Source organism: Phyllostomus discolor, chromosome 1 (assembly GCF_004126475.2).
Source record: "Phyllostomus discolor isolate MPI-MPIP mPhyDis1 chromosome 1, mPhyDis1.pri.v3, whole genome shotgun sequence".
Lineage (NCBI taxonomy): Eukaryota > Metazoa > Chordata > Mammalia > Chiroptera > Phyllostomidae > Phyllostomus > Phyllostomus discolor.
In genome coordinates, this window is record NC_040903.2 from 51,448,671 (window position 1) to 52,602,103 (window position 1,153,433).

The 1,153,433-nt window shown below is 38.5% G+C and overlaps 7 protein-coding genes, 1 long non-coding RNA gene and 2 pseudogenes across 12 annotated transcripts in view; 6 read left to right on the top strand and 4 right to left on the bottom strand.

Moving 5' to 3' along the window:
- The first annotated feature begins 38,821 nt into the window (after positions 1 to 38,821).
- LOC114492623 (bone morphogenetic protein 3-like) lies at positions 38,822 to 66,173 on the top strand. Its single transcript, XM_028507041.2, has 3 exons — positions 38,822 to 39,672; positions 54,434 to 55,344; positions 62,149 to 66,173. Exons 1-3 carry the CDS (start codon positions 39,321 to 39,323, stop codon positions 62,338 to 62,340), a joined length of 1,455 nt encoding a protein of 484 aa, XP_028362842.2. The 5' UTR covers positions 38,822 to 39,320; the 3' UTR covers positions 62,341 to 66,173.
- A 23,400-nt stretch (positions 66,174 to 89,573) lies between these two features.
- PRKG2 (protein kinase cGMP-dependent 2) lies at positions 89,574 to 178,837 on the bottom strand. Of its 3 annotated transcripts, none has more exons than XM_028508250.2 (19): positions 178,534 to 178,837; positions 168,368 to 168,841; positions 152,117 to 152,283; positions 147,386 to 147,499; positions 145,923 to 146,028; positions 142,855 to 142,918; positions 135,571 to 135,648; positions 133,992 to 134,086; positions 131,035 to 131,103; positions 129,224 to 129,322; positions 127,713 to 127,866; positions 125,639 to 125,775; positions 123,549 to 123,638; positions 121,408 to 121,549; positions 107,844 to 108,007; positions 102,542 to 102,664; positions 96,782 to 96,844; positions 93,401 to 93,467; positions 89,574 to 91,515 (listed from the first exon to the last, which is right to left on the bottom strand). In XM_028508250.2, exons 2-19 carry the CDS (start codon positions 168,826 to 168,828, stop codon positions 91,420 to 91,422), a joined length of 2,289 nt encoding a protein of 762 aa, XP_028364051.1. In that variant the 5' UTR covers positions 168,829 to 168,841; positions 178,534 to 178,837; the 3' UTR covers positions 89,574 to 91,419. The 3 variants fall into 3 exon arrangements, with proteins under 3 accessions (XP_028364051.1, XP_028364052.1, XP_035878466.1); XM_028508251.2 differs by having other exon boundaries at positions 127,800 to 127,866; positions 178,534 to 178,678; XM_036022573.1 differs by lacking the exons at positions 129,224 to 129,322; positions 131,035 to 131,103; positions 133,992 to 134,086; ... (5 more) ...; positions 168,368 to 168,841; positions 178,534 to 178,837 and having other exon boundaries at positions 127,736 to 127,839.
- A 137,264-nt stretch (positions 178,838 to 316,101) lies between these two features.
- Positions 316,102 to 340,263, bottom strand: LOC114493284 (annotated as a pseudogene).
- A 25,133-nt stretch (positions 340,264 to 365,396) lies between these two features.
- Positions 365,397 to 886,470, bottom strand: RASGEF1B (RasGEF domain family member 1B). Of its 2 annotated transcripts, XM_036022574.1 has the most exons (17): positions 886,329 to 886,470; positions 775,754 to 775,801; positions 701,264 to 701,317; positions 519,758 to 519,841; positions 390,093 to 390,275; positions 388,320 to 388,442; positions 387,804 to 387,941; positions 381,224 to 381,436; positions 380,686 to 380,760; positions 379,177 to 379,272; positions 378,959 to 379,061; positions 377,670 to 377,749; positions 376,506 to 376,601; positions 371,588 to 371,683; positions 370,776 to 370,899; positions 369,519 to 369,591; positions 365,397 to 366,721 (listed from the first exon to the last, which is right to left on the bottom strand). In XM_036022574.1, exons 1-17 carry the CDS (start codon positions 886,395 to 886,397, stop codon positions 366,697 to 366,699), a joined length of 1,680 nt encoding a protein of 559 aa, XP_035878467.1. In that variant the 5' UTR covers positions 886,398 to 886,470; the 3' UTR covers positions 365,397 to 366,696. The 2 variants fall into 2 exon arrangements, with proteins under 2 accessions (XP_035878467.1, XP_028361779.1); XM_028505978.2 differs by lacking the exons at positions 519,758 to 519,841; positions 701,264 to 701,317; positions 775,754 to 775,801; positions 886,329 to 886,470 and adding an exon at positions 401,471 to 401,673.
- LOC114491733 lies at positions 412,362 to 412,795 on the bottom strand (annotated as a pseudogene).
- A 101,102-nt stretch (positions 886,471 to 987,572) lies between the features above and the next one.
- On the top strand, positions 987,573 to 1,095,756 carry LOC114492403 (ankyrin repeat domain-containing protein 26-like). Of its 2 annotated transcripts, XM_036022578.1 has the most exons (34): positions 987,575 to 987,993; positions 991,361 to 991,475; positions 991,636 to 991,809; positions 997,497 to 997,594; positions 1,003,023 to 1,003,096; positions 1,005,378 to 1,005,437; positions 1,006,585 to 1,006,618; positions 1,009,002 to 1,009,074; positions 1,010,510 to 1,010,570; positions 1,010,662 to 1,010,864; positions 1,023,077 to 1,023,206; positions 1,023,491 to 1,023,552; positions 1,026,032 to 1,026,134; positions 1,030,038 to 1,030,136; positions 1,030,742 to 1,030,770; positions 1,030,864 to 1,030,936; positions 1,035,827 to 1,035,897; positions 1,044,702 to 1,044,862; positions 1,053,976 to 1,054,027; positions 1,054,299 to 1,054,440; positions 1,063,217 to 1,063,430; positions 1,064,797 to 1,064,980; positions 1,066,989 to 1,067,126; positions 1,069,281 to 1,070,237; positions 1,071,434 to 1,071,586; positions 1,076,484 to 1,076,554; positions 1,076,893 to 1,076,986; positions 1,079,760 to 1,079,872; positions 1,081,142 to 1,081,271; positions 1,087,754 to 1,088,044; positions 1,088,581 to 1,088,795; positions 1,089,978 to 1,090,206; positions 1,094,324 to 1,094,369; positions 1,095,511 to 1,095,756. In XM_036022578.1, exons 1-34 carry the CDS (start codon positions 987,743 to 987,745, stop codon positions 1,095,645 to 1,095,647), a joined length of 5,037 nt encoding a protein of 1,678 aa, XP_035878471.1. In that variant the 5' UTR covers positions 987,575 to 987,742; the 3' UTR covers positions 1,095,648 to 1,095,756. The 2 variants fall into 2 exon arrangements, with proteins under 2 accessions (XP_035878475.1, XP_035878471.1); XM_036022582.1 differs by lacking the exons at positions 1,066,989 to 1,067,126; positions 1,076,484 to 1,076,554; positions 1,076,893 to 1,076,986; ... (5 more) ...; positions 1,094,324 to 1,094,369; positions 1,095,511 to 1,095,756 and having other exon boundaries at positions 987,573 to 987,993; positions 1,071,434 to 1,071,625.
- A 28,999-nt stretch (positions 1,095,757 to 1,124,755) lies between these two features.
- LOC118502107 (ATP-dependent zinc metalloprotease YME1L1-like) lies at positions 1,124,756 to 1,129,408 on the top strand. The gene is made up of 3 exons (XM_036033216.1): positions 1,124,756 to 1,124,880; positions 1,126,083 to 1,126,238; positions 1,129,329 to 1,129,408. Exons 1-3 carry the CDS (start codon positions 1,124,796 to 1,124,798, stop codon positions 1,129,406 to 1,129,408), a joined length of 321 nt encoding a protein of 106 aa, XP_035889109.1. The 5' UTR covers positions 1,124,756 to 1,124,795.
- Positions 1,129,377 to 1,131,261, top strand: LOC118499941 (ATP-dependent zinc metalloprotease YME1L1-like). The gene is made up of 4 exons (XM_036022587.1): positions 1,129,377 to 1,129,380; positions 1,129,417 to 1,129,486; positions 1,130,340 to 1,130,466; positions 1,130,559 to 1,131,261. The coding sequence occupies exons 2-4, from the start codon at positions 1,129,436 to 1,129,438 to the stop codon at positions 1,130,768 to 1,130,770; spliced, it is 390 nt and encodes a 129-aa protein (XP_035878480.1). The 5' UTR covers positions 1,129,377 to 1,129,380; positions 1,129,417 to 1,129,435; the 3' UTR covers positions 1,130,771 to 1,131,261.
- Positions 1,131,262 to 1,135,457: 4,196 nt separating this feature from the next.
- Positions 1,135,458 to 1,153,433, top strand: part of LOC114491899 (ankyrin repeat domain-containing protein 26-like) — a 131,878-nt gene continuing 113,902 nt past the window's right edge. The window contains exons 1-3 of the mRNA XM_036033291.1: positions 1,135,458 to 1,136,069; positions 1,141,230 to 1,141,344; positions 1,149,947 to 1,150,120. Coding sequence (XP_035889184.1) covers positions 1,135,858 to 1,136,069; positions 1,141,230 to 1,141,344; positions 1,149,947 to 1,150,120 — 501 coding nt within the window. The 5' untranslated portion in view covers positions 1,135,458 to 1,135,857. The remainder of the gene's footprint in view (positions 1,136,070 to 1,141,229; positions 1,141,345 to 1,149,946; positions 1,150,121 to 1,153,433) is intronic.
- Positions 1,145,752 to 1,147,287, top strand: LOC118499942. Its single transcript, XR_004902471.1, has 2 exons — positions 1,145,752 to 1,145,992; positions 1,146,565 to 1,147,287. It is a non-coding gene; the product is annotated as an uncharacterized LOC118499942 (long non-coding RNA).

The window sequence follows — 1,153,433 nt, forward strand, 5'->3', positions numbered from 1 at the left end:
TCTATTCCCTATGGCCTCCAGAAAGGAGCTTGGTACTTCAACACTTTGATTTCAGTTCTGTGTCAGAAGTCTGACCTGTGCTGGAATGGGAGTAAAAGAGCAGAAAATTATACTTGAACATTAATCAAAATAAAACAAAAAGAAATATATGATAATAAAATTTATGTTGTCCTAAGCTGCTATAGCAGCCTCAGAAAAGGACTACTCTACACTGCTGGACTGATTGATTAACACCATCCTTAATTTATTATTCCAACTCAGTAAACTTTGCAGCAACCCTTTGCTGCCCAGTATGATTCCCAGATGGCTCAATCTTACCTACAAAAGATCTTTTAATTTGCTTTGCAGACATCTTTGACTATTTCTTTTCAACACCACCCACCTTCGGAATGTTTGTAAGCCAGTCCCCAAATTGGTCCACTTTCTCACCACTGTGCCTTTGCATATCTTTTGTCTGGAATATGCTTCCTCCCATTTTGTTAAAATACTAGTTATCCTGAAATTCAAATTTCATTGTTATCTTCCTCAAATGGCCCTCTGTGATTTCTTTAGTTGGAAATGAATCATTTTTATCTTCTGTGCTTGTTCTCACCATTGTTTATGTCTCTTTAACTTTGTTTACTTCCTTCTACATTTTAGTACAGAAATGTTGATTTGTCCTTATTAAGTCTATGAACTTTTTAAGAATAAAAATTTTAACTTTTAGCTTTGAACCTGTTATATGCTGAATTTGGCACATTGCACTAAATAAATATCAAGAATTCTTTGTTGGCAAAAAGGAACAATAAAAGAATGGATAAATAAAGAAATATACACAAAACATTTATGCTATTTCCCCCTGACCAGTTTCAAGTAGACCTGGTACAACATATCTGATCTGCTTTAAAAGGAACACTAGATTTTTAAAACTACTTCATTGAATTATGGCACTAAAGAGCAAATATCATACTATGGTCTTTAAAGGCAATCATAAAAATAAATCTTCTGATAAAATAATATCATCTGGGTCTCTTTGCAACATACTTGCAATAAACAGTGTGTATTATCTTTGCCCCAGGAACAATCTTGTAGTATGAACAACTTCCCTATGGCTGATATAGTTCTTTAAAGATATTTGAATATTTATTTCTCCATTCTCTGATTTTCTTGTTTTTCCATAATTTGAAAATGACAGTTTTGTTGTGTCTAAACAATGTCATCCAGAACCCTAGGCAATAGTGAGATAAATGTGCCAAACATATGGATGACAGGGAATTGTTCTCCTACAGATGATAACCACGTGAAAGTTCTTAGAATGTCCTCCTGGCTTTGGGATATTTTAGCCAAAGAAAAGGAAATTATATGTGCTGAAGTAAGAGTTATATAAAAACAAAATGGATAAGGAAACTGGTTCGATATTCTTAGAAAAGAGATTCACTATCTTTATATACATACCTTCATTATTCATACAAAATGTTGACTCTACTTCTAACAGGGCACTGTTGAAAACAAGATAATCACTGTTGTTGAAACTGACATTTGGAGACATACACGGAATACTAACTAAATTATATGGAGGAGATCGTTTATTGAATGCCTGCTCTGCTGAGTACTAGACTACAAATTCTGGACACCTGAAATTAATAATGTAAGGCTTTGCCCTCAAGAAGCTTAAATTCTAAGCCAAGTCACACTTGGTTAATTCACTAAAGGGCTAACTGGCTTTCAAAGATGTGTTTTAGTGATTTGACTTTTGGTAATTTGACCTGCTTTTGAGAACTTCTAAGAATTTCTGAGAACAGAGAATATAGTAGTAGTGATAGGTAATAAATGATTTTAATTAAGTGAAATGAAGAGAATGACAGAAATTTTCACGAGATTATTTGATGGCTTAAATAAGAAGAATCTAGTTTTCTGGATGAGGGGATACCTAAGACAAGTACTGAAGAAAGAGAACAAAATAGCCAGACAAAAGTGAGACATCTACAACAAAGGAAGAATTCGAGAACAGGGTGTCTGAAGAACTCCAAGTAGATACGGCCACCTGGAATAAAATGTCTGAAGTAGGATGTGAATGGTGAGACCCAAAGTCGTAAACAGCAATCAGAACATGAAAGTTCTTGTGGACTCTACCCCCACATTCGTATTTTGTTTTGACAAACCCTAGGAAAACTAGACAGGAAAAGGCTGAGATATCACTAAGAATGAGGGAAGAAGTGGGAGAAAGGGCATTAACTTTTTAGATCAGATTACATGAGCTTGGAAAGAAAGAAAAAAAAAGAGGCTTGGTTGTACTTGAGCTTCTGTAGAGATGTGAATAGATCGTACATTGCAACAGGTACTGACCTGGAGAGATGAGACACAAAGGGGTCACTGAAGAAGCAATCACAATGATTCATGCAAGAATCTTAAGGCAGTGACAAAGTCCTGGAAAGAAGAAAACAAATGTGACAAAAAAATTGGAAGTGATATTAACATGAATTGGAGATCTGCTGGCTATGGGGAAGGAAGAATTTACAGATGTGCTGAGTGATCTCCAGCCTGGGAAACTGGGAAAGTGATGCTGGCATCAAATAATTTGAAACCTCGTGAAAGTGGCTCACAGTTCATTGTGGAGGTTCATTGGCTTATTATTTTGGCTTGTACATATCAGCCCACCATCTTCATGGAGGAGTTTAAAGTTATTCAAGAGCTAAAAATGTATAACTTAGTGTGATGTTTCATTTAAAATACTTTTTAAAATTTTACTCAAACATGTTTTAATACATAAAACAAGATGCATGTGAGTGGATCTTAGAGTCATTTCTATATATTTTGACTTGGCAAAAAGAAAGAAAATAATTGCCGTATACCCGTTACATGTGTATGAGTATGTTTGCATACTATGTGCTCTAATACACACAAAATTAGAAGAAAATGATGCCCATGGAAGTTCAGGTAACTTGGAGGTAGTCATCTTTGACTTCACCTATAACCTAAACCTTAACTTCATTATTGGCTGTCTGTGCCCAAGGCCACAGACTAACAAATGTTCTACCTATCTGAGCACAGAGGTAGGCCATAGACAGAATAATAATTTATGTTGGGAGTACTTAGTTTTGTACATTTTTTATAAAGTGGTAGTGCATGTGGTCCTATGGCGTGTGATAGGTCAAAACTGTAATATATCATTTGGACACTGGATGGCAATACGTATTCTAAATCGACTACTGTCTGCCTCCCTGTGTTGGGACATCCTTACGTTGGGTTTGCATAACAAAGCTTCATTTCTGAAATCCTATTTAGTCTCTGGCTTTGTGAGCCTGGCAAGGTATTCTTGCCAATAGAAAATAAAAAAGGCAGTTTGGCTAAACCTTCCAGTCAGTCTATCCAAACACTTGCAACAAGTCGATCATATTATCCTGGATGGATAATGCTGAATACAATACATGTAGTAAATTAACTCCAGGAGGCCAAGGGCTAAGCTAAGGGTTTTTATGGTAAAATTAAGAATCTGAACACATTGAAATAATGTCTGTCCCAGTAGGAAATGTGAGAATCAATAATCTGTAGCATCCACATTGTATGGACATATTCTGAATGGACATATTCTGAACTGGATGTGGTCTGGTTGTGAGTATGTCTCCCCACCCCCAAATTGGGGGATCTGTGTAATCTTTTATTATACGGATCCATTTGAGACAGCATAACACTAGATTAAGAATTTAAGGGAAAAGAAATGAGAACAGTGTCAGCTGCCTGGAATTTGGTATTAAGACAGAAGGAGAAGGACTGTGTGTGTGAAAATTAGAGAGAAGGAGATCTTTATCATATTTGTTTCTGCATGTTAAAAAAAAAAGGATTTCCCCTTATCCTTAAAGAAGGAATATAGAGCTATGTGTATTTTGATATCTTGTGTTTACTTGTTTTTATGGACGTTTATGGAGTTTTTTATGTTGTTGTGTTCATTTTTGAAATATTCAAGGATGTGACTTGCAGCCAGACGTTACAGCCCACTAAGTCATGTGGCAGGTCCCTCAGACATTACATAAGATAAACTCTAGGAAAGCTCAAACTTTTCAGAGATGAACCTTTACAATGGATTAGAAATCAAAGCTAATGAATAAATCACTGAAGCCAGCCATGTGTCATAAAAGCACAGATCTTGGCCATTACCCTAGGCAGTGGCTCAAAATGGTAATAAGGAAAAGTAATTTTAAGAATTACATTCACCCAAAAGCATCTAGTGAAGTTCAGCTCTCAGGGCAGCTGTCAGAGCTGAACTGGCTTCAGCTGCAGGTACATGCACTTGGGCCAGAGAGATTTCTTCTCATCTATCACATCTTGCTCTGCTAAACCCCACTGCCATTCTCTGTATAGTACAAGTGATATTTGAAACACAAGTAAATATTATATGTAAACAAATAGCACCAGCAGCAAACACTAGTTTCCATGAGGAAGGTATATATTACATGTATATCGTTCAGGTGTTCTATTTTACAATATGACTTATATGGGAGTTTAACTGAGATTGTTAAAAATTACAGGTGATGCTGGAATATTAAAAAAATCATTTTACAGCTTAAAATATCAGAAAACAAATATATTTTATTGGACTTTAAGTCTTTTAATTTCTAAAGCAGGGTAGAATTAAGAACAATTGTATCTTCTCTGAATAGCTGATTTTCAGTTTCTGGGCATACATCTAGGTAACAATAATATGCTAAAGAGAAATATTATATTTAGACATAATAGAGTACACACTTGTTTGAGCAGTAAGAGAAATAAGAAATTATTTCTATGATTGCATGTACATGCCCACTTGCACATTTATATATGCTGTTTCCAAGAAGCCTGGAAAGTGTACTATTTCTAAAAGATTTATTATAGCTGTAGACTGGCACCATGAGAATAGGTAGGCAGGAGGTTGTTGAAGGGATGCTCACAGAGGTTATCATCAAAAATCCAGTGGATTGTAAACTTGACTCAATATTAGACATAATTGAGAAAGTATTTTTTAAAATATGTATTCTAAGCTACATTCTAACTCTAGTGAATCAGAATATTTAGGCAGTGGCATGTTCAGATACTTCTGTTAGAAATTATAAAACAACCTCTTTCAGTGGGGGAGCCATGGCCCATTGGGCATTTCTCCAAATTAAGCTTCCTTCAGGATGGCTCAGACCTAGTCACCATCCTACATTCTCCTTGATCTTCTGGAAATAACATGTTCCATTTTCCTGCCAATGGATAGAAGGGTATCTTACCCATCTTTGGCCTTTGACCTTCACCCTACTAGCTTCCCTCTTTTAGAATTGTTCAGGTGGGAAGCAACCACTAATTCCTGTAACCAAAAACACTCCAAACTCCAAGGGAATATGTGTTGAGATCATACCTGAAGCTTTGGTAAGGGCCTATGGTTATACCTCAGTCCATAATTCTGCATCTCAAATCAATATCCAGTGCATGCCTGCCTAGTCTCCCTAAGTGTTTCTTGACTTAGAGACCCCATGGGACTAGGAAAGGGAGCACACACTTCCTCTCTCTGGAAAGAAAAGAGTCACAACATTTTCTATTCCTACAAATTTCTTTAGAAAATTAGTCTTTCTAAACTGTAGTTTTCTAGATGCTACAGATGAGTCCTGCCAGTTGAAAGACTAGTATTTTCATCATGTAAAAGGAGGAGATAAATTGAGTAATTCTCTTCAGAATATGGCAGAACTTACATTGTTGTTTTCAGCATTCAGCTTTAGCAAATGTCCCATTTAACATCCTTTTCCATGGATATTTCAACTCCAAGTTGAGTCCAATAATAAAAATGTTGCGATGGTTGGTTTTGTGTATTAACTTGACTGGGCTATGACACACCCACATACTTGGTTAAACATTATTTCTAGGGTATTCATAAGAGTATTTATGGATGAGACTGACATTTGAATCAGTAGGGTGAGAAATGAAGCTAGCCCTTCCCCAGTCCATTGAAGGCCTAAATAGGATAAAAAGTTGCATAAGAACATATTCTTTTTCTGTCCAGCTGGCTGTCTTCAAGCTGGGACATGGGACTTCTCCTGTTTCTGAACCTGGACTTGGATTGATATTGCATTAGCCAAAAAGTTTGTTCAGGTTTTTCCATAAAAGTAAAATATACAGTTTTCATTTTTGCAAATAATGTTATTGATTTAGATATTTTGAGTATGTCAGCTATCTCCTATGTGGTATAACATTGATGATTGCTCCTAATTAATGTCTTGATTTTATCACCATCAACTTCAGCTGGTCTACCTGACTGGAGCATCATTCAGTACAAAATCTCTAGCACAGAACTTCACAAACCACTTTTGACATGTTTGATTAGTCACAGTACCTTCTCCACACACTGCATAAATCTTTTTTTTTTTTTGCATTTCAGTTGCATTTTTACCTTTATTTAAGTAATAAGGCATAATATGCCAAAAACATTGCACATTTCTGTCCATCATCAATATTAAAATGTTTACACAAAATTCACCAATTTTTGATAAGTTTTTTTAAATGTACACTGTATGACAGCTGTCACAATACAATCTAATAAAACTATTTTGAATGAAGTTAAAGACATTTAAGTGCTACTAGAACTATCTTATGGAAAAAACCAAATGAACTTTTTGGACAACCCACTCACTACTTATTGACTGTCCCAGTACTCAGGCCTTCAGACTGGACTGGAAGTATACCAGGGGCTCTCCTAGGTCTCCAGCTTGCCCAGCAGGGATCTTGATACTTCTCAGGCTCTATAATTGCATAAGCCAATTTCATATGATAGATAGATAGATAGATAGATAGATGAGAGGTAGATAGATAGATAGATAGATAGATAGACAGACAGACAGGTAGATAAAGATGAATAGATGATATCTGCTGTTGGTTTTGTTTCTCTGGAGAACCCTGATGCAGATAAGTAATTCTTTTTCACCACCCTCTGTTAAACCGATTCTATGGGCCTGTTTTCTCCCCCTCACATGAATCCCCACCTAAGACTCCATAAGAAGCTCATCCCATAACAAGAAACTCATTCCCATTTTCTGTTCTACATTTACTCAAAAGCAACTTCAACTAGCTTATACTAATTCAGTTAAATTTTAAATTTGCCTACTATTCAGATATTTTTTTACCCTAGTTTTTAAAGCTCTGGTAGCTTGATATTGGCCAGAGTGGGAGAATTTACACCAAAAAAATTGGCAAGTGCTAGAAATCTGGGTTTTTCAGGGGAGATCCAGTTTTATTAACACAAGTTAAATTTAAACATTTAACTTAATGTTACTCCTTTCCTAAGATTTGAACACTGTACTATAAATAATAATGTTACATAGTCTTAAACCATTATTAAAAATGTTTAAAAATAAAATAGTAAAAAAATTAGTTAAAACAAAATAATAACTCTTCATTCCCCTAACCCCAACACTATGGCTAGGTTTAGGCTTAGAAGCCTAGAATAAGGGAGAACAGAGGAACATGACTAGCTTCTCTATTTTCTTTGCTTGCTTGCATAGTCCTCCTCCCTGACTTAGTAGTTACTGTTTCTAATCTTTCTAGGGTCAGACTTCAAAGGATAATAGTCTGGCATTAGTTCCCCTGGGCTATAGTGGATGCACAGTTGCTATTCTCTTCTCCTGTGGGTTTCACTTAAGGTCATTTAAGGTCAGAGTTCCCAGGCTGGGGACTTCTAACAGCTGGTCTCTGGTTACTCCTCTGGTTCATTGCTTAACTCATTCCCTCAGCCTTTGGTCTCAGAGAGTCCAGCCCTTTGTTGAAGTTATACAGCTCCTCTAGGCAGTTCTCTTGGACAAGATCCCTTTTAAGATCACTCCAGGTAGACTCCTTCTGTAACAGGGAGCAGCTGGCGGGGGCGGGCACAAATAGGGATTTGTAATGGGGTCCAGAACTCAGTGTCCAGGAAGTACTAAAATGTATATATAGGATATCCTCACCCCCACAAGTCTGAGGTGGGGGATAGGGCGCGTGGAGCAGGGCCATTGAGAGTTGTTTTGAATAGCAATAGTTTTGCAGATAACCTCTAGAATGGTCATTTAACATATCTATAACCTTGAACTGGTTTCATAGATATGTTAGACAGCTGTGGCCATGCTTTGAGCCAGGGGGATGGGAGTGACTTCAACCCACAATGCAACTGGGAGGCAACTCTCCCTGGTTACAGAGCCTGCATAAGAGCTTGGAGATGATTGGCTCTACACCACAGGGCCACACCTGCCTGGACTTACTATGGCAGCCCAGTAAAGCTGAAAAAATACGGGAATGCTGGCACCTGTGGCCAATTGTGGGAGGAGTCAGAAATGGTGGCAGAGGAAGGTTGGAGCTGGGATTTAAACCCAGGTGCGGCAGCCATGCTGTGTCTTTTGGGACCACAGGGCTTGAGTAGAGAAGAACCACAGACTTCTCTTTCTTTTTCTGAGATACAGTACCTGGGACTGGGCAGAGGGGGAAGGAAGGTATTCTCAAGGACTTTGGGATCTCAGTGAAGACATTATTATTTTTAAGTTTGTATAACTCTTTAAATAAATAATCCCTTTCCTTGTCACCAATCTCTGGCATTAAGAGACGTCTTTCCCTGGCAGTGGGCAAGGCGAACCTAGTACGGGGTGGGGGACTTCTGGAGCACAAGGGTGGGTCCATTCAGTAATACTGTATCATTCACCTCCCCCCCAGGTCTGTTCTGTAACACTTCACCCACATTTGCCCTCTCTTCCATCTTCTCCCTCAGAAAATAGGCACTTGCCACCCTGCATCTACTCTGTCTCAGGAATCTCTTGCCTTTGACTTTGAAGACATGAGTCTGATCCCTGTGCCCTTCAAACTCCTGGCAACACAGGTCAAGGTCTCTAAGTAATTCTGTTGAAGCATCATTTTCCACTTGGGCCAATGTAAAGTGGAAGGATCCCCCACGTTCTCTCATGGGAAAGGAGTCCATAAACCGTATAAACAACTCTCCAAAAATGCTACTATCCCTAGTTTCTTTTCATAGCCTTGTGATACATGATGGGCTGATTGCAAATACACAGGTTTTACAGCTTCTGAGTACGTCCTGTGTAGACAGGCTAGCATCCAATTTACTATGTGGGGAGAACTAAGTACCTAGTTTATCATTCTAGGCTTCTGGTGTCTCAGCAAAAATTTTGAGATAACAAGAAAAGTCATTTTAACATCTTAATATATATCTATAATTATGTTTAGATTTATATATAAATCATCTTGAGCAATAGAAATATATATTATGACTTAACCTCTGTGGAAAAGCATTTGGGAGATATATGTGCTTTCATGGTATAGTTTTCTGTAGTATGTAGTTTATTTTTACAGTGTGGATATATTAACATATTCTTTAAGAGAAAACAATCAACAGAATGGCTCTAGTGCCCATTCAGATTTGAGAGCCTCTGACCTCTCAGGACCCATTGCTTGTCTAAGGAACTTGTTACCATTTGTAATAATTCTGCTATTTTTCTGTATTTTTACTATCTGCCCCACTTTCTAAATTATGTCTAAGGTACATTTATATTTGTTACTGTTAAATCCCTGGTACTAAGCAGGTACTAGATGCTCCTGGTGAAGCAAAAATGAGAAACAGTAAAACAGGAGTTAATAGAAGTGGTTTCCACCTATAGCATTTCGCATAGGATAGACGGGAATTGGAACAACACTTTTCAGTGAATATTTGTTTATGTTGTTTGAAGTTTTGAACAGTGTAAATGTATTACATTGTTAAAAAAAAGCAAGAGAGTGTTCGAAAAATGCTGAAACAAATACAGAGAAAAAAATTCACATGTCTTGATGTGTGTGTTATTTTCTGAACTCTTTGTGTGTTTAAATATTTCACAGTTTGTCATTTTTAAGGAAAAGATAAAACCAAAATACCACATGATGTAATTGTTTAAAAAACATGTGCCGTGAAGTCAGAACGACAGCAGCAAATCTGCTGTTACCCCTCCGTCTCCCGGGCCGGGTCACCAGCGAATCTGGACGTTGTATGATTGCCATCTTCCTCATTTTACAAACTAAACAAAGTGACATATGTTGAAGTGCCTTGTAAATTTTAACATGTGATGCAAATATTAATGTTTTTTCCCTTTTCAAATGTCTTGAAGTTGGGGGCCATAGTTGATTCTTCTTTATATACTCCTAAGTTATTAGCTCAGTCCCTGATTATGGGACTCATATCTTCATTTCTTGAATGTAGATTTCTCAAGTTTTCACCATTAACAATGCCAAATAATCTTTACACAGGGAAAAGTGAATAGGCATTGTAGCCTTGCCTTTTGTTCCTTGAAATTCATCCTCTGTATGGGAAAAATGGCTGTTAATTGTGGCTGCCTTGTACTCAGCATCATTCAGGGCCACTCTTTCTCTAGCAGTGTGGTTCCATGACTTCCTTGCCTGCTCTTGGCATGGCTGGAGATAAACCAACACATGAATAGACTTTACTGAGTACTTGGGGAATCTTAGGGAGAAGAAGAAGAAGAAAGAAGAAGAAAATAAAGAAGAGGAGGAGGAAAGAAATAACATTAAGCCAAATAAAGATTTAAAACACAAGATAAAAGAAAAATATACTAGACCAAATAATCTTATAAATCTTTGTCTTTTCTTCAGAAGTCTCAGACTCTATCCCAGCCTAGACTTCATGCAGAGGGCTCTGTATGAGCACACACCATCAGTGGGTGCCCACTGAAAGGCACTTTCACAATTCAAAATGCATTGTCAAAGAATAGAACACACACATAAACACACATACATGCAACAGTCTTTTAATTCAAATTTAATATAATGTAAAGCCTTACTCATTAACTAGGAACAGTTTGGACTATTTATCAGGTGAACTAGAATTAGTGTCTCAGAAACTCAGAATTTTAAAAGGGTTCTAAGCTTCAGAAAAACAAAACCCCTATTTGTCTAAGTTTGGTGTTAATAATATAATTCACATTATACAATTCAGTTGAAGAAATTAACATATACGGTAAGCTAAGGAGTTGCATTTATTATTTTTCTGTGGTATAAAAACATGTGTTTGTTTTCTAACTTAAGTAAGATTTAACAGGAAAAGAGAGAAGCCCTTACAGAATTTTTCTAGGGATCTATAAAGTTCAAATTTTCTTATAAGTTATAACATAAACTCAATTAAAGAAATTGGCTTTGTCCCTGAAGAAACATTTTTTCTCACCTGTTTTTTTAACTTAATTACCTAATATTTTAATAGAGATAGTCTTAAAGCTCAGGAAGTGGAACAAAATGGAAAAGATGCATAAAGGTTCTTGAGGTATAAATTACCTCAGGCAGATCAAAAACATGAGAGCCATTATTATTGTAGGAGAATAAAATACAGACTTTCTAATCAAATTAATAAAGAAAAAGAAATAAACTTTCCACTGCCAAACTGATTCAGTATTATGGAACAAATTCACTTTCTGATATAAGTATAACATGAGTCATGTCCAATTATGTAATTTGAAAACTCTACCACAAAGAAATGGAGTACAATCAGCAGTCATTCAGGGGAAAAAAAAAACCCCTCCTTAAAAAGGAACTTGCCCTCTAATTCATTTAAACTGTTCAATGCGCATTACATTTTGAATAATAGCAAATATTTAATCAGTTCAAATGGCAACTCCCTAAAGATCCAACTATTTCTGATTCACTTTCAAGCAAACATTCCAACTTGAAGATCCTGTGCCTGCAGAATAGATGTGGGGGAAATGTAATGACATTCCAGCAGTCCAAGGTATTATGCTAGTCCCTACCTATATATTAATGCATTCAATATTAATGCATTCAATAGAATGCATTCAGATGCATTCTATACATCTTGTAAGTGCATGTTACATGCCAGTCTCAGTGGTGTGAAACGTATTGCCAGCCTTTATGGAACTTACTAAATAACAAGGAAATGGCTAAACAAGTAACGTAATACAATGTGGTAAGAACCGTAATTACAGAGGTGCAGTATTCTATGGAAGTATATGGCAGGAGCAACTAAAGGTGTCATGGAGTCTGTGGGTGTAGAAGGGAGTGGACTCCAAAGAAGTGTTCTAAAGATACGTGTTTCTTTCTTCCCCTTGCCTCCCCTGTTTTCTCCTCTATTTCTCTCCTTTCCCTCTTTCTTGTCTTAGTCCTAATACCTTTTTTTTTTTCTTTTTTTCTCCACTTGCCTGGTACCAGTTTCTTTACTCTTTCTGCAGTTGGGATTGACATAGGACTGAGCAACAGTCCTCTTTATAACTAAAACTCACTTAATTCATATATAAATTCAGTTACCTAAAACCGCATGGAAATCTACAGCCTGGTGGAGTGAGAGAGTATTGAACTAGCAGTCAGAAGTTCTGGATTCCGATCCTGATTTGGGTGTAGCAATAGCTGTGTGGCTGAAGGCAGATGACATCTTGAAGTCTCAGTCTCCATCTTCAAAATAGGCCTACAGGGATGTTGCAAAAAGGAATATAGAAAAATGGTATATAAAATGCAGAGTCAGTCAGACAAAAGGGGATCTTCTCATCAAAGGAACAAATAAGTCAAAAACATGTCTAGTTTAATTCAGTCAGGAGATGTTTTAGGACACCGTTTTGAAACACACGCAAAGTTATACGGCAGTTGTGCCACCTACAAAATAAATTAAATGAGAATTGAAATAGTTGGGGCTTTACTGTACAGAAGTCTATTTTGTTTTTAATAGATTTTGTTAGTGAAATGTAAGTCTCCAAACATGACTGACAGTTTGAAGAATATTTTTAAACTAAATGTTCAGCATATATCTGACTCGTTCATTTACATAGCTTCTTCCCAGCAGAATGACAGCTCCCTGCCATGGAAACACTGGAAGCTGTCTCAGGCATGGAATGGACTCAGTTAACTGTTCAACATACTCAAACGTAGATTTACATTATTACCTATATTTTTATTTTTAAACATCTAAATAATACTGAGCAGTCTACACTTTATTTTCCAACATCATTTTCTTTTTTTGAGGGCACTACAGAATCCTAAAAAAACAAACAAGCAGACAAAACACACCAAACCAATGTTAGCTCAAAGGAAAAAAGAACATAAGAGTGAGTTACTGTGGCCCCTTGCATTTATAAAAGACCTTCATGGAGGACCCAAACTGACAATCCACTCTTCTTGCAGTGTTTCCAGATAGGAGCCACCTTTTAGCAGAAACCCTGGGAAGAGTATATTTTAAACTGTATCTATATCTGTATTTCATAAAATAATTTATCTGATTTATTTTCTTATAAGATGATTTTTTTAAAGTTTCCTTTCCTTGGCAAGGCACTGTTCAATACGAGGCATGTCAGGGAAACGACTTCTGTTTTGGTGGTTGACTAATTCAGTCACTCTTTGAACAAATATTTATTTAGCAACTGGTGTGTGCCAGGTAGTCTTCCAAAGTTTATTCCATTTAACTCTCACAACAACACTGAGATGTAAGTATTATCCACATTTTAAGGGTAAAGATACTTGGAGATAGAGACAAACCAGGTAAGATTCTGTCCAAGGCATGTATACATAACATCTGTCATCCATGACTTTGTGGAATTAGTTTGCTCATCTAAGTACACTGGGCAGTAAACACCAAAACCTGTTTGGAACTGTTTTTCAGTGGCATCCCTTTCACTGTGGAAAGGCGCTTTGGAGTCACTGTGTCTTGGCCGAGGGTGCTCAGTTAGATTTTCATTCGAACTGCCAGCATTATTTTAGAACCCGGAAGAGAAAATAGGAGATCACCTTATAGGTATCTAGAGGATTTGCCATCTAGTGGTAAAGTTTAGGAAATTTTTTTGTTGTCTATTAAGACAACATTCTTTCAACTGTATTTTTCTTAGCTCTAGGTAAGAGTCTTAGTTTTTTCTAGCCACCTGCCATAAGTGCAGACACATTTTCATGATAATCAGTTACTAGGCAGAATTTCTAGGGATTACAGGAAAACTGGCTCTCCCTTCCTCGAGGAAAGACCAAAGTGCTCCCCTCAATCAAATGTGCTGCCTTTGGAGAAAGGCAAAAAGCTCTGTATGCAACAAAACTACACAGGCGCAATCTGCGTAGAGCATTGCAAAGCATTCAGTAGACCAATTTGAAATGTAGGTGCTTACAGATTCATAAGTTATCTCCCCTTTTGTTTCTCTGGATTTCAAAAAGGCTATTGGCAAATGTTTTACTCGTTGGTTTCCTGGGTTTTTTTTTAACTTATTAAATACAAATTTCAGTATTTCTAGTGACAAATGTAAAGAGTTTTGGAACTTTGAAAGGAACAGTGTTTCTGCAGACACCTGAGTTTGCCAAAAATTCTGAAGTTGAAGTCTGAGAAGTCATAAGACTTCAATTTAATGACCAGGCAAGAAGTATATCATTTCTACATCTTGTGCAGGTATATAATTTTTTTTTAAATTTTATGTTTGAATTATGCCACAGAAGCATTCACAACATTGAGACCAGAGGCCGGGGTGGGATTTGTTTAAGCAGGAATGAATTGAGGCAGTCATTCTCAGATGAAATGCACAGTCAAGAGCTCTACAACTATCTGCGAGACAGATGGGAACTCCTGATGCATACCAGGCAACTGTTCTTCAGCAAAGAAAACAAAAACCCAGGTGCAGAATGTATTGGAACAGTGCAGATGGGCCTTCAGGGGTGTTCACTGTTTACAAGAAAAAGGAACGGAGCTCTGATCACTGAGTGACCACTCTTCCTGGGGATCTATTTCCCCCAGCTGGTCTCACACAGAATATCCCTCCAAAGGCCCCAGCAGCAGCTGTCAATGACCTCTGCCCCTTCAAAGAGAGAGGCTGGGTGGCCGCTTTCACCCTGTCAAGATGTGCTAATTACTTGAATGCTGAGAATCAGAGCCTACATGCTAGAAAGGTATTTCTATAGCCTGTCTGCCTCCCACACATCTTTTTCTTGTCTTTTTAAGGAAAACAATTTCCATCTGTTTCTATACAGATTACTGGCATCTTTTCTCTCCAGTTGTAGGTTATCAGCTCCCTTGTCTGAAATATGCTATTATCTGGGGAATTGAAAGCCAACTATAGAAAGAGGAATTTGGAAAGACAGGAGTGTCCCCTTGATATCTACCCTTTGCCAAGTGCACGGCCATCATTTAGAGACATGGCTTCATTTGATTGTCATAATGTCTCCTAGAAAAGACCGTTATTGTTCATGCTTGGCTGACAAGGAAATGAAGAATAGGAGAGACTGATACTCTTTCCTACTCCCCAGTCTCTCCCCTCTCCATATTATTTTTTACATGACCTAATTAATCTTTCTAAAACGCAATCCTGATTACTTCATACTTCAGTGTTCTTCCCTGTCTAATCAGTGAAATACCAACTTCTCTGTCTGTCTTTTAAGATGTAGTCTCAGCCTGACCTTCCAACCACATCTCAACTACTTACTAACACAAATCTCCCCCTTTCTACCCCAGGTCTCTGCCCCTCCTCATGCAGTTAAGTCTTCTCTGGCCCATTTATCTTACCATTTACTCTTGCCCTTCTCCCAGGGAAATCGTACCATATTTTCACATCAGCACAAAGGTTATCTCCCTCATAAAACTTCTTTTCCTGCCTTTGCTATATGTTAAACCCATTACACTCCTATCATGTTAAACTTGTAACTCTTATCACAGTCCATCAAAGATGCTGTTGAAGGATCTCTGCCTACACTTAAAATCAAAACCAAAATAAAATGTTATAGTGATCTTCATGGGACACTTAAGTATCATGAAAGAAGAACTGGAGAAAAGAGGCCAAATTTCTGGTATCTGCTGAGCTGTGCTGAAAGAGAGAAGCAGAGAGAAGAGAACTGAGTCACACAAATACCATAAACTAAGTCTTGAGATAACAATATAAAATAGAGATTCCAAATAAAAATCTATTATCATATTGTTTTATCTAGGTGTGTTGCAATCAAAAGTTTTCAGAAGCATTTATTTATTTGTTTGTTTGTTTATTTATTTATTTATTTATTTTAAAAAGATGGAAAAGGAGAGAGGGAGAAACATCGATTTGTTGTTCCACTTATTTATTCATTCATTGGTTGCTTCTTGTACGTGCCCTGACCAGAGATTGAAGCCATAATCAGGACAACACTCTAACCAACTGAGCTACCTAGCCAGGCCCTAGATGCATATGTTCTATAGGAAGAACTTAGGTAAAGGAAAATTAATATTGCACCCCTATAATTGCTCAGAATGTATTTATTGCCTCATTTTATACATAAGTGGAAATGTACTAATAAATGTTTAACAACAGACACTCCATGAAAAGGAGGGGGCCTTGTTTGCAGTCTTTACCAATTTCTTTAGTGTTAATGTTTCCACTAATAATATTTCAATTTCAAGTAACTAATATGACATCTCTTATCATAGAGTTGGAAAACATGGGCACACCGGGCTCCTACAGATGGATACAAGCCCTGCCCAGCACACTGCTCTAAAAGCCAAATATTGTCCCTATTAAGCAGATGAAAAAGAATCAGAGAGATTTTATAACTTGTGCAAGACGGTGTTTGCTTTTAGTCTGATAACGTTATGAATTCTACTCTTTTTGCTAGATCACAGTATTTGGACCATTTCCGTGATTGAATTAGTGAACCAAACATAGAAGCCGCTTAACCCCTCATGGTTGGTTCTACCAGGAATAGAGACATAGAGCACAAAGGAAGAGTCACATGATGGATGGGTAATCAGTAAAACATGTCAACTGGGGAGACATGTCTGGTCAAATCTGTTGATTATTCTCAGAAAGATAGACAGATGAGCAGGACTAGAGATTGTTCCTTTGCACATAATCTTAACCTCTTCTTATGTAAGTCCCTTACCTTTATCCCTTAACCTAGCCACACAGTGAATTTCTCCTTGTAGTTTATAGTTTTTCTCCCCCCTCCAGGCCTCTTTCACTTTCTTCCTTCCTTCCCTTCTTCCTCATTCCTTTCTCCAATACTATTTCACTGTTGTTCTTTAGTTACCAAGGGTCTGAAAGAATACTTGGGCTGTTTCCCAATGTTGCACATCACATGTAATCTATCCTGCATTGTCAGGAAAGTAATTTGGCCAAATAGACCATTAAAAAGTAGTCTCAGAGTCCCGATCTGTTAATGGAGTGTTGTGAGGGTGTCAAATAGATTTACCCAGAGACATATAAAACACTCCTGTTAAAAGTTTGGAGTGAAAAATTAATTTCTGGGATATCAAGCTGAGTTTTGGTCCTTCTCAGTATTTATAAATCAAGAATAAGTTCTAAATATCCATACATGTAATGCTCAGATCCCATTATCTCACTGAGCAAAAAGATTATAGTACTATAAGAAATGGACAAAGTACACTTCCTCTTATTCCCATAATGAACTTGCCTGGTATACTGTTTAACACTAATATGAATGTTCACCTTAGCCTTTAAAATAAAAAAAAAAGACCAGTTCTCTGATAATTGACATTGTATATCAAGTGAAATATCAAACAGCTCATGACAAAAAGAAGCATTCCATGAAATCGAATGAGGCATTTAGAAAGTCACATACTCAACAATCACTTTGTAGCCCTTAGCTTTTTGTCTAAGGTATTCCCAAGGGGAGAATTAGCCCCCTCTCCCACCCACCCGCACCCTCTTCACATCTCCCATTTGTCAAGCCATTTGTCAGCACACAGCAGTATCCAAAGTGCCTGGACTTTGTCAGATTCTCATCTGGGAAGCAAAGCAAAGCTGTCTAAAGTCACTGTACAGCCACCTCCTTACAATGAACAGAACCCAACCCACATGAAACTTGCCACTCCTGAACCACATGCGTCGTGCAGAGCCCTCTGAGTAGCCATGACGCATCTATCTAGAGACCATTAAGAAAATGAAATAACAGAAGGGACAAGAAACAGAAATTGAGGTTTTGCTCTGAGTGCCACCAGGCCTCAGTTTCTTCATCTTTACATTAGACAGGATCAGGGCCAGATGGTTTTAAGGTCATTTCCAGCTTGAAATCCATAAAACATAAATAAATGCCTCACCAGGCTATGAATTACTTTTCATCAGTTAGGGTACAATAATACTGACTAAGCTATGGTACTTGCTTTTAGCTTCTGAAGAAACAGATCAGAATGGTATACCTTCCTGATTGCTTACTTAAATAGTGTCGCAGATAATTTATATAGCTAGCACGCATATACACTCTCCTAAACACTTGACTGTGTTATATTCATTAATCCTCACAACAGCCCTAAGAAAGAAGTGTTGTGAATTGTCCTCGTTTTACAGATGCAGAAACTGAGGCACAAAGGGGTTAGGTAAATTTCTGAGGGGCACACAGCTGTAAACAGCAGAATTGGGATTTGAATGCCTTCATTTGAGCCCCAGTTCACACCCTTATCTACCCTATTGTACTGCTTTTAAATATATTTCATACCCCATTTTTGCTAGCTTTATTCTTCCATGGTGACAAACATCTCTACATTCAGGTAATATTTTAGAGACTGTAAAAGTAGCAATTAAAGGTACAATTGACTCAGCACCATTTTTGTCACATATACAGAAGAATGATCTGAAATTAACAAGTTGTCTTTATAATATTCACTTGTCATATTTCCATGAACATAGCACCTACCCCCATTCAATAATTATCTTTAAATTACAGAATGTAAATTCTATACATAAATTGTCACTTGGAATATAAAATTAACTAGATAAAACAGTGTGGTGCAATGCATCACTTCTCTCTTCCAATGTCATCCCTCCTGCTTGTCTAGATGTATTTATTGATAAATTATTTCAAAATCACCAGTACTCAAGTTAATGTAGACTTTCTATTTTACAATTCCACCCTTATCTTATCACTGCTGAGCTAATTTATACTTTTTACATCTATTTTTGAAAGATTTCTTTGAAGACCAATGACGTCAGGAGGTGAGGGTCTGCAAGAATGATAACAGACCAGACACAAGCTGTTTCTGCTGCTTTTTCTCTTTTGTGTGAAGCCCTGACTTAAACAACATCCTAAAATTTCCACTCTGGTCTCACTAATGTTGCTTCTGCATCTCTGTCAGATAGAGACAGGATCATCTGAATTTTCCACAGAAGTGATTTAGGAAGCTGTAACCTCCATTGGAGTTTGAAACTGGACAGTGTTTCTTCTTGAAATGTTTGTCTTATTTTTATAAACAAAGGAGCAAGAATTTCCCTCTTTTTTCCCTTCCCATTGCTTTGATTTTATGTTGGGTTGCTAAATAGCAACCAGCCTACAATATTTCATTTTAAGAGAAACCCCAGCAAGTCCCTGAGGGAAAAGGTAAGAGAGACCAGTTACAACCATAAGTTGAAGAACAGTCAGTCATCACAGATTCAAAGTGTGAAAAGCATAATTAGTCAAGAGTGGCTATTTTAAGCTTCACTTGCACTCAGAGCAAGCAGCGTGTGAAAAATGTAGCCCCCTTCTGAAATCAGAGGGGAGACAGATCAGAGTTTCCCAGTTAAAATATTAATTATTTGTGGGTGGTACTTTTTAAACAGAGCCAGGAGTTACTATTCAAATGCAAATATGTGTTTATTGCCCTAGGGAGATGTTGTAAAAAAAGAGTAGACAATACCCAGAGCTGGAAATTACCCCCTGGGCCAAGGACAGATGTTGGGCAAGAGTACAACTTGCAAAAAAGACCAGAAGGGAGGAGGAGTGGAGAAAGAAGTAGAAAAGGCCAACATGGACATCCCTCAAGAGCTGATTAAAAAGTCACAGTGGAACCCAGCCTTTTTCATAATTAATGAAAGGACTGGCAAGATTTAATGGGTGGAGTGACCAACTAGTGAGGATTGAGTCTTCCCAATAGAAGCAAATATGGCAAAGCTGCTCTATGCTGCCTTAGTAATGTGACATGATACTGCACCTGGTGAGATGAAGACAAGTCAGGTGTTCCTTTCCCTTATAGTTAAAAGTTGGCTTAGACAAAAAGCAGCTTTAAAAAGCAGAATATCTGTGTCACTAGATGCAATAGAGAAAAGGCTGAACTTATACAATATTAATTGGAGAGACTTCCCACTAACCTATTTTTACCCACTCAATGGTGGTAGAAGAGAAAACTGAAGCCTTACTAGGAATAGATCTGGAAGAAATAGGAAAAAGCCAGTTAATAAACTCCCATTGTTTCATCACTTCCCCACTTTGTCATGCTGGAATATTGAATGAGGAAAAACAACAGCTAGATATGCTCATGGACTTAGGCATACTTAATCATCTATGAACCATTGCTATTTCTGGATAATTTAATATATAAAGACTAATGCTAAGGAAACTTGAATATGTATAGGTTGTCAGGGAAGCAGAACTAGAACTAAATTTATATCTTCATCTGTCCTATAGACTCACAGTGCCTTTGTATGTGACTCCACGTACGTGAATACAAAGTGTCATAGAACTACATTTCATTTAGCATCATATCTAAGTCAAATGGAATTTAAAATTCAATTTTCTTCATTGATTTTTTCAATCAAAAGTCGTGTATAAGTACCTACCCTGTGCCACGCACCCTATTGGGCCCCAGGCTAGAGCAGAGAGCAAAGACAGGCATAGAGTTTAGGGCCAGGTCATAGAAATGTGTGAGTGCCGATGACAGTCCCCTAAAGTATAAACCCTAATTTGGCCAGACCTTTAATTAATGTAGTTCTGAAGACATAGAAACATGCATTAGGGTGGTATCCATTTGAATATTTTTAAAAAGTATCAGATCTTTACTAGAGGAACTGGCAAAACTTGGGGACAAGTAGAGGATAGAAAAGGGAAGAAAGATTACAAAATAATGAGCAGATTTTGGTTAACAAAGTCCACATGATGGGGAGTAATTTCAAAATATGAATGATCAAAGTCATTCTAAGAACCACAGGAAACCAAGAAATCAGTAAGTTTCCTCAAAGTAACTGATAAGACATGCCAGAACACTCACAGCTCTCCAGGCACCGGGGTCAAGAGTGGTTCTTATAGTTCCGTGTTACTTATCTGAAATTCATCAGTAAGATCCTCAATGTTAACATATGAGGCATTAGAGCTAACAGTTTGTTTTACAATTGGTGGAGATATCCTTCATTGTGCCAAAAAAAAGGTAAGTGTTGGAAGAAGAAAAACACACTTGAGAATGACCCTTTATTTATTCTTAAGCAAGTGGGCTTACTGACTTACATCCTTTCACAGACCAAAAGATCTCCCCAGAACACGCTAGGTCTTAAGGATCCCAAATGTAAGGTTGGGGATAAGGATTAAGGATAGAGTGTAAAGAACATTGGATCAGAAAGAACCTTTTGTATTTTTTCCCTTTAGCCTTGCTCTGCCACTTACTAGATATGTGACTTAAACAAGAAAGGCAATATGCTACAGCTAAATGCACACCCATAGAAACCTGGAAACTTGGATGTCATTCATCCATTCAACAAGTTTTATTGAACATCCTCTTTGTGCTAGGCACTGTTCACAACCCTGTGGAGATGACAGAAAAGAAAGCACAAGGTACTAACAGTAAAACACAAGAAAACACAGTGCGATGAACGTACTACCAAAGACAGGAAACTCCTCTTGGCTGTGGAGAACTCTCTCAAAGTTTGAGCAGGAGTTTGCTTGACATGTCTGTTCAGGATGACTTTCCTGGTAGAGAGAACTAACTAGTTACTGGCAAACTAAAGCCCACTGGGTTGATGTTTAAATGTTATATTTTGTAACCAATATATCTTGTAAATATTAAATATGAAAGTATTTCTTTCCAGTGAAGAATATATATTCTTTCGAGAAGAGGTTAAAAGAGTAAGAGGAGGTAATGAAATTACCCTCTTTTGGAGAAATTATGAAGCATTTTATGAAAGCTTCAAAAAGAGTTGAAAAGAGTCACATTTCAATATTATCTGCATAAGACAAATAGAGGGATGTTTTAAAATAGTGACTTATTAATTCAATATAATAGGACATGGGATCTTACAGATTTTTTTCCAACGTGTTTTTCATTCTTTCTGATTCTGCTGAAAAGATCTCAAAATGCTTAATTTAAAAAAAAAAAACCACAAAAGATTCTGTTCAGTTGTATGAGGACTTAGAAGCTTCCTGATTTTTCCCATCACCATTTATCCCCCAATACCCTCTTCCTCTTCTACCCACCCCACCTCCCCCACACCCACAGCACCATTGTTTGTGTCCATGAGTTCTTTCTCTTTTTTTTTCTTCCTTATTTTGCTCAATTCCTCCATCTGATTTTTTTAAAGTCAATGTTTCATTCTTATGATTGGGAGATTTGGTGCAATGAGAATTTGTCTTTTGACAAGATAATTACTTGATTCTATTCCATAATTTCATTTACCTGCAGTTGGGGATTCGTACTAGGTCTAATAAGCAACCATTTTTGCTATGCATTCTTCAACTATAACATTTAAAAAATGTGTCCTGTTGTTTCTTTAAGACACAGGTTATAGCATTATTTTTAAAGGCACCATTTAAAAATGATGTATTGGAACAGTGTAGTAAAATTTTCACTAGAATGCAAAAATAGAATGAAGCAATACAGAATATTGAAAGACAAAATAATATTACTACAATTTGTTGAGTTTCTACTTTATGCCAAGCACAATATATTATCTTATTTAATCCATGTAATACTCTTAAGAAATAGAGTTCATTGTTGTAGAAGTTGTGTTCTGTAACATCATCATGAACATTGTATTAACAAGATACTCAACTGCTGCTCCTGAGGAAACACAGGGCTAGGTTCCAGCGAGCCTCTGGTCGCAGCACGGCCAGGGCTTGTTTCTGATCATTCAGCCCATTCTCTTACATATCAAACATATAGTAAACCATAAACACTCACTTTTATAAAACAGCAAATTAGAAGAATTAAATTCAAATTTAAGTATAGACTCTAAATAGAAGAACAAACATAATCAGCAGTGCTCAGTCAAGATCATGGCATTACTCGTGGAGTGCATACCTGATGATGTAGCACACTGAATTAAAAAGTTGCCTGAAGGACTTGACTTCTGAGCCACTTTGACCACCACTTAAGGAACAAAGATCACAAGAGAGAATGTGAGAAGTGTTTCAGGTTTTAAATCATTTATTCATGCATTTTACAACTCTTTATTGAACAGCTACTATAAAACAAATGCTTTTCATAGAACTGAGCCTATAACTGTCCTCTGAGTCCCAGAGTCTACTCACAGTGTAGGCCATTAGTGGGAAAATAATTGAGATGTATTGAGTTTATGGAAAATGGAAATGAAGCTCATGGATGCTAGAAGCCCTTGAATTCTGGACTGAGTTCAAATGTTAAATATCTTGGGCCCTAGAAACTCACTACAGATTCTTTAAGCTTTAAGTGACCAAGCTATCCTTGTCCTATTTCTGATTGTGGAAAGAGATAGGGTTCATAAACAATCATTCTAAAGTGGCATGAACATGAATGTGGCCTGCCACTGAAGAGTAAGACAATAGTAATGATTGTGGGAAAGAAGGCCTCCCCACCTTTTCACAGGATTAAAAAGAAATCCTCCTTAGACTGACTTTGAGCAGGGCTTAGCTAAGCATTTGGATATTACTCTCTGATAAGAAAAAACATAAAACACCTGTGTTAGGTAATAAAAGCCAACAACGTGTCCTTTATATCAGGACTCAATCTGTATTCATCAATATTTAGTAGGACTTCTACCAAGGCCTGGTAAGTAGATATAAACAAGTCCAACTTTCTGCAGAACTAGAGATAAGTACTGTTGCAGAATATTACTATTATGATGCTACTTAGACCACCTTTACAGTCCTGTAATAAAACCAGTAATAACACTTTGTACTTATGAACTTCCTCACACTGACAACCTCAAATGTTTTATAGACCATAAATTCTCCCAACACCCTTCATGAGATAAAGAATAATCACTCTCCCCAATTAACAGGTGAACTAGAAACTAGCTTAGCTGCGTGACTTGCCCAAGGCCAATGAGGTAAGACAGAAGTCCACTTGTTCTGGAGACTTAAGCAGAACTGATCCTGGACCAAAGAGTGAGGTAGGCACTACTTTATCCCAGGGACTTTCTACTTCCTCTTTCTTTTTCTATCACCTCTGGCAACTCTCCTAAGTTTCCCTTAAGGTGTTAAGTGATACTGGTTGATAATGCTCAAGGTGTTAGCCTTCTAATGGATATCTACCTTTTATTAGGGGGCTCTTGAAGGCTGGCTGAATTTCAAGAACCAAAGAAAGGAGCTCTTTGAATCCCTGATGGAAAGTTTATTCCCTTCTCATAGCTCACAGGGTATATACTACTGAGGGATCATTTACCCCTGCACTCTGCCGCCCTGGAGTCCACCTCTAGGGAGAAACCTCCTCTCCTACTGCATCGACCAGCACACTGAGGTTTTGCTTTGTCTTAAGGACAGAAATGAAAACAAAAGTCACTTTTGTGCCCAGAACTAGCTGGCATCAGGATCCATCTGAATCCTCTCTGTGTGAGGCAGCAGGATCTCTGAAAATATTTGTAACTCATTCTTTGTGCCCAGCTATTATTAAGTGAATTCTTTCTTAACATTCACTGGGAATACATTCTAAACACTGCCATCAGGTGGGATTTCTCTCACCTAGCAGATGAGAAAACATTCTTCACAGCATTTTCACAATGGACAATATTTAAGATCTCTTCCTTCCTGATTCGCAAGAGGGTGTGGAGGTTGGGAGGAGGATGGAACAATTTAAAATCACCGAGAAAATGCCTGGTTGCCCATTGACTTTGTTGGAATTATATTTAATTTCCTGACCTAATTACATGTAGTCAGTCTTTTACCCCTGATTCAAGAGAAGAGTGGGAACTCAGAACTCAGGGGCTGAAGTGTGCTGTGTGGTTCCTTACATGTCTTTATAACATGCATAATTTAAATGATTTGGAAAAGGCAGTCACATTTATATTACATACAAGCACTGACTACACAGAGAAAAATATTGAAAATGTTTTTTTTAATTCCAATCCTTTCATCACTGGAAGAAAAGTAATACTACCTTTACCCGAAAAGGACATACATTTCTGCTATCAACATGGAGTTCCTTGCTGCAACTCTGTGAGGGCTGCGGACGCATTATAAAATAAGCCCAGGTTTGTTTGTTTGTTTGTTTTTTTAAAAAGGAAGTCTCTCGTTGCATTCCTCCGCTATCTTAAGTAACAGATTTAAGGTATTACTGATTCTGCTTCAGTGTTCTTTCAGCTTCCTTTCCAGAGGGTACTTATTAAAAAACCAGTCTGCAATGCACACTCCCGGGTGCTTGCATGATTTCTGTCTTACAAAGCTGCATTTGAAATAGAAAGGCGAATGTACCCAAATGCCCATCTAAATGGTCAGTTAACTTCTCATGTGCATTAAATAAAAATGGCCTGAGTCATCCAGGGAGATTTTATGAAAAACAAAACAAAACAAAACAAAAAACAAACAAACAAAAAAGAAAGAAAACTGAAGTTTGCTGATCTGGAAAGTATTATCATTCTGGTTTGGGTTGTGTGTCACATTCTGAGGAAACAGACCAGAGTGTTTTTGAAGCAAGAACAACTCTGCCACAGGACAGCAACAGATTCCTTGAGGTTACTCTTTACCGTTTCTTTAAATTCAAAAATAGATATGCTGAAATCGCTACAAAAGTAATCACAAATCTCTCTTAAGTTATTTATACTTCCTGCAAAATATGTCCATTAATAAAAACAAGTGTTGCATACTTAGAATATATGTGGAGATTACAAAAACGGAAAAGCAGCAGCCTCTGGTCTTGCAGAGATTAGGATTTGTCAGCTTCTATTCCTTTTTCATTCCTGTCCAGCCAAATGCTGCACAGCTCACCCAGCACTATCCAGACACTTCTGCTCTGTTTACAGCTCAGCAATAGTTACTAGGATTGACAACATGGATACTTGAAATATTTATGTACCGTTTATACAATCACTCTTCGTTGCCCAGTTTAAAAAAAAAGTTTGCAGGACCTGGCTTTTTGCCAAAGTTATCTAGCTCTTAATTTTATAAGGCAAGAATTTAACCCAGAGTTCAAAAATTGAAAAAGAGGGTGGAGGAGTTGTTGTTGGTAATCATTTGTGGTCAAACAAAGCTGTTTGCTTTTCTGTGGGCAGATATCCAGGGCCACTTCCCTCAAGGAAGAAATGATCGAGAAAAACACCTGGAAATCCTGAAGCAAAAGGAAAGAATGAAATTAGTTCCCAGTGGTGATATTTTTCATTTCTACACCCCCATCTGTCCATATTTTTGAAGCATTCGTCACCATACCTAAGCAACTTTAATTGATCCTGTTAAGGTTTTATATGGGTCATCTGAGTAGTTACACCTGGAAATTTGCAGGGTGGAAAGGCAGATGCTTGCAATCATGTCAGTGACCGAATCCCTGGGTTGCTGAGGTGACAGATGAGATCACCTTCTTCCAGTGCCTTTCTGCTCCAGTCACTGGATGGTCAGTAATCTCTTCTGTCCACAGTCCTATTGCCAACCATATCCTAGACTGCATTTAGGGGTAGGGTTGGTGAGAAGGAAGAGGGACAATAGGAGGTAAAATTGTAAAAATGGGAGATGCAGAGCTAGGGGTCTGAGCCTGAGAGCAGAAGGAAAAGAAGAGGAGAGAGAGAGCCACATGTATTTCAGCACTACCCGGGACAATGCTGTGCAAATATGAATGGAAACATCCACTGAATTGTGTATGGTACAATTATTAGGGTGCAAGATAATTTGTGTTATGCTTTTAGATGCAAAACTCAAGAAACCATTGCCAAGGGGGTGAAGAGGAAAAGAGAGTGAATTCTAAGATGAAAAGATTTTTTAAAGTAACAGCTTTTCCCAAAAGACAAAAATCAGACTCAATGAACTGTTGTCTATAGAAATCGCTATGTTCCAGGGAGAGACATTTGCTGATAAAAGGGTTTTAGGAGTCTGTAGAATTGAAACGCAAATTACAGAGGATGGACAGCACCTGAACTGCCTGCAGGAAGAAACTGATCAGGTTGGTGGGCAGTGTCCTGCCTGCAGATCCCACAGACAGTGAGGGAAAACAATAGCATAGCACCTGAGGAGACACTCTGAGGATCAAATCACAAGGTGGGCTTGCAAAATTTCCCATGCTGTGATTCAGGCACCACACAAAACATTCTACCGAGTTAAAAAACATCAGCTGTGTTAAGTAAACTCTTTCTCACTTTGGGGGACGAGGGGAAAGAGAAGGTGCAATTCTCACAGCACCATTATCGGCAGAAATTTTCAGTAAAAGTAGAATAATACAAGGGAACATATTACCAGGTACATTAACTAGTTATAAAACATTCACGTGCATGTGGCTCTGATGTATTAATTATGAAGTGTAATATAAAAGAGCACAAAAAAGATCCAGCCCCCTCGCAATATTTATTTTTTAATTAAACAAAAAGTCAAAATACTGTGTAGTTATAAAATATAATTAATACGAAAAATATGCTATGCCCTAGGCATAAAAAAAAGGAGACTGGGAAGATGTATCCCAAGATGCTAATTTAGGTTTTGTTTGGGTCCTATGACTACAGGTGATACAAAAATACATGCAATACAGTTTCTACCCTCAAGGAGCTGACTAATTCTTATTACTTATTATATTTGTTTAGTCACCTTTAATTTTCATATTGTTAACATTTTAAGGAATGTCTTAGTTGAAAGCAGTTGAAATGATTTCAGAAGAAGGAAATAAGCAAAGGCTAAAATCAAATTTTTTGTGTTATTCAAAGATAAACACTTCTTGTTCTCTATATTTACACAGGAAAACAAATGTATTTGAGAGGAGATATCTGATGTAACACCCCTTCAGTTTATCATTATTCAATTGCATTTAGCTTGAAAATATTTGTTAAGCATGTCATAATGTGTAAGGAAATTAAGGGAAAGCAGTGGGAGTAAAAGATGAATAATTATTTCTGTGTTCTAGGTCCGTACAACCACTAAGCAGTAAGGTCAATGTAACATCACTTCCTCCCCTCCCCAACCCCAACTGTATGCCTTGGATTCTTGTCTGACTTCCCTACTTAGGACAAAGAATAGGACCAAGCCTTTGGATAAAACCCTCTAAATGACTTATTATTCTCAATGTAGATCATTAGGAAAGTGAGAGATCCTCAGTCACTGGACAGTGCTCAGCAGGCTCTTCCTTCCATTTGCCCCTATTGTCTGGAATATTTTCCTTCCAGACTTTCTTTTGGCTGTCTACGCCATCATTCAGGTCTTGGTTCAAATGCTGGGCCCTTAGAGAAGCCTCTCTTGACCACATCACCATCCTATGACACTGACCCCTGTCCCCCTCAACATCCTTTCTCATACATACACACTATTCTTAATTCTCTTACTTTGTTTTACTACCTTCATGCTACTTCTGTGAAATCCCTATATTTTTTATTTGGGTTTATTGTTCATTTATCTTGGAATATAAACTTCATGAGAGTGGGGATTTCTAAGATCGTTTGTATGGTGATATCCCCAACTTCTAGAATAACATATGGCTCATATATTCAATGAATGTTTAAGAACAAATGAGAGAGGAAACATCTGCTTCTGCCTCTCTGGGTCTTACTGTCTTGACCTTGGAATTTAAAAAAAAAAAAACAAAAACAAACATTCACGTTGTTCCCAGCTGTATCTCTAGAAGAATCTCTGGTACATAGTGAATGTTCAGTAAAAATAATTAACAAAAATGATAGAAGGCCCTGGCTGGGTGGCTCAGTTATTTGGAGCATCCTCCCATACACCAAAAGATTGCAGGTTTGGTCCTCGGTCAGTGCACATGCCTATGTTGCAGTTCCGTCCCCTGTCCAAGTGTGTACAGGAGGCAACCAATCGATGTTTCTCTCCCACATCAAGTTCTCTCTCTGTTTCTTTCTCCCTTCCTTTCTCTCTAAAAAAGTCAGTAAGTATATTCTTGGGTGAGGATTTTAAAAAATGATGGCAGTACAAGAGTCAGAAGAAAAGGGCCCAAAGGGCAGAAAATCAAGAGGAAAAATGTTATGTAAGCCAGATTATAGAGTTGTCTGTTGATTTGCATGTTTATTTCCATGAAACTTTAGTCAATTATTGTTTCCAAGTTCCAGGCTTGCCTTAACTCTATGACAAAAATTAAGGATGAACTGTGTGTGTAAGCCTAGCCAGAATGAGAGGGAAAGGGTAGCAATCCCTTACTGCTGTGCAGTAGTAGAAACAGGAATCAGCCAGAGAAGATCAGGCAGGTGGAAAACCTCTGGGGATGAAGAGTCTGACAACAGTCCAGCCCCTTCTTCCCCAGGTGGATGTTTTCCCATTACTGCCAACCCTGAGGAGCTGGGTTTTATTAGCGAGGCAGCCATTTCTTTATAAAAGCAAACAAAAGCAGCATATGACAGAATCTCATAAATGCTATGAGAGGTACTAAATGCTATGAGGATTTAGAGGATTAAGAGCTCACAAGCTGATTAGGAATCACTTCATGGAAAACGAAGCATTTTCAGATGGGTCTTGAGGAGCACAAACCAGGCAAAGGAAAATAAGCAATGAGGAAAGTGGAAAATAACCATCTACTCTGGCTACAGCGGAGGGTATATGTGGGAAAGAATGGAGAAACAGAAGGAATTAAGTAGGACAAATTGTGAAAGGCTATGAATATAAAACTGAGTTTTTGCTATGTTTTGTTAAATTTAGTTGGTAATGAGCAACTACTTACTGTTTTTTTGAGAAAGTTTATAGTATTACTGAATTAAGTTTTGGGAAAATAAATCTACTGGCAGTATTTAGATGATTATTATGGTAGGCAGGATTCTAAAATGATGGCCGGTCACTGGTATAATACATCTTCAGTGTAAGAGGGAGCTATGGATAAGATGGGGCATCACTTTGATGATTAGCTTCTATTTGTTATATAACAAAACTGAGTTTAAGAAAGGAAGGTTATCCTTGGTGAGGGTGATCTTAGTCAAGTCCTTTAAAAGGGTGTGAACCCTTTCTGGAGAAAGAGATTAGAAGTACTAAATTCAACTTGCAAAAATTCTCCAATGCTGATTTAAAAATGGAGTGGACCATGTGGCAGAAATAGCAGATGGCTTCTGGGAGCTGATAACAAGAACTAAGAGAAAATAAATGTGTGCTGTTTTAAGCCTCTAAGTTGGTGGTAATTTTTTATGCAGCAATAGAAATCAAATACAGTTGGAGTGAGAAAGAACTGGAAGCCATTTGGGAGACTATAAAACTAGTCTAGATTAGAATAAGTGAGTAACTAAATGGAAGAGATTGCAATAAAAACAAAGATGACAGATGGGGGAGATATCAAAGAGAAAGTCTCTACATGGCATAGCACTGAACTGGACCCGGTGGTAAGAGAGAGGGAGGTGGTGAATGTAACTCTAAAACTTGCAACCTGGATGGCTGAAAGGATGATGGTGTTACTCAGAGAAGAATGAAAACCCAAAATAAAATAGGGGAAGGTGATCAGTTTTGTTTCAGATGCACACAGTTTATAATGCCAACGAGATATCCACAAGTGTGTTTTTAAAAGTGGGAATGTGAAATTCTGTAAAGAAGCTTAGGATAGAAATGTCATTTTTAGAGTTACTGGTAAATAAAGTGAGTTATTGAGAAAATAATTGGAAAAAAGGTTGGTATGAAATTTGAAGAAGATCCCAAAAATAAAGGCCTCCCCCACCTCTGTGTCCTTGATACTTCCTGTGCCTAGAATTTTCTATCTGAAATCACCCTGGGAAAATAACATATTTACCTTTCAAATCTCAGTTTAAGTATCATTGCCTTCATGCATCACTTTCTGCCTTACTTAGCCACTCAAAATTATCTTAAGGTTTCTTAAGTGGTAAAATCCCTGGTTCCCCAGTTGACTAAGTTTTCAGAGGACAGGGACCACTTCCTCATGTATTCTCAATACCAGATTAAGGGTTGAGAACATAACAGACACTAAATACTTGTTGAGTGAATGAAACAAAGATAGAAATAATCAAAAAGATAGAAAGGAACAAGAAGAGTGTCATATACATAAGATAAAAAAGGAAGAGAGTTTTCATGAGAGAGTGGTAAATAGTGTCAAACACTTAAAGATAGATAAGGATGAAGGCTTGAGGGAGGTGAGCAGTTGTTGGATTGGTGATTAGAAGTTCAGTGCCTAATACAAGAACCAGTTTGGAAGAGTATGAGGATCATATTATATATATATTAATAAGATGAAGTGATGGGATTATAGAAAGTGAAATGTCAGGTGTAGATTACTTTCTAAAGGAGTTCATAGATCAAAGGTAAAATGATAAGATAATTTGTTAAATAGATAAAGAAAAGAATGTTGGCGTTTGTTTTTGTTTTTAGAATAGCAGAAAAACTAAGCAAGTTTACATCAAAAGTAAGGACTGGATTAAAGATTCATAGACTCTTGTTGGAAGGGCCTACATAGAAGACCCTATTAGTTACTTCACATTTTCTATTCCCTCTTCTTTCTTGACAACTTAACTCAGAGTCTGTTTGCAGTGGCGATGTGCCTGGGCCCACACAAGATACTTCATTTCCCAGACCCCATGCAGGTAGAGGTGACCCTGTAATAAAATGTCGACCCTTGAGGTATAAGAGACACTTGCCAGGGCTCTGAGAGAATTTTTGCTTTTCCTGATGAAAAGAAGATATGGCCGGTGCTTCCCCTTTCCTCCTTCTTTCCGCTGTGAGCAAAAGCTTAGTGGCTGGAGTTGCAGGAACCATCTGGTGACTGTGAAGCAGCAAGAAAGAAGAAAATGATGTCAGTCACATAAATACTAGTAATGACATTGCCAAGCCACTGAACAAATAACAACGGCTCCTTAATTGCAGACTTCTTACAACAGGAAGATAAATAAACCCCTATATGTTTAAGCCACAACAAATCAGATATATACAATATATGTATATATTTTTTTTATTTCCAGCCAAATAAGTTTGCAACTAATACAGCTTTAAATATCTTCAGTCAACCTTCTGATATTTGAATTAGCTCTAAAATTTCTCCAAGTTCTCATCTACCTTATGTTTATACACTTCCAGAGACAGGAAATTTATTAGCTATTAAAACTTTCCAGACCATTTTGGAGAGTTCTGACCACAAGAAAGCCTTCTCTTCTCATAAACTTTCTATGATTCCCTATGTTCCCCTGATCTAGCATTGAAGGTCCTCTATAAATTCACTCTACCCTACATTCCATCTCTATTTTCCTGTGGTCTCCAGAATACATACTCTATTCCAATCAGTTCAGCCTTTTGTCCCAACAGACACTGCCTTATTAATGTGGAAAGCTCATTCTTATTTCTGCAACTTATTGCTTGCTGCTATTCTTTCCTAACTTACAAGTCCTTTATGATTTACTCTTTAAAATCCTACCCATTTTCAAGGCTACATAAAGCCCCACCTTTTCCAAGAAATTTTCCCTGGCTACTTCATCTCTCATTGATTGTGGCATAGTTTAAAAAACATGGCTGAACACTGTATTAATACTTCTTTCACTATTTGTTAGTTCTTCTTCTTGGGTTTCTCAGGTCACCTATTAGAAGGTAAATTCCTCCAAACTTAAGGCACACTCTCTTTATACATTTTCCCACAGCTATCAATGTATCCTTACATAAGTATTCAATAATAATTATCAAAGAACATGTATGAAGGACACATGGACAAAGCCAAAGGGTGTGGATTTGAGGGTGGGAGGCAGGGATGGGTGGGGATAGGGCTGTGGTGGGGTGAAAATGGAGACAAAGGTACTAGAACAACAATAAAAAAATAAATTAAATGATCATTATAAAAAATAATTTTCAATGGGAGGATTTTGTAATATAATGTGTGTAGTACTTAAGAGAGCTAATAAAGACACACATAATGGACACACACACATGATTTGGTTGTCAAAAGCAGAGCTCAACTTAACAGAATGCACTAAAGTCTCAACTTGGTACTTGCTGTAATTTTTAATTATAGAAATGCCTTTTTTTTAAAGTTGTAAGCATTTATTAACTGGCAGTGACTGATACTGGGTAAATGAATAATGGGGATTTGCATCATGAAACACCTGCTGAACATGAAACAGAAGGAAGAGGACATGACCAGGACACGCTGTTAGTAGAGAAATACAGGTGGAGGGAGATGCTCTAAGGGGCACTGCATGTATATGAGTGTGTGTGTGTGTGTAAATGCAGAAAAAATATATGGAATTAGACCCTCAAGAACTGTTCTCAGTAGTCACATCTGGAGAGAGGGAGGGGAGAAATGTCTTCCTTTAACTCTCCTTGTGTTTAGGAAGAGAGATAAGTGTCCTCTGGTTCAGTGGTTGGCTGAACTGTAACACCTACTCTATAGCATAAAATAAGAAATTGCTATTATTAAAATATAAAACAAATTTTAATTAACCATACTAATAAGAAACCAGACACAAGACACTTGTAGCAACATCATATTGAGTTCTGAAGTTCCTCTTTCTGAATAACTGCAAATCCTCCATACAAGCCAGATGTTCAGCCAGAATTATGAATCCAATAATTTATTCCTTGTGGGGAAGACATCTACAGATGCCAGCATTCTGAGACAATTTAATCCATCCAGGTCTGAGATCCTGTGGCCTTTGATAAAAGAAACACTGTGCTATGGTCTTGAAGTATCCCAAGATGGTATCTCCAGGTGTTTTGATGACAGAACTATTACTTCCAATTCAATTTTCTTTCAATTCAGTTCTTTGGGAGGTCACTCAGAGGGTATGGCATAGGTGCCATTTATTTGTCATTGCTAGAAATGGTGTTCCTGCCTTCATCTGTTTCATCACTTGATCCATTTTCTTGGTATAAGTTAATTGCAAATGAGACAATTTTTTTTTGTCCAGGATTTGGCTGCTCCAAGTGTTCTTCAATTTGCTGGCTTCTATCTGCATTTTCTTTTCTAGTCCTTCAATTACAGCTGAGAGTCCTGGCTAGGGTTTAGTCTACGTGGTTAACATCTCTTTGCTTTCTTACTCTGAATGCAACTGCATCTCACTAAAATACAAGGATGTGTATCACTTGACATCTACTTCAGATGAAAACATACAAGTGTCTCTCTTAGCTTGTAAATGACTCTTCTTTAGCATTCACTCTGTGCTAGGCACTGTACTAGTATCTTGATGTGGACTGTCTAATGATTCTTTACAAAAACCTTGTGAGACAGGAACTACTATTTTATATTTATGTCTCAAATAAGAAAATGGAAGAATGAAAAAACCTAAAGAGACTTCCTGTCAAGATGGTGGCATAGGTAAACATGGCTCACCTCCTTGCAAAACCACATCAAAATTACAACTAAGTTATAGAATAACCATTACTCAGAACTATCAGAAACAGAGTTGAATAGAAGTTTGACAACTAAAGAAATAAAGAAGTCACATCCATTTAGATGGGTAGGAGGGATAGAGTTGCAGGATCAGCTAGTCTCATATACATGTGTGGTGAATAAAAATTTGGGAGGGATATCTCAGGAGCAAGGAGTCACAGTGCTACACCAAGCCCCCCACCCCATGGTTGCAGTGCCAGGAAGATAAGTCCCCATAACTTCTGGCTGCAAAAAACAAGCAGGGATTGAGTCAGTGGAAGAAACTTCTGGAGTCCCATGCAGTTCTTCCTCTTAAAGAACCCATACATGGACTTATTCAGACTCACTACCTCTGAGTTCCAGCACCTGGGTAGCAGCTTAAAGGTACCAACTGCATATAGGGATGAATTGAAATGTCTGGCATCAAGGTGAGAGCTGGGGGACATCTTTCTTCCAGGCAGAAAGGCAGGCAGAGGCCATTGCCCCTTTTCTGAACCCTCCACCCACAGAACCACAGAACCAGCAGATGGGTGCATATCTGGCTCCATCAACATGGCTAACACTGTTTGCCCTGACCTGTAGATCCCCTGAGGTTCTGTTTCACCCAACTTACAGCTATTAACAGTGGCTTTTCCATATGAATGCCTGGTCCTGGCTCATACTTCACAACTTCCTAAATCCTTCCAAACAAGCAACAACCAGCCTCAGTGAGCCCTCAGCCTCCTAACTACTTGCTAAGTGGCCCCAGGCACAGCAGTAGCAGCAGCCAGCCTAGATTCACAGCTTGGCTTCACCTGGGAGTCTCCAAGCCCAACACAAGTAGCAACCATGTCAGATTTCTTCATAGCCCAGGTAGGGTGGACTCAAGAAGAACACAAGTGGGAGCTGATCTTAGCCTGAACCACCCAGGAAACCCCAGAGCCTGTGCACCCAGTGAACAGCTACAGACCATGTTAGAACACCTAAACAGGTGATGCTCCTGTCCCTGAACAGGTGTTGCTCCATGGAAGGAAGAGGTTGGTGGTGAGTAGTCATAACCAATCCTTGCAGCTGAATGGCCTGGGTAAATTCCTCCTATTGACCTGCCATCAGCAATCAAGGCTCAACTATAAGAACAGGGTGTACTCAGCCTACCAGAAGGGCACACTTCAAATATCTATCTTGGGCGATAGGGGAAGATTTGCCACTGGACCTTATAGGACACCTATTGCATTAGGTCATGGTACCAAGACATAGCAGCTCTGCCCAATACATAGAAATAAACCCAGGATGGCTGCAAAAATGAGGAAACAATGAAACATGGCCCAAATGAAAGAAAAGATCAAAAGTTTAGAAAAAGAACTAAACAAAATGGAGATAAGAAAACTATCAGATACAGAGTTTAAAACATTAGTTATAAGGATGCTCAAGGAAGACTTCCAGTCAATAAAGAAGGATACACTAATTGAAATAAAGAACAATTTTCAGGGAAACAACAGCAGAGTGGATGAAGCTGAGAGTCAAATCAATGATTTGGAATATAAGGAAGCAAAAAATAACCAACTGAAATAACAAGAAGAAAAAAGAATCCCCCAAAATGAGGATGGTGTAAGCAGACCCTGGGACAACTTGAAGCATTCCAACATTTGCATCATAGAGGTTCCAGAAGGAGAAGAGAAAGTGCAAGAAATTGGAAATCTATTTGAAAACTAATGAAAAAAAACTTCCTTATTTTGATGAAGGAAATAGACATGCAAGTCCAGAAAGAACAGAAAGTGCCCAACAAGATGTACACAAAAGGTCCATACCAAGACATGTCATAATTAAAATGCCAACAGTTAAAGATAAAGAGAGAATCTTAAAAGCAGCAAGAGAAAAGCAGAGAGTTACCTACAGAAAAGTTCCCATAAGACTGTCAGCTGATTTATCAAAAGAAACTTTGCAGGCTAAAAGGAACTGGCAAAAAGTATTCAAAGTGATAAAAAGCAAGGACCTACAACCTGGATTATTCTATGCAGCAAAACTGTCAGTTAAAATGGAAGGGCAGAAAAAGTGCTTCCTAGACAAAAAGCTAATGGAGTTCATCATCACCAAACCATTATTATATGAAATGCTAAAGGCACTTATTTAAGAGAAAGAAGATCAAAATTACGAACAATAAAGTGGCAGTAAATACATATTTATCATATCAACAACTGAATCTAAAAAAACCTACTAAGCAAACAAGAAGAACAGAGACAGATTAATGGATACAGAGAGCATTTTGATGGTTGCCAGATGGGAGGGAGGTGTGAGGGAATGGGTGAAGGAGTGAGGGGATTAAGAAATGCAAATATGTAGTTACAGAATGGCCATGGGGATGTATAGTACAGCATAGGAAATGGAGTAGCCAAAGAACTTATATGCACAACTCTTGGAAATGAACAGAGGTGTGGGGATTGCTTGAGAGAGTGTGGGGAGGATGCTGGGTAGAGGGAGGCAAAAGGGAAAAAATTGGTACAACTATAAACATAATCAATAAAATATAATTTTAAAAAAGAAAATGGAAGTTCAATGTGAAGGAAGAACATACACAGTGGCAAAGTTTGCTATACAGATTTGCACCAGAGCTAAAGGAAGAGAAGTGTCGAGAGTGGTTTCAAAGGGGAAGAAAGGTAAAATTTTGGCAATGCAGAGTGGGGCTGTGGAAGACCCAGAACTATGTATTTAAAGGTCAGAGGTGATCATCAAAGCAGAAGATTTTTCTTCTCAATTTGGCATCCTCCCAGGGCAGACTATAAAGATGTGAGTAACATTGGAGACAGGCCTAGAAAGAGGAGATGGCTGGCGATGTTCTGGCTTCACTACAGAACTGGCGAAGAGTAGGAAGGAATGGGAAAGAACCAAAAACTCACAGGGGTGAAACAAAGAGGGAGAGTTTCCAGGGTCTATTGAATTTTGCAATTAGGTCTTTGTTATTAATCACAAAAGCTATTATGTTATTTATGCCAAGCAAACATCACACACAATCTCATTCAATCCTCACAACCACCCTGGAAATATGTGTTATTATCTGCAGAACAGTTTTTACAGGGGGGCGTGGTGCTAAAGGCAAAACACAAACTGCAGTGGGTTGAGAAGTGACTGTGCAGAGCATGCAGTCTGCATTCGGGATAAAGTTGGGATAATAAGGAACTGAGCCCCAACCAAAAGCTAGTCACTTTAGCACTGTTTTCTAATTTCATCCAAACAAAACTCTAAAAGGGATGTGTTGTTATTCACCTTCAAAAAAGAAACTGAAGTTTGGAAGCTCAGTGTGGTCCTGTGGCCTAACTTCTTTTCAATAAATCCCATTCAGCTCCTAAAGAGGAAACGGACAGCTTCAAAAGACATTTACTGAGAGCCTTAGTGCACCAGGCCAGACATTGTGATAAGAACATTTACATGAATTGTCACATGAAAACTTCAGTTTAAATGTTAGTTTCTAATTAGGAATAATGTGATGATGAAGGGCCTGAGCCCAGGAGTCAGACTCCCTGAGTTTAGAGATCAGCTCTGCCATCTATGAGTGTCCTTTTGACTCAGGTTCCTTATATGTAAAGTGGGCTTCCTCATGAAAATTCTTTAAAGATAATGCACGTGAAATATAAAGAACAAGTGCCTAGGTCACAGCAAGTGATGGGTAAAATGTTAGCTAGTAACTCAATGGCCATTTTACAGCCAAAGAGAGGGTGAGGAAGGATCTAGGAGTCAGCAGCTCTAAGAGCCTGCTTTGAATTTTGGGGGTGAGGGAGGGAGTCTCCTAGAAGCCCTTGTGTTTCACCACCACACACCATCCTGCAGAGAAATCTCGTGAATAGGAATGAGGGAGTGGGGTGGGTGTTTATGGTTGTGTTTGCCTGTTTGTTTGTTTCTAAGATGGAATTGACTGGCACATCTTTTCCCTGCTGGTTGCGGGGGGAGATGCAAGGGGAAAGATGCAGAAGAGAAGGAGATATGATGGGTAACTTCTCAGACAGACAGGAAGGGACTGCTGCACTGCACAGTCACAGGTGCAGGGTCGTGAGCTCGACCCAGTAATGGAAGAGAGGATGGTGTTCACGTCTTGATTTCATTTGGAATCGGAGGAGAAAGAAGCCAGCAAAAAAGTTTACTTTCTTTTGCCCTCTTGCTGGCCAGGTCAGAGAGCCAGTGTTCTTGAAGGGGATTAAAACAACAACAACAAAAACACGGTCCCTCCTGCCCTTTCTTTCTTCCTCTATCTTCTCCTTTCCTCCTCCTCTCCCCAACCACCACCACCCCTACTTCCTTTTCTTCCCCTCCCTCTGCTGGTTTGCCTGTTACTTCCCCGTTCCCTTCTGTCCTCGCTACAGTGGGTCCCAGCAGCCACGGAGGGAGAGGGCAAGACTGGCTGCGGACTGTACAGATCAGGCGGAGAAAAAACTCTCTCTCTCTCTCTCTCTCTCTCTCTCTCTCTCTCTCTCTCTCTCTCTCTCTCTCTCTCCCTCTCTCTCTCTCTCTCTCTCTCTCTCTCTCTCTCCCTCTCTCTCTCTCTCTCTCTCTCTCTCTCTCTCTCTCACACACACACACACACACACACACACACACACACACACACTCAAAACTCGGCTCGGCCGCACCACAGCTGCTCCAATCCCAGGAAAAGGCGAGCGAGCGGGCCAGGCGTGCGCACCCCTCTCCGTGCCCCACGCAGCGCTAGTCCGGGTCCCCAGCGCCGCGCTACGGACGGGTGTGCCGGAAAATAAAGCAGAAAGGGTAAAGACAGATCCTGAAAACACCCTGGCCACACACGCCACAACTTAAGCTCTTTCTCAGCTCCGGAGTGAAGACGGCTCCTGCAGCGACCTGAGCCCGTGAAATCCGCGCCACTGTCGGTGAAGAGCCCACCTGCCGTTCCGCGACACGCCAGAGCAAAAAGTGGGGCTTGTCACTGTCCTGCTCAGGCAGTGCCCGGGGCTCCGGGCGCTCTCACCTCAAGTAGTTTGGAATTCAACCTCGGCTCAGTCCCCAGCCCCTCGCGCTTTGGAGTGTCCCCCCGCGACCCATGGAGTGGACACGCCACCGGGACCTCGCTATGACAAGGGCGCGTAGGCTGCTCTGTCTGTGGCTGGGCTGCTTCTGCGTTAGCCTGGCGCAGGGAGAGAGACTGAAGCAGCATTTCCCGGAGCTCAGCAAGACTGTGCCAGGTGACCTCTCAGCAGGTGGTGTTCCTGGGCCCCTGCTGCAGCCGCACGACAAGGTGTCCGAGCACATGCTGCGGCTCTATGACAGGTACAGCGGCGTCAAGGCCAAGGTGGCGCGGACACCAGGGTCCTCAGAGAGGGGCGCACAGCCCTTGCGTCCCAAGTCCCTGCGCGAAGGCAACACAGTTCGCAGCTTTCGAGCTGGAACAGCAGGTGAGTGTCCCAGGAGCACCCCTTTCTGCGGTCCCGCCCCAGGTCTCCCACACACCCCATCTTCCATAGCCTCCTCATCTGATCTAGGCCCTGTAGTGCTACCTGGAGACCTTTCCTCACCCTCCGCAGCTGCCCTCTGAGCCCTTCCTCCCATCACACCCCGCATTTCGCCAGCAAGTAAATCCAGGTTTAGAGTCCCAAATGGGAGCAGTGCAGAGAAGGGCGGCTCAGAGCAGTGGAGGGGGTAGGCTGGAGGAACTGCATGGGGACAGAAATGGGCTAAACACGCCCACCTCCACACACACGTGCCCCGGGGAGCTTCATGCCCTGGGTGGTTGGAGCGCCTCTGAGGTGCTTATGTGGATGTTTCTTAAGTCAGTCAGCGGAAATTCCCTTGGACTGGGCTTTAGCCATGTTTACATGGAGGCAGGTGTCATTTTATGCCAACCGCAGGGCGCAGAGATAAAAGTCACACTTGAACTACAAACCTTCCTCCCATCTTTTAGCCACTTCTCCAGACCTTGCACCCTTCCTAACTCGTCTCCTGTTACTGTAGTTGACACTTTTAAATTGATAGTCCCTTGGTGGCAAACACACACACTAAGCCAGGTGCTCCGGGTGTTTCTATTATTTAAAACCCATCTGGGCATATAGGGTTGTACCATCCACCCTGGGAGGAGTGGGGGTGGAGGGAGGAGCCGTGGATGTAAACACCTCTTGGAATCTGCTGATGAAAATCTGCTCATCCCATTTTTCAGCACACAGATCACTGTGGTCTGAAATTCATGGCTTAACAAGGCTTCTCCTGGCCCCTGTGGTGAAGGGAATAACTTATGCTAACAGCCTGCCTCTCCTGTGCTAACAGCTTGAGGGAAAGTTTCCTGGACATTAACTCGGTTTACATGCTTTGAGGATGCACCAGGCTTTTTTGTTCACTGCATTCACGATAAAGGGAAACATAACTGCAAAGCCTGTCTTCAGTGAACCGTTGAAAAATAGCCAAGACTCTTCAAGTAAGGAGGCAATGCCTCATGCTCTATCAAGTCTGTCAGAATCACTAGAAAGAAATCTCCCAAAGCTTTGATAGGTAGGACTCCTGGAAAAAAAGGAAAACCAAAGCATCCATCAAGGAAAGCCCCAGGTTGACACTGTAAATACACTCTAGAGCTCTTAGGCATGATGACATTTACAATAAATGTGAATTATGCTTTCTAATGCAGAAGTCTTTAGCTAGAGTCTGAGCTGAACCAGATTTCACTTTCTTCCTCAAACCATGACCATAACCTGAAAGGAGCTGGCCTCTGCTAAGGAAACAGAAACCTGCTCTGGGTTCTCCATAGTGCACCAGCCACTTAAGGAGGTCGTTCTGACAGCTGACCACACCAGTGAATGCTCTGTTTACTTTAGTGCAGGTCTGAGGGCATAGCTCAGTGAGGGAGCAGTGTGGGAGCAGCAGGCATGGGAAGGAAGCTGGGTGGGCAAGGCAGGTGGATACATGGATACTCAAATCACTCTTACTTTGACATTTACTTTTTTGGTAATATTCTTAAGGAGCAGCTCAGGTACCGAAGAGATGAATAGTATTTTTTTGTATCAAGTTTTATTTTTAGTGGGAATCATAAGCTTTGGAAGCAGAATGTGACTTTGTTTCATTCACACATGTTGCATAGTTTTTGTATGTTTGTTTTAGGCTGAGTGAACCATGAGTGGGAGATGGATAAGAATTTGAGTAACTTGGGGTCCGTATGCTTTTTGGCTTCAGCTCATTTCACACATTATAATTTCAAAGTGTCCCTTATCAGCCTCACTGTAGTCTTATGCCATCAAATGATAAACTCTGATATGGAGGCCAGAAGTTCCCTTGAAATGATGAATTGCAGCTTGGAGCATATATACAAGGCTGTGAGCCTTGATAAGAAAAGCAGTCCCTTTAGCATCCTAGAGACTGTCTTAATGATGTATTCATCAAACATGGACACTGGTTTTTGTAGAAGCTTAAGTGTCATGTTACTGCATTGGAGATTCCTGGAGAGGTGGTTCATGTCGGATCCCTTCCAAGAGTGTTTAGTTATTAACACACTAAAAGGACCTTGCTATAAGGCAATTCTGGCTCTTAAGGCAGGACTCCAGCAAGGTGCTGAGGCTCGCATGTGTGTCTCTCTCCTTTATCAATATCAACATTTCCATAACACCTTTTATCTTGTGACATATGTTCTGATGTAGGCGAAAAATGCTGTTTGCATTAATAAACTAGATATGTTTTCTAGTGCATGGTGTTTAGATTTCCCAACATATGGGCTTCTCTGTGCCAACGGTGTTCCAGATTTTAATGGAATGTCAGGTGGTATGCTGTTTATATGGAGTAGCTGCTGATCCAGCAGACTTTCCAAGTGCTTATTCAGGCTGAGTTATAGCCTTAGAGCCCTATTTGCTCCTTGGAACATACCTGATTAAAATTATTTATTGTTCTAAACCTAGAATATCTTTGGTTGAAATTTAGCTGCTGTGGTCTCCCTCTGATTACTTTCTACTTAAACCATTACTTGATGGTGGGTGGCATTCATCCTAAATACACTCCCTGCCAGCCCCTTTCTCCTCCTTCAGTGTTATGCAGTCAGTGTGCCAAAACCATTAAGTTTGGAACGCTCATAAGTCTTTTTGTGATGTGTAAGGATTTACATAAAGACAGGTTTTATCTTTCCTTTGTAAAAGGTAATTTACAAAATTATTGATGACAGAGAAGTTCAACTTAAAAAAACACTCTATCTTGAAGGAAGGCAAGAGGGATATGAGATCAGCTTTCATTTTCATCTTAGTTGAGGTTGTCCTTGGCTAATATATAATAAAAGAAGAATAGTTTACATGAGGTTTGCTCCTGGCTTGATCTTTTAAGATACATACTTTGTGTTCATTAGTTTCTCATCATTTCCATAGTCGTTTAATCTTATTTTTCTTCATCACAAATTTAACCTCTTTAGAAAGAGCAATTAAAACATACAGGTTTTTATTAGGAAACTGTCATTATTTTAATTTATGACATGTAAGTACAAAGATGCATTTCAGTGGACATGTGTCACCTGTTTCAAAAATAGTCACACTAGTTTCATAGATAAAAGAAAATAAAATTGAGTTATTCCAGACCTCAAAGTGAATGTTTTTTCCTTCAGTGAGGAAGGGGAGAATCTTTCCTACTATGACCAAGGGTCTTTACAACTAGAAAATATCATTTGATATGTTTCTGAAGTGCTAGGCTAAAATATAAGGCTTTGGGAAAGACACAGTTAAGGAGGCATTCCTATGAAACGCATGGGCCTGTGGGTCTGATGGCAAGGGGATATAATAACTGTATTAAAACATAGTTACCTTGAAATTTGTGGCACTTAGAAACTAGGCTTGAAATTAAAGAGTGCTTAGATTATCTGATGTGTTTCTTCTAAAGACAATAGTACATCTGGAGAGGGGGAGGTGGCTGTGCAGCTGCTTTGAATTACACATCACTTGGAATACACGATAATCCTTAATGAAGTTTTTACTGTAATAGGCAAGACAGCTTTACAATCTCTGACATTTACAAATCCATAATACTATGAATTCTTGATTATCCATGCTAATGGAAAGGAGAAAGAATGGTTTATATATAAAATAATTTAAATTTAGGTTTTTCATATAATTAGACACACTCAAAGAGACCAAGAGACTGTGAGAGTCAATGAAAAAGATCTCCTAAGCAGATAATTCACTCAGGGAATATTTGTACATTATATATATATATATATATATATATATATATATATACACACACACTTAATTAAGAATATATTAAAAGGGTTACATACACTTTATCTAAGCAGTGGATGTAGATAAGCACTTGATTGACCCAGTTCAAATTTTTCTAAAAAAAATAGTGATGTGAATGTCATCTGTGCTCATAAGCATTTTGAAATTATACAATTTTGTATGTGCAAGAGGATTTAAAGAAAGCAAGTCCACTCCTTCTGATATGAAAAAGAAGTGGGTATCATGATGTATTTGCTAGACAATTTTCAAACATAACTGAGTTCATCTCAAAACCTATTATTTCTAATAACCTGATCTAATTTTCTAGGAGAAAATTTTGTGAAAACAGGGGCCTTTGAACATTGTTAACAGGTTTTACTTAAAATTGGGTTTCATGGTCAAATAAGTTTGGAAAAAATGATTAGTCTTCTTTTTTTCTGGGACCTTGCAGGGCCTTTAAGTGCTGGTGCATTTCCTGAAGACCGGCTCTCTGTCTCCCCAAGAGAGCATGTGAGAGAGCTGTGGTTCCAAGGCTTCTAGTCAGGGAGGCAATGGTTTAGGGCCTTCCTAATTTCTCAAGAAAGAAGATATGCAAAATTCAAGTAAAACCTGTCTCATTTCTCACTTAGTACCTATCTCAGGATGTTTACTTATATTTTTACTTTTGGATTGGGGTCCAATTTGCATTGCATCATCTTCCTGCTCTCATGTTTTAAATTTCTGTGAGTGTAATTTTAAGATTCTCTCTGTCATTAAATTTAATTTTCCCCATTTCTTTATAAATTCGTCTTCATTATTGTCTACATGATTGATATTTATTATCTTATAACTCATCCTGTTAAAAGAAAAGCTACTCCTGGAAAAATTCACTAGACATCATATATATCACTTTGTTAATGTTTTATAACCATTAATACCTTGATTAAAGACACATTTACTCAAGAAACTGATTAAATCCCTTGTATAATCCTATTGTTTGTTGTACTTATTAGGTATAATAAATGCATAGCTATCCAAAAAGCCTAGTAAAAATTACTGAGCAACTTGGTATATACTTTTGATTCACTTTTCAGGGTCTTTGTGCTGTAACATCAGAACTTTTCTCCCAAAATTTTGATGGTTTCCCCATCTATTCAATTTGTATATCCTAGTAACCAGTATCTTAATAACTTTATATTGGTAGTAGTAGTAGAAAGAAGTTTGGCATCACAAAACAGTCTCAGCCTGAACTTTCCTATGCCAAGTTTTAATTTAGAGTGGATTTTTAAGATTATGTTATGAATCCATGAAAATAGGATTTTGTAATGGAAACATTGACATAATATTAATCAGTGACACAAGTATACCAGGATAATATCTACTTTGGACAGTAGTAAATGATGACAATGTAACTGAAGAGCCCTTATGTGTGGAGTGTATTTAGAAATTCATAAAGTTTCTAGTCTATTCACATGTTAATAGTTACAGTGTCCTAGCATACTATTACATATAGTAGTAATCTTGGTAGCACACATGTTCAGGGGTAATATTTTTAAAAGTATTGCTGATTCTTTATTTGTCTAAACATTCACACTTAGGTTGTGATCATGGTGTGTTTATTGACTCCTTCCATTTACTGTGCCAACAGAACCACAGCAAACACAATGCCATGATTTTATCTGGGCACCCTCTGAAAAAACAGTGTTTGGACAAACTGATCCTACTGTATTATCAGCTTAGGAAGTTCTTCTTACCTTACTGAGTTCTGTTAAATATTTATTTTATAAAATAATTGCACCCAGCAGTTTTAGAAATGCAAAATTCTTTGCCCAGTCCTTGGACTTTACAGTTAAAACAATTGAAGAGCTACATGATCTTATTTGGTTTTCCTTCAAAGAATACTTTAATTTAATTGCATGGAATTGATTTAAAGACTATTCTAATTTAATGTAATTCCTGCACTTAGGCTTGGGTTAAGAAAAATGGTTTTCAGGTAGAGAAGAGACTTCTAGAGCTTTGATTTTTCAATTAGCTTAGGCTAAGAGTTAACAGCTATAAATGTTAATTTTGGCTCAACTGCTAATTAATAAAGTCATCTAATACTGCTAGGCCTAGTTTCTTCAAATGATTTAAGTCATACCTACTGGGCTACTCCATTGGGATGGTGAATCTCAACTGAGGAAATGAGTATGAAAATACACTACAAGTTTAGAAGCCCTATGTAAATGATATATTCTTAATGTATTCATAGATTATCTCTAGCTTCCCACAAAACCTGAAACATGCCTAAAACATTGATTATGTGTGATCATTTGGAGCACCAAGGATATATGCAGGTGGCAATGTAAATAGAAAGAGATGACCTCTTGTAATATAATCTATAACATCCCACACCTACATTCAGGAAGTTATTCATTTTGTCCTGATCTTGGTGTCTGCATGGAGCATGGCTGCACTTTTTAACAGTGATTTCTTGAAGTTAGTTGGTCTACAGGCCTTTTCTTTAGGTTAACAGCACCAGCAATAATGGGAACTTGGTAGAAGTTCCCTAGCCCACCCAAGACCACCTGATGAAACTTTGAGGAGGGGCGGCCCAGAAGTCTCTGTTTTAACAAGCCATCAGTGTGATTCTGGTGCATGTTTAAGACTCACTGCTCCCAGTTCATGCTCCTAGAGTTTTGACTATCATATCATTACCAGCATCAGAAATTTAAAACTGGTTAATGTGTGAGTCCTGGTCCTCATGATGGGTCTTCCCATGAACAAATGGTTTATGAATTTATATAAGGGTAAGCTTCTTTCACTTTGGAAGGTATGTTACTGTCTTATGACAGTTTTGGCCCTGAAGAGGGCATCACAGTAAGTTGACTTCTTGCCCTTCTTTCGAAGCTGTGGAGAGTTTGGAGCTTAATCAGTTTGCAAGCTGGAAAACTATGGGAGTAGAAGCCTACAAAGCAAGTCTCATTCTTGTATTCTGAGGCCTGGCATTGTTTGCCACCCAGAAGGCACCTAGTAAATATTTTAGTTGAGCTGAGTTAGCTGTTGAAGGGACTAGATGAGAAGAGACAGTAGAAAAGCTATCGGCCAGGCAAAGGATCCTTTAAAGATGAATTTGCCATGAAAGGATTTCTCATGAAGCATTTTACCATGTATATGTTGAATGGAAATAATATTCGACTCTATATACACTGTTCTAATAATGCTTTCCTGATGGACGGAAAGGAAACTCCATGCTGTACTTATACCCAAGACGGGCTTTTGCTGACTTTGGGAACTTGAAACTACTTGAAAGTTTTTTCACTTTCGTGTTAAGTGGGAAACACTTTTGAATTGGGTAAGTTTACACATTTGTTCATTCAACAAGTTTAACAAATATTTTTCAGGATATAAATGCTCCATTCTGTGCAAAGAATTAGAAGTTCAAAGATTTATAGGACTTAGGTCTACCCTCCGAGAGCTCACAGTCTAGGAATGCCCTTGGGTGGAGGCTAAGAGGAGATAAACTGATTAATGAATATTTTGCTATTCTAGAAAAACATACATTATATCATCTTTGGCCATGTTTTACTTGGGACAGAGAGAATGGTTGTTTTGAGGTCCCATAAAACTCAGTCATTTGACTGGGACTCTGCAAGAAAAACAAAAATCTGTGACTTGGTGTTCTATTTAGAAACACTCTGTCCTGCGTTTGCCCAACAGCTGAGAGTGGCAGAGAGAAACTGGTCTTGACTTAGTAATCTGCAGCAAGCATTTCACCAGTGACAATGGGTGAATGTGGCCCCGTCCTAGGCACTGCTGGCATTTCTCGCAGCTGTACATCGTTTAGAAAAAGAAATGGGAAAAAAGTTGTTGGTAGTTACATATTTTCTGAATGACTGAAATGTTTTTCCTATTCCCTGGGGATTTAAGTAATCATCAAGATTTCATTTAGTCTATTTGTTTAAAAATCAGACTTTACATAAAAAGCTTTCTATTGTGTGTTCTAATTCCCTTTGAAAACGTTCTGTGGGGGCCAGCATGAAGGTCACCTTCCACCTACCACTTGCTGGGAACCGCCTCAGGTGCCCCTGGAGAACATCGGAGCTGTTGCAAGAGCGTAGCTGGTCCTAAGTCAGTTTCCTCGCTGCATCCTTGGTGTCACTCACTGCAGGTGCTTTGTTTTCAGATGAAAATAAATCGACCTTCTGTCTTTATTTAGTAATCAAACTCCAAAAACAAATCTATGTAGATAAAAGAAGACCTGGGTTCCTCTCCAAAATCAATTGCTAGCTAACTGGTCCCATTTTTTTTTTTTTGCTTTGCTATAATGAACAGCCTGAACTAAATCTGTTTATTCATGAAAGAAGCATTTACTGAGCACAGTTTACGAGTTTAAGCCCTATTCTAGGGGCTCAAGAGTCTGTTGTTAATTACTACAGGGCCTTGTCTTTAGGGAGTTTATGGTTTTAGGACAGAGCAACAGTATGATGCAAAAAGTAATAGACACAGGTTCTGAACCACAGGAGTGGGTTGTCATGACAAGCTTGCTTCAAGAAGTTATGCCTCTGCTTCACCTTACAAGACAAACCTGGAATTCAAGGAGAGCAAAGGTGGGTGAAGGCAATTCAGGTGGAAGAAACAGCAGGCGCAAAGTCCTAACAGGTGTGCAAAGTCCTAACAGGTGTGCAAAGTCCTAACAGTTGTGCAAAGGGGAGGATGGCTTGTTCATAAACTTACCCGACTTCTAAACCCCTTTTCAATTCTCAGATATTATGAATCTGGAAAATTAGAAATAAGATGATAATGCCAATGGCAAGTCCTAAACAGACTGTGGTAGATGTATCCCCAACAGGGAAAATTTAAGCTTGTGTCAGTGCCAGCAAACAGTGAGAAAACAGCACCACCTATTGGTTGCTATGGTTTGGCATCAAAAATACTTCTTTGGGAAAAGCTGGAAATCAAGCTTGTTGTGTAGTTCCGTGCAAGAGATCTGTGAGGTTATGTACTTCAGATTCTACACCCTCCCTACCATAATGAGTTCTTCCTGTGATAGCCTTGATTTATGATCATCTATCTTCTGTTTGCTCAGTCCCACGGAAGGGTCTCGATGTCAGGCTAGACCTGTAGACCTTGTGACCTACATTGGCCTGGATTTTTCTACCATTCAACCATCACCTTCACATCTCATTCCCATCTTTGACACTGGAAAGGGAAACCCTGATCTTTCTGAAGCCCCTCAAGTATCTGCAAACAATTCTCATGGCACTATTAAACCTTTTTTCCTCCCGTCCATGTATTTTCTATTTCTTCCAATCAAATTTGTACAAAAGGAACCAGAGTCTTCAACATCGTGGTTACTTTCCTAGTTGCTATCTTCTATAATAAACTACTAAAATTGAGAGCACCCAGAATTCAGCATGCAACTCTGGAGATAATTGGATTAGTGTGGCATATAGTTAATGTTTCCTAGTACCTAAAGACTGTAAACAGCCTAAAAATGCATAAGCTATTGTTTTGTAACCTGATAAAACCCACCATTTGTTTATATTATTATATTAGTTTGTTCTTATTAATCAGAAATTACCTTGGGTTTCAGATTCAATAATTCTGAATAAATATGTATTGAAGTATTTTAAAAGAATAGAAAAAGTGACCCTGGCTGGTGTGGCTCAGTGGATTGAGTACCCCCTGCTAACCAAAGGGTGGCCAGTTCGATTTCCAGTCAGGACACATGCCTGGGTTTGGGGCCAGGTCCCCAGTAGGGGGTGCATGAGAGACAACCACACATTGATGTTTCTCTCTCATTCTTTCTCCTTCCCTTCCTCTCTCTAAAAATAAATAAATAAAATCTTAAAAAATAGAAAAGTGAACACTAAATCATTTTTAATTCACTCTGAATATAGATATCTATATTCATAGATAAATCTATAACTTGTGAATAAGAGGGAGAGGAGCCTGTTGCAAAACTCCAGTTACTGAGTATGGGAAGATACTCATCTGAAAAGTTAAATTAATATGAAATCTAAAAGATAAAAATTAATGAGAATGATTGAGTTGATATTATTACCATATAGTTCTACTTGTAGGGAAATATTATCTCACTCTTATTTATTTCTCCACACTCATTTGCTCAAATCCATGCAACTCTCATATTACTGTTCTTGTCCATTGTAAATAAGCACTATTTGTTGGGTTGCTTTGAGAGAAAGAACATTGACTTGCACAGAGCTTAAATGCTTTAAGGTCAGAGAAAGCAAAAATGAAGTGTAGGTTAGAAAAAACCAAGGAGTCGTTTGTGGAATGGTTGAGATTTCAAACTTATTGTTTAAAAGAAGCAGGGGTTGCAGAATCTAGAACATGAGGAGACAGTGAGTCCCCTATCTGGGTGGAAATGGAGAATGGAGCAAAGCCATCAAGTGCTGGGCATGCGACACTTTCTATTAGGAGTTAAATGTGAAATGGCCATTCTTTTTCTGAACATAGGCAGCTTAGATGTCTGTTAGGACTTTAAGTAACTAGGTCAATTTGCAATATTTTTATAAGCTTCTATTCAAAACATTGGACACATTGCTTATGCAAAAGCTCTCAGATATACAGCATTGCATTACTGTTCTCCTGCCATTCCCTCCCCAACACCCCTTTTCCCCTTCATTCTTAAAAATCTGTTTGAAGGTGCCCTCCTCCCTGGGTGTCCCTCTTCTCCTTGAGGGGCAAAGTTAATCGCTCCTTCCTCTGTGCTCCAAGAGCATAGTTAACATCCTCGACAGCAAGTAGCATCATCATGGCGTGGCTACCTGCATTTTGCTCATAAATTTCTCCCTGCCACAGTGCGGACAACAGCTGTCGCTTGTGCAGCCTGAGACCCAGCCTGGGTCCCAGCACCTAGTAGTAAAAAATTCCTATTTGTTCAGTAAAACATGTGTTTTCCTTCAGTTCCTGTTCTTTGTTGGCTGTAGTGGATGTTTATGTGTAATACCCAGGTTAACACAAAGCTATATATATAATCACTGTGCCATAAAACACTACTGCTAATCTGCCCATTTCACTCCATTTAGAATAGTTTGTTGGGCTTAGGCTTGTGACTGCAGATGGAACCAATTAGGTATAAATGGAAGAAAAGTTAAAAAGTAATCACCAAAATTATCTTTATCTAATATGTCCTTGATAAGGGAAATATGTTGCATTCCCAGAAGGGAATTTTTGCCCAGTTTACTTTTTGGTTTGCATATTCATGGTTAGCAAAATCGCAATTCTTCATTGCATTTAGAAAAAAAAAGGATGCCTTTTTTCTTTCCCGTTGGACTCAATGACTACTAAAACTGGTGGTTATTCTAGACCACCACTATCCAATGGAAATTTAATTTAGGCCGCAAATGTCAACCACATATGTAATTTAAAAAAATTAGTGGCCACATTTAAAAATATGAAAAGCAACATGTTAAATTAAATTTAATAATATATTTGAAATATTCTGCACCCAGTTCTGAAGGGGGAAGTGTTACCACACAGACAAGCAGAGTGTCAGAGAATTCAACTCAATTCTGGTGTTATATGCAGGAGATAGCATCAGATTCCACAGGTAAAGGGCTCTGTCCCACCAGACCAACCTCCATTTCAGATGCTAATAACCAGCCCAGGTTGTTACCTACTCTTCTGACTGGCTGGCTACATGCTGGAGACTCCTAGGACCCCTTCTCCCCAGATATTTGTGTATTCACCAATCTGGACCCTCTCCAAACTCCATTTCTCTTGGGGGTGGAGTATGGAGGCTTCATTCATGGGTGTGACTGATGAAATCATCAACCATTGGTGCTAACTTCAAGCTCCAGGCCCCTTCCCCTCCCAAGAGAGGTGGGGAATGTTGGGGGTGGAACTGAAAGTTCAATCCTCTAAACACTGCATTGAGTCACTGGGCAACCAGCCTCCACTCTTACTTGACCTCCTAAGGTCACCTCATTAACATAACAAAAGACACCTGTATAGCTCTCAACACTTGGGAAATTCCAAGGGCTTTAGGAGTTCTGTGCCAGAGAAAGGAGGAAGACCTTTCAGGGGTCCGGCACAAATAACGCCCCCGATTTTTATTACAAAATCATAAGCATCTAATTCTGTAACACAACAACTTCACATGCAAGCACACCATATGACATTTTAGACAAAATGTCCAAAATAAAACTATAAATTATTACACCCATATTATTACCCTACCAACCACACTCAAGCAAACCTTACTTTTGCAGGACCCTGTATGTTGGGTTGGCCAAAATGTCTACATATTTTTTTTTCTGTTAAAAAAAACACATTTTTCATTTTCACCAATAACTTTATTGATTTGGATATTTTGAGTATGTAGGCTATCTCTTGCATAGTATAACATTGATTACTGTCTCTATTTGATTGCTATTGACTTCAATTGGTCTACTGAACCATGGAGCATCATTCAGCAAGAAACCTCCAGCATGAAATTTCACAAACCACATTTGACACATTTGATCAGTCACAGCACCTTCTCCATACACTGCACAAATCTTTTTTTGTGTTTCAGGTGCATTTTTACCTTTATTAAAATAATAAAGCATAATACACCAAAAACGTTCAGTATTTTCTTCCATCTTCACTATTAAAATAGCTAAACAAAAATTCACCAATTTTGATGTTCTTTTTTAAATGCATGCTGATATGACAGCTGTGCCAATACAATCTAACAAAATTTTTTCTAATGAACTTAAAAGGCCATTAAGTGTCCTGGAGATGTCTTACAGAAAAAAACCAAACCAACTCTTTGTCCAATCCAATATTTCTTATTATAAATTACATAATCACAACAGTTGACTTACTAAATCCAAATATTACCATCTCAACATGTAATCAATGTAAAATAGATTAATGTGATATTTTACTTTCAGTATTGTACTAAGTCTTTGGAATCCAGTGTGTATTTTACATTTATAGAATATCTCAATTCAAACTTGAGTGACTAATCACTATGTCGCTGGACAGTGCAGTTCTCGTTAGCTGACACTCACTGAATTTTTTCTATGTGCTATGTGGTTTACCTGCATCCTTTCAATTACATTTTTTTAAGTATCTTTCAATTACTTCTTACAACTCTGTAGCTGATACTATTGTGCTCACTTTATAGGTGAGCAAACGAAGATTTCATGAGCTTAGGTTATTTGCCTGAGGACAACTATTGGTCATGGTGGAGCTGAGAGGAGGTTTTAACTTCAAAATGATGCTTTACATTAAAATGAAATCCATCAGAGGAGGCCATGTGGCAGATTTCTGAGACATTTATAGGAAGATACTGAAAATTAGACACAGGGGTGGAAGCTGATTAATAGTAAGTCATAGGTGTCTGGAAACATGTTTGAAAGAAGGAAACAGTTTGAAGCAAAATGTGTGGGAAAGGATCACAATGAATTTACTCATTAAGACTGTACCACTGATGCCCCTCGTAGTTCACTTCTTCCCTGCCCAGATGCTCATTTGTTAACCATTTGATTGGCACGTTCTTAGACTGAGTTCTCTTCCTTCCACATTTAACATCTGTCTGCTACATGAGGTTTGGATAAAACTGTATTCTATGGTGACTGGTCTAAATTAAGACTAGAGTTTCTGAAGATCCCTGATGCCACAGAGGCCTGTAAAATATTATCCTGGTGTCATGCAGTGTACAAATGTGCACAAGTGGCAGTTTCCTCCTTTTTCCTTCATACAATGTTAAAAATGAGTAAAATATATTTCACACTGTACTTCTCTTGTGCTGGGGGACTCAATAAGCTCATTTTAAATTTCCACATCTTTATAAAAATATTTTGTTTTGACTGAAGCACGTGTTTGATTAAGAACATAATTTCACAGTTGTGTGTGTGTTTCTGAAACAAATATGTATATGAAACAAGTGCATGGAGGAGGAGCTCTGGTGGCCCATCCCCAGACTGGGTTCTTGAGTCTAATCTCAGCCTTACCTCTTGATGATCTTAAGAGAAGGAACCAATCTTCCAGCCTCTGGCAAACACCAATCTGCATTTTGTCTCCGTGGATTTACCCATTCTTGATATTAGGTATAAATAGAATCATACAGCACCTTTTATTTCTGGCTTTTTTCATTTAGCATAATGTTTTCCAGGTTTACCCACACTGTAGCATGCATCAGTACTTCATTCCTTGTTATAGCTCAATAATATTCCATTGTATGGATATACTCATCATCCTTGACTGTTGTCCTGTTTTAAACATATTTGTACATGTACTTGTTTGAGTACCTATTTTCAGTTCTTTGGCTGTATACCTAGGAGTGGAATTGTGGGGTCCCATGATACTTCTATGTTAAACTTTTTGAAGGGCTTCCAAAATATTTTTCACAGCAGATGAAGCAATTTACATTCCAACCAGTAATGTAAACAGGTTCTACTTCCTCCACATCCTTGCTAACATTTGTTATTTTTTTTTTTATTATTGTTGCCAGCCTAGTATGTGTCAAATGGTACCATATTGTGGTTTGATTTACATTTTCCTGATGACTACTACTGATGTTGAGCACCTTTTCGTGTGCCTGTTGGCCCTCTGTAGATCTTCTTTGCAGAAATGTCTATTCAATTCCTTGCACATTTTTAATTGGTTCATTTGACTTTTTGTTGCTGAGTTGTAATCTGTATATTCTGTATACTAGGTTTTATCAATTCCATGATTTGAAAATATTTTCTCCATTCTTTAGGTTGTACAGGCTTTCTTGATAATCTCCTTGGATGCACAAAAGTTTTACTTTTGATGAAGTCTAGGTTATCCTATTTTTATCAATTTATCTATTTTTTTCTTTTTGTGTGTGCACATTGGATGTAATTTCTAAGAATCCATCACCAAATCCAAAGCCATGAAGTTTTATCCCTGTGTATTCTTCTTAGAATTTTATGATTTTAGCTCCTATATTTAGGTCATTAATTCATTTTGAATGAATTTTTAAATATGGTGTGAGGTAGGGGTCCTGTTTGCTCCTGTTTACTTTCTTTCTTTTTCTTCCTAGGAACCCTTGAAGGCAAGGGTCTGCATATTTTTAACATGACTTCTCTAACCAAGTCTGAAAACATTTTATCTGCCACACTGCATTTCTATGTCGGAGAGCTGACGAACAACAGCCTGAGTTGTCCAGTGTCGAGAAAATGCTCCCATCATGCCCAACGGAAACATGTTCAGATCGATCTCGCTGTATGGATCCTCAAACCCAACAGAAACCAAAGTCGACTCCTGGGTCATCTTTCAGCAGATGTGGCCAAACCTCATCGAGATGGCGTGTCTTGGCTGTCTAAAGATATCACACAACTCTTGAGAAAGGCCAAGGAAAGTGAGGAGTTCCTCATAGGATTTAACATAACTTCCAAAGGACACCAGCTGCCAAAGAAGATGTTATCCTTTCCTGAACCATATGTCTTGGTATATGCTAATGATGCTGCCATTTCTGAACCAGAGAGTGTGGTATCAAGCTTCCAAGGTCACCGGAATTTTCCTACAGGATCTGTGCCCAAATTGGATAGCCATATCAGGGCTGCCCTTTCTATTGAACGGAGGAAGAAGCGTTCTACTGGGGTCCTGCTGCCTCTGCAGAACAATGAGCTTCCTGGTGCAGAATATCAGTATAAGGAGGATGGGGTATGGGAGGAAAGAAAGCCGTACAAGACCCTTCAGACTCAGCCCCCTGAGAAGAGTAAGAACAAGAAGAAACAGAGAAAGGGAACTCATCAGAAGAGCCAGACACTCCAGTTTGATGAACAGACGCTGAAGAAGGCAAGAAGAAAGCAATGGATTGAACCTCGGAATTGTGCCAGGCGATACCTTAAGGTGGACTTTGCAGATATTGGCTGGAGTGAATGGATTATCTCCCCCAAGTCCTTTGATGCCTATTATTGCTCTGGAGCGTGCCAGTTCCCCATGCCAAAGGTAGCCATTGTTGTTTTCCCTGTACTTCCTATTTCCATAGAGTAGCAAGTTGAGTGTGTGTGTTTTTATTTACAAATCCATAGGGATGCTTATTTATTGCATTCTAAATTAGAGTAGGTAATATGGTTGTGCTTGGTTTTTCTTTAATAGTTGTTAAAGTTATATGAACTCAGTATTGGTACAAAGAAGGGTATGAGAAAAAAATGTATGTGTAAAATATGTGGGGGGTTTTTGTGTGTGCTGCTTCCAAGTATTCAGCTACATGGCCTATTCAACTATGTGAATCTATACCTATCTACAATAAGCAAGTCCCAAATGGTGGAAGGCTGACTTGGAGGGGGTATTTAGAGAATGAGTGGATGTCGTGGGAGTACAGGGAAGGACTGATTGGACTGATGTCCTGATGCAGAATGTTTTTTAATAGTCTCTTCTGAGATGAATTGTCCCCACGGGGTCAAGATCAGCGTCGGGCCAGGTAAACTCACCTCATGAAATCCACCAGATGTTTATTGCATTTGCTTCCCTGATAAACATCAGAAGAGGATACAATGACTCTGGAAAATTTTTCCAAGACTCATTTCCACCAATCAGAGCTTACCTGTGCTCTCTTTCAAAATCAACAAGGACTGTACTTTATCATATTGGTACTCAGTATTCTGACAAAGATATTTTCAGAAACCTCCCTAACCCCATCTTGCACACAAGTCCAAGTGACTGTTCTCTTAGCACTTGCAGGCGGTAAAATGTAATAATGCCCTCTGGCCTTCATTTAAGCATATTGCTACACTTTCATTCATAGCTTATAATAGTTTAAATTTCTGTTATACAATAAAAAGTGGTCCTAGGAATAGAATTCAGAGGAAGAATAGAGGATTTGTTTTTGTTTTGGAAAGCTTGAAGTGAATCAACTTTTGCTGTCATGCAATAATGTAGAAAAAAGAAAACCCTTTGCCTCGAAGAGTAACCAGCTTCTGCTTATAGATCTTTACAGCAACACGCTCACATTCCAGTCCCATGATCACCGGGGTACTACCGCACACACACATGAAGCAAAGGGTCGATGGCCTGCGCAAATCTGTGTCAGCCCCAGGGCAAGGCACTCGACTGAAATTCCCTTTTCTTGTTAGAATGTCTCAGAGGAACAAGCTTTCTACATTTCTGAGACATTCCCCAATTTTTTTTTTGCAGATTCCATATTTTGTAAACCCAAACACAAAGTAAAGATTATATACATTTACAATTATATGAAAGCCTTATCTTTTCTAATATTCACTTCACTGATCAAACAAACATCATTCAAACTAGTACAGAATTTAAAAACACACAACAAAAATGCCAAGCATAACAGATAGTGCTGAATATTTTACAGAATATTTCTGCAGAATATGGCTTGCTTTGTGGTGTTGAATGGCAGAAATGGATTCAAAATCTGTCTCTAAACCTAGGATGACTGATGTTAGGTGGGCCTCTGAGTCTTCCAAATAACCGCTCCCATGCTCATAAACTGTGGTTTCTCTGGGTAGCCTGCAGAAAGCTTTTCCCTCCCCTCCTGACTTTGGATTTGAGGACCTGCGGGAGCCATGATCATGTGGAGATAGTCAGTTAGCTTTTCAACCACTAACTTTAGAGGCCTGGCCTGGTCTCTGTCCCCCAAAATTGCCCCATCTCTTGTTGGCATTGCCTGTTTTGATTGTTCAAAAACCTTGCTATTGCTTCAGCAGAAGTTTACCCTGGTTCTCAATGACTTAAGAATAATAATAACTGAAAAATTTACAAGGACTAAGTGAAGAATGGCAGGAACAAGTCAAAGGAGAGAAGTATGTTAGTGCAGCAGGATGATAAGGATACACGCTTGGTCATAGGTGGGCTTCTTAACCTTAATGAGCCTGCAGATCGCCTGGGCTCGTATTAACATTCAGGATCTGTTCTAGTGTTCTGGGGCAGAGCCTATGACTCTGCACATCTAACAAGCTCGTAGATGTTGCCACTGCTGATGGTCCAAAAATTACACTTTGAGTAGTAAATTCAAAAGTCAAATCCTTTTGGCTTAAATCTTGTTTTGCCCTCTTAGTAGATATGGTTTTAGGGGGAGGTTACTCAAACTCTTTGTGTGTTAGTATTCTCATCTGTGAAACAGATACAATAATCAGTAATAAAAATAACCGTATCTACGTAATAAACACAGTGGGAAAATGAGATACTAGAGCACCTTGCACATAGTAGGCACTATATGAATATTTGCCACTGATATTATTAACGGCCACTACTGAGACTGTAGAGAGCAGAAAGTTACATGTAGGGGTTGATGAAAGACCCCATTGGGAAAGGGATCAAGAGAACGAAAGATGTAAGACAAGAGAAGGTTTTGTAAATGTCTCTAGTCCCTTTTTAAACATCACAAAGCCTAAAATAGGATTCTCTCTGTGGGTTCAACAGCCTGTAAGCTCTTCCAGCACCGTTCCTTTGGAGAATAATAGAATCAGGAGAGCACTGGGTGCAGCAACTAAACTCATCATAATATTTGTCAAAACTTGGAATGGCATCAGAACTCCAGGGAGACATAACAGGGATAAGTGTGGAGTTTTCTCTCTGAGTTTGAGATTTCCCTTTGCCAAGTTGAGAGTGGAAGTTTGGCTGTTACATGGAGTTCTCAGTCTCTCATCACCTAGTGTGGATCTGCTTAACTTTTAAAGCATTCTGGTGGTTCCCTTTAAGCCTTCCAGGCTTTGTGGCTTTCAAGTGGTAAAGTCACCAAAAGGAAGGGAAACATAAAGCAATGTGAAGCTGCTACATTAGGGGTAATTAATCAGCATTGCTGTTATCAGCACAGTGTCCAACATAGTAACCAGAGTGAACTTCTTAAATAGAAATACCGTCCAAGCAACAGAAGAAAACAAGGTCTCTGACCAGATCAGTACAAACACATGTGGAATAACTGAGGCGCCAAAGAACCTTCAGACTTCAGATATACATTTTGCCCCAGAGAGAAGTTCTTCCAGGCCAGACTCCTCTGCCGGCCCTCCTTCTTTCTGGCTTCCTGCACGAAAGCCTGCTCTATATGGCGAGGCTCTGCGTCTGCAAAAGTCAGCAACCTGTTCTGTAATTCAGAACAGCTGTGTTCTGCCTTTCCCAAATTCCAGGCTTTGCCCTTTCACTGATTCCAATTAGATAGTTTCTGGGCTATCACACCCATGTGGGCTGGACTGGAAGAGTGTGGAGCAAAAGCCCATGGCCCAGGTCAGGAATGAAGGCTCTTAGCTGATGACATACTCTCCCCTGCTAATGTGTTTGTAATCAAATTCAACTCGAGGCCATCATGCGCAGCTTGGCAGGTGCGGGCCTGACCAGCGCAGATTTCATTCACAGGCACGGCAGTTTGGATTTTTCTGATTTCTAGCCCCGACAGCCAATCTGTTCTCCCAGGGAGAGACCCCTGGAATTCTGCCATCAGATGAAAAATACCCATGTAGCTAAAGCCAACTCATATGCCTTTGCCTCTCTTCTCACCACCTTCACAAAGATGGAAAACAGAGATTTCAAGTGAAAATGATTGAACCGTTGTTGCTGACAGAGGCCCCAGAGAACCAACAAGGATTAGAGGGATGAAGTTATGTTTTCATGGAATGGTGCAAAACCTAGGAATAGCAAAGAATCTAGGCAGCAAAAAATCTAAACACTTTGAACAAGCACCCTATATAAAGAAGAAATTAAATTGTACATTTAATGAGTTCAAAATGACACACCCTCAATTAATTCCCTGAGTTTTCCAGTTCCAATTTCTGCTTGTAATTATGAATTCTAAAAATCCTAACTCTTGATGTACTGAGTTACCTAAGCAAAAAATCACCTAAACTGATGAAGCCCTGTTTTGCCCTCATTAAAAAGGGATTCTGGGGAGGGAAATAACACAGATTTGCATTTGTGATTGATAGATTTCCTAAGCTGTATATAAAGAGAGTCATGAGAAATATGATCAAAACTCAAAAATGAACAAAAATTATAGACTGGGTGATATGCTTCAGATAAGCAAATTACTGCCTGGATCTTTTGTGCATGACATAATTATTCCTGGTAGTGGCAGCTTGATCAGAGGATCCCATAGTGAAAAAAAAAGGAGGACACTCCCTGGAAAACTGACAGGTTCATGATAAGACACACCAGCCGAGAATCATGGGCTTGTACTGTATTTCATGAGCCCACCAGAGACTTCTCATAGTTTCTGAATCTATCATTTGTGAGTTAGAGCATTGAAAAAAAAGGACAGGAATTTTCCGAGGGAACACCCATGAATGTTTTCCATATCTACTCTGGGTCATTTGCACAGAACCCTTTATTTTTGTTGTTGGGAATTATTTCCATAGAAATAGGTAAAGTGGAGTGTATGTTATTTTTTATACATTTTTCATCCACTTAGTGTTTATTCAGTCTAAAGCATGCCCTGTTCTAGGCTTGCAGAGCAGTGTTTATCGGCTGAAGCCTCATTTACTTAAGTAGACTCACGTCTAAGGAAATTTAAGTAGTATAGAGGTCATTAAAACATTAACAATAACAGAATAATGTCAGAAAAATTATTGATTTCAGAAGTCTTTGGGGGCATTGTCATAAGATGTTTGGATGATTGAGTCTTAAGAACAGATCAATAGCCCTGGCTGGTGTAGCTCAGTGGATTGAACATGGGCTGTGAACCAAAGGGCTGCTGGTTTGATTCCCAGTCAGGGCACATGCCTGGGTTGTGGGCCAGGTCCCCAGTAGGGGGAACACTGGGTCTCCCCCAGTAGGGGGAGACAACCACACAATGATGTTTCTCCCCCTCTCTCTCTCCCTCCCTTCCCCTCCCTAAAAATAAATAAATAAAATCTTAAAAAATAAAGAATAGATCAATAGTGAAGAGTAGATGGTGGCAAAAGTTCTCTTTGGAAATCACCAACACTGATGAAATAAACAGTGGCTATTGACCTATATTGTACAATATCATTGCAGTTTGTGCCAGTTACACAGGTATTTTATTTATTTATTTATTTATTTATTTTTAGGGAGGGAAGGGAGGGAGAGGGAGAGAGAGAGAGAGAGAAAGAGGGAGGGAGAGAGAGAGAAACATCAATGTACGGTTGCTGGGGGTTATGGCCTGCAACCCAGGAATGTACCCTGGCTGGGAATCGAACCTGGGACACTTTGGTTCCCAGCTCGCGCTCAATCCACTGAGCTACGCCAGCCAGTACACAGGTACTATTGATGGTGGAGAGCACCAGATAGGCCAAATAGAACAACATAAACTTTTTTCTTTAAAGGGGAAATACCTTTCTCTGCAAAGCTAATTAATTAAAAGTTTGCATTTTTAAAAACACATACTTAAAAGATCTAGGAAGAGCAAGTAAAAAAACAGTTGTCTATCAAGACTAATTTTTAAATAATTTTTGAGTATTCAAAATAAAGCTGAAGTCTAACCTATGGGTAATTGTTTTCATTAAAGTTGAAAGATGAAATGAGATAAATCAGATCTGCCAAAAAGAATCGTTAAGAAAAATAGCATGCCATCTTTCTATATTATTTGCTTCTCCCTTAACTTGTATGTACCCTTAACATTTTAGCTTTTTCCCATTTCCCACACTGGGACTTTCAGGGGCATGAACTTAAAACGCCAGTTCGTTGCAGCACAGGTGCCTCTGAGCCATGAGAATCATGGCTCGAAACCCTGAAATCAGAAAGCCAGAGGTCTGGCCTAAATCCTACTCCTGAATTCACACATGACCTCTGACAAGCTACCAAATTTCTGTTTAAAATATGCTTAAAACAATACTGGATTCACCTGTATAAAAACGACATTGGGGAGAAGTAACCTTGGAAAGTGTGGCATTTCTCGTGAAGTTCCTACCATTCTGGCAATGTCTAAACACCTCGGGGTTGGAAAAGTGACTACACTGCCGAGCAGAGCTGTCTGGCACACTCTAAATCAAACCACATGTTTCACGTGGGTGTTAATGGTCTCATTTGGCATTTTCTCAGGGACAGATTTTACCCAGGCTTCTTTGGTCAAACTTCTGACATCCATGCGATAACCTTAGGTTCCCTACATCCTTTCCCAGTGGATATGGCCCACTCTTCGAGTACTATTAATGCTACCACAGTCAAGTTCCACCGTGGAGCAATAGTGACCCCCAGTGGCCAACGGTGTGGTCTTCTCAAGCCCAATTTGTGCTTCTAAGGAGAGGTGAATAATTAGTGGAACAATCACCATCCAATTCATCCTGGCAGCAACTGTTAAATAAATCAATGTGCCTAGATATGGCTGTTTTATTTCTAACAAAAAAAGTATAAATATCACTACAGCAGTGGCAATAAGTATCAATGTTGAGTAAGGGGCTTGTTAGGGTTCATTATGATTAGCATAGGATTTAAAACAAGTATTTTTTTGTTGCAATCTTATTATTGAAAACATCCTAGGATATATTAATCCCATTTGGGAACTAAGCCACTCAAATCCTCACTTTATCACTTAGTACCAATTTGATTTTAGATGTGTTACTTAAGCTTTTTGAGTCTATTCCTTTTCCTGTAAAATGTAAGAAATTAGTTTTGTTGTAGGAATAGAGATACTGAGTCTAACATGCCTGACACATAGCAGGCACTTAATAAATTATAACCACTTTAGTGATGGTGGTGTAGGAGATTGGCTGAATGTGTCGAAATGCCAGGGTGCCATTAAATTGTTGAAAGGAGTTCATTATGTATGCATTGTAGTGATGCAAGGTGAAGAGCAGAAAAACAGTTTCATTTAACTTGCGTGTTCTCCCATTTCTTTTCTAGGCTTTGAAGCCATCAAACCATGCTACCATCCAGAGTATAGTGAGAGCTGTGGGGGTTGTTCCGGGAATTCCTGAGCCTTGCTGTGTGCCAGAAAAGATGTCCTCGCTCAGTATCTTATTCTTCGATGAAAATAAGAATGTGGTACTTAAAGTATATCCTAACATGACAGTAGAGTCTTGTGCTTGCAGATAACCTGGCAAAGAACTCATCTGAATGCTTAATTGAATCAGTTTATTTTTATTGACTTTGTTATTTGCACTGTCAATGCGTTTCATTCCAAAAGATTTTTTAATACTCAAAAAGAAAAAAAAGAGGAGCGAATAGACTGACAATTTCCACCAGGGAGAACTGGACTGTATTTGTTTCTGAATGTAACTCAATGTAAGGATTTAATAAATACAAACATCTATTTCTGTTTTAAAAATCACACTAGGAAATGATAACTCAAACTGTTTTTAGGACTGTTAGAGAACACAGTGATTTATTTTTGTAATGGACTTTGAAAATAGATTGGAAAAATAATGATAGCTTATCCTTCATCTCCCCACATAGAGAATCAAATACTTTCCTATTTTCAAGTAGGCTTATTGCCTTAGATTCCTGAGCAACTCAGTAAGTGGTAAATAACCCAATCAATGTTGATGCTTATCTTAAAAATACTGGAGACTCCTGTTTACCTGTGTTTTTCTGCACCCCGCAGAGTGTGAACAGTTGAGTGGTGAGTGTGTGCTGCGTGTCACCTCGAATGTGTGTGCGCACTACCAGATGCCTGTGCCCTCTGGAGGAAGGTTTGCTTAACATGGATTTATAATTCAGCCTACACAGGATTCCTTACTTTTTTAATTTCATGTTCTGGCAAGCACCATTCAATTATGAGAACTTGACCAAAATAGGATCGAGTGATCCAAGAGCATATGTAGAGAGTTACCACTCGGCCCAGCCATTTAATTGGAAATACAGTTGTTTTCATTTCATTGCCTCCCAGAAAAGGAAACCAGCAACCCCATTTTCCAAAATCCAGATGTAATTCCTCTCCTATGCCTCTCTTTGTATGTGCTTTCCTTTGCTCTTCTAAGTTGAACTCAAAAATCCTTCCTGAAACCATTAAATTCTTAGTTCTCTTGCTATGCATTTACTTCCTGTGAAGTAATCAATCAATGCCAAGGTTCAAAAACTGATGGGATATTAGAGGTTTATTTAAATGGCCGATTTAATTACAATCACAGATTCATTATCATTCTTCGTCCACATTCAGGTCCAGGCACTTTATCACACGGACGGAGACTTTTGACTCAGTCATGAAATGTAGTTAGCAAAATTCACTAAAAATTATCCACCAAGAAAAGGAGTCCAATACAGATACTTTGTTTTCTCTCATTTCCATTTGTCATAAGTATTTCCTCTTATAATGTTTTCCTTGAATATTGTCTCAAAAAGTTTTCACTCGCTGTGAAAGCATTCAGAAATGTTTTCAGACCATGGATTGTCATTGATGTTATATCTGTGGTTAAATTAATCCTCATCTTACTCCAGTCTCACCTGGTTAGAGATGACCAAGCCATTGCAGAGGTTGTGAAGTATCAGAAGACATAGGGCTTGCTCCGTCTCTGCCTGTAGTCCTCTATTGTCGTTCATCATTTAATAAACATTTATTGAGCACATATTTTGTAAAAGACACTATATTAACCATGTGTCTTTAGTGTCCTAAAATGAAGAGTCTGTCTAACTAAGCTGGAAAGCCCTTCTGGCACTGAAAATTTGGGTGTATGATATTGGCTGTATCATACACAGCTTTCTTGAATGGATGATAGTAAGACCTTAAAACACTGCGAGTATCTCTGTTCATAAACCCTATGCAAAAACATTCCACTCTTCAGTGCTTGTGAATGTCAAAGTCTCCGTTTAAGTAGTATTTCTCTCTTACTAGAACCCCATTTACAGAAGATTACCACAAAAAGCAGCTCTTCGATATTTTTGGAGTACACAAAGGTCGGTGTTCACGTGCGTTAAGTTCGTGAATGAGATAAACCAGCTCTAAATAATAAATTAAGTTCTGGTGCTTGAGTTACTATGTTTCTTAGAGTTTATTCTTTTGTTGTTGTTGTTCTTGTTCTGATAGAATAAAGTTAAAGATTCGAAATGAGGTAGGTGATAAAATTACTTTTAAAAACTTTTAATCAAAAATTTGAAAGGAAAATTATATAATAGAAGCAAGCCAGCTTGTGGCCACAATATATCCCAGTCACACTGTTTTTCAATAAAGAAAATCTCTTTTTCATTGGTAGATTTGATGAAGCTTTTAACTAGTTTTTTTCTAGAGGTATTTCAACCAAACCTCTAGCAATTCCCAGTATTACATTTCAGTCTTTTTCTATCCAGATGTCTTTTGCTACCTTTCTTAATGGAATTGATGCCTACATGTTACAAATTAAAACCTAAAATGGCCCAAAGTCCTCTAAATAATAAAAATGTACAAGTACAAACTAATTAAGATTTTATTGTAAGTGGCAATTTTATGATAAAATTGCAACACAAGGAAAGAGCTTGGATGGTCTCTGGGCAATCACAATCGTCCTCGGCCAGCAGTTCTGTTGAGGGGGCAGCGTGCCCCTCAATTCACTGCTGCGGCGAGGATGCGTTCCTGTATGAACAGGAAAAGTTCCATTCCCACAGAATAAAGAAAGGTTACTTTTCACTAGTGGCAGTTGCAGTAAATGAGTTAATATCTTAATTTATAAAAATGTACTTGAAATAGTTGGAAAATGAATTAACTATTTCACAATTTGTTAGGTGCCCGTGTCCGTGTAAGTGCTACATAGATTTTTTAATAAGTCTCCTGATATAAAAGCGGCAGTGGCGAGAAGTCACGTTTCCAACACCATTCCGAAGTCACGCGACTCCGCCCGTCTCTCCGTCTCTCCCCTTTCCCCCCACCTCTGTGTGTCTCTGCCAGGTCTCCTCTCTCTTTCTCCTGACCCCCACCCTGACCCCACTCCTGGATGTGAGACACAGAGGCACAAACACAGTCACTCAAAAATTGAATTTTTTCAATAACTATTCTCTGAAATTCAAATTCAGGGGCTGCCGATGTCAATATAGTGTTTTCAAATGTTTTATTGTAACCTGTGTAAGTAACACACAGTTTACAGGATTCGGGGCTGTGGAATCGCAACTGGAAGACGGGACTCCCCAGATGGCAGGACTATTCCAGGCACATTTTTATATCCGCCTAGCTATGGATTCACCGATGATCATTCGTTCATTGGTTTTTACCTTAATATTTCTGAAAAAAAAAACTCTCTTGTTGTCCATTTAAATATTTTCATAGGTAATCATATGTGTATAATACTATTATCAGTCTGACATAAATTTATATAATAACATTACTCAGTTTAGTCTTTCTGCTGTCACTTTCCTCTGTGCTAACAAGTAACTAAGGTCTGGACGTTTACTTCGATTTGAATGAGAGTCGGGTTAAAGAACAGCTATGCACACCTGATGCGTAAGATTAAATATGAGATTAAATAAGAAACCTTGGGTAAGTCCGACTTCTCTGTATAGCTTTTTTCCCCTTAAGAATCATATTTTAATGTAGTTTATAGGTGATTAAATGATCCCCCTTTTCAAAGAGCCAAGCTTTCCTCTCAGCTTTCTGCCTAGTTTCTGTAAATGTTTTAGTAGAGAATCTGATGCTTGTACAGTCAATGGTAATTTTAAAAATATATATTATATATGTATATGGAAAAACTTTAAAGATGCTTTTAATTTATTTAATGATTGTTGCCTTCTTATAATAGTAATAATTTTCATCCTTTGATGGTGAGGAAAAAACTCTTTTACGACAGTTATTACATGAAAAGTGAAATTTGGGTCATTGGTCAAGTCCACTCGAGGGGCGCACCGCAGTGGGTCTGGGAAGGACACGTCACTACTGATGCAGAAGCTTTGCTGACCTTGTATCCTTTCCTCCAGTGATGAAAAGTTTTCCATGACATAGTATGGAAATAAAAAACTGCTTAATTGAACATTCCCTCAGAGTTGGAACATTTTTAAACTCAAATGGTATCATGAATGGAGCATCATAATCTGCTATCAACATAATAGGATTAACACTGTGAAAAATATTGAAATACACACATAAGAGGAAAATCCTTGTGTCTTCTAAACTTGAGAAACCTAACTTGAATTATTTCATATTCCTCTTTTATTCCTTTTTTTTGGTATTTTTTTAAACCACAAATTCCACATTTCCTACTTGGAGAATTTGTTTTTTCTGGATGCCTGACTCGGTGTTTAAAATATAATTTTATGTCATCAGTCATTGGTTCCATTTTAGAATGATAAGCATCTAAATTTAATTAATCTGATCATTGAGATGTATTTGACCTTTTTCTTTTAAGCCTATGGCTTTCACTTTTTAAAAAGGACCTGAGGTTAAAAAATAAAATAAGCTTTCATAGTATTTTCACTTATTTAATCTATTTGTTAGACTTTTTTATACCATGACATTTAAATAAAAGCCATAGTATTTTAGAACTACAGGGCCCTTCAGAGATCATTTTGAGCACGTTACTTAGCCCCTCCGTGCCCCATTTATGTCCTGGGTAAAATGAGACAACTTCCTGCCTCACAGATTTCTTACAAGGTTTAATGAAATAATACATGTGAATTACTTCACCAAGTGCCTGAAACAGAGTAACGACTTCATTACCATCAATTATTATTATTGTCTAATCTAGTTTTCTTATTTTCCAAATAAGGAAATGTAGACATGCTGTGGTTTATTCCTGTTTAGATGTCTATTCATTGTGTCCTCCCCTAGAAACTGGCTCTAACAGGGACGGGTTCCTTCTTACATAACAAGGATGAGCATTCGATGGGAGCTGGGCAATGTTGGTAAAGCTGAGCAGCTGTTCAGCAGCAAAGCTGTGGGAGAGAGCTGTATGTAACCATTTTCTACAAGGAATGTGAAAAAGTTTTAAAACCCAGTGTTCAGAGAGAGAAGAATGAATGGGACACCAGTAGAGCATTGAGCCTTAAAGGGCAAGGAGAGTTGCCTTGGTTCCTGATGACATTGCAGCTTCTGTGTCTTTTATAAGAGAATGAAGAGCAGTGAACAGAGGAAAAAACAGGATGTGGCCCTCTCAGAAAGCTGGGTAGAAGCTGAGCCCATTTATGGAAAGGTAAGGAATGGGGTAAAATGACTCCCCTAATATAACTTGTGATACTTGTGAACTGTCTCCTGTCACTTTTTAAATTGTAATGAATATTTACTATGAATCTAAAAGTAGCAATGACAATATACAGCAATCATTTCAGGTAACTGTTGGAATTTGTTTTTATTATACACACACACATCTCTCTCTCTCTCTCTGTCTTTCTCTCTCATTTCTCTCTCTCTCTCTCTCTCTCTCTGTCTTTCTCTCTCATTTCTCTCTCTCTCTCTCTCTCTCTCACACACACACACACACACACACACACACAGATGTTGGCTCTGCTGCCATGTCCCTAGAGCAGGGAGAGACGTATAGTTATATCCAACTCCTTGACTCAAAATATTAGCCAACTGCATTTTCAGACTCAAAACACAGGCAAATTGCCATGGGGTTATAGTCAAAACCAGCCCCTACCTCATGGGGGCTTAGGCCAGATGTGAATGCAGCAGTCCAGAGGTGAGGCAATTATGTGTAAGAGCCATGTGACAGAGCTTTTCCCAAAGTGAACTTATTTAAGAGAAACATTTTGGTGTTTATAGGACTTCAGCCCTGCTTTCTGGAGATTTTCCATAACTATAAACACTGATATACATACACATGGACATACATGGACTTTTAAAATTGGGCCCAGCATATGTAATTTCATTAAGTCATCTTATTTGTTAGAAATGGGAGAAATTAATGACTCAATCTCAAAATTTTGGCAGTTGAAACCGTCACATAGACAAATGCTGTGGGGAAGCTGGAGTCCACACTCTGGCGTCAATAACACGGATTGGGAAAGTCAGAGCTGTTAGTAACGTTTGTGCGATTTTATGATGCAGCGGTAGATGGCTGGCCTGGCTAGGGGGTGTGCATCCATAAATAACGAGCAGTTTGGAGCTGTGCTTTCTCCTTCCTTTGATCTGAAGCTCACTTTGTATCACTTCCAAGGGCTCACAGCATATTACCCAGAGAAGCCTCAGGTTTGATGGGCTGGGCTGAGAGCATTTTGAAGTTGCAGTTAGTTGCCTCTTAGGTCATCAGTATTCTCATTCCCTGAGCAGAGTGTTACTGGAGCAGTTTTAAAATCCTACCCCACTCCAGCTAATTACAGAACTGAGATTTCAAATTCACTGTAAAGATAAGATATGGCTGTCGTACCACAGGCAGCCTCCTTAACTGCACTCCACTTGGAACTACCTATTAGATGCAAGAAAATGACCTCCTGCTTTGAGAACAAGGGAGAAATCACCTCTACATGAATATATTGATTTGAATTAAAATGTTATATTTTATTTATGTTAAACAAAATCTTAAATAACCTTGGACTTTGTTATTATTTTTTTCTCAGGTCTTTTGCCGCTTTCTGGAAGAAAATCTGAATTTGTGAAAAGGTTCAGTGGCCACAAAAGTGGCCTGTCAGACACAGAGATAGTGGTCTACAAACCCGAGTTAGGGTACAAAGAAAAAATAAGTGGGAAATGGAATGATCTAATCTACACATTAAACACTTACTTATTAAAAAGATTTTTAATTGGATTTATGGGAAAAAAATAACAAAGCCTAGTCTTAGACACTTATGACTGATGAAAAACAATTAGCTCGATTGTAAAGACTCTTATTCAAAAAAAAAAAAAAAAGAAAAGAGAAAATGTCTGTTTTGAACACTGGGAATTTGAAGAGTGCCATTATGACCACCACTAAAGACAAGAAGTCCTGAATAGTAATTTATTCATTAATTGACAGAAACAGCATTGGATAAAAGGGAGAAACCCAACATAAGAGTTTCTTCAGTAGTTTGAATGACAGGCAGCTTGGGTTTTAGTGTTAGCTTAGGTTTTAAAGGTCTAGCATCTGATAACTAAAAATATAGTTATTTTTAGTTAAAAAATAACTAAAAATTCAGAAAAATGCCCTCAGTGGAGTAAAGAGGTAAGAGCTTGAATCTAAGACTGCACAGGTACCATCATCACTACCATGTGGGGCTATTTAACTTTAAAGTAATTAAAAAGGAAAAGAATGAAAGATTCCATTCCTCAGCCCATGACACTATATTTCAAGTGTTCAATAGCCACATGTGGCCAGTGGTTACCTTGTTGAACAACACAGATACAGAACCATTCCATCCTCACAGAAAGTTCTCTTGGACAAAGCTGACATGCGGGATAAACAGGAAGTAGAGTGCTTTCACTTGCACCCTGCAGGAGAAGGTTGTCTGTTTTATATCCCTCATCTGAACAAGGTGCACTAGCAATGGAGAGATCTTTGGCCAATATGCAGGCTCTGGAAAGTGATAAAAGATGCAGCACCCTTGTGGCTGACTGAAATTGAAAAACTATTACACGTCAAATTTATAACCCATACTTATTTCAGATTATATGTTAATCACTCTCTAACCTAAAAGCTGCCTCAGGTCATTTCTCTTGGCACTGGGTCCAGTTTTCACTCACCTGCTATTTATAATACAGATGTTAATTACCAAGCCCAGCTGTGTTGCTCTTTCCAGCATTATATTATATGCTGCAGAGAGCTCCCCGTGCCTTTCTTTTGACTCCAAAACCTTTGTGTTATAACATTGAATTGTCCACAGTTATTCCTAATCCGTTCAGTCCACTTTTTGTAAGAAGCTGATTTTTTGCCCTTTCACAACATTTAGAATATGTGTAGATGACAGATAGGCGGGCAGGCAGGCAGGTAGGTAGGTAGGTAGACAGACTGATAGATAAAGGTAAATACTGATAAACCGTTTTACCCTGTTTTTCATCAGCAGTTATTTCAATTCCTGTATAACTGTTCATTAATTTTTCTACAAGTGAATACTTTGACAAATGCATTAGTTACAATCATGTAAAATTTACACAAATTTCATATTATTAAAATTATATATTTATATCTTATAAAAAGATCAAATGTTTCTCCAAACTTCTCAGTCCTTCTTTTGAGATACAGTTCTATCAAAATAAGTAATAAACACTTAAAAGATAACTATATCAGAAAGCTGTTTTCAAGGCTAAAATAGAAAGTTGTGGGTATAAACTAGACCAAAGCAGTTAAGTTTCCGACGTTCCCATTGCTTTGCTGTGTGATGGTGGGTGTGTTTGCCCAGAGAAGCTGCAGTTTCAGAGGGAAATCTTCAGACTCTACAACCCACAGTATGCACTTGGTTTCTGTTTTCTGAAGGACATACGATCCTCTAAAACCCTTAAGTGTTTTTTTTTTTTAACTTTCTAGGGAACAAAAGTCTGTGTCAACTGACTGGAAGTGTTAGTGTTTCTAGACTAAGAATGAAATTATGTGTGTGAAACATAGCTTACTTGTGTTTTCAAAATGTGTATGTAGCTCTAGGATTTTTTTTTTCCTTGTAACAGAAAGGCAGGTCCAGCTGCCTGTTCTCTAGAAAAGTCAATAGTTGTGAGGCAGGTGTGGGCCACCTGGAAGATTGGGGACTCATGTCCCAAAGCCCATCTCCATTCTCAGTAGAGGCAGGTTTTTATAGGGAGGGAGAGGGGAACAGAACCAAGAGATCAAGGGAGGGCAATGAAAAGTGCTCTACAGAGAGAGGAGCACAGCCCATTCCGATAAGACAAATGCTGTTCTGGTGTGAGTCATCCTGGCTGAGTCGTCCTGGCTTCACATCTTCCCAGCTCCATGGTTGAAGGTCAGCAAATCTCCCAGAGCTGGGATGCGTGGAGGTCAGAGTCTGTATCTTTTGAAGCTAGTTCCTAGGATTCTTATACAAACATGCTCTTCATCTACAACATACATATAAGTGAGAGTCAGCACTTGCAGGAACAGTGTCAAAACAATGCTAGGGTGGGTCACAATTTCCCACCGTTTCAATTCTCCACCATTACATTCTCAGTATGTCATCCACAGAGATGAGTGGATAAATTGAATGAGTACTGAATTATGTCTTTGTGCTTAAAAACCAGTTTTGAGTTAAACATTTAATAACTGAAGCAAGATTTTTAAAATAGAAACTGTGAGAAATGAATAATCAAGGTGATAATATAGTCACATGCAGACATATAAAGTGTTATGGTTGAGAAATGTTCATAAATTCTGATTGAATAAGTGGCAGGCTTTGCAAATAAGAGACTTCTAAAGACTGGAGAGTAACCAGTTCTAAGCACTTGCTTTGAAATTCTTCCCTGGCTCAGAATAAATGGTCCTAATTCTCCTTGTCACAGTTTCTGTCTCACTGAATTCAGGAAAAGCTCCCCTCCTTCCATGACCTCCCTCATGTGCAGTATGCAGAGATTCCTGTGTGTGTACACACACAGAGTGACAGAGAGTGTTTCTCCAAATATTGTCCCCCACCCAACAAATCTACATTAAACTCCCTCTAGTCTCTCTGATGCACCTGCATTCTGATTTTCTGGCTAGGAAAGAGAGAGTGGAAACTTTTGGAAGCTATCAAACTCCTCTTAAATCAGCCAGGTAAATGAGTTACACATGGCTTTTAGTGTTCATGGGAACTCCCAAATAATACAGCGAGAAATAAATGCAACCCACAGTAATGCATGGAAATCTACCAACAGCCCATAGTGTATTCCAGTGTTGTGAATCTTGTGGTTGTGGAAATACTTTGTGCACCGTAAAGTATTATACAACTTTTAGTTATCATTGCTTTCTATGCTTTGTGTCTATCAATTTGTTTTCAATTCCCAACAATCAAAACCTAATAAATTTTCCTAGTTTTCTAATTTTGAATAAGAATATTAATAGTACTTTATATAGCACTTTACAGGTGATATATAGATAATGGAAACAAATGTCATAAAATTCTAAGACCTCAAAGTAACTATAAGTGAATAATAATATTGATAATAACATTTCATTTATTAAACAATAGACAATATGGATTTATTTTCACAACATCTAGCTTAATCTTCATAGCAGTAGAATGTGAGACTTACAGAAGCTAAGTAGATGTTCAAGCTCTAACAGTTAATAGAAGGAAGACAGACTTTTGAATTCTGATTCATCTGAATCCAAAGCCAATGGCTACAATGACTGACAAACTTATTCTAAGTGCTCCCAACTTATTATGATGACTGGCATATGTGATGCTGCACTGTGAGATGTTATTATTCCTATTCTATGGAGAGTGAAAAAGGCCCAAAAATGTAAGTGAATTTTATAAATTGATATGGCAAATTACAATGCTCTTCTCATTTTTGATTCTTTTAAAATAATTTTTCATTATTACCATTTTTATTTACTCATTCACAAATATTGAATGAGCTCTGTACTGGGCACAATTCTATAAAAGCTGGGAATACAAGCAAAAAGAAGACGATGTTGATGCTTGCTCCCAAAGAGAGCAGAGTTTAGTGGACAATACATGTTTGGTAACCAAGCAGAGTGATACCACAGCATTCCAAGAAGGCCAGGTAATGTCCTTCCCACCTTGGAGATTCCTACTACATTGTATGGGGAACAGCAGTCAGCAATCTCTATGCTTGACCCACCAGGCATCAGAGATGATTGCTGCTGCCTTGAGCTGACCATCAGAGTGCAATTACCCAGCTACTAGAAAGCTGGGCTTATTGCCAGCAACCATCCGGAAAGTGCAGGAGGCATTTCCTGGCATCTGAGACTAATAGCTCCAGGGCATCTGGTCGTAAATTCAATAAATATTTATTGAGCATGTACAATATGCTAGGCACTGGGGATGTAAAGTCACATAACACACCATGGGAACACTGCTGTGCAAGCAAATAATAGTAATGCAACATCCGTACACACTAGATATGTACTCAGGGCATCATCAGATTAGGCCAACCCACATTCCATTAGGAAGTCATCCAGATTCAGTGCTGATAGTAAAGCACCAACCGTTGTGAACCATGTGCAGTTCAAGAGAATCAAATTAAGAACCTGAAAACCAGAATGGTCACCCATCTCAATTTGCCCAGGCCAGTTCCCAGATTGCATCTTGTATCTGCATAATTAAAGGATCTCCCCACCCACCACCCACCCCTGCCTCCAATCTCAAAAGCAATCTCATTTGTTTGGTGAGTATACGGTCACCTGAATTACATTCAACGGAGGTTCATGCCTGCTTTGCTTTAATATGCAGGGAATGGCTTAATTTTCGTTTCTGGAATGCTATGCACCAAGCATCGTGCTAGGTGCTCTGCTTAGGCCACCTCACCCATAACAATGGTGAGGAATTTGAAATTCCTCCACAGATGAGGAATTTGAAATTTTAGAGAATTCATTTACTTGTCCAACAATCACAAAGATATTAAATGGTAATGCTAGGATTTGAACACATGTGTCTTGGCTCCTTGCAGCAGCAGATGGAGTAAGTTTGACAACGATAATCAGGACTAGAGAAGACTATTCTCAGAGAAAGCTGCAGACAACATACTGAATGCTGGATGGAAGGCAATCAGCACCTGGCCCATAAGTACAGAGATAGGAGGCCTGTGGGCATCCTTGAGCCCATGAAAGGCCTGTGTCTTCCTAGCCCCGCTCACCTTCTCCTCATCCAGGTTTAGCTCTCATCGACCGTTTCTTCACCTCTGACCTCTTTATTCTTCTGACCACAGCAAACACACCAGCACGTGGAGGGAGGGGACTGCAAGCAAAGGAGGATCTATCAGCCTACCTCCTTCAGAGACTTTGCCTCTCTGCTAGGTTCCTTTTTACCTGCTTCCGTATGGAGCCTTAATGTAGTGCCTGAGAGATCTGAGGAGAATTTCCCCCCAGTGAAATGGAACTTTTATGGTTTGTGAAAAGACACATCTCTCTTGTTAGTCCCTTTATTGACCTCTGCAGCACTATAAACCAAATCAGGAAGTTATGCTTTCAGATTAGGAAACACTGTGGAAGGAGTGGTTTGAGATTTTCACGGAAATTTACCCTAGTTGCCCAGGGTTTATTTCTGTCTTCAAAAAAAAATTGATTAATCAATTTATTGAAAAATACAGGCAATAAAGTATAAAAATAAAATGAAAATTGTCTGTAACTTCACCACCGAGAGACAACATTAGTAATGTCTTGATTTTTATCTTTCTGAATGTTTTTCCATAGTAAATCACATACACACACAATTTACTATTTTAATAAAATTGTGGCATATTTTATATATTCTTTTGTAAGCTATTTTCACCTTAACATAATATTTGTAAGGTATAAACGTGGATCTATACAATTTTTACTAGAGTATAATAATCTATTATGTGTTTATACTCCATCATTTTACCACTCACAAATAGAAAAATATCCAGACTTGGTAGTTTGTTATCTTTTGCTGTTTCTTCTGCTATTATATAAAATACTACAATGAAGATAATTCCAAGTAAATTGTTGTGTAGTTGTTCATCCAGTTGTTTCTTTTAGTTAAACCCCTAAAAATGGAATCTTTTCCATTTTAGTTCACATTGCCAAGCTTTTTTCAGGTAGATTGGCAACATACACTCTCATCATCTGGGTATAAAAGCCCATTTCATCCATGGCCCATGCATACCAGCAATTATCAATCCTTTTATTTTTTATTTTTTATACTGCAAATAAGCCTTATTATTTTGTTTCTGGGGTATATTCTACACCTCATTTTAATTTTTTAATTTCATCTTTATCATATTTTTTCTAATACCTTTTAGTCCCCTTAAGCCCTTTTTCTCCTCTAACAAGAATATTTTAACTTATTGTTCTTAACGATTCCCTTTAGTTAACTGAATAATAATGAACTAGTAATTAGAACTAATTACTGAGCCCAAGGGCCTAGGGGCTCTGTATTTTGTTACTGTTGTCCTTTTGTTTAGTCACCTGCAGACCTTCTAACAGCAGCAGTCAAATAAGAGAACCAGTCCACTCTGAGTTAAACTCTCTTTACGTAAGAGGCCAGACCCCATTTTGTTATTCTGACCACTAGAGGGAGTCCAGTTATTAGCCTGAAGAGACAAGACTGCAAGCTGTAAGTGCATCCTAGCTTCCTTGCGAGCCCAATGACCTCAGGTTAACCCGGACTGCTACCGAAGGCCACTCACAGCTCTTGGTTGGCCGTTGTTTCTAATGGAGACAATTCTAGATAAGGTCGGAGAGCCAAGGGTTCTCTCTTTATTCTTTCTTTTGTGAACTAATTATCTTTTGTGAGGCTCCTCGGTGGAATTTTAAAGTTGCATCTAGATGTTCATTGGCTCCCCCTCCCTCATCCACTTCTCTCCTCTTTCTCCTGTATCATTATTGTGTTTAAAGACAAGTAGTATTCTGTGCATCCCTGTCCTCGGCCTGATATTTCTGCCCCCAAAGCATTCTGAGCTTGTGAGCTATTAGATTCTAGGGAGGGAATGCTGCTACATTAAAAAGCTGGGGGTGGGGGGTGGGTAGAAATCAAGAAATAGTTTCACCTGAATTTAATTTAAAGGATATAATGCCAAATGGCTCTAGAATGAAATCCTTCTTGATCTCATGTTCAATTACAACGTTTTCATTACAATATTTGGGAGTGTCTGTTGTGGCATTATTTATGATTTAGTTTCAAAGAGGATATGGCAAATTTTGTAACTGCCATCCTTTTCTATGCTATGAATATTTCTTAAATTTGCAGCTTTTAGTAGTTACCTGCAGTTCCCTGACCCAGCAAACATAAACACAAATGGGGAAGCATAATGGTAAAAGAATATTCTGGAGAAATGTATGAATTAGGGAGTCTGAAAACTTCATTAGGTTTAATGAAGTTTTGCTAAGATGGTTGAAGTTACTTAACTCCTCTGAGTTCAGTTACCTCATCTGTGACTAATGCATTCATACATTCATGAACTCATCTTAGAAATTTTGGTTGAGTATTTACCTATACAGGCACTGTTCTAGACAATGGGAATAGAGTACCTGCCTTTATCAAGGTTACGTTCTACTGCAGGGAGACAGAAAGTAAAAAAATAATGTAGATAATATATGTATGAAATATATATTATCAGCCCTGGCTGGTGTCGCTCAGTGGATGGAGCGTGGGCTGGGAACCAAAATGTCCCAGGTTCGATTCCCAGCCAGGGTACATGCCTGGGTTGCAGGCCATAACCCCCAGCAACCGCACATTGATGTTTCTCTCTCTCTCTCTATCTCTCTCCCTTCCCTCTCTAAATATAAATAAATAAAATCTTTATAAAAACAGAAATATATATTATCTTAGAGAGCAGTAGATGCTATGGAATAAAGTCGTGAGCAGAGGAGTATGAAGAGTGCCAGGCACTAGCAATGTTAAGTAGCATCATCAAGAAAAATGACACGGAGAAGGTGAGGTTTGAATCAAAATCTAAAGAACATAAATTTGCAGGGGAAAGGCATTCCTACAAAGACCCGTGCAAAAGGGAGAGTATAACTGCCGCGTTTGAGGAAGAGCAGGAGGCTATTGTGGTTGAAGTGGGGCGAGTGAGAGAAATGGGACAGGGAGTCTGGGAGGTGACATGTTAGGCTTCAGGGAATGAATGATCTCGGCTTTTCCTCTAAATGAAATGAGAAGTCATCATAGGGTTCTGTAGAGAGAACTGATACTGTCCAGATTACAGTTAACCAGACCCGTTGCGCTGCTGCCTTGAGAATAGATGAGATGGGGGAGAAGGAGAAGCTGGGAGACCAGCAAGGTGGCTGTTTCAATAATCTAAATACATGATAATAGTGGCTTGAACTAGGTGGATAGCATTTCAGGTGCTGTCTACATCTTAAATCAAATTTAATAATTCAGATGAAAATGGGAAATTGTAAATGTCTTCACAAATGTGAGATAGTAATAACATCCTTATTTTTTAAGTTTTTGACTATTCTTTTGTATGTACTATTCCAGATCAACTTCAGAAGCAATTTTCTCAGGCCCTTTTGAAAAATACTTAGTCCTTTGGCAAAGATATTTTTCCAATTGAATCTTAATCTTTTTAAATGATCTATCAATATGATTACATATATTTTCCATTAATTCATTAATCTTATTTTTGGACTAAAACATATCCAAATAGTTGAGTCAGACTCTATCTGGTTACAATGAATGAATCTTGAAATATACTGGGAGTTTTGGATTTGATCTTACTGATATCTTATTTAGGGTTTTGCCTTTATTTTTATAAATAAGACTTACACACTATAGTTCAATATCACAGTTATACTTGCTAAGAGAATAAAGTGGGAAGTACTTTTCTTTGTATAGAAGGAGTTTAAATGTTCTAGGAATTGCCTGATTTCTCTTAATTTAGCTGGACTGACTGACCAGTTACTACTTCTTTCTGGTCAATTCAGATGCCTCATCATGAGATGATTTTTAGTGATGTACACACTCTTAGATATTATTGTTATCTACATTTGTTTTTTGTTTTCTCATTTAAATTAATCGAAGTCTGTAGTTATTCCTATTCTTAGTACTACCATCTTTTATGTTTTCTCTTTCCACCTGGATTGACCTTCCATATTTTTTTGTGGTGATGACCTTTTCAAAAAATCAACTTTTATTTGTAGTAAGGATCTAAGATTATTTTTTATTAAGTAATGCTTTAATCAATAAAATAGTTTCTCCTAATTCCTTTACATTTATTTATTTCTTTTTCTAGTCTCTTGAGGTGAATATGTATTTTATTTATTTTCAATTCTTATACTATTTTTAAAAATTCATGTAAGAACAATGTTTTCCTCTGAGTACCATTTTACTATGTTCCACAGTTTCTTTTAACGTATTGCTGATTTCTTACTGATCTCTGCCATGACTTTTATTTTATAGTAACCTTTAAAGCTCAGAACCATTTTGAAAAAGAATAACAAATTTTCTACTCAATAGTTGCTTGAGGTTTATCCCATTATTGGTTCTGGTTTTATTGCATTGTGTGCTTACTAGTTTTTTACAAGCTACTTTTGAATATGACAAGTACCTCTTTGATGAATCTAAAAACCCTTTATCCAAAATTTAATTTAACATAAAACTTAACTGTAATTTGGGAGAGGTGCTTTTAAGCACAATGAGTTTAGACAAACTGCTTTCCTGTCGTTAAATGTTTTGGAAAAACAATCCAACAGAAATCCAAATGGTAATGGACAGAAATCTAGGCTGGAGGCAAAGAGAACAATTCTAAAGACTTCAAATAATCCAAACAGGAGATGGTGTTAGCCAGAGTGAGATGAGAGATGCAGAAGGGACATCTCTCAGGTTTTGAACTGAGCTTGTGGTAACTAAAAAAATTAGGAGGATACTTTTAAAGGTAATTGGCCTGGAGTTCAGCAGTGAAGTCTGGTCTGAAGGAGGGATTAGAGTTACAGTTAGTTACAGGAGTGATATTAAAAATAAAGCAAGTAGTGGAGTCATTTGTAAGGAGGAATTGAGGAGAGGGGTGAGAGTTTGATTCAAAAGAAAGGTGTTGTAAAGAAGGAAGAGAGAGATAATACCAGAGTCCTATATAGAGTATTACATTGAAAGTGTTGAATTTACAATTGTATCATTTTTTAAAAATATTTATTTACCTATTTATTTATTTTTAGGGAGAGAGGAAGGTAAGGAGAAAGAGAGGAAGAGAAACATCGATGTGAGAGAAAAACATCGATCAATTGCTTCCTGCACTCACTCTGGCCAGGGATGGAACTGCAACTAGGACATGTGCTGGGATCAGGAATCAACCAGCCAGTGACCTTTTCCTTGGTGGGAGGATGCCCAACCATCTGAGCCACACCAGTCAGGACTATAGTTGTACCTTTATACAGCAAGTTGACCACAGAGGCCCAGTTTGGCAGCTGTTTGGCCTTCTCTGTAGATAAGTGGGAAGAGGAGCAGAATTTGAGGGATGAAAGATGAGGAATTATGTTTTAGGCATGTTTAACAAGTACGAAGACTTCTAATTCAGTAAAGGTAGAAAACATGAATGCCTGGAGTTTGATTAAAAATTAGTAGTAGCAGTGAGATTTAATTCAGGTAGTAAAAAGAGAAAGATGCATAAAATCTGGTACGTGGTGGAAGAAGAAGGTGTGAGCAGGGTTACGTGACCCCATACTTAACCAGCATGTTAGGACTTACTCTTCTCGTTACCTCTGGTCACTGGTGGAGATGGAGGTCACACCCAGGCCGTCTGGATCCACAGCCCTCATTCTTAGCTTTTTCTCGTGGGCACATCACAGAACAAAGCGTTTGGGCTTCCAGAAAACAGTGGCATTTTGCCCATCAGCCTCTCTTCTGTATAAAACTTTACTCGGATCTGGCTTTCCTGTTCTGTCTCTGTTCTCTCAGGGCTGTGAGAGTCTACCTTTGTTCCCCAAACCTCTTTCTCTTCCCCTTAACCTTGCTGATTAAAATTGCCCGAGGAAGAGAGATAAAAGCCTGTTTACACACATGCACACACACACAAGAACTTACTCTTGTAAAGGAGGGCTGCCCTCATGTCTACAGAAATCTCCTTGGGAGGCTATACACTTACTCCAAAAATTTTGACATCCCCTCAGTTTACAAGAAAGTATATTTTTTCTCTTGATACCAGCACATTATTTTGAACCAAAATGGTATTGCTTATTATTCAGACTAGTCTATATTTTCTAACTTGGCTTGTATGAATTTCTGATGTTTTCATAAAACATTAGGTTGCCCTGGCTGGCGTAGCTCAGTGGATTGAGCTTGGGCTGCGAACCAAAGTGTCGCAGGTTCGATTCCCAGTCAGGGCACATGCCTGGGTTACAGGCCATAACCCCCAGCAACCGCACATTGATGTTTCTCTCTCTCTCTCTCTCTCTCTCTCTCCCTCTATCTATCTCTATCTCTCTCTATCTCCCTCCCTTCTCTCTCTAAAACTAAAAATAAATTTAAAAAAATCTTTAAAAAAAAAAGAAGCTTAAAAAAAAAAAAAAAAAACATTAGTTTGCCCTTTCCATCTGAAGGGAAGTTGGATTAAAGGAGAAACTGTTTCATTACACGATTTTGTAGGTGACTTCCTTGACTAACCAGCAATCTTTTGAATATATATTTATCACTCTTATTACCACTAAAAATTATCTTATTCATATATTTTCATTCTTGCATACCATGAATGCAAAACATAGATACAAAAAGTCATTCAATCCTATATGAAAAAAAATAGGAGATTTAATGTGATGGCCCAAACCTGGTGGAGCTAACAAGAATTGAGGTTGAGACCTGACTGGTGCAGCTCAGTTGGTTGGGCGTCATCTGGCAAAGTGAAAGGTTGCTGGTTCGATTCCCTGTATGGGCACATGCCTAGATTGAGGGTTTGGCCCCCTGATGCAAACGATTGATGTTTCTCCCTCACATTGAGGTTTCTCTCCCTCTCCTTCTCTTTCCTTTCCCCTCTCTCTAAAATAAATAAGGCCTGTCAATTAAGGCTAAACTCTTTAACATCTGAGTTCTCCTATCACTTTTCCTATTCGTGTTTAATTATCTTTTTTCTATAGGATTAGCTTACAAACTAAAATAACATAGTATAAAAAAGCTACACAATTTTAGAAAAATGTCAGGTTTCTGCCTCAGAGCCCATCCCCTCTGGAACACCCAAAAGAGAATAACCCTGCAACCCTCTGCCAGGCCAGCCCAATCCTAAGCTGCACCCAGAGTTTCTTCATCCAAAATACTGTCCTTTGGGAAACACAGGCAGCTGCAGCACGATTACCCAGGTATCCTCAAGGAAGAGAACCTAAGAGCCAGTCTCTGCCCTTCTTTTATTTCGAATCTGCTGGCCCAGAATTCCATGCACTCCAGAGGTGTGTAACTTCTTAGCCAATCTTATCCTAGACTGTTTACCCGTGCCCCAGGCAACCTCCCCCTATGGTCCCTCCCTACTCTTCCCCAGGGAACTGATCAGATCTCTCTGTATCATTAGTATTGATAGTAATGTTTCCCATTTGGACCATCAACTATGATTACAATGCACTCAATTGTATTGAGTGCATTGATCCTTGCATTGAGTGTATTTGATCCTTAAAAAATGTTGGTCGAATAAGTTTTTGAAGAGTATTAGTTTTTTTTCCTTCCAGAGTCAAGTTTTCTCATCTGTTAAATAGTACATATGAGAACTTCATAAATCTGAGGCATAAATTTCAAGTGAGATAACATTTATGAAGTATTTAGCATGCTGCCTGCCACTTAACATCTAAGTACTTAAAATGTTGATCCTTTTCCTATTTTTATTTCACCATGTGAAGTTGTAATCAACAACAGCTGGCAATTCACCCTGAAAACAACTCAGATCACAGTCTTCAAACTGTTCTTAGAAGAAGGGTAGCCCTGGCCAGGTTGCTCAGTTGGTTAGACTGTTGTCCCAAAATGCCAAGGTTGTAGGTTTGATCCTCGATCAGGGCACATAAAAGAAGCAATCAAAGAATGTATAAATAAATGGAACAACAAAGAGATGTTTCTCTCTTTCTCTCTCCCCTACCCACCTCCACTTTCTAAAATCAATAATTTTTAAAAATAAAAAAGAGTACTTTTAAATTAAATATGTATATACATATGTATACTTGCATATGCATACATATGCATACATATACCTGTATACACATTATTTGCTTACCTGGAACATTGAGAACCCCCAAAACCGTCCTTGCTTTGCTTTCTCTTTTTGTCTCCTGTTGACTCTTCAAAACACAGCCCCAATCTACCTCTCTCTCTTGACCCACTTGACCTTCTAGTCTGAGTCAGCTCTCATTAGTTTTCCCCTGAATTAAATAATGCAGCTGCTCTACCTGCTTTCTTTATTCCCCGATCTATCCCCGAGAGCAGAGCAACCAGAGTGAGCTTTTGAAAACATAAATCAGATCAAGTTCCTCCATGGCTCCAAAAAGAACAAAAAAATCAAATGGCTTCACATTTCATTTGGGATAAAAACCAAACTCTTTACTGTGGCTTGTGAGGTTCTTCTCATCATCTGGCCCTGCTACCTCTCTGAGCTCTCATTTTTGTTTTTGGAAATTTACAAGACTTCTTTCTGTTTCCCAAACATGCCTAATTCATTAATACCCCACAGCTTTTGCATTTGATTTCTCCGCCTGGAACACTTTTTAGTAGCTTGTCTCAAGGCTGTTTCCTTTTCGTTATTCAGGTCTCAGCTCAAATGTCACCGAGGCAGAAAAGCATTTCCTCGCCACTTATTCAAAGCCGGTACCACTTCCCAGCCCTGCTCTATCACATTATCCTGTTTAGTTGAATGACTCGAGTTTATCACTGTGTGTATTTATTTTTGCAAATGGAAATAATCCTGTTTTACATTATTAACATTATCTGATTTTGGCCTTTCTGAGAATAAATCTTGGTTCTTTTCTAGAATCATCCACTGGCAAATTAGGATTAGTTCCAATAGGGACCTACTGAGAAAGTCTTAGGTAATGTTAAGCCTTTGAAATTCAAAAGCCAAGCTTTGGTCTTGAGAGAAAATTATCTAAATTCCTCTATATCCAGAAAACTGTACTTGAACAATTAAAATTTAAAAAATGTTATAAAAATATTTAGAAAAAAAATTCCTCTATCTCCTTTAGCTTATAAAGGATCTGGCTTCTTGGAAGACACCAGAGAATTTTATGTGTTTAAGGAGAATCCAGAAGAGAAAGAAGAAAAAGCCAGATCTTTTCTACCTTCAGGAAACTGTGGGAGGAGAGGGGTGGTGGTGATAAAGCCCCTTTTCCTATGTTTGAGGTTCATCACAGGCCGCCCTAGAGCAGAGGCAGCATAGTAACCTTGGGAGCATGGTACAGCCTCCAGTTCAAGGCCTTGAACTACAGTTATCCTGAGTCCCCTGGCTTCTCCCTTGTAAAAATAGGACCTGTAATTCTCTAAAGGTCTGGCTTATCAGAGGGAATTCCCGTAATAGGGAACAGGTGACTTTGTAAGTTCTGCAAAGCAGGTCTCAGATAGAGCTAGAAGAAACCACAGTCAAACTTTTAAGTCCTTAATGCCAGCAGTAACAAAGGAGAAACTGAGTCATCGAGGGTGGCCTTGGGCCCCGACTCTGCCCACAGGGGACAGATGATGAGCCTCTCCAGCCATAAACTTTTGCCATGAACATCAAATGAACAGCAACTAAGGAGATACCTGGCTTTGGAGACATGACTCATCCTCCATCTTGGTCAGTGATACAATGGGAAGAGAAGCTAAATGAAAATCAGAGTAGGTTTGTCTAAGAACAGGTTTGTCTAGGGGAAACAGAACGTTTTTTACAGCAATGGTTCTCATACTCATAGTTTATCAGAACAAACAGGGATGCTTAAAGCCCAGAGGCCCAAGCTCCTCACAATGGAATGGGGGGGATGGGCATCTAAATTTCATACCCACCAACATTTGAGAACCACTGCCTTAGAGGGGCTGTTTAAATTATTTGATTGGAATAACCTTAAACTGGATGATACTTCTAATTCTCTGCCTACACTATCCACTAAATAAAGGCTCAAAGGAAATGAGATAAGCTACAGATACTTCTTTCTTAATATATATTTTTGTATGCATATCCAAATTTTATGCTGGGTTAAGTTTTATAATGCTCTCCATTTGTTTAATTACTGTAGTCATTGTCTTGCAATTATAGTTAACTTTTGAACAATGCCAGGATTAGAGGCACTAACTCCTATGCTGTTGAAAAGCCTCTCACAACTTTTGACTCAATTAAAACTTAACTACCTTTGCTATTGGTGGGGACTTGGTTCCAGGACCCCTATAGATACCAAATTTGAAGATATTCAAGTGCCTATATAAAACGGCATAGATCAATGAATACAGTAGGCATGATACATCCTTGGACTCTCAACCACACATCAAAAATAGTACCAGTATTTATTGAAAGACATTTGAGAATGAGTGGACTTGCAAACCCATGATGTTCAAGGGTCAACTATATACTATATGCATCATGGTGGGGATCTTGGTCCCCGTAGACCCCCATGGTGGGGGTCTATGTTGCTCATTGCTGAACACCAGTGCCTGGCACAGGACTCACACAGATATTTACTGAGAGAATCAGTCAAACAGTTAGTTAAGTATGCATATGCCTTTAGCAGAGAGAATTTGGTGTCAGTAGGTACTCTCCCTGGTGTAAGGGAGAAATTGTGGAAATAAGGGGCGGTAAGGAACAAAGAGTCTCTAAAAGAATTGCAGCATGTGGGCTTCGTGTGGGAGAGACCTGAGAGCTACGCCAGTCTGCTTCTGTGAGCCGACCTGACAGAGGGAAATTCGTAGTCGATGTTCAACAGTCTGTTTTCTAATGGCCTTTCTGGCATCTAGCTTTTCTCTCTGATTCAGAGTTACTTCTTAAAGTCAATTTTGTTCTTTATGACAAAATATAAATTCAATGTATAAACCTTAGAAAATAAAGATACACAAAAAGTATTTATGATCATACCACCTGAAGATCATCGTGTTAACCTAATTGTCTGGTAAATATGGGCATATTTAGGATGTGATCTCTGTCCCTCTGCCGGATCCTCAGCCCCTAGAATAGTACCAGGAACAGTGCTCAACAAATAATTGTCAAATGAATCAATGAAGATATATATTAAATATTTTTTAAAGATTTTATTTATTTATTTTCAGACAGAGGGGAAAGGAGGAAGAAAGAGAGGGAGAAAGGCATTAGTGTGAGGTTGCCTCTTGTATACTCCCTACTGGGAACCTGGCCTACAACCCAGCCCTGTGCCCTGACTGTGAATCGAACCGGTGACCCTTTGGTTTGCAGGCCAGCACTCAATCCACTGATCCACACCAGCCAGGGCAAAGTATTTTTTTTCATATTCATTATCCTTTAGAATAAGAGGATTCTCCTTCTCCTTTTGATCTTTATGGGTCCTCAAAAAGAAAATATGTATATATTTTTTAAATTTTTATTAGACTTTACTTTCTTTAGCCTTGACTGGTGTTTTGACTTGGTAAGTACTTCTGGGAATATTTTAATTTTTTGACTATCCTTCCTAAATGCAAAACTGAGCACAGATTTTAAAAGGGGCTGACCAAGCAGAATGTAGAAAATGGCAGCTTTCCAGGCTTACATCTTATATCCATTTAGCAATCTGAGCATCTTCCTGAATTTTAAATGAGCAGGACTGGGTAGTCGACTCATAGTCAGCGTGTGTTCTAGCGTGACACCTGGCTCTCTGCCATCTCCCTCAAAAGTGAGCCCCATTTTCTCTTCTTAGTTTCAGGATCAATGCATTCCTGGTATTCTTCTTTTATCACCTCATATTTTCTTCTGCCTTTTTTTTGTTCTCAGTGTGTGTCTATTTGTTTTTTCCTCACTGAGGAAGTTTATATGTATCAAAACAAATTTCCTGTTATGTTTCATTATCATTTCTAATTTAGTAACCAATAATTAAAGAGAAATGCCTTGGTTTTATATCTTCCAAAATTGAAAAGGCTTCATTTCTTCCCTGGCTGGTGTGATTCAGTGGACTGAGTGCCAGCCTGTGAACCAAAGGGCCACTGGTTCAATTCCCAGTCAGTGAACATGCCTGGATAGCAGGCCAGCTTCCCAGTAAGGGTTGCACAAAAGGCAACCATACATTGATATTCCTCTCCCTCTCTTTCTCTCTTCTCTCACCTCTCTAAAAATATATAAATAAAATCTTTTTTTAAAAAGAAGAAATGCTTCAGCTCTAATGCAATTTAGAGTTTGCATCAAAATTACCTGAGACAGATTGTTATGCTGCCTTCACCTCAGTCATATGGCCCGTGCTCCGTATACACTTTGACAAATATTAGGCAGAAAGAGAAGAAGGAAACCTCATTATTTAAAAATTAAAACTAAATAAATTATTTTAGGATGATTATATATTATATATTTCACTAGTTTTGAACTTGAATGACTTTGTCCTGTGTCAGTTTAGCTAAGCCATAAATAAGTCTTCCAGAATTCCCTTCTCTGTATGCTTCTGAGTTCAGCTTTGCTACAAGAGAAATTTGCATGAGACCTGAAATGCAGAAGTGAGTAGCAGCCATAATTATACTCTGGAGGCCAAGGGAAAGACCAAGCACCATTACAGTCCATGCACATTGCTGCTGGTCTGCTGGCTCATCTGTTGGTGAGGGACAGCAGCCAGGTCTGTGGTGCCTCCATCTCCAGTCATGTTGCTCCTTCTGCATCTGTAAAATCCCAAGCTAGAAATATGTGAAACATACCGACTTATTCTGAAAGCCACCCATTTCATCTAGTGCTGGAAACCAAGAAAGGCAGACTCAAGTTCCAGTTGGTCCTCATGGGTTCTGGTTTGCCATCACACATTCAGATTTCCCTCAAAATTCCAGTTTAACCTCTTATGTCCACTTTGTTCTCGCTTCCCCTACTTCATGTCTGTCTTTCCTTCCCAACTAGGTAATTTTAAACAGCGTCTAATCTCACAGTTTCTGTGAGTCCGGAACTTGGGAGTTGTTATTCTGGCTCCTGTGGCTCATTGCCTCTCACTCCAGGTGTTGGCCAGGGCTCCAGTCTCACCTGCAGGCCCAACTGGTGGAGGATCTGCTTCCAAGTTCCCTCCTGTGGTTGTTGGCAGGATTCAGCACATCCCATGTTGTGGGACTGAGGGCCTCATTTCCTCGTTGGCTGGTGGCCAGAGGCTCCCTCAGATATTTGCCACATGGGTCTGTCCACAGAGAAGTCATATCACGGCAAGATGGCTACCATCACAGCAAGCAAGTGAGAGAGCAAGAAGGGTAAGTAGAACAGAAACAGATCACTTTGTAACCTAGCTTGAGAAGGGATATCCTATCAATTTTATTATGTTATGTTTCTTAGAAGGAAGTCATTAATTTCAGTCAACACTCCAGGAGAGGAGATTATAAAATGGCATGAATACCATAAGCAGGAATCATAGAGGCCTGTCACACCCTTCCTAACAGACCAAACCTTCTGAACATCTTAAGCATGTGCTATGCATACCTTCTCTTTTAAAAAACAGAATGTCTAAGAATCATTTTTCCCACAACATCATCAGAGAAAAGATTTATGAGCATAGCTTTTGTCTAATGAAGTGAATCATGAATTCATACATAGGAAACTCACAAAGTTTTTAAAGGAAATGTATCAACTTGGGATAAAGGGACAGAGATAAAAAAAAAGATGCATCTCTACCACCAAAAATTCACAAGCAGAAAACAGGCTAAGAAGTCTCTTCAGTTGTAAATACCAGCCACATCTTGGAAAAAAAATAACAATGGCTCGGAGGGCAGAACCCAGATTCTACAAGGTAAGAGCTACAGAGCGTAATTCACAGGGAGTAAAAATGGTATCGTGTGTCACACTCAATTTTGGAATTCTATGGACCAATGACCACTTTGTGCCTCCTATCTCCCCCTCACTGAATGCAGTGATCTGTCGTGGTTCTCCCGGGGTTGCCTCCCCATTCTATGTTGTGAGTATGAGGGTAGATGACTTAATTCTACTTCATTGCTGGGCTTTCAGACCTGAAAGAATACATCCAGGGAATTACACCTGAGAAGCCTCATCCCCACCTGAATGGATTTATATGGTGAGTTCCTGGACCCTGATGCTATAATGAGATGACATTTTTAGGGAGGCTCTATCTATGGAGAGAATGAATTTATTTTGTATATGGCAGTAAAGTAATTGGTGGCCAGAAAGTGGGCCATGACAGTTTTAAGACTTGCTTGCTAATTCTTTGAAACTCCCTTCATTAAAAAATGGAGCCTATATTCCCTCTTCTCAAATCTGGGTGGGCTTGTGCTTCCACCAACAGAGTATGATGGAAGCGATGTTGGGTGACTCCAAGGCTGGATCATAAAGGGTAGTACTGACTGGATTACGGACACCATGATGGGAGGACTCTTAGCCAAGAAAAGGACATGTACAGGCACCCTGATCCAGCTGTTCCAGTCTCTGAATAGTCCCAGCCTGGGCTCCAGATATGTAAGTAAACAAGCCTTCAGGTGATTCTAGCTCCCAGCCATTGAGTAACCCAGTCTTTGAGTCTCTCCACCTGATGCCCCAGCTACTCTGGCAGAGAGAAGAGTCATCTTCACCATGTGCTGCTCAAGTTCCTGACCCAGAGAATCTAGAGGAATAGTAAAATGATTGTTTCAAGTGACTAAATTGTGGGGCAATTTGTTACATAGTCACAGTAAGTGGAACTGAGCCATGTAAAAACATCACAGCTAAATTGTGAATGAAATGTGTATTTGAGGTCTATATTTAGCTTTAAAAGCAGTCAATAGTCAGTCTGTTTATAATTATTTTAGAATCTTATGCAAACAAGATAATAGATGCAAATATTCCTAGTACAATGCCTGACAATAAAGAGCATGGATTTATTATTATGCCATAAGAAATAAATGTACGTATCCATTTCCAAAGGGTTATTTTCAGTGACCTACAAGTAATTAGATGCTGGCCAATGTTTAAAAGCTTTCCTTGTGCATCTCTGAGCGATAGATGAATAAGGATGTGGTTTGTTTTTCAAAGTCACGCAAATCTGAACAGAGGTAGAATTCAACCCAGACCTTTCTGATACCAGATCTCTTACTTTTCACCACTATATCCTCTTCCCTCCAGACATTTTAAATTTGGAGAAAAGGTTAAGCAACTACAATTACGAAAAGCTGGACCGACAAAGGAGACCCTCAAGAATGAAAAATTAACTTTGCACCTAGAAAAGCAAGAGTAAGAGTGATTTAACAATTAGGAATATAATAAGTTTGTATATAGTAGGATAATTTTCTGTATGTCCTAAGAAAGAAATGAAATATATATCCTTAATTCATAAAAAATTAAATTTATATATTTAGTGAGCTCTTAATAAAGCACTTCATTTTGGTAAGGGTTAAGTCTTTAACTTATACATCAGCTCTTGATCAGCCATTTTTATGTCATGATTTAAAAGAGAAAGAAAAGGTAGATAATGGATTTAATGGATACAGTTGTGCATACAGATACAAATGATACATCAGGTTCTGCACTAAAAGGTTATTAAGGCCCTTTAATTCTAACAGAGATAGTGGCAGTAGCTCCCCTCTACGTAGCATTGATTATTTCACAGACATCACCAAAGAATGCTCTAGATAGCTTATGTAATCCTCACACAGGCCTCTAAAGTAGATATTACTTCACTGCACCTTTTTCTATAGGTGAGGAAGCCAGTACTCAAAGAAATGAAGTCTTTTTGCCAGTCACTCAGCTAGGAAATAGTGAAATGGGGATTATATGGTAGTTTAAGCTCTCATCTCTTCATCTTTCTAAAATGCTCTAAAGAAACACAGTAAAATCACACGTGAATATAACATATGGATATGGACAGTCACAGGCAAAATATCTGTAGTAAACTAAGTTAGTTTTTATTTGTATATATGCAAGTCTTTCTTGAATTACAATTCTTGATCTCTTTTAAGAATATCATTGCTATTATAACTGTACAATTTTAATATCGACCCAATACATAAATTACCTACATTTTGGTGAGTAATTTAAAAATATATACATGGAAAAACATACAGTGCTTACAAACCAAATGCAAATAAAAATCTTTTAAAAATCTTAGAAATTCATTAAGCAGGTTATGTTTATCCTATTAAAAATGTTTTTTTCTATGTACAATACATAATCTTTAAAAATACTACTCCAGGAAACAAAATTTCTTTGGTTCAGCAAAAGGATTCTAAATGTGGAAATTCAATTTGCTAAGGATGCACCTTCTTGTGTGGGGCTTCTCTCATCTGGTTTAACCCTTTAGGAAGCATGCAGCTGACTCTCTCTGAATGGAGAAAATATGGGTGGGGTGTGGGTAGAAGATGCTGGTCCCATAGGAAATTTGGATATGAAAATATAGCCAGAAGTTTGAATAGTGTACTAACTTAATGGTATTTTTACTCTCCCAGGTAAAAAAGATACAGAGAAAGTCTGCTTCCTATCTGTTTTGAAAGGAGGATGAGGAAGTGATCCTGGCTGATACACAGAGACATTTCCTAGTACAGTTCTTGGGTCCTGCCAGCCCAAGCTATTAAACTACTCTATTGGTTATTTGGAAGACTGTGTGGAGGAGACAGGAGGAGGGCAGATGCTAGATGACCCTTTCTCTTCTAAAGTCCCAACATTCTCTAGCACCTTGCCTGCCATAACAATCTAATGTCTACAGTGATTACAGTGCATCAACATTTACCAATGGGATCTTCATTAAATATTAACTGTGCTTAATCTTTACTCTTGGTTTATTAATAGCAACAATCACAGGAGAGGACAAAATATCTCAGAGTTTCCAAGTCAGCAACCTTACCTATCAGACTTTACTCTCCTTAACATTTAATGGGAAGGAAAAGCCTTCACAATTTTCTTCCTGCATGATTTCTACTTTGATTGTAAAATACTTAATCTATAAGATAAAACCTTTTCAAAAGCCCATTACACAACTGTACATTAAAACCACCTTTAACAAAGCTTTGAAAAGTCTCCAAGTTATCAGAGTTGGTCACAGGAGAACAAAAAGTACTTTTTGCTTTGTTTATTTTTTAAGTTCTTCAATAGAATATATTTACCTTGTTGGATTAATGAAGTCATTTATTTTAGGGAGTTGCAGACTAATTCCCTTTCCCCAGACTAACATCAGAAGCACATTAACCCATTTCTAAGTTGAATGCAAGTAAAAGTCAACAGCCTCTTTTGACTCCCAAGATTTCTGCAAACTGCTAATTTTAGATGCCATAATGCTTACATGGAGTTGTTGAGAGCAGGTGAAATCTTCCAAAATTCACCCTTCTTCTTGAAACCATTTGCATGACTGAGTTGTTCAAGGGCAAGACACTATGAAACCTTATTAGGACTCCAAGGAGAGGGATATGAGGGGGATAGGGCAATAGATTGCAGAGAACACTGCACCCCTTCTACAAAAATGGTTCTGACTGTGAAGAGAATAGAATAGCCTTCAACACTTGAGAAAAACAAAAAAACAGATACATGAATAACTCACAGCATCTAAATAAGACATTATAATTCAGAACCACCTCTGTACCTACTATCATCCACCCCAGCTCATGGGAAGGGATTTCTTTTCCCAGTGGTCTCCCAAAAGATATACTAATACTCCAAAGAGAGAAATCATCAGTCCTGGATTATTGGTGCTCCCAGTCCTCTTCTGTAGTAGACAGGCAGTCTTCATCTTTTTTTTCCTTCTGTCAGAAGTCTTTATCCCAGCCTGACAGCTCATCTGGAGGCACTCCCTTTTCAGGAGGATACTTGTCAAAGTAGCTGTGATCTGTGGGTCCACTGAGCTAATGGGGAAAGGATTAAAGCAAAGGTGAGGATGATGTTGACTGAGCATGCTCTTCCATTCGGGTGATGCTTTCGATGTCTGACCACCAACGTTAAACTGCGACTACTGGTAAGTTACATATAAGGAAAAGGTGACCAATTGTCATTTCTGAGTCATATTCTCAGCCTCATGAGATCTCCCCTTTGGACCACATGGGTCAGGTCACTGGATTACATGCAGTAGAAGCTACCTGGCCTTTTACTTCTAAAAAAAAAAATGACAGCAGATACTTTAAAAAAGCAAAATTTTCCAGAATCCTGCTTCCAATTGATAAAAGTTGCTTACCAACCTTGAATTTTTTTATGGTTAATTGACTATATAAAATTTCCAGAATGCCAAACAAAGGAACAATTCAAAATATTAATGACTCTTGAAAGAGTGAAATGACTCTTTTGCAAATTATGTGGTTTCCAAGTCTTTACTTTCCAACAAATGTAAGAAGTACCTAATCGAATTATCAGCTGACAGATCATTAAAAATACTATTTATGATAGATCATAATGTGTTTTGGGGAGGGTGGGGAGATCACTCAGAGGCGTTCAAAGAGCCATTGCTGTTATAAAACCCTCCACTCTCATGTATTTATGTATGTGAACAAAACTCTTACCACTTGCATCTATATAATTTTTAAAATGAATAAAATTGATGTGGCATCTGAGTCCATTTTTAAATAAATAAAATTTATCCACAGGCACATTAAATACTATCTTTACAAAAACTGTTTAATAACACCTCCAAAATTTTATAATACATTTATGTTGTTTGATACTGGATGCTATAAAAATATAATTATAACTGAATCCAGAAGAAATATGTGTGTTGCCAAAGAAATTCTATTGTCACAGAAATTTTAAAATTTATAAAATTATAATTGAAAAGTATTTAAAGAACAATTGACTAAAGATTGCCAAGCATAAAAATATTTTATATTAGAATGACATTTTGAAAGAAAATGGAATGGTGATACGGAAATATAAATTCAGAGAGCAAAAGGTATGATGTAATTTTCTATCTGTGTTTTTCAATGTCTGATTGGTATCAAATCTCCGTTATACTTATGTTACATTGGACATATTCAAAGGGGTAAAGTAACAGCAGCGGATTACTTTAAAACTTAAATTATTTCCAGCCCTCTGGAAATTATATTCTCCACAACAACTTAAACGTATGAAAAAAATTCAGAGGTCAATCTAAAAATACACAAGGGGAGACACAGGTCTCCGAAATCCTCTAGTGAGGGCACAGCATGACATCTGCAGGGTGTTGACCCAGGTCATTCTTGGGTCATCCTTCCCCCTAAGTTCACAAATGTTCTGCTTTCTCTAGCGCTGTCTGTCCAACCAGCCGCATGGGGTGACCGAGAACTTGAAATGCAGCTAGTTCAAACTGATGTGCTGAGAGTGTAACCACTTGGGGCTGTGAAAACTTAGTATAAAAAAATAACAGTGATACCTCATTAATATTTTATGTTCATTATCGATTGAAATTATAACATTTTGGATATTAATTAAAATTAATTTCACCTACTTCTTTTCACCTTGTTTAACATGATGACTAGACAATTTCAAATAACCTGCATGGTTCATACTATATTTCTAGAGCCATCTGTCAGCCTAACACACTGACAACATGAGATCTTAGATTTATACGTAATTGATTCCTGAGAGCTGAGCTAATGCCCACTAAACAGGTAATACCATTTAGTCCCTGTAATCACAACTATTATAGCATTTTGACTTAATTTTAAAAAACTATTTTAAAAATCTGAAACCTGTCACACAAACATACACATCCTTAAAACCTGTTTACAAAAAATTATGAGGGTAATACAGCAGATACCATACCTCTCTTCGTAAAGGTGATGGAAGGTTCCGAGCCTTCAGTCCCTCCCAATTAAAACCATTTAACCACCTGAGAAATGAGGAAAGTACAGAGAAATATTACTTGCCTGAAAACTATTAGCATGCCAGCTATCTGTCAATCCATTTTGTTGTCTGCTCCCTGACAGCAATGTGGTCAGTGTGCCAGCTTTCTGGTCTCACACTAAACCCATGCCCACTAACCTCACGGCAGCACTTACCACTGCCCAGTAATGAGCCTAGATTTCCCTGTTGTTCCACTCCTTGTTCCACACCAAGGCTGACATCTGGAGAATGGCAATAGGGGACAGCATGGGACAGAGAGTGGTGAGGTGTGATACTGAAGGCAAGGGAGACTTTAGGAGGCTGTCACACTCCCCTGTCCGTGGACCACACCAGAAACGAGGCCCTTCCACCCTTCTCAATCTCCTTCGCCCCTGCTGTTGGTGTTGGTTCAGTCCTTGACTGGATTTCCCATTCCAAGTCTAAGCTTAGCAAGAGAAAAAGTACAAAAACCAGAAAGGGCTGGTTCTAGTACATTCCATTTCAGGTTTCATTCTTAACCCAAAATGCCATTTTGGTATAAGCTGCTGAGACACTAGACAAAGAGTGGAAGTCAGACAGCAACCCAGCTGTGCAGCTTCCCCTGTCCTCGCTAGAAACCACAGGCGTCTTCTCCTTGATCCACCCATCAGCTTCTTTGCACAGACTGATGTTCCATTTTTAGGGATTTCTAGGCTCACAGTTCTGTGGATTCTTTTCCTTTACCACCAAACACTGCCACAATTCCTTTTAATATATTTTACAATGCTCTCTTCCCAGAAGTGACTTCATAAATATTAATAAAAATCATTACTGTGACTGTACTGAATCAAAGAGCCTATGCATTTCTTGCTGAGTACTTGTTACAACTTGACTTGTGGCAATATATACTTAACACGAGTGGCTATTCACTTAGCACTTGGCCTTTTGACACTAACCACATTTTAAGTGATGTGAGTGCCAGCATGCACTCATGTGTAAAAAATATTCACCAAAGAAATATTAGCAGCAACAGCACATAAATTGCTTCTTCATTTTTGGGAGACTTGTAGAAGCTAGTTTTGAAAGTAATTTTAAAGACTAGAAATATTAAAGGTCATGTGAAGACACTCAAAACAAATTATCCCTCTACCTAGCAGGAAAGATTTAATTGTACCCTACAAGTATATTATCTCTTTTTTTCAAAAGGGTGTTGGGAGACACAATTGGTGCCTAGTTTGTAAGTTAGCTCACAAATAGGGAAGGAAGGAATTCTATTTTTAGGGAAGATGATTTAAGACAGAATGGGCAAACATATAACAATGTGCCATGTTTTACTGTATTGTTTTAAATACAAAGTTAAAGGGAATAGTTCTCTAAGAAAAATATAAAAGTATTTTAGAGAAGAATAGGGAAGTCTGATGACAAATTTTTAAGTTTTTTTTTTAATTCCAAGAGCATACTGGGTAGATACTATAAACTTTGGGGACTTGTAGAAGGTTTTGGAATGCTCCTATTTGAAGGCAGAGAGGTCTATTCTTCAGGCCTCCTTGTGCCAACTTTTTATCTTAAAAGCACTATGAAAATAGCATAAAATAATGTTTGATGCCTCTGAGCTCACCACAAATCACTGTGTAAATCTGGCACTTCTTAGTAGTGAACTCTACCCTACACTTTGTAATCTGACCATCCAGACATATTGCAAAAAACATCCTGCCTATTCAAAAGCATGGGCAAATTAATCCCTACAGGGAAGAAAATTAAAAATTCTTCATTACCCTGCTGAGGTGAGAAAATTCTCTGGCACTAATTTGCATGCACACCCAATCACAATTTGACAGCTACATTTAAATGAGCCTCAAGTAAATAAGAAGTACAAAATAAAACTGGAGCCAATTAACAATGCTATCACTCTATTTCCCAATTACCCCAACAAATAACACGAAGATGCTTCTATAATGAAGTAAATGAGGAAAATATATTAAAAGGATAACTTTAATTGATGGGGCACTTGTTTGTTCCATATGAATGGTGTATTTATGTGCCCTGTTATAATGAGATAAGATAGTGTGGTAACAGCTTGTAGGAAGAAAGATAAACTGGAACCTAAGACAAGTAATAAACTTTACACTGAAGGCAATCCTAAAGATGACAAAGAACAACAAAATACTCTAAACATTTTCATGTTTATAAAACCCACAGATGTGTGTATCTCTCTCTCTCTCCCTCCCTCTCTCCTTCCCTAATACACCCGTCAGGCAGAGCCCTCTCTGAATTGACAATGTTGAATACATGGCTTTATTTCAAGAAAGCTCATGAATAGATAGAGCAGGGCTGGCAGCTGCACTGCCAGTGTTCGGAAAATGAGCAGTGCTTCTACCCAGCAGCATCTCTCCCTTTATTCTCACACTGTATTGATGCACCCTTAATTCTTCAGTAAAAATAATCCAGAGAGGAATGCAATACTGAGAGATGTTTTCACTTCTGAAAGTGAACACGTCAGTGTGCTCAAAGGTTTTCAATAATGAAATTCTCACGTTTGTTTTTTGTACTAGCAATAGGTGGTATATGTGCAAATCATAAGCAAAATTAAAACATCTTGGGGATTGCAGGATTTAATTAGCCATTGATTTGAAAAACAATCCTGAAGGCTTCAACTTCCATATATGTAACAAATTAAGAAAGGATATCTTACAGAAATTATCTATGGTTCTAAATGACAAATTTAGAAATTCACAGAACTGAAAATGTTCATGTTAGATTACTGCATAGAGACAAAAGATTGAAGTTTTGTGGAAATCAGTGTACTTCACCCAAAAATGTAAAATACAACATGAGGTTTCAGATTTTGAAATGCTGGTTGAAGAAAAATTATATTTAACATTAATATATAATATTAATAAAGAACCAAAATGCAATACTATTTAGTGGCTAACTTAGCTCACCTATTCTCTTGAATACTGAGAACAATAACTATATTTTACTTTAATCACAAATCAAATGTGAAAATTAGAACAATCCATTTATAGACTCCAAGTTGATATTTTAAATAACAATTAAGATAGTAGTGGATAAAAATTAAGTTGTTATAACTTGAAGATGTGATTTTATAACTTGTTTTAAACTTCATCCATTCTTGGTATGAATTTCCAGATCTAGAGGAGTCATTTTGAGATTGATTATTGTGACTGAATCTAGTAAAATACAAATTGAATATAAAGCACCAAAAAGCTAAAAACTGAGAGTCTGTAAAGAAATCCTTATGGTTTACTGAGAGAGGCTTCAAGATCACCATCATTTTCTATAAATTTTTATATATTTCTGGACAAAGAAGTAATTATGTACCTGTGTTTCTTAATGTCATGGATTCCATTCTTCAGATTTCCCAGCCTTTCTGTTGGGTTTTGCCTAAAATGATAATATTTTTAAAACAGTTTATAATAACTATGCTTGAGTGAATTTTAAATTAAAGTTTAACATTTCTTTATTCATTCATTCATTTACTCAATAATGTTCACAGACTAGGCATTGAAGTAGAGGGAGATAAAAAACACATGCCCCTCTCTAGGGAAGCCACAGTCAAATTAGAGTTAGGAATATATATACATATATATCTATAATTATATCTGTAATTATCTACATCTATATGCCTATCTATACTTTTATACCTTCTAGTGCTTTAAATGCACCAGAGATAAATATGTAAAAGAACAAGATACAGCTACCTTACAAACTCTGCTGAGAAAATCAGGGAAAGCTGTAGGTAATCATTTATATCTCACCTGTAAGCACTCACAAATTTCTGTTGGCAACCCACAGCTAGGCTTCATGTTCTATATTAGAAAGTTTTAATGCTTTAAAAAATGTTGAAATGTGTGAAAAACAGCAACGACGTTCAAACAAAATTATATAACTCTTCTGTTCTCCAATAAGCTATTTTTAGTAGTAAATAGAAATTTGGAGTGATTTAAAATAAAGCCAGGGCATGCTCCAAGATGGCAGTGTAGGAAGAACCTGAACTCATTTCTTCCCATGAACACATGAAATCTACAACTACATATGGAACAATTCTCTCTGAAAAAGACCTGAAAAGTAGCTGAACAACTCTCTCACAACATATGGTAAAAGGGCCACATCAAAGCGGGTAGGAGACACAGAGACACAGTCTCACCCAAAACTCTACCCCTAGTATGGCAACGACAATCAGGAGGGATCTCACAAATCCAAATCTTCTTCCTGAGGAGCAAGGGGTTGATACCCAACATCAGTCAGCCCAACCCTTGGGAGCCTCAATGGAGAGATGAACCCCCAAAATGTCTAGCTCTGAAAATAAACAAGGCTCACATTTAGGAGGCTTAAAGGGCTGTAGGGAACTGATACATTTCTGTTAAGGGCTGGCACACAGACTCATTTACCCCAGGACCAGTACAAAAGTAGCAATTTGAAAAGTGCATAGGCTATATACATAAAGGAAATGCATTTGCCAATCTTAAAGTGTCCGCTGGAGAGGCAGGGGCCTGTTGAGACTCTCTCCTGGATGGAGGTGCTGTCAGGTGCCATTTTTGTACTTTCCCTCTACCTTGACAGTGCCAGAGAGCACACCCTACCCCAAGGCTCTCCTGCAGCCAGACAAAAGCCAGCAGGTGAGCCCTGGCCCCACACTCTCCCACTGCTTGCTAAAAACAGCAGGCATGTGTGGTCCACACAGGGGACACATTAGACCAGATAGGCTTAATAGATATTTACAGGAAACACCATCCACAAGCAGTAGGATACACATTCTTCCCAAATACACACGGAACATTCTACAGGATGGATCATATGGTTGGGCACAAAACAAGTCTCAATAAATTTAAAGAAGACTGAAATCATATCAAGCATCTTTTCTGACCACAATGGTATGAAACCAGAAATCAAGTACAAGAAGAAAACTGGAAAAATTATAAATATGTGGAGATGAAACAATATACTACTGAACAACCAATGGGTCAATGAGGAAATTTAAGTAAAAATCAAAAAATATCTCGAGACAAATGAAAATAGAAATACAACTTACCAAAATCTAGAAACTGATTTTCAGGAAAATCAGTTCTAAGAGAGAAAATCATAGTGATACAGGCCTGCCTCAAGAAACAAAACAATCCCAAATAAATAATCTACCTTTACACCCAAAGGAACTATCAAAAGAAGAACAAAGCCAAAAGTTAGTAGGAAGAAGGAAACAATAAAGGTCAGAGAAAAAAACAAAAACAAAAACAATGAAGCAGAGACTAAAAAGACAATAGAAAAATCAACAAAACTAAGCTCTGGTTCTATGAAAAGATGAAGTTGACAAATCTTTAGCTAGGTTCTACAAGATAAAAAGAAAAAAAGCTCAAATAATTAAAATCAGATATGGAAAGAGAAACTATAATTGATACCACAGAAATGAAAAGAATCTTAAGAGACTGCTATGAACAATTATACAGCAACAAATTACATACCTAGAAGAAACAGACAAATTCCAAGAAACATATAATATTCCAAGACTGAATCACACAAAAAAAGAAAATCTGAATAAACTGGTCATTAGTAAGAGGATCAATTAGTAAACAAAACCTCTCAATAAACAAAAGCCCAGGCCCAAATGGCTTCAAAGGTGAATTCTACTAATTGTTTCAAAAGATGATGTAATACCTACACTTGTCAAACTCTTTCAATAAATTGAAGAGAAGGAAGTACTTCCCAACTCATTTTATGAATCCAGTATTACCCTGATACCAAAACCAGACAAGGACACACATAAAAGTTATAGGCCGATATCCCTGATGAACATAGATGTAAAAATCCTCAACAACGTATTAGCAAACAAAACATGCACCATGATCAGGTAGTATTTATTCCAGTGATGCAAAGATGGTTTAACATCTGCAAGTCAATCAATGTGAAATACCACATTAACAGAATGAAGGACAAAAGTCATATGATCATCTCAACAGATGCAGAAAAAGCACTGGACAGAATTCAATATCCATTTATGATAAAAAAAAAACCCTAAAAAGAATTAAATATAGAGAGAATGTACCCGAACATAATAAAGACCACATGTGACAAGTCTACAGCTAACATCATATTCAATGGTGAAAAGCTTTAAGTTTTTCCTTTAAGATCAGGAACAAGACAAGGATGTCCACTCTTGCCACTTTTTTTCAACATAGTACTAGAAGTCCTAGCCATAGTAATTAAGCAAGGAAAAAAAAATACCTCCACATTGAAACAAGAGAAGGAAAACTGTCACTATTCATGGATGATGTAATTTCATATACAGAACCCCCCTCATGAGTCCACCAAAAAACCTGTTAGAACTAATAAACAAATTCAGTAAAGTTGAAGGGTACAAAATCAATATAATAAAGATCAGAATGGAATAAATAGAATAGAGATTAAAATTTTTCTTATGTTTCTATATACTAATAACAAACTATTAGAAAGAGAAATTAAGAAAATCCCATTTACAATTTCATGAAAAAGAATAAAATATATTTCTTAGGAATAAGTTTAACCAAGAAGATGAAAGACCTGTACACTGAAAACTATAAGACATTGATAACATAAATTAAAGAAGACACAAATGAAAAGATATTCTGTGCTCATGAATTAGAAAAATTAATATTGTTAAAATGTCTATATTACACATAGCCATCTATAGACTCAATGCAATCCCTGTCAAAATCCTAAGGGCATTTTTACAGAAATACAACAAACAAGCCTAAAATGTGTATGGAACCACAAAAGACCCCAAATAACTAAAGCAATATTGAGAAAGAACACAACTAGAGGCATCACGCTTCCTAATTGCAAGCTATGTTACAAAGCTATTGTTAACAAAACAGCATGGGATTGGCATAAAAACAGACATATAGAGCAATGGAACAGAACAGAAAGCTCAGCAATAGACCCATGTGTATATATGGACAATTTATAACAGAGGAGGCAAGGGGAAAGGACAGTCTCTTTAATAAATGGTGTTGGGAAAACTGGATAGCCACATGCAAAAGAATGAAACTAGACCACTATCTTTCATCATACATACACACACACAAAATAACTCAAAATGGATTAAAGACTTGAATCTAAGACCTGAAATCCTCAAACTCCTAAAAGAAAAAAAAAACATAGGAAGTAAGCTCCTTGACATTACTCTTGGTGATGGTTTTTTAGATATGACTTCAAAAACAAAAACAACAAATGTGACAATAAGTGGAACTATATCAAACTAAAAAGCTTTTGCACAGAAAACAAAACCATCAACAAAATGAAAAGGCATCTTACTGAATGGGATAAAATATTTGCAAATCATATATCTGATAAGGAGTTAATATCCAAAATATATAAAGAATTCATACAACTCAATAGCAAAAGGAACAAACAAAAATCCAATTAAAATGGGCAGAAGATCTAAATAGACACTTTTTTTCCAATGAAGACACACAGATGGCCTACAGGTACACGAAAAAAATGTTCAATATAATTAATCATCAGGGAAATGCACATCAAAACCACAATGTAATTTCATCTCATACCTATTAGAATGGCTATCATCGAAAAGTCAACAAATAAGTGTTAGCAAGGATGTAGAAAAAAGAGAAGCCTTGTACATACATTGTTGTTAGAGATGTAAATTGGTGCAATCATTATGAAAAACAACATGGAGTTTCCTCAAAATATTAAAAATGGAATTATAATATGATCCAGAAATTCCATTTCTGGGTATTTATCTGAAGAAGGTAAAAACATTAATTCAAAAAGACATATGCACCTTTATGTTTATTGCAATATTATTTACAATAAACAAACTATGAAAACCATCTAAGTGTTCATCAATGGATAAGTGGATAAAGAAGATGTGAGATAGACAGACAGACAGACAGACACACTACTCAGCCATAAAAATGAAATATTTGAAATGTTACCATTTATAACAACATGTATGGACCCTGAAGGTGTTAGGCCAAGTGAAATAAGTTCGACAGAGAAAGACAAATACTGTAGGATGTCACTTATATATGGAACCTAAAAGAAAACAAATAAACAAACAAAACAGAACTCATAGCTTCAGAGAGCACAACATCAGTTGCCAGTGGGGAGGTGAAGTGGAGATGGACAAAATGGATGAAGGGGGCCAGGAGGTACAAACTTCCCATTATATAATAAATAAGTCATGGTGATGTGATTTACAGCACGGTGATTATAGTCAATAATATTGTAGTGCATATTTAAAAGCTGCCAAGAGAGTAAATCTTAAAAGTTCTCATCACAAAAAGGAAAAAAAATTGTAATTTTGTATGGTGATGGATAGTAACTAAACTTATTGTGGTAATCATTCTGTAGAGTATACAAATATCAAATCATTGCATTATACATGTGAAACTCAGATAATATTTTATGTCAATTATACCTCAATAAAAATAATAATAAAATAAGCCCTGGCTGGTGTGGCTCAGTGAATTGAGCACTGGACTGTGAAGAAAAGGGTTGTCTGTTCGATTCCTAGTCAGGGCACATGTCTGGGTTGCAGGCCAGGTCCCCAGTAGGGGGCACATGAGTGGCAACCACACATTAATGTTTCTCTCTCTCCCTTTCTCTCTCCCTTCCCTTCTCTCTAAAAATAAATAAATAAAATATTTAAAAAATAATAATAACATAAAATAAATCCAGAGGAATACTTTTTTTAAAAATGAAGCTTGAAAGAAGGCATATAGTAACACTTTATCATCACCGCTGATTTTCTCTTAAAGTAATAAGATTATATATTAATTATCCTTTTATTAAGGTGAGGTTTGTGGTTCCATTTTGCTTTATAACAGATAAATATGATTTCTGAAGCAACCTGAAAATTTTAAATCTCCTTTATATTATAAGTAGGTACTGTGATTCTAAAACATAAGGTATACTCAAACTCCCAGCACAGACTGCAAAACAGAAAATGCTTTTACTTTAAATAAATTTAGCTACAGATAAAAGTAAAAGGAAAAAAAGCAAACATACACCTAATTTAAAATGTGTGAAAACAAACAAAAAACCTTCCCACCTTCCCCAGAAACAAGAGGTTTCTCTCATTCTCACCTGCAAAGTCTCCTAATCAAATCCTCTGGTCGTCTTGTTATTTTTCTGGGAAAATCCATTTTTTCAATTCCTTTGAGAATCAAATTGTAGGTCATCATTTGGTCAATCCCAGAAAAGGGTGGGCTAGGGAAAAAACAGAACAGAATGCTGGGACCAGGGTCTGAGACACATTTATAACTAAGTTTGTGCTTTCCTTTCTCCCTCCTTCCCTCCCTCCCTTCCTTCCTCCTTCCCTCCCTCCCTCCCTAACTCTTCCCCCTCTCTCATTAGTTGTTTCATGACAAATCTGGAGACATGGCAGAAAAATCATTTCATTAATTTCACATCACTTAACAATTTACACACATACATATTTACACATACAAGTCATTTGTCAGATGGTGATAATTACTAAAAAGAAAAATAAAGGGAGGGACAGAAAATGACAGAGAGGTGCAATTTTTTTTAGACAGAATAGAAACAAGAAGCCTCTCTCAAGTTGACAGTGGGGCAGAAGTAAGAATGAAGACAAGGAGTGAATGACCATCTGTGGTCAGAGGACTCTAAGACAGCAAGTATAAAGGCCATGAGTCAGGAAAACCTGGAGCAATGAGGATGACATTGTTGCTAGTGGAGTGAGCAAGCAGGAGAAAGGGATGTAAGGGATGGTCACAATATTTTACAGATCTAGTGGGCTATGGTAAGGACCTGGGAATATGCTTTGAGTCAAATGATCTGATTTCCGGCAGCCAGAGTAAGCAGAAACTCTGATGGTGACAGCCATGGATGAAGAAAGGCCTGGTAGCCCAGATTGGGACAGTAGTAGTGAAGATGGTGGGATGTGGCTGGATTCTGGATTTATTTAGACAGTTAAACCAACAGGATTCACTGATGAGGTGAATGTGGTGTATGGCAGATAGAATTTAAGAATGATGATCAAGTCTTTTGACCTACAGAATGGAGCTAACATTGACTAAGAGAAGACTAGTGTAGGGAGGGGGTTTAGGAGTGCAGAGCAGGTTATGAGGAATCAAGAGTTATGTTCAGAACGTGAAATAGAGATGCTAAGCAGGCAGTTGAATTTATGAGTCTCACAATTGTGGAAGAGGTTAGGGCTGGAGGTATGACTCTGAGGAGTCATCAGACAGGATTTATGACCATGGAACTTGATGATATCACCCAGGGAGTGAGTAGATGGAACAGAGATCAGGAACTGAAGTAGCCCAATAATGAGAGGTCAGAATGATAAGAAGGACTTAGCAATCAAGACTGAGATGGAGCCAGCAGTGTGGGAAAACGAACGGGGAAAGGAAAGTCCTGTGAAGAGGATATTTTAAGAAAAATGTTGCTAAGATGAGTAAGTAAGCACTGGGAGTTAATTTAAATAATATTTTAATGAATATACTTTGCTTTTATAAACACTTTAATATCTATTTTCTTATGTCCTTTAACATTTGAAAAATAAAGATGATTTTCATTAACTATTCTCTGTTCCTTGGTCATGCTTGAGACCTTTTTGATATTGAGAATCCCTATCCTTGGTAATAAACTTGTAATAAGGTCAGTGCACTAACTGTTAAATAACCTGTGTTTTGCTTGTGAAGAAAAAGAGGTAGAAAACAAAAATATTGCTATAATATTTTCAACTCTTTTATATATTTACAAATATATTATGTTTTGGTTTGGTTTTATTTTTTAATTATTTTCTCATTTTCATTTACTTCCTGACTCTAGAATTCAGGGCATTTAAAAAAGATGAAGGAAATAGACATACAAGTCCAGGAAGCACAGAGAATCCCAAACAAGAGAAACCAAAAGAGGACCACACCAAGGCACATCATAATTAAAACACCAAAAGTTAAAGACAAAGACAGAATCTTAAAAGCAGCAAGAGAAAAGCAGGTATTTACCTACAAAAGAGTTTCCATAAGACTGTCAGCTGACTTCTCCAAAGAAATTTTGTAGGCTAGAATTGAGTGGCAAGAAGTACTCAAAGTGATGAAAAGCAAGGACCTACAACCCAGATCACTCTATCTAGCAAAGCTGTCATTTAGAATGGAAGGGCAGATAAAGTGCTTCCCAGACAAGGAAAAGCTAAAGGAGTTAATCATCACCAAGCCATTATTATATAAAATGTTAATGGGACTTATTTAAGGAAAAGAATATCAAAACTATGAACATTAAAATTATAATAGATTCACAACTATAAACAACTAAATCTAAAAAACAAATAAGCCAACAAGCAGACAGAAACAGAATCATAGATATAGAAATCATTTTAAGGGTTATCAGTTAGAAGGGGGTGGGGGATAATGAAGAAAAAAGTACAGAAATTAAGAAGTATAAATTGATAGGTACAGAATAGGCAGGGGGATGTTAAGAACAGTACAGGAAATGGAGAAGCCAAAGAACTTAGAGTTATGATCCATGGACCTGAACAATGGTGGGGGGATTGCTTGAGGGAGTGAGGGGTGGAAGGGAGTGAAGGGGAAAAATTGGGAAACTGTAACAGCATGTTCAATAAAATATATCTAAAAAATAAAAATAACTTTTCTTGTGCCCTGCCCTGAAAACCTTTACAAAAACAATTTTTCAACTTTTTTCATGACACCTCAAACCACCTTAGTAACTCCAAGATAGTTTTTTTAAATTTATTTGCCTTTCCTTATTCCCTCATTTTATTTCCCTACACCTTTAATAATTATCCCAGCTAGTGAAAATGGAAATGTTTATTCTCCAGTTACCTACAGAAACCATCATGTATCTCTTAGAAATACAGCAAACAAAATTTTTCAAGGATGAGAACACAAATTCACGAAGTAGAATTCCTTGTCACCAGACCTTAAGCAACTTTCTCTCTGAATGACAATCTGGATGTTTTTCTCTTCTTTCCTTCAAAATCTTAAGCAATGAATATTTGAGATTGATTACAGATAATATAAAACAATCCTTCACATCTGTTTGCACGTTGACAAGGATGTAGAATGTAGCCACAGGTAACCTAACACTGAAATTCGTGTAGTGTAAAAAGTTCAAGGAGATTCTGAGTGTTAAGTATGGGTTGAGACTTGAATTCCCATAAATGGGCTCATTCCAGTATTTTCTTATGCCATTCCATTACGCAAATCCTCCCTGAAATTAAGACTGAGAACACTTGGTTATAAAGGTTTATGAGGATGATCAAATCAGTTAATGAAAAGTGGAGGCACAAAACTGGGAGGAGAACTGATCAGAATCCAGTGGCCATGTCCAAGTGTGGTACTGCCTGACAAGTATGCAGGGAAAATGCAGCACATTCAGAGCTAGCAGACCTGGGATCAAATCCCCAATCTTAGGCAGGTAGCTCACTGCCCTGGTACTCTAATCTATGACATTTAAATTACAGAATAATAATAAATATTTAAATTATGAAAAATAATAAAAATTCCTGTTTTTTATTTCTACCCAAGTTTGTGAAAACTAACCCAGATAATATACCTGTAAGTGCTCTGTAAACGGTAAGATGCTTTACAAATATGAGTTAATATTACATATAGCTTACATCTGTATGTGGGTGCGTGTGCATGCATATAAATATGTATGTGCATGCATGTTGAATATTTGGAATCTTGGATTCATTAATGTAGCCCTTTAATTTCTTTAGGAATGGCAATTCAATTCTGACTGCTAAAACCCCTGCTGTGTCATCTCTCTGTTAATTAGCACCTCCAGAAAGCAGTTGACAAGGGAAATAGAGTTTAATTCCAGCAATGTTGCTTTCTCTTAGCATTTCTGATTAATGATTTCTAGGGAAGATAAAAGAACATAGCTAAATTTAGTTTAATTGATCAATGAATTTAACTGAAACATGATTTTCTCAATTATATATATATATATATATATATATATATTCTCTCTCTCTCTCCTTCTCCATATATATATGGAGAAACAATAACATAGCCTATAATTTCAATTCTTTTTCTTATTCTTATGCTGGATTCTCAAAACCTACACATTCTTAATATGGTATTGTTACAGGGCGCAGCCAAGAGGGGGGATCCCAAATAGGCATTTGAAATGGGGTCCAGAACTCAAGGTATCCAGGAGATTTTAAGGTGTCTTCACCCCTTCCCCCACAGGTGTGAGTTGGGAGAAGGGGCATACAGAGCAAGAACATGCAGGGCAGCTTTGCAGCTAATCCATGATGTGGTCATTTAACATACCTATAGCCTTTGGCTGGTTGCTTAAATATGCTAAATAGCTATGGCAGGCTCAAGGCCAGGGGGATGGAAAGGGATCTCCCCCCAAGATGGGACTGGGGGGCAGGTCCCTTGAGTTACAGCGCCTGTGTGGGAGCTTGGAGAAGATTGGCTCCAGGACATGGGGTCACACCTGCCCAGACCCACGATGGCAACCAGAAAAGCTGGAGAAGACAGCAGATTGAGGGCAAGTGTGCCCGAGTGTAGGAGGAGTCGGAAATGGGGCTGCAGAAGAAGATTGGCATGGGGGATTTAAACCCAGACATGGCAGCCATTGGGGGATAACCACACGGCCTGGACAGAGTGGGGACTCTCCCTTCCCGCAGCCCTGAGAGAGAGAACCACACGGCTCTGGTAGAGTGGAGACTCCCGTGGCCCTGGGAGAGAGGACCACATGCCTTTGCCAGAGTGGGGACCCCCACAGCTTTAGAAGGGGGAACCACCACCTGGTTTTAGCAGAGATCCCGGCGACTCAGCTGAGGGTGCTGGGAACCCAGGGAGGTCTCCCAGTCGAGATGGAGTACTGACTGGGAAGAACCAGAGGACTGCCTGAGCCGTGGGCTTCTATTTCCTTTCCTGAGATACGGTACTCTGGACTGGGCAAAGGGGGAAGGAAGGAAGGACTGTGTCTGTTTGTGGGTCTTTTAAGGGACTTTAGGATTTTTTGATAAAGACATTAGGTCACTACTTTAAGTTTGTATAGCATTAAATAAACATTTCCATTCCTTTTCATGAGTCTCTGGCATTGAGAGACGTCTTTCCTCGGGTGGCAGACATGATGGACCTGGGGGCTTTTTTTTCAATAATAGTATATCGTCCCAGGCCCCCCTTGTTTGTTCTGTAACAGTATCTATAATAATAGACCTTGCCATTTTAGGTAAACCATAGAGTTCTTTACTCCTTTATTTTACCCTCCTGAGTCTTTTCTCTACATTATAAAGTAGCAAGAATACCATATGTAAAATGATGTAGAGAGGAAAAGTCATCCCATTAAACTTTAAATTATATACATATAATTTCTATCATTAGTTACTTATTTTTGCACTTCTCTGAAGAAGAGGCTGAACACAACATGAAGGACTTACTTGCCCGTTAGGAGCTCATAAACTAGGATTCCCAGGGACCAAAAATCCACACTGAAGTCATGGCCTTTGTTGAGAATGACTTCTGGAGCTACATACTCTGGGGTCCCACAGAATGTCCACGTTTTCTGTCCAGATCCTATTTTCTTAGCAAATCCAAAGTCAACCTGGAAAACAATGTCAAAAAATTTTCAGACACAATAAAACTCATGTTCCTTTTTAATAGTCCCCCTAACTTCTCCAGTTTTCTTTCTACACTTTCACCCTTCCTTCACACACCACACACACACCCTCTTGTTTATTCTTTTACAGGGCCCAGCATAAATCTAATAACACTGGAGAAAGTTCTGTGAACAAACTTCTATACCCACAGCCCTTAGAGGAATGCTTTGGCAAGGGAAGAACAGAAAAACACACGTGAAGCATCTCAGGGCCAGAGGGACGAACATAATTTTCAAATCAATGGTGGTGCTCATTGGGAAGAGAACAGAAGGGTGAAATAATGGACTTAAAAGCTCCATCACAGAAGAAAAAACAATAACATAATTGAGAGTTTGGGAAAGGACTATTGTTGAGAAGAAGAGACATTTAAAATTCTTTACAGTCTCTCTTTTTTTAAGATTTTATTTACTTATTTTTAAAGAAGGAAAGGGAGGAAGAAAGAGGGAGAGAAACAACAATGTGTGGTTGCCTCTCAAGTGCCCCCCACCAGGGACCTGGCCTGCAACCCAGGCATGTACCCTGACTGGGAATCAAACCATGACCCTTTGGTTCCCAAGCCAGCACTCAATCCACTAAGCCTCACCAGCCAGCGCTCTACAGTCTTTGCTACCCTCCTCTGTCCTTTCAGAATAGGCCACTCCACTTTTCTGAGACTCTATTCAGTGAACTCTGTGCACAGAATAGAGACAGGAAAGAAGGTTGGAGCAACAGAAGACCCACACACTGAATTGAGGCAGTATATATGACTTACTGACACCCTGCTCTGCAAAACAAACAGTTAATTTCCTTCCATGGGGGGTTATTTAGCACATACTTTTTATCTCCAATACCTACTGATATTATTAATAAAATGCTCTCCACCTCCCTGAAGTAAACAGACACACAAATTATACCTGGGTTTCAACATGCACATTTTAAGAGCTTCATTACCCACACTCTCTCAATAGTATGGTAATGATCTTGGCTAAACCCCTAAATAAGTAAGATTAGCATATCAAAATAGGACCTTACCTAGGAAAGTATGTGTTAGTGAACTATAAAATTCATCCTTCATTTATTTATTCAAATGCTAAAAATACTCACTTTTACCTTAAGTAAACCTTTTAGACATTTAAGTTTTTACTAATGCTTTTTAGTATTTATCACACAACAGCAACAATTTCCTTCTTAGAAAAAGGGAATTGAAACAACCTAATTTGAAGTGGGATTTTATTGCTTTCTTTTACCTACATAGAATGATTTACAAGGATTAGAATAGATAGCTGGGGATATTATGAAATTAAAATCTATAACCAGTTGAGATTGGAGTATCTGCTTATTCCTCAGAGAAAGAACCATTATGAAAATCCTAGCTAATTTTACAAAGACTAAAATTTAAGAGACAAGAAAGCAATGCTTATAATTGCATTTTTAATGCATGTGTATGTAGAAATATATTTTGTTATAACAGCTTTTCACTCATTTTTTCATTGCATTTTTTTCCTTTTAAGAATGATTGTAAATTTATTAGATGTTTAGGAGAGTTCTTCTAGTTCTAAAAGTTGTAAATTTTAATTTGAATAGCTGGAGTTTTCTTGTAATATTTGCATATACAAGAGACAACCAATCGATGTTTCTTTCTTTCTCTCTGTTCCTTCCCCATCTCTAAAAAATCAATAGGCATGTCCTCAGGGAAGGATTAAGGGGAAAAAAGAGGTGGTGGCCCAAAGAGGTGGCAATAATTTTAAGATTCATGAAAAGTTACTACTTCCTTATCGCCTTTGATTTTATCAACCTTGGTCTAATCTATTTGGTCAGAGGAGATTGATGCTCAGACCTACCCAGTCATGTGCCTAATATGCCCAGATATTCTGATGGCAAATTCTATATATTTTCTATAAAAATTCACACTGCCTCTGTGTTGTACCACCATGGCTAGCACCACAAAGCCTGTCCTTTTTTTTAACCCTATCCCTTCTAGGGAACAGAAATATAAGCTCTTTCCTTTATTTATTCAGCAAACATTTATTGAACACCACTAGGTACCAAGCACCAGGATAGAGACCAAACCCCAGTTCTCTTTGAACTTATATTTAAGAGAAAGAGAACAGGCATAAAAAATCTACCATACATACTAATGTCAGATGGTGACATACAGTATGAAAAAACATACAGCAGAATTAGCTACAGAAAGCGATCTGAACTGTACTTTATTTAAACAGGATGATCAGGAAAAACTTCTCTGAGGAGGTAGCATTTGAGGACATTTAAGCAGAGGTCTGAGTAAGCTAAGAGAGCTCAGTAAACATCTGAGCAAGAGTGCTTCTGTCAGAGGAAGAGCTAGCACATAGCCCCTGGCCTTTGAGAACATGCATGGCAAGTTCAACACAGACAAGAAGGCCAGTGTGGCTGGGCCATAGGTAGTAATCTGGTAAACCACAGAAAGAATTTTAGATTTTTTTTTTCTAAGAGGCCATTAGAGGATTAAGTGAAGGGTTATGCATGGCCTGACTAATGTTTTTTTAAAGGGATATTCTAGAAGACAAGAAAATACATATCCCTTTTAAAAGTTCTACTAGTAAACTGAGCTTTCAAGAATCTCTGGAGAAGCTGCACATAGGTTTTTTTTTTTCTCCATTAAATCCCCACTAAGTATCCAAAGATTTGAATAAACCAGAAGGTTTTAAGTTGTTTCTAAATCTGTAGTGGTGAGGGCATCATTCTGTAATAGAAAAATTAGCACTGTGGCTTACAGGAGCTGGGGTCCAGTAAGTGTTAGCTTTTTCCGAGAAGTTTCTCTCTGGGTCAGTAAATTTGTCAGATATTGGTTTTCTTGGTCACATAAAAAATGGAATCAAAATGACCAGTCTAATTAAGCCAGATGATTCAGAGAGGCATACCATTCCAAAAAAATATTTGCATGGCATTTTTAGGACACTTACTTTGCCCAAGTCTAGACAAGGCTAAAAGGGAATCTGTTTATCTTGTCTGCCAACAGGCAACAGTGGATGGCTTCCCCTGGATGGAAGTGAGAGTGAGGGCAGTTAAGGTATGGGATGGGTGAATCTCTTATGATTCTTCATGGGGGCATGGTGACTAACCTGAAATACTTGGGAGTGTTTAGTAGGAAGTGGGAAAGATGCAGAGGAACTTTGCATACACATGAACAAACTGAAAAAAATCATTAGAAGCTCATCATTATGAAAAAATCATTAAAGGTGTATATATTACCCCCTCTTTTTTCCCCTTAGTTCTCACTTGATGACATGCTTATTGATTTTTTATAGAGAGGAGAAAGAAGGGAGAAACACAGAGAGGGAAGGAGCAATGTGAGAGAGAAATATCGATTGGTTGCCTCATACATATGCCTTGATCAGGGATCAAACCCACAATCTAGGTATGTGCCCTGACCAGGGATCAAAACTGCAACCTTTTGGTGTAGGGGGTGATGCTCAACCAACTGAGCCACTTGGCCAGGGCTATACCACCACTTCCTTGAGCAGGGTTTACAGAACTATTTCCTTTCTCCTATAAGGCTCTTCAGCACTGTTTATATTCCACAATTCCATCCCTTATGGCAGTATGGTCTAGTTGTATGATGCTCTCCTTCCTTGAGAACAGGCATTATATCTTACTCACTTTGTACCCCCTCTAGCATTTGTAACACAGCAGATGTTCAACACATGTTTGGTGAAAAAAATCTGAATAGATTACTATTAATATCAGTTTTAATAAGATATCTGTAATCTTTAAAACAGCTTTATAATTTGTGAGCTAGGAACTATTATCCTAATGTTAAAAATGAGAACATTAAAATTTAGGAAGGTCATGGATGTTTGAGGTGACACTTGAACCAGGTTCCAAAAGGAACATTCCCATAATAAGTAAATTGATAAGGAAGTAGAGACTATTTAAGGGAAAAGAAGCAGCATATGTTAAGTACATTGGTGGGAAATGCTTAATTTAATAAGCTTTTATCATTTAATAAGAACAGCTAATAGTGGTCTGGAAAAAGAATATAGATAGAGCCAATGACTACTTTCATTTTTAAGTAAGGAAATCCTTGTAACAGATAAATACTGGGACACATATGCAAGTTATAAAGCATGAGAATAAAAACTCCCCTGCACTCCCCTCCGACTAAAAAATTAGAACAGAACCGACATGGAAGCCCTTTGTGCTCCTCCCATAGTGTCCCCCTGCCCGATGCCACGGGGTCCTACCCTGAGTTTTGGGTTTATCATTTGCTTGTATTCCTTTCCAATTTTACCACAAATCTGATACCCTTAAATAATACATAGTTCTCATTTTTAAAATGTTTAGATAAATCTTTTATCTATTCTTGATCAAATTGCCTCTTTTCACTTAAAATCATATCTGTGAATTTAATCCATATTGCAGTACATGTATTTTCACTCTGCATCAGATACCATTGAGTTGACACACTATGATTATTTTTTCCACTTCACTATTGTCAGACATTCAAATTCTATCTAATGGTGTGCACTATTACAAACATGCTTCTATTAGCCTCATTTTGCATGTTATCTAGTGGACATGTGTAACATAGTAAAATTGCTGAGTTAAAGATGTGGTATCTTCAACTTTACTACATATTGTCAAATGCGTTGGGTGGGCAAGAGTAGGTTTACAGTTGTGAGTATGTGAGACACAGAGTTTATTCTTGTATTATTTATTAATTATTGTATTATTTTCCATACAAACAACTGTAAAGCAACTTTTGCCCCACCCAGCTGTTTCCATTTCTCTAAGTTCTATTATTTAGTGGTATCAACTTCTATTTTTTAGCTTCTGTAAGTATTAAATCACTGTGGTTTTAATTACATTCCCTCCCTCATTAATTAGTTTTAGCTATCGCATTATAATTAGTTCTAATATTACAGGTCCTCCTATCCCACGCCTTTGAAACTGTCTTGGCAATTCTTTGCTCTTGGTCATTCCACGTAAACTTTAGAATTGGGATATTGAGTCTTCCCATTTTTAAACCCAGTACATCTTTCTCAGTTAGGGTAACACTAGCTACTACAACACACACATCCAAGAAAGTATAAAAGCTTTAAGCTCTACATTAATTTTCTTCTTCCTCACATAATGGGTTTTCCTGAGAAGCAGGGACCTCTGCTCCAAACAGTGGGCCAGGGAATGCAGGCTCCTTCCATCTCATGGCTCTGCCAACTTCAAATCTGGTCTTTTTTGGCCACAAGCCAGAAAGTCTGTGTAGAGATCAGCAGCCCGGGCCTGAGCGTGGTGCACAAAAGTCAGCTCCCATGTCACCAGCTAGAACTGAGCCACATGCCACAACCAGCACAAAGAAGGCTGGGGTGTGCTGTCTAGCACTGAGCCCAGGAGAAAAGAGAATGAGCCTATTAATTTACATCTTTTTATTTTATTTTATTTTAATTGTTGTTGCAGTACAATTTTCTATCTTTGACTCCCATCTCAGCCCACCCACCCCAAGTTTTTTTATCCATGTGTCCTTTATACTTGTTCCTGTAAACCTTTTCCCTTTTCCCCTGAAATTCCCTCTCCTCTCCCCTCTGAACACTGTCAGCCTGTCCTCTATTTCAGTGTCTTTGGTTATATTTTGCTTGTTTCTTTATTTTGTTGTTTAGGTTCCTGTTAAAGGTGAGATCATTTAATGTCTTTCTATAAATGTGTATAAGTTTCTCAAAACTCTTTATTTTTGCTAGATTTATTTCTAGATACCTTATATATTTACTTATATATTATATTCTTCTGCATTTTGTAAATGGTATATGAAAACTGTTTATCAATTACATTCCTGGTATTTAAAAATACTACACTGAGGTCTTGTGTTATTCATCTTACATCCAACACCCACACTAAACTCTCTACTTGATTTTAGTAATTTGTTGTTAGATTCTGGATTTCTATAGAATTAATCATATCACATGGGGAAATATATTTTGTTACTTACTTTCTAATCTTTTGATTTTATTCATATCTTACTGCACTGGGTAGAATCTCTGGTAAAATATTGAATACAAGTGCTTATCCCACTGACTTTTAAGAGCATACTTCTAATGTTTTGTTATGTAAAGTGTTTGCTCTAAATTTTTGTCAGGCATCTCTCATTAGGTTAATAAAATTTATTTATATTCTTAGTTTGCTAAGAGATTTTTATCCTAACTAAATGCAAAAGTGTGTGAAAAATTCTCCTGTATCTATTGAGGTGATTAAATAATCATTTATTTTTTAATCTATTAAGTCAGTGACTTATTTTATTGGGATTTTTTCCAATTTCAAGGATTTTGTTTTATTTTTTTATTGTTGTTCAAGTACAGTGGTCTCCATCCCCCCCCACCATTCTCCGTTGCCCCACTGACCCCTACCTTCCACCCTCAATCCTACTCCCCTTTGGTTTGTCCGTGGGCCCCTTTTTAATATTAAATCTTTGCATTCCTGAGGTATATCCAACCTTATTATGATGTATTATCCTAATTTGTATTCATTGTAGTGTTCGGTTTGCTCATATTTGGCTTATGATTCTTGGATTAAATTCATGAGTGATACTGGACATTAATTTGCCTTTCTTAGGCATTTCCTTTGGAGAATCAAGTTTATACTAGCTTCATAGAATAAGATAATGTAGAGTTGCCCAAATACTTTCTACTACACATAAATCTCTGCTTTAACTGTTATGTTCAATTGTGATAGTATATATCTGTATCTCCTCTTCTCTTTTACTTTTAATCTGTATTTCCACAGATTTGTTAATTTTATTAATCTTTTGAAAACACCAATGCTTTCCTTTAATTTCCATATCCTTTCTTTTAATTTCCATATCACTTCATATTTTATTAATAACTTTATTTTTTCTTCTCTTTTCTTTGAAGAAAAAAAGGGGTTTCTTTGAAAAAAAAGGGCTTTTCTGAGAAGAAAAGGGGTTTTCCCCTTTTCCACCTTCTTAAATTGGATGTTTAGCTCATAAATTTTTAGCCTTTCTTCCTAAGTTACTATAGACAGCAAGTCAGAGGTGTGAGCCACAAGGAGGCTGCACAGAGGATAGGGTGCACCAGATCCAGGTGTGCCCAGGAGAACCCAACCAACTCCCCCATATGTGCAGCCACTATGTCCAGCATCTGGAGGTGGATTTAGGGTTGCTGTATTCCCCAGCTCCCTGATGGTGGGCCCTGCATCCTCCTACTGCCCTCTGACCCTGATATTGTAGACAAGGAGCCCTGGAGAGCCTCCCCCATTGGCCAAGATGGAGTACAGGGAGATTTGTAAACTGAGCATGCCAAAAGCTAGCAGGATGATTGGATAGGAAAAAAAAGCCACCCCCAGCCCCTGTAAGAACCACACAAGGGCTTGCACAGGAATGCAAGAAAGTCTTTGGGACAGGAGTCCACCATTCTTCCAGATCCAACACCTAAATACAAGCCTCTTTCCTTTTGGACCAACACCTGTCTCATGAGTTTGGCTTTTGCTGCCCCAGGCAGCTGTGCCCACTTGTTCTGTTTCACCTAGTTGAAACTTTTAAGGCTATGCACATTACTCTAGCTGTCACTTTATCCGCAACTCACTTGTGGTGATATGTATGTAGTATATTCTGTTTTTCAATTTAATTTATTGGGTGACATGGTTAATAAAACCATACAGGTTTCAAGGGTACAACTCAGTAACACATCACTGCACACTGCATTGTGTGCTCACTACCCAAACAGTTCCGATGCCCTCTTTCACCTCCGCTCCCTCCAGCCCCTTTCCCTTTGGGTCTGCTTTTCTTTGCTTAATCCCTTCACATTTTTTACCTGTTTATTAATATTCATTAAAGTTTCTTCTCCATGGATCCTTCAGTTATTTTGAAATATTCTTAAAATTTCAGTGAAATGAGTTATGATTTTTATTAGTGGTTGCTTCCTATTTTTAAAATTTTAATTGATTTCCTTTCATTGATATCATCATCTAAAAACTTAATGTTCCTATTTTGGGAGATATATTATTTTTATCTTGGACTTCAACAAAACATTTTAAGAACTTCTCACTCTATTCTTCAAGGCACCTCATTTCTCTTATTTTTGGTCTTTCTGTGTTTCTAGGCCACTGTTTGTGTCAATTACTTAGATTTATCTTTCAGTTTACTGATTTTTCTACTTATGTGTGAATCATCTGCTATTTAACCTATTACACTATTTCAGATTGGTGTATAATTTATAAGCAATAAAATGTTCATATTATTGGTATACAATTCACTGCATTTTAATATAGGTCATATTCATGTAAGTATAACCACCATATAATCAAAATATATATGCTCCCATTATCTCAGAAAGTCTCCTCATAACCTCTTTCCAGTCAAATGACTCTCCCAAGGCAACAATTATATTTATTTCTACCATCTATTCTAGAAAGTCAATATGTATAAGCATAGAGAAGATATCCTTTTGTGTCTGGCTTCCTTTGCTCAACATGGTTTTTAAAAAACTCATGTTGTTGCTTGCTGTGCAATGCATTCCTTAATACTGCTAAGCAGCATTCCATTGCTGAACACCCTACTACAAGTTTATGCTGTCAATGGGTGAAGGGTATTTGGGCTATTTCTGATTTGAGGGCCTTTTATGAATATAGCTGTTATGAAGATTCTTGCCCAAGATTTCTAAAGATGTAATTTCAATTTCCTGGATAAATATCATACAAGGAGTGAAATTTCCACCAGGAAGAGAAATTTCTTGTCACAGAACAGGTGTAGGTTTGCCTCTATGAGAAACTGACAAAACTATTCTTCAAATGGCTTATAATTTTCTTTTCCCACTAGAAATTTAGGAGAATGTCTCACCAACACTTGGGACTGTCAATCTTGTAAATTATAGTCATTGTAGTGGATATAAAATGATTCCTCTGTGTGGTTTTAATTTGCATTTCCTTGATGACTACTGGTATGGCTTATTGATAATTCTTATGTCTTCTTTTGTGAAATGATTTTTCAAGAGCTTTGAACATTTTAAAAATTGGGTTGTCTTTTTACTATTGAGTTCTTTATATGTTCTTTATATGTTTCCGGATACAATCAAGTCCTTTCTCATAAACATATATTGTAAATATTTTTCCCACTCTATGGTATGACTATTCATTTTACTAACAATGTATTTTGAGAATCAGAAGTTTTTAGTTTTGATGAAGTCCAATTATTATGGACTGCATGTTTATACCCACCCAACCCCCGGCCCTGCCAAATTCAGATGTTGAAACTCTAACTTCCAGTGTGATGTTATTTGTAGGCAGGGTCTTTGGGAGGTAATTAGGTCATGAGGATAAAGCACTTATGATGGAATTAGTACCCATATAAGAGACAAGAGAAAGCTTATCTCTATCTCTGTTTCTGTTTTTCTCCTCTCCCCTCCCTCTCTCTCCCCTTCCCCACGTGTGAAGAAGTGAAAAGGCAGCTGCCTATAGGCTGTCTAACCAGGTGACAGATCTGCTAGAGCCTTGATTAGATGATGACTTCCGAGCCTTCAAAACTGTGAGAAATAAATGTTTGTTTTTTAAGCCACCTGCTCTATAGTATTTTTGTTATAGCATCCTGAACGTTTAAGGTTACTAAGAAATCTCTGTTTATACCATGTTATAAAGATATTACCCTATGTTTGCTTCTGGATGCTTTATAGGTTTGTGACCCACCTTGAATTAGCTTTTGTAGACAGTGTGAGGAAGCAGTCATGCTCATTCCCCCCACATATGCATATCCAGTCATTTTAGCAACACCTGTTGAGACTAGCCTTTCCCCTTGTGCTCTGAATCAGTTGACTATATATGTGTCTATTTCTGGACTTTATTCCTTTCTATTGATCTATCTGTCTATCTTTAAACTATTATCACACCCCCCTGATTACTGTATGCTTAAAATGTATCTGATATCATATATAATAATTTTCTCTTTTGTTATATTTTCAAATTAACTCTTCTAAACACTAAATTCCTGTGTAAATTTTAGCATAAACATCTCAGTTTCAAAAAAAATGGTTTCTCCAAATTCTATGGCAATGGCCTTGAATGGGTAGATATTTTGGATAGAATGAACATCTTATCAAACACTGAGTTAACCAATTTATGAACATAGCATACTTTATTATGTAATTATTTTTTCTCAGCAATATTTTGCTATTTTCAATGTAGAGCCCTTAAACATTTTGACATATTAAATTTATTCAGTTATTTTATAATTTTTGATATTATTATAAATAATATTTTATTAAATTTATTGAATATTTACTATTAGTATATAAAAATAGGATATTTGCATACTGACTTTGTAGCTGTAATCATGTTTAATTTACTTATTCTTTCTAGTACATTTTTGGTAAATTCTTTAGGCTTTTCTGTATCAACAATCATGTTGCCCACGAATAAAAATGGGTTTTTCCTGTTTTTAATTTCTTCCTTTCTAATCTTTGGTCTTTCATTTCTTTTTCTTGGTTTATTTCATTTGCTAAGACCTCTGTTACAATGTTAAAAAAAAACTTGAAAGAAAATATTCTTGTCTTGTTCACATCTAATTGAAAAAAAGTTGAATATTTCACTGTTATATAATGTCAACTAAAGTTTTATCCCCCTGCAGTTTACAATAAAAAGTGTCCTGAAATGAAGAGCTCTAAACAGCTGTGTCAATGTCAATCTGACGTAGTGTGTTTTCCTTCTTCAAGGTTTGAAAGGCTACTTTTTGTTGCTCTCCAAGGTATTTATACATCTTTACACATATAATTAATCTTAGCAAGATTAGTTCAATGCAAGCTACTCCAACCATTAATGAAAACTTCAATTGAATATTTAATTTAAATATTATGTTCTTAATTTCTTAATAGAAGTTTTATTTGTTAGTTTTTTTCTTAAACCTGTAAGAAAAGCAGTCTTTTTTGAGACTGCTCCTTATTTGTTATCCCCCCAGTTATTTTCTTTAAAGATTTTATTTATTTATTTTTAGAGAGAGGGGGAGGGAGGAAGCAAGGGAGAGAAAAGTTGATGTATGAGAGATACATCAATCAGTTGCCTCGAACATGCCCCCACCAGGGGACCTGCCCTGCAATCCAGGCATATGCCCGGAGTGGGAATTGAACCAGCGACACTTTGCAGACTGGCACTCAGTCCACTGAGCCACACCAACCAGGGCTCCCTATTATTTCTAAAAGGCATTAGATGTATTTATTTTACATTCTTCATCTCATTATTCCAATATTGAGACATTTATGTGCAGGCTAAATAATGTTTATACTGTCTTTTTCCCTCATCTTAAATTTTATTTTTAAATGTGAGCTCACATTCCCTGGAACTTTATCTCTGAGAATTCTGTGTGTCCTGAGTTGAGAGTAGATTCTTCAGAGAGGATATATATTGATTCTTGGAAACTTGGGCATGCTACCAACATGGATCCATTTTCATTTAAATTCTTGCTTAGGTATTTCCATCCTCGAAGGCTGGGCACCCAAGCGCCATGAAGACCAGTCTGTGGCCAAGAATTCCTAGAAAAGACTCTTCTATTCCTCTACCAAATGTCTAATAATGAGAAAAGCATGTTTGTTTTTGCATTTACTCTGTCTTTATGCATTAGATATTTTTTTCTAGATTTCTGTTTCCTTGAGAGTGTACTCTGTGTGATTCCTGGCTCTGTGCAATCAATGTTCTCTGTTTCAACTTCCCATACTGCCCTGGTCCAAAACTTGGTCTCCTATTCCCAGAGAGTGCAGCTCATAAAAAAGCAAGCCTCTTGGCCATCTAGGGTTGCTGGGCGCCCATAAGAGAGCAGCTTCAGTATTTGAGTTCCATCCTATGTGACTGCTCAAGCTTGGTTCCTAGCCTCAGGAGAATCCCAATACTGTTTTATAAACAGCCATGTATGTAATACTGCTTTTTGCGTTTCATCCAGTAACTTTAGACATTTTGTAGTGAAAGGATTCCAGCATATCTGGTTTAATACATAGCTAGAAACATTTACTTTTTATTCTCTAAAGGCTTTAGTTATTAACCTTCATTTTGCTGATTGTCAAGTGAATTAGTAGGATGAATAGCAATGACTAACAAGAGAGATATTTGTTGACCTCTATGAGTATAAATACTGAATATGCTGTTTAATGTTTTACAAATGGCTGATAAAAAAGAAATGAATCAAACAGATATCTGCATCCCTCATGAACTTTTTACTTCTGGAAGACACTGAAGGGTTTCCCTAAAGGGCTGTGAGAGGCACAGTCAATGAAGGAATTGTGAAGAGGAGTGAGTGATTGAGGCCTTGTGTGAGAACCTCACCGATTCTCAAGGCTGTCTTTCATGGATAAGATAAAGCTTGAATGGATCAAAATGTTTCTTGGAAATTAGCCAGATTTCACATAAAAGGACTTTTATTTTACTCCTTTGCTAGGAAGAGAAATCGCTTAGCAATTACACAAAATAAATTTGATTCCTAACACTAAATGATATACTGTAACCTATGGATGAGAAAACCTATCTCATCAATTGTCAAATATATTAATTTTAAAATGTCTAGCATAGTAGCTTCACACATAGTCAATGACTCACTAAGTAGTAGCCGTTATGTCCATATGTAAAAGTTCTGATGTGACAAACTTTTAATATTGTTGTAAATGTTGGGCTCAGAGATGGTTTAATGCCCTTGAGATACTGACAAAACAGACTCGGGAAACTCAGCTGGGCGCTTCATCCGGATAGGATTCCCTCCTGAGGTCCGAAGTGCCTTGGTTTCTCCTAAACAAAGACTGCCCAGTTCTAATACTGTTTCTCACTGGAAGCAGTCTATGTGACAGCAGCATTTGTTTCTTCAGTGTTACATGAAAGGGGATTTATGCCAGGCATTCGAGGATTACAAAGATGGATAGCAAGAAAAGTCTCTGTCTCCCAGGAGCCTGTAGTCTAGTGCTGTGATTCTCAACTCTGGATATACTTTACAAGATTTCAAAAACAAAACAAAACAAAACTACCAGCATTCATATGTGCATCTTTTTTCTACATAGAGACAGTGGCTATCTCAGGCAGAAGCCGTATACTCTTCTTCCCTTACCCCTTATAGCCATTCCCTATATGTAGCAGGAACCTATTAAAACCAAGCTAAAATTACTCAACAAAAATACTAAAAAATCCAATTTTAAAGGCATTCTATTATATGAATCCCTAGGAGGAGTTACAGATATGGTAGAAATATTAAATTCCTAGACCAAAAAATGTGCTTGTAACACTGCTCCCTGTGTTTCAAAGGCCTTATTCCCCAAAGTGGAAATAGCAGGTGTACCAAAATTAAAAGAAAATTGTGACTACAATGCAACTTTGTGTTTTAAAATATCTCCTATGATAGTGTAAGTTAGAGAATTTGTCTTACCAATTTCAGATAGCCCTCAGCATCTAGAATTAAGTTTTCTGGCTTCAGATCTCTGTAGATAATACCTAGTCGATGCAGGTAATCAAATGCTTCAGTCACACAAGCGACACAGAACTTGGAGGTGGGTTCATCAAAGCTGCCTCTGCAACAAAACCATGTTTCCTCTTAATACTCTAGAAATACATCTCTGTTGTCAGCATTGGTAAATTTATGCAACACAGATATTTTGTAGGACAAAACACTAAGAAGTGCTTTATACTGCCAATGAGTCAGATCACAAAGAAATTCAGGGGGATACTAGATGCAAACAAGAACCACTTCACTAAAAGTAAAATGTCCATATACAAACAATTGTTTCTGTTAATTGCATATGAACATATAAAATAGAAAACTAAGAAAAGGTTTTTGGACATTTATGGAGATATGCAATGCTGGAGAAAATGCAACCATTTCAATAGCAAGCTTGAACCAGACGTTTGTAATTGATTGCTTGACTGAAAAATGACTCAAGCGATCATTTTCATTTCCTGTTTGTAAAACATGTAACCATAACTCCTTCCTATCTAGTACACCTTGATGATATTAGAGCTGCCCTCTGTCAGCACTGTGTGTGCTTAGGTACCGATCGTTAGGATGTGGTGGTGATTTGCTGCATGGTGGAAGAGGAGGATGTGCCTTTGGGGAGAGACAGACTGGCTTTCACTCCTGCTGTTTCCACTTGCTATGTCCTTGTGCAAATTCTCCAGCTGTTCTGAGCCTCATATCCCTATCTGTGAAATGGCTTTACTGTTTACTTAATATTGTTGTTTTGAGGATTAGGCACAATACCTAACAGAAAGTAGAAGTTCCCCTTTCTAAATAGATTTATGTTTTCCAAACAGATTTGCCTGTTGACACAAGGATGGAAGATGCAAATGCTTTTGCAGTGTCATGGAAGTCTTCTCCTCCTTCCAGGTTCTCCTTATTCAAATCCATCCAACAATATGTTCCTAACACAACACATTCATCCAGGTTCTTAACCCTGGCTACTCGGATGCTCAATGGTCTCTTATTGCCTAGGTGTGTGATGCTCAATCATGAATGTACATTAGAATTGCCTGAGGAGCATTAAAAATTATTCACTGGGACCTATCCAAAATGAACTGAATCCTAATCTTCAGTGTTAGGGCTCAGCATTTTTTACTTTGTAAAAGATTCCCATGTGACTGTAATAAGTAGCCAGGGTTAAGAACCACTGCCCTAGGTAATACTGTCTAAATGCCTGCCATTAACCCCTATAATCTACTGCAAACCTCCCTTTCCATCTCTTCTGCTGCCCTTGTCTTCTACTCAAATCCTGCTCTTCATCATCCACAGAGACCTGATTCTATCCCAACATTCCGCTGCATCTTCTGTCAGTTTCTCTTCCTCTCTGTCCTTCCACGTTTGGTCCTCCTTAGAGTTTAGGTCAAGTCCTCTCTTCCAAGATTACTATCTACCACACTCAACTGGCATTGAATTACAAACTGCCAATTTCTTTGCCATATATAGTTTTCACATTAAATAATGAAATATTTTAAAATTCCATACACTATCTCCCCAAATAAACTCACTGGAGGAAAAGATTATACTTTTTACTCCTTTGGTTAGAAAAGTCTGCATTGTCTAGAAAACCTCTAACTGTCTATGATGGAGTGTTGTACACAGCTGGTGCTCAGGAAAAATCGGTGTGTTTGATTGTGTGGAAACTCTCCCTTTTATAAAATTGAATCTTTGCACATATCTTACTCTGGTTTCAGAAAAGTCTTCATCACTCCCCAGTTTTCTTTATCTCCCTTCTAGGGAATCACAATCAGAAGCACCTGGGTTTATATCTACCATGTCATAATGAACATGTTACCCTGAATAGGTCACACTGTCCCTAAGCCTGGGATTCTTTAACCCCTAATATGGGAATAACAATAGTGGCCTTACAGGCTGCCTGTGACATGATTATAATGTTGGCTAAGAAAATAATCACTATTACTACTTTATCAAGTGATAATATTTTCTTAGAATCATATCTCAACTACTTCATGTCTCTTTAAATGATGACAAACATAGCATGCTTTAGGCCATTTGTGAGCAGTTGCAAGTTATTGATTATAATCTTCTTTCATTACCTGTCTCTTAATATACTCCACAGCTCCCCACCTAAGCAGGCTTCCAGAAGCATGTATACATACTTATTGTCCTTGAAAGTACGATACAATCTGTGAAGATGGATAAAAATACGGTTATTATTAGGAATCTAGTTTTTAAATCTCTCTAAAGTTACTTGAGGGTATTATCAATAACATTTTAAACACTGGTCCTCTTCTGCTATCAAACATCCCATGGCTCCACCAGGCCTCTACCTGAGTACTCTGTTACCTTTCCTACCTTGCTTTTGCTCATGTTGGACCCTTTACTTAGACTGTCTTCTACCCACAGACAACTTCTTAATCTCAGTTTCACTCCTCAAGGCCCAGCTCAGAGGCCACCTTCCTGATAAAGCAGCTCCTTATCCCACCTACCAAACATGGCCTCTCCTTCATCCAAAAACCCAGAGACCTCTGCATATATCTCTTTTAAGATCTGCCTTGTGTAACAGTTATTCACAGTCATGTCTTATGTCCTCTGGTTGGTTTCAGGAAACAGACTGTGAGACAGAGGTTTATAAGTTTAGTGGGAGTTACACTTGCTAACAGTACCCATTGGGGAGGAATAAGCAGATTTGGGCAGAGGGAGAGTTGGGCTATAATCTAGTTTCAACAAAAGCCCCAGCTTCAAGGAGCTCTGCCATCACTGGATGTAGGATGTACCTGGAAGGGGGAGCATGACCTTGGACAAGGGGTTTCTCTCTAAGAGCAATGGTGAGAGAGGGACTGAGCCAGAGTCCTCAGCTGGCAGCACACTCAGAATCTGGGGGAATGACAGCCTCAATCCTGATGTGGGACCTGAGCAGGGTACCATAGTTCCACACTAGGTGAAAATAGTCTCTGGGTCTTAATCAAAAGACCTCCTTTTCTCTCTAGCACCACGGCCAAGCTAGAGCAGACAGCAGAGCAGCCAATCATGTCCAGAAAGCAAAGGCAATCTAGCACTGATTCAGTGCTGGCTCTGGAACCAGCTGCTTAGGCTTGAATCCCTGATCAGTCACTTGGAACATTTACCTCACTGATCTATTATGAAGATCAAATGAATATATGTATTCATTTGATTATATATGTATTAGATATTATTGATATACTAACCATATATCAATTTTAAATATTCATACCTATATATTGCATATACAATACAACTTTTAAAAATAATATATATAATTTTTAGAAGAGTGTCAGACACATGTTAATTTCTCAATAAATGCCATTAATATTTATTTGTAATATCATGATAACCCTACTATATGCTAAGAACTTTGTAAAGAGCTGGAAATGAGGAAATAAACAAAACCTAATCCATGCACTGAAGCTGTTCATCATAGTTAATGAATTATTGGTTAAAAAAAGAGGGGGATGTCCTTTTAGGACATAGTTAATATAAAGGTAACTGGATAACCCTATTACCAGCATTGCCTGGGATGACATTTCCTTTTTAATATTGAAAAAAACAGGAATATGGGTTGGCAAAAGATTCTTTCAAGGCATTTGATCCAAAAGTATAAATTGTATTCCCTGAAAGGACACTTTATATCACCCAGAAGTCACTAAAGCTACACTAAAGTCAAATAAGAAAATACAAATTGACTTACATCACTAACCCAAGAATTCACAAACAAAGACAGCCATGGCCTAGAATAATAAATTCTCTTCCCAGCTCTGATGATCGCTGCAGACAGAACAGTAACTATCAGGAGGTGGAACTTTCAGCCTCTAGGCATCTCGAGAACCACGGTCTGTTGCTCCTTGGCAGCCTACATGTGTCCAAATGCCACTTCCTGCAGAAGCTCAATAGCTGCAGTCTCCCGAAGGGGTTTCCAGTGAATTCTTGCTTCCCAAGTTCTGAATTAATTTTATACACACATACACACACATACACACACACTCTCCTGACATTTAAGAATAAAAAGATCTGGGTGCTTGACTCCAGATCTCAAACTTCTAACATTTTATGTGTTCTGTTTGTGCCTGGGATGGAGTGTTCCGAGTGCAGCCTCCTCCTCCTCTTGCATGGAAACACTCACGGAAAGAGACTGAAATCCTGTTCTGGAAGCTAAATGCTGACTTACTTCACAATGAAGGGAGAACACAACTCTTCCAGGATCCTCTTTTCTGAGTAGACGTGCTCCTGTTGCTTAGTATCAACAATGTGCTTCTTCTTGATACATTTCATAGCAAAAGCAACGTTCTCATTTTTTACTTTAACCTATGTAGGAAGAGAAAGATCCCTCAAAATTCACTTACTAGGAAAGACTGACAACATCTGTACAAAACCTGTTAACTAATGGAGGTTAAAATTCTTTCACATTAAAATAGTATGTAAGTTTTAACCACTTATCCCTCTGGGAACTGAGTTTTACCCAGGGGTATGTATACCTGCACACACTACACCTTCACTGTAATTTCTAAAAGAATTCACATATCTGGAACATGATTCTAAAATATTTGTATTGAAACAGGAAGAGAAAAACTCTAGTTAAAAGATTTAATGCTTAGAAATCTATTCAATTTTGAAAGTGACATGACAAGCTTTGACCAGAACTGACTGTCAAAAAGTGTTCATTCTTCTTTGATTTTTCAAAACAAAACATATTAAATCAAGGTCTATATTTGCACTATCCCATGTAATATCCACTAGTTGCATGAGGTTATTTAATTTTCAAGTAATTAAAATAAAAATCCAGTTCCTCTGTTGCACTAGCAACATTGCAAAAGTTCAACCACCACCTCTAGCTAGTGGCTACCCTTTTGGACAATACAGGTATAGAACATTTCCATCCGTGCAGAACATTCTATTGGAGAGCACTGCTCTGGATGGACAGACAGAATAGTCCCTTAAAAAGAAATTTGTAAAGACATTAATAGGTATTCAGATGGGCCTGAAACTCCATAGCAGACTACATTTGACAAGCAATAAAATTGTGCAGAAATGGTTGCATCCCATATTTTTCTCACATTTACCATTAGTGGTGCCTATGACTGTTAAATTAAAGGTGAAATTATTGTTTCAATTATAATTCTCTATAGAAAAAAAATCTTAGCATTATTAATCCAGTCCTTTTGCCAAGATCTTTAGTGAACCATATCACTGCAGATGAACCTTGCCCTCCCCTCTCCATACGCCACAGAAACACTACAAACAGTCTTTGGTCTATTAAGAAATCATCACTTCCCCCCTCACCCATCAGAGGGGAAGTATTGACTCATGCGAAATGTACTACCCAGAGTCTCATGGCAACATTTCAGATCTGCTTGTGCCCAGGGCTATCCAGCAGATGGAATTGTCAGCATAGTTTCCAGAGGCTAATGTACAGAGAATTGTTAAAAATCTGCAGGGCAGAGAAGGGCTTGGTAATTTCAAAAGGTTCAGAACCATCTGTATCTAAGAAGGTCACAAATCTCCATTCCATAGTTTCCTCCCAGCACCTGATCCGACGGTACCACTCTGCTCCTCCTGGGAAGCTGGTCCTAAAGCTCAGAGAGGTGGCCATGTGGAAGATGCAGCTGAAGTGAGGCCACACAGTCCCAGCTGTCCTGACCAACACTACAGGAGGCTACTCTTCAACATCCCCTTGCATTCATCTTCTTTTCTTTTTTTCTGATAAAGAACTTTCAGCAACCCACAAATAGAATAATAAAAGCCAAAAAAAGAGACATGAAGTAGTGAAGTAGTTTAAGAGATGGAAATATATATATATATATATATATATATATATATATATATATATATATAATATTGAAGATTTTGTTTCTATGGCACTTGCACAGGACACATTCTTCTTTAGTATATAGAGAGTGAATGTGTCATGAGTGTACATATACACACATTTTGCTGTTAGGAAATACATTTTTAAGGTTTTATAGTCTTTGGGAATGCTTGTGTGGTACATTTTCCAATAAATACCATCATGAAAAAAATTTGCAAAAGCATGTGATGGAAGAAGCTGGAAGCAGCAGCTCTAAGTTACTTACTAGCACAGATTTGCTACTATACAACAAATAAACAGAAAAGTGTACTTTCTCAATTTAAAGCAACATTTATGATAGCAATAACATTTCATATGTTTCTCCAAGATATACTGTAATATAAAGCAAAACAAAGTCAAAGGCTTCTGTCAGATGCTTGAAACGTAAACCCCTTACAAGCTCAACTCTTCCGAACCCACCAACGCCCAGTGTTGCAATAATCTCAAGGTTCTGGAATGGGGATGAAGAGGAAAATCTGGCCACCTTCTCCTTCAGCTGAATCATCTCCAGAGAGAGTGCTTTGGACAGCTTCTGGTTAGACATGGATCTCCTGTTAAAGAGAAGGGACACTTTACACACACCTCCTTAGTCAAGCAGGGGTCATGCCACACACAACTTCCATACTTGCAACAGTCCTATTTCTGAGTGATGACTGCCTACACTTGCCACAAAGGCTATTTCAACTTTTATAGGATCAGATTCAGCCACATCAGGGGATAAAATAATAGAACATACAAACAAAATCTGGCATGCACACACATAGTAAGAAATAGACAAAATCAAACTGCATCAATGAGAGGTAAAAATGAGTGATTTGTGTGGTATTTAAAATACATCTCCATAAAGCTGTTAAAAAGAAGAGTCAGTGAGAGGAAATAGAACCTGAGAGCCATTTGCGTTGTTGCATAAACCAGAGACTCCACACTGAGAGTCACATCGTGTTTTGCTATTTTTGTCAGATCTTGAAGCTTTCTATGACTGAACCAGAGTAACTACTTTGTGAAACATAAAATATATATTTCCTACTTTCTATCTAGCTATTGTTATTCGGCAATACTCATTTTCTCTTTTATTTAAGGCTTGCTGCTCTGTATTAAATATTCATAAATTATTGTTATGACAAAAGGCCTTTGGCATAGAAGTTGAAAATACATTCCCTGCCAAAAACAAAACAAAACAAAAAATTCATATAAGGTCCTGATCAAATGCTTGAATTTAACTTAAATGTCAGTTTTCTAGAACTTTTGACTCTTCACCTTCAGTTGTACTCTCTGGTGGATATATGCTTAAGTGTTCACTCTACAAAATATTATAGCAAAGGATTTTAAAATAAATTTAATTTTACAAAGTAGGTTTTTCTTTTAAACAGAAAATTTCTTATCAATATTGCTACATTTAGAGCCCTACCCAACTCCTTCCTACACACACACACACACACACACACACACTCACCAAGGGACCTAATTGGACAATAGGTCCCTCATATTTGAAATAATTCTGACTATACCACTAGTTTATAACCTGAAATCAGAGAATGGACTACTCTAATGCCTTGGCATTCCTGTCTGATTTCCAAGGGCAACAGAAGCTTTGCTTCTGAATTGCTGTCCTTGTGAGTGAAGGCACCAGACAATGTGAAGAATCCCTTTCCAAGGCCCACTATCAGGAAACTTCCCCTTGCCATCACTACTCATCACCCCAAATCGGGAGCTCCAACTTACAGACTGACACAGTCATAGTAGTGGTAAGTGGCATCCTCTTTGTGGGACACAATTTAAAAGAATTTCCCCCAACTTTCTTGTGAAGGCACAATAAAAGCTACTATAATAGTAAATCACATCCCTTTGTCCCCTTCTTCATCAACTGCTGTGATCAGACCCCGTTTAGGAAAACATTCCTCCACTTACTTCGCATGTCTTTTTTCATCATCACGGGTCAGGTTTGCCACATAGCCTTCAAGGTATTTTTGGAGTTCTTCAAAAGTCCCAACTGTTTGGTTGAATGTTCTAAATGAAAAAAATTAAATTAAATTAAATTAAATTAAAAGCTCTGTGCTGATGGTTACCATTGCAACTTGACATTCTTCTTAAGCTTGTAAAAGACTATTTCTGTGGTTATTCAAGGCTTTGCAAATTGTTTTCAATAATTTATGTATGTTAGTATCACCATAATATGTAGAATAGTTATTAAAAGTTATATAGTGAAACCTTCAAGTTTATGAAAACAAAGAAGCTATCAGAAGAAAAAATATTTCTGTAGTTTTCTGACTTGCAGTTCAGGTTTATCAAGTCTTTTTTTTTTTTTTTTTTAGGACAGTGGAAAGGAAATACTCTACAGATTGCTTCTCTTACTGAACACATACTACGGGAGCCAAATGGCATGATGTAAAGCAGGTTGAAAGAAACGGGGAGACCTGGGCAGGAGTCCCTGCTCCATCACAGATGGTGCTAGTGGAGCAGTCCTTTAGCTGGTCTGGAACTCACTTTTCTTAACTGTAAATGAGAGATTATTCTACATGTGGATGTCAACCAGACTTATTGTGGTGATTGGTTCACAGTACAGACATATATTGAATCATTACGTTGTAGACCTGAAACTAATACGATGTTATATAATAGGAAATAATAAAGAAAAAAAGAATTATTGTTAACTTTTTAGGTATGTTAATGTTATTGTGGTCATACATTATAAATAATACTTAGTTTTTAGAGATACTACTTAGCTTTATAGGTGATATCATTTTATGTGTGTGATTTGCTTGAAAATAGTGTGGAGGAAGTAGGGAGGGATGGTGAAGTGGTATAAATAAGGCATTAATACATCATTGAACCTGCATTATGAGGTCCATAATAACACTTTAAAAAATGTTTAAAATTTTCCATAATAAAAAGATTTTTAAGTGTTCTGACATTCTTTCCATTTCTAAAGTTCTATGATTCTATACTCAACACATGTTGTATTCAATTAGCAATCAATTACACACTCCTTTGTGATACTTCTTATGATTTTTTGTTAATATTTCACATGAGTATGCTCTATTTCTTTGACTACACTATAACTTTTCTTATAGAATGACCCAACTTTGGTACATTTGATTTTCCTTTAATATTAGTAGATAATATTCAACTGATTAGTGAGATAGACAAGGAATCAAATTCACACATAATTTGAAGTGAGTTAAGGGCACAAAATGAGACTTATTCTTAAAAATAACCTATCTAGGGATTAATACTGACACAGATTACTTGCAAATTACTACAAGTGTTAAATTAAAACTTCTCTATAAATATATATCACTTACTAGTATTTTATATTTTGCCTGAGAGACATCAGTTTTGTTTAAAATTTTTTGACTGCTTAGAGAATTTTAGAAATAAATTATGAAATTGTTAACTCTATTATATGGGAAAAGTCTATGAGGACTAGTACGCTTATTTCTCTGGAAGATGAAAAATTTAAATCTATTGCTGATATTTATGTACAAATTTTACACACAAAATATTTAGTCTGCCAGCATCTGCCACTGCCAAAGACAGATTCAGATCAGAAGGCCCAGTTCCTTCCCATGAATTTTAATAGAATATACTTGCAGCTGAAGATTAGCCAATATTTCCAAGTGGTGATGAATGAGAAGACAGATGGGCCCTTGGAATAACAGAAGGCCACATCTTCAAAGGTGACAGGAGCCTGCCTTCTCCAACAATATCAGTATACTCACTCTCGATCTATAACGAGGCATGCGACATCATTTTCCTCAGCAATAATGTTAGCTGATCTGACATCTTCACTGCAGACAAAAAGAGGGAAGTCAATTTTCTACAGTTAGAAATTAAACACCTATTTTTATTAGGGGACCTGCTATTTTGTAAAACATCATCACTTAAACTTTCCAAATACTATGCTTTTTAAAAACATCATAAGCTATACTCCCTCCTTTCCCCACTCCCCCCAAGAAAGATTTGAAATATATTCCAAATAAAGATTATGTGTACAAGAAATTCAGGGGGAAAAAAGATAACTGTCCTGGGAATGCAGAAGAATCAGTGATGGAATCAGTATGGAATCTCTTTGTGTTCTTGTGCCTGCCAAAATAAAACTGCTCTCCTCTGATCAGATGGGAATTGCTAATGAATAGGAAGGCAAAAATGAAATTAACTGATCATAGACACTTACTGGAAAAACATTTAAGTAATTAACATAAATAAACCAATCAAGAATAAAACCCAAAGAAAGTGTTTTTAATGCCCTATCACCCAATGAATTAATAAAACACTAAAATGCTTTCACTTCATAGAATGCAAAACGTACATCTTCCACTAAAATCTCTAAAATCAGAATATGTCTTACAATTGGTGGTGAGTCATAGTGTAATTAACAGCAATGTCTTTCTTTCTCGGGGTATATAATATAATGGTGCATCTTACAATTGATATTTGAAACACAATGAATTATGGCATGTAATCTAATGATGGTAAATCTAGTAACATAATGCACACCAATAGGTCAAATATTGGGTAAAGTATTTAGAGACTTTTATTTAATGTTTCCTCCCTCTGTTAGTTATAAACTAAAGACACTGAAAAACAGGTACACCCATATGGTAGCCAGTGCTCTGAGATTCATTCAAGGTAATCTGGAGTAATAAGCATACTGAGACTGCTCTAAGCAACTGCATCAAAAGATGAATCCCACAGAGTATAGTTCTTTCATCTTCCTTTAACGATGGGGCAGAGAAACCTTGGCAGCCCGTCTCTACATTCCAAAGAAGTTCCCCATCCCCATAACTGGCATCAAGAAATTTTGTGACATGACCCACAGTCCCTAACAAGTTTACAGGGTCCTTGTTAGAAGACATTAGTGAAAACACTAAAAAGCTTGATGAGATTTTGAATTGGGAGCTGGGTAGCTTGTACTCAACTTGTAAGTGTACACATATCTATATCTATCTATCTATCTATCTATCTATCTATCTATCTATCTATATATATAGAGAGAGAGAGAGAGAGAGAGATACAGTTGTGATCTGGGACATGGTCCAACTACTTGATTTGTGAGTTCAGATAAAAAGAGGTATGGCATCCTTTTCCCTTGTCAGTGTCATCATCTTGACTAGAAATACTCTCTGCAGACATTTTGTAAGTATTAGATGTGTGTCAATCACATGTTTCTTTCATAATAACTGTATGCCATGGATTTATTTTGCAATAGCATAACATGCACAAAAATGTAAAATATATTTGTATCTGACTCTCCTCATTGATTTTAGCTTTATGCTTTCAAACGCTTTGGGGTGTGGGGTGTTTACATTAAATATAAATTGCCATGTTTCTCATAAAAAAACACTGTTATTGGCTAGCTGCAACATACAACATAAATTACTTCGGATTCAGCAAAATAAGGCAGTATAGTTCCCTTCAAAAGCTATTTTGACTCTATAACACATTTATGAAGTTCTCTGCACTTTTGAACTTTAGTTATTTTGCTTGAGGTTATGAGAAGAATAATTGGAAAATCTTAAGAACAAATACATTGAAGTCTTGAATAATGACATTATGTAACTATATTACATGAATGTATCCTATTCTGTCACAAATGAACAAAAAAGGACACTTTCCCTATTACTGAAACATGTTCATTACCAGCTAGAAAATGGGAATGAAAAATTCAACTTGTCTTTAAAATTCATTTTAAAATTGTTTATATAATAGTCATAACATTAACTTTAAATAGTTGATTTTCTTTAAAAAATAATAGTCTTATGATTTTTAAATAATAAAACTTCTCTTCAGATATCAATTTATGAACACTTTTTTGTTCTGTCTTTACATAGAAATAAGCAGAACTGGAGATTTCTAGATAAAAGTTGGAGGGAGATAAATGAAGAGAAATGCTGCTCCTTTTTACGAACATGTGATTTTATTTCATTTATTTTATGAAATGAAAGCATTTAGCAATAACATAAAATATAAAGGATTGCTTAACTAATTTCAAGTATTTGCTTAAGAACAAGTATAAAACTCCAAAAAATGTTTTTTCTAAAAACTTTAACTTGATTTTTGTATCAAGTTATTTACATTTATGAAAATGTAATTCTTCATACTCGAGGTGGTTTTCTAGGTTCCAGGAAGTACAAAGTGTCTCCTGAGCCATTTGATTAACCTTTTCAAATATTTCTTTCATAAGTTAGATCAACTAAATAAATTCATAACTCAAAAGGCCTAAGGTTCAGGCAGAAATTTCAAATACACTATTTTCAGTTTTTTCTAAAACTTGCAAAAATGAGCTGATGAAAATTCTTAAAAACACAGCAGTTTTGTCACAATGATTAAAAAAGCACACAAAATGTGTAAAGTCATCATGCAAATTTTTTTAAGAGGGAAAATGGCAATATTTCAAATCGTGGAAATACTGAAAACCTGTTCTTAAGAGGAAATGATAATTTTGATTTTTTTAAAGCTCACTCTCTGATTTTTTAAAACTAAAACACCTTGTTTTCACTAACAAATTCATGACCTTCTAACTTATTTCCTACATGTAAGTATTTTATAATTTTTCTTTAATTCACAGACATTGGCTGTCATTAATTTGGAAGCTCAATATGACAACTTTAGGTGAGTAGTTGTAGATGTAAAATAGATAATTGCTTTAGTGTGGTACATAAATTCATGAATTTACCTGATAAGAGCTTTTTCTCCAAAGTATTCTCCTTTCTGCAGAGTTTTTATCAGTTGTGGCTGATCATGGCCCTCTGTACTCTGGGTGACTTTTACCTAAATTATGTCCAACAGTTAAAAAGAGAGAGAAGAAAAGAAAGAGAATCTGAGCACATATCCATGTAGCCACACCCTGCAGCTCTATGCGAACTTTATTGAACAAGAAATTTTGCAGTGGTTGGGACACTCTGGATGCACTGAGAAATCCCGTGGTTTAACACAATCACATGCCTCCACCCTCTGTATGAGAAAGAGTCTTTATTCAAACCCCACCTCCCAAAGTGAAACATTTTTATGTAAGTCTACTCTTTCCTAGTGATAGTCAAAGCAAATAATAATGGTCCTGTGGGAACTTTGTCTCAAAATGATGAATAGACTTGACAAATTAATGAAGAATAAGCCAGAGTATCAGGAGTTCTGTATCTGGTGTTTGTAACTGACTCATTGAATCCTGTGAATCCTCTAAAACTGAATGAAAAATGTGGGTGTGGAGCAGGGCCCACACATGTCCATGGGTCATTGCGATCCACCGTGCAGGCAGGTTTCAGAGCCCCCACAGCAGAGCCTCACAAAAACTCCACTCTTCCTTGTTTGTGGTTACAAATATTCAATTCAAGATGATTACAAGGGTTGCCTCATGCTGAAATTCTGATTAGCACTTATCTAAGTCACAATGAATTAAAAAATGTTTTTTAAAAAATAATTTTTTAGTCAGAATTCTGTCAAAGCGCAGGGCCCAGGTTAGACAGGAATGATAAAGGTGGTTCTGAGGGTTGAAGATTTTCTGAGGTTTGAAACTAGTTTGTTAAATTTTTTCCTCACTGAGAGCCCCTTTAAAGTTCAATCACACACCAATTTACAAAGGGCAGAGCCTGACTCACTGATGATGAACTTTTCCATGAAGAAGAGAGCATATTTAAAAACCCAACAGTTTATAGACACAGGTGCACGATTACTCTTTCCTTCAGTGTTTGACAAATGCTTTTTATCTCTGAGGACCATTGTAAAGAATCAACTTAGGAAAACTGACAATATGTTATCCACTCAACACCTATCTGGGTAAGAAAAAAGTGCAATTCTATATTGTATAAAATTTTCATCAGCATCTAGATCAACTTAAGCTCTTGTATGTGAATTGATGTCCTGAGACAGACTGTTCTATAGCTTGATGCCTGACCATCGCTGTCCTAATCTGTTGGATGGGAAAATGTTCCAGCTCTGATTTTGGACTTCTGGGCTGACTGAAAATCATACAGTCATAGCTAGAGGGGACCTTGGAAATAACCCTGTCATTTAATGCATGATAAAGTAAGATCCACAGCAAATCAAGTGACCTGCTAAGGTTACTAGGAAACTATTGTCTCGTCTGTGTCCCCAGACCCACTGCTCAGACTAAATCTCACAGGGCTCTTCTGAGCAGAAACTTGTTTGCCCGTTCAGTGCAGGGGGCTTCTTAAATTGCAATGCAGAGTGCTGCTGTGTTTGTGGCAAACTGATTTGAAAAGACTTTTTGATTTAAGTAAGCTACAATTAATATTTACCGTTCCTTTGGCTAAAATGAAAAAGGTACTTCCTTCTTCGCCCTCTCGTATAATGTAATCTCCTTTGTCATAGTATTCCTATTGGAATGAGAGAAGAACAGGTTAGATCAGGTGGAGACATACCAATGAAGATATAACTGAAACAGAACTCTTTGTGTCTATGAAATGAGCAACCCATACCTATTTAATTCCTTCTATTGTAACTATAATCTCCTTTTTTAACAAAAAGACTGCAGTTGTCAATTGTTGAAAAGTGAGGAGACTTTTGCATTATTGTCTGCATTTATATTCATCTTTCACAGGAAAAAATTGCCTGGACTACTGAATTTCAGGCATGGAGACTGAAGACATGGGGAAAAATGAGAACAGAGCAATAATCACTTTTATACAGGTGGGCTATCACATAAATAATCAGAATATAAACTGTTTAGCAATCTGCAACAAACTGAAGCTAGGTCTAGAGTTTAGAAAAAGAACAAATAATTGTTTAATAAACTGAAAATATTATCCCCAATGGATATTAGGAATATCAGCCTCCATTTCTAATTCCTTGAAGAGCAAAGGCTGGGAAAACTGTATGTACATATTAAGTAGCTCTTTCATATGAACTTTTTCCAAAGCTTTATCATTATAAAAGACTGGCATCAGAATCTTTGACGTGTAAATTCTGTTCTTCAATGTAGGTTTATCCTCATGAAATCTCAAACTGTCACTCGTTTCTCTGTTTCCCTCATATATGTGTATAATCAAAAAATTGGGCAGGGAAAGGTAATTCATCCACTTGCCAGACCAAAAAAGCAAACAATTCAGTCTTTTAGAAAATATTAAAGATGGATTAAACTTTCTACCCTATTTGGTTTTAATGTGCCTTTGTCTCAGAGTCACAGATCTAAAATGGAACTCTTAATCATTTATACAAACACAAATGGGCTTCTTTAATTTTTTTAAAAGGCATAATTAATAATATAATATCTGTCTTGTTTTTCCTTTAGACTTGACAGTAACATTCAAATAAAACTATTGTGTCTACTGTATTTCAATATGTTTTTAGTTATTTACCCTTAAAACCTACATTACATTCCATAAATGTAATCAATGTCACTTTTAATACTAATAAACACACCTTTGAGTCACATAGCACTACATACATATGTACATTTTACAATACATTTCAACCTCTTATGGAAGGAAGAATGACATCATAGGGGAAAAGTATTAGAAGTCAGACAGAGCTAGATTCAAATCCTAGTTCTGCTGTGAATTTCACTTCCATCAATCCATAGAATTCAAATAAGAACATCTACCTTCAAGGATTTAGAGAAGAGAACCACCTTAGTGTTGTACTGCTGCTGAAATGAATAACCACACATTAATGGCTGAAAACAACACCCACTTGTTGTGTCTGTATCAGAGAATTTAGACAGAGTGTGGCTCAAGCAGATTTCTCTACACTGGGTGTCTCAAGACTGAACTCAAGGTGTCAGCAGGGCCGTGTTCCTTTCCAGAGGCTCTGGGGGAAAGTCCGCTTTTAAGCTTAATCAGGTTGTTGGCAGAACTCAGTTCCTTGTGGTTGTAGGATAAGGCCCCACATCCATGCTGGCTGTCATCCCAGAGGTCTCTCTCCATCCGTTCTTGCACAAAGCCTCCTACATTTCAGAACCAGCAATGGCATGTGGAATTCTTCTTCCACTTGGAATCTCTCTGACTTCCACTTCTGCTGCATCTTTCTGACTCTGGCCACAAAATTCTTGGCTTTTAAGGGTTTGTATAATTATATTTGGCTCATCTAGATAATCCAGGATAATCTTCCTATTTTAAGGTCAATAACCTTAATTATATTGGCAAAGTCCCTTTTGCTATATAATAAAACATTCCCACATTCCAGGGATCAGTATCTCAACATTTTCTTTTGGGGGGGTCCATTCTATCTACCACAATAAGCCAACTAAAGACAGTCTTTTTTTTGGAAACATTAAAAGCATTTGAAAATAGTAAAAACTCAATGTTTGCCACATTAAGGAGGATGATAATGGTTTGCTGAGCTGTTATTTAAATTTTCTGGACCTCAGTCTCCTTTTCTGTAAAGTTAAGATTGTATTACCCACCACACTTAACATTGTTGGAGAACCAGGTGAGATACTGTATCTAAAGAACCTGGTGGCACATCCGGTACATACCAGGCACCTGCTGACTGGTAATTCCTGTGAGGAATTATGAGGCCATGAGCTGGTCATTGAAGTCTTCCACAGTAAATTGCACCCTCAGCCTCCCCGATGAAGTGATGTGTGCCTCCTGCACTCCAGGCCCATGAACCACTTCAGGCATGGGTCCTCCTGCTTTTCCCTCAATCATAATGGCATGGCCAAGAGAGCTCTTGGAAGAGATCACCTTGGGTTCCTAAATAATTCTTTGGATCCAAAAGTGACCATCTTATTTGGACTGTTATGTAAGCAAGCGACAAACTTTTATTTTAGTTGGAAAATAGTATTTTGAGTTTTTTGCATCTCAGTTTGCTTACTCCAATTCTTTCATCTTTCACATTTTAGCTTTATCACAAGCCTTTGCTACATACACTTTACATTTGAGATGATCATGACTCTTATAGGTTAAGGAAATGAGCACCACACTGCAGTCCAGGCATCTTCATTACATCACGTTCAATCCTCTTTACTAAAACTGCATGTTAGACTTCCTGTCTCAGGATGCTCTTCAGTCTCTCCTGGTATCATCTGCCACATGGAGCAGAGGAGTGTGGAGAATTTCTGAAGTGCCATGAGGTTGTTTTTCAGGTATTATAAAGACTTTTGATGTGTACAGATGCACAGCCTTAATTCCTGTCAATCAGTTTAGTTAAAAGGGGAGAAGTTTGAAAAGGAACACTAAGAAAGAGCTTTGTTGTTTCTTAAGGGACAACCTTCTTAGTGATATTTTTCCCAGGGTTGGTTCTTTGTCACCCTAACCCATGGGAGGAAGATAAATAATACCTCCCAGTTTGTTGACAGTAACTTCATAGATCAGAAAAGGCTGTGGATGTAGGTCAGACCAAAAATATATAGTGGTGAGTACTGGCTGTGATGCTAGACTGGCCAGTGTTTGTCAGTGGGGAGTGCAACCAGTCTAGCCAGGTGGTCACCAAGACCAAAAAGAGAAATGCAAACAGTGTGGTTATTGTCCTGTGGTTATGTTGCAAAGGGGTCCTCAGAGGACCAAGAAGCCATAGACCCTATCCTGTGGAGTAATGGTTTCCAACCATTTTTCACTCTGACCTACAGTTAGAAATACATTTTTCATGCACATCCAAATACATGTAAGCAGGAACATACAAAGACATTTGTATGAAACTGAAACATGTCTTTCAAAACAATATTTATACTTATTACTCTGATATAAAAAAGTTCCTCTAAATTGTTTTTATGACTTATTGAGTTGTGCCCCACAGTGTGAAAAAGACTTTTTAAAAGAAGATTCTAACTAGTCATCTCAAAAAGTTTATAGATAGTTAGCTTTATGAAACCAAAGTCCTCCTTGGATGTGCTTCCATTTCTTTCCCTGTATGTTTGAAATGCAAACATCTGGTCTTCTTCATGAACTTTTATCTGGGTCATCTTTTAAAATACAAGTTTCTGGGAGGTAATTCTTTTCAAAAGGGGAAAAACCTTAGCCATATAAGCAGACAGAAATTAACTTATTTCTAAAAAAAAGAAGAAGAAGAAAAAGAAGATTCTATAAATCCAAAGAGTACCTACGAGTGTATGTCAAGCAGAAAAAATAAGGAAATAATACCAGGACAAAATGAGAGGTAGAGGTCAGAAGAAAACTATACATGCAGGAACAGCTAAAGATAAAAGAGTTTTTTTAACTGTAAAAAAATGTTCATTCTGTGATAGTCTAGCAAAATGCGAGAGCCTGAGTATCTATAAAAAATATATATAAAACCAGAAGAAAACCAAAGGTATGAAGAACAAAGACAAAGAAAAAAGCCTAGGATCTTCTTAGAGTCTTTAGGGTGTGGACAGAAACAAGTATTGAGAATATGCAACCAGACACACACACATGACTCCCCTCCATGCACCATGTGGCTGTGCACCAAAGTTCATTGCTTAAGAAACTGTACACAGGTATTTTGGTCATCACTAGCAACCTTTTGTTTGCACAAGGACAACAGTTAAAACACCTTAGAAATGTTAAAGCAAACATACCTGGATCAGGGGACCCTATCAATTTTTAGTGCCTCATTGCTTTAATTCCAGGTAACCAGAGCCTATGAAATAAAACCCAACACTAATCCCCCTGACTTGGGTAAGCCAACTACATAGAATTCTGTAACTAAAAGATTGAAAGAGCCCATAGATATGAGGCCCACTGCCCCCTTATTTTTATAGATGAGAAGACCCCACAATTACCTGACAGCTGCTGGTGACAGAGGCTTGACCACAAACCCTAATTCTGGACCTTAGACTAGTAAACATTCTACAACACCTAGCTGCCCCACCTTTAATTACCTGGCTCATAAACTGTGGCAAAATCTATGATTACCTCAATTTTCTCATGGCTCTAGGTGTAATCATTAAAGTGAGAAACCCTCTGACTTACACATGTGTTAGCAAGAACTATAAGGAAGACTAGACTTTTAAAACAGGATTTAAAAAAAAAAAGGAAAATTCCTGAATGAAGAGGCAGACTGTGGCAAACTCTAAGTACAGGTATTCTGTTCATAACTTTAAGCTAGTGCTTCTCAAACTTTAATAAGCAAGCATACGACTCACATAGTTAAAGTGTGGATTTCTGGGCCCCTACTCCACCAGAATTTCTGATTCTGTAAGTGTGGGTGGTACCTTGGAATTTGTCTTTTAAGCAGCACCATGGGTGATCTGAGTAAGGACTAGGACATTCCACAAACCACACCCCACCCCACTGCCACCACACCCCCAGTTTCGTGAAAGATGGTATATCAGAGTCAGTGCAGAGGGTCACTGGGTCAAACTCCAAAGCTCTGAAACAGAGTTAGGTGACTTTCCATCAACCACAGTCAGATTCCATGCTCTCTGGATTGATCACCACATATAGGAGCAGAAATTCCTTCCTCTCTGTGCTAAACCATTGCCAGGTGCAGAAGTCACATTATTATTTTTATTATCATTAATAGTTACACTGCTTTGCAAATGATGTTCATTTGTTAACACTTAAAGCATACCAGTGAATATGTTGGTACTATTCCCTCTCCTTTCCACATCAGAATGGAAGGAGAAACTTACAGGCAACATCTGCCTCCAGGGCTGAGTGTTCTGGGTGATCTGACCTAATGCAAGAGATGCTACTGGAACCCTATACAGTTGGGGCCATTTGGTCTAGGAGTTCGACAATCAAGGTTTTAACAAACAACACATCAGATCAACTGCTTGGTGATGGGAAGTTCTGATCTTCCTTCCTGGTCCTTGCATAAAAATTTAAATACTCCCAGATCAACTTCTAAACAGCCTGCCAGATTCAACCTGTTTTTCACCAAAATCACAGAGCCAGTGTGTGGGACAGCTGGTCCCAGGCTCAGCGGGCGCTCCATCTGAACGCTGATGCATTAGTGATGTGCTGTTATCTGGGCCATGCTGGTGGGTCCTAAGTCCAAGCTATGCTGCTAACTAGGGTGCATTTCTCAGAGTTACGCAGATTCCATTTCTCCCTTGTTAATCACTTTTTGCATTTGAAAATTTTCACATGTTACTAAGTCACATGTGTTTGCCAGGTATGAATAAAGAGTTCTTTATAAACCATGCTGCTGCCTGCAAATGCTGAGATATAATAAAGCCTTTCTAGAGTGCTTTAAAAGATGAGACTCTCAAACTTGAATTGTGTGTTAATTAATACTGGATTTGAGCCCCCCGACCCCATCTATATATTCTGTAGCTGTTGCCTGTGGCTGCTATAAATATGTCTAATTTACCATTTATTTTTAATGATACTAAAGTTTAATATTTACTGTCAGCATGGAATTCCCCTCTGGTGAATCTACTCTATTAGTATTATATTAAAACCAGATTTTCCTCAGCTAACAAAAAATATAGGGCCTCTCTAGTTTAAAAAAACACTCAGAAATTAGGATGAATTATTAATTTGTAACATCTGTGGCTGGGTTATGTTACACTGGGAAAATCCCAAGAGATTCAGGGCAAGCAGTCCTCTTGAAAATGACTTCATAACTGAACACCCTGGGGACAGAAGGCCAAGCACTGTGTCATCGTGGCCTGTCCTTGATAAACTGCTGGATGGGGTCCATGACTTGTAAATGGAAACATTACTGGTGTCACTTACACTTAACGATTAGATGATCAGTGCTCCCTTCTCAACAGATATTAGTTTACATCGTATATTGTGACTGACAGAGGCATGAATCTGTCAACAATCAGTCTTGCAGGGTTTTGGGTTTTTTTTTTTTTGTCTCCTGCTGAGAACAGCTTCATAAAAGCTTAGAGTCTGCGTTTGACTCCTTAACTAACTATTCCTTACTTACGTTTAAATTCCGGAAACGCCATTTTGGTTTCAATGAAATTAACTCCCCAGAAAAGTTATGGAGAGGCTATTTGCTTTGAATTTTAATCTCTGAAATCTGAAGGTTTTCGTATAATGCATATCATTAGACCCTAAGGTAAATGTCATAAAAACATTATTCACAAAAAGACTTGACTAGTCTTGGACTAGAACCAACCATCTGGGTGACACTTAATATGAGATTTGGAACACATTCCAACATGCCGTTTTTCCCCCTAGATGTTGAAATAAAGTGCTTCTTAAGTGCAGTTTTTTTTCCCTAATGTATTTTCATGGCCTAGAGTTTTCAAGTATAAAGTGTTTCACAGCCCTGATTCAGAAGCCTATCACCAAAAGCACCAATATACCTTTTCTGAACTCTATTTCCTAATTATGCATCACTGACTTCTTTATAATATAAAAACTCTATAAGAGATGATGATGTTAATTGCAGAAAATCAAATGCCTCTTGAGTAAGGCAGATTAGCTTTATAAAATACACTAAAAAGGTTAAAATATGTAAACCAAATTTACACATGCAAATTCAATTTTGTTTCATACATTTCAGAAGAGTCATCTAAAGCTATGGCAGCCCCATAATTCAGTGGGAACTGACCCAGTGTTTTTTCACAACAGAAAATGGCTCTTGGTCTCTGTAGACTGGTGATCTAACATCTTTTTCTTTTTGTTCATTTACAGTGTTAATAATAACTAGATTACACAACCTCTTAAAAATGAATTTTTTGCTTTAAAATTTCTTACCACTTCCAAGCAGTCAATGATCTTGGTTAATTTGTCTTCAGGTAAATTCTTCAGTAACGATACACTTCAAAATTAAAAAGAAACATTTATCTTACAAAATTAATCTATAAATATATACCTATATGTAGATTCAAAAATCTTTACATGCATTTTAAAAAATGTGCTTTGAATTTTCCCAAGTACACCTCAAAATATATCACACATAAATAACTAAATTTCAAATACATTAAAATTATGTGAGCATATATAATCACAGACATTTATCATAGACAAATAAATAAAAACAGTAAGCTACCATAAAAGGAAAAATCAAATTTTGTCTGAGGAATAAAAAAAATTATATTTGTTTTTGGTTTTCAAAATGAATCACTTCTGAGAATACATTTTTCTCCATATATCAATATTTCTTACAAGCATGGGTGGGAAGCTCTGCTTCCAGAAGAAGATCAGATTTACATCTAAATCTTTGTAATTAAGTAAAGAGTGAGTTCAGGGGAGAATGCAGGAATTAGCATGAAAATGATCTCTGATGAGTTATGTTATATTGCCTTTTCATATTAATGATAGCCAGAAGCATGTAAAAGAAACATTTTTACAAATAATAATATACAGAAAATGAAATAGAATACAGAAACTTATCTGGAAAAAAATCAGAAATTCCGCTAGTATGATGAACCAATCAAGACGATTAAATTGCTCTATTAGAGAAATTTCCCCTCTACTTCACCCATTTTTACTCAGGATGGTTGATAAAATTTCTATAAAGTAAATGTCTTTCTTACCATCTAAAATTTGACATCCTTAAGGAAAAAAGATGGTATTCAAAATACATGATTGGACCTGATTTTTGAAAATGGAGCTTTAGACAGCCCTTTGCACATGTGCACGGAGAGGCACACAGCCAGGAGACGCGTGTGAGAAGGTGTGCATCAGAACTGTCTGCGATTGCCAGACACTGGAAGGACACCCAGGAGCAGAGCAGACCAGTGTATTGTGGTAGAGCAGGTATCAGAACTCCACAACAGGAGAAATGACTAAACTAACCAGATGGATAAATCTTAGCAAAAAATACTGAGCTGCAAAAATAACACCATATTTTAATGAAGTGCAAAAATAGGCTAAATCAAGCCACAGGCACAATAATAAAGAATACCAAGGGAATGATTAGTACTGAACTTCAAAACACAGACTACCCCAAAAAGAGGGGCATAGGAGGTTGGAAGTGACATGGGGGAGCACATGAGAACCACATTACTAACTTCCTACTTCCGGGGTCAGATAGTAGCTTGATGGTGCTCATTTTGTTATCTTGTATTAAAATTACATGTGTACCATGTATGTTTTAGATACACAGCATACTTCACAATAAAAAGATTTAAATGGAAAAAGAAAGGGCTTACTCTGTGTTATGAAAGAAAAAAAATGTATTTCTCTAATATGTCTCCTTATTGATGAAAAGGTAAAAGTGTAACCGGAACATGTCATTAATTAACGCATGCCCATCGTGAAGGTCCCATTTCTGCTCCACACTGGGATCTCCAATATTAGTGAAAAATCCCTCCTGTAAACCACTATCTTTGGGGATTGGTGAGGAAATTGATGTGAAAAAAAAATCTTTTGTCTGTCTCCCCTCCATCAAGGCAAAGATCAGGTTTATCTTGATTACCACAGAATCGACCATGTTTAGGGCATGGCAATAAGTATTTGTTGAATAAATGAATGAATAAGATAACAAAAGGAAGGAAGGAAAGAAAAAAAAGGGGGGGAATATGTACTAGTAAATTCACTAAGCCAGAACACACTAGACTTCATGGGAATGAACTGCTATGCTTGGTGGTTCAGGTTTTATCTCAGATATTTAAATGTGAACCACAAGCACTGGTTTATTTACTTACCTCCACCCCCTTTTTTTCCCTTGCATAGGTGTGGTTCATTAGCTTTAAATGCTGACTTGTGTTGCTCAGCTGTCGAATTTTGAGATCACCTACACTAAGGCACTGGTTGGCATAAGTAAGGCAGCACCTACTTGTCATTATTGTAGCTCTCTGCCAGGAGTCATTATCGACTCTGGGAGAGGAAAGCAGCAAGATTCTACATGAGAAAACCTAACACCCTCAGTGTCCTATTGATTAGGACACTGTGTGTGTTCAATATTTATTGAGTCTTCACTATATGTGAGGTACTGTACAGCCCTAAAATCATTGGTTCTGCACACTATATCTGCAAGATAAAATCACTATACTTAAAAAGAACTTAGAGTTTATTTTTGCCAGACATTTTATTATTTCCACGTATCATAGGTAACGGCTCATTACAGTATGTATTGCAGCTTCAGAGACTGTCAAAACTGGTGCAAAGAAAAACAAAACAGGGAAATCATTTAAATGAGAAACATATTTTCCAAAAATCTTTTTAATGTGTAACTGACTTCTTCAGTTACATAGGTATTTCTTTCTCTATAGTTTTATGTGTCCAAACAGTTGGAGGTATGGAACAGTTCACAAAATGAGTATGATGAGCATGTTCCCAGAGTCCACACTATCATGGCAAGCATTGTAACGTTCTTGGCATGTTAATTTGCTACAAATACAGCCATCCAGAAGATGGTCCAACTATGCAGTTGAGAAAAAGATTGCCTCTGATAAAGCAAGCAAGAAGAGTAAAATAGAATAATTTCAATATTATTCTAAGCAAAGCATTATGAGAAACATTATCTTTTGCTATCTTTTTCCAAACGATATAATATCTTATGAAGTCAACTGAGCAACCCAGGTGAATATTTTAGGATTTTTTGTTTTGTTTTTGTAGTTTTCTATACTATATACAGTGACTCCATCTATACATGGGCAAAGTAGCAGGAGAAATAAATCATGAGTAATTGCGTGAAGTTAATATGAATTAAATATTATATAGAGTAGCATTTACTGCACAGAAATATTTCTGGCTGAGTCATGTTGAAAATGCTTAAGAAAGAGAAGCTATTGTGAAATAATTATGGTGACAAAGCCAACATATCCACAAAATTGCTACGCCATCTTCTGTTCTTCCCACAAATGTGTTACTCTTACCTTCTGAGGAAGTTTCTGTACTCTTCATCTCTAGCTTGAGCTGTCCTTCTCATTATATTCTGGAATACCTCTCGATCTAGTGCCCAAGTCTTCACATTGGTAATGGCTTTAGAAAAAAAAATCAAGAAAGTAATAAAATATTATTTAGCCCCACATTAAGAAAACATTCCAAAATGTTAATCAATAAATTTGAATATGTTCTCATAAAATGATATTTCTTGGAAAATGCCTTATTTAAACATGCAAATGGAAGGAAGCAGAGATACAAATAGTGGGTAATTTTATAAAATCATTTTTGGCTTTCATATGAACAGTGGTTTGGAAGTGAAGAACAAAAGATTTTCTTTCTAATTATGTTTTGCTAAAAATGATATTAAAATTAGTTTGTAATTCCCAATTAAGCACTGCATCATCAGGCTGTATTTGAGATTTGTGCAGTGATACAAGAGAAAGCCAGTGGCTAATCCAAAGAGTGAAGGAGAATTCACACGCAGATAATTGAAAGTTAAAGATCTCTGGGTATATGAATATGTTTTTATGTCTTTTTCTGTTGTTTAGAGATTGTTGCTAAAAAGAGCCAATATATTTTAAGGGTCTCTATGGTTACTTCTTTTTTTTTATAGGAAAGAATTTAAAAGCAAGGACAAAATCTAAACAGGAAGAGAAGCAGAAGTACCAGCTCTAAAATATCTATATGAAATTATGGTTGTAAGATTATTTTTAAAAGGAGTAATGAAAATCTACAAAATGGATCAAAATCCAAAGCTCTGGTTTACTAAAATTTAGCGTGAATTAGAATCATCTTGACATTCGTGTTAAACGTATATTGCCAGAGATTCTGATTCAGGTTTAGAATGAAGCCCTGACCCCGTATGTTCACCAAACACTGTAGCTGTGCTGAGACATGGAACCCAGACCCAAATACTGAGAAACAGCTCATCAAAGTAACTCAGAAGAAAACTCAAGATTGAGTAAAGTCAAAACAGGAACCTTAAAAAGAAGCAATTAAACTAATTTCAAAAGTCATTCATGAGAACTCTCATTAGTTAATTCACATCATTTTTGATAGTTATACATTTTCATTGGTTTAATTTTTATGGTTTATAATATGATTGAAACCTCATAGACAATGGAAAGCAAACATTCTGAATGAGCCAAAAGCAGGTATCTACATGGCAAAAACAAAAAAAAGTGATAATTAAAACAAAAACTGGAATAATTCAGCTGAAAGCCATGGTCGTATATTACATACAGGTACCTGATGGGAAAGTTCCTTCAAATTTGAATTATTTAAACAAGTGCTTTAATGTAAATCTTTCTATGAGCATAGTATTCCTATTAATAAGAGTATAGGGGTCACAATGGGAGCCAAAAAGACTAAATTAGGATGCAATAATGACTCAACTAGATTATCTCTAACATTGTATAACAGTTCAAAGCTACAACATTTCACCTCCAGTTACCTTTCACAGATGCAGTCCTTGTACAGTTGTATAAAATGGCTAGTTCTCCAAACGTGGTCCACATAGGAATGGATGGCAGCAATTTCTCCCCTTGGGACACCTCTACTCGGCCCTCTATCAGGTAGAATTAAAAAAAAATCAAAATCTGCTTGGATTCTATAAATTAAAAAAAAAATAAACAGAAAGAACACAATGTATAAAGTTAAGATATCTTATGACTCTCAATATACTAAAGTGGTTAAAAATGCAGACTGGTACCAGCTTGGCCACTTACTCTATTTTTTAAAAGATTTTATCTATTTATTTTTAGAGAGAGAGGAAGGGAGGGAGAAAGAGAAAGAAACATCAATGTGTGGTTGTCTCTCACACGCCCCCTACTGGGGACCTGGCCCACAACCCAAGCATGTGCTGTGACTAGGAATTGAACCAGTGAACCTTTGGTTCCCAGGCTGGTGCCCCATCCACTGTGCCACACCAGCCAGGGCTGCCACTTACTCTTGAGAGAGTTATTGTTTTTCCTTTAGATTCCTTGTCCATAATGGAAATAATAATATTTACTTCATGCATTTGTTGTGAGCTATAAATAACTTAATATAGGTAGGGAACTTAGAACAATGACTCACACATAGTAAATGCTATGTAAGTGTTAGTTATTGTGAATATTATCATTGTTACATGAATGGCAAGCATTTTATTTAAAATTCATTCTAATCCATGAAAAAAATTCTCTTGTACAAAAAGCACTAATTACTGTATGTACTGGGAACACATCACAGCTGTTTACACTGTCATAACCGAGAAATGCACTGGCCCTGCATTTCTGCCCAGACTGGCCCAGACTGCCTGGTTCTGACTAGTTGCTGGCTGTGTGTCCTCAGGGAAGTTACTTTACAAAGCCTCTGTAGGTGTCTAAGCCCTCATTCAATGAAATGAATTAGTAAATGGAAGTCATTAAGAAGAATGCTTGAAAAAGGTCACAGACTGGGAGAAAAAAGATTTGCAAAACTCACATCTGATAAAGGAATGTTGTTCAGAATATACAAAGAACTCTTAAAACTCAACATTAAGAAAACAAATAACCTAGCTGAAAAATGGGTCAAAGACCTTCACACTCACCAGAGAAGATACACAGATTGCAAGTAAGCATATGAAAAGCTGGTCCACAACAAACATTATAGGGAAATGCAAATTAAAATAACAAAGAGACCACTACACACATTAGAATGGCCAAAATCAGGAAAATGACATCACCAAATGTTGACAAGGACATGGGGCAATAGGAACTCTTATTCATTGTTGGTGAGACTACAAAATGGTACAGCCCCTTTGGAAGACAGTTGGTGGTTTCTTGCAAAACTAAATATACTTTTACCATGCAATCCAGCAATCATGCTCCTTGGTATTTACCTAAAAGAAGGGAATACTTACATCCATACGAAAACCTACACACAGATTTTTATGTCAGCTTTATTCTTAATTGCCAAAACTTGGAGGCAACCAATATGTCCTCCAGTGGGTGAATGAATATACAAACTGTGGTCCATCCACACAAAGGAATATTATTCAATGCTAAAATGAAATAAGGTATCATGCCATGAAAAGACATACAGGAATCTTAAATGCATATTACTAAGTGAAAGCAACCAATTCCAGCAGTATGACATTTTGGAAAAGGAAAAATTATGGAAAAATAGAAAGATCAGTGTGTCAGGGCTGGGGTGAATGAGATGAATAAGCAGAAAACAGGATTTTTAGGGCAATAAAAATGCTCTATATAATATTACAATGAACAATACATGCCATTATACATTTGTCTAAATCCATAGAATCACACTGAGAGTGAAGCCCAAGGTAAACTATGAACTTCAGGTGATTATGATATGTTAATATAAGTGCATCCTCAGAACAAAAATTAAATTAAAATAATTAAAATAATTTTTTAACTGTACTGCTCTGGTGAGTAATGTTGATAATGGGAGAGGCTATGCATGTGTGGGGGCAGGGTCATATGGGTAACCTCTATATTTCCCTCTTAATATTGTTATAAAATGAAAAAGACTCTAAAAATAAAGTCTTATGAAAAATAAAAAAGGGTTTGAAACCAATTTTCATTTAGGCAAAGACTGGAGGAAGGCAGAGGCAGCACTTCAGGTACTTCTTCATGCTTCTTTTTTTTTTTTTACCCCTGAGGATTCGATTTTCCTTTCCCTCTGAACAAATGCAAATAAAACCTAACCTAACCAAAAAAAGTATGCAAAGAAAACCCTATATTCTTATTAGGATTATTCCTTCTCCTGATTCACTATTAAGTAGCACTGGATCGTCTCTGTCCATCCAGTCAACAAATCTGATGTGAGTAGTTATAGTGCAGTTCTGATGCAGGAACTGATCCAGGTGCCAGAGATGAAGTGAACAAATCAGAAAAGATATTGATTTTGAAAGAATTTATATTTTATCAATAAGTGAACTCTGTTTTGACTCCAAATCCTATAAATTAACTATGAAAAAATTAATAATTTCTCATTACAACTAAATTCTATTCCATTGAGACCACTTAATGCTACTGTCAAGTTGGTAGCATAGATTTTAATACATTTCAATTTTTTTTCTAATTGGTTATGTCTCATTGGACTTGAGCAATACTGAAGATATATGGAATATCAAAAGTTTATGCTAAATATAATTCACCATTAAATGCTATATTTTATGAGGGGGAGATTTTTAATTAACATCAGTTAAATCAGATAATTCAGTTCTCAGATAACACATAATTTATTCAAATAAACTGTCCCATTTTCATTTCCCTGTGTGCTAGAGCCCTGGTTAGAATGGCTGTATTGATGCTGCCTTCTGCTCCAACTCCTCTCCTCCTGAGCCTTTCACCAGAGTCACTCACTGGCAAGGAACAAGATGGGCTGACATGAGCTTCTTATCTTTTCCTGGTAGGTTCCATAAATATTTACTGACTTAATGACCTATCTTCTCTTGCCAGAAGGTTCTAGTACTGCTAGAAGTACTAGAAGTGAAACGGCCAAGAAAAAAATTGGAAGAGGGAAAAATTACTCTTGATTACCTGTCCTCAAAATCTTGAAGGCTTTTTCAGGAACCACTATAAAGGACACATGGACAAAACCAAGGGAGGAGGGTGTGTTTGGCTGGTGGGGGGAAGTGGTAGGGTGTAAATGTAGACAACTGTAATTGAACAACAATAAAATAATTTTTAAAAATCTTGAAGGTTGCATAAATGAAGACTATAATTCACTTCTTGGGTAAAATAATTACTTGGGAAGGGCTATAGAATTTTAAGTTTGTCTACAAAGATGTAGATAGCAAATAATAAATCAATAATTATGAGACTGGGTTGTTTAAAGAATCAAAGTATATGAAAACAAACTTTTACATAGTATACATAGAATAACACATGCTTATTAATTTGTTTAGATGGGCAACTTCTGTCCCACACTGAACACCCAAAGTCAACCAGAATTGTAGAAGCATTGCCTGAGAAGTGGCAAGATCACTGTATTAGCACTTGTTTGCTAGAACATGCCAAACTTAGAGACCAACTGTAAAAAGTGACTTAGTGAACTTTACAGCGTCTCTCGCATTAATGTTAACTTAAATTTTAGTAGTCTGTAATTTTAGTTAATATTCAGCTTATACATTTATTTTGGTATTTTTGTATTAAAGATATGTCCACATGTGCTGGTGTTGTGTTTGTATATAGTTTTGAGGCTATAATAAAAGTAATTTGAAAATAAAAAATGTATAAGCATTGCTTCGATTGCCATGAACTAAAATGTAAAATAGAAGGCCACATCATATCTTAGGTCACCAATTCCATCTGAGTAAGCCAGTTTAACTTTTTTCCTTAAAACTCAAAAAGTTGAGGCAATTCAGAATTTGACAGGGTGTTCAATAGCCATAAGCCGTATTCAGATCATTTTTGCTTCTTTATCTAAGACAAATAAAAAAGATTTTGTGTACCACTACAAGACTTACGCATTTGACATGCATTTGAGAAATAAACCATTTACCTATCTAATCATTATAATCTTCCCAGCATGTTAAGCATGTTCAAGTGATCATATGTAAAGAAAGCCATGTGAATGGCTCTAAAACATCAGTTTTAATTTTAAGGCACTCCACTTGATTTGTTGGCTAAACTATACCCAAATTATCTTTCAAATTATGGTATATAGCCAAAATATTTTACAACTCCAAAAAAGGTAATCATTTTCTTTTTCCTGGTACAATGACCTAAAAATGTCAACAAAAGCAGAGTATTTTGAATGGAAACACCTTCTTGGAGTTGTTGAGTGAGTGACACTGTGACTCAAAGTGTGGCCCTGAGCCTGATCACCAAGTCTGTGTCCTACCTCCACCACTTAAGAGCTGTGTGGCCCTGGAAGTTATTTAATTTCTCTGTGACACAGTCCACATTAGTAACATGGAGATACAACTTTTGCCTAACAGAGTTGATGAGAAAATGAATGGGATATCTCTGTGAAGTGCTCAGTGGGACGCTTGACATACAGAAAGTATTCAGTAAATGTTAAGTATTATCATCATCATGATTTGATCAACAATGTTACTATTTCATGAGCTTGATCTGTTATATTTCCTGCAAACACAGAAAATTATTTTGCATTTCTATAAATATTTGCAAAAATCATAACACAATAGGCAAAATATTTGTTACAGATAACTGGAAACATCTGTGAAACCCACCTGCCAGCACAAAGATGTGGTTTCCTGGCTCTCCTTGCTTGATAATGTAACTCCCTTGCTGGTAGTTTCTTCCATACATGCACTCCACCATGTCTTTGATCTGCTGAGGATCCAGTCTCTTCAGAAATTGATTATTATTAAGAGCATCTGTAATGAGCTTCTTCTCACTAGTGTAATAGAAAATATATGTTAGTTATGATGAATAAAAATTATGTTTTGCTATTTAGATTCACTTCATTTTGAGTCTTGATACAACTACCTATCTACTTATAACTTTTCCAGCAGGACAAAATTTTTTTCTAGCCCCACCAACACTTGACCATTGTAACTACTATCATTTGCATGTAAAAATCTTTGAAAATATTTTTGAATACTTTTTGGTAATTATTATTACACCAAGGCTGATTATCACTCCTAATTTCCTTCATCACAAATGTAGCATCTCTCAAGATTCCTAGATGTGCTACTACTGAATAGATGACTTTGGGTGGAAAGAAAATCTGGTTGTAGATAGAAGGTATATTTAAAGACTACAACACAGATCATTCACTGATGTATGTAGGTATGCATAATGCCTATGGCACTAGTTATTTTATATATTATTTAATCCTTACCACTACCCTGTGCCTAGGTTTTGCCTCTTAGTGTGTCTAGACTAGACAACCTATTTTTGCAATCTCACAGCCTTTTTATTCACCAAATTCAAGACCCACTAGTTGATAATACTAGAATAGTCTACTTTTTCTATAGAAAAGAAGTAGCTATAAATAATTACTCTTCATTGCCACACACTTCAAATGTTTTCATTTGCATATTTTATATGTAGCTGTTATAAAATCAATGAACTAGAAAACGTGTTGCCTTGTGGGTTAAGAATCTTTGCACAAAATGTTTGCCCTCACTCAAATTCAGTGTGATTTATTTTTAATGTATTTTTCATTGAAACTCTCTCTCATCATGAGCTTTATTTTTTGAAAACTTGTTATCTTTTTCCGCATAGCAAGTTCTCATACACAAGGTGAAATGTCATGGAAATAGACCCTTCTTTCATGACCATATCCATCAGATCATCAGGCTACCTGAAGGAAACAGAACAAAGTCCTGTGCAGAAATTCCTTCTTCCATACAGTGATCCCATCATCCTCAGAGCCATCCAGACTCTGAGTACCTTAAGAGCTTCCCTCTTCCTTCAGGGAAGGGAAGATCACTTTGGTAATCTAATCTATCACCAAATCTTGTCAATTCTTGTCAATCTTGTCAATTCTCCTTATAAATATCACTTTTATCCATTTGGTTTCCATTTTCAAGGATGGCAACCACAGTACCCTGGTCAAAAAAAAAAAATCTTAGGTCTTGACAACCTTAACAGCTTCTTTTTTGTATCTCAGCTTCTAGCAGCATACCCCTACAGACCACCCTATACCACCATATCAGGTTCATCTTGCCAAAAAACTGACTTCACCTTCATCTAATTCTTCCTTCATCCACTAAAATCAATTCATTCAGTTAATAAGCACTGAGAAAATACTTCTGCTAGACATACTTAAGTGCAAGTAGGAGAAATGTGAATACCCCCCGAGCCCCAGCTTTTGTGGTCCTTTCAAAACACGTATCATTCCAGCAAATGTTCCCTCAGTGCCCACACATCCCTGTATTGGAATTTCATAATGCATACTTTAAAGATTCAAAGAAATCTTGCAGTAAACAAATTTGTTTAAACCAATGTTTCCCAAAGCTCAATGTCTTTCTTATTTATTTATTTATTTTTTTGACTTGACTTCTATTAACGTTCCATGGAAGTACAACTGACCCTTAAACAACATGGATTTGAATGGCATAGACCTACTTATATGCAGATTTTTTCAATAAATACTGTAAATGTATTGTCACTTCCTTAGGATTTTCTTAATAATATTTTCTTTTCTCTAGCTTACTTTATAGTAACAATACAGTATTTAATACATATATAAAATCTGTGTATCCACTGTTTGTGTCATCACTAAGGCTTCCAGTCAATAGTAGGCTACTAGTAGTTAAGTTTGGGGAGAGTCAAACATTATATTCTGATTTTTGATTGTGCAGGGGAGTCGGTGCCCCTAACCTCTGTGCTATTCAAGGGTCAACTGCACTCTGAAAACCCAATTGCCCATAGAAGAAAACAGCATCCTGAAGTGTGGTCTTCCCCCTTTCCAACCACATGGCCCTACTATATCCATCTAGTCCTTAGTCATAAAAAATCATTTGTCACAGAAGGGCTGGTATCCTCACTATCTCCTCTGCTGGTCAACTTTATCTTCAGGGTTAGCACATGCTTTCTCCTCTACTTAGCTTCTTCTCCCCTCAACCCATCAAAACCTTGCGAACACATCTAGCAAGAAATCCTTTATGTTCTAATGAATCCTGCCTAGACACTGTATCTCACAGAATTTTTATTCTATTCTAAAATCCTAGTGTACTTGTATTCATACCCATTCAATTCAACAATTTTACCAAGCATTTACTTAGGTCATAAAAATTAATTAAGCATGGCCCAGGACTTCAAAGAGCTCCCAGATACTTTTAACTCAGCTTACTGTAATATTCTATATTAGAAAAAAGTTATATTTATGAGTTTTTCTCCAAATTAGATTATAAATTCTTAGAGGAGTGGGTCTTTGTATCGAATTTTCTGTTTAAGAAGCAGCATAAAGAAATAATTAGGAGTGTGAACTTTGCAACTTCTCCTAAAACTATCATAGGCCAGCTAGTATAAGCAAACTGTCCCTACTTATACAAAACAACTACAAAAGCCAGTGAAAATATATATTAACAAATCTATTTGAAAGCATAGGAGACCTATCAACAGAGTAATGATGTGATGATCCATGATCAGCAAGAGAACATGAGCTTGACATCCACCTCTACTTTTCCCTTCAGGGCATTTGCTCATCTTTGGCAGCACTAAGCCAAAGGGTTTCGAAGACAAACATTAATGTTCAAAACACATCACGTGGGAGAGATCCTGGTAAACACCCAGGACTTGGGTGGAACATAAAGGGATGCATGCAGCCTGAAAGTAAAGGCTAACCAGGCCAGTTCCCAAAAAGGCTGAAAACCAACTCTGAAACAACAAATCCCTGTTCTGATTAAGCGATTTGCCCCTGGACTAACTGTCTGCCAGAAACAAAGGTAAATATTTTCCATGGGATGCTCACAAAATCTATGACAAATATTCTCTACAGTTTTTCTGTAGAGAGTATCTGGCATGACATCAAAAATTATCAGGCATACCACAAAAAAGATCAATGAACAGCAAGGGAAAAAAAAAGAAAATAGAAAGACAGTAGATCAAAATATTGTACATACTCGACATAGGTGCTAATATAACTGTAGTTAATATGTTTAAAGAAATCAAGCACAAAATGGAGAATGTCAGTGGAGAGAACAAGTATTTCTTAAAAATCAAAATAGAGATTCTAGAATTGAAACATAATATCTGAAGCTTGGTACTCAATAAATGGGCTTAAAATCTAGTAAGACACAGCAGAAGATTAGAAACCGAATATGTAAAGGCAAATAGAATATATGTAGATAGAATATTGGAGAGAATCTGGGATGGAAAGTAGAGCGACAACAACAGAACAAAACACAGGAGATATACATAATAGAAAAGTTGAACATATGTGTAATCTGAGCCCCCAAAGACTGGAAAAAATTGGTCTGAAACAATACATGTAGGTATCATATTCAAGAACTTTCTTAAATCAATGAAAATACCTCAAGCCACAGACAATATGCACAACAAACTCCACACAAAACATTTATAAAGAAAACTGTGTCTAGTCTCATCAGAACCAAGTTACTGAAAACCAAGTACAAAGATGAAAAAAAATTTATAAAACATTTGGAGAAAAGAGACATATTACCTTCAAATGACCAACACAAAGATACACATATATGGGAAAAAGCAGACATCCCCTGAAAATAACAAACTGTAAAAAATGCTAACACTTGTTAATTATGAAGGAAAAGCAAACCAAAATCACAGTGAGATACCACAACATACCCGCCAGAATGGTTCAAATGAGAAAGATCGACAATGCCAAATGCCAGCAAGAACGTGGAGTAAGTTAACTCACACATTGCTGGTGAAAGTATCTATTTTGTTCAATCATTTTGGAAAACTATTTGGCAATTTATATTAAATGTGACAACAATGTGGTGATTGCCAGAGGGAAGAGGGGGTGGGGAGGTAGAAGACGGTAAAGGGGGGGATAAATTGTGCTGGGAGGAGACTTGACTTGGAGTGGTGAACACACAATACAAAATACAGATGATGTACTACAGCATTGTATACCTGAGACCTAATCTTATTAACCAATGTCACCCCAATAAATTCAATAAAAAAATTTACTACTCAACAATTCCACCCTAAGTATATACCCATCATAAATCATAGTAATATACTAAAAGACATGTGCAAGCATGTTTATGGAAGCTTTATTCAAAATTGCTAAACACCAGAATCAACCAAATGACCATCAATAGTTGTAAATTCATAAATTGTGGTATAGTCATGCAATAAAATGCTACCTAACAATAATAATTAATGAATGACTTCTATGTACAATAATGTAAGTGAATCTTACTATACAAACAAAGGAAGCCAAACTTTATAGAGTACATATTTACTAATTCCATTAAAATAAAGTTCAAAAATAGGCTGAAAGTATTCTATGATAATACTGGTACCGACAGTGACTTCCTTTGAGGTAGACAATGGGTAGGGATTGGACGGGAGCTGAAAGGGCCTCTGAAGTGTTGGTAATGTTCTACTGCCTGATCTGTTTGGTGGATACATGGGTGTGTTCACTCTGTGATTTGTGTACTCAATAAAAAGTTCACTTAAAAAATGAAATCTGTGTATAGCTTTGGAGTCAGAAAACCCTAGGTTAAAAGCCCAGCTTTCTCACACTTCTGAGCTGTGTGGCCTTAGAGAAGTCACTTAACCTTGACTGAACCTTGGATTTCTCCTTTATGAACAGAGCATGGTAATCATAAACAGAGAAATATTATGCATATTAACTAAGATAAGGTGCCTGGAAGTAATTAATAAATGGCAGTGATAATAACGGGTTTTTTGTGGGGTGGGAAAAGTTCTGAAAACCATGGAGAAACAAAGAGACACTGTCAGGCCACTGTGCTCAGTTCAAAGTTCCTCCAGATAGGTTGGATCTCCAGCTGATACCTTTAGTGTCAGCACAGATAATCCTTTTACACCCCCAATTTATGTAGTCCACATTCCTTGAAGCAATAAATTCTTGCCCTCTAAATTGCTTCGGGAAGTTCGATTTATCAAAGTCCACTGGCAGTTCTTTTTTCTAAACTTTATTTTCATTGTTGACATTATTACAGATGTTTCCATCTTCCTTCCCTTTGCCCACCTCCACCCATCCCCCTTTCCCTCTGGTCAGCACCTCACTGTTGTCTGTGGCCATGAGTTACACACACGTGTTCTGTGGCTAGCCCCTCACCTGCTTTTATTCAGTCTCCACCCACTCCTCCACTCTGAGACGATTAAGTCTATTCTTTGTATTCATGCTTCTGTTTCTATTTTGTTCGTTAGTTTTTGTTAGGCTGGGCTCTCAATCTTCCTCCTCTAGTGCTGTGTATGTACGAGAGGCCACTATTTGTCTTTGCTGGGTCATAGCATGTGTCTTGCAGACCTCTTTGCGTAAGGCTTAGTGCAAAGCAGGGGCCAGCACCTCTTATCTATCAGGGATTTCTTGTGAACACAAAGGTCAAGGCAACATAACTTGCGTGATACTTCATAGCTTTATTATATATACCTGTAAAAATCATATTGTAAAGCATGTTTGTTAAGAGTACAAGAGCTATAATGCCAGGGTCTCATTCCTAATTCTCTCATTACTAATGGTGGAACCCTGGGCAAGTCACTTAATCGTGAATTTTCTCAGCTCTAAAATGACAATAACACAATCTACAAGTCACTGGATTTCTATGAAAATTAGATTAGTTAACAATATAAAGCTCTAAAAGTATCACCTGGCATATAAAATATGTTATATAAGAGACATATATTCCTGTTGTAGGTAAGCAAGTTACCAGCAACTTTAAAACCTTCCAGTTAGAAGAGCTCTAAAAATGCTATAATTAACACCTGTTTTTATTTAGGGGGACCCCTTCACAGTATTGGTAAAATTCCTGTCAATCCAGCCCCCGTGCCTGGCCAGCCTTCCCATGCCCAGAGTATCCCAGGCCCACTGAACTACTTGCAGGCCCCCAAATATGCCAGGCCACTTTGTCTCCCTGCTGTTTATTCCTCCTTCAAAACCCACCTCAAGGTCATCTCTTCTATGGAGGTTTCCCTGACACCACTAACCAAAGTGTGCTCCCTCCCTCCTTTGTACACCTTATAATGTTAATCACAAAAGATTGCAATAAATTTAAATTTCCTCAAAGAAATAGTGACCTTCAAGAGTGTGACTATGCTTTCTTCATACTCTGACACCAAAAACCTAGAATCGTGTCTGGCATGTAATAGGAACTCCACAAAACTAATGCTAAAGGAAACACAAACCCTTTCTCCTCCTTTAAAAATCATGGGTACAGAGACCAGAGTGGAGGTGGAAACATCAGTCACCTAGGAAACAGGCACAGATCGTAAGCAGGGAAAGCATCTATTTCCTTCTCCCAAAAACATTTTAAGCGATAAACAAGAAAAAAAATACCTAATAAATGCACAAGTTATAATTTGAGAAGCTAGCATGAGAAAGATGAGGTCATTCCTTGGTCATCAGAAAATGAGCATGACATTCTCCTGTCAACTCCCTTATCCTATTGCCCATGTAATGGAGCACGGCTGTAATTTAATCATGTTTCCTATCACTTCATGCTTACAACAAACATTCCCCTGCCCCTTTCATAAAAGTGTGCAGATGATCCTACTCCCATGAGCATTGAAGAACAGAGTTTAATAATCAAATGTTGAAAACAACCAACACTTACAAGGAAGTTAATCTGACAAACTCAATGATATGAATAATCATCATTGTGCTGCATGGTAATTAGGTAGAAATGGTAAATAGTTCCTTTCACTGCCTGTAAGGAGTACTGCTCTCCAACTGTCAAAGTGGATATTTCTGGATTCAACTGCAGGGAAGCCTGTTCTTATAACAAAAGGGCTCTCAACCGTTGCTGCACGTTAGAATCATCAAGGGAGCTTTCACAAATCCCGATGTCCAGGGCCCTTACCTGAACCAATGTAGTCAGACTACCTGGGGGCTGGACCCCAAAATCAGTACTTTTTAATACTCATCAGGTGACTACAGTGTGCACTTAAAGTAAGAATTACAGCTGTAAACAAGAAAATGCAGGGAGTTTCAAGCTGTCCTTTCCCTCCATATTCCCATAGCACAGGGAACGTGCCTCTGCTGAGGACTCATCAATAAATCCATTACCATTAAGTAATTACCAAAAATCAATTAATGTTTGTCACAAGACTTTGTCCTATCTTATTTTCCTTTGAAGAGAAGTAATAAATACAGAAGAGAGGAACTTACCACTTCCCTCCCCCTCCTCCCAGCATCCTGTATAAAACCGGAAACAGAGCCTTGCACTTAGGGATATGCTGTCCAGTCAGCCTAAGGACTCTGGACTTTTATTTTAATTGTGGTAAAATATACATAACATAAGCTGTACCATTTTTATCATTTCTAGATGCACAGTTCAGTGGCATTAAGTATATTCTCATTATTTTGCAACTACTGACATCATCCTTCTCCAGAACTTTTTCATCTTCCCAAACTGAAAGTCTATACCCATTAAAGAATAACTTCTCATTCCCCCTCCTCCCAGCCCCTGGAAACTGCCATTCTACTTTATATCTCTATAAATTTGCTCTAGGTACCTCATATAAGTGGAAAATATAATATTTGTCTTTTTGAGTCTGGCTTATTTCACTTAACATAATGTCTTCAAGGTTCACTAATGTTCTGGCATATGAAAGGAAGGAATCTCCTTTTTTAAGGCTAAATAATATCTTATTGTATATATTCACTGCATTTTGTTCACCCATTCATCCACTGATAGACTTTTGGGTTGTTTCACCATTTGGTTATTGTGAATAATGCTGCTTTTAAACATGTGTGTTGAAGACTCTGGACTTTTTATGCTTGGATTTATGCTTGGATTTGCATATCTAATATGGCCAAGATTCTCTAGCCGAGAATCTTAATCAGAGATGCAAAAGGGCATGGTGCACAGAATTCTAAGAGGGCCTCGTGATTTCTACCCTTCTGATCACATCCTTGTGTCATCCCCTCCCCTTGAGTGGGGATGGAGCCTATGACTTGTTCCTCACCAACAGAATATGGAAATGGTGTTGGGAAGGTCACTCAGCACATGCTGTGTGAGACTTCATCTTGGCCAACTGTGAAGAGATTCTCTAGCTGCCCTTAAAGAAGTGAGTGCATACTGTGAAAGGGCCTGTGTACAGGGACATACAGTATGGGACTGAGCAGCATCTAGGAGGGGAGCGTATCCTCCAGCTGACTGTCAGCAAGAAACTGGGGACCTTAGTCATACAACCACAAGGAACTGAATACTGTCAACCATCACAGGAACTTAGAGAAGCACTTCTTCTACTGGGAAGCTCTAGAAAGGAACACTGTTAGCTGACGCCTTGACTACAGCATTGTGAAATACTGAGCAGATAACCTAAATAGCTCTGGACCCACAGAAATGCTGGGATAAAAAATAGCTTTTCTTTTAAGCTGCTAAGTGTGTAGTAACTTATTATGCAGCAACAGAAAACTAATATACCTGGGTTTCTCTGAGTTTCAGTTTCTAAGAAATTTCAAGTAGTATCTTTTTCTCATCTCATCTGGATAGAAGGAACCAGAAGCCATACAGGTCTTTCTTTCCTTCATATTTCTCAGAGCTTGATCTATAACCCCCCAGAAAGGCCATCAAAACTGATGCTTTAAATTTACCAATTAAAATTAATGTGGCATGACAAACAAATTCCCCTTGAAGAATAAAAAGGAAATTGGGAGTTCCTATTCACTCATAGTTTAGTAAGAATTAATGTAAGATATTCTTTGGTCACTCCCAGCTATAGATCTTTAAAACAAACAAACAAACAAACAAACAAAAACCTGTCAAACAGGACTGTACTGAAAAATCTATAGTTAACAAATAATTCTAAGGATAGTTACATGGAGGGGAGGAGACAAATTATTTTAAAATGAGAATTTAAAGAAAGCAAATAGTTTTAGTCAAAGGATAAAAATTTCAAGAACTGTATCTTTCACAGAAAAAGTACTTCCAGAAGCTAAAAACTGAAAGACATTATTCCTAGCTTCAGATCTTTTTCTGTTCCAGAAAATTTTACTGTAGGAAACCCTAGAAAAAGATGACAAATGCTGAACTGCTCAGGCTTCCAGAAAGAGAAGGGAGGCTCCTCTGGAAACGGACTGCACTGCTTGTTAGGAGGCAGAAGTAAGTGACAAGGCTTCCTTCTGATAGGACAAGAAAGAGAAAGGCCACTGACGTCTCAGCTATTCTGTTTCTATTGCACTCTTTCCTGGAATCTAGCTAGAAAATGGGCTGAAATGTTTATGAGCACGTATGCTGTTGACTTACTCAGAACAATAAGTTGTTACTCAGAACAATAAGTTTTGAGTCCTGAGTGTTTTCTGAGGCTTAATTAACCTTTTCCCCAACACCTAGCAAAGGACAGACTAAAAGATTTGAGGATAAAGTGTGGAGCAAAGGTTGGTTATAAACCAAGCAGGAGATAATCTGAGAGGTTGGCAGGGCGCTGAGGTGAGGGTGCAGAATAAGGAGAGCCCTGGGGTCTTTACCTCCTAAAGAGAAAGAAGAAAAGGCAGGGCAGGAAATGAGAGGGGCTGGATGCCTGGGCTCAGAAAGTCTGATGAAACCTCTTTAACTTCAAGATGTCAAGGCAGTTGCCACTTTATTTCAGGCAGGTTCTTCATTTTCTCCATGCTCCTTACCTCTCTTTTTTTTTTTGAAGTTTAACAGCACCACCTAACCCTTCCCCTCCCCCCAAATCCAAGGGGGGCCAGTCCCGTTGCAGCAGTACCACCAGTAAGGGCTGTACACACTGTGGCAACTAACACACTTTGACATCAGTCCACTCAGATTGGAAACATGGTTCAGGAAGGTACCACAGCACGGCCTTGAACCAGTTATTGACTCTCAGCTTTCATTTCACCTTGGGTACAACAGAGAAGCAAAACCCTCCTCATTGGACAGAGACAATCTCCAGCCTCCACAAGGTAATGTACTGAAAACAACAGACATGTAGCAGTTAGCTGATCCCTTGTTTTCTCGCCCCATCCCTGAGCAGCTAGCTAGTTCTGACTGGGAAGTATACACACGTTACTGACGTGAAATATAAACCTTCTGTTTGCAAACATTCTGATCACTTCCACCAGACACATCAGCTAGCTGCTTCCACCCACATCTCCTGGCTGTCAGACCACCACACAATTGATCTTTTCTCTTTTTCCTTCTCTTTTCTTTTTTTGGCTTTGCTGAAGGTGATAGTATTTATAAGCATATGTACAAATTTTTTAATTACCTGATTGATAATTGTCTGGATATGCACTCTTAAAAATCTTTAACAACCTATGTAAATTCTAGATCTAGAACCTCTCACACAACCACATCTAAGTCACTAATTCATAAAATACAAAAGGAAAAATGTTTTCCCTCCTGCTTCCAGCAAAATTTCCCCTACTACAAACTAATACCAACACAACACTTTCTGGAAGCATAGTTTTCAGGGAGAAATAACAATAGTGGGGAGATATTTGTAACTATATGAAAAAAGCATTAGAAAAGTATCTATTTCTAATTACATATTTAATTTTTTACATGGCTGCCAGTTGAAATGTGAAGAGTTATTTAACTTTCATCTTGGAAAAGTGGTATATAGGGTTGTTAGAACAGACTTTACACAGCAGTCTTGGAATTCTGGTTCTGACATTAAAAATAACAAAATATAAAAGTGTAACCTTAGGTAAGTTATTGCATTCTGCATGCCTCAGTTTCTCATATGTAAAATAGAGCTGATAACAACAGTATCTATCTTAGAGGTTTGTTGTGAGGATGATATGGTCCAATATTTGTCATGCATTCAGAGTGATTCCTGACACAGAATTAGTGATGCATAAATGTTATTATTATAACTATTATTATTATTCCACAGAAACACTCTTGTTCAATAAAGGAGCCACATTTCTATAAGGCACATTCAAATGCTCAGCACTGCTTTAGAAAGGAAGCACAAATAACAAACACACTCTTACACACTCCTTTTCCACATCTTATTTAAAAAGATGGCTCAGTCGCATTTTCTGCTTTTACCTATTTTGCTCCTGGAGTGGGAGTGACAAATGAAACTAATTGCCCTTTCTAAAACTAGAGTCAACATCCGAAGTCAGATGGCAAGTCTTTGTTTTATCTTTCCTTTTTGAAAGAACAATAGTTTTAAACAATAGTTCAGACCTTCTTAGGGAAAGGAAGACTAGCAACTTGCCAGATGTCTCTGATTAATTTGCCTGTGTTCCACCAGATATTCAACATGAGCTCATAATTTTGCTCTGCTGGTGCTGAAGTTTCCTACATAATGTCTACATAAACAGAAAATTGCATTTCAGTAAAACATCCGACCTCTGGATGCACGGTTGTCTTGGTGCTCAAGGTGGAGTCAGACATGAACAGAAACGCTATCAGAGCTTTCTTCACCTCCTTTGCCAGTGATATTCAGTTCCCAGCCTTGAAAAGCATGGTACCCATTTGGGAATCCATTTGTGCCCCTCCATGTACATCACAGTCTCTGCCACCAGATGGATCAAACCCATGCTCTGTGTTTTTCCTCACATGGGTCTGAGCTTTGTGGATCGGCCCTCGGTGAGCGCTGATGCAATGGGCAAGCTCTGTTCAACTCTGCTTGGAAGAAGCTAGGAAGCACCATCATTCTTCCTACCAATCAACAGAACATGTCAAAATAAAGCAGACTGGTACCCAAACTGGCCTGACTTGAGTGAGGCCTTTGATTTTTGTAAAAAGTCTAGAAACATTAGGATTGTAGAGAGAAAGAACTGGTTTCCAAGTCAAGAATCTTGGATTCTAATGTTAGCTCCGCGACTCCCCTTCACCCGTGACCTCACTCTGCCAGTGAGTGGGGTCACATAAGACAATCTCTGAGGTTCTAGCTCTAAAGTCTGCTGACGATCACCATAATAAATTTAAATCAGAGATCAGACTGATACACTGTAGTGCTCTGACTCATCATGATTTATGACATTTCAAAAAGGCTGAGTACCTATAAGAGATGTGGGCCACGTGCCCACAGAGTTTTTTGCTTCTGAGGATCGAACATGGTCAGTAGGCACAAAGCCAAAGCACTGCACAATCTTATCATTCACCAAAGGTATAATGCAGCTTGAGAGTGATTCCATATTGTGCCCACCTCAATCTGACACGCACACACTCATTTTCTGTGGCTTTGTCCTAAAACCAAACACAAATCTTATTTTGTCTATAAAGTTTTCCCAAACTTCTCTAGGTCATAATTTCCACCTCAAGGGATAGAGGTTATAGTCCAAACACATAATAGAAAATTGCAATATCCAATACAGTAGCCCTTAGACACATGTGGCTATTTAATTTTAAAATTCATTAAAATTAAAAATTCAGTTGCTCCGTGGCCCTAGACACATTTCCAGTGCACAACAGCCACATTTTCCTATTGGCTTCTAAACACAGATTCTAGAACATTTTCAGCATTGCACAAGGTTCTCGTGGACAGTACTGAATTATTCTAGAACCTGATCTTAAAAAGTCAACCCTTGAATTTTGTAAAAGACAAATTTCAAGAGTTGCCCAATGCCAATGGAGCATATAAATTCCTTCATATGAAGCAGGGAGGTGCAACTATGTATCCGGTTTGAGCTACGCCTGCAGAACGTACAAGTACACCTGGTAGATACAGGAGAACAGAGCTGGTGTGAGCAGACTGCCTGACAGTCGATGAGGCTCACTTGCCATTTCTGTACATTTGAGCACAGGGACCTCAGCAAACTCGCAGACTGCTGTGGCATGGATTTTAGGATTTCTGGTGAATTACTGAATCTAAATCTTCAAATTCCAAATCTATCATTCCCCCAAATTGTATTCTCTGGTTTCTGCCAGTACTTCCTATCTCCCCACTGTTGTTGATTGGAGGAGGGCTAAGTCTGCTTTCAAGTTCTTGCTTACCATTAAGTATTCATCAGAGACATCCTTTTAGATAAAAAGACTGAAACGCCTCACTAGCTTTTCAATTCAGGATGGAGGAGGGACTCTACCCAAAATGTAGTTGACACGTATTAGTAGGAATGAATTTAGTCATAAATTCAGCCAGGAAAATTTATGAGAGTTCACAAATAAATCATAGGAACCTAAAAACAACTGAAGGAACAACTTGACAGATATCTTAAATACTCTACTATCTAACAGAAGTGCTTGGAAAAGGAGCCAAACTGATGGACACTGACATCATCCTTTTAACAGGGAATTATGCCACCATCTTCTTAAATGATCTAACTTCTAGAAAACTGTTTCCTACAAAATTTTTCATAGACTGTATAAAAGGTATATAAAAATATCCAAAGTTTACTTATGGCTTTTCTCTAAAATTAAAACTAACTCACATGGAAAATGAATTCTAATATTGAGCACTTTAAAAAAACTGGAAAATTTGAAATCTCTGAACTGATGATGCCACTTGTGTTTAGCCAGTTATTCCAAAGGCAAGAAGAGAGACATTTTGCAAGAAAATTTGAGGCACAAACTTCACACATGAGGCACAAATCAGTCAATGAAAAAAGAGTGGTTCCCATATTTTAATTAATTTTCAATTTAGAACCACAAGGCCCTATAAAAGCATACGGGGAACATTAAGGCATGGATAATCTAGTTTGGTCTCCTTAGGACTTTATCATTAAGGAATCAATTAGCTTGTCTTCATCATGACCTCAACACAGACTTGTACCCATTTGGCTTGTTTTCAGTGATGATGGGAAGCACTGCTGACCCTTATTCAAGAGCTCTCATGCCTTTCCTCTCCTATGTCTCACTCACTATAGACAGCAGGTCTGGCCCAGAAACTGGCTGTGTATAACTGCTGTTCTTTTGTGTTGGTTTTTTTTTTGCCTAGTTATAATAGAGTTAGTAAAGAATCACAAAGAAACATATTTATTTTGATTGTTCAGCCACCTAATACCAGGAGAATGATGTTTGGCTTCAACATGGACATAAATCTTTGGAACAAAATAACTGAACATAATCTTTGTTCCAGAGGAGAAATTTGATGGAGTATATAGGAAAAAGGTCAGAGAAGGTAAAGTGCTATTAAATTCTCTCACTCTTCTCCTAGATATACAAGCTCATTTCTATTTGAAAGATTTTTGGGGGGTAATTAAAATACTGTGCTATGTATACATATATACTAATATAATGCATAATACTTAATATTGCTGTATGTACATGTATCTCTGATATATCAGAAGAGAACCCTGGATGATGTTCATTGTTTGAAAAAACAAGCATAATTTTATAACATTTATGATTTCTGAATTTACACCATCAAAAATAAGTCCTTTTTAAAGGTTAGAAATAAGGCCTTTCTAAACCAACTAATAAAAAAATCTTGGTTTAAAAACATTCTTCTGAACTATCAGATGTCTTCCAACCACAGAATATTATAATTAATAATCCAGCATGATTTGTTTCCTTAACAAATATTTATTGATCATTCATTGCATCAAGTACTATCAACAAATTGAGGAACTAAACCTCCTTTTATATCTGTTGTCGAAATTAATCATTTATTTGTTCAAAGCAGATGTTTTATCTTAATTTATATTACTGTGTCAGTAAATAAATTAAAATTTGTTTTAATTTGACAAATCTTTCATTTTACATGAGAGATCTAGGCTCAACCAAGATATTATCAAGGAAAATATCTGATTTCAAATAATAAATAACTCTCATTCTAAAATAATGTGGAAGGAGACCCTGACTCATGATGTTTCTAGTCAATCTTTCCTGGTTGGGAAATTCAAACTTCAGCCATAAAACAAATGTACACACATGTGCATACATGCACAGAACACACACAAGAGAATGCTATGTGTAATACATGTTCTTCTAGAAATCCTTATTTTAAAAACTAATTCTAGCTTTCAATTGTTCCCTCTGCCAGAAATACCCTTTCCACTTTGTTTACACTCCTTTTTCTCCTCTGGATCTCAGCTAAAGGTCACCTCCTCAGTCAGACCTCCGTGACAATCCCAATTCTGGTGCCTCTTTGCCCTTCTCTCTCCACGATCCCAGACACCATCCTCTATACAGTGGTTTCCACCATATCATGTGTTCCAATTAATAATTACACAATGTTTACTTGTTTCCATATCTACTGTCTCTCCCTGAGAGAGACTCTGTGTCTATTTACTCACTGATATGTACTTAGTGTCCAACAGTGGCGGGAAGAAGGTGGAATAGTGCTCAATTTGAACTATGAGGTAAATGAATGAATTCATCCTCTCCTGAGCCTCCAGCTTATTCCTTTTTCATAGCAGACTAAATGCTAGGAAGTGGTTTTTCTACACATCTTCATAACTCATTGTGATTTTTGTACACTTCTAAATTCACTCTTACAGAAAGAGAGGATGGTAGACATCCTAAAAGTAACTCTTCACTCCCTTAGTGTTTTCGAGAAAATGGAAATGACTTTCATAAACTCACTTCAGTTGTACATATTATAAATCAAAGTCCAAGTAAAGCACAGTTCCTGCTTTAAAGAAAAGTTCTCCCTAAAGGGAGACCATTTTGCAAAGCAAAACAAGTTTAGAAGTCCCTCCCATGGGTGTCCAACCTTTTGGCATCTCTGGGCCATACTGGAAGAAGAGTTGTCTTGGGCCACACATTAAATACATGTAATCACACACAGAAAAAATCTCATAATGTTTTAAGTGAATTTACAATTTTGTATTGGGCTAAATTCATAGTCATCCTGGGATGCACGCAGCCTGCAGGCCACAGGTTAGACACCCCTGGTTCCCAAATCTGAAAGGATTAGTATGCTCTTTACCATTGAGGAGACTTAATAAATAGCACTCGGGTGTTTCATAATACTAAGGCCATCCAAGTCGAAAGAGTGTGGGAACTTCTTACCTGGAGTCCTTTCTGACTCTTGCTTTCTCAAAGGAAAATTCAGGGGGTTTGTTGAGGTCATAGGTACGGGTGGTTGGCTCAGCAGACACCCCAGCCTTTGCCCCCCTCCTGCTGTGGAGGGAGACCAATCCCGAGGTCTTCCGGTGGACCTCCAGAGGCACTTTGTCTGGAGAGGCCTGCAGCAGGCTTCCTCCCTGGATGTGCACCACATCCTGAAGCTTGTTCAGCTGGATGCACTTGTTCTGGAGCTCCTCCGTGAGCTCAGCAATGGCCACAGTCTGCTTCGAGAGCTGCTCCCGCAGTTCCTTCAGATGGTACTCCCGCTCCTGGATCTCGGCATCCTTCCTCCTCAGCTCTCTCTCCAGCTCTGTCACCTTGTTCCGTAGGGCATCGGCAGTGAGGGTCCCGGATTGGCCATCGGGATGCTTGGGATGTTTGGGTTTCACTGAACCATTTCCCATTTTGCTCAAGGACCTGAGAGAGGGCACATAACTGAGAATTACCCAGAGGAGTTTTACATCCCAACAACCCCCACCACTCCTCTCATTCCCATCTGTTTCATAAGCAGAAATGAAGGTGTCCCATTGTTCGGTAAACACTAAATTCCCCATGCTTCCAAGGGGAAAGCTATCAATCCCTTTGCTTTATCCCTCCATGAGGAGGAGGAGCTAGCACCAGGTTTCATTGTACCTGTCCCTGTGCCAGCACAAGTGTCACACCTCAGCCTTTTACACAAACAGCCTGCGTTACCCACTGTTCTCTTTGGTGATTCTCCCCAGACAGCTGTCAAAAGCATCCCAACAGAGCTGCGATTTGGATGTCAGCATGGCAAAGATAAAACACAATGAGCAGCTACAACAGCAGAGGCTTACAAATGTGACAACTCTCACAGCTCCCCGGTGGCTACACTAAGAAACCCTCCTGCGCTGAGAAAGTAACACATGTGCATTCTGTGGGAGGAGGAGGCAGAGTTGGTGTTGGTTGCTTTATTAGCACTTTTCTCTGGCTGTGTGTACCTGCTAAGTTTTGACATTTCTGATAAGGTTCCTTGGTTAAACAAAAATCAAATCCAGGTTGTCATTATTAAAATGCAGAACAGAGACATGGACATTTTGCTACATCTTTTACTTTATATCCTAAAGTCAAGGTTGCCCAAAAAAAAAGATGACCTAGGGTACAAGACAATGCTGTATTTTTTTCCTGTTAAGAATGTGCTCAGCGTAGGTCCCAAAGTGGTCACTCATACAGTGAGTCTTGGGAAGTGAAAAGCAGATCAGAATTATGAGGAATTATTTTAGTTGATTCAGAAATACTTTTTAGTTTAATGGCTATACATTTATTTTAACATTCATTAGGAATATAGATAATGGACACCACTAAGTTGTGGTTTCATTGATATCATTGCTTAACTGGAAATGAAATTAGGTAATTAGGTTTAGAGTCAACTCAGTGAAAATAGAAAATAAATCATCTGCAGGTAATAAGCACATGTAAGCAAAACAAAAAAAAGTTTGGAAAGTACTGTTTTGATTAATTATGATAAGTTCCAGTATTTTTTAGGCTACCCATTTAAAATTCATACATCTGCATGTGCATTTTTGACAGCCACAACCCGAGAAGCACTGTAACACTTACAAACTCACTTTGAATTCTCTCTCATTATATACCCACACCTTCTTGCCCCTTTCTCCCTCCAAATTTCACACTCAGAGAGAAATGAAATTTTTAGACTGATTTCACTACCTCTACCAGAATAATTGTGACCTCAACAACACTGAAGACAGAGACATAAAGATGTAAAACAGCCTCTAAGTTTCAAACAGATGCAGCAAATAGCCAATCGGGGTTGCCTAAGATGGATAATACACACAGAAAATAAATGTGCTTATAAGAGTAATCTTAAAATACTCAGATAGTCTTCGAGATTCAAAGCAGTCATTAATCAACATTAGTTTCCGGAGAATTGCCTTTATATGTTGCAGAGATATGGCAGGTTTCATCTTTAAGTATCTGTTGACTTGGCAGCATTTACTGTTCTTAGATATTAAGAATATATGAAAAGGTTGAAGAGACTAGAATTCAAAGAAGTAGCCCTGGACACTCTTCTATCCCAAATAAGCAATTCACAAGACATTAGATTGGGACCTAAGAATAACCTGGAATGAGATTCTGAATGGCAGGCGTGAGAAGGGTACCCCCCCAAAGGCCTCTGAAATTACAGTGTGCACAAGATTTTAACATGAGTGGTGAGCCCTCTTCTAGACACACATTTTTGGTTCATGGGCAAGCATTCCTAAACCAAGGCAGGATGGAAGGAGAGGAGTTGGGGGGAAAGGAATTGCCCTATAAAGAACAAAACTAAACACAAAAACTTTAAATCTAATATGAAACTAATAACTCATTGTTATTCATTGAACAACTGTTAACTAAGGCCTGTCATGGACTGTGTCAGAGGCATAGCTCCATGAATTAGCAGTCAAATTTGACACAGAAGACAGTTGCAGAATTCTAAATATGAAAAGGCTTATAACAATATTTGCTCTATGCAGGGCATTTAAAACATTATATACCAAACCAATATTTCACAAACCTGAAGCAAAATTAAGTAGAAGATGCTAAATTCTCCCAAAACACCAACTGTTCTCTGGTTTTAATGAAGTCAGTTTGAAAGCTGTATAAATCTTTCAAGTTATTTAGAATTCCAAAGAGGAGTGAAATGAGAGTAACTCATCTTTCAAGTCACTAGTTTAAGCTCTGTAAGTTACCAAAAGGCTCAATACTAAAGCTGATTTCTTAGTGACTTCACCCATTTCAATTTTGTTGTCCCTCAAGCCAAACTTCGAGTGTCTGGCTTCATAAACCCTAATTGGATTCACTCTGTTTCCTGTATCAGTCACTAAGACAGATAAGCTATTTCTCAAATATGTATTGCTAGCCACAAGGACAAATGAACCACAGGATGTTGCTCCATCAATCTAGCAACTGCATGTCATTAGAATCATTCTTATAATCAGAAGGCAGTGTATAAGGTAAAAAGAAATGAGCTTGGAGATAAAGATCAGAATTTAACATGAACAATGAAGGGTAGCTATCCAGGGTAGAAAAACAATCTGCCCCTCCCCAGCTGTGTAATCTTCTCTGAATTACTTAGATAGAATTCTTGGTTTTCTAATCTAGGAAATGGATCCTAGTGGAAATTCTATCCATCTCATATGGATTATTATGAAGAGTATGTTATTAAGGCATCACTAGCAATGCCTGACATGGAGTAAGCACCAAGTAGCTCTTCTATTATGTGAAGAGATAAGACACTTAGTGTCTTGGTGTGAGAAAATGCCCAGAGGAGATCATTGCTGGGGGCACAGTGGTCTAGTAAACTGGGGGTCTTGATGCAAATTGATCCCCCCTGGAGGAGGGGGATCTTACTCATTAAGAAAGGAAGTCATTGGGATAGGATCTATATTTTCATTACAAATAAAATTCTCTTTCTAAAAAAAAGAAGGAGGAGGAAGGGGAAGGGGAGGGAGAGGAGGAGAAGAAATCATTCTGGAACAAACAGCCTGGGAAACCTTCTCTATTAAGGGAAGCCTGCCAAAAGATGGAGATGAGAAAGCTTCATGAATGACCCAACCCAGGTTCCAGGACTGCAGGGCCTCCTCCTTGGTGATGCCTTCATGTGCCCTCTATCTATTTACACATATTGCAGTAAACTCCTTATTCCAAAAGGACCCAACTAATATCTTTGAAGGCAACAACAGCAACAAAAACAATGGTTCATTGTGAAAGCAGTATTCTGCAGCCTGGGACCGGAGAGAGGAACAGAATGAGAGGTGGCATTTAGCAAGAAGAGAGGAGAATTATGTAAAATTATCGATAATTATTACATTAATTTAATCATTATTTAGGAAATGCCATAGATAAGAGATAACTAGAAAAGACCCAAGAAAAGCAAAACTTACTGTGAAGGCGCTTGCAGGCAGAAGAACACCTAGCAGCCAGTGTGGGAGGAATTAGGCTTTGTTGTCTGTTTTCCCTCCAGCCCTAAAGTAGTTGGAAACCAAGTCTTGGCTCTGATCTAGAAAATATCTATTTCTCTCTTTACCCATCTGGAGCCTGATATAAAAATACACACACACACACACACACACACATTTATACATGTCTGTATATCTATCTGTAAATATGGGACATGGTACCTTGATGGCTAAGGATACTGAGCCAGAGCCCAACCCAATTACTGGCACGTAGTGTTTATGTACACTTGGCTATGATTTTAAGGTTGAGGGTCAATTATAGAAGAGAGAGACAGACACATAGATAGATCAACAAGCAGATAGATAAAATATTGTTGCATATTATTTAGAGCTGCTAGGTAGTTAAATGAAATAAACCATAAGCAGCATGGAGGACAGTGCCTGATATATAGTGTGTTTAATAAATATTAAATTTACTGTTTTATTACTGTAATATTATTTACCCAATGAAATAACACATTTTAGTAGAAAACTAACATTATCATCTTAGCAGAAAAACATATTGGTCACAATATATGTACTAAACCAACACGATATTGTAGGAGAACAAAGTCAGGGTACTGGCACTACCATACTTTAAGACTTATTGTAAAGCTGCAATAATCAAGACAGTGTGATTCTGTTGAAAGAGCAGACAAATAGATTGAAGGTACAGAATAGAGAGCCCAGAAACAGACCCCTACAATACAGTCAAGTGACCTTTGACAAAGGAACAAAGTCCAGCCAATGCACAAAGGATAGCTCTTTTAACAAATTGTATTGAAACAACTGGACATCCATATGTAAAAAAAAAAATGAATCTACACACAGACTTTATATCTTTCACAAAATTAGCTCAAAATGGGTCAAAGACCTAAATGTAAACCAGGAAACTATAAAACTGCTAGTAGGCAATATAAGAGAAAATCTAAGTCACCTTGGGTTTGGTGATGTTTTTAGATAAAACACCAAAAGCACAATCCATGAAAAAACTGGTAAGTCGGACTTCATTAAAATTAAAAATGTCTATTCTTCAAAAGAGACTATTAAGAGAATGAAACAACAGCCACAGACTGGAAGAAAGTATTTGCAAAACACATCAAATAAAGGACTGGGATCCAAAATATGCAAAGAACTCAGTACTCAGTATGGTGGATACATGTTTTTACCCATTTGTCCAAACCCATAGGAAAAAAATAACCAGCTGAAAAATGGGCAAAAATATAAACAGATGCCTCACCACAGAAGATACACACATGGTAAATAAGGATATGAAAAGATGTTTAACATTATATGTAATTAGATAATCTCAAATTAAAACAACAATGAGATACTACTACACACCTGTTACAAAAGCCAAAACACTGACAACGCCTAATGCTGGTGAGGATGTAGAGTAGCAGGAATTCTCACTCATGGCCACTGGGAATGTGAAATGATACTGCCACTTGGGAAGACAGTTTGGCAGTTTCTTGCAAAGCTAAATAATCATACAATCCAGCAATCATGTTCCCTGGCATTTAACCAACTGATATGAAAACTATATTCACACTAAAACCTGCACGTGGATATTTATAGTAGCTTTACCTTATAATTGCCAAAACTTGGAAGCAACCACGATGTTCTTCAAAAGGATGAATGGATAAACTGGTACATCCAGACAATTAAATATTATTCAGTGATGCAAAGTAATAACTAATAAGCCATAAAAAGACATGGAAGAACTTTAAATGTGTATTACTAAGTGAAAGATGCCAATCTGAGAAACTCACATACTATATGATTCCAAGTACATGACATTATGCAAATGACAAAACTTGGAGAAAGGAAGAACATCAGTGGTTGCCAGGGGCTTGGGGAGAGTGAGGAAGGAACGAATAGGTGTATCACAAGGCAATTTTAGGGCAGTGAAACTATTCTGTACGACACTGTAATGGTGGACACTCATGTGCATACATTTGTCCAAACCCATAGAATGTAAAATACAAAGAATGAATCCTATTGTAAAATATGTATTTTAATTAATAGTAATGTGTCAACATTGCTTCATCAATTGTAATAAATATACTACACTAATTCAAGGTGTTTAGAATAAAGGGGGCATTAGGTGAATATATGGAAACTCTCTTTACCTTTCACCTAAAACTGCTCTAAAAAATAGTCTATTATTTGTTAAAAATGTATGTACTAAGGAGTGAATGCAAGAAAGCTGACAGCATAGTCAGGGAATAGGCTGAAATGCATGATGGGTAGAGAGTGATGAGAAATAAACCTGAAAAAGTAAGACACTGAGTAAGATGCTGAAAAACTTCATCATATGCCACGTTATGGTATCTGGATTTTATCATAGGTCAAGTTTCTTTCAAGTGATATGGTCAGATTTGTCCTTTAAAAAATAACTTTCTTGGCAATAAATGTGGAATGGAGTGAAAAGAGTTTGGAAGAAGAAAGACAAAGCAAAAGGCTATTGCACCCATCCACATAGGAGGTGGTGAGGACCAGATTACAGCCAGACAAAGTTCTACCCTTTTTCTAATGTCTTAAACTTCTTGAACTCAAGGAGGAAATTAATAATCTCCACAGTAGCCAGAAGAGAAAAAACATCATTATAAGAAGTTTGGTAAAAAGCTATGGATGTAGATAACTGCAATTTTCCTCCCTTCAATAAATTATGAAAAGTGGAATGGATTTTTTTCATGATATGGGCAGTTTAGTCTAGAACCAGAGGAGTTCTATACAGGCTTTTTATAAATAGTCTCCAAAGAACATATAAAACATGTATATGGTGTTATTCTTAACTTTGACTCACCAAAGTTTTTGAGAAAATAATAAACTATCACTGAGTTTTCCTTGTGTGAAATAGTGCAATTTTATATCATTATCACCATTAAAAGCACCTGTTCATCTGCTCTTGTGACTGGTGACCATGGTTTGAATATACTGCTTGTTGTCTCTGTCCACAGCATCTTACTCTAGAGAGTAATTTGTTCTTGTCAGGCAGTCATACAAGCTTCTCATTTGTGCCAGTTTCAGCTACTCCACAGTTTGGCTGTGCCTTTGAAGCACCCCTTCCATAGCAGAATGTTCACAGTGATTTTTATAATAGCCACATATCCTATATTTTCACTGACAGATTTGGAGATGCTCCATTCAGCTATTGTATTTTTGGGTGATATAGTACCAGATAAACAGGCAAACACAGATAAATATAATTTCATAGATGGAGGTCAGGAGACTGTAGCTTATAGAATTTGAGTGGTGATAAGAAGAAATAATAAGATTGGAAATTTTCATTGGAGCAACTGGTTAAGGGTTGATGTCACTAACCAAAATGAGGAACAGATTTTAAAGAATAAAAGGGTGAATTTAATTTTGGACACACTCAGTTTGAGGGACCTGTGGAAATTTTAGGGTCAAGAAATTCAGTATGTGGACCTGGCTGGCACGTAGCTCAATGAATTGAGCACAGGCTGTGAACCAAAGTGTCCCAGGTTCGATTCCCAGGCAGGACACATGCCTGGGTTGCAGGCCACGGCCCCCAGCAACCGCACACTGATGTTTCTCTCTCTCTCTCTTTCTCCATCCCTTCCCCCTCTAAAAATAAATAAATAAAATCTTAAAAAAATAACTAGCCAGTTATTTAAAAAAAAGAAATTCAGTAGGTGATGAGAAATGAAGGACTAGAAAATGAGAAGAGAGGAATTGAAAATATTTTGTAAGTACTGATACAGAAGTAGAGACTGAAGTAGATGAAAGTGCCTAGGAGACTGGCAATAAGTAGAGGAAGAGTGTCTAGGACTATGTGAAGCTTGAAAGAAAAACTAGAGATAGGGTAAGAAGAAGCTACTGCTTTTGTGAAAGAGGATCTGAAAGAATTAACAGTAAAAGATGTGAATGGTGGAAGGAATACAAAATTTCTAAATGTAGTAATTACATAGGGAGGCAAAAATGATTCCAATGTTTTGATCTAGGAAGGCTTGGAGGAAGGTAGTACTATGAACTTATCGATGCACCCGAAAATGAATAGAGTACAATATATTGGCTAGGTACTATGACACGGACCAAGGTCCAGGGAATGAGCATGCTTTATGGAGACAGTGATGAGTTTTCATATTCTAAATTTGACATGTCTGTGGGTCATCAAGGTGAAAATGTCTAGTAGATAGTAACAAAGAAGAAAGGTCAAGGCAAGAGACCTCTTCATAGAGATAAGAATCTAAGTCCCATTCGTAGATGAGATCACCGAGAGAAAAAAGAAAGGAACGCCTCTATTATGTACATTTAGATACTACTGATAGGTAGTATCTACAGGTGAGTAGGACAAGAAGGAGAAGCAAATGATAAAGATGCAGAAAGTATAGTTGTACAATTAAGATATCTAGGAAGAAGTATAACAAAGGCCATGAGCATAAGATATTCAAGAAGTAAGTAGGCTGCAGTTCACATCCCATAGACATACCGAAGGAAATGAGATCGGAGGGGAAAGGCACTGAATTTAGCCTCTCATGACCAAGTTAAGATAAAAAAACAGATTACAAAGGACCATGGGAAGAGCTGAAGCTCAGAGTAGGGACCCTAAGACGGTATCATGGTTCATGAAATGGATTTTTTGAATAGTGGAAACTTGAGAGTTATTTATAATGCCAGAATAATGAACCAGTAAAGATAGAGAAAATAAAAACATAAGAAAAGAGGGGAGAGTTAACAGGAAAATGGCCTACGGCAGCAATTTTCAACCTTTTTTTTTCTCCTATGGCACACATAAGCTAACTCCTAAAATTCTGCAGCACACCAAAAAAAATGTACTATGTAGTTTACCAATCTGACCAAAAAAATAGGTATAATTTTGATTCTTTCACACCAGACAGCTATTGTTGTGTTGGTTGTTGTCATTTTTTATTTGGCAATCTAAGGAAAAAGAGGTCAGTGCCCCTGACTAAAAAGCCAGGTATTGCATGTTTTAAAAATTCTTGAGGCACACCGGTTGAAAATCACTGGCGTAGATTAAGATAATAGGGGGTCAAAAGACTTGGGCAACATCCAGGCAACAAATGCCTTCCCTGTTGGGTGAATTAGCCTACAGTGTAATCCCTACTTGTAAGGACTTCAGAGTACTGAAATGAAATAGTGCACATAAAAGAAAAAAAATATCTCTGTGCCATCTTTTTATGTCTTTTATTCTTAGATGCACAATGTTCCATTGAAGAGGATGGACCCCAACTCTCCAAAGAGAATTTTCTACGATATTAACTCCTCCTGTATAAAATGGAACAGGAGTACTGGCAACAGATACTGTTCGTATGTGAGACGGTCAGCTTGCAGAGATGAAACTTGCAAAAAAGAGACAATAATTTCAAAGGAACTATGTGTGTGTGGGGGGGGGGGGGGGAAGCAGGTGTATGTTGCCCTGTTCCTTTATTAAAAAAACAATTCTGGAAACCTCGTAGACAAGATGAAAATACAGAAACCAAGGCATTTGTCAAGCCTTTCTACCTGTTCATTCTGCCTGTGCCGTTCCTGGCTAGTCTCAGCTCTGGATTCTACTGCTGTGGATTTGCATCTCTAGTTTTTCCTTAAACTCGAACCCACGGCTTTTTCTCTCATCCCCCAAGTGGCTGATTTATTGGTTTTATGTGTTTGCTCTTGTTTCTTCGTCACCAGAAAATATAAAGCAAGAAATGTGAAAGCGCCTCACGGTGCTGGGAGTGCGACAGGACACCCACACAAGTTTACAATGACTCCTAAAGTCCTTGCCCGCATACTGCCTTCCAGCAGCTACCCAGAGCGCAGAGAAGTGGAGCCAGGAGCGCAAGCCCTGAAAGCAGTACCAAGCCGCCAGCCCAGGGCAAGTCTCCAGGGCTGCTCCAGGGCTAAAGGCGTAAGAACCCCGAGGAATGCCCATTGGCGCTGAGCTCTCCCCTTCCTGCCCTAGCCGAGTTGCTTAAAATCAACTAGCCTTTCCCTGCCTCCAGAAGCCCAGAAAGGGTGCCACACCAAGCAAACAAACGCGTGCACACGTCCACACGCCAACAGCACTGGCAAGAGACTTGCTGAGCAGAGAAGAGACGCTCACAGCCTGCACACGCACACGTACCCCTACCCCATCCCTCCCGACGCACCTCCTCGCCCAAGCCCCCAGCCCGTGAACCTCACCAGACAGTCGTGTAACTTTCCAGGTGCGCAGCTCGTCACTCTGGTCCGGCTGCCCCTGCGTCTCTGCGTCCTCTCCCACGCAGTCCTCCCCGGCAGCCTCCAGTGCCCAGAAGGAGCGCAGGTCAGCTCACACCGCCCTGGGCGTGCGCAGGGCGCACCACCACCCCGGGGCTGTCCGCGCTGCCGTTCCCAGTACGTGGGAGCCGGGGGAGCGTGGACCAACGTGCTTCGGGCAGGAGATGCAGCGGTGGTGGCGTCGGTGCTGCCGCCTGGCTCCTCCGCGGGGGCCGGTGCAGAGGAGACACCAAGGAGGGAGGGGAAGGAAAAAGGGAGGAGAGGAGGAAAAGGAGGGGGCGGGGGTCAGCCCGATCTTTGGCGTGGAAGAACAGGGAGCCCCCTAAAAGTGGGGTGACCCGCGTGCGCACGCACACCAGCGTGGACTCTACTCCTGAGACCAGCCGGCCACAATAGCTGCAGTCTGCACTTTATACCCTATACCTTCAGGAGTGAGGCAACTGAAGTAGGAAGATAACATCGTGGTTGTAAGCATTTTTTTCCCATGTTATTATTTCTATTTCCAGCATGTGAGACGAGGGGAGAGGAAAGTTCAGGGAGGTGTTCCTATTTTCCGTCCCCTCCTTTCCCCCCGCCCCTCCAGTCTGTTTTCACTGCAGGCTGCCTCCCACCTCGCCTACCCTCCCAGAGCGCAAACACGCGCACGGATCCTGCACGTGTCCTCCTCTGTCACACCACTGCCCTTCCGGAAGATAATGTGATCCCAGAGCAGCTTGGAGACATGCTCTTCTAGGACTCTGAAGCCATAACGTGCATCCAGCTTGCCAGTTCACGTGATGTGGAGCAGTGGTTTGAACCAAGTTTCAAAGGAAAGATATTATATCTTCCTTTGGGATCTGAAGGTCTTTTGGCAGGGAACTTTCTTGATCACCCAAGCTTTCTCCCCGTCGCCTTTTGATTACATGTTTTTTTCCTGAGGCTTACACTATGGTTTTCTAAATATATGTATACTCCACCGCATTATTTGCTGTGCTCTGGAGTTGTGCGATCTTCCTGTGCCTTTCTCCCTTTCCTCCTGCCCCCTCCCAAGGAATTTCACTGGCAAATCCAGGAGAACAAGGGCAGTTTAGTGTTTAGGAATGGGAAGTACAGTGAGGGTCTATTCTTCACTGTGTTCCTGGAGAATGTTAGACCCCAGCTCTCTTGGGTTTTAAGCCACGTGGTGGCGGTGGGGCTCGTGGAGCACTGGTCCGCACTAGTATGTAGTAAACACATAGAAATGAGGACTGCGTAAATATATGGAATGGAGGCCGAATGTAGTCCGTAGTGTGTGTCTGCGCACACACTAGCTGGAAAAAAAAAAAAAAAAAAAACAGAAAAAATACAAAGTACTTTTTAATGAATATGTGCCATTTTATGTAGGCCTTCAAAATAGCCCAACTACAGGAGATGAGGATAGGGAACAATTCCACAGGAAAAGGGAAAATAATTAAGCCATTGTTAAGTCACTGTAACAGTGGACTTTTAAGTTAATGGGCTGAATGTTTATATGTGGTTTAACAGCAAAGAAGATAAAATCAAAGATTTTCAAAATTCATACAGATCATTTAGTCCAGTATCTTTGGGGAGGACTGTTAGGAGAAACTGTGGGTTACTAATTAATGGGTCCAAAAATTGATATGTTAGGTCAAAACTTGTATATTTGGAATGAAATAAAAGTACCACAGCACATTACACATAGCAAGAGTGTGCTCTACAGATCTTTCATTTCAGTTAAATATGTGTGCACTGGGTCAACCATGTAGTATGTATTTTCTTACTGCTCCTGGCGCCAAAAACTTGAAAGCCAAAATTGATGTCGTGATGCCCGGGGCCACCCAACCAGTTGGAGTGTGAGAGGAGCACAGGTTCTTCCCCAGCTATCCTGTGTGCTGTTGGCAACACCACACTGAACTGCAGAGAACAAGGAGGAAGCAGGGGAGGAGGAGGAAAACAGTGACCACTTCAGAGCTCTTCATTCTTTCAACAAGAGTGCTTGCACAGCTCCTAGGAGCTCCTAGGCCTCAGACCTGGTGCTAAAGTCTGGAAATTCAGTGGGGAACAAAATCAACATGTGATCTCACCAGTTTAGAATCTACAGTCCTGTGGGGGAAAGGGACATCATTCAAATAAACACAAAAGAAACCCTCTGTGATAAATGCTATGAAGGAAAATATGAGAGCAAAAAATATAGGATTATAATTTAGATGTGGGAGGTGGCAAGTAATAATTAACCCAATTTAAATTGCCTTAAACAGTAAGGAAATTTATAGTTTTATATGGCCAGAAGTTCCTAGAAGTTCAAAGGTCGAGAGGCTTTAGCTGGTGAATTCAGCAGCTCAGTGATATCAGGGAGGGCCCAGACTGTTTCTGCTATCCCCCCTCCCATCTCCAACATGCTGCTTTGTACCTGGGTCTGCCCCACCCAAGTTCCCAGGGTGGCTGGAACAGCCCCCATTCTGACAGCCAATCCTGACAGTGCCCAAAGGTGGCACAGTGTGTTTCTTTTCAAGAGTGGGAAAATCTCAGAAGCTCCCAGGAGGTGTCTTCTTAGCTGTGTTGAGTCCAAACCAAGTCACATGCCCATGCCTAAATGCTGGAAATGGGAGCAGGGGTTAAGATAACTGCTGGAAGTTCTTCAACACTCACCCCAGAACTCTTCAGGATTGTGTTCTTTCAGGAGCTGACACCCAAACAAAGCAGAGAAGTTGGGAATGGAAGGTGGGAATAGACAATTCAGAGTCGGCTTCAGAGGAGGCTCAGGGATGATTTCTCTGAAAAATGACATTTAAATTTAAGATGAGTAAGAGTCAGCAAGGAGTGAGGAGGAAGCACCTTCAGAAGGAACGCTGTGTGTGTGGGAGCTGACTCTGTTAAAGGCGTACATGCAATTCCTCATTTACTATGTTTACCTGAAGCAAGCTCAAAGAGTTAAGTAACTTGATCAAGTTCACAGAGCTAATAAGTCACAGAGCCAATCTATACAATTCTAGAGCCTAAAATTTTGACCACTTCTGCTTCTATGGACACAGTGAAAAGCTCAAACCCACTGGCCTTTCCTGGTCATTTACTGAGGAAGATAGGCCTCCTCCAGTCCCCCTTGGCAAGACTGCTCTGGGCCCACTGGTAGTGTGGGACCTGTGCTCATGAACAAACACCCACCGGCTGTGCTTCAGCTCCCTGGGTGCCAAAGTCTCTGCCAAGCACTGTCACTAGAGCACTAGGGTTCTCATGATATCCAAAGTTGGACATAACCTGTGGGAAAGTGGAGAGTAAAATGCCCATCTTTGTGCTACACAGAGCAATCCCGGACCACCCTCAGTGTTTTATAGATATCACTCTGTTTTTCCTATTTTCTCTTTCCTACCTGGACCTGCATCAGAAAGACTGAGCTGGGAATAGGTTATAGTAATGCTTCCATGCTGAACTCAGACTCCCAATTCCCTGCAGGACTAAATTCTAGTTCAAGTTCATCCAGCCTGAATTCTGTTTTCTTGAGATGCATTCTCTCACAGAAGGCTCTATAGCTGCCCTTGCACACAAACTTCTGTCAGGCTACCTCATCGGACCAGGCTTTGTGCTCCTATTTGAACCCCTGATCAGAGAACCCCAAGGAAAAAAATGAGCTCTCTTCCATATGTCACCAGAAGAAGATTTTCTGAGGACATGAAGGACAAAACCACCCATTTGATGGTTCTCACTCTAGTTTTTCACTATCTCTTTGGTTTCGCTGCCTTTCCAGCTTTCTTCTGTCATTTGTCTTCTGATGTGCTTATCTCACCACACTGACCCCATGGGCAGCCATTTCAATTACTAAGGCTAGAACCTTAGGTCACTGTGCCCTACTTTCCTGTACATTAGTTTTGAATAACCCTAACTAACCCAGGATAAATACCAGCATTTGTCTTTGGTGTTCCGGCCCTCCAGATGCCAGCATCATTCGACATGGATATGGAACTGGGCCCATTGTTTCCACTACAGTTTTTCCGCTTTGTAACCTCTCTGCAGCCAACAACCCCTTTATTCACCTCAAAACCATTTATTTCTTTCATGAAGTCTCGCTGATTCTACAGGATAGTAGTTCTCAATCCAACAACAGTGTGCCACTCCAAGTCACAAATACTTGTTAACTTTTAATCCCCCTTATTGCACTACAGAGCAGGGACTTTGTTGTATCAGTTCTTATATCTTCAGAAGATACATAGTTCAACTCTTTTCAATGAGCAAATGATAAAAAAAAATTCACTTTTCAACCTATTGTCCTATTTTCTTTTAAAACAAAACAAAAATATATTTACCAAAATATAGAGGCTTGAGAAAGAACTCTATACTCAGTGTCTCTCCTTCCTCTATGAGAGCTCATTGCCTAAAACCACACAATCTTTCAGTCCTCGCTCTGGGAGCATTGTTTTTCATTCTACTCCTGTCTCTCCAAGGGAACAATGGCCTCTCATTTCTCAATGCCTCCCTGCTGATCGCTGGTGGGGAAGGGAGGATGAACCCCATGGGCATCAACTAATGGCATAATTTGGGCAATTTTTATAGCCCCTCCAGGTAGCATCCAGAGCCTACGTGCATTCCCATTGTGAAGTGGACCAATCTCTTGCCCATGCTCTTCTTGAATGCCCTCCCTTCTCTACCCATACTCACACTTATTCTAAATTTTCCCAGTATTTCCTCCCTCCCTTTCTTCTTTTTTTCTTCCTTCTTTCCTTCCTTCTCTCCTTCCTCCTTCCTTTCCTCCTTTCCTCCTTCCTGCTCTTTCCTTCTCTTCCTCTAGCTCAATTATTACTTCTAAGTATCTGCCTTTCTTCAAAACTTCCACAAAACTACACTTTATCTCAGCCCTCTTATTAATTTATCACTTTCTACTTTGTATTATGGCTATCTATCAACATATTTTATAATCCTTCTTGGACCGTAAATACTTGGAGGGCATGGTTCACAGCACCTACTACAAGTCGAAACCCTAGAGATAGAGGAAAATCATGACTTTATGATTAGAAGAATTGTACTTACATTTCTGAATTTCTAAAGAAAAAAATTAGAATATGTTCTTGAGTTTCCTTTTGGAACAAAGAAATTTTTGGAATAATGACATGATCAGAAATTAATAATCTAATTAATCAGGTAGTACTAAATTTTTACTATAAAGACCAATATAAAATATAATTAATTTTCTATTTTTCATATACTTTTCAGTCCATAGTGCATTAACTTTTCTAAATAGTGATTTTTATTCTAGTTTTGGGTGTTCATTAAATAATATAGCCAGTGTACACTAACTATGCATTAAACTCACCACATCTGGCATCCCACCATTGTGGACCATCCATGCAACACTTTGACCTTTCAGCTCCTTAGACCACACATCCAGGATCCTTCACCTCCACTCACTTTCAGCCATCAACTCCCACAGTCATGCCTCTAATAATTTTAGAATCTCTTCTAAAATTATTAATTTAGATAATGTATATGCACCCCAGATCTGCTCAGCCCTACATGCTTCTCAGACACAATAGTCATAGCAGTGCCTTATGGTTGTAAAACCTAAGCTAATGCTGTCATCAACTTCAACCTCCCCTGGAGTGAGGATCACACCAGCATGACACCCATCACAGAGGGATCCTCAGTAGTTCAAGCTCCCAGGTCTGACTTGATGGGACCCACAGAAGTGCTGGCTTCCTTAGCTGCTATTTGGAGGGGCCCCAAACACCCCAGAAATACAGTGGAACTAATGCTCCGTGGAGTTGACTGACCATTGAGAAACAGGAGCCAGGAAAAAGTCAGCAGATAATTGCTCAGCTTTCCTGCCCACCTAAGAGCTATTCAAAGATGCAGTGCTGCTTCTGGACTTCAGCTGCTTTAGCATGACTCAGCAACCATCTTCAGTTTCTAGAGACACTGAGGACACATTGGTAAGTACTACCTTCAATCTGCTCATTCTCCTTTTCTCCCTTATTTCCCTTTACTCCCTCACTCCTGCTTACTTAAGATAACATCCCCTATTCAGAAGGAGGATTACTAATTGGAGGATCTGACAACAACCTGTTTTATAGACATTATGCGACGTTATATTTTACCTTCTATGTGGATTCTTCAAGAAGCAAACTTGGCATTTTAGATCTAATTCAAGTATCTGTGGAAACATTAGACAAGTGTTTTGAAATGCCTGTTAACTGTACTCAATTGTCCATATAGACAAGGTTCATCATATTCTTGCAGAACTGGTGATGGGGGAATGGTACCAGAGGACAACGTGAATGAGATAGTTACACAACTTGATGCACAAAATAAACTGGGGAAACCTGAGGCTGGCTTTGCGGGAGCTCCAGCCTGCAGTGTATCAGCTATAAAGAGTAGGAAGCTTCCTGAGATCCCAAGAAATATTAACATTAGTGACATCATATAAAAGTGCCAAACTTGACTTCTTTTAAATAAAATAATTTAAAAGACCACTAAGTTTACCCTGCAGCTGTTTACCAAAAATAGAGGAGGAGAGTCTTAACTTTTGCCCTTGAATGCAAAGTCAAGGTACTGTACAGAAGTTGTGTAAAATCAGAACCGAGGTTCAATGATGTTTTTCCTGCCCAGTAATTTTGAAAAAATTGAGTAGTTACAGTGTGTTTTTTCTTTCTTTTGTAAACTGCATTTCTATGCCCACCTAAGGCACACTTCTATGTATTGGCTATGACAGTACTTCGTAAAATGTTTGAGACAGTTCTTTAAATTATGTACAATCCAAAATGTTGGTGTTTTGTATGGGTCACACGTACAGTATTCCTTAATTTTTTCTGTTATTTGTCACAATTTTTATTTGAAGAACGAAGTATGTATTGTGTGAAAATATAATGACTTTGTCCTCTTAGTTTAAATAAACTCCAAGGTAACTGGATTTTTAAAGCACTTTTCTGTTTGCCTGATACCTACTTTACTTTAGTAAAAATTTTACTTTTTACTAAAAGTAAAAAGTAAAGTAAAAGTAAACTTACTTTTACTTTAGTAAAAATTTTTTTATGACTCCCTGACTCAACAAAGTAAATAAAAATATATTTTATCACTGTTAAAAAAAAAGAATTAGGATGTGAGCTTTATCGCATGCCCTGTTTTCTAGAGAACCCACCCTACAATAAGAACACATTCTCTGACCACTACTTCCCATTCTTTAAGATTATTTGCTCAAGTACATTTTTCACTTTTTTTACTTTAAAGTAACTTCTAGCTCCTTGACCCTCTAATTCCTTCCTCTTTGTCTTTACCCTACTGCTACTCAGTTCAGTTTTTTTTTTGTTTATTTGTTTGTTTTTGGTTTATAAACAGCAGAAATTTATTTCTCACAGTCCAGGAGCCTGAGAAGTCCAAGATCAAGGTGCCAGAGCATTCAGTGTCTGGTGAGAGCCCATTTCCTGATTCAAAGACAGCTGTCTTGTGTCTCCACATGGTGGGAAGAGAAAGAGCTCTCTGGGGTCTCTTTTATAAGGACACTAAATCCACTCATGAGAACTCTACCCTCATGACCTAATCACCTCCCAAAGACCCCCACCTTCAAATACCACCACTTTGGAGATAGGTTTCAACATGGATTTGGGGGGTGTACACATAAGAGAGTCCATAAGAGAGGCCCAGATTACATGTGGAGATGGCTAATATAAAGTTAGCTTCCATTTAGTCTCTTTGGACCTGGATTTTTAAAAATTTCTACTAAACTTATTGAAGTAACACAGGTTAATCACATTTTATAAACTTCAGGTGTTCAACCTCATATCTGTGTGCTCAATTGTGCGCTCACCACTCAAAGTCTAGCTTTCTTCTGTTACCATATATTGGACCCCCTTTACTCTCTGTCGTTCCCCTACCTCCTTCCCTTCTGATAACCCATGAGCTCGTTTGTTCATTCATTGCTTTTTGTTTTATAACCCATACATGTTCTTTCTTAAGAGTCCCTGGGGAAGGAAAGGCACCAGGAGGAATACAAAGAAAAAAGAGGTGAGAGGGAATGTTACAATACAAATTGAATAGGGCAGGCTTCAGGGGCCTCTTGACCTTGATGAAAATGGCCCACATAGTCTAGGAAGCTCTATGGCACATGCATGAGCCTGCCAAACAGGAAGAAAAAAAGTATTTCTTCTCAGGGTTCCTTATGGAATGTGGAGATGAAACCATAGCTTTCAAGCCAGACTGACTAAATTCTGGTTTCTCTCTGGGTATATATATCATTTGCTAGTTTCTATCACTTATTAAAGTCTTTTTTTTTTCTTTTAACTATCCCAACCTTGAAACATGATCTCCTTTTTAACCTGAACTAGCCCAGCAGCAACCAAGCTGGAATAGTTGAAAGAGGGGGAAAAAAAAAAAACTCAGTTCAGTATTCAATGCTACTATACTGAATATGTACCAAATATACCAGTATACTGAATACAATAATATGCTAAATATTGCTATATTTTAAATTATCTTACAAAACCAGAGTAGTTAAAACAATATGGTATTGGCATAAAATTTAGCACATATATCAGTGGAACAGTATACAGAGTTTAGAAATAAACCCACACATATTTGGTCAATTAATTTACAACAAAAGAGCCAAAAATATGTATAGGAGAAAGGACAGTCTTTTCAATAAATGATATTAGAAAAACTGATCCACAACATGCAAAAGAATGAAAACGGATGACTATCCTATACCATATACAAAAATTAACTCAAAATGGAGTAAAGACTTGAACATAATACCTGAAATCATAAAACTTCTAGAAGGCTACAAAAGCAATAAGCTCCTTGACCTAGGTATTGGCAATGATTTTTAAAATATCACACTAAAATCAAAAGAAACTAAAGGAAAGATAAATTAGTGAGAGTGGAGCCTACTAAAAGCTTCTGCACAGTCAAAGAGACCATCAACAAAATAAAAAGACAACATACTGAGTGGGAGAAAATATTTGTCACTCATACATATAAGAAGGGGCTAATGTTCAAAATATATAAAAACTTATACAATTTAGCTCTGGCTAGTGTATAGCTCTGGATTGAGCACAGGCCCAAAGGCTGCCAGTTTAAATTCCCAGTCAGGGCACAGGCAAGTGAGGGGCAACTACACATTGATGTTTTTCTCCCTCTCTTTCTCCTTCCCTTCCCCTTTCTCTAAAAAATAAATAAATAAAATCTTTTTAAAAACTTATACAACTTAATAACAAAAGCCAAACTATCCAATTTAAAAACAGGTGTATCTGAATAAATATTTTTCCAAAGAAGACACACAGATGGCCAACAGGTACATGAAAGATGCTCAACATCATTAATCATCAGGGAAATGCATATCAAAGCCACAATGAGACCACCTCACACCTGTTAGAAGGACTATTATCAAAAAGACAAAGCCTTGGCCGCATAGCTCAATTGGTTGGAGCATTTTCCCAGTATGCCGAGGTTGTGGGTTTGATCCCCAGTCAGAGCACATATGGGAGTCAATCAATGAATGCATGGATAGCTGGAACAACATATCAGTGTCTCTCCCTCTCTCCCCATTCCACACCCTCCCTTCCTCTTTCTCTCTCTAAAATCAATAAAATAAAATTATTTTAAAATTTTAAAAAAGACAAGAATAAACCAGTGCTGGTGAGAATGTGGAGAAAAGGAAACCCTGTGCACTGATGATGGGAATGTAAATTGGTGGAACCACTATGAAAAACAGTATGAAGTTTCTTAAAAAAAATAGAATTACCATATGACCCAGCAGGCTCACTTCTATGTATTTATCAGAAGAAAATAAAAACACTAACTTGAAAAACATGCATGCATCCCTATGTTCATTGCACTACTATTTATAATAGCCAGGATTTGGAAACAACTTAGGTGTCCAATGATTGATAGAGTGATAAAGAAAATGGATATATATTAATGGAATATTATTCAGTCATAAAAGAGAATGAAATCTTGCCACTTGTGAAAAAATGAATGGGCCTTGAGGGCATTGTGTTAAGTAAAATAGGTCAGAGAGAAAGATAAATAACATATTGTCTCTCTTATGTGTGGAATCTGGGGCACTGAGCAGGGAGGTTCATAGATACAGAGAACAGATTATTGGTGGTTGCCAGAGGTGGAGAGTGGGAGAAATTTTTAAAAATTAAAATAACTGTATTTTTGATACTGTATATACATGTGTGTGTGTGTGTGTGTATATATATATATATATATATATATATATATATATATCTGTCTCTATATAATAAAAGGAAAGCATTTAGTGCATTGTTGTATATTCTCAGTACTTTACCCCAACACTGTACCCTGCAGTAGCGAGATAAAGCTCTCATCATGGTGGAAGCCTACTTGTCACCTATTCTTTCTTGACTTGGACAGTGAGTGCTCATGGAACAAGGCAAATTTAGGCCCTGTTCTCATGGGACTTAAATTCTAGGTCAAGGGTAGGAAATGAGACCAGTGAAATCATTGTAGAGAGCTATCTTGTATGATCTCCCCTAATTAAAAATATGTACAGCCCAATGGCAATTCCATTTCTGAGTACATTATATACCCCAGAGAAATTCTCACACAGGTTCATACAGGTATATTCAAGGATATTTATTGGAGCTTCTTTTGTGTTGATATGGTCAGGGGCTAGAGGGTACTTGGTGTCCATCCCTGGGAGGATGGATATGTATGCTATTGGTAGATATATGCCACAGAATATGATACAACATTTAGAAACAATGGCTTTAATATTCACAAAGCAAAATGATATACCTGAAAAATATAGTATCTAGTAGAAAATGCATGAAATATCTTGAGATATGTATTATAATACAATATCCATTAGATAAATTAAAAATATGTATAAAATACAGGAGTATACATTTTGTAAAAACACATATGAATAAAAAGATACAAATGAACCCATTGGAATGTTTGCATCCGTGGAAGAAGGGAAATGAGAGTGGAGTTTTTCTTTTTTTTTTTTAAAGATTTTATTTATTTTTTTAGAGAGGGAAGGGAGGGAGAGAGAGAGAGAAACATCACTGTGCGGTTGCTGGGGGTTCTGGCCTGCAACCCAGGAATGTACCCTGGCTGGGAATCGAACCTGGGACACTTTGGTTCCCAGCCCACTCTCAATCCACTGAGCTACACCAGCCAGGGCTGAGAGTGGAGTTTTTCAATAAAAGAAATACTCTGGGGAAGGAGAAAGAAAAAAGAAACAAGTGATTAAGAGAGATATTTTCCAATACTGACACACTTTATAGAGACTATAAAACAGAATGCTGAACATTGCATGTGGAGGTCACCTAAGAACTCCCTGAAGAAGGAGCATTTGAGTGAAGCCTAAATGATGAAGCAAGACCCACCATCTATGACTTAGGAGAAAAATGTGCCAGGCAGAAAGAATCACAAGTGGCCAAGGGACCAGAGGGTGTTTGATGAATTTCAGAGGCAGAGGGAAGACCATTATGGCTGGAACAAGTAAGCGTGGAAAAATGGGGCACAGGTTCTGCTTGCATAGGTCTGGGAAGAAGCTGAGATGCTGCACTGCATTCTTCACATGCTCCCAGGTGATCCTGCTGCTGCTAGTCCATGAATCAAGGAGTGGCAAGACCCCAGAGGGTGGCCCTGCCTCTTTTACTGGCCACTTCAGTAATGCTCAGAGCTCCACAGGGTCTAAACTGGCTTGGGGGTCCAAGGGCTAGGATGTGCTTATAGCCTAATGGAAAATATCTATGCAAAAAGAATATTATTTTGAGGATTAGAAGATGAGAGATTGTGATGGTCTTCTCTATTCAGTGTTGGAGCTGAGTGCAAAGGGCAGGAGAGCAGGAAGGGCAAACAAGACATTTCTCTTTATACATGCTTGGTATGTGCTTGCACTTTGGAAATCCACTCACACAGTCTTGAGCTGCCCCCAGGCCTATTTCCCTAATGTTAGAAGCTGGCTGAGGTTTCACCTGTCTCACAGCTTTTATGAGGCAGTTGTATAATCATATGTTCATGTGCCTGTTTTAGGATTAATCTCTAAATGCCTACATAGCCAAGATGAGCTCTTCTTCATTGTGGCAATCAGTCAGTGGATATCAATTAATAAAGGAATGATGTTAAATACCTACTCAAGTACAACCTCCAGTCAGAAGGCAATATTGTTCTGGAATGCTGAGAAATAATTCCATACCACGGAACAAGTTTGTATACAACAACTAGAGATGGGTTAGCTGTTTTGGCACTTAGATGCCATGTACCAATAAATGGAAATAGCATGCAACAACAGCTCTATAAATGGCAGCCTAAGCTATAAATTCAAAAAGAACAACCATGGCTTCCTAGCAATAGCTAGGATCATGTGAGCTGTGTGTTAATAATGGCTGGTTGTTGCTTGTTGGTTTGTTTTGTTTGTTGTTTAGAAGACTGTTACAATATTAATTTGTACTTAGAAGTAGCGACAACTTTATCTGCAAAGTAATGATGATAAATGAAAACAACTTGAATGCTATTTTTTTCCACTTGGCTCTTTTAGAGTATTATGCCATGTACACATGGGCTATGATGTGCCCATCTTGGCAGTTCATCAGCAGAAACCTGGTTTGGACCATATTACATATATCTTTTCATGTAACCATTCAGGAGAAACTTAAGTTATCAGGACCTCACTACAAATAAACAGTTGTCTTATTTCCCAAACCCAGATTGTCTATAACTGATTCTTCCTCCTTGTAAGCCTTCCAGACACCAGAAATTTTATTTAATCAGTCAGCAATAATATTTCCCTGAAATCAGGGTAATTGGGAATCCATTTAGTTTCAGTATTTCAATAGGTGAAATTGTTTTTCAAATTTTGCCTGGTTTATGTAAACAGTATACCGCTAAGTGAGCTCATTTGACCCCATGATGCCAGGAAGAACCATCTGCTCAAAGACAGCAAACAATAAATCATCTCTAGGTTCATATCTAGCCAGCATGTTGCATGAAGAAGCCAGTAAAGCACAACTACACAGTCTTCCATCTTAGCACATTGTCAGATGTCACTGTTCATTTCCATTTTCTGATCTTGCCAGTGGGAATAGCCACAGATTAACCTATTCTACTGGATACTCTCCCTTTCTCTGACCGCTTTATTTGTTAACTGACTTTGCAATGTACACATCTGGCTTCCCTTTGGAGACCTTAATTGGGAGTAAACTACCAATTTAATTGTCAGTGTGGTCCAGTTAAAACAGGTTCCTTTGTTAATGGAGCACAATAAAAACTTTATGCACAATTTGTTCTGGTATCTTGTTATTTCATTTTATAAAGGCCAAGGTTCAGTGACTATTAATCAGGGACTGGCTACAGGATACACAGCAGTTTCTAAGCTGGGTATTTACAACTTTTCACACAGTATGCCTAACACAGAGTGAGTGGTCAATAAATATTTCTTCAGTGGATGCATAAATGTTGCTAGGCCTAGCTATAAGACCAGAGGCGAACACCACTTTGGTTTTTGGCAATTAAATAAAAGTCAAAATGTTTGAGGATCAATATTTTTAACTGTAGAGTTTTATTAGAAATTCTGCAACTGTGATTAAGAGTTATTTTAGCTTTCCTTGTTACTGAATGGCTCCTTTAGTGAGAGAACATTTCAGGAACTACATAATCAGCAGGCTCTCCGGTAGCTGATTGTAATGACTCGCCCTTGAACAGATTTTATGTAGGAGTTGAGGCTTCATGATGCCCGAGAAAGGCTATAAGGGATTTGCTGGAGGAAGAATGGAGGCCAGAGTTTGGCCTCAGGCCAGAGATTAAATATCGTCTCTGACTGTAGATTTCTGGGGAAGCAGAAGTAATGTCACAATTCTGGAGGGAGTAGGTTCAGAGAAATAACAGAGAAAAGGGGGTGGGTGTCTTAAACTTGTAGTGATTCGCCTACTGCCTCTACACCCAACCTACATAGCAGCTAGAAGGAAACACTCTCTAGGCAATACTTCCTGAGGGGGCCGTGGGTTTGGAAACTTCCTGTGAGTTCATGTTTGCCTGATTCAGTGGTTCTCACATTTTTGGTTTCAGAAGACTTTTTACAGTCTTAAAATTTATGAGAACCCAACATACTTTTGTTTATGTGGGTTTCATCTATCAATATTTATCATATTCAAAATTAAAGCTGAAACATTTCATAAGTACTTATTTATTTTAAAATAACTACTATAAAACCATTACATATTAACATGAGATAATTTTATTAAAAATAACTATTTCCAAAAAATAATGAAGAGAAACACTGTTTTATGTTTGTGTAAATCTTTTTAATGTTTGCTTTAGTAGCTGGATTTGCATGACTCCTGTGTTCAGTCTGGTGTTATGTCACCTGTCACATAATGCCTGGGAAGCTCCACTGAACAGGAGTCAAAAAAACAAATAAGGTCTCCATGTGGATGCAATAATTGTCCTAATCTGTGACTCCCTGAAAAGATCTTGGGAATTCCCATGGGACCCTGGACCACCCTTTGAGAGTTGCTGCTCTAATTTATTAGCCCCATACTATGGTCCCAAAGGCATCTCCCACAGTGGCTGTTTTGGGGACTCAGCCTGATGGCCCACTTGGCTTCCCCAAACTCAGGCTTCCAACAATAAAAACAAAATCAAAGAGGCTATCAATTACTCTGCTCCAGGGTGCTTTTCAATTCCCAAGTATAAGTGAGTAAATGAATAAATGAGTAAATGAATGAATGAAAAAAAATAAGATGTTTCCTGATTTTAATATTTTATTTTTCTTGATCAGAAAATTAACTTGTAGTCCCCATCATGAAGCTGGATTAGCTGCATTTAACCTGAGGTTAACAGAGATTAAACAAAATTTTGGCTTCTTGTATGACCTTTTATCATTTGCTCCAACACCTGGTAAAATATGGAGGGCTTCTGGTCAGATATAATCATTTTTTTCAAGTATTCATTCATTGTCCAAATCATTCATTCAAACAACAAACTTTTGCTCAACTAGAGGAGTTCAAAATTTAAAAAGGTAAGGTCTCTATCTCTTAGAAGTTCAAAGTCAAATAGAAAATGCTAAAACTCTATAATCTATGCATACATTTACTCAGCATGCAGTAATCCATTCAACAAATACTTCTTGGCTACCTACTATGTGCCATTATTAAAACAGATGGAAAGAACCATTTCTTGTCTTGTGGAATTCAACCAACTGGACCTACAAACCTAAATAAGTAATTAAAATATACTAAGTCAGCATAAAACTCAGTGCCAAGTTCTACAGAAAGATGGAAGGAAAAGTGAATAGTTGGCTAGGAAAATTAACAAAGATTTTTGGCTTGGTAAGGGGCCAAGAAACAGGAGCATTGATTCTGTGATCTGAAAAAGCTAGGTTGTAATGCCACCTTGACCTTTTTCTAACCTCTCTAAGCCTAAATTACGGTGCTGTCAATGAAAACATGATCATACCTGTGTAGTACCCAGGACAGTGCTGGTGATCAGAAGTAGAGAAGTCATGTAGTTCTTTAGGTGGAAATCAATTGGGCATACATTCTAGGTGAGAAGAACCACACATGCAAAAACAGGGAGATCTGAAAGAGCAAAGTATACCCTGGAAAAAAAGAAAAAGAAAAGGAGGGGAGGGGAGGGGAGGAATAATGAAGTTAGTAGAGTCAAATATGAATAAGGTCCTTATTGAGGTAAGGTCAGAATTTCACTGCTTTTGTTCTAACATCATTCCCTGTAACACCTACAGAGAAAAAATATATAATGCCTTTGATAAAGTAAATCACAATGATAAAAAAGAGAGAGGAGTAACTTTCTGAGCACGAGTCTAGGTAATATTTCATAGTTTTTAATAAAAAAATGAATCTGCATGGGACTCAGCTTGCCAGTAAGCTGGAGGCAAAGACGTGATTCAGAGATGCCTGACACACACAGTCCTTTCTGCCCTTGGATGAAGCTGTGGCTTTGTCAACACTGGGTGTGGATTAAGTACCGTAAGAATGTAACATATGTAAACATCCTCTGGAACAGAGGCCATAGATTACAAATTCTTCAGGGATGGTGCCATAAGTTTACACATAAAAGTGCAGTGATGGCACTTTTTCCACAACTGGTCCTGTATTCTGTACCTTAGTGAGTAGCTCTCTTAAAATCTTCCCAATGCCTCTCTCCCCCTCATACCTATCATCAAGTCTTATCCATTTCTTCTTGAAAATCTCTTGAATCTATCTTAGTTCTCCATTTCCATGGCTTCTGCTTTATTGAATGGCATAGGCTTCTCTCATCTGCTCTATTGCCCTAAGACCTTACCAGGTTCATCTAACAGTGCACTTGAACTTGCTCCAACTATATAGCCAAAGTGTTCTTTGCAGAATGCAAATCTTATCATATAGCTATGAGACAGCTTATCCATGCTAAGACTTTCCCCTGCCCCCTGCTCACTGCCTGCCAAATAAAGTCCAAGCTCCATAACAGGACCTACAAACCCTGTTATGTTTTTGCTCCTGCTTATCTCTAGACTTTGTCTCCTATATTGCCATCTCCTCAGTACATTTTGGCACATTTAAGGGTTTGGGAACTTCATAATCTCTGAATACCTTACTTCTTTGCATGACATTCCCTCCACCTGAGTATCCTTCCCCACCTGCTCCTCTGGAAGCAACTTCCTGCCACCTCCTGTGCACAAACAGTCCTCCTCTCTCTCTCTCCTACTTCTGTGTCATATGACATACTGTTACGTTTATAACACTATGAGTCATTTTTGAGGCAGTTGACCTTCCAAGTCACATGCAACTTCATTGAGGGCAGGACGGTCTAAATTCCATTCCACAAGCAGACTGAGCATCTATTCTGTTTCATGCACTATGATTTTGCTCACAATACAGAGATAAATGGGTTACTCTTCTCAAGTATATGAAACCTCTGGACCAAAGAATTAGAAAGTTCAAATATTGAAAAGGAGCTTATAGCCTAATAGGAGAGTAAAAAATGAAAATGTAAAAAGAAAATATACATCAGTACATTCAAAAATGAATTATTACAGGTCAGAATTTTAATGTGTTTGATTAAAAGCCATTGGGAGACACACAGGCCACAGTATCTACGGCACTATCCTAAAAGCATACTGTACAGATCAAAATAGAACAAAGAGTAAATTTCCAAGTATAAAGAATAATGACATTTTTTAGTTTTTTGAAGAAGTCTTTGGACTGATACATTGCCTCTGACATTTTATTTGCACCAACTAAAGGAACTCAGCTTCAGCTTTGCTTTTCTCCAGTCAAAATAGAGAAATGGTACAAAAATAAATTTTTTTTTAAATAGTAGAGTAGGTAAGCTATTCATCTTTTGATCAGAATTGACCTCCAGAAATATCTGACCTGGCTTCTGACTGGTGGAAATATGTCCTCCCCTGCCATCAACACCTGTAATCCAACCACACTCACTTCTCACAGGGGTTAGTGTAGTCCTCACTGAGCCCCTCTAATCCTCTCCTGCTGTCTTGCATCCTTCTTCATTCTTAAAATCCGGCCCTCATTTGGGCTTGCACACCACCTGACGATCTGCCCCAGGTTACTGCTCCTAGGTCTACAGAATGAAGCCTACTCTCAGCCTAAAACTTCCAGCCACTTTCCTTTCTCAGGGTCTTTGTTAAAGGCTAGATTAAACAAACAGACTCAGCATATCCATATCAGCCAAACTATCTGATACTGATACTTTCAGTATCAGATGAAATTATTTGATATTTGAAAGTTCAAAGGTAAAAGCATGAACATAGTCATGGTGGGAATAATTTTAATCTGGCACAAGCTGCTTATGCCTATTTTGTGTTTTAGTCCTGTTTTAATTTTAAATTACATGGGTATTATGTGTGTTTTGGAGAAGGGGAGAATTAACCATTCTATAACCATTTTAGAATTGAAGACTTTTTTAGGTTTTAATTTCGTCCTGCTTCACACCATGAATACCCTTCTCTCTTAACCTTTCAAACATGGGTCACACCACCTTACATTACCCCAGCTTAGAGAAGCCTTCCCTGACCTGCCTACTCCATATCACACTTTCCTGTTAAAATCCCGCATTGTTTCTCTATTTCTCCATCCAATGCCTGGGTCTGGGCTGCCTTCATTCTTTACCTGGACCACTGCAGTGACTAAATAACTGTTCTCATTAGTTCTACTTCTAATCCTCTCAATGCCACTGTCCACAGAATGGAGAAGAGTTCTTAAGACCAGCTCAAATCACTCTGCTCAAAATCCTTCAGTGTCTTCCCACTTCATTAGAGTAAAATCCAAACTTCTCCTGTGCTATGAGGTCCTGCATAGTCTGGCTCCTGCCCTATGGAGCACATTACCCTCCAGCTTGTTAAGATTCCAGCTCCACCAAGTCAAGACCTTTTACCCCCTGGGCTTTGTGCCTCCTGTTTTCCCTGTCTGGACATTTGTGACTGATTCCTAAAAATGACAACTTCTTTCATCTTCAAGTCTCAGCTTAAATATCACTTGCTCTTCAAGGTCAAACCACAGCTTCCAAAGATGAGCTCACCTTTGTCCTTTTCTTTGATAATATGCTTTCTCATAGCATTTATCACAACTAATAATAGTCTTTGTTTATTTTTCATTAATTAACTTAGTTGGCCTTTGAACTATCTCTAATTGTAGACAGTGAGCTCCATAATGAAAGGGATATCTCTGACTCATTCACATGAATATCCCCTATGCCCAGCCCTTTAACAGGCTCAAAATAAACCACCCAATATACATTTATTGAGTCAGTGGCCCTTTATCATACACTTTATGTTATATTCATAGAAATGTTTACAATTGTAATTATATTTTTATGTGTGCTTTTATGGACTTAGTATCATCTTTACTGGTGTTCTGTGAGAGCACAGACCGAGTCCCTTTTTTTTACTGATGTATTACTGGGACTTTGTAAGTAATAAGGCCCTCAATTGATATTTATTCAATAAAAGTGCATTAAATAATTATAGATCAATGCAAGACAGATAAAAAGGGTCTAGACAATCTGTTGTGTTGAAACAAAGCAAACAAACTCTGTTTTTAATAGTTAGAACATGGAAAAGGTGGGTTTTAACAAGTAATGAACCATTATGACCCCCTTAATTGCTTAATTTCTTTCATAAAATAACCAGCCTATTGGATGAAGGTTTTGCTTTATTTTTTTTTTAATTCCTGATTCAGTTTTGTACGTTAGCATCTGCTTGAAACAAACTATTTGCTTATGGGGACAGAATGTACTCAAAAGCATTGATTATTTTAACAACCCAGTCATTTGAATATTGACCTCAGTATAATTTTGGTAGAAAGGTCCATTTAAGAGGCTGCCAGAATTAAAACTGGGGTGTAATTTTGACCCACACTTCTGATCTGTGCCATAGTGTCAAATGGCTGTTATGGTAGATGGCAAAAGTGGCCACAATACCCGGGATTTCCTTCCATCACAAGATGGAGCCTATTTTCCTAACTGTTGAATCTGTGCTGGCCCTGTGACTTGTTTTGATCGATAATATAGCAAGAGTGATACTGTGCCAGTTCTAAGTCTCAGCCTCAAAAGGCCTTCCAACTTTCTGCTCTTGTTTTCTTAGAAATCTGCAAATGCCAGGTGGACAACCTTGGCTAGCCCGCTGGAGGATGAGAGCACATGGAAAGAGACCCGAGTTCCTTCACAAACCTAAGCTGAAGGCCCCATGATCCACCAGCCTGGCCAACCCATAAACAACCTGCAGGGACAGCCTAGCTGTGTTAGTTTGCTAGGGCTGCTATAACAAAGTACCAGATTGGTGGCTTAAACAACAGAAACTTATTTTCTCACAGTTCTGGAGGCTGGAAGTCTGAGATCAAAGTGTTGTCCAGGTTGGTTTCCTTTGAGGTCTGTGAGGGAAGTCTGTCCCAGGCCTCTCTCCTTGGCTTGTCAGCTGTCTTTGTGTTCACATGGTGTTCTCCCCGTATCTTCATGTTGCCTTCCCTCTGTATGCATCTGTGTCCAAATTCCCTCTTCCTATGAGGACACCAGTCAGATTAGACTAGGGCCCATGCTAATGACCTCACTTTACCTTAATTACTTCTGTAAAGACCCTCCAAATATGCCAACATTCTGAGGTACTGACAGTTAGGACTTCAATGCGCAAATTTGAGGGAAAATGGTTGGGGAAAAGAAGGGTGACAGGATGCTGCAATTCAGCTCATTACACCAGCCAAGATCAGCAAACATAAGGGCTACCCAGCTCAGCCTAGCCCAAACTGCTGACCTACCAAGTAGATAGCTAGGAAGAATAGGCATTATTTTAAGTTACTAATAATTAATACAGCCACCCTTAATTGAATTTCATTGTGTTTGCTGCTTGGTTTTAAGACTGTGGATTATGGTTGTCCATTTGGGCTGCTAGCTTAAATAATAAACATTTATTTTTCAAATTTCTAGAGGCTGGGGAGTTCAAGATCAAGACACTGGCAGTTACAGTGTCTGATGAAAGCCTGCTTCCCAGTTCATAAGATGACCATCTTCTCCTTGTGTCTTCACATCACAAAGGGAGCACTCCTTCACATGAGGGAGCACTCTAGGGTCTTTTCTTACAAGGAAACTAATCTTCTTCATGAAGGATCCACTGTATATACTAATCACCTGCCAAAGGCCATGGCCCCTAACACCATCATTGGGAATTTGGGGTGGGGGGGACACAAATATTCAGTCTATAGCAGTAGACTTCCCAGATATTACTGAGTGACAAGAGTTATGTGGCTATATGGAAAACTTGCTAAGATAAACATTCCCTGTAACATCCTTAGTCTTTCTAACATTCCAAGGGTGAGCTACATATAATTTACCACACCTAATTAATTTTTTCCTTGTAGGTTGTCCTTTGGGAAGTCCAATAGCAGTGAGCATACTATCATCTCAAACTCAGATTTAGTACTTTTCAACCAATATCTCTGCCAAAACTATATTCTTCAGAGTGTGTTCTTGTCCAAGTTTAAACAGCCTATTTTCTAAAAAATCAAATTAAGCACACCTCATAGTACTATCACGTAGGTAGGAACCATGGTTTATTTATTTTTATGTGTAATATTGCATCTCTAAATACTAATGTTTTCACCAAAATAAACTGAGTCTTGTGAAGTTAAAGTTTATGCATTTTATAAATGTTTCCCCAACTGAGTAAATATTGAAATGAGCAATTCTACTTTTTGACAGAGAGTGTTAGATGTGCTTGGTCATCAAATGTGACTTGGTATTCCAGAGGGCATCCTAATGTTTTGGGCAATATTTTGAAGCTCTTAGGAATCTCCCAGCCAACTGTCACTTTGAAGGGCAGTTTCTTCATCTAGCAGGGTTTTCCTACTTAATTCATTTTTACTTAGAGTTCCATTTTTCTCTTTCAATGTTTTCTACATGTTAAAGCACAGCTAAAATTGTGACCAAGGAATGTTTGGAAAATTCTACCTGGTTAAGTAGCCTTCTTACTTTCATGTTGGCCACTGATAATTCAAGATTCTAATTTTATCTGGATTAATCTCATTCGAAATTCTACTGTGCATGTGACACATCTTGTTGCTCAACTTCATCAAGAATTTTATGTGAAAAATGTTGAGAATTGAGATGTTTTTGTTTTGGAAGGAGCACTGTTCATGTTCCAAAATGTAATTTAAACCTAAATCAATGTTATAAGCAATTTAATTTTTCCTTTAAAAACATTTTTGCCGAAACTTAGTTTCTTTGGGATTCTCCACCAAAAAACACAGACAATTCCACTCTCAGAAGTACCACTGTGCCCCACCTCCACAATTTCTCACTGTGTTGAGGTCCAGTTACTGTTTTGCTTTGAAGTGTCAACATTTTCCCGTTGTGGTTGTCTGGGGAGGTGGCGAGGTTTTGCCACTTCTTGATCTTCACACTGCTTTTATTTTTGCATTGGCTTTAACTGGGTGTCTGCCATTTCCTATGTTCCAGGAAGCCTGCTGTTTCTACTTGACTGTAATTCAGTTTGTTAATATTCAAAGTTTATCTGGTTTATGACTATAGATTAAGTCCCAGATAATTTCATCTTTGTTTGCAAACTGACTTTACCAGTTAAGAGCCTTAATGTCAACATTAAGCTGCCCAGAAATTCTTTTGTACGTTGACTTTTCACATTAATGGTCAGTAGCTGGGGAAAGTTGGTTTCGCATATAAAGGTCCCTTTTTTGGCTAGAGGCCTCTTTCTATCTTTCATCTCTGGTAGTGTAATAACCTCTCTGCCATTTTCTTTCTTTTTTTAATTTCCTTTTTATCTTTGCATGTTGGAGGGCATGAGAGTTCTCCAATTTTGCTCTGCTTTCTTTCTCATTCTGGAAATGATCTAGTTCCCTCAGGGTCTCTTTTATAGTCTAGTTTTCTTCACTTTGCCAGAAACAAAAAGGAAGTATTCCTTATTGTAGTCCTTCCTAAGCAGAAAGTCTGTGGGCCAGACCACATGAGACAATTTTTTTCTCCAGAGTTTTCTGAGATAGTGATGGTCATATTCTTGCAAAAATCATCATTGGAATCTCCTTTTTTAAGACTTCCAGTAGCCTCTTCTGTTCAGGAAATTGTTTTTCCCCACTCAGCAAATTTTCCAGAGATCTGGAGAGCAATGTCTCTCTGTCCAGGAATATCAAGTTTGTCTAAAAAACTGACAAACAAGTGAAAGGTGTGTCCGGCAATAGCAGCCAGAATCGTTCCTTTATAATCTCCTGATTTGTTATTAGAAAACTAGTCTTCTGAGTCTGAACAGTGTGACTCTGTAGGCCAGGACATAGAGCATTAATCTAAACAAATGATTTTGACATTTTTAATAATAAAGGTAACTTATGTCAGCTAAACTAACTCACCACTGATATGGTCAGAACAATCTGAAGACAAGTGTCGTCGTGGGGCAGCTCTTTGGAGCCTCGGGTACCATCTGCGACTGCTCGTGTACTCTAGATACCTAAAGATCACTGAATGTTTTAATGTCCTAAAAACCTTTTCAGGCATCAGATAGTCTGAGAAATTCAAATAAGTTGGTAGTTTTAGGTGTTTTTTTTCAAAACAGAAGGTAAAAAGGCTTAGATGACTGGAATGTATTTCAATAGAAGCAAAAAAAAAAATGGAAAGAATCAATATTTATTAGGCCTTTACTCTAGGGAAGATATTTTACAAAGTGATCTCTTCATCCCTCACAATAATCCTTTATGCATTCTGTCCTTTATAAATGAGGCAACTAAGATTCAGAGATGTGAAACCACCCGCCTGAGGTCACACTCTGCCTTGGCTAGTATGTTTGTCTGCTTGTAAGCAGGCCTCCCTCCAAAGGCCACACTTCTTTTCTCTACTCAGATGGCTTCCTAAGAATAGAAAAGGGAAAAGAATAGGATTGATTTATTTTAGCCATATTTTTTATATGATTTATTTTTCACAAATAGTAGGGCCTTAGGAAAATGATTTATATTTTGTGTAAGAGCATCTCATAAACATGGAGGTGATGAGTATGTATGTTTTCTGCACATGTAAACGGTAACTGAAAACAATGACATTAACATTAAAAGATACTGCTCAGGATCAAGTAATGTGAGTCAACTACTCTGTGGATATGCTTTCATCTCACAGACCACGGGACACAAAGGGTAGCAATTCAGAGCATGGGCCTCTGGAGCCAGACGGCCCATGTTCAAGCTCCTCTTCTTCTCACTAGCTGAGAGCTGTGGTTTTGCACTGCAGTTTCTTCATTCAGAAAGTGGGGATGGTTTTAAAGAACAGATTACTTTGTTGGGTTAAAAATATTGAATGAATAATACATAAACATTATTTAGAGCTATGTCTGGCTTACAGTAAGCACTTAAAGCATGCTGCCTCTTATTATCTTAAGTTCTCCATCTTAAAGATTCTATAAATCCCTCTCACAAAATTAACCATCAGAACCTATGGTGGTATAATTAGATGGCCTCAGGAGTTCCCAAGATATTTCACAGAGTTCCTGGGAACATAATCTACATCATAAATAGCTGGAGGGAAATCAGTATAGAATTGTGGTTAAGATGGCAGGCCATCAAGTGAAATGCAGGTAAGCAATCTATCAGATGCAGAGTTCAAAATACTGGTTATGAGGATGCTCAAGCAACTTAGTGAGGACCTCACCAGCATAAAACAGATCCAATCAGATGCAAAGGATACACTAATTTAAATAAAGAACAATTTACAGGAAGTCAACAGTAGAGTGGATGAAGCTGAGAATCAAACCAAAGATATAGAACATAAAGAAAAAAAAAACAACCAAGCAGAACAATAAGAAAAAAAATCCAAAAAGAAAAAAAAAGGATGAGGATAGCAAATGTTGTCCTCTGGGACAACATTTGCAAGGATCCAAATGTTGGACCATTCAAGAGGTCCAACATTTGCATCATAGGGGTGCCAGAAGTAGAAGAGAAAGAGCGAGATATTGGAAATCTATTTGAAATAGTAATGAAAGAAAACTCCCCTGATTTGGTAAAGGAAACAGACACGCAAGTTCAGGAATCACAGAGTCTCAAACAAGATGGATGTAAAGAGTCCCACTCCAAGACATATCATAATTAAAATGCCAAAAGTTAAAGATAAATAGAGAATCTTAAAAGCATCAAAATAAAATCAGTTATTTACCTACAGGGTAGTTCCCATAAGGTTGTCAGTCAATTTCTCAAAATAAACTTGTAGGTCAGAAGGGATTGTCAAGAAATTTTCACAGTCATGAAAAGCAGGGACCTACAGCCAAGATTGCTCTACCCAGCAAAGCTATCATTTAGAATTGAAGGGCAGATAAAGAGCTTTCAAAACAAGAAAAAAATAAAAGAGTTTAACATCACCAAACACTATTATATGAAATGCTAAAGGGGCTTAAAAAAAGAACAACAAAACTATGAACAATAAAATGGCAATAAACCATTGAATCTAAAAAACAAACTAAGCAAACAAGAAGAACAGAGACAGAATCATGGATACAGAGAGCCTTTTGATGGTTTCCAGATGGAAAGGGGGTGTGAGGGAATGGATGAAGAGGTAAAGGGATTAAGAAGTACAAAAAGGTTGTTACAGAATAGCCATGGGGAAAGTTGAGTTCAGGAAATGTAGTAGCCAAAGAACTTACATGCATGACCCTTGGATATGAGCAATGGTGAGGGCATTACCTGAGGGAGTAGGGGTTGCTGGATAGAGGGAGGAAAGGGGGAAAAATAAGGACAACTCTAATAGCACAATCAATAAAATATGATTTAAAGAAAGAAAGGAGGGGAAAAGATGGCAGGCCATTAAGCCATTTGTTTCTATAGACCAAGGTTTGAATCCTTATTCTACCACCTGATAGAAATGTAACCAGAGTAACCCAGCTGAGCATTTTTCCACATCTATATAATGGGAGAATAGTAACTACGTCATAGGATTAAAAAGGGGATAACAAAATCATGCTTGGAACAATATCTAGAGTCTCTTAAGAAGTTATTCATATATATAGTCATCGTATCAGTTCAATACTTGAAAGTCCAGAATGGAAATTCCTTTGCTTTGTCTCTTTTGAGTTTACCTACCTAGATGTCTTATACTGATCATGTGTTTCACTTGTCTGGTGTGTTATAATTTACTTCACATGCATTGTCCCATTTAATCCATAAAATAACTTTGTGAGACAGGTATCACTACCCTTAAATTGCAAAGAAAGGTAGGAGGTTTAACCAAAATCTCAAAGTTGCTAAGTATTTGAGCTAGAACTTGAATCCAAATCTCCTGAGTAAAGGCTTCTATAATAGCTTCTCACGTTCCTTCTGAATGTTCTCAAGAGAGTTTTTTAATGATATGTATAGGTAGGCCAGGAATCACAGAGTCATAAGCTACATTGACCAAAGCAAAACAAAGTAAGTTTTTTTCTGAAAGCAACTAGATAGCTTCAGAGTACAGAAAAGGAAAAAGAAATGATGGATATGCTCCAACTTTTGCAAGTGTCTTTCCTTTGCCTTTCTCAAGGCAGTAAGAATCATGTGACAAATTTGCTTACAGAATTCCCACTGAGATTTGTGAACCCAAAACAGGTAAGCAGGAAAATAAACCAGACAATCAAACTTTTTATATTTTATGTTTTCACAGATTTTTAAAAATATATTCTGTTTTCATACACACAGAAACATGAACACTGAGAAACCATTTTAACACTCAGTAGAAATATTATTAAATTACGAATAAGACATAGTTGATAGGGATGTGTAGATAATTACTATGTTTTTTGTGTGTTTTTTTCCCCTGATCCACTGTCAATAACTTATTCCAGTGGTATGAGCTGACATTTACTTTCTTGCCTTTTTTAAACTCCTGGGTTTCGGCTGAAGTTCAGTTTCCAGGAAATCTCTCCCCATTTGGGGTCACTGTGTACCACAGCCTCAAATTCCTCCTGAGGCCCTTGCCCATGTACACAGTCATACAACTCATCGTCTGTTTGGGCTGGTTTAGTGGACAGTACCCATGTGACAAAATTATATCCCTCTGGAAGGAGCTGGAATGAAAGAGAACAGATATTATCCCCTCAGGGACCGGGTTTAGTGTAGGAAGCCATGCACACTAGCTGGTTATGGTCACAAGCTTTGCCAGCAGGCTCTGATTTTTTTCATCTTGGTCTCTCATATCAGTCATACTCCTTTTTAAAAAGTGCTGAGATACAGAAAATATAAAACCAAGTCTCCTTATTCAGGAAGGCAACCCTGCCGTTTTTCACATTGAGAAGTTTAATCAGAGAGGTAGAAGATCAGGATATTATAACCACTTACTCCTTGATGGAGAAAAAAATAAGGGTGACTTACAGGTCAAAAATAAATGCCTTGGCAATCCACAAGGACTGGAAAAATAAAACTGTGAATCAAGCTTTACTAAGAATCACTTTTGGTTAATGAAATTAACAGTATTGACTAAATTATTTTTCCCCAAATTATGCTGCATTTAAATGCCTAGACATTTGCTTTTCATCCAATATCACACATTCCTTCTCCCCCACTGAAGAGACCACTGTAACTTGGAAAATTAAGACTCTCTGTTGTTTACTGTGCTTTTTTTGTGAGCTTATTTATCAGCTACACAGACGCACTGCGAGGCCTTTACTGGTTTGGGACTGGATGAGTATGTGGTGCAAAAAAGACCTCACCATGCAATTTAACAGATTCCTAAAAAAGGAACAAAAATTCTGAGAGAAGGCATTCATAACAGTGAAAATTATGGTTGGTGGAACTTGGTTAAATTGGCTGAGGAATTCCTCATCTTTCTAAAAAAATTTGCCTCATGGATTGGGGTTAAGATCAGCCGTGAAAGGACCTATTTGAAATCATGTTGTTCTTGCATCTGGCTGAGGACACACTACTCCAGATTACCACACTCTAATGCCATTTTTAATCTTTCAACATTTGATTAAAACATGGGTTCACATCCACCAAAGCACAAATCGTAATTGCAATAGGGTCACTAGCATTGGAATACTTATGTTCTAATTAAGTGAATATTCTGGTTAGATAAAATGATACCTATAATCAATTCTTGTTTCAATGTGTATTTCTTGAGAATCATGCTAAAATATATTAGACTAGTTTTCTCTACTATAGAAATCATAGCATAGTGAATATATTTTAATTATTTCTTAAATAATGGTAACCCGAAAGCAGAGTAAGCTATTAAATATCTTTAAAAATAGCCTTTTGAATCTGTGATCACTCTGACTGCAGGCCCTAGAAATAGAACATAAATAAGAAAATTTCTGAATAGGAATCCTGCCTCCCCCAAAAATGCCTGTTATGATTTTATGATTTTAAGTGGCTACCAGGTTGCCATTATGATTATTAAATATATGTCTTAAGTGATGTTGAAAAGTATGATAAGTATGATTTACCAGCTCAAGCTATATCTAAAAGATCTATTTGTAAAGATTACATGATTTATATACATAGCATGATGCATAATAGATAGAAGATAGAAACAACCTAAGTAACTATTGAGATGAACAGATGAATGAATAAACAAAATGTGATATGTACATACAATAGAATATTACTCAGAGTCTTCATACAATGGAATGTTATCTAGCCTTTAAGAAGAAAAAAGAAGTGCCCTGGCTGGTGTAGCTGAGTGAATTGAGGGTGGGCCTGTGAACCAAAGGCTCTCTGGTTTGATTCCCAGCCAGGGCACATGCTTGGGTTACAGGCCAGGTCCCCAGTAGGGGGCGTATGAGAGGCAACCACACATTGATGTTTCCCTCTCTTTCTCCCTCCCTTCCCTTCTCTCTAAAAATAAGTAAAAAAATCTTTAAAAAGAAAAAGAAAAAAAGGATATCGTGTCATATACTATAACATGGATAATCCATGAAGTAAGTGAAGTAAGCCCCAGTCACAAAAAGACAAATATTGTATGATTCTACTTATATATCTAGAGCAGTCAAATTCACAGAGAAGAAAGTCAAATGATGATTGCCAATAGTGGGGGTGGAGGTTGATGGAAAACTGCTGTTTCATGGGTACAGAGTTTCCATTCTGCAAGATGAGAAAAATACACAGACAGGTTGCACAACAATGTAAATGCACTCAACACTACAGAACTGTGTGCACACTTAAAAATGGTTAAGATGCTAAATTTTGTTATGTGTATTTTAGTGCAGTTTAAAATTTTTAATTAAAAAATAAAATATTTCATGATTTGAGCTTATGGTTTTGTCAGTTTCTTCTTTTATAAATTTATATGCAGAAGAAAATGTAGGTTGAGAAGAGGATAGAGTTAAGATTTTACTCTACAGGAAGTATGTGGAACAAGGTGTTAAGAATACAGTAGCCTTGGTTTCCCTTTTATAGCAGATAGTATTAATGAAGAATACATTATTTACCCCAGAAATCAACGTAGAGGTTATTTTCCTAAAACTTGCTCCCTAAATTTTTTTATTCCATTAATTATCTTCCCATTGTTTTTTTCTTTCATTTTTCTCTCCCCACTGACTCTTTTACCTCAGTCTTCCCAATATCCCCAGGACTCCTGAATCGTTAATTTGATTTGCCTCAATCTACCTCCTATCTTCCTCAATTCTTCATTGGGGATTGATTTTATATATATATATATATATATATATATATATATATATATAGACTAACTTGGAAATAGTTGGTAATAGAGGGTAGGAAATTCAAAATGCTAGGTAGAGTCTAAACTTTGTTGAATCAGGATTAAACATTTAAGCCTGGAGCCGAGAGAGGAGGCAATGGACTAGTGTTGGAAAAATGACTGGGGAGGAGCCAAAGGAAAAGAGAGGCCAAAAGACCAAATTACAAATTACAGACAAAGTCTTCAGCTAAAGGCAAAAAGAGACCTAGCATAAAGCCAGGTATGGAGACAATAGTGGGTACAAACATGCACACTGATAAATTTTTATATATGTTTTCAAGGTGGATCCTTTAAGTAGTAACAAGAATGAGGAAAAATGAGAGTTCCTCTCATTGAACAACAGGTATGTTGTAGATGCTACTATCAAAGGATCAATGATTCCAAAGCTTTTTACAATTTGCTCATATCCTGTATTCCAGGAATCTCCCCACTAAACTATTTGCTCCTTCACATTTCCATGATTTTATTTTTACTGTTCTCAGTCTAGATACAGCACTGTCCAACAGAATTTTTTCTGTTGATGGGAATATTCTCCATTCATATGTTCGTTTAGTAGCCACTAACCATATGTGACTAGAGTACAATGTAGTTGGACAGGACAAATCTAGAATGCCCTTCCCTATTTCCAAGTCTGTTAAAACACTACTCATTTCCTTTCAATAACCAATACTAGAGTAAATATTGTCAGTGTTCCACCTGGAGCCTCTCAGATTCCTTTTACTGCTTCTGTGTGCTTCCCTCTTGCCTCTCAGCTTTTGTTTCTAATCGCCTGTATATATGACTTTCTTCAGAGGATTTTCCTGAATCTACTGGAGTCATTATGCATGCAGGGGTAAAAATCAGAGAACCTGGGACTTTATGTCCTGTGTTACTTCCCCACCCCCATACTCAGGGCAGCCCTCCATGCCAGATGAATGGGTGCAAGAGTATGAAAACACAACTTTCTCCAACTTAGGCCAACTCTAAGGTAGAACTCAGACTCCTGAATTCCCTGCAATACCAGGCTGACGCTACCTTCTGCTGGACTTTGCCTAAATCTTGCCCCTGTGCTTGGCTTCTTTCCCTTCCTGGTCCTACTCCTTCCACCTCTGTGCAAATCTCTCTTGGGAACATTTCCTGGATAAAATCACTTACATATAAATCCTCACATCAAGGTATCAAAGTGTGTCTAGGTAATTCTAAGACAAACTAAAATGCTGATTCTTCTGTGAAGTTTTTCTCAGTCCCTATTCAGACTTAATCTCTAATTCCTCTCAGTTGCTATAGCACTTGATTACTATCTTTAATACATCACCAAGTAAGGGTGAGACAATTACATTCATGGCCAGGTTCCCCATTAGAATGTGAGCTATTTATAAGTAAGGATCATGTCATATTCATCCTTGTATCCTCTTGCTCGATGTCTTATGTGTTATAAGTCTAAAATGTTTGGTGAATTTATTTCAATATAAAGGAGAAATGGACATAATGACTTTTTAATCATTTTAAATAAAATATGTAATGAAATAGACTTCTGGTCAAGATGGAGGCATAGGTAAACATATCTTGCCTCCTCCCACAGCCACATCAAAATTACAACTAAACTATAGATCAGTGATTACTCAAAACTGTCAGAAATGGAGTTGAATGGAAATCTGACAACTAAATGAAACTACAGAACTAAAGAAACCTCATATATCCAGAAGGCTAGGAGATGCAGAGATGCAGATGGGCAGGTCCCACACCCACATGTGGCAGATAAAAGTTTGCGAAGGATATACCAGGAGCAAGGTGTCCCAGCCCTACATCAGACCCTGCCAGCCCAGGTTACCAGTGACAGGAAGGTAGGCCCCATAACTTCTGGCTGTAAAAACCAGCAGGATTGGAGCTGGTGAAAAAATCTACAGGATTCCCTGACAGTTCCTCTTAAAGGGCCCATGCTGAACTTCTTCAACGCACTCCCTCTCAGGGCCAGCACCACCAGGGTAGCAGTTTGAAAGGCATCAGTGGCATATAGGGAGGAACTGAAGTGTCTGGCATCAGAGTGAGAGCTGCGGGACAGTTTTCTCCCAGACAGAAAGGCAGGCAGAGACTATTGTGCCTTTCCTGAGCCCTCCCCCTATAGAGCCACAGAACTGGCAGATGGGAGCCATATCTGAGCCTCTATCAACCTGGCTTATACTGTTTTCCCTGACCTGCCATTTACCTGAGGCTCTGTCCTACCCAACTTACAGGCCAATCCCCAGCCTCATACCTTTGGCTGAGCAGCCCTAGGCCCAGCACGGGCAGCAGCCAGTTTTAGATCACAGTTTAGCTCTGTCTGGGAATGTTTAAGCCCAGCACAAGTAGCAGCCATCTGAAAATTGCTTTGTAGCTCACACTGGGTGCCCCTGGGAGAAATATAGGCTAATCCTGACCTGCACCACCCAGGAAACTTTACAGCCTGTGTACCCAGTGGACAGCTACAGACCACATCAGAGCACCACCACCCTTCCCCTACACAGCTGATCCTCCAAGGAGGGTGGAGATTGGTGGTCAGTGGTCTCAGCCAGTTCTTACAGCTGAGTGGCCTGGGTAAATCTCTCCCATAGACCTGCCAACAGTAACCAAGGCTCAACTACAAGAGGAGGATGTACTCAGCCCACACATAGGGTGTACCTCAAGTACCTAGTTTGGGTGACAGGAAAGGCTGTGCCACTGGAGCCTACAGGTCACGCTACCAAGACAGGGAGTCAATGCCTCTACCTTATACATAGAAACAAACACAGGGAGGCTGCTGAAATGAGGAGACAAAGAAACATGGCTCAAACAAAAGAAAATATCAAAACTCTGGAAAAAGAACTAAATAAAATTGAGATGAGCACTCTATTAGATGCAGAATTCAAAATACTGGTTATATGGATGCTCAAGGATCTCAGTGAGTACTTAAAGAGAATAAAAGGAACCAGGCAAAAATGAAGGGTATATTAGAAAGGAACAATTTACAGGGAATCAACAGTAGGGTGGATGAAGTAGAGAATCAAATTAATGATATGGAACATAAAGAAACAAAAAACAACCAATCAGAACAACAAGAAGAAAAAAAAGAATTAAAAAAAAATGAGTATAGTGTAAGAAGCCTTTAGGACAATTTCAAGTGAACAAACATTCTCATCATAAGAGTGCCAGAAGGAGAAGAGAAATAGCATGAAATTAGAAATCTGTTTGAAACAATAATGAAAGAAACCCTCCTTAATTTGGTAAAGGAAATAAACATTTAAGTCCAGGAAGAACAGAGAGTACCAACAAGATGGACACAAACAGGTCCATATCAAGACACATCATCATTAAAATGCCAAAAGTTAAAGATAAAGAGAGAATCTTAAAAGCAGCAAGAGAAAAGCAGATAATTATCTACCAGGGAGTTCCCATAAGACTGTCAGCTGATTTCTCAAAAGAAACTTTGCAGACTGGAAGGGTTAGAAAGAAATATTCAAAGTTATGAAAAGCAGGGATCTACATCTAAGATTTCTCTACCCAACAAACCTATCATTTAGAATTGAAGGGCAGATAAAGAGCTTCCCAGACAAGAAAAAACGAAAGTAGTTCATCATCACCAAACCATTATTATATGAAATGTTCAAGAGACTTATTTAAAAGATCAAAATTATGAGTAATAAAATGGCAATATACACATACCTATTCACAATTGAATCTAAAAATCAAAGCAAACAGGAAGAACAGGGACAGAATCATGGATACAAAGAGCATTTTGATGGTTACCAAATATGAAGGGGGTATGTGAATATAGGGAAAGAGATGAGGGGATTGAGAAGTATAAATTGGTAGTCACAGAATAGCCATGAGGATGTAAAGTACAGTACAGGAAATGGAGAAGCCAAAGAACTTATATGCATGACCCATGGACATGAACAAAGGTTGGAGGATTGCCTGAGGGGAATGAGGAATGCTGGGTGAAGGGGGACAAAGAGGGAATTGGGTCAACTATAACAGCACAATCAATAAAACATTTTAAAAATAAAATATTTAATGAATTAAGGTTATTAGAATTGTAGAAAAGAAAGTTTGTTGCCATAAGGTATTTATTGTAGTATAGATTCTTTTCCTATTTACTGATGATAGCTGGCAGTTTTTTTTAAATTCAAAGAGATTAACATAAAGAATGTTTTATATACTCATTGACAATGGCAATTACAATACTTCTTGATTTTTATGGCTTCTTCAAACTTTAGAGTTCTTAGAAATTTAACTGGGATGACTCAGTTTATATCACTGAGAGAATCAGGGCAACACACATGGTAGAAAGAAAAAACCACACCTTTTCTCCTTTGTTGGTCATGAGTTAGTAAAACATTATATCTTGTAGCTATTCAAAAACATAACCAAAGACACACAATAAATATTTATCAGGTGAACAAGTAAATAATGTTTAATGTTAAGGAAGAAAACAGGTCACAGAGCAGTACACATTTTTAAAATTAAAATATAGGAAATTTTTTAAAAAGAAAATAATTGTATCAGAGTTTTAGAAATGGCTGGCTCTGAATAGTTCCATTTTGAGTGCCTTTTTTTTCCCCTCCTCAAGCTTTGTTGAATTTTTTACATTTTCTGCCATGAGTAGGTACAATTTTTGAAATTAGAAAATAAATATATTTTTAGAAATCTGTAGCCACATCCACCCCTTTCCAGACCTGTCTGTTCCAAAAGTCAGCAACCATAATCAAAAGGTTAGTCAGGTTTGCATATAGGGGAATAAAAATGAAAATAACAGCATTGTTTTGCTCATGGAGAAATCACTTACAATTGAGTGAATTGGCTTCTAAGGCTTGATGCTCTCAGTCCTACAAACTCAGGATTTGACTTATTATGGTAGAGATGTAATACAACACAAACCATAGGTTGCCCATCCAACTGTACAACTGGATTCTTTCCTTATATACTCTCACGAACATATGTATTTTACATACAAAGCCATGTCCTTATGACAAAATGCACTAGTTCAACCATTTGTACTTTTAATTAGCAATCCAAGTGCATCACTGTGGGTTTAATTGATTATGTTTGAAGCTAAAAAATTAATTTGGCCAAAAGAACTGAACTGGTCATACTATGACTTATCCCATCATGTAAATATTTTTTAAATGGACTAGAATCATTAAATTAGAAATACATTACTCAGAGAATTCCTGTTGACCAAACTGTTCAGATTCTTCAAGGAAATATGCTAACTTCTTTCACTTTGAAATGAGCGTTTGGCAATAAATTACAAAAAGAGAAACCTGACCTCAACCTGTCTGTATGGAAAGAGAAATGATCTATACAACACAGTTTTTAGGTATGTTTTAAATTAGATTTCCATCTTAGAGAAAACTTTTGATCAGTGCATAGAAGTATTTCTTTTTGAAATGTGTTCACCTTTATTTCCACAATCTTGTACGTGTAATAGCCCTGAGAAATCAGAACTGCAGAGGCTGTTATCCTTAATTTTCTGATATAGAATCTGAAGTCACAACTGAGTCCTCTTGAAGCCTAGTTGTATTCTGCTTTCCTGACCTCCCACTGCAAGTGTGTTCCAACAGGTAAGGGTTTAAATACCTTAGGGGTGGTCTGGTCTGCCCTTAAAAAGCTGAGCGGAAATAATTCCTCTACCACCTCAGGAAACTGCTGAGTGTTCTGCTATCCCTAGCACTTCTCCAGAGTCTTTGGCATGAATGCTCTGCCCCTGTGTGCAGAGTGGGGGCAACATGCAGCACCACTCACGCCTCAGTCATGCTAGCTCTTGCACCATCCACACACCTGGGTGGTCTTTAAGAGGAGCCCTCCACAGAGTACTGAGGAGGACCAGAATTGCCATGTCACCCACACCATTCCTAGGTTCAGAGCCCAGCCAGCTACAGCACATTAGCTATCCTAAAATAATAAAAACAAATTAATGAAATTGCCTCAAGGGAAATCAAATTCCACTTATAGGCCTACTAGCAGAAACAGCTGTTAAAATTCATTAAATTGGAAGTTCCTGTAGTAGCTTCTTGAGGATGTTTTTCAAAGTCTTTGGGTCACTAGCATAAAAAAGTTAGTTAAACATTATTCTTCAGGAAGTATTTTTGCAGGGAGGATATAGAATGCATTTTGAAATCTTCATAGGATGTACGATTGTGGCTAGACCTTTTGCAAAGTTTGTATTTCAGTAGGTTTTGACAAATGGGCTCTTTGTAGTTTTAAATTTTAAGAAGGGGAGATCAATGGCTGCATTAAAAACCCCAAAAAGCTTTCCACTAAGAATTAAAAACCTCAAAAGCTTTCCAGTGAGCATGATTTTCCCTATCAAAAATCTTCTGTAAGATGTTTATAGATTTTCCACAAGTCTAGTTACAAATTCTATAATAAAATTCTTAGCTAATGACAAGAGCAACCCAAAACCTATGTTACCTTAAAAAAAGTTATCTACTTTTTTCCCAAGACTATTTCCATGCTGTTAAAAGGACTTTAATTATTATATAGATTAAATATTTCAAGAATTCTTGTCATTTAAATAATAAAGGGATGTAAAAAAATCTAATGTTCCCCCCCCCCTTTTTTTTTGAGAATTTTGTTTTGGTTCCATCATAGATGATGATTATAATCAAAATGCAAAAATTCTCCTCCTGGATTTTAAAGAAAAATGGACAAGATATGGACAATTCATTTGACCAGAATGATTTCAGCAAAGGAGCTACAATTAAAGTTTAACAAATCAGAAAGAAAAAATAAGGTAGCTATGAATGAATTCACTTATTAATAAAAATCCTTAAATTAAGTCTAGGAAGTACAGCCTTAAAACTTGAGTAATGGTGATTTGGGGCCTCCATATTAAATACTAGTATGTAACTGACATATATGTTTGACTTTTTGTTAGTTTAAAGAATATATACAGGTTGAATATATGGGGTTGAGAAGATACTAGAAAAATTCATTAATGATTATCATTAGTCATCAGATATGAAAGATAATTAATCTTTTTTTTTAAGAGAAAGGGGATGGGAGGGAGACACAAGAGGGAGAGAAACATTGATGTGAGAGAGAAACATTGATTGGCTGGTTGTCTCTCATACATGCCCGGACCAGGGACAGAACCTGCAACCCAGGCTTGTGCCCTGACCAGGGATAGAACTGGTGGTGACCTTTGGTTTTGCATGACAATGCCCAACCAACCCAGCTATGTCGACCCAGGCTGATTAAAGATTTTCTTAAATAAACAAACAAACATATGTAAGTACATTATTTATATAACAATAATAAAGGAATGTGGTTAGAGAAGAAATGAGTTAAGATAGTCCCTCTACTTCAAATTCTTTATCTTAAAAAAAGGGGGGAATTTGAATTAGCTGACCTCTGAAGAGTTCTGCTTTTGAGTTCTAGGAAATTAGAATCCCAAGAATGCTGTTCCCACCAGTGAAAAGCAGAAAGCAATAAATGCTGAGTTAATGCATTCATTCAGTTATTCAGAGAAAATTTGAGGATAAGTTGACATGGCAAAATGGGATTCAACAGTTTATAAGTTAAGGTGTTGGATTATAAATAACAGAACTGTTAACTCTGGTAAACGAGAAATCATTATAAGGTCATTGTTGGGGCTCACAGACCCAATGGGAAGCCTGCAGACTCCTGGAAGGACAGGAACCAGGGCCATTCAGGAATCTAAGTGGCAGATCAGAACACTGAACAGGGTGGATGAGCTTCAACTATTTGTCTTCTTCCCTTTAAGCACTATGCTCAAGAGTCAAAACATGAGGAAGAGAGCCCATTACTCATATAATGGATTGATGTTCACTATCCATTCCACCCTATTCCAGGGTCCCTTCATTCATTGTAAAGACTAGGAAGCTAAAAAACAAAGAAAGAAAAAAACAAATAAAAACATGTTTGTTAGCCTCTCTGTCTCCCTTGCAGCCAGTGTCTCAGAAGGTATTTATTATTCAGCTAGTCATATGCATTTTTGTGACACTGATAGGTGGAAGTGAGGTAGATACCACACTTGTGCTGTTTCTGCAACTTCTGGCATGGCATAGATCATCGATCTTGTTGGTTTGTTACCAGCAGACATGTCATGACACTGGTCTCAGCTAAGGTGGCATATTACTGGGGTCAGCAGTTACAGTAGGCACCAGAAGTAGGGACAAGGGCTTCCCAATTCCTCAGCTTTCCAAAGGTAGTCTCTTTACACACCAGTCTTGTACTGCCAGTAATTCCTGGAGACCCAGTTCTCAGTAATAAATTCCCTTATGCTTAAAGAGCCAGAAAGAGTTCCATTAGAGTCCAGTTGGCCATCCTGGCTCATATGCCCAACTTACCACTAGGGAGAGACAGACATGATGATGGGCACTCCCAGGAAAACTGCATACACAATGGAAAATGGATAATTTTCCCCAAAGAAAATAAGCTGCCCTTATCAAAAAAGGGTGGGTGGTGGGGGGGTGATGGATTGTGGGTAACAGAAAACAACAACCACTCTGCAAATGAATGCAAGGATATTAAATCAGCATTGTTCCAAGAGTGTGTTGGAGGCCCATTATACAAAGCAAAGTTGTCTGAAGTCCTAAAACACTACAGGGCATTATGAAAGCTAAAGGATAACAAGGGAAGGAGTCAAAGGAGGCTACATAAAGAGACATTCGATCTAGGTTTTAAGGCCTAAGTAGTTGTGAAGGCTTTCCAGGTAATAGGAAATTGATAACTTAATTTGGTGTGTGTATAGTATCTAAATAAAGATTCGGGGGTCAATTAATTAGTAAAAGGGAAGGTTTCATTCCGAGTTTTTCTCAAATTTTATAATTGGAAGGAAGCCCTAAAGAGACAATGCAAACAACAGAGACACTGTGGACCCAGGTTAACTAGCAAAAGATTCCAAGATCCCAACCTGTGCACTTCTAAGCACTTCCCAGAGGACACATAAAAGCAGGTAGCAGACTATGTCTGCCCCTTTAATTTCCCTGTGCAACCTGACCTCCTTAAATAGGAATTTTAGTTAATTCCTAAACTCATATCAAATGTTAAAGTTCATTATCCACAGAATCCCATAGCACCTGATTTTTTTATGACTTCCCAACATTCCTCCCTAGGCTTATTAAGCCTCTCATGGACACAGTCACTAGCTCAGGGACTGTCCCCTAGGATTATTAGCTTTGGGCCTCCAGATACTCCTGCTTCCCCCAAGGTAAACGAGACCCCTATTATTTATTTCTCAACTCCAGCCAAGACTATAGTTGTATTTCTCTCCTGATCTGTAGCTGTTCTTTTTCTCACTCAGCCATTTCACACACTGAGTTCAACTTTTACCTGCACTGAAAATGCTACTGAGATAATATTGTCACAACAATGCTTTTGCCCCCCCTCCAAACACAGTGTGTTTTATGTGCCACCTGGTAGCATCATCAAGAGCAAGAAGAGGAGGGAAAATAATACTAATTGAATTTTCATTATGTGTCAGGGATGCTTCTGAGACATTTCCCATGCGCTATTCATTTCATATAATTTGGACAGTGGTTTGTGTCCCCGAGCCAATCGTCCTTCAGTCTGTGTTGGCACTTCCCAGGGGCTGGCTAGTGTAGAATTCAGTTTAACTGAATACCTTCCTCCCAGCAATGTCCTTTCTCCCACTCGTCCTGCCTTTTAATCCAGGAGACCCTCACATCCACCTTACCCACTCTTGCTTTCACTGCTGCCATCCTCAGAATCCGCTTTCCTCTCCTGTCCTGACTCCAGCCTTTCTAAAGTGAACCCTGCCTCCCACCCCCAAATTCAAGCCAGTTCTAAGTGAAATGCATCTATCCCCTCAAATGCTGATACTAACTAACTTTAGGGAGAGAGCCAAGCCATGATAAGAATCAAATTTCTAACATTCCGACCATTTTCCTAACACTGTGTCCACCTGTTTTGAATCAGTGGCATATGTTAAGTGTATGTGATTCTCCAAACAGGATAAAAACAAGTAGATGTTACTCATCACACAATTTCTCAAAGCTTTTCTTCTTTTCTTGACCTTCCACATTTTTCTTTCCAAGTGGCAAAAAAAGAACTACTAAAAGCCAAGACTCTAGAATATGACAGGGTTTTCCTCAGAAATTAGGCAGGCAAGATAAAATCATAGATCAAAAAAATGCATGAACAGTAATATAAGCAACCCTAAGGAGACTTCTGTAAGCTGCTAAAAAAGAGGAGCATCCTGATTCCTCAATGTATAAGCTTGCACGTGCACATTCACATGACAACTCACCTTTTCACACTTCTATAGTGGTATTTTAGGGACTAAGTAAAAAAGAAAAAAACACATAGACACAGACAACAATGTGGTGATTACCCAAGGGAAAGAGGAAAAGGAAGGTGGGGAGAGGTAGGAAAGGGAAAAGGAGGTAAATGATGATAAAAGGAGACTTGACTTGGGGTGGTGAACATACAATACAATATACAGGTGATGAATTATAGAACTGTATACCTGAGATCTATATAATTTTATTAACCAATATCACCTCCCATAGGTACAATTAAAATAAATAAATCTAATGTACTGCATTGCCTATTGCCTCCATTTTTCACACACTAAATTCCCAAACATAAAAGCTATAAAAAAATCTACTTTTCCAACAGGATTCCTGATATTCAGTGTTAAATGATGCTCTGCCTTTTAAAAAAAATATGACTTTGGCAGAGAAAAACTGGTGCTGAGTTTCTAAAAGAAGAGTCAGAAGCTGGGTCCAGTCACCTCTCTAAGACCTGAGGTGTCAGGACAAGACATTTCTATTCCATCTCCTCCCACCCCTCAACAATGTAAGAGGAGAAATGGGATCTAGAAAGACTGTCTGTTAAGAAAGTACAGGTGTTATGAAAAGGAGCCATTTCCTCCTCTCCTCTCGGCTCCCGCTACTGGGAAGAGAGGATGTTTCCTCCCTGAATTCAAGGGAAGGCAGCCCCACAAGAATTCTAAGAATCCTGAATGTCAGTATATGGTAAGGATTAAGATATTTTAGCTTATTTATCTTACATACTAAACATGTATGTGCTCCAAAAACATTTCTCTGAAACTATTTTCAGGAAGAGGCTGAAAAATTGATTTGAGTAATAATAACTAAATGGATGAAATAAACGTATTCTTTTTCACACTAGTAATTTTGAAAGAACACACATTTAGATACACTTCCTGTGTTGCAAGTAATAAAAAGAATTATTCTTAGTCATCTGTAGTCTCAGTTTACATGGATTGTTATGTAACTAAACTATTGGCTTGGCCAAAAAGTTTATTTAGATTTTTTCCATAAATAAATGGCACATTTTTCATTTTCACCAATAACTTTATTGACTTGGATATTTTGAGTATGCTAGTTACCTCCCATGGGCTATAACATTGATTGTTCTTAGTTAATGTCTTGATATGATCGCTATCAACTTCAGTTGGTCACCTGACTGTGGAGCATCATCCAGCAAGAAATCTCCAGCACGAAACTTCGCAAACCACTTGTAACACACGATCACTCACAGCACCTTCCCCACACACTGCACAAATCTTTTTTGCTTTTCATTTGTATTTTTACCTTTCTTGAAATAATAAAGCATAAAATGCCAAAACTGTTGCTTATTTTCTTCGATATTAAAATGGCTACACAAAAATTCACAAATTTTGATGTTTTTAATGCATGCTGATATAGCTGTCACATTACTATATAACAAAATTGTTGAATGAAGTTAAACACAACTAAGTGCTACTAGAGCCATCTTATGGAAAAAAAAAAAAAAAACAAATGAATTTTTTTCCCAACCCAAAGGTTGTAATGTTCCCACCAATCATGAAGACTTCCCATGGTATGTTTTCATGACTCACCTTTGCCTTCCTGCTTCCTGTTCATTTTTTGACCATAGGCAGTAAAGTATTGAGAAATGTCTTAACAATGGGGCCTCTTATGGGGTGGGGGGATTGAAGACACAAAAGATTTATAAAGGTGCAATTACACATGATTAGACACAATGGATAATTTCAAGCTACCAATTAATGTGACACCATTAAATGTGGACTTGGGAATTGGGAGCACAATCAGCCCTCAGGAGCCAGGGTGAGCTGTCTCCAGCATACCACTGAGATGGTCAATGTGACTGTCAGATCCCTTCAATCCATACCATTGGTTCAGATTATTATAAAAATATTATTGTACTATTACTGTTTATCTTATGTTAAATGCCCTTCTCCACACAATTCCAAATAGTATAGAAAGAACAAACACAGCATTCAAGCACAAGCAAGAATGGAAATGAAACCAGGTGGGTGCTTGAAACAGAGGGGGGACCACTCTGAAAAGTATATGAGTTTCTAACCACTTTGCTGTACACCTGAAATTAATACAGAATAACATTGAATGCAAACTATAATTTAAAAATAAAAATAAGCATTTAAAAGATAATAAAACTGACACAAGACTAATAGAAAAAAATGGAAATGAAAAGGAAATACAGATGCTCCTTGACTTAAGATGGGGTTATGTTGTAATAAATCCATCATAAATTAAAAAATATTGTAAGCTGAAAGTGCAGGTAATACATCTAACCTGCTGAACATCATAGCTTAGCTTAGCCTACCTTAAATGTGCCCAAAACACAAATGTCCAAAAACCTCTGGCAACACAGCACACTGTAGGGTATCAGTTGCTGACCCTACTTGTTGCGCGTGGGTCACCAGCCAGCAGTGACTACGGAACGCTGTGGATGGCTTGCCAAAAAACACGCGAGAAACAAACAAACATGCACAGAGACAAACTAGTTTCTGTGGGGAAGTAGGGATGAAATGGCCACCCCCCCAGTGGGGAGCGCCCTGATTTACAGTTCATACCTGCTTTTATTGGGCTCAGTTTGCATAATAATCCAGGTAAAGTACAGTACTTATCAGTGGGAAGTAAGGAACTATAGAAAACAAGGAACTCTGCTGGTCTATTGAGTGGGGGTCAAAGAGCTGTAAAACTTTGAGGAACAAACTTCCTCCTTGGACCCCTCTCATTCAACTGAGAGCATTCTAAACAAAGAAGGTTTCACAGGAATTTACATGTTCTTTCTTAGGCCTGATCACCCAGGGAATCTGCCCTTTTCAGCACAGAGCTGTACCACCCTGTCATTGTTTCAGGCTTAGCACGGGAACTAAGGCAATAAGGAGATTTTCTCCCAGACAATGAGAACTCAGGCTATGTCAAAGCCGAGGAGCGAGGGTCCGTCACCCTCCTTTGCTGCAGCCCCCCAAGTCCTTCTTTTGGGGGGCCTTCCAAAGTGATCGTGCCTGGCTTAGGTCGTTCCCCCCATGGGGAATCTTACCCGTCTTTGGCTAACTGACCAAGCTTTTTGGGGTTCAGTTATGAATAAAGCAGCAGAAGCAGCATTCCTGCCAGGGAGACAAGCCCTTGTCTCCTTGCTGGCTTACGGTTCCAAGGGCGTTCCCCTAGCCTTAGCCTAGGTGGGGGTTTCAGCTTCTGATACCAGTCAGGGCGGTTCCCAACACTAGTGATCACGTGCCTGAGTAGTAGCTCTGGCTCACTGGGGCTGCCCAGCACCATGAGATACCTCATATCGCATATCACTAGGCCAGGGAAAAAAATCAAAATTCAAATTTGATGTACAGTTTCACCTGGATGGGTATTGCTTTAGCACCATCATAAAGTCAAAATTGTAAGTTGAGCCATCATAAGTTGGGGGCTGTCTGCAAAGAAAATGAAAGATATCAGCTTTTCTCAGAGAAGCCTTAATAGATAAAGGAGCTAATTATACATAGTATTGTAGGCAACAATCCTAGTTTTATAAAGACAAAATAATAGTCCCACTGGTTTTAGATTTCTGTCCTCCTGTACCTTATCTTAAAGAGTAGTTCTTTTAGATGAATTTGCTACCTAAATATTTCAACATTATGGGGTACCCATAGAACTTGCTTTTCCTTTGTAGTTGGAGTTAGCTCACCAGCCACACTCAAAGGCACAGTTCTTTGGCCTCTGCAAAGGAGAGAAGATCAGAGTCAAAAAGTTGGTAGAATTAATTTTTTAGAAAGGAAAGAGTTCTGTCCTTCAGACTGATGGAAAGATGTACTAGCAGCAAGCCACAGAAGCCCAGGGATACTTTACAGCTAACAGTTTCCAAAACAAGATTTCTGCCGGGGCCTCTCAATCTATATTCTGAATATGTTCAGGTTCTAGAATGTAGCCCAAGTGGAGATGGAAATGACCATAGGCCAATTAAGGTGTTCTCTCAGAAACTGAAATAAAAAAGTAATGACTAACACTGATCTTTCTTAGAGGAAAGCACCAAAAAGTCACACTGTTTTCAATCAAAAACAAAAAAGCATTAACAGCATGACCCCAATTTCACATCTGCATTAACAATTCAACAACAATTTTGCAATCATCTGTGAGTAGAAGAGTCTATCACTGGCCCAATTCAATTATGTGTTGAACCAAAGCCAACTCAATTTAAAAAAAAAAAAAAAAGCATAGCAAAGAATTTCTGGATTTTCACACAGAACTTTTATAGAAGACTCACTTTGATTTTCGGCATGCTCCACATTCCAATTATATCCTTATAAAATTCAGTGAGCAGCATGAGGTCATCCTAATTAAATGGCAGCTTGAAGGCCCTCTTTCACTCCCTGGTTTATTCCCACTCAACTCTATTCATCTCATTTTCTAATAACTAGAAGCTTAGTATGGAGCTGAAGTTTAGAGTTCTTACTTTTTATATGTTATATTAAATAAAGGAAAAGGAGGTTATAATGGTTCCATTTAAAACCCATTTGAGCCCTGGCTGGCATAGCTCAGTGGATTGAGCGCGGGCTGGGAACCAAAGTGTCCCAGGTTCGATTCCCAGCCAGGGTACATGCCTGGGTTGCAGGCCATAACCCCCAGCAACCGCACATTGATGTTTCTCTTCTCTCTCTCTCTCCCCCTTCCCTACCTAAAAATAAATAAATAAAACCTTGAAAAAAAAAAACCCCATTTGAGGTATAGATAATATAATATAGTCCTTCATCACCAAAGAGATAGGTCAGAGTTACAGTACCATATTTATTACTATTTTTTCACTTGTTATAATCCATTCTCCTCTTCTTTTTTTTTTAAATTTTATTTTAATCATTGTTCAAGTACAGTTTTCTCCCACCTGCTCCCATTCCAGCCCACCCACCCAACCCTCCCCTCTTCCCCCCATCACCCCCCACCCCTAGTTTTTGTCCATGTGTCTTCCAAATTTGTTCCTTTAAACCTTACCCATTCTCCCCTGAAATTCCCTCTTCTCTCCCCTCTGGTCACTGTCAGCCTGTCCCCTATTTCAGGGTCTTTGGTTATATTTTGCTTGTTTTTTGTTTTGTTGTTTAGGTTCCTGTTAAAGGTGATATCATGTGCTATTTGTCTTTCACTGCCTGGCTTGTTTCGCTTAGCATAATGCTTTCCAGCTCCATCCATGCTGTTGCAAAGGGTAGGAGCTCCTTCTTTCTGCTGTATAGAATTCCATTGTGTAAATGTACCATAGTTTTTTGATCCATTCATTTACTGATGAGCATCTAGGTTGCTTCCAGCACCTAGCTATTGTAAATTGTGCTGCTATGAACACCGGGGTGCAAAGATTCTTTTGTATTGGTGTTTCAGTGTTCTTAGGATATAGTCCCAGCAGTGGAACCGCAGGGTCAAAAGGCAGATCCATTTTGAGTTTTCTGAGGAGATTCCATACTGCTTTCCATAGTGGTTGTACCAGTCTGCAGTCCCACCAACAGTGCACTAGGGTCCCCTTTTCTCCACGACCTCTCCAACACTTGTTTGTTGCTTTGGTTATGATGGCCATTCTGACTGGTGTGAAGTGGTATCTCATTGTGGTTTTAATTTGCATCTCTCTGATAGCTAGTGATATTGAGCATCGTTTCATGTGTCTTTGGATCTTCTGTATGTCCTCCTTGGAGAGGTGGCTGTTCAAGTCCTTTGCCCACTTTTTAATTGGGTTACTTGTCTTCTTAGAGTGGAGTCGTGAAAGTTCTTTATATATTTTGGAGATTAAACCCTTGTCTGAGGTATCATTGGCAAATATGTTTTCCCATACAGTTGGTTCTCTTTTTATTTTGATACTGTTTTCTTTAGCCATGCAAAAGCTTTTAATTTTGATGAGGTCCCATTTGTTTATTCTTTCCTTTATGTCCCTTGCTCTAGGAGACAAGTCAGTAAAAAAGTTTCTGCGTGAAATATCTGAGATTTTCCTACCTATGTTCTCTTCTAGGACTTTAATGGTGTCACAGTTTATATTTCAGCCTTTTATCCACCTTGAGTCTGTTTTTGTATAAGGTGTAAGCTGGTGCTCGAGTTTCATTTTTTTGCATGTAGCTGTCCAGTTCTCCCAACACCATTTGTTGAAGAGGCTATTTTTATTCCACTTTATGTTGCTGCTTCCTCTGTCAAATATTAATTGACTATAGAGACTTGGGTTTATTTCTGGGCTCTCTGTTCTGTTCCATTGGCCCATGTGCCTGTTTTTATGCCAGTACCAGGCTGTTTTGATTACAGTGACCTTGTAGTATAGTTTAGTGTCAGGTATTGTGATCCCTCCTACTTTACTCTTCTTTCTAAAAACTGCAGCAGCTATTCGGGGTCGTTTATGGTTCCATATAAATTTTTGAAGTGTTTGTTCTATGTCTGTGAAATAAGCCATTGGTACTTTAATAGGTATTGCATTGAATGTGTAAATTGCTTTGGGTAGTATGGACATTTTGATGATATTAATTCTTCCAATCCATGAACATGGTATATGTTTCCATTTGTTTGTGTCTTCCTTGATTTCTTTCCTCAGTGTTATGTAGTTTTCTGAATATAGGTCTTTTACCTCTTTGGTTAGGTTTATTCCTAGGTATTTTATTTTTCGTTTTGCTATTTCAAATGGGATTTTTTTCTTGACTTCTGCTTCTACTGTTTCATTGTTGGTGTACAGAAATGCCTTTGATTTCTGGATATTGACTTTGTATCCCGCTGTTTTGCCAAATTCATTTATTAGGTCAAGCAGTTTTTTGGTGGAGTCTATAGGATTTTCTATGTACACTATCATGTCATATGCAAACAGTGACAGTTTTGTTTCCTCCTTTCCAATTTGGATTCCTTTTATTTCTTTTTCTTGTCTGATTGCTGTGGCTAAAACTTCTAGCACTATATTGAATAGAAGTGGTGAAAGTGGACATCCTTGTCTTATTCCTGTTCTTAGTGGAAAAGATTTTAATTTTTGCCCATTGAGTATAATGTTGGCTTTAGGTTTCTCATATATGGCCTTTATCATGTTGAGGAATGCTCCCTCTATTCCCAGTTTGCTGAGTGTTTTTATCATAAATGGGTGCTGTACCTTATCAAATGCTTTTTCCATATCTATTGATATGATCATGTGGTTTTTGTCTTTGCTTTTGTTTATGTGATGTATTACATTTACTGATTTGCGAATATTGTACCATCCTTGCATCCCTGGGATGAATCCCACTTGGTCATGGTGTATGATCTTCTTAATGTACTGTTGGATGCAGTTTGCCAGTATCTTGTTGAGGATTTTAGCGTCAATGTTCATCAGTGATATTGGCCTGTAGTTTTCTTTCTTTGTTGTGTCTTTATCTGGTTTTGGAATTAAGATGATGTTGGCCCCATAAAAAGAGCTTGGGAGTCTTCCATCTTTTTGGATTTTTTGAAATAGTCTGTGAAGGATAGGTGTTAGCTCTTCCTTAAATGCTTTGTAGAATTCTCCTGTGAAACCATCTGGTCCAGGGCTTTTGTGTGTTGGGAGTTTTTTGATTACTGCTTCAATTTCTTTTGCTGTTATTGGTTTGTTCAGTCTTTCTGCTTCTTTTTCATTGAGTTTTGGAAGATTATATTTTTCTAGAAATTTGTCCATTTCATCTAGGTTTTCAAATTTCTTGGCATACAGCTCTTTGTAGTAATTTCTTACAATCCTTTGTATTTCTGTGGTATCTGCTGTAATCTCTCCTCTTTCATTTCTGATTGTGTTTATTTGGGTTTTCTCTCTTTTTTTCTTGACGAGTCTGCTTAAAGGCTTGTCGATTTTGTTTATCTTTTCAAAGACATTCTCCTCTTTTTCATAAAAAGATAGATAGTAAGAAAGTGGGGTGAGAAATAGAGGAGGGATTAAGATATGGTAAACTGTCTCAGGGGAATCTACTCAAATATGAAGAGCTTCCTCAACCATGCAGAGGTGGAAGCCATCCCCAAAATGTGTCTGCAAATTGTTAGTTCAATATTGAATGGCTTAATGATAAAGAAATCTGAACCAAGAAGGCTAACCCCTTTGAGATGTCAGCCAGCAGAATGTGACTTTGAAGCTTAAAGCTCAACTCCGAACCTGTTGTGAGTTGTACCTACCTTGGAAGTCACTTCTTGTTTGTGCGTATCCAACAGCATTGCCTATGAACCTATTGAACAGTTAATGGCCAGTCAGGGACTCCAACAGTAAAGTGACATTCAGCTTGGCATAGCTTCACAGAACTGACCCCATTAGGGAAACAGATGACCACCAGACACTCAAGGAACTTTCATAACTGTGAGCTAAAGTAGGGCAGCCACAAGCAGGATAGGGCATGAGGACTATTTTAAGGATTCCCTGAAGTACAGCTTCAAATGATGAGTCCCAGCTTTGTCACATTGGTCTGAAGGGGAAGTACTTTTAAAGACCTTAGGCTAACTCACAAAACTCAGAGAGAGCAAGTAAAAGACTTATATCCTACAAACAGCAGCTGTGTTTTGAGCTTGTTCAGCTATTATTATTCAAATGATCAGTTTCTGTCACTGTTATATTGGAATTGAAAAGTCCATGCCTGTTAAGTGTGATCTGGCCTGGATAGAGAAATTAATTTGGAACAACTTGCCCCAGCAATGCAAATGCAGGCAATGAGTCAATAAAATAAAATAAAAACTGTTACAGATCAATGAACAATGCATGGCCCAATTTTTATTGGAAAAAGAACATGAAAGAGCAGCAATTTGTTAAAGTAGAACTACACATCAGGAAATACATAAAAAAGTTCATCCTAAATAAACATGAAAAACATAAAAGATACCATTAATGAAACATCACTTTTCACCTACTTGAAGATTTTTTAAAATATAGTGTTAGGCAGATGGCAGGAAAATAAGACTAATATGCATTTACTTATGCATTAAATATTTATTGAGCACATAAGTCATGCCAAGCACTATTCTTGATGCCAGAAATATAGCAATGATTGAATTAAGCAAAATCTTTGTCCTCCTAGAGCTTACATTCCGAAAGAGGAGAGAAATTCACAAATTACTAAAATAACTTCAGGCAATGCTAATCCTATACAAAGTAAAATAGGATAATTGGATAAACAGTGTCAAGAAGAGGGTCTAGTTCCCACAGGCAAGGAAAGACCTTTCAGAGAAGGTGACATTTGAGTCACAATGGCAACGTGAGAGCAATTCTACCTCTAAAGATATGTTACGGAAACGATGCAAATGTCTAAAATATATTTACTTGTGAAGATGTTAATTGCAGTCTGTTTTATAATTGCAGAAAATTAGAAACCTCATAAAAGGCATTGCAGCTTCCTGCTTGTTTTTGTCTCTCTTGGATCACTCATTGTGCAGGCAGCCAGCTGCCACATTGTGTGCAGTCCTGTGGGAAGGCCCACAGAGCAAGGAACTGAGACTCTCCCCCCATGGTCACTGGAAGGTGTGGATTTTAAAGAATCACCCCAAGCTGTATGCTTTTCCACCTCAAGTGGGGGGAGGGGTGGACAGAGAGAGAGAGATTGTTCTATTAAAAGTATTTGGAAGGTGCATACAGTAACTAACTCACACTTGAAGACTCATGTTGTACATTGACATTGACCTTCAGGAAAAAAATCTGTTTGACATTCTTTATTCTGTTATTTCCCCAAATTTGGTTAGTTGTCTCTTCTTCCTTCTTTTCTGTCATCCTCTACATCATAGTAGAACTCATCAGACTGTGGGACACTTCAAGAAGTGCTCTTCCAATTGCATATTCAAGCTGCTACAATTGTGAGCTTTCCAATATTATCCATGTTGGACTAACAGAGAGATGAATTAGAGAGTTTTGGGGTTTTTTGTACATTTGAGTGAAGAACTACAGCCCTGCCTCCCCTGGTATCCTAAAAACCTGCCTTGCCTGCTTTTTAAAAAATATAATCTATTGCCTAACATGGGGGCATAGGTTAGCATTAAGTTGCTACCATAATTTTAAATCTTGTCTAGCTTCCCTCCACCATTTTGCTAACATCTGAAACAGAAATGTATGATTACTTAGATATTAGCTTGAAGAAAACCAAAAATAAAAATCTAAATCAAAACAAGAAAAAAGAATGGCTATAAACCTAATGCTGTTATTGGCTACATGGGTGTTGGGAATATACATCTTTCCCCATCAATAAGTGTTAACGAAAACTGCATTATAGGCTCCTAAAAACTTTTATCTGGTGGAGATTTCTAAGCATTACCTAAAGACCTAAAAAAATCTCTAATAAATATAACCCCTTTTATTTATTTTAAATATATCCCACCTACAAAAACAAGAGAACATATTGGCCATAATTCAAAGCTATGTCACATTGGTAAGTCATTTCTTAAAACTCACCCTGCTCTGTGGGTTGACAGCCACAGAGCAGGTAGACCTGGAGAAAGCAAGGACCAAAAAGCCCACTGGAGTGGGGTCAGAACTTGGTTGCAGAGAGCTTCTGATCCAATAATAAATCCTGTAGTGCAGTCCAATGAGCAGTGAGAATTCATTATCCCAAAAGCTGTGTGACCACACCTACTGGTAGAAATCTAGGGTAGCAGCTGAAGAGAGGTCCCTGGTCACAACATCAGCATCTCCTGGGAGCCTATTAGAAATGCATAGTTTCAGGCCCTTTGTAGATGCTTGCAAATAGTAGTATAATAGTAATTCATAAAAATACACTAAACTGGGGAATATCTAAATGCACACACACACAGGGCTTGCTAATGGTAGTTTTAACAGGTGTTATCCGATTAATGATGTTAACAAATTATTTTTCAAAATTAGAAAGTGGGATTCCATTTATTTCTCATTGTATAACAAAAAACTGACAAATTTAGTGGGTCAAAGCAACAATCATTGAGCATTCCTTATGGTTTCTGTGGGTCAAGAATGTGGAAAGGGCTTGGCTAAGTTGCTCTGTCCCTGAAAGTCAGGGATTCTCACCTGGCTACAATCAGATGATGTCAGAGACTGGAATCAGCTCTAGTGTCTCTCACTCACACATATGGCACCAGGCACCTCCAGCCTCTTTCTCTCTCCTTATATCAACTCTCTGCATGGGCTCTCCAGCACGGACTCTTCATGGTAATCAGATCCTTAAATGGCAAGAAAGTTGGCCATCTAATTCTATCAGAAATAAAAGTGGTATTTTGGTCTCTCTTATTTCTCTAATATTTCTGAAGTGGTTTAGCACCCAGGTAGGAAACAAACTTGCTATTTACTAGGGCCCCTTACAGACTCAATACTTTGAAATGACTTCTCTCACTCCTGTTAGTCTCACTCACTGTGCTGCTGCACTCATATCCTGATCTCCGCAGCTCCTTTAGAGCCTCTGTCAGGCCACTTCACTCCATCTTACTCTAGGACATCAATGCGACTCTGTGTCCTGTCTTTGGCTATCTGTTCATCTCCTGACAGCATTCTGACTCCTGACCATCATGCACAGCTAGGAGAGCTCCTTGTCCAGGACTCCAAAGGGAAAGACACGTATAGATGTGGAGCAGTTTAGAAAGTTGCCCAAGTGGGGGTGAGATGAGAGAATACGATAAGGAGGGACTGATGAATAAAGTATAATGAAAGAAAATAGTATATCTTCCTTTATCTGATTAAAGGAAGATGAAATGGTTAGATTGCATGAAATCAAGTATCTAATAGTAAAACATGTCACAGTTCTTTTACGCCATGACAATGTGATTCGCTGCCCAGTGAAATGATGTGCTCAGCCATCATCACATGAGCTATCTGTGCCTTACAAAAGTGTCATCACCCTGTGCTTATGGCCAGGGAGTAGGTACTTCAAGGAAAAGTAGAGAGAAAATCCAGGCCTTTGGAGAAGCTACAACTACCCTCAGCCTAAGAATATATGGAATGAGTGTGGAAGGAAGTCCAAAATGGGATACAGGCTGAGAAGCCTGAAAATTCCCATTAATGTGGCTGGGGGAAGGGGAGAAGGGTCATTGAGACTTACCTTGCATATCTAAAGAATCTGGCTAGTGTTTTAGTGATGCTAATAGCTGTGCCTGCCCGGAGCAAGAGGCCAGGGAGATAGGCATGACTCTCCTCAGTGATGTAGCCAGGTGGCACTCCCCTAGCTACAGTACTTGCTTGAGAGCAAGAAGGCAGTTCCCCTGTATCACAGGGCCAAGCCTGCCCAGACTAACAGTGGTAGCCAAGAAAGGCACACGAAACAAGAGACATGGCAGATGTAAGCATTTGTGGGAGGAGTCAGAAATGGGATTAGTGGAGGAGGATCTGCACTAGGATCTAAACTCAAGCACAGGACAGCCATGCTGTCTTAGCCATGTGGTTTGAAATGCTGCAGAAGGACCCACACAGGCCCACCATGAGTTCTGACCCCACACCACATGGTTTTGGATTAAGAGTAGGAGCCTAGCTGGGCACAGATGACTGGGAGAAGCTAGAATGTTAAAACGGGAATCTGCCTCTCCAAGCTAGACTTCTTTTTCTTTTCCTGAGAGATGGTACTTCTGACAGGCCAGGTATGGCAAGGGGAGGCAGACTGTGAGTGTTTATGGGTGTTTAGTTTTAAGGGACTTTGGGACTTAAAAATAGAATTCTGCCATTATTCTGAACCTGCATAACGTTTGACTAAATAGTTCCTTTCCTTTTCATAAGACTCTGGCATTGGGAGTCTGTGATTTTTTTGGTGGCAGGCAACAGAGCTCAGTGGTTCTATTACACATAGACGTTAAGCCTTGTCTGCCAAGTATCAGGTTTCTCAAAGCTAAGAGAAGAAAGATCTCTGAGACCCTCAACTGTCTGGCTCAGGAGCAGCAGATGGCATCTCTATCTTCCAGTGCATCAGGGAAAATTTCCTGGTCAGTAGTGGTCCTGGCTGCAGAGAATGTGGGCTATGAAACCCTGTGTCTGACTGTGGCAGAAGTATGAGGTAACCTGTTCCCATGGTCACACAAACCTTTGTGGATTCTCCCTAGTACCTAGCTGTCACTCAAGGCGGCAGAAAATGGCCCTTAGAGGAGGTCATCCAGCCAGAAGAGAGGCAGCAAGGTATAGGTTTCCTAGTTGGTGGCAGATCAGGAAGCCTGAAACATACCTCAGCCAGCTAGACACAGAATGAGGGAAGAAGGTGAGTGGCACCTAAGACGCCATTAGTTCTTTCTTCCAAAGGGAGATGCTTAGAAGGGAAACTATGGCTCAAAATAATTGTTATGGTATCCATTTGCTCTCATCTGTATCCACAAGCTGACTTTGTGGAGAGAAAGAAAGAAATTTATCCACATTGATATTTTCTATTTTCTGACAAAAAAGTGTCTTCCTCTTCTCCAAGTATTTTGTTTGGTTGAGTCATCTTAGTTTGAGCTCCTGTTGAAGACCACACTGAGACGAGGATTGAGTGTAAATTGTTCAAGTGGAAGATGATACAGGAAACCCTGGCAATAGAGAGAAGAGACAATGAAGAGAGGGAGGCCAATGAAGAGGGCATGGCCAAGCCAGTCACCACCGTAAACAACTGGAGCTTATTCCCAGTGGGAGCTCTAGGAATCAGTGTGGGACACACACCTCAGAGATACACCCCAAGGGAGCTGGGCTTTTTCCCACCAACTGTAATCAGTGATTGGTTAAGGGAAATTACCCCCCTTAAGTTCCAGGCTCACCTGGCAGTCAGAGAGCCTTCAGGCAAAGCACCAGTGGTGCTGACAGAAGTCAGGCCTGGGTGCGCAGAAATGGTAGCTTATGTACTACAGAGTCAGTTTCTGTCTTTCCTGGTTGCTTGTTCTTTCACCTTCCTTTTTTCACAGGTTCTTCCCCTACTTCTTCTAGTCCTTCTGAATCACCGAGTACCTTTTTCTAGAATAGTCTGAGGCTCACCTGTGTACCTGACCTTTCAGGCAGACTTACATAAGTTGATGCTTAGGTCTGGTCAGTCCTCTCCACATTGCTTTCCTACCCCCACTGGACTCTGTTAAGATGCTGAGAAGCAATTAGATATCATATGGAGATTGTTGGTTAAAATTTAGTCTCTTCACAAGTATTCATATTTGAATAACCTCTGGTAGCCATCAGATAACCATTTTCAGAATTGACCATTGCCATTTCCCCAATGGGCTATTCAATTCACCTGGTTGCATAAACCACTTGATAATTAACCAAAGAGGAAAAGCATTTGAACCACCTAAATATGCACACACTTATTCTCTTTATATTGACTTTAATTATAAAGTACTTTCTCACTATTAAACATCAGGTAATCAGATTTTTCTAAGTCCAGTATGTAAAACTTCTGACTTCCCAAAATAAATAAAACATACCCAATTATACCAAATTATACATAAGACCTAAAATAATACCAACATATAGGAAAATTATAAAGTAGAAATAATATATTTACAGTGTAGTTTCTCTTGCCAGAATCAGGAAGACAGGGAGCACACTGGTAAGGCTGGGAGGTGGTGATGATGGTGTGTCAGGCTGAGTGGTTGGTTGGGGTGGCAGCAGGTACAGACGACTGGGGTGTAGGAGAGAGAGGAAGAAGGTTTATTAATATCTCATCATCATCTGAGTTGTCAGGGCAGATGGGCCACTAAATTCTATACCTTCTTATGGGTCTGCCTGCTTCTTGAAGGTCAAAGTCCATTGCTGTTGCAGCTGATATGAAAGATTTGAAATACAACAGTATTACCCTCGCACATTGTTAAGATAACAGAACACCAAGCTTTGTACACTCATCAGTGCACTTTAGCAATAGACTTTCCATTTTATCCTTTACTGGGTGTTGACCAGAAGAGACCACATTGCTTCTAGCAGAACCAATAGTACAAGCATACCTTGGCAATATTGAGAGTTCGGTTTCAGGCCACTGTAATAAAGTCAGTTTTAATCTTTCTGCTGGTAGAGACCTTGTCTTTAATTTGTAAAAAAACACAACATCTGTGAAGCACAATAAAATGAAGTCCAATAAAATAAGGTAGATCTGTAATTTTGGCTGAGTTCAATATTCTTTCTCTCTGAGGATAGATAATGCAAAGGGTGGACATAGACAAGTTCAAGGTTTTTATTTTATTTGCTTAATTATATCCAATTTTGTGCTAAACATAACACCCTTATGAGCTCTTAGACTTCTCTGATACCTTAGGACACATCCTGCTAATGGACCCACAAAATAGATTTAGATAAAGCACCGATGCTTATGGACATAATGCGGTTACAGTGGTTCCTATTGAGTGTAGTTCCTGGGCAAGAAGCTTGTTGGCGCTACTCTAGCTGCTCGGGGTGAGAACTGTTTTTACTAAGGCTCACTACAAAATAAATGCCAAACACTATTTTCTTTTTCATGAAAGTGAAAACCCTTTTCAGATTTCTTTCACTTAGCAAAAACAAGGTCTTTTATAAAAGCAAAGTGGTGTAAAGTGAACTTTCAAACAGCAAAGAATACCTGTATTTTCCACTTTATTTTTTCTACAGACTTTAAAGCTAGAAAATATGCTGTGTTGGGAATAGCAAGAGCAAGTACTTCCTTGTCCCCTCCCCACCCTAAATTCTCAACGTCACCTGTATTTAGGCCCAGCTAACCCTCTGAATTATGTCACTAACTCATATATGTTTCTTAGTATTTTACATACTTACTTAGTCCTCAAGACAATCCATATGGGAGGAATATCCTGTTATCATCTCTGTTTTGTAGATGAAGATATAAAGGCACAGAGAAGTTCAGTAATTTTCCTAGATCACATAGCAAGAAATGGAGATGGGATTTAAACCCATGCAACCTGGGTCTGGAATCTAAGACTCCTACAAGTTGTTGTCAGTGTCTCTCTACCTTTTCCAGAACTTCCTTTCACAGAGTACACAGTCTGCTAATAATTTCTCTCTTGTCATAGCTCTGATAATTTTCTAATCAATCTTGTTTGAATATTTGTATGTCTGATGCCCCAAGTACCTTCTTTCTTGTCTGTAGCTCTCGCATAATCTAGCACCCTGATTTGTACATAGGTTATCTTACTTAGATGTTTATATGTGGGTTTATATATTTATACTTATATTTATAGTTTATATATGCATATTTGTATAAAAATGTGCCATATCATTTTTCTTTTTATTAAATTTATTGGCATAACACTAGTTAACAAAATTATACAGCTTTCAGGTGTGCTATTCCACAACGTGTATCATTTGTACAATGTATTGTGTGTTCACCACCACAAATCATGTCTCTGTCCATCACCATTTATCCCCCTATACCCTTCTATACCTCACCTCACCCACTCTCCTCATGAAAATGCCCACACTGTTGTCTGTGTCCATGGACCCAGTGAGCTACTTCTGGGAATTTATCCAAAGAAACCCAAAACACTAATTCAAAAGAATATATGCACCCTTATGTTCATAGCAGTGTTATCTACAATAGACAAGAGTTAAAAGCAGCCCAGGTACTCATGAGTAGATGAGTGAATAAAAAAAGCTGTGGTACATTTGCATAATGGAATACTACTTGGCTATAAAAAAGAGGAAATCTCACCCTTTGTGATAGCATGGATGGTCCTGAGTAGCATTAGTCAGAAAAAGACAAGTACCATAGGATTTCATTCATATGTGGAATCTAATGAACTAACAAGCAAAATCTGCCATATCTTAATTCAATTCAATGTCACAATGATCTGATTCTTCTCATTATGTAAGAAAACAAAGCTATTTCTCATGCTTGAGTTTGACCATACAGACACACCAATATGACATCACTCTCAGCATATAACACGTTGGAAAATATTCAGACTCTCTGAAGCTCTCATGCTATCAATCAAACCCAAGACAAATTTAAGTCTTTCACATACAAGTGTTTTCTAATATATCTGCCCCATTTCTAAAACAGCTCAGCTGTTTCACATCACATGCCACTTAGAAAAAAAAATGATTGCAAATGTTTTTAAAATATGATATGTAGACATATTCTGGTATTTCTGTAGCCTTCCAAAAAATGATGACAATTCACCAGTTCTTTGTTGTAGATACATGCATAGGCACACATGGTTTTCTCACCTACACTAGTCACCAACCTAGTAAGAGCAGATTTTTTAGGGCAAGCGAGAAAAGAAAGGGACATTTCACACATTCACAAGGGAATGTAAAGCAACATAGACAAGATAGAGGAATGAAGATAGTAAACAAAAACTTAAGGCAGTTTCAGGAAAATTACTTAAACCTAAACAAAGTAACTTTTTAAAAACTATACATTTATAAGAAAACAAATTAATTCAGTCATTTACAGACATCATGCCTCCACAGTTCTTACGATAGCAAAGAAAAGCTAGTTTTCAGACTCCTTTAAAAATGCTTTCCTGGTTTCATACACTTTTCTTCAAGAAGGTGTTGCTGGCTTAGGAATGTTTTATTGGGTAGAGAAATAACACGGAGGCATATTTTGAAAATAATATAAACCTAGAAAGGGGTTATATTGATAACAAGCTTGATACAACCTAATAAAAATCAGCCCCAAATTCTAGTCCAGGTTCTTGTGGGTGTGGGTTTTCTGACCTTCCTACCTCCCCTGGCTATAATTGCTTCAGCCACCAAAAAGGGATTGAGTTGAAGTAACTCTCAAGTTCCTTCTTCTTTCAGGGTTCTATCAAAATGATCTGAATTCAGCAGCCCATATTCCATATGTGCTTTAAAGACAGCCACAGTTTATATGCTTGACTCAAGTAGAATAATAAATAGTACAGTCATTAATACATGTATTTAATCAAACAATATAATTTTCTTTCTTATTGTATTTTCTTTTTTTCTCTCTCTTATTTTCTTCTTATTGTATTCACCAGCTGTTTCCCTAAACTGACTAAAACCAATCCATTATTTAGAAAGTCATGTAGACATAGATTAGGTAAGGCCATATTTGAGGTAAAAACAGCCTTAATAAGTTAGCATCTACACAGGGACCAACAGTACTCTTTTTTCTCCCCTAACATTTCTGGTTTAATGTCATGATTTTATTTTGACTAAATTATAAAACAAAGTATATGGTGGTTTTAACAACATGGATATTAAAAGTTATCTTAGAGTATTATCATTATAATTGTTGTATGATCTGTACTCAATGAAGGAAATTACTATACCTGAAAAGGATTATCTGTGTCCTAGAGATAACAGTAAAATAGATTTGTCTCATCAGTTTAGGGATCTTAAGAATAGTAGCATTCAGTTCTTCAAAGCTGGTTTTAAACATCTGTTTTTACTGTTGATGTTATTGTTCATTTCATCTAAAATAGGAATAATACTCAGCTGTTCCAGAAACAGATGTATCACTCCTAAATAATTACTAATGACAGCACTATTCTATAAATACAGAAAATTTATATTCTATTAAACTTATTATCTATTCATTAAATAGATTCTAGTCTTAGGATAAATCACAAAAATAAACCCTACTATGAACAGAGTTATATCTCCTCCCTCCCTCCAAAGTTCATAAGTTGTAGCTCTAACCACCAATGTATTTGTAGACAGGACCTTTACTGAAATAACTGATGTTAAATGAGGCCATAACAATAGGGGCCTGATTTCATAGCATTGGTGTTTTTGCTAGAAGGGGAAGAAAGACCAGATTTTCCTCTCTCTCTCTCTGCCATGTAAAGAAGCAGTGAGAGGGCAGCCATCTGTAAGCCAGGAAGAGAGTCCTCAGCAGGAACTGAATCAGCTGGCACCTTGATTTTGAACTTCAAACCTCTAGAAGTGTTAGAATTTCTATTGTTTAAGGCACTGAGTCTATGGTATTTTGTTACAGTAGCCTGTGCTGACTAATATAGGCCCTATGATGGAAGAAGAAAATCAATATTCTATAGGTAGAATAAGGGGAGAATATCTCATTAAGTAATTGATGAATGTTACTTTTAGTGTCTTCTTGCAGTAATTATTTGCTTGTCTGTTTGATTTTCAGAAATGGAGATTTCCAACATGGTATGAGACTACATTATTTAATGAAAGGCAAGAAACTATTGTGTTCCTGACATATATTCTCTTACAAGATCAACCTGAGCTTCTGACCTATAGATTAGCAGAGAGGTTTATGTCTTTTTACATCAACTGATAATATCTGTCCTTGATTCCTTGACCTGGCTAGAATTACTATCTGTCTTTTTCTGATTCTCCCTATAGGACCTGTTGAAGGAATTCAAAATACTATAAATTGACAGATCCCATGAGACTGGTAAAAATAACTAAAGTAAGTCCATGTGAGCACTGCTGTTGTTGGAGCCCTGATGTCAGATTAATTTTTATCTGCCCAGGTGGGAATACAATAAAAATATTCTAGGGGAAAACAGCAGTGTTTGTTTCTTCTGACAAGAGTCATAGCAGACAAAATAGCTGCTTGGGAGCTGAAAGAGTCATTGCAGAATCATGAAGATAGAAATAGATTAAGCAACAAACATATGCTGTGAATAACATTTCTGGAGCACACACTGTGCAATGAGTACTCTGGGGAGCATAAAGAAGCAGGATCCAACCTTGCCTGTGGTGTAAGATGATATTAGGAAACACAGCACAAAATCAATCAACTTGTATTTACTCAACTCTAACTATACCCGGGTCCTCATTGCTGGTGCTATGGCATATACTCAATTTTTCTATATGCAAGGAACTAATAAAATAGTTGGAGAGAGTCTGTACATATATAAATACTAGCAATAGAAAATAACAGTAAATTTACTGGAAATTACATGGAGACCATAACTTTTCCCTCATAGAATTTCAGGGGTTGGGAATAAGGATCAAATGGAAAGCAAAAATGCTTAATGCACTCCAAACTGCCCGCTCTGACTGGTGTGGCTTAGTGGGTTGGGCATAACACTGGTTTGATTCCCAGTCAGGGTATAACTGAACAGACAGGGGCCTGTCCATGTGGTACTTCAGTGAATGACCCAATAATTAATGTTGGAAGAAACAGGTCTTTATTTACAATATTACAACTTTTGGGGGCTCAGAGCCCTCCTTTCCCATGAGACCCAGCACTTCCCTTGTTCCCCAAAAGGCTATAAGCCCAAAACCCCAAAACCAGAAGTTCCCCACTTCCTTATGTGAATTTAGGCCAGCTGCACAAACAGTTCTCCAGTCGCTCTGGAAGGACCAGAGTCGCCATCCTCACACAGCAGCTCCCTCCTTCAGGATCTGGGGTACCTTGTCATCAGCCTCCATGTCATAGTCCAGGAAAGCAGGTACCATGCTGCACTGGATCATGGTGGAGTCCAGGAAAGGCATAAACCCTGAGAGTCCAAATAGAGTCCGGGTCCTCAAGGCAGCAGGTCAGAGTCTTGCCAGGAAGAGTCCTGGTGGCTTCAGAGTCTGCTAGAGCAGGCACAGTCAGAGCAGCAGGCTGTCTCTTCCTTATGACACCAGGCTGCATGGCAGGATCCTGACTACAAACTATAGAGACGCTTGTTTACTTCTCCCTTCTCTGGGTTGCTACATCATTGCTTTCCTTCCTCATGACTCTCTGCTTACTACACCCTTTCCAAACCACATGGCAGCTCTATCTGAGTACTGGCAACATGGTTCTTCTCTTGGCTGCCCGCCCTTAGTTTAGATCTTGACCTGGAGCCTCCATGTGACCTCATCTCTGAATCCTCCCACAATAAGCCACATTTGCTATTTTTCTGTATAGTTTTCATTTTCTTGGCTGCTACCTCCAGTCAGGGCAAGAGTGACTTAGTGATCCAGGGATCTCTACCCACCCTGTTATGTCACAAGTTAGTATACACCCTTAAGTCACATACACACCCCTTGTCTCAGGTGGTAATACAGTTGTTAGCAGCTACTAAACTAACTACCAAGTTGTCATTGTAAAGTATCTTAATCCTTTAGATAAAACACTTTCTAAAGGATTATAAAGTACACCCCCATCTTTTCCCCCATCCCTAAAACCATGGGCTATGGGGGTTTTCTCCTATTTTTCCTGGCATCCCTTGCCCTGTACCCCATTGCAAAGGCACATGCTTAGGTTGTGGGCCAGGTCTCAACTGGGGATGTATGAGAGGCAATTGATCAATGTTTTTCTTGCACATCAATGTTTCTCTCCCTCTCTTTCTCCCTCCCTTCCCCTCTCTCTAAAAATAATTAAAATCTTAAAAAAAAACCCAACTTTGGTTTGATTCCCTGCTTTACTGTTTATGGGCATGTAATTTATCCTGGGCAGGTAGTATACCTCTTAGTAAGCCTCGATATCCTTAGCTGTAAGATGGGATAGTGATAGTAGCTTCACATGATTCTTGAGAAAATTAAATAAGATGATCTACATAAAAGTGTTTAACACAACTCCTGGCATTTAGTAAGCACCCAATAAATGTTAGTTAATTCATTATACAAATTTAAAGTTCCCAGAACAGGGTCCCATGTGTGTAGTTGTTAAACAAATGTTATTTTGTGTTCTTTATTTTCCTAAGTGTCAAATGATCATTAACACACAACAAATATGTAATTACAAACAGTTTTGTGTAGTCTGTGCTACAGAGAGACATACCTGAAGCCAAATTGCATTAGAGGAGTGGACCCCAAACAGTGTCACTGCAGGGTCTGACATAATCAAGGCCATGAGAAAACCCTGTTGGCAATAACTTCAGAATAGCACTCACCACCATCACTGCTACCACCACCAGGCTAAGGCCACACCAGCTTATGCTGCATTACTGAAGCAGTAACCACTCCTAACTGGTTTTCCAGCCCATTGTACTCTCACCCTTTTGTACTCCATTCCCATGTAGCCAGAGTCATTCTTTTAAAATGTAAATCAGATCATGTCACTTCCCTCATTAAAACCCTAGTCATGGCTTTCAACTTTACTCACACTAAGGGCTCAAATTTTTAACGTCCTATGCCAGCTCCGTGACCCTGCACTCCCTGTGTTCTGGTTCCTGCCTCATCTCTCTCACTCTCCTCCAGCTCCAGTAACCTCCTTATTGTTCATTGAACACACCAAGTACCACTTTGCCTTAAGGTCTTGCACTGGCTATTCCTTTTAATTAGATCTATTTTCCATCAGAAAACTCCCTTTTCTCCTTCAAGCCTTTGTTCAAAACTCAACTTCTCAATGATGCTTACCTTATTTAAAATTACACCCTGCCACCCACCCCCCATCATTGCTCCTTTTCCTTGTCCTGCTTGCTCTATTTTTATTGTTTTATAGCAGTTAACAAATTAATTTACTTACTTATTATGGCTATTATTTATTTTGTTTTCCTCAAATAGAATGTAACTTTCTACAGTACAGGGATTTGCATCTGTTTTGTTAATGGTTTTGTTTATAGATCTAAAAGAGTGTCTGGAAAATAATGGGTATTCAAAAATAATTACTGAATGAATAATATATTATTAACATTAATATATAATTTTAACAATATTAATATATTTTATATACATTATAATATACTATTAGTACTTCCAATATGCCTACTTCCTTTAATTTTAATATACTTGTATAAAGTTATAGTTAATATTAGTAATTATTAGAATTAGTAATAATTGTAATATGTTCCTAATATAATACCCACAAGTAAAGATTTGAAATGCATGGGTTTCACATGGAAGAACCATAGCTCCTTGAATTTGCTGGACTGTATATCATTACAAGACAGAATGAATCCTTGTGCAGCCTGGCTAGGATGCTTAATAGTATCAGTAGACATGGAAGCAATGAAAAGGAGAATAACCTTACTTGCCTTCTCTATGGAAACTACAAATGAGGCCATTTGGGGATTCCATGGTTATATACCATTTATCAAACTGAGACTATGAATAGGAGTTTTAGGTAAATGACTTAAACAAGGATCATCTAGCATGTCCTTTAAAAAATACATCCACTGAGCTGACAGATTTTGCAATGGATCATTAATCTCTGGATGTATACTCTCCGGAAATTTAGGGGCAAATGCACAGAAAAAATGCTACATTTATTGGGTTCATCAAGAAGCATAGTTCATAGAGTCAACATATCCATCATCATTATGTGTGTCAGAAAACATCATTACAGAGAGAACCAGGGCATGTCTCTGGTTCTGTTCACCTGTGTTGGCCCTGATGCTAGAGGAATTTCTTTTCTTTTGTACCTTTCTCCACCCCACGTATGTGCCTGGTACAGCATGTACATGCATTTGCTGCTTTACTGTACAAGCAGCAAAATCTTTTCCACTTCTTCATCAAACACATGGTTTATCATGTTAAGCTTCTACCTAAAGTGTGAAATATATATTTTCCTTGTACAAAGGCAAAGTCCTGTTGCCAACAATTTTTCTTTAATGGGACACAAGGGAGAATAGGTGTTTTTCACATAACCAGGTGTCAAATATAGATTTTTCTTTCAGCAATTTGCCAAGGGGCATTTTTTAAAATCTCTCCTTTGTTTTTTTCTTCTTTTGAAGCTCTTGTGGGCAAAATAAAACATCCAGAATGTGATAATGGAATTTACTTGTTAGTAACCTCTTTCTAAACTCTAATATATATATATATATATATATATATATATATATATATATATATATATTTCAATAAAATAGGACACTTAATTTCATTGTTTTCTTTGTTTGAAGAAAAATATAAACACAAGAAAGTAAATACTCTTTTTGCTATACTTGATACTAAGCACTACATGAATATAAAATGGAGGGTTATTCTTAATAGTAGAGACCATGTCTTAAAAAGGAAAGGAAAAGAAAGTTCTGACTGCAGAATAACAACAAAGCATGTCGGGCTGTAAGAATAATAATGACTACTCTATTTAAACATTGTAGAACACAGCTTATTGAAAAGAACTTTTCATCACTTTCAGTTGTTATCTAATAACCATGAGCATTGTCACCTGGTTTTGTTATTACAGAATGACACTGCAGCATTTTATTTTAATTAAAAAATATCTGTGGCCTTTTTCCTAAGTCAAGGTCAAAGCAGGAAATATCAGGTTGGGGAAAAAATGATCATTGCCTATTCCTTTTAATGAAAATCATCTTTACAAGTTCTCAGAAAGTTGCAAACCAATCTCAAAAATATTTTTTGAAATAGATGGGATATAAATAATAAATAAAATCTATTATCAAAAACACCAGGCAGTGGATTCAAGATGAGGGCAGAGTAGGCAGAAGCCACACTAATCTCTACCCAGGGCCAAGCTGGAATTACAACTAAATTGTAGAAAAATCACCCTGAATAACCAACTGAAGACTAGTTGGAAAGAAGCCTTATAAGCAAGGTCTTACAGAAGAAGCTACATTGAGACTGATAGAAAGTGTAGAAGTGCAAGAGGGCTGGCTGGGCTCCGAGGGCAGCAGCTGTAGTTCTGGAGGGATAGCTCAGCTGCAGGGTAGGGGATTTCCTCTAAGAAGAGTGGGGTCTAAACCCCAAGCTGTATTGCCTCCTCAGCCTAGAGCACCAGAACCAGGACTAGGAAAGGTGCCCACATAACACCCAGTTGTGAAAAGCAGTGGCATTCTGTCCACTAGGGAGAAATGGCTAGAGATGCAGCCACCTCTTAAAGGGCAAATGCACAAAATTTTATTTGTAGCCACTTACCCTGGGCTCCGTTGGAGGGAGGGCAGAGCAGACTAGAGCTATGTGAGGATAGTCTGGGGTTGGTGGCTCTTGGGACAGAGCTGAAGGGTCAGCCACCAGTACCCCTGTGTTTAGTCATTCCCCTATACTACAGAAGCCATCTTTCTGGGGCAGAGCTCTCCCTTCCATGTGGCATCAGCCCAGGGGGAAGCAATAGCTCCACCTACTAGAATCCCTCTCATGCCACCCTGTGGAGCTTAAACACTACTGAGGAGTGCAGCCAGAGGCTCTTTCAGTGACTAAGCTTAACAGGCAGCTTGCAAGTACAGACAGATCTCTGGATGCTTTGAGACTTTTGTTGACATGCCTACAAGCATGGTGCTGATGAAAGCCAGCCTTGGTGTACAGCTTGGTCCTTTCCACACTCAACCAGGCCCAGCAAGGGAGCCACAAACTGTAGATCGCTGATAGCTCCAAAGAAGTTGCCCAGAGCCAGTCACAGTCAGCATCTGATATAGGCCTGAAACAGAGTCCTTCTGAAGACACCCAAAACGAATACACTCAGTGGCCAGCTTCAGACAACAAAAGAACAGGATCCAATAAGCTTCACAAACAGCATATCCACTGGAATGTGTTAGCAGGCAACAATCCCTGCTGAGGCGAATTCCACTTCATAAAATTAGCACCTGTACAACAGCTTGCACACTGTGTTGGCAACTGAGGGTTGAACTCACGCAAGAGCAGACCTATAGCAATCAAAATTCAGTTACAACAGGAGGTCCTAAATAATGCACACAAGGGACATTCCTAGAGCTCCCAGGTCAGGTGATCAGAGAGATTGTGCTACCAGGTCCCACAAGACATCTACTACATAAGGCCACCATAAAAAGAGTGAAACTCATAACAGATCTACCTAATACACAGAAACAAATACAAAGATACAGCCAAAATGTGGAGACTAAGAAACAGGCCCCAAGTAAAAGAATGAGTTTCTCCAGAAGACAGACTAAATGAAGTGGATGTAAGCAATTTATCAGATATAGAGTTCAAAGTGGTGATTATAAAAATGTTCAACAGCATAAAAATACACTAAAACATAAAAAAGGATCAGTCAGAAATGAAGAATGAAATATCTGAAATAAAGAATACATTTGAAGGAGTAAACAGTAGCTTAGATAAAGCAAAGGAATGAATCAGAGATTTGAATGACAAGGTAGAAAAAAACACACAATCAGAGCAGGAAAGAATAGATAAATAAATAAATTAAATAAAACAAGAAAAAGGGAGGAGTGAGAAGGAGGAGGAGAAGAAGAACAAGAACAAGAAGAAGAACAAGAACAAGAAGAAATGTAGTTAAAAGATAAGTGGCAATAAATACATACCTATGGATAATCACTTTAAATGTTAATGGTTTAAATGTTCCAATAAAAAAGATATAGGGGAGCTGAATGGATAAGAAAACAAGACCCATATATTTTCTGTCTTCAAGAGATCCACCTCAGAACAAAAGATACACAAAGACTAAAAGTAAAGGGTTGGAAAAAGATATTTTATGCAAAAAAATAAAATATATTTCATAGAAAGAATAAAAAGCTGGGTTAGCGATATGTATATCTTGCAAGATACACTTTAAAACAAAGGCTATAGTAAGAGACAAAGAAGGACAATACATAATGATAAAGGGAGCAATCCAACAAGTGCATATAACCCTTGTAAATATTTATGTACCCTACATAGGAGCACCGTAATAAAGCAAATCTTGATGGACATAAAGGGAGAGATTGACAGTAATAGCCAATGGGAAAACCCATTGACATCAATGAATAGTTCTTCCAGACAGAAGATCAACAAGGAGACAGTGGCCTTCAATGACACTAACAATCACATTTAATTTATACCTTTGGAGCACTTCACCCCAAAGCAGCAGCAGAGCATACATTATTTTCAAGTGCACTTGTAATGTTTTCTAGAATAAATCACATTAAGACACCAAAAAGTATCAACAAATTTAAGCAGATTGAAATTATATCAGGCATCTTCTCTGACTATAATACTATGAAAGTAGAAATCAATTACAAGAAAAAAAAAGTGAAAAACACACAAAACATTGAGGTTAAATAAAATGTTACTAAACAATAAATATGTTAAAAATGAGATCAATGAAGAAATCAAAAGATAAATTACAACAAATGAAAATAAGCACACACGAACCCAAAATCTGTGGATGCAGGAAAAGCAGACCTAAGAGGGCAATTCACAGCACTATAGGTAAGCCTATCTCACAAACAAGAAAAGTTCAAATAAACAATCTAACTTTACACTTAAAGGAACTTGAAGAAGAAAAACAAACACAGCCCAATATTAGTAGAAAGAAGGAAATAACAAAGATAATAATGAAATAAAGTCTAAAAAATACAAAAGATCAATGAAAACAAAAGCTGATTCTTTGAAAAGATAAACAAGATTGATAAACCTTTAACCATCCTCATCCTGACAGAGAGAGAGAGGGAGAGAAAGAGGGGACCCAAATAAATATAATTGGAAATGAAAAAAAAAGAAGTAAAAACAGACACCAAAGTAACATGAAGGCTTGTAAGAAAATACAGTGAACAACTACATGCCAACAAATTGGACAATGTGGACAAAATGGATGGATTTCTAGAAACATGCAACCATCTAAAACTAAATCAAAAAGAATCAGAATCTCTGAGTAGACAGATCACAACTAGTAAAATTGAAGCAGTAATCTGATGTGTGGGTTACCGGCCAGCAGTGATCACGGAATGCTGCAGATGGCTCATAGAAAACACGCGAGAAAAACATTCACAGAGACAGACTAGTTTCTGTGGAGAAGTAGGGACAGAATGGCCACCCCCTCTAGTGGGGAACGTGCCGATTTACTGTCCAAACCTGCTTTTATTGGGCTCGTTTTGCATAATAATTCAAGTAAAGTACAGTACTCATTATGAGGAAGTAAGGAACCATAGATAACAAGGAACTCTGAGGGTCTATTTTGAGTCAGGGTCAAAGAGCTGTAAGACTTTGAGGAACAAACTAATTTCCTCCTTGGACCCTTCTCATTCAACTAAGAGCATTCTAAACAAAGAAGGTTTCACAGGAATTTACATGTTCTTTCTTAGGCCTGATCACCCAGGGAATCCGCCCTTTTCAGCACAGAGCTGCACCACCCTGTCATTGTTTCAGGCTTAGGTGGAGCAAGGGAACTAAGGCAACCAAGAGATAAGGAGATTTTCTCTCAAGATGATGAGGACTCAGGCTATGTTGAAGCCGAGGAGCAGGGGTCCATCACCCTCTTTTGCTGTAGCCCCCAAAGTCCTTCTTTGGGGGGCCTCCCACATGATCGTGCCTGTCTTAGATCATTCCCCCCTTGGGGAATCTTACCCGTCTTTGGCTGACTGACCAAGCTTTGGAGTTCAGTTATGAATGAAGCAGCAGAAGCAGCATTCCTGCCAAGGAGATAAGCTTTTGTCTCCTTGTGGGCTTATGGTTCCAAGGGCGTTCCCTCAGCCTTAGCCTAGGCAGGGGTTACAGCTTCTGATACCAGGCAGGGCGGTTCCCAACAGTAATCAAAAAACTCCCAAAAAACAAAAGCTCTAGTCTGGATTTTGCCAAACATTCAGACAAGAACTAACATCTATCCTTCTTAAATTCTTCAAAGAAATTCAAAAGGAGGGAAGACTCCAGGCTCATTTATGATACCAGTGTTATCCTAATTCTAAAACCAGATAAAGACAGTACAATGAAAGAAAATTATAGGTCAAGCTCCCTGATAAACATAGATGCTAAAATCCTCAGCAAAATATTAACAAACTGAATACAGCAGCCTATTAAAAAGATCATACACCGTGATCAAGTGGGTTTTATTCCATGGATACAAGGTTGGTACAATATCCACAAATCAATAAATGTGATAGACTACATTAAAAAATGAAGGATAAACACCATATGATCACATCAAGAGAGGCAAAAAAAAAAAGCACTTGATAAAATCCAGAACTCATTTATGATAAAATGCCCAGCAAGGTGGGAACAGAGGAAACATACCTCAATGTCATAAAGTCCATATATGACAAACCCACAGCCAACATCATATTCAATGGACAAAAAATAAAAGCATTCCCTTAAGACCTACAATAAGACAAGGATGTCTTCTGTTATCACTCTTATTCAACCTGGTCCTGGAAGTCCTAGCCACAGCAATCAGGTAAGAAGAAGAAATAAAAAACATCCTAATAGGAAAGGAAGACATAAAATTGTCATGATACCGTAGCTAGAAAACCCTAAAGATTCCACTAAAAAAAACTACTAGAATTGACAAATTAATTCAGTGAAGTAGCAGGATACAAAATTAATATCCAGAAATCAGTTGCATTTTATACACTAGTAATAAACTATCATAAAGAAAAATTAGGAAAGCAATTCCATTCACAATTGCTCCAAAAAGAAAAATATACTCTATTCTGCCATGTAAAATGCATACTTTTTGGCCAAATTTTTGAGGGAAAAATAAGGATGTATATTATACATGGGATTATTATGCCATTATTATACCCTTGGAATGTACTCATGGGTATAATATATCCCATGGGTATACACATACCATGGGTATAATGGGCTTAATAATTCTATGTATAATGTGCACAAAAACATGGGTGTGCCTAATACATAGCAAAATACAGTACCTAGAAATAAATTTAATCAAGGATGGAAAAGAACTGCACTCAGAAAATTATAAGACACTGAATAAAGAAATTGAAGGGGATACAAATAGGTGGAAACATATACCATGTTCATGGATAGTAAGATCTAACATCATTAAAATGTCTACACTAACCAAAGCAATCTATACATTCAATGCAATTCCTATGAAGATACCAATGCTGTATTTCACAAAACTGGAATAAATATTCCAAAAATTGACATGGAACCAAAAAGACGCAAATATCCTCAGCTATCTTGAAGAAAAAGAACAAAGTTTGAGGAATCATGTTACCTAATATCAAACTACACTACAAGTCCATAGTAATTAAAACAGCGTGACATTGGCATAAAAAGACATATAGATCAACAGAAGAAAAGAGAGAGCCCAGAAATAAACCCATGGCTTTATAGTCAATTGCTGTTTGACTAAGAAAGCAAAAACATACAATGTGGTAAAGATAGGCTATTCAATAAATGGTGTTGGGAAAATTGGACAGGTATGTGCAAAAAAATGAAACTAGACCACCTTCTTACACTACATACAAGAATAAACTCCAAATGGATTAAAGACTTACATGTTTGACTTGAAACCATAAAAATCCTAAAAGAAAACATAGGCAGTAAAATATCAGACATTTCTCACAGCAATATTTTTTCTGATATATCTCCTCAGGCAAGGGAAACAACAGAAAAAATAAACACATAGAATACATCACACTAAAAACGTTTTGCACAGCAAAGGAAACCATCAACAAAATGAAAAGATAATCCACTGAATGAGACAATATTATTTGTCAAAATGTCTGATAAGTGGTTAATATGCAGAATTTATAAAGAACTATAACTCAATGCCAAAAGAACAATTCAATGAAAAAAACTGGGCCAAGGACCCAGACACTTCTCCAAAGAGGATACACAGATGGTCCATAGACATATAAAAAGATGCTCAATGTTACTAATCATCAAAGAAATGCAAATTAAAACCACAATGAGTTATCACTTCACATGTTCCAGAATGACCATCATCAATAATCAACAAACAACAAGTGTTGGCTAGGATGTGCAATTCCAACAGTTCAAGTAGAAATGCAGATTAGTGCAGCCACCATGGAAAGCAGTATGGAGTTACCTCAAAAAATTAAAAGTAGAACTGCTTTGTTCTGGCTGTGTTGCTCAGTGTGCTGGAGCATCTACCCAAAGAGCAAAAATTTTGCAGTTTCAGTTCCTGATCAGGGCACACACCTAGGTTACAAGTTCGGTTCCCAGTCAGGGCATGTTCAGAAGGCAACTGATCAATGTTTCTCTCTCACATCGATGTTTCTCTTTCTCTCTCCCCCTTTCTCTCTCTCAAGTCAGTAAAAACATATCCTCAGGTAAGTATTAAAAAAGGAGAAAAAAAAAAGAACTGCCTTATGAGCCAGTAATTCCACTTCTGGGAATTTATCTATAGGAATCCAAAACGCCAATTCCAAAGAATACTAGGTAGGACCCCAAAGAAATGTAATTATCTTCACGAGGTTGGGCCTAGGACAGTCTTCCTCTGCTAGGTGAGTGTTCAAGGAACCCATCTGTATCATTGTACCAGGTGGTGTTTTTGTGAGAGGCTGTGTTTGGCTTCAGTTAATTTTTTTTGAAGACTCTGTCAGAACATTTGCCCATTTAATAATGGGTGATTTATGAGCACACCTGCCCACACTGCATGGAGTGTACAGCAGTTTTTGATGAAAAAGAGCATGACCCCCATGCCCCACCCACCCTATTCACCTGGTCTTGCCTCAGGCAACATTTTTTTTTCTCCTTGAATGAAAAAAGTTCCCAAAGGTAAATATTTTGCCAATGTGGAAGAAATGAAACAAAAATTTCATAAGCACTAAAAGACATCAAAGTCAATGAGTTCAAAAACTGTTTTCAGCAGTGGAAGAAATAGTTAGATGGGTATATTGCATCAGATGAAGAGTACTTTGAAGGTGACTGAAGTTTAAACATGTAAGAATACACAATTTTTATACATAAATTCTGTTTTTTAGGTCTACCCTCGTATATGCACCCTATGTTCACTGCAGCATTATTTACAATAGCCAAGATCTGGAAGCAGCCCAGGTGGCCATCAGTAGATGAGTGGATAAAAAAGATATGGTACATTTGCACAGTGGAATATTACTTGGCCATAAAAAGGAAAATCTTACCCTTTGCCACAGCATGGATGGACCTGGAGAACATTATGCTAAGTGAAATAAACCAGGCAGAAAAAGACAAGTACCATATGATTTCACCCATGTGGAATGTAATGAACAAACTGAACTAACAAGCAAAGTGGAAAAAGACTTCTAGATACAGAGCAGGCTGATAGCTTTGGGTAGAGGGGAAGGTGGAGGAATTGAGCAGAAAAAATAAAAAAAAGAACTCATGGACACAGACAACAATGGAGTGATTGTGGGGGCAGGGGAAAGTGGGTAGAGGTAGAAGAGGGTATAGTGGGGGTGAATGATGATGAAAAAATAAAAAAGAAACATTTCAAAATAAAGAGACAAATTGGCCTCATCATCTAATGAAACACCAGGCTATGCACTTAGAACTAGAGAGAGGAAGAGTCCTGGAGGGGTTAAATAAAAATGGTGTCTCTTTAGATCACTGAGTACAGACTGTGTGGCTTAAGTGGCCATCAACCTGTACATGTGATGGCTAAATCACATGGGTGTGGCCCTGGCTGGTGTAGCTCAGTGGATTGAGCTCGGGCTGCGAACCAAAGTGTCGCAGGTTCAATTCCCAGCCAGAGTACATGTCTGGGTTGCAGGCCATGACCCCCAGCAACCACACATTGATGTTTCTCTGTGTCTCTTTCTCCCTCCCTTCCCTCTCTAAAAATAAATAAATAAAAAAAATCTTAAAAAAAAAAAATCACACGGGTGTGAGATCAGAGCCGCCGAGAGAGAAACCACAAGAAGACAGCAAGCTAATAGCAAAGCAAATTGTTTGTTGAAAGTGGGGTCCCTTGAGAGCGAGGGAGGGGAAGCAACTAAGCTGAGACCAGTTCCCAGCTCGGACCAGTTCCCATCCTTTGGTTCTGTTCAGGGTTTTTAAAGAAAACAAAACAAAACAAAACAAAACACTAAGGGGAAGTAGTCCTGTAATTGGTTACTTTGGGACTACTCTACTTTCTTCCTTTTCTTATTGGGTGTTTCGATCCCGCAGCTCTCTAGTTCCTGGAACTTGTTCCTGCGGCTTTCTAGTTCCTGGAACTATGCTGTCCCTGACCCATCACTTGGGTGCTGTCCCATCATGGTCTGTTTGCTCCGATATCCTGTTTTGCTGGCTTGGTTGCCTCTATGCAAGGTAAGACCAGACTGTCAACAGGAAAGACATGCAGTCTTGCCTCGTGTCAGGGGCCCCCATGCACAATGACATGATTGCAGTTGACGAAATGTTTTGGGTCCTATCCTGAACCCTGATATATAGACAGATATACCAAGAAGAATGAACTTTTACCATCTTAATAAAAGGTCTTATTTTGACCAAGGGCACATGTAACAGCAGCATTCTAAGACCTATAAGTGAATCACAAAATCTTGAATTTGTTTAGATCCTATGTGCTTTATATTTTTTAAGTTCTGAACAGTGTCTACAATAGATCTAATAACCTTCTTTTACCAACTTTACTGTTGAAGAAAATTAAGCATTTCTTCTAGATATGGTCTGAAGAAACTTCTTTCAATAAGAAATAAAATAAGTGAGGTTTCACTTTTACCTCAAGAGTAATTTAAGTTAATTTGTTTATGTTTAAGGGCTCTGTCAGAGCACAACTTTACCCAGTTCACATTGTGTTGCCCTGTATAGTTCCTCATACTTCCTTTTAGGCTTGAGATGTGAGAAGAAGCAGTTTGCCATTCAGAATAGGCCTTTGGGGATATTCATTATTTCGAGCTGGTTATTTTTAAGAAACAAAAGACTCAGGAAAAACCTCTGAACTTCGCCCTAACTGCCTAAAAGGATTGAAGTAGGGGACCTGTTCCAGGAAGGAAGCTATCCTCACCAGGAACTACAGTTTAATATGAACTAGGTATGATAGACCAGAAGGAACCTAACAAGGCCTGTTTGATCAAAATGTCCTGTTGTTAAGGTGGCCCAGCCAACATTTATTTACCAAACAGTTTGCTTTTCCATCTCCCTGTGAACTGAAGTCCCGAACCACTATCCCCACCCCCTTCTCCTTCGTCCAGAATGGCATATTAACCTCAACTTTTCAGTGTGTCCTGGGGGTCCCATGTTCTAATGGAACTCTCTCATGTACATATGTAATTCCTTTGCTTATTTTCTCATCTTAATCTCTGTCACATCAATTTGACTATTAGATCAGCCAGAAGAAATGTATAAAGATAGAAAACAATTATTTCTTTCCCCCCCCCGATGGATGGAAGTGTTATCTCACTCTTGCATCCCCCAGAATGCTGGCGGATAGTGACATTTAGCCTGACAGTAGCAAATAATATGCTTCTGTTACCAAGAATAGCACTGCCAGATGTCTTGTACCAGGAGGGAGATGCCAAGAAATTATTTTTATTTTTTGTAATTAAAACCTTTTGTTTTTTTTTAAAGAGGAGTTAAAGGTGAAGGGGGTGTTAGTGAATGGGGTTGAGTGAATGAAATCATTTGCCCTACTTGCTCTAAGAATACTCTTTAACTTGGATCCTCCTTAGATCTAACCCAACATCTAACCCCCAAACACTGTAACACTTTGTTATAATGAGTGCCAGGTCCAGAAATAAGTCTCCAGTTTGTGCTCTGGTTCCAGAAATACACATTATCTCTGGTAAGAGAAAATACTGATTGTACTGCAGACTGTAATAATCAATGGTAGAGTCTACGTTGCATCCACAGCCCTCACTGGGGTAGTAAATAAAGTCTGTCTGACATGATTTAGCTTGCTTTCATGACTTGGACTCAGTTCTTAATGTCACCCTATTAGTAGTATGAGGCAGAAGAACAAAATTATTATACTATTCAGTTCATCACTGATACAGCCTTGACTTTAGTTAAAGAGACAGGTGTATGAAGGGACTGAGTCAGGCTCCTGGGAGACTTAGGAGTGTTAAGCATAGCTGAAGAAAAACTTCCACTATGGCATTTTGCATCTACAAGCCCTAGAGCTCTTGCTATGCCAAGTTCAAGACTATAAAACTCACACCACTTTCCACCTGCTTCAATCCATTTTTCTCTACTTTATAGTAATGTCCAAAGGTGTCAGGCAGAGGTATTTAAACCCTTCTCACACCATGAGCTTAATCTGGCTGGCTGGACCTCCTCCATTCCTAGAACTCTTTCTGCCTACATGATTCATCTGGCACAGAATCTTGCAATGCTGCCTTGCTTCAGGGTTTAATTGTATCCTATTAATGCATTACCTTCCCCAGTGAGTCTGCCAGGTGTGGAGCCAGACCTTGGCCAATGTTGGTACTTTTCCCTCCTCCCCTTCACCCTCCCCCAGTGCCTTACCCCATGTACATTTCCAGTAAATTGCTTTGAAATTAATCACTTTATTGAATGAGACTATATTCGTAGAAAAAAATGCCTTTAGATGAACTGGTTTTGTGACACTAGAATTTTATATTCTAGCCCCATGTGCATATTTAAAAAAAAATAAGAGCCCAACTCTAGCAAACACTTCTCCTAAGGAGCAATTACAAACCAAATCTGAATGGGCAATTCTGTCTTACTAATGGACTATAGAAAATAAAATAGTGACATATCTAAAATTATTTGATTTGGCAGTAATCTTACACTTTTAGAATTGTACTACTTTGTTTTCTACTTCTAATCATTTAGAGCTTATATCCCCTACCATGAAAAGGGCTAATGAAATGTTTGATGAGAAGAAACTAATTTTAAAAGAGCTTTGCTGGCTCATGTCTATGCAAAAATAGTACTTAAAATATAGGAATTATATTTTATGACAAACCCTCTGAGACTGTCCTTTGTATAAGAAAACAATGTGTAAATTGACCTCACTACATATGCTGTGAATTCTTCCTCTACCAGGAGGTGCCCAGCCTAGTGATGGGCAGCTTAAAAAGGCAGGCCCCAGGGCTGGATGGTCATAGAGACACCAAGGCTCTGCTGGTCTGCAAGGCAAGAGTTCCATTTTCCTGCCCCACAAGCAAGCAAGTGCTCTGCCGCAGGAATGAGCATACTTTCTGAATATAAGGAGAACCAAGGGAGCATGTCCAGGCTGTGCTCTCTGGGAGTCCTGGCTAAGGCTGTTAAAGCTCGTCTTTGTCTGGAGATCAATCTCTGTGCTTCTCACACACATACTCTGGCAGCCAGAGACTAAGAGGATAGAATGACAGTCACACCTGCTGCTTCCCAGGGAAGGGCTCCAAACTGCTAACAGTCTCCCAGTCTTGAAGAAGAAAGTTTACACAGAGTAGTTATGCTCTCATGGTCAACACTATGATCTTGCTCTAGTTCTCCAAATATTTATAAACCTTTAAACCCAGAGTCCTTATAAATGCTTCACCCTTCCAACACACACACACACACACACACACACACACACGGCAGCTTCTGCTACTGCCTACCCACACTAGGTGACCAGAATTTTCTTTTATCTTGAGAACCAACATAATCAAGCACACAGAGTCTCAGGGTTGTCTTTTGAAGCAGGACTTCACTTTATGAAAAGCATTATTGAAATGCAGGCATAGTATTTTGTGGCATGATTCCCCAGAGGTCTTGGCATTTCATTGGTATGGTTATGCCCCCAAAATACAGCATATGAAAAGTTTCCAGTGAGTGTAAAATTTCTAAAATTGTTGATAATATATTCTCTGTCATTTCCCATTGGAAGTTCTCTTACAGGCAAAGGAAAGCTTTACCAGCTGAGTAATGTGCATTGGTGAACTAGAGTCAAAAATAAATAAATGAAGTCAACTGACCTTACTCTATTTGCTAGGTATAACGCCAGCTGCTTTTGCATGCTATTTTATTTAATCTTCCCAACAGTCCTGCCATTTACATATTACTCCATTTTTTGCCAATGAAAATAGGAGGCTCAGTAAGGCTACACCATGTAATTAGCAGTATAAATTCAAACTCAAGTCTTCTGACCTTCACTCCAAGAGTTTTTTAAACTATATCAGGATGCCTGTCATGTATTAAGCCTCCCAACCTCAGTGACACAATACCAGCAATTTCAAAGTTAAGAGCTGTTCAGTAAAGGACCAGGCTCTCTAGATAGAAAATAGAATGTATTTGCTTAATCAGTTTAAATCTCAGCATGTCCCCCTTTGCTTAAGTCAAAGTGAAATTGGAGTGTGCTGAAGCTGTGTGTTTAAAATATAGAAATAATGTTGGTGCTCAGTAATTTTCTTTTTAAAAAGAGTTAAACTAGTGACCCACTTTCACTAACATGAATGGGAAGTACCAACTCACTTCACACCCTCATCCTGTCCTATCTCCCATGGCTCAGAGAGAGGTCAGAAGAAAAGCATTTGCTTGAGTCCTGCACACAGTTACCCCACTTGAGGACTATCGGACCCACTGAGACAGACAGCTGAAGTTGCTACAGGATGCTAAAAGAAAAGACTGTGCTTCCATTGTGTTTCCCTAGAGCAAGCCTCAATCCCACTGCCTCTGGACAATCAGGGTTACCTATTAAATCATTAGCTTTATACCTCAGTGTTTAATCTTTCACTAATAATAGCACTGGACAAAGTTCGTCAAGATTTATTGCCCTGTATGTTTAGTCAACAGGTCATATGATGCTAGAGCCGTCCAGAGTAGTCTTTTCTGTTTCCATGGATAAAGATAATAAAAATGTATGACCACACATGATTTTAGCAAAAGGAAATTGAATTGCATCTTCAAGTCCAAACTTAAACACTGCTATATAATTGAATAAAGTAATATGCCAGTTAATTATTTTCTTATGATAATTCATTGTTGTATAAGTTATCATCTCTGGGTTATTTTATTGAAACCAATCAGTGTCTCTTACTTACAGATTGAGATTTCTGGTATTCTTGCCTTCAGCTCTCCTCCGAAAGCCAAACCTGAGATATCGATATGAAAGCCATAAAAAAAAGCGTGATGATACTAATACATTTCAGTGTTTGTTCAAAGTACATGTAAATGGGAAAAGCCTCCAAAAACAACATCTACGGAACTTTTGGAGAAGAATGTTTATACTCGTTCTTTCTTTCCTTATGAGATACAACACAGCTCAAGAAAATTTATTTAGATCACTGATTCTCAAACTCTGGGACACGTCATGAGCTCTCAGGGAGCTGAATATATACATTCATAATTCATACATCTGCTCCTCACATCTTTGGACATTCTGATTCAGCAGGTCTTACCCCCTGCTCCCTGAATTCTTCATTGTTTTCTTGATTTGCGTTTGTTCCCAGCACTTACCAACTCCTCAGATATGAGATAAGTAAATTACCTAGTGAGTTTATTGTCTCTGTCAGTCTCCTCCCATCTGTTTTGTTCACCAGAATTGTGTCTGGTACAGAGTGGTGTTCGAAGGGAAGGAAAAAAGGCAGACAGCACAGTTTGCTATGTGATCTTCTCCAAACCCTTTTAGTCTAGTGTTTGAGCCAGATGGCAATAATGAGATGGAAATGTCCACTTAAATTCCTGATAAATTGTATGCCAGGCCTGCCACAGGATATTGATTATTGTTTTTAGGACTGACACACAGGCAACCCATTTACCACATTCTTATCTCCTGGCCAAATTCCCTGCTTCTCATTATCACTGCATCAGACTATGTCAAAGGTCAGGAAAACCAGGAAGGTGGGTGGGAATATTGTCAAAGACTAAGGTAGGGATGAATTTGTCCTTTTGTTACAGGGTGCAGCCAAGAGGGGGAACCCCAAATGGGTATTTGAAATGGGGTCCAAAACTTAAGGTGTCCAGGAGATTTTAAGATGTCTTCACCCCTTCCCCTCCAGGTGTGGGCTGGGGGAAGGGACACGTGGAGCAGGGCCTTTGAAAGCTGTTTATCATAGCAACAGCCTTGCAGTTTACCTCTGGTGTGGTCATTTAACATATCTATAGCCTTTGGCTGGTCGCTTAGATATGTTAAATAGCTGTGGCCTTGCTCAGAGTCAAGGGAATGGAAGTAACTTCCCCACCAAGACATAACTGGGGGGCAGGTCCCCCGAGCTACAGTGCCTGTGTGGGAGCTTGGAGAAGATTGGCTCCAGGACATGGGGCCACACCTGCCCAGACTCATGATGGCAGTCCAGTAAAGCTGGAAGGGTATGAATTCTGGCATGTGAAGCCGAGTGTGGGAGGAGTCGGAAATGGGGCTGCAGAGGAAGATTGGCACGGGGATTTAAACCGAGATGCAGCAGCCATTGGGGAGAGAGAACCACACAGCTTTAACAAAGTGGAGACTCCCGCAGCCCTGAGAGGGAGAACCATGCGGCTCTGGCAGAGTGGGGACTCCTGTGGCCCGGGGAGAGAGGACCACATGCCTTTGCCAGAGTGGGGACCCCTGCAGCTTTAGGAGATATGGTACTCTGGACTGGGCAAAGGGGGAAGGAAGGAAGAACTGTGTCTGTTTATGGGTGTTTTAAGGGACTTTAGGATTTTTGATAAAGACATTAGGTCACTACTTTAAGTTTGTATAGCATTAAATAAACGTTTCCTTTCCTTTTCACGAATCTCTGGCATTGAGAGACGTCTTTCCTTTGGTGGCAGACATGACGGACCTGGGGGCTTTTTTTTCAATAATGGTATATCATCCCAGGCCCCCCTTGTTTGTTCTGTAACAGTTTCACATCTAAGCATGAATGAAGGAAAGAAATGTGAAAGAAGGAAATAAGAGATAGACAACTGAGAAAATTATCTAGATTAATCCTGGAGGTAATTGAGTGGGACTTTACACAAAACATGCCTAGTTACAAGTGCCAATCAAGTAACTAACAATTAAGAAGCCTTAAAAAACTCTGTAAGAATGTATCATTTTGGACCCATAAAAAAAGCCAAATGGGAATTATCTTAGATCTCTCCTTTCTAAAGAGTTTTATATGAAAAAGAAGCATTCATTCTATGAAGAAAATTTGGAGAAATTTGGATGTACTGAGACACTGGTGAGCTGGGAACTTGGTTCAGGCTCACAAGAGACTTATGATCTCAAACTCACTACATAGGGCTAATTAAAGGAAGCCAGAAAGAAAAGAGAAATGGGACTAAATTGGTAAAGTCTTAGGATATATTTTCCATGGGTGTCCAACCTGTGGCCTGTGGGCTACATGCAGCCCAGGATGGCTATGAATGCAGCCCAACACAAAATCTTAAATTTACTTAAAATATTGTGAGACTTTTTTGTGATTATATGTTACAATGTATTTAATGCATGGCCCAAGACAACTCTTCTTATTCCAGTGTGGCTCAGAGATATCAAAACATTGGACACCCCTGCTTTAAGCTATATCACTTAACCATTTAAGTGTCTCCCGTTTAAAAGAAATGTAATAATGTAATAAGTATGAAAATCATGTAATGGACTTTTGGGGGTTTTTTTGTAGGCATTATGTTGTTTATGAAAAAGGTGGGCTCTAATTGACTCTGATCAGAGAGTAAGTTTCTATAAAGGAAATTCCCTTACTGACTTCTATCATAAATTAAAGAATTATGTTTAGAGAAAATAATAGTAGAAAAGTAAGCAAGAATAGCAGATCCTTTAAAAAGTATGTAACCCAAGAAGAGCTCAAAGCTGCCTTTTTCCTAACCTGAAGCTCCTACTGTTACAGTCTCAGAGGTAGGGTTTTCTAAGGACTGCACCACATATTGCACATATTGCACAAATAAAAATAAATTTGGAGCCAGAAGTTATTTTTAAAACTATTCTCTGGGTGGATTAATCTTACCAATTATTCTTTCAATAAATATTTTTATAACGTCTAATAACGCCGTGCACTGGAAGTTACCTCCTATAAATTAGGTCCCTGACAGTATCTGTATAGCAAACACACAACTCAATCTCAAAGTGTTATCTATTAGATACATAATACACAGTCAGCATTATTCTAGGACTGTAGAATTGCAGGGAAAGGTGTGAAGAAATAAAAGATAACTTCATCTTTAGGTTATGAAATTAATGAACATCAATATCACGTTACACTGAAGCACTGATTTGCGGCTTAAGTGCCCAGAAAAATGAATACAGAAAAAAAAACATAATATGAATAAAAGGGCAAGTTTAAGACTAAATATGTATGTCATATCAATGAACAAATGCTATAGAAGTTACCTATTATAACAAAAAGATTCTCAGGCTGAATATAGAGTAAAATCCAATTAATGGAGCATGTGATATATTTAAAACAAATTGACATGGAAACATATTTCAGATACTTAAAAATACGGTTCCTGAAATTTAAAAATAAAAATAAACAACATTGTTGGAAGATAAAGTCAGTTGAGAACAAAGATAAAGAAAAATGAAAAGTTCAGTGAATGTCCAGCCCACTGAATTGAAAGCACACAAAGAAACATTATTTTGATATTTTAGAATGTCAGGAATAAAGAAAAGGTCCAGAAAGCTTTCAGGGAGAAAAGGAAGGTTAAATACAAAGATACAATAGACAGACATCTCAATAGCAACATGGGCTACTTAAAGACAAAAGACAATTATCTTCAAAATACCAAGAGAAAATAATTTCAACTTCAAATTTTAGAATCAAATGTGAATGGTTCATAAAATTTAAGTGCTTACTGTAGCAAGCCTTTGCATTGTAGATGTAAAGGAACAGACTTACAAGCAAGTGCACAAAACCACAAATAGTTACAAACATTAAGTAAAATGAAGTTAAAATAAATTATTTCCTATTTGAAAAAAGTTTTAAGTGAAAATTGTTTCATTATTTTAGATCAGTGAAAATACAGTATAAAATTTATATCTTAGTGTTTGAAAGCAGTCATTTTACCACATGCATTTTAAAAATATTGTTTGTTATGCTGTTTTTTGGTCAAAGAGTATAAACTTGCATGTAGAAGATGAATGACTTCTGGAGACCTAGTGCGCAGCATGGTGATTACAGACAGCGAGACTGTGCTGTATACTTTCAAAGTTGCTAAGAGACTGGATCTTAAATGCTCTCCCTGCACATAAAAAATTGATAATTATGTGATGCAATGATGGAGGGCATAGCTAACACAATGGTTGTAATCATAATGCAATATAAAAATATATCAAGTCAACGCATTGTACAACTTAAACTCATATAATGTTATATGTTAATTACATCTCAGTTTAAAAATCATTATGTTGTAAACCTTAAACATTAAAAAAAAGATCATCCGTAAATATGAAAATAACTGCCAGAAGGAACAGTTAAGAGTTAAGAGTGGTTGCCCCATAGAGTAGGACTGTGTGTTGCCTTGTGGGTTTTTTTTTCATAGTAAAGCCTCCCAAAATTACTCACTTTTTTAAAAGTGTATTTTAGTGATTATGCTATTACAGTTGTCCCATTTTTTTCTTCCCTTTATTCTCCTCCACTCTGTACCCTCCTCCCTCTCACCAGCATTCCAGCCCCTTATGTCTATGTCAATGGGTCATACACATAAGTTCTTTGGCTTCTCAATTTCCCATACTATTCTTAACCTGCCCCTGTCTATTTCGTACCTACCATTTATGCTTCTTATTCCCTGTACCTTTCCCTCTGTTTTCCTCCCTCCCCTTCCCCACTGATAACCTTCCATGGGATCTCCATTTCTGTGATTCTATTCCTGTACTACTTGTTTACTTTGTTTTTGTTTGTTTGTTTTTTAGGTTCAGTTGTTGATAGTTGTGAGTTTGTTGTCATTTTACTGTTCAGAGTTTTGATACTCTTCTTTTTCTTAGATAAGTCACATTAATATTTCATATAATAAGGGCTTGGTGATGATGAACTACTTTAACTTGACCTTATTTGGGAAGCACTTTATCTGCCCTTCCATTCTAAATGATAGCTTTGCTGGATAGAGTAATCTTGGATGTAGGTCTTTGCCTTTCATGACTTTGAATACTTCTTTCCAGCCCCTTCTTGCCTGAAAGATTTCTTTTGAGAAATCTGCTGATAGTCTTATGGGAACTCCTTTGTAGGTAATTGTCTCCTTTTCTCTTGCTGCTTTTAGAACTCTCTCCTTATCTTTAATTTTGTGTAATATAATGTGTCTTGGTGTGTACTTCCTTGGGTCCAACTTCTTTGGGACTCTTTGGGCTTCCTGGAATTCCTGGAAGTCTATTTCCTTTGCCAGATTAGGGAAGTTCTTTATTATTTATTCAAATAAGTTTTCAATTTCTTGCTCTTCCTTGTCTCCTCCTGCCACCCCTGTGATTTGAATGTTGGAACATTTAAAGTTGTTCCAGAGGTTCCTAAGCCTTTCCTCATTTTTTTGAATTCTTGTTTCTTCATTCTGTTCTGGTTAAATGTTTATTTCTTCCTTCTGCTCCAGATCATTGATTTGAGTCCCAGTTTCCTTCCCTTCACTGTTGGTTCCCTGTGTACTTTTCTTTATTTCACTTTTCATAGCCTTCACCTTTTCCTCTATTTTGTGACCATACTCAACCATTTCTGTGAGCATCCTGATTACCAGTGTTTTGAATTCTGTGTCTGATAGGTTGGCTATCTCCCCGTCACTTAGTTGTTTTTCTGGAGTTTTGATTTGTTCTTTCATTTGGACCATATTTCTTTGTCTTGGTGTACCTGTTATGTTTTAAAAGGTGGGGCATTAGTTATTTGCCAGGGCAGGGCAACCCACGTTACACTGTGCCTCCTTGCTGGGCACTGTGGTGTGGTATGTTGGGGAGGGGTTAGAGAGGCAAAAATGTGGCTTGCTTGGCTCCTGTCCTACTTCCAGTCACTTCCCTGCTACACACAAGCAAATTTTGCCCTTTCAGGTACTGATTAACAAGTGGGTGGGTCTGTGTACATTCTAGGACCCTATGGGTCTCTCCAGCAAACTCTCCTATGAGACTGGGGGTTTTTCCTACTGCTGTACCCTCCATAGATTTTTACAGCCAGAGGTTTTGAGGCTTCCTTTTTCTGCACTGGAACCCTGGGTTGTGTGATCTGTCTCATTCACCAGTTGTTCCTCTTAGTTTATCTGCATCCAAATGTGGGACCACCAGCCACTGCCTCACCTACCCAGTCCTTCAGCCACTGCCTTTCCACGCACTCACTCCACCCTGGCTGCCTGTCTCCACCCTTCCTACCAGTCTGGATGAATGTTTCTTCTTTAACTATTTGGTTGTTGGACTTTCATACAGTTTGATCTTCTGGCAGTTCTGATTGTTTTTTGTTTTTAAATTTGTTGCTGTCCTTTTCATTGTGCAAGAAGGCACAGTGTACCTACCTACACTTCCATCTTGGCCAGAAGTGTGATAATTCACTTTTTAAAAGTACCAAGTCTATTTAGATTATTTAAAATGTTTAATTAACATTAAATGTTTGAACTCATTATTACTTAAAACACTGACCCCATCCATTTTTACTCTGTGACATATTCCAAAGTACATTTGCTAATTCCCAAGTTGTGGTAGATTTCAGGCTATCAACATGACATCCTGAATGCAGAATTGGGAAAAAAAAATGCCAAGTAACACACAATTATTTAGCATTTCTACCATACGGATAAAATGCATTTAAATAACTATAAGAACACAGATAATGCCAGAGTGTAATAAGATAATTTGGAAGGGATGCATTTTGAGTATTCATTAACTTTGTTTTTAATTCATTTAACTGTAGGTTTATATCATTTAATTTTATTAAATGGCTGTATTTAAAGCACAAAAGTTTCTGTAAAGTTTACAATTATCACTTTAAAGCCAGTGTGAGCCAGTTTCATCACACATTTGACACCTGACATTAACATGCTTATCACACTCTTGTGTAGTTGGATGGACAGATGTCAGATGGATGGATGGGTAGATGATGGATCAAAATGTAACAGAAAACACTAACCATCAAAGAGACAATTCTCAGGGGTGGGTCCTTTTTTGGGGATTAACACTTTAAAGTTAGAAGGCAATGTGTCCACAGTGACAGTCATTCTTGTGGTCACCATAGGCATATGCACAAACATTGTTGGTTGTTCTTTTATTGAAAATATCATTGTTTTTGGCTATATTCATAAAAAATGGACTATTTCATCAAGCAGCTACCATCTTGAAATCAAAAGAAACCATCAATAACCACAAATCAGAACCCACAGTGGCTATTGTCCTGGACTATCTGATGAGGTTATATTAATAGAATTTTGTTTTTCAAGTACCTTCCAAGTATTTGAGGTCAGTTATTGCATCTAGCTTATTTTTCTAGCCTCCACAGCATTCATGCATGTTTAAAGCTATGTTGAAATTTACTACTCGTATTGCAATTATCTACTTATATGTTCTTCTCTTCCAATATACTGTGTGCTCTCCTTGAAGGTGAAGTTTTTATCTTGTCAATTCTATATGCCAATGCCTGGTTGACATTTACCTCTCACTAAATATTAATTTAGTTAGATTGAAAAGATATCCAACTAATATTTATTAAAACAAATTAACTATATTAAATCAGAATTTAATTTAATGTCATTTTGGCACAATCCAAAAAGGACTATCAAATAGGCAAGGCTTTGGGTCACTAGGAAGTATAATATATACCATCTAGAGGCAAACTTTAGCTCCAACTCTTACAAGCTTCCAGAATTTCATCAAGTATATAATCCCCATAATGCTCAGTTTCTCTATCCTAATATGTAGGATATCTTGATGCTTTTATGTCATAGATAAAGGGAATATATGGTCATAATGCATGATTGGCCTAATGGGTAATTTTAGGCCTTTAAAACAATGAAACATATTCCTAGTTGCCAGTCACAAGGCTTCTCGCAAAATTAAACTTTGTAATGCCCATCAGATTATCACAGTTTTTCTTCTAGGTGTAACTTGTGATTCATTAATCTAAATCAAGACTGAATATTAAGAGATTATTGAATATTTCTCTTTTTCTCCCTTAGGTTTGCCTTGGAGAACTGATATGCTGATAGAAGCCATATATTGGTCTTCACACAATTTTATTAAATCTTCATATCAGCCATGGATGTTAATTTGTATTAACCCTGACAGAAAAACTGATCCTTGGAGTCAAAAAGTTCAAGCATAGAATATAGGATTTTTAACTCATCAGTCCCCACCACACAAAGCTCTTTCTGCAAGAGAATACTGCCCCTCTTACACTGCATGATGTCTTACCTCATTTTCCTCAGCAATATTTTTCTCTTGACATGTGTGGTCCAGGGAAATCAATTCTGCACGTTTGCTTCTGATCCTCAGCTGTTAAAGTGAATGTGTATACTGAAGCAGTTTTTTTTAAAATGACTGAAAATTATTGACAACTTTTTAATTGAGATGTGGGATCTATGTCCCTTTTCCTGGAATCTGGGTGAGTTTATGTCTGCTCTGACCAATAGAGTATGACAGAAGTGACACTGTTACTTCTGAGGTTAGGTCATAAAAGGCCTGAATCACCCACCATGTTCACTGGAGCGCTTGCTCTTGCAGACCTGAACTGCCATGGGCTGCCTTAGTAAAAGGAAGTTCAAGCCACAGGCAGAGGCCAGAAGTAGACTTTCTGGTCAACAGTTCCAGGTAAAGTCACACTTTAGTGACACTAGCCCAGGAGGCAGGCATATGAGGGGAAAAAGCTGATTCCAGCTAGCAGCTATTCAAGACCTTACTAGCTGCTCCACTCCTCCCAGCTGAGAGCTCAGATTTGTGGAGCAGAAGAAAGGATCTCTGTTGTGCTCTGTCAAAATTTCTTGCCCCCAGAATCTATGAGCATCACAAAAGGTGGTTGTTCTATACCACTAAATTAGAGGTAGTTTGTTATGCAGCTATAGTAACTGGAACATTTAACATAAACTACTAGGGAAGCCATAGAGGTGGGAAATTACAGCAAAAAAAAAAAAAAAAGAAACACACTATTTGAGGAATGTGCATGAAAGAACATTTTTTTCCAGGAAACTAGACTTTAGCGCTTATTGTACAGATATATACCATCTCTTATCTTTATCTTTTTAGTACCAGAAAATGTTGTCATCTTTCTCTAGATCCTCTTCCTCTGTCTTGTCTGATCTCTGAAGCTATGCTAGACACCCCCCCAAATAGACTCCAAGACAATTTCTTTTATTAATAGTGAGATGCAGCTATATGTCAGAAGAAATTTTTCAATAAAAGAAGGAGAAATCTCTCTTGCTGGGGTAATAAAAGAAAGGAGTATAAGTTTGAAAAGTTCTTTTCCTAAGGGTTACTCTTTATTCCTTTGAAATAAATGATAGAGGTATAAAATGATAAGAAAAATCATAAACTTATTTGAAAAAAGTCTTTCTTTTCTACCAGAAAAGATGCTTTATAAATTCATCTTGCCAAATAATGCACAAAATCATATGCCTACAAGGTCCTGGATATTTAATGGTGCCTGCTGCTATCTCTTTAACCTGACATGTCTTTACCATATGTGATGTGACAAAATGTTTAAGGCTTTGCCACATGCTGCAATTTTTGTTTATATTGCTCAAGCTATAAAATCAAAACACATCAATTATAAAACTAAAAGCAAGTATAATATTCATGGCTACAAAAATAGGGGAGTCTCACACAAATAAAAGTATACAATAACACATTTTAATAAAAAACAAAAAGTTTTTTCTAAAAGGTTTTTGTAACCCTGTAGTCCTTTAAAAACATTATTTGACATAGATCTTGGTAATAAATTGCAGCTGTAATTCAATAACAGCTTCAATATAGTGATCATCCATTTAATGCTTACAACAACCCACAAGTTGGGAACACTTTCCCCCATTTTACAGGTGAAGCAATGAATAGGTTCAAGGATACATCACTAGTAAGGCAGAACCAGAATAAACATGACTGAGTAAATATGACAGAGGGTGGTCTATCCTCAAAGGCTGCCAGGCTGCCTGTCTAAATAGCACTTGAGGATTTAAATCATACTTGCATCTGCATCATTAACCTCACTGAATCCAAAATCAGTGCTGTGAGTGAGCCTGTTCTTTCTATTTTATTGATAAAGAATCTTCAGCTCAGGGAGGCTGAGCAACCTCCCCAAGTCAAATCATAGCTATAAAACACTTTTGTATGTCACTACTTCACAATAAATAATGCTGAAATGTGTTCTTCTGTGAGAACAGTAAAGAATGTATTAGTTGGAAATATGGTGGCTTATGATGACAGAGATTTTGGTTTTGTGGGGGACATTTTTAAGAAAAGGAATGCATGATTGCAAATACAAAATTAATATCCTAAGTGAATATTTGCTCAGAATGAGAAAAGAAAACATCAGAAATTATAGGTTTTAAACAGATGAAAAACACCTCTGACATTACAAATATCTAGCAATTAACAAGAAAAATTTTTATAAAATAACTTGTAATATAGCTCTGTAATAGCTTTTCCCTGTACTTTTTGGTTGCTCGCTCCTTTATCGCCTCTTTATAAATAATAAAAATATTCTATAGAGAGAATAGAAAGGTAATTCATTCTTTCTCCTAATATGAATGATTGAAATCCATTTTATTATTACTGACAGTTGAGATGACTAAAAAACATGACCTCACATACAGGCCTTCATTCTGTTTGCAGAATTACCATAGGTTTATGTCCTACAAATCCAGGAACTCTGACAAATTCTATTTGAGCAATTCCTATCAACCATATGGTGGGTTAATAATTGTATGTGCTGCATCATTGAATATATTCCACATATGAGAGAACTGTTTTGACTACGAATCAACAAGAACCAAATCCTCTGTTTATAATTGTGCACATCCAGTGACTGAAATAATCTTCTGCAAACTAGCTTTTGAGTCTATCTATATATTTCAAGACCATGTTTTCCTCTATGACACACCTGCTTTCAAGGCTGGGTACTGGTGGGTGCATCACAGTATACCTCTGGTCCTGCCTCTTGGTGTCGCATACAAGTACCTGAAAACCCCATTACAGAGGAAAAGCCAGCAATAATTCAACTGACTGTAAACACCATAGATACATACAAACCTAAACCTACTCCCATCTCAGATCCCCAAAATGTTTACTCCCAGGCCTACTGACAGCAGAGTACATGTGGCAGGGAGGAAGACGTAAAAAAATTATACAGGGGTCTGAACAGATTGCAGTTACACATAATATTTTTGCAAATTTTTCAAAAAACCACCTGTCCATAGGAAGACATTGCTTGGGTCCTTCCAGGGCCTTGGAAGGAGCCTGTCCCAGAGAGGGATCTTAAGGTTTAAACTTCCTTAGTGAACTACCTCTGTCTTCATCAAAAAGATGGTAGAGAAGAGCCCCACAGAAAGATCGAGTAATTATTAAGATCTCAAAAACTTGCACAACTTCTTTAACATAGACTTCCTTTGGCTAGTCAGGAGAGAGTCAAAATTATAACTGTTTAAGGATCAGTGTGCCTTTTCCTTGCTGACGAACATCTACATTGGTCTCTTTAGGGACAAACTGGGGCACTTAGAGTATCCAAATAATTTAAGCTGTAAAATCACTTCATCAAGACCAATTAAAAAGTGTTCTTGGCTAACTTCATTTGCATATTCATATTAATTCTTTACTTCACTTGGATTGTACAGTCTAAGAGCAGAATTGAATTACAGCACAACCCTGCATTTGTGAACCACAGCTGATGCTAACAGTAAATAAGTGTTGTCTATCTAGTCAGCACAACGTGATCAGAATGCACAAGGAGCAGGAATCTTCACACTAGAGAGGCTTGACTGAGCATGATAGCAAGGGAATGGGAACCCAGGATAAGTTAAAGTAGTTGAAAATAAAGTTTTGAAAGCTTTGAATAAACACAAATCTCCAGAGATTAATTCCTTCACAAAGTACTGGGAGAGTTTGCAAATGTGAGCATTGCTCATTTTGTAGCTTTTGCATAATTACAAAAAACAAAGGAGATGTTGAGAATCTAGAAGTAAAAAAAAAAAAACTTGCCCACTTCAAAGAAGATTGATGTTATTTGGAAAATGTTAAGACCGACAATCTTGGTGTCCACGCTTAGCAAGATGCTAAAATAGATTATTATTGTATTGAGTAGGAATTCCACAATTACTAGCTCAATAATTAAATTTGATTTCTGGTTACTAGCTACAATTCTAGCTAATAAAGAAAACCATCTACTCATTTCTAAGTTAAATCTGATGCAAATCAACCATTTTTTAATCATTCAGTTTTCTAATTCAGAAAGGATGAAAACCCTCTCTCAGGGTTGTTTCTCTCTCTCTCTCTCTTTCTCTCTCTCTCTCTCTCTCTCTCTCTCTCTCTCTCTCTCTCTTTCTCCTCCTTGAGGTTAATTCTAAGCCCTAGTGAGTACTTTAGAAACTTCCTAGTCAGGAGGAAGTTGATTATACTTGGAGTTGCCTCTATTTGCCTACTACTGTGTGAGCCTTGTGCTTCACAGATACTTCATCTCAGAAGGTTCTCAGGAGCAGACAATAAACCCTGCTCCCTCTGCTAGCAACCTATCTGGTCCATGTGAAAAGGGATGAGTTGCTGCTGGAGTCTAAGGAATCCTCATCAACTTGAGCCTGAGATAAACACAAGGTTTCTCCTCAGAGAGACCACAGGATTTGCTAACTTGATTATTTCAGGAGTACCTATATCATTCCAATGTGTGTTTATAAAAAGCTTTCAGAGCAAATTTATGCTGCTCCTATAAATTCTGAATAACCCCCACTTTCAGAGGTAAAAACAATAGGTCACAAACTCGAATGTGCCAAAATGAGGGAAAATGCCCTGAATTGTCTGAGAAATTGCAGAATTCAGTGGGGTTTTCTTTGATTTTGTAAGGTTACATTTTTTTTTTCCTAGAGAGCATAATGGGAGTTCAAGAATGAAGTGAAGCTTAATTTTAGAAAACTTGTGTTCTGTTTTTGCACAACTAAGCTATGGCCTATAATTCATACCTGAAAACTATGCCACTGCCTTTTAAGCACTTAGAAAAGGAAATATTTATCACTAAGAGCCCATGTGACTTTACAAATAATCATTCCTATTAGACTAACTACCATTTTTTAAGTTAAAACAAATATGAAAAATCAAGGGGAAACTAAAAAACATGTATCTTGAATAAAGAAAATTAATACATTTTCTGTAGCACCTCAGAGCCAACAAGACATTGAAAAAGAACTACTTTAAATCAAATATTTCAAATGAGGCTTAGAGGGGTTACGTGACACCCTCAAAGTCAGGCACTCAAAAAGTAATAGAGATTAAAGGTGAAATTTGGGCTCTTGTCTTTCAGACCTTTCACAAGCATGCTGGGTCAGATGATATGCTGGAAGTTGAGGACATAAAGATTAATATTCACAATGCAGAAGCTGGCTCCCAACCAGCTCATGAAAGCCATGTGGTTGCATCTCTTCCCAATTCCATGTTCAGTGACATTATATTAATTATATTAAATTGGCAATGGTGGGAAAATTTACATTGCAGGAGTGGGCAAAGGCTGCAAATCACAGTTTTTCATACCCCACAGCCAGTTTTGAAACACCAGTACACCATTGTCTCAGGGACTCTAGCTTTTTACGCTTCTTGTTGCTGTCGCTATCTTCTCTAGAGCACTCTACTCTCCACAAAATAAAGTCTGGAAGCAAATAAAAGTTTTCTAAGTTTTCTATAACCCCTAAAAAATCTCATCATTTTAAGAAAATCAATGCTATTACAAAGGTAAAAAAATCAGATAAGTATATAAGGAGGTTACAAAGATTCCTCTAGTTTGCATTGTTCTTACTATCCTGGCCTTTAGTGTCTTTCCTAGTTCCCTTCTGAGTTCATAAAAGAATACAATAATGTATGTAAACCTTGTAATACAGTGCTCAGCACATAGCCTTTATTGGTCTGAGATTAGAATACAATCCCCTGAATAGCCCTTCCTAAAGGCCTCCCTTGGAAAAAAGACCTGAGATGAAATTAATGTGGTCCAATACATATCTTGTTTTTCTGATGGTAATTTGTTTATAGCAAGTACATGAGACTGGGGCCCACTCTTCCACTAGAATTCAGTTCCCATAAAGATTACCATTACCACCCCACATACACACAGTTTTAGAGAATGTCCTCATCTACAAACACAGTCGACAATAAGTTGACAAGTGTTATTTTAAGGAGAAAGACAATGTATAACAATAGTTTAGCCTGGAGTGGGGAACAGGGGAATGGGAGGAGGCCTTATATATCCTTTCCATATATGATGTGTTTGAGAAGCAGATGGAGAAAGGAAGATTTATAGCTAAGGGAAAGGGTGTACAGTCCAGAGAAAAGTTCCTAGGGCTAGCCATAGGGTTTTCTACTTGGCCCTGGGCTGCTCAACCATCTGACATAAGGGGAGACACAGGAGATTTGTTTATCACATTTTTTTTTGTATGACACAGAGTTGAGAGCAACTAATAATGCACCAAAGAGAAACAACAGGAGACCTCATTAGGCTAGTAAGAGGCTACCCTTTGATAAACAAGATGAAGTTTAGCTGTGGTATAAACAAACCCTGGTTCCTGGGTGTGCACTTAAATAACGAGCATAGGGAATATTCTTTCCTTCAAATATGATGTGGTTAACATAGGCCCCTGCCAGGGAGCTGTGAGCCAGCCTTTCTCATGTATCCTCTCTTCCAGATCCTGAGCACACACCTGTGAGAGTGCTGGTTGGCTTTGAGAGTACAGCCTGTGTCTGAGGCACTGAACGTTTCTTTCCATATAGTTATCTGGCCCTTGAAGTGACTGATCCTGATTTTGACATTAAATGAAGTATATTCTAACCAAATAAGCTAATCAGAGTTTAGTATTTGGCTTGGGAGGGAAATTTGTATTGAATTATCTGGGAAATTTCTCACTTTTGCGTTTAACATTGCGTAAGTAGTAGCAGATAGAATACCAAGGTTCTTTTCATCCCTTTAACTAACATTACAATTTATACCTTCAATTAATATTACAATTAATAGTCCAATACAGGCTCCAAATATGGTATGTGAGAGATGAATTGCAAAAGTCAAATGGTTCTTAATTTTGTCGGTACGTAGAGATGACTTCATGACCAGTTCCAGGAAATGCTTCAGCAAATGAACTGCATTACACACTAGGTGTCATCTTCTCATGAATGCATGAATGTATTCTAAATATCTTAAAAATACATTCTTTAGTGGATACAAAAGCTATTTCTATATTTAAATCCAAATAGCCTTGTCTGCTTCCCTCAGAGATGTAAATAAATTTTATTATCTTGTCAGTGAGTTTTTGGCCATCAAAGTATACAATCATACTGTATAATAAAAAGTGACACAGGATATAAATCATACTGGTTATTTTTCTGAAATACATCTGATGAATATAATACTAACAACTGTACTGATATAGAAAGAAGATAATACAAACCTATCCTCAATTTTTTAATATAAGCTCTATCCAAATATGTTTAAAGATTTAAAAGTACCTTGAGAAAATTTATTCATTCAATAGAATAAAGATAGGTTAACTTGTAAGTATAGGTAAATTATTTTTGATGAATCAGAGGAAATATTAGAATGAATACAAGCACACTGTAAGACCCTACTCATTTAGTTCTGAATTTTCAAGCCAAGAAGCATACAATCAAATGTAACATTCACAGTGTCCATAAGATAATCAATAGTGAGTTGAGGAAAAGTACAGTTCTTACTACATACAGATATCTAAGAGATATTCATCTCATGGATGATCAGTTTATCAACAGCAGACTTGTAGTTTAGTCAGTTTATTAGGTTTCTCTCATAATTATGAGAGCATAGTTCCGTCTATCCTCAGGCCCTGGCATCATTCCTTCTATCACTGATGATATTCATGATAGAATGCATGACAAAGAACAGTGGATACTTCCAGCAATTTTTTTGCCCCCATGAGTAATGGAGAATTGTTTGTTAAAAAAAAAACGTGTACACACACACACACAGATATATTTAAAAAACAATGATTTTTAAATATATAAGTATGTATACCCCTGGAGTTGACCTTCTCATTGTAAAACACCCACTTCTCTGGGAGAAAGCAGCAAGGCAATCTCTGCCCCAAAACATTCTGAAAAACAGAATCAATTTCTGAAGAAAAGGTGAGATTTATTTGCATATTGAGCCTAAGGATTTCGGTGTAAGAAGGGAGGAAGACTGAACCCATAGTTACCTGAGAATGTAAATTAGAGAAACTGGTGGGCCATGTGGCTTTGGCTAGGGTTTATTAGCAACAAAGATCATCAAAGTCTCTATAGTGTTCCAAGGAAGTCAATTTTGATTACCTTCATTCTACACAAAGTCTAAGGAACTGGGGGAAGGACTAGTTCCCACACAGGGGTAACCAAAGCCAGAAATCACTCTGTAACAGCCAGATGGCTAAGTACTTTGTTTGAATAACAACCATTGGCCATGTGGATGTGAACTAAAAGGAGATTTTGCCTAAGATTCTAAGCAGAGGGCACCAGTGTGTCCTGGACATGTGACAGTAAGCCACTCACCAACCACCTGACACCACATCCAGCAGACAGAAGCAATGCAGCAGTGATCTTGTCCTGCTTTCTGATTTTCTTTGTAACTGGCATTTGGAAGCATAGTTACTCCCAGCCACCTTCCCCAATTCTTTCAACCCTCGGGATTACTGAAAAGTTGAGTGAGGTGGAGAAGGCATTAAGAGAGTGAATCTGGACTTCCTATTAATAAGAAAAATGGTCTTCTCAAATGACAGTTTGGAAAACTGCAAGAGACGAAATGATATTTATTCCCCAGGCTTGTGAAACAAGCAGTAACTACCATAGGGGACTCTGGTACAGCACTATGATCACACACGTGGAGCTGGTCAGCCACACAGTGAGCCTTCAGCATCTGCTAAGCTATGTACAAATGAAGGGAGAGGAGCCAGGATGTGCATTTGTCCAGGGTCTATGTGCACGTCAGGCAAAAAAATAAAAGCATCTCTTCAGTATGAATCTTGGCATCTTTCTTTAATGCCTAAAGTAGCTTTCCATAATTTAATGTTTGATGAATTATCTTGGAGAAGCCACTTTCTTTAATAATATCTGGAGGCTTGTGTCCATCCAAAGTGCTTAATTAGTGATTATTAAAACCATAAACATATTGTGCACTTGTCATTTCCATCCTAAAAATTGTAAAATTGCCACCAAAGACAATGCCCAGGATATTATGCAATATTTCTGCTTAAGAAATTTTCTACCAGTTACTTCTAAAAAAGGAAAAAAAATTAAAATAAAACATATTTTTCTTGATATTCTGTTTTCTATTCATTAATTCATTTTCTCTATTACTTAAAGTACCACAATATGCACCAATGTGGCAGTCATTTGCTATGCACTGAGAATGTAAAATGTGTGGAACAGTCCCTGACCTCTGGAGATGCCCAGTTATAATGGAGGAGAAAGACATGTGTAGAATACATTACAGGATGCTAGGTTGGGCATGTAGTGGAGGGAAGAAGTATCTAACCTGGAAGGGGTTAAAGAAGACTTGTAGATGAGGTGACTCATGAGCTGAGTATTGAAGAGTGAAGGCAGGACCGGCATCAAGGTGAATCCTGGGTGTCAGACTTTGCAAACTCATGAATCACGGTGCCATTAACCAAGACAGGGAACGAACAAAGTATGATTCATTTCTAGGGGAAGATACAGAGTTCAGTTTGCGAATCAAACCTTGAGACTGCTGCTCTGATTTTGATCACAGTGTGGTGTAGTTGATGGGCACTGGCCTTCACATCTGCTGAACCAGGTTCATATCCTGGCTGTACTACATACTAGTGATATACCTGCAGTGAGATTCTTAAACTGCCAGATCTGTGACTTCCTCATTTATAAAACAGAAATGATGATGCATATTTCACAAATTGTAAGGATGAAAATACACAATAGTAACTAAATTTACAATTCTTTTTAAAATTATTTTATAGTTGTTCAATTACAGTTGTCCTTATTTTCTCCCCACCCTTCCCCCTCATGCCCTCCAAACCCACCTCCCTCCCTTGCTTCCATCCTCCCCCTTGGTTTTGTCTACGTGTCCTTTATAGTAGTTTCTGAAAACCCTTCTTCCCACTGCCACCTCCCCGCCCCCCTCTGGCTATTGTTAGATTGTTCTTAATTTCAATGACTCTGCTTATATTTTGTTTGCTTTTTTCTTTTATTGATTATGTTCCAGTTAAAGGTGAGATCATATGCTATTTGTCCCTCACTGCCTGGCTTATTTTGTTTAGCGTAATGCTCTCTAGTTCCATCCATGCTGTCGCAAAAGGTATAAGCTCCTTTCTCTCTGCTGGGTACAATTTCATTGTATAATGTACCATAGTTTTTTGATCCACTCATTTGCTGATGGGCACTTAGGTTGCTTCTATCACTTGGCTATTGTAAATTGTGCCGTTATGAACATTAGGGTGCATAAGTTTTTTTGGATTGGTGTTTCATGGCTCTTAGGGTATAATAATCCCTTCATTGACCTCTCTGAAACAAATCTGAACCCAAACTGAATCTCTTTTGCTTCTGCTTGGTCTTGGCCTTTGCCAATCTGTGGTGCACTTATTTCTGTTGCCTATAATCCCATCCTGTATGCTCACCTTCCATCTAGAACTCAATCCTTATTCCCAGCATGCTTGTAGCCAGTGTTGAGAAATGTGTCCTGCCTCATTATTGTCTTTAAGCCTTTGCGGGTGGAGGGAGAGAATGAATAAAAATAAAGAAGTACATCATCTCCCCTGTTCAAATATGTATTACCTGTTGGGACGACACCTTGTTGATTCACTGGGTGTTTATAGCTATAATCTTTGTCCTGATTTCCCTCCTTCAATCCTCCAACCTCTGAGGGGAGTAACATCCTTCCACAGTCCTGGCACAAAGCCAGAGTGTGCAGCAATGTCATTCTGCCAGATTGCTCACATGCACTGGAGGGTGACAGCTGTTGTATGGCAAGCTGAAGTGGGATAATCATAGGCTAGGAGGAAAAAGGAAGTGCTTTACGGATTCACTGAAGCACAACATCAAGAAACAAGAAAAATTGGAGACCATTAGGAACCTCTGGCTGACAAGCAGCCATCAGGAACAGAGCTTTCCTTTTTAAATAAAGGCATCAGGCTAATCAGTCACAAGCAGCAAAATGTCTCTCAGATAGCTGTGGCCAGTGGTAATTAAAGCACATTTCCTGAGTGCTCCAGTTTAGCAAGGACTATGGGACCCTTGAAGGTATTTTTGGCTACATGCTCATCCAGATTTCAGTGCTGCCTCTCCAAGGAATAATAACCACATGCCTCTCCCCGAAATCCCTGTCTGTCTTGCAGAGCATATGGAAGCAGGGCCTTCCAGCTACTCACTATTCATTCAGATAAAAGGACTTCATAAGTCACAAAAGAAAGGAACACAGCACATGAGGTTATTGAGCTGAGCTGTTGGGTCAAACAGTAGATGACCTGATAGGCTGACACCTAGGAATGCGATGTGTTATGGCACAAAGGGTTGGGGTAGATGCAAATTCCAACTCTACACCAGTTTGAGAATTTGCTTCCTAGTCTACAAAAGAGTGAGAAAGTACCTCTCATGTTTTTCTAAAAATTAAGTGAAATAATAAATAGTATGCTCATAATAGATGCTTGAAGCAATTAGTTCCCCACCTCAGGTTCAGAAGTAAGATTTCAGCTTTGCCTTTAGCTGTGGCATTTATAACTCCTCCAATGCTCAGATTTTGTTTTCTCATTAAAGACAAAACCTAATTTCACTCTCATAATCTAATTTGGTCATTCTATGTATGCATTCACTGGTAATAGTGCAAGTTGCCATCTCTCTACAACCCTGTGTAAGGAAGTGCACATGTGGAGTACTCAGAGTTATGGTATAGATTATTTTTTTTTAAAAAGTAAACTCCAAGTAACATTTTCTATCTTGAGGTCAAAAAGGAGGAGGGATAACAAGTATGCAAGACTCTGAAGCCTTCCCCAACCAGAGCAGTCTTACTCAGAAATGTTTCACACTTCGGCATTCCCATAAATTCTTTAAATACCCAACAGATTTCATGACTAAAAAAATAATTTTGAAAACCACTTGTCTCTAATGTTCATGTTCATGAGAAGACTTGGATAAAAAGGTAGCAGTATTTCTACATCCTGGGTCAGTTAATATGGCCATCACACTTATATAGTTGATGCCAGGCTGGAAACTGGTATGTAGGAACTGCTCCTAAGTGTCTCTGAAATGAATTAACTCCTGAAATAATACAGGGGGAAGGAGCCACTTCAAGGGTTCTGAGTTGGGGGTTCCCAAGACCATCCTCAGGTTTGTGATTCCCTAGAAGGATCCACAGGATTGGCACATAGGCATACTCATGGTTATAATTACAGCAGCTGAAAGACATAAAATGAAACCAACAAAGGAAAAAGGGGCAGAGTCTGGGAGAAATCAGAAGCAGGGTTTCAACAACTCTCTCCCGATGGAGTCACACAGCATAGAGCTGTGACAAAATGTGTGAATGTGGTCTACCAGGAAATCTCATTAGAGACGTTTTTGTCTTGGATTTTTGTTGGCAGGTGGTCACATAGGTATCCTCTGCTTAGAGCCTACCAAAATTCTACATTTCTAGAAAAAAGAAGATGGTCAACATGAACCCAATTGTTGTATAAACAATTTAAACACTTTGAGTCACTCTTAACCAGTTAGGACAACATGAACCCTCCCCAAATGCAAGTTCCCAGATGCCAGCCAAGCCATTCACTCTTTTTCCACAGGTATCCATAAAACCTGAAAATCAATGATGTAAGTATAACATAAACATTAGGATGTGGATGGCTTTGAATTATCTAAGCCAATCAGCAATAATGTAATTCCCTATGAACACTATTCCAAGAGAAAAGAGAAATGGGAAAAACTAGACTGACATAAAAAGACTATACTCAGTTATAACCGATGTCATAAAATGTGAACTTTGTGATTTCAAATATCAGGTTATACATTTAAATAGGAAAAAAGGCATATCACCAATGTAATGAAGTGACTATAGTTAGGGAATCACAGGTCATAATTTACTCCTTATATTTTACAAGTAAGGACATAGAAACTAGAGATTATTTGACTATTCCAAGATCACACAACTGGATACAGGGTAAGTAGGGTGTTATGAGATCCTTGGAAAAACCAATTTCTAAATTTAAACACATTGCTTAGAATGCATTGCTTAGGTGTTACATCTGGGAAAATACAATAATGCTGTAGGAATACTACTTAATGGTCACAAAATTAATCCATAGATCAACAAATATTGTAAAACCCTCTGATGATATTGACAAGTGAGCTCTAAAAACATTTTCAAACATAAAATATAAATATTATTATGACTAGGTTAGTGAAATGAGGGCAGGATGGACCCAAGACAATTGAAAATTGCCAACTGCACATTAATAATTAGGTGAATCTGTGTTATCCCATGGGGGTTGTTCTCAGGGAATGTGTTCTATGAACAAATAAGTTTGACCTATGTGTGTTTGGCATTCATATAAGTTGTACTTTCACACATTCCAAATTGATTTTCACAAACTTCCTCTCCTCAGTGAACTTCAGTCTTTCGCACACAACTTGGCTAACTCATCATGAAATGTCTCCCACTGCCAGCTGGGCAGTTAGCCACAGGCACTACAGAGGCAGAGGTGATGTGTGGGGAAGGAGCAGGAGTTGGGATCTGAGCAGAGGCAGGTTGTCCTTCAAGTTTTGGCTTGTTCTGTCTCCACTCTCTTACTTCTCCAAAGGGGCCACCTTTCAAGATGAATACAAAGGGACATTGCCCAAACTCAGAGTCACAGAAGCTCTCACTTACCCTAGGGGTGAGGAGTGGCTGGCAGAGAGGATATAGCCTTAGAGAGCTTAGAAAGCTTTATACAGGATGTTAAAAACTATAAAAATATTGAGCTTTGGAGAGAAAACAAAAGTAAGGGAAACACAGGCCTAATCTTTGGGGATAAATGATACACAGTTGACCCTTGAACAATGTGGGAGTTAGGGGTGAAGACCCATGCCAGTTGAAAAATCTGAATATAACTTTTGACTCCCCCCCAAATTAACTACAGTCATCTCTTGATATCTGTGGGGAATCAATTCCAGGTCCCCCATGGAGACCAAAATCCAAAGGTACTCAAGTCCCTTATAGAAAAGGGTGTAGAATAATGAATACCGTCAACCCTCCACATCCTTGGATTCCCAAAGATATTTCCCATCGGCATTTGCTTGAATCAAAGGACATGCAACCCAGAAATACGGAAGATGGACTGTGTATTTATTTTAAAAATCTGCATATAAAGTGGACTTGCAGTTTAAACTTGTGTTGTTCAAAGGTCAGCTGTAGTGAATGAACTACTAAATGCTTATTCCTCTTCTTTCTCCATCAATGTAAGTGGTGATTATTGGAGTTAACTCCAAAATGGGGGCTGGGGAGATTGTAAACTGCTATGCAAGTCCTCTTGGTCCCCATACATTATATCCTCCTGCTTGAAAATAGCATAGAGAACCTATAGGAAAACTAGGGAAAGACAAAGAGAATATTAAAAAGTCTGGAGATCAGAAAATGTCCTTATTTTTTAAAAGGAGAGAAGGGGCCCTGGTCAGGTAGCTCAGTTGGTTAGAGCATTGTCCGGAGGTTGAGGGTGCAATCCGCAGTGAGGGCACATATAAAGATCAACCAGTGAATGAATACATAAGTAGAACAGCAAATCAACGTTTCTCTTCCTCTTTCTTTCTCTCTCTCTCTCTCCCCCATTGCCTTTCTAAAATCAATAAAAATTTTAATAAATGAAAAGGAGAGAAGGTGGTTATGGGGGATAAAAGGCTATTTATCTTAAGATTCATTCTAAATAAAATCCTAGAAAAGATACTAATAGAAAATTGTGGTAACATACTTCCAACATGCTGGGCATTGCTCTCAGTGCTGTAACATTTGTTAAAGATACCTTAACATTTCCTACTCACAACAGCCCTCTCAGGTAGCAGGTAGGGATAAAATTGCCACTAGCAGGTCCTTTGGGATACCTACTTTCTCCAAATGGGCTAATTAAAGATTTTCTGTGAAGATCATATTCTCCTGCTAGAAGGGAATTCTGATAAATACAATATTTTCTGTCACATGCTGTAGGGGATAAAGTGCAGGTAACATGGAAACAGGCCTCTTCTCTAACAATTAAAAATTACTATTAAAATCCTACTTTGTGTTCTGAAGGTGTAGCCTTTCTTTGATCCAGACAACATACAGTGTCTAGGAGAATCATCCAAGACCAGATCAAGGTTACTAATGTGGGAGACCATTATTGGGTCAGCCAGTGCCCATGTTGTCCCTGTTATCTGCTGTACTAGGATGTTAGGCTGGTCTCTCCTATTCCCAAAGTCTATAGACTTTCTTCCAACCCCAGTCCAGAGGTGTGGATAATAGTGTCCTTTAACTATCTCTATTGGGATGTGTTAGCACTTGAACCATTATTAGGGAGTGGTTGTCTAACCCTTTGTTTATTCAGAATATCCACTAATTTCACACTATTCCTTCAGACTCATGCAACTCCTGGTTCAAGATTCCTCCTTTCTCATCTCATTCCTATGAGTATATAAATCAAGACTGACAGAAAGAGAGAGCTCTGCGCAGTTACATCTGATCCTGAGCCATCCTCTTCTCTTCACAGGCACTTGCAGCTCTGAGATCCGAATTCCATCTTAGCTTGTAGCTGTTTTGCTGAACTCTGAGGGTATGTCTGACCATGGACAGCCTTCTCATCCTGTGCAGATGCCTTCTGTCTTGTTGATAAGATTTTTATCTAGAATGGTAATCCTCATTTTCCTTATCATCTGAAACTTGAAGAAACCAGGTAAAGACCTGCTTTCTTGTGTGTGTGTTTTTTTTTAACCAGAACAGATCTTTCAAAGGCTATATAGAAGACTGATGTTTTACTTTAGCATAATTAATCAATTTGGGTGTTTTTTTGCTTAGTTTACAGTTTATATATATAAATATGAAAGAACAAGAGAACAGAGGAGGAGATGAGAGGGCTTTTCATTGCTTTTGTTTGGTTGAAAGTGATGCTGTTTTCATGGTTACTATATATGAGTATTGTTTAAAATACCTATACTAAAAGCCATGCTGAAAAATCTGAATAACTCAGTTTTTTCACTCCATGAAGCACAGAGCAAGGTACTAGTTCAGAGCATGAGCTTTGGAGTTTAGATGGTACAGGCTTCAAGTGCTGATCCCTCTACTTATCCACTATGTGAGTTAGTGACTACTATTTTTGATATATAATTTCCTCATTTATATATGTGGTTATTAAAATGACTCATTGTGGTCTAGAAATTATATAATACATAAAATGTGTAGAACTTTGCTTGGCACATAGTAAACACCTAAAGATTGGTAGTTATTATTTTGGGGTCAACTTCATGAGTGAGAAGAGTGAGCCTTATGGTTTAGTATGGTATGCTCTCAAGAACCACTTGCTCATTCTCCCAATGTCCTCAAGGCAATAAGGCTCTAGTGTTTAGTGTGTTAAAGTAGCTAGATTAAATAGAGTACAAGCAAAAAGCAACTTTTTCTTTTTGCCAGTATCCCTCTGAACCTATTCTCTCAACTTGTTCCTTCTCTGCTCATGGATGAATGTTTGGCAGGTCTCATAGATCTCCTAGTTACTATTAAAAAATAAGTCATTATTAAATAAGAAGGAATTTAATCTTGTCAATAGCCACATTACTCTGAATTCACATTCAACTTCATTCTACATTGTGCCAGCTTAGGTCTCCTTTATGTCTAGAAGACCATGGAGGTGGAAGATAGGTACTAGCTGCTTCTCCCTTGTCCGCATTAAACATTGTTTGGAAGAAGGACATATTAAGTCAATCCTAGCTCCCAATATCTGTATTCAAATTATCTTATTAAATTAGCTCTCAAAGCCTGACTTCCCCATGGCAGCCTCAGCTAGTGCCACTGATTCCCTCTAGCTGTGGATACAATTGTGTCCTTTTTGGCAAGGAGAGAGATGGTAGGTACTTCATCCCCATTGGTCTGGTCTCCCTCTACACAAGGTCTTAGGCCATGCTGATGTGTCAGGGGAAACTATGGGAGTGGGCCAATCTGGCTTGTGGCCATGTGTCATGGGCAGGACAGGCTACATAATTTTGGGGGTTCTGTGCAAAATGAAATTACAGGAAGGATCTTTGTTCAAAAATTATCAGGAATTTCAAGACAGTGGCAGCAAGACATTAAATTAAGAGCAGGCTCTTCCAAGCACACAGCGATGTGAGACAGTACAGGTCACATGCCCTTGAAGCCAGCCCTGACATTGGAACAAATCCAGGATGAGAGTGTGACAAGAAATCAGATAAAAAACTAGCACTTCTGTTTCCAGGCAAGGGTGGAGACTAAGAATAAAGTCCAGAGCAGAAAAGATGAAAGGAGGTGGCTCAGGAAGAAAGAATGCAGGATTCCCAGAAACAGACCTGAAGGCCACTGAACTAGTTAATAGAGCCACTAACCGAACATGGCATCATAAACCAGGGCACAAGTGTCTCAGGTGAGATCTGGGTGTCCAGGTGCAGAGTGAGGGGCAGTTTTTCCTGTTGACCTTGCCTGGGTTTCCCTGTGGGCACAAGGTCCCTGATCAAAGCCCCAGTGAATTCTATCTGTGGAGGAAAACCATGCTAAAAAGGGGAATGGAATGTTGAAGGACTGATGAAGAAGCACAGAAGGGAAAGTCCCTGATCTTCCTGCCCCTTATTAATAATAGTCAAGGAGGATCATAATGTGTAGGACTTCCAACTTTTCAAAGCAGTTCTGCATCCTTTATTTCACAGATATGGCACCTGTGCCTATAGAACCACAAGGCTGAGTTCCAGTTAAAACGTTCCTGGTAAATGAGCACATCCAGACCCCCTTTTTGACAGACAAACTTGAGAAGACTGGCTGCTGGCCACCATAATGTCACTGAGCCCACCCATGCCCTGTGGCAGCCCTGCTCTCCCTCCTCCTGATGCCACTCCGCAGCAAGATGGAGCAGACAATGTGAGGGAGGGAATGGACACTTACCTGCAGGATTAGCAGTGCCTTTCCCTCAATAGATTTTATTTATTTTGTAGAACTGTCAACACCTTCTTAAATCCTAAACTGCTATGAGTTCCTTCAATCTATAATATCCTGCCATGCCATCCTAGTTCAGATTATTTCAAAAGGGTCAACTGATGTGGAGAAAAAAAATCAGAGGACTCGCTATAAAATAGTTCAAACACTTGGCACTTATAACTGAGAGTGTGTAAAACATGACAACCCAATTTTTTCTGTATTTTCTCCTGAGCAGACACTTCTATTTAAATCTAAGATTGTTTACTAAATTATTCTCATTATAGATATTAATACATCAAAAAGACATTTTAATGTTGAACAATGTGTTGTCACTAATATGTTTTTAAAGCCTAATTTTGAAAATCTATACTTTATATATGAGTAGATATATATACCATATTATATATTATTGTTAAATAATATAATACAATGAAAATAATATTGTGGTGTGTGTGTGTGTAAAAAGAGCAGAGAGAGAGAAGACTGGAAGAAAATTCACCAAAAACATGCAGTAATTCTCTGAGTAGAGGAATTAGAGATAATTTTTATTGTCTTCTTTACATTTTTTCTTTGTGTTCCAAATGTCCTATATTGATAACACACTTCATGTCACCAAGAGAGAAAATTATTGCTTTAAAACAGTCCCTGGGAACCAACAAAATAGTACATGTTTATTTAAACATAGCTTAAAAAATACTCCTTTGATATAGTCATCATATTTTATTGCATTTCATAGCTCCTTTTTCTACTAGACTTTACCTACTTCAGATTTGTGACATTCATGTTTATAATCCTAGCTGCTCAGCTATCCAGAAAACAAGGTAAATACTTAATAAATGTTTGTGAGGTAAATGAATGAATTTATGAATGAACTCATTTAAGACATTTTCTAGTTCAGACATTATATAACTGCTTCTCCTCAAAATTTTATGGGTCACTTCACATACTAATCTAACAGCAATTTTATTTAAGTGACTTGATTTTAGACTTTCCAAATTTAATTTTTATTAAAACAAAAACTTTTTTTCTGTTTACAGTCATTTCTTCTTTGATTTACCTAGTATTTAATTAAATTATGCCATTACAAGAACAAGTACAGCTGGCAGGAATAGACTCAGGCTTAAAAATAACTGACCATTGGGAAAGTGCACAGCTCAATAGTGGAAGCAGAAGTGAGGAAGGGAATTAGAGAGCTTTTCTTGCTCTTTGGGAACAAAACAAAACAACTAAAAAGCAATAAATAGAACTCTTTTTAGTGTGTGTCTATGTGTGTGTATCTGGCAGAAAGAGTTACATTTAAAAAAAATAAATAAATAAAATATGAGAGGAAAAAAATCCCTAAAGTTACTTTGTTATAAAAATATCCTAAAATCTGGGAAACTAGCCCAAATCCTAGGAAGATTTGGATTTCATATTATACCAACAGAGTAAACCATAGAACTTTCTGGTAAAATTTTGTGCATACAGACATGATTAGAATTAGTTGAAAGATAAACAATGAAAATAAATGCAGAAAGTAATAAATCATAATTTGCATTTGGTTTATTTCAAAGTTACCCTTGAAATGTATTCTTAAATAGCATAGTGTTTGTTTAACATGAGGGGGGGACCTCCCCCCAGAAAACAGAATTATCTTCTGGAGGGTGGGCCTCTTGTAACACAGGGTTCCCACACTCGGTGGGTGTTCTAGGAACCCATCAGTCTCAGTGCACCAACTGCAATTGTTGTGAGGCTGCATTTGGATTCAGTGAAATTTTCTTGTAGACTCTGTCTACACATTTGCCCATTTCACGATGGGTGATTTATGAACACACCTGCCCACATACTGCTGAGTGTTCAACAGTTATGGATTGGAAAATGGGATGATGCCCATGTCCCACCCTCCCTATTCACCTGAACTGGCCCCAAGTGACTTTTTTGTTTCCCCAGATGAAAAAAGTTCTCAAAAGGAAATATTTTGCCAATGTGGAAAAGGTGAAACAAACAAATAAACAAAAAATGGCAGGAGGCATCAAAAATGACAGTTCAAAAACTGTTTGGAGCAGTGGAAAAAATGTCTTGATAGATGTATTATATCAAATGGAGAATACTTTGAAGGTGACTGAAGTTTAAACATATAAGGATAAATACACAATTTTGTATAAATAAATTCCAGGTTTTTTGGTCCCCTTCAAATATGCTTATGCTTTAATAATGATATATTCTTTTCAAAAATAGTTTAGTTAGACCTTTATTTAAACTCTTAAGCTTGTTGTTTGAATTCTATGACTATATTAGTATATTAATGGAGTTTACAGTTCATCATCATTTCAAAATTTAATTTCGGTGAGTAAACAAACCAAAACCTTGGTACAGAGCAACTATAAACATCATGGTGTGAGTTTGTATGTGCAAAAAAGCATAAAGTTTCTCCATTCACCTTTCCTTTTAACATTGAACTAAGTGTATTTGTTTTTCTTTACTGTACCCAGAATCTTTCTTGATGATCTATTATTAAGTTATATCATTGGAGAGTGCTTAGAGTATATGAAGAAGTGTTTTGAATAGCAAATTATTTTCTAATTAAATCAGCACTATTTCTTGCAGCAGATTACTAGATATTGCATATGTTACTCATAAAATACCTGTCAACAGACCAGGAAGGAAATCTAATTGTGAAATAGGTCAAAGTTACATGTATCTTGATTTGTATAAAAAGACTGTATTGTGTTATATGAAAGTTTACAAGGAAGTTTAAGAGTTTTGTGTAAACCAAGGCTTACAGAAAAGATATATACACAAAGTAAATTAGTTTAAAATAAACAGTTAAATCTTATACAAATACATATGAACAACTTATTTAGCCTTTACTAGCTTTGAAGCAAATGCACAATACAGTTATGGTTGTTTCCATCTCTAGAAAAGCATAAAAAAATCTACATATAAATATATTATTTGATGGATATACAGGTGATAAAATATGTTTGTACTACAAAGACTCAAGGCAATAAACATTGATAGTAACCAGTTATTGTTGAAATTTCAGTATCAATATTTATTCCTTACTAACCCTTAATCTATCCTTTATTATTATCTACCTCTTCTCTTTCCGTAGGCTTTCTTTTTCTCTCAATGTAAATTCCATGAAAGCAGACACCAACCCTCTGAAACTATCCTTTCTTTTGTACTTTACCTCACAATACCAATGCATGTTATTTGTACATCTAATCACTTTTTTGCCATTATTCAAAGATTCATCTGTACACCAAAGCCAACCAACAAAAGAAAACATAGATAAATTGGACATTACCAAAGTAAAAAATTTGGGCCTCAAACGACACCATCAGGAGGTAGAAGAGACAACTTACAAATGGGAGAACATTTTTTTCAAAATACCTACCTGATAAGGAACTTATATCCAAAATATATAAAGAACAATTACAGCTCAATAATAATAAGACAGTAACCTATTTAAAAATGGACAAAGGATTTGAATAGACATTTCCCCAAAGAAGATGTATAAATGACCAATAATCACATAAATAGGTTGGTGTACAACATCACTAGTCATCAGAGAACTGTCCACTAAAACCATAGTGAGACATTAACTCACTAGGAGGTATGATGAAAAAGTGAGATCATAACAAGTGTTGGAGGAATTGGAGTCCCATACACAGCTAGTAAGAATATAAACTGGTGCAGCTGCTTTGAAAAAGACTCTGGTAGTTTTTCAAATAGTTAGGCATATGATTAACATATGATCCAGCAATTCTACTTCTAGTTACATACCCAAGTGAAATGGAAACCTATGTCCACACAATAACTTGTATACAATTGTTCATAGCAGCACTATCCACAATAGTCAAAAAGTAAAAACAACCTAAAATGTCCATCAACTAATGAATGGCTAATCCAAGTGTGGTATATTCATGCAATAAAATATTACTTGTCAGTAATAGAGGAATGAAGTACTGACCTCTGCTACAACATGGATGAACCTTGAAGACATTATGCTAAAGAAGCCAGTCACAAAGAACTACATATTGTATGTGTATGATTCTATTTATGTGGAATGTTAAGAATAGGTAAATTTAAAGGAATAGAAAGTAGATTGCTGGTTTCCTTGAGACTGATGACCTTTAATAAAAAAAAAATAAAAAAAACCAGACTATCTTCTATCCACCAGGTCCTATTATAGCAAAATATCAACAAGGCTGCAAGTTGTTGGAAACTCTGTTTCATGAGTCTCCACATTTGTGTGCTCACACATCCCTGGTAGTGGAAGAGTTCTGAATTTATTGTCAGAAGCCCTGAATTTTGTCTGTATGACCTTGAGAAATTCGCTTAATCTTTCCAAATCTTAATAAAATAGAAATCATCATAATTACCTCAACGACACATTGTGAGAGCTAAATGAGACAACATGAGTCAAACTGTAAATTCCTATTCAAATAGGAGAGGTTGTTATATTATCAGTTCTGCAGACCTGTGTCCTTGATTTTTAGTTTATAAGAAGTCAGGCCCAAAGAGGCCTGACTCACATTATCCAGCTACATCTTATGTAGGAGCCAGGGTCTTAATTTACAGTGAGAAATCACACTGCCAAGCAGATTGGATAGTCATGTCAGTCTGTCCACTCATTTCCTTCCCAGGAGAGAAATCTATCTCAGAAACTCAATTACCATCGGAAGGTTGCTTGCAGAATACAGAATCAGAGCTGGGGGAGTTGGATTATCCTGGGAACATTACCATGAAGATTTGGCAAACTAATGAGTCCCCTCCCTTCTCTAAAGAAATAGATCCACCAAACAGACTAACCAGCCTTCCTTCTTTAGTGCAGGAAACTGCTCACAAAAATGCCCTTTCACCCCTATTTTTCAAGTAAACCTCCCCTTACTCAGGTTTGTAACTACCTCAACTTCATCATCCTTCTTCATTTCATGTATTGTTATAACAAACCAATTTCCAATTTCAAACTCCTTTTATATTTATTGCATTTTGCAGGTAGACTGCTTCCCTGGTGACTATTTGTAACCTAGAATTCCCCACTCTCCCACAGAAACATTGATCCAATCAAGGTTTCCTGGAGAAAGCTAATCTAATCTATGTGGTATGGTTTCTTTTCTGATCCAGTTAGTTGTCTTGTTTTCTTCCAGACAATTTTTCTCTGACCTAAAAAGTCTAGTTCTCTATAAGTGTGAATTATTACAATTACTGTAAGCTCTACAGATCAATATTTTGAAGGTCAGTCTTCTTTGCAAGGTTAGAACCTGCTGGTAAAACAGTCCTCAGTCCTTCTGGTCTTCCTTCTCTCCCAGGACACACTTACCACCATTTTTTAAAAAAAAATAAGTTTTACTTTGAAAATTTTCAACAATAGCAAAATGAAATGGCACTCAAGTCACTAGATCATTAATGTCCATCCATTTTTACTCTTATTGAGAGTTTTCTCTTATTCTATTATGAAAATTAATTATTAATAGATTTATCTGGTCTTTCCAGAAGTGCAGATATCATTATGAATGTCACATGGCATAAGAATAAAAAGAAAGTGAATTTCATAGTGAGAGAGCTGGAGAGTTCTGACCTAGCCTCTCATTAGTAACGTGTCTTGGTCCAGCACCTTTACTCACATTTTTAATCCATTACTTATTTCCAATGCTGGTGTCCTGCAATAGTAAAAAATAATGCAAGATTACAAATGTGGTAGGTACAATGTAAAGGATAACTATTACTTTTGAGACCTTTGAATTCTTTTAAAAGCCTCCTGTCATTACATTGTGAGTTTAAAGTCAGTATTGGTCAAGGGTTGTTATATGGGCTTCATAAACTATGGATCTTTCTGTTCATTTTGTGAAAAGTAAAGACAAAATAACCCTTTTATGTTTAAAAGTAATAACAGTGTGGTTAAATAACTTTTCATCAGCACACCAAATTTTTTTAATACATTTCAAAAATGTGGCTCAGTGTATTATAGATCTAACTAAGGTTTATAGGGCACACTCTTAAGAAATGGTCTTCTATGTAGAGAAACACAAACAGTATCTGTACAAATTTTCTCATCTGATCTCACCAACTATTTCAGGATACAGAGAAAGAAGCAAGCTCACAGCATTACAGACCTCTGACTTCAAAGCCTCTTAGTTTTTAAACTGCTGTTTGACTTGGAAAAACCATGGTCAGATGCTTAAGCTTTTAAAAAATCAAACACCATTTAAAAGTACTGCTAACTGCATGCCCAAAGTTTTATAACTTGATTCTTTTCCAGAAAGGAAAGAATGATCTGCAAAAGGAATACTATGTAATGAAATATTTTTAGTGGGTTGAATTTTTTTTTTTAACTTTCTAGAAGTGTTCTAAGTGTTGACTTCCAGTCAAGATGGAAGTATAGGTAGACATACTTTGCCTCATCATGCAACCACAAGAAGGAATTACAAGTATATCTCAAACAAATATCCCCCAGAACTGTCAGAAAATAAAACTGTATAGAAGTCTGACAACCAAGGATTTAAAGAAGCTACATTCATTCAGATGGATAGGAGGAGCAGGGACATGAAGACAGAGTAGAGAGGTGAGGAGATGCAGTCTGGCTCAGACAGTTGGTGGTGGAAGGGGTATGGATAGTCTCACAATCACATGTGGTGGATAAAAATGGGAAGGGATGCCTTGAGAGTGAATGATCTGAGCCTCAGGCCAGACCACACAGCTCAGGCCTCTGGTACTGGGAAGAGAAATACCTATAACTTCTGGTTTAAAAACCAGTGGGGGTTGTGGTAGCAGAAGAACTACTGGATTTTCAGAAAACTTTGCTTAACAGACCCACATTGTTTTAAAACATACACAAACCTACCCACTCTGGGACTCAACACTAAGACAACAGCTGGAAGGGCATCAGTATTATATGGAGAGTGGGTGAAGTGACTAGAAAGGGGGTGAGTGCTGGGCAAAATCCAAGACACCAAGCAGCAACACAGTCTCCTCTCTGAGCTGTGAGCCCTCCCCTGACCCAGAGTCACAAAGTGGTGTAATAGTTTGTTCCACCCTAGGGATTACCTAAGGCTCTGTTCCACAGAATGTACAAATGCCTGTTATAGTTAGGTCAACCCAGCTTTACCTACTATATGGAAACAGACACAGGGAGGCTGCCAAATTGAGGACACAAAGGGATATGGCTCAAATGAAAGAACAGATCAAAACCCCAGAAAAAGAACTAAACCAAATGGAGATAGCCAACCTATCAGATGCAGGGTTCAAAACACTGGTGATCAGGATGCTCAAAGAACTCATTGGGTATGACCACAACATGAAGATCACCAGTGAAATAAAGAAAAATTAAAGAGAAAAAAATAAAGAAAAAATAAAGAAAAATCTAGAGGGAACCAGCAGTGAAGGGAAGGAAGCTGTGATTCACACCAATAATTTGGAACATAAGGAAGAAATAAACTTTCAACCAGAACAGAAAGAAGGAATCAGAAAGAGGATAGTATAAAAAGACTCTGGGACATCTCCAAATGTGCTGATATTCAAATCATAGGGATACCAGGAGAAGAGGAAGAGCAAGAAATTGAAAACTTATCTGAAAAAATAATGAAACAAAACTTCCCTAATTTGGAAAAGGAGATAGACATACAAGTCCAGGAACCACAGAGAGTCCCAAACAAGCTAGACCAAAGAAGATCACACCAAGACACATCATAATTAAATTGCCAAAGATTAAAGATAGAGAGAGAATCTTAAAAGCAGCAAAAGAAAAGCAGAGAGTTATGTACAAAGAAGTTCCCATAAGACTATCAGCTAATTTCTCAAAAGAAACTTTGCAGACAAGAAGGGACTGGCAAGAAGTATTCAAAGAAATAAAAAGCGAGGACCTACAACCTAGATTACTCTATCCAGAAAAGTTATAATTTAGAATGGAAGGACAGATAAAGTGCTTCCCAAAGTAAAGCTAAAGGAGTTCATCAGCACCAAGCTATTATTACATGAAATCTTAAAGGGACTTATTTAAGAAAAGGAGGAAGATCAAAACCATGAACATTAAAAAGGCAACAAATTCACTATCGACAACTGAATCTAAAAAAACTATCAACAGCTGAATCTAAAATAAAACAAAACAAACAAACTAACCAAACAACCAGAACAGGAGCAGAATCATAGGTATGGATATTATTTGGAGGGTTATCAGATGGGAGGGGTGGGAAAAATGAGAGAAAAGTTTCAGTGATTAAAAAGCATAAATGGTAGGTACAGAAGAGGCAGGGAGAGGTTAAGAATAGTGTAGGAAATGGAGAAGCAAAAGAACTTATATGCATGACACATGGACTTGAACTAAGGGGGTTATTGCTGGAACTATGGGGGTACCAGATGGGAGGGGGACAAAAGAGGAAAAAGTGGAACAACTGTAATAACACAACCAATGAAATACACTTATAAAACTAAGTAAATTAAATATACAACAGAAATAAATAAAAGTGTTCTAAGTGTTGATGACATGACTGCTGCTCTTCTACTGAATAAAACACTGCAGAAAACAAATCTAAGATGAAAGGCCTGGTACAGAATACCAGGTGTAAAACAGTCCTAAAGAAAGAAAAGGGAGTTTTTCATACTTTTTCTCCTAAGATGATGATCTTGGGGATTTTCATTTTCTTGGGGTGACCTCTCATGTTTCTTGAGCTTTTTACCTCACCATACCCTCTTTCAATCATTCAAAGTAGGGCTACCTCCCTATATTACATCGACCCCTTGTATCCATCTTATCCCATTGCCATAACAAAATCAATAGACTAGGTAGTCTAAACGAAAAAAAAAATTATTTTCTTACAGTCCCGAGTCCAGAAGTCCATGATCAGGGTGCTAGCATGGTTCAATTCTGGTGAGAGTCCTTTCTGGCTTATAGATGACTGATTGCCACTTACTGTGTGATCATGTGACCCCTTTATGCAGAGTGTGAGGAAAAAAGCAGAGAGAGGGAGAGAGGTAGCTCTTTAGCACCTCTTCTCATGAGGACACTATTCCCATCATGGGACCCCCACCCTCATAACCTCATCCTCATCTAAGCCTATTTACTTCCCGAAGAGCCCATCTCCAAATACTATCACACTGGAGGTCACGGCCTCAACATACAGTTGGGGTGGGGGGCAGAAGAGGGCACAATTCAGTCTGCCACAGCCCTATGAACCTCTAAACTATATCACCTCATTGATATATAATGGCTTTATGGCTTATTCTGCTTCATAGAGTGACAATTACCCACCAGATAACGTCAACTAACATGTTCATATAAGTTAAGTAAAAATATTGGTAGACAATGAGAAATAAAAGCCATCACACACACCAGAATACACAAATTGGCACAGACTCCAAATTCTAAGGAGCTCTTTTTGGAAAGTCAAATTATAATCAGAAAGCTGATTGCTAACCAAGAACTCAGATGAGATTTTTTCCATAATTAAAATGTGTACTGTTGTGAGGCTAAGAAGGCCTGCTATATCCAGCTCCACTACAGAAATAGCCTGAAACCCTATGGTTTAAGGGACCATGAAAAATACAATCTATTGGCAGGTCTTCCTCTCCCTGAACAATGCCTGAATTAGCCCTCACAAATTATTCTGATTTTTCACACATCTGTCGCTAAGTAACACCATGTACAGTGGAACCTCCAGTCTGGTTCAGGTCTGGGAGCCACTGTGTCTCTATAGTAGAGAGATTACAATGTGGGAGTACAGAACAGGAGCTCAGGAGCCAGGTGTTCTGAATTTGAAGCTCATTTGTGCCACTTCTTGGGCACATGACCTTGAGGACTTCATTGAAAATGCCCTAAAAATCATTCCTCCATTGCAATATTAAGAAAATAATCCCATTTAATTTGCAAGGTTGTTGTATTATACTTGTCAACTGTTTAGCGCATTAGCCTTGGTAAGTACTAAACAAATATTTCTTATTATTTAGTGGGAATTTGAAAATCTCTGCCTTAATTAATAATGATATGATTTTATAGTTCAACTCCCAGGGTACAAGCTAGTGTCTCTTATTTCCACCTTCTGTGAGCTAGGGTTTATCGCATATTTGCTCATGGATCCCAGCACCTATGATGCCAGTGGTAAAAGAGGTGATATAACTCTTTCTAGAGCATACACTGACATCTTTTCTACCTGACTAGATAACAAAATTTAACAGAGGACTTCTGGAGATAATAGTATTTATTACTTTTCTAGGACAGAAGTTCAAGCCATCACTGTGGAAAGTTTGGGATGATCTTTAAAGGAGACAGCAGCAGAAGAGGACTATAGAGGTCAAAGGCAGAGGAAAACTATGTTCTCATGGGTTTGCCAAAACCGTTGGTTATCCCTTTCCTTTATCTTATACCTTTTTCATTACAAAATTTAATGCACTTACCAAAAAGTACATATACTGGCTTTGTTAGTAATTATTTCTTTGATTTTATTTATACTTTTACTACCTAAACAAATATGCCTAGCTATTATAGTTTCATCTGTTTTGAACTTTATATGAAGATGAACACATATTATTTTTCATCTGACTTCTTTGTCTTAATTTTATGTTTTCAACTTTCATTCATGATTTTGGATATAGTTGGAGTTCATTCATTTTTATTACTATATATGTGCTATTGCATTCTATGAATATAACACTATTTATGCATTCAGTTTTGATAGAAATTATTTTGGTTCCTATTTTAACTGCCAAAAATAATTCTTCTTTAAATATACTGGTATATAGTTTTGGGTAAATCCATACAAAAGAATCTAATGGACATTTTTTAATAGAAAATGTGACATATTAATGTAAGAACTCAACAGACTGGTTTAGCAGCAGATGGGACACAAGAGGAGACAATATGCATTGACAGAGGATGAATACAAGGACCCAAACTGAAGCACAGAGAGAATAAAGACTGGGAAAAAAACAAAAGCTTTGGTGTTGGCTTATGAGAATAGCCCTAGTCCCAACCAGCTCATCTTCCCTTGGCCACATGATTGGCTCAAGAGCTGGCATGTGATTTATGTTGGTGGAACTGGAGCTAAACTTGGAACTTGGGCTTACACAACAAGAATGAGATGCTAATTTTTTCACTGGACCTAAACCTATGTCTCAGATATTTACCTGAAGCTTCTAGGCTAGTGTTTAGTCAACAGAGAAAAGTAACTGAATTCTGATAACATCATTAGAGATCCTGAAGAGAGCTACTCCAGTTCTATGTTTGGACCAGTTGGTTCTATAAGCAAATATTTCCCTTCTTGTATTAGACAATTACATCTGATTTTTTGGGTTGTCACCATCAGTAAGAGTGCTAACTAAAAATACTCCTTTACTCTTATGCATTCCCCAAAGGCCTTCACCCATGCTTTCCAAAAGGAAAGGTAGGACTCATATTATGAAGAACTTTAAACGAATTATCTGGCCTATCTTCCAACTTGTATGTGATCTTCCTTTTGGCCTTGCCCAATAAAGCAACAGCATTGGTCTAGGAGCTGGACTGCAAACAGGACATCTGCACTGAGCTCTCTTTCCTCATTGCATCCTTGTTGACCTATATTCATCCAGCAAACCTTTGGATTTCTCTTTGTCTTGTTCACTTTTTGTACTCCCAAGCTTAATATATTCTTTTAATTAACATTTTACAAGTAAACTCTTAAAGAGCTGTGATTATGTCTAAGTGAGGACTCATGATTACTTTTGGAATGGAGTCATATTCAAAGTGAAGAGCTAGTTGCAAATTTCAACAGTTTCTGCTTTTGAGTCTGAACCTGACATACAGACTGGCTGCCAGAAAGCCTGCTTACTTAAATCTGTAAATTGACCTCTTGGAGCTTCACAGCCCACCCCTGTTGCATTCTCTCCACTCCCCTCTCCTCTTTATGTGGAATACTCAAAGCCCTGGGCTCTGGGCTCTCAACTCAGGACAAGACACTGCTCGTTGCCTAGCTGATTACTTTACACACAGAAAAAAGCTACTGCCCTAACTTAAAACTAGACTGAAATCTCTTTTTCTTTAAGTTTTATATTGTTCCTTATTCCTTCTTCTTCACTGGGATAATGTTTTTTGAAAAATTCAAAGATAGGCTTTTGGTTCCAATATTCCTTTTAAGTCTTTGCTGTTTTTCCCTTTTGTATTCCCCTATAGCCTCCACATACATAAAATTAACCAGGTCAGAACATACAAATTGGCAGACTCTAAGGCTGGCCCACAGATATGCTTTGTTTGACCTTTATAATATATGTTAAAATCTTGTCTTCATAACACACAGCTAATACCAGGAGATTCTACATAACAATGCTCATTTCAGGATTCACTTAAAATATTAAAATGTCTGGCACCACAGCCCATATTCCCTTCTGGCAACAATAAGCTAGAGCAAAGTAGCAGCTGTCTCTGTTGTCTTAAAACTGGCTCACTTCACTTATTTACTCTCCAACTGGAAAACTTAAAGAGTGATGTGTTGTCAGACACGGGACCAAGATTGGTAGATGCCAAAAAGTGAAGACATGATGGTCAAGATGAAAAAATGCTCAGTGCCTCAGCATTGCAAAGGTATAGATGAGGAAAGGAATAAAGTTGCATTATCAAAAATCTTGGAAGTTATCTCCTATACACCTGAATATGCAGACTGAAATTCATGCTCTCCATATTACCAATGGATGCCTCATATAAAAATATTTTTCCTGTGTGTTTAACTACTCACCACCTTATTTTCTTTAATAGTTTTACTCCCATTCACCCTTGCATAATCTTCTGACACACCTGATGATCAGAAATCACGTTTTTCCAGGTGTGTCATCCATATACTTAAGCATCACCTAGATAATTTGTTGTTCTGGTTAGCATCGTTTAGTGAACCAACCCCAATGCAGTGGCTTGAAAGAACAATAATCATTCATCAATTTGATGAATGGGCAGAGAATGGCAGCCTTGCCTTGTCCCTCCTCTGAGAGCTTTCAGAGGTGCTGCTCAAAGATGCCCCACATTCAGGGACTGGACTCTTTGGAAGACAGGCTCTCTCATGTGTCTTGGGGTTGTGAGTGGGTGTCACGTGGGCCCTCAGCTGGGGCTGTTGGCTGGAAGACCTATAAAGGGCCTCACCATATAGCTGCTTAGCTTCCTTATAGCACAGAGGCTTGGTTCAAAAATAAGCATTCCAAAAGACAGGAAGTAAAAACTACTGATTTCTTAGGTCCTGGACCCAGAAGGTTGCACATCCCTTCCACTGTATTCTGTTGGTTAAGCAGTGACTGCAAAGTCAGGGAGAGGGGAAATAGAACCCAAATTTCAACACCAAGAGTGTCAAAGAATTTGGAGCTATGTTTTAAAACTGCAACATTTATTAAAAGTACAAATACTTGTGTTTCACTCCAGGAACACTGAATCAAATTTTTGAGGCTTGAGATTGGGAATCTAGTTTTAATACATACCCCAAAATTCTCTTAACCAGACAAAAATCTGATTTATATCTTTTTTTGAGTTGAAAGAACTTTTTATTTTTCAGTTACACTTGACATGCAATACAAGGTTTGTCTGAAAAAAGTCCAGCCATTGTTAATATAGTGAGAATGGTTTGTGTGACATCGATGTAACCTGTCAACCAAGGAGAGTGGACTGGAATACACATGCATGAACAATGACTTCACTGAACTAGCCAGTGGGGGCTGTAGATGCCATTGAGTGAGCATGTGTATTGTGTGCATCATATTCAAAATCACTGAGTGAGTAGAACAATGTATCTGCATCAGATTTTGCATTAAGTTTGAATGTTCCTCTGCAGAGACTACTCGGATGATTCAGAAGGCCACAGCTATAAGCAACTGGTGATTGGCAGCTTCATCACAGCAATGTGCCTGCTCATGCATCACATCCCCTGCAGATTTTTTTGGTGAAACATCAAATCACCCAGGTGACTCAGGTCCCTAACAGCCCAGATTTGGTGCCCTGCAACTTCTGGCTTTTTCAAAAAAAAAAAAAAAAAAAAAAGGTTATTTTAAAATCACCTTGGAAAGGGAAGAGATTTAGAGATTTCAGCCATTGATAAGATTCAGGAAAATATGATAGGGTAGCTGATGGTGATTGGAAGAAAACTGTGTGAGATCCCAAGGTGCCTACTTTGAAGGGGACTGAAGTATCATTGTCCTATGTACTACGATGTGTTTTGTATCTTGTATCTTCAATAAATGTCTCTATTTTTCATATTACATGGCTGGATACTCTCTAGACACTTTTTAGTCTGGATACTTTCCAATTTCAGATGTACAACCCAATGATTAGACATTATACAATTTACTAACTGGTAATCCCAGTAAATCTAGTACTCATCTGACACTATACAAAGTTATTACAATATTGACTATATGCCCTATGCTGTACTTTACATCCCTGTAACTATTCTGTAATGACCACCTTTTACTTTGTAATCCCTTCCTCTTTTTCACCCATCTCCCCAACACCCTCCCGTCTGGCAACAAAGTGTTCTCTGTATCTGTGAGTCTGTTTCTGTTTTGTGTGTTTGTTTATTTTGTTTTTTAGATTCAGTTGTGGATAGATATGTACAAAGGTAGACAAAAGTAGCCCTACAGTTGTAATGCAAAAAAATAATACAATAATTAACTTAAAAATAACACCAGAATAAACTGTGTTGCTTGTACTCACAACTGTATACCTACTTTTGCTCACCCCTGTATTTTATTGTCCATATTTTTAATCCTTTTCTTCTTCTACTTCTTAAAGAAGACCCTTTAACATTTCACATAATACTGGTTTGGTGATGATGAACTCCTTTTGCTCTCTCTTGCCTGGGAAGCTCTCTGTATGGTCTTCAATTGTAAATGATAGCTTTGCTCAGTAGAGTAGCCTTGGTTGTAGGTCCTTGCTTCTCATCACTTTGAATATTTCTTGCCAATCCCTTCTGGCCTGCAAAGTTTCTGGTGAGAAATCAGCTGACAGTCTTATGGGAGTTCCCCTTTGGGTAACTGCTTTTCTCTTGCTGCTTTTAAGATTCTCTGTTTTTAACCTTTGGAATTTTAATTATTATGTGTCTTGGTAGGCCTGTTTACATTCTTCTTGTTTGGGATTCTCTGCACTTCCTGGACTTGTATGTCTATTTCCTCCACCAGGTTAAGAAAATTTACATCATTACTTTTTCACATAGGTTTTCAAGTCCTTGCTCTCTCTCGTCTCCCTCTGGTACCCCATGATATGAATGTTGGTACACTTGAAGTTTTCTCACATACTCCTTATACTATCAATTGTTTTTGGATTCTTTTTTTCTTTTTGCCATTCTGATTGGGTGTTTTCTGCTTCCTTATCTTCCAAATATCTGACTTGATCCTCTGCTTCATTTAGTCCACTGTTGATTCCCTGTAAGGTCGTCTTCATTTCTGACTGTTTCTTTTTTATGTTTTCTGGCTCTGTTTTTATATATGCTAGTTCTTTCTAAAATTTCCCTCTAAGTTTATCTGTTCTTCTCCTAAGTTCATTGAGCATCCTTATAACCAGTGTTTTGAACTCTGTATCTAGTAGATTCTTTGTCATCATTTTGTTTAGCTCTTTTTATGGAGGTTTGTTCTGTTCTTTCATTAGGACAAGTTTCTTTGTCTCCTCATTTTGTCAGCCTCTCTGAGTTTGTTTCTGCATATTAGGTAGAGCTGCTACATTTCCTGGGTTTTGTAGAGTGGACACAGGTAGTAGGTGTCCTGTAGGGTTCAGTGGCACACCCTCCCCAGTTACCTGATCTGGACATTCCAGGTGTGCCCCCCTTGCCCCATTCCATGTGGGCTGTGTATACCCTCCTGTTGTAGTTGAGCCTTGATTGCTGCTGATTGCTGGGGGGTATATACCACCAGGATGATCAGCTGAAAGGACTGGTTACAACCACTGTGGAATATTAGCTGTGCAGAGGCCCATTCCATGGAGCAGGACTTACTTCTATGGGGTTCTGCTGCCCACTGGGGCTGCCCCTTCAGTTTGTCACTTGTGGAGGTGATTGGTTAGTACATCAATGTGGTCTGAAGCTGTCTACCCAGTGCGCTGGCTCTTGGGTTTTCTGAAAGGAATAGTCAAAGTCAGCCACTGCCTATATTCTGCCCAGGGCCACCCAGCATGAACTACAAAACAATATGGAGTTGGCTATTACTTGTGCTGGGCTTGGAGGTGCCCAGGAGAGGTGTACCTAGGAATCAAGACTGGTTTCCACTGGTGTCAGGCCTGGGGACACTTAGTGAGAGGTATGGGTCATACTGAGGCCAGATGCCGCTTGTTTGAGAGATTTTAGGGAAGTCTGAAGCATGAGCCAAGATAAGCCATTCATATGGAAAAGCCACTGGAAACAGCTTGGGTGGACCCTCAAGTTGGGTGGGGTGGGGTCTCTGGGAATCATCAAAAAGGAGCAAACAGTGATAAGTAGGTTGACAGAGAATCAGATATGGTGCCTGCCAGCCAGCTATATGCATGGAGGGCTCAGGAAAGGAACAATGGCTTCTGCTAGTACTTCTATCTGAGAGAAAGATGCCCCTCCAGCCCTCACCCTATTGCCAGACAATTCACTTCCTCCCCATATGCTCCTGGTGCCTTTGGAACTGCTGCCCCAGTGCTAGAGCTCAGAGTTAGTGAGTTCAAGCAAGGTCACACATGGGCCCCGCAAGCCTTGAAGCCTCTAGAAGTCTCTAGAAACTTCTGTCTCAGCCACAATCCCCACTGGCTTTTACAGCCTGAAGCCATGGAGACTTCTCTTCTGGCAGTGGCACCACTGGCCAACAGGGGTCTTGTGTGGGGCTGGGCCCCTCACTCTTCAGGGGGAACCTCCACAGCCAAGACATCCTTCCTAATTTTTTTTCTTGAAAGCTTCATTTATTTACATTCATGTGTAAAACAACGTCGTTTTTCATTGTGTTGGTTACAGGGAGTAAGGAGTAATGTGTGCATAACAAATATGAAGCCTAGATGCCTCCATTCTCCTTACCCACAGCAGACACAACCAATCCATCATGGTGGTTTGGGATTTGTTTTTGTTGCCACTAAACAAGTAGGAATTTGGGGGCCTCAGGAATCCATTACACATTAGCTAGTGCTGGCATGCAGGTTGGAACCCATTTCCTATTATTAGTGCCAGAGAAAAACTTAAATCAGCATGTCCATCCTCCCTATTTATTAGCTAAGAAATCTTATTTAAAATTTTATTTTATTTTTTTATTTTAATCTTTGTTCAAGTACAGTTTTTTCCCTTTTACTCCCATTCCACCCACCCAAACCTCCCCTCTTCCCTCCCATTACCACCCTCCCCCTAGTTTTTGTCTATGTGTCCTTTAAATTTCTTCCTGTAAACCCTACCCATTCTCCCCTGAAATTCCCTCTTCTCTCCTCTCTGGTCACTATCAGCCTGTCCTCTATTTCAGTGACTTTGGTCATATTTTTCTTGTTTCTTTGTTTTGTTGTTTAGGTTCCTGTTAAAGGTGAGATCATATGGTATTTGTTTTTCACTGCCTGGCTTATTTCGCTTAGCATAATGCTTTCTAGCTCCATCGAAGCTGTTGCAAAGGGCAAGAGCTCCTTCTTTCTTTCCGCTGCATAGAATTCCATTGTGTAAATGTACCATAGTTTTTTGATCCACTCATTTACTGATGGGCATCTAAGTTGCTTCTAGCACCTAGCTATTGTAAATTGTGTTGCTATGAATGTCGGGGTGCAAAGGTTCTTTTGTATTGGTGTTTCAGTGTTCTTAGGATATAGTCCCAGCAATGGAATTCCTGGGTCAAAAGGCAGATCCATTTTGAGTTTTCTGAAGAAGTTCCATACTGCTTTCCATAGTGGTTGTACCACTCTGCAGTCCCACCAACAGTGCACTAGGGTCCCGTTTTCTCCACAACCTCTCCAACACTTGTTTGTTGCTTTGGTTATGATGGCCATTCTGACTGGTGTGAAGTGGTATCTCATTGTGGTTTTAATCTGCATCTCTCTGATAGCTAGCAATATTGAACATCATTTCATGTGTCTTTGGATCTTCTGTATGTCCTCCTTGGAGAAGTGTCTGTTCAAATTCTTTGCCCATTTTTTAACTGGGTTGCTTGTCTTCTTAGAGTGAAGTCGTGTAAGTTCTTTATATATTTTGGAGATTAAACCCTTGTCTGAGGTATCATTGGCAAATACGTTTTCCCATACAGTTGGTTCTCTTTTTATTTTGATACTGTTTTCTTTAGCCGTGCAAAAGCTTTTTATTTTGATGAGGTCCCATTTGTTTATTCTTTCCTTTATGTCCCTTGCTCTAGGAGACATGTCAGTAAAAAAGTTTCTGTGTGAAATATCTGAGATTTTCCTACCTACGTTCTCTTCTAGGACTTTAATGGTGTCACGGTTTATATTTAAGTCTTTTATCCACCTTGAATTTATTTTTGTATAAGATGTAAGTTGGTGCTCGAGTTTCATTTTTTTGCATGTAGCTGTCCAGTTCTCCCAACAACATTTGTTGAAGAGGCTATTTTTATTCCATTTTATGTTGCTGCTTTCTTTGTCAAATATTAATTGACTGTATAGACTTGGGTTTATTTTTTAGCTCTCTGTTCTGTTCCATTGGTCCATGTGCCTGTTTTTATGCCAGTACCAGGCTGTTTTGATTACAGTGGCCTTGTAGTATAGTTTAGTGTCAGGTATTGTGATCCCTCCTACTTTACTTTTCTTTCTCAAAATTGCAGCAGCTATTCAGGGTTGTTTATGGTTCCATATAAATTTTTGAAGTGTTTGTTCTATGTCTGTGAAATAAGCCATTGGTACTTTAATAGGTATTGCATTGAATGTGTAAATTGCTTTGGGTAGTATGGACATTTTGATGATATTAATTCTTCCAATCCATGAACACGGTATATGTTTCCATTTGTATGTGTCTTCCTTGATTTCTCTCCTCAGTGTTATGTAGTTTTCTGAATATAGGTCTTTTACCTCTTTGGTTAGGTTTATTCCTAGGTATTTTATTTTTCTTTTTGCTATTTCAAATGGATTTTTTTCCTTGATCTCTGCTTCTGCTGTTTCATTGTTGGTGTACAGAAATGCCTTTGATTTCTGGATATTGACTTTGTATCCCGCTGTTTTGCCAAATTCACTTATTAGGTCAAGCAGGTTTTTGGTGGAGTCTATAGGATTTTCTATGCACACTATCATGTCATCTGCAAACAGTGACAGTTTTGTTTCCTCCTTTCCAATTTGGATGCCTTTTATTTCTTTTTTTTTTTTTTGTCTGATCGCTGTGGCTAGAACTTCCAGTACTATATTGAATAGAAGTGGTGAAAGTGGACAGCTTTGTCTTGTTCCTGATCTTAGTGGAAAAGATTTTAATTTTGCCCATTGAGTATGATGTTTGCTGTAGGTGTCTCATATATGGCCTTTATTATATTGAGGAATGCTGAGTGTTTTTATCATAAATGGGTGCTGTACCTTATCAAACGCTTTTTCTGCATCTATTGATATGATCATGTGGTTTTTGTCTTTGCTTTTGTTTATGTGATGTATTACATTTACTGATTTGTGAATATTGTACCATCCTTGCATCCATGGGATGAATCCCACTTGGTCATGGTGTATGATCTTTTTAAAGTACTGTTGGATGTGGTTTGCCAGTATTTTGTTCAGGATTTTAGCATCAATGTTCATCAGTGATATTGGCCTGAAGTTTTCTTTCTTTGTTGTGTCTTTATCTGGTTTCAGAATTAGGATGGTGTTGGCCTCATAAAAAGAGTTTGGGGGGTCTTTCATCTTCTTGGATTTTTTGAAATAGTCTGTGAAGGATAGGGGTTAGCTTTTCCTTAAATGCTTTCTAGAATTCTCCTGTGAAACCATCTGGTCCAGGGCTTTAGTGTGTTAAGAGTTTTTTGATTACTGCTTCAATTTCTTTTGCTGCTATTGGTTTGTTCAGGCTTTCTGCTTCTTTTTTATTGAGTTTTGGAAGATTACATTTTTCTAGAAATTTGTCCATTTCATCTAGGTTTTCAAATTTCTTGGCATACAGTTCTTCATAGTAATTTCTTACAATGCTTTGTATTTCTGTGGTATCTGTTGTAATCTCTCCTCTTTCATTTCTGATTGTGTTTATTTGGGTTTTCTCACTTTTTTTCTTGATGAGTCTGCTTAAAGGCTTGTTGATTTTGTTTATCTTTTCGAAGAACCAGCTCTTGGATTCATTGATCCTTAGAATTGTGCTTTTAGTCTCTATGTCATTTAATTCTGCTCTGATCTTGGTTATTTCCTTCCTTCTGCTTTCTCTAGGCTGTTTTTGCTGTTGTTCTCGAGTTCTTGTAGACGTAGGGTTAGGTTGTTTGTTTGAAATGTTTCTAACCTTTTTAGGTGGGCCTGTATAGCTATGAACTTCCCTGTCAGGACTGCCTTTTCTGTGCCCCATAAGTTTTGGGTTGTCGTGAGTTCATTTTCATTTGTTTCCAGAAACCTTTTGATTTCTTCCCTAATTTCATTCTTGACCCATTCATTGTTTAATAGCATGGTATTTAATCTCCATGAATTTGAGTGTTTTGGGTTTTTTTCCTTGGGTTGGTTTCTTGCTTTAGTCCCTTGTGATCCAAGAAAATGCTTGGTATGATTTCAACTTTTTTGAAATTATTGAGGCTTGTTTTGTGTCCTATCATGTGGTCTATCTTTGAAAATGTTCTGTGTACATTTGAAAAGAATGCGTATTTAGCTTCTTTGGGATGGAGGGCTCTCTATATATCAGTAAAGCCCGTTTCATCAAGGGTATTGTTCAATGCCACAATATCTTTGTTGATATTTTGTTTGGAAGATCTGTCCATTTTTTATAGTGGGGTGTTAAAATCCCCCACAATAATTGTGTTGCGGTCAATATCTTTATTGAAGTCCTCTAAGATTTTCTTTACGTATTTGGGTGCTCCTATGTTGGGTGCATATATATTTACAATATTTATGTCTTCTTGGCGGATCCTTCCCTTGAGTATTATGAAATGACCTTCTGGGTCTCTCTTTATGGCCCTTTTTTGGAAGGCCATTTTGTCTGATATGAATATTGCTACCCCGGCTTTTTTTTTCCTGTCCATTTGCTTGGAAAATTGTTTCCAGCCCTTCACTTTCAACCTGTGCAGATCTTTTATCCTGAGGTGGGTCTCTTGTAGACAGCATATGTGTGGGTCATGTTTTCTTATCCAATCAGCTATTCTATGTCTTTTGATTGGAGCATTTAATCCATTTACGTTTAAGGTTATTATTGATAGGTACTTATTCATTTTCTTTTATGTACGTGCGTTCCTCTCTCACTCTCTCTTTTCCTTTCTTTGCTTAAAGCAGTCCCTTTAGCATCTTTTGCAGAGCTGGTTTGGTGGAGGTGTGTTCTTTTAGACTTCTTTTGTCTGAGAAGCTTCTTATTTGGCCTTCTATCTTGATTGAGAGCCTTGCTGGGTAAAGTAGCCTTGGTTGCAGACCTCTGGTTCTCATTACTTGGAATATTTCTTGCCATTCTCTTCTGGTTTGAAGAGTTTCCATTGAGAAGTCAGCTGTTAGCCTTATTGGGGCTCCCTTGTATGTTACTTCCTGTTTTTCCCTTACTGCCTTTAATATTCTCTCTTTGTCTTGAAATTTTGCCATTTTAATTATGATGTGTCTTGAGGTGGGCCTCTTTAGGTTCCTCTTGATTGGGACTCTCTGTGTTTCCTGGATTTGTGTGACTTTTTCTCTCATGAAATTGGGGAAGTTTTCCTTCATTTCTTTTTCAAACAGGTTTTCTATCCCTTGCTGGTCTTCTTCTCCTTCTGGTATTCCTATTACACGGATATTATTACATTTCATATTGTTGTGCACTTCTCTTAATCCCTCTTCATTCTTTCTGAGCCTCTTTTTCTTTTCTTGCTCTTTCTGGGTGTTTTCTTCTACTTTGTCCTCTAGCTCGCTGATCCGATCTTCTGCTTCATCGATCCTCTTTTCATTCCTTCTACTGTGTTCTTCAGTTCAGAAATGGTATTCTTCATTTCCTCTTGGCCCTTGTTGAGAGTTTCTATTTCCTTTTTCATGTTGATGTAGTTTTCAGTGAGTTCATTGTAGCTTCCTTGTAGTTTCTGGTAGCTCACTGTGAGCTCATTGAGCTTCCTGACGATCATTGCTTTGAATTCAATATCTGATAGTTGAATTGCCTCTGTTTCATCTAGCATTCTTCCTGAGGCTTCCTCCTTTCCTTTCATTTGGGGATTGTTTCTTTGTCTTCCCATTGTTCGTGAGACTCTTCTTGTTAGCCTCAAATTCTTAAATTGATCTGTTCTGGCTCCCTGGGTTTGTGGTGTGAACTTCTGTAGTAAAATAGCAGTGAGTTTCAGTGGTGCAGTTTCCTTGATCTCCCAAGCTCACTGGTCTTGGGCTGTCATTTAAGTTGGCTTTGTGTTTGCCTTTGGGTTTTGATTGTTGTTGGGTCTTTCTTTGGTGGTTCCTTCCCACCAGCTGGTTAAATGAGGGTTACGCTGTCCACCACTTCTTGTATTTTGTTGTGCTGGTGAGGGCAGGTTGTGTTGAAGCTGGTTCTTCTGTGTGTACAAGGTTTAAAGAAATCTTGTTCAGTTGCTTGTATTGGGTACTGTCTCTACCATTTAGTTGTATTTCCAGATAGGTCCTGGATTGAGGTTTGTGTGGTTACCACTCCCTCCTTCACCTTCTTCTGTTGTTATCTGTTAACGGTTCCTTTGTTGTTGGGTTTCCTCTTCCAGTGGGTATCCTGGTGTTCACTACTTCCAGGGGGAGGCAAAATGGTTTAAGACAGCAAGATAGCATTCTATGATATTTACAGTAGCAGCGAGTAGAGAAGAGATTGGAGATGTTTTGACTATGTATAGTGTTAACCGTGATCTTCCTCCCAGCTAGCTGATTTTTAGAAAGGATGGAAAGAAGATAAGACTCTTGTTGGGGAAGGAAGGATTGTGAGTTGGATCTAGAAAGCAGTGAGGTTGTGGGAGGTCAGATTCTCAGGTAAGGTGAGAGTAAAAGATAGTAAATAGGTGTAGTGTGTGAGAGAATATAGCTAACCACTACAGTATTAGAGTTCAGGAAACTTTGAAATGTGCTAAGTTCTGGGAGGGGTGTTGTGAAGTAATTACAATTGCATGGAACAGCAATTATTTACAATAATATTAGGTCAACAATCATATGACAGAATCTATGAGATCTAGGTAACAAGAATAGAGAGTACAGAACCTCGAGTAGTGTGCTAATGGGACACAGGTGAGTTAAAGGACAGTAGATTCACAATACACTATGAAAGAGATATCAGGGGAAAGCTGTCAGGTCATACAATATAACCAGCCTAGCAAAGCAGACTATACAAAAAGAAGAGGGATACAAAAATACTATTAAAAAAGATGTAAGAATACTGGAAAAATAATAATAATACAAATATGCAATAACTTGCAGATTCTCTGTAATAGCAGAGTGAAATTTGTCTCACTGTCCCAGCTGTTGTGATGCCCCTTCTTTGGGTTCAACTTTGGTCTTTTCACAGATCCACGGTTTTATCTCACTTGTAGGTATTTAAAAAAAAATAAAAATAAAAAAAGCAGACAAAGGAAGAAGAGATAAAATTGGAAGAAAGAAAGGAGGAAGGAATAAAACAAGAAAGCAGGAAAGAGAGGGAAAAGAAATTAAAAGAGAATAAAAATAATAAAAATTAAAAAATTAAGAATTGTTAAAAAAATAGAATCAATTTAAAAAGTCTCTTGGTTTCAAAGTGGCCAAACCAGTTATTCTGCTCTTGCTGGCTGCCTCAGACTGAGGGATGATTGGTATGGCCTTTCTTCCTTGGTCAGCAGCGCGCACTGTCTGGGAAGCTAATGTGGCTCCTCAGCCCTGCGCCTTGGGTGTGGGAATCAGGCCTTTCCCCAGGGTTACTGCTGAGGACTAGGGTGTGGGGCTGCTCTCTCCATGCACCCGTGCCTGTGTGCCCTTGGCTGGGTGGCAGGGAGGCTGGAGCGATTGATCACTTTAGGAGAATTCCCCAAACAGTGTCTGCCTATTCATTCCTTCCTCTTGAGAAATTCCTCCTGTTCAAGCCTGCCACTCCACACAGTGGCCTAGCTTCTCCCGCAGCCAAACACTCCAGCCAGACCGGTGACTGTGGGGGTCAGGGCCCGCTGAGCAACCCAGCCCCTCTGATGTCCACAGCCTCCAAAGGTGTTCACAGCCCTTGTGTGTTTGCTAGCACCTGGATTCCTCCCAGTGCTGCTCAGACCCTGTTTGGCTGGGGAGGGAGCAGTTGTCCCGGCTCTCTCCCAAGGACTCTGTGGCAAACCCAGCAGCGGCCCTGGGCCTGGGGCTGCAGCCCCCCGACCACACGCTGGTCCCCAGGACCCTACCTTGTTGCAGTACTCTTCTTAGGGTCCAGTTTTTCGGTTCCACCACAATCCTTGGTCCCTTATTTTCACATATGCTGAAGTATGTTGGTTGCTTGCTTCTCTACTCCATAGATCAGTCAGGATTTTCTCCCCTGAGCAGAGGGAAGCCGAATCTGCTCCTTCCTACTCTGACGCCATCTTAGATCCTCTTTCCTAATTTTCATTCACCACATGTGGTTGGGCGACCAGTCTGTCCTATGTATCAGCCCCTTCTCCAGTTTTGATGTGGTTTCTTCTTGTATCGTTAATTGTAGAACTTCTGTTTAGCTAGATTTTAGGAAGTTCTGAATGATGGTTGTTCTATACTTTAGTTGTAATGTTGATGGGGTTGTGAGAGGATCTAAGTAACTATGCCACCATCTTGATCAAATTATATATAATCTCGAAACCTCCCATGTTTTTTTGTTCTTTTTTACTGTATTTTTCCATTACCATTTAACCCCGTTATACCTGCCTCCCCTCATCACCACCATTTTGACCATGTCCATGAGTTCTTTTTCCTTTTTGCTTGATCTTTCCTATCCCTAACCCCCCATAGCTGTCAACCTTTTCTCTATCTATGAGTTTGTCTCTATCTTGCTTGTTAGTTCAGTTTTTTCATTAGATTCCACATATCCATGAAATCATATGGTACTTGTCTTTCTCTGACTGGCATATTTCACTTAGTATAATGTTTTCCAGGTGCATCCATGCTATCACAAAGGGTAAAATTTTCTTCTTTTTTATGACAGAATAGTATTCCATTGTGTAAATACCAATAGTTGTTTTATCCACTCATCTACTGATGGACACTTGGGCTTCTTCCACATCCTGGTGATTGTAAATAATACTGCAATTAACATAGGGGCTCTTATTTTCTTTTGAATTAGTATTCTGGTTTCTTCAGATATATTCCTAGAAGTGGGATTGCTGGGTCAGAAGCCAGATCCATTTTTAATTTTTTGAGGTATCTCCATACTGCTTTCTACAGTAGCTGCACCAATCTGCATTCCCACCGACAGTACAAAAGTTTTCCCCTTTCTCCATATCCTTGGTAGCACTTGTTTGCTATTCCTTTATGACAGCCATTCTGACTAGTGTGAAGTTATGAGCAAAGGAGCTGAATAGACACTTCTCCAAAGAAGACATACAGATGGCCATTAGACATATGAGAAGATGCTCAACATCACTAATTATCAGAGAAATGCAAATTAAAATCACAATTAGAAACCTCCATTTCAACATAAAAGTTCTACTTCCCCTGTATTTCTTTGGCTGGCTGTATTTTATGATATCCACAACCACACTTCACTTGATGGGAAGGGACAGTGTTAAGTGTTTTATTCTAAAGAGCACAAGAGATGGTGCAAGGGACTGAGGGCTGGTATTCCAAAAGTTATCATGGATGTATATCCACGAAGTGCAGTGCAGATGCATAGGCAGCAGATTTCAGCTGATTTTCATCTGCAGTAAACCTCACTGGTGAGATGTGCTTCTTTTCTCTTTCAAGGAGAGGGAAGTTATTTGAGTAGAAATGTGTATCAGTGGGTTCTTCTGAGAAGCAGATCCTGAGATACAGACTGAATGCCCATAGTTTATTTGAGAGGTTCAGGGATACATGAGGCAGACGAAGTAAGTCTGGCAATAAGAGCACATAAGTAAGCCAACTATCTCAGTGGGCAACCAGAGCTTAACCCATCTGAAAGACTCTGAGAAAATGCCTTAGCACACACACATCAGAATTGTCCCATCAAAGGGCAAGGGAACTGGGTTATATTTCCACCCTCTGAAGTAATTTATAAGGACAGCCCTATTAATTTGCAGGCATTTCAATAGGGAAAGTTGGTTCTAGAGCCCAAGAGCAGGTATTGGCTATTGTAAATAAAGCTGGTCTGCATGGAAATGGTAGGGGATCCATGAGGATCCTATGAGTAGGATGACCCACGATATGTCAGAAGATCTCATATCAGTATTCTGGCTTCATCAAAACAAATCAGACTCTGGACTTCGACATGCGAGAATTTCCAGCTGGTCTTTATGATTACTCTCTGTTTTTCTGTCTCCAGTTATACATAGAAACTCCTTACCTTTTATGGAGGTGAAGAATCTGCCTAACTGAGAAACCTGTGTTATTTCATCTTTTTCTAAAGAAAGCAACTTCTTATCAATGAAAAAATTAACTTCTGGGACACTTGTGACATTTTTTCCAGATGTGTGCTTTTCAGATATAAACTAGCCATGTCCAGAGGAGCCTATAACACAGTACAATCGCAGATGCACTGAAGTTTCAAGGATATTTTTTATTCCATTAACACCCCAACTTTGCAGACTAATTTGATATCATCTCTTCCAGTTTGTTGTGTGGTATTTTATTTGATAAGTGGGATGAACATCTGGGCAATTTCAGCTAGCTTTGCTTTTTTAGGTAGTGTTTGGGATTATCGATGAGAAGGGCTTGCTGGAAATTATCAGTGATAACATATGTCCTGGCTTCGTACTTCCTAACGTTCCTTTGCAACACTCTGCCTCATGTTTAAACCAGGCCAAGTGCTGCCCAGATGACCCTTCTGATGCTCATCTCTATATTCATTCTCTTTAGAAGGCAAGGAAATGGTCAGACGGCTAATGAGGTCTGATGATGATGCTCTTAACTGGAGTGAACACAATCATCTAATCATTACTCACCCAGGAGGTGGCCTGGGGGAGGTCTCAATTATTTGGGCTATATTTTTCTGTGATTTATAAATCTACCCAGTTCACCAAATACACATCATTTTCTTCCCCCACAGGGGCTGATCTTCTTTCTAGGCAATTTCTACTTAGGGAAGGTAAAGCCATAGGGTTGAGATTCATATTTGTGATGGTCCCATAGACAAAATGACACTGGAGTAGATGGGATTTTATTTCTTCTGATGGCATTTTGTCACTGAAGATACTCCCCATATGTTCCTTAACAACTGTCTGTTAATCTGATTTCCCTTGCTTTGCCACGATCTTCCTGCCCTGTTCACTGAAACCCTTCAAGTTCATATAGGCAGTCAGTAAGTCCAAGATAAATTAGGGTATGTTTTCATGGAAGGAGACTGTGATATTAAATTTATCCCTCTAAATCAGAGGATACAAACTAGAAGTTCAATGGCCAAATTGATTGAATATGCATAGATATTGATATATAGATACAGATACAGAGATAAATAAAAATATGTATATACACATAGATGTGTTTTGCTTGATCCTGACAAAAATCTGAATTACCTATATGAATATATTTAGATAGAAAAATCTATATTATTTGGTCATTTTACAAGTTACTAATTTTTAATATAGGAAACTAAAATTATTTTTGTGTTTGTATCTCACAAAAACTTAAATTTCTGTTTACCTTTTTCAAAACAGGATATTTTGTGTAACCATATAGATTTCTTACTTCACAGGTTAAATATCTCAACAACATTGGACCCCCATTACATAACAATCATATGTTAGAGCAAGTAAGAGCTACTCCTTTATATAGGGTAAGTACTCTGCAGTTCGCCACAAACCCCACTGCCCTCTGTTGTCTACCCAACACTGGGGCCCAGTGTCAGTTAACCCTTTGCTTCCAACAGCACTTAAGCACACACATGCATTGGTATGAGCTCCTAGTCCTGGAAGAGATTAGAAATTCCAGTTCTACATACCCACAGACTGGAAGTTTCACAAGGACAGACAATATGTTTCTATACCCTTGTTTAGTCAGCACCTATCATATAGCTCATGCTCAGGGAATATGAGTTAAATGAGTGAAGGGAAAGGATAAATCTAACCTCTAAGCCAGATAAGATACTTAGCTATAAGAATTCTGTTTCTCCTAAAATGGAAGAATTTTATGGGCCAGTCACCACTAACCACATAACTCATAGCTCCAGACTTGGCTCTACACTGCAGTCACTAGCATTGTGCTGGGGGACACAAAGGGGGCGACCAAAGTGGCTATGGGCCGAGTTTATTGACAGAGGCTCTGGAAAGCCTCCCCTTTCCAGGTCACATAATGTTATTAATGAGGGAAAAGTGACCTACTGCACCCTATGAAAGAAAAATGCACCCACTTGAGATTTGAGCAAGTCATTTGGTGTGGCTCCAGATGGAAGCTGAGATGCTTCCCCTCATTTCCCTCCCAGAGCCCCTGTGCTAGCTATTAGTATTGCTCAACTAATAAAGAATATTTAATTTACTGTTTTTTGAAATAAATCTTACTGGTAACAAACAAAGTACATGGCTTTGCTTTATTTTTACAGAAGGTCCTTGCTTTCTTATGTTTCCTGGTGCTCAGAGCAGGACCCCAGGTGTTCACCACAATCAGAAAAATGTGTTTCCTGGAGCTGTGCTCCTGGCCCAGCTGACATCAGACAGCTCCTGACTAACATGATCAGCTGTGGAGTGCGGGCCCCACCCATCCAGAGGCTTGCCTCCCCCAGGGCTCAACCACACAGCAAGGAGAGAAAGGAGTAGCTTATTCCTAGGGCCCTCAGAGCAGAAGCCCAAACTGCAAAACAGATAGGACATGTAAGATATTACCTATGCCCTCTCTGGGTGGCTCAGTTGGTTGGAGCATCGTCCCATGAAATGAAGGGCTATAGTTTGATCCCTGTTCAGGGTACATATCTGGGTTGCAGGTTCGATTCCCAGTTGGGGTACATACAAGAATCAAGCAATGAATGCATAACTTAGTGGAACAACAAATCAATATTTTTCTCTGTATCTATCTCTTATCAATAAACATATTCTAGATGAAGATTAAAAAAGAGAAAAAAATAATAGTAAAATAATAATGGTTTAGAAAAAGATATTACCTATGACATTGAAAGAGGAAACATTTGGCCCTGGCTGGTGTAGCTCAGTGGATGGAGCATAGGCTGTGAACCAAAGCATCTCAGGTTTGATTCCCAGTCAGGGCACGTGCCTGGGTTGCAGGTCATGGCCCCCAGCAACCGCACATTGATGTTTCTCTCTCTCTCTCTCTCCTTCCCTTCCCTCTCTAAAAATAAAAAATAAAAATAAAATCTTAAAAAAAATTTTTTTAAATTATTTAAAGAAAAGAGGAAACATCCTCTTAAGGTATGAAAAACACTCCTCTTTTGCTTCAGAAGCAAATTCCAAATCTTTATCCTGGCCTCTAAAGCCTGACCTGATGAGCCTATCTCTGGTGTCATCTCTCAGCACTCCCTTCTTTCCCCTCATAGGCCTTGGCTCTGCCCTCAAATGCAGCAAGCCCGCTTTGGGGCCTTTGTACCTGCCTAGAATGCTGTGACCTGCCTGTGGAAGATGAGTATCATCATTCTGGTCTCAGCTTTGATGATGTCACCTCCTCAAAGAGGCCTTCCCTGACCACCCCATCTTATACATTTCAACTTTCACTTTTACCTGCAACTTAACCACTACCAGATATTATCTTATTTGTTTGTTTACCTGTTTATTGTCTGTTTTTTCCACTAGAGAATATGTTTCATTAAAACAGGGCTCTAACCTCTATTCATCACTGTATTTCCAATATTTGACAGATAGCACGTCCTCAATAAAAACTTGCTGGATGGATAAATAAATAAGAGATATTGTTAGCAGAATGAAGAATTTGAGAAGCTGAGAACCAGAACTAAAGAAGCCGGAGAAAGGAGCTAGGAAGAAAAGGATTGAGGGTAATAATAAAAACAGGAAGAAGGAATTTTCTCCTCTTGGGGCAGTCCTGCTCAACTAACCTTCCATTTTGCCTTACGTTTTTTCTTAAAAAAAAAAAAAGGTGAAGGGGAATAAAGTTAATAATATTGTGATAAGTTTGCACAGTGACAGATGATTATTTATCTGCTGGTTAGATGTATGTACCCTTAAAAAATATCTCTTCCATCCCCAGCCTTTGGAAACCTCCATTCCACTCTGTGTTTTCAAGTTCGGGTTTGTTTTTTATTTTTATTTTTTGTCTTTTAGTTTTTTCACTTCCACATGTAAGGAATATCATACACTGTTTGTATTTCTCTGTCTGACTTATCTCACCACTACATCAAATTTAATAATTTCTACACTGCAAAAGAAACAATGAACAAAATTATAAGGCAATCTGTGGAATTAGAAAGATATTTGCAAACCATGTATCTGATAAGGCATTAATATCCAAAATTTATAAAGAACTCATGCAATTTCAATAGCAAAAATACCAAAGAAATGGATTAAAGAATAAGTGGAGGAAGTACATAGATGTGTTTTTCTCCCCAGCAGATTTTGAAGGCAAAGGGAAGAGGGGCGGGAATTGGCTGCTATGGCTGCCTCCAGCCTACCTGCGTGTGGTGCTTGCACCCTGCTCATTCTCTGCACAAAGCCTGGAAGACACAGCCAACCCACCAGGAGTGACCACATCCTGTCTGGAGCAGGGCGGTTAGTGCAACCCCCAGGAAGATGACAATATTGGCCACAGGGTTTGCATTGTCACTTCTCCCTCCTTTTCTTGCTGGAACCATTCATTGCTGGGTCCTGTATCTTCCTTAGGAGCCTGACCCTGAAATTTAAAAACCTTTGGAAGGGCAAAGTTTATTCCCAGCAATGAGCTGTGGGGTTACTTCACTAGTTTTTAGAGCTTATATCATTGACGATTAACTAGGTGAGTTAATCTCTTCCTTCGCGTTATTCCATTTAAGGTCACAACCCCTTTAGGAGCTTGCTATTATTACCCCCATTTCTCAGACAAGCAAACTGACAATTAGAGAATTAAACAACCTGCCTAGACTCACAAAACTTATGAGATAAACCTAGGTCAGCCTGCTTCTAAGTGCTTTTAAGTGTCATTGCCCTCAAATAATTAAAATTATACTTTAAGCTTTCCTCCTGACTTTGATAACTTCTCAATTTAACCGAGTAGCTGATTCCTTCTCCTATTACTGCTATGGGGGGAAGGGCAGGGGGTGGGTGTATCTAAACATAAACATCTACTTTAGTTAGCCACCATGAATTACAAAAAGTGTGGCAATCTTTGCACATCTGCTTAATTTTTTTTTTACATGGGGTAAGTGTAAAGATTATTTTTTCATTGCTTGCTTTTTGCGGACTCCCTTAAACCCGAAGTCTACCTGCGTCACACTCTGTGCCGCGCTGCCCCCTAGTGGCTAAAGTAAATGTAGCTTCGGTTCCAGTGGTGCTTAACGTCTTCAGTGCCCAGCAGCGACCTGTTCTTAGAGCACCGAGAAACATACAAACGTAGGGCCATACCTACACCTACACTCACTGGATTCTTTAAAATTATTTGCCTGCACTTGTTGAATGGTACATGGGCAACCATGTGCTATCTCTTCCCAGTAACCTTGCTTTGGAATAAGGGTCAAAACAACAGAGACCCTTCCAAATGAGACATGCTTCAATCCATCAGCCTCACATGTGGAAGCATTTCTCATTGTGTCCCTCCCCATTGATCAGAAATAAGATAGAAGCTGAGAAGAGCCCAGAAAAGACAGTGGTGATACGTACGTCGCTCTATAAGCAGGGCCTCCTTTGACGTGTCACAAAGGAAACATAAATCAGACAGCACTGTTGTCTTCACAGTGAAATGTAAATGTGAAATTCAGCCCAGTTCTTAGGAATTCTGCATTTTCTTCTGACTCTGAGGGAAGAAGTGGGGACTTTGTAGCAAGCATGGAAAGTCTGGTAATAATTCTCTAAAAAGCCTCATGTTAGACGAAAGTACAGGTGAAAGTTGTAAGTATATTCACAATATTGTTTGTTTGTTTGTTTGTTTGTTATGGCTTCTTTTATAGTTTATGTATCAGAAAAACAAAAACTCTGACGTTATATCTGTGTAAGGTTACAGTATTGGCCAGGCTGGCTGAATTAACCCCTGGTTCAGCTGAACAGGTTTAACTGATTATGTTTTTCACTGAATCCACCAGTTGTTTTGACGATTCAGACACAGCAAAACCAGCCCAGTGAGTTAGGCCAGACCACAAAGTCTGGTCTATGTTTGCAAGAATTCTGACTTGGACTCTGTTCAAGGTTGCTTTCACTTCGGTTTTATTATCAAAGCAGCAAACAGAGCAAAACCAGCCCAGTGAGTTAGGCCAGACCACAGAGTCTGGTCTATGTTTGCAAGAATTCTGACTTGGACTCTGTTCAAGGTTGCTTTCATTTTGGTTTTATTATCAAAGCAGCAAACATTGCAAAGGTTATAGATGGCATCAAGGACACAAATGGGGAGGTGCCACTTGATGATGCCTCATATATTCATTTCCAAGGCACATGCAGAGTTCGGTGGTCAGTGTAACCCTTGTGGGGCGATAGACCTCCCAGGCCAGGGAGTCGCATGTATATCCAATAGGGAGATCTACATATCACCTGGGCTTTCTGGAGAAATTCAGTAGAGGGGGAAGCTTGGGGGTGTTTCTCTTAGAGAAGGTATGAATGCATTCAATATTAAGTGTATTTATGTAAAGAAGGGCATGGGTGGATGCAGATTGTCCTAAGGGTACAAGGAGTACAATATGTTTTCCCTACGTAAAAGATCTCTGAATCTATGCACACAGTGGTCTTATAAGTCATGGTATACAGAGCAAGTACATAGATAAGGCTATTCTTGGGACCAAGAATCAAAGGTTAACACTTGATCCATTTGAAAATGTGGTTAAAAATCCTTCCCTCACCCCCCATCAGTTAAAAAATAAAAAGAAAACTTGGTAAAATTCATCTTATGAGGCTATGCCCACTTAAAGAGATAGAAAATTGTTTGATTAAAATAAAAGTATTCATTTAATTATTTAATTCATAAAATTTAACATTGTCCCTTTGTTGGATACAGGTTGTGAATAACCAAAAAATAACTTATATTTGGCTATAAACTTTAAAGACAAATATCAGTTAAAGACACATGTGACACACAGATTTTTTGATCCTTATTTACTAACTTTATTTTAGTATACAGCCTATTCCATTCTCCTCTCTATTTCTTAATAACACAGACTCATCCAAAGAATTATGAGGAGGAATAACACAGGCTGTGAATAGTCATAAAGCCATCAAACTACAATGTATTGTTAGGACCTGACCTACAACTTTGAATAACTAAAAATTTTTAAAGAAATAGATTGGAATAGTACACCCCCAAAATGGGGAGTAGAACATGTCTTTGTATTCATTCAGCAGAAAAGTATCTGGGTATCAGTGAAAGAGTGCTATTAGCATCATGAGGGATATGTAAGTTCACACCTAATATTGATCCACAATTGTAATTTTTGGTCATAATTATGCCTTGCATTATTATATATTTGTATGTTTTCTATTGCATGAGTACCTCTATTATAGGATCAAAGCAAAAATAAGTAAATACATAACTAAATAAATACAGTGAGAACAGTTTCAAACATTTCATTGGACTCCTAAACTTTTTTCATTCTTAAAAGTTACAGAGAGCCCTAAAGGTAGAATACATTTTAAAATTTCCCTTTCACATCTATAAATCACTCAGCATTGCATAAGAATCCCCTAGGTTTGTACACCATGGCTTTATGTCTCACAAGAGGTTGGTTTCTTCCCTGCTCAGTAAGCTAAAGCTTTCCTGCCGTTCCAGCTGGGCTCCCGGCAGGGATCTGAACACAGTGTAAGGTAATGAAGTGAGGAGTATGTCTAGTTTCAGTGCTAGAGATTGTGCCCAGGCAGAGAGGTGGCTTTTTAAAAAACTTTAAACAATTTTTTTATCACACAAAGACCACATAATTGGATATTTCTCTACTTGGTACACAATTATTCTTCCTCTCCACAGAAAGGCTGCATAACTTCTCATCAGGTGATGCCAAGCACTAAAATCCTGGCTTTAAACAGAATAGTAGAAAAAAAATACCTCAGTGATTTAAGGTGAAAGCAATACATGGGCACATGGCTCCTGCACTGAGTTATCAGGGATGTACAAATGTGTTTCATTCTAAAACACACAACAAAGCATCAGTAGGCAGGGACAGTGACAGCAGTAAACCTTTGTATGTTGTCCACTGTAACCTGTAACTGATGGTCACAGTGATTTCTCAAACAACAGCCAGCCTTTTCTTCAGCCTTTTCCTTCAACTGACCTCTCTGAAGCTCTAGGTGAGGAGCCCAGCCCTCAGTGTCCCCTCACTGTTCTCATTAACAATGGCAAAGTGCTATTCTGGGATTAGAACCTGCCACCTCCCATCCTAGCTCCCATTCCACCCACCCGCCCACCCCAGGGCTTTTCTCTTCTTTAGGATGTTCCATGACTACAGCTTCTGCTGTTAACAGGGAGGCCACTCCAGCCACATCCAATAAAGCAGTTCTTACAACCTTCATTGGATCAATGACTCCTTTTTCCACTGTACTCACAAAATCTCCAGCCATCGGATCATAACCAACTTTTGAAGGGCTTTGCCTAATTTTCTCAACTACCAACAACCCCTTAACACCTGCATTCTTAGCAGTGGTCATTGCAAGAATTCTGAGAGCTTTTTAAATAATTTCTAAACCCATTTTTTTGATCTTCATTAGCTGGAGTTAATGAGCCCAAGGCTGGAATGCACTGAAGTAGAACAAAACCCCCTCCTAGAACAATGCCTTCCTGGACAGCAGCCTGTGTAAGCATTGAGTGCATCGCCACTCTGTCTTTCTCTTCATTCACTTCAACATCACTTGTCCCACTAGCCTTCAGCACACCTAGCTGTGCTGAGAGTTTTGCTAGACGTTCATTTAGTGTTTCCTTTTCATAGTCACTAGTTGTGATACCTAATTGCTCAATGATTTCTTGAATACGTTTTTCAGTTTGAGATTTGTCACCTTTTCCTTTCAAGAGTATGGGGCCACCTTTGGTCACAATGGCCTCTCCAACTCTTCCTAACTCAGGAGGAGGAACATCTTCAAGGTTTAGAGTCCATCCTTTTTCTCCAAACGCTGCACCACCAGTAGCGATAATCATGTCTTTAAGCTGGTTCTTTCTATTGTCACCAAAACCTGGAGCTTTGACTGCTACATCCTGAAGACCAAATTTTAGCCCGTTTAAAACAAGTGTACTCAGAGCTTCTCTATCAACATCCTCAGCAATCATGACCGAGGGCTTATGGTGAGAATTGGCAATTTCAAGAGCAGGTACAATAAACTGGACACTAGAAATTTTCTTTTCACTTTGTAGAACACAGGCATCTTGGAATTCACATTTCTGACCTTTTGCTATGCTAATAAAGTATGGAGAAATCTAACCTCAACTAAACTCCATGCTTCATTAATTTCTAATTCATCATCAGCATTTTTCCATCCTTTACTGTGATAAGGCCACCCTTTCTTCTCACCTTTTCAGTGCGTGGGAAATTATGTTGCCAATTTCTTTGTCTCCATTTGCAGAAATTATAGCAACCTGAGCTATTTCTTTAGAGGTTGTCACAGGTTTGGACTGTTCCCTAAATTCAGAAATTACAGCAGCAACAGCTGACTTCACACCTCTCCTGATTTCCACTGGATCAGCACCTTTGCTAATGTTCTCAAAGGCTTCCTGGCAATAGCACTGGCCAGGAAGAGCAGGACCGGTGGTGGCGCCATCCCCAGCCTCTTTGTTTGTATTAGTGGAACATCTTGAACGAGTTTGGCACCAATACTTTTATGTTTATCTTTTAAGTCAGTGGGCTTTGCAACAGCCACACCATCTTGTTACTTTGGAACTTCCCCAGCTCTGCTCAATAATCATTGATCTTCCCTTTGGCCCCATAGTAAGCACTATAGCATCTGCTAAAAGGTCTATACCTTGGAGCATTAAGGCTCTAGCATCTGCACCAAATTTACATCTTTGGCATAAACCCGAGCAAAATGAAGAGACAGTGCCCTGGACACTGGCCTAATATGGCAAAAGGACTTTGTGTAATCGAAGCATTTCTGTGGGGTAAAAGCAGGGTGTGCAAGTGGTGAGGCAGGCCGTGGGAGGCAAATGAGGGACAGAGTTGAGAAGTGGTCTTTTTTGAGATTGGAAACACTTAGACATGTTGTATTTATTTTGAAAAAGTACAAAACACTGATTTTTATCATAACATATCTGGTAAGCAGTTAAGTCAAAATATCCCACACAGGTGTGTCAAATGCCATTGCCTGCAACCAATAAGCAACGCCAAGCTTTGGACAATACTGATAGGCCACTGGAGGTTACAGTCAGAGGTAAGTGACCTACGAGGATTCCTGACCTCTCCTTTGCCCTACCTCTTTCGCTGAGGCATGAGGGAGATTTTCTAGATTTCCCATTGATGTCTGAAGGCTCTTCTTGGAGCCTAGATCAAACTAGGTGTTCTGTGACCACTCTAGAAGCATTTAACGTTCTATGTTGAAAGGAAATAAAAGTTTAGGGACCCTTCAAATGTATAAACAGGCCTGCCCTGAGTAGCTGTCACAGACGATTGGAAGTGTCTGGTCCCATCCCTTACCGCAGGCTCCCTCTCCCCCTCCCCCTCCCACACATATCCCCAGGGCACCAGGGACACTGGCACAGACAGACCTCTCTCACAGGGCTGAGACCTTAAGGGTGAAGTAGTGGTTCATTTTGATGACCCAGACTGTCGTTTCTCCTTTATAAATGTCTTCAGGAAGACCGAATAAAAATTAATAATCTGAAGTCGCAGGAAAAAAGAAAGAGAGGGAGGAAGGGAGAAAGGGCTGGCTGGGACAGGAGAAGGTATCGAACTACAAATGACTCATTTCATTTCACAATACAAAATTTTAATTTTCTCAATTTATTTCTTGGTAGGAAGCCATTTTTTAATCCCATAATTTACATCATGCCATGAATCTTTGCATTTAAAAAGTTTTGCTATCAGTCCCTCTGAATTTCTTTCTTATAATTGTAGCTGTCATTCTAAGTACTAACTTGGAGGCAAAAGGAGCATTGGGGGCTATTTCATAATTTATAAGTTTGAAGGTTGCAGGTTTTTCCTGACTATTGCTCTGAGAAGTTCATGAATTTAAGCCCTTGAAAGTGTGTCCTCCTTCACTTATAGCTTGTCTGATTGTTATCTGAGAATTCATTTTTTCTGATAGTAAAAATGCCATATAATGTCTTCTAACTTTCTACAAAACATCTGAAAATAGCCGGATTTAAAAAAATAATAACATAATCTGGTGAAATCAACCTCTACTACTATATATTACACAGTTATGATTGAAACTTCATTTCAAATAACAAATACATTTTAGAATATTTATTGCTTCTAAAAGAATTTCAGTTATGCAACTTGAGAATAAAAATGAATATAAGTGCATTTCGCTGTATGTATATTTCAATAAAGCATATTTAAGAGAAATATGTGAAGTAAGACAAGTTATAGCTATTTGAGTTCATTTCTGTTCAAAATATTCTCCTTGTCTATTCAAATCTTTCCAAATTAAATTAGGTTCTTTGGAGTCCACATGTCCCTGGTGTATAGTTTAAACAGATTGCCTTCATCTGCAGTGATGATGACCACCTTTTGGAAGTACTGAGATTATAGTTTTTATTCTGTGCTCGTGACATATGTCATACTGACAACTCTGGACAGTCTGAGTCATAATTTATTCATGTAACTGGTACCACCTGCACAGTGGAGGCACCGCTACCCCACCCATGTCTCCTTCCTGGGTTTCATTACAGACACGGACCCTGAGAATTTAGGAATCTTGATTTGCGGCACACAAACATGTGATATAATCACAATGAGTAAAGGAACTTTCACCCATATGTAAAAGTCAGAAATGGTTATAAAGTTTCCCAATGACATTTTCCATGAAGTTGTATTTCATGAATCTCAAAGTATTGGTTCAGACATGAATTCTGTTCCTCATTTCCTCTCTTCTCTTACCTATGTGTGATGTGTATATTTGTGCTTGCATATGTCTGTGTGTATATTTTTTTATTTGAGGTCAAGAGAGGGAGTTGCTGAGACTAGCATTACAAATAAGTGTCTAAGCAATCGTGTAGAACCATACAAAGTGAATCTACCCATGGACCAGTCAGTATTTCTCAAAAAGCCTCATCTTCCCCAGTCTATTTAAGGAGAATCTCTGCCATTGAAGCCTGTCATCTATCTGTATTTTAAAAAGTTCCCCAAGTGATTTTTGTTGACACTAAAATTTAAAGTATGGCTAGGTTTGATCATTTATCCTAATAACTGAACAAACATTTACTGAGCTGCTGGTAGGCACTGGAGGGCACAAAAATGAACAAGACAGTCACAGTCCCTGTTCTCGTGAAACTTCGAATCCAGTGTTTGCTGAACTGTGTCTCACTGACCCCTAGTGTCCTGCCGGAACTTAACAACTATAACATAATACTGAGAAGACTTTCCCGCTGAACAGAACCCACACACAAGAAAAATTCACATTGTAAAGAATAAAGAGAATTACAAGCAGTTGGAGAACAGATTCCTCCTATCTCCAGAGCTTAGTAAGTGGCAGCTGAACTTAACAGCCATCATCACTCAAGCCCGAGCCCATCCCATTTTCTGTGCAGGAAGAATAAAGAGGAAGACGGGAAGGTATAGGTTTAAGGGCCAGAAGTGCCAAAGCTCTTCCCACAGTACCATAGCTCTCCCTTCTCATCCCTGTGAAGAGAAAGGTTGCTTCCTTACCCCCAAAACCAAGTGATGAAAGTGCTAGTTCAGACTCCCTTAGAAACTGGCAGTGCCTTTAAGAAGGAGAGCTAGACATCTGATTCCTTAGTCAAATGCCTACCTCCTCATGCAGTGGACTCACTGGTCTACCGTCTGTGGCTGTCTGCTGAGATTAAAGAGAATGAGAGGGGGCAGTGTAGAGAGGAGTTGCAGTGGAACAACCCACGCACCCACAGAAGATCACTGGATTTGAGCCATAGTGCAAGTGCCCTACCCAGGAGGGCAGCTGGTTGGTGAAGTGTTCCCAGAAGCAAGAGGCTACAAGGCCCACCATGCAGGTAGGAACTGAAGTTGCTGGAAGGCATCAGTCCTGGTGCTCATCAGTGCATTACCTAGGAAAGACCCACATCTCAGAGACTGCAAGCAAGGTCCCTATGAGAGAATGAGCATTTAGATGCCTGTCATGCCACACACAGAGCCTCACAGTCAACTGTGGCCCCCCCAAAATGACACATGATAGTGTATTAAATTGCATTTCTACTTATACAAAAAAAGACACTTGCTTTTTGTGACCTTTTCCTCTTTTATTCCAACACAGATAAAACAGAACCCAGAAGAAGTTGGAGCAGAGAGTTGAAAGCCCCCTCCCTGCTTTTTCTGTGATGAGGGAAGAGAATAATATATAGTACTGCACTGGATATGATATTGAAGTTTTCAACTGGATTAAATTGTACTATAATAGCCAGAAAGCCATGGGATCTGGCCATATCATTATGGCACAAAGTATGTAGTTGAAGGAGATAACTAAAATATATTCAGGATTTCATGTGTACGCCACACCACTATCGACTGAAACTATCCCCCCAAATTCCTGATGAATGGGATTAGTGCCCTTAGAAAAGAGACCCCAGAGAGTTCCTTGCTCCTTCCTCCATTGTGGACCCAGCAAGATGGGCAGCTGTCAACCAAGAAATGAGCCTTCACCAGACATTGAATCTGCAGGTACCTTGTTCTTCAACTTCCCAACTCCCAGCACTGTGAGAAATAAATTTCTGTTCTTTAAGCCACCCAGTCTATGGTATTTTTATTAAAGCAGCCTGAAAAGACTAAGACAGCTACCAACTTAAGACTATTTAATAAATCCCATATGCAGGTATTCTGTCAAAAGCAACAACAAACAGCCCTGGCTGGTGTGGTTCAGTGCATTGAGTGCCAGCCTGCAAACCAGAGGATCACCAGTTCCATTCCCAGTCAGGGCACATGCCTGGGTTGTGGGTGAGGACCCTGGATGGGGGGGGGTGCATGAGAGGTTACCACACACTGATGTTTCTCTCCCTCTCTTTCTCCCTGCCTTCCCCTTTCTCTAAAAATAAATAAATAAAATTCAAAAAAAATTTAAAAACCAACAACAAACAAAATGTGTTATATAGTCAAATAAAATTAGAAAACAATATAACCATAATCCCCAACACTACTGCCACTACTACTATCATCCTGCTAAAATTCACAGTGGCAATCAGTGTTTTGGAGACTCTGGGAAGTTGTACAGGAAAGATTATTTTATTGTATTCAACCCAGTATTCAGCTATCTTGTTGAGAGAGGTTGGGGTGGCGAGGAGAGAAGAGTGCGCAGTCACATTTCATGCAATTCTAATGTTCCACGGAGGACAGTTCAGGAAATTAAAGTGAATGCTGGATAGACACTAGTTTGTGTTGTGTAGTATAGGGTACAGTGCTATGAGGTGATAGATTAGAGAGATCATTTGTGGCATTCACATCTTAATATTTTATTATACAATCATGCTGGTTAGTAAAAGTAACTTTGTATTATCATTTATAAAGATAATATAGTAACTAATCTTTATTGGGTGAAGATTTCCATGCATTATATATTTAATCTTCTCAAGAATCCAATGAAGTAGATACTATTTATATGCCCAGATTACATTGAGAAATTGGAAGCCCAGGCTACATAACTAGTAGAACTTAACTCCATGTCTGTAGGATTCAAGCTCTTCTCTGGACCACTAGGCTATAGTGCTCAACATTCATTTTTTCCTCTGCACTCTTATGGGAAATTATCCAGACTATGATTCTAATATTACTCACGACCACATTGAATAATCAGTCATAGCTGTGAACCTCACAGCGATTAAATGATCCTTACTTTTCTAACCAGCATTTTCAGGTTAAACAACCATGTAAGGGTCTGCATAATAAGCGTGGTAATGATTTAAAATTGATATGAACTATAAGAAAAAGGCCAAAGGGAGGCTGAGCAGCTGTATACTTTGGAAATGTTAAGGTTCCTCTGGGTGGCAGATTATATGAGTCTTGTGTGTGCTGAGGGGGTAGGGGGGGTATGGGGATAATATTTATCTTCAATATACCCGAGTATGAGAAAATTGGTTGCAGATGGCTCACAGCTGTGAGGAATACCTTTGTTTCATTTGAAACTTGTTATAAATCTGCTCCTTAAACTACCTGCTCCAATGACTTTTAATTTAGAGGATGTCGGGTAAGTCCCTGTATATGACCCTCATATATCATCATAAAAGTGGGGGGGTAGTTTGCCCTGGAAAACCCTGGGAGAGCTCCTAGATTTATCGGAGAGCCAGGTTACCATGGGCACTTTGGGGAGTTTGAGCAAAGGTTTTTATTGATTATCAACACTGTAAAGAAGAAATCAATTTTTACAGAGTGGGATTGAAGGAGAAAAATCCCCTTTGGCTATGATAAAAAAGTTATGTTAGAATTATATTTTTTATCTGAGAGCATTTTAGGAAGTGGAAATATTATTCCATAAGTTAAAGAAGTTTAAGCTAAAATACATATATACATATGTTTTTTGTAGGTAAGCAGTTTAACTTGCTTTTCTCTAGGAGGATAACTAAGGTTGAATCAATGTTCTGTGCTACATTTAGCAGGGGTGGGGAGAGGCAATGGTGGGAGATAAATTGATAATAATAAAACAAGTTATTTGGTTTCATAGCATCCAAATAATGGACCTCATATTTGGAAAACAAAACTTTTTTCAACTGTGTTTTAGCACCCTACAGCAAAAAATTTTAAATCCTATAAAGTGATTATCCTTGAAAAAGAAAAAAAACTTCCTGTAAGTGTTGGGAGTTACTATAATTTCTGTATTACCAGTTTTTATTATTATTATTATTTTACAATAATTTTTTGAGAGCCAAAAACTTTGAACTTAGCATTTTTTTTCTGACTCCTTTAAAGTCTGGAAAAGACTTGGATGATGGATTTGTATACTCTACACCTTCTTCCCTTTCTCTCCATCATAGCCAACTAATCAGTCTTTCTCAGAAAACTGCCTTTGAAGGCAGTGGACACTGAATTTCCCCCACAGGTGGGCCAAAATGCAGATATGGATCAATGAAAATCTCATGGGCCATTGATAACTTTTTCTATCACACATGAGCCATGCGAGATAAACCAAAACTCATCTGAAAGACCAATGAGCAGAACACAAGAAGCCACGGCGAGGTTACCAAGGACACCACTTCTCCCCTCACAGTTTTCATTCAAAGAGTTTTCCAACATTGATAAGCATCAAATGGGCAACAACATTTTAAAGAGAGAGTGCCATAATTTCAAATAAAATTTAGAAATCTGAAGCAATAAAGAATATCTCTACTTGCAGTACAAAGGTTTGTCAGGGAAGGGGAAATCTACTATGTTCCTAACTTCAGTGGATATATATTTTAAGAAACATTGACAATTAAGTCTCGACAGAAATATTCTCAAGTGACAGCAACAAATGCCTGATTTTACCAAATAAATATTGTTTCCTAATACTCTAAAAAGTTTCATTTCTTTTTAATATTATCTCCCTTTATTTGGTGATCAAAGTGATAGAAATGAGTTTCCAGAGACAACATCCTTAAGTATATAATTACATTACAAGAAATAAAGTTTTTATTATTATGGCCCAACTTTTAATGACTAGGAACTATTCAGTCGTATTTTGGGGAAAAGTGTTATCCATCAATTCAATTCAAAATATTAATACATGTTTTGATTCACTCTATTATACTTTTAAACAATGGCTACTACTATGGTGCCAGAAAAATGACCCAGGTGTTTTAGAACAATACTTCTCAAATTTTAATGCACCTATAAACTATCCAGGGATCTCATTAAAATATAGTTTCTAATTTATTCGACTTTGATGGAGCCTGAGATTCTGCATTTCTAACAAGCTAACAAGATAATGCTGATTTTGCAAAATGTTAGAATTCCAGGTATTTGGGTGGGAGAGGTGAGAAGTTCCTAAAAAAAGAAAAGGCACAGCATAACACTCTCAGCACCCTGGCATTTTCATGGCCATCCAGAAATGCCTCAAAAGAAAACGAATAACAAATGTAGTTAGAGCCATAATGATAATAACCAGAGTTAGTTAAGAAGAGTGTAAAGAATTACAGCAAAAGAGCACCAAATCGGAAGTCAAGAGAGCCTGGTTCTAACTTTAGCTCAGTCACTAATTCGGTGAACTTGGGCAGCTCAACTACATGATCTGGATCATGGTTTCCCTATCTCTATGGTGATGGAGGCATGTCCTCAACTAATTATAGCACCAGAAACAACATTATTAGAGTGTTCAGGAGAGTAGTAAGAGCTGCTATCAAGAAAGACAAGAGGTAATCCCAGCTTCTTTTATCATAATAAAGATTCAGAAAAAAATCTAAATGACCAAACAAGTAATGAAACTATAAAATTAATTATGGTTCATCCACAGAATGGAATGCTATGCAGAAACTAAAAGCACTTTTTAAGTATTTTGTGATAAAATGTTATGAGTAGTATTGAAACAACTAACCAGATATTCATTTAAAAATCAGCGTAGTTCTTTATACTAAGTTTTCAGTGAGTAAGCATTCTCCTTACAAAGCTATGTAATAGCCACTCAACCTTTTGTATATCGATCCTTGGGGAATTAAATTTTATAGTCCTGTGTGTGCTCCAAAAGTGCCTCAGGTTTTTTTCTTTCTCAATCTTATAATCACATGAGTGCTGTTTGACTCATACACATTTAAATACTGGTCAGAAAGAGAACAAATTTCAAGTGTTAAAGTTTCTAGTGTCACAAAACACTGGCTGGCTCTGGGGTACAGGACATATTAGTCTCATAGTGGGATATGTATCAGGCTTCTACTTATGGAGGCATATTTTGGTGAACTGTCTGTCAATATAAATGAAACTGTGCAGTAATAGAATTTGTTATAAACAAATGTGTGTGTGTGTGTGTGTGTATCCCACAGAATTGTAAATACCTTATAATTAGAACAAAATCCTAAAATGCCTTCTGAATTAATATAGATATGAATCTATATTAACCTTTCTCTCCCTTTGACTAGAAATAGTCAACGCATGGTGCAGTATGATATCTGCAGCTAATTGTTAGCTTTGGCTGAGTGATCTGGTGCTTGTTCACTTTCCTGAAGTTAGGCAAGCAACCCAAGTATTTGCATGGAACACATTCTTGGGGTTCCTAGAAATTCTTCCATATGTCTGTGAGATAGTGTGGGTGAGTAGATAGAGAAGTCCCAAGTAAGTGGTATAGTTAAAAATGTTTCATTTTGAATGTCATTTAATATTTTCCTATTAATTATTTGTATTTCCCCCTTGGATAAAAAGAGGCAAAGTAAAAAGTTATTTGGTGGGTAAATTCAAGAACTGTTTTTAAAGCTTAGAAAATCAGCAAGGGGAATACACCCACTTGATGTACTGATGTTAAAGAATCGGACTTCAGTTTTCACCTTTCAGCCAGCACAGTCGCTGGACTTGGCCTCAGTGATGAAAATGTTCAAAAATTCTTACAAAGGTTTCAACCTAAATGGTTAGCTACTGTCCCCTAGCATCACTGTGAGTAATCAGAGGGGGCATTGCCTATCTGACCTGCATGCTGTGTGACACATGTGACTTAGAATGTCATTCTGCGACTTCCTTGCAAATGGCTCCACATCATTGATTTTTTAGAATGATGACTTCATTGGTTTTATAAAAAGAATACCCATTTCAAAAAATAAAGAAAGAATAAAAAATACACATTCATGATTAAACATTTTTAAGCAATGAAGTATAAGAAAGAAAACCACAGATGATTCTAAATCTTACTGACTGAAAATAAACATTTTTAGTATTTGATGAATATTATCCCAGATCTCTATACTTGTATGAGAGAGAGAGCATGAATGAGAGATCATACTATATGATGTTCACGGATTTCAGTTTGGAGTTGCCTTTAGGGTAAATTCTGATTTTATGTTTTTAAAATCTAAGTCCTATTCCTAAGTTGTACCATATAGTTTTTCATAGCTGCCTCTCCCACTAATCTCCCCCAGTTCCTTCCAATTTTGACAGACTGTTTAGGGCATTTTATTGAGCCAGGTCCATGCTTTTCTGCCTTCTGATCTGCACTCCACTGACCTCTGCCTTGCACCGCCCCCAGCCCACCCTGAGAAGAGGAGCTCTCCTCATCCTCTGGTCTCTAAAAACGCCTAACGATCACCATCTCTCTTTTGGCACTGGTTGTCTGCCACCTTTTATTGTTAGTTGTCTTTTTGTATTTTAATACTGTCCCTAATAGATTTTAGACTGCAACCTTCCCCAGAACAAGACCTGTGTTTTATTCTTTTTTGTTTGCTTGTTTTGTTTTGTTTTTCATCAGTAGGGGCTTTCCACACAGCACTGAGCATGATACAGGTAAGTGCTCTTAATCAATAGTTGCTGATTGATAATTCCCAGACCACACAGATGAAAAGTCTGCATTTTTGCCATAGTTGGGTGATTGTGATTTGCTGTCTACATGCTTGCAAGGCAGATGAGAGGTCTGGAGGCATCACAGAAGTGGTGAGGTGTCATTGGAAGATTCACCAATGTGAACTTTGAAACTTGTTCAAAAACGCTGCACAAGGGAGGCTGGGAGCTTTGTTGGAGAATGACAGAAACATGCCTAACAATAGCATGGCCAAATTACATCCCTGAATCACTTTATACAACCTTTAAGTAAATGAGGATAAGTAACTAAGTATAATATTCATAAGAAAGCTAATGCATTATGACCTCTTGTGTTCAAAAAAGAATGAAGAAAAAACCATTGTAAAGATGAGAAACAAACAGGAGAAAATTGCCACTGTGAGGAAAATATAGAAAAAGAGAAGAAACTGAGGGGAAAGTCAAGGTGGACAAGGAGGTGTAGTTCTCTGTCTGGCTGAGTGTCATAACCCTGCTGAAAAATCCTGTTTACATGAAAGGGAGCAAAGCCTTCTAGTAAGAACCATAACTGAAACCACATGTACCCTTATTTTCAGGAGTATATATCAAGTATATATCTAGACAATCTTAGGAGCCCATTTGCATCAAATAATACATAGCACTCTACTTCTTCTATGTATGAAAACATATTTGTTAAACATAAAAAAATAAAAAATCAGGATGATTTCTGAGCTTTGACTTCCAGATAAAAATCTCTTTAAATTTATGTATAGATAGATGATAGATAGATAGATAGACAGATAATTTTTTCCATGTTCTCAAGCATGTTCATGATTCAGCAAGTCTCTGAGAGCTAAAAGCAGCCTCTGAAATCAGAATGTGCTGTGGGTACCTCAGAAGCACTACCCAAGTCCACGCCACTCTGGACTAAGGGCTCTGCCAGCTCCCTTTGACACAAGTCCCAGAAAAAAAAATGCTTTTTTGTTTTCCTCTGGTTCTACTTTTGGTTGAGAAAGGGAATAGAAGCAGGGAATGGCAATCCTACCATCACAACCCCTGTAATATCGGAGAAGTCATCAGTCTACTTTGTCCAAGTATGTTATCATGTTCCATCTGAAGTAAATCATTTTCTAACCAGGAACTGAGAGGAAACAGATGAGAAGAGCTTTGGTGTCAGACAGGCTTGATGGGAAATCTTGACTTTGTGATCTAGAGGAAGTCATTTAGTCCCTCTGAGCCTCAGTTACCTCTTCAATAAAATAGAAATAATAATGCCTGCCTCATAGGACTGCTGTTTTACTCAATGACGTAAGTATAATCTCCCTATATGTAGCTCTCTGTTTCATTCACACAGGAGCAAAAAGGCTCACAGTAGCCACGGATATATCCTGTGGCATCTCCCATCTCTATTACTGAACAGAACGTAACTTACCCAAACATGTCTTTCCACAATCTTGTCCTAGACAAGAAGCTCCAGATCTAGGCTGGTTACTTGACCTGAGGAGATAAAATGTGGGTGGTGGTATTTAGCCTCCTGCACGTAAAAGTGGTAAAAGCCCCCTGAAGAGGAAGAGCAAGAGGGTCAGCTGTCCCAGGCCCTGTTCTTCACAGCACTGGGCCAGCTCCCTAACCTTACGCCCTGAGACAGTTCAGTGGGCTCACGTGGAATTCCTCTACACACAAAATAGCTGGAAACGGATTTCTGTCACTTGGTAATCAAAAGAGATTTGACTAAAGCCACATCAAGTGTCCTTAGGGCAGCTCCTCACATGTGGTCATTAGTGCATTTGGTAACCAGTTTTTGTTCTTTGAGTATGAAGTCCTTGGAAATCCTTCAGAAGTCTCTTAGAAAACCCTAAGAAGGAACTGAAACATCATTTCTACTGATATTAGGTGAGCCTGCCAAAACAGTTGATGGGGATATATATTTTAAACATGTTAAAAGTAAACAAGATAATAAAATTGAGTTTATAATGAGAAATATTGGCTCATCCAATTTGTGATTTGTCCTTTTTTTTTTATTTTCCAAATTCACCTTTAGCCAAACAACGTGGGTAAAATATAACAAATAAATAATAAAATTATCCAAAAAAATCTTTAGTTTGTGAAATTATATCAGATTCTCAGGATGCAGACAATCCTAGTATTCTAAGACTACATTTACTTTCTATTGTAGGGCACTCCACACTGTGCCCTACACAGTAAGGGCATCATCTGGCTCTCTGAGAGTTCCAAAAGGAATATGGCAAGAGGAGCCAGCATGAAACAAAGAAAGAAATAAAAAGCAGAAGGTCAGATCAATGGGGAAATTTCCAAACTCATTTTATAAAATTTTTAGACCCATAAAACACACAAAGTATTGGGTATGTAGAAAGGTGATCAAGACTGTACCCTCAGAGAAGTTGCAGTGCAATAGGAGCTGTAAGACAATTATACAAACATAATACTTCAATCTACAGCAGCGCTCTATAAGGGAGGTATTCAAAGGTAGAAGACTATGCCACCCAAAATACACCCCTTTGGCATACTGACTGTTTTGAACTGAAGGTATTTGAAGAGCAACAGGTGCAGCAAGAGGCTTTCTGGTTACCCCACCCACCCCCATCTTCCCAAAACCAGATTCTCCAAAAGAAACTAAATTGTCAAAGACCCCCTTTCTGGGAGTTTCACCAGCCAGCAAAGATTGACTGTCCCCCAAGAGAGGAAATTAGAAGTTGGCACCACACCCAGGCAAGCCTTGTCACAATCATCCTGCCTCCCATCTAGTCTGCTATGGCCCATTCGTCTCTCCTAAAGGCCATTTACTCTCCTTTAAGAAGTTGGTATCCCTTCCTCTTTTCCCTATCAAGATGGTATTTGATCCTGAATTCTAAGCCACCTTGGGGAGTTAGTCCCTATTCCCCGAGTGTCTCTCTTGTATACAGGAGGTATGTGCATTAATAACCCACATTTGTTTGTTTTTCTTTTGTTGACCTGCCTTTTATTACAGGGGTCCCAGTTAACCACTCTAATTGTAGAGGGAAAACAAGCCTTCCCCCTGCAGTAGGTCTGTGGTTACACAAAGCAGAGAACCACCACACCCAATTGAGGGCATGTGGATTTAAAGCCAAACAGCATTTGAGATGGGTTTTTGATAGCAGGTAGGTTCTGAGGCAGGAATGTGAGAGGAGAGAGAATGAGACATAGAACTGAGCTCAGAACACCCTGTTCCCTCTATGTGGACACCACTCCATCCCCCTTCTCATCCTAACTAGCTCCTTCCTCCTTCAAGACATAGCTCACAAGTTTCCTCCTCTGGAAAACATGTTATGACCAATCTCCTCTGCCTAAGTCCAGCTAAGGTGCTCAGCTCTGTGTTTCTCCCCATCGAAGCACTTATTCACCACATTGTACAGGATGCCTCTGAGTCCCCCATCAGGTCAACGCATCTGAACATATTGAACATCCACTACTTCTCAGGTATGTTGTCAATTTGTTACTAATAATCATTCAAGCTTTATCATTCATAAGAAACTTTACCCTTTATTTTTCACTTTTAGAGACTACTCAAGGTATTTCCATGATACCCTCCCCCATCGTTTACATTATGGCAGGTTTACTTGGCTGGGAGGAATAAGGTGCTACATGAGAATTTAGGCCATGGCTTGAACCTTCCAATGCCCCATTAGGTCAGTGGTCCTGATGTTGCTAAGCTTGATGTGCCACTGTGATCTGTGTGGCTTCAGCAGTGCTATGACGCTTACATCATAACAGGCAAGCCATTTCTTAGTGGACTGGAAAACAGATTCACTCACACTAGAATTTGGATAGTGATACTCAAATTATTGAACAAACGCACAGGGTATGGGCAGTGGCCAGCCAGAACACGCACTGGTAGTGCTGAAGCATGATCGTGGAGCCTCTGCCCACCCACTCCTTCACAAATTAGCTTTTTTTTTTTTTTTTTAGAAAGAGCACAAGTCTAGAAGACCTCAGAGAAGAAGCCAGGATGGCCAGGACTGCAGGGGGTATTTTAGGGCTCAGAGAAACCGCTATTTACCAACTGGTACAGAAGTATTTCAGGACGTTTAAGAGTGGGGAAAGCTGCACTGTTGTACTCTGCAAATACCAGCACAGCTAGCTGGAAAAGAGAATTGGGGCAATTAATGCTGAAAAAAGAAAACACTCAGATTTCATGTGTGCTGAGACTCTGGAGAGGATTCTAGACTGTGTTTCCTGAAAAAACATAGCCTATAAGATATTTCTAGATGCTCCAAGAGAAAGAGTTTCTGTGGTCAAATAAGAATGAGAAATAACCATGCACATTGTATGCCTCTCATAGTCCACAACACATCAGTGAATCACAAGTCCTGGAATAAAGGAAACTCATGAGCTTTGTTTAGCCTGAGTGGTTAATGAACTTGGTTCCCAGAGGTAATCCCTTTCTCATGAAATAAATGACTTAGCTTTTGTATAACACTAATATTCTGTGCAACAACATTTGGGAAATGTCACCCAAAGTATCCTCTCCACATTTAGATATACCCAGGGTGGTGAGTTCTCACAGACAGCCCTGCAAGATGATGCATACAAAGGTCAGATCGGTCCTGCCGCTGTCACTTCAGGAGGTTTATCCTACACTTTATTTCAGAGGCTCAGTAGCTGTGGCCACTTGATTGCTTGTTTCCAACATCTGAGAAAGTCCTCACATACTAACCCCTAGTGTCAGAGGTCATCAAACCTGAAAAGAGCCAGATTATTAATATCTTCAGTTTTGTATACTGTCATGAGTCAACTCTCTTGTTGTTGCCACAGGCACTATATAAATGATCATAGCTGTATTCCAATAAAACTTTATTCACAAACATAGGCAAAGGGCCAGATTTGCCCTGTAGTCCACAGTTTGCTGAGCCTTGATCAAAGCTGAAAAAAGAGTAGCCTCCTCAGCCTCCCTTCTTTCAGCCTTAGAATGGTCTTTGCTCTACTTGTGTCCTCTTGGGGAGGAGGGAGGACTATATCTCAGAGATAAACTTAAGGTTTCTAAATTAATGGAGATAAATTAACTGAACAAGTCCTTGTTACCATTCAAACCTATGCAGAGAAATAAAGGTGGGGTAGGGAAGGTAACAAAATTCCCAAGGGCAATAAAAACTGTGCACCAGGGACAACAAGTAGGAAGGCCCTTTCCTGAGCTCCCCGAGACATTTAAAGTTAGCCTCACTTCAGCTACTTCCATGACACTTTTTGAGGTGAAAAGCCTAATGACAATTCTTTGGCTCAGAATCAAGAAGCTGTCACTTTAGTGATCCTGCTGCTTGCTACTATTTTTATTTGATAAGCAGAAACTCATACTTGGACCTAGATTTGGGGCAAGATTATCCATGATTCGTGGCTTCGAGACAAGAGGGCCCCATCTCCAGGTTGGCCTGTGTTCGGGTTTCTCTGGCAGAAGTACTGTAGATGTTTTCAATTAGGTGGAAAACAAAAACCCCAGGGAGCATGGCTCTACCCCAAATAAAACCTCCCCTCGAATATAATTTCTCTCTTTCTCCTTTCTATATGTGTGGGGGTGTGTATGTGTGTATAAAATGGTTGAGACAGCTGCATTACACAGGTGGTATCCTAGGCAGTAAATAACATGACTTTTATAGATGGCTTGAGACACACAGTCTCAGAACAATTAATTTTACCACTACACGTTTGACCTGAGAGCACTTTTTATCACAGCAGGAATTCCTTATCAAATTCTCAGGTGCAGGTGCCCCATAAACACTTTGGAGGCATATGGACCTCGTGGCCAAGATGGCTCGTAACTCGAGAAGGGAGGGAGAGGTGGCCTGGGAAGAGAGAGAAATATAAAGCACTGACCTCAACTCAAATAGGCAAACCCGAAGAGTCAACTCTGCCCATCTGTGAAGTCTGTATATCCCACACGCGTAGTGCCAGAAAGCCTTGGGAATTTAGAAGTCAGCCATAGTAGGGACAGTTTCATTTTGTTGTCCTGAGGCCTGCACACTCATTTAGTTACAAGTAGCTGTATTTACATTTGAAAGAACTGACAAAGATTTTCAAGTGGAGGAGGAGGACTTCACCCTGCTTACAAGCCAGGGCAGTGGAGCGCTCACCAACACAGCTAGCCAACAAGAATATTTTATAGAAAAAAACTTATATGATTGGAAATATGTAGTCTATGTGTATTTAAATATTTATATACTTATAAATGGGTGAAAGGGGTCAAATGTACAAAATTCTAGTTATAAAATAAGTCAGTCCCGGGGATGAAATGTACAGGCTGGTGACTGTAGTTCATAGTAACTGTGTTGTGTATTTAATGGTACTTAGAAAATGGATCTTAAAAATACTCTTCACGAGAAAACATCTGTAACTATGTAAGGTGACAGATATTAACTAGACTTATTGTATACAAATATCAAATCATTATGTTGTACACCTGAGACTAATATAATGCTATATTATCAATTATATCTCAAAACTTAAAAAGAACAAAAATCACACATATTGATTTAATAGTTCAAGGTGCTGAAAGTAAAGCTCCACCAAATCTTCCTGGTTGGTGGGACCAAGATTAAAAGACAGAGACCAGAGACTGGGTGCTTCAAAGTTGCTTGCTTCTGCAGTTCTGTTCAGCATGTCAGTAAATCTGTGTACAACTATTACCTGTGATCACTGGATTAGGAGGTGTAGGAAGAACAACCCATCCCAGAGACCCACATCTGAACAAGTAAAGGAACTTTTATACATGTTAAATCCCAATATGATGATGTTTTTGATGACCTCCCCATTCTTACTAACTGCACCTATTCAAGTATGGATTTACCAGTGCATTTGGGGTGTATGTCAGTGGTATAAAAATAAAGAAGAAAGGAAAGAAGGAAGGAAGGAAGGAAGGGAGGGGAAAGAGAAATAGAAAGGAAAGAAAGGAAAGGAAAGGAAAGGAAAGGAAAGGAAAGGAAAGGAAAGGAAAGGAAAGGAAGGAGGGAGGGAAGGAAGAAAGAGAGAGAGAAATTCATATCTGATACTACAGACAATTGCTTTTATTTGTTCACAAATTATTTTATCTGCAGAAAATGCCTAGTCCAATTTTCTCTACTTGATTGGCTAAACAAAGATTTACTCAACTCAGACAAACAATCTGCAAATTAGAGAATCCATAAGAATTTATATTTTAGGATTTTGTCTCTTTGTTTTTCCATTATATAACTGCTGGGGCATGACATTTTTGTTAAAAAGTGGGGGGATTACTATTATAATTAGCTTTTGAGACCCATCAAAATCCTGATACTTTTCCAAGTTCAACAAACATTTGTGATGGACTAACAGCCCTGAATCACAGGTACATGAACAGAGCATGACTGTTAAGGCAAAAGTAGAGAAGACATTCTCTACAATAAAGACATTTATTGACTTTCCAGAAGCCTCTCCTGAGACACAGATTCTTACCTTCCAGGAGCAAGGAGAGAGTTGGAAGGACAGGAAAAAGCACTAAATGAAAAAAACCTGATGAGAATGGCTCTTCTGAGTCTGAGCCCACAGGTTATTTTCATGTAGAACCATAAATTTATAGATTTTAAAATTCCACTTCTACTTAAAAATGGTAAAGAGATTATATAACACTTCTCTAACTCTCTTCCTTAAAATCCCCCTTTTTATTACATCTTTTATATCCACTGTGTCATTATAAATAAAACTGTTCCAGTTTCTTCCTGACCAGAGACTTCTGACTTTTGATGGCCGAGGGCCTGACCTCAGGGGGGAATTAAGTGGATGATGCTACACATACATGCCACCAACACATAACTAATTAGAAGTAATCACAACAAAATTCCAAGGCAGCCTTTCACCCAGGCCTCTTTCTAGGAAGATTTCATTCTTTCTTTAAATTCTACAATGCCTCTTTCAAGTAGCATCTCATTATTTTTCTCAAAAGTCTGAAATGTTTGGCACTTTGTAAACCTCCGATGACTCCTTCTCTTTCAAAGGACAAAGTGTTACAGAGATTCTCTTTGAAGAAAGGAATAACTGCTAATAAGATAAAAATGACAGAATTTTAAAACTTTAATTTGGTACTTGGGCATCTCCCTTTTCCCTACAAATAACGGAGAATGTATATTTGAGAGAACCACACATAGGAGGGTCTTCAAATCTATTTGATCAGCAGCCAAAAGCCCTTGCATGTCGGCCCTGCGAGTGGAGTAACTGAACACTCCAGACACGTAGATTTACAGCGCGAGTCTACAGGTGTTCATCGGAGACACAAACCACTCTCCACTGAACTATGAAGTCATGAGAACACCCCATAAATTTTTTTTTAATTTAAAGAAAATAATGATGATACTACAACTCTGTGTCCATTATACTTTTAAAAACAAACTGGTGAGAGAAATCTTTCCTGAGCAGAAGGCTCATCCCTTAAATGTGGCTGCCCTCCACAGACTGGAGGAAGCCCCAAAGCCTTTCCTCTCCCACGTGTGCTCTCACAGCTTTCTGTCTCCTGGAGAATTTCCCCAGGTTCCACTGCATTTCTTCTATCTCCCCAACAATTAGAGAAACTTCCCCAGGGGTTAGGAGTGCACGGGAACTGGCTCTGACCTGCTCATGTGAGCTGATTCTCTGAATCTCTTCCCGACTCAAGGTTCAGTGACATCATGTTGAAGCTAGAAATTGGTCATGGTAGGGGTATTTACACCATGGGAACTTGCAAAGGCTGTAGATCAGGGCCTTTTTACTCCCTGGAGATCTACCAGTTGTCAAGCATATAGCAGTGAAGCAGTGCCGTGAACACACTGCCCTACTCTTTCCCCCTCCCCTTCTCCCATATCAAATCCTATCCTCTGATAACCATAAACTTGAAATGCCCCAGAAAATTAATTTATGCAGTTATCTTGGGGGTAGTATTTACTTTACTATCTCTGTCAAGCATATATTGAACACCATCCAATGATAATACCTTAACTCATAGTAAAGAATTTCTACCTATTAAGGCCTGTATATTGATGAGGCATAGTGTTTTTGTCTAAGACAAACTTCTCAGCATCCTTTAAGTTATACATTAAAAGCAGCTCATGACTGTGCCTGAAACCAGTGCTGGCAAAGGGTGTTGAAGGTGGGTCTGCAGAAACAGCTACCTGGACAGAGGGTCCAATGTTGCCTGGAGTGCAGAGACAGTCTTGTCCAAACAAGAGTGAGAAGTTGATTTTTAAATAAATAAGTATCTTGTTATCACAGGCGGATGAGTAAAGAAATAAGGGTGTTTCTTTGATGCTGTCCGTCTCAGGATCTACAGAAAGAAGGTGCACACATCAGTTTTGCATTTAGGGCCTAAGTACTAAGGCTCCCTTGGAGGCTAAGGCCACCTTGGAGGCTAAGCCTGCCGTGGCATGAACACACTGAAGCAGGCATCAGCACAGCTTTCTGTAGAGGGCCAGGCAATAAACATCGCAGGCTAAGTGGGCCATCTCTGTCACAACTACTCCTCTCTGCCACTGTAGTACAGAAGCAGTCGCAGATAATATGTAAAGGAGAGAGTGTGGCTGTGTTCCAGCATCATCTTGTTTATGAGAGTGAGTGGCATACTGGCAGGATTTGTTGCATGGGCCTTAGAGTTTGTGACATCTGCATTAAACCCCATTAAAGTGCCATGGAAGTGGAGCAACCAGATATCACATACCTGCCGATGTCATATGAGAGGAACTACACAGTGCCCCCTATAATGTAATTTTGCACCAACACCCCCCACTCACAGTTTAACTGAATGTGATTAAAACTAGCTGCAAGTTTCCCAGAAATACAGGAGCTAAAGAATCAAGTTAAATGACATCATAAGAAACTACACAGACATATCCAGAATGTGGGACATTCTAGCGGGGCTCAGGACTATTCCTCTGTCTGAAGCCTAAGTCAAACTAACTGTCAAAAAGTTTTTCAGACATCAAGGAAATTTGAAAGTTCTTGGTATTAGATTGATACCAAGAAATTATTAACTAGCCCTGGCTGGCGTAGCTCAGTGGATTGAGCGCGGGCTGGGAACCAAAGTGTCCCAGGTTCGATTCCCAGCCAGGGTACATTCCTGGGTTGCAGGCCATAACCCCCAGCAACAGCACATTGATCTCTCTCTCTCTCTCTCTCCTTCCCTTCCCTCCCTAAAAATAAATAAATAAAATTTAAAAAAAAAGAAGTGATGTTTGAGTAGCCACTGATTTAAAAAAAAAAAAAGAAATTATTAACTGTGCCCTGGCTGGTGTAGCTCAGTGGATTGGGCACAGGTTTGCAAACCAAAGCATTGCCGGTTTGATTACCAGTCAGGGCATGTGCCTGGGTTGCAGGCCATATTCCTGGTATGGAGTGTGCTAGAGGCAACCATACATTGATGTTTCACTCCCTCTCTTTCTTCCTCCCTTCTCTATTTCTCTAAAATAAATAAATAAAATCTTTTAAAAAAGAATACAATTTTTTAAAAAAAGAAATTATTAACTGTGTTAGGCATGATAATGACATTGGGATGATGTAAGAAACTATATTTTTTAAGATGCATCCTTAAATATATTCATGAGTGAAATGATGTGGTGTCTAAATTTTCTCTGAAATAATTGCTTCAGGAAAAAAATTAAGATAATAAAGAATATATGGCATAATAATATTTTCTGCATCATAGTAAACATATCTCTGGAGTTCCTTCCTTGAATCAGATTTTTTCTCAAAGCAGAGTTAAAGTTAGTTTGACACTTGAGTTAAATTGCAATATAATTAAAATGCAAACAAACAGTTGATTGGAGAAATTGGAGAGGGATTTTAGTGATGATTTCTTGGAAAGTGGCTCTGAAATGTTACTTAATTTTATTTTGAGGAGTTGCCTCTATTTCAGTTCCTTGTAGATGTACGTGACTGAACTGAGTCAGGGTGTGGATGCAAGCACATACCCATGAAACGGCTTTGAAAGCATGAACAGATACATGGAAACGTCGTTGCCTTTGAGGAGGAAAACTGGGCAGTTCAGGACCAAGAGAGTGAGGGAGACTTTTACTCTACCCATTCATATCTTTGAGCTTTTAATCCTGTGGATGAATTGCTCATGAAACAAATAAATACAATTTTAAAAATAAATAAAATCACCTCGTACATAAGCTTGCCCTTAAGGTTTTGTACCCCCCCCCCCCATGTCTCTCAAGTAGGATGCCTATCAATGCCTTCATGAGCTACTGTCATATTGTGACTTATGATAAGAAGTATATATTTGGTCTTCACCCCATTTCTGGCACAGAGCTCATAAAACCCTTAGAATTTCCTACATGAAGAAATCTACAACAGTGTCTTTTTTATATTAATGGGAGGATTATTGGAAAGTACCTAAGAATCAGGACTGGTTGTCAAGGTAACCAACCCTGTGGTTGGAGGGTTTCAATCCTATTCCTTGACCTTCAGGGAAAGAAGAGGGATTGAAGTTTGAATCAATCACAATGGACAATGATATAATTGACTATGCCTACATAATGGAACCTCCATAAAGCCCCAACAGTACAGTTCAGAGAGCTCCCAGGATGGTGATACATGGAGGTGCTGGGAGAGTGTTGGTCTGGAGAGGGCACAAGAGCTCTGCCCCTACTCACAGCCTCACCCTATGCCTCTCTTTCATTGGATATTCATCTGTACATGTCAATATACTTTGTGATAAAATGGTAATCTAGTGAGTAAATAGGTGCCCTGAGTTCTGTAAACTGGTCTGGCAAACTAACTGGAACAGAGGAGGGAGTCATGGGAATCTTTGATCTATTACTGGTTGTTACCTGGGGTTCTGACTGGTTTCTGAAGTGGAGGGTGGTCTTGTGGGACTAAACTCTTAACCTGTGGACTCTGGTGCTATCTTATGCTAGACTGTGTTAGAATTGAGTTGAATTGTAGGACACACCATGGGGGTCAGGCAACATTGTTTGTAGGAGGTATGGGGAAACTCCACACACACATGTTGGAATTGGGTGACCAGAACTCAAAGTAGGTATCATAAAATCACTTGGGCAGTAATTTATTTTAGTTTATAGAATCATCACATGTTTGACCTAGACATATTAGCCTTTCTCCAGTCTATTCACCAAAACTAAAGTCAGAGTCTCATGGAAACACAAGGCTATCAATCAAAGGATGGATATATTAGCATGGAAGGAAGGACAGGACCAACAGAAATATACTGGGAAGAACATGCTCTTTTTCTCTTTTCCTTTTCTTCTGCAGAGGGAGTTATCTTCATGTCTTAGCTTTTATATGAATGACCTGGCAAGATCAAACATAAAGGCTTCTTCTATCCAGGGTTCCCCAAGCTGAGAATGCAAGAAGGGAACAAGCTTGGATCCCAGAGGAAAGCAGGACATAAGGAAGAAAGTTGATGATTTGTATCATATGCCCCCCATCTGTAGCATCTTGAGGACAAAGACCACAATGTGTAGACTATTCCCATAACTGGGTCATTCCCACTGATAAAACTCATTTATTTAGTGTTCCCAGAATATATCTTTTATTTTCCCACTTCTCCAATTTTTTATATTCTTTCCCTTCACTAGAATAACTTTTCCTACCTTCCTACTTTCTAACATTCCACTTCCCCAAAGTCCACCCATCCTTCATATTCATTTCAAGCGCTCTCTTGTGCAAGAAGCCTGTACCAAAATGCCCCACCCCAAGGGACAGGGGAGACATCTAGGACTTTGGGCTCTGGACTGGGGGTCAGTGGCCCTCCTCACTCACTGGCTGCAGCCTGGAGGTGCTCCCTAACCATCCTGGCTCTCAGGGCCACAGCAAGAAGACAGGATTGAAGTAGATCATTTTCTAAGTTCATTTTTTGCTTTGCCATTTCTCCTTCCTCTAAATTCATAGAATGGATTATCTATTTAGTCATTTTTCACTTTAACCATGGTCCTATGATTTGCATATTTATAGCTCCCAGCACATAGAAGACAATAACTATCACTGACTGAGTGACTGAGTTGTCTTTTTCTTAGGAAAACCCTTTTTAGATTCTTTTATTTATTCTTTCATTGGCATGTTTATTTGTGCCCTTTTAAATTGTGAAGCTTATTTAAGAAGGAATTTTACTATTTATAAAAAGGTTACTTTACTATTTTAAGGACAAGAAATGACTATTTGTTAAAAAGCAGAGCATTATTGGGGAGACAGACTGAACCCTGTGTGGCCCTTACCTGGCCATGTGGTCTTGACCCTTCCGTCATTAAGCCTGGAGCTCTCGGCTTGCTCTCTAGCAGAGGGGGCTCTGCATCCTTGGCAGCACAAATCCTGGCCATCAGTCCTGACCACCATGCCCTCAGTTACTCTTGTTTTCTGTTCAGAGTTTCACTATCTGTCAAAACTAACACTAATGACACATGGGTCGTTAGCAAGCTTGTTTAATGGAGCAAGTGATAGCTCCTCATTATTCAAGGTTGATCTTAAACATATCTACAACTTTATATCAAATTTCTACCACTTTACTAAGCTTGCTAAATATGTCCACTAAAAAACAGGATTCAATAAAATGCAGGAAATAATTATTGTAATTCCCAATAGACAATAACAATTATACAGACACTATTAAGTACAAGATAAATAATATACTTCCACATATGAGCTTTTATTATGGGCTAGGGTCTGTGCTAAGCATCTACCTATATTATCTCATCTAATTGGTATGCTATTTATATAGTGACTTATTGTCCTTGCTTTGCCACTGAAGAAACTGAGGCAGGGATATTAGGGGACTTTTAAAAGGCCACATAGCTATTAAAGGACAGAGTTCCTACCTAGATCTGCCTGGCTGTAAGCTTGTGCTCTTATCTCCTTTGTCATGCTCTCTCCCCTTGCCCCAGATGCTTGTGTCTAATAAACTGGTTGGGAAATCTGAAATTAGAACTTAGACTCCCAAGGGCTGGGTTCAGATCCAGGTAATTTCCTGTGACCACTGACCCAGTAAGTTGTCAAGAGTTAGATTATCCTGTGTCCCTTGCTTCACTAATTCTAAATGATGCTACCAACATTCCCTCCACTGATGTTTGACTAAATGCCCCTGAAAGATAATAAATTCCTATATAGGGACTCCTTTGACCCTAGATAGCAAGAGACCATTTTGGTGGAAGCACCCATGGTGTGAAGGAGGGGTGAGGAGGGCAAGGATGACAGAAGCAGCTCCCTTTCTGGGGCCTCACCTCACCTGGGCTCAGTGCCTCAGTTCAGCTGAAGTGAGATTAGGGTGTTTTTAAAAGAATTTCACTTCCATACAGCAGTAAGAGAGCAACTAAAGATAAGAAAGGAAAACACAAAAGCAGAGAGTGCGGTTTCCTTGTGCTAAGGAAGGATGGAGTGGTTTATAGCTCATGCCCTTTCAAGCACAGATTCTGGTTCCTCTGACCAGCCCAGTCAGAACCAGGACTGGACCATGGCCAGTTTGCACTTGGCACCCAGGCTAGGTGAGGTCTGGGCAGGTTTGCAGACCATCCAGGAAGCTGCTTTCTCTGGCTTGGCTCCAGGCATCAGTGTTGAGGCTGAGGGTGGGGTAGGAGCCAGGGAGTGGGACATTTGTCCAAAGTGGGGCTTTCCCAACAAACATAGGGAGGATATGTGTTGATGTAACTATTCTTAAGTCAATGATAAAAAAATTAGAGAAGTAAAAATAAGACCTATGGGCAAAGGGAGATAAGGATTGTGACATTTTTACTTGAACTCTCTTCTGTGATCAACAGTGTATGCTCCACCTTGAGCTTGGTCTTCCTATGTCAGGCCTTAGGCATCCAGAGCTCTGAGCTTTGCTAGGCCTAGTTCTGCTGACCTCCTGGCATATTCCCCCTTTTTCCTTTCTATTCTAGCCTACAACAGCCCTCCTGACTTGTCTACGAAACCACCTGCTTCACTCCTCAGAATGTAGCCCTGATTCGGGTGCCCCATTTTGCTCATGAGTCTTTTTTGCTTTGCTTTGCTCATTTTCCTAACACCACGTATCTGCAGTAGCTGGTTCTACTGCATACTTCTGGGCTCACTCAGATTCTTCATCTTTTCTAAGTGAGCATCCACTTCTAATCCAACTTAGACTCATGATGGCTTAAAAAAAAAAACAACGGAAAACTCAGCGAGGATGCAACATGTACAGTGAAGACAAGAAGACCAGTCAGATGGGACCCCAGTGCTCCAGCAGAGATATGGGGTGAAGGGACTAGCCTGGGACCAGTGGGGCTGGGAGAAACGAGCACTATCATGAAGGACAAATTTACCTTGGCCACTTACCTCATAGGACAAAACGAGGACTGACATAATACATGTAGCATACCTAGAACAGTACCTCTTACATAAGAAGTGTGTGATAAATGTTAGCTATTATTTTCATTAATTATATATACTGGAGTTTGCCTTCATGGCTGAATAATGCTCTCTATTATTGGTATTGATTATGCATTCTGGGAATCATGTCTTCGTTTCCTGAAGAAGCAAAAAGTAATTTGCTGTAAAATGTTACTGTTCCACTTACTGCATCTACTTAACATTGTACCTACTGCAGACCACAAAATTAATTCATATTCAGGGACAGATTCAAGAGACAATTTTCCACATTGGAGCAGAATTTGTAAAACTGCATTTGTTAAGAATGAGTACAGAATGGTCATTTGGGAACTAACTTTCCATGTCCCTGGCTTAAAACTTTATCCTTATCCATGTCTCTCGTCACCTCTGCCAGTTATTCAGCTCCAGCCCTTTTTATAACGACTACGCCACACACCCTGATTGTTTTCTCTGCCTGTTTTCGTGAGTCTGTGTCATGTCCTCAAGGATTATGACAGAATTATCTACATCTCCTAAGAGGTGAACAGGGGCAGTCCACTGCTACTGCCATGAAATGCTTGACTTCCAATAGCCTTTTGTTCTCATTCAAGAAAACAGATCCTTTCCTTAAAGGCCTCTTTCCGCACGTTTGACTTCTGTCAGCTCTCGGGCCTGCTTTAGTCAATATTTACCTATCACCCCCAAACATGTTGATGTAAAGCTCAAGGGAATTAAATCAATCTACTTTCCATCTACCTTGTTGGGCCTTTTGTTAGCGATAGCTTTTTGTGAGCTGAATATTTTTTGACAGACACAGTAGAAACCCTTTATACCACAGACAATGGGGCTGGACATCCACACTTAAGAGCTCGACGCCTGTGATCCATTAGGCTATTATCGTCTCTAGTTGCAGTGGTTCCAAAAGCATCATTAGACCTACGGGGTATTGAACCCATACAATAAATAGCTGTTATGACAAGATTCTTCTGTACCTGAAATAAAACAGTGCCTAAAAACAAACACATTAAGGCAACCACAAATACTGTGTAACCTAACAATTTCATAGATTTTGGCTAGTGGGATTTTTTTTCCTCCCAGCCTGCTCCTCCACCCCTTTCCCTTTTCCCTCTTCCACCTACCCCTCCTCCTCCTCCTTCTACTTCTCATTCTCCTTCACTGAGAAGCCATGTATTTGACTGTAGGACATTCCCTCGGTTGTGCAGTGTATCTTTTAGGTATGAATATAATGTGTTTTTTTTTTTTTAATGAATATGATGCCTTCAGTTATCTTGGAGCTTTTTCTTCACTTGTTCTTTCTCACTTAGGGGTCTGAATGATTTTTCCAACATAGGGTTTTTTCCACCCACTTGCCCCCTACCTCTCATTGTACTTATGTAGGAGCTATTTGGAAAATGGAACAACCCAAAACTTAGTCTTTCCAGAATCTTCTCTTCTTAATCTTCTGAAGGTACTCAAAGGAGATCCCTTCACACAGGAAGCATGAACATAAGGCATCTACATGTACAACATGTTTTTCTGTAAAACCTCATCAGGGATACCCAGGGCCATTAGTAAGGTGAGATATGATCATTTCCAACAATGTAAGTGTAAGATACAAAACCAACACAGACTTGTTAGGCAGAAGAGACTGTATCAATTATATCAGTCTTAGTAGTCCTTACTAATTACAAAAGTGGTCTACTCTAAAAAACAGAAGCAAACAAATAACACATATTCCACTTTAATCTTTCTAAGATAATCATTATGAAAGCTTCACAGTAGGGTTCTCTAAATGGTGTTTCCCTAGCGCATTTTTATAAAAGAATTTAGGTTATATACAACTTGAGAAACACATACCATCTGCTTAACGTAAGGTCCACCCAATTGCAGTCCAAGATGAGAGACCAACCCAACCTGGAAGAAAGAAACCATCACAATTTCTGGAGTCCCAGCAACAAGTCCATCCATCAGTCAACAGGTATTTGCTGGGTGCCTGCTCAGAGCCGGATGCCACTTACTCTCCATGTCTAGACACCACAAGGAGCAACAGAGGTGGTGCTACTAACCTCAAGTTCACAGCCACATTACCAAAGAAAATTTCATTTCTCAGTTTTGGGTTGCTTCACTGCATTTAGTTTCTCTTCCAAGAACTATGATGAATAATTTTACATAACTTAACTGGTAAACCAGTAAAGTATTTCTGTTTTATTTTAGGTTTTCCCAGAACAAAAGGATAATATGATCCACAGGTAAAATTTAGCCCACCATTTCTAATAAGGCAGAAAATACTTTTAAAAATATAAATGAAATGTTTGATTGTTCCTCAATCACTTTAGCAAAATAAAGTCCGGTTCAAGTCTCTTCCAAGATACCCTATTGTATTACCTCTGAAGAAAGAAGAGACAGGGATATAGGATATTAAAAGGAGACAATTTAGGTAGCCCTTGTTAGAAATACTTTTGAAATTGTGGATTTAGTATCAAAAAACTACTAAACAAACACAAGGTGACAGGTGTCACTCATCTTCAAAAACCCTTCTTCTAGGGACTGGCTGGGACAGTCGAGTTGGGAAAGCAAAAGCCGGAAGACCACAGTCAGGGCTCCACCCTTCCTGGAACTGACTCCAAACAAGCAATGGGCCTGCTCTGTGAAGTCAGCCCCAAGCCACCTCTCCCAGCCCCTGCTCCTCCGCTGAAGAGTCTACATGGCTGCCAAGCCACTTGGACCCCACTCAAAGGGACAAGAGCATTATCTTAAATAGAAGTTCCAGAACCACTTGTTTTGTGACCATCTATAGCTTCTAATTGTTCAGCTGAATAAAGGAAGCTATTTAAAAATAAATATTAATTACACTATTATTTTCATTCAAGGTTTCACCCCTTTTCAGGTGCACATTAATTGATCCTCTTTCCTGTTAAAGAAATGTCCCAAAACTCATGCCCTCAGGGAGGTCCGAGACAGTGGGCCAGGGTGACGTGATGCAGGAGTAAGCCTGCTGTGTGGTGACAATAGACTACACTGTACACTCAGTTGGCCAGGAGTAGGGGAAAAGCTGTTTTCACTTTGGTTGCTGAGAAGATTACACCTGGAAGAATGTGATGCAAGCTGGCCAGATCTCATTTCTGTAGCATGGATACATTTTGCAAGGTTCACAGCTGGAAAAAAGTGTGTCTCAATCCCCAGTGTAGTGGCTACAGGTGCTCCAACCTGAGCAGCCTTCTGGGTATACAGAGCATAGTGGGTGTGATCCCAGGAACCCCATATCTAAAACTGGAATGAATCTGCTTTGGGTCTGGCAGTAACAGTGGTCACCGTACTGCACACCTAACATGTGATGTCTCTTAGCTGGGAGTTATGGGTGGAATGTGCCTGTAATGCAGTTATAAATTGGTTTGTTTTTATTGGCCCAGACCCTCACTCTCTGAACACAGTAATAACTCTCTCATAGAATTTCAGAGGCTAAGAATCTGGAATCTGGCCTGGGGGTTAACCTTTGCTGAGCACTAGTGTTTGGTTCCTTACAGGACGTTGCAATGGGACTTCTGAAACCCTTCATCCCCACATTTGGGGAATGGTGTTAACTCGCCCTGTGGTGGTAGCACAGGCAGGACAAGCTCAGATCACCACTGATTCCTAAAGGAATTGCCTCTATCACTGAGTCACAGGGAGGGCTAAATCACAAGCCACAGGTAGCTAGGGGGAGGTGAAATCAGGAAATTGATCCTCACAATAGTCAGAATGACTTACAGCTCCCTGAATATCTTTGACACCAGCATTCATTGTGATATGTGGCATGGATTTACCCATTAATGTCAGAGCATCCTCAGAGACATCTCTGCAGCTTCTAATTCAGAATTATAAAAGTGCAAGCTGTAACCATGGTAACAATACTACCAATAACAAAGACCCAAACATAACCCCAAATAATTTTTGCATTTACCATTCTCCCATAGTCTTGAATTTTCTGTTACACAAAATTTAAAGACTATTCCTTGAATTGTACTTATTATATATGCACTGCTTTCCATTTTACATTGAAAGCCTGCTGGGGACAGAAGCCACATTCCAATCATCTTTGTAGCAAATATGGGACAATGAGGCCATAGTCTTTGGTACCAAATTGACTTGTGATGAAATGTCAGATCTTCCTAGGTTGGTGGCCTTATGCAATTTAATTAGCTTCTCCATGCTTGTTTACTTAGGTGTAAAATGGGAATGACACCTACATCATGAAGTTCTTAATTCATTTCTTTAGTTTATATCAGCTGTCCTATGCCCCAGGGTCTACTACAGTGTTTTACATGAACATGGTTAATATTCAAAATATTTGAACTCAATTCCTTAAAATAAGCAGCTAACATTTTCAAAAAGGGGAAAATGTTTTACTCAGCAGTCTGACAGGAACGAATAAATGAAAACCAGAGAAAGCTGGAGGACTGTCTAAGGCCATGGAATACATTGGAGTCAGGTCCCAGGGCAAAATCAAAGCTCCTGAACCTTAGATGAGTTCTTCAAGGCCATCTAAAGCCTTCTCTAAATGTATGACTTCACAAAGAACAATGGTCCCTCAGAAAACAGAACAGAGCAGGAAGGCGGCAGGTCTTTAGCAATTCTATCAGAGCTAACCAGCTCCTGGATGCACCACACACCAGCTTCGCAGCCTCAGTCAAAGGCATTAGGAGAACAGAAATAGTCACTACGATACCTGAAAGGTACATTTGATTAGGCAGAAGGATACTGTCCATACTATGGCTTACAAGCAAAGGGCAGGGAGTTGAGAAAGATAAGAAAGCACAGTACACATAATTTCCCCACCCGCACCTTCTTCTGCATACACTCTGCTTCCTTCCAGTTTCATGTCACACTTGAAAACGGAGAGAAGGAAAAAAGAAGCACTTTCAGACAAATACCACAAATGATATTACTATAGGCATATTGGTAATGCCTATTACTAAATGGGCTGCCGCCAAAGGCCCCCCAATGGAGTTTTCTCCTGGCTCGGGTGACAGGGTACGCATGAGGAGCTCTGGCCAGGGGCAGCGGGCCCCACTGTGACTTCCTGAGTTCTTGCACAAGAATAGTCCATCCGAGGGCTTCCACTGTGAAAAGATACATTGCATCTAACTCAGTGATTTTCAATCCCTTTAAATCTCAAATATTATCCTTCAAGTAGTCAGTACGGACTAGTACAGACAGTGCCAATCTTCTGGCCTTGTACATTAACTCAGCTGCTCCCAACGGTCTCAGGTCCTAAGGGTTGGACTCATTGGACTATCTGATTTCTTTATATGTAAAAGTGTCTCCAGGATAAAAAAATAATGAAGAAATTGGTATGGATAAATAAAGTCAGGGGCAAGAACCACTATCTACTAAAGATCAGACAGATACTCTGATCAAACATCTCTGAATCGAGAGGCTCATGTCCCATGGGAAAATCGGTCTTTCTTCACGGACCCCACTGGAATGACACACTACTTCAGATGAGTCCCTTGAACAGAGTGGGACACTAAAGGCCACACTGTGTGAAAAGTTGACATGTGCAGGGATGACAGACACTTGCAGGCCCTTGTAAGGTTCTTCCCCAGCAATACGTGCCCCTCTCTCCCCTGCAGGACTCGACCTCCCCTGAACCTCACTGAACTGAGGGAACACAGACTCTAGGGAACTTGATAAATGCTCTTTATCATCAAGGTGGAGGTCCCCTGTTACTCTGTCTCCCTAGAGCCAACCTTCCCCTCACCTTCTGCCTCCACCTTTGCAAAAAAAAAAGGTGACATGCTGGGACTTTAGCACAATTTACACTAAATAAAAATCCATAAAGTGAGCACACACATTGAACACCCAATCACACTCACTTTGAAAAGCTTCATAGAGAGAGCAAAATGTTGAAAACCAAAGAGTGATGTGTCTAGAGTCATGGAAGGAGCGTGCTGCAGCGTCAGAGCCACAGTGTCCGTGTGTCTGACAGTGTCATGGGGAAGGGGTAGGCAGAGGAAACCAGGGTGCCCTCAGGTGTTCGCTCAGCACCTCCACTCGACTGTTTTGCTCTTCATTGTTTGTTTCTTTCAACAGGAAGGACAGTTGTTGTAAATTGGTACCCAAAACACTGTTGTGCGTCAAGTTTTTCCTTTTCTTTTAAAGGAAAACACTGCAAAGGAGATGCTAATTCACTACAAGGAAGCTCTGGGCCATTTGGCCTGACATAGTACCTGAGCCCAACAGATGCCAAAGACCCCAGCAGATGACCCAGGAGAGTGATGCCTGGGCCGGAGGGGAGAGCCCAGAGAGAGGGATGAGGATGCAGTGACCTGAAGCACCCGGGCCCCATAGACTCAGCTCAGCCTGCATTTATCAAGAGGGAACATGGATCTTATTCTTCCAAAGCAGTTTGAAATCCAAATTTCTATGTGAATTTTTCTCATTTCTAAATATAGGTAAAATGCTGTTCATCATAAACAATAAATCTGCAGGGCAGATCTGCCCCAAGGGCCACCATGTGTGACAAGTGGGTAAGCAAAGAACAGGTGAGGAAAGGGGCAGACACCAGCCAGGGAGGAATGGGTAGGTTTTCACAGCACGGAGGGGTGGCTAGAGAACAAGCATCGGGGCGGGGGGGGGGTTGGTAAAGGAGCCACGCAGGACACCTCATAATCAGTGCACTGGGGTGGCGACTGGGGTGTGCGTCCTGGAGCCTGGAACCGTCATTTGAGCGCCAAGTTTTGCTGATAAGTCGCCTGGCCTCTGTGAGCTTCCACTTCCCCGTCTGTGAACAAGACAATGATGATGAGCTTTCATGGTGGTTGAGAAGGTTAGATGGGCAATTACTGTATATGGATCTGGCTGATAGATGTTGGTTACCTTTCTTTTTCCTCCTTTCAGGAATAGTTGGGTCCCTAGAAGATAACTCACTGCTCTGAAGGACCAAATTCTTACACCCTGGACAATCATATACTGCAGAAGGCCACTGTAGGATTATGCGTCTTTGTGAGAACTCAAAAAAATATGTGGATTGTCTCCTCAGAAAAATTTACATAACAAAACACATACAAGTAAACTTACAAACACAGTTTACATTCCATTTCAGGAAGTCACAAGTCCTCTAAAACCTATCCAGGAACTCCAGGTCAGAACCACTCATTTATTATAACTCTGCCCCAAAGCATCGGAAAAGAGTAGGTGCAGTGACCCTCAGTCCCTCATGTTCATGAAACAGATTCAGAGCCAGATATAGGCCAGGGTGAAAATCTGGATGTGTCTGAGAGTGGGAGTGCATGTTTATGGGCCTGGCTGACTTTTCTTGGTCCCAGCATCAGGAAAGGAATTGTTCTAAGGTGTGTACCCGAAACCAATACATGATAAAGAACAAGGAAGAGAGGAAGGAAAGAAGGAAGGAAGGAAGGAAGGAAGGAAGGAAGGAAGGAAGGAAGGAAGGAAGGAAGGAAGGGAGGAAGTAGACAGAGAGGGAGTGAGGGAGGGAGGGAGGGAGGAATCGTGGGTACCACCTGCTTGGATAACCCACGTCTGATTGAAACATTTCCAAGGAGCAGGAAGTCCCTTGGGATGTAGAGAGACGGAATTGAGTGGGAAGCAAACTGTGTTTGTCACTAACCTTAGAGGATGCTCTAAGGAATGCTGCCCCATATGACTTGTGAGTGGCTGGGGCCCACGGGTGGGCACATTGAGATATTCCAAAACATCTTTTAGGAACAAAGTGGGAACCAAGGCAGTGATGGAAACTGGTCTCCTCTCCCTGAAGGTAATGCCCTCTGTGTGTACTAAATAAATACCGCTGGGTCTCAGGCAACAATTCACCGCCACAACATCTGCCCACCTTATCTGTTGTGTTAAACTTTGCAAAGTAATTTTCAGAGACTTTATTTTGAGAATCCCACCTGGATACATTCCTCACCTCTCAGGAATTACTGCACTTAACACAGAAATGGCTTTAGTAAGCAATTGCTCTTTCGTCTGCATGTACCTAAAATTCAAGGCTGAAGCCTTCTAAATGTTTTCTAAGTAATATGTTTGTAAATATGGCTGGTCCCTCTAAAGCTCTGAAAAATCTATGATTCTGTGGTTCTCCTGTGTTGTGAAGTTAAAATAACCAAAGCTAAGAATCAGACAGCGAATAAGTTCTGTGCAAATGGAAAGGAGGCGGGGCCTAGAGATGCCAGGCTGAGGCAGGGGTCCTCTCACGTCAGACTCCACAGGTCTCCCACTGCTGGCCACCTGTGAGGCAGGGAGCACCTGCCCAGGAAATCCAGAGCATTCATGAACCCACACACCGGGCAGGCGGCATCGGGAATCTGCGTTTCTCCTTAGCGACAGTACTTCTAAAGAAAGCAGATGGCACTTGGGACCTGCAGAGAATGAGCAACAGCTTCGGGAAATGTTGTCCCAGAGGAACTGGTTTGCAATGCACGGGTCACCATCTTTTGAGCTCTTTACTTTGGAAAATGGAAATCTATGAGCCCAGTTCTTGTTCATTGTTAAAAGCGTAACTTCATAAAAAGTATTTTCCATTTTTATTATCTATTACTCCCCTTACTGCAGCAAAGAAACAGGAAGAAATATAATACATAAGCAGGGCTTTCGAATCCATAAGTAGGTAAGACTTAGACAATGTTGTCGGACGCTTTCCTGGGAGACCTGTGTTTTGTGGGTGCTGGGGGCTCCCCTGAGCTCAGGACCTGCCTTGTGTGGAGGACGAATACCAAAGTCAGTGATGACCTCACAGCGTGGCCTGTGGGAGGAAGGGGCAGTGGAGGCTTGAAACGAGAACTGAGTTAAATGAATCCTCAGTTTGATTGGAATGCTACCGAGTTGAACTGGAAAAAGAAGGAATCGCCAAGAAGAGAGAGAAGGATCCAAGGTCTAGAAAATTATGTTTAGCTATAAAAATAAAGATTATTTTTGTATCCCCGAATTTTATGGAGGGCTATAACAGTAGAACAGCCCACCAGTCATACGTACTTTAGCATGAATTAATGTGAACAGACGTTTGGTTTCCATCCAGGGGATAGAAAAATACAAGAAGCTCTTGTAAGGAGGGAAAGAATAAAAAGGAAAATAATATTGTGTTCTGTATGTGTTATTATGTCCATTTTACAGATAAAAAACTGAGGCTGGAAAATTAATTTACCTGTCATCACACAGAAGTAACATAACTACAAATTCTTCTGACTTCACAATTTTGCTTAGGGCTAAATTCCTATTTTTAAGATCCCAGATTTCTCAGGTTAAACCATTTCTTGCTCGCCCTCGGTGCTTCCATTCACATCTGCCACAAGGTGGCAGCATTTCTCCAATGATACAGTTGTCAGTAACTAAAGCTGAAGGAATTGGATAAAACAACTGGAAGTAGAAATCAGGCAGCTGATACAGAACATGAAAAAAGAAAAAAGTTCCAAACTTGGGGCTTTTTCTAACAAATAAGTGTTCTAGCAAAATAAGGGTTTCAAACCCAATCATTACTTTCAAATGTAATAGCTTCCAGCCCCTCGGCTGCTTAAAAATTAATTCCTATTAGGTTACTTTATAGCTATCCTTTTCTCCACCACTAGATGGCAATAAAGACTCTTAAATTCCTAATACCCGTTTTCTGAAAGTTGGTGATTCCCTCCCTCCCAGAAGTCCAGCCATTTATGCCTTTACCCAGGGTTCCCAGGTCCATTCTGTATATACTGAGGTGGGCAGGCTGCTCTGATCATGTGATAGGCCCATCCCTTCTCTCCAAGCTATCCCTGGGAGCTGCTGTGGGGCATTCACAGACTCCCACTGTCTCTGGCTGGTCTAATAAATTTAGTAATTTTCCACCTCTACTCCTCATCCCTCCACACTTAACTAAGTCTTCTCTGCTTCTTCCTTCAAATAGCTTCTGAAGGACCAGCTCCTTCCTGTTTGGCATATCACACCTACTGCTGCAACACCTGTGATTCTGTTACCTGCCAGTCCACGCAGGGCCTTAGACACTGACAGTTCGTGAAATGTGGTTCATAACTCACTGCATCTAGTGTTGCAAGCAGCCCCCAGACACAGCTTCTTGTAGCTGAAACTATGTCTTGGACGTTGTTTTTGAGGCTGTTTCAGCAAACAGCCTAGCTCAATGTACTCCTAGTGGGTTTATTAGGAGAACAGGTAATTGTGAAACTGTGAGTTCCTTTGTTTCAGTGACACTGCTGGTAACTTCCCTGAGAGAGGGCCACTCTCAGTACCTGTGCTCTGACATAGGCCTGCCGCTGGCCTGGCGATCCACGAAGTTGACAGGAGTAGTGGTGACTTCATGTTACCCAGAAGGAGGGGAGACTTAGCGAGAGAGGGAGAGTGCTGTGAGCACCGGGTGCTGACTGGAGTCCATGCCACACTCTTGGTGGCTTTCACAGCAGAGGTCATGGAACAACTGAACCTCATCTCTCCAGGCAGGTGAGCCCCCAGGATCGGCAGGTGGCTTGAATACCTGCCATGGAATATATTTTTCTGAGATGCATTAAATTATACACCAAGATGCTATCCCTTTTCAGCAATAAGTTCTTGGCTGAGCACTGCTGGAAAGGGAGAATGGAGAGGGTTTAGGCAGGTCACCTGGGAAACAAAGACAAGGCTGCAGGCTGGCACCTCTGAGGTGTGCACGGGGGCGTGCTGCAGAGCAGGCTCCCGTCTCGCTCCTCAAGCACTTGCAGTTGGCAGAAGAAATGAACAGAAGAACGAGTGAATTAATGAATGGGAGCTGTCCTCAGAGAAAGAAGGTACTTTTTATTAAATGATTTCGATCTCTACACTTTCCTTTCCTGTAATTCAAGGCTATTTCTTCACCTGTCGTGTTACTGCTCAGATGGCATCTCTGCACCGAATGAAGCAATGGCTTCTTGGCATTCACACATGCACGCTTGGTGTTTGCAGACAGTTATCATATCGTTAGTCATTGCCAGTCGGTCCAACGTTCATGTTTCCACACAAACGAGTCCCTCCCACTCTCTCAGTCATGTCTGTCCTTACTCTCTGATCTTCTTCCAGTATTTCCATCTCTTTTTAGGCCCCAGAGCACCTCACTGATAATTCATTGTCTCACGCAAAACATCAGAGGCGCCCAGAACAAAAATAGGGTGTGCGGACTCAGGGGAGAGTTAAACATTTTCACGCTGCTCCAAAACTGGAACCAGGAAGAAAGCAGCCTCATTACTGAGCACTCTACTTGTAAGAAATATCCACACCGTTTGAAGGACTTGAGAGTGAGCACCACCCTTAAACTTTGTGTCAGAGGTGCTGCCTTGTCTTGCCCTGCTCCTGGCCCTGGGGAATTGGTTACACAGCCATGGGTAACTGATAGGAGGATCTTCCTGATTTGGCTCCTGGAAAGCTTATTCTGGACAATCACAGCACCTCTACCATGGCCACCACTCCTTTAGTCTCCCTACCATGTCCTACGACCTGCTGCCCTGTACTCCAGGGCCAGCTGGTGAGTACCAGGGGCAGGCACCTGCCCAAAGATTTACTGCAAATTAAAAGTGTACTGTTACAAACAGTTCTGCTCAGACAAGGTCAATGATGTTTAGCTAGGTCAAGAATCTCTTGACCTTGGATTTTGAATCAGGAAATGTAGAAAAGATCTGTCAGAAAACTAAAGTAATAATTCATTAATTCCTGCCTATAGGATTCTCAGAGCACCCTTGAATCCTGAATCTCCCCCGTGACCCCATGAAGCATTGGTATACTACAGTTCTTTTTCTTAGATTTCCTTGCTATCCCTGTCTCTCTTGAGCTAACCTGCTGGAATTTCTCCCCTTGGTAACACAAAAATCGACCACCCTAGGTTTTTAGCTTTTTCCTCCTCAAGTTCTATTCACCTTTTATGTGGAGTGATACTGCATTGCTTCCTCTAAGCATGCATCATATTTCATTCTTCTGCCCTTTGGCTAGAAGGCCGTCTATTCCATGTCCCCGAGAAGGGACACTGTGGGTGCAGATCCAGACTCGCCCTAACCACACATGACCCTTTAACTCATCCTGCACCCATCCTCTAGCTTCTCCATGCTCTGCTGTGAATGGCTCACACTGGCACTTCGGACCCTCACAGGCCTGCCGTGGAGATGCCCAGCCTGAACCTGCTCTCCGTCAGGGTTTCAGGTTCATAAGCAGTGGCAGACTGGTGTGGAAGTGCAAAAGCCCAGCTCTTTGGCTTCAAGGAGGACAGACTCTGAGGTATAATTCATGCTCCAGAGCTCCCTCTGGGACGGCTGAACGGGGCCTCCCTATGGGATTGGGGACAGGGCTGAATGGGGCACATCACCTAAAATTACAATCTTGCTTGGCTTCCTCCTCTCCCTCCATGATAGTCCTCACTCCCTCACTGGGTTCTCCCAGGAGCACTCCCTTGGCACCTATCCTCCCAAAACTCATACCTGTGCTTCCAATTTATGCTTAATTGTCCTTCTGTGAAGTGTCCCTGACCACCTAGGGAGAGAGAATCGGTCACTCCTTCCTCTGTGCACTGCTGACTTGCAGAGGACTTCAGTGGTTGTGTACACAGGGCAGCCTTCCTAAAACAGCCAACCGTCCATCCCCCTGGCCAGTGTGCCCTGAAGGCGGGGACACACCATCAGACACAGACAGACCTGTGGGTCAGAAAATCCCTCACATTGACTTGAGATCCGTCTTCTTGTAATTTTCACATTTTGGCCCTATTTCTTCTCTTGCAAACCATAGAGTAGGCCCCCAGATTATGGTTATTTCCCATCAAGTCTTCCCTTCAAGCTTAGCAACTCTGGGCCCAGCCAGAGTCTCACTCACTGGCTTTGATTCCTAAAACTCCACTATCCTTATTAGTGTCTTCTTGGTGCTTTTGAGTTGGTCAAAATCCATCTTAAAGTCTGGCACTCAGAACTTTAAAAATAGGAGGACAAAACGATGCAATAAAATTTAAAACATATGCTTTAGTAGCCCAATTGACTATAGACTTCTAGTCTTCCTCAATCTGAGCACAGAATTTTTCTTAGTGAGCAAGACAGCTACTAAGAATACCTGTGTGATGCTCCACACTACTGGTCCAATGGGGAGAGGGGTCAGTTAAAATCAGTGGGGTCCTTTATACAAACTTTTGTAAGACCCATTTTCTCCCACCTGAATTTCCAAGAGTGACTTTTGAACCTAACTTAAGGCTGTCCATTTTCATCTGATTTAGTTTAACTTACTATTGCAGCTAGACAAACATTTTTGAATACTGACACCACATTAATTCTTGCCACCTTTTCAGCATTTAGTTCAGTCCGTGACAAAGAGGAGAACAAGACAGGACCGAGGCAGAGCGCGGTCACTCCGTGGTGAACCCGCACCCAGGCAGACGCCGACTTGTTAATCCACAGCCTGCAGGAACCAGCACTCAGCGAGCTCCGAGCTCTGAATTTTCCTGTGCAACGATCCAGGCTGAAATTGTTTGCCAGCAGCGTGACATAAATACTTCTTTTTAAAATAGCCCAAATCGAGTTTTAACATGTCTCTGAAATCTTCCTAACCTACAAAGCAAAATTACACGGAAATTAAGAGCCTGACTTTTAGAGTCTGACCCAGATAAATCTGAGTTGTACCATCTACTAGTCTGGTGACTAACTGAACATGTGCCCAGCATCTCTATTCCCTGATTTCTCTGCCCCCTTAATAAAAATAACAATGGTTTCATTTCATAGGGTAGCTGTAAGTAAATGAGTTCGTTCCTATCAAGAGTTTAACAGAGAACCTAGCATGTAGCAGTAACACATTCAATGCATGGCATTACAAAACAATGGACATGTTTGGGAGGGGCTGCTGCTGGTTTAAGGGGGACCAATCAGCAGGCCTCACTGAGAAGAAGACATGTCAGCAGAGCTGATGAGGGAGAGGAAATGGGCTGCGGGGCCATCTGCAGAAGAATGTTCCGGACCAAGGGATGGGTCAGGACAAGGCTTAGTGAGTGCACAGACTAGAGATGGGAGTGAGACTGGATGTGCATGAGCAAGGAGAGGATGGTAGGAGATGAGGCTGAAAGGCATCAGGGTTGGATCTTATGGGACCTCAGATTTCACTTTGAGTGAGATGAGAAACCATTGTACTAATGTGAATAACAGGATGAGCAACATAAATGGACTTCTGTTCTAAGTAATCATCTAGCTGATACATGGCATAGAGGCCACAGAAAGCAAGGGTGTGGGAGACTGCTGCAATAATCCTGCAAAAGATGATGGTGTCTTGATATGGTAGGTGGTGAGAAGTGGTCAGTTCCTAGATATACTTGGTAGTCTGCAGGACTACTGACGTGCAGTGAAAGAGAGAGGAATCAAGGATAAGGCCAAGTGATTTGGCCAGAGTGACCCAGGAAGATGGATCAGGCAGAGCCTGGGGAAGTGGGTCAGTCCTCATAGGTTAGGTTATACTGTTTGCAGTGCTGAACAGACCCCCGAGTCTCACTGGCCTAACCCTCAGAAATCTGTTTTTCACTCTTAGTACACGGCCGGCTGCCGCTTGGCAGGGAGCTCTGCTCAGAGTACTCACTCAAGGACCCAGGGGACTGAGGCTTCGTCAGGACACTCTCCTGTTGTCACCACAGCAGTCAGAAGGGAGGACGTGAAGTCACTTCCACTCCTGCTTCCTCAGGCAAAGCAATCACAGGCCTCTGCCTCACCTCAAAGGGGACAGTGGGAAGGGAAATGCTGCCATGTGCCTGGAAATCAGGCAGCTGGGAATATTTGGTGACTAGCACCAGTGACTACCCCTGGCGGTAAAATAGGGAGATTTTCTCTTTTTTGGATGAGGCCATCTGAGCGGAGGTGTAGTGTGCAAGCCTGAAGCCCAGGAAACCACAGTATGGAGTGGATTCAGGCTTGTGGGACCCAGAACTTTTATCATTTTAGGGGGAAGTTTCTTTAACATAAAGAATTCAAGACTCAGAACAAAGTTAAGTACAGGGCCTTAGAGGGGTTGTCCAAGTGAGAAGCCTTAAAGTTTAAGCTTTGTAAGCTTCAAGATGACTCCACCTCTGAGCAAGAAGGCCTGGAGCTATGTATGGGCGAGTCACCATGTAGTAGAAGGTTTTAACGTAACAGGACTGTGTGAAGTCATCTATGAACAGAATATAAAAAGGGGTCCCTGAACCCTCGGGTCATCCTGCACTTGGAGACTGAGAAGCAATCAGCAAAGAGACTGAGAAGTAGCCAGTGCCATCGACTCACTAACAAAATAATTTCCTTTCTCTTTATTTCCTTTGTGTCTGCTCCCCATAGGCTGCTATTTATTTTTATGACATCTCTTTTCTCGAACAATTGGCAGGATGGCCACTTTCTCAGCTCATTTGACCTTTAACACGCATTCATTCAGACACTGGGGGTGGCCTCAGACCCGCCCCATTCAGAGGGAACCTCTGCCCTGCATCTGCAATGTCAGGGGAAAGAACTGACTACCGGTCAAGAGATTAAATCTTAACTTCTAGCTTTGTTACCAGTTTATTAAGTCACTAGCTCAAGGTCACATAAATTCTCTGGACATTAGTGTATGCATCTGTTAAATAAGGGAGTGCATTTTGTTCTCCAGAGTCTTTCCAGCTCTGCCTTGGGCCCACACAGTCCACCTCCCCACGGCTGGGCCTCAGGACTGGGCCACATCAGTTCCCACCATAGGTGTTTAACCACATTCACCGATTTGTGTCAACATGTCAAGTTCCCTATTCATCTCACATTGATTAAGATATGATATGATTGAAGGTAGCAAATAAATGAAACGTGGAACCTGAAAAGGATGTTTGGCAATAAAATGGAATGATTATCATTGTGAAGTTCAAGGTAAAGGGTAGGAAGTATTACCTAATCCCTTTATAAACCTCCCCCTTTTTAGAGGGATTTATTTAATGAATGGAAGACTTCAACGAATAAAGAACTTAACCATAAAAGAGATAGACAGTTTTCTAGGATTGCGGGAACAGGGGAACACACACTGTGCATCTTAAACAACAGAAATGTGTCGTGGAGGTGTGCAGGTGCGGAGGTGGGGAGGTGGGAGTCCGAGATGGAGGAGTCGGTGGGGCCGGCCTCCCTCCTAACTCCCTACATCCTTGGCTTGTGGCAGCACAACTCCACTTCTCGAGGCACTTTCCCTGTGTGCCTGTCCCTCTCTGTGTCCACATCCACCCTCTTTTTAACAATGCAGTCGTATTGATTTAGGGCCCACACTAATAGCCTCACTTTAACTTAGTTATCTCTAAAGACCCTCTTTCCCAATAAGGTCACATTCAGAGGTACTGGGTTAGGGTACTCACATATCTTTCTGGGGGACACAATCCCACCCATAACACAGACCTACTTACAACAGCTATTCCCCAGCTTGCTTCAGTCTCTCCTCATTCTCCAGGGTATCTACACACTGAGTCACATCCACCCTGAGCTTTCATCTCTGCCTTCTTAGCACTTCACAAATCCATGTCCTCGCATCCTCCTGTTTTGGTTCAGGTGCCCTGGATCTATCTTCTGGTCTAAGACAAGAATCTCCAACCCAGTTCCTCTACATGATGGTGGTGGTTCACCCCCCTCCCCCCAAGCACAAGCCACCCCATACCAATTCACCCTCCACTGAGCAGCCAGTGTTACTTTGCTAGAATGCACCTCTGAACTTGGCACCTTGCCAATAAAAATCCCACAATGGCTCCCTACAGACCTTCAGCGTAAAGTGCTATTTTCCAGCACAGAGCCCAGATCTTTTCTCCTTCTGGACGCTGACTGCCTGTCAAGCCTCAACCTAAAGGCTAACTCAGCCCTAACAAACACGAGGTGGTTCTTTGAAGAGAGCATTTTGTCTGTACCCAAAAGGGCTGCTGCCAGGGTTTCAAGAGCCTCTGCACCACTTAGGAAAAGATGCCTGATCAAGGAGGATGGACGACAATAAAGCACCCCTTCCTCCGCAGAGACTGCCTCAGTGCAGGCTGCATACACAGCTCAGGGAGTGAGGGCCGGACGGATTTCAGTCCCCAGCCGTCTTCCTCCGCCAGGGCAGAATAACATGACGCATCTGTATATGGCTGCCCGGCTCTGTACCCACATGCAGGAGGAGTTCCCCAGGAAAATATGCATAAAATCTCAGGTTTGCATCTACCATGAAAAGTTCTCTGATCTCCCAGCTGATGAGCTAAGAATAGAGGGTTGAATAGGAGCACCAAGGAGACACCCAGGGCCAGCACCTCTTGCTCTGTAAGGTTGATTTCCTCAGAAGGTGAGCTCCTTCCCAGTGGGTGCAGGGTCTTACCCCTCAACATCTCTGGCATTCTGCATGGTGTGCAGCTGTGTAGGCACTCAGCAAATCTCAAATAAGATTCTTCCATTTGTTTTTCTTGACAATTGCAGAATTAGTGCATTCACAAGTCCTGAAATGGCTGAAAACACTGTGAATAACTGAGGGGCATGAGCCTGGGCAGAGTCCCAGGCAGGCTGGCCCACTCTGGAGGGACTCCACTCAGTGCAAGGGGACAGTCCTAGATTGTGGCTCTAGTCCCAGGCCAGTCAGCAGCCAGTGTGATGGCTAAACGAATCAGTCACTTGTTTATAACTTTAAAGCTCTTATATTCATGGCTTTACAAGATCTTCTTGTTCACATTTCTTTTCTTGCTGCCTAAATTTTAAAATTTCACTCTATCATATGACCTAGAAAGTGAGCATAAAATGATTCTCCATCAATCACATAATAGCATGAGTTAATCAATGAATGTAAACCTTCAAATCGCTACCTAAGGTCAATAGACCATGAAGAAATGAATGTCTTGATGTGGGGAGAGAAAGGAGAGGGCCCAGAGCATGGAGAGGCAGTGGGGTGGGAGCTGGGAACTTACCAGCCGCACTCAGAACAGTGTTGTCTGTTCCTGGTGGAGCTGAGCTTCTGCTTTTCATCCTTCAATTCTCGACAGGTGTGGGGCAGGTGACCACTGACCCCCTGGGGCCCAGGCCCATCCCAAGCAAGGGCTCTTTGTTAAAGCAAAGAAAAAAGAGACTCTCTAGACACAATGGCACCTGGGAATTATGCTGAAAGAAGTGGCCAGTCCTAGAAGTAACAACTATCTTCCTTGATTCCCTCCTTCTCTGCTAGAAACAACAGTTCAGCTGAGGAGAAAGCGTCTGGGAATTAAAGGCCTAATGGCCTACACCTGGGCCTGGCTGAGGGCAGAGTACCATTCCCTTCAGGGTCGTTCCATCCTGACAGAATATGGACCCTACTCTGAGCTTTGAACACAGGAAATTCTATTAGTAAAAATATTTTGGTAATAATCCTGCACCCTCACCTCCTTTCCCATTTGCTCCTGGTCACCACAGCAGGGCTGGACTGATCCCTAAGCAAAGAGAATACCCTAAAGCAAAGAAAGCATTTTACGATTCTTGAGCCTTTGGTGGAGCACCTAAGAACTCCTTAGCTTGTGCTTATTTACTGTGTAAGTCTGAACTGGCTGAGACAGCGAGTACTCCAGCCTGCTCCTCTGTGACCTGCACCAAGGCCTTGTTTGTTTTTGAATAGGTGGAAAGGATTTGGTGATGCTTATTTTCTAGAATTATATGAAATGTTTTTATGGTGTTAGTTCAATAAGTTACTGCCATTGAAAATAATTCTCCTAGTTAGCTAGTTGTATTCACTTACCTCACTTATCTAATATCTATTTGCATAGCAAACAGTTATAATTTCCCAGGAGAATGTATTTCCTAGCTTCATTGTTGTCCCATTAGATTGTACATAAGTGAGTTTGTATTTCAGAAGCTCTGATGCTGCTAAGGTCACACCTCTTCTTACCCTCCCACTTGGCAGAGCTGTGTTATTTATACACCCCTCTACATTTTTCTTCCTCTCTTGAGTCCATTTGTCTTTTCTTCCTCTGATCTTCTTCTCTTTTGCAGAGGTCATCCTGGATTAGGATCCAGGGCTCACTGTGGCCCAGGGAAGGAAGGCACCCAGTCCCACCCCGGGGCTGGAGCAGGCCCCTTTGAGGACTTCCCCTAGCACGTATGCCAAATGCAGTCGTTGACAACTGCCTTGGCAGCCTTCAGAGGAGGTCCCGCTCTGGTCCACCGAAGAGCAGCTGACGAAAGGCAGGAGGGGATTCTGATCATTGCTTGTCTGAGCCTTGGTCTTTTAAGACAAATAGTGACTCATTTATAAATGACTAAGTATGAACAGGCACTTTATATATGATTTTATCTATATAAGCAAGAGTAATTACAATAGCTGCTGTGGCAGAGATGTAGTCTACACAACAAAGTGATTTTTGCAGCCTTTGGAAACTACGCTTTCTTAATCTGGTCCCTTTGAAATCATACAACTGGCCTCATACAAAGGTGTTTTCTGGCGTTGGGTCTGGGTAGCAATTGTTGGTTACTATACTGAGCTCTATCTTGTTGTGTGGCATGGGGTGCGTCTGGAGGGGTGAGTTACCAGCCTTTACCATTCCTTTGTTTCCTATCTGGTAGCACTTAGCCTCTCATCCCTTCCTCTTCCACACACTGAAACTAAACACAGTGAGGCAGAAAGAAGAGAAGGTTGGAAGCACAAAGGCAGGGTTTACTTGCTTATTCACCTTTCAGTCCAGCAAACTAAGAAAGTGTTTTCCAAACCACAGACTCTTAGACCGCCAGTCCACATCACTTAGTCCAGACCTACTACTTACGAATGAGGACTCTGAAGTGGAAATGTGGGGGGGCTGCCCCAAAGCACCAGAAATCTGAGAGTGAAGTTTAGCCCTTAGTTCTCACATTCCACATCTAATAATTTCATAGGATGTATTTCAGACTTCTCCCATGACTGTAAACATGTTTTTCTTCAATTTTTTTAATGATGAATTTTTATCTTTTCTTAGAAGATAGATTTATTGTCTTGATTGGTGCTAATAAACATAACTAGAAAGCACTAATAAATGCTAGTAATTATTGGGAGTGTTACCAATATAATAATAATAATAATAATAATAATAATAAACTGAGAGCCTTAGATTTCCTTTGCTGATCTCTGGGAATAGTGCAATCCATAGGAATGGATCAGAATCACTTAATTTTATACTTGTTTCCAAAACCCAGTAAAGCAAAGCCCTGTGTATCTGTGATAGTCAGACTGATAACAGGCTGGTTCATGGATTCAATAAAGATTCACTGAGCACACATTTACTCTCTACACAGCTCACATGTACTTATGAGGATTCATAATGGCATTGCAAAAATAATTAATGCCCATGGTCCACCAAACTGCAAGGACTCAACTGAGTTGACCACACATTCTGCTGAACTTACTTTCCCACAATGATTCACCTAGAAAAGATGATTTCACACTAACCTTCGTTTTCTCCAAGCAGCGTAGGTGGGAGGAGGAAAAGAAAGCAAACCTGGTTTCATAGCAGAAAACTCCCTGGTTTGGCAACCTTCAGGGAGTACCTGATTCTCTTGTTTATTCTAAGAAATACAAGTTCCCTTCTTCCTCTTTAATTCCCTAAATTATGATTGCTAACAATCATTACTTAGAAGTCCTAAAATGTTGAATTACGTGCACACTGAAACTTAAGCATTCTAACAGGTAACAATATTCTAAGACAGCTGCCTCATATTGTCCTATATTCATACCCATTCAGGTGTTTCCTCTCTTATCAAATGGACTCTTAGAAATAAAGCAGGGTTTCAGGCTGGCAGAGTGGAACAAGTCTGCTGAAGGCTGCTAGGAATTGGCTGTCTGGGAATTTCCTCATTGCATTAAGAAAATATATGCATCCTTTAAGAGGAGTTGATTCTTCAGCACGGAATTGACACAATGGTCTCCTCTGCATGGAGACAGCCTCATGTGCTCCTTGTGAATGACGGGTCCCTCACCCATAAGGTTTGGACACAAACGCCAAATGCCAACGTGTCTTTTGTCAGCATGGGCCAGAGTAAGACGGTCTTGATTTCATGAAGCAGAGACTTGCGGCAGTATTCTGATCATTCACACGCAGTAAACACAACTTCGGCTCGAATCACCCAGAAAGTGCCTCCGTTGAAAGAGTGCCCGCTAGAAGCCCAAGCTTGACAGGAGTCTTCTTTCCCCATAAAACGTCTTAAGGGTAAGGCTAATAGAGTTGCCATCAGAATAGCTTCAAGTTTTATACGTTTTGTTAGTGGTTTCCAGGTCACTAACCACATTTTTCTTCCCTGGAAACCGAATTCAGGAATCCCTTTGAATCTTTAGCTCCAAAAGAAAATGAGCCTAACCCTCTTTCTACTGCAGTTGTGAATTCTCCATCAGAATAGTGAGACATGTTTGGAATAGAGGCAGGCCCTGTCTTTTGTTGAGACAGGCCACAGGGTAAACAAAATGCACCCAAGTGGAAGGTACATTCCTATGTAGTTCAGCAACTCAGCTTCCAATTGTGTGTGCCTGTGGGGGGCGGGGGGGTGCTTCTTTGAGATTCTAAGTGCAAAAGACATATGGACAGCCCCTGGAAAAAAAAGAAGCAAAAGTGGAGTAAAAGTGAGGGAGAAGTACAAGAGACGTGAGGAACCAAGCAGGGGTGCCAGAGCCAGGCCAGTGGAGAGGCAAAGCAGTAAACCTTTGGAGACTGAGGCAGGACAACCCGTTTCTGCTGATGGTCTTTGCCAGATGAAAGGCTGCCCTGGGGAACCTGTGTCCTCAACGGGGACGCTTCAAAGAGGGAAAAGCTCACTCTTTTTCCCTGCTAAACTCAGCCTGTTCTGAGGCTCCCTCCAGGCCTCAACTCCAACCCTGCTGCGTTGGAATGCATGGCGTGCCTGGACGGAGCGTCCTGAATGGGACGCTGCTGGCTGAGGTTGCCTGCTGCTCTCTGTGCTCATGTTTACCCAGGCTCCCAGCCAGCCACGTGAGCTCTCCACACAACTACAGTCTGCAGGGGAGTCCAAATCCACAGCACTGAGAGGAGGAGAGTAAATGATGTCCTCGGACAAGTTAATACATGGTTTATGAACAAAAGTTTAAACCTCTGGCATACATTAAAACAAGAAGGTATGTGTGCAAATGGTAACTCTTGTGAAAACTCAGATACGTTTTTGGTTAAAATAAACTCAGAATCACATTTTGATTAAAATAAACTCAGAATCACATTTTTTAGGCCTAATACTACTTTAGGAGTTTTTTTTTCAGTAGCCACATTTACCTATCTAATGCCATGACATAGAGACCCAATAGTGTTTTTGCGAACTCAGTGTAATTCTCAAAATGACCACGGAGATCAGGGGTCAGCACAATTTCCGTGAAGGGCCAGAGTAAATATTTGAGGCTTTGCGGGCCAGCTACCCAGTCTCTGTCGCAACTACGAGACTGCAGCAGGAAGCAGCCATCAGGGAATGCATAAACAAATGAGTATGGCCATATTCCAAAAAAACTTTATGGGCACTGAGACTTGAGTTTCATATAGTTTTCATGTGTTATAAAATATTATTTTATCAACTATGGCTACCTTGTGGGCTGTGGAAATGGGCAGACTTGGCCAAAAGCCCATACTGTGCTGCCCCTGATGTAGTGGCTGAAAGGTAAACGTTGCTGCTGTCACAGCAACAACTATGGGGCCACAAGGTTCAAAGACAGGCAGTGCAGGGGGCAAGAAGGCAGCATTTTGGGGCGCCTTGCTACTTTCAGCCGATGCTAGGACCAGCAGCATCAGGACCCCTGGATCCCACCCTGGACCTACAGATCCCAAATCTGTATGTAAAGAAGATCAGAAGGCAATTTGCAAGTTTGAAGGTTATGTTGAGGTTTGAGAAGGCTTGGCTGTGTGGCAGAAAGTTTGGGCTCTGGAATCAGAAGGTTTAGTTTAAATCATTGGGTCTCTCATTAGCTGTGTGGTCTTGAACAAATTATTACTATTATTATTATTATTATTTTATTATTAACCTGCCTATTTCCATGCCTAAAATGTGGGGATGATGATCTATGCTAAACACTTAGTACCTGGCAAGTGATGTTTATTAAATACTTACTATGATTCATTTTCATAAAAATCAATGCCCACCCACATACTCCTGAAGGCCACTTCCAAAGGACACACACATTTTTAGCCAGTCACTTGAGCTGCATTTCTGCCAAGGATAGCCCCCACCCACCCATCAATCCCATCCATGAATGAAAAGAAAGACGCCACACCTCCGGCTGCAGAGTGTGAAATCTATTGAGAGTGGTAAAGGGACAGCGGGGAGACGCGTCAGGTCTGCTGAGATGGCGTGCAGCACACGTACATGCTCTGTTTGGGGAACCGCGTCATTAAAGTTTTCAAACACATCTCTGTTTTGAACAGGATGTTTTGTTTTTTCATTAGCACGGTTTACTACTCTATAGCTTCTCCTAGAGTAAATAAATATAATAGCATTTTACAGAGCAACTACAGACGTATTTAGATGTTTGACAAGGTGCACTATTTCACAATCAGATGGAACTCTGAGTTAACAGCAAGATGTTTGTCATTTGTTTTGTTCACTGCTGTGGCGGGGGTGGTAACTTTTCCAGTTTATTCTTTGTTCACATGTTTAGTCACCAGCAGCCTCCAAAAGGCAAGGAAAAATAACAGTCTGTTAAAAAAAATTAAGTTGTAATTAGGTTTTGGGTTTTCCAACACCCTTAAAGTCAGATAATTTAAATTTACAAGAGAAAAAAATATATGCGTTATGGAAAACTAAGTAACAAAAAACTACTGAAAAATACATCTGTCCAACACAGTGGTCAGTGGTAAACAGCTCAGATGGGTAAAGAAAAGAAATACTCCTTCTAGAACATCAAGCAGTCCAATGACAAACTCTGCTTTTTTTTTTTCCTAGTGGCTATTTTCCTACCACAGTGTTGAGCTTCATTATTATATTAAATAACTTATATGGGTACAAAGGAGTTTGCTAACCAGCAGCCAACTCAAAACCTCATCGGAAGAGGGAGGAGAGAAATTCACAACACAGCACACACTAAGTCCACAGTCAGCTTCCAACCAGTCCTCTTCCTCCTGGCCATACCGCTGAGCTGAAGTTCGGGATCTCATGGGAGGGTTCTTTCCTCTCCCCCCTCTCCCTTTTCCACTTAAGTTAACAAAGGAACGTGGGCTTCCTAAGAGCCAGCACTCTGCTGGACAAGTCCCATTAGCAGCAAATGTTCAACCAAATAAGAAAAACACACACACAAAAGAAAGCTCCATCCAGGTGCAGAGCTGTGATTCACATGGAAATTCCAGGAGATGAGTCATGTGTGGAGCCAGGGTCTTCAGAGAGTTCCTCCTCAAGTGTCTTCAGAGAACACTTCAGTCTTGCAAAATCTGAGTCAGTCTGTCAGCTGTGGGGAATCGGATCCCGTCTGCTCTTCAGTGAGATTGCTTGCAGGGACTTTGTGACTTTTCGTAGCACTAGATGCCAGAGGACAAAGGCCAGAGCCCTCAGGACTGCGTGACCCAGCAGCAGCCAGAATCCAGTCTGTTAAACTCGGCCTAAGAGGCTTGACCTGAGCAATAAAAAAGACAACATAAGAACAAATGTGTCAGGTTGTTTTAAATAGGGTTAAAATGCTTTGCCAAATACTATAGTTTAATTTTTCCTATGTTTTAAGTTTCTTTTTTTTATATTTTTAAAAAGAGAAAGAAAAAATGGTAAGTGTAGTCCTGGTTTTGGGGGCAACACTTAGTTACTTAGTATAAATATATATTAATGGAGAAGGCAAAAGCTTTGTTTATAGGTAAGTCTATATCTTGAGTGGCTTTATATGAAAACAACAAAAAAAGAAAAGTCATTAATGATAGCTTTTAGCTATGTGCTAGTCTTATCACAGGCGGGTTTATTTAGTGAATAGAAGCATCTTCACACTCCATGCCCACTGAGGGAATTTAAATAACAAGTGACGAGGAAGGTGTGTCCCCTCAGAGGTGCGCAGGTCATTGCCACTGCTAAACCGAAGTGTCTGACTGGCTCCGGGGCCAGCAGGAAATGTACAAACGTCTCGCTGCCTTCAAAGCTAATGCTTGTACATGTTTTCAGGTAGGGTCATTAGCCTTAGAATCCGCCTAACACATGTGGTTTTGCAAATGATCATAACCTCTTTTCTTTTCTTTATCCTCTTTGTGGTTGCTACCATGCCTCAGCCAACACCTGAGTGACCCATTCTTCCTCCTCAATAGCCTCCTGCAGGAGCCTGTGTCCAGCGCTGTGGCCAACATAGGGACAGACCCTGTGCCAGCCCTTAAGGGGCTTACAGAGTAGTAGGAAAAAGCAGCACGTATACCGCCAAACCACACAGGGGCATAACAGGAGGGGAAGGTGGCCAGAGTGCAGATGGGTCAGGGTGCGGGGGGTGTTGGAGGGAGGGCTCTAACGTTGGACAGGACATGGAAGAGGCAGGGTTCATGGCTGAAACCCAGACTCAAAGGAGAGTTGTCCTTTAAGGCCCCTTACAGACAATTTTAACATGGAAACTAGTCTTTAATACCAAAAATACCACTCTTCCGTGTTTGTACACATACTCCCTCATACACCCTTCATTCAATTCGTACCACTACTAGTCCCTCGATGAATTCTTATGCAGAGCATTGTTACTGAGCACTGCTGAGCTAAGCTGCATTGACGGATGCACTCATGGCTTCGCATCTGAATTTACACCAGTGCAGTACAACCTCTTTTTTAATGTCACATTTCTAAACTGTCTCCTGAATTCTTGGGTCACATTTCAACCAGTCAGCTGTTAAATGTCACTGTATACTGCATGTAAGTACATACAAATATGGGAGGAAATTACATAGTTCAATCTTTAGCTTTCACAATCAACCTTTGCACCTATAGACCCTTCCAAAGGGACCACTCCTCCATGGGGATGTGGCATGAAAGAATAATACTGTGAAGGGAGTAACAGCCAGAAAAGCATGTGGAAGGTCTGGATTTCACAGGTGAGGCAGGGGCCAGGTGTCACTTCTGTGGAGTGAACTCAGCTGCTTAACAATTTTTTTTAAATCTATACGAAAAGTAACAATAGCTAAGTTGCACTCAGGGGTTGTACCAGCTTAATATTTTTTTAAAAAATAGAAAGGGAGGATTAGAGAGGAGAAACATGGAAGGCAAATTTTATCTAAAAAGGATAACTAAAATGAGCAATTTCCTAATTTTTTATCCAGCATGGTGTATTCTAACGTTCATGTTTTATACATACGTAAGTAATAGTTAAGAGTGCTGTTAGTATCTTTTCATATCAACGCTGAGTAACAGAAGATTTTAATATAGGTGTGCACTAGCGGGCACAAAATTCCATGAAAGTAGAATTGGGCATCAGCCCAGCAAGCGGTTCCGTCCCCCTGACTCCAGCTATTGGCCATACCTTCTTCATGTTTGGGTTTACCTAGCCCCAGACTTGTTCTAAGGATGATAATTCCTGTGACAATGTACTTCACCCTTCCTCACTGAGAAGTACAAGGATGGCCTAGATTTTCCACTGAAACAAACAAAATCGCACAGAACCAAATACACCTTAGATATATATCCTTGTTCATGAAACCTCATCCGATAGTATTTAATGAAGGCTCCCAAATGACTGTGGGAAGAAGAGAAAATGTGCTTGTCCACTTTGGTATAAAAAGGTACATATTCCCAGTGTCTTAGTTTAGAAATACAAATACAACAATTTTGATTATATCATTATTATCCTGGAATGCTATTGCCTATTAAAGTATTTCAAATGGTTAAAATACAAATCTACCTATCCTAGTTTTGTTTGAAAATACATTTATTTAAAAATATGAATAGATTAACAAAATATTTCATTAGAAAAGATTCTGGGTTATGTTTAAAATCCCAACTCTCTCTCTTTCTCAAACCAGAGTGGGGACTAAGATCCAGTCGGGATGTGACACAAATGTACTCAGCCAGCTGGCACCGAGGTCTCTTTTATCTCAAGTCAATAAAATTTTAGTGTTAGAACTATTCAGAAATACAGTCCAAACTCCTCTGAGGTGAAGAGAATGAGTCAGTGTTCTCTTAACCACAGCATAGGTAATTTCAGTTCCTCCTTCCTTAAAATAATGGGAGATAGAAAGAAAAACAGGCACTGTATAAATCTGCCAATATAAAAAAAAAAGGAAAACAATAAAACGGAATGATGGCAATGAGGATTTTAAGCCACGGAGAGTTCAGTTAACAGGAGATAAGACACAGAGGACTAGGAACACACAGGCAGGGACATCCTACAGAAAGTGTGGCTCTCTTCAGGGAAGGCCGGCCCCTTTAAATTAAGCCAAGTGAGGAGAAGCAATGAGACCCACCTTAAAGACTTCCATCTGTCTTTCTCTATGTGATTTTCAGGTCCTTCGCTCTCATAGGAAGCCAAGTACAGAGCTACAATCAACCAAAAGTGAGAACACATTAACATTAAAGCCTTCTCCTGACATCACATCTACCAGCATTCATCCCCCGCTTTCACCTGGGCCGAACCCGGCAGCAAGAAACATTCCTTAGCACATCAGTTACGACAGCAGCGTCCGAGTTCCATTAAAACACAGAATATCATTTTGCCCCTGATCGACCATCTCCACAAAAACTCAAGGGCCTCTAGGCCAACGTGGCACTTCATTAACTATGAGACAATTTATGAGCCAAAAAAAGGCTTACAAATGCAATCGCACGATGTTATCCCATACTCACATTCATGCTCTTTACAAAGGAGGGGATGGGAGGGGCATTCATTCCTGGTGGCCTCGATTTTTTTTAAACCCATAGGTGAAAAGCCAATGGAAATTGTCTAGGCCAATTTTCCATTCTTTTAATATACTTTATTTCTAAACCTAAAAGCATCTTCATTCAAAGATTTAAAAGCTTGTTATTAATCCCATGTAGAGATGGAAAATGATCAATCAAATCCCCTCTAGAATGGTAATATTAATTCCAAATGTTCTTCAGTTATTATCACAAACATTATCCATCTGCTACAGGATTATTAGTTAATAGATGCTACTGATTTCTATAATATTAGGATAAAACACATAAATAGAATAAACCCCCAAGTCTTTTGTAAATAACTTAACTCTCTACTCGTCATTTTTTCCATTTGTCAATCACTTTATCTGCCTCAAATTCCCTATTATTTTAATAAGTAAAGACTTTCCACTGCTTTTTCAAACAGTAGGAGGAGGCAATTAACTGTTTGTTCACCTTGAATGTGATCATGCCACAAAACCTCTTCCTTTCTCCCTTGAAGCAAGCTCAAACAAAGAAAAAAAATTCCTTTAAAAACTCTCCACTGATGCCCAAACCTTTGCAGATCTCATAGTATAAAGAATGCTTAACCCAGAAACATATTCTTTATGGTGAATATTAAGTGAGTATGTGGAAACTATGTTAGGGATCTATAATCCCAGAGAAAATCCCAGTTTTCTCTGCAACAGAAAATTCTTCAGATGGAATAGGTCAGAAGCCATGCCTCCTGCTGTATGCAGAACCAGGCACCAAGCATGTATACACTCATTTCCTAACAGCAGGGTTTGGGGGTGTCAGTGGCAGCGCCAGAGGAACGGCCTACTCACAATCCTCACTGAAGACTGGCACTGTGAGCAGGTACTGCAAGATCTTCCGGTCCCTCTCAAACGGGCATTCCACTTGTTTCCACGTCATGAATTCACTCACTTGTTTGGCCAGTTCCCAAAATTTCTACAGAAGAATAAAGAATTTATTTGTTTATTATATAAAAAAATTATAAAGAAGCTTATTATATAAAGAAATTCTTTATTTCTTTATATATAGAAAAGCTTATTATATAAAGAAATTCTTTATTACATAAAGAATTTAAAAGTAGTCATCACAAACTATAAGCTTAGGCCCTGCCTGGTATAGCTCAATGGATTGAGCATGGGCCTGTGAACCAGAGGGTTGCCAGTTCGATTCCCAGTCAGGGCACATGCCTGGGTTGTGGGCCAGGTCGCCAGTCAGGGGCACATGAGAGGCAACCACACATTAATGTTTCTCTCCCTTTCTTTCTCCTTCCCTTCCCCTCTAAAAATAAAGAAATAAAATCCTTAAAAACTTATAAGCTTGGAAGAACTCATTTTATTTAATGTTTTTCTCTGGCTTCCAATATTCTGAACTACATAATTTTTTAAATTTCATAAAAACTAGGTGTAGGTATCTGCTAGGTACAGGTAGAAATTTACTCAAGTACTTCCAAATAACTAATAATAATGATGCAGCTCATTTATTCTGCTTGGTATTATTATTCTCTTACAAAATGTAGGCAAAGAGAAGACTTGGTTCTAGAACTCCAGAACCAACTTGGCTGCCCAGCCTCAGGTGCAGGGCCGGGGGCGCTCAACCCCACCGAGCTCAGACGTTTCAGCCTCACCTCAAAGTTGACGTGGCCATTCGGAAGGCGGTTGGCACAGCCCTCGTTGAGGAAATAAATATCTTTGATTAAAAGACTGAAGAATGGTATCACAATCTGAAAAAAAAAAGATTCTGGTTTGTTTTGTGCAGATAAACATTTAGCCTCTTGTCAAACAGTATAAGAAATTAATGAACAACATTAACATTACATAACTCGGGGTTATGTAAAAGGCCAGAGTGAATTAAGATACAGTGTTCCATTTACCATCCATGACAGCAGCTTCCCAATTTACACAATGTTGCTTAGGACACAAATGCTATTAACAACCAAAGCACAGCAAACACAAGTAGCATTGGACAGTGGATGTCTTCATGTTATTCCTATGGTATTCCTAGTTTTCTCAATGCAATGGCATATAATAAAATCTGAAAGTTCTAACTATAATCAAAGGGAGAAGATCTAAAAGAACCCTTGTTTTTCATTGGTCAAATTATTAATAGCATACCTGTCATAGAAGGTACCAAGATTTTAAGATGTGTCACCCATCTCCCTACTAGAATCTGTATGGTTATATCACTGCCTCATTTTAGATGATTTTTTTTTTTGATGAGGATTTCATTTTACTCTAGAAGACATTGCACAAGGTAACATGAGAGCTCAGGGTTTTAAGTATTAGCTGCCCCAGACTCTGCACTGAGTAAACCTGCCTTCAGATGACAGAACAAGTCAGCACCAGTTCTCAGGGGAAATCACCAGAGGAGTACCTTACACCAATGTGGTGAGAGGTGCCGAGTGAAGGAGGAATATACATTTGCATATTAAAATTAATGGTTATTGGAAAAATGATGAGCCTTTTCCTGCCTCATGTCTTTGGTTTGATGAGTTCATATTTAATTAATGAACCTAAAATAATAATAATCTCTAAGAAAGTCCCCGAAATCATACTAAGCCCACAGTGAACAGAGAACAAAGCTGGAACACAGTAACTTACACTTTCTTTCAAATGCCAACATGACTTCGAAGATTCTAAACTTGCCACAATGCAAATAATGCTCCAAACACAACTTGTGGGCCTATGCTGTTTACCCAAGAGCAGGTTTTTGAAGTTTGCCTAGCTTATGACTCATGTGATACATCTACACCAAATGAATGGGAGGTCTGCGAAACACACATTTTGGCTCATCACCAAAAATATTAAGTATCAATTTCCACTTCTAGAGAGAGATTCAGATTCTCCCCTAAAGTCTTTTTTGAAAGCTTTGATTTTTTTTTTTGTTTCATTGATCTCTGAAATAGCCCAAATGAATGAATCTTGCTTCTGACCACCCCTTGGAATATCGTATTTTAATCATCTGCTACTTGTCTGCGATGGGAGTCTCTCAAGCTGAATCACTGAAGATCCCCCTCTCCCTCAAATGATACTAGTGTCTCTGTTATTCTAGAATTAAACAGATGCAGTACCAACGACAAGAGCACAACACCTGAACCTCGTTTCTTGGAAAGACCACTTGTGACTGAGCAGCACTGGACTTTGGCCTCCAACAAACGTCAGTTTAAAATCTGACTCCACAATTTGCTGGAGGCGTGAGCAAGGGGCCTGGAACTGTGGCTGGGGGCCCAGCCCACCAGCTGTTTTGGGATAGCTGAAGAACCACACAGCTTATGTTTTTAAATGGCTGGAAAAATATCAAACGAATAATATTTCGTGAGTGTGAAAATGATATGAAATTCAATTATAGCAGCCATACAGCTCTACCAGGAAGGAGCCACGCTCATTCATCCACATATTGTCTGTGTCTGCTGACGTGCTACCTACTGTATCAGAGTTGAGCAGCTGCAACAGAAATGGTATGGCCCATAACGCCTCAAATATTTAGGATCTGATCCTTGACAGAAGAAGTTCGCGGATCCCTAGTAAAGCCTAACATAAGAAAGCCTAGTGCCCTCACCTTAAAATGACAACAGCAAGCAACTAGCTCATTGAATCATGGTGAGGATTAAATTAAATAATACAAGTTTGACTTCAATGAAGCACTCCCCCCAAAAACAATGGGCCCCATACAAAAGATGGGTATATTATTGATGTGCTTAAAAGATTATAAAAATGCATCATCATAAGGCAGCCCCAGGGAAATGAGGCTACATTATAATCGAGATGCAGTGTTTACACATTGTAATAGCTTTCAAGCAAGAACTCTATTTCTGTGCTCTGTTCTGTAGTGCTGGGCTGTGAGAGTCACGGGGTGCTGATTACACACTGTTTCATACTGGCATTTAAACTTTTCATAAGTTCGTGTCGTGTGCCTCTTGTTGGGTGACGAAGGCTACACATTATGTGATTTTTGCATTCATGGTGCCTGCCAGATGCTCTACTACTGACTGAATCACTCTTCCAAGGAAACAGAAATATAAGTAATCTTCCTTAAGATACTTTCCTGCTCCGTTCCTTATGCTCCTATGCAAGAAAAAAATCTCATGGGCTTCTTCAACTTCTCTTTTACTCACATCTAGTTCCCTTCAGCTCTCTAGCCCCTATCTAAATCTAACAGAACAAAGGTCCTACAGACTTTGCATTTCCGTGAGCTAAGGGGAATGTAGGGGTTACTAACAGCAGAGAGCAACAGTCTGGTTCCTAGGAGGTCTCCAACAATGGAGAACTCACATAATAATGGCTTCCAGTTCCCTCTCAGCATGTTCTTAATTCAGAGACTCGGCCACTACACGGTAAAGGCGCCACCAGTTCCACACCTGGAAATTCAGGCTGATGAGCACACACAAGCTCCCATGAACAAAAGGAGAATGGGAAGAGGATTTAAAGCCATGTGATTGTATGAAAAATAGTTAAAAATCTGGAGGCACGTGTTCCCATAGGAAAAAAAAAAACTATTTGAAGACCATTTCAGGCCCCTGTATGGAAGACAGATTTGATTTGTTCTATCGGAAAGTATTAGATGTGCAACTTTGGCCACATGAACTCGAGATCTGAAAGAATATCCAAGATTCTCTTACTCTAGTTTTGTGTCTGTAAAGATTTTAAAACAGGAAATTACTTAGGAATGTTTATATCATAGACTTTGAGACTAATTGTGAAAAAGAAATAGCATATTTCTTTTTACAAGATGGTGGTTTCATTTGTTTTATAAACTAGAGAGTACAATTCATGTGCTCACACAGAACTGATTTAAAAAAACACCCAGACTGCTTCAGCTGGTGTGGCACAGGCATCTGGGTGTCATTGTGCAAACCAAAAGGTGGCCCGTTGGGTCCCTGGTTGGGGCACACACCTGGGTTGTGGCCTCAGTCCCCAGTTGGGGCATGTGTGGGGCACTGGTCGATATTTTTCTCTTGCATAGAAATTTCTCTCCTCCTCTTTCTCCCTCCCTTCCCCTCTCTAAAAATCAAAAATTAAATTAAATTTAATTAATTAGAACTAAGAAGACAGAATTTATTAAATGATATAAAAGGTAAATAATTTGGGTATTTTTCCCCTGGAGAATGCTATTAGGGGCCCACAGATATTCAATGAGATTTGGGGGGGGGTGGTGAGACTGTTTTGACGACTGCAGCAGCTCCCCAATACGAGGCATGATTCTGTGGCTGCCTCGCTGAGGCAGAGCCCATGGACCTGTCACTGTGGGCCGGGCAGACGTGCAGAGGGGCCCAAGCCCCTGACACAGACTGGTGAGGGAGAAGCTGCAGACAGCCTCCAATGTGTCCTCACTTCTCAGGGCGCGGGATCCTCCCTGCATGTGCTCACCTTCCGAAGCTCAGAAAACTTCGGATGCGATCTTTTCTCAATCTAGTCACAAGAGTCCTGGGATTTGGCCAAATTAAATTGAAAAGCTTGGCTACATTAAAGAAAACTCCACAGGGCTACATTATAGAAAGTTAATTCTGCTTCATCCCCTCTCTGATCTTGTTTCTTTATTTAAAGAAAAGTTCATGTATTTACAGTATCTCTCCAACATTATCAGAACTGCTATTTCAGATTTTGTTGCACCCCAAGTTAGCTTTTTTAAAAGGTGGGGGTTATTTTGGTGTTTGTTTTTATTTTAGATCCTGAGGCTAAGGTTTTTTCAGGGGAAGTGATTAAGAAACCCTGAACTATTTTTACCTTCATTTTCTTCTCTTTGTTGAAGATACAGTTTAAGTTAAAAGACGGACAGATTCTACGCAGAAAAGAACTTTTATCAAGCAGCCTTCGTCAGCCCTTTACCACACCCAGGTATTTACTTCTTGTATAGCATGATCTCCAAATGTGGAGACGACTCATCCTTCCAATGTAAGGAAATCAAACACTGGAATGTGCCGACAAAGGGCCCTCAGAGTCAAGAGCACGGTGGAGCCAGGGTGGTATGAAATTGTTCAAGGGCAGGGTAAATAGAGTAAGAATTATTCACTTCTCAGACATCATTCTTGTGCTTTTCTGCCACCCACATATCCAATTAGTAACAGCAGGCCTAATGCTGCAGCAACTAACCTACTTTCTGAAAATAAATGACTTAACCACGGGAGGTAAGCTGATTCTCGTAAGGGAAAAGGTTACATTCAGTCAGCTACCTTGTGCAGAGCTTAAAACATCTATTTTCCATTAAATCAAATTACTCTCTAATAGTATTAGTCATCTTAACATATGACTTAATTTATTTCTTGAAATGAGGCTAAGACACATCATGAAAAAACTATTTAAATAATGCAATAATAACACAGTAACATACATTCGCAAAATTCTACACCAAGCTACTCTTTCCCTTTCTGCAGCACAGCTTTCCTTTAGCACTCCCCCCTTCTCTGTGTGGCAAGTGATAAAATTTCTACAGTATATCAGCTTTCTTAGCTTTGGACAGGTAAAAGAAGCTCAGTATAACAGTTCACATTGCATTTCAGTGCAACACATGGCAACTCTGCCATGAATACAACTCCTGTAAACACATACCTTCTCTCTGCTGCTGTGAGCAGTTAAAGACCTCTGTGCGGCCCCACGAAGAGCTGTTCGGTAATTATAGAAATTGCTGGAAGGGTCCATCTGATGCTACAGACAAAAGAGAGGAAAGAATAAACTATTTACTTCTCACCTGCAGAAAGCTTACAAGATCAGACTTTTAACTCTACATAGAAATTTCAAAATAACTTGGGAACTCATTAAGAATGTGATTTATCTCTTTTATACACACACAGGCATGAAACACGTAAGAACACAAATGGTTTCTATTCTGAGGTTTGGTTTATTTCCATAAGCTAATGTCAGTTTTGATAATGCTAAACCCAGACCAAATTCTTTCCGGGTTAACTGTTGAGATTAGACTTAAACCTGGTAAGAACAAGCACCAACATAAGAGACCACCCCTGATGACATTTGAAGGTGAATATATGACGGTTAGCCATCAGACAGAGACCCAGTACTTTATAGTGAACTTGCTCTGTGCTGTTGGTAACAAATCATTCATAAATGATTGAGGCATACTACCTCATGAGAAGGAAAAGAAGTTTATTACACACTATGAATAAGGCAAAATGTAATATATCCAACGTTAATTCCAATTTGGGGCAAAATATACTTTCTTAGTATCTCCAAAATTAGCAGATTCGAAGCACCAATATACCAAGGCAATAATGATATGAATATGGTTCAAACACAAGTGCCTTCATGTACACGTCTTACTGCCTTGAGAATCATATGGGAAGGGCTTTTTCACAGGTTAGCTGTGTTGAAAAGATGGAGAATGAGTGTTTTTGTGGGGGTGAGGAACTCCTTCCGTGGGGTACTGTAAATAAGTAAGGTCAGTGGGCGCACACTGAAGTAGAACTCCAGACTGTTCAGGACCCAAATTCCACCCTGGCACATGACGGGATGAGACTGACAGGTCACCACCTCTTCAGTCGATTCACCCTGAAATGCACACCTCACTCTCTGAAAGGGCTCATCTAGAACCTGATTCATCACCCCGCCCCTCAATTCTACCCCCTTTCCTTTCCCTGGGTCTGAACGGTAGGCTTTCTTCTGTGCAGAACTATCTGATCAAGAGGCAGGATCACATAGAGGAATCAGCTTTTTCCAGGTATAAAATGTTACCTAGCAGCAAAATACAGCTTCACGTACCTCAAGAATGTCGAACTTTGCGGTCTTCACTTTGGCCCAAGTTTTCTTTAATCGAGAGACTGGGCTCATATTCATGCCAGCTTTGCATTTAAAATGGGATGGGGAAAAAAGTTGAAAGAGAGAAATAATAAAAGTCACTCTAACTCAGAAAACACGTTAAGTGTAAGTTAAACTTTATAAAAAGAAAGCTGCCAACAGTTTTGCAAAGGGATTAGCACCGTTTTACACTCCCACATCCTCACCAATATTTGGTGCGGCCAATCTTTTTAATTTTAGTCATTCCAGTGTGGGAAATGATATTTCACTGTGATTTCAATTTGTATGTTTCTGATGATTAATGATGTGGATGGAGTACCTTTTCATATACTTATTATGCACTAGTACAGCTTCTTTTGTGAAGTGTTCAAATACATTAACCTTTTTTCACTGGGTTACATGTCTTACTACTGATCTGTGGGGTTCTTTATAGATTCTAGATACAAGTTATTTTTCAACTATACACATTATAAATACTTTCTCCCATAATATGTCTTGTCTTAACATTTCCCTAATGGTAAAGGGGAAAAATAAATAAGTAAATACTAAATGTATTCCATGAATTCTTGCATACTTAAAATTAAGTCATCATCTATTACCTAGACTCTGGATCTTCAAGGTCCCCTATTTAAATACCATTCTGGTCAGTATTTTTATGGGAAAGACAAAGGGAAATGATATGAAAAGAAAATGGAAAAAGAAATTGGTGAGAGGATTTATTAGGATGAAAATTATTGAAGTAGATTTGGTGGATTCTCGGGCTCACACTGAGCCTGACTCTGAAGAGCCAGGTAAACACACAAATGTTTACTGAGCACGTGCGGTGTGGGTGAAAGGCGTATCATTTATGAAAATGTTCCAGTTTCTTAAGCCACCCTCTTGTCCACACTGATTAAATCATATAATTTAATCTCAGGTCAAATATTTCTATAATATTGGATACACAAGCTTCCCAAACACTTTTTGAGCGCAATTTATACAAATATCTCATCTACAAGCTATAATAGGTAAACATTCAGATGAGGATAAATTGACTAAATGTATTTCATGAAGTTTAGTACACTTCAAAAAGATTATACAGACTTGTACCAATTCTGTACATTCTGAACATTCTGAAACAATTCAGGATTAAAAAGTACAGTTTTCATGAACAAAACTGTATTATTTGTAAATTTTCAGAAGATACATTTCACAAGACCTATGAAAATGGACCTAGAAAAATAAAGGACATGTATCCTCCAAAAAGTACTCACAGATTATTGCCATCAAGGAATTAAAGTTGCCAATGTTAAAACACTCTCGAGCGACATCAATGAAATACTCAATCATCCTTGCCCGATGCTTCTTCTTTACAGGCTGCATAGAAAAAAGAAAAATGAGGGCAGTCATCCAACATGCAGGCCCAACAGATGTAAAATAACTATAAAAAAATTATAGGGAGTGCTCAGAGAGAGAAAATTCATTTCCTCACCATGCAGATTTCTGTAGCAACCAAGTAGCTGAGGCGGTTAAACCATTCCACATAAGCCTCTAAGTTTCGTGTTTTCTTCCGTTCAGTGTAGCAACTCTAAAAGGAAAGCAAAGCGAACAGATGAGTTGATGAGTTGGACAAAAAGAAGAGTGCATTAGACTCTCATTTTTGTCAGTTTATACTCAGTTTATGGATTAGGAAATCTTTACAGGAAAAGAGACAGAGAGAAAGATGGAGAGAAAGAGACAGAGACACTACTGTTTCTGACTCTCTTTACAGAAATATCATAATCTCTTAGTATATAGAGTCCAGTGAAACCCGTAAAGTCTAGAAATGTACTCTAATACCTTCATTACAGTGTCCTTCACTCCCAGGAAATTAAGTTACTCTGGGTGGGAACTGTTCTCAAAAATACAATTCAACGGAAGGGTTTTAACTGCATTCTAAGACCACATTGCCTAATGCAAGGGGTATGAATACCAATGACTACTAACATAACAAGAAGAAGATGAGAATGCCTGAGACTAGAAATTTTTTTTTCTAAAAATTAAGCCTAGGACAAAATTTTGGAGCATCACGTAGCAAGAAACCATATTTCAAGACAGATAAATGGAAGTCTACACCATCATGGTCCTTAATAGGGTGAATAACTTATTGTTGAAAAACCAAAGAAGTTAAGCTCATCTTGGAGATCAAGGCCAAGCCTGAACAAGTTAATTAGACCCCTTTTTCCTCCTTTCAAAAGAAACAAATACACAAAAAAGTCCACTAGCCTTCTATTGATTGCAAAACCTAATCTTCGCTTCCTGTACTGAGGGAAACTGTTCTAAGGCCGGAAAACAGCTGTGGCCCCTATTCCCAAAGGGGAATTTTCATTAGTGGGTGATACAGTCTTTGTCTAGTAATTTGAAATGCTTCTGGAGGTCACTGGGGAAAAAATGTCTATGTGTGTACACTGATTTGATAGTCTATGCCCAGTGTAATTTTCCTTACATGCTCGCTTCACTCAGACAATAAACCTTTCATGAGGGATTCACCTTAACACAGGAGGCCGAGCAGTAGGGTCCCTGACTCACCACCCTGGATGTGCATCCTGTCTTCATGGCCCCTGCGATTGTTGAGTCACGAGCAGAGCATTCTCTCGTAATTTCTTTTTCATTTAATCTGCTAAAACCATTATGATTGTATCTCCTAACTGCATCACCGCAAATGCCTGCATCTACTTGCTCATTAAATTTCCCAGTAAGGAAGAAGAAGAGGCTCAAAGTCGGTAAGAGGGTAAGAATACTGGAAAGGCACTTGGACACCTGGCTCAGGAACAACTGCAAAGAATCAGACATGGCTGATTTTAACGAACTATAGAAATGATCCCTGAAAGTATAGTCTTAGACATGGCTGATTTTAAAACTTAAAACAAAATAGTTCCAATTTCTGTCTCCTACATCCACTGTTGTAGGCTAAGGAATTCCATTTCTGATTTCAGGGATGACCTCTGGGTAGACTGATTACCTTGTCATTGTCCAAAGGGTCCTTCTGCACAAATGCCTGAACAAATTCTTCTGGTCCAATGTAATTGAGCCTTTCCTGAAACACAAACCCAGCAGGTCAACAGTGTTTTAAAAAAAATGAGAAGAAATGGACTTTCAACTGTGTATTGACTTTTAGTACTACCCCCATTTTTTAATGCAGCTTGTAAAATGAGCCTTTAACCCTAAGCAGACACAATTTTCTGCTTAAGTCAGTGTTCCACTAGATAGTGAAAGGCTGACCTAGTTAAGGGAAAATTAATTAGAGGGGGAAGATTAGGAAGGTCAATGAACTCTTTGCTCTTTCAGTCTTGCTTAGCATTTATCTTAAAGTGAATTCCTAGAATATCGGAAACATTCATATTCAAACATCTAAACAGAACCCATTCCAGCTATTCCACAGATTATTTTCCACTTGGATCATGCTAACCTCTCCCGTGGCATCACTGTTGACAAACGCACTGTCTGGTTGCCACAGCAAACCAAGTGTGTGGCTGCAAAGAGTAGGACAATAACCTTACCAGCTCTATGTGAGTCAGCTGCTGGGCCAACGTGTAAGGGTCACTGCAGGCAGTGATGATGTCCCTCTGTATGGACTGTGGTTTGGTCTTGAGTACTGTGAGCCGATCTGTAGATGTGGAGCTGATTTTTGCCAGGACTTCCTCGTACTGGCTGAGAGCAGCAAGTTTGCGGATCAGACACTGGGTCATCTGCTGGACGTTCTTCCTATATGTCTGCCAGGAAAGAAGTATTGAATTATGCCTTCGATCTGCACATCTATTTCACTGCTATGTGAACACACAGACTATGTACTTAAAAGATTTCACCGTGATGGTGGGGAACCACCTTGGCCCAGGGAGGTTACAGCAGGGTTCAGCGAAGCTCATACAGTTTAAAAGAGACACATACACAAAATGAGTCTTTTCAGACTTGTAAGATTTAGTTTTTTTACTGGGCTGCTTTTGAGAGTACAATTCAGATTGGGTCAAGAAAACACTACAGTGATGTTTGAGATTTGCTATAGAAGAAATCTAGTGTACTAAGAATCACATATAACTAAATGTTCTCTGAGCTGGTATAGGAAACCACTGGTTTAATTTTGGTGGATTACAATGCATTGATCCCAAGTCAGAGCATCCTTTTTCTAACACTTTTTCTTTTGGACTGCCTTTATGATTTCCCCATTCCTAACATTCCCAAACTCACTAAGGTCATAAACAGCTACCTGACAGAAATACACTCCTACTTCCCACTCACCCCTCAACCACCTGCCTGACTTCCACGCATGACATGGGTGACCACAAGGAAGCAGGAGATATTGGTGTTCAGTGCCTGATCTCTCCTTGACTCATGCCTGTTTCTTTTGGATTCACGAGCCAGTGCTAAAGATCACAACCAAACTCTTCCACGTGGTAATTCTCCCTGTAATGCTACTGTCATCTGCCACTTTGTTCACTTCTGCATTATGCTACAGCCACAACACTTAAGAAAAATTGGTTTTAAAAGCAATGCATGTATTATCAATAAATGTCAATGATTGACTTTTAAAATACTTGTTAAGTCAAAGAAATAACTTCCCAATCAATCTCTGGGGTACAGTTATCTTGAAGTAAGTTATGAAGTTCTTTCATTCTTCCTCTTCTAGCCCCAAATCGCCAAACAAAAAACAGTCATCCTTCTTGGTAAGGTCTGAGGGCCGTCAGAACCAGACACATGGGCTGATTCAATGCCAGCATGGTCCTCAGTTTAATGGCCCCATAAAGGGACAGTCCCAGCAAATTTACAGATGTGGAAAGCCCTCTATATGCTTCACTGCCTAATTAGCTCCTTTTTAAAAGGTTACCATAATATCACAGAGATTACTTATCTGAAAATTAAATGGTGTCTTACCTACAAATATAAAAACCACATTATTTACAGAGGCAATTTGGTCACCAGTGCATATTAAAAGACCTCAAATGAGTAGATACCTGCATATTATTAAGCCAAGAGAAACTGCATCTGGAAATGATCAGTTCTCACAGACTTAGAGCAAAAATACATCCCCAGACTTTCTTTTCTTCTTCTCGACTTATCTGGTGTATAGTCCACTGAGTTTAAAGAAGTATTGAATTATGTTCAATACTTCTGAACTTCAATACTTTGAAGATGCTATCTATTGGTAAATATGCTTGTCACACAAAAAAAATGCCTCTTTCTTTGGAATTCAAAGCAGTTAAAGGCTGAATTTAGTGCTATTTCAAATCTTACATGGAGGGATGGGTGGGGGAGGGGAGAAAGCACAAAATGGGTGAGGAGGGTCAAAGGGTACCAACTTCTGATTATGAAATAAGTAAGTCCAGGGTATGTAATGTGCAGCATGGGGACTGTAATTAATCATCTTGTTTTACATATTTGAAAGTTGCTAAGAGGGAAGGTCTTAAAAGTTATCCCAAGATCAATTAACTATAGATAGTTCCAATGTTAACCAGACTTATTGTGGTGATCAGTTCACAATACAGACCAAAGTTAAACCATTATGTTGTACACCCAAAACTAATGTTCCATGTCAATTACACCTCACTAAAAATAAATAAATAAATAAAACTAAATCCCTGGTCCCTATTTTCCTTGACTCTTCTACTTTCATTGTGTTGGGTTACAATAAAAATTTATGAACTTAAGATGGTTTCTTCAGTCTTCTGTTTCAAATGTCATAAGAAATGCTCCTTAGGTGATTCTGATATGCAGCAAAGTGGGAGAACCGGCGCTCTACCTGCTACCTAGTGAAATAGTCTTATTCTATACTTCAAAGAATACCTTTTTAGGGGAGAGGTAGTAGTGGAATGTACATTCAAGGGTTCGGCCAGGGAGCAAAAACAGCAAAGCATAAGGGGAAGATGTATACAATAGAGTATAGGGGGAAAACTATTCAAATAAGAAAGAATTAATCTGTTTGCCTTTCTCTGTCTCTCTTCCTCCCACCTTGAGTGTGTGTGTGTGAGAGAGAGAGAGACTGAGAGAGAGAAACAGGGAGAGCATGTATGTATGTGTGTGACCTCTTTTACAAGTTTTCTGCTGCCACTCTTCCTGAAGAAACCAAGCTTTGTATTGTTAAGCATGCTTCCTTACTGAGTCATGAATTGCTAAATATGTACTGATTCTTTTTTATAACTTCAAATGCCAATGACAGTAATTACCTGGCAAATAAAGATAAAAAAGACTAGCCCTTTAACAAAAAGAAAACTGCATTGAACCCACTATAGTCATTTGTCATGCAATTCAATCATTAGTTTCATTTCATGTTCCTTGCAAGCAACTCCTAATAGTCCACTTTATTTGGGGCAAATCCCCAGGGGGGAACATATTAAGCCAAATTGTGTGGAACTGTCCTAGCAGATTCAGAAGAACCTGACTAAATTATGCGTGGGGCACACCTAGATTCATTGACTGTCAAAAAAAATCTGTGAAGTCCCAGGCAAGAAGAAACAAGTCCCAACCCCAGCCCACGCTTCTTCCCATGGAAAGAAGTAATATTTCAGTGGAGGGAAATATTTTGTTCTTATTCCAGTAATTGAATAGGAAACAAATAGTTTGTTCATTTATTCATTCAAATAATACTGAGTGCCTATTAAGTGCCAAGTACTGAGCCAGTAGTTAAGGATGCTATGGGAGCAAAGGGGGCAAAGCATGGAGTCTAACGGAAAACCAAGCCCTAAGAAGAACAGGTGATCACTAATGACAGAGTACTGTGAAGGAGACAGTGAAAGCCAAAAACGGTGGGGCATGATTGTGACTGGGGTGGTGAGGGAAGGTCTCTCTGAGGAGAGACACTTAAGCATGTGACAGGTAAGTGGCACGCCACACAAAGAACCCAGGAGGGAACATCCATCACAAAATTTTAGATCTGAAAGGGACATTCAGCTCTAAACATAACACAGCACAGTCACCTCTATGATCAACAGAAATGAAGAAGAAGCAAGGAATTTAGGGACCTGCCAAAGCACAGCAGATCAACCATTGGCCAAAAGTGGACACAATTTTGAATCCTGAACAGAAAGGAGGAATAGCATCTCACTGTAAAACCCAACCTGATCCAGGCAGGTGACATCTCTCCACTCAACCCCAAGCTTAATTAATTCCTGGGGTGGACTTGGCAGATGTTTTCATCTCTTCACACTCAATAGCATCTGAAAACCTCAAGGTTTATCAAGGGCTTGTTATTAACACAGGAATGCTGGTCAGAAGCCAGAGCAGAGGCTCTTTGGCCCTCTGCAAGATCAAGCCCCTTGAGTGGCTTGATCTTGTTTAAAAAATGATCCAGCTAACCGACACAGATAGAAACGATCTCCCTCTCTCCCATGACAAGGACAAAAAGCCATCCATTTGGCACTTTCAAAAACTTACTTTTTATTAGTGTTGATTAGAAAAAGGTGTTTCTCTTGGAAAGGACCAAGTCACCATTTCTACCTTTTATCAGAGAGGCAGGCTGACTGCCACGTCAAGAACCCAACACAATTGACCTGAGACAAAGCACCCACAGACTCAGGCTCAGCCTTCATACAGGAAAGTGTTCTTATGAAGTCACTAATCTTTTGAACAGCTTGTCATAAAGTCACTGAGCCAGCATGGACCCTGGCAAGCAACTCAACAGCCAAGCCCTCTCATGAAAGATTGACTACAAAAGTAAAATGTGATGCTTAACTGTTGCCTTTGTGAATGAGGGGCTTACCAATTTATACCTTGCTAGAACATGTTACCCACCAAGTGGCAAAGTGATTGTAACAGACCTAACTTGCTAAATGATTCAGGAAACCACTCGTTCAGCCTTACGGAAATAATGGCTGTCTTCAGCACCGGATTCAATATAATGTCATAAGGAAACAGTAAAAGGGTTAATTCCATTTTCCCAAGAACATAATGCAGGAAAACAAGTGCACATTTTTCAAGTGCTAATCTTATAAAATTTTATTCTGATTTTTTTTTAAGTTGGGGTAAATGGTATTAAAATGTATTCATGAGAAGTAGAAAAGATCCTGTGTCTTGTTCCGTGATCCTTACAGCACAACACTGAAAGAATGAGTTCCCAAGGAAATGCATCCATAAATGGGAAAAGCATTGTAAAACCCATGAAACCAGACATCACTACAACTGCCCAATGCTTTGTCTATCTCTTCCTATGTGAAAATGTTGTACCTGTGCCTAAAAACTTGCTCCCAGGAGCTCACCAGCAACACCGAAACTACAAAGACATCTTCCCGCAACAAGCCTCAACACAGAATACCAGCCCTCCAGGCCTGCTTCAAAGAGGATAACCCTAAATTTGTCATAGCCAGTTAGCTCTTATCAAAGGCTCACTTGAGGAAAGTGGTATTTACGAAAGATTATCTAAGGGACTTTCCATCTGCACCTATTGTAAGTGCTAGCTTTGAATCAACTTCCGGGCACCAGATGATTTGGATCCTTCTCTTTCTCCTCTCTCACAGAGAATCACCTTTGCTAATTTGCACATTAACTGTTTGTTTGTTTTATTTTAGCAAGGAGCACTTGTTATAAACACTGTACAGAGCAGTTTCCCTGATCTCATTCTATGGCCCCTGTACAAAGTCTGCCATACAAAAGGTTTTGAAAATTGCATTTAATATAATGCCCTGAAAAATTAGGATGCATTCTCTCTTCTGACAGCAAAAATTATATAACCAAATGTATTCACCTTTTATCTGGAGCTTACACTCAAATCTCAGCAGTCCTGTCTTCTTGGATGGGTTCTCAACATTAGCCTATTTGTTTTCTCATTTCCATCTAATGTGGAGACATACTATTTCTATTAACATACTACTTGTACTGTTTATTATCTATTAACATAGTAATGTTACTTCATATCTACTAGTGTTTATATCTACTAATATGATATGTAACATCTAACGCTGCACCAAACCTTTTTGGAAGGAAGAAAGGTGTAAGTAAAGTCAAATTACAACACACTTGCAAAGGGAGATGCTCTTGCCTGGTTAACACTCTGGTCCAACCCTTGGACCATGATCTCCTTTTCCCCTTGAACTAGCCCAGCTGAGACTAAACTGGAAGAGTTGAAGAAAGGGGAAAAAAGACTTTGATAAATGATAGAAACTAGTAAATAATAAAGCCAGAGAAAAACCAGGATTTAATCAGCCTGGCTTGAAAGCTAGGGCTTAATCTCCACATTCCATAAAGAACTCTGGGGAAAAAACCCTTCATTTCTGACTTCCTGCTTGGCGGGTTCATGCATGTGCCATCTCTATACCCATGAAGCCAGAGAGCTTCCTAGACTGAGTGGGCCATTTTCATCCAGGCCAAGAGCTCCTCAGTGCCTGCCTTCTCCAGTTTGTAGCATTCCTACTCTCCTCTCTTTATGTGTGTCCTCCTGGTGCCCCACCTTCCCCGGGGACTCTTAAGAAAGCACATGTGTGGGTTATAAAACAAAAAGCAACAAATGAACAAACAAGCTCTTGGATGCAGACAACAGAATAGTGGTTCCAGGGGAGAAAGGGGTAGGGAGTCGACAAAGAGGGAAAAGGGGGTCAAGTATAGAGAATCAGAAAGAAACTAGACTTTGAGTGGTGAACACACAATTGAGTATGCAGATGTATTATAATGCTGTACACCTGAAATTTATATGTGATTGATCAATGTTACCCCAATAAATTTAGTAGAAATTTTTAGAAAATACACATGGAAGGGGGTATGGAGTAAAGAGGGTCAAGTATATGGTGACAGAATGAGACTTGGGGTGTCGAGTACACAATGGGATACAAAGATGATGCATTATAAAGTTGTACACCCCTGAAATTTACATAATGTTACTAAATAATGTTATCCCAATAAATTTAGTTTAAAAATAAAATTTAAAAATAAATAAAAGAAACAAAAAAGCCCATGCTTGCAACATAAATCCTGTACATGAATTGACATGAAATGAACATACCCGGAAATTAATCACATTAGACCATATCCTTTGAGGTGGGATTGTATAAGCATCCCCATTTAACAGGAAGCTGTGAGATTCTGATGCCTAATTCAGCATCACTCCCCACCAAGCTCTGCCTAGAGATACAAGCAGTCCTTCTGAAGTCAATCACCCACCTCCTCGCCACTGGCTATTCGGTGAGTCAGGTCTTTTAAGTTTCTCATCATTCTTTCATCCCGGAAATCATAAGGAAACGTTTCTGTCCATTCTGTCAGGAGTTGAAGGATTTTGGGTGCAATTTTTCTTATCTGACTCTAGGGAGAAAAAGCAAAATCTAATTCAGTGATGTCAATTACCATGGACAACATCAAATAAATAATTACAAACAGTGACACTGATAAACTTCTAGTGCAAAGTCTTTGGGGTTGAAGGAGAAGTTCTAGTCCCCCTGTCCCCAAGTCAATGCCAAGTGCCACCAGCTTAAGGCAGGATCTAGGAACCTTCTACGACATTGGATCTGTACTGTTTTCTTGATGCTGTTCCCAATTCCCTTTGCTTAGACATGATACAACGTATGCACCTCAGCCTGGGGATAAACTAGGGTTATGTAAGGAAACCAACTGCACAAAATCCAAGCCACAGAGTTACCAAATCTAGTAGAAAAATATGTGAAGTTCAAAACATATCATTACCTTATCACTGTTAGGGTCACTTAGTCTCTGGTGCTCAACACATAAGTGGCAAACTTTGGCCATTAGCTCATACGGGTGCATAAATAACCGAGAACTGAGTAGAAAGGTAAATATGTATGTTCTCTGTGGCAAAAGAAAAAGAAAATCACATGGTTACATTCCCTTTGAAACTCACATTTTTCCTACATATGTCACATCTTATTTCATTAAGTTCTGTTCATCAAAGTTAATCGGTACAGTTTCAAAAGTGATGCTTACTAATAGTAAAACACCCATAAAACGAAGTTCTCCTTTACTTTCCCATGTATCTTTTCCTTTAAACCATACTAAAAATAACAGAAATACAGGGTAAGTTTAGCTACTGGAATTATTCACAGCACATATTCACATCCATCTTCTGGGAGCCAGCACACCCGGACATACAGCTCACTCTAGTAAAAAAGAATGGGATTCAGCCCAGAGAAAGAGATCTCACTAAAATATGAATCATGTCCTATATCCAAATATTACAGTAATTCAATGGAAACCAAAGAAATGCCCAATCCACAGCAGCTCGAGAACGCTGCAGTGTGTCAGGGCAGCACACTGAAGTGTTGGTGTGCTGTGTCTCAGTGTTCAAAGGCAGGCTTTCAAGTATTCTATTTACTCACTCAAAGGCTAAGCAATGTGATAAACTACAATATCACACTATACACTTTTCTTTAACCACACTGTCTCCCAAGAAGCCAGTAATGAAGTAGCTCTTATTTGTTATAACAGTTTCAGACTCCCAGTGCAAAGAAAAATTCCATAGGTCTTTTTGCCCCATTAGGCGCCTTTAGTAGCTCATAAACACTGATAGGGCTGAACAAGGGACTCCTTTTACTTTTGATTACAAGTTTTCCCTGTGTGGCAACATATCTGAAAATGCTGTGTAAGAAATCACACACAAAGAAATAACTCAGTAAGAAACATTATGTTGAATTACAGTGGTGAGCACAAACTCTCCTTTGCACTGGAAGGTCATTGTTATATTTATAAAAATATATGAATCTGCTGTCTACATATTTTCACAAAATCATTATCAACAACAAGTTGCTGATTGACAGGGCAGATGAGGCACAAAGGAAGGAAAAAATATCACTGGGTCCCAAATTAGAAAAGCTGGGTTTGACTGCTGATACCAGAAGTGAGACCATGTGCAAACTATGAATTTGTCTTCTCTAGCCTTCTGGAATTGCTTTAAGGACTAAGCCAATAAAATTAATTGTTTAGATTGGAAAGTATGACCTATACAAATGCCTATTATCAAAGTAAAACATAAGCAAGCATGTCATCTGATGTCCAATCACAAAGAATTACGTCTTGAATATAACACTTTTTCTCTTTGCTATGATATTTCCCTAACTTTACTTTTTCCAGCATAGTGATTGTCTTGGAAACAAAAAGGCATTAAATATTCTGAGAGTATTCTATGTTCTCTGACATGTCTATTTAAGGACCAAGCTATATGCCAGAATCAAGTCTACAGATACTTCATTTAGATGATATCTGACTGCCTACAATGTGGTACCAACCCTGAAAAGAAACTGACATGCAGACCACAACTAAAATCTGAATCATCCCCAGGCTCACTTTGATCTTAAAGCAGTCAGTAATTGTACGCAATTTCTTACTAGAAAAATTCTTATCATACCAGATATAATCCTGTAGTTCCTAAGGTCCCTGACTACTATATTATAATTTCTGCTGAATTATAAACCAAGGGCGTGTGTAGAGTACAGGGATACCTACATCAGGATAGTAGTCCACAGTAGGTACTAAGTGCTGGATGAGTGCTTCCAGGGATCCAGAGAGGAGGTTGTTGTCATGGTAATACAGCCCTCCACAGCTGTCTTCTGCAGACTGATAGAGGTTTCGGTTGTAACCACTGCTATCAAACATTGCGGAAAAGGGAGGCGTCTGAGGCATGCTTTCCTAAAGTAAATAAAAAAGGAGAACATAAGTGTTACTGCTGTGAAGTCCAAAAGAAAAGTAAGCTTTAATAGGACTAAGTTTTAACAGTAAGGAGGCCATTTTCAAAACAGGTTAGGTTCTGATACAATATCAGAACCCATCAACAAGCAAATTGCTCTTTGAGTAGCATGCATATGGATACTTTTGAGTACCAATCTCATTCAATGAAACAGCATAAAATGTTCAGATCAAAGGAACTAATTTGGACTTAAACTTATCTCCAGCTGCCATATGTAGATATCAATCCTTTACATCTAGTCATTGTTTTACCCCACTGAAACACGTATTATCCTAAGGAGGAAATATGTAAGCCTTCAAAACTGGGAAGTATTACTTAACAGTTAAGAAATATCAGACTAGCATTGGGCATAGATCAGGAGCTAACAAAAACAAAAGGTGAAAAAGTGAAATTGTAACAGAGGCCTAGAATGGAAGTACACTCTGTGTGTGGTCATAGATGTATGTATGTATCAAGAGATTTAATGCTGACTGCTCAGCTTTCACTGGAAGGTGGGATATTGTTGATTTTCACTCCTTTGTGTCAAATTCTTTTGGCGGTGAGGAGCTGTACAAAGCCTCAGTTCTCAGTAAACACATGGGCTGAGAAGACACCTGACTTGGAGAACAAGAAGCAGTGTGTCAGTCCTCTCCATCTGTGGGCTTTGCATCTCACAAAGCCTTGTCAGAGGGTGCCCAGCAGAGTCCAGTGGCTATTAAGTTATTCCTTGGATTCCTAGGGACAGAGCTCCCAGCATGGAGAACAGGTTCCCCAGTTCTGGCAGCATGTCTGGACAATGGAGGCATTCAGGAGCTGCCCAGACTGAGGGTTTCAGAAATCAAACAATGAGAGGAAGCTGAACTCCAGCTTTGGGCTGACAGGGACAGGGTGTGTGGAGGCTGCAGGAGGACAAAACCTGGGCTAGACCTTCTTCCCAGGATGCCAAAAGACACTGGCATCTAAGTGGGGCAGGGCTGTGCAGCCCTGTCTGAGAAGGCACATCCCTTGCTGCTGGGGCATCTGTACCAGCTCCAGTGAACGAGGGCCACAGCCTCACCAATGTGCGCAGGTGCCTTGGCAGGGGGCGGCCAGGGGTGAGGTGTTGGAGAAAAACAGCACCCCTGATGCAGCCAACCTGGCAGGTGAAAATGGCATTTAGGGAAAGCAGCATTCCGAAAAGAAATGCAGAAAAAAACTTCAGCAATTTTGTACTCTATTCCATCCACACACCAATGCTGAGGGGAGAATGTAAAAGGATCCCTGAAATCATAGCCAAAAATGGGAAGAGAGTAATTACTGAGAATCACTCTCTCTGGGGAGACTGGTTAACATCAGGGTCATCATCGCTGTGCCTCTCACTTAGGCAGGACAAGGTCATGGCCAAAGGATCAGGAACTATGGAATGTAAACGTTAACACAAATGCTCCACACTTCATTGGCAAGACCTCACATGTAGGATTCCCAGTTAAATAAATAACTCAGTGTTAACATTTCACAAGGCAATGGACAAAGTATGTTTCTGTCCTCTTCCAGTTGCCAGTTTTCTATGAGTACAATTCATGTGCAATATAATCTTTGTGCAAATTCACATGCAAATCCTTGATGAGAATAAAAAACAAAAAACAAGAGCCTGTCTATCCTTACCCAGAGAAACGCAAAATTGCTCTTAAACTAGGACATGGGGACCTGGGATGAGAAACATCTAAAAGCTACATCTGAGAGCCTAAAGGGAACACTAGGTCTGGCTTTCCACAGCGTTAGATGGTTAAAGCCTCACAATGTCCTTCATGTACAGGATAACAAGTGTAACTCATGCCATCGTGCCCTGGGGGTTTCTTATTGCTCTGCCTGGAACCATGAATTTTCCTCAGTTTCTCCACTTACTACTTGTCACTACTGACAACATACTTGTAAATTGCTTTTGCGAGATGGCTGACCAGGATTTGAGAATTTCAGAAAATGTTGTAAGTTCAAAAGGACCATACAAATCATCTGGTCCAGGATGGAAAATGGATTTCATTTCACGTTCTATAACAGCAATCAATTAGAAGTGGTTGCCTAAAGGCCTGAGGATGAGAAGGAAGGATTCAGAGGCTTCAAGTGGGTGGAAGGACATGTATCCTAAGTCATTAACAATGACTAGAAGACAGTCACAGAAGAAGCAAAAGTCCAGTGCCACTACAATCTGGTCCAGTCTCCTTTTTTTGTAAGCGTGAGAAGTGAGGCTCTGGGAGGTGACGTGAAGTGACCAGGCTGAGATCCCACCATGATGTGGCCACAGCCCCAAGTGTGCCCAATGGAACTGCCCTGAATTTTGCACCCAGGCTGCCTTTAGTTTATTAATACCAGGCATTAACCCATAAACTAGTCATGAGTTACTCAGAGTTCTCTTTCAAGGAATCAGCACCAAAAGCCACCAAGTATTTGTACATCTTCATCACACGCTCCCACCAAGCAGGTGAGCACTCGGATCTGGACAAGGACCCTGATTTAGCGAAGCCCTAATCTGGTGCTTAATAGCCCTGAACACTTTGAAAAGTCACTTACCCTGCAACGCCCACCCTGGCCAGTTTTTCATATGGAAAATGACTTCCAATTTTCCTTACCCCTTCTGAAACTCTAACAAAACTGCCAATTTTCCTTGTAGAAAAGTTCTTCTTAAAGTCTTATTATAGCAAAACCAGAAGGCTTTTGTATTGTTCCTCGGAAATGTGTCACACACGGAATGTGTCTGAGGAGGTACAAAGTCCCAACACTTAGAAAACCCCCTCCACCAGACACCAAAAGAAAATACTGCTAATAGCAATGGAAACCAAGTCAAGAAAAGTTTATTGGAGTTATAGCTTATCATACTTAAAAATCAATTTTAAGAAGGGAGTATGTCACAGATCATTTTCTACCTTCCAAAGTTCTGTTGCTAATCAGCTGATTTAATTTTCCCATGAGCCACCTTGATCGTTGAACTTGAACATAGCAACTGCTGAGATTCAAGTCATTCCAAGAGACTCCAGCCCCTTATTCATACACAGCAGTCATATTTTCTACCTTCCCATATATTCACAACAGCATCTTACAATTCCTTAGGCCTTCTTCCTTCCTTAGCTGCACATTCCTCTACTATGGGATCCTGTGTGCTAGAAAGGGTCTCCACCTCCCACAGTCCTTCATGTCTCTGTGCCCCTGAAGGTCCCTCACCTGAGGAGCACAGCATGCAGCCCCTACCTGTGTGAGGTTTACCACCTACGGCTGAAGTTTTGGACTCTATGACCTCCATTCTGCAGGCATCCTCACTCAGTTTTGACTGCCTAAGAAGCTAAGGTTCAGAAAAGCTGTAATAACTCTCTTGGGATTTTCTATCAGATTAAGAGACAGGAAGGGCAGGGTTTCAGATGTCAAGTTCAAAATTTATTATGCCACATCACATTCTACTGCAAGTGGTCTTCTTTGAACTTCTTTTGACCATACAATGAAAAATCTGTCAGTTTGTCCCAAATTGTAGGCTATTAGAAAAATTTATATTTTACATGCGCCACATAAATCCTTGCTCCAAAGATGTATTGAGGACACTAATTACTTTTCTTATAAAGCAACACTATCAATAAAAGTGTTTAAGCTACTGACCTTTGCAATGAAAACACAGTCCCATCTAGATAAAAATTTCAGAGATTGTAATACACATTTCTTCATATTTTAGTATCTCTGTAATAAGTTTGCACATAAATAGTCAAATGATAAGAAAACTAATAAGATATTTAAGTCTTTTTTAGCAATATATAAAATAAAAGAGCATTTTACAATGGATGGCATCTTAAAGTCAGTGAAATACAGTAATATTTGCTTGTGTAGCTTTTATAGATTTGCAATAAAAATGTTAATGAGACAAGTGACCGAAAGAAAGATCATGGGTCACAGAATTTGCTCTCCATTTCTGGATAACCTTTAACAAGTGGCCTGCCTGGCCATTTTCTGGAAAGAGCAACCGCCTAGTGCAATAGATACACTTGATAAACAAGGGGAAAGGTCAGCAAGTACAGATGGTACAGAAAGTACTGTTTGTGAAGTGTATTTTTAAATACCTAACAAGTAAACATAGTAGGGTTTTTTTTTTTCCTACCAAGTATCACCCACATCAAGAACTACTGTTGTTCAGCATTACTCAGATTTAACACCCAGGACCTGAGTTCTACCTGCTTCAGTTCTGAAAATGAAAAGACTCAGAAGATTAAATATTGGGCTTGGTTGTTGTTTAAGAAAAATACAAGATCCAAGTATTGGACATGCCAATCCAGAGGACTACTTGTCCCTGGGCACTGCTAACTCCAGGACTCATTTGCTGATGATTTCCTAGCAGACAAAGGGCTAAGTGTGAGGTTCCTATCCCATAGCTTCCATTTATTTCTCCTTCAATCTCAGTATAGTTCTGATTTCTTACCTGCAGCGAACTTCTTTATAGCTCTTACATTTAATATTTTCTGTCTCTGGGGTCCTGTGAACTCTCAGTTTGCTCCTCTCTGCCCTTGCCAACATGATTTCAAAATCAACTTCTCCAGGTCATTCTTCTTAAGCACAAATTTTGTCCAACCCAACATACCTATACATGGGTACCTGCTAACCTAAAACCTTGTTTAGGAAAAATGGACTCTTTTTCAAAATTAGAATGTGTGACGGCATCAAGTTAACTACTGCCATTCATTTGAATATTAAGTCAAACTTCAAATTAGTTCATCCCTTTGGAAAAAGAGAGATTTATGGGAGACATTGAACAAGCTGCTGACTTCTTACTGAGTGGTTAAAATCACTCCCAGTAAGATAAGGCAGAGGACAGGTTAAACTCCCAAATAATACTCACCTTACAAAGTTTCATTTGTAAACCAGTTCCTAGAAACTGAGAATACATTCTATTTGTCCAGAGGCTTTTAACTTTTTTTGGGAAATCACAAACCTCTCTCCACGAGAAAGGCAACAACTTTGTGTGTGTTCTTTCAAGGAGCTCAGACTCCAGGTTAGGATGCACATGTGCCGACCTGCACAGAACCTAGATTTGTATCTACTCCACCTCAAAGGAGGAGAGCAGGGTGGTTCTGAAGGGAATCCTAGTCTAACACATTCAAGACTCCTCCTTAGAAGTCAAAGAATACTGTTCTTTCATCAGGTATACCAATCACACGGAGCTGAAGAGAATTTTAAAAAGGACACTTCTTTTGGCTTGGGTAGAGATATTTAAATAGGCACTTTCCCCCCAAATTAGGGCAGTCCTTTGGGGTGGAGAGGATGCAATGAAACAATGAAAAACAGATTCTGGTTTTTAAAGCAATGAGCCAGACTAAAAGAAAGTTTGGCAACACTGAAATTAGCATGCAGATTACAGGTCCTGCTGGAAAACTTCCCAAAAGGAAGTAAAAGATATATCTAACCCAGGTACACAAGATAAATGTTCCTTTTAAAATTAATTTGGTAAGCTGGAAAGTTGGTTGACAGACAAGATATCTTACTGGGGCAGCTAATTCACAAAGATATATCATGTTCTTCCAAGGACCCTGTAAAAGTTCAGCCTGACATTGATCCAGCCGCAAGGAAGCATGCCCTGGGTGATTTAAGGGATGAATGGATTTGAAAGGCATGCCTAATGGTTTCAAAGCAACGAAAGCACCAGATGAAAAGCTGCCTTTTTCTCAACAGCAGACTGTGTTTGGATTAGCGACTGCTTTTTCACAATGTTATTTATGACGAGGCAGGTGCACCAGGAGAACGTGGTTTCAGGTGACAATTCCAATTGGAAAAGAGGTCAAGGAAAAGATGGGTGTGGGAACTCAATCAAAAGCTATCTTTCAGCATCTGCTATAGCTGCCTTGTAAATCTCTCCCAGAATGTCAAGTCAGCATTTCCTTTACACTCAAGAGAAAGAGATAGAAAAAGTAGGAGTCAAAGAAAAAAAGTGTTTTTTCAAATACGTAATAAATCCAAAGCCTTTACATCGATCATTATCTTTTAGCTTCTGGTCAATTGCTGAGCATATGTCTCAATTTTTAAAAAAAGGAAAGAGAAAAAACCCACCGAGATGGAGGAAGGCCTCCCTATCACAGCTGAACATTGAAAGCACATTTGTTTAATGAGGAGAGGCTTAATTTAATACCCTGGAATACCTGGTTCCCCAATAACCATCTAGAGTCCAAAGGAACTTTGTACTTTGGTAAAATATCTTCTTTCTATTCTCATTTGAGGTTCCAGAGATATGAATGAGAAAGCATTCATATATTTCAGCTTTCCCCAGCTGGTATCTCATTGGCACTGCTAGATCTCAGAATACAAGGACTGACTGCAAGTTCATAGAGTGTATCTAACTACAGATTTGAGCCAGGAAGAAAGTCAAAGTCAAGTTTCTGAGCTGTCTAAAATGTGGCTTATTTTGATCTTGAAAATGTCTAAAAGATTATTTTCTCAGTCCTTTCCTCAGCCACAGGAAGTCCTAAAAGCAGAGATGTCCAGCAACAGCTCTGGAAACTGCAGAAATCCTACACCTCTGCTAACCTGGAAAAAAAGAGGTATTGTGTTGAGAGGACAAACATACAGAGCTGACGACTCAGAATCCACTCACTTCTCTGGCATGTGAACAAAAAGTAAGTAACTCCCCGATAAGTACACTCTTTGAAAAGAATCCATAAATGCTTAGTAGATTTCACAGTCAAGGGGGAAAAATCAGTATTTTTGAGGAAAAAAGGTCCTATTCCTCTCCACAATAATGAAATGATGGTATTATTTTCTGATCTGTTATATAGGCTTCCATACAAAAAAATGAATTTGCATTCTGCTTGATTTGTCCTGGATGTTACTTTAAAAAAGTCTTTACTAATTCTTAATTGATGGAAGCAGGGGATTCTGACTTAAGTAATTACTACCTGGTTTCCCCGGAGGACAAACAGAGCTAAAACTTTTCATCTTTTGTCTTAGGAATACCTTGCTAGCAGTGTATTAAAACACAAAACAACATTTCAGTGCATGGAAACTCTAAATGGGCCTGGATAGTCATTTAGAACTTATCTATGAGGTAAATCTGTGTTCTGGGAACCAATGGCAGAACATGCTGACATTCTCTTTGCACTGTTTTTAACCACCTACAACTTCCATGAAGTTCCTGAGTTGAACAGTAGATGGCTCTACATTCATGGTCTTTAAAAGAGATGGTGCTTTCCAGCAAATAATAGCTGGTGCTGGTTCAGAAAAGTAAAAGGACAACTACAGTTCCGGGGAGAAAAATTGAGAAATTAGTATTTGTAATCTTGGCATATTGTTGAACCTAGGAGAGTGGCATAGTTCATTCTGTACTGCTGAAAATATATACTGGCTGATAAAGCCAGTTAGTCTTATTTCCTGTATCTTAGGTGTCTGTCTATGATGAGATTAATTATTTCATTTTCCCATAGGAATAAAAGTGATCTTCTGGATAATCAAAATTACCATTGGCTAATTAAGTAATGTCAAAAAAGAACTTTCTGGGATATTGGAAATATTCCTCTTTGGCACAGCCCAATATAGTAGCTGTTAGGCACATGTGGCTATTGAGCACTTAAAATGGCTAAATACATTTCAAACCAAATTATAGAATATCATTTGGGAAAAAATCCTTTACTAAAAGGGTATGGATTTCTACACCCAATTCACCTCAGCAGGAAAATGAGTAGATACTTAGTGAGGACATTTAGTACACAAGCAGAATTTTCTATGTGCAGTTTACTATAAAACATAGTTACTGGGATAACTTTAATTTTTGGCTGCAAGTTCTTGAAAAACTACACTAATGCCTCCCCCTCCATTCTTCCAGATAAATAGAAAGATACTGGTAGTCTACACAGTAAAATGTTTCCTTTCTTACAAGGCTTATTTGTATTTTTCCTGTGTTAAACTAATTCTCATGCCAGGGTTTCCTAATAAAATTTCTATCAGTTAAATATTTCCTAGATGTAATAAAGTAATAAATATATAAACTTAAGGGAAAAAAAGACTGGCCAAAAAACTTGTTTAAAATTTAGTAAATAGCAACACTGGCTTAATTCAAAAAAACTTCCAGATTCAACCTTCTTGATAATGAGTATTTTTAAATATAGCTGTGGGAGAAAACTGAAAGCAGTTTAAGGAAATATTAAATCTCTACAGAGTTTTCATCAATAACAATAAATTTCACTCTCCTCTCCTCACTTCTGCGCACCCAGAAAGTGGCTGAATATCTGACTGCAGATCACTTCAACCTTCGTTCTTCCACCACTAATACAGGGTGCAAATGTGGGAAGTGATAGTACAGCAAAACAAATCAATGATCAGAGAGCTAAAAGAGACTTGTAAATCATCTAGTTCAACACCCTAATTTTACAGATATTGCAGGTATAGGGAATGAATGACTTGTTAGGGTTCCAGATTGGCTACAATCTTAGTCTCTCTACTCCGAAGGCTGAAATCTGTCCACAGCACCAGGCTACAACACCTACCATGGTAGGATAATTGAGGGTTGCACAGATATCATTTTTGTGGATTTCACTGGAGAACCAAGAAAGGGCAACTGTGGTTCTTAAAAAGTGAAAGGGAGGGGGAGGCAACCCCTGAATTCAACCCCAGTATTTTCAAAAGTACAATTTGTGTCTTGAAGATCTCACAGAATGTGATAACAGCCTTTCCATTTATTATTTGTAGGCATTAGAATCAAGATTCTCAATCTCTGCTTCAGAGATTCCAGATTTTTCTCTCAAGTTAAGGAGAATACCTGCCTCTCCTCATCTCCTGTCCAAGGAGATACTCTCTTTGGGGTCATCCAAATGCTCTTGCAAGTCTAATTCCGCCAGGTTGCCTTTGCAGATTGATGCAGTTGATCCCATCACTTCCTGTGCCATATTAGGTACCTTGCCTGGCATGGACAGTCACCCAGCTTCTCCCCTCCAATATCCTGACCATTTCTTCTAGATAGGCGATAGTCAATTGATTTTCCCCTTATTGTCATTTATTAACTACTATTAGCCAGTAGTTAATTTTAGATAGTAATGTTAGCAATAATATAAGAAACATGTCTTATTGTGATAAATGATAAATATTTAGAAATATATACCTAAGAATAAGTTAAATTAGATGCTATGCTGGGGGGATACAATGTATGTAAATGATTTCTGGTGGTTTTCTATTTCAAAAGATATGATCCCCAGGTATCAGGTGTGGTAGTAGCAGATTAACTGTCTAATGGAGCACATAATATCAATCAAGAGTGAAAATGCACATGGGAGAAATAAACTGTAAGAATTTAACCCTCCATTAGACAGCCAGAAAGTCCAAGGCCTGTGTACTTAGCAGCCAGAAATGTTGCCACCTCTAGGAAAACAAAGGATTGGAGGACATATAGTGGAAGAATGCCAACGAGAAATTTGCTAATCAGTAGTGATCTTCTCATCTTTGCCAGAAAATCTGCTTGAAAGGAATAATATAGCACTACTTGTGAACCCTGATGTCTATCAAACGTGCCCTAGGTCCTCATTGGCTCAGCTACTATCTCCTTTCCCAAATAAAGAACCATTAACTGAAAAAGTCTAACAAGCTGACACTTTTTTCTATGAAAATCTCAACAGCCAAGAATTTTTCTTTTTATTATTCCTTTTTGAGATCAATTCTACATTTGCTCTAAACCCCACCTGACCTCCTATTTCCCTCCCAAATCTCCAATCCGTATATACTCTGGTTAATTGTAACCTCCCTGTTTCTTAGTGTGGACTTGCCACCATAGTCCAACTATGTTTCAAACTAAGACACGGTGATCACATGCCAAGCTCTAGCTACTGTTTTCGAGAGGAAAGAATAATTATTCACCCCATCTGAGTCTGACTGTACCAGACATTATTCAAGAGTGCAAACCCCTCATCCCTGGACTCTTCCTCTTTTATGTACCCAGTCCAGAGACCTTCCCTGTAGAGATCATCGAGAGCTAAATATAGATCCACGCACACCAGCAGTTCCTAACCACCGTCACATGGTGCTGCTGACGAAAGATTCCTCGGAGATGTATTCGGCCCAAACACACCTACGCACATTTCTATGTGTTTTCATCTATACACGTTATACCCCCCGAATTAATCGACGATGACAGACATCTACATCCACCAGAGAAAGGCGCTCCCTAGAGATCTCCTGCTATTTAGTGCACTTGCGCCGCCTTCTGCACGTTGCTTTTGCTGAACTGCGCCAATTCATTTGGGGTAAGGTGAGAAGCAATATTCAAGTGGTACGCGTGCGCGCACACACAGACTCACACACAGAGACCCCGATTTTGCTTTTTTCTTGTCCCCAGTTACCCTAGAAAGAGCCCGGGAGGCTCCCGGGTACCCTCAAGTTTACATTATTACCTTCCGGCCAGGTCACCCACGGCGACTCACCTGAGCTCTGGTAAGTGCAAGGCAGGCGACTAGGTGTGCCCCGAGTTCGCCTGCTGAACGCGAGTGGGATGAAAGGATATCGCCCCACCGGTGGCGAGCACATCACTTGGGTCCCCTTGTCCCTTTCTAAATCAGACCCTAGATTATGCGGTTCCGACATTAAAAATCAACAATTCCACCTCCACTCCCCCCATTCTCACCCCCCTACACACACACACACACACACACACGCACGCACACACACACATACACACAGAAACTAGCCAGTAAGTATGAGGAAACAACCTAGCTGAGTGCACTGGAAGGGAGGATGAAGAAAGGGTGGACGTGACTATAACTCGGACAAATCCTCAAAAACTGTACCACGATCTCGCAACAGAAAGCCTGGCTGCGGGGTCGGGGCGAGAGAAGGAAGGAAAACCCCAAGCTTGTCCTGGGCCCCAGAGTCTGGGCCCCGCACCTGTTGGCACAAGGTCCGCTCCCGGGTCAGCCCCAAGCGGCCTCGACAGCTGGACAGGGGGCCTCCCCGGTCCCTGGCTCTTTGCGGGGCGCTTTGCGCCAGTGAGAGCTCGCTAGCTCAGGGTCTCCAGCCGCCCCGGGGAGCACTCGCCAGCGGAGGGGCAGGATGAGAGCCGGGCTGCCACGGCTCGCTGCTCCCGGATCGCTGGGAGGAACGCAGCGCACAGGGAGATCGTGCGTTCCCCCTGCCGAGCTCCGTTCTCCGAGAGAATATCCCGGCCAGGGAACAAACCCACCTGCAGATGGACCCCAGATCCTCGCCTTCCAGGCTGTTCGCTGCGCAACCACAACTGCAACCAAAGGACAGGGAGAGAAAGCGCGCGGGAATCAATGTGGAAAAAAAATCCCACACAACCAGTCGGGCTCCTTGTTTATACTGAAACTACAGCCCAGCCCCGGCGCACACCCCCTTAGCTCTGAGCACCCGCCCCCTATGGAAGCCCTGCCCACCCCGGTAGGCGAGGGCCAATCACGGCGCAGCGCACCGCCTCCAACGCCGCAACCGGCCCACGGGTCCCCAGGAGCAGACTCCAGCTGCGCTGTCGCCCCCGGTTGCCCTCCCACGCTGCTGCGGAGGCCACCGGACCCCAGCGCAGCGGTGTTTACCTGCACTGGCTGGGCTCTCTCCGAAGGCGAGCGTTTCCTCCCGGGTGCACTTGCCGGGGGCTGTTTGTGCAGTCGTGTGTGTGAGTTCATTTACCTGTGCACTACCTGTAAATACCCACCCGACTCGTTATACAGTATCTATTAACATAATTATGAGCTAAGGCTTATTGTCCATGTAACTTTCAGAAGAAAGCTGGGAGTAATCATAAAAACATTTGCTCAGCAAGTATTTACAGAAAGCCTTAGTGCTAGGCATTGTGCAAAACGCTGGGGGCACACTTCTGACAAAAGTAGGGTGGTCTCTGCCATTATGAAGCTTGCAGTCTAGTGGAGGACAAGTGCTAAGCAAATGGTCACCCAGACAAAATGTAAAATTGCAGCTCTTAAAAGTTCCACAAAGGAAGGGAACCGGTGTTGTGAAATATGATTCTAGAAGCAAAAAGGGGAGGTCAATCCTCAGTAAAGTCTGTGTTGTCATGGTAACCATATACTATTATCATTGGATATTTGATAACTTTTTTTTAAGGTAAAAACCTAAATACCTCACCTTGCACAAATAAAAGCAGATGGAAGGGGAGAAACAATGGAAACAAATAAGGGAAGAAAGAAACCTAAAGAAAGAAAAGGAACATCAGGAGAATATTTTGCTGCCTAGGTGAACTTTCATAAGTAAAGTAGCTTTTCTGAGATTGTTTTCCGATATATAACACAACACTATTTATTCCTGTCTTTTAGTACTGTAATTAGGATTACTGAGATATAGAAACCTTTTATGTCCCTGCTGCAGCTTCTCCCCCTCCCTCCTCCTTCCTGGGTGGAAACAGTTATCTTGAAGTTCATGTTGCCTATTCTTAGCTGATCTCTACCCTCATTTTCTTCATCTGTGCCTCCTCTCACTTCTTTTCTAATTATACTCCCTCCTTCTCTTCTGCAAATGGGTCTCTCTGACTCAGTAATTCACTTTCACTTATCCAGCTTCTCTGCAGTCTAAAGAAGAAGCTACACAGCCAAGAGAAGTTGGCTGGGGCCAGCCATACAGAATAAAGCACAGAGGCTTGGGCAGCCCAGCCCAAGTGGCATGGTTGTGCTGGCTGATTAGTCTCTCGTGCCCAGATTTGCATCCCAATTCTGTAAAAAACAAGCCTTGGGAAGTTAAGCGAGTAATTTACAATCTTGAGATTCCTAGTCTTATAGCAATAAATTTAAAAGGTTGGACAAAACCAGGATTCTTAATGGAAAATATTTAATATATACTTTGTAACACCTGGATACACCCAGCAGCCCAGATTTTGCCCAGTTTTACTTTCAGAAGTTTTTCCCCACCTATACAAAAAAATGTTTATTTTAGTTCCTCAAAATATAAAATGGATACTATGATAATATTGTTCAATGCTTTACAAAACCACATTTCCGCTTCCCATTCTGGTAAATCCCCAGGGACCCTCCCAGCACTGCATACGAGAGATGATGTACAGGGGACATGTCCAAAGCTAAGTGGCTCAAACCCTAACCTGTCTCTATCACTTAGCCAGCTCTCAAACCTTAGAGAAGGCCCCAGTTTACTTATCTGAAAATAGCAATCATGGTTTACATAGATAATTTCTTCAATAACGTGCTGGGAAGATTGAAAAAGATAATACAGGAAATGGGTTTGGAATGATGTCATTCAGACCCTACTCCACAGTGTTCTTCCTGGGTTTGTTGTTGTTTTATCCATAGAACTTACCACCATTTAACATACTGCATATTTTACTTATTATTGCTTCTCTCCTCTCACTAGGATAAAAACTCTGTAAGAGCCAGGTTTGTTGTTGTCATTGTAGTTGTTGTTTTCCTACTGTATTTCCAATGTCTAGAAGAGTGCCTCACACACTATACGCACTAAATAAATATATGTTGTTTGACTAATTAATGACTAGCACATGTTGGTTGAATTAATGTCTAGCACATGATAAGCACTCAATAAATAATATGATTATGTATCAATTCTCTATAATAAAAATACATTCTTTACCTTCTTTACTTCTAATAGTTTCTTTCTGGTCTTTTGACTCCATTAACTCAACTCTTATCTCTGTAAATGTTGCTATGCTCAATAATAATAGCCAAATAGATGCAAAGAAAGCTAACACAGCAGGGAATAGAATTGTCACAGTTGAGTAAACTAATCATGTCCTGTCTCCTGGGACTGGCAGACTGCCTCCTGAAATAAAATTTGGAAGATCATTACCAAGGGAGAAATAAGGGATTGTGTAACAGTTAGCCTTTGCATTGTAACCAACATCCCCAAACTTAGCAGCTAAAAAGCCATTTATTTGCCCACAGTGCTGTGGGTTGGCAGTTCGGGCTGGGCTCATCTGAACAGTTCTGTTGATGTCACCTAGGGTTACTCCTGGGACGGCATTCAATCAGCAGACACCTCAGGTGAGGCTTAATGGTCTATGATGGTCTAACTCACTTGTCTGGCTATGGCAGGCTGTTGGCTGTGTGACTTGATTCTCTTCCATGTGGCTTCTCCAGCAGGTCAGCTCAGGCTTAATCACATGACAGCCTCAGGATTCCATAAGAAAGAGAGTAGAAGCTTCAAGCTTCTTGAGTTCTAAGCCCAGAACTAGTACACTCTCTTTTCTGCTAAGTACTTTCGGTCAGAGAAATCATAAGGCTGGCCCAGATTCAAGAGATGGGGAAACAGACTATTCCTCTTAGAGAAACTGAAAATAATTTGTGTCATTTTTCATCTATCACAAATGAATGTCTTGCATAGGCAAATAACAGTGTTTCCCTCTCACTCTGTTTCAGTCTCTCTCTCCCCCTCTCCCTCTCTCTTTTACAGAGAGGGTTGAAGTCACTAAGACATTGTCCTGGCCCTCAAATCTCAGGGAAGAAGTGATGGGTCCAGTGTAGGCCCAGTCTAGTAGAGGCATCTCTTCTTGTCTGCACTGGTAGGGTGAGGTAGGCCAGGTGGGACATCTACAGGGGCTTCTGAAAACCAAGAGTCCTGGCTGGAGGGGGGTGGGAAATGTAGAAGAAGGGTGCACAGTGAGGCTGGCCCCACTAAGGTGTCTTAGTCCCTTGGTGTTGCCAAGCCTCAGTTTCTCCATCTCACTAATAAAGACAACATCATGCCCACCCATTCTCTGTCTCGTGGGAAAATGACTGGGGTGACCAATCAAATTTAAAAGGAATATAGTTCTAAATGCAGTGTGATATCCTAGATTGGATCTTGAAACAAAAAAAAAGGACTTTAGTGGAAAAAGTAGAACTCTGAATAAGGCCTGGATTTTAATTAATAACATATCATGGTCAGTCTTTTAGTTTTGGCAAATATACCATTAGAAGGGGTAAGATGTTGACTTGGGGTAGACTAGGTGCCAAATATATGGGAACTCTCTGTCATCCCAACAGCTTTTCTGTAAATTGAAAATCATTCCAAAATAAATGTTTATTTTGTAAAAAAGAAAACTCTAGTAGATACGTGTATTTAATTAAACTGGAAGTCAGTTGTGTTCATTGCAAAGCAATGTTTATTATTTGTCTCAGACGCAAGTTTAATATAATTATTTTGGTTTATGATATTCTTAATATACTTGAACTTTAAATGAAAATATCACAAAGCATCAGTGCCTTCAAATATTTAAAACTTGCTGCATGAAAGAGGAATGAGGCTCAGAACACAAGATAGGATATGAGGAAAAAGTGTACAGGAATGGATCACAGCTTCAGTGTCAGAAACACACTAAATATGTTCTAGGTGGAGTAACAGTCTTTTTCAGCATTGAGTTTCCTCTCTCAATCTTAAAGGACCCTGTGAAATGGCCAAGTGACTTTTCAAAACATATCCATATTTTCTCTTTTGCTTACTTTCTCAATATCACTGTAGAATATGGAGATGAACATTCCAAGGATATGAAATCTTAGCTCCAGTTTATAAGAAAAAACAAAGACATTGGTCACACAACTTATCAATAGTCCATTTAGACCACAGCCTACAAATGCCAAGAAGACAAGCCCACTTTTGATCAATTTGATGCATATTGTCACTCTTGTATATTGACAAAAGATTATGAGTACTTTATAAAGCAAAAACATGAATAAATTTTTGTGAAAATCACTTACCAGTTACTAAGCAAGGTATGTTAATATTACTTTGCTGTTGGTCAACTTAGCCTACAGGATCTATGATCTAATCACAGCTTCTCTGGAACACGCAAGTTCAGTTTTTTTAAAGGGTAAATAATAACAAAAACCCTTAATACCTAGAGTATGGCACCGATACCAAAATGTTGGTTTTATATAAAGAAGAAAGCTATTGGTATTGCACAGAAAATAGAGTTAAAGGAAGAGGAAGGAAATATAACCCTTCCACTCCCACCCCCCAGCCCCTTTCACAGAGAACAAACCTTAGAGAAAATCCCGTATTTTCCCCTTTCCTTTTAGTATGCTTTTCCTTGACTTCCCTTTCCTCATCATCTGAGAGCCTAAAGTGAGAAGGGGAAGGAGACCTCTTGGGGGCTTTGGTTTCAAGTCCTCTTCCTCCACCTAGCCTGAGTGAAAGGAATGCTGCTCATGGGCCAACCCAGCTTATGAGAGGGTAGTGTTGGAATTTCATAGTAGTAAAAAGTGTGCATGTATTTGGCATTGCCCCAGTACATACATTTCTCTGTTATCTGAGAGAAGTGTCATGATGGCAGGACATGAAGATTTAGATATCCAAGATCTTGAGTCCCTGCCTGGTAGTATCAATCCCTTCATAACTGTTAATGAATCCTGCCACTTGGAAGGAATTCTTGTGAGAAAACACACAATTGGGTCAGCCTTGGGACAGTCATCTCAATAATAATTCACAACATTTGTTATAGTTTGCAATGTTCACATCCATTGTCTCATGTGTGGAGAATGCTGTGTCGGTGAGGGTCAGTCGATTATAACAGTGGTCACTACAGAGCATATATTTTCCTTTCCTGGGATCACTAAAAATATCATAGATAGCCACTTATTTAAATTTGCTAAGAAAACACCCCTAAGTAGAAGGGAATGAACTAGAAAAGATAACTTCAGGGAAGTCTCTTCGACCAGTCCCCGTGATCCTTTATCACTGCTGCCTTTTACCTCCCAGACCACAGAGGTGTACCAAAGAATGCAATGGCTGCCTGGAAAATTCCACAACACATAGTGGGGGTTTCCAAATCCTCTAAGACATGTCTCTATTTTCATTTATAGCAGATAAGAACTATTGAAAGGCAAATTTATTATTTTCCCTGTATAAGCTTTAGCATTTCACTCATTTGTCAATTCTTATATACTCTTCCAAAGTAGTGATTTGCAATATTCCCAAGAGGGATATTGATATTGAGAAAGTAAATATAACTTGACCTAATTACAGGGTCATGGGACAGTCTCACCATCTTCACTGATTATATAATGCAGTTAATTATTATTACTGCACTGACAAAGAAATGCTTCACAACCTTAAACATGCATCATTTTCATAAGATACATATATCATTGTTTTAAGTAGAAATTCAACTATATTTAAAATGGTATATTTAGATAAATATTCTTCATCCTATAAAACCTTTATAGTTAATAGTAAATATAAATATATTTCTATATTTCTAGTGTCCTTTTCTAGCAGTTTTTGTCTGGTTCCTTGTGAATGAGTTAATTCTACAATGAATTTTTTAAAAAGATTTTTTTGTTTCAAATTCTTATAACCTTTAGTATTAAGTCTGATTATTTTGCTAGAAGATCCCCTTAGTTTTGATTAATTACCAATCTATATACTAGAACATTGAGTGGGAAGGGAGAAGGGATAAAATGAATAATAGAATAATAAAATTTTAGAGCTGTGAGAAATATTAATGATAATCTCTTTTCACCTTTCCCTACCCCAATGCCACCAACCAAGGAAGTTTTTTTTTTAAGGACTTATTTGAGATGAGGAAATTGAATCCCAGGGAAATTAAATGATCTCTCCAAGGCCAAAGGCCATCCAACAAGATAATAGCAAAGTTACACCAGTCACAGAGCCTGGGTGATAAGCCCAAGACTTCAAACCCTACACAATTTTACTTCCCAATTATTCCTACAGTAGTGAAATCTCTGGAGCTACTTGGACATTATGGAAGTACAATTTGTTTTCAAATATGATAACAAATATTCTCTATTACACACTTCTTGATAAAATGATAAAGAATTCTCTAGATGTTGCTAAAGCCTTTTATTAGAATTCTCTAAATATTCTTAATACCATTTAACTTATTTAATATTCAAGGTGATAAAATAGGAAACTCTTGTTTGTGTTATCATTAAAGTCACATGGTCTACACTATTAATAACACTTCAGAAAGTATATTGAAGAAATTATATTGACTGAAAAAGCTTATCCAGTAAGCATTTACTATTGTCATCATGCAGACATATCTCTAAGGTATTTTCTCTTTCATATAATAGAATAATTGATTTTCATAAGACTCTATCATTTTTACAAGTATTAGAGCATTGTTGTCATTTCCAGATGATTCTAAGAAGGTTAATTTTGTGAAATGTCCAAACATTTATTTTGACACATGGGAATCATTATTTCCACAGTAAAGCCAGAGTTTCTGTGTGGTATATTTAGCTAGATATTGCTACAGAAACACATAAAGCTAAATATATTTTCTATATAAAAACAAATGGAGTGGATCATGGTAGTTGAACTATTTCCCTAGTAAATTAAAGAGCACGGGTGTCACTGGGAAGGGGCAAAGGTGAGACTGAGGACAGAAGGCAGAGGGAACTTCAGCGTTATATGTGGTCTTTGATTTTCCTCATAAAGAAAGACGTAGAGTAGATGTGACAAAATGTTCATTATTGTCATTTGTGCATGGTGGGTACACAGGCATTTATACTTTTATATGTTATACATTTCTTAAAAAAACAAAAAAATATAATCAAAATTGGATATTTCCATACTGCATAATCTTAAACTATATATAAAGCTTACACTTTAAGGCAATATATAATAGTATGTTTATTATTTTACCTATTTCCTGCTCACTAATTAGTCACATTTATACAATATAACAGTCAATAGTACAGAGAATTTTACTTGGCCCCACAGTACAAAATACTATGTGAAAAGTTTATTAAAGGATGTTATGCATCTCACATAGTTTATCAAAATTAGCTCCTCTCTTGTTTTTTGATGTGATAGTGTGTGTTCCCTCTCAGAGAGAGATGTGTATTGTGAATAAACACACAAAATAGTTTTTTGATTCTTAACTGATGCCTGCCTTAAAGTCAAATCTCCCACAGACCAACTCCACTAGCATATGATTAATGTTTCTGAGGCCTGGAATTAACTGGTGATAATTTTAGAATCTACAATTATTCACATAATTGTGCATAATTAGCTGTTGCTGAAGAGTGGTCAAGGACTAAAGGCAAAAGGGGGTTGAAAATATAGACAAAATGTCCCTGTTAGTGGAACAGACCATTTACTTCAGGTCTGTTGGGAGAGCCAAAGTGTGTGTTTTGAGAAGTGTTTGGACAAGCAGGTGGGGTGGAAGGACACTGCTCTTGCTTGTCCAGGTAGATTTTGGAACGAGTTGGAGAAGAGGAACTTCCTGGCCCAGGCTACTGCTCAGTGATTTTAAAGAGTTTCCCCTAAGAAAATGTATGTAAAGAAAGAGACCTAAGAAAGATCAAGGCCTTTTCCATGGAGGAATGAATTTAACAACTTTCGTGGGACAAAAGTCATAACAAAGGATAAAATGAAATGTCTCACTCTGGATAAAGTTGCCCAGCTAGTAACACTTTCATCTTTAGTTCTAGTTTTTATAAAGAACTCATAAAAAGTTTTTTAAATGCCTGGCTTCCTAAGTTAAAAGTTGAACACAAACTGTTACAAAAGGCAGTCATGAACCCAAACTTTCTAAATTCCAAAATACCAACAACAAGCTGCATATTTTCCCCAAAACAGTTAAACTAGGACATGCTGATTTGAAAATATCTTTAAATAGATTCAATTTTTGTAAGCCCGACTCCTGCTTTTGCACTAAGGCTAATGGCAGACATGTATCATTTTTTTGATTCAGAACAGACAACAAAATATAAATGAATGTGAATTTGTTCTGTGCTTTCCATGAAGCAATCTTTTAAAGTGTATCACAGTGACAAACTCCAGGAACATCTCACCTAACAAGCAAGGTATCTATTAAGCTTCATAAATTTTTATAATTTTTAGGGTTTTTCACTTTTCTTCCCTCCCTCCCTCCCTCCCTCCTTCTCTAGCTCAGCAAGCTACATAGTGGTGAAAATTTTATTTTTTACACCAAATCTCAAAGAAGAAGGAATGTCTAAACCTGTTAAACAAGAGTCCTTTTAGGGAAAAATGTCCAGTATATTGAAATAAGTCATTTGCAAAAAAGGTAGCAGAACTTGTTCCAGAGCACACAGAATGAAGGAGGAAATGCACAACAGGACAACCTGCTCAGAGTACACAGTGGGCGGGACTAGAAAAGGGGCATCTAGCCAGTACTGCAAAGGGACTCTGGTCAGTGTAGGAACAAATAAAGAGCATCCCATAAAACTTGGCTCTCCATTGGAGAAGTTAGCATCTCAAATTCTTAGTTTCCTCAACTGGAAAATTTGGGGTGGACTGGATTATATGACTTCAGGGATGTCTTCTAGCTGCCAAAAGCTACTTCATATTATGACCTTTTCAATTGTCAGTTTTTAGTCCAGTTCCGTCTGGATACCTTAGAAAGGAGCCAAGAGGCTTTAGGAAACCCAGAAGTGATAGATATAACCCAACCCCAATGATTTTATGACTCTTGGCATATTCTTGCCCTAGAGTTCAATGTCCACAGTAAAGTAGTGATTATGATGCTTGCAAGTGTCCCTATGGATCTGCTTTCATTTTTCTCTAAGGTTTGGCTGATCTTAGAGGCAGGGGCTGCAACTAAGTGTACCATGGCACAGTGATGCCTCTGCTCAGGGCTTGACTAAGGAGACTTGAGATTTAACTGTGATGATGAAAGGTCTATTTCTGGGACTAATTTCTTATCCAAAGGATATGCATTCTATATAGGATGACCAACCATCCCTATTTGTCCAGGACTGTGCTGGTTTTAGCACTGAAAGCCCTATGTCTTGGGCAAACCTTCAGTTTCTGACAAATTGAGATGGTTGGTCACCCTAATTCCAAAGATATTTACTGAGAATCTACTGTGAGCCAAGCCCTAGAAAAGGCACTGGGAACCCCATGAGAACAATAGACAAGGTTCTTGCTATCATGGGGATACCATCCAGGTGGGTAAGACAGACATTATACAAGGAAAAAAAATAAATAGTCAATCATTACAGAGAGTGATCATTACTAGGATGATGAACAGCTGTGGGGCCCTGCTTAGGGGGGGGCAGAGACACCTTCTCTCAGGGTAAGACCTGAAGGATGAGGAGTTAGGTATGAGTATTGCCAGGACAGATTAGTTCTAGGTCATTGCTAAGAATGAAGAGGCACTTCGAGAAGAATGTATCACTCTCTAAAATTATCTTATTTATCCACTTATGTATTTACTATTGGAATTGTATTTTTTAAATTCTGATAGAATAATTAGAATAAAAAGTACATGAGTGAAGGCCTTATATATAACTCCTATGCCTACAACAATACTTGGTGCTTAATATATACTGAATAAATAAATGAGTGAGAATGTCACTACCTTTTGACCTATTATGTAGCTTCCTAAACTCACTTTTCCTTTTCTCAACCAGCCCATCCATGAAGCAGATGGAGCTACAGATCTTATGGACCATGGGACACTCATAAGCTCTAAAGCAGAAGCTATTCTGAGCAGTCTGTGCACACTAGTTCCAGGTGAGATTTCTGAAGCCTTTTTCTTTGTTCCGTACCCATGTATTGGCTCATACAGTGTTAGGTGCTTTGCTACCTAAGTTGAGGAGAGATTTATCTCATAGTTTCAAGCCTTCAGCTTTATGATAACCAGCCTCAAACAGTGGTTTGGTTGTAGTATTACTAATTAAAAGAAGGCAAAGGTCAAACAAACTCACCATTTCCATCAGGAAATTTCTCACCTCCCCCAGAAAAGCTACCCTTTATGATCTTCTAAGTTCTGATTATGGTATCTTTTTCTCAGGGTTGAGACCTCACAGTTCTCTTGGCCTCTTTATTTGAGATTGTTACCTGAATTCAGTCCACAGCTATATCCTCTCATTTTCTACCCCCAAAATTCTCCTTACCATTCTTGCCATTTCTGGTCCCATTGCACTCAGAGATTAGGGAAACAGCTGCCTACTTGATTGCCACCCCTTGCCCCATCACTAAGACAGATACAGATACACATATACTGCCAGAATAGACTCTCCATGATATGTGGCATTTCAGGAAATTGAATTACTCATTTGCTCCAAAATTGCCAGTGGTTTGCTCTATTGAAACAATCAAGGTTCTCAACCAATATTTCCAATCTTATCTCTTATTTTTACTTTTACTTATTTTTTATTTTACTATTGTTTTGAAAAACAAGCACACATTTTATTACCTAGAAACAAATATTTAAAAAATTCCTCACAAAAGATGCTATTCTCTCATCTCCCCATCTTCTTCCTCTTCTTCAATACCCCTGATATAAAGGACATTATTACACCTTATTAAAACTTCACGCAGGTATCCGGACAATGCTCCATCTATGTATTCTTCTGTGTTTGCAAGCTGCATGTTCATATAGCCATCTACACATACCAGATAGCCTTTGTACTCCATTTTCTACTTAAGTTTCACCATTACTGGCTTTCCTGTTAATCTACTGAAGAAAGGTTTGGGATTGAGGGGCAAACTCATTGTGACAATGAGCAAATGCTGCAGGCTACTTGCTACCCACCCAGTTCTCATCTGTCTCTCCTGACTGGAGCACCTAGAGCAAAGCCCGGATTATGGAGCTTTAAAAGAAATGCTTATTTTTACTTTTACATACGTACTAATCCAATTGAGTGAACTGCTTGTCTGTGTTTTCCCATCTCTATGATTTTTATCATACTATTCCATTTACCTGGAATAAACTTTCATAGTCCCAAGATATATTGTAAATTGCTCTTTCTGCCTACATTTTAGAAACCCATATTTTTATTTTTTAAGTTTATCTTTTTTAAGATTTTATTTATTTACTTTTAGAGAGACAGGAAGGAAGGGAGAAAAAAAGGGAGAGAAACATCAACATCTGAGATATACATTTATTGGCTGCCTCTCACACTCCCCCAAATGGGGACCTAGACTGCAACCCAGCCATGTACCCATGACTGGGAATCAAACCAGCAACCTTCTGGTTTATAGGCTGACACTCAATCCACCGAGCCACAATAGCCAGGACTGGTGACCCATTAAAATTATTTCAATTTTAAGTTCCTATAGGGAATTTTTAATACCTTGTACAGTTGTAATAATGAACCATAAACTATCATACTGATGATTTAATACTGCAAACACATTTTTGAACACAAGTTGCATTCTCCTGTAATAGTGGAAAATTGTAAGAGTGGGGAATTATAACCCACCCACCCATTCTTTTGACATTGTTTCTGTAAGTGCTGACTCTGACTAATATGTAACTTATAGATAAACATCACCTTTGTATACGAATCCTAGGTACCGGCTTCAAAAAATACAGACTGACCTTTAGGCACCCCGGTTCCAGAAGATTTGCTTACCTTCAACCATGGAGTCAGGATGATGTAAAATCAAGATATGTGAATTCAGGATGACTAAACAAGGATGCTATACACCAGATCATCACTTGCCTTATTGAAATGGACTGTGCTTGTCTGCACATAGAGAACTTTTCAACCACCCCCCCCCCTTTATTTCTTAGTTCTATTCCCTTCTCCTTCCTTTAAAAAAAACAAAAAACAAAAAACCTCTGCTTCCACTGAGAGGTGGAGATGGGCTTTAAGACACTAATTCACCATCTTCCCAGAAGATGGACATTGTGATGTGAGTCCCAACTTCTAGGTTACCAGCACCTGAAAATAAACCATTTTTATTTACATTAGCCCCTGCCTCTTGAGTATTGGCTTTCATAGCAGCAGGCAGCTGGACTTGCTTTCGGTTACTATTCTGGTGATTCTGCCAGGATTATGTGAATCCTAGTAAGGCCTGGAGGGCCCAGGCTGGGGGGTTCCAGATGCTTGCATCAGATTTACCCCTTTGCAAGGGTTGCAGGAATTTCCCAGCAGCTGTCAAGATTTCTTTATATCAAGAACTCTTCCTGTTCTCCCACTCAAGGCACCAGCAGCCTTTAAATACTTTCTTTGCTAGTGAAAGGAAATGGTTTGTTGGTGGGCTGATAAGCCCAGTCTGGTTAAGTCCCTGGTGCCACTGCTCCACTTCTTTGACCATTTGGGATTCTGTAAGAATCAATAGGCACTGCTGGGCAGTAGGCATGGTTCAGTGACAAGAAAAAAATTCCCAGTCCCCTAGTGTTGGATTTGGTTGGAGCACTCTGGGTTTTGTTTTGGATATTGTTTGCTTTTCTTGTTACATACTGCTTCTTAATTGTCTGTTAGTTTTGTTTCCTTGTTCCTTCATGGGAGAACTTCAGGTTCTGTTTGAGAGCTTCAACTGTTTGTTTTGGTTACACTTGCTTTATTTGCTTTCTTTTCTTCTCCTTCTCATTCTCCCTCCTCCCCCCCTCCTCCTCACCTTTTTCTTCTTATTATTCTTTTTTGCTTTGTTTGCCTTCTTGTTTTTGTGGGGCTTGGTGTGATCTTTGCTGTTTTGTACACACCAGAAATCCTCTGTCTCCACCATTTGGGCATCCTACATTTGGACTTCATTAAGGTCATTTGTGGTACTGGTGTGTGTGAGATAAGATTCTAAGACTATTCTCAGACCCTCCTCTTAGAGTATTTAGTTTGAGAACACTCATTTTTGAAATTTGTCTTTGCTTTGGATTTTGTATTTGCTTATGTTTTGAAAAGGAGCAACTCAGTCTCGGTCCCTAATTGTTTTGGCAAGGTCTGGTAAATGGAATAAGACCTCTTATGTGCAAGTTTCTATGTTGTTACATCATAAGGATTCTAGTCAGAAAGGATTTAAATTGATGGTTTAAAGAGGTGGAAAGACCTTACTCCCCTCTCAGACAGTAAAAATCACAAGAAAAAATAATAAAGGAAAGGGATTACAGATAAGAAGAACATTGGGGGAGGAATTCTCAAGAAGGGAGATAGAAATAGGCAGAAGAGAATATGAAAGAAAAAGAAAATGTGCGTAGATAGATGGTAAAGCAGAGTAATAATTTTAATGACAAATGAAAAGGCCAAAAGCTCCCTTTGATTTCCCAAAACCAATTGTTATTTCTCAAAAGAAACCCCAGGTACAATTGACAGTGGCGAGCAAATTAATTGATTTCTTGTTCTGATACACTTTCATCTATAATACTGGTTGTTATCTTAAAATGTTTTTACCAAAAAAAGTCAAATTCCTTTGTCAATTGCATGGTAATCTAATCTATAACCATGTCATTGTAAATATTTTTTTGTTGTTTAGAGATGGTCATTGTTTTACATTTTGATGCATTTGTAAAAATATTACATCTTCTAACTTATTCTAGAATATGACTTTCTGAGAATAAATTTTCAGATCATACCTTTAAAATATATGAGAATATATGGGGCTCTGGGGAATGACTAGGATCATAGCGATGCTGGTGGATAATTGGGATAAACAAGAATTGATTCTGGGATTGAATGAGCTGAGGATAATTATTGTTCTTGTGACTTTGTTAAAAATATTGCTGATTAAAAAATCTTGTTTGTTTTCATAGAGCAATTTGGTAAATTATAGCAATATTGAAGCATTTATACTTTTCTCCCTACTTGAACCCTCCAGAATTTGAAAACTTTTAATGAGTAATATTATTTTCTTGGCAATATGTTTGCATAAATTCAATAGGAATGTGATTTGTTCCACTTTTCAATTGTGGATTTATTAGCCAAGAATTTGACTGGAATTTCATGTCTGGGAGAGACATGCCTAAGTTCTGGATGTCAGAAGAAAATGTTAAGAAATGAATATTTACTTTGAAAGCCAAGAAAAGCCCCTTGTAGAAAAGGCCTGGTGCCTGGCCTACTTACATGGTTCGTGGCAACCTTTCCAGGTTAGGAGTGAAGGTTGACTTCCTGGGAGGTCTCAAGAAATAACCTCAAGACATGGGGGGACCTTGAGAACTTAAGGAACTCCTTTGTACCTGCAGGTATTGCAGGCAAAGTCTGGTGCAATTGTTTGGCATGGCTTCTCTGCCAGGTGGAGCTAATTAAAATTCAATCTGAAAATTCCTTGTAATGGTCCAGCCAAGTAGATTTAAGAAAGCCTATATGATCAATTCCTGTTGTGTTCATGCAAATAATCAGGCTGAATTGAAACTGTATTTAATGCAGTAAATGAATTGGTTTTGATTAGGCTCTTTGATATAAATGAGGGTGATCTTAGGAGAAAAATTGCTTTTTAATAAAATCTATCATACACAATTGTGAATATTATTCTCTAGTTCAGTTAATTGTCTGTAACATTTTATTTTTCATTAATAAACAAGACTGTATCCTGAATTTTTCTAGTTTTCTAAAGTGTTTTGGCTACCACCATCTAACTTCAATGGATAGGATAGAAAAATTGACAGTGGAGATTTGTAACAGTTGGGAATTATAACCCACCCCATCATTTTTGACAGTATTTCTGTAACTGCTAACTCTGGCTAATATGTAGCTTATAGATAAACATCATCTTTGTGTAAGAATCCTAGGAATTAGCATCAAAAGACACAGACTCTGACCTTTAGGCCTCCCAGCTCTAGGAGCTTTTCTGATGTTCAACCATGGAGTTAGGATGATGTAAAAACAAAAAATGTGAATCCAGGACAATTAAACCAGGGTGATGCACACTGGACCATCACTTGCCTTATCAAAGCAGACTGTGCTCATCTGCACATAGAGTACTTTTCAACCCCCCCCCACTCTGATCTCTCTCTTCTGCTCCCCTCTCCCTCCTTATAAAAAACCTTTACCTCCACTGAGATGTGGAGATGGATTTTGAGATATGAGTCCCTCATCTTCACAGGGAGATGAGGTTTGACACATGAGTCCCCCATCTGCCAGATGGCTGACACCTGAAAATAAACCACTTTTCTTTACATCAGCACCTATCTCCTGAGTATTGACTTCTGTAGTGGCAAAGAGATAGACCTGCTTTTGATTTTACTACTATCATAGGTTTTAAGGATTCAAAGCTATGGTCCCTGATGCTAAGTTGATTGTTAATGTATATGATTGAAGGATTCAGCATCAGCAATCACTTTGAGCATCAGAGGGTTTTCTATATAAGCAGGAATCATATGTGGCCATTCAAAATAAATTTAATAAAAGGTGGTATAGGGTGAGTAACATATATGGAGCATTTACTACATGTCAGGGATTGGGCTAAGTGCTTTTTATATACATATATTTATTTAATCTGCATAACAATCATACAAAGTCCTTAATATTATCTGCACCTTTATACAAGAGGAAATCGAAGTTGGGGAAGTTTTTAAATATTGCTTAAGAATAAGCCCCTAATAAATGACACAGCCACAATTGGATCCAGATGGGCCTGACTCTGTGGTCTTTGTATGACAAGGAGGACACAGTCTATAGAGCTGACACATAAATGTCACGTGGATTTTCTTTGTAATAGGTACTATATTTGAATTAAATCCAAAGCTTGTGTGCTTTCCTTAACCACAGAAATGGCTGTGGTACAATTTAGTGGCAGAGCAATACTACGTAATGATTAAGATCACCCATAACGGAAACAGGAAGAACTTGGTTTAAATCTTGATTCAGTGTGAACTTGAACAAGATGTTTAATCATTACAAGCTTCAGTTTTCTCACTTGTGAAATTAAAATAATAATGCTTGTTTTAGAAGAGAAATAATATCATGCTTCAGTACAGTATCTGGAATACACAATTCACTCGATAAATGGTAGTTAATTAAATATAATTATCATTCCATTTAGCAGCCTCCTTTATCCTTAATATTTTAGCCTTTTCCAAACTCCTTTAAAAGGTATGACTATATTTGCTTATCTATTTGTGTGACTCAATTTAGTGTTGTCAAAGAACCATTTAAAAGTTGTTGCCACCCTTAAATACTTTAGTATGCAGCTCTGAAAAATATGAACATTCTTGTACATAGATATTTATATACTTAAGCTCCTAAGAAAAATCAACAATATTAACTAATATCATTTAATTTCTAGTATGTATAAATATTTAAATTTCCTTTTTAAAATTTATTTTTATTGTATTTTTTCCATTACCATTTATCCCCTTATATTCTCTTCCACCTCCACCCATCCCTCCACCACTCCACCCCCACAATCACCACACTGTTATCCATGTCCACTAGTCCTTTTTCTTTTTTGCTTAATCCCTCTAGTCCCTAACCAACCGCCCCCCATCCCTGGAGCTGTCAGTCTGCTCTCTATGAGTCTGTCTTTACTTTGCTTGTTAGTTTAGCTTGTTCATTAGGTTCCACAAATGAATGAGATCATATGGAATTTGTCTTTCTCTGACTGGCTTATTTCACTTAGCATAATGTTCTCCAGGTCCATTCATGTGGTCACAAGGGTAAAATTCCCTAAAGTGTTCCCAAAAACTATTCCAAAGGATTTTTTGAAACAATGTAATCAAGGTTAATGAGTTACATTTGGCTGTTGTTTTCTTTGCTCTCTTTCACAGTGTGTCAGTCCCCACTCCATTCTCAGGCCTTTTTTGTTTTTCATGACTTTGCCTTTTCTGAAGACACCAGGCCACTTGTCTTCGAGAACGTACTGCTTTCTGGGCTTGTCTGATATTTTTCCTTAAGGTTCCATTTAAATTGTTCTTCTGTCTTCTAAGTTATCTATACATTGGACTACTGCTTTTTAGTTAAACATTGTGACAAGAACGATTCAAAGTTGATGCTGTATAGTTCATATTACATCACATAAAAATTTCCATGACCACTTCCTCTTGAAAATATTTTGTGGTTTTCTTGCTCTCTCTGGGGTATGGCTAGACCAACCAGTGGTTTTCCACTCTGCCTTCACTTTAGAATCTTCTGGGGAGTTTTTAAAAATATTTGTTACTGAGTTGCACCCCTAAAATTCCTGGCCTAGGGCAGGCATGGGTATTTTAGCAAAGCCTCCCCAGGTGATTCTATTGTAATCAGGGTAAAGAGTGACTGGTTTACAACACAGATTCTGAAGGCAAGAAGCACACTTTCCTTCTTTACTACTAGATATTTTCAGTATTCAGGAGAATGTCTGACTTATAATTACTGCTTAATAATACATGCAAAATTAATTTTCAACATATAGCCAACTAATCTTCCCATCATACCATAACTTTTTCTTTTTTTCTAAGTGTGTATTATAAAGTCAATAAGTTAATTTTATAGCTGGTTTAATAAGGACATACCACTATTTTCCAAATCTTGAAAACTGTATGTTGACTGAATAAGAATCATTTTCAAACTTCTGAGAGAAGAAAGTGCAACGATTTAGCTATAGTGTTAGATTAATTTGGTTGCAGACAATTCCACTTTTTTTTTCTTTTCATGTTACCAGTTCTTTCAGTTCTTACTGTGAGGACTGGTAAAATTATTCTAAAATTACTTACAGAGGAAGAAAGACAGGGAGTTTCTTAGTTGTTATTGTTTCTTTCAAATATATTGAGCAAATTTGAACCAGGTGGAGGAGAGCAATAGAAAGAGAAGGAATATATGTAGTTATGGTTCCATTTGCTCAAATTTAACTGTATCCAACTCTTAAAAACAGAGTAATTTGTTAGGGCTTGCCAAAACTAACCATCTGTAGTTTCAAATACAAAAAAAAGATAAAAATGGCCACCTTTTACTAAAAAAGGAGCTTATCCCATAGCAAACTTAGAACATAGAGACTGTACACTTATTTACTGTACTTCTACTAGGTGTAAATCATCAATAATCTAAGAAAAAAATCAGCAAAGAGTATGATCACACAGTTTGTATCTGAAAAGGCTTTTATACAGATGGAAGATGCTCAATGACTCATTAACAAAAATGTGAATAAAAACTATACTGAGAACTTTTCCTTTAACTCATCAGATTAGCAAAAATCCATTGTGGAGGATTACAAATGCATGTACCTTTTGGACCAACAATACCAGGCAAGAAAATTATCCTATAGATACACATTACTTATTATGTGAAATAACACATGAAAGGTAGATGAGAAGCAACTAATTGTCTTAAGTTTTGATATATTCACAGGATAAAACACTTTGCAAGTATAATAGAAAATACTAAGGAAATTGTCCTGACATGGGATGCTCATGTGCTATTTAGTAAAATAGTTATAGGTTATTATGTAGTGTATGCTATAAAATATATAAAAGAAAGAAAAAAGAAGCAACACATATTTGTACTATTTATGTATTATTTTTTTACCTAAAAATTTGGGGGGCAGATAAACAGAGGTGCTAAGTGGTTAGCTATTTGAGGGAAACAGATGGAACTAGGTAGGTGGTAGAGAGTGAGAGGGGAAAAGAGGAAGGAAGCCTTTCACAAGACATCTCTTCATATCTTACAGTGTCTGAGGTGTGTGAATATATGTATATTCAAAAATTGAAGTATTCCTGAGAAGCCCTATCAAAACTCGTGAGAAAATGTATTTTTAAAAAATTAGAAAATATCCCAGATATTTTTATAGTCCTTATTTTTGTGGAGTTTCATAATCAATTCTATCACTTCTCAGTTTCATGAAAAGTGAAACTGAAACTCTACATACTTCTCATACACTCAGACCTAAAACATGGACTCAGGAAAAACCTCAGAAGAAAACTTATCAAGATAATTTCCAATCTTCAGTTTTGTTGTTCCACAGAAATTAAAAGTGTTAGCATACATTTAAACATGCCCAATTTAAAGTCCAAACAGACCATTGTTGAAAGAGAGCCATCTAAAAGCTAGTGCTTACATAAAACTGAAGTAATATTGCCAAAGTAAAATTAGCCTCTTTCTGTCATGGACTATCCGTGGAACCCACAGGAGACAGGGCTATCTGACAAGATGATAGGGGAATTCTATCTAAGAAAAAAAAGAGACTCTTCACAGACCAATCAATGAAAATGAAAGGAATTTTGGGTTATTCATTTGGCTCAGCATCTAATACTTTCAGTTATCAGTTTAATTTTTGCACTTTCTGTTACAAAAAAGTATGGGGCCCTTGCTGCAGCACCAGTCCTTTGCCAGTGCAATGCATACAGGAGGTGAGTCATAAAAGCCTGATGGACCACAGTAGAATAAATCAGTGTTCTAGGGTTTTTGTGACTTACCAAATTATATATATATATGTCTTCTCTGAACTCATTTTTCTCTGAAAATGGAGTGATAGTGGCAAACTGAAATACCTCAGAATTTTTATCTGGTCACTAAGTAATACAAAAAATATATAAGGCTTTAGAAAGTGTAAATTGAAAATAGTACTATTATAACTTCTATTATGGCACAGATATAAGGAGAAAGGACAAAGGAGGGAAAAAAGGGATTCCAGGATATCCTTCAGGGAGAATTGGTCTCATTTTTATGGATGAGCTAAAGGAAACTTAGATATGTTAAATAACTTGCTCAAAATCATATAGCAAGTCATAAGAAAACTGTAGACAAGTTCCCATTAAGTTGTTTTGACTGAATGTCTCATTTTTCTCCTACTCTACTTTTATTATTTTGAGCCTTGAGAACACATGGAAAATGAGAAGGAAAAAGCCACTTGATGACATGGGTCTTGGGGAGGCTGAAAAAAATGCTGAAGAAGTGATCAGAGAAGGCAGAAAAGGATAGCAAAATATTGGTGAAGCCCTGGTTGAAATGGTTATAAAAAGGAAAATAAGATAGGAGGGAGGTCATACAAAACTAACTTTTACTAAGCATGTATGACTTACCAGTCTTTAGAAAGTCATCTTATTCAGCCATCACAATCTAATTAATAGAATCTCTATTTTCTGGCTGAGCAAACAGACAAGAAGCAGTTAACAGACTTACGCAAGACCAGACAACTAATAGGTGGCAGAGTTATGACAAAATCTGGGACTATGGAACTCTGGGTATGGCCCCTCATCACTCTTCTCACTCCACAATTACACCTAAAACTATATAATCTTATTAACCATTGTCATGTCACCTCAATCACTTCAATAAAAATATTATGCATATGTGTGTGTGTGTGTTTGTGTGTATAAAGATTGTAGAGGATGTGGGTCCAATAGGTTACTACATATTTAAAAATATTTATAATATGTGTTCAAAATTTTTAAATGATTTACCTTCACTAAATATTTTTCTTTCTGAACTTGTAGGTGAAATACTAGTGAAAAGTTCAAGATGGACCCATGTTGTGAATTTTCTACATAAGAGTGAAAAATCTAGGGCCACTTCTCTAAGATTCACACCTTTTTTTTAAAAGATTTTATTTATTTATTTTTTAGAGAGGGAAAGGAGGGAGAAAGAGAGAGAGAGAGAGAGAGAAACATCAATGTGCGGTTGCTGGGGGCCATGGCCTGCAACCCAGGCATGTGCCCTGACTGGGAATCAAACCTGCAACATTTTGGTTAGCAGCCTGAGCTCAATCCACTGAGCTACGTCAGTCAGGGTCATTTACACCTTTAAAATCTTCTAAGAAGGAGCAGAACAGGTGGTTTCAGTCAATGAATAAATACTAACACATAGTACTCTTTGAATGAAACTAGCCTGGAATGTTTTATTTTTCTCTAGTAAGTCCTTGAATATATGATAATATCTAACACATAGAACTTTCCAAGTGTACTGTTCTGGGGGGTTACACGTTCATTGAATCTTTATAACTTTATGAAGTGAGTTCTATTATCTCCATTTTGCAAATGAGGAAACTGAGACACAGAGAGGTCAATTAACTCGTCCAAGGTCAAACAGTTAAAGAATGGTGGAGCTGGAGTTCAAACCCAGGCAGTTCAGGTAGCACTCATCAATGCTGCATAGTAGATAGCACTTTGGATAGGCTGTCACCTAGTGCTTCATTTAAAAAGCAATCTTGCCTAAACTAAAACTCTCAAATTATGCAGTTGGACAGATAAAAACTCATTTATTTATTCAGTCATTTGAATATTCATTCATTCATTCAATATGTATTATCCATCGGGATCAGTAATAGCAAAAATGGATGTGGTTTCTGCTCTCCTAGAACTCAGACATAAGTGGGGAGAAATGCTTAAATCATTTAACTACATATAAAATGACAAACTCATAATGACTGTGAAGGAAAGGTAGATGTCATAAGATTATAAGAATTTTTAAAGAGGTATCTGTCCTAGTTGAGGGCAGTTCCTGAGAAAATGCCCTTTGAGCTGGGATCACAAAGCAAGAGACCTTGAGTCTTTTAACATTTCTAAACCTCAATCCCCTGTTGTAAAATAGGGGTAGGGGATACTAAAATCTTAGTGAGGTAATGCAGAGGTTATTTTCGCACTTAGTAAGTACTTAATTAATGATAGGTTTTGGTCTTGTCATTTTTATTTTTCTCACTATTCCTTGACCAGTATCCAGTTAGAGAACAAGATAAAAGAAACAAAGATTTAGAATTATAACAACCACAAAAGTAGAAAGTACAGGGGAACAAAAGAAAGTATTTTTTAAATGCTATGTATTTTTATTATAATTTTTTAATAAATAGAGTTCTACAGTAAAATGAGCAGTATGTTGTAAGTAACCAAAAGGAAAAGTAAATGCATACAGGAAACCTAATGCTTTGTTAATGCTTTTCTGACACCCCAAGGGTGTTGTCATGATATTCCCTATGTCTGCTAATAGCATGTTCTTCTGTGTTTTTCAGTATTTCTTTCAGCATTAGTCCTGGATCGACTGATTGAAATGCTCTTTTGCCCAGAGCTTAGTCTTACAGCATATGGAAGAAAGGGTTAGACTGACTTTCCTTGGATGAGTAAAGGCTGTGGGCATGAGGATAGAGGCCCTGGAGTGCTAAGGAGGAAAGGTGTTTCCAAACTGATACAGGTATCACAGAGGACTTCCAGCCCAACTGCTCTCTGCTCCAGCTTAGCAAGGAAAAGAAGAAGAGCATGAATTGGTAGATACTTATTTACTCTTAGTTCCTGAAATGTGAGGTGTCCTTGGAAGAGCCTCTCAGGAGCTGGGTTCAGTAATGCCACATTCTTCAGACAGAAATTTGCTCATGTCTCCTTGGGAAGAGCACTTCAAAGGTCTAGAGGACACTTGAAAAAGCAGGGAGCCTCGTCAGTGACTACTGTTGTTAGACAGAGGTATGCGCCCTGGAAATCCAAGAGTACACAGCCAGACCAGCAGAGGGGTGAGGTGCTCCTGGGGGGCTGTGCTGATGGGGACAGAGCCCATTCTTATCCACAATTCTGACTCCACACTGCCTCATGGTGGTGGGGGGCAGGGGAAGATCTGTGGAGGACAGGAAGGCAGTGGGGAGGGGGCCTATGGGAATCCAGGCCCATCTCTTTGTCCAGGCTCAGTCTGGACTTTAGCTTTCACCCCCCATTTAACCCAGCTGGTTTTGTCCCCATAGGTCCAATCCTTGCAACAGCACCTTTCGGGACTTTCCTTGACTCTGGTACTCTGGAAAAAAGTTCTCTGTCCTTTATTCCTGTTATTTTGGGGCACCTTTAGCCCTGGCATCTCCATCAGTGAAATATTTGCTTTTCCTTAAGTGGTCTAAAAGCAACTGACACATGTGCCTAACCTCCTTTCTTTCTATTCCTTTTGGGAGAAACTCTAAAATATTAAAGGGAGCTAGCTTACACTAGGAGATATGGGACATTAAGTGTAGACAGACCTAAAAAGCCATCATTAACTACAAATGGAATTACCATGTTCCCTTTAAACACAATGGTGTTTTTCTCATCATCATGGGTAAACACTGGAGGTGTCTCATGTTTCCAGGGTGATTCCAAGGGGGGCTGACCCTCTATTAAAAAGATAAGTTTTGTAGCTACATGTGCATTTCTCCCCTTGTAATTAGACCATTATATCTGAATATTGACCAATGACACAGCAGTATTTTTAGTATTTTTCCCCCTCCTCTTCCAAGCACACACATATGCACAGACTGGAGGCAGGGAAGGGTGTATAAAGACCAGGAAAGAAATGAGGCAGGAAGAAAGCTTGAGAGTTAAGGAGGCAATAAATACAATCACCACAGCAAATCCAGGACTGAGAGAAGCTGCTTAAAGGCAAGGTTACCTCCAAGCCTCTTTCTCCAGAAGCTCCCTTCTTCAAGTTCCTCATTACACAGGCAAAGAGGGCAGGCAGGTGCTGCTAGAGTTACAAGGGCGGGGCTCTACTTTGTTTAAACTCTTAATCTTAAAACCACACAGCAAAGAGGATGCCTTTTCTTCCCTAGAATTTAAAGAATGTGTTTTAAAATATATTTCCTATGTACATGTAGTCACTGGGTTATTTACCATGCCTAGCATGGAGCAGGTAGCGAGTACGTGATTGTTGAATGAACTGTGTGTTTCCTGGTGACCAGGTAACTGACTCCTGCTGCCTTCGCAGGAAAAAATTTGAATTATCTGTCCTGTGTCAGAAACAATAGGCCCTAGTCATGCAGCTCTTCTGATTGAGGTCTCCAGAAATAGGAAGCCACTTTTTGTTTATTTCTTGACCTGTGACTGCTGTATCTGGAGCTTATCTCTAGAAATAAAAGGAAAATAAAATCTCCCCAAACAATTTATTTTTTAAAAAGGGACCCTCCCCCAAAAATGTTTGCTGCCACCTTCTTTTTTTCTCTGCTTCCTCCTTTCAACTTGACATCCTCTCAAACGCTACCTGACAGACTACTGCAATCACCCCGTGAATGTAAGTAATTTCCTTATTGACAGCCTCCCATTCCCTCTGACATCTGCCAGCACTCCCTGACACTTGAATAAGCATTAAGACATTAACAGTCTGGCACAGGTTTAAGGGCTGGAATAGTAATGCTTGGCAGGCCTGCCGCACAAAGCCACATGCACAGAGAGACCCCCCACTCATTCAGCTCGGCCGTCCTTCTGGTTAGAAAATGTGGTGGAGCTCAGAGTAAATGCCGATTATTTGCTCGACTGCTCTGGCATTTCAGTGTCTCCTTAGACACACCAGATTGTAAAGGAAAGAAAAAGAAAAGAAAAACAAGAACATGTCTGCTTGTAAGACAGTGTAAGTGAGAAATGAATGTTCATAAAAAGGCCAGTCTTGACTCATTGGGATGAGTTTGTATTTTAGAGACTGACTTAGAATAAGAAGCAAAGTCAAGCTCCCCTGACTTAAACATAGAACAACTTGCATCATGTTTTTCTCTGATAATATCATTTTTTCCCCTAATATAAGCTGGTAAACATTATCTTTGTACCTTGGATTTCTGAAAGTCAATTTTCAGATCCTCATACAGAAAATTATTAGGAAAGAACACTACAGTAGGCTTTGTTGCCAGATTCTGTTCATTGAGGAATGGCAAAGCTATTACCTGCTTGATATTAAACTGTTAAAGTGAGTCAGAGAGCTGCCTCCACTCTATTCTAAGTAGGGCTTGTTTTGAGTCAGAAACCCATACTCTGCATAGGTAATGCTAAAATTAATGTCAAAATAGAAGGGGCAGAACTGTGAATGTGACACTTTTTTCTTGAGTGAAAAATGACTCAATATAGCTGCACTTGGGAAACAAAAGAAGAGTTAAGATAGCTTTTACATAAGGTCAAGGCAGTCAGTCTAATAAATGGGTCAGGCTAGATGTTTCCGTGAGGAGCATTCTGTGGATCAAGACCTGGACAATCTTTGGGAACTAGGAACCCAGATTTCTGCCTCCCCTCTTTTTGGCCCACTGTTAGGGCAGAGTCCTCACAGAGAACTGCTATTTACATAATGACTCCTTTTGCATACACCTTATTTCCTTGTTGTTTGATCTGAGCCTGCAGTTATTATCTCTGATTTGCAAATAAGAAAGAGAGAGAGAGAGAGAGAGAGAGAAGCTCAAAAAGGATACGGGACTTTCCCCAAATCACACAGGTAGTGAGAGGTGGAGGGGCCCAAATTGGCTCTGGGTCTTGACGCCTGAGTTGTGTGTTTCCATCACATCAGCTTCCTTCCAGCCCAGAGAATTTGGTCAAAATTACCAGGGAAAGGGACAGTAAACTGGGACGACAGCGGGCAGTCTGTAATGGTAACTAGGCTGACTGACTGGTGTCTGAGTGGAACCACAAAGCATCTTCCAATTCACAGTTAGTAGCTGCTCAGATGGGCAGGGTGGTTCCCTTCAGACTGAACTCATTCCTTCCTACACAGCAGGATAATCAGATGAGGGCCAGCCACGTGGGGGTGGGGGCTGTGTCTGAGCATGGATGGGCAGGGGGGGTTACAGTTCTTAAACTAAATTACAGTCATTCGCTATTTAATGGTGGGGATGTGTTCTGAGAAATGCATTGTTAGGAGATTCCATTGTCATTCAAACACCAGATTGAACTCACACAAATCTAGATGGATAGCCTACTACACACCTAGGCTATATAGTATATAGCCTTTTGCTCCCAGGTTACCAGACTGTACTGCATGTCACTGTACAAAACACATGACAGTAATTCAATCAAGGAGAAAATGATGCCATCAAGAGACACAGTATACAAGAAAGGTATGAGGCTGCGGCTAGCATAACACAACACACTGTTTACAGCAAACATTTTTCATATAAGTAGAAAAAGTACACTAAAATAATGATAAAAAAGTATAGTATAGTAAGTACAGAAATCAATAACATAGCCATTTGTTATCAAGGATGATGTCCTGTGCATACGTGTACATGCTATACTTTTCTGTGACTAGCATCACAGTAGGTTTGTACCAGCACCAGCACAAACCCATGAGTAATGTGGTTTGCTACCATTTTAAGAGGGATACAACATTACTAGGTGATAAGAATTTTTCAGATTCATTATAATCTCATGGGACCACCATCATTTGTTTAGTAGGGTCTGTTGCTGATAAAAGGTAGTTATCCAGTACATGACTATAAACGCCACCTCCAAGAATGCTCATACAAACCGTGGATGCTTAAGAATAAGGTCTTTGGTTATGTAAACAGTATGGAATTTCCTTAAAAACATAAAAAAAATGGAACTGCCTTGTTACCCAATGATTCTACTTCTGGGTATTTATCCAAGGAAACACAAAACACTAGTGTGAAAGAATGTATGCACCCCTATGTTCATTGCCGCATTATTGACAATAACCAGGATATGGAAGCAACCCAAGTGTCCATCAATAGATGAGTGATAAAAAAGTAGTGGTACATATATCCAATATACAATGGAATATTACTTGGTCATAAAAAAAAGAATTATATCTCACCATTTGCAGAAGCTGGATGGACCTAGAAGCTATTATGCTCAGTGAAATAAGTCAGCCAGAGAAAGACAAATACCATATGATTTCACTTATATGTGGAATCTATAGAAGAAAATAAATAAATAAATAAATAAATAAACAAACAAACAAAATTGAAACAGACTCATAGACACAAAGAGCAGGCTGGTGGTTCCTGAAGGGAAGGAGGTTAGGGGACTGGGTGGAAGCGGTGTAACAAATAGGCAGTTACAAAATAGTGACAAGGATTAAAGTACAGCATAGGAAGTATAGTCAATAATACTGTAATGACTATGTTTGGGGCCAGGTAGGTACTGAAATATCAGGGGGAACACTTTGTAAACTGTATGCTTGTCTTAACCACTATGCTATATACCTGAAACCAATACAAAATAATACTTAAAGTGAAGTGTAACTGAAGAAGAAAAAAAGACTATGGGCTTTGGAGCCAAGGAGGCCTGAATTCGAATTCTGCCTCTTCTCAGCTACGTAGGCTGGTCTAAATTAACTAAATCAAAATTTCTTCATTTATAAAATCATGATGACAACCATGGCTTCCTAACAGACTTGTTATGAGGACTAATTGAGCTAAAGCTCATCAATGTTTAACATAGTAGATGCTCTAACATAAATGTTAATACCTTGTTATTATTAATTGATGTACAGGCTCATCATCACCTTAGTGATTGTCCACTCAACACCTCTCTTTGGATGCCCTACACTTACTTCACATTCATTCCCCAAGCCAGTTCATCCTCCAGGTAACTATAATAATTGCAACAAAAGCTATTGAAAGTTTAATCTGTGTCCTATGCACAATATTTTTCTTATTTAATCCTACAAGTTATGAGTTATATTTCATTTTTACAGATTGGGCAATCAAAGCTCAGAAAGGTTAAGCAACCTACCGAAAGTTTCACAGATGGTTAGTGTCAGACTGGGCTTCGAAGCTAGGGTCCTCTGATGCCAAAGTCCACCCTATACTTCTGGGCTAAGCCCATGCCAAAGAGGCTGCAAACTGTGGACACTTTGATTCTTCTGCCTTGGTCTCCCATCCACATGATCAGGAATTCCTCTTCTACTATTCCACCTGCTGGGAATCTTTCACATCTTGTCTGTGCTTTGCATGCACTCCAACTGCCCTGGTTCAGAACTGCTTCTCCATCTGCCACACATCAGATGCTTTCAGGATGTCCTTTCTTCTACTCAAGTTCCTTTCTAGTTCACCCCCCCCCACACACACACAATACCGCCTGAGTAATCCCCCAAAGCCTAGTTCTCATGTTTTTCCTGCAGAAGCCCTTCAATGACCCCCATATTATGCAGAAGAAAAATTATTCTGGTCAGCTTGATGATAAAGGTTTACTTCCTCTATAAATGTGCAAGTTAGCTTTTTGGTTCCCACTACTTCTCTTTGCACACTCAGCAGAATGCAGAACCCATGGGGGGCACCATTTGTGCCTCTTGTTCACTCCCGCACCCCCAACACCTAGAATAATGTCTTGTTTGTACTAAGTGCTCATTAAATATTTGTGGGTTGAAGGAAGGAATGAATGAAAACAATTTTCCCAGCCAAAATTATTGTTGTTTCTTCCCACTGTGTTTTACTGTAGGGCCTGTTGGGCATTGAAAGACGTGAAATCTTTCATTTTTTGAAGTTGCTGGGTATTTTTTAAAAAATGAAGAAAAGCCAAAACCATGATTTTAAAATACTTGATGTATTTTAGAAGATAACATTGATCAGTTTGATGTTTTTAGTGTTTCTTAAACACAATGTAATATAATTGTGTTATTCAAAGATAATTATAGGACTTATAAATATATTCATTCCTACTCACTATAGGCAGTGTGACCCAGCATTAGAACATCAGTTGAAAGTAGAGTGACAAAGGTCCTCTTGACTCTTGCCAGTGTATGAGATGCTGAGACAGGGCCTAAGCCCTTCTGAGGCCCCTGCTGAATGAGTGAGCCTTGAGCTGGTGGTTCTGCTGCCCCACCTCCTCCCCTCAGGCCCTGTCTCCACGCACGCCATTCCTTCCCCGCCATCTGTCTCCTTCCTTCCCAGCCTCTCCCATCCTGTTCTAGGCCTCCCTCCTCACAAGAAATCTCTCATTTCTTTCCATAGCACTCTAAGGGTAGGTTCATATGTGTTTAGAATGTATCAGTCTAGTCCACACATTTTAGTCAGGCCTATGCTGGCTGGGTTTCTGAGAGCAGGGCTATCATCCTTTCTGGTTTGTCTTTGTAACTGCTCTCTGCCTACTGCTTTGTATTGTCAGCTCACAGGTGCCATATGTTGTGTTTTCAAATGTAATAACATTTATACTATTTTAAATTTAATTTTTAAATATATATTTTAATTTTTTTCAATTATAGTTTACATTCAGTAATATTTTATATTAGTTTCAAGTATACAGCATAGTGGTTAGACTCTATGTTTTTGAATAAGTGAATGTGGCAATACAGGTAAAAGTAGCAGGTGGCTGAAGTCTCGGCACTAGGCATTAGGCAGACTATACCCGTGGACTGAGGGAGAAGGAGAGAGGTGAACTGTGTCAGAGGATTATCAGAGTGAAGGCAGTGTGTTATTAAAAGTGACATTGATTATAGCCTATTACTTAAGTGTGGGCCCTTGGGCCACACTGCTTGGGTTCAAATACCAGGCCTGTCTCTCAATTTTACAAACTTTGGACAGCAAGTGATATTTTTATCTACCTCATAGGTTTTTTAATTTTTTTTTATTTTTTGTAAAGATTTAAAAAGCTAATGTGAAGTGGTGATTCCCAGTGTGGTATATTGCAATATTGTTTCAAATATTTTGTTGTCTTTCATGTTTAAAAAAGTACCTATATATTTTTTAAAAGAATATTCTTTTAAAAAGTGTATATATATATATATATATATATTTAAAAAGTGTGTGTATATATATGCATATACATACACACACATATATATATGCATATATACACACATTTTTAAAATATATATATATATATATGCATATATACACACACAGACACACCCCCATTGCCATCTGACTCACTGTCCTCCTCTCTTTGGCATCGGGCTTGGCCAGATGACTTGCTTTATCCTGTGGAATGTGAGTGGGAGTGGCTTATGGAAGTGCGCAGAGGCTTTCGAGCCCCTCGTGCCCATGCCCGTTTCTTTCTGCTACAAGATTGGCCCATTGCAAACAGAGCCTTCCCATTCACGCCAGATCCTGCCCTGGGGAAGACATGTGGAGCAGCACCTCAGCCGTCATGACCAACAACATACAACACACGAGAAGTAATCCTGTGTTGTGAGCCACTGTGACTTCGGGGTTGTTGCTGGGGCATAACCTGGTGAAGCTGACTCACTGCCCAGTGAAGGAGGTTCTCTGTGCATGTAAAGTACTTAGAACAGTGCCTGGAACATGAGTAGGGAGCAGTAGTGGTTGTCATTGCCAATGTGCTATGACTTTTGACACAACTTCTGAATTTGTCCTCGTGTGTCTTAAAGGCCTCATCTGTGCGCTCTTCAAAGCATTTTGTTGTAGACAATTATCTGGCTAACAGTCAGCAGGTTGGGGTTCCAGCCCTAGTTTGCCTTTTCTGGGGCTCTGCTTCCTCACAGATAATCATGAAGGTTCCTTTCAGCTCAAGTAAATTTCAGAGTCCACAGGCCAGCAACTGCCAGGATCTTACACGTGAGTAAAGTGTCGGCTCTCCCAGTTACAAAGCTGGGTGATTCAGACACCTCCTTTTCCCTTCTCAAGGTTTATGTGAAGCATTTTTTGCCATTGTTTACAAGGCTGTGGCATTTGTATGGGCTCCTGAAGTACCACATTGTTTTTTTGTTTTTGTGTTTTTTTTCTAAAATTAAGTTAGGTCACAAAACTCATAGCCAGAGGAAAAAAATGATTTTCTAGGAAAGGGGTTATTAAAAATCTTTGGCTAACCAAGTATGTGTTTAAGTTGAGGGATTAAAAAAAAAGGCAGAGCATAATCAGGAAAGAAAGGTAGGCTGCCCTGATGGGCAGAGCTATGGCCTAAAAGCTAAAGCTTGGGGTTCCGGCCTGTCTTTTGCCATTAGTCAGCTAGGTGACCTTGGGCAATCAATCATTTCTCTGGGCTTCTCTTCCCCTCTATGTAATAATAAAGGATCTCCAATCCATGCCTAGCACTAATATTTTATCACTGTGATTCCATCAAAATTAATTTACAAGGTTTGTTTTTTTTTTTTTTTTTTTAGAAGCTTTAAGTGGCAGTTGTCTTAATTTGCAGAGATGGGAAAATACACTAAAGTGAAATGTTTACTGGGGAAGCCCAGCCCACATATATCTTCCAGGTTGCTAATAAATTTTGACCCTAAAGGAGAAATAAAAGAAAGAACCTGATTTACAGTCACTTAACAAAACAAGTACTACTCAGTTTGCCAGAAGAACAGGTGGCCTACTATCGTTTTTCTGCCCACTTGCAGGAGATTTTCTGTTCCAACTAAGGAAAACTCATCTCTGCCATATCCTTCCTTGCTCTACTGAAATATATCCAGATCCTCAAAGTCTCAGCCAAGGTCTGTCAAGTAGAGTGTGGGTACCAAAGCTGGTCTGTGAATTGATGTATTATTGGTTTCAAATTGAGGTCCTCCTATCACTTGGGATGGCAGGTGCTTCCTGTTCTCATGCTGCTGGCTTTGGCAGAGTTAGAAGATAGTCCAGCTTCCATACCCCCTTTTCCTAGATTCCCACTGCCATCCTTTTTCAGCCTATTCCAGCTCTTGGGCAGAGACAGCTCCAAGATTGCCTTTGATAAATATGCAACCTAAGTAAAACCATGTGCTCTAAGGTAAAGCCCCAGGACCCCACCTTAAAATCATATTGCCCTTCCCACACAGACTCTGTGATTACTACCCTTAGCCTCTAAAAAGCCATTCTAGAATACAGGTCATGAAGGCTCCTTGTGCAGAGAACCTATTGTGGAGTGCAATTGACTGACAGCCTCCGGCCGCTGTGCTTTGGATCTACTGCAGCATTCACTCCAAGAGCACACTTCCGCAGGGCTACCCCCAGCCAGTGACTGAGCACACTGGGGTTCTAAAGCTGGGCAATTCCTGTCTCGAGGGGGATTCCTCAGATGGGAACTTGTGGCTTGGGGCTCTCCATTAGGATGGCCAAAACTTTCTCAGAACTGTGCTGTGGTCTGAAACTCTTCCTACTCAACCTTTCCTTCCCTCTTTGCTTTTACAGGTCTTAGGCTTGCCTCATGAGCTAACGGCTCCCCCTACATACTCCTACTCCTCCCTACTTCATTCCTGCACAGGCACTTCCCTTGGCAAACCTCTGGCACATTTAATTCCATTCTTCATCTGCTTCTAGGAGAGGTGGGAAGAAAAGAACATGCCATTTTCAAAAGTTTGTGTGACTAGCACACTGTATTAGGATTCTCCAGAGAAAGAGAACCAATAGGTGGTTTTATATCTATATATATTATATAGAGATATTATATAGTATTACATATAATCTATATTATATATTATATTACATATGATTGTATATAATCTATATATATTATATGTATTATATATATGTGTGTGTGTATATATATATAATCTCCTCTTGGTTCATAATAACATCTGTATTAGTTATTCTGAGGAACTGGCTCAAGTCTGAGAAGTCCCAAGGTCTACAGCTGTCAAACTAGAGACTCAGGAGAGCCAATGTGTAGTTCTACTTGAAATCTGGAGGCCTTAGGGCTAATGGTGAAGCTCCTGTCAGAAAGCTGGCAGACATGAGACCCAAGAAGAACTGATGTTTCAGTCTGAGTCTGAGGAATGGAAAAGACCAATGTCAAAGCAGTCAGGCAGAAGGAGTTCCCTCTTAACTTCAGAGGTGCAGGGAGGATGCTATAGTGGTGGTGGTGTGGTGTCAGCCTTTTTGTTCTACTCAAGTATTTGATTGTTTGGATGAGGCCTACCCACATTAGGGAGCACAATCTACTCAGTCCATGGATTCATATGGCAGCTTCATCCAGAAATACCCTCACAGACACATCCAGAATAATGTTTAAGCAAATATCTGTCTACTCCATGGCCCAGGCAAGTTGATGAATAAAATTAACCATCATACCCAGGAGTCCAACAGCTAATCAATTAAATCACTTTTACAAAGTCATGAGCATAAGTCAAGTTCTCCTAGTAAGAGTCGCATTTATGTTTATACCCAGATCTCAAAAAAGTCTATGAATGCTTTGAATGTCTTATTTATTGGTAGATCCTAAGTATTAGCAGAAATTCAGTAACATATTTATTGAGTTCCTACAATGTGCCATGAACAAGTTGCTAGGGTTATAGCAGTGATCAAAGCAGACCAGTCCTTGTTCTCAAAGAGCTTACATTTAGGTGAGAGAGACAATGTATTAACAAATTGAATATATAACATAATGTGGCAGTGGTAAGTGTGAAAAGCAAAGAGTAAAGCAGGTGAAGAGACAGAGAGGACTGGAGAGGCATCATTGTACTAGGTGCTCAGAGGTGACTTGGACAGATAATGGAATGGGTGAAAGGCTATGAATGAAGGTATCAGGAAGGTTGCATAGGTTTGCTGGGGCAAGCAGGAATCTGGAGCTACACAGAGCCCAAGGAAGACCTCCTCCTTTAGGCAAGGAATCAGCTCACCTAAATTGTTATTTCCCCCAGTTCTGGCCTATATAGTGTTCTTCTTTGCCTTTCTTACTTCCATTTTTACAACTTTTCTCGAGTGGGGACAGAGTTCCTTTTCTTCAGTGACTTCATCACTGAAGTCAGCTTTTAAGTCAACTGACCTGCTTCACTGTGGGGGCTCAGGGCCAGTTTCTACTTTGGAAGAAACTCCTCTAAGAGTGGTTCTCTGGAGACACTGCAGTAAATGAAGATATACTTGGCAAAGAAATTCTAAGTCTACAGGCAGATAATTAAGAGAGATTTTCAAAGCCTAGGGGAAAATCGAAGGCCATTATATATGTATGGTTTGCACTAAACCACTTTTATTTCAATTTGAGCTCCATATAACTGTGTAGCAATTGAAGGGTGGGAATACATGGTCAAAAGAAAAAAAATCATGTGGATACCAGCCTTCTAGCAGCCTATAAGAGCCACACATTGGTTAAGTTTTACAGCTTGTCTTGAGGAATTAAAAAAAAAACCCACCCAGAATAGGTAATTTTATTATAGTTCTAAGAAGAGAATGATGATGTAGAGATGGAGAAAAAAGTTAAAAATTTCCCTTTTCCTCTTCCAGCTCTCTGACTCAAGTCCTTACTGTAGACAGGGATGTGATAAGAGGAATGAGATTTTGTATGGAGTCATATGAAGCCTTCAGAACATTTAGTAGAGGAGTCAGGACTTTAGGACCAGGCAGGTGTAGAAATGCAATTTAATTTTGCCAGTTAAAAGCTGAGTGATCTTAGGCAAGTTAGTCTCTCTGAGCTTCACTTTCCTTGTCTGTAAAACACCTACTTGATAGAGTTGTGATCACGTGAGACAGGGTGGAAAAGGTGTCTTCCACATGATAGGTGTTTAAAGAGTGATGGTTCACCTTCTTGGAAAGGAAGTTACTTAAGGAACTCAAAACAGCATTTATCATAGTTTCTCTCTTGTTATGACTAATAAAGGTTATGACATCAAAAGTTCTTTGTTATGAGCAGTTATCAGAAACACAAATGCCTTTGATGAACCTACAGTAGGATTTGATTTGTGGTTTGTGGAGAACTGTGGCAAACTAGAGGGCCCATGCCTGTCTAAAGGGAACAACTGGAGGATCTGTGCCCAGTCTGAAGGGGCAATTAAAGGATTTATGGCTGATATAAAGGAATCGCCTCCCCCACCCCCATCTACTGGAGGGCCTGAGCCCTACCTAAAGGGAGCAGTTGCCACTTAGCTCCTACCTAGGGGTAGTGCATTCCCAATACTGACAGATTTTTAAAATTTCAAAATCCATTTCTATGTGAAATTTCCAGTTCACATAAAATGTTTCCTAAGTCAGTTAATAAAAAAAATATACAGACCACAAAAAAGCATGTCTCCAGGCTGGATGTGGCCTGTGAGCTGCCTGCCGAGTTAGCAGCTTCTGGAAGAGGAGCATCCCGTGGTGGCATTCTCACTCCTTGTGTAGTAAAGTACTTTAGTTTTAAAATAGTTCTTCAAATAGCTCCACACAGAGCAAACAGTTCAACATACAAATAAATCTCTTCCCATAAGTTTCCATATCTAAGACATCAAGGACCAAAAATAACCTAAAAGAAACCTGTGAAGGATTTTATTGTTATTTATTCCTTGGGACTCAGCTGAATGCCAGTGGACAGAATGTTCAATGTCTGTGCATAGGTAAAGATAAGCTGATGCCTACTGATAAAGCTCTTATCTAGAAATGTGCTTTAAAAATGTGATGGTTTCCCACACTTCATGATATCGTAGACCATGAAATTGTCGCCTTCAGATCTTAAAAGAGAGAGAGTGAGAACAGAAATAGCTTAGAAGAAATTACTTTGTTTTTTAAAGAATCTTTCTGTTGGCTCCAAATGAGCTTCCCCATAACAAAGACTGTTCCAGAGAAGGGCTGCCTGGGAGCTACCAGGGACTGAAAAGGATTAAGCCACCAGTGTTTTAATTAACTTGTTTCACTCCATTTCTGACTTACAGCAGAGGGAAAAAAGGAATCGTGTTTCAATATCAAAAGTCACAGTAAATGTTAAGCTCCATTTTTGATTGACAGTCTCCTACACATTCATACCCCTTAAAACTAGTAACTATAAATGTGGAGCATTTATAAAACCCAATGGGTTTTCAGTGTATATGACAATCCAGATATCTGTGCATCACCTGTCTACAGAAGCCATCTCCTGTGGCGGAAATGTACTGTGACATGCATGTTGATAGGTAACAGGCACAGTAGGATGGAATTACCTCAGTTAAATACGACTGTGATAACAAGGAGAGAGAAGCATTGGGCCAGAAGAATTATAGGGCATCTTTAAGTAACATAGTTCCTCTACCAACTCATACAAGGATTTGTTCAGAATTGACTGGGGAGGGGGTGGGGATATGAATTGTTAATACTTCTTCCTAAGGTATCTATGTATTCTGCAGACATATCTTTGCCAAGTAATTGCTCAATCTATAACCATCCAAATAGTATTTGGCAAGTCTTTGATCTGAGGTCCAACGGATTCACTTTGTAAACTGGCTACCTTAGTGACATGCAATACAAGTGAATTCAATATTCCTCTGCTTCTTTTTCCATGTTTCTAATACTGAATTGAAAAAAAAATTCTGTAAAGAGAATGTAGCCTGAAGATGCTCATGTTCCTATCCATTCTATGCAGTATAGGTTTTCTTTCTCTCTTGAAATATTAGGTTAGTAAATAGCAATAAGGATCCATATAAAGAGACAAAATAACTATTCTACCAAAATTATGATTCTTTCATTACTGGGAAAAGGCTGTTTTTGAAGTTACAAAATTTAGAAACTAAGACAATAAAAGGATATTTTTGGTAAAGTGTATTGAGATATTTGAGAGGCGGGCATTGAAATAAAATAGCATTACTATAAAGTAGCATATCAAGCAGAATTTCTATTTGAAAAACTAATCTTCAGTTATTTCTCTTGTTTCCCTCACTCTTTTTTCATGGTTCCCTATCTCTAATACTATATTGGCCCAAATAATAAAAATATTTTGCCTCAGAAATCCATTCATTTGAATGTTAAGTATATTCTAATTATGATATTGAATATGCTTCAGTTTGAGAAAGGCTTTTTGGAAGAGATGAGTCAAATTCAAGTAACTGTAAACCAACCTGTTTGCCACCATGTCCCCTAGGATTACGATGTTTCCCCAGATATTTCATAATCTCCATTGGCTCATCACTGCAGTTGACTCAAATGGCAGAACTCCAAGGGAAGTTGCTACGCTGGGTTTGGCACTTAATGATGCTGGAGTTGTGCTTTCCCTTGAGAGAGCACCCCAGTGTAGAAATGGATCCCTCAAAGTGGAACTTAAGGGGGGGTCAAGATATTGCTTTGCAAGGTCAGTGAATAGCTGATTGGTTGTTTGGGTAGAAGACAAGATACAAACTCTAATTGGGTTGGTGGTAACATTTCAGAGCAGACTCTTGCATTCTGCTCAAATCCCTGCTGTCATTTCAAATAGAATCCATGGTCTTCTTTCTCACCAATTCCTTTAAATGGGCAGTGTTGCCGTGACCTGCCAAGCATGTATTAGGTTTCCTTAATAAAGACAGATATATCACAGCAGTGGGTTAAGTGATACAGCTAACAGTTAATTCTTGCTTCATTAAGCCAAACCAAATAATTCTTGTTTAAATGAAGAAAGCCATCCTATTTCCCAGTAAATATTTGGTATCAGAGCAGCAATGAAAGCTCATGCTACGTAAACCTTGATTCTCTTTGGGGGTTCCTAGGATATTTCCACTAGCACCCCATTGTGGATGGCAAACGTTCACAATAAAATGACACTTGTCCAAATAAGTGGGAAAATAAGCTTTGTGAAATCTCTTCCCAGAGTATGTGTTTTTGAAAAAAAAGTGTGTATCTACTCTCTTGCCCTCTAGTTCAATCATGAAAATGTTGTAACCCTTCACGGTTCTCTCCACTGTTAGAATGAGTTAGACAGTTCTAGTGAACAAGCTCAGCACTTCATCCTGTAGAAATTGCCTGGGCTTTGCAGGCTAAGTGAACATTATACACATGAATTATTATTAGTCTGGGGTTGATTAGAAAAGGGCAGGTATTTTGTAGTCTTAGCAACGTGTATATGCCTGGGGCAACTGATTAGCTATTTCAAATTAATAACAAAATTAAAACAAGCCCGAAGTTAGAATTAAGGGAAATGGGTTTTCTACGTAAGGAAAGCATCAACCTCCTCAAAAAAGCCCCTTCCCTCCCCCTCTTCCTTTCCCTTCCTCTTCTTATCCAGCTTTAGAGTGATGCTATCTGTCAGCCAGAAGACTTCCAGGGCTATGACTTATCATGTGAGTTTCCAGATCTCACCGGAAGGAAAGGCGGAGGGAACAACCGGAAACAAGATGTCAATAAACTATATTTTTCTGTATTCATCTAACAAAAGGGGGAGTCACCTTGCTGTGAGACGGGCTACACCCCATACACCATCCTGCCTGGGTCAGGCAGCTTCTGGACACATAGTCTGCCTTAGTCCAACACATCCACTACAGGGCATCCATGTCTCCCATTCAGTGGGAACCATACAGGAAAGAAAAAAAGTCAACAGAGAAAAAAGAGATGAAACAAACACATACCATGTTTCCAACGTGGGTGGGGGCCAAGGAACAGGGAGAGTGGGTAATGTGGCTGAGGTTTACAGATGGAAAGAGGATATGGGTTTCCAGAAAAAAAAATTTTTTTTGCCATTTTGCCTTCTTGGTATACTGGGCCTAGGTATTATTTTGGAAAGTACTATAAATGAAACTTGTACTACTATTTAGTTGGTCTTCTAAAGTTAAACTAGAGAGAAAGGAAGAAAAAGACTGTGTCTTTAAAAGACCCTTTTGACAGCAGCAGAAAATATAACTCAATATTCTTGCTGCCTCTCTAAGACATGGGGGAGCCTGGAGTTTCTCTCAACTTGGGACTTCTTGTTAGTTAACTAAGATGGGCGAAGCTTTGTTTCTCTAACAGTTAATTTTATTTCCCTAATGACACCTGGTTGTTTACATATTTTATTTGATAAATAGAAGCTGTCCCCTATGTAATTTTATTTTAAAAGAAAAATAAAAATGCTATTTTATAGGCAAAACTATATTTAAAAAACCAAATTACCCACTAAGAATGGACACTAAGTTTTTACACTCAGTCTCAAAGATTGTCCCCACTGTTAACTACCAGTAACATGGTGAGTGAAAAGAAAAAAACCTTTGACATCAAGCAGATGGTTTTTCAAAGTCCAGCGGTGCCACAGACCAGCAGTATGAGGTTTGGTAAGTCACTAAATATTTGTGAACATCTGTTGCTTCATCTCTAAAAGACAGAGCTAATTAAGACATACTTGGCAGCATTTTGTGAAGATTATGTTAGATAACAGAGAATGAACACCTATTATGGCAGTCATCACACATTAGTTCTATCCATTCTCTTCCAATCTGAAATGCTTTCTGGAGATTCCATTTGATTTGTACACTTAGTCAGGGGTGTCAAACTCATTTTCACTGGGGACCACATCAGCCTTAAGGTTACCTTCAAAGAGCCAGATGTAATTTCAACTCCTTAATAGTTAAGGGGTAGTTACATTTATACATCCTAAAATTATTTCAGGACTTTGAAGGCAACCGTGAGGCTGATGTGGCCCCCCAGTGAAAATGAGTTTGACACCCCTGCCTTAGATCATTTACTCAGCCCAGCCAGCTCTGCGGTGGGCATTATGAGAAATGATAAACAAGTAGCAAACCCAAACTGTGTCTCAGGAGAACATTCCTTCTAGTTAAAGAGACAAGATACATAAATAAAATGCAACTGAGAAGCAATTAGGGCGCATATAGAAGTATTAGATGTTATTATATAAACAGCAGGTGCCAAGAAAGATTATGGAAAAGACATGAGTTTTATTTAAGCTTTTTATTACACATAAAATTTTAATTGGCATAAACAAAACAAGTCACTTTAAAAACAAACAAACCTAAGAAATTTATTTAATGGGAAGAATATGGTTTAAGATTTGAGGGCAGAAATGAATAGAGCGTATGTTTTCACAGTGCTGACTGACCTGGGGAAAAGAGAGTAAATTAGAAGCAATTGATAAAGAGCCTTGAAAATTATCCTAACAGAGGCTGATCCATGAGGCCTTCAGGCCTTCATTGAGGAAAACAATGAAGACAGGGTTCAGCATGAACTGGGGATGCAGAAGTAGCCCCAGGAGCTCTGCTAGAGTCATGTGAACACAGGTGGAGAAGTTGTTTGTGCATCTCAAGTGCTTTCCTCTAGAATGTTTGCAAGCTGTAGGCTCAGTGGGTCTTGAAAGTCATTTTCACCAAATTACCTAGAGGTGGTTTGATCCATATTAACTAAACCCAGAAGAGCTGGCTCATAAAAAGCCACTTTCATGATTTAGAAAGTTACAGATAATTACTAAAAAAAATGGGGTGTAAGTACGTCAGTTAATTTAGCCTATCTAGTTCACCTCTGATAGAAACAGCATTCTGCAAAATTAAATCAATACCAGAATGTTTATTGGTCATTGATTCATCAATTTATGAAATATTTATGAATCATGTACTAAGTGGCAAACACTTGGGTAAGAAGCAGCATGGAAACATGGAGACCTGCAAATGGTAGTGACATTCGAGGGCTCCAGGAGGTGAAAAGGGTAGGAGACAGGGACCAGGCCCCAGAGGGCTACATACTTCCTGTTAGAAGGCCAGGATTAATTCTTTGTGCAAGCCATTGAAATGGTTTGGCAACTTTCTAAACTATTCTTTTAACAACTAAGTATATCATTATTTAATTTGAAATAGCATTGGTAAATAATATTTTATCCATTACAGAATACATGTCTTTGTACAAATAATGCTATTAGAATGAAACAATAGTATATAGAAAAGTGTATGAAAACTAGCTATAGCCCTGGCTGTTGTAGCTCAGTGGATTGAGCACAGGCTGCGAACCAAAGAGTTGGCAGTTCAAATCCCAGTCAGGGCACATGCCTGGGTTTCAGGCCAGGTCCCCAGTGGGGGCCATGTGAGACACAACCACACATTGATGTTTTTCTCTCTCCCATCCCCTCTCTCTAAAAATAAATAAAATGTTTAAACATAAAGGAAAACCAGCTATAACAAGCTCTTAGAAGCTAAGTTTCAATTATAAAAATTAACCACTAGCTAAGAATCGTTATTATCCATAGGAGTTATTTGTATAAACAAAGAAATTTGAATACTTATTATGTGTTCAAATCATAGAATAAATTAATTCCAAGGAAGATTTAAAAAAAGAACAGAATGGAATACAATCAATTTTGGGGAAAAACCACTATCATAAAATTAGGTAGGCTTATTTACTAGGGCGGCTCTAAAATGTGTAGGTCCCAAATTAAGACAAATTATAGACTTCTAATTTATTTTTTGATACTTAATATATTTACATATTTCAAAATCAAAACAAGATGAAAATTATATATAGAAAAGCAGTCCTCCTACTCAGCTTCTGGCTACCCCATACCTACTTTTCAGCCCTTATCATTTGTATTAATTCCTCTTGTACCCCTCCAATCTTTCTTTATGCATAACCTACATACATTTTGATAAATATGAGGTGCAGTTAGAAAAAAAGAGGAAGGAAACAAACCAACCTTTATTGGGCAACCACTACTTTCCAGACACTGACAGGAGTTTGTTTCATAAGTTAGGTCACTGATTCCTTGTAACAACTCTGTAAAATTGGTCTTTTTTTTAATTTAAATTTTTTTTTCAATTACAGTTGACATGTAATATTATATTACTTTCAGGAGTACAACTCAGTGATTAGAAATTACATAACTTCCGAAGTGACCACCCCAATAAGTCTAGTACTCTTCTGACACCATACATAGTTACTACAACATTGTTGACTGTATTTCCTATGCTGTACTTTACATCCCCATGACTACTCTGTAATTACCAATTTGTACTTCTTAATCCTTTCACCTTTTTCACCCAGTCTCATAACCTGCTCCCATCTGGCAATCATCAGTATGTTCTCTGTATCTTTATGAGTCTGTTTCTATTCTGCTCATTCATTTAATTTGTCTTTTTATTTTTCTCATATAAGTGAAATCATATGGCATTTGTCTTTCTCTGATTTATTTCTTTTAAGACAATACCCTTTAGGTCCATCCATGTTATTGCAGATGGAAAGATTTCATTCATTTTTATAACTGAGTCATATTACATTGTATATATGTATCATTCTTTCTTTATCCATTCATTTATTGATGGACACTTAGGTTGCTTCTGTATCTTGGCTATTGTAAACAATGCTGCAATGACAATATGGATACATATGTCTTTTTGATGTAGTGTTTTGTGTTTCTTCTGATAAATAACCAGTGGAATTGTTGAGTCCTTCTTTGCCCCTTGTTATACAACCTTTGTTTAAAAGTCTATTTTGTGTGATATAAGCATTGCTACCCCAGCTTTTGTTTGTTTCACTTTTGTGAAATGAAATACCTTTTTCCATCCCTTTACTTTCAGCCTGTCTTTTGATCTGAAGTGAGTCTCTTGTAGACAGCATATGTAAAGGTCTTGTTTTGTTATCTATTCAGCATCCAGATGTCTTTTGATTGGAGCACTTAATCTATTTGCATTTAAAGTAATTGTTGACACATATGTGTTTATTGCTATTTTGTTATTCATATTTTTAGTCTTTTTTTCTTTTTCTTAAAGAAGACCATTTAAAATTTCTTGTAATATTCATTTGGTGATAATGAACTCCTTTAGCTATCTCTTGTCTGGGAAGCTCTTTATCTGCTCTCCTTCCATTCTGAATGATAGCTTTGCTGGGTAGAGTAATATTGGTTCTGATTCCTTGCTTTTCATCACTTTGAATATTTCTTGCCCAGTTCTTCTGGCCTGCAAAGTTTCTGTTGAGAACTCAGCTGACAATCTTATGGGAGCTCCCTTGCAGATAACTAACTGCTTTCTCTTGCTGTTTTTAAGATTCTCTCTTTGTCTTCAACTATTGGCACTTTAATTATGATATGTCTTGGTGTGGGCCTCTTTAGGTTCTTCTTGTTTGGGACTCTTCTGCACTTCATGGACTTGTATGTCTGTGTCCTTCACCAGGTTAGATAAGTTTTCCATAATTTTTTCACACAAGTTTTCAATCCCTTGCTCTTTCTCTCCTTCCAGAATCCCTGTGATGAAAGTGTTGGTTTGCTTAAAGTTGTTCCAGAAGCTCCCTATACTATCCTCAAAAATTTTGATTCTTTTTTCTTTCTGTTCTGATTGGGTGTTTTATACTTTCTTTTCTTACAAACTTCTGATGTGATCTTCTGCTTCATTTACTCTATTGTTGGTTCCATGCTCTTCATTTCAGTTAATATATTCTTCATTTCTGACTGGTTATTTTTTGTTTTCATATCTCCTTGTTGAAGTTCTCACTAAGTTTATCTACTCTTCACTAAGTATACTGAGCACCCTTATAACCAGTATTTTGAACTCTACATATAATAAATTGCTTGTCTCCATTTTGTTTAGTTATTTTTTGGAGTTTTGTTCTGTTCTTTCACTTGGGACATGTTTCTCTGTCTCCTTATTTCAGCATCCTCCCTGTGTTGCTTTCTTTTTATTAGGTAGAACTGCCATGTCTCCCAGGCTTAGGAGAGTCACCTTATGTAATAGGTGTCCTGTAGGGTCCAGTGGCACAGTCTTCCCTATCCTTCAAACTGGGTCCTCAAGGTGCATCCCTGTGTGAGCTGTGTACAACCTCCTACTCTAGTTGAGCCTTGATTGATGTTGGCATATCAATCAGAGGGATTTACCCCTAGGCTGATCAGCTGCCAGGTCTGGCTGCAACCACTGACCACTGTGGAGGATTATCTTATGCAAGGGCCAACCCTATGGGACAGGGCTCTGGTGCCCACTGAGTCCAGCCCTTGAGTGTGTCACTTGTGGAGGTGGTTGGGTAGTATTTTGACATGGTCTGAACAAAGTTTGTTTTTTTTCTGCCACAAGTCCAGACCGCATGTCAGGTGGGAAGAAAACCCAATTCTTTGTATTATACTTCCTCTTTGCTCTTCAACCTCTAGAGTTTTATAGATTGAATATACATTTTGATTTTTATATTTCAACTCCTTGCCCCACCTTCACAACATCTTGAAAATATCTATCTTTCAAGATGGCTTTGAGAATTAAACTGAATTGCTAATGAAGAATGTGGCATATAGTAAGAGGCCTATGAATAGAAGCTATTATTATAATGTCTCTGAGAGAACTTCCTATTTCAGGCTTTTGAGCTTATTCAAAATGTACCGATTTCTGTGTAACTCATAGAGATAGCCCCTTTTTTGGATTTAGTCTGTACTAATGGTGACCATATCCCTGAGTGAGTAAAATCTTTGTCTACTCCTTATATAAATAGAAACAAAGCCAGGTTTTAGGTGACTAGATCCTCTCCTGAGCAGTCAAATTTAAAGCCTATGGACAAGAATGAGCACATTCACTCTACATCAAGAATAAACAAGCTTCTACAAAGGGCCAAACAGCAAATATTTTCAGCTTTTTGGGTGCTCATTGCAGCTACACAACTCTGCAGTGTACCATTAAAGTAGCCACATAAATTAATGAATGTGGCTATTTTCCAACAAAAATTTATTATGGAGACTGATATTTGAGTTTTGTGTAACTTGCATGTGTCACAAAATATGTTTCCTCTTTGATTTTCTTCAACCATTTAAAAATATAAAATTATCCTTAGTTCATGGGCCATACAAAAGCAGGTGGTGGGCTGGATTTGGCCTGTGGGACATAGTTTGCCAACTCCTAGTATAAAGGTAAAGATTTGCTAAGACATCCCTTGAATTCTCTCTCTCTCTCTCGCTCTCTCCTCCACAGCCCTCTCTCTCTCTCTCTCTCCCTCCCCCTCCCTTCATCCCTTCCTGCTACCATGAACATACAGACAGGAAAAACAAAAGGCCATTTTGGATGAAATATTCCTACTCACACAGGGAGCTACAGTTTTATTTCTATCATAAGCAGATTCAGGTTTTGTAAATATAATTTAATGTTTCATATACAGATTTAGATACATGATGTCAACAACATATCATGACCTTGATGTTGGAAAATCAATAGTAGACAGTATATCCAGCTGCTAGGAAATTATGCAGCATTGGCATCCAAAAGTGAGTAATTGTTTTATTTGAAAAACAGTCTACTAGGGTCCTGTGAAGGCAGAGGGTTCTGCTTTGTGGTACCAATTCAGGCAGGGAATGCAGGGAGCTCAGGAACTCCCTGGATTTTTGTCCTGGATGAGAACCTGGAAGGCAGACATCTTGGGGACACATATAGCCACTGCCACCTCTTTGGAATGCTACATAGCAGCCTCTGCCCTTTCTTGAGTCTTCAGCAATTATCTCTCCATCTCCTGCCTCCAACCACCTTCATCTCTCCCCTCCCCACTTCCATGATTTCCTCAGGAGCTCAGGTTTTGAGGAACAAAAGCAAGTTATCTGTAGAAACTGCTTTCTTCAACACACTCCTATCCTGAGGCAAAGGAGCCCCAAATCTCTGCTGTTTGGAAATGGTTAGGAAAAAAAAAACTGCCTATGATCCCATAAATTATCCTGAGACACCAGCATCTCTTTATTATCTAGGAAAGCCAAGCATTTCAAAGGGACAAGTAGTTAGCTGCAGTCCACTCAGAACAATTCTACCTGCACCTGCCCGTGGATTTGTCAGAGTTATGGACTGTTGGAAAGGATACCTGCACAGCTCAGGTGACCAGCGAATAGTTTTTAAAATTCTTTTTTTTATATTAGAAAAAATTCTAATTTCATTTTTATTGAAATAAATATAGTAATATATTCGTTTTATTTCATATAATTTTAAATATATTTTATTATTTTTATTTTAATTGTTCAAGTACAATTTTCTGTTTTTTACTCCCATCCCAGCCCCCCCAGCCCTCCCCACATCCCTCCCATTTCCACCCCCCCAGTCTTTGTCCATGTGTCCTTTATACTTATTCCTGTAAACCCTTCCCCTTTTCCCCTGAAATGCCCTCCCTTCTCCCCTCTAGTCAGTGTCAGCCTGTTCTCTATTTCAGTGTCTTTGGTAGCACAGAACCTAGCCCTTTCACAGTGCTCAAAAGAAGCCTAAATTGCAATTTTGAAGAAGAAGCATTTAAACAGGAGCTTAAAGAATTATAATTGTCGAGAGATGTGTGGGGAGTAGGAAATAAACAACAGCATAGGGAAGTGAAGTCCTGAGATATTTTTAAGTTTTAAGAAAGCAAGGACATTTTCTGTCTTATTCACCTTGACATGTTTCACCTTGATGTACTGGCTCAGTGAATATTTGCTTAATGAATGAATGGATTTAGGTAGAGGTGGGAAGGAATAAAGCTAGAAAGACAGTCTATCATTCAGGTCTCAGTGGGAAATAGAAGCCCTCCCAGATAATTCAACTGTGGTTTTAATGAACGGATGACTCGAAGAGTATGGTTAAAGGAAGAAATAAGATGAAGAACCCGTAGACCAGCAACAAGGGGTTGATAGCATTGCTAAGGCTGAAAACGCAGGAGCGTGGCAGAGAAGATGCAATTATTACCCAAGGAAAGCACTGAAGTAGGGAGCTGGTGAGGAAGAAATACCCTACTGACCTCTCTTTCCTCCAGTCCTCCATGTTCCTGCAGTGCCTCCCCTACCCAACCAGAAGCCAGACAGCATGAGACTGGCTATGGAGATGGCTGGAGAATAGACCTCGGAATGGGGATAAACGGAATCACCAGCCCATAATGTGAGCTGAAACTGAAAGCTGGTTTAGGAAATTCTGTACCTTCACTTCCCTGTGCTCCAAAGACATATCCTGGCCCATTCATTTCTTGTCAATTGGAATGAATGGCTACTAGTTGAGTTGCCATTGGAGATTTTGGATGAGGAAATGGCAAAAAAAAAAAAAAAGAAGGCTTTCAGAAGCCTTATCTATGTTCACATTCCAGCCTTGCCACTCCTTAACTGTAAACATGTGCTAGTGACTTAAAATTTCTGTGCCTCAACTTCCTTATCTGTAAAATGAAGGAAATTATGGTAGCTGTTTTATAAGGGTTAAATGAATATAAAATGAGGTCATCTAAGTAATGTGCTTTGGTCAATTACTATTGCTTTTTAAAAGTCTATCCTGGATCTAATTTAAGCAAATTTGTCTTATACTGAAGAATTTACTATGTTAGAGTGAGGGTTTAGTGAATTTGGCAATCACAAAGGAAAGATTAGAATCTTTTTATGAGTTCATGACCAAGCAGCTTTACTCCGCTTCTGGCAACTCAGGCTAAGTACCCTTCCTTAAGCATTGAGTTTTCTGCCTTTAAATAATATTAGAATGTTACAGAGTCTTCAGGTAACACCGGTGAAGTCCAACTACATGTGATACACAGACCTGCGATTCAGCTCCCAGTGCATTTCTGAAAATTGCTTCCTTGGCATTTCAGCATTTTATTTGAAAAAAACAACTGAAGCAGAAAGAAAATCAAGCAACAACACGAGGGCTTCATTTTTAAACTCATTAGCTGGCAAGCTAAAAATCTGCTTAGATCAGTTGGGGTTTCAAATGTGAGAATTGGCCTCTGATACAAAAGCAGTAGCTACAGTTAAAAAGTCAGAAGTACATTTTCTTCCCCTTCCCCCACCCACTTCCTTATTTTTCTAACAAGAGCTTCATGTGCCTTCTTATTAGGTGAGAGGTGTACCCATGGAGCGTGACACATTCCTGTTCATACCACCATTAAAGTCTAAACAGACATACCTTTTATAGAAAGACTGGCTGTAATTACGATTTTTCACTCCCCTCCCTCCCCCATTTCTAATGGTTAACATTGTTATAAAAGAAACACTATTCTTACTGAGCTCTTGATGAATACTTGTGGAAATTTCTAAAATTGTAGATGCATTTAAAATTCTGATGAACAAATTTAACTTGTATGGGTCAAATAACAAGATGATGTGAACATATTTAAATTTCATTTTGATTCTTGGGACTTCTAGTTATTTCAAGGTATAGATAAGCCTTCACGATGATTCTTAAGTGTAAATTGTTTATTATTATAAGTACACGTCACACAAGTAGATGACTACTTTCCCAGTGAGTTAAGTTTTTTACATGTACCTGAAAAATGAAACTTTTGGGCTATGAAAACCTGTAAGCAATAATTTTCTAAGATGTCTCAGCATTGCTAATAACATTCAAGGCCTACACACTTCAGAATTGCAAGTTAAACACTGTATATACAATATAATTACAACTGTTTGTAAAAACCCAACTACATAGCAAAAACAATTGCATAGGAAGATGAAATAAAATTCACCAGATGCTCAAAGGTAGTTAGTTGTATATAGGAGACAGGAATAAAATAAAGGTTTAAAAACAGTGCTACTCCCTTCTGAGGGAATCCTGATGTGATCTGATCTGCTCTGCTCTCCTTTTTATACCTTTTCTTTAAGATTATGGTGTCAGAGGCAGCGATGAAGGACATGGGATCTGAGTGGAATCTGGCTTCCTGGTTCACTTCTGTGAGATCATGCAGGGTATGAAAATCCCAGTGCCTCAGTTTAGTTATCTGTAGAAAAGGGAAGATAATACTTATCCCACACAATCGTTGCAAGATTAAGTGAGTGACTGCTTGCAAACGACTTAGAACAGTAGCAGGAACTCACTTGGGTTAAGTAAATGAGACCTGTCATTTATATTCCAATCTCTTCTAGCAGGTGTGACCTACTGAATGCAGTGATAATCCTGCTTTATTTATCTTCTGTGTCCCTGGACTATAACCCAACTATGGTCTAGCAAATAAGAAAATGCTCAATAAAGACTTGGGAATATATGAATGAATGCATGTCACATGTAGTATACAGTGACAGAAAATGTCACTATTTCATTAGTAATGATCTAATTGGAATTGTTTTACCCTGGTCTATGACCTTTTCTTATTTTAGCCATCGCTGTTTAGCACCTGCTCCAAAGGTATTCCCAGACTCTTTGTACTGATCCAGGTCACTAGCAAATGGTTTGACTCATGATGACCCTGTATCATCCTACAAAGGACACATATAAGGAGTGTCACTCTAAAACATATCAACCTTCCTAGTGTTAGAAATTTTAGTCATCTTTCATTTTCTCATATAGATTATGAAGACTAGGTCACTTCTAAATTGTGAGTTCAATTGAGTCAGAGGCATTTAATCCACGTGTAAGGTAAAGGGTTAAAACCCTATCAGCACTTCTCTTTGGTGCCACTCTCCTTTCCAGCAGCTGCAGCCAAAGCTTTTGGGCAAAGCCACACTTGCCTCAAAAATTTTCTGGGAAGAGTAGGAATATACACAAATGGCTAGATTATACCTTCATACAGAATGAGTTTGATTGCCTGAATTTTCTCAAAACCTCATTGGATTTTTCTACAAAAGTGTAATATGCTTAAAACTTATTCAGAATTTCTTGCAATGAAATGAAAAGGATCATGTTCAATGGACAGATATTGTAAATACTAATATTTGTCTCTCCTCTCAAAGTTAGTCTTTGGTAGAAAACAATCTCTTTAGTTTTCTTTAGTCCTCTTTCTTGCCCTTTTGCTTAGGCAAAGACCCAACTTTCAAAATATTAAGCATACATGCATGTGCCATATGTATCTCTTCACTTGTTTGCATCAATAATAAATGTGTGGCCTGGCTGGCATAGCTCAGTGGCTTGAGCGCAGGCTATGAACCAAAGCATCGCAGGTTTGATTCCCAGTCAGGGCACATGCCTGAGTTTCAGGCCACTAACCCCAGCAACCGCACATTGATGTTTCTCTCTCTCTCTCTCTCTCTCTCTTTTTCTCCCTCCCTTCCCTCTCTAAAAACAAATAAATAAAAAATCTTAAAAAAAGAAAAACGTGTCTGAGGGTGTTTAAAAATAAAAAAAAGAAAATAAATAAATGTGTTATTATTACCCCCCCTTTCAGATGAGGTAACTAAGGCACTCAGAAGTGGGAGTCAATGAATCACCCTAGGGAAGTACCTTACAGATTTTCAAAGGGCTGTACCCTAGCATCCCTAACTGCCCTTTATTAACCCATTATGGGTCATTATTTTATTAAATGAAACCATTAACATACCCAAGGGATGAGGTGGGAGAAACAGATTGGTCAGTGTTAGTAAGTACCAAATAAATAAGGTACAATGGAGGGAATTAGGCATAGAAGAGAAGGGTGAGTGGTTAGATCACACTGCCTGGTATTTATATAATGTCTGGTAATTTATAAAGTGCTTTTTACATACAGGAGGAGAGTAAACAAGAGTGAAGAAGAAGCACTTGACTATGTGGCTCAGTTGGTCGGAGTGTCACCCTGCACACCAAAAATGTTGGGGGATCAATCCCCAGTCAGGGCACAAACCTAGGTTGTAGGTTCTATACCAGGATGGAGGAAACCAATCAATGGTTCAATAGTTTCTCCCTCTCTCTCTACCTGTCTCTCTCTCATCAACAAACATATCCTTAGGTGAGGATAAAAAAATGAAGAAGAGGGTAATAAATTAGTATAGGTAGGGAAGTTTTAGTAACCCAGCCTTTAGACCTTAAAATTGCCTTACTGTGATTTTAGGTTACGCTGAGGTGGTAAACTATATTGGGAATATAAAGAGATCTGGCTATCCCCTTAATTAATTTTAAATGTAAAATAGGTCATTCAAAATCTGGCATAAAGCTTTGTGAACTTAGCACCATTATTCCTCCTATTACAAGGACATTTGGTTTTTATAATTTTAAATCTTGGTGCATAAAGTGTGTGCCCAAGAGCTTTCATTCATCTGTTTCACACGGCTTTCCCCCACATCATGGACATGGTACTCAGGTATCACAACAGAATCATGACAAGCATGAGAATGACCAATGTTCCTCAGAAGCCTGAGGTTGACCAGAAAGACATTCACACTTCTGAGCACTTATTCTGAGGCAGGCTCTGACTCTGAGCTGGGTCAAGAAGCAGAGCAGTATTTCTATAGAGAGGAACCAGGCACACCCGTACTCAGTGACAGCTTGTCTCCTCAAATCACAGCTCAGAACAAGGCCAACTCCTGCAGGGTGCAGTCTGACACAGTTCCCCCACCTTCCCACACTGAGGTTTAATATTGTTCTGCATGAAACTTTAGAAGAAGGAAAGTGTGAATGTCTGAGAGCCAAGCCTACCCCTCCACCCCATTATGTACCATTTTACTGCAATTTCTCTTTACTTTGTTTTTTCCAATGATGCATTTAGCTACAGTAAGTAGAGAAAAACCCTATTCAAGAGAGTGGGGTCATTATCCACACACAAAAGGCCATTTAGAGAAAGAACAGCTCAGTCAGTTCAAGCTGTGGCTGCCAGAATCCAGACCCATTAGAAAGAAAAGGTTAGCTGTTTAAGTGGGAATGTGAAACAAAATGTAATAATTAGGGCTAACTGGGCAGCCTCCCCCCAACTGAGAAAGCTGCCTGGGATCATAAACTAATTCCCCGAAAGCTCTAAGCTTAGGGGAAAGCAAATCATCAACTCTAAATGACAGTTCAGTTGTTAACCTTTACCCCAGAGGCTAGGTTTTCATTAATTTTTTCTTTCTTTCTTTTTCCTTTAGGTATGTTTTTTATAGATGTCACTTTTATGGGCTAGGGCTGTTCTTTTTCTACCTCACCACTACTGACATGTTTCAGATCACTGGTGCGCATGTGTGTGCATGCCCATGTGTAAAAACCATGAAAAGAAACAGATCCCCACAGTTAACAGTAGTTACCTTTAATAATGAAACATACAGGAGAATTGGGAATTATTTTTTCTTTGTTTCCTCCTCTGTACTTTCTGATTGCTTTTTTTATTAATATGTAATATAAAAGGAAGAAAAGACATAAAATGTTTCCAATAAAATTTTCTACCATTTTCCCTTAAAGGACAAAAACCAATTAATTTCAACATGATTAATTACAAGGGGAGAAGAGGTATATGCCTCAGAGAAGAGGCAGTGTCATGAGGGAATAAGAACTGACATGAATGTCAACCACCCATCATCTCTTCTTTAGCCAGATAGCAGCATCATGGGTAAAAGTAATTTTAGATGTTTGTAGTTATTTGAGTAAATCCTCAGCATTTAGCATGCACAGAGGCACAGTGTTCTGGTTAACAAAAACAATGCTAGGATGAGCATATGTTAGTGATTTAATAGACACTTCCTATCAGATTGACTGATTGGAATATTCTGGTTACTAGGGGGTATATGTAATGGGCATGGATAACCAATAGCCAGTTCATAAGATAGATAAAATACTATTGAAGATTCAGTGTTTCATGATTCAGAAGGGATTTTGAGATTGTGCAGAATCTTGACTATTTTGAATATCAATGATGACTATAACAGAATAATAAAAGTACAAATTTATAAGGTGCTTCTTTTGCTAGGCTATATGACAAATTTGCTTCTTATAAATATTTCTAAAGTGACTTAAAGATAAAATGGAGATAGAAATTAATTGCTTTATGGACTTTCACTAACACTTGTTTTCATTTTTATTGGTCTGAAATAAAATATTGGTAATAAAATATTTACTGACTGCAGGACATTAAATCCAAAAATCATGATTCCTGTGTTCACATTGCTTAGTTAATAAGTTAGGTAGTATGTATGGTAAGGGCATTTCCTTTAAATCATATGAGACTTCTTTTAAAATTTTTGCATCATAAAGTTTTGTCTAGGTAGAGGAGAGGACAAGGGAGAAGTTTTAAATCTATAATTGCCTTTTGGTTTATGGAAAAAGAATAGATGTGAATGAAGAAGTACTGGCCAGTGACAGGTTGAGAAAAGGACACTGAATTAATTCATTCAGCAAATATAAATATTCATCCTCACCTGAGGACATTTTTTTTTCATTATCTTTTATAGTGAGAGGAAGGGAGAGAGGAGAGAGAGAAAAATCTTGATGTGAGAGAGAAACATCGACTGGCTGCCTCTTGTATGCATCCTGACCAGGGATCAAACCCACAACCCAGGCACGTGCCATGACTGGGGACAGAACTTGAAATCTTTCAGTCCAGGGAACAATATTCTATCTAGCCAACTGAGCCACACTAGCCAGAGCATCAAATATTTTTGAAGGCCTACTGTGGGCATCTGAGATATATAGATTTTACTAGAGGAGACAGACAATAAATAATAAGCATCGTAAAATATATAAATGATGCTAGGCAATGATAAAAGTTATTGAAAAATAGAGCTGGGCATAGGAGATTTGGGGTGGGGGCTACTTCAGAAATTTTAAATGGTGTGATTACAGTGGGCTTCACTGGGGAAAGTTTTTAGCATAGCCTTGAAGGAGATGAAGGAGTTAGTCACATGGATACGGGCAGGGTGGCGGAGGTGGAAGGGCATTCCAGCCCACAAATAACAGATAATGGAAAGAGAAAACTATTCATTGAGGAAAATAGAAAGAGCAGAATATGGAAAGAAGAAGAAAGGGACAGTCATTTGAGGCAAGTAGGCAGCCAGGAAATTCCTAACATAATGTAACTCTGAAATGCTTGGCTTTGGATTTTGTGATTGGAGGAAAGAATGAAAAATAATCTCTTTGTCCAAAACATGGTTAGCATATGAGACATGGATCTACAAAATAAATAGATAAATGCGGTCCACTTATATACACCAAAAGATTGGCATATTTTTAGTTAGCAGCTAGCAAATTGAGTGCATTAATTCCTTTATTATTTATGTTCTGAAAACCACCTGTGCCAGACTTTGTGTTAGGAGTTGGGGGATAGTAATGAGCAAAACAGATGTGATTCCTACATTCATGGGAGAGATGCACTTTAATTCCATGATGTATTTATTATCTTCTTATAAGTGCTGTGGAAAATTACATACAAAAATAAAGTACATAACAGAGTTATTTGACCTACTTGGGGAGTTATAAAAAGCTTCCACTAGGAAGTGCTATTTTAGCTGAGATTTAAGGAATGAGTTAGTGTTAACCAAGGAAAGAGAACGACTCGTCTAGGCAGAGGTAGAAGGAAGTGTGGAATATTTGAGGAACTGAAGGGCCAGCAGCCTAAGGAGGGAAGAGTGATTTAGTCAGGGTTCCAGCAGAAAACAGGGCACACTCAAATGGGGCCATCGAGGACAGTTTCATAAAAGGGCTCTTTATAATGGCATCTTAATGGTTAAGGGAAATCAATAAGGGATGTACAGTACCCAGAAATGAAAAGCTGCTTCTATCCCTATATTTATCGGAGAAAAGAGCTCCATGAAAGAGACTCCTCAGTAGCTGTGACTATAAGAAGATAGTCACAACCTGAGGCTACACAGCAGGAAGAGATCCAAGGGAATAAATACTGCAATCTCCAGCCACCTTTCCATCTCTGGCCTTTCTTTTGTCAAATGAACTGTAAGTCAGATGGTGAGGGAGCTCTTTGAGGTAGCCTATAAAAGTCAGCTCCCAGGGCACAGAGCAGGATAGAGAAGGATGAAGTGTATTTGGAGGGGCAAATGGAAAATACTCTTAGAGTATGGGCCAGATTATATCAGCTCTGACGGGTGAAGCAAAGGATTCTTGTTTTGTTTTTCTGAAAGTGAAAGGAAGCAAGGGAAAGATGTGATCAGATTTGTATTCATAAAAGAAGGTCACTTGTGTAATAGAGCAGACTGGAGCCACTCATGGCAGATACAAAAAGCTGAGTTGGAAGTGGACCTGTGAGAGATGATGTAGCAGCTTCTACCTGTCTGGTGGTTGTAGAAGGTGGGGAGATGTGGGAAGACTCAGGAGGTAATGAGTTTATGTTGTTTTGGAAATGGGAAATGTGGAAAAAGCTATGACATGTGTTAGAGATGAATTCTAGGTTTTCATTTGCATAAGTGGATGGGTAGTGTTGCTCTGCCCTAAAGCAAGATTGGGTTTAGGAGTTGGGAAAAATCACAAGTTTGGCCTTGGACATACTGTTTTTGAGAAAAACAGCTATAAATTTTAAATCAGCACCTCCACTTGACTAAGTATCTAACAGTCTACTTTCATTGCACCCAGCAAGGCACTACACTAGGCATTTTATATAAAACATATTCTGCAGTCTTCAATACAGAGGCAGACATTATTTTCCCCATTTTATTGATGGAGAAACTGAAGCTCCAGTAGGTTAAATATCCTGCTTTAGCTCTAGCTGGGGTGGCTCAGTTGCTTGGAGTGTCATCCAGTAAACTGAAAGGTCACAGGTTCAATTCTTGGTGAGGGCACATGGCCAGGTTGTAGGTCTCCCCATCCTTTGTCTCAGCTTGTGAGAGGCAACCAGTCCATGTTCCTCTCTCACACTGAAGTTTCTCTCTCCCTTTCTCTCTCTCTCTGTCCCTTCCCCTCTCTCTAAAATCAGTATGTCCTCAGGCAAGGATATATACATACATACATTCATACATACATACATACATACATACATACATAAATATCCAGCTTTACGATTCAGTACTCAAAACACAGACCTGTTTAACTCCAACTGTAAGTCCTTATTTTTTGTACTACTACACTTGCAAGTCACAGAAGGAACAGAGAGGCCTATAGAAGGGATTGAGGAAAAGTGAAAAAATTCTGTTATGAGGTCTTGTTTTATTTGGGGGAAACAGGAGCTTTGTCACATTGGATTGTAGAGTGGGCTCATGTGAGTTGCAATTAATCAATCAATTAGCACTTCCCGAGCAATTATTCTGTGCTTAGGACTTTGCTGGCCATTGTAAAAAAAGATTTTGAATAGTATAAAATATGATCCTTGATTTTAAGGGCTTAAAATCTAGTTGAGGAGGCAAATACACTTAGGAAATAATTTTACATATAGTAGCATTATATGCTTATAACAAGATACCAGACTGCATAGGGCTGACAGACTGAGAAAAGGATAATGTGTATCATGATAAGGTCTTATTTAGGGGAGGCTTGCATTGTATGTACAAAAGGAAATTGAAGATGGAAAGAATACTGTGTATTGATGATCTAAGAAATTCCAGTAACTGAAGACTGGATATCTCCTTCCCAGGAAATTTCTTAAGATATGCAATTTGTCATAGTTAGCTAGATGAAGTATGCATCAAATAGCCTGAGAGTTGAAGTATCTGAAAGCCTATTTTATTTAACATTTATCTTTAAAATTCCTGAAACCAAGAGTGCTTTTCTTTTTCTGATAGACAAGGGACAGCAATCTGTTCCTATCTTTGTTGAAGGAAAAACTGAAATTGCAAATGTGTTTAAATCTGATACAATCTAAATCCTTATCCCAAAAATGAAAAATGCCATCAGCAAATCTTAGTCTAAGATCTTTGAGGTTCCATAAAGATTATTCTTCATGGGAAAATCACCTAGCATTTATTTCCAAAAGGAAAGATAAGCCCTCTCTTAAATAACAGCATCTGAAAAACAGACATTTTCTTGGTAGTAGGTATTATAAAAACTGACATTTGTATAGTAGCTTATGATTTGCAAAGTACTTTACATACTTTATCTAATTTAATAGCTAAGCAAAGCTAAACTTTCATCGGTAAGTTATGTTGGCTATATATAGTTCCCCAAAGAGGATAAAATGTGTTGTGTTAACAGATTTAGAAACAAAAAAATTAGCCTCTCCTTCTTAGGCAGTCAGACAGAGGATGTGGGTTATCACATAATATAATAACTGTGTAATTATCAGTAATGATGAAAAATAAAGAATAACACAGATTGAGACTTTGCTATGCATCTGGTATTGGTCTATGCACTTATATCTGAGGTCTGTCCAGAAAAATTCAACCATTGTTAATATAATAGAATGGTTTGCACGCCATTGATGTAACTGGGAAGCCAAGGAGAGTGGACTGGAATGCTCATGTGTGAACAATGACAACTTCATTGTACTAGTCAGTGGGGACAGTAGACACCAATGAGTGAGCATGTGTACTGTGTGGGCATCGCGTTCAAAATGACTGAGCCAATAGAGCAATGACTCTGCATCAAATTTTGCGTTAAGCTTGAACATTCCTCTGTGGAAACTATTTGGATGATTCAGAAGGCCACAGCTATTGGCAACTGGTGACTGGAAACTTCATCATGACAATACGCTCACTCATGTATCACATTGTGTGCAGAGATTTTTGGCAAAACATCAAATTATCCAGGTGCTTCAGCCCCGCTAGAGCCCAGATTTGGCTCCCTGCAGCTTCTGGCTTTTCCCAAAACTAAAATCATCTTCGAAAGGGAAGAGATTTCAGACTGTCAATGAGATTTAGGAAAATACAATGGGGCAGCTGATGGTGACTGAGAGAAATGTGTGAGGCTGCAAAGTGCCTACTTTGAAGGGGACTGAGGCGTCATTGTCCTGTGTATAATGTGACTTGTATCTAGTGTCGTTTTCAATAAATGTCTCCATTTTTCATAGTATATGGCTGGATACCTTCTGGACAGACCTCGTATACTGATGTGTGTAATTCTACAAGAATCCCACGATGAAGAAGATTTCATTATTACTTCCATATTGCAGATAAGGAAACTGAGGCACAAGTGTTTAAGTAAGTTGCTGATGTCACAAAACTAGGAAGTGAAGAATTGTGCTTTGAGCCCAGCACATCTGGCACCAGAGCTCTCACTCTTAATCACTCAACTCTCTCCAAAACGCAGATTTTCTCTTATATAAACATTGTTTCTTAAATAAAAGTTATGAAACAGCCAATAACTTACAAACAAAAATAAAGGGAAAAAATAATAGGCACTATTGTGAATGCTAAACAAAACCCCTTAATACAGTTATATAGAAAGAAAAATAATGAAAAAATCTGCTTAAGAATTAGACATTGAAATATTTATAACTTTTTGACTGGTATTTGAAGGAAAAGAAGAAAGTTTAAGGAGGAAGAGACTAATTTATGATCCAAAAATAACACACTGTTATCATAATTATAAAAACATGGGTTTAGTCCTTTCTAAAAATATTTCCTGTTTTATTTGGGAGGACACTAGTCGTTCTTCTAATATAGAATAAGTCCATTCCTAAGCAGGAAAGAGAGGCTCTAGAGACAAACCGAATATTCTAAAGTTTTTTTACCTCTTTGAGGACCACAAACTTTTTAACCCATTGCTCAGACTGGGTGAGAGAGGCACAAAGTGGAAAGTGGTGACAGAATCGTTCAGTTAACCCTGTCCTTTTGGGGGTGAGGATACCTGACACACAGATGTGCCCCACTCTCCAGAGTTCTTTTGTTATGGGAAGGAAACTTTGTCATGTGAGGTCTGAGATGTCTGCAATTTGGGGTGGGAAATGATCGATCCCATCAACTCTGATATTGTAGAAAAAGGAGCTTTTAGAGCTTCTTTGGATTTGAAGATAGATGAAAGAGACTCTTCTCCAGGGTTCCTCTGAGGAGGCTGAAATACAGATTTCCCCCGTGTTTGTACACAGTCAAGGAGAGGTAGGTGTAGACCTCATGGTATCAACATCTCTTGACTGCTGCTTAGAGTTAGAAACTCAGGGGAAAGGCCCAGGCATAAGGTCTGTGGTGCTTTGCTTTCTGACCCCTGCTCTGGAAGCCGCCAATCACCTCCTATGACAATGGAAAGAGAAAGTATTTTGCTTTTTATGATGATGAAATTTAAATGTCTAAAATTATATGAAAATTTATTTTATTAAAAACTCATATTGTGCTGATTTTTTTAAAAATTTAGTTTAGATAAAAAGACTTCTGGAAGTGTTTGAGCCTGTGGAACATTTTTTTTATCTTATTAAGGGAGTTTTAATGATGGGGACAAAATCTTATGTAGTATGAATATTATATAGATTCTGCCACATTGTTGTTCCTGACCCCCCAAAATTCATAATATTAAAAATAAGCCTGCTATACTCTTTGACCTACTGGTCTATTCTCCAGGGTAAGACTTAAAGCTGTGTTTTAAAAATTGTGATTACAACAGAGGCAGTAATGAACTCAGTTTGGTTGGCCTCACCCAATGCTAATTAAGCATTAAAAAGTAAATATGAAATAGAATGGTAAAATCAGTATTATTTCACTAAAGTTTGTTTCTATTATTTATATGTGTATGAGTACTGAAATATAGTATATAATATATTTGTTTTTGATAAGAGTAAAACTAATTTTTTTGAAGCCACTGACTTGGAGAGATTGTTGGAGAAGCACACCAGCCCAGTCTTGATTCTTAATTCTTCACCCTCAAACCCAATAATCCACTGTCAAGAGTGACTAGCTAGCTCTGGCTGGTGCAGCTCAGTGGACTGAGCATTGGTCTGTGAACCAAAGGGTTGCCAGCTGGATTCCCAGTCAGGGCGTGTGCCTGGGTTGCAGACCAGGCACCCAGTGGGGGGTGTGTGAGAGACAACCACACACTGATGTTTCTCCCCCTCTCTCTCTCCCTTCCCCTCTGCCTAAAAATAAATAAATAAAATCTTTTTAAAAAAAGAGTGACTAGCTACATTTTGATATAGTTACACAATGGATGTTACACAGCAGTGAACATGAGTAAACCACAGCTTTAAGCAACAAATAGATGACTCTTAGAAACATAATACTGGAATGAAAATTAAGGTGAAGAAACATATATACAATATGATGCCACTTCTATGAAGCTCAAAAAACAAGCGAAATACAATATTATAGTGTCTAGTGGTACATGTTTCTATGAGAAAACCGTTAAAATAAAGCCACAGAACAGACAGACATAAATCCAGGGCATGCATCCCTCTGTGTGGAGGGTGGGGGATGCTGGAGAAGGTTGGAGAAGAACATGTAAGGAACTGGCATTGTTAAAATTCTAGTTCAGAAGTTGGGGATGGGTATTGTGTTTCATAACTTAAATATATTCCTCAATTTGTATTACAATAATTTTTGCTTTTTCCAACGATAAGAAGTGAACTTGTTAAATCGTTTTATAAGTAAAAAATAGGTCTATTTTTCCTTAAATTTTGTCTTTGTGAGATTTCTGATAACTAATCTTATTCCTAAAACACCGCCTTCCCCATGATGGAGTGGCCAATAATATCCCAGACAACTAAGCTTATCTAAAAATAAGATTAGCTCTCAACCAGCTGCCTGGAAATGATAGAGTAAATGAAGGTCATTTTCTCAAGATTGCAGGCTCCTCTCTGTGACCCTACATAATGTTTTTTTTCATTGCCTCAGTTTCTCCAGCTGCAAAGAAAAAATTATGTGCAACTCTGGACTCCCGTTCCCTCCCTATCTTGCTCTAATCTTCAAATAATCAGACCATGCACTTTCAGCAACACTTCACAGGCTTGCTGCTGTATGGACACACCATCAAAAAAGACTTGAATGGCTGCCAAACTACCCAGTCCCAATCCACAAGCACAGTTCATTTCATCGCTCAAGAGCTGTAAAGAAGCAAAGTGCATCTTGAATGGGGGGAAGCAGTTTCCTGTGGTTTCCTGTCCTTAGAGAATTAAATTATTTTAAAAAATGGTAAGTGCTCACTCAGCACTCCTCACTCAACAGTTGGACAGTAGTTGGTATCTGCAACCTCACTTCCTCAATATAGGTACATACAGTCCCCAGATCAAACACAGCCTGTGTTCCAAATGCATTGGAAAGTTGATTGTTTGGAATTTAAACTAACTTTCCCAAAGGAGACCATGTTAGAAATTATAAAATGGGTCTCTCTCCAGGCTTCTAAAGGAAAAATTACTGAATGGTCCTCAGGTCCTTGTTGCCTCCAATGTGAGAGTGAAGGATGAAGGGCTTAGAGGGGCAAAGACTCTGGGTCAGGATAGCAGAGTCGGTAGAAACATCCAGCAGAGGGACTGTGTTAAAGGCCTAGTTGGGGAGTGTTCCTTGGGGGCCACATCTCTGTGGGGCTGTATCCTGGGCAACTGATAGTGACATTGGGAGGGGACCAGTCAGGAGGGCTTTTCAATGGAGGACACTAGTATCAGGGGAGGCTTTCAAAGGGAGGCAGGCCAGAAGGGACCTATTTGTAAGTACTAGAGGAAAAGTGCCCTTCAGGCGTGTTGGAAATATATGTCCAAACATTTGTCTGCTAAACTGTTCAAGGCTCAGAGAAAGGAAAAACTATGATGGACTGACATAGACTTTTCTTGTCCTGCTTTCTTTTACTCCTGAATGTCTGAAGCCACAACAGCTCTGTTTCTGGTGGCCAGACAGCCAAAGGCCACAGCCCTAACCCAGAGGCAAGAGGAAGTGTGGCAGTAGCAGAGAAACCAGTGGTCCTGGCAGGGGGACACTATGGAGGAGACCTGTGAGCTACGGGAGATTTTACATATACGTTAAATACTATTATTCACTGTCACCAAAATGAAATTTTTTCTTACAAACTTAAGAGTCCTTCCAGTTGATGGGGTGATGAATATAATCACTGAATACTGATGGGAGATCCTGGGTGTTTGAGGAAGCTGCTCCGCCCCTCAGAGCTCGTCAGTTCCACATGCAGTCTGAAAAGGTCCATGTAGATTCACATCAACAACTGATCAGTGCTAATGAAACCCTTTTTATATTTTCTTCTCACTATTCAAAGTAAAGATAAATATGTTAGAAAATATTTAAAGTTGTCATTCTAAGATTGAAAGATTTAATAATAAAAAGAAAAAAAAAATATAGTCTAGGTTTACCTCAACACAATTACACAGATTAGCAAAGACACTAAGACTAGGGCCTGAAGTGGTAAACTGCATCTCAAAGAGATAGGTTTGCAAAAAATTAAGAGTTTAATTCAAACTCACTTTGTCTCCAGCCTTGGGAAAATTCTGTAGGCTACCATGTTTGAGCTACCAACTGAATCACTCCCCTCCCCTCCCCTCCCCTCTCCTCCCCTCCCCTCCCCTCCCCTCTCCTCCCCTCTCCTCTCCTCTCCTCTCTCTTTCATAGTAGTTGATGTGAATTCAAATATTGTTTGAGACAATGTCAAAGAATAAGTGGCAACAAAACAAAAGCTAAAATCATTTTTCTTGAATGGAAAAGAATAGATAAGAGTTTTGGTAAATTCTGATGGTAAATAGACTGCATCCTCAATGTGATCTGAAAGCCTAAGGAAATAGTAGAAACTATCATTGGGTAATAAGTTCCAAACTACAACTTTATGTAATTCTTTACAATTTTGACATTGAGTTGACTGTTAACTGAAAGAAAGTTTTAGAGTGAAAAAAATAGTGTAAGAATTAAGACACTAAGGATAAATTATTTTAATAACATATTCTCTAGAAAGTTAATAATTTAATTAAATCAAGACTATAACATCACTTTGAAACAATATAAACATCCTCAAGTAAAGGCATGGCAAAAAAAACTGCAAAAGATTCAGCAATAACAACCAACTAATAAAGTTAACTACAAATTTTATAGGCACCGGGATATTTCTTAGCCTTAAACTCCTCAGTTACTCATGAAATCAGCACAGTCAAAATCTTCAATCAGAAGTATAGACAGAGTGATTGACTCATTCAAGAAATACTTACTGAGTGGCCCTGTTTGGGATTCTGTGAAGGATGTAAAGATAAATCAGGTATAGGCCTCATTTTTCTAGGGAACTTTGTATCTAATAGGTGAGGTGAGACATACCCATAAATAACTAGAATATAAGGTCAAAAGTGGTGAGTGCCACAGAAGTGTAGAAGACAAATAAATAAAAAAGATCTTGGAAAACTTTAGGAAGGAAAGAGAGATACTAGACTGTGAACTAGACATCTAGGATAGACAGGAAGTACAGTCCAAATGGAGGGAAAGGTATCACAGGCATGATTTGGGAGAGTTCAAGTAGCTCAGTTTGGCTAGCTGGAGAGCAGCATGAAGGGGAATGCCAGGAAATGTGGTAGGGAAGGACCCAATGACTCCATCCTGGAATGGAGGATTAGGAAGGTCAGGACGAGGAGATATGCTGGACAGCTCAGCTCTCAGCTCTCAGGCAGTTTGTTTCTCTTCTTACACCATCATCATCCCAGACATCGTCTAAAATCTACCATCACAATACAGATGTGCTTCAGTTTATGATGGGGTTAATCCCAATAAACCCATTGTACACTGAAAATATCATAAATTGAAAATGCATTTAATACATCCAATCTATTAAACATGCTCAGAACACACACAGTAGTCTACAGTTGGGCAATTATCTTGAGTTTCATCTCGAGTAATTGCCTTCCTCTTCTTCTCACTAGAAGCAGGAGATGCAGATGGGCCTTTTACAGACATGATGGCATGCAAGAGCACAAACCACAATACTCAAAAAACACAGTGTAGAGTATCTGTCATTTACCCTATTGGTCTCTGGGCTGACTGGGAGCTGTGACTGGCTGCTTCTGCATAGTGTCACAAGAGAGTATTGTACTGCATATCACTAGTCCAGGAAAAGATCAAAATTCAAAACTAAAAGTATGGTTTCTACTGAAATCAAACCAAAATTAAATCAAACCATTATAAGTCAGGGACTATCTTCTTTTCACAGACTGAGAATTTATCACATAAGGAAGTATATTATAAGATTGTAAAAAAACATGTAATTAACTCTTTTACCTAATTTAAACTCACAGATTGACTTTGCTTTTACTTCATAGTTGCCAAAAAGCAATGTCACATATTGTTGAACAAATTAATATAAAGGAACAGGTGTGGGGATGGATGGGTGGGTGGACAGACGCTGGGCATGGGACAGAAAGGATATGTGGAGACTGGGGGTGTGAGTGGATGAGTGTACGGGTAGGCAGGAGGGTGGCTAGGTGAATGGTAGTGGGTGGATGAGTAGGTGGAAGAGTAACAAGTGGCTGGCTTGCTGGATAAATAAAGCAGTTGGGTGATGTGCTGCGTGATCCCATGATTAAGTGTGCATCAAAAAGGCTGATAATATAAATCCAAATGATCATTTGCTAGTAAATTTTAAACTAGCTATGAAAGTCAGGTACTTTTTTTAGTGGGCTCATAAAGTGAGCACATCCTTCAGTGCATGTTGGCACAGAGCTCCAGAGACGTGTCCTTTTGTTCCCTTCACTGCTTCCTGCAGTTACAACGGATTTCAAGTTTTCCCAAGCACGACCTGAGTGAAACAAGGCAAAGCCATTGAAAAGCCAAAAGTTAATTAGGTAAATTTAGGCTGAAGTTTAAAAATGATGGCTACAATCCTATAAAATTATAGAATTCAACTATATTAACAGTTTCAAAAATTGTAGATCACTGATGTTGATTTTCAAAACTGACACCAACCAACCAACAAGCCCACCAGCCAACTAGCCAGCCAACCAATCAACCAAAAATTATAAAACACTGTTTGTTAGGAGGGTGCAGTTCACTGGTAACATAAGGTTTTAGGAAAGACACCCTTACCCGGACTGATGTGGCTCAGTTGGTTGAGTGTTGTCGGCAAAACGAAAGGTCGATTTCTTGCACATGCCTGGCTAGCGTGCCCATGTGCAAGAGGCAACTGATCAATGTTTCTCTCACATATCGATGTTTCTCTCCATCTCCTTCTCCCTCCCTTACCCTCTGTCTCTCTAAAAAAAAAAAGAAGAGAAAAGAAAAGAAAAAAGAAGAAAGAAAATAAAAAAGAAAGACACCCTTGCTATTCAAAGTGTGGTCCTTGCACAAGACTTGTTAAAAATGCAGAATCTCAGGCCCCATTCCGGACCTACTCAATATGAAATTTTAATGCACATTAAATTTGAGAAGCATTGTTACATGCTTTTCTTAGAAATCAAAATGTATATAGTGTTAAGTCTTTTAAGTTTTGTTTTATCCAATGTTTACTGAAGTTACTGATCATGGATCCCCTTTGCAATGGAACAACCATTTAATACTGAATGGAGATTATGGAACACAGTCTGGGTGATGCTGAGCTCAACGAATACTACATTCCTCCCAAATAAGGCATTACACACACACACACACACACAGAGTATTTAACTATGTATTTACCTATTTATCTATATGATAGAAAATAGCCATGATTGTATTTATATATTAATTTTAAAAAAGGAAAATGAGCTTAAATTTGAAAGAAATGGAAGACTGCAATTTTAAGTTCTTGGTTAAGAGAAGACATTTTTGAAAATGAAGCAGTTCAGTCAAGAAGGCCATTGTCACCCTGGCCAGGTTGTCAGTTCATTGGATTATCATCCTATGCACCAAACAATCGTGGGTTTAATGGTTGGTTGGGGCACACACAGGAGTCAACTGATCAATATTTCTCTCACACACTGATGTCTCTCCCTCTCTCTCTCCCTCCTTCCCCCTTCTCTCTCTAAAATCAATAAACATATCCTTGGGTGAGAATTTTTTAAAAAGAGGGTCAGTGTGTACTGGGGAATATTTATGGGAGGCTGGGACTTCCTTCCACTCTCCAATATCTTTTCCAAAATATACATTCTTATTAACAGCTAATTTTTATGCACTTTCTTCTACTTGTTTCTATTCAAATATTTTATTTTTGAAGGAATGTTGTTTGGAGGCTGTTATAATTTCCATAGACTTTTTGCATGTTATTAAAGAATGTTTAGTTTTCAGCAGCTTTTACTAATGGATGTGAAAGATTTGGACTTAACTTGATATAGCTGGAAGTAATCTGAAAATAAATACTTCCTAGTGGTAGTGTTTCAATACTTTAAACAGCATTTCAAACAGGAAATTTTACCGCATTTGGCTTTATGTTCTCTTGTGCCTATCCAAAAGCACATGGGTCCTACCTGACCCTCCCCCACAAAAGTCCACATTGACCCAATAGGGTGGATTGTTTTTTAAATCCAGAGACTAAACACTTGAGAATAGAAAGGGCTTTGTCACTGCAAATCTTACTTCATTCTGACAGATCTGGGGATAAGCAGGCAGAAGAGTGAGACTCTACTAACACTACAAGGAAGCCAGAGTGTACATGAGACAATTATATACAGACCTTTTCTATTTTAATAGTCATAAAATATCTTTATATTAGAAAAAATAGAATCAGTATGGCAAATATGCCACTTCCCAGATATTATTGTTTAGGCAGAGGTTAAATAAAAAAAATGAGGCTATTTTTTAAAAAGCAAATATTACAGGTGTGAATACAAATAAAGACAGTGGCAGTGACAATGTAAAAGGTTGCAAAGTGGGGTATATTCCTCTGGTACAACTTGTTTGTGCTGCTGATGAAAAGAAGGCCTCTACATGTGGTCAGTTCATGGGGATCAGAGCCTAGGATTTCTTCTCAGAATCAAATGGATAGTATTAGGAACAGTCTCAGATAAAAAATATCTTAGGTGTATCTGCAATGTCTTCAGGAAGTAGCGTTATTAATCACACTGAATGTCTACTTCTTCAGGTACTGGACAACTGATCACACGCATTCAGTTTATAATGCTCAGGATTCTAAAGCACTCAGATGCATGATCAGAGGAAAGTGAAGGAGTCTCACTCAACATATGTCAGCTTTGTCTTACCTGTGAACTGCAAACTGTCACCAAGGCTTGCCTTGTACCTGTTTCCACTTTTCTAAAGGTTTGTTTTGCCTGCTCTTTTCAGATAGAAGTTTGAACAAGTAATGATTCTACTCCAGTTTCTTTACAATACAAAACATGTGAAAAAAGGCTCCTATGCCGTGCCTTCCCCATTTGTGAAATACCACTACCTAATTGATCTCGAAGGTAACTTCTAACCATAAAGTCTTATGAGTTTATAATTATTTAAATAACAAATGTTATATTATACACATAGAGATAGCTGAGCTTCCAGGGAGAAATATATCACTAGATAATAAAACTGGCACTTTTCAGAGCCTGCTCTGTTACCAACGTGTAACAAACATTTTGTTTAATCTGCCCAGCACAGGTGCATGATCCTGACTTTACATATGCAGGAAATGAGGATCAGAGGGGCACAGTAACTTACTCCAGATCACACAGCCAATAAGTAGTAGAGCTAAGATCTGAGCCCAGTCATCCTTTTTTCAAAAGTCCACTCCTTTCCTCTGTCATAGCAAACCGCCTTTCCATGATCAGAGCGCACGTGTTATATTGCCTTTGTGATAAAGCCACCGGGGCAGGATTGTAGACAAAATATGTTTGTCGATTTGTCAACATAGCTGGAAAAACACTTTAAGTATTGCCTAATTGATGAGAATACTGAGAACAATGTCATTTTGTAACTAATACCTTAAGTACATGGAGTACATTGATGGTATAAAACTTCATAAAACTCAATTCAGACACAAAATGTTAATTTGAAAAACCCAAACTCTAGCCCTGGCTGGTGTAGCTCAGTGAATTGAGTTTGGGCCTGGGACCCTTTGGGTCACAGTTTGATTCCCAGCCAGGGCACGTGCCTGGGTTGAAGGCCAGGCCCTCAGCAAGGGGTGTTTGAGACGCAATCATACATTGATGTTTCACTCCCTCTCTCTCTCCTTCCCTTCCCCTCTCTCTACAGATAAATAAATAAAATCTTAAAGAAAAACCCAAACTCTATTGATACAGTCCCCAGAAATTAACTGATACAAATGTTATTCTTGAGGACAAAAAATAAAGCCGTATGAATTATAACACAAATAAAAGTATTTCCGTAGTTTCAGAATTAGAGTAGCTTCCATTTCATTGGGAAACAAATACTGCCATTACCTGGAAAGAGGGTAAGTTCTTATGTATGATTAAAAAAGGAAGTAAGTCATAAAATTTGGACAATATCTAAAATTATAACTATAATACTTATAGATGAAAAGATGCATTTTATAGCTAAATAAAATTCTATGTACGTGTTTAGGTGCTGAGTAGGAATCAAATTTTAAAAATGCATTTAAGCCCCATCTACTTGTTGGAACAGCTTTCAAGTATGAACTGTATGCAGATTTGGCATTACCCTTTGAAATAATAACTTAGCTAAACAAACTTCACTTTGAGACCAAACAGTTTTGATCTACAAGTTGGTTTTGAGGTGGCAACAAAGATAATTCTTTGGACATAAAGAATCAGCTTCAGATAATGATACTGGCTTTGAAAAATTTTAAAGGAATAAACTGTCATTTCCAGTTTGCAGGCTTACTTTTCACTATTTCACTATACTCCAAAGTCAGGACACACTGAAATAAACAAAAAAAATTTTAAATTTCCTAATTAGTCCATTAACATTTCATAAAAATAATGGCTTTCTTATATCAATTGATAATTCTTTAAACAGCAGCATCTGTAATGGTCAGCATTTCAAATGAATTAATTAGTTCATATTCTTAGTACAGTTGCCTATTTTGGATGAGCTGCTCTGCTGAATGAGTGCTCAGATTGAGAGTAAAATGAAGGTAACTGTGATTTTCCCAGCAGCCATCAGTTTGTGAGTATGAATGGGATCACCTAAAACAATAATTGTCACTGCCTTCACCTGCATGATGTAAGTCCTCAATAGCCATGGAAAGCTTCCCCATCCTCCAACATTCCTGGTAACCATCAGTCGGTATCTGGTGAATAGATTCCTGCTGGGCACTGTAGCCCCTCCATCAATGCTGAGCTTCTCCTGCTGCTCCGCCATTCCTGGTGTGCTCCACCAATGGTCCCTCAGGTCGGCATGCTGGCTTTTCTAAGGCACATGTTGCTTCTCTGCCACCACCCTATTGGGCACAGCCCACTGATTGCCCGGACCTTGCAAGTGTCAGAGCAGCATCTCAGTGATGTGGAAGAGGAGGTTGTGATCCACTCTGACTCTCCACCAGATTCTGGTGGAGAAAGTGCAAACTCTAGGAATTGATAAGCTAATTGGTGGTCACTCTAGGTTAATTAATGAACCACATTATTAATGAAGTGGGCAACTGCCCAAGATGCCTGCAAACTTTGGTTAATTTTGGAATGAAGAATTCAGATCTACAGCTGAAATGTTTCATCCCATCCCCACCCAAATACAGACCACAGGGCCATCTGGAACCTGGACTAGGCTGGGGGGAATAGGGAGAAATGGGTCTTCAGGTGCATGAAAGACCACAGGACTCTCTCAGTAACCCTGTTACTGGCTGACCAGGGAGTAAAGAAGAAAAGGAAGAGGTAAATTCTCTCCCCTTGTGCTTTCTTGTGACAGAAATGAAGAGAGCTAGAGAAACCAGTGCCTGCTGCTCCCACATAGGTCCTAGAGAGCAAGCCCTGTGCAGGAGCAGTAACTTGCAACATGGGGACACTCCCAGAAATGAGCTACCCTCCCCTTTGTGGGGAAGCAGCTATGGGCTTGCTTGGGAGAGAAGCTAGAGGCCACAGCTTTGATGGGGAGGATAAAGGATGCTCCTTTCTCTGTGAAAACATTAAGATGGGAGATTAAGGGTCTTCCCTTAAGACTATGCAGTAGAATATGATAAGGAGCTGGTGAAGAAAGGGCAGAGGGAGAATGGCTGACCCTACTTTGTGTTGCACTCTGTTTGAGGGATCCCAAAGTACCTCCTGAGGACAAGAGAACATGCCACTGCCTTGGCCTGTCACGCTTAGCTATTTTCCCTTGAAATTAATTCTCTTCCAGAAGATACCACAACCTCTAACACCCACCCCCTAAACCTCCTAATTCAAAAGTCTTTGGAGCAGAAGCAAGAATTTGCCAAACATACCCACATGTGCTAATCCCAGCAATAAACACTATAGTTGGACTTTTTTCACCAGGAGTCTCTTCTTCCCTCATTACAAAACAGCAATTGGTGGTCTGTCCTGTGAATTAACCAGGCACTGCCAACCCTGCCTGTGCTGCAACAGCAGACCTGGGCCAGGCCCAAGCAGGGGCCACTCTCTGCATTAGTCATAATCTATGCAGGTATATACTTGGCAGCTGGCTAATTTATGTAGAATTGAACTTTGAGGTACCTACAATATGAAACTAGCAAGGACAATAAATAATAAATAGGAGTTCATGAATTCATTTAAATGGAAGAGTACATTAATTCAGCTACTCATTCTTCCCTCAACATTTACGTAGTACTTTTAGAGGTGTCAAACACAGTGTTTGGAGATAAAAAGATAAAAAATATTTGGTCCCTGTCCTTAAGAGCTCATAGGTTAAAAGGCAGACATGCAAAGAGGCAAATGACACCTCTCATAAGTTTTATAAAAATGCAACATGATAAATGCCATAACACATAAAGTTCTGTGAAGTATAGTGATAGGGAGTGGGGATCTAATTTAATATAATCATTAGGTAGTCTCTAGATTAGAAATATTTGTGAATATATGAAAGATGATAAGTACTATGCCTAATTTTTTGGTACATGACCATTCCCAGGGACGGATTTTTATGATAGTGTTTAATGTGCTTATTTTTTTTGGTTTATTTATGATATACTCATGGTAGCAATGACCACTAATGACCTTTGGCTTATGAAAACAGATCTTTAATAAAGTAAACATATTTACTGGAAAACTATTTGAACATTTTGGTCCTGTGGAAAAACACAGTTATGTGTTTACTGATAAATTATTTCCTGCTTATGTAACTGGCTTGCCGCATTAAAGCATCATTCATGCAACATTTTGGAAAATCAAACCAATATTCTTCTCTGAAAAGAAAGGATTAATTTCAAGAGTTATTATTTGCTTGCTTCTTGCTTTCTTTTTTTAAAAAATTAAAGAGTTGAAAAACATTTCTCTTAGTTTAGAATTTTAAATTACTTGGAAGTAATTTAAAGGCAGCCTATTTAATCTATATTATCTCTCTGGCTGGTGGAACAAATCTCCTAAACATCAATGGATTGAAGGATTTGGAAGGATTGAAGGATTTATTTTTGCATTGTTCTCCTTTTCTTTATGTTTTTTATATTTTTCAAAGTTATTTAATAAAAAGGATGAAAATTATCTTGGAATTCTGTTTTTTTTTGTCTTTGTTTAATTTTTATTGCATTTTTTTCTGTTACCATTTAGTCCTCTTTTACTCCCTTCCCCCCAGCAATTACCATACTGTTGTCCATGTCCATGAGTCCTTTTTTCTTTTCCCTCAGTCCTTCCATTCCCTCACCTCCACTCCCACCACTAGCTGTCATCCTCCTCTCCATCTATGAGTCTGTCCCAATTTTCCTTGTTAGTTCAGTTTGTTCATTATGAGTGAAATCCTATGGTATTTGTCTTTTTCTGACTAACTTATTTCACTTAACATAATGTTCTCCAGGGCCATCCATACTGTCACAAAGGGTATAATTTTCTTCTTTTTAAAGGCCAAGTAGTATTCTATGTGTAAATATCCCAAAGTTGTTTTATCCACTCATCTACTCATGGACACTTGGGCTGCTTCCATATCTTGGCAATTGTACATAACACTGCAATGAACATAGAGGTACTTATGGTCTTTTGAATTAGTGTTTTGGGTTTCTTCAGATATATTCCCAAAAGTGAGAATGCTTACCTAGGAATAAACCTAACCAAGGATGTAAAAGAACTGTACTTGGAAAATTATGAGACACTGAAGAAAGAAATAGAAGAAGGTACAAATAAGTGGAAGTACATACTGTGTTCATGGATAGGAAGAACTAACATCAAATTAACATCATTAACATCATCAATGTTCATACAATCCAAAACAATCTTTGGATTCAATACAATTACTATCAAGATTCCCACGACGCATTTCACAGAACTAGAACAGATATTTCAAAAATTTATATGGAACCACAAATGGTCCCATATACCAATAGCAATTCTGAGAAAGAAGAATAAAATTGGAGGAATCATGCTATCTAATATCAAACAATACTATAAGGCCATAGTAATCAAAACAGTATGATACTAGCATAAAAATAGACACATAGATCAATGGAACAGAATAGACAGCTCAGAAATCAATGCACACATTTATAGTCAATTAATATCTGACGGAGGAGGCAAGCACATACAATGGGCTAAAGATAGTTTATTCAAAATAATGGTGTTGGGAAAACTGAACAGATACGTGCAGAAAAATGAAACTAGACCACCTTCTTATATCACACACAAGAATAAATTCAAAACAGATCAAAGACTTAAATGTTAAGCCTGAAACCCCTTTTCCAATGCTGTCTGTTTTCAACCTTGCCTGCTCATGCTTTGGGCTTCTCAATGGTACATTTGAATGTACCATTGCTCAGCTCTTTAATGCACCTCCATTTTAGGAACTGATTCTATGCAGTCATCTTGAATAACAGTATAGAGTTCTCCTTACAGACTATATTCAATTATAGAGTAGATATATTCAATATTTAGTATAAGGTAAAAATTGATATATCATTAAATCTAATGCTTAAGAGATCTCATACTGTTTAATATAATTGATGATCATATATGGTGGACATCTGTTGCTTCTTCAGTGAGTAGCACCCTGAGTTTCCCTTGGAGACTCACCCATCTCTAACTCAGTCCATATGACTAGGTAATCAATGAGGGTGGTGGTGTATCACAGAACCACAGTGCTTGCACTGGTAGTGGACATGTGGCCCAAGAAGAGTTAATCATAGCCAACTCTGGGACTCTAGCAAGAAATAGTTCAATGGGGTTTCTGTTTTGGTGGGAATAAGCTTAGAGCTGTTGAAGGCAACCTGCTGCCTAAGATTGACGCTTTTACAAAATAAAACAGAATTAAAACAGTGATAAAAGATAGAGAGAGAGAAGGACAACATGGTCTGATAACATTGTTTGAGCCCCTAGAACTAATTGGCCCTCAGGCTAGTATAGCATTACACATTTTAGAAAATGGAGTAAATAAATTATTAAATTTATTGCAGCACACTGTCCTTATTTATGCCTAAAGTTCACATTTATTACTTTGAATTTTTATTGTCTCTTGTCTGTTTCTCTACTAACTTGTAAATGCCAGAAGATAAGAATTCCCTACTACCTGACAAATAACAGATGTCCAATATATTTATTTTGAATGAACAAGCCAGAATCTATCCTTAAAACAAAAATCACACAGCTGTAGATTTTATAGTGATCCAATTACCATGTTTCTTGGCAGAATATGAGATAATACTTGGTTTAAAAATATTTGGAAAACACTCTACATCAATAAAATTTCTTCTTGTGGAATTGAAAAAAAATGAATAGGTGAAGAGAAATACTTTGTATTATAATTAAAGTTACTGGAATTATAAGCACATACTAACTAGGTACCTACATAGAGTCCCACAATCTACTTTCATACTGTGCCTACCCTAATAAATTCACTGCAAAGTTATGTATATGTAATAATCCTGACATATAGCTTCACCTTATCCTCCTCAGTATGCTAGGGCAGTGATACTATAATGGGAGAAATGATCCTGTATTCAACTAAAACTGCATTTAACAACTTAAAATTTCCTCTTAAGTCCCACTGTTGAAAAAAATCTACAAATGAAAGACTAGAGATATCACTACCTGTCTCTGCTTGGACTATTGGAGGGATCTAGGTATCCATGGATTTCTGGATTAAAAAAATATTGCTAAGAAAGGTCAATGACTCACAAAACACATGATTTGCCATTCAAGATAAACTATGTTTAGAGTGGCATAAAAAAGTACAGGCTGATCACAAAACATTAGAATAAAGAAGTATATGATTTATCTATACTCTATTCTCTCTGTCATTATAGATTTAGATCTGAAAGGAACAGTCATACAAAAAAAAAAAAAACCCCACATCAGACCATACTTCTCTGCCATACCCGGTATCTTTTCTCTCCCTCAGATCCCTTACCCTCAACCAACATAAGCTTTTAACGAACAGGATTGGTGAAGCTCGCCCACTAGTAGGTGCAGAATTAATAGATGTCTTTCTCAAGGTGGATGCCTCTCACTTTTCCTTTTCTAACTTGGAGTTCTACTTTAACTAACATCTAACTGAAAATTCAGTGTCTAATGGTGTTTTGCCAATAGAGTTCGCCTTCAAAATCATTTAGCTCTTTTTTATCTTGCCACCTCAACTCTAAATCAAAATTGGAAACACAAAGCATTCTTTATTTTATGACTGCCTTTATCCTTCTTGATTTAAGAAAAAGTTGAATTCTGCAAGATTCTGTGGTCTGACGTTTGGCATGCTTTGTTCTTTGGTGGTAAGCAATTGCATAGCAATCTTTGTGTTTTGTTTTGTTTTGTTTTCTGAAGTCTAATTACTAAGATTTTAACTTTAGAAGGCAAGCCAAGCTTACTGTTTCTTTGAAAGTCTCTGCTTCATATGGCTAATATTAGTTTTTTGAATATGATTTTTTTGTAAAATTCTATTTGTTCAGTTCTTAATCCTCTGGGTTTAGAATAAGCTCTGCAAGCTTATTAGCACAGGATAAACCAATTCTTTACCAGAGGCTTCTGCATTACCCTCTTGCAATGACAAGCAGACTTTTTTTCATGGTAGAATCATAAATATACTAAATAAGTAATACAGTTACCAATGACTGTTTTTACTGAAATATTGTAGGATGCATCTTGGTATCAATGATCCTGGCAAAAGTGCCTTTAAAAACATTTTGTGGAAGGTGCTCTTTCTTACCCATATGAATAGGAAACAAATGTGGATGCCTATCTTCTGCTCTTGGGTATTGTTGAGTGCTCCTGCAAGCCCCGCAGCCGCTCATTTCTCCTCTCACGGCTGTATCAATACCTAAATGATTGCTCCCACGTGATATGAACTGCTACAGAAGTCCTTGAACTTCATGCAAATAAATTTTGGACAACTTCCACTTTCTTTTTTATGTGACCTTTATCTTATTACATCAGATGTATATGCTTATTATTTTAAAATTAGGAGGATGCTTAAATAAAAGGAAATCGCCTGCAATCCTACCACTCCCTTTTCGTATTTTGATGTTTACATGTCTGGATTTTCTGTATTTCAGCATTCGTCGTTTCACTTAAAACTAAATTACGAACAACTTTCTGAAATGCCATATTCTTTTAAATAGACTTTCTGCTTACAGAACGTGCCCCACAAGTTTGAATCTATAAACAGAACCTTGAGGTAACCCCTCATAGCCTACATAGGCATGGCTGTATTTTTTGAGCAACTTCTTGTTTTCTGCTGACTTACCGACCACTGTCTTTCTATGTATCATGGGCAAAATAATTTGGAAGCTGTTCTTTGGGTTTATGAGTCACTTTAAGATGCTGTCACCCCTGCTCAGGCTTTTCCTGGATCAATGAAATTTTCCAAAGTAATTGATTCAGCCAAAAGAAACCACCAGAGAGCTTTACCAAGGATTCCACATGCAAAAAACTTGGTCGATTATCAACGACAGTATTCTGGGTCCACAGGTGATTCATCTTTGGGATAATACTTGTGCTTGGCATAGGGTAAGCCAGAAGTAAATCCCAGGTGATAAATAAGACAGAATAAATCACATGAGAAATCTTTTTTTTTATCAGTTTATTAGTGATCTGTTCCCATAGAAGAAAGTGGGCCTAGCTTGAGTGAAGGGCGAAAGGCAAAGTTCCAGGGCAAAGCAGGGCGGCGAAATTAAGAGTGGCTGAAGACCAGGGTGGCAAGTCCCCAGGTTGCCTGGGGCTGGGTGGCCAGACACCCAGTGGCCCAAGAGCCAAGAGTGCTAAGAGCACCCCCAGCCCCTAAGAGAGAGCTCACATGAGGATCTTAAATCTCCAATGTCAATGCTGGTGCTAAAGCTACTAATGAAAAAATATTTAATAAGGTAACAATTTTATAAAATAGCCTGGAAGTGATACTAGTAATAACCAACATTTTGAAGATTTAATATGTACCTGACATTAAGTATTCATGAGCCTTTACATATACTATTGCACATGCATGTTTCATAACAACTCTATGAGGCAAGTGTTTTAAATCCCATTTTACAGATCAGGTAAGGGAGACAGAGAAGTAATCTGCCCACATTGCCCAGGTGACAAATGGCAGAGGAGGTTAAATCAAGCTTTGTGTGACTCAGGTGTCCTTTACATCATCCTTACAATGCACATGTCATTCCACAGATGCTTACGTGACTCAAGAGTCCATTACATTTCCACTGGGCTAAACTTCCTAGCATCTAGCAAAACTGGAGAATGAGAAGCTCTAATATGAGTTATATTTGAGTCTCATCAATGATTTAGCCAGGCATGTCCTTCTTGTGTGGTCTAAGGAAGAAGGAATACCTCTCAGATTATGAATTTCAGAATGTGAGTTGAGGGATATATAAGTTTTTCATTGAGAATTTGAAAATAAACTTCAATTGCTTTGTCCTTCCTTAAAAGGATCCCTTCCCTTGCTCTGAAAACATTGTAAATGGGGTGGTAACGAGAGCAGAAAATAAAGTAAACGGAAATGAATTAATAGAACTCTGTTAAGGCTAATACACATATAACTAAATTTAAAGGGTAAAGAGAACCACAATGAAGAGAAAATAAACAGATCCATATAATATGAATTATCCAGCCTAGACAATACGAGGACAGTGATAAATCTCCTGCAGCATAAAGAGAAAACAGCATTTCGAAAGCTGCCTGATGAGTCATTGGAGAGAAGTCCTGCTGGCTCTAACCTTTCAGAAGATATTTTTTTAAAACATATTGCTAACAAGCTTATGTGACTTATTCCATGCCAAAGGAGAACTCAAAAGAGCAACCTGACTCTAAGAATAACTTCTAGTATCTAGGAGAAGTAACTGTGGTTCTGTTTACTCAGTGATGCCAGAAGGTGTCATTCCCACCCATGGTGGATATATAGCATTTCTCTCAAAGTTCTTTACTCCTGTTTTTTCTGGGACAATAGGATTTGACCACAAATTACAGTTGTCGGCACCATTCTATGTGCCAAAAGTTCAAAGAGGAGCCTTGGCACCTTATCTTAAGGACCTCTTAGGCAAGTTGAGAATGGGAGCATGGGAGCAGACAATTCTGATGTAACGACAGGTAGTACGATGGCCACAGACACTCAGCCCCATGGCTCCACAGTTGCACAATGAAGGGGACATGGACAGAGTGAGATAACAAGTGACTTCTCCTGAGAGATTATGGAAAGGACATATGTAACCCAGGTGAAGACATGGTGAGGGGTGATCTAGGCTAAGGAGGTTATAAATACAGCACAGAGGTGTGGTAATGCATCATTGAGGAACTGGCAACAGTGAAGTATGGGCTAAATATTAAGATGCAGATAGTGAGTTTTGGGAGAGTAGGTCAAACTCTCTAATTTGGTTGAATATTTCATACCTTTGGCTGATCATTAGGTGCTGAACTAACCCTTCATGAATCAACACTCATACTGCTTTGCTGTTTTGTCCTCGTATTCCTTCCTGTGTCTCGGTGTGGAGTGTGTGTGTGTACTTGAATATTCTTTCCAACTAGTTAGGTCCTTGAGGACAGGGGCCATGTGAATCAGGGAACGTTTCAGACTGAGTGTCATTCTCAAAGGCATAGGCAGTGTGAAAGTGCTACCCTTGAAGGAACACAGCTTGTTAAAGTTGAGATAAGTTGGAAAGCATTTTTCATGTAAATTGCTGAGTAAAACCAAAAGGAATGTAGAAAATCTTTTAAGCACACAGACAGCACAAAACAACATTACTTAAAGAATGTTTTATGGGGCCAGGGGGGATGTTGGATTAAAAAGAAAAGATGGACAGGAATTGACATGAAGAACATTTGTAAAGTAATGGAAATGGGAAGTCTCATACCACATGTGAATGATGGCAGGTGGATTTCCTTAAAAAGTAGACTGGGACTTTGTCAAGAATCAATGAAAATGAGTAGAGTATGACTAGATTAAGTTAGCTAGGTGGAAAGGCTGATCAAAATAATCCTTATGGGAAATGGGTGGTACATAATTTATAAATAAACAAATTAAGTTGATAGTGGAAGGCCCTGAGGGTCTGACAGAAAATAATTAGATTAAAACCAAGGTAGTTTCTGATTTCTTGAGAAGGGCAAATATCATGGCTAAAAACATGTTTGGAGAAGACAGTGTCTGGCAATAATTTATCTCTGTCCACAAATTGGAGATACTGAATCCAGAAGACAGAAGGGGCCTGTGGTGCCCTTGTTTTGATATGACCAACTCCATGTCAGGAACTGAGGAGATGAAATAAATAGAACAGAGGTTTTTGGTTCCAGCCTTGATTTTCTCTGTGCTACGATTTCTCCTTTCCGGCTTAATGACCTAGATCTTTTGTTTGTTTGTTTTTCAGCTCTTCTGTCTCTACTTGGTGTGTTATCTGGGGCAAGTCACATCATCCCCCTCCTGGGTGTCAGATTCTTCAACTCTAACCCCAGGAGATACAATAGAGATTATCACTGAGGATGCCTTTCAGATTTAGAATTCTATGAAATTGCATAAAATTAAATAAAATGCAATTCTTCCCATTTTCCCCATGAAAAAGAAAATCCCTCTTGGTCCTAGCAAGGGAAGAACAGGAGAGCTAGAAGGCTTTAGGAGAGTCCTCCAAATGTGATCACTCTAGTGTTGATTTTTTTAAAAATGTGTATTTTTTTCAGATTTTAACGTCTCTAAAATGGAGATTTGTCATATAATTAATGGCATTTTACAATTATAATTGACAGCAGGTTTTTCCTTCTTAGCAGTTCATAAAATAATGGTGTGTTCATAAAACAATTGAATTTTCTTCTAACTTCCAAATCTGCTTAAGGTCAGAATATATATAGTAGCAGATCTTTCAAACATCTATGGCAACACTGCTTAGATGAGTCAGAAACACAGGTGGAATGAGGACAAAGAGTCTCTAAAGTGGTTGTCAACTGTTATCTCAGAACATTCCCCTGGACTGTAAGAGATTTCCTCCATGCTTTTCCTAGTCAGGTTAAATAACTCTGGCTCTACTAAATAATGCACAGCGTTCTGTTGGTTGATGCTTTTATTGTATTATTACCATGTACTGTATATTATTTACCACCATCATTATTATTAATCTAGGGCAGTGTTTTTCAAACTGTGACCTGTGATTGCATAGTCATATACATATACACTGGGTTGCCATAGCATTTTAGCAAATAAAGCAGCACAGACTAAAATAGAAAGTCTCAAAGTACACCCCATATGGTGAGTGTGTCATTTCCTGAGACTTTTTTGGGTGTATTTACTTATATACATACATGCATACATTCACATATGTGAGTACTAGTTCATGGCTTAAAAGGCATTTCTATTGTGAGAAGACCTAAAAATGCTATTCTAGACCCAGCCTTAAAGGTGGTCAGGGCTAAGATGGCTACTGAAAATAGCTTAGAGCATAGCAGCCAAGCAGAGAAATGCTGAATTTGGGGCAGTGTCTTTGGCCCTCAGGAGCAGCATGTCCATCCTGATGCCAATTAAATAACTGGTCAAATAAAACGGTACTTTGGGTGGGCTTGTACTAGCCACTCAGAAATCTTTTATGACTCTATTTTCTTCGCAAGTTATCTCTGTCACCATCCTTGTTGAAGAGCTTCTCTACTTGATGGCTCCCCAACTGCTTTTGTTTAACTGGCACATTTATAACAAAAAGTTTGAATTGACCTCTGATAGTAGGTGACACCATTTATTTCTATTATAAGAAAATTCCTAGGGGGGTTCTACATTGAAATTTAGACTCACATGTTTAATATCTCTGAGGCAGATTATTTACTTAAGGAAGGTATTACCTGAGGAAGTAGATATTGTTAAATACCTTCCCTTCCCAAATACTCAGAACAATAAATACCCAGGGCCCCCTTGCAGGCATATAGACATTTCCTATATTGCCTGGCATTTCTGCTTTCGCTTCTATTTCAAGCATCCTTCCTGTACGTCATGGCAGGGGCTTCCTACAAGGAAATGAAACCAGCTGCTGTGAGAATGAAAGTGGAAAGTTATTGGTTTTTTTCCCTACCACGTCTACAGGTAGTTGAGCCAGTGTTTTCACTGAAGGATATCCTTAGCTTAGATTTTTCAGATGAATCAACATTCTAATGCTGACTCTTTGAGTTTCCATCCAGGGAGAGAGCGTCCTGTGATTTTCTGAGATCTCCTGAGGCAGCCGTTTCATCTTTTAAGTGAGGGAATGGAAGCCTAGACAAGCTAGTGACTGGCCCGAGGTCAGAAAGCCTGTTACTGGCAGATTTGAGATGACTAAAATGCCCCACAGCAGATTAGTTATGTTACTTAAGCTTACTGTATTTAGACTGTTTCTCACAGATATCCTAAATCTTTAAGAGAAGTGTAATGCCTGACTTCAGTTTAAATCTGTTACTGAGTTTCTGAAGGAAAGTTTCTCCTCTTACAGAAATTCATTGAACTAAAGTGAAAACTAATAAACTCTAATAAACTTGATGTCATCTGTTCCAATTCTAAATTCCTTGCTATTTTTTAGGTACTCAGAAGCAGAGAAGGAAAAGCTGTGTCTTCTTTCTCAATGTATCTGAGAAAGATCGATAGTGAGATTTCCCTGCACCATATACATTCTATAGTAGCAATTTTCTTGGTCCATTTGGTTGCCATGAAGTAATAAACCTCTGTCTTAATACATCTATGAATAAGAAAACTAGTAGTTATTTAAATGGTGGTTCCTGAAAGATCTTAATAGTGGGTATCTTTGGTAATCTTTTTGAGATATTTATTTTATTTCTTTTATCTTTGTTTTTTTTAAATATTTATTTTTTTTTAGAGAAAGGGGACAGGAGGCAGAAAGAGAGGGAGAAATATCAATGTGAGAGAGAAACATTGATTGGTTGCCTCTTGCATGCCCCCAACCAGGAACCTGGGCTGCAACCCAGGCATGTGCCCTGATCAGGAATTGAACTGGCGACCTTAAAGTTTGTGGAATGACATGCAACCACTGAGCCACACCAGTCAGGGTGTTTTTCTTTGTTTTTGATATTTTGTAAAAACAACCATTAATTCAAATTTTGAGGGTAATAAATGTGCCTTTGTTTGGAGGGAACTCTGCCTTCCTTTTTCACAAACATTATTTTCACTGTCAAATTTGTGTTCAATAAAATTTTAACAACTGATTAGGATTTCCTCAACTTATGTTCAAAGTACTTCATTTTTCCTCAATTCACCTGGCAGTCTCTGTTAACAGAATCGTAGATTAAATATAAAATAAAACAAAAATAACTCTGAGCATCCAAATGATGTCACAAAGTTCACACACCCAAACCAACAGACTGACAAGTTTGACACGCTGAGGTTCGGATGTTTTTCCCCTATACTGATTCAGAGCCTCTTTCCTGGCACCTTATCCATAGCTATTTGACTTCCAAGTCTTTAGTACAATAGAGACGGCAAATTGAAGGGGGTGGTAGAGTAGCTGCAGACAGTGGCACCAAGAAGAGGGGCGGAAAGCTAAAAGAAGGAAATTCAAGAGAAAACCATGACACCTGTAGTTGATCTAGACATTGAGCACAGGGGCAAAAAAGTTTACATTTTTTCATAGGATCCAGATCTTACAATATAGCTGTAGAGGAAAATAAGTTTAATAATAATTAACATGGAGTAATGAAGGAAAGGCAAAAATGTAGCCAGTATACACTCTTTAAGAAAGAGAAGAATGAATTATGTCATTTAATATGAATTCCACATAAAACAACTACAATAAAAATATTCTTGTGTTTCAAGGAATATATCGTCAACTATATTAAATGACTCATCCCAGATGTTTCTGGATAATTTATTTGTATTGTAACTTTTTAACCTTTTGCTCAGTCTTCTCCTCACTTGGGAACACTTGCTTCTTGGCGAATGTTGGCCCCATATCAGGACTATTACGTTAACAGTTCCTCTACAGACTGACAGCATAGAGATGGGGTAGCTGCACCTAAAGACAAGGACTCAATGGTCCCATCCTTGCTTTCTATGGGTGTTCATCTCAGTATATATTGTCAGCTAAGAAAATGTCTTACACTAGCTAGTTCTTGTGGTGCTTTGGGTAAATTGCTGTATAATTCACTCTCTTTGACACAACCAGAGGCTTGCAAAGAGCAGACCATGGTGGACAGAGCTCAGCCCTAAAGGATAAAATCAGGGGATTTAGGATCCAGGGCATGATAACAACACTGACAAATTGCTGACCCAGAGCTCCCAAATTCTTTAGCATCGCCGGATAAATAATACTGCCTAAAAGGAATAAGAAGCACACCCTTAAGTCAGAATCCTGTTGAGTGGTTCTGCACTTGTTTGTGGTGCTCCTCTTCCTACTCTTGTTCCCCAATTTAAGTACCCAAGGTTTTCTTCTGTGGAAGTTTCACTTTTGCAATGCCAATTCTCTCTTTCCCCTTCTCTCTCAAAATTTCCATTTCCCTAATGTTCTAATCTAGAGATTGTTCTGCTCACTCCCTGTCTCCCATAGTCTTTGGCCATGGCCCAAGGCTGGTGGGTGGAACCCTGTTTGTCAGCAACTGTCTGGGTCAGAAGTGACTGGGCTGACGCTCAGCTGGAGAGACAGACTCGAGACCAGCTGCTTGTCCAGTGGATAAAGGGCGCTTTCAGAGCCGCCTCCCTTTCTCCTCCTCACAGGATAAGAAATCACAGAAGTTTCTGCCTTTTCCCCACCATCACAGCTCAAGGTCACCTTCCCTGTGCTTTCAGCTTTCCAGACAGAACATAAAAAGTTGATGTGAGCCAGAATTTATATCTTAAAAAAAGTATCATTTAAATCAATCAAAATACCCTCAATCCTCTCTTGTCAAGTGCCATGTCCCATGTGATTTCCACTGAATGTCTGTCTAGTGATTTTCACTCCCATGTCTCTTGGAGCCAAAGTCAGCCCTCCCTCAGTTACTTGCTAAGGGGGCCATTTCTCTTCAATAAACTTTGGTTTTGTTTTTAACTCAGCTTCCCCTTGTTTTGACTTCTATTTTCTTTCCCCTTTCTACTTATCTCTAAGTGCTTGCCCTCTGACCTTGTATTAATTCTGCCTCCTCCTCTCCTGCTTTCTTTCCATGCTGTTCTTGACTCTTTCCCGGGTCACTTTCTCTGCCCTCATTCCCCTTGTATTGTAACCCTTTCCCTTTCTCAATCGTTTCCCCTCTTCTTTTAGGTAATTGCTGCCCCTGAATCTTATCTTTTCTGTCCTTCATATTCTATTTGTCTTTTCTCCCTCTTCAATAAACTGAATCTAGCAAGAAAAAGACGTCTTGCCTGTGAAATTCTACTACTCCACTTTAACAAAAATAAGCACTACCAGTAGAATTGCTTAACATTAATGAAAAATAAATATTTGCAGAAAGATAGGAAGCAGAACAAAAAGTACTTATTCCCAGTGGTTGAAGTTAAAATTTGAAACTGTGAACTCAAAAGGAGACATTTGCTGTAATAGGTAATGAACTCAACATTAGTATACCTAGGGTGTATTACCAACTCTGTCCTACTGAGTATTTTTACCTAATACTGGACAACTTATGGCCTCTTCATATGATTTTTGTGATTTTAAATAGTTAAATAGCTTTCTCAGTAGCTTAAGTCTATTGTAAAAAAAATTTATATACAAAAAGATATACCATGAAAAGTTATTCTCCCATCTACTCAAACCCCAGGCCATTTTCCCAATTATAACTACAGTTTAGGATATATAAGAAATCTACACTCACAAATAGTAATGTGTATATGTATAGATATATATGTATATATAAAACTATATTAATATACATTTTATTCTCCCATTTTTATACAAATGGAAGCATACTATACATATTACAATGCAACTCACTTTATTCATTTAACAATGTATAATGAAGTGAACTCCAGGAAGTACTTATAAATTCCACTGTTGCAAAGAACTCCATTTTACTAACATATCATAACTTGGCAGTTATCAAACTTTTGGTCTTTGGAACAATTATACTCTTAAAAATTATTGAAGAGTCCAATGATTTCTTCTTATTTGTATTGATACCTATGTAACACATTATATATGTCTATTCAAAATTAATTCTGAAAAAAGTGAAATACAGATATTAATTATTTTTAAGTGACAGTTATAAGCCCCCTGTATGTTAGCACAAATGCATTTGTGAAAATCAACTATGTTTTCCAGATTTAGTGTGAAAAATATCATTGCTTTATACTTTTGTAAATCCTTTACTGTTTGGCCTAATTGAAGACAAATGGATTCTCATATTTCCTTTTGTATTTAATCTGTTGCAAAATGTTGTTTTGGTTCAAATATATAAAGAAAATCTGGCCCGCACAGATATATAGTTGGAAAAGGGAGGAGTATTTTAATAACACCTTCTGATAATTGTGAATATTCTCTGACTACATTAAAACTCAACAAAGTGATAGCTTCTTAAAGGTTAGTTACAATGTGGATACTGAAACTACATTAATAAACTTTTTCTACTTTGTTACATTAAAATCTATTGGACTACTTACACTTTTGAAAAATTGAGGTATAACTGATATACAACATTATATTATTTCAGGTGTACAACACAATGTTTCAGTAGTTGCACATATTGTGAGATGATCACAACAATAAACATGTCATGATGCAGAGTAACAGAATGTTTTTCTTGTAATAAGAACTTTTAAGGTCCACTCTCTTAGCAACTTTCAAATATGACATACAGTATTATGAACTATTGGCCCAACTCACACTTTGAATGGATCACTTATGTAGGCAATATTATGAAGCATCATGCATTAATCATTTGGAAAATAGAAATCACTGAGTATGCAAATCTTCCAAATGTTGACCTATTTTATTATGTCATATCACAACATAATATTCATTAATATGATGGCCAGTTTCCCCAGAAAAGTCTTTAAGTATTAAGAACTTGTGAAATTCTGGCAGCTTTCTAAAATTCTAATTTTCTCTTAAAAGCTCAAATTTTATCATTGGCAAGAAGTGCTATCCATTGTTTTCCTTGAAGTGGTAAGTTCACTTCATTTAATTTTGAGGAAGTATCTGCCAAATACCCAATTCGGAATAACTGCATTTTCCCACTGGTCAGTTTTTCATGAGAAATGTTCCATGATTGAACCTCAAGCAATTGCATAAGTGCTCCTCCCGGAGATGATCTCCCTCCTGCAGCAATGCTTTTTGTATGATTCCTATTTTGCCACACAGAATATGTTCTCAAGTGCCATCAAGGCTGAATGAAATTGGTCATTTATACTGCTTTATCGAGTACATTCTTAGGTAAACCTGGCTTTTTCTTTTCTTTTTTGAATGGCCATGTATGGTGATGAAGAATGTAATGACTACCAGCACGGTCTGGTGCCACTGCCTTAATTCTGCTAAAGCACTGGCATTTTTACCTGCCACTGCTTTTGGACCATTAGTACAAAGGACAGAACAGTAAAAAAGATGAATGATGTCTTAGTGTTATAAAGAAAATAATTTTGACCTCTCAGTCAATCCCAGAGTCCATGGTCACACTTTGAGAACTGCTGTCATTTCTTATTTAACCAGTCCCACCTTGCTGGACATTTAGAAGTTTTCTAGTCCTATATGAATACAAATTGTTGTACAATAAATAACCTCAAATAGCATTTTTTTTACTTCCATTTGTAAAAATGATTTAAGCTTCAAGAGTATTAAAAGTGTTAAAAAATCCTTTATTTTCTGGTTTTCTTATCATGGCTATCAAAAATTCTATTGACAGCAAGTATAAGATCTGGTTAAAATGAAAAGTTTCCCAGCTTCTAGTTAAAACAACACTCTTGAGTGTATGAAGGTGCCAGCTGACATGCATTCTGAGGTTTATAGGCTGAGAGAATCTTATTCTATGTATTCTATATAAAAGGAAACTAATAGGAGAATTTAAGTAGAATTGTGCTATGAAGCTTATTATTTCCATTCTTTGGGAATTTTCATACACAACAAAAAATGGGAATTGGCTTTGAATGTTTTTTTTATTTGGGGATAATTGTATTAATGGGGAAACTATATTGTTTAATCATTCAAAATTTATTTTCTGAGGAACCTACTATGTTCAGTACATGGTACTAACACTAGGCTTTGCAGAGGCAGTAAAAACACATTAAGAGCCCTGAGCTGTGTGGCTCAGTTGGTTGTGTTTTATCCCACAAAGTGAAAGTTTGCTGATTAGATTCCTGGTCAGGGCACATGTCGGGGTGCCAGGTTCTATCCCGAGTTGAGGTACATACGAGAGGCAACCAATCCATGTTTCTCTCTCACACAGATGTTTCTCTCCCTCTCTTTCTTCCTCCCTTCCCCTCTCTCTAGAAATAAATAAATAAAATCTTTAATAATGCATACAAAAAGGGCAAATTCTGACTGCAAGGAGATTACCAACAGTAGTTAAAAAGGTTTTGCCAAGAAAATAACTGCAAAGACCACACCCAATTCTGTAACTTTAAGAATGTAGAGAGATTGGGGTAAAGCAGTGGAATTACATGGTCTTTTATCTGACCAATAATTAAGGTGACTACACAGTTCTGGGTTCACCCTGTTGTCTTAGCATAGTTATTAATAGCCCTCCTTTCCCTCTCAAAATTGTGTCAGTTTGAGCAATAGATGTCAGAGTTACGTGTAAAAGTTGACTTAGAGTTTTCCCGAAAGTCTCATCTTATCATTAGATCTTTGATATAACCCACCAAGAATCTCAGGTAGAAAACTAACCTTTATTGTGCACCCAGTATATGTTCTATGTACTTTCTATACACATTTCATTCTATATCTACAACAATCCTATGAGATTGTTATTGAATATCTTCATTTTAAAGATGAGGAAACTGAGACTCAGAGAGTACAATGACTTTCCTAAGGCTACAAACAAATAATGGTTAAATTCGGATTTGAAACCTATCTGATTTCAAAATCCATGCTCTATCCTCAGTTTTTCAAAGTGTATTACAGAGAATGAGCATCAAAATCACCTGGGTGCTTATTTTGAATGCAGATTTCTAAGCTTTGCCCCCAAATTACTGTCTCAGAATATCTCAAAGTAGGGCCTGGATATCTGCCCTTTCAATGACTCTTTTGGTGATTCCCATGGATTTGGGACACTTGAGAACACTTTGGGACACTGTTTTAGATTATATTGCTTCCATAGCTCAGCCATCAATCATTTCTTCAAACAAAAGGTGCCTTTGCAATATACATGTGAAGGAGTGAATTGGTGGGGTCCAAGTGGAATAGCCCAGATCCTACTAGTAAGCTCCAGTTTTTTAGGTATTGACCAAGCATATATGTTGGTGACTTTGTACAGTTGGTCTCTTCTGGTGATTACATTGACCATTTATTTTTTCTGTGACCTGTTTTCCTTTCTGAGAGGTTTTCTTAAGCCTCTCACAAGGGTAAGAGGAAGATTTTCGGGGGAAAAAGCCATTCTCCATGTTCACATAGTAGCTGTAACAATGCCAATATGCTTACATAGTCTCTTAACTTTAGATAGGTCCTTGTGGTAAGATATTTTTTTCTGATTACTGATGAACTACATCTAGAATAAAACTCATCTGGCATTCTTCACAAGAGAATCATTTAAGGGCTATTACTAAGATTTTTTTGAGATACATTGCTATATTACTAGCTGAATACACCCAATTTATATATTTTAATAATAAAAAATAATAAACATCAAGTAATGTCACTTGATGTAAATTCTGCAACACACTCTTGACTTATAATTTAATGGATTTTGAAAGGCTTAGTTTGTTAAACTTGTCACGCATTTGGATCTGCAAACAGAATGTTAGTCTCTAGCCTGTAAGCTTATCTGAAATGTCCTAGATCTCTGATGCTCTCGGATAGCTCCTTTTCCTTTGGGTTATGTAACAAACTTCTAGGCCTCATATGTGCCTTAGCCAAAGCCATGCTGTGATACAAGTTTTTGCCTTGGGGAAAAGCCAGTACCAATGCAAGGCCCTTGGGAAAGCTGGGAAGGTTGCTAAATCAAAACAATTGTTGAAGAAGAATGAGGAACCCCAATCCCATCTGGGTCAGACTCCATGGTCAAAGAGAAGATAGATCTGAGGGGTGTCAGGAAGTCATCTGGTCTGGGTTTAAAGGTATTTGGCTCTAGCTGGTATGAGTATCCAGTTATCCCTGGGAACCCAGTATGAGACCAGTAAGGGCAGTGAGAAGCAAGGTCCAGTTCAATGGAAAATGGTAATACAGAAACTTGGTAAGGTAGTTATCTAGGGATAAAGAGTTAAGGGAGGTAACCTGGCACCAGGGACCCAGGAGATGGACCTGGCATGCAGAGTACCATACTCATAAAGTTTAAGGGAGGCTATAGCTTGGGGCTCACAAGGGCACTAAGCTTCAGTGCAACCTGAGGTTTAGAGGAAACACTGCTTCCAGTTCCCACTCACTCATAAGCATGGACAGCAGCCCCAAGGCAACACGTGTCTGTCTCTGATTGACCTGGGGCCTTGGATGATCTGAATTCAGAGGCAACACCATCATTGATAGCTATTAATTCATTTGGATATTTCAATATAGTCTCATGGGCTGATGCCTTTTGTTAGGCCATTATCAGTGAATGTCCTACTTAGATACTTATATTCATCACCAAGGATGCTAAGCAGGAATTTTTTTGTACAATGCATTACTGAAGCTGAAAGAGCTATTGTACTCAATGCTGATATTCTGAATCATCTGTAAATGTGGACCTTAATTAATTGTATGCCAGCTCCAATTGGAATTTTGATGTTTGAAAGCTTCTCTATTCACCTCGTTATTGGAATAAGAATGTACATTTAATTTGTAAGAGTTCAGATTGATTCCTGTCAAACTGGGAGATGGGAACAGTCACAGCCTCTTGAAATAATAGCATGACTTCCTCCCTAGAATTTATCATTCATGAGCAAGGCATTTATATTGATGGCTTATGAACAGTTTTAATTCCTGAAACATTCATATTTTATTTTGGTCACACTATATGCAGGGCATCTGAAAAGTATTAAAAGAAGAAACAGTTTGGGCCAGACTTAATGTCTAATATCTGGAATAGGTTTTGAGAAAAATAGAAAGGTCCAGGACTATAGTAAAGCCATAGAAAGTGATTAAGAATCAGTAGATAGACACCTATAATAATTTTGCAGGGCTATAGAATTTTCTTAATTATGATGCAATATAGCATCCATGTTTTTTATTCCATCCTTCACATTAGCAGTCACAACTCTCCATAAAGGAGTAGTACTTGGGAATTTTTAGCAATGAAGTTGTAGTTCTCACCATTGGCTTTCTGAAATGTGCAGCATTAAAACTTACCTGGGTTGATAGTGTCATGCTCTGATGCAAGCATGAAAGGAGGCTGAGAGGATGAGATGGTGCAGTAGGGATACCAGTAGTGACCATGCTTCGTTACACACTGAAAAAACAAATCAGTCTTGCAGACTTATTTACATGGTCCCTCTCTGTCCTGACTTTTGAGTGTGCTCTTTCTCTCTTCTCACTGATGACACAACTGTAACTATTACAAGGAACCATGAACAGATCAATGCGTGTGCCTGCTATTGTGAGTAAAGTCACAGGCCTGTCTTCTACAAGGGCCAGGGTCCAGATATGACAGCAGGTGCTCTTTCCAGGGTCACCAGGCCTCCAGACACCCCTGTCTAAGGATTACCAGGACTCACAAGATATAGATCAGTGATTGTTCTCAGATCCCAGCAACTGCTGAAGATAATCTGGTATTTCTGTTGTCACTAATATGTACAGGTGCAACTTTGTAAAAGGGTCTTTCCTGCATTTCATAAAATTGTACTAAGCAGGAAGGGGGGTGTCATATGATACTGTGGTTCATTGTTATTGGTATGCTCCTTCTGATTTCCTACTGTGCCTTCTGTGCCTTTGGTGACAGAGTGTGGACTTCATCAAGAGCGGCTCTGTTTCAGTGCTGACACATGATAAAACAAAAATAGTCATAGGTCATCATTATTTTTTAAAAATAGTAGTTGGACAATCTGAGGTAAAGTAACCTACATTCAACTGTGCTGTCCTGTTTAAGGAAATGGGTATTCCAAAAAGTGGATATGAATCTTTCTAAGAACATGACTCTTCTATTTAAGTCCTCAGAATACAGATTCATTACACAGCCAAACCTAAGCAGCAAGCAATAATGAAGATATGGTCAGCTTGCTAAGTAGCCTGGCTGTTCTCTATGGGGGAATTAATCTGCCTTTTCTTCTGTTGAAAAGGATCACATTTCAGCCCCAAAAGCAGTACGGGTTCAGTCTAGGATCCCCTCTCCCCACCCTCCTTACCTACACGCAGATGGGCTGTGGTGGTTTAGCAAATTGAATGCAACTTCAGAGGTTGCTGCTTTTTCCCCCCCTCAAAGAACTTGACATGATTTGTAAAATACAAAGAAAGCAGTTAGCTGCAAAGTAGCCAAGGAACAAATAACACTGGAACCTGATTTGCCAGTTGACTCATGTCAAAAAAACCCCAAAACCTTTGGATATCACTGAGGCCTTCAGCAACGTTAACCTCCCATTTAACTCTTTTTTGATCTTAATGCCTAATTCAGGCCAACATCTGCTCACACATTAAATGGGGAATACTCCACATCAAAGGGCCTCTAATTATTGGAGATGTCTTTAGAACTTAAATTTCACCAGCCCAGCTTATAAGATAAAAAGCTACCTTAGGTATAAGTACTGAATAAACCTACTAAACATTCAAAGAGTAGCACACAAGCAATTCCACTGCTGGGCATTCCTAGAGTCCCAAATCAGAAATTTAAAAGAACTTATGTACCGCTATGTTCATAGTAGTGCTATTTACAATAGCCAAGTGCTGGAAACAGCCTAAGTGCCCATCAGTAAATGAGTGGATCAAAAAACTGTGGTACATTTACACAGTGGAATACTGTGCAGCAGAAAGTAAGGACTCCTACCTTTTGTGACAGCATGGATGGAACTGGAGAATATTATGCTAAGTGAAATAAGCTAGTCAGTGAAAGACAAATATCATATAATCTCACCTATAAGAGGAATCTAGTGAACAAAACAGGACCGTAGGCATGGAAACATGGAACAGATCAACAGTGACCAGAAGGGATGGGGGAGGGGGATAATGGTAGAAAGAAGGGGAAGGCACTAGTCAAAGAACATGTATGAATGACCCATGAACATGGACAATGGTGTGGGGATTGACTGTGGGAGTGGGGGGTGGGCTGGGCAGACGAGGGCAAAGGGGTAAAAATTGGGACAACTGTAATAAACTAACAATAAAATAAATTAAAAAACAAAGACAATAGCATAAAGGAAGATGCTTGAAACAAATACACATTTATTTGTTTTCTACTTTATTTAAATAGAATGTAATAATGTCATTTTCTTAGCATATCTACCTTGTAGGGTTTCAACCAAAAGTCATTACAGTATTAGACGTGGCTCACCAATATATATACCTCAACAACTTTCATCTAAGGCAAGAATTTTGGTGTGCTGCAAGAATTTTTAAAACATGCAGTCCCTGACTATTTAGTTAGAGGCACTGGCCTTTTTTCTCTTAAGACTGTCAAATAAAGAAATGATGCCTGGGTTGCAGGCCATGACCCCCAGTTAACTACACATTAATGTTTCTCTCTCTCTCTCTTTCTCCCTCCATTCCCTCTCTAAAAATAAATAAATAAATAAATAAATAACATCTTTAAAAAACACTTAAAAAAAAGAAATGACAACAGCCAATACAACAACAATCATCCATCCAGAATGAATCAAAATTATATATATTTTATTTGTGAGATTGGCAAATTATATAATGTATTTTTGATTTGCTGCAGAATTTTAGTAATTAGTTTATGTGTGCCATGAGATGAAAAAGATTGAAAATTGCTGACCTAAGGATGTCAAAGCATCTGACAAAATTGAAGAGCATTAAATCCAGAAAGAGTTTAAAACAGATGGAGTTCATTTTAGCATTAAGAAAATATCAGCCTGTACATGACATAGGTTATAATCCCAAGTAGAACTGTACCCTGGAGAATATTGTTTATTCATGTTTGTATTCTGGGCCCTGGCACAATGCCTGCCTGGCATAGGACAGGTGCTCAATAAATGCTTGTGGAGGGAATGTTAGGAACAGTGCTTAAGGAATGTTTGTGGCAACCTTAGCTGCTAGTGTTTTGCTATTATTTTAAGTCATTTTGTTTTATTTTATTTTTTATTGTTGTTCAATTACAGTTGTCCCCATTAAGTCACTTGAATATCCTATATTATCTCAATATCTACCTTGACATGACAAGGACAGTGATACCACTAAGTTATGGCAGAGTGTAAAAAGAGAAAACATTATTTCAATGACTTAAGTTTCTAATGCACAGACTCATGGAAGTAGTCTAGAAAACCCCCTACCATCATCAAGAGCATTCTTCAGCCTCTGCTTAAACTCTTCTAATAACAGAGAACACAGTGCCTCACAAGGCAGCTCACTGCAGTGTGGGGAGAGCTCTGATCATTATAAAGATCCCCCTCATGTTGAACTGAATTTTGGCTCCTGTAAATTAACCCTTTGGTCCTTTATTAATGACTTTTAACTCTGTGAGCGTCCTTCAAGCACTTGAAAAATATTATTATATATTCCTCCTCCTCCCTCCTCAAAATAGAATATCCTCATCCAAGATAAATATTCCTGATTCCCTATGACATGGTTTGCAGACCCTCCTCCCTACTTTGGGCACATTCCAGTCTGCTTGTACCATTTTTTCCAACATAGAATACTAAAATCTAAAAACAATTCTTGGGCTTTCTTTTTCTGCATTCATTTTCTTAGACATGCTTAACTCACATTGAACTTAAAGTTGACACATCAATTTTATCTCAACCACTATTGAGCAACATGGGCTCATCTTTTCCTCATATGGTTAAGTTTGGTTTGTTTGTTTCTGAGTTTAAGGCTTTATTTTTTTAATGATTTTTCAAGCTGCCATTGCAGACTATTGAGACTTTGAATCTTGAGTCTGTCTTTCATGTGATATAGGTACTAGTAGTCCATCCTCTTCTAAAATGACAGTGAAACAAATACTAAACGGAACAGGGACTTCTACCTGAATCATATTGTGAGCTTCTCTGAGGCTTGATGCAAATGGAAGTTACACACTGTAAGTGCTTTAGGTAGGATCATCTGAGCATTCTGATGCCCAGAACTAAGTCTCTGTTTCCTCCAGGTTAAGCAGGAGCCAGTTTCAAACTGTGTGGGAACCTTTTCCTGCCAGGGATGGCATTTCATTTCAGTTTGAAGTACTGTTTTTGAATAAAACCTTAAGAGACTTCTAACTTTTCTTTCCTTTTCTCCTTTAGTGTAGATATAATTTTGTACCCCCACATCCTCTATTTCACTCTCACCCCCAAAGACTTCATTTTCTTCTTAAGAGATCATGTTAATCCCACAAGAGAAAACACATTGGAGGGAAGACAGCCAAAACCACCGGAGTGGAGAGACAGACGCATGTGCAGAGGGAGACTGCACTCCACATCTGGAAATTTCCTAAGTCCTCTTTTATTTCTCTGCTGTTAGTATTATTTTAACGTAAAGCAGAGATGATGACTTGGAGTAAGCAGAAGCCATTAGAAAAATATAACTAATAACCAAATGATGGTTTAATGAAACCTGGGAATTGGAGTTCAAGTCAACTGGGGATTATTTTTAACAAACTTTCCCAAGTCCTAAAGATTTAGAACATGGTTTTCAGTTAGATCACACACTCAGAGATCTGCTATCTACAAGCTCTGACTTGCCATCAGAAGCATTTATCTCGTTTGGTTCAGACAAGGCCTGTGGCTGAGATCATTAAGGAATAAGTCAGGAGACTTGGAGCTTAGTCGCTCCCTGGTTCTGCACTTATGGGTAAATCAGTTCACTACATGGGCCTGTTTTAACATTTGTAAATTGAAGTGGTGTTGAATTATCTTATCCTGAAGTCACTTTTCATTTTAATATCATCATTCTTCTAAAAAAATTTTTTTTAGTATTTTGAAGTTTGTTTTTGTGATTATAAAATAACATGTGTTCACTGCAGGAAAATGAAGAAAAAGAACTATTTAATATTGTTGCCCAGAGACAATGGCTGTTAACTAATTTAGTGTATTTTCCTAATTCTGTTTTCTGCTCATACATAGTTCCACACAGTATTTAAGTACTAATCACATTTATGATGCTTCTCATCTAGAACTCCTCCAGCCTAAGTTTACATACCTTAAGACAAAGTGACCTCTTTCTGGCCAGCAGCCTCGAGGGTGGCTTGTTCTTTGATCACTAAGGACCTATGAGTTGTGGTCTGACTGAAAAAGAAAAACTGAGCCAGTCAGTTTAGGAATTTGGAATTGGAAGACTTAGAGGTGAAGCCAGTGAGTTGTGAGGGCTGGGGGTGAGCCTCCCCAAAATGTATAACCTTGGAATGCAGATTACGAGGTCTGTCCAGAAAAAGTCCAACCATTGTTAATATAATGAGAACAGTTTGCATCACATCAGTATAACCTGGCAGCAAGAGAGAGTGGACTGGAATGCGCATGCCTGAACAGTGATGACTTCACTGTACTAGTCAGTGGGGGTTGTAGACTCTGTTGAGTGAGTATGTGTACTGTGTGGCTGTCACATTCAAAATGACCAAGCAAGTAGAGTAATGAATCTGCATCAAATTCTTTCATTAAGCTTGAACATCCTCCATGGAAACTATTCAGGTGATTATGATTCAGAAGGCTGCAGCTATGGGCAACTGGTGATTGGCAGCTTAATCACAACAAAGTGCCAGCTCATGTATCATGTCTCGTGCAAAGGGTTTTGGCAAAACTTCAAATCATGCAGGTGACTCAGCTCCCCTACAACCCAGATTTGGCACCCTGAGACTTCTGGCTTTTCCCAACACTACAATCACTTTTGAAAGGGAAGAGATTTCAGACTGTTGATAAGATTCAGGAAAATACAACAGGGCAGCTGATGGCAACTGGGAGAATTGTGTGAGGCCTCCAAGGTGTCTAGTTTGAAGGAGACTAAGGTGTTATTGTCCTATGTACAATGTTTCTTTATCTTGTATCTTCTTCAATAATGTCTCTATTTTTCATTATTACAAGGCTGGATACCTTTTGGACAGACCTTGTACTTTAAGCTAAAATCAATTAGAGTCCCGCAAACTCAGGAAGAGTTTGTTTTTTTGTTTGTTTGTTTTACCTCTTCCTTTCCTGACTAAAGAGATTCAGATAGAAAGGTATGTTTCAGAAATGGAATCTAAGCATAGTCACCATAACAGATATGAATTGTGTGGTAGACAGGAAGGATCCAAGCAGAAATCTGTTCTGCTAGACTCCCATTTGTCCTGTAGGTTCTCTGTGGCTGTACAGAATTTTCTTAACAAATGTTTGCTCTTTCTCATCTATGTATAAATTGCCTACCTCCCCCTTCTCAGTCCAAAATGACATATATACCTCATTTTGCCTCATTATTTTTGGAATTTTCATGCTTATGTGAATTCCCTGTGTGCACATGATAAAACTTGACTTTCTTCAGTTAATTTGCTGTATGTTGTTTAAATTATACAGCCAGCCAAAAGAACTAAAGGGTAAAGGGCAAAGTTTCCTGTTCCTGATAGAGTAATGAAGCTGAGATGAACTCGTGTGAGATATAACAGGAACTATGTACAGGCTGGAGTTATGAAACAGCAAAAGCTATGTTTAAAGAGATGAAATTGGCATGGTAGAGAGAGAAGTATGGAATAGGGAGAAGACTCACACTGGGAGAGGACTCAACAGGGAAATGCAGTAGCATGAGAAAGGAATCTTATGCTCAATGATTTTCCAGATTCAATTTTCAAGACATCTGTCTGTCCTTGATTTCTGTGCTGTGATACCATGAGACTTCAGGAACATGTGCAAGCACCTTTGAGCTGAGCTGCATCAATGTTATGTTTCTCATGACTTCGTTAAAAATATTGCTGGTTTTTAAAAATTTGTTTCTTTTCTTAGAGCAATTTGGTAAATTGTAGCAATATGGAAATACTTATACTTTTTGTCCTACTTAATCCCTCTAGAATTTGGAAACTCTTAATGAGCAAGTATTATTATTTTCATGGCAATATATTTGTTTGAATGAATCCAATAGGAATCTGACCATTTTTTTTTTTCGGGTTTCCAGTTGTGGATTTATTAGTCAAAATTTTGACCGGCATGTCCTGTTTGAAAGATACATGCCTAGACTCTAAATGTCAGCAAAAAGCTTTGAGGAATAAAGATTACTTTGAAGCCAATGAAAGCCCCTTGGAGAAATGGCCTTGGTACCTTGCTTATTCATATGGTTCATGGTAGTCTTTCCAGGTAAGGAGCGAAGGTTCCTTTCCTGGGAGATGGCAAGGAAAGAACCTCAAAACATTTTGGGGACCTCAAGAAACTCGAGGAGTTTTCACAAACCTGCAGGCATTGTAGTCAAACTGTGATGGCAACTGTATGGCTTGGCTTCTCCATCCTCCATGGCTAATTAAAGTTCAGTCTGAAAATCCTTGGTAACAGTCCAGCCAAGTGGACTTAAGAGAACCTGTATGATGAGTTGCTACTCCTGTTGTGTTCATGCAGACAATCAGGCCGAATTGAAACTGGACTTGATGCAGTAAATGAATTGGCCTTGATTTGGCTCTTTGATAAAAATGAGGGTGATTTGGGAGAAAAATTGTATTTCAAGAAAATCTATTATACCCAATTGTGAAAATTAAACTCTAGTTCAGTTACTTATCTGTAAAACTTTATTTTTCACTTATAAACTAGACTAGATGCTGAATTTTTCTAGTTTTCTGAGATGTTTTAGTTTCAACCATCTAACTTCTATAGAAATTGAAGAAAAATTGACAGGGGAGATTTGTAACAGTGGAAAATGAAAACAGTGGGGAATTCTACCCTACCCCACCATCCTTCTGGCATTGTTCTGTTAAGTGCTAACCCTATTATGTAGCTTGTAGATAAACAACATGTTTGTATAAGTGTTCTAGGAACTAATGTCAAAAGATACAGACTCTGACCTTCAGGCGTCCCAGCTCCAGGAGATCTGCTGATCTTCAACTGTATAGCCAGGATGACTAAACCAGGCTGATGCACACTGGACCATCACTTGCCTTATCAGAATGGACTGTGCTCGTCTGCACGTAGAGAACTTTTCAACCCCCTCCCTTGATCTCTTTGTTCTGTTCCCCACTCTCTCCTTATAAAACCTTCTGCCTCCACTGAGAGGTGGAGATGGGCTTTGACACGTGAGCCCCCATCTTCTCAGAAAACAGTCTTTGTAACATGAGTCCCCCATCTTCCAGGTTGCCAGCACCTGAAAACAAACCACTTTGCTCACTACCTGCCTCTCAAGTATCAGCTTTCATAGCAGGAGGCAGCCAGACATGCTTTTGGTTACATGGATGTGCTGTAGAACACACCTAAATGGCAACAAAGTTGATTACTGCTGATACAGTTAAGAATTTTCCCTGGATGTTCAGGAATCTAAGACCTGTGGTTGCCCAAAAGACTTAGGAAGATCGCCAATATTCTTTCAAAATCCTTTTACCTACCTTAGTGACAAAACACACATACACAGCACATGCACAAACACACATGCACACATGCACACCAGCTCAGTTGATAGAATTTAGCATGGAGAAATCTAGCTTCTCTTAAAAAAAATCCCTTGAGCACTGTTTTCCTAACATATGTTTTTCTGTTTGTTTGTTTGTTTGTTTTTTCCCTGTCAGTGTAACTCAGAATAAGGCAGGCAGGCATAGCCCCACTCTAACCTGGTCTAAGTCACAGGACACGAAAATCTGGGATAAAGGCCACTGTGAAGTCCACACAAGCAGGTGAGGCACACAGAAAAAGCTCATGCACCTAAACCCTGAATCTACGTTCTCTCTCTAATGGAAAGATTGAAAGAATATAAAATGCAGTGATTGTCTTTGGTAAGGAAAGCAGAAACAGTATCAGCTCATGGATTGGCACCAATGTTTGGTAAAACCTAGATCAAGCTGTGAGGCATCTAGGCTCTATGCTCTGTTTCAAAACATAATATTGAGTGCTGCTCTTCATGGGTTTGGAAACTGTTTGGGAAAAGTCTCATTTTCCCTCATACAAATTTCATCCACATGGTGACTTGAAGATTCTCCTATAGCTCTCCTTTCCAATAGAATAGGAAAATTAGTCTCTCTAAGCTTGCTTTCTCCCAAACCCCTAAACCCATACCAATCCTCTCAAAAATTATACCAATTCAATATTATCAAGTATATAGGAGAGAGAAACCCCACAGGTATAATTAAAGTAGCAAGGACATCTCTGAACCTGAAGCGGCCTTTCTTTGAATGCTTTGCCTTGTCTTTTTTCGGGGACTGGATGACAGTATGATTTAGCTAAGCCATCCATGAGACAAAGAACAAATTTTTAATGTTTGTTTAGCATTATTTAGGAATGATCACGGTCCCACTTAATTTAAAGGTTAGTTCTGAAAACAATGTGAGATGAAGTGTATAAAACCCTTTTATGTCATTTTAAGCAATTTACAAATAAAATGCTTTCTTTCCCTGGAGGTTCAAGTAAAAAAGAACTAGAGAACAGAACAGATTGAATATTAGATTTGGGTTCAAATCTTACCTACTTGAACCTGGGCAAGTTCCTTCACCATTCTGCATTTTGGTTCCTCATCTATAATATGGTATTGCTGATGTATTATGAATCTTATCAAGGTTAAATATGTTCTGTATAAATAATGCCTTCCTCAGTAAGTTAATGAGAAGACTAAATGATTATAAAGCAGTATGAATGTGGATATTCTTGTCCTGTTTCTGAATTAAATGGAAACATTTCTAGTGTTCTATAGTTAGGAATGATTTGGCTACTGTTTTCTCATATTCTAGAAACATTTTCCTGGAAAATATTCCAATCTAAATATAAGAAATGGAATTGACTTTATCTCCTTTTTGATATTTTAATTCTAGTAATGGTATAAAAAATCTCTGTTTAGAAAACTCCAGGAGAATCAACTAATAAAACATTAAAATTAATTTTTAAATGTTCAGCTTTCCATCTGGCTGCAGCCATCAGGTAAAAGCCAAGATGAGCACTTACAAGCACATCCCGGACCTAGAGAGGAAGAAGCAGTCAGACATGATGCACTTCCTTGTCAGGGTGCGCTGCTGGCAGTACCTCCGGCTCTCTCTGCTCTGCGGGCCCCGCCTCCGCCCCACCCAGCTGATAAAGCGGGCAGGCTGGGATACCAGGCCAAGCAAGGCTATGTCACATGTTGGATTCCTATGTGCTACGATGGCTGCAAACACTCTGTTCCTAAGGGTGTGACCTACAACAAGCTTGTCCATCATGGTGTTAACCAGCTAACGTTTGCTGGAAGCCTGCAGTCCATTGCGGAGGAGTGAGCTGGACACCACTGTGGGGCTCTCAATGTCCTGAATTCTTACTGGGTTGATGAAGATTCACATACAGATTCTTTGAGGTTATCCTCATTGACCCATTCCATTAAGCCATAAAAAGGAATCCTTACACCTAATGCATCACAAGTCCACCAGCACTAGGAGAGGCCAGGGCTGCCATCTGCAGGCAGCAAGCGCCTGACCTTAGAAAGGGTCATAGTCCCATACATAGCACTGTTGGTGGTCCTTGTGGGTGCAGCTTGGAGGCAGTGCAATACTCTGCAGCTCCACCGTTACTGTTAATATAGGTAATGTTTATAAAATTCTTACCTAATAAACGATTTATGACAATCAAAAAATGACTTCACTATACGATTCAAAATAAATATATAAAATTCAAAAATTGTTCTATGTATTAGCAATAACCAGTTAGGAAATATGATGGAGAAAAAAATCTCATTTATGCAGCAATGAAATATAACAATAACTTTGATTAAAAATAATGCGGTACCTTATATTAAAAAATTGTAAATTTATTGTGATGGAACAGACAGAATATTGGAACAGAGAGATATTCCCTATTCTGTATATGACAAATGTGATAAAGATGTCAATTCTTTGCAAAGTAATATGTTCATGTGTTTCAATAAAGTTTAAAAAAATTTAGAACATACCCAAAATAATTTTGAAAAAGTGATCAACAAAAATCAATATAGCATGCTACTAGAAAAAAAGAGAAAGTTCAATGGCTCTAATACTTGTAAGAATTTGCTATGCAATAAAATGTCACATATTAACAGGGAAGGAATTAACTCTCCAATGTTAACATTAGAACAAACTGGATAATTTAAAAAATAATCTACATAGACCATCATCTCATCCTATACATCAAAAGTCATTCAGTCCATAATTATTTAAATGTTAAACATAAAAACTAATGCCACAGATTATTGGAAGAAAGGTCATGATATCTGGTCACTCCAGTACACACACATGTGCGCACACACACACCTGTAAATGTAACCATATATAGAGAAAGACACATAGCTGTACTTATTTAAGTGTCAAAAAGTATCATAATAATACAACTGGATGTGAGCAACTCCCAGGTTGTCAGCTAATCACCTGGGTTGACCCACATTATCCGCTTGCTCAGGGGGATGTTCTCCCAAACTTCACTGCATCATATGGGTGTCTAATGCTACACATCTCTTCCCAGATAGCGGAGGACTATTTTTCAGGCCAAGTTTTGTAAGTTGAGATTTCCATCTTCTAGAACGTATGTGCAAATTTTCATAAACAAAAGTAAAAAGCCAACAAGGAAAAATATTTCTTTAAAATTATCACAGGGTTATTTACATTTATTCTGTGAGTTTTACCTTAATAATAAATCTGGGCTATCTTATCCTTTCTTAAGACCCATCCTAGCTAAGTGGCCCACCCCTAAAAAAACACAAATCCAACTCCATGACCTTGAAGAAGAATTAATGTAGATATGTTATTTAAGATGGTTTTATTTTGTTTTGAGGGCCAGAGGTAGCAGCAAACCAAAAGTTTCCTTATATAACACACAGTAAAACACAAAAAAGCAACAACGCTTTGCCTTTCTTCCTCATCAAAGCCTTCTTAATCACAGCAACTTCTCATGTTCTCTATCATCTTGTCCAACAGCATTCCAACCTGCATCCTTTTCCCCCTCTACTCACTCTTGCCAGGTATCTCCAACTTACTGCTACTTTTATGACTTCCCCCAAGTCAGTTATCTCCGTATCTCCATATTTTATTTTTATATATTTCCATGCCTTTCTGGATTAATGTTATAATTAATATACATAAATTTAATTTACATTCTTACAAACACACTTCATTCCAAGTAACAGAACTAAACTCTTAACATTCCTTCTTATGAGTGGAGAGATGGGGAATGAAAAAAAGAGAAGGGGGAAGGTAGAGAAATGACAAACATTTATGGTTTAATATAGTGTCCTGTTATCCCTGTCACACACACATATATAAAAGTCAGTATAAAAATACTAAAGTTCTTATAGAAAAATGGATTTAAGTTATGAACATATACTATATAAAAGCAGAAACATAAAATAATGAATGGAAAAAATCAACCCCAGTAATAAGCAAAAGCAAATCAAAACAATGACATACCATGATTTAACATAGCTAATATTAAAAATTATAATATTCACTGCTGATGGATGTATAGTGAGATTGACATTCTTATATAATGCTAGTAGAACTATAGACTGAACAACATTTTTGAAATACAACTAGGTAGTGCATATCATGAAAATTTACAAGTCTCTAACCATTGCCATCTCCAGGAATAATTTAAAAGAAATGATCAGAGAAACATACACAGATCTATGTTTAAGTATGTTCGTTATTTATTTTAGCATTATTTATAATGACAAAAGTTAGAAACAAATAAAAAGGTCCAGAGTTGGTTGGTTGGTAAAAAATAGTTTAAGCAACTGAGCATGGGCTGTGAACCAAAGCATTGCAGGTTTGATTCCCAGTCAGGGCACATGTTTGGGTTGCAGGCCATGGCCTCCAGCAACCGCACATTGATGTTTCTCTCTCTCTCTTTCTCCCTCCCTTCCCTCTCTAAAAATAAATAAATAAAATATTTAAAAAATAGTTTAAGCTATAGTGATACACTCAAATATTACTTATAAAAATCAAGATTTTTGAAATCTGTCTAATGATGTAAAATGCTCATATAATAGTGTGAAGATAAAGCTATTTCTATTAAATAGAAAACTCTATATGTTGAATAATCTCAGTTACATAACACAAATAGAAGCATAAATAGGAAGAAAATACACCGAAACATTAACTGTGGTTATCTTTGGTTGTGGAAATTTCTGTTTCCTTCTGATCTTCTTTGAATTTTCCAAATTACCCACAATGAGGAAGAATGTGAGAGTGTTACTTCCATAATCAGAAAAGAGGTGTTTTTTTTTTTGAGAACCAAGAAAAAACATCCAAATTCTCTTGTAAATAATCAAATACCACTCTTCTTTGTCATTAATTAACATTTCAAACTCATGGATGAAATTTAAAAACAAAATCCTTTTTTCCAGAGAAACTTTCTTGAGGATAGAGTATAATACTCAGGTTCCAGGTAATCTGATGAAGCTGGAGGTAATTGAAAAGAGAATTGTAGAGCACATTGTTAGTTGCATGGTTCCAGGAAAAGCCTTAGTTCCTTGTTCTAAACAAGAAAGAAGGCAATTAATTACTAGAATCCACTGGAGATGAATTATTATTGTATTTATATTTTTCCATTTGTCTGACACAATAGGCTTTTTAAAAAGCACTTTTCAATAGATTATCTCTACAATTTTATCAACAAACAGTCACATCTTTCTTTGACATATTTGAGCTTTTATCATTTATTTTTTCTTTTAATTGTGTGACCATGGACAAATCATGGCTGAGCACTTGATGCTAAAATAGGACTTGACCAGATACAACTGCTGAACACACAAGCTTTCTGGACAATTACAAATTCTGCACAGCATCTTAGAAAGTCAACTTTGAAGGAACTAACTTGTTTGATTTCATGATATCATAGCTTAACCAAAGAATCCACCCCTTTACCCCCACCTTCCACCCTGTAAATATGTGGGGTTAGTCACCTAGGTAAAAAGATAAAGTAATTAAGAATATATCCATCTTCACTATTAGAAAACCTTCTTATAGTCTGCCCATTCTTAGAAAGTTCTGATGCCAATATCTTCATGTATAATGTACAGGGAGCTCTTCTGGTCATGAAAACCATCCCCTGTGGGTGGGATTTAAAAAAGGAAAAGCAAACTGCCAGGGTATTCGTGGGTATTCCTGTGATATTCTAATTTTAGGGTAGTTCCAGGGCTGAACATTCCCTTAACAGCCAACAATGCGTCTGGGGAGCCCCTATAGCCAAACACGAATTAAGAGTTCCCCTTGGGACATAGCTTCTACAGCTATAGATGCTCCAGCCCACCCCCATGCTGGCAGTTACATTCCTCTCTGCTCACTCTAGGTAATTTCAGGCCAACCGCCTCATAAAGTACCTCAAGGCATGTGGGTGACCACACCTGTTGGAGTTCACTAGGAAAAAAAACTTCTATTATAAAACCTAATGCACTAATTAAAGAAGGTATGGGAATAAACTTAACAAAAGATGTGAAGGACCTATATAAGGAAAACTACAAAGCATATGTATAATTTAAGAAACAGTTACAAAGGAACACCCATATGACTATCAACCAAATGAGGAATATTGTCAATACCCCTTGAAGTGTCCTGTGAAGCCCTTCCTTGTCACAACCCTCTCCCTGAGTGTGTCTTTTTGAGGAACTGCCTCTTCAGCACCAGCAGGGGCTCTTGGCCAGGATTTTATCAGCACTGGAGAAGTGTTAGAAAGACTTTCCAAAAATAGCCCTGACTGTATAGCACATGACACTTTTTTGGCATTTAACAAAAAGGCTGCTACTATTTTTAAAAATTTCTCTATTGATCATAGGAAATGACTATTTTCCAGGACATAAAAGGCATGTATGTTCTGGAGAATAGCTGGCTTTAGCAGTCCAAAAATTTTTAATTTGTTTTTTTATGATAATTTCTAAAAGGATATTTAAAGCAATTTGCATTTCCCCCTTTGACTTCTATGTTTATATCATTCAGCTATTGGGTTCTTAGTCATTTTTCCCTTAGCTTGTATGTGGATATGTGTGTGCATGTGTGTATGAAAACGAATGTTAACTGTTTGTCTGCCATACTTGTACCACATATTGCCCGCAGCCTGTTGTTTAAGAAGGCATAGCAATTCTTAATTTCGTTTATGAAAATTATATTAACCTCTTCCTTCATGTTTTTTTCCAACCATTTTCAAATAATTTGAACAGGGATTTCCAAACACACACCAAGTAAAGGGAATATTATAATAAACCAACATGCACTCATTACCCAGCACAATAATTATCAACATTTTACAATTCCTGTTTTAGCTATTCTCTCCCATTCCCACACTGTTCTTTTGCTGAAGTATTCCAAAAGTAAATTTCAGACATAATATCTTCTTACATATCAGTAGTTCAGAATATTTCTCTAGCTGATAACCGCTTTTCAAATAACAATGAACATACCCATTAACATTTAGAATAATTCCTTAATATCTAATATCCACCCTGGCTCAGCTTTCCCTTATTTTTTTTTAAAATGTCATTCTGAATTGGATTTTTGAGTCCGGATTCAAATAGGGTCCATGTGGTATGTTTGGCTGACATGTCACTAAGATTTCCCTCCCTTTTATATTTTATGCCATTTATTTGTTCAAGGAACTCAATCATTTGATCCAGGAACCCAGTGATCCTAAGCAATCTCTCACTTTCTAGATTGGATGACTGTATCCTTGTGATGTCATTTACCACATTACTGTATCCCCTGGACTTTGTACCAAGTGGTAGTGAGAGCTAAAGACTTGATAAACTTGGGGTTTAATTTGGGAGGTCAGAATCCCAAATTAACACAGGTGGTGCTATGAACCTCCTTCTGCATCATGTCATGGGATAAAATGTCTGAATGCCCCACTTTTAGTGATGTTAAAATTAATTAGTGGTTGCAGGTATTGTCGGCCTAATCTCTCCATTATAAAATTCCTAACTAACATTTGAGCTAACAGCTTTAATGGTCATTGATAGCTGTGTCCTGGATCCATTAGTACATTCATGTTCCAACAGGTACTTTAAGCTTAGGCAGACTTACTCTATTATAATAGCAGATCATTGAATATGTTCCCAGGATTTCATTTGTGTGGATTTTTTAAAACATTGATTAAAGAGAGATTCCATTATTTACAGACACCACACGGTAGTACTCAGACCAAGAGTAGACTGGAGAAGGTCAAGGTGTGTGTTCTGTTCTTTTACAGTAAGTAGCCACTTCTAGACTTGAATGGAAAACTCAGGCATTTTTGATTGCTCAAGGTTTTATTCAATTAGTAGGTTTTTAAATCTTGAAAATGACACCTTTTTATTTCCACAAATGCTCATTTTGCCATTGAGGGAAGTAACCTTAAAAACTGTACACATGACCTAAATGACTCAAATTTAAGCAGAATTAGTTACATTTCCTTTTCTTCTCTTTAAGAAAAAGAATATAATCACTTCTTTCCAGATGCTGGCAACTTCTGTCTGCTCCTTAAATTGGCAGAAATAAAACTTATTGGCAGGGTAATTATTTAAGTCATTTTTTTTACTACCTTAGGGAAAATGGTAGTAGGTATTTAGCTTTAATCAGGAATAAAAAATCTGTAAGGCTTTTCTCAGTTGTTTCACTGATTCCAAAATGTCCCACTCAAGCTAACATCAGGCAAGTTGTGCAAAAACTTTCATTACATTATGTTTTTGCTCAAGAGGCATCCATAGTTCACTAATGCTAACAAAATCTAACTCAATGTCCTACTTCTGAGTTCTGAGTTTCATTAGAAATCCCTTGCCACCTAGCCACCCTCTGTCTTACCACGCATTCTGCTGAGAAGCTCTCATCTACAATATTGTTACTCTAGTCTGCTCTCTGCCTCTGTGTGTTTGTGCACATGCTAATCCCTAATTTGAACACGTCCTTATTTTTCTTTCTAAAACACATTCTAGCCTTATTTATTTTATTTTTCAAATCCAGATCAAGTTTAAATTCATGTACAGCATTTTCCTGGTGGTGGCCTTGGTAGAATCTCTTTCTCCTTTAATATATGCCTCTCTGGATATAGAATGGAATAGTTTGGCATGTAAATTTTTTATTTTACTGTTTATAGTGTATTTGGTACAGCTCTCTAACGAGATCACAAGAGCAAAAGTAGTATACTGCATAGGATTTTATTTTAAAATCTTAATAAATTGAAATGACTATTTATTTTTTAAAAAAGGATAATTTTGATGATGTGCTTATCAAATCCACAAATGGCATGGCCCTAAGAGTGTGGTAGATTTTTGAAATGGGTACAATTGTCCTGTTTTCTTACATTTAGGTCCTCTGGAAAGTGGCTTTGAAGCTCCTGCTACAAAGGCATGGAGTGTATTTCCCCAGCCTTTGAAGGTTGCTGGCCTTGGGACTTGTTTTGGCCAACAGAATATAGGGAAAATAATGATGTCCCTCTCCTGAGCTCAGCACTCAAGGGGGCTTTCTTTGTTTTATTTGCTGTCTTGGGCCCCTTCTTCCAACATGTGGACAAATCTAGGCTAGTCTGTTGGAGGCTGAGAAAATGTAGAGCAGAGGCTAGCTAGCATCCCAGTTGAGGTGCTTCTAGACACACCAGTCCCCAGCTGACCTAGTAGCTGACCACAGATGCATGAGTAAGCCCATCAAATCCAAAAAAAACCACTAAGGTAAGCAGAGCCTAAGTTCTGACACAGAATTAAGAACCAAATTATTATTTTAACCCACTAAGGCTGGGATGGTTTAACACATGGCGGACATGATGAATATGAAGGGAAAAATTTTAGTTGGCAGAACCTTGATCCTAAAGGATTTTAGCATTCTAGGACAATAAACTATATTATTAAGTTAAAATATAACTGAGGTAAGTACAAAGCTCTAAATTCAAGTTTATAAGCCAACTGAGTTAATATAGGACAGCAGAGATATAGCTTACCAACATATACATCAAACACAAGCATATAACTCAACCTTGTGTTTTCACTCTTCCAACAAAGCTAATATGGCTTTATGCTGTGTGGAATGTATGAGACCCCAAAGTGACCAAGGACAGTGACCAGGATGCTGAAGGGCCTAGACACCATCTCACACAAGGGAAAATGAAAGGAAATGCAATTGTGTACTCAGTAGAAAGATTAAAAAGGTAGTGTGGATAAACTAACTATCTCCAAGTATTTGAAGAGCTATCACATGGAAAGAAGTTTGACATGTTTAGTATCATCTCACTAAAACTCAGGACCAGGGAATAGAAGCTATAAGAAGGTAGATTTCAAATCAACATGGGGATGAAGTTGAGTTACATAAGTATACTGCTTTTTTTAAAAATTAAATTTATTGGGGTGGCATTGGTTAATAAAATTATAGCATACTTATACTGTTTAAGAATGCAAACCATGTATTCAAAGTTGGGTCCTTGGCCAACCAACTGTGTGATACTGGGTGGTTGCCCAACCTCACTAAGCCTCAGTTTCTCCTTCATCTCTAAAATGCAAGTAATAGCACCATTTTATAAGGCTATGATCAAGATTACATAGGAGTTTTGAAGATAAAATACTTAGCCTGGTGTCTGGCACATGGTAAGCACTCAATAAACTTTATTTATTATCATTAATAATAAGAGCTATGTAAATATGAAATGAACTTCCTCAGGAGGTAGAAAGCTCATTCTAACTGGAGGTATTTCACAGGAGGTTTGAAAGGTGTTTGTAGGGTAGGTGTAAGCATCAGTGGGGAAGTTGGACTAGATGACAATTAAATTACCTTCCAATGCTAAGTAAGTCATTCTATATCCCTTAAGACAAAAATCACTTCTTTATCATCTCCCAGAATATTTAGCACTGTTGATCAAATAATGTTCATCTAGTATATTTAATAAACATTCAATTGTATAATTATAAATATTTTTCTCACAGTAAGTAGTTGTGTGAGGATTCTTGATTTTAATATCTTATCTCCTGTAAAATAATTATATCACTAAATTTTACTGTTATAATTACCAGTATTGACTAATACTACAGAATGTAAATTTTTATGCTACAAACTCTTCTTTGTGGGATATTTAAATTTATTATGTACACAGCTCCATCTTTTCACTCTTTGTGTTTCCTTATCAGAATGCCTAATTTTAAACTGGTTAGATATTTTTAAGGCATGAAAGGCCAAACTTTCTTTCATGACTGACCTCCTATCAAAAGCCTGAGCTGGAGCCAGGAACCATTTTTCCTTCTCTTGGGACAAAGAACATCTGGAAACATCACCCTAAAGCGCTCACTCCTGCTTCTAAAGGCACAGCTGGCAGCTCTAGCTCCCACTGTAATTCATTTGATAAAATAGATCTGGTAGAATTACCTAAATGGGGTAATATGCCTATCTTCCCCAATTATCATTGTTGTCAGTTAATAAGGAGAAATTCACAGTGGCCAAGGTGCTGTCTTCATGGTTTCTAACTGATAAAAATCTTCCCTTTTCTCCTGATGAGCTCCAATATAATAATCAGTATTAATGTCTGTGAGGAGTATTCAACTTTCCTCATCAATGAAAGTCTAGAGTTGGAAGCCAAGAGAATCCTAAACCCTGTAAGTGGGTAAAAGAGTTTTAAATTGTGAGTTTATATGAACTTTGAACTCTGGGTATGTAGTGAAATGAACAAAAAAGGTATGCACAAGTAGAAACAGGATTTCCAGACCATTCAGTGCCTAGTGTGTGCCACACGTCGAGGAGTACAAAGATAAGAAATATGCTCCATTACTAAGAGGAGACAGAAATACAAGTAAACAATTTCAACAAGGTGAAAGCAATGCTATGAAAGAAAACATAATAGTACAGTTTTAACAGACTAGAGGTTGAAGGAGGGGTGGGAGAGAAGTGGAAGTGAATTGTAAGAGAGACTTTGAAGGAAAGAAGAGAATATGAGGCAGGAACAAGCAGAGGGAACAGCATGCACATAGCACAGCGTAATGGAGTACAGAACAGTGTGGAGGAGTCGAGGGACTGTGCACGATGGGAGCTGAGACTGGGGAGAGGTGGTGGGGTGCAGATTAACTCAGCAGTCAGTAGGAAGCCACTCTACCTCTTAGTTAAGTAAGTCACTTGATCATATTTGCAATTTCAGAGGATAACTCTGTAGTGGTATTGGTGAGGTATTGAAAAAAAGTAGGTGAGAGTAAAGATGGGAGAACCAGTTAGAGGGCTCATAAGAAACCAAATGAGAGGTCACAAAGGCCTTAATCACAGTAATCACAATGGGGAAGGAGAGGGTGGATGTTAAGGATTTAGTATCATCTGAAGGGGATGGCAGACTGAATGGATGAGGGAGAGGAAAGAAGTATGGGTGATGCCCAAGTATCTGGCTTGAATTGTTGGGTAGAAGGTAGGAACATTCACTGAAAAAGGAACAGAACATTTGCAGAGCAGGAGAATCAAAGGAAGGAAAAGAGGAGGTAACTAGTTTAGTTTTGAAAGTACTGAACAAATGAAATAAGAGAATAAAGAAAATTGCTCAGGGAGAGAGGGTTGATTAAAAAAAAAGACACCATGAATGGAACACTGGGGAACACAAAATTGTACGTATTATGAGGGAGAATGAGCTCCAAAAGAGAGTGAGGTCAAATGAGAATTAGAAGTCAGCTCTTATAAAAAGCCAAGAGAGGAACAACTTTTGAGAAGAGGTCAATTGCATCAAGTTAGAGAAGAATTGAAATGTACTCTGGGTTTAGCAGTTAGGATTTTCCTACTGACCTTGGCAAGGTTAATTTCACTGCAATCTCTCTCTCTCGATCTCTCTCTCTGCTGCCCACCTGCCCCTGTTATTTTGTTCTAATCTCAACATGTCTCTTAAGGCTGATTCACTTTCAAAGTTCTTAATATAAAAATTTCAGTTTCTGTTACTTGCAAATTAATAGAACCTTTAAAGAGTTATTCTGTAAGCAAATGTCTTTTAAAGTAAAGATGAATTTTTTCACTAAGCTATTCATTAGAGAAGTTTCAGAAGGCACTCTTAGAGAAGAGTAGTCTGATCCCAAGTAATCAGAGAACAGCAATCTCAGATACAACAATGTGAGAATGTCTTTCCCTTGCTTTTCTACCACCTCCCTCTCCTTCTTAACGAGAGCTTCAATGTGGAAAAATTATGCTCAGTGCTTTGGGGACATAAATAATGAACAAGGCATAATCCTGTTCCACCCAAGCCCCCAGCCAAGCTCATTACAAGCCCCTGCAAAAGACAGACATGCAATCAGCCAACCCTAATGTAAGGTAGGCTAAAATAAAAGTCCATAATAGTAAACACAAAGTTCTATGGGGACCCAAATGCAGTTTCCCATCTCTCATAAAATGCAGGAAATAACCTTTAAAAACATAGACACAATTGGGGAGTTCATTGCACCACTAATTACCTCCATACTCTTCAGACCATAAACTTTTATGCAATCTGCTCTCTGTTCACTTCATTCATACTCATTTATTTTACCCTGCATCCAGACTGCCCTATGAAAAACTTAACAGGCATCAGTGGCAAGGGGAGATTTGAGGCTTTATTCTGATTCTGCTGTTAAATTGAACTTTAATAATACCACTCTGACTCTTTTCATCAAATGGTAAAGTTATTAAAATTAAATGCAGAGCCTCATGGATTATGTGAGCACTAAGCCTCCTTCTCCCCGAGGAGGTAAACTGGGACACCAAATGATCTGGAATGGCTTCTGAGGAACACTATTTTGATCTGAGTCACCTCATGGTGATATCTTTGCAGTTCATACCCTTTTTAAAGTTCTTTGTAAAGCAATTGCCTTTAAAAGGACGACCTAACACTGCATGCTCACACATTATTTCCCACTTGTGTAGCATTGCTATTTATAACTGGGGCCTTTTGGAAAATGAAAATGAAAAACTGTAGCCAGAGAGACCCATAATATAAGTCAGGTCATACTTTTTTTTTTGGCCTCCTTCTGTGTCCTCTCAGCAAACTTTGATTATATTTCAACTAGCAGTAGGAAAGAGATCATCCAAATTAAAAAGAAAAATCTCTCAGCAGGTGGTTAGGGTGCAGGTTCTCGAGTCAGGCAGGCCTGCTTTGGGATGGCAACTCCACCACTTATTGGTCTGTGACCTTGAACAAGTTCCTTAGCCTCTCTATATTTCACCAGTAACATAATTAGAGACTATATGAAGAACTTATGTTAGTGTTTAGTACAGCGTTCTCAAACAAATGGTAGCTATTATAATAATTATTATTGCAGCTATCATTTATACCAAATTGCCCTGGATTACCATTTATAGCACAGTGCCTCACACATGGAAGGCATTCAATGTCTGTTTATTTCTTAGTGGATGCTTGGCTGGCATAGAATGCTTCGAATGCAATATTTCCAAGAAGGGCTTCTTCTCCTTTGGCTTTCTCAAGGGTACACAGAGTATAGGGAAGGTGGCAAAACTGCATAAATCCTGCATAAATTCTGCTGATAATTCCATAGTGCTATTTCTCACAATTTATTGATATTATTTTTTCTCATCTATGTGAATAGGGAATATGCATATAAATAGTATGCTGGTCTTAGGTCACCTTTTTTTCCTGTACCCAGGTGGGACAAAGTAATGTTTCAAGTCAATAACAGACCAGGCCAGTATTTTTACTTAGCATTTTCCATCATAATTCCACTTGATATTTTCAAGCTGGGTTTGGGGAGAAAAGCTGGGGCAGTGTTAATGAGAAAGTGTCAGCCCACTGAGACAAGAGTAGAATCAACAAGAGTTCTGTCATACAAATATGACCCCAATGACCTTTGATAATGGGGTAGGCCCCAAAAGCAAGGGTCTGGATATTATGTGTGTACATGTATGTGTGCGGGGGTGGTGGTGCTGTTAACAAAACAGTTATCTAATATTTAATCAAGTGTGTTGTGTCTGCACATTCAGGCCATTCATGTGGTTCTGTTGGTTTCGGCCTTTATAGACAAGCTGAGAGGCAAGACTGGAATAACAGTGAGTTTTGTTAAGTTTGTTGTTTCTTGTTCCTATAGGCCATCTACCTATTTCTGAAGTAATGAATTTTATAAACCTAATAAAAGGTATTCTTCAGATATTAATTGTTCATACTTCATTTACTTTGTGTAGGTTTGGGGAGCCGGCATTGCATATTTTTATTTGCTTACAGGGGGACACAGATTGAATGGCCACTGGTTAAAGCATATTTGTTAAATCACATTACAACCCTTTGGAGCTTATAAAGCCTGTTGATAGAGCATTCTAGCCTGTAAGGAATGTTAGGATGGGTAGAGTTCTTGTCTTTGTACCTCAGACTGCATTTCTGACCCACTTGAACTCTGAACTGTGGACCCAATATAGTAAACTTCAGCCTAGGCTGTGCTTCACTGGTAGTGAGAATTCAGGAATCTAAATTTAAGGGATATCTTTTCCTACCTCTGGTTATTTAATATTTACAGAATAGTGCTAATAACATTGATTTTAAAATTCTTTGTCTTCAGTAGATATAGGAGGCCACTCACAGAATACTACCTCAAAAACCATTATGAACAAGGATAAGAAGTTGAAAATAGCTGACTGAATAGCAAACTAAGATTCCATGTTCCTTTAACCATTAAGAGACAAGCACTAACTGCCTGTTACCTGCCTGGTACCTGCATGTCATTGTGTCAGGCATTTTGAGGAAAGAGATGATGGGAGAAATGACATAAACTCTAATGAGTGTAACAGTTGATGTTCTAGGGGGCTAACTTACTCAGTCAAAATAATACGTGTTATTTTATGTTACATAAAAGGACAGTGGATCTAGGATGAGGCCTGAGGAAATACTTTACTCTTCCCATAAAATCCTGTGTTGATAGGATTATAGCAAAAACTAGGGCCCAAGATGTTTGCTATAGGAACTCCAGATCTGCTTCAGATGGGGAAAGAATGGAAAATTATGCCAAATACATGTATGAAGAGATTTATAAAGACTTTCAAACTAATAACATCTCCTACATACAAATATCAATAGATAGTGGGTTCCATTACAGTGCTTGAGTTTGAGTATTTTTAGTAAAAATTTGTTTGCCTCAGTTCTAAGGAGAACTTCTTTGAAATTCAGTTCGTGATAGATATCTGCACGTACTGCATTCAGAACTCAAAGACAGGGTTCTCTGCTTTGCAGAGTTCTGTTCATCATCTTGTTCTTAAAACCAGAAGTCAACCTCTATATTTCTCCTTCCTCATCCAGGCTTGATTTGACAGATAGGTGTCAGTGACTCAGCATTTTAATTTCATTAGCTGATGTTTACCATACCAGGCTCTGCCTTCTGCCTTCACTGGATTATAAATGACTTCCCCTAGGGCACGTGGTTCACTCTCTCCCCTGCTCTAATTATGCACCAGGACACTACTGCAGCTACTGTATCAGTGGCCAAAATAGTAGTGGTATAGACAAGATGGAAGTTGACTTCTGTCCTAGGCCATAGCAGTCTAAGGTGGCTCTTCCAGCTTTCTCTTACCACATGTGTATTCCAGCCAGTAAGAGGGGCCTGCCTTTCCTATAAAGCATATGACTCAGAAATTGCACATATCACTTCCACTCACCTCTCATTGGCCATAATCTTACCATATAGCCACATCTAGCTGCAAGAGAGGCTAAAAAGGGTTCTCTTCAGCTGGTTGGACATATGTCCCACTAAAACCTCCATTATTTTAGAAGAAGAAAATTGACCCCTTAACTTGAAAGTTCCTTTCACCTTGTCACAAAAGCCCTAGAATAAGAATACTTGGCTTAATGTAGTTTGCCTCAGTGACCAAAAGCTAAATACATAGAGAAATATATCCAGTGAAATTATGGGCACTCACACTTAAAAAATTAACGTTATGTTTATCTATAACTATAATAGTTATAGTGACTTGCTTTGCTCAGAATTATTATTATCTTCTGATTATTCCATTCCTGACTTCCAGGGTTGTTGTTTTTGTTTTGGAAGCAGCAGTAGGCCTCAGACTAGTTTGTGGAAAGGGACAATGATAAGAAATAATATGGTCTCTAATGGGTGTAACAGGAGATGTTTCTTCATCTTTGTGGGTCACTGAGAGCCTTAAATATTAAGTCCCAGGGTACTTCTCATAGAATTGGTGCTGTCTCTCCAGAACAAGCCATGATATCAATCATTCTCAATGGGCTACGATTTACAACACTACGCTTACAATGCCCCCTGTTTGCTAAGGAAAACTTCCGTTTGGTGAGAAAAATTCTCCAGGGCTAAAAGGAGCTGAAGATTAATTTGTAAAAAGGGGCACCTCTATTTCTTTTATTCCCACAGATGCCTCCCGACTTTGAAATAAAACAGCTCCATATTTTGTTGATCCTGACTTCATCAGTTCCTTTCTTTTATCTGTTGTTTATGCAGTTACTTCCACCTAACTCCTCCGGTTTCCCCTTCACTCACCCAGAAATATAGAAGGCATAGAGAACCTTGTTTACATTTTTAGCCACCCTTCCATTTAATAACACTGCTGTCCTTCAAGGTGGCTTATCTCTCTGTTTCCTTCTGGTTAAATCAAATAATGTGTTACAGTTGCATTTCTTTTGATTGAGAACAATTTTACCTGTCACCCAAATTCTTTTGAGAAAGGCAGGTCAGCACAGCTACAGTGGTCATGGGCAGCTCCTAATCTGAAACAAGTCCATCTGCTTGTGTATCCTATGTAGTTTGCGGAGGTCATGACAATTTACTGGGTTGTTCTGACTTGGCGTGATCTGGGTTACAATGCTTTGCTGAGTTGAAATAGTGCTTGTTTCTGCCTGGTCTGTTGCCTCGCCAGTAACACCAATGAGAGTTGTATAGGAGAGCCTGGTAGCTGAATTCAATGTCATCCTTTAATGTTACCCATTTCCCAATATCTCTGCTTTTGTCTCTGCCATCATTGTCTTGTCCTCTTTCAATAGTCTGTTTTGGATCTGCCATTACTTGATTGAAATCCTAAAATCCCTTTTTACAGGTACTGTTATCCTGTGCACCGTCTTGGGGGTAACATTCTTATTGTCAAATACATCAAAATAGTCTGTGTTAATTCATTCTCCAGAGTATCTCTTATAAATTACAAAGTCCTCTAGTTATAACATTGTGGGACTGGGGAAGTAAGTTCGTCTCGAGTTTTCACAACACAATATTTAATAGCTGCAAAGGCAAGAAAGACAAAGCTGCCAGGACTTCCCTGGCAAGTCCCAAGACACACATTTTTTAACATTTGCATTCTTATTTACATACATTTGTATGCTCCATTCAAAAGGTTCTGACTCCAATTATGTAAAATAACACGCACAACTTCTCTTGATTTGAGGGTGGATAACCACATATTCCAGGTTTGCTTGCCTGCCTGCTGCCCTGGGGCTTCTCGGGCTTCTTCCTCTATGTTCCAAAAAGTTTCTCTCTTTTATTACTCCAATAATCATAATCATTAATTAAAAAGTTATTGTTTAGTTAGTTGTAAGACTGGAGTCGGCTCCAAAATAACCTCTTTTTCCTATTATGAGTCCACTTTGGAATCCTCTGTTTTCTAGCCAGAGGTTTTCACAGCACCTTCCCTGCCCGCATAGCAAGGAAACACTGGTTCCTGGTTTGGTCTGGGGCACCATAATTTGGGCGATAGAAATCACATCTGGGTCTAGCATATAGCCTTTCACTCAACAGAAAGTTTCTTGACAGTGAGAAAGAGAGTTTGAATTCTGGGCAGATTAATTACAGGTTTCAATTACCATCCCCCCTCAACACTGCCTCCTATTGACCCCTATAATTAAAGCTTGACTTTGCTTACATTTTCAGCATTATTTTTCTTCTCCGGATGGGCAGATAACAGCTTACTGCAAAGTGAGTTCATTAGAGCATTTTATAGCAAGAGTATTAAGCCCAGAGACCAGAGCTGTGGTGGAGGAGAGAGAGCAAGAATATCCTTTGGGAGAAATCTCATTCAACCCAAGGCAGTCCTGGGGGCATTGCACAGACACCTACCTGCTCCCTCTGCACTAGCAGGGGAGGGCTGAGGATCCCACAGTGCACTATCCCTAAACAAAGATGATCATACTGCACTTGATTGTCTCCTGCTCTCTGAAAAGTCACTCCCTGCCATTCTTATACCACAGTTAGTGTTTCTGACCATGTCTAGGAAAACTCGAAGTAAACTCAGGATTCTCCATTGGATTGAAACAAAATATAGTCAAAAGAGACCCTCTGGGGTTCATTGATGTCGGACCCCAGCCTTTGAAATGGCTGTTTTCTGTCCTCACAAAGTGGTGGTCTATTTAGAATCTACATAAACAAGATCAGAATAGATGGAGTTGGAGGGGACAGAAGGTGGGGGGAGGGGGGGACAAGATAGTGATTGCTGGAGCAGTTGCCAAGACACTCTGTGACGTTCAGGGTGTGTTTTGTTTTAGTCTTTGGGCCAAATGAAACTCCTGTCACTTGAACCGAAGTCAGCAGAGGGAAAGTGCAGACCTCACAGAAACTCAGTCCCAAGAAGCTTGGGGCTCTTCCCTGCTGTGCCTGCAAAGCCTCAGCAGTGCTGACAGCATAGCCCGGAGGCTTCCTGTTCTGCTGGATTTCACACTCAGCAGACAGCTGCCTCGCAGAACTTGTCACCAAGGCAAGGTTACCAGGAATTGCAGGGAAAATAGGTTCATTTTCTTTGAAAAACTGCAAAAATGCTGGTGCTGCCCACATACAAAAGCTCTACTGGAAGAATTGTTTGTTTTTGACTTGTCCCGACAGTGACTTTGCTTTATCCTTGTTACTGGATTGTGTGTTTGGTCTCGAGATGCAAGGCTGTAACAAAGGACAGGATAGTGGCGGGTGTTCCAGGGACACTGTGGTCCTTTTGTTCAGGTGTGCTTGGACAGCATCCTCGATATACTCACCAGAGTTTTACTTCCCTTCCTGGCATACGACACTGCCTTGCATAGTTCTTATCTCTTGAGACAAGCAAATTGAGGATGTGTTTCCTCTAAGCTCACTATGTGTACTGCTTTTCATTTATTCATTTATTAAATTTGTTTGCATAATTTGTTGAGTTCTTGATACATGGAACAAAATTAGTTTAAAAGAATCCTTGTTCTTATGAATTTATTAACATATTGAATTAGTTCATCCTCATAACAATTCCATGAGGCAGGTACTATTATGATGCCCTTTTTTACAGGTGACTTGCTCAAAGTCACATGGCCAGTGAATGATAGGAACTGGGATTTGAACCCAGGCAGGCTGGCTCCAGAGAGCCCACACTCTTATAACCTGGCTCTACACTTCATGCTGGGACTCAGGGCTGTGATTTCAGGTTCAGGACAGTAACAGTTCAGTCAAAAACCTGTAATTTCTCTTCTAGAGCAAAGTCTTTCTCCCACAAAACAGTTTAAATAAATATGTTTGAAAGAGATAGTATTGTGGCTGAATTTCATACTAATATTTTGAAAGGAGTCCGAATATACCGCCCCAAAATATGCCTCGTTGGCATAAGGATTATTTTGAGATGAAGATGAAACAGCACGCAAATCACATTGACCAGCTTCAAAATGGTTCTGTTCCCTTAGAGAAGACTGGTGGTTAATTCAATCTGAGTTATTTTACAGAGACAGCACTATGTGTATGCCACCCTTGGGATGAACTGAAACCAAAAATCTTCGGTCTACAGAAAAGTAATGTCAGTGTGGCCACCGGAGCCCTCTGTGAAGCAAGAGCTCCTTCAGTGAGGAAAATCCAGTGCCTGGATCAAATATGGACAAATCAAAAAACTGACCAAACTCCATCATATTGGGATTCCTTTGTGTTTTCTCTTGTCCTTGTACTGTAATTGGCCAGGTTGCAAAACCCTCCAATCGAAACTTACTCCACTAGCATTACCTCATGTCAACCTATTCTCCACAACCCTTGAAACCCGTCCTGATCCCAGATGGGGGTGGGGGGACAAACTTGAGTGGTGCCTTTTCTGTCCTGTGAGTGAACTCAGCAACAAATAAATCACTCTTTCTTTTCACCAAGGTCAATGTCATAGTTTTGGTTCCCATGTGCATAGGGCAGGGAGTCCTTGCTGGGTAACGAGGGACTTGAGAAACAGCAGACACAGGAAAAGCTCTGTGCTCTCCCTCATTATGTCTCAAAGCAGGGTATACCTTTCCCTTTGTAAAGGGGTCTTCCTTTCCTGTACCAGGAGAAGAAGGACTCTGGACCACCAGGGATGACCCATCAACAGAAAACGCACCAACTTGAGTCTGCATAACAAACCTTACTAAATAACTCTTGTCTTCCATTAATTTTCCCCCTATATTCACCTTCTCATAATTAAATGTGCTGAGAAGCCCCAAACCTTTTTTCTTTCTCTTGTTACTTCTCCAAAGTTCATCCCTCTTTGCTAAAATGGTGTATAAATCTCAAATATAACCCTTTCTTTGGATTTTGACTCCTTTTCTATAAAGCCCTCCTTATTCACAGCAATAAACCTTTTTGCCTGTTTAGCATCTTTTTGGTTTTCAGTTTAATTTGCATTGTCCCAGGTATTGCACCTGAGAGAGTAGAGGAAAAGATTTTTTTTTCTCCTTACAATATAATTGACTAAAAGCACCCTCTTTCCTCCTAACAAGTTCTGACAGACAAAGGAAGGAGAATCCAATTGTTGAGAAACCAGAACATTGCAGGAATTAGGGAGAACATCCTCAGGATGAAAATGGAGGCAAAAGCAGAGATAAGGGAATCCCAGATCAACATCTTCTCAGCTCAACATTTTGCCTAGGGCAAGTGCCGTAAGGGCCAACCAACTAATTCAAAATTTAAAATTTACTAGCCAATTTTATGGGATCCATTTGATTATTTCCCCCAAATAGCTCAACACAAAAAGAAATAATATGTAGTAGGCTGAAATCATACTGTGCAGCAAGAAACAGATTCATTCTTACTTTGCCAATTGGCTTCTCAATCAGAGGGCTTGTAAAGCAGACTGGAGTTATGCTGCTGTACACTGAAGTTTTCCATTGCTGTTCCTATAAGAAAGGAAACAGAGATTTCAGAGACTTGGCTGGCTTTCCTGCTGCATGGAGCCATTTCCTCCTTTCTCACAATAGTGCCTCAAGCACTTATACTGAAGAGTTGCCACTTGAAATACTTGAGTCAGCATTTTTGCACAGGCACCTTCAGTTTTCAGCTTGTGCAAACTCATTTAACCTTGTGCAGGGATATAAAACAAAACCACTTATGACATTTTGAAGAAATTCATATGCACATGTTGACATAAATGCAGAATATTTTCAGTCTAATTTGTTAAGGTATCTTCACAGAACATAGAGTGTACTATGTGAATCTTTTTTTTCTTTAAATAACTTTACTAATATCTCATTGCATAAAAACACTGACTACAGTTAACTTCCGGTTTTCAAATCTTTGGAGTTATATGGAATCCTATTCAAAAATTCTCTGCTTGCTTTTCAGAACCCGAATCTGAATTTCAGAATCTGAAAAATAGGGCCTTTTTCCTCTTTGGGAACTTTATCTCCAACTTGATCCTAGAATTTAATCTAAAGCTCAAGCTATATCTGGTCAATGTGTGTTTCTTGAACAGACTCCAGTCTGTGTTCCACCCATCCCCCCGATGTCCCTAGTTTTTAAAATACGCTTTCTGCACTATCTGCCTATGGTTTCTTACTTGTGCTATAAAGCCCAGCTCAGATTCTCTAAGAAATATTCTGCTATTTTCCTCAACTTCTGACTGGAGTTGGAATAATTTTCTTTCTAGCACAGGATCCAGGTACTATTATTAGAGTATTTGTCACTCTCTGCTAGGAATGTGAGCAACTGAGGGTAGGACTTATGTCTTAGTTACCTTTGTATCCTTCACAATCCAACATATGTCTTACACATTGCTATGGTCTGAATATTTGTGTCCCCAGAAAGTCTGCAAGTTGAAACCCATCCCCTAAATGATGGCTTTGGGAGGTAAGTCCTTCAGGAAGTGGTAGGTCATGATGGCAGAGCCCTGAGGAGTGAGATTAATGTCTTTACGAAAGAGGCCCCAGAGAACTTGCCTTTCCCATGTGAGGACACAATGAGAAGTCTGAGACCTGGAAAAGACTCCTCGCCTGATCAAGCCAGCACCCTGATCTCAGACTTCCAGCCTGCAGAACTGTAAGAAATATATAAATTTCTGTTGTTTATAAGCCACCCAGTCTGGGGTACTTTGTCACAGCAGCCTGAAAAAACTAAGACGCACCTGTAGGTGCTTTCTGTTAGAAGACTCTTCCCTTTTGTCCACTGAATCTTTCTTTACGTGGTCACCAATTTCCGAACATTTTACCAGATCCACCTCTCATTCTCGCTACACACATTTCACTCCCTCTCAGTCTTGTTAGAATACACATTAAGAGGCTTGTTATTGAAAAAAAAAGAGTGACTGTAGGTACCAGTAACCCTATAAAATGAAAATGACCTTTAAAAATGAATCTGCTAGTATTGACCCATCCCCACCTCCCGCTGTCCATTAATTGGCCATGTTTTTTGAGTGAAAGGATGACTTTTCCGTCTTCTTAGCAAAAGACTGGAGAACGACCCTCTGGAATCTCTCCCCCTGCTGTTACTAATTACCTTACCCTGGGCAAATTACTTGTGCTTTCGACCAGGGTGGCCCTGCCTGTAAATGTGGTTTGGGTTATTTACACACATCTCACAAGGTATTCTGAAACTAATTGTGAAGATATCGGTGGCCTAGAAAGGCAAAGTATAATTTCTGTGGAAGAGACCCTGCAGTTCACCTTCAGGAGAAGCCATTCAAACCTCTGACCCCTTCTTCTGGTCTGAGAACAGGGGTATGGCTGGCTTCTGAGCCATGTGAGCTTCTGTCCTTCAGGGGTTAAACTGAGCCGAGTAATTCATTTCGCAGGTCATGTTCCAGCCATCAAAGCTTAATTACCATCAAATCCCACTAGCTCAGGTCCCTAATATATTAGTGAATACATGATTTAAAGTTCCAAAGGATCCAGTTACCAAAACCCTCCTTTCCAAGATAAAAAGACATTGAATGGCACCAGGGTAGAAGGCCGAAATAGATCAATTTGACATTGCAACATTTTTTTTTAATGAAAATAACAGTTTCTGTTTTGATGATTAGGACACATAGAATCATGTGTCCTTCCTGTTTCAAGGAAGTCAATCTGCAGATGCAGTAGATGAATCTGAAGAACTCTGCCCTTTACTCAGAGACTGGCCTGGTTGCTATGGCAACATGTAACTAGTTTTCTTAGGTTGTTGTGTGGCCTGATTTTCTTTAGACTAAAGATTGTCCTGATACGTTTGCACTGGTGCTGTTAAGACTAAAACAGCCCGGCAATTGCAAAATATAGATTTCTCACCTAGAAACTATTTTTTTTTGGTGAGAAAATATGTGATGATTCTGGGCCATACATAAAAGTCAGTATCTGAAAAAATGGGTTCAAATGCAAAACACAAAGTAGTGAGGGGTATACAATTATGACTAAATCAGGTTTCCCTTTCCCCATTTCCTCTCCTTACTTTTTAGCCTTTTCACACAAGGTTTTATTGCTGTTGTTAGGATGGTTGAGTGGCTGGGTCCACATCTAACTCACCATTTGCTAAATGTGGGAATGGGGCCACTGAGGAAGGACTTGGACAAAGTGGAATAACAGAGAATTAGAGAAACAGCAAGTCAGCCATCCTGAGAGGCTAAGAACTGCTCAAAGATCTCACAAAGAAAGTACCTGTTGCTTTTCTAAGACTGGACGCCTAAAAGGAGACCAAAGAAGTGGTTAAAGCCTTGAACAGTAATTACAACCTTCAATGTTTATTCTGGTACCTGAAATATAAGAGCAACTCCTGGCGTAAAAGGATACTCTAGGATTTTGATGAGGAAGAAGGGCTGTGGGGATCGTCTGGCTGGCTCAGCTAGTTGAGCAGTGGGAGCCACCCAGGGGATGACTGCATGAGGGTGCATCACTGGGCAGCTCATGTGTTCCTAATAATTCTGAAGGAAAGGATACGTTTTCCCTTAGAAATATATACTCCATAGAAAACATGGACCTTGGTGTCTATCAACTGCCCACCTTTCCTCTCCATATCTGGGAACAATGTGTTCTGTTTTGAAATGGGTGCAGATTCTACCTTAAAGATGGTCATCCCTCTGTCCAACCTCAGCCTGCCACCTGTTATTTCTCCAGAATAAAAATAACTGCACTTTGCATCTCTAAAGACTGATTTTCAAGAACTGCTAACACAGCACATTAGTTGCCCCTCGCAAAAGCCACAAGCTGCTACTGGGGACCTAGAATGTTGAAGGAGCTGTGATACTTCACACATTTAGTGGGAACCGACGAAGAAGAAAGTTCCAGAACACGAAAGTGATATAGATTGTTGCCTGTTGCTGTGGTCCCTGTTCTCTCTGAAGCTGACCAGCAGGGTTTGAGGTTTGCCCCGCCCATCCCAGCTGGAGTTCATTCCTTGCAAGGGTCAAGCACACAGACACAGAGGTGAGGTGGCCTTGGGAAGGGAGGAGAACTGGGTGGAGGGCCATTAAATGGTGACTCACTCAGGCTTGGCCAGACTTCCTTTTTCCACACTCCAGTACAATTTTGGCAAACTTAAGTAAACTGCATACTGCTAAGCTTTCCTATTTCCTTTCCTTTCAGGTTATTATCACAGACCTGCACCAGCTCTGGGATGAATATGCAAATCCCCTCCCCTCAACACGTGGGAGCAGAGAGCAGGTCGCAGGGGAGAGCATAGGTACTTACAAGCACTCCAGTTTTTAAGTTCTCTGGGCAGAATCCTGTGAGAGCCTGACCCGCTCCTATGTTCCTCAGCAACCTCCCGCAGTACCTATTTCCCTTAAATGATCCGCTAAATATTTGCATTTAAATATCCATTTCTTGGATGTTTTACATGCTGATTTTTAAAATGTCCCTTGTGCTTTTCCCTTCCTTCCCTATGTTTTATGAATCTTCAGTACCACCTGCACCTACCACAAGGCTACCATTATAAAGTACATTAAACAAGTGCTTTCGAAACAACTCGACATTAACAAGACTTCTGACAGACAGAGGCACATTTCCTTCATGTATTCTCTTGTCTCTGGGTTTCCTGCCACTTTTACCCAAACGTATGTATATTTAGCTACAACACCACCTCGTACCACACTCATACATTTTCCACTGAACACCATGTGACATAGTTTTGTGTTGTTACATAATCTTCAGATTTGTCATATTGAGTGACTACATAATGTTCCCTCAACAGGATAGAGTATAATGTATTTGATATCTTGATGGATAGCTGGATTGTTTCCTTGTTTTCTAATTTTTTTGAAATTTTAAAAGCCATTTGAATTTTTAAAGATTTTATTTACTTATTTTTTAGAGAGGTAGGAAGAGAAGAAAGAGAGGGAGAGAAACACTGATGTGAAAGAGAAACATCAATCAGTTGCCTCTCATTATTACAAAGACTGGGGACCTAACCCCCAACCTAAGTATGTGCCCTGACCGAGAATCGAACCGGCAACATTTTGCTTTGTGGGACAAAGTACACTTGAGCGATACTGGTCAAGGCTAAAGACAGTTTTATTGATCCAATTCTCATACCATACAATTCACCCATTTGAAGTACTAACAATTCAGTGTTTCTTAGTATACTCACAGGGTTGTGTGGCCATCACTACACTGGAATTTTTTAATATTTTTATACTCTGTCAAAAGAAACCCTTTACCAATTCACCACTCCTCCTCATGTCCCCTTCCCCAATTCTGGGCAACCACTAGTCTACTTTCTACCTGTATATTTTTGCCTATTCAGGACATTTTATATAAATGGAATCATATAATACATGGTCTTTTACGATTTTCACTTGCCTTAATACTTTCGAAATTCATCCATGTTGGAGCATGTATCATTACTTCATCCTTTTTCATTGCCAAAAACATTCCATTGGATGGATATGCCACACTTCACTTATCTATTCATCCATTTGAGTTGTTTCTATCTTTGGGCTATTTTGAGTGAGGCACCTATGAACATTCATGTACAAGCTTTTGTGTATGATACATGTTTTTATTCCTCTTGGTTATACACAGGGGTGAAAATGCTATATCTTAAAGTAACTGTATGTTTCACATTTTGAGGAACTCCCAAACTATTTTTCCCTATAATTAACACCTATGCAAGTACACTTTTTTTGTCTTTTGAATCGTTTCTTTAGAATATATTTCTATCAGTAGGGTTACTGATAGATAATTGACACTTTTATAGCTCATGTTACTTACTATCTAATTATTGCTATTCAAAAGGATTGGGCTGGTTTACATAGCTACCACTTACATGAAGTTACACACACACAGCAAATTTATGAGGAAGATGCCACAATTAACCTCTTATTTATAGATGAAAAACTAAGGGCCACAGAGGTTAAGTAACTCAGTGTCAGATGACCAACCAAAGCAATACAACGCCCTTTTTATGGGCTTCATTGGCTTAAAGTGTCTGTACCCAATATGTCCCTGATTTCAATGAGTAATGGCTGACTATGTCTCTATCCTGTAATTTCTTTGGTTTGTGCCACACTGAAACAATACCCATGGAGTCAGAGGCATGGGATCAAATTCTGGCCCCATAACTTGCTAGCTTTGAGATCTCTAGAAAGCTGCTGAATCTTGCTAAGCCTCAGTTTCCCCAAGGTAAAACAGGTTTATCTAGAGTCTAATCTGGAGGATTTAAATTAAAGTTCAGTTCAGCCAAAGAAACTGACATAATAAGCACTAAAAAATATAATGTTTCATGTTAATGACAAATGTTTTATTGTTATTCTTCCTTGGTGTCACTTCAGAATAAAGTATCAGGCATCTATGAATCTCTATTATAATTTAACAAATAGATTTCCTCCCCTACTGTTAATCAAAAAATATTATCTTCTAAGCACTATCATTTAGCTCTGTGTGAAGTTTACAAGAATTGTTTTGTTTTGTTTTGTTTTTGCTTTTTTAAATTTAATCTTTATTGTATTTTTTTCCCATTACCATTTAGGCCCCTTCTACCCCCTCCTCTCAGCAGTCACCACACTGTTGTCCATGCCCATGAGTCCTTTATCCTTTTTGCTCAATAAAAACATTGATAAGTAATGTAAAGAGTTATACAAATGTTTCAATAAAAATTGTAACAATTATAGATTATAATAATTATATAAAGTACAAATAGATTATTTAGAAGTGTATTACATATATTTGAGTAACTATATTTATTTTTTTAATTTTAATAACCTTCCATTATAAATTATAAATTTTAATTTTACTTAAAAATACATTTAAAGTCTCTAAAATAAGCAAATATTTCAAATATTTTAAAAGAATAATTAATTACAGGTTAATAAAATAAGCATAGGCTCATAAGTGAATGCTTTTAAAATAAGTATATGGCTAGCTCTGAGAAGCATGTAAAGAAAAAGCCCTGGACTACTATTCTGAAAACTTGAATTTGAGAAAGGCTTTGACATTTACTTGATATATGACCTCTTTGAGTTTTCATTTCTTTAGCAGTAAAAAATATAGTATGCAATTTGCTTTTTATTTTAAAGAAGACCCAATAGGGCAATGTGTCTGAAAACACTCAATCAACAATACATGAAAATTATACATCTCTTTGGACCATCAAAACCAAGATGAGGCCAAGTTATACCACACAATGGTTTATCTGCCTGTATGACATGAACCTTAAATTCTCCAGGAGTTCAGAAAATATAGAAAAGAAAATGAAAATGGGAAGTCATCTATTCAAACATGAGAAAATATCACATAGGAATAGCAGTAGTTCTCCACAGTTCTCATATGTCACTAGAGGTCAACTTCACGAACAAAATGATCCCAGAAGTATGGGTTCTAAGAGATACAGATCTAAACTGATCACAATAGAGTTTCAACAGGAGAAAGGGTAGGTGCTGGGATGCTGTAACCTGCATCTCTGTAGATGGGGACAGCAAATTTGGGAAAAGGTATCAATGAGTAAAAGACATGTTATGGGCTGAATTGTGTCCTCCCAAAATTAATGTGTTGAAATCCTAACTTCTAGTACCTCAGAATGTGATTGTATTTAGAAGCAATGTCTCTAAAGAAGTGATTACGTTAAATGAGGTCATTAGGTTGGGCCCTAATCCAAATGACTGGGGTGCTTATTAGAAGAGAAAATGTATACACAGACACACATAGAAGGAAGATCATGTAAAGACACGGGGAGAAGACAGTCATCTATAAGCCAAGGGGAGGGGTCTAAGAAGAAACCAACCCTGTTGACACACTGATCTCAGACTTCCAACCTCCAGAACTGTGAGAAAATAAATGTCTGTTGTTCAAGACACCCAGTCTGTGCTACTTAGTTATGACAGCCCTAGAAAATTAATACAAGGTATCCCAGCCCTTCTGCTACTTTGCTAATCCAGATTTTGGGCATTAGCCTATTTTTCCAGGTTTGTGACAAAACCAGCCTAAATAGTTACCTAACAAAAAAGATGATCAATAAGAGGCAAGAGCTTTTAGTCCCTTAGCATAGATACAGGTTTCCAAATGAATTGGGGAGAAGGTGCTACAGTGACTGGGAACAAAGCAGAAGCAGAAATTTGAATGATTATCATTCTGTACATCAGTACTGAGCAGTCCTGGGGAGACTCAGATGAATAAGAAGGCATCTCACTTTCAAGGAGCTCCCCCCAGGGGGAGAGAGGTAAACCAATACTATTCAAGAGGAAGGGTACACATTAAAGATATCGGTATGCAGAAGATGTAGTGGGCACAGACAGAGGAGGGTCCAGCCCAGCCAAGAGAGGTGTTCCTGTGGCTGGGAGCTTCCAGGAGGAGGGGGTACAGAAGCTAAGTATAGAACAGAACTAAAGTTGGGTAGACAAAAAAGTGGTGTGGGGCCAGGGGGGTACTGAGCACCTGGGAGTATGAAAAGAAGCTTGTGGTGTTTCAGGAAGAGAAAATATCATGAGTGCAAGAGGTACAGAATAAAATGAAATGCTGAATGGTTATGTGAGCCACAAATAACTTAGTGCTGTTAGATCCTACAGAACAAGAAACAGAGGTGGTAGGAGATGGTGCAGGAGAGGTAGGCAGGAAGCACAGGACTCCTTTATCAAAATGTTTCAATAGATGACTTGGCCATTAGGCAGGGGAGAATGCTTTTGAAAGGAGGAAGCTATAAGATAAGGAACTACTTAGGCTGCTGTTGTCACAAACCAGGAGAGATAGGCTAAGACTAAAACCTGGTCCAGAGAAGTAGCAGAATTGTTAGAAAAGGAAAAGACTTAAGAAAGAGGTTGGAATTAAAATAATCAGAACTTAAACATTGCTTGGAAGTGGAGGTTGAGCTAGGAATGATTATTTGTAGGGCTCTAGGAAGCATGGAAGGGGAAATGAGGAGCAGACTCTTGATAGGATTCCAAGAGAGAGAGAAGGATGGTATAAAGATGCAGGTGAGGTACAGGGCGGGAGTGTTTGTTAGCATCACAGAATGCCTAAGGCACCAAAAGACACAAAGGGCACTCACAACTTTGGAGCTCTGATTTTAAACATGTTGGTCTTCGATGTGAATTTGTACAGTAGTCCCACCTTATCCATGGTCTCACTTTCTGTGGTTTCAGTTACCCACAGTTAACTATGGTCCAAAAATATTAACTAGAACATTCCAGAAATAATTGCACACCACTCTGAGTAAGGTAATGAAATCTCGTGCCACCCCTGGTTCATGAATCATCCCTTTGTATTGCCCAGCGTCTCCAAGCTGTACAGATTACCTGTCCATTAGTCACTTAGTAGCCAGCCCAGTTATCAGACTGCCGCCCGTATCAGTGCTTGTGTTCAAGTAAGTCTTATTGTACTTTATGGCCCCAAAGTGCCAGAGTAGCGATGCTGGCAATTCAACTATGCCAAAGAGAAGCTGCCAGGTGCTTCCATTAAATGAAAAGGGGTGGGTGTGTAGGAAAAAACAGTCTATATAGGGTTTGATACTACCCATGATTTCAAGGATCCACTGGGGGACTTGGAACATATGCCCCTCAGATAAGGGGGAGCTACTCTACTTCTTTTTGTCCTTTACCTGCTTTCCTGTCTCAAGTTGAACATTATGCTGCAGCCAAAATTCTCTGCTCTCTCCCATGAATACACTTTACTGATTTACTCCTCAGTCTTTTTCATACCTTTGCCTCCCCTTTTCCCCTGGCCCCACCATCTACCAACTGTGGGATTGTGGGAAAGTTGCTTCACTTTCCAAGCCTTAAACTTCCTCATACAGAATATGATAATGGTAATGTCCACTGAACAAGGTTGTTGTGTAGATTAAATTTTTTAAAACCCACAGGATTTTACAGAAGCAAAAGGAAAGAAGCTCTGATCCAGGCGGAATGATGGAGAGGAGGTGAGGGTAAGGGAAATCAGGAAATGTTTACCAATGTGGAAACTCAGTGCTATCTACTGTCATGAATACCCCTTCCTTGGATGTCTGGAAGATTCTCTATTCTTGCTGTCTTCAGAAAAGCAGTCCACGCTACACCTGAGAAATTGAGAGATTTTTAAAAAATATGTTGAGTAGTGATCTTCCTGCTTTACTCCACTCCCCCATAAACCAAACACTTCAGAGATTTCCTTCTGCTTTTAGATGCAAACTGGAATAAAATAACATCTTGGCTTACAAGGCCCTTCTTGGTCAAGTCTCTTCTTGCCTCTCCTGACTCGTATCACACCATTTTCCTTCTTCTGTTGTCTTGGTAGTTAGATTTTCTTCTGCTACAGAATTTTTACTTATGCCCTTCTCTCCTCCAGAAAAACTCTCCTTTTCCAGGCATCCCACTCAGCCTCCTCACTTCCCTTTCCACACTACTCCAACGCTCCCTCCAGAATGCAGCTTGACTGTAACGTTCACTGGGTTATATTCCCCTCCTTTGGTGTTTTCCCATAATGTATTTCTCCTTTGTAGTCCTTATCAGAGTCATCACTGATTTGGGGATTTTTTGTACATGTATTTGTATGAGTTTTAGAAAAAAAACAGATATCATTTGTCTCCACTCCCCATGACTGTATGTTCTCCACAGGCCAGGGCCTTCTCTATTCTTGCCTATCATCATGTCCCCAGACTTTAGCATAGTACCTGGCATATCACAGGCACTTAACAAATATTTATTAGGTAAATGAAGAAATGGATGAATTCCTAAGACAACTCTTAAAAGACAAGTAATCGATAGTGAATAATATTGTAATAATTATATAAGTATATTGTGTACTAGGCACTCCGTAAGTTATATAAATGTCTAATCACCATGTTGTCTCCTGAAACTGATATAATATTGTATGTTAATTGTAAGTGAAAACAATAACTAAAAAAACAAGTAAGAGAGGGACAGGGAAACAAAATGAGATAGAGATTTCTAGACAGTAAATGAGAGAGAAAATTTCTTTGAATAATTGTATATTGTCTTAAAGGCCATCGGGTCCTAGGAGGGCCAAACCATGAAGGACCTTGATTATGATGAAGAGTTGCAAAACCCAGCAAAATATTTTAGGCAAGGAGCACCTGGACTGGCTTTGTGCTCTGCACAAACCACTCTAGTGTCACGGTGAAGAATGTTATCAGAAGAGTGGGAAGCTGGAGGCCCAGAGAGCAGGCAGGATCCTGAGAGCTGAAATAAGGTGGTGACATTTGGGGATATAGAGAAGAAACTGGATTTAAGAGAATCAATTTATCACCCTCCTACAGAAAATTATTGCCACTATTAGAGTTTTTAATGTATTTATATATGTATTTTGGCTCTTTGTGCTTAGTGAATGCCCTCACTCCATCTTGTATATATATCTTGGTATTAGTTGTATGGTGTCTTTGTGTTCCCAAATAAAAGAAGGGAGTGGAGGTATCTCTAGATTTTGAGTAGAGAATATAAGAGGAAAGGTGTCAATCAAAGGTATAAAAACTTGTACATTGATTGGGGATGCTGAGTCCACCTTATTTTTCAAACTAAGGGTATGCTTTTACTCCATGGCAAACATAGTAAAGTGAAAGATATCTTAATTTTCTCACTTTTAAGTTAAAAAATTGCTCAGAGTTACTTTAATATTTCTAAGAAGTATATAGAGTCATAAAATTTTCAAACAGTATTAACTAGTACCTTAACTAGTCATTCTAAAATTTTCTTGTGCTACTAGAAATTAAGTGAGGTCAGTTGGCAGATCACAAATGGAACCATAATTTATGGGCATAATTCTCCCAGAGAGCAGAGAGGTGGTACAATTTCAAGTGGAAAGGTTAAGGATGTCCCACCCACTGAGTGTATGTACCTGGAATTTGTTTTCTAGGATAAACATCTTCATTCTACAATTAATAGACTCTTCAGGGTGACCACTTCATAAGGTATATAATGTCTAATCGCTAAGCTGTACACCTGAAATAAGTATAATATAGTTTATCAACTATAACTGAAAAATCATTTTAAAACTCTAACAAAAGGAAATTTAAAAAGGCAAAAAATAGCAAACGGCTTACTGTAAAATTTTGGAGGGAGAGATGACATGCAGGTTTTAATTCACAGTAAGGGAGGAAATGGCTGAGGGAAAATAATCTCTTAAAATCATGTTTTGATAGGAAATAGAGCAAAGTGGGGGTACACTAGGTACGTGATACTGCTTCTGCCCCATCACTGGGTTTGGGGGTTCCCAGATCACATGTTCTATGCTGCAGTGACATATGAGCCAAAAGCAGCCCTTCACATTTTAATCTCCACTTTAATAGGGAAAAAAGTAAACATTACCAAAATCAATGTGAATTATACACCATGTAATCTGTATCACTTTAAGTATTTAAGAGTGATTATGAGTCTAATTCTTGGTAATAGGAATGTTGTTATATAAAAGCAGTTACTGACCCACCAATAGAACTCCTCCTGGTGACAGGACAGCCCTCTCTGGGCTGGACTTCAGGACAGGACCAGAGGTGACTCTGGCTTGGACGTGGGCAGGGGAGCATCTGGCGTGGGGCTCATAGCATAGCATGTGTTTATTTACATTTCAATTGTTAAGCCAGCTGAATTTCTTCATTACATGTGAGTCATTATCTAAACTCCATTCAGATCAAAGAAAACAGAATTCAGTGTCAAAAGATCTGCATGTGAGACTTTTTTCTTTTTGATGTCTCAGAAAGAGAGAAAAGGCACTATCACAATACCTTTCTCTTTCCTGCCCTACCCAACTCAGCTTTGTTGGGAACAGCCACACTAGTCAGACACAGTAACTGAAGCATTTTAACTTTGTTTTTAATTTTTGAAGCAGTGCTTCACAGGAGATAAAGCATGTGAGCATGACTCACAAACCAGAACATAGTAGAGGGGATGCATGCCAAATGACATTTTTATCTGAAGTTATATTATGAAAGGTAAAAATAAAAATGCAGATATGTTTTAGGGCATAGAGTCACCTCTGCTCTGCCCTTTGTCTCTTCGTAGATCTGACTTTCTCCCCACACCTCCCATCAGGGCAGTCGGAGCAGCCTGGACCTCTCAGGTCGAGGAGGAGACAGTTTTCTCTATCTCCTTGGGGACAGACAGTCTCCTGCTCAGCACCCTGGAGGCCAATAAAGGTCCCTTCCTGGTGGAACCTCCACTCAGTCATTGCTCTAACAAAAGCCCCTGTCCTGATTTCTAAATAGGTCCCCTCCAACCTCAATCTTGAACTTTATAAAAATGAAATTATACAAAATGTATTCTTTTGGATCTGCACTCTTTTCCTTATTGTTTTTGAGATTCATCACACCATTGTGTATATCATGTAATTGGTTCACTTTCATTGCTGTTTAGTACAGTATTTCATTCTGCAAATATGTAGTAATTTGTCCATTTCACTGCTGATGGACATTTGAGTTGTTTCCAGTTGAGGACTATTAAACACAATGCCACTATGAATATCGTTACCCATGCCTTTGGTGCACACACACATGCCTTTTCTGTGTGGTATACAGGTGAGAGTAGAATGGCTAGATCATAGACTCTGCATATAGAGTCTTCACTTTTAGTAGACAGTGCCAACTAGTTTTCCATAGTGGCTGTACCAATATGCACTCCATCAAATGTATATTTCCTCCAGCAGTAATTTGTAATACATTTGTATTTTTGTTTATATTAGGCAGAGCTGGTTTCTGCTGCTGACAAATAAGAACTTCACAAGACACATGAAAAACCTGGAGAGGAGTATTACAGGTTGAGAATAGTAAAGAGAATGGCATCGAGGTCATTATATAACTACTTTGTACTGGATATTTATTAAGCAAATACTATACCTAAGTGTTTACATATATGAATGGATAGATAGATAGATAGCCAGAAATAAACTCAGTTAATTGTTCTTACTTTAAAATTGTATGCCAGGCCCTATGTTAGACAAAACCTTATGAAGTTAAGTATGATTACCATTTATGCAGCTTGGGAAATTGACAGTTAATAAATTGAGATAAATTGGTTAAGACAATCTATATATAATGACAGAACAGTATTTGAACTCAAGGCTTTCTGTCTCCAAAAACTATGTTGTTCACCAAATACCACACTGATATTGTCTCTTTTTCAAGCCAAGAAAAGAGTTTAATAATTTATGATGGGTATTTAGAGAGAAAATTCTGTTAACTCTAAATGATGTCTCCAGGGTTCTCTGTCTCCCAGTGTCTGTGCAGCACATCCCAAGAAAGACAGTGGATGTGTCATGGAAATAATGGAATGTTCCAGGGAGTGGAGACCATGACAAATTGTTTGCCAATATTCTTCAGTTACTGGCAGCTACTGATGCTGTATCCAACTCTGCTAAAAGGAGAGTCTTAGGTAATAATGGTAACTCATATTCATAAAATGTCTTGCATCCCAAAAACATTATAGGTCATAATGCTGCTAGGTCATAAAGAGTGAGATGTTTCTTCACTATGCCCAAGTCTTTCTTTAAAAGATGCCACCTTATCAAGATGAATACAGAATAGAGAAGGAATATAATTTTGTTTTCTCTTATGTTTTATTTCATTCCTACAGATAAATACTAAGTTTGAACTAGCTTATCAAAATACTAAAGTAGTTTAACCTGTAAGAATTTTACAGATTATAAAGCTGATATGTTATATTTGGTTGGTTGGTTGGCCTTATTGCTATTATTATGTCGGTGAGAGGTTTTTGATGTTGATTGACATAAAGTGTTACTGTCCCCTGGTAAATACTTGGGGACATGTTACCAAGTGAAGAGGATTCCTTCCTTGGGTGGAATTTCCTTCAATCTTTTTTTAAGTTTCTATTATCCCAGCACAGAGATGACATTAAAAGAAAAAGTAAAATTGTGTAAATTTGGCACACACTAAGGGCATTTCTGCATATCATGCAACTGTAGTTATAAAGTCATGTCACATCAACAGACATCATTGGGATCCACTTAGAGACTGATAGTAACAACCCCTAAGAAAAGACTCCCCTTGGCCAAATAGAGGTTAAAGCAGGGCAATAAGGGGAGCTAAAATATTTTCTCTTGGCTTCTTATTTAATTACACTGTTTCCTAAACCAGTTCTACTTTGAACACTCCTTTCTATCAATTACTACTATTGAGCAAAGAGTTACAGTATCATCTGCTGCCTGCTGCTTATAATTGACAAGTGATTGCTATATGAAAATGGTCTAATTAATCAGCCCTGAAGGGAAGTGAAAACTGTGCCCTCCATATCCAAATGCAAAGATTGCCTTAGTGTGGGTACTTTTCTATTTTTGCAGCTTGGGCTGATGGAAACACATGCCTACCAGCTGCTACTCCCACTGGGGCTGACTCCATATATTACAACAGGGAGCCAGAACGCCTTCATGTATCTCATCCTCAGTCATGTTCATAGGCAGGGAAACGCCTTCCCACCGGCAAGAAGGGCAGCCTCCTCTGGAGAACGGCAGACACACAGCAGAGGCAAAGTCCACTGTGTAACACCAGGAAAATGTGAACCCCAGTCACAGCATCCAAGTAACACTCTTCCCAATCCTCAATATTTTGAATGGACAGTTTATGCTTTCTGAGCATCTCCCATATTTAATTTATAATCATAAAAAGGTGACTTTGAAACCATGAAAATGTACTTGATAATTAAAGACAAACTGAAGTTAGATTTAAGCTCTTGATGGAGAATGATCCCTTCAGGCTCTGAATTTTTTTTTCTTAACCATTTAAGAAATTCAGAGGATGAGCTGCCATTGCTGGCTGGGAACCTGGTATGTAGGTGTTTCGCTTGTCAACCTGGTGTCTGGTTCCACTGAGTCACCCTCCCTCTAATTCATTACTCCCCATGAAAATTTATGATTTTAATGGATTTTCTTTAAAGTCTTAAGAGGGTTTTAAAACACAAATAAAACATGGCAACACAGCCATTATATTCTTCTTAGCTTTCTTTTTAACTTCAGGATTTACCCTTTAATATTAGTGTATGTATATAAATAGTAGGGAGAAAAGAAAAATGAAAGTTGATCCACGTTCATTCTTCATTATATTAGGTCTTCATCAGGACACACTTGACCTGACGTGATGAAGGCTGAGAACTTTTAGTGCCTGATCACCACATACATGAGAGTGGCCCAGAAAGCACTATGACAGAATTCATAAAATATGGAAAAGTCATTTAATCAGTTTTATTCAGGAGACTCTTGCTGCTCTTTGGCTCAATTTGAACTCTGGTCTCTATGATATCTATTTGCTTTGGCTGAAATTTGGAGCCTAGCTAAGGTCAGTGTTACTTGTTAACATTAACTAAGCATTCAGCTTAATGTTAAACCTCATAATGGATTGAGATGATTCATGTGCTTGGTTTCTTTTTCAAAGTACCATTCACATATTGAAATGTAGCTCTGAACTGTATTAGTTTAGTGAAACTCATGTCTCAGATGCAGATGTTGCCTTGATTTTTATAATCTATAATGTTAGGTCCAATACATGTGTCCTGATTTGGAGCGTCTAAGAGTTTTCATATACCCTGAGAATGACCTTGATTTGAGAATAGGCCACACTTGGAGCACCTGTAAACTGTGGCCATGCCCACTGGCTTTAGTCTCCTCAAGGCATGTGTGTATGTAAATAGAAATGACTAGAAGGGAGCTACAGTAATCAAGACAGTGTGATATAGGCAAAAGAATATAAAAGCTAAATCAATGAAACAGAATAGAGAGTGCAGAAACAGACCAATATAAATATACTCAGCTGATCTTTGACACAGGAGCAATAGGCAATACAATGAAGCAAAGATAATATTTTCAATAAATGGTGCTGGAACAACTGGATAATCATATGCAAAATAATTAATCTAGACACAGACCTTATACACCTCACAATAATGAACTCAAAATGCATCACAGACCTAAATGTAAAACAAAAAACTATAAAATTCCTAAAAGATAACATAGGAGAAAATGTAGATGACCTCGAATATGGCAATGATTTTTAAGATAAAACAACAGGTAACAATCTATGCAAGAAATAATTGACAAGCTGGATTTCATTAAAATTAAAAATGTCTGCTGTGAAAGACAATGTCAAGGGAATGAGAAAACAAACCATGGGCTGGGAGAATATATTTGCAGAAGACACATCTGATAAAGGATTGTTATCCAAAATACACAAAAACTCTTCAGAGTCGACAACAAGAAAACAACTAGTTTAAAAAATGGACCAAAGACCTGAAGAGAACCCTTACCAAAATAACATACACAAGTGGCAAATAAACTCATGAAAAGATGTTGCCATTATATGTCATCAGGGAAATGTAATTAAAGATAATGAGATACTACTAACAATAGCCAAAAGTTGTATCGCTAACAATACCAAATGATGATGAGGATGTAGAGCAACAGAAACTCTCATTCATTGCTGATGGGAATAGAAAATCATACAGCCACTTTGGAGGACAGTTTGGCAGTTTCTTACAAAACAAAATATACTCTTGCTATATGATCCGGCAATTGTGCTCCTTGGTATTTTATCCAAAGGAGTTGAAAACTTATGTTCACACAAAAACACAGATATTTATAGTAGGTTTATTCATAATTGCCAAAACTTAGAAACAACCAAGTTGTCTTTCAATAGGCAAATGGATAAATAAACTTTGTGGTACATCCAGCTAATGGAAGATCATTCAGCACCAAAATATAGATGAAAAAAACATGAAAAGACATCAAGGAACCTTAAATGTATATTACTAAGTGAAAAAAGTAAATCTGAAAAGGGTAGATATTGTTTGATTCCACCTATATGACATTCTAGAAAAGCAAATCTATGGAGGCAGTAAAAAGATTAGTAGTTGCCAACCATTAGGAGAGGGGATGTATAGGCCGAGAAAGATTTTTAGGGCAGTGAAACTACTCTGTATGATATTATATGATGATGGACACGTGTTATCATGTTATATATTGAATACTTGTCAAAACCCCATAGGAGGCAAAACATCAAGAGTGAGCCATCAAATAAACTATGTACTTTGGGATATGATGTATGGATGTAGAGCCACCAATCTGGGGGTGGATGTTGATAATGAGGGAGGCTATGCATGTGTGGGGACCTGGGGTACATGGGAAATCTCTGCAAGTTATTCTCAATTTTGTCATGAAGCTAAAATTTCTCTAAAAACTAAATACAATAAACAAATAAACATGACTGGAAGGATTTCAGTTTAACATTGAAATGTTTAAAAGTGATTATCTCTAAATAGTCCTCCACAGGGTTAGGAATTCTGTTTTAGCCACTGTTTTATACGTAGCACCTACCACTCAGCTTTGCACAAAATGGGTGATAATGAACTGTATTTTTTGAGTCCTTGCTGCTAAGTTGCATTCTGTGTACATTTCTGCATTTTCTATTTTTTTCAATAATAAAAAATGTTATTTTTATAATGCTGAATATTCTACTTCTATTACTTGAATGAGCCAATTTGTCAACTAGTCCATGCAGAAATTAAAATGAAAAGAATTTAAGAGCAATAGGACATTTTTTTTTTGCCTGCTCATACAACCACTTTATGCAAACAATTCCCATGAAGAGCAGGGTGAATTTATGAAAGCTGGACTTGTTGACACTATGTACAACTCCTCCTGCCAAGCTGAGTGTTTGAGGTCAATGACTGAGCTGGTATGATGGAATTTCCTTCCTTCACAGTAAGATAAAAACCTAAAATCTGCTGTCTTTAGAAGACAGTAAGCACTTGCTTTTCCTACTTAGTGGGGCCTTGAGGGTTGGGTCCAAACAGACATCTCTATTCAGAAAAATGAATTCAGCTGGAGCATTGTCACACTAATAGGAGGTAAGAGAAAAACTCTCTCTCAATGAGGGGAAAGGAAATGAGTACAGAGAGTGCTGGTTCAATGCAGATTTTCAGGACAGCCCAGAAAATCTTGATTAAATCACTTGAGCAGCTCAGTGACCACTTCATTATATCCTTGTGTGATTTTTCCTTTAATTTACTAAAAAATAAATGCTTCAAGTGTTGTTCATACATATGCAATAATGCTCATATGATTCTAACCCTGTATTTCAAACCTTGTTAAAGTAAACAATTTAATCCAAAAAGTCCATTCTATGTCCTCTAAGAGCATTTCATGGTAAATATTAGTGATGGTTCCACACACAGCATTGGTCACTGGCTGTGAGAGAAATGTGTGTGTGCTTAAAACTACAACTGATTCCTCTCTCCTCTCTGAATACACAGGAAGCCTTCCCAGCTTCCCTGGAGGTCACCATGGAAAAAGATGAGGTCATATTGGAGAAAAGAGCAAGGTATGAGCAAACATGAACAGAGTTTTGAACTATCTCTGTTTTCCCTTCTCTTGCAGCAGCAAACTCTGAAGTATCATGTTGAGGTAATGGTGCCAAAAGATGGTGGAGACTTTGTCAGCCCCAGTTTCTGCAGAGCCTCCTGATATCTATCCAACACTGCATATGGTGTGTTAAGCCAGTAAAAGTCAGGAGCTAATTTGTTACAGCAGCATAATGTGGCCTACACTGATTAATATACTCATAAACACGTTGAAGGCATATTTGTGCCTGATAAGAGGGAAATCCTCAAATGCAGAAATGTATCCATGCCTCATCAATGTTTCCAGGGAACACTCAGATAGTTTCTAACTTATGAATATGACCTCTCTTTTTTCTTGTGCAAGTAAGTAACACAGATAAATGATGGAATTCATTAATTTATTCAACAAGTTATTTTTTGAGCAAGGTACTTTTTTGGATGCTGCAAATATAACACTGAATAAAACAGAGAACATTCCTGTTCTCATAGAGCTTAGATTTCATGGATCTTAGATTTCAGGGGTGAAATAAAAAAATAAAAAAGTAAAATAGATAGCATTTCAGAAAGTTAAAAATGCTTCCAATTAGGGAAGAGGGATAAGGAAGTGCCAGGGTGGGAAAGTGTTGCTCTATTCCCAGCATTTATGACAATGTCTTGCACCTCATAAGTCTTCAGTGAGTGAGGCAAGAGCATTGGAGCATACTAATCACATATGATTACATGAATTTACAGCCTCCCTTCAGTTTTTGCCTTGGATTAGTCTAACACATCTCTCTATATGTATATGGCCTTGAGTACTTGCTCGATTTTCTCCATTGCCCAATAAAGTAGGAAGGGAAGGTATTAACCTCTGAAAAGAAACAGATCAGCCTCCATTAGAGATACATCTTAGACTCTATCTCTGATTGCTCACTGTTTTCTCCTATTCCAAACTGGTCTTTGCTGGACTTTTTCCTAAGGAGCCTACACTTGATTCTCCATACTTAGTGATAATATTTAAACTGGCCAGTTAACTCTCAACTCCCCCTCAAGGACTTGACTCATTCTCTGAATTGGAGATGTCAATTGATATTTGCTCACCATTTTGTGGGAAAATTTGAGGGAGATTTCTCTACCCTTAGCTCCTGATATCTAAGCAAATACATTTTATACCACACAATCTCTTTTATTCCCTTCTTTCTACCCCCATCCAAGCTTCAGGAAATTAAGCTAATGGTGAGCATCTGAGCTAAGCTAATCCTTTGGTTTAGTGTTATTTTGTTTTTTAAAAAATAAACTAGGACAACTAAATTCTCTGTCTCCTAAATTTCAATTAAGTCATGCAGACAGAGAATGGAAAGCCTTAGCTTTAATAGTTATACTATGACAATAGACACAAATCCTAAACCTCCCAAGAAAACGGGAATACATATTCACCTTCGTAAGGGATTAAGAAAAGGAGTCAAGATTTTTTTCTTCTACTGAGATGACTTCACAGAAAATCAAAGGTATTTACTCAGCCCTTTCACGTTTAGTTTTTACAACAATGCTGAAATTACTTTCATTCATGTCATTTGCTTCATTCCATTCATGGGTTACATGTTTTATGAGTTTGTCATGTTTATACCAGGACATTTTCACCAGCTCCATCTCTTTAGGGTGGCTTCCAGTTTCTCACCTATATCCTAGGACATTTTTTGCTCAGTAATTTGCTCTCTGGGTCCTTTATCTCTGCAACCATGCTTCGGACTCTCCAGTCTTCCTCAACCTCTTCAATGTGATGGCAAAGGCAGGCCCAGTCCCAGCCACAGAAAAGTGTAAAGGGCCCCCTGGAGCTGGCTGGTGGGGAAGAAGCAGGGGCTGAGGCTTTGTTGCTGATATGAATTCCTCCTGGTTGCTACTGAATACGATTTAGGGGTGTAATGAGGGAGCCCTGTCGTGTTCACCACAGGCAGGCTTCATCAGTGCAAAATTCCACTCGGCAGATGAACACATACAGATGCGCATTTCCTTCACCAATGAAATATTAAACATGACAGGTGTGTTACCCATCAGGAAAGCTGCATGCATAAAGCATGTGTAACCCACAAGGTCTTCCCCACTCGGCTCCTCCTGCTCGGATGGGTTCTGGGAGGTGATATTCCTCTTGCAACACTGTTCAGGTATTCAGTTCCAAATCTTATGGCCAAGAGTATCCTTGGGAAGGTAATTTAAAGGCTTTTGGCTTTAAATTAAGAATCCATTAAGATAATAAAATGTTTTCTTCGAGTTTATTGTTATTCTGCCTAAGGGATCTGTGGGGGAACACAGGATAAAAACTATACAGGGAAAGATTCCCGTCACTATGGAAACAGATTCATTTATTTTTATGGGCTGATTTCTAATTCCTCTCCCTGGGCAAAGCTCCCACTAACTTTCTGATGGTAAGAGATTATGCTCATTCAGAGAACATTGTGCTGCTTGGGGTAGTATTTCCTGTTTGTTTGGGGGAGTATGGAGATAGAGAAGGAGCTATAAAGAGCTACAATGTATAAGAATATCTTTTCAAAGGATTGACTCCAATCAGAATAATCAACTGATTGAAGCATGGAGACCATATTCAGAATTCAGTACCAATAGGAAAAAAACAGCCCCCTAACAGTTACTAGCTTGACATCAACCCTTAAAAAATGCACAACACACAGATAGCAGGGTTCAAGAAGCATAACTTCTGCATGAGATTCTATCTGTTGACTATGTTAAACTTAGAATCTAATGATATTTCTTAATTATAGATATCATAATAAAGGGTGACAATCTTTAGGAACTACAATTTGTTTTGTGTCAGTTATTTTTAACTACCTGAGTCTCACTATTTGCAGAGTTTATATCCTTAATGGAATATCAAATTCTATCCATTATGAGCAGTATTTTTGTAAATGTGACAGTATCCCCACTATTAGTAAAATGGCAATAGTGATGTATGGCAACTTCCAGGAACAAAGGAGCATTGTGATTGATACCTGCTATTATGCTGAACTCTCATCCCGAAAAGTGTTGGGGATGTAATAGCATGTTGATGATATAACCCAATCTGCTTTCAGAGATCCCCTGTTGTTACTTATTTGCATGGAAATGACATCATGACTAGTCATTCAATGTTCTATGCAATCTTGGACTGTGAGGATGGCCAACTGCAGATCTTTGTATGAGAATTTGTTCAAGATTTTGGAATGCAGATTAGAATAGTGCATGCAGATCTAGTAGGAAGATGGATGAAGCAACCCATTCATCAAGTCTGACTGAATATCTACCGTGCCCCTTTCGGGCAACTCAGACATGAACCATCAGCTCTGGAAAGCCATGGGAACAAAGCCAGTGAAATCATGATTCAGCAAGTTGGGGTTCAGGTACAGTTCAATGCAGTGTTTTTGTGTATTTGAGTGTGGGTGTGGGCATATGAAGAAGGTCATGAGTGTGTTTATAGGTTCACTTGCATATGGCAAAACATCTCTTACCTCATCTTTAGTATAGATATTAGGCTATTTCAAGAATTGGTTGTAAATTGTCTGAATATTGTGGTTTCATATTGCCAACCATTTGACATTGGAAGACAACTTTAGGTGTGATCGACTTTTCCCCATTATGTTTGACACAGATGCTGTTCTTTGTTCTTTTCAATGTATATATGCACACAGCCCTTTAGGGGGCTATTTACCCCCTGTTTACCTGCCTCCTGGTCAAAGGACTCTAAGTGATTCTGAAAGCAGGATGTGCAGCTGTGTAAGAGAATACATATGTGTAAATAAACCTGGAGGAAAAATTTGTAATGTGATATCCCATATTCCAAGGGCACATTTTCCAATACAGGGTGAGGTAAGGCAATGTGTATTTGAGGGCTTTTGTGAAAGCACTGGTATCTTTCTGGTTTAGATATAAAAGCTTAGAGATAAACATGTGATAAAGTTATGGAGCAATGACATTAAAATCTTCATTTCAAGTCGATAACCACATATTGAGGAATATGTTCCACATACTATGCAGAAAGTCTCTGCCCTCAATGACTTTGTAGTCAGGTGGAGGACACAAACATAAAAACAATGAATCACTGGAAAGAAGAGGAAGGGGAGGAGGTGCCCATGATGATGCTAAGATTCTTACTTGTCTGACTAGCCAGAAATACAGAAGGATGAGCAATTAAATATTTTTCCTGGTATTTCAAAAGCAACATGTATTCACTCCTGACCACTGCCTACCCAGGGAAATATTAACAGTCTGCTGAATATCCTTCCACCTCTTTCCCTGGACCCATTCAAGCACACAAACATGTATGCACATATACGGATTTTGTTATTTTGGGGGGTTTTTGGTATAATAATTAGATATCATATACATTATTTTGCAAGTTGGTCTTTGACTTTAGAACACATTGCAGACATTTTTTCACATCAAATAGTTCTATAATGGCTATAAATCACTGACATCTACTCTCCCTGGTGGGCATTTAGATGGTTCCCAAGTTTCTACCACTGCAAACAATAAACATCCTTACACATATATGGTTATATGGAGAGATGCTTTGACTTCTATAAGATAAAACTCAAAGTGAGATTACTAGGTTAAAAGGTGTATTTTAAATTGTAACTGACTCTTCCGGATTTCTTTTCAAAGAATGTGAAACAAGTTTTGTTCTGCCAGCAATACATGGAAACTTTTAGTAATGATGAGCAAGTATGAGAATGGAGGGCCTGGGTGGTGCAGGGAAGGGAAGGGAACAGCAGGTTAGTTTGATTATTGGCCACAGTGCCTGCTGCGCATCTGTATGCGGATACCCAACAGGCAGGGAGACGCTTGGCTCTGGCAGTAAAGGATCTAAGTATGAGTGAGGATGGAAGAGTGGATGGAATTATTCTGAGGAAGGAAATGCAGCAGAGAAGGGGGTGACTACAGATTCCTGGTGGTTCCCCCATCACAGAGCTCAGTGGAAACATTAGGAATTAGCAAAGGAGGCTGAGGATGCATCAAGAAAGATGAGAGCCAGAAAAGTGCAGACTAAGGGAAAGAAGAGGAAGAGACAGTTTAAGAAGCAGGGTGTGGACTATGGGTCAAATGTGGGGTGAGATCTTTTTAATAACAGGGACCTTACATCTTAAAGCTGGGCACAGATATAGGAGTTACAACTTCCTGTTTTTAAAACAAATTCATTTGTGTCAACTCAAAGGAATAGAGTGATGACAGATATATTAAATATGCCTTCATCTGAAAACCATCCTAAAGCCATAAGGAATATAGTCAGTAACACTGCAATAACTACAGATGATGTCAGATGGGTACTAGACCCATCAGGGCAATCACATTGTATCAATAGGTTATATAAATGTCTAATCACTGTATTGTATACCCAAAACTAATACAATACTGAATGCCAACTGTAATTGAAAAATAGAAAAATTAAAAATAAACAAAAAAACCAGCCCAAGGCATCACAGCTGTTGGTGTTCTGCTCCCCACCTCACAGGACCTCCTTCAGCCAAGCTGCAGAGTTAGAAAGAGGACAGGTTTGAGTTTCCATGCATTTCCCCTCCCCCTGTGCTGTTTAGTGAAAGAAGTGCTGGCAATTACAAAATAAAAGACCCTAAATCATTCAGTGAGCAGAAAAGCAGCCTCTAAATTATCAAAAGCTGATTACATCGTTGCTGACAGACAGGAGCTACGAAGCTGAAATCTCAGTCTCATCAGCTTCTCGATCTGGACAATGGAAATAGAGTCCTCACCTGCCCATCATCACAAGTCCTCTTGATGACAAGCTCTAAACATGTCTCTGCAGCACACCATCTAATTATCTATGTCATGCACCTCGTGACACTGTCCTGTGTTCCCGGAGGGGATCCAGGACAGGAAGTAAGCCTGTCATAAAAGGGCACACATGTACACACTTAGAATGTTTAACCTCTGGGGAGCACTTAACCTCCCCACTACCCCCACCCGCTCATTTCCTTTATTAATGACGACCCACCCTGTTAAATGGAGCAGTGTGTATGGGGAACACTTCAGAAAAGGGCAGCCATTTCATGATATGACCAGGCCAGATCCGTGTTGGTCTGACAAGATCATGTGCAGAGGACAGTGAGCTTTTCAACCCTGACCTCATGGAGTCAGGTGAGGCAGAAGAATCAAATGCTGTCCTCAGATGGGTTTTTAGGAGGATGGTGTTTGCACAACAGTGATAAAGCCTACCCAGGGAATAGCAAATTCGGCTTGACTTACAGCAGTCACGCTTGCCTCTGGAGACCAGGAGGATTTGAGCTGCAGGGAAAAAAACAGCCAGCCCTCTGCACTGCCTGGAAATGAGGATGGACTGACGAAATGAAACGGCACAGGAGACTGGCGGAGAGACGATAATTGCAGTCGGGCCGCCAGGGTTGGTCTAGCCCAGAGGAGGAAATTATCATTTTGATTATGTTCAGAAGGATCTATTTATGACTACAGGTTCCCTGATTGAGTCAGACTGAATATTTTTCTGGGTTTAAAAAACAGAATTTGGATAAGAATAAACAAACTTAGGTAAATCCTTTGACCTGCAGCATTTTCAATCACTTCTGCTTGATAAAGAGAAAGTCCTCCCATTTATATCACAGATCATTTACACCTGCAATGTGGCAGAGGTTTTATCTCATTTTTTGGCAAATAAAGGCCAAGGACCCTCCTCTTCACACACCCACCCCTGTCATAACACTTGACTCGTCCCAGGTGACAGAGGACATTGTCACTGGGAGAATGAGGAAATGACAGGAATGTGGGAGGAAGAGTGGTGGTGCCTTTGCATGAGGTAAGCAGTAAGTCACCAGACTCTGGATTCAGACAGACCTGAGTTCAAATTCCATCTCAGTCACTTACAAGGTGCATGACCTTGGGCAAGTTACATTCCTTTGTTTGCTATGTGTAAATAGGAAAAATAGTTCCCAAATCTTAGGATGATGGTAAACATTAATGAGAAAAATAAATCAACAGACAAACCAACCCACACATGCACATGTTTAATGTCTCTGGCACATGGTAGGCACCGTCACAATGTAATAATTGTGTCAAGGATTTATATAATCCTATAAAAATGTGCCTGACTTGTTGACTTCTAAGTAACAAACTGGTTTTCTTTAATGCTACATGCCGAAAGCATTGCACAAGAAATGTTCTATTGTTTTTCTCATAAAACCCACAGCTTTTTATCCTATCACCCTAGGAGGGCTTGGGGGGTGGGGAGCCCACTAGAACCAGATTTAATTGTGCTAAAGTGAGAGGAAATTTGTGGATCAGGAAGCTATTTCTAATTCCTTATGTGTTCCAGAAAGTCCACACTATGGCAGTTTGTCTCACTTGTCCCATAGGCTCTTTTGTGGGGCCACAAATCTCTCTCATAAAAAACCCCTTCCTCCATATTCCACCAAGTGCTGGTCTCCCCACTGAAACTCCCCCCTTAGAGATAGATGGGCTCATGTTCCCTCTTAGAGATGGCCTGGCAGAGGGTCCCAATCAAGAAAGCTGTCTGTGAGCAGAGAGCTGGGACTAGGGGGCAGTACCCACCTGAGCCACTCTTAGAATGGTGAGAGTCAGAGGGGTGAGCTGAAGTCACCTTCTCCACATTTCACAAACATTTATGTAGCATCTAAACCATGCCAGGGCCAGGCATTGGGGACAGAGGACCAAACAAGTCACAGTCCCTTAGTGTTTAGTAAGGGGTATAGACATGTGAACTATACAGATAATATTGTCATCATTGCCTATGACTACGGAAATAGAGGATGCATGGAGATGAGGTCCATGACCCAAAGTAGGGAAAGTCGCCCAAAGCTTTCCTACAGAAGCAAAATTAAAGACTAAGTAAGAATCAGCCAGGCAAAGAAGACTGGGATGAGGTTGAGGATGAAGATGAGGATGAGGCAGGAAGAAGGTTCCTAGAAGAGGGAACAGTGTGTACTGTGTGAGAGCTGGCATGGGAACCAACGCAGAGTCCGTCAGCTGAGAGACAGTCCAGGAAGGCAGTATAGTGCATCTGGCCCAAGGATTTGGCTTTATAAGAGGACAGACCTGGGGCCAAATTCCAGCTCCATAACCTTCTCTGACCTCTCTGTATGACTTTAAGCAAGTTCCCAAATTCCTCAAAACTGATGTGAACTATTTGTGGGGAATATTATATTAGGATAATATAATAACCTCTTGGGATTATTATGGTGACAAAATGATATATAAAAAATCATCCAGCATCTTCTCTGATACCAAGTAAGCACTCAGTAAATGTTAGCTGTTATTATTAACAAAATGAACATTAACTTCGGCAGGCAGGAATAAGTCTGGTGGGGAGGCGGAGATTGTTTGGCTGAGCCTAGATCACAGGGAAAGCAAGCAGGAAGGGAAATGAGCACCATAGGCCCTGGCAATGCCATCACTGCTGTTAAACTAAAAACTTGTCAGCTTCCATGGCTGAAAGTCTTTTAGTAAGTAAGGTTTTACTGAGTCAAAAACGCTAGCTAAAAGATCAGTTTGGGGATATGGAGTCTAAACCACCAGCAGTATGACTAGGTAGAAAAGGCAAGTCCACCATCCCAGAGTTTTGCAAGCAATTTTATACATCAGGTAGGGGGAAGAGCGAAGAAAGAAAGAAGTCAGCTGTCTAAAAGAATCTAAAAAACATTAGCTGTAGGCGAAGGGGTGGGAGAAGGTGGAATGGGCTGGGCCAGCCCTGGAATAAGAGTGGGGTCCACGGGAAGAAATGGCCTCTCCTGGGGACTGGCTGGGGCAGCAGTCTGGTAGGCAGAGGTGTAAACAAGTGGAGGCTCCTGGAGTTAGGTGATGTCTGGCTAGAATTATCTTAAAAAAAATAGCCCCCTGGAATTGATCTGAAATTCTAATAGGCAAAACAGGGATGTGAGAAATCTTAAGTTAGCTGGTCAGCAGCCATTAACAGACTAGAAATTCCGTCTCTTTCTCTCACTCTGCAGCCACCGTGAATTAATTTAGAACATCTCAAAGATTTTTTTTCTTGTCACTGCATCAGACGCCCCCTTATGATTATCAGCCCAGGTTGTGTAGGCAAGTACACAGTCCACTCAAAAGCACAGGAATGAGACTTAGGCTGTAGTGGATGGATCAGTTTCTCAATGCTCTAGTCACATTCTGGGTGGAAAAATTCTTTGTTGTGCAGGACTGTCTCTCACACTGCAGGACACTTAGCATCTCTTGCCCCATCTATCATCTTCCAGTAGTCCCCTCAATCTCTGCAAAAACAACACTTCTAAATGCCCTCTCAGCTCGATTGTCTGCCATTAAGAACCAGCTCTTTAACCATGAGTATTTTTTATTGAAAGCATTTCTTAGTCAGGGAAGTCTGGAAACTGCCTAGACAAGGTTTAGAGGGGGATCCAGAACTTCAAAGTAATAGGCTCTATTGAAAGTAGGTGCTTCAGAGCACATTCGTGTTACAAATTAAGTTGATAAAAACATAGTACTTCAATGGAAACACCCAAAGTAAATAAATGATATTCATGTTACTTGTGCCTTCCTATCCTATATTCACCCACAAAGAGGAAATAATCTCAGTAAGAACAATAAGTTCCCATTTCCATAGAATAGACCAATTCTATATCTCTCACAAGCACCCACAGAGAATTAAGCAGAAATTGGTGCAAATATGTAGATGATGTAATTATGATTGTTTGAACTGTCAGCAAACTAATTTTCTCAGGCTGCTTTAAAGGGGTATCCAGGTACTATGTTCAGAGAAAAACAAAACCTGGCATTAACTCCTCACAAAAACAATTCAAGGCTGATCAGATTTTGATTATCTTTTCAGTGCTATTACTGGGTGCACTGACACTCCATCTCCCCATATGTCCACCTTGCTCCTTCCTCCAAGGGTGAGATCAAATTCCATAGCATATGTTATTAGGAGATTATCACTGAGACTCCAAGAAAGGGCAGGATGGGTTGATTCTAGGTTCCATTCTGGAATCACTCTCAACTGTCTATTTTGGGTCCAAATTACTCCCTGTCCTATTAGTCTGTCATCCCGAGACCATTCTCAGGGCAGCTTAAAGAACTGGAAATCATGTGTGCCCTTGAGAATACAGATTAACTCTGCCCCGAGGCCTGCTACCCACCGTCTGCCTCTCATACAGTGTGCAGGCAGAACGTCTGATGAAAGGCAGCCCATATGCTGCTTACCCATCAATAAAGAGCAGCTCCGACTGGCCCGCCTGCTCACCCCTTTTCAGCTCTGCTCCTCATCCTTTAATTGAACAAATGAGGACAAGACCCAGAGGGAAGACAATCAATCCTTCTGTTCCTGAACCACTAGCCATGTGAGCTTTGCTATTAAACAAGGTTGCTGTGTTTTACCTTCAGGGCAGAGAAACAATGCACATTTTTCAAAGGATTTTAAGATATTTGGGGTAGATAAACAAGACTGCTAGAATTGTATTGAAAGTACACAGTGATGAACATAAAGAAAGAATCAAGCATGGTTACTTAGCCACAAAACCTACTTTGGTCAAGCTGGGCTATGCATTAAGAAAAGAATGCCGAGAGAGAAACGCGTTTGGGAAAATGTGACAGTGAACTGTGTGCCCACCATAGCTGCGACCTCAAGTCAGGTCTCTGTGGTTTGTTCTCCTTCTTTTCTTTTCTGGAAAAGTGAAAAATATTGAATAATTTTCTCACCACAATGTTTTTATATGAAATATAGAGTAAAGTCTAAATCAGATCAATCTATTTTTTAAAAGCAATGGTAGATCATTTTAATGTTTTCAATGACATAAAATAAACCTAACAATGAAGGGTAGTGGCAGCATATCCTCGTAGATTTCCTAAACTTGGGTCCTTTTCTCATTTAAAAGATAAGGCAACATAAGGCTAGACATACAAATTCTTGACAAGGGTGCCAAAACAATTTAATAGGGAAGGAATGATCTTTTCAACAAATGGTGTATTTCTATTTACAAAAGAATGAATTTGGACTCCTTTCTCACACTGCAGATAAAAATTAACTCCAAATAAGTCACAGACTTAAATGTAAGAACTAAAACCATAAGATTCATAGCAGAAGGCATAAGAGTTAACCTCACAACTTTTGGTTAAATAAAGTCTTAGATACATCAAAAGTACAAAAAACAAATTTTTAAAAAAAGATTAATTAAACGTCATCAAAATTAAGAACTTGTTCTTCAAAGGACACCATCAAGAAAGCAGAAAAGATGAATGACAGAATGGGGGGGATTTGAAAATTATATATTTTTTTGCAAATTACATATAAGGATTTGAATCCAGGATGTACAAAGAACTTGTAAAACTCAGTAATAAATGACAAATAACCCAATTTAAAAACCAGCATAGGGTTTGAATGGACATTTCTCCAAAGATTTATAAATACCCAACAAGAACATGAAAAGATGCTCAATATTACTAGTTATTAGAAAAAGGCAAGTCAAAACCACAATAAGATGGCACTCGCACCCACTAGGGTGACAATAATAAAAAACACAGACTAAAAACAAGCATTGGCAAGGCTGTAGAGAAATTGGGACCATTATGCATTGACAAGAACGTAAAATAGTACAGATGTTATAAAAAACATACAGTGTTAAACACAGAGTTACCATGTGATCCAGCAGTGCTGTTCCTAGGCATATACCCAAGAAAATGAAAACATGTGTCCAAACAAAAAGTCGTACACAGATGTCCATAGCAGCATTATTCATGAGAGCCGAAAAGTAGAAACAACCCAAATGTCCATCAGTTGAAGAAAGGATAAATGAAATATAGCTTATTCATTCAATGTAATATTACTCAACCATGAAAAGGAAGAAAATGCTGATTTTACAGATGGGAATAATCTAAGTTTAGAGCGACTGCACCTATTATTCAAAGTCACACAATATTCAAGGGGCTGAACTATGTTTAGATCATTGGTGTGTCAATAAGGGCTTTTATTCCCTATAGGAATGACACTACAGATAATTTTCAACAAATACTTGCTTTATGCTAGGTACTTTGTATCCATTATCTCACTGTCCCTCACCCCACCCCTGCTGGTCAGAATTATTATTTCTATGTCTAAAACACAGAGATGAGTCAAAGGAGGAGTTAAAGGCCTTGTCTAGTTCATAATACTGGAAACTGGGCAGAACTTCAACTTGAACCCAGATCTATCCACTCTCAGAATCATCATTCTTTCTGCTAAATCTTGCCACCCAAGCTTTTAAAAGTCCTGGGCCAAGCCACACTCCATACCAATTAAGTCAGAATTTCTGGGCATGGGACTGAGGCATCAGTGTTTTTAAAATCTTCCTAGGTGACTCGATGTGCAATCAAGACTGAAAAACACTGAACTGACTCCACAGTTTAACCCTTGTCCCTCTCCCCCAGTGCTAGGCTAGTCACTTTATTGTCCTTCATATCTATCACCTCTGCTCCCACTATCCTATTCACTGGCTCAGGGAAAATGCCTTCTCCAGGGCCTCTCTGATCAGGCAAGTCTCCCTCCCCTTGCAGACTTTGGCCCATCTCCACCCACTTCAGGCATACTTCCTTGAATATGCTGACCTCTGAACAAAACCTATCTGCAAATATGCACTCCCAGTCCAGATAATTTAGCTGAGAATGTGATAATACAATACTTTTTCTTGCTCTGAACTACTTTACAAGTACTGGTCTTGAAATACTTCACAAGTATTTACAAGTAGTCCCCCAATGTTGTAATATATTAGTGCCAACATCTTTTCCTGTATACTTTGTTATTCCATTTATGTTGCCTTTCCTGATTTCTTAGTACCTTGCATCCTTTAATACCTAACTTGTGCATTGTTCCCTCTGTCCAAAATCATATCCATCTGCCTTTGTCCTTGTGCCAAACTTCTGTGTTACTACTCTTAATTCCTTCGATAGATCCTGCACTTTCACTTGCCCATGTTCTTGCCTTTGCCCAGAATTCTTTATCCTCGATCTGGCAAAATTCTACTCTATTTATTTTCAAGGTTTCCTTCTCTATCAACATGTCTGTAATCTTTCCCTTGTCAGACAACACTAATGGCACCTTACTTCATGTTCCTATTGCCCTTTGTTTATTTAGTATAATACAGTCACTTAGAACTTACCACAATGTATTCAAGTTGGTTGACCTCTGCTAATTTTAAATAAGAAAGCATGGAAAATATGCATAGGACAGAATAGTGGATAATTCAAACAGAAAGCCAAACTTCTGACACTATGTTTTCCATATAATCCTGACATTGAAGTCTGTTGACTTGAAAGATCATTTTCATGGCTCCTAAATTCACTGGTGGGGCTGGCTTTGGAAGGCTCTGGCTCAGGACACCTGTTACTTTGTGTGCAAGTCGTGTGTGTAGGTGTATGCTGGCTTCCTGTCAATAAAAGCGGCAAAAAAAAAGAAATTGGTAGAGAGGCGAGATGTGCAAAATGTGTCCCTCCATCGCTGATCAGAGGTAAAAAGACCTTTGCATTGATAGAGGAGCGTAAACCTGAAAGCATGATGCCTTCAGCAGGCCCAGGTAGGAACAGTTCCTTTTTTAAAAATTCCAGATTCAAAATAATCTTGTAATAGTTCATTTTAAAAAGCCACACAGAGAAACTGTGACAAGAATTCCACACCCAGGAGGATCTTACTAATAAAGGACTCCAGATCCTTCCTCTGAGAAGTTAATTGTACATTTTAAAGTCAAATTGAGGTATGGTTGCTGCTATAAAAGTCAATGAGCTAAGATTTTTAATCTTAAAATTGCCATTTTCCCATCTCCATACAAACACATTATAATAAGGATAATAGAGAGGAGAAAGCATATAGTATGAGATTAGAATTCTATTGAGAGTCTCCTGATCAGAAATTCAACAGTGTCTAAAATGGTGACCAACCAATTTCCCTTTTGTAAGTAAAATCTCATTTTTCAGTTTCTTATTCTAAAGCCCCCTTAAAAGTTCCCAGCTTGAACTCAAAGTTTCTCTGAAGTTCCCACTTCAACATATGGCACTTCTGAACTCACATGCAGGTTTTAGAAAAGATTCCAGATCACTTTCCCATCTCAGCATGATGACTCTTTCCCTGACTTCAGTAAAAATTCATTGTAACCCAGGTTTTGTCTAAACGAGCATTCACAATGAGTGATGTCATGACTTGTCTGTAGTATTTCTGCAGCTCTAATCAAGTCATTCCCAGACTGACACATCTTCAGTGATAAAGGTGTCTGCATAAGAACGCAGGCAGACTTCACTGGAAATGGGCTGGGAACATGAGCAAAGACAGAGGAATGGGATTCCTAGGAGAGGCGGGCTTTGGATTTGTTTCAGAAAAGGAGTGTCTTGGATACCTGGAAAGGAGAAAGTGATTCTGAATAAGAGGGACATAGCAAGCAAAGGTTTAGGGGTAGATAGAAAGAAACCTGTCACTGGCAGTATGTCAGATATCACTGGTTACCTGCTGTTATGGGCTAAATAATGCCCCCATACCTATGTTGAAGTTCTAACACCCCATAGTTCAGGGTGTGACTAAATTTGGAGAGAGGGCCTTTAAAGAGGTCATTAAGTTAAATGAAGCCAGCCTCCAGAACTGTGAATACAAATCTGTTGTTCGATCCACCTAATTAGCGGTGTTTTGTTATGGCAGCCCCAGAAAACTAAAACACCTGCCAAACAGCCCCACCCCCAACCCTTTCTTCCTACATGGCAGAGCCCACCTGGAACCACAGTCGCCCACCTGCCTTTGCAGCTAGGACACAGACAACAGAACCATTTTGGAGAAAGGAAAGTTTGATGAGGGACATGGGGGAGGGTTTTCTATTATAAACAAGGAGAGACTCCCTAGGTACTGCCCTGGAGCTAAGGTCGCCACCTTGTACCCTGAGTTGACCACAACAGAATTACAAAGAAACTGCCCCAGCACCCATGATACTGCACTAATCCTGTAACTGCATCCTTACTTTCTTGTCATGTGAGACAAGAAGTTCTATTGTCTTAAGCCCATTTCAATTAGATTTATCACTTGCTGGGTCCAGTGAGGAGAATGACCTGGCTAATGAAACAGATTACATTAGTGAGATGAAGTAGACCCAGGTTTTGGAAAAACGCCTTTTAAGCTCCTTCTGGGTTTCTAGACTGGGTGCCCACAAGAATGGGAATACCTATAAGGAGTATGAGTGACTTTCTCCTCTGGAGAGGAGAACTTGTTAGTTTTTAAAAAGATTTTATTTATTTTTGGAGAGGAGAAGGGAGGGAGAAAGAGGGAAAGAAACATCGATGTGAGAGAGAAATATTGATGGGTTGCTTCTTGTAAGTGCTCTGACTGGGAACTGTACCTGCAACCTAGGCATGTGCCCTGAGTGGGAATTGAACCAGTCACCTTCACTCTGCAGGAAGACACCCAACCAACTGAGCCACACCGGTCAGGACTTGTTACTTCTGCAGCACCATCTCTCTGAGTTTGCTTAGTGGCTCAGTGAGGTTCAGCCTGCTAGGAGGATTGTTGGCTAAAACTGCTGAGACTGGAACTGGGTCTGGGGCAGCAACTGAAAAGAGAATTGAAAGGAGTCCTATCAGTGAGTCGAGTAGATGCTCATACCTGCTTTGAAGGTAGGTACATCTATTCTTCACATTAGACTCAAAGCATGGAAACCAATGTTTGAAATATATTTGTAAGGACTCTTGCTAACTGATGCCAGTCTTACAAAAATTCAGGTAAAATTCTTTTGAGCTGTGGAAACCTTGTGAACTATGCATCTACATATACTCTGCAGGGCCAGTCTGGAAACCCAATGTCTGGACCCAAAGCTACCACCAGCCGAATGATCTCCATAAGCCGCTCAGCTTCTCTAGACCTCAGTGACTTCAGCTATGGAAGGTGGTTTGGTGGGAACAGCGGCCTTTGGGGGGGTTTAGCAATAGAACTCTTTGTTCAGAGAAATTATATTCAAACCCCTAATAACTAAAAAAACTGTACTAGTAATTCACAATTATGGCATACTTTGAATTTGCCAGGCTTCCTCTAAGCGCTTCAGGTAGATTACCTCATTTAATTCTCACTGTTAACAGTATAAGATAGGGAATTTTATTGTCATTCCTGTTCTACAGATGAGGAAACCAATGCACAGAGAAGTAAAGAAACTTGTCCAAGGTCACACAGCTAGTATGAGGCAGGGAGTCTGACCCTCCAGTATCATCCCTTAACCTCCAGGCTAAATGGAAATCCTGCTTGGCATGGATGTGTGTGTGTGTGTGTGTGTGTGTGTGTGTCCTGGAGAACAGAGTATGTAAGATTGTTAATATAGCAGAGTCCAGATGCCTGGTCTTCTCTTGTGTCCCTAAGGTAGCCCTATGGCACCTCCAAGGACTTGGGGAATCACAGAATGAAAACCCACTAACCTACAACATCTCCAAAGCTATAATTATGAACAGAGTAGGCAGAAGGAAGGGTATCTGAATGGCATTTGTGGAGCAAAGGGAGATGTGATACAACTTGAAAATAAAACAGCATATTGTCCCACTGTTTTGACTTCTTTTTAGTTACAATTTTGAACTTATTTTCAATGTTAGTTGACATCAATAATCATATAAGGATTACATACTCATATACATAAAGTATCAAAGGCTGTAAAACTTTTGAGAAACACTAATCAGATAGCTCTGCAGATATATGAACTTTAATTTCCATGGTTCTGTCATCAGCTTTGTTTCTGCTCATTTTCACCACTCTTTGTTCAATGTATTAGCCCTGTGTCAGGTAAGGCAGCTGACGTCCCCTAATTTAGACCAGCCAATGAAGGACAGGCACCCATGTGACAGGCCAGGTTCCAGCTGCCATTAGGATTATCATCATTATAAGAGTTGGTATCTGTTGTATCCTTAAGGTGTGCTGGAAGCTACAATGAAGATTTGTATACATATAAACTGATTTACACCATCCCAAGCTTTTACCATGTGCTGAGTAGAATCTCTCTCTCCAGGAGGCCTTTTCTGATGCCCTAGCCCCAGAAGCAGTCCTCCTGCGAGCTCTCATTATGCCTGGCACATATCTCTAACAAAGCACATAGCTAATGATATCAATTCATGTGACTTATATCTGCTTTCCTAAAAAGAGGACAAGCTCCCAGAAGGCAAGGACTTTATCTTACACATTCTGTATCTCTAACACTAGGCACAGGGGTCAGCATACAGTAGGCACGCAATAAATGTTTCCTCAACACTGGAAGACACTTTCTATAGCTACCCCAAATGCTTCCCTCTCCCACTCTCCCTTGTTACCTCCACTGGAGAGACTGGAAATGGCAGGTAACTTTCCACTTTTCCAGGAAGATTCTGGGAAAGATATTTCTCTGACACTGTTAAGCTGTCTGATAAGAAAGCTCTGTGAGGTTATGATGCTTAGAGCTACTGCAGCCATTCTGTGATGATGAAGGAAAGGCCAAGAGAATCACAAGAACCCAGAACCAGAGCCTTCATGTCTTTGAGCCTTGAAACCTTGTCTAGAACCACCTCCCTCCAAGGCTACCTGCTGTGTAGGACAAATAAACTGTTTAAAACACTGAGGTTTCTGTTAATGGAAGCCTAAAGCATTGCTTCTCACATGTGAACATTTTAAAATCAATAGAAACTGGTTCCTAACATTAAAAAAAGACCCCTTACTGAAAAAGAGGGTTGCCAGTATAAATACAGGATTCCAGATTAAATATAGGATGTGTCAAAAACAATAAGCAATTTTGCAGTATAAATATGTCCATTCAATATTTGGGACATACTTATATTAAAAATATTCGTGATTTATTAGAAATTCAAATTTAACTGAGTGTTTTGAATTTTTATTTGCTAAATCTGGCAACTCTTTATCGATAAGTGAGAAGCAGCTTCAAAGAGAAGCAGAAGAGATGCTTAAATCAGAGCACCAAATTTAGCAAACAAAACCACTCCTAAGATGCCATACCAGCAATAATAACAGCTTAAGTTATATGATCCTTCACAGTTTTCAGAGAACTTTCATAGACATTACGCATTCAGTAAACAGTCACTGTTTACATTATATTAAAAACACTCGATTGTAATGAGTTATTTGTCCAAGGTGGCACCGCTGGTAAGTAGAGGAGTTGAGACCTGAACGCTTCTGTCAGTGCTAGTTCTTCATAATAGAGATTCTAGAAGTTGAACATGCATTAGAATCACCTGGAGGGCTTGTTAGAACCCAGACTGTTGGGCCTTCACCCAGTAGCGGGTTTCAGTGGGTCCTGAGAATTTACATGTCTAACAAGTTTAGGGAACGCTGATGTTGCTCATACTGGGACCACACTTTTTGTAAACTACCGCTTTCTATACTAGGCCAAGGCAGCTCTTCCCCAACAGGACAGAACTTACACATCTATCCTCTTTCCAGAAAGAGAAAAAACTAAATGTCAGATCAGAGCCAAATGATAACACATTAATTGCAGAGAAAAATAATCCCTCTTTTTATTTGACATGTATCATTCGGAGCATTCAAGTTGCACACACACATGAGGGAGAAAGAACATTAACATGTACGTGACCCTGAGTTTCACACTCTCGAACAAACACACTGGTTTCTGTTCAGAGGAGCAGATGCTGCCCAAACAAGCTGGAGGTTTTCCTAAAGCATGGGAGGTGCGAGCGGAGTTTGAGTGCATGTCTGTGTGTCTCTGTGTCTCGGTGTGTGTGCCATGTTTCTAGAGGACAGCCTGCAACAAATTTACAGGTCACTACAGAACTGCTCAGAGGCCTGCAAGTCAGTATCCCTGGTGCCCTCATCCCTACAAATCACGTGTGGGTCCGGGCATGGAACTTTGGGTGATGAACCAAAGGATGTCCTTTCTTTATCCAGAGCCAATTACATTCTTCCTCTTTGTTTTCTGCTTTCCTTGACTCCTTCATACTCCCACGGCAGCCACCTACCCGACAGGAAGATAAAATAGAAATGAAGAGGAGTGGCCAATTGTAAGGCAGTCAAGTGTGGCTGCCAAACCGCAGGCTGGTTGGGGGTGAGAAGGGGGATCATGGAAGAGAAGAAAGAGAGCTATTTATTCTCTGAATCTCTGAGTGGTAATTTCACTGTCTACATAAACAGTAGCTGAGAGCACTGAAAACAAATACAATTACTCTACAAGCATGGTTCACATTCTTGGAGCGGGCTGAACGCCTCTGGGGGACCTCCGACACTCTGCAGCTGCCCTGACCTCACCAGTAGGTGTTCCGGGGCCCTCATGCCAGTGACTATCTCGGCTTGTCTATCCAAACAGTTTCATCGGTTATGAGGTGATGAAGTATAATCAATTTTCTTCTTTTTAATTTTCAGAAACACTAATGTTGCAGAAAACTATGCAGAATAATGTAACAGAAAACATTCACAGTCCTATGATCTAGATTTAGCAATTGTTAACATTTCGTTGTATCTCTTCCAGGTTTTAATATTTTGTTTTATGGAATGAAATGGCAAACATAGTCAAACAACTTTTTTAGCCACCTATCCTTTGCCCATTATTCTCCTCAGGTCAAAAATACATTGAGCTGTGATTCTTATTTCATTTTTAAAAATGTATATGCATAAACATGTATTATACAACAAAATATGATATTTTTGTTATTTTGTATATAAAGATTCATACTAAGGGTTTTGTTTTCCTTGTTTTCACTCAACATAAAGTTCTTAAGATCTAACCAGCTGATTTAGATAGTCACTCTGAACTGCTCAAAAAATATTGGAAATAATCTAAATGTCCATTTATAGAAATAAGACATTTCTACAAATGTCCTATAGTGATAGAAATATAAATATAAATTGCTCTTATAAGCAATGCTGAAATACTCATCCTGTTACATGACTCTGCACGTACACCAGAGTTTCTGCTGGATACATACACAGAAGTGGAATTATTGAGACCTAGAGGTATTATGTCTTGAATTTGATTAGATGCTGTCAATGTATCTTGAAAGTGGGTGTATCACATTATAGTCCCAAGACGAATGCAGGAAGTAGCATGTCACCCACATCATGACAACTCTTTTTGATATTGTGAGACTTCTTAGTTTTTGCTAATGTCAGACTAAAATAAAAGGTGCCTCTTTTTTTATTCACGTTTTCTTGTGACCATTTGAGGTTTTTTTTGATTCAGTTTCCTTCTCTGTGAATTGCTTGTTCACATTCCTTGCCTATTTTCTGCTTTTATTTGTCTTTTGTCTACTAATTTGTAGGAATTGTTATATATGAATTCTGAACTTTGTGTATTATATAAAAATATTGCAAATAACTTCTTCCTGTCCATGGCTTGTGTTTTAATGTTGTTTATGAGTAACGTATTACCAATTAGATAAAGCAGCCTAGAAAAGTGATCACAGACCGTGGACTTGGCATTGTCACATACAAACCTTCAGTGGAATGGGAAATAAGGAAACCGAGACTCAAAAGCAAAGTTATGACTGGAGGAACCAACATTTAAAGTCGTGTCTGAAAGCCACAACTCTAGTTCTTGCTCTACCACAAACCCACATGCTTGGTCACATGTTTAGAAACATTGTGAAGACTTATCTTTGCACACTGCAGTTAAAATGAGCAAAGAGAGAATTAATGGCATCACAAATATTTTGAGATGCTTGTTAAAAGCCTAGATAACTTTTACTATAGGACTGGGGTGAATCCCAGAAAAATTCATTGTAAACCAGCTCCCCAGGAGACAATAATGTACCAGGTCAGTGGGCCAGATTTTAAGGACATTCTTGAGAGAGAACTGAGAAACAAAAGTACTTTTTCAAGCTGGTGGGGGTCAAGGGGAGGTCTGAGGTTCCAGCTCCCTGGGGAAATTTTTGATGTATCTCTCTCCCATTAGTCTACAGATTCGGTGAGGGCAAGGACTTGCCCCTTGTGTTTTCCCCCAATGTCTAGCCTAGTGCCTGACTCAATATATTTGTGGAATGAAGACATGCTCTACATATTACATTCTGTAGATAACTGTCCATGGCTAGTAAGAATCTCAGGAAAGCCTGCACTTAGCCTCAAATTTTGAACTTCCCTCTCCTGCTGAAAGGGAGATAGGCCACTATAATTCATTCCACATGTCAAGTGCTCTTGAGCTGTTAATTCACAGTATTGACCTTTTGCCCAGATAGTTTCATCTGAGAGTACATATTATGAAAACAAACATTCTTAATTATGATTGTGTCTATGAAATAACCATCAATTCAGCAGAGAAGGAAATTTATGTAAATTCTTTACTGTGTGGAAGCTGATGCTCAAAGGCATTTATTTGAATCCCTTTAATACCTTCTCTTTTCACTTTGTCCTGGTGCTGGAACAAGGCAGAACTAGTTCCTAAGGCCCCCGTGCCTCTTGATGTCTCTTTGAAGCAATTGTGATTCGCTGTCCTAAGCTTTTCGTCCTGAGAATTGCTGACATCTGGTTTAGGCCATCTCTGTCTTTGATCACAATTGTCAGCATTTTCCTTCTTCTATGCTTTAGTCTTAGACAGTTGAGATGGTCAGTGGATCTTCTCTCTAATGCTGGCCAGCCAATGATACCTCTGAGCTAGGCAACATTTTCCATGGTAGAGCTGGCTGTGATGCAATGTTCAGAGATGTTAGTAGGGAAGAAAAAAATGTAAGCATTTCTGAGAGCTTTGTCACCTCCACCTATTTCTGATTCCTCAAAAGGACAGGCATGTTGGGATATCCTCAAGAGGTGTAATGAGAAGAGGCCCTGAGAAGTATATGGAAGCAAGAAGCATGACAAGACCATGGGCGAGTGCAGTTCAGGGAGGTTCTTATTTCTCTGAGATATTTTTATTTTTAGAAATAACATTAATACTTATTTTAAAAATTCAAAGATGTTAAAACTCCTTTCATATTTAATCAAGAAACACATGGAAATGTTTCTGATTTGAAGACAGAGACCAGAAGTCATCTGCTCTATACCTAAAGAAGGTGATAGGGGACTCTTATCTTTTCATTTCCCGAGAGTGTGGTGAGATTCTGTGGAGGGAGCTGCAAGTGTCAGCTGGGATAGAACAGAGGTGGGTAGAATACAGTCTCCTGGAGGAGGGTCTGGAATTCATCCTATCTACTTCCCCCAGGCCAGCAGCCAAGCTCAACACTCCTCTGATCTTCAGGGCAATTTCCCTCTCTTCACTTCTTCCGTGGAAGAACCAGACTGAAGGTGGGTCTATACAGAATTGTTAGAACAATTGTTTGGGCCTTCATGTGCAGTGGGTGTGAGGAGGAGGACACTTACAAACATAATGCATGCGGAGCATAAGAAATTTGTGGCTGGTTTTGTCAATTGACAGTAAAGATTTCATAGCTTGAATGAACCAATTCCAAGGTTGCTTTTTCCCCCATAAACTTATATATAGCCTGCTAAAGATATTTTAAGATACATAATTCTGATAAATTTGCACTTGACTCATGAAAACATTTTTCCCTATGGGCCCAATATTGTGTGATAACTATCTTCTGATCTTTTTAAAGCTCTTGGTTTTGGAAACAGGAAGTGAGAAAATATACCAGAAAATCAAAGACTTCAAATTTAAGCAAAATCCAAGTCTCATTAGTTCTGGCACAGTGTACTTTCTGATCCCAACACCACAAATAATATCAGTCTTGCAACAGATGTGAAGAAAATAGAAACTAAATTTAAAGTGAAATCTGAGGGAGGAAAAAAACCCGTATCCTTACTATTTCCTTAACTTTTTACAAATTAGTGTTTGAAAGAAAGAGTAACCCTTGGTCATTTAAGGATAGTTTTATTCATCCTCTTTATATCTCAAAAGCTCCATGCTTCTGAAGCCTCTCTCCCATAGTCTGTTCTTTCCTACCTACTATTTGCTTCCCCCCCTCTTCCCACAAGTGCAGGTCTGAGTGCAAATGAGTATGAGTGTGTGTGTGTTCCGTTTGCTCTTATATCTTATTTCATTGTTCTAGAAGCCAAAACATGGTAAAAACCCTTCTCGCACCAGTTGTTTTCTCTGGCCACACAGTACGTCCCCAGCTTCTGCCCAGTATCTGACAAATATGTGATTATGATATATATGTGACCGTGATCAACTATCATTTCTGAGTGTCTTCTATGTCCCAGATACTGGCACTTTACATTTATCTCATTTAGTCGTCAAAATAGGCTTATGGTGTATGCAATACATTGCCAATACACAGCTAAACAACCTGGGCCTCAGAGTATAGAAGTCACACAGCTGGAAATTTGTGTTTTCAGGATTCAAACTGGAGTCTCACTCTTCCAAACCACAAACTTTGTCCTCTACATTACACCTTCAGGAATAAACAAAGGCTTCAGAGTGTGAATTTAAGACACATTATCTTAAAGGTTTTTTTTTTTCATCGAATTCTCCCTAAAGGCAGAGAAGATGAGTGTACGTACATGAGTGGGTGTGAGTGCGTGTTGGGTAGAATGGGACACAGCATGCGTTGGGGGATATTAGTCAGAAGCATTTGGTGGCTTTCAAATCACTTCTTTTAGTATCTAAAAACGTGTTCTATTATCTAAAAAAAATTCACTCTAATTTTATATTCTATTCCATAATATATTCGTGTTTGCTGTGATATTAGGGTTAAAAAAATACTTGCCATTGGTTTGGTTTTGCTTTAGGAGGACATAATATGTTTATCCTGCATGTGTATGGACCCCAGGCACCAGGCCATTGCCCTTGGTGTTATTGTAACCCAGGGAGTATGCCAACAACATAATATTTGGGCCTAAGGAGTTTCACATTACTACTAGTGATCATAAGGTGGATTTTAAATGCTTAAAAGGAAGCTATGTGTGAAATTGGACATAACTCATAGGATTATTGAGAAGGTTAAATGAAAAGAACATTTGTAAAAATCTACCATGTTGCCAAGACAGATAATTGGCACTCGATAATGCTACTTATTATTTGGATGATATCTAGTGTATGTGTAACAAAGAGATGAAGAAGTGCTCAGGTTGCTCTGCTGCATTAACAGTTGCACTATAAATTTAAATATTATTTTCTGGTTTATATTAGATCCATTGTCATACTCTCTTAGGATCACATAGTTTTTCTTCAGAGCCCCTACCACAAATTTCTGTGATATTCCTGTGATTCTAGGACTATTTATTTAAAATCTTCCACACTGTGACAAGCCCCATGACTACAGGGACCATGTCAGTTTTGGTCACAATTATATTCCCAGAATCTAGCATAGTGCCTGAGACAAAGTAAGTGAACAATAATTATCTGTCAAGTGGGCGAACGAATAAATGCATAGGCCTAAGAAGTCTTTGTCCTTACCTCACTTAATCTACAGATGTCATGAGAAGAAATGTACTAGTTATTTGTAGGTCAGAAAAGTTACTTGTTCCATCCTATCTGTATTACTTATTCTATATAGTCCAATTCATAAGCAGTGTATAATGTTCAACTGTAAGCCACTCTGTTATTGATTCATGAGGCTATCAATTTTTAGAGCTTACAGCCAACTCCTACCCACTATGGCTCAGGTTCTGCCACACACACCCACCTGCATAGTGGCTGCCCAATACTATACATTTGTCAACTCACAAAGATGCTATGTTCATTGTGTTTGAAGGGAGATAACAGGGTCTTTCTTGTATTTTTTTAATGTTCTAGATTGATGGCCATTAGTTTGTAAAGTATATCAGTATCATTTAGGAACCTGCTAAATGTGAAGATTCCTGGATCCCACCCTCACATATTCTGATGTGGAACATTTAGTGTGAGGACTAGGGATCTGCATTTTAAACAAGCTCTCCAACTGAGATGCAAGAAGACTGGTCCACACTTTGAGAAACCATGTTTTAAAGAAACCTTGTTTGACAATAATCCCCTTACATTTTCTTTTTTTTTTTTAAAGATTTTATTTATTTATTTTTAGAGAAGGAAGCGGGGAGAGGGGGAGAGAGAGAGAGAGAGAGAGAGAGAGAGAGAGAGAGAGAGAGAGAGAGAGAGAGAGAGAGAGACATCAATGTGCGGTTGCTGGGGGTTATGGCCTGCAACCCAGGAATGTACCCTGGCTGGGAATCGAACCTGGGACACTTTGGTTCCCAGCCCGTGCTCAATCCACTGAGCTATGCCAGCCAGTGCCCCTTACATTTTCTTAATGACTCTCATGCAGATAAAATATTTTGAACCAATACTCCTGAGATGTAATTGGATAAAATATGTGACAATATGTGTAAAGGCTTCTAAACTTTTTGGTGGAGCCTTAAATGGTTGAAAAAGTTCTATATTAAGCAAAATAGGAGGAAGAGTTACTATTTTAGATTCTTTTTAGAAAGTTGAATATAAATTTCTTTTGGAACCTGAAGGCTTTAAATCACTACCAGTTGTAAAAGTTTCCACTTAATTCAACAAAGAGAGAAGAGACCATTAACAAATACCCAGAGCTCCAAAGTGGTCATTTCCAATGGCTAAGGTGGTAACAAATAACTGCAGTGCTGAAGACTGGTTTGAGTTGCTCTGGAAGCCTTTGAAGGAGTAATGAAGGTGCCTGAGGCTCTCATCCCAGTAGAGGCAATAAGATCAAGCAGAAAAAGTACACGCAAGGACTGATAATCTCACCCACTCCCAACAGTATGTACCATATGCTATGATTATAAAGGAAGTAAAAGGTCTCACTGGTGACAGATTGTCATCAGTTGTGCCTACTTTGAGGGCAGTAAACAAAATCCATGTTTATTCGAATAGACTGAAAGTAGTAAATCTCTGAGAAGTCAAAGTGCAAGGCATAAATGCCTATTAAAAATTATGAATGTGACAGAAATCCCAACTGAAATAGCCCCAAGTCTATAGGTGGTAAAGCCATTTCACTTCCAGACATCCACACACCTGAGAATAATACCATGCTAGAGAATGTAATTCTACCTCTAATTTAGAACCTGAATTTCATGTCTTTGGAGGCGTATAAAAGGCCTACGTCAACCTCTAGCTTTTTGCAAAGATGATAATTTAGGCTATCACCAGACACTTGTCTAACCTGTAATTTTTCCTTACTCCATTTTACTTTGTCTCCACAGATGTGTACAGAGCAGTTGTTGCCAGAGTGCTGAAGGACAAGACAAAGGGATATGCATTTAATTATGCAGGTAGAGGGGAAGAGAGGAGAGAAGGAACACAGGTGCTCAAAGAAGTAAGGAGAGAGTTCCTAGCATTGGAATCTACTTCCTCCTTCATTTAACCCAGTTATTAGAGACCATCTATTGTACTTGGTTGGTAAGCAAGGAGCCTCAGAGGGCAATTAGGGGAAAGAGGGACATGGTTACTACCATAGCTGATGGGAGAATAACAGAGACTGGCATGAAGAAGGGCAACAGGAGGCCTGTCTGTTGAAGGAAAATCCTTCATTGACTTTGTTCTGCTCATTTATTCAGAGAGAGTTTAAATACAGTGTTATCATCTAGCAATACAGAGAATTCTCTGTGTATTAAGCAATGAAAAACCTTCCAGGGTCCATTGAGTCCTGTCTCCTCTGTGGGCATTGAGTCATTTATTTTACTCATTCAGAAAAAGTATTTTTTAGCACCTATTGCATAATTAGGACTTAATAGAATAAGTTACATTTCTATCCTTAAGCAATTTTAAGTCTATGGAAAGAGACATACCAATAAGCAAGTAATTTTACCTTGGTGTATCTTTCAGTGAGGACTTAGGGGTCAAGGAAAGTTTCCGGAAACTGACACTCAAGTTGCAATTTCAAGAACAACAGAATTTGGGAGGAGACAGTAAGTGAAACTAAGCCAGAAACTGATAAAAAAAAAAGACTTCTAGATAAATGCCTGGCAATAGGAGATAAGGTAGAATCAACAGAATGTGGGGAGTGAGTTGCTGGGAGGCAATTTCTGGAAGTGGGGTGAGGAGGAGGAGAAAGATCTGTAGACTAGGATATTTTCTTCTCTCAGAAATGCTAGACATAATAGAATTCATATTCCTTCCTGGCATCTTGAGCTATTGTAACCAAGCAGCCAAGCTTTGAAGACTGACTTGTGGTGGTCTCAGATCCATCCACTTACAGCCAAAGTAACTATAAATTATACTCTCTTAATCTACCTACATACATCAAACTCTAAGGCTCCGTGTCCTTTCGGCCTGTCTTCTTTGCTTCCTTCATTCCATACACAATGAACAATGATATCTATAGATTGCCTTCCCTGGCAGATTTAATACTATCTCTATGTGTTTATATTGTCTAGATCAAGCTAACTTTGTAAAAATATATCTCTCCAAGCTCTTCTGGTTTTATGTTTTGTTGTGTTTATATTCCTTTAAAACTTTTAAAGAGTCCTTTTGATGTTTTAGAAGTGGCCTGACAAGCCTGGTCTCCCCACATTTTGCTGTTGATATGATCCATGCATAAAGTGCACAGATGCCAGGGCTTTGTACCGGCACCAGAAAAAGCATGTGGAGTGGGCACATCCCTGTTTAGGGAGTTCAGAATCCCTTACATTTCCCTGCCCAGTTTTTCAAGCATCCCCAGGGAATTAATAAACTTTTGTCTCTATGTATCTCATTTGTAATTGTGAGCTGGAACTAGTCCATACCAGCTCATAGAACTGACTATTAAATTTTCAGGAACTTTGTGAGCCAGTTGTTAAACATAGCTATTATCAAAAATTAAGTTATATGCATGAACAAATAAGTTATGTTTAAAATAAGGATAATATATACTCAAAATTCTCCACTTCCTAATTATTTTACTACTTTTTACTATTACCTGTGCTCTTAAGTTCATTTACATCTATTATTTTTGGTTGGTGGTAATACTACATAATGAAGTGCTGCTCTGCATCTCTTCCCAACTTTGTGTTCTGTGATGTTGCGTTAGTAAATTGAAAATGGCCATGATGAGAGTATTAACATCACAAAATTGGGTTCATCACAAATAAGGACTCTTTTTTTTTTTTTTCACAGATCCAGTTGCTAAACCTTGACTCATGGTCAGAGAGACCCAAGTGCTTGAGTTAGAAAGCCCTCAGCACATGCAGCAACTGTCAAGAAAAGATGTAGGCAATTGTCAGGCCCATGGAAGGAATGGGGGTGGGGCAATTGAATCTTTTATACGTTATTTTTATTTTTAATGTTAAAATAAATCTTTAATATTAAAGACATTTTATTTGTAGTCAAATATAAAGAAAAACAATACCTTGACACACAAACCACTACTTATATGGAATAAAGAATGTGGAGATTGAGTGGGAAGGAGAAGAATAATGGATATTGGCTAAAAAACAGTCAAATTGTTCTAACAATATAAAGAAAGTTCACTAAAATTATAGTCTAGAAGAGAGTCAGTTGAAATAAAATAATATTCTCTGAAGATGTGTGTGTGTGTGTGTGTATATATATATATATACATACATACTCTTTTTGAGGGAAGGGTACCTTTTGATACTTCTATTTATATGAAAAAATTGGCCAGTGTTGTCTTCTCTCTTAAAAGGAATTGTGGGGAACATACATATTGAATAATCATATTTTTATAAGAAAGTGGACTTTAATTTCATATAGCAACTCATCTTAAAAGGGTAAATCAGAACTTTTTGTATGTTTGAATGTGTTGCACTATTTGTTGCTAAATAAATTCTAAGATAATAGAGGGAAATCTTACTAAAATTAGTAAGGATAAATTAAAATTATCCTTACTAAAATTAGTAAGGATATCCAGTAAATGGATAGCTACCATTTACTGAGTGGTTACTATGTGCCTGGTGCTGTGGTAAGTACTTTATACATGTTATTGCATTTAGTCTTTAAAAAATATATTAATTTTTAATTTTTATTGAATTTATTGGAGTGATATAGGTTAATAAGATTGTATAAGTTTCAGGTATTAACTCTACAAGATGTTATCTATTTATTATATTATGTGTTTACCACCCCAAGTCAAGTCTCCTTCCATCACCATTCATCTCCCTTACACCCTGTTCTACCTGGCCCCACCCCCAGCGATTAAGCAAAAACAGAAAATGAAAAGCTCATAGATACAGACAACAGAGTATCTGTCTTCTTAAAGTGAATAGATTTTCAAGGATAATAAAGCCATGACACATTACTACTGTTCCTTTTGCCTTTAACAGAACGAGTGGCTGTAAGAGATTACAGCAGTCTGAGGGCACAAAACCTTCTTAGGACATCTGCCAACACACCCGTGTACCCTGGCAGCAGACTTTGTTGCATAATTTCTCACCTACCTTGAGAAATCACAAAGTAGATGAACTTGTTTTGTGAATAAGGTAAATTTTGTATTAGTATTTCATAATCAAAATTATTCCTTCTTAGCTTTTGCAGTTTCTGAGCACTGTAAATGACATGTAAATGGTGTCTCTATGCTCAAGAGAACACACAGAGCTATTTGTCATGAAAGCACAGAGTTAACAACCTAGCCAACAATGACAATGGCCATAGCATGAGGGACTTTCACCAGAGGGCTTCTCTGGACCTCCTGGACTTTCTTGGATTCCTCAAATATCCTTGAGGAACAGAACAGTCAAGGGGAAAAAGCAAATATCCAATTGTTTGGGGAGGGAATCAGACATACTTTGCTTCAACAATTTTCCTAAGTGTAGGACTAGGTACAATAAAACATAAAAAAGGGACCATAACTATCAAACTCTGATTTCTAGTCAAATATAAAATACATTGCCAGATGGTAAAGAATGGTGATGCCAAAGCCTCAGCTTTAAGTGAATTAATCTAATGGATAAATAAAAAAGTGGTCTAAATATCCTTCAAATTTTGAGGATTTTAGGAACTAGAAAAATCTTCATTAAACAAACAAAGAAAAGACAGACTTGTGTATTTGAAGCTGTTCAGGGTACTTAACACAAATTCCAAAATATAGACATCAACATTATAATTAATTATCCAGCAAGCTTTCTCCTTCAGATTGGGAAGACTTGAATCATTTTATGATTTCTGGCTGATTTAAAGACCTCTTGGAGTTGATTTCATCAAAGGAAAATTATACAAAGTCTCCATTTTACAACTCGTTTAAGCACTTCATACTAACATATTATGAGTTGATTGGTAAGCAAAGTAACCCTTCCAAGTTTTGCCTGATGAACATAAGTGAGAAAGAAATTTCTGGGTGCTTTCATTCATTCCCCAGACAGGGTGCATCATCTGGTCATTTGTTCCAGCTGGTTATAACAAGTCAAAAGGAAAGTATGAGAGGCTGGGCCAAGTGTTGGAAAGAATCAAGTCTTTAAAAACCTATCTTATTTGAGAGAATTTTCTACTTCAGGTTCTGAAAATAATAAAATAATCTTGCTGCCTCTGACATGTGTTATACTTCTCTCAACTAGAGAGCAATGAAACTTTAGAGTGCATTCCTAGCTAGGATTAACACATCTGAGGCACTCCTGTCATTACCTGCATAGGGCAGACATAGCTAATCTATCAGGATAAACCTGAATCTGATTCAATCAATGTGCAGACTTATGTCCACTCTTCCTGGATATTGTTTTAGAATCATTCTCAACACTCTCCAGATACCACTACCAAAGAATCTGAGCTGGCGCTTGAAATAAGCTCAGATCTAATCCAACATTTTTATTTCATTGAAAATGAGAGTTAGGTTAAAAACTTGCTTAAGGTCACAAAACTAATGTGTGAAAAAAACCACAGAATTTTCAACCAGGTTTCTAGTGCTCTTTTCACCATACTTAAACCATAGAGGGTTTGGTCTATGGGCTTCTGTACTTTGAATTCCCACTCATGAGTCCAAGGATCCAGCTGATGGGGCAGACTCTTTGTGAAAACCATCTATAGACACTCAGCAGACAGAACTGCCAATGAGTTATTCTCAGCAAAAAACAAACAAACAAACAAACAGTCCTTTTCTTTCCATATATGAATTATCAGTGTTTATAGTATTAAAGGCAAAGAAGAAATCAAGTATGCCAAAGATAGAGTTCCAGGATTAAGAAACTCTGCAATTATTGATTAATTTATTTACTTAAGCACAATTATGAGTTGAATTATGAATAAACAAGTCATTTTGGTCTTGAAGGGCCTCATCATTGCCTTAAAAATTGTGGAGTGAATGGTAGGTGTGTGGGGAATTTGGAAAAAAAAAAAAACACCATACTAGAGAGACAGAAATGCAGAGTGGTAAAGATGGAAATTTGGCTTAGCTTTTCCTCACAAGCACTCTGTTCATTTTGGGGTAGGGCTCATCAGTCAAGCCCAAGTCTCTGTGATTCTGATATTCATAATCTGCAGTGCTTGTTTTGATGCCGCTATATTAATGAATACTTTCAGTATTGTTAACAATTCTTGAACCATCATTAGAAACACCTGGCAAGAGCTTTCCATTTCTTCCTCTCTCTAGCCATGCTTTTTAGCTGCTTTAGGTTTGAAGAAATTTAAATGCTGATGAATGTGTCCAGCATTAAACTAAGGGCAATAATTTCTAGATAATATCATAAAGGGCTGGTCACTGTCAAGCACATGCAACAATGGGGTTGGGACAGAGGAAAGCAGTCAGTATCACAGGCACAGCACATTCCGCTCTCTCTTGGAGGACTGCTCACGTAACAGCTGCCCACACGTAAATAACATCCTGTACAGGGGCACATTTTCTACCTCCACCCTAGGCAGTAGGCTTCCTTTGGATGTGCCACTTTGGTTTGAAATTTGCTTATGTTGGTTAGCATGACTCAGGAATTTCATATTTCCAAAATCTAGTTAAAATTCAGATATTTTAGAGGAAGAGGATTTCAAAAGTGATGGGCGTCTCTGGGCATCCCCCATTTTATTGTTTCAGCAGATGACAACACCTTATTCTTTGCAAAATTGCATCAGTATAAATAAGACTCTGTGTAAAATCCATACATTAATAGTGGGACTTTGTGGCCTCAGAATTGGATCCCATTTATCAGAATTAGAGCATTCAGTTGGTGTTTTCATCAAAGGCATCCTTGTGAATTTAATAAGTCAATCAGTTGTAATACTATTTAGCAATGCTATTTATAGAGTTGTCCTTTAAAACATCCATATCTCATTCCACAATATTTTATTAAAGGAAAAGTCTTACATATTTTTTTATTTGATGCCAAATTATACATATTTTCAGGCAACAAAGATCAGTGAAGAGAGTCCTAAACCAGAAGGCAGAAGACTGAGTTACACTAATAAATTTCCTGTGCCTTTGAACTTCCATTTCTCCAGCCCCATGGTCTCTGGGGATGCATGTGAAGAATGGTGAAATCATGTTTAAGAATATTTGGAAGTTACTCTTGCAACAATGAACACCATTTTGGAAATAATGAGAGGCCCAGTGAGGGTGGTCTGCATTTTTCACAATTAAGATATGTTATGAGAGATATAGGCAGAAACACTCTTCATTTTAAGCATCTCACAAATTCTTTTCTCACAAGATTTTATTTTTTAATTGATATGACCCCATTCCTAGTCACACACAGTCCTTCCAGATCACATTTTTCCCAGAGCACTTAGAACTCTAACTTGCTGTTTTGTACTAATTTATATTGTTTTGCTGTTACTAGTTCCATAATAATAAAAATTGGGAAAAAGCCCACAGTAAAAAAAAAAAAAAAACAAGAGGAAAACCAGGCAAAGGGGCCTCTGCAGGTGGGCATCAAGTCTTCAGTCTGAGGTTGACAACCCACAGATCACAATCTATGGTGAAGCAGAGGTAGCAATTAAAACTGGAGGTCAAGAACCGTGAAGACAGGGAGGGAGAGTCCAGGATTACAATAGTATAGATTGAGAGCAGACAAAAAAGGGAAGGCCTTAAATACCTGGGCACACCCACAGGCATTTCTAGCAACCTTGGCTTTGCAAAGGAACTCCCACATTTCCAGTCCCACATTAGGAATGTGGTCTTGATTCCTGATTTCAATTTCAACATTGAGGCAACCCAGTTCAAAGCTTCCCAGAGTTTAGTATGCTTATCAAGAGTGCTACATGGGTGATCTTAATACACATATTAAGATTTAATGTTAATTGTCATGGGTTTCTTTTCATATGTGTTAAGGAACTAGAACATAAAATCTTTAATTTCTTAGATATTATTTCTTAGAACAAAGCTATGCTTTTTTCAAAACTATGTTTTTAAAATCATTCAATTTAAAGGAAAAAATACTGTGAAATAATAGGTGATATACAGATAAGAAAAAATTATGACCAGTCTTTGAGTGACTTCAGTTTGGGAAAAGCTGACTTAGTCTTGCTAATGTTAACAAATGGTTGTTTACTTGCCCCTTTTTGTCTCGCTAATAGGAGGCAATGTTCTTAGAGATCCTAATCCCATTTCACTAGAGGCACAGTGTCACCTGGTACCAAAAAGATTATGTTAAAAAGGATGTGAGGGAAAGGGCACCAAAGCAAGTATAAATTCATTCTTTTGACAGAGCAGAGTAGGAGTGTAAACATTAAATGAGATTTTGCAAGGTCTCTTCCTTCAGCAGTGACAAACTATTGTTTTTGGAGCTGGTGTAGGTGCTGGAATGGTAATAAAGGAACATTCTATTCTGAACAGTGGAAATGGTAAATACCTGAGAAGCAACACATTGCAATGAACACATCCAAAAGTGGCCGTTACTATCACAGTGCTCTTTCCTTTCCTGTTCATGGCAAGGTGCCACCTGCTGCCTGCTGGGAAGTCCGCCAATGTAGAACACACCGTCTGCTTTATAACCCCAAAATTTGTAGAGTACATCTTCAGATCATATCGAATCAGTATTTTAACCATTCCTTCTAAATTCTCAGTTTTAGAAGTCTCTCCTAAATTGATGCATTTATTGAAAAACAAAAAAAAAAGTTAAAAAGGAAAAAAAAAACGTATTCCAGGTTACAAGAGGCTGATAAGACTGGGGACCAGGGTTTAGCACAAGGAACATCAAATTCTCATACATTAGGACACATATAAGTCAAGTTTTGGAAAAATATATACTTAAAAACTGTTTTAGCAATTTATTCTCCAATTATCCATTTCTTCATTCCCTCACTCCTACAGCTAAAATAAATATTACTTCACTCCAAAATGGGTCTTAAAAGAGTGTTGCCATTTTTTAAGGGCAATGGAATTTATTTAACTTGAGGGACATATCATATAAAGCAAAAATATTTCTCACAAGTTTCCCCCATGTATGTGAGGCTTAGTGGGAATGTCCAATGAGGCTTCCACCTTTGCTCCATGAGCTGATGATGTGGGAATCACATAAATAAAGAGGCTGAGGTTGTAGCTCTCAGGAAGGAGATGGATATCCAACCACAAAATTCTTAAGATATAGCATGTCTTTAAAACAACATGTTGGGCTCATAACTATACCAACTGTGATAAGATATCACAAAATGTTCCAATCCAGTGTCCATCCTGATAATCAATCTGTCATCAGAGGAGTCTTTGAGGAGGCAATCTTAGCCAAAGCAGAGGAATTGCCAGAAGTCTACGTAACCTGAGCCCCAACCAGTAAGATTCCTGTTCTGTTTTTAGAGTACACTGGTCTCAGCTCTTCCTTGTAGAGTAACTGACAATGTAGGTGAGAGGCGGTGAGGCAAGAGATAGGTAGAGGGCTTAACTAAATACTTATTAATTATAACTATGTGCAAAGTGCAGAGGTAGAACTGTGTGCAATACAGATTGGTAAGAGGGGACAGAGGAGAGAAAACATTTATTGTGGAACTATAATGAGTCAAGCACAATATTAAGTACATACAATAATTTATTTAATGCTGACTACAAATGTGAGGAAAATAAGTCACAGAAGTGCTAAGTAACAAGCCTAAAGCCATATGATGAAATCAAGAAGGAGGGGTTGGTGATGTCAGATCTTAAGTTTGTCTGACTCCCAAGAGTTTTTTGCTTGCTTGTTTTTTGTCTGTTTGTTATTATTTTTGAGCACTTATAATATATTAGGCATTATACTAAATGCTTCCTGGGGTTAGCTCAGTAAATCTTCAGAACAACCCTGTTAGGCAGATAATGTTAATTTTGAAATTTGGTAGACAATACAGCTGTGACACAGAAACAGTAAATTACTGAGGTTATACAGCTACCCAGTGAACCAAAATTTAAATCCAGGCAGGTTGATTGCAGAGTCAGACTCCACCACAACAATATTAGGTCTCCTTGCATTGTTGTGTCTGATTCCAAAATCTTTGGGGAACAATAACAGACAGACTGATACCATATTGAGTACTGGTGCTAAGAAAACACATACACACACACACACACACACACTGAGTGTGAATTGAATTATCCTGATGATACGTATTACAGGATGTCAGGAGATAGTAACTGGTTGTAGTATGAATGGCTAGGGAATGCCCAGAATCCCATTGCCCCAATTCAAATGATTTGAAAATGAAAATCAAATGATTCAATTGACTCTAATATTTAGCATGATTAAGATGTCTTAATTCAGTGAGTCCTATAATTTTGGATTTATAGGTCAGACAAATTAGACACATATTTAAGGGCAGATATCTTAGATTTACTAGGGGTTTTTTGTTTTGTTTCAATATAATTTCATAAAAAGAAATACTATATAAATGTGGAAGAATATTTATACTGTGATTATTCTATAGGTCACAGAACAATGAAAATATGTCAAAAATCACGGTGATTCATAAACTGACATTTAGAAACCATTATTCTAGCCACAATCAATAGCTGATATTTATTAAGCATCTATTATAGGTCAGGAGCTTTGGATACATTATCTTGAATCCTTATGATAACCCTACAAAGTAAATATCATGATCCCCATTTAAGAGATTAGGAATTTCAGTTTCTGAAAATTTAATTATCATGCCCAGAATCACCCATCTAGTCAGGGTCAATATAGAAACACAGGTCCTTCTAAATGCAAAGTTTATGTTCTTTCTCTTGCCTAGGTTGTCAATCAAAAATTTGATTCTGTTGAGATTTAATGGTTTTATAATTTTCAAGTAGTTAGAATATTTTGTGTTGTCCTGAATTTATGGTGAAAATTTCAAAAATAAAAGAAAATATTAAATGTGCAACCTACAAATTGACTTCAGAGACACAAATACTTTTCTGAAGCCATGGTGTAGTCAGGGGACTAAGATTCTTTGCCCAGTGGTCACCAATCAGATCCCCTGCTCTCCCTGCTACCAGCTGTCCTGCCTCTTGCCCAGTAGCTGAGCTGCTGTGGAAGATAAGCCAAGCCTGTAGGAAGAGAGGTGGGATGTGAGGAAATGCTGGAAATACATGATGAGACCCAACTGAATCCATTACCTGTTAACACATTTGATTTTACAATATTATTTTTGCTTCCAGAATGTTCATGAAGAATGGAAGGGATCTGAGAGTCCAGTCAAACTCACTATTTTTTACAGAGGACAAATCTGAGATCCAAAGGGATTCAGTGACAGTCCTAAATCTCCTAGCCAATCAGAGCAGTAACAGGACTGGAATTTCACTCAAGGTTTCTTTGCATAATCCCTTGTTAGGAACACCAATCCTTGTAAAGGATCAATGCTGGGTCCTTGTGGGTATCTTGTAAATAAAAGAAATCTTGTAAAAGATAGGCTTCCCAGAGACAGGGAAGGGAACAACTGTTTAAATTACCATACTCTCATCACAATCTACAAACACCAGAAAACTACTCTTAAAAAAGAAGGTCCCTTTCAAGTCTGAGATTAAGTGTGTAATATTTAGACTAGAATGCCTTTTTTTTGCATTTGGAGTCATTGGAAACCAACTTTTAAGATGATATGAGAAATATGAGAACTCTAATTAATATAATTTAATTACTCTTTTTATGATTGAGACTTTTAGAATCTCACTTAATTTAATCATTTAATAAAGTCATCATTAAAACCACCATTTATAGAACTATTTAATACATGGAGGTTCTGGTTACTGAAGCTTGGTTGGTAATTGAATGGGTGCTCATGGTAATCTGATTTTCTATATACAGTCTAGTCTATAAGATGAAAGCACCAGGACTTCTGGCCAAGATCAATGCATAAGGAGATATGCTTGCTAACTCACACAACCAAAATCCAACCAATTTACAAACAAAAAAACAACCAGAACTGCCAGAAAACTGAACTGCATGGAAGTCTGACAATCAGTGAGTTAAATAAGAAACATTCATCTAGACTGGTAGGAGGGATGGAGACAGGCAGCCCAGTAGAGAGGATGTGGCAAGGCAGCAGCTGGTGGAGCAGGCAGTTCCACATCCGCATGTAGATAAACTGGGAGGAATAACTGAGGAGTGATACATACTGCACAACCCAGGGTTCCAACGGGGCGGGGGAGGCGGGAATAAAACCTCAAAGCCTCTGGCTATAAAAATCTGTGGGGGGTGCTGCAACATGAGAAACTCCCAGCCTCAAAGGAGAGTTTGTTGGAGTGACCCACAGGGTCCTAGAATGTACACAAGCCTGCCTACCCAGAAATCAGCACCAGAAAGGCCCAATTCACTGGTGGGTAGTGGGGGAAGTAAATGAAATTGGGACAAAAGCTGAGCAAGCAGCATTGTTCCCTCTCTGATCCCTCCTCTACATACGGAGCCACAATGCAGCAAAGAGGGTTGCCCCTCCCTGGCAAATATCTAAAGCTCCACCTCTTACAATGTAACAGGTGCTCTAAGACAAAGAAATACGGCTCAAATGAAAGAATAGATCTAAACTCCAGAAAAAGAACTAAGCAACAAGGAGATAGTCATCCTATCAGATGCAGAGCTCAAAACACTGGTAATCAGGATGCTCACAGAAATGATTAAGTACAGATACAAAACAGAGAAAGAAGTGAAGGCTATACAAAGTGAAATAAAGAAAAAAATATACAGGAAACCTACTATGAAGGGAAGGAAACCAGGACTCAAATCAATGATTTGGAACAGAAGGAAGAAATAAACATTTAGCCAGAACAGAATGAAGGAACAAGAACTCAAAAAAATGAGGAGAGGCTTAGGAACCTCTGGGGCAACTTTCAAGGTACAACATTGAAATCATAGGGGTGCCAGAAGGAGAAAAGAAAGAGCAAAAAATTCACAACTTATTTGAAAAAATAATGAAGGAAAACTTCCCCAATCTGGTGAAAGAAATAGACATGCAAGTCCAGGAAGCTCGGAGAGTCCCAAAGAAGTTAGACCTGAGAAGGAACACACTAAGACATGTCACAGTTAAATTACCCAAGATTAAATATAAGGAGAGAATTTTAAAAGCAGCAAGAGAAAAGGATACAGTTCCTACAAAGGAGTTCCCATCAGACTGTCAGCTGATTTCTCAAAAGAAGTCTTGCAAGCAAGAAGGGGCTAGAAAGAAGTATTCAAAGCCATGAAATGCAAGGACCTATGTCCAAGATTGCTCTATTCAACAAAGCTATCATTTAGAATGGAAGGGCAGATAAAGTGCTTCCCAGATAAGGTCAAGTTAAAGGAGTTCATCATCACTAAGCCCTTATCATATGAAATGTTAAAGGGACTTACCTAAGAAAAAGATAAAAAATATGAACAGTAAAATGACAACAAACTCACAACTATCAACAACTGAACCTAAATGAAAAAAACAAAAACAAAGATCCAACAACTAGAACAGGTACAGAATCACAGAAATGGAGATCACATGGAGGGTTATCAGCAGGGAAGAGGAGGAAAGAGAATGGGGGTGGGGGAGTACAGGAAATAAGAACCATAATTGGTAGGTACAAAATACACAGGGGGAGGTTAAGAATAGTATAGGAAATGGAGAAGCCAAAGAACTTATATGTACAACCTATGGACACAAATTACTGCAGTGCCTGGCACATAGGAGACATGATACATTTAGGTTTTTCTCTTCCCTTTCCTTTAGGTGCACAAGTACCTGTTTTTGATGTAGGTTTCAGTACTCAGGCATGCATGTGTGTATGTGCATGTATCTGCTGATAGGGAATGGAGGAAGTGGCTGCCACAGAAGCCTAGGCCCTATAAGGATCTGCATTTTGGCCACCTTATCGAGGATTGTAGTAAAATGGTAACCAGAATTCCCACCAGACACTTTGTTACTTGTGCAGGGTTGTCCTAATCTGTTATCTGCAGTAACACACATCTCCCCACTCACAGAAGAACCCTGGTTCTAACTATAGCCAACTATGGAAGGAGCCTAGAAGCAATATCCTCTGACCATCCCTTTTCCCATTAGGGATGGGAAACCCTTAGGGATTAGACTCTTCTATGCCAGTGCTTCTCAATCTCGTTTTGCATATAAATTCCCTGAGGATCTTGTTAAAAGGGAGATTATGATTCTTTAGGTCTGAGATAGGGTCTGAGGTTCTGCATTCTAACAGACTCTTAGGTAAGGCTAAATGCTGCTGGTTCACAGGCCACACTGAATGGCAAGGATCTCCATGTTGATGTCCAAGGCCACCTCCATTTACACTGATAGTGAGTTCTCACACTGTATTATATCCTTCTGGTGAGTTAAAGATGAACATTGTTTACAATTAGAAAGCATGAGAGTGAGAATAAGCACAAAGCAAGACAGAGATGAAGAGAGAGACAAAAAACGGAGGAAAGGAGAGAAAAGGGAAGAAAAAGTAGGAGTTTTTAGGTCTTTGACATTCTCTATTCAGTTTTTGCATAAAAAGATCCATTTCGCAGTTTTCTTCTCCCCAGAGTATTTTTCAAATTCTTATACTTTATTATTTGATTGTCACACCTAAATGAATTTCTGAAGTTCTGTGTCAAAGTACATGCCATATAATGCACAATTATGTAAAGTTCTCTCCCCTCAACCCCAGTCGATAAGAAAATCAATAACTGCTTGCCTATATTCTAGAACCCAGTATGACCATGCCTGTGTGGGAAAGGGTAAGCGTAGAATCACCTATTTTCATCTGGCTTCTAATAGTGATGAGGAACTGGGGTAATAAAGCTCACCTTTTGTTCATTGTATATGAACAGTCTATGGACATTTTTAATTTTGTAAACTATGCAGCAAAGTGGAAAGAAACTGTGTGTATTTTGAGTCTAAATTCCTGGGTTTCTATTCTTATGATATTTTCAATTTGGGAAAATTACTGATGTTCTTCAATTCTGTTTCTGCATGTATACAGCATGTGTTAATTATATTCATCTTCTGTGTTTTAAATAGAACTAAATGATAGCCATTCTGACAGGTGTGAACTGATATCTCACTGTGGTTTTAATTTGCATTTGATGATTAGTGACATTGAGCATCTTTTCATACATCTAGTGGCCATCTGTCTGTCCTCTTCCAAGAAGTGTCTATTTGGGTCCTCTGCCCACTTTTTCATTGGATTGTTTGTATTTTTGGTGACTTGTCTGAGTGCTTTATTAATTTTGGATATTAACCCTTATTAGATGTATCATTGATGAATATCTACTACTCAGTCATTTGTCTTTTTGTTTTGTTGATGGAATAGTACTCGGCCATAAAAAAGAAGGAAATCTCACATTTGCAACAGCATGCATGGACCTACAAGTTTTATGCTGAGTGAAATAAGTCAAACAGACAAAAACAAATGCCTTATGATTTCACTTAGATATGTAATCTAGACAACAAAATATGCAAACGAAATAAAAACAGACTGATGGGTACCAGAGGAGAGGAGGGTTGAGGGGTCAGGTGAAAAAGATGAAGGGATTAAGAAGTACAAATTGACAGTTACAAAATAGTCACAGGGACATAAAGTACAGCAGAGGGAATACAGTCAACAATATCACAATAATTATGCCTGACACCAGGTGGGCACTGGAAATATCAGGGGAACACTCTGTAAAGTATATGATTGTCTAACCACTATGCTGTATACCTAAACTGATACAAAATAATGTTGAATGTAAACTATTTCTGAAAATAAATAAATAAAATGAAAACAAAAAGAACTAAATGAGATAACAAATGAAAGCCAAGTACACAGAACAGGGAGAGACTCAATAAACCGAAGCTAACAATGCTTTTTTTCATTTTGAAAAAGAATATTATCACTTTCTTTCCAAAGTCTGATAAATGACAGTGACTTAAAATTATATAACATATTATTATTATTTATTAATTAGTCATTGTAAGGTTACATTTTAAAAGAAACAGAATAAACCTTAAACACCAGAATCCACACCAAGACCCATTTTGAACTCTCAGAATCAATCTATGGTAGGCTGATTATAGAACATTTCTGAATCCATCAAAATAGAATTTTAATTCTAGGAGATTTAGAGGAAATAGAAAGGAAGAAAAGTTAACATTGGTAATTATGGCTTTTATGAAGTGTCTTATAATTTAAGAAAGATATAGTTTTACTTTAAGAGTTAATAACATTTAAGAGTTAAACCCAACCCCAAGTTGAATATATAGGCACTGTAATTATATAAATGTCAATTACTGTTAATTGGGTACAGACACTCCTATGCTGTTCCATTTAATTCCTACTACACTATCTGAACATGATGGCTACTCACTCTTCACAGAAAATTTCTCTCAGAGAAAAGATTGACTTTTAGACCATCTGGATATCATCAGAAATGGAGATCAGAAAGAATAATTTACTGACTGAACAGACTTTGAAACAGCCACTGTGGTGGATGACAAGAAGCCCATGTTTTTGTTTTTTAAAAAAACATTTTTGTCATTTGGCTCGCATGCATTTCACATTTTGAAATATTTTGGGACAAGCATTTAAACTGTGAGATTAAATTTCATCATTATGGAGAAAGAAGTGGTTCTAATAGAAGCCATCGCCAAGTCACCCAGACAGCTGACCCTCCTAAACCTTCTTGTTAGTCTCAGAAGGAAAACTCACGTCAGAAGATGCAAGGAGAATGAGACAGCCCACATGTCAGACTGGGAGGTAATCTTGCCTAATAGACTGGAAACTCTAAGGGTTGAGTTCTGTCTGGCTCTGCTTTCTTCCCCATGCTGCTTTGGGCAGATTCTGTCACCTCCCAGATCTTTCTCTTTTCTGTCACCAAATGTAAAGAGAAACAGTTTTAGTTCTCAGATTACTTACCAGACAGGGCTGGCTAAGAAGTAGAGGGATATCACCTTGGCTGGGTGGCTCAGTTGGTTGGAGTATCATCCTGTACACCAAAAGGTTGAGGGTTTGATTCCTGGTCAGGGCACTTACCTGGATTGTAGGGATTCATTTGTATGTTTTGTTTTCAATTATCCTCACTTGAGGACATTTTTTTCCATTGCTTTTTAGAGAGAGAGAGGAAGGGAGAGAAACATTGATGTGAGAAAGAAACATCAATTGGTTTCCGCCTGTATGTGCCCAGACCCGCAACGTAGGTATGTGCCATGACTGGAAAATTGAACCCACAAACGTTTGGTGCACAGGACGATGCTCCAACCAACGAAGCAAAACCAGTCAGAACTGGGTAGTGGGTTTGGCGCCCTGTCCAGGAGCAAACAGAAGGCAACAGATCAATGCTTCTTTCTCTCTCTCTTTCTTCCTCTCTCTAAAATAAATAAACATATCCTTATGTGTGGATTATAAAAAAAGGAGGATATAATTAATGAACACTTGTAAACTATATAACTTGGGGCACAAATTACTCCCACCCAACCTGGTGGCAGCAGTGCAGAAGGAAGCAGCACAGAGACCAGGGCTGCCACGAAGGTGCACAGATGGCAGGACCTGAGCAGTTAGCAACTAGAACGGAAGAATCGAGTCTCAGGCCACAAGCAAAGGGAAGGCTCTTGTCTGATGGGAAACTGCTCCAGCAGGGTCACATTACATTACACACATTCTGCTATGGAAACCACTCCTTTTGGAACAAGGTCAAAGCAGATTGGGGCATGTCTGGGAAATATCAAACTTTGCATTTTCCAAGATTTTCCCTTCGTTCCTCCCCATATTTATGTTGTAGTCTGTGGCGGCCTCAGAACCTCAGCTTCCTTGAGGAGGGAAAAGAAGGAAACCTACACCCCTTGGTTAGTAAAACAAACAAATGCATCTGTACCTAATTAGGGTTTTTCATCAACAACTTTCAAATGTGGACCCCACTCCCTGAGTTAATTCAAAGATGCTGCAGGAAGCATTTGATAGGTGAAAATGGGGCCACAGTGAGTGATTAAGGTAATCACACCCATTGCAGTGTGTTTTCTTTTCAATCAGCAGACCATATAAACAGTACCTAGAGAAAGGTTACGACAGTTGCTCTGCACCCTGCCTGCCTTACTATACTTTTGTAGTCCCTAAGCTCTGGGATGGGGCCCTCTCATTAATGTGGTTTCTGTTTGTTTGTTTGTTTGTTTGTTTGAATCTTCACAGAAAACAGTTACAGAATTGAGCAACTGGCTCTGGAATCAAAGCTACTTCTGTTCAAACCCTGATTCAATCAGTAATTAACTGTGAAAACCCTGCCACTCCACTGCTCCCAGAAGATGCAAAAGTTACTTAATCTCACTAAAATATAAATAAAACTGTATCTTCATCAAAGGGTTATGACAAAGATCAAGTGACTAAGCTTGGGGTTGCCACATAATGCACATTAAATAAACTATCAACTCATTATTTATCATAATTATTGTTTTTTGTGTGACTAAAATAAGTGCAGTTAAATTCTCCTAAAAGACTGTCAGTGTCCTTGTTCTAGGGTGTTTGGGTTGTTTCAAGATCTCACTCTGGGTCATTGTTTAAGAAAATAAGCTCTCACCCATTGTGTAACTAAAGCCCTGTAATAGTGAGCTACTTTACAGGTTTCTAAACAACACACATGGTGCCTGATTTCACTACAAGGATGGAAACTGCCAAGTCACAGGGTATGCATATCTCATATTTTGACACATGTTTATCAAATGCCTTCCAAAAATTATACCAACAATGAACACATGAATTTTTAACTGAGCAACTACTATATACCAGGCACTATGCTATATGTCATTTAATTCTCAATTAAATTGAGATTTTTACCTTCATACACCATCAGGTGAAAATGAAGCTCAGGTGTGTCATATCATGTGCCAGAATCATACAGGTAGTGAATGATAGAAAAGGAGTTGAACGAGAGCTGAATTTAGACTGACCAGACGCTTTCCAAATGCACCATGGGAAATCATAACCCAGGGTAAAAATTAATTTGAAGTGTTGAAATATACTCATATAATCTGTCATTCAGATTTATAACATCTAATCCTGGTATCTGTTAACGTTGTTTTAAAATGAAGATGTTCAGCTTAAGTAGTGTCTGAGATTGCTTCCAATTCCGTAGCCTGTGCTGGGGGTTCTGTTGAGCACTAGTCCTGATGGATGATGACAGGCTTATATGGAAGTATTTTAAGATGGTGACAATGTTAGCTGTTCTCCATGTTTACAAAGTCCCAGAAAAGAAGAAATGGACACTAGCCAAAGCCAAAAAAGTTTTCATGTTGAAAGAAGATCACCTAAGACTATATGATTATCTCAGTGATAAACCCCCGGTATATTAATGGGTCCCTCTCCTTAAACATCTCTAGTAGGGAAACAGACCATTAGCAGTCTTATGTGGTTTGAGTACAAATATGTCCAAAGCACAAAGTTTAACCAAATGGTCTTTTAAGATCCTTTTATCTTTGTGTTTCTGTGACTCCTATCATGCTAGAGATTCAGGCTTATTTCAAGGTTAAAGCTGACAGAGGGGCCTTACTAACAAAGGCATGCATAAATTGTGATTCTGTGTTCACCAGTTATCATCACATACACATGCCTGTTGTCAGTTCCTAAACCTGTAATAGTTTAGGGCCAATAGTTTTGAAACACTGGGTTCTTGATGAAGACATAGCTCCCTAGGTCTCATCCACCAGAAATTTTACTTCCCAGGTTTTTGATGGCAACAGGAATCTGCACTTGTAGTTAAAACCCCAGGGGATTCTAAATGAAATGATTCCTATGCTTCAGTCTGAACAACTAACACTGCACTTGGATGATGTTACAGAAAAGAGAAAGAGATGCCATCTCCAAGCCTGCAGATGGCCTTGCTTCCAAGGCTCAACATATGAAGAAGAAAAGGAGATGAGAAGTTAGAAAAGGTAAGCTGGAAAGGAGTTTTCTCAGGGTTTATTTTGCTGCTGTTGGTTATTACTGAGATATGAAAGGCCATATATGTTACATTTTGTTGTACTTCATTATATTGTGGTAGCAGAATAAATCAAGAAAAATGGTCAAAATAAGTATCAACATAAAATCTTTATAATTCCTTTTGAAGGGTTCACTCCCTGTAGTTTCACAAACACCACTGACAATATTCTTCACTGTGTTAGAATATCATTTCAACATTTCTGATGAGATAAAAATTTGTCCACTGTTTCCTCTGGAGATATTAACAACCTAATCCTATGCTGTGGAAATATATGACTCAATCAGTCAATAATGTGTATTAAGCACTTAGCAGTAGAGAAACTTATGTAAACAAAGTAAACAGAATCCCTGCTCTTATAAAGTGTCTAGCCTAGAAAGGAGAGTAAGCATTCAGTGCAAATTCTAAGTATGTATGGCATTATAAATACAAGTAGAGGTTTTATGAAAGTATGCAATGGAGGGACTTAATAATTTAATTCATAGCATCCTGGATGTTTTCCTGAAGAAATATATTAGATCAGAGACCAGAAGAACTAGTGGGAGTTTGCCAGGAAAAGAGAAGGTACAGAAAAGAAAATCATGTGAAGGAAGGACACATGGCCCTTAGCACTAGAAAGCAGGCCTGTGTGGCTGCAGTGTGATATCTCTGGGGCAGGGCAGCAAAGGAGAAAGGGCCATTTTTCAGGTTAAGAATTACAGACTTTATCCTAAATGCCACGTGAAACTATTAAAGGGTTTGAAGCAAAAGACAGAACTAATCTGATTTGTTGAACTGATCACTTCCAGCTACAACACAGGGTTAGAATTATAAAAGGGCAAGAGTAGATACTGGGAGATCAGGTATAAGCCTCTTGAAGTGATCTCGGTGGGAGACATTGGCAGACTGGACTATGATGGTGACAATGGGACAGAGAGAAGCGGTGGCTTCACAAGATATTCAGGACGTAGATTGGCAGGAATTGTTGGATTGGTTGGGTCTGGGTATGACGAGGATTCAGGAACACTGAAGCTCTAGCTTGAGCAACTAGGTACCACCACTTCCTCAGATGGGCAAAGGCAGACCAGGACAAGGTAACGATCCCAATAAATCAGCAATTTTCAACCGGTGCACTGCAAGAATTTTTTAAAAATGCAGTACCTGCCTATTTAGTCAGGGGCATTGACCTCTTTTTCCTTAGACTGTCAAATAAAAATATGACAATAGTCGACACAACAATAGCTATTTAGTGTGAATGAATCAAAATTATACCTATTTTTTTGGCCAGATCGGCAAAAAATATATTTTTGGTGTGCTGCAGAATTTTAGTAATGAGTTTATGTGTGCCATGAGATAAAAAAGGTTGAAAACTACTGTAATAAATGATTCTCCACTGGAAATTCAAGAATTTGTGGCATGTATTTCTTGAGAGTGAACCACATGAGAATCAGGGAAAAAAATTCCACCCCTCCCATTCAATTCACTCCAACTGTTATTTCTAAAATATCATTTAACATGAGGCTCCTTGATCTAGGATCCACGAATGCAAAGGCCCATAGCAATTTTCTGCCCAAATGTCCACATTCACAGAATTCTGAGCTTAAAGCCAACAATTTTTTCAATCTAAACCATACATTAAATCAAGCTGTTTATAGAGTATATTTGTGATGACATTTGATCTTCTTTTTTATTTTATCTATCACAAATTCTTTCAGAGAGGCTAAGATTGAATCAATTGACCACTGTATATTCATCATTAATATATCTCAGAAACAAAGACAGAAATCCTTCATGTTGGAGGTCCATTTAAATTTAGATATTTCTATACTCACTATATAGTTATTTATTAAATTTTTCAAATATCCTTAATAATTCAAAATTATAATTCAGGTCAGATTACCAGTTGGTAGGACTTAGAGCCATATTGAGTCACAGAATATCTAATAAGTTATGCCATCCAGTGAATTTCTACTCAGTGCTGTGTATTTAACTCCATATCTTTCAACAATCCACGATACCATTTGACAGTTAAGAAAGGCAGAGCTGAGTGAGGCTGAGCTGTCCAAGGTTGCACAGTATGTGGTAGAGCTACAATTCACACCCAGCCCTAGCTGAGTTTTTTGAACTTCTCCAAAATGCCTCTTGTGAACTCAACCAACCAATAAAGGCAGGTGACATTTTTGAGTTTAGAGAAACTTTAAATTATTCCCACCCTTACAGTTGGGAAACAGGTTCTTAAGACTCTCGGGTCCTCCTTATACAAATAGCATCTAGCAACTCCTTAGTTCACATCATTCGTGTATCTCAATACCTTCATGGTAAAACATGTAAGAAATTATCTTTGATTTGTTGCAACCTAATTGAAGAAGCATGTGTACAGCAATTTATCTTTAAAATAATACTTCAACTGACCGAACTGGAAACAACCCAATTGTTCACCAACCATATAATAGATAGAGAAATAGTGATGTTTTAAACAATTGAAGATTCTACAGTAATGAGAAGAAACTTACTCTAACTGCAAACAACATGGATGAATCTCCCAAACACAAAGTTTAGTGAAAGAAGACAGACACAAGTGAATAGCTGCAGCACGAGTCCCTGGATCTAAAGTACAAAAGCAGGCAACACTAACACAGTTAGAACACAGGCTACGGGTTGCCTTTGGAAGGGCAGTGGCAGGAAGTGTGCATGCAGGGTGAGGGGGTGTGGACATTGTCAATGCTACGTGCAGGTGCACAGGTGTATTCACCTTGTGAAAATTTGTCAAGCCTTGTGTTTATGCCTTCTGCACTTTTCTGTATCTCTGTGTTATTATACTTCAGTATAGTTTAATAAAAAGTTTATGGAAAGATAAAATGTTCATGTGAGACCTTAGATATTTAGAGTACTCTAATCAATAAACATACCAGAGTTCCCTGTAATTTAAGCTCTGACTTAAAGTTTAAAACAGATACAATAGTGAAAAGGATTCACAAATTTGAAAAATAACATAAAATGCTGACAACAATAAGCAGCTGAAAATACTTTTCACAAAAGATTACAAATGCATTTCAAAGAAATCTCACTGAAAGGTAAGACCAGAGAGAGACTCGAACCACGTGGAAGCTTGGACAAGAATTCCCATTGTAACCATGGATAAAGCACCAAACTCTTCAGTCTCCTGTCACCACATCTAAGAGCAGGATAGTTCCTACTTTCCTTGCAAGGGTGTTATGCTGCTTAATTAATATTTGTAAAGTACTTTCTGTTCCCTGGGTGAAAGGTATCACGAAAGAGCAAAGCATAATTACATGTTAATTGCAGGGCTGATTTAGAAGAAGGAAAAAAGTGCCTATGAATTGTGATTTAATCAAATCACTGTATTAGAATCACCGTAATGACTTATGCCCCCTGGCTTCTGTTATACTTGAGAAAGTAGCCTTTAAAAAAATTTAAGTCTTTCTGGCTTAGCATCTCTATCTGTAAAATGGGATAGCATGCTTTCCATGATCTTCGAGTGTTTCTTTGTACTCTGCAAAGCCCCTCAGGGACCCTGAGATGAAAAGGCAGCACACATTGCTGAGAAAAGAAGAAATGCGACCTCCTGCTGCTGAGATGAACAGAATTGCTTTTCTCTGGGGGAAGCTAGAATGCCACATATCACCTGCACCCCCCCACCACCCCAGAGGGAGCATCTGAGAATAGCCCGTCTTCAGGAAGCCAGGATACTAGGCAGGGATTTTGGGGAGTTTGTTGATATTCTGGGCAGTGAGATTCCAGTCCCTCAAAGGTCAGTTGATTCTCCTGTGTCTTTGTTGAGGCCATCTTCATTCCTGCTCTTAATCCATGGGGCTTATACGTATACAAAGCCAGTCATCAGAAATCCATTGATATGTCCAACCCAGACTGTGACCTTTCACGTATTATGAGATGACCAAACTGAGCTGTGTGATCTTGCTTTCTGAGCTACGAGGCTGGGTCTGTCATGGATCTAGACTTGGGGAAATAAAATAATTCTGTCATTGTGGATTATGTATTTTAGAAGCAAGGATCTCTGTAAGAAGAAATTCTAACTACTGTATGTTTTTCATTTCTCCTTTTAACAGGCTGAGCAAAACATCAAGAGACACACAAGAAGATTTTTGACTCCTTGATGAAAATAAAAGAACCTCAAATCATACCTGAATAATATAGAGATTTTCTGTCATTTATTTCCCTCAAATGTGTGGAATCTTAGTTATCTGTATCTTCTGTATCTTCTATTTAATTAATATAAAGAAATATTCCTCATCACCCCTCCTTGATTAAAGAAAATAAATATCCAGTCAGACCATACTACTCCCAGCTGCCAATCACATTTTCGGACAATATACTTCTATTTCTGTATGAACATTTTCAATAATGAACCTTCCTTTCTCCACAAAGACAAATCATATGGAGGTACTTTAAAAATAAAAAGCAGTATAAATCTTGATGACAGTAGATGTGACTTTTCAGCAGCTAAAATTCCCCTAAAAGATTAAAATGTCTATTTCAATAACTACACCACCAAAATCTTTTAGGAAACAATACTGACACATTCCCTTAGGAAAACATAAACCAGTCGAGTGCACTGACTTAGTGATTAGAGGTCCTGAGAGTTTTCTGAAATCATACTTGGTTATTAGAAGATCTAATTTTAGTGCCTTAGCAAGCTATTCACTACCAGTACACAAACAAACCTGGAGAATGTCTGTGTAGATATTATGGAATTTTAAAAGAATGCACTAACTTGTCAATACATTTGTATCATGTCATGTCCAACAAGTATATACAGCATGCTGACAGTCATTTTGAGAATAGATGAGAAAGAAACCAATGAAGAGCCAAAGTAGTGGTTTTGTTTATTTTTTTCCTTTCTGGGAAGTAACCAAAGCTTCCGGTGTTCTGTGCTGTCACAGTGGGAATGGTTTTCAATGCTTTGGGTCAGCAAGCCTTAAAAAGCTCACTAGGCTCAGTCTGCCAAAGGGTAACTCCTACTGGACAAACAGGAACCCCCCCCCCAAAGTTCATATCTAAAAACATGGTCTCCAATTCCTTGGCTGTCAACATGACCAATCATGTCAATATTTATTAGCCATTTTTTTCTACAGTTCAGTTTAGGGTGGACTGATTCAAACTCCTCCTGTAGAACCAGAATATTAAGAGAGGTCCTAGAGGGATAAATCATGGTCCATAGTGCTTTCCACCCAACGCTTCCAACTTTCTGACATGGTGGGATTGTGCAGAGTATGATCTTTGTAGTTATGCATGGCCACGTGATTTACTTTGACTAATGAAATGTGAGCAGAAATAACGTGCACTACTTCCAAGCAGACATTGAAAGAGCCAATGAACAATTTGTCATGGCTCTTTTTCCTTCCGGCACAGCTATTAGCAACATTCTAGGTGGTGTCTGCTTCATGGGTGAGGTGCTGAAGTGATAACGGCATGAAGCAGAGCCCCCGGTTCACACACAGTGGACATGTGTAGTGTGAGAAAGAGGTGAAACCCACTGAGATTTGGGGGTATTTGTTTCCATAGCATCCTCAAACCTCACTGGCTCAGCTTTTTACCAGGATAAAGGTATCCTGAGAACTTCTGGGAGGATGAGAGAGGGATGCATGTAGTATTCCTACAATATCAGCATCCCCCACAGTCTCACACAATCTGGTGCTGGGCTCTGACGCCTGTCTCCTTTGGGTTGTGCTATCACTCAAGGGATTCTCAGCACTATTTCTCCAAGGTCCACAGCAGGGTCACTACTTCAGATGAGGCAGACAGGTGACCTAAATGAATAAACAGGCCAATGTGTTCACATCGAACACATATTAACTCCTCACCTCTCCCTGAAAGAAGCATTTTCTGAAACACCAAGTGCTCCTGGCCTGGCTTTCTATTCACAGGGGCAGACAAGTGTGTTGGTGAATTGTAACCATGACTTTATGCCAGTGTTGGGGAAAAAACAGGGGTCAGTGGCAACTACAACCCCCTCCCTTATAGCAGTAGCTGGTGTCCATACTGGAATACATACCAAATATTTTCAGATTTTCTTAGAAGCCACAATTCTAGGTTTTTATTCTAAATCTCCCAATTTTCATACAACAGTACCCAGGCTAAAGAAAACATGGTTGGGTGCATTTGTTGCACCGGCCTATTGTATGTATTCCTTAGGCATCTGCAGGTGAACCTTATTTTATGCTTTTGTGGGGACAATGGCTGTTGTCCAATTTCAAGAGGCCTCAGATTGTGCAGCCCAAACCCAGTCCAGAGACCAAGCTCAGTTTGGGAGAAAATATTCAATTCTGCTACCTTTCTTATTAGAAAAGCATTTCCTTATCTTGCTAGCAAAAATGATGCTAACCCAAGTCAAGTCCAAATCAGTGCAATGATTTGGCCTCTCTCTTGGTCTCACTGGAACACTAGCTCTTAACCTCACTCTGTCTCTCTGCCCACTGCTGATGTTAAAGTAACGCGTGATCATGTCTGAAGCAGAGTAAAGTAGTGGTCAGAGCACAGGAAGCACTCACAAGTCCAGGACCCAAATTAGCATAATCCTTCTGGAAGTAAACAAAGTTTAAAATATGATTGTGTTTAACACTATTTTTGTACTTGTCTGTATTCTGATTTTTTCTTATTAGACAGTTTTTCACTTCTTCATAGACTAGTCAAGTTTTAGATTTTGACTTTTTATTTTAGTTTTCAGAAAGGAAAACTTGTTCTTAGAACAATCCTTCTCAAAGTGCTTCATTAATTCTTACAGTAATTCTACAGCAGAGCTTCTTTCAAATGAGACTATGGGACATGCCCACTGTTTTTTTTAATGAATAACTTGGATAGGAATGAATAATTTCATAATTTACATCTTAAATTTTAGAAAGGATACTTTTTCATTAAAGAGTAATTCATATTAATTACAGACAATTGGATAAATACTAAAACATGGAGAAAAGAAAAAAGGTATCTATAGCCCCACAACCAAAAGATAACTAGTGTTACCATTTTGGTGTGTTTTCTTCCAGTCTCTTCTTTTATACACAGGGTTTAAATGTGTATATGTGTGTGTGCATATGAACATGGGTCTATTATATATAGCTATATATGTACATATATATATCCCTTCTGATGATATAATGATATATAACTAACTACATATATAAAGAGAGAAAACTATATATAACACAGACTTGTTATATATAAAATTATAATCACATATTTTTGTTATGTGCTTTTGATTTATACATAAATGTTAGCTGGGGGACACATTTCTACAACTTACACATTAGGGGGTAGTTCTCCCTGACAGGGAAAATGTGAGACAAACACTTCCAGCCTCACTCCCCACCTCCTTGGCAGGAATGAGGTCTGGCTGGTGACACCCATTGTTCCATTGGTCCACAGATCCATTTGGGTGGAGCCGACAGGTTGAAACCCTCAGCACACAATGAGTGCTCCTCCGTCCTAGAGCAGGATGGCTTGTAACTCTGGGTGAAAGAGTTGAATTCAGGAAAGAAATTAATAGGAAGCCTGACTGTGGCCATAAGTCAAGTTGCTTTCCCCAATCTACCTTAACTAGTAATGAAGCTAACATATCCATGTTATTACATATCTTTGCAAATAGCTTTTTTGATAGGTGGATAAGAACAATAAAGAGGATTTATTCAACCATTTCTCTACTGACAATAGATGAAATACTTTAGTACTTATCCATAAGTCTCTTTAAAATTTGGCACCTAAAAATAATTCTGTATAGTATCTTTTGAGCAAGTAGGTTTGATTTTTTTTTTAATAGTAGATTTTGTTTTCCCAAAATGGCCACAATTGTAACTCCCATCCCACATTTTCTTACTGGGAGAGAACCACTTCCCATCAAGTAGTACTCTCCTTCAGTTGAAGCAAGCCTGTGACACACTGACCAATAGAGTATGGCGAATATGGTGCTGTGTGTCATCTGTAGCTGGGTAATAAAAGCAATGCAGCTTCTTCTCTGTTCTTGGGAACACTTGTGTTTGGAGCCCTGAGCAAGCAGGTAAGAAGTCTGACTTCCCTGCAGCTATGAAGCCCAAACCACATAGGGAACCACAAATAGGTGCTTTAGGTGGCAGTGTCTAGTCAGCCACATCCATGTGCAAGGTACGTTTGTGAGAAAGTCCAAGCCATCAGGTCAACCCAAGCCTTCGGATCTCTTTGGCCAGCATTCCGTACACCTGGGGCAAACACAAGCCATCTATGCTGGGCTGTGTTCAGATTTCTGACCCACAGAATCTGTCAATAACAGAATGGTTGCTGTTTTGAGAAAGTACATTTTGGAGTCACTTATTATGCAACATTAGTAACTGGATTAACACTATGTTTTTAAAGATTTTATTTATTTGTTGTTAGAAAGAGGGGGAAAGGAGGGAGAAAAAAGGGAGAAAACATTGATGTGCAAGAGAAACATGGATCTGATGTTTCTCACATGCCTCCAACTGGGGACCTGGCCCACAACCCAGCCATGTGCTCTGACCAGGAATTGAACCAGTGACATTTCGATTTGCGGGACAATGCCCAACCCACTGAGCCACATAAGTTAGGACAAAACCTATTTTTTTGCATGCAGTATCTCATTTTCATTTCCATAAACATGTACTGAGTATCTACTATTCATCAGGCAATGAGCTGGCCTCCTATGGTTCATAGGTAAATCAGACACAATCCCTTCTCTTACCACACTCACAGTAGTGGGAGAGACATGATCTGAGCTGCCATTTAGAAAGATGACTCTGACAGCACTGGCGTGAGGAACACTGGAGGTCAGCTGGGCCACAGGCAGTGCTAAAGAAATGGGAGCCATGACTTCATGCATGCGTAGACTGATTTTTCTCTGCTCCACAGCCACTCGCCATGGTTGTTGTTCATAAGTGGAAATGAGATTAGTATGCCTCCAAAAATGTAAACCTTTCTCATAAATAGTTATCATTTGAGTTAAATACATAAATAAAAACAAATCATATATCCTACAAATTTGTCATTGATATGGAGTGACTCGAGTTCCCCTCAAATCCATACATTGAAGTCCTAACCCCCAGTGATTTAGAATGTAACCCTATTTGGAGGTTGAATATCTAAAGAGTTGATTAAAGTAAAATGAGATCATTAGGGTAGACCCTTCACATGGTCTATTCTCTGTGTGCCCACATGCCTGGTGTCCTTATAAAAGGAAGAGAGAGTAGGACACAGACATGTGGGCACACAGAGAATAGACCATGTGAAGACAGGGAGAAGACGGACAGCTCCAATCTCAGGAGAGGACTCAGAATGAAGCCAACCCTGCTGGTGTCCATGACTGAATATATCAGAAGTAATAGCAGAACTGGTGGAAGTGGTGTTGGAAACAGTATTTGTAGAGGTGGTGGTGTAGGTGAAGCTGAGAGAAGACTGGCTCACAGTCTTCCCTTCTGCTGCCATCTTTCCTTAGAGGAAAAGTTAAGACAAGCTGTTACTGGCAAAGAGGCCAAGCTAATTTTTGCTTAGTACAGTTGGCCTCCCTGCCTTTAACTAACATTACCACAACCTTCTCTGCTGCACTATTTAATATATAATCTCATATGATCACTTTCCACCTGAATCATAGATATAAACATTGTTTGAACTTTAGCCCTGATATGATTAGCAAAGAATGCTTGAAAAAGGAACATTTTCATGGCATTTGAAAAAACTCCATCCAGTTGGATGTGAGATTTCTCTCCTCTGAATCTCAGAACTGGCACTTTCTCACCTGCTGATGGCACTTATTAAACTCAGCCTCACACTAGAGTCATGTAAGTGATTTCTTAAAACCTTTTATGAAGCTGCAAGCTTCTAATTGCAGAAGCTGCATTCTCTTCAGCTTTGTATATCCTGCAATACATCGAACATACTATGCATTCAAATCTTTGAAGAATACACTGAAATGATACTGTTTTGATTTTCCGCCTCAACAGGGTAAAAGAGTTCCGACTGGTCTCAGTTTTCAATGGATTCCAAGACATACTGTCTCTGGAATATGTGTATGGACTGCTTGTCTGAGGGGTCATTCATCTGACAAACATGGAAATAACCATGTTTACTATGTAACTTAAAAAATGCACTAGGAAACAAGAATTCTTGAAGGTAGCTCTCCTTTTAATAAACTTAGGCCTAGGAGCAAGAAGCTGTCTATCTCCTCAACTGCTAGGCTTCCAAAGAGGTTGATAGAAATTGCAATTTTACAGGTTACATCCCTAAGGACTTACTTACAGATTGTTTTCTTGTGGCTGCAAGTGAAAAGTTCTGTTAACTCAGACATTTCTCAAGTGTCTGCCTGCAATGCAAAAAGCACTATGAGAAATGTAAAGATAAGTAAGGACAGATACCCAAGAGTTAACACTCTAGTCAGGGAGATGCACACACATCCAAGGTGTAAAATACAAAGTAGGCTGTGGTGAGGGTTATAACAGAACATGGTGAGATGACAGTGCAAAGAGAGAAATTAATTTTGATGTAGGCAGGGGACTCTGGACAAAGGGATTTCACAGAGTAGATGGGATTTGAGCAGGAAAATAGTGATAAAGGCATGAATACTGTGATATCTGGGCATGTTAGAGCTGGCAAGGACCTCAGACAACCTTCTCTTTTATTATAAAGATGAGTAAGGTGGGATCAGAGAAGGAACCATGGACTCAGGCAACCTATGTGTTTCCTGCACCATGCCCCCACCCCACAATTTAGAACCATCTATGTGCAACTTCAAATTCATGTGAGGGATAGAATATCTTGATTCTTAGGCATTTGTGACAAATATCAGAGGCAGCAATTAGTAGTCTGCTGGTGCAAGAGCCCAAGGCCAGGGCGGCCCCCATGGGAAGCTATTGCCTTTGGTAGTTATCAAGGGACCAGATTTAACTGCTAGCAAAATCGCACCTGGGTTCTGTAACTGAGGGCTGCAGAACCCTGGCAATAGAACAGAAGCTTGCAGCAAGTTGGGAATAGATCAGAGTGAGCTTTAAACTCTAGTTAGGAAATCTTGTGGAACAGTCCAACTTTGGTTCAAAAGAACAGGTCTCAAAAGCAACCAAAAAAAAAAAAAGATGATTTGCCCTAGAATTACAGGCTACCAAAATCACAGGGGCAGGCAGAGTTTGCCTTCTCACAAGGCATCTGTTTCCCTGAATGTGTCTGGGAGAAGAAGCACAGCTGTCCCAAGTCTCCCTCCCTCCCTGTGCCCCACTCAGTCCCCACCCCTGAAGTTCTGCTGCAGTCAAGGACAACACACAGTCAGAGGCAGCACAGCCATCATGATTGGGCTGATGCCAACCCAGAGAGCAAACTTCCCAGGGCGAGTCAGAGAAGCGGCTACTGCCCAGAAGAAGGCCCTGTGACACTTTAATTTAAATAGGTGGTTCAGTTCCCTTCACTCTCATCGCTTAACAGGGAGTATGTAACTGAATAATTAAACAACAAACTTTTATTCACTTATTTTAGATTCACAGTAGCAGCTGTGTCTTTGTTCTTTCTAAAGGAAACACAGACTTTATTAGGATCTGTTTTGTTTCTACCTAGTTCTCTCTTCTCTATATTCTTCCAGACCTAGATGCCAACCTCCCTCCCCATTGCCACCATGGAAATATATTGTGCTCACCCTAATCTACTGAAAAAAGTCACTTTTCCATTAAAACTAACAAAATACTGGCTCCAGATAGCAGATGTAGTAAAAGAGTCTGATAAAACTTAAGTTTTATCTCTTTTTTAAAAAAGTTACATTTATTTTCCATAAACAAAACACCCAAGTTAAAAGAGGTTTGACAGTAACATTACACAAATAATCATTCAAGTTAATTTATTTTCTAGTGATGGCAAAAAGTGTGTTTTTAAGTGGCAAGAAAAGCATCTTTTATTAATATTATCAATTTAATATAGTTTACTGAGCACTCTGAGGGCATAGAAGGTACCACTGTTTCCCAACAAAAGTTAAATAATACATGATCATGGGTTGTTAGAGCTGGGAGAATGGGTGTAGATTACAAGCAGCTCTAGCCCAACCACTGATTTTACAGTTGAGAAAAGTGAGGCGTAGGGAAACCAAAAGAACTGCCCAAAGTTGAACAACCAAGACAAAGCTTCAGAGGCTGGGGAAATTCCAGTCTAGAAATCCTCAGTTTCGGTCTCTTTTCACTACACCCTGTATATATTTCAGGGAAAGCTTATTTGCTGAAAGACATTTAGAAGTCTCAGTAACATGTGACACTAATTCACTAAGGAACACTTTTCCCAGCATTGTCCAAATCCCACACTGAATGGCATCCTACTGGGAGTGTTGCTTAGCTTTCTATCAAGGTTACCATAGAGACAAAGAGTCAGACTCAGTCAACATGGAGGAAATTTTTTTTTTCTTTTTGCACAGGAAGTAGCACAGGGCATTTAGGAGTTTTTCAGGAAATGCTTGTCAACTTGCTGTAAACACCTTGGAATACATTTTTAGGATGCAAGGTGTGATAATGTCCAGTGCAAGGTTATCCAGACAGATAACCTTGGAAAGTTAGGAGAAGGGAGGACACCTTCATTGGATGGGGGAGGAGCAGTACGTGGAGGACAAGGAGAAAGGAAGAGCTCTCAGCTTCTCTGCTGCCTCAGACACTGGAAGGTTATTGGTCACACTCTTTTTTTTCATTTCAGATCAAAGAATCTGTATCTGGATGCCACTAATTACTGCTCTTGGCTCAGGGTCTCAAACTCAAAACAGATTTGGAACAAAAGGATAAAAACTCCTACTAACATTTTGCTTTGTTGCCTCACTCATTCAGAGACTCAAGTAAATTAAAAGGCCATTTAATAATTCTGATTCTTCCATGTACATGAAAGATGCCTAACCTGCCCTCTCCATTATTCCCCAAAAGTTTTAAAATCTGGCTATATAATATTTCTCTTATAGAATATTCCTTATTATTGCAATAAGGTAAACTCTGGAACATGGGGCTACAGAGAGGGGCAAAAGTAGGTTTACAGTTGTTGGTATGGAAAATAATACAATAATTAATAAATAATAGAAGAATAAACTCTGTGTTTTGTGTACTCACGACTATAAACCCCTTTTTGCCTCACCCTATGTAATTATTCCATGAGCTACTAATTACACTGAAATGTGCTTAGGATACCTTTGTATTCAAAGACATTTGTTATCATTGACCTTGTTTAAATACCCACATTGCTAAAACAGCAGTAATGTGTTTTAGAGGGGTATCCAGAAGCTGTGCTAGTCTGGGAAGCCAGAGAGATACAAATTATTATAATTATACTTATTTTTCTGCAAGGAGACTGAAAACTTCACAAGCCTTCACAAACAGGAATCTTGTTATTAAAGAACCCTCACCTCTACCTGTCCCATTGTGCAGCTTGAAGAAACACCATTCCCAAACAAGGCAGAAAACTGGATCAAGTGGTTTAGTGCCACCGTTTTTGTAGCAAAGAAACTCACTCATTAACATTGGAAACATTTTGATAAAACCACTCTTCCCTATCTCTAATTGGATGGCTTCCTTATTGAATTAACTTGGTGATTATAAACAAGCCAGAAAGCTCTTGAGATGTAACTCCCCTCCACCCCTGTGTTCCTGTGGCACTGGAAATGCTTTCAGAGAATTCCCTGGCTGCCTGAGAATTCAAGGAGGCGGGTCTGGGTCAACTGAACTGCCATTCGTCTTGTCCCCAGTCTCCAGACTGAATCACAATTTGCCCTCCCTTGTCATCAACCATGCCTGTTTCACTACTAAGACCTCCATTCTTTCTCTGGATATGTTCTTGATGGGTCTTCTCCTCTCCATCCTACACCATCTTCCCATCCAAAATTAAGGCTAGTGCATCATACATTGGCTATTACAACATTATTTAGCCTACCTCTGTAAATCAGCTCTCCCCATCTGAATTCAAGCTGTATATCTATGTCAGACATCACTTTCAGTACATCATTTTCCTGCTCAAAACTTTTCAAAAAATAATCAAAGATATTGAATTTACTTGCAAAGGCTCCACCCTACCCTTGAAGTCATATCCCCTGCAAATCACTTAGTAAAGTCCTCTAGCCCAGACAGGCAAATCTCCTCTCTGAGTCATGAACTGTGATGTTTATTCCTGTCTACATCCTGACTCAGAGTTCTGTTTGCAAGATATTTATTTCATATCTCTGACCCTTAGTTACTAGAGCTGCAAAAATGGGGATTTTGTGTAGCTTTGTTTTGGTGAAGCTCAAATAAGAATGAATTATTTATAAGTTCTTTCTAAATTTTTAGGCTCTAGAAACATTCAGGTATTATTTTTTTAAAAATTTTTATTTATTTATGTTTAGAGAGGGAAGGGAAGGAGAGAGAGAGAGAGAGAGAGAGCGAGAGAGAGAGAGAGAGAACATCAATGTGAGGTTGCTGGGGGCCATGGCCTGCAACCTAGGCATGTGCCCTGACTGGGAATCAAACCTGCGATGCCTGGTTCACAGCCCACACTCAATCCACTGAGCTACGCCAGCCAGGGCAACATTCGGGTATTATTAATCTTGTTCTGCACTCATATTTGTACCCCAACATTTGGCAGCTAATTATTATTCACCCGAATAATTTCACAATTGGTGCCCATGAATCTTCACAAAACTTGACTGTAATCTGTTTGAAAGCATAACTTTATTTAGTTACTAATCACCTTGATTTTTTTTTCCTAAACAGAGAGCTGGCAGGATGAGATCAGGCCAGGCTTCTTGATCATTTTTAAGGCCCAGCAAAAGTAGACAACAACCCACATTCATTGATTGCTTTAGGTGGGCATTAGAAATGAGTCAGTGAGAGCAGCAGAATCTCATCTCACCAGACCAATTTTCCTAATAAGGAACAGCAACAAAATACATGGTGATTAGGGACAAAATATCTGGGAAGGGCTAGACATAGTTTGGGAAGCATATGTCACAAATAGTAATTACCTAGCCTATGGGACTTTGAAATTACAATTTCCAACTGGTAATTTAAAATCCAAACATTGCATCTAGCATTTTATAAGCTCAGAAAAGACATATAGCTATGGAGAGGCAACAAAATATCATAAAAGACAGGGACTCTCAGTGAGTCCCATTGAGTGCCCAGAGTCCTGATGTGAAGGTACTCAAGACTCTCAATGTTTTGTTGTCTTCCCCTCCTTTCCCACCCCCTGCCTGTATCTAGAGGAATAGGTGTGTGATTTTGTTTTTTAACTGTAAAAGAAAGTAAGTCCCTGGTCACATGGTCTAACAATCTTTTGTTCTTAAAACTATGATTTATGGTTAGCAAATTTTAGTGAGCTAATCCTTCCCAGGTTACCCAATGTACCCCTCATCAAACATCTTCTTTAGCTTTTTCTTCCTCCCCCGGGCCCCCCCGCTGCCATGTCTCTTACAAGGAGTCATTCCTCCTACACAGAGGCGACACCACACACATAATTTATAACTGCCCTTTTTGAGCACAACTGTAGACCTTGTAAATGGGAATAGTGCTCAGAGCTGCCAAGAATTATGGAGCTATCGGGACATTTAAAGTAATCTATAACAGACTTTTAACCAAGATGAACAATCTAGATCAGTCTAACGGTGTTCTGAAGCAGCGAGGACACAATCTGTGAAAATTCTGTGACAGCCTATCCTCTAGCAAATTAACAGAGATTTATTTTGTAATTGTCAACATTCACCTTGAAAATGATGTGACAAAAATGCTACTTTCCTATATTACAGGAAGAAGCGTAACTTTGAATAACTCTTAGAAAAAATTGTACAAAATGTACCAAGAACCTCACACTGTTCTTATCCTTGGATTCAGTAACTTTGTATCTAAAACTGGCTTAAGGATAGAAAGCTGAATATAGAAAATGTTTAATGCCTCAAATATTTATTAATTACAATTATCATAACGGTGAAAAAAGGGAAAATTTACATGTCCGACATCATGTAATTCAATGTGTAAACTACAATGCTATATTGAAGGAAAATTGCAACCACATCCCTCAACATGGAAGAAAGGGGCTGAAGAGTTAGTTAGAAAACAAATTTACTGCCATAGCTGATGGAGCACACACCAGAAATCCCAGAGGAGGTTCAACTGCTTCATTTGTTTTTTTGGTTGTTTCTGAGTCTAATTATGTGAAGATCTGATGAGATGAGATTTGTCCCACCTCCCTTATCTCTTTTGAGCCCTATTATAAGGTAAATAGCAAATAGTTTGCTCATTGTTTTGCTCAGGAAAATGAATAAGGAGAGAAGAAGAATCTCACCAGAGAAACTACTGTTACAGGAAAAAAAAACTTGGTGATGAGTGATAAAGTATACATTGAGAGGCAGGGTTCAAGACGAGTCCCCATAATCCATTCATTCCTAGCTCAGTTCCTACAACTTCATGTTAGGCCCTGTTGCACCACACTGAGAAATATTTCACCTATAAAAGCACTGGAAGGATAACCTTCTGCTAACACAGTTTTTATCTATTATATTAAAGACTGGCCATCTTGTCCCAGTGCTAGTTGACTTTATAGCAGGCTCCCTTCTTTTTAGTGTGTTCATCATTCCCAGGTTCTAGGAATGGGGACATTGGGGGAGGGGTTCCCATCCCACCAGAAATTATTATGTAATCATTAAACTAAGATGGAGAAAGGCAAAATAAAACTATAAGTGGGAGCTGGATGACATTATTTTTCCTTTTCATTTATTTCCCCAAATATCCAATGAGGAATAAGTGCTGTTTTACAATTTAAAAAGACATTAAAGAAAAGACATTTTTAATAACAACTTAATTCTTAGCAGTGAAAGTTTAAACCTGTGTGTCTTCCCTGCTTCACTCATCAAACTGTTAACTGCTACCTTTACCAGGTAGTGTGCTAGATAAAAAGATGAGGAAGTCATGGCCCTTATTCTCAAGGTCATGGGTAATGAGGGGAGAAGATAGTGCTTTGGACTCAAGTGATGATGATGTGTGGTAAGTGCTGCATCCTAAGCATGTGGAGAATACAACAGGAGCACAAGCAAAGGAGTTGTGAGTTCTGCCTGGGGCAGGGTGTGAATAACAGTGGACTTCACAGAAAAAGGAACTCTTGAGTTGGAATTAGGAGTAAATTTCACTTCACTATTTGGGGGTAAATGATGGAAGAAAATTTCAAGTAGAGAGAAGAGAACAAAGGAACATGCTCAGGCTGGGAACTCAAGAAGGTATACAATAATCAAGAAAAAGATGATGAAGGTGTGATCAAATGGCAGCTTCAGGGAGAATACAGGAAGGGAAGACTTGGCTTGTCAGACAGAGGTAAAATCACAGGACTTGGTAATGGATTGGCTAGGGGGATGGTGGTAAAGGATAAGGACTAAAAAATGACTCCAAGCTCTGTAGCATAGGCAAGACTAACTAACCCTAATAATGCTAGATTTAGTTCAGGAGATAGTGAGGCCATTAACTTAGTTAAGAAAATAAGAGAAAAGACAGGTTGGGAGAGAGGGGAAAGATGTAGAAGACAGGAACTTATTCTGAACATTTGGAGACTGGGCTGCCTCTACAACTGACATGAATAATACAAAAAAAAAGAAACAAAATACTGGAACCTAGGACAAGGATCAAGGGTTAGAAGTGGACATTTGGGAATACAATTTTGGGAATACAAGTTATTGTCAAAATAATGAGTAAAGGTAGGAGAACAGAAACAGACTCCTAACCACCCTCCCTAGTTCCAGATGAGCCTTCCCTACTCCCACCTTAAGGTGTTGGGGGCTAGGTGAAAAAGGAGAAGAGATTAAAAAGTAGAAATTGGTAGTTGCAGAATAGCCACAGTATTCAGTTCTCCATATTGTAGCTGCAGTGATCTTTCAAACTAGAAATCTTACTATTTAATGCCCAGCTTAGAACCCTTCCATGTACTCAGCCTCACTGGTAGTCAGAGAAATGTCTTTGAAAGGACAATGAGATTCTATTTTTTGCCTACTGGACCAGAAAAAAAATTAAAGATTGATAACATCCACTGCTGGTAAGCACACAGGGAAATGAGCACTGATATATTTCTGGTAGAGGTGCAAATTGCTATGATATTTTGGGACATCTATTACAATTTTCAAATATCATGACTTTTGATCCAGTGATCCCAGTTTTAAAATTTTTTTGAAACAACAGAAAAAGCACAAAAGTTTATGTACAGTAACCTTCATTGCTACCTTATCTGTAAGAGTTAAAAACTTAGAAGGAGCAAAGGAGCTTTGCAAATGCCTACTAAAAATGTCTAAAGAGATAAATGGCTATCCATACTAAGCAGTAGTATGAAGCTGTTAAAAATTAATAAGAATGTTTACATATGTTTGGATTTGGATCTAGAAAGATACTTGGGAGAGGTTAAGTGAAGAAAAAATAAATGAGTGTCCAAGTTCTATACAATGATTTCATTTAAAAGAAAACAGAAAAAAAGTAATAGCTCATAATAGCTATGCTAATAATAGCTATTATGAACATAGTACTTACTTTCTACCAGGTATTATTTTTAGTGTAATATGTGCTACACATTTAATACCCACAACAACCTTATAATGCAGGTAAAAGATTATTATCACTCCCATTTTATAGATAAGGAAACTGAGGCCAAAATAGTTTTACTTGTGCAAGGCCGCAAAGCTAGTGAGTAGCTCTCTGGCTGAGAGCCCTCATTCTGGGCCTCTGCACTATTCTACTATACAAATTATTAGAGGAGAATAGGGTTACAGAGTATTAATTTTCTATATCATTATATTGTTAGACTTATTAGGAAATGCATTATTTTTATAATTTATAAAAAGTTCAGTAAAACATATGGAGAGGGTGTGCAAAGATTTCCAATTGTCCTTGCAACATAAGGTCTCGGCCTCTTCTCACAAGCGGTATCCTTCCTATATAGGTCCAGTTTTCTAAAATACTTGGTTAACTGCAGAGTAAGGTCTAGCCAGCTGGTGATTAAACTCCCTGAGTAGCTTGGACATCCATTTTATACAAGACAATGGCAATCCACATTCATAAAAGTCTTTAAAAGGGTCAGAGCTCTCAGCCTTGTGGAGGGAGAGGTGGGGAGAGAAGAGCTGGGCTTACCAATTCACAGTTTGTGTTTCAGGACCTGGTGGCGCCTTGGAAAGGACATCCATTATTAGGGAGCACAAAGGGGGCTGCTTTGTCAGGCCTGACAGGGAGCAGACTGAGTGTAACAAAGCTCTGGTGCCTTATTTATGTGGCAGCTCACAGCTGCTGAGATGGGCCTCCTGTTCCCTAGGAGCCAGCAAGTCCCTCAGCAGGCCATTCCCAGGCCCAATGAGATGTGGTCATCTGCAGCCAGGGACACCAGGATGGAACCCAGAACGAATACCCAGAATGCCTTTCCTCTGACAGTCACAGGAGTAGCTGCCTCCCTGCAGTCAGGTCGAACCTCAATTCCCTTCTCAGAAGATCCCCCCATCAGAAGGAGCAGTCCCTCTCACTCTCTGTCCCCTCATTCCACATTATTCTTCCCCACAGTGCTTACCTCTACCTGACGCAGCTGGTACATGTTTATTTCCCTCACCAGCACCACCGCTCCTAGACTTCCATGTAGCCTAGGTATATGGCATCCATTGGAATCACATAACAGGGAAGCTGGGCTCTCTCAGAACAGAGGCTGAGTCAGTGGGGACATACTTTGTTCAAAGTAGGTGTTCAAAGGATAACCATTGAATGGACAAATGAACTGGCTTCTATAATTGCTTCTCTGCTGGACACCTAGTAGAAGTCTCTGCCAGCCTTTTCTCTCTCCAATCCAGGCTTTCTCCATTTGGGACATGGAGGTATGTGTGGACTCGAGATACATGTGGACATAATTACAACAAAGTTTTCTTTTCCACTAATAACTATGAATAATTAATAACTGAAATAACAATGCCATTCTCTCAGTACATGCCAATATGCTTAGGTGGGTAAGGAATAATATTTTATAATGTTCACAATATAGCAGTCAGTAGCACATAAACAAACAATTTAAAAATATACATTTATTCGCCAGTCTTTACTCAACTTCTTTCTACTGATAAGAGGACAATTTTAAAAATTTAAAGACTAATAGTTTAAAGAGACAAAGGAAAATAATGCTAAGGTCCTTTCAAAAAACACTGGTTTCTCTCAGAGGTGACTCATTAGAAACAGCTATCCCAGCCACACTATGAGCAGAAGGAATGGTCTTTCAGGCAATTCCTATTAGAGAGAGAAAATTAGAGGCATGTCCTGAGGCACCTATCATTCTGGGTATTCAGAAATCTGCAGACCCAGCTTGTCTTCAGAGTGACTTTGCACTACTTAATGTATTGGTTGCCATTTTTTCTTTCTCTTTGCAATTTTCTGTCTATTTTCTAACTAGTAAGGCCCCAGTGGGCTCCAAGTTCTCATGTGCAACAGTACTGTCCAGCACCCTCCAGAAATACAGAGCAAAGGAGCTTTGCAAGTTCATGAAAAATAACTTCCTGCCACAGGAAGCCATCACTAACCTAATGACGAAGACCTTTAGTTTAAACCACTCACCACCTGAGAACACCATGAAACTGATTTCCTGATAAACGCTCAACAAAGGTCAGAAAGTGGGGGCATATTCTGATGTGGGGTTGGAGAGTATGCACTGGTTGCCCTGGAAGGACATCTTTCATTAGAGATTGAAATGCAGTTTCCTGCGGGCAGCCACTGTGTATGGGCTGCCCCGTTTCGTTGAACAAGGAACAAAGAAACTGCACAAGCATTAGGCTAATTTATCTTTCCCACAGCATAGAACATTCTGTCAGTTTTGCCAGTAGATTTATTGACTATACAAGCCCTGAAACATTATGTTTACAGACTCATCAAAATGTCAGCAGCATGTCCTCTCTCAGTATTGCTATCACTCAGCTATTTTGGTGGGTACGTGCTGCCAATGGAACCAATGGCAAGCGTCAATGTCAGTATATGCCCATTAGTTCCATGGACACAAACTTTGACAATGAAGCCAGCCAATAATGTCACAAACACTGAGTGAAAGACCATGGGTGCATAATTGTAAATCATCACTGCTGATAGATAGATCTATCACTTAAAGCTTGGCCTCCTCATGAGAAGAGCCAGAGAAACCAACTTTATGTAGGAAAGCCTATTTTGTATAAATGCTAGGAACTGGAATATGTAGTGACTCTACATATTGACTGCTCAAAATATCAGGTCAATTTTTCAAGTATTATAAAAAATATTTAGTTTCCTGCTAAGAGTGGGTTTTTAATTTATTTCTTTGTTTTTATTTGTTTGTTTAGATCTAACTCAATTTCCTTTCAGCTCAGATTTCTCTCCCAATTTCCAGAACCATATACCATCAACTATCTAACATCTCCACCTCCGTACAGGTCTTAAAGATGCCTCAATCTCAAATTGTCCCAAACCACACTCTTCCCTGGCCTCCCAAATCTGCTCTTCCTCCCAAATCTGGAGTTCCCCAGGGTAGTAAGTACAGCATGGTGAGTGACTTTTAAACCAGAGGCCTGGGTGTCAACCTTGGGCCCTCCTTTCACTGCACATCTTGCTTCCAATCTATCAAATGTAATGCAGCATAGAATGGTGGTTAAATGTCCAAAACCTGCCTCTTCCACTTACTAGCTGTGTGGGTCTTGAGCAAGCAACTTCATGACTCCATGCCTTAGTTTCTTCATCTAGAAAACACTATGATATCAACCACATACGGTTGTTGTAAAGATTCAATGAAATGATGGATGTGCACTGCTGAGAAGGGTGCCTGACAAATGGTGAGCACTAAGTAAATGTCAGTGACCACTAATTACATCTCTATACACAGCCTTTTCCTCTAGCTGCCCTTCTCAGCTGTCTCTACACCAGTCTTGTTTCCTTCAGACTTCAGCTGCACTCTCGTCGCCACTTGCACCTTGTGGCTACGGTGTTCCTCCTAGGCTTCCCCATTCTTGGGTAGGGAAACCGAGTGCAGCCCAGGCCTATGCCTGGGGAACAAAGGGCAGAGGTGAAAGTAAGCCACTGAAACTGCATCTTTCTCTTCTTTTCTGAATATCATTAAAATTCAATTTTGACATCTCTGTCTTAACCTACATTTCAGGGGGCCCACAGAATATGCCAACAGCACAGCCTTCTTTCGAGTAAGTGCAAATACCTAGGGCGGCCCCTGTACTGATAGACTGGCCCTCCTTTAACAATCCCTCATCTTCTAGGGGCTGCCACACACTATATAACCAACTAATTGAAAGTAAAGTTTGTATCACTTATCTTTGTACCTGCCAGTACTGCCTAGTGCCTGGTCATAGTAGATTTTCAAAGAACACTTTCTAAATAGCTAGTTGGATGGTATCTATTCTGTAGGTGCAGATCAATTCACTATTATTTGACAATAGAGTAAGTCAGGGCAATAGGACAAAGGTGAAACCAGAGACATCCCTGTTTTTAAACCTTCAATACACTAGCCATTCACACACATGCCTGTAGAAGGAGATTAATAATGGTAACTACCTTGTAACACAATAGGTCACACCACCTTACCTATGTTTCAACATCTCAGCCACAAAGATTAGAGAAGGCTCTGCTGGAGCCTAGCAGAGAAATAATTCTGGAAGTTGAAGAGAGCAGCTGGCGCACTTAGCCATCAGCAAATATTTATTGAATACCTCCTATATACCTGGTGCTGCCCTCATGGGGGACCAGGACTTCTCTCCTATACAATTCAAGGCATGTGGTTCATGCCCCTGTGCAAGGTATGGGTTAAGGTCCAGGCTAGTTCACACACAGCATGTCATGGTATTTGGAAACTCTGATTTCTTTCAATAGAGAAATTAGTTTTCTTTGAATACAAATTTTTCATTGTTATTTCCTCTGACAGTTTGTTCATCATAATGCGTCCTGGTCCATTCACACAATGCCTCATATTTGAACAGTCTGACTTTTCCCTTTGAGTCCCACAAAGATATACTCAGACCTTCTGGAACACCACAAGTAGGTAATGAAGAAAAAGGGAATTTCACATGCGACAGAGAAAGTATTCATCGTTGAGGGGAAATGAGCTTGCTTTCTGTCCTAGAATATTGGGTGTTGAAGTGAATACAACTCTAGGTAATGTTTTAGGTCCTAAACTGCCATTGACTCAAGTGACCTTTGGTGGATTGAGTGTCTCTTCTGGGCCTCAAGTTCCTTCTCCTTAATAGATCATTGACATTCCCACCCCAGGGCTACAATAAACAAGGGGTCATCCACCCTTTTAAGACTGATCACCTGAGAGAAGACTCAGGTTTAGAAATGTCTAGGAGTTTGAAAGAACCTATCGATTATGGGAGAAAAAAATGTCTTTTCTTAAAGCTCTCAGGGTTTCCTCTAGGGAAGGAAGGACTCTCCTTTTCTTGCATATGCCTTTCTTGGCCTGAATAATAAGAATTTTATTTAAAATATTCAGAGTGTTCCCAAAACACACACTCCTTTTGACTCTGTATATCCTTTTGTGGTATTTTTTCAGTTACAATAAACATTAGAATAAAATATCTAAGCGTACTGAACTTTGACAGATCTTTACCAAAGTATTAAGTTTTTTCAAGCTAATGAAGCATATTCAAATACACTGCTTTCATTAAAGCATGATTACTATTAGTTGGAATTAAAGATCTTTATACCATTAGTAATATAAAATTGCCTATAAAATATTATTTATTTCCCTTATTATTATATCATTTTAAAAGCTTATGTCATATATCTTATAATATATACAATGTAATGAACATGTTATGTGCAAATATTTATGAATGAACATATTTTGAATGACAGACTCAAACTATTTCACCAATAGGCAAAAAAATATTTGGAAAATACTACTTATATTCACTTCCTATAACTGTAGTAATAAGTTACCATAAACTTGGTGACATAAACAACAGAAATTTATTCTCTCATAATTCTGGAGGCAAGACCAGAATCACCATCACTAGATGGAAACCAAGGTATCAACTAGGATTTTATGGGACATTTGGTGGAACTGAAGAAAGTTCCATTGTTATAGATAAATCCCAGAAATGTCCAATTCTAAAAAAGATTCTCAATATATTTTACTAAACTTGACTGAGAAGAGTGAACAGCAATGAAGTACCCAATATTGTCAATAAATATGAGGTCTGTCCAGAAAAAGTCCAGTTACTGTTGATATAATCAGAATGGTTTGTGTTATATCAGTGTAACCTGGCAGCCAAAAAGAGTGGACTGGAATGCCCATGCGTGAACAATGACAACTTCACTGTACAACTGCAGTGGAGGCGGCAGACATGGTTGAGTGAGCATGTGTATTTTGTGCCCATTGCATTCAAAATGACTGAGTGAGTAGGCCAATAAATATGCATCAAATTTTGCATTAAGCTCAAACATTCCTAGGTGGAAACTATTCAGATGATTCAAGGCCGTAGCTATTGGTAACTGGTGATTGACAGTTTCATCACAACAGCATGCCTGCTCATGCATCATGTCTCTTGCAGAGTTTTTTGGTGAAAAATCAAATCACACAGGCAACTTAGCCCTTTTATAGCCCTGATTTGGCATCCTGTGATTTATGGCTTTTCCCAAAACTAAAATTACCTTTGAAAGGGAAGAGATTTCAGAACATTGATTCAATTCAGAAAAAATATAATGGGGCAGCTGATGGCCACTGGGGGAACTGTGTGAAGTCCCCAGATGCCTATTTTGAAGGGGACAGAGGATCATTGCCCTATGTACAATCTTCCTTGTATGTTGTATCTTCTTCAGTAAATGTCTCTATTTTTCATATTACATGGCTGGATACCTTCTGGACAGACCTCATATGTATAATTATTAAGATCTGGTTCTCTGACTTCAGCATGCATCAGAACCCTGGAGAGCTTGTTAAAACACAAATTGTAGGGCTCCACCCAGGTAGGATGCAGTCAATACAAGAATTTGCATTTCTAACCCATTCCATGCAATCGATGTTCCTGGTCCAGGGGCCACAGTTTGAGAACCACTGTAGAACATGTATTGAAAGCCTACCATGTTATAAACAATGAGCCAGGAGCCAGGGGCATAACAGAAATAAAACGAGTCCCAGGGCTCAAGTCACTAATGGGTGATAAAGTCTAGTGTGCCAAAAAGACATAATACAGATCATTGCTGTAGAGTAGTTGTCTGATAATTCAATGACCCAGATACCCCAGTGGTTCATCTTCAGTCAAGGGTAGGGTAATACGAAATATCTTGATGTCTTGAGATCCCAGTAGTCAAGTTTGTTAGGATGAACTTCCTTAACTGGCCAACTGAATTTGTAATTAACTCAGAAATCTCTTAAGAAATAGAAAAATAAAAAGAAAATCCTAAGTAAATTAACCTGTCGTCAACTACTGCTTATATAATAAAGTTTATTCAATGTTATGAGTCGGTCAACAAAATATCTATGCACTAAACTGACTTTCATCAGCAGTGGACGTCAGAACACTGTCAAGAAGGTAATCAAATGCTCTCCTGCAACATCTGTATCAGCTACTGTTTAACTTTGGTTTCTCCTGAGTCAACTCTGGATGGAGATGCTGGAAGAGATAATGCCAATGAGTATACTCACAAGCATTCAGTCATTCAACAAATATTTATTTTGCACAATTTGATGCTGTAGTTAATGTTCCAATGGCATGTATAGCTATTACCAGATTTATAGGATTTACAGCAGCTTGATGTCATCATTTAAAAAAATGTATGTAGTACCTTCTATTAAATAATGAGCAGGGTTTTTCTTCTTTAAAAGCTTTAATTTTCCTTTTTTGATATGGCAAAGAATGCTAGTATTTACTAATATCTATGATCTACTTTTTTTTAACCTGGCTGTAAAGCCTACACTATATTTTTAACCTCCCTCACACTAGGTTGTGATTGCACAACCGAATTCTAGTTAATAAAACTAAGTGGCTAGAATGTGGACTTCCCTAGGTCTCACCCATAAACATCCCCAGTGTATAATATTCACTCTCCTTTCCATTACCAGCTGAATGGACAAGACACAAAGGCTCTAGACAAATCTGGAGCCATACAATAAAAGGAAACTCAGTCTCCGAATGGCTGAATACATCTCTCCACCCCTTGCATCTGAATGAAAATCAATTTTACTGTGTAAAGCCACTGAAATATGGATGTTGTTCCATATAGCAGGTAGCCTGCCCTGAATAATGAGTATTATCATTATTACCACTCATAAAGTGAACATTTTAGAAAAAGTAAGGAATACCATGTAAATTATATATTTGTTTATTTTAGGTTTCATACTGGTAAAAGTAAGATATTGGGAGATATCAATAGAATAAGTCTGTTGGTCTAGAAAATCTAGCATGATCCCACCTGTATTACTGTTCCAACAGAGATAACCACTGAGAGCTAGGGCAAGGCAGAGTAGAGATGCTTCTTTGTTTGAGAACTCGGGCTAACATGCATTTAAAATATGATGTAATAAACCTAAGTTTCAGAAGAATCATAATATGTCAGAAAAGTATCATTGACTCATTTAACCAAATCTAGAAGAAGTCTAGCCATTCAGACCAAACAAATCATAATTCAGAAGCAAGCAATTAATTATTTGGTCACTGACCACAATGAAAGAAGCAGCACATACAGAAGGAAAGAGAGTAGCTTAGAAAGTCTGAGCTTAGAAAGTCACAGCGAATATCTTTCTCTCCTACTATCCCACCATTTTTTTTTTGCATGAGAACAGAGAGAACTCAATATCACAAGGTGACAAGTCACTGCAGTAAACGCAGACTGAAACTGACTGTGCTGACACAGAGAGGAAATCCATGGCCAACATCTTAGCAGCTCACAAAGCACAAGAAGTTGTTGTGACCCGGACACTGCATAATGAGTTCCTCAGAACTCTTCAGGGTACAGGGAGAGGGGAGACATCAATGGTCAGGTCTCTCAGGCCTCATCCAGAATCAAATCCTAGTTCCTTCCTCTTCTAAAAGTCACTTGCAGATGATTCATCAAGAGACAAATATCCTGGTCTGTGTTCCTGGGGATGAAAATCAATACTCATGTCAATGAATTTATTCTCTTGACAGGGCTGAAGAGCATGGGCATTCCCAACTCTTTTCAGAGTTTCATAGCCCCTTGTCTTCCCAACCCCCCACACAACTGTTTTCTTTGTCTCTTCTCAAATACAAAAAGAATGAAGCTACTTCTTAAATTTCGGCTTTTATTATGTGAACATCTGTGAGCAAATAAACTGTGAATGTGGTTTTCATCTCTTTCCCTGCTTGGGACCCACATTTCACTGCCGACCCACTGAGGCCCAATGCACCTGGCAGAGATGAGTCAGTGCTCAGTGGGGTGGCTTTAGATGGCTTTAGATCCATAAATGATTCAAAGGCACAAAACAAAACAAGGACTCCAAACCATTCACTGAGAGGAGGCTGTATTTAGGGGATTATCACCTTAGGCCTCAATTCAGGAAATTATTTTTCAATCTCCAAAGAGCTGATAATGCAGGGATGAAATAATTGTTTTCTGAATATTATCAGAACATCCCTGTCATTTTCTACTTTGAGTCCACATTCATTATTACTAACAGTGCTACAGAAACTTAACTAAAACGCCACTCAACCAAAATTCTAGTAAGCATTGTAAATGTAAACAAACAGAAAATTTTAAGCAAAATAACATCTTTGTTTAAGAAAATATATTTCAAATCTCCTATGTAATATGAATATCTGAAGCAGTTGTTTTCCACAGTATGCCTCCTGGGGCATCATTGCATAAATGGAGGAGCACCAGTGGTAATTGGGGTACCTTGGTCTGTTGGGGTCTGTTCACCTTCTCTTTGTTTTAAGTTAAATTTGAGGATTGTTGAGCTAAACCAAAAATAAGTCACCCTAAATACTTGTAGAGTTGATAAGACTCACCCCCTTGCTTTTCAAGATGCTAAAATAAGACCTGGAAAAGGGACAGAAGGCTTTGGGTATGGCAACACAAATCACCTGTTTTGAGGATGTTCGGTTCCCAGAGGGAGTGATGCTGTCATCAGGGACCAGCCTTAAGGGGCTTTAGATCCCAATGATCCACTTCCATTTATTTAAAGCTTCTTGTAAAACAAGGTACTTTATTTAAAGAGATATGAGTAAGAATCTCCCAAATTCAGGAGCAAGAACTTCCCAACTTGTTCTTACTCATAGGGTGTCCAAGGACAGCCTGGCCATCTCAGGCTTGGAAAGATACAAGATTCAGCAGGAGGAGCTAGGCAGATGGCATGAGCAGCAGGTGCACAGAATAGCACCAGGACCCATGGACATCACCTCTACTCTCAGGCAGAGCTCTCTTATAGTAAGATCCTCCTTTCTCTTGGTTCCTTGTAGCTGCTGTATGAGAGAGTGTGAGGGGTCACTTGGGTGAACCCAACAGTTACAAACCATTACTAGAATCTTTACACATAATTCCCACTGGGTGATGACTGTAAGAGAATCTCTGTGACTGTTCATTTGTGCATTCAATTTTTAAACACATTTGTAAATGTGGAGCACTACGCCACGCCAAACACTGCTCTTTGTGCTAAAGATACATCTATGAACAGACGAGGACCCTGTCCTCAAGATGCCTGCATTTTCATGAGAGAAACGGAGAACACGAAATGAGTCAATAAGCAAAGGAACTGCTGATTGGGATATATGCATGTATTAAAGAAATTAAACAAAATACAGGGATAGGAAGAAACAAGGAAGACTCACTTTAGATGGAGTGTTCAGGAAAAGGTCTCTCTGACATTTAGGGTGACATTTAAGCATTTAAGATTTGAGGCATGAGGAGCCAGCTCTGCAAAAGCCAGAGGGAGAACATTCCCCACAGAGAGAGGAGTAGGCTCCCAGGCCCCCAGGTGGCAGAGCACAGAGCAAAGGCCAGCAGGCCTGGAGCAAGGCTGGAGAGGAGACAGGAGCCAGGCGCTGCAGGGTGGTGAGTCCCAGTCAGGCATGCACGTTGTATTTTAAGGCAATGGGAAGAATTAGAAGGGTTTTTAAGAAAGAAAATGACACAATCTTGTTTTATGTCTTCAAAAGTTCCCTTTGGCCACTATATGAAAAATGGATTGAACAGGAAAAGAGCAAAAGGTTGTTATGTTAGGATTCATTAAATTAAAACACAGTCTATGCAACCAACAAGTTCACATCCGATGTGGCAAGTGAATAAATGACGATGGTACATACGTGCAATGAGGTACATGTGCCCAGGCCACCACAGCAGTACCAAGAAGGAAAACTGTTTGATCCTGTCACCTACTAAATTATACCACGTTAAAAAAAAGTCAGATGAATATAAATGGCATTACCTTGTATAATTAATACATTGATCTTCATGTAGAAAGTAGTACAACTTGAAAACCACTGAGCATTTTCTCAGAAACTGAAGACTCTGTATATAGAGGAGGAAGAGATTTTGCTAGTGATTCCTCAACTTCCAAAAAAAGAGCCCGTTTCAATAGTTTACGGAAATCTGGTTTGGAACAGGTTCTCTTCTGCCAAACTCTTGCATCCCGTTGTTCTGGGTATAGTAACCCTGGACTGGTGATGACTATTGAAAAACACCTTCCTGAGTACACAAGAAGATTTACTCCTCAGATTTCTGAGGCTGAGCAGTTTGATGAAGATTACCAATGTCACTTTCTATCTTAAGGCATCCACAGTGGTGTAGCTGTTCTCAGGTCCAACTGTGCAGTGAGATCTGCATGGGATGAGAGCAGGGTAAGGAGGAGAGGAAACCTGTGGTTGAAAGTTGCAAAACTGGGAATTAGAAAGCAAGGATGCCTACTTCCTTCCCCTTCCCACCTCTGCCCCTTCCAGAGCAAGGAGACTGACTCTGGGTGTGGCAAAATAGTCTGGCAGCAGAGCAGGGAAGGGAAGGGGGCTACCACCAAGGTGAAGGGATGAAGTTTTCCCTTCCTTACCTTCACCCTCTTTACCACCTGGTGCTGGAGACATGAAGATGAGTAGGAGTGGACACGAGGTGAAAAGCACCGCTCTGGATGTCACAGCCCGTGCACACATCCAGCTTGGCCACTTACTCATTATGTGGTCTTAGGTCAGCAACTGCTTCAGTCTTTAGTTTCCTCATCAGGAAGCAAAGACAGTATACCTTCTTAGCTGGGTTTTGAAGATCAAATATGAGTAAGGTGACTGTACATCTCCTTTCCCTTCTCTTCCTTTCCCCACTTGAGAATTTGTACTGGTGTGAGGGTCAGAAAACTGATCCCCACAACAGAAAAAGATGTGGCTGGAACAAGAGAGGCTGTGTGTGCTTTCTGCTGGGGGGACAGAGGTTGCACTGAAGGGAGAACCCAATTTAAGTCAGGTGCTCCTGAGTCCAAGATTACTCATCTGCTCAAAAATCACAAAGATATGCCAAAAAATTCTACAACCATTGTTCTGACATTATTATGTGTCATTTCAGTTCCCCTAAAGCAAGTTCTGTGACCTAGTTATCCTACCTCTGATAAAAGATGAACAGATAGTCATACCTCTGCAAATTTCCTTTTACCTTGCAATGACATTTTTAAAATTCCTCATTATTAGCAGTTTTTATAATGGGCATCAATATGAACCCCACTTTAAGAATTCTCTTCCTGTAAGTTCATTTGATTAGCCACCAGTCCTTTCATATTCCTTATGCCAGTGTCTGCAGTAATTTACAAAGAAACGCAGTGCTCAAGCAGAATCCTGGTAGCTGGAGGGAATTTTCTACCGATAGTACAATTAGGCACATAGCTTTCAGAGGTTCCCAGAGACCTCAAAGTATTTCCACGGCTCTTTATCTGCAGTTCTCCTGGGATGCATTATCCTCAATTAACTGTTCAATCTCACTGAAGTCATGTTCTAACCTGGAACTGGCCCAGGAAAAATGCTTATTCCCTTTTCTCTGTCAGCAATGCAGCGTAGTGCACTGGTTAGGAGGGTGGGGCCAGGAACAGAGCCCTAGTGTTTGAGTCTTGGTGTCATCATTTACAAATGATGCTGGGCAGGCTGCTAATGCTGTCAAATGGAGACAATATTAGCACCTACTTCATATGGCTTGTGAAGAGCAATGAATTAATAAATGTAAAATGTACAAAGCAGTGCTTTGGAATATAATAAGCTCCCAATAAATGCTAGCCATTATTATTAGACAATAAGGTGAAGAGCTCTGTGTCCCCTCCCAAAGAGGGACAGCTACATATAGTATGAGAAACACTGTCCATAGCCCTGACTGAGTACCTCAGTTGGTTAGAGCATCATCCCGATACGCCAAGGTCGTGGGTTTGACTTCTGCAGGGCAGATACAAGCAGTAGTCAATAAATGCATAAATAAGTAGAGCAACAAATTGATTTCTCTCTCTCCCCCCACCTCTTCTCTCTCTCTCTAAAGTCATGAAAAAAACAAAAACAAAAACACTATCCATGGCCCCCAATCCAAATCCCCCAATCCGAAATCTCAAATAATAAATAATGTTTATGGTGAGTGCCTGATTCAAAATGAAGTTTAAAAGTACTTTTGTAAGTATCCCAGGCAAGTACCCAAGCCATATGTGTTTTCCACTGTCGGGCGGCCTTTCTAGGGCTCTCATCTTCTGCCCTCAGTACAACAGAAAAGAATGGCAGGCCAAGGTGTGCTGGGAGTGTTCCCTCCCTGAGTGACAGCTGGAACTGTCAAAAGTCGTTACTGCTGGTGTGCACAGACCTTCTGGCAAAGCTAACAGAACAGAAGAGCTACAGTCTCCCTGCCCACCTGTCAGCCTTGTCCAGGAACAGCAGAAAAATTTGCTCTTTTCTTCCTTCAAAGGCTCCAGCGAGCACCCTCGCCTTCATTAATGCTTGCCTCTTCAGTGCCAGCCGGCCTGCCTCCTCACCCTCCTGGAACACACACTCTCCAACCCATTCTTCCAAGAAGGGGATTAGCCCAATTAATCTCTGGACAAATGTCAAGGAGGCTGGGGGATGGGACATCTTTCAAGTGCCGTGTCCCAAACAGCAAATAAGGCCAGACATATGCTGATGCTGCACAGCACACGGGTGAGTCGGAGCAACTGCCACACAATGGTACAAGGCCCCCTTAATCTCGGGCTTAGCCACCCAGGGGCTCACTTTCTTCGCCAGCCTGTCCTGACACACCACAACATGCGGCGCTGGAGCTCTCCTCTCACCATCTGGGGTGTGAGTTTTGACAGGAAGGGAGCTGAGGGATTAGAATCAATTTTTGAGGCAAGCATTGCTCTCCTCTCAACTCCCAGGCCTGCACCTCAGGCTTCTGTTCCTCTCCCCCAGGCCACTCACCTTCCCCACTGCCCAGTTCTGCAGGCACTTAACTCCCAAATGTGTTTTGGAAATGAAAAGCCCTAGATTCAATGTAAGGAAACCAGAAGGAAAAACCACTGTGAGGGGAGCTGGGAGGAGGGTGGGAGTGAAGTGAATTATCATTAAATAGACAACATGAACCATGATTATTCCTCCTCCAATGAAACCTCCAAGCCATAGGTTTCATTGGCCTGATCCACAGAACTTGAGGGGAAGTCCTGGGAGGGGGTGTCTTTTCTTTGCTGAGTCCCAGGAGGATTTCATCTAATTCATTCAAGTAAGTTACTCTACTTACCATAACTCTCTTGAATAGAGGTTTGCCAATCCATAAAGTCATTCTCCCATCTCCCTTCCTCTCTCTCTTTCTCCCTCTCTCTGTTTCTCTCCCCCTAAGAAAACCTGGCTTAACCAGCAGGCTATTAAACAGCACTTCCACATTCTACAGTCCAATGATTCAGTAATTAATTTTCATGATGATGATCTGGAAGGATTTCTAAAGACCCCTGGATGATCCAAGAATTATCTCTACCCTACTGGTTATGCATATGCTTTGGGTAGAAGAGACAGATTCAGTGTCCAGGCCTGGCAGTGCCACTTACTAGTCATGTGACCTTGGGCAAGTTATTTGACCTTTCTACCTGTCACTGTTTCCTCTGTAACATGGGGATGCAAAGTTAATTAGGAAAGGTAATAGCCAGCACTTTACATATGCAATGTGTCCTATGAACCAGCCACTCTGCCAAATGGCTTACCTGAATTATCTTATTTAAAACCCTCACAACAGCTGAGTATCAATTAAGCGTTTTTCATGATAGTCTAATTTGTTCAACATTAGCAATACATATAAGGCACCTCTAGTGACAATTAACCAGAATATCTGATTAATGTAAACACTTCATTTTTTGACTCTGTTAGATGGCAGAGTCAACTTCTGCCATCTACTTCTTAGTTACAATTATCCAAAATACTTCTCTTTTCAGATGGGCTTTTGAAATCAGAATTTTTCTTGGAGTTTATAAAGGCAATATGGTTCATACAACAAATAGAAAATACTAGTTTCAGGAGGCATCCTGTAATTGAACACCTTAAAATTTCTGCAATAAAATATGAATATTCTCCCTAAAGAGAATAAGAAAGAGCTCATATCACCTCAAGACAGGTTTTGTTGCCACAGTACTTGAGGGCAAGTAATGTTTTGCCACCAAATGAATTAGGAAAGAAAATAGATTTAGGTTGTTTTCTTTGGATTTCAGAATTTCAGATAAGGTATTGTGAACTTTACTACAAAACAAACAAACAAACAAACATGAGATAAAGAACCAAATTCTCATCCTGGTTCTGACTGTGTGATCTTGGGTCAATCTCCAAACCTCTCTGGTTTCTGATTCTTCTACAAAATAGGCAACTACTACTGCCTCCTAAGTTCTACAGAACCAGATGTGAAGACCAAATGAGATAGAATTAGCCAAAATGCTTTCAATAATTGAAGTGTTCAGCAAATTCAAGCTGTTTATTATCTTTTAAAAATTATTGTAAAGATTGTTATAGGGTTTTTTGGTGTTTTTTTTTTTAGATTTTATTTATTTATTTTTAGAGAGGGAAGGGAGAGAAATAGAGAGAGAGAGAGAAACATCAATGTGCAGTTGCTGGGGGTTATGGCCTGCAACCCAGGCATGTACCCTGGCTGGGAATTGAACCTGGGACACTTTGGTTCCCAGCCCGTGCTCCATCCACTGAGCTATGCCAGCCAGGGCTTAGATTGTTATAGTTTTAACTATGCACTACTGCATCCTGATTGAAAGGTATAGTGTTGCCTGCCCAGGAAGGGGCCCACTGAAATCTCTTGCACACATCACTGTTGCTACTTCTTACACATTAGTAAAGATCAGCACGTGCATGTGGACCACACAAGGGCAATATTTCTCCAGCTTAATCTACAAGAATCAATGACAAGCTTCTGTGTCAAATCACTGCGGTCACTGGACACCTGAAAAATCTTTTGTGCTTTAAAGAAGGAAGCTGTCCAAGGGTCCAGTTGTTCCTAGCCAGATTTCACAACTTCTTAAAAATCTGCTAACTTCTCCCTTCCTGTGTGGTCTATGCAGAGAGCACTTGTCTGGGCGAGTGACAATTCAGGTGACAGTCCCAGCTTGTGCTCCAATGGTCTGTATAATCCAAGCTAAGTCATAGCCCCTCCTAGATAAGCTCGGCAAGTCAGCTGAGCCTACTGAGACATCACACAGCCAGAGAAGGCTGCTGCTATTTGCTGTCCTCCAGCAGAAGTTTCTTCTACGGGATTCAAATGCTGGTTGTCTCCACCACATGCTTCTTGGTGACTGGTGCAGCCTTTGCACTACTGTGCAATCATATGCTGCTGTTGTCAGCCCAACCATGAAAGCTGAATCCAATGCCACCCACAGCTGACCCTGTGAGTCACATCAAGTCATATCTGCATGCTTTCTCCTTGCCTTGAACCCCAGGGCAGAGCCCTCGACCTGCTTCTCCCTCCGCATGTCTTTATTCTCTTTCAGCAGGAGGAAGTTCCATGGCTGAGTGATTTGTCCCATTAGCCATGGTTCTAAAAAATTAACCGTGAATGTTCTCTAGTGTCCGTGGTAACCTTTCTGCCAGGGAGCAATTATAACCATCAGCTATGCTCTTTGATGTTAACTTCCAGAAACAGAGCCTCCCCAGCCCCTGAAATGCAGTGGGGTGGGTGTCTCATAAGAAAAAAATGTTCTAAATACTCCTTTCCATACAGCAAGACACACCAAATAACCTTGACCATGTAATAAAGCTAGTAATTATTCTTAGTAACTGAAGGGCATTCTGTGTTTAAAAATTCCAAGGTCTACAACATACATTAAAATGGTCACGTAAATGTGACAGGAAAAAAGAACTGGACCAGAAACTGAATTTGATTCTCAGGGAGAATGCAATCTAATAGAGGGAAAAGACATATAAAGCAGGTGATTATGTTATTATATTTACCACATAAAATAATACTAAGGGGCTATGACAAAGATGGCCACAGGTTGCTATGGGAGACATAACAATGCTTCGCCCATCCTGAAGGTGCACGAAGGCTTCCTAGAGGAGACCACTTACTGATGTTCAGCTGCTTAAATTCCCTGGATCTCAGTTTTCTCATTTTTAGTGGAATTTAGAATGAATTTATGTATATTTACTTACATCTGTGGTGAAAAATTCACGTAGATGTAAGTTGCCATAATATTCCTAAATGGATAAATAGGAGTTACTGAGACATGACCTGCTTGGTCTCTTGTACTGATATAGAAACTAATGTTCTTAAAGCAGAAAACCTTTTTACTCAAATATCCCACCAAGAATTTCTTGGCTTATGTCATTTCCAAGTATATGGCTGTTTTGAGACATACCAGAGGCTGAAGATGGACTGATAACTGTCTAAACAGCTTTGTTTTTTCAATAACTTCCAGCAAACAAGTTCCTCCAGATCAAAGAACAAGCTGTGTTTTTAAGTATGTTTTTGTTCCTCCCTTCCTCCTACTGTATGACCATGTCTGGAACTCTCTAGGTCGCAATACTCTGTGCCTGGAAAAAATATTCTCAGATGTTTTATTTTATTTTTTAGAAAGAGGGAAGGGAGGGAGAAAGAAAGGGAGAGAAACATTGATGTGTGAGACAAACACCAACCAGTTGTCTCTCACACGCCCTCACCTGGTGACCTGGCCCACAACCCAGGCATGTGCCCTGACTGGGAATTGAACCAGCAACCTTTCAGTTCAGACACTCAATCTACTGAGCCACACCAGCCAGAGCTAGAAGAAATGTTTTAGTGTTCAGAATTTATACTGCATGTTCACATGTATGGTGGCAGCCCAAGAACCAAAGAAGAAAGCAATAAGATAACTAAGGAGACAGAGTGTCTAGGAGACTGGGGTAAATCACTCATCAAGTATTTGCCCTGTATTAGGTGTTATGGAGGATGATAAAGAATAATAAATAGTTCTTCCTGCAAGGGTTTTGTGATTTACCTGGAAGGACATGACTAATACAGTTGGAGAAATTAAAGGGTAAAAAAATTGCAATATATATTGAAGTACAAAATAATGTGAAATGTGCAGATTGTAACAGTTTACAGGAAAGCAAGTTATTTAGGAGGGATGGAATAGCAGGAGGCTATTAGGTTCTGAAGGATGGGGAGGAGCAGTCCTGACTGTAAGAGGACCAGGAAACACAAGGACACAAAGGTGAGAAAAGGCATCATCTGCCCTCAAGGCAGTGTGGAGGCCAGCCTCAGTGGAGTGCAGGGCTAGGCTACTGTTCTCAAACCCCACTTCATGGCTTATTTCTGATCCCAGGTGAAGCTGAGGTAGGTAATTACCTCATCTCATGAGGTGAGCCTGTGTGGAAATTTTTAACTTATAAGGATGTTCTAGAGATCTAATCGTACTTGAAGGCCCTATGGGCTTGTGGTCACTCACTGTGTGATCAGTAAATGAAAGGTGCCTGTTTTCTTTACATTCCAAGACCTCAGTCCTTGGCCAGCAACACTGACGGCTTTGGAATCACTCAGTTGCTCTCTTTCTGCTTCCGATGGAAGTGTAGAATGCACTAAGCCACTTTGTACACTTTTCTGTTGCATCAAAGAAGAATAACTATCAACCAGTTTCCCATAGTAATACAAAAGTTCCAAAACAAAAAGAGAAGCTATCTGGGTTGGATATTATATGAAAAAAAGAAAAGGTAAAGTCACAAAGACTCCAAATGGAATCATTCTCAAGTTTCCTCTCCTCCCTCATCTCCTGCCCCAATCATGATCAGTCTTATCAGTTCTACCTCCACATCATCTCCTACATCCACATGTAGCATTCAAAGTCACTTACTTAAAGTCTTTGTTACCTTTCTTCTTAACTATCACAGGAGCATTATGATATATATTATGTGCTACATATACAATCTACAATAACATTATAATAGTACCCTCCATCCAGACCCTCTTTCTCATCTCTAAGTTCAACCAACACTAGCTTACCTATTTTCTTGAACACATAGTCAAATAACTCACTGCTTTGACAGGCTGGCATTGCACCTCTCCCTCTACACACACGCATGCCGGTACACACACATACACACAAACACCAAGACTTAACACTCTCCACTACTTGGTCCCGTCTATCTATTCTTACTATTTAATAGGAGAGAATTCAGACACTGTTTTTCTACTGCTGGTTTAGCACTTTATTTATCTTTTTTTGAATGCCAACTTCTTCATAAGAAGAGTCTCTATAAGTAAATCAAGGCTACCTTAAAATTCCTTCAGTGCTTTCAGACCACAAACATTGTAGCCTATGATTTATTCCCATGAAAAGAATCAGAAAATTGAGCCTAAAATTATGGTAAAGTCTAAACTCTTTGATTTTGTGTGGGATTTAACAATAATTTAAGAGTATCCCTATCCTGGTTCTGAGTAAATTCAAGGTGAGGAATAAAGACCTCAATTTTCTATTTGAACTGACACAAAAGGGAATTCATCCTGGAACAATAGTCAGAACTTGGGGGTCTCGTGGGTCTGTGGAGGATTTCCCAAAGAACCAAGCATTAGTGGACACACAAAAGGGCATCTTTCTAATTTACTGCCTGAGAGTCTAATAATTCTGTGTCTGGAGACATGTAAGATGTCGATCCGCAAACTCATCCTGCAGTAAGTTATTAGTGCAACTGAACTAACTAAAACAAGACGGTGGTAAAACCCATCATGGCACTGATGAGCCAAGAGGGATCACCCCTACAAATCAGGTTTCACTTTTCTAGAGTTATAAAGCCACTACAGTATAATAGCACAAAAATATGTGTGGACTTAGGAGTGCAAGGACTTTGATTTAATTAGATTTATAATATTGATATTGGTATTGATTAAGCTGACAGCTTAATATTGTGATATATGGCCTCTATGATTCTCGGTTTCCTTGTATATTTAAAAAAAACAGAAATAATTATACTGAACTCAATGGGTTACAGCCTAAATAAGAAAACAGATTACTTCACAAAATTTTAATAGAGGGAACTTAATGCAGGGAACTGGTTATACAGGTGATGGGACTATAAGCCAAACAGCAAACAATAGGGTAATTCCAGAGATGAACAAGAGCAGAAAGTTCTACCACCCATTGGCTGGAGAGATCAAGAGAGGAAACAATGCTGTGGGATCCTGGGGTGAAGTCACCAAGTAGAAGTTGAACCCTGTTCTGCCAGTTCCACGTGAGCTAGAGGCAGTGCCTCCCAATGCCTTAACCCAACCGGAATGAGTGGGCAGGGGAGGCCAGGAAAGGCCACTGCAGGAGTCAGTCCCCTTCAACACTGAGCGGAGCAGAGGAATGCTGAGATAGGAAGGGCCAATGGGCCCAAGGCCTGCCCAAGACTCCATGGCATTATGGTGAGGATTAAATGAGGCATCACATAAAAGTATTCATCTCAAGGTCCCATACATAGTGAGCTTCCTATAAAAGTTTGTTTCATAATATAGCACCATCCCCACAGTGTGTGTGATGACTCACAAAGTTACCAAACCTACAGGTGCAAAGTAAGGCTGCTTATTATTTTTATTTTTCAGGAAAAAAATTTTGAAAACCATTCAGCAAAAATGAATTACCACCTTCCAAAGGAGAAAGTGCAGATGATTGATGATTTTTACAGAAGCACTTCAGCTACATTAATTACTTGTCTATTAAAGACTTAAGCTGGCAGCTCTTTTTTCTAATGTGATCACTTCATGCAGAAACCAACAGCCAATTAAATAAGAACAAATGACTAGTTGATCTCTAAGGTCGTTTCTTGCTCTAGTATTCTAAGTCACTCAATTACATTAATGATAAAATGACGAAAGGATTTGAGTTCTGAGTATCACCTGAATCGGTATCAAAAATCTCAAACACATATTGGGCAAAGTAGATGGCAATTTAATTCCTTCACTTTTGAAATAGCATTTTTTCATGATGATTCACTTGAGAAGTGCACTTTCTATACTATAAATGGGCCTGAAAAGACCTATAATTTGTTTTAGGTTTTTTTCTGTTTGTGATACAAACATCTACATGTTCTGGGTATAAATCAGTGTGGATTTATATTAATTCATAAACTGACTGGAGAATATCTGGTGAATAGTGATGCTCTCCACCACATAGGGTAATACTAATTGGTCTTATTCATGTGGCACTTATAATTAGTGGCTGACAGTGTTCTAAACACTTTACATGTATAAACTCATTTAATTGTCCTAACAAATTTATGAGGTGGGCAGTATTATGTTCAACATTTTACAGGTGAGGAAAGTGAGGCACAGAGAGGTTAAATAACTTGTTCACAGTCACAAAGATTGTAAGCGGGAGAGCAGGGACCCAGCCTGGCTCCAGACTCGATGCTCTTAGCCCTTCTAACAATGACGACAACAGGCCAGACTCCCCTCACATTTTCATCATGCCTTTCCTAACTGGCTCCCACCTCCCCCTCCAACCTTAGCTTGTCCACCAATCATTCTCCCCCGTCTAACCACAAATGGCCTCCATGAATCCTCATTCTCACCTAATTCCTGCCCACAAGGCCCTTGCCTGTGCTATTCCGTTTGTTTGGGATGTACTTTTGTCCTTATTTACCCAGTGAAGCTCTTCTGTCCCTCAGATCTCAAGACAAGCTTTCCCTGCCTGTCTTAAACTTGGATTATAGGCTCATGTGGTACAGAACGCATCTTTTTCCTAGCTCTCATTAGAGCTACAGTTTAACATTTTTTTTTACGTGATTTGTGCCCAATTAGCTTCTTGGAGTACCCTTTGTGTCTGGAGCATAATTCATGCTCAATAAATACTTATTCATTGATTAATATATCTGCTCCCTGGACTAGGAGCTCCATGAAGGAGGAAATCATGTCTGTTTCTGCTTGTTATATTCTCAGCACCCAGTTAAGTGCCTGACACATAGAGATACCTACTGAGCAAACACATGACCCATAGTGCAGTTTTATTACCTCTACCGCAATTATTGAAATTTCCTATGACCCTTTTTAAAAAACAAACTTTTGATTCCACTAATTTCCAAGCAAAAACTTCAATATTACCGGAAGACAGGGATTTCACCATGCTGTCCATTTGGCCCTCTAATGGAGCATGTAGAATCTCGATTCCAGAGATGATTTTGATAGCTCACCCATGACCTCCAAGACTGGCCTCCCTCCCTGAATAGGAGCTCAGGGGACCACATCAGTGTAGACGATTTTACATCCTCCAACCAGGAGTTCTCTAACCCCACTCCCTCTGCCATCCCTCACTCTTCTGATATCTACCTTAGGCTACCCACTCATGTCTAACAACTATAATTCTGGGGGGAAAAAAAGAAAAGAAAAACAATTACCAGAAAGGGTAATAACTTCCCCAGACAACTTTTGACGACTTCCTACCATTCAAGTAAAAACTACAATACAGAAAGATTCCTCCTCTGATGGTTCAGAGAATTGGTTCCTGTGTCTTTGGGAACTGTCACCATTGTCACAGCTAACTTCTGAAAGCTATAACCCACCTGCTGTCACTGGGCTCACCCCTGACTCTACAAGTGAAAGAAATCATAGGATCTCACCTTTACAGGAACCTAATCAACAAAACAAATAAGCAAAATATAACCAAAGACATTAAAATTGAGAATAGGCTGACAGTGACCAGAGGAGAGAAGGAGGGAATTTCAGGGGAAAAGGGTGAACGATTTGCAGGAACAAGTATAAAGGACACATAGACAATAACAAGATGGGGTGGAAATGGGAGGGACATGGTGAGGGCTGGAGAGTGGGCTGGGATGAGGGTAAAAGGCAGAAAACTGTACTTGAACAATAATTAAAATATAAATAAATAAATAAATAAATAAATAAATAAATAAAACAGTTAATTTAAAAAAAGAAAGAAAGAAATCAAAGCTGTCCCTCCACCTCACTGTGCAGGATACAGCAGTCTGCCTTTTCTGTAACAGCAGGAGGCAGAACTTGGTCACTCAGGGTTTGAAGTCACCCCTGACCTCCGACCCAAAGGTGAAGGGCTTGGAACTCTGGCATTCCAGTTTGGAAAGTTTGTTGACCTCTGGCCTGGAAAGCATGCAGCCACCTCGACCCACTGTCAGAGTCACCAAAGTCAGTGATTAGAGAAGATTCTTGTCATCTTCCTCTCTTCCCTGAACAAAGACTCTCTTAGAAATCGCCAGGTTTGGAGCTGTTAGCAAAAACCTAAAATGCAATCTTTTTATCAAAAGGGGGTCATGCTTTAGAGTTTAAATAAGCCAGATATAAAAGGGCAAATACTATATAATTTCACTTAGACAGTTACCTAGAATAGTCAAATTCATGGAGACAGACAGTAAAATGGTGGTGGCCAGGGGTTAGGGAAGGAGGAGTGGGGAGTTGTGGTTTAATGGGTACAGAGTTTCAGTTGGGGGTGATGAAAAAGTTCTGGACATGGATGGTGCTGATCGTTGCAAAACAATGTGAGGTAGTTAATGTCACTGAATTATACAGCCAAAAATGGTTAAAATGGCAAATTTTATGTCATGTAGCCCTGGCCGGCTAGCTAAGTTGTCATCCTGATAGACCAAGGTTGCAGGTTTGATCCCTGGTCAGGACACATACAAGAATCAACGAATGAATAAATAAATTACTGAAACACCAAATTGATCTCTCTCTCTCTCTCTCCCTCTCTCTCTCTGTCTCTTCTCCTTCCTCTTTCTCTCTAAAATTAATAAATAAAAATTTAGAAAAACATTTTATGTCATGTATATTTTACAACAGTTAAAAAAAAACAGAGGCTTTACAGGGCTTGGCCTGAGCAATTAATATGTTCTCAGTCCTTTCCTACATTTGCTGGCCAGAAGTTTCTAAAGTTAAGACAAAAAGTTTTTAAGTTCTTTCCTTTAAACAATTTCCTTTGTTGTATTTCTACTACCTCTCAACATAGAAATTTTAACATGATGATTTTCTTATTAATCAGGCTCCATTTCCCATCCAAATAAATCCCAAATGCAGTAGCTTCAAATAATAAAAGATTGTTTCTTCTACCAACATGTCCATAGTGGGTCCATAAGAAGATTCTATCAGGTATCAGTTGCTACTGGAGCAGCCACCAACCATGCTGGCAGGAAAGGCGAGCATCACAAAACACACACCAGCTTAAAGCTTCAGCCCCAAGTGAAGCACTTCCCCTCCATGCACACCTGATTGGCCAAAGCAGTCTCAAGGCCACACCTGGGTCAAGGGGGCAGTGAGGAAGTGCAATCCCTCGTGGGCCTGGAAGGCGAGAGAGCTGTGGAAAGCCCTTGTGAATCCCACAATGTCTTTCTAACTACTATAGCCTCACAAGGTTTTACACATATCTTCGCATTAGTTTCAAAATTCATTTTAGCTAAAATTTATATTGTAGTATAGCATAAATATATATATCATTATAGGTGTATAATGATATATAAATTATAATACCTGTTATAATCGGAAGGAAACAAAACCTGGTCTCTGCATCAAAGAGCATCCCCAGCGTTTGGCCGCGTGCATCTTTCTCAGAGTTCAGGGACAGTGACACACAGGCTGCTCTGCCCATGAACAAGGAGGATCACCTCCTCTTCCCATCACTTTTCCAACTTCCTTCTCTCTCTCTTTAAGCCAAGAAGCTAGAGGAGCCCACAGCACAAAAAGCCTTGTTGCTCCATACCTTATTACGGGAGGTAAAAAATTCGATCTTGGCCTCAAAGGAGTAAAGCTTTAAAAGGAAATAAACTGATCTTGAGATTTACTTATTCTGCCCTCAGTAGACTGAAGAGCTACAACTGATTTTAGAGTTTCCATAAATCCACACAGACAGGTTTCACCCACTGACATTTGGAGTTCAAATACAGAGACCTAGGCAAACACCCCTGACATTCTATGGAACGGCTAGAACATCCCTGTGAGAGAAGAGCCATCCCATCCAGAGCAGGGCAAGCTCAGGCAGTAGCTAAGCCCAAGCCATTCACTCAACATGCACTGTAATGATGACTTCTCAGAGGCAGTCATCACGCTAAATGTGCCGGACACAGGTGGGCAGAAGACATGTTCATGGGTGTTCTTATACATACACACATTCAAATGCAGATTAACCAAAACTTCATTTGCTGTCCTCTCTGTTTATTACTTTGTAGTAATATAGTCAGTGTTAGAAAAACTCAGGTATCATCACATCTTCATTTAAGCATACAGGTACTGGAGGCAAAGAAATGCTGGCTGGCCCTGTTTCATTACTTGCTAATGATAGCTTTAGGAAGATTTTCAAGTATCTCTGGCAGAATGAGCAAAATGTTACAACAACCATTAGCTAAAACAGAAAAAAAACAGTATAAAGTATAAAACCGAATTTTCAGTGTTGACAAAATAGCAGTGCTGATGGCATGAGTCAGCACAGGAGCTTATTCAGCAGCTCTTAATTCAGATTTTATTGTTGCTGCTTCCTTCTTGTGATTAATCAGACAGCATAAAGAAGCACCTCACCCCAGACTATAAAGTGCGCTGTCGTTTGAAGTTCACGTATGCATTAGCAACCAACCTCTTAGAGAAAGGCTCATTTTTAAATAAATCAACAACAAAATTCTCATTATTAAAATGACTAGCATTCAGGTTCTAGGAAAGGATAAACAAATGGACTGAAAATCAAACAAAATTGAACTGTTTTATCCTGGAAGTCTATAAACCAAGAGTGGTAACTCAGTAATGAAAGTTTGGATTTTGAAGTCACAGTTCTTGTTTAAGTTCTTGCTTTATCATTTACTAGCCATAAGACAAAGACCATGTCAGAAGAGCACATTAAGTCTGAATGTCTTCACCTCTAAATGACAAAACAGCATACTTCCTATAGAGAATGTGAAGATGAAATGAGATAATCTATTCAAAGCCCTTAGCAGAATGCTGGGTACATGGCAATGCTCAGTGAAGGTAGCACATTATCATTGATAGTATTTGATGGAATTACAAGGAAAGGAATTCCTTGACTAAAATCAAGTCATGTCTTGAAAGTTGCCTGGGTGTACAGGATGCAGAAAGATAATTCAAACCTGACATTCTCTTTTCCAACCCCCGTGGCATAATTTTCTGGCTTCACAATCTATCATCTGGAGATTGGGGTGAATGAGTTGATTTGGTGTCTGCCTTCATGTACACTGAAAGCAGTGGGTTTTGTTTGCAGAGATTATTACTCTGTTACTTGAACTCTAGTGGGAATCAGTGAGCACATTGCTAATAAGGTGGCCCATGGCCTCCAGGCTTTCTGAGCATCTCTTAGTGTTTAAGAGAGGGGGACCAACCTACCTTGATACAAAAGGATTAACAATAAGACTAAAACTCTGAAGAGATTAAGTGTTTTCTGTGGCCTCCCCTACTGAGGCTTGCTGCTTTGTAAACAGAAAGACCTGCATTTAGATAATGATTTTCAGTGTCCTTTTCCTTTTAACTAATGGTGTCACTGTAACAGGTCCTTTCACCAGGCCCAGTAGCCTGAGAAATTCTTAGGCTTCTTATTTGTTTGTAACTCCACACCTTTGGTGCTTAGCCTTGTCTGCGCATCAGAACCACCTGAAGAGCTTTTAAAAGTCCTGATGCACAAGCCACACCTGGACCAATTGAATCTGAGACTCCCTTAGGGTGTTTGAAAGCTCTTCAGATAATGACAGTGTACAGCCAACGTTTAAAACCTCCGTTGGACTAAACAGTGTAGATAGCCCTGTGTTTGAATGAACATTGAGAAAACAAACAAGTAAGCCTACATAGAGGTCCATAAATCAGTTAATCCAGAAGATTTACCTAATAAATTGACAAAACCTTTGTTGCCAGTGATCAAGTCATACACACACACACACACACACACACACACACACACACCGTTCTGCCTGCTCAGTCAGCTGTGACTTCCAATGGGCAGAGGTATTCCTGTCCCGCCCTCCTCTCAGGAAGTTGCTGTCTGCACCTATCTCATAGATATGATGGTTTAGGAGACTGACTCCTCACAGAAAAAAAATAGTAATCTTTGAGATACAGAAAAATAAGCAGGGAGGGAATTTTCTTCTGGCTGCAGCAGAGGCAGGGAAGAGCGGCCAGGAACTGGGCACTCCAAAAGTCACATCAGAGTAGAGAGGAAATGAGAAGGAAAGCCAACTCCTTCTATATTTGCTGTGGGGAGATTTCAAATAAGCCACATCAGGCATCTTGTGAAATGAGAGAAGAGAGATTTTACATGCTATTTTCTATTGTTTATGCTATTACAGTTGTCCCATTTTCCCCCATTGCCCGCCTCCATCCAGCCTGCCCTCTACTTCCATAATCAGTCCCCTCACCATTGCCCATGCCCGTGGCCCCTTCATGTGTTCTTTGACTAGTCCCTTCACCTTCTTTCAATCAGTCCCCACCATCCCCCTCCTCCCATAGGGCTGTCAATCTGTTCATGATTCCGTGCCTCTGGACCTATTTTGGCCATTAGTTTATTTTGTTCATTAGATTCCTGAGAGAAGAGAGATTTTAATCTAAACTCATACTTTGAGGACTCCAACTTGATAAGGCTTGGAGTGCACTGTATTCATGTTTTATTTTTCAGCTTTTTGACTCCACAAGGATACTGAAAGCAGTGGAGCCCCTACATTTCTACTTCATTGTGAGCCACAATCACATCAACTCCTTTGTTCTCTCTGCTCCAGATCAGAAGCTGAGACCCTGTATTTGCCCTGCACCTCTTTTAAAACCATTTTATTTGCATATTTTTGCCTGGTTGAAAACATCTTTGTAATTTCCCTGGCCCAGTTCTTAGCAACAGTGTCTCTTGCTGTGACAAGTTGAGAATTGTGAGACAGACATAGCCCTTGTACACTGACTCAGCCCATAGGACTCAGAGTCTGGGCAGCTATGGGTAGGAGACAGGCAAGTACATAGTCAAGTAAGACACCGGCTGAGAATGGCCTTGGACCTCCAGTGGTTGGTTGGCTGATGGAGCTTACATGGGCATAAATGAAAAACAGCTTCTCTTGGAAGAAAGTCTCAATTTGAGCATATGTGTAACAACAGACTGCCGTGCCATGGGAGTGGGAGCCTGCTTAATTTCTCCCCAAGGACCCACAGAACACATGAAAGTTTTTGGGTTTGGGAGCCAAAGCCCTGAGGGTTTACGGACCATGACAGATGGTCATCACCACACAGTCAACAGCATGTTCTGCAGCCTCCTGTGCTTCCTCATCTGCGGTCTCCTCCCCTCTCTTTTGCTTCCTTTTATTCCCAGTGCTTTTTCAAGGTTTGTCATCATCAGGCTGACTTGAGGATACAGACAGGATGTGCGTTATTTTCAAGACTTAAGAGATTGTGCGTTAGTTCTGAAGTCCCTTTAATACGTAAATGTTGGTCTAATTTTATAGAATTTAGGCCTATTACTTACCTTTATTTTTTTAAGATTTTATTTATTTATTTTTAGAGAGGGAAAGGAGGGAGAAAGAGAGAGAGAGAGAAACATCAATGTGCGGTTGCTGGGGGCCATGGCCTGCAACCTAGGCATGTGCCCTGACTGGGAATCGAACCTGCGACACTTTGGTTCACAGCCCATGCTCAATCCACTGAGCTACGCCAGCCAGGGCTGTAACCTTTATTTTTTTAAGACTAGACTTCCCCCACTCCTCCAAACCAGCAATTTGTTTTAACCATGGTGGGATATGTTTTCTTACCCTATTAGACATTAGGTGCTCTTTTTTTCTTTAGTCATTTCCCTCTCTGTGACTCAGTTTCCTCACCTGTAAAATAGGGATAAAAAAGTGTACCTCAGAGGGCTCTTGTAAGGATAAACAAGTAAATTTATGAAAAAAACTTAGAATAGTGTCTAAATGTAACAACTGCCAAGCAATGTTAGTTGTTATTTACAGTATGTTGTTGCCTTAGAAATATGAGTGGGGTCAGAGGAGAGTGGAGTGGTGGAAAGTAGGGAAACCACAGCAGTACTTTGCATTTCTCCCTCATAAACAGAGTCTATCATCATACTGAACAAGAAGTTCAAAATCCAAGACATATTTTGGATTACTCCCCCATAAAGCCATTAATAATTACATGTTATTTGTCCACATTTTGGTAGTTTTCCATCTCCTTCCTTTTCCCTAGAGAGACTCACCTTGTACTTTGGACCCCTGAGCTTGGTGGTGCCTTTGCTAAAGGTGCTCAAGGTCACCAGAGCATGTGTTAAGGCCCCACCACCTCTTGAATCCTGTGCATGTCTTCTGACCCACCAGCATCTGAAGGGACAACTGACTGCCTAGCTGGACATCTGCCTCGGCTAATTAGAGACCTTCTGTTAGACACTAGCACCTTCTAAAATGTGCTCCCTCAATCCTTTTTCATCCACATAATTTATGGTCTGTCCATAGCCTCCCTCACACTGGGTGCTTTCCTGTGCCCTTTCTTGGGCTAACTCTTCATCTTTTAGATGTTTTTTTCCCCCCATCTACTCTGATGACCAGCTGCCCTCTACCAGCTGCCCCAGAAGGCTGTTCTCCAAACACCTGGCTGTTTTGATGTGCTGCACACAATTTCCCAGGGCTTGTAATAAGGCATTTAAAAAGAGAAAATAGTGGTCAGATGTTCCTTGTCATTTTCTCAATGGCTAAGCCAATTGGCCCTTTTTGTGTCCTTTAGGAAAATCAGATCCACAAAGAACCACCCTCAACCTCAAAGAAGAATAGGCCACTGATCCGACTTGGGGCATACAACATTCTAGGTACTTTTGCATCTTAATTTAAGTGAACTTAACAATATTATCTTCCTGCCCATGATCTTCTATTTAATGAATGTCACACTTTCTCTGCAGCCAAATATGCCAGCAATCCTTCATGCCATGTCTGTACAGACCTTCCTTTGTGTCTCAGGCACAGTGCTAGGAACTAGGGATAAGGTAGACAGACAGGTTCACCTACAGCTGATAACACTATCCTTGATTTCCATATAATTATGAGAAGAGAGAAACAAAGAAGCTGTTCTCTATTTTTAATGTGCATTAGATAAATTTCTGTACAAAAGCTCCTTTTCTTTGAAGCTATCCCTAAGGTGTGAGGGCATGATTAGTATGTTTAGATAAGGGTTTTTATCTAATGATATTTACATCCAATCCTAAAGGTAAATCTGATTAAATTGGCAGAGGAGGGGATATAGTATTACATGCAGCAGGCCCCTGGTATAAATTAATTTGACCTATCCCTTCTGACTCATTGTGAGTAACCTCAAAAAGTAATTAAGAACTTGGGATGTGGAGCCAAAGGGTGTGTGGCTTTAAATCTTAGTTCTGCCACTTACTGTTTGGCAACTTCCTTAATTTCTCTGATCCTTTCTTTTTTTTTTTTTTTTTTTGGTCTCACTAAAGGGGTAGTACCATTTACCTCATAGGGTTGTTATAAACATCTGATACTAATGTATTTCAAATGTAGTGCCTTGGTAATAGATAATCAATAAATGTTGGGTAATAACTGTGATTGATGTCATTGTACAGTGTGGTAATATGTAATCTTACAGAAATACACCTTCAGTCCCACAGGCTCTGAGACTGTGTGCAGGACTAATGTACTGAGCTAACGAGTAAAGAGAGTTACCAGCCAAGTAGATTTGCAGAGGTGCTACTTACTGTTAGTAACTCTTGACGTGGCAGACTCTTTGTTTATTTGTTAAGAAAAACACGTCCATTACATGAGAAAGATAAATGCATGCGTCTTCCAGTGAAAATATAATTTGGGAGGAAGCCAATGAGCTGTACAAACATTACTATATTTGTGATTTCAGGGAATATTTGAAGATCTTAGACATAGTCCCTGTAGTTTCCAGTGCTTTATAATACTTGGTAAGTCATATGTTATTATTTTATAATACTTGTAACAAAGAGTATGGCTTATGCTAAGTGAAAGTAAAACATAATTTTCTACCAAATGAAGTGATGAGACCAGGGATCAGCTGATACTCGGGAAAAAAATAGTGGCTGCCCCTTCCTCTTCTTGCCAGGGTTTGATGGCGAAGGGAGGACCAAGGGGCTCCATAAACATAGGAACTTCTTCCAAACACAATTCTTTGAGACTCAGGAAGATGACCCACAACTCCAGGGAATAAGATCTAATCTTCTAGCTGCTAAGAAACTTTCAGTGGCTTGTAAATTTCCAGCACTGGTAACACAGTCACAGTTCCCTGCTAATCTGTAGGAATCGGCTAGGGCATTACATGTCATGGCTTCGGTGAAAGTAACCCTTCATGACAGCATGGATGGAACTGGAGAGCATTATGCTAAATGAAATAAGCCAGGCGGTGAAAGACAAATACCATATGATCTCACCTATATAAGTGGACCTAATCAACAAAACAAACAAGCAAGCAAAATATAACCAGGGACACTGAAATAAAGAGCAAACTGACAGTAACCAGAGGGGAGGGGAGAGAGAGATAATGGGGGAAAATAGGGGAAGGTCCATCAAGGAACATGTATAAAAAACACATGGACAAAGCCAAAGGGGGTGTAAATTCAAGCACGAGAGGTGGGGATGAATGATGTGGGGTGGGGTGGGGGATGGTAGGGTAAAAATGGAGACAACTCTACCTGAACAACAATTAAAAGAAAAAGGTGCACTCAAATCTTCATCAAGGATTTAGTTGATTTGTGGCTTCCGGCTGTAAGGCCATGCTTCTCCCAGGCTCCTCAGAGCCAGTGACAAAACAGGGTAATGAGAGCAGGAATGAGAACCAACCTATTACTGTCCAATGGGGCATTCTTCTACTAGACACCTCTACTTGAAGCCCACCATCCAGAACCATGTTACCGTCAGAGGTCCCACCTATCCAATCCTTACTTCTGTCCTTCCACATGTGTCAAACCTGCACTGTGGTCTGAAGGCCCTGTTTGCCTACAGCTGTTCCCCTCTCTACCTCCCCCTTACCTTCACAAGCATTTCCCCCAGTGAAGCCCTTGTAGGACTTACCCCATGTTGGCTGCTTCTTGGAGGATTGGAACTGACACTCCTATCCACCAGATGATTCACAAAATAATTGGGTGTATTAGCCGCTGGATAACAGATCAGTTAGTAGGGATGCCTGGATCACTATCTCATAAGGGTTTTTGAGGCCGAGTCTAGTATCAAGAAAAGTGTGCTATGATTGATTATCAATGTCTGCAACAGGGACAGAAGGGGGAGGGACAGCAGATATGCCACGTGTTGGTTCTTCATGAGCACAGGGGCTTGTACAGGCTAGTCTGGACCTTTAAATGTCCCTACTTCCCTACCTAGGTTATTCAATGTTGTAAAATTAGAAAAGTTGTAAAACTGCAGTTTAAATATAGAAGTCTCAACTGGCTAAATATCAGGCTCTTCAAAGTTTACACATTCTCCTTTAAACAGCAAGCTAAAAGAGAAGCGTTTCCTGTTTTTAAACCTCAGTTTCTTCATCTATAAAACATGACAAATATTTCCTGCCTCCTGGAATTATTAGGAAGTTTGAATGAGATTATACTAGGAAAGATTATAGCATAATATATAGCAATAAGAACTCGATACATGTTGATGTTTAATATTACAGAGGGACATAAAATCATGATTTTAAGGTGCATATCTTTATATTTTTATACTGATTAATAGTTTATTCAAGGCAGCACAGCATTGCTTGCTCATGCATTTCACTAAGGGATATGACAAACTCAACCTAAATAATAACATGGTTGGATTCCTCCCTCTTTTGTAGTGTGGGAGCTCATGTGGATCACACTGCCATTAAATGTTCAGGTTGTTTACATAGTATATAAATATCTAGATGGCAAGACAAAGAACGTTCTTTGAATTACGGGAGAGTAGTCTTTTATAAAGAATATTTCCTCAGTGCTGGTCTATCAAGCATCATATTATAAACAATAATGACTTTACAACACTTCCTATATGCTCAATAAAATGTTCTCATCTAAATCAATAAACTCTTAGAATTCATAAGGGTACTGACGATAAAATGATAGGACTTCCTTTTCTGATGATGATGATGATGATGATGATGATGATGATGATATGGTTTTGGTCAGCTCACTCTGTCAGGTCTTGCACGGCTACTTGGAACCTTCATTCCTCTCCACGAGCACATCCCCAGACCTGTCCAAGCCACCCCCTTAACACACACACACACACACACACACACACACACACACACACACGGTTATAAACAGGAACTTCTAGCTTGGGTCCTATTTCAATGAGAAAATTAAGCTATCAGTCCTCAACTCTCAGAACGCCCCTCCCCATCCCTATAAACTTGTGTGCATGCACACCCATCTCCGTTCCCTTCCAGGAGCTCCTCCAATTGAACATTAATCCTGCTTCATGAAGCTTGATCACTTCCTCTAAACTGGAGTCTGGTTGTTTATCATTCTTCCTCCCCCTTCTTCTTATTTCTGGATTTCTGATTATACCAGGCCCCTATTCAATAGCATATATATTGTGTTACGTCATCTCTCATTTCATAGAGCCTTCCTTCAACCCCCATGTCTCCTTCTTCCATTTTTTCTATCATGGGCCAACTGTTCTTAAACCACTGCAATCTGATTTCTACTATGAGACACTCCCTCAAACCATGCTGGCTAAGGGTTCTGTCCTGACTATCAAATTCCATAGCCTTTTCAGTCTTTATCTTACACGACTGCTTGGAAGCTTTTGACGCTACTGATCACTGCCTTCTAAGACTTCCCTCATTGGTTTCCATGCCTTCACTTCCTCCTTGTACTCCTTCTACTACTAATACAATGCTTGCTTAGTCCTCTTTTGACAACTCTTCTTCCTCTGACCATTCTTTCATAATTTATCCCACCATTAGTTATTGAGCACCTCATATATTGCCAGGGGACTGGGGCAAAATGTTGAACCAGACACAGACCTTACCCTCAGGACCTAAACACCAAGGACACAGAGAAACAAAGAGTCCATTTGACTTAATTAGTAACCCTAAGAAAGCATTTAGAAGGAGTACTTTTCTGGGAAGAAGATTACTTTGAAGGTGGGTCTTGAGGGATCCATAGGAGTTTGCTAGAAAGAGTGAGCAAAGGAATGAGGCGGGGAATGTTCTTGGCAAGGAAAACAGCAGGTACCTAGCCTTAAAGTTAAGATAGCATGTGTGTTTAGAGAACTTCAAGTGGTTTAGTTTGACTGGTGTGTAGGTTGCTGTCACTGCCACAAACAAAACAAAACTTACACTCTTTTTATATTACCTGATTCAATGCATAACATCACAGTCTATTAATAAAGCAAGATCTAGGAGTTAACCCTGAATCATCGCTTTTCTAACATAGCCTCTGGGTAGTAACTAAGGTTCCATAAAGTAAACTTCATTAATGTTTCTATTACATGTCTCTTCCTTTTTTACCCCACTTCTGATTTATTTCAGACCCTGCCATCATTCCTCACCTGGACAACAGTTGTGCATTCATTAATCTCCCTGCTTTTAACTGGAGAGGATCTAGTCTATCCTCTATAAAGCACAAACAGTGATCTATCTAAAACAGTGCTTCCACAAATTTAATATTACAAAAAAATTGTCTAGTGAGCTTGCCAAAACATGAATTGTTGAGACTCTGATTCAGTAGCTGTGGATGGAGCCTGAGAATTTGCATTTCTAATAAAGTTCCCATCTGATGCTAATGCAGCAAGTACACAGATGACATACTGAGTGGCATTGGTCTAAAACAAATCAATGGTTGCTCCACTGCTGAAATACCTCAGTGCCTCCCCAGTACTTACTGTACAACTGGCAAATGCTTCACTTTGGAATTGAAGACCCTCATGATTTAACTACTGCTGACCTTGGCCCTGCATATGCCATTCACAGCTATTCTGAGCTACCTGCAGCTTACTGAATTTATTCTGCTTCCTTTGTTCACTCTCATAAGTCATCCTGGAATCCCTCTTGCCAGCACCCCTGGCCTCACTGTCCTCTCTCTGGCAAACAGTGAATCACATTTTATAACTACGATCTAATGTAGCATCCACTATAGATTCTCATGTCAGCCACCTTTGCATCTTGTCCCCCCAAAACTGATAGTTCTTCTATGATTCCACTCTTTCTGTATTTATATTTACCATTAGTCCATAAACACTTCACAAAGAGGGAACTCAATCCAAAAAGAGTTACATTTATGTAACTCTTATGTGTCTACCTGACTATGTTTTCCAAGCTCAGGGAATGTGACTCATTCACATTTATAACCACACACACAACACAGTGCCCATTACCGAGCAGTTGCTCAGTAGATGCTGTACAAACAAAAAATTATGCTGGTTACAACTTATTAGGTACTTACTGTATGAAAATCACTGTGCCGAATACTCTGCACACACACACACACATACAAAGAAGTTAATTTAATTCCCTGAACAAGCCTAGGAGGTAGGTATATCATAATACCCTTGTTACTGACAAGACAACCAAGTCTTACAGAATTTAAGTAACTTTCCCAAGGTCACACATCTGGTAAGCCACACATCTAGTAAGTCACATATCTAGTAGGTGATAGAGCCATAAATTGAAACTATGTCTTATTTCAGATACTAACCCCTTCACTACTGTACCTTCCTGAAGTGTAATGAAATCAGCATGTTGCCAAAGATTCCAGCTCAACATCACATTATCCAATGGTTAAGAACTTTAAATATGAAATTAAGAAGGAATAACCAAAATATAAAAGACTCCCTTAAATAAGTCAACAAAACACCATACATGGCTCGTAAAGCTTTGTGTTACTTTTGTTTTTAAAACATTGCCACTGTAAATGTTAAGATAAAAAAGTTAAGATTACTACTAATAAATATCTAAGCCTTTGCCCTGTGCTTTTTAAATGAAAACAGAGAATGCCCTTTCTCATAATAACAATAATACCAATTAAAATGGCATTATCCTAACCTAGTATTTCTTTAAAAAGAGTAGCTCTTGGGCATGCTCCAGGAAAAATAAATGGCCAAATAAATGTAGAAACCGCATCACACAGTCTGCCTCCTGAAGACTCACAATGAATATAAGTTAAGAACTTCTAAAAATCATGCAGTTCAGGTTTTTTAAAAAGTTAAATATATTTCTTGAGTTCCCCAAACATACTGTTTTTGAACATAGAAGCCTTTAAGAATAGATGTGTGATAGAACACACTCCAGGGAACACTGACTCTGGTGGTGTCTTTTCGACTTAAAATAAGTGACATGAAGCTTCACACAGCCATCCTTTGCAATGTACATGTACTTTGAACTGAGCTTGTTCCACTCACGGGCTCCTTTGTTGTGAGCTCATTACTTCCATTTTCTTTGAGTAGCAGGACCTATATCTTTACTATTTTACTGGCAAACCCTTGCAAACGTGTACTATGCCTTCAAACTGAGAGAAATTTTATGTAATCCTTAATATACCAATCACAAAAGGATACAAAATCCTTGAGGAGATGGTGTACAAGGTGAAATGAATGGGAATATAATAGAGTTAAGGGGTAAAAGTAGCATTATAGTTTTTAGAGTTACGTCCCAACTTGAGTTCTCACTTTCTAATGGCTAAAGCAAAGAGGGAAAAACGAGATGAATCATGTCTTTCAGAGGAAAACCAAGCCACCACCCAGGAGTAACATGGTTTTTCTTGGTGCTAGTCCTGAGAGCAATGTCTCCTTAGACTCCTAGAGGGGCTGTTGTGGGGCCTGGTGGGCAAGGCCTGCAAATATCTCCTACATTAAAATCAACAGCAAAGGATGCTCAGCCAGCTGATGAAAACCTGCCCTGCAAGCCAACCACAGTTCAAATTCTGAGGTGCAATTCAGCTAAAGCACTTTGACAAGGGACCAATAATAAGGATATGATGGTTTTCTTCATCCAAGGGAAAGAATTTCTATGTCTGGAGAAGAGGATGTACTAAAACATCTGCAAACACTCCTTCATAATTACAATTTCTCACAACCAAGTTTTGATAGGGGTTGGACCAGAAAGAGATCAGGTATTCAAAAGTAGACAATGTGTTGTTGTTTAAAAGCAGATCCACATGCTTTGACATTGAACAGTGGCCTGGCAAGGTGAGACTAAGAGCCAGCTTCAGGAAATACTGGTATAGACATGAGGAAGATGAGTCCATTTGAAAAGATTCAAGACTTTTCAGGTCCCTGGGGGGAAGAGGGAGGAAGAAAGTTCCACTTAGTTTGCCAAGACCTTGCTGGGCTAACCTGCCCCCTTGGCAGCCCTTGAGTGACCTGAGCAGTCTTAATTGTTGCCCACCACTCATTTCTGGCTTTCTTGAATAGCATTTCACTGGCTTTCCAGTATTTCTTCGGCCCATACTGTTGGACTAAACTCTTTGATCTAGACAAGCATGATTAGCTCTATCTGCATCATCACTGACAATGTACAACATGGAACCAGGCAAGTTATTTTCTGGCCTCTATAGTTAAGCCTGACAAATGCATGTTTTATAGCCCCCTGGTCATTTTGTTGCCTTAGCAGCTGATATAAGCCATGCTCAGCTATATTTCCTCTGGTTTTTTTCTATGCCACAGCTTAAGACACAGATAGGCAGAATAAAAATGCACCATAAATAATATGGGAAGCTCTTGGTGGACAATTTACAGGGCACAGCTTGAGAGCTGGTATGCTTAAGAAATCACTTAAAAGTGAGAAACTGAGTCTTAGGAACCTAATAGATCAACCTCATGGACTTTTCTTAACCTACATACATATTTTGTAAGTTGTCTTACCTCTTCTCTACACCTCTATCAACTTTACTTTCAAATCAAGCCAACAGGAAATAACATAAAACAAAAAGGCTAAGTCTGAACTAGTGAGATAATAGCATTTCACTGAGAGAACTTTACAGGGATTTTAACCTTTCTATGACAACTGTCATTCACGATTTCAATCCAGTCATCAATCCTGCTTTTAATGTCTTTGGTGCTTGTATAACTGGAAGGTAAAGCCTCCTACCCTTTTCTCCGGTGTGCTAAAAAAAAGAAAGAAGACTCTCCAAGTCCATTTATACATCTATAACATTTATGGGGGATTTGAATATAAAGCTTTCATGAACAGAAAATGGATTCTACGGCATGTGTGTAAAGGTTAATGAAAGGCCCAATGTATCAGCAACCAGAAGTTTGCTATGTTGCTGGGAATAACTTAATGTCACATTTTCATTAAAGAAATAATCATGAGCATATCACAACTCATTTGCAATTTTGTGGCATTGAGGGAGAACTCATTATTTAGAGCATCAATCACATCTGTGTTGCTTTTTCTCCACCTACTAGGGATTTATTTATTTAACATTAGAAATGGAAAAACACAGACTGTCTACTCCCTCTATTTAAATAAGCATGCCCCAAAATAAGTAAGCAAGCAAACGCTCTCTCCTAAGGGGAAAATGTCTCATGATTAATCATCATTAAGCATATCTTCTGCCACCCCAACCCTGGCTGCTCAGTTCTCACAGAGATTTCACCTTGTTTTATTTTTCATGATAAATTGTGATAAAAATGAACCTCTGACTTTCTTTTTTTAACTTTCAGTGACTTTTAACTATACTTTACTCGAATAATCCCTTCTCCTGGCCATCATTTTTTTTTTCAGCTGGTGCTTCTCCAACTCGAAAGTCTTATACTCCAAAATTTTACTTTCTTATCACAAAATATTATTCTTTGAGCTTTCAAAGGTCAGGATCACAAGTTCAAGATGTCAGCAGTGTTGGCTTCTTCTGAGTCCTCTCTCCATTGCCTCAGAAGAAGCCATCTTTTCCCTCAGTTTTTCCTCTGTATCGGTGTCCAATTTCCTCTTCTTATAAGAACATCACTCATATAGGATTAGGGCCACCCTAATAACTTCATTTGAACTTCATTACCTCTTTAAAGTCCCTATCTCCAAATATAGTCATTTCTAAGGTGCTTGGTCTCAGGACTTGAATATATATATTTGGCAGGGGCTCAGGGGAACGACAATTCAGCCCACAACCACAGGTAAATGTGTAGACCTGCATTCTAGGAATCCCATATTCCATCCTTCCCTTTTCTTGAGAAGTATCCTTATCTGCATTTTTCAAAATAGTGCCTGAAGAATGCATTTCAAGTGAGCTGGTTTCTAAACCTACAATCTTAATTTAACACTATATAATGTACTAAAAATACAAAGAAAAAAGAACATCATGGAGTGTTTTACATTTACCAGAAAATAAAACAATATTTATGTGGATGTCATTTTCCTAGCTATCTGATTAATACATTATTTCATTTGTGAATGCAGTAATAGTTGACCTGTTTTCACCAGGGACGTGAGCGCCTGTGTCATCTATTCATTCTTGTGCACTGAGCTCCAGGGAAGAGCTGCCAGAAAGGGTCCACTCAGAATCACGGCCAGAGCCTGTCTGCTTCAGGCATCAAGCCTGTTCCTCTGTAATCACCAGGCTCACTGCCAACAGGGTGATAGATTCACAGCTCTTCTTCTCACCTTGCCAACCAGCAGTTTCTCTGGAAAGAACTCACTTTGGTCTCCAAGCAGCTTATTTGAGGCAATGCATTGTCTTCTGATGCTGTGACAACAATGGTGAGAAGCATACCTTCCAGCTGCAGACCAAAAGCCCTTACCCTGCTCCTATGGTCCACTTGGCACTTGGGCCCAGCATCTGCTCCCTCCCAGCAGCTTTCTGTGAGCACTACACATATACTCACACAACCACACACGTACACACACACATGCATGTACACAAATACATATGCACACAAATTCACACATACATACACCTCATATAGGGAAGGACACTCAGCCACTGACTTGCCCTCAGAGATCAGACACTCCAAAATCCCTGAGGCTTTAAACACATCTCCTTTCTCATTTTTGGATGGAGTCGACTGAAGCAAATAAGCACAGTGTTATCAGGAACACATGTCCACTACATCTTCACCAGTGAACAACGGTTCAGGAGTCCTGGGCCTACAAGTAGGAGCAGTGGCAGAACAGGTCATGCTTTTCTTCCTTCTATAGCTGAGAGAACTCAGCAGGGTATTAGGAGTCAAAAGCAAGACTGACACCTACAGACTAAGGCACAGCTGGTACCCACTTCCTGACCTAGGACAGCTCATCCAAGTGGCTGTCTGCAGCCCCAGAAAAGGAGGGTTAGCAATGTAATGAGAATATTCCCAAGTGTTAGGGAAAGATATTAGCAATATTTTCTACCTTTTCTCTATAGGATCACTGAAATATAAAATATTGAATTTAGGTGATAACATGAGAAAACAAAGTAGCAGAATCAACAGAAAACCTATTTTACTGCACCATAATTTGCTTTATTTTTATGATACTGTTAGACAAGATAGAAATGCACCAGCTTGTGGAAATACGGAGTGGCATTAAAGTGAAATGTCTGAAGGTTATCCCTCTGAATATCTGTGAACTTTGTCCTGGACTGCAGATTTTTCTTTCTCATTTCAATCCACTTGTCCTTTATGTGAATTTGAAGAAAAGCTATTTTATTCATTGCTCCCCTAGCCAATCATACTTGGAACCATAAGCATAGATTTTTTTAATACAAATTTCCTCCCCCTTACCAAGGGCATTTTATAGACATTCTTGGGACCTGGATGATGGGGACCCCTATTCTAATGCAAGACTGCTAACACAGCAATGTAATGGTGAGTGCTCACGGAAAACATAAGATGGAGAAGGACAAGCTTTACCATATATCATTTGCATGAGCACCTCCTCAGGGGACAGCAGGCCCTTGAAAATATGCAGAAAGAGCAAGCTGGTGTTTTGCCATAAGGAACAGAGGTGCAGCAGCCTAGAAAAGTGACAGAGCAGCCAACAGGCAGAGGCCCCTTTCTGTCCCAAATCCCCAGTTTCCCAAAGCCATTGCCCTCCCCCCACCCCCACCACACACACGCATGTACATACACCAAGGGCAACAGATTCCCCAGGCCAGCTTGGCATTACTAAGGGCCATGGGTTTGATGGAGCCCTGACAGAGCTCACCCTGGAATGGAGATGGCAAAAGGTTCAGAAAGAAGGGTGTGTGTAAATGACTGTGTTCAAGGGCTCACCTTCTGCAGGAGGACAAGCCTTTGCAGAAAAGGAAACAAAGATGCTTTCCAGAGTTCTTACTATTTTTAGAGTCACAGAAAAATATTTACAGTGTTCAATCACTATGTCTATTGAAGGCAATTTAGGTGCATTAAAAATAAGCTCATCATTTGAAATTGTAATGAGAGACATCGCAGCTATGTACGCAGATGTGATTGCACAGAAGCCTGCCAGATTAGGAAGGAGCCCAACACTCCCTGCCTTATCCTGGGGAGCTCCCTACTATTTACAGCTGTGTGCACCCTTTATTCAGCCTCCTTCAGCTTGGCAGACACCACCTGCTGTTCATTTCCAAATGGGATACTGTAGTGGACACAGCAACATTGTTACATGCTTTAGTGCCGTGCCATTTGAATACAGGGTGAGGAGTGGGGAGATGCAAAACAGGGCTCGTTTTATTACATACTCTGCATTTATTTGATCAGCGGTTAATCTTTGTTGGGCACTCTAGGTGTCCTAGAATAGGTCCTCACATAAAGAATGAAGTCCTTATCCAGAGAAGTGATACAAGCAAGGGAAGCTCAATGTCTTTACAACCAAGTTGTCTGTCTGAAAATTCTTAGCAAACACATCACAAGGAATATTTTAAAGAGATCCACATAACCGTGGAATCTAGGATTGCTTCTGCTCTTCTCCAGGTATAACTGGGATAACTGTAAGCTCTATTCTGTAAGAAAACAGGAAGTACCATAAACGCATAGTTTACCGTGCAGAAAACTGTAACAAAGGTCTTCAGATGTTTCCAAATGGCCCTTGGGAAGCAAAATTGCCCCTGGTTGAACCACTAACTTAATTGGAATAGTGGGGCCTTTTAGGACACTTTTTATTTCTTAACATCAGGGCTATCTTGTTAAATTTCACAACCTAACTAACAATGTCACACAAAGATGCAAAACTATTGTTTCTTTTATGTAACATCAGTCCTATGCCAACCTATCCTATTCCATCTGATCTTCTCCTTATATTTACGTAACACTTTTGCAGATATCACACTCTATTTAAGCCCTGAAAATACAAAAATACAAAAAACAAACAAAGAAAACACAGCCCTGGCCAGATGGCTCAGTTGGTTGGAACATAGTCCCATATATCAGAACACTGTGCGCTCAGTCCTCAGTTAGGCATACGTAGGTGGTGCGGTCGGTACCTGGTTGGGATGCATACGGGAGGCAAATGATTGATGATTCTCTCACATCACTGTTTCTCTCTCCCCCTCCTTCCTCACTCTCTCAAATCAATAAAAACATATCCTTGGGTGAAGATTTATATATATATATATATATATATATATATATATATATATATATATTTATTTATTTATTTATATATATTTATCCCTGAATTCAGAATTTCAAGGGGGCAACAGACTTTTAAACAATAGATACAAGGAAGTCCAAATGCCCTGAAGGCTTGCTCTATTATCATTTGTCCATATTCCCCTTCCTTTGGCCTCTCATATCATCTACATGACTTTGTTTCACTCTTGGCTTGATTAAAAAATACAATAAAGATTATATGTTAAAAGAATAAAATCAAATATCACTTAGATAATGAAAAACAAGAAATTTTGAACAGATAGCATTTAGCATTCTATCCATCCACCACCCATCCATCCATGATTTGCTTTCTCAGTATGGGATTGTCACTGGCATCCACGCAAATTTCATATATGTAGTCAGGGGTGATTTGGACACACCTGCCGCCTGCATAGTTGTGGTCTAGTCAAGGCATGTATGAATAAGAGAATCTGTAGAAATCCAAAAGGGAGGATAAAGAGATCAAATTTTAATATTTTCATATTCATTTTGCCTTTTTATACTTATGGTATACTAAAGGATCACAACCCTGGGTATTAATATGTGAAATCTGATCTTTAGTCTATCTTTAAAGGTCTGAAAAAGAGACATTTTAATCTGCATAACAGGACCAATTATGAACAACTATTCCTAATGACTATCAATCTACAACTAGTAAATTAAAAAGAACCATAAACATTTATCACTCCTTACTCTTCCTCCAGAAATAATAACTTATCAAATATTGGGATTTTATAGGTTTGGAGTTAAGTATCCTTCCAGCCCCAACCCAACAGAAAATGAATGGTCTTGTCTAACTCTAATAAAATCCACAGATCACTTTTCTGCCTCATTTTATTTTCCCTTAACAGCATTTTGTACTTCTCCAAACTTCCTCCTTCCATCCTTGGTGACATGACATTTGCCTGGGTTCTTATCCCTCATTGGCCACTGCTCTTTAGGCTACTTTGCTGTCTCCTCCTGCATCTCAGGTCAGGCTCAAAATGCTAGAATTCTGTGGGCACAGGCCTGGATTCTCTTCTATCCTATTTCTCTACTTTTTCCAATGTGATTCCATGGGTCTAAATAGCGGACATGGAGATTGACTTCCCAAATTGGCTCCCCTCCAGGTACTCTGTCTAAGTCAACAGTAAAAATCTCATAACTGTTGTCAGTTACTATTTTGGGCACAGGCAGGCCTGAGCCAATTTGGACCAATAAGATGTAAACAAAGGTTTGCTTAGGGCTTCTTGGCAAAGACCATTTTTATCCTTGAGAAGCTACATAGTCAGTGTGTGTGTTTCTCTGTCCCTTCCACTGCCACCCACCCCATATCACCTTCACTTATGAATGAGGAAGCCCTAGTTTTGATGTAAACTGCACAAAAGCCAGCTTTAGGATTCAAAAGACACTGGTAGAGCACGATAAAAAGAAGAAAATATTTGGGCCTTTGAAGACATCATTGAAGTGTTCAATAGGCCAAATGAGAAGCTTCATCTACATCTGGACCTCTTATGAAATTATCATTTAATCTAGTTCAATTTGTGTTGTCTGGGCTTCTTCTTATGAGTAATTATCACTTAACCTAGTACAGTTTGGGTTTCCTGTGACATGCATCAGGAAATACTTTAATTGATACATTACCTATATGCATATAACTAAAATTTTTAGTCTGCATGTCTGCCCTATAATTCAGATTCTCACATATAATTGTCCACTTGACAGCTCTACTTGGACATGGGACAGTCATATAAAGCTAACTTGTCCCCACAAAAAAAGCACCTGGTTACCCCTCTCCCTCCCAAATTGTCTCTCTCATGGGCTTTCTCATCTTTATAAATGTTATTATAGGCTTAAGCCTCATGTCCAATCCATCCACCAATTATATTCTGTGAAAATACAATCCCAAAACTCTTTACTTTCACCTCTCCATGTCTAACCCCAAGTGCCCATCTTCTCTTTCTTGGACTCATGCATTAACCTCCCCATCACCTTCCTAATTCCTCCTATAATCTCCACAGAACAGCTAAGTTGATTATGTCAAACAACAAATTGGGTTCCTGAATACAGTTCCCCCAACACCTACAAACAAGTCTGAGACACTGACACTATCTACCACCCGGAAATAAAATCAGATTCCACAAGAACCTGTCCTACAACACTGCCCCACTCCCAAACAATACACTTGAGGCCAGTCACAAGCCCAGGCTCTCTGAGTGAGCTTCAGGCCAACTGGCCATGGACTGGAGATTCAAGCGACAATCTCCAACTCTGAATGCCATTCCCAGGCCAGGTTGTTAGCTGCTCTTCTGACCAACTGGCTATAAATCAAAGGTTTCCGCACCCCCTTCCTTGGGTTCTATTAATTTGCTGCAACGGCCCCAGAACTCAGAGAAATGTGTTGGTTTATTGTAAAAGGATATATAACATAGGAACAGCCAGACATAAGAGATGCGTAGGGCAAGACATGGGGGAAGGGCACGGAGCCTCCATACCCCCTGTACTCCACTCTCCCTACAGCTTCCCGAGTTCACCAACCCAGAAGCTCCCTGAACCCCATCCTCTGTCCTCTTGGGTTGTTACAGGAGTTTCATTACAAGGGCAGGGCTGATTAAATCACTGGCCAGTGACAATTGACTCCAGGAGGTGAGGGGTGGGACTGAAAGTTCTAATCAGGAGGTTAGGTCTCCTGGTAACCAGCCCCCATCCTTAGGTGCCTCCCAAAAGCCACTCATTAACATACCAAAAGACACCTTTTTTGCCTCAACACTTAAGAAATTCCAGAAGGTCTAAGAGTTGTGAGCCAGGAACTGTGAATGAAAGACAAATACCACATGATATCACCTTTAACAGGAATCTAAACAACAAAACAAAACAAAACAAAAAACTAGCAAAATATAACCAAAGACACTGAAATAGGGGATAGTCTGACAGTGGCCAGAGGGGAGAGAAGAGGGAATTTCAGGGGGGAATGGGTAGGGATTACAGGAACAAATTTGGAGGACACATGGACAAAAACTAAGGGTGGGGGGTAATGGGGGGAAAGGGGGAGGGTTGGGTGGAGGGGCTGGAACAGGAGTAGGGGGGAGAAAACTGTACTTGAACAATGATTGATATTAAAAAAAAAAAAAGAAAACAAGATACGTGTGAAAAATAAATCTGGGTCATTCAAATGACCAAATATATATTTCTTATTAATCAGAATACAGCAAACAGCCAATCAAATTATTCTCTTTCCTGCATCAAACCCACAATGACTTCTCACCAAACCTGAAGTAAGACTCAAATTCATCTTTGCCTGAAAGGTCCTCTGTGTTCTGCCCCACGAGTGACTCTCCAACAGCCCCTCCAGCCACTTTCTGCACCCTTCTGTGTAGCTCTCCAGGTAAGCCCATTCCCACCTCAGGGCATGGTAGGTGTGTTTTCTCTTTGCCAGTAACTCCCGTCCTCCCAAATCTTCATGTGGCCTGTTTCTCTCATTATTTGTGTCTCAGCTCAAATGCTACCTCCTTTGACAGTACTGAGCTGCCAGCCCAGTCACTGTCACTTTGTCCAGGCTCAACGGCTTCACTTTTTGGCAAGATGTTCTTTGTTGCTTGTTCATCTGTCTGACTCTGCTTACTAGGTAAGGAGTCTTACGCAGAGAGAGGAATCCTGTCAGTCTTGCTCACTGTTGTGTCACCATGACCTAGAGCAGTGCCTAACACATGAGAGCTAGGAAATAAATATTTGTTAGCTAGGTTAAAGGGGTGGAGAGGTGAATATAAGAGTGGATGAATGGATGATGGAAAAGTACTCTTTTGCTTTATTATCTAAATTTCTTCAAAAGACATTTACAAAAACCATCTTAGGCAAGAACACACAGTGAAGCCAAACTGAATTTGAAGGCCCACTATGATTGCACTTGCTGGGGATTTTGGGCAAGACAAGTAAGCTCCCTGTGTCTGTTTTTTCATCTGTGACTGGAGTTAATGCTAGTTATCTGCATAAAATGGAATAATGTTGGAAGGGGACTTAGAACAAGGCCTGGTACCTTGGTATTCTGTAAGTTTGGCTATTGTTTGATGTTATTATCGATATTCCAGAGCTCCCCTCTAGAGCAGGAGTAGGCAAACTTGGGTCCAGGTGTCCACCCCAGCCCTCCACCTGTTTCTGTAACTAGCTGTAAATCACAGGCTTCCATTTATGTATTGCATATGGCTGTTTTTCCTCTATAATGGCAGGACTGATTAGTCACAATGCAAAGGCAATCATGCCCACAAAGCTTAAAATATGTATGGTCTGGCTCTTTACAGAAAGTTTGCCAGCCCCTATTTTAGAGCATATCCCAAAGGTTTAGATAAATGTGTATAAAAAGAGTAATGATGACTCTTTATAGTTATGTTTTGCTAAATTAAAAAAATAAATATATAAAAACAACAGTCCTTAGCATCTGGACCCTGGCTGATGGCCTGAGTCTCTAGTTGTCTGATGCTTTGTAAAAGCAAAAGGCAAAGTTGTAAGTGCCCAAGGGGAAGACCAGCAGCCACACAACAAGAGATTGATTAGGAAGCCACATGACCACAGAGAAATACTGCTAAGGGTTGCGCTCACTTTCCCAGTAATCTGCTTTTTAATTAATAGACACAATCTCAGTAATTACTAATGGCCCACTGTGGAGCAACCCATAAAGAAGGGCTTACAAAGAATTTCTTAAGCTTAAAAACTAAATAGCTGTGCACATATTGATTAATCAAAACATTCAACATCAGCATCTGGGCTTTGCCTCTAATTTCTTGTGACAATTCAAAAGGCTTATGGTTCATGCAAAACCCAACTCAATCTCAACCCCATTCTCCTTTGCCTGCTTCTACTCTAGAGGTTGAATATACAACAAAACATAAAATTTATCAGCACCTCTTTCAACGAGAGAGATTTATTTCACAGCTATGGACAAAAAGAAGTTAATGAAAATCTGTGGGTACTACCTTTCCAATTTTTTGTCTTCTTTTGCCTTGAATATAAATATGGCATCTGAGGCTGCTACAACTGTCTTATGATCAGGAAGGAACCCGAGTATCTATTAGAACAGTTTTGAGGCTTTACCCTAAACTAACATCAGCAATGCCTTCCTCTTGCCCTGAACTTGTGAGAAGAATAAACCAGTCTTTATATAGGCAGTTATTGTGTTTTGTTCCTTCTAACAGAAACCCTTCATAAATTATTTATTTCCCCAATGAAAACTGGGGGACTAATGAAAGGCAACATGTTATAAGAGAAAAGGTGCAGGACCAGAAGTCAAAATATCTGGACTCAAATTCTGACCCTTCCACTTATTAACAAGAGGACTTGCTGGCATTAAGATCATTTTCCTCTATTGTTCCAAGTGTTTACCTAGCTCTTAGGACTGTTAAAGGTTCAGATCAGGAAACATGGGAACATGTTTACAGATAAACTATAAAGCATATATAGCAATATGATGAAAACATGCCACCAAAGGAAATGATTTTGAAATTTTCATCACACACATCCAATGCTCCAGTGCAGGGGAATATGAGTTTATTTTACTTTACATTCTCTCCCTTGGTAGTTTATTTGGGTCATCAACAGGAATAGCTGGTCAGAGTAGCTAAAAATGCCCCTTTTGGTTGAAAGAAAGGAAGCGAATGCTTAGATAAGGATTAATCATGCTTGGTCAGTGCTTTAAGTAAAGCTTTGTCTGCTTTGAATTAGACTGTAGTCCTGACTCTACCTGGTGCTGAATCGGCTTTGCCATTGTAAAAGGTAAATGTTAGGGTTTTTTATGTGTAAAAAGAGAAAGCACATTAATAAATATAGCATTAATATTGTCATAAGGGATTATGCAGAATTCTCCCAACACTCAGAAAATGTCTGCTTAAATGAAAAACAAACAAATAAACAAAAACCCACTATGCAAGACTTAAGGCTCTATTTAAAGGAAACATTACTGTCTAGCACAGATTTAAGCAGGAACATACATTCCTGATTACCAGATGAAACAACATAGAGAAAAAAATCTGTGACTTATATACTTTATCTATACTAACATTAACATGTCAAGATGTTTGCTTTTGACTATCTAAATGTCCACATAATAATAAACCAATCTAAGCCATAGAACAAAAACACATTTATGTTCCTTTGTATACTCTTTCCCAACCCAATATCCTTCCCTCCCCACCCGAAGTAAACTCCAACTTCAATATTTGTTAATCATTTCTTTGCTCAAATACTTATTAATCATCAGCTTTTCTTTGTGGCTTTTCTTTGTGGCTTTATCACAAATATGTGGGTGCTGTATGCATGTGTGTGCATGAACATATTCCTGAAATAAATAGCTGAGTTTTGTTTATGAACTTTACCTGTGCAGAACCATACTCTATGTGTGCTCAACATTAATTTTGGTGGCCCAAAAATAATAATAATCTATGTTGATACACAGACCTATATCTCATCTACTGCTACTGTTATACAGTATTTCATTTATTAACACATGAAATTTGTTTAGTGATTCTATTGATGGACATTGTGTTGTTTCCATTTTTTTGGCTATTATGAGTGCTGTTATGTTGCCATGAATGTTCAAGCACAAGCCTCTTTGTGAGCACACTTAGCAATGGAATGCACATAGGTAATAGTCACCATCCCATTCTTGCTTAGAAATACCTACATATTTTCCAAAGTGTTTCTATCACTGCATGTCCCTCCCACCAGCATTATATAAGAATTTCTATTTCTCCATATCCTTGACAAAAATGCTACCCACAAACCTGTTAGTTGTTGCTGATAGCTTGGGTATGAAATGGTACTTTGTTGCTTTTTCTGGAACATACCACACCCCATGGCATATGTATGGCCTGCTTCTCACCTCCTTCAGGTCTCTGTTTGTGACACTTTCTCAGAGAGACTTTCCCTGATGATCCAATTTAAAGTTCCCCTCTAGATATTCCCAACCCTTTTCCCACCTTATCTTTCCCTATTGGACTTATTACCCTTGTACCTTGCTATGGGCTGAATTATGCCCTCTCAAATTCATATGTTGAAATCCTAACCCTCCCATACCTTTTGGAGATAGAGTATTTGGAAATGGAGTCTTTAAAGAGATAATTAAGTTAAAATGAGGTCATTGAGATGGGCCCTAATCCAATGAGTGGTGTCCTTATAAGAACAGGAACACTGGTCACAGAGATGCAGGAAGAAGACCATGTAAAGACACAGGGAGGAGACAGCTGTCTACAAGCCAGGGAGAGGCCTCAAAAGGAACCAACCCTGTCAATACATTGATCCCAGGCTCCAGGGCTTTAGAACTCTGAAAGAACAGATATCTGCTGCTGAAGCCACCCGGTCTGTGGTACTTTATTTTGACAGCCCTAGCAGACTAATACAAACATTACATTTTTGTTTATTAGTCTAAAAAATATACCCATAAACAGTTCATTGATTCACTACTGCCCCAGTTGGAGAATATAAAGCAATAATAGTGGGCATCTTCTTACTCTTAATTGTAAAATAAACATCATTCCATTTTTTATGATATATTATATTTGATACCTGATACTTCCAATGCCTACAGTTTTTGCATATCTGTTTCTGTACTTTTTGTGACTGCTATTTCTCTCTTATAGTGGCTTAGTTGTTCTTGTCTATAGGGATTTTTTAAATTATGAGTTCATTTACTCAAAACATCACCTATGAGATTTTTGGAGACCTTGTTTAAAGTGTATACTTTGGCTTGTGCTTGCCACCTCCAGCCCACACAAATCTGGGCAATCTCACATCTAATATATACCTTGGAGTGTTTTGGCATATACAAGACAGTGTGAATTCAAGCTATAATCCTGTATGAGCATGAGTTTGTGTTCAGGGATGATCAGAGAAGGCACTTTTCTTATTTCTTTGTTCCATCCAGAGCCAAAGCTAAAACAGGTGCATATCCACAATACCGCAGGGCAGAAAATTTTCTGGCACACCCACTGAGCATATTGTCTTTGGGGGTCCTGGCTTTGCATGCAAACAGTGATCTGACCACCTAACCTGCCTGGGGCCCTAGGCTTTCTTTCCTCCATCAGTGCAGGTGAGGCCTACTGAAACTCTGTCTGTAGACTACTTGCATTCAGCAGATATGCCAGGTCAAGGCCAGGTTTGCTACTTCACTTAATTCTGTACTGTCAAACTTCCTTATCATGTCCGAACCAAAACAATTCTATTACTCTGCCTCTAACTCAGCTACATATAAAGTGTGAGTGTGTGTGTGTGTGTGTGTAAAATATCTTACTGGGCATTTTTAGATGTATATCAGGAAAAGTTTCTCCAATCATTTTACCCATTCTTTCACCACAAATAAAAATTTTTAATCTACATACATATCGAGGTCCCATCAAAATCTACTTAATCATAATCTCAAACGTGTGGCTCCTAAATCAGTATTTTGGCAAGTTCCCCAGCTCATTCTCATGCAGCTGGTCCACCATTGGTGGTCTGGAGTCACTGCCACAGTTGGGCATCTTTTATGCATGAGGAAGCTTCCAAGGAGAAGGTTTAGCCATGCCTGTTTTATACAGAGAAGGTGTAATGCAGTAGAGCCTAACCCTGTTTTACAGGCGTTAAATACCTGTGTGTATCTGTTATCTCTGGCTCAACATTACTACTTTGGAAACAAAGTTATTTGGCTCATAATTGATTAGTACCTTAAGAAATCTTCTTTCTATCCTGTTATATGCATGAAAATGGTTATATGAGTAATTTTTACAGGTTTCTTTGGGGGTTTGTAGAGGCCACTAGGATCATTTAGACTAATCCTGCACACTGGGGTTACACAAAGTACAAGTTTCAGGTTTCTGCTTCCCCCAACTTGCTCAAGAGCCTTGAAAGTTTACTAAAAATTTGAAGGAGTAGAATCCTTATCCTGAGCAGAGGAATTAGTGATTAGTTTCTATAAAGGCTTACCCTGCTGAAGTTCACCAACCAGAGGGAAGACAGCATGTAAAAAGGTCATGTGCTTTTTATAAGTACAGCATCACTAGTTAGAATTCTTTTACATAGTCATTCCTTGAGATTTTATGAAGACTCTTTGTAAGTTAGCACATGTAATAGCGACTTAGCAATATTGCCAATTTGTCCCCTCCCTTCCAAAGAGATTGTATTCTCTTAAAAAGAAGTTATTTATTTATTTTTCAACAGGCATTTACAATGTATCTGTTACATGCTAGGCATCGTGCTGGGCACTATTAGACCTATTATTTCTACCATAGCTTTTCATGGCCACTCAGTGATGAAGGTTTAAAGCACAGTTCCTGAAATGAAAAAGAGAAATGTGTTCTATGACACACTACAGGGCCATGGGAAACCAATCCTCACACCCTGCTGAAGCACTGTTGTGCAGAGTGCCCTGGGGAGCTTCGCTGGGGCCTGTGGGCATTACAACTCATCTTAACACACAAAAAAGATGGTGTCTAGTCGGGGGGGTTGGGATGAGAAGAAACAAAAACTGCATAGTGAAGCCCTATGATGAGACTATCTTTGGCTGAAAGAACCAAAGTTCCTCCCAGAGCCTAAGAAAACAATTTCTGTATGTCAAGAATAGAGAAGTGTCACAGACTCAAGTGGTATGAGGCCTTTTTTTGTAAAGGGACAAAATTCACTCCATTTTCTCTGGCTCGTGAGGAACTGTAAAGTTGTAGATTAATCTTTTTCTCCAATAGTAAGGAAACCTACTCAAAGATTCACAGAGAGAGTGAAGTGTGAACGATTTAATTGGAAGTGATACTACTCACATTAACTACAGGAAAAGCCCAACTAGTATTTCACCAAGTGAATTAAAAGTGCTGCTTAACTAAAATGTTCCAGTTACAGTATCCACAGCTGCCTATGTTGTTCTAGGGAAAGGCCATCACAGTCAATTCATGCAAGCATCCTGACGTAGGCCATCTGCCCAGAAAGTATCCAGCCACATATTCTGAAAAATAGAGACATTTATTGAAGAAGATACAAGATACAGGAAACATTGTACATAGGACAATGATGTCTCAGCCCTTTTCAAAGTAGGCCCCTTGGGACCTCACACAGTTCTCCCAGTGTCTCTTCTACTGTTCAAAACACTGCAAAATCCTTTGGTGGAATCACCATCAGTTGCCCCTTTGTATTTTCCTGAATTGCATCAATAGTCTGAAATCTCTTCCCTTTCAAAGGTGATTTTAGTTTTGGGAAAAGCCAGAAGTCACAGGGCACCAAATCTGGGCTGTAGGAGGGGCTGATTCATCTGGGTGATTCGACATTTCACCAAAAATCTCTGCATGAGACATGATCGTGCGTGGGTGTGCTGTTGTGATGAAGCTGCCGATCACCATAACTGAGGCTGTTTTCATCATATTGCATCTCTCAACCCATGAACAACATGGAGGTAATACTCCCTATTAATTGTTTGGCCTGGAGGGGGATGCTCATGATGGACATCTTCCCAATCAAAAAACACATTTAACGTAGTCTGGATTTTGCTGTGATTTTGCCTCACCTCCTTCTGGCATGGAGACCCAGGCAACTTCCATTGGGATGACTGAGTCTTCGTTTCCAGATCATAGCCATAGACCCATGATTCATCTCTAGTTATGACCTTCTTGAGGAAATCTGGTTCATTGGTAGCAGTTTGAACCAAGGCATTAGCAACTGCAGCACGATATTGCTTCTGCTCTGGTAGTAGAAGCTGTAAAATGAATTTTGCCACAACACATTTCATACCAAGATCCTGTGCCAGGCTTATCCCCTGAACTTGTCCCTACGGCCCTCTTTTCTCCAACTTCCCAGTGAGTCAAGGCAGCCCAGCCTAGGCTCTCCTGTTGTTTCTTCTATGCTAAGCCCTCCTTTGTTTTACTCTCCCCTGCTTTAACAAATGTATCCTCATAGTCACCTGGACTCATGTTGTGAAATCTTTCTTACATGAAACCAAGAACCCACACATTACAGCTGACCCTAGGCGGACCCACTCAGGGCCAGGCCCCTGTCCAGTAACACTAATGTTGAAATGGCATTGCCAGTTGGGACTTCATTTTTCATGATGAGTTTCCCTTGGGCTAGAAAGGGACAGTGATGTCCTAGGGCTAACATATCCCACCAGAAAGCTGCTAATAACAGTGAGCCTTAAAAAATATAAGATTGTGGCTTTAAGTCACTCAGGCCTTTGTGAAACCATACAAAAGAAAAAAAAAAGGTCATGTTATTCCTTTACTTCAGAATTATCCTCAGGACAAAGCTATTTCAAAGTCGCTTTTCTCCTTCTGATCTGATGAGTGACTTGAAGAATTAAATGGCATTCCTTCCAGAGAAGAAATTTCAATCCTCTTCTAACCAGGTATTGTACTACATATTCTTTTGAGCGCTACTGCAAAGTCAGGTGTTTTCGCAAATCGCATCACTCTTTTTGTTCCTTCTAAGTAGTAAAGCAAGGAAGCTACTGGGGCTCAGAAATTACTGCCCTCCTTTGACAAATTCCTTGATTTTTTTTTACTTGCTTTGAATAAGAAGTGGCATGGTGTTCTTTTCTTTTCTCTTCTTAATGTGAACAATGCTAAGTGAATGGTGCAGTCCCTACCAGAAGGAAAATAACTTATTCATATTTAGCCTGAGAAAATCTATATATTATCAGAAGTATCTACTAATTGAGGCAAAAGAAAAAAAATTAGCAGATGTGAATTCTTTCTATCAGATTGTGCAGGCTAATTATTCTCCACCTTTGAAGAAGTGCAAAGGTCAAAAGGCTAATATATAGCTCAATCAGGAAATTATGTAAATTAGCCCAAATCAAGCATAACATATAACCTCCATAATCAGTAAAGTATTCAGTTCACTAGCAAATCAAGTAAAACTTCAAGTTATTTGATAAGTAAAAAAAGAAAGAAACCCAGATTGATGTATCTCAGGCAACACTGATATTAACAAGCCAATAACCAAATTAAATAAAGCATTGTGGGAAAGGGGTATAAACTCAAGGAGGCAATGTTGGGGGAAATCACTGATGGGAGCTCCATGGGCCAGGGTGCCTTTTATTTACTGATGTATTTCCATCACCTAGAACAATGCCAGCTACATAAAATGTCCTCAATAAACATTTGTGAATGAATACGAATCAATGATAGGATCAAAAATGTCATGAGAAAAGCATGACACTGCAACTTTTGAAATGAGAAAATAAAGCTACATATTACCATTTCACATGTTTCTTCCAAACTTATTTCATCTTTAGCATGTCATCTGCTCTTTACAAAAATAGAAAAAAAAAGAAAATCCTAAAAGAAAGAGCACTGAAGTAAAAGCTTTATTAAATACAACAATAAAAAATTCTTCATGCTTATAAAATATACCTAGGTTAAAAGCAATTCTGTTTTCTTTTGACTCTGGTGATTAATACATCTCCTAAATGTTTGGAAACACATGATATGTTATTATCCGCTCTTCAGAGCTGAGACTGAGACACAAAGAGATGGAAGGGTTTTTCAAGACCATCATGAAGTAAATACTCAAATACAATTGTTTCTCAGAATAACAGTCTATTTAGAAGTCATTCTTTATTATTGTCAAACATTTTCCTTATTTCATGCATTAACACCATTCTAAAACAACTCCTTTGTATCTCTACATAGTAAAAAAAAAAATCATTGTTCTTTATCCCTCAAATCTTGCCTCCCTTTAAAAACGTTTCACTTATATGTTTCCTAGTTGTGAACATAGTGTATAAAAGAAATAACTTTTGTCATATAGTTATATTCACCATATTCTGGAAGAATTTAAGGCAGCTTGCAATACTACACATGCTACAGCAACAATAGATTGCTATTTAAAAAAATAAGTAGGTGAGAAAATGAAGGCAGAGGGAAAATGGGGTATGGAAGATAAGATGAGAGCAAGGATAAAGTTGCTACACAAAATGCAAACTATGAGGTTTGTGCCATCAGTTAGTCTTTAATCACTTATTTCTGAGCTTTCTAGCAGTTAAGACAAACAAGGAAACACAATCATGGGATTCCATATCCAAAAGGTAAAACCTGTTACACTGGTCAGGAAAAGTGATCTTAGTATTGAGAACAAAGAGAAATATCTTTCATTCCCCCCCTTAAAGATAGTGCATACTGTAATAAACAACATCCTCAACAACACCTTCCAGGTAAATAGAATGATGAGTGCCATGTGGGCTTTTTAAAATGCCCTTCAGTATGAGGGGTCACCACCAAAGATCATCTCAATAAAGCCACTGGGGGCCGGGCGGGAGAAGAGAGTAGCAAAGGATGAGGTCCAGGCACTGAGATCAGTGGCTTCATCCCAAAATTGAGTTTAGCATGTTGAGAGGAGTGACAAGGCCAAAAACCCTTTAGCTAGTCTTCACAAATGCTGCTTCATGAGCTTTTGATAAGAACCAAGGGGTGTGTTCAAAACTGTATTCTTTGATCAGGATCAAGAATAGAACTATTTGGCGCTAGCAGATCCAGAGGGCACACAATTGTAAGCAGGACCCTAAGCAGGAAAAAAACTGTGGAGCCCCTTGTCAAAATTATTAAGAATTTCAAGATAGTAGCCCTGGCTGGCATAGCTCAGTGGATTGAGCGTGGGCTGGGAACTAAAGTGTCCCAGGTTCGATTCCCAGCCAGGGTACATTCCTGGGTTGCAGGCCATAACCCCCAGCAACCGCACATTGATGTTTCTCTCTCTCTCTCTCTCTCTCTCCCACTCCCTTCCCTCCCTAAAAATGGATGAATAAAATCTTTAAAAAAAAAAAGAATTTCAAGATAGTGATAGCAGAATATTAAACCAAGTGAAAGAGCCTTTGGAAGGTGGGCTCTTTGTGATTGCATAGGTCACATGCTTGTGAAGCCAGCTTTACCTGTATGCTACAACAGCCAGTCAGGTTATTCTAAGACATGCTCTTGGTTGGCCTTGAAAAAACACCCTCTTTCCCATTAAGCATCCCTCTTATCATGGAGAAATCCAAGATTCTCCCAGTTTAACTTACAAATTAGTCAACAATTTTGACATCCAGAGCTCAGTGACATGGATATGGCAATATTTTAAGCCTGGAAAATTATAAAAACTAGGTATTACCAAATGCCTAGTTTGGCTATTAAAATATATAGAGTTATATATATGTAAAAGTCTTATAAAATATTTGCTCTGGAGAAATGAAACTTCCTTGTACACACTCAAAAATGAATTTGCTTACAAGGTGTATCCTGGGTAACCAGATAATATACTTTCCTGAATAGAGTTAATTATAATCCAGTTAATATGAGAAGATGTCTAACCTATCACAATGACTCTATTTTTGAGGTCTTTCCTTCTGGCAACTAACAGATAGCGGGGCTCATTACTTATTGGGGCCCTTCTGAGATTGTGGTTAGAGCCACTGCATTTGTAAGTCAAAGAATATGAGCTCTTTTACTCTCTTTAAAGAGAGAGGGACTATGCATCCAGCACACTCAAAATAAGAGTCAAATCCAAAAGAGGAGCAGCTGCCGCATGTCTCTAATTTACCCATGTTTTCTTAAGTATGTTCCACCCATAGGAGTAACCCTGCCAGCTCCTCCCAGCTGATCCAGTTGGTGTTTCTTATAATGTAGTATTATTATTACTACTAATTATTATTATCCTAGCATGTATTATACATCCTAAGATACAGGATACAAACGGCTTAAACAAGAAAGAATCTTTTTAACTCTCTAATTACAGGAAGTCCAGAGGTGAGGCACACTCTTGGTTGATTCACTGACTCAAAGATGTCATCCAAGACTCTGGATTTTCTTGCCTCTCTGCCCTGCCCTTCTTGTGTTGCTCTTGTTCTCAGGCCACTAGTAAGATGGCCACAGTTAAAGCAGTATGCAGAGGACATTGCGTCTCATTGGAGGACACTGTGTCTCATTCTGAAGATTTATAAGGCATTCCCAGAAGCCCTCCAGAAGATTCTCCTCAGGTCTCTTTGACCAAATTTGGGTAATATGCCCATTCCTAAGTGAACCACAAGCAAGAGGACCAAAATTACCATGATCAGCTAGGGAGGGATGGATGCTAGGCAGTGATCTCTACCTGGGCCTTGGGCTGCTGCTAAATAGACCAGGTTTAAATACCCATCTAAGGAAACCCATTTATGGCCACGGTTGTGCCACTGACATTCCTGTTCTAAAAAAATTGAACTAAGGGGCAGGGAGCCTGAGGGAGCTGGAAGCTGCTCGTATGAATGGCAGAATGCTAGATTAAATTCTTTGCACTTGAGCTCCTGAGGCCCTCTGAGCCCCCTGAGTCACACATTTCCTGGAGTCTGTTTGCTCAGTTTTTCTTTGACTTCCATAAGACTCCCTATAAAAACCCTCTTTACTTAAGTTAAAAAGTTGGAGTAATATTCATGCAAATAAAAATGTGTTTAAAAAAGCCTTACTGGAAATTAAGATCCTAGAGTCCAAACCAATTATGGTCATAGTATGGAACAGAATCTGTCTGTTTCAAATTTAATGACCAACTGTCCTAGTTTGCCCAACACAGAGAGGTTTCCTGAGATCCAGGCCTTTCAGTGCTAAACACCAAGATGATTGGTCACCCCAACTTCAATAATGGAGTCCACACCAAATTCATAAAGCCTCTCCCATATGCAATGTTTGTTCTTAGAATCAAAATTTGAGAGCAGACCAACAAAAATTACATACATTTTTTAGACTATAAGATACACACCCTCACCCCCCAAATTTGGGAGGAAAATGCAGCAATGACCCTGCTCCTGCCTCCTGTGACCCCACTCCATCCCCCAACAGTGAGCCAGGTAAGCTACATTCAAACTATAAGACATACCCCCCTTTCCTCCCAAAATTGGGGGGAGTGTGTCTTATAGTCCAAAAAATGCAGTGCTTACAAACTCCCTTATATTCTTACTTCCAGGCGTTACTGCGGTTTTAAGCTACAGAATATCACTGTTGCATGCAGTCCAGATTCCCACATGACATAAAACACACAACAGCAATTCAACAGGCATTGAGAAAATAAATCCAAAATGAGTATCATTAACCCTAGTGCAGGGCAGCAGCTTTCCTAAAAGAAATACACCATTATGTTCAAGTCAAAAAACATTCCCTGAGATGACCCGAAAGTGTCCCTTCACACAGGAGGAGGTATCCTTGGTACGACCCAAGCTCTGCTGAAGCCGTGCTGACTTATGAATAAAATGATTATGATTCATAATACACTGCATTTCCTCACAAAGTAGGATAAAAAGCCTCTTGTTGCCTTAAACACCCACGAGGAGGAAAATATGACAATATTAAGCAAGGAGAGTTAAAATTGTCCCAAGAAAAAGGGCAGTATAAAGTGACAACAAAATGGGATTCCACAAGCAGGCACATTTTCTCCCCGTCTTTAAAAGTGTAAACAGGAATGTGACAAAACTAAGTGTGTTCTCTTCCCTCACAGATAGGAAAGGACATCGTTTTTGTGCCTATTATAGAAAAGGCACCAAGAAAATGAACAGAAAAACCAATTTCATCTGAGGCTGTGGGCAAAACAGCGGAATCCCATTAGATTTGGTAATAGTGTCAGAGAAAAAAAAAAAAAACAGACCTCTCTCCAACCTATCATTTTATATCAGAATTATCAGGGTATTCAAATCTCTTTTTTTTTAATGGAAAGTAACTCTGATCTCATTAGGTCTATTCTTCCTCTCAAGAGTCCATACACACTAGTAGGACATATGCTCGCTGGTAACAATTTGATTCATTTTCACAGAGACTTCCCTACCTAAAAATTCAACATATTGAGCACCAACAAATATTTGTTGGGCAAACATGTGAAAGAAATGAATAAAAGGGGAGGAAAGCACTACTTGGATTAAAGAAGCTGCTAATATAAAAAACTTAAATTTAGTTGGCAAACTTTCAAATAAAAATTAGCAAAAAATATATATCTGCATGAAGACATATAATACACACACACACATACACACATTTCTACTTCACCTCTTTCCCAAAAGGGTATGAGACACTTGGTAAAATAGAGACAAGATAAATTAGCTAACATTTTTAAATAGTAAATATTCCAATATATAACAATGAGTCAAGTGGTTGTGATTGGGTGAAAAGACCAACTGTAACCTTGCCGACACACGAGACACAGGAAACAGTGATATGTCACACAACCATTTGATCTGGGAAGAGGAAACTGCCTCCTTTCCCAAGGGAGATAAAGCTTTTCCTAAAACAAAACTCTGGTGGAAACTTCCCATGGAAGGAGGAAACAGGGATCCCTTAGTGACATAATGGACAATATCTTAACAATTTCAGGGCACATGCAGAAACATGGGGAAAAAGTGGCACCTGATGATGTTTAAGAAAGTTAAAATAGTAATCCTATAAAGAAAAATTTAGATTCACAAGCTTAGTCCATAAATAAACATACAGAATCAGAATCAGTGGAGGGGGACACACAATCTTGCATAGATTTTGATCGATTTTTCCCTATAGTATTAAAAATGTATAGTTATAATCAAAAGTAACATTGACAATTTAAGCAAACACACATTTATGTGCATTTACTTCATACCTGATTCTGGGCTAAGCCCTAGACCAATGTTATGTCATTAGCATTTGTCCCACACCATCTCATGAGCGTTGCTGATGTTTAGTAAGAAGAAAACTGAGACTCAGGTAAAGAAACTTTGTCTAAGAAACTCTCTGTGTAGCAAAGTCAAAATTAAATCTCAGCATGCTGACTGCAAACTATTATAATTGTAACCTCTGTACCTTCCCGCCTCCCCTAGTAACATAGTTATGCCTGAAAACCCACTTGTTTTTGTCACGTAAAATGCTGGACCATCAGACTCAAATATGAAAATTTTTAGAAGATTCAATGAGGTTTTGTAAGTATATTTAGAAAAGTGATGATTCCACAGTTTAATATTCTGTAATTTATTCTTTAAACTATACTTAGAGGCCATTTGGAGGAGGACATCATATCTAAGTAACATATCTGATGTTACTTGAAGAAACATTATGAATCAGAGCTTCCTAGTTAGAAAGAGCTTTGAAACAATTTTGGAAACAAGAAATATTCACCTAGAGCTCTAGGCAACTTCTTAGTCAAATTGCTATGGTAAGGGTTGATTACAAAGTTCCATGCAGAAAAGGACCCAGTGTCTATAAAATCACAATTGTTTCTCTGATAAGAAACAGACTTCCCTGACATCCTCCACATCATCTCTAGCCAATGCCATAAGGTGATGGTGGTCCCTGATTATGTCGCCAGCAGTCCTGAAACTCCAGTCTCCCACTGGGATTTGTTATACTTGAGTCTGGGGAGTGGGGAGCTTTCTCCTCCTCCCCAAAGTAAGAAAAGTATTTGTAGGAAGATATAAACTCTGTATTCATGATTAACTTCTTTCTTTTTTCCAGTTTTATTGAGATATAATCAACATGTAATATTGTGTAAATGTAAAGTATACAACATGATGATTTGAAACACTTATCTGTTGTGAAATGGTTGCCATACAAGAACAAGCAAACATTCATCTCACATAACCACCATTTCTCTTCTGTGGAAGCACATTTAAGATCTATTAGCAAGTTTCAAGTGTATAATACAGTATTATGAACTTTAATCGCTATGCTGTATATTAGACCCCCCAAACTTAACTATCTTGTAACTGGACATCTCTACTCTTTGACCAGCATCTCCCCATTTCCCCCACCCTCCAGCCCCTGGCAATCACCAGTCAGCTCTATGTTGCCCTGAGTTTGGCTTTGTCAGATAGCACATATAGGTGAGATCACGAAGTATTTGTCTTTCTCTTTCTCACTTACTTCACTTAGCATAGTGCCCTCAAGATCCTTCCACATTGTTGCAAATGGCAGGGTTTTCTTCTTTTTATAGCTAAATAATATTCCATTCACTATATACACCACATTTTCTTTATCCAGTCATCCATCAGTAGGTGCTTAGGTTGTTTCCATGCCCTGCCTGTTGTGAATAATGCTGCGATAAACATGAGGGTGGAGATACCTCTTCAAGATCCTGATTTTATTTCCTTTGGCTACATACCCAGTACTGGGATTGCTGGATCAGATGGTAGCTGTATTTTTAATTTTTGGAAGAACCTCCATACTTCTCATAGTTGCGGTATGAATTTACTTCCTCACCAGCAGGGCACAAGGGTGTCCTTTTTTCACATCCTAACCAACACTTGTCTGTCTTTTGTTAATAGCCATTCTAACAGGTGTGAGGTGACAGATATCTCATTGTGCTTTTGATTTGCATTTCCCTGATGATTAGTGATTAGTGTTTGATTTGCATTTCCCTGATGATTAGCGATGTTTTCATGTACTTGTTGGCCATCTGTATGTCTATGCACACTCACTAGCCATCTGCCAAAACCTGCTCTCACCACCGGCAGGAACGAGCACAGAGCCAGTACAGGGTTGAGGGGTGTGTGGGTGAGGCCACAGAGCCCTGTGGGTGCCCCTGATGAGGCTTGCCCAGCAGCTCATGGGTGGGCTTCTTGACAAGAGTCTGAGATGCTGTTAGTAGGATGCACATTCCTTTAATTACCTCCCCAGAATCCTATCTGTTGCTCTCCAGCTTCCTCCCATCCCCAGCCATTCAGTTTATGACTCAGTACTCTGGATGGGATGATGGAGAAATGCGCCTCTTCTGCAGCATCTCACACAGCTGGAGAAGCCAGGCACCCACTCTCAGATGCTTACTTTCCCCAGCAGCAGGAGACCAGGGCCAAGAAGGTCTCTCTTGGCCCTGAAATATGCTGCCTGAGGGATCAGGGGAGTATAAAGTCACAGTGCATCCATTACCCTCTCCAATGCATCCAAACTCTTTTTATTTATTTATTTATTTATTTATTTATTTATTTATTTATTTATTTGCTCCAACAGTGTGTTGGAATTTCCCTGCTGGAAACCTGGGCTTCCACAAAGGCTCTCTCATCTGTGGGTGATTGTCTAAGACTGTTTCCCAGGGACTGCCAAGCCACAGCCAAAAGGGGCTGGAGCTGACTCATGGTCCACTGCAGGGTCCACAGCCCCAACTGAGTCTGTCAGCTTATACCCATGGGTGAGACCCCCCCAGAGCTCCTGATGTGTGGTGTTGGGCCCACAGCTCCCACAAAGGCACTTCTGTCTATGGACAGATGCCAAAGTGTTGTTGAAGGGGAGGATTCAAATAAGGGACACCATGCTCGTCTGCTGCTGATGTCATTCTAACTTCTGACTCTCAGTTAATGTGCTGATCAGGTAACTAATTAAACCTATTTTTATCTTGGTTTCCTTTCTCAATCTTTAATAATTCAAGAGTAAAGAGGCAAAGACTTTTTTAAAATTAGTTAATATAGCATAGTCATGGCTTTGAAAATTCCCAACTTTATTAAAAATATAAGGAAAAATTGGGATGGCAGATGTTAATGGCAGATACTTGAAAACTGTAGAGCCCAAACTCCATCTTAATCACTCCCCTCAGTCCATTTGTGGATATAAGCAGGTTGACCAGAGTTACATTTAGGGCAGGCATGAAAGGGAAATGATGGCTTTTGATGCCATCTATAGTAGATTATAAAAGATACAGGTGTTTTTTTTTTCATTTCTAAAATGCTGCCCATCATACTGATTCTGGTTTCCCTGGGAGAATGTTATTGGGATTTCCAATCATGATACATGCCCAGGCCCTGCTACAGAAGTGGGCAGATGAGCCAACCCAGGCCAGTCACAGCACTGCATGTCTCTGGAACCAATGATTGGCTATGAAATTCACATCTGACCCTCCAGAAGCCAACAGGAGTCTTCCTCGAACTATTTTAATAATGGACATTAGGAAAAAGACTGTGCTTAGCATACTAGACAGAGAAGTATGACCCTAGTTGCTGAAGCTTTCCAGGAACAACCTTTTTAGTTACATAAGAAAAAAAAAAACAAGTGTGCAGTAGGAGAGAATTACACCAACATGCAAAGTGGAACAGAAATAAGAAGATAAAGATGACACTGTTTGAGCCCCTGGATTTAGCCACCTACCCATGCCTGCAGTCCACCACTGGACTTCCCTGACGGTTGTCAATAATTCCCTCCATTGATTTAATATGCATGAATTGGGGGTTATTCTCTCTTGCCATATGGATTGTGTGGATGAATCAAGAGTGGGCTATCTCCACCAACACCAAAGTAATCTAAGTCACAAGCCCCTAAGTTAGAGGTATTCGTGATATTTTCCCCTGACTTGTCTCACAACATGATTTTAAGTAAGTGTTTATGTACTGATGAAAGCTATGCTTATATACTTATGACAGACATACTATTTACACAGAATGTAGGAATCAGATACCACCAGTGATCACACAGACGTCCGGTCCCTACTGGATGTTACAGTGATCTCTTTATCCCCTCTCTGGTCTCTTCCACGTAAGAGGGGTGACAGCTCAGAAATCTGGGCTCTCTTGACTATGGAATTTGAAACCACTGGAAGATTTAAACCCTGAGCTATAAGCCCTGATGTTTTCAATTAAAGGACTACCGGCTACTAGGTCTGTTCAACTCAGTGCATTGTTAGCAGGTGACATTATAACTGCAACTGTGGCAGTTAAGTACATGTGTCTGACGTGACTCCAGAGGTCCTCTTGGGGAGGTCCTCTCAGGGAGGTCCCCCATGCAGTAGGCAGTGTGGGTAGTGAGAATGACTAGGTGGCTGGGGATGACACCAGGCTCCACCTGACTTCAACATTTACTGTAGAACAAAAGGTGACACAAATTTAAAGTTCTCTTAATATTTTATATAGCTAAATTGTCTGTCAACTGCCACTGTAACTAATATTTTTAATAACATATTTTCAAATGTTGAAAAGCATATAAAACAAAGCAAACTTCTACACCCAGATAAATCCTAATACTTTTAAATAATAAAATTATTACACACACATAGTAAAATTTTCATACAGTTTAGAAAGGTGTAAGATGTAAAATTCTTTCTCCTCCAAATCCCATGCCTCTCTCCAACTCTATTAACAATATTTTTATGCATTCCTCCAAACCAAAGTTATAATTGACTAGTGTATTGTATCTCTGTGTATATCATTTTATTTATATGAAAGAGAGAATTCACACTGTTTAGCATTTTTCTTTTTACTTAATCTTGTATCTTGTAGAATATTCATAGCAGCACAGAGAGATTTCCTTAATTCTTTTTAAAGGCTGCTTCATTAAATCATAATTTATTTGGCCCATTCCTGGTTGATATCCATTTAAGTTGTTTGTTTCTCGAGTTTTCTGCTATAGCAAATAATAATGAGGTACGTATGAATATACAGGTATGATATTTGTATACATATGTGTATATACATACATTCACATATATCACAAATGCACACACATATATATCTCACAATACAGATAATCACAAATGTTCCCTTGTAGAAATTATAATATTTCTCCCTGTGGCACAATTGCTCTGTTGCTTAAATCACAGGGCAAAGTGCAATTAATAAGGTCCTCAGAATCAAGGTGGTACATTCTGAAAATGCAAAGAATCACCATTAACTTCTTATCCTTAAAGATCTAATAGTTTCTTTTTATTTGAGAAGTGTTGTCACTATATTTTGTTCTAGAGAGTGAAAGACAATGAGCCTTTTTCCCTGTATCCTGTCTCATGCTTTTGTTTGTGATCTTAGATTTAATAATTAGTTTATCAAGCTTTCCTACTTTTCAGAAAAATACTAACAGTAAAAATAGAAATAATATTCATTCTTTTTCTATACTAAAAAAGCAATAACATCTTGTGGTGTGTTCATTTATGTAAGCACAAAGGACAGGTCTTTCTTAGAATTTCTCATCAGGGTATCTAGTTCTTCCAAGAAAGCGGCAATCTCTACTCAGAGGCATGTTTATCTATAAATCATATTTGTGCACAGATGCTTATCTCAATCAGTATGTATACACAAGAACACACAGTCGATTTTCTTCATGAGCCAGGTTCTTGGCTTTTTCTTGAAGCAAAAGTCACTTTGTAATCACCAAAATTTTACGTTTACGTGTAAGAATACACATGCCTTTTTCATTGAAATTTTTATTGACAGTTGTAGGTTTACATGCAGTTATAATACACGCTTTTGAAAAGCACTCATTTAGCTTTGGCATATGTACCTTAGAAGCCTCCAGACCTTCTAATACAGTTACACAGCCACAAAACTGAACTTCAAAACCTGTTAACTAGGTTCCATCCTCGAGTAGAAAATCTCATAGTCTGTTCATTATGACATTCCACAGCGCGTTCCTTGTGAATTATAAAAATAGGGAGAGGGGAAACCATTTCCACAAGGTTTCCTCACCAAGAAAATAGCAAGTACACTTCCAAGTTAGTTTGCCCCTTTCACACCGTGACTGGTTGCCATGGGTTACTACCGTCTCTGAGGCATTTACCCCTGAAGGAAGAATATAAAATACCAATGAAAGAAACTAGCACTGACAACAAAAGAATAATAAATGTGAATAGATTCTAGCATAAAGTCATTTTTACACTATAGTGAGGGCTTTCAACTTGTATTCTATTTGTTTCGTTTTTTGTTTTTGAAAGCAAAGTTTTGCTAATGCAATTCTACCCAATTATTTTTCTTATTTTACTCAATCTTTAAAATAAGGTATTCAGCCATTATAATTCCTTGCTACTAAAGACAAGCGATTGTTGGTTAAACATAAGGAATTTCCACATGAAATTAACTGCTCCAAAAAAAGAGAGTTGAACACACAGATAATGTTTTTGTTACTAATACTGAATTGTCTTTTCATGTGTGTGTGTGAGTGTGAGTGTGTGTGTGTGTATGTGTGTGTGTGAATTACAAGAGAAGCAGAAACATTTGATCTGAAGGTATGTCGAAGGCCTGAGAGTCCAGGATCTGTTCAACCTAAAGAAAACTTTAAACAGCTTCAAACTTGCAAAGTAAAATACAGGACGCCTGTCCACCTACAAAAGCCTTCACTCTATAGTTCCTTAAACAATAACCACTAAAATGGCATTGAACTAGGGGCATATTTCTCCCACAGAATCTTGGTGTCTTTGTGGTTTTTATCTGATTCTTAGGGAGATTCTAAAATGACAGCAGAGAATATCAAAAAGTTAGAAGCATTTATTACAGCACTTAAAGTACTATATTTCAGAAGTAAGCACTGTTAATATTCACTTTACTTGTATTCAGGACTAAATTGGACAAGAATTTTTCAAACTCTTGATACAAATTGCCAAATTGTCCCTTAAAAGGCTACACCAATTTACCTTCTCACCCCGGTGTACCCAAACGTCCATTTCACTGATCACTGGGGAAATCAAAGGATAGGACCATACTGAGAAGTTAAAATTTCTTTTACTTTGCCAAATCGTCTGACCCAATTCAGGAGTCACCAAACATTTTCTGTAAGGAACCAAAAAGAGTGAATATTCTAGGCTTCTCGAGCCATACAGTCTATCGCAAGTACCCAACTCCAAAGAAGCCATAGGCAATGAATGAGTAAACCAATGGGCAGGCTGTGTGCTAGTAAAATTTTACTTACAAAACGGGCAGCTGGCCAGATTTTGTCCGTGTCCACAGTGTGCCAAACCCCCTCTAAATTCTATGTGGTCATGATTTCTAAAACTAACCTCCTAACAGTCCTTAGAAATCTACAAGGAATTGAGTGGTGTGTGTGTGTCTGTGTATTCGTATTGCAATACCTATAAACAAGTTCATTCATACTAAGAAAACAAAAAGAGGAAAGGGCAATTTAAAACTGACAGTGTAGAGGTTCTCTAATTTCCAGAAATTATGTCCATCCTCATTATCACAGCTAAAGCTCTTATAGTACTTTGCAGTTTACAAACCATTTCTCATTCATGATCTCATTTGATCTTCAAACAGTATGAAGTAGCTATGATTATCCCAGTTTTTCTGATGGGGAAACCAAGGCTCAGTTCATTAGCTGTGAGACGCAAGGTCAGAGATGACCTTGTTACTGCAGTTGCTGTTTACCAACCAGAAGTCAGCCTTGAAAATTCCTCCAAATGAGCACACCCAGCTGGGCGAAATTACACATTTATCTTGCCTCTGCTTTTCAGGTAAATTGTTTTTTCTTTAGACTTGCACATTTTGTCAGTGGGAGTGGGTGGTAATTAGTAAGATAAGAGAATGATCTTGTATTCTGGTCCACTAATGTCTGTTTTGTGCCAGAAGTGTCCCTGTGGTACTGAACCAGAATGAGTGAGGAAACTATGAATGCCTTGGCAAACGGCTGATAAATTCACATGAAAGAAAACCTACCATTAGGGATATTGTGAACAAAATTTAAAGGTATATTCACAACCTATGTGGCGAGTTTACACAATAGTGAAGACAGACTTAGCTAAACCAATAGCAAAAGAGAACTGCATTTTTATTTAATCCAAAGAATAAAAAATATCAGCAAGGGTGCTAAAACATATTGAAAGAAAGAGGTAGACATTTTTTTTTAACTAGAGAATCAGTATTATTCTGTCACCCAAAATAGCATTCTGCTGATTTGGACCGCTTTTTCCTTCCATTCCATGTGCCTGGGCTCCACGCAGTCCTTGGGCCGACACAGAGCAGAGTCAGGCACAGCTGTCGCACTCCAGGGCACATTCTCTGAGACTGACTACTTGCTGCGCTTCCATGAAGGATTCTTCCATTCATAGTCCTTAACAGCCTGGCTGGTCTTTGGCCACGCTTTCCCCACTCACTCCCTGTTCTTCAGCACTAGAGGCAGCTCCTGAATTCAGCTTACTATACAACAGCCACCTGGGTATCTGGAGTCTGTCTTTCCCTTGAATGCACTCAGCAAGTGAGCTCGAGCTGCAAACAGCCGGCTGCTTCAATGTCACAGCTCTGCTGCATGCAGATGGCTGTGCTCTCAAAGTGCACATGCTTTAAGGGAAGTTTGCAAAGTCAGCACTGTATTTTGGAACAAGAACAAGCCCAGAGACAGCTGAGGCTGTTCGCCAGAATGCAACAGGGAACTGCTGAGACTTCCCTCGGAAACACAGCCTTGAAAATATTCGCAGAACCCTGCTACGTAAGCAACTCGGGGTCCAGCAGCAATCTAACCCACAAAATGGGTAGAACCAAAAGGAAGGAGAAAAGCAAGTTGCAGGGAAGCTGGAAATCAATCTGTAGGTGGAAAAGCAACAGTGCCTGGAGTGATTTATAGTTCCAGTACCTTCCATTAAGTTATGTAACCTCAACAGGTGAGTTCAGCTGTTTGGCCTGCACCTTCTCCATTCTAAACACGGAAAAGACAATGTATTCTCTGAACTTGTGTGACGATGAAAGGAGAGTGAGCTTTCTAAACCGTCAAGGGCAACCCTAATGTAAGGCGCTGCTATGGGTCTTGCCCTACTGGAAATCGCTAGGGGTGTCATAAATTATTCTTGTGCAGATTTAGCAACAGCACCTCAGAGACACACTGAACATTAACTGCACTTCAATAGCATCAACATGAACACCTGGCACACAGCCAGTCCACTCGTGTGGAATGATGCCTTAGGTGAGAAGCTACATTAAGGGAGGAAATCGATTGTATCCATGATTTCAGAGGTGTTGCAGTGTACTAAAAAAAAACTGAAATTTCAAGATATGATGAACAATATTTAAAAGAGCCAGTCACCATGCTCAAGTGTGTGTATTCTTCACATGAAGTATTTGATTACCTCCATCTTCTACTTAGCTTACTGGTCTAGGAAAAAATTAAAAAAAAAAACCCAATTCTAAATCAAAGCACTTACTTATGTGGCAAAGAATCTAGAAATGCTCTTTTCTGGCCATTATCATATAAAAATGTACTTCTATTAGATTGAACCATATCTAATTGCTTTTTTATAGGTCAGACCCACTCAAATATTAGCAATTTCAATACAATAGATCAGAGATTGAACTCAATATAATGCAAATGACCTTGTTTTCCATGAGTTCACTATCTAGTACTTGCTAAAATGTGTCCCACATAATCTACTTCTTATTGCAGCTTTTGTTCCAATTCATTAAGTGCTTGCTTAAATAAAGCACCTTTTAAATGACTTATAAACTTATACATTCAAGAGGCAGTGTTTTAAAGGAAGTAGTAGAGTCTATGCCATTTAAATAAATTCTTAAGGGGAGTTACTCTTAAAGGGCGCTGCCTTTTTTTTATCTCTCTCTTTTTAAATAATGAAATTCAACCTTTGTATTAGGCTGGGTTCTCTAGAGAAACAGGGTCAAGAGTTGGATGTGTAAGAGAGAGGTGGGGAGTGGGAGGGAGAGTGAAGTGAAGGGGGAGAGAGAGAGATTGAAAGAGACAGAGGTTGAGAGAGGCTGGTTAATTTAAAAAAACTGGCTCATACAGTTATGAAAGCTGGTAATTCCAAAATCTGCCAGCTGTGCCAGAGGCTAACAACCCAGGGAAGAGCCAGTAGTTACAGTTTATATCCAAAAGCCATCTGCTGTCAGAATTCCCTGTTGCTTGGGATAAGTCAGTCTTTTGTTCTATACCTACCTCCAAATGATTGGATGAAGCCCACCCACATTATGGAGGGCAATCTGCTTTACTCAAAATCCACCAATTTAAATGTTAATCTAATTCAAAAACACTCTCACGGAGACATCCACAGTCATGTTTGACCACGCATCTGGGTACCATGGCCCAACCAAGCGGACATATCAAATTAATCATCGTAACCTCAAACAGAATATTCTGTGTACTACAGTGGGTACAACTGTAGACAAGAGGGAAAATACTGTGTTCCCTATTATCACTAAATTTATGTTTTATATTTACTTTATTAAATGAAATTATGGCCATTTTTCCAGTGGGTCCTTACAGCAGAAGTTGCTTCCTTCACACCTTTAAAAAGTGACCACAGTCAGAGGCTCCTCCATTTCTAGCACCATTTCTAAGGGAGACTCCGTTCCATCCCCCTAAAAACATTTTGTGACAGGTTTGTTTTCAAAACTCCAATTTAGCCTTAAGAATTTAATGGCACGTCTTGAGATAATTATTTTACAACACCAAGCTTCTGAAGCTACAGAAAAATTACATAGCCACTTCTTGTCAAAAACTACTATTTTGTTCTGTTGAACTATTTATAAAAAAACAAACAAAAAAAAAAACCAGAAAATGATCCAGAACCAGGAGACATAAAATTATTTTTAAATCTGTTGATCATCTTTCCCCACAACCCTCAAAATCCTTTCACTTAAATTTTGTCTGCTTAACTGATCTTTATAACAATCATTAAGAAGTAAATAAGAATAGTAACTAGAAAAAACTCACTTTGAAGTTCATTGCCATCCACCAATGAGCCTGAAGGTGCTTCAGAGACTCTGGGCTGCAGGCTCTGAGAGCAGCTGCAAAGCCCTCTGAGAGAAGGAAGCAGAGCAGTGATAAAGGCAAAATTAAACTTCTAGCAATTTCCCGCTTTGAGGACTTAAGTCAGCATTTAATCTCATTGGGATATGGTTTTTCCTGTTGGCTTTTTAAAATTAAATTTGTCAAATACAATTCACCTAATCTTATATGTAGTATTATTCTTATTAGGGTATTACCATGTAAAATATATTATCATTATAGGACTATTACAAGGGCTAAAGCTCAGAAAAATAGAGCAATTACCATCACTTACAGATCTATGGAAAGGCAGTATAGCATAATGGAGAGAGAAGTCTAATAAATTCGATTTCAAAAACCACTAGTGAGGTTCAAACATATTTCAGTATTCACAATCACCTTCTCCCCAGCCAGGCATTTCTCACCAGTCTTTCTCCTCTCTCTCTGGGGAAGGAGGAGGGGCGCACAGTGGGAGCTTTCCCCCTCTCTGTTGCCAAAAGGACTGAGCCAGCAGGTGCATATGAAGCCAGGGAGAAGAGTGCCCCAAGTGTGTTATTCCTTTAGTACTTCAGTGGTAGCATTTATATCATATTAATTTGTCATATTAGGGTATTAATTGGATATAATACAGCCTCATTCTCAATCTTTCCTTTTATTCTTCCAATAGATAATAATCCTTTTTTTTTGTTTTTGCAAGATCAATGTCTTATGCTTCCTCTGTGTCCTTAATATGGAGCTCCACAATGCTGAGCACACAGAAAGAGCTAAGTGAAAACATAATGATCTGTTGGGTTTTGCTTTTTAATTCCTGGTGTAGGTGGATTGAAGTGGAGAAGAGGAAAGGGTTGCTGTTTAATTCAGTGTGTTTTTATGGTTTCACTATTATAAAATAGAAAAGCAAATGAAACAGACTGGCTGCTGTTTCCTGAAGATTTTGCCATGGATCTGAGTCCTCATACTTTTCCAGAGCTCTGAATAAAGGCCCATGCATTATCCTGACACCAACTGGGCAGGTTACAAAAAAAAAAAAAGAATAAAGGTAGGAATCAAGTATTTCACACGTGGAACTAACACTGTGTGAGGTGTTCCCTATTTCTCTTCTCTGAGACTTGTCCCTGGAGAAAGTGAACTGGAAATGACCCCTCTCCCATTGCAGACCTCAGTCTCTCTCCTCCCAGCTCCTGAACTGGTCCCGACCCAAGCCCAGCCAATCAGATTCAGAACTGGGAAAGTCCCTGTCTGTGGCTGCAGCTACCATTGTTAACTCTGGAGCAGATAGTTCACCATTTGGATTGGAAAATAGAGCAAATGAAGCTAAAGAGCAGAAAAGAGAAAAGGAGGGACAGGGTGACAATCCCAGGCCCAGCCCCTTTCTGAGATCACACTACCTTTCCCCCTTGGTTCTATTAATCTATTCTTCATTCTTATAAGTAATCATTTTTTTTGTTTCAATTGATCCCTGTTACTCACCAACAAGCATTCAAGTTAATACAGTGGGGATCTATTTTGAAAGGCAGGTGGTAATAGGAGGACATAGCTTGGTACCTTGGGGGACAGATGCATTCACTATAAAAATTATTTCTTTCTAGTGAAGCTTCTGAGCCGACTTGGGCATCTGGTATTTCAGCTACCCAAACACTCAACCATCATTCTTATCTTCTGGTTTCTTAAAGTTGAAATTCAGTAACCTTGAAGTGTGAAAAAATTCTATACAGCTTGTTCTTTCCCTCTGGCCTAGCAGATGCACAGCTGCCCCTCTGAGCGCGTGCTACTTTTCCACAGGCCATAAAAGGATCTTCATTACTGCTGGTGGGATCACACATACTCTCAGGGAGAGCCACGCATCATGAATATGGAGGAGAAAAATTAGCATAAGAAATGTTACCCTCCCCTGCTTGCTAACTTTTTTAATTCTTCTATTTTTATTTCCAATTCCTTTGTTCATCTTTTCATACATGCCTAGAATCTTCATTGGCCTATCACCCATTTCCACACCTTCAATATTAGTTTATTTCAATTTGTCTACCATCCCCATTCCTCTTCTTTGACGCTCCCAAAGCAGATACACACATCTATCATATCGTATTCTAAAACACACATTTTGTAAATGTCTTTTTACTTCTGTATCTCTCTTACCAGGCTGGGAGCTACTTATTGAAAGAGGCTGTATCTTATTCTAACCACAATGTCTTATACAGTAACTAGAAACAAATGTTTGATGAATGAGCAAGTGAATGATTAAGTGAGTGATTGAGTGAATTAATGACTTGGCTCCATCCAGCATTTGCTCCTTGGCTGCTTTCCTATAATCATATTCCTTTACATTTAATACCTCATTCTTACCAAATTTTCTTAGAGTTTGATAGCCTCTTGGCCAGGTTACAATCCCAGTCATCCAATCAAACACTAATCTAGCTAGTATTGCAAAGGTATTCTGTAGATGTGATTCAAGTCCATAGTCAGTTGACATTAAAGGAGAGTATCCCAGAGAATCTGGGTGGGCCTGATTCAATCAGTTGAAAGGCCATAAAAGCAGAGGTAAGGCTTCTCAGAAGAAGGAATTTCAGCTATGGTCTGCAGCTCCACCTCCCACCTGAGAGTTCCAGCCTTTCTTTCCTTGTTCTCTGGATTTTGAACTTGCCTAGCCAGTCTCACAATTGTGAGAGCAATTCTTTGAAATAATTTTTGGCATATGTCTCCTACTTGTTCTGCTTCCCTGGGTGAACTCCATTAATGGAGAGATTATCAACAGACCATGCATAGGATGAAGCCATGTTCTGGCTGCCATTGTTCATTGCCCTCCTGCTTTCATTTTCTACCATTCCTAATCAGTGGTTTTAAAAATGGTCCATGGGTTGGACACAGACACTGAGGGGAAATTAAAGACCTTCCAACATGTCTTATTAGCATCATAAATTTTTGCATGATCTTAAAAGAAAAATAACCATAGTTTGTTAGATCAAATAAAAGCACATTAATTCAATTATAATATACATTATATTTACCTTTTTCCTTTGAAATGTTCTGATTTCCCTTCAACTCATGTTTTTTCCCACCACATATGCTATATCATAACACCTTGTAACATGCTTTCTGTTAATCCAGCCAACTGCTGCAGGTAGTCCTGCAGGTAAAATCCACTGTACCAAATTTTCAGTAATGGTGTTGGCCTCCAGTTTCTAATACCTTCCTTAGTCTTTGACATTCATATTTTTATTTCTCATTCATCCTATTTGCTAAAGCTTTTCCCATACAGTCTTCAAAAAGCTTTGTTCAATACAAAATGATTCCATAAGCCCTAGAACGCTTATAGTCTTCAAAACTTGACTGTGCTATTCTCATCTGAAGCCGCCATGTGGATTAAATGTTTTGTTTCTTCATGCCTGGTGCCTTACCTTTGTGTTCATTTTCTCATCCTTAGCCACTCTTCTTGCCCGTGGAGGCAGTCCCACAATACAATTTTCTGGCTTCACAGCTTTTCTTTCCTCAGTGTCACCTGGATTGTCTACTTTTATTTGGTAAGCAGATTACCCCTTATCTTCATCATTATAAGATGCCTAGTGTCTTCAAATTTTTACCCACCAACTTTCCCTAGCTTTCTAGGAAAAAAAAATCAGTTTTGCCACAGGTAAAGTTTCAAAGGTATTTTATCAACTTTATAGTCACATCTATTATTTATTGTAGCATATAACTCCTGTAGGTTCCATTACAACTTTCTCATTTTATATCCATATTATAAATTTCATTTGAATGTTGTTCTTCAATTCCATATTTGGCCAATTTATTCTAACTGGCCGGCTTCATATTATCAGATCTTGGTTGCTTTGGGTTCTACCATTTTTTCTCAAGGTGTAAATTAAATTCTCCCCCCAAACTTTCATTCTTACAATGCAGAAATAATAATTAAATAATTAATTCTTAAATAATTTAAGAATTAAATAATTTTAAGTAAATAATTTTTCTATTTTATGTACCTTTTAAGAAAGACATGCATTCACAAATCTCTTATTTTTCATAACTACATCTTTCAACTCAGATTCCATGCCAGAGAAATCTCACCTTGGCACAGTTCTCCCGTTCTCCTTCAAGAACAATGGGGTTGTCCTTTATATTCAGTTTGATTGTTACAACTAAATTTATATCAAGTGTCTCTTCTCACCAGCCACATAGTCAGCAATCTCTCTCTCACCTTGCTCTTGTGTCTTATGTGCCTGCTTCTACTTGCATTTACTTCTCTCGAGCAATTTTATGTTTTATCCACTCCCATCTCTCCATGTCCCAAGTAAAAGCCCACCTCCTTATTATTCTCCTGCCCTTTCTTGGTCCTCCTTTGCTGCCTCCTTCTCTAATGGTTCAGACATCCATTGTGCAGATCCAGCTTGCTTTCTTGTCTTAGTTTTTTAAAATGTTGATTGAGCAGTCAGTATATGGCAGGCAGAACACAGAGGTAGACAAAGTGTCTTATAAATTAAAGACTTAAGAGTCAGGCAATAAGCACAGGCTTGGGCTAATATAGTAGCATCTTCTTCTAGTGATGATGAGCCCTAAATCATCTTCTACACTACAGAAAGGGAGATCTTATAAAATGCACATCAGACTGCTCTCCTGCTTAAAATTCTTCAGTGAATCCTCACAGTCTGAAGCATGAAGTCCAAACTACTTAGGAGGTCATTTATCATCTGACCCCTGACTACTACTCCTGCTTCATTTTGCATCATAGTTCTATTGGTCTGCATCTCTGTGTGTATATGTGTGCATCTGTTTATACCTGTGCATGCATGTACAGACACAAGTGGGCAAGTGGTGCAATAGACTAAATGTTTATGCCCCTCCAAACTCATGTTGCAATTCCAATCCCCCAAAATTATGGTATTTGGAGGTGAGGCCTTTGAGAAGGTATTTAGACTGTGAGGGTGGAGCCCTTATGAATGGGATTAGTGCCCTTATGAAAGGAACTCCAGAGAACTCTCACCTTCTTACTGCCATGTGATGACACAGCAAGAAGACCACTGTCTACAAACTAGAAAGTGGGCCTTCACCAGGCACCTAACCTGTCAGGGCCTTGGTCTTAGACTTCCTGGCCTCCAGCACTGTGTGAAATAAATGTTTTTAAAGCTACCCAGTGTGTGGTATTTTTGTTATAGCAGCCAAAATAGACTAAGACAAGTGGGGTGGATGAACTAAGCCAGAGATCTTAAAGGAGAATAGACATCCAAAATCCTGGTGGGACAGGTAGAAAGCACTACAAATCTGGAAAAGGGTGCAGGTGGTTGTTGAAATCAGATCTAAGGCAGGTTTTGGAGACAGAGTGAAGGCAAGTGATTAGAATCAAAGAGGAGGGTGCCAGTGGAAGTCCTGAACACCACCAGCTAGCCCTTGCAGCTTTGTTCATAGCTGGCTCCATTTTAAAAAGTTGGATTGGATGAAGGTTGGTACATGCCCTTCTTCCATGACTCTTTCCTGGGCAGTGGCTCTTGAGACCACCCTGTATTTGCTGGATAGCAGATACTGGCATGACTGAGGAGTTACTGAGGTGAGTGGTGGGCTGTAGTCCATATCAACCCTATAGTCAGGTGTTGGAAGATATTGTTGCTCTCTATGGTGCCAAAGTCCACTCTCATATACTCTGTTTTTCCACTTTAGGTTTTGAGGGCTAGATTGAAAATGGAAGGTGAGGAGTGAGTTTCTGAGGGTCAGATGTGACAGGGAGCAATAAAAACCAGGAAGGCTCCACAGGCATAGAATAGTGGAAATGGAATGAAATCATTTTTCTTGACTTTATAGTTCCAAAACACGGCCCTCCAGATTTTGTATGGGAGAGGTTCTGCATTTGTACTGGGAATATGAGTGTTTCTTCCAATCAAAATTTTTCCTAATGTTTGAGCCTATAAGAATTAGCACCAAGTTGCTTCTTGACTTAGAAAAGACCTTACAGATCTTCCTAAGTAACTGGTAGCTTTTCCAGGTACCTGCCAAATGTAGGGGTTATGGTAGTATTTGGCAGCACATTAAAAAAATACAGAGAGCCCTAGCTGGTGTAGCTCAGTAGATTGAGCGTGGGCCTGTGAACCAAAGGGTTGCCAGTTCGATTCCCAGTCAGGGCACATGCCTGGGTTGCAGGCCAGGTCCCCAGTTGGGGACACATGAGGGGCAACCACACATTGATGTTTCTTTTCCTCTCTTTCTCCTTCCCTTCCCCTCTCTCTAAATAAATAGAAAAAATATTTTTAAACATTTTTTTAAAATACAGAGAAAAGCTGCTAGGTTCTCTGTATGGAGGAATGTGGTAAATTATTATACATAGACTTAGCAGTGTTAGCCTTTCAGATTCTCTGCAGAAGGGGACATGATACATCCCATTGGACCACTACTGTGAGGACAGACACCAGAGGGTAGATGGTTCTGGACAAGCAGAATCTTGAATTGTGTCTTCTCATTCAGGATATAACTCAGTACCTGGAATCAGAGGTCAGATTTTACAGGAGTTGTGGAGGCAAGAAATTCCCTAATGAACTTAGTAAGACTGACTATTATGTGCTCTGTGTTCACTGTGGCCAGGGAAGGCGGGGGGGGGGGGGGGCGGGGAATTCCACTATGAAACCTGTAATGACAGTGGCCTTTCAGACCTTATGGATTAGGAGCAGATCTATTTTCCCCTTTGGCATTTTGGGCGTATCTGGTCCATGCATACATGTGCCAATTGCTGGTGTGAAGAAATGGGTTCTGTCATAGTTGGGGCTACCAAAAGTTCCTATAGCCATGCTTGAAGTCTTCAATAGCTTCTAAAAGACAGCCAGTTAGTAATACAGCCAGTTAGTAACTCTTGTCAGTTTGCATAAAAAATATCATCCCCCAGAGGTATCCCAAGAAATTCAACTTATTCTCCTTCTTTACTCCTAAAACATACCTCATGACTGCATATTCTTACTCAAATGATTTCCTGAGTTATACCTGCATCTTGCTTATCTTTTCTGTTCACTATACTGGCTAAAGTTTTTTATTCCAAAATGAAAAATACAGGCCTGCAGATAATCTCATTCTCATATGCCAAGTCTCAAACATATCTCTGAATAGAGCTGTTTAAATACCATAATCTTCCATCTATTCAACACACTATTTTTCCAGTTTCTCTAGGAGTTAGCCTTTTGGCAAGCTAAACAGAAAAACAGAGCATTCCAGAAGTTCTGATCCAACTTCCCCTGCCTCACTCATTCACGCAACTAATATAAACACAGCATGGACAGTGTGTGAAGGAGATGCTGGTGGGCTTACAGTTCGTGAGAGTCTAAATGTGGGGCAAATGCCTTAAGGTCAGACTTTTCAATACTTTTTTAATACAGCTTTGAGCATATCTACATATTCACCCAATTTTACAGGGGCTGCTGCTGTTTTCCAATGCATAATTTGCAAATCATGCTGGTGATAGGGGTTTTACAATGCAAATTGCCTTAGTTTTTGAAAAACTAATCTCTAGAATGAAACTACTTCACAAAAGATTCCTTTATTACTTGGAGGTTCCCAAACTATGTTTACACAGCCACCTGCTCTATCATATGAACAAATTCCTAAGACCATTCCTAGCAGCAGCAGTAGCAGCAGCAGCAGCAGCAAGGAATAAAAATGCTCTACCTGCTGTTTCACTGGGGTTTGCACTTACACTGTTTTGTATCCACCTACTTATATATTTCACAGTCCTGGAATTAATCTAATGGCACAATTGTCAGATATGAGTTGTGCATTTACTTATTCATTCGTGCAACATGCATTTATCTGGGGATTGTTTTCTACACTCATGTAGTTAAGTTACACCCAGAATCCATTCATTTATTTATTTATCATCCAACAGGCAGTTATTGAAAATTGCTCTGTCCCCACAGCTTGTCTGTATGTGCTGGAATGACAGAAATGATAACATTGTGGTTCCTGCTCTTGAGGAGCTGGCTGTACAGGGGGTCAGCACATTTTGTTTTGTAAAGAGAGGCACTGCCCCAACCTCTTTCAGCAGTAAGGCATGAAACTCTCTTTCCGCTAATTGGATCTTTGGGCTCTTTTTCTCTTCCCCAAAATTGCACAGCTTTTTAGATCTCCCGCTTCTGTCATCCCATGGATGGTACAGAAGCAAAAACACTCCTCTTTCTGCACTCCTCTGATTTCTTCTCTGCTCCCCTGCTCCCCCTCACAAAAGGATTCATGTTGGTGCCATACCGGCATGCACACAGTTAATCCTCACACATAGTTTGTGTATCGGGGCTAACTGCAATTAGAAACGTTTGTCAAATGAGGAAACAGGTGCTGAAATTAGCTCCCAAACCACACAAACCCATGGCGAAACCAGACCTCAGGTCTAGGTCTTATCACTGCATTGTGCTAACTCCAACACTGTCTCTCCTGGACTAGTCAACATCATCTTCCAAGAGCATAGGCACACATAGTTTATTTTCATAAAATCAATCCAATCTCTATTGGAATTTTCTGGAATTATGGAATTATGCCTATTCCTTCATCTAAAATCTTTTCTTTTTTTCACTTCACAGTTAAAAATGACATTAAGTTGAAGCCAAACTATCAGGTTTTCCTCACCAGGTTATCACTTTACTTGGTATTCACTGACCCCAGCAGGAAGAGTTTGTCTGCAGACTAAAAGCAACTTTCAAAATGCTGAAGCAGCAAGCTTGCTTCTAAGGATGTTGAACGGGTTGTTCAATAAATGATCTCGGGCTTCCTTTATTTAAGAACGGGAGGTCAAGATAGGAATCTACAGACACTGTGGCTTTTGCAATCCTTTAAATGCAGACACTGTTGAAATGCACATTTCAGAGATAAAGAGCACTAGAAACATAAACACAGATTTCCTGTAGCAACTGATTGGTGTTTGGAGAAACAGAGCCTAACATTTTGCTTAATTAACCTTCACACTTTTCTAGAAGTCTTGTGAGCATAGCCTTTGGGCTATTCACCAATTTGAAGAAGTAGATTATCAGAGCATCCTAGCTGTCTAGATTGGGATTCTGAGATTCTCTGTGTGTGAAACTAGTTTGGCAACCTCTGAGCCCACATGTTTATGAACAAAGACATCTAGGAGCTGTGTCTGGATAAAAGAGAGCACAGACATGTTGATGCAAGCATGTTTGGAAGAGAGGGGAGATACAGAGGAGGAGCGGACAGGTGAGCACAGTGGGAGGGATACTGTGGCACATACCTTTCCTCTTAGACTCAGGAACAGGTCTTGAGCACAGTGAGGAGGGTGGTAAGACCAGGAACTGAAGGAGTTGTGTTCAGAAAAGACGGTGAGAACAAGCAGTGCTGCTTTGAGGCCTAAGAGCCCAAGTTCTTCACAGAGCTGGGGAAAGGAGTGTTCCCCCATTTGATCACTAAAGCACTGCAGCACCCTGCAGGGTTGTGGAGCAAAGCTACACAGCAGTGGTGTTTGCCCACCCACAAGGTGACAGGTAAGTAATGTTTCCTTGGGACACTGACAGCCAGAGAAGGCAGTGACAAGCTTCCCTCCAGGGACTCAGGTTAGCAGACTTCCTTAAGAAACCTAAGAAGTCCATGTGAAAAGCTCTTGGGAACTTCCAGAAACACATGGTAAGAGAAACTTGGCCATGAATTGTCTGTTCCAGCAGACGGGTGCTAGGAGCTAGCAAAACATGGTGTTCAATGTTGATGTTTGTACTCTGAGCCTGGAAAGACCTGAGACATTCAGGTTAAAGACATGGAAGAAAACAAAAAATTCTATAGTTGCTTCTTTAAAAAAAATACGAAAATCAAACATAAATAAAAGGACAGTGAGTAAAAGCAATAAATTCAGTCTAGCCTCATAGCATAAAAATTATGGGTTCTGACCTTCCTCTCAACCACCAGAATTTTCTTGGGCACACTTGTCCATTCCTTCAGCAGTTAAGTCAGATCAACCCAATCATGTTACACAAAACTGAAGCAACATTTTTTTAAAGTCCCAGGTAGACTAAATTCAGTAGAGGTCACTGGGCAGACAAGCACAATCTGCTCCTTCCCCTCATCCAATTCCCTGCCAAGGACTCCCATACCCTCTGCACAGGCTAGAAGGCCAGAATCCTAAACAGGATCTCTCACACTCTGACCTTGGAGCTAGATTCAGTCAATCTAGTACTTTATGAGAATAAACTGGAGGGTAAGTGGGGGGATGCTCTTACAGTCCCTCTAGTCAGTATTTCCTTGAGGAACAAAATACTAAAAAGATGAGGATGAGGTGAGGTTCAAGTTGCTACCTGGCCTCAAAGTCACTACTGCTGTTTCCTCTAATGCCCAACAAGAAACAAGCTTTCAACATAAAGGGGCCAACAGAGATGTTCAGAAACCAGAAACAAAAGAGTAAATATTGTATGTTTCCATTCATATAAAGTTCAAAAATAGGCAAAATGTCTGAATAGAGATCTGATAGAGGTCTGAAAAGTGGCTACTTTCCTGTGGGGCATGAAGGAGTGGACAACAGTGCTGGAAAATTCCTATACCTCAACAAATGTGGACATGTGAGAATACACAGAATGTACTGAACTGGTATATTTAAAATCTGTACATTATATACTTCAATAACAAGAAAAAGGGCAGGGGATGTAATTTTTTAAAATTTTTTCATATTTCTAAAAATTATTTTATTGTTGTTTAATTACAGTTGTCCTCATTTTCCTCCCACCACTCCCCTCCACCCCAGCCAAACCCATCTCCCTCCCTTGCTTCCACCCTTCCCCTTGGTTTTGTCCATATGTTTTTTATAGTAGTTTCTGAAAACCCTTCCCCCCATTGTCCCCTCCCACCTCCCTCCTGGCTATTGTTCTTAATTTCAATGTCTCTGGGTATATTTTGTTTGCTTTTTGTTGTTGTTGATTATGTTCTAGTTAAAGGTGAGATCATATGGTATTTGTCCCTCACCACCTGGCTTGTTTCACCTAGTATAATGCTCTCCAGTTCCATCCATGTTGTCGCAGAGGGTAGGAGCTCCTGCTTTCTTCCTGCTGCATAATATTCCATTGTGTAAATGTGCCATAGTTTTTTGTTTGTTTGTTTGTTTGTTTGTTTTTTAATTTTTTTTATTTTAATCATTGTTCAAGTACAGTTTTCTCCCCCCTACTCCCATTCCAGCCAAATGTACCATAGTTTTTTGATCCATTCATTAACTGATGAGCACTTAGGTTGCTTCCGACACTTGGCTATTGTAAATTGTGCTGCTATGAACATTGGGGTGCATAGATACTTTTTGATTGGTATTTCAGTGTTCTTAGGGTTTAATCCAAGCAGGGGAATTACTGAGTCAAAAGGCAGTTCCATTTTTAGTTTTCTGAGGAAATTCCATACTGTTTTCCACAGTGGCTGCACCAGTCTGCATTCCCACCAACAGTGCACTAGGGTTCCCTTTTCTCCATATCCTCTCCAACACTTGTTGTTTGTTGTAAATGTTTTAAAAATAAAAGAATTATGCACATGCCTGTTAGCACATGGGACTAACTTGGAATCAAATAAACAAAAGCCAACTAAATTTTTGAGCAAGTTACAGAGTCTGGGACTAAAAGCAACTGTGGCTGCTCAATGGTAGGAGTTTAAGTCAGTAGTTCCTCACCCAAGGGGGGTATAGTCTGTAATGCCTTCTTCAGTTATGGCCAGGGAGGTTAATAGTTAAAGAAAACCCTCTCTGGAGGGAGATCCACATGTGTAGGAAATTATCTCCGGGAAACAGAAGTGAGGCCTACCCAAGGGTAAGTTCCTACACAGACGTCAGAATTGCACAACCAGAGGCTGCTGTGAGTCTGCTTCCCCTTTCTGAGGGTAGGAATTAAAGGGGTTATCTTGTCTCTAGCCCACCCCTGTCTGCTGCTTCTGTGGGGGGTAGATAATTCACCATGGGTAGGGGGTAAGTCTATCTGTCTCTATACCAAGAGAAGTTAGATCCAGAAATGACATCAAAACACTCAGAGATCCTAGACTGTGGGATTAATATCTTTACTGTTACTATCTCCATCTTAAAAATGAAGAAATGACACACCTAACCCATTCATATTGAAACATTCTCTACGCACGTGAAGTGTTTCTCCTTCTAGCTGAGGCTAATTTCTGCACTTATCCTCTGGCTCTCCTGACCAATGCCTTTCACTTCCATCTTCAAGACATTGCTGCATCAATTGATTCTTTTTTTTCTCAGCATCTTCAAAATCTCTGGTCCTCTCTACTGTCTCATTAGCTTCATTTCCTATTAGGAGTAATAGTATAGTAGCTAAAAATGTTGATTTTAAGAAGAGATTGTAAGGACAGCACACACAAAACCAACATATTGCCAAATTTTATCTTCTCCCTTGTAGCTAAATGATTTGCTGAGGCAGTCAGTAACACAATATTTTAATTGTGCATTTATGTTTTTGTATTTTGTAGTTTGAAAACAAAGTACATATTAGCTCTGGATTTCAGTCTGACTTATAATAGTAATATGTTATATAAAATGTTTTTTTGAGCTGTTTTTGAGCACAATGTGGATGTTTGTTATTGACTTTTTCTTACTATGAATGAAACAGACTTTGTTAAATCATTAAATACAAGTGACTTCTCAAAAAAAAGAGAAGAAATTAGCTTCATAAGAGGCACAGAGAGGTCGCGCAACTTGATGAGTATTACAGGGTTAATGAGTGCTTGAGGTAGCATTTCATTTGGGCAGTTTGGCTCAAGACTTTTAGTAGCTACATATACACTGGAAATTATATCATCTGATGCTATAAATATTCTACATATTACACAGACTGTGTTTGACAGTGAATAAATAATAAGCCCATTTGATATGTGAAAGTACATTATCACCTTCTTTGGAGGATTAAAAGACTGTTTGAAATACTTCAGAGAACTAGGAGGAGCATAGAGAAAATTGTTAAAGAAAACATCCCCTCCCCCAAGATTATGAGGCCCCAGGACTAAAACCAAAAGAAGAAAGCCAGATGCTGTGGGTGGATCAGAACCAGAAGGTGCACAGTCAGAGGTTTTCATTTCAGTCATATGACTGTACCTCAGCACAGCTCTGCAAGGGAAGGTGAGCCCAGCTTCGTCCTCCAGCACCTCTCTGTCCTTTCTAAGTAAACCAAAACAAGTCTTCTAAAGGGCATCCCTTGTAGCAACATGAGCAGAAGGTGCTTCATGAAGCACAACAAGGGCATGCAAAACATTTGCAAACCTGCAGGATGCTTCCTCTGAGACACCTGGAAACACAGCTTTTGACAACTGAGTCCCAAATCCCCTGAAGAGACAACAGGGGGACAGCCCTCAAAACAACACCAGATCACCTTGATGACACTAGAGAGCCTCGAGACCTCTTCCTATTTGGCTAACCTTGGGATTTCCAGAGCTAATGCAAGATGACAAGCTCTGATTCAGCCAGCAGTGCAACCTTTAAATAGACACCTTCTGCTTGCTCCACATGCTAACTTTGGCTCTCCAAACAGAAATGGAAAACAGGACTTTCCCTTTTGTCTTTGTCCCACCTCTAGAACTCCTTGAGAGGAAAGACTGAGCCAAAAACCTCTCTCTAAGGAATGCTAAATGGAAACAGATCCCTAATCAGGAGGACATGGCACCCCTGTCTTCCCCGTGGAGACAGGTGGAAGCTAGTGGCAGGCTTCTGGGGGAGCAGCGAGTCACTGACAGTGGCCCTTGGAAGGTCTTTACACAGGCAACCATATTCAGGTGCTTTTGTGGCAAGCTGCCAGCTCCAGGCTCTAATTAATGAAAGGGCTCTTCTTGCCAAGGATATTGGCCACTTTGACATCACAGTTGGAGATTGGAGCTCATGAAGTTTCAGCTTCAGAAGAGCAGCTCTGTTTTTACCACATTTGATCTCCTCACTGGGGAAAGCCAAGTGCCTGGAGTTGCAATAATCATGTTAAGTGCCAGCTTCCTTTGCCAAAAAAACAGTACACTCTTTTCTTTATCCTTCCCTTGGGGGAAATTCCCACTGAGTCATTCACTGGGTTCTCTGCTTATCTTGCAGCTCCACACCAGCAGCACCATTTTTTTTTAAAACATGTGTAGGCAGTTCCACAAGCCTGAATGGTCTGTGGTTTTAAAGATCATTAAATGTAGGCTCACCCTCAGAGCAGGACAGAGAGCATGAGCTCCTGTGACAATATTTAAAGCACTAGCAACACTGAAGAGTTAACTCACTCATTACCATGTGGCAAGCAAGTCTTTGATTTGGGCCATCCCTTCAGTCTCTGACCCAGAAGACAAACAGTCCCAGCCACCAAGTGAGAAAACTCAGAGGTGCATTTAGACATGGTCCTGGTAAGAGTTAGAATGGGAAGGGTAGACTGAGTTAGTGGCTCTCTGAGGGAAGACTATGTACAACCTTTTTCTGCTATCAAAGCATTGTGTTTATACAGTTATGATAGGACTCACCCAGTTGTGATTTATCTGTGCATAGTAATGCTCCCTGCCACCACCACAACAAAATTATGAGTTCATCTGTGACATGAGCTCATGTCCGTGAGCTCATTTGTCTTTTATCATCCAAATAATCATGGGAGGCTTTCAATATTTATGAAATAAATAATTTTGTCTAGGTGAATCCAAACTACCTTCTCAGTCAGGGCCTAAAGAAGATTTGAATAAATTTGGTGTGTTGGTGGGAAGTAAGGTGGGAGATGGAAATAATTTATAACTTACAAATCATTAGCTGATATAGTAAGTCAAGGAAGGAAGGAAGGAAGGAAAAGGGAAGGAAATAAGGGAGGGAAGGACAGAAAAAACTAAATACAGAAATGAAGAATAAAAGAAAGAAGAAGAAAGCAAAAATATGGGAAGTTATGATGTTTAATTACACAAGTTCTTTAACAAAAAATTCAATTAAAAAATGGGCAGAGAACCTAAACAGACACTTCTCCACAAGAAGACATACAAATGGCCAACAGATATACAGGGTGGAGCAAAGAAGATTTACAGTTGTTTGTATGAAAAATAATGTAATAATCAATAAACAATAATATAAGAATAAACTCTGTGTTTTGTGTACCCAACTGTAAGCCTGCTTTTGCCCCACCATGTATGAAAAGATGCTCAACTTCACTAACCATTAGGAAATGCAAATCAAAACCACAATGAGATACTACTTCATACCTATTAGAACGGTTATTATCAACAAGACATGTAATGACAAGCATTGGAGAAGTTGTGGGGACACAGGAACCATCACCACTGCTGGTAGGAATATAAACTGGCACAGCCACTGTGGAAAACAGTCTGGAGGTTCCTCAACAATTTAACAATAGAGTTACCATATGAGCTAGCAATCTTTCTTCTGGATATCTACCTGAAAATTTTGAAAACATTTATTTGCAAATATATATGCACCCTCATGTTCATTGCAGCATTATTCACGGTGGCCAAGATACGGAGACAACCAAAGTATTCTTCAATAGATGATTGGATAAAAGATGTGGTACACATATATGGTGGAATACTGCTTGTATAAGAAAAGATGAAATACTGCCATTTGTGACAACATAGATGGACCCTGAGAATATTGCACTAAGCAAAATTAGTCAGATGAAAAATGTTAAGAACCATATGATTTCACTCATGTGTGGAATACAAAACTGAAAGCAACAAATGTACAAGAAAAACAAACAAAAATTCACAGTTACAGGAACAGTATAGTAGTTACCAGAAGGAAGGAGGGTAGGGGGGTTGTAAAGGGTAAAAGGAGTCAAATATATGGTGGTGGAAAATGATTTTACTTTGGGTGCTAGGCACACAATGCAATATATAGATCATGTATTGTAGAAATGTGCATGCAAAATCTACACAATCTTATTAACCATGTCACCCCAATAAATATGACTTTCAAAAAGTTATTGAGACACACAAGCTAGCAATTATGGCTGAAAAAATGCCCAGTGCTAGGTAGGTTGTATCTATTTTTTTTAAAAAGACAATTACAGGCCCTCTGCCTACACAATGACCTTTTTTGTGGTCAAAGCTGCAGTATTAATGAAATGCTAAAAAACTAATATTTTGCTAATCCTTAAAATGAATGTATTAAAGCAGCCATGATATCCATAAATATAAACATGCTTCAGTATTAAGATAAATCTGACTAATACTTATCTATCCTTCAGCTGAGTAGAAGCATAAAATGTAAACTATCAAAAATGGCTGCATGAGAATATGGTGATAGGTTCAGAGCTTGTCCAGAGGGAAGGGCAGAACTAAAGAATTCCTGGAGTCTTCAAACTTCAAGAAATGCTACAAAATCTACCACTAACTCTCTAGGCTTTTATAATGAAACAGCTAAATTCACAGTGTTTTTGTGACTTTAAGGTATAACCCTATGTACCTGGACTTGTGGATTCTCCTGAAGCCTCCCCCAAAAGCTTCTTCCTTTATAAAAGGAGGAGTTTTACTAGAGATAATCTCTGGTTACTTCCAGGTAAAAAAGCTCTGAAGTCATTATATACTATGATTGAAAATACTGGTGGTAGTACTAGCAGTACTAGCAATTCACTTAGTGTATTTTTTGAGGAGCTACTTTGTTCAAGACTCAGTTACCATCAGTGAATAAAACAGATTTTTTTAAAAAAGCCCGTCATTCTGTTATTTATTTTGTTGGTGGGAAAAACAGATGTTAATACACAAAATAAATTAATCATATAGTATCTTAGAATGTAAAGTGAAAAAATAGGCAGCTTGGGAGCTAGCAGGAGAAGGATGCAACGTTAAATAGGATGGCCATTGAGAAGGTGTTAAGATGATGTAGTTGCATCACTGTTGAACAGAGAGGAAGAGCTACAGACCTCCCTGCTTCCCTCCTCTCCTTCTCTCACTGCCCCAGTAAAGAGCTCTTCACGCTTATTTGTCATGATTGGGATAAGGATAGGTGGATCTGGATTCCATGATTCTCCTTTCAGCTCCTATTGCCCAGTTTTAGTTTATATTCTTGCACCTTCACATCCCACGCTCCTGGGAGGCAGCATGGTGCAGGGGGTAAGAGCATGGGCTCTAAAGATTGATTTCTGGGACCAGCTCCACCCACCCATGAGTTCTACAACTTTGCCCAAGTCACTTAGCCTCCCGTACTTATCTCATGTGTAAAACGAGACAAACAATGGCATCACCTGTTAACAAAAAAAAGACAGGCCCCACATGGAGCCACTTGTGCTAAGCTCCACGTCAGCAAAGATTTAATACTTAATTGCAGTTTCCACCTCTCCCCGAAATGTAACCTAGAATCTGGAATTACACGGTCAGCACTAGTTTAGTAATCTGACAGATCCCTTCCATTCCCCATAGGTGGCCTTGCCTGAAACAATCCACTCCTTGCTAATAACTTCCTTTTCTTGCCCCTTTCTGCCCATGAAAGGCTTTCATTTTGTGCAGCTCTCTCTGAGCTCCTTTCTTTTTTGCTAGACAGGATGCTGCTCAATTCATGACTGGTTGAATAAAGCCAACAAGATCTTTCAGTATCACTCAGTTGAATTTTTAACACAATCGATAGAATTATTCTAAGGATTTAATAGGTGAATGCATATAAAACTGGCGGAGCAATGTCTGGGAGCTGCTTCGGCACCTTGTGGCGCAGCCACCACGCTGGCTCCACACGCAGCATCACTGCAGCTGTCTTATTGAGTGGTTGGCTTGAGCAATGACTTCAGGAGATTATAGCAATCATCAGAGTATAGAATTAAAATAATAAAGAAAAACAATCAATGTGGGAGGAGAGAGAGGGGAAAGATTATTTGGCCTATACAGATCATTTATGAAAACAAAGGAAAAGCACAGAGCTAAGCAGCAAAATCAGAGGTGGCAATTAGCTCAATTGTAGAGTGACTTGGTCCCATTTTGGGAACAATAGCAAGAATGATCACTGCTAATTGAGGTAAATTAAGTATTCTGACTACTCAGCTTTTATAAAAATTTATAAGCTAGTACAAAGATCCAATTTACATGAACTCTTCTCCATTCTTCTTATCGATTTATCTTTTAATTTTTAATGCTTTTTTCATACCTAGAGTACTTTTCTGTAGACTAACAAGGTAACTATCTCCACGAAAGCACAACCTTCAGAACACATTATGTAAAATTAAATGAGTGTATGTGTACATGCACACAGGCCGATGTTTAAACAACTAGAGCCCAGCCTTGATTATGTTAAATCTGAAAGGAAAATAGGAGGAGAAAAGGAAGGAGAAAAACTTGCAGCAGTGTCCTTGAAACTCAGTAACACAGAAGCCAAGAAGAAAACTCTCTTATAATCCACAAGGGAAATTCACAATTTACAAAAAGTTCACTATAATATCTTTAGTACTTGAACAACAACAACAAGAAAACCCTAGTGAAATCAGAGTGGTGATTATACAGCTGAATAGAGTACTTGGTGGCATTTACATACACACTCACAAAGGTGAACAAAGCATATCAAGTAATTCTTTTTTTTTTAAGATTTTATTTACTTATTTTTAGAGAAAGGGGAAAGGAGGAAGAAAGAGAGGAACAGAAACATCAGTGTGTGGTTGCCCCCTGCACACCCCCAACTGGGGACCTGGCCCGAAGCCCGGGTATGTGCACTGGCTGAGAATTGAACCCATGACCCTTTGGTTCACAGGCCTGCACTCAGTCCACTGAGCCACACAAGCCAGGGCTCAAGTGATTCCTAAATACCCCTTTACATATTTAATTTGCAAGATTCATCAACATCCCTTTATCGCTGCCACCCCATGACACTATTTTGTCAGTCTGGAATTGCTGTGACAAAAATTCATGTTTTATTTGTAGCTCAATATAGTTTTTTTTCAGGTGTACATGTAGGTGTGATGCTGCTAATTATTACTGTTTTGAATATATCCTAAAATGTTTATTATGTGGGCAGTTATGCATGAGACACAGACTATGAAGGTCATATTCTTAAAACTTGTTTTCATGCAAATGAAGCTGGGATAATTACAGCTCAAAGGGGATTAGAGCAGCATATTTCATGACACTTACCCTTAACTATCTTCCTATTAGCAAAGTTTCTGCTGCAGACAATGACTATATTTTACAATCTATGGATCTAAATGGGCTGTTTATTCTGAGGTGACAACTATAGCAAGGACTAGAAGAGCATAACGGGTGCTCTAGTGTGGGTAGTGGTGTAGTTAGCAGTAAGGCTCACCCAAAAGGCAGGATGTAATGCTGCTGATGGGATTCTGTTACTATATTTTCACAATTCACATCTATTAAGCTGTAAAATCGGGACCACTACATTTTTTACTTGTAAATTATACATCAACAATAACAACAAAATGATTATAAGGTATTCCTTGATTCTTGCTTAGGGTAGGAGATACACAAAAACAACAAATACATTTCTTCGGATCAAAAGACTATTTTTTTCCGTGGTTGGGTAGCTCAGTTGGCTAGAGGGTCATCCCAATAGCCAAGGTTGTGGGTTTGATCCTTGGTCAGGGCACATACAAGAGTCAACCAATGAATGCATAAGTAAGTGGAACAGTAAATCGATCTCTCTCTTTCTGGTCTCCCCCAAAATCAATAAATTAAAAAAAAAAGAAGACTATTTTCTGCAACCCATTTTAATCCTATAAATTATGACTACTTGGTTTGACTGTGGGTGCATGTATCTTTCCCTTTCAGAATTTCAAGATCACAAGGCTAAAAATAAAAAATTTCTAGGCAAGGGATATAACATGATAACACTATAGAGGAATCACCAACTTTCACTCTATTCAATGATCTCCATGGCTACTACACTGAGACCAACGAAGTCCACATTTCCATAGCACTTTGTATTCAATGGCCCAAACCCTCCATCCATTGAATAAATGTCTTCATTCAACAAAGAGAAAAGCCACAGGCTCACTCTATCCACAAACTTTGGATAGAGTAACTTTATCTGATCCATACTACCATTATAGGGTGGAGCAAACGTAGGTTTACAGTTTTTGTATGGAAAATAATAGTAAATAACACAAGAATACACCCTGTTTTGTGTACTCACAACTGTACACCTACTTTTGCCTCACCCTGTATAAAAGATACTGGCCCAACAAATGATCGTGCCAATGGTCCAATTGGGCTTGTATTAATATTTAGAAAAGGCAATGATTATATATTTATTTGAGGGATAGACATATTTTATTATTCTACAGCTCTAAGCATTAAATGATATATTCTTCCTACCCAAGCATATTCTAGGTAGTGGAATAAGAAAGCACACCACTTGTCCACCTCAAATCTTCTTCTGGAGGCTTTTGGAGAAATAATACTATCCCAAACTTATGAATTACTAAGGATGTAGTCTATAATAGACAAATGTCTGCTATGTGCTTAAAACTATGCCAAATACTGAAGACATAGAAAAGTATGTTCATTGCACTGTTAGGAAGGTTATATGTTTCTTTCATTAAAAAATGTTTTGCTTCTACAGAACTGGAACCTATAACAGTATTAAACTTGACTATATTCTAATTATTAAGATTTAGAATTACTAAGAATCAGAGACGCATACAAAAGTATTTCTCTAATTCAACTACAGTTTACTTTTTTCTAAATGCTGATGTTAGCCCAAGTCTACTGATGTACTGCCCTTGATATTGTTACTCTTTTAGAGCAAAGAGATAAAGTGGGACCAAAGCACCAAGGCTCAAATTATTCTCTACTAGCACAGGGGTAGAATTATAAAGAAACATGTCTTACTGACACATTGTCCTAAGAACTTTGCATGGATCCACCTATTCAATCCTCACAATGATTCTACAGGCTGATGCCATTATTTGTCTCCTTTTATACCTGAGACAAGTGAGGCAACACAGAAGCTAAGTAACTTGGAGAACTTTGCAGAGCACTTGGGGGGTGAAGCTGGGAATCCAGTCCCAGCAACTGATCTCCAGAGCATATGCTCTTACCCATATTGCCTCTCAGGGGAGTGAGATTGAAAAAATGCAGTGATAAAAATTAAAACCAGCAATAAATGCTGAAAGAAGAGGACATGGAATCCAGAACCACCTATCCTTATCCCTGACATTGCAAATGAGTGAGAAGAGCCTTTTTTTTTTTTTTTTTTTTTTTTTGCTGGAGAAGTAAAAGGAGAAGCTAGAGGGAGAGAGGGAGGTGGGGAGGAGGGAAGAGAGAAAGGAGGGAAGGGAAGGAAAGAGACAGAGGGCAGACTGCAGTCTTTCCTTCTATTCAAAGTGATACAACTTTCCTTCCTATAAATTAGTGGTCTATGTTGGCACACAGGAAAAAAGCACAGAACTTAGCAAATGTGTATGCATCATCCTTTATCCTGCAGACAGCCCCACAGCAAGTCAGCAAAAACAGCACTCTGCCAAAAAGGAACCTTCATAGCTTCCAAAAAAAAATCTATTTAGAAACTAAACAGCATTTAAATTTACTTGAAATGATACCCCTTACTGTAACTACTCCAGAACATGAGATTCTGCCCTTCTAGGGGGAACTGAGGAATTTCCTCAATGCTGACTGGTTTGATTTGGACTTTGTGCCCTTTCTCAGGGCATGGGAAGAAGTCGCTGTGACCTACCAGCCTAGAAAGCCTGCCAAGAGGCTGAGAGTCATGGGAATCTGCCCAGCCAGCTTTGTGGAGGTCAGTGAATGTGGTCTAGACATGAAGAGTTAGTCTTTAAAAGAGGAAGGCAGATACGATATAGTTTCAAAGGGCTGAGGAATCAACTGTGGGTAAATATCTTAACCATCAATATATTATCTGGACCTGTGTTTACCCAGAAACCTATGCCACAACACTGATGAAAAATTTGAATCTTCTAGTAGCCCTTTACAATCTATGTCCTTAATCATCTTTCCTGAAGGAAAATTACCTTATCTATGTGAGTGAAGTATCACTTGTATCTATTAAAAATAAAAACATCATCCACTGGGCTAAGAGGTGATGCAGGCAAGTGCTCTGCACACTCATACATCACTGGAAACAATCGGGAGGCCCCAGTAGAAGACAGGGGTTGGAGAGAATAAACAGAAGTCAACTCAGCCACAAATTACAGCCACCAACAGATGGATTTCCCTTAGGTTCCCACATATTCTAAAACCAATACTTTTTTAGATTATAGGGATACATTTCCTAAGTACCCTACTTTTTAAAAGTTGTCATTTATATGGGTTAAGATATCAGAAGTCCAGGGAGAACCAAGAGAGACATAGAGAGAGAGAAACAGCTGTTTTCCTGCCAAAAAAAAAAAGTACAATAAGCTATCAAAAGGATAAATGATTTTTTAAAAAATAAACTGTCCAACCTTAGTAACCTATTTCTATGATCATAGGTAAGAACTCAGGATGGGGCTCTAGGTTACCATTCATAGATAGAAGTTACAACAGGATAAAGCAGGGCATTTTGATGGCAAACTGGAAAAACCACTGTTTTTTCATTTCCAAGTAATTTGTGAAACAGAAATCTCTAACCTTTAGTCCATCCCTGGGATTTGCCTTATCCCTGGCCGTCACCCCATCCATCACCCTCAACTGTCCATCACCTCTAGCTTATCTGTGGCCTGTGCCTCAGGGCTGGGAGTCAGGATCAGAGCAAGGAGCCATGGAGAAGAGGTGAGAATATCTGTTTTAGACATTATTTTTAAATTAAAATGCTGGGAGTTCAATAGTGCTGTGTCAGAATACCACTATACAAAAATTGCTAAGCTGACATATCTGGGTCCAAGTATCTTGTATTGAGAGAGGAAAGTATCAAATACACAAAAGTACAGATATCAATGAACATAAAACAGGTGGCCAGAGCTGTTGTGGAGAAGGCCTGAGGCTTGTTCTCTGCTGCCCATCCACCCAGTTCACATCCCCCATGTGTCAACTCTAGTTAAACAGTGTGGGCTGGAGGGGTTGCAGAGGAAGGAAACCAGAAGCTATGAATTAGAGCTAACTTCTGAGTCTGCCTTGAGTGTAGTGTGTACCCTAGGGTAAATCATTTCATGTCTTGACATATTTATTTACCTCTATAATGTATTAACAATAACCACTGCCTTGCGATAGGAAGCACTTAATAAATAATCATGAATGAATGAATGAATCCATGTATATCCCCTAGATATTTTAAGACTTTCCAAATTAAGGAACAAGCTGGTTGGTCTTTGGCTAAAAATAAGAATAGGAGTTCTTACAACTGTATAAAGTGGTGTTCCAGAAGAAGGCCCTCAGATCTTTGCTGTCTTTGGCTAAACACTTCAGTGCCCCTTCCCTCCACCCCACAGTTAGCCATTAACATCTTGTTTTAGTGTGGAAATTACCTTCATAAATAAAACCTAAATACCAATATTCTTCTTTCAACAACTATTAAACAGAAAAATAGCTGCTTTTTAGAACAAAATGGTTCCAGAATGATATCACATTAGTGAACAATCACATCACGTAGGTAGCAAATCCGTGCATTACATAAATCTTTATTGAGTTCCTATTACCTGTGGGATATTGTTTTATTATTCCTAACAGAATCAGCCATTGTTCCTTCCTTCTGCTGACTTTTTAGGGGAAAGCTGGACCCACAAATTAACATCTAGAATGCAATGGCAGGAGACAGCAACACGCTAAAAGCAATTGTTCTGATGTCCAAATGCCTGGAGTCACATCCTGACCCAACACCTAGTGTTTCCTTAAGCAAGTTCTTTAACATAGCTAGGCCTCAAATTCTTTATCTGTGAATGGTAGTGATAATATTACCTACTGCGTACATCAGAGGGCTGTTACAAAAATTAAAGGAGATGATCTGTATAAAGCATTTCTCATAGGGCTGCGAACATGGTCAGTATTTGACAAGCTGTGTGGTTGCTGTTGTTGTTAGACTGAGTACAAACTGTAACAAAACCAAGAAGGAAAACCACTCATCCTACCTGGAGAAACCAAGAAAGTCTTTGAAAAGCAACTGACAATGTGAATGGTCTCCCCATGGAAGAGTAAGTTTTCCAAGTCAACAGGAGGGGAAAGAGAGCATTCTAAGAAGAAAACACAGTTTGTACACAGGCACAAAGTTACCAAAGACTTTTGCGTTCAGAAGCAGACTGCCCAAGGCCTTCAGACTCCACCACCTACTGGAATACCAGGTGAGGCTGGAGATGATGGGAATGACTTCTCACGTTATGCAGAGGAGCATTAGGTCTATTTTGAATAAAATTGTGAAGGAAAGGGAACCTTCACACACTGTTAGTGGGAGTACAGATTGGTGCAGCCACTATGGAAAAAAGTATGGGGTGCCTCAAAAATTTAAAAATTGAACTATCATATGATCCAGCAACTCTACTTCTGGGTATATAAGTTAAATCATATAGTATTTGTCTTTCTCTGTAAGACTGATTTCACCTAACATAATACCCTGTAGGTTTATAGATGCTGTTGCCAGTGGTAAGATTTCATTTTTTATGGCCCACTAACATTCTATTGTATATATAGACAACATTTTTATCCACTCATCTATTGATGGGCACTTGGGTTGCTTTTAGATCTTGCCTATTGTAAATAATGCTGCAATTAACATAGGGGTACATATTAACATAAATATCCATTCAAATTGGTGTTCTGGGTTTCTTTGGATATATACCAGAGACTGCTGATCATGCGAATGGCACTATATATACTAGATATTATAGGGGAATATGTGTAGATTAAATAAATACTGCTGAAATAGTATAGTTGTGAAAACTCACAGCAGATTAAATAACCATCCCATCTCCCCACAAAAAAAAATTAATAAATAAGTTGACCAGAAGTATCTAAAGGCATGACCCTAGTCTGGCTCCCTGCTTCCATAACTATTACACACATGAATTCTATTCTTTCTTCCTTTCCTCCTGTTATACAGCAAGATATATCCCTCTACCTCTCTGAGGTTTATTCTGTGCTTTGGCATCCAAAGTCTTCAATCTTCTCAAGGATCTCACTCAAGGGATTGTTCCCTCACTTTTCTTGGGTCCTTACCCCTTACTTTTCTATTGTCTTCTAACATCATCTAAACATACTCACTCAAATCTACCTCATCCTAAGGGCACTCCCTCAATCCTTTTACCCCCTTCCAAATACGCATCTCTCTTCTTCCTTTAAAACAAAATCCTTTAAAGGCTACATTCTGCCATTTATATTTCCTCCCTCACTCAACCCTAAAACCACTGCAGTCTGACTTCTGCACCCATCAATCTGATCTCACTGAAACTGACAATGACCTACAATACTGATAAATAGAATGGATGTTCTTCAATCTTTGCTTTATTTAACCTCTCAGCAGTAATTTTGATACTATTAACTACTTTTCCATTGACTTAACTTCTGTGAAATCACATTCTTCTGCTTTCTTCCAACCTCTATGGTTCTATTGTCTCACTTTCCTTCACAGGTCCATAGTCTTCTCCCAGCCCTTGTTCATCAGTGCTCCCCTGGGTTCTTGTAAATCCTCCTCCTTTCACTCTACACTCTCCCTCAGTGATCTCACCCATTCTCACTCTTTCAACCAGTTTTTATTTACATATTCCTCCCATGTGCATATCTCCAGCCAAGAATGTTTTTCTGAATTATAAGTCTACATGCCTAGACACCTGCTGGGCATCCTTACTAGATCTGACAGACACCACAAATCTGACATGTACCAAGCTGAACTCAACTTCCTAACTCTGTTCCTATCTCAAAAAATAGCTCTGCTAGTCTGCCAGTTTCCCATGTCAGAAATCAGGGAATCATCCTTAGCTACTTCCTCTCCCAAATATCCAAACCATTATCATATACTGTTGATTTTATCACCCAAATACCTCTTGATCTCCACTGCCATTATGATCCTAGCCACTACCATCTCTTGCCTAGATTATAGACTTACATCAAGACTTCATATCTAAAATCTTGCTTCTTGTGTCTTTCAATAGTTAAGTGATTTGAAAATAAAAATCATGGCATGTTGCACACACCTACTCTCCTAAGTTCAAAGTCCTTTAAAATTTTCTTGTTACCCTTACAATAAATCTAAACTCTTCATATGGTTTTACAAGGCCCTACACAATCTGGCTTCCTTTTGTCTCACTGTTCATCATTTTCTGTTTCAACTTTCAATTTCCAGACATTGTGAACATTTTATAGTTCACTACTCACGTCCAGACTTTCACACTTGCTGTTTTTCTGCCTTTACCTTGTCTTCACATAGCCAAATCCCATTCATTCTTTGAGTATTTGTGTTGAAGTTCATTCTTCAAAGTTTTCCCTGAACTCTAGATTATATGAGGTTTTCCTAGATGATCTCATAACCTTCCATCTTTAAAAAATCTTATCATTTATCACAATATATCGTTCATCTGAATTTTACTTGTTTAATGATTAAAAGTTCTATGAGGGTAAATATCATATGACTTTTTCGCCATGATATTCTAGTTCATGTCACATAGCAGGTGCTCAGTAAACACTTGAGAATTGACTGCATAAATAAATGGATGAATGAAAATGAAATCATAGAGACTGACACTGCTACTCTAATTTGTACATGACATACAGCTGGGAAATGTCATAAATAAGTTGGATAACAGAACTGGGTTTACAAATTAGCTTAATTGATCAAAGCTTTTTAAGTGAATAAAAATAATCATAATGGTTTACATTCATACTCAAAGAGTCATCTACATAAATGTAAGATGTGTCATGTTTTAACTGTAGCTGATGGGAAAATGTCTTAAGGGCACATAAAAGGACTTTAAACTTCATGTGGCCAACAGAATGATATGGCTTATAAACAGAAACTGATGCCAATTTACACTGTATTAATAGACTACTAGGGTTACACTCAAGGAAGTCTACAACTTATCCTCTCACCATAGTCCATGTCTTACATTATGCCTGGCACACATCAAGTAAACAAAGTTCATTGAATGGAGAGTAAAAATCCCATTGTGCTTTTGGCAAGTGGACAACATTTTGAGAATGATACACAATTCTTGACATTGGTAATAAAGACTACGTGCAGAAAAAAAGACAACCTGGTTTAAAAGCAATCATAATAATAGCTAATATAGCAACTACTATGTATTGGGCACTGTTGTAAGCACTTTATGTATGTTAACTCACCTACCATATGAGGTAGGTACAATTCTTCTCCTCATTTTACAGATGATAAAAGTGAGTCACCAAAAGGTGTGTGACCCAAGGTCATATAAATAGTAAGTGGCAAAACCATGTTTCAAAAGCAGACAGCCAGCTCCCAGCAGCCCATGCTTTTGAAAATCAACCATATTAATATCCTATTAGAAATAAAGAAGGAAAACCATCAGCCTAGTGGTAGGAGGGAGAAGAGTCTGAAAAAACATTTAACTGACTTCATACTTAAATAGGCAGAAATTAAAAGGTGACAGATACTGACTCAGTAAAATGAAGAACTCCCTAATACTCTGTCTCACTAGTTAGGCTCATTAAGTTCCTTGTCAACAGATTATTCAGGTAAAGTCTAGAATCCATCTAACCATAGATAATAGCAGTACCACTCATGGAAAAACATGAGACTAGAGAACCCCGAAAGATCCCCTTTCTCTAAGACTTTTAATTTTAAGAGCATTACATGGACCTCAGTTTGGGGGAGCTGAGAACAAGGCAAACACAAGAGAACTCAATTAAAATGGAGATTTAATATGCAACAGAAAACTATCAAGGTAATGAAATGGATGGCATTGGTGGGTGCACCACACCACTTTAACGATGAGTATTTCTGCTACCTGTTTCCACATCAAGAAAACTCAGAAACAGAAATGGCTTAGCAAACAATGTCATGGTATAAAATCCAAAGAAAGGTCAAGTGGCTAACATGTGAGGCAATGGTCAACTCATTATGCACCTGGTTTTCCATATCAATAGGTAGTATCAAAGACTTTATTTGAGTTGTTTAGACTGTGAAATCACTTCTTTCCCCTCAAGAAGGAGAAGATCTAGTTAAACCTGAGATTAAAGAGGTGGATAAAAGTGCCCCCTGGTCTGCAAAGGCCAGGAATTAGACACGCTGCTGCTGCCATAGCAGGCAGCCTGCAGACGTGACCCCATTACAGGGACAGCTTCCATCAGATGTCAATAAGGCTAATGCTTTTGCAAAGCATGACAGACTCTCAAACTTGATTGTGGTGAATCCAAACCAGACTTCTATGGCATATGATCAGCTTTCTTTCAAAATACAAAATCATTTTTATATTGTATTGAGTTTAAGTTTATTAGATTTAAATTTGCAAAAAAGAAATAGATGCGTGCAATGCAGTTTGCTCTGGACTCCCTTGAGGCTCATTTTACAGAATAAAATGTCAAATAATAGCAAGATAGAAGTATAAGGAACCAGGGCTTTTCTATTAAAAAAAAAAGCTGTCAAATGATAACAGAATGTCCCACTTCCTTAAAGAGAACCATTCAAATTTCCATCTCTGAAGAAAGAGGGCTACAATATGTCATCAGAACATTCTCACTGATACCACAGCTTTTCCACAGACTGTCATCAACTCTGATGTCTTTATTACTCTGACAGCAGGCTGAAATTCTCAGAAGCTGCCTTACCTTTTTGCTGTCAGATAAGGACTTCTCACTGCCCAACGTGCTAAAAACGGTGGCCTGTAAGACAGGAAGATGGGAGACACATTAGTGAGTGCTGTCAAAGTGTAATGAGACTGACCCACACCTGTGCATCTTCGATTTAAGGTGGGCACCACTTCCTGAAACCCTACCGATTTCTTTAAATGTTAAAAAGTGCCTGCCCTTCACTGCTCCCACTGCCATATTCCCTCATATTGGAACATTTATTATGGGCTACAGTAATCTGATGAAGTAAAGATTCTTATTTATCTTCATTTCACTAACAAGGTAATTGTAGCACAATTAGGTTGTCAAAGATTATATACCTCAAAAATAGTCCAGAACTCAAAGACAAGCAGTCTGTCTCCAAAACTCACCTTCTCAACCACACATGGCATTTTCCCTTTATCTTGAAGACATATGTCCAAAATGTCAAATACCCAAAATCTTTCAAATGACACTCTTGATGAGCCTGAGTGAAGAAGAGGAGCTTCTCCCCCATTCATGAGCTTTGTATAAGTCTGAACAGCAGTACCAGGCTTGCCGCTTCTTCTCCACTGTAACTCCTCCTCCCAGTGACTGACATATTTGTGTGGACATTTCCTTGGCCTCATGAACTACTAGAAAGACATTTAAGCATTCAAGGCCAGTAGTAATTAACAAGTTCATTCCTTTTGGATTATCCTGTGAAGAGTTCAACTGAGTTATGGGGTAGCCACATAAAATTTTATTGATTTTTTTCAGTAAACCTTTCTTTTTCTTTAATTACAAAACTAATATATATTCTTAATGAGTTAATCCCCATTCTAACCTATCCTCCTAAAGTAACCAACAATAACAATTTGTGTTCATTCTTCCACACTTTCTCTATTTCTATGCAAACACATATTATATAATATGTAATCAGATGTATTACTTATTGTATTTATTATATTACATATTCATATGTAGAAGTTCTTTCTTTCTTGACATCATACCATCCTACTAAGATTATATTATCAACATCTTCCCAGGTCAGTTCATATAGACTGACTATTCTTAATGGCTGCCTAACATTGCATAATATTGGTGCCCTATACTTTATGTATGCTTTCCTTTATTGATTGATATTTGGCGATTTCCAGATTTTGATTCTTTCTTTTTGGTATTTGTTTGTTTTCTTTGCTAGCTGCATATACACACACACACACACACACACACACACACACACAGAGTAGATATTGCATATGGAACTACATACATATGTATTATGTATATGTATACATATATATGTGTGTATATATATATTTATACTTATGATTTAATTTTGGTTGAATAGGGTCAAAAGAATTAAAAGAAATGTGCAACAATTAAAGACTTTGACAGCTCAAAAGTCTAATCATATAAATTTTCTCCCACTCTACTCATATATCATAAAAATATAATATTTACCACCTCCTTTAGAGTTTTGGTTTTGTGTGTGTGTGCAAGGCAGGGACAAGCACTAGGGAAAGTCAAGAATCTGAGCCAATACATGATCTGGCCCAAAATAATATGCAGCACTAAACAGGAAATACAGATGTAGAGATACATAACAATAAAAATATCTTTAATGAAGACAAATAAGTTTAAGGTTTAGATTGGGTATGATCTTTAAATTTGATTTGCTGGCAGTTTTTATTTGTGTTTTTATTTTGTTTGTGAGGGAAGAGCTATACATTATTCAGAAAGCTTAAATTAAAAGGGGAAAAGAGAAAGAAGGGAAGAATTTTGGTGGTGGGAGAAAAGAAGAAAGGCAAAGTTGAAAAAGAGGAAAAGTTAATAAAAACAGACACACCAGAATTACGGAGGAAAGGAAGAAAATGGCTCCCAGAAAGAAATAGCCAAGAGAATGAGGACACATGGCTCATTCTTTTTATCATAACCGATTCCAGTTTCAACCTTGACTAACAGCATCCGTGTTGGCAGGACCAGGTGCCTCCTGGAACCTCCTGGAGGTTCCATGCCATCTTGATCTGTGCTGCTGCCAGTGTGTCTTAGTTTCTTTCATTTCTATATTCCTTGGGGATGTAAGGAAAAGATATTCTTGCTTGCTGTTCAAATATCACGCCAGTAATAAGAAAGAGAAAAGCCACAAAAGAAGACAGTTCTCACATTCTATGAGAACCCCATCTACAGTCTTTCAATCAAACACCTTCTTCATGACCTTTCATCATCTCAATGCTTTTGTACATCTGAGTATCACAGCATCAGGGAGCCCTCAGCTTTCAGGCTCAGATTTATTCCCCGGGAAGGTAAAGACTCCACAAGATTTGGCCATTACTGCGGCCCCAGTACCTAGCCCAGTGCCTGATACAAAGAAGGTATTCAATTAGCATGCACTGAGTAGATGCAAAAAAATGACATCAAATAAAACTATAGCCCTCATCTCAAAACACTGTTTTAGAAGCATAATGCTGAAAAAGCAGCCTCACATGTAATAGTATTACAAAGTAAAGCCAAGCGAGAGAGACAAAAGACTTACATTTTCTCTCTATTTAGCATATATCTAATTCTCTATTGTCCACTTGGTTTGGCTAAATCAATTCTTCAATGTTGGGCCGTGAACATTTTGAACTGGATAATTCTTTGTTGGGTGTGTGTGTGTACTGTGCATTGTAGGATGTTTTGCAACATCCCTGGCCTCTAACCACCAGACATCAGTAGACACGCCCCTCTCCATGTTAGTCGTGACAACCAAAAACATCCCCAAACATTGCCAAAGGTCCCCTTGTGGGAGGTGCAAAATTACCCCCACTTGAGAACAATGGGTTTAAACTCCAAAGGAGCTAGTTATGGAAATGATCCTAATTCCCTGGCTAGTGCAACAATTTTTTTTCCCCAGGGAAAACAGAAGTCCAATCATGGAAATTTCTCTTGTCCAGGATTTCAAGTGTCATTCTCTATCCTAAATTGGAAGTCAAAATCTGAACAGTACCCAAATTCCACCCACTGAAGAAGACCTTATCCAGGCAACTTAAGAGATTAATGCATTTTTTAACTAAGCTTAAGATACACCACAGGGAAAAGCAAATTATCTAACATGTCTAAGAAGTTGGACATTGGTGCTATAGCCCAGGGGAAATGATCTTTGAAATTACACAATACCATTCAACCTTCAAGAACAGTGTCAGTAACCTGAAAAACAGGAGGTAGGAGAACTGAGAGCCAAAGTTGGGTGAAACTGTCCTCCCTAAAAAAAGTAATGCAATTAGCTCTGAATGTTACATTTGTAGAAAGGAAACACTTGAGCCAAAAAAAAAACAATGTATGGTGAACTCTCAGTACCCAGAAGGAGTGTAAAAGAGATATGGCATGGGTCAGTGAGAGTCCGCATCCTTAATTTAGCCATTTTCTAAAGGGATTTTACATACACGCTCAGTCAGTCTCATACTGTTCTTGTCAAAAGACATCAATTGCTGCATCCCAGTTCCCTAATTGCAGCCATTGTAAACGGCATAGGGTGGGCTTTCTAAACCTTCCCTAACATGTTCACTTTGCTGAAGATAAAAGACTCAGAGTATGGTGACTTATCCATGCTGTGGCCTTCTTGAGCGTTGCATCAATATTTTTCTACTAAAGAGGGAACTCCTCATGAGTGTCCTCCACCAAAGTTGCAGGATGCTGTGTTTGTCACAGGAGCACAAGCACAATGAAGCACAAGGATGTTTTTAGAACACTGACTCACTTCTAACCCTGTTGGCAGGGTGACCAGCATGGGGTGAACAGTAACACATGGACAGTTGTAGCAATTTTCCAAAATGCATCTAGAAAGGTAAGGCCCCACTGTTTTCCATTTATAATACACTGATGCCTGAAATTTCACTTATTAGAGTTCAATTTTTAGCATAAGGCTTTCAGTCAGAGTAGACAAACCCTTGAGGGATGCTAGGGTGTAAGGGGCACTGAAAAGGGGAAAATTGAAATCCATTCGTCTGTTACACCTTAAAGGGAATGAGTGTATCAAACAGATATTAAATTATAATTTCAAAAACAGATTTAATAGGAAATGGAGACTTACATCATGAGGACATTGGACACTCAATGGTGATGAAAAATGATCTCCTAAAAAGCAGACTGTGAAATGGAGATGAGTATGCAGGAAATTTATTAGGGATTGCTCATGGGATCTCCACTTGTAGAAGGGAAGGGAAGGGTCTGAACAGAGGGAGAGGCTAGGCTGTGGTACAAACAAAGGTCTCAGTCAACCAAACAAGGAAATCTGAAGATGGGATAGGCCTGTCCCAATTGGGGTGAGGGGAAGGGTTGCCCTGGGAAGGGGGCATGACCCTAGACAAAATGATGCTTTTTGGCCAACGGCAGTTTCCTGAGAGGGCTGACGGCCCAGGGGAGCTTAGCAACAGGGAGGCCTGCATAGAGCATTGCTGTGTCCACTGCAATATATTTTACTTTGATACTTTTGCTAAGGGCAGATACTGGCTGTGGCTGGTTTACTCTAGTTGAATGTGACCCCTCATTAGAGCTTACAGTTTTGCTGGTCTTTCATGTTAGAGTTGTTGGACAGATAAACAAATGGACCACTTGCTCAGGAGCCCAGGCATTTAATTCTTGTCAGTTCCTGATAGACCTCCTTGTGAGCTTATGATGGATCGCTGACCTTGAGGTCTTGAATTTTTCATTATGAAATGAGGAAGCCCATATACATTTCCTTTTAGGTAAAAAGAGCTCTGGCAAATTTGGGGAAAATGAGCCTGATTTTATCAGATACTCTATTTGGAAATCAGTGAGTGTACTGACTACTTCTCTCCATCCTCTGAGGAAAGAATCTTTGACTGAATAACATGACCTGCTCTTGATTATCTACACAGGTAAGAGAGAATTTTACAGGTGATCCACAAAAACATAACTTATAAGATATCTTTACATCTGACTTTCAGACATATTAAATAATGGTTAATTTAGAAGGCTGAGGTGCTTAAATATGTCTTCCTTAAGTTGACATTAACAACCATGTGTAGAAATATTTCAATGAGCAGGAAGGTGAAAGCAACTCAAAAGGAAGAGTGATTGGGCTAAAAACAGATAAGGCCTTGGTCAGAGATCCCAGATGGAGGACCAGTGACTGATGGTTCATCCAGTCCAGCTACAGAAAGAGACTGCTAGAAGGGCAACTGTTTTCCCCAGTCTCACTCTGGGAATGTTTTGCAAAGATTAAACACTGCAAAGAGACTCCATATGTCCTATACTCTTTTTCAAGGGAGAGTATACCTCTGAGAGTTATTACAATGTTATTTTATTCCCACTAAATTAGGTTTAGAAAAAAACAAATAGATATAGTCTATCTCTGCTGAGCCAATTTCTGCCATGGAATGTCTATAACTAAGATTTATATTTTATAAACAGCAAACATGTGACATGATTAAATTGGAACAGTCGGGTGCAAAAGAAGAGAATTGTGTTAAGTATTAGATTATAAAAATTAAGGAATTCAGCAACTAAATCTCTGAGATAGATGGTTATGTTATGAAATTTTATTTCAAGCATCAGTTCCTTTATGCGGGTGTATACGTGTGTTTCATCACCGGCCAGACACCACCAAACGGAGGCCAGCTAGTTGTGATAAATGGTCCAATGCAGTTGAAAGCTAAGCACCATGTAAAGGAATGATGTCTGCATAAAGCATCTTCATTTGATACCTGCAATTTGCACCCCACAGACACACTGGATATTTCTTACTCATTGATGGATGTCATGACTAGGTCTCCTTGTATTACTAACAATTTGGAAGTCTCTTACACTTGAATTGATGGGTCTCAAAAGTGCACACTACTTGGATGCCTTCATGGACATTTTAGTTGGCCGATTTTAGGATTGCTAGTATAAATTTCCATTTGGTCTTTATATTTAGTAGATTACCATTGATACATGTACACTGAAAATAGTGGTATCCCTCTAGGCAAAGTATGGTATTCATATATTTTTTAAACTACATAGTTATAAAATACAACCAGCTAAGGAAAAAAATTATAGCCCTGAATAAATGATAAAATTACAGTGTTTTCTTGTAGTCCATGAATACTGAAAATTTCAATTAACCAAGTGAAAAGCCATTGAATATGCCAGCAGGATTTATAGCCCAGACTAATGACCATCATCTGCATCCTATTTAGCTAATGAAGGTTTGGAACACTTGTGAATAATTAAGGGAAAGCTGATGGGAGGAAACTTGAACCATGGAAAGATCAAATCTATTTATGCCTGCATTTAAAACTAAACATATCTAATAGTTCACTCAATCAAGACATAATGTCTGTTCATTTGGGATAAAATAGATTCTCATAAGTTAAGTAGGCAGGTTAGTTCTCAAAACATGAAATTCATTCCTTATTTATTTATTCAATAAATACTTATTGAACACCTACCATGTACCTCTGCCCTTGTGGATCAAAATGACAGTGCCACGATTTCCCTAATGTTTGCCCACAAATTTTCCCTCTTCTACCTTAATTAAGTGTGCAGTTTTGGGTTTCAACCTATCCAAGTAACCACCATCCACCTGTCTGTCACAATAGTTATGGCATAGCTGCAATGCAGGAGTATGATGGGTGTGCAACAGGGTACCTGGCTTATTCTGAGACCTGGCAGGGCTGCTAAGGGGTGAGCCTCAGACTTATTAATAGGTAGGCACTCATGTGAGGAAGACTAAAGACTGTTAGAGAGAAGACAACACCTGATAAACAGGGGTAGCCAGCACAGGAAGCAAGCTCAGTGCTGCTTAGCTGAATTTCACTGAATTGTTTACCAGTCATTTCATTCAACTGCTGTTATCCCACTTCAGTAGGGAGCACCTTCGAACTCCCTCTCTGGACCCCTGCCATAATCTCCAACAAGTTTGTGCTTGACAATGGCTCTGCTTCAAGGCCATGCAATCCTAGGATCTATGTCACTGTTGTGTAAAGTCAAATGAGGGTACTGACAAATCCATGTCAGGTGCACATGTTACTGTCTTTCAGAATCACATCCATGTCTGAAAGGAAGGCTAAGTACAAAAAGGATCAGCAAAATCAGAGCCTACACATACCCATTTAGATATAACGTTAAGCCAGTATATCTCAAATGTAATTGTCATGAGAATCACCTGGGGGCTTGATAAAAAAAACCCCAGAGGTTCCAATTGGGGAGGTATGGGGTGAGGCGCAAGAATCTGCATGTTAACACATTTCCAGGTAAGGTTGATGCTTCTAGTCTGAAAACCACACCTTGAGAACCAGTGGTCTGAGATATACCCAAAGCAAGTTAGTGGTAATGATAACTATTGCCTTTTATACCTCACAACAGAAAAATGAAGTATTTTTAACTGGAATTTCCATAGCATGATTTTTAATTAGTAACAATACTAATAATACCTTCTGACATTCACATAAAACTTCCAGTTCCTAGAGCTCCTTGACATATATTGTTCCACTTGAACTTCCAAACAACTCCATAAAGTAGTTATACTAACTGTAGGACACTAAGAAACTGGAAGGTCAAGTGACTTGTCCAAGTTTTCTGAAGTAGTAAGTGGTCAAACCAAGGATCAGATCATTGTTCTTCAGATGTATTTCTAGTATAGAGTGTGCTATCAAAACTGTAATCTGGAATTATCAGAGAACAGTATGAAATTCACTTAAACACTAACAATGTGAGGTTGCCCTAGTCTCATATTGTTGTCAAAGGTGCTTTACTAATAAATTAGTAAAAATTTCTACGTTTTCAACATTGTTTATAAACACTGAAGGGACTTTGCATTCATAGTGAATCTTATAAAAGAGATTACAAAATCTGCCTTGAAGGAAAGGGCTATGCTGAACAGAGACAGAGAAATGTATATATAAAGTCCAGATACAAAGTTAAAGCCAGCAGCAACTGTAATCCTTAGGAAGAGAACACCATTGGGAGGAGAGGTATTAGGTTCTTAGTATCAGTTCCCCTTTCCTGCAGGGAGTGAATCTTTGATGTTTCCAAGTTAGTAGCTTTTCACGGAACACAAGGGGCTCCATGGTTTACAAACTGCACAGGGGCTAAAGGTAGGACCCGGAATGCTGTCCACAAACAGCCCCACCAGAACCACTCCTTTGGCTGTGCCCTCATACCCCAACCCTGCTGAGGAAGATTCTGTGATGCCAACTAGATACTATGCTCTGGGGCAAGGGGAAGAGAAGCTGTCAGACATTTTCCATGCACTTCCCCACAGTATTTGACTGTGGCCAATTAGTGCCAGGAGATGAAAGCATAGCCTCCAAGAAGACACAGCAAAATGCAACCTGTCAGTGCAAAAGGCACTGAGTGGGGTCAAGCTTCATCCCATATGGTTGTAGACCAAGTCTCCCTAAAAGTCATCAACTTAATAGAACAAGGCTGAGTGAGGGTGCCTACTCCAGGCCATCCCCTTGTTTTTCACACAGCATCTATTTTGACATGGTGAATACTGCAGACAGATGGAGTGAAGGAATTGAGATAAATAAGAAAAGCAGAATATCTCTGCATATTATGACTTCAAAAGAATAGTGAAGAAACTTTATACTAAAATTCTCTATATATCGGCATCTACAATTTTTAAGTCAAGAGCTGTGGAAGTTAAATGATAAAACATCAATTATTTTGAAAGACTACTAGTCAATATTAGGGAAATGCTAGGGAATTTAGATCCTTAAAAGGCCACCAAATCTCTACTGTACCTTACACAAACTCCTTCAGTGGAAGTTATCAGAGGTGATTCCCCATCACACTGTATAGCTGTCGAGGTCAGAGGCCAACTCTTAATCATCTCTGTACCTTATATTTTAGCACAGTGACGTCCACAGGGGTGAGGATGCGGAAGGGACTTCATAAATGAGGTAAGGGAGGAAGAGAGGAAAAAGGAAGAAGAAGGAAGGAGACAAAAAAAAAGAAGAAAGATGTGGGGACACATATTATGTGGGAAAAGTGTTATGAGTTGTTTTCCCCAAAAGAAGATGTTGATGTCCTAACCCTTAGTACCTGTGAAAGGGACCTTATTCAGAAATAGAGTGTTTGCAGATAATCCAGTTAAAACAATGTTTTTAGGGTTGGTTCTAATCTAATATGACCGGTATCCTTGTTTAAAAAGGGGCAATTTGGACACAGGCTAACCGAGGGGAGATGAGATGAAGGCCGCCGTCTGATGGAGGCAGAGACTGGACGAATGCAGCTGCAACATAGGGCCGAACACCTGGGATTGACAGCCACCATCAGAGGCTAGGAAATGCCAAGGAAGGATTCTGCTCAGTCTCAGAGGGAGCATGGCTCTGCTGACACCTTGACTTTGGACTTCTGGCCTTCAGAACTACGAGACAATAAATGTCCATTGTATTAAGCCACCAGTTTGTGGTACTTTTCATGGTAGCCCTGTTGAACTAATACAGAGTCTATGCACCAGGGTGTCTCTGTTTACTCATCATCTGTAACAGCGGCTGACAATCTCTTCCTGTAAAAAGACAACAGTAAATATTTTAGGCTTTGTGGGCCCTAATATCTCTTCACAAAACTCAACTCTGTCACTGTCACATGAAAGGAGTTGTGGGCAAAACATAAGTGAATAAGTGTGTCTGTGTTCCAATAAAACTTTATTTTATAGACACTGAACTTTGAATTATATATAATTTTCATGTCATGAAATATTACTCTATTTTAGCTTTTTTCCAACTATTTAAAAATGTGAAAACTACTCTTATCTTGTAGGCCATATGAAAATAGGGAGTGTGACCCTGCAAGCTGCAGTTTCTCCACCCTTGGGTACAGATCTAGGAATCAGAAACACCTGGTTCTAGTCCTGGTTCCACTAATTATTATCCTTATAACCTTGATTAAATCACTGGCTTCCATCTTCAAAAGAGCATAACAAATTTTTCCCTACCCACCTGGAAGGTTATTATGAAGATAAGATGAAAATCATGTACCTTAAAATACTCTGCATAGGGTAATGGTATCAGTACTTTGATGTAGTTAGCTCTGTCTTACTCTTTAGAAATAAATATTAACACGACGGCCAGGATGCTGATCAACTGACTCTGAGTCAGGGAGCCAGGGCAGAGGAAGAGCAAACACATCGGCCTCTTTAATCTCCCACATTTTCAGATAGGTCAGGGAAGAGGACGAGAAGATACATATCACCGGTAAAGCTGTGGACAGACAGAGGAGTCTGATGTAAACAGCAAGTCCAAGGATAATGCTCATCACCTTTGTGACCCTGGGCTACTGCAGAACCATGAATTTCTTGTTTTAGGGAATGTTCTGGTGTAGATCAGGCCCGCTGCTGGGAGTCTGTACTGTAACTCAGTTCCCTGGATCATCATTCTAAACAAACATTCATCATCCACTAAAGCTCTTTTGGCCATCTTGAGCCCGTTTCTACAGTGCCAACAGCTGACAAAGCTATAAATATCACCCTGCATGCAGAACTGTCTTCACACTCACCGCCATGAGAATTGGAACATTGCCACAGTACATGCTCTGTGGTGGCTGGGCTTGAGCTGACAGCTTCAGATTTTCAGGTCTGGCACAGGGTAAAGCCAAAGAAAGCACTAGGGAATGAATAAAATAGTTCACAGGAGGAATAATCATTTTGCATACACTGCATAGGGCTGTTGACCTCCCTGGAACTGAGTTATGCCCTCAAGGAACTGAGAACCAATCATTCCAAATTATCAGCATAATCCACCATGATCATAAATCCTTAGAAAGTAGGGGTTTTTATTCCAAATTAATTATTCCAGTTCTCCACCATCCCTAAAACTGCCCTGACTTGAGGTGGAGAGAAGTGATGCCACTAAATTTTTTCTCAGCTCCTGAGTCCCCACACTCAGGTTCAAAGTGAACAGAAGAACATCTATATCCTTAGCCAACTCCCGGCTGCTACCAGTATCCGGTGTCTCATCATCCCTGTTGCCTTCCTTCCGATTCCCTTCTCCACCCTGGCACATGATCACCGCCTGCCTTCAGAAGAACAGAGAAAAAGCCATGGCAGTTGAATGTCCCTCTTAAGAGCAGGTACCTTAAAAAAGGCATAGGCTCAAACCCCAGCACTGCCCCTTATGTGGACTGGGGTACACCACTTAACTTCTCTGAGCCTCAATTCTTTATCTGTAAAATGGGAACAAGACCATTTACCTCAGAGTGTTTTTTAAGAATTAAAGAGGATGTGTGTTCAATAAATAGTAGCTACTATTATTACTTCTGAGAATCCTGAACTTCTCCAGCTCTCTACAGACTTCACAAATGCCTAATTATAGGGCTGTATCAGTGCCATTAAAGACATAACTGGGGATGGGGGAGTAAGGAAAAGGCTACAAGGTTCCCTGAAGCCTGGGAGCTAGCAGAGCAAGTGTCTGGGAGCAGGAAGGAGGAATGAGCATTTTCCTCCCTCGAATGATCTGCAGATTATTACGGTATATACTGGCAACTTCTTGTGCTCCTTGTCAGACTAGCTGGATAATGACTTATACTGTGAATACTGTGCAGTATCTGAGAGGAAATAAAAGTGATGTGAATGGTCATTTTCAACACACGCACACACAGTTGTGCTTGCAAGTCTGACTTATTGAGAAAACATTCCAGGAACTTCTATAGCTTTCCAGAGAAGCATGATCTTTCCTGCAGTAAGAGAAAGAAAATGTAATCAGGAAAAAAATGTGTTGTTGTTTTTTCTAACTTGAAAAACTACTTGTTAGCTAGACAAGAAAACAAAAATCATGACACCACACCCTCAATTATTTGGGGGAATTATAAACCTCCTTCAGGCCTCTCAGGAAAGATGGGACTGAAACTGAAGACCACCTTGGGCAGTAAAGTTGAAGCACTCAGTTCTGGAAGAAACTTGCTGTTGGCATGGTGGAGCTGTCTTTTATCACAAGGCTTTAATGCAATGCCTTTCTTTCTCTTCCTTTTTCACAGGTATTCCAGGTACCAATATACACCTAAGTAGATCCATCTTTACAAAACAAAACACCAACTATGTTCATGTGTAATACAAGCTGATGAAATATACTAACGTGTAAATTTGGTAACTCAGGAGAAGGGGAGGAAGAAGGTCAAGGAAGAAGAAAGACATTTTTGTAATGACTGGCTATCACAAACCATTTAAATGGATGCACAAGAATGAAGGTTGTGATGGGCTCCTGTTTTAAAGCCTAGCCCTGCCATTAGTAAATGGGAGGTTATGTGCCATTATCTCTGACACGCTCAGCGATGGTTTGACAGGAAATCGATGGCTACCCAATTTTACCACCCACCAGAAATAAAAATAAAAGATCTGCCTTGCCATAAGCACATTTCATAATTAGAGTGTCGACAGATGCAGCCCTTACCTAGTTCTAAATTGCTGCATATTTATTTCTTCAGAGAGTTTATTTTGAGTTCCACCTGCATGAGCTCTCCAAGAGAAAGGCTAATAAGAGATGATTAAAGTGTTCCCTAGGGCTTGGGGAAATCCCATGCCTTTTTCCCCTCATTTCTTTCCAACTGCCCTGGGCCTAGTGATTCAACAAACATTACTGAGCACTTCTGTTGCAGGCATTAGGCTGGGTTCTGCTGCGGGCATAGAGATGAGTGAGATAGGAAATGTGCTTTGAAGAGATGACAAGCAAATCTCTGGAGCTACCCCCATTCTTTGGAGAAGATCTACTGAGTTCTTAGCCTGGTTTTCTTTTCTTCTGCATCTTCCACCCTTCCTGTGTGATCTCTTTTTCTTTGATGCCACTTCTGCAGCTTGCACATAGTTCTATAATAACCTTTTCCACACTACCTATATTGCAATTTTTTATTATGTCCCTTATCCCAGGGAACTCTTTGGAAGCACTGGTCATGCTAAACTCTTCTAAATGTTTTATTCCAAATGTCACCATGGCTGATACATAGTATTTTTTTTTAATTTGTTGAATATGAACATAATCCATCCACTTCTATGGCTTTAATCATTAGCTATATTATGATTACTCAAAATGTGTATGTTCATCCCTGATCCCCTTCCCAAGCCTTAAATTCATTCTCTTAATTGCCTATTCAATATCTCCACTGGATTGCCCCATAAGCGTCTTTGACTTGACTGGTCCAAAACTGAATGTATTGTATTCCTCTACTGCAAATGTCTCTGTTGTTCTCACGGTTAATAGTAAGACCATGCAGTCCATCTTTCAACTACAAATCTCAGTCTTTTTTGAGTCTTCTCTCTTCCTTATCCACCACATCCTATTGATTCCACTACAGAAAACTCAAGTCACAAAGTGTTTTGGTTTTTTTCCTCACTGACTTCACTACCACCTTAGTTTTGATCATTGTCACCTCTTATTTAATTTCCCACCAGATTTCCATGTCACTAGTCCCAACTCTACAATGCCACCAGAATATCTACTTAAAACTAATTTGATTCTACAAGTTGGCAGTTTAAAGATCTGTGCTGGTTCCTAAATGCCTACAAAAAAAAAATGCCCTTGCTTCTCTGAGCATGGTGCCTGTTGACAATCTGACCACACCTTATTTCATCAGGACAGATGCCAGTGCTTTCCACTATACATGCTACAAGCCAGCCACACTACCTGTTCAACTGTTCTATGGACAAGCCAGGGAGACTTCCAAGTCCTTGCATGTATTATTTTAGTCCCTCTGTCTGAAATCCCTTTCCCTAATTGCCTGGCAAATTCCTACTTCTTTTTCCAAAGACTTCTCTCACTTCCCCTGGAGTAGTTACTGGTTTCCCTCTCTGTGTTCCCAAAGTCCTTCAATTGTCACATATTTTACAGTTTTTTAATGCAGTTCTTACTAACTACACTTAAAAGTCAGTGAATGCTAAAGAAGTCAACTTCATTCATCCCTGGTACCTCGGGCATGGCCAGTTACAGGGAACACAGTCAATGACTATTTGATAAGATAAGGAATGAGTCACTAATTTGATAGACTCAGGCGAGTTGGGCTTACCGACTATATACAAGGGTGGCTGAAGCCATGATTATGCATACCTAGGAAGGTGTGTAGTTACCAGAAATGAGGGACTGGGACAAACCTCTAGGGAGGGTTGATATTTATTATTAAGAAAAAGAGAAAGAAGGACCATCTAAGGAAATTAAGAAAAGCAGCCAGAGGATTAGAATAACCAGAATAATGCCAAGATTAGCACTTCCTCAAAGAAACTCTCCCTGGTCTCTAAAACAGGACTAGAATCCCCTTCTATGTGCTCCCACCTCATACCCCAGTTATCCCAGGCTGCTGGCACAGCACACTTTAACTGCCTGTTCATCTGCAACTTAAACTGCGCTCCTAGAATAGTAGCTCCCAAAGGCAGGGACTCTGTCTTATTGGCAGCATATGGCACAGTGCATTGGCACAGAGCTAGTGTTCAATAAATATTTGTTGAATAATGGAAGGGATGAATACTGAAAGAAATGACTGAAATGCAGGTAAGAAATCACATAAGATAAGGATTGAGGATGCTTAATGATTTCAGTATTCAGGAAGATACTGGGTTACTTCTATTCTGGTGTTTTACCACATGTACCCATGCGACTCTCATTAGTTTCAATATTAAAAGGTTCAAGATTTGACACATAATGTAGAGCTTTGTCATTGTCACATGGCCTTCCCTCGCAAAGTGATCACTCTTCATATGGGTGGATGGCTCTCAAAAGGTACAAATAATTTTCACCCAGATAACTGATAATAGAGTGATTACCTCCCTTAAAAGATGGAAAGTTAAATACATCATTTCAAAATTGCCTTAGCAAATAGTATTCTCTTCAAGCCAAGGAATCTTTAAATAAGTATAATCAACTCATTTCTTAGTGACCTTGAATTTTTGGCTATTATATGCAGTATATGTCAGAATCATATGCCCTCTGTTTGACGAATCCTTGCAAAATAGGACAACAGATTATTTATCATCATAAGGCCCCAAGTTACTGATATAAAAGGAGTAATTTAATAATAATACCCTAGACAAATGAATGGAACAGAACCTCTGACAGATTGCTAATGTTTTGTTTTTAGATTTACAAATGAGGAGAACTTGAAATAAAGAGGATCAGAAATGGGAAACGTAAGTACAGCCTGCAGACAACAAATGCCCTTGAGGACATGAAGTGGTGCATTAGAACTAGGGAATATATTTTAGCAACTTGGGAGATTTGTTGGGAATTGAAATGTAGCTACCCTGATTCTATGCAAACACAATGACTATCGGTGAACTGCCTTCTTCCCTCTCGGCTCTCCTTGACTTTACTTTATTTGCATTATGGGGACAGTTAAGGGAGGTCAACTAAATCCTTCCTATAAATGACATCTTGCATACAGCCCAAATCTCCAGAACACTTGTCAACTCATTGCAAACATGTTCCAAAGTTGATATACCAGCTTTCTGTAAGCCAGAGACTTGAAGGAAATACATTTCTAAAAAAAATTAAGGCATTTAAAACCCTATTTCCTAGAGTGGGATGTGAGAAGACCAAGAAAATCCAAAAGCCCCAAATGAGTCGTGCTATGCCCCATGCTGCCTCTTGAGCACCATTTACTCTCCGAAGTCCAATGACCTCACAGGGAAGCAATTTGTGTCTTGAGAACATGAAGCCTCACTCCATCTTTTTGATTAGAAGCACTGAGGTTGGAGTTCAGGAAAACCATTTTTATATCGCTTAATTGGAGATCTCAACATTTTTAATGTCAAAAAAAAGACTATACTTTGTTCAAAGAGGGCTAAGTTCTATGGGCTGTTAGAAAAACCTTCAAGAGTTAAAGGGAAGTGGTGTACCTAAAATATCAATGTAACATGGTAGAAAAAGTGTAAGATATGTAGTTAGAATACATAAACACACTGTTTTGAACAATGAGCCCTATGAGCAATATCACTTAGCACAAGTTACTGGATTTTCTGGGCCTCAGTTTCCTCAACTATAAAATGGAAACAAAAAAAGCTCACTTCACCTGAACTCTAGTTTTTACAATGGATTTGAGACACCACTAGGGTCCCTGCCTTCTCCATTGGCACCTTCTTGATCAATAAGCCTTTCCCTTACTTCAAAGTCTGATGCTTTGAGTTGCAGACTATCAAAGTGTCTGCACAAACTTCGGACCAGTAATAATACTTGACCTAATTTTTCTGCCAGGCTAGTGGAGGTAGCATATTGTGGGTTGAATCGTGTTCCCCAAAAGATATGTCTAAATCCACACTCCAGTGTCTGTGAATGTGATCTTGTTTAGAAACAGGGTCATTGTAGATGTAATTGAGTTCAGATGAAGCCATACTGCATTAGAGGGATGGGGGTCCTTAATCCAATGATTGGTGTCCTCACAAGAGTGCTTTGTGAAGACATAGAGAGACACATAAGGAAGAAGACTACATGATGGCAGAGGCAACTCTGGAGTGATACAGCTGCAAGCCACGGAATGCCAAGGAGTGCCGGAAGCCACAAGAAGCCAGGAAGAGACAAGAGAGGATCTTTCCTTAGATCCTTCAGAGGAAGTGTGGCCCTGCTGACATCTTAATTTTGGATATGTAGGCTTCAGAGCTGTGAGAAAATTAATTTCTGTAGTTTTAAGCCAAAAAAAAAAGCCCACGTCACAGCATGATGAGGGTTACATGGCTATATTATACGCAAAGTGCCTAGCTCAGACGCCTAGTAGACATGGAATAAATACATAAATAAATAAATATTGTGCTCTCTTCCACCTGAGCCCCTTCTAAAAATTAGACTAGAAAAGGAACTTAACCTGTCACAAATTTTTAACATAGGACTAAGCTCTCATAAATTAAGATGGCTGGATAGACCATATTATCAGGTATAATATTTTATCATATAAAAGATACCACTGATTATAATTATATGTCACCATTGGTTATATGAAGTATCACGACTTTAGAAGTGTTAAAATATGAAAACATGTGCATATTTTCATACAATCAGTGAAATACAGTAAATGTCTAGGAGTCCAGATAAGTTGGGAGATAAAACAGAAGAACCAGGAAAAAAAAAAAAAGACTCATATTTCCTTCACTGACTCTTTATCTTGAGAGGAAAAAATTTTGAATGTTTAGGCCAAGAGCTAAGCCACTGCTTAGTTGGGAGTTCCTTTAAATGCAGTTTCCCAGTTTCCACCAGTAACTAGATAGGCCGAAAGAGCATCTGAGAGAAAAGGCAAATGGAAAAAGTAAGAACATTTTAGAAGGTTTTACCACCTTTAAAAAAAGCATAATTTCCATCTTTACATATTTTTTATGTTTGAGTGTACAAATTGAAATGTGTAGTTCTAATCCCACAAGGAAACTCCAAGGTAGTTAGTTCTCAGGCTTGTGGAAAATTACTAATTTAGAGCTGTCCTGACCAGTCAGTTGTATAACCTATAGCGACATTTAGTGGTGGTTTCCTCAAATTACAACCAGGTGCCCCAAAGGGGTAGGACAAAGCTCAAATGGAATTTGAGTGGTGTCTCCATTATGTTGCTGGACAGTGGTTATTAAGGTATCTTCTGGAGGTGGTGCCAGAAGTGGTGGCAGCTAGTGTTGTTGCAGTCTTATATTTTATATAGTTTGGTATTTTCTGGCTGAAATCAACCCTAGGGTTTATCTAATCCAATTCTCTCATTTGCAGATTAGAAACTGTGATTGAAATATGCTAGCCCAAGGTCATATAGCTAAGCAGGGGCAGATCCAGGCCTTTAATCAGGCCTTCCAATTCCAAAGGTATTGCTCTCTCCACTAAATTACTCTACTGTTTATAAAATGTAGATTAGAATATTGGCTATGCATATTTTTCAACACATTCACTAAACAGTTAGTGTGTGATTAAATATATTGGAAGGGAATGCACAATTCTGCTGGAAAGTTTGAGATGAATTAGGAACTATTACATAATAAACAAAGTCAATAAAAACTAATAATTAACACTTTTATATCTCTGACTACCCTATTATCCTCATTTTACAGGTGAAGACATTGAGTTATAGAGTTTCTGGTGCTTACTAACTCAAACAAAAAAAGAAAAAGAAAAAAGAAAACCCTAAAAGTTACACAGAAAAGTAAATGCAGCCATAACATACTACATGGTTCAACTGTCAATGATAGTAACCAAGGCTCGATGACATAAGCCACAACTTTAGATTTCGACCGTATTTGGAAAGCAAGAGGAGAAGTATGTGTTGAAGAACAGGGCCAGGGAGACAGACATGGGGGATATAAGGAAACTACATTATCAGTTTATGTGGTAGACATCAGCAGAAAATGCCTGCACTGAAAAATTAAGACAAAAATAACAACAGACACATAGAGCTATTTATATGGAGATAAACCCAGATGAAAAAGAGAAAAGACCATTGAAGTGGTCATCTATGGAGAGTGGGCTCAAAGGTGGGGGTGGGGTAGAGTACTGCTGTTTTTAATCACAAGGTTTATAGAACTATTTGAGGTTTTGAAACACGTATATTTATGCTATGACAAAATATAAAATCAAATTTAAAAATGGAGACATAAGAAAGGCAAATCACTGAAAATCTTGCTTTCAAGTTATGTATAAAAAAGATAACAATATTTCTTTTTTTACGGTGATAATAGATTACCTTTTTTAATATATTTTATTGATTATGCTATTACAGTTGTCCCATTCCCCCCTTCACTCCCCTCCACCCTGTACACCTTCTCCCACCCATATCCCCCCCTTTAGTCATGTCCATGTGTCATTCTTATAAGTTCTTTAGCTTCTACATTTCCCATACTATTCTCACCCTCCCCCTATCTACTTTCAACCTACAATGTATGCTACTTATTCTCTGTACCTTTTCCCCCTATCTCCTCCTCCCACTCCCCTGTTGCTAACCCTCCATGTGATCTCCATTTCTGTGGTTCTGTTCCTGTTCTAGTTGTTTGCTTCATTTCTTTTGGTTTTGCTTTAGGTGTGGTTGTTAATAATTGTGAGTTTGCTGTCCTTTTACTACACATGTTTTTTCTTTATCTTCTTTTCTTAGATAAGTCCCTTTAACATTTCATATAATAAGGGCTTGGTGATGATGAACTCCTTTAACTTGACCTTATCTGAAAAGCACTTTATCTGCCCTTCCATTCTAAATGAAAGCTTTGCTGGATAGAGTAATCTGGGATATAGGTCCTTGTCTTTCATGACTTGGAATACTTCTTTCCAGCCCCTTCTTGCCTGTAAGGTCTCTTTTGAGAAATCAGCTGACAGTCTGATGGGAACTCCTTTATAGGTGACTGTCCCCTTATCTCTTGCTGCTTCTAGGATCCTCTCCTTCATTTTTACCTTGGCTAATGTAATTATGATGTGCCTTGGTGTGTTTCTTCTTGGGTCCAACTTCTTTGGGGCTCTCTGAGCTTCCTGGATTTCCTGGAAGTCTATTTCCTTTGCCAGACTGGGGAAGTTCTCCTTTATTATTTGTTCAAATACGTGCTCAATCTGTTGCTTTTCCTCTTCCCCTTCTGGTACCCCTATAATTTGGATGTTGGAGCATTTAAAGATGTCCTGGAGGTTCCTGAACTTCTCCTCATTTTTTTTTTGAATTTTTATTTCTTCATTCTTTCCTGTTTGTTTGTTTGTTTGTTTTCCTTCCTTCTGGTCCACTCTATTGTTTTGAGTCCCAGTTTCCTTCCCATCCCTATTGGTTCTCCGTGCATCTTCCTTCATCTCTTTTATGGTAACCTGAATTTCCTCATCTAATTTGCGCCCAAAATCAGCCAATTCTGTGAGCTTCCTGATCACCAGTGTTTTGAAATGTGCATCTGATAGATTGGCAATCTCTTGGTCACTCAAAGGATGAGCCCTGGGGCATTGATCTGTTTTTCTGTTTGAGACATGTCACTCCTGTTACAGTGAGGAACGGAGCCTTAGGTGTTCACCGGGGCTGGGCACCCCAGTTGCTAGATTGTGACATTGTATGTGGGGGCGGGAGGGAACAATAGCAAGAGCTCCATTCTCCTGGGATCTCAGAGCCTTCCCTGGGATCCTGGGTTGCACTCTCTGCCCTGGTTCACAATTGCAGCTTCACTGGGTCCGCCAGTCGCCGCTTGCGTACTCAGGGTCTACCCGCTGTGATCTTGTGCGCCCCGGATGGCTTACGTGCTCCCAGTTGCCTAACATGCCCAGTTCTCCCTCTTCTCCACGCTCAAGCCCCCCCCCCCCGCCGCTGCTCGTCTCCACCCCGGTCTGGATAAACAGGTCTACTTCAACTTCTTGGCTGTCCAACTTCCATTCAGATAAATTCTCTGTCAGTTCTGGGTGTTATTCTGCCTCTAAATTGTTATTCTAATCTTGGTTGTACATGGAGATACGGTGCGTCCACCTATGCCTTCATCTTGCCAGAAGTCCCAAAGAAGATAACAATATTTCAAAAGCATCTCTAAATAAACTGAAATAGGACATTTTACACAATGATGTAAAACATCAACCAGAGAGCCCATGCTCAAATAAAGGCCTTGAACCTATAATTAAAAGATTGGCAAATGAACACACATTGATGTGTTTTAAGTTGGAAAAAAGTACGTGTCGATGTACATATTGTTTGTTGTGATTCTTCTCTCTAACTGAATTTTTAGATTAACCAACTGCTACCCCCATCATGTTAGTGTAATAGCAGTGGGTGAGGTGGTACATCTGGGAGTCTTGGCAGCTGATGGCTCTCAGCTGAGTCACTGTTGAGTTGGTTGCCTTCAACCAAAAAGTGCCATCTAGCCCAAGGTCACCAACTCTTTTCCAATAATGGGCAATGTGGTGGTATGAAGACACAGCCCTTCCGACCCAAGATGGAACAACTCTCAGCTGCCTTGCAGGACATTTGGTCCTGTCCAAAATGTCTGTGGAGATACTTTGTTCACACTGACCCAACTACCTAAGCCTGTGTGCCATGACCAGCTACACTACCAAGGCAAGAAGGGTTATTATTGGCAATACAGCCACAACACAATTATTGGACCAATAAAACATGATAGTAGTTTTTATGTACTGATTTAGTAAAACAAAAATAGAAATAAACTTTATGTATTATTTGAACCCAAGGATGTTTTCTAAGTATAGATGTATTTGATAAGACCAAATATCAAGGACCATTCATCATGGACCAAACACGGTCAGGGACATTTTGGGTAGAACCAAACTGCAAGGTCATTTTGGTACAGACCACATGTCTCTGTAGATGTTTTGAACAGGATTAAATGTCCACTGATCGTGAAGTGATATCCAGCTCCAGAGGTCACTGGATGATCAGCTGGGACCTGCAATAGAACTGCCCAGTCCTGCTTCCTTCTCTCCCTTTTGCAGGTGTGGGCCCATCTGGGGGGCACGCCCCAGAAAATTTCTCATACACAGGTCTCCATATCAGAGTGTGTTTTTAGGGAATCTAACAGAAGCCAACCAAGAGCCCTTTTACTGCTCTAGTAGATATATTTCATTATTTTGGTGTAAGAGACTTTAAAGACAAACTTCTCTGACTCTTTTACCATCTTTTATGTAATATCCTTTTCAGAGAGTTTTAAATGGTGCATGCCATTACACTGATCTTATTCTATTTTAATATTAAAGCTCATCTTCAAGATATCTTAATATTTGTTGTAATATCCACTACCTGCAAAGTACAATGAAAAGTGAGAAGGGGTAGGCAGCAGAACAGAATACACAATGAATACAAATGAATAAGACATGTTTTCTTCTTTTCTTTTTTGATGAGTTTATAATTTTATATAAAGATCAAAAGGTATAATAATTGTTGTACAAATTAGAATATAACAAAAAAGTAAAACATGATGTTCAGAGAAAGGATGATCTCTGGTTCCAAGCTTCTCTAGCTTATTTTGTATTTAGCTGATGGTAGAGGAATGGAAGACAGGAGGAGATAGATGAAAAGTTATTACAATTTCCTGCTAAACCCACTTAAGATCAGTTAGCCTTTCAATGCTGGGTTATAGCTTGAGAGATAAACGGGTAGAAAAGTAATTTCAGACAGATATAACACAAAGGCTCAGAGGTATAAAAGGTGGTGGCACTGTTTGAGGAACAGTACTAATCTAGTTTGAATGGAGCATTGCATGTACAAAAAGAATTAAGGAAGTTATTAATCCTTTGTGGGGACAAGTCAGTCATTAATCCTTCAGGGTTGGGAGGAGAACCTACCTGGAAAAACATCTTCTTGTTCTGTTATACTTTCCAAATCAGACACCCTAGGATAAAGATAGTGACCTTGAGCAAGCCAGAGATCCTCATACATCTTTGGATATGTCATAAAGAATGTTAGCGACGGGCCCTTGGGCTCCAGGACAGGTGGGTGACCATGAGGCCCCTACCCACTATGGATGCTTTGCTTTTCCATTGATCCAGTCTGTACTCGACACCAAAGAGGTTCTCAGTCAAACCTCTTCCAAAGAGTTACTTTTCATATACTATTGTATTATAGTTAAAAACAAACAGCAAAAATGATAACTCCTCCAGGAAAAAACAAGTTTTAAGCTTTTTCATCTACCAAATTTCTATAAAGTTATTCTTTAGTACTTCTAATTTTTTTTTGTAATCATAAGATTTTTGTATAGAGACTCTTTTGATGCTTGGTTATCTGTATTTCTAAATTTATTAAGTTTTATTTAAAGATCCCTATAATTCAATGACAGGGAAACAATTAATTCTCTGTTGATACATATTCTTCTTATTCAGTACCCTCTTTGTATTTTACCCTTCTATTTATTTCAGCCTAAATAGAGTGTTGGAAAACCACATTCCATTTTTGGATCATTAGGTAATGAAGAAGGGAATTACCACTCTTTCATGCCTGAAAATTAATAATAATCCTAACAATCAATTAAAAAAAAGAATTCCTGACCATATTTTTAACAGTTACATCTATACTTATTATGTGAAGATGTCATGTTTTTAACTGGAATTGCTATAACTCACACATAAAAATAAATCCCAAAACAAACCTTTACCATCCTAAAGAAGACTTTTAAATGTGAACTGCCCTGAGACCACTTCAGGCCACTGCGTGGTGACACCGACATCTTGCCATCTGCTCAATTCCAGCAGAGACACCACCTCTGTCTGTGTCAGAGTATCTCTTATGTGCAACTCTTTCAGTATTTTATTTCTTTTTTGTCCCTTTTTAAAACAAAGTAAAATGCAACTCATTCATATGTTAAAATTAATAAGAAATAAAGATTTCATCAAAATCATAAAACAAAAGAAAGGCAAGAATAGGATGCACACTATAACTGCTATTTAATGTTATACTAAGAGCCAATGCAAAGCAAAAGAAATGAGAATGACAAATATTGAAAACAGAGCCAGAAGCGTCATTATTTGCAGGCCACATGATAGTGTGATTAGAAAAGTCAATAGCTCTAAGAGCTAATAAGAGAATTTAACAAAGTAGCTAACTAAAGACCTATGTATAAAAGTCAATATGTTCCTTATATCCCAAAAATTACATTAAATAGGTAAATTCCTAAAAGTAAACCTAACAAGAGATGTGTCTAACCTATATAAAGCAAACTACTGAAATCCAATCAGGGTCATAAAAGAATCAATGGCAATAAATAGCACATTCTTAGGGGCAGGGGAAGGAGGGAGAAGGAAATTTTAGCACCATCAAAAGTGACAAATCCCAACTTTCAGTCAGGATGTGATGGGAAAGAAAAAAATAAAAGAATACTTATGAAATTAGATAAATATACCTATGAAGATAGGATCTACAAGGCCAGGAGAAATTAGAATTTTAGAATATGTTTTAGCTCTCTGACACTAACCACCCATCTTACCCAATGGCACCTTGAAATTCTGAAGTTCCTTGGTCACCTTTGATGCATTTAGCTTTCACGTACATTTTAAAGAATGCATTATGTCTGAAAATAGGGAACCATACTAATTCAGAGGTTTTTTTTTTAACATATTTTAACATAGCAGTATAGGCAGGTACTCAAATGAGGACATAATTTATAGGAGTATACCTATGTCATAAATTTCATAGCTAGTTACTAAAACATAAAGTCTATCATTTAAAATCCAGAATAAAATTAACAGATGTTAACTAAGTTTAACTAAATGTCTGCCAGAGAAAACAGAATTTATAACTAGAGAAAAAATTAAACAAGATACATAGCAGGCACATCTCCATATAGTAAGATATTATGAAAACCTGAAATAAAAAGGCAAAAATAAAGACCTAGAGAAAGAAAGCCAATGTGAATGAATGATTAAATACATATGCACACAAGAGGGACAATAATGTGTTCAAAACATGGAAAAAGTAGCAAAAGATTGGGCCAGTTTGATCTGGGTGATGCAGCCATGCAGCCTATAGCATTCTGTATCGACATGACAGGCTTTGCCCTCCTGTTGGAAATCTCTCTATTTTCACCAAATTGGATCAAGGACTTTTAATTAATTACTTAATTGAAGGGAGCAACCTGTTGCCATTCAAGCTCTTCATGTTTACAGAAAAGTTCACCACAAGGGGCAAGAAGTTTATTATAAAATGACAAATGTAGTTATTAATTTTACATTTTCACATCCAGTGACTCCTACCAGACTCTTTACTCTGACTATGTAGGAAGAGGTTTCCAAACCCCTTTATCAGAAATGTATATGGAACTGCCTAAATTACCCAAAGATACAGAGCTTAACTTAGATTCCACTGAAATGGAAGGGAACACTATACCAAGTCTCTTTTTAGAAATGACTGCTAATTGCACTTACAAAGTATCACAGGGAGCACATTGTCTAAATTTAAATGCTATTATTAATAGAGAAATTCATAAAGAAAAGAAATTATCATACAATTAAAACTATCTTTGGAGGTTAGTTATGAAGAGAAATAAAAACAAGGTGAGTGAAAGTAGGAGTTCACACGTTCTCAAAAAGAAGCACCTTAGCCTTGGATTATTGTCACTCCCCTGTCAGACTCTAGGCCAGCTTGTCATAGGGGCTGGCCAAGAAACTCTTCTATTGTGCCAAGATTCTCTAGCCAAATATCAGCATGGGACATCCCTGTGTTGCTAATCTCTAGCTAATTTACCAGCATTCCAGGAACTCCACATGGAGTCAAAGTGGCTCATGTCTGTTCCCCACCAACCAGAAGCCAGAAATTAACCATCTCAACTGGCAGACCTGTGATGTAAAGTTCTATATGTTAATGACTATCACCTACATCTTCAGAGGGCCCACAGGTCCTCTGTTCAAGAAAAGCTTTGGGTTTATTCCACAGTTCAGCATATGTCTGTCTGACTGCACAGTGGGACAGAAATCTTGCCAAGTAACCTGGCATTCTTCACCCTGGCTTTCAGAAAACTAAAAACCATAGAGCCATTTTAAGCAAACTGCCAAGACAATAAATTGGTAAGTCTCCTAATAATTTCTTAACTCAGAATGAAAATAGACTTGGATAATTTCCAGTCTTCAGTAATTCAATGCATTAATAAGTTATATGAAAGGAAAAAAGTAAAAAATGCTAAAATCGTGTAAGTTGCTGGTGTAGAAGCTATCCACCCGTGTGCTATATAACACTGGTCCAAAGGGAGGATAAGATACATCAAAGTGATTGAGAATATTTGTAATTCAGTTTAAATCCAGAGACAACAATAAAAAATTCAGTTTTTCTTTCTCAGCCTCTTTCTTTCTCACTCGCCATATATTTGTATGTAGTGCCCAGAAAAAAAGCCTGCACAAATAAGTACTTAACAAATATTAACAAGTGTTGAATGACCAAATAAAGAAATTTAATCTCTAGAAGGAGCTCATGGCTCTTTCCCCATTGTCCTACTCCTAAGAACATGTGATGGGCACAGTGGAGGCAAGGACAGTATTGGGTCACAGAGGGTGAATTTGGTTATGACAAGGGTTAAAAGTCTGTCTTTGGGTAATATGGTAATTTAGAATCCTCATTCCTAGGATTTCCTCTCCTTCCCTCTTCCTGTTGGAATTCCAGCTCTTGCCCCATACCAGGGGACGCCACTCCTCTCTTCCTTTTTGTCCTCTTCCTTCAACACCTCCACATCCCCTCTTTGGAAAGGCAAGCAGGAACTAGCATTAGACCCAGGATAAATATGTTCTACAGAGACTGCTGTGGGGTTCCGGAAGGGGTCACCCCCAATGGGCCTTTGTGGTATGTAGGTTGTTTTGAGCTAAAGGCAACCTCAGCTGCAGGCTCAAAGGAAACTTCTGCCCTACCCACTTAACTACCCAGAAAAATCTGAATTAGAGGCCTTACCCATAGGAAATTATCAGAGATAACTTCTTTTGACTTATCGATGACAGGGCAAACTTCTATTTACTAAAGGTCTGTCTTTCTAATCACCCTGCAATGACCTTTTGAAGTCCCCAAGGCACCTTGCCACATTGCTGGCTTGGGCTGCGTTATACATCCTTGTTCCCTTTCTGTCTCTGAACCTCTCCTGCATGCAGGGTCTCTGACTCTTCATGTATGTCAGTTTCCATACATATGTGTGTATCAAGTTTGGTTATTTTCTCTTGCTAATCTGGTTCATGTGTATTTGTTAGACCAGCCAGAAGAATCTTGAGGGCAGAGGAAAGTTTCTTTCTCCCTGACATTGCCTTAGTCCTTCTGGGGTAGGCTGGCCAGAGATACGTCCTCCTTTTACTTTAGTCCTCTTTCCTTGCTTCCTGTGACTACCAGAATGGACTCAACAGTACAGAGTAAAATTCAAGGGAAGAGGCTGCATAAGAAGCAGAGCATCTTTTCAGTCTGAGCCTCAGACCTACTTTGGGAAAAGGTGTCATACATATTCCTTTCCAGGAGAACAGGAGACTACAATATGGTTTGTGACCTAGAACCTCAGACCATAAGAAGAATGCATTTGTCTGTCATTGCCTTTTGTAAATAATACGTGTGTGTGTGTGTGTGTGTGTGTGTGTGTGTGTGTAGGTATGGATGGATAGATTAGATAGAAGGATATATATCTAAATAAACTTCTTTTTTATTATTATTATTTTTAATCATTGTTCAAGTACAGTTTTTTCCCTTTTACTCCCAATCCAGCCCACCCACTCAACCCTCCCCACTTCCCTCCCATTATCACCCTCCTCCTAGTTTTTTTCCATGTGTCCTTTAAATTTGTTCCTATAAACCCTTCCCATTCTCCCCTGAAATTCCCTCTTCTCTCTTCTCTGGTCACTTTCAGCCTGTCCTCTATTTCAGTGTCTTTGGTTATATTTTGCTTGGTTCTTTATTTTGTTGTTTAGGTCCCTGTTAAAGGTGAGATCATATGGTATTTGTCTTTCACTGCCTGGCTTTTTTCACTTAGCATAATGCTTTCCAGCTCCATCCAAGCTGTTAAATAAGCTTCTTAATTTTTGGTAAATGGATAGTTAAAAATTTAAAGCACTTGATTATGATTGAGGTCATTTTGACATAATGAACACATATAGATCAGCAAGAAGAGCTTTAAATAAATGGGATTAATCCATCACTACTCTGAAAAACTTCAGAGTAGTGAAAACAGTATGAAAACAAAGAATATCACTATAAAACTGTACAAAGTGAAATAGGGGAAAAGATGAAAACTGGAACTGAGACCAAGATAACAGTCCCTACAGTCTCTGAACAAGCAGTAGCTTTAAGTTTATTCACATCTTCAAGGGAATGACAATCAGGTACCAAAATCACCTATGACCCAAGTGAACTTCATGAGTAGGAACAAAACCTAGAAACAGCCTTCAGAAGGCATCAATCTCATCTATGGTAATAGACACTTCCAGACCTGCCTGGCCAATTACCTTTCCTACACTGGGACATGTTAACATTCACTACAGACAGCTAATCCCTAATGTTTTCATTATATTACTGCTGACAACTTATCTTGCATGCAGAGAAATTTTATAGGCATCACTTCCTCTTTTAGCAAAGTCTTAAAACAAAAAGCGAAAGCTTGTATGAGCCTAAGAGGGGCTATCTCTGCCAGGAACTAAGATATATAAGATATATGAGAAATTAGGCAGGGCAGCTGGGAAAGAAGACACTTGTACTCCTAGTCCAGTTCTTAAGATACCCTTTGTTATTTTATTTTATTTGAAAAGAATTCTGGCCTTGGCTGATGTTGCTCAGTGGATTGTGCTCTGGCCTGTAAACCAAAAAAAAAAAAAACGTGGCTGGTTCAATTCCAGTCAGGGCATGAGCCTGAGTTGTGGGCCAGGTCCCCAGTTGGGGGCATATGAGAAGCAATCAATTGATGTTTCTCTCACAGGTCAATGCTTCTTCCCCCACCCTCCTTCCCTTTCCCTCTCTCTGAAAATAAGTAAAATCTTTTCTAAAAGAGGGAAAAGAATTCTGCAAATAACAAAGTAATAATTTCTATTACTTTGTATCATCTTAATTTTAATTTTCTCATCATAGAATTTATTATAACTCAGAACTGCTCTACTTCTATACCTAAAATGAAATACATTGATCTATGACCACAATCATCTGTCCATCCATCTTTATTGTTACACTTCTCCAAACAGCTCCTGCTCTTTCGGTTGTTCAAAACTCCCCAATCTATATTTTAAGTCATAGTCTTACTACTATTCCAAACTCTCAGATTTCTTCACCTGGGTGATTTATAGATAAATAAACTCTACATGTCTAAATTAAACTGATCCCATTTCCCCATGAACCCTGACTTCTCTTTAAGTCCTGTGCTTCACACAGACCAAACGCCTCACTGTCCACTGAATGGACACTTCTGAATGTCTCTTGACTCTGTGTATTTGCTCATATCTTTGCCTCAACTGATCTCATATCCCCTCCCACTACCCAGTCCCTTCCTAGTTCTCCCCCAGAAACATGCCTCTTTAACATTCACTCATTTCTCAAGATACATTTCAAGTATTTTCCTCCAGTCTCTTTCCCACTCAGATAGATGGCCACTCCCCCTGTGAGCTCCCACTGACCCCTTCCTGTTCCAAACACCTGAGCAATGAAGCAGAGGTTAGTATTACAACCATATGGATAAAAAGATTACAGAAAAACATAAGCCATTTTCAAATCCAAAAGAAATTTCAGGAAACCTGAGACCTGACATCATGTTAATCTACTGAGTCAGACTCTCTGTTAAGTACACATTGAGGTGAAGTGGGTATATATTCTCTTAACTTGGTAATGTCTAGGAAATGGGAGTAGTAACCAGTGGTAATGGACACAGATAAATCTAGTTAGAGAGGTGAGTGGATTGTAAACGTGCTTCTGCAGCCATCCTTGTAAAGCAGTGGTCCCAAGGTCACAACCTCTCCCCTTCCTCCACTTTACCAGATAAATGGGTCTTTGTGGCTAAGGCAGCTTCAGTTACATTGATTTGAGGTAAGGATGAACTGGAGAACAGGAAGAGTCAGAACAGCTAACATGATTTGTATCAGGGGAGAAAACAAGAAGAGAGAAGAAGAAAAGGGAAGAGATCAAAAAAATTCAAGGAAGACAATGAGAGGAACAAAAAGCAATTCAGAATCTTTGTGGTGGAGTTCTTTGAGGAAAAAGGTTTTAGGAACGAGTGCTATGTCATATGAGATATTCCATTTCATTGATTCTATAGCCCTATTACTCATAAAGAACTGATTATTTTGTGTGTTGATGAACTACAGAATTGAAAGAAAAAGACAGAGAAAGGGTTTTTGTTTCCTTCTTTGTACTATATGAAGAAAGCTATAGACATTTTGGCACATTTAAAATTTTAAATTATTTTTAGCACTATTTAATGCAATATTGGGTGGTATTTGGGTGGGTTTTGCTTTTTTGGTTTTTAACTTTACTTTTATTGCTGATACTATTACAGATGTCCCTATTTCCCCCACTTTGGTCACCTCCACACAGCCACTGCCCCCCTTTCTTTCTGGCCATTACTACACTGTTTTCTGTGTCTATTAATCCCTTCACCTTCTTTCATCCAGACTCCCCTCTCCCCCTTCCAGTAACAAAATTCAGAGATTAATTTAAGGCAGCTCAGCTTTATATAGTTATATTTAACTGTGTACAGCCCTTCTTAACATTAAAAAATATAGACTTTTCAGATTCCTCTTCCCATATCCCTTTCTGGTGCCAAGGTGAAAAGAAATGAGTGACACTTTGAATAATGGTAATAGCTAATATATTTTAACACTCAGATCTAAACTTTTAAAATGAATTAACTCCTTAGTTTGCACCCCCAAAAATGTGTAAGATAGATATAGTTTATTATCTCTATTGGGTAGAGAAAGCTTAAATGATTGCCCAGATTATATAACAATAGGTGGTAGAGCTGGTTTCATATCCAGGTAGTTGGGATCTAGTGCCCAGGTGGCTAACTGCCATATTCTCCTGCCTCATGCTGTTAAGATATAGTAAATGTTTTCCCTAAATGAAAGCCATTTATTACCCTTCCACGTGAATGAAGTCAATCACACTACATCTTTATGTAGTATACTTCAGTCAGCAGATATACACCCAAAAGCCTAAGATAAGGAGGAAATCAGTTACTCATAAGCCATCTGATCATGGGAACCTGCACAGATAAAAAGAATACTATTAGACAAAGTAAAGATTGGATTTCCTACAACTATACGTATTTTGGCCTAGAAACTAAAGAGAAAGTACATGTAATCAAGAAACACAATTTAAGTTATTTAGAGGACAAAATGAAGACTAAAAGACACTGGTGAGAAAGTCACAAAAGATTAAAGAAGATTCTCTTCATTTTGACGTTAAATTATGTAAATCATATGCAAACTGCATGAAGATAGGAAGAAGTAAGCTGTGGTTGATTTTCTTTCTTTAAGCCTTATGTAAACACCTTCTGAAATGAACAGTGAGGGTATTGAATGTGGATTTCACAATAGTGTGATTTGCTTTGTACTTTAAGTCTTGCTCATAGAAGAGTGAATTAACCACATATTCAAAAAATGTAATACTATAGAAAATGTAATTCTTTTATCCTCATGGCCATTTAAAAATTATGTTTAAGTACCTCCAAGGACTCTTTCTATTTCCAGCTATCTGATTTCATACAGTTTATCATCTCCCTTTTGCACTGGCACTGAGAGGCAGACATATCACTTACAACAAAAGTGTGTTACTCCAGCATTGATATTATAAAGGTGAAAAGACACAATCTGACTATGAACATCCTAACCCATACACCAGTAAACTGGATTGCAATGAGCTGTATTTGATTCTCTGAGGTCATTTGCATTGGCCAACTCCTTTACAGAAGAATAACTATTTTCATTCAGGATGAAGACCATTACCTGAAAAAGCCCACCCTTCAACCTGTTCCATTAATACAGAACAGCTATTTCACTGCCTTCTCCGCTGAATCCATGACACTTGAGATAAATGAAAGAGAATTCCACAAACTAAGAAGAAAAAGAATAGATGCATAGAAATTATAATAAGCATGGAGAAAGTCTATTAAAAGGGCCCAAAACAAATTCTACCAGTTACTTCTCTAAAAAGAAAATCTACCACAAGATAATGGAGATATTAAGATAAATAAAATGTGATTTCTGCCTTTAATACTCTCAGATTTTTAAACTTTTGGCTGGAACTCAGAACATGAAGTTTCACATTTATCAGAGCACAAGCAGTCCTAAATTAGGCCCAGTAATTGTCTGCTAATCAAAGTAAACTAGTGGCTATAACATGCCCTGCCTGTTATTTGCAATACAGGGCAGGAGACCCTGTCTCTTTTACCCTGGGGCTCCCTTTAAAGGTATGGTGAGGAAAGACATTAAATCCACTGAGTGACATCCACGCAGTATTATCCCTGGAGGATACTTCAGAGAATTTGTTCAATTGCCTCCTTGGTCAGATGAGGAAACAAGAAAACCAAGGCCAAGAGATTCGATGAATTTCTCAGAGGCACTCAGTTACTTAGGGTCACTGCAAGGGGACCCTGCTACATACACATTTTTTACTTATTAATCCAAATAATTTTTATCCAAGGATTTCAATTACTGATCTTTTCTATACCCATGTTATCACAAATTGTTGGCCACTGACTGCATATTTCATTAAAATTAGCAAGTGACATCTATTCATGGATGGCCTCCAGAGGGTCTTGTCAAGTTTAATGTTAACCATGTCATTAACCTGCTTTAAAAATCTTTTTTAACCCACAAAGTGCAAAGTTCAACACCTAAAACATAGGTTCTTATATGACATAATTCCCTAGCCTAGTCTTCTAGATCTCCTACCTCAGACCTCATATTCCAGAAACATCAAACTGCTTCTGGTTCTCAAAAGAAGAAAGATAGTTTGACACTGCCTTGCTTTGCATAGGATCCTGCCTCCACCTGACATGCTCTTCTCCTACTTGTTTTCAGGAATAGCTCTGACTCATCCCTTAAAACACATCTATTTCCTGAAGACTACCCATCCTACCCTCCTAGATGGAATTAATTGCTAAGGCCCTCTCTCCACCTTTCCTCTGTTGTTGAGCTAATCACACTGCTTAGCAATTATCACCCCCCTAATGGACTATGGCACCTCAAGGGGACAGTTCATAGCCTTACATCTTCACATCCCCAGCCACAAGCATGTGAGAAGTACACTCAACATTTGTTGAACAAATTAATGGGATGGGGGCTAAAATAAATGTCATTATTTCTGGCTTTCTTTGTTTACATCAGAGAGATTTAGTTCAAAATACAGAAATGTAGTTGACAACAATCAAGCCAAAGATTAACATTTGCAATTATTACCCATTTTAAATTAGGAGGAAAATATTTAAAACTTAACTATGTAGAAGGAGTTGCAGCAAAGAAAAATCCATACACAATGCACATTGATTTTAGCAGGGTTTTTTTTTTTAAAGAAAAGCTTTTTGGAACAAGTGACCTTTATTACCACTTTGCTTTAATTGCAAATACTTTTAGTACCTGATGCCTATTAATTTGTCAGGCCTGCCAGGAGCAAAGCCAAGAAACCACAACAAAAGAAAAATAAACCTTTAAATGCAGGCAATAAAGAACTCACTCCAAGTAAGAGTTACCTTGGGTAATGTAGAAACACTAAGCAGCCAGTAAAGGTTCAGTGAATAAATTTCATTCTTTATTATGGAAAATAAGGAGGGAAAATTTTTTTTAAAAGTCATCATTTGTTGTACATTATTGATGCAGACACCAGCCTGCAGAGTCCACGTCATTATGGATGAAATGAGACAATCACACAGACTGCTGAGTCTGGGGGAGGAAAAGGGACAGCATGGCTTTTCTCTCAAGGGGAGCAAAAGCCCGCCGCCTCCACCATGACAAGGTTTCATTGGGATTCTCCTCCCATTACCTGATGGTCCTCATTTACTATGCACAGGTTCACTTCAGGTGGTTACCTTTTATAGAAAACAAAGGAGCCAGTGCCACTAATCACATCACAGAAGAGGAATACTTGCAAATGAAAGGGCAAAAGTGGTTGAACTGGTTACATTCATCTTTGGAAGGTTTAGCATGGATTTTAGGAAGTTACTTTGCAGTAAATGTTTGCTACAAATCAGGGTGAGGGAGTTTTTAGCAAAAAGCAAGACTCAAAGCAGCCTAGGCACATTGCAGGCCTGATTCCCCACGGGAGAACCTATCCGTGGGTATAGGTCCTGTGCATCTCCGAGTGGGAGTTGGGCCCATGCCACTCGGAACAGTCTCCTACACATTATAGGAATCCAAAGGGAAGTACAGATTACTTCATTTTATTTCATGGTGTAGAAGAGTTCACCTTCACTAGGCAAACACACCCAGTAGAAAGACCCTCGCCTGCATATTCATAGCATCTGTATGCAATCAAGGGGCCAAGGACCCACCCAGATAAACACTTCCAAGGACTATCTCTTCAGCCATTCTAGGGGTTCACTCCAGTAACAGCAAGTGGATGGAACTGAAGAAATATTTGCTAATGTCTAATTCTTCCTGAAAAGTGACTGGTGCTAAACATCATACCAATAAAATATTTCAAGTGTCCTTAATGCTATGATGTTGCAGTACACCAGAAGATAAATGTTCTAGGCATGCAGCTATTTCCATGGAAGTCAAAGTTCTTCTGAGTTCTTGGTTTTGGTGATTTCAAATCTACTAACTGGCCATGGGATCAATTTCCCACTTCTGGGGCTAGGGGCAAGGAGAATGGAGGGACACAGTGTTTAATCCCACCCAAGTAAATAGCTCAGGCAGGAAAGAGACATTTGCAAAAGAAAATCCAGAGGGCTTCACCAGAAAAAGAGAGAATGAGGGAATGGATGCTGGAATGGACAAAACACACATGTACATTTCAGAATCTGAGAAAGCTAAGGATTACTAAATTAAGCCAAGGAATAAAGATAAAACAAGCATTCAAATACTGACAGTGTGCTGGAACAATATGTAGATTTATCCTCTGAGTGTCAGGAGAGCAGCATGAGGGCCAAAAGGTAGAACTATAAAGCAGTAGCTTCAACTTAAAGTACCATAAGAGAAAATGTTTAAGAATAAGTAGGCTGCTCTGAGAAAGAGTGGGTTTCCCATAACTGAAAGGGGCAAGCAGAGATTCTTCCTGCAATATTCCTGCCTTGGGCCCATCTTAGGAGAAAACTTTCTTCTCTGCCTTCTCTGCTCACCCTTTTATGCCCTTTGTCCACATGGGCAGAAGAGAAACTCAATGTTCATGTTTAGCAAGGATTTTCTCTCAACTCTCCTTTACAGAACTGCCTGTACAAGGACCATATGCATTTTCCTCTAGTCTCCTGTCTCCTCTTTGTGTTCCCAGATCTGACCCTATAAGGGTGGAGACAACCCCAGTAGTCTAGTCTGCACCTGGGCATTGTACTCAATCAAGGACATAAGAAACAGGAAGTCCACTTTGTTCACATGATTCTGGACCACTTTTACTATTGATTCTTACCTAAACTTCTATGTGTATTTTTCAAGTGGTTCAGAATTTTAAAAAGAAGGGAAGTATGGTTAATTGGCTTCCTTAAACTATAACATTTTTTCAGAAGGGATTCCAACATGGACAAGGAATGGGGTTTGGAATGAGGATATTGTTTGGAATAGTCCAGTAGACTTCCTTCTAATCTACAATACTAGTTATATAAAGCATAAAAAGGTCACTGAAAACAGCCTATAATTACTGATACATATTTATGCTTCAGAAAGAGTCTGAGACTTATCTGATAGGCCACTACAAATTTTAGCATCTTTCTTTTATTAAGAATTGACACCGTTTGCCTCAGACAGTGTGATATAACATTATTCACTGTCCCCAAGGACAGAAAACCTGATTTCTAATTCACCAAATAGCCATGAGGCACTTATTGATTAAGCCCTCTGTCCCGCTTACTCTTTATATGACATAAATAATGACAATGTTTTACCACAGGGTTGGAAAATTGCTAATTGGATACTTAGTATTTGTAAAATATTCATAATATGCTAAATGCTTGAAACGAACTTTTAACTTCTAAAAGAGGACAGATTATTGTAGAAAAATAATTTGCTATGTTTTCAAACTAAAATTAGTGGAAAATGTGGTAAATGCATGTAATGGATCTAGGATATCCAAAGTAATTTTGAAAAAAAAAATGAAGTTGGAGGATATGACTTTAAGACTGACTATTAAGCTACAGCAATCAAGATCATGTGCTACTGGCATAATAACCAACAAGCAAATCACTGTAATAGGGATATAGGAAATAGAAACACTTCTTTAATTTTTGATAAAGTCGATCTAATGGGAAAAGGAAAGTCACAGCAAATGTTGCTATAACTGGATATCCATATGCAGAAAAAACTTTGACCATTACTTATTATAAAAGTTGAGTAATAAAGCTTTTACAAGAAAAGGTAGGGAATATTTCCAACAACTGGAGGTAGATAAGTGTTTTTTTAGATAAATCTTTCTGATAAAAGGGGTGATAAGAATACAACAGATCCATCCTTAAAGCAGCTATATGGGAGGCCAATACACACAGTTGCAATTTCATTACAAAAATACAAATTTAAAACCCCAGTGAAATACCAATAACAGCCACCAAAATGATTGAAGTTGGAAAGAATTACAACACCAAATGTTGACAAGGATGTAGAACAACTGAAACTCTCCTATACTGTTGGTTGGAATAAAATAGTACAACTAGTGATGTGTGGGAGCTAGCTTGCACAGGCTCACAAGAGCCAATTGTGCACATTTCTTCCCATCTTTACTCTCAATGATTTCACATTTGTAGCTTGAAATTGGCCATGGTGCAAATATTTATACTATGGAGTTGGCAATTTTGCACTTGTAGTTATGGGTGATCTTCTTGCTTCTCCTTCTCCTTGCTTCTTCTCCTTCTTCTCATTCTTCTCCTTATTCTTCCTCTCCTTCTCCCTCTGCTTCCCCTGCTTCCATGCCTCTCCTTCATCATCCTCATTTGCTTCCTCCCCTTCCTCCTCCTCTTCCTTCTTCTTCTTCTCCCCTTCTTCCTCCTTATAATTTTTTTTTTTTTTTGTGGAAGGGTAATCCAGTTGATAATTTACCAGCACACCACTTGGTATAGCCACTTTGGGATAATTTATGACAGTTTCTTATGAAACTAAATGAACCTATTCTCTGACCTACCAATGCCCAAAAAAGACACCTACAGAAATGTATACAGCAGCTTCATTCATAATAGCCCAAACCTGAAAACAGCCCAGGGATCCATTGATAGGAGAATGAATAAACAAAGTGAGGTATAGTCATACATTGAAGGGTTCTCAGCAAGATTAACAAATGAACACTAACATGGATGAATCTCAAAAAAATTATGCTGAGTGTAAGAAGATTTACAAAAGAATATATACTATGCAATCACCTTTATGTAAAGTTATATAACAGGCAAAATTAATCTAAGATTTAAAAAACAGAACAGTGGTTATCTCTGGGGATAGAGGATAGGAGAAGGGATTGACTGGGAAGGTGCATGATGGGTGCTTTCTGGAGTAATGATAAAGTTCTGAAACTTGATACAGATTTGGGCTAAACAACTACAAGCATTTGTCAAAACTCAGTAAATATACACTTAAGATTTAGGCAGTTCACTCTATGTATACTACCTCAAAAGAAAAAAATCTAAACAAATAATGAACTGTAGTTGATAATTTATTTGCTGAAACATTTGGGGGATGTTACTCACACCTGCAACTTCCCTCAATATTTTTCATAAACGTAAGACTGGTAGATGGATAGAGAAATGGATAGATGCAAAGAGATACAATAAAGCAAATACAGTAAATTATTAATAAGAGAATCTAAGACATAGGTAGGGATATTCACTATAAAATTATTTAATTATTCTGTATGTTTTTAAATTTTCACAATAAAATGTTGGATAAAATCAGTGAAAGATAAAATTTGTACCTCTTATTTACTGAGTGCTTACCATTGCCAGGTACTATACTAGATGTTTTATAAGCATTATATAACTTAATCTTCATAACCATTCTATGAGTTAGATGCTATCATCACTCCCATTTTGCAAGTAATTAAAATAAGGTTTAAAGAAATGAAGTTACTTGCTCGTGAAAACTGACTTCAGCTCAGTCTGTCTCTTATCCATACATCACACAAATTTCCTCTCTGGGTGAAAGAAACAAAAGGAAAAAAGCAGAACAAAGTGAAAAAAAAGCACATTTAATCAGTAATAAACAAGAGATGGGAATATTTGGTCCGAGTCCCTGCTTTGTCACTTATTGTTTGAATCACTGGTTTATTGCAAAAAAGGAACAGTCCAGTAGAAGAGATGCACATGGCAGGGTACAGGCAAAGGGCACAGAGCTTCTGTGCCCCCTGCAGGCATCCACTCTCCCCAAATGTCCACATGCTCACCAACCAAGAAGTTGGTGGATGTGCTTGTGGGAGTTTTGTTGTTGTTGCATTTTATTTGTTTGATCTGGTTTTTTTAAACCATCTTTTAAGACTCAACTACAAGCAGGAAGGGCTACATAATTTGCAGATCTTAATGCAAAATAAACATGAAAAATTTTGTGTTCAAAAAATTGAGAATTTCAAGAAGGTGATGGCAGAGCATTAAACCAAGCCCAGGGCTCTTCTGAGGTCCCATCCTGTGCAACAGCACGGGCCACACACCTGCTAAGTGGACCCTGAATGCAAGAACAAAAAGTGTTTGGTGTGATTAACATTACTACAAACTTCTCAAAACATCCAATGAGGCTTTGTGTGATTAGTTGTTCTCCTGCTCCCCCTCCTGGAGGGTTTTATATCCAGGAAGCAAAAAAGGCAAGTTCAAACCTTGGTGGTCATGATGTCTGAATACTGAAGCTGTAGTAAGTCTCCATAAAAGACTCTTTTTTGTTCTTGCCAAAATCAGGACACATTAGTCATAAAAGGTACTGATCGTCTTCTCAAATTGGTCGTCACAGACGCAGCTGGGAAAGGCTGGTGGATCACCCTACAAAAGTAAACAGGTTTCAAAGGGGCAGGCTTTGTCACCAGTGGAACCAACCCGTAATCCATCATTCCCCTCCAACTCTAAAACTGATTGGGCAGTCCGAGAATGTCTCCTCCATTTATGTAGCTGCCTTTTACCCTCAGGAGTTCTAACTAAAGAGCTCATTTGTACTTTAGAAAATGGAGACTATGGCACCAATCGAAATAGCTTAAAAAAATAAAGCTTCCATCCATTTCCAGGGCACAGCAATTCAGCAGCAGCTTAGCTGCTTTCTGCCTGGGCTGCTGCCGTAGTCAGTAATTCTCACACAGACGTAAAACACAGTAGTTGTGCTATGGATAATAGGCTGTTCATCCACTGAAAAGACTTCTATATTTTTTCATGTATTGTACAAAATGCTTCATTTCAACTAGAATCAAAATGACAAATCCTCTTACATCAGAGTTTTGCTGGCTGCCCCAGAAAGCTGAAAAATACTGTTACTAGAGAATAACTGGGAGGAGTTTTAAGAAACCCCAGCTAGGTGAAGGCACAGGAGACATGATGGATCCGTCTCCCTTTTCATTCTGCATCAGACACTGCAAGTGTTACTCAAATTACAGCAGAATGATCACTACATAAGCTCTGATAACTCTACATTCAAAAATGATTCCCCAAATTACTAAACTTAAGATAAAAACACACACACAAGAAAATACAGCATAAGAATGTGTTGTTTTGAGGACTTCCAGAAAGCCCTTCATTTTAAAGGGGAGAAACCGTTCACTGGACGTGGGGGAAGATGTGGATTCCCTAGCAATTTCTGGGGTTCAGCTTCATTACAGGCTACAAAAGCCACTTTGCAAAACGGAGAAAGCCAGCATGTTTCCACAGTGACTGAGAAGCTCAGCTGCCTTCCTTTTGGAATGTAAAAAAATACTATGCATTTTTAGTAGAGAGAGAGAGAGATACTATCCTCTCCTTTGCAGACTTTGCCTTCAACAGGCATGGAAATATGTCAAGAAATTCTGCCTCACAGGGATGGCTAGGCTGACCTGTTTGGATCAAAGTCTTTCATGTCTTAGTAGGAGCTGAGAACAAGGATAGACAAAATTAGTGTGGGTTTTTAATTTGGAGAATTCACCAGCATTAGGGCAACTATATCCAGTGAAGCAAATCACTAGAATGAAGACTTGGGGTAGCTTTCCTGCCAAGTGTGTTTACAGCACAGATCAGTGCACACCAGTTGGGAAGTGCGATTCTGAGGAGGAGACTAAAGACACATGTGTGTATTTATAGATTCAACTGCCTCCAAGCAAAGCCAACCTCTCCCTCAAATAATGAACAAACGGGTAATTTTCCAGAACTGGATATACAACAGATGATGTCTCTGACTACAAGTAACCCAATGATTCACTACTATTGTTTTTAATTAGTGTCAAATTGGGAAGAAGATGAGCACTGAGATCAGTAAACCTCGTTCAAATCCTGCCACCATCAGTTATCAGTTAGTTGTATGATTCAGAGCAAGTACTTAGCTCCAAACCTTGGATTTCCTCTTCTGTAATGGAAGAAATGATTCTATGGCATTGGTGTATTGTGAAGATTAAATAAGATAATGTATGTCAGACACCCAGCACAGGCTTCCTACATGGAAGGTGTTAAACACACCTCTGGGTTCCTTCTCACTCCCCCCACCCCTTCCCTAACCCAGTCTTTATGGAATTGCCCCCCCGTGCTGCCTGTGCTTGCATACTAATGATTGCCTGGAGGTGGAATGAGAGCAATTTTAACAATCTCAAGTTATGCTACTTGTTAGTAGTTACAATGCATAATATATACAACTTGTTCATCATTCCAGACGGTTTGTGTTTTAGAAAATCACGAGCAGTTTTGCATAACAAAAGGTTTAAATATGAGCCTCGAAAGAAATAAAGCTTGATCATACAGCTCAAAATTCAGTATTTCATACTTTTGCCTTTCAGATGAGTCCCACTGAAGTGCTTACAATTTGCCTTTCACCCACATTTAATGCATATTTTTCTCTAACAGATATTAGTAAACAGTGTGGTGATTGCTGAGAGGGAGGTATAAGGAGACTAAATGGTAATGGAAAAATATAATAAAGATTGAATAACAAAAATAGGTATTAGTAAATTTGCAAGTTTCTCCCTCAAAAACAGGGCAACACTTTGGCCCAGAGGCCAGACCACCTGGGTGAAAATCTGAGCTGCTTCACATAGTAACTGTGTGAACTTGACAAAGTACTCTTTCAGACCTTGGTTTCTACAACTTTAAATGGGGACAATAATAACACTTTCATCTTACTAAGCTTTTGTTAGGATTCTGTAACTTTATGATGCAAAGCACATAGATAGTGCTGAACACAGAGTAAGAGTTCAAATAACTATTTTTTTCAATCTAACTAACCTATCCTTGGATTGTTTCTGGGGATCAAGACATTGGACTGTTCTCTTCAAATACAGCATGGTTACCATTTTCCCCAGTCAGTCAATTTTCCATCTGTGGATTTACAGAGCACTGGAAGGATGAAGTATGAAATGAAGGGGGAAATGGAAGTGAAGATAATACACAGATCTGCTCTGACTTGAGCCTGAAAAGTGCACCCAAGCCCACACACATACGCATGCAGAGACATTTAGACTAGCCACCTTCTCATAGAGAGAAAGAACTTGAGGGAAGAGAGAGTATGTCACCAACTCAAATTCCATGATCTGTGTTCAACTTTAAAAGAAAAAAAAAAGAATATGAAGTAGTTTAATGGCCCCTTAACTAATTTTGATGTCCAAACCCAAGTTGTGACAAGTTCTAGAAGATCTCTTCTGGGTCAAAGTTGGGTGATTTAAAGCTGTGTTTTGCAAACTTTTATTATATATAGAAATCACCTGCATTAAATGCAAGTTCTGATTTAGCAAGTTGGGTGGGCCTTGCAATCCTGCATGCCTACCTGGGGTGATATCAATGCTGCTGGTCCACAGACCACACTTCGAGGAGCCAAAGACCTACTCCCATCTAGTCTATTAGACACATTGGAAATTCATCTTTCCTAAGAAAAAGCAACTCAATATCCAAAGAAAATTGACCTGAACAAATCCTTGGCTACAAGGGTTGCTAACTTTGGGCTTTCAATATCTCTATGGAAAGTGGTTCAGTTGGTGGAATTGGAGGTCTAGAACTCAAACTTGACTTCACTAGAGCTTACACGCTAGTGAGGGAGGCAATGAACAAGTAGCCAAGTAAATAAACAGCTTGCCAGTGGTTGATGATGCTGTAGAGAAAAATAACATGAGCAAAAGAGATGAGTGCCATAGTAGGATATTTATTTAGCAAGAGGTGACCAGTAACAAGCTGACATTTGACAGATCCTTGAAGAAGTGACATTTGACAGATCCTTGAGGATGGAGCTATGGGGTTATGTTGGAAAAGAGGGCTTAGGACAGAGCAAACAGCAAGTTCAAAATCTGAGGTTGGAAACAAGGAAGTCTGGGTCCTGGAGTGTCAAGAGCAAGGGCAGAGCACTAAGAAATGAGATAACATTTTAAGTTGCACTGAGGTATTAATTTGAGTTAAAACCATGCCAAAGTGAAAACAAGAAAAAATAATGCTATAATAATTTTCCCAACTTACGATGAAAATAAACTTTTAACAAGGGAACTCTTATTATCGGAGGACTTCAGTTGGAACTCACTGATGGATTATTGTCTCTCCTAGAAAAACAGATAAATCAGTGTGCTTCTGACAAGTGTTACAAGAGGAAAAGTAACAAGGTCTTTAACATGAGAATGATAATTCCAAACAGTTAAGTAATTACTAAGGTACATTGGAGTACAGGAAAGTGAGTGCTTTTGTCATTTGGTCAAAAGGGCATCACAAATTAGTTTGTCTATCAAAATTATCACTCTAATAGATGCACCTGCCTAAATGTACACCCATCCAAATGGGCTTCTGGACAATTTTAAACAGAAGCTGCCACAGACCCAGGCTTCTGCTGTCAGTCCCAATAAACACAGATGCGTCTCTGAGTGAACATTCAGATATTCATACTGGTGAGATCCCATATTCAAAAAATATATAGACCACCATTCCTGGAATCCATGTTTTCCCAGAAGACCCAAATGAACACCAGTGCTGATATACCACAAGTCACAAATGTATAACAAGCTTGCATGCACTAACTTCCCACCATGCTACACTCTGCAGGGAACACCCTGTACCAGCAAGAAGCAGTCAGAGAGAGGAGAAGGAGCCCAGAGCACTGGCAGAGCAGGAGCTATGGTCAAGCTCTGTGCACCACCTCACTCATGTGAAAGCTGAACTTGATTCTGGGAACAAACCCACTGCTGATAGGGCATTATCCACAGCGGTCTCCTCTCCTGTGCATATAGAGGGAGGCTCAAGAGTCTCCCATCTTAAAAACAAACAAATACATCTTCCTTACATGTTTCCCCATCACAAATAAAATGAAATCCAAATTCCTTTCCATGGTCCACAAAGCCAGCTTAACCTCAACTACCCACTCCCTCAGGTTTTCCAATCTAGCCTCGCTGGCCTTTGGGCCCTTCCAGGAACACAGCAAGAGCAGTTTTTCCTCAGGGCCTTTGTAAAAACTGTTGCAACAGCCAGGAAAGCATCCAACATTCACAAGGCTCATCCCCTTGCTTTATTCGGGTCTCTGCTCACATGTCACCTCTGAAGAGAGGCCCTATTTGCCTCACCTATCTAGAATAACACCCATGTGACTTGAGTGCCTTCTCTTCCATCATCACTCCTTATAGCACTACCTGATAAGAGATTATATTTGTGCCTGTCTCCCCCCCAAGAATATGGCTGAATGTTCTCTTTGGTTCAGCATTGCATCCATAGGATCTAGAAACATCAGGCACACTTGGTACTCAAGAATTATCTGCCAAGTGAACAACTGAATGGGTAAGTGAATAAATTTAATCCCTTGATATATATTAAAATAACTCTATTATCTCTCTGTGTACATTTAATTGAAATAGGAACTAAAAGTCTACATTCACTTACCAGCCATATACTTCATTATTAAGTGATACATTTTTCAAGCTAAAAGAGTGAGAAATAAGCCAGTCAGAGAAAGACAAATACCATATGATTTCACTATGTGGAATCTAATGAACTGAACTAACAAGGAAAATGGGGACAGACTCACAGATGGAGAGCAGCATGACAGCTAGTGGGCAGGGGCAGGGTTAGGGAGTGGAGGGGCAAAAAAGAAAAGGGACTCATGGACAACCATGAGTGGTGATTGCTCAGAGGAGGAGGGTATAAAAGGACTAAATGGTAGTGTAAAAAAATACAATAAAGATTAAATCAAAACAAAAAAAGAGAAAAAAGATGATATAGACATTAGTACACAAAACAATGCACTGGAGGAAAAAGAAGGAAATAGAGCAGAACCGGTTCCCCAGGAACATGGCAAAGACAGATATTCCTAAACAATAATATAAATGAGCAATCTAGCAGGATCACAAAGAGGGCACAGACAAATGGTTGCAAACACGTTTTGTATGTTGAATAAATAATAACTTAGAGGCAGTGCTCAGTGGATAAAGAGGCTAATGATAGTGTAGTATAGAAATTAATTGGTAAATCTTCCAAATCTGCACAGTCCAGAAGAGAAATCCAAATAATTTTTTTCCTCAAGGAAGATTACAATACAAATACAATGTTTGTGACTGAAGGCTGAATATTCTTAACATCATGATTTCTTTAGAGGACCCATGTTCTATGCTAGGTGACAATTTTTGTTTATTCATTCATGAGCTATTACATGAGTCACAAACTTAAATGCCCACAGGAGTCATACAGGTGACAAGGGAAGGAAGGAAAGCAGGCTGGGGCTGCCTGGAGATGGCCACCTGCCCCTTCCATTGGACAGCACTACTCAGCTACCTCCAGGATAAGCACCTGTGTTGTTAAAAAACTTGGGCTTTCTGGTAAGATTTCTTGATTTTTACCATTGACAATAAATTCAAACATTTTATAAAGCATAAAAAAAATAAAAGCACATTTGCAGCTATCATAAGCCTGTAGTTTGTGATCTTTGATAAATTATGTAAATATGAAATTCAGCTGCAAGGATAGTAGAAATGGACCTACTTTCTAATCATCTGACCACATTCCATAAAAATATTTGCTATCTATACAAACCCAGGTCTTTTTGTTAGTTATATATGAGGGAAAATTTAAGGAAAATCTGAGATTCTGCATAAGATGGTGGCTAGGGGTTTTATAAATGGGATATTAATGATAAGATGATTTCATTGTGATCCAGAGACTCAAGGTCTCAATTACATTTATATGGCTAATAATTCAGCTATCAAATATTCATTCAATGACCACACGGTTCTGATCAACACATAAAGTATTTGAAAAGCCTAGTAAAGATTTGACTGGCATAGTCACTACCTAATCTATAAGTTTAACTAAGAAACAAACCTACAACTAACATAGAAAGCAAGGGCCCCCAGTATTTCTGGACTCACTATCTGCAAGTGATCACCAAAAGGCCATGGTATGCAAAGGTCCATCCGCTCATTGAGGCTGAACTGGGTGAATGAACTTGCAACTGCCCAGCATGTGCATCTCACTGCAGGTTTACCATTCTGTATGCACTATTACATGCACAAAAATTCTCACTAATGTCTAAAAGAAGTTCGTTTAATATTTAAGTCATATTTTACTGCACTCTGTGGTGAAATTTAAATGTTACCCCAGTGACAGCATACTGGGAGACTCATGAAAGTACTGCTATGTTTTCCTCATAAACGCCGAGGTATACCACACCTGCGTACACAGAGTGAAACAGGTCCTTACCTTCATAAAAACTCCCAGTGCTGGGAGACTTCCCCGCCCTTCCTGCTCTCAGTTGCCACCTGGCTTCACCATCTGAACATGCATTTGTTTTCCGGCTCTTGCTCCTACTGATCTATATTCCCACTCCAACCCTGGCAAAAGTCAGCTATCTCTTTCTTGACTTCCTAGCTCAGCTTGCAAGCCTAGTGAAATGCTGCATCAGTTTAGGTCCAGGTGCAGACAACAGACACTATTTAGCTGATTTAATCAAGCAAACATATTTTATTGCCAGGTATTAGGTGCTAAACACAATTGTTAGAGGAAAGGGGGTAATAGACTAAGTTAAGCTTCCGAGAGCAGCAGCCATCATCATACAGCCTGTTATGACCTAAAAAGCTCCTGCAGCAAGTGCTGAAACACAGTCGTCAGGAAGCTGCTGATGAAAACAAGCCTCCTCCACCAGGATGCAGGGAGCCCTGAGGCTGCTCACACCTTGCCTCTTCTCCTTTTACACATCAAGTCTTTTCAAGTCTTTTACTGGGGGTCCAGTAGGAAGAATCCAACTCATCCCTGGAAGAGACTCAGAAGGTTTTAACCTTTCAGCCCCTCCTGTAGTGTGGAGTGTACTAGAGGGATGTTGGAATGGAGGAGGTCTGGCACAGCCATCCGCAGTGAACACCACAGAATCCTTCCCACATGTTAAACCTGTGTGTTCTTGTAATTACTGTTCTAGTTTTGGTGAGAATCTTTAAGTGTCTGAAGACAAAATCAGAAGAATGACCAGTAGAAAAATAGTCATGGATAATTCTGGGTCAAAAAAGAGAAGGTGTAGGGATTCCTTGAAGACTATCCAAGTAGCTTCCCTTGATAAGATGGGCAAGTGGAATGTTGTATTCCCTAAGATGGGGTGTAGTAAACCTTTTATGTCTAATGGTTAAAAAATTGGAGGTGCCAGACCTCCTGGGAAAGAATGAGGACTCTGGGTTCATAAAATGGTGGATCCCTAACCCTAAAGTAAAAAATGACAACCAAGGCAAGCTGCCACTCTGACGTCAGCTCTTATCATCCTGCCCATGAAATAATTCCCTTCACTTTCACTTGAGATAGGGATAGGGACTAAGGTCCCACAACCTGGAAAAATGTCCATGTCCTTAGCCACACGAGAGCATGGCATTCAGGTCACACTAAGCTGAGGGAAGGGGGAAGTGGACACACCTACCAAACTGGTGCAATTTACAGAACCATGATCACTGAGACTATGATGAACAGTATACCTCGTTCCACTGCTGCCCTAAAATTTCCCTTATGTTTCCCATAAGATTATTCAGATTGCTGGTTTAGAATGTTTTCCATTTTCCTTATAACTAGGTTCTCCCACTTATAACTTTTCCCTCTTTTCTCCCACCTTCTCTGGAGAAGTTTTCTATACCTTTTAAGCTAACACCAGACTCTCTCTCCTGCTAGATCTTCTAGAGTATGAGTCAGGGCCTTTTTTATAAGTAAAGTTATAATGGAACACAGCCAAGTCCACCCTTTCACCCACTGTACATGGCTATTCTCATACTGTAATGGCAGAGCTGAGTATCAGTGATGATCTGGCCCATAGAGTCTAAAATATTTACTAATCAACCCTTTACAGAAGAGTTTGATGATCCCTATTCTGGAGGATCTATCACTTTCTACCCTCTGAAATTTTCTCTTATCAATATCTCTCTTCTCTCTGTTATCTTCAACCTCTGCATTGCTATAATTTACTTCCCTTCAAACTTTAACATTTTTGTCATCATTCAATCACTCTTCAACAAACCCCAACTGAACACTTAGTAAGTGTCAGGTACAGAGGATACAAATATTAATAAAATGTAATCCCTGTCCTCAAACAGCTTATGGTCTCATAAGGGAAGGCAAATATATTAGCAGCCAAGTATTCCCTAGTATTTCAGAAGCAATGCTCATTTCTACCTGGGGAGGTAAGGAAAGTCAAACATACCAAATAAATCCAGAAGACCATAGAAACAACAAACAGTTCATAAAGGCGGCAACTCATAAACACATCCTCACCATTCGAACACTTACATCTCCCCTTAACCTCTATCTACCATTCCACACTCTCCCTTTCACTTTATTGCTAGTATTCTTGACCTTCAACCACTCTGCAAATCCTTGCATCCTGGTTCCATTTGCACCCCTTTAATGAAACTGTTCCCTCAAAGGTTGCCAGGGCCTCTGGCTGACCTGTATGCAACATCATCTTAATTCTCATCTATCTCAACTTCCATGTAGTATTTGAGTGTGCCTGCTCTTGCTCTCATTCTCTTGCCTAAAAGCGTCCATGGCTTTACCTATCCAAGTTTCAAATCCCTAACATTATCATATAAAGCTTATCTACATTGCCTTTTTGTCCACAGAATCCTTTTCAGATCCACAGGCCTTCCCCACTGTGTTGTATTTCCTGTCTTTCATGCTTTGCCCCTTGCTAGGGTGGCCTTCACTATCTTTCTGCATACTTCACACTCCTACTTAGTTTTCAAAACCCAGTTCAAATGTCATTTCTTCTGTGAAAGTATCTCAAGTTAACTTGGTTGACTCTTCCCTCCTCCTTCCTCTTTATTCTCAAAGTACTTGATAGAAAGCTCTACTGGGGGTTCTGAACTCTAAGTAATTTATTTATGCATATGGCTCTCTCATTTTACTATGTACAGGAATCATGGTTCACACCCCTTTAAGTCCCAAGTAGCTGGACTAAATCCACCTCAGTCTATACTAAATAAATTATTAGAGTCACAGTCAGGCTTGGCAGTTCCAACAGAGGTGGGGTGGTGGTGGTGTAAATTCCAGATTCTTAAATATATCAAAATAAGTTATTTCTCAGGCACATTCTCTTAAAATTCAGTAAATTTTTGGAATATGCAAATGATAATAAAACTTTCTTTCAACACATTAGAGTGACAGTTATAAGAAAATGACATAAAACTGCTCCCTAAGGAACCATCTCAAGATAGCATCAGATAGTCAGGCTTTTCACTTGGAAGGGCACCACCGAAGTCATTTTTCTTTCAGCTGTAATAACAAAAATGGCACCGTTTTCAGTATATTTTCCTTATCATCTCTATCTTTAGAACTGTGGGCAGAAAAGTATTTATTATGAATGTTAAGCATGTGACAGTAGGTGACTAACGCTTTTAGGCAAATAAGTACAAGAGACATGGATTTATGGACTCAGATGGCTCCCTCCACCTTCTCCAGGTAGCCATGGAAATGCTCCATCCTTGAGTTTCCCCAAGCTTTTCTAGTTCTCAAATACAGAATGAGCTACTTGCTCAACTCCCAGTCAGAGTCTGTCCCAGATGCTGGGTCCCTCAAAGCTTTAGAAGCTAACAAAAGCCCTGAGGCAGGAGGAAGATGGCAGAGCACTGCCACACAATGATATTCTTGGGGTGACCGTGAGCATATTGTCTCGGGAAGTTAGTCAGTCGTGTTCCTCTGCACACTTTCAGGAACAACATTGCATTAGATTAGGGCCCACACCAAGTCCCTGGCCAGGTCTGTAGGGAAGAAAAGCATTCATCATCTCCTGTAAAAAAATTCCCACTCTCTGGCTCCTGCATGCATTCAGCTAGTCAGCACAGAGCCTGGAACTTATAAACTTTGTGGATTTCAAGGTGACAACTGCATTTCCAAGCCTATAGTTGCAGGCAAGACAACATTTGTAATTGTCTTGTTGGCTGAGGGTAAAACAAATACCCATTTAGATCACAACAGATAAACATTTCCCTGAATTAGTCACACACAGAAGCCAGAAAGCATGCTTCTACCAGGGAAATTGAATCTCATAGTGGAAAACCTACCCACAGAGAAAACTGAACCCTTTGAAATAGAGGGAAATTTTAGAATATTTATAGTATCCTTGAAGCGGGATTTCTTGTTCAGAAACAAATGCATAGAGGCAGCAAATAGGTAAGGCTAACACTGTGAATTCCTGAAGGTGAAGGGCAGTCAGGGAGTCAGGTTTCTACAGAATACCTTTTACCCCAGCTAGTGAGATTGCATTGATTACAGACATTGTGAAATTCATACCCTTATGTGACTCGGACACTGGCCTACCGTGTCCGTGGCATTATAGATGAGATATGAGACAAATTCACATGGACTACCGAGTTCTGTAAAGGAAAAGGGATGTTGTGGCTACTCTCTCACTGGGAGAGCACCCCGACCCTTACCTTGATAGGCTTTTATTGGGTTCAATTTTCACAGGAATAAAGCTCATCAATCATTGTCAGGCAGAAATGATTAAACAATAGAGACATTCAAAGAACTCTGAGGGCTTATTCTGAGTCAGCTTCAGATAGTTAAAGGGCCATAAAACTTTGGGGAACAAATTCACTTCCTGCTTGGTCCCTTATTATTTAAATTGAGGGTATTAGCAAAGTAGGTTTCATAGGATTTTATGCATTCTTTCTTGGGCCTGATCACCCTAGGGAACCTGCCCTTTCCAGCACAGGGCCCTACCCACCTCCAGCATTGTTTCAGGCTTAAGTCAGGCAGGGGAAGTAAGGCAGCCAAGAGATCAGACTTCTTGCAGATATAATGAGGACTCAGGCTATGTCAAAGCCAAGGGGCAAGGGTCCATCACCCCCTTTTTCTGTAGCCCCTCGAGTCCTTCCCTGAGGGCCTCCCAGGATCATGCCCATCTTAGGTCATCCCTCCCTTGAGGAATCTTACCCATCATTAGCTAACTGATCAATCACTGGGGGCCAGGCAGGGTGAAGTAAAAGGAGCAGAGGCAGCACCCCTGCCAGGGACTTAAGCTTTGTCTCCTTAGTGGCTTATGGTCCCAAGGTCGCTCACTCATCCCTAGCCATCGTGGGATTAAAGCTCCTGAAACCAGGCAGGCAGTTCCCAACACCTATGTATGTATTGCAGGCCCACTGTGTACTTGCCACAAAATACCATGAAGCTTGCTTCCATATCCTACCAGCAGGAGAGAAAGGCAGCATAAGCTTTCTTGGGGCAAGCCCCTCACTGTAGAAGTCATAAGTAGATGCTTCCTTTTTCTTTCTAACAGATCAGTTTGGAAGGTACATTATTGTTCTGTTCAGAGCAGAACTGGATAAGTTGGACTATGTCTGGTGGGCACTAAGGAGTGTGGGAGAAAACAGATTTTGTGAAAACCCCATTCTGTATACAGAATATAACATCAGCACAGGACATTCAGAGTGAAAGGTGAGAGAAACAATCCATTATTAAACAAACCCACAGTTGGCTGGGCAAGCGTTCAGGGAATTTGGGAGAGTGTACACAGAGCCCTTTACTTCAGGTTGGAGACTTTGTCTAACCACACTGACTTTTCTGGGAGGTAAACAAGAAGATGTTCCTTTATTATCAAGACCTTCAGGAATGCTGCATAGGACAACCCATAAGAAAAACTTCCCTCTCCTGTGGGTCCTCTCCCCTGCTATTTGCTTTCCTTCCTTCCCTTTTCTTCTCTACTCCAGTAGGTCCAGCTCCCCAGGAAACAAGCTCTGGCTCAGAGAATCCTATGAGGAACTTTGCTGGGAAGTGCTCCAGTAACCACAGCTGTGAAGAAGCAAAGCAGATCCAGGCAGAAAGTAAAGTTGAACTATTTGCAACAGAGGCCTTGGCCAGCCCCACTGGGAACTGGAAAGCTAGGATGGCCATTCAGAGAGTCCACATGGATCTTGGTAGTGCCACCTTGGCATGGGGGGATTGTATCTTGGGCTAGGTAGCTTCCTTCAACCAAGAGCAGTTTCCCAGGGAGGATTCAGCTATGAGCCCTCAGAACCAACACTTCCTGGAAGCTGGTGAATCAGTAATTCAGTCCAAAGGGGAGATACAGGTGGCCCATCATATCTCCACCTCCCTTCCTTTCTTCTCTTTACCCTTCCCTATTCAGGGGAGGGGGTGGGTGGAGGTGAAAGAGAGTATAAAAGGGATGAACAGTAATGGAAAGAAACACAATAAAAATAAATTTTTAAAAATTTGACTTTAAGGGAGTTCCATTTGTATTTAGTGGATAGCAGACAGAATACAGTTGCTCTTGTCCAAAGTTAATTCTAATCACCATCCTAATATTGACTAAAGAGGGATTTCATCTCAGAACGAAACAGCCCTCCCTTCTAAATTCATGGTTCTCCTAAAAGAAATGGGCTAAATAAATGAAAGATATGATGCAGTTAACTCTGTGCCCTTTGCTTTCATATCCTAATTCTGCAAACTGCTGAAAAGGCACTTCTCTAATGGAACCAAGAGGGCAATGGTGAATTATCTGATCAGAAGCCCAAGATATGAACAATATGGAGAGGTGTCTCCTGTCATCACACTGTTCATTAATGATCCCACATAAGGCAAATCATGGGGGAGAGAGCCCTCTTCTAGGATGCAGCAGGGAGGCTGGGAGTCAGGGGAAGCTCAACAGCAGGAATCTCTTGCTGCTCAGTCAACAAGCTCCAACCTCACCAGGGGCCCATGGCTCACGATGAGAGCTTTATTTTTCTGTCATCCGTAACTCCCCCTCTCCTCATTAATGCATGCCCTGGGGTCTTCTTTTCGGAAGCTGAGGCAGCATTCTTCAAGATGGCTCTCCTAATTGGTAGAAGGGCGCTGGGGGGTACACATTCAAGCAGAAGCAAATGTTTACACAGTTCCTTTCCTCACCCCCTCTTCTCAGCAATACTCACAAGGCCCCTGGGCACAGTTTCCTTGAATGTTGTCAGTATAAACTGCCTCCTTTGTCTAAAGCTACTGCCTCTCTTCTTTATAGGAACTATCTCCAAGGCCTCTTTATCTCTAAGGAATAGGTACATCCAGGGTCTCCAGGTTTGGACTGTCAGGGATCGATTCCTGGTCTGTGTAAATTTAGGCAAGTCAACTTCATTTTCTCCTTCCAAACTTGTGAAATAGAGATAACAGTATTTTGCACATAGGATTCTTATGAGGATATTATGACAATGTAAGTAAAGCATTTCCAAGCACAGTCCCTGCCACACAGTAAGTGCTCAATATCCATTATCATCAACTGTCCACTTTGACCACCTATAAACTAGTTCCTGTTTGCATCACTCCCACAAAACCACTGTCTCAGGAAACACTTTAACATCCTCCTCCAAACCTAGTCTGGCCATCTGACTCTTTTCCTATTCTCTCTGTTAATTTAAACATGATGCATCAGTTTAGATGAAACCAGAATACTAAGCACTCTTCTCACAGGTTAGGAATGTACTTGAAACTTCTGTACAAAAATGCAGAGTACACAGACCACCTGGAAAAATTCATAATTTCCTTCCATTGTACTCTAACTTTGGTGTGACCTGAAAGTATGAATTTGGATGAAAAGAAGGCAGGAAATCCTCACCTTATAAATGATGAAAAAAATGTTGCAATGTGACTTTTAGCCACAATCAATCACTTTCATTGTTTTTTCATCTACCCTCACACATTTAAGAAAAAGATATGTGTTTCAAAAGAACAGTATTTAAGCTTTTATCAGAAGGAAACCTTAAGAGGAAAAAGAAAGTCTTTCCACACTGCAACTTATTTAGCCACCCCCAATAATTCTCCATTATAATTAAAGGGATAATTACTGGATTTTCAAGATGGTAGACATTTCCAATTTCTCTAATTTTCAAAGTCACCCTAATACTCAAGGAAATAAGAATTAGAAAGACAAATTCAATCTTTGGTCAGTTTAGAAGACCATTTTAATTCTGAGTTAAATGATAAGATGGAAGAAAGCAAAAGAGAAATAAATGACTTGCCTAAGAGAAAGGACACATCTAAGAAAGAACAGAGAAATCACTGAAGAAGTTCTCGAACAAACAACTCAATGAAATTTTCCAGAACTAAAAGACATGAATGTCTTGCTTAAAAGACATAGCAAAATGAATTTAAAAAGAACCCATACTGAGGATAGCATTGCAAAATTTAAGAATCCCAGAGATAGAGAGATCTTAAAGTTTTCCAGCAAGGAAAAACAGGCCACAGGCAAAAGACCAGACATAAGAAAAACATCCATCTTCTCCAAGCACCATTATAGACTACAATTCAATGTAGTAATAGTTTCAAAATTCTGGGGGAAAAAATTTCAACCAAGGGTTCTAGATTTAGCAAAACTATCAAGCAAGTGTAAAAATGGAATAAATACTCTTTTTCAAATATGTGAAGTCCCAGATAATTTACCTCCATAGCTTTTCAGGAAGCTAAAGACAATGAAGAAATAAACTAAGAAAGAAAATAACATGAGTCTTGGACACAAGAGAGAGAAGCAAAGTGAATTAGGCAAAGAACAGCAGTTCTGCAGCAAATCCAAGGAGCAGAAAGTCTGGGCCAGAAGAGTAACTGAGGGTTCTGGAGCATATGTCTCCAACAAAGGCAGGGCAGGAGGTAGGTTTGACTTCGAGGAAAAAATTAAGAAAGACATTTTATAGAGATGGTGGAGGGTAGGAGAAGAGTTGGGTCAGACATTAAGAGGCAGTAAAGCAAATAAAAACAATGAATGAGGCAATTGTTAATTCCAGGAAAAATACAAGATTATAAAATAAAGCAAATATAATCATAGCCCACAATTTGGCTCAGCAAAATGTGTGTGTGTGTGTGTGTGTGTGTGTGTGTATTTACCTAGCAAAAATAATAAAAACCACAAATATGGAATTAAAATGTTGTGAAATAAATATATTGAAATGATACAGTAGGTGAGAAGATAGGAGACAAGATTAAAAATTCTGGCCTCACAAAATAGAAAGTCATACAAAAGAGTTATAAGTAGTCCATTGCTTCTTCAGAATAACATTGAGTGAGGGAGGGGATGACTACTGCTCTTTTTATATGTAAGCCTTTTAGCATCATTTGATTCTTAAAAAACCATGTATATATATATTCATGTAATAAAAATATTTAAATGTATATAAGGGAAAAAATAGATGAAATCACAATAATGATGACTATGTGCTTTCTTTTTACAATTTAAATGTTTCTAAAATACATGAAGGAAATAAAAGATATTTTCCATTAATTGGGCTAAGCTACAGATTTGTAGTAAACTTATTTTATTTATAAGATTCAGTGATAAAGCATTAATCTGCCCCTCATCTATTCTTACAGCTCACAAAATCTAAAATTCTTTGGAGTCATCTTTCTTTTTCATGTCATTGTTACTGATAACTGTAGGTATTTAAGGGTGACTCAAACCCTGGGAATATCTTTATGACAGGATATGGCCATTAGCATATATGAAACCTCCTTTCTTACTCCATTCCCTGGGGCCAAAACATGGAAGAAATGTGGACATTTGTCCTGAACTATCTACTGTATGAACCTAAGATTTTTAGCAGTGAAATTCATAATTTTTATTATGCTATATGTATTAGGATTAATAATAAACTCTAAGGGCTATAATAAACAAACAAATGCTGAGCACTAGCAATTTTATGATGTCGTGAAGAACAGGAAATTAGAAAGGACTCTTCAGAATTTCAAAAAGCAAAAGCAAAGGTTAAATCAGGGATCTAAACCTCTTTTCTCCCCTACATGCCTAAGGACAGGATATACTTCATGGTGATTCAAGCTCACCAGTTACCTCCCCTCTTCCCCAGGGAGGCATATCAGCATTTCTACTAGTAGAGAAAAAGAGAATAGCTAAAAAAATTCCCATAGTTAATTCTAGCAGGTCCCTATGTCTTGCTACCCCTACTGTCTCTTCCCCACTTTGCTCCACTCATTCAACAGAGATAACTAGTTTAGGGATCAAATTAAGAAGATAGAGGAAAGGGCAAAAGATAAGAGCTCAGAGGTGGGGTCCCAATCCAAGACGGACACAAACTAGGTGGAAGTTGCACTCACCTCCACCATGACCACTGCCTTCATTGCCTCAGTCAGAACAGCTCTGACTTTATTAGACGACGTTGACTTCCACTGTAGGATTTCATCTGAAACACACTTGGAAATGGAGGGGAAAGCTCCTTCCAGCTCCAGCCTTTTGGGAGAGCTGTGGCACAGGTTCTGAGAGCTCCACTCCAATACTGTCTTGTTTATCCATGCACATCTTGGTTTAATGTTGCCACTATGCTGATTTTGGGGTCTATGTACATATGTCTACATTGGAGATGCCTGTCAGGTCCAAGTTCCTTGGAATATAACACAGGGCCTTTTAGTTCGACCTGGTTCAATCATTTCATCCTCCTCCCATTCTCCCCCTCTCTAACTATCCTCACCCTACCCCCAAAACACGAACTCTTTGCTTTAGTCTCTGAAGCTCCTGTCATTCCTTAGGCATGCCCTGTTCCTCATGTCTCAAAACCTTTGCAGATGCTGTTTTCTCTACCCAGCATGCCTTCTATCTATCAATGTCTGTTTTGAAAACTCATATTCATCATTTAATGGCCAACCCAAATATCACCTCCTCTATGAAGCCTTTCCAGACTTTTTTCAGGCAGGGTTATTACTCTCATTTTTGTGTTCCCTATATTTAAAACATCAATTCCAAAGTATAGTTCATTATTTATATACCCATTTCCTGTGTTAGGTGGTGAGTTTCCAAAGGACAGAAACTTCCTCTTATTAGTATCTCTAATACAGGGCTTAGCATACAACAGTTACCCTTGTTTCCTAAATGATATGTGAACAGAATAGAAGATCAAAGATGGCAGAACCAGTGTCTATGAGCTTCCTGTGCACAGCTCCTAGCCCAATATCATATGCAAAAAGGAATTTCACAAAAGATTTATGAAAATAATTGTAGCAGACACACCAGGTACCCCAATTGACATTCTTTTGGGCCACCTCTGATTTCAACCATGGCTGGGATGGACAATTGTGTGAGATAGACTCCTTTTTTAAAAAAAAATCCTCACTTGAGGACATGTTCACAGCTTTTAAAGAGAAAGGAAGGGAGAGGGAAATAGAGATAGAAACATTGATGTGAGAGAGAAACCAATCAGTTGCCCCAACTGGGGCTTGAACCCACAATCTAAGTTATGTGTCCTGACTGGGAATTGAACCCACAACTTTTTAGTGTATGAAACAATGCTCTGACTAACTGAGCCACCCAACCAGGGCAAATTAGAGTACTTTATGGTAACCACCTCTCTGTTAGAGAAAATGAAACAATAGACCAATGACTCCAGGATCCATTGCTCTTATTGTATATGGCATAGTCCAGAGGACCTTGTCTAATAGAATATTAGAATGGCCTCATTTTGGCTCAGATATGTCACCAACACATGTCTACAATCTGCAGTTTGGATACTATTCTTCAGGATGCATTATATGCATTGAAACTATAGCCTTTGCATGGTGCCGTGTACCCCAAAGCTAGAAAACAAAGGCATAGGTAGTGAAGGGTATAAGCACTGGTTGGCTTCACTCCCAGTGACATAATTACTTAATTTGAATTTCTTGTTGCCACAACTTTAAGCTTTGCTAGAATAGAGGCCCTGGTTCTTGGAGAGCAACACTTCAAGAAACACTGAATATGAAGCTGTGACTCCACCTGATCACTCAGGCACTTAATGCCAATGGGCCCAGGTGAAGAAAAGATTTTCTATATTGGCAGAGAAACTGTGTTAATCCTAATGGGACAGGGTTGTTGCTACACAATGGGAAAAAGGAGGAGTAAGTCTGGATCTCAGGGGGTTCACATGGCATCTCTTGGTATTTCCATACCCACTAATCACAGAAAACTGGAAGTCAGCCTCAGACCCCTTGGGGTGAGGACCTAGGTCACCTACTGAGCAAGCAACCTCAGAAATGCTGCCTGAGGGTGAGGGAAGTCTAGAATGGATAGTGGAGGAGACACATGATAGATATCAACTGTGGCCTCAGAATCTGCTGCACAAGGGGGACTGAAGCTTATTGCACTCTTAAATCTTTTCCTAGAGGCAGAGGTCAGCCCCATCTTTGAAGAATCAGTGACAGATGGAATTAATGAAGAGCATCAATGGATCTGAACAGTGCCAAGAGCGTCGCATAACAAACAGCACACTGTTCACTGCAAGGGTGCCATGCAGACCTTGATGCATTTTCTGCTGAGACTAGCTTGCCTCAAATGCACATGATGGAGCCCTACTACACCCCTGCTGGGACCTCAAAGGTGCACCTGGACTTTCCTCTATTCCTTTCTTACTCTCCCCACTCCATCACTCCTGTCTACTAGGATCATCTCCAAAATAAACTACCTTTCCCCAAGTCCTTGTCTCACCCTCAGACTGTGTTTTAAGAGGAATCCAATGGAAGACTGAGATCATGTGCAGCCTGGAGTTTTCAAAGCTTTATAACTTTGCAAGGCCCTCTCTGCTGATAGCCTAGATACTTACTTCCACAGCACTCTATTGCTTTCAACCCATGTGTATGAATGATAGACAAAGTGATAGGGAGGTTGTTATTACAAACTCCCTGTCTTTTTTTCATTATTTCAACAGACAAGGGACCTGAGGCTATGTGGCTTGCCCACTGCCAAAGGGTTTATAAGCGGTATACTGGTATCTACAGTAGATGCTATGGGTGTCTCACACATATCTCCTTTGATAGGTCAGTTTATCCAACTCTCAGTTGCTGTGGGTGTTGTTGTCCTCCATGCACTTAAATGACTGAAAGGGTACCTACTTCTACCCCACCAGGGGCTACCCACTCAGTCTAACTGTTATCAGTTAGAATGACTAACTGATAACAGGGGTACCAAAGCCCAGCCTCCCTGTCTCAAAGTGGGACTTCTCTGTGGTCTCATTCTTTCTCCAGAGTTCCCTGTGTGATCAGGCTGAGTCTAGACTTCAGCTGAAACACATTTTTGCCTATCTTCTTCCCCTGTCCTATCCTGTTAGTTCACTTCCTGATAGGTCCTTACCTCAAAAACTACTTGCACAACCTTGTCTCTAGCAAATCCAACCTAAGATTAGAACATGTTTTATGATTTCTAGTCCAGTGGTTTCCCCACTGAAGAATGTACATGGTTAAATAAATGCAGGAGAAACAACATACTAGCCCACTACTTATTAATGCTAGCAACTCATCCACCAGAGATATTTTTCCTCTATACAGGAAAATGATGTGAACTGACTTCATAGTATATATTATAGTAATACTAGTAAGGAGTGTAGAGTGTGTCTGCCTTAAATAAGGATACAGATATTGTGCTTTGAGATATGAACTTTTAAATACTTGAATTATATTCTAGCAGCATCATATTATACCCCATTATATCTTTGGTTAATTATAAAATGCTAGGAATCCAAGGTGTGCAACGAAACTCATAGGTCTATGTAATTAACCTGTCTCATTTTATAGCAGTATATAAAATAATTCATCAGCTCAGAAGTATCAGCTCAGAAGCTCAGCCTACAGAATTATAAAGTTATTATCTGTTCTCCCACATTATTCTGTTTCTTAAGGCCTAAAATAAGGTAAATTTTATTAACTTTAATTTTCTGAAAATCCTTACAAAAACAGTGGTTTGTTTTGTTGGCAATCATTGCTGAGTACTGACACCTGTGTAAGTCAAAAACCAACCAGGAAATCAGAAGCCACTTTACACACCTAAAACATGAACTTTAGTAACAGAGTAGTAGCACAGGTGAGGGAATTGCTACTGAGAAGCCAAACAAGAAAGAGAGGAAGCCCAGAGATTAACAACAGCAGAAAGCTATGACAGCCCTAGGCTAGAGGGACCAGGGCAGAAAGCAGGTGCTAGGCTCTCCTGAGGACCTGGTGCCCTGGCTTCATCCACTTTCCAACCCTTCAGTGCCCCCAACACTGATTGACCCCTGCCAGAGGCCAGCTGACAAGGAGGAGCCTGGGAATCAATGCAACCCACCAGGTTCGAGTCCCCATTACAGCGAGCATAGCAGAGGAAGAGTAAAGAAGGCATGGCAAGCAAATGGGACCAAGTCCAGCATGTCCACATACGATACACTGCAACAAAGACCTTCCAAAACAAAGGCCCCCACATGGGAAGCAGTATGTCTACATCATTGCCTGCAATTCTTTTTTTAAAAAAACATTTTTCTTATTGTTGTTCTATTACATTTGTCCCAACTTTCCCTGTTGCTCTCCCCTGCTCTGCCCAACCCCACCCTCACAGTCAATCCCCACCCTGTTGTCCATGTCCATGGGTCATTTATACTTATTCTTTAACTAGACCCTTCCCATTCTTTCCTAGCTTACCCCCTCCTATCTCTTGTCTAGTCCCTATCAGTCTATTCCTTGTTTCCATGCCACTGGTTCTAGTCAGCTAATTTTGTTCATTAGGTTCCTGTTAAAGGTGATATTACATGGTATTCATGTTTTACCACCTGGCTTATTTCACTTATCATAATGTTCTCCAGTCCCATCCATGTTGTCATGAGAGATAGGAGCTCCTTCTTTCCTTCTGCTGCACAGTATTCCATTGTGTAAATGTACCACAGTTTTTTGATTCACTCATTTACTGATGGGCACTTAGCCTAAGGCCATACTGCCCTGAGCAGGCCAACCTCATCTCATGGCCTGGAATTCTAACACAAGATAACAAAATAAGAAGGAATCTCATCTCTGGTTTTGCAGCTAATGAAATTAGAAATCAAAACCAAATGGAAAGCCTTCTGACTCAGGCTGCTAGCAGCACTTAATGCTTATTTCAGAAAACCTCACTACCAGCCTTAGGAACAGCCTTGGGAACAGACTAGGCAGCTTTGTAATAAAGTATATTTCCAATCAGATCGAAGAAAAATGTATATGTGTTGTTGTTGTTGTTGTCGTCATTGTTTTAGTCTCCTAACCTCCAAGCCCTTCCATACAATGTAAATATTTGCTGGCTCTCTTCTATGGTAGATTTAAATTTAAGGGGTTACTGAATTTAAAAATGTGTTTTTACATTTTGGGATAAAACTCATTGTGTGAACACTAGGTATTATAATTAATTATTATAACAATGTCATCATTAAAATAAAAGTTGATTCAAGCATGAAATCTTTGAAGCAAAAAATTAAGTTAAGAAGAGGAAAGTCGACTGTGCAAACCGAATAAGCACTCATTAATGTAATAAGTCCAATGATTTCTTTGAATCATTACTTTTCCTATTATTTTTGACTTCAAAGATAATACCATCTGATATTGGAGTATAATCAGAAACTATGTTATGAATGGTTGAGATTTAAAAAAAGAGAAAACTTGGGGAAAAAATGTCATAATTCCACCAGCACAAACACTGCTAGCATATTCGTGTTCTAGTCATGAATCATTTTTTGATAGCCACAAATGGGAACCATTATTGATAGTCCTGTGGTAGGCAATGGACAGTATAAATTTGATGATTAGTCTAAATCAAGATCACAACTTTCACTTGCCCATAGTACAGGGGGGCAATGGAGAAGAGAAGCAGGACAAACAATGCATTTGCTACCCTTCCCATAATATTGCAGTAACTCAGGAGCCAGGATCCATGAAAGTTATCACTGCTTAGGATGCCATAGACCATAAATCAATTGTCTGTATTCCCAACAGGTCTCCTCTCCCCAGTCAGAATCATATTTCACAGTAGTTCTATAAGTAACTCCTAAGAGAAAAAAAATCCCTACAGGAGTGAGGACTAAAGTTCTATTAAAGAATATTTTTCCTATCTCCTTGTTTCAAGTTCAACTGCCTTGTGTTTAAAAATATTTGAATCTAGCAAAATTACTTATTTAATTCTAAAGATATAAGACCTAAAGTGTTCTCCCCAAACCTGGAATCTGTCACACAATGAACACCAAATAAATAGGAAATAATGTTTTATCATTTCATAATTTTGTGTGTATTGTTCTTGACTTTTATTGAGGTTGTAAACTAGGTGGCCAAGATCAGGTCTTATATTTCCCTGTTATCTAACAGCCCAACTCACCCACCAAGCATCTAGTATATGCTCAATGAGTACTTTTAATATCATTGACTTTAATTTCAAAATAAAACACAATTCATAAAAATTGCAAGTCAGATTCTGGGATAAATTTTACCAGATATTCATATGGCTTTCTCCCTTATTTCATTCTGTCTCAGGCTCACATACCAGCGCCCCCCCGCCCCATTACTTTGAGTAAGTAATAAGAATTCCCTATCCCTTTCTACTACCCTTCCTGCTTTCTTTCATTTCTTAGATGGAATGTTGAATATATCCCCCACTAGACTGTGAGCTCCATTGTCCCTCTTATTTACTGCCATATTCCCAGTGCCCAGAATAGAACCTGGTTCATGTTGACACTAAATAAGTATAGAACAATTCAATATGTGGATGAATTATGTTTGTACATACACATACATATATAAAAACATAAAATAATTGGACTAGAAAAGATTTAAAATACCATTAAAACCTTTCAGTTTTTTTAAATTTAGAATTTATACATGAAAGCCAAATAAATTTGACTCCACCAATTGACCATTGTAAAAAGTTCAAATGATGCAAGTATATAAAGTAAGCTCCCCACCCACTCTAAAGACAGGCATCCTGAAGACTTTGGATAACAGTCTGGAAACTTTTCTCTACATACTACCTACAAGCATAATAAATGATTATTAATAAGTAAAAAGTTATAAAGATTTAATCCTTTTAAAGAGAATCCACTGAAATTTAATCTTTTGTGAACATAAAGGATTCTAAGAAAAAGAATCCTTTTTTTAACTTTAGATGTTGACTACTTAATCTCCATTTCCCCATCTGTAAAATGGGAATAAATAGTAACTAACTCATAGGCTTGGTATATGATGTAAGTGACAAAATATATCTAAAGTGCTTAGCACAGTATCTGGACATAGAAAAAACAAAATAGGTGATAAGAATGCTAAGGACCAGTGAAAACCCAAGAGAAGAACCTCCCCACAGTCCAAGAAGCTGCTTGGAAATAATGTCACTTGAGTTTTGAAGGATCACAAGACATCAGTCTGATCAAACCTAAGGACTGACAGAATAGCATGTACCTTGAACGAGAATTTTAACAGAGCCAGTAGGGTTAGAAAGGAAAGAGTCTGCAGAAAATATCTTCAAGGGCTACTCTGCAAAGGGTAGGCAAAGCCCCAAGGCAGAGAGACCTCAAAACAAGACAGATGTAAAATTGTTCGGCATGAAGTCTGAACCCAAAACTTCAAGTGGGTGAAAGCAGAGAAGACACAGGATAGAAGACTAAGAAAATAGAAGACCTGGTAATACAATGAAAACCTTGTTTATAACTATTTGAGTTTAGAATTGAGCTCCATTTTACATATGATCACAAAGTATTTTTTTGCACACTTTGACTATGCAACAAATTTTCCAAGGGAAGCTATCAAACAGAGTTTATAAAAATTGAACTTTGACAGTTTGACATTTTCTAAGGGTTGGTCTCTGTATTAGTTTACTTTTGCTGCTATAAGAAATTACCACAAATTTAGTGGCTTAAAACAGTGCATTTATTATCTGACAATTTCAGAGGTCAGAAGTCTAAAATGGATCAATAGGCCGTGTTCCTTCTGAAGCTCTTGCAGAGAATCCCTCTTCCTGCCTTTTCCAGCTTCTAGAGACTGCCCGCATTCCTTGGCTCATTGCCCTGCAACACTCCAACCTCTTCTTCCCTCATTACACCTTCTCTGACTCTAACACTCCTGTCTCTCAGGAGAACTCCTGTGTTAATATCGGATGCACTGGGGTAATCCAGTACAATCTCTCCATCTTAAGATCCTTAACTTAATTATATCCGCAAATTACCATATGTCATATAAGGTGACATATTCAGTTTCCAGAAACTGGGATATAGACCTCCTTGGAGGGGCAGGGATGATTTTGGGAAATCACCACTGATTATGATATTGCTCGTGGATTATGAATTGTGAATGTAAAACACCCATATCAGATTGTATTTGTCACAGTTCCATTCTGAATGATTCTAATATCTGACAGTCTTATGTGTTTCTGACATACTTCTGCCCAAGAATTTACATTTACATTATTTATTTACTTACTTTCCTTTTACTTCTTGTACAGTTATAGCATGTTTAAAGGTATAAGTAAACAGGTTATATTATCCATATAAAAAGTAGAGGAATCATTACAAAGCATATCTTAAATATTTACTGCCAAAAGGGGTTATAGGATCTGATAAAACTGAGAACCACTGACCTTCATGGTTAATTATTATTTTAGTGAGCTGAGTGGCACTGGAAAACCTACCATATGTAAGAAATACGGCACTGAGTGAGCAGATGTGTGACAGTGTACTATAGACTTAACTGAACCTCTTTCTTACTTCTGCATGCATTCCTTCTCAGCTACTCCCCCTACCTTCTGAGCCCCAGACCCTCTGCTTCTAGCCCTGCAGGCATGAAGAAACTGGCAGATAATGAAGCACTTGGAGAGTCAGCTGAAGGATCACAGACAACTGGCTCTTTACAGTTTCATGAAGTGTCACAAAAAGAAAAATGTGGCTCTACTTGTGAAAGCTCTTACATTAAAGAGTAATGATGGCAGCCAGAGGAGGCAGAATGGTCAGGAACAGGGGGAAGGTAGTGGAAGGATAGGACAAGACAACTTGGAATGGAAGAGAGGGCTGTGAAATTGGGAACAAGGGCCCACTGGACTATTTTGGGTTGCAGTAAACACTTCAGGCTATCTATTAAGAGGTAGCTGTGTAAAAAAAGACAGAAGCAGAAGCCGCGGTAAAGAAGACAGAAAACAGGCTCCAGTGACATCATTGCACTTCCACAGATAGAAGCATCATTTTCCCACAGCTCTAGTGCTTTGGTTTAAACTCATTTAGGTGAATTAGGTGCATCCTCTCCAGCTTCAGAGTTCCTTTGCTCTTCATTCTGGGCTTTAACTTTATGGTGAAAGAGCCTCTTTCTCATTGCTCTTGCCTCTACTAACAACCTTTGTATTTGTTCTTGGTCTCACTGTTTTTGTGTTTCTGTCTCTTACTGTGTAGCTATGTATGTCCTGACTCTCTCACTACCTTTCCCCTACTTTACTCTCTCCACAACCTCCTTATCTCCTCATACTGGGTTGGACAGAAACCATCTAGTGTAGGAAAACCAATAAGTTATGTCTTCCCGTCAAATTAATTCAGTTCCTCTGGGCTAGTATATACATGGATGCTCTGAGGTCATGAACTTATCTCTGAGCCAATAGGAAGGCCAGAATAGTGGAGTCATATCGGCATCCACAGAACTTGATCTAGCTGAGCCATCCCAGCAGGAGTAGATAATGTAGTACTATGGACACGAGCAGTTTCTGGAGGCAAGCTGCTTGGATCCTGTTAGTTATTAGCTGTAACCTTGGGCAAGTCACTCAGCATCTTTAAGCCTCAGTATTCTCAGCTGCAAAACGAGGAGAATGGCAGAAAATAATAGAACTTATTTCATGGAGTTGTTCTGTATATTAAATTTTTAAAAAGAAAAAGAAAAGCATGAAAAGTGCTTAGCACCATAGCTGGCACAGATGGGGTGAGCATGCTAAATGTAACGCTGGCCAAATTTCAGCCTGTTGCCCAGAGAGACCATTTTATACAACATGACTATTTGGCATTAACTTTGACTTATGAAATACTGCATTACATTTTAAAATATTGCATTAAAGCGTTTCTCACAAATACTTCATCTTTGGCAGTTCTTCAACTGTGCCTACCTCACTCCTCTCATCCTAGACATAGCTGGGCCCTGGCAGAGAGGCATGGGCTCCAAAGCTATCAGCTCGGGGCGGGCACCAGGAAGCCTATCATTTGCATTTTAATGGTCCCTATTTTCCTTGCTACTCCTTCCTTTTGCAGGCTATTTTCTGTCTCCCTCCTATTCTACCCCATATCAATTGTTTTGTGATAGAGTTATTGATATTTGAGAATTTTTTTTGTTTGAGAGATTTTGTCTAGATTTGAACTTTGCGGTTATGCAGGAAATTAGCGTATTCATGAATTAGACTCCTGTCCTTGGTTTTATTTTAAAGGAAAATTATTCTTAGTTAATTAATGAATTTACTAAAAAGGGATGTGTTTGCAAGACAGCCTGGGGTTGATTTCATTTAAAGTATCTATATAAGGACTTAGAACTCCTCTAGGAAATAAATAGCATAATGTCTCATAGAAGCCAGAAACTCAAATACCTCTCTGGGGCAGGAAGGTGGTGAAAGGCATGAGTTGGAGGGTGTCAAGTAGACAGCAGAAAAAACAGAGGAATGTGGTGAACTGGAGGAGCCTTGCCCTGTTCAGAGGGGACTGTGGCCCTTCAGCTATTGTCATTTGGAAGTTTACACTAACATTTCAGATATTCCAATTTTTCAAGACAAGCCCGAAATCCACTTATCTGTGTGAAAACACATTTAAAATATTGGCTCAGCATTTTAAAAAATCACTTAAATGAGCAAAACAAAACATGACTGAGTTATAAATTTCCAATTCCTGCATAGGGAACCATCTTTATTAAAAGAAAAGGGGAAAAAGAGATACATTTTCATCTGAAATCGTATTTATAGCATTTCTAAAACATGGAATATTTTAATTTATGCAAATCAAAACACCTTGTCATAATTAACCTAAAATAAAAGTCCACTTAGAGAAAGCTGAAATCAATGATAATTCAGGTTTGTGTGTTTGTTTTTCTGGGGGAAAAAATAGTAGGCTCTTCTAGAATCCCTATTGCTTTGAGTCTGTACAGGTGATCTCCATCTCTTTTAAATTCATCTTATTGGTTCTGTACTTTTTTTATGCAGGTTGTGTCTTCTAGAAAGCCACTCTGCATCTTTCATAGGCCATGAAAAGATAGCAAGAATGAAAGATAATACGGTCTCCACTTCAGGGAGTCTGATTTCCTTTCTACCTCCTATCAGGACCTTCAAGGGGAATTGTCACTGCCAGAAAGCAGTGACTTTTAATTTCCCTCAAGCTAGATTCAATGTTCAGATCCTCACTGTGATGTAAAAGGCCCAAAGGACTCTTTTTTTTTTAATGCCAGTAGGAACTACATGAACAGATAGAATTTAACTCTTGGGTGCTATGAACTCATCTTCTGTTTTCTACTTTTTTCCCAAATCTAGCTGCTACATTAAAAACTTCCATATACTATTATTACATAGTGCTTCTCTTTTCCCTTACACTCCTCCAAGCAGGGTATAGATCACTCTTAGAGACTCTAGAGGCTCAGTGCAGAAAGTACATGGCCAAGAACTCAAAGCACATGTGGGAAAACACACATGTTGGAGCAGATACTTGACAGCAATGAAGCAAAGGTTATGAGTCATTTGTGGGAAGGTAATGAGGGAGAAAATCTGATCCACCAGTCACACTCTTTGGTATTTATCCAAATGAATGAAAAGCTTATAGTCACACAAAAACCTGCACATGGATGTTTAGAGCAGCATTATTCATAATTGCTGAAACTCAGAAACAGCCAAGATGTCCTTCAGTAGGTGAATAGGTAAAGAAAGTGTGTTACATCCAGACAATGGAATATTGTTCAATGTTAAAAGGAAACAAGCTATCAAGCCATGGAAAGATGTGAAGGAACTTTAAATGCACATTACTACCTGAAGTAAACCAATCTGAAAAGGTTACATACTGTATGATTCCAATTATAAGACATCCTGGAAAAGGTAAAATTATGGAGAGAGTAAAAAGATCAGTGGTCCCAGTGGTACCAGAGAAGGAAGGCATGAACAGGTGGAATGCAGGGGGCACTGATACTGTTCCATATCATATTCTAATACTGGATATGCATAATTGTATTTATCAAAACCCATGGAATGTGCAACACCTAGAGTGGACCCTAATGTAAACTGTGGACTTTGGGTGATAAGGAGGCATCAATGTAACAAATGTATCCCTTTGATGGGGATGTTGATAGTGGAGGAGCTATGGGAGGAATTGAATGGAGGGATCAGAAGGGCCAAAGAACACACCTGAAGGGGCATGAGGATAGAATTAGAAAATGAAAATAATGCCACAAGAAAGGTTCAAGAGCCTTTTTTAGTTGTTAGCAGGAAAAACTAAAAGCTACTTCCCTGGGGACCTACATCTAGCTTTGGACTCCATTACTGTCTGGGGCATGACTGGCTCAGGTGTCAATGGGGGCATGAGGTGTTTTTTTAATATACTTATTAACATTTAGGAAGCTCTCATATACTACATGCCAGAGAGAAGGGGCTAGAGAAAAGATACAAATATCAATAAAACACAATTTCCATTTGGAGGAGAGCTTGCAGTTCTGTGGGATAGAGGGACATGACACTTACACATGAGGAGGCTGATGGGAAATGGGCATGGGAGGAAGAAAAGATTGTGGGCTGAACAGAAAAGTGCCAGCCTCAATGCTCCAAAATGGGGTATTGGCTCCCTACCAGCTAACTGTATACATGTGTGACCCCAGGTCATCTAACCAGTTAATGTTTAGTCTGAACTGGTCTTACGGGTAAACAATGCAATTTTAGGAGTGAGGATAAAATCTTCCTACCAACTAAAAATTGTTCCCTGCATGTTAACACTAGAAACTCCACCCTTTCGACTCCATTTCATTAGCTTCTGTTGCCTATTAAAATGTAAATACCCTTAGGAGAGATTAACTTTAAGCCATATAATTCAAGAGTAACTTACTGTGAATTTATTTATCAGATTTATTAAGATGGCTCTGATAGAAGACAGAATGTAGTAAACTTAAGATTACTGGACACCAGGAAATGCTTGGGCAGGAGAATGAAAATATTTAAAATGCTCTGTTAACTATAGGCTTTGGCAATTTAATTTCACCCTGATTAAAATTGAATGAAAATAGTGCAGCCACTGAATAATTGCAAACCAAGCAGAACATTGATTGTATGCTGTTTTTACTATTAATACTGTTATTAATCTTGAAAACGTACTTGGGAAATAGAAAGTGGGAAGGAAAAAAAGGTCTTTTATTTATTTAAGCCTCACTCCCCAAAGTTCTATGTTGGGTAATAGAATAGTCATTTGCCAGTATTTGTTTTCTGCATATTTATTTTCTGATTTCCTTAAGTTGAGGGGTTCAAGAAGAGGTTTTTGGTATTCCCATGTCCTATGAAATGGATCTCAATATAACCTAACCTACTTAATTTTTACCAGAATTTCTAGAAAGATCAATAAGACCTAGTATGACTTTGACCACATTACTATGACCTTGGGGTTCTCTCAAGAGCATCCTAGATGCCACAACCACCATGCTAGCCTCCAAGGCCAGTCTCCTTTTAAACTTCTGGCCAAAGTATATACATAAAGCCCTTCCCTTGTTTCCCTTAAGAATACTGAGATATTTGGTGCTTTTAAGCAAAAAGGAAGTAAACATAGAAGGGAACTAAAGCTGTTTGCCTCACTTATACAGGGGAGGTTCTTGACCTTAACCACAGTTAGCTAATTCCAAGGGTCTAAGGAATAGAACCCTTCCTGTTCCAGGCTCTGTCTCTCAATCTAGAAACCAAGTGGGAGCAAAAGGCCCAATGACATCACCACACCCAGCCTGGGGCCCTCAACTCTTACATCCCTGCACACAAATACCTTTGACCTACCACCAGGGACCCAGGAGCTTTCCAGAAGTGCTGCCTCTCAGCCTCTCCCACTTATTCCCTGTGTCTGGTCTGAATCTTGCCTCTTCTCCAGTTAATTAATGACTTTGTCCTTCAGGAGAAGTGGTCATTCTCTTACACATCCCCCCTCCCTCCCTATATGAGCCCTCTTGGATATTGGCTGACTCCATGGCAGGCCAAATAGAAATTTTACCCACAAGATAGCATTATGTCTATGTAATAAGAAATATGCATACCTGTTGAGGGTGAGGGGAACTGAGGAAGAATAAGCAGCTGAGTTGCTGCATCATGCTCTCTGCTAGACTAGAAGAAGAAGTCCCTAGGGCTGGTCCATTTGTCTGTGTGTATCACCCCTGAGGCCTAGCATAGTGCCTGGTGTAATTAGGTACCCAATAAATAATTGTTGTGTTAAAGAATGAATGAATACATTCAATGATTTCCCCACCACTTAAAATCTGAAGTGAAAGACTAACTTAATGCTCTGATGCTGTTCCTGATAAATTCTGATTTTTAAGGGCATAATCAATAAAGCCTCCATTGATCAAACTCCAGCATTAAATTCTCTCTACTGTTCACTTTGCAATATAAACACTTAAATATGCTAGGCTAGAGAGAGACTAATCAACTAAATAACCCACTGGAGATTGAATCACCCCAAGGCAAAGGCCATCCTTTCAAAACACAGAGTCACTGAGCCAAAATGAAGTTTCTATTCTCAAAGCAAGAAAAATCTCACATTTAGTAAGAGCTAGTATTTATTAGGAAGTTATTAGGTGCCAGGAAATACAATAGGCACATCATTTATATTGTTTATTTAATCCTTAGGACAATCCAACAAGTTAGGAATTAATATATTTTGTCATGTATAATGCTCACTTTTTTCCCAAAATTTTTAAGGGAATAATATGGATGCACATTATACATGGGTGATAACTGACATACCTTATATCTATTCTTGTTATGTAATTATTTATTACATAAAATTTCTTGTACCATATGTTCAAAAATAAATGTTAAAATTCCTTCATAATACAAAAAATGAGTATCTAAATATAAATAAATAAATAATTGAATTAAAAATTTTAAATAAAAGATTTTTTTCTGTGAAAGTTTATAGGCCAAAAATGTGAGTATGCATTTCGTTCGGCAAAATACAGTGTCATTCTCATTTTGCAGATTTTAAAAGTGAAGCTTAGAGAAGTGTTTTTGCTTGTGGTCACTTGTTCAAGAGGTTAATAGTTTTTAACTTTGAAGCCAGGTTATCTAGGTTTAAATTCCGCCTCTTCCTAGATGAGTATCCTAGACTGTTCTAGCTACTATAGATGTCCCCCCACCCCACTGCCTTACCTGCAGGGAATATGTCCAAGACCCCCAGTGGATGCCTGAAACCCCAGATGGTACTGAACCCATATGTAGCATGGTACTGAAAGCATATGTAGCATGCTTTTTCCTGTACATATACATCTGTGGTAGAGTTTAATTTATAAATTAGGCATGTAAAAGATTAACATCAACAATAATAAAAATAGAACTATTATAACAATATCCTGTAATAAATACATCTTCTTGAATTCACCTTTTCACTTAAAGGAAGCACTTTACAGCTTCTCTTTGGCATATCCAATTTACCAGCATCATTACTCTTGCACTTTGGTGCTATTATTAAGTAAAATTAAGGTTACTTGAGCACAAGCAGCTGATCTGAAAACTAAGATGGCTTACAAAGTGGCTAACAGGTGAGAAACGTATACAGTGTGAAGATGCTGGACAAAGGGAAAATTCACACCCTGGGCAAGTCAGAGCTGGACAGTGTGAGATTTCATCACACTGCTTAGAATAGTGTGCAATTTAAAAACATATATTTATTTCTGGAACTTTCCATGTAATATTTTTGGTTTACAATTGACCAGGAGTAACTGAAACTATGCAAAGTGAAATTGAGAATGGGGTTCAGGGGCAAATGTATAACCAAATACCACAGACTGGGTGGCTTATAAAAAACAAAAATGTATTTCTCACAGTTCTGGAGACTTGAAGGTTAAGATCAGGGTACTAGCATGTTGAGGTGAGGGTTGCAGACTTCTCACTGTGTCCTCACATTGTCCTTACATGGTGGAAGGGGCTAGGGAGCTCTGTGGGATCTCTTTTGTAAGAGCATTAATCCAGTAGGCTTTCTCTGGAGCATGCCCATGCCTTTCTTCTTTCTCTGGTGTGCATCTTCACTTTCCCAAACTTTAAATCTCCCATGAGACTTGCAGCCAAAGGAGCAACAGGCAGCAGCTCATCCCAGGCTAACCCTCTGAATCTGTCTCTAATGCCCTCTTTCCTAAAGTCCTCTTCTCAGTGAGCTAACAGGAGCCCCACATTGGCATCACCTATTGGGGTTAGGATTTGAATTTGGGGGAAACAAATATTCACACCATAGCACTAGGCAAACATAGCTTAACACATTTTTGCCTCAGTTTCCTCACCTACAAAATAGAGCTATTAACTGTACCAATTAAATTATTGTTTCTCACCTACATACCCATTTTTCTGTAACCATCTTTGTGATGTTAGGCTTGGGACACTGCAAAGCATTCCTTCTTAGTCAGCTGGCTTCTTGTTAGCTCTGCCAGTAGGGGACACTACTGCAAGGCTGGAAGAGGAAAAAGTAACTGACTAGAGCTGCCTCTTGTGCACTGCCTCTGAGCTTCATCTCGGCAGCACATCTCACCTTCCTGCAGATTCACTGAATCCAGTTTGCCGTTTTTTTTCCAGTACTTGTAGAATCAGCCTCATAGTGTGCTGGCCAGTACCCTCTCCTCAGAGGTCTAAATTCAACTCTGTGGGACCCTTGCTGTAAGTATCTAAGAAGTTTTAGTAATCCTGGGGTTACCACCCCCCATCTTACTTTTTATTCTTTCCATTACATAGTTAACAACTTTACAACCCATTAAGAACGAGTTATACCATACTCTTTCTGTTGAAATTATTGGTGTGAACTCATTGTCTTGACAGACTCTGACGGGTACAAGAACACCCACTTCAGAAGGCTGTTGAAAGTATGGAATAAGCTGATGGTGGTTAAGTGCTCATAACTGAACCTGGAGCACACTGTTTGCCATATCAGTGTTAGCTCTTGTTACACCTTATTTCCAACTAACATGATATTTCTCCAATAAAAATAGTTACTATCTAGTTGGGCACTAGGCTTAGAAATTTCATAGATTTTACTTCTTTTAATCTTCTTAAATACCTTTTGGAAGCTTTGCGTTCTTGAATGTTTTTTCCCTAACAATGGACAGCAAGAATGGTATTCTGAGTTAATATGTCCATTATCCTGACAGGTTAGGTAAGCACTTTAAACAGTTTAAATATCCACATTAGAAGAGTTTAAATATCCACATGAGTTGTTTCTCATGAATTTCTCCGAATTCTAAGAATATTTATAGCATTGTCCTATGTAGCAGCAGAAATTAACATAATTGAAATGTGTGTGTGTGTGTCTGTTTGAGGATTTTTTTCTTTTTTAAAACCTAAATCCCTTTTCATTTTTTAAGATTTTATTTATTTACTTTTAGAGAGAGGGGAAGGGAGGGAGAAAGAGAGGGAGAGAAACATTAATGTGTGGTTGCCTCTCACATGCCCCTACCTGGGGACTTGTCTGTCCTGCAGCCCAGGCATGTGCCCTGACTGGGAATCCCACCAGCAACCTTTTGATTTGCAGGCCGGTGCTCAATCTACTAAACAATACCAGCCAGGGTTCTTTTTTTTTATTATTATTGGTGTTCAATTACAGTTGTCCCCATTATTCCCCCATTACTCTCCTCCACCTGTCTGTTTGGGGATTAAGATTTTGGAATTTCAGATTGCAATTGAGGGAATATGATCGAAAGGCACACACTTTCAGTTTTAAAGTAAATAAGTACTAGGGTTGTAATGTGCAACATGATGACTATAGCTAATCTGATGTATGATATATGGGAAAGTTGCTAAGAGAATAAAACCTAAGAGTCCTCATCACAAGGAGAAAATTCTTTTTACCTTTTTTCTTTTCTTTTTATTGTATCTATATGAAAAGATGGATGTTAGTTGAACCTAATGTGGTAATAATTTCATAATAAATGTAAATCAAGGTGTTATGTTATATGCCTTTAAACTTATACTGGAAAAAATAATAGGTTAGCATTTTAACATGGGCTACATAAAAACATTAAAAATATTTGTCCCTGTCAAGCCATTTTGCTAAATTAATACATATTGTTACAATTCTTAATGTGTGACTACTATACAGTACTTAACCACTGTGAATATTGATCATTTCATACCAGCATAAGTTTTTAAGCTTCATAGCTTCCAATTTTCTGAACATGAATTGAGAGGAAGTTGCAGTTTCTGAGACTGGGAAGAGCTGATACATCTTTTTCCCTCCTTAGATCATCTCCATTTACTTTGTTAGTCCACGTAAGGGAGATCCTTTTGAGAAGTGCCTCTAAAAACACTGATGGTGACAAGTTCAGCATCCTACATGGGCTTATGACTTAAGCAGACAACTTATGAGTGGAGGAAGGCCCCCCCGTCTAATTATATCTGCCCCATTGGCCTTTTGAGAGTCCCCCAGTGTGCTGGGGAAGCTCCCCATCTTCAGAGATGAAAGTGAAAATGTTACCTGGATGTTTGAGAATGATACTGGATAATGGAAAAAGATCTAAAGGCAAGCAATCTGTTTCATGCGGGTCTAAGAAATATATCATATGAAATATAATTTTAAAAACTGTGATACTGATAATGTACAAAATAGAAGAGCTTGGGGGAAAGCTATTTCTTTCCCAATCTATGGAAGGCTTCCATATGTGAGAGGGAATGTGGCATGCCAATTCTAGGTAGTTACCAGGGCATAAATAAAAACAGTGGCAAGAAAATATAGGATATCCTATGTGGATAAATATATTTTAAAAAGTTTACAATTTCAGTGATCCAAAATGAAATTAACTGCAAGGAGATAATGGCGCCCCTGTGGAAATGGAGTACTTACGCATTGGTTAGAAACCATATGCTAGGGATAATGGAGAAAATTAAGTTAATAAATAAATCAACAAATGTATGTGTGTGTGTGTCTGAGGATTAGCATTTTGGAATTTTTCTATTGTATCAGTGAAATATTATAGAATTTAAAAATAAAGTGCCTATTTGTGCTAGGTACTAAGATGTAAGTGTTTCACATCTATTATTTTATTTTATTTCTAAAATAAACTATACTGGTAGGTATGATCACCTTCTTCATACAAATATGTCCAAGGTCACATATCTAGTAAAATGACAGAACCAGGAATTGAAACCAACTCTCTCTGACTCACAAAGCTTGTGTTCCAGCTGATTCACCGCAGGTCATAGGTGACAGTTATTCTCCATAGCCAATGCTGAGAGAATAAAGATCAGGAAAAGCTAGGAACTGAGATAGGAATAAATGCCTTCACTGTGAAGGGCTTAGAAAATAAAAGAGCCAAATGTGGAAGAGTGGGCCCTTGACCTTGCTTTCAGAATTGCTTGTGAGCCATGGGAAATCCTCAGATTCTGTCACTAGGTTTCCAGAATATCTCTCGTTCCATTTCAATTCAAGGATCTCTTTCCAACTTCAGTTTTACAATTATGGAGGCAAAGTAAATAAAAACCTCAAAAATACCTTGTTCCTGGGTGTATCCTTGCCTTATAAAACAAGTCACTCTCTTCAGGAAAAAAATAAATAAATAAAAGCATCCACCAAATAATTACTTTTTAAAGGAACAAAACATCAGGGGAAACATACCTTTTGCTTCACACTTGCTTTCAGGCCAACTCGGGAATGACTCTTGGACTAGGGGAAAAATCAGAAAGAAATCTATGAAGAACATAGTATAATAGTGGACCTTATTTTTACATCATTTCTTCTGGAAGGTATAAGTTTTAAGTTAAAATCCTTTCCCCCTAATGTTCCTTCACAGCCTCTAGCAATATAATAATAGAAGCATAGCATGAACTCTGGTGTTGAATTTTACATGCTGAATGGAAGACTGTTTAAGTCCTGGAGCTGAGAAAGCAAAGATGCACCTCCACTTTGTCAATGCCTTGCTCATATTTACCGATTCAGCATCCTTCTTAGAGGACACAGGCAGAAACCAAAAACTGCACACATAAGGAAATACTTCTAGCTATAATAAGGTGAGAGGAAAGATGGGGGAAATAAATAAAAGAAGAGGTAAGGAGGAAAGAAGGAAAGAAACAAATGCTCTATAAATTGGAAAAGAAGAAAATAGGGACCTAATGGAAGAGCACAGGGGACAAGAATCCCAAGTGTCTTTCTACAGGGTGGATTTCAATCCCTGCTAATTTAAATGCATTTTCATTAGATTAAAACAAATCTCTCAAAAACTTAAGTTTTTATACAGGGTTTTATTTTTCAGTTTGTTCACAATTATCTAACTTTATATGGAATTAGGAAAGATAAAATAGGCATTAATCTGTACGGGACAATAAGCTCGTGTAGAGTATCACTAACACATTTCTCCCAATGAGAAAAAAGCAAAAATCAAGCTCACTATATTTAGCATTCAGACAGCAAATATATTTCACTTTAAGTGTAGTGTGAATCAAACTTAACCCATTTAATGACTACAATGTACCCAGAAAAAAATGTCGTCCCTAACTCAGGAGTCCTCAGTTTGTTTAGTCCCAGGATCTCGTTACACTCTCTAAGACTATTGGGGCTCCCAAAGAGCTTTTGCTTGTGTAGGTTATAGCCACTGATATTCACTAACAGAAATTAAAACTGAGAATATTTTTTCATATAAATTTAAAAATTTCAATTCAATATTATTTCATATAGCTTTCAGGTGTACAGCATAGTGATTAGATAAATCGTATACTTTAGAAAGTGTTCCCCCTGATATTTCCATTACCCAACTAGCACCATACATGGCTGTTGGCAGTATTATTGACTGTATTTCCTATGCTGTAATTCATTTACATCCCTGTGACTATTTTGTAACTACCAATCTGTACTTCTCAATCCCTTCGCCTTTTCCACCCAGTCCCCCCAATCCCTCTCCTCTCTGACAAACATCAGTCTGTTCTCTGTAACTATGAGTCTGTTTCTGTTTATTTTTTCATTTATATTGTTTCTTAGATTCCACATATAAGTGAAATCATATGGTATTTGCCTTTCTCTGACTGATTTATTTCACTTAGCATAAAACCTTCTAGGTCCATCCATGCTGTTGCAAATGGTAAAATTTTATTTTATATGGCCAAGTAACATTCCATTGTATGAATAGCTTTATTATCCACTCATCTACTGATGGACACTTGGGCTGCTTCCAAATCTTTGCCATTGTAAGTAATGCTGCAATGAACATGGGATGCATATATTCTTTCAAATTAGTATTTTGGGTTTCTTCAGCCCAAATTTCCAGAAGTAAAATCTCTGGGTCATAAGGAAGTTCCATTTTTAATTCTTTGAAGAATTTCCAAATTGTTCTTCATAGTGGCTGTACCAGTCTGTATTCCCACCAACAGTGCAGTAGGTTTTTCTACATCTTTGCCAGCACTTGTTGTTCATTGATTTATTGGTGATAACCATTCTGAAAGCTGTGAGGTAATATCTCTTTGTGGTTTTAATGTACATTTCTCTGATGATTAGTGATGATAAGCATCTTTAGAACTGAGAATTTTTAAAAATATAAATTTATTCATTTTTAAATATCAATAATAAACCCATTACATGTTTAATAACATATTTCTATACATTTTATGTGTATTTCTAAACAGAAAAATATTAGTGAGAAAATGCCATTTTTCAAATTTTTGCAGTTCTAATGTTTAGCTTAAATAGAAGATAGCTAGATCCTTATATTTGCTTCTGCATGTAATCTATTTTGCTATGATATGCTTTTGGTTAAAGTAAATGAGAAAAGTTCAGATGTCTGATTGGAAAAGTAAGTATTTGTAATAATCCTTTTAGATAATTGTGAATGTTCTTCTCTAATAATTTGCCAAAACTTGACAATTGGTAGTTTTCTAAATGAACTTCTTATATTCTGTTACATAAAAATTTGTTGGTCTTTCTTGCACATTGAATGGATTTTTTACCCATGCATGATTTTATAGTATCCTGCATTGGTCATTTGGAACATAGGTCTTTAGTGAGTTATGTAGGTTTCCCAAATATTGACATCTTTCATTAGGTACTATTTTTAAATCACATTTATTAATCACCAACCTCACCTGAAAAATCTTTAACAGTTGCTAAGCTATCAAGCTCACAGTAACAGATACAGTTTTCCAAAATTCTAATTTTTACCTGATAGCTTGAGTGTTATTATGAGCAATAAATATTGTCAGTTGTTTCCCTTGATGGAACAGACTCACTGCATTTTTGCAAACATGTCTGCCAGCTACATGAATGTGAATAATCATATTTAATCTATCACTTTTTCTTTGAAGTTAAAATGATCTTTTATGAAAAAAAGAGGCTAGTTTGGTTGACAATTTAATCACATAAGTGCTTTTCTTCAAAACAACCACTGAATGTTTACTTACAGAAGTGCTTTATACATACTTTTGATTTTGTCAAATAGAATCCTAAAAAGCTGTGTATTTAAGGGTTAAGGTTTAGTAAACTTAATAATTTGTTACTATGTCATCAAGGCTATTTTTAAGTGAAACTGGCATTTTTTTTCTGCAATGCAAATGCAGCGGTAAAATTATAAGGGCTACTAGCACAGCTTGGTGCTACTGACTTAATTCACGCTTTAGCACACACAGTTTTCACTGACACTGCTCTTGCACAATCAGTGCAGATGGCATGCGGTACAAAAGGGGGGAAGCAAAGAGCATCTTCTTAATATTCATTATGAAAAGAGTTTTGGATTCTCACATTACTTTCAAGAACCATCGTTCATAATCATTTAAAGAAGCTGAGCAAGTAGTAATGAAGTAGTTAGACTAGACTACATTCATAGATATGGAGCTTAGGAGAAACAGTACCAATTCAAAGCAGGTTTTCCTTGTCCCTACTTCATCCCTGCTGCCTTAGAGGACAGACACCAAGAGAACAATCAGGAGTAGGCTTCCCACTGTTGGACAGAGGCTAGGATGTGTAAAGGAACTTTGTAAGAAATCTGAAGTGTTCATCTTTCATTTATCCATACAGTGTTTTGAGATCCATTTAGACTGTTATGGGCTGAACCGTTACCCCCTCCAAAAAATGCATAATTTCCAATGCTGAAGTCTTAACTACCAACACCTTAAAATGTGACCATATTTGGAGACAGGGCCTTTAAAGAGGTAAATCAGGTAAAAATGAGGTTATATGGATGGGCCCTAATCCAATGTGACTAGTGTCTTTATAAGAGGGGAAGATTAGGACACATACCACACTCATGCATACAGGGAAAACCACAGAAGGGAATACAGAGATCTCGCCAGGAACCAACCCTGTGACACCTTGCTCCTGGGCTCCAGCCTGCAGAACTGTGAAAAAAAATCTGTTGTTTAAGCCACCTAGTCTGTGACATTTTACTGAGGCAATATAACAAACTAATATTCCATAGACCCTGAAGAATCTACCCCAAAGAAGTCAAGGGTCTAAAAAGTGAAGGTGTAGCAAAACCAACTCCTGGATAAACGGGCCATTACCATCACATTCACTGTCAATCACAGGCATGCCAAGGAAAAATGTCTCCGTCAGTGGTTCTCAAACTTTAGAGTTCATAAAGGTCATTTAGGGGGCTGTTAGCAATGTGATTTACCAAACCCCAACTCCAGAAATTCTAAGTCAGGAGATCTAGAGGGGCTCCTAGGAAGGTGTGTGATAATGAGCACCTCAGGGAATTCAGCTAGATACATGTGGTGGATTAACTGCAGTTTGAGGATCACTTGCCTGCCAAGGACAATGGTAATTTGGAATGGAAAGTAGGAAAATACAGAAACAGGTACTAATTCTCTCTTTCTTCTTTTTTTAAAGATTTTATTTATTTATTTATTTTTAAAGAGGGAATGGAGGGAGAAAGAGAGAGAGAGAGAGAAACATCAATGTGCGGTTGCTGGGGGTCATGGCCTGCAACCCAGGGATGTACCCTGGCTGGGAATTGAACCTGCAACACTTTGGTTTGCAGCCCGCGCTCAATCCACTGAGCTACACCAGTCAGGTCTCTCTTTCTTCTTGAAAGAGAGAAACCAATGGTTTCTGTCTTCACATAAATGAACCTCTTTTTCCTATCCCTTTTAAATGCCTGGTGTTAAAATCTTTAATTTGATTGAACCAGTGGGTGGGCCAGGGTAACTGACAAAGGCTGAATGTTGGCAAATTACTCGAAGTAGTCCAAAAACAGATCTGCAAGTTATTTAACCTCTCTAATTTAAAACATAAGCACAAAAATTCTGTATTTATTTGTATTTTCAGAAATTTAGTTGGGTTCAATGCCATTTTAAGTGCTATAAACATCCATGAATATAAACTTTGTACTTAATTCAAGGTCATGATAGCAAACAGAACCTAAAGGACAAGAGTTCCACTTCTAAAGGGGATTAGAAAGTTGTGATGGTTAATTTATGTGTCAAGTTGACTGGGCTAAAGGATGCCCAGGGAACTGATAAAACATTATTTCTGGATGTATCTGTGAGGGTACTTCTAGAAGAGATTAGCATTTGAATCAGTAGACTGAATAAAGAGATTCATCCTCACTATTGTGGGTTGGCATCATGCAATCCCTCCACCCCCACCTCCAGTGGAACCAAAAGGTGAAGGGAGGGCAAATTCTCTCTTTGGCTTCTTGAGTTAGGATGTCCATCATTTCCTGTCCTCAACATTGCAACTCCTGGTTCTCAGAGCTTTGGACTCCAAGACTTACACCAGCACTCCCCTGGTTCTCAGGCCTTCAGATTCAGGCTGAATTATATCTTTAAATTTTTCTGGGTCTCAGGCCTGAAGACAGCAAACTATAGGACCTCTCAGCCTCCATAATCATATGAGCCAATCCCATAATAAATCTTCTCTTATATATCCTACTGGTTCTGTTTCTCTGGAGAACCCTGACTAATGCAAGAGCCAATTCAATTCCAGTGGAATAGTATTTGCATTTGACATTAAATGAGTTACTACGCCCTGGCTGGTGTAGCTCAGTGGATTGAGTGCGGGCTGGGAACCAAAGTGTCCCAGGTTCGATTCCCAGCCAGGGTACATCCCTGGGTTGCAGGCCATAACCCCCAGCAACCGCACATTGATGTTTCTCTCTCTCCCTCTCCCTCTTCCTCTCCCTCTCTCTCTCTCTCTCTCTCTCCCCCTTCCCTCCTTAAAAATAAATAAATAAAATCTAAAAAAAAAAATTAGTTACTACATCTCTCCTGATAAATGTCTTATTCAGACAGAATAAAAGTTGGGCCTGCATCTTATATACCATGTTATACATTTGGTCCCCCACTTACAAACTTGTGGCCTTCTAAAAATTCTTTCATTAGTTAGGTGTTAGGGACTTAGAGCTTCTTTTCCCCATAGAAATAATTTTACAGCTACAACACATGGGCCTAATATAACCTCCAATATGACTGAAATGTTATGCACTTTCAGTAAAAACAGTATACTACCACAATATTAACAATTGTACAAAGCAGAAAAATAATAAAATCAAGTAAAAAAACATTTTTGCTTTTTCCATATATCTTGAACAATAGTGTGAATCAACAGCATTTTTTAATTTGAAGAGGATGGAGACAAAGGTAAAAATTCTGGACTTTGCAAGAGGTTTTGTTAAAAATTTTAAGACATGGTCTTTGGGGCTAGTTTTGGGTTGAATTCCGGTTTCACCACTGGCCACTGTTGAGCTTGAATTTGTTACTTAATCTTTCTCATCTGTACAGAGCAGATAATAGTTGTCAAACGGATTAAATACAAAATCTCTTTTTAACACATGGCCTGCCACATGGTGCTCAAAGGGAGCTGTTGATATCATTAGGAGCATAAGAAGCCTCTGGAAGTGGCATCCGTGAAGGGATGGGACAGGAACACCTGAGCTGTTCCCCTGATCACCACTTCTCTAGAGATGTTGCCATTATTACAGCACCCAGACTTCTGTCCAATTAAGGGTAAATGCTAGGCTCAGACACCAATGGGAAGTGGCTCTTTCTGCCTGAAGTGTTTATAGCAAACTCAAACTCATGGCCCCAGCTCTCCTGGGGAGAGCCCATCCTCCTGAGCAAACCTGGGTATGGAGGATAAACTCCTCAAAAGGAAGGACCTCATGCATTTTTTAAGCACCACCTTTTTTTCCCAAGCAGCACTCGGCATATTGTAGGCATTCAATGAATATTCATGGAAGGAGGTGATGAAGGGGCAGAAAGCAGAGAACTGTGTGGACATTCCTATGTCAAACTGTCGCTCACCATCCCGCAAAGCACATTAGAAGGCATGGAGCTCCTTATCAGTGGGTACTGACTTGGTTCTTAGGGACTTCACTTTGGGCAACGGCATAGACATGAATTAAAATCTCTCTGTAATTATTCATAGAAGCAGATATCTTAGAGCAGAGAATTCTCAGGATGTAGAGAAACAAGAAACAAGTCCAGGAGAGAACTACATCTTGGCTCTACTATGTAAGTTTTCACTGGTTTCTTATGGAGGAGAAATTTAGGGTCAAGTTCCATTGTCTAAGAATATTTAATTTAATAATATACAATTCTCATTATAGAGTATGAGTTAGTCACCCTTATTACATCTTATTGTCAATTTTATAAGGTCTTCAATTAAAGACTCTTTTCAGGTACTGACTAGTAAAACCAAGATTCTGATACACAGAGTGGTCAAAACTCAGTGTATTAAAAAATTTAATCCTGAAAAAAAAGACATGGTATTCACTGCTAATAAGTCTGATGTCCCTCACCCTCCCCTCCCAAGCAGATGGTTTTTCTTTTCTTGATTCAAGTTCTCTCCCTGAATTACTCTTAGGTCACTGAGGACTACTAAGTAGTGAAGAATAGCAAGGGAACAAAGCAAGTTGTTAAGCAGCTCCCTGTGGCAGGGCACACAGTGCCCAGCCCAGCCCTTACTGGCTACTGCCTACTGTCACCCGTGTGTCAGCTTGAAAAACACAGAAATTGTGTTGCACAAATGATTGCTTCAAGAGAAAGAAAGGAAGTCACAGAAAAGAAGTAGGAGATCAGAAATTCCCCAAAGTCAGACTTGAGCTCACATCATTAGCCAAGGCGGCCAAGGCTGTTCTTTGGAGCACAAATGGCAGGAGGGGAATGAGAGCAGAGTGCCTTTGTGGTGAGGCAGGTAGGAAAGGGTTCTTATGTCATTGGCACCACATGTGCAAGAAACACTCACCAATCAGGTGTGCCTGGCTTGGGAGATGCTGGCATGGTATATTACTGTAGGCTTCATGACATTTCCATGAAAATAACCCCCTTAATGAGGCTACCCCTCAGTCCCAAGTACATATACATGCCCAAAAGAGAGGCAGCAGCAGCAGCAAAAAAACTTTATTTTAAAAATTCATGATTTTCTTCTATAATCAAATTATACCAAGCTGCCTTGGAACTCTGACCTTAACTCTTCTAAGTCAGGGTTAATTAAAAGAGTGTGTTCTGAAAAGTTACTCCAAAGTTGAAAACAGCAAGGGGTGATTACATTTTCCAGCCCTATTTATGGAAATGAGTGTTCTGACATCTAAGCCTGTAGTTGTGATCGAATCCATTGCACGCAGGACTTTACTGGAAACCAGAAGGGGATTTAAGTGACCCCTTCCAGCAAATGCTACCCTTTTTCCCCACCAGTGATGCAGCCCTCACCAGAAAGGCCTCTTCCCACCAGTCTCCAGTTCCTCTGCTACTTTTAGCAGGATTAGGAGGAAATCTTTCAGTTTGCTCTACCAACATTAAAAATTCTATTTAAACCCCAGGATGAAACTGACAAAGAGAGCTCTTAAATATGGGCTCTTGTCTGAGCTCCCTTAATTAGAGAGGCAGGGTAATTTAATGGGATCACTCTGCAAATGGGGTGATTAGCAACCCAATAACTCCCAGGAGGACTTGCCTGCTCTCTTAGCAGGCTGTAGTCTGAAGTGTCACCTCACATTCAGAGGCTGGAACAAGGGACACCTCTGAGCTGATATGACATTAAGAAAGCCTCCCACGTCATGTCCTAGGCTGGGCTTGTTTTCCAGAACAACACAAGAAGAAATGGCTGAAACAGAAAGGTTCCTGAAACAAGTGTGTCTGCCACTTACTGATTTGTCGGGTGATAACAGTGCAGTGAAGATTGCACAGTATTGAAAGAAGATACTCCTGACCTGTGGTTGTTTTTCAATCTGATCACCTTTGGAGGAAATCAAGAAGGTGGTTCAATTCAAAAGGCCTATGATGTTCTGAATTGCAGTTCTTTCATAAGGTAGGACCAACACCACCTGGCTGAAGAGGAGGGAAACGTCAGGAGTCCTTCCCCCTAGGGGAGAATCTGTATGAATGACTGGGACAAACTCCCCTTAGCTCACTGAGCTGCTGTAAGGCCCCTTCGATGCCCTTTCTCTAACTGTGTTTTCTACCCACCTTGGGCTACCAGACAATGCTATCTCAGGGTGCTGACTGGATCTGGGAGCAGTGGTGGGTCAGCAGCAGTTTCTGCTGGACAGCTCCTCTAAGTCCTCACCTTGCTCTTTACAGACCCCACTCAGAACCAAAGTCACGTGCCTCAGTCTGAACCTGGTACCTGGCCTTAAAATGCTCATGGACATCCTAAACTAAGTCACCCGCTTACATACTTGCATTGCTACATATTCTCCTGATAGCAGTGGTGAAAGCTAACACTGTGTGTTCTTCTAAGTGCCATGGGCTTGGCGTATAGTATCTTATTTAATCCTCACTACAATCCTATAGCATAGGTACCATTACTGTCACTCCCAGAATAGAGGGAAAAAAATAACCCCAACCCCCAAGAAGTTACCTGATTTGTCCAAAGGCACCCATCTACTCATTGTCTGGGCCAGAATCAGAACTCGGAGAGCCTGTCCTCAAAGCTATCTTTCTTTTTTCTTTTAGAATACCTCTGATTTTAAAAATTTTAATTGTGGCAAGATACACATAGTGTAAAATGGACCATAGTACCCTTTTTGAAATGTGCAGTTTGGTAATGTTAAATGCATTCACATTGTTGCACAACCACTCTCCAGAACTTTCTCATCTTGCAAAACTTAAACTCTGTATACATTAAACAACACCCCATCTCCCCTTCCCCCAGTCCCTGGCAACCATTATTCTTTCCATTTTTATGAATCTGACTAATCTAGGAACCTCAGATAAGTGGAGTCACATAGTACTTAGGTTTCTGTGACTGATACATTTTGCTTCATGTATTCTCAAGATGCATCAGTGTTGTAGTATATGCAAGATTTCCTTCCTCTTAAAGGCAGAATAACATTCCAATGTATATACACACCACATTTGCTTGAACATGGGTTGCTTTCAAAAGCTGCTCTTACTAGCCACTACATTTAATCATCTTCTATATGCCTTGCTGTAAGCTCTCTGTGTTCAGACCCTCTTCCAGGATTTCCCCACGATTGCTTAGGTGCTGTGGTCTGCCTGCCTGCCTTGTTCTTTCTTCCCATTGCCAGCTGGTGCCTCCACCTGGCCCACCCTTAGCACCTGTCTAGTCCTCAGGTCAGGGCTCCAGTTCCTCCCTGTGTGGCCTGGCTGCCATGCTTCACCCCTCCATGCCAGCCCCCTTAGGAACCACATCGGCTCCAAAGAACATGGTCTATGGAGTGGTGCCCCTGGCATACAAATTACTTGGGCGATGAAACTCTCCTACCTCTTTTAAACATCCCTCCCAGGCACGCTGCTGACTGAAGCTGGGAAGCTCCTACTACTATTAATAACTCCACAGAATGAGGGGAAAAAGGAGCTGTGCTGAAAATAAAACAATGATGAACTCAGCGCATGAACAAGGCCAAGACAAATGATTATAATGTATTCTGGATCTATATTCTTTAAGGCTATTAATGTGCAGAAGTCTAACACTGAGCATCCCTGAAAACACAATGCCACAGGAAAACACTAAGAAAGACTAGATATTTTTTTATATGATAAACTCTGAGGTGAGGGTTATGTGTTAGAGTTCTTTTCTCTATAGCTCTCTGAAGGTACATAGTAGGCACTTATTTGTGGAATCAACAAAAATCCAGGTGAAGGAACTCCTTTTTCAGCTTGCCACTCTCCATTAGCTACTTTTAGAAAGGGACTCTATTAGAAAGGGACATGAGGCAAGAAAGTGGGTACATTACATGCCTTTAAGTCAACTCCAACCCCTGGGGATCCTTTGAATGAGTGACACCCATAGTGCCCTGTCCTCAACAGCCCTGCTCAGCTCCAGTAGACTCATGCCTGTGGCTTCTTTTACAAAGTCAGTCCATCTCATATTTGGTCTTTCTCTTTTCCTGCTGCCTTCTATTCTTCCCAGAATTAGCCCACCCCCCCCACTTCCACCCCCCCGCCAAAGAACCCTGCCTTCTCATGATGTGCTTGAGGTAGGACAGCTTCAGTTTTGTCATTTTTGCCTCCAGGGATATTTCAGGCTTAACTGCTGTAGGAGCCACTTGTTCATCTTTCAGGTAGTCTAACATATAGAGCTCTCCTCTAACACTGTATTTAAAATATATCCATTTTTCCCATCAGCAAGAGAGGCAACCATTTTCTTTGCCATCACAAAAAGAGGATGAGGATTCAAATTACTTAAAGAACATTTAGAAACCCATCCCCACCCCCACACATACATGCACTCCATATCCTACATCCTTGAAAGAACGGTGTTTCTTTCTCTTTTGGTTCCAAATATCATCCTCTTCTGCACTTTCTTCCCAGAAAACATGAAAAATGGCACAGAACTGAAGTGTCAGAAGTGATACCTGATGGTCCCATAAGGTCTTTTCATCTCCTTTCCACCAGGGTTCAAAGGCAGCCAAGACACACATATACACACAGAAAACTCTTCACCTGTCAGGGTCTACACACTCACTGAGACATACATGCATCTCCACATTCTTCAAGTAGTTACTAACCCCACTGTGTGCCAAATGTTGTTAGGGACACAGTACTGGACAGTCATGACAATTACTGTGAATCTCTATCTGCTCTGACGTCATCATTAAGCTCTGTCTAAGCTCAAGCATGCAAAGTGTATATCCACTGAAGTGTGATAAATGTTCAGGTTATTTTCTTCATGCTGGACTCTGGTTCAGTTGTTATACTTTCCATTTGGTATTTATTTTACTAGATTGCTTAGATTGCTTCTCTCTCCAAACTGCTAATTAGTCATCTCAATATTTATAGGAAAAAAAATCTGCCCTTTGCCACTGTTTTATGTTGTCTCTGGAATCATATAATTGATTTTTTATGTGAAAGGGCTATGTCTTTTTTGAAATAGTTCACAATGCCTTTTCTTTGAGCATAATCTAGTTGTTTTTTTTTTTCCTGCTGTTCCTGAGAAGGAAAAATGGAAGGGCATATTTAATGCTTTTTCTACTACTAGCTCCAGTGAAGAGTGAAAGCAAGATGATACTGGATACAGGCATCTTTTTTTTTACATATACAGCATAGTATAATATGCAACACACACACACATAAAATAACAAAAGAATGATTTTTTCAATCTGTGGGGGCATACTAAAATATTTTCATTATTATAGCTTGTGCTTTTGTTACCATCAATACTTAGTTAATTATTACTAAAGGAAAGAGAATAAAAGGAACTAGACATTGAGCTTAATAAATGGGGGAGCCTGTTTGCTTCACCAGGGATTAACACTCCTCCCTTCCCTGCTCTGGTACTGGATTACTGGGAGCACAGGGGAAGGTTGTGGACCATAAAGGCCTAGCAGTCTAACTAGAGAGTGGACCCATTGAAAAGCCTGTAGAAACCTGGGAAGTTGATTGGTCACTTTGAAAAAGCACCCAGTCGATCCCAAACCCAAGCTAATATAATACCAGGGGAAAAAAGAAGCTGTCTCTCTCTCCTCTCCCCACCCTACCCAGTAACACACTCGCCCCATGCACTCACACATCCTCTTTTCATAGCCATGTGGCCTTAGTAGTCGCATTGCTGATAGCCACATGGGTTCCATATGTAGACTCCAGGTGGGAGCCTGAATACCTCAGGACAGCAATGGATTGCAGCTGGGACAATTAAAATAAATACCTCCAGGATGGGATCATGTAAAGATTTCCTCAAATTGCAGTGATTTATAGACAATACAATAGCAATCGTACAAGCTAAATAAACTAGCTGGATAGAGGACTGAATTAAGCTTTAATATAGGAAGGGATCTCTGGACACTGATTCTATTTCTGGCCTTGATTTCCCATGGTTAGACAAGCAAAGAGGGTACCCAGGGGTAGCCTTCCACACAACAAACCATTTTGCCACACCATGATCTCCTGTGTGTGGGTCCTTGGAATGCTTTCCTCACAACCCTGTGCAGCAGCCTTTTTCCACCAAAAATACTTTGAGATTTTAGAGGAACAGTCTCTCAAAATATACTTTCAGATACCCTCAAAACAAAATAAAACACACAAAAAACAAAACCACAGAATCATGTCTAACCTAACTTTTTATGTGATATCTCAGTAAATTTGCACACAAGCTTCTGTGTTTAGTTGAATTGTTAACCACTTTTTGTATTTGGATAGAATGTGACTATTGAACTGAAAGCCTTTTATTCCTGGGATTTTGGTGATTTCTGGTGGAATCAAGCAAATAAGAAGGAATAAGGGGCAGGGGAAGCTCCTTCCCTCCAGGGCGTGAAGTTTCTCCCGCTGCATCCTCCCCAGAGGTCTCCCAGGTGCCAGATCTAAAAGTTTTTTCCTATAGTGATCTTCTGATTTTTTTCACTTCTCTTTAACCCATACATGCTACCAGGACTTTAACAAACTGTATTTATTAATAAACATGTTGTCCTGTTTTATTTTCTTTCAATAAATGACATGACACCTCCTAGCAGGAACCCTGAAGTGTTACTGTAGTTGGCGTTTAATTGGAATGGGAGCTTTTTCAAGAAGACATCACTCATTCATTAAATACTTATTGAGGGTAAAAATCAGATTTTAATTGCTACTGTATTGTCTATAAATCACTGCAATTTGAGGAAATCTTTACATGATCCCATCTTGGAGATATTTATTTTAATGAACTTGGACAATTACCTTCTCACTCCTCAATTCTAGAATCCCTGACCACAGCCATCCTGACCTGCCACCGTGACTGACACGCTCGCTGACTCCAGCAGCGAAATCACAGAGCCTCACCATGAAAAAGTCACCCACATCCTTGTGATTATTGGCCAACATTTAAGGTGCTTCCTAGAATTAAAGAAATTCCTGTCCTCGAGATTCTTATAATTTAGTTGGATTATTATAAAATGTGCCCAGAAGGAAAAATAATCATAAAAGGCAGCATATACTAAATATAAAATATGCCTGGCCTGGAGGAAATGCTAAAGTGTTAGAGCTGAGACTGTTGGTTAGAAGAGGATGCAAGTGTGAGTAGGATTTGAGGGGGCCTGGAATGTGGAATCCTAGTTATACAGGTAAAGATAAGAGCCCACCACAATCTCAGATGCACAAGTGGTTGATAACATCTAAATAAACAAGGGGGCTGGGCTTGCCAGGCAGAAGTAATGCCACAGACAAGGTGAAAGTGGGAGGAATAAATGTATATGGTGTCCCTGGGAAACAACATGTTAAGGAATTTCTCCATGAGGTTATGGAGAACAAAAGGAAGAGGTAGACGAAGAGCACAGCTTCAAATTCATAAGGACTCATGGAAAATCTTTCTTAAATTTTATATTAGGGGCTCACAATTGTCTGGATTTATTATTCAATTTAATTCCATAAGCATTTATTGAGCATCTATCCATTCTAGGTATTGTGTACTAGGATGTAAACTTGAGCAACATTCTCTCTGAACTCACGGATCTTCTAGTTGAATAGTCAAACATATAAACAAATGACTGTCAATCAATGAGGCAGATATTATACCAGAGAGATGCCACATCCTAGAAAGAGAGCACAAAGGCAAAAGGTGTGGGAAGACTTCTGGGAGGTGGTTATGCTTAGACTGAGTTTGTAAAATGAACTGGCATTGTTAAGCACTGGGAGGAGGAAGGGGGGTCTCAGGAAGAGAGAGGGAAAAACATGTGAAAACATGAGTCTGGGACTGCATGTGGGTAAGTATGTCTGAAAGTTAAAGCTTTAGGGGATGGGGCTGGATACATAGGACCAGAGAAATAGGCAGAGCTTGGGTTGTTATTCAAAGGAGTTTGAACTTTACACCATAGGCAATGGGGAAGCATTGAAGGCTTTTACTTGGGAAGATTGGCATATTCAGATTTGTTTTTAGAAAAACTCTAGCAGGATTAAAGAGGTCTAGAGCAGAGTTAGAAAAGTTGTTAGGATTTTACTTGTGTTGTTTTTCTCTTGCTAGCATTGGTAGTAATGTGGCTTTTGCCCTATAGCAAGTACCCTAAACTCAGTTCCTTTCCTAGGTCTGGCGTGAAACAGGCATCTTGGACAAGCAATATCTGTGGCCCTCAGTTCCCTTATTGCAAAACAAAGAGGTTGTAGAAGATGATCTCTAAGCTCCAGATGGTGATAATTCTCAGGGCCTCTCACTTATCCTCAAAGAAAGGCTGAGTATTTGGGAAGGGGAGCATGTCAGTCTTTTCCTTGATTTCCATGGAAAATAAACTACTTTAAATGAGGCTGTTATCAAATTTACAAAAGATTATCTTTTTAAGTTTTATCTAAGTTATAGGGAGGCTTAAAATTCCAAGAAAAATGTATTTATGTACTGCATGTGTTTACACAAACTTTAAATTCAACTGCACTTATGAAAACCCTGTGAGTTCATTGGATTAAATACTATATTTCAGTCCTAAGAATTATGCCCATGCACAGAGTGCACCCAGAGGAACATTCACTCTCCACTTGCTTATTCGACCTCCCAGTCCGAGCTCAGCCCAGTTTTATTAAAATCTCTGCTAGTGCAACTCAGTTATAATTATTCTTTCTACTTTTTCAAGAAGAAAAGAATGCAACTAACTCTTGATAGCCTGTGTCAACTGGGGACATGAATCACAGGGATAAATTAAATCCATAAATAATCCAGAACCTTCATTTAAGCCAAGAGCTTCAGTCTCCTTCCTTAACAAACCTTTTCCAAGAGCTGCTAACAAAGTATTAATATTAAAACTGACTGAAATGAAACGCCTTTGTGCAGAGTCAGTGCTGGGTGAAATGAGGAGGTGATTACTGCTACCCTGTACCCCCAGAATCCCCACTGGTTCCTTGCTCTATATCCCACTCATAACAATCTTCCTAAATGCCAAATTATAGTTTTTATCTTACCTGACCATTTTGCAGCCCCAAACACTGCTAACCACTCCCATTTTCCCTGAATCTCTTCCCCTGGCTTCTATCTCTACTCTTCCCTGTCTCCCCTCCTACTTCTTCAATCATGCTATTTGGAGATATCTTTTATGTTAGTACTTCCCCCACTCCCCCATCACCACTTTGTTTTTCCTATGCATTGAGACATATCCATATCCATAGGTTTAACTGTGATGCCACATAAATATAGCTCTCTTTTGAGCTGTTTTTGACACATACTAATTAGATGCTCAGTAATGCTTATGAAGTTAAATTGAACAAAAAAAAATGCTCGTGCACTTCTAATATGAAATTTAAGTAAGACTGTGCATGGAATGTATCATTGCCTGATTCTTCTCTTCCATGTCTCTCTATCTCTCAGATTTTCTCCATAACTGTATGAATTCCTATTTAGCTATTGCTGTTCCATGACCAGTAGTTCAGTTCCACCCTATATTTCCAGCTCATATCTCAGCAGAACCCAGCTCCCATGTACTTCATACTTCAGACAGACCAGTTGTCTGATAGGCTGTGACTTACAGCTCTATGGCTATGCTAATGCCTTCACCCTCTTCTCAACTTCAGTTCATCTTCTAAAACCCACTCATAATGTCAGATCTATTAATCTTCACCATGGGACTCTGAGGATATACTTTAGTCATACCAACCTGTAATAGCATTGAACACACTAAAAATTAGTTGATAGTATACCGGCCCATCTCACTAACTAAACTACAACTCTTTGAAAGTAGGGGCCGTATTCTGTTCAGTTTTTTATCTCAAGTGACATGCACTATACCTACATGCAGGGATCAAAATCACTTCTTCCAAGAAAAGGGCTCTAACTGGACAAAAGGCATAGGTACTTATGGATCATCTTGGGTAGACTTTAGGTTGAGGGCTTAGAATGGATGCTTGGGCCAGAGTGAGGGAGCTGGCAGGCTGAGTAGAAGGTATTATAAACTGAGACATGTTGCTAGAGATATAGATCTTTGCTGCCTATGCATCAGGTTTTCTGAGGAATGTGACCCACTCACAATACCTGCTGACTCCAGGGCTATGCCCCCATCACATGACCTCACTCCTCACCTCAGACACAGATTACTAGGCCAAGGGTAGACCGGTGATGCAATGAGAAGTCAACAAGTAGGCTGGAAAGTGGCCTATGGCCTGGCTGAGAAAGATCAATAAGATCTTTCTGTCAAGAACTTGGAAATGGAAGATAGTCTGAGTTAATAAAGAGAACTAAAATTTAAAAGTTATAATATAAAAGGGTCATAGAAAGTGTTGGCCACAATGATTTTTTGAAAGTTATAAGTGAACAGAGTAAACCAGAGAGACAGCAGAGAATAGGACATATGACAGAGAATGGCAGGGAGCTCAGGAGAGAAATCACATGGTACATAAGTAAAAAAAAAAATAGAGAGACAAAGACAGTGGAGGGAAAGAAAATGGGAAAGAACAAGGGGAGAAAAAGTGAAGAGAGAGATCTACAATCTTTGTTCATTCACAATGGCTTCACAATTCCTACTTCTGTGAGATACAGTTTCATCCTTGATTACCCATCATATAATCTCCTTTTTCTTGGCCTTTTCTGAATGGATTTCTTTCTAAATGTCCTTAACAACAGCTGAAATAAAATAAATAAGGCTGCAGGAAAAAAAGTATAAAGGCACTGGAGATGAACTTTATCATTTTTATCATTTGCCTACAGCTAAATCTGCATGTAAGAAAGTGAGAAAAAATATTACTTCTTTTCTGGAATCCAACTGCATACCCCTACTCAATCCCAAAACTCAAGCTGCTACTCTTAGAGGTTTGGATAAATTACATCCTTAAAATAAATAGGATTTTATGCAGTACCTGGGAAATCAAACATTATCTTTAACATTTGTGTGGGATGGTGAATTCCAAGATGATTCACTCAACAAGAGTTTACTGGCTACCTACTGTGTGTAAGACTGAGCAAGGAACTGTTCAAAACTAATGCTCTCTGTTCTCATGGAGTTTACACACTGGTTGGGAAGACAGAAATATATAAGAAAACATATAAAAATAATTACAAATTTGTGCTTGTGTTATAAATGAAACAAGCAAGAAATTGAGAAAGAGAATAACAAGAGAAACCTGTGAGGTAAGGCCTCTCCAAAGAGGTGACATTTGAAACAAGACTCACAGAGTGGAAAGCGGGAGCCCTGTGAACACTGTGCACTCAGAGACAGCAGAGCCCCACAGGAGAGAATGCACAACATACTCAAGAAACTAAGAGTGGTGTTGAGGAGGGAGGTGAAAGCCATATCATCTAAGACTTTGTAGCCCATTATTAGGATTTTGGATTTTACTCCAAGTACAATAAGAGGCTACTAATGAATTATATAACCAGGGGAATAAAATGGGCTGATAAATATCCTCTGAAAAACATTCCTGTCTCTGGGTGGATAATGAGTGGGAGGAGCCAAGAGTGGAAGAAGGGAGGCCAGTTGGTATATTAAAGCAATAGTGCAGGTGAATGATAAAAATGCTTTAAACTAAGAAAACAGCAATGGCCATGGATAACGTGGATGAATTCAAGATATTTCATAATCAACAGGATTTGCTTATAGAGTGTATGTGAGGTGTATCAGGAATGACTCATAGAGTTCTGGCACAAATATTTGGGCAGACAGGGTTTACCTGTGGAAATGGGGGAAATTGGAGAGAGGAAGATTGGTTTGGAGAAGAAAATAAAGAGTTCCATTTAGGACATGCTCCTTTGAGATGTTTGTGGGTGATCTCAGGGGAAGTCAAGTGAACAGATTGCCTTTTGAACATAAAGTTTGGTAAATAGATGGCTACCTGATTTAAAGTCTGGCATTTCATCTGGCTTTTTTTTTTTTAATGGTTAAAGGTCATTTCAGCCTTTATCTTTGTTTTTTAGGTTGTCCCTTGTGACAATAAACAAAAGGCGTTCAAACATGTAGGGACTAATTCCATTTCTCACTCAAATGTATATCATAATGGTCTGAACAGTAATAATTGTAATAAAAACTAAGGTTACAGACAGCCTCTGTATTATTTGTAAATGACTAATTATCAGTCCCTGTAATATTTATATACGACTAAGATATAAAAAGTACATAGTTCCTGAAACTCTGAAGTCACCTGTAGATAAGCCAATATAGAAATTTCATAGAGATTATATGTAATTAAGTCACGATTATTTTTCTACCCAAGGTTGCCAATACTGAATGATGACTTGAAATTATGAAAACAGATAATAGATCTATGACCATCTTAGGGAGAATCTCCTTACTCAAGGAGGAAATTCTTATAGTACCAACTCCCCTGAAAGCTGACTTCCCATTCCTGACAACAATAGTGTGTGGAAAAACACCAAGTGTGTAAAACCACATAAAAACACCAAGATAAAGAAAGGTGGTCAGCAACAGCATTACACAAAACCAGCACAAGTATGCTTTGCTTAATAAGCTATGTCTGAGTAGATTTTTTTGTAAATCAACTCTGGTTTTCCCACTGACTCATATTTTGCCTGAAGAGTTTATCTTTGTTTCTTACTGATCTCCAAATAGCAGTGGTTTCCAACTCTTCACATTTATGTTCCTTTTCTTTTTAGTCACTTTGAATTAATTAATGCTATAGAAATGTGTGCTTTAATGCCCAAGGAATAACTGTGTGAAAAATATCCTACAGTGAATCTTTTCTTTAAAGTAAGAGTCACTTTGAAATGTAGATATTGATCTTTTAATTTTCCTATTTAATTAATTGGAGAATTTAATACGAGTACCAAATAATAAAATCTTATGCTTTCTTAAAATGACCTAAAATGTTATAACCAGTATTTCCACGCCCTCACCACTTTGGCTCCCCCTCCCAGCTTTCAACAATGCAAAGAAATACACAGGAAGTCTGGACTCTGAAAGTATCTAATGAGAGCCACCTCATGTTCTTCACAAGAGGGTCTTTCCCTAAGTCAGCATCAATCCCATAAACTTCAAAAATGGGCTCAGAGACCACCCCAACTATAGAATAAATTCCTAATCATCTAAACATATCCCCTGCTCTGCAGCTTACTGTTATAAAATGTCAAATTGAATTTCTCCAATGATGAGTCTCAGTATCAGGAGACTTCTACAACCATCTACCTGGCAATTTTCCAGGACTGGTGTGCATCCATCACTACAAATTCTGCTATCAGTCTATTCAAGGGCCTAAAATATTAGTCTACTTTTACTGGATTAAAAATTCTTCAGTTTGGCTTTGGTGGTCACAACAGTCCTTCATCCATCCCCATTTACACATCAGCTCTTAAAGGACTCCCAGAGGAAGTTTAGCCAATAAATAGTAATTCTTTAGTTATATATTTAAAACCCCCCCTTTCCCAGAAGCCCTATCTGGTACTTCTATGGACCACTATAGACATGCTATGAGTTTAGGAGTCCTGCTGACTATGCCAAGTTATTGAGACTCGGGTCTCATAAGGGCTGCTCCCGTATACAGTTACTTGGATATGCAAATCTGAAATTTATTAACATATTTTGCTGAGTCAGAGAGACCTGTCTTCAAACATAAGCTCTACCATATTTCTGCTTATATGTCCTTGACTATGTTTACTTAAACTATCTAAGCCTTGATTTCTTCATTTATAAGCTGAGAATACTAAAAATAGCCACTTCAAAGGGTTGCTACAGGGTTAAATGAGAAAATGCCATAAATCACTTCACACGTTTCCTGGCATACAAGAAGAAGACAAGAAAGGACAGTTGTTAAGGTAATGGTGGTAATGGTGGTGGTGATTGTTAGCTAAGGCATAATCTTCACATGTCCTCAAGATATTTATTTAGCCAACTCCTGAATACACAAGGCTCTCTAGCTGTGACTCAGCCCAAGATACTTTAATCCAAGACCACATCCAAATATAGCAAGACACTCTCATGTGGCTCAGTAGGTTGTGGCCTATGCCCTAAAAGACAGGAACACTATTTCAAGACCTCAGTTTCCTTTCTATGGTGGAGTGCTGCATTGTAAAAACATCATATACCTTTCTGTTTTTCATTTGATCTCTTCCCTCCCTGACAATTTAATTTCCCAAATACTTATCAAATGTATGTGAAAATCCATACAGCTTCACAGGTCACAGACTCACACAAATATTCTCCAGGTTTCAGAAGTATTCGGGCAGCCACAGGAACACAACAGGGGCTGGGAGAGGGGCATGTATCCATGTCACAAAGATCGCAGAAGTGGCTGGGAGGCACCTAGCATTGGGCACAGTTTGCTGGATATACTACCTATTTTCAGTATGATGAAAAAGGAAAAAGGTCTCAGACAATTATTTTTGCAACATCTGCAATACCTGACACATTTCCAAAAGTTCCAAATTAATTGAAAGCATAAGTGAATTCTCAGGGGAAATATTATTTCATTTTCTGAGAAAGCATTTACTACTTGGATAGGCAGTTATAATTTATTTAGTTGGTTTGTTTTTGGAAACTGTCTCCTTTTCACAGATTTCACAAATATGACACGTTACTTTTTTTCTTACTTCTGACCTATCTAATGATCTCAATAGTACAAATTTCATCACATGGTGCTAAATCTTATCTTTGACAATTTGATACTATTGCTACAATACTATTTGACAATCCGATACTATTTGACAATCCAATACTATTTGACAATCTGATAGGAGTATTTTGGCCAAAGTAAATCATTGTGTAGCCCCTAATAACTAGTATTGTATTTGTGGAAGAAAAGTCTACTGACTACTACATATAGCTGAATGGAAGCTTCTTACTGTGGTAAACGAATGCCTGCTTCAGGTTTGTCCCTGATATCACCCAGGGCCCATTCTAACCCATCAATTTGAGCTCTAAGAAAAGAGAAAAACTCAGCCCCAATATGAGAACCAAAATCAAAATCTCTCAGGAAAATTCTTGATTGCTTTCTTCTCTTCACCAACTTCTTCTCATCATGCTTTACAAGAGGCCGGAAAATTAAGAAGAGTCCTAGGTCCAGAGACTTGCAGCGAGTCAGACAGTGGCATCAAAAGTGTAGAACAAATTGGACAGAAAGTGATTCAGAACAGACCTGCCTGAGATATAGTATTGCTTCTTGGGGGGTACAGGTATGTTCTAGAGGAACCTGTACTTACCTCCCTATAGAACTGTTTTCGATCGTTAATAGTACTAAAAAGATGCAAGAAGCAAACAAACAAAAAAATCAGGTAATGTGGTTATGCCATGTTGGGTTCTGTGGCCTCTTCATATTTGGTATGGGATGTAATCTCTTAATTTAATCTGGACATTCTCAATCTCTAGCTGAGGAGCTGACTATAAACTCTGATTATAATCTCTTAGTATGTGTGGCACATTCAGATGTGTGATCTCCAGAGTCTTAAATGCTGCTGTGTAGCCCCTGTCCCATCAAATGATCTAACAAGGGATCATTGAGCAAAAGGGCAGAAAAACTCAATGCAGAGGTAGAAACAGCCACCTCAGACACTTGGTATGCTATGACACTTCAGCACTGGCAAAGATCTGCATCGATCACAGTCCCAAATAGTGTCTCTCCCTCAGTTCAGGCTGAAGAGTGACCACAAGTGGGACTCTGAGAACCGAAACCACCTAACGTGGTACACACCTTGGACACCAAAGTACTTACCTTGTAATTACTTACATGCACACACACAGCCTTCATCAGCATTATGTTATTACCCCAGGAGACACTTGTCAAGGCAGCAAGTAACTTGATTATTAATCACAAAAATTCCCCCTAAAATCATCAACTATTCAATAAGTATTGAGTCTTGGAAAAGCCCCTCAGTTTTTACCAATCCTAAACTGTTATATTGCCATCCTTACTCAATCTCGATCAGGTCTTCTTCTCTGTGAAAGCCCCATCATAAAACAAACTTCTAATTCTCTGTCAGTTGATTGGGTTGGTTAGACTTTGTGCGCCAGCGTCAGAGAACTAGAAAGAGATCCAAACCAGGGAGTCGGAAAACGTGTTTGAATTCTGGCTTTACTGTTCACCAACTGTGAAACTAAACACTGACTTTCCTCGTTTGTGTTCTGATAATTAAAAAAATAATTTCCTCAGAAGCCTGAGGACTAGTTCAAATAATATATGCATGTAAATACTTTGTATGTTTTAAAGCCGTATACAAATGTCAGTTATTACTGCAATCAAGTAGGACATTCAACGAGCTGACTGTCCACCAGGGCCACTAGCAGCCATGCTAAGGCCTGTGACTACCACACACCCCATAACTGGATGAAAACTCTGGGTAACCTGGGGCTCCCACTCTCTACAAAATATATCTGCTCTGATAATAATACCATCCCATTTGAACATATAAAATCTTCATTATACGTCTTCAACAAATAAAATATAAAAACCAAGATCATTGTAACTGATAAATCCTATTATATTTCCTAAAGGTATCTGGTAGCAAATGAATATAAAAATGGAAAGCTGAATCTATTCATCTTTATTTCAGGCACTAAACAAACATCCATGATTTTTAAAAGAAAATTTTAAAGTATTTGAATACATTAGAAGTTTATTATGTCATTGCTACATATCATTCAAATAGACTTTTGGAAACACGACTGCATAATTAATCCTTATGAGTCAGGTATCTGTGGAAATAACTACATTTTAATATAAAAACAGACAATCATTTATTCATTTATCTGCCTCACAAGGAGGATTATTTCTCTCCAGGCAATTTGGCTTTTTGACACAAACACTAAAAGACAATTTTCTTGTCTTTTTTTAGAAACAGATACTTTCTTGACAGTACAAAATATTCCCAGATATACCTGACTTAGAGAGCACTTTCAGATAAGAACTTGCTTCTTCTCAACTAAAACAATTATTGTAAAAACACTTCCAAAAATAAAAGAACACTCCACACAGTGTGGTGAAGTAACAAAACACATAGTCATCAAGAGCCAAAGATAAACCTGAACTTCATGCAGTCCGGGGAGAGAAAGACAAGCTGTTCTTCCAGAACTATGTAATACTAGAAATGGAAGTTTGGTGAAATTTTAAGTGAATACATGATGTCTGGGGCTGCTAAGACATTTCTATGGAACTTTTTAAAATCCTGGATTCATTTTGAAGGCAGACTGAAGGCATCTGGCATGGGGCAGTGGTTAGGGCCCCTGGTGTTAGAACTAGACTACACTCTGTCCCACTCTGGGCCCCAAGAGACTGAGCCATAGGGACAGTATCAATGGGCTCTGTTTCCTCTCTGGCTTCCAGTGGGATTCAGCCAGTGTAAGCTCCTAGGGCAGAAGAAGAGTGAGGTTGGATATTTATTCTCCCAGCTACCTTCCTACAGAGTCTCTGGGTCTAGCAACACCTCTTTCCTGAAATACACAGATCCTGTCAGGCAGTCCTCTCCATATAGCTTTAACTCCAAGAGCTGGTCCTTCCCCCATCTCCTCAGTCCTGGGGTAGAAATGGATCCCAATGTTGCTAACTCTGTGTCAGTTTCCCTAAACCCTGCCAATACCCTGGCAAATAATCCCCTTAATATACTCTCCAGTTACCCAATTTGAATGTGTTTCTTGCCAGGACCTTGACTGACACACTTAGGAAACTTATCTATGTTCCTGTGACTCAGTGTCTGCATCCGTAAAACCAGTCTAGTAAGAGTATCTGCCTTCTAGTATTGTTGCCAGAGTCCTTGGCTCACAGGAAACTCTCAATTCCTGTTAACTACAAGTATATTATATCTCTTATCATTATTTAAATAGTGTAGAATCTTTTTTCAAGACTTGGCACGATAATAATATTGTGCAGAATGCCCATGGTCCCTCTGTCCTTAAAACAAGACTTTATTGTTATTGACCCCTAGATACCCTTGTTATCTTGGTAGCCCCTTAATGTCCCCTTTCTAGCTCTTGCTTTAGCAGTGAATAAGCTGGCCTTCTTAGTTCAAATACAAGATATCAACAGAAAGCAACATTAAATAACACAAAGCTCAACATTAAATAATCAACCTCTTAAAAGGACTTTGGAGAGCGGGAGAAAAAAAAACAGATTTTATCAATGCCTAAATATGAGGGACACACATCCACCCATTTGAAAGGTTTTATTGGCAGTGTGAGTTCCATCCGTGGAAAATAATGATCATTAGCTTTTCCATGACAGCTCTGGTTGGCCTATGATATCCACCATGCTCCTGGGGTTCATAGCTTTTGCCCAATTCTGATCCCTCAGTGCAAGACATTAGTGGGTATTGATGCTATTTTAATTGCTTCTCACATAAAGTCCATTGCTACTTGTCACAAAGTCCACGTACACGAACGATCACTATTGAACTTTTGGGAGCTCTGAACATATGAAGCATTTCTGAAGTTGTTATGCAATTTTAACTAAGGTCATGCAAGTGAAAGCACTGGCAATTTGGTTTAATGGGGTCATTTTAAGTGAGAACTCAGATCAAATAAGATTTTTAAAAGCAGATTTATACTAAAATATCTGAAGAAATCAAGATATCATGAAGACATATCACATACAACATATGTCATATGAATAACCAAATCATCTTTGTTTAAATTACAATTTTCTTTGTTAACTAGAGAATCTTTTGTTGTTGTTGTTGTTGTTGTTGTTGTTGTTAACTAGAGATTCTTAATTTCACAGGTTAAAATAAGTATTCTTTGTGAAGCCTAAAATAGCTTAAGCTGTAGACTGATTACACTGGGACAGTGTTTCAATCACTGCCAACATTTAAAATAAGCTTAAAATAACACTAGTGGTCTTATCACTTAGGTGGAGAGAAGCAGGAAAAATTCATTTTCTGTACATTCTGTACAGAATATCTGTAGCCTTTTACAGTCAATATTAAATGCTAGAGACACAATTTTTAATATTGCCTAGATAGCCTTGGCTGGGTAGTTCAATTGGTTAGAGCATTATCCTGATATGTCAAGGTTGCAGGTTCAATCCCCAGTCAAGGCATATATAAGAGTAAACCAATGAATGCATAAATGAGTGGAAGAACAAATCAATGTCTCTCTCTCTCTCTCTCTCTCTCTCAAATCAATAAAAATAATAATGATAATAGTGCCTATACATCTAAGAGAGTATATATCAATAAATATATGTATTAATTTACTTATATATGCACATATACACATATACATAAATGCACAATATATTTCATAAATTTTAAAAGGCAATTTTTCCACATGTTAAAATCTCTGAAGCTGGGATTCATATTATCATCTAGTAATATGACATTATAATAAGAATATAATGACTATATGACTTTTTTTCAGTTTTTGCAGTATGTACCTTAATGATACATCTTACAATTAACAGGATCTTAGATTGTGTGTTTATGTCTCTCTGTGTGTATTACTCCCATTGTTTTCTTTTGTTATTGTTGTTTTAGCACTCTTATCTTTTATATGCTTCCTGAGAAAATTTTAATCCTCGTCATACATTTTTAAGCCTGGGAAATAAATCTTAGTCACTAGGAGAAAACAAGCAAAGTCAGTGATGAAACATACTGTCAACATTTGCCATACAGAAATTAAACTCTGGGTGTGTCGAGCTGGCTGTAGTGGAACCAAACTGCAGGAACAGAATTCCAAGAGGAAACACAGCCAATGAACCACACCATCTCCACAGCAGAAAATAACGACCCATGAAACTAACCGAGGGTTACCAGGCTCAGACTTCATGGGCACATTATTACACTTACAAGCGATTAAAATGACTTCTGATGTATGAATGCGTGGAACTAAACTGTGCATAACATCAACATACACAGGCAGTGCAGTTTCAAATCCATGCTATTAAAACCATAATTGCTAAAACTAATTTTATCTTCTCTATGCTTAACCACTGATAGATTTGGTCAGTCGCAATTAGTCTTATTAATATTACTTTCCATTCCCTGGATGTTTAGCTCTTACAATCTGTTGTTTTTCTGATTTTTCTCTTCCTTTCTCTTTATTTAGGTCAAATTTAAAAGTCAAAGTTACAGTTTTCAAAGTCAGTTCTTATCACTATTTCCTTGACTTTTGTCTTAGAGAATTTTTACCTGGTAAGAAAACTTCATCTGAAACATTCAAAAAAATTTTTCTTGGTGCCCACTCTGTGTTAGAGGGCAAGGATAAAAAGGTAAATGAAACAGTCTTGTCTTTGCTTCTCAAAATATGTCCCACTACTTAGGAGCATCGGTGTCACCTAGAAACTTATTAGAAATACAGACTACCAGGTCCTACCCCAGACCTCTGTGTTAGTCAGGGCTCCCCAGGGAAATAGGACAAAGAGAGAAGGAAGAGGGACGAAATGAGGGACGGAGGTAGGGAGGGGAGGAAACACACATATAAAGAAACTTATTACTATAAGGAGCTGGGTCACATGATTATGGAGCCTGACAAGGCCCAACATTTGGAGTGTGAGTCGGCAAGCTGGAGAGCCAGTAGAGCCAGTACTGTAGTTACGGTCCAAAGCTGGCAGGCTCATGGCCCAGAAGAGCTGATTTTTCTGTTCAAGCCCAAAGGAAGAAAGAAGCTGAGTTTGAAGGCAGTCAGGCCGAAGGAATTTTTTCTTATTTGAGGAAGGGCTAGACTTTTTGTTCTATTCAAGCCTTTAACTGACTGGATGTGTTCCACTCACGGTGGGGAGAGTAATCTGCTTCACTCAGTATACAGACTTAAAAGTTAATCTCATTAAAAAACACCCTCCCAGACACACCCAGAAATAATGTTTGACCATATATCTGTGCCTCCAGTCAAGCTGACACACAATATTAACCACTGCACCTACTGAATTGAAATCTGCATTTTAACAAGATTCTGTAAGCAATTCAGAGGCAAATGGCAGTTTGAGAAGCACTAGTCTAGTCTATGTGTCTAGACTATGTGTCTAGTCTACAGAAACAAACACATAACTACAGTACAGCATGGGTCCAGCTGCAATCAAAGCAGTCCAAGATGGAGCGGTGGCTGGCATAGAAGGCAGTGAACAAACCTCTGAACAGAAAAGGAAAGCCTTCACAGAAGAGGGGACCCTTGACTCAGTTGTTAAAGACAAATACGAGTTTCCTATGCATGGCCTCTGCAGCTGGGCTATCTGCATGTGAAACAACAACTTGCCACCTACTAGTTGTGTGACCTGGGGTGAGTACTTTAACCTCACTGTGCCTCAATTTCCCCATCCTTAAAAGAGGAAAAATAAGAGATAAAATCCACTTCATAGGATCATTGTGATGATGAAATGAGCTAATATATGTTAAGTTAAAACAGTGCCTGACATATAGTAAGCACCATAAACTATCATTGTCAGCATGATCTTAGATCTTCTAATCCACAAAGTAGCTACTGTTTGTAGTTCATTTATTTAATATTAGATTTACCTCTGTCCCATTGGCAATGGTATCACCTTCCATGGAAAAGCTTCCTGGATTCTCCTGACACAAATATGAAAACAAAACACAAATACAAAAGTACGTAGAAGTTCTAGGCTAAACCACAATAAGATATACTGAATAATCATAAAAAATGACATTTATTGTGTGTTTTCTATAAGCCAGAAAATATTATAAGTGCTGAACTGTATCAATTCCTCTAATCCCCATAACCCTGTGATGTATTGAATAGGTAGTGTTGTGGTCCCTATTTTGCAGATGTAAAGTCAGAGACATAGAGAGGTTAAGCAACTTGCCCAAGTACACAGAAAAATAAGCAGCAGCCCTGGCTGGTGTGACTCAGTGGACTGAGCACCAGCCTGAAAAGCAAAGGGTCACTGGTTTGATTCCTAGTCAGGGCACATGCCTTGGTTTTGGGCCAGGTCCCCACTTGGGGGCACACAAGAAGCAATCACATATTGATGTTCCTCTCCTTCTCTTTCTCCCTCCCTTCCCCTCTGCCTAAAAATAAATAAATAAAATCTTTAAAAAAAGAAAGAAAGAAAAATAAGCAGCAGAGACAATATTTAAACCCAGGCATGCTGGCTCCATTGCTTATACACTTAACCACTATGCCATACCATCTCTTAAAGGACTAAAAATCTGGGAGGAGAATTTAGGAAGATGATTTATAAATCTAAGGAGTGTCAATTTTTTCATTATATGTTTTCATACTCTTGGAGAGATAATAAACACAGGAAATGCAGTCTAATCATCTCTTTCTGCTGTAAGTTTAGACTGACAAAGAATTTTAAAGATACAATAAGTACAGAGTAACAAAATCAAAGGTTTATGCAAGGAAACCTAAGGCAATTCTAGTTGATATAACAAGTAGACAGATGTATGAAAGCTCACATACAATACAAATTTATTTCTTGCCCTGGTAAGAATACAAGGTAGATATTCCAAGTTTACACGTGGATCTCCTCCTCACAGTGGTCCCACCCTGTGGCTCCACCATACCTGGTATGGTCACCTGCATCCATCCAGTAGAAGAAGAAAGGGAGAACATGGAGGAAGCACCATGCTTCCTAATTGCTATGGCCAGGAAGTGACACCCAATACTTCCATTCACATTCCATTAGCAAGAAGTAGTTACTATATTTTTCGGACTATAAGAAGCACCTAGGCTTTAGGGGAGGAAAATAGGAAAAAAATTTTGAAGCAAAAAATGTGGTAAAATATTTAATAATATAAATAACATAAGTATTTCACCAATGTAAATGTAAACAGAACTCAACAGCAGCATTAACAACTATTATTACTGACTTTAAGCTTTAAGTACAGAAACTCCTCTAATTAACCATCAGGGAACCCCAAGAACTCCTCATCACTACTGTCCACATTTATGAAGCTCAGTTCCTCACAATCACTGTCTTTACTCTGTTCATAGAGGATGTCATCTTCAGAGCCATCTAAGGCATTGCTGATGCCACATTTTTTGAAGGACCTCACAATGGTTTCACCCTTAACTGACTGCCATGAGGTTTTTACCCACTCACAAACTTGGGTAACAGTGGGCCTCTTCATTCATCCAGTTGGTGTCAGATCATGATCTCCAGCAGCCATCCACTTGTTCCACTCTTCTCTAATGACAACTTTAAATGGCTTATTGAGGGAAACACCCAAAAGTTGCAACTGGCTGGTAAGCCTTCCAGGAATTACGACTAAATGGGTTTTCTCTCCTTTAAATCTCTTTTTTGTGGCTTCAGTGATATGTGCCCTAAACTGGTCAAGCAGTAATAGAGCAGGTTTTTTCAGAAGCCCCCCAGGATGTTTGGACCACACTTTTTCTATCCATATCTTCATGCCATTTTCATCCACCCATCCTTCGTCATGAACATGAACAATAACTCCTCTTGGGATTTCCTCTTTTGGCATGTTTTTTCTCTTGAAAAATCAGCATTGGTGGTGGTTTGGTACCATCTGCACAGCAGGACAACACAACCATGTAATGGGTTTTATCATGCCCTGAGGTTTTGACAGTTATGGTTTTGGCACCTTTCACATCAACAGTCTTGTTTGATGGAACATCAAAGGTTAATTAATGGGACTTTATCCATGTTCCTAATCTGGCTTATTTCAAATCCATATTTCTTTCTTGCATCCAGTACAAATTTGTGAAAAGACACAATCTTGGATTCATACTCTATAGACATTTTTTGTGCAATCCTAGTTTTGTTGCACAGAGCAAGGACACATCTCTCCTTATCTGTGGCACCGTGATGGTGAGCTAGTGAAGTCCTCAATGCCTTTCTCTGCAGCAAGGTGTTCGGCTTCATATATGATCATTTCTGTAGATATTGAAAAGCCATTGTTCTTGGGATGTGTGATCCAGTCTTTCATATCCGCTTCTAACTGTGGCCATTTTGCAGCATGCCCACCAAAACACTGTTTCATTTTGTCCATTTTTTGCAGTTGATCCTCCTGTTTCCTCCATTCCCGTATCATTTTCTCAGTTGGAGGTAGCCCAAAGTGTCTCTCCACTGCTCTGTTCCCATGTTCTTTGGCGTACTTCACTACATCCAGTTTAAAAGGGATTTTATATGAAATCCTTTTCTGCTTTGACATCTTTCCACAATTATGGTAGACTCATCAGGAGACTACAGTACGCTATCCTATCTTTCTACAACAAAATACAGTAATGGCAGAACAATCAGCACTGTGTCCTTCATAGTTATGAGGGCACCGCAGCTGACGTCAGTGGATGATGCACTGTTTTGGGGAGATCTGTTGCTGATACTGTTATGGGGGAATCTGCTGCTGACACTGTTATGGGAGGATCTGCAGCTGACACTGTTATGGGGGAGATCTGCTGCTGGAGGCCCACAGGTTGTGCAACACTCTTGTATGGGGACAGCAGTTTTGCACAACTTGTGTGATTCTGCAGCTGCTGCCCAATTACAGCTCCCATCATCCGAACCTGTCCAAGCATGATGGGAGTTGTAGTTTTGCAACAGCTGCAAGACCACATTGACAGGTGACCCTGCAGTAGAATTTGCCTATGTTAACGTCAATGGGGGATACACCAGTCACGTGATGGAGGCATGTATGGAAGCTGAAGGCTTTCTTCTCCTAACGTGCCTGCACCACCTGTACCCTCCTTTCTAGCACTATTAGTATGCCACAGCAGAAACTCCACTCCTGCCTCCCTTACTTTGCACTGCCGGAACACCTCCTCTTCCCAGCCCAGGGCCTGCAGTATCACTCCACTCCTGCTGCCACCGGCTTCCTGCAGTGACAACCCTGCTCCTGCCTCCTGTGATCCTGCTCCACCCCCACTCCTCCACAGCAAGCCAGGTAAGCTACATTTGGACAATAAGGTGCACCCCCCTTTTCTTCCCAAATCTGGGGGGTGCATCTTATAGTCGGAAAAAATATGGTGTGTGACCACACCCAGATGCAAGAAGGGCTATAAAATTTACCCTTTAACTAGGGTATCTAGTTACCAGGGACATGCATGTGCTATAGAAAGGACCGCATGAACTTTGGGGTACAGATAGCCACCTCTGCCACATTGTTCCAATGGGGATTGTGTGAGCTTCTCTATCACCGGGGCATTCATGACAGTCCGTGCCTAGGAAAGATATTCCTTGGGGTATCTGATGGGAATACAATAGGATCCAGTTCCACAGCTCATCTTTGTCACTGACAGTTCTATCACAGGGCAGTTCTTGAGAGTGCTAGGTCGTAAATACACCATGGTCTCCAAACTTGACTGTAAAGCCAAGATTAAGGGTCTTTCTTGCAATCCTCACCCAACTCCTAGTATGAAAAAAAACCCACACGAGGTCAATACTTTGTGTTTACTTAATACTTGATGATTAACATATCTGATTATGCTGATTAAAAATATCTCTGCAGCAACACACAAATACTCTACCATTTTCAGATGAAGAAAATATTCTAAAATGATTAAGCTCTCAAGTAAGTAATTAAAATGCATCAAGCTGAATGAATGGCATGAATTTTGGTTCCTAAATTGAGTTCTAACTGACTTTCAGGATAGCAGGAAAAAAAAAAGAGGGCTCTAATGTATTCAATAGCAGTATATTTCTATAGAAATAGTTCCCAAATCTTAATTCTTATGGTAACTATGGATAAATATATGGCAGGCACAAAGAAAATATAAGTGGAAAGGCCTTCAACCTAGACAATCTATTTCAATGAAATAGAAAATAAACACACAACTTCAAGTATGCATTGTGCCCCTTCCAGGGAGGCTCATTACTGTTCTATAACAATACACCCAGGTAAACCCAAAACAGAATAGCAAATACTTGTCTTAGTAAATTATTTTGCAAAGTTAGATTTAAATGCTAGGTATGTCAAGCCTAGAGTCTTCTCCACCTTATTTATATTGTTAAATGATAAAATTAAATGTTTGAGTCTTCAGGTTGGTAGCAAGTGTATTAACTTCAATCAAATCAAAATTATGCTGAATAAGTGCATATATGCACTTATGCATTATGAAAGTGTTCAGAAGAGAAACCATTTTAGGAGAGGAAGTCTGAAAATTCCCATCCCTTTTTCTCTTGTATACTGAATATTCATATTATGAACCTGAAGTTCTGAGCTAAGTGAGAAACCAAAAGCCAGGGACTCAGTATATGGATCCATGACGATTGTGAAGCCCAGGACTCCCTATATTCACCTGGGAAAGAAGTATGTCCCTAAACCTAGAACCCACCAAGGTTGAGCATGTTCACCACAGCCACAGAACCCAGATCTGCTCTCCTTCCTGCCCTTGTCCAGCCTGAGTCTCAAGTCTCCACAGGTCCTGTGAGCAGCTCAGCACCTTCCCAACAATCCTCTTTTTCTTAGGGTGATGAGAGCTACTTTCTCTTCCTTGTACACAGAGAATTCTAACGATAATACCCACTTTCACATCTGAGGACACCGACAATCGAAATAGTTCTATGAATTGGCCAAAGTTATACAATTGGTTGATTGCAGAGCAAAAAGAGAATCCTAGTCCAGTGCCTTTCTGTTTTGCTGAGTCACATGCAAAAACTTTCAGTCAGAAAATTTATTTCTGAATTTCAAAGGTACTTGAACTGATCTGGCATGTGTTCTTGGAGATGATGTTCTCACTTCATCCTTTGCCCTTATATCTTGAAGCTTGGGGAAGCATGGACACTGTGCTGCAAAAATATTTAGTGCCCCCACCTCTTACAGATCCCTTAACTACAAACGTGATTCCTTGTCCCCTCTCTGCTACCCACAAGTAGGAAATTTGTCAGCCATTTTTTTAATCCTCACACGAGGGTATGTTTATTGAAAAAGAGAGAGAGAAAAACATCAATGTGAGAGAAAAACATTGATCCATTGCCTCCTGTAGGTGCCCCAACTGGTGATCAAACCCACAACTGAGGTATGTGCCCTGACTGGGAATTGAACCTTCAACCTTTTGATGTACCAGATGATGCTCCAACCAACCAAGCCACTCAGCCAGGGCTTGTCAGCCACTTTGATCTGGGGTGAACATTTGCAAAATCCAGAGTGATCTGAAGGATACAGCTGGACATTATTAGAATATTGTTTTCTTTACAAGGGTTCAGCCATGTCTGAGAATTAAAATAAAGAATTATGTTTTTGAATTTGCATACTAGTGTCACAGGTAAATTCCACCAAGTGTTCCTGAGCAAGAATTTTGGCAATCCCACTTTTCCCCTCACAACACAGAGGGTCCAGCACTGTGGAACAGAAGTTGTGTGGCAGGGGAACCACCAGAATATAGTCAATTAAGAAAGTTCATTCAGCCCTGGTTGGTGTAGCTCAGTGGATTGAGCATGGGCTGTGAGCTAAATCACCAGTTTGATTCCCAGTCAGGACACATGGCTGGGTTGAGGGCCAGGTCCCCAGTAGGGGGCACTCAAGAAGCAACCCACACACTAATGTTTCTCCTCTCTCTTACTCCTTCCCTTCCTCCCTCTCTAAAAATAAATAAATAAAGTCTTAAAAAAAAAAAAAAAAGAAAGCCTCATTCAACACAAGGGCATTGTCTCCAGGAAAGAAATAAGCTGGCCCCTTCGAAGGTCCCTCTCCCCAGCATGCCTTGCACCAAGGAGAAATGAATGCTGCTTAGCGTTTCCTGTTTTGTCAGTACAGGAAAGAATGAAGAGGTACTGTAGAAAATAAAATAACAAAGAAAATCACCAGTGTGCTCCCTCATATATCAGAAAAACTTTTATTTTTCTTCAAGAAAGCAAAGATTTTGCTTAAAATAAAGAAATACTACATCTAAGACGGAAAGACCTACTTTGCATCTCTGATAGGTTTCCAGAGCTATGATCTTCCCTAAAGTAAAGCTTTTAATAAAGCTTCATTTGACTCCCTAGAAAACTGTTTCTCTGCCAAATGCTTCACAAAAATTATTACGAACCAATTCTCTGAAAATTTGCTTTTACTGGCCCTCATCACTAAGGGCTGTTCTCATGAATTTATACACCTGAACTTGGGGACATTCCAAGAAAGTGATACCTCGATAGATAAAATTCTTTCTTTTAATAACAAAAGTGTATTGTCTCTTAGTTTCTGTATGTTAGACATCTAGACACAGCTTAACTGGGTCCTCTGCTTTCCAGGTTTCAAGATGTCAGGTGGGCCTGGGGTCTTACAGAGAGCTTGGAGTCTTCTTCCCCATTCATTTGGGTTGGCAGCAGAATTCATTTCCTCATGACAGAAGGACTGAGGTCCCTGTGTTCTTGTTGGCTGCAGCCAGAGATCACTCTCAGCTCCTACAGGAACTATCTCAAGTCCTAGCCATGCAGGTCTCTCACAACAGAGAGACTTTTTTTCTGCAAAGACAGTAAGGGTATCTTTTACTTGCATCTCAGTCCCTTGTGAATAACTCTTGTCTGATTAAGTCAGGCGCACCCAGAATAACCCCCTTTTGACTCACTCAAAATCAACTGATTTGAGAGTAGATCTGCAAAATTCTTTCATCTAGGTCTAGGTAAATGGCCTGGGGAATCAAATAATTCAAAATGTGATTATATTTTTAATTAATTAATTAATTATTTCAATTACAGTAGACATACAATATTATATTACCTTCAGGTGTACAACCCAGTGATTACATATTGAGTAATTTACTAAGTGATCATCCCCCAAAAATCTCATACCCATCTGACACCATACATAGTTATTAAAATATTGTTAACTATATTCCCTATGCTGTACTTTATATTTCCATGACTAATTGACAGAATCCAAAAGGAAAGGAAGATTCCAGAAAGTGTGGTGATCAAGTGATACATTTTAAAATATTTTTTCAATCACACTTTGCATTCACTATTATTCTGTATTAGTTTCAGGTGTACAGCATAGTAGTTAGACAATGATATATTTTACAAAATGGTCCCCCTGCTATTTCAATAACTCCCCTAGATCCAAACAGAGTTATTACAGTATCCTTCACTATATGTCCTGTAAAGTGATACATATTCAGAATAATCACACACACACACACACACACACACAAATTGCATCTAAACAGAAAGTTGAACCCTATAAAAACTTACTAAATTGAATGTTACTACAAAGCCATTGTCCTGGGACGTCATCAAAGCTCAGAACTGACACACTCTAGAGGCATACCACATGACAAGATACCACGGCCATCGCCCTGAGGGGTGGTAGCCACTGAACTCTCCATCTCAAGCATCTCCATTTGTTACTCTCCAGTCATTATTCTCCACTTGTACATTTCATCAGTGCTCCTTCCCATCTCAATCATGTACCTTAACATGCATAACAGTCCCCATATGGACTGTACTTTGCATTTTTTCCAGTACTAAACTGGCTTTTAGTTCCAGCTCCCTCATTTCCTCTAGTCCCTCTGAGCTTTAGTTTTTCCACCTGTAAAATGGGGACAACAGCTAACCTTCTCAGGAGTTAGTGTGAAGAGCAAATAATATATATTTATTAGTACTGTGGACACTGTGAAAAACATTATGCAAATTAAAACATTATTAGTATTGTTATCAATAATAACAATTTAAAACACAGAGCTCTGTTGCTTTTCCTTCTGGATCACTCAAAGGTGACTTACTTGGAAAAATGTGACATAAAGTTCACAAAGAGAAGCAAATGCCTTTTTTTCATAGTAGAGCTCCAAGAGACTTGCAGTGTACCTCCATCCTCAAAAACCCTAGACCAAAATATTTCTATTCAAACTTTTGGGGAACTTGAGGGGCTGGACTAGAAATGACTGAAGTGTTCCACCCATTTCCCTTCTTTCTTCTGATCTTTTGCTTCCTGACATTAAATCCATATTCCACCTCATCAAGGTCTGGAAACACTCAAGCACTAATTGTATGTGAATAACTTTTCTTATCCTTCTCATAACTTTCACATGAAGACATTGACATTATACCTTTCTGACTAAATCTACTTCTTTCCAAGGATTTTTTCTACTGTCCCACAACATGCTCATTCTCTATATACATCCTGAGCATACATGGCAACACATGTAATATAGCTCACTCCAGATTATTTCAACTGAACTCCAGATTATTGACATTTCTATTTCAGCTATTCTTTTTGGACTTTAACTTTACATGTTTTTAATAAGAAACACATAGTACAAAATTCAAGAGAATAAAAAGTAAGTAATCTACTTCATCCCATCCTTCAGCCACTGAGGTTCCCACCAAGAGTAGACAATATTAACAGTCTCCTTGCAGTGCTGTTACTGTAATATGCTTAAAATTCAGTTATGCAACAAGCATAGATGGAATACCTGATGTATACTGATTGATGTGTACTAATGATAATTGGCGCAAATCATTGAGCACTTGCTATTGACCAGGTGCTAGACACTAGGCTAAACATTTTATATGACTCCCTCTCTTAATCCTCACAGCAACCCTATGAATTCACTCTATTAGTGTCCCAGTTTAACAAAGAAACATCTGAGAATGATTAAATAATTTTCTCAAGATATCTAAAGACAGATACTAGAAAAATGGACAAAACACTTACGCAGATACTTCATAAAAGGTGACATCCAAATGGCCAAAACCTGGGTGAAAATGTGCTCTTCTCCCTTAGTCACCAGGAAAATGACTATTAAAACCACAACACACCCACATGTATGATAGACCATAAGGAGCTGCCACTATACAACCACCGAAATGACTTAAATGAGAAAGAAAGAGAACACCATGTGTTGGTGAGGACTTGGGGCAACTGGCACAGGTAGAAGTATAAACTAATACAATCACTGTGGAGAACTAAAACAAAATGCACTGAAACTAAACATACTCAGACCCATGGCCTTGCGATTTCACTCCTAACTATATACTCAACAGAAATATTTCAATATGTTCACCAAAAGGCATGTACTGGAATAATTACAATAAGTATTATCCATAATATCCCAAAACTCAAAACTATCCAAATCCCAGTTACAGAAGAATTGATAAATTATGGTATATTCATACAAAAGCATGCTGTACAGCAATGAAAATGAATGATCTGCAACTACATGGAACAATATGGGTGAAACTCACAAGTAGAATGTTGGGAGAAAGATACAAGAGAATACATTATGCATTATTCTATTAATTAAAAAGATCAAAAACAGGCAAAACTACTCTATGTTGTTCAAAGTCAGGACAGTAGTTACCCTTGGGGTGTCGGGAAGGAGCCCTGAGGGAGGCTTCTGGGATACTGTTAATAACCTTAATAACCCAGGTTTTGCTTATACCAGTATGTTCAGTTCATGAAAATTCATCAAGCCATACACTTGATGCATATTTATATGTATATGGCACTTTAATACAGGTTTTTAACAACTCATGTCCTCATAAAGTTTACTTTCTAGCATAGCCAAGATAATTGTACTCAACAGAAGTAGATGGCAGCTAGAGAGTTGAGAAAATGCATCATTCCTTAACACGGATTGTCTGGGGCCCTGGTGCGGTGCACAGGGAGGATTGATCCCACTACTGTTAAGAAGCTGGATTCTGATTACCCTGCCACCCTGTCGTACTGAGGCTTACAATACCACTTTCACTGGCAGTTAATATTCTTGCACTTACATTAAGGCAAGTGTTCTTAACCTGGGGTATTGAAACCCCTAAGGTACCCTTGGATAGAATTCAGAGATCCATGAACTTAGAGGGGGGAAATTATTTATTGATCTACATCACTAAACTCCACTCAAATGAAATTTAGCATTTTCCTTAACTATAAATGTAGGCAACAACACATAATTTGACTTTCTCAACAATAAAAACATCACAGATATTTCCAGAGCTGTTTCAGCTGTTGCAGGTACCTTGAAATATCATTTACACTTATCATTATTTAGAAAGTCTAGTAATTGCTAAATCTGCCACTAGATTTTGTAGTCTCCTGTGTTAATAAATAAGCATATAGGAGGTCTGTCCAGAAAGAATCCAGCAACATATATGAAAAAGACATTTATTGAAGAAGATACAAACAATATTGTACACAGGATAATGACACTTCAGTCCCCTTCAAAACAGGCACCTTGAGACCTCACACAGTTTCCCCCATCATCATCAGCTGCCCCATTATATTTTCCTGATTCTCATCGATGATCTGAAATCTCTTCCCTTTTAAAGGTAATTTTAGTTTTAGGAAAAGCCAGAAGTCACAGGGTGTCAAATCTGGGCTGTAGGGGGTGCTGAGTCACCTGGGTGAATTGATGTTTTGCCAAAAAACTCTGCAAGAGATATGATGCATGAGTGGGTGTTTGTCATGATGAGGCTGCCAATCACCAATTGCCCATAGCCACAACCTTCTGAATCATTTAAATAGTTTCCATGGAGGAATGTTCATGCTTAAGACAAAATTTGACACAGATTCTTTACTCTACTCACTCAGTCATTATGAGTATGACAACCACACAATACACATGATCACTCAATGGCATCTACTGTCCCCACTGACTAGTACAGTGAAGTTGTCATTATTTACACATGTGCATTCCAGTCCACTCTCCTTGGCTGCCAGGTTACATCGATGTCACACAAACCATTCTCATTATATTAATAATGGTTGGACTTTTTCTGGACAGACCTTTGTATATCACTGTAACACAATTTTGTACTTTTAGCATTTTGATAAACATTATTTCAGTATAATTGGTTTCCTTTCCAATCCTATGTATTTTACTTTTGTATTTAGAAATATTATTTTGAAAAGAATCTGTTGGCCTTCCTCCAGATTGCTTAAGGGTTCATAGAACAAAAGGAACATTCATATGCTAGCTCTCTCCTATTCACTGCCACCCCTGCCTCCTCCTACCCCTGCCCCACATGCCCTGCACTCTCACCTCTCTGCCTTGCTCTGTGCCCAAGAAGTGTGACCTCAATGGACTCATCATCCAGGCTTCTTCTGCCCCTCCAGCCCCTCCAGGTTAGAAGATGGATGAATTTCTTTCACTCCCACCTGGCCTCACTAGGCTTCCAGTATGCAGCCTCACTAGGCTGCATTGCTCTGTGGCCACAGGTCCCATGAGTCAGCATTCCTTCTCTCTCAGAGCCCCAGTAGCTTTATTCCTGAGCTTGTCCCTTCCTGTTGTAGCTTGTCCCTGACAATTTTACCAATTGTTAGTTCCTTAACTCACCCACACTGCTGGAAATAGTCATTAAACTCTTCTTAGCTTAAGTCTTTTGAAAACAACTTTCATTTCTTACTAGCCTGATTCCTTTGCAGACACTGGGTTCACCTAATCTCTGAACTAGGGATATGGCCACATGCTCTTGGGGAACAGAATACAGAAGTGTGTATGTGTTTGTGTGTGTGCACACTCTGTATACTTGTGTTGGGAGAGGGAGAAGATAACAGAGGCAATGCCAGGGACCCTGAACCATAACTCTTTCTCTAGCTTTCCATTGCCCTGGAAAACTCTCTGCATAGTCTAAGATGGGAAACTGGGCAAGGGATGCTGAGAAAAGGTCATGCCTGAGCTGAATGTGTAAATAAACAGCTGGAGTTAGCCAGAGGAAGTCAGGGGTCAGGGAAAGCAAGATTCCTAACAGAGGGAGCAGCATTTTCCAAGACACACATGGAGGAGAGCTGCAGCCACTATGCCCTCCTGCAACCATCATTCATGTGTTAGCCTCACCTGGAGCCAGACCAAGCAGCAGGAAGCAGCAGGAAGGAAGCCTTTCTTTGAGAAGGCAAAAGAGGAGTGAGGATATGCTTAAAAGAGATCACTGCTGGAAACAAGCACAGTTCTATATTCTTTGCATCTTCCAGATTCTGTCTAAGCACCTCCGATTTCCCCAGGCTTAATGGACAGGGGGGAAAAAAAACTAGATCAAGTCCTGCTTGCAAGGAAGATTATTTCTCCTCAAATATATCTAGGCACTTGCCCTCCCTTCTAATTCCCCAGGACAACACTGGCTGACAGCCCTCTGATATGGAAGAGTAAATGGAGGAGACTGGCCAGGCAGGAAAGGAAGAAAGGAAGGAAGCCTGCCAGGCGCACACTTTCATATATCAGTGTGCACTTGAGATAAATAATCCCAGCCTGCCCGGGCAGCTATCAAACCAAAGGGCATGTTGCAGGTAGCAAGATAAATCGCCATTGTCAAGGATGTCTTTGTTTGTTCCCGACAGACTCTTACTATATCTCCGTCTCCTGACAAAACAGCCCGGAACAGGCTTATAACACGCATTGCCCTTTAGAAATGATAGTGCTTTTAGAGAAAGAAAAATGAGCTTGAGCTCCTGGGTCCACCAGCCAATACAAAATTGGCTGTGGGAAACTGCTCACTAAATACAGGTTAGAAGCAAAATCTATTGAAAACAATAGCTACACAGTGTTCACCCAAGTCATTGTTGTCAATCCAGCCTAGCAAATCTGAACTGCCAGTTCTACTTCAACTGGTTCATGTCATGAATCTTATCCACAGTGGTCTTCCATGGAATTCCTCCCAACCCTGTACAGGCATTAAATTCACTGGCAAACATAGGACACCAGAAGAGCTCCAGGTGGGAAAGTTTATGAGAAAAATTGGCTATCCGCTGTTTTTTTTTCTCTAACCATAAAAATTGTTTTAACATCTTTCCAGAAATGTCAGAAATATACAAACCCTTTATTTGGGGTAATAATTACAACTATATCTGTTAAAACTTTGTAAATATGTCCATCAAACTTTTGTTTAGGTAATTTGGAGAAGGAAACCCCAAATTATCTCTGTACCAGATTAGGCTCACCAGGCCTTCAGGATCTTTTAAATTTGGGGGTAATGGTTGCCAGGGGCTGGAGGGGGGAGGAAAGGGGAGTTGCTGTTTAATGGGTCTAGCTTCAGTTACATAAGAGGAATACATGTTAGAGATCTGCTGTACAACACTGTACCTATAGTTAACAATACTATACTGTACTTCAAAATTTTTTAGGAGGGTAGACCTCAGGTTAAGTGTTTTTGCCACAATACAATAAAAAACATTTGGAGATTTTGATTGTGTCTAAAGCAATGTAGAGCAAAAGTAACAGTCTGGATGTAGTAATAAGCAGATTTGGTCACACGGGAGCAAGCTATGGCAGTGACCACCCCCTGGGAATGAACAAGGAGTTGGACTAAACACCCACAATGCTGAATTAGAGTTTCCCCCATTTGTATACCCAGTATCTCCATCTCTCTGTCTCCCTACTTATTCCTCGTATTCACACACACCAGCAAAGGTCAGAAAGGGCTAAGGGGAACCTCTTCCTCTTTAAATGTAACAGGAATATAGGTTACTGTATTATCACAAAGCAAAATATCTGTATGGTAGAGGAGGCCTCCTTTCCTTTGTGTAAATAAATATATAGCTTCCAGGAGCCCAGGTATAGCTGTGCCTTTTCTGCTTTTAAAGAATCCTTTTTTCTTATCAATAAGAGTTAATATGGCAATAAAATTCAGAGAATGGACCTTGCAGCTGGGGTACCTGGGTTTGGTTCCCATCTCTCTATAACACTTACCATATGACCTTGGGCAAACTATTTAACTTCCTTGTGCCTCAGCTTCCCATCTGTAAAAATTGGAATAATAGTTTTGTTACGCAGGTGAATTCATAAAGCATACAGTGCCCACTGCATAATAAATGCTAGTAAGTGTTGAATAAACATATAAAAAGTAGATCAAGCTACCTTTTTCCTCATGTCCAGCTAAATATATTCATGTGGTGCCAGTATCTTTTATTCTGGAGTACCTCTCAATGTTTGGCTGTACCCATCCTTGCTGCCTCGGTCCTCTCTCATGATGGGGATTCTGGAAAGCACTGTCCTTGTACCGCTGGATTCAGATCCTCAAACAAAGATTTCTTTACTTCATGACTAATGCCACTCATCCTTCAAGTCTCCTCTTATATGCTTCCATAGCACAGTGTTTTCTCTCCATTTACCCATTCATTTCTTCATCAATTTATCAGAAAAGTATCATGCTAGGCACCAAGCTGTGTTTACATTCTAGAGGGAGCTTACATTCTAGAGAGAAATACTTAGAACCTGAATGAATGGATAAACATATGAATGACTCACATATCTGATCCTTAGTATTTTCTCCTCATGAGAACAGACTAGAAACATTCCATATTACTAAATAATTCTCTGGCTTCTGCTTATGGCACAGGGATGTCAGGAGGTTATCCCATCTGCTTAGGGCCGAATTGGGATGGAGTCCCCTTGAAGCTGCTGCCTTTCTGCAGCCTGGTGACCACATGGCACACAGCACCAGCCTAGTGTGGAAGCCTTGGCTGTTGCTAGAACCATTCAGGCTCTGAAGTATTCATTCAAGTGGACTGTTGGCAAGACTAAGACAAAGGAAATTACAGTGGATGGAGCAGTGCCCCAGAAAAAGGAAAAAAGCAAGAACAAAATTAAAACCAGGCTGAAAAAATCAAACAAAACTAAGTTTACATTTTGTAAAGAAACGTTATCTCTGACTCTTGCTACAGTCAACTGAATAACTTGTCAAATTCTCATTCATTAATTAAAATTCACATCTAAGCACTATGGTGCCCTGAGTCTTTCCCATAGATGGCACAGCACTGAATTTATCTTCCTTTTAATGTGATCATTTTCAAGTTACTCAACATAATATAGCCATCATCCAAGTCTTTAATGAGATATAGAACATAGGACATTGAATGTGTAGATATGGAAAATTGCAAGATAGGAAATTTTAAGTGTAAAAGAAAAAAATGTTTTTAAGCTTTCGAAGTCTCTGTAAAGCAAGGGAAGTGCAGACTACAAGCAAAGGAATTTGGGTTGTCACAATGCCAAGATGGAATTTGGGGAAAGCATGGTAACCGGCAGAGATGAGCAAGAGCAGGGCCCAGGAGAGGGATGCAGCAGGATCATGGAGAAAGCATCGGGTTTTAAGTCAGAAAACCTGGATTCTAGTCCTGATTTGCCTTTTATTAGCTGAGTGATTGATTTTAAGAATCACTTATTCTCTCTGAGCCTCAATTTCCACATACATCGAAGGGGAACAATATTAGTTTCTAGCTATCTCGTAGGCTGGACACTAGGACCAAATCAATGATGGGTACAGAAAGTTCTAGCAGAGGCCTGATGCATAGTGAGGCTCAGTAAATGTTTTGTTTATATTTTTAAACTGAAACTAAATAAATCTGTAACCCAAGTGATCAGCTTATGTGTTCCTAACTTGGATAATGTTGAAATATATCAGTCATAACATTTTTCCACTACTTTTTAAAACAATAATGATGGTGAGAGCTAACATTTATTAGGCTTATAATGGATAAGCCAGGAACTATGCTAAGTGTTTTGCATACACTTATCTGTTCTTCACATTATTCCTGATGGAAGTCTATCATTGCAGAAGGGGAAATGACACAGGGAGATTCGTCCATATCCCTAATTACAGCAAATAACTGGTGGAACCATATTTTAAAACATTATTTTAAATGCAAAATGGAAAATTTGATAGAGATGGGAAAAATATGAAAAATATGTAAATTAATTTGAGGACACATATCCATTACACTTCTCACCACATTTCCCAGCAAAGAGAGAAGCACACGCCTCTCAGGGATGTCTCTCCCCTTCCATTCCTGCTATCTAAGCCTTCCCCTACCATTGGAGGGTCCTGCCTTCCACACACCAGCCTTGCCAGTGGCTGGGGCATCAGCAGGGGCTCCAAGAAAGACTGAGCAGGGGCTGGTCTTTATTTTGCCTTTAAGATCATTAACAGATTCCTCAAAAACAGTATTTTATATTAAGAGTGCATTGTGCCTATGACTCTGGCTAACAAATTTTTGTTTGTTTTTCAATTTCCAGAGAATGAGTTAGTGCTCTAATATGATGCTAGACCACCTGCCTTCCAAGCTGGCTCCTGTGCTTCTGAGCTATGTGAGGTTATTGGGAAGGTCACCTCCTCTCTCAAGGCTTCACGTATCTGCAATAGGGGCACAATATGCTACCCACCTCATAAAGTTGTTGAGAGGTGTAAATGAATAAATGCATGTGAGGTAGGAAAGCAGGACCTGGCAAATTAATATGCTCAGTAAATATTAGCTATTGTTATTATTCATAGAAACCAGATGAAATGATGAGGTTCTGTAGAAAGAGAACTGAATGCAGAGACACAAATTTAAGGTTTAGGTGTAATTCTGCCACTTACAAGCTTAATGACTTTATAAATAGTGTTATAAATAAGAGACAAGCCACACTGACCATGCAAACATATTGTAATAGGCCAGCATGTGGTTTTGGAGGTTTTGAAAAATTTTTTTAATTCAATCTTTATTGTACTTTTTCTATTACAATTTAGTCCCCTTATACTCCTTTCCCCGCAGCAACCACCACACAGATGTGGGTGTTTGAAATTTTTAGATGTACATACCACTTTTAGCTCAGGCAGCCTTCCAACATTGCCCACTCCCTACTGTCTCATCCCTGATGGGGTTTAAGTTTGCAACACTGATCTGCCCCCCTGGGTCGTAGCCCCCTCACTAAAGCATGTAGAGAGGACATCAACCCTTCTACTCAGCTAAATCGTTTGATTCAAAGGGGGTCATGTTGGTAAAAGTACTTCACAAATTATGGAGCACTATGAAATAAGACAGATTATTTAAAACATGGGGCATTTAAGACTTATTATTTTATATCCATATATACTCTTTATTGCAGAAAATAGTTTTGTCTGAAGGTAGATACAACCTGGTGGGTGCTGTTGTTTTTAAACATTTCTTCATGTCAATTTTGGTCAAGCAGTACGTCCATCCCAATGATTTGTTGGGGGAGGAGCCCAGGGGAATATGTCTCAATCATTCACACTTAGGGAATCAATTCATCTAGATGCCTCAGATGCAAGACCTATTCTTAGAAAAATATCCCCTGAGAGCAGGTAAATGATGTTCCCAATGAATTGAAAAGGCATTGTGTCACTTTCCTCACTGCCCAGTTCAGCAGGAGCTTTCTCACTCCCTTACTTTATCCCAGTGTTTTCTTCACCCAGGTCTGTGATGATGCTTGGGACCCTAAAGAGACCACCCCAATCCCAAATAATCACTCTCTCTCACTGAAGGTTTCATTCCCCCTGAAATGAACACTGTGTCACAAGATCGAGAGAGCTAATCATTTGGTGAGCGCAAAAGGCCATTTGTCTGAAATCTCACGTGGATGTTCCTCAGACAAACCCACAGACACTGCTATTACAGGGGGAAAACAACAGCCACTGACTCTGGTTCCAGCCCATCATTCACAGCCTTGGGCAAGCTGCTTTCCTCTGTGAGCTTCAGTTTCCTCACTGTAAAGAGTAATAGTTATAACAATAACTGTCATTTAGCATTTCTATGATGCGTTGGGCACAACTAAGGATCTTACCTACATTTTTTTCATTAGTAGTATATTATCATTCCCATTTTAGAGGGAAAGAAACAAGCTTTATGAATTTAAGTAACTTGCTCAGGGACACATAGTAGGACTACAATTTATGGATGTGATATTATCGTGGGAAGACGCTATCTGCTCTGTCTGCTTTCCAAGACCCTTAAGGCTAAAATGAGACTGTGTTTATAAGAACACTTTATTTAAATGGCAAAGCACCATGTGTATTTTTATATGTACGTCCATTTCTTTTGGAAGTGAGCAGTAATGAGTGCATTTCAGTGCTACAATTAAGTCAATCAACTCAAATCAAACACTTGGACTTGGATGAAATCAAAGCCCCAGACTTTCAGATTAGTGCAGTGGATCTATTTTTCTGCCATTACTGAAGCAACTCTCCATCTTCAGTACAATTTCCCCCTTTACCAGTGTCTATGGGGGTTGGTATCAGAATGCCCAGAAGGATAAGAAAGGCTAGTTTTACACCAATTCGAAAGAAACCCGATGTTCATAGCAGTACAATTTATAATAGTCAAGTGTTGGAACAACCTAAGTGCCCATCAGTAAATGAGTGGATCAAAAAACTATGATACATTTATGCAATGGAATACTACACAGTAGAAGGAAAGATGGAACTCCTACCCTTCATGATAGCAAGGATGGAAATGGAGAGCATTATGCTAAGTGAAATAAGCCAGTGAAAAACAAATATCATATGATCTCACCCATATGTGGAACCTAATCAATAAAACACACAAACAAGCAAAATACAACCAGAGACATTGAAATAAAGAACAAACTGACAGTAACCAGAGGGGAGGTGGGAGGGGGTAATGGAAGGAAAAGGAGGAAGAATTTTGTGGAACATCTATAAAGGACACATAGACAAAAACAAAGAGGGGTAGGATCAAGGTTAGGAAATGAGAATGGCTGGGGTTGGGGGAAACGGTGAGGAGAAAATGGAGAGGGACAGTGTTGAATGAAGAGCTAAGCCATGAACTGTAGCCTGGCCAGAGCAAGTGGTGGAGACTACAGTAGCAGAGGGGCAGAACATAGCTGGCTCCATGAGATCAAAAAGCCAAAATGGTAAGATTTAGAGCAATGCAAAAAGATTGGGTAAAAGTGAAACATGTGCCATGGCCAGTGTGGCTCAGCTGGTTGGAGTGTCAACCTGTAACTGAAAGGTTTCGGGCTTCATTCCTGGTCAAGGCATGTGTATGGGTTGTGGGTTTGGTCCTTGGTGTGGGTGCATAAGAGCCCTGGTCTGGGTGTGTGCAATAGGCAGCTGATTGATATTTCTCTCTCCCATCCTCTGTCTCTAAAAGCAATGAAAAATGTCTTCAGGTGAGAAAAAACTTAAAAAGATAAAAAAATAAAAGTGAAAGGCATGGTGCTCAAACCTCAGAAGTGGACCAGTCCTCACTGAATCCTGTGGCTCAGGTGAGCTGTGGAAGTGGGCTACCCTCACTACAATTGGGAATGTCTTCACTGATGTGCCAGAGAGCTGTGTAAAACACCTTTCTGAGAAGACAGGTATACAGTACAATGGATACGGTACTCTCAAAGACAATTATAACTGAGAAATTGTCTGTAGAATGCTTAGAAGTCAGTGAATGTGAACTTGAACACACTACAGAGACACATAGCTCCTTGAGGTTAGGCTGTTTCATCAGTAATTCTGTGAATAATCAATAAACCATGGCAGGATGATATCAAAAACCAACCAGCCTCTGAAATAATGGTATAAACTTCTCCTTCATTACCCAAAGCCATAACATTCTCCAAGCTTGGAGGGGGATAGCAGGAACCATCAGTGCAAATGGTCCAACAGAAGGAGTTTCCTCACTCAGTCTGCTCAGGCTGACCTTTCCACGTGCTGGACCAAGAGCACCACTGCTCCTCCTCTCCAAAACCCAATCATGTCATCCTTCTGTTAATCCCAGCCTCTCTGAGTAAGAAACACTTGCAGAGATGAAGAAATGCATCAGAAAATGAATAGAGAACTTCATCAAGGTCAAGCACATGGCTAAATTTTACAGGGGGTCCTGCATGGGACAGAACAGGAACAGAAAGCAAATGGAAATTAACTCTAGCATACAGAGCTAGCAATGCAGTACAAAGCACTGTTCTGTGAGTCTTTTGGCTCTGTCTGGAAAAGATAACTTTATTAAACATATCTTTGTTATCCAGGGCACCTGCTGCAAATATATTATAAAACACAGCTTATACCTGGGTTCATAAAAGCTCTCAGATAGGAACAATTAAAGCTATCTATGCCTCAAGGGACATCCCATTTTACATCAACAAATGTATGTCATCTGTAACCATGCCAATTTTCATTTAAGAACTTCCAATTATTCATATTGCTAGGAGGTAAATTCTGGTTTTCTTGCTAATAGTTCCATTGCCTCTTCTCCATCCCCTCCCCCAAAATAACAGATAATAGGCTTTTCTTGGAAAAAAGAAATCATAAACAAACTGCAAAATCAACTTTCCAGTACTGCAAAGCTGGGTGTTACTTTCCATGGTTTCAAATGGCCTCTTCAAAACCACATAAAATAAACCTATTTCTTTTTCACACACTTCACTGTTTCCTTGTGGGTTGCAGAAAAGAATTTTTAGTTAGTCACCAGTTATTCTCTGTGGATGCAAAATTTTCCTTATTATCTTACCACCAGGACATCTCATACTTACATAGGGGGAAGGAAGGGAGAAATAGTGGGGAGCACAGGGAGGGAAATAGGGCCTGGTTTGCTGATCCCATAGCTGACCACTGGAGTTGGGGGGAGAGGTGGTTGTAATCTTTGAGCCCAAAGGTTACATACAGAGCAAGCAGCCTGGTAGCTTTAGAATCAGACAGATTATAAAACTCACTTTCCAAGCCCAGGATGCCAATGTGCATAAATTAACACCTCATTCCCTGAAGTCACTCCAGTGGCCAGAAGGTGGGACTCATCCAACATTTGGCCTCTCTAGAAGGGATGTGCTCATTCTTTTCTTCCAGCATTCTCCACCTCCTTATGATCTCAGCCTTTCAACACCGAATATTTGGTCTTGAGAGTTGGGACCATCAAGCAGCAGGCAACCTGCTAGGGTAATTCCTCCACTTTCTGTCTGGGTAGCACCACTTAAGAGGCAAGACTAGTGAATCATAGTGGTTGTACTCAACAGCATCAGCAAGACTTCCTTATGCTTAAGGACCCTGTACTATTTTTCTATATAAAATTGTACCTGGTTGAGCCAAGTGAACTTGATTTGCAGGCATGGTCAAATTTAAACAAATTCATATAGTTCATTTCCCTTAAAGTAACTATTACTATTTGGTTTGTTTCTTTTCATAACTAATCCTTTAACAAACAAGACATCCCAAGAGTTTTCTATTATCAGTCATCTGATCTGCTGGCTTGTCTGAGAGTGTGAGTCCACGAAAGTACTCAATGGAGAAGGGAGTAGGGCTGCACACAGAACAGGGAGGGCTTGTCTGTGTGTCCACCAAAGAGGGCTCTTTTTCCTGTTCTGTGCAAGAGGTTAAGGGAGTGCTCTATAGTTTGTGCATAGTGCAGAGTCAGTACATTTTAGCTGGCAACTGAGAGAATCCTATATATGTTAAATGCAAGCTGGTTTCCTTTTTTTTTAGAGTAGGTGGATAAGAGAAAAGCTTGAAGTAATTCTTGTGTTTTGTCTTATCAAACATGATGGATCCATTCCTGAGAGACTGAAGGATTTTGAAGCAAAGGTGATGTTTTTACATTTTCTTCTAATGTGGACTGAGAAAGCAAGAGGTGCTGAAGAAAATTTGGGAGGTAATGTTTTTTCAGATGAAGGTTTACAATACTAGGTAAATATGCTATAAGATTGGCTACAATAGGCTCATCCATTTAGCATACATATTAAGCCCCTGTCATAGTCTAGGCACTGAAAGAACACACTTCAGGAAGACTATGAAGAATAGGTTTGCCTGAAGCTACCACTTAAAACAGTCATGTGCAAACCAAGCAGAGGGAATGTTGTGTCTGGGAAAGAGTGAATTAGCTTAAGAAACTGGTGTTGGGAGCACTTAAGAGGGTTGAGGCAAGGGGCAATGACAATTGTGTTCAAATGTGTGAAGAGCTGTTATAAGAGACGAGATTAGTTTTATACAGCTCTTATGTGTAGAATTTATGGTGGAAATGGTGAGGAGGCAGAGATTGGGGTTCAGGTGAAATAAGGACCTTCAAACCATTACTACCAGAACCTTGCATAGTAATAATTTTTTTCAACACATAAGGTATTCAAGCAGGAATTGAACAAATACTAAGGTGTTAAAGTGGGATGCCAGCAGCACACAGAGGATAAATGAATTTAAAGTTCTTTGTGGTCCTCATATTCCCTGAGATTATGAAAGAAGGGATCTTCATGCTCTTCACATCAGTTCTAGGGCACCAACACCTTCTCTGTCTTCTATTGAACTTGTTTCATTTGAATAACAATTGTGTTGCCATAAAGTCATAAAATTTGTTTTATTTTTGTTGTGCTCTAACATTTACACAGTGTTTGATTCATGCTTTTTGTTTATCTCATTTTATAAATAAGAAAAGTAAGAAGATTTGAGTTAAAATAATAAAGGAAGAGTTCCTTGAGCTAGATGGTGAATACAGATCCCTGTTTTACCCAGCTATAGGTCTGTCTGTCTGTCTGTCTATCTATCATTTGTCTAACTGGAACACTGCAACTGAATTATTCAAAAGGAAAAACAGCAAGCATTATATTGTCTATCCTCTGACTTTCTACTTTAGAGACTATAACTTAAACTATCCATAAGATTAATAAAGTATAAACTTAAGTTGAATTTTTCAGTTGGCTTATAGACTTTGACCTCATAAAAACCTTGTCATTACTACACAAATTGGCATCAGACCCACCCACATTTTTCATTGCCTTGCTCACAGTTTAGTGACTGTGCCTACTCTCCTTTCAGTTCCCTAAACCATGCAGGTATTATAAGATGAAGGCAGACAACTGTCAAATCTTAGGTATAATCAAATGTATCATCCTCCTCAACTGCCTTCTTTTTGTTTCTCTATACCCTTCACATGACCTACCCAGCCCTTCAATGGACACACATGTACACACACCTCTAGAAAATTCACTGCCCAATTCCTGGCATCTCTGAACACTGGCAAATTGCACACCATCAGAAAATCCATATATTTTCTAGTAGGCTGTGAAGAAGAATTTCCTCTGGAATTTGATGAGATGACCACCCAGGATCAAAATAACACTTATTCAAGACATTTAAAACAGACCAGACAAAGCACTGGAGATTATCATGTAAAGATAAATTCTCCCCTAGCAAAGAAATACACTAGGTGATTTAATGTACCTTTCCCATTGTTAATTTCTATGATCTTGAGATTAATTTGAATGCAGATGGAATCCATTTGAATAATGGCTCAAGAAAAGAGCTTGGTTGCTAATTTAATAGGTGCCAGGGTGTGAAAAATTATTGTTGTGATTATAGAAACTGGAACTGAGCTTGTAAAAATATTTTCACAGAATATTAAACAGTTCTATAGTGAGTAGGGCCACACACATATATACATATAATATAGGGGCTCCCTTTTATCATGAGTTTATGTTTTTTCCTTAAGTTAAAAATGGGTAGCAAGATGTTATAGGCTTAGAATTGCTTTAGTATTAATACATCTCACTGATTTCCCATGGTTGCCTAACAGATATGAGAGACAGGTTATAAATAACAATATCACTTAGGATTGAAAGATGATTGAGCCCTGGCTGGTATGGCTCAGTGGATTGAGCACAGGCCTGCAAACTAAAAGGTTGCTGGTTTAATTCCAAGTCAGGGCACATGTCTGGGTTGTAGGCCAGGTCCCCAATTGGGGGCATGCAAGGGGCAACCACACATTGATGTTTCTCTCCCTCTCTTTCTCCTTCCTTTTCCCTCTCTCTAATAAATAAATAAATACAATCTTTAAAAAAAGAAAGATGATTGAAAGCTAGAACATACCCAAACTTATAAGGAAGGAAGAACATGGTAGGGATGAGGGTGTGGTAGGGATACATCTTCAGTATTTACATTTTGGAATTCATGTATTCTTTAAATAGTATCTATTGATCAGAGTCACCTTGTACTTGTCTATCGTGAATTTCCTAATGGTTTTTATAAAGTACTCTAACTACAAGTATCTGCCTCGATTTGCACATATATTATGGTACATGCTACCTGAGTGATAAAATAATAAATGACAAACATTTCCATATCCAATGAATAAAAGTATCCAAAAATGTGATGTATCAAAATGACTTTGTATTTTGTTTTGTTAGTTTGCTTAACAACAAAGGAAAAAGGAAAAGGAAAGGATAAAGTAAAAATCAGAAAAGAAAAAAAGTCAGATAGAGTATGGGCTTATCTCCTACTTTCCAAAAACCAATCAAAAGTTTAATAATAACACCCATACTTTATTGGTGTCTGCTACTTGCTGCACAGTTTATGAGCATTCTCTTAAATCCTATAGAAATTGCATGCACAGGCACCGTTATCCTCATTTTAAACATGAAGAGACTGAGAATCAAAGAGGTTTATTACCTTGCCCAAACAAGTCGGTGACAGAGTAATAATACCATCTAACCCCAAAGCCCATGTTATTTCATACACCCGTCTTTGCATCCACTATGAACATCTAAAAGGAGAAATATCAACTAGTCCAGTCTTTCAGGATTGTTTTTAACTTACACACAAGTTTCCTCTCAAATTACTTTGCCAAACCAAGTTTAACCTGACAAACCTAACAGCAAGTATATAATAAACTTAATTTTGCAAAACACAGAACTGATGTTATTTTAATTTAAATCTTTCAGATGCTGGCTACATATTAACACACACTCTCATGGGCTTGACTCACAGATGCTAGTAAGTACTACAGGAATTTCAGACAACATAAAAGGCACATTGAGGGGAAAAGAGGGGTGTGGAGGACATACCCTGGGACTCAAGGAGTACCATCCTAGAGAGGCTGTTAAAATTCTGTACTGTATCTCTTTTTATGGCTTTTGGAGTTTTCAGCACAGAGTCTCCTTCACACAGAGGTTCAGTGTCAAGAATATCCCCCAGGGTGAATTCTGTCCAATCACTTATAACATTCGGATCTAGACTTTACATCTTTCCCTTGTTACCTGCTCTTTCAATGATTACATGGACCACAGTGGAAGGACAATCACATTCGATCTCACAAAGAGATCTGCTCTGAGACACGATGTTTCCAGAAATTTTTCTGCTCCAGAAAAATGTTTCCTCTAAACCAGGATATAGCAATCAATTAACAAATATTCACTGAGCACCTAAAGCAAGTAGAACCCTGAGGAGAATACAAAAAACTAGTAGGCACAGTGTCTTCACTCAAGAGCCAAAAATCCAGTTGGGGATTTAAAAAGACAAATAATGAGAGTAGGTAGCAAGAGATGGGCTCTGGCCTGGCAGGAAGCCTCTGCAACTTGGCCTGAATCCAGCCCAGGAATAAATCTACTCTCTGGCAGAAAGGATTATATTGATATAAGCTGCCTCTGAAATAGATCAAGTCTATAAAGCACCAGTCTCTGGCACACTGCAGGTACCCATGAAGATTGTTTTTTCTGCCCCCTCTTTCTGTCCTGTCACTCTAGAGAATAGCTTCAAGCTCTCCCTTTAATTCACCCAAATTTAGCTTTTCTCCCCAGTCCTGATAACAGGACTTCTTTCTTTTTGAGCCCTAGTCCCCACTTGATAGCCCAGAGTTCTGAAACTCTGTCCCGTACCCTATCTCGGTAAGCTGCCCTCAACCTAGTCCCTTCACAACTAAGTACTCCATGCCTTGTTCTTGCTTGCCATTCTCCAAAGAACTAGAGTTTCAGGCCAGTTAGAAGCTAAGGGCATCTCCAACAATGTCTGTGGCCTCCTGTTCCAGGTATTGCCTCCTCTGTGATTTCTTATCCCCCAAATAGGTCACCCATTTGTACCACAAATTTTGTAGTGGCCGCCAAGAATACTTTGCTGAAAAGAAGTCCAAGCTTGGAGAGAGAAGATGGTGGCAAGATAGTTGGGAATGGAGTACACTACTCCCTACACTCAGGTGAAACACCTAGCCGATTTTCTGAGGAACAGAGTGAACAGCCAACGGTATCCCAGCATATATGAAGATTGGAAACCAAAAACTCTAGAGGGCATTGAAAAACCAGACAGTAAGGAGAGTGCTTATGGATAATAAGGTCCCTGTGACCAGCGAGGGGACCAGGGCTGCTGCAGCCCCAGGCCTGGTGCCCACCAGGTCTGCTGCAAATTCTTGGGAGAGAGCCAGGCTGGGCTGTGTGAGAGGCCAGGTACTTGTTTGGACCAGTGGGCTTGAATAGGAGGAATTAAAAGAGAGAGAGAGAGAGAGTAAAAAAGAGGCATTCCACAGCTGTTTGGGGAATTTTCCACAGCAACCCCCTGCCTCCTGCTCCCCTACCCCAGCAGCCCCAGGGTTGGTGCACACCCAGTCTCTGGTCCTGCAACTGTTGTCTGGACTCACACCCTAGGAACCAGGATCGGAGAGCCTCCCACCCAGCCCCAGCACCCAAAGCCCTGCAAGGCCAACTGGCTCTCTAGGAGGAAGGCGGAAGCACCCCTCAGAGGGGAGCTGCAGTCCCCAGGAAGACTTGACTTAGTGGGGGGCTGAACTACCCTGAAGGGGTACTGAGAGTCCCTAGCATCTAGGACAGCAAAGAGCAAGAAGGTGGTACGTGAATTGCCACTAACTAATGTACCTCAAGGACAGCACAACTGGTAGACTAAAGGCCTCAGTTGGACTCAGAAGGCCACTGAGGAACAGGGCTGGAGGCTGGACAGCAGAGAAGAGTGCAGCTCAGGAAGAAAAGTGAAACCAATCCCTTCCCAGTCTGTTACAGCCACAAGACCTGCAGAACTGACCAGACAGGTTTAGAGCTAGCAGAAGGCTTTTTTTTTTTTTTTAATTCCTTCTTCTTTTCAGTCCTTCTTTCTTTTTTTTATTCCTTCTTCCTTCCTTTCCTTTTTTGTTTCTTCTTTCTTCCTTCTTTTATTTATTTATTTTTTTAATTTTAATTTTCTTTAAAGATTTTATTTATTTATTTTTAGAGAGGGGAGGAAAAGAGAAAGTGAGAGACAAACATCAGTGTGCAGCTGCTGGGGGCCATGGCCTGCAACCCAGGCAAGTGCCCTGACTGGGAATCAAACCTGCACTCAATCTACTGAGCCATGCCAGCCAGGGCTAATTTTAATTTTTAAAAATTCCTTCTCCCTTTCTTTCCATCTGTTTTATTCCTTCTTCCTTCCTTCTATTTTTTAAAATTCCTTTCTTTCCTTCTCTCTCTCTCTTTTTCCTTGCTCCTTCCTTCCTTCCTTTCCTTTTTTATTCCTTCTCCCTTCCTTCCCTTTTTTTTCTCCTTTTACCACAGGTGAGACAATAAAACCTGAAGCTGTGAAAAGACCAGAGTTAGACCCAAACAGGGGTCATCCTAACTACAGAAACAGTGAGACAAATTTCATTTTGATACTCCAAGGTGGGACCAGTGAACACTAATACACCTACCAGAAGAGGAAACCCACCAACAAAGGAACCACTAACAGATAACAAAAGACAAAGGTGAAGGAGGGAGTGGGAGCCACACTAACCTCAGTCCAGGACCAATCTGGAAATACAACTAAATGGTGGAGAAATTACCCAAAATAAACAACTGAACAAGAGCAAGAGAGAATCCTCAAAACCTTGTATACACAGAAGAATCAGCTGCAACACAATGTGTTCACACCTGCACAAAAGAATACAAGATGTGGTGGATGGAGTGACCCTCAGTTAACTAGCTGGAGGGAAGGGCCCACCAAAGAAAAACCCAACAACAATCAAAACCCAAAAACATACATAAAGCCAACATAAATGACAGCCCAAGACCAGTGAGCTCAGGAGACTAAGGAGACTGCACCACTGAATCTCACAGGTATGCTACCATAGAAGTTCACAACATAAACCCAGGGAGTCAGAACAGATCAATTTAAGAAGCAGAGGCTAACAAGAAGAGTCTCACAAACAATGGGAAGACAAAGAAAAAATCTTCAAATGAAAGGAAAAGAGGAAGCCTCAGAAATAATTCCAAATGAAATAGAGGCAACTCAACTATCAGATATTGAGTTCAAAGCAATGATTATCAGGAAGCTCAATGAGCTCACAGAGAATTACCAGAAGCTACAGGGAAACTACAATGAACTCACGGGAAACTCTATCAGCATGAAAAAGGAAATAGAAACTATTAACAAGGGCCACGAGGAAATGAAGAATACAATTTCTGAACTGAAGAACACAGTAGAAGGAATCAAAAGCAGGCTCAATGAAGCAGAGGATCAGATCAGCGAGCTGGAAGACCAGGTAGAAAAAAACACACAGGAAGAGCAAGAAAAGGAAAAGAGGCCCAGAAAGAATGAAGAGAGATTAAGGGAAATGCAAAACAATATGAAATGTAATAATATCCGTATAATAGGAATACCAGAAGAAGAAGAAGAGCACGGGATAGAAAACCTGTTTGAAAAAGTAATGATGGAAAACTTCCCCAATCTGATGAGAGAAAAAGTCACACAAAAGTCACCCAGAAAACACAGAGTCCCAATCAAGAGGAACCCAAAGAGGCCCACTTCAAGATACATCATAATTAAAATGGCAAAATTCCAAGACAAAGAGAGAATCTTAAAGGCAGCAAGGGAGAAACAGAAGTAACATACAAGGGAGCCCTGATAAGGTTAGCCGCTGACTTCTCAATGGAAATGTTCCAAACCAGAAGAGAATGGCAAGAAATATTACAAGTAATGAGAACCAGAGGCCTGAAACCAAGGCTACTTTACCCAGCAAGGCTCTCAACCAAGATAGAAGGCCAAATAAGGAGCTTCCCAAATGAAAGAAGTCCAAAAGAATACACCTCTACCAAACCAGCTCTGCAAGAGATGCTAAAGGGACTGCTTTAAGGAAAGGAAGGAAAAGAGAGAGAGAGGAACACAGGTATGAAAAATGGCAATGAATAAGAACCTATGAATAATAACCTTAAATATAAATGGATTAAATGTTCCAATCAAAAGACATAGAATAGTTGAATGGATAAGAAAACATGACCCACACATATGCTGCCTACAAGAAACACACCTCAGGACAAAAGACCTACACAGACTGAAAGTGAAGGGCTGGAAACAAGTTTTCCAAGCAAACGGACAGGAAATAAAAGCCTGGGTATCAATACTCATATCAGTCAAAATAGGCTTAAAAAAAGGGGGGGCCATAAATAGAGACCTAGAAGGTCACTTCATCATACTGAAGGGAAGAATCAACCAAGAAGACATAAACATTGTAAATATATTTACACCCAACATAGGAGAACCCAAATACATAAAGAAAATCTTAAAGGATTCAAGAAAGATATTGACAGCAACACAATTATAGTAGGGGATTTTAACACCCCACTGTCAAAAATGGACAGATCTTCCAAACAAAATATCAACAAAGATATTGTGGCATTGAACAATGCCCTAGATGAAATGGACTTAACTGACATATATAGAGCCTTTCATCCCAAAGAAGCTGAATGCACATTCCTTTCAAATGCACATGGAACATTTTCAAATTTTCAAAGATAGACCACATATAGGACACAAAATAAGCCTCAAGAAATTCAAGAAAATAGAAATCATATCAAGCATTTTCTCTGACCACAAGGAACTGAAACAAGAAACCAACCCCAAGGAAAAAACCCAAAACACTCAAACTCATAGCATGCTACTCAAACTGGAGATTGAGTAGCATGCTATTAAATAATGAATGAGTCAAGAATAAGATTAGGGAGGAAATCAGAAAGTTTCTGGAAACAAATGAAAAGAACTTACAACAACCCCAAACTTATGGGACACAGCAAAGGCAGTCCTGAGAGGGAACTTCATAGCAATACAGGCCTACCTAAAAAACATAGAAACATTTCAAAGAAACAACCTGATCCCACGCCTACAAGAACTCGAGGAACAACAACAAAGACAGCCCAGAGCAAGCAGAAGGAAGGAAATAACCAAGATCACAGCAGAATTAAGTGACATAGAGACTAAAAGCATAATACTAAGGATCAATGAATCCAGGAGTTGGTTCTTTGAAAAGATAAACAAAATGGACAAGCCTTTCAGCAGGCTCATTAAGAAAAAAAGAGAGAGGGCCCAAAATAAACACAATCAGAAATGAAAGATAGGATAGTACAAGTGGTAACACAGAAATACAAAGGATTGTAAGAAATTACTATGAAGAACTGTATGCCAAGAAATTTGAAAATGTAGGTGAAATGGACACATTTCTAGAAAAATATAATCTTCCAAAACTCAATGAAGAAGAAGCAGAAAGCCTGAACAGGCCAATAACAGCAAAAGAAATTGAAGCAGTAATTGAAAAACTCCCAACACACAAAAGCCCTGGACCAGATGGTTTCACAGGAGAATTCTACAAACCATTTAAAGAGCAGCTAACCCCTATCATTCATAGAGTATTCCAAAAAATCTAAGAAGACAGAAGACTCTCATACTCTTTTTATGAAGCCAGCATCATCCTAATCCCAAAACCAGATAAAGACACAACAAAGAAAGAAAACTTCAAACCAATATCACTGATGAACAGACACTAAAATCCTCCACACAATACTGGCAAACTCCATCCAGCAGTATATTAAAAAGATCATACACCACAACCAAGTGTGATCATCCCAGGGATGCAAGGATGGTACAACATTCACAAATCATTAAACATAATACATCACATAAACAAAAGCAAAGACAAAAATCACATGATCATATCAATAGATGTGGAAAAAGCATTTGATAAGGTACAGTACCCATTTATGATAAAAACACTCAGCAAAGGGGGAATAGAGGGAGTATTCCTCAACATAATAAAGGCCATATATGAGAGACCTACAGTCAACATCATACACAACGGGCAAAAACTAAAATCTTTCCCACTAAGATCAGGAACAAGACAAGGTTGTTCACTTTCACCACTTCTATTCAACATAGTATCGGAAGTCCTAGCCACAGCAATCAGACAAGAAAAGGCAATAAAAGACATTCAAATTGGAAAGGAGGAAACAAAACTGTCATTGTTTGCACATGACATGATAGTGTACATAGAAAATCCTATAGACTCCACCAAAAAAACTGTTTGACCTAATAAGTGAGTTTGGCAAAACAGTGGGATACAACATCAATATTCGGAAATCAAAGGCATTTTTTATTTCAACAATGAAACATCAGATGCAGAAATCAGGAAAAAAATCCCATTTGATATAGCAACAAGAAAAATAAAATACCTAAGAATAAACCTAGCTAAGGAGGTAAAAGACCCGTACTCAGAAAACTACACAACATTGAAGAAAGAAATCAAGGAAGACACAAACAAATGGAAACGTATACCATGTTCAAGGATTGTAAGAATTAACATCATCAAAATGTCCATACTACCCAAAGCAATTTACAGATTCAATGCAATACCTATTAAAGTACCAATGGTATATTTCACAGATATAGAATACTTACTTGAAAAATTTATATGGAACCATAAATGACCCTGAATAGCTGCTGCAATTTTGAGAAAGAAGAGCAAAGTAGAAGGGATCACAATAGCTGATACCAAACTGTATTACAAGGTCATTGTAATCAAAACAGCTTGGTACTGGCATAAAAACAGACAGATAGACCAATAAAAGAGGACAGAGAGCCCAGAAATAAACCCAAGTCTCTATGGTCAATTAATTTTCAACAAAGAGGGAAGCAGCATAAAATGGAGTAAAAATAGCCACTTCAACAAATGGTGTTGGGAGACCTGGACAGTTACACGCAAAAAAAAAAAAAAAAAAGAGAGAGAGAGAGAGAGAGAGAGACTTGAGCACTAACTTACACCATACACACAAAAAATTTTAAGATGGATAAAACACTTAAATATGAGTTGTGACACCATTAAAGTCCTAGAGGAGAACATAGGCAGGAAAATCTTAGATATTTCGGGAAGCAATATTTTCACTATATGTCTCCTAGAGCAAGGGACATAATGGAAAGAATAAACAAATGGGATCTCATCAAAACAAAAAGCTTCTGCACAGCTAAATAAAACAGTATTAAAATAAAAAGAGAACCAACCAAAAGGGAAAACATATTTGCCAATGATACCTCAGACAATGGTTTGATCTCCAAAATATAGAAAGAACTCACACAACGCCACTCTAAGAAGACAAGCAACCCAATTTAAAAATGGGCAAAGAACTTGAACAGACAATTCTCCAAGGAGGGCATACAGAGGGTCCAGAGACACATGAAAAGATGCTCAGTATCACTAGCTATCAGAAAGATGCAAATTAAAACCACAATGAGATACTACCTCACACCATTGAGAATGGCATCATAAACAAATCAACAAACAACAAGTGTTGGAGAGGTTGTGGAGAAAAGGGAACCCTAGTGCACTATTGGTGGGATTGCAGACTAGTACAAACACTACAGAAAACAGTGTGGAATTTCCTCAGAAAAATAAAAATGGATCTGCCTTTTGACCCAGCATCTCCACTGCTAGCACTATATCCTAAGAACCCTGAAACACCATTCCCAAAGAAACTATGCACCCTAATGTTCATAGCAGCACAATTTATAATAGCCAAGTGCTGGAAGCAACCAAGGTGCCCATCACTAAATGAATGGATCAAAAAAACATAGTACATGTACACAATGGAATTCTATGCAGCAGAAAGAAAAAAAAAGCTCCTACCCTTTGCAACAGCATGGATGGAACTGGAGAACATTATGCTAAGTGAAATAAGCCAGGCAGTGCAAGAAAAATATCATATGATCTCCCCTTTAACAGGAACCTAATCAACAAAATGAACAAGCAAGCAAAGTATAGTCAAAGACATTGAATTTGAGAACAAGCTAACAGTGATCAGAAGGGAGAAGGGAGGGGATAAAGGGGAAAAAGAGTGAAGGGTTTACAGGAACAATTATAAAGGATATATGGACAACAACAAAGGGAGGTAGAAATGGGGAAGGAAGGTAGGGAGGAATAGGGTGGTGGGATAGGTGGGGAGAAAAGACAGAAAACTGTACCTAAGCAACAATTTTTAAAAAAGCCCTAGTTGGTGTAGCTCAGTGAATTGAGCACAGGCCTGTGAACCAAAGCATCACAGGTTTGATTCCCAGTCAGAGTACATGCCTGAGTTGCAGGCTATGTTCCCTGTAGGGTGTGCATTACAGGCAACCATGCATTGATGTTTCTCTTTCCCTCTCTCTCCCTCTCTTCTCTTCTCTCTAAAAATAAATAAATAAAATCTTAAAAAAAAAAAAAAGAAGTCCAAGCTTTGTGTAGATTCTAGAGGAAAACAATGTCATGATCAATTAGTGATGGTTGTCTTTGGTGTGGAAGGATAGGCCTAGTTGGTGTGAGGCCTGCTTCCTTCTTACCTGTTTCATGGGCTGTTATTTTTTTAATTACCCTCCTCACTAGCTACCATGTTTAATTTACCACACTTACCTGCTTCCCAGCACTTGCAGTTGATCTGTACTTCTGACCCAGCCCAAAGACCCAGAATGCATCCAGATCCAAATCTAAGTCTCCTCCCTGGCTTCACTCTCCCACTCTTAAAGAAATCCCAGGCTTATCATAACAAGAATGATAAAGACAAATACCACATGATCTCACTTATGAAAGGACTCTAATGAACAAAACAGAACCAGAGACATGGAAACATGGAACAGAGTGATAGCTGTCAGAGGAACGGGGATACGGGAAACAGTAGACAGAAGGGGAAGGTATTAGTCAAAGAACATGCATGAATGACCCATAGAAATGGACAACAGTGTGGGGATTGACTGTGGGATGGGGGTATGGGCTAGGCAAAGAAAGGAAAAAGGGTAAAAATTGGGACAGCAGTAATGGAATAAACAAGAATTTAAAAAATGATAGAGTTCAGATTGGAGAGATCAGAGAGAAAGAATAGGACAGTGCACACAAAGGGAAATATATTGAAAGAAGTGACTGCCAGAAAGTATAGAATTATTCCAAGCATAAGCACTCCACCATGAGTGAGAACAGTAACCCATTCATTCAAATCTGTCTTTAAAATATTGCACATCAAAATTTGTACCCTGTTCTCTGCAATACAAGTATTAACAAAGTCATTACGTCATATCTAACTCGACATAAAATTTTCACCATTAATTGAGATCTTAATTAAGGAGATTAATTTGCCTTTACCTCTGAACAACGTAGAAATTCAGATGTGTTTGCAATCCCAGTTTTCAAGTGGCCTTTTATAAACTTGTTTGTCCATGGTCCTTGGCTAATTAAGAACCCTAGTTTCCATGAATATTTTATTTTGTAGGTTGGTTAGAAGGTTAATTGTCTATTCCCTTTATTTTTCTTTTCCTCTGTAATGGAACAAGCCATCAATTTGTCTGAATTGACACATAAAATTACAGGAAAAAAAACAGACTGAATGGCAGGCAGAGTTTCGAATTGCTATCCACTTTATTTGGTCTGCAAGTCATGAACAATATTTACCATGCTGAATGTCAAAGAAATGGAAAATAAGGAGCTACATAGAGGTTTCTGGGGATTTAAAGTCTACATTTTTTCTAGCATATCATTCAGGTTATTCTTTAGGGAAATAAAGTTTATATTTTACAAGAAAAATGGATATCTACCCCTTTAGAAAGTTCTATCGTTTAACTCAACAGAAGACTGCAAGACATATTTCTATCAAACCAGACTGCCTCCATTCATGTCTACTTACAACAGTGCATTCTGCTCTTATGTGTAAGCTTGTACCACAGACAAAAGAAAGCTGCCATTTTGTCTTTGTAGTCTTGGAGATACTCTTTGGAAGGGAAGAGTAAAGATGACCTGTGATTACAAAGAACATTCAAAACACTTAAACATCATGGGACAAAGGATATTCTCTTCACAACTCCTATTTGGCTACAGTACATATTATATGTTGTTAGTTTAAACTACAATCTAAATGGAAATTCATATTCCAGGGTAGTCAGTCACCATTATTAAATCAGAGGCAACTACTACAAGCCTTCAACTATCCTTATCTCTGAACACCAGAGGTTTTGACAATTGGCTTAATAAATGTTGAAAAGGCTCTCATTGATTAAATCATTGGCTTGTTAATTATTATAGCAGATGCCAGAAATGGGTTACCATTGGTGAAATTACAGATATTCAAAACAGGTGGATTGAGACACTCTTCTGCATGTGCAAGAAAACAGTACAATAATATAATGAGCAGTGTAGTTGTAACTTAATCTCTAAACATCCTGTGCCCAGCCAGTGGGTCAGAGGATCCTTGGTTTCCCAGTTCACTGAATCCTGGGACTGGAATAGTGCCACACTGGCCCCAGGTGAACCCTTTCTGCACGATGTTTTTAGGAGGTCAAAAAGGACAGAGCTGGGTTTCATCCACCTGCAGGACAAGCTGTATGACTGTACTTGCTAATCCACACCTTCATGAGGGGAAGAATTTAGACTAAGACATGCTTTCATGATAACCTGGCACCAAGAGTGTATGTGTGTTGGGGGTGGGGGTGCTAATCATCATACCACTCTGACTATTGGCGGCTACTGAGATCTACCAAAAACATGTCCAGCTTGACTTAGGAGTGTTCACAAAAGTCACCCACCCTCCAAACACACCTGGACACACTGTTTGTTGCCAGACTATTCTACAGTCTCTAGTCTATAAAACCCACCCTTACACTTGCTAATGGGGCTGATTCAAAGGATAAAATCTATGTTGTGTAAGAAGACCCCAAGGAGACTGAGCTCCTGAGGGAGAGAACAGACTGTAGTTAGAAAAATCACACTAAGCAATTTCACCTTTCATATAACCACTACTTATTCCACAGCCAAACTACATTTGAGCAAATCCTAGAATTATATGTTTCCTAAGTGAAAACAAAAAATCAAATCAAATGCCACTACAAACAAAATCAAGTGAGTCAGCTCTACTCAGTGGGTGGAGGAGGTAAGGTGTTTTCCTGTGTGTATATTTCATATCAGTGAGGGCATCCTCTGCTCTATCTCTTTCTCTATCAAAGATAGCTAAAGAAGGAGAACAGGTCCAACCATTTTAGAGCATATTAATGGGCCTTTAGGTAGCAGAGAGAGGCCTGAGCTAACTTTGGAGGTAGTAGATAGAGAAAACCAGAAATGAAATAGAACTTTGTAGAGTCATTAGGACCAATAAAGAATTAAGAAATAGAAAACCAAGAAAATGAAAGAAAACTACAGTTCAGTTTAGAGGAAATGGCCAAAGGCTTTTTGTGAATGGGAATAACAAAATTAAATTTCAGCCCTGGCTGGTGAAGCTCAGTGGATTGAGCGCGGGCTGCGAACCAAAGTGTCGCATGTTCGATTCCCAGTCAGGGCACATGCCTGGGTTGCAGGCCACAGCCCCCAGCAACCACACATTGATATTTCCCTCTCTCTCTCTTTCTCCCTCCCTTCCCTCTCTAAAAATAAATAAATAAAATCTTTTAAAAAATTATTAAAAAAAATTAAATTTCAGTATCAAATTGTTTTTAATGGTGTTACAGAATGTAAACCTCCATGACTTTCTATAAGGCTGTTACAGTACCTAAATCATAGAGCCAGTGTGAGAGTTTAGTCCCTATATGAGTAAAACTTTTATCCAGTGGTATGTTGAAGTTGATTCCTATAAACTCATAATGTGCCTTTTGGTAGCATCTCTTTCTAACTCCTCCTTCAGTAATATCACATCCATGGCTTGCAATTAGCCATAGGGGGAGTATTTAAACCACAGACATTGGCAGGTGCTACTAATTAGAACTGGTTTTTGTGAGTGGGGGTGGTTTTTGTTTTTGTTTGTGTTTTGAGAGCCGATTGTTTTAACATCTACCTGTATGTGACTGCATTTAGCACATTGACTAGCCCACAGTTAGCTCTTGAAAACTATGAGCTATTATGAATAGAAAAGGTGATGAAGAGACCTCTGGCAAATTAAAGGATTTTCCCCCAACTTTTCCTCACCACAAACAAATTCCTTGCAATTACAAGAAGAAAACTGAAACAAACTACTTTTTCGTGATAGAAAAGTTTCAAGCTAAATAAACATAAACCAAATTTCTTCATCAATAGCTAACTTCAACAATCTATATGTTCTTGGCCAAAATCACCTTGCCCACTTAAGTCTAAGGTGCCTTATAAAAAATACATGGTACATAACATATGAACACCTTTTTCAGTGGTCCTGCCACACTCAGGAGCACATGGTTACACATTCCTATCAACATCTGTGCATGAGTCCTGCTTAGGAATCAATTCAAAGAAAATGCTTTAGAATTCCATGAACAATGAACATATGTCGAAGATGTAATTTTAAATAAGTGACTAATGGATACTAGTGGAAAGGAAGTAAATGGACTTCTATTGCTTATTTCACTTATTTTACTTTTTAGTTTTAATATGAGAAATGAGTAAATCTACAAGGCCAATCGAAATTATCCATGGGCCAGAAATCTGGCTATATGACACCCTACTTTGGGAAATCCTAAGTATTCCAGAAATATTATTAATAATATTCTAAAATCTCTTTTTGCCACCTCTCTGCAATTAAAGATTTTGTGGTATAATTTAGGCCCCTATCACATGACAACAAATCACTATTTAGATCCTACAAGTCTCAGCCAAATATTCAGTCATACATATACCACAGGCTTGGGTTCTTGCCCATAGTTCTGAGTGAGATGTTTATTAATCTTATCAGGTATCCAGATAAGTAGGAAAGAAGAAAATATTCATTTAAATGTACCAGCACACTATCCTGGAGCTATGACACTTGCAAGTTTCTCTTGAATTAAAAAAGTGAATTGCTATATATATGCTACAATCAATGTGATAACTATTTTTAGCATACTGCTACAAGCAGATGGAATTTGAATGACTGATTGTTTTAATAGATAGTGGGGTGGTGGGTGGGGGAGGCACACACAGCACTCCCAGAGAAGAAGGTCAGACAAGGTTTATAACATTATCCACCAAAAAAAAAAAAAAAAAAGTGAAGGGAAATACTCTGCTCCAGAGACAAAGGTGACCAGGAAGCCACAGATCTTAAGAAACAGGCATGCATGCGTACAGCTGCCTGCTCCCCTAGAGAGAAAAACAGAATACACACTCTCTCTTCTTTCTCCTCATCAACAACAGAGAAGCCTTTTTTCACTCTGGAGCCAAAGGGTTCTTTGCAGTGCAGGTTGACATGCACTCCCCTCCTGTCAGCTTCCTGGAATGGGGAGAGGGAGAAGTAAAGAGATGAGGTATCCTAGAAGAGAGGAGGCTTTTGTGGGCCAACCATTGCTTACTTACTGAGAACAGTAGGTCAAGAAACTACTCAACTCAGCTGTTTACACACCTGACCATCTATCTGCCCCAGGGCTCCTACCCAAAAAAACAAATCAAGCCTTTTCCAAGTCCATGTCCTACCATATGTGGAGAAAGCTAGAAAAATTAGCCTTGCAGCATGCCCAGTTTTAACTTCCCTCCATGTACAGCAGGGCTAGGAGGACACATACCTATATGAAAAATGTAAGTTACTTTTCTCTTACCTTCCCCTTTTACCTTTCAGAGAATTCAGTGTCCAACTATGCTCTTTCCTGTACTCACCACTATCAAAAATCTATGTGAATCTGCTCATTTCACAGCTCATCTCCTATTCAAATCTATTCTTCATTCCTGCCAAAGTGGAGAAATAAGTGCTTGGGGACATCAGCTTCTCTCAGTCAAGACTTTGGTATAGGCTTTGGAGTGAAGGGACATGGTTCTCCTTAGCCCTGGATGAATTACCCATTCTGAGAGACAGTTTCTGCCTCTAGATGTGAGAATTAATCCTATTTCCAAGGTCTGTTGTGGGTTAAATGGGATAATGTATATAAAATGGCACATGACAAGCTATAGACCTACTGAATAGGACTAAGTGTGGCATTAAATACAATTAAATATAGTTTAAATAAATACAAAAGAGGACCTCAAAGTGCCTAAGCCCAGGACCCAGATTTAGTCCTGGAGGAACTAAAATGAGGAGGAGGAACAGGGTAGACGAGGGGATAATAGAAGAAAAATGAAGTCCTGGGGCTTTTTTGAATCCAAGATCATGGTCTTTGCATGATGGTAGTTGAATCAGTATATAAATAGAAAATTAAACTGTATTCAAACATCAAGAAAAAGTATTTGTACAGTTACATGGAACACTTATGTACACCTGAGGAAGGGGGCTCATTTAGTGTGACACCCATGCCCACCCTTTGGGAGTAGCCTATCCAATGGCTACATTTGGAAGAATAAACTGAACATGCTTGGCTCAGCTCTTCCCTTTTACCTCTTGGTTCTTTTTTGTTTCTTGGGGGCAACTCCAAGTCATACCCTCTTATTTTCTACACCTAACTCCTCCCCAAGCTGAGGGAGTCAAACTTGATCTAGCACAGCCAATAACTGGGTGGGAAAGTATGATTAGTTATATCCTCTGACTGAGCCTTTATTAGTAAGAACGGTAGCATTTTGAACTCTCATCTATCTTGCTCTATTGTCTTCTGGCTTTTCTTAGCTCTTTGGCAAGACAAGCCTTAACACTATTTACAGATACTGAAAAACTAACAAAAGCACAGGGAAAACTCAGAACTGGTCTGGCTATGTCAAAGTAATACTAATTAGAATAACTGGCAGAAAATATCTTATGTCTAACTGTCATATGTATAATAATTACTAAGAATACCATTAATGTGGTCATCTTATTTTTCTTTGAAATTTTAATAGATTATAATACTAAATATGTTTCAATATACTTAGGTTTCCTGTGTTCTTCCAGCACTCAAACATAACAAAATTAAGAGAGAATGGCAACCACATGGGTGGATACAGTTTAAGCAACAGGTCTAACCCTAGTTTCTGCCCCTAGTCCAGACCCTCATCCTGTGGGATTTCCTGCACTGACCTGCAGGAAGTCGATTTATTGCTTAAGTGAGTTTTGTATGCACCAAGGGATCTGTACCTTCCACCCTAGGGAGGTAGTTATTTAGAGAAAATGTAGTTAAAATGTGAAGTTCATCATCAGTGAAGCTCTGAGAATGACCCAGAGGGCTCACTTCTTGGAGGGAAATAAGATTTTAATTGATATAGATTCAATCCCCAGTTCCTCTCTAGAGTCTCCTCATACAGGTCATGAACTGTGATGTAACTACATGGTTTCAAACCACTTTCAATTCAGTTCACACCAGGCCCTCATGAAATGCATTTCCAGTTCCTGCCCTGTTCTACTCCCTGATCTTAATTGCTCTGTCCCACCTTTTTCTCGCCCTAATGTTTACAGCTTTAATATGAGAAGCTTAAGTTACCTCAATTTCTATTGTTGTTATGCACCTTTCATCCAGACCACTAGCGCCCTTTCCAAAATTGCCACCTCTGAGATAAGTGAGTGGGTTCTTTATGTTCACGGCACAGACACAAAGATTTCGCTTTCTTGACCCAGTGATAGTCAGACTGAGAGTTGGACATGGATTAACTCTGACACTATCCAAGGATGCTGGAAGTTAAGAAGCTCTATTTGGTGGTAAGATCCTTAAAGTTTGGGGCTGCATTTAGCTCACTTCAGAACCTCACTTCTGAGGTTCTGAAACCTCAGTGTGTAGAAAAACAGCTGGCATAAATAGACATTTGATAAATCCTGCAAATTAATAAGTGAAGTACTTAACATTTTTAAAGCAAACTTCTGCATTGAAATCTTTAGGAAATACTCTGTAAATTAACAAGATGACGAGCAAGAAGGATGATTAAAGAGACTCGCTCATAAGGGTATAAGAGAATAGGACCCCAACTCAGCCAGATTTCATTACCTAGGAAAAGAGATTCTTTTACATTCCCAGATGTGCTCAGCAGTTTTCATTATTTGCTGGGTCTGGCTGCTCAGAATCCACCTCTCCCCGCATGAGGCTTGAGTACTTTGTCTATCCTCTATTTAATCTAGTAACCCCATTTGGGGGAAAAGCCACACACACACACACACACACACACACACACACACACACAATTCCAGATGAACTCTAATTGGCATAAGCTGATCAGCACGTTGCTCTCCCTTAACTACTATGGTTGGTTCAGTGATGACGCAAGAGGCTGAGACTGCATATCAGCCAATTAGATGTGGAGAACTGCTTCTCAGAGGCTTCTGTGGAGAACAGGACCAATAAAATGGCATTAGTTCAATCAAGTTAGCATAAAGTATATAAAACAAAGTGGAGTCACTCATGTCAACCAAAACGACTATAAGTCAGCCATCACACTTTGGTTCAAGAGGGAAACTACCTAAGTCAGAGCAGACATATTTGTCCAGGAGACACACCTAAGATATCTGCTCTTGTGATCAGAATAGCCATGTCTGCAGAGTGGGACCACCCATGGAGAGGCTCCTGGGGAAATTCCCCACTTGCCATCAGGGGTGTCAAGCAGAACAGCCATGCACCACCCCTAGGCTCCTGGACAAATATCCCAACTGGCATCAGGGATGCCAAGACATTCATCTAAAAGACCCCAAGGGTGGAAGGAGTACATCACTCTCAAGGTATAACTGAGGCAGGCCCCAGACCACTGCTGAGACAGCTGAGCTCCACACACCAAAGGGCTGATCCATACTAGACTGGTCTCCCTTGGCATCAACCACCAGAGGCTCTGCCCTACTGGACTGAGGATTTGGTCTGCCCTGCTGCCCACCAGGCTCTAGAGATTCTTCCTTGCAAGATGCTGATCACTCCCTTGCCCACCATGCTGTCTCCCAGACCTGCAGACTGAGACTCTGGGACTGGGGTTTGTTATACCCCATGGATCACTGTGTGTGTGTGCTATAATTCTCTTAGACTGTTAGAGTGTAAGTAGGATATTAATGTATGTTGACATTCTACTTTGAGTGAACCTACCTTCAATAAAAGCTTAGTGAATAGCCTAGTTACTGTGTGTGACTCTTGTCTGTTCCTTGGTGCCCTGCGGCTCAGCAGGCAGTCAGCCGAACAGTTGCCTGGCTGACTTATAGGAAAGACTATATCATGAACCTACACTCATGACAGTTTCTAAGAAAGACAGTTCTTTACTCTTTTATGACTGCCACTGAGAGTTTTTCTGTCTTGTCCTACAGGACCTAAGCAAGAAAGAATAGAGCCCCTAACAAGTGCTAGCAGCTGTCTTGTGACCACGAGGGAGGCCAGCCTTAGGCTGAAGCAGTCCTAGTTCCAACTAGGAAAACAAAGGAAGACTGATGCAAAATGATGGCATCAGCAAACCCCTGGCTCCAGCTCTACTTGAAGTCTGACACACCTCTGTGACTTCTCAGTTACATAAGCTAATAAACACCTCATTGTTTTAGCCAACTCGAGACTAGTTTTCTGTTTCTTGCACATGGCTAAATACCAAACTTACTGAATTAATCCAGTCACCTCTTAATAAGTTGCCAGGTCCTCACGAGCTGAAAAGATTTAAACACATCAGGGATAAGAGGCCCACTAGGGAATTTTCAGTGCAGCAAATGGAGTGAGAGAATGCGAAAATCTGACCACTTCCCAGCCTCTGCCCTGACCTCTAGCCATATCAGCCTCCTGGATTCCATCAAGCATTTAACTGCTTTCCTTGTATGCTAATTATGTTCAAGCCAGTGCCTCTAGAAGGAAGAAAAACATTGTCTTGAACGTTTGCAGACAAAGGCTTAGAACTATTAAAAAATTAAATGTTTATGATAAGTGATTATATGGTGGATTTCCTCCTAAATTTTTCATTTTAAGCCATATTTTTTGCAATTACAGCTTTGATTTACAATAACTTCGCAGGAAACTAAAAATGTATTAATAGTAAGTGCCACAGAGTGATAAGAAAGCTTAAAAAATCTGTGAAACCTTTTATGCAGCACAAAGCACCATGCATGCATGTAATGTTTTGTAAAAATAATATCCAGTATTTATTGGGTGTCTACTTCATGCCATGTATGTGCTCATTCTGAGCACTTTGCATGAATTATCTCAATCTCCACCACAACTTATTATTCCTGTCTCATAGATAAGGATGCCAAGGCACAGAGAATGTAATTGACTTGTCCTGGACCACACAGTGACAAAGCAGTGGGTCACAACTTAAATCAAGCAATCGGATTTCAAATCCTGGGTCTTTCCCTACTATATTATTCTGTTAAAAGATTGCATAATAAACAGAGTAATGGTTCCCCAAAGAACCATGTCCTATTCTTCTGAACCCACGACTATGTTAGGTTATATTACAAGGGAGAGTTACGGTTGCTGATAGAATTAAATTTCCTTATCAGTTGACCTCGAGATGTGAAGGTTGCCTTGGATTATCCAGTTAGGCCCAGTGTAATCACAGTGATAACAGAAACAGAAGTCAGGATGATGCAGTGTGAAAAAGACTCAACCAGTCTTGCTTCCTCTGAAGATGAAGGAAGGGACCACGAGGCAAGGGATGAGGGCAGCTTCTAGAAGCTGGAAAAGACAAGAAAGCAAATTCTTTCTTACAATCTCCAGAAAAGCAGCTTGCCAGCACCTTGATTTTAGTCCAGTGACACCCAGTTTTGGCCTTCTGACCTCCAGAACTAAAATACAATAGATCTGTTTTATTTAAAGCTACTAAGCTTATGGCAGTTTGTTACTATAAAAACATATACAGGGTATGTATAGATTTTCAGGTCATTTAGGTAGAAAGATGAATAAAAGGAATTTGTTCCCAAGATACCATTTTTAAAAGTGATATCAAAATCCAACCCTATAAGAAAAGAAGCATTGATCTTGAAAACACCAGAGTTTGGTTCATACCAGTAAGTAACTAAGTTACCTCAGGCAAGTTATCCAAGCTCTCTGAGTTTCCTCCAGTGTACACCAGGGATTATTACTTACTTGTCATGGGGTTTTAGTAAGGACTAAATGAACGAGTTATTAGCAAGAAATTAACACAATGCTGAGCATACACAGGAAAGCTTTCTGCCCCTTTCTCATAAACCTCAAAGGGAACAATGAGAAAAAAAATAGAAGCAAGCTTATATTAGGAAAAAGCTGTATTTTATTAATATTAAGGATATCAAATAACTTAAACATCAATGTAATTTGTTAAATAGAAATGGGGTGCCATTTTTTAAAAAAAGGTCTATGTAACTAAAATTTTAAAGCAAGAAATTTTTCATCCTAAGGATCATTCTAGAGTTTTGATATCTCTCTGTTGCAGGGATCAAGTTAAAGTAAAATAGTAGTGCAACAAAAAAGGAAGATGTAAACAGAATAATTTATGTTCATTTTGCTGAGCAAATAACTAGCACTGCTTTCGTTACTTAGGCCACTTCTGACAAGGAATATATGTATTTTAAAACAGCCTTCTCTGGGGCTTCGATCTGGATCTGCATAGCAAGGTTTTACCCTTTCCCCCTGTGACCTATTTGTCTAAGGGAGGCATTCAATTAGACTGCCAGAGCAAATTGATTCAGTATTGACCAGGAAAGGCTTCTCACTTGAAAGACATATTACACGGAGGTGGAAGTGTCACTGCCGCAAGTCAATACACCAAGTGCGAGCGCTCAGATGATTCAGGAATATGAAATGAGGAAGGGCCCTCCCTGGGCATTTGGAGCAGAAAAGCCTCTTTTTTTTTCCTCTTACAGAACAGATAGCATGGACGTGAGAAGCTCAATAAAGTATGCTTTCTTCAAGGCAGGAAACTGACTCCCATTCTCTGCTGGTGGGAAACAAGAATGAGGAAAATGAGAATAAACAAATAAAGGGTAAGTTTTTTTGCCTGAGAGCCAAAACTGGGATTTAAAGTTTCAATAATCTTATCCTCAAGGTCATTGATCTTTAGACAAATACCTCTGTTCTTTCCCAATACCCTGGCCCCACAGGCTTTTCTCTGTGGCTCTGCCTCTCCACCCTCCACATACTACAGCCATAAAGCCCAGATCTGACAAATTTATCAAAACTCTTTCTTCATGCCCTTGTTTACCTTTTTAAACAAAAGATGGATACTCAGTTATTTTAGACAAGAAATTGAATCCCCTACCATTTAGAGCATCAAAAATCACTACACACTCAATGAGACAGAAATGCTAATTAATGATAAGTATGCTTTACTTAATATAAAACTGGTACTCAGATTACAGAGCAGGAAGGATGCAAGCTTGCAGTATCCAATGCTGGTTTTTAATCTTTGTTATTTCTCAAATGATTTGATTTGTTGGAATGTTTTATAGCCTTGAATATTTGACAGAATAAATTAAACCCTAAGTGCCTTCCCTTGATTATCCCAAGTACCCACTATTGATAAGATTGTCCTTTCTATTCAGCTTGAAAAATCATAAAATTGGCTCCATTAAAATGTTTAAGACCCCCCTCCCCACCTTCATTTTAAGATTTGGACTTTACATATTTACAATACTCCTCTTATTTACATTTTCACATTGAGAGGATCGGGTGACCACTCTATTGTGTGACACACATATTATTTAAGTCATGTAGTTTCCAAATGTCACTGGTGAAGGCTGAAATCCATTATCATTTAGTCACAGACATGAAGCCCATCACACTGCACACTTGCAGAAAAGAATAAAGAGGTTTAAACCAGAATTTGCATAATCCCAGGTAGAGATGCTGCAGCAATAGGGGAGAAAGAAAAAGGCATCATCTCTGATATGCAAACCATGGAAAGAATGGCATCTATTAAAAAACAGGCCATCTGAACTCAGAAGACCCAAGAATATGCTTAAGTAAGTATATACATTGTAATGACTCCCCTCGAGGCATTGGGGGTCGTTTTCTAAACTGTTTCATAACATTCCTCAGACACATGTATGCACAATTCTATAGTTAAAATACAGCTATAGTTTCTTCTACTTTCATTTGGAGGCCAATGTCAGACAAAATGAAAAACCCCACCTTAAACTCTATCCAAAATGATCTTCCTCAGAGAATAATTCTTTCTCTTATTAATTCTTTCCAAATAAGTTTTGAATATTATTTATATTCCTAGATGAAAAGATATTTCTTTGAGTGTTAAGTAAAAGGGGGGAAGTGGGCAATAAGGAAATGGTGAGCACTGCTCCAGGGGGAGAGGGGAGTGGCCTGTGTATTCCAGACACCTGGGCAAACAAACAGGCGAGAAGGGAAAATGCTTCTCAAATAATCCATTTCCTATAACCATAACTCACTTTCAAATGATGGTCTTAACTCAGTAAACTATTAAACAGCCACTAAAATGATAAATGTAGAGATTATGTTTAAAAACATGTAAGATAGAATATAAAAGCAAAAGAAAACATGAAATGGTGTCTATAATAATATATATAATAGGATATAGAGAAAATGTTATAAAAGACCAAAATATACAAGGAGGAACCCAAAAAACTGGAATTTATTTATAAAAACTTGTGTTTTTATTCTTATGTATATAAACTTTAGCCACCTTCAAAATACTCTCCATTTGATGCAATACACCCCTCAAAACATTTTTTCTCACTGCTCAGAACAGTTTTAAACTTGGTGATTTTGATACCTTTTAGTGCTTTTGCTGTTTTTGTTTCACCTCTTCTACATCAGTGAAATGTTTCCCTTTGAGGACTTTCTTTTTCATCTCAGGAAACAAAAAAGTGTGGCTCAGGGTGAAATCAGGTGAATAGGGAGGGTGGGGCACAGGGGTTATGCCATATTTTGTCAAAAATTGCTGAACACTCAGCACTGTGTAGGTAGGTGAACTTATAAGTCACCCATCATGAAATGGGCAAGTGCTTTGAAAAAGTCTTCAAAAACTTCACTGAAGCCAAATGCAGCCTCTCACAACAATGCCAGCTGATACGCTGATACAGATGGGTTCCTAGAATATTCACCTAGTGAGGAAGCCTGTACTACAAGGGGCCCGGCCTCCAGAAGTTAATTCCTGTTTTTGTGGGATTCCCCCCAAAAATGACAGCAGTTGTTCTGTGCGGGAGAGTGGTGGCAGTCATAAATAGACTCTGCTTTTTTTTTTTCTTACTTTGTAATTTCTAATATTTTTACAATGAGCATACTTTGCTTTTTAATTTAAATTTTAATGAGAACTTTTTTTATTTTAAAAATTCAAGAGGCTAAAGATTCTAAAACCCATCTCCAGCTTTTCTGTAGAGAAAATTATTTTCTCAAAGCACTGGATTTACAAGGTCAGGAGAAAATGCTACCAAAAGGTGATAGTATATCTGCCATCAACTTGTTCATTATGAATTCCTTAAATTGGTATAGGCCATACCTGCTCAGGAGAACTTGAAAAGAAGAAGAAAGAATAAGAAAACCCAAGAAGGACAGTATCGGGTACAGCAGGTGCCACAGAGCTTTCCCTGGTGCTTATTCTTAGCATTGATGGGGTTCAGAACATACTACCCCAAAATATGTGCCTTGACATAGTGAATGTTTTATGCCAAAGGAATGTGAGAAATGTCATGTGCAGGAAGGACTTTCTGACTTTCCTCCGAAGCATGTCTTTTGTCTCCAAGATAAGGAGAGGCTGAGAAGAATCTGAACAAACGGGTCTTGCTGTTTCCCTAGTTTACCACACTTACCTTGTACTCTGTTTTGTCCTATCACATTTTCCCATGACTTTCCACTCTTCATCAAATGTAGCATAAAAACACTCAGGTTTCATCACTTCTTCAGGTCTCCACATCCTTATCAAGATTTCCATGTCATGTAAAAGTTATGTTACATATATTTGTATGCTTTTGTCTTGTTAATCTATCTCATTATAGGGCCCCCAGCTGAGAACTTAGATAAGTAAAAGGAAAAAAATATTTTTCCTCCCCTGTAGCATCATATTTGTGGACCATGCTAAAATCCAAATCATTTTGAAAAAATATTTAAGTCATGAGCAAAAGAGATTCATCCTTCCCTTACCACAGTGTCCTTCAGCACTGTTCTATATCCAGCTGAGGTAGCCTCCCTCCTTCCAATAAAGTGTCCAAAGACAGGGAGATACTGGAGGCTTTAACATCAGAATAAATGTGAGCAAGCATATGATTCACAAAACTGAAAAATTAGCAACAATTGATTTAGGTCAGGCAGGGTAGGATAGTATGTGTGGTTGCTCCTGTAAGGTTCTATCAGTGTTCCTATCTTTGGCACCACTGATAACAAATATCTTGAAGAGATATTCTTGTGACAAAATCAGGAGAACTTTCTCACTTAGTACATGTCTTTTAGGAAATAATCATGGTAAAAGAGAACACCTTTGATGTTTAGCAAAAAAAAATGTGGAGTTCTTAGTTATCTACATACAAGTTAGCCAAGTAGACACAAATAATAAGAAACCCTGAAGTAAGCAATATTGGTGTGTAAGCATGATGCCAAAAAACACAAATATCTGATAATGAAACTCAACTCTGTATATTTACAGTATAGATTGAGTATTTAAAAACTTGAACTAAATACCTTAGCATGTAATGGTAAAAATGATATACACCCTAAGACTGGGCAAAACCTATTGATCCTGTGCAATGGCAAATTTGCAAAATAATGAACAATGACAATAACAAAAAATGTTGGAGGGAGGTTAAAAACATACAGCTTGTTATATATTTGCTTACTAACATGAACATGAAGGACAATCAACATATTAAACTACATACTCCTCATTTTTGCAATATAGTTTTGGTAGAGACAATAGGGTTCCCCATATATTCCATCTGCTCCCCAACATAAGGAAAAAGCTGCCCAATTACTGGGACAATGTCTCACCCTACAACAGCTTTTGCATGAGCAGCTGTTGTGTTAAACCACTAAGATGTAGAAGTGGTGAGTTCCCATAGCATGACCTAACCAGCCTGACTACAGCAAGAGTCCACTCTGACTTCTCTTCTGCCTTGATGGAATTTCATAATTCAAAGAGTGAATAATGTTGATTTTTATATATATATGAGGAGAAGCAAGTGCTATCTAAATATTTAAGATTTCAGTACACATTATATCAATTGAGATTAATTAGTATTCCATGGGGAAAAGGAGGGGTTCCATATTACGTAAGTTTTAGAAATAGAGATATTCCTTCCTAGAGATTTAACCTGTAAAGTCACATATTAAAGACCCTGAAAAGTTCTACATGAAAGAAATAGGTATTTTTCAAGTGAATGAAAAATAATTCCATGAAAAAAACCTTGGGAAATGCTCCAAAAAACTGATTTGGGTATAAAAACTTGGCATTCAGCTAATATCAAAATTAATTTGTATGTCCTAGCACATATCACCTGGTGAGTGAAAAAGGGCAATAATCAAGATATTTAACAACAGTATATCCTAGATGTTAGCCAATCAGAATGAACTCTGGGCCCTGGACATCCCCTGCTGTGTCAGGCCTTAATTCATTACTGGCTGAGTTGTAGGGAGGTCTAGGGCACTGAGAGCAGTTGGAAGGGGTAGGTACCTAGAACAGTGGCTATATACCAACCAGTGTAGTTCATATACTTTATATTTTATATAGTTTAAATATATATAATTTATATATATATTTTATATATTTTATATATGTAGTTTTATATATTTTTATATAGTTTAAGTATATAGTTTAAATTTTATATCCAGTACTAATTAAATACCAACTGTGCCTATGGGTGAGGTAGGTAACTTATTTACCTTGTGATTTGAACATTTCTTCATCTTTATTTGCCTAAAAAGTTTAAGTCTTGCTTAACTTATTTCTGAATACCTTTTCTTTTACAGTGGATAGTCAACAAATTTAACAGGTATTGAAGTCCAGAAAATGCTTAATAGGCATCTATCATGTAACAGACACTGTGGTAGGTGCTTTCCTAAAATTAAATAAGAAAATGCTTTGCTGTAGTCTAGGACATGTTAAAACATTTAATAAAGTTAGGCTTATAGGTTGAAATATTGACAATATAATAATCAAACTGGATATTTGGTAAAGGTAGTTAAAAACTTTAAGTCTGTTTCATTGCATTAAAACTAGAGACAGAGTATGAAGAACTATCTAGTATACCTTTCCTTGTATGGGAAACCATTTTGGCTTTAAAGAGTATCTGAACATTAACCTTATGTACAGGTAAAAGAGGTTTATTGAAATAATATTTTTAAAAGTTCTATTACACATCAAAACAGGAATATGCCAGAACATTCTTGAAAAATTGATCTTCCTTACCACCTGGTACCAAGTTATTGAGTTATACTTTCAATGAAAAGCATTCTTTAAAATTGGCCATGTTCTGGGACATTATAACATGAGTTTAGAGTGGTATGAAATGGAGTCAGTTTAGTTAATCTTCTACATCTTTTGGAGAGCAAAAAATTCGTATCTGCCTAAGAACAACCCACTTTGAAACCTGTGTTAGATCAGAATATGCAAGAAAACATACCATTCATCTGATGTTTCAGGGCCCTCCTCTAAACAGAAGTCCTTCAGGTGTCTGATCTCCTTAGTAATGACCTGAAACAGTTCTCAAAAATCTCAACCACCACCAAATATAGTTTATGTAAATGAAGAACATGATCAAGACAGATCTAAGACTCATTCTTGGTGTTGAGAAAAAGTTGTCATCAGTGTTTACTTCTATACCCTTTAAAAGGAAGATAGAGATTTGGAGTTCTGGATTTTACCAAATAGAAACTCATTATAGTCCTCCATCTTTACTTTTGATTCACTTTTACTGCTTGAATTCTAATCAGGATTTTATTTTCCACTCTAATGCCCTTGACAAACAAGGGAAAGGTCCAATCTTAATAGCTTAATAGTTCCATCACCATTTATTAATTCTAAATCTGTTGGGAGCTTTACTACATTTGGATTGGCTTTAAATATCCCAATTTATTCTGCTTTTTCCAAGATCCTGCCATGATAAAAGATGATAAAAAGTTCTTAATCACTTCAGGAGGGATACGCAACTGAGATTTGTTGCTTTTCCATAGTTTGTAATTTTTTTCTGTTTAAATTACAATTCAGAATTCAGGAACCACTTTTAAATTAAACAGAATTAGATTTAAAATTTGAACTTGGGGTCAAATCCCTGACATAATTAGCAGTTAAAATCAATATGGATCTCTATTGTTGGGTGATTACTGGGGTAATCCTCAGCTCTAATGCAATATTGTAAATTATTTTGTTGAATTGGATTCACTACACTACTGCTTTATATCTTTTAAAAAGCATCAGGGAGCAGATGACATTACACTGTATATAAAGAATGCTAAAGAATCCACCAAAAAAACTATTAGAGTTTTTTTTTTTAAATAGCAAGGTGCAAAATGAATATCCAGAAATTAGTTGCATTTTATACAGCAATAATGAACTATGAGAAAGGGAAATGAAGAAAACAGTCCCACTTACAACTGCATCAAAAAATAATAGAATACTTAGGAGTAAATTTAACCAAAGATGTAAAAGACTTGTACTGGAAAAATTATAAGACACTAGAGAAAGAAACAGGAAATATAAACAAGTAGAAGCATATACTGTGTTCATGGATAGAAAGAATTAACATCATCAAAATGTCCACACTACCTAAAGACATCTATATATTCAGTGCAATTTCTATCAAAATGCCACTGGCATATTTCACAAAACTAGAACAAGTATTCCAAAAATTTACATGGAACCACAAAAGACCCCAAATGGCAAAGGTGATCTTGAGAAAGAATGAATTTGAAGGAATCATGCTACCTGATATCAAGCTATCATATAAGGCCATAGTAATCAAAACAGCCTAATACCGGCATAAGATCAGGCATATACATCAATGAAACAGAATAGAGAGCCCAGAAACAAACCCGCACCTTTATGGTAAATTAATATTTGACAAAGAAGGCAAGAACATACAATGGCTTAAAGACAGCCTATTCAATAAATGGTGTTGGGAAAAATTGGAGAGCTATGTGCAAAAAAAAAAAAAAAAAGAAAAAAGAAACTAGACCACCTTCTTATCATACGCAAGAATAAATTCAAAGTAAATTAAAGTCTTAAATGTTAGACTGAAAACCACAAAAATCCTGAAAGAAAACATAGGCAGTAAATCTCAGACATTTCTCACAGAAATATTTTTTTCTGATATACTTCTTTAAATAAGGAAACAAAAAATAAACAAATTTTACTACATCATGCTAAAAAGTTTTGCACAGCAAAGGAAACCATTGATAAAATGAAAAGACAACTCACTGAATGAGAAAACATATTTGTCAATGATACATCTGATAAGGGGTTAATATGTAAAATTTATAAAGAACTCAGACAACTCAACACCAAAAACCAAAAAATCCAATTAAAAAATGGGCAAAGAACCCAAATAGACATTTTTTCAAAGAGGACATACAGATGGCTGATAGACATATAAAAAGATGCTCAACATCACTAATCATCAGAGAAATGCAAATTAAAACCACAATGATAAATCAACTTACAACTGTCAAAATGGCTGTCAATAAATTAACAGACAAGTGATGGCAAAATGTGGAGAAAAGGGAACCCTTTTGCATTGTTGGTGGGAATGTAGATTGGTGCAACCACTGCAGAAAGCAATATGGTGGTTCCTCAAAATATTAAAATTGGAACTGCCTTATGACCTGGTGGTTCCACTTCTGGGAATATATCTGAAGAAATCTGAAACAATTCAAAACAATACATGCTCTCCTGTGTTCACTGCAATGCTATTTACAAAAGCCATGATTTGAAATCAGCCCAAGTCCCCATTAGTAGATGAGTAGATAAAAAGAGCTGTGGTACATTTACACAATGGAAGACTACTCAACTATAAAAAAAAAAAAAGGAAATCTTGCCCTGGTTGGTGTGGCTCAGTTGGTTGGAGTGGAGTCTGGTAAACCAAAAGGTTTTTTTTTTTTTTTTTTTTAAAGATTTTATTTATTTTTAGAGAGGGAAGGGAGAGAGAGAGAGAGAGAGAAACATCAATGTGCGGTTGCTGGGGGTTATGGCCTGCAACCCAGGAATGTACCCTGGCTGGGAATCGAACCTGGGACACTTTAGTTCCCAGCCCGCGCTCAATCCACTGAGCTACGCCAGCCAGGGCTAACCAAAAGGTTTTGGGTTCAGTTCCAGTCAGGGCAGATGCCTAGGTTTTAGGTTTGGTCCCCAGTCAGGGCATGCACAGGAGAAAATTGATCAATGTTTATGTGTCACATAAATGTTTCCCTCCCTTCCCCTCTCTCTAAACTTAATAAGTATGTCCTTGGGTGAGGATAAAAGAAATTATTTTAAAGAAGGAAATCTTACCTTTTATAACAGCATGACACACCTAGAGAATATTAGGCTAAGTGAATAAGACAGTCAGAGAAAGACAAATACCCTAAGATTTCACTTATGTATGGAATCTAATGAGCAAAATAAAACAGAAACAGATTTATACATACAGAGAACACCCTGACAGTTGTCAGAAGGGTCAGGGTTGGAGGGTTGGATGAAAAAGGTGAAGGGATTAAGTAAAAAAAAAAAAAAAAAACTCACAGGCACAGACAACAGTATGGTGATTACAAGAGGGAAAGGGGGTGGGGGAAGTAGAAGAAGGCAAAGGGGAATAAATAGTGACAGAAAGAGACTTGACTTTGGATGGTGAATACACAATGCAATATTAGATGATGGATTTAAAAACTGTACACTTGAAACCTATATAATCTTATTAATTAATGTCATCCCAATAAAGTCAATAAAAATTAAAAAAATAAAAAGAAACAAAAATATTTTAAATGTATCAGGGAAACACAGTGTATTTATTTATATAATAAATCAATAGTCCCATCATCACTTATTAATTCTGAGTTCATTGTGAGGTACTAGGATGTTAAGGTGAATTAAATTTCTTATTGACTGAGAGAAAAGCGGAAGATAATTACTTAACATCTTGAAAACCTTTGTATAGTGTATGCATTTACTTCTAGTTAAACATGATGTGTTGAATACCTTTTGATACTCCACTTTTAGGAAAAACCAGAAAAATTGAGAGAAGATAGAAACAAAATATTGGAAAAATGGAAAGCAGATAAGTGATCCTAACCTAGCAGCCCTGAGAAAATGTAATCCTATACCAGCAATGAAAGAAACCAACCAATTACTTCCTGAGAATGATGACAAGATACAATAATTAGAGTTACTACATACCTTTAAAAGACTGGGAAATTGGGCAGGGCTTAAAACAGGCAGATTGGCAGGGAGTCTGCATAGACTTCATAAGCATCTAGATATCCTTCTCAACCTGCAGAAGGCCCTGGAGTCACTCTCTGGAGATGGTGAATAGAAGGGATTATGAGCTGAGGAACAAGGTACACAGAGAGTAAGGGATATCACACCAAAAATAGAGAGGTTACATTAAAACACACACATTAAAAGGGAAGATTCCCAGCTTGTCACTCAGCCTTGATTCCAGAACTCACATAGTTAGACTTAATCTCTCCCTACTGGCAGTAGTTTGGGAAACTTCTCTCCAGAAAAACTCACCAGCCTCAGAGAAAGGCATCAAAGGTATTAAGGAAGGATTGCAGAAATATAGCCTTTCAGTTGACAAGTCATACACAGAACTTCCACTTAGAATTTTAGTGGTCCATACTTAAATACAAAAAACAAAAACAACTTGTTTGAAAAAATCTCTAAATTTGTATGGAAGAAAAGCAGAGAAGAAAAAGCTTTAGAAAAAAAATAAATCCATCAGTAATGTTCTCTTCTTGATAAGACAGTAAACTGAAAGAAATAAAGAAATAATGTATATAAAAGAAGCTTTGCCAAAGAGAAATTGCACTGGACGAGTTAAACAGGCAAGGAAGATTTTGTCTAAGACTATTGCAATAGGGGTCAGGACTATTTCCAGTAGGGAAGAGTGATTAAACTCAGTTCCAAACACAATAGGGACAGCTGGAGATTTACAGCCTGGAAGAGGGAATCATTAGATGAGAAATTACTAAAAGGAAATTTGTGAGGTATCAAAGGTTGGAGGCTGAGAACCTTAAATGGATATCAAGGAGGGGGGAATTCTCATGGAAATAGCTGAGCAGGAGTCTTACTAAAACTGGGCTAGCAGGCTGAGAGGCACTGCCAAGGGGAGGGCTTTGTGGAGCCTTACTACTATTTGGTCAGGGAGGCAGTCCTTTGTCATCACTCAGAAACTAAAAATTAGTTTGGGGGAATTAAATATATGATAGCAAATGTAAAAATGTTAGTATGAGAATTAGGAGATAAATAAAACAAAAAATACCACACAAAATGAAAAGAAAGATAATCAGACATAGGTGCTCCTGCTTTTTGCCCTGTCTCCTGTACCTTCACAGTGATGGGTGGACAGGTTCCCACAGACACAAAAGAACAGACTCTCTATGGAGATATTGCCTCTCAGGGGCTGGCCTTCTATTTATTGAAGGTCAACTACATTCTAGACAGTTTAGTCCTGACTTAGAACGAGGTTCCCAGTCTCCACTCTCTGTGTATAATTTCTCCCATGCCAACCTCATAATTAAAATATCAAAAGTCATGATGTCACCCTCTAAAGTTCCAAAAGAACAAATTAAATTTCTTCTGACATTCAGACTTGATAATTATGGCCTTTCCATACTTCAAGGTTTGCAGGGTAAATGACCTCAGTTAAAGTATTGATTTATTATTTGAAAGATCCTTCCCCTATTTCCTTTAACCCTTAATATCAGTTTTCTATTCCTGCTGTTACAAATTTCCACCAATTTAGTGGATTAAAACAGTATGTCTTGATTATCTTCCATTTCTGTAAGTCAGAAGTCCAGCATGAGTCTCACAACACTAAAATCAAGGTGTCAGCAGGCCTGTGTTCCTTCCCAAAAGCATTAAAAGAGAATCCACTTCTTTGTTTTTTCCAGCTTCTAGAAGGAATCTTCATTCCTTGGTTCATCATCCCTTCCTATCTTCAAAGCCAATGACAGACAGGTCAAGTCTTTGCCAGATCATATAGCTCTGCCTTCTGCTTCCATCTTCCATGGTTAAGGATCCTTGTGATTACACCGAAAACACCCAAATATTTCAGTATAATTTCAACAACTAAGAAAATCTGATTAGAACCTTTAATTTCATCTGCAACCTTAATTCTTCATGTAACCTAACACATTCACAGGTTCCCAGGATTAGGACATAGACATTTGGGGCTGTCCATTATTATGTCTGCCACATCTTTTTTAAAAGCAATTCTGCCTTGGCTGGTGTGGCTCAGTAGGTTGAGCACCAGCCTGTGAACCAGAAGGTCACTGGTTTGATTCTTAGTCAGGGCACATACCTGGAATGCAGGCAGGTCCCCAGTTGGGGGCCAGTGAGAGGCAATGGATCAATGTTTCTCTTGCATGCACATTGATGTTTCTTTCCATCTCTTCTCCCTTCCTTCCCCTCCCACCATTACCCTCTTTCTAAAAAATAACTAAATAAAATATTTTTAAAAAGCAATTCTAAAACCTCCTTTTTAAACAATGTTGTTCTAGAAAGCATGTAGCAGTAATAGTTACTTCAAACACTGTTTATTAAATCATAGTATTAATAAGTGGTATTAGATCTATATATTAGCCCAAAATTAACTTGATCTAATACTAGTAAACCATGTCTAGAATTTCAAGAAAAGTATAAAAATAACCACACATGGGATTTATGTGTGGCAGTCAGAAATATTAATTAATTCACTTAAAAGAATTAAGCCAATTTTTAGGAAAATATAAGAAAGCATAAATGTTATATGGATAGTATAAACACAGCATTTTTCTATTACTGAAACTCTGCACACTTTGCCAATTTGAACTTAGTAAGCCTTCTAGGCTGGCAAAATGGTTCAGTTCCTAAAGATAAGGTATCACTCAAAATTTGATTTCTACTTCCTGAATTGCTATTCAACTTCTGTTAAATCTGAATCTTTAGTGAGCATTGGAGTCATTTGAGATGTTTGCTAAAAACACAAAATCCTAAATACTACCACCATAGAATGTGATCCAATAAATCTAGTGGGAGTTCAAGGAATTTATACTTTTTTATTTTTAATTAAAATTATTGGGGAGATATTGGTTAATAAAATTATATTGGTTTTAATTGTACAATTCTATAATACATCATTTGTATACTACATTATCTGTTTACCACCCAAAATCAAATCTTCTGTCATTATATATTTGTCCCCTTTACTACCTCCTCCCCACCCCCATTTTTCACTGGTCAACAGATAATATACACAAAAATTAACTCAAAATGGATCAAAGACCTAAATTACATAAAAGAAAACATAGGTACAAAATGTATGAACCTTGGTCTTAAAGAGGATTTTATGAATTTGACCTCAAAGAAGGGGAAATAAAAGCAAACATAAATTAATGGGATAAATCAAACTAAAAAACTTCTGCACAACAAAAGAAACCTCCAACAAAACAAAAAGGCAACCAACTGAGTGGGAGAAGACATTTGCAAACACCTCCAATAATGGGTTATCCAAAATATACAAAGAACTCATTCAACTCAACAACAACAACAAAACACAATTAAAAAATGGGCAGAGAACCTGAACAGAGATTTCTCCCGAAAAGAAATCTATATTTTTAATGTATGTAACAGGATGTTAAAATGGCAGCACCTCTATGTTAGTTTCAACTGAGGTATCATAATGGATAGGATCTCAGCAGAAAACAGACAGCACACTAAATCTGAGTAACATGAAAAAGTTTAATAAAGAGTATTTACAAAAGGTGTAGGTACAGAGTAGGGAATACACAGGGAGTAATGCAGTGCTCCAGCACTAGTAATAGCAAGGGCCTTGTTTACATCCCTAATAACAAGAGAAGAGAGTGTTAGAAGAATCCTGAGAGAGGAGCTGGGTGGAGAGGGTTGCTCAACATAAACTCTGCTTTTTGTTAAGGGATACAGGCAGCCCAAGAAAACCCAGTAGAAAGGAAGCCAGAGAATCACTAACTCAGACTTATACTTCCTTCTTCCTGGCTTCTTCCCATCCTCCCCATTGACCAAACTCAACAGGAAGCCAGAAGTGAAGGGAGTCTATTGGTAAAGTCCATATAGGTCAACCTCTTGGGCCATACAAGTGGATGGGTAGAAATGGAGAAGGGTCTGAAGAGGTAAAACGAAGATATCCAGCACAGGCACCAACACCATAGAAACCAAAAGCAGTGCAAAACACACTCACATGCCCACACCTTCATACACAGAATTTACAAAAGAAATGTTTCAAGAACAGTCACTGGACACTTAATGCTTCATCTGAACAAGGAAATAAAAGACTGTGAAAAAGAGTGAGGGGGCTTTCGTAAGGTCACTCCCAGAACCTGGCATGTGTTCCCCCAGTCATTGAGAGACAGTGAGCTAGACTCTCCTGTGAGAAAGTGAAAGTGCCCTGAGGCAGCAGAATCTAGCTGCTTGGTGGGCTAAGATCAGTCTGTGCTCCCAGAACTCATAGAGGCAAGGGATGTATATGTGTTTCCTTCAGACCAGATGGGCCATGCAGATAAGAAAACAGCCCTCAAACTGTCTTAGGTTTTGCCCAAGAAAATCTCCTAAAGCAAGAACTGGTGTGGAGTGGACCTCTGAATAAAACCAGGGTGGTGGTGGAAACATGAAGGCTGCACTTAGAATATATACCACATGTGATGCTCAGTCAGTGAACCACTAATACAATATAGTGATTCTGATGCAGGTTGTCTGGGAAAAGTTATGTAAAACACTGCTCTGGACTGTCTTTACTGCTTGTTCATGGTAAAATGGAAAGAAAAAATGTAATTCACCATGTTCTTATTTTTGGCATTAATGGAAAGCAGTAGTTGAAAACATAAGGTCCAGATGCAGATTGCCTGTAATAAAAACACATCTGAAGCATTCATTACCTGGGTGAGCTTGGGCAAATTACCTGACTCCTTTAGCATGAAGGTCACCACCTGTAAAATAAATACCAGGTGGCAGGGTAAAAGTAGGTTTACAGTTGTGAGTATACAAAACACAGTTTATTCTTGTATTATTATTTATTAATTGTTATATTATTTTCCATATGAATAACTGCAAACATACTTTTGCTCCACCCTGTATAATAAGACTGCATACCTCCAAGTATTGGAAGGATCAGACTAAATCATCCAGGTTTCTTAGCAGAGTGCCTGGTACACAGTGATACAGAATAGCTATTTTTATGATTCAAAAAAAATTTATTGTTATTACTACATGCTATAGTTAATGTTGGTATGCAAATTACCAAATTCTAGTATAAAACCCAATTCATCTAAACCTCATCATCCTTCTTTTTCATAGAACATTTGCTTGACTCTCAAACACTCAAAACCTGAATATATTCAGACTTTTGATATATGAGACTTACTTACTGGTTTTCCTGAAATCAAAAGTAATAGGTTAATTTAATATGCAAGACCCCCTTATCCTTGGGCAATATGTTCTAAAGCCCTCAAGTGGATGCCTGAAATTGTGAATAGTAATGAATCCTATATATACTGTTTTTTCCTATATATGTACCTATGAGAAAGTTTATAAATTAGGCATAATACAAGATTAAAACAATAACTGAAAATAAAACAATTTTTCAATATACCATAATAAAAGTTATGTGAATGTGGTCTCTCTCTCTCTCTCTCTCTAAATATATTATTGTACTATAGTCACCTTTTCACTAAAGGAAGCACTTTAAGGCTTCTCTTTGGCATATCTGAATTGCCAGCATAACTACCCTTGTGCTTTGGGACCATTACTAAGTAAAACAAAGGTTTCTTGAACACCAGCACTGTGATATCATGAGTCAATCTGATAACCAAGTTGGCTACTAAGTGACTAATGGACAGGTAGAGCATACAGGAGTCACTAGACAAAGAAACGATTCACATCCCTGGGCAGGACGGAACAGAATGGTGTGACATTTCATCACACTAACCAGAATGGCATGCAGTTTAAAACTTATGAATTGTTTTTCTCTGGAATTTTCCATTTAATTACCAGACTTCAGTTGACCACAGGTAACTGAAATTATGGAAAGCAAAACCATGGATAAGGGGGAACTACTGTAGTCATTTATTAAGAGCTCGGTTTGGACTGGAAACTATACTAAGTTGAGTGAGAAGTGTTATTATTCAAATCAAATATATATGTGCTGAGGGGATGGTGCCCCAAAGGCACCAGCAGAGGGAATAAATAGAATTTTTTTTTAAAGAACATTTTTTTAAGATTTTATTCATTTATTTTTAGAGAGGGAAGGGAGGGAGGGAGAGGGGGAGAGAGAGAGAGAGAGAGAGAGAGAGAGAGAGAGAGAGAGAGATCAATGTGCGGTTGCTGGGGGATATGGCCTGCGACCCAGGAATGTACCCTGGCTGGGAATCGAACCTGGGGGGACACTTTGGTTCCCAGCCTGCACTCAATCCACTGAGCTACGCCAGCCAGGGCTGGAATACATAGAATTTAATAGAAGACTTCCTACGGGAGTTGAATTTTAAGCCAGATAAGAAGAGAGGTTAACTTTTAACTAACAGGGCTGATGCTGGGAGGCTTTTCAGATGGCAGACAATGGCCTGGCAAGGGTGGAGAACTAGGAATTAAACAGTCATGAAGTGGGTGCCACACACAGCAAGACTCAAGAAAGGAGCAGATGGGCTGTACTAGGGACAAGGAGATGAAGTCAGAAGAGGAGAAAACCTCTCCTTGCTGTAAATCATGCAAGTACATCAAAGTCCACTTGTGCACAAAAAAAGTGGGTATGATCAGTAATAATTGCTACAGTTTCCAAAATGAGGACTTTCTGAATCTTTCTGAAAATTGCGTGAAAAAATTGTTATTATAAGGGAAAGTGTAGGTTGTTACTGATTACTGCTGTTAGAAGCTCAGCTATTTCTGTAGCAGCAGACAGAATACAAGGAAGAAGTTTGGGAATTAATTATATGTTCCTGGACTTCAAGAAACTCTCAGATTCCTATGTTCCTCTCCTGTGGATCAGGTGAAATTGCTAATACACTCACCTTTCATGGCAAAGTCTAACAATACACTTACAATAATGACTCTGCAGAAAATGCCCTTGAAGTGTAATAGATTTGGGGGGATAATTAATTCTGCTCCCTTCCTTTCTAACTCACCCCAGACCACTACCACCACTACTTCTAATCAATTTTAAACTTGAACAAAAATCTATAAGATTTCAAATGACCAGATGACATGTTTATTTCTCCAGTGATTAATTTCCTCAAAAAAAGGAGGCAAAGTTCCAAAAGCAATTGGATTGGTTTAATTGACACTCTTTAGGTCTGAAGCCAATGAAAACCCTAAAAAGCTTTTCACTGTCTATATTTCCAACCTGAATGATTTTTGCTACCAAGAAAACACAAAAGATCAGGGAAAGAAAAGAAAGCAACCCCAGCTCACCAAAAGGACTTTGAAAAAGTGCTCAATAGGGCAAAAAGTAAAATTCCTTTACAATTCAGGTGGCAGAGAACAGAACCAGAATTCTAAGCTAATAATGCTGTGTCAATTTCTTTTTTTTTTGTAATTCTCATCCTTATGGGGCAGGAGAACAGAAATTTGACTCATAGCATGTCTCAAATGCACAAAAATGAAGTATATCTTGTCTTTATATTTGCAAATTAAATAATAAAAAATAATGGATCCTAAACCACACACAAACACGTTCAGAAAAATTAAATGTCTACATTGAAAGAATCCCACTAGCAAGCTACCTCCAGCTAGTTCAGTTTCCTTTATCACAATCTAGTTTCCATTTCATTAACCTTTGGGTCAGAGCTTCCAGAAGACTGTCGGCTTTATATCAAATGGAGAGATAAATCTGAAAAAAAGACTGGTCAGGGAGGAATTCTGGGAATACAATGGGAGCCACGATCTAGTATTTAAACTTCCCTAAATCCTCCCCCCATCATAAAAACAGAACAAATAGGACACCAAAACCAAAAAATTCATTAACAGTATTTATACTCAATGGTGATAGTTAAGTGATAAGATTTCCCCAGGAACCTGAATATATGAGTGGATAGGGATAAACCACCAGCAGCTATAAGCCCCATGTGACATCCCCTGCCGTGCAGGAGAAAAGAGAAAGAAACACAATTATGGATCTGAGAACAGGAAAACCCAGAAATTCCCAACAAGTGCTCACTGGAAAGCACAATAGGCCAATGTGAGGACATTGTATGGGACTCAAAACTCAGTGAGTTACCATTTGTAGTGCAAGAGGCTCTCAGAAAGTTCTGAAGGGTCTGGGGGAGATTGGTTTCTCCAATTGATGCAAACTCTCCAAACTAACCAATCAAAGGTCCCTTCCAGAGCAAAACCCACAAAAGACAAATTGCTAGAAGGATATGTTAACTTGAGCAGGACAGAAATAACAGAGACAAAAAAAATCAATCCAGATAAGAAGTTGGGGAGGCAAATACAAATACAATTAACTAGTCATGACACCTGGTTAATCTAGAATGGCCATTGATATGAACCCAGTCATCCAAAACTAATGCTTTTTCAGTTTTTATCCAGGCATTTGTTATCATATGGGCACAGACTGAGACACTAAATAAAATGAAACTTAAGAAATAAATAGAGGAACATTATACTTGAATATAGTTTTTTAAACTATAAGAGTCTATGAGAAAAACAAATGGATAGTTTTATAACAGAAAGCTAAAAATATTTTAATGCAACTGACATTCTGCCTTCGTAGTATAACCTATAATGGCAACCAACATTTACTCAGGGTTCAGTCTGTGCCAGGGTATGTTCCAAGTACTTTGTATAAATTATCTCACTTTGTCCTAATAATGACTATCATTATTCCTACTTTAAAATGAATAAACTGAAACTAAGAGAAATAACTGGTCTATAAAACACAGCTAATAAATGACAGAGACAGGATTTAAATCAGGATCTGTTTGACTCAAAAACCCATTAATTCAACATTTGTTTATTATTTATAATAAAACTTATATAGTAAAATAACTTGATACTGAAAATTAAAACTTGGTGTTAATAAACAACATATTCCCAAATGTGCAAACTTTACATTTTACTGCATCTCTTAATGGTTTCCATCTAAAACACATAGATAAGCAAAGAAAAAAATCCTTCAAGACTGAGATTTTTAATGAATAGAAACCAACAAAGAATCAAATAATGAAGAAACAAAGGAATACAAGACCTGTCCAGAAGGTACCCAGCCATGTAATATGAAAAATAGAGACATTCATTGATGAAGATACAAGATACAAGGAACACTGTACATAGGACAATGACACCACACTCCCCTTCAAAGTAGGCACCTTGGAACCTCACACAATTCTCCCAATCACCATCAGCTGCCCTGTCATGTTTTCTTGAATCTCGTTGGCAGTCCGAAATCTCTCCCCTTTCAAAGGAGATTTTAGTTTGGGAAAAGACAGAAGCCACAGGGCACCAAATCTGGGCTACAGGGGGCTGAGTCACTTGGGTGATTTGATGTTTCACCAAAAATCTCTGCATGAGACATGATGCATGAGCAGGCATGTTGTCGTGATGAAGCTACCAACTGCCAGTTGCCCATAGCTGTGGACTTCTGAATCACTGAAATAGCTTCCACAGAGGAATGCCCAAGCTTAATGCAAAATATGATGCAGATTCATTGCTCTATTTGCTCAGCCATTTGAATGTGATGGCCACACAGTACACATGCTCACTCAACAGTGTCTACCACTCCCACTGACTAGTACAGTGAAGTCATCATTGTTCACACATGCATATTCTAGTCTCCTTGGCTGCCAGGTTACATTGATGTTGCACAAACTATTCTCTTTATATTAACAATGACTGGACTTTTTCCAGACAGACTTCCAATGTTCCATACAAAACAAGATGAAACTGCAGAATAAATAGTGCAAACTGTATGGCTACACTGATACAAAATTCTGGAAAATGTTAACTAACCACTGAAGACAGAAGACAAATCAGTGGTTTCCTGAGGGTAGAGGTGAGAGACAGGTGGGGAGATTATAAAGGGGCATAAGAAAGCTTTTAGGAGTGGTGGATATGTTCATTACCTTGATTATGATCTTTTCAGATGTGTATACGTGTGCCAAAATCTATGAAATGTTACATTTTACAGCAATTGTACACTTCCAAAGCAAGTTATATTATGTCAAGTATACCCCAATGATTTTTTTAAATTGAGTATCCATTTTTAAGCAAACTAAATTACAAGATAAGAAAGATATACCAGAATAATGTCATGAATTAATTTTTCCTAGTACAGTTGTAAGCAAATAGCACGCACCTACATAGTACAATAAATACACAGGTCTAGTTTAAGGAGAGTTTTTTGCCATTTTACATAATGATACATTTGGGAGACAGAATGTTTAAATTATTCTAAAATTTTCCCCATATTCTCAATAAAATATAAATAATCACATTTTTTCAAAAGAGACAAAAAAACAAATTTCAAATGTTTCCAAAACACAAACTAAGACAAAAATAATGGGGAAAATAAAATTAGCAATCCAATGAGCAAGAACATGCTAAACAGCATCTCAAACTATCATGAAAAAAAAGCACTTAGAAAAAAGGCACAAATTCTTGTCCTAATAAGCAATTACAGTCTCACTATAATTCTTCGTTAAAAATGGGGGGGATTAGTCTAAAATTTTTTTCATGTTGCCATCATTTTGTGACTACGTCTAACAAGTCAGTAGTATTTTCAGCACCATGGACAGTTGCAACAAGTAAGGAAAGGACACTGACTAAAGTAGAAAAACCAATAGTGTTGTTTTAAAAGTCATTGTACAAAATCCCACGAATAGTTTTACTATTTCAAGTTAATATGGTATTTATGACAAGAAAAATTTCCATTTTCATTTTTGTAACCACCTTTCAACATGAACATCTTGGAATATAACAAACAATTTTCCTTGTTAAGAAAATCTCTTCATTTATTATCTAAATTTTCCAATTAATAGTGATTGAAGATTTATACAGATAGTATGTCAAAAATGCAAATGAACACACAAAATATTACCCAACAAGTGAGATAAAAGTACATTAAATTTATGCTCTGTGACTCGTCAGTTGAATACCAGTAATTTGAAAATAATGAACATTTTCAACTGCATCAAATAAAAATGTCAGACACAAAAAAATATTTTTAGAATATTTGGTCTAGAGCTGTAAAATATGACATTGGTGTTTTAATAGGGATTTTGTTGAATCTATAGATTGCTTTGGGTAATATGGACGTTTTAATGATGCTAATTCTTCCAATCCATGAAAAAAGTGTATGCTTCCATTTATTTGTATCTCCCTCAGTTTCTTTCTACAATGGTTCTGTAGTTTCCCGAGTACATGTCTTTTATATCCTTGGTTAAATTTATTCTTAGGTGCTTTATTTTTCTTGTTGTTACAATTTTTTTTCTTAGTTTTTCTTTCTGATACTCGTTGTTGTTGTACAGGAATGCCATTGATTTGTGAACATTGACTTTGTATCCTGCTACTTGGCTGAATTCACATATTAGGTCAGGTAGATTTTTGTTGGAGACTATAGGGTTTTCTATGTACACTGTCTTGTCTGCAAATAATGACAGCTTTACTTCCTCCTTTCCAATTTGGATGACTTTTATTTCTTTTTCTTGTCTAATGACTGTGCCTAGAACTTCCAGTACTATGTTAATAAGAGTGGTGAAAGCAGGCACCCTCGTCTTGTTCCTGATCTTAAGGGAAACACTTAGTTTTTGTCTACTGGGTATGAGGTTGACAGTAGGTTTCTTGCATATGGCCTTCATTATTTGAGGTATGCTCCCTCTATTCCCATCTTGCTGAGTGTTTTTATCATAAATGTGTGGCATATTTTTGTCAAGTACTTTTTCAGCATCTATTGATATAATCATGTGATTTTTGTCTTTCATTTTGTTTATGTGATGTACAATGTTTATTGATTTGTGAATGTTATACCATCCTTGCATCCTGGGATAAATTTCACTTGATCATGGTGTATAATCTGTTTAATGTATTTCTGGATCTGGTTTGCCAATATTTTGTTGAGGATTTTAGCATCTATGTTCATCAGAGATATTGGCCTGTGATTTTCTTTCTTTGTTGTGTCTTTACCTGGTTTTGAAATTAGGGTAATATTGGCCTCATATAAAGAGTTTGGGAGTTGCTATGATAATATATCCTAGAATTTACTATCAGTATCATCCTAAAATATTTTAGGGTTCATTGTCTTCCCCAGAGAAGGAAAAAATCATATTGGATGATGCTAACATCTCTTTCTATCCACCCTTACAATATAGAAGGGAAAGAGAGAAAAAGGAATAAAAAGAGATTAGCTGTACATTTCATAACTGAGAAGTTCCTCTGGTCTTACAATTTTAGAAGGGAAAGTAAAAAAGAGACATATGTATGCATAAAAGAGACTCCACCCACTCACAGATATAGCCCAATCTGAGACCTGCAACCAGTCAGATTTGCATTCCTGCACCTTGAAGTCCGATGAGGAAGAGGACTCATTTGATAGGATGAATAATAAGAAGCATTGAGTACTCACCCTAGAGGACCATGTTGTAATTTTCTATTTGAAGAAAATGTCATTATCAAAATACAATTTTTACATCTGGATAAGTATACAGTTGACCATTAGCTTTTTAACAGATCTGTTTTTCTTAAAACTCCATCATTCAAAAGATAATCAAGCCAATATTGATATTTAACAAATAAGGATCCATCATGACATTTTGAAGCGAATGGCATATATTTACATATATGCATAGAAAAAATTAGTAGTTCAAAATTCTAAAATATGCATGTAATACAGTAATGTGCAGCACTATCCAAGAAAGCATAATGAGAGGAAAGAGCATCTTAGTGTACTTCAAAAGTGCAAGGAGAACTAACACATCTAGCAGGTATAAGTCACTGTTTTTATGGATCAGTACCAAAGCACAAAAACTGAAGCAAATAAAGAGCTTGTATTTACCTAAACAGCTTCATTTTTAATTTATTAAAAAGATAGTATTGAATTCACAGCCCAATTTTCTATATGTAAACTTAAATAGAAAAAGTAATTGCCACACGCACATACAATGTGTATACAGCAAAGTAATATTCCTAAAGTGTGAGCTTAGAAACCATGAACTAGATAAGACAAACTAGACTAAATTCCCTTTCTTATTTCTGAAATACTACAAGAGAACCTATTGCAATTTTCATCATTTATCTGTCAAATATTTACTAAGTAATTATCATTTCCCCTGACCACCATGTAAAGAGGTAGAAGAACCTACAAAATAAATGTAAGTTTTCAGCCTTGACTTGAGGGACTTACACTTTAATTGAAAGGGTTATCTTGTAGGACTTTCTAACACTTGACATAAACAGAAAATTTTATCCTGTTTATTTTCCAATTTGGATCTAGTCTTTATCCCATATCCCATAACCCTTGTATTAGGTTGGCATTATCTTATGAACAGAAACATTGACACCTTTCATGTAACAACTATTGCAATTATCAGGGAACACACCACCTATGCACAAAAAAAACAAGTATTTGGTATGAAACCATAAGGAGAGACTAGTTCCCTGAAAACTCTTTTAATAATGAAATACATTCAGAGGTCAGGTCTGTTCTCTGAGCAATTTTATAATGCATAACTCAGCACAAATATAAATCATATTTTCTACAACTAAAAGCAAAAACAATTCCCTGATAAACAACCAAATTCTAAAACACTGTTATCATCTTCATAACATTTTTATATTTGGCCAAGCTTATGGGACAGATGAATTATTAGAAACTGAAACTCCTCACTTGCACTTAACTTTCTGTTTAAAAACAAATCAAAACCCACAACACCACTCAAGCACATATCTATGTCATCGTAGCTGACCATTTAAAGTCAAATCCATGTATTTTGCTTTATGGAAATTAAATTTAACTGTTTTCCACAATTCAGAGCACTCAAAACACCACTAGCCTGAGAGTCAGTGTTGTGGTTCAAGACCCAGCTTTGCCACATACTAATGGGCTGACTGGGCCATTAGTCTAACTTCTTAGCTATTCAGATTCCTCACCTGCAAATCAAGACGTTGGGATGCAAGGCATTCCATCTCTACAGACCCCACTCTTCTAAAACACTGGCATTTACAGAAGTTCTAATGTTATCCTCATTCAACCCAAATGGCATTCTATTTAACTACAAATCACAACCAACACCAGCCATATCCTTATATATCATTCTTGTGAACTAGTGCACCTTTACCTGAATATGTAACAAGGCACCACATCATTTTTATGACATGGCAGAAGCTTTTACAAACCAGTAGTTCAGGTGGTTACTTTGATCTTTCAAGAAGAAGTTGCTATTGTTCCTCTATCATTTAGGCTTCCAGTAGGAAACATGACATATTCAAATTGGGCAATATAAGGAAAGTTCAATAAAATCTGACTATTTACAAAGATACAAGAAGGGTATAAGAAAAAACCACAAGGCATCTACTGTATCTTGGAGTCAGTAACATGTCCAATTACCACCACTAAATTAACAAAGAGAGAGTCACAGGAAGCTGGAGAGAGACAGGCTATGTGGAGAGGACTTTGTGGGAGCTGTGATCTTAACCAGAGGGACACAGCCAGCTCAAGGTGGCCTTGAAAACAAGGAGGTGGACTGATAAAAGTCTTGCCCTCACAATCTCCACTCCCTTCAGTCTCTGACCAATGCTCCCCACTGGCCAAACACAATTAGAAGCTGAGGCCAAGAGACACTTGTGGATGTGTTTCATAAGGGTTGGCTTCTTGGAGTACAGAGCAGAAAAAGGTCAAGAACTGGAGAGACAAAGGGATATATCTATCATAATCATCTTCCCCTCTAAGTATGCAAGATTCTTAAACAGTTACACTTTGCCTGAAGCTTCTTTAATGCTGTCATGAGTACAAACTACTTAGCTAGTATGCTCAGGTAATATGCTGGATCACTTCCAAATTCTGACTGTATATTTAATGTTCAAGTAATCTTTATTCTAACACCAAATACCTATTAGAACCTTCTAATGTAGTCATCTGGGATAATTTTAGATCACAACAGGTTTTCACAAAGAATGTAAGCAAACCAATTGCTTAAATTGGAAGAAATGTCAATGTTAGTAAGGATTGATTTTCTATACTCTCTCTCTCTAATTAGTTGCTTTGGACATCAATGAGTTACACAAAAAGAGCCACAATGATTTGCCTGATTAAGTAGCTCCAGCAAACCAGAAAGGCATTATTAACTCTTTGACAGGCTAGGCATGGGGAGCCATGCTGAGCTGGAGAAACCCTAAAATGCTCAAGGGAATAGCAGAATAAAAGTGGATAACAGGAGGAGGGTCTTCAAAAGAGAACTTAACTTAAATCTGTGGTCTAGAAAAGCCAAGGAGCATACTCATCAATGTAGGAGGAAAAACACTGCTAATTGGATGCTTGCTACCATGTGACAGGCACTATGCTAAGTGCTTTCACATCATATTTTATTCAATCTGCATGACAACCTAGTGAGATATTTTTATTTGGAGCATTTTACATGTGAGGAAAGTAACTTGCCTGAGGCACTACAAAACAAAATCAGAAAATCCAATAAAGAGGCATAGTTTTCCAAAGGTTTTACATCCATTATGACCTCAGACATAATCCCACCATTTCACCATTTTCAATCATTGCTTGTGTCTTGAAGGAAAGTGGTAAAACACAAATGATAGCTTATTCTGCCTATTTATCACATCAATCTGGCAGAACAGAATTTCTTCTGAAATCAACTCCTTTTGGAAAATATTTTAAATGGTTGTCACAGCACTTGGAGGCATTCTCGAGAAAGAGTTAACCTGTAAAATCTTTTCCCTAGAACAGACATAGTGGTTTCCTATCAGACCTCAGCTCAGAATAGTCTGCTGTTGTAATTCTACCACAGCAAGCACAAGAATAGGACCCATAAATGGGATTAAATAAATGCTTATTCAATGGGTAGTCAGCATAGCACAGTATATAGTGGCAAGAGACTTCAGAAAGAAAAGTAAAAACTGATTTATTTACCCATAAAAAATAATCAAAGCAATCTTTTATCACCACTAATGCTATTGCATCTCATTTCATTTCAGTGTGGGCCAGTGACACAGTATATAGTAGGTGACTTCTCTTAGGCAAAATGCCTACTCCCACCACATGTCCACTTAATATCCACCTCACTCCAAAAAATTAATACAGGAAGAACCAGGCTAAAGTGAAAATCCAGCCCTACTGCAAAGTGGAAAACAAAAACTAATAAGAAGAAAGGTAATATCTAATGTTAATGATGTGCCTGGTCAGGTACACATGTATTTTCTCACTTCATTTTCATAATAACCAGTGTCCTCATTTTACAGATGAAGACACTGAAGCTTAGAGAAGTTAAGTAACTTGCCTATGGTCACACAAATAATAAGTGCCAAGTGACAGAATAGAGATTTAACTTAAACTCTAGAAGATCATCATGGAAGACCAGCTTTTAATATTATCAAAGATACAGGGAGTAGGAAGTGTCATGCCTTTGCCTTGGTGATGGTGGAGTCATTATGGAGATGACTAATGTATAGGAGAATCAATAGTTTCCTTATGCTGGCGAGGGTATCACAGTGAACACCTGGTTTGCCCTGGAGAGAGTGGAGGAACTCGGAAGGAGAAGACCTAGAGCTGAAGTCCTAGCTCCATTACTTTGTGGCTGTGGTTATCTTGGGACATTCACTTTCTCTCTCTGAACTTCAGATTTAGAACCTAAGCTTCTACACCTGTCACATGTGGATGATAATGTTTCAAAAGCTGTTTAAGAAGATCAGTTAAAGTGCTTCAAAAGCTATACAGCACTGTGCCATGAAATTTGTCAACTATTCTCTTCTACTGATAATACTCTCAGCCAGCAGGACAGGAGACCCTGTAACATAAAATCCTGGACAATCACCCCAATGTGCTGTATACCTTAGGAATTTTTTGTGTATGGAGAAAAATCAATCTGTTCTCTGTGGTTCACAGCTTGGAAATTCTTCATTCAGTGATATAAGGAACCCCAAGGATGAGATGGAGGTGGTTGAAGATGTCAGGTGGGATTTATGCTAATTTTGTGGGGCAAAGAAGGGTTTAGGAAATGCCCTTGAAATGGGAAGGACCTTTACAAAGGATGGACTGCTTAATTTAAATTATAACACTATTTTGTGGTATTTAGGCATAACCTGCATTGTTGTGCCAAACTGTACTTGAGATAAGATATCTCATTTTTTTATTACTTTATGATTTTCAAAGAATTTCATACTGATGATTTCAATTGATGGTGTTTTTATAGTGCTGTCTTCTTAATTCTATTAAGGAGGGAGACATATATAGAAAAAGGTGTCAAATTATTTTTATTATCTCTAAGGCTGTTGGACAATTTTAGACTGAAGTTGTTTTCCAATAATAATTTTTAATTCTCATTCCTTAGTATTTTATCTGTAAATAGAATAAAATAACCTCCTACTGTCTTTCATACCTAATAAAATTATGTACTTAGGATGTTTTGGTAAATTATAAAGAATGGTTATTATGGTTTATTATCCATCAACTCTGCTAAGTGAAGGCATATGTCTTAGTCATTCTAACCCACAGCAACTCCAAATCAAAGATGCAATATGAGGTAAGCCAAGAGAAATCCCGTGATCTAGGCAGTATTCACACATAAGGAAAGTTCACACAATGTGCACAGAGAGAGAGCTGCATTAACGAGGAACCTCAGGGGGTCTGCCCAGCTGCTTGGACATTCAAAGCTGGCACTGAGTGAGTGGATTCCTAAAAATCACAGTCGGCATCAGGGTACTCACCCAGCCATCTGACTCATTCACAGCATCTGGACCCGAGAAAATTTTATTCCCCAAATCCTGCTCTCCTTCCCCCATCTTCCCCAGCCACACATACAATCTGGACAGTCCATAAGGCAGAGGATAATTTTAGGGGCTTCCCCAGAGCCTGGCTGGATGCTTTCCAATCATTTATTTCTGGCCTGTGAAATCAGATGCACTATTTCTTTATACATGAGAAAAAAAAATGAAATCAGCTTCTATTTTCAGAGTTGAGATGGAAAAAATGAGAATCAGACACAGCTATGTCACAGACTTAGAGAGGGCCTCCATAGGCTAGAGGAGAGCAAGGACACAAAAAAAAACTCAAAAGGAAGAAAGTTTGATTTGTTAACCCCTGAGAAGTGTCTCATATGCTTGGCTTCACATATATAAATATATTTAAGGTTTTGGAACAAAATTGACAAATAAAATCAGTGAGATTTCTGGGTTCACTTTAACCACTGATCATGATGCAGTCTGATCATTGTAGCCATTTCAGAGGCAAATCGCTGTGTGCTTTTCTGCCCATATATGACTCTGACCTCTCCCATACCACCTCACTTCCTCTTAACAGACACATGACATATTTTAATGTATATAAAATTTGGTTAAAATGAACATCAAAGCCCTGGCTGGCGTAGCTCAGTGGATTGAGCTTGGGCTGCAAACCAAAGTGTCGCAGGTTCAATTCCCAGCTAGGGTACATGCCTGGGTTGCAGGCCATAACCCCCAGCAACCGCACATTGATGTTTCTCTCTCTCTCTCTCTCTCTCTCTGTCTCTCTCTCTCTCTCTCTCTTCCTCCCTTCCCTCTCTAAAAATAAATAAATAAAATCTTAAAAAAAAAGAAAAAATTTTAAAAAAAAGAACATCAAGAATAAGCTTGTTGAGGGATAAAAAGGCTTGAGGTGGGGTAGATTTTGCACTGATTCAAGAATGAAATAGGAAAGAAAACTGGCAAGATTATATGAACAAATTTTATGTACCTAAATGTCATTATAAATGAAATCATCATTTACACCCAAATTTTGCTAGCCACAGAACTCCACCCACATTCTAAGATAACAGATTCTCTTCCAAAAATCTCTTCCCTTGGTGCCAGTTGATGTGCTCTGGGGAAAACTACATCATGTGAGCTCTTGAACCAGCCATTGGACCATGCTGGCTCCAGGTCACCTGTGTGCCTATCTATACAGCTTCGGCAGCAAACTACCCATTTCTGCTCTGCCCAGGACACCAGTTCTCCCCTGTGCACTGAAAAGGCTGCCTCCTTTGAGTTCTGCTCTCTGAAATGGACCCACAGCAGAGTTGCTTGTATCATCCATCATATGTCAAGCTCTTTTTCTTCTGGCACAGGGTAGCTAGACTCAGGGGATAGAGGAAAAGGTGAGGGAGTTCACACAACAACCACTGTGTGAATATCTGCATGCTCATCCCCACTCCTACCCCTTACCACACCCCTACCCCACCCTCCCACCCCCACTCCCTAACCCCACCCCCATCCTCCTAATGTTAGTGGAATTTCAGTCATAAACCTAGTTCAAGTTTAATTTTTAAGTGACTTATTCCTTAACTAAATCTCTGAATACAAATAGATTCCAGACGTTATTTATAGGGGCTAGAGCTCTAGTTGTAAAATATGACTACTTCATATTTCTTTCTCAACTTTTCAAATAGAAACATTTTATTCTTTACCATTCATACTAGCCCTTAACAGTCCCTTTGCCAGCAGGCTCCTGCATGACCAGGATGCCAAGATACACCTTATTTTTCAGTTCTCTTCATTACAGTATCAATGATGGCAACTCACATTTGTCTAGTGCTTGACATTTTATAAAGGACATTCATGCTTATTACCACACCAGAGCCTCACATCATTTCTGTGAGTAAAACAGATCAATTAGTGATACTTCCATTTCAGAGCTATGAAAACTGACACTCCTAGAGGTAAGAAGATGCCCCCAATAGCATTCAGCCAGTGAGGAGATGAGCCAGCCTCAGAATCCAGATCTCAAGACTCCTTCCTGGTGCAGGTTCTTTGCAATTCAGAATGCTGCTCCTCTTTAGTTTTCAGTCCATGTGCCTCTCCGTAGGCACCCTCACTGGACTTCCAGCCAAGTTCAAATAATCTCCATGAAAGTAAATTCCCATGCTTTCAAGCCATCCAGCAGAGTTTCCGTGGAAGCAGGGCATCATTACCCACTCTTTCCCACTGGAAATTCAATAAGGAAGGCTACTGGGTAAATATTCTTCGGAATAAATTAATTTTGGAATAATCTAACCTGACTTCCAGCAAGAATTCTCTACCAACAGCATAGGACATAAAGGCCTGATGAATAAAATCTTCACTGATGGCATGAATTTGCTTCACTTGACTTATTTTGAGGACATGTATTTACAAACCATTTGAAAAATAAAGAAATACTCTGTGTTCAATTATATTACAACCTATGGTTGAATTTTATTAAAGCTGGCACATTTTTCAAGTACTGCTTCTGCCAGAATTATATGTAAAAGTACATTATCATCATTTGTATTATTGCAGCCTAAGTTAGCATCAACATACACCCCATAGATAAGGGGCAAGTCACTAAAGGACACTGGATGTCACATTTTCATGACATACAATCAAATATATCCAGAAACAAATTAGTTCCCAGGTTTTGCTAAAACAGCATATGGCATGTTCAAAATAAATAAATATCGATTGAGTACCTATGTTGTGCTCAACAATGTGAAGAATTCAGAAAAATGTAAGGTATTTCTAAGAGAGTCAAAGAAGAAAGACAACTCAGGCTTATTAGAATCAAGGTGAAAGTATACAATAATAACAATAATAAACATTGTTATTATACATTATTTGCCAACTACAATATGCCACACAGTATGCTAAATATTGTATTTGAATCCTTATTTAATCCTCATAACAATTCAATAAAATAGCTACTGTTGTTATTCCAATTTTATGGAAAATAAAAATGAGACACAAAGAAGTAATTTATTTAAGGTCACATAGCTAAGAAGTGGGGGAGCCAGTATTGAAAGCCAAGCATCTCATTCTCCAGCCTGTGTACTCTTGGCCTCTTTACTGTGGCTTTGGGAAAGGGATCATAAAAGGCTGGATCTTTACTGTTGCCCTGAAGGCTAGGTATTGAGGAAGAATGACAAGAATGAGGATAGGTCATTCATCATATTACAGGATAGACAAGTAGCATAAACACCAAAGGCACAGGGGCAAGAATTTGAATTTGACATGTGAGGATCAATGGAAGAAAATCAATGGCAGGAGGTAAGGTTAGCTAGGCAGAGTGAGACACTTGAGAGAATACTTTAGAAATAACGCAGGCAGAATTTAGAGACTCTTTTGTAGGAAAGTGACAATGAAAAAGCATCGTAGTATTCTAGCAGCAAATTCAGGGAAAGTGGGAAGGAGGGAGCCTTCGGGGAAGCAAACTAATTAGTGGCTTTTTGTGAAATCCCCTACAGACCCTGTTGCTCCTTGGTCATAGTACATCCTCAATAAATGCTTGTCAGATCACTGGATGAAGACTAGCAGGGATAAAAGAAAGGTGCAAATCCAAGAAAAAATCTGCAGGAGTCACTGATAGGATGTTCATGAAAAGAAAACAAAGATGGCACCACAGTGTTACTATAGGTAAGAAGATGGCATGTGGTGCTTTGGCTGATGATAGTGTCAGAAAGGAGAAATGGGTTTCAGCTGGTTGCAGGGAGGGTGATGAGTGCTCCATTTTGGTTCGAAAATGCAGAGATTTGAAAGGCACATAGAATACTGTTACTATCTTACAGGTATTTCGAGAAATAGTCCTGGAATAAGTTTAAGGTAGAAAGCAAAGTCCTTACCCATTATAGAATTCAGATAAAAAAAAGGTCATTACACATGGGCCACTTCATTAGGTAACTCTAAGTAGATAGAACTTTCCTAATATAAACATCACTAGTGGACCTATTGTATTTTATCAAAGATTTGCAAAGTAAAAAAATTCATAACATACAAGAAAACCTATGAATTGAAAAGAACCAAGCAAAAGGAAATAAATCAAAGAATTAAGCTCCTATCCCTGCTCCCTGTGACATGCAGCCAGCACTGGCCATTTGACAGATACAGAACACCAGCCTTTCCTTACCAAAATACAAAAAGGAACAAATCATGTAACAGTTTCTCAGCAAGAAACCATTAGACAGATGTAATCATAATGGGACCAAATATTCCTATAAATGAAATGCGTGCATTTAGGACCACATGCAGAGTTTAAAAGCAGCTAACACAAAGGAAAGGAGAGTTGCCCGGGTGTATACAATGGTACAAATGTGGTAAAGCAATTCAATTGGCCCTCAAACAAACTGAATTGTGAATTTACAAGACAAATGCAGCATCCATTAGCTTAAAATTCAAATGGCCCAGCTGTGGCAACAGGAGCTATTATTCTCAGTCAACTTCTCTCTTATGATCATCATCTACCAACATCTAATCATTGAAGTTAAAGCCATATACAAGAAAGTTATCTGCTTTCAAAACAGGGTGACCACCTGGTTCACTCTGGAGATGCTTGAAACCAATCAGAATAACCAAGTGGATGATTCTTTTAAACAGACAAAGAAGGTTACTGTAATGGATAAAATCAAGATCTTTACCAGGCAAATTAGAGGCTGAAAAACTGCTTGAAAGCATAACTTCCTTCACAAGACAAGAGATGGGCCAATTAAAATATAAAACTGGTAAGATCTGTAAAATGTGGCCAATGGGGCACAGTGGTTGTTAGTGGATGCAAAGGACAAATAAATTGAAATTTGAGTATAGTGTTCAAAATAAAACACTATGTCATAAAATATGCTCAGGTAACATATTAAACATTTTTCCCAATTTAAAGGCATGGTATTTATCATATGTTATCTGTTAAGTTAGTTGTTTGAAACCATGAAAATATTCTCTATCAAAATATAATGTTATGCATAGTAATTGGCTTCCCAAGATAGACCACAAAAATTTCCTAATTTATGGTGTTACAATATATAAGTATATTACTGAGATAATGAAGTAATATGAACTGGTCTGTAAAAAAAGAATCTTTTCCTAAATAGCACTGCTCTTCAAATTATGAGTCACAACTCACGAAATCAATTCAGTGGGCCTTTCCCCTATTTGATTCTTAATAGAATGGAAGAAGTGGAATGCAAAGGAAAGAGCATAATTGCAAAAATCATAGTACATCTCCTGTTATAAGGAAAAGTATTCCTCTTGAAACTTTATTCCAGTGTTTCCAGTGTTATATGAATATAAATAGTTATATGAATTGAAGACTGCAATGTAAAATATCTTTCTTATTGTGGGTCACAGTCAAAACACTTGAATGCTTCTAGCAAGTCTTCTGTGGGGTCCCCAGCACAAAGCCAGTGCTTAATAACATTTGTGAAATGAATGAATGACTGAATGAGCTGGTGAACACATGAAGAATGAATGAATAGGATGCCAGTAATATGCCTCTTGCAGTTGTAGCCTGGACACTTGCAGTGGAAAGCTTGCAGTGGGGACAGACAGTTGCCCAGCCACAATTCCCTACAGCTGGCTCCTGCATCCTGGGACAGGCTTTCTGTCACAATAGGGGCTATAGAAAGGGAAGGAGGGGACAAAACTTCCACAGTTGAGCAGCACTGAACTCAAGGAGCTTATTTCTGAGGGAGGAGGAGGAAGGAAGATAGGACTGCTAGATTTGGCAAGTGAAATACACAAGGCATTGGTTAAATTTGAATTTCAGATAACAAATAATTAAAGGGCAAAGAAAATTATGAACCTTCAGGGTTGGAAGATCAAGACGATCAGACATATATATGATACACAACTATGTGCAAAATACTCTTCTAGGTGGTGTGGAAGGGAAAAATACTTAGTTCTTGAGGCTGAAAAAGTCAGAGACACACAGGAAAGGACTTCAGCAATGACCACATATTGAAATTATTCTAAGTTCTTTCTAGGCATTAACTGCCCTGCCTTTGGCCTTGCTATTATACCCCATTGAAGATAGAAAACTTAAGCATAGAGGAATTGTAAGAGAAAGGTGTCCACAATTTCACATGGGAATAAACACAAGTAATATTCAGTGGAACTGTGGAAGAGGGCTGGCTATTGTCCAAGGGAGTGGGCCTGGAGGTGAGATCTCAGCTGAACCTTGAAGAAAGGGGAAATATCAATAGGAGAATATTAGAGGAAGAATATTCCAGGCAGAGGGCAGCTTGGAGGTGAGATCACATGGTCAAGAAATGGAGTAGTTGCTGGGATACTAAGAATACAGTAGGAGGAAGGAAAGATTCGACAAGAAAAATTAGGTAGCAACCACACTCCTGAGGGGAATTGCAAACCCCGCTGAATCTCTGTGCAGCAATGAGCCACCAAAGAAACTGGGGTATAAAAATGGACACTGTGTTGATTTGGGCTATTAAGGAAGATGACTTTGGCAATAGTCCAAAAGACAGAATAGATGAGACAGAGATCAGAGGCCAGGAAAAGATCAGGTAAGTCAATGCAGCTGTCTGGCAAAATACTGTGGAATCAAGAGTCTGGATTTATTTCCCAGATCAGACCCCTAGTAGGTGAGTGACCTTGGACAATTCGTGCAATGATTCTGAGCTTTGGCTTCCTCACTTCTAAAACAGGCATGACCACACAATTTACCTCATAATCTGATTAGGGAGTAAGACAGAACAACATGCAGGAAATGCTCCACAAATGGAGGCTCTCTGTAAAGGGTCAATCAATTGAACTTGAACCTTTAGCAATTCCTCTGTGTTCAATCGGCCTTTGATTGAATATTTCCAGGAGTAAGGTACCTCACCACTCCAAGGGTAACATAGTGAAGGTCAAAGAATGAAAGAAAATATGAAAGAATGGGTTTCCCTTTCCTACTTCCTAAGGGAAAGAGTGCATCTAGGGTTGAAGCTGATGTAGAAAACAAAAAATATAACAATACAAAAATGTAATACAAAGTAACCATAGCTGAGGGAGGTAGATGAACTTTGAGATCCTCACTGTAGCACACATTACTAGAGTGACCTTAAGCAAATTAAGGTTGGCCTGAAACCACCAACCTGTGTGCTTAGAATGTTCTACCTCTCTAATCTTTTCATCTGTAAAACATGGTTGTTAACACCTGTATCTTGAGGTAATAGCTAAGATAATGCATACAGGGTGAGGAAAAAGTAGGTTTACAGTTGAGTATGCAAAACAGTTTATTCTTGTATTATTATGTATTAATTATTGTATTATTTTCCATACAAATAACTGTAAACCTTTATGCTTTTGCCCCACCCTGTATTGTGCCCTTAGAACAATGGCTGGCCCAGAGTAGGCAGTGAATAGTAGTTATTCTGTATTACGTATAAATTAAAGCTATAGTTGCAGTTAGGCAGCAAGACCAGTAGAGACAGAAAACTGAATGTGGAAATGAGTAGAACAGACATGAGGTGTGATAATTCTAAAGACCACATCTATGAAGGGTGGCATGGAACTGAATATCCATTTTCTGTAAAGCCAGATGTGTTCTGCTCAAGGGATGTGGCCCCTGAAAGGTGCCTACCAGGTTAGATGATAAAGGATGGTGGGATTACAAATGCATGTTTGTAGAGTAAGGTTGAGAGACCTGGAAGGGAAAAAAGCAATTGTCTCTGATTACATAATTCTCCAGCCACTTCCTATCCGGAAGCTAGACCTCATCTCGGACTATCACTATGGCACAGTGCTAAGCAGCACTGAGGCTTGATGGCGGGGGACAGATTCACATGCCAGAGCATAAAGGGGAAGGAATGGATGCCAGGACTAGCCAGCCAGCCATCCAAGTTAATAGGACATATAGGTAGGATGTTCTTGGTATGAAACCACCAACCTGTGTGCTTTAAAATGTCCCACCTTTCTAGACATCCAAAATCCATAGCCAGCTCAATCTTTCTGAAGAAGCTCCATCTTGGTGTGGTACACACATTATTCCAAAAGTCTGGCCCAGTGCCCGGGCACTGTCATGGCTGTGGTAAACTTATTGTCCTTTGCTTTTTCTTGAAATTTTAAAATTGTTTCTCAAAGACTTGGTCTGTAAATACTTTCCTAAGAAAGAGTGAAGGAAAGGTTAACAAAATGATCACGAAGACCTACTCCATGTTTCAAGCACACACCATCTATCTGCCCTTAGCCTCTGAAGATGACACAGCAGGGAACGCACTGGAGTTGTTTTTTGAGCACAGTGACTTTTTGCCCCTGTGTGCCCCATAGCCTGTCACCCATTCCCCCCTGTCAGACAACTGCAAGCACACAAGAGGTCCTGTCGGGATTCAGTGCTCTGTCAGGCAGGAGCTCCTCTGTGCAAATCTAACTGGCCTGTGTAGGAAGAAATACATTCTTGGTCACCTCATAACCAAAATGAAACCAAAGGCCATTCACTACGAAAACAATCATCTCTTCTCTTGACCTCCCTGAAGCTAGAGGTAGCCTCCAACGTTAGAACTAGAGCATCTGGTGGAAATGAGAAGCTGTCTAAAATTTTCTCATGTCCCAACACTGTCACTTTTAAGAAATTAATATTTTAAAAGATTTAAGTATATCTTTCTTACATATTTCTCTCCTTACCAGATGTAGAAAACTTAGCCACAGCGTGTTGAAGGGGTTACTGCCTGAGAGGAAACTATCCTCAGTACACATCCATGAGTCAGTTATGCATCTCTTTGGGCACAGGTGTTCCCCCATAGGTAGGAAAGGGATGGTCACTTAACTCCTCCAGCAACACTTATTAAAAGTGATACCTGGGTGGAGTGTTTTTGGTCGATTCAGCCAACATTGAATCAATCATTTGCAGAAAGGAGAGAGTAGGTGTTTTAGCAGCTTCTGCCTGTACATGAGTAGAAAATAACACAAAGCAAGATTTAAGGAGTTACTAAGGACTGAGAAAATTCCCTTTTTCTGGAGCTCTTCAAAGAAAAAAAAACAGCCACTCATTTTCTTAATTGTCTACATATGTCTCTGACTAGATTTTAAGGCCCCCTCCAACCATCATCGATTGAAAGCCAATTATTCTAAGAAATCATGGTGGAGCATCTATTGACTGGAAGAAAAAAAACACACTGATCTACAATCAAAAAGCACAGCATACAATTAAAATAGCTTGGTATGGGTTTTGGTAATTGAAGAACAAAAATCCAAATATAAGTGAAGAGAAAGCCACAGAGAAAAGCAGTTTTAAAGAAGTCCCTTGGGTGTCCCAAATGGCCCCCAAAAGCTGCCTAACATCTACGTCATACAGAAGCAAAAGGAGAGAGATGTTACCTGCCAAAGGAGACAGCTAATTTCAGCTGCAGGCCTGGAAAACTGTTTTTTTCAGGCTCTTCATTATTTTTTAGATTCTGGGCTACCAAGTGTCCAGGCATTTCAATCTGTTTTCTTCCAGCCTGCTCTTGTTTTCCCAGCTCCTCTTTATTACTATGGCGATTTCCCTGCTTAAAAACTGATTTGTCACACAGCAGAGATTAAGGGTTGAGCAATCTGAGCTCTAAAATCAAAGTAATGTAACGACAGGACTTCAGAGATTAAAACACCTACAGCTGCCAAAGGTGAGAAAAGACTGAACAGTCAGTTAGGAAAGAGACTAAGAGTCTGAGTCCTCAAGAGCTGCCTTGCTGAAGGACAAGCTCCCACACCCAGGAGAGAATAAACCAAGTTATCCTCCCTGCAGCCAGTCTGCCAGTAGGGAAACCACAGGCAGGCAGGGCTGAGGCAGCTCCTGGAGTAACCCTGAGGCTGGCAGGGAAACTTGTCAGGCCCTGAGGTTCAGTGAGGAGTACCTGGTGAGCACATGCTGCAGCACAGGTTCACCTGGCCAGGGCCACAGCCAGGGTGCTCTGGTCCAGGCCTAGCTGTCAGGCAGCCTGTTGGGGAGGGCAAGTGGATAGAGACAAAAGACCCTGTGGTACTGTAGAGGAAAGGAAGGGACTGCACGCAATGCAAAGCTGTTTCTACTGGGTAGCCAATATAGGTTTCCTATTTTTAAAAACTTGATGCCACCATCCCCCCTGCCCAGGAGCATGAGCAAGTCAGCCTTCTCATAAATAACTCCTGGTGGAGATGCTCACAGCAGCGCCATTGCCGTCTCATGCAGGTGTGAGCAATTAAGAGGTACCTGCCTTCAGAACTGAGATCTGTTCACCTGATTTGGCAAATCCTATTTTAATCCTTCTCATCCCTAATGTATCTCACTCACAGAAGAAGAAACGAGTTAACTTTTTGAGTTTGCAGTGTACTGGAGGTTGGGGGAGGGCACTAGGAGGAGGTGGGAAGGTAGAAACATTCTGACCTAAAGATTTTACTGTTAATTATGTTTTCAGATTAAATGGAAAAAGGAAGACACATCGTAGATAGCAGAGAGGGAATAATGCAGGTACTGCTCATTTTCAGGAATTCTTGGCATTTTAGGTAGAGACCAACTCTAAAAACTCGTACAGATTGACAGAAAACGTGTTTGCCTGTCAACTAGGTAAGAAAAAAAGGTTCACTGAGATTCATGGAGGCAAGAACTCAGGCTACAGGTCTCCTCCTCGCCATCCTCTCTCTGCCCCACCCCAGACATCCAGATGGAAACCAGTAAAGTGAGTGCACACTTGTCAACTCCTGGGGACCCCAGGGCCACGGTCAAGCTCAGCACGCCACTGCAGACAGCCCTCCCTGCGGGGACACACCCTCTACCACCTACCTCAAACATGGGAGAGGCGCCCTTGCTCGGCAACGTGCAGCCCAGGAGCTCGGCGAGAAACTTTGCCATATACGAGCAGTGAGGCAGCGTCCCCTCCCGAAGCGCTGGATCTGTCCTTTCCCCACGCAGGAGCCCAAGCGGCGAGGTCTTGCCCGCAGCTCGTGGGCCAGCACGGGCTAATTCTGTGCAGCTGCCCCGCAGCGGCCAGGGACCGGGGACCGTGGGGCTAGCGAGGTTGCTGCCCCGCCACCGCAGTCCGGGGTGCGAGGTACGCGCAGCCTTACCCGCCGACCCAGCGTCCCGCGCCGAGCCGCGGGATCCCGGGCGCAGCGGTCTGCGCTAGCCTTTCCCGCTGAATGTCACTATTACCACAGTAAGGGAAGGGCCCCGCCGAGGGGGTGGCGGGAGGGCCAACGGCTCCGCGGGGCGGACGGCAGCGTGCGGGCAAGGGCAGCCGGCGGGCACGGCGGCTCAGGCACCATTAGGCCCAGCCCCGGGCGCGGACACTCCAGAGCTTGGCTGGGGGAGCCGAGGCCTGACGCTAGCCCGAAGAGCAGGAGGCGATGGTGGGGGAGGGTCTGCCTTGGCGGGCCCTCAGGGCTGACCCACTTCCCCGGTTTCCCTTCCTCCGTGCTAATGGAGGTAGATAGGGCGCTGCTGCGGTTGCTGCCTGACCCAGGCCAGTTACCGCTGCAAGGCGCCTGCTGACCAGCGGGGCTCCCCCACCGTCCAGCGTCAGCCCCACCCTCCCTTTCCGAATGGGAAAAGGTTCCTGAAGCCTGAGAGGAGGAATTCCTTCCCGTTCTTAAGTTAACCCTCGTTACAGAAGGGGGCAGGCATAGGTAAGCCCTAGAAGGGGAAAGGTGACTCTGCAGGCACAGTGGCTGGGTCAGATATGCTCCATCATCTTTGTCACGGCTGTCCCCGTGGCCTGGGCTGGAGTGAGGTTTTGGGGTGAGGGAGGATGGGCTTGGCCAGGAGAGTGGTAACAGACACGTATGGCCCTGTTGTTCTTTCCAAACCCACAAGGCTTGTCTTTTATAAATAAGGGAGATACTTGTAGGACACAAGACCTATGTTACGTATTTATGTTGCATCTCTATAGCTGTACCTCTCAAACTTTAGCGTGCGTAAGAATAGCCTGGAGATTGTTTTAAACCAGAACTGTGTTTTCATTAGGCACTACGGCAGATTCTGATGCAGATAGAGCTCGGGCTGGACTTGGAGAAACATTGCCCTACCTTGTCAAACCCACAGGACAACACATACAAGAACTGTAAAAGCATTAGATTGGTGACAGAGACCTTAGAGAAAGTTTTGTCAAATCCTCTATTACCATATGCAAGAAAAACAGCTACAAAAGTCCCTAATAGTTCATCAAGTCATATTGTGTTAGAGATTCCAGGTAAAAAGGAGCGTTCTATAAATGCTTGTTTGACTGAATAGAAGATGGATGATTGGATAGATGGTGATGAATAGGTGAGTCCAGATTTCCTGATTCTCATTTCAGAATTTTAGCTGGCACAGCCATCTCACTGTGAATATAGGGAATTTAGGAAATAAAATGGGAAGCAAAGGTGTTAAATTAGCTTGAATATGGCAGCTCCGTGCTTCTCAAACTTTTCCTGTTGAGTATTTTTCATAGTAAAGAGATTATCAAAAACAAAGTGTCTGGCTTATTCAGGTTTGCTGTAATATATAAAGACCTACTCCCATGAGTAGGACCTTACGCATGGGAGTAGGTCTTTATCCAGAATCCCCTGCCACAGCACTAGATAACTCCCAGCAGCAAAATCAAGTAAAAGGTGACCTCTGGGCTACACTACAAAGAAAAGTGAAGGGAAATAATACACAATGAGTACCTACAAGTATCTCAAGTACTGTGTCCCTAGGTTAGAGCATGGGCTCTGGGAATAGACTACCTGGATTTGAATCCCACTTCTGATATGTAATAGCTGTGAGACTTCAGGCAAGTGACTTCTCTGTGCCCAGTATCCTCACTTGCTAAGTGAGCATAATAATAAAGGTAGCTACTATATAAGATTTGTATTCGTTTTCTATTGCTATCACAGCTTAGCATCTTAAAGCAACACCCATTTATTATCTCACAGTTCTGTGTATTAGAAGCCTGGGTGGGGTCTCAAGTGAATTCTCTGCTTGAGAACTCACAAGGCTGAAGCCAAATGCCAGCCAGCTGGGCTCTCCTCTGGAGGTTCTGGTAAGAATCCCCTTCCAAACTCATTCAAGTTGTTGGCAGAATCCAGTTCCTTGTTTCCTTGTTGGTTGTCATCCAGGGCTGGCCCTCTGCTTCTGGAGCTTGCCCAGGCTCTTTCCTTGTGTGACCCCCTCTGTCTTCAAACCAGCAACTGCATTGAGTCCTTCTCATGCTTTAAACCCCTCTGACCTCCTCTTTTGACAACAAGCCAGAGAAAACTTGCTGCTTTTAAGGAGCTCATGTGATTATATAATTATAATATCTAGGCCCACCTGGCTAACCAACTGATCAGTCATCTTAATTACATCTTCAAAGTGTGGCCACATAAAGTAACATAATCCCAGAAGTAACTCGAGGGTGAAAGCCATGGGAGCTATCTGTTTTGAGGAATAAGTAAATGAATGCATTTTTGTCACTTTGAACACTGTTTTATTTTGTGATATTTATATTAAAAATTCAATAAAGGTTAGCTGTTATTTTTTTTTCTACTCATGTCACCTAACTCAATTGTCACTACAACTCTATTATCTTAAAGGTAGGAAATCAAGAATCAGAAACATTGTCTAACACCACACAGCAGGTTAGTGGCAGAGCCAGGAATCAAACCTAGCACAACTGCCAACCAAGTCTGTACTTTTGCCATTATATGATACTACATCCTGAAAAGTGGCAAAGGGAAGGTAAAGTCTATCTGGGGGAGTGGGACTTGAGAAGGAGTGTGGTGATAATGAGGAACAGAAGGAAAGTTTACAGATAGTCACTTGCCATATGTGAATAATTTATGGTTTAGGTGCAGAAAAAGGCTGTCTTAAATACTATCTGAAATGAGGAAATCTAACTGAACTGCTAATTATTAGTGACCACAGGTGTTTTCTTGTGTTGATATTCTTCTTAAGAGGCTATACATTCCCCTGCAATCTAGACTCATTCCTTTAATGAGCTCTTCCTCCCCTGTGCCATCTTGAATCTTGCAGTGTCAAAAGGAAATACACATTTCTGATAGGTGGATACCTACTACCCAGCCTTGAGGATACATTGCCCAGACCTTCTCCAAGAACTGCCACTACCGTGGCTATTTCCTGCTCTACCTTGCTAGTAGAGCAAGAACAGAGATCCAGCCCCCTTCCCCACCAAAAGAGCAAAGCAAACAAATAAATAAATAATTCCATCACTTCTGGTCCTCCTCCATTTAGGACCTGGGCCACAGGATTATTCACTAGAAAGATTGTTCATAGTCTTTGACTTAATATTCCCATTTCTAGAATTTAGCCTAAGAAAATAATCAGAGAATCACTGGAAGATTATTACATTTAAAATTTTTTCATGCCCATAGGGGCAAGTGAGTGTCTTTTTTTATTCAAACAGTAACCACTGTGGTTAAAAGAGCCGGACTGGATCTTAGGCAAATCACTTCAGTTCTCTAAGCTCCTTTCCTTTTCTGGAAAATTGGAGTAATAAAAATACCTACCTCAAAAGAATTGAATTAACTAATACTATCATATTATGCTAACTTATTAGAATAATTATTACATTCATATAATTACTATACTAATATGAATAAGGTACCTGAGCCATAGTAAGTATTAGTATAAATTCTAAGTGTTAGGAGGATTATTATTAATGATATATCCTCAACTCCTGGCTCAGAGCCTGGCACACAGTGCTCAATAAATATTGATTGAATAAATGGATGGATAGACAGACAAATAAGCAAAGAGACTTATTGCAGAATTATATGCCCAAATTTATAAATCATCTAAAGTTTAATAATAGGAGATTGTTTCAATATACTATGGTCCATACATATAGTGAGCTTTCAGACAATTTACTGACCTAGAAAATTTCCTTTATGTAATGTTGGTGGAGGACAGGATACAGTACATGTAGTATGGGCCACCTTTATAAAATGTTCACGTATATACATAGGAGGAAAATGAAAGGGAATATATGAAGAGGCAATAATAGTTCTCTTTGAGTGATTGAATAATGGATTATTTTTATTTTCTTCTTTACACATTCCCAAATTTTCTATTCTTTGCAGTAAACCTGAGTAAAACACCAACTCTAATACCTTTTTAAAGATCCCATCACTAAGAGCTCAACATTAAAAGAGTTATCAAGTTCATCTTAACTGATCTAAGATCCTATCCCTTTAATAAAACATTTAGAATGGACCAATTAACACAACTAAACCTACTGTACTGAAATTCTCCTTTAAAAAATATTTTTGTGAAGAGGCTCTACTAAGTATCACCCAAAATTTGTTTTTAAAGACACTCATCTTTGCTGTAAGAGCTGGTTGTCCAGTTATTAACATTAACCATGACCTTGAGAATGGCAAAGTCATAAAAAGCAAATATAATCTATTTTTAAAACTTACCTATTTTCTCTCTTCATTTAGTTTAGAAGCTAATGTAGAAGTTGAGGAATAAAGCTCTGGAAGTGATCATTTGCCTGGAATAAGTAATATTTTTTCAATGCCAACCCATAAAGAATACCATCTTCATTTACCTCACCTTTTCTGTGGCTCTCAGAGAGAGTTGATGTTATAGTTACTATAAATACTATACTTGGGTCTTGTCAGAAAATAAAGCAATCTGATTAATCAACTGTTTCAGTTATTATAGTTTCTACAACACATGAAATACTACATTTTAAAAAATTAGGCTGTCATAAATTACAATTAACACTGAAATTCTACCAAAGGATTCATAATTCTTTGATGATTCAGAAGGCATTTCCATGTGTCTCAGGTGTCAGATGCGCCAGCATAAAAACCATTTATCCCAATAGGACGACAGATGAAGGGAGATGCTAGTTAATAGGAATTTTCAGTTGAGAACAATGTAAGCAAGCCAGGTTTCACTATGTTTACAAGGCTGACTGAGTGTCTATTGAGCTCTTTAAGCACCTCCTGAGAAAGGCTCTCTATTTGCCTGAGATGTTGTAATTATTATTCCACAGGAATACAATGGTAACATTCTATTTTACAACAAAGGAACTAGATTACAAGTTATCCTACAACCTCCTCCCTCCCAGCTCAGATCACACATGTATAGAGTTACAATGGTGCCAATTACATTATCTTTTCATGCACTGTATGTTTCTATGGCTTTTGATGATCTGAATGGATTTCATACCAAATAACAGCTACCGGCAGCAATCAAAACAGTTTAGGGGAAAATAGTTCCATCTTCTGTGTCCCAATAGTGCTATTGATTGAAATTTAATATCTGCCTCACTTCTTTCTTGGTACAACAAGCAAGCATGTGGGTCCAGTCTGGGACCCCAGTCTACCTTACCAGGAAGGTGGTTACAAAAGCCTAATGTATACCAGTCCTTTTCCATCACTATTGCTAAAAGCCCAATTCCATCAAAAAGAGAATGTTTATGAAGAATTTAGTCCAATCTACCACTCCCCCTCCCCTACCCCACTTTATTTCAGAAACATAGAAAATGTAAGGTTTTTGCCCAAGTTTACACAGTATATTGGCAGAGTAGGGGCAGATCCTAAGTCTCCTCATGGCCCACACTCTTCCCATTTAGTCATGCCTGCTATGTGAAATTCCATATCTTCTCTAAATAATGCCAAGGCTGAGATCTTTTCCAGAAAAATAGTACTTTTCTTTGAGCTACATGTAAAATGAAAGGAGGGAGAGCGTGAGAGGGAGGAAGGGAGAAGCCAGCATCACATCCCAAAGGTACCACTCCCATATCACAGCTAAGCTTACTCCTCTGATGCAGGAACTTGGGGTTTCAGTCCTGCCACAGTGAGCTGCCAAGGTTTACTTATTTGAAAAGCTACAATGGGGCTCCCTGTAAAAATCTTTTAGGGTATTTGAAGTTGATGGCCAGAAGCTTTTTCATGAATAAAGAATTATACATGACCCTCACAGCCCTGCCTAGGTTGTCAAGGATGGGCAGGGGAGACATATTCTAATGTTAGAAAGACCCAAAGTTTGGGCCAATGTAATTGGCTGATAGCACAAAACAAATTTAGGTTGTTTAAGGGGTAAGTCATTCAATGTAATATCAATATTCCAACCTAGCCCAGGAGGGAACTTATAACTCATAAGAGAGGTGCAGCCTAGATAAATTGAATCAGTAAATGAAAAAGTTACAATATTATAAGTGTGATAAGAGATTAAGAAAATAAGTTACACCTCCCCGTAGTTTGGGGCTTGATGTAAGAGTCATTGTGCTTGTGGGAAAGGCCCTGATTCATCGTGGTGGTGGTGGGAGTGCCAACATCAAGGCCCATGGCATTGATTAGACTGACACTGCACAACAACAACAAAGCCCTAGAAATGATGGCTCAAGGATAGAGAGCCAAAGTCACCTGGGAAAAAGTAGGGCATCAATATGGTGCCCTTGGAGCCAAGTGCACCAATGGGCAGCAGCAAGTAAGAACTGTAGCTAACACCAGACAGAGAAACATCGAACATGGGGGCCAGGACTATGGTTCCACCCAATGAGCAAGGTCAGCCATAGAGACCACAAACAATGGAGAGAGAGAGGGAGCCACACTAAAGTACAGAGCTGCTACAGGGGGAGAGTTGAACACATGACAACCTGAATCCTTCATGTAGGGCACCAGAAAGCTAAAGATCCAAAAGATATCCTGGAAGGCAGTTAAGGCAAATACCATTTCTGTTTTCATTTCATTGCTTCACGACCCTCCTTTAACTGGTCTGCCATCCTAACTAGTATGGCCAACATCTGTGAAAGCTCACATGAAAGACAGCAGGACAAGAGAAAGGACAGGCTCTTGGTTCTGGCCAGAAGCACACCACTCCCCAAAAGGCTGGTTCAGTTCCAATTACCCACCTAGGCCCAGATCTTCTCTGCATTAGATTTTCAGTGAGGTTAAGGAGTTCTAAACAAGGTCACCCCTAGGACTCCATCAGTCTCAACCAGTACAGTTCAAAGATGAATCAAAGTCAGACCAAATATAAACACCTGGGGATCGGAGAAGAGAGGACAAAGTTAATCCTGTACCACACTAAAAGGAAAGGATGGTTCCCATCCAACTAAACAGCTCCATGGTTTCTACTGCAGCCACATATTTAAACCAAAGCTTTAAAAAAATACTGTTTCTATTTTCTTTGTCCCTTCCCTTATTAGTCTTGACCTCTCTATTCCCCAAGGACAGAGATGTGTTTCAGAAACATCTTTCTCAGACAAACAGCACAAGTCATGATATGAAATTCACACTCCCATTTTTCTCCATCCTCCATTTCTGTGGAAGTGACAGTAACAATTGCCAACATGATAGTATGCAGCAGGCATTATGCGGAGTACTTTGCATATATTATTGTGCATTATTATATTTGATCATTTCATCAACTCTTTTGGGTAACACTATCATAATCCCTACTTTACAACTGAAGAAAATACAGCACGCAGATGCTTATTACTTTCCCAGGGTCATGTAGCTAGAGAGAGATGAAGCCTGGCCGGGGATCCAGGCAGTCCTCCAGAACCCACATTCTTCCCTTACCTGCCATCTTCATTAGATTAGAAGAGCAGCAAGGGATTGGGCTCTTTCAGCACCCCACACATGTACTACCCCCCTGTAGGGAGAACTGAGTGTGAAATGAGTTTAAAGAGGAAGGAATTTTTAAATATACACTGTCCAATGTAAAACAATGCAAAATGTGCTGACTAAATAAAAATAAGCAGGATGGAAGAATTTTGTCCCCTCTGCCCTCAAGGCTGCCCAAAAGAGTATTCCAAGCTCACCTTCCGTTAGCCACCTCCTGTCCAATAGTGTTCACACCAATTTTCATGTAAATTAAAAGCTTTCAAAATCTCCTGCCAAATTTCTCTAGCCTGAGTGAGATTTTAAGTTAAGAACTCCATTTGATTGACTTAACTTATTTTCATCTCCTTCAGAGCTTAAGATCCCCATATTGAAATTACCTGAAATGGCACAGGGTTTCAGGTCAAAGACATTCAATGCCCAAATAACTGCAGTCCTACTGTGAGCTATAACTACTAGGACAGGCCCATCAATAGTCATAAGATTTCTCCTAAATGAGAAAATAAGTTAAAATTCATCCATCAAAAAAACAGCATTCAGATTTAGCCTGGTAAGAACTGTCAGATGTCCAGGGCCTAATCTGCACCCAGTGGGAAAGCCTACAGTTTAATCTTCATGGGTACATCATAAGGTTTTATAGATATTGACTAATTTCAAGCACATAGTTCTGTTTGTGTGGGGGGGATGTGTCACATGGAGATCAGAAAAGGAGAAAACATGTATTTAAATATGCTAGAGGCATCGGAAAACACAATGAAAGCAAATATAATTTGTAAAGAGGGTAACTCTAGTAACCTACTGCAAAAGATAAGGAAAACACAAATGATTCCAACTAAAAGGCTTTGAAAAAAGGAAAAAGAAAAAGGAAAAAAAAAACAGGCTCTTTGTGTTTGATTCTGAAAACATATATTATGCTCACACTGAGAGCTGGCGGGCAGATGGCTGAAGCTCATACAAGGAATATTAAATCTATTTGGAACCCTCTTGCCCTCCTGATACAACACTGCTCATGCCTAGAGGGCAAAACAATCAGCACAAACATGCCTACAAATCACTCAGATTCTGTCACTAACTGGGAAATCCTCACCACATCTCTGAGCATAGGAGCGGGAATGGTTTCCCTGGTCCCTCACAGCAGGTCAGACAGAGGGGTCAGAAGACAAGGCTGAGTCTCTCTCTCTCTCTCTCTCTCTCTCTCTCTCTCTCTCTCTCTCTCTCTCTCTCACGCACACACATACACACACACACACACACACACAGTATAGCACCTCTCTTTGTATTCAGACTGGTTTCTGCCATTAAAGCCAGATCTAAAATAAAATGGCACATGAAAAGCACCCAGCATAGAATCTGTTCATGGGATTTGATGTGTTTTTGCCATCTTTTCATAGGAACAAGAAGAGATTATTAGCTTTTAAAGGCCAGGAGAAATGAAAAATCAACAAGCTCTCACCTTGCCCCTTTCTCCTTCACTTTGTATTTTCCAATGGGCAATCATTTTACAACGTGGTGAAGGTCACATACATTTCACTGATTCCTCCTGGAAATACCAAACCATGAGAGAGAAGATAATTATTCCAAAAAATAGAAATGCTATATCCCTCTGTTTAACCTGAGCATCTAAATCTCTGTGACTTATGAATATGTGGGCAGCAAGACACTTGTGTAGCCAGGCTATACAATGTATGGTTCACAAACCAATTGTATTGGCACCACCTGTAAGCTAGTTAGAAATGCAGAAGCCAAGGCCCCACACAGACCTCCTGAATCAGTCTCCCTGTTAACCAGCTCCCCAGGGGATTCCTTAGCTCAGGAAAACACTGCTCTAGTACACTAATCTCCATTGAGAGGTGCGTGCATATCAGGACACACACAAAATGATCTATTAGGATATATAAATGTTTTACAGCTCCTGTCTTTTATTTTTCAGTTGCATTTATTTTTACTTTTGCCTATGATTATCTCAAAACAGAAATCCAATTTCTCTATTATTTGACATTTAGCTTGACAATGGTACATGTACAAACAGATATAAATATACATGTGTTGGGAGTATGGGCTCAGGTTTTAACTGATAAGACTTTCCATTTAAAAATAGGGATGACACATCTAGCTAAGCCTGGTCTAATTAGACTATCTCTCTGTCCAGGAAGCTTCTACTATTGCAGGTTGACTAGATTTCCCCTGCTTCCTCCCAGTTACCTTGTAAATAGATATAGGAATACATAGCAGAAACCTTCTTTAGGAGAACTTCCCACAATTGATCCAGCTGTGCCTAGGCTAGTGTACAGCTCAGCTAGCTGGCCAGAGGACAGAGACACACATATCACACTGACCCTTCTGCCTGTGATTTTCCCATAAACCTTACTTTATACCAGTACCATATGATACTAGTATGTTCAAGTCCTTTGCAAGACCCACATATAAAAGATAATCACCCTTCAGTAAAATAATCATTTCATTTGTAGTATGTGCTGCAAAGGAAAAATGCAGGTGAGCCATGGAAATCTCCATAAGGTGGTGACATTTGAATGGGAACCTAAAGGATGGACATAACTTTGGCATATTCAGGCAGGAGGAACAAGTGCAAATGACCTATGTGAGGAAGAGATTTTGAACTTACTAGATTCTAAATAATGGTTGGTGTGGTTGGAAGTTAGTTAGTGAAGAGAGCAGAGATAATGTTCAAAAGGAAAAGAGGGCTCAGATGTTTGGGGCCATGTGAGGGATGATGGACTTTATCACATAAGATTCTTAAACCTAAGGTGATATCCCAGTTTGGGCTCATCCCAAAACAGCCCCAAAGGCAAGGACTGGGTACAAAAAGTTTATTTGGGAAGTAATTTAAGAAGCTTGGTGAGGGTTGAAAACAAGATAACAAGGAAAGTCAGTAAGAGGGTCACTAATGAGTGCTGTAGGCAATTAGGGCTCAATCATGAAGCATGCCTCTGAACATTCATACTGAGAGGCGGGGAAGGGGGACATATACCCACCAACTCTCAACCCTCATTTTTTAAGAGATGCCTCTGCAGTGTTAACTCCCATGTTTATAAGACAAGAATATCCTCATCATATGATGGGAAGCCCCAAGGTAGAGTGAACAACCCATCCAAAATTCCTTGCCAGGAATTTCTTGATCAATTTCTTGATCACTGAAAGTCTTATATCCTGAGAACTCCAAAAGTCCTGGGCAAACCGAGATGACTCATCATTCTAATATAGGAACTACCTGCAGGTGACCTCTGGAAGAGGTCAAGGGAATACGGGTAGGGTACTGACAGCATCTGCAAAATAGCATCAGAAGATTCCACATCTAAACCTGTCTAAATCCAGAGGTATCAGTGTTATTTTTATTCCTAGAGAGTCAATGACATACCCTAACAATGCCCAAGAAGATTATGAAACTGGACATTCAAAAATTGCAGAATGTAACACATGTTATCGACTCTAATAAAATACTTGTATTCGTTTCCTATAGCTGCTGTAACAAATCAACACAAATTTAGTGACTTAAAACAATGCATATTTATTATCTTGCAGTTCTGGACGTGAAAGTCTAAAATGGTTGGCAGAGCTATGTCCCCTCTGGCAGCTCTAGGAGAGAATCTATTTCCTTGCCTTTTTTTTTAACTTCCAGAGGCTCGCATTTCTTGGTTCGTGTCCCACATCACTCCAACTTCTGCTTCCACCATCAAATCTTCCTCTCTGACTCTAACCTTCCTACCTTCCTCGCGTAAAGATCCTCGTGGTGACCTGGGCCAACCTGAATAATCCAAGACAATCTCCCCGTCTTAAAACCCTTAACTAAATCACATGTGCAAAGTCCCTTCTGCCACATGAGGTAACATGTTCACAGGTTTCAAGGATTAGGATATGGACATCTTTGGGGGGCCATTCTGTCTACCACAATGTCCTTGATTCTAAGGCACATTTAATTGTAAGATGTACATCAAATTAGTAGCAGCTTTCATGGATGGTGACCACTACCTAATTAAATGTATATTTTTAATGTGTATCCTGATTTCAGAAATGTTAAAATGTGGAAAAAATGTTCATCTTGGAGTAGAGCATCTATGATAATGAAACAAGCATAGCGGAGCTCTGTCTTTATGGAGGCTCAGGTTCTATATGAACAGACTGAGGTGAGAAATGAAGACATTAATTCAATAAATATATTTTTGAATCTCCACTTGATACTAGACCCTGGGGGTGTAGTAGTAAGACACACAGTCCCCACCCTCATGGAACTTTCACTTTCTGATGAGAGAGGCAGACATTGAGCAGTTACCCAGGGATGATTAGAGCCATGAGGAAGAAGAGAGCAGATGAGGAGAGAGATTGAGGCTATCCCAGGACAGGAAGGGGACAACCTAGTATAGTTGAGCAGGTCAGGGAAAGTATGTAAGAAGGTCATGTTTATACACAGATTTCTGTGAAGCATAGAGAACAGGATTTTAGTCAAAGGACAGTCCAACTATAAGGACTGTGTGGCAGAAAGAAGCTTGATGCTGGAATATTCATTAGTTCTGCAGGAAGACATTTCCCAGCTATCACTATCCCCACTGTTAAACATAACTATAACAACATTAACTATAAAACTTTACAGAAAATTCTTTTTTCCCCCCTTGGGTACATGATTTGGTAGGACAAGAAAGGGAACAAAGTTAGAGGTAAGAAAATTATTTGCTATAAAACTACCATTTTGTTCCTAATTTAAACTTGTATCATCTAGCCTGCAATTAGGCCCAAAGGAAACATAATGCTCTCATCTTCCTACTTTCTATTTCCTTAACAACTGTTTTAGTTATTTTAAAAATTCAAATGGGCACTTCTTTCTTTTTTTCCTTTTTCAAGTGTACACTTGTAATACCCTGATACTTCTACAATCTCCATCCCAATAGACCCTACTCTTACCCTTCAGAAGCCTTGTCACTTGATCAGAAAGCCAAGGCTCAGATAAGGCTGTGAACCTGTCCTAGGGAATACAAGACACAGGCCTGTCCCCAGACTAGAGATGGGCCAACCGAGCCCTGTCCCTCCTTGTGGGTCAAGGGGCATGACCAATGTCTGCATGATTAAAACCTCATCAAAGAGAATAAGTATAAGTCTTAGCCCTTCCCAAGAGAAAGGGAAAAGCCATCTGGAAAATCCCCAGCATCATTATGACAGCTACAAATTGCCAATTATTAATGGCTCTCAATCTAACAGCCAGACTGTAACAGGGATTCGATTTGTTAGGAACTTGCTGGCAAGGACCAGTTCCCTAACAAAAGGGCAAACACACAGGCACAAAGAATCACACACATACACGGAGCAGTTCAGAGGTTCAGAATCTTGTGGCTTTAGAGGAAACTCTGGAGGAGACTCATTAGTGGTAGAAGGGGAGGCCTCAAGCTGTGGCTCATGACTAAATCATATAACAGAACACCTTCTTATTAACCTTGAATTATACATCTCTACAATGCCTCCTGACATTCAATTTGCAATCAAATTAGATACAATTAATATAAACAACTATTCAGAGTTATGTAGAAAATAGAAATATTTTTTTTGTCCATTGGGTTTTTCATGACAGTATTTTAAAAATTGTTCACTTTCCCACCTATGAATCTGAAGGTTATTTTACAAATAATTACAATGACAAAATATATATTCTAGCAACTCAATTGTCATGGATATTTAACTTAAACCTTTATCTTTCCAAAGTAAATTAACATGATTCAATTATTATTAGAACAGTCATTTTAAAGTCATATTATTCCACATATAAAGTATGTTGATTCAAATCCTACAGGAAAAAAATGAGCACCTGGAAATTTATAATTGTATTTGACCTGAATGTGAAACTGTAATCAAGAAACCAGGAAATTTTCAATAATGACTTGGACTAAGCAGAATACCTTCCCAACCATACATCATAGGTTTGTTGGACACCCTTACATGTTAAATGATGCAAGCAATTTTAGTGCAGGCTGGTGTGATGCCCACAGAAATCAAATGTGAATCAGTACCTACAGGGAGATGCTTAGCCTAAGCCATGAAGATTTAACCATAGGCCACTCATTAGTGTTAATGGAGCATGGCTTTCAAATTCCAGGTGACACTGTGGAATTTTACTGCCCATAGAAAAGGTAGATCAAAGCAGCCACCCAGCTGCCATCTGGGAAAATTAAAGGTAATTAAAGTGTTTTCACCTAGTAGGGTTGGAGGGAACTAAAGTCTCCATTTGTACTTTCACTAAACTGTCCACATAGAATATGTTATATAAACATTCATCTGGCATTCATTATCAAAAGTTATCTTCTACTATGGCTGTTCTGTCCCCTCTATATGTAACTAATCTGCCAAACAGCTATGGAAGGCAGCAATTCTGTCTTACATCTTTGGCACTCTCCAAATTTAGCTTAGTTTTTGGCCTTAATAGATCTTCAGTAAATAATTATTGATGAGATGAAAAAGGAAAATGAGGAAGAAAAGGTTATAAACTACCCTCGACTATAACCTCAAACAGGGAGAATAATTACATCTAAGAAAAAAAAAGAGGCCCCAAATGAAAGGACAACTTTCAACTCTTTTCCTCTTGTGATTTCAGGTAAAAATGCCTAACACCCCTAATTAAACCCAGGTCTAAGTTTAGAAGGTTCTATTTTGTCATTCAAAATTAGCTGTTCCTGAGCTTTGTTTTTTTAATTATATCTTATGGCTTATTCTATTACAGTTGTCTTCACTTTTTCCCTTTTTTCCACCTCCACCCAAACCCGCGACTCCCTCAGGCTATCACCACACTGTTGTCCGTGTCCATAGGTCATGCATACATGTTCTGTGGCTAATCCCTTCACTTTCTTTCATCCAGTCCCCTGTTCCTCAGCTTTGATAGAGGGTTTCTTGACCTTTTTTGTGACTTGTTCAACTGAGGTTAGTGTAATGCATCTAACTTTAATGGTGTTACCCTACATTTGCTCAGCTAACAGCAAGGCATAACAACTGGATTTTTGTTTGTGTTCTCTTGGATGGCATCATAGTGAGATAAGATAAAACAGAAGAAATAATGTCTGTAGGCCCCCATTACTAATGAGGGGTGAAGTTAACTGGTATGTGGGCAGCAGTCCTCATTCCTTGCTTGCAGAACCACTCAATGTCATGAACAAGATTCTCAACCCCAGTAGAGCTGTCTAATACTTTCTGTATTATGAAAGTTCATAACTTCCTATTGGAGTTGACAATTATTCTTGAGAAAGGTTGATTTTCCTAAAGTAGGTAATCAGGGATAATAATAACTTATGTGAGGATTTTTCCACCAATAGGCAGCCTTCTCCTGTTCCAACAGGAGCTACATGTGCCAAACACAATGGGAAACATTTTATGCACATTACCTGCCCAGGGCAACTTTGAAAGATAGAACCTACCTCCACATTGCACAAATTAAAAAACTCAGAGAAGTTAAATAATTTTCAAAGGTCACACAGCTATCCAGTGGCAGAGTTAGGAACTGAAACCAGCTCTTAGATTCTAAAAATCTATACCTTATTAGGTAGAAAACTCATGGCCTAAAGCTTCATCCCACACTCATGAAGCCAAGCCTCAGCTCTTTCTCTCCTTTCATTTGGAACTATTCACCAAGTTTTTCCAATTCTTGGAGTAGGGAATGAGGTTGGGATTATAGACAGGCAGAAATCTGATTTCCCTCAAACCCCTTCCCTTGCCCCAATACACACACGCACACACACTTGGCAAAGGCACTATTTATTATTGCTATTATGTTATTATTACTGACATTACATTAAGCACAGGGCAGTACTACATTTTCAAAATTGGACTAAATCAAAAAGGTGAAGCTGAGCTCTCCACTGGATCAAGCTAATTCAAAAAAGACCTGATGCGGTAGTGTTCTAAAGAAATAAATGAAACACCAATTTATAAAACAAAATAAACAAAAGGATGCCTCCACTTTAAAAGTAAATGGATTGTTTCAAAGGTAGTTGAGACCTGACTTTGAAGGAAAAGTTCTATCTGTGGCAGAAATCTTAATCCATGAGAGCATTTAGCACTTACTACTAAAGTTTTCTAAGTATCTCGTACGCTAAATTGAAATGTAGAAAATTGTAAATACGTATAAACCTCTTGATCTCAGTACCCAGAGACAACCTCTATTAGTATTTTGCATCATTTCCTTCTTCCTATTTTCTATGTAGTTTTTATTTAGCTGATGTCTTATCATGTGTATAGCCCTTAATTCCTGAGGAGATTTGCAGAAGCATATGGGGACTCAGTTTTAATATTAGCATATTAAAACAATAAACATTGGTCAGAATTTATTATGCAAGACTGACCTTCAGAATACATATTCATTTAAATTCATTGATTTAAATGAGTTGACCCAAAGGAACCTAAATTTTAAAATTCTACGCTAGAGAATTCCTTTAGGTTTCCAAAACAGCATAACTTCATAAATTTCTCTAATGACAGGAGAACCCCCGTGAGGATTACAGAATTCTGCAAAGTCAAGGGTAAGCAAAATAGAAATCAAAAATTGTGAGGAAAAGGACATTAAACAGACTTTGTTCACTTGTTTTAATTAGCGCAGCTGAATTTTAATTATCACAATTCTTCACCAGACACTAGTAAATGTGCTGAAAACATCCTATAAAATTAACAAAGCTTTAAACACTACAAGGCCTTGTTTAATTTTATTTTAGTCTTCATTTGCAAAATAAAAAGTGATTTAAGCAAAAGTTAGGGCATTTGGAGCAGGCAAAAAGAATAGAAGATTTGCATCATTTCAGTCATTTATTCAACTCTAATCTCCATGAAGGCAAAGATGTTTCCACCTCATTTATTGCTAGAGACACGGCATCTAGCATAGTTAATGAGTGAATGAATGTAAAAATGAATGCATGGGTGTATCTCTTTTCCCCTCAAAAGGGCTATAAAATTCTCAAAAATCGTAACTTCTACTTCTTTCTTGTACATAGAACATCTGTAGAAGTTTGAGTAATTAGGAATCAGTCCATAGATACTTCTGAGCAAAGAATTCTACACATTTTCTGGGGAGGAACAGCTTTCACCATTCTCCAATACAAAAGACAGAACAGTTCAGACTCTAAACACTCTATACAACCCAGCTAAATATGCGTAACCCCAAGAGTCACAGACCTCTGCTGCCTTTTCCCCACTGTAGGTAAAAGCAAAAAAATAAAAATAAAAGGCAGCAGAACTGTCCATTGACTGTCAGAGAAATATCTTGTTATTGTCCCTGGTAATGTATTTAGGAGGTTAACACTGGGAAATATCAATGCAATGGCATCAAGGCCTATACTCCCTAATCCATCCAGGTATTTTCATTTGCCTCCTCTTAGGTACATTTAAGTAGGTTCTCTCTGTCATGGGGACTATTTTATCTAAAAATATGAAAGCTTGAGGGATGAGGTGAAAAGCTACCTTACCTAGAAGGGGCTCCTGATTCCCTCTGAACTCCTCATTTGTTTCAATTCAGCTTTCACTAACCATCATCAGACTAGATCCCACATTATGCTGCTGGCCTGGCACCTCAATTTTGTCATCACTTGATTTGCAATATATTCACTTAATTCAACCTGTCACTTGGGTTTGTTCTGGCAGGCATATTAATTTCAGCGCCCATCCTCACTCTGATTTCTAACATCCCCTAACCTACCACTTATGGCTGTGGTTTTCCCTTCCTGCCCATTTACCTACAACCCTCTGCCTCCCACCCCACCTCTCATTCAGAGTCATAGCCACAATCATTAGATTCTGCACAGAAATAAATGTATATTCCTGAAAATAAAAAGCTTTGAATTATTACAAAAGCAACACACATTTTAAAATTCATGCAATACAGAAAACCACAAGATAGGATGTAAAGCTTCCTTATGAACAAGAACCCACAGAACAATCAAGCATCATCTCCTTGTGCATTCTTCTGAGTTCCTTCATAATTCAATGTCTCAGTTTTGGCAGAAGAATTTTGTTTCATCTATGTTATCCGTCAATTTGGATTGAGTCACAAGAAAAAGAGACCTTAGTGTTATGAGTACATGATGTAGTCAATAATAGCTTTTGGCATTAATTATAGAGTAAATCCATTGCAAAGAACAAAATACCAGGGATCTGTTGCAATTCTGCACCTATTTGTTTCCTGGGTTGAATGCTTTGACTTCAATAACATTTTCACTTACAGTGTTTATAGGTGACAAATACAGAATATGAAGAGAGACATAAGAATGGTTTGGTATAACGGTTCAAATCAAGTTCTGGTTTGCTCCAGTCAATTCTTTCAGACCCCTGGGCTTCCTTCCTAACAATGCATATTTGATTCTTTCTATAACCTACTTGGATTACAGGCCTTGGTTTTTGCAACTCAAATACTATATGGATTTTTAAACCTTACATAATTGTCTGAAGTCTGCAGTCAGATTAGTCTGTAAGTACAAAAAGCAGGCTTAAGAGAATCTTTTCTATCCAAGTGCTTGCATTTCACAAGCAAGGTTAAATTTTACATCTGTCCAAATATTATACATCTATGTCCAAATACCCATAAGTCTTGGAGAAATCAGATATAACCAATAATTTTATTTTACTGCTATATATGCAATAACAAGTCTAACAAGACTTAAAACCTTGTTAGATTAATAATTAACTCTAAAACCAAGGAGAGACAGAAGTATTATTAATAGATGTAGGTGTTAGTTTTTCTTGTGAGGAACCAGCGAACAGCATTCAGTCCCTTGTGCATGGTATCTAGATGTCTAGGGCTGTGTGCAGGAATGGGCTATGTATACTTATATGTACTATATGTAACATTCAAGGCAAATAAATACCTCCCCCTTCTAAAATCAATGTATATTGGAAGGTTTGGATTGTAATCAAGTCTCTCTTCACCACCTCCCTACAGGAAATCTCTGCAGGATATAAAATAAAAGCACAAAGCTCTACCATTTTGCCTTTTTCTCTTAGGAACTTAATCTGCATTATCCTTCTGCCATATGTTCAGGTAGCTTTCAGTGGTACCTCATGCAGCTGTGTCATTGAATTCCCCAATCTTAATGAATAAACTAATTACAGTCTGAAATGAACTCTTGCAGACTAGCTATCTCCTGCCATAGATCAAGAAGAGAACTTTATTCCCATAACTATCTGCTAATTTGCACTAACCATAAAAAGTGCACCAGAGCATCCTTTCTTACTCCAGCTGGGCAATCAGATCCCTGAAATTAATTCTTCACAGTTCAAGTTTGCAGCAGTATTAATACATTTACCACTACCACAATGAATCTCAAGTACAAATGCAATGAGGAAGCTATGGATTTACTTGAGTTGGATAGCAGTGTTGCTATAACTGTTAATTTCACTGCATTGGATTTTATAGCTGAGCACTATTACTCATCTGGGTCTTGGAGTTCTGTTTGTTTACAAAATATTTGCAAAGAGAGGTCAAAATAAAGGTTTGGCCATTTGAAGTATCTTAAAGTAGTGAGAGTCAATTCATCAACTACAAATATAGCTGAATTAATGGTAAAAGTTATCAAGAAAAGAGGCTAGAGAGAGAAAGAGAAACACTAAATGTAAATCAGCCTTTATTCTCTGAATTCAACATCTATCCCCTGCCCTAATGTCCAGACAGGGAGTTTGCTCGATCTGTTCATTATTGCACTGGGTTGGATTCCAACTACATGGTTCTCAGATGAACATAACCGTATGGTGGCTCTGTTGCCAAATTAACTCTTTCTCACCAGCAGCAAGTCACAAAATTCTGAAAGACTAACTGCAGAGTGCCCCAGGCTCTTGGCTTCATTCTCCCTTAACATGCCACAAAATTTCACATTAGCATTGTAAAATTCCAGAGTGAAGGCTGGGACAACCTGTTATAAAAGTCAAAGTTAGGAAAGCTAAATTCTAGTCCCAGTTATGTGCACTAGCTCTGGGACCCAGAGCTTGACTTTTCTTTTCTACCAGGTGGTGTGGAATGGAGTTCCATTGAGAACATGTATAGGCATGGACACTGCATGCCGCCGAGGCCAACATGCATTTAAGATTCCAAGGGGATTATTTTTACTTGACCTTCTCTGCCTATGTCAGACCTTCTGTTGCTTATTCTATTCACAATACTTTCAGATCCTCTTATCCACAACATTCAAAAATTCTCATTATCATCATAAAAATGTGATGTTTAGAATATATTTCAGATTTCCTTTCAAGAGCGAAAGCATTGGACATCCTGCATCCCACAGAAGCCTGAGATTATAAGGTAACTCAAGAGATCACAAAGTCCTTGAAGCAAATGAGATGAATTTTCAGCCATCTTAACATTCAAAAAATGGCCCTTGTATTTTTCCTTAAAAGAATTAAAGTTGGAAACTAAGACTAGATGAAGAATCCTAATAATGGTATAAAAATGAAAAGTAGGATTGCTATTATAACTTCTGTTTATACAGGATGGCAGAGTTTCACATATGTTGGTTTCCTACTCAAGGCCTACATTTTGTAACCACCTGCACAGTCCAGTGTCAAGGCCTACATTTTGTAACCACCTGCACAGTCCAGTGTCCAGTGTCATGCAATAATGGGTGTTTAGTTTTCACACAATATTTTTATTTTACTGATAAATCCAGATCTTTCATTCCATATTTAGGCTCATGCAACTTGTTTTCCTTCCCCTAATTTATAATACCCTAAAATATACACTCCTGAACTACCTTCCATTTGCTTTTAATATCTTTTCTAATTTTACTTCATCTCTAACAAAATAAAATGTACAACCCAAGGTGGTATGACCAAGACCCATATGGCACTGGATTAAGCATTTGGTTAATTAGCCCAGTGCCATGCTAGGCCACATCCTCTTGCAAACTCTAGGAATTCTCAAGGACCTCTGATCATGTCACTTCACTGTTTAAAAATTTTTAGTGGCCCCCAATTGTCTAGGATAAGGGTTCTGAGTTTATATTCCACTCTCCAATTCTCATCACCCTCTATTAGGCACAGCACATGTAGCTTATGTTTTAAAAAATGATTCCACCATGCACTTGCATACATCTATGTCTTTTCTCACATTGCTTCCTTCCTACCTGTTGTTTCTTTCCTTAACGAGCTCTTACTCATCCTTCAAAGACCAATTCAAAAGCTCCTTATCCTCTTATTCTTTCCCTGGGGAGAATTAACAGCTTCCTGGAGAGAGTTAACAGCTTAGATCAAACAAAGCTATTATTCTACTTACTGTAATAGAATTAATTATCCTTTTACATATCTGAGTTGTGTACTCTTTTAGGGGCAAAAACTCTCTAATTAATCTTTGGCATAATGCTGAACATGGAGTAAACTAAAAGTACATATTTATTAACATATATTCTCACTCTGGAAAAAAGTACTGTCCTGAACAATGAAACCTTGGGAAGATGCAGAAAAATATTGAGCTAAGATGTGCAAAATCAGCACTTATCAGTTAATCTTGGGTTTTAGACAGAATGCACATTCAGGTTAAGAGCAAGGGCTCTGAAACTAGACAATTTAGGCTTAGGTTTTCCAGAAAAGATATAGGGCCTTTATTTAAATGTGATTTCAGGTAAACAGTGAATACTTTTTGAGTGCAAGTATGTCCCAAATATGGCAAAAAGAAGGCAAATATTGCATGGGTGTAGTGTGTGCGTGTGTATGTGTGCCTATGAATTGTCTCCTGCATCTAGCAGTTCTACCTAGGTTCAAACCCCTGTTCTGTGGCTTCCTGGTGTGTGACCTCAGACAAGTTCATTAACCTCTCTGTCATTTGGTTCTTACTTTTAAAGTTGGGATAATAAAAATCTACCCCATAGGATTGTTATGAAGATTCAATGATTTCATACACACATAAAACACATAGAACACTGATTGCCATACAAAAGTTGTCAAGATTAACTGCTGCAGCTACATAATGGCCATTAGCATTATTATTGTTAGAATTTTTACCCGTATCTCAAAGCTCATTGCATTAATATAGGCTGTATGCCCATCTTAATGCTTAATGATACTGAATGTTATGTGTCTTCTTCATTTTTAACAAAAAAGATACACCCACACATACAGAACTATACAGGTACCTCTTCTGCTGTTAATTCATTTTACCACCTAAATGGTTCAAATCATTTTTTTATGTCACTATGTAGGGTGACAGATGTGTTAACTTGATTGTGGTAATCATTTCACAAAGAATATGTATGAAATCCTCCCATTGGACACCATAAAAAATCACCCTGTACAACCTAAATATATACAATTTTTGTCAATCATCCCTCAATAAAGCTGAAAAAGATAAAGTTGGTTACAAATAAATATATCTTTAATGAATTAATGAAAACACAGTGCAACTCCAACTGAAGTAGTATGAAATACCTGGAAGACCTTCATTTATACAGAGACATGCTAGCCAAGCATGATGATTACCAATGACACAAGCCAAGCAGTTCTGCCTGGAATACTCTGACGTGGTTGTAGCACAATTTATTTTTTCAAGTCTCTGAAATGAGTCAAAGCTAACCAGTGAGAAAGTCAACCCTATGTAATATAGTTCAAAATTTAGTGATAGAAAAAAATGCCAATGATAGAAAGATTATGTTCTAATGTCCGGGGATCAGAATCTCATTTTCAATAAGGAAGAAGAAAATGAATTTTAAAAATGAATCATTTCACCCTTATGTAAATTTATCAGCTCCTTTACAGCAATGCATTAGGGTTATTATGCTGGACCACAAACCCACTCTGATGGTGATAACTAAAAATCATGTTACAGGGTCAGTAACCAGTTGTGATATTGCACAGACTATTAGAGCACATGTTTATTCCTATGCCATCCCTATTGTTTTGTCATTGCTTATCCAGTCAGAGTCCAAGTCCCCTGAACTATAATCACAACCAAGTGAAGAAAGAAATATGTCAGGTAAGAAATAGCTGCACAAGCTCATATGAATATGCTCTAGTCTACTGGGAAATACTGTCTCATGCATTACTATTAAGAACATGTACACACACACACACAGGCATGTCTCAAAGCAATAAAGAGCCTGCAGAGAAGGAAGGTAAAATAGGCTTGCTGAGCAATCATTACCAAACTGGGAGGGGTGGGGGGGAAGCCTGAAATCAACAAAGGACCAGTCATGGGAAATTTATAAGTTAATATCGGTCACACCTGCAAATTACTACAGTGAGACCCTTGACCAAATCCAGAACACCATTTAAATGGATTTGGTGAGATATTTATACATCCCTTGGAGTCACTGAGGTGCTCTGAATCTAAATTTGTCAGTGATCCCAATTAAATGCAGTGGAAGTAATATCTATCACAGAGCAGATGAAGCGAATTTAACTGTACCATTCTTGGGACTCTAATACATTTATTCACACAGCTTATGATTCAGGATGTAAATTTATTGTTTGTATTTAATGGGCAATCAAATTTTTTTTCTCATTGTTTAGAAATAACTCCTGAATGCCTTAAAACTCCTCAAACACAAAACATTCCACTGGTAACTTCTAGGAGTTTAGCAAAGCATGTATTTCAAGCTGTTAGCCAGAATAACCCCACCTGAGTGACAATTTACACACAGGTCACATTCTTTCATCTCCCTTGTTTTCATGGAAAAGGTCAAAGCCATCAAGCCAACATGCTTAGCCAGAGTCAGGGAGAGTCATGATTTCACACCATGAAGTGGAACTCACACAGCAAATGAGGCTAATCATTCAGCAAGTACAAGGAAAAGAGATTATGAGATCATAATTTTCTCACCAATTGAGAACCACTGTGCATAAAAATAGAAATTAATAGGAAAAATTTCAGAATACCTACCAAGAAAATAAGAGCACTAAATAAAATAAGAACTCATCTGGGAAATGGCTTTCCATTTCAAGCAAAACAGAAAGCTGTCAAACACACACAAGATAAGATAGCAAGAAAGCAAACTGCCCTGGAAACAATTTCTGTTGTTTTTGTCTCAAAACGTGATTTGTGACACAGCATGCTCTGAGTGGCCTTGCAAATGCCACTCACCTGTCGTCAGTAGCACTCTTTTTGCTGGCAAGTGGGAAATAATTCTTCTTGCATTTACTTAGCTATAAATACAGATGATTTCTTCCTAAATGCGTTAGCCAAAGTGTTGTAAAGACTGGTGAGGTTAACTAAAGAGAGTTCACTGGTGTGCTCCTGTCTTTAATACCTTATAAAAATCCTGCCTAACTTCTTCCAAATGAGCATCTCCCAACAAAAAAGACTTTCTAGTGATGTAGGAAGAAAAGGTTCTTTCTCAGCCTTTATGCACCCAATAGAGCCTAGACAAAATTAATTTTTCCATGTAAGAAATATACAATAGATCTTAGGAAGATACGATTTAATTCCAAAATTGCAGTTTTTCTAAGGATGATGGACTTTGATAAAGAAAAGCGTGGATGGCCTCTCACTCAGCCAAGCAGTTTGGTTGGCATTGGTCTGAGAGGTGAGTTGGGGAAAAGCCATTCAAAAAAGTTGACATTTTCTGAATAAAAGAGAGAAGAATTTGGAGTTCCAAGGAAGCCCGGAGAACTGGTTGAGACAAAGGAAACAGAGGAGCCAGCAAGATGGAGAGAGACCAGGATACGACAAGAAGTGGCTTGTCCAGTTACATCCCTGGACACATCCCAGAGACACATCCCTGTCATCGTTTGTCTAAAACTACTGTGAAGGACAGGGGTGTTTAAGACATGACTGTAAGCAGTATTCTGTGATGTGTGGTATGGCACTGTGACTCCTGCCCTTTGATCCCACAATCCTCTGTAAAGATTCTGACTACTAAAATAACTCTTTGCTGCTGGAGGGATCATGAAAGGGCCTGCCCTACTGGACAAAGATAAAGGACCATCAGAAGATGCAGAGCAGGAAAAGGAATCTTCCAGAAGTAACCCTGGGAAGACAAGTTCCCCAAGATTTGTAGAAATCTTGGAAAGGGCATTGGCATTCCAAGGGATGTAGAAAGGGTTTGAGGCATCTTATCCAAACCTCAAGGGGCAGAGTAACTGGCTGATGTTGGGTGCAGATATTCAAACTATTCTTGCAGCTTCTCCTTCTAATTGAATATCCATTTTGTGCTTTAATTCTGGCAGGAATTGTCTCCTTGTGTAGTCCCCAGCTCCATACCTTACAAGAGCAATTTTCAACCAGTCTGCCAAGAGAAATTTTAAAACGTGAAATACCTAACTATTTAGTCACATGCACTGACCTCTTTTCCCTTAAATTGTTAAGTTAAAAAAATAACAACCAGCACAATAGTCACCCAGTGTGAATGAATCAAAATGATACCTATTTTTTTCAGATCAGCAAAAAACATATTTTTTGGTGTGCTGCACAACTTTAGTAATTAGTTTATGTGTGTCATGAGATGAAAAAGGTTGAAAATCACTGTCTTAGAACTTACGTGAATACTCTGAGCCCTAACTACTCACCAGTTAGTTGTTAGCTGCACACTTTTAAAATGTGATTGGCATCCAGACACTGATTTCACACACAGGCTAGCCCCATGTACTCGTGCACAATCCCAAAGATACGCTTTGAACCAATTGGTTAGAATGAGGAGCACATTTTTCCTGTTGAAGTAACATTATAAATAAAGTTTCTCAAACTTCCATACACAGATGAATAGCATAGGAGGCTTTTTAAGAATAGATCCTGGAACTCTACTACTGGAGATGCCAATTCTGGGGTGGAACCTGACAAGCAGCATTTTGATCACATACCAGTTGATTCTGATGCAACCACCCTTTGGAAAATACTGTTATTAGCAGTGATAAGATTTTCTTGATAACCTCACAAAAGTTAATTTAACCCATAATATAACTGAAATGGGAGTAATATAATTTTCAGCTTTGAGTACACCCTCCCCCTAGTCTTAGGTCCTTAGGCTAACAGCCCAAAACCTCTGCATATGGAGAAAGCTGGTGTGAGGTCTGGTGAACCCAGGAGGTGGCCCCACTCAGAGAGGCCAAGTAAGTGGAGCGAGACAGCAGCAACTGTCATATAGAAGGGTTGCCATAATTCACGTCCACCCCCCCCCCCGACCTTGTCACCCCATACAGAATTCTAATTAAGATCCTAGTGGCTTAAAAGAATTTAGATAGCTCCCTAACTTGCTTCACTTATAGCCAAGTAATAAAACTGAAAAAAATCTAACTCCATTAATTTCTGCATGATAATAACATTTCCAGAAGAGCATAGCTTATTTGGGGTTTTCTTCCCACAGAAATTAATTGAAAGTGATATTCAATTACAGAATCCAAAGCCCAAAACAAAGACTGAATTAAATATTGTTTTCTTTGTGAACAGGAAAATATACCAAAGGGCTTAAGATGCTGACTCTCTCTAACATAGTGTCCAAAGTAATAAAGAAAAAATACAAAGGACAAGAATTGCTCTAAATGGCTGAAAGATTTCAGGGATCCTTTGCATGACGGCCTGCCAGACTCAGCATAGCAAAGATTACTGTAAGACACTAGACATGAACAGACAATTTTTAGCTTAAAAAAATCCAAGTTTATAGCAGAGTAACTTCTACACCTTAATGATACAACATAACAGTTTTATTTTCTGACCTTTCAAACCACAGAAGACCTAATTAAACATTCTGATGTGTAGGTTCTGAATTATGATGAGCAAGCAGGGGTTTCAACCCCCCCCCCCCCATTGTTGCAGCTAAACATTCAGGAGTAATATTGCTAATTAAAATGCAGCATTCTAATCTGAAAGCAGAGCTCCCTGCCCTAGTCCATATTGGTCAAGCCTGCTCTTTCTGCTACCTCTCCCCAACATGCCATCTACTATTTTCCACCACAGAGAGTCTCCTTATTACAATTTTAATGCATTTCTATAACAGATGCAACATGTTTACTTGGGTGCTTAGAGACTGAATCTCTTCAGGTGTGTAATCATTTGAATGGTGAAAGTCAAGAAATCACTGTAATCCCCACCTTACCTCCTGCACAAAATAAATTCCATGTGGATTAAAGATTTAAAGTTTAAAAATAAATCCACAAAATACTAGAATAAATGAGTATCTTTCTCATAGAGTTCATAATAGTGAAAACCTAGCAAAAGAATTTAAAACCTGACTATCCATTAGTAAAGGAATGTGCAAACATAAATTCTGGTTTATTCATGCAGTAGCATAGTATGTGACTCCTAGAACAGTTATTTAAAAGGAGGAGGTGGAATTCTATACTCTGACTTAGAAATAGGTCTATGACATTGATAAGTGGAAAAGAAAATTAGAGTAAAGCATATCTTAAACAAGCAAACAAACAAACAAAAAAAAACAAAGTATGTGTGTGAGTGCATAAAAGAAATCCTGGGGGGAAAAATACACAAATCATTGATATATGTTCTATCTAGGGGCAAGAATACAGGACACCATCTGTTCATATACCTTTCAGCATAGTTTGAATTTTTGCTACAGCAAAAAAAAAAGTGCAATGGAATGACCATTAAAAACATTTATGAAACATTTAATGAACACCTGAAAGCAATATAATGCTATATATAAAGTATACCTCATTTAAAAAATAAAGTTTAAAAATAAAAATAAAATATTTAAATTGTTAAGTTCCACCCTGCCCAGAATGGCAATCAACATTGATATGGAGACTCAAGATGCTTGTCCATCATCATGGACTCTTCTTTCCACAACCACCCAAGCAGAGTTCCCTTTCCATACACATATCTCAACTTCCATGTTGCTTCTTCAGGATGTTTTCTCCACTTCCTTTTTCCTTCCAGTTTTAGTCAACCTGTTTCTTCCTCTTATTTTAATTTGGGAGTAGTCAAATATGGGTTTGACCTTGAAACATCTAGACCAGGGAATTTATAAAATCACCTTTTTTTAGTGAGATCTTATAAGAACCTCAGATATCTCCATCCCACTTGACTGGATCTCAGATCCAAGATAGGATGTTTTCTAAATCAACAATTTACCCAGTGTGTACTTAAAGAAAAATGTAATGATCCACTTCTCTGGCTTTCTACCCCCCAAAAGTCATCTGTCTCTGGTGATGAGGTGAGGACATTAGACATAAGGCCCCGAAGGAGTAAAAAATTAATGGCAATCTTCTCCTGACCTGATGGCCTCACTATACCTGAATAAAAGTAAAACCTACATTTTAAAACAATGTGGGGGAAAGGTGATATGGAGTGGTGGAAGGTGCTATTTTAGATAGGTGGTCTGGGAAGACATCTTTGAAGAGATATTCTTTGGGCAGAAACCTGTAGGCAGGGAGGAAGAGAAATATCTGGAGAAAGAAAAACAATCTACTTGTCTAGATGATATGTTCATTTCTGAACCACCTCTCCCTCCTTTTCTCTCATGATTTCAACAGCACCATTCTCTTTGATTTCTCTCTTGCTTTTCTGCCCCTGCTGTCCACGCTCCTCACTGCTTCCCTGGGGTTTCCAGAGAGCCTCCTTCCCTCCATTTCTCAAAGTCACTGGTAGTAGTGATGTTTTAGGTGCTGATTCTTTCTCATGGACAGTTCCAAAAACTTACTGGCCTTCCTACAGACCATCCCACAAACACTTAGAATTTATCTTGTCTATTACCAAACTCATTATCTTCTCCTCAACCCTACCCAAACCTCAAAACCTTCAGCACTTTCCACTTGTACTATAGAAGGTCACAATTAGTCCTTTTCCCTGTAATCTTTCCGGAAGTCGTAATCTTTCCGGAAGTCGATTCATAGTCCATGATGTTCCAGAGGACTATGATCAGGGCACTTCCCTGCCCAATAATTTCAATGGTTTCCCATTGTCTACACATAAAGCCAAAATCTGTAAGCCCCAGACTATATCATTTCAGCCTCATTTCCAGTGATACACACCACAATTTCAAGCCTTTGCCCCACCAGGTTAACAATTATTCCCAAATCCCAAAGTTCATTGTCACCTTTGAATATAGCAATCTTCAACTCCAGTGTAACCACAGACTCTGATAAATACTCTCTGAATGTTGTAGGATATTCTAATTGCAAAAGAAAGGCATGTCTATTATAGAAAATTTAGAAAATAAAGAAAAACCGGGCGAATAATATTGAAATCACTACCTATAATCCTACCATCTACTACTATCTATTTCAAGTATTAATTGAATATCTATTATGTGCAAGGAATAAGATAGGGCTAGATATAGAGTAAGTAGGAACTCAAATATATTTGAATGCTATTCCTTCTCTCTGGAATATCCGGTACCCCTTGATCATGTGGCAAATTTGTGTTATCCTTAAAGATTAATTCAAGCCTCTCCCCCTTGATGAATCTTTCCTGATTTCCCTCAGATTGAGCTAATTACCACTTGATTTTTGTCACTCTGTACCTTGTATATTCTTTCATGTTAGCCCCTTTTTATACCCTATTAAAGGTGTGTTATCTGTCTCTCCTTCTAGTCCATGGAACTTTGAGGCAGAGAACCATGGTGATCATGTCCAGCCTCGACACATGGCAGGTCCTTAAAGAACAAGTAGTACTGAATCTTGCTTCATGGAGTTTCTTCTGAGTCAGAGAAACCCAAGAGGTTTCAGTATCTGCAACTCCATCTGACAAAAGCTTTGTATATATTTCCCAAACACCTCTTCTTATCTTAAAGCATTTTCCTAGGTTATGTTTTAAATGCAATAACATCTATAACTCATTAACTCGTTCGTACTCCCACTGAGCCGGCTAAAATTATTTAGCCCATCCTTATCACTAAATTCTGTCAGTTTCAAAGCATTTAAAATGATCAATTAGCTAATCCTTGTAATACCTTTCTGGGCTTAGCCAGTGCTTTCAAAACATATATATAAAGACAGAAACAAAACATCAGCTATTCTGTAAAGCAGTTGGAATGAATACCCAATGACGCTAGCACTTGAGCAATCAGCAGCCTACACTCAGGCTTAAGACACCTGCAAAAGATTCTCACTTCACCAGGACCCGCTGCTTCTAGCACTCACCAGCTGAAGAAATTCCACAGACCTGAGGTAAGATTACCAGAGCCACCAGGACCATCTGTGGGAAATGAAGTGTCCTTTAGATAAGCAGAATCTTGTGGAGTCATGGGAGAGAGGGGTCCACATAACTTTAAACACAGAGGTCAGCAGCACAATTGTAGAGGAACAAAAAGTGACTGCTTTGTAATTGCCCAGGTCTTACCAGTGAGGAGGTTATTCAGGGTAAATTGAAAGAAAACGAAAAATGTCTATATATGCATTTATGTAAACACATATATACATATTTGTATACATACATATGTATACATACATATACATATGTATATATGTATTTATATAAACACATATTTATATTGGTATATTATATACAAATATAATATACAAATTATTATATTATATACAATATGATATAATATATTATATTGTATTGTATACAATATAAAATATTATATACAAACATATGGATATATATTTATATCTATATATTTATAATTAGTACATTTGAGCTAATGTACTAATTAACATTTCTGAGTACTCATACATATTCTTATAACAATTCTGTGAAATAGATAATATTTTCCCCACTTTAAACTTGAGAAAACATAGGCCCAGGGTGGTTAAATAATCAAGTGATGGGGATGTACTCAAACCTAGATCAATTCTGACACCAAATGGAAAGTAACCATTATACTGTACTACTTCCCAGTAATAGAAGCATTCCTTGTATTATTTATCCCTCAATGGCCCCAGCAAGAAATGGATGGCATATTCCAACTGAATAACTTGAGGAAAGATTAATAAAAGGTCTGTCTACAATGGGGTGAACAGGGGGTAGGAAACCTTGAGGAACTATCAACTGGGATCAGTGGTCCCTATTAAGACCCATAAGCCTAAAAGGGCAAGGGGGATGCCGGAATTTGGAAACAAAGAGGCTGTGTGGAGAGGGACATGTCACAGAAACTATAAGCTAGTCCAGAAAGGCAGCCAAAGTACTGGACAACACAAAGAGAAGGGAGGGACAATAAACCCATAGGCCTCATACTCCTCCCTCCCTCTAATCCCTGCCAAAGCTCTCACTGGCCAAACCAATGTGGGGCCAGAGGCTGAGGTAGCCTGGTGAAGTAGTCCAACCACAACGGCACAGAACTAGGTGGAAAAAACTGAAGAATGGACCTGAGAAAGGAAACAGATTCATCAAACATGAATAAAAGTGAGAATCCTACTGTCATGAGATTTTTTTTTTCAGGGTCAGCAAAAAGAAGCATAGAAAGTTATATTCTCCAAAGGATTAGGGTGAAAGATGGGAAGAGAAAGTTTGGCTTAAAACATGATTTAAAATATGTCGTTTAAAACAGAAAAAATATAATTTACCCTTAAGTTTTTAATTCCTGATAAATCAAGAATTATTGAAATATAACTGTAAGTTTGCTTTTTTTCTGTGTTTGACCTAAAGACTTGATGACTTAAAGAAAAAGCAAAATGTCGAATTAAACTATCTGGGGGTGGGAGGTGAATGGACTGAGAAAGCAGCCAATTTTTGCCAATCCTCCTTTCCCATATTTTCTAGTGAATAGTAACCTCAGACAATGCCCATGCACATGGTCTAAGAGCTCCCTTTTGGAAATGAGCAAAATTATGGAAACTGAAGAAGAGAGAACAGAGAAAAGAAATGGAATATAAACAAATGAACAGATGAAGGTATCCTTCTATTAGAATAACACATAAGGAATCTGCACATTCCTGGAATTCAGCGAACAGGGGCCAGTATTGAATAAATCCCTATACCTATAAATTTTTTTTGTTTCACTATATTGAATGTCTATGTAATGAGGAATAACTCTACCATTAAAGAATAAATAGACATTGAAACAAATGCCCATTATAAAATAATATTTAAACTGAAATTAAATACCTCAATTTACAATGGAGTTACATACCAATAGACCCATCATAAATTGAAAATATCATAAGTCAAAAATGCATTTAACACACCTACCTACTCTACCAAACATCATAGCCTAGACTATCTTAAAACATGATCAGAACACTTACATGAGCCTATAGTTGGACAAAATTATCTAATGCAAAGTCCATTTTATGACAAAAAGTTCTGAATAGCTCATGTAATTTATTTTGTGTATTGCTTTCACACCATCATAGACTCGAAAAGTGGTAAGTTGAAACATCATAAGCCAGGGACACCTGTACGGACACCTGAATACTGAGAACAGATTGCTCTCAGTATTCAGATGCACACTCTTCGCTGTCTTGAGAAAAATTATGCAACCTGCTGAGAGGGTAGAACTCAATATAAAAGCAAAGTGTGAAGACATGCTATACTCCACGTTTTTTGATCAATAACTACATAAAAACTGAAGCAAGGCAGTTGAATCCCATTGATTTCCCCTCTGATGTACTTCCTGGTCTAAGGTATGCCTCACCTGTGGCCAAGACTTGGCACCATCACCATGTACATCTATTAGTCCTTACAGGAACAGGGCTGGATCATCAAATACTGGAGTTTGGATTCACATCATAGGGGAAAGGACCCAAAATCAGCAGGCTTTTTATAATGCAGACCCTGGTCCATGGCTTTACATCACAGGCTACTGCAGGTTTGGCCTAAGGTATAACTGCTGGGATAAGAAAGACCAACTCAGAGTATTAGAACTGTCAGGAAAGCAAAAGCAATTCTGGTCCAAATCCCTCACTTTACAGTTAAAAGGAAGCAGAGCCCCATAGGACTGAGATGGAAGAGGTGCCACACCAAGAGGAAACTGGTCATTTTTTTTCTCTTTTGACAGAGGTATACATCTTTTGGGTCAAAACTTAATGCATTCAGCACAATGGCAATAGTAAATAAAATAACATAAATGATCAATCAAAAAGGTAACCATACTTTTTCATATACTTAGGTATTAAAAAGAGTACAGTCATCAACTGGAACATGAGTTGACTTAGAAGTAGGAAGAAGTATGTAGTCAAAAGCAAAATCTGAATGAATTTAAAAGTAGAAATAAGATGGAGAGCAGCCAAGTTTATGGGCTTGCATAAATCTGTCACAGTTAAATATCCATCATTGACTTCAAAATCTTCAATATAGACAATGGGACGCAAAAACGTGCTGTCTTAAGCTTTACTCAAGGGGCAATCAGGTGCCCTAACTGGGAACCCATATTCATGGGGTAAAAGCTCACACACCCAAGGGTCTACTGTTATTTGTGCTACAGGTATTCAGATCTCAGTCCTCAGCAGTGTTTTTGTTGATGACTATAAAGAATTCAGAAATAGTTCCATTGGTGAAATCAGCAGCACCTTAATCAGCACCTTGGATGTAGAAATAGCCTTTGGTATTCAAGATAATGTGGGCTGGTTAAAATATCTGTCATATTCCTAGACTTTGCATGAGCAGAGTAAAAGAACAGATTGAAGCCTGCATCCAGGCTTGAGAGTGAGGCCTCATACCTAAAAACTCCAGTGCCCTACCCTCCTACTAGGTCAATAGAAATGCAAACAGAAATGGAGAGGCTGCTGAGGAGAGAAAGACAAACTGACACTTCAAGACAAAGATTATGTGATGCTTTGTTTTTTAAAGCAGAAGTTCTTGCATCCATTTTAAAGCTCTTGAGTGCATTTCTCTCCAAAATATACTACATAGTGTGATTATTGGTTATCCTAAAGCTTGTATTTTACCTTTAAAAAAATTAAAAGAGACCACATGCTGGTCTACCCTCAGCTCCTACCCCAATACAAAAATACACTGCCCAGCAACAAACACAAGATTTCTCAAGTTACACTATGACTTTCTTCTCTGCATTTTTACTAGATAATTTGCCTTAAAGTAACCAAATCTGTTTTAGTTTCTAATTTTTATATGCTAACAAAATGCAGCAACCTGCTGAAAAATACATAGCCTGCAGTGCTTTTAGATTAAAACTTGAAAACATACCTCTTGAGATTTTTTATCATTTCCATATAAATAATCCTCAGGTTTTGCAAAACCCCATTTGTAAGCATCTCCAACATATGGAGTTTGTCTAACACCTTAGCTCAAATATCTTCATGAATTATTTTAGTATTAAATTATATGTCCACTTTTCATGTAACATATCCATTTTTCATAAGATCCCCAGTGAACTGCTTTTTCCAACTCTATAATAAATAATGAGGGAGTTCATCTTGCGAATCAATGGACAGTAATGCTGGTGATTGCTGGGGCTCCTGTAATATGAAACACTGAAGATGAAGCAGCCAATTGTACAGACCCAACAGAGGCTTCTTTGCATAACCCATTAATGAAATGAGACTGTTGAATTAGAAGAAGTTGGGCAACCCTGACCCAGATTCTTAAAGTAAGGTTAGTTGGCCAAGATGTCTGTCAAGATTGTGCATTAGAGTATATTCTTAATGAGTGAGCAATCAAAACAAATATTCCAGTTCACTTCATAAATCCGTGCCATGTGATTACATCTGACACATCTAAGAGACAATAATCCATTACAGTTCACTTCCTCCTGTTCCGAAATGTAAATTGTGTTGACTTGAACCAGGCTTTTCATTCTACCTTGTACTACAGAGACATGTGGAGGGTTCAAAGGAACTGGTGAAGCAAGAATTCCTAACTGGCCAGTGGAATACGAATTATGATAACCAGCACCCCTTGCCCAACCAAGACCGAGACTGCCAGCATTGGTAGGATTCTCCCAAAGTAAGCATAGGAAGAAATTAATGTGGGTGTCTTTTAACAGAAAAAAGAGCATCAAAATGTGTTTCAATGTTGTTTATTTCAACATTATTGGTGGTAGCAAAATAAAAAGAGAAAAAAAGGAAATCGCTTCAATTTCCATCAATAAGAAAATGATTAATTACATTATTGTCCATTTATTCATGGACTATTATGTAATTAGAGAAGCTATGTAACTTAGAGTTTGAGAGCATGGGGTATAGAGCCAGGGTTTCCCTTCCACCACTTCCTAATCTGCATGACTCTTACAAATTACTCAATTTATCTGGACCTCAGTTTCTCAAACAGGAAATGCTGATATTAACAGTGCCCAACTCACAGGGTTGACAAGGGGATTAAATAAAGTGTTTACAAGAATGATTTGAGCAGAGTAAGCATCCAATAAAAGAAGCTTTTAATAATTAAAAGAATTAATTGTCTAGTTAGAGCTAGTAACTGAATGGATGCCCTTGGCAGAGTAATATTCATGGTAAGATAATATTAAAAAGTGAAACTACATATATATTTCTCACTGCAGGAAAAAAGGCTTGGAAGGATATATACCATTGAAAGGAGAGAGAGGAAGAATAAAATTAACTTTTTCTTTATATAGCTTTGTGTGGTTTTATTTATTATAATAAACATTAACTATTTATGTAACTTGTTAAATCCAGCAAAGAAGAAACGTATGTTAATATCAAAGCATACATGGGCCTAGATAGTAGAAAGTGTGGTGGGCCAGGCCTGATTTGGTGTCTCCTTAACTGTTTATCTGCATAGCTAGATTTCAGACCCCTAGAGGACACTGACTGTTGGTCATTAACTGTGTTGTTGCCCACAGATGCTATGTTAATGGGCAACTCCATCCCAGAGGGCAATGATTTTGCATGTGTCGGTGAAGATAGACTTGGTGATACTGCAGAAAGAGCAACAAAAGTTTCTTTCTCATTCACATTACATATCCAGATCAACCACAGCTCCACGTCAGGCTTCACTGGGAATCCCAGCTGAAGGACCCCAGACTTCAACTGAACATTGCTGAGCTCATGGCAGAAGGAAGAGAGAGAATGGAGAGCTATACATTGGCTTGTAAAGCTTTGCCTGGAAATGACTCATCTCTTCTGCTCACATTTTATTTGCCAAAGAAAATTAATCATGTGGCTGTGCATGAGCTCAGCAGTGTGGAGATTGTAATCTTCCATCAGGAAAGGCACCCATGTGGGTGAAAAGTGCTGCAGCCCCCTGCTTGTGCCTCTCTATATTCTGTCATTCACACAGTCCCCTTCTCTCCTTGAGAAAAGATTTATAATCTCTTATCAGATATCCTTAAAGCTAGGTACATTTCAGAATTCAGAACTTTTCAGGTTTTATGCAACAATTATTAAATACACTAAATGGATTTAGGGAATGTCTTGTATTAATAGTTATGCAGCAAAACACATAAATATCTACACTAAATAGGATAAATAAAGCCTGAACTCTTTTCAGTTTATATCTGGTATTTCCACCAATAAATTTGCACCTGGCTTATGAAAAAAACTAAGATTTTCAGAGCTCTTTGGAATTCAGAATTGCAAGTATTAGATTGCAGACTAGTATAATCAAGAATTAACTATAAATTAAATCTGCTTAATGACTCTTCTTCCAACAGAAAAGAAGCAAAACTCATAATCAATGAAGTGTTTAAAAGAAAAATCAAAAACTTTGGCAATGACATGAGGCTTCCATTCCACTTTCTGTTGGGTCACCATGGTCTGTGGCACTACTTAAACTCAACACCCCAGGTCTAAAGAATCCAAAGAATGAAAACCAAATCCTTTAACATGCTTCAAATTTCTCTTTATTGCCTTTAATGTCAAGGATATTAGTTTATTTGAATAAACTCCAAATAGGTAAAATATCAATATGTATTCAGGAATTTGGACCTAATAAATAACAGTATGCTAGGGAAATCATCCTGAATAAATATTAAAAGAAGAGACAAGAAACAAAACTCCTGAAAAGTGAATATCTCATATAATTTCATCTTCAGACAATACATGGCAAAGATCAGTTAGCGGGTTCTTAGCTCCTGAAGAACATAGAGCAGGCACTATTTCAGGAGGGCTGTGTGGAGAAGAGCCAGATTTATGTTCAAAAGACCTAGGTTTGATTCTCAACTCTCTCTCCTACTTGCTGAGTAAGATTTTGCAATATTCTGAGCATCCATTTCTTATATAGAAGGTGAGATTAATGAACAATCTTGCCTATCCAACTGCATCCCAGGGTTGCTGAGAAGCTCAGAGGAGGTAATGCTTGCACACTGACAGCTCTGTACCAGCGCTAGTCACCATGTGCTGGCCTCTTAAAGCAGTCCTGAGGTCAGGTATTAGAGTTCCTGTCCCGTCCATTGTTCCTCCTCATAAACACACACCAGAGACCAGCTTCAGAGCTCACTAGTCTCTTCCCATCTTGAGATACATTCTGCTCTTTTAAAATCTATACAAAAACAAATGATGTTCTTATCCAGAGTTTGGCTTTGTCTTAAGGGTCTATTTAGTTCCCTCTACTGGGGAAAAAAGAAAATTTTCAAAGAGAATGATCCATGCAAATTTTTCATGGAAATATCAGCCCCAAGAGTTCATTTGACAATATTCCAATTTTAGAGAACATAGAGTCAAGCAGTTGATTTAGTTATCAACTGTATACACTATAATCATAAGTAGTGTTTCTTCTTATTTTATGAATAAGAATTGGGATGAGAAGAAACATGTATTTATTGATTCCATCTGGTTCATACCATTTATCAAGAGTTTTTGGTGGAAAAAGTTGGTTATTGATATTTGATATGATATTTGTATTTAAGGAGGAAAAAAATCATATTTGACTGAGAGTCAGAAACACTAACCACAGTGGCATCATCTTCTGGACTGTAGGCCCCAGAACTGTTCAGTTGAAGCTTCTGTTTGAACAGGGTTTTTTGTACTTTTTCTCTGCACAGTTCATATTACAGGGAGGAAATCCTGTTAGACAGTACTTAGGAATAGCAAAGCAATTTTTACCTGTTATTCCTAAGCATAAAAGAACAAAGGAACTCTCTCTTGACATCAGACGGAAATACAAAAATTATGAATAGGAAATAGAGAATTATAGCTTTCATGTTACTTTATTCAAATAATTTCCTTTCTAGGTTCCCAATCCTATAGTGTATACTTATTTTTAAAAATGTTAAAGTTTGTATACAACCTCATTCAACCTTTGGCCATCATTTACTGAGTACCTGCTACAGGAAGTATAGGAGTGAGCAAAGCAACATAGTGCCTGCCCACTATGCACACAGACCTTAAGTCCAGGTCTGGGTAAGTTCTAGATTCTGGTGACAGAATCCAGAGAACCAGGAGGGGTCAGTACTAGAGGCCTGCTTTGCCAGGCAGCCATCTAACAACAGATAACTCCAGTGAAAGAGGCAAAAGCAGGTGGACATGCCTACAAGAATCAGTCTTATAAGAAGTGCATTCCAGAGAGGTCAACAAAGGCTGGGAGGTACTGGTAGGTGCCCCAGTCCCTGAAAGACAAGGTCCAGAGTCTGAAAGGTCAGCGATAAAAAGAAGCCAGGAACCAATGGGGAAGGCTATCAGAGACCCTGAGTTAGAAGCCTTTCACTCTCTGTCTTCCTTTATCCTATCTCCAGACTAAGTGGGGGCAGCCTGCTGAAGCCCATAGAAGTGTATCATAAACATGACAATCCTGAGGCCTGCAGGGAGGTTCTCACCTAGACTGGTGCAGGGGCAGAGATACTGGGCTCTCTGTGAGGTCAGGATGACGGCACACTGAAGTCCTTGGGGACACTGCAAATGTTTTGCCTTGCAGCTAGATGGGGAGACCCAGAGCCAGAAAAAGTGACCACAGTCAACTCAGTCTGATAATAACGAACCTGGGTGTTACAACAGAGAAGCACCAGCCTATAGAATTAGTAGTAAATGTTCACATGCTCTGATGCTAGAATAACCTGAAAAATTCTTGGAATAAATCCAATATCATTTTCCAAGATGTGATGTGAGTATATCATAGACAGTAATGCTTTTATTAAATACCATAAAGGGTGCATTTTCAATGACATACTTTATCAGGCATTATATTGTTGGAACAAATACATTATAATAGGTATAGTGATGTTCTAGGTTATCAGAAAAGGGAGTGGATCAGAGCAGGAAAATATGTTTAAACACTTCTGGAATACCACCAAAAGGATTGCAAGCCATAAAGAGGGATCATGGTATGACTTTCTGTTCCATGCACTAAGATGCAGTGGGCTGGCTGCCCAAGCATCTGGCCCCACAGCTTTACTGCCTGCCTGCTTTGCCTACGGTAGAAGGGCCGGGTAGTTGAAGTCTCAGGAGCTGTACAGAGCAGCAGATGAATTGGGCTGTGGCTTGGATGCAGTTAACAACCTACAAAACAGACCACTTCCCTATGTGGTTTTGTTCAAGGTCAGGATTATTCTCTGGAAAAAACCTCCCATGCATGAGTCAGGCAGCCGAATACAATTGTGGTTAAGACCCTCTGGCCAGGGCTCTCCAGGGTCATGGGCACTATTCAAGCCACTGTTTGGTCATTTCACCAGGAAAGGGTTTCTCACCGCCACAGAGGAATCCTTGCTCACCACTAGGTCAGCCCCTAGAAGCTCAACAGCTTTGTCTTTTGTTTCTGACTCCAACTCAACAATTTCTGATAGCAAACCACATCTGCCACCCAACACAACTTAGAGCTTACATGATATTTCCTCACTTCAGTCCAGGCTACTTGGTACTAACCATCACTGTCACAACACACATCAGTAGGCTCTACGTGGGCATGCCACAGCAAATGGGCACTGATGGCTCTAAAACAAACTGCAGAGCCCAGCTCCCACTCTCTGGTATTCTGAGCTTATAGATCTGAGGGGGTGGAGGGCAGGAATATGGACCAAAGCAAGCACTTCAAGTTATTCTAATACAGGTTAAAGGCCCATGTTGTGAGGAAAAATGAGAAGAGAGGCTGAAATGACATCCTGGCCTGTGGACTTATATTAAACTAAACACAGAAAACAATTCCTTTAAGCAAAGACACCGTAAATCCAACAGCACTGAAATTCCTCTGTGGTCTTACTGTAGCACTGGTTGGTTTTCTTACGATACAAATCCTCTAAAATTTAGTATTTATTTTCAGCTTCTCAAACTCTTCTCAAGAAGTTATAAGTAGTTTATACAAATTATGATCCACAAATGACCAAAAAACGTAAGACCTTATGCATGATTGACAGGCCAGAAGAAGATTAAGCATTGTGCCTTTTCACCTAACACTACATTTTTTCCCATTTTATTTCATAACCCAGCATCCTGATCTTGTGCTTTATGTCAGCAGCACTAATGTTATTAGATTTATGCACCGAGGCAATATTTCCACAATGCAAGTGCTTGATTTACATTTAATTTTAAAGCTGGTGATAACCAACCTAATGAATGAAACACTTTACTTGTCATCTCTTTAATTTCCACCCTCCTTTTAAGCCCAAATTTATTTTGTAGTTCTGCATATTTTTCTCTACCTTTTCTCTCTATGCCACTAATATTAAAAGGTTTTTAGAATGTAAAATGTAATATACCTGCTAAAACTAAAGAAAAGAGACAAAGGAAAGAGAGAAAGAAATAAAAATGGGAAGTGAATGAAAATGAAGAATGGAAAAGGAGGAGGAAGATGAAAAAAAGGAGAATGATATCTTCTCATCAGTCCTTTTCATACAAAATTTGGTATTGTTCTTGTGCATTCCTATAATGCCCAGTGACATCTTGTCCCATCCACCACCACCCCCCTTTCCTTTCCACTCCCCCAATGACATGAAATCTACATTTTCTCTCCTGACTCCAGTGAGGAGAGAACTGGACTCCTGTGTGGCCCCAAGAGGTTCTCAGAGATTTAGCAAAAACTCAAAACACACCTGGTGCCTAGTCCTCTGCCTCCTTGGAGAAGACACTCCTGCAGACGACCCACCTCTGTTCAAGATGCCCCAGCTAGTCGGTTGCACTAATACTCCACATAGTGGTTCAGCCTCTTTTGCAGCAGCACTGATTTGGCACTCAACAAACATTTAAAGCATTGATTAAGTGCAGGTATTGTGTTTGATGCTGGAATACAGAGTTTAGTAAAATTTGGAGTTTCCAGTAGAGTAGGAGGGGTGGACATAAATCTGCCCTGATGGAAGAAATTGGGGAAGATCTCCTAAGGAGAAGACACCAAAGTTGAGCCTTGAGTAGAAGTTAGCCAACTGGAGTAGTAGGAGTGAGACAAGGAAGAGGCCTGACCAAAGGCCTGGAGGTGTGGAATATTTAAATATTTGCTGTGGGAGTATACAGTCAGCTCAGCATCACTGCAATATGAAGTGTGAAGCCTGGAAAGGTGCTACAAGAATGTAGTGGGAGGATGTAGAGGGGATGAATGCCTCATAGAGAGGTTTGAATCTATTTTAAGAGCAGTGGGGAAGTGCCAAGGAATTTTTTTAAAGGAATGATATATCAGATTTGCATTTTAGGAAGACCCCACTGATGGTGGTATGAATCCTGCATCTGAGGTGGGATGGGGCAGGTAGCAGGGAAACAACCTGAAAATTTGAAAATACTTATTCACAAAGATATATGCACCCCTGTATTCATTGCAGCTTTATTCACAGTAGCCAAGACATGGAAACAACCAAGAGTGTCCTTCAGTAGGTAAGCGGATAAAGAAGATGTGGTACATAGACAATAGAATACTACCCATCCATAAGAAAAAATGAACTATTGCTATTTGAGACAACACAGATGGATCTTGAGAACATCATGCTAAGTGAAATAAGTCAGACAGAAAAAGTAAAAAAACATATGATTTCCCTCACATGTAGGATGTAAAATAGAAAGCAACAAACAGATAAGATGAAACCAAAAAATCATGACACAGATGACTAGCCCAGGGGAAGTGGGTGGAGAGTGGTAATAAAGGGTTAAGGATGTCAAATATATGGTGATGGAATGAGATTTGACTTTAGGTGATGAACACACAATGCAACACACAGGTGATTTATTGTAGAACTGTACAATTGAAAACTATATAAACTTATTAACCAGTGTCTCCACAATAAATTTAATTTAAAAGTTTAAAAATTGAGATCAATTTTTTTTTCAAAACAAAAAAAGGCATGATATGCCTAATCTGCATTTCAGGAAGACCCTGCTGGTGGCAGTATGAATCCTGCATCTGAGGTGGGGTGGGACAAACGGCAAGGAAGCAAGATTAAAAGAATCAAGGCTGGTTAGGAGATCTGTAGCAGCCCAACCAGAATTGAAGAGATTTTACATAAAGACAGGAGAAGAAGTGTAGAGAGGCAGGGATGGATTTAAATTATTCTTTAGAAAGGCAAATCAACCTGGTGTGTCAGACAAAGAGAATTCCAGGAAGATGCCTTAGATTTCTGACTCATGTGACTAGGCAGGAGGTTTACTGGAAGAAAGAAGGAGAAACTTGTCTGAGAAAACAAGGAGTTATTTATGAACTCACCATGAATTTCAAACCCTTTTACACAAGCAGTCCGATCTCCACATATTTTGAAGATTTTTTAAATGCTACTAGCTGCATTATAAAAAGAGCTATTTTTCCCAAAGGGGTTGTTCACTGAACTTTCAATGTCTGGAGTGCAGCTGCAGACTCCATTATGGTGAATGTCTGTGTTCAGGAAAGGTGTGTTCTGTTTTGACACATATCATCACTCTGCTCATTTGGTGCCAACCAGCAACCCTTACACATGGCTCCTGTCCACACGTGCCATTTGTTGTTTTGGTGTTAAAGACCAGCTGCTGTCTGGCTGGTGATCCAGCCAAGCATGGAGAGCAGGCAGAACCAAGAGCTCTGTGGTGTTGTGAAGATTCAATCCTAAATGCTCTGCCTCTAATATTTTATTTCATACTTTAAAAGAACAACAATGACAATTTATTAACAAACACTAACTCTGGGTAATACATACATGTGTATGTGTTATGTCATTTTATTTTATGTATTTTTCTTTTTTTTAAGATTTTATTTATTTATTTTTAGAGAGGGAAGGGAGGAAGAAAGAGAGAGAGAGAGAGAAACATCAATGTGCAGTTGCTGGGGGTCATGGCCTGCAACCCAGGCATGTACCCTGACTGGGAATCGAACCTGTGACACTTTGGTTCTCAGTGTATTTTTTCTTTTTTAAAAATCCTTATTTAATTTCCCTAAAATCAGGTCATAAATACTTCTCATCTCCTTATTCCCATTAATTGTCCCTCCCTTCTTTGCTAAGACAAAACTTGGAGAATTTTCTTCTTCAAATTTGTTTAACATATTATTTCTTTTTAGAGAGAAGGGAAGGGAGGAAGAAAAAGAAAGAGAGCTACACTAATGTGTGGTTGCCTCTCACGCATTCCCTACTTGGGACATGGCCTGCGACCTAAGCATGTGCCCTGACTGGGAATCCAACCAGCAATATTGGTTTGCAGACTGCCACTCAACCCACTGAGCCATACCAGCCAGGGCTTTTTCTTCTTCCTTTAATAATGACCATGATTTTGATGAAAAAGAAAGGAGTGAAAAAATTAATAAATAAGTTACATCTTTTCCAAATTAAAATCTTTTTTGAGATGTTATAAGATTATCAGAGAAATATGGGAATATTTGTATACAATGTACACTGCATACAATTATATGTATTGTATACATACATATTTGAAGTTGAAGTAACATAACCACTTTACATACCTCCCTAAAAAAATTGTAAAGAGTATAAAAAACAAAACATCAGTTCAAATTTATTGCTACAAATATTCTTAAAAGACTCAATGATCCAAAAGATCCCCCTAAGATTTATCTAATGTCACAGTTTAGTTCCCTGAGAAGCAAATTCTGAAATGAAGTTTGATGTAGGACTTTTATTAGGAAGTGTCCTAAAGATCAACACCTGGAGGGAGGGGAAGGGAGCAGCATTTAATTTCAGGGGGAAAAAGTGGGCCACAGTGCAGGGACAACAAAATATAGCTGACCCTACTGACCTTCCAAGTTGCCTCAGTTGGGGCCAAGAGGGCCAGGCCTTTATATTTCTGCATCATCCCTCAGATGTGAGCAGCCCTTGGGTAAAGAGGCTTTCTGCAGTCAAGGGCAAACCCAGGAGAGGCACTGAGCTCAGAGCTCCCCACTGCCACTGTCCAGGTAGATGGGGCAATAAGGGGCTTTGGCCAATAGGCACACCACACTCTCTGATTACTATATCTAAGAAAGGAAGCAAAACTGTCATTGAATACATGTTGAATTAATATAACCATGGTTAATCTGTGTGGCACAATATAACATGGTTAACTGTGTGGCCTGTTTTCCTTATCTGTCAATTGAGGCAGGATAGACTATTTTAGAGTTTCTTTAGCCCCAAAGATCTAGATGTGGGCCAAATTTACCACAGATTCATTTCACTGTGGTTTTATAGCCTCTATTATCAGTTTCTATGTACATTTAGGGCCCTTTGAATAAATAACATGTGCCATACATTTATGCTCACTTTATATGACCTGAATTAATAGAACCACTTTGGATGTCTCGGATTGCTCTAAAGAAAATTGAGAAAATTTATAGGAAGATGTTTATTTATTTGCTTATTTTAATGACATATTGTTTACCATACCCATGATTTAGTTGATTGCAAGTTAATTGGTAGGAATATGTTGGTCTCCAATTGTGTTGTTATTCTCATTAGAAACATAATTTTTTTAAAAATCTGCTTGCGAACACAGTTTCCAGGAACATGTTGGGGCAAAAAAGCCAGAACTGTCTGTAGTAAATCAGCAATGGAGAGGATACCCCCAGAATAACAATGAGCATAACAATGATATAATGTTTTTTGTATGTACAATAAGCGTGAAAATAATGTCCTGGGTATATGTAGGCCACTTTAGGAGATACACAGATCATCTAACATCTCACAAAACAAACAAGCAAAGACTTAGATCTACATTTTGATTAATTGGAGATATTTCCAAGGGGGTTCCACTAATCAGATCTTAGATCTACATTTTGATTAACTGGAGATATTTCCTGATTAGGGTTCCACTAATCAGGACCACGAACAATATGATTGTCAAAAACAAAAGCATCCTGACATCCTGAACATCTTAGAACTCTGGGTGTCAAATGAAATTGGCAAAGCAATACTGAAGCTGCATTTGTTCAGGATTCTCTAGAGCTGGTGCAGAAATACAAAGGGAACATTTCCACTCACGTTAGCAACCGTAGCACCTACACTGTCAACTGAATTCCCTGTGGAGTCAGGGTCATCTTTAATAAAATTGACCTCCTATACATCTTCCCAAAAATAGCACTTAAAAATAACACAATTTTGGCCCTGGCCAGGGTGGCTCAGTTGGTTGAAATGTTGTCCCATACACTAAAGAGTTGCAGGTTTGATTCCTGGTCAGGGCGCATACTCAGGTGATGGGTTTGATCCCCCAGTTGGGGTTCATAAAAGAAGGCAACCAATCAATGTTCTTCACTCTCTCTCTCTCTCTCCTCTCCCACTTCTTCTCTCTCAAAAACAATGAAAAAATGTCCTTGGGTAAGGATAAAAACTTTTTTAATAAAAATAACATAATTTTTATAGCTATATGAATGTACCAAGATATTCATGAAAATTCTAACTACCAAAGAAAGATATTGTCTAAATTTCCAACAATAAAGAAACTTTTAAATAAAGTACAAAATATCCATATCATGCTATGAATATTATCACTAAAAGTTATACAGTAAAGAATAATTATTAATATAGGAAAATTATCCAACATTTTAAGCAAACAAGCAAACTATAAAACTACCTATGTTATGATTCTATGAACTACAATGCTTATAGTGGTGTGTTTTTCTTCATTTTCCAAGGTTTCTGCTTTGGATGTGCATTTACTATTGTAATTAGAAAAAGATACCACTTTTTAAAATAGCCACATTCCATGAGTTCAGAAGATGGGTGGAGAACAGATTATACCACATACGAAGGTGCTCCACCTTCCTTCCTAATGGCAGCTAAGCCTTGGATTCAATGTTGGGTTACAACTGGGAATATAGACAAACACCTCGCTCTGGTGCTGTTTTGAGGCCACATATGAGTCCTGAGTGATCACAAATTCCTAATCATTTCCAAGAAACACCACAGAAAGCAGAGCCCCAGTTCTAGGGGACACAACTCGAGATTTAAGAAATGTGTTTAATGGCATGTTATAAAAGAAATGCCACCTCATACTCACTAGGATGGTTACTATAAAAAAGAAACATGAAATAAATATTGGTGAGGATATGGAGAAATTAAACTCTTGTGCACTGAAGGTAAAATGGTGCTGTGGGCACTATGGAAAACAGTGAGGCAGTTCCTCAAAAAATTAAAAATAGAACTATCATATGAGCCAGCAATTCCACTTTGGGTATATATCCAAATTAACTGAAAGCATAAACACAGAGGTATTACTACACCCATGTTCACAGCAACATTATTCACCATAGCCAAAAGGCAGAAGCAACCCAAGTGTCTACCAACAGATGAATGAATAAACAAAATGTGATATATACATACAATTAAATGTTATTCAGCCTTGAAAAATAAAGAAATTCTGATGCATGCTATAACATGGATGAGACTTGATGACATTATGCTTAGTGAAATAAGCCTGTTCCAAAAAGACAAATACAGTATCTTTCCACTTATATGAGTTACCTGGAGTACTCAAACTCATAGAGACAGACAGTGGAATGGTGGTTACCAGTGGCTGCAGGAGCAGGGAATGAGGAGTTACTGCTTAATGGGAACAGAGTTTCAGCTTCAGAAAATGCAAATAGCTCTAGAGACTGGTTTCACAACAGTGTGAATGAATGTACTTAATGTCACTGAATAATAGTTTTAGAAATGATTAAGGTGGTCAATTGTAGGTTATATGTATGTGACCTCAATTTTTAAAATTATTACTTCATGGGGAAAAAAAGAAAGGAATGCTAACTGATACAGAGCTGAATTAGTGTGGCCACACTCCCTAATTGTTGGCAGGATACTGTGGTTCGGAGTCAGCACTGTACAGAGCCCCTGGGGAACTTGTGAAAATCAGCAGGAGCTCTGAGGAGTCCAGGGAGGCTCCGGCGAGACCAGACAGCTGAGTGATGATGGTCACAGCTGATCAAGCTAGATAGTCAGGTTAGCCCGGGTCCATCACCCTGCTATGCTGCCCTGAGCAAGTACTCAACTAGAGTTGAACTCTGATTATAAAACGGTATAATAACAGCTCATTCCACATAAGACTGCTGTGAGAATTAAGTAGAGACATGCATAAAGCAGAGAACAATGTATAACATGTTAGTATTTGTGCCATGAAACTGGGGAACATTCATATATTCATATCTTCTTACTTACGTACAAAAATCTATGAAAGGATAAAAATCTATGAAAGACAAAGAAATACTTTGTATTTCTTTAGGATGTGGTAACTCAGTGGAGGGAAAAGGGGAAATTTTTACTAGATATCCTTTATGACTTTTGAATTGTGAACCATGGAGATGTATTACCCATTTAAAAATTAACCAAAAGATCAAAAGACAAGATATATAGAGTATGCATCATTCAATGCATATTAATTGTTATGGTGATAATGATCATAAGAACCACTAGCCTTACATGTAAGTTTCTGAGCCAAACAGTATTCCTAGGTTTACCTAACAAATAGTCAAACCCCTGGGAGGAGCCCTGCAATCTGTCCAGGATCTTTCAGATTCAACACTCTGCATTGCTGGACAAGAACTCCCAAGACATTTTTTATATCAAAAACTCTGTAACACTGAGGCATGATCCTGCTACCCTGAAAGCTGCAATCTAAGCAAGACAATATTGGTGCCAACCACTAAAACAAAAACACAAAATCAGGACAAGAGAACAAGGAGGCAGGAGGGATAGGAAAGGAAGGAAGAAGGAAAGAGAATGGAACTGGGTGAAAGGAAAAGGCAGGAAATATCCTTTAAGTATAAGCATGGGTATGACCACTTTCCTACTTTTTGCTCACCTAACCCCACCCATCTTCTCTTGCCCTATACTGCTTGCAGCTAAACACCTGTTCTATCCAGTTTTGGCAGCCAACAACCTAGACCCCCTACAGACTAAGATTAAACAGCCTCCACTAAAAAAGCAAAATCACACCACATTAGGCCTTAGAGGCAAAGTATCTGCCAGCAGCAAGCTTTGTGCTTCCCCAGCCGCCTGGCCCCTCAAGGGCAAAAGAGCAGGCTCCCCATGTAGATGGTTGTGGCAGACTGGACTGTCCTGTGAGCTGCGCCAGCTCAGTCACACCGCACAAGCTTGCCGTAGAAGAGCACAGCCAGCTGATTAAAGGTGCTCTTTCCACGCCTGTGATTTCAAGACCTTGCCAGCATCCATCATCTGGTCTCAATGTGGCTGCCAGCACAAAAAGACACAAAAGTTACCAAACAGCATCACAGTCATAACTGAGAGGGCAATATGAGGCAGGCAGCTGCTTGCAGCATATTTTCATGTACAACACAGACTGCCTTGTTGACATTAAGTTATTTAAGTAAATCTGCATTTTTATATCTTACCCTGTGCAGACACAATTGGTTCCACTTGGGTGCACAGGAATATAGAGAAAGGAAGAAACATGTTGTAATGTTAGAATTGGGAGCATTCAGATCATTAAGGATTGATCAATACAGACACTGTATTGGATGCGAAGTTCTTCCCCACACTGCCAAGTTGTTGCTGATGGTGTTTCCAGCCCATATACCATGCTAACCTATTATTAATTCTCAAAGATTTATTTAATTATGGAGGATCAAGCCTTTCAAAAAATAATTAATTACACAAGCTACTTAATATTCAGAGGTGTCACACAAGCAGATAACTGGCATTCTCTGTTGGTGGTTTAATTAGACAAGAAGATGCAAAAAGCTGTCACTTGAGGGTGGGTGGCTGCAGGGGGGAACACTGGTAGGCACTACCAGTTGGCCATCTGTACCAGACACAAAAGCACGGCTCTTAAGCTGGCCTCCCTTAGAGAAAGCCCCCATTTTTAACATCTCATCCATTGGTAATTGCTTTTTGAAGTGCATAGCTGGAAGGCATAAGATATTCATGAACTGTAATTTCAGACTTGATGTTTCAAGGATGTGGAATGTTAGGAAAAATAACTAATCACTTGGTGCCTCAGTTTCTCCATCTGAAAAACACAATTCATAAATGCTGTCCATCCATCTGCCTCCCAGAATGACAGCTACTGAACATTTTCTTTACAAATGGCCAGAAACATGCCAAGTAACAAAACTGGTCCCATGTTACACATTTTGACAGAAATATGATGGCAAGAAATAGAGAAGCTTCTTAATTTTACTGAACAATCAATTGCTGATTATTTTGGAGTTAGTTTTCCAAGTTGTGTCTTTTCTGTGCCATTCCTCCTCCTCTGTTTTTAAAAAATCATTCTTGACCATCTGCTCTCTGGATAATTCTCTTTCTTTAGTATCTTCATTAGACTGTAATTAATAATACCAACAATCACTACTACAGTTCATTGTATACTCACATTTAGTCTTCACAACTCAGTGAGATAGGTATTATAGTTAATATTACTCCTATATTACAGATGAAGAAATAAGTTTAGAGAATTTAGTGGACTTGAACTACAACCTAAAATTAAGTAGCAAATTAGGATTAAAACTCAGGTCAATTTGACTTCAAATCCCCCAAATTTATTTTTGGCTTTATTTTTGGCTTTATCTTCTATGGCGGTTTTGCCATAGAAGAGGGAAAAAATACACACATGCACACACAGAATGGTAAGGATTTCTATTCATCAGTAATAATTATAAAATATAGGAAAAATAGAAATTACTTGATAAAATAAAATGCATTCTAAAATAAGATGCATGGTATTTTGGCTTATCTCCTGAAACATAAAAAAAAAAAAAAAACATTAGAGGAAAGGTAATGAAATTTAAATGAAATCAGGGTTAGGGTTTTGGGTTTTTTTTTTTAATCACATATAAAGAACTCTTACCATCTGCATCCAAAACTGTAAGTACTATCACTTTTACTAAGGTTAAAAGTCAATCATTGTTTATAAGCAATTTAAATAATTGTTTGGTATTTGCTTTGAGTATATATTTCATAAAATATCTAACCCATAAACCTTTTCTGAAGAGCCTTGTTGGAAAAGAAAGCATTAGTTTTGTATATTCGTGATTTTCCTTACCCAAACAGCACACACAATTAAAGGTTAATAAAGGGAAATAGAAGCAAATGCTGAATCAAAAGGTTTTTCATATTTGGGAGATGGAATAAAAATATTAGTATTGACACTACTTTATCAAGGTATGGGGTCTCTATATTTTCTTCTTTAAATAAGTATGTTTTATATATTACACAGGTTATTTCATAGATTTCTGAGTCAGTCTGTTTTGAGTAAGATTAGATTCCATTAATAATTTTAGTGTGTTGACTAATGTTCAATAAAGCATATTTGTAACAACCTAAGTTCAAAACTACATAATTTTTCAAATTAATAAAAAAACAAAGAAAATAAAATACATTCACAAGAAACTAAAGACATTAAAAATTTATAATTTAATTAAAGAACTTCCAGTTGATTAGCAAGCTTTTTTTCCTTCACTATATTTTTGGCTTATGTACAGAATTTTGATGTAGCTGTATAATACAGGATATTACATAATTTCCAGTCTCACTGTAGTTTTGAATAAGCATTTTAAATTTTGTTTTGACAATGGACTAAAATCAACTCTAAATGGACTATAAAATAAAATTTTGAAAGAACCACATAATGTTTCAGAAATTGAAATAAATTGAACCCAAATATCAATTTTTTCCTGACGCATAAACCCTGTCAACGTGTTGTGCTAACAACACAAAAACCAGCAAATGGCCTCAGATTGACACATTTGTGTAACATACCTGAAAAAACAGGGCTGTCAAAATATTCTGCACACTGGTCTAAATATTCATTCAAGTCCTATGTTCTATAGAAAGCTGTGTACACACATGATTTATGCCCATATCTTTGGAAACCAGGAAGGCTGCTCCCATCATTCAAGAGAATTGCTGTTATACATTTGGTGTTTAGTTTTGATAGAATGAAGATGAGTTTGTTTATTTGTTTGTTTTATCCTCACCAGAGGACCTGTTCATTGATTTCAGAGGGTGGGGAAGGGAGGGTGAGAGAAAGAGAGAAACATTGATGTGAGAGAGAAACATCAATTGGCTGCCTCTCACACACGTTCCCACTGGGGACCAAACCCTCAACCCTGGTATCCAACCAGGAATCAACCTGTGACCTTTTGGTTTACAGGATAGCATGCCAACCAACTGAGCCACACTGGTGAGGATGAAGATGGCACTACTTTCAATTCCTTGAATTGTCGACTTTATAGCCAATGAATTATATACATTTAGGTGAAAGACCTAAAACTATAATTTGTTACTGGTGAACCTTGTTATGTTTTGTGACTTACAAACAACTAGTCTAATAGACTTGATCACCGAATTCCCTGACTTTATGGTTTTAATGTTATCTGGACTGGGGATCTAGATGTTAGGGATCCATAGACAGTGTGAGGAGGTAGGGGCCAGCAGCGTGTCTGTAAACTTCCCGATGTGAAATTCAGTGTGTATGTGCATTTCCCAGGGTAAAAGTCCCCTACTTTTCTTTTCAAAGGAGTCTCTAATTCAAAAGATGTCAAGTTCCACCATATATGAGCCACTTGTGGTTATAGAACCAAAGAGCATCTGAGCAGATAGACATGTTTTTCAGATGCTCTTATGGACTGAATTGTTTCCCTTAAAAAATTCATATGTTGAAGCACTAACCCCAGCATCTCAGAACATGACTGCATATTGAGATAGGATATTTACAGATAATTATGTTAAAATGAGGTCATTAGGGTGGGCCTTGACCCAATATGACTAGAGTCCTTACAAAAAAGAGGAAATTTAGACACTGACATCAACAGAAGGAAGACTACATACACAAGAAGACAGCCCTCAGAAAGAACCAATTCGGCCAACATCTTGGCCTCAGACTCGTACCCTCCAGAATGGTGACACAATAAATTTGTTGTTTAAACAGCCCAGTCAGTGTATTCATTATGGCAGCAGTAGTAAACTAATACAGGTGCTTGGTATATTCATTTCTGAATGTGTGTACTTGTCAGGAAAAACCAAAAAGCTGTTTAAAAGTTGAAGGTCTCCAATACTCATGGTACTTTTTTATATAAAAGGTCATAAATATCGAAAAATTAAATATGTTCATCTACTTAACACATTCCTAGAGTGAAGAACATAAAAATTATTTTTGACTCTCTTAAGAGTCAGTGAAGAAATAGAATTGCAGATTGGGAGCTACAATCTTATACCCCACACTCCCTTCTTGATCTCTCCTTTCATTGCTCTCCTGTGAACTCTGTTGAAAAACACACTGTGTTTAAGTTGTCATTTAATTTTTCAAAACATTTTATCTATTTACTTTTGAGAGAGGGGAATGTAGAGAGAAAGAGAGAGAGATAAACATCAATGTGAAAGAGAAACCTCAATCGGTTGCCTCCCATATGTGCCTGAACTGGGGACCAAGCCTGCAACCCAGTCATGTGCCTTGACCAGGAATTGAACCAGTACTTTTTGCTTTGTGAGATGACAACCAACCAACTGAGCCATGCTGGTCAAGGCATGGTGTTATTTAATTTTTAAACACAGTTATATGTGGTTACAATAAATACATTTTAAAATATAAGTAAGCAAAAGAAGAATAGAACTCCCCACAACCCAGATGTAACAACTATTAATAATATTTATTACGTTTTTATTGCTGCTAGATCTCACAATATTTTTCATCAAACTATGAAATCATATCTTCTTAAAATAAACAAGCTCATTATACAAATTACTCAATAATGTATAAAATGTAAAACCATCAAATTATTGTGAAAAATTATTGGACCCAGCCCAGAAGCTCAGTTGGCTAATGTGTTCTCCTGATATGACAAGGTTGTGGGTTTGATCCCCAGTCAGGGCACATACAAGAACCAACAAATGAATAAATGAATACATAGAACAACAAATTGTTCTCTCTCTCTTTCTCTCAAATCAATCAATAAAAATAATATATATGTAATCAATAAGGATGAATATCTGTCAAGCAAAATCAAATCCTGAAACTGCAAATGCAGTGAGACTTCACAGATCAGAGATTTGGTGATAATATGTGAAGACCTTCACTTCTGGCCAGACTCCCAGGTGTCCACCCTGGAAAGTAATTTGAGGAAGAGGCCACAACCACTTCTTGTGTAGTGACACCAACTTTACTTTCCTAGTGGATTCTGTTTAACAAGTTAGACTGGAAGTGTCTTAGGGTTCAGCAATGAGACCATTTCTGCAGAATTCCGAAGCGGGAGAAGAGAAAACAGACATACTTTCTGCTTCCTCTGGCAGCACTGGCAGATATATATGGACATTTCCCAGATGTGTCTTTAAATCAGCCTCTTTGTTTCTCTGTCATTCCTATCCTGCAGAGCTAGGAGAGGCTTTGAGGCCACCACCCACGTTCTCTGAAGGTTCCTGGTTCTGGGTGGCAGCAGCTCTCCTCTTCTTTCTGGCAGGGAACCTCCATGATCTCCACTTTTCCAGCCTTTCCCTTATTTAGTAAACACCTCAAATCATGTATTAAATCTCTTCATGTTAAAAATACCTGCAGTGGTTTTGTTTTCCTGACTAACTCTGCTGATATAGCCTGGCTATGGCCTGAGAGACTAATGCCATTTCTCCACATTAAAGGCAGCAGCTACCAAGGTCTTAAAGGGAAAGGACATGGATGATCCCAGAATTTTATTTAAGATCTCTTTAGAGATTCTTAGGAGGCTTCATCATATTGAATAACTCTCTAATTAATTCAAAAAGGACTTGGAACAAAGAGCTCAAGAGAGAAGTAAAATGGCCACAGAAACATGAACAGGATAGATTTTTCTTAGACATTTCAATCCTGGAAGCAGATGCTTGTTTGGCTGGAAAAGGCTATCACAGATTCCAACCAGCAAAGAGCAACATCAAGTCAAAGTCAATACAAGCATCCCAGGCTAATTATCACTGCAGAGAGATGCTCCTAAAATACCAGTGCTCTACTGGTCTGCCAAATCCCATGCTTTCCCACTCTCTCATGGCTCGTTACCAAAAGATCTTCACCTGCCCCAGTCAACCCCAACACCCACTTCCTCCTTGTATTCCTTTTCCACTCACTCCTTCTGACTTCTTAGCACATGTTTAAATGTTCTAAGTGTAAAAGAGACTGGATATCCCAAAACCCCATCCAGCATAGTGAAGGAAGAATATTTGCAATATACATAAATTTTCTAATAAACTAAGATAACAATGTTTTTTCCCAATTTTATTAAGGTCTAATTCACATATAACATTGTGTAAGTTTAAGGTATGCAGTGATTATTTGATGTAGGTATATGTTGTGAAATGATCACCACAATAAAATTAGTTAACACATCCATAACCTCCCAGTTACCTTTATTGTGCATGTGGATGTGGTGAGAATATTTATTATCGCCTCTCTGAGCAACTTTCACCATGCTGCATGTTAGGTCCCCAGAGTGCATTTATTTTATAACTGGAAGTTTGTACCCTTTGAGCAACATTCTCCCATTCCCAAACCTCCAGGCCCTGACAAGCACCAATCTACTCTCTGTTTCTATGAGTTTAACTTTTTTTAAGATTCTGCATATATGCAAAATCATCATGTTTGTCTTCCTCTGCCTGACTTATTTCACTTGGCACAATGCCTTCAAGGCTCCATGTTGTCACAAACAGCAGGGTTTCCTTCTTCATTGTGTTTGTATCACATTTTCTTCACCCACTCATCCATTGATGAATGCTTGTTTCCAGATCTTAGCTATTATGAATAATGTTGCAGTGAACATGGGGGTGCAGATCTGTCTTTGAGACAGTGATTTCATCTTCTTCAGATATCTACCCAGAAGTGGAATTGCTGGACCATAAGATAGTACTATTTTTAATTTCTTGAGGAACCTCCATACTGCTTTCCATAGTAGCTGCACTAATTTACATTTTCACCAACAGTGCACAAAGGTTCCCCTTTCTCCACATCTTCACCAGTACTTGTCATTTCTTGTCTTTTTGATAATAGTCAGAATGGCAATATTTTTAATCCCAAGTATTTTGATTAAAATCTAAACTGTATTAAACCTCATAATTCTTTAGGGTAAAATCTGAGAACACAGCACAGAGTTGAAAAAGCATGTGGCTTCCTCTTAGAAAACCTAAGTTTGAGTTTGAAATCTGCCACCTATGTGACCTTGGTTAAGTAAATTAACTTCTCTGAAATCCCATTTCTTCCCATGTGAAATAGAGACAATACTAATACAAGAGGCCAAACATACCCTATAAATCAGCTCAAAGCATGGCCCTGAACAGCATCATCAGCACTGAGGAACTTGTTAGAAAGGCAGGTTTGGGGACCCCACCCCAGACCTACTGAATAAGGCAATTCTGATGCGTGTTGCCACAGAGATTTTGCATTGCCTTAATAAAACCAGTAATGTGAAGAACTGTATTTAAAAACTAAAGCTATGCAAACACGAGCTGCAAGCCTTATGAACATCAATTATGTGCTATTTAATGAGGTACTACTCTCAAATGGTGTTACTCTGGGGGTTGTTTATTCCTAAACGAAATGACTTAGACCACTGTGCTGAAAAACCAGAGTGAATTCCAAAGAAATTATTCTGCTTTTGAGAGTTCTTCTGTCTCCTCCCTCTGTTGTCAACTCTCACTCCTCAGGAGGTCAGTGGGTGCTTCTGCTCTCATCTGCTGCATTATACACACAGTTGTTCTGAGCAACTGCCTGAAAGCAATTCCATCCTTCCTACTTCCAACCTGTCTCAGCAACTTTTTCCAACTTATGTTCTTAGTGGTTAAGGTCACTATCAGTCTGACCTCTGGATAAGAGGTGATATTATAGGATAATAAATAAATAGACATATCTTTTATATAGAAATTTGGAGGACACATGGAAAAAAACTAGGGGTGGGGGGTAATGGGGGGAAGGGGGGAGGGTTGGGTGGAGGGGCTGGAATGGGAGTAGGGGGGAGAAAACTGTACTTGAACAATGATTGAAATAAAAAAAGAAAGAAAGAATTGTATGTCTATAACACCAAAGCAGTGCCTGCCACCTAATGGATGCACGATATAAATTTTTAGTTGAATTAATGAATGAGTGTGTGCCTGCATCTCACAAAAGTGTGAGTATACAGATAATACACAGTTTCACTCTGACATCTCTAACTCCTGTAGGTTACCAGGAGCCTAAAAGTGTGTTTTAATCAACTTAAGTTACTTGCAAGAAAGCAATGCCCAGGATAAGTATTAATGGGAAGCCAAGGGCATCATCTTCATAGAGAAAGAACAGCACTTTATACACTTACAGTAAAAGGGGAAAAAGTACTCTGAAGCATTAAAAGCACTAAAGAAATGAAGATGCTGTTACTATTAAGATAATTCCATCCCCACTGTGTACAGCAGGTTTGCTTTAAAGAGTGTGGAGCCTGTTAGCCAGGCACAGAGCCTTTTCAACCCTGAGGACAGGTCCCTTTAAAAGAGGGCCCTCTGCTCACTGGCTTGACTCCCAGGGATGTCCTATGCTGCCCTTTGAAAAAAGATGGCATTGCACCTCACGTCCTGTCAACACAACCCACTCCCTAGAGAAATGCTGGCTATTTGCCTCTGACCTTGGCCTAACTCCTGTTCTACCATCTGCTCAGTTTCCACAGCTTTCAACCAAGGTTTCAGACTACAGGCCTGCCTGTTCTTACTGACCACAGCTTGCACAGCAGCAAACTTCAGTCCATGTTTTGTCCAATAAGGGATCCTAACTTCATTCCTGCTCCCTGCTTTGATTTTCCTGTGATGACCCTCCCCCTGTGAACCAGCGCTCCCAGCCCTGCAACCAGCCCTGCAACCAGTGCTCCCAGCCCTGCTTGCTGAGCACTCTCAGCCCACCTTCTCTGAATCTATAAATTGCTCAGCCAGTCAGGCTCACGTCCTTAGAGCAGAGCACACTTAACCCACAGCAACCAGCCTGAGCCAGGCCATCACCGACCGTCGGCTCTTCTACTCATTTTTAACTCTGTGGTGTAGTGCTCAGTAGACAGTGGGTGCTTAATTAATGCTACCATTTACATGAGATTTCAAAAGTTGAGAATGCTGGTTCTCAGCTAAAATAAAAAATCTTCTCAGAGAAAGCAAGTCAACACTGCCCCATAATAGTGATGCAATCAGCAGAAATGTCCACAACATCAATCAAAAGGGCTCACAGCAAGTAGTCAGTGAACCAAGTAAAGTGACCTTCGGACCCCCTCCCACTTCTACCCTGCCCCATGTTCTTGTTAGCTGTTGTTGATTGATGGCTTCCCAGAAAAGATGATCTATCACTGTTCAGATGAGAGAAGCTGCTGCTGCAACTTGCAAGTTATTCCAGTATTTTGTAAAAATGAGACAAAAATATATATAAAGCCTAAAAAGGTGCCAACTTATGGAAAAAAGGAGAAGCTCAAAACAGCATGGTATTGCCAAGCACTAGTGAAATTAATGTGAATGGAAGATGGATGGATTTACATATACATATATAAGAGACACACATATGGCCAGTGGTAGGGTTTTCAATTCCATATTGGAAACTGTTCACGATGAAGATAGTTTACTGGGAAAATTTAGCCCACTCAACAAGTATCAGCTACCACTGAAATCGAACACTTGTGCATACCAAGCACTATGCTAGCTGCTTTACATATATTACTCATTCTATCTTTACCACAATAAAAGGTAAAAATCTCTCTTTTGCCCATGAGGATTTGCACATGATCATGGAGAGGATAAATGAGCCAAATTTAAACCAAAAGCAGTCTAACTCCAAAGCCCATACTCTTACCACTCTGCACACAATTCTTCTCCCTATTGCAGATTTGCAGAAAGGTAGAATCAAGTTTAAATGATTATGGCTACAAAAATGAGGGGATGACCCTCCAAACACGTATGTGCTCTGGAAGTTGTGTGTGGAGTGAGAGAAGGAGAGCCTTATTCTTCACATTGTAGGATGATCTAAATTTTTATAGACTATATAAAAAAGAAAGAAATCTTACCATTAGCCACAGCATGGATGGACCTGAAAGGTATTATGCTAAGTGAAGTAAGTCAGACAGAGAAAGACAAATACCATATGATTCCACTTATATGTTGAATCTAAAGAACAATATAAAACAAACAGAAACAGGCTCATGAATACAGAAAACAAACTGATGGTTGCCAGAGGAGAGGGGGTTTGGAGGACTGGGTGAAAAAGATGAAGGGATGGAGAAGTATAGATTGGAAGTTACAAAGTAGACATGGAGATGTGAAGTATAGCATAGAGAGTATAGTAATAATATTGTAATACCTCTGTATGGGCCCCGATGGGTACTGGAAATATTACGGGGAACACTTTATAAAGTATATGATTATCTAACCACTATATTGTACACCTGAAACAATACAAAATAATATTGAATGTAAATGGTAACTGGAAAAAATAAAATGTAAATAAGGAATAAAGAAAAAGTGTTTATTGACTATCAAACATTCCTGAAAGACATAGAGGTGGGCTCAGACAAATGGAAAAACACATCATGTTTTCAGACAGGTAAACTCAGCATCATGAAAATGCCAGTTCTTCCTAAGTGACTATGAATTTAACATAACCACAACAAAAATAGGTGTTGTTTTTCCCCCAGAGCTAGATAAGTTGACTATATATTTTATTTGAAAGAATAAACAAGCAATAATATCTAGGGAAACACTTTAAAAAATGGAGCCAGGAAGATAGCCCTACCAGATGTTAAAAACTATTATAAAGCCTTCAGTGTAGGAATACGAATTGATAGATAGGGCAACAGAAAAATAAATAAAAATTCAAAAATATATCAAACTGAAAAACAAAAGTTTAAGATGTCATAAAAGCAGAATCTCAAAGCAGTATGGAAAAAAAATGACTGCCTAATAGAAAGCTGGTTGTTTATATTGTAAAATATAAAACTGAAACCATTCCTCACACCGTATGCCAGAATAAATTTCAAGTAGATCTAAATGTTAAATATATGTATACACACATACACAAATAAATAACTATTAGAAAAGAACATTTGTCATTCTTTTTATAACCTAGAAACAAGGAAAACTTTTCTTGACTTAAAACTCAAAAGCAATAAAGGAAAAGGGATAAATTTGACCACATAAAAATAGAAACTTTCACATGAAAAAAAAATAACAAGCAAAAGCGAAGGACAAACACAAACTGAGGGCGGCATGGATTATTAAACTGTTACTATCTCTAATATAAAGAGAGGTCTTAACAATTCCAGAGGATGGAAATACATATAGAAAAATGGGCAAATGACATCATTCACAGAAAAAGAAAAGCAAATGCTTCAAATATATGGACAAAGTTCCAAGTGTTTAATAACATGCTCTATAGTGAGGCTATGGAAAAACATTCCCTTGCTGTAGGGCATGAAAAATATTCAGTAGTGCAATCCTTGAGGAGAGGAATTTGGGTAATATCTTGACAGATTATGTATACATTTACCCATTGACCCAGCAATCCCAGTTCTAGGAATCCTACCAAAATTACACTAGTAAAAATATAAAATGAGTAGGGTACCACCATTCACTCTAGCACTGTAATAATGAAAGACTGGAAACCACTTCAATGCCCAACCATAAGGAACTGCATGAAAAAAATTATGATACATTCATGAAATAGTATACGATGGTGTCAGAAAAGAAATGAGAAAGCTCTCAAAGTTGTTATAAAGCACCGATTCTCAGTGAAGAGTGATTTTGCCTCCCAGAGGATATTTGGTAATGTCTGGAGACATTTTTGATTGTCTCATAGGTGTACTACTGGCATCTAGTGAGTAGAGGCCAGAGATGCTGCCAAAAATCCTATGATACACTGAACAGTCCCCCAGACCAAAGAATTATCTGAGCCATAATGCTGCTGTTGATAAACCCTGCTATATTCTCCAAGATATATTGTTAAGTTAAAAAAACAAATGAAGAATATATATTGCTGAGACTACTCCTGCTCTTGGAACCTGAAAAGATTGAATGAAAGCCTGCAAACCTGAGTGCCTTCTCCCTGGGAGATATTTTCATATAATATGATGATGGACTGGGTAGTTATTAATGATTGAATGGATTCTAGTAATGTGCCAGTACCTTTTGACTTTTATGATCATTTTACTGTAAAGAATCATTGTTCGAAAACCAGAGGGTGAACTGCGATGTTGTGATATAATAAGAAATACGTTTTGGGCTTCATCACCAGTTCCTGAGACAGAAAATCTAAATTGACCCTTGCATTTTCTCAGTGATAATAATGAGGGGCATCTTTTATTATTCAGAACAAGCCCATTTTAACTACACTTGAGTTTATGTAATGTGGTGACTCTCAGAGGACAGGGGTTGGTTGCTAGAGGAAATAACTGTGTAGTAACAGGGCTGGAACCTTGAGTTTCACCCCCAGCTACCAAAGGGAGCAGGCCCGCAGATTAAGTTCAATCACAAATAGCCAAAGATTTAATATACTCTGCCTATATAATGCAACCTCCATAAAAACCCTAAATAACAGGTTCATATGGTTCCCAGGTCTGTCAACACATCAGCATGCTGGGAGGGTAGCATGCTCAGAGAGCATATGGAAGCTCTGTGCCCCCTCCCCACATCTTGCCTTACGTATCTCTTCCATTTGGCTGTTAACTAGTTGTGTCCTTCATAATAAACTGGTGATCTAGTAAGTAAAATATTTCCCTGAGTTGTGTGAACTATTCTGGCAAATTATTGAACCCCAGGAGGGGAGATCATAGGAACCCCCAATTCATAGATGATTAGCCAGAAGTATAGGTGGCAACCTATCAAGGACTTGGAACTGGCATCTGAAGTGGTGGAGGGGGGATAGTCTTGTAAGACTGAGCCCTTAGCCTGTGAGTACAGAATTGCTTGGTGGAAATCCCACGCATTTGGTGTCAGAACTGTTGTGAGCAGAGGAGCACAATGTTTCTTCATTAACAGTGTAATAAAATCATTGATGAGGAAACATTCTTCTGTATAGAAGAATCCTAGCTAATAAATGTAGAAAGAATGACAAAATGAAGTCTCCATTTTGTAATCCATAATAAAATAATGGCTATAGGCAATGATCATCAGTGGCTATTAAAATTTCTGAATGAAAGAGAAATGAGAAACCTTAGTATATATGAATCAGGTAGACAACATCTGGACTCACTAATCAAAAAGAGAGCTAACCAGCCCTGGCCAGGTGGCTCAGCTGATTAGAGCATTGTCCCGAAACACCAAGGTTATGGCTTTGACCTCTGGTCAGGGCACATACAAGAAGCAACCAATAAATACATAAATAAATGGAAAAACAAATGGATGTTTCTCCCTCTCTCCCTCGTCCTCTTTTTCTCTCAAATCAATAAATGAATTAATTTTCTAAAAAAGAGAGGTAACCAATTATTTTGTACTTTGTGATGTGATGCAATAAGAAATATACAATAGCAACTGTGAAATATTTTTGCCAAAAAATTAAACATGGATACTATACCAGTGATTCTCAATGGGGGCAATTTGCCCCCAAGGGACATTGGGCAATACTTGGAAACATTTTTATTTGTCACACTACAGGCTAGTGCTGTTGGTATCTAGTAGGCAGAGGTCAGGGCAAATATTACTGTTGAGATGGAAAAACCCTGTCTGAGTCTACCACAAGAAATATAGAACCTATGGTGAATATCAGCCAAACGTAATCTGCAAGCCTTATTTGAACACTGAATTAAACACACCAATTATAAATAGACACTTATTATTCAGAGAAATTTGAACATCGACTGGATATTGAAGAACTATTCATTTCTTAGGTGTATTAGTAGTAATATTATGTTTATGCTAATAGAAAAATTCATATCATTAGAAATGCACACTAAAGTATTTACACATGAAATAACATGATATCTGGAACTTACTTTAAAATAATGCAGCTGGGAGGGAACTGGAGAAGGATAAAGATGACTGATCCATAATTGAACAGCACTGAAGCTGGGTGATGGATACAGAATCTCCTACTTTTGCATAGGAGATTCTGTATCTCTGTTTGAAAATAGATGATAGGATGCTGGAAGATGGCAGTGAGGTAGGTGGGAGCAGAGCCCATTTCTCCCTATGCTGAGCTGGAACACCTGGCCAATCTTTTGAGGAGCAGAGTGAACAACCAAGGGAGTCCCAGCTTATATGAAGTTTGGAGGCAAAAAAGTGCAGAGGACATTGAGAAACAGACAGTGAGGAAGTTGCTCTGGGACGGTAAGGTCCCTGGGATCTGCACTAGAACCAAGGCCGCTAAGGCCCCAGCCTGGGTGGGGTCTGCTGCAGGGCATGAGGAGCAGAGTTAGAGCACCAGCTCCCTCCCCTACCAGAGCAGGTAGGGCAGCCCAGCACCAGGAGGGACCTGGATGCTGGAAGTCACTGGGAGAACAGAAACGAAGTGGGAGACACACAGAGGCAGTACACACCCACTGGGACTGTGGACACTGGCACCAGAGAAACTGGGGTGCGGGGCGACACCTGGAGAAGGGAGGAGTTGGGCTGAGTTGAACCTTGACTCTGATAGTCTCTGGACAGGCTGGAAAGTTAGGCTGTATGAAAAGCTATGCACTTATTAAGAATGGTGGGCAACTGCTTTGTGAGGAACTCTCAGCAGTGGCTGGTGCACCCTGAGGGAGATTTCAGCTGTCCGGCGCAAAGACTGACAGTGTATCTGGGCAGACCCTCATGAGCCTGGCCTGTCTTGGGCGTCACATCTGAGATTCACTTATGCTGTGAATCCAGAGACTCCCCGACACTAAACAGCTGAGCAGAACCATGTGTGCCCTGCTTGTCTTGTGCTCCATGCCTGAGATTGACTCACGCTTGGCACCTGGTGATTGAGTGGCTGAATTGAGAGGGGCAGCTCACAGAGGACCTGGGCCACTGAGGCAGAGAAATTGCAACCCAGACCTGGTTCCCACCCTCTCAAAACCATAGGAAGGGAGAAAAGCAAAGCCCAGCTCCCTTCTTCCTGTGGCATCTAGGAAGACCACTAGAACTCGCTGAAAAAAATTTAAAGTCAGCAGGAGGATTAGTATTATTTTTTTTTCTCTTTGGATCCTCTCTCTTTGTTTGTCCTTTTTTCTTCCCCCAAATGAGAAAGTAAGATGTGGAGTTACGAAGAATCCAGAGACAGATCAAAAGGGGGAACACAAGGCGAACCCCCCAAAAACTGAGAAACTGTGGCAAATGTCACTTTGCTATCCCACAGAGCTGGCACTTTATTCTTTATGTGTATTATTATTATCTTTTCATTATTTTTGCCACTTTTAGTTTATTGGTATTCTTTTATTTCTCTTCCTTAGGTTTAGTTTTCCTCATTTTATTTCTCTGTTCAATTGCATTGTTTGTCTGGTTTTCCTTATTCTCTCTTTATTGTATTTCAATTTTCCTTCTTTCACTTCACCCATGTTCCAATAACGCACAACTCTTGATCAGGTACTTTCTATTCTGGTTATCCAAATCATATATATTTCTTGTCATATTATTGTTGTTCCAGTACTATTGTAAATAATTTTTGTTCCATTCAATTACACATACTACACAGAAATCCCCCCTGATCTTAGCCCAGTTCACTTCAATCCTGAGCATTATTATTATTATTGTGGTTAACTCTATTCTTTCTCACACTACATCTGTTTTCTATCCTTTATTCTCACTATATCTCATCATCTAACCTTGAATGAGAGTTCTATTCTCTGGATTCAGCTCACAATCATCCTCCTCTCTAACAAGAGTCTTATCTTTCTTTCACCTTTTATAAAAAGTGGCTAGTTGGGTGAAAGATCACAGTTAATGCTATACTTAACCAAAGAATCTCCTATCTCTTCTCTGCTTGCTGATGTTTTAAATCCTATATAACACTCTCCTGCTGTCTTAATCCATCTTGCCTACCCCCTGCCAATGATCAAATACAAGAATACTGAACATCAGTATACCTGCTGGAGGAGAAAAACCACCAACAAAGGAACCATCAAAAGGTAAAAACCCAAGTACAACAAGAGAGCCCACACAAACAGAAAAAAGGGCAAACCTAGCGAGTCCAGACAAGGAAATCAAAGAGACCACACCACTGAACCTCATAGAATTCCTACCATAGAAGTTCACCATACAAAGACAGTTAGCAAAGTGAAATATCAGGAAGTGCAGAAACAAACAAAAAGAGTCATCTAAATGGGGAGACAAAAAAAAGAACATGCAATCAAAAGGAATCGAAGACTCCCCACTAAAAGAGCTAAATGAAATGGGACTAACCAAACTATCAGATATAGAATTCAAAATAATGGTTATAAAGATACAAGGAACTCACAGACAACCACAAGGAACTGAGTGAGAACTACATCAGCATGGAAAAGGAAATAGAAACTATAAACAAAAACCAGGAAGAAATGAACAATAAAATCTCAGAAATAAAAAACACATTGGAAGTAATTACAAGCAGGCTGGATGAAGCAGAGGACCGAATCAGCAAACTGGAGGACAAGGTAGAAAAAAACCCAGAAGAAGAAAGAAAGGGAAAAGAGACTCAGAAAGAATGAAGAGGTGGTAAGGGAGCTGCAAGACAACATGAAACATAATAATATCTGTATAATAGGGAACCAGAAGGTGAAGAAGAGCAAGGGATAGAAAGTCTGTTTGAAAAAGTAATGATGGAAAACTTCCCTAATTTGATGAGAGAAAAAGTCACACAAATTCAGGAAACACAGAGAGTCCTAATCAAGAGGAACCCAAAGAGGCCTACTTCAAGATACATCATAATTAAAATGACAAAATTCCAAGACAAAGAGAGAATCTTAAAGGCAGCAAGGGAGAAACAGGAAGTAACATACAACGGAGCCCTGATAAGTTTAGCAGCTGACTTCTCTTTGAAAATGTTCCAAGCCAGAAGAGAATGGCAAGAAATATTACAAGTAATGAGAACCAGAGGCCTGAAACCAAGGCTACTTTACCCAGCAAGGCTCTCAACCAAGATAGAAGGCCAAATAAGGAGCTTCCCAGACAAAAGAAGTCTAAAAAAATACACCTCCACCAAACCAGCTCTGCAAGAGATGCTAAAGGGACTGCTTTAAAAAACAGAAGGAAAAGAGTGAGAAAGAAAGGAACACAGGTATGAACAAATGACAATAAGTACTATCAATAATAACCTTAAACATAAATGTATTAAATTATCCAGTCAAAAGACTGAATAGCTGAATGGATAAGAAAGCATGACCCACACATATGCTGCCTACAATAGACCCACTTCAGGACAAAAGACCTACACAGACTGAAAGTGAAGGACTAGAAACAAATTTTCCAAGCAAACGAACAGGAAAAAAAAAGCTGGGGTAGCAATACTCATATTAGACAAAATAGACTTCAAAAAAAGATCCATAAAAAGAGATCCAGAAGGTCACTTCATAATACCAAAGGAAGAATCCATCAAGAAGACATAAATATTGTAAATATATATGCACCTAACATAGGAGCACCCAAATACATAAAGAAAATCTTGGAGGACTTCAAGAAAAATATTGACAGCAACACAACTATAGTAGGGGATTTCAACACCCCACTGTCAAAAATAGACAGATCTTCCAAACAAAATATCAACAAAGATATTGCAGCATTGAACAAGGTCCTAGATCAAGTGAACTTAACTTCTATAGAGAGAGCTTTTCATCCCAAAGAAGCAAAGTATACATTCTTTTCAAATGCACATGGAACATTTTCAAATATAGACCACATGATAGGACATAAAACAAGCCTCAACAAATTCAAGGAAGTTGAAATCATATCAAGTATTTTCTCTGACCACAAGGGACTGAAACTAGAAACTAACCTCAAGGAAAAAACTCAAAAACATTCAAACTCATAGAGATTGAGTAGCATGCTACTAAACAGTGAATGGGTCAAGAATGAGATCAAGGAAGAAATCAAAAAGTTTCTGGAAAAAAATGAAAATGAACTCACAAGAACTCAAAACTTATGGGACACAGTGAAGGCAGTCCTGAGAGGGAACTTCATAGCAATACAGGCCTACCTAAAAAACATACAAACATTTCAAACAAACAACCTATCCTATGCCTATAAGAGCTCAAGGAACAACAAAGACAGCCCAGAACAAGCAGAAGGAAGGAAATAACTAAGATCAGAGCACAATTAAATGACATAGAGACTAAAAGCATAATACTAAGGATCAATGAATCCAGGAGCTGGTTCTTTGAAAAGATAAACAAAATGGACAAGCCTTTAAGCAGGCTCATTAAGAAAAAAGGGAGAGGACCCAAATAAACACAACCAGAAATGAAAGAGGAGAGATTACAACTGATACCACAGAATACAAAGGACTGTAAAAAATTACTATGAAGTATATACCAAGAAATTTGAAAACGTAGGTGAAATGGACACATTTCTAGAAAAATATAATCTTCCAAAACTCAATTAAGAAGAAGCAGAAAGCCTGAACAGACCAATAACAGCAGAAAAAAAATGAAGCAGTAATTGAAAAACTCCCAACACACAAAAGCCCTGGACCAGATGGTTTTACAGGAGAATTCTACAAACCATTTAAGGAACAGCTAACTCTATCATTCATAGAGTAGTCCAGAAAAACCCAAAAAGATGGAAGACTCTCAAACTCTTTTTACGAAGCTAGCATCATCCTAATCCTAAAACCAGATAAAGACACAACAAAGAAAACTTCAGGCCAATATCACTGATGAACATAGATGTTAAAATCCTCCACACAATATTGGCAAACTCCACCCAGCAGTATATTAAAAACATCATACACCACAACCAAGTGCGATCAGCCCAGGGATGCAAGGATGGTACAACATTCACAAATCATTAAACATAATACATCACATAAACAAAAGCAAAGACAAAAATCACATGATCATATCAATAGATGTGGAAAAAGCATTTGACAAGGTATAGCACCCATTTATGATAAAAAACACTCAGCAAAGTAGGAATAGAGGGAACATTCCTCAACAAAATAAGGGCCATATATGAGAGACCTACAGCCAACATCATACACAATGGGCAAAAACTAAAATCTTTCCCACTAAGATCAGGAACAAGACAAGACAAACTTTCACCACTTCTATTCAACATAGTATCAGAAGTCCTAGCCATAGCAATCAGACAAGAAAAGGAAATAAAAGGCATCCAAATTGGAAAAGAGGAAACAAAACTGTCATTGTTTGCAGATGACATGATAATGTATATAGAAAATCCTATAGACTCCACCAAAAAACTGCTCTACCTAATAAATGAATTTGGCAAAACAGTAGGATGAAAAGTCAATATTCAGATATCAAAGGCATTTTTGTATACCAACAATGAAACATCAGATGTAGAAATCAGGAAAAATATCCCATTTGATATAGCAACAAAAAAAAAATAAAATACCTAGGAATAAACCTAACCAAGGAGGTAAAAGACCTGTACTCAGAAAACTACACAACACTGAAGAAAGAAATTAAGGAAGACACAATCAAATGGAAACATATACCATGTTCATGGATCAGAAGAATTAACATCATCAAAATATCCATACTACCCCAGAGCAATTTATAGATTCAATGTAACACCTATTAAAGTACCAATGACATATTTCAGAGATATAGAACAAACATTACAAAAATTCATATGGAACCATAAACAACCCCAAATAGCTGCAGCAATTTTGAGAAAGAAGAGCAAAGTAGGAGGGATCGCAATGCCTAATATCAAACTGTATCACAAGGCCACTGTAATCAAAACAGCCTGGTACTGACATAAGAGCAGACACATAGACCAATGGAACAGAATAGAGAGCCCAGAAATAAACCCAAGTCTCTATGGGCAATTAGTATTTGGCAAAGGGGGCAGCAGCATAAAATGGAGTAAAAATAGCCACTTCAACAAATGGTGTTGGGAGACCTGGACAGCTACATGCAAAAAAAAAATGAGACTCGAGCACCAACTTACGCCAAACACAAAAATAAATTCAAGGTGGATAAAAGGTTTAAATGAAAGTTGTAACACCATTAAACTCCTAGAGTAGAACAAAGGCAGGAAAATCTCAGATATTCCATGCAGCAATATTTTCACTGATATGTCCCCTAGAGCAAGGGACATAAAGGAAAGAATAAACAAATGGGATCTCAACAAAATAAAAAGCTTCTGCATGGCTAAAGAAAACAGCACTAAAATGAAAAATAACCAACCACATAAGGAAACATATTTGCCAATGATACCTCAGACAAGGGTTTGATCTCCAAAATATATAAAGAGCTCACATGACTCCACTCTAAGAAGGCAAGCAACCCAATTAAAAAATGGACAAAGGACTTAAACAGACACTTCACCAAGAGGGACATACAGAGAGTCCAGAGACATATGAAAGAATGCTTAGTATCACTAGCCATCAGAAAGATCCAAATTAAAACCACAATGGGATACCACTTCACACTGCTGAAAATAGCCATCATAAACAAATCAACAAACAAGTGTTGCAGCGGATGTGGACAATAGGGAACCCTAGTGCACTGTTGGTGGGGTTGCAGACTGATGCAACCACTGTAAAAACAGTATGGAATTTCCTCAGAAAACTAAAAATGGAACTGCTTTTTGATCTAGCAATTCCACTGCTAGGATTATGTCCTAAGAACCCTGAAACACCAATCCAAAAGAACCTATGCACCCCAAAGGTCCAATGTTCATATCAGCGCAATTTACAATAGCCAAGTGCAGGAAGCAACCTAAGTGCCAATCAGTAAATGAATGGTTCAAAAAACTATGGTACATTTACACAATGGAATTCTGTGCAGCAGAAAGAAGAAGGAGCTCCTACTCTTTGCAACAGCATGGATGGACCTGGAGAGCATTGTGCTAAGTGAAATAAGCCAGGCAGTGAAAGACAAGTACCATATGATCTCGCCTTTAACAAGAACCTAATCAACAACACAAACAAGCAAGCAAAATATAAACAAAGACATTGAAATTGAGGACAAGCTGACAGTGACTAGAGAGGGGAGGGGAGGGGATTATAGGGGAAAAGGGTGAAGGGTTTGCAGGAACCACTATAAAGAGCACATGGACAATAACAAGGGGTGGGAACAGGGGAGAGAGATGGGGAGGGCTGGAGTGCTGGGGAGGGGTGGAAGGAAAAGACAAAAAAATGTACTTGAACAACAATAAAAATATTTTTTAAAAGGAAAAGAAAATAGATAATAGAAAAGAGAAAAATAAAGAAAATATTTTAATAAAATTTTTAATTATGGACTGTTTATATGTACACACAACTTTAATTAGTTTTGGAAAGCTACCTAACTGGGATTTTGCTCTTTCCAGAAGCAATGAATCTACAAAGTGTAATTCCAAGGTCCTAATTTCAAATACTGTGGTGAAAATGTTTCAAATTTTTCCACTAAAGCACCCTTTAAGGTACATATTGTGGTATCTATAATTTATTTTAATATTCTTTAGGATAGACCATGTGTTAGTTACAATCACAATCTTGGGGCCGGATATTGCCCTAATCAGAAATCCACATTGTGGGAATGATTGGCTAAACTTCATTGGAAAAGTTGAACACTAGAGGTAATGACTAAACACTCTTCATTCATTATTTTCTCCCTTCAATGTTAGAGCTTTACTAATCAACATAATGTTAGAAGTGGGTTTTCATTGGTGAAATTAGTGGCTTGTTAGTCAGTAAAAGGGAGTCTTCATTTGGGAAATTAGTAGCAGTGGAGAAATGTTAATTGACTATATTATTTTATAGGCATTCTCCATGCTTGCTAAAACAGGAGGTAGGTTCTAGTTAACCCAGGAATCTCTATCCTTAGGAATGGGGTCTTAGGCAAGATTCTTAAGTGATGTTTGTAGAACTAGTTTAGGATTGTTTTGTGCCTGAAATCAGAAAGGTCTATATGAGTGGTGAAAAATGGTCTGAGTTTGCTTTCCTGCAACTTGATCCAAGGTTATGAAAGAGTATTTAACCCTCATTGCTACTAAACATTAACAACTCCCAAGAATCCAATAGTTGTGCACACCAAACTGTCTTGGTTTAGTTCTCAGCAGCAGAAAAACAGTAAATGCCTTATCCAGACTGGTTGAGTCCTGGACCACCAAAACTTGAAATCGCCTATTCCATCTTTAAAACTCAGGGAAAGTTGGTATATTTCTCTATATGGTAGGCTATTAGCTTGACAACTCCCAGATAAATCCTGCCTTCAGGATTCAAACCCTTTCATGGGCTGGGGCACATGACTTAAACTGGGAAAAAGGACATTAAGCAAGTATGATGCGAGCAGAAACTTGATAAACGATTTCACAGTGGGGTTGTTCTCTTAGAATGTTCTCTCTAGGTGCTTTGAGCCACCATGTAAAAAGGTACAGCTGTCCTAATGGAAAGACCATGTGGAAAGAGAAAGAGAGATGCATGGCTAGCCACCAGCTCTGGCAGCCCTTGCAGCTGAGGCACAAGGCATGAGATTAAAGAAGATATTTCAGCTTTAGCAGTCACCATTTAGACCAACACAACAGCCCTGCAGAGCCCAATCTAAACTGAAGAAATTTAAGACATAACAGCTTGATCTTTGGGGAACTCTGCCAAATTTATCCTATGGTTTTACATATCCTTTGGAACAATGTTAAATGCCTTCTCCACACTCCAGTGCCAACCATCAACAGCATTGTAGACCCATTACTCTGATCCTGCGGGGAACTTCAGAAGCTGAGAAAAAGTTAAGAAGAGACAATGAGTGTAGGGTGCAAATTGTCTCCACAGTCCGTCTCCTCATTGTTTAGCAATAAGCACAGGTACAAGGAAGAATACAAGAATTCAGAGATTAAATATAAGTTAGGACAAACCAAAGAGTTCCCCACATGCTCTAGAGATGTTTTTTACTACTTTCTGGGTAACAGGATCCCTTCTATTGTTTGTCCAGTCAACTTAGGTCTCTTGAAAGTGGGTTGAAGGCCAAGTAAGAACATTTGGAAAAGTCGTCAAGAAAAAGGCAACATACTAGTATTGGAATGAATCACAATATAAAAAAATAATAATCATGTTGGTAAGACGCTGTATCTGTATTAAAGTATGCATAACCCCAAAGTACAACTGTGCTGAAAACCGAAGCATTCCTCCAAGCATCCTGTAGAACCTATCATTGCACCAGTAAGCCTGTACCCACCAGCTCATGAGTCCAAGTCTCCCTTTATAAAGCACACCTTGCTCAGGATCAATCAATGATTAACTTAGGAACTGGAGAGACTGAACCAATATGTTAAAGATATCAGCACCAATACTGATATAAGATAGAGCATATAAAGGATCAGTTATCTCACAACCTACTCCCTAGCAGATATTTCTGGAGAAAAAAATGAAAAAATAAACATGGCAGTGAGGTATTTTCATACTTAAAAAATAAAAATCATTTAAAAACAAAATATAATTGTTGGAGAATTTATGAATATTCCGTTGATATTTCCATCTGTCATAAGAAAAATCAGCCAAAATTTATGTTATTTATTTCTCCCTTAGACTTTTAAAAACTTTTCACATGGTATAATTCAAATCAGTCATTTTCCAGATTAACAGGTAATCTGGGCTATAGTTTCTGCATTTTGTATGTTAATAAGTCTTTTAACTACCTGAAAACCAACAGGATGAAGCAGATATATTTGGCTATAAAAATTCAGGAATGTAGGACTAGAGAAATGCTGGGATCTGACCCATGAAAAGCCAAGGACCTCTCTGAATGGTCACCAATGTTTCCAGAAGTACCATATGTAATATGTCAGATAACAGAATGTGACATCCCTAACATCCAAAGATGGCAAATTGGGCAAATGGACCTATACAGGCATGCCCACCGCCATAGAAATGTTGACAAAAAAGTTTGCATTTCTTTCCATCTGTATCTCTCCAGACCAGTCTATCCAAAGTCTCACTGGGCAAACTGAGACAACTAAACATTGTCATTATTTCAGTACTCTGATTTTCACTTAGGAAATTCTTGTTGTTACTTATGTTCAAAGTATTGTATATCTATTAAAGGATTTTTGAATAGCAGCAGACAACAAATGGTGATTAAAACCATTAAAATGTAATAAAGCAGAAAAAAATAACGTCAACAGTCTTCATATTGCTGCAACTGTACACCAATAAATATACATCACACTAAAAGCATATGTCCCAGAAAATAAATAGTAATAGAAATATAGATACAAACTGATATTTTATTAGCAGATTAAATATTTGCTATTGATAAATGATAATCCTAATAGGAAAAATCAGCATATTCCAATAATAAATATGTCCAGCTAGAAAAGGAATTTAAACAACTAAGGGACTTAAAAAATAACACATTTTCTTACCTTGAGATATAGTCTAATTAATGAATAGATGGTAGTCCTAACGCAAGAATCAGAACATACAAAAAACAGAGTAATGTCCTGTTCTTTTCAATACTGAGCCTGCAAAGATAGATTATTATAACTATATTCAAATTAAAAAAGAAAGTGACTATTTGAGAGTACACATCAAGCTCTTATGTTCCCAGAAGGTTTGTGTTGTCAGGAAAATAGCATGACTTTCTCACTATGAAGGTGTCATTTGCATAAAGATTTATATATAAGTAAACAAAATGAAGATAGAAGGCAAATAGGACAGAGTTACAGTCTACTCCTAGATTGGCTTTCTTCAATTTTCCATTTATCTTAGAAGCTTCTCTTGTTCTCTAATTGTATGTCTGAAGAGAATCTTTGGTACAATTACTTTCACTTATTCTCTAAACTAAAAATGTAAGCCATTATGTACATTTTTTCATAAACAAATATCATAATGGGATTTAAGTGTTCATCTGAACTAGTTTTGATCTTTCTGCAATGAGCTTAGAAACCAAACAAATAAGTAAACAAGCTGTAACATATGCAAGAAATATGCACAGGAGAGATGAAGTGTGAATCAGACAGATAAAGAAAAAAAAACTGAGTTAAGTTCATACATTGCTAAATAATAATAGTAATAGACACAAAAATCCATGAATCACATTTACTTTAGCAAACATTACTAGGAAATGGGACTATGAGTAAGTGGGCTGTTCTCAAATACGTCCTATTATTTTCCAGAATCATTAAAATAAGGGTGAATTGTTATGGATTTTTCATGAGGTAGCATTAGACTGCTGCTAGAGCTGCCATCTAATAAAATCATTGATTTGCAACACAGGAATACTTCACACCCAAGGAGGTGTCTGCTAATTTATCACACCAGCAAGTTCATTGTTTTATTTGAGAGAAAACCTTTATAGAATATCAAGGGAGTTCATAGACAAAAATGTACATTTTCTTGTCCCTCATTTTTTAACACAATATAAAGGCCTTTTCTCTATTTGTCCTAATTTATTTCCTAGTGCTTTAATGAACACATGGCTTATCCATTTGCTGGTTTTTGCCACTGTTGTTTGTTACTTCTTGGGATGGAAGGCCCAAAGTCTCAGGCAAGACCTAAGTGGCTTTGGTGAATTCACACATAACCTAATGATTTGGCAGATTTGCTGTAGTTTAAATACCACCTTTGGGACAGAAATGTTCCCAAAATACTAATTCCTCTACTCACAGGCTCTCTTAGTAAACCTTGATGAACTGAGGTACAGGACCTCCCAACCATGTTAAATTCTCCCATAGGTACTTACTTTTTAAATTTATTTGTACTATATTTTTTCCATTGCCATTTATCCCCCTTATACCTTCTTCCACATCCACCCACCCCCTATACCCACAATCACCACACTATTGTTCATGTGCATGAGTCCTTCTTCTTTTTTGTTCAATCCCTCCACCCCATATACCATTCCCCTCTCCAGAGCTGTCAGCTTGCTTTATCTATGAGTCTGTCTCTACTTTATTGTTACTCCAGTTTGTTCATTAGATCCCACAAATGAATGAAATCATATGGTATTTGTCTTTCTCTGACTGCCTTATTTCATTTAGTATAATGGTCTCAAGGTCCATCCATGCTGTTGCAAAGGGTAAAATTTTCTTCTTTTTCATGGCTGAATAGTATTCCATTGTGTAAATATACCACAGTTGTTGTATCCACTCATCTATTATTGGACACTTGGGCTGCTTCCAAATTGTGGCTATGGTAAATAATTCTGCAATGAACATGGTGCATGTATGCATATATTCTTTTGGATCATTGTTTGGGACTTCTTCAGATATATTCCCAGAAGTGAAATCACTGGGTCATAAGGCAGTGCCATTTTTTACTTTTTAAGGTAACTCCATATTTCTTTCCACAGTGGCTACACCAATCTGCATTCCCACCAACAGTACAAAAGAGTTCCCTGTTCTCCACATCCTCAACAGCCCTTGTTGTTGGTTGATTTATTGATGATGGCCATTCTGACCAGAGTGAGGTGTTATTTCATTGCATTTTTAATTTGCCTCTCTCTGATAATAGTGATGTTGAACATCTTTTCATATGTCTATTGGCCATCTGTATGTCCTCTTTGGAGAAGTGTCTATTCAGGTTCTTTGCCCATTTTTAATTGGACTGTTTTTTTAGGTTGAATTTTATAAGTTCTTTATAAATTTTGAATATTAATCCCTTATCTGATGTATCATCAAATATGTTCTCCCATTAAGTGTGTTGTCTTTCTATGTTTTTGATGGTTTCCTTTGCTGTGAAAAAACATTTTAGTTTGATGTAGTCCCATTTGTTTATTTTTGTTTGTTTGTTTCTCTTGCCTGAGGAGATAAATCAGAAAAAAAAATTGGTTACAACCAATGTCAGAGATTTTTCTGTCCATGTTTTCTTCTAGTATTTCCATGGTTTTGGGTGTAACATTTAAGTTTTTAATCCATTATGAACTTATTTGTGTGTGACATAAAAGGTGGTCTAGTTTCTTTCTCTTCATGTACCTGTCCATTTCTCCCAACTCCATTGATTGAATAAATTATCTTTAGCCCATTATAGGTACTTGCTTCCTCCATAAATATTAATTGCTTATGAAGACATGAGTTTATTTCTGGGTTCTTCATACTGTCCATTGATCTATGTGCTTATTTCTATGCTAGTACCATGCTGTTTTGACACTATGTCCTTATAGTATAATTTGATTTAGAGAGCATGCTTCCTCCAACTTTGTTCTTCTTTCTCGAGATCACTGTTGCTATTTGAACCTTTTGTGACTCCATATAAATTTTTGAAATGTTTGTTCTAGTTCTGTGAAATACATCATTGGTCTCTTGATATGAATTGCATTGAATCTTTATAGATTGCTTTGGGCACCATGGACATTTTAATGATGTTAATTCTTCCTATTCTTGAACACAGTGTGTGCTTCCACTTATTTGTATCTTCTTCAATTTTTTTCTTCAGTGTCTTATAATGTTCCAAGCACAGGTCTTTTATATCCTTGGTTAGATTTACTCCTAGGTATTTTATTCTTTTTGAGGCAATTTTGAACTGGATTGTTTTCTTAATTTTCCTTTCTGATAGTTCATTGTTGGCATATAAAAATGCATCTGATTTCTGGATATTAATTTTGTATCCTGCTACTTTACTGATTCATTTATCTGTTCTAGTAGTTTCTTGGTGTGATCTTTAGGGTTCTCTATGTACAGTATCATGTCATCTGCCAATAATGACTGTTTTACTTTTTCCTTCCCACTTAGGATACCTTTTATTTCCTCTTCTTGTCTGATTGCTGTGGTTAGGACTTCCAGTACTATGATGAATAAGAGAGGTGAAAGTGGACATCCCTGTCTTGTTCCCAATCTTAAGGGGAATACTTGTAGTTTTTGCCTGTTGAGTATGGTACTGGCAGTGGGCTTGTCATATATGACCTTTATTATGGTAAGGAATGTCTCCTGTATTCCCACTTTGCTGGGAATTTTCATCATAAATGGGTGCTGGATTTTATCAAATGCTTTTTTCTGCACCTATTGATACAATCATGTGTTTTTTATGCTTCTTTTTGTTTATGTGGTGAATCACACTTATTGATTTGCAAATCTTGTACAAACCTTGCATCTCCACAATAACTCCCACTTGATCATGGTGTATGATCTTTCTGATACATTGCTATGTTTAGTTTGCTAACATTTTGTTGAGGATTTCAGTGTCTATGTTCATCAGAGATATTGGCCTATAATTTTCTTTCTTTGTAGTATCTCCATCTGGTTTTGGAATTAAGATAATGCTGGCCTTGTAATATGTGTTTGGGAGCCTTCCTTCCTCTTAAATTTTACAAAATAGTTTGAGAAGGAGAGGTGTTAGTTCTTCTTGGAATGTTTGGTGAAATTCACCTGTGAAGCCATCCAGTCCAGGATTTTTTTTATTGGCAGTGCTTTTGATTACTGCTTCATTTTCACTAGGTGTAATCTGTCTGTTCAGATTCTCTGATTCTTCTTGATTCAGTTTTGGAAAGTGGTATATTTCTAGAAATTTATCCATTTTACTCAGCTGGCCCAATATGTCAGAATATAGTTGTTTGTAATATTTTCTTACAATCCTTTGTATCTCTTCGGTGTTAGTTATTATTTCTCCTCTTTCATTCCTGATTTTATTTACTTGGGTATTCTCAATTTTTTTCTTGATGCATACAGTTAAAAGTTTGTCAATCTTTTTTCTTTTCAAAGAACCAGCTCTTGAATTCATTGATCTTTTGCATCATTTTTAGGCTTTATTTCATTTATTTGTGCTCTGATCTTTATTATTTCCTTCCTTCTAATCATGTTAGGCCTTGTTTGTTTTTCTTTTTCAAGTACCTTTGAAAGTAATGTTAGATTGTTTATTTCAGCTTTTTCTTCTTTCTTAAGATGGGCTTGTAATGCTGTGGATTTCCTTGTTGTGATTGCCTTCCCTGTGCCCCACAGATTTGGGGTTGTGTTCTCATTTCCACTTTTTTCAATACATTCATTTCTTTTAATTCCTTCTTTGATCCATTGTTGACCCAATCATTGTTTAATGAGAAGTTATTCAGCTTTGATGTCTGAGCATTTTTAAGTTTTATTCTTTTAATTGATTTCTAGTTTCATTACATTGTGGTCAGATAAGATCCTTGATGTAATCAAATCTTAAATTTATTGAGGCTTGCTTTGTGTCCTAACATGTGATCTATCCTGGAAAATATTCCATGTGTACTTGAAAGGAATGGATATTCTGCTGCTTTGGGGTGAAATGCTCTGTAGATAGCAATTAAATTTACTTGATCTAGTGTGTTATTTAACACTGCTGTTTCCTTGTGGATTTTTTTTGTCTGGAAGATCTATCCTTTGAAGTCAACAGGGTGTTAAAATCCCTGACTATGACTGTTTTTCTGTCGATCTGTTCCTTTATGTCCATCAAGATTTGATTTACCCATTTAGGTGCTTATATGTTGGGTATGTAAAAATATTTACTAGGATTATATCCTCTTGTTAGATTGTTCCCTTTATCATTATGTAGTATCCTTCTTTGTCTCAAGTCTATTTTGTTGGATATAACTCTTGCTACCACAGCTTTTTCTTTTTCCTTTCCACTTACATGAAATGCCTTTTTTCCATTGCTTTACTCGTAGTCTGTGTGTGTATCTTTCATTCTGAGGTGGATCTCTTGGAGATAGCATACATATGGGTCCCGTTTTCTTATCCATTCAGCTGCTCTATGCCTTTTGATTGGTGCATTTAAGCCATTTACAGTTAAAGTGATTACTGATAGATACACATTTATTGGCATTTTATTTTTTAACTCTTTTCCTCTATTTCTCCTTCTTCTTCTCCATCTCCTCCTCCTCCTCCTCCTCCTCCTCTTGCTCCTCCTCCTCCTTCTTCAAGCAAGCCCTTTAACATTTGTTGCAATACTGGTTTGGTGGTAACAAACTCCTGTAGTCTTTTCTTGTCTGGGAAACCGTTTATTTCTCCTTCAACTTCAAGTGATAACCTTGCAGGATAAAGTAGTCTTGGTAGTAGGACACTTGCTTTTCACCATCTTAAATATTTCATGGCAATGCCTTCTGTCCTGAAATGTTTCTATTCAAAAATCATATAACAGCCTGATGGAAGCCCCCTCTAGGTAACAAACTTTTTTCTCTTTCAGTTTTTAAGATTTTTCCCTTGTCTTCAAGCTTTACCATTTTAACTATAATGTGTCTTTTTGTGGCCTTCTTTGGCTCCATCTTTTTTGAGACTCTCAGTGCTTCCTGGACTTGTATGTCTTTTTTCTTCAACAGGTTAGGGAAGGTTTCAGTCATTATCTCTTCAAATAGTTTCTCTGTCCCTCGCTCACTCTTTTCCTTCTGGTATCTCCATGATGCAGATATTGTTATGATTCATGTTGTCTCAAAAACTTTTTTTAAAGTCTCAGTTTAAAAAAAAAAACACTTCTTCTTCTTTTCCTTCTCCCCCCCTTCTCCTCCTCCTTCTCTTCCTCCTCCTCCTCCTCCTCCTTCTTCTATGCTTGGGTGTTTTTTTTTCTACCTTGACCTTCAAATTGCTGACTCAGTCCTCTGGTTCATCTAACCTACTGTTTATTCCTTCCATTGTATTATCTATTTTAGACACTGAGTTCTTTATTTTTGACTAATCTTTTTAATGTGATTTCTATGCCTTTTTTAATGCTTTTGAGCATCCTTACAATCATTGCACTAAACTCTACATCTAACAAATTGCTTGCCTCCACTTCATTTAGTTCTTCTTCTGGAGAATTCTCTCATTCTTTCTTTTGGGGCCTGTTTCTTTGTCTTCCTATTTTGGCTGCCTGTTTGTGTTTGTTTCTATGCATTAGGTAGATCTGCAAAGACTCTGGTGCAGTAATAGATCAGACACTGTCTGTGACTGGCCCTGGGCAACCTGTTTGAAGCTATCAGTAATTCATAACAGTGATCTCTTGTGATCTGTTGTGCCTAGGTGTGTGCAAAACAAACCAAGCTGAGCACCAAGGCCAGTTTTTACCAGTACCAGGCTAGGGGAGAGAGTCAGCTGAAGTCTCAGAGATCCCAGAGATTCATTGTGGCCTTCAGGCTATCTGATAGGCTTAATCAATGAAAGTGCCTCCAGCTATATACCTCAGCAGCCTCATTTAAACTCTATAGGATGGGGTGAGAAAGATTTCTGTGGGAGGAGCTATTGCTTCCCCTCAGGCTGATGCTACATGGATGGGAATGCTCTGCCCAAGAAAGGTGGCTTCTGCAGTATGGGAAATGATTCCGCATAGGGATCCTGGTGGCTGACCCTCAGCTCTCTCTCCAGAGCCATCAACCCAACTATCCTCATGTGACTCTAGTGTGTTTGGACCTCTCTCTGCTGGAGCCCAGAGTAAGTGGCTCCAAAAAGTAATTTTTAAAAAGGCTCCCTGTGGCTCTAGCCATCTCTCCCTGGTAAACAGATATCTTGCTGCTTTTCATAGCCAGATGTTATTTGACTTCCTTTTCCAGTTCTGGTGCTTGAGCCTGGGGAGCCCAGCTTGGAGTTTAAACCCACACCTCTCAGGGGAACACCCCCAACCTCTGAAATATCCCTCTAGAACTTCAGCTGCTACCTGTTGGAGCCCAGTCAGCCCTTTTACTCCTCTACACTTCCTAGTAGTCTCAAAGTAGTGATGTGTTTTTATCTGTGTGTCCTTGGCTAGCAGGCTTCTCTCCAGCTAGTGCTCAGTTGGTTATTCAGAATGATTTTTCTATAATTTACTTGTAATTCTAGTTTGGCCCTGGGAGGAGATTAGTGTGGCATCTACCTCCTCCACTGCCATCTTGGATCTCTCCCAATTGTTTTTTAAAAAGTGGGGTATAACATAAGAGTTACTGTTTGAAAGTGTAGAAACCAGTGATTTTTAGTCCATTAACTATGTTGTAAAACCATCACCACTATCTAATTCCAGAATATTTTCATCACACCAAAAAGAAATGCTATTTTTATATGCAGTCAGTCTCAATTCCCACCCCGCCCCCCATCTGCTTGCCAGCTCATAGCCACTTCTTTTCTGTATGAATTTCCCTGTTCAGGACATTTCATATAAATGGAATAATACATTGTGTGGCCTTTTGTTACTGGTTTCTTTCACTTAGCATGATGTTGTCAAGGTTCATCCATATTGTTGCATGAAGCATTCCTCATTTCTTATTAGAGCTGAGTCATAATGTTCCATTAGATGGCTAATCAACATTTGTCAATCCATTTGTCAGTTTATAGGCATAAATTATTTCCATTTTTTGGCCATTATGCACAATGCTGTTATGAACTTTCATGTAAAATCCTAATTGGTCTTCAGGGTCATGATCATAGACCCCAGACAAGCATCATGGGTTGACCAGCATACTGGTAAAGTTGAAACCACTATTTATTTTTTATATACTTCTGAGTATCAATTATGGTCTTTGACAACATTAAGTATTAGGTTTTGGAACACAAATTATATTTGCTATAACTGTAATAGAAGTTGGTGGTTGCTTAATTTTCTAAAAGTGTGTAGGTGTGGAAAACAATTGCTGTATTTTTGATGCTTTGAATCCTTACATGTGAGACTCCTGAGCTGATCAGCAGTGAACAAACACAATTTCAATGTCCTATGCTCACTTTTTCCAAAAAGGCTAGAGCTGCTAAAAGAACACAGGCATGGGTAATCATCTTATTGAAGCTGAGAAGAATGAAAAGTTGCCAAGAACAATTTTAGACTTTGAGGTGGGGTTTGGAACTTTATTTCTTTGGATTAACAATGTGCAAGGACATGAGGACATTTTTACATTTTAGCGTTTTTGGACTTTAAAAGAAAGGTTTTGGATTTTAATTTTTCAAGATTTTAATCTTTTAAATATATTACTAAAAATTAATTAGAGGAGTTATACTTAATTTTGAAGCATCACTATATGTTGACATAATTTGGGGAATATTTTAATTAAAGTTGGGATATTTAATTTAATTGTAATATCTTAATGTTATTTAATTTCATTGCAGAAACTCTGAGAGGCTATATTGGGAAATCTAGCTAGACATAATTTGAGATAGGAAACATCTTTGAATTCAAAATCTAATTCTTTCAGCCAATTCTTTCCAACAAAGGTCCAAGAAACTCCCAGAAAGATCAACTAATTAGAGTAGAAGGGCAGTTGTTTTTTTCATAACATTTTTTTCACTATGGTGAAGATATATACTATAGTTACATGTTAATGGTGTCTCATGTGGTCATTTTTTTGAGGACATGTAGCAAAATAGTGACCCACATTTAGAATACATGTTTAAGAAGCAACATAAGACAACTCTTCTATTCTTCTATTCAAAGGTAAGGGCAAAGTACAGGCAATGATAGATATGTTATCTCTTACTCTTTCATCTGGGAGATGGAAAGTTTCTTTTGCTGTAGATTTTTTAAGCAGGTAGATTACAAAATTATTAAAATGTGAAAAAAATACAATTGAATGCTTTAGCTGAAACTTTGCTACTTCCATTACTAGTTGTACAATAATGGTGGTTAGACTTGGTCCCTAAGTGTTTTCTCCTTGGACCAAAGCAAAGGATAAAGTTGGTAGTGTGGGCCTTGAGATCTCTACTTGCAGCACAGAAAAGACTTTCGGGACCCAGTATGTTCCTTATGTCCCTGCACTTCGCACAATAAGTGGGGTTTTGCAGAAATCCCCCCTTTGCTGCTGAAAATACCCTCCTCTGCAGAGTGAATTACTTTCTTATTCCTGGTGTCATATCAACTTGGGGCAAGTTTGTGGTATGAGGTTGAACCTGTTTCTAGCTTCTGTGTGGAAGACATGGTCCTCACTGTTTTGACTTTCTTGAGCAGGCTGTCTGACTCTTTTTATTTATATCTAGAGAAAAAAGGTCTTAAGCAGGTCAATATCAAAAATTATGGGGTTAAGGATTCAACCAAACTAACCTGGCAGGTCCTAATACCAAACAATGAGGACTTCCGGCCAATATGGAGGTGTAGGTAGACACACTGTGCCTCCTCATACAACCAAAAGAAGAACAACAGCAATTTACAAACAACCAGGACTGACAGAAATCAAACTGTATGGAAGTCCGACAACCAAGGACTTGAAGAAGACATATGCATCCAGACTGCTAGGAGGGGTGAAGACAGGCAGCAGGACAGAGAGGATTGGGCAGAGAGGACTCACAGTAAGGTGGTGGCTGGTGGACTGGCGAGGTGGAGGATTGCAGACTGGGTGGTCCCACATTCCCAAGCAGATAAACCAGGAGAAACAACTGAGGAGCTGGATAGACTGCACAACCCAGGGCCCTGGGCCCTGTTTTGTGGGTCTATATCCAAAAAAACGAAAGCAAACTAAGCAAACAACTAGAACAGAAACAGAAACACAGAAAAGGAGAGCACATGGAGGGTTATCAACAGGGAAGTGGGAGCGGGAGAGAGGGGGAAAAGGTATAGAGAATAGTAGCATAGATGGTAGGTCGAAAATAGAAAGGGGGAGGGTAAGAATAGTATAGGAAAGGTAGAAGCCAAAGAACTTATATGTACAACCCATGGACATGAACTAAAGGGAGAGAATGTAGGTGGGAGGGGGTGTGCAGGGCAGAGGGGAGTGAAGTGGGGGAAATGGGACAACTATAAGAGCAAAATGAATAAAGTATAATAAAAAATAAATAAAACCTACCCCTGGCTGGTATAGCTCAGTGGATTGAGCTCGGGCTGCAAACCAAAGCATTGTAGGTTCGATTCCCAGTCAGGGCACATGCCTGGGTTGCAGGCCACGGCCCCCAGCAACCGCACATTGATGTTTCTCTCTGTCTCTCTCTCTCTCTCTCTCTCTCTGTCTCTCTCTCTCTCTCTCTGTCTGTCTGTCTCTCTCTCTCTCTCCCTTCCCTCTCTAAAAATAAATAAATAAAATCTTAAATAAATAAATAAAACCAAACAATAATATTTCAGGTACAGATAACCAGGCAGAAATGAAATCAGTGGCGTTTCATCTAGCACATGCATAAATCTTCCAGGAATTCACCTGGATCCCCCAAACTGTGGTCTCTTTGAAGAGGGGCAGGAGAAAATCATTGCTGAAGGCTGTCATCCACTTGCCAGGGGCTAAACAGTTCTCATTGTCTAAGGAGACTTTTCAGTTCTGGTGCTTGTGATTGGACCAAGTTCCCTCTGCCTCCTCGGCACAAGCCCCAAGTGTCAAAGCCCTAAAGCAGGCCTGACACTGCAGGCTGGGCCTGTGACAGCAGATGTTCTGGTCACCTTCATGCCGGAGTCCCACACCAGCTGAAGGAAGCATTTTTCCAGGGCTCCAAGGAGCACAGGCCTCCGCTCTCTCCCACCCCTGGGCATAGCCATTCTGAACACCTGTTTTTCTTTGTAAATTCACCTAACTCACTCTCAAGAGTGATTTCAAAGAAGATTTTAAGAATCGGTATTTACATGGCAATTTTATCTCACAGTATCTAGTTTTAAAAATGTTATAGCCTCTTTAAAAAAAAATGCCTGGCATATTTGATCAGTCAGTGAAGGGTACTCAGCCCATCTACACATCCAATCTAGTAGTGTGGGGAAGCTCACCTAATTTTTTTTCAAAATGGATTAAATAAAATGTTGCACAATCAGAGCATAACATTCTACCTGGTAAGTGTCCACCAGATGCTGGCTTTTATTCTCATCAGCCACACATGACTGTTGCACACAGTATACTCGACGCTTATGCAGCACCCTCTTGCTCTCTCTCCCTTCCCCAACTCTTTTTTTTCTTTCTCTACTATTTTATTGCCATCCTTCCTGTGCATGATTCTACCAGGCAACTAGTGCAAATTTGTAAATTAATCTTTTATTCCTATAAAATAAGAAAGTATTTCCTGTTAAGTATTGAAGTGTATTATTAAGTTTAAGTGCAAATTATTAAATTACATATCAATTGAGACTAAGAGGCCCTATCTGCTAATATAAATGCATATCACCTGATTATCATCCCTTTAAGCTTCACGGACTGACCGCCCAGGGTGGAACCAGCCTGCGTCTATAGCACAGAGCAAGGCCTGCTGTACATGAGAGCCCCACAGCATTTTCCTAGTCTAGTCCACAAAATATGGGGCACTGGGGATGACATCTTAGCTCATGCTCACCTTATTTCTTTATTTCTTTGCTCAGTCAAGAAATTTCTGGAAAGAATAAGATACCCCTTTCTCTAGCACTGTGTTGTGTTTCCTGGAAGTAAGCCTGCTCTTATATGGACTCTCAAAAATCAAGTCACATGCTGTTTCTGGTAGCTGGACTGTGTCTCAAAGACACTTGCCAATTACTATGTCAATACTTAAGAAATGCTTTAGAGCTTTTCCCATGAATTCATTGCCTTAGCATTCAGACTTAGGATCTGCCTCTGATTCAAATATCAAAGAATAATCATAGAAACTAGTTTTTCAGGAAATTGGAATTTCTTGGCTGAAACAATGAATCTGATTTTCAAGGAAGTGTTTGCATATTAACAACATTCTAAAAGCATAAAGAGGTTTTATTTGGGTGTTTAAGAACATCAAGGGAGGAGATTGTTTAAGGTAGGCCTGATTTTGGCAATGAGTCTTTAACATATAAAAAAAGAGAGAGAAAATATCTAGTCTTACTTCTCTATTACCACAAGATGGCATCAATTTCCCATTTTTAGAGTTTGGCATTTTGCTGTTTTAGAGTTTTTACATTTGTTTTCCACAGTACGAGGTTATGGGTAAGATTTGGCTATAACCTTTGGATGAAATCACAGACTGTAAAACTGGGGTCACTGCCTTAAATAAGATCCCACAGGTGGGATAAGATTTGTGATTTGCATATCTTGTGATAAGCAAATATTGTGATTCGCTTATCCCACAGCTTCAATGTAGAGGGGTGACACTCATGAATAAGGTGGAATACTGCAGTAATTTTGTTCACAAATTTTAAATTACAAAGTAAGTTCAAACTCAAAACCACATATTGGCCATTTTATTTGCCTTTTCTGATACAAACCCATCAGATTGTGTGTGCGTGTGTGTGAAAAGAAAGAACAACATGACTACAGTTATCTACATGCTATTCAGTACAAAATAATAAATACTGGAAGTAAATCTACATGTTTCAAATCCAGCTGTGTATCTATGTTACCCATGATCTAATGCATTTACTAGTTTGGATGTCCAAGCTCCATAAGCAGAGCTGACTGAATTTCCGTTATCCCATAAATGCAATTTGGATTCCTCAAAATGACTACAAAACTGCATTGAGCTAGACATTCTATGACCACATTTTCTGAGGTGTTGGTTTTTAAGGAATTCTGCATTGTAACCTTCTGTGTCAATTTTTCATTGCTGAGACTGACTCCTGGTGGGTGTGGGACAGGGCCTGACAATGATGAGGTGGCATCAGATTAAGCATGTCTGTTATAATTTTATCTTCTGCAGCAGTTTACAAGTGTTAGGACATCTGCTCCAAAGGACTCAAGGCAAAGGTGTAACTTGTTTTCCATTTAATTAAATAGTTCACAGGTAGCTTGGCTTCCAGGGCAGTTGGATTCTGGCCCTTCATGCTCAGTTTCTCCCATAACATCAGGTTTCTACCTTTCCCGGCTAGATATTTCTTCTCCTCAATAGCCAATCCCTCCACTTGTATTTTAGATTTCATCTTTCTGTTCTTTCTCCAGTTCTTTACAATAGTGACAACCCATTCTCTATTTTCTAGCTTCAGGCTCTGCTTCTCATTGAATCCCCCCATTCACTTTTAAGTATGTCAAAGAGTCAGTCTTCCCCTCCAAAGTCAACTGAGAGAAGTGAGCAAATGCAATGCCTGAGAATAACTTTATGCTGGGTTCTCTGTGAGGCACTAGAAAATGGTTATGTTTTATTATTTATTTATTTTTCCTGTTTTCTGTTCCTTTTTTTGGTAATTGTTGACCCTACTACAGGTGTCCCCTATCTTCTCTCCATTGGAGCCTCCCTGACCACCACCACCCAGGCCCAACTGCCCATATCTCCCAGCCTTCACCTCATTGTTGTCTGTGTCCATGGACTATGCATATATGCACACATGTTCTTTGACTAATCCCTTCCAGTACCCCCATCCCCCTCTTCTCTGAGATCTATCAGTCTGAGAACAGTTAAACATTAAAGAGTTGAGCTGAGACCCAGTTACTCCAGGACACTCTTAGATAATCCTATATTCAAGTCAAGGATTCTTCTGGAAATTTGCCAGGTGACAGTCTTCCTTCATCTGAAAAGACATGAAATTGATAAACTGCCACTGGTAGTTCTGAGGCTACAAGGCTCTGTGAGTCTCTCAAGTGATAGCTGGTCAAATAATTCTGACATTTCATTTATGGTTTCTGCCCTTTTTCTTCTGAGAGTTAGAAATCCAACCCATCCCAAAGTTATACAAATATTCATGTATTCTTCTTTCATTTCTAGACTTTCATTTAAAATGTAAATCTTTAATCCATGTGGAATTAGTTTTGGAATAAATATTTTGGACCTTATTTTTCCAAATGATTAGAAGATTCTTTCAACATTTCCCTTGAGTAATTTGTATTTTTCTGCTGATTGTTAATGGTTTCTGGGTTTTCCCTACCTTAAAGACTGCCATCCAGAGAAGATCCTTTTGTATCTGTCACTTTTCTCAGACAAGTCATAAAATAGGACGTCAAAGGACTTTGTAGCATTCAGTTTAATGATTTTAATGATAAGGTAAAATATCATTCTAAATAGTCTATTCCATTCTGTTCCAGATATTCTAGGAGTGTGTGTGTGTGTGTGTTTCATTTTATAGATTAGTAACAGGAAGTGTACTGAGTAAAAATCCTCTTCCCCAGTTGTGCAGCTAAAAAAAGATGAAGACAGTATGTGAATTCTGATTTTCTTATTCAGACACTATTTCTTCCACTGTATCCATGTGTGTATTCAGGCAGGTTCGTGCTTTATCTGTGAAGAATTAAGATCTTGTTTTTGTTTTACAATAGCTTGCAGACATGAAAAACACAAAAGGAGTGAGGCTTTTTCTGTTTCTACAGAATTTCAGCTGAGAACAATGAGTGATAGAATCCTTACTATGTTCTTAGGGTTCAGTGACTATCATTTCCAACAGTGTAAAAAGAGAAGGGTAGAGATTTATTGAAGTATTCTTTGATGGGAATGCATAGGTAGGAATGTTGTTCGCTTTCCTTTCTCCTCCTCCTGGTGGAGAGAATAGTGCATGGCTGTTGCCTTAAGAATTCCAAAGGCAAGACCATGGCTGGAGTTACCCACTTGCAGGGCCAGGTGAAAAGGCAGCAGCAGGACATACCCTTTGGGGAGTAAGGATGTGTGGTCTTCTGGATCAAATGGATATTGCAGAAATGAACTATGCTTGAGTGAACTAGACAGGTCCCGCTCTGGATGAGAGGTGACCTCAGCAGGACTGTGTGTGGAATTAACCACAGCAGGTGTTAGCTGGAGAGTATCTGCATCCAGGAAAGAAAAAAAAAAATGTCTATGGGGTCCAAGAGGAGGAATGAGAAAACAAAGTAAAGAATGGACATAACTCTCTACCCCATTGCTCTCCCTGATTTCAGTGCCAGCATTTTCTTGTTTTCACTATCAACTTCGAGCTAAATGGTTAAAAAAAACCTTTTAATTTTATTTTTTATCCTCACCCAAGGATATCTTTTTCATTGCTATTAGAGAGAGAGAGAGAGAGAGAGAGAGAGAGAGAGAGAGAGAGAGACATCAATATGAGAGAAACATTGAATGCTTGTCTCCCATTCACACCTAGGCTGGGGATCAGCATCCCGACTGAGGATTGTAGGTGTCTGGGGTTTGCATGTGCCCATGTCCAGACCAGAGATCAAACCTGCAACCTAGGTATGTGCCCTGACAGGGAATCAAATCTGCAACCTTTGGGTCCCAGGACAACCCCCTCCAACCAACTAAGCCACACCAGCCAGGGCACAACATTTAATTTTAAATGCGGTGTTTCTCATACTCAAATCTATGAGTTTCCCAGCCTAAAGGGTCAAATTGTGTTATCTAGTAGGTCAGGCTCCTGCATTAGAAGCTTTGCTATTCAGATGGTTCTTCATCTCTTCACCTTTAATACACCTTCAGGTTGATAATTTGTGTTTAAAAAGTTATAACCATTGACATTTGAACACCCTTACAATATCATATCTATAGTGTAAAATACATACCATGGACTTTAGGAGAGTCTTACCTGTCAGAATAAATATCAGACACACACAAAGTCTATCAGGGTCCATGTCTCACATTGTGAATAGGCATAATATGATTCTTCACTTTCAGTTTTGTCACTTTGTCCTGGAGTATTTGTTGTACTACCCTAAAGTTGGTCTACAACTGTAGGAAATAAAACAGGGACCCTGTGGCAGTAGATGCAATAATTCGTTCTACCATCGATGGACATCATCTGTGTATAAACTGGCATTTTTCTGTGTACATCTATGGCTGGAGATGTCCAAGAAAGGAAGGGACTGAAAGGGAGGAAAGCCCCGATGATCATCCCCTCATAGGTTGACCTCCTCTGCTCTTTTCCATAGGCACGCACAGGGTTATCCAACTTTATTTGTAGGAATAAGTACCCAACTGCTTCCCAGCATGGCCAAATCCAGAATAAATGTGGTAAAGTAATATGTGGTGCAACGCATCCTACGCTGATCTTGGATCTTATATGTGCACCCTTTTGTGCTGCCAGCCCTCAGGGCCTTGAAGCTTCTTCCTTTGGTAAGAGGAATATGGCTCAGTCAAACAAGGCAAACAGCCATAGATGATTAGAAACTTTCAAATCTCCTTTTCCTGCTAAGCAATAACAGCAGAGACAACACACAAATATATGAGAAGGAGAGATTTATCCTAGAAAAACAATCTGCTGAAAAGTTTTGGGTTTCAAAATGCTGTTAGAAAAGTGAATCAACTGGGAGCAGAATTTATGCAAAGAAAATAATAAAAGTTTTTCTCAGGGAACAAAATATTTCTTAACATTCCTGAGGTTACCCTGAAATTGTATGCATTTTTTCACATTTCAGCAGTAAAATAGGAAAGGGCCATTTGACAGCAGTTTGTCTTGGACATATTTGTCTGTGTAAGGATGAAATAGCCTTCAATTGGGTGGAAAATCTGTAAATATTATTGAAAAGTATAGATTGTAGTTATTCATGACCCATTGTCAAGTAATTGTGCAATACACTAGAATTAATTCATTTTATTACTAATAATTATTTGTAAAGCTCTCAGTATTGTATTTTCTTTTAAATACCAAAAATATATTGAAATAAAGTAAGTTGTTGTTTTTATTTAAAGTTACCACACTTCTGTTTCAGAAATATTATTACCTTCATTTCAAATAGTATTGCTAATATAGAAAATAAACTTTATTTCTTGGACAACAATCTGAAAACTTCATAATATCTTATCCCCTCTTCAACACTTGAACCTACTAGCAGAATTTTGCTCACACAGAGTTTCTATACATTGGATAAATATTTTGTCATCTATTTATACATACACATATTTTTATAATACATATATTTATATCATATATTTATCTAATATATAAACATGTGTCAACATATATTTTGTATCATATTCAAACATATATATCATATATATTTTATTTTTATCCTATATATCATATTTTCTATCCTATACAAACACATAAATATATAATAGATATCAGTTAAGGACTGAGTTTCAAATCAAAGTAATAATTATAAATGCCTATTTCTTCATTATAAGTATAGCTGTTATAATTTTACTCTCCTTTTTTACTGAGGTATAAGTAACATAAAGGACTATGTTAGTTGTAGGTGTACAACATAATGATTCGATATTTAAAAGTATTGTGAACTAACCACCATGATAAGTCTAGTTAACACCACATATCACACAGAGGTACACACTTCTTTCTTGTGATGAGAACTTTTAAGATCTACCCTCTTAGCAACTTTCAAGTATGCAATACAGCATCATTAAGTATTATCATCATGCTGTATATTACATCCCCACGATTTACTGATACTATAACTAGAAGTAAGTAACCTTGACTACCTTTACCAATTTTCCCCACCCCCTACTCCCCTGCCTCAGGCAACCACCCATTCAGTTATATATTCATTTTTGCTTTGCACATATAGGTGAGATCTGACAGTATTTGTCTTTCTCTGTTTGACTCATTTCTTTTAGTACCATGTCCTGAAATTTCATGCATGTTGTCACAAAAGGCAAGATTTCATTTTTTATGGCTGAATAACATTTCATTTTGAGTGTGTGTGTGTATGTGTGTACATATAAAATGGCATATATATCACATTTTTAACCATTAATCTGTCGAGGAACACAGGTTGTTGTCATATCTTAGCTATTTTGAAGGGCCTCTTGTGAACTGGGCTCTGGGATGGGTGAGTCTGTGTGCTAATCCTTCAAGAGCTGATCCTCAATTTGCCACAGTCCCATGGGTCTTTTAGGTGAGAACCCTGTAGGTCTTCAAATCCAGATGTTTTATAGGATCTTCTCTCAGGTTTTGGTCTTAATATTTAAGGTGCCTACTGTGGTGTATGAACCTTTCATTCTTCAGGAAGAAGCTTTGGAATTTGAGTTTCCTCCTGTTTCTGGGCTGCTGTACCTCAGCCTTTCTCACCTACTTCAATGTGGTTTCCCTATTGTTTGCCTGATTTGAAAGGGTCACACCACCAGTTTTTAGTTTTTTTCAGAATAAATATGTTTCATATATAGCTGTAGCTTAGGTGTGTTTGTGCAAGGAGAAGAGCTCAGGATCTTCCTAAGTCAACATTTTGAATTGGAATGCATTTCAGCAATTTCAAATTGTCATTCTTCTGCTTTTTTGGTTTCCACAGTACTGAGTCACTTTCCCCTTGTTTTCAAGATTCTTTCTTTTGTACTTGGCTTTCAAGAGTTTGATTATAATGTGTGTTGGTGTGGACTCCTTTGGTTTATACTGTTTGGAGTTCATTAAGCTTCTTGCATATGTAGATTGATGTCTTTCATCAAATTTGGGGAGTTTTCAGTCATTATTTCTTCATAAAATTTTGATGCTCCTTTTTCTCCCTTCTCTCCTGGGATTCCCATTGTGAGTATGTTGGCTTCATTGATCTCTTTGGCTCTGTTTGTTTTTCTTTATTATTATTCCTTTTTGCTCTTTAAACTGAATAATTTCAGTGGACCTATTTTCTGGTTTGCTGATTCATTTTTTCTGCTTACTCAAATCTGCTATTGAAAGCCTACAGTGTTTTTAAAATTTTAATTATTATACTTCCACGGTCTAGAATATCTGTTTAGTTTTTAAAATAATCTCTATCTTTTTATTTATATTCTCTATTTGTTCATGCACTATTCTAATTTTCTTTAAATATTTCAGCATATTTGAGATAAGTGACTGAAAGTCTTTACTTGTCATTTCAATATGTGTGCTTCCTCAGAGATATGAGGAATTTGTGTTAATTTTAATTTTTTTGTGAATAGCCCCAATTTTTTGCATAAATTGTAATTTTTTATTGAAAACTAGACATCTTAAATATTATAAGGTGGTATTTCAATAAATGAGATTCTTCTCCCTCTTCAGGGTTGTTGTTTTTTGTAGGTTGTAACTGCTTGTTTAGTAACTTTTATAAAATAAAATAAAATATTTGTATAAGTCTGTCATCTTTCTCATGTGTGATCTTTTAAGTCCCTGTTCCTTTAGATGTTTTTCCGATAGTGTTTTGACATGAATTTACTTAAACATTAGGAGTCAAAAAAATAAAAAGATGTTAGAGAGAGGGAGGGAGGAAGAGAGAAAGAGGGAGGGAGGAAGAAAGAGAGAGACAGAGACACAGAGAGAGAGAGAACAAGAGATGTTAAAGAAAATAAATAGATAGCCAACCACTTCCAGTCTTTGCAGATTGGCTCTGGGCTGGGGCACTCCATCAGTGTTTAACCAGGCAATTTAGACTCCCCCTTGGCCTTTACTTCCTGCTTACATGGAGCAGAGTAATCAGCTACTGAAGAAAGCTTAGATCTTAGGTCTTTTCTGAGCAGGCATCCTGTCCTGAATACGTGTGTCCAAATTCCTAGCACAGAAGAATACCTTTGAATACCTTAATTTTACAAAGAAACTCTCCAGTTTTTCATCTATGGCTTTCACTGTCTATTCTGTGCCTCAAACCGTAATGACTAGTGACTATAGATTTTTGGTTTGCTCCACAATGTTTTATGTAATATCTGATGCTTTAACACAATGAGTTTTTTCTGAAATACGCAAAACTAGGTCAGTCTTTGTGTCAGTCTTGTTTTCACATGTCATAAAAAATACCAATTGGTGAAGAAGATTGTTCTTTTTCTAGAACAGGGATGAGGGGCTCACATTAAAATGCCTTCTTTAAGACCACCATAACCACTCTTGCAGAAATGGGTTGCAACAAGGGCAAATTAAAATGCCACAAAGCATTCTATCACTTATAAGTTGCCTATTTCCACATCCAGTGTTCATTTGGTTGCTATAAAGCTTGGATTGTTTCTACAGTGCTGTCAGAATTTATTTTAACCATAGTTATTTATTTTTAAAGTTTCTTGGTGAAACAAGCTTTTGGATTTGTGTTTTTCCTCATTTACACTGATGTTACCCCAGAAAAAATTTTAAAGGATGCTATGAGTTAAATTCAGTGCCCAAAACTAACAAATTGCAGAGAAAAAGTAAATTGCATTTACAATAAATTTTGATTATAGTAAATACTTTGTTAAAACCATATTGCTTTGTAGGATTTAAATAAGAAAACAAACAAAAATAAAAATTAAAACCAGATAATTATTGAGGATAAGTGTAACATATGATATATTTGTTTCCATTCCTTCTTTCAAATTTCTGGATTTATTGGTGTAAATTTTTCAGAGGTTAGAGGGAGTGAAGTGTATTATTGGCTAGAGTGATTTTGACTAGTCACTGTGTTGACTTTCTCTAAATGACCTTTATTTTAGATTCTAGACAAGGAAAAAAGGACTTAAATTTGAATATGGAACACTGTATGAGTTTTGCTTAATTTATCAAAATGACCTACAAGAGTCTTAAAACTAGATTTCCTGGCACCCAGTTCTGTAGATCCTGGTTCAGTAGGTTTGTAGTGAAGCTACAAAATCTGTGTCTAAAAATTTTCTCATATTATTTCAATGCTCAGGCATATTTGGGTGTCACTGGAAGCAAAATGGCCAATTTTCTAAATTTTCTATTCACTTAGCAGAGAAAGCTTCAATTAGGAATTATAATACTTAAATAACAATATATAGGCTTAATGAGGAATTAACGTCCTTCTTGAAAGGTATCATGAATAAAGAATAACTTACATTGTATTTGAGAAGGGAGAGATTTTCAGATTTTATCATAAATTGATCTAATATTTGGTGCAGATTTGTCATTTGCAAGATGTCAGACAATTTTGAAATAGTTTAGAAGGTCCATACTTACTATAGAATAAAGTCCAATATGGACCATAACTTTTTCAAAAACTCTTAGTATTGTTCAAATAACTTCACTGCAAAAGAATATATATGGAGCCCTAAAATATATTTGAATAAGAGTTCTGTCTAAGGTAAATGAATGTAGGTAAGAATAACTGCATATAAGTATGTGTCAGACAGGTAGGGTGGGAATGTCTTAGAGACTGTCTAGGACTGACATCCAAAAAAAGAGATGAGAGATTCTCAGTGATAACAGAAATAGGAGCAAGAGTGTCCAAGGAACATTACAAAAGCATTCACTGGAGAGTCAGTTATATACAAACCCAGAGAAGGCATGTATTAGACCATCATGGCAGCATTGATGACCTAAGCATTTTCCTGCTCTTTTTCCTATTTTCCTTGGGCATGCATACATCAATCCAGAAACCAGGATAGCAAGGTGGAGAAAAGAAGAATATGTAATTGGAGAGAACTGGAATTTTAACAAATAGCTTATCCTATAATTTCAACTACTATGAAAATTAATCTACTGTCCTATAGTGGTATTAAACCAGTTTGTGAATGAATCTTGTATTCATTTTTGTTGCAATTCATTCAAAATCATTTGTGAACTTTTAATCAAAATGTTCAATGAACAGAACACTATAGTAACTGAAAATTTTGAAGCCTTTAACAAATTGTAATTATTGAAAATAAAGTGTATAAATAGGAAGCCATTAAATTTGTCACTAAAAAAGGGAAGAAGAAGATGAACAAATCAAACAAGGAGCTCTAAAACACTGTACCTGATTTAATTTTGAAATGTGCTTTGTAATTTCTTAATTTTTGAGAAAAATGTTTTGATGAGCTTTTATTTTGGAAATAAATTTAATGTCTGTATTGAATGGAATGTAATTGAGAAGACATTATTTTTTAACATCTCCATTTGATTTGGCAAAGCATTCAAGATAGTCAGAAATATAGACAATTTATTTGATGAGTTTTTGTTATAAAATATTTGCACAGATTGACAATAATGAAATAAAAAGATCAATAATAAAAATATGTTAACTAATATTTAAATACTAAATATTTAAAATTTTACATACATAAAAGCATAATTAATAAACTTCAGATAGCAGAGTGTTCCTGAGCTTATCAGAAATCTCACCAATGTAAAAAGAGTATTTTTTCACCCTGGTTGGCGTAGCTCAGTGAATTGAGCGTGGGCTGTGAACCAAAGTGTTGCAGGTTCGATTCCCAGTCAGGGTACATACCTGGGTTGCAGGCCATGACCCCCAGCAACCGCACATCGATGTTTCTCTCTCTCTCTATTACCCTCCCTTCCCTCTCTAAAAATAAATAAGTAAAATTTTAAAAATAAATAAATAGAATAAATAAAAAGAGTATTTTTTCAATAAAATATGGGTTACTGAGAAGTCTTTTAAAGCTGTCAACACATTCATATTTAAATAATGATAAAATGCAACCTTGAAGAATATTAGTTTTATGAACTAACTAAAAATAACAAGAACATATTTGTAACTGGAGTCCCAGAAAGAGAGGAGAAAAACAATGTAGCAGAAAAACATCTGAAGGAATAAAGGCTAAAATATTTTCAAGTATAATGGAACATATCAAACATGTCCTAAAGCTCAAAGATACCTTGAGAAAATTAAATAGAAAACACATCATACATGACCACAGTGTAGTTAGATTGCTGAAAACCAATAATAAAGGGAAAAATATCTCACAAATAGCTAGAAGAAAAAAGGCTTATTCCATAAAGAAGAGCTTCTAATAAAATCATTGTGTCAGAAGACAATGGAATAACATTTTTAAAGTGCTGAAAGAAATAACTGTCAACCTAGAAATCTATGTCCAGTCAAAATATTCTTAACAAAGGAAAAGAAAATAAAGGCACTGTTTGGGCCATAGTCAATCATAAAATCACAAGGGAAAAGAAACTTATTTTGAAATAAATGATAATGAACACCCATCATATAAAAATTTGTGAATGCAGTTAAAATAGTATTTTAAAAATGTATAACATTAAAAAATTTCTTAGAAAAGAATAAAGGTTTAAATAAATGGCTTAACCTACCACCTTAAAAACCTCAGAAATGAAGATATTATTAAACTCAAAAGAAAAAAGAAGAAGAAATAAAAAGTAAAAATCATCATCTAAGTCTATGAGTCCTCATATATGTTCTTTGGTTTCTCTATTCCCTATGACATCCCCATGACTATTCAGTAACTACCAATCTGTACTTTTTTTAAATCCCCTCACTTTTTTCACACATCCCTCCAATATCCATCCCATCTGGCAACCATCAAAATGTTCTCTGTATCTATGATTCTGTTTCTGTTCTACTTATTTGTTTATTTTGTTTTTTAGATTCAATTGTTGACAGATATGTATTTATTGACATTTTATTATTGATATTTTTGATCTTCTTAAGGAATACCCTTTAACATTTCATATAATAATAGTTTGGCTGTGAACTCTTTTAGCTTTTTCTTATCTGGGAAGCTCTTTATCTGACCTTAGACTCTAAACAATAGCTTTAATGGGTAGAATAATCTTGATTGTAAGTTCTTGCTTTTTATAACTTTGAATATTTCTTACCAATCCCTACTAGCCTGCAAGGTTTCTTTTGAGAAATCAGCTGACAGTTTTATGGGAGCTCCCCTCTAGGTAACTAACTACTTTTCTCATGCTACTTTCAAGATTCTGTGTTTGTATTTCATCTTTGGCATTTCATTATGATGTGTCTTGGAGTGAGCCTCCTTGGGTCCATCTTGTTTGGGACTCTCTGTGCTGCCTGGAATGGTATGTCTACTTCCTTCAACAAGTTTGGTAAGTTTGCTTTCATTATTTTTTCAAATATGTTTTCAATTTCTTGCTCTTTCTCTTCTCCTTCCAGCATCCCTATTATATGAAAGTTGGTGTGTTTGAAGTTGTCCTACAGGCTGCTTTACACCATCCTCATTTTTTTTTAGTCTTTTTCTTCTTGCTGTTCTAATTGGTTATTTTTTGCTTCTTTATGTTAAAATCATTGATTTTATTCTCTGCTTCATCCACTCTACTGTTGATTCCCTGTAAATTGTTGTTTATTACAATTAGTTTTTCCTTCATTTCTGACTAGATATTTTTTATGTTGTTGAGTTCCTCGCTAATTTCCTTGAGCATTCTTATAATCAGTATTTTGAACTCTTCATCTGATTGCTTTTCTCCATTTTGTTTAGTTCTTTTCCTGGATTTTTTATGTTCTTTCACTTGGGCCATCTTTCTTTGTATTCTCACTTTGGCAGCCTCCCTTTGTTTGTTTTTACGTGTTAGGTAGAGCTACTATGATTCCCAGGCTTGATAGAGTGACTTAATACAGTAAGTATTCTGTAGGGTCCATGACACAGCCTCCCCTTTTACCCAAGCTAGGTGCTCAAGGTGTGCCTGCTGTGTGGGCTATGTACACCCTTCTCTTTTAGTTGAGCCTTGATTGCTATTGGCACTTCCAAGATCACCCACTGTCTGAGTTCTGTTTTGGGTCACACAGCATTAGCAACAAAGTGATCTGCTGATGGCTGCTTTGTGCTGGGCTTGAAGATGCCCTGCAGAAGCCAAACTGTAAATGAAAGCAGGCTGTTGATAATGCTGAGCCTGGGGCAACTTAGCAAGAGGTATGGGACTTGCTGAAACCAGATGCAGCTTGTTTGAGAGAATTTAGGAAAATCTGAAGAATGGGATAAGACAAAACATTCATAGGGAAAAGCCACTGCAAATAGCTAGGGTGGGCCTGAAAGTTGGGTGGGGCAGGGTCTCAGGGAATCACTAGGGCGGGGTGAAGATTGTGAGCCAGGTTGACAGAGTCTCAGATATAACAGCCACCTGTTGGCTCTGTGGATGGAGAGCTCAGAAAAGGAACAATAGCCTCTGACAGCACTTCTGTCTAGGAGAAAGCTGCCCCCCAGTTCTCACCCTGATGCCAGAAAATTCAGTTCCTCCCCATATGTCCATGATGCCTTTCAATCTCCTGCCCATGCACTGAAGCTCAGGGGGAATGAGTCTGAGTAAGTCTGTGCGTGGACCCTTTAAGGGGAACTGCCTAGGATTCAAAGACTTTCTGTCTTCCACAGCCTCAATCCCTGCTAGTTTTTATAGCCAGAAGTTTTTGATACTTACCTTTCTGGTATTGGAACACTGGGCAGGAGGGTCTGGTGTTATCTAGGACCCCTTGCTCCCGAGATGTCCCTCCTGATTTTTATCTGTCACATGTGAGAGTGGGACCAGCCAGTTCCATGTTTTTGCCTCTCCTACCAGTCTCAATGTGGTTTCTTCTTTAATTCTACAGCCATAGAACTTTCATTCAGGCCAATTTGTGATGGTTCTGAATGATGGTTGTTCTATAGTTTAGTTGTGATTTCAATGTGGTTGTGCTAGGAGGTGATCCATGTTTACCTATGCCACCATCTTGACTGAAAGCCTTCAGAGGGCTTTTTGAAATAAATTTACAAGTGGTTCTAAATTTAGTATCCTAAATGCAAAGAAGCTAAAATACCAAAAAAAAAAAGTAGAAAAGAAGAAAAAGGTTAGACAACTTAACCTAATTTCGAGAACTAACATAAAGCTTCAAAATTCAAGGCAAGGAGGTATTGGAATTAGTATAGACAAACAGATCAATGAACACAAATGAAATCACATATGAATTGTCAATTGATGCTTTGATAGAGCTGCCAAGTTAATTCAAATTAATTAGTGAAAGGATAGTCTTTTCACTCATGATGCTGAAACAACTGGATAACTTTTATGGAATGAAATGAACCTCTATCCATACTTTCAAACAAACATAGGTCAATGGATCACAGACCTCAACATAAAGCTTAAACTATTAGATGTGAAAAGAAAACACAGGTGCCTATTTTTGTAATTTTGGAATTGGCAAACATTTCTTAAGAGAGGACACAGAAAGCACTGACCTACAAAGAAAAATGATAAATTAGGTGTCAACACTTCAATTAATTAAATATCAACATTTAGAAAATGCATAGAAAATCCTCTGCTGGGGAGAATAAATAATACATTGCACTTACATAATCATATAGAAACTACAATGATAATAATATTTCATTTATACTTTAACATGTAAAATACTTGAATTGCAAGTATAAATTTCTAAAGATGAAACAAAAGGAAAAACTGGAAAGTTACACTTTAAACTTAATTATATAGGCCATAATAAAGATAATGATACTTCATAATTTAGTAAAGATATTTTAATCTAAGACTAAATAATTTTTCTCAGGATTATTAAAATAACATTTAAAAGGGGGATTTTGAAGTCAAAAAACATGTCTTTTTTTTCAGTTTACTGACTATTTTTTTTTACTTTTTTAAAATTACATTTTAGTTTCAATATTTTGTATTGATTTCAGGTGTACAGCATAGTCATTAGATAACCATGTACCTCATAAAATGTTCCATTTTTTTCAGCACATTTTATGTGTTGGTCCATACAAAAACACTAGTGTCAAATGTCAAACAAATCTTCACAACTGACCTGGAGTCCTCTCTGCAGTCTGGTAATGTCTTTGACCCTCATAACAGACTGCTTCAAAAAATGTCACATTCTTCTCTTCAGATTTCACTACAGAGAGGCTTTATTGGTCTCACAGGTCACCCTGAGGAATACTGAGGAGACAAATAGGGTACAAATGATATTTTTCTAGTAGGGTTACTGTAAGAGGCAAATGCTTGGTGATCATTGTTGAAACCATTCACACATGCCAAAACCATTTGGTCTAGTACAGCTGGATATGACTGAAAGACTATTATTGTTGTTGTTCATTTTATTCATTGTTCTTTCACTAGTAAAGATGCCTGTCCCTCAGCAGGAACCCCAGGACTCCCCAGAGCTGTATGGGTACATTTTAGCAGCAAGTAATACTGAAGGTCCACTCAGTTTCTCCGTTGCTAATTTCAAACAATTTATTATCAAATTATTCAACTGACAAAGAACAAAATGGCATTTAATGGCCCCTGAAGAATAATTGTCTAAATTAATATGTATGCATTAATCTTATAGAATATGGCTGACAAACCTTCAGATTTTGCTGGTTCATCTTTTATAATGGTGGTTTCTGTTGCTTTTCATTTTGGTTAGCTCTTCTAATCATTAAGAAATGCAGTAGCAACCTGGTGATTTCTGGGTTAGCTGGTTTTGCAGGAGCTGTTGTTGTGGGCCTGTGCCTGCTCCTGTCTGCTTCACCCACAATACCAGGTAGAGGTCAATTGGAATTACTGGGTCAAGTACTACGGCAAAAGGAGTTGCTGTATAAACTCACAATATTATGCCAATTTCTATGGAGTATGGAGCCAGCATATTTTTTTTCCCTTCCTAAAACATGGAATAAACATGAAAAGACAGGAGTTGCTTATAGAGAAAGTAGGAGGCATGGGAAAATAAGTATTTAGATTTTAAGTCTGTAAGATCTTAAAGGATATGGAACATGCATGGAGCACAAGAGGCTTTATAACGAGAAAGATGATAAGATTATTACATAAAGTAAGATGATTAGTTATAGTAGTAGAGAATAGATGTGGGTAGAAAAGGCAAAAAGCAGAATATTAAAAGGAAACAAAAGATGAGATGTCCCTCTTAGCAAACAACTGAAAACAATTGGCTACTGGTATTTGAGAAAAAAAGTTACATTATATGTTCTTATTTTTTTTTAGCAATTATCTTACCCTCCAAGAAAACCAGCCACTGTATTGTTTACATTTTATTGTCCTTGACTTTTTCTAATCTGCATACCATTCTTTAATATTACATCTTTCTGGTGTAATCTTTGTTATCCAGTTTGCCTTTCCTAAGAACCTACGAAAAATATCAACTTCTATTATAAAATTATAGCTTAAATAAATTCTTCATTCTGTCAAATAACTATACACATATAAAAACAATAATCACTTACAAATTATAATGAAAAAATGTACTATCACAATACAAAAATGAAAAATCCCCAGATATAAAAACATCAAAAAGTGGGAGGATTTACATAAGGAAAAGTCTGACAAAAGGTAATTAGGGACATAAAATAAGAGTTAAATAAATTGAGAGATGTGGTATGTATTTGGATACACTGATTCAAGAGATTGCTTTTCAGCTAAAATTAATTCTCTACCTAATTAGAATAAAAATCTCACTAAGATTCATCTCAAATAATTTTGAGATAAACATTGCCAGGAGAATACTTTAAAGAATAAGGAGGGGAAACTGGATTTTTAATGGATATTAAAATATATCTCATAAAGAAGTTAAAATACTGGAGTACTTTTGCAAGAAGTAGACCATTCAATGGAATGGAACACAAAACCCAAAAACAGGAAAAAAAATACAGAGAATTTAATGCAGAATAAAAGTTGCATTTTAGACTAGGTGAAAAAATTTGTTTTGCCACATGAGAACGGCTAATTTTTAAAAAGTTCTTAAATGTCACACCCTGCTCCAAAACAAAGCTTGGATTAATTAAATATTTAATTGGGGCAAATAAAAGTAAAGAAAACGTAAATGTAAGGCTGGACCAAGGCGGAGAATTAAGAAGCATGTGTAAATGAGCTTTCATTTCATCTGGAGAAGGTCCATTTGTTTCTCACAAAATTGCACTTGCATACACATATTGACATAACCTCTGAAACCATGAAAACATCTTCCTGTTGTTGCATCCGCCAAATTCCTTGGAGATTGGCTGGGACACATAGGGATGTGGAAGAGGAATAAAGTGAGGGACACGAAGACAGATTTTTTTAGAGTAGCTTTCCGGGCTGGAGGCCTTCAGCACCCTCAGGTTCCACACCACCCTAGCTCCACAGAGGTAGGCAAAGACAGCTTTTCCACTGGCGCGAGTACAAGTTTCGTATATTTATTTATTCGTATATCAAATGTCGCTGCCAACTCCCAGCGACATTTGAACGGAACCCACACTACCCACAAACAACCGCAGAGATTTTACACCGTCTACACGTTAGACATGCGCTCTGGGTATTTTTGGCCGCCGGGATTTTGTGCGCACGCTCAGTGACGTGAGCTCTGAGGGGCGCAAGCGCAGTTGAGTTTGCCGGCGGTTTGGGGCGGGGCGGGGGGGGGGAGTTGCTTAGTTACAGTAATTCCGGACTGCAGGATTCTAAACCGCCTGCAGCTCAGCTCGAGTGCTGGAGTAAGTGACAGTTGGCTCATCAAGAGCGATAATGGGCTCAGGAGGCGATGGAAAGCTGAGGGGAAGGTGAGGCTTCTCTGAAGCCGTTAGGCTATCTAAGATGAAGAAAATTTTTGGTTTTGGGGGTAGGAAGGGCGTGTCACCTTTGGGCTTTTCCAACAGCCCGGGGAGCAGCAGCATGAGAGATTGGCGTAAGAGTAGTAATCGAGTTTCCTCGCCGCACGGGTACCACATCCAAGACAAAGATCTGGGGAAGATCCACAAAGCTGCCACAGTGGGCAACGTAACAAAAGTGAAGCAGATTCTATTGCTCCGGATAAATAGCGTGGATGACACAGACAAGATGAACAGGTAACAGGGACTGTGAGGCCAGCGGCAAGGGCCGGGGGTCAACCTAGAGGAAGTGGGGTGGACCTGGGAGCAGCGGCTCACCTGCCTGGGCTCAGCCAGGTGGAGCTCAGCCCTCCTGTCAACGAGGGCGCTGGGCAGTGGGGTCTAGAGCTCAGGCCGCCTTTAGGAACAGCAAAAACAAAAACTTAAGGACCAACTCATAATTCCTCTTAAAAGAACACTTTCAGTATATACAGCGTTCTATATTTGATGTTCACATTTTTATATCATAGTAATGCTGTATATTATAGAAAATTGCCTAGTATATATAATTTCCATAATAGATAACTTCTGGGCTAAAAATTCTTTAGATAAAATCAATATCCATTTTATATCAGTGTTCACCGATGTATATTATGTCCTTTATTAAGGAACCGCAGAAGGGAATTTTGAAGTTGAAAGATGGCTGTGGTCTTAAGTAGGGAGAATCGTTTTCTCAAAATTGTGCTTTTCTTGTAATTATCAATTTTACATAAACTAGATAAAATATGGTTTAAAAATTTTTGAGTTACACATGCTGTCTTTGGTTGTGATGAAATTTAAAAAATTATTGTGTAGTAGATGAAGATTTGCCCTTCTAGATATCAACATGTGCTATCAATTTTCACAAGTTATTTGCTTACTAATAGCTGGAAAGACAGAAAGAATTGGAACAGAATAGAAATGTCCAAATAGATGTAAGACTTTAAGACTTGGTACTGGTGACATTTTATGTTCTTAGAAAAAGGTGAATTATTCACAAATGGAGAAATAACTGTTAAAGTATTGGAGAAAACTGGCTAGATGTTAATCTCACAAAAAATAAGTTCCAGATGGAATGTAGATTAAAAATTTCAAATTACAAAAAGCAAAAATTACTAGCAGAAACACCAAAGCCTATTATATATGTTTTAAGTTGACAAAGACTTCAAAAGCAAGATTTTTGGAGGTTGGTTGAGCAATATAAAAAATTAAAACTCTGTCTTTCAGAAAGTAATATTAACAAAATAAAGGAAAATACTTGCAAAATATTTACAGGATGTGCATATCAGAGAAAAAATATAACTTTGTTTTACATGGAAGACTTTGAAATCAACAAGAAAAACAGCTCTAATTTGAAATTGGGTAAAATACTTTTAACATATCTACAAGTGACCAATGGACATAGGAAAAAATATTTAGTGTTGCTGGTAAGGAGAGGAATTTACTTAAAAGAGTAGGGAAATACCATTTTCCATCCACAGTTTGTGAAGATGACCATCAGTGGTCCTTATACTGCTGCTTAAAGTTTAAGTTGCTTTGGAGTTTTCAAATAGGCAATTTGTTTATAAGCACCACATTTAAATGTATATTACTTTTTACCCATTAATTCTATTTATACTAAAATATCTCTAATGAGATAATTAGATAAATTACATACAATTTGTTTTTCTCAGCACTGCTTAAAATAAGAACTCATATAAATGGATTTTGTTAAAATATTGCAATGCATTGATAGGATGGACTAACATGCCATCATTGAAGGTGGTATAGGTAATAGAAGTACTTTGACCTGCAAAGATGTACTTTGGCAGATCAGAAAGGGAAACAAAAATCAGTTTGATTATACAGACACACAGACTATGCCCTATGTTAGCAAAAATTATGTGCAAAATATAAAATTTCTGAGCATTTGTATTATAAGTGAAAATTTCTCTTTTTAAAAAATCTGATTTGTACAATGAATATGTATAGACATTCTAGTAAAACTTATTAGGAATGAAATAATCTCGGGGAAGAACAGGAATATGAATCTTGCACAGGTAACAAAAATTTCTCACTTTCTATTTTTTTTAATGTTTTTGAGGATTGGTATATTTTAACAACTTTTAGCATCTTCCCAAATAAAGGGAATCTTTTTATCTGTCCCTGTAGAATGTATGTATGTGTTTAATTATACACATATTGTTTTTATTTAGTATAGCTTTATTATGTATAATATGTAAATGATTATAGATTAATCATTTTAGTTGTGTTCTTATAAAAATAAAAAAATAGCAAATGTAAGTAATTATTACTATTGCAAAAGTTTTGCTTTACTTTATAAAAGTTTTTTTTTTTTAATTTTGAACTCTCAACTATATTTACCCATTCTTTCAATGTATTTATTCATGAAATAGAACCTGAATACCTGTGTGGCAGATATATTCTACTCAGGACTCTTTCAGTCCATCCTCAGGCCCTTTTCTTCTTAAGAACGTCATGTTACACTGTGTTAGCAAAATGAGAACTTTAAAATTGAAGTATTAGGACTGCAGTTGAAGCTTTTTCTCTGTCCTTTCAAACAAAAGTATTTCTGAAGGTAGGAAATTGTAAAAGATAACCTTTAATTCCTTCCTAAAAGATAACCTTTAGTTATCGAAATGGGTAACAGTGTTAAATACTAATGATGATCACTGGGAATATCTAATTTCCATGCAATCTGTATTGAGTAAAATGAGCCATCCTATCCACTTGAATCCTGAGTGTACTTTGTCTTAAAGTTTCTTGAAAATCAAAGTAAAAGTTACTTTTAAAAAAAACATTATTTTCTTGTTTAGTCTTTCCCTCATGCTTTTAAGAACTAAAAGTGATTTACATGCCAACCGTATGATTAGAACTGCAAAATACCTGTTGTGCTTACCATTATTTCACTTAATGTAAGGCACAATGCATGGTATGATGCCTAATATTTTATGTACCAATAGGAATTTTTTAAAATCCTACCATTATAGTTGTAAGACATCCTGATTTATAAATTATATTTATAAAATTTATAAAAAATGATTTATAAAATGTGAGAAAATAAGTGTCTTAGAATCATTGAAATATAGTGTACCTTTTAATTTTTAAAACATACCTGCAAAGTAGGTATAGTGTTATCATTTTACTTAGTTGAATGTCTTTGTAAAGTTGTAGTAATAGTAATAATTTAATCTAACAATAATTGAGATATGTTTGGTGCTAGGTACTGTAGCAAACACTGCATAGCTTTTAATTTCAGCAAACAGTGGTGTTCTGTGAGATGACTATTTTTATCCCCGTTTTGTTGATGAGGAAATTGAGGCACAGAAGGGTTAAGTGATAGCTAATGCATGGCAAACTTAAAATAAGAGAAGACTGAAGTTGAGCTGAGTTCCCAGGTCTCTATTCAGATAGACTGCTCCTTCATTGATGCTGACAAGATTTAATAAATATTGTACTGTCTCCAGAAGAAAACTATTTGTTTTAGAGGCATAGGGATAACTTTTAATGTTTACAATTACATGAATAATTGTATGTTTTGAGATAGTACACTCTAGGTTCCTTAAAGTTTTTCTCACTTTTATAGGACTGCTCTACATTTGGCCTGTGCCAATGGTCATGCGGGAGTGGTCACTCTGCTAGCTGATAGAAAATGCCTATTGAACCTCGGTGACAGTGAAAACAGGACAGCTCTGATTAAGGTATGTAGTAGCCAACTATGTCAACATGAGATGGATTTGATTTCCTTACTAGATAAAAATAAATTTATCTCATTTAACTATAAGTTTTTGGTGAAACTTGTGGAATGTTTACTTTGAATTCCCAGAATTTATAATCTCTTTCTCCGCATAATACTGACAGGCTGTACAGTGCCAGCAAGAGGAATGTGTAACAATTCTGCTAGACCGTGGTGCCGACCCCAATATAATGGACATCGATGGCAACACTGCTCTCCACCACGCTGTCCTGGGTCAAAATACATCTATAGTAGCAAAGCTGCTTGCACACAAGGCAAATATTGAAGCAAGAAACAAGGTATAGGTTGACCAACTTTATTTACAAAGTATTTGAAATACATGTTTTTATTTTAGCCATAAGCATTTTTTTTTCTCACATATGTATACTGAATACAATATAGCAGGCCCTGTTACTATGGAAACAACTCCAAAGCCAAATCAAAGAAGCCTGGAGAAATGCAGTGTCCACAGAAGGGGCAAAGCTCTGTCTCCAGCTACCCTTCAGCCCAGAAGGAAAAGCTTCCTGTTGGTGCCTGGGAGTGGGTGATAGGCTTAGAGCCCACAAGGGGCTGAAGGTCTGGGGAGAATGAAGTGAGGGTGGGGGCTGGCTACTGTGCAAGCAGGGGCTTAGGAAACTGGTGCTGCTGGGAGTGGATGAGAGGAGGAGGACTAGTACCCAGCAGGGGGAGCTGGGTGAGTAGGAGTGGGAAGGGGGAGCAGAAGTCCACAGTCCCTGAACACTTCAGGACCCCAAAGTGCTGACCCGTGGCAAGAGAATCAGGTCATGTCTTGACATTAGCAAAGTCATCCACTTGAGCTCATAGCCACTCTGCCAGCCATGTACCTCCTTGGGATTTTCCACATCAGAGTGTAGCTTCTGCTCAGCCTTGTGTAGCTCCTCAGAGGGGTTGTTGTTGTACATAGGACACAGGTGATGGCAAAGCAGTTCACTCGCTTTTTCTCTCTTGCCCTGTAACCCTGACAGGAACATCCTTAGTTGACACAGGTAGGGGCGATATTACATATTGGGTTGGCCAAAAAGTTCCTTAATTTTTTTCTGTATGATGGCTCTAGTAGTGCTTGGTTGTCTTTAACTTCATGGGAAACAATTTTGTTAGACTGTATTGTGAGAGCTTTCATATGAGCATGCATTTAAAAAAACTTACCAAAATTGGTGAGTTTTTGTGTAGCTATTTTAATATTGAAGATAGAAGAAAATAAGTGACATTTTTGGCATATTATGCTTTATTTCAAGAAAGGTAAAAATGCAGCTGGTATGCCAAAAGGGATTTGTGCAGTATATGGAGAAGGTGCTGTGACTGATGGAAAGTGTCAAAAGTGGTTTGCAAAGTTTCTGGGTACTGTTAACATTTTGGCCAAATAATTCTTTGTTATGGGGCTGTCTTATACACTGGAAGATGTTCAGCAGCACCCCTGGACTCTACCCACTAGAAGCCAATATCGGGAGCAACACATCCAAATCAATAAAGTTAATGGTGAAAATGAAAAATGTTTCTTTTAATTTATGGAAAAAACTACATGGACTTTTTGGTCAACCCAATATTAGGAAGCTCAAACATGCCCTAAGAGGGAAAAAGGAAATGGAAAGGGAAAGAGCAATTAGAAATGGAGGCCAACTTGAAAATGTGGCAATTGAGGGGAAATAACCAGAAGAGTTTCCTTTTGTTTTTTGTTTGTTTTTGGTTTCCGCTCTCCTTTCAGTTTATATGTTTAGGTAAGGTGCTCTTCAGGTTTTGGAGACAGTAATTTTTAGTTTGGGAGAGAGTGTTAGTAAGTTGTAAACTTGCCTCCAGATCTATCTTAGCAGGCTCTGAGGCAGCTGGACTGGCAGTGAACAGTGGTCATCAAGTGGGAAACAAGAGAAAAGGACAGGGAATTAACTGAGATATTATCCTGTTCTGGCAGCAACAGCCACTTAGATAAGAGTCTGAGCTCTGCTTTCAAATCTAGAAGGTCTGGATGGGACGTAAGGAGTTTATAAGTAACAAAATCAAGTGGTATTTGATTTTGTTACTTATAAACCCAGTAAGTTTGAAATCAATAAACTCAATATCAAGTTTATTAGTCCCTTTCCACCCCTACACAGGAAATTACATGCCATTTTGGTAAGTTACTCCTATCTCTTACACTTGGCCCAGTCCTCAAATGGCAGAAGGATTTGGCCGTGCAGGGGAGAGAGGAGACTAAAGTGAGTGTGTATTGCACTAGTTCTCAGCTTCTAGTGTGCAGGTGAACCACAGTCACCTGAGGAGCTGTTAAAAAGTTCACAAGCCTGAGCTCTTCCTTAAAGATTTTGATTGAGTAAACCTAATAATGCCTGGACACATGCATTTAGAAATATTTCCTTGAGATTCTGATACAACACTTGGCTAAGAACTACTGAGTGTATAAGTGTAATATATAAACTCACAGATCGCACAAACTTCAGAAATCTCTAGAAGAACTGGAATTTGATAGGTGATAATACTTCCTTGAACCCTTTCTATTCCAGCAGCATTGGCCCGACTTTCAACTCTTTCTACCTCTTCGGTTGGGAATTATGCAGGGAACTTTATCAGCAATGTCTATTGGCTCAAAAACCTTTATTCTTTCAATCATCAGTCATTCGCTGGCACTCAGAGTCTTTAGAAACTTGCTTATGGGTCGTTTGTTATTTAGTAGAATCTGACCCTTTAGGAATTTTGCATTATTTGTTATTCTTCAGGTCCTTAGATCACTAAATGTTTGCTACAAGCAGGATTTTCCAGCAAGAATATTGTCTTGAGCCTTGTTTTTAGTTGAAGCTGTGTGGTAGACTCTCTCAGTGCGTCTGTTAAATTCATAGAGCCCTGGCCTAATCAGTTTTAAACATCAACACGTCAAAAACCATGAATTTAGCTATAATAATAGTGAGAATTGTTTTAATAATTTAGTTTCAGCAGTCCTATGAAATAATTATCTATTTAATTAACAATCTTGGAGAAATAAATATAAATTATAGTTTTAATAAGTATTGGTAAAATTTTTGTAGTGGGTATTATTAGTTTAAATAATGATTTTTATACATATCGGGGCCCAAAATATTGGTAAGACATGATACTAATGAAAGGAAGGAATGGTTGTAAACACAGAAATGTGCTTTATTCACACCCATTTAAAAACACAGCAAATATAAAACCACAAGTGAGCTCTAGACTGAATGCGGGCCCTGGATATATTTAGTTTGCAGCCATAAATCGACTCAACCTTTAAAATTTAGGAGTCTCATATGGAAATCTGGATTTCAAGCTTCTCTTCAAGAAGCAAGTCTGGCACCCCATAAGCCCCTCCTGCTGTTTGCTCTGCTGTGCAGAGGCTGCCCCCTCATAGGACACGTGGGTTCTCCAGTTTGCTGCCATCCCCACCTAGATTCTGCACTTGCTTGGGTCACCTACTTTGCTCCCGTAAGCACTTAGGTTCACAATTTCATTTTATAATATATTTTATTAAAGACTTCAAGATCTTAAAGACCACCTACACTCATTTATAATAAGTATTTTATGTTAATCTTCTAAGAATGGAACTGAATTTTTCAAGTTAGAGTATATGTTGTTGTTTTAAAAAAACCCCTTTTCCTTTATATGTGCTATAAAAATCCTATTCTTGTTACTGGAGCAGGTCTGCCTTAGGCTGGCCTGTTCTGTGTGGCTTCTTGACTTCATGTAGGAAAGATTTTACAACATGATTTTTAGAGTATGTTTATTAAAGCTGGAATAGTGAAACAAAGGAGGGATTTAGGGTAGAAGAAGCAACAGGAGAGAGCCCAGGTGGTCCTCTGCCTCCCCAGAGCCAAAGCAGTCAGACAAAAAGGGGGTCTTGAAGACAGGATCAGGGTAGTTCAGCTGCCACTGCCCACTGCTCCCCTGGCTGCAAGTCCCATTCAAACCCTTAGAGTTTAGGAGGAAGTAAAATGTTCCTGCCCGGGAAGGGGCATGGGGCGTGCTCTACGGTGAGACCCCACTGAGTCTGTCCTGAGGGCTTTTCATCTTTTTTTTATGCTGGCGAGAATCTTAGGGGAAGATTTCAGTAGGATATTCATCAGCTTTCCAGATGTATTTTTAAAATGCTGATGAAGTCAAAATGAACTTATGGAGGGGTTTGGGAATATTCTTTAGTCTGGTACACTATTTACATTTATCTTGAGTCTGTCTGGCTTTTAATGGTTTTGTTATTTGTTCCCCTGACTTCACCTGTCCTTGGGTTTAGCTGGCACAAATGGCATTAACTGGTTCTCAGTTCTCTGTTTCCCAGTCCAGGGTGATTTCAGATACATATTCTCTGGTTAGGGAGGAGAGGAATAAACCGTTTGGTCTGGAATATTCTTGGTTAGGGTTGATAAGATTTTGTGATTCACCAACTTGCTGTAACCTGCTCAGACTGTTTGGCCTTGTGTATTTTCTTGTCTCAGTTTCTCCATTCCACTTGCCCGGGAATTTTCCCTAGTATCTTACTTTCCTGTCATATTCTCATTGGAATGTCTGTAAGTCTTAGAGGTTAATCATGGTTAGAGCTGAATAAGGTGTGCCTACCCCAGACAACGTTATATCCTTTTCCTCAGCGTTGTTACTCAGAAATGCAAGTGATTTAGTAGCTTTCATTGTACTGAAAATAATTTGTACAGATCAGTGTTAAAATTTTTATTATTTTTTTTTTTACTTTTTGATTTATCTTTTGCCACAAGTGGAAAATAATTTTAAGGGCAATTGAAATGGAATCAGAATAAAAACAATTTTTTTAAAAAGTACATATTTATTAGCGTTCCAGTATTGTCAACATAATCGAGAATGTATAGTTTCACATTGAGCTTTCTAACAGCTAGGATGAAAGCTTTCACCTCATACTAAAAGAAAACCCATGGACCATTTAGTAGTAAGCAATCAGAGTTCATCTGAAGCCTATCTCTTTTGATTTAGAGTCCATTGTTTTTGAAACCCTGTTGAAGCAGGTATGACTGATGTTGACATATGGGGTCCTGATAGCTTCGGTAGAAGAGAGTCAAGCAAGTGTGTATAACCTGCAGAAAATCTTCACCTCTGTTGAAAAGCTCTCAAAACTGTATCCCTGAAACTCCTATAATTTACAAATGTTAATATTTGCATGGAAAAGTATTGACAAATAAGGATTAAGCAAAGTTAAACATTTCTTTAGTACTGGACATACAATGTACAGTTTTGTGTATTTCTTAAACCACAGGTCATCTTCCCGGGTCTTTTTTCTTTTGGGGCATAAACTTCAAGTAAAGTATATATTCTTCAAAATATAATTTAAGAAATACTATAGAGTTAATCATTTAGGTTATTAATTCAATAAAAATACTAAAACTATTTACTATTAGGTTTTATGGTTTAAAGATACAGAGATAAAAATAGCTTCAGCCCTCAAAAAACTGTTGGTTTAGATGGGGAGAATTAAAATAACAAGAGTATACCACTACGGAGACTGTGACAGGAACAAAGATTCTTGGAACCATTACTGTAAATGTTTGAAGTGAGTCCTGGAGAATAGTGTTACAGTCAATCTACTGAAGAGGAAGAGGAGGGCATTTTAAAGAGAAGGAGCAGTCAGTGACAGCACAGGGTGTGAAAAGGAAGGAGCTACTTTTTTTTTCTTTTAAAATATTTTATTTGTTTTTAGAGAGAGGGGAAGAGAGGGAGGGAAACACTGACATGAGAAACATCAATCTGTTTCTTCTCATATGCGCCCTGACTGGGGACCGAACCCACAACTCAGGCATGTGCTCTGACCAGGAATCAAACCACCGACCTTTCTCTTTGTGGGACGACACCCAGTCAACTGAGTCACACTGGTCAGGGTGGAAGGGGCTACTTCTATTTACTTTCTGTATTATATGTTTAAGTTCAGAGGATCTTTTGTACATTTTAAAATTTAGTTTGGGTATATTGATACATTGTTTTATAAATGATAATTTTTTTTGTTGCTTTACAGGATAACCTCACACCACTGTCGCTTGCTATAAGTGAAACCAAAGAGAAAATGGTGGAATTTTTAGTAAACAGAGGTGCAAAAGTTGATCAGTTGGAAAGGTACAGTTGCTTCTTTTTTAAAAATCTTAGTATTGTTTTTGAGTGGAACTCTCAAAACAGAAAGATTAAATTAATAAGATGATTAACTTATATAGAAAAAATAGCAAAGCATAATCAATTAGGTAGAAAAGCAGTTATTTTGACTGGGCAACTGGAAGAACAGTATACCCCAGGTTTCATATTCATTTATAATATTGACTCATTTCATTTGTAATCTGCTTATTTCGGTCATATGATCTTATATTTATAGAGGGGTTTCATATTAATTTTACTAGTTTTATATTGTATGGATTGCATTATTTTAATTTTATGATATAATATTGGACTTAATCTCCCATATAGTTTTTTTAAATGTATTTTATTGATTATGCTATTACAGTTGTGCCATTTTCCCCTTCATTCCCCTCTGCCCTGTACCCCGCTTCCTACCATCATTCCCCCGCTCAGTGCATGTCCATGGGTCATACATATAATTTCTTTGGCTTCTCCATTTCCCATACAATTCTTAACCTCCCCCTGTCTATTTTGTACCTACCATTTATGCTACTCATTCCCTGCACCTTTTCCCCCATTCCTCCTCCACCTCCCTGCTGATAACCCTTTATGTGATCTCCATTTCTGTGATTTTGTTCCTGTTCTAGTTGTTTGCTTAGTTTGTTTTTGTCTTTTTAGGTTCGGTTGTTGATAGTTGTGAGTTTATTGTCATTTTACTGTTCATAATTTTGATCATCTTCTTTTTCTTAGATAAGTCCCTTTAACATTTCATAAAATAAGAGTTCGGTGATGGTGAACTCCTTTAATTTGACCTTATCTGGGAAGTATTTTATCTGCCCCTCCATTCTAAATGATGGCTTTGCTATCATTTAGAGCAATCTTGGGTATAGGTCCTTACCTTTCATGACTTTTAATACCTTCTTCCAGCCCCTTCTTGCCTGCAAAGTTTCCTTTAAGAAATCAGCTGATAGTCTTACGGGAACTCCTTTGTAGGTAACTGTCTCCTTTTCTCTTGCTGCTTTTAAGATTCTCTTCTTATCCTTAATCTTGGGTAATTTAATTATGATGTACCATGGTGTGTGCTTCCTTGAGTCCAACTTCTTTGGGACTCTGAGCTTCCTGGACTTCTTGGAAGTCTATTTCCTTTGCCAGATTAGGGAAGTTTTCCTTCATTATTTGTTCAAATAAATTTTCAATTTCTTGCTCTTGTTCTCCTTCTGGAACCCCTGTGATTCGGATGTTGGAATGTTTAAAGTTGTCCCTGGGGTTCCTAAGGCTCTCCTCATTTTTTTGAATTCTTATTTCTTTATTCTGTTCTGGTTGAATGTTTATTTCTTCCTTCTGTTCCATATCATTGATTTGAGTCCCAGTTTCCTTCCCGACAGTGTTGGTTCCCTGTACATTTTCCTTTATTTCACTTTTCATAGCCTTCACTTCACTTTTCACTCCATTTTGCAACCATATTCAGCCAATTCTGTGAGGATCCTGCTTACCAGTGTTTTGAACTGTGCATCTGATAGGTTGGCTATCTCTTCAGCACTTAGTTGTATTTTTTTCTGGAGCTTTGATTAGTTCTTTTATTTGGGCCATATTTCTTTGTCTTGGTGTGCCTGTTATGATGTAAAGGGCAGAGCATTAGGTATTTGTCAGGGTGGGGCAACCCACGTCGCTGCATTGTGGTGCTGTACATGGGGGAAGGGTCTGAGAGGGCAGAGTGCCACTTGCTCAGCTCTCTGCTGGCTTTCAATTACTTCTTCTGCTACCAGCAAGGAAAATTTGCCCTTTTGGTGCTGATTCCTGGGTGGGTGGTTTTGTGTACACTCTAGGACCCTGTGGGTCTCTCCAACAAGCTCTCCTGTGAAGCTGGGAGTTTCTCCTGCTGCTGCAACCCCCACAGGTTTTTTCAGTCAAGAATTTTGAGGCTTTATTTCCCCACATTGGGACCTTGGATTGCATGGTCTGTGCTGCTCCCCAGTTGTTCCTTCCAGTTTATACACATGGAAACATGGGACGCCCTGCTCCTCCAGCTACTGCCTTGCTGCAAGTCTTTCCCACCCAGCTGCCTGTCTCTGCCCCTCCTACTGGTCTGTATGAATGTTTCTTCTTTGACTCCTTTGTTGATAGACTTCCATGCAGTTTGATTTTCTGGCAGTTCTGGTTGTTTTTTGTTTTTAAATTTGTTGTCCTTCTTTGGTTGTGTGAGGATGCACAGTGTACGTACCTACACCTCCATCTTCAAAACCCTAAATGCCCCTTATAGTTTTTCTTGACCTTTAGTTTGTATATAGCTTTTGTTAAGTTATATATTAAAAGTAAGTAGGAGTTGATTTTTGCCTTTTGGATGACTCTTCGCTTAGAATTTCTTTCTTTGATGAATACTGGTATTGTTAGGTTATTCCTAAGTGACTATGAATTACTGCTGCCAGAAACTATGGATTCCTCAGGTTTTATCCTTGCTTATTTCTAGTATATCTTGATGTTTTTATTTCTAATTGGTATGGGTAGAAGAAAGAATAATAACTTTAATTGAATAAACTTCTCCTTTAATGAAGACTAGGCATAGGTTGGTGATAAAGGAAAAAAGATAAGCTTTCAGGTCACAAGAAATTGGGTTTAATGCCTAACTTTCTTACATGCTAAGTGTGTGACCTTGGCAACATTACTTGTCATCCCCAAGTATGACCCTGATATGAAAAAGATAATACTAATGTATCCTTCAAGGGTGGTTCTGTGTAAGATTATCTAGCATTTAACTTAGTGCCTAGCTCATGCTTATCAGCATCAATAGCACTGTGATTATTATTATAATTATTACTCATATTATTGTTCTTAAGCCTGCCAAATAGCTTTTACTTACCTGACTTCTAGCTGACTTTAAAGTACAATATATCAGACTAAGGATGAAACAGGAAATTCTTGATTTAAATCTTCATCTACTTCAGATCAGTTACCTTGGCATAGTTTCTTATCTGTTTGAGGACTTTACATTAGCAAATTCTACTATGTAATACCCAAGTGGGACTAGAGGCTTTCTGTTTGTCCCTTCATTTTAGCCTTAGAGATAATTTACAAAGATGAACACTTCAGCATTTAAATGTCAATCCTACACAGATAAAAACAGGGTATTAACTTGGTAACATATGTTAATTAGCTGTTTAAATAACTTAATTGAAGTTCCTGAGGGTAAAGTTTATCTCTGTATTCTAATAGAACAGCCCTCATGCTTGCTGTAAATGACGAGTTCACAAATATAGTCAGACTTTTTCTTCAGCAAGGCATTGATGTCTTTTCTGAAGATAACTATGGATGGACTACAGAAGAATATGCTTTTGGTAGTGGTTTTAATTTGCGTTTACATTAAAATGATAGTTATCACTAAACTGAGGTTTAAAATAATTTAACCGTTACTTCTTATGTAACAGGTGAGACTTCATAGTTTGGTTCAGGCAGTTTGGGAATGGCAGTGAATTGGTCTGTGCCAGCAGCCAGAAATTAAGCAAAAGACTAGACTAGTGAGCAGTAGCAATGGGCCAGATTCTTCACCTCAGAACTTTTAAGATCTGTATCATTGGGGAGTCCTAACATTACCCATTTATTTCTATATAGAACCCCCATGCATGGGGTACAAATAATGTCACATCTGTGATTTTTCTAAGTAGTTATATGGGGGTCTCGAAATGTTCAGTTTAGCAGAAAATTGTGTATTTTCTGGGGGTATATCTTGTACTCTTCTCCTTGAATTTTTCAAGAACCCTAAAGAGTTCTCTAGTTCAAGGGATATAATTCTCTTTCGCAAGTCACATGAAGAAGTAAGAAAAGAAATTAATTAGTTTGTTGTTTCCATTGATTTTATTTCTGCAAAGATGCTGTTAAAACTGGCCTTATAGTCATGGTTGATCTTTGCTCCTAGGTTGCCCTTGCTGATCTGGATTCCCAAGTCTTTATGTTGATCTACACTGGGACTTAAAAATTACAGCTTTTTTTCTGTTGTTTTTTTTGTTGTTTTTTTAGTTTACATACATATACTTGTATGCTCAGACCTGATTCTAATTACTAGCACCTTGTTCTGACAGCTGGGCCCCCTAGCTTTAGCCACCCATAGCCTTCCCCCCACACTTAAAAACCTACGCGGAACTCACAACTTAGTCCAGACCTTTGCATACTAGTTATCCTTTGAGCATTTTTTTTCTAGCCGGTGTTAGTTGGAATCATTCTAAGCTGTCAGAGGTTCAAGTAATGCTGCAGGGCAAGATCGGACTTTCCTTTCTTTGTTGCCAGATTTGTACCCCAAGGCCACTTTCTATCCTCTAGAGCATATTTATTTAAGTCGAGGGAGGCCTACAATTTCCCAGAATAGTAGGCACCAACTTCCCTGAGATTCCGTAGTTAAGGTTGGCCCCTCAAGTGATCTGTTTTCCATAATGATGAAAACTTTCCCAATGACTTTAGTGACTTAAAATTGAAGATTTCAAAACATTTTAAAGTATGCCTCACATGGAAGTCAGTCAACAGAAAGCTCTGAATCAAAAGTAGGTTATTGGCATTAGACTTACTAAGTCCCCATCCATGACTCATTGGTATCCATGTGTGACAAGTAGGATTATATCTTCCAAGTCAGTTGCAGGTGGGCAGAGAGATTAAGCATCATTCTCATAAAGACCTGCTGGTTCAGAGTTTGAGCAGGTAGAGAGGGGATGGTAGTAGTAGTCCAGGACAGGTCCTGACTTCTCTTAGTTTTCTGCCGTTGGTATGATTAGCTATATTAATAGGGGAATATTATGTTATCTGATTTAATAAGTAATATATTTCTAAATAAATTTTGTTGTAAGTTATATAATACTGAGATGCACTGAATTACAAACCACAAAGGAGCAGCTAATAACTAAGCTAATTATATTTTCTGAAAACTGCGACATTTGGTCATTAGAAACAATGAAAAACCCACATTGGGGTTTATTTGGGATTCCATAATAGGTTCAACAAATAAACAGATTTTTCTTTGCTATCCTGTTTCTCTGAACACCTCTTTTTGATGTATTATCTCATTTAGTCAGTCATCCTTAACAACCTTGTAGAGTAAGACACTAAGATTCTCGTTTTGTAGAGGACTTTGAGTCAAAGAGAAGTGCTTGTTTGAGAAAAAATAGCTCTTTGTTATAGAGCTAGAACTTCTGAGTTCAAGACATTTGCCATTTTGTCAAGCTAACTAATTAATTTACAAGACTATACTACCCTCAAATCATGACTGTTTTACATTACTTTTTTTATCTTAAAAAGTTTGTAGAGTTTACACATTTGAAGTGTATGGTATAAAGTCTTAATATTAGCTCAGATATTATCTGAAATAACTCTTAAGAATTTAATGTATTTGAAAAATATTTTTGATATCAGTATTATGATAGTAATATTATTTATCACCATTTTTTATACACAGCAATCGTCAACTAACTTGTGACTACAAAGGAGAAAGGAGACCTAAAATATGTTCTGAAAGTAGCAAAAGTCTTGGTAAGACATCTAATAGTATATTACTCTTGGTGATCCTACCATTGATAAGTAAGAGTAAGGAAGTTTTGACAATGAAAGAGCAGTGAAGGAAAAGTGTAAATTGCATGTACAGTTTTTCTTTCTTAATTTCTTTCTTAATAGAATAGTATTCATATTATTTAAAAAGTTAACTGTAAGTAATTTAAAATCTGGGGCAATGTCATCTGAAAAGAAGTTCCTTTATTTAGTCATGACCCCTAAAATTTCATATGATATCTTTAAGGAAAAGAGAAAAAGATTTTTAAGTTACGATGTTATATGTTTCCCCTGTAATCACATAATAACAAATTAAACTTGTTATAAAAATGGTTCTTTAGTTTTTATAACAAATGGATTACATTTAGTAAATAAATACTGGTTATTATATCCTTATTTGTCTCACTAAAAAAGGAACTAAAACTAGGAACTCAGCAATACTTTTTTAGTACCATAAACAAATGGCAAACAATAAGAAGTATAAAACTTAGCCATGTGCAACATTCCCAATGAGAATATTTTTAAAGCTATCTACTGATAGTACAGAAGTCAGAAAGGCAACGCCTTGTTGAGAAGCATAGGTTATTGTACTTACTGGTATATCAACAGCATCTTATTATTATCAACTTAATTTCTCATAGGTCAAAACAGAATGAGATATGTTGACTTCAATAGAAAAAGATGTTTCCTTCTGTTAGATCATTGTCATGACACTATAATTTCTTTAGAGTACGATTCTCTGTTACTATTGGTCAAAAGATAATCATAATAAATATTCAAATAGCCCAAGTAGGACTCAATTCATTATAATAAAAGTTGAAAAATATTCCACAATAACAAAAATACTGGTATGCTGCCTGGATGTGGCATATTGTGCAGTGTGAATGGTATGAGGACACCTTTGACTTAGTAGACTTTTATCAAAGTACTTGTCTAGGTTGGTTTTGCAAATAATAAGAACATAAAGATGAAATCTTTTTGAGTTTTGATCTTTAAGGTGCTCATAATATTATAGAGCTGTCCCTGGTTTATTTCTGTGGTTTTTTAAAACAGAATTTTCAAAGAAAATTTCAAAATTCATTTATTCATTTGTCTGCTAAATGGTTTGCTATTTAACTGTCAAGTGTCTTAGGTGCTATTATTCAGATGTTGCAAAATACAAGTATTTTAAAAACACAGTCCCTGCCTTTCAGGAGGTGGTTGTTATTGTCATTTTTAGTACTTACTATATTTTATTCAGTGCTTACTAGGTGCCAGAGCCCACTAGGAGCTTATAATTATCATTGTTTTTTCTTCTTTTATTGGTGCATAATATGTGCTATACGCTTTAAGTGTACAATGGGGAATTAGGTTTTTTAAAAAGTGGGTAGAATTTTTCTTGAACTAATATCAATTCATTATGAAGTTTTCACCTGTTTATGCTGAAATAAAAAAGTGTATGGTAAGCTTAATTTATTCAATTTAAAGTGTGGTCTGTTTCTAGGCCTACATGTTTTTTATTTTGCTTACAAAATCTTGTTCATTTAAGAAACAGCAATAATAGTTGGCAGTGTTTGTTTTCTCTGTGAAAGCCATCTGTTAAGAGTCCATGATTGACTAGGTCAGGGGCAGTGGAAAAATAAAGCAGAGACAGAAAAGAGATCTAGTTAATATGATTTAATGATGATTGAATTTAAAAAGTTAGCAAAGAGAGAAAAATCTAAGATGATTCATAGGTTTGCAGGTTGTTCATTAGCATTAAATTGGACACGAAGAATAGGACTTTATCAGAGGAACAGGGAGGAGCAAGAGGTCGACAGGGAAGACCAGGTTTCTTTTCCATACATGTTGAGTTTGATGAAATATTCATGGATAATTTATGTACATTTTGTACACAATTTCTTTGACATTTTGGCTTTTCTTTTCAACGAATGCCTTTAGTAGGTGAGTTATATTTTTAGTTTAATAAGAAATTAAGAAAAATATTAGGAACAAATAAAAAGAATTCTTATAATCCCTGGTACAGTATTAAATACATATAATAATTATAAGTTAGTTTTTCTGTAGTTATCACAAGTGATTGATTCACAGTTATTATAAAAGGAAATTAAACACTGCCTAGTTAGAGAAAATTAACAGTAGTGTTTTTTTCTTTATAGGAAGTTTCATACCATAGAACATATTGTCAGTCATTAGAATTATTTTTATTTGATTAAAATAGGATTGTTGCTGGTTTCATATATTTTCTGACATTGTTTCATTTATCCCTTTTATTCCTTTATTCAAGTGGATATAGATCTACAGGAGTCTCCAAAACAAGTGTCAAGAAAAACAAATTCAATGACAGGTATAGCACATCAACCCAAATAATGGCTCATTATCACCCAAAGTTCATGGTTCACATTAACCATGTTGTATATTCTTGGTGTTGTACATTCTTTGGGCTTTGAGAAATGTATGATGACATGTGTCCACCATTACAGAATCATACAGAATCATTTCACTGCCTTGCTCTACTTATTCATCCCTCCCTTCCCTCTAACCCCTGGAAACTACTGACCTTTTTACTGAATGTTGTATAGTTGGAATCATACAGTAGGTATTTTTTTTGAATATTTAAAAAATTAAAATTCTAAGGTAATTGAATGTAATCATCCAAGGTGTTTTTTGTCCTTTATGGGTTGTTGTTATTGTTGTTGATAAGCATAGGGTGTGATGACCTGTGCCTTACAAGCTGAAGAAAAAGCATGCTTTCTGTAGACATTTGCCACATACTGGGGAGGGTTGAGAAAAATGACATCATGCACCACTGCCCAGCACTAACTGTTGGACATCCTGCTCTGAGGTGGGTCCAGACAGGCTCTAATAATGGAAGGAGCCTGTCTCCAGGGGCCCTACTTTGTAAAACTGGAATCACAAAGTCTGTCATTCTTACCCTGCAATTGGAAATAAAACCAGAAAGAGTCTGTTCCCTATGTTTTGCCATGCGCAAAGTGCAGTGCCTGTAGACCAAGCTCCCTTGTGATAGGGTGGGTAGTTTTCACTGAAGAGCTCGAGAAATTGTATTGTGTTCCAGCAAAATAAATATACTCTCTTCTAACTGCTCTTAATAGTAGGAGTCCAGAAAAATTATTCTATTTTGGTTTGACATTTTTAGTTTATGGTACTGATTCCACTAATGATGCCCTTTTCTGTCATTCTGGTGGGGTTGGTTAGGATTATGATCACTGTAAATAGCAGTTCACTTGGAGATACCAAATTAAGATAGATCTCATTCTTTTTTTTCTTGCATTTGTTATATATAAAGGAGGAAAAATAAATGTTCTTAATGTATTAATTGCCTACTAATAGTATCATCCCTATTCACTGTAGGATCGTCTTCCGGTGTGGTCCCATAGTAATATTTTCTAATGAAGCATCAGTCTGGTACTTTTAAACTTCTATATTTTTCCATTGTTGATTTAAAATGTATTTTACTTTTTTTTTTTAAATAGTGGTTGAGAAGTCTGAAGAAGACTCTTTAAGCAGGTAGGATTTTATGGATTTCTAAAAATTGTATGTTAATGAAGGGAATGAAGAGAAAAGAAACAAATGTTTCTCAGTGTTCTGCCCTGGACTGGACACTGTGTTATGTAATTAACACATGTTGTATTGTTTCTGCAGTAGCTTCACAAAGTAGCTGTGCTCTGATAGCCTACTTTTCATTAATTAGGCAGCTGTGGTACAGGTACACTGATTAATTGACCCATGATTCCATAATTAACAAGTGGCTGACCCATGGTTTGAGTGTCATCCTGCTTGGTTCCCCAATTCATTCTGTTGTCCTTCAACATACACTGGTAAGTTTCTGTGTAGCACAGGCATCAAGATAAACACACAAATCAGTTCACCTCAGAAAGTCAAGTCTAGTTGTTAACTCTGAATTAGAGTTTTCCTAAGAAACCCAGTTAGTCCAAGCATTACTTGACAATTGCAGTAGTAAGTAGTACCTTGTTTTTCCCAAAACTATTTTAGGACACATCTCAGTTAGCTATGGCCACAGATAGGCTTTACCTAAGGAAGACCTAATCAGGCAAGTGTTTTTAAGTATAATGATTTCTGTTCTTGATTTGAATTATTCTTTTGTAAGTGAAGAATATCTGTGCATAGACCATGTTATGTTGATTCAATTCAGCATCTATTTAGAGGATATTCCTAATTGATTTCTCGACTCATTGACTTCCCAGTCTGGTTTTCTCTTCATGCCAGTAACTTTGCCTAGCTGTATGAGACTTTTTTTTCTTTTTTACCTAGAGTCCTTTTTTCTTCCATGACTTTTTTTGATTTCTAACTTTCTTCTCTGCCTTTTTTGGAGTTTCTCTCATCGCCGTAGTTTTTTCCACTTCTGCCAGCTACATGTTCTCCATTTTTCTATAGATAGAATCAAGAGCACATTAAGGAATCGTAGCAATTAATCAAAACACCCTCTAGAACTTCAGCTTGTGTTTAACATCGTGGAAAACTGGTTGCTAACATGTGGAATTTGCAACTCAAAGAAATTAAAGTGACTTCTTTGGATGTGGTCAGTGGTGGAAGTGAGATGTAAATTCAGGTTTCTAAACCTAGTAGGGACTGGGTGTAGTGAATGCAGTGCAAGAAGATAGAATAATTAGCAATGAAATTCAAAAGGAACAACACTGGGCTGTGATAGGAATAAGGGTTTTAGAAAAGAGATGAAAGAACGGGTAGGGAGAAGAGATCAAAATATTGGGGCTTATGACAAGTTAAAGATAAGTTAAAAGAAGGAAGGCCACAGGATGCTGGGAGTTGTCTAGAAAGGCAGATTAAAATAAAGATTTCAAGAGAGTCCTGAAGAGGTTACTCCTCGTTTGTTTGTTTGCTTAATTGGAAAAAACTAGCAAAATTCAGGATTTCTGTTGAAAGGTATTAAGATAATTTGGAAAAATTGTCCTTATTGCAAACAGGACTCTGGTATCATCTCTCTGAACTCCAACTTACAGAGTGGGCCTTACATCCCCTTGAGTTGTAAGGAACTGGAGATTGCTGAACTGTGTAGATCTGTGGCCCACTGCAGGTGTCTCCTCACCTCTGCCTCTTTCCCAATTAGCTGATGTCCTTCCCATGTAGGAATGGGGTAGAGATGGCTGTCAAATTGGTAATGTAGTTGGGTAGTTGATAACATGCCTGTATTAGGAGTGGATGGCAGACTCCATTTAGCTTATTTTCCAGGAGCAGAGAAATAGAGTACTCTTACTCTTGGTCATTTGAGCCCATCTTTGCTCAAGAGTCTGTGTCTTCATAGGCTGAATATTTAAAGGTTGGAGATGGTCTTGGAGCATGCAGAAGCTTGATCTGGGAGTGGGAAGGCTAACGTCATAACATTTGTTATTTGACATTTGGATATTTAACATGTAAACATGTCAAGGAACTCCCTATACTATTTTTGGGCAGAAGGAAGAAATAGAGTCGCCTTAATAAGTTCCTTCCTAAAGAAACTAGACTGCTATTTTTCACAGACATAGATTAGTCTTTGAACCAAGAACAGACAATGGAGAAGAAACAGTGTGTCTTTCTACCTTGATTCAGGTCATCAGTCAGATCGTTTCCAGTTCAGGAATCAAAAGTCGTGTCAGCCGTTTATTGGATTTTTAATTCTGCGTTTAGGAATTTGGGTGAAAACAAATTAACTTCAGGCTTTGCTATTATATTGGCTGTCACCCTTCATGGAAACTTAGGGTCTTCATTGAATAGTTCATAGGTTGGAGGATGTGGAGGCAGCTTTTTTAAAACAGGCCAAATATTAATTATAGAAGAAACTTCATTTAATACACAGATAACTGACCTTCCACTCAACTTTTTGGTTGTTTTTAAAGGAATGAGCTCATTTTTGTTGGCTATTTTTATTCTAAAGGCTGTCCAGCAAACCTGACATCGATGATTCATGGCCTACATCAGAAGATGAAGACTTCAATTTTGATACCAAGGTAAAGTGCTCTATCATGGAATTAATTTTCATGCTCGGAATTTACTTTTGTGTAGCACTTACTCTTAAAATGTAGTATTGGTCTACCTATCATTGTTTTATGTTTATAATGAAAAATTGGTCAGAGCAAATCATTTGGGTAGAAACATGATGCATTGCATATTTTTTTTAACTTGAAGTACTCAAGGTGGGGGCTGAAAAAGAGAAAGGGCTAGAAAATACACCCTTTAGAAAAGGGTGTAGAAAAATTACAGTGAGAAAAAGTTTCTCACTAAAGACGAGATGGAAAATTTGGTCAAGGATAAGCATTTTTAATGTGACTTTTAAATCATACCAGCATGATTTTTATAATATTCATGCCTAAGTGATTCTTTAGTGGATCCAGTTATTACTTACTGTAATAATCAGGAAATCTTGGTATCTCTCAATTCTAAAACTATATATCATATAATATATAGGTTTCTTTGTTCTTGGGCTGCTTTTATTTTGGTATCATATAATTGTTAGGAGAGAGTTTTATTTTGTCTAACTTAGGTTCCACATTTGAACTGAAATAATATTATAAAATGTGTAAACTTAGAAATTTAAGTTGTCTTTCTCATAAACTGTGTTGCAAAAGGATCCCACTGTATTTTAAATCATTCCATTAAGAGTCAATTTAAAATTATGTATTTGAGCGAAGAATACATGTTTTGCTTAAAATAATAACTAGATCTAGAAGCAGCAATTCTTAATAACCAAATAGTAAAACATCAAATTTCAGAAAACTCATTGTTGCTTTTAAACTTCTTATTTCAATTACAGTTGACTTTCAATATTATATTAGTTTCAGGTGTACAACATAGTAGTAAGAGATTCATATAAATCACAAAGTGATCTCCCCAATAAAGCCAGTATTCCCCTGATGCCATACATAGTATTACAGTATTACTGACTGTATTCCCTATGCTGCATTTTGTATCCCCATGACTATTTTGTAACTACCAATTTGTGTTTTTTAATCCTTTCACCATTTTGCTACCTGCCCTCCATCCCCACCATCACCATTTGTTCTCTGCATCTATTCATTTCTTTTTTATTTGTTCATTAGACTCTATATGTAGGTAAAATCATATGGTATTTGTCTTTCACTTTTTGACTTTTGTCACTTAGTACAATACTTTCTAGGTCCATCCATGCCAGTGCTTTTTAACTGGTATGCAGCTAGAATTTTTAAAACATGCAGTACCTGGCTATTCAGTAAGGGGCACTGACCTCTTTTCCCTTAGATTATCAAATTTAAAAAATGACAACCAACACAACAATAGCCATCTGCAGTGAAAGAAGACTTTCATCTTACATCTGAATGATTTCATTTTTGTGTAATCTCACATAGGAATGGTGTGTATTATTGTTGCTTTCAAATTTGTTATTTAAAGATATAATTTTTTTTCTAGAATGTCATGAAGCCAAGCTTGACAAAGCTAATGACCGCTATTCAACAATCCCACGAAAACAGTAAGCTACTTGAAGGCTGGCTGTATTTCTGTTATTCATTGATTTGAAGTTATAAATATTTTCATGTATTCTTTACTTTGTTTTAATGTAGCAGAAGCAAAATATGCCATTGTGGGACCAGAAAATAGGACCTTATGTGAAGACAATACTTTTCATAGTGAAAATGAAGATGTGATTGGAACTTTTCCCAAGACATCTGAAAAAGTCCTGGGCTTTTCTCAACCTGCCTTTTCATCATTTGAACCTCTTCTAAAAGCTTCTCACATGTCTTTAGAACTCATTGGTCTTCCAAAGGTAAGTTGTTTTATTATTTTAACTGTTTTTTCCCCATGATTTTTCACATACCATACCCCTGATTGTTCTATAGTAATGACCAGGACCCTAGAAAGAAATGGAAGTCCTCAAGATCATAATAGAAAACAAGAATAAGAAGAAGAGCAATATACGTACAAGATTTGGATTTATACTGGTTAGTGGGCATATATAAACAGTTCTTATACATGCCCTAATGGAAGGAATACATTGGAAAGCTACTGGAAAGAACAGGTAGATGAATGTGAAGATATAAAGAGAATAAAGGGGGAAAATCCATGTAAGAAGAATAAGGTGAAAATAAAGATTTACTATGAGAGTCAAGATGAAGAGATTATAAAAACACAACAGAAATAGAAGGCTTAAGTGAAGGCAGGAACTCAATATATTATGAAATATGATAGAATGATTTTTAATGCAAATTAAGCAAAGAAGCCTAGGTAATGAAAAAATTGCTCAGACTCTTTTGAATTACTTACAGCTGATTTTTATGAAGAACTAAAGGAAAATTTAATTGTAGCCTTTTTCTGGTTATTAAAGTTTTAATTTGAAATTATTTTTAAAAATCTTCACTTTTAAGTTTAATAAATTGATATTTTATATTTTATATAATAAAACCTGAGTTCTTAAATAATACAAATTAAAATATGTTTTAGGCTTATCAGATTTATTATGAATTATGAATTTTTGCCATTCATTTTCTTGTTGCTTCTGACATCTTACTGTTTGGTATATACTCAGCTTTTTAAATTAACTCATCTTACACTTTGGTATAATCTGGGTAGGTGTTTTAGATATTTTTCTTTCTTTTTCTTTTTTTTCCTGTAAAGAGAGAAAATAAATAACCATGTTATAGATTTTTTTCATTAATTAAAAATTATGATTATGAGGGACTTTTCATCTATACAGACATGACTTGCTTCCTTGCACAACCATATCAAAATTACAACTGAAATACAGAATAGTCATCACTCAGAACCATCAGAAATCAAGGTGAATAGAAGTCTTGACAACTACAGAACTAAAGAAGCCACATCCATCTAGACTAGTAGGAGGGAAACCAGCACAGAATGGGCTGGTCCCACACCCATGTGTGGTATATAAAAATTTGGAAGGGATATCTCAGGAGTGAGGAGTCTGAGCCTCATACCAGGCCCCCCAGCCCAAGCTCCCAAGTGCCTAGAGATAAGTACCCATAACTTCTGGCTATAAAAATCAGTAGGATTGAGTCAGTGGAGAAACTTTTTGAGTCCCAAGCAGTTTCTCTTAAAGAATCTGCACACAGATTCACCTACTCAGACTCATTCCCTCTGTGTTCCAGCACTGGGGTAACAGCTTAAAAGGCACCAGTGGCATACAGGGAGAAACAGAAGTGCCTGGCATAGAGGGAAGCAGAGGCCATTGTGTCTTTTCTGAACCCTCCCCCACAGAGCCAGCAAGCTGGTGCCATATCTGAGACTCCATCAACCTGGTTAACACTGTTTGACCTGCCCTGGAGATCCCTGGAGACTCCACCCCACCCAACTTACATGTCTGCCCACACTGCTTTTCCATTTGAATGGCTGGTTTTGGCTCATGCTTCACAACTTCCTAAATCCTCTCAAACAACAGCTAACCTCAGTAAGTTCCAGGCCTAGCATTAGCAGCAGCAGCCTAGGTTCACAGCTTGGCTTTGCCTGGGAATCTCCAAGCCCAGCACAAGTAGCAGCCATTTCAGATTGCTTTACAGCTCAAGCAGGGTGGCCCAGGGCAAAATACAGGTGGGGGCTGACCTTGACCTGCACTACCTGGGAAACCCCAGGGCCTGCACATCTAGTGGGCAGCTATAGACTGCCCCTACCACCCTGCCTCTGCACAGCTGATCCTCCATGGAAGGCAGAGGTTGGTGGTCAATGGTCACAGCCAATCCTTGCAGTTGACTGGCCTGGGTAAATTTCTCCCATTGGTCTGCCAACTGTAGAGCTTAACTGTAAGAGGGACCTGTACTCACCCCATATGAAAGGTGCACTGAGAGTACCCAGCTTGGGTGATAGGGAAGGCTGTGCCACTGGATCCTACAGGGCACCTGCTACTTTAGGCCACACTACCAAGACATGGAGTCAGAGCAGTTGTACCTGATACATAGAAACAAACACATGGAGGCTGCCAAAATGAGGAGACAAAGAAACATGGCCCAAATGAAATAATAGATCAAAACTCCAGAAAAAGTGAAACAAAATGGAGATAAGGAATCTTTCAGATGTAGAGTTCAAAACATTGGTTATCAGGTTGCTCAAGGAACTTAGTGAGGACCTCAGCAGCATCAAAAAGATCCAGTCAGAAATAAAGGATACACTAATTGAAATAAAGAACAATTTACAGAGAAACAACAGTAGAATGGATGCAGCCAAGAGTCAAATCAATGATTTGGAACATAAAGAAGCAAAAAAACAATAAATCAGAAGAACAAGAAGGAAAAAGAATCTCAAAAAGTGAGGATAGTATAAGCAACTTCTGGGACAATTTCAAGAGGTCCAACATTCACATCATAGGGTTACCAGAAGGAGAAGAGAAAGAGCAATAAATTGGAAATCTATTTGAAAAAAAATAAAACTTCCCTAATTTGGTAAAGGAAATAGACATGCAAGTCTAGGAAGCACGGAGAGTCCCAAACAAAGTGGACCCAAAGAGGACCATACCAAGACACGTCCTAATTAAAATTCCAAAGCTTAAAGATAAAGAGAGAATCTTAAAAGCAGTAAGAGCAAAGAAATTAGTTACCTACAGGGGAGTTTGTATAAGACTGTCAACTGACTTTTCAAAAGAAACTTTTCAGGAAGAAGGGATTGGCAAAAAATTCTCAAAGTCATGAAAACCAGAGACTTACAGTCAAGATTGCTCTACCCAGCAAAACTATCATTTAGAATGAAAGGGCAGGTAAAAAGCTTCTCAGACAAAAAAAGACTAAGGAAATTCATCATCATCAAACCATTATTATATGAAATGTTAAAGTACTTATTTAAGAAATAGAAGGTGAAAAGTATGAACAATAAAATGACAATAAATATATACCTATCAACAATTGAATCTAAAAACAAACTAAGCTAACACAAAGAACAGAGACAGAATCATGTTACAGAGAGCATTTTGATGGTTGCCAAATGGACAGGGGGTGTGGGGGAATAGGTAAAGAGGTGAAAGGGTTAAGGAGTACAAATAGGTAGTCACATAGTATCCATGGGATTTAAAGTACAGTATAGTAAATGGAGTAGCCAAAGAACTTATACACATTATCCATGGACATGAACAATATGGGTGGATTTCCTGATGTGAGTGGGGGGTGAGGGGTGAAGGAAGGCCATGGGGGAAAATAGGGACAACTGTAATAGCATAATCAATAAAATATAATTTAAAGAAATAAAAATGAAATTTATGATTATATAAGAGGGTCTTAATCTCTCGTCATTAAATTTTAAGATGAAATGCTCCTAAGTAAAATAAAAGTTACTTTTTTATGTAGAGATTCATTTTTTACATTATTTATAATTATATGATTCGTTTTATATGAAATATCCAGACTAAGTTAATCCATACAGAAAGTAAGTTAGTCCTTGCCTGGGACTGGTGATGGGGGGAATTGGGAATATCGGTTGAATGGGAATGGAGTTCCTTTTAGGGTGAGGAAGATGTTTTGGAACTAGAAGTGATGGTTGCACAATGTTGTGAATGTACTAAATGCTACTGAATTTTCACTTTAAAGGGTTCGTTTTTATGTTTTGTGAGCTTTACCTCACTAAATAAAGAATACTGTCATAACAAGTCAATTAAATTAAGATAGTTACATTTTTATTTTATTTATTTTTAGTGTTTTAAATTACAGTTGACATACAGTTGTATTTAGTATTTATTTCACCATGTACAGCGTGGTCGTTTGAGAATTATATAATTTATAAAGTGATCTCACTGATAATACTAGTACCTACCTGGCACCATAAATAGTTATTACAATATCATTGACAGATATTCCTTATTCTGTACTTTACATCCCTGTGACAGTTTGTAACTTTCTATTCCCTATCAACCTCTTTCACTTACCCCCTGACTCCTCTCCCATCTAGTGTCCCTTCAGTTTGTTCACTGTATGTATGAATGTGTTTCTTCTGTTTTCTTTGTTCTCTATTTTGTTCTTTAGATTCCACATATTAATGAGTCAGATGTATTTGTCTTTCTTTGTCTGACTTATTCACTTAGCATAATTCCCTGTAAGTCCATCCATGTTACAAATGGTAAGATTCTATTCTTTTTATGGCAGAGTAATATTCCATTGTAAATATTTACTGAGTCTGTATCCATTTATCTGTTGATGGGCACTTGGGTTGCTTTCATATCTTAGCTATTATAAATAATGCTGCAGTGAACATAGGGTTGCATATATCTCTTTGAATTAGTGTTTTGGATTTCTCACATATATTCCTAGGAGTGGAATTACTGTATCATATGGTAATTCTATTTTTAATTTTTTGAGGAAACTCCATGGTGTTTTCCATAGTGGCTGCACCAGTCCACATTCCCACAACACTGCACAAGGGTTCCCTGTTCTCCACATCCTCACCAACACTTGTTTGGTGATGTATTGATGATAGCCATATGACAGGTTGAGGTGATTTCTCTTTGTTTTTGTTGACAATGAAATATTTTTCATATAACTGTTTGCCATCTGTATGTCCCCTATGGAGAAGGTCTATTCAGGCTTTTGCCCATTTTAAATTGGATTGTTTGTTTTTAGGAGTTTGTATGCGTTATTTAAAATTTTAGATATAACCATTTAATAGAAGTATCATTGGTTAATATTTCTCACTTTCAGTCAATTGTCTTTTTGTTTGTTGATGGTTTTCTTTGCTGTGAAAAACATTTTAGTTTGTAGTGTCATTTGTTCCATTTTCTTTTGTTTCCCTTGCCCAAGGAGATAACATTAAAAATATTACTGAGTCATTACTGTCAGAGATTACTACCCATGATTTTTTCCAAAAGTTTTCATGGTTTCAGGTCTCACATTTAAGTCTTTAATCTATTTTGAGTTTATTCTTATATATGGTATAAGAAGGTAGTTTAGTTGTTTTTTGTTTTGTTTGTTTGTTTTAGCATGAATCTGCCTTTTCATATATGAATTGACCTTATAGGCATGTTTTATTTCTGGGCTCTATATTCTGTTCCATTGGGCTATATGTATGTTTTATGAAGGTACCATGCTGCTTTGATTACTATAGTTCGATGTCCGGGTACTGTGATACTTCCAAATTCGTTCTTCTTCCTTAAGAATGCTGTGGTATATAAGGTCTTTTGTTCTAGTTCATAAAAAAATGCTATTGATATTTTGATAGCAACTACATTGACTCTGTAGATTGTTTTGGGTATTCTGGACATTTTAATGATGTTAATTTATTCTATCCATTCTACCTATGAACATGAGGTATGCTTACATTGTATCTTTTTTTTTCTTCAATGTCTTATAATTTTCTAGGTACAAGTCTTTTACATCCTTGGTTAAATTTATTACTAGGTATTTTATTTTTTAAAAAATAGTTTATTTATTTATTTTAGACAGAGGGGAAGGGGAAAGAGAAAGAGAGGGAGAGAAACATCAATGTGTGGTTGCCTCTCACACATTTTCTACTGGGGACCTCACCTGGCCCACAACCTAGGCATGTGCCATGACTGGGAATTGAACCGCAGCCCCTTGGCTTGCAGGCTGGTGCTCAATCCACTGAGCCACACCAGCCAGGGCAGTATTTTATTTCTTTTTGATGCAATTATAAATAGAATTGTTTTCTTAATTTCTCTTTCTGGTAGATTATTATTGGCATATAAAAATGTAACCAATTTCTGAGTATTAATTTTGTATCCTGCTACTTTACTGAATTCATTAATAAGTTCTAGTAGGGTTTTGGTGGAATTGTTTGGCTTTATTTTATTTTACTTTAATTTTTTTAATCCTTACTTAAGGACATGCTTAATCCTTGATCCTAGAGAGTGGGAAAAGGAGGGAGAAAGAGAGGAAGAGAAGCATCAATTTGAGAGAGAAACAACAATTGATTGCATTTTATACACACCCCAACCAGGAACCAAACCCACAAACTGGGTATGTGCCCTGACCAAGACTTGAACCTGCAACCTTTCAGTTTGTGGGATGATGCTCCAACCAACTGAGTCACGCTGACCAGGGCTGTTGGGGTTTTTTATGTATTGTATCATGTCATCTTCAAATATTGACAGTAATACTTCTTCCTTTCCAATTTGGATATATTTTATTTCTTTTTCTTGTAATATTTCTGTAGCTAGGACTTACAATAGTATGTTGAATGAAAGTTGTGAAATGGACTTAAAAATACTATAATATGAGATAAAGAAGGACAGTATATTATAATAAAAGGATCACTGCCACAAGAGGATATAATCCTTCTGAATATGTGTGCATTCTACATAGGGGCACCTAAATACTTTATTTTTTTAGTATTTTTAATTGATTATGCTGTTACAGTTTTCACAACTTTCCCCCTTTATTCCCCCCTCTGCCCTGCCCTCCAACCCCTCCAGCATCTGCCCGCTTAGTTCAAGTCCATGGGTTGTACATATAAGTTCTTTGAGTCCTCTGTTTCCTGTACCCTTTTTTATCTCTCCACATCTATTTTATGTCTACTAATTATGTTGCTTCTTCCTTGTACCTTCCCCCCCATTCCTTCCTTCCCACTTCCCACTGAAATCCCTCTGTGTGATGTCCATTTCTCTGATTCTGTTCCTGTTCTAGTTGTTTGCTTAGTTTTTGTTTTCATTATTTTTCTTTTCTTTTAGGTTCATTTGTTGATAGTTGTGAGTTTGTTGTCATTTTACTGTTCATATTTTTGACCTTCTTTTTCTTAAAAGAATCCCTTTAACATCTCATATAATAATGGCTTGGTGATGATGAACTCCTTTAACTTAACCTTATCTGGGAAGCACTTATCTGCCCTTCCATTCTAAATGAAAACTTTACTGGATAGAGTAATCTTGGATGTGTAGGTCCTTGCCTTTCATGACTTGGAATACTTCTTTCCAGCCTCTTCTTGCCTGCACAAGTTTCCTTTGAGAAATCAGCTGATAGTCTAATGGGAACTCCTTTGTAGGTAACCCTCCCCTTTCCTCCTTGCTGCTTTTAGGATTTTTCTCTGTATCTTTAATCTTGGTTAACTTAATGATGATGTGCCTTGGTGTGTTCCTCCTTGGGTCCAACTTCTTTGGGACTCTCTAGGCTTCCTGGACTTCCTGGAAGTCTATATCCTTCACTAGATTGGGGAAGTTCTCCTTCATTATTTGTTCAAATAAATTTCATTTTCTTGCTCTTGTTCTTTGCCTTCTGGCACCCCTGTATTTCAGATATTGGAATGTTTCAGGTTGTCTTAGAAGTTTGTAAGACTCTTCACTTTTTGGAATTCTTGTTTCTTCATTCTGTTCTGGTTGGATGTTTATTTTTTTGTTTTTGTTCCAAATCATTGCTTTGAGTCCTGATTTTCCTTCCTGTCACTGTTGGTTCCCTGAATATTTTGCTTTATTTTCTTTTGGGTATCTTTAATTTCTTTTTTCTTTTTCAACAAAGCTCCATCAGATCTGTGAGCATTTTGGTTACCAGGGCTTTAAATTTTCCATCAGATAGTTTGGTTATCTCCTCATCGTTTACTTCTCTTTCTGCTGTTTTGCTGTGTTCTTTTGTTTGGGCCATATTTCTTTGTCTTGGCGCACCTAATAAGTTGTAAGGGGGCAGGGACTTAGGTATTCACCTAGGCAAGGCAACCCTCTTTGGTACAGTGCTGCACTGCCAATGAGGGTGGGGCCAGAGAGGGAACAGTGCAGCTCCCCTGCTCCCCTAGCATACTTTCCAACAGACTCTCATGTGAGACTTGGAGTTTCTCCCACCATAGGAAACACTATAGTCCACTGTCAACTTTGAGTCTCAGTTTCCCCTTAAGTCAGCCCTGCCTGCACAGCCTGCTGCCTCGCTGTAGCCAGTCCTGCCCCTGAGGTCCGAAGCTTTACTTTTCTCATTGTTTTGATTGATTTTTTTTTTAATTCCTCAATTGTTGGAATTCCATGCAGTTTGATTTTCTGGCACTTCTGGTTGTTTATTGATTTTAGATTGGTTGTTATCCTCCTTTTGATTATACAAGGAAGCAAAGGTTTTCTACCTATGCCTCTATCTTGGTCGGAAATTTCAGGAGCACCTAAATATATAAAGCAAATCATGATAGGCATAAAGGGAGAGATCAACAGTAATACAGTCATAGTAGGGGACTTTAATACCCCATTGACATCAATGGATAGATCTTTCAGACAGAAAATCTACTAGGTAGTAACAGCCTTAAATGACACATTATACCAGATGAATTTAATTGGTGTTTTTAGAGTATCCCCCTGACAAAAAAGTAGAATATATATTTTTTAAAGTATACATGGAACATTTTATAAGATAGACTGTACTTTAAGCCATGAAACAAATCTTAGTAAATTTAAAAAATTAAAATTATGTCAAGCATATTTATTGACCACAAATTACAAAAAGAAAACTAAAAAATACATGAATACCTGGAGGCTAAATAATATATTATTAAACAAGGAATGGATTAACAGTGAGATCAAGAAAGAAATAAAAGTTTCCTTGAAACAAATGAAAATTAATAGCAATGCAGGCCTACCTGAAGAAATAAGAAAAATCTCAAACAATTTAACCTTACACCCAAAGGAACTAGAGAAAGAACAATTAAGCAAAGCTAAAAGTGAGTAGAAGAAATGAAAGAAATAATAAAGATCAAAGTGGAAATAAAATATGGTCTAAAAAAATGCAAAATATCAATGAAACTAACAGCTGGTTCTCTGAAAGGATAACCAAGGTTGATAAACCTTTTATTAGTCTCATTGAGAAAAAGAGAGGACCCAAAGAAATGGCAGCTGACACCACAGAAATACAAAGGGTTGTAAGAAAACACTAAAAATAATTACATGTCAACAAATTGGACAATCTGGAAGAAATGGATAAATTCCTAGAAACATAGAATCCCACAAAACTAAATCAAGAAATAGAAAATCTGAACAGATAGATTACTACCAATGAAATTGAATCAGTAATCAAAAATCTCTCAACAAACCAAAGTCCTGGGCTAGCTGGCCTTACTGGTTAATTTTACCAAATATTCAATGAAGAACTTACATCTAAAACTATTCCAGAAAATTCAAGAGGAGTGAAGACTTCAAGCTCTTTTTACAATGCCAGCATTATCTTGACTCCAAAACCAGACAAAGATATTCCAAATAAAGGAAATTATAGGCCAATATTCCTGATGAACATAGATGCAAAAATCCTCAATAAAGTATTAGCAAATGAAATTCAGCAATACATTAAAAAGATTATACACCATGATCAAGGGGAATTTATTCCTGGGCTGCAAGGTTTGTTCAATATCCACAAATCAATTAATACCAAATACTAAATAAAAGGAAGCTATACCAAATAAAAGGAAGGATATAAATCATGATTATATCAATAGATAACCATGAAAGCATTTGATAAAATCCAGCATCCAGTTATGATTTTAAAAACAAAACTCTCAGCAAAGTGGGAGTAGAGGAAATATACCTCAATGTAATAAAAACCATGTATAACAAACCAATAGCTAGTGTCCTACTTAATAGGAAAAGCTGAAAACATTTTCCTTAAGATGAGATCATGTTTTACATTTTAAAATCATCAAATGGACTCACTTAAAACATGTCTGTTAACATTGTTCTCTAAGTAGCTATTTTGGTGCAGTGGCTGCAAAGACTAATATGTGAAAACCACATGAGTTACTTATTCAGTTGCCTATGTATAGATAGCCAGTTAGTTGTTTTGCCACTGTAAATAATGATACATTAAACATCTCCAAGCTTTAGTCTACAGCCTGCTCTGGGGAAGAATCTGACTGAGCAGGACTGGGAGGGCACGCATGGACTCCCTCCCTTTCTGTGTTCTCTGAGTGTCTATCACAGTGCTTCACTCTAAGGGATTGTTCAGGAATGGGAGACTAAAGGAAGGAAGGAAGCATAGGAAGGCATGGAATGGGAATGGAGATGAAGTGGGACAGCAGAGCCAAATGTGGTTTCAGCATGGAAACATATGCAAATATCGAATGAAATCACAAAATTTCTGATTTTTTTTCTGATATAAAATGCTTGCTATTGATATCAAGGAAAGAGTACCAACAATACCCAAAATTATCTTTGAAAGATGAGTTTTTACTTTTGAAAATATCTTTAAAAATGGGTACATTTTATATTATTCTTAAGAAACTATTAACTTTGGTATTCATAGTTGTTAAACCTATCATGAAAATCCTTATCTAATCTCAGAACTGCTAGTGACTTGATTTTTTAGTCCCTTTTTCATCTTGCTCCTCCTTGATAATCATAGATATATTGAAGACTTTTAAATCTTCAACTTGGATAATTATAGTTTTATTAGTTTTTATACTAGATTTTTTTATACATCTTTAAATATCATCCTATATGGCAGGGGGTGTCAACACTCATTTTCACTGGGGCCACCTCAACCTTACGGTTGCCTTTGAAGGGCCAAATGTAATTTGAGGACTGTATAAATGTAACCACTCCTTAACTAGGGGCAAGGAGCTCAGTGCTGCCACCTGGTAGAAACAACGTGCCAGGACAGATAAATAAGGTAGAGAGCCAGATTCGGCCCACGGGCCTTGTGTTTGCCATCTGTGCTATATGGTGTAGACAGGTAATTAGAGCCATTCATGTGCTGTTGACAGGGAAGTAAGAAAACCAGGTGAATTTTAAAACAGGATTTTATATTCCTTTGATACATCATAGTGGTACTTAAAATACCTCATAATTTTGTAATTACATAAGCATTTATCTTCAACAATTTAAAACTTGCCTTTTGAAATTAATATTTAAAAAGGAGTCTTCTAAAATTGTGAATTGATATTTTATTATTCAAATTTTTATTAAACTTAAAATGTTTATACTAAAATATCCCAGAAATATTTGCATATATTTGTAAAAGGGTATTTTATATTGTTGAAACAAATTTTAAAATGTACAATTGAAAAGTTGAGTCCCATGTTGTTTTATAACCCTCTCCTTATTTTATTTTCAAAATTTTAGAAATTCTCTGTAGATCTGTTCAGTATATTTTACAAATATCTATCTTCTTAACATCATATACTTTTCCTGAATAAGGTCATCTATTTTTACTTCAAGTGTATTTACCTAGATCTTTCTTCTAAGTCCCCAGGGTGCCTCAAATTTGATATGTCCCAAACTGAAGACAGTAGCCCTGACCCTTTCCTCTCTCCTGACTCAGTAGTCTACTCTGTCACCTGTTTTCCCATCCTCATAAAGAGCAGCACTGAACACTGAAGCACAAAAATCCTGGATGCCAGCTCTCCCTGAGATCAGCATATCTAGTCACTCAACAGTTTAATACTTTCTACCTGCTGCCATTTTTTATATCAGTACTTTACTTACAGTAATTTACTTCTCACTTTCGATTTTGAAATACTCTTTTCTAGTTTTGCTCAGCTTATATTCATCTTACATTGCTGCCAGAGTGACTGCTCTAAAATATATCTGTGATGATGCAACTCCTCTGCTTATTTAATGGCTCTCCATACATATGCGCAAAATTCATATGCTAGCATGACACTTGCCTACTTTGTTAGGCCCTGATTCTCCAGTTTTATCTCTCCATCCCATTTTCACCATTCCATTTTTACCACATTCCTTGTGTACCCTGACTTACCTCATGCTTTTGCTCATGCGCCCTTTCTAGGATGCCCTTCACTCTCTTCCTCTGCACTTAGTACATCTTTCATGGTATATCGTTTCCTGAGCTTCCCAGGTACAACAGACTGTTGTCTTCTTTGTGCCCTTACTGCAGTTTATTCACTTCAGTTGTAGACCTAGCAAATGATATTTTTTTATTTTCCTATATCTCTACCCCTACTGGAATGTTGGTAAAATCTTTTATTTATATTTCTAGCTTCTCCCAGGTTAGTGCCTATGATTTCATAAATACAGTAAATGTTTGTTGGCCTGCTGACTGAGTGACTGAGTGACCGAGAAAGTGCAAGAACATGACTTTTTCTAAAGTTGGGTTTTTATTTTGTTTTGCTTTGTTCTTATAGGAAGAAGCAACAAAGCCAGCAATTAAAATAAAAGGAAATAGTATTGATACTACTAAAAGTGCTCCACAAAACCAAACAAATAATAACAATTTGACTTATGTTGATGGAGAATATAAAAACAGCAGTAGTGGTAAGTTAGTGACTATCTACGAATGTCTTCCTTTGTTTAAATGCTGGGATAAACAAATCTAATTTCTATAGAACCAAATATCTATTTTCAAAGGGTTTTTTTGTTGTCTTTATTCAAAAGTATCCCAACTGCTACCTTTTTTCTTCCCACAAATGCTTCAAACCTCTGAAAATCTTTTCTGTTACTTTTTATTGAAATATTCATAAATGGGGATAGACCTGTATATGTATTTAAAAATCATAGTAAAAATGTTCACATTAATTATCTGTGACTATATTTTATAGATAAAATGGTAACATTAGGATTAGGAGAAGATGAAGATAGAGAATCACTTTGGGACTCTGAGGTACAGTTTTTATTATTATTATTATTATTATTATTATTATTATTTTAGATGAAAGGTATGCTTTGACCTTATGTTCTCATCTCTGTATTTGCCCATTAAAATTATGTTTTTATATTTTAACCTATAATTAATAAAATAACTATGTGCTGAATACAGGGTGGGGTAAAAGTAGGTTCACAGTTGTTCATATGGAAAATAATACAATAATAACTTATATTACAAGAATTAAACTCTGTTTCACCTACTCACAATTATAAACCTACTTTTACCCCATTTCTTATAATAATATTGCATAGTACAATTCTGCTAATTTCAAGATTCACTTAATAAAATCAGTGTTGTATATTATAAATACCTAAGACTTTGAAGTCATAAATAATCAGTTTGGGTTCTGAAGTTAAGTTTACCTAAAATCTAAAGAATTATTCCAGGTCAACCTATGGCCAATGTATGTTACTTTGGTTTATATGGGTGTGTAAAACTCCTAATGAAATTCAGAGAGAAACAGTTTGGATTGTAGTTTTTATAACTTGGCACTTGAAAAGATAATGCCTGGGACTTCAAAGTATTGTTCAATTTGAATTGTCAAGTAGATGTGCAAGGAATACTTCCAGAGAAAGATAAGCATGGTGAATACTAATAAATATGTAGGATTATAACAACAATTTGGCATAGTGGTGTTTTGAGAAGTAGCGACTGTTTTCAGTAGTTAAAACAGCATGCATTGAGGACTTTATGGAAAACATTCTTCTAATAACTTATGTACAATGACCTGATGAGCTGATCTAAAGGAACAGCTGTGGGAAGAGATACAAAGAGCCTGATCTCTTGGATACAGACAACTGCTGCCTAACAGTACAAACACAGTATTTGCAGTCTAAGATTATGTCACTTAGTAGCTATGGGATCTTGGGAAAACTTGTTTTAACATGTTGAAATATCAGTAACCTCATTCATAACAATGATACTAATACCTACATTTCACGTATGCGTGATGAACAAATGTGGTAACAAATGCAAAAACACTCTGTAAGCTGTAAAGGGTGCTATGGAAATGTAAAGACTGCAGTGATCCCAGTAGTGTTCGGTGACTTACTAAATATTGAGGACACTTTATAAACCTGAAGGGCAATAAAATGGCAGTAGTGTTGAGAAAAAATGGCAAAGTTAGAAAGGGAATGTAAATTTCTAATTTGGGGGATGTGAAGTTTTGTAGACTATTAATGGAGCTATCCTATAGGTATGTAGTGCTTTAGTACTTGAGGCCTTCTTGATGAGGTCATACATATTTTGACCTTAATTAAATTTCTGTTACTAAATACCAACTATGTGCTGGGCAGTCAGATGCTGAATGTACAAGTTGAGGAGTTAGGCTGCAGTGAGTGGGGAGGAGTAGAAAAACAAGTAAACAACAACCCATTATCAGTCACTATAAGTGCTTCATATGAAGAAAATGGAGAATATTAGGTTAGAGAATATTGGGGGAGTTTTAGTTAGAATGGGCATAGGAATAGAATCTAGGTGGTCAGAAAAGAACTTTCTGAGTGTGACACAAACTTCCAAGTGAAGGAGCCAGTCACGTGAAGGTCTAGGAGAAGGACTTGTTGGACAGAGAGAGCAATGGGTCACATCTGTTCATTTTACTCTAACGTCTAGGAATGACCTAGAAGCAGGAGGCAGGGTAACCATCATAATACCATTTTCATTATTGTGGTTGTGTGTTGAAATGAATCAAAGTGTGCCTAATAAGTACCTGGCACATTTTAGATGGTTAATAAATAAATGTTTTTACTCTTCCCTTATTAAAGCTTGCTATAAGGTTTTGAATAATTACATAAGAATATGTGCAATTTGTTGCAATTATTTAAACATAATTTAAAGAAAAATTTTTCTTATGCTTTGCCATTTTATTCAACCATTTTCCCTATCAAAAATTTTATCAAACAATAGCTTTGTCAAAGCATTAGAGTGCATAACTAAAAGCAGGTTTTATTACAGTGTTTTATTTATACTTAACACAACACATTCCAAAGTTTCTTATTATGTCAAGTATCTTTTTTCACACTAAAAAAATTCTGTCAGAAATATTTTAAAATTTTAGCTAGTATACTTACTACATAATGTGTTTTAAAAGTTTTTTTTTCCACTAAAATGTCCTCTTATTTTGGTGGAGAATGCAAAGTAGAAGTAGGTATTTCCAAGTTAGTTTCTTGTTGAAATGTACATATACATCAGTATTTTGACTGGGATAGTGTTTTCTCTGGCTTTTCAAGCTCAATATACAATCATTAGCCAAATGAAGATGGAAAAAAAGCTTGATCTAGAGAGCATATGTGAAGTTGTCTATTTAAATGTTTTCTTCAACACATACTTCTCTAAAAGTTTTAAGTCTAAATGCTTTTGAAGTAGGAAATTGAGATATTTTCTTAGAAAGGTGTTAGGAAATCTTTGTGTAACTCATTATTGATATAAATTTTAGGAGAGTTTCTCTGCAAGTCTTCCACAGAAGTATGTCGATTATTTATCTGAAGCTGTAGGTTCAGGTAAGAGATCTGAAATTACACTAAATGGACAAGTAGAATGTAAGAGCTTTTTTATAAAAAAGTTCTTTGACAAAATGTTTGCCTGTATTTTTTTTATTGTTGTTCAATAAAACATGAACACTAATATATTATAATAGTAAAAAAATAACCTGGTAAATGCAGAGTAAGTAAAAAGAGAAGTGAGAATAAGTTGTAAATCTTATTAGGTGTCAGCAAAGAGACTAAATTGAGAGTGCCACTGCAGGAGCTAAATTATTTGTTCCATTTCAAGCTGGTCTGAGACCTGAGGAAAGTGAGATTATAAGGTAGAGGCAAATAATAAAATAAGGGGTGAAGGATGAGAAAGGCAAATATATAAGGAGTAAATGAAGGAAAAAGAAGCAGGTATATAGGGTGAGGCAAAAGCAGGTTTATTTACAGTTATGGGTAATGAAACAGAGAGTTTCTTCTTCTATTATTATTTTTAATTATTGTATTACTTTTCATATAAATGACTGTAAACCTACTTTTGCCCCTCCCTGCACAGTGGGAGATGATAAAATAAAAAATTCTTTAAAAAAAAGGAGGGACATGCCCTGGTGTGGCTCAGTGGACTGAGTGCCAGCCTGGGAACCAAAGGGTTACCAGTTCAATTTCCAGCCATGGCACACGCCTGGCTTGCCACCCCTGTCCCCAGTGGAGGCGCTCAAGAGGCAACTGCACACTGATATTTCTCTCCTTCCCTTCCTCCCTGCCCCCCTCTAAAAATAAATAAAATTATTATTTATAAATAAATAAATAGAAGAGCAGAGTGTTTGAAATATAAGAAGAATATAAAGAGAGCTTCTGGAGAAGTACAACAAAATTTCCCTACTCTTATTCTTTTCCTCACCATTGGAAGGCATTATGGATCATATAGAGCTGTATTTTATCTACCATAGATGAGCATAAGCATATATGGTCAGCTCTAAATGTCTATACTCTGCAGTCATATAAAATGTTGCTAATTCATTGGATAGTTGGTATTCTGTAGTCCAGAATGAGAGCACTGGAAACAAGGAGAGAGAAGGATCAGTTACGGGGAGATCAAAGAAGTTATAACCTGATGAAAAGTCCAGTAGAAAGATTATGACTTCTTTTTTTAAAGTATATTTTATTGATTATGCTATTACAGTTGTCCCATTTTTTTCTCCCCTATATCTTTCTCTACCTTCTACCCTCCTTCCCTCCAGCATTCCCACCCCTTAGTTCATGTCCACTGGTCATACCTGTAAGTCCTTTGGTTTTTCCATTTCCTATACTTTGTTAACCTCCTGCTGTCTATTTTGTACCTACCAATTCTGCTTCTTATTCTCTGTACCTTTTCCCCCATTCTCCCCACTCCCCCTCCCCACTGATAATGCTCCCTGTGATCTCCATTTCTGTGATTCTGTTCTTGTTCTAATTGTTTGTTTAGTTTGTTTTTTGTTTTTATTTTAGGTTCAGTTGTTGATAGTTGTGAGTTTGTTGTCATTTTACTGTTCATAATTTTGATCACTTTTTCTTAGAAAAATCCTTTTAATATTTCACATAATAAGGGCTTGGTGATGACGAAGTCCTTTAACTTGACCTTATCTGGGAAGCACTTTATCTGCCCTTCCTTTCTAAATGATAGCTTTGCTGGATAGAGTAATCTTGGATGTAGGTCCTTTCCTTTCATGACTTGGAATACTTCTTTCCAGCCTCTTCTTGCCTGCAAAGTTTCCTTTGAGAAATCAGCTGATAGTCTTATGGGAACTCTTTTGTAGGTAACTGTCTCCTTTTCTCTTGCTGCTTTTTAAGATTCTCTCCTAATCTTTAATCTTGGGTAATGTAATTATGATGTGCCATTATGTGCACTTCCTTGGGTCCAACAACTTTGGGATGCTCTGGTCTTCCTGGACTTCCCGGAAGTCTTATTTTCTTTGCCATATTAGGGAAGTTTTCCTTCATTATTTGTTCAAATAAGTTTTCGATTTCTTGCTCTTTTTCTTTGCCTTCTGGCACTCCATGATTTGGATGTTGGAACATTTTAAGTTGTCCCAGAGGTTCCTAAGCCTCTCCTCATTTTTTTTGAATTCTTGCTTCTTTATTTTGTTCTGGTTGAATGTTTATTTCTTTCTTCTGTTCCAAATCATTGATTTGAGTCCTGGTTTCCTTCCCTTTGTGGTAGGTTCCCTGTATATTTTTCTTTATTTCACTTTGCATAGCCTTCACTTCTTCCTTTATTTTGCATCTATACTCAGTCATTTCTGTGAGCATCCTGATTACCAGTGTTTTGAACTCCGCCTCTGATAGGTTGGCTATCTCTTCATCACTTAGTTCTTTTTCTGGAGTTTTGATCTGTTCTTTCACTTGGCCATATTTCTTTGTCTTGGTGTGCCTTTTATGATGTAAAGGGCAGAGCTTTAGGTTTTTGCTAGGGCGGGGCAACCCACTTTGCTGAACTGTGGTGCTATATTTGAGGGAGTGGTCTGAGAGGAAACAATGCTGCTTGCTCAGTTCTCGGCAGCTTTCAGTCACTTCCCCTGCTACCCACAAATGAATTGTGCCTTTCTGGTGCTGATTCCTGGGTGGGTGGGATCATGTACATTTTAGGATCTGTGGTCCCCTCCAACAGGCTCTCCTGTGAGACTGGCAGTTTCTCCCACTGCCACAGCCTCCAGGTTTTTAGAGCCAGAAGTTTTTGAAGCTTTCTTTCCCAGCACTGGAACTGTGGGTTGCATAGTCTGTCTCACTCCCCAGTTCTTTTTCCTGGTTTATTCACTCACAAATGTGTGACTGCCCTGTCCACCTGCTACTGCCTTGCCTTGTGTCCTCTTTGTCCCTCCTACCAGTCTGGATGAATGTTTCTTCTTTAACCTCCTTGGTTGTCAGACTACCATACAGTATGATTTTCTTGCAGTTCTGGTTGTTTTTTGTTTTTAAATTGGTTATTATCCTTTTGATTGTGGCGGAAGCGAAGCATGTCTTTCTATGCCTCCATCTTGTCTAGAAGCTAAAAGTTTATGACTTCTAATGCAGTTTCAAGTCTAAACAAATTACAGCATAAGGCCTTGTAGTCTGCATTCTCATGAGCTCTGAGGTGATGCTAGGGCTGCTGGTCCTCAGACCCTGCATACTCTGAGGAGAAAGGGTATAGACTTCTCTTTAGAGAAATCTGGAAGAAGAGCCATTGGGTAGTTTAAGACATGAAAAGATTAATGAAAGCATTGTTTGTTTTTTCTTCTGAGCACATCTATGGCCAAAGGAAACAAAGAGATGAGAAAATATAAGTTACAGATGTATATATTGCTGCTAAACATAAGAAAGAAGGAGTGGTACAGATAATCCACAGAAAGAATGAGAAAAGGGGAAGAATTAAGACCAAAGTTATAAAAATTGCTTTTGAAGAGGAAAGGGGGAGAGTGAAAAGAAGGGAGAGAGGAAAGAAAGGCTAGGTAGTTTTTGAGTTGATGAGGAAACTGGAGAGAACTCACTTTAGAAACTTTAGGATATTGGCAGTGAAACAGAAGATTAAATCATTGCTGCTCCTGAGAATACTGAGAGAGGGCTAGTACTGGGGTAAACTCTGGCCCCTCCTTTATTCTCCTCATGATCATCAGGCATCAGAGATATATGTTTCACTGGTGTTCATTATTGCAGTGAAAGTAATTTCAATACAGAAGCACTGGCTGTGTTTTTATGGTAGCTCAGGTTTTGATAAGATAGTTGTTTTATAAAATTCCTTTAAATACTAGTATAATATACCAAACTGATTTTGGACAGAGAAGAAATTAGAGTTTATTCTCTAAGAGCTACAACTGTTATTTCCAGTATATATTATACTGATTTAGAAGTAAAAATATTTTTAATATCTACTATTTCTGTGGCAATTAAATTCATTCTCTTCACCTTTAGTAATCACATTTCAATATTGAAAGCTCATTATATATTATTTCTTAGATGTGTTTTATGTACCTTCTTGCATGAGTGGATCAAGAAACTTTACGATGGCTAAAGTAGAGGATACAGGAAATGGAGGCATACCAGTAGCCCATATTGGTATGGAAAAAAAGTTTATTAATTATTATCCTGTAAGTGTATATCCAAGCTGACCAAGTCTTAAACACTTTCTCTGTTTATAAGTGATTATGGAGTAAACTGACCTGTCCTCACAATTGTGTACTTCCCAAATTACAGAACACATTGATGAACATTTAAATACTTGTTGCATAAGGTATAAATGATTCTAATGTATCTTGAAGGATGTGCTGTTGCATTCTGTTTCACATTTATTCTGTTTGGGTCATGACTTGTTCCTCTGATTCAAGATCACTTTTATCTCATCAAGTATTATGTTCACTTTGGTGTATACACACTTTTCTATTTCAGTTACAATCTTTGAAACATAATTTTACTTTTGAAATCTCAACTGCATGTTTTATTAAACTAATATTCTTTTTATTCAATATTTATACTATATTCATATTCTTTTTAGTTGGTGTCCTATCCACTCAGCCCTTGAAAAGAAAAAACAAAACACTAACACCTAATGTAATAATTTCCAAAGCTAAGCATGAGGATTCAGCTGTATACTAACTCTATGTGGATATATAGTTGGCTTTCATATTTTCATATAATCGAGTATATGTCTCTTTGCTCTTTAGATTCTCCTGGAAAATATTCTCACTTAAAGGTAATAACTATTATATTTTTATATTGAGGTACTAACTACAGATTATATGAACTGTACATTTTTTATTAATTATCTTGTTCAAAACTTATTCAGCCTACTGTTGAAGTGAAAGATCCTGTTCCTGAAAATGCAGCAGGAATGAATTTTGTACAAACATCCAGATCAGGTAAATTTTGTACTACAAATTTAACTCTGGAAAGGAATACATGGGAATGTTTGAACATGCTCATAGTCCTTCTCATTCCTAATTCCTTTTTTTTTCTTTTTTTGCAAGTTTAATTGTAGGTTTTGACATAAGTAATGTAGATGTCACTTTTAGAATTCATGTTTGATGTTTATAGAAAAATAAACCAAGATTTCTAAAATGTAACTTTAAATAAGATGTTTTTACTTTTGTTTTGGTAGCCTAAAGTTCCCACTTTGGAACCACTATAGTTATTAGGGATTCCAAGAGGTTAATTTTTAGACTCTTAAGATTTTTCCACTATTATAAAATGCTTATTTGCCCATGGCTGGTGTTGCTCAGTGGATTGAGTGCCAGCTTGTGAACTGAAAGCTATCTGGTTCAATTCCTGGTCAGGGCACATGGCTGGGTTGTGAACCAGACCCCAGTTGGCGGAGTGTCAGAGGCAACTAATCATTGTTACTCCACACATCGATGTTTCTCTCCCTCTCTCCCTCCTGTGTCCCCTCTTTTGCAAATAAATAATGTTTTTAAAAGGAAGCAATGCCTTTAAAGTAAATATATAAAATAAAATAAAATAAAATAAAATAAAATAAAATGCTTATTTGAATTCTTACCTTTATCTAGAGTTAAATTTCAATTGCTAACATGTCAGTAGTGGTTTAACTTAAGTATTTCATCTTATTGTTGTTAAACTGACGATCTTAAGCCAACCAGATGTTCTGATTAGAAGATTGTGTGTGTGTGTGTGTGTGGTGTGTTATGGTGTCTTTGAGTATTAAAAATGGGGGAGGGAAATCAGTTATAGTGAATATTTGGTAAAACACAACCTCTTAAAACAGTAATTTTGAAACTTTTAGTCCTTAGGGTCCCCTTATACTGTTAAAAATTATTGAGAATTCCAAAGAATTTTTAAAGATTTTATTTATTTATATTTATTTTTAGAGAGGGAAGGGAGGGAGATAGAGAGAGAGAAACATCAATGTGCGATTGCTGGGGGTTATGGCCTGCAACCCAGGAATGTACCCTGGCTGGGAATCGAACCTGGGACACTTTGGTTCCCAGCCCACGCTCAATCCACTGAGCTACGCCAGCCAGGGCTGAGAATTCCAAAGAATTTTTTAAGTGGGTTATTCCTATTGATGTTTACAATATTAGAAAATCAAACTAAAAAATTCAAAATACAAGCACTACAATCGTATATCCTATTAACTGTTAGAACTATGACTCATTAACCAGTAGGGCTATGATGTTATCACATATCATGTCTGTGGAAAACTCCACCTGTATACTTACAAGGGAATAAGAGTGAAATGGCAAATGACATTTAGTATTACTTTGAAAATAGTCTTGACCTCTAGACCCCCGACCCAGTGTGTCTTGGGATTCCAGGGATTCTCTGTTGATACTTGAGTACCACTATTTTAAATTGTGTATGAAGTTCATGGATGTCAAACGATAAAGAGCCCCTTGTGATTCAGCAGGCTGTAAAAGCTTCATTCATTCATTTGTTGCTTTTTGCTTTCACTCATCTTAAAAAGTTTAAATCTGACAATTTTGTTTAAATAAGAGGAAAAATATTTTTGTTTATTCATTCCTGTGCCCTGTCACTTTGTACTCACTAGATTTAGTATGGACCTAGACTGATCCTGTTTTTACCTGGAAACAATAAGGTCACCTAAGGTTATCATTTCTCATATGAATTTGCATTTATCTAAGGGTTAAAGATGAATTTTGAAGATACTTGGGTGGTTTAAAAGGACCACTTTATTGTAACTAATGTAATTTCTTATTTGAAGTAGTACCACTCATTAAAAGATTTTCTAACCCATGTTTCTCATGTATATTTAAACTTAAAAATAAGTGGTTAGACATAAATTTTGATAACAAAAATGTCATGCCCTGAAGAATCTTAATTATTAATAAACAAAGCTTTTATGGAAAACAGAATATGTATAGAAATTGCTAAGCGAATAAAAATAAGCAGTATGAGTAATAAAGAAGAACAAAAGTGAGAGACAATAGTTTAATTAAAACTTCTCTATGTGAATGTCAAGGACAAGACACATAAGTAATATGTATAATGAAGGAGTCATGTTTAGGAGAAGAGGAAGACGTGGGACTACTTCTCTGAAGAAAGAATTTTTATAAGTGTCAAATTTGTATTATCATTTACATTGTAATAAATGAAAAGTTTATTTTATGTTCTTCACATTGTGGTTCTACTACTAGTTTGACCCTCAATCATAAGAATTGTCAAAGATCTGGGATTTCATTTTTATATATCTTTATTTAATTATGTTTTTAATTCCCCCCCTGAGGATTTGTTTATTGATTTTAGAGAGAGAGGAACAAAAAGAGAAAGAGAGAAATATGCATGAGAGAGAGAAATATCCATGTGAAAGAGAAATATCAATTAGTTATCTCTTATATGTGCCCCAACCACAACCTAAGTATGTGCTCTGATCGGGAATCAAACCTGCAACCTTTTGGTATGTATGGGACAATGCTCCAAACCAACTGAGCCACCCAGTCAATGCAAAGGTTTGGGAATTCTAAAGTTCATGAAAAATGTCCATTAGTATCACAATCGATTACCAAAAGTCAGTCAGCATTTACAGACTAGAAAGACTACCTTAACAGATACAGATAAAGATTAATGTGGAGTTATTTCTGTTATGGAATTTTAGGCTGCATGACCTATGTGGTCACAGTTACCAGCACAGAGAGGGAGGAAAGGCGATAATAAAGAAGAATTCATCCCTGGACCACCTCTGGGCCACACCATAGTTTTGACCTTTCAAAAATCATTTTGTGGCAAAATCTAGTTTATATGTATTCCTTTTATGCAACCTACAGCCAAACAGAGTATCTTTTAGCAAGACATTTGCATTCTTCCTGTAACCAAAGTAATGTATAGTTAAATATAAAGAGACTTAGGAGAAAGAATAAACTCCTTCACATTAGTATTTGGCATGCACTTGGGAGTGGGTAGCAGAATTATATTTAGAGCTCTGGGACTAGATGGGAAAACTAGGTAGAGATCTAAATATTGCCTATTCAAACAAAATGTGGTTTCTTAGCTTTATTTGTACAACTCTGAATTCACAAGTATTATAACTATATTCAGTGTAACTGAAAATCACCTTACAAAACCAAGTATTAAAGTTTTTCTTGTATTTTCTATGGCTTTATTCCTTTTTAGAATTGCTTTCCAGCAGTAATGGGAATCACTGAGAATTTGCTACACAGTACCTACTTCTGAGCTGTGGGTCACATAGTTTTACTTGCTTTATTTTTTGTAATGAATACATGATTCACAAGGAATATTGGTTTTACGGGGTGCTGTGTCATTTAAAATTAGTAGATCAAAAGCAGTTTAAATTCTAAGAGGATACTCATTCTGTTGGCTCTCCACATCTAGTGTGTTGTTCCACTTTGTGTATTACTTAGTGTCTTTTATCAGTTACATATCAGATGTGTAGGAATGGGTCGAACACACATACATATTTTTATTTCTATAATTTTATCTTCTTTCCTTACCTTTAGTACTAACAGTGCATTTACAAAAGACTTCCATTTATCTCCTAGAGTAGTGACTTAAAGCTATAAATCCAGCAATTTACCTACCTATACAAATATCTTATTTCTTCATGAGGTTGTAGACCCGACAAACAGGACTTTCAAAACAAGATCCCTTGTCACAGAACATGTGAAACAGAAAAACTACAAAATAAATTCAAGCAACTTAATATAGTTCAGTAGTTTCAGGTATTTAATATAGTCAGGTATTTAATGAGCAGAATCTAGCTGACCCAGGATTTGAACATTTATTCACTGAATAAAGGTTTATTCTATGCTGGGCCCTGAACATTTTATATCTTAAATAGTTGTGGAAACATCTCCTTAGTTCAGGCCTGCATCCTCTATCTTGCATTATTGCCTTCCAATTCATCTTCCTCCATTTATTCATATGCCACTCAAATTCATCACTACAACAGCATTTAAAGTGATGTATCTATCTCAAATGCGAATGTGATCATGAACCATTCTTTAAAATATATTAATGTCTAAGTCTCTTAAAATTACATATAAGGCACTTGTAATTTGACTTCTGCTTAACTCTCCATCTTTAGCCCACTCTACTGTCCTTTCTTTTCTCTGGCATTACAAAACTGCTGGGGATGCCCTCCACACCAATCCTGCATTTTAGACATAATGGCTCCTATTATATGCTTCTCTCCCTGTCTTGAGATAGCCTTGCATGCTCTCTCCCTGTCCTGCCCTCTTCCTTTTTGATTCTGGCTAACCTCACTGTTTAAGCCTCAGCTCAGGCATTATCTCTAGAAAAGCCATTCCTGACACCTCTTATTATGTTCTTTAAACGACAACACTGAGTCCTAAAAGATGCATTTGTCAAAAATAGGTAGAGGAAAACATTTCCGATATAATGAAGGTAAACACTGATAAAGGCATAAAAAGTGACAGTGATTTGGAAATTGTGAATAATGTTGCAGCTGAAGCTTAAGGAGATGTTAAAAGGTTTCATTATGAGGTAGAAAATATGGTATGAGTTTATGTGTTTATATGTATGGTATTCTACATTTTGTTTCTGATTGTTTTGTTCATTGATGTTAGGTGCATGAATTTTGAGGTTTCTGTGCCTTGAACTTTCTAATATCTAATATTTCCCTAAGTGGCTTTGTTGAAGGTTTCAATAATTAGAAGTATTCTTAAAGAAGTAATATTCAGCTAAAGATTAAGCTTAATGTAAACTCTCAATTGATAAAATGTATTTTCTATTTTCATAAAGATTATAGCTTTAACTGTTTTAAGTAGTTCATTTTAGCTAATTTATGTATTTGTCAGCAGAATTAGACTTAAAAGTGGCATCAGAGGAAGAACAACAAAGGCTTAATGGAAGTGAAAATAACCACCCACAGGTATGTAAAATTTAAATTTAATTCCTGGTATAATATTGTTATCTTTGTTTTAATAATGTAATGTACTCCAAATGAAATTACCTTTCAAGCTAGTCTCTTAGAGTCAATAGATCATAATTGAATATTTAATTTTAACTAGTTATGAGACTTATTGTTAGAATCTATAGTAATTTACAGCTAAATTTGCTTGTAATAGAGACAAAAATTCTCAAATATTGTTCACTGCTTGCATTTTTATAACTTCTTTACATGATAAACAAGCTAGCATCAAATACCAAATCATATCATTAAACAGGTGAAATAATGAACAATGTGACAATGGTGGCCACTGAGTTGAAGTCACGTGAAAAGAGTAATCACGGTCATGGTTCAAAATTTGCAGTATCGTATCAATACTCACTAATGCCAAGGTTAAAGTTTAATGCTGCCTTGTGATCTCTATGTATTGAATTCAGGGTCTACAAAGAGGGAGAGAATGGGGTCATAAAATCATCTCAACTGCCAATTAAGAGTATCACATCTTCCCGAATTGAACCTTTTGCTGTTAGGGTACAAATGATAGCTTTCTAATTAGTTTTTATTTCAGTGTAGAAAATCAGTAAGTATTATTACATTTTTATCCACTCTCATTAGCAAATATTAGGTTCATATTAGAATTGAATGCATACTGTATCAATGCATACATTATCATATTATTTGAGTTAAATTTAGGAATTTGCTTTTATTTTTGATTGATGTCAATGATTTCAACTCCTAATAATTTAAAGCTTGCCTCTTCTCCAGTTATTCTTTTAGAAAAATTCTTTGCTTTTTAATTTTATTTTTTAATTACAGTTTACATTCATTATTATTTTGTATTAGTTTCATGTGTACAGCATAGTGCTTAGATAATTATATACTTTACAAAGTATTTTCCCCAATATTTCCAGTACCACCTGGTACCATACATAGTAATTGCAATGTTATTGACTATATTCTTTATGCTATACTTTATATCCCTGTGACTATTTTGTAACAACTAATTTGTACTTCTTAATTTCTTCACCTTTTTCACCTAGTCCCTCAAATCCCTGCCCTCTGACAATCATCAGTCTGTTCTCTGTATCTATGACTGTTTTTCTTTTGTTTGTTTGTTTATTTTGTTTTTTAAATTCCACATGTAAGTGAAGTAATATGGTATTTGTCTTTTCTCTGGCTGACTTATTTCACTTAACATAATACCCTATAGGTCTATCAGTACTATCACAAATGGTTAGATTTCACTGTTTTTTACGGCTGAATAGTATTCTATTGTAAATACGTACCACCACTTTTTTATGTACTTGTCTATTGATAGGCAACTGGGTTGCTTCTATAGCTTAGCTATTGTAACTAATGTGGCAGTGAATAGAGGGACACATATATTCTTTTGAATTAGTGTTTTGGGTTTCTTTGGATGTATACTCGTAAGTGGAATTGCTGGGTCATGAGGGGCAGATCCATTTTTAATTATATGAGGACACTCCATACTGTTTTTCATAGTGGCTTCACCAAGTTGCAATTGCCACCAACAGTGCAATGGGTTCCTTTTTATCACAATTCTCGCCAACACTTGTTATTTGTGGATTTATTGATGATAGCCATTCTGACAGGTATAAGATGAAATCTGATTATGGTATTTGCATTACTCTGACAATTAGTGACATTAATTGTTTTTATATACCCATTGGCCATCTGTATGTCTTCTTTGGAGAAGTGTCTGTTCAGATCCTATGCCCATTTTTAATTGGATTGTTTGGTTTTTTGTGTGTTGAGCAGGATGACTTATTTATAAACTTTGGATATTAACTCCTTCGCAGATGTATCATAAGCAATATGTTCTCATTCAGTATGTTGTCCTTTCATTTTGTTGAGGGTTTTCATTGCTTTTCAAAACCTTTTAGTTTGTTGTAGTTCTATTTGTTTATTTTTTTATGTTTCTTTCCCTTGCACATGGAGATATATCAGAGGAAACATTGCTCAGAGAAATCTCAGAGATTTTGCTGCCTATGATTTCTTCTAGCAGTTTAATGGTTTCAAGTCTTACCTTTAAATCTGTAATCCATTTTGAGTTCATTCTTGTATATGGTATAAGAAGGTATCTAGTTTCTTTCTTTCTTTCTTTTTTTTTGCATGTATCTGCCCAGTTTTCCCATTACCATTCATTGAATAGACTGCCTTTTAACCCACTGTAATTTGTAGCACCCTTTGTCAGTGGTTCTCTATTCTGTACTGTTGATCTCTATGTCTGTTCTTAATTTCAATATCATGCTGTTCTTATCACCATGGCCTTGTATTATAGTTTGATATTAGGTAGTGTGATACCTTCAACTTCATAGTTTTCAAGATTGCTGAGACTATTTGGAGGTTTTTGTGGTTCCATATGAATTTCTTGGATTATTTGTTCTAGCTCTGTGAAATACAGCTTTGGCATTTTGATAGCAGTTGTGTTGACTCTAGATTATTTTTTGTAGTATGAACATTTTAATGATGTTAATTTCTTCTATCTAGTTAACACAGTATATGCTCCACTTATTCATAACTTCTTTCATTTATTTTCAGGATCTTCTGTTTTCTGAGTACAGGTCTTTTACCTCCTTAGTTTAAATTTTTCTTAGGTATTTTTTTATGTAATTCCTAAACAAGATTGTTTCTTAGTTTCTTTTTCTGATAGTTTATTGCTGGTGTATAAAAATGCAAATTATTTCTGAATATTAATTTTGTATCCTGCTACTTTACTGAATTCATTTATGTTTTAGTAAATTTTTGGTGGAATCTTTAGGATTCCCTACGTATAGTATCATGTTATTCACAAATAATGATAGTTTTACTTCTTCCTTTCCAATTTGGCTGCCTTTTATTTCTTTTCTTGTCTGATTGCTGTGGCTAGCACTTCTAGAACTGTGTTGAGTAAGAGTAGTGAAATTGGACATCCTGTCTTGTTCCTGATTTTAAAAGCAATGTTTAGTTTTTCTTTCAGTAACTCTTCAGTTGATTATTTAGGTTGATATTTCTGTGATTCATCTGTAATTCAAGTTTGGTCCTGGAAGGAGGGGAATGCAGCCTTCACCTACTCTGTGACATTTTGGATCACCCGCCCCCCCCCAAAAAATTCTTAAATGCACTGTAGGGACTCATTATTTATGATATGATGAGGTAAAATATTTTCTTGGAGATTTTATTTATTTATCTTTAGAGAGAGGGGAAGGAAGAAAGGTAGAAAGGGGAGAGAAATATCAATGTGGGAGAGAAACATCAATCGCTTCCCTCTTGTACTCACCCAGTCTGGGGACTAAACCAGTAACCCAGGTATGTGCCCCAAATGGAAATTGCACCCATGACCTTTCAGCTTGTAGAAATGCCCAAACAACTGAGCTACACTGGCCGGGGCAATGAGGTGAAATATTTTAAGTAGGAAGCATTTGTAGCATTAAAATTCACCTATTAATTTATTTTGGGTAGATTTAACATCTAATGAATTAATTAGTTCCAATAGTGACAAAATTTTTGTTTAAGTTTAGACCAAGGCAAGTTATTTTTCACTTCTTAGTAACAATCCAGTGATTTGGGAGTAGGTAAATGTAGATTAAGAGGTTTAACAGTTAAATTTTAATTATGGTGATGGCAAGGATATAGAGAAAAGGGATCCCTAATGTACTGTTAATGGGAATGTCAACTGGTGCAGCCACTCTGGAAAACAGTATGGAATTTCCTCAGAAAATTAAAAATGGAACTGCTTTTTGACCAGCAATCCTACTTCTGGGAATATATTTTTAAGAATCCTGGAACACCAATTTGAAAGAATATATGTACCCCTATGTTCATAGCAGCATTATTTGTAAGAGCCAAGATCTGGAAACAGCTCAAGTGTCCATCAGTAGGTAAATGGATAAAAAAGTTGTGCTACATTTGCACAATGGAATTTTATGTGGCTATAAAAAAGAGAATGAAACTCCTACCTTTTGCGACAGCATGGACAGACTTGGAGGTTATTATGCTAGTGAGATAAGCTAGTCGGTGAAAGACAAATACCATATGATCTCATTTATATGTGGAATCTTATAAACAAAATAAACTGATTAATAAAATAGAAACACAGGCATATATAAATAGAACAGATTGACAGCTGTCAGAGGGGAGAGGCGAGCAAGGTACTAGATGAAAGAATGTAAAAGGAGTAGCCCAAGAACATATATGGATAACCCATAGACACAGACAACAGTGTGGTGGTGGTCAGAGGATAGAGGGGGGCAAGGGTGAAGGGGGTGGTTGCACGAAGTAGGGGAAAATTGGGACATCTGTAATAGTGTAAGCAATAAAACAAAAATTTAATTATAATTTTTCTTTATTCATACTTGGTTAATTAAGAATAAAGTTATTTTATAGACATGTACCCTGACAGAAAAGACATCTGAAAATCAAACTAAGAAAATTAATCTTCCACTTTTACACCAGAAAAAAATGTCTCAAGAACCAGAAATAAATAGAGAAGGGTGACAGGGGTAAATGTATCTGCATACTTAGGGCATCCTCTGCAAAAGTGTGAGGAATGTGTGTCAAACAAGGCAAATTAGAATGGAGGAATAATTTACAACTCAACACAAGTGAGTTAAAGCAAAAGTTTGGAGAAATTTGAGAAAAATACAAAATTACTGCTTGTCCTGAGGAAGAACCACTATATGACTATTCTAAAGAAGGATCAAGATTAAGACAAATGCCTTCTAATATGACAGATAATACACTTGATTGTGAGGACAATGATGATTTGGAGTGTCTATCTCTTCAGTGTTCCAAACCTTTGCTGAACAAAGAGAACCCACTCTCGAAAATGTCTTTCTACCTCATTCATACCCAGGGCCCTTGGAGTACGCTTGCAGGTAATCTTCTTCCAAGCTTTATTTAAATGAATACAAATACACTATAAAAATGATAACAAACCAGACCTTGAATTGTTTTTAACAAAAATTAGAAGTGTTTTTATAAGGTTATAAAAATAAAAAGTAAAATACCCAGTGGTTAAGTTTGAAGTGGAAAAAAGACAATGAGTTTGATGTACAGATGGCAGAAATATGAACGGAATATTACTAATTGGAATTAGGCATCAGACATACACCTCAGTCTTTGATCCAAAAAGCATTGTTGATTTGTGGTTTGCCTGCTGCAATGAAATGAAACACGTGCATCAAATAAGACAGGATATTTCTTCAGTTACAAATAGTTATATGGAAACAAAACCAAAATCAAGATTTGTCCCAGATGCCATTATATGAAGATATTTGCTAATAACCGTATAGAACATGAATTAGAAAATGTGAGTTTTTGCCCTGGCTTGTGTGGCTTACTGGATTGAGTGTCACCTGTGAACCAAGAGGTCATCAGTTCAGTTCTAGGTCAGGACAGGTCCCCAGTTGCGGGTTTGTGAGAGGCAAACAATTGATGTGTCTCTTTGCACATTGATGTTTCTCTCTCTCTTTCTCCCTCTCTTCTCCCATCTCTCTAAAATAAATAAGTAAAATTTTGAAAAAAAATTTTAATATGAGTTTTTGTTGGGAGCTGCCCTGCCTGGTTTCAGGAGCTGTAACCCCCCATGGCTAAAACTGAGTGACCAACCTTCTGTTTTGAAGTCTCTGCTAATTCTCTCAAGGATTGAAGTGTAACTAGACCTGTTACTGTTATTGTTTCCTTGCATTTGCAACATTTTTCATGGATTGAATTTACAAGTTTGAGTCTAGCAACCCTTGGGTGCCCCTTTGTCTTAATCCTTATTTGTACTTTATGATATATATAGGTTATTTTCTTAAGATCGCATTCAGAAACAGCAAATAGTAGGTTTCACAGGCTTAACAACTGTGATTGAATTCAAAAACAAAAAAGGGGGAGATGTTGGGAGCCACCCTGCCTGGTTTCAGAAGCTGTAACCCCCTCATGGCTAGGGCTAATTGAGCGACCTTTGGACCATAAACCACTAAGGAGACAAAGCTGATCTCGCTGGCAGAAGTGCTGCTTCTGCTCCTTTTTTCATAACTGGCCGCCAATGCTTGATCAGTTAGCCAATGACAGGTAAGATTCCCCAAGCAGGGAACGACGTAAGCAGGCATGATCATGTGGAGGCCCCAGGGAAGGACTTGGGGGCTACAGCAAAAGGGGGTAATGGACCCTTGACTTTGACAAAACCTGAATCCTCATTCTGTCTGCAAGAAGTCTGCTAATCTCCAGGCAGTCTTGCCTCCTCTGCGGGACTTAATCCTGAAACAATGACAGAGGGCGGCCCTGTGCTGTAAAGGGCGGTTCCCTGGGTGATCAGGCCTAACATAAACTCCTGTGAAACCTGCTTTGCTAAGAATGCTCTTAATTAAACGATAAAGGCCCGAACAGGAAATGAGTTTGTTTCCCAAAGTTTTGTAGCCCTTTAGCTAACAGACCCTGACTCAGAATAAGCCCTTGTAGTTCTTTGTATGCTGTATATTGTTTGATCCTTACTGCCTGACAATGATTAATGAGCTTTACTTGTATTCCTCTGCAAATTAAACCCAATAAAAAAGCTTTGAAGGCAAGGATTGGGGTGCTGTCCCCTAGAGAGAATGCCCAGGCCACTCAGAGGCACCCTCCCCTTGAGAAGGTAGCTGTGCCGTCCCTTTTCCTCCGCAGGACTCAGTAGTCCGTGTGAATGTCTCATTTCAATCATAACACCACAGACACTGTGGGCTGGTGTCTGCGTCAAGTTTTTCTCTACCATATAATGACAGAACATCTGAAAGTTATCTAATGAAGAATCACAGCAAGATATACAAAGTTTTAAGAATGAGGTAGAGATGTTAAAATTAAGTTTTCTGGCTTTGGAAAAAGAAAGGTAAACTTGAAAAAGAGGTAGCAGTTAACTTACTGCTACTTTGTAGTTTTTCTCTTACCAGTTATCTGACCCATTCTGTTTTTCACTTAAGAAAAAAAGTTTGTGTGTAAAATGAGTTTGTGTAAATTTGTAATTGCATCTAGAAATTATTTCAGCCATCTAAATAATAGGAGTTCAGGAAAACCTCCTTAAAATTTATGTTCCTTAATCAACTTAAGTCTCTCTCTCAGTCTTCCATGTGAACTGGGACACTAATTTAGCTATGTACCATGTGACCTGAATCAGAAAAAGCATAAAGAAAATTGCTTTAAAAATGTAGTAAGCAGTAGGTTTTTTTTGTTTGTTTGTTTGTTTTAGTTTATTGGCTTCAATATGAATTGCATTCCATAAGCAATAAAATGGGAAGGAAGCCATGACTGAGGGAAGCAACATAAACAAATATTCCCAGCTGAACTCATCTATTACCATGCGTCAGTGTGTGCAATCTCAAATGCTTTACTCAAAGCCCTGGAACTTAGAATTCCAAACTGACCACTTTGAGATATTTTTAATAACAAACACATATATTTCCGCATATATTTAGTTTATCATTACTCTCAGATGTTTTTGTACATTCAAACTTTATATAATGTTGTTTAATAAAGTATGGAAAACTTTGACATGCATGGCATTAGCATATAGGTAGCAAAACACCTGTACAAAAAAATTTAGTATTTAAAGGAGAAAACTGAGTTTTGAGGCACACTGACTTTAAAAAATAGATAAAAGTTGAGATACTCTCCTTTAAAGGCAAGAGGTGAATAAGCCCTTCCCCCAAACTAAAGCATTAAATTAATTTGCAAAAGTCACACTTTTAATTTATCTGATTAATTTGATAAATTTTTCTGTTCTTTTATCTGATTCAGCATTATCAAAGTATATCATCTCTTTTGGTGGCATAAAATGCTAGGCATTGCATCTTTAGGAGTTTTGGACAGATCATTTAACCTTGGTTTTATTCCTATTATCAGCAAATAGGCTAAAGTAGATAATTACTTCTATATCATATCCTCTAGCCATAAAATTTTATGGTTATTGAATGTAAAATTTGGGGAGCCTCACTCATTTTCCAGGATTGTATATTACCTAACAATTCATCAGTTTTACTTTGTTCCTGTGTCGTAGTAAAATTTGGTTCATGTATTTTATGAATACTATCACTTTTTGATAACTCCGTGTTCTGAAAGCAAAAATAATTGTAAAAGTCAGCAAAAAATATAGCTTATTGTAGAAAGAGGAAAGCCTTCTGTTAGTTACTGAAGCACTGTGTCACATCCTCTAACCTGGCTGTGTAATGCAGAATCCAGGTGGGAAAGAGATGGCGACAAATTTTATGTCTTCGTCTTTTTATTTCTATGTTTCTGCTGGACAAATGGAAGGAGGGTAAAAGGGAAAGTGGATGTGAATAGAGCACAAATTAAGAAAGCCCTTTTTGAAATCTTAGAAAATTCTGCTTTTTGAAACAGAAGTAAAGCATAATTTAGAATTTCAAAGACCTGTAATGATAAAATTAAAGTAAGCACAAAAATATTTTACTGATTGAAGTCATGACAATTAAACTAAGAGCCAAATGATAAAATTAATGAAAACACAAAAGGTCTTTTTTTTTAACTAAAGTTACCTGTTTTTTTAAGATTTTATTTTATTTATTCTTAGAGAGAGGAAGGGAGGGAGGAAGAGAGAGAGAGAAACATCAATGTGTGGTTGCCTCTCGGCAGGCCCCCACTGTGGACCTGGCCTGCAACCTAGGTATGTGCCTTGACTGGGAATCAAACCTGCGACACTTTGGTTCGCAGCCCACGCTCAAATCCACTGAGCTATGCCAGCCAGGTCTACAAAAGGTCTTTTTAATAATAAAGTAATAACAATTATCCTTAATCTCAAACTGTCATTAAAGGTTGAAGAAGAAAAAAAGATGCACAACAGTAGTGAAGTGAATGTAACAGAAAACATGCATAATGCTGATGCTGATGACAGTGATGGGTTAATTCAACAAAGGAAGAGTGAACAAACTGACAAGCAGCCATTCCCTGTTACAGGGAATGAATATTCTGATAGGTAAGCTTCCAGCAATATTTAATAGTAGGTAATTGTTATTTTCCCATAAAGCAAATTCTAATTTTGAGGTAATATTCATGATAAGCCAATTTATATTTTTATTAGTGATGTTCAGCCTTGTCTGGTAATCAGAAAAATATCAGTTAACAAGCAATGAGATACCATTTTCTGAAGTCATGATGATAAATATTTAAAAATAACAACCATTTTTTCTTGGCAAATGAAAGAAAAATGGCATTTTCATACACTATTGCTAGATAAAATTGATTAATCTTTTTTGAATGGTAATTATTAATAGCATGTTTCATAATTTCAAATGTGTAATTTTTTAATCTCCACAGCTATACTTCTGGAACTAGACCTGTAGGAAAGTATTCTAGGGACATTTATTATATATTACTATGTATATAAAACATACAATAGGTCATTATATATATATATGTAGTAGGACATAATGTTAAGGATATATTATATATATATATATATATATATGCCTCAAGGACATTTTTATAAATATGTTACATGCAGGGCAGGGGCAAAAGTAGGTTTGCAGTTGTTCATATGGAAAATAATACAGTAATTAATAACTAATAATACAATAATAAATTCTTTTTGTACACTCACAACTATAAACCTACCTTTTGCCCTCCCTGTAAATACATATGTATGTTAAGGATATTTTTTATAGCATTGTATATCAAAAAAGTTGGAGGTAATCTAAATACCTATCTATAAGGAAATAAATTCTTAAACCCATAAATAATAAGGTATGTAACCACTGGAAAAAATGAGGTGAGGTCTAAGCATACTGACCATTTCATAACTGAAGTAGATTTAAAGCATTTTGTTTGATGTCATATCTGAAACACATTTTTTTTTAGAATATTTTTAATATCTGCCGTGCTTCAAAAGGAAGTTATATGCTACACTGGCACTCTGTTACCATCCAAATTGCTAGTTATTAGATTTTTCTGTTTTGTTCGTAATATGTGAGGTGCTCAAATATTGGACCCCAAGTTAATCTGAAGCAAAGAGTTTCACATGACAGTTTGTTCCATGTTTTGTATAAAAATTTTAGTTTATCAAGTAAACATTAAAACACACCAATGGATCAATCTGGTTTTCTGTTTTTTTTTTAATCATTGTTCAAGTACAGTTTCTCTCCCCCATACTCCCATTCCAGCCCCACCCACCCAACCCTCCCCCCCTCCCCCCACCACCCCCCACCTCTAGTTTTTGTCCATGTGTCCCTCCAAACTTGTTCCTGTAATCCCTACCCATTCCCCCCTGAAATTCCCTCTTTCTCTCCCCTCTGTGGCCCACTGTCCAGACTATCCCCTATTTCAGTGTCTTTGGTTATATGTTGCTAGTTGTTTTTGTTTTTGTTTTGTTGTTTAGATTTCCTTTAAAGAGAGGTGATAGTCATGGTGGGTATTTGTCTTTCCACTTCCACATGCCTGGGCTTGTTTCACCTTAGCATATGCTTTCCAGCTTCCCATCATGCGTGGCAAAGGGTATGCGCTCTTTCTTTCTCTGCCTGCATAGAATTCCATTGTGTAATGTTCCATAGTTTTTGATTCCATTCATTTACTGGATGGGCATCTAGGTTGCTTCCAGCACCTAACTATTGTAAAGTGTGCTGCTATGAATATCGGGGTGCAAAGGTTCTTTTGTATTGGTGTTTTAGTTCTGTTTCTTAGGATATAGTCCCCAGCAGTGGAATGCTGGGTCAAAAGGCAGATCCATTTTTAGTTTTCTGAGGAAGTTCCAAACTGCTTTCCATAGTGGTTGTACCAGTCTGCAGTCCCACCAACAGTGCACTAGGGACCCCCTTTCTCCACATCCTCTCCAACACTTGTTGTTTGTTGCTTTGTTTATGATGGCCATTCTGACTGGTGTGAAGTGGTATCTCATTGTGGTTTTAATCTGCATCTCTCTGGTGGCTAGCGATATTGAGCATCGCTTCATGTGTCTTTGGATTTTCTGTATGTCCTCCTTGGAGAAGTGTCTGTTCAAGTCCTTTGCCCATTTTTTAATTGGGTTACTTGTCTTCTTAGAGTGGAGTCGTGTAAGTTCTTTATATATTTTGGAGATTAAACCCTTGTCTGAGGTATCATTGGCAAATATGTTTTCCCATACAGTTGGTTCTCTTTTTATTTTGATACTGTTTTCCTTAGCTTGTGCAAAAGCTTTTAATTTTGATGAGGTCCCATTTGTTTATTCTTTCCTTTATGTCCCTTGCTCTAGGAGACAAGTCAGTAAAAAAGTTTCTGCTGCGTGAAATATCTGAGATTTTCCTACCTACGTTCTCTTCTAGGACTTTAATGGTGTCACGCTTTATATTTAAGTCTTTTATTCCACCTTGAATCTATTTTTGTATAAGGTGTAAGTTGGTGCTCGAGTTTTCATTTTTTTGCATGTAGCTGTCCAGTTCTCCCAACACCATTTGTTGAAGAGGCTATTTTTTATTCCATTTTATATTGCTGCTGTCCTTTGTCGAATATTAATTGACAGTGGAGACTTGGGTTTATTTCTGGGCTCTCTGTTCTGTTCCATTGGTCTATGTGCCTGTTTTTTATGCCAGTACCAGGTGTTTGAATCACAGTGGCCTTGTAGTATAGTTTTAGTGTCAGGTATTGTGATCCCTCCTACTTTTACTCTTCTTTCTCAAAATTGCAGCAGCTATTCGGGGTCGTTTATGGTTCCATATAAATTGTTGAAGTGTTTGTTTCTTACGTCTGTGAAATATGCCATTGGTACTTTAATAGGTATTGCAATTGAATGTGTAAATTGCTTTTGGTAGTATGGACATTTTAATGGATCAGTCTGTTAAAGTGGCAGGCACAGACCTTCTCTGTATAGAGCCAGATGGTCAATATTTTAGACTTTGTGGACTATCAGGTCTCTTTCACTGTAGTCTGAAATCTTCCATAAACAATAGGTAGATGAACATGTGTAGCTGTGTGCCAATAAAAGAGTTTACAAGCAGGCAATGGGGCTGGACTTGGCCTGAAGGCAGTTATTTGCTGACCCCTGCACTATAAAGCAAGGTGCTACTAATGTAGTAAATCTTCTTTTTAAAGTTTCCCTGCATACATGCCTTTATCCTTTCTTTTTTAAAGAGAATATATTTCAGTATGCACCACACCAAATTTTTTCAACAGTGACTTCATATTACACAATTTTTAAAAATTCAGTTTATAAAGAAAATTTTATGTTTCACCCTTTATTTCTGTTACAGAATTTTATATGACTGATTACTTGGTATATTTAGTAATAGAAAATATTCTAGAGTTGATTTTCATCAAGCAAAAAATCCTTGTTACCTTTTTTAACTATAAGAAAAATGATAATCGGTTTAGTAATATCATTACACTGGGTGGGACAAAGTAGGTTTACAGTTTGTATGGAAAATAATACAATGATTAATAAAATCATAATACAAGAATGAACTCTCTTTATTGTACTGAGAACTGTAAACCTACTTTTGCCCCATCCTGTATATCTAAAAAATTTCATGGGGTCTTTTATTTGTATAATTTTGTATATTTATTATTTAATAAGTGGTCTGGGCATATTTTCAATTAAAAAACTTTTTTGTGTTGCAAAAATACCATATAATCACTATGAAAGGATTGAAAAACTATAGCTAAACAAGAAAATTAGATCATCCACGATCATGCCATCTAGCTACAAAGTTCTTAAAAGTTGTCTCCCTGATTCTCATCTCCCTTCCATGCACTCTTGAACCCACTCTAGTAAATTTTAGTCCTTTCTCTCTTCCATAATTGTTTTTCTGAAGGTTACCACTGGTTTTTCACTCTAATACAACTAGCTATAATTTTTTAGATCTTGTTTTACATAATCTGTCAACAATATTTGACCCAGTGGGAAACTCTTCAAAATACTTTCTTCACTTGGCTTTCAGGACTTAGTCTTCAGGGTGGGAAGCACACTTTCCTGGTTGCCTGCTTCCTGTCTAGTCCATGCATCTCAGTCTGTTTTACTTGTTTCTCCCCATGCCCCACCTTTTATAGTTCAAGTGTTTCAGGATTCAGTCCTTGGTTTATTTTTCCCATGACTTTTACTACCTTGCATATGCTAATCCCCAAATTTGTATTTCCAGCCCAGATATCATATCTCTCCTTAATTCCAGCCCTGTATATCAGACTGTCTACTTGAGATCTCTTTTTGGATAAGTCTTGGGTATTTCAGACTTAAGATGTCCAAAATTGAACTGCTGATACTGTTTTTTCACACCTGCCCTTCACACAGTCTTTCTGTTTGAGTTAATGACAACTCTTCAATTGCTTTGCCAAAAACTTGGTGTCAACTTCTCTTATACCTCACATCTAATCTGTCAGCAAAACTTTCAGGTTACCTTCAACATTTATCCAGAAGCATCTTTCAGACACAAGCCACTATCATCTGCTGTTTAAATTAGTATAATAGACAACTAATTGGCTTTCCTTCCTTCCTTCCTTCCTCCTTCCTTCCTTTCCTTCCTTCTTCCCTTCTCTCTCTTCTTCCCTCCCTCCCTTTCTTCCCCCTTTTTACTCTTTTCTCAATTCTAAACACAGTGGTCCTATTAAAAGATGAGTCAGATAATGCCATTCCTCTACTCAAAACCTTCTAATTGCCTCCCATTTCATTCAGAGTACATGCCAAAGTTCTTCATAATACCTGCAAGGCCTTACATAATCTTGTCATCTTAGATCTCTGTTTCTGACTTGAACTTCTATTTTCTATCCTTTTTGTTTTGGTCCAACCAGACTGAATTTCTCACTATTCCTAAATGCTGAGGGAATATGTCTGTACTTGTTGTTGATTCAATCTGGAATGCGTTTCCCTCAGATATACAGATGGCATGCTTTTTCCATTCTTTTAGTTCTTTACTTAAGAGCCTCTTTCTTAACAAGACCTATCTTGGCCAGCCTAATATTTTACCGACCTTCTCCCCACACAACACATTAAAATTTCATTTATCTCCTCTAACATGCTGTATATTTTTCCTATCTAGTTTATTATTGTGTTTACTTCACTCTCATGACTAGGGTTTTTGTGTATTCAACTGCCATAGCCTCAGTGTCTAGAAAAGGGCCTAGCATGCCATACTACTCAAATATTGACTGAATGAATGGAATTTCACTTTGTGTGTTGCCTTAAACATTATGCAGCGCACATGGAAATAAGAAATAAGTTTGATGTGGAACCATTCTGACAATTTTATCTGCCAGTTATGTGCATTTTAAATATTCTTTTTGGCTCTTTCTAGTAAGCTCTATTTTCTCCATGAATACTTTTCCATTTAGGGAGAGAAGCCCAATATTGTGCTTACTCACCATTTTTATTATTCATATTCATAGTAGTATTAATTATGGTAAAGTGGATGAAAGGAATAGCAAACTTCATTTATATTTTATTATGAAGCAGAAAGTATAGTGGTGGTAAGTTATTCTAGGACTTTAAAACAATTTTTGCCAAAGGTTAATGAACTCTCAATATCTGAACTAAGAACATAAAGTTGGTATTTGTTGCTCATTATACTGAGAGAGCTATGCTGGTCAGGCACAGTCTTTTCTGACGTAGTGGACTGCTCCTGCTTTACATGGTTTCTGGACAAGTGGGGTTTAAGGATTAGTGGACTTTCAGAGGCTTAAGTGGATTGACATCATATGAGGCAGCATGGTTATTCTGGTGAGATGGGTGTTGATTGGTTGGCACTCTGAGGCTTGTTTATTCCAATAAGGTTGTCTCTGAATGGCTTTCCTTCGAAAGAAGTGATCTACAGTGATTGGTGAGTGAGGCCTGTGGTCACTGACTGATTAAACACAATAAAAACTGATTCCAGTGGCTTCTTGTTACCATGGTTGTTAGTCTTTTCCTAAGTTTGAAGAACTTTAATTGAAATGTTTTCTGTGTAAAAGTTGCCTTCCATCAACTATGTTCATAATGAAGATTATCTCATATTCTATAATTATAGACTTATTTTTGAAGTTTGGGTCAAGAGGAATTATTTAATAATTGCTCTCATAAAGATCCCTCCTTTTTTAGATGCTTAGTGTTAACCAGAAAACTTATTTGCATAACTATTTTTTTAAAAATATTATTAGTTTTGTTTTTATATAGCTTTTTTGTTTGTTGTATAACTTGTGTACAACTTAGTTTGTATATTGTACAACTTTTGTTAGTTTTTATTTGCTTAGATTCAATTATTGATAGATATGTATTTTGCTATTTTATTGTTCATAGTTTGATCTTCTTTTTCTTAACTGAGTCCATTTAACATTTCATATAATAATGGTTTGGTTATGATGAACTTCTATAGTTTTTTCTTGTCTGGGAAGCTCTTTGCCCTTCGATTCTAAATGACAGATTTGTTGGGTAGAGCAATTTTGGATTAGGTCCCTGCTTTTCATGATTTCAAATATTTCTTGCCAGTCCCTTCTATCCTGCAAAGTTTCTTTTGAAAAATCATCTGACGGCCTTATGGGAACTCCCCTGTAGGTAACTGACTTATTTTCTGTTGATTCTTTTAAGATTCTTTCTTTATCGTTAAGCTTTGGCATTTTAATTGCATGTCTTGGGGTGGGGGGGGGCTCTTTGCATTCATCTTTTTTGAGATTCTATGCTTCCTGGACTTGCATGTCTATTTTCTTCACCAAATTAGGGAAGTTTTCTTTCATTTTTCAAATAGATTTTCAATTTCTTGCTCTTTCTCTTCTCCTTCTGCCACCCAATGATGCGAATGTTGGACCTCTTAAGTTGTCGCAGAGGGACAGCACTCCTCATCTTTTCTCTTGTTCTCATTGGTGGTTTTTTACTTCCTTATGTTCCAAATCATTGATTTGACTCTCAGCTTCATCCATTCTACTGTTGTTTCTCTGTAAATTGTTCTTTATTTCAATTAGTGTATCCTTCATTTCTGACTGGATCTTTTTGATGCTGCTGAGGTCCTCACTAAGTTCCTTGAGCATCCTGATAACCCATGTTTTGAACCTCTGCATCTGAAAAGATTTCTTATTTCCATTTTGTTTAGCTTTTTCTGGAGTTTTTGATCTATCATTTCATTTGGGCCATGTTTCTTTGTCTCCTCATTTTGGCAGCCTCCCTGTGTTTGTTTCTATGTATTAGGTAGAAGCTGCTTTGACTCCATGTCTTGGTAGCTAGTATGGCCTAATGTAGTAGGTGTCCTGTAGGATCCAGTGGCACATCCTCACCTGTCACCCAAGCTGGGTACTCAAGATGCGTGCTTCATGGGGCTGAGTACACCCTCCTCTTGTACTTGAGTCTTAGTTGCTGTTGGCAGATCAATGGGAGGGATTTACACAGGCCAGTCAGCTGCAAGGATTGGCTGTGACCACTTACCACAAATCTCCACATTTTGTGGAAGATTGCCTGTATAGGGTCAAGGTGGTTGTCCTCCCATGTGGCCTGTAGCTGTCCAACTGGGTGTGCTGGCCCTGGAGTTCCCCAGGTGGTGCAGCACACCCAGGGACAGCCCTCACCTGTGTTTTGCCCAAGAGAAGCCCTGCCTGAGCTCTAAAGCAATCTGAGATGGCTGCTACTTGTGCTAAACTTAGAGATTTCCAGGCAAGAGCCAGGCTGTGAATCTACACTGGCTACTGGTTCTTAGTGCAGGCCTTGGGGCTCACCGAGGCCATCTCATCTGTTGTTTGTTTGAGAGGATTTAGGAAGTTGTGCGTCATGAGCCAAAACCAGCCATTCATATGGAAAAGCAGCTTGGGTGGACCCATAAGTTGGATGGGGCAGAGTCTCTTGGAATCTCCAGGGTGGGTCAAACAGCAATGGGAAACATCACTAGCTAATAATAAATGGGTTAATTTATGTAACAAAAAAAAACACAAGTTGATGGAGTCTCAGATATGGTACCAGCTTTCTGGCTCTGTGGCTCTGTGCTAGGGAAGATTAGAAAAGACAATGGCCTCTGCTTACCTTGATGCTAGACACTTCAGTTTGTCCCAGTATGTCACTTGTACCTTTCAAGCTGCTACCTTGGTGCTGGAGCTTAGAAGGGGTGAGTTTGAGTAGGTGAGTGCATGTGTGAGATCTTGAAGAAGAATTGCTTGGGACTCCAGCAGTTTTCTACCACTGACTCAATCCCCACTGGTTTTTGTAGGCAGGAGTTTTGGGGACTTTTCTTCCTGGCACTGGAACCCTGTGGGGGGGATCCTGGTGTGGGTCTGGGACTCCTCAGTCCTGAGATATCCCTCCCAAATTTTTATCCACCACATGTGGCTAAGGGACCAGCCTGTTCTGCATCTGCACCCCTCCTACGAGAGTGAATGGATGCAATTTCTTTAATTCCGTGGTTGTCAGACTTCCATTCACCTTGATTTCTAGTGGTTCTGAGTGATGGTTGTTCTATATAGTTTAGTTGTAATTTTGATGTGGTTGTGTGAAGAAGCAAGCCATGTCTGCCTACGCCACCATCTTCCCCATTCTCAAAACACATGTTTTGAAGTCAGATTTCCTGGGTTTGAATTCCAGGTCTGCTATTGACCACCTGTTATAGACTCTGGCAAGTTACTTAGCTTTTCTATGTCCCATTTTCTTTCTTTGTAAAGTACCTAATATATTGCCTACCTCCAAGATTTCTTGCAAGGATTAAAATGCTCCTGAGACATGTAAAATGCTTGCCAATAATGCTTACTAGTTGCACAGTAAGTCCTCGAAAAGCTAGTATCATGATTATTATAAGAGGAATTCCTTCATGTAAGGCTTAAGTAATACTTTCCAACTAGGTCTTAGTGCCTGTAGAAACTCGTGTTTATTGAAAATGACAATGAAAAAACTATGGTATATTATTTCTTCCTATCTGTAGTGCAAGTAACAAACATTATGGTTTTCCTTTTGCTTTGGCTATCAGCTTGATCTAAATTTAATACTTCATGTTAATATGAGCAGGATATTTTCTTTATCCTTTAATGTTAGTTATTCTGTTTATTGTTTAATCCCCCTTATGGAAAGTTAATTACAAATGTAGACATAAGACTGTAAACCTTCATTTACATAAGAAACAATAGGTTTAGATATTCTTTGTATCTTAAGTATCTTAAATATTTACCTGAAAAGAACTGTTTTCTTTTTAGATCTACAGAGAAAACATCTTATGAAGAGAAAACATTTAGTGAAGAGAACAAGGTATTATAAAAAATAAGCTATCAAAAATATTATTTGTGGTAAAAAATTATAATAGATATAGTGAAACAACAGAAAATCTTTGTTTATTATAGGGACATGTACTTTGTGAAGGTAATTTAGAAATATTATTGATAAAGGTATGTTTTTTATAAAAATCAATTCTTTTAAGAATACTCATGTTTTTGTTTTTATAAAAAGGTGGATATTTATTACCTCTATATACTTAATATATTTTATTAACATTTTGAAAACCAGTATTATTTATTTGTAGGTCAAAGAGAAATTTAATTCCATGGATGACCTTGATGACTTAACTCAGTCATCTGAAACATTTTCAGAACACTGTGAATTGCCTTACTCCAACTGTAAGAATTTCATGTTGCTAATTGAACAACTTAGCATGGATTGTAAAGGTAGGACCATTGCATAAATATAAAGCATTTTATGTATACTGTAGTAATATATGTACAACTTGTGTAGTACTGAACCATAGAGCACTGACGTGCTGTATCGCTGTTTACCTAAGAAATATGTTTGATATTACTATAAAGTGAGAGTGATTGTATGCTCTCAGCCAAAGAGCTATGAGACTTTCCACTGTACTTGTCTCAGTGTGAATGGTGATACCTAGTGTGTCTCTTTACTCTGTTTTTCTCCAATGCCTTCACCCAAGGTCAGGTTATGAAGATTCCCTCCCAGAATACTGAAATAACCTCATAACTGTTCTCCCTGCCGTTTTACCTCCTGGAACTTTGGTCTACAACTGTAATTATTATATATTTTAAAAAATTGAGATCTCATTATGTTTAATTTTTTAAGTATATTTTATTGATTATGCCATTACAGTTGTCCCATTTTTTTCTCCCCTTTATTCCTTTCCACCCTGCTCCCCCTTTCCCACCAACATTCTCCCACACTTAGTTCATGTCAGTGGGTCATACATGTAAGTTCTTTGGTTTTTCCATTCCCTATACTATTCTTAACCTCCCCCTGTCTATTTTGTACCTACCATTTATGCTTCTTATTTCCTGTACCTTTCTCCCCAGTCTGTACCCCCACACCACTGATAACCCTCCATGTGTTCTCCATTTCTGTGATTCTGTTCCTGTTTTAGTTGTTTCCTTAGTTCATTTTTTTTTTGTTTTTAGGTTTAGTTATTGGTCTTTGTGACTTTGTTGTCATTTTACTGTTCATAATTTTGATCACTTTTTCTTAGATAAATCCTTTTAATATTTCACATAATAAGGGCTTGGTGATGATGAAGTCCTTTAACTTGACCTTATCTGGGAAGCACTTTATCTGCCCTTCCATTCTAAATGATAGCTTTGCTGGATAGAGCAATCTTGGATGTAGGTCCTTGCCTTTCATGACTTGGAATACTTCTTTCCAGCCTCTTCTTGCCTACAAGGTTTCTTTTGAGAAATCAGCTGACAGTCTTATGGGCACTCCTTTGTAGATAACTGTCTCCTTATCTCCTGCTGCTGCTAGGATTCTCTCCATTTTAATGTAATGTAATATAATTATATGCCTTGGTGTGTTCCTCCTTGGGTCCAACTTCTTAGGGACTCTCTGGGCTTCCTGGACTTCCTGGAAGTCTCATTTCTTTGCCAGATTAGGGAAGTTCTCCTTCATTATTTGTTCAAGTAAGTTGTCAATTTCTTGCTCTTGTTCTTCTCCTTCTGGCACCCCTGTGATTCAGATGTTGGAATGTTTAAAGTTGTCCCTGAGGTTCCTAAGCCTCTCCTCACTTTTTAAATTCTTGTTTCTTCATTTTGTTCCAGTTGAATGTTTATTTATTCCTTCTCATTGATTTGAGTCCTGGTTTCCTTCCCTTTAATATTGGTTCCCTGTATATTTTTCATTATTTCACTTTGCATAGGCTTCACTTTTTTCCTCTATTTTGCGATCATACTCAACCATTTCTGTGAGCATCCTGATTAGCAGTGTTTTGAACTGTGCATCTGTTAGGTTGGCTATCTCTTCATTGCTTAGTTCTGTTTTTGGAGCTTTGATCAGTTCTTTGATTTGGCCCCTATATCTTTGTCTCAGTACACGCATTAGGATGTAAGGGGCAGAGCCTCAGGTATTCTCCAGGGTGGGGCAACCACATAGCTGCATTGTGGCACTGTAGGTGGGGGAGGGGTCAGGAATAATGTCGCTTGATTGGCTCTTGGCTGGCTTTGAGTCACTTACCCCTGTATCCAAGCAAATTGGACCATTCTGGTGCTGATTCCCAGGTGGGTGGGTTTGTGTATGTTCTAGGACCCTGTGGGTTTCTCCAATGAACCCTCCTGTGAGGCTGGGAGTTTCTCCCACCACCACAACTCCCACAGGTTTTTACAACCAGAGGTTTCAGGCTTTCTTTTCCTGCACTGGAACCCCATGTTCTGTGGTCTGTCTCACTCCCCAGTTGTTCCTCCTAGTTTACCCACATGCAAATGTGGGACCACCAGCTGCTGCCTCACCCACCTGATCCTCCAGCCACTGCCTTGCCTTGAGTCCTCTCTGCCCCAGCTGCCCGTCTCTGCTCCTCCTACCAGTCTGGATAATATGTCCTTTTTAATTCCTTGGTTGTCAGACTTCCATACATTTTGATTGTTCTGGCCGTTCTGGTTGTTTTTGTTTTTTTAATTGTTTTTGTCGTTCTTTTGGTTGTGTGAGGAGGCAAAGTATACCTACGTATGCCTCCATCTTGGCCAGCAGTCCTAGATCTCATTGTGTTTAAAACCGAGCCTTTACTTCTCATTGCTCTAAGGTTAAAGGCTACAGTATCCTCTAGCTTCATTTTCTATCATTTTATATCCTCTTTCTATCTATGTTACAGCCACTGTCTTATATTTTTTCCTGTAATAGTGCTTTATTTACAACAGCTTGGTTAGGTAAACTACACGCATAGTAGTGTATAGCTTGATAGTTTTGCATATGTGTGTACACATATGAACTCATCCCCACAATCCAGAGAGTTAGCATATCCATCACCCCTAAAAGTTTCCTCATGCCTTTTTATATCCCTTGTTAAGAGACTACTGAGTTGGGTTTTTTTGGGCCATTTTCCATTCCCACCAGCAGTGCATGAGAATTCCATTTCCTCCCTATTTTCACTAACGCTTAGTATTGTCAGTTTTTTAAATCCTAGCCATTCTGATGGGGATGTGTATACCCACTGTGCAACCAACTGAGCCATGACACTGGCCAGCGCCCTTTTTCTTTTTGATGAATCCAGTTTATCCATTTGTTCTTCTATGGATTTTTCTTTTTTTGTTCATGTCTAAGAATACTTTGCCTAACACAAGGTCACAAAATTTTCTTTTAAGTTTTCCTTTAGAAGTTTTATAGTTTTAGGCCTTGCATTTAGATATGGTTCATTTTGTGTTGTCTTTTACTTGTGAGGCAAGGTATGGATTCAAGTTCATTTCTTTGCATATGGATATCCAGTTGTTCCAGCACCATTTGTTGAAAATTCTATATTTTCTCTACTTTTTGGTACTGTGCCTTTGTCAAAATTAGTTGAGCATATGTGTATAGGTTTATTTCTAGACTCTGTTCTGTCCCATTGATGTACCTGGCCATCCTTACACCAGTAACTGCAGGTGTTTTAATTACTGTAGGTTTATAAAAGTTCTTGAAATCAGATAATGTCAATCCTCCACTTGTGTTCTTTTTCATGATTATTTTGCTATTATAGATTACTTTGTATTTCCACATGAATGTTAAATCAGCTTATCAATTTTTAAAAAATTCTGCTAGCATTCTCAAAATTAGATTTGAATCATATTTAATCCACAGATTAATTTGTGAAAAATTGATTTCTTTAACAATATCATATTTTCAACCCCTGATCAAAGTTTGTGTCTACATTTATACAGGACATCTTTAATTTTTGTTAGTAATATTTTAATGTATAGGTCTTTCTGTCTTTTATGAGGTTACCCATAAGTATTTCTTATTTTTTTAATTGTAAATAATATATTTTGAGTTTTAATCTCTGGTTGTTCACTGCTAACATACAGAAATACAGTTGATTTTTGTATATTGATTCTGTGTCCTTCAACTTTGCTAAGTTCATTTATTAGTTCGAGTAGCTTTTTGGCAGAGTCTGTCAGATTTTCTACATAACCAAATGTTGTCAAACTTTCTTTCTTAAACTACTATTTTAGTAAAGACAGTAAATGTTTAAAACTTGTGACCAATAACATTCTCCATCACAACTAATCAGTTCTGCCACTGTAACATGAGAGTAGCCATAGACAATACATAAATTAATGGACATAACTGTATTTCAATAACTTTTTATTTACTGAAACAAGCAACCTGGCCCACAGGTTGGAGTTTGCTGGCTCCTGTTGTATGATCATGTTGTCTACTAATAGAGACAAGTTTACTTCTTCCTTTCCTATATGGATGCCTTTTGTTTCTTTATCTTGCCTAATAACACTGGCTGGAAATTCCAGTATAGTGCTCAGTAGATGGAGAAAAGTGGTCATTTCTGTCTTGTTCCTGATTCTTTAGGGCAAGAATTCACCTTTTAACAAATACCTATGATGTTAACTGTAGAGTTCTCATAGCTCTTTTATTTAATCATATTAAAGAAATTTCCTTGTACTCCTAGTTTGCTAAAAGTGTTTTTTTATTTTGTTCAATTATAGTTGTTTCACATTTTTCCTCATTGCTCTCTCCTGCCCTACCTATGTCCCACCCCACCCACTCCTTTTTTAAGCAGGAATAGATGTTGAATTTTGTCCAGTGCCTTTTTTTCCCTAGTGACATGATTATAGTATATGGTTTATTAATATGGTAAGTAACAATTGATTTTTTTACTTTTAAAAATACAGATTTATTGAGATATAATTTATATACCATACAGTTCATCAATTTAAAGAGTGGAATTCAGTCGTTTTTAAGCATTTCACAGAATTGTACAACATCACCAAAGTTGATATAAAAATATTTTCATCACCTGCTAAAAAATCCCTATACCTATTTATAAGTACTTTTAAAGATAAATTTAGGACTCTGCAGCTCAGAAGAAAAATATTTTTTTCTCACTTGGTAGAAAGCTGGATTAAGTCCTACAGTTCTAGTTTGAAAAAGTCTTTTTTTAAACAAAAACAAACTTCATTTGCTGTAGTCTTTGACTGGATATTTAGCTAAATTTGACTTAGCCAGTGGTAAATTGGTCACACTGGAATTCACAAATATATCCATCTAGTTGTACTCTCAGTGAAATGATCAACAAAATTAGTAGACTTTTACAATGGAATGGGAGTGATGTTACAAACATATCAGGTAGCTAAAGATTCATGCCACAACTCCCACTAGAAAAATTTTCCTTATTGTGACTATAGAGTTTGTATTTGTCTTTTAATAAAAGCAGTGTTTTTGGAGTTGATGTGGAAAGATCTTTTTTTGTTAAATTTATTGAGGTAATATTGTTAGTAACATATAAAGTTCAGGTGTACAATGTTATAATATGACATCTGTGTACTGTATTGTGTGCTCGCCACTCAAAGTCTATTCTCCTTCCCTCAGTATGTATTTGTCCCCCTTTACCCTAACTGATTTTTGAATGTTAAACATACCCTGCATTCCCCATCTGCTTATGACAGTTGTCTTTTCGATGTATTGTTGGATTCGATTTGCTAATGTTTTGTTGAGAATTTTCACCTTCCATGCTCATGACATAGCTTTCTTTCTTTGTCTGGTTTTGGTTTCAGGGTAATAGAGAATGAGTTGGGGCACGTTTCTGCTCGTCATTGTTTGAGAGAATTTGTGTAGAATTGGTATTACTTTTTCCTAAAGTGTTTTATAGAATTCACCGGTATAGCCATGTAGGCCTGGAATTTTCTTTTTTTGGAAAGGTCTTTAACTAGGACTTTAGATTCTTTTATAGATATAGGGCTGTTTAGCTTATTATCTGTTCTTTCTTGATTAAGTTTTGGTAATTTGTACCAAGGAACTGACCCACTTCATGTGAATTGTCAAATTTATTTACATAAGTTTTATAGCATTACTCTGTTGTTTTCTATAAAATCTGCAGTAATGTCACATTAGTTACTTCTAATTTTGGTAGTTTGTGCATTCTCTCTTTTTTCTTATTGGCCTGACTAGAGGTTTATTACTTTTATTGATTCTCAGAAAGCACTTGTTTCATTGGTTTTTCTCTATTCTTTTTTTATCTTCACTCTAATTGATTTTGTCTTTGATATTTATTATTTCTTCTCTTTTGATTGCTTTAGGTTTAATTTGTTCTTCTGTTTCTAGTTTCTTAATGTGGAAGCTAAAGTCATTGATTTGAGGCCTTTCTTATTTTCTAATATAGATATTCGGTGCTGTAAATTTCACTATTAAGTACTACTGTAGCAGCATTCCACAAAGCCTATTGTATTTATTTTCATTTGCATTCAGTCTAAAATACTTTTCTGATTTCTTTTCCCCTTTTTTTCCACTTTTAGAGAGGGAAGGGAGGGAGGGAGAGAGAGAGAGAGAGCGAGAGCGAGCGCGCGCAACATCAATGTGCGGTTGCAGTTGCTGGGGGTTATGGCCTGGAACCCAAGCACATACCCTGGCTGGGAATCGAACCTGCTGCACTTTGGTTCACAGCCCGAGCTCAATCCACTGAGCTATGCCAGCCAGGGCCTGGTTTCTTTTTCCATTACCTCTTTGACCCAGGGGTTATTTATATGTATGCTACTTAGTTTCCAAATGCTTGAATATTTTCTAGAGATATTTTGGTTTTCATTGTCAGTTTGATATTTTTGTAGATAGCATACGTACTTTATATGACTTAAATCTTTTTCACCGACTCTTTTTATTAAGATGTATTTAATGACCCAGAATACGGTCTTTTTTGGTAAGTGTTTCATAGGTACTTGAAAAGAGGAGTTGTGTTCAAGTCTGCTATATCCTGGATGATTTTCTGCCCACTGTTCTATCTTTATTGAGTGACTGGTATTAAAATCTCAGACTATAATTGTAAATTTGTCTATTTTTCTTTTTAGTTCTATGAATTTTTGCTTCATGTATTTTGAAACTGTTAAGTACATGATCATTTAGGATTATTGTGTTCCTTATTAATTTATCATTATCCATTGATCTAATTCCTGATATTATTTTATGATCTGAAATCTACTTTGGTGTTAAGATAGCCACTTACTTCAGCCTTCTTTTGTCTGGTGTTAGTGTCTTATATCTTATTTCTGTGCTTTTAAAAAAATTGTGTCTTTATGTTTAAAGTACATTTCTTACAGGTGGAATGTAGTTGGGTCTTGGTTTTTTATCCAGTTGGACAATCTGTCTTTTAATTGAAGTTTTTGGACAGTTTTCATTTAATGTGATTATATAGTAGGTTTGAATCTGTCATTCATGCTGCTTGATTTCTTTTTGTCCCACCTGTTCTTTGTTCCTGTTTTCATTTCTTTCTGTCTTCATTTAGATTATTTGAATAATTTTTATAATTTAGTTGTATTTCTGTTTTTGGCTTATTTGCATAACTCTTGATAATTTAGTGGTTGGTTTAGGGTTGCTTTGTGATAAATGACTTTAAATTATCACAGTCTACCTTCAAGTAATATTATAGCATATCACATGTAATATAAGAATATTATAATAATTTACTTCCATTTCTTCTCTATTAGCCAGGTCTGTCCTAGATCTGTGGGATTATATTTTTCATTGATTTTAAAAAGTGTGTGGTCATTGTTTCTTCAAATATTTTATGTCTGTTCCTCCTCCTTTTGGGAATTATACATTAGCCATTTAAGTTTTTTCACAATTCACTGATTAGAATTTACTAATCATGTATTTTGTGATGTCTAATATGCATTTATTCCCATCCAGTGTATTTTTCATGTTTCACATTGTAATTTGCATCTTTAAGTGCAATTCATTTTTTTTTTAAAAAATAGCTTTCATGCCTCTACTTATCTTTTTGAGCTTTATTTGTGATTTAGTTAAGTTCCTTATAAACAGTTTGATCCTTTCTATTCTTGCTCTTATGATGTTAGATGAAACCAGAGCAGTGCTTTGCCAAGGGCTAATTACTCTCCACTACTGAGGCAAGACCTTTCTGTCTACTCTGTTCATTAGCCTGTGACTTAACGGGTTTTCTCAGCCTGGCTAGTGGGAATAGATACCATTGTGCTGTGTGAGCACCAGGTACTGCTTCCTCTAATCTTTTCAGATGTTTGTTTTCCCTGGTCTGAGGTGATTTCTCCCCAGGTCTGCACTGTTCATTACTCAGCTGAGTACCTTGTTCAGACCTCCAGGGTTCTTTTTTGTTCTGCTCCCTCTGCTCAAGAGTTCCAACCTGTGATCTCTACCTGCCTTAGTTTCTCCACACCCTCAGTTTCATCACCTAACTCAAGGAGTCTGGTAGACTCTACCTCAGTTCCTTCTCCCTGTTTTGTGGCCTGGAAGTTCTCTAAAGGCAGTAAGCTGGAACATTCATTAGGCTCACTTCATTTGTATCAGGAATCATTGCCCTTCACTGTCTGAAGTTTGTTGTCTTGAAAATAATTTTTGTAAGATTTTTTATTTATTTATTTTTAGAGAGGGAAGGGAGGAAGATAGAGAGAGAGAAACATCAATGTGTGGTTGCTGGGGGCCATGGCCTGCAACCCAGGCATGTACCCTGACTGGGAATCGAACCTGCAACACTTTGGTGCGCAGGCCACATTCAATCCACTGAGCTATGCCAGCCAGGGCTGAAAATAATTTTTAAATGTATTTTGTCTTTCGTTTTTGCTTGTTTCAGGTAGGAAGTTAGATCAGTACCTACTCCTCCATCTTGTTAGAAGCAGATTGCATAGAACTTTAGCACATGCTGTAGAGAATCTACAATGCTCTCCTTTTTCCTGCTCATCATGCATTTGTCACTGTAGCCATCTCTTCTTCAGGGATATCTTCCTTGGGCCCAGTCTAGACTGAGTTCTATTATATGATCATATAACTCTGTTTACTTAGAGTATCTACCTGAATTTGTAATTATCATTTAACTTGTCTTTTTCCTCTAATAGACTTTAAACTAAACAAGAGCCAGGGATCTTGTCTGTTTTATTTGCAGAGCTTAGTATGTCTTCCACATTGTAGGTACTCAATATATATTTTTTCAATGTATGAGTGTGAAAATGTACAGTCTTTAGACACAAAAAGTACTCATATTTTTCTATTTTTGTTTTCTTTCTGATGCAGATTCTGTTAGCTTACTGAAAATCCAGGACGCACTTCTTTCCTATGAAAGATTAATAGAACTTAAGAAAAATCACTGTGAAATGCTTACAAGAAAAATTAAAAAAACGGAAAATAGGATTAGCGAACTACAAAAGGAGCTATCAGAAACTAAAGAAATGAAATCACAGTTAGAGCATCAAAAAGTGGAATGGGAGCAAGAACTCTGCAACTTGAGGTATTGAGTAATTTGTTTTTAAAGAAGTATTTAAATACATCTATTTTTACATACTCTATATATGTAGGAAAAAATTTAATTGCATTATTACCATCTAAGATGGTAATAACCATTTTACAGGGAAGAATATTTCTTTACTATTATGGAGTATGACATTTTGGGAATAATATAACAGTTTTTAACAGTGCATACTTCTGACAATAAGTTAATGTATATTTTTCAAATCATCATTTGAATGACTATATAGAAGTCCACCAAATGGAACCTCATTGTTTATTTAACAAATTGAATTTTGGTAGTTTTTCATTACTGTGTGTTATAATTAATCCTGCCAGGAAATTTCTATAATATAAGTCAATTTCTATATTTTGATTATGTACTCTGAATGAATTCTTTAATAGAGTATTATTTGGTTAAATGTAATAACTTAAAAAAGGATGTTTGTTTCATATTCCTAAATTATTCACAAGATAGTTCATATCAATTAACATTCCCACTAACAGTATGAAATGGTCATTTTTCTCAAGATAGAAAAAAATTTTTTAAAGAACTAACACAATTTTAGTTTTAATATATATATGAAATGGAAAGTGATGGCTGATTAGTTTATTCAGCATCTTTCTTACACATAGATAAAACTAACTAAAAGGTCTATACTAAAAGCACATGTTACTCTCTATTGTTGATTTTATTAATATTTTGTCTTATTTCAAAGGGATTTTAAAGTGATTTATAAAATAGATAGTAATGAGAAAGATATGTTTAAAGGTTGCAAAAGAGGAAACCATAAGAAGTGCAGAGCAGCAGATACGAGACTTCCTAGGCTGGTCTTGGATCACAGTGGCCAGCAGATAAGTCTTGTGTGAAACATTTCTGCAGATGCTGTCCTACATGCAAATCATTTTTAGGGGCACCTGTAATAGTTTGTGAAGCTGAAATTTTATTTTAGTGAATTTATAAACCTGTTTATAAACAACTACTTCTCTTTCTAATTAGTAACGAAATGATATCATGTCCTAATGGAGGAGTAATTATGACTGTGCAAAGGATAATTTCAAGTCTGCCTTTACTGAATAATTTCAGAATTTCTTTTCTACAGTGTTTACTACAGTTACTATTGACTAAAGCATACTAAGTTACAAAGTTTTTTCATTGCTACCCCTCAGTTATGTATATAAAATATATATATATAAAGATATATATATGAAGAGATTAAATTGAAAAAAACATGAAACCTAGCAAAGAAAAAATTCAAAAACATAAGAATTTCATTAGGATAATAAACCAGCATATGTGGAACCAGATATAAAATGAACATTTTATTTTCTAATGAAATTAATTTTAAGATAAGTATATTTAACTGCAGGTTTACATTAAAAGAAGAAAAAGAGAAGAGAAAAAATATGGATGTGTTACATGACAAAATAAGAGAGCAGTTAAGAAAAAAAGAAGAGCAGTATATAAAAGTAGTTGAAATGAACCAACAACTTGAAACCACTCTTAGAACACTCGAAATGGAATTGAAGATTGTAAAAAATAATTTAAATCAGGTAAATTTATCCTTTGTAAAAATGTCTTATTTCTCTTTCTGTGTGTGTGTGTGTGTGTGTGAGAGAGAGAGAGAGAGAGAGAGCATGTAAGCAATGGCTGAGCTTCCCTTAGGGGAGACAGAGCTTTGCCTTTTTTAAAAAAAATTTCCATTATGGTTTAAATTCAGTATTATTTTGTATTAATTTCAGGTATAGAGCGTAGTGGTTAGACAATCATATACTTTACAAAGTGTTCCTCTAGTATTTCAAGTACCCATCTGGCACTGTACATAGGTATATAATATTTTTTACTATATTCCCTATGCTATACTTTATATCACCATGACATTTTGTGACTAATTTGTACTTTTTTTCATTCTTTTTTTCTCTTATTTTTATTGTTGACACTATTACAGGTGTCACATTTACCCACACTTTGCCCATGTTAACCCAGCCCTCATCCCCCCTTTTGCTCAGGCCATCACCACACTGTTGTCTGTGTCTATGGGTCATGTATATATGTTATTTGGCTAATCCCTTCACCTTCTTTCATCTAGTCTCTCCTGTCTTTGATCTGACAGCTGTCAGTCTGTTCCGTGTATCCAAGCCTCTGTTTCTATTTTGTTCATCAGTTTATTTTATTCATTAGATTCCACATGTAACTGAAATAATATGGTACTTGTCTTTCTCTGACTGGCTTTTTTCACTTAGCATAATAATCTCCAGGTCTTCCCATGCTGTCGCAAATGTAAGATTTTCTTCTTTTTTTATGGCCAAATAGTATTCCATTGTGTAAATGTACCACTCATCAATTAATGTGCACTTGGGCTATTGCCAAATCTTGGCTATTGTAAATAATGCTGCAATGAACATGGAGGTGCATATGCTCTTTCAAATTAGTGTTTTGGATATATTCTCAGAAATGGGATTGCTGGGTCAAAAGATAATGGCATTTTTAAATTTTTTGTGGAAACTCAGTACTGTTTTCCACAATGGCTGCACCAGTCTGCATTCCCACCAAAGTGCATGAGGGTTCCCTTTTCTCCAGATCCTCACAGCACTTGTTGATTTATTGATGATAGTCATTCTGACAGATGTGAGATGATACCTCATTGTGGTTTTAATTTGTGTTTTTCTGGTGATTAGTGACGTTGAGCATTTTTTCATATGTCAATTGGCTGTATGTATGTCCTCTTTGGAGAAGTTTCTATTCAGGTCCTTTGCCCATTTTTTAATTGGATTGTTTGTCTTTCTGGTGGTAAGTTGTGGAAGTTCTTTATGTATTTGAGATATTAACCCCTTATCAGATGTATCATCAGCAAATATATTCTCCCATACATTAGTTTTCCTCTGCAGGGCACACTTTGCCTCACCCCGTCTTTGCCCTTCTTAGCAGTTCCTGTGTGACTTCTGTAAATCCTTGGTTATATTTTAGGTCAGCTAGCCTTCAGTTGGTTGTTCAGGTTGATGGCTCCATAATTTAGCTGTAAATCTGGTTTGGGTCAGAAGCAGGTAGGTACAGCTTCTACCTACTCTGCAGCCATCTTGGAATTCCAGAAATTTTTCATTGATTACAATGTTTCATATTTATATTTATAACATCCCTTTGATTTAATGTTATCTTGTTCAAAATGTGAACTGTAATATATATAATTAAAATTATTAATTTATTGCAATTCTTGGCATCTAGTAAATGCTATGAAGAAATAGAAGGTAAATTCATCTTATCATTAATATAAATATTAATTTTCACTTTTTGAAATGTTAACATACAGTGATTTGCCTTGAGACCATTGTGGAAGTAGCCAAATATCTTTTATAAAAATTTTATTTCATGTACTATATTTTTGCTGTTTGATAGATTTAGCTGTGATTTAAATTTAGATTTGAGTTTTTCATGGAAGATAGGATCCTTGTGTTTAAAAAGGCTACCCGCTTTTAACAGTGTTTTTAAGGTTCTGCTAATAAGATTATGACTTCTTTTCTTTTAATGCTATGAGACCAAACACATAATAAAATGTTTTTCTAGGTTATAGAAGAGCGAAATGACATTCAAAGGCAACTTTCTCAAGAACAGAATGCCAGAACATTGCAAGATGGAATTTTGAACAATCACCTTTGCAAACAAAAGGAGATACAGATAGCTCATGACAAAATAAATTCTGAGGTATTTTGCTTAGTCAATTGCAAATACTCTTGTGTATGTATTTAAAAAACCAATACTGTACATATGGAAAATAGAGAGGATTTTAAAAGTATGTGTGTGTGTGTAGAGAGGATTTTAAAAGTATCTGTGTATATATACACACACACACACACACACACAGAATCCTGAATTTATGTTTTTAACCTCTTTATTCCACATTGTGGTAACTCAGTGAGTTCATTGATGTATATAGGAGTTCTTAGTGCAATGCCTAGATGATCATTTATTAATACATGTAATTTTTATAACTGACTGTGAAAGTATTAAAAAAGTTGAATATTTAAGAAATGTTCTAGGAAAACAATTATAGGATATTTAATCCACCCAAATGTATGCAGAGTGAAAACTCGTACTGTGGGGTTCTGTATATTCAGATTGTAAACGCAATTTTTAAATAGGGTGGCAATTTTGGCCTGCTGGTTAAAATTATATTCTTAATTCAAATCCATTTGTCTCCCATACTGAAGTAGTGACATTAACTATGGCCTCATGCAAAGAGATGCTTCTAATATTTTCCATAAGATTGATGACCTTTCCATGATCTCAAAAATATTGCTATTAACAACAGATATTCCAATTTTTAGAAGTGGTTTCATTCCCTTGATATAGTAAAAGAGAGGTTAATTTTCACTTCCACTGATAGTAAGGAGGAAAAGTATAGCCAATTCAGAGACCATGTTTTAGATGTCATTCTCCTACTTTTGAGAAAAGTAACAGTTTTCTCCAAGTAGTATCCCATTTTAGTACAAGGAGCTTTTGAAAACAATGATATGCCATAATGTACCATGAGAAATAAAAAAAAACCAGAATTATCTTCTGGAGGAGGGGCCCCTTGCAGTACAGGCTTCCCTGCTAGGTGAGTGTTCTAGGAACTCATTCATATCAGTGTACCAGCAGGTGTTGTTGTGAGAGGCTGTGTTCAGCTTCAGTGAATTTATTTTTAAGACTCTTTTAACATATTTTCCCATTTCATGATGGGTGATTTACGAGTGCACCTGCTTACACCACACTGTTTTCAGTAGTTTTTGACCAGAAAGGCATGACCCCTGTGCCCCACCCTTCCTATTCACCTGATCTCAGAGTGACTCCTTTTTTGTTTTCCCGGATTAAAAAAAAGTCCTCAAAGGGAAATGTTCTACTGTTGTAGAAGAGGTGAAACAAAAAATGGCAGAAACACTAAAAGACATCAAAATTGACAAGTTCAAAAACTGTTCTGAGTAGTGGAAAAAGTGTCCCAATAGGTGTATTGCATCAGATGAAGAGTACTTTGAAGGTGACTAAAATTTAAACATGTGAGCATAAAGACACAATTTTTTATAAATAAATTCATGTTGGGGTCCCCCCCTCATACACTTAGTGATAATTTATTGATAAATATTTTATCCCTAGTAAAGTAATTCAGCATATTTTTCTCCTGTTTCATAGTTATTACTACTTTAAACATTATGAAGAGGAAATAAAAGTTATTGCAGCAGCAAATAATCTCATGATTTTCAAAGTACAGCTCTACAAATTTTGCCTTATATTATGCCTTTAGTGTTTTGAAATACAAGGCTTCTTTTGTTTAACCTCTGCATTCCAGATTGTGATAACTAAATGACTTCATGTATAGAGACGTAGTTAGAACAATGCTTAGATTATCAGTTTTTAGTAAATTTAGTGTTTATAACTATAAAATTACAAGTAGAATATCTATGGAATATTCTCAGGAAAAAATAATTAGGAAATCTAATCCATCCAAATATATGTAGTGTTAATACTCTTACTCTGGGGTAGCTGTGTGTTCAGACTGTACATTCAGTTTTTAAGTGTAGTCAAATTTATTAATCTTTTATGCCTTCTGGATTTGTTGTAATTCAGAGATTCTTAATATTTCTCTCATGATTCCTTTTTTAATTTCATGTATTCATCATTTTATATTAAATTTCTAAACTTTGGGGAATTTATACTTATACAAATTCAGAGGTTTGGCTTCAACTCTGTTTTTTCCAGTGGCATATACACTTATTGCAACCTTTTATTATGTAAACACATATGTTACTCTTTAATATCAGAAGATATCATGATATGTCATTTCAGTGAGTGTTAACTACATATCTCATTTATTTTTCTTAGGTTTCTAATAATTATGAAAAAGAAAAAAATCTGTTGCATGAAAACCATATGTTACAGGATGAAATTGCCACACTAAGACTGGAAATAGATACAGTAAAAAATCAGAACCAGGAAATGGAAAAAAAATACTTTGAGGACATTGCAGTTGTCAAAGAAAATAATGACCTTCTTCAAAAGACAATAAAAGTGAATGAGGAAACATTTACAAAAACAGTATCCCAATGTAATGGGCAGCTTCATGTTCTGACAGCTGAGAATACAATACTAAAGTCTAAACTGGAAACTGAAAAACAAAACAAAGAAATACTAGAAACAGAAATTGAATCATACCAGTCGAGACTGGCTACTGCTGTACAGGATCATGAGCAAAGTGAGACATCAAAAAGAGACCTGCAACGTGATTTCCAGAGAGCAAGAGATGAATGGTTTCGTTTACGGGACAAAATGAATTGTGATATGTCTGACCTGGAAGATAGAAATGAGATGCTTTCTCAACAACTTTCTAAAGCTGAAAGTAAACTCAATAGCCTAGAAATTGAGCTTCATCACACAAGAGATGCTCTCAGAGAAAGGACTTTGGTTTTAGAAGGTGTACAGAGAGATCTAAGCCAAACACAGTGTCAAAAGAAGGAAATTGAACACATGTATCAAAAGGAACAGGGTAAAGTGAATAAATACATTGGAAAACAGGGCTCCTTAGAGGAGAGGCTATCTCAACTACAGAGTGAAAATGTGTTGCTTCGACAGCAGCTAGATGATGCTCACAATAAAGCTGACAGTAAAGATAAGACAGTAATTAACATTCAAGATCAGTTTCAGGATATCATAAAAATATTTCAAGCTGAAAGTGAAAAACAAGCTCTTATGCTTAATGAAAGAAATAAGGAGTTAATCAATGAATGCAATCATTTAAAAGAAAGAATGAATCAGTATGAAAATGATAAAGCAGAAAGAGACGTAAGTATCCAAAACGATAAACATTTTTCAGATTTCTTTAACAAATTCAAATATTGTATTAGATGATGACTAAATGTTCAGTCTATAGTTGAACATTAAAAATATAGAGATTATAACTGTGTTTGCTCTATCAACTCAAAAGCAGACGCTGTATCCTACAAAGGAAAATTAGACCTGAGAGGTGTTTTATTTTGAGTAAAGACATTGTTTTACCCATGAAATGTTAAGAGGGTAAATCATAGATTGTTAATAGATATAGATTGATATTAATTATTTAGTCTTATACTAATATGATATTAATTTTAATCTGTCACCACATTTTAATACCATTATAAAGCAGATAAATAGAAATGCTCATACCTAAAATGAGTATTTTGAAATTAAGTTTCAACTAAATGGATTTTCTTGACAGTTAATTTCAGATTTCCCAGATAAACCGAAGTGTAGACTCTGTATCTCATAGTACCTTTCTTTCAGTGACTTCGTATACATTTTAGTTGGTTAATGTTATTCATGTCAATTTGAATTAAACTTGGACATATTTTAGTCTTGAGTAATGTAATCTTATAACTTCTCAACTCTTTAAAAACATCTACTTTTCATTAAATCATAATTTGAGACAAATGTGATGAGTTTTAGCAACTGCCCTTGATTTAATCTTTCTACTACCTTTTACATTTTCTTTGAATATTTTTACAAATAATTTGCTCATATTTCTCATTTCAAGACCCAATTACTATCTTATGGAGATAAGTTTGCATGGTACAGAGAGAATGGTAGTTCTCTGTGATTTATTAATTTGGCATTGACCCTCCAATTCAGACTAGTGAGGGGTGGCAGGATTTGTGTGTAGCAGGGAGGGAGGTCAAGGCCAGATGACCTAGTAAATAGGAATGTGTCCATATGAAGATAAGGTGAAATGATATATGTGGTGATATTTTTCCTGTTATATATTATGTTATAATATATGACTCTAAAAAAGCACAAACAAGGTGGGGCAAAAGTTAGGTTTACAGTTGTTTATATGGAAAATGATATAATAATTAATAAATAATAACACAAGAATAAACTCTTTGTTTTTTGTACTTACAACTATAAACCTTCTTTTGCCCCATTCTGTATGTGAAGTTTTATATTATTAACATAATTAACTAATAGTGTGATTTATAAACTCAGTAACAGAAATATCTTACTAGGCAATGGTGAGACAACTTCAACAAGAACTGGCTGACACCCTAAAAAAACAATCTATGTCAGAGGCTTCACTGGAGGTTACATCACGTTATCGTATGGATTTAGAAGAAGAAACACAGGATTTAAAGAAGAAATTAGATCAAATCAAAAGTCAAGTATGTATAAAATTGAACTTGTCATCAGTTAATCTATAGCTTATTAAATAACATAAAATGTTTTAAATAATACTAATTTGCATGGGCAGCTTTCTTTCTAGTTTTATTATAATTAATTTATTATATATTTATTTTCTTTGTAATAGACTTATTTCTTTTTTAAGGTGTATTTTATTCATTATACTATTACAGTTGTCCCAATTTTTCCCCCTTTACCCCGCTCCCTCCAGTACCTCCCTTTCCTCCAACAGTCCCCCGCCCTTAGTTTATGTCCATGGGTCATGCATATAAGTTCTTTAGCTTCTCTGTTTCCTATACTAAACATCCCCCTGTCTATTTTATACCTACCAATTATGCTTCTTAATCCCTACACCTTTTCCCCCATTCTCCCCCTTTCCAAGATAACCCTTCATGTGATCTCCATATTTATGATTCTGTTCCTGTTCTAGTTGTCTACTTAGTTTGTTTTTGTTTTTGTTTTTTTTAGATTCACTTGTTGATAGTTGTGAGTTTGTTGTCATTTTATGTTCATAGTTTTGATCATCCTTTTTTAAGTAAGTCCCTTTAATATTTCATATAATAAGGGCTTGGTGATGATGAACTCCTTTGGTTTTACCTTGTCTGGGAAGCACTATCTGCCCTTCCATTCTAATGATAGCTTTGCTGGATAGAGTAATCTTGGTTGTAGATTTGCTTTTCATCACTTTGAATACTTCTTGCCATTCCCTTGCCTGCAAAGATTCTTTTGAGAATTCAGCTGATAGTCTTATGGGAACTCCTTTGTAGGTAGCTCTCTGCTTTACTTTTGCTAATTTTAAGATTTTACCTTTAACTTTTGGCATTTTAATTATGATGTGTCTTGGTATGGTCTTCTTTGTGTTCATCTTGTTTGTGACTCTCTTTGCTTCCTAGACTTGTATGTCTATGTCCTTCACCAAAATAAGGAAGTTTTCTGTTATTATTTTTTCAAATAAGTTTTCAATTTCTTCTTCTTCTCATTCTGGTATCCCTGTGATTTGGGTATTGGCACTTTTGGAGATGTTCCAGAGTCTTCTTCTCTCCTTGTTTTTTTTTAAATTCTTGTTTCTTCATTCTGTTCTGGTTGATTGTTTATTTCTTTGTTGTGTTCCAAATCATTGATTTGAACCCCAGCTTCCTCCCTTTCACTGTTGGTTCCGTGTGGATTTTTCTTTATTTCACGTAGTGTATCCTTCACTTCTTTCCTTATGCTTTTGACATACTCAGTGAGTTCTCTGAGCATCCTGATCACACCAGTGTTTTAAACTCTGCATATGATAGGTTGACTATCTCCATTTTGCTTAGTTCTTTTTCTGGGGTTTTCTTCTGTTCTTTCATTTGGGCCACATTTCTTTGTCTCCTCAATTTGGCAGCCTCCCTGTATTTGTTTCTGTCAAGGTAGAGCTACTTTGACTACCTGTCTTAGCGCACCTGTTAAATTGTATGGAGTGGAGCCTTAGGTATTCACCAGGGTGGGGCAACCCACTTCCCTGCTTTGTGGCTCTGTATGAGGGGAAGGGGACAATGCCACTGCCTGGCTGCTGGAGGCTTTGCTTGGCAGTCACCTCATTCCCAGTCACTTTACCCCCTTTCTGTGTGCTACTGGCGCCCCTCTACCTGCTGCCCCTGTGGTGATGGTTCCCAGAGGGGGTGGGCTTGTTTGTGTTCTAGGACCATGCAGGCCCTTTAAACAGATTCTCCTGAGAGACTGGCAGTTTCTCCCATACCCCCAACCCCCACTGGTTTTTATAACCAGAAGTTATAAGGCTTTATTTTTCCAGCACTGGAACCCTGGGCTGCACTGTCTGGCCTGGGACTGGGATCACTCATTCCCAAGGTATCCCTCCTGATTTTTATCTACCACATGTGAACGTGGGACTGCCCATTCTTCCAGCTGCCACCGCTACTGCCTTGCCGCCAGCACACTGCGTCCTCTCTGCCTCAGCTCTCTGTCTCTGCTCTTCCTACCCATCTGGATGAATATAACTTCTTTAAATCCTTGGTTTTTAGACTTCCATATAGTTTGGTTTTCTGGCAGTACTGGGTGTTTTTTGTTTTGAGGTTAGTTATGATCCTTCTTATGGTTGTGCAAGGAGGCAAAGTATGTCTACCTACACCTCCATCTTGACCTCCATCTTTAGAAATAAGTCTGCACTTATTTCTAAAACCCTGGCTTTCATTTTGCCATTTACATTTATGTTTTTTCTTATAGTATTTACTCTTAGGAAAATTAAGAATTATGTATTATTCTTCATAGAAATCAAGAGACTATTTTCCTACTAAATAATGTTTTTAGTGATATCTCCATTATCATGAGGCAGATAAAACCTGAAGATAATGTTTAATGGAATGTTCCAAAAAGTTGTTTTATTTCTATCTTCACTTTTGTGAATGGTTACAGAATCTGGATTTATTTCATAGATTTCATAACTTGTATGGAGACATCATTCTACACACCAGTTGAAGTAGGCATTCCCTTCATTTTCTCTCACATAGAAACATTATAAAAGCATGGAAATAATTCAGATCATTGTAGTATGCACATCCATAACAGAGAATTAATAAAATTAAATTTAGATCCACCATTGGCTTTTTTTTTAATTGTATTGATATAACTCACATATCATATCATTTGCCCATTTTAATTGTTCACTCAATATATTTTGACATATTTAGTTATGCATCTGTCACCTCACTCAATTATAGAACACTTTCATCACTCCAAAAACACACTCCACATTCTGTAGCTGTCACTCCCAGCTTCGCATCTCCCCTGCCACCAGGCACAACCAGTGTACTTTCTGTCTCTATAGATTTGCCTGTTCTGGATAGTTCACACACATAGAACCACACAACATGCAGTATTTGTGACTGGCTTCTTCCACTTAATGTCACATTTTCAAGGTTCAAGCATATTATGGTACATCAATATTTTATTTATTTCTTTGTATTGTGGAACAATACTTCATTGTGTGGCTAAGCCAATTATCCATTCACCAGGCAATGAAACCTTGTGTTGTTTTCACTTCCTGGCTGTTCTGTGAACATGAGTGCATAGGTCATTGTGTGAACCTATGTTTTTATCTCCCTGCCATTGGATTTTATTGGGCTGATTTCAGCATTTCTCAGCCTTTACTCATGCTGTCCATTCTGTCTTTTCAGTTTCCATTCCTCTTGCCTAATCCGACATCCCTTTCGACCTGGCTCCCAAACTCCCTTCTCCATGAAGCGTTCTCTGACTGCTCTAACTCTCGTTGACCTCACTCTTTCCAGCACTTGTCATCTTGTCTGTGCAGAACAATTTAGCCTCAAATTTTACATTGATTTATTTTTTTCCATGAGACATAATCTTGTGTTTCTAAGTATAAATTTGTCTGTGGAGTATATTATTTGATATGATGGCCTTATCTTTGTGTATGAGTAAATTGAAAATATTTTAGCTTAGCTATTGGTAGGATAAAATTACTCTATACCACACCAATACTGTCTTCTTGGAGACATTGATGTAATTAAACTTTTATTCTTGATGTATTTTAAGCAATTAAGTATAAATATAATAGATAATTGGAATTAAATATAATCAGAAGCTCATTTTTTTTACCCTTATGTCAGGGGAAAAAATAGAAATCAGCCTTCCTTCACTGTGCAGCCAGAACTGGGATTTAGAGCTTTATAGCACTTTACCAACTGTAAATCTCTGGGAAGGGCTTTTCCGATATGCCATTCCATATCACTTTAATCTGCTCATCAGAGTACTTGCCTAAGCAGCCCGACATAACCAGTGGCTGGGGATGAGTAGGTCTGGGAACTTTGATTTAGCATCGAGCCCCTTATCTTCATGTCAGTGGCTTTACCCTGACTGTCAGGTCATGTGCATGATGTACTCAACGGAGGTGCTATTTGCATTGCTCCTGATTATCACCCGCTGAGTAGTACAGAGAGGAGGTAAGTTATAAATTGTTATAAGCAGAAAGGTACTGTTGATGGGTGGCCTTGGTGAAAGCTTTCTGAAGCACTGGGGATATAGCCTGGGCCTCATGCTCCCCATTGGCTGCCGTTGTCAGTGGTACGAAGAATGATTTCATTGTAACTTGTACAAGAGACCACCTCCATTGCCATCTGCCTGAAGTATAAAATTTTATTAGAACTTAATATACAGCAACAATAAGTGTAGACCCTTAGAGTTTATTATAGGCCATGTACTCTTCTAGTTACTTTACATATATTCCGTAATTTAATCTTCCCGAAATCACAGTGAGGTAAATAGCATTATTATCTCCATTATACAGATGAAGAAAGTGAGACACAGAAAGTTTAAGTGATTTGCTCAAGGTGACACAGCTAATAACTGGAGGTTGTGGGAATCAAACCCAGGCGTTCTGGCTCCCATGTAGGTACTACCTCTGAGGCTAGTGGAGCATCTCGTTGTCACTGAAAGTAGCATGTTAACTTTGATAATCACTGGAATAGCCATGCTTATTCACATTTGTGAATGTTTAAACTTGTACTTGATGTGGTGCTTGGAATACAAAGAATGAATGTTTATCATCATTTTCTGTTTTTCCCATTTGACCAGTTTATAAATTTGTATATTTATCTGATAAAATATAAGTTAAGAACATGAGTAATGATTTAGTTTAAGTACTAGAGAAGTGGTCAGTGATCTTTTCTGTAAAGGACCAGGTTGTAAATATTTTAGGCTGTTTGGTGCATGAAGTCTCTGTTGTCACAACCCAGCTCTGCTGTTTTGGCACCAGGTAGCCATAAAGAAAATGTAGATGAAAGTGTGTACTTGTTGCCCAATAAAAGTTAAGTTACAAAAACAATTAGATGTGTGCTAGATTATCAATAGTTAAAAGTATTTTTTTCTTTATTTTAGTTACAAGAAGCAGAGGATCGATGTGCAGCGGCCGAAAGATATGCTGAGGAGACACAAGATCACACGCAAAAGTATAAAGCAGCACAGAAAATAACATGAGTGCTTATAAAGCACATGAGCAGTGTAGTGTGAGAACTAGATAAGTTACCATAAGAAATACATCAGTGTCAAGCTGAATAAATATTTCAGTTTTGAAATATTTTAAAATGCATAATTTGTGTACATTACCTCTAAATTTTGCAGATTTGCACAAAATACAACCAGAAAAATAGCACAAGTAATTGCCAATTCATCTACTTTTCAAATTTTAAGACTTTATGTAATTGCACCTTTAGATGTTTATTCAGAAATTGTCTGATATCTTTTGAGTTGATATGTGAAAATAATTATTTTAAAATGTACATTGTAGGTTTGAAATTGAAAATGCCAACTTAAAAGCTACAATCAAAGAGCAATCACTGAAAATTGAACAGCTTCAGACAGTCCTGGTAGGTGAAAATTTGGTAAGTCAATCTCTTAATTTCCACCATATGAAAAGGAATTTTTATTTCTGTAGTAGTAGTGTATAAAATATTTGGGGCAATATGAAAAGTCATTGTTAAAAATATTTGTTATATTCATATAATACTTGTTACTAGTAATGTAATTCCTGTTTGTAAAGGAATTGAATTCATAAAATTAATTATTTTTCTAGTAAGATTTTAATTAAAAAGATTGTGGTAGTCTAGAGGCAATATTTGACATATACCACATTTTGTTTATGCATTCATTTGTTCAACGTTTAGGTTTTTCCACCTTTTGGCTATTGTTGATAATGCTACTATAGACATTGGAATACAAATGTTTGTTGGATTCCAGAAATTTGAGTAATGATTTAATGTAGAATTCTGAATTTCTCTTGTAATCTAAATCCTTCAGAGATTTTGAGAATGAATTGCTTTTAATGCTGTAATATGTTCTCTTCATCAAGAATGAGTACTAAGCCATCATGTAAGTGTTTTGTGAAAGGAGTGCATTTCTTCCCTTTGCTGGATTTTGAAAAAGAAAAGAGATGCCAGTGAAAAATAGAAATGGCTGCTCAATCAGGGCCTTACATAGCAACATAGTGCTCCTAGCATTGCAAGCTTAGAGACTATTCACTTGTGTTAATCAGCCTTTCAAAGACTGACAATCCCATCTCAGAAAAGATGGCTGTGTAATCCAGGACTCCAATTAACTGGTGAATGGTGAAAACTACACAGCTATTTACTAAGTATAACAGGATTCTTCTGCCAATCATACTTTCCTGTGTAGGAGAGGCTACCTATTATTTAAGATCAGAAGACTGCATTGTGAACCCGAAGTTGGAGCAGTGAGGCTGATGCACCTACCAGCTAGTTTCTTTCTGTCACAACAGCTCAGTCCATGCAGTTTCAATATACAAACATACCTATCAGGGGAACTAGAACATTGTGTTGACTGGTTCTTCTTGCAGATGAAGAACCATTGAAAATTATTTTTTAGACTTTATATGAGTAAGTCATGTTGTACTAGCGTACTTTTCATACAAATGAAATGATAATGTATTGATAAGGAGTCTTCTGTGAATTAGAGTGCCAGGTGGTGTCACCTTACAGTTTCATACAGAAATCTATAAGGTATCAAAAACTGAAAAACATGTAAGAATTCCCAAAATTGATGAGCTTATGCAAAAATAATAGGGGATTTTTTTTGTAGATACCTATAGAAACGAATTAGATTAATGACATATAATCATTAGCCACCATAAGGTCTACTCTGTGAGTCAAAAATTTAATAAGACAACTTCCCACCAATTTTAGTCAATAGCCCTAACTTCTCTAGAAGGTTCTCACATCATGACTCCCCAGGCCTGAGACTACGTGAGCTGAGATAGTTGATCAGCACAATGCCAAGGTGAAGAATCTAAATTGGCAAGAAGATAGCTCTGGCTTTGTCAAGCTTTCAAACAATGTAGTTGAGTGTGCATATGAAAACAACTTCAGAAGGGTTCCATAGATCAGATATCTATGGAATAGGAAATTATTTTTTTAATAAAGGCAAATAATTAATAATCTGATGCCTGTAAAATGTTTTGTATTATAAGAGAAAAACAACACAGTATTCTGGTCAACATCCTGAGGGGGAGGGTGCCCCTAAGATCAGAAAGTACCACCACACTCAAAGTAACACCAATGAGAATCAACATAAATTGTACAGGATTAGCTATCCACAAAGGAAATCCCTACAAAGTCATGGTTTATGAGTGTATGGTTGAGGATATTGTCTATGAGAAACTAGAAGGGAGAGAGAACAGGACAGATAACCTCAGGAAAGGGGTCATTGCTGGAAATGTTGATTAGGGAATCTGGTTTGAAGTGTTGAGATTTAAGGAACTCTGACTTTAAAAAAAAAAAAAAAAAGAATAGAAAGAGTCCAGGACTCGTTCATTAGGGTCACTGTTTAGAAATGAATTGGGGTTAGAGGAGCAGAGGGAGGGTCACCATTACCAGTTGCTGCTGAGAAGTAAAGCAGGATAAGGACTGAAGAAAAAGGTGACCCTCAGAAATTTGTTAGTGCAATTATGGAATTGGAAGTCAGATTCTTGTGTAAAAGAAGAGAGGAAGGGTGGAAGCATGAGTATGTGGATGAGACCTTGCATTAAAGGATATTAAAGTTGATGAGATGGGAAAAACTGCAAGAATGAAGTAAAAGTGATGTTTTTATAAAATGTAGAGAGACAAATTTTATTTAAAGAGAAAAGGAAACACTTTGCTTTTCAAATAAAGAGAAGCCGAACCCTGAAACAATGCTCACAGAGAGTGAGAGTCTCCGTCTCATGCTGACATCAGGCTGTCATCTGAAGGTGACGGGGCTGCATGGGAGTTTCCAAAGATTATTTTAGTAAGATGTGCTTTAACAGAATCTGGCCTATCTTGAAATATTGGTGAAAATATTCCTTGGGCATCTTTAGAAATTAAAATGTCTGTGTAGCCACTCTCTTAAAAATATTTAATACTTTGTGTTTTACATGTAAAAACCTCCATTTTAACAAATGTTGGCAATTTAAGATCCAGAGAGAAAATGATGAAAATGTAAAGTCAATATAAGCTGCAGTAAGGAGTCATTAGTTTTGAAATCTGTTCATATTGGCATCATGTTTAAAAACTCCATTTTATAAACCTGTCTACACATATTATTCATGAACTCATGATACATAATAAGATGAGTGAATGTCTAGATTTTTTAAAATAATTTTATTTAAAATGTTTTTCAAAGTCTCAGGATGAAAGGGAACAGTTAAAGAAATATATTGAATTAAAACAATCTCTGGAATATAACTTGGATCAAGAAATGAAGAAAAATAGTGAATTAGAAAAAGAGATAACCGGGTAAGACTTTAATGTTTCAGACCATTCCTACATTAAGATTTAACTGTCATTTTACTTTATTAATACTGAAATACAAATTTATTCTCTATCTGTGATTTTCATAATTATATTTTCCTATTTAAAAATTTGCTTCACCATCTCACAGCACAATCTGAAACTTTTTTAATGCCAAAAGATTCTGCTTACTCTTTAATGATTCCTAAAACAATAATGAGAACACTTTTTGCATACCCTGTGAGCTGCACTTTTCACATCTACCTTGCATTTTTATTTCTGCAAGATATCTTTGCTGTCTTAGGTAATTTTTCCTCTTTTAGTGGTATGCTTTTCTTCAGCATTCAGATAGTTTAATACCTGGAAACTCATCTGTGTCATTGTTTAACAGTCTTAAGAGATCTTCATTTGGTTCATTTTCTTCTTTTTAGTTATAAAATATATCACACATACAAAAATGTACATACAACTTAAAGAAGTTGAGTAATCCTGTTTCTACCACTCATATAAAAAAGTAATGGCATCTTTCCCAATGTCTGGGAAGCCCCCACAGGCTTCCTTTCTGTTTATTCACCGAGTGTTCCAGTTTGTTCTCTGTTTCTCATCAGTGTTTTTCCTCTCATTTAAGTGTCTTTCTCTACATTGCTTTGTTTCCTTTTCACTCTGTTAACATTGTGCTAGCAAATGTCTCCTCTTAAAACAGTCTTGAGGAGACTGTTACACATTATCTCTGATTCCTTTCTTCTACAACCCTGCCCCTTTCCCAATTTCCCTTCAACTAAAACTTCAAAGATTTTTCTTTCCTGCTTCTCTTTCTGTTTTGAATGATCTCCTTCATGTTTTCCACTGGTACTTTTCTTTTTTTAAACTGTCATCATTAGGTAACAAAATATATTTTTGTGTCTTTCAAAACATTGGCATATAATTATGCTTTTCTTCTCCACTTTGGATTCTGATCTCTGGTTTCTAGTTGATATTTAATAATAGGTTAATGTTTTATATTAACATATGAAATAGTATGTTATTAATGAATATTAATAACATAAGAATGCTGTGGTTACAATATTAACACTATATCATATGTAATGAATTTTTTCATTTTATTTACATAAGATAATAATTTAGATAATGTGCTTTCAAACTATTAAATTGGAACAAATGAAAAGATTATAATTTATAGATTTGTTTATTTTATATGACAGGACATAATATCTGTTAAAATAATTATTAAGTATTTACCTTAAAGAATTTGACTTATTTTGTGCATTTCTGCAGATTTAAGAAACTCTTAAAAATTACAAGAAGGAAGCTAAGTGAATATGAAAATGGAGAGCTTAGTTTCCCTGGAGATTTAAAACCAAATCAAACTGAAGTGGATATTCAGATTAATATGTTAAAACATAAGGTAATTTTTAATCAGTTTTGGGACCCTAAAATCACCTAATTTGGGGAATTATATATCATTCAGTGCTTTGAACAGTGAAATACAAACCTTTCTACTAGTTTTTATACGCAATGTCAGTGAAAGAGCTTTTTTGTCATTTTACTGTACAAAAGGATTACTGCTAACTCTCCTGTGTCTGGAGCCCCAGCAAGAACCATACCATGACAGGAGCCCAAGCACCGGCATGAGATCCAAAGATTTTTTTGGTTAGCAGCTTTATTGAAATATAATGAGTATACTCCACAGTTCACTCATTGACAGTGTGCACTTTTGTGGCTTTTTGTATATTCAGAGTTACATGGTCATCATCATAATCAATTTGAGAACATCTTCATCTCCCTAAAGAGTAACCCTGTGCCCTTCAGCAAACACCCTGTGCCAGTTTCCACGTCCACACTCTCTCTAGCCTTCGGGAGCCACTGCTATACTCTCTGTCTCCACAGGTTTGTCTCTTCTGGGCCTTTCATATCAGTGGAATCACATAATATGCGGTCCTTTGTGACTGCCTTTTTAATTTAGCATAATGTTTTTAAGGTATCATTAGTACTTAATTTCTGTTTATTGCTGAATAACATTTCATCATATGTAGTAGCTACAATTTTTTATCTATTCATCATTTGATGGACCTGTGGATTGTTTTCACTCATTGACATTGTTAATAATGCTGCTGTGAACACTCATGGCCAAATTCTTAAGTGAACCTATGTTTCTGTTCTCTTGGGAATATATTTATAAATAGAATAGTTGGTCATATCTTTAAACTGTTGAGGTACAGCCAGACTGTTTGCCAAAGCGGCTGCACCATTTTCATTTTTATTTGCAGTGTAAGGTTTCCAGTTTGTCCACATTCTTGCCAACACTTGTCATTACCTGTCTTTTGATTATAGCTATCCTAGAAAGAGTGAAATGGCATCTTATTGTGGTTTTGATTTGCAATTTTCTAGTGACTAATGGTGTTGACTGTCTTTTTGCATGCTTATTATCCATTTGTATATCTTATTTGAAGAAGTGTCCATTCAGTTATTTTGCCCATTTGGATTGCTTTTTATTATTGAATTGTAAGATTTTTTATATATATCCTAGATACAAATCTGTTATTAGATACAAGATTTTTAAATATTTCTCCCACTCACTAGATTACCTTATCAGTTTCTTGATAGTATCCTTTAAAACACAGAGGTTTTGGATTATGATGAAGTCTAGGTAATCTACAGTATTTTTGTCTTTTGGTTTCACATCTAAGAAAAATATCCAAATCCAGTCATGAAGATATACACCTGTATTTTCTTCTAAGAGTTTTATAGTTTTAGGTTTTACATTTTGAGGTAATTTTTATCTATGGTATGAAGTAGCGGTCTAATTTTATTCTTTTGCATGCAAATATCCAGTTGTCCCAATGCCATTTGTTAAAAAGACTATTCATGTCTGATTTAATTGTTTGATACCCTTCTTGAAAAGCACTTAGCCATAAATGTGAGGGTTAATTTTTGTATTCTCCCATCTAACTCATTGATCTGTATGTCTGTCCTTATTCCAGTACTGAATCAAATTTTATGAGAACTCTTTCCTGGTCATCTTGCATATTACCAGTTTTATGTAATATTAAAGTCAGTGTAGTGGAATGTCCTTAACTCTACTTTTGTGAAGATCTTTTGCCTCTTGATGCTAGTTCTGATGTGATGGGAAAGTAATCTTACAGAGATAATATTCATTCCTCTTTTTCTCCATTTAAACCTTTAGTCTCTAACCCAGTGCCTCTAACTTCATTACTATTCCATTAAATCCTGGTAACAGGGTCTGCTGACTTAGCCATTTACTTCATTGTGTTTAACTCATAATTCATAGACTCATTGACAGATTTCACTGCCCCTCTTCAGTAAATGGTATTGGCAAAATCAGACAGATACATACAAAAAAAATGAAACTAGACCACCAAATACACCATACACAAGAATAAACTCAAAATGGATTAAAGACTTAAATGTAAGTCATGAAACCATAAAATCCTAGAAAAAACATAGGCAGTAATGTTTCAGACATTTCTCTTAGCAGTATTTTTGCTGATATATCTCCTGGACAGGGAAAACAAAGGAAAAATAAACATATGGGACTACATCAAAATAAAAAGCTTTTGCACAGCAAAAGAAGTCAACAAAATGAAAAGAAAACCCACTGAATAGAAGAACATATTTACCAATGATCCATCTGATAAGGAGTTAATATCCAAAATGTATAAAGAACTAATACAACTCAACATAAAGGAGACAAATGATCCAATTAAAAAATGGGCAGAGGACCTGAATAAACACTTCTCCAACAAGGACATGCAGATGGCCAGCAGACATATGAAAAAATGCTCAACATCACTAATCATCAGAAAGATGCAAATTAAAACAACAATAAGATATCCCCCTCACACCAGTCAGAATGGCCATCTTCAATAAAACAACAAACAACGAGCGCTGTTGAGGATGTGGGGGAAAGGGAACCCTAGTGCACTGTTGGTGGGAATGCAAACTGATGCAACCACTATGGAAAGCAGTATGAAGATACCTCAAAAAATTAAAAATGGAACTGCCTTTGACCCAGCAATCCTACTTCTGGGAATATATCTGAAGAAACCCAGAACACACACACTGATGTTTTTAGCAGCAATATTTACAATAGCCAAGAGCTAGAAACAGTCCAAGTGTCCATCAGTAGATGAGTGGGTAAAAAAATCTAGTACATGCACATGATGGAATACTACTTGACCATTGAAAAGAAGGAAATTTTACCTTTTGCGACAGCATGGATACACGTGGAGATTATTATGCTAAGTGAAATGAGCCATTTGGTGAAAGACAAATGCCATGTGATCTCACTTACATGTGGAATCTAATGAACAAAATAAAGTGACAAAATAGAAACAGAAGTATAGATACAGAGAACAGACTGTCAGAAGGGAGTGGGGTTGGGGGGCTAGATGAAAAGATGAAGGGATTAAGAAAAAATTGTATGTATAAACACATAGACCCTGATAACAGTGTGGTGATAGCCCGCGGGAAAAGGGGGTGGCAGGTGGGTGGAGGTGGGTAAGGGAAGGGAAAATGGGGCAGAAGAGAAACTTTGGGGCAGTGGGCACACAGTACAGTGTGTAGATGATATTTTATTGAATTGTACACTTGAAACCTGTATGGTTTATGAACTGATGTCACCCCAATACTCAGTTTTTTAAAAAGCTTGAAAACAGGTGAAAGTATCACCATCGTGGATTTTTTTGCAGGTTTTGCTCTACTCAATGGTGCTGCTCTCAAGGAGAGTAAGTTAGTCACCTCCCAAAAAATAAAACCTGGACTATCTCCTTTTGAATTTCAAAATTTTAAAGTCAATTTATGTGCTGTGGAGAAACATTGTGGTGTAACGTAAAGATGAGATGGTTTTACCTTTTAGTACAAACAAGCTTGAAGTAAGGCAGATGAGAAATTGTGTCTAATAGTGACAATGGACACAGTATTTGTTTTACTAGTGAGATTTTTAAATGATTTCATAATGTTCTCTATTTCCTCACTGACAGGGGAAAGGAAAACTCAGTCCTGCCCATGGACTGCTTCTCCACAGCCCTCGGCTGCTCCCTCTGAGCTCACTGTTCATCCTTTTCATCAGCAATGGCCTGTGCTTGCAGCTCCTTTCTCTGCCTGCTTCCTCCCTGTAGAACATCTGTGATACACAGGCCTCTTTTTATTGTGTCCTGTCTTACTCTCCTTTAGAACAAGCTAGCAAGCAGGGTTTCTGCTTCTACAACTCTCTTAGAAGCTTTGAGTTTCCTGTGAATTTTATTGGGGTTCATGGCATTAGAAAACCACTCTTACAAATTGATTTGGGATAAGATCTTCATCTCAAGCTTCCTATTGTAAGACAGTATTAAAGATCCCATGATCCTTAAAGGAATTTGAGAATCACCTGAAATCTTCCTGAGATGTTAAGAGTTTTCCATTCTTGGCTTCCTCCTTAGACCGTGTTTTCCTGGAAGCACCTGGATTTGATCTTAGCCCAGAAGCCTGTTCTTTATTTTAGCATTACTTGACAGTCAGACATGTGGGAGAAGCTATCAACCAGAAATGGCTATTTGAAAACAATAAGTCCTGGTTCTTTTATACTTGTTTTTAAAAGATTTTATTTATTTACTTTTAGAGAGTGGGAATGGAGGGAAAAAGAGAGGGAGAGAAATATCAGTGTATGAGAGATACATCTCTCAGTTGTCTCTCACACACCCCCAACTGGGGACCTGGCCCACAATCCAGGCATGTGCCCTGACTGGGAATCAAACCTGCAAACTTTCAGTTCACAGGCTGGCACTCAATCCACTGGGCCATATCAACCAGAGCTAATAGTCTTTCTTTAGCATAACTTCTGTATTGATTTTACTTTCAGCAGCTTCATGACAAGAGTCCCCTTCCATCCAGGTTTCAAGGGACTTTTGCTCACTGGCCTGGCAGCCTTTGCTGTCAGCCTCTTCAGGGGCCATCAGGCTTCCACTAACCATCTCTAGGAAACCCTTTTGGTTTTTATTTTCATGCTTCTGCACATTATTTCAGGTTGTACCTGCCTCTTGTTTCAAGGTACTCCTACATGTGCATGGTGTTTTGTTTTTGTGTTGTAGGTTTTTGTTTTTGTTTTTTAGTGGCAGCATTCTTTTTAATATTAGTATCTGTGCCAGTTACTTATTGCTGCTTAATAAACCACCTCCAAACCTATTGGCTCAAAACAGCATTTATCTTGTTCACAAATCTGCAGGTAGGGCAGGCTCAGTGAGGCCAGTGCATTTCTTTACCACTTGCCATCAGCTGGGATGACTTGAACCTGGGAACTAGACTCATCTTGTTCATTCACATGTTTGTCAGTTGCAGCTGGCTCTTGATTGGGACGGTAGCTGGGGCAGTCCCAGATGGAACACCTGTATGAGGACTGACTGTGTGTGGCCCGGGCTGCTGCATGCCTGACAGCATGGCTGGGTTCTCAGGGTGAGCTTTCCCAGAGAGAGAAAGTCAGATGGAAGCTGTATCACCCAGACATGGACATCACCCAGCAGTTCCACCATATTCCATTCTCCAGGAACTGGTTACTTACAAAGCCAGCACCTGTTTGATGGGAGGTGTGCCAAAGAATCTGTAGATGTGTTTTAAAAACTCCTATCACTCACCTTTTCTTACCAAATAAAGGAAAGTAGTATAGGGTTAGCCAAAAAGTTTATTTGGGTTTTTTCCATAAGATGGCTCTAGTAGTGCTTAGTTGTCTTAACTTCATTCAAAACAATTTTGTTAGACTTAATTGTGACAGCTGCCATATCAGCATGCATTTTTTTAAAAACTTATCAAAATTGGTGAATTTTTGTGTAGCCATTTTAATATTGAAGATGGAAGAAACAACATTTTCAGCATATTATGCTCTATTATTTCAAGAAGGGTGAAAATGCAACAAATGCAAAAAAAAAAAAGACTTAATGTGAAAAGTGGTTTGTAAACTTTCATGCTGAAGATTCCTCTCTGGATGATGCTCCATGGTCAGATAGACCAACTGAAGTTGATAGCAGTCAAATTGAGACATTGAGAACAATCAATGTTATATACCACATGGCAGATATCCAACTTAATATTCCAAATCAATAAAGTTATTGGTGAAAATGAAAACTACTCATATGTCTTTTATTTTATATAAAAAATAAATGAACTTTCCAACCAACTCAATATTTTTCAAGTCAGTATGATGGAATTTCCAGCAAGTTTTTGTTTAGCACATTCTCTTATTTTGTGGGAAGTAACAAAGAATTACAAGATAGTACTACTGAATTACGCCTGTTGTTGTTATTGTTTTAAAAAATATATAGCTCATCTCACTAAACTTTTATAGTGGAAGATATGATTTCTCCTTAACCCTGGAAGTCATTTCTTCTTGGAGTGCAATTCAAATTAGCATTAAACATTTATAGTTCATTACAGGTGTATGGCATTAGAATCTATATAACATGCATTAATTAGACTATTATTTTTGAAGTTTTATCTTGGGAGGCATTTATTGACTTAGGCCTAAATAAAATAACTCAATATGATATCCCTAAAACTCCTTTAAAAGTTATGTTGGGAAAGAGGTAAGAAACTTTCTGCTTGGAGGTGACTTGTCATTTTGTGGCAGAAGACATGAAAACAGTCATAGAAAAAAGTAAAAATCAAGTGCAGACGTTGTATGGCAAAGATGATGACATTAAATATATTTTTTGTGACTCCTGGTCTTTTTAACTTTGTTCTGATTATGAGAAATTAAAAATTTCACATTATAAATCTCTGCTACAGTACCTATAACATTTTATTGCAACTGAATTTGTTTCAAAATCTGATACTTGTGTTGAGTTAGACTGTCCTCAGTCTGCACCTTCATAACCAAACTCTTTTATTTTATTCATGCAGAATGATGATCTTACAGCAAAACTGGAAGCTGTGTCTTCAAAATGTCAACATCTGGATGAAAAAAATAAATGTCTTCAACAGGAGTTACTATCTATGAAAGCATTACAAAAGAAATGTGAAAAACTAAAGAATGAAAAGAAGAAGTGGAAACAAGAAGGAATAAACCTCAAAACACATATGGAAATGAATATGGTAGAATTCCGTGAATTAGAACAGTATAAACGGAAAATTGAAGAAAGAGCAAGACAGGATATAGAAGAAAAATTAGAAGAAGTCAATCTATTTTTACAGGTTAATGTATTGATCTTTAATTCATTTCACTGCAGGTTACATTTTGGAAATATACATTGTATATCTTTCCTCTACTTAATAGCAGTTTGTTTCGTAAATTTAAGGAAGGAAAGTAGAATGTTTCTGTCTTTCAGTATTTCCAGTTTCCATCACTATTATCGCTGAAATGATCTTTCAGAATATTCTTACTAGAGGATCATTTTATTTTAAAGACCAGTTCGTATAAAACAAGAATATTAGGAATAAAAATAAATAAAGTACAATTTTAAAATTATATCATTATTAATTTATATTCAATGTTTTTATTTTAAATTGATTCTGCTATTCTTTGAATTATCAGAATGCATGAGCACTAATAAAAGAAAGATATAAGTTTATTTTTATAATTTATAATTCAGTTGACATTGCTAATAAACATTTTACATTTTTTTGTATTTAAAGTTGCTTTCTGAATCATTGACTCATAACTAAGGAAAACAAATGTAATTGTTCAGATTATACTTATTTTAAAAATGTATCCTTCTTATTTGCTTTAGACACAAGCAGCATCTCAAGAAAACCTAGAGCAGTTAAGAGAGAATCACAACGCTGCAATGAGAAATCAGCTGGAACTTAGAATTAAAGATCTGGAGTCTGAACTCACCAAAATAAAAATTTCTCAAAATTCTAAAGAAATAAATTTGGAAAAATATAAGCAACTCTATCTGGAAGAAATAGAAAGTAGAAAGTCATTAGCAAATATACTAAACAAGTAAGTCAAAACACAGAATCAGAGAAAACAAATTTACCACATTAATTCATTTCAAAAGAATAATTTTTATGGAATCAGGTTCATGAGATGAGTAGAAAGTGGATGCTAACTAAGTAGTGTCATGTGGGAAATGATAATAGTGAATGAACTTATCTTTCAAGTGTTCGTCCAGGACAGTTTGCATCTCTCCCCCAGTTTTGGTTTTACATGACTGTTTTCTTCCCTGTTTTCATATAGTCAACCTGATCTACTAGTCTTTAAGCTGCTTTTGAAGCTTTATAATTTAGACAATGGTTTTATTATAAAAGTGCTTGTTTCAATTCCCTAAAATAGAAATATTAATGAGTTTAATTATTTTTTGGAAGATATCAACTTAGACCCAAAGGGTTCGAGTACTGGGTGCATTCTGGCACTTGGTAAATTTACTTTCTTGATTGTGATCTTTGTTATCATCACCAGAGGGCGCCTTGAGACAAACTATCTTCTCTGCATGAAGACATGGGAGTTCCATAGGGAAAGGTTAACATAGGGGTGAAGGGCAGTAAAACTGACAAAATGGCTAAAAATAATCAGGTGGTCTGTGGAGGGGGTGTGTGGCAGACGGAAGGGGCAGATCCCACCTTCAGTGCCTTGGTAACGAGGTTGTAATTGCCTCTGGTGCTGTTTCAGTTCACTTTGATCACCAACTAGGATATCTTGTTCCCTCAGAGGTTGTTGCTCTAAATTAAGCCTGGTTCCAAGTGGGTAAAATATCCAAGGTAATGAGTGTATTGTACAAGAGTGGTGAAAGCAAATGCTTGACAGTGTCTATGAAGGATTTTTTTAAATCTCTAAACTGGTTTACTAAATATGTCCAGGAGCATCCTCAAGAATCTTGTAAGTACAGCCCTTCCAGAAGGCAGCAAGTATCACCTGATAAGAGCATCACTGAGAGCCAGTCCTCTCCCCTCCCTGCTGTGAGTTACTCCATCATCACCAGGAACCTCCCCACCCCAGAATCACATGGACTTCTTTAAAACAGTTTAGAACCTCTACTTGTATCTGTAGGCCTGCTCTGACACATTATCAGTGTTACAATGCTGTTCAGTGGAAAATTCCATTTACTGTTGAGGCAACTTTAAAAAATGCATGTCACTGAGGGAAAAATGAAATACTAAGCATTTGTTTTTCCAATCTTCACAGGACTAACGAGAGGCTAGCAGAGCTCAACACTGAACTTCTCCTGCAGAAACAGCAGAACAGATCTTTACTCAGCACTCTTCATCCAAAGCCAGGCCTGGAGATGCCTTGTGTTGGAAATCTTAACAGTAGTTTGGTGCTCTATGGAAGCTTTACTCCAAGGGAAAACTTGGTGGTTCCTACCTCAAGGCCACAGACTTCAAGTAAGAACATGGAGACTTACTTGATCAAGGTGAATTATATTATCTTTTTTCTCTTGGGCTTCAGATTTCTGATATAATTTTAGTGTTTAATTTGTTGAAATTCCAAGTTGTTTCATTGGCTAATGCACACTAATAAAAGCTTAATATTTGTGCTAATATAGAAAAGACACACATTTTACAATCTTTTTTAAGTGCCCAGATCTCTCATTTTAAAGAGATGCCTGTTATTAACTTTACCCAACAAATGTAACGAAACTGATGCACTTTAAATTTTTTGACAAGTTACATATAATCTCAATTTTGGAAATTAAATATTATTACCTAATAACCAGTGATGTTCTTGGAGATGCTCTGGCTTACTTTCTAGTGGATTTTAGATTGGTGATGGTTCGTAACAATTTTAAAGTTTTGCTGTGCCCTGATTTCCCACCCCTAAGCATAAGGGAGTGATTGACATCCAAGCAGCTAACCATATGTGCATTTTTGTTATTTAAATGAAACTGAGATAAATCCTTTTTATGAATCAAATAATCTTGTAATGCGAAAATAATTAATTTCTGTTTTTAAGTGAAAATTTTTGTCATTTTGTTATGTGAAAGAACATTCTTAATTGCTATTTTACTAACAGCATTTTAATTTCAGTATTTATACAATGTCTTGCTGAGGAATTATCCATTTTCTAAATTGTTAAATTAGGCAAATATTCAAATTGTTAATATTTTAAATTAATTTTTTGCTATTTGATTTTTTTAAGTGAAGTTCACTTATGTCTGTATATCTTGCCAGCACTTGAATTACTGATGACTAAGATGGCAATGGTAGGGAGTCTTGAAATAGCAACTAGTTTTCATTGTGTATCATTGTTATTAAAATATCCATTCTTTATCTTATTTATTCAGTTCTTCAGCCCCAGAATTTGTCTATTTATAGTTTTCATCTCTTTGGTAAATTACTCCTGTTCACTAATTTTATTTCTGACCTGCCTTTTTCAGTTTTCTTGTATCTTGTTGAGTTTCTTCATGACTGCTATTTTGATTTCTCCATGATTTCCATCACAAGTTTTTGCTACTTTGAGTTTCTTTCTGGAGAATTGTCCTTTTCTCTCTGTGTTACTCTTCCCGTGGTGGTCCAGGCTGCTTGACAAGTCGACCCTCTGCTGGCTTGTTTGAAGTAGCGCACACTTTTCTTACCAAGAATGTTTTGCTTTTCACAATTCAGCAGGTTGATGATTGGAGTTCTTTCTTTTGTTTTCCAGTAGATGGTACTATAGCGCAGTTTTTGTTTTTTCCTACTGCTGCTACTTAAGCCTGGGCAGGAGTTGGATGGCTGCCTGGCCTGGCCTGGCGAGGGTGGGGGGCCTGGCTGGCCTTGGACATTTGCACGACATTTGCACATCATTTGCACATCAGAGTGGTGGCCTGGGTGGTGGTGCTGTATCCCATCATCTGGGTCTCTGGGCACCACCACCATGGCAGAGGGATGTGGCCAGTTGAGAGGAACCAGTCTGTGAGCCCACTGAGGTGCTACCTGGTTCCCTGTGGTCACTGGCAGTGCTATGTTGTGGCCCGGCAGCTGGGCCTTGTCTCTGCTGCTGCTCCTGGTCTGTGGTGGTGGGAGCATGGCTGCACCTGGGGAGGGGTCTGGATTGGGGGGAGGAGGCAGTGGTACTGGGCTGTGGTTTGGGGGCTGCACCCTGACTCCTCCACTGCTATGCTGTTGCTGGGGCTGCAGGATCAGCCTTGTCCTTAGAGAACTGTTCTTAATTGTGTTGTTTTGCTCTCTTATATTCCAAATTGCTGATTTGATTCTTAGCTTAATCTACTATCCTGTTGAATCTGTGCAAATTATTCTTCATTTCACTTGGTATATCCTTCATCTCTGTCTGGTTCTTTTTTATGGTTTCCACATGCTTTTTTTGCTGTTGTAGTTCTAAGTTCACTGAGCATCCTTATAACCAGTGATTGAGCCCTGCATCTAGTAGGTTGCTTGTCTCATTTGTTTAGTTATTTTTCTGGAGTTTTGTTCTGTCCTTTCATTTGGGCCATGTTTCTTTGTCTCCTTATTTTGGCAGCCTCCCTGTGTTTGTTTCTGTGTATTAGTAGAGCTGCTGTGTCTCCCAGGCTTGGTAGAGTGGCCTTGTGCAGTAGGTGTTCTGTAGGGTCTAGTGGCACAACCTCCCCACTCACACAAGCTTGGCTGGCACTCCAGGAGTGTCCCCTGTGTGGGCTGTGTACACCCTCCATTTATGGTTGAGCATTGATTGTTGTTGGTACATCAATGGGAGGGATTTACTCCCAGGTCATTTGGCTGCAAGGACTGGCTGTGACCATTGACCGCTGTGGAGGGTCAGCTATGCAGGGACCCACCCCACAGAGCAGGGCCTACTTACCTGGGGTCTGGTGCCATCTGAGTCTGCCCCTCAAGTGTGTCACTTATGGAATGGTTGGATGGTGCTTCAGTGTGGTCCAGAGCTTTCCAATGGGTGTACCAACTTTGGGGCCTCCTGGAAGGTGCAGGCCAAGGTCAGCTGCCCCCTGTGTTCTGCCCAGGGCCAACTAGCATGAGCTACAAATTGATCTGCAGATGGCTGCTACTTATGTTGGGCTTGGAGGAGGACAAAATGCAAACCAAGGCTAGCTGCCGCTAGTGCTAGGTTGGGGCCCCTTAGCGAGAGGTATGGAGCACGCTAAGGCTGGATGCTACTTGTTTGCAATATTTTGGGAAAGTCAAAAGCATGAGCAAGACAGGCCATTTGCACAAAAAAGCCACTAGAGACAACTTAAGTGGGCCCACTGGTTGGGTGGGATGGGGTCTCAGGGAATCACCCGGGCAGAGCAAACACTGTGAGTCTGTCTGATTGGTAGAGACTCAGATATTGTGCCCACCTGCCCACTCTGTAGTGGGCCAGGGTCTCAGAAAGGGAGCAATGGCCTCTGCTAGCATTTCTGTCTGGCAGAAAACTGCCCCCGCCCCCAGCTGTTGTCCAGATGCCATACAACTCAGTTCCTCCCTGGATATCTCTTTTGCTTTTTGAGCTGCTGTCCCCATATTGAAGCTCAAAGGGAGTGAGTCCAAGAAAGTCTGTGTGTGGGCCCTTTAAGGGGAATGCTCAGAACTCCAAAAATCCTCTGTCTCACTCAGCCTCAATCCCCACTGCTTTTCACAGTCGGAAGCTATGGGGACTTCTCTTCCTGGCACTGGAATCCTGGGCTGGGGGGCATGTTATGGGGCTGGAACCCCTCACTTCTCAGGATATCTGCAGCCAAGATATCCCTCCTGATATCTACCCACCGAACATGGTCGTGGAACCAGCCCATTCTGCGTCTCTGCCCCTCCTTCCAGTCTCAGTGTGGCTTCTTTAAATCCCTCATTGTAGGACTTTTAATCAGCTAGATTTCAGGAGGTTCTGAGTGCTGGTTGTTCTGTAATTTAGTGGTAACTTTGCTATGGTTGTGGATGTGAGTGATGCATTTACCTACATTGCCATCTTGACCAGAAGTCCCTGATTAAATTTTTATAAAGGGCAGTTTTACTAACAATTGCAAAGTAATGCATTCCATGTAAAATATGATTTGACTTGTTTAAACTTCTTTATACCAATAAGATCAGACATCACTTTTCTGAAGTCATGTTTATTCAATAGATCAATATCAATTGTACTTTTTATCAGATTAATCTAAGTGGCATTTATATATCTATGTTCTCTATTATCTAAAAGTTAGTGGAAATTGACTTTATTTATGTGATTATTTATTTATTTATTTCCACAATCCCCAAGTTAGGTGTAGTCTCTAAAATTGTTACACAGTCCTGAGCAGTGTGGCTCAGTTGGTTGAGTGTCCTCCAACAAACTGAAAAAGTTCACTGGTTCAATTTCTAGTCAGGGCACATGCCTGGCTTGTGGGTTCCATCCCTGGTCAGGGCACGTGCAAGAGGCAACCAAGTGATGTTTCTCTCTCCTATTTTCTCTCCTTCTCTTTCTCTCTCCTTTCTCCCATGTCTAAAAATAAATAAATGAAATCTCATAAAAATAAATAAAAGTTGAATAAAATTATTAAAGTATATATTTCATAAGCTATATGTTATTCCTATGATAATGTCTCTTATTTAACTTCAATACTATATATAATATTTGACTTATTTCAGATGCAGCAGGAGTTTGAAAAAACTCTAACTAGAGAACTAAAAGAAGGTATGTTGCCATGTTTTATTAATTACATTTTGATATCATTGATTTTTTTAAACAATCTGAATAGTAAACAGCATCCATTTCCATGTTTGAGTAACAGATACTGTATTAAATATTTTCTCACAGGGAATGAAAAATGTGAACACATAAATATTCATAGAGAAGAATACACTTATTTGCATTTATTCCTCATGCTCCATAGCTTTTTAAAAATTTCCTGTGTCCATGTATCTCCTTTCATTTCTGGCTTTCCCCTTCCTTTCCTCCACAGTACCTGCAGATCTGTCAGCCTGCACACTGAAACTCTAGTCAGAAAACTGGGCTGCACCCACTTCTCATGTTGTTGCTAGTGAGGTCAGGCCAAGTAGCCTGGCTCACCTAGTAATACTCAGTCAAGCAGTTACAGTTTGTATAGCAGTCACTGAGGGGCAACATTTAAATCTCCAGTCATTGACTTTGTCATTGGTTTACCTTTGACCCTCAGGAAAAACTTCAGATTCCTTTGCTTGGAGTACAGACATTGAATCCATTTAGTTCTCGCCAAACAATTCAGCCTTATCTCTAGATGCCACCCACCCCACTCTGCCCCTTTGCTCTAGCATCTACCAAACTAGACTACTACTTATTCCACAAGTGTTCTTCCTCACCTCTAGTCTGGGCATCTGCTTCATTGTCTATCTGGCATACTCTTTCCTTGTCCTTCAGGTACCAACTTACAGATGTCTCACCTCCATCAAAGAGTTGACATTACTGACACAAAACTGGGATGTCCCTTCTGTGTGCTCCAATACTGCCCTGTTAATATTAGTCATTGTATCTATGACTCTGAGTGGAAACTGCCTGCTCATCTTTTATAGTGTATGATTGCCCAGGCGTGGCCAGTGTCATATTCACCCTGTAACTCCAGTGCTTGTCATGCTCCCTTAGCGCATGGTTGTTGAACAAATGAACGATGAACAAGAAAACCAGAAGCTCTGATACACAGCCACAGCAGCAGATAACTCAGTGTGCAGCCGTGGGCAGACTGTGTTCCATAGTTACCTCATGTGTGTGTGTCATAGTCATGCATAGACGTTTTCATTCTTCACACTTACACCTATTTGTATTTTGGATAAAGAATATAATTCTACCTTTTCCCTTCCAGATGCTGCTGAATTTGAAGCTGAAACCTATAGAGCTTGTCCTGTAGCATCAACTGATCAAGCAAATTCATGTCAGGATCTCCTTTTGAAAACATCACGAGAATATGCACAGATTTTGCAGAAAAATTATATGATCTGAAATATAAATAGTACTTTATGTACTTGACTATTTACATAATATTTTAGTTATTTTCCACTAAACCCCTTGATATGTGAAATCTTTATTATAGAAAAATATTTTGGGATCACATGTGTATGATGAAAATTTCTGAATTATTTTAAACTGTTACTTGGCATCTAAGTTTTAAACAGATTTTGTAAATAAAAGCCAGCACTGTTGAATTTTACATACTCAAACTGACCAAATACCAGCTATTTAAACAACACCCAAACAACCAGGTGGTTATTCATACTTTAGTGGTATTAATTGATAGCTTTTTGTATTTTTTAATTTTTATCACTATATTAGGTTCTAAAGATTTAGACAGCATTTTGATATCTGCTGCTATGGCTACCATCAGTGTTTGGGTGCATTATAATTGTTGTAGTGCCATAAAACTTTTCATATATAGCATATGATACATAATACATCATATATAATATATTAACCATTTGTAAATTGCAGACATGATGTCTCTTTATTCCTAAGTACTTTAGTGTGTATTTCTTAAGAAAAAAGAACTGTGGTATAATTATCAAAATCAGGAAGTTAAAACTGGTTCAGTGTTACTGTTTAGCTTGGACATTATTTGACGCATGCTCACCGACCTGCAGTGAGCACGGAATGCTGGGGATGGCTTGTTGAACCACGAGAAAAACATACACAGAGACAACCAGGTCCTGTGGGGAAATAGGAAAGGAACAGCCACTCTCTCTAGTGGGGAGCGCCTTGTCTCCGTTCCCAAGCAGATTTTTATTGAGAATACAGGCTTAGTTTGTGGATTCACAGTCTGGCCGAAAAGATCAAAAGAAGTAGGTGACTTACAAAGGTGCAGACAGAAGCCCTGCTGTGACTTTGGGCAGAGATTAGAGTTTTAACATTTGAAAGGAGTAATAGAGCTCAAAGAGCAGTTTTGGTTTCCTGTCTGTGCCTTCAAATTCTAATGTAATAACATCCTCCAGTAAATAGATCTCACAGGATCTTGCATATTCTATGTCCCAGGCCTGATTACCCCGGAGGTCCGCTGTTTCTGGTCTGGGCTGCACCGCCCCTGCTATTTCCGCAGGCCTGAGTTAACAGAGAACACAAAGGCAGCCAGGAGACTTGGGTTACTCACTTCTAAGAACAAGGACTCAGGCTTTGACAAAACCGAGGGGGCAGGGGTTGATGTCCATCACCCCTTCATTTCCACAGCCCCGAGCCTATTCCCAGAAGCCTCCATGTGATCATGCCTGTCTTAGGTGATTCCCTCCATGGGAAATCTTACCTGTCATTGGCTAACTGATCAAGCTTAGGAGGTCAGGCACAGAACAGGCAGCATTCATGCCAGGGAAATAACTTTTGTCTCCTTAGTGGCTCCTGGTCTGGAGGTCTCTCACTCAGCCTAAGTCACAGAGGGTTACAGCTTCCTGAGACCAGGCAGGGCAGTCCCCAACACTTACTCACATTTTTTCTGTTGTCTCAACAATATCCTTTATAGTCAGAAAATCTAAAATGACATGTTGTATCCAGTTGTGCTGTTTCCTGAGTGTCCTTCAATCTGGGATAGTACTTTAGGCTTCCTGTGCTGTTCACAGTGAAACCAGAAAAGCTGGCATTCATGCCGCCTGTCACTACCAGAACCAATAAGTAGAGACAAGGATCAAATCTTTATGGGCCCTTTATTCAGTTGCCAGCCATCTGAGAAGATGGCCTGTCATATACCCTAAAAACCATCTTAACATCTCATCTCAAGATGACCTTTTTATAAGGATAAGAAATGGGTAGGTAAGGGATTTGGAAAAAGGTTAATCAGATAATAGTGGCAGCATCCTCCTAGTATTTCTTTGTCTGCTGATGAACAATTCTTTATCTGCATTATGGACATTCTGTCCCTGGAACAGAACCACTCAGATACCATCCCCATCATCTGCAGAACCCCTGGGACACAAAAGTTGAATTGCTTATTCACCCGGAGTCAGGTGAGTCAAGCATTCCAGTTCCTGGAACAACAGTTTTCCACATGCACTAATCACTTAAGCTTGTCACCTATAAGTCAAGCTAAAATCTTTTAACTCTTGAATTCCCCTCTCAATTGCATTTATGTTTTGAAGACTATGGGCCAGTTATGCCATTTGGTCATGAATGTCACACAAGTGATGCTGAGTTCTTCCCAGGACAGCAAATCTGGAGGCACACGTTCAGTTCCATTACTGGCAATGTTGACTTTGGTCACGTGGTCAAGAAGTGTCTGCTAGGTTTGTCCACAGTAAAATTATATTTACCTTTTATATTTCACAAATACCTTGTGTGGAGGAACTTTTTGGCTAACCCAACGTTTGGTTACTCTTCAAAATTTCATCCACTACATTTAGCATCTATTGGTGATTCTTGCTTGAATCAATTATTATGTTGGTTGTTAAATGATGACATTCTTACTCTGCCATTCCTTCTACATTAATAAATACATAAAGCCAAACCAAACAAACAAATGAAGGAGATGGAAAAACTTATTTTGGTGCTTAATTTCCCCCAGATTTGGCCAATGATAGCCATTGCAAGCTGGCTTCATGTCTCTTTAACCCACCCCCATTGCCCTTCCTTACTGTCTGGACAACAAGATATTCCAAGTTCATCCTGTAGTTCTCTGCCCCAGCTCTGGAATCAGCCATTTTTCATAAAAGCCCTGATTCCTTTGTGGGGAGGGTGCTGTTTGGAAACCAAGATGCAGAAACTAGTTGTGGTGGGTGTGCCTATTGTGTTGGGGTTGTCATTGTTCATAGACTGCTACAGTGAGCAGCACGGAGCCACATGTGTGTACACAGATACACATACATACATGCAAGCACTGATCTGTAGTTTTTGTGTCAAAATAGGTTGAAAAGCCAGAGTTCACACCAATACTTTCAATCCAATCCCACATGGTTCATTATTGTGTTTTCCTTTCCATTTTTAACTCTTTCCTGACAGTAAGCTGGCTCCCATCATCAGCATCTCTGATTACTTGTCCAATCTTCTTGTTTATAACCCGTTTCTGCCCCAATGCACATGTCCTCCTCACTCGCACTTAGATTGCAGCACCCCACATTGGTCCCCTCTGCTGTTTCTCCCAAGGGTCTGCCCTCTGTACCCCATCCTCTCCCACACACTGGTGCCAGGCTACCTTCTCTACAGATGACTTACACCCATGAGGCTCTGAAAACCCAAGCTGAGCTGTTCTCCTACCCCTGTATGGAGGCCTCCTGACCTTGTTCAGTCTTTGATCTCTCATGCCATGTTGTCCACCTTTCAGGGATGCTCTGATGTGAGCTCCAACACTGTGCAGTGGGTCCCTTTCAGACGTACACCTGCCTCACTCCATCAGGCTCCAACACCTCCCTGTGAGATACCACACACCTCCCTGTTTCTGTCCTTGTGCCTTTGAACTCAAATGTCTGGGAAGAGGAAGAAGAAAGTGGGAAAGGGCTTCATATATCTTTTATAATCAACTTGTCAAGCTCTACAAATACACAGCAAGTATTTTGATTAGACCTGCATTCTCTAAAATAATTGTGGAGAAAAGACATAATAATTGAGTTTTTGAAACTATTTAATAATCTGTCTCCTTAACTCTCAGTGTTTAAAATATTTCCCATAGAGGTCTTGCATATATTTTTAGATTTATTCTCAATTATTTGATACATTTGATCCTATTATAACTTATTTTAAAAATCAATTTTGGCTGGGTAGCCCAGTTGATTGGAGCATTGCCCAAATGCACCAGGATTGTGGGTTCAATCCCCAATCAGAGCACTTAGAGGAATCAACCAATGAATGCATAAATAAGTGGTACAACAAAATTGATGTGTCTCTCACAGTTCTGGAGTGTGGGAAGTCCGAGATGAAGGCACAAGCAGGTTCAGTGTCTAGAGAGGGCCCACTTCCTTGTTCGTGGAGACCAGTCTTGCTGTGGCACATGGCAGAGGATTAAGGGCTTGTTTTATAAGGGTACAAATCCCGTTCATGACAGGTCCATCCTCATGATCCAGTCATCTCCCAAATGCCCCATTTCCAAATGCTATCACATTGAGCATTAGAATTTAACGAAAATTTGGGTAGGGGGAGGACATAAGCATTCAATGAATAGCAAGGTCATTCAAAGTTCTTGGCCATGTTGGCTTACTCCCTATTACTGCTTACTTTATAAGGCCAGCAAGAAGAATCTCTCACTTCAGGAAGGACTCAGTCTTCTTTTAAGAGGATTCACCTGATTAGATCAGGCTCCCTCTTAGGTTCCCAGCGTGTCTGGCAAACTGGAGACCAGTGATCCTTGCAGGCATGTGACTCAGACCTTACCTGAGTATATTAGGATAGGCTAAGGTATGCTGCATTAACAAGCCAAATCTCAGGAACTAAACACACCAAAAGCTTATTTCTAGCTCACACTGTAACAGAGTGATGTGGGGTCGGGGGGTCTATTTATTGCCTTCATTCCATCACCCAAGCTGACAGAACAGCCATGATCTAGAAAATTGGTGGTCATTCTGGTGAAGGGAAAGAATGTGTGGCAAATCTCTCACTGGCTTATAAAGCTTTCACCAGCAAGTAATGCATGTCACTCCTATGTCTTATTGACCAAAGCAAGTCACATGGCCATGCCTAATTGGGAGAGGACAGAGAAATGGCTAACACTCATGACTCCCATTCTGAGCAGGTAGTAACATTTTTACTCGGGCCGATATGGTTTTCATGGAAGAGGTAGTCAGAACCACAGAGCCAGTTAATGCCCAGGTGGCCAGGCGGGAACAGGTGTTTTTTCTTCTTCCTTTTTTTTTTTAAGTGAGGAAAGAAGGTCTATGAATGAGAAAGCTTTTTTTTTATTGTGAAAGTCTTTAGAAGAACTTGAACCATTAAAAATGCATTCTAAAGAATAGCTAAAGAAAACAAAGGATGCCAGATTTCTTGTACGAAAGACACATTCAACAACCATCTCAGGTCCTCTTATTAACAGGAAGTTTATGGGACCACTGAGCAGAACACAACTTAATCAGTAATTCTCAGCTCTGTTACTATATGGTTTCTGGGGTATTTAAGGCATTTGAAGAGAAAGACTCCTCATACAGTAACATTTAAGCCATGTAGAAGCAAGGATGGATATTTTCCAAAGAAGCTGAGACCATTTATCACCAGATCTCCTCTGCAGAAAATATTCAAGGAGGTTATTCTGAAACAAAGAACAAAATGTCCCAAAACTATGAGTAAGATCACCAACAAACTTACAGTGTAAACAGGGATAATTTGTGACAACAAAAACATAAAAGGGGGTGTAAAGTCATGAATTTGCCAAAAAAGATGGAGATCAGATGCATTCAAAAGAAAAAGGATAACTGTATATATAAAACTTTCTTTTTCATAAACCTAATGGTAACCACACACAAAAAAAACTGAGACACATAACTTAAAAAAGAGGAAACAGAGGAAGAAAGTATGGAATACCACCAAACAAAAGCAACAGCCAGACACACAGATGAAAAGAACCAGTGGATGCACAGAGCTACCAGAAAACAAAATGTAAGATGGCAGTAGGAAATCTTCATACATCAATAATTACCTTAAATGTAAATGGATTGAATTTATTAATTCCCCTCCATATGCTGCTTCCATGTTCAGAAGACACATCTAAGCTACAAAAACAAAGACTCAGAGTGAAAGGGTGGAAAATGATTCTCTAAGCAAATAGCATCCACAGAAAAGCAGATGTAGCCATACTTATATCTGACAAAATAGATCTCAAGGTAACAAGGGTAACAAGAGACAAAGATGGACACTTTATAATAAAGGGGATACTAAATCAAGAAGATGTAACACTTCTTTATATATATGTATACTCCAATCAGGGAGAAAAGACTCATATCAACAAAACCAGAAATAAAAGAGATGTTACTACAGACATCACAGATATACAAAGGATCATGCTACAATAGTATGAAAGACTACATGCCACCAAATTCAATAACCTCGAAAGAATGTATAAGTTTCTAGAAATATATTACCTTCCTAGAGTGAATCATGAATTGGAAAATCTAAAAAGACATAAACAGATATAGTCCTAAGTGGTGTGGCTCAGTGGATTGGGTATCATCCTGCAAAGCAAAAGGTCATAGGTTTGATTACCAGTCAGGGGACATGCCTGGGTTGCAGGCCAGATCCCTGGTTGGGGGTGTGTGAGAGGCAACTGATCAATGTTTCTCTCACACATCCATATTTCTCTCCCTTTCTCCCTTCCTTCCCTTGTCTCTAAAAGTAAACAAATAAAATCTTTAAAACAAACAAAGGCCATACAACAAGATACAAAGAAGGACCCAGCAGTTTTACTTCTTGGTATTTATTTGAAGAAACCCAAAACACTAAATCAAAGACAAATGTATCCATATGTTCATTGCAGCACTGTTTCCAATAGCCAACACAAGATGGAAGCAACTTCAGCATCCATCAATAGATGAACAAAGAAGTGCCGTGTGCATACGATGGAACCTGACTCAGCCATAACACAGAATGCAGTCTTGCCATCTGCTACAACACGGATGGACCAGGAGGGTATTGTGCTGAGGGAAACATGTAAAAAAAATACCATATGATTTCACTAATATGTGGAATCTAAAAAACAAAAACAAGCAGTACAGAAATGGACTCACAGACACAAAGAACATTTTGATGTTTGCCAGATGAAAGGGTGGTTGGAGGGGTGGGTGAAAAAGGCAAAGGGATTAAAAAGTACAAATTGGCTTTTGACCCAGCAATTTCACTGCTGGGATGATATCCTAAGAACCCTGAAACACCAGTCCAAAAGAACCTATGCACCCCAATGTTCATAGCAGCACAATTTACAATAGCCAAGTGCTGGAAGCAACCTAGGTGCCCATCAGTAAATAAAAGGATCAAAAAACTGTGGTACATTTACACAATGGAATTCTATGCAGCAGAAAAAGAAGGTGCTCCTACACTTTGCAACAGCATGGATGGAACTGGAAAGCATTGTGCTAAGCAAAATAAGCCAGGCAGTGAGGGACAAATACCATATGATCTCACTTTTAACAAGAACCTAATCAACAACACAAACAAGCAAAATATAACCAAAGACACTGACATAGAGAACAGGCTGACAGTGACCAGAGGGGAGAGGGGAGGGAATTTCAGGAGAAAAGGGGAGGGATTTGCAGGAACAAGTATAAAGGACACATGGACAAAAAAACAAGGGGGGGGGGGGCGGTGGAAACTGGAGGGAGGTGGGGAGAGCTGGGAGTGTGGGCTGGGATGGAAGTAAAAAGCAGAAAACTGTACTTGAACAACAATTAAAATAAAAAATAATTTAAAAAATAAGTACAAATTGGTAGTCACAGAACAGTCATGGGGATGTAAAGGACAGCACAGGGAATATAGGCAATAATATTGTAATAAATATGTATGGTGTCAGATGGGTTCTGGTTTTATCAGGATGATCACTTTGTATGTTATGTAAACATATCATCACTGGGGTGTACACCTAAAACTAATTGTATGTCAACTGTAATTGAAAAAATATTTAAATCTAAATAGAAATATATATAATGGCACACCAGATACAATAGATGTAAAGAACCTTAAGAATGCAGATAATAATAAAATGTAGGAAAATAGAGAGTAAATACTAATACTGTTAGTAATAATTTGGTCTCTGGTTCATTCCATCTCTCTACTCATTGCATTTCAGTTGCATTTACTTTTTCAAAAGCTTCCAAACACAACACTTGGTCATGACTCACTGGATTTGCATAATCCTCTCCTGCCAGAAATGGTCTTCCTGTGCAGGCTGTCTGAGCACCTCAGCATCCTTGAGGAGTTAATGCAAATATCTCCACCCATGAGATGCCCTCTCAACTGCACTTCCCTCCAAGCACGCTCCCTCTGCAAGGTGTGTGGGTCTGTTAACATTTATCACTCTTTATCACATTCTTTCTTTTATATTAACTCCAAGCTCCTCAATGACAGGGAATGCACATTCTTTCTTTTATGTTTGAGTACCCAAGTCCCAATATACATTCTCAGTAAATGAGGAGGTGAGTGAACAGGGAGATTCCAGAAGAGAAAGGGGCATATTTTGTGACAAGACTTAATGAAAATTATGATATACACCATTGAAAATTTTCTTTTCCTCTTCCTAAGGTGGTGACAGTGAGAACTTAATTAAGAGAAGGATGGTACTGCAGGTGCCAACAAAGACTTAATTGGGCAACTCCTGGCTTTAAGAGAATACCTGTCATACAGGCTGGCTGGCACCTGCAGTACAAACAGCTGAGAGTCTGGGTGTGGCTTCCCTGTGAATACAAGGCTCAAATGCCAAAGGCTTTCCCACCCTCCACAAAGGCACACGGGGCAAACCAGTCCCAGCTTTCACCTTCCTGAGAAGTAGCCCTGGCAGGTGGTCACTAACTCCAGCTCTAAATTAGTAGTTCTCAACCAGAGCAGATTTTGTGTGTTTCCTTGAGAGAGATTTGGAAATGTCTGGAGGTATTTTTGACCATCAAAGCCAGTTTATGTGGGGTGCTACTGACATCTAGTGGGTAGAGGCCAGGGATGCTGCTAAACATCCTACAATGCTCAAGACAGCTTCCACAACAAAGAATTATCTGACCCAAAATATGAATAACACTGAGGCTCAGGGAGCTCGTTCTCAATAATGATGTCATGGAAGAGGTTACTTGTCCTCAGAAGCACCATTCCTGAAACTCTCAGCTCTAAAGCACTCCACTCTGTCCTGGCTCGTGTGGCTCAGCAGATTGAGCACCAGCCTTCCAACCAAAGGGACCTTGGTTCAATTCCCAGTCAGAGCACATGCCTGGGTTGCTGGCCAGGTCCCCAGCAGGGGACACACATGAGAGGCAACCACACATTGAAGTTTCTCTCCCTTTCTTTCTCCCTCCCTTCCCCTCTCTATAAATAAATAAATAAAAATCTTAAAGCATTCCACCCAGTTACTGGGGATGGGCATACCCTGGCACCCTTCAGCAGAATCAGCATCCTCAGCAGATTCTGGGTCTGGTGACACCCACTCCAAATAGTCACAATGGCCATAACTGCCTGCTGCCCCATTCACTTCCATTTGGGGGCCTTGCCTTAGGCTCTGCTGAGGAATTACTGCCATTGAGCTGGGTTTTTCTCAGCTTTCTTCATCTTTTCCTCCCTGTTTGCCAGCAACAGCACCTGAGCTTGCCTGCCTATCCTTAGTCCCCATGGCTCTGATCTCCACCTTGAACTAGAGTCCCTCCCCCCAGGTTCCACCAGTCATTCCCTCTGTGTGTGTCCAACCTCTGCAGAATCTTTGACTATGAATATACATAAGACTCTGCATCCTGAAAAAGTTAAAGTTGTCTTAATCCAACCCCTCTCAAGTTTTTACCTTATACTTTTCCATCCTTTACCACCTAATTGGTTTCATTTAGCTGAATACACAATCTCACTGCAAAAAAATTTTTCCCAAAATTAAATAAAACTCAAGTCTGCCTATGACCATGCCCACACCAGTTAGCAAAGTACCCACTGGTAATCAGTTTGGTGCTTCCTTCTAGACCTCTCCTCTGCCTGTGCACTTACTCAGCTATGTAACGGATTTACCTTGTGAAGGTCTTGCTCTCCCATAAGTGGCATTATTTTTCTCTTATTTTCTCACCACTGCCTCTGCCTGTTCCAACGCTCTTCCCTGCATCTCAGGGCCTGGAACTCTGGAGAGTACACTTCCCAGGCTCCCTCACCCGTGTGTTTCCAGTTCAAGGTGAGAGAGAGGCAGAGGCCATTGCTGCTTTGGAAACAGGCAGATCCGTGGCTTTTGAGGGTGGTAACCGTGGTTGTTAGACGGGATGGGTTTTCCGGGCCTGCTGTTGGGGGCTGCAGGTCCTGGGATCCTCACTAGCACTTTCCTGTGGTTCCTGACCTTCTGATTTCCCAAGTGCAGAGCTGCCTTTCCTGACAAGCTATGGGTGTCCTTCCAGCACTTGTGTGAGCCCCAAGTCTGTGAGTGAAATGTTCTCCCGTTTAAGTGACCCAAGTGCTGTCTGTTTCCTGACCGGACCCTGACTGCTCAAGGCTTTTGCCCAGAAATTGTTTTAGGGAACAGACACAGAGGTGCGGCTCTAGGATTAGGTGGTACCTGACCTGGTTAGATTCGAAGCTATGAAAAATGAAATACTGAGGTCTTGGAGTAACAAGAACTTCTAAATTTATCACCTGGTGGCCCTGGCCATGTAGTTCAGTTGGTTAGAGAGTTGTCCCCATATGCCAAGGGTGAGCACATAAAGAAATCAACCAATGAGTGCATAAATAAATGAAACAACAAACTGATGTGTGTCTCTCTCTCTAAAAAAAATTCAATACATAAAAATGATCACCTGCAGTGGTTTGGCATGAGGAGCGTATTAAAAGACAGACCTTGGGAGACAGGTGGCTGCTGCAGTGCATCAGGCTGGCAGAAACTAAGCCTGAGAGCATGGAGAGTGGGCTGGTGGCTCCAACTTCCCTGCAGAGTAAAGCAAAGGAAACTGCCAGCTTGACACGTGGGGTTGTCCACTAACACCCTGGTCAGAGGACCAAACAGCGTCTGTGGCTGCTGCAACAAGGCCTCTGGTCTCTTTTAGTTGTCAGGCCAGTGAATGTGAAAACCAGGCCAGTGTTTGAGTCTAGGGATTACGAAATTACAATCTCTGCTTAACACAGCTCCTCTGGGTCTTTTCAATGATAAAGTTGGGGAACTAATATGGGAAGAGCGGGTTGTTTGTGACTGCACAGAATCTGTCTTAATCTGGACAGGATGTCCTGGTTCACCCTAACCCCTGGATACCCCAAACTCACAGGTCCATAAATCTCCATAAAGATTATCTCCAACCCTGTGGAACACATGTCTTACCAAGGTCTCCTGCCACTGGCACCTTGTGCTCATCCTGTCCAGTCAGAAGGCACCATCAGTGCAATAGATCCATGTTACCTTCTCCACCATGTCCAGGTGACCAGATCACTTCTGATCATATGATGACAACCATTGGGTGAGTTAAATCAGCCTAGGGAAAAACTGTAACTATATATTGCCTAGTTCATGTAATTGCAAACTGTTTTGGATCCTCTGTTCTTATTGGGATAGAAAATAGGCATTTGCTGAATCAGTGGCCGCATAACATGTACCTGAAACCATATTAATCTTCTCTAGCAAAGATACCATGCCCAGCCTAGCAGCTGCAGTGGGGGCTATTGGGTTGAGCTTGGCACAGTCCACACTCATTCTCCTGGATTCATCTGGTGCTGTGGGGCCAGTCTCGTAATTTAACTACAGATGTGAGACGAGCCGGCACAGCTAGATGCTCAAGGGGCACTAACCTCTGCATCTTCCATAGAATGCTATGTGGTATTTGTTTTCTAATCTTGGCCCGGGGTTTAGGATTCATTTCAAAGACTTCCCTGTGACCTTCCCCATTATGGCAGCTATTACTCCACAGGCCAAGAATGCCAGGTGGGGCTTACCCAAACTGCTGAGTGTGTCAGTCCCTATTACACAGTTGAACACCAGGAAAACAGTACTGTGTGGATTTGCCATTTATTCCCTGGTCTCTCTCTGCCCCCACCCTAACAAGGGACCGTGATGAAGCTGTGGGTCCCAGGCACCTAATGTTGACTCGGGCCCTGTGTTCAGTAGCCCATGAAATAGCTGGGTATGCCCCTTTGCCCAGGGCATAGTCACCCAGGTAAACGGCCACAGTTGCTTTAGGGAAGAACCGGAACATCATTTAGTGTAGTATGTACTTGTATGACGTAGTAGGGTCCTTCTATCCAGGGACCTGGATAACTTCAGTCAACAGATTCTGAGTCTGAAAACTGGCTTTGGTCCAGGAACTGGGCAAGGGACCACAATCCCTATTGGGGAAGCCACTTTCAACCTCATGCTCATCCTTTCTTGCCCATCATTTTGTCTATAGGGACAAGGTGGTATTTACTTTCTCCACTTTTCTGCCTGTAGGCCAAAGGAGAGGTACATTTCCAGCCCTACTACTGTTGCCATATTATGTTCCAGTGTATTATATTAGTTTATTCCTCTTACTAATGTATATGTGTGAAGGCTCCACATTCTTGCCTGTGCTTGATATTAGCAGATACTAAAGTCAGACAGCCTATTAGGTGTGAATTGATATCTTGTAAGTTTTGCATTTCTGCTTAGGGCGAGGAAACATCTTTTCAAATATTTGCTGGCCATTTTTGCTCCCTTTTCTCTGGAATGGCTGTTTATTTTTCTGTTGGGTTTTTCTTTTTGATTTATATTCTTCAAATGTTCTGAATACTGGTACGTTGTATTTTCTTTGTAGATCTCATCATAACTGATATTATTAAACTCCAAATTGTTGTCAATGTAAGGAGGTAAAAATTAGGTCTCCTTTTGTTTTCTTTGCATTTCCTGATTATAAGGGTAATTATGTTTTTACACGGTTATTGCCTCTTGTACTTCCTTTCCTGTGAATCACACACACACATCCATTGTCCATTCCTAGTTGGGCAGTATTCTTTTTTCTTATTAATTCTGTAGTATTAATGAAAATTATAGATCAATATAAATATTAAAATTATAATTAAAGTATTAATATGTAGTTATATTAGCTAATATTGAGTCTGTCAATAACATATTGATATAATATATTATAATGAATTAGTAATGTAACACATAAGTAATCTATTATATTAATTATATTAATATTCACATAAACATACATTGATACTTAATATAATTATATTATTTTCTATAACTCATAATAACACAGTAATATGCTATTTAAACTATTTTAAATAGAATTGTAAATATAATTTATTTTAAATAGAATTACATGGATATATTGTTAATTTATTAATATTATGAATATGAATTGATTTTCTGTTATGTATATTGCTAAACTTCTTTCAGTAGAAGTTGATGTTCATTGATTTTATTTACCTATCATCTCAATATTTAAATTAACCTCTTATGATCTGGCTTCTAACTCTAGTACCCTACTGAAATGCCTCTCACCAAAGTCTTAAATGACCTTCCAAGGTGAAATCCAAAGGTTTGTTTTTCATTTTTCTCTGAAATATACGCAGCATCTTGCATGTCCTGATTTTCTTCTAGGCTCCCAGCACAGGGCTCCCGGTTCTCCTCCTACAACTTGGACAGTTACTCATCCATCCCTTACTCATCTCGGCCTCCTCTGGCTCCCCCTAAACGCCTGCCTTCTTCCAGGTTCTTTGTTTCTGTCCTTTCTTGTTGTTCCTCACACTCTTCCTTGGAGATCTCAGCAACCTTGGGTTTCAAAAACCACATCCATATTGTTGCAAACCAGATCTAGTTTTGCATCCCAGACATGTCCCTCAGCTGTAGTTTTTTATATCTGATTCTCTCTGGACATCTCCGCTTCAGCACCACACAGACATATCCAGCTCAGCACTGCAGGTCCAGAACGGAAATCTCACCCCTTCACAGCCAACCTTCCTGAGTTGCCGACTTTCACTGGCTTCACGTCTCACCTCTCAGTCATTCTTCAACCCACGCCACTCTGGCATCTGCCCCCAACATCCTGTATATATGCTCTTGGTAGAGTCACTAATGATCACCTTGTTACCAAATCCAGTGGGCCCTTCCAGCATTTTTTTTACTGGTTTCCCGCAGTGATTTTCCTCCTTCCTGCAGCCCTGCTTTCTTGCCTTTTTAATGCCATACTACTGCCCTGTCTTCCTGCCCTGGGTAACAGGTGGGATCCCTGCATTTCTCCCTGACCCATGCAGGAAGGGCAGTCATGGTAGGAAGGGTCAGCTGACAGCTCACTGAGCTCTTCCCCACCTCCTAAAATTGTAAACAAAAAGCAATCGTAGCAGGTCCCTGAAGAAATGCAGGAATTGATGCCACCTTCACATTTTGAAAGATGAAGAAGTGTAATTTGTTCCGTCCTCATTGAATGTGGCTGTGGAGCCTTTGCCAGAGAGAGAGAGAGGTCTTGGAAGACGGCCATGGATTATCCTAGACTCAGCCAGTCAGTGACTCTCATTAGAGCTGCTCTCCCGGTATGATGCCTTTACCGCAGCAAGTCAGCACAGCCCAGGTGCCTGGTATGCTGCTGTCCATCTGGAAAAGGCTTCTTTCCCCCTTTGACTCAATAGGCAGAAAAAACTAGAAACAGTCATGCTCTCACCTGGCAGAGACAGCGGGGCATTTTCACTCTCTAACGTCAAATTGTCCCTGCCTTATTCAAGGGGGACGTCTGGGAACTTGATGTTCTCATTATCTATACAACATCCAACGTGTCCACTACCTTGATGACATTTATATAGGATTATAAGAATTATACAGGAGAGAATAGGACCTGTTGAACTGGAATTAAGTGGTCCCTTGGATGCTCAACTAAGATACATGCCTGCTAAAGTGTGGGAGACAAATCCCATAAAAATATGGATCCCCCACCATGAAAAAAGAGGCATGACATTTGATTTGTGAATTTTAAAGGCTACTGCCTTAGTCAGTTTGGGCTGCTGTAACAAATAGAGACTGGATATCTTATAAACAACAGAAGTCTGTTTTTCCAAGTCTTCGAGACTGGGAAGTCCAAGATTAAGAAAGATGGAGGCACCAGCATGGTGACACTCCGGTGAGCACCCTCTTCCTGTTCACAGCCAGCCCCTTCCTGCCCTGTCCTCACATTGCGGAGGGAACAATGAGCTCTCTGGGGCCTCTCTTGTAAAGATGACCATCTCATTCATGAGACCTCTGCCCTCATGACCTAAGCACTTCGCAAAGGCCCCATGTCCTGATGCCATCACCTAGGATTTCAGCATGAAAATCTGGGAAGTGCACAGACCTCAGACCACAGCAGCTGTGTGTATCGCATTCGGGTATCTTTCTACAGCACGTACACAGTGTGAACACCATACTTCAGTAAGGCCCAGAACAAGAGAAGTCTGTGTGGATCTTGAAGCTGACCGTGACTGGAGGTTAGGTGAGAGCCCAGTTATGCTGTGTTATATTAGTAACAATTTTCTGTTTTGGAAAAACAGTTCTTGGCTTGCTCTTGAACCCTGATAGAAACTTGATGCCTCGACCACGCGTTGGGGGTGCTCATGAGACTGAGTTACCCGTGACAAAGCAGCAGTGTTCTAATTCACTTCTCTACGCACCTGAGGTGCCAGGAGCACTCTGTCATCAGGTGGAAGTAGCAGACACCCAGCCCACACCACGCAGTTCCTGCAGACATGCATGAATTGCGTGGACAGGGGGCTTACATTCCCAGCAGACCCGCCACTCCTGCTCACAGCTGCTTCAGTCTCCAAACATGTACAGCCTTGTGGGGCATTTATTGTAGCCAGTTGGCTGATGGTAAAGTTTTTAACTGGGATTACAGATGGTCTGCAGAGTGTGTCCGCACCAGATGGACGAGGACTGATGTAATGTTATAGCGACAGGACTTCGGTAAAGACTTGGAACCAACAATCAGTGTATGGTATTGGTTTCCATACACTGCATGTTTGTATTCCTCAAAATTCATTTATTGAACTTAATCCTCAGTGTGACGACATTTGGAGGTGGGGCCTTTGGGAGGTGATTAGGCCGTGATGGCAGAGCCCTCGTGAATGGGATAAGTACCCTTACAACAGAGACCTCCGGGAGCTCTTTTGACCCTTCTGCCTTGTGAGGACACAGCAAAAAGAGGCAGTCTATGAATGAAGAAACCAACCTCAACACCCCTGTCCCCCACACCTGCTGGCACCTTGACTTTGGACTCCCCAGCCTCTGGAACTGTGAAAACGTTTTGTTGTTTTTTTTTTTTAATGTTGGAAACTGCCCTGCTTGGTTTCAGAAGCTGTAATCCCCCGTGACTAAGGCTGAGTAAAGGACCTTGGGAACGTAAGCCACTTTGGTGGCAAAGCTTATCTTCCTTGTAGGGGCACCACCTCCGCCCACTTTCTTTTCACTCTGTTTGGCCCTAGGTGGATGACTGGTTAGCCAATGATGGGTAAGATTCCTCAAAAGAGGGACAGCCTAAGACAAGCACAGTCATGAAAGGGCCCTCAGGGAAGGACTTGGGAAGCTATAGAAAAGGGGGGTAATGGACCCTTGCCCCTCGGCTTTGACATAGCCTGAGTCCTCATTCTGTCTGCAAGAAGTCTCCTAGTCTTTTGGCTGTCTTACTTCCCCTGCTAGACTTAAGCCTGAAAAAATGCTGGAGGTGGGCGTGGCCCTGTGCTGGAAAGGGCAGGTTCCCTAGGGCGATTGGGCCTAAGAAAGAATGCATAAAATCCTGTGAAATCTACTTTGCTAATACCTTCAATTTAAATGATAAGAGTACAAGCAGGAAATGGGTTTGTTCCCCAAAGTGTTATGGCCTTTTAACTATCTGACCCTGACTCAGAATAAGCGGTCAAAGTTCTTTGAATGTTATCTATTGTTTAATCATTTCTGCCTGACAATGATTGATGAGCTTTATGTATACACTCTGTATTCCTGTGCAAATTGAATCCCATAAAAGCTTGCCAAAGCAAGGGTCAAGGCATTCTCCTCTTGAGAGGGTGGCCAAGGCACTCTGAAGCTTTTTCTCCTCTTAAGAGAGAAGCTGCACCATCCCTGTTCCTCCACAGGACTTGGTAGTCCATGTGAATTTGTCTCATCTCATCCATAACACCACAGACCTTAGAAGCCAGGATCCGCATCAGTTTAAGCCACCCAGTCTATGGTGTTTTGTTACAGCAGCTCAAACAGAATAAATCACTGATCTTCCCAAGCTAGAAGCTAGTCCACCCTCAGCATTTGTGGATTTTGTACTTGCATACTCACCAAAGTTTATCAGCAGCCACACTTAACACTGACGGGAGTTTGCAGTCATCTGAGGACGTGCACACAGCAGTGACGCTGTGAGTTGCCCTGCAGACGTGTTGCCAGCTGAAGTGAAGTGTCACTCTGCCCTCTGTTTCAGTTCTTGTACTGAACAGTGTCCTTTGTCAGGGCCTATTTAGTGCCACGTATTTCATATTTCTGTGCTTTTTGTTGGTGATTTCACCATTTAAAATAGCCCCCAGGCATGGCGCTGAAGTGCTATCTGCTGTTCCTAAATGCAAGAAAGCTGTGCCTTATGTTACAGAGAAGGCACGTGTGTCAAATGAGCCTCATTCAGGCATGAGTTGCAGTGCTCTGCCTGTGCGTCCCTGCCAGGGAATCAACAATACAGCACGTCCATGAAAAGGAAGAAAGAATTCACTGATCTATACTTCAGGCCACTCTGGAAAGTGCTAACAAAGCATTCATAGAGTCTGACAAGCCTATGGATAGGAGCAAAATCTGTGGGTTCAGAGATGAAAACTGATTAAAATGAAAAAAATCACAGTGGACACCATTGTTGTGAGGCTGAAAGAGAAAGAAATTTATGGTCATGCTACCCAGGGTCAGGAAAACGTTAAACTCTTGTAGGCTAGTGCTGGCTCCCACATTTCAAAAGGCAATCAGCATGAAGAATGGGCAAGTTGTAGGTGATCAAGAGACATGGAAGGATTTTAAATACACATGTTAGGCGCTGTATCGGAGAAGGATTGTGTGGAGGAGCTGGTTGTCTATGCTGATGAGAATGACTTGTTTTCCAAGTGTGTGGTGTTTTTGTTGATAAAAATGCTGTCACCAGAAGCTCATGAGAAACTAATTAGCTGATTCAGCATTAGTGGTGACTTTATAGAACATAACTACCCTGGAAAATGTGTACTCTGAATAATCAACTTATATGGATTGGAGAATTAAGAGGTGAAAGAGTATATACTAAGTATATACTAAGAGGTGAAAGAGTATATATATGTATGTATATATATATATATATATATACCCTCAATACTGTGATTCTGAGTTCCTATGGTTTAGGAGTCAATACCCAAGGAATGAATTTTTGTAGGAAACACAATGATGGTCTCTCAAGTATTTGTTAAATGCTTTATCAGACATGACTTTGTGTGTGTACTAGGGTGTGTTTGTGTGTGTGTGAGGGTCAGGGGTTGGGGTGAGAGTTTCCCATGAACTGATGATGTTATCTACACTGCTGGTCACCGCCATTCCTTTTTAACCTGCTATAAATTAGTTTTCATGCCCATTATTCTACGAAAGTGCTCATCAACTTCACCAGTACCCTCTGTATCACTGGCCCAATGACTGCATCTCTGATCTCAAATTTCTCTGATCCTCAGGGCTTCTGACTGAGTTGAACACTATCCTGTTTTGAGACTCTTCTCTCCAACTCTATGATACTTTATTCTCATTCTACTGTTTCTCCTACATTACTAAACCTCTCCTTTTAAAGTCTCCTTTGCTAAGTTCTTCTCTACCAAATCATTAAAATTTGATCCTCCTAAAAACTTGGTTCCTGGGCCGTCTTCTCTTCAGCGTCTCTGTCTCAGTGGTGATATTTTCATCCACTTCAGTGACTTCATGTCCAGTTTGTGTGGCACAACTCCCACACTAACGCTGACAGCTCAGGTCTCCCCCAGCTCCACAGTCACACATCCCACTGTACACATAACCTCTCCACTCGGCTCCTCCACAGACGTCTCTACACCCTTGTGTTCAAACGGAACTCCTGCTGTCGCCTTAGAGTTCTGCTTTCATTTCCAAGCCCATTCCTCATTTTCTCCCTGCATCCACAATGGCAACACATTCAAGCAGGAACCAAAATTAGAAATCTAGAAATTAATCTTGACTCTTCCCTTTTGCCAATCTCTTGCCTCCACTTGAACGCTCCAGCAGATTCTACTTCCAAATATATTTCAGCTCCATCTGCTTCTCTCCACGTCTGCTATCCCAGTGCTCTCAAACAAATTGTTCTCATTATAATGCCCCTGAGCTTTGAGGATTTCCTGGAGTAGGTCATGCATAGAACCTGGAAGTAAGACAAAGCCTTCTAAGACCCTGAAAACCTTCTACATTTTGTTGCATTAATGGGTCTGGTAATAAGCAGAAGGTGCCTATTTCTCTGGTGTTTTATTTTATTTTATTTTTCAGTCTTTCAGGATGATTTCAGATCTGGGTTCCCAGATTGGCAGTGTTCCAGGATATATATATTCATGTACACTCAACTCTTTAAATTTATGATGTAACTACATTTATAGCCTGAGAAAATGCATACTTGAAGAACTAAACAGCAAGACCTATATAAAAAGAGGTCAAATGGTTTCCTCCCACCCCCACACCTTATCTCCAAACACAGTAATTCAAATTAATCTAATTAAAATTTACATGGATTCTTTTAACATTTTTATAATTAGGGAGTTCAACTGGAATTTTGATTTTTCAAACAAAAATAAACAAGAAAAACCTCCCAGGGTCAAAGAGAGTAGTAGTTCTAATCATTCATGTTCTTCTTCTGAACAACCAGCAGAGGGCAAACAAGAGCAAAAAAATTAACTGGCATCTGAATTTGTCCAAGTTCACACAGGACCTGAGTGGCAACAATGATTCCTGACTCAGGAATTTAGAAAGGGGCAAACATGGCTTGGACACTCATTTGACTTATCCCTGACATTTCAAGTAATTTCCACAAAAGTTTAGGTTATATCTTTTGTGTCCGTGACCCACTCGTCTCACAAGCCCCTAGAAACCAGTTTTAGAAAGGCAGGCACTCAGAAAATACTGAGGAAGGCAGGGAGTACCAACATGCTTCCTATTCTATTCTAACAACGGCTTTCAGTGCTTGTAGCAACTAGAACGTAACTTCCCCTGAACACTTAATTGAAAAGAAAGGAAATCAGGAGAAGTAAAATTTATTCTCATATTTGCTAGGTTCAAAATGAAAGCACATAGAAGCATTATTGTAAAAAAAGGTAAAATTTTTATAAATCTTATGTTACATAAAGGTGATAATGTTCTATTAAAATTTAAAAATGTGTAAAGTGTGTGTGATCTCTGCCCAGTGTGGTTGCCTCGTGGGTCTTTGGGGAAAGCCCTCTTTATACTGTAATTCAGTGTGTCAAAGACCAGTTATGTCCTCCTATTAGAAGAAAATGTTTTTAGTTACAAAATACAGTTTTATATGGGGAAAGGTCTAGGGAAAGGAACCATCACGTGTACTGTTGGCTGGAGTGTAAGCTGCTGAGACTTCTGGAGACCAGCTGGGCCGGTCATGACTCTGTGAGCATCCTACGTGACCCCTCGTTCTCACTTCCCCTGTCCTGCAGAAACAGTAGCAAGAGTGTCTGAAAATATGCGTACAAGAATGATTATCACAATCACACTGGAATGAATTGGTTTGTTGAGTAATATATGTTTAAAAAGTATAATTGCTTATAAACTGTTAATATGTAATATGTCACATGGTTAGAAGTGGTTTCTTCTGGGAAGAGAGACTGGTGGAGGAAAGGGGAGGATAAGCACCTCACCTTTCACTGTATGCAGGTAGGTATTTTCTACACACACAAGCGCAAATTCCAATGTAAAGATTTTTAAGCACCAAGTTGAACACCAGCATAGCAGCTCCACCCAGGGACACCTAAGCTAGAGCCCCCCCAGGGAGCTAGAGAGTCACTCAGAGAGGCAGGTCTGGACGATCAAAGGATGCGAGAGCTAGTTTTCCATGGAACTGCAGTGGATCACCTAAAAATTTTGACTTAGTGACTCTTTAGATCTGAATTTGAGTCAGCAATATAGAGTTAATTATTGACCTAATAATCTCTAGAATCGATCAACTTTATATCCAAATGCTGATTCTCAGCCAGATCGTTGGGGGCATATCAACATGTAATTGCTAAAAAATGCAAATGATGTGATCCCAATCTGGCTGAGTAAACTATGCAGCCAATGTGTTTTGATTTCTAAATGACATTGGAACTCCTTAATTAACACATATACATTTTAAAGAAATATTCTACACTAGTTTTTCTTTTTCCCAGTAATAGGGCTATTGTGTCATTAATTGGCTATTGTAATGATGACAATTGCCATTTTGAAAAATTCTGTTTGCTACAGCATGAAAGATGGTGGCTTTAGTAAGTCGACCAGTCATGGCCCATACTTGGACCATTATGGGGTCATTTTTAGAGTCGGGTGGCTCTGTCAAGGTAAAGGTCTGGCCTGCCCTTTTGTGAGGCAGCCTTCTCAATAGCACTTTTCCCTGTTTATTTGGAGAAAGAGAGAAAGAGAGAGACAGAAACATTGATGTGAGAGAGAAATATTTATTGGTTGCTTCCCATACATGTCCCAACTGGGGATTGAACCCACAACTTTTTGGTGTACAGGACAATGCTCCAACCAGCTGAACCACCTGTCCAGGGCCTATGTGTTATGCTTTGCAGTAAAATTGTTTCTCTTTGACATTCTATATATTCACCTTTTTTTAGCCGTATCCTGGTTTTCCACCCAGCATGTGCCTCCAATCTCATTTTATTTTGTCTTAGCCTCTCCCCATATCTAATCTGACAAGAACCCATGGAAGTGGGGGAAAGAGAGCAAACATTGATGGGTATGTACCAGGCACTGTGTGTGGTGCATTTCATACACCTGTTGCTCAATTCCCCTAACACTGCAGGAAAGGATCTATGGCCCTCACTATCCCAGTGAAAGAACAAGTTCAGAGAAGCCAGAAGCTGGCCTCGTGTCATGCCACTTGTACGTGACAGAGTCTGTTGGGCTCCAAAGACTAAACGCTTTCCAATGAGCTACACTTCATGCAATAATGTATCTTTCTCATGTTTATATCACTTGCTGTCTAGATCTTTCCATGGGAAATGTTGTGAAGGAAAGGGAAGATGACAGAGGATTCCTAGGATTTTGGCAGTGCCATTTAGTGCAGTGAATATTTCTGGGGAGGAGCCAGGTACCAGGTGGCGAGTTGATTACATTAGACCTATTTCATCAGGGAAGGAGCCGAAATGTTTCCCTTTGGAACAGGCACTTGTTCCGGATTTGGATGTGTTTCCCTCACTGTTGTCGTGCTGCCAGCAGCACTCTCAGCGCTCTCTCGGTGGACTGGCAGGATGTCTTGTACTCTGTCCCAGCCCCCCACACAACGTTACTTCTGACCAAGGAACTCGCTTTGTAGGAAATGAGTACGCCAACAGGCAGATGCCTGTGAGACCCCCTAATCCTGTTGTGTGTCCCAGCACCAGAAGCAGGTAGCTCAGTGGAACAGAATGGGCTGCTGGCAGCCAGCTCCCCTGCCAGCTGGAGAGGCTCCTCTCAGAGATGCAGCACGTGACCTCCCCAGCACTGTGCCCCTCCCTGGCCAGGACACACTCAGCCAGGAACCCAAGGTGTGGAAGTATAACAGGGTGCAGCCAAGAGGGGGGTCCCAAAAAAGGGATTTGGAATGGGGTCCAGAACTCAAGGTGCCCAGGAAATATTAGTATGTCCTCACGCCTTCTCCCCCACAGGTGCGGGTTGGGGGAAGAGACACATGGAGCAGGGCCATTGAGAGTTGTTTTGCATAGGAACAGTTTTGCAACTAACCTCTGGTGTGGTCATTTAACATATCTATAACCTTTAACTGGTTACATAGATATGTTAAATAGCTGTGGCCATGCTCTAAGCCAGGGGAATGGAAGTAACTTCCCCACCAAGATGAAACTGGGAGCAGGTCCCCCCAGTTACAGCACCTGCGTGGCAGCTTGGAGAAGACTGCCTCCATGACATGGGGCCACGCCTGCCCAGACTCACAATGGCAGCCCAGTAAAGTTGGAAGGATATGAGAGTGCCGGCAAGTGTAGCCATTTGTGGGAGGAGTAGGAAATAGGGCTGCAGAGGAAGAATGGTGTGGGGATTTAAACCCAGATGCAGCAGCCATTAAGGAGGGAGGACCACAGCCAGTACAGAGAGGGAGAACCACTAGGCTTTGCCAGAGTGGGGACTCCCGTGGCCATTGTATAGAGAGGACCACTCGGCTGTGGCAATAGAAAGGAGAGCCACGTGGCTTTGCCAGAGTGAGGACCCCTGCAACTTTAGTAGGAGGAACCACCACCCAGTTTTAGCAGAGATCCTGGCAACACAGCTGATGGTACTGGGAACCGAGGGAGGCCTACCAGCCAAGACGGATTACTGGGAAGAACCAGGGACTGCCTGAACCATGGACTTCTATTTCTTTTCCTGAGATACCCTAGACTGGGCAAAGGGTGTGGTTGTAGGTGTTTTAATGGACTTTGGGATTTTGATGAAGACATTAGGTCACTACTTTAAGCTTGTATAGCATTAAGTAAGCATTTCCTTTCCTTTTCATGAATCTCTGGCATTGAGAGATGTCTTTCATATAAGGCAGCAGACATAACAAACCTGGCAGGTTCCTTTCAGTAACAGTATATTGCTTTTGCCCCCCGCCCCTTGTGTTCTGTAACAGAAGCAACAGTGGAGAGCACTTCTCAAAATCGTATAGACCAATCTACCCCAAATCATCTACCTTTTTTACTCAAGATTCTATTTGGAGGATTTGGGTACTTGGAGGAGAATTGCTTTTACCTGGAGACAAAACCTTCAAAACATGATTGGCAAGTATAATCTTGTAATCAAGCCAATGAACATTAAGTCATACTTGATTGCAGATAGAAAAGCAAAGAAAATGGATGTTCTTACAGCTGAATATCATGCTGTGTTCACATCCATTTTATGTAACTCACATTTCAGCGCCCTCAGCACCTTCCATGTGTATCAAGTCCTCAAACCTTATCTTTCGTAACCTCCATGGCCAAGTCCTCCTGCTTCTGAGTTCTCCCTTCCCAGCTCCTCACCCCAGCTGGATGTCTACTGCCCACGAGGCTGCCTGAAGGAGGCTGTCCGCTGTCCTTGCACGAGACCACCAGCATCTCTGCCAACACTTTACCCAGGGGATCTCACAAAGTCTTTCTCAAAAGCAGACACTTCTGCCTTGTCTGCCTCAAACAACAGCCCGCCTGCAGACAAGAACCAGCACGCTAACAACACCTCTTTACCACAAGAGCTAGCATTATCTTCATTCATAGAGAGCCAAGATTCTCCCAGTCCTCACAGCCCAAATCAAGGGAAATGCAGCTTGCTTGAATACACAAGGCATTTAGGCACATTACCAAATGAGAACACTTCTCATCCACCTTCCAGCTCAGGGTCTTCCAGTTCCTTCTAGAAAACAGGTGCTCCTTTCATAGTAAAAATGGGCCTAGTCTAAGAAGCTTCTGCAAATATACAGAGTGTACAATTACTCAGGCCTTAAACTCAAGTATACAAGAAAGGTAACTTTATTTTGTTTTCCATAACAATGCCTTTTTGTCTCAGTGTAATGGGGTACAGAGCATGCATGTCCTGAAAGAAGGGGAGCAACCCTCACAATCCAGCCTACAGGAAGGACTGGGGCAGGGAAGGACACCCACAGAGCAGAAGTACATTTAAGCACATATTACATAACAAAAGGCAGGTTAATAGTTGTGCATTCCTGAAGGGAAGAGGGCTGTTGCCCAGGGAGAATTGTTTACGTGACTCTGAGAACTTGCAGTGACTCCTGACATAGCCAGGGCGCAGCTCACACCGCAGCTGCGTAAGAGGCAGGGGGCAGATACCACCCCTGCTGCCTCTGTGTCACAGGGAACTCCTGCCCTGACTACAGATGGCAGCCCAAAGAGGGTAAAAAACACTGGGAAACTGACAAAAATGGTGGACACTAACACACCATAGGAAGGGCCAGATATCAGATCACAGAGTAAGTTCCATGGTAAGCATTTAAGTTAAGATGGGTGGAAGGTTAGGGAGAGAGAGCCAAGAGGTCTGCAGTGAGAGAGGAAGTCCGCTGGGAGGTCTGAAAGTCAGTGAGTCTGCCACCAGGAGGCTGGCCTGGAAGTCTGCCTGGAGAAGGGGGCGGTCGAGGTGGCAGAGCTGTGGGGGACCTGCCTAGACACCCAGATTCATGAGAGATGCTTGGAGCTGAACAGTGGTGGGGAATGCTGAGCTGCAGACTTCTGATTTTCTGAAAGACAGGACCTCTGACTGGTGTGTTCTGAAACTGGTCTGATTTGGCAAAGGGAGGCAGGACTATGTGTTTTGGGTGTTTTAAAGGGAGCAGGACTTAATGGCAGAAATCTGCCATTATTCTAAGTCTGAATAACCTTTATATAAACAACCTCTTTCCTTTTCCACCAAACTCTTGACTGGAGGTCACACTTCTTGGCGGTAGGCAATCGAATCCCACAACTGTTCTAGAAGAGCATTGTCGGGATTTCCATAACATCAGACCATCATCATTCATTCTGTGGGGGGAGGAGGGGGAGGGCTGAAATCCAATTAGATCATGATTTCATAACTGTTCAGGCTTTCCCCCTTCCTTTCTTGGGGTTGCCTCTCAACTCTGGCTCCTCTTTGAGAGCTGTGCTGCATGGGGTGCTCCATGGCTTCTCTCGGATCTCCTCACTTACCTGGGGGTTACTATTAGTGAGCTGGGAGTGTGCAGCTGAAAGGGTTTGCCTTTTCTCAAACTGAGCGTGGGAGACCTCTTCACCCTGTGGCCCAGCCACGCCTCCTCCCCTCCTTATTTCCCCCTGGGCCTGGGGAGGAAAGAGGCAGCCTGAGCCCCTCTGGCTCCACCCCTTGAGACTGGCAGTTTCCAGGGTCCCTTCCAGTTTACAAAGTTCCCAAACCCTCTTTGATTCTCTGTGACAGCCCACTGTCAAATGTTTACACAGTGACAAAATCAGAAGCAGAGAAAGCATTTGTTCTTCCAGAAACTTTTAGAGGTTGTCTCAAAAGCAAAACAAACAAAAATCTCATCCTCTTTGGGATGGGCAATGCTTTTCCCCTCCAGTACTGGAAACTGCAATCTTCCTCCCATACCCAGCTTGTCGGCAGTGGCTTCAGGAATTCCCAGCAGATCAAGGGGATGCCAGTCTGCCTGCAGCCTGGGGTTTCTACCTGGGGCCAGGGCTGGGCTCCAGGATGTGGATGGAGCTCTGAGCTACAAGCTATGAAACCTGTCTCTCCAGGACAAAGTTCAGGTCACTCCGGAATTCACAGAAGAGCTTTTCCGTTCTCCTTTCCTCATCCCTAAAGTCCTTCCTTTGCTGGTTATCCTGCACAGATTCAGAATCTGTTGTGTTTTTTTTTTCAAATGCAGTCTCACCTTGCTTGGCCCACTACTACTTCTAAATCACTGATTTCTGAGAAGTTTGCCTCAACTCTGCACACAGTTTTCTCATGTCCTGGAGTGACTGGCTCCAAATTCCACCACAGGATTTATCATCAGTCTGCAGAGCTGGTGTGCACTCTGACCTGGGACAATTAACTAATCTCCTTGTGACTCAATTTTCTTTTGTAAAATGAGGCAATTTATAGTATCTACAGCATAACAACTTATAGCCCTTAGGACAGAGCTTGGTGCATAGTAAGCAGTCAAGAAATATGACAGTTGTCCCTCAGTATTCATTGGGGACTGGTTCCAGGACCCCTTTGGGGTGCCAAATCCATGGATGCTCCAGTCCCTCATGTAAAATGGTGTGGTATTTGTGTATAATGTACACAAATCCCCCCAAATACTTTAAATCATCTTTAGATTACATATAAAGCCTAATACAATGTAAATGCTACATAAATAACTGTTATACTGTACTGCCTAGAGAATAATGACAAACATTTCTGCACACATTCAGTGCAAACACAACCATCCAAGGCCTGACCACACAGTACACATCAGCAACAATGGACCTTTGTTCATGCACATTTTCAGTCCACAGCTGGTCGAGTCCCCGGATATGGAACCCACAGATACAGAGGGCAGCCTGGACCACCATTATCATCATGACTATCATCATTATTACTATTATGAATCCCACACGAATCCCTACATGCAGCAGGGCCAGTGAGTCTCAGGACACAGCTCAAATATGCAAAAACATGTAACTTTTTAATTTTTGCATAAGTCTACTCAGTTTCTATCCTGTGGGCCAACTCCACTGGGTTGGAGAAACGTCACTCCTGTTAATTCGGGGCACTCTCTCTGAATTCAGCACCTCCCTTTCCCCAGGGTGTGTTTAACTCCGGGGCCTCTGTGGGGTGCTGATGATCAGGATGGGCGTCTGGCCTCTGGTTGGTCTAAGTCATCCTAGATGGTCCTAGGCCAGCAGTCCACCCAATTCCCGGCAGTGGAACCGATCACCCTCCTGTCCCCAGAGAGCCCAGTTTAGATCCAGTTCTCAGCCCCTGGGACTGTGGTAGCAGAGAACACCTACCTCTACTGAGAAGTCAGTTTTCTTTGTAAGGTCAAGGGAATTACAAGAGGGAGGGGGAAGTGGTGGGGGTAAGTTTTTAGATTCCTATACCACGTGTTTTTCATCACTAGTAATTTATTTGTACCCTATGGCCCTTTACCAAAGGAGACTGTGAGGCATCCATTGTACATTTCAGGGAGGGGTTATTACACCAGAGAGTCAGAAGAAATGCTTTTAGGAGGTTCAAAAATCTGGGCTTCTCGATGTCAAAAACCTGGCCTTGAAAGAGTCACAGCATTAATTTTATGCCATAAACACTAGATCTGAAAGAATATGTTGTGACAGTGAAGGTCAGGTTTTCCAAGCCGAAATGAGATGCAGATTCTCTAGGTCAGAATGGGGAAGAAAAGCAATGGAAAGGGAACAGGTAAACTAGATATTGTTTGGGGAGGACCATACAGCTTAATATCCAAACCGGGATCCTTTCAAAAGTTGAAAGGGAGGCTCTGAGTAACTGTCCTGGGACCACTGTCACAAACTGGACTGTCCCAGGCAAACCAGAGAGCATGTACCTTCCCCTACATGTGGGTTTCACTCCCCACTTCCCAGCCTAGCCCAGGACCAGGTAGAGGTGAGGGTTTCTAGAAACCACAGGTATGCTTGGGGAAACTGAGAGGAGAGCTGCTGTCCTTCTTTGCTTATGAGAAAGCTCCCAGGGCTCCCCAGCTCCCCAACTAAGTACAGGAGCTTGATGACAGAGCACAGCTGGGGGTGGGGCAGCACCTGATGAGATTTCCTACTCACCGACCTGGGGACCTGGTGAGGAAGCAGTCCAACGTGTTCTTGGCCAACCTCGAAGGAGATGAGGACAAACCAGGCTGGCGGCAAGGTCATAGGGCAGGACGGGCACAGTCCTACAAGGGCCGGACAGGAGGGCAGGCACCCCTGTAGGGGCCTTGAGAGTCAATGACAGCAAGAGAGAACCTCACCACTCAGCCCCCTGCCACCAGCGCCCCTCTGTATTCCATCACAAGCCGACAATCCAGGAGATTGAGGAATGCCTGCTAGTGGATATGGAATTTCTTTTTGAAGGGGAGGATGAAAATATTCTACAATTAGATCGTGGTGATGGTTGCACAGTTCTAAATATATTAAAACCCCCTGGATAATGCATTTTATTTATTTTTTAAATTATGAGAGAATGTTTATTTAGAAAGCCAGAGATGTAGAAAAGGTGAGCCAGCTGGGCTGCATGGTCTCAGGAAACAAGTTAACAGATGCAAAAGGAGGGCCCTCAGAGCTCAGGAAGAAGAAAGGCAGAGAGAAAGTGCCCGGGGTGAGGGAGGAGGGGAGACACTGGCGTTCTCAAAAGAGAGAGGGTGCATGGGTTGCTCACTTTACATTTGCTGGCATGTTAACTATATCTCCTGAAACCTATTAAAATAGCCTTCTGACAACTTACATACCACACAAACTTTTTTGAGTGGAGAGCATTTTAAAAATAAAAAGTACTGTAGTTTTAATTTTTGTTGATGTTTTATAGAAGTGAGTCATATTTTTATTTCATCTAATGGTTTGTCTTTGCCTGAGACTCTAGTTTAACATTCTGCACTTACAAAGTTAAGATGGGTATGTGGCTCTCATAATAGACAAGTGTAGAATTATTGGTTTCCTACCTGACTGACTCGCACGCTTTTGTTTCTGGAGGCTGTGTACTGTCTAGATGCGCACATATATCTGTGTATACCGTTGTTCTGCCTTCCGGTGGTTGAAGCTTATGTGAGCCATTTTTACAAGAAACTATCTGATACTTATGTTCAAAAATTCTTCTAACCTCTGGTTGCATTGTCTTTCCAATCACTCCTTAGAGTGGTAGTCCTGGTTAACTGGACATAGACAACTTATTAATTTTTATTTGTTTTGTATTCTTCCTTTAGTGCCTTAATTCTTCCTGGTCGATTTGACATGCAAGTTACAGTTCCAAGGCCAGATGTAAAAGGTGGAACAGAAATTTTGAAATGGTATCTGAATAAAATAAAGTTTGATCAGTGTAAGTCTAATTCCATGATACAATCATTGTTATCTTCATAAAATGGTAATATGTCAATCTACCTTGTTTGTGCTTCTTACCTGATCAGTGTCTTAAAAGACCAGTTTCTTTATTTCTCTTTTCTTCCATTTATTTCATAATTAATGTATATATAGGAGACTTTATCATTTTGAATCCTGCTTCTAATGAAAGTTTTCATTTGAGTATCCACATAGATAATACTTTAAGATGAATATATGTTTCTTAAGATGAATATAAATATGAAATGATAGAAAAAAGTGTCTGTATATTATGAGCACAGTACCTCATGATATAATCACTTTGGTGCCAAAGGAGGGGAAAGCCACCTGTAAAAACACAAGGGAAGGAAACATCCTAGACCAATCTGAATAATAAAATATAGCTATTAAAGTTGCAGTATTTTCAAGATATCAGAATCAAGTGATAAAAACAAGTATGTTTCCCATAGTAAAGGGAGCTTTCATATCCAAAGTATTCCAAGGTGAAACTTAGAAAACAAATTTGTTGTCTGTGAGTATGCTTTTTGTATTTGTTGTTAGGCCAGGAAAGATATGTCATTATTAAAGGTTTTAAAATTGTCCATTAGTCTACATTTCTTTATTTTTCATAAAGTTATTTAACCTTAAGAACTTTTGTGATTGTTCCAATGGCAATTTTAATGGGATATTTAATAACAATTTTGGCTTTTTTCCCTTAGAATTTAGTAAAGTAAGTTTATTTTTTAGTTTCATTAAAATAAATATTTTAGCCCTGGCTGGTGTGGGTCAGTGGATTGAGCACTGGCCCGTGAACCGAAAGGTCACTGATTTGACTCACAGCTGGGGCACATGCCCATGTTGCATGCCAGGTACTCAGTTGGGGACATGCAAGAGGCAACTGATTCATGAACCTCACACACATTTATGTTTTCCTTCCCTTTTTCCATCCTTTCCACTGTCTCTAAAAATAAATAAATAAAATCTTCAAAAAGAATCAACCAATGAATACATTAATAAAGTGGAAAAACAAATTGATGTTTCTCTCTCTGAAAATGAATAAAAAATAAATTTAAAAAAGATAAATATTTTAAATTACAGTTCATGATGGCTGTTTTCTTTTTTCATTGGAAATTTGAGTTCTTTGTGACAAACTTTGTATTAACTGTTTTGCAATTTTAATATTGTGTTCATGTTTCTATATAGCTGTTGATCCAGAAATCATAGCTCGAGGTACTGTTGGCTTTTCTGGAGCAGAGTTGGAGAATCTTGTGAACCAAGCTGTGTTAAAGGCAGCTGTTGATGAAAAAGAAATGGTTACCATGAAAGAACTAGAGTTTTCCAAAGATAAAATTCTAATAGGCAGGTTTTCTTTTTTTCTATCTTGTACTATTCAGTATGTTAGAGAATAAGTTCATTTTGAGATGTTATGAGAAACAAAGATAGAGTAACATGAAAATTTTTACTTGAATGTAGCTAAACAATTTGTCCTCTTATAGGCATATATAGATTTTATAATTATACTTTTGGGGGGGCATGGGTGTGCATGTTTCACAACTTGTCTGATAATCTGATCAGCAATCTGATAAAAGAATAGTTAATTTTACTCTTTTAAGTATTTACTTCTTATTTTAAATTTTGAATTGACTTCAAAACAAGGTAGTTATGACATTCCTTTTAAATTGGAAGTTTATTTTCTAGAAATGGAATTAAGCTTCCTTTTTTGATATAAGAATTAAGAAGATTGTTCTAACAATTTTGGTTTTCAGTTGAAATTGTAATTTACACCATCTTCCCAGAAAAAGCCCCACCATTGTTAATATAATGAGAATAGTTTGCATGACATCAATGTTACCTGGCCACCAAGGAGAGTGGACTGGAATGCACATGCATGAGTAATGACAACTTCACTGTACTAGTCAGTGGGGGTGGTAGACACTATTGAGTGAACATGTGTACTATGTGGCCATCACATTCAAAATGACTGGGTGGGTAAAGCAATGAATCTGCCTCAGATTTGTGTTAAGCTTGAACATTTCTCCGCAGAAGCTATTTGGATGATTCAGAAGGCCACAGCTATGGGCAACTCGTGACTGGCAGCTTCATCACAACAGTACACCAGCTTGGGCATCATGTCTTCTGCAGAGTTTTTTTGGCAACACATTAAGTCACCATGGTGATACAGCCCCACTGCAGCCTAGATTTGATGCCCTGTGACTTCTGGCTTTTCCCAAAACTAAAATGAGGTCCAGGGAAGTAGGACAGGACAGGTGAGGGTGATTGGGAGAACTGTGTGAAATCCCAAGGTGCCTACTTTGAAGGGGACTGAGGCATCATTGTCCTATATACAATGTTTCTTGTATCTTGTACCTTCTTCAATAAATACCCTTAGACTTCTGGCCAAGATGGAGGCATAGGTAGATGCATTTTGCCTCCTTATACAACCAAAAGAAGGACAACAACAAATTTAAAAACAAAAAATAACCACAACTGCCAGAAAATCCAACAGTATGGGAGTCTGACAACCGAGGAGGTAAAGAAGAAACATTCATCCAGACTGGTAAAAGGAGCAGAGACAGGCAGGTGGGCAGAGAGAACTCTTGGCTGGCAGAGTGGGTGGTCCCACATTTTTGAGCAGATACATGAGGAGGAACAACTAGGGAGTGAGACCATGCAACCCAGGGTTCCATTGTGGGGAAATAAACTCTCAAAACCTCTGACTGAAAGAAACCTGGAGGGATTGAGGTGACAGAAGAAATTCCCAGACTCATAGGAGAGTAAATTGGAGAGACCCACAGGGTCCTAGAACACACACAAAATCACCCAACTAGAAATCAGCACCAGAAGGACCCAATTTGTTTGTTGGTAGTGGAGGAAGTGACTGAAAGTCAGCCAAGAGCTGAGCAGGTGGCATTGTTCCTTCTCAGAACCCTCCCCAACATATAGTGCCACAACATAGAGATGTGGATTGCCCCACTCTGGTGAATACCTAAGGCCCCACCCTTTACTACAGACAGGTTCATGGAGACAAAAACATATGGCTCAAATGAAAGAACAAATCAAAGCTCCAAAAAAGTACAACTAAGTGCTGAAGAAATAGCCAACCTATAAGAGGCAGAGTTCAAAACATTGGTAATCAGGATACTCACAAAAAGGGTTAAGTATGGTGGCAATATAGAGGAAAAAGTGAAGGCTATGAAAAGTGAAATTAAGGGAACCAACTGTGAAGGGAAGGAAACAGGAACTCATATCAACAGTTTGGAGCAGAAGGAAGAAATAAATGATCAGCCAGAAGAGAAAAAAGAAACAATTCAAAAGAAATGAAGGGAGGCTCAGGAATCTCCAGGACAATTTTAAATGTTCCAACATCCATCTGAATCATAGGGGTGCCAAAAGGAGAAGAGGAAGAGCAAGGAATTGAAAACTTATTTGAAAACATAATGAAAGAGAACTTCCCCAACCTGGCAAAGGAAATAGACTTCCATGAAGTTCAGGAAGCTCCAAGAGTCCCAAAGAAATTGGACTCAATGAAGCAAACACCAAGACACATTATAATTACATTATATTACATTAAAAATGAGAGAATCTTAAAAGAAGCAAGAGAAAAGGAGACAGTTACCTACAAAACAGTTCCCATAAGAGTATCAGTTGATTTCTCAAAAGAAACCTTGCAGACAAGAAGGGGCTGGCAAGAAGTATTCAAGGTCATGAAAGGCCAGGACCTACATCCCAGAATGCTCTATCCAGCAAAGCTTTCATTTAGCATGGAAGGGCAGAAAAAGTGCTTCTCATTTAAGGTCAAGTTAAAGGAGTTCATCATTACCAAGCCCTCATTATATGAAATGTTAAAGGACCTTACCCAAGAAAAAGATCAAAAACATGAACTGTAAAATGACAACAAACTCACAATTATCAATAACTGAACCTAGAAAAACAAAAACAAAAGCAAACTAACTAAACAACTAGAATAGGAACAAAATCACAGAAATAAAGATCACATGGAGGGTTATGAGCAGGGAGAGGGAGGAGGAGAAAATGGGGGGAAAGGTACAGGGAATAAGAAGCATGAATGGTAGGCACAAAATGGAAAAGCCAAAGAACTTATATACATGACCCATGGACATGAAACAAGGGGTGAATGATGGTGGAAGGCGGGGTACAGGGTAGAGGGAAATAAAGAGGAGAATACAAATGGGACAACTATAGTAGTATAGTCAATTAAATATATTTAAAAATAAATGCCTCTATCTTTCATATTCCATGGATGGATATTTTCTGGACAGACCTTGTATATGTAGAATTCTACATGTTTTTAAACTTTTACTTTGCTTAAAATATTTATTAGTCATATTAAATATTTCTTTAAGAACAGCTTTGAGGCCAGTTGGTTTTATTCACTTAAATAGACCTGTCTAATGGAGTGTTTTACCTGATTAAAAGTTTGTCTTTTAGGTCATGAATGTAGAAGCATGGAAATTGATAACAAAAACAAAACTATCACTGCGTATCATGAATCTGGCCACACTATCTAGTGTACTAGATATTACACTAAAGATGCAATGCCGATCAACAAAGCCACGATCATGCCTCGCGGGCCAACACTCGGGCATGTAAGTACTTTGTAGGTTTTTTGCTTTCTAATAGCATTTTCCAGAAGCTCTTGTATGGAATTTCTGATGAAAATCACTTAAAAAGAAAATTGAACTGCTTCCCAAGTTTGTTGAGACTTTAACTTCCTGAACCATCTTGAAATTAGAGATATTTGTGAAAGTTATTTGTTGATAAAGATTTTCCTTAATACTTGAAGTACTACACATTTACATTATGAAATCTGATTCCAGAATGACAACAAAGTATAATTATTAATTATGTAATTGTTATTTTTCCCCTCATAGAAGAAAGTGCATACTGGCTCAGTAGTTTTTCTAAGATTTTTCTTATTGAGTGCAAATTTTATTTCCATATCTTTCTATTTAGAGATATTTTAAATATTTCTGTGCAATGAAGGATAAAACAGGCCAATAGTGGCATTATCTACCTGTTATTTATAAAACCCATTTTGCTTTATAAAGAATTTTCCTTATTTTATAAATTGATAGTTTTCTTGTTAGTCACCTGATGACCATCTGTACTAAATGTCTTTGGGCATTCAGCATCATGGTATTAAGTAAGGTGAGAGAGCCAGATGATAATTCTGGTTATTAACATCAGTGTTTCAAAACTGTCTGAATTTTGCTCTGACTTTTGTGGCTCAGTTGGTTGGGCATCGTACTGCAAAGTGGAATGTCTCTGGTTTGATTCCTAGTCAGGACATGTGCCTGGGTTGCTGCTTCAGGCTCCAGTTGGAGTGCATGTGAGGGGCAAGCAATGTTTTTCTCCCTCTCTTTCTCCCTCCCTTCCCATGTCTCTAAAAAACAAACAAACAACCCTGTCTGATTTTTTCCCTGTTTTTCAATTATCTAGGCATCCCTGTTGCCTGAGAATGACAGATGGAATGAAACCAGAGCTCAGCTCCTTGCACAAATGGATGTTAGTATGGGAGGGAGAGTGGCAGAGGAGCTTATATTTGGAACTGACCACATTACAACAGGTTGGCTGTGTTGAGTGGCTTTAGTTCAAATTATGTTGGTTGGCTTGGAGATATTTTTAAAATTGACTTCTATGTATATTTTTAAATTTTAGGTGCTTCCAGTGATTTTGATAATGCAATTAAAATAGCAAAGTGGATGGTTACTAAATTTGGAATGAGTGAAAAGGTATTGGTTAATTTTAATTGTCCTCATGTCTCAAATGATAAGTGCCAAGTCCTCTGTGAGGGAGGGTTCTCATTATTAATTGATAACATTTATTTGCCTCTCGTTCCAAATGGATTTGTCCCAGCTTATTTTAACTAAAACTTCTTTTCTGAGTAATCACATGTGGCATTGTTTTTATTCTAGCTGCTCGAACAGTAACAGTTGTTGCTTCATGAGTTAACCAGATGATAAGACAAATTATTTAGTTGTTACTGTTCATATGACAGAAAAGACCTACTGGCTGACTTTGCCATACTTTAACCCTTTGCACTTATTCCACTTGCTTACATTATCACTGTAGTTTCAGGAAGCAATTCCAATTCTCTGAATTGTGGGTTTCTGGACTTGGACTAGCTGCCAAGGTTGTCTAAGAAGGCACTCACGATGGTTTTGAATGTTCTCTCTTGCTCACTCTCTAATTTTAGTTGTATACTTTCAGAAGAATGATGAAATTTCCTTGCCCTAAAGGCCATTTTTATATTGAATTTCTTCTTTGCCCCTAGCCCCGTGAAATTTGTTTTCTTATGTATAGGATAATACTTCCTCTGCTACATTTCTGTTTGAGTGTTGTCACTTTGTTGTTGTTGTTGTTCAGTTTCTTCCCATTCATTTTAGCTTGAAGTTATGACCTACAGTGATGCAGGGAAACTGAGTCCAGAAACGCAGTCAGCTATTGAGCAAGAAATCAGAATCCTTCTGAGAATAATGATTGTGCTTTTCTATGCTTTTTATTTAGCCATAATGTGCCTAAGTGTTTGCGTGTTTCCCAAATGGTAACTGAAGGCTTTTATTCTTGGAAATATGACTGTATGTAATAGAGATAATGGATGCACCATTGTAACCATGACTTAAATATGTTGTTAGAGAACCTCTCATCACAAACTGGATATTTATTTTATTCTGGCCATAGGCTAAGAACAGTTTATATCAATGATTATAAATATTCAGTTTTCTTCTATCTGCAAAACTGTAAGAGATGTTAGAACTGGGGATATTGATTATTGAGTATTTATTATTTTCTCATTTTGACATATATTCAACATAAATTGTTATTTTCTTGTGCCTAGCAGTGTACATGTGCTGAGAATACAGAATAAGCAAAACAAATGTCATTTTGACTGCAGTGTCCAATACAGATGAGGGAAGAAGAATGTGTAAGAGTAGATTCAATGAGATCACTTAAGTACTGTGGTAATCTAGTTATGGTATAATGGATACTCAGATTAGGTTGGTGAAAAGTGGAAATTGAGAAACATGGGTGGGTTCAAGATATACTGATATAGTGGATCAAAGTGCCTTTGTGATGTTTAGGATGAGAGAGAAGCTAATTCAGTCTAAAAATATAAATTTGTTTATATTCTGCTTTATGCAGCTATTTAATTGTGTCATTTACTGAGCAAACACTGGTGGCTAAGGCTGGGAAGGATGTAGATCATGAGTTCAGTTTCGTACATGTTAAATTTGAGGTGTCTTAGTGAAGATTAGGGGTTGGGAGAGATGTGGGTCTGGAGCTAGTTCAGAGGTTGGATATGTGTCCATTTGGGCACACATGAAGGCAGGTCTTAGAATGGAGGAGGAGACTGGGCAGAGTGCCAGAAATCCTTAGTGAATGAGGACTTAGGTGGCACAGTGAAGGGAGCTGGGGAAGGCTGTAGTCGAATAGTATGAACTTCAAAGGAATGCTGCTTGATAGAAAACAGTAGTCTAGTAATGGTCTGGAAGTGTTGATGGGAACAAAGAGCTCACCCCTTTACCCTGAAGTATCTGGGATGAGAGTAATAACGGCCGTTTAGAGTTTCAGAGAAAGCAGTCTCCCCAGGAGGGCCAAGTTTTGATGAATTTGAAAGCGGTAGAAGAAATGCTTTAGAGTAGTTAAGGGCATGGGAAGTTTATGTAATGGAAAAATTTAGAAAGTGTTGCAGAAGAAGTCTCTGACTTTCCAGAATCTTAATTCTCTTTCCCTTACTGTTTATGTTATTCTGAGTAAATTACCTATGCTGTAGTAACTAGAGCATCAGTCAGGCCTTCTACACTGCTAACGTTGGTTGACAAGTGCATTGAACATTCAGGTCATTTTCAAGTCAGCCCTGGTTTTGTACATCCCAAAGAAGGAGTGAATCAGTTGTGGAAAAGTGCTTGATATGTTTCCTGGAAACTTACAAGGACAAAACATTAATGACAACCTTTGAACTGAAATTAGAAAACTGTTGCTAAGGGATTTGTTAGGGTATCCATCTCAGTTGTGTTTCATCATAAAACAAATAGCATTCTATGCATTATTAATTCCATTAGCATAACTTAAAGTAAGTGCAGGAAAGCTAGATCAGGGCATTATTTGAGTCTTGGATAGGCATAAGAGTTCTAAGCAACAACTTTCTATAGGGCATTTGCTCTGGATCTGAAATTAGTTTCCCATTCCCACTCTTGGAAATCTTACCTTTTCAATTGCTTGCACAAAACTTGGTATCCAGATAGCATTTGACTAAGGAATACAGAAGCTCAGAGTTGGCCTAACATAGACTCCTTAAGTTTCTTTGCTCCATGCAAAAACACTAGGGTCAGCCAAATCTCTACGGTCGACCTGGAGTCCTGGTGTGTGGCTCCTTCTCTGCAGCCTGGTGATGTCTTTTGCACTCATTATAGGCTGCCTCTGGAAATGTCAGCGTTTTCTCTTCAGATGTCAGTCACTACAGACATTTTTTACTGGTCTGAGACAAGTAGGATACAGTTTTTGAGTTGGGCTATTGTAAGAAGCAAATGCTTGGTGATCATAGTTGAAACCAATCACACACACCAAAACTATTTGGTCTAGCTAGGCTGAGTAGACGTGATAAATTTTTGTTGTTTTTGTTAATTGGTTTTTTGTTTTCCTTTTTTTTTTTTTTTTTTTTTTGCCAATGAAGGAGTCAGTCCCTCAGCAGGGACCCCAGCACCGTCCAGCAGCAATCCTAAAAGTCCAAGCGCTAAGCTGAGTTGCTAATTCCAAACAATTTTGCAAGTTAGTCAACCAATAAAGAACAAAATGGCAATAAATGGCCTCTGAGGGATAAGTACCTAAGTTAATGTTTATGCATTTGTCTTTCTGTAAAAATATGGTTGCCAGACTTTCCAGTTTTGTGTGGTGTTTGTTTCTGTTACATTTCATTTTGGTTAGTTCTTAAAATCATTAGCCAAGTGTACAGTAAGAGGAGCCTGGTGAGTTCTGAGTGAGCTGGGGTTTTGCATGAGCTGCTGTTCTGGGCCTGTGCCTGTTCCTGTCTGCTTCACCCACAATACCAGGCATAGTCCAATTGGAATCACTAGGTCAAGAACTACATTAAAAGGAGTTTCTGTATACACTCACATATTTATGCCAGTTTCTGTGGAGTATGGAGTCAACATATTTTGACTTCCTAAGAAATGGAATGTAGATGGAAAGACAGGAGTTGCTGGAGAAAAATGGAAGTGGAAATGAGTATTTAGATTTCAAGTTTACAAGCTTTAAAGAATGCAGAACATGTGAGGCACACAAGAGGCTTCATAATGGTGAAGATAAGATTGTACAAGGTTAGTAAACAAATTACTTAAAATTTTGGCTAATGGAATTGAGGAAAAATTAACTATGTTATATGTTCATTTTTTCTAAAGCAATTACCTTACTCCTCAATAAAAGCAGCTCTCATTTGTATTTGACTTTTTTAAATCTGCATCATACCATTTCTCAATATTACAGCTTTCTGGTGATATTTTTACCATCCACTTTGCCTTTCCTGAGAACCTGCCATAAACTCAATTCCTTCTCCAGTTACAAAATTATAGCTTGAAAAAGTTCTACAGTCTGGTCAAATGCACTGATATCAAAACAATAATCATTAATAAATTATAATGAAAAAATAAACCATTACAATAAAAATGAAAAACTCCTGATATGTCTAGAGGTGGGCAGGCTTTGCTTAAGGAAAAAACTACCAAAAGCTGATGAGGAATGTATAATAATACTTAGACATAATATATATCTGGATATATATTCAGAGATTCAAGAGATTGTCAGTTAAAATTAATTCTCAAGCTAATTAAAATAATGTTTTCAAACTTGGAGTACTGATTAAGAATTCATCTCAAATATTGAGGGAAACATTGCCAAGAGAATACCAAAAAAGATAATGAGGAGGGGAAACTGGAACTGTAACATTGAAGTACATGTCATAAAGAAATTAAAATAGTGGCGTACTGGTGCAAGAAGCAGCAGATCATTCAATGGACGAGAACAGAAAACCAAGAAATAAACATAACCTGGGAATTTAATGCACAGTAAAGTGACATTTTAAACTAGATGAAAAAAGATGGTTTGCAACACATGGATTGCCTTTTTTTTTAAAGGTTCTTAAATGTTACACCATGCTCCAAAATGAATCTTGGATTAATTAAAGATTTAATTGGGGGAAATAAAAAGTAAAGAAAATGGAATTGTAAGGCTGGGACAAGGAGAGGATTTAGAGGCATGTGAAAATGTGCTTTCATTTCATCTAGAGAAGGTGTATTTGTTTGTGATAAATTTGCACTTATATACACATTTTTCCACAATCTGTGAAACAATGAAAAACTCTGTTGTTGCATCCGCCAAATTCCTTGGAGAATGGCTGGGCCCAAAGGGATGTGGAAGAGGAATAAAGTGAGGGACAAGATGATATAGATACATAGGGGAGCTTTCTGGGCTGGAGGCCTTCGGCACACTCAAGTTCCGCACCACTCTAGCCCCAAGAAGTAAGTAGAGACAGCTTTCTACTGGGGTGAATATAACTTGTAGAGTTGTGGGAAATACTGGCAAATCCCACAAGTGTATGAACAGAACCCCACAGGCTGCAAGCCATCGCTGAGTTTTTAAAACCTTGGCACCCTACGCACGTGTTCTAGGTATCCGGCTGTAGGGCTTGTGCGCACGCGTGGTGACGAGCTCTGAAGGGCCCGTGTGCAGTAGTGTTTGTGCGGGATGGGGTTGCTCGGTTACAATAATTCTGGGCTGAAAGGTTCTAAACCGCCTTTCTTCTTTGTTGGAGTGTAGGAGTGTTGGAGTGGCGAGTGGCGGTTGGTTTATCTAGAGCGCTAGTGAGGCGTTTGGCTTATCTAGAGCGATAGTGTTGGGCTCAGGAAGCAGTGGAAAGTTAAAGGGAAGGTGAGGCTTCTCTGAAGCCCTTAGGCTAACTGAGATGAAGAAGTTTTTAGGCTTTGAGGATAAGAAGGGCTTGCCCATCAGCCCAGACAACAAGAGGGTAGAATTTACCTCGCCGTACGGGTACCACATCCAAAAAGAAGATCTGGGAAAGATCCACAGAGCTGCCACTATGGGCAACGCAGCGAAAGTGCGGCGGATTCTGTTGCTCCGCAAAAATGGTGTGAACGATACAGACAAGATGAACAGGTAATAGGGACTGCGAGGCCAGCGGCCAGGGCGGGGGGTCAACCTGGAGGAGGTGGGGTGGACCTGGGAGAAGTGCTCACCTGCCCCGCTCGGCCAGGTGGAGCTCAGCCCTCCTGTCACCGAGGGCACTGCGCTACGGGGTCTAGCACTCAGGCCGCCTTTAGGAGCAGCAAAAAGAAAAACTTAAGGACCCACTCATAATTCCTCTCCAAGAACACTTTAGGTATATGCAGCATTCTATATTCGATGTTCACATGTTATGGGAAACTCCATTCTTCTCACCCATGCAGTCAAGAATCAAACATCAGCAAGTGGATTAGTAGATAGGTAGAGTTTATTAGTGACAGGTTCTCGTGGAAGAGGATGGACCTTGGGAGGTGAGGAGAAAGTCATGGGTAAAGGGCAAGGCAACCTCTCAGGTCCTTTGTTCTGAGGGCTTATATAGTGGGTGGGAAGGGTTGAGGGAGTTGCACATTGATTGGTGGGTAAAGGTGGTGCCAGCTCCCCGCCTGCCACCAACATAACACCAAAACGTACACACGTGTGGAGGGTTGTTAGCCCAGATTCTGATCTTGCTCCAGACAACCTCCTGTCATCCTTTGTAAAACACATAGGTCCTCTTGTTATCCCTTGTAAAACAGGTGACCAGAGGCAAATAATCAAAGTTAGATTAGTTAACTAAAGTTGTTTATGGGCTTTTTCTTTGAGCACTGTGGATCCTCTCCCACCTTCCTCCTCCTGCATTTTCTAACTTCTACCTAATAGTGCTGCATACTATACAAAACTGGATAATAAGAGAAATAATTTCCATAACAGATCAACTTCTGGACCAAAAATTCTTGGGATAAAATCCAATTTCCATTTTATAGCAGTGTACACCAATGTATGAGGTCTGTCCATAAAGTATCCAGCCATATACTATGAAAAATAGAAATTTATTGAAGAAGATACAAGAAACATTGGACACAGGACAATGACATCTCAGTCCCCTTCAACGTTGGCACCTTGAGTGGTCACACAGTTCTCCCAGCGTCTCTTCCACTGTTCAAAACACTCGCAAAATCCTTTCTTGGAATTGCCATCAGCTACCCAGTCGTATTTTCCTGAATCTCATCAACACTATGTGAAATCTCTTTCTTTCCAAAGGTGATTTGAGTTTTGGGAAAAGCCAGAAGTCTCAGGGCACCAAATCTGGGCTGTAGGGGGGCTGAGTCACCTGGGTGACTTGATGTGTGGCCATAAAACTCTACGTAAGATGTGATGCATGAGTGGATGTCACAGCTGCCAATCACCAGTTGCCCATACCTATGGCCATTGTTGTCATATTGCCTCTCTCAACCGATGAAGAACTTTGAGGTGGTACTCCTTATTAATTGTTTGCCCTGTGGGGGCATAGTCTTGATAGACAACTTCCCAATCAAAAAACACAGTTAATATGGTCTTGATCTTGCTGTGACTTCACTGCACCTTCTTCTGGTGTGGAGAATCAGGCATCTTCCATTGGGATAACTGAGCCTTCGTTTCTGGATCATGTGCATAGCCATAGACCCATGGTTCATTTGTAGTTATGACCTTCTGAAAGAAAATGGTTAAATGGTAGCAGTTTAAATCAAATCATTAGCAACTACAGCACAATGTTCCTCCTGCTCTGGTATCAGAAACCTTGGAACAAATTTTGCCATGCCATGTTTTATGCCAAGATCCTGCATCAAAAACTCAGACACAGTAGTTTTTGGAATCCCTAGGTTAGCTTCTAGTTCTCACACTGTCAGTCCCAGATCTTTGTTGACTGCAGCCTTTACACATTCAATATTCTCAGGTGATATGCTTGTTGCAGACCTTCCAAAATGAGGATCAGTTTCAAAAGATTCTCAACCATCTTTAAAATGCTTGTGCCACACTTTTGTTTATGCTGCCTTGTCTCCAAAGCCTTCTGAATCATCCAAATAGTTTCAGCACACTTAGAGGAATGTTCAAGCTTAAAGCAAAATTTGATGCAGATTTGTTGCTCTACTCCCTCAGTGATTTTAAATGTGATGGCCACACAGTACACACTCTCACTCAATGGTGTCTACTGACCCCACTGACTAGTACAGAGAAGTCATCATTGTTCATGCATGGGCATTCCAGTCCACTCTCTTTGGCTGCCAGGTTATGCTGATGTTGCATAAACTGTTCTCATTAAATTAACAATGGCTGGACTTTTTCTGAACAGACCTTGTATATTTTTTAAGTTGACAAAGACTTCAAAAGTAAAATTTCTGGAGGTTGACTGTGCAATATAAAAAATTAAAAATAGTCTATCAGAAAGTAATATTTTTTAGTTCAAATTTTAATATGTATAGCAAATAGGTGGGTTTTTTTTTAATTGTTTATGCTATGTCAGTTGTCCCAATTCTTCCCACCTATGCCCCCTCTACCACACCCACTCCCTGCTTCCATAGTCATTCTCTGTACCATTGTTTATGTCCATTGATCCTTCAGATATGTTCTTTGACTAATTCCTTCTCCTTTCGAACAGTCCTCACTTCCCTCCTCCTCTCTTATAGCTGTCAATTTATTTCATGATGCTAAGCTTCTTGTTCCATTTTGCCCATTAGTTTATTTTGTTCATTAGATTCCCCTTATAAGTGAGATTATATGGTATTTGTCTTTCAGTGACTGGCTTATTTCACTTAGCATAATAGTCTGCCATTCCACTGATGCTGTCATTAAATGTAGAAATTCCTTTTTCTTTCTGCTTTGTAGTATTCCATTGTGAAAATGTACCAGTTTTCTAATCCACTCATCTACTGATGGGCACTTAGGCTCTTTCCAACACTTAACTATTGTAAATAGTACCGCTATGAACATAGGGCAGCATAAATTATTTTGAAATGATGTTTCGGCACACTTAGGGTATAATCCCAGCAGTGGTATTGTTGGGTCAAAAGCAGTTCTACTTTTAATTTTTTGAGGAAATTCCATACCATTTTCCACAGTAGCTGCAGTAGTCAGCATTCCCACCAACAGTGCACTAGGGTTCCCTTTTCTCCACATCCTCACCAGCACTTGTTGTTTGTTGATTTATTAATGCGAGCCATTTTGATAGGTGTGAGGTGATAACTCATTAGGTTTTCATTTTCATCTCTCTGACGGTTAGTGATGTTGAGCATCTTTTCATATGTCTATGGGCCATCTGTATGTCATCCTTGGAGAAGTGTCTATTCAGGTCCTTTTCCCATTTTTTAACTGGATTGTTTGTGTTACTGGTGTTAAGTTGTATGCATTCTTCATATATATGTTTGAGATTAAACACTTCTCTGATGTACTTTTGGCAAATATGTGTTCCCATACAGTCAATTCCCTTTTCATTTTAATGATGCTTTCTTTAGCCATGCAGAAGCTTTTTAGTTTGATGTTTCATTTGTGTATTTCTTTCTTGCCCTTGGCAACATATTGGAAAAATATTCCTATGTGAGATGTTTGAAATTTTATGATGTATGATTTCCACCAGAATTTTTATGTTATATTTATTTATATTTAAGTCTTTCATCCATTTAGAGTTTATTCTAGTGTATGGTGTAAGCTGGTGGTCTCATGTCATTGTTTTGCATGTACTTGTCCAATTTTCTGAACACAATTTAGTGAAGAGATAGTCTTTCTCCCATTGTATATTCTTGCCCCCTTTGTCAAATATTAATTGACCACAGAGACATGAATTTATTTCCAGGCTCTCTATTCTATTCCATTGACTTATGTGTTTGTCCTTATACCAGGACCAGAATGTTTTGATTAGAGTGGGCTTATAGTATAGTTTGATGTCAAGTACTGTGACCCTCCAAGTTGATCCTCTTTCTCACAGTTGCAGAGGCTGTTCAGAGTCCTTTTGCACTCCAATAAATTTTTGGAATATTTGTTCTAGTTCTGTGAAATACATCATTAGAATCTTGATAGGATTGCATTGAATCTATAGTTTGCTTTGGGTAGCATGGACATTTTAGTGATGGTAATTCTTCCTATCTATGAACTCGGTATATGTTTCCATTTATTTGTGTCTTCCTCAACTTCTTTCAGTGTTTTATAGTTTTCCAAGTATAGGTCTTTTACCTCCTTGGTTAAATTTATGCCTAGGTACTTTTTTGTTGTTGCTATAGTAAGTGGGATTTTTTTTTCTTAGTTTCTCTTTCTGGTAATTCATTGTTGGTGTACAAAAATGCCATCGATTTCTGAATATTGGCTTTGTATCCTGTTACTTGGCTAAATCCACTTATTAGGTCAAGTAGTTTTTTGGTGGAGCCTACAGGGTTTTCCATGTACACTGTCATGTCGCTTGTGAATAATGACCCTTCACTTCCTCCTTTCCAATTTGGATGCCATTTGTTTCTTCTGGTCTGCTCACCATGACTCGGACTTCCAGTCCTATGTTGAATGGGAGAGGTGAAAGCAGAAACCCTTGTATTTACCATTATTTCTCTTAATGTAAGGAACCATGGATGGTATGAAGTCCAGTATTTTATCTACCAAAGAGAATTTTTTTAAATGCTGCCAATCATAGTTGTGAGACACTCTGAATTAAATTGCATTCCAATGTCAGAGACATTAAAATGCAAGAAAATAAGTATCTTAGAATTATTGAAATACATTGTACATTCTAATTCTTAAAACACATCTGCAAAGTAGGTATAATGATATCATTTTATTTAGTTGAAATGTCTTTTTTAAAGTTGCAGTAAGAGTAATAATTATAATAACATAATCTAACAATTACTGAGACTTTCTGTGCTAGGAACCGTAGTGAGCACTGCATGCCTTTTCATTTCAGCAAACAATAGTGTTCTCTGAAATAACTACTGTTTTTAGTGCCCATTTTGTGGATGAGGAAATTGAGGCACAGAAAGGTTAAGTGATAGCTCAGGCATGGCAGAGTTAAAATAAGAGCAGACCGAAGCTGAATTCAATTCCCAGGTAATGCTGTCTCTATTCAGATAGTCTGCTCCTTTGTTAAAGTGGTGAGTAAGAAGATTTAATAAATACTGTACTGTCTCCAGAAGAAGTCTAAGTATTTGTTTTGAGGGCATAGGATAAGTTTTAATGTTTACAATTACATGAATGAGTGTATGTTTTGAGATAGAGAATAATTCTATGTTTAGGTTGTAAAAATTTTTCTCACTTTCACAGGACTGCCCTACATTTGGCCTGTGCCAATGGTCATGCGGCAGTGGTAACTGTGTTAGCAAAGAGAAAATGTCAGTTGAACCTTCTTGACAATGAAAACAAGACAGCTCTGATAAAGGTATGTAGTAGTCAACTATGTCAATATAAGATGGATTTGTTTTACTTACTGGATAAAAATGAATTTATCACCCTGGCTGGTGTAATTCTCAGTGAATTCAGCTCTGGCCTGTGGATCCTTAGTTCGATTCCCAGTAAGGGTATATGCCTGGGTTGCAAGCCAAGTCCCCAGCAGGGGGAGCTCAAGAGACAACTACACATTGCTATTTCTCTCTCTTTCTCCCCCATTCCCTCTCTAAATATAAAATAAATAAAATTGTAAAAAAATGAAACTATCTCAGTAAGCTATAAGCTATTTGTACAATTGTAGAATGTTGACTTTGAATTCCTAGAATTTACAATCTCTTTCTTGGTATAATACTGACAGGCTGTACAGTGCCAGAAAGAAGAATGCGCCACTATTCTGTTAGATCGTGGTGCCAACCCAAATGTAGTGGACGCTGAAGGGAACACTGCTCTCCACCACGCTGTCCTTGGTGAAAATACATCCATAGTAAGAAAGCTGGTAGCACACAAGGCAAATATGAAAGTGATAAACAAGGTACAGATCAATGAACTTTCTTTACAAAATATTTGAAATACATGTTTTCATTTTGGCCATAAGCATTTTCTTTCTCACATACATATACTGAACACAATATAGCAGGTCCTGTTACCATGGAAACAGCTCCAAAGCCATGTGGTGTCCATGGAAAGGGCCAAGCTCTGTCTCCAGCTACCCTTCAGCCCAGAAGGAAAAGCTTCCTGTTGGTGCCTGGGAGTGGGTGATAGGCTCAGAGCCCACAAGGGGCTGAAGGCCTGGGAAGAGTGAAGTGAGGGTGGGGGCTGGCTACTGTGCAGGCAGAGACTTAGGAAACTGGTGCTGCTGAGGGTGGGTGAGAGGAGGAGGCCTAGTACCCAGCAGGGGGAGCTGGGTGAGTGGGAGTGGGAAGGGGGAGCAGAAGTCCACAGTCCCTGAACACTTTCAGGACCCCAAAGTGCTGACCTGTGGCAAGAGAATCAGCTCGTGTCTTGACATTAGCAAAGTCATCCAGTCCAGCTCATAGCCACTCTGCCAGCCACGTAACCTCTCGGGGTTTTCCACATCAGAGTGTAGCTTCTGCTCAGCCTCGTGTAGCTCCTCAGAGGGGTTGTTGTTGTACATAGGGCACAGGTGATGGCAAAGCAGTTCAGTCGCTTTTTCTCCTGGGTGTATATCACCTCTTGCCCTGTAACCCTGACAGGAACATCCTTAGTTGACACAGGTAGGGGTGATATTACATATTGGGTTGGCCAAAAAGTTCCTTAATTTTTTTCTGTATGATGGCTCTAGTAGTGCTTAGTTGTCTTAACTTCATGGGACACAATTTTGTTAGATTGTATTGTGAGAGCTGTCATATGAGCATTCATTCAAAAAAACTTACCAAAACTGGTGAGTTTTTGTGTCGCTATTTTAAGATTGAAGATAGAAGAAAATAAGTGACATTTTCAGTGTATTATGCTTTATTATTTCAAGAAAGGTAAAAACGCAACTGGTATGCCAAAAGGGATTTGTGCAGTATATGGAGAAGGTGCTGTGACTGATGGAAAGTGCCAAAAGTGGTTTGCAATGTTTCTGGGTACTGTTAACATTTTGGCCAAACAATTCTTTGTTATTGGGCTGTCTTATACACTGGAAGATGTTCAACAGCACCCCTGGACTCTACCCACTAGAAGGCAATATCGTGAGATAGGTGACACACTCAACACATCCAAATCAATAAAGCCAAGGGAGAAAAAGAAAAATGTTTCTTTTATTTCATGGAAAAAACCATATGGAATTTTTTTGTCAACCCAATATTTGGAAGCTCAAACATGCCCTAAGAGAGAAAAAGGAAATGGAAAGGAAAAGAGCAATTAGAAATATGCAGGCTGATTTGGAAATGTGGCAATAGAGGGGAAATAACCAGAAAAGTTTCCTTTTGTTTTTTGTTTTTTGTTTGTTTGTTTTTGGATTTTGCTCTCCTTTCACTTTATATGTTTAGGTAAGGTGCTCTTCAGATTTCAGATACAGTAATTTTTAGTTTGGGAGAGAGTGTCAGAGTTGTAAACTTGCCTCCAGATCAGTCTTAGCAGGCTCTGAGGCAGCTGGACTGGCAGTGAACAGTGGTCATCAAGTGGGAAACACGAGGAAAGGACAGGGAATTAACTGAGGTATTATCCTGTTCTGGCAGCAACAGCCACTTAGATAAGAGTCTGAACTCTGCTTTCAAATCTAGAAGGTCTGGATGGGACGTAAGGAGTTTATAAGTAACAAAATCAAGTGGTATTTGATTTTGTTACTTATAAACCCAGTAAGTTTGAAATCAATAAACTCAATATCAAGTTTATTAGTCCCTTTCCACCCCTACACAGGAAATTACATGCCATTTTGGTAAGTTACTCCTATCTCTTACACTTGGCCCAGTCCTCAAATGGCAGAAGGATTTGGCCGTGCAGGGGAGAGAGGAGACTAAAGTGAGTGTGTATTGCACTAGTTCTCAGCTTCAAGTGTGCAGGTGAACCACAGTCACCTGAGGAGCTGTTAAAAAGTTCACAAGCCTGAGCTCTTCCTTAAAGATTTTGATTGAGTAAACCTAATAATGCCTGGATACATGCATTTAGAAATATTTCCTTGAGATTCTGATACAACACTTGGCTAAGAACTACTGAGTGGATAAGTGTAATGTATAAATTCACAGATCGCACAAACTTCAGAAATCTCTAGAAGAGCTGGAATTTGATAGGTGATAATACTTCCTTGAACCCTTTCCATTCCAGCAGCATTGGCCTGACTCTCAACTCTTTCTACCTGTTTGTTTGGGAATTATGCAGGGAACATTATTGGCGATATCTACTGGCTCAAAAACACCTTTTTTCTTTCAGTCATCAGTCATTTGCTTGCACTCAGAGTCTTTAGAAACTTGCTAATGGGTCATTTGTTATTTAGTAGATTCTGACTCTTTAGGAATTTTGCATCATTTATTATTGATCAGCAAATGTTTGCTACAAGCAGGATTTTCCAGCAAGAATATTGTCTTGAGCCTTCCTTTTAGTTGAAGCTGTGTGGTAGACTCTCTCAGTGCGTCTGTTAAATTCATAGAGCCCTGGCCTAATCAGGATGGCAGTTTTAAACATCAAAACCATGAATTTAGCAACAATAAAGGTGAGAATTGTTTTAATAATTTAGTTTCAGCAGTCCTATGAAATAATTACCTATTTGGTTAACAATCTGGGAGAAATAAATACAAATCGATTGTAGTTTTAATAAGTATTGCCAGAATTTTTGTAGCGGGTATTATTTTAGTCTAAATAATGATTTTTATCACATATCGGGGCCAACAATATTGAGAAAACATATGATGCTAATGAAAGGAATGGTCGTGAACACAAAACTTTGCTTTATACATACCCATTTAAAAACACAGCAAATATAAATCACAAGTGGGCTCTAGACTGAATGCGGGCCCTGGATATATTTAGTTTGCAGCCATAAATTGACTCAACATTTAAAATTTAGGAGTCTCATATGGAAATCTGGATTTCAAGCTTCTCTTCAAGAAGCAAGTCTGGCACCCCATAAGCCCCTCTTGCTGTTTGCTCTGCAGTGCAGAGGCTGCCCCCTCATAGGACACGTGGGTTCTCCAGTTTGCTGCCATCCCCACCTAGATTCTGCACTTGCTTGGGTCACCTACTTTGCCCCTGTAAGCACTTAGGTTCACAATTTCTGTTTTATAGTATATTTTATTAAAGACTTCAAGATCTTAAAGACCTCCTACACTCATTTATAATAAATATTTTATGCTATTCTTCTAAGAATGCGACTGAATTTTTCAAGTTAGAGTGTATGTTGTTGTCTTAAAAAACCCTTTTCCTTTATATGTCCTATAAAAATTCCTATTCTTGTTACTGGAGCGGGTCTGCCTCAGGCTGCCTGTTCTATGTGGCTTCTTGACTTCATGTAGGAAAGATTTTACAACATGAGTCCAGGTGATTTTGAGAGTATGTTTATTAAAGCTGGGGACAGTGAAACAAAGGAAACACTTAGGGTAGAAGAAGCAACAGGAGAGAGGCCAGGTGGTGCTCTGCCTGCTTTAGCTCCCCAGAGCCAAAGCAGTCAGACAAAAACGGTGCCTTGAAGACAGGCTCAGGGGACAAGCCTGGGGCACAGTGCCCCTGGTGGCTGCTGCCCTGGCTGCATGTCTCATGGGGACCCTTAGAGTTCAGGAGGAAGTAACAAAAGGCACGGGTGTGCTCTAGAGGGAGCTCACACTGATATCCTTTGTTTTGGGGGTTCTTATGTCTCTTCCAAGAGCTAGAGTCTTAAGGGAGTGTTTCAGTTGAATATTCATGAGCTTTCCAGATGCATTTTTAATATGTTGATGGCATCAACATGAGCTAATAGGGGTGGTTGGGATTATTCTTTGGTCTACTATGCTGTTTTCCTCTGATCTTGGGTTTGTCTGGCTTTTAGTGGGGATTTTGTTCATTGTTCCCCTGACATCACCTGTTCTTGGGTTTAGCTGACACAAATGGCATTAACTGGGCCTCTGTTCTCTATTTCTCAGACCAGGGTGATTTCAGCTTTTTATTCTCTGGTTAGGGAGGTGGAGTATAAACCATTTGCTCTTAAGTGTCCTTGGTTAGGGGATGTGGCAGACTCAGGCCTCCAGAGTTCTGCCTTGTTGTGTCTGGAGATGAGAATAAATGCACAGACAGCAATCCTGTGGAGATAAAGGGAATGGTACAGCTACTCTCTCTAGGCGAGAGTGTCTATGAATGCCTCAGCTACTCTCTGAAAAGTAGAATGCCCCAACCCTTGCCTAGACAGGCTTTTATTGTTTTTCTCAGGGCTTACATCACCGAAAGATTATCTATTACATAGAATATTGTTGTCTACATTTTAGGTACAATCAAGGAAATGAAAATAACATACAGAGGGGAATGGTGGAGAGCTGATTAGCTCTTTCCTTGAGTGAATTCACACAGGCTTTGGAAATTACCTTGAAGATAGACAATACACATTTGTTATTTTAGACCAGCGTGAGGGAGTTTTAGCAAGAACAAGCCATAATAGTCAGTATGCATTTTCTAGGCCTGATTCCCATGGGAAAACTATATTTGAAGGTCTGGCTCCTGCCCACCACTTCTCTTCTGTAGGTTTTCTATGCAGAGCTGAGTCACATTTCCCAGACTGAAACAAACTGGTCCCCTACAAGGGGAGATAAAGTCTTGTGATTCACCAGCTTGCTGTAACTTGTTCAGATTGTTTGGCCTAGTTTAATTCTCTTTTCTCAGTTTCCCCATTTCACTTGTCCAGGTTTTTCCCTAATGTCTTCCTATTCTGTCACATTCTCAGTAGAATGTCTATGAATCTTAGGAGGAAGTTAATCGTGGTTAGAGTTGAATAGGGTGTGCCTATTCCAGATCACATTATATCTTTCTCCTCGGCGTTGTTACTCAGAAATGCAAGTGATTGGTAGCTTTCATTGTACTGAAAATAATTTGTATAGATTAGAGTTGAAATTTTTATTGATAAGCCATTATATTTTTATTCCTGATTCATATTTTGCCTCACATATAAAGTAATTTTAAGGGCAATTAAAATGGAAGTGGAATAAAAACAATGTTTTAAAAAGTACATATTCATTAGGGTCCCAGGATTGTCAACATAATTGAGAATGTATAGTTTCACATTGAGCTTTCTAACAGCTAGGATGAAAGCTTTCTCCTCATGCTAGACAAAAACCCATGGACCATTTAGTAGTAAGCAATCAGAGTTCATCTGAAGCCTATCTCTTTTGATTTAGAGTCCATTGTTTTTGAAACCCTTTTGGAGCAGGTGTGATTGATGTTGACATCTGGGGTCCTGATAGCTTTGGCAGAGGAGAGTCAAGCAAGTGTGTATAACCTGCAGAAAACCTTCACCTCTGTTGAAAAGCTCTCAGGGATATAGAGTATCCCTGAAACTCTGTAATTTACAAATGTTAATTTTTGCCACAGAAACTATTGACAAATCAGGATTAAGCAAAGTTAAACATTTCTTTAGTACTGGGCATACAATGCACAGATTTGTAATATTTCTTAAACACAGGTGATCTTTCTGGAATCTTTTTCTGTTGGGACATAGTACTGAATTTCTGGCAAAGTACATATTCCTTGAAATATAATTTAAGAAAAACTATAGATTTAATCATTTAGGTTATTAATTCAATAAAAATACTAAAACCGGTTACTACTGTGTTTTAAAGTTTGGAGACACAGAGATCAAAAAATAGCCTCAATCCTTAAGAAGCTCTTGGTTTAGATGGGGAGCATTAAAATAATGGCAGTATATCATGATGGATACTGTGACAGGAACAAAGATTCTTGGAACCATTACTGTAAATGTTTGAAGTGAGTCCTGGAGAATGGTGTTACAGTCAATCTACTGAAGAGGGAGAGGAGGGCATTTTAAGGAGAAGGAGCAGCCAGTGACAGCACAGGGTGTGAAAAGGGAGGCACTACATTTTATTTACTTTCTATATTATATGTTTATATTCAGATGATTTTTTCATTAGTTCTAAAATTCAGTTTGGGTATGCGCAATTTTATGAATTATAAATTGTTTTTGCTGCTTTATAGGATGGCTTCACACCACTTTCACTTGTTGTAAGTGAAAAGAAGGAGCATATGGTGGAAGTTTTAGTAAAGGAAGCTGTAGAAGTCAATCCATTGGAAAGGTACTGTTGTTCCTCTTTCTCTCTTTTTTTTTTTTTTTGTAAGCCTTCATATTGTTCTAGAGCGGTACTATCACTCAAGTCAACAGAAAGCTCTGAATCAAAAGTAGGTTGGCATTAGAATTGCTAAGGCCCTATTTATGCCTTATCAGTGTCCATGTGTACCAAGTAGGATTATATCTTCAGGTCAAGGGGGGGTAGACAGGGAGATTAAGTATCATTTTCATACAAACCTGATGGTTCAGAGTTTCAGATGCTAGAGAAAAGATGGTAGAAAAATATATTCTTTCTCAGGGTTGCAAGGCAATTTGGGGTCTTTTTGGGTTCCAATAAATTTTTGGAATATTTGTTCTAGTTCTGTGAAATACATCATTAGAATCTTGATAGGAATTGCATTGAATCTATAGTTTGCTTTGGGTAGCATGGACATTTTAGTGATGGTAATTCTTCCTATCTATGAACTCGGTATATGTTTCCATTTATTTGTGTCTTCCTCAACTTCTTTCAGTGTTTTATAGTTTTCCAAGTATAGGTCTTTTACCTCCTTGGTTAAATTTATGCCTAGGTACTTTTTTGTTGTTGCTATAGTAAGTGGGATTTTTTTTTCTTAGTTTCTCTTTCTGGTAATTCATTGTTGGTATACAAAAATGCCATCGATTTCTGAATATTGGCTTTGTATCCTGTTACTTGGCTAAATCCACTTATTAGGTCAAGTAGTTTTTTGGTGGAGCCTACAGGGTTTTCCATGTACACTGTCATGTCGCTTGTGAATAATGACCCTTCACTTCCTCCTTTCCAATTTGGATGCCATTTGTTTCTTCTGGTCTGCTCACCATGACTCGGACTTCCAGTCCTATGTTGAATGGGAGAGGTGAAAGCAGAAACCCTTGTATTTACCATTATTTCTCTTAATGTAAGGAACCATGGATGGTATGAAGTCCAGTATTTTATCTACCAAAGAGAATTTTTTTAAATGCTGCCAATCATAGTTGTGAGACACTCTGAATTAAATTGCATTCCAATGTCAGAGACATTAAAATGCAAGAAAATAAGTATCTTAGAATTATTGAAATACATTGTACATTCTAATTCTTAAAACACATCTGCAAAGTAGGTATAATGATATCATTTTATTTAGTTGAAATGCCTTTTTTAAAGTTGCAGTAAGAGTAATAATTATAATAACATAATCTAACAATTACTGAGACTTTCTGTGCTAGGAACCATAGTGAGCACTGCATGCCTTTTCATTTCAGCAAACAATAGTGTTCTCTGAAATAACTACTGTTTTTAGTGCCCATTTTGTGGATGAGGAAATTGAGGCACAGAAAGGTTAAGTGATAGCTCAGGCATGGCAGAGTTAAAATAAGAGCAGACCGAAGCTGAACTCAATTCCCAGGTAATGCTGTCTCTATTCAGATAGTCTGCTCCTTTGTTAAAGTGGTGAGTAAGAAGATTTAATAAATACTGTACTGTCTCCAGAAGAAGTCTAAGTATTTGTTTTGAGGGCATAGGATAAGTTTTAATGTTTACAATTACATGAATGAGTGTATGTTTTGAGATAGAGAATAATTCTATGTTTAGGTTGTAAAAATTTTTCTCACTTTCACAGGACTGCCCTACATTTGGCCTGTGCCAATGGCTGTATTGAAGAGGTCAATATGCTATCTCAGAGCAAAATCCTGTTGAACTTTGTTGACATTGAAAACCAGACAGCTCTGATAAAGGTATGTAGTAGCCACTATCTCAACATGAGATGGATTTGAATTCCTTACTAGAATAAAAATGAACTTATCTCATTTAATTATAGGTTATTGGTGAAACTTGTAAAATGTTTACTTTGAATTCCTAGAATTTACAATCTCTTTCTTGGTATAATACTGACAGGCTGTACAGTGCCAGAAAGAAGAATGTGCCACTATTCTGTTAGATCGTGGTGCCGACCCAAATGTAGTGGACGTTGATGGCAACACTGCTCTCCACCACGCTGTCCTTGGTGAAAATACATCCATAGTAGCAAAGCTGCTAGCACACAAGGCAAATACGAAAGTGACAAACAAGGTACAGATCAATGAACTTTCTTTACAAAATATTTGAAATACATGTTTTCATTTTAGCCATAAGCATTTTCTTTCTCACATACATATACTGAACACAATATAGCAGGCCCTGTTACCATGGAAACAGCTCCAAAGCCATGTGGTGTCCATGGAAAGGGCCAAGCTCTGTCTCCAGCTACCCTTCAGCCCAGAAGGAAAAGCTTCCTGTTGGTGCCTGGGAGTGGGTGATAGGCTCAGAGCCCACAAGGGGCTGAAGGCCTGGGAAGAGTGAAGTGAGGGTGGGGGCTGGCTACTGTGCAGGCAGAGACTTAGGAAACTGGTGCTGCTGGGGGTGGGTGAGAGGAGGAGGCCTAGTACCCAGCAGGGGGAGCTGGGTGAGTGGGAGTGGGAAGGGGGAGCAGAAGTCCACAGTCCCTGAACACTTTCAGGACCCCAAAGTGCTGACCTGTGGCAAGAGAATCAGCTCGTGTCTTGACATTAGCAAAGTCATCCAGTCCAGCTCATAGCCACTCTGCCAGCCACGTAACCTCTCGGGGTTTTCCACATCAGAGTGTAGCTTCTGCTCAGCCTCGTGTAGCTCCTCAGAGGGGTTGTTGTTGTACATAGGGCACAGGTGATGGCAAAGCAGTTCAGTCGCTTTTTCTCCTGGGTGTATATCACCTCTTGCCCTGTAACCCTGACAGGAACATCCTTAGTTGACACAGGTAGGGGTGATATTACATATTGGGTTGGCCAAAAAGTTCCTTAATTTTTTTCTGTATGATGGCTCTAGTAGTGCTTAGTTGTCTTAACTTCATGGGACACAATTTTGTTAGATTGTATTGTGAGAGCTGTCATATGAGCATTCATTCAAAAAAACTTACCAAAACTGGTGAGTTTTTGTGTCGCTATTTTAAGATTGAAGATAGAAGAAAATAAGTGACATTTTCAGTGTATTATGCTTTATTATTTCAAGAAAGGTAAAAACGCAACTGGTATGCCAAAAGGGATTTGTGCAGTATATGGAGAAGGTGCTGTGACTGATGGAAAGTGCCAAAAGTGGTTTGCAATGTTTCTGGGTACTGTTAACATTTTGGCCAAACAATTCTTTGTTATTGGGCTGTCTTATACACTGGAAGATGTTCAACAGCACCCCTGGACTCTACCCACTAGAAGGCAATATCGTGAGATAGGTGACACACTCAACACATCCAAATCAATAAAGCCAAGGGAGAAAAAGAAAAATGTTTCTTTTATTTCATGGAAAAAACCATATGGAATTTTTTTGTCAACCCAATATTTGGAAGCTCAAACATGCCCTAAGAGAGAAAAAGGAAATGGAAAGGAAAAGAGCAATTAGAAATATGCAGGCTGATTTGGAAATGTGGCAATAGAGGGGAAATAACCAGAAAAGTTTCCTTTTGTTTTTTGTTTTTTGTTTGTTTGTTTTTGGATTTTGCTCTCCTTTCACTTTATATGTTTAGGTAAGGTGCTCTTCAGATTTCAGATACAGTAATTTTTAGTTTGGGAGAGAGTGTCAGAGTTGTAAACTTGCCTCCAGATCAGTCTTAGCAGGCTCTGAGGCAGCTGGACTGGCAGTGAACAGTGGTCATCAAGTGGGAAACACGAGGAAAGGACAGGGAATTAACTGAGGTATTATCCTGTTCTGGCAGCAACAGCCACTTAGATAAGAGTCTGAACTCTGCTTTCAAATCTAGAAGGTCTGGATGGGACGTAAGGAGTTTATAAGTAACAAAATCAAGTGGTATTTGATTTTGTTACTTATAAACCCAGTAAGTTTGAAATCAATAAACTCAATATCAAGTTTATTAGTCCCTTTCCACCCCTACACAGGAAATTACATGCCATTTTGGTAAGTTACTCCTATCTCTTACACTTGGCCCAGTCCTCAAATGGCAGAAGGATTTGGCCGTGCAGGGGAGAGAGGAGACTAAAGTGAGGGTGTATTGCACTAGTTCTCAGCTTCAAGTGTGCAGGTGAACCACAGTCACCTGAGGAGCTGTTAAAAAGTTCACAAGCCTGAGCTCTTCCTTAAAGATTTTGATTGAGTAAACCTAATAATGCCTGGATACATGCATTTAGAAATATTTCCTTGAGATTCTGATACAACACTTGGCTAAGAACTACTGAGTGGATAAGTGTAATGTATAAATTCACAGATCGCACAAACTTCAGAAATCTCTAGAAGAGCTGGAATTTGATAGGTGATAATACTTCCTTGAACCCTTTCCATTCCAGCAGCATTGGCCTGACTCTCAACTCTTTCTACCTGTTTGTTTGGGAATTATGCAGGGAACATTATTGGCGATATCTACTGGCTCAAAAACACCTTTTTTCTTTCAGTCATCAGTCATTTGCTTGCACTCAGAGTCTTTAGAAACTTGCTAATGGGTCATTTGTTATTTAGTAGATTCTGACTCTTTAGGAATTTTGCATCATTTATTATTGATCAGCAAATGTTTGCTACAAGCAGGATTTTCCAGCAAGAATATTGTCTTGAGCCTTCCTTTTAGTTGAAGCTGTGTGGTAGACTCTCTCAGTGCGTCTGTTAAATTCATAGAGCCCTGGCCTAATCAGGATGGCAGTTTTAAACATCAAAACCATGAATTTAGCAACAATAAAGGTGAGAATTGTTTTAATAATTTAGTTTCAGCAGTCCTATGAAATAATTACCTATTTGGTTAACAATCTGGGAGAAATAAATACAAATCGATTGTAGTTTTAATAAGTATTGCCAGAATTTTTGTAGCGGGTATTATTTTAGTCTAAATAATGATTTTTATCACATATCGGGGCCAACAATATTGAGAAAACATATGATGCTAATGAAAGGAATGGTCGTGAACACAAAACTTTGCTTTATACATACCCATTTAAAAACACAGCAAATATAAATCACAAGTGGGCTCTAGACTGAATGCGGGCCCTGGATATATTTAGTTTGCAGCCATAAATTGACTCAACATTTAAAATTTAGGAGTCTCATATGGAAATCTGGATTTCAAGCTTCTCTTCAAGAAGCAAGTCTGGCACCCCATAAGCCCCTCTTGCTGTTTGCTCTGCAGTGCAGAGGCTGCCCCCTCATAGGACACGTGGGTTCTCCAGTTTGCTGCCATCCCCACCTAGATTCTGCACTTGCTTGGGTCACCTACTTTGCCCCTGTAAGCACTTAGGTTCACAATTTCTGTTTTATAGTATATTTTATTAAAGACTTCAAGATCTTAAAGACCTCCTACACTCATTTATAATAAATATTTTATGCTATTCTTCTAAGAATGCGACTGAATTTTTCAAGTTAGAGTGTATGTTGTTGT

Coding starts and splice junctions, on each gene's coding strand:
- LOC114492623 (XM_028507041.2), top strand. CDS start 39,321: ATGGAGTGGACACGCCACCGGGACCTCGCTATGACAAGGGCGCGTAGG. Junction 39,673..54,433: donor CTTTCGAGCTGGAACAGCAG/GTGAGTGTCCCA, acceptor TTTTCTTCCTAG/GAACCCTTGAAGGCAAGGGT. Junction 55,345..62,148: donor GCCAGTTCCCCATGCCAAAG/GTAGCCATTGTT, acceptor TTTCTTTTCTAG/GCTTTGAAGCCATCAAACCA.
- PRKG2 (XM_028508250.2), bottom strand. CDS start 168,828: ATGGGAAATGGTTCAGTGAAACCCAAACATCCCAAGCATCCCGATGGC. Junction 125,776..127,712: donor GGTTCGGAAGAGTTGAGCTT/GTAAGGGGTTTA, acceptor CTTCCTACATAG/GTTAAAGTAAAAAATGAGAA. Junction 91,516..93,400: donor CATCACCTTTACGAAGAGAG/GTATGGTATCTG, acceptor TTTCCCCATTAG/CTCAGTGGACCCACAGATCA.
- RASGEF1B (XM_036022574.1), bottom strand. CDS start 886,397: ATGGCAAAGTTTCTCGCCGAGCTCCTGGGCTGCACGTTGCCGAGCAAG. Junction 388,443..390,092: donor CTGTGGACTACTATCCTGAT/GTAGGTATCCCT, acceptor CTTTTGCCACAG/AGAACATACATATTTACCTT. Junction 380,761..381,223: donor AGCTGACTCACATAGAGCTG/GTAAGGTTATTG, acceptor TTTGTGTTTCAG/GAAAGGCTCAATTACATTGG.
- LOC114492403 (XM_036022578.1), top strand. CDS start 987,743: ATGAAGAAAATTTTTGGTTTTGGGGGTAGGAAGGGCGTGTCACCTTTG. Junction 1,006,619..1,009,001: donor GAAGAAGACTCTTTAAGCAG/GTAGGATTTTAT, acceptor TTTATTCTAAAG/GCTGTCCAGCAAACCTGACA. Junction 1,026,135..1,030,037: donor ACTAAATGGACAAGTAGAAT/GTAAGAGCTTTT, acceptor ATTATTTCTTAG/ATGTGTTTTATGTACCTTCT.
- LOC118502107 (XM_036033216.1), top strand. CDS start 1,124,796: ATGCAAGTTACAGTTCCAAGGCCAGATGTAAAAGGTGGAACAGAAATT. Junction 1,124,881..1,126,082: donor TAAAATAAAGTTTGATCAGT/GTAAGTCTAATT, acceptor GTTTCTATATAG/CTGTTGATCCAGAAATCATA. Junction 1,126,239..1,129,328: donor CAAAGATAAAATTCTAATAG/GCAGGTTTTCTT, acceptor TTTGTCTTTTAG/GTCATGAATGTAGAAGCATG.
- LOC118499941 (XM_036022587.1), top strand. CDS start 1,129,436: ATGCCGATCAACAAAGCCACGATCATGCCTCGCGGGCCAACACTCGGG. Junction 1,129,487..1,130,339: donor GCGGGCCAACACTCGGGCAT/GTAAGTACTTTG, acceptor TCAATTATCTAG/GCATCCCTGTTGCCTGAGAA. Junction 1,130,467..1,130,558: donor AACTGACCACATTACAACAG/GTTGGCTGTGTT, acceptor TTTAAATTTTAG/GTGCTTCCAGTGATTTTGAT.